Here is an 882,960-nt window from a genome sequence, read left to right as displayed (position 1 = left end):
GGTTGCTGGAAAAGGTGCCGACATCGTGCTGGGCTCACTTTCTTGCTTGTAATCCTGAGGGAAGTTTAACATGGGGTGCAACTTGCACGAGTTAACAGTTGTACATTTAACAGTTTTACTTTTATCATTGTTACATTTGTTACAATTATTCTTATCATCAATAATACAGTTGCTAAGTGCACAATTATCATATACCAGTGTGCCATTCTCTGTAACCACTTTCTCTCGTTGCCATATTTTTCTTACCAAAGTGAGAGTCAGCTGTGTAAGCTAATCCTCCTTGTATTTCACTTTCCCGTTGCCATAACTGTAAACAATCATAATGTCGGATCCACCTCTTCGCGGACTTAATTAGACATATCCTTTTCTTTAAATTTTGTAACACCTTGGGACTATAACTGCCTACTCTTTGGAACTTTTCCCCGTTATAGAAACATAGAAACATAGAATTTGACGGCAGATAAGAACCACTTGGCCCATCTAGTCTGCCCCTTTTTAATTTTATCCTTTAGGCAATCTCAACCCTTTTTTAACCTTGATTCTTTGTAAGGATATTCATATGCCTGTCCCAAGCATGTTTAAATTGCCCTACAGTCTTAGCCTCTACCACCTCTGATGGGAGGCTATTCCACTTATCCACTACCCTTTCTGTGAAGTAATTTCCCCTGAACCTCCCCCCCTCCAGTCTCAATGTATGCCCTCGAGTTCTAATACTTCTTTTCCTTTGAAGAATGTTTCCCTCCTGAACTTTAAGACCCTTTATATATTTGAAAGTTTCTATCATGTCTCCCCTTTCCCTTCTCTCCTCCAAACTATACATGTTAAGATCTTTTAGCCTTTCCGGGTAAGTTTTGTGATGTAGGCCATGCACCATTTTAGTTGCCCTTCTTTGTACACTCTCTAATGTATTTATATCCTTCTGGAGATAGGGTCTCCAGAACTGGACACAGTATTCCAGATGGGGCCGTACCAATGACCTATACAGTGGCATTATCACTTCTTTTTTCCTGCTACTGATTCCTCTCCCTATGCAACCAAGCATCTGACTTGCCTTTCTCATTGCTTTGTTGCATTGCTTTCCTGCCTTCAAGTCACTTGAAATAGTGACTCCTAAATCTCTTTCCTCCTCAGTAGTTTCCATTATAGTACCCTTGATACTATACTTAGCCTTTGGGTTTTTGAGACCCAAGTGCATGATTTTGCATTTTTTAGCATTAAACTGTAGTTGCCACGTTCTTGACCATTTCTCAAGCCTACCTAGGTCATTAATCATTTGTTTGACCCCTCCCGGTGTGTCTACCCTGTTGCATATCTTTGTATCATCTGCAAAAAGGCATATCTTCCCTTCAATACCATCTGCAATGTCACCAACAAAGATATTAAAGAGAACTGGACCAAGTACAGATCCCTGGGGTACTCCACTGGTAACATTTCCCTCCATAGATTGCACTCCATTAACTACGACTGTCTGTTTCCTATCCTGCAACCAGGTTCTTATCCATTTAACTAATTTTTAATCCACCCCCAGGCTTTCAAGTTTATTTAGCAGTCTGCGATGTGGGACAGTGTCAAATGCCTTACTAAAGTCTAGATATGCTACATCTACAGCTCCCCCTTGATCTATTATTTTCATCACAGAGTCAAAAAAGTCAATAAGATTTGTTTGGCATGATCTCCCACCAGTAAATCCATGCTGTTTTGGATCCTGTAAGTTGTTTGATTTAAGATATTCCACTACTCTTTATTTTAATAGTTTTTCCATTACTTTCCCTACTACTGATGTAAGGCTTACTGGTCTGTAGTTACTTGCTTCTTCCTTGCTTCCACTTTTGTGCAGTGGAACTACATTTGCTCTTTTCCAGTCCTCTGGAATAGCACCTGTATTTAGTGACTGGTTAAATAATTCTGTTAAAGGTGTAACCAGCACATCTTTTAGCTCTTTGAGTATCCTTGGGTGTATCCCTTCTGGTCCCATTGATTTATCCACTTTTAGCTTTGAAAGTTCTGTTAGGACCTTCTCCTCTGTAAATGTATTTTCATCTACCTTATTTTTATGAATGTCCTTGCAATTTAACTGTGGCCCCATCCCTTCTTCTGTAGTAAATACTGAGCAAAAATAATTATTTAGGTGATCTGCTATTGCCTTGTCTCCCTCCACCAAATGCCCACTCTCTGTCTTAAGTCTTATTATTCCTCCATTTGATTTTCTCCTTTCACTTATATACTTAAAAAAGTTTTGCCCCCTTTATCTACTGACTGGGCCATTTTCTCCTCAGCTTCTGCCTTTGCACGTCTGATCACTTTTTTAGCATCCTTCCGTCTGTCCAGATACACCTCTTTGTCGTTATTATTTTGAGTCTGTTTGTATTTCCTAAAAGCCATCTTTTTTGCTTTCACACTAGTGGATACTACTTTTGTGAACCACACTGGCTTCCTTTTCCTGGTGCTTTTCCTAACCATTTTGATACAAAGGTCTGTTACACTTAGTAATGCACTTTTCATTTTTTTCCACCTCTCCTGCACTCCTTCCAAGTTCCTCCAGTCTGCCAATGAATCACTTAAACATCTCCCCATTTTTGCAAAGTCTGCATTTCTAAAATCCAACACCTTTGTTTTTGTGTGAGAGGAGTTGGATCCTGTCTTTATACTAAACCATACTGCTTGATGATCACTGGATCCCAGGTGCTCACCCACATATATATCAGATATCCTATCACCATTTGTAAGAATTAGATCTAATATTGAGTCTTTGCGAGTGGGCTCCCTCACCAATTGCTTGAGAGATGCTCCCTGTAAGGAATGTAGAAATTTGCCACTTGTAGCTGAACTTGCAAAAGACCCCTCCCAATTTACATCAGGTAAATTAAAGTCTCCCATGATTATGACTTCTCCCTTTAAAGCCATTTTAGAGATGTCCAACAATAAGTTCCTGTCCAAATCCTGCCCCTGGCCTGTTGGTCTATAGATCACCCCAATGCGAATAATGTCCTTCTTCCCAGTTTCTATGGTGACCCAAAGGGCCTCAGTTTTGGCTTCAATATTTTGTATTAAAGTAGCATTAATGCTTTTTTTCACATACATTGCTACCCCTCCTCCTATTCTTCCTATTCTATCTTTCCTAAATAAATTGTATCCTGGTATAGCTAAGTCCCAGTCATGATTCTCATTGCACCAAGACTCTGTAATTGCTACAAAATCCAGGTTATCCCTTGTCATTATCGCAATTAGCTCTGGAATTTTGTCTCCTAAGCTCCTAGCATTTGCAGACATAGCTTTAAGATTTTTTTCTGTGCATTTGTTAGTAGTAGCCATGTCCAGAGCGTACAAAATAAATGACAAGTTTAAAGGTGAAATTACCTGTTTGGGGATGTTGCTCAGTATTTGTTTTCTTTTACTAATCAGTAATCATACTCTGTCCTTTACACCATGACTATACCTTACTAAATATAAAGACATAGTACACCTGACCACAATGGGTAAATGTTCAAAGGAGGTAATCACCAGTCAGTATGCAATAATAAACTGTTTCACTGAGCAACTTCCCCACACATGCAATGACATTTACAAGAAATCATTACATAATGAAACATACATAAGTTTGCATAAGAGAGAACTGTAGTGAGCAGATTGGGGATGCCTTTTCATAGGTTTTTAAAAACAGATAATATGCATAAGTTGAATTACATACTTTTGAGGCATTAAGGCAGTCCTTTTGTGGTAGTGTTGGTGTGTTGATGTTTTTCTTCTGGTTTCCTTCGGTTTAACGCAGGTATAACGCTATTTTTATAATAACACTTTTATGTCAGCACTTCAATGGAAGCACATCCAGCCGATGGCTATCCAGCCGTATACTAGACTTCAAATAGGAACAATATCCATGTGAATGCAATGATTGCAAACTCCACCCAAAACCATCCCCCTTTAAACTAAGGCCATAAATTAGCTTAGAAAAACAGACATTACATACCAACAAGGCAGCCAACTATATCTCTACAAAGAGAAAAACATACAAAAAAAGAAAACACCCTTTTTCAATATACCTAGACTATTTAATCATGAAATTCATTTGACATAATCAGCAAATGCAGTACAACTTGCTGGGATGTGTAGTTCCACGAATCATACCTAGACTATTCAATCATGAAATTCATTTGACATAATCAGCAAATGCAGTACAACTTGCTGGGATGTGTAGTTCCACGAATCATACCTAGACTATTCAATCATGAAATTCATTTGACATAATCAGCAAATGCAGTACAACTTGCTGGGATGTGTAGTTCCACGAATCATACCTAGACTATTCAATCATGAAATTCATTTGACATAATCAGCAAATGCAGTACAACTTGCTGGGATGTGTAGTTCCACGAATCATACCTAGACTATTCAATCATGTTATGCACAGTCATTCTTTCCCATTCATTGAAAACCTCTGTGTGTGATTAATTTCGGACCTCCTGGTCTGTATCACACGTTATATACCTTGCCGACCTTATGGGACGGTTTACTAAATCAACCTGAACCAGGGTTGATCGCCCCCTACCTGAACAACTGGCCCCCATCTTTGCAGGTGTTGCTTTCACTACCTCTGACCTTCAAATCAGGGTCTTCAGCGAACCCTTACAAAAACCAAGTTGCCCGGGGTAAGCCAACGGTGAAAGTTCAACCGAGTGCTTTCACCCACTCTCGCCCACGTTGGCCAGTACTTCAATCACTGATTCAGAGCTGCTGTACCCAACCTAGGGCCCCTATAAACCTTTATTTACTGGGGTGTGTGGGAGTAGGTTACCCGTCCCCAGCAAGTATCGGTTGTTAGAGAATTCCTGAGTGACCAGCGAACCTCCCTTAAAATAATTTTTTTTTACACAAATCACATTAGAATGTACAAATAGCGTTTATGACCCCTCTAGCGTACGCAAACGGTACTGGGTCAAGTTACAAACGAATGCACACAATTACATGCGGTACAGTCGCACTGTGTATAAATAACTATTATTTATAAGCCTTACGACCAGCGGAATCGATAATTGCGGCTGCGAATTCCTTTCAGCCAGAGCTTGATGGCCTATATGGGTACCGCACCAACCCTCCTGGGGTTGTGCTTCTTGACTCTATCTATAGCGGACTTCCCAGTCTGCTGTACCTAGACCTCCTGGTCTGTCTCTGGACCTCCTGGTCCGTGACCTCCTGGTCTGTGTCTACAGTAGACCTCCTAATCTGCTATACTCTAATGCTCTTATTTCAATACTAACAAGGGATGCCTCCCAAGCCACCACGCGCTGTCACTTTCACGGATGTACCTCACGAGAACTCGACTTCCGGGGGTTCCAACAAAAAAAATGAGAAACTTATATATATGCACACTCTTTCACCTCATATACTCTTTACTTTCTTTTCTGTACAGAAATTCCTTTCATTCAGTATCGCAGGCTAGTCCCAGAGGAGTTGCAACTAGAGAAGGTTCTTTTACGCTAAAATTTAGGACACTGAGATTAACTTGTGCTATTATCGCGTTGCCTCCGTATCGCCTACTAAAACAATACTATTGTGTGATTTGTATCAAGTGGGCGTACCCATACGCTCCGTTGCGTAATATACGCTACGTGTATCGACCTTTGCGTCGCGTACGGTTGTCCCGCCCTTTGTTAGGGACACGTGTACACAGGCCAGACACGTCCACAGTAATACAAGTAACACGTTTCTATCAATGCAAATGATATTTAACTGTAATCATTTACCGAGCACCACACAGATCTCCCTTGTATCTTAGGCAAAGCCGTGTGCGTGTTTTACAAATTACTTCCTTACGTATTAATTTTACTTTTAACTACCAATAGCAACAAATCTTTCTCAGCACGTTATCAATGATAAATGGCAAACAGGAAGGCGAGATGTGAAAGTATACCAATGAAAATACAGGTGTGTGCTTGTGTTGCGTATGCAATTTGTACCAAACAGAAATGAAACAGTTTTAAAAAACAATAGCGTACTGTTCTTACCTTCCGGTTCCGGGTTCCACCAGCACTCCTACAATGTAGCGATGCAGACGCTTATCTAGTCAGCACTATCGTATCCCCAACCACCAACACGGATACGAAGGGATACTACCTTCCCGCCCTTTGCTGACAGATAATGCTTATGTTCGCAAGTGCGGATATGAGGAGGACGGCCGAGCCCCCAATTGATAAAGCTAATTATTTATCTTATAACGTTCACTATACACTGGTAAGAGGCTCAGTACGCAATTGGCGTATGGAGCACCGTAATGGTACGCACTTAGCATAGCAGACGCTAGGCCGTGGTCGAGACGCACGAGCGGCACGTTCACTCACGGCTTACGCTTGGTATCGAGCACGCTATAGGCGGCCGACTACCGTAATGCTACGCTACTAGCATAGCGTACGCCGTGCCCACGAGAGGAACACGAGCAGCGCAGACGCTCACAGGATGACTCACAGTAAACCTTGTATTCAACACACTGAAGCTATGCTTATACTGTAAACCTTAGTCTTGTAATGTTAACACAATGTAACGCTGATTAACCTCTATTATGTGAAAGCTGTTTGAGCGACTGAGACACTCAGAAACCCTTTATACTAGCTAGAGAAACACTGACACCTTGCTGAGGTTCCAACACCTTTACTAACGATATTTAGCTATGTAAAAAGGGGAAAACAGTTAACAGCTTATACACTACAGCACTAACATAAAACACCTAAACAGAATAACTGGACATAAATATACAATAGCGTCTTAATCCTAAACAATAACAGTGAGAGAGAGAGAGTATGGCAAATACAGACAGAGAATAAGATGGTCACAGAGAAACTTACACACATGGGAATGATCGCGAGCGCAGTCCTGGATATCCAGCTCTCAGTTAATCAGTGATGAAAACCTTGTGGAGAGTAGTGAGAGAGCTGGCCCAGGCTGGCTGCCTTATATACACAAAGTACAGTACACTACAAAGGGCCCTACAATCTTATTGTTCATTGGACACAGAAACCTGTCTTCGCATTATAACAAAAGGTCATAGGTTAGTTTGAACAAGTGGGTTGTGACTATTCCAAACTGCTCAGATGGGAGGGATTCTCAGGATTCCCGCCGCATGGATAATGAACCGCAAATACAGTAAATGTCCATAAACTACTTATAGACATAACTATACGCAGGAGCGATTAATCTCTACCTAACCAGCACCGGATTGTTTCTAATAAAATGCTCTTTAGTTAGGTACTAAACACCACCGCTCAGAACCTGTCTGACCCTTCGTATCATGTAAAGAGGAATTCCTTTGTCCATGAACCAGTTACACTAAACATACTTACAGATATTATAAAAGGGAATATTGCCTACAAAACACATTATATTTGTTAAATATGTAGCGATCGAGTCGCTCGCTAGTCGCACACAAACACTGCCGTAAATGCACATCTCGGTGCGCAGGCGACGCCGGAGTGTCCCCTACGCAACCTGGGGGGATGCGTACGCACGAGGGAGTCCGTGCACGAGCAGCGGGCACGTGCATTGGGGTTAGTACAAGGCAATGGTGAATCATGATATTTTTCGACTTTGACAATATATATATATATATATATATACTGTGTATATATATATATATATATATATATATATATATACATACATACAGTATACATATATACGTACATACACACACGGAAATGGGTGGCACTTCATATGCCGGCTGTCGGGATCCCGGCGCTCTGCATACCGGCGCTGGAATCCCGACACCCGGCATACCGGCAACTATTTTCCCTCTGGAGGGAGAATAAATAGGGTGGTGCATGTAGCGCGCCACCGTGCCTGCAGCGTGGCGAGTGAAGCGAGCCCGTAAGGGGTTCTTTTGAGCTCGCCCCCCGCTGCCGGCATACCGGCGCCGGTATGCTGGGCGCCGGGATCCCGAGCGCCGGTATGCTGCAGTAGACCCCCATGGAAACCCCCCTGACTGAATCCTGCGTTTTCTCCTGGGGCCCTGTCTATTTAGTCAGTCCTGGGCCCCACAATTTCTGATGGCAGCGCTGAGTGGGTCCATTGGCCACCTTGGTTTGGGACTTAAAGATATACCTTTGATAAAGTCACGTGGAGCGTGACGAAACGCGTTAGGATATACCTTTGATAAAGTTATACCTTTGATAAAGTCACGTGGAGCGTGACGAAACGCGTTAGGATCCTACCCCCAACACACCTGTTTAGGTCTCTACTTGTGACCACCTGTACTGATCCAGCGTGATCTCCATCTGACCCGCTCACTGCTACTGACAAACTGCTGTGCTTCACGCCGATCCCCGGCTAGACGTTCTCACCGGCGGTTGACAACTGCTGTGCTTCACGCTGCTCCCGGCTAGACGCTCTCACCGGCGGCTCATTCATCTCATCTCTCTCCCGCTGCTTAGCGCCTGTGGGCACTGCAGGACTTTGGCCGAGGACGCTCGGTACATTACCAGCCCACGAAGAGAGGTAAACACCATTTCATCTACTGAGCGTAGTGAGGCTAATTATTTGAAATTCCGGGACTGCTTCGATCATTTATCATCACCAGCCGTTATCTTTATTATCAGCAGTTAGCGATTATGAATATCCACTAAAGGAACTTATCCCAGCCATTGTCTCTCTATGTTGAAAGAGAGATTTCTTTTATGAGACCAACAAGGTGTGCATATTAATTGTATTAATTATTTGTCTTTTAACGTTTTATGCATTGTTAATAAATTTATATTACATATGACGGCTCTCATCCCTTCATCTTCTCCTGGTATACAGCGCAGCCTTTTTTTGTTCTAATAAAGGAAGTGCCGTTCGTGAGCTCCGATTGGCTCACGAACCGGCACTTCCTTTAACAGACCCGTCAGAGACCCAGGAGGGACACAGGAGAGGCGCGCGCTGTGTCCTCCGTGTCCCTCCAACACAAAACAGAGGGGGAGCGCGGGCACGCACTGGGGGAGCATATGTGCACAGAGGGGGCATATATGGCACTGGGGGGTTGTATGTGTACCTGGCACATGGGGGGGGCTATATTTGGCACTGGGGGCACATGAGTACCTGGCACTGTGGGGGAATATCTGGCACTGGGGGCATATGTGGCACTGGGGGGGTATATGTGTACCTGGCACATGGGGGGGGGGATATATTTGTTACTGGGGGCATGTGAGTACCTGGCACTGTGGGGGAATATCTGGCAATGGGGGCATATGTGGCACTGGGGGGGTATATGTGTACCTGGCACATGGGGGGGGGGCTATATTTGGCACTGGGGGCATGTGAGTACCTGGCACCATGGGGGAATATCTGGCACTGTGGACATATGTGGCACTGGGAGCACAGCCCTAGCAACAAGCACTACGCCCTAGCAACGAGCATGACACCCAGTGCATGAAACACCTGGCAACGAGCATGAAACCCAGTGCATGAAACCCCTGGCAACGAGCATGACACCCTGAGCATGAAAACCCCTGGCACTGTGCATGGAACCAAGAGCATGAAATCCCTGGCAACGAGCAGGTAATTTAAAAGTAATTAGAAGCCTTACTGTAGGACTTAATGTGTAATGGGCATTACGGTGTGTGGCATAATGTATCACGGACATTGCGGTGTGTGTCATAATGTGTCACAGGCATTATGGTGTGTGGCATACTATATCACGGGCATTGTGGTATGTGGTATAATGTCTCAGGGGCATTGCAGTGTGGCATAATGTATAACGGGCATTGCGGTGTGTGGCATAGGGTATAACAGGCATTGCGGTATGTGTCACAGGCATTACGGTGTATGGTATACTATATCACAGGCATTGTGATATGTGGTATAATGTCTCAGGGTCATTGCAGTGTGTGGCATAATGTATCACGGACATTGCGGTGTGTGTCATAATGTGTCAGGCATTACGGTGTGTTGTATACTATATCATGGGCATTGTGGTATATTATAATGTCTCAGGGTCATTGCAGTGTGGCATAATGTATAACGGGCATTGCTGTGTGTGGCATAGGGTATAACGGGCATTGCGGTATGTGTCAGGCATTACGGTGTGTTGTATACTATATCACGGGCATTGTGGTATGTGGTATAATGTCTCAGGGTCATTGCAGTGTGTGTCATAATGTGTCACAGGCATTGTGTGTGCTATAATGTATCAGGGGCATTGCAGTGTGTAGCATAATGTATAACGGGCATTGCGATTCCGGTCATAATGTGTCACAGGCATTACGGTGTGTGGCATAATGTGTCGGGGGCATTACGGTGTGTGGCATAATCTGTCGGGGGCATTATGGTGTGTGCATATTGTCATGTACATTATTGTGTGTGGCATAATGTCTAAGGGCCATTGCAGTATGTGGCATAATGTTTGCTGGGCATTACTATAAGTAGGAAAAATGACAAATAATGTATATGGCATGAATCAGGATTATTTTTCTTTCCTGTGGTGGCCAACGTCTGGGCGTGCAGAAACTGGGGTATAAGGTAGTCTTTTCCTGAAATGCCACGCCCCTTTATGTAAAGCCACGCCCATTCCAACGTAGCCACACACCCTTTTTGCGGCGCGCGCATATTTGTCCCTTTAATAGTGCCAATTATGGGGGGGGGGGGGGCGACGAATAATTTTTTGGCTTGGGGGAGAAAAAATTCTAGTTACGCCACTGGGTAGCTGTATGACTAAGCTATTTGCCCAGATGTAATATACGCACAATATTGGTGGCACAGGAGAGCGTACCCCTAAACCACACACACAGGGCAAAGCCTGTGAAATTAATTTGGATAGTAATAACCCTTTTTCTCTTACGTCCTAGAGGATTCTGGGGTCCACATTAGTACCATGGGGTATAGACGGGTCTACCAGGAGCCATTGGCACTTTAAGAGTTTGAGAGTGTGGGCTAGCTCCTCCCTCTATGCCCCTCCTACCAGACTCAGTTTAGAAAATGTGCCCGGAGGAGCCGGTCACAGCTAGGGGAGCTCTCCTGAGCTCCCCTAGCGTGGGACTAAGGGGGGGGAGGGAGCAGTGTCCGCCCTGTGGGGTCTGAGCCACTGACTCCGTTGACTGGCCACTGAGCTCCAGAGGGGTCTGATCGGTCTCCGCCACAGGTGAACTGCTCGCCCCAGCAGCATGCTGCCGACGCCTTACAGAGCTGAAGAAAGTGGTGAGTTAGTCACCGACCCCCCTGGCAAGCGGGGGGTAGGGGGGGGCGGTGTGAAGATGGCGGCAATGGGGTTGGGAGCGCGGTATTAACCGCGCTCCCGGGATGGTATCAGATGCACATAGTGCGGCGCTGTGAGGGGCGCCCTGGGCCAGCGCCGACCCCCCCACACTGGTCAGCAAGCCCGTCGGGGTCCAGGGATCTCAGCCAGCAACTTTTCCTCAGGCCAGTATAATCACCTGAAGAGCGGGAAGACAGCACCATTATGGGGGCAGAGCTTCTCCTCAGAGCGGACCCAGCAGCGTTCCAGCGCCATTTTACTGCATGCAAGCAGAGGAAGATTCAGGTCCCTCCACAGCAACTTCAGGTTACTGTACACGGTACAAGGGGTTGTAGAAGGTAGGGGAGGCTGTAAAACGACTGTGTCTCCTATTAAGGGACACAGTCTGCGCTGACAGGTGGTTTTCTCCTAGTTACAAAGCGCTGTGTGTGGGCTGGCTCCAATCTATGTCTCTCTCTTGCCATTCTTGGGGTGAAACTCTGTCTACCCCCACCTGTGTGTTGTGGAGTGTTTGGTGGTCACCGTTAGCTATGTCCAGGGATACTGTGTCATATGCTGCAGAGGATTTATCCTCTGAGGATGATCCCATTCCATGTAATCAGGTTAGCACAGATACCAGCAAGGGAACCAGAGTGGTTTTCCTCTATCAAAACTTGGATTTCTCAGATTTCTGACAGGGTTGCTAGTAATGAATCTGCAACCCAGGTATTACAGAGCTCTATGGCAGTATGGCCTGTGTCTGGTACCTCAGGACACCCCGCTATATACCCCCCACAAACGTGCGCTTGTGCATGTCACACAAGACGACACGGATACTGATTCTGACACTACAGATGGTGAGGGGGATGCGTTGCAAGGGGGGTGCAATTGTTGATAGAGGCTATCAGGGATGTGTTAAATGTAAATGATATCACACCTGAGCAGGTTGAGGAGGCTTTTTTTCACTGAAAATAAAAAAGCCTTGCTAACCTTCCCTGCATCAAAGGAGCTGAATGCTATATTTGAAAAAGCATGGGTAAACCCTGAAAAGAAGTTTCAGATCCCTAAGAGGATTCTGGTGGCTTTTCCTTTCCCTGAGGAGGATAGGAAAAAACAGGAAAACCCGCCGATTGTTGACGCATCTGTATCCAGACTCTCAAAAAGGGTGGTTTTACCTGTTCCGGGATCTACCGCCTTAAAGGAGCCGGCAGATAGGAAAATTGATAACATGCTTAAATCAATGTACACTGCTTCAGGGGCCATATTACGTCCCACTATTGCTAGTGCATGGATTGCAAAGGCAATAGTAAAGTGGTCGGCTACCTTACTTGAGGATTTGGATACTATGGATAGGGATGACGTTGCATTGTATTCTGCAGGTTTTATGGTAGAATCCATGAAAGACCTGGGTTCCATGGCTGCCGGAATTTCTTCCATGTCTGTTTCAGCTCGTCGGGGACTGTGGCTCCGCCAGTGGTCGGCCGATGCGGGATCCAGAAGAAGTGTGGAGACGCTACCCTATACAGGTCAGGCTCTCTTTGGGGACTCTCTAGATGCGTGGATATCCACCGCTACAGCGGTTAAGTCTCCGTTTCTTCCCTCAGCAGCACCTGCTCCGAAGAAATCCTTCTCCTCAGCTGCGCAGCAGTCCTTTCGGCCTAACAAGCCCAGAAAGGCCAGATCATCCAATACCTTCTTCAGCGGAGGTAAGGTTAAGTCCAAGAAACCTGCCGCTGCAGGTTCCCAGGAACAAAAGCCTGCTTCAGGTACCCCACAGTCCTCCGCATGACGGTGGACAGGACAGCCCGGAGGTGGGGCATGTGGCAGCGAGTCTCAGACAGTTCTGTCATGTCTGGGTATCTTTCCGGCCTGGATCCCTGGGTAGTAGATAGTGTCTCAGGGATACAGGCTGTAATTTCAAAGTCTCCCTCCTCATCGGTTTTTCAAGTCAGGCTTACCAACTCTGTTGGAGGACAGCACAGTGCTTCAAGAAGCTGTCCAAAAGCTGGTGGTGGCACAAGTCAATGTGCTGGTACACACCTCACATGCTGACAAAGGGTTACTATTCGAACCTTTCGTGGTACCGAACCCGGATGGTTCGGTCAGGCACATTCTGAACCTAAAATCGTTGAACCCCTTTTTAAAGGAGTTCAAGTTCAAGATGGAGTCTCTCTGGGCGGTGATATCAGGTCTGGAAGAAGAGGAATTCCTGGTATCACTGGATATCAAGGATGCGTACCTTCACATTCCTATTTGGCTGCCGCATCAGGCTTATCTCCGCTTCGCTTTGCTGGACTGTCATTTTCAGTTCCAGACCCTGCCATTCGGCCTCTCCACAGCACCGAGGGTGTTTACCAAGGTGATGGCGGAAATGAGGATGATACTCCGCAAGCAGGGTGTGAACATCATTCCTTATCTGGACGATCTCCTGATAAAGGCATCGTCTAAGGAGAAGCTGCTGCAGTTCATTGTTCTCACAACGCGACTGCTCCAGAGTCACGGGTGGATTATGAATTTTCCAAAGTCACATTTGGAACCAACCCAGAGATTGTCATTTCTGGGAATGAACCTGGATATGGAAGGGCCTAGGGTGTTTCTTCTGCGGGACAAGGCATTGGTGTCTTGAAGCCACCCCGGGTGTCGATTTATCAATGCATTCGCCTATTGAGAAAGATGGTGGCCTCCTACGAGGCTCTCCAGTACGGGAAGTTCCATGCTCGGCCCTTCCAACTGGATCTCCTGGACAAGTGGTCGGGATCTCAACTCCACATGCATCAGAGAATTCGTCTGTCGCCAAGGGCAAGATTTCTCTCCTCTGGTGGCTCCAATTGCCTCACCTCCTAGAAGGCTGCAGGTTCGGGATTCAGGACTGGGTCCTGCTAACAACGGATGTGAGCCTCCGGGGCTGGGGAGCAGTCACTCAAGGAGTTATCCTTCCAAGGACGGTGGTCAAGCCTGGAAGCCGGCCTGCCCATCAACATCCTGGAACTAAGAGCCGTCTACAACGGTCTACTTCAGGCGGCACCTCTTCTGAGAAATCGGGCCATCCAAGTGTTTTCGGACAACGTAACAACAGTGGCTTACATAAACCGACAGGGCAGAACGAAGAGCAGAGCGGCAATGTCAGAGGTGACAAGAATACTCCTCTGGACAGAAAAACACGCATTGGCGCTGTCAGCCATCTTCATTCTGGCAGTAGACAACTGGGAAGCAGACTTCCTTAGCAGACACGATCTCCATCCGGGAGAGTGGGGACTCCATCCGGAGGTTTTCAAGGAAATAACAGATCTTTGGGGATTGCCCCAAATAGACATGATGACCTCTCGTCTCAACAAGAAGCTTTGCCGTTATTGTTCCAGGTTGAGGGACCCACAGGCAGTGGCAGTGGACGCCCTTGGGCGGCTGGCCGGGGTGTCTCGGCATTGCAACTTTGCCGAGCTGCAACTTGGTCTGGGTCGAACAAGTTCGATACTTTGGCCTCTGATGATCTGAAGTTCAGTCAGTTCTGCAGGAGCCTCCGCGCTCTCCCTCCCGTTCTGGGAGCTTTGGTACATCCCCATGGTACTAATATGTACCCCAGCATCCTCTAGGACATAAGAGAAAACAGGATTTTGGTTACCTACCGGTAAATCCTTTTCTCGTAGTCCGTAGAGGATGCTGGGCGCCCGCCCAGTGCTTCGTTTTCCTGCAAATGTTATTTGGTTCAGTACCTCTTTGTTTTAGTTAGGTACTGCATTGTTACTTGGTAAGTACTGTTTCAGCTGTTGCTGAGAGTTTCAAGCAAGATAGCTTGATGTGCCTTGTATGTGTGAGCTTGTATGAATCTCACCACTATCTGTGTTAAATCCTTCTCTCGAAGATGTCCGTCTCCTCGGGCACAGTTTCTAGACTGAGTCTGGTAGGAGGGGCATAGAGGGGGGACCCAGCCCACACTCTCAAACTCTTAAAGTGCCAATGGCTCCTCGTGGACCCGTCTATACCCCATGGTACTAATGTGGACCCCAGCATCCTACGGCATCCGCAGCATTCTACAGACTACGAGAAAAGGATTTACCGGTAGGTAACCAAAATCCTATTTATTTGGAGCTATAATAATAATATGCAGCACAGTGTCCACAGTAGACCCCTACACCACACAGGGCAAACCCTGTAAAAATGATTTGGATAATAATATAAGTAATGTATAAAAGCCTTTTATTTGGAGTAAATAATATACAGCACAGGACACCACCACTGGACTTATGGCAGCACAAGACACCACCACTGGACTGGTGCAGCACAAGACAGCACCACTAGACTGGACTTATACGGCAGTACCCCTGGACTTATACGGCAGTGTCAGACAGGATGTCACTTTAAAAATTAGTCCCCAAACAGCACATGATGCAAAGAAGATAAAGAGGCGCAAGATGGAATTGTCCTTGGGCCGTCCCACCCACCCTTTTGTTCTATAAACAGGACATGCACACTTTAACAAACCAATCATTTCAGCGACAGGGTCTGCCACACGACCAGGGCCGGACTGGCCATCTGGCACTTCTGGCAGATGCCAGAAGGGCCGATGGCCACGTGGGCCGGTCCAGCGGTCACTGAGACGCGCTGCCGCTCAGTCCGGCGGCAGCGCGTCTCAGCTGTCAGGCTTGGAGAGCTGTGAGGGACGGGGTGAGAACGCCGGGCGCCCGCCAGCACGGCTGTGTCTGGCGCGGCGCGTATAGCGGACTTCAAAGCAGCCGCCGGTTCGTGAGCCAATCAGAGCTCGCGGACCGGCAGCCAATCAGAAGCCGCCGGTCCGCGAGCTCTGATTGGCTCACGAACCGGCGGCTGCTTTGAACGCTATACGCTGCCGCGCCAGACACAGCCGTGCTGGCGGGCGCCCGGCGTTCTCACCCCCGTCCCTCACAGCCCGGAGGAGGAGGAGCAGCAGCAGCAGCAACAGCAGCAGTGCAGCAGCGGTAAGCAGCTGCAGCACTGGCTGCTGTGGGGGCAATTGTATACCTGGCACTGTGGGGGCAATTGGCTGGCACTGTGGGGCATTTGTATACCTGGCACTGTGGGGGGCATTTGTGGATCTGGCACTGTGGGGGCATTTGTGTACCTGGCACTGTGGGGGCAATTGTTTACCTGGCACTGTGGGGGGCAATTGGTTACCTGGCACTGTGGGGGCATTTGTATACCTGGCACTGTGGGGTCATCTGTATACCTGGCACTGTGGGGGCATCTGTATACCTGGCACTGTGGGGGCATTTGTATACCTGGCACTGTGGGGGCATTTGTGGATCTGGCACTGTGGGGGCATTTGTATACATGGCACTGTGGGGGCATTTGTATACCTGGCACTGTGGGGGCATTTGTGTACCTGGCACTGTGGGGGCAATTGTTTACCTGGCACTGTGGGGGCAATTGTTTACCTGGCACTGTGGGGGCAATTGTTTACCTGGCACTGTGGGGGCATCTGTATACCTGGCACTGTGGGGGCATTTGTATACCTGGCACTGTGGGGGCATTTGTATACCTGGCACTGCACTATCGGGGGCATATAATGTAAATTTCGACTCATACCGGGTGCTGTAATGTGAATTTTGTCTCATACTGTGTGGTATAATGTGAAAGGGGCAGCAGTACTAGATAGTATAAGGGGTCCTACTATTGTGGGGCATAATGCGTATAAGGGGTGTATGGTGTGGTAAATTACACTGAAGACCACACCCCCTTTTGAGTGGCCACGCCCCCTTTTCCGGAGCGCGCGCGCTTAATTACAAGCCTCACATTTCCATACCCCCACTTAAAAATTTCCACTTCAACCACTGGTTGTGTATATTTTAATAGAGAATGATGTACGCCTGTATGTTGTTAGAATATTAATTATATTTGTAAGAACATAGACTAATAAGTGGGAGGAGTCAGGAATAGTAAGGGGAGGAGTCACAGAGGTGGGCCTGTGTGCTTCAAAAATGCCAGGGCCTATTTTTAGTCCCAGTCCGGCCCTGCACACGACTGTGGCTGAAATGACTGGTTTGTTTGTGCCCCCACCAAAAAAGAAGCAATCAATCTCTCCTTGCACAAAGTGGCTCTACAGAGGCAAGATGTCGACCTCAGCCCCTGATTCCTCACCCCTTTCAGTGTTTACATCCTCCTCCTCACAGAGTATTAATTCGTCCCCACTGGAATCCACCATCACAGGTCCCTGTGTACTTTCTGTAGGCAATTGCTGGTAAAGGTCTCCCCGGAGGAATTTATAATTAATTTTGATGAACATCATCTTCACATTTTGTGGAAGTAACCTCCTACGCTGATCGCTGACAAGGTTACCGGCTGCACTAAACACTCTTTCGGAGTACAAACTGGAGGGGGGGCAACTTAGGTAAAATAAAGCAAGTTTGTGCAAGGGCATCCAAATTGCCTTTTTTTCCTGCCAGTATACATACGGACTGTCTGACGTGCCTACTTGGATGCTGTCACTCATATAATCCCCAAATGGTGACAGAATCATATGCAGTGACGGTAGACGACATGTCAGTAATCGTTGGCAGGTCCTTCAATCCAGACCAGATGTCAGCACTCGCTCCTGACTGCCCTGCATCACCGCCAGCTGGTGGGCTAGGAAATCTTAGCCTTTTCCTCGCAGCCCCAGTTACGGGAGAAAGTGAAGGAGGAGCTGTTGACGGGTCACGTTACGCTTGAGTTGACAATTTTCTCACCAGCAGGTCTTTGAACCTCTGCAGATGGGTGTAGTATGGTATGCCGGCTGTCGGGTTCCCTGCACCGGAATCTGGCCACCGGCATACCGACAGCTGGGTGAACGCAAATGAGCCCCTTAGCTCGCTGCGCTCGCCATGCTGGTGGCGCGGTATGAGCGCCACGCTATCTATTCTCCCTCCAGGGGGGGGCATTGACCCCCAAGAGGGAGAAACAGTGTCGGTATGCCGGCTGTCGGGATTCCGGCGCAGGTATACTGTGCGCCAGGACCCCGACAGCCGGCAAACTGAAGACCACCCCTGCAGACTTGTGTTTGCCTGGAAAGAGAGATACAACATAGGCTTTAAACCTGGGATCGAGCACGGGGGGCCAAAATGTAGTGCTCTGATTTCAACAGATTGACCACCCTTGAATCCTGGCAAAGTGAATGAAGGGCTCCATCCACAAATCCCACATACTTTGCCGAATCGCTCCGTCTTAGCTCCTCTCTTTTTCCTCCAGCTGCTTCTGCAAAAGCCTGATGAGGGGCATGACCTGACTCAAGCTGGCAGTGGCTGAACTGACTTCACGTGTGGCAAGTTCGAAGGGTTGGAGAACCTTACAGAAGACGGAAATCATTCTCCACTGCGCTTGAGTCAGGTGCATCCCCCTCCCTTGCCTATATCGTAGGTGGTTGTATAGGCTTGAATGGCCTTTTGCTGCGCCTCCATACTCTGAAGCATGTAGAGTTTTGAATTCCACCTCGTTACCACCTCTTGCTTCAGGTGATGGCAGGGCAGGTTCAGGAGTGTTTGATGGCGCTCCAGTCTTCGGCACGCGGTAGCTGAATGCCGAAAGTGGCCTGCAATTTTTTGGGCCACCAACAGCATCTCCTGCACGCCCCTGTCATTTTTCAAAAAATTTTGCACCATCAAAATAATTGTATGTGCAAAACATGGGACGTGCTGGAATTTGTCCAGATGTAATGCACACACAATATTGGTGGCGTTGTCCGATATCACAGATCCCCAGGGGAGTCTAATTGGGGTAAGCCATTGTGCGATGATGTCCCTCAGTTTCCGTAATAGGTTGTCAGCAGTGCCTCTTATGGAAAGCAGTGATACATAGCGTAGCCTGCCTAGGAACGAGTTGGCGTTTGCGAGATGCTGCTACTGGTGCCGCTGCTGTTGTTGTTGCTGCGGGAGGCAATACATCTATCCAGTGGGCTGTCACAGTCATATGAGCCCTCATTCTGAGTTGATCGCTCGCTAGCTACTTTTAGCAGCCGTGCAAATGCACAGTCGCCACCCACGGGGAGTGTATTTTCGCTTTGCAAGTCTGCGAATGCCTGTGCAGCCGAGCTCTGCAAAAACATTTTGTGCAGTTTCTGAATTGGTCTGGACTTACTCAGCCCTTGGAAACACTTCAGTCTCTTTTTGGTGCCGGAATTGACGTCAGACACCCGCCCTGCAAACGCATGGACACGCCTGCGTTTTTCCAAACACTCCCAGAAAACGGTCAGTTGACACCCACAAACGCCCTCTTTCTCTCAAGTCTCTTTGCGATCGCCCGTGCGATTGGATTCTTCGCTAAATCCATCGCTCAGCAACGATCCGCTGTATACCCATACGACGTGCATGTGCATTGCGGTGCATACGCATGCGCAGTAGAGACCTGATCGCTGAGCTGCAAAAAACAGCAATGAGCGATCAACTCGGAATGAGCCCCGTAGTCCTTAGTCTGCCGTGTTCCACTTGTCCACATGTCTGTGGTTAAGTGGACTTTTTCTGATGTCTCTGTACATTCTCGGTATCGTCTGCATAGTGAAGTGGAACCTAGATGAGATTTGGTACCGGGGGGACACTACCTCCGTCAATTCTCTAAGTCCCACTGAACTGATGGTGGATACCGGACGCACATCTAACACCAACATAGCTGTCAAGGCCTCAGTTATCCGCTTTGCAAAAGGATGACTGCTGTCATATTTCATCTTCCTTACAAAGGACTGTTGGACAGTCAATTGCTTAGTTGAAGTAGTACAAGTGGTCTTCCAACTTCCCTTCTGGGATGACGATCGACTCCCAGCAGCAACATCAGCAGCGGCAGCAACAGCAGCAGTAGGTGTACCACTCAAGGATCCTCCGGAGGGATCCCGGTTAAGAGAGGACTCCTCAGTCTTGCCAGTGACATGGCCTGCAGGACTACTGACGTTTCTGACTGAGGAGGAAGTTGACGTTGGGGGAGTTGGTGGTGGGGCTTGCAAGAGCTTGGGTACAAGAGGAAGAAGGGATTTAGGTGTCAGTGGACTTCTTACGCTCTTACCCAAAGTTTCACAACTTGACACTGACTTCTGATGAATGCGCTTACCTCTACTTATTACAGATTGACAGAGGCAACACACGGCTTGACACCTCAGTGCCAGCAACACCCATATCCTCATCCTGGTGTACTTCAACAGTGACATCTTCAATTTGAATATCAGAATTTGGACTGTGAGTGCTCCTTCCAGCACTTGCAGAGGGCATGCAAATGGTGGAAGGCGCCACCTCTTCCAGTCCAGTGTTGGGAAGGTCAGACATCGCAACCGCCGACACACTTGGACTCTCCTTGGGGATTTGTGATACCATTTTAGAACACACAGTTCTTTGCTGTGCTTTTTCCAGTTTAACTCTTATAATTTTTCTAGCTGGAGGATGAAGGCTTCCATCGTCATGTGAAGCTGAACCACTAGTCATGAACATAGGCCAGGGCCTTAGCGGTGTTGTAAATGGCATATTGGCAAGTTTACGTTTCTCCTCAGACCATTTCAATTTCTGTTTTTGGGTCTTCTTACTGAACTTTGGCTTTTTGGACTTGACATGCCCTCTACAATCACATTGCGCATCGGCCTTGGCAGACGACGTTGATGGCATTTCATCGTCTATGTCATGACTAGTGGCAGCAGCTTCAGCACTAGGAGGAAGTGGTTCTTGATCTTTCCCTATTTTATCCTCCAAATTTTTGTTCTTCATTACTTTTCGGGAGTTATATAACAATATGCGGTACAGGAGAGCGTACCTCTACACCACACCGAGCAAACCCTGTGAAAATTATTTGGATTAAATATTAATAACCCCTTTTTTGGGGGGGAGTAAATAATATACGGCAGGATCACTGGATTTATATGCGAGTACCACTGGACTGGATTTATACGCCAGTACCACTGGAATTATACCTCAGGATCACTGGACTTATACGCCAGTACCACTGGAATTATACGGCAGGATCACTGGATTTATATGTCAGTACCACTGGAAGTATACGGCAGGATCACTGGAATTATACGGCAGTACCACTGGACTTATACGCCAGTACCACTGGATATATACGGCAGTGTCACTGGACTGGAGTTATACGCCAGTACCACTGGATATATACGGCAGTGTCACTGGACTGGAGTTATACGCCAGTACCACTGGAATTATACGGCAGGATCACTGGATCTATACGCCAGTACAACTGGAATTATACGGCAGGGTCAGTGGAATTATATAGCAGGCTCACTGGACTTAAACGACAGGATCAGTGGAATTATATGGCAGGATCAGTGGAATTATACGGCAGGATCAGTGGAATTATACGGCAGGATCACTGGAATTATATGGCAGTACCACTGGAATTATACGGCAGGATCATTGGAATTATACGGCACGATCACTGGAATTATACGGCAGTACCACTGGACATATACGGCAGTATCACTGGACTGGAGTTATACGCCAGTACCACTGGAATTATATGGCAGGATCACTGGATTTATATGACAGTACAACTGGAATTATACGGCAGGATCAGTGGACTAATACGGAAGGATCACTGGATTTATACGCCAGGATCACTGGAATTATACGTCAGGATCACTGGAATTATATGTCAGGATCACTGGATTTATACAGCAGTACCGCTGGGCATATACGGCAGTATCACTGGACATATACGGCAGTACCACTGGACATATACAGCAGCACAGGGACACCACTACTGGTCTGATGCAGGACAACACAGCACCACTGCAATGGACTGGACTTATACAGCATCACTGGACATATGGCAACAGAGGACACCACCACTGTGACTGGACTGATGCAGCACAGAACACCGGCTCTGAATTGATGCAGCACAACACAGCACCACTAGACTGGACTTATACAGCAGCAGTGGACATATGGCAGCAGAGGACACAACCACTGTGACTGGACTGATGCATCACAAGACACTAACACTCATACATCCTAGAGGATGCTGGGGACGACATCAAGACCATGGGGTCTATACCAAAGCTCCAGTACGGGCGGGAGAGTGTGGATGACCCTGCAGCACCGATTGACCAAACTTGAGGTCCTCATCGGCCAAGGTGTCAAACTTGTAGAACTTAGCAAATGTGTTTGACCATGACCAAGTAGCTGCTCGGCAAAGTTGTAATGCCGAGACCCCCCGGGCAGCCGCCCAGGATGAGCCCACCTTCCTAGTGGAGTGGGCCTTTACAGACGTCGGTAACGGCAATCCAGCCGTAGTATGAGTTTGCTGAATCGTATTTCTAATCCAACGTGCAATAGTCTGCTTGGAAGCAGGACAGCCAATCTTGTTGTGATAATACAGGACAAAGAGTCTCTGTTTTCCGTATACGAGCCATTCTAGCAACATAGATTATCAAAGCTCTAACCACATCTAGAGATTTTGACTCAGTGAATGTGTCAGTAATTACTGGCACAACAATAGGTTGGTTTATGTGGAAAGATGAAATCACCTTCGGAAGAAAATGTTGACGAGTCCTGAACTCTGCCATATCTTCATGGAAGATCAGGTAAGGGCTCTTGTGAGACGAGGCCCCCAATTCAGACACCCGCCTTGCGGATGCCAAAGCATCACCATTTTCCAAGTGAGAAATTTCAACTCTATCTTTTCTAGAGGCTCAAACCAATCCGATTGAAGGAACTGCAATACCACGTTAAGGTCCCATGGTGCCACTGGAGGCACGAATGGAGGCTGGATGTGCAGAGCCCCTTTCACAAAGGTCTGAATCTCTGGAAGAGAGGCCAATTCTTTCTGGAAGAACACTGACAAGGCCGAAATCTGGACCTTGATTGATGCCAATCGGAGGCCCGCCTCCACACCATCCTGCATAAAATGGAGAAAACGTCCTAAATGAAACTCTTCCGTAGGAGCTTTCTTGGATTCACACCAAGATACATATTTTCTCCAAATACGGTGGTAATGTTTCGACTTTACTCCCTTTCTGGCCTGAATAAGGGTGGGGATGACCTCCTCGAGAATACCCTTCCTAGCTCGGATATGGCGCTCAACAGCCATGCCGTCAAACGTAGCCGCGGTACGTCTTGGTACACACACGGCCCCTGCTGTAGCAGGTCCTCTTGAGGAGGAAGAGGCCGAGGATCTCCTATGAGTAACTGTTGAAGATCTGGGTACCAAGCCCTCCTTGGCCAGTCTGGCGCAATGAAGATTGCTCGAACCCTTGTTTTTCTTATGATCCTGAGTACTTTTGGGATCAGCAGTGGAGGGAAGACATACACTGATGGAAACACCCACTGGGTCACCAGTGCATCCACTGCTATTGCTTGAGGGTCTCTCGACCTGGAACAGTATCTCTGAAGCTTCTTGTTGAGACGAAACGCCATCATGTATATTTGAGGAACTCCCCAAAGACTTTTCACCTCTGCGAAGACTTCTTGGTGGAGGTCCCACTCTCCGGGATGGAGATCGTGTCTGCTGAGGAAGTCTGCTTCCCAGTTGTCTACTCCTGGAATGAATATTGCCAACAGAGCTTGTAGATGTTTTTCTGCCCAGCTGAGGATTTTTGTCACCTCTGCCATTTCCGCTCTGCTTTTCGTTCCACCCTGCCTGTTTATGTATGCGACTGCTGTTACATTGTCCGCCTGGATCTGCACGGGACGTCTTGAAGAAGATGTACCGCTTGTTGAAGGCCGTTGTAAATGGCTCTTAGCTCCAGAACGTTTATGTGAAGGCAGGCTTCCTGTTGTGACCAACGTCCCTGGTAGTTTTCTCCCTGAGAGACTGCTCCCCAGCCTCGGAGACTTGCATCCGTGGTTACCAGGACTCAGTCCTGAATCCCGAACCTGCGTCCCTCTAGTAGGTGAGAGCTGTGTAACCACCACAGGAGCGAAATCCTGGTTTTTGACGACAGGATTATCTTTCTGTGCATGTGTATGTGTGACCCCGACCACTTGTCCAACAGGTCCCACTGGAATACTCTGGCATGGAACCTGCCAAACTGTATGGCCTCGTAGGCCGCCACCATCTTCCCCAACAACTGAATGCACTGATGGATCGACACACTTGATGGTTTCAATATCAGTTTTACCGTTTTCTGGATTTCCAGAGCCTTTTCCAGCGGAACAAATGCTCTCTGAACTTCTGTGTCCAGAATCATCCCGAGGAAAGACAACCTTGTCGTTGGTTCCAACTGTGACTTTGGGTAATTTATGATCCACCCGTTGTCACAACTGAGGGCCTGAGCTGACGGGAGGCAGCCTCAGTTGTAGGGGCTGAGGTATAGAGAAACCTAGGAGGTTGTATCAGACCCCTGGACATGTAAGATACACGTAGGAAGATTGCCCGAAGGCGTGACCACGACAACCAAGGTAAAAGTCAATGATGTTTATTTGACAAATTCCATGCAACACAGCAGTAATAAAAGAGAAACGTAAAATCAGCAATTATATAACACAGTTCCTGGGTACTACAGGATGGCACTGGCCACAGGGCTCTGGTAATATGGGAACAGTTCTTATTGTCCTCTAGATGGAAAGTCCTTCCCAGACCCGACTGTAGCAATGGAGATAGCCCAGGATCATACCAGCTGATGTTCCATGGGAAGCTGGGCTGCTGTAGATAAAATGGCTGCTTTGGGTACTAGTTGGAACCAGACAGATGTAGACATGGAGTGGATGATAAATGAAGCTTGAGAGCGATGAAATATAAATGATATATGGAGCTTGAGAGCGGTGAAATAATAGTACCGGTGGTTAAATGGAAATCTGCAGAAATGGTACCGGCACTTTAAGAGGAGCTGATCTCTGCTGGAAGCTAAGTGCTGGAAGCAGGTGAATCTGTAGCTGGAAACAGATGAGTCCCAGAGGACTGGAGAGTCAGGCTGCACCGCAGGTGGTTGACTGGAGCGGATCTCTTTAGTGGAAGCTTGGAGACAGGAACTGGAACCTGGAAAACAACCACAGGAGAGAGACAGACTGGAACTAGGTTTGACAACCAAAGCACTGACGCCTTCCTTGCTCAGGCACAGAATACTTATACCTGCAGCAAGGAAGGGATTGGCTAGGCAATTATGCAGATTTCAGTGGAGCAGCGGATTGGTGGAATTTGAACAGGTGACAGAATCCAACATGGCTGCGCCCATGCAGGTACTTGGAGGGAAAGTTGGTTTGGTAATCCATGTGGAAACTTAGCAGCAATGGCGGCGCCGGCCACAGAAGACAGGAGACGCCAGACTGATGACTGCACACTAGAACCACGCGGACGACAGCGGAGGCCGCGGCTGGCATAAGGCGCCACTCTGATATCCTGTATACTGGAACACAGGAACGGCGGCGGAGGCCGCGGAGGACGGGAGACGCCATTCAGAAAGCAAACATGGCTCCGCTGTGACAGCGTCTCAGGGTGACAGAAGAGGGATGCAGAATGTGGACATCAGTATTACAGATGAAATCCGGCCCTGGAACGCTGAGCCAGCCTCAGGAGACATCTAAAAGGCAAGTAATGGCGTCCAGATACCCGGATCGTGACAGCACCCCCCCCTTTAGGAGTGGCCCCAGGACACTTCTTCGGCTTCTGCGGAAACTTGGAGTGGAAATTCCGGACCAAGGAAGGAGCATGGACATCTGAAGCATTGGTCCAAGAGTGTTCCTCAGGACCATAGCCCTTCCAGTCAATAAGATACTGTAATTGACCGTAACGGAAATGTGAGTCCAGAATCTTGGCAACTTCATACTCAACTCCCCGTTGAGTCTGGATTTTCGGAGCCGGAGGAAGTGTAGAATGAAACCGATTCAGGATCAGCGGTTTCAACAGGGAAACATGGAATGTCCTGGGTATTTTCAAGAAGGGAGGTAACTGGAGTCTGTAAGCAACAGGATTGATGACTTGTTCAATTTTTAAAGGACCGATGTAACGAGGTGCAAACTTCATGCTGGGAACTTTTAACCTCAAATCCTTCGTGGACAACCACACACGATCACCCACCTTGAGAGCAGGAACCGCTCTACGCTTCTTATCAGCAAACTTCTTGTACCTGAACGATGCTTTGAGCAGAGCCGCTCGTACATTCTTCCAGTTGTTTGCAAACTGACGCAAGGTGATATCCACTGCTGGAACAGAAGTTGCTGGAAGTGGTTGGAATTCTGGAACTTTAGGGTGGAATCCATAGTTAGTGAAGAATGGTGTTGAAGAAGATGAGGAATGATATTGGTTGTTATGGCAGAACTCGGCCCAGGGAAGTAGTTGAACCCAGTCATCTTGAGAGGAAGACACATAGATGCGGAGGAAGGCCTCCAAGTCCTGATTCACCCTCTCAGTTTGACCATTGGTCTGAGGATGGTAAGCTGTGGAAAACTTTAGTTTGACTTGGAGGACTTGACACAAACTTCGCCAGAATTTGGCTACGAATTGTACTCCTCGATCTGAGATGATCTCTTCAGGAAGACCGTGGAGTCGGAAGATCTCTTGTATGAACACTTGAGCCAACTTGGAAGCTGAAGGAAGACCGGTGAGAGGAATGAAATGTGCCATCTTGGTGAACAGGTCAACTACCACCCAGATGGTATTGAACTTGTTGCACATAGGCAGGTCTGTAACAAAGGCCATCGACAAATGGGTCCACGGTCGATGGGGAACAGATAATGGAACCAGTTGCCCCGCAGGAGACTGGCGGGATACTTTGTGTTGGGCACACTTTGGGCAAGATGCAATAAACTCCATGACGTCCTTCTTCAGAGTTGGCCACCAATAGGACCTAGAGATAAACTTAAGGGTCTTTTGAATGCCTGTATGTCCGGCAAAACGGGAAGCATGGGCCCAATGCATGAGCTTCTTCCTTAACACCGGCTTCATAAAACTTTTCCCTGGTGGGGGCGTAGAGTCCATCCCTACCATGGAGAATGCCAACGGATTAATAATAGGATGTTTGTCTGAAGACTCTAACTCATTTTCTTGCTCCCATGAGCGGGAAAGGGCATCGGCCTTGCGATTCTGAGAGCCCGGACAGAACTGGAGTTTAAAGTCGAACCTGGAAAAGAAAAGTGCCCATCTGGCCTGACGAGGGTTAAGACATTGTGCGCTTTTCAGATATAAAAGATTCTTGTGGTCGGTAAGTATAGTGATTGAATGAGAAGCTCCCTCCAACAGATATCTCCACTCCTCTAGAGCGAGCTTGATGGCTAGCAACTCCTGGTCGCCAATGGCATAGTTGCTCTCAGCTGGGGAGAACTTCTGGGAGAAGAAACTGCAAGGATGTAGATGGCCATCTTTAGCCCTCTGGGATAACACTGCTCCTACTCCAACGGAGGAGGCACCCACCTCTAAGATGAAAGGAGAGTCGATGTCGGGCTGTTTCAGAACTGGTGCAGAGATGAACCGTTGTTTTAATAGATGAAAAGCTTGCGTAGCTTCTTCAGACCACTTGGACGGATTAGCACCCTTCTTAGTCAATGCAGTGATAGGCGCCACAATGGTGGAAAAGTCTCGTATAAACTTTCTGTAGTAATTTGCGAACCCTAAGAACCTCTGAACCCCTTTGAGGGTTAAGGGTATCGGCCAATTCTGGATTGCTTGTAGTTTCTCAGGATCCATCTCTAGTCCGGAACCGGACACAATGTAACCTAGAAACGGAATGGATTTGACTTCAAAGACACATTTCTCTAATTTGCAATAGAGATGATTGACACAGAGACGAGACAGAACCTCCTTTACCCAGAAACGATGTTCCTCTAGATTATTGGCAAAGATAAGGATATCATCTAGATAAACCACGACATGGCGGTATAAGATGTCTCTGAAGATCTCATTCACGAAATGCTGGAAGACAGCTGGAACATTGCTCAATCCGAAGGGCATGACGAGGTACTCATAATGCCCATCACGGGTGTTAAAGGCGGTCTTCCACTCGTCACCCTCACGGGTCCGTGAGATTGTAGGCACCCCTCAAATCCAACTTTGTAAAGATGGTTGCTCCGCTAACTCTATCGAACAGCTCAGTAATCAGGGGTAAAGGATATCGGTTCTTGATGGTAATGTCGTTCAAACCTCTGTAGTCGATGCACGGCTGCAGGCCACCGTCTTTCTTTTTTACGAAAAAGAAGCCTGCGCCAGCTGGAGAAGAGGAAGGTCGAATAAAACCCTTCACCAGATTCTCTTTGATGTACTCCTCCATGGAATGCGTCTCTGATAAGGACAACTGATAAGTTCGGCCTCGAGGTGGAACCTTCCCTGGGATGAGATCAATTGGACAGTCCCATTCCCTATGAGGAGGAAGGACATTGTCACGATCCAGGTATCTGGACGCCATTACCTGCCGTTTAGGTGTCTTCTGAGACTGGCCCAGCGTTCCAAGTCCGGATCTCATCTGTGTCAACACTCTGCCCATCTCTCCTGTCATTCTGAGACACTACCGCAGCGGCGCCATGTTTGAATCCAACATGGCGTCTCCCGTCCTCCGCCGCCGTTCCTGTGTTATTGCTGCAGGTTCTCAGTATAGTTTATCAAGCCTGCCGCGGCCTCTGCTGCCCTCCAAGTGTCTCAGCATATAACAGTCATCTGGCGTCTCCTGTCCTCCGCTGCCGGCGCCGCCATTATCACTATGTTTGCACATTTCAGTTCAGACCAGTTTTCCCTCCAGGTTCCAGCATGGGCGCAGCCATGTTGGATTTGATCACATGCTCCAATTCCTCCAATCCACCGTCTCTGGAATCTGCATAATCGCCCAGCCAATGCCTGCATAGCAGCAGGTATAAGTATCCTGTGTCTGGGCCAGATAGATGTCAGTGCTTTGAATGTCATACCTTGTTCCAGTCTCTCTCTCCTGTGGTTTGTTTCTCCAGGTTCCAGTTCCTGTCTCCAGCATCCACAAAGAGACCCGCACCTGCTTTCCATCTTGCGGTGCAGCCTGACTCTACAGTCTTCCGTGGCTGTCCAAGTTTCCAGCTATCTACAATCTGTTTCCAGCAGCCAGCTTTCAACAGATTTCAGCTTCTACTAAACACCGGTGCTGATCCAGCGGATCCTATCTTAACAGCAGTATCCACTACCACCGGTAATCATTTATTAGCTATTCAGTTTCTACGCTCCCTAGCATCTCACATCATTCACTCTGTGTTCATCACCTGGCTGGTTCCATCCAGCATCCACTCCGTGACTTTAGTACCTGGCTGATTCCATTGAGCATCCACTCTGTGTTTCATCACCCGGCTGATTCCACTCAGCATCCACTCCGTGTCTTACCACCTGGCTGGTTCCATCCAGCTGATACAGCAGCATACTCAAGTTACAGATTCACCTGTTACAACTACTGGCATGTTCCTCGGCTATCTCCACTACTACAACCAGGCCTGGTAAGGTGATTCCATCAAAGGACTTTTACATCTGTTCTATACCTGCCAGTTCTCTGAGATACCTCCTATGGTTATGTGATCCAGGAACTGTGTTATTTGCCACTGTCTTTGATTTACTTTGAATGCTGCTTGTCATTTCACGGAGTCTGTTAAATAAACTTTTATTTTGAATTTTAAACTGGTTGTCATGGTCACACCTTCGGGTAATCAATCTGCACTTACATGTCCAGGGGTCTGATTAAACCTCCCAGGTTTTAACTTCATCTCAGCCCCTACAACTGAGGCTTCCTCCCGTCAGCCTAAACCCTCAGTTGTGACAGTAAGCACTGACCATATGAATCCAGCCGGAGACCAGGATCAAGCGGCTAGACCTATGCAAGAACTGGCAGCCAGACTCGAACATCAGGATGCTGCACAAGGTCACACCATCCGCTGTCTCCAGGATCTCTCTACTCGGCTGGATGGAATTCAGACGACCCTCCGTGGACCTGGCACGTCTGGTGCGTCCACCACAGTGACTCCAGCTGTAACCCCACCCACCTTACCCATTTCCATACCACGTCTTCATCTTCCAACGCCAGCAAAATTTGACGGATCTCCAAAGTTCTGCAGGGGATTTCTCAACCAATGCGAAATCCATTTTGAGCTTCAACCTGGCAACTTCCCCAGTGACCGTACCAAAGTTGCTTATATTATTTCTCTTCTTAGTGGCTCAGCCCTTGATTGGGCATCACCGTTATGGGAGAAATCTGATCCCCTGCTGTCCTCCTATACTGACTTTGTAGCATCATTCAGGCGCATCTTCGACGAGCCAGGCCGGGTATCCTCTGCTTCATCTGAGATTCTCCGTCTACGCCAGGGAACACGTACTGTGGGACAGTATCTTATACAGTTCAAAATCCTGGCATCTGAACTGGCCTGGAACGACGAGGCCCTGTATGCTGCATTCTGGCATGGCTTGTCAGAACGCATTAAAGATGAGTTAGCTACCAGAGACTTGCCTTCTAAGTTGGATGAGCTAATTTCACTATGCATGAAGGTTGATCTACGGTACAGAGAGAGAGCAACCGAGCGAGGAAGATCATCCGTTCTGTCAAAGTCAGAAAAATATCACGCTACACACTGCCATATTTGCACCTCATGCGAGTGCCTGTTGCACGTTCATGAGCCCTGCCGTGCGTGCGCATACTCGCTGTTGCGTGCACCCGCGGGCGCACAGTGTGCGCATTTACGGTAAAGTTTATGTGCGTCTGGCGGGCGACTCGTTCGTAACATATTTTAACTATATAATGTATTTTGTAGATTATGGTCCCTTTGATAGAATCTGAAAGTTTAGTTAAGGTAGCATGTTCATAGACAGAGAGATCCCTCTTTGTTTGATACGAAGGGTCAGACAAGGGTTATACAGTGGTGTTTAGTATCCATCGGAAGAGTATTTAATTAGCAATATTCCGGTGTTGGTTTGAAGCAGATTAATCGCTCGTGCGAATAGTTATGGACATAAGAAGTTTATGTACTTTTACTATTATTTGCACTTACTTATCCATGCGGCGGGAAACCTAGTTTCCCACCCACCTGAGCAGTTGGAAATAGTCACAGCCCACCTGTATGAATCAACCTATGACCTTTTGTTATAATGCGAAGACGAATTCCTGTGTCCAATGAACAATGAGATTGTAGGGACCATTGAATTGTATTGTGTGTGGGGCATAAATAGACAAGCCGATCATATCCAGCTCTCACTCTTCAACGGTTCTCATTGCTGATAATCGGGAGCTGGATATCCAGAGGCGCATGCGATTGTTTCCCTTGAGCGTAAGTTTTCTCCGCAATCATATTGTCTTTATTGGTATTGTGGGCCATATCTCTCTCTCTATCTTCTCCTCTTTCTCTCATTTTCCCTTAAACGTACTTGTATTGTATTGTATTTCCTGTGTAGTTATCTGGTTAGTTAGCCTATGTTATATTGATAGTGTATGACTTGTATGGTATTATTCTTTTGCAAGTATAACATTCATATAAGGCGTTAGACCCTAAGCCCGGTATTTGTGTATTTCTTATAGTGTTAAGTATTCTCAGAGCGTCGGAGACGCTCGAACAGCTTTAAGTTAATAAGGTTACATTGTGTTGCATCTACACCCCACCATTACACTAAGGTTTTTCTGTATAATACATTGTTCATGGTTTACATGTAAAGGTTTAACGTTGTGAGCGTCTGCGCCGCTGGTGATCTCCTCGTGGTCCCGAGCGTCCGCTACGCTATAGCGAACCATAACGTTAGTCGGCAGCCAATAGCGGGCCTGCCTGTGATCTCTTGGCCGTGAGCGAACGTAACGCGTGAGCGTCTCGACTACGGCTAAGAGATTGTTACGCAACGTGCGTACCCTTACGGTACTCCAGACGTCAATAGCGTACAGTGTTCTTAGGCCTCTTAAAGGGTTTTAAGTAAGATAAATATTTAGCTTTATCAATTGGCGGCTCGTCCGTCCTTCACATATCTATACTAGGTAATTTCAGCAGACATTATCCATCAGCAAAGGGCGGGAGATCATATTCCTCGTAGTGCTGTCTGGATAAGCGTCTGCTTCGCTTAGTAAAGGGTGCTGAGGGAATCCGGAACAGGAGGTAAGAACAAAACGCTAGTGTCTTTTAAAACTTTATTTTCTGTCTTGCGTACGTACACACGCATATCTGCATTTCTTTTTATTCGTGTATTTTCATATATCACTCTCCTGTTTGCCATTTTATAATTGATAAACGTGCTAAGAGAGATTTGTCGCTATTTCATAGTTAAAGTATAAAAGTAATACATTAAGGGATAAATTGCAAAACACGCACGCAGCTCTACCTAAAGATACAAGGAGAGATTGGTGTGGTGTTCGGTAGATGATCGAGGATCATCTACATTGATAAACGTGTAAAATTGTGTTACGGTGGATATTTGCTTTGTGTACACGTGTCTCTAACAAAGGGTGAGACTCGCGTACGCAACTCAAAGGCCGACGCACGCAGCGTATATTACGCAACGGAGCGTCCGGGTACGCCCACGTAACTCAAATCACACGCTAGTGTTATTGTAACAGGCGAAAAGGTGGCAACGCGATAAATAGCGCAAATCTATTTTAGTGTCCGAAATTTAGACTAACAGATCCTTCTCCAAATTTACAACACATCTGGTCTAAAGGAAAGAAAATTTCTGCGCAGAAATAGAAATAGAAATAGAAACAAAAGTGTACATGTGGTGAGTGAGTGTTTGCATATATAAGTTTATACAATTTTTTGAGGTTGAACCACAAGAAGTCGAGTTCTCGCAGGGTACATACATGTAAGTGACGTGCATGGTGGCTAGGGAGGCATCCCTTGTTAAACATAAAATCTGAGCATTAGAGTATAGCAGACCAGGAGGTCATACTGTAGCACAGACCAGGAGGTCCAGAACAGACCAGGAGGTCCAGGTACAGCAGACAAGGAAGTCCGCTATAAATAGAGAAAAGAGCACAACCCAGGGGGTTGGTGCAGAACCCATATAGGCCAATAAAGCTCATGCTGAAGGAATTCGCAGCCGTAATTTTCGATTCCACTGGTCGCTCTGCACATAAGATTAGTTGCTTATGTGCAGACTGATTGTACCGCACGTAATTGTGTGCATTAGTTAATCTGACCAGTACCATTTGTGTACGAAACGGGTCATAAACAATATTTGTACATTCTGACGTGATTTGTGTAATTTTTTATTTTCTAAAGGGAAGTTCGCTGGTCACTCAGGAATTATCCAACAACCAACAGTTACTGGAAAGGGTTAATGCTCTGCGGATCACACTCACATGTTCCAGTAAACAAAGGTTCATAGGGGCCCTGGGTCGAGTACGCCAGCACTAGGGCAGTGTGTAGGTCGTATTGGTCGGCGTGGGCGAGTGAGTGGGGTACTCGGTAAACCGCCACCGTCAGCCTATCTTGAACATTTTGGTTTTTGTAAGGGTTCGCTGAAGACCCTGATTGAAGGTCAGAGGTGGTGAAAGCAACACCTACAGGTATGGGGGCCAATTGTTCAGGTAGGGGGCGATCAACCTCGGTTCGGGTTGATTCAGTAAACCGACCAATCGGGTCGGCAAGGTACGTAATGTGTGAAAAATACGGTTCACACACAGAGGTTTTATGTGATGAATGGGAGAGAATGACGGTACATGACGGGGAGAAGTTCCCAAGAGTAGGCAGCTTTAGCCCAGAAGTGTTACAAAATCTAAGGAGGAGGATATGTCTCATTAAATCAACAAAGAGACGAATCAAACATTATGATTATTTGCAGTTATGGCAACAGGAGGGTGAAATACAGAGAGGATTGGCTCAGGCGGCGGGATCTAATCCTATCAGGAAACTGATAGCCACGGCCCCGCCGCCACCATACATATCAGGAGAGAAATTGGTTGCGGAGAATGACGCATTAGGGTGTAACAAACAAACACTTAGCAACTGTGTAAATGTTAATAAGTTAACCAATGCAAGTATTAACCCGTTCAAGTTGTACCCTGTTTTGAACTTTCCCCAGGAGTGTGATCAAGAGGACGAATCGGCAACAATATCAGCGCTCTCTCTAGCAGCCACCATATCAGAAACAACAGTAGGCACGGCCCAACCCTTAAGATTAGTAACAAAGGCCCCTAGCGGAGGGACAGGTGAGGTCGTATCTATGGGTAAGTACGGCACCATACACTATGCTGAAACCATTTCACCACAGGCTGTAGAATCTACACAGAATGATGTTGCTATACTAAATCCTGTTAGGGTAATAGCAGTGCCAAATGGGAAAACTGACACGTCAGGAGTCACTCCTGTTAGGAACATTGCCATGTACAGCCCATTTTCCCGAATGGAATTAAGAACCATAGTGTCTGAATTCCCTGACCCTAGGAAAGACTTAGTTGCTAGCCAGAAATACATCAGAGACCTAGGGAACACTTTAGAGCCCAATAACAAAGACTGGCAGGTATTGCTGAGGGCTTGTTTACCCTCCAATGTCGACTCGGCTCAATTTTTAGCTGACTGTGGATTGGATCAGGATGTACCTCTTACAGATGTGTACAACAAAGACAATGTAAAAAGGATAAGTTTACAGTTAAAGGAGTATTTTCCAGCTGTAGTTAAATGGAACAAGATTTTCTCCATTAAACAAAAAGAGTCAGAAACTGCTGCAGAATATTTTCACAGGGCATTACTAGATATGGAAAAATACACAGGCATAGAGGACATTAAAACAAACATAAACCATCGAGAAGTAGCAGTATCTGTACTAATGGATGGTTTAAAAGAGGCATTAAAGACAAGGGTACAGACCACGCAACCATGTTGGCGAGGTCTGTCGGTGGCTACTTTGAGAGAGGCAGCTGTGGATCACGATCGGAATATCACCAGACACAGGGAATTACAAGGTGATAAGTTAATGGCCGTAAGTATACAGGCCCTGACCACAAGGCAGCCTTTGTATAAATCACCAAACCCTGTGGGTAAGTCGAATGTGGTAACCTGTTATTCCTGTCATAGAGAGGGACACTTTGCACGAGACTGTAAATCGAGAAACATACAAAAGTCTTATCAACCCCCTAGACAACGACACGACACACGACATTGGGAGCAGGGTCCGCAGAAACGGAGTTATGAGCCACATGCAGGGGAAACAAAAAGATACCCCCCGAACAGAGACTGGCAAGCCTCTGGTAGTTCCCATTTAACCCCTTCACAAGTAGTTGCTGCCAGCGGGATTCAGGGAGGTCACCATACCCAATAGGGGTGTGGCCATACCTGTAATCTGCAGCCAGTAAAATTGATTGCAAGTCTTGGAAGTGAACCCGAAATTGCAATTAATGTAGCTGGTAAATCATTAAACTTTCTTGTAGATACGGGGGCGGCCAAATCAGTGATAAATTCGACAGTGGGCATGAGAACCACTGGTAAGACAATTCCAGCCATGGGAGTAACGGGAGTAGTCCAGCACTACCCTGTTAGCAAACCAGCCGAGATTACAATAGGGCCTTTACATACCAAGCATTCCTTTTTGCTGGCTGCATCGGCACCGACAAATCTCCTGGGAAGAGACTTATTGTGTAAAATGGGGTGCGTCATTTATTGTACTCCTGAAGGTGTATTCTTGGACATACCTGAGAATCACGCTCAGGAAGTGCGAGACATGTTAGACTCCCCATCAAAATTAATGTCACATACCATTATGACAAATAGGACTCCATCCCAAGTAGAAGAAATGACATCCCAGATACCAGAGTCACTGTGGACTAAAGACGGACAAGACACTGGATTGATGGCAAACGTAGCTCCAGTAGTTGTGCAAGTAAAAGATGGTAGGATAGCTCCAAAAATCCCACAATACCCTCTGAAGCCAGAGGTGGAGTTAGGAGTATACCCAGTAATAGAGCGCTTGCTACAACAGGGCATTCTGGTAAGAACATCCAGCACAGCCAATAGTCCCATCTTCCCTGTTAAAAAGAGTGGGGGGAGGGGTTACAGGCTAGTGCAGGATCTAAGGGGGATTAACAAAATAGTTGAGAGTCAGTTCCCCGTAGTGCCAAATCCAGCTGTCATCCTTATGCAAATCCCTCCCACTGCGAAATTTTTCACTGTTATTGACCTCTGCTCCGCTTTCTTTTCGGTACCTCTGCACCCTGACAGCCAATATTTGTTTGCATTTACATACAGAGGAGTCCAATACACATGGACTCGATTACCACAAGGTTTCATAGACAGTCCAAGTATATTTTCCCAGGCTTTGCATGATTGTTTACAGTCTTTTCAACCAGAGAGTGGATCAGTATTGATACAGTATGTGGATGATTTACTACTGTGTTCAGATTCATTGGAAGCGTCCCTGAAAGATACGAAACAGCTCCTGTTTCATCTTTCAGACACAGGACACAAGGTTTCCAAAGACAAGTTGCAATTATGCCAAACTAAAGTAAAATATTTGGGACACTGTCTAACACAAGGACTGAGACACCTGACCGCTGATAGAATTCAAGCAATTAGAGACATGACTCTGCCACAAACCCAGCAACAGATCAGAACGTTTTTAGGAATGTGTGGGTATTGCCGTAACTGGATCCCAGGATTTTCCATTCTAGCATTACCTTTGCAGGAGATGGTTTCCTCAAACAAGCCTGATCGGATTTCGCACACAGACGAGTCCGAGATGGCATATGAGAGACTTAAACAGTGCCTAACGCAGGCACCAGCATTAGGTATGCCAGACTATGGGAAACCCTTTGAGCTGTACGGAACAGAAAGTGCTGGTTGCGCAGCAGGCGTCCTAACCCAAAAGCACGGTGATGCCAGCAGGCCGGTAGCATACTACAGCGCTCAGCTAGATACGGTAGCGCGATCCCTCCCCACATGCTTGCGAAGCGTTGCTGCGATAGCATTGCTAGTAACGAAAAGCGAAGATGTAGTGCTAGGTCACAACCTCACAATTCATACACCACATGCAGTGTCAGCCTTGCTAAATTCTGCCCAAACCAGACACGTCTCATCAGCGCGGTTTACAAGATGGGAATTGGCACTAATGGCCCCCGTAAACATCACCATAAGGAGATGCAGTGCATTAAATCCTGCAACATATCTCCCAGGTGTGCCTGGACAGGCACAAAGGGTGGAGGATGAGAGTGGTGGGGAAGGAGAATTTAATACAAAGGAAGACACACATGATTGTATGGAATATTTGACCCAAAATTTTACCGCAAGGCCTGACATCAGTGACAACCCACTGGAAGATGTAGATCTTACCTTCTACACGGATGGTAGTTGTCACAGACAGTCGGACTCGGGAGACTTGTGTACTGGATACGCAGTCGTAGATGACCAAGGCACCATAGAGGCAGAACCGCTAGGCCCACCTCACTCAGCCCAGGTTGCTGAACTGGTCGCCCTAACTAGAGCATGTGAATTGGCTAAGGGCAAATCAGCCAATATCTACACCGACTCTAGATACGCATTCGGGGTAGTCCATGATTTCGGAGCCCTATGGCGCCTCAGAAATTTCATGACGGCAGCTGGTACACCGGTAGCGCATGCAGCTCACATAAAAAGGCTTCTAACAGCGATACAGGAACCCGACAGAGTGGCTGTTATCAAGTGTAAAGCACACACATATAGCCAGGACCCAGTATCACTTGGTAACAGCCGAGCAGACGAAGCTGCTAAGTTAGCAGCTGGTACCCCCAGACAGACAGACACCACACAACTGATGGTATTTAATACCATCAACACACAGAAGCTGTGTGAAATGCAAAATTTGTGTTCCACACAGGAAAAGGCAGTCTGGAAGGCAAAGGGATATGGCCAGGAGTCCTCAGGACTCTGGACGGATGGACAAAGTAAACCAGTGGCCCCCAGAGCATATCTTCCATGTTTAGCTGAGGCAGCACACGGGCTGACTCATCTGGGCAAGGAGGGAATGTGCAAGTTGGTAAGAGCATATTGGTGCGCCCCAGGATTTTCATCTCATGCAGGTAAGAGAGCAATGTCATGCCTTACCTGCTTGAGAAAGAATATCGGAAAGGCAATACCAACAGAACCATCTCATATCCCACCTACAGGCGGCCCTGTCCAGGTAATACAGATTGACTTTATACAATTACCCCCTTGTCGAAATTTGAAATATGTACTTGTTTGTATAGATGTATTCTCAAATTGGGTCGAAGCATTTCCGGCGGCCACAAATACCGCTATGTTCACTGCTAAGAAAATTGTGCAGGAATTTGTATGTAGATATGGTATCCCTAGAATTATCGAAAGTGATAGGGGTACCCATTTTACAGGTGATGTCTTTCAAGGAAAGTGTAAGTTGATGGGAATTGATAGCAAGCTGCACACTCCATACCGTCCACAGGCGAGTGCGAAGGTGGAAAGAGTGAACAGCACTATTAAAAATAAACTGAGCAAAGTTATGGCAGAAACAGGATTGACATGGCCAGAAGCTTTACCCATTGTACTATACAGCATCAGAACCACTCCCAGGTCCCCTCTTAATCTGTCTCCCTTTGAAATCTTGTTTGGTCGACAACCGCATGTTATGATTAACCCTCAGGATGATTTGAAGTGTAACAATGAAGTGACTGTAAAGTACCTGATTAACATGAGTAAACAGCTAAGGAATCAAAATGATAATTTGAAGTTAGTGATTCCTGATTTACCAGATAGTAATTGTCATGACATTGAACCTGGGGATTATGTAATGATACGGAATTTTCTACGCTCAGGTTGCCTTATTGACAGATGGGAAGGACCATACCAAGTCTTATTGACTAGCACTACAGCATTGAAGGTTGCCGAGAGAGAGACTTGGGTTCATTCGTCCCATTGTAAGAAGGTTGCTGATCCAGAGAGGTCCCGTGATAAGGAACAGACAGTAGAGGAAGTTGTATCACTGGAGTGTCTGTTCCAGGAGGACTGAGGCGGCACCTGAGCATTGAAAATCACAAGATCAAAAGCAGTTGTCGATTCCCTGTTCCCTTTTATTGTTTTTCTCCACTTCCCATCCCCTCTCCCTCAAATTATTTTTTCCCCCTTCTCATTCTTCTTCGTTTCCTCCTATAAGATGGACTTGCCCCAAGAGACTGTGATCCGGATTTTCCTGTTGACCATGATGTTGACCAGAGCAGTCTGTTCCGGCGAGAGTACCATGGAGGTCGAGAAAGGTTCTGGAATGGGTTCTGATGACAAAGATGGAGGCGTAGTTTTCCAAGAACAACTTAACCAACAAGTAAAGGCGAGTATCAGAAAACGATCCGATAGCATTGACAATAGAAGGAATTGTGAAGGATTGTTAGCTGAAGAAAACTGTATCTGTAGGCTCTGTGACAATGTAGTTGAGGATGGGTGCATCAAGAAATGCCAATCCAGTTTTCATATCCACATGGACCGGCACCCCTTGAGTGACTATCACTCCTTAGTGGGTAGCGTGTTAAATCAAACAGATTGTTGGGTATGCTCTCAAGTACCTCAAGGTCATAGCAAATCAGGACTAGTACCATTTCCTTTAACGGTAGGGGAGGTACTTGAGCTAAAGGGTGGGAGACCGGTGGACAGGAGGTTTAATATCTCCAGTCCTCCTAGTTTGAAGCTCCACCAATATCATGTGGATAGATCCCTAATATGTTTTAACATTTCCAATCCCCGAAAGCCGGGAAATTGGGAAGTGTCATGGAGTAACCAAACCATGACCTTTTCATATAGAGCAGATAGAATGCCGACAGATACAGAGCTTATACGCCACATAGCCAGTAGAGAAAAATCTTTCCGATATAGGTATACCCTAGGAAGTAGGATTCCGAGAGTTGGAGAGGTATCACCAGGATACTGTGCACATATCGTACAAACTGATACGTGTACCAGACAGATGGGAGAATTAGGGTTAGGAGATTTCACATGGAAGATGTGTAATATGGTTATGTCCTACTCCGTCCCATATGTTCTCCCCGATGATGCATATTTCATATGCGGGAGGAAGGCGTATAAGTGGCTTGCCCCAAACTCTGAAGGATTGTGTTATATTGGAAAAGTACTGCCTGAAGTAATGACTGTATCACATGCCAAAATGAAAGATATACACCGTGGTGCCCAAGCTCCTTATACTCACACCCACTACGAGCACGTAGTTAAAAGGCAACTGACAGAAAGGACAGAGCATTTGGCCTCTGACATGATCCATGAATCCACCGGGATTCAGGTCCTACTTGCGTTAGATTTCACTCGCACCGCTAGAGGAGTGCTGAACTATAGATATATCTCTGCGCTTGCAAATTTGTTAGACAATATTACAGAAATGTATGATGACACGTTTAGGTATACTGGAAGAGAACTTCAAGCTTATAAAATAGAACTGGTTCAGCATAGAATGGTTCTTAATTATCTCACAGCAGTAACAGGTGGATATTGTGTCACACTGGCAACGCAGTACGGCGTGAAATGCTGCACATATATAACGAATAGTACCGAGGATCCGGTCGAGGTCATAGACCAAAAGATGGACGATATTCTCCAATTAAAGTGGGAATTTCGCAGGAGACACAATCTCACCCTTGCTGCTGTGGGTAATGAGCTGACTGGTTGGGTGTCATGGTTGAACCCGCGAAATTGGTTCTCTGGTTTAGGAGAATGGGCTCAAGGAGTCATAATGGATGTAGGGAAGTTTCTCCTATGTATCTTAGGTGTTGTCATAACGATTGGCTTGATATTTAGATGCGGTCAGGCTTTAATGAAGTGCAAACGTAGTACCAGGGTAATGAGTCTAAGGAGTGAGGAAATTGTAATTCCAATGGATTTGATTTATGACCCAACTGTAGAAACAATGATGTGATGAAAATGCGATTATACGGTACGTTTCTTTCACCTGTTTTTCCGGTTTTTCCAAGGTAAAAAGACCCACTTTTGACGAGGAATTTGATGACCCTGTATACAGACAACTGATGGATTAAAGAAGAAGTTTTGACAACCTTATACACAGATATTTGATGAACTATGCCATAGACCCCCAGTTTCCCTAGAAATTTTAAAATTACGCTAGCCCAACACTTTTGTAAGTCTATGGACATTGACAAAGCTTTTTGCCCACACCTTTTGGCAAAAGCCCAAAGAAGACTGCATTCAACAGACACCGAACAAGGCTTCAACCGACAAATGTTCATTAACCTGACATAGAATACCACTGCATTTACCATAATTGTGTCTTATCTTCATCTCTACAACCTTCAGGTAATTACACACATAGTCGATAGGGAATACCCGCACAGATATCAGCAATCACATATTCCCCCATTCATGTATCATCAACTAAAATGTGCTCCCCCATTTTGTTACAACCACAGCCGAAAAGAGCTCGGTAAAGTTTGACAGCCCATCCACAGACCCGTACCACGGGATAAGAAGGAATTCGAATGTATACTTCGCAATACCTTGAAGCTTGATTTAAAACACGTACGGCACGATGATACATGACCCCCCCCAAACATGGATTCATACACACATGCTTCTGCTATCTCAATGGGTCATACCCTTTTCCTACCTTCTCCTCTCCTCCCCTACCCAATCATAGAAATGTATTTACACTTGACATATATTTTTCTCTTTTTGAAATGTTTTAGGAAGTGGCAGTTATTGTTGACTGCCAAAGGGTGGACTGTCAAAGTCAGAAAAATATCACGCTACACACTGCCATATTTGCACCTCATGCGAGTGCCTGTTGCACGTTCATGAGCCCTGCCGTGCGTGCGCATACTCGCTGTTGCGTGCACCCGCGGGCGCACAGTGTGCGCATTTACGGTAAAGTTTATGTGCGTCTGGCGGGCGACTCGTTCGTAACATATTTTAACTATATAATGTATTTTGTAGATTATGGTCCCTTTGATAGAATCTGAAAGTTTAGTTAAGGTAGCATGTTCATAGACAGAGAGATCCCTCTTTGTTTGATACGAAGGGTCAGACAAGGGTTATACAGTGGTGTTTAGTATCCATCGGAAGAGTATTTAATTAGCAATATTCCGGTGTTGGTTTGAAGCAGATTAATCGCTCGTGCGAATAGTTATGGACATAAGAAGTTTATGTACTTTTACTATTATTTGCACTTATCCATGTGGCGGGAAACCTAGTTTCCCACCCACCTGAGCAGTTGGAAATAGTCACAGCCCACCTGTATGAATCAACCTATGACCTTTTGTTATAATGCGAAGACGAATTCCTGTGTCCAATGAACAATGAGATTGTAGGGACCATTGAATTGTATTGTGTGTGGGGCATAAATAGACAAGCCGATCATATCCAGCTCTCACTCTTCAACGGTTCTCATTGCTGATAATCGGGAGCTGGATATCCAGAGGCGCATGCGATTGTTTCCCTTGAGCGTAAGTTTTCTCCGCAATCATATTGTCTTTATTGGTATTGTGGGCCATATCTCTCTCTCTCTCTCTCTTCTCCTCTTTCTCTCATTTTCCCTTAAACGTACTTGTATTGTATTGTATTTCCTGTGTAGTTATCTGGTTAGTTAGTCTATGTTATATTGGTAGTGAATGACTTGTATGGTATTATTCTTTTGCAAGTATAACATTCATATAAGGCGTTAGACCCTAAGCCCGGTATTTGTGTATTTCTTATAGTGTTAAGTATTCTCAGAGCGTCGGAGAAGCTCGAACAGCTTTAAGTTAATAAGGTTACATTGTGTTGCATCTACACCCCACCATTACACTAAGGTTTTTCTGTATAATACATTGTTCATGGTTTACATGTAAAGGTTTAACGTTGTGAGCGTCTGCGCCGCTGGTGATCTCCTCGTGGTCCCGAGCGTCCGCTACGCTATAGCGAACCATAACGTTAGTCGGCAGCCAATAGCGGGCCTGCCTGTGATCTCTTGGCCGTGAGCGAACGTAACGTGTGAGTGTCTCGACTACGGCTAAGCGATTGTTACGCAACGTGCGTACCCTTACGGTACTCCAGACGTCAATAGCGTACAGTGTTCTTAGGCCTCTTAAAGGGTTTTAAGTAAGATAAATATTTAGCTTTATCAGTTCCTAAATCTTCTGCTCCTCCTCCTCGTCAACCATCTCCATCCAAGGATGAGCCTATGCAAATTGGTCGTTCCCGTCTATCTCCCGCTGAGCGCCAAAGACGCCTCTCCGAGTCTCTATGTCTCTACTGTGCAGCTCTGTCGCACACTATCAACGCCTGTCCCAAACGTTCGGGAAAACTCCAGACCCTGGCTCGCCAAGGAGAGGGCCGGCTAGGAGTAATGATCTCCTCTCCATCTCCTCATGATTGTAACCTCCCAGTGTCGCTCCAAATTGCTTAACGTTACAGGAACGTCATTGCCCTCCTTGATTCCGGAGCAGCTGGGAATTTCATAACCGAAGCTTATGTTAAACGGTGGTCCCTACCCACCGAGAGACTGTCCTCGTCCATCTCTTTGACTGCCGTGGATGGCAGCAAGATTTTTGACGCAGTCATTTCCTTAAGGACTCTTCCAGTTCGTCTGAGAGTGGGAGTTCTTCATTCTGAGTATATTTCTTTTCTAGTGATTCCAAGAGCCACACATCCAGTGGTTTTAGGCCTTCCATGGCTCCGTCTCCACAACCCATCGATTGACTGGTCGACTACGCAAATACTGGCATGGGGTCCCTCCTGTGCTGAGACTTGTTTAGCCAAAGTTTTCCTGTTTGTTCTTCCTTCCCCAGGTCATCTGATGTTCCACCTCCTCCATATCAAGACTTCACGGACGTGTTCAGTAAAGCCTCTGCTGATATCCTTCCTCCTCATAGACAATGGGACTGCCCAATCGACCTCATTCCAGGGAAGGTTCCACCGCGAGGCCGAACTTATCCGTTGTCTCTGCCTGAGACACACTCCATGGAAGAGTATATCAAAGAGAACCTGGCGAAGGGTTTCATCCGACCATCCTCTTCTCCAGCCGGCGCAGGCTTCTTCTTCGTTAAGAAGAAAGACGGTGGTCTGCGTCCGTGCATCGACTACAGAGGTCTGAACGACATTACCGTCAAGAACCGATACCCTTTACCCCTGATTACAGAGCTCTTTGATAGAGTTAGTGGTGCAACCATTTTCACAAAGCTGGACTTGAGGGGTGCCTACAATCTCATCCGAATCCGTGAGGGTGACGAGTGGAAGACCGCCTTTAACACCCGTGACGGACATTATGAGTACCTCGTCATGCCCTTCGGATTGAGCAACGCTCCAGCAGTCTTCCAGCACTTCGTGAATGAGATCTTCAGGGACATCTTATACCGCCATGTCGTGGTTTATCTAGATGACATCCTCATCTTTGCTAATAATCTAGAAGATCATCGTTTCTAGGTAAAGGAGGTTCTTTCCCGTCTCCGTGTCAATCACCGCTATTGTAAATTGGAGAAGTGTGTGTTTGAAGTTAAAACCATTCCGTTTCTAGGTTACATTGTGTCCGGTTCCGGACTAGAGATGGATCCTGAGAAACTCCAAGCAATCCAGAATTGGCCTATACCCTTAACCCTCAAAGGGGTCCAGAGGTTCTTAGGGTTTGCCAATTATTATAGAAAGTTTATACGAGACTTTTCCACCATTGTGGCGCCTATCACTGCATTAACCAAGAAAGATGCTAATCCGTCCAAGTGGTCCGAGGAAGCTACGCAGGCCTTTCACCTTCTGAAGCAACGGTTCATCTCTGCACCAGTTCTGAAACAGCCCGACACCGACTCTCCTTTTATCTTAGAGGTAGATGCCTCCTCCGTTGGAGTAGGAGCGGTGTTATCCCAGAGTGCCAAAGATGGACATCTACATCCTTGCAGTTTCTTCACCTGGAAGTTCTCCCCAGCTGAGCGCAACTATGCCATTGGCGATCAGGAGTTGCTAGCCATCAAGCTCGCTCTGGAGGAGTGGAGATACCTGTTGGAGGGAGCTTCCCACTCAATCACCATACTTACAGACCACAAAAATCTTTTATATCTCAAAGGCGCACAATGTCTGAATCCTCGTCAGGCCAGATGGGCACTTTTCTTCTCTAGGTTTGACTTTAAACTCCAGTTCTGTCCGGGTTCTCAGAATCGTAAGGCTGATGCCCTTTCCCGCTCATGGGAGCAAGAAAATGAGTCCGAGTCTGCAGACAAGCATCCTATTATTAATCCGTTGGCATTCTCCACGGTAGGGATGGACTCTACGCCCCCACCAGGGAAAAGTTTTGTTAAGCCAGTTCTAAGGAAGAAGCTCATGCATTGGGCTCATGCTTCCCGTTTTGCTGGACATACAGGCATTCAGAAAACCCTTGAATTTATCTCTAGGTCCTACTGGTGGCCAACTCTGAAGAAGGACGTTATGGAATTTATTGCCTCCTGCCCAAAGTGTGCCCAACACAAAGTCTCCCGCCAGTCGCCTGCGGGGCAACTGGTTCCATTATCTGTTCCCCGTCGACCATGGACCCATTTGTCGATGGACTTTGTTTCCGATCTACCTATCTGCAACAAGTTTAATACCATCTGGGTGGTAGTTGACCGGTTCACCAAGATGGCACATTTCATCCCTCTCACCAGTCTTCCGTCAGCTTCCAAGTTGGCTCAAGTGTTTATACAAGAGATCTTCCGACTTCACGGTCTTCCTGAAGAGATCATCTCGGATCGTGGAGTACAATTTGTAGCCAAATTTTGGCGAAGTTTGTGTCAAGCCCTCCAAGTCAAGTTAAAGTTTTCCACAGCTTACCATCCTCAGACCAATGGTCAAACCGAGAGGGTGAATCAGGACTTGGAGGCCTTCCTCCGTATATATGTCTCTTCCTCTCAAGATGACTGGGTTCAACTCCTTCCTTGGGCCGAGTTCAGCCACAACAATCAATACCATTCCTCATCTTCTTCGACACCATTCTTCATCAATTATGGATTCCACCCTAAAGTCCCAGAATTTCAACCGCTTCCCGCAACTTCTGTTCCAGCAGTGGATGTCACCTTGCGTCAGTTTTCAAATAACTGGAAGAACGTCCGCGCAGCCCTGCTTAAAGGCTCATCTAGGTATAAGAAGTTTGCCGATAGGAAGGGTAGAGCGGTTCGTGCTCTCAAGGTGGGTGATCGTGTGTGGTTGTCCACGAAGAATTTGAGGTTGAGAGTTCCCAGCATGAAATTTGCACCTCGCTACATCGGTCCCTTCAAGATTGAACAAGTCATCAACCCTGTTGCCTACAGATTACAGTTACCACCCTTCTTGAAAATACCCAGGACATTTCATGTTTCCTTGTTGAAACCGCTGATCCTGAATCGGTTTCATTCCGCACTTCCTCCAGCTCCCAAAGTTCAGACTCAACGGGGAGTCGAGTACGAGGTGGCCAAGATTTTGGACTCACGTTTCCGTTACGGTCAGTTACAGTATCTCATTGACTGGAAGGGCTATGGTCCTGAAGAACGCTCTTAAACCAATGCCTCAGACGTCCATGCTCCTGCCTTGGTCCGAAATCTCCACTCAAAGTTTCCTTTAAAGCCTAAGAAGTGTCCTGGGGCCACTCCTAAAGGGGGGGGGGGGGGGGTGCTGTCGCGATCCGGGTATCTGGACGCCATTACCTGCCGTTTAGGTGTCTTCTGAGACTGGCCCAGCGTTCCAAGTCCGGATCTCATCTGTGTCAACACTCTGCACATCTCTCCTGTCATTCTGAGACACTACCGCAGCGGCGCCATGTTTGAATCCGACATGGCGTCTCCCGTCCTCCGCGGCCTCCGCCGCCGTTCCTGTGTTATTGCTGCAGGTTCTCAGTATAGTGTATCAAGCCTGCCGCGGCCTCTGCTGCCCTCCAAGTGTCTCAGCATATAACAGTCATCTGGCGTCTCCTGTCCTCCGCGGCCGGCGCTGCCATTATCACTATGTTTGCACATTTCAGTTCAAACCAGTTTTCCCTCCAGGTTCCAGCATGGGCGCAGCCATGTTGGATTTGATCACATGCTCCAATTCCTCCAATCCACCGTCTCTGGAATCTGCATAATTGCCCAGCCAATGCCTGCATAGCAGCAGGTATAAGTATCCTGTGTCTGGGCCAGATAGATGTCAGTGCTTTGAATGTCATACCTTGTTCCAGTCTTTCTCTCCTGTGGTTTGTTTCTCCAGGTTCCAGTTCCTGTCTCCAGCATCCACAAAGAGACCCGCACCTGCTTTCCATCTTGCGGTGCAGCCTGACTCTACAGTCTTCCGTGGCTGTCCAAGTTTCCAGCTATCTACAATCTGTTTCCAGCAGCCAGCTTTCAACAGATTTCAGCTTCTACTAAACACCGGTGCTGATCCAGCGGATCCTATCTTAACAGCAGTATCCACTACCACCGGTAATCATTTATCAGCTATTCAGTTTCTACGCTCCCTAGCATCTCACATCATTCACTCTGTGTTCATCACCTGGCTGGTTCCATCCAGCATCCACTCCGTGACTTTAGTACCTGGCTGATTCCATTCAGCATCCACTCTGTGTTTCATCACCTGGCTGATTCCACTCAGCATCCACTCCGTGTCTTACCACCTGGCTGGTTCCATCCAGCTGATACATCAGCATACTCAAGTTACAGATTCACCTGTTACAACTACTGGCATGTTCCTCGGCTATCTCCACTACTACAACCAGGCCTGGTAAGGTGATTCCATCAAAGGACTTTTACATCTGTTCTATACCTGCCAGTGCTCTGATATACCTCCTATGGTTATGTGATCCAGGAACTGTGTTATTTGCCACTGTCTTTGATTTACTTTGAATGCTGCTTGTCATTTCACGGAGTCTGTTAAATAAACTTTTATTTTGAATTTTAAACTGGTTGTCATGGTCACACCTTCGGGTAATCAATCTGCACTTACATGTCCAGGGGTCTGATTAAACCTCCCAGGTTTTAACTTCATCTCAGCCCCTACAACTGAGGCTTACTCCCGTCAGCCTAAACCCTCAGTTGTGACAGACATCAGCAGAAGCTTTACTGAACACGTCCGTGTAGTCTTGATATGGAGGAGGTGGAACATCAGACGACCTGGAGGAGGAAGAACAAACAGGAAGTACTTTAAACAAACATGTCTCAGCACAGGAGGGACCCCATGCCAGTATTTGCGTAGTCGTCCAGTCAATCGATGGATTGTGGAGACGGAGCCATGGAAGGCCCAAAACCACTGGATGTGTGGCTCTTGGAATCACTAGAAAAGAAATAAATTCTGAATGAAGAACTCCCACTCTCAGACGAACTGGTAGAGTCCTTAGAGAAATAACTGCGTCAAAAATCTTACTGCCATCCACGGCAGTCAAGGAAATGGACGAGGGAAGTCTCTCGTGGGTAGGGACCACTGTTTAACATATGCTTCAGTCATGAAATTCCCAGCTGCTCCGGAATCTAGGAGGGCAATGACGTTCCTGTAACGTTGAGCAATTTGAAGCGAGACTGGGAGGTTACAATCATGAGGAAATGGAGAGGAGATCATTACTCCTAGCCGGCCCTCTCCCTGGCAAGCTAGGATTTGAAGTTTCCCGGACTTTTGGACAGGCATTGATGGTGTGAGACGGAGCTGCACAGTAGAGACAGAGAGACTCAGAAAGACGTCTTCGGCGCTCAGCAGGAGATAGACGGGAACGACCAATTTGCATGGGCTCATCTTTGGATGGAGACGGTTGACGAGGAGGAGGAGCAGAAGATTTTGGAGCAGATGATCTTCCTCGCTCAGTTGCTCTTTTTCTGAACCGTAGATCAACTTTCGTGCATAGTGAGATTAGTTCATCCAACTTAGAGGTCAAGTCTCTGGTAGCTAACTCATCCTTGATGCACTCTGATAAGCCATGCCAGAATGCAGCATACAGGGCCTCGTCGTTCCATGCCAGTTCGGATGCCAGGATCTTGAACTGTATAAGATACTGTCCTACAGTACGCGGTCCCTGGCGTAAACAGAGAATCTCAGATGAAGCTGAAGTTACCCGGCCTGGCTCGTCGAAGATGCGCCTGAATGTTGTTACAAAATCAGTATAGGAGGACAGCAGGGTATCAGACTTCTCCCATAACGGTAATGCCCAGTCAAGGGCTGAGCCACTGAGAAGAGAAATAATGTAGGCAATTTTAGTACGATCACTGGGGAAATTGCCAGGTTGTAGCTCAAAATGGATCTCACACTGGTTGAGAAATCCCCTGCAGAATCTTGGAGATCCGTCAAATTTTGCTGGCGTTGGAAGATGAAGACGTGGAGCAGAAATGGGTAAGGTGGGTGGGGTTACAGCTGGAGTCACTGTGGGTGACGCACCGGGCGCGCCTGATCCACGGAGGGTTGTCTGGATCCCATCCAGCCGAGTAGAGAGATCCTGGAGACAGCGGATGATGTGGCCCTGTGCAGCCTCCTGATGTTCGAGTCTGGCTGCCAGTTCTTGCATCGGCCTAGCCGCTTGATCCTGGTCTCCGGCTGGATTTATATGGTCAGTGCTTACTGTCACAACTGAGGGCCTGAGCTGACGGAAGGCAGCCTCAGTTGTAGGGGCTGAGGTATAGAGAATCCTGGGAGGTTGTATCAGACCCCTGGACATGTAAGATACACGTAGGAAGATTGCCCGAAGGCGTGACCACGACAACCAAGGTAAAAGTCAATGATGTTTATTTGACAAACTCCATGCAACACAGCAGTAATAAAAGAGAAACTTAAAATCAGCAGTTATATAACACAGTTCCTGGGTACTACAGGATGGCACTGGCCACAGGGCTCTGGTAATATGGGAACAGTTCTTATTGTCTTCTAGATGGAAAGTACTTACCAGGCCCAACTGTAGCAATGGAGATAGCCCAGGATCATACCAGCTGATGTTCCATGGGAAGCTGGGCTGCTGTAGATTAAATGGCTGCTGTGGGTACTGGTTGGAACCAGACAGATGTAGACACGGAGTGAATACTGGATGGAACCAGTCAAATGATAAATGAAGCTTGAGAGCGATGAAATATAAATGATATATGGAGCTTGAGAGCGGTGAAATAATAGTACCGGTGGTTAAATGGAAATCTGCAGAAATGGTACCGGCACTTTAAGAGGAGCTGATCTCTGCTGGAAGCTAAGTGCTGGAAGCAATTGAATCTGTAGCTGGAAACAGATGAGTCCCAGAGGACTGGAGAGTCAGGCTGCACCGCAGGTGGTAGACTGGAGCGGGTCTCTTTAGTGGAAGCTTGGAGACAGGAACTGGAACCTGGAAAACAACCACAGGAGAGAGACAGACTGGAACTAGGTTTGACAACCAAAGCACTGACACCTTCCTTGCTCAGGCACAGAATACTTATACCTGCAGCAAGGAAGGGATTGGCTAGACAATTATGCAGATTTCAGTGGAGCAGCGGATTGGTGGAATTTGAACAGGTGACAGAATCCAACATGGCTGCGCCCATGCAGGTACTTGGAGGGAAAGTTGGTTTGGTAATCCATGTGGAAACTTAGCAGCAATGGCGGCGCCGGCCAAAGAGGACAGGAGACGTCAGACTGATGACTGCACACTAGAACCACGCGGACAACAGCGGAGGCCGCGGCTGGCATAAGGCGCCACTCTGATATCCTGTATACTGGAACACAGGAACGGCGGCGGAGGCCGCGGAGGACGGGAGACGCCATTCAGAAAGCAAACATGGCGCCGCTGTGACAGCGTCTCAGGGTGACAGGAGAGGGATGCAGAATGTGGACATCAGTATTACAGATGAAATCCGGCCCTGGAACGCTGAGCCAGCCTCAGGAGACATCTAAAAGGCAAGTAATGGCGTCCAGATACCCAGATCGTGACACCCGTGTTGTTGGAGTATTGACAGAGAGAGTGATATGTTTTGTAACAACTACTCCCTGGATCTCGCCGTTATCAGGAGGTCGTCCAGATAAGGAATTATATTGACTCCTTTCTAACGAAGGAGAACCATCATCTCCGCCATCACCTTGGTGAATACCCTCGGCGCCGTGGAGAGACCGAAAGGTAACGTCTGGAATTGGTAATGGCAGTCCTGAACCACGAATCTCAGATAAGCCTGGTGAGGAGGATAAATGGGAACATGCAGGTAAGCATCCTTTATGTCCACTGACACCAAGTAGTCCCCCTCCTCCAGACTGGCAATCACTGCCCGAAGTGATACCATCTTGAACTTGAACCTTTTTAGGTAACCATTCAGATCCTTTAGATTTAGGATCGGTCTGACCGAGCGGTCCGGCTTCGGAACCACAAAGAGGCTTGAATAAAAACCCCTCCCTTGTTGTGACAGCGGTACCAGGACTATGACCTGGTCTTGACATTATTTATGGATTACCGCTGTTACTGCTTCTCTTTCTGACGGAGAAACTGGCAAGGTCGATTTGAAAAATCGGCATAGGGGAACGTCTTGAAACTCCAGCTTGTACTGGGATACTATTTGCAACACCCAGGGATCCAGGCCAGACAGAATCCAATCCTGGCTGAAGAGTCTGAGATGTACCCCCACCCGAGCGGCCCCCAGCAAGGGAGCTCCAGCGTCATGCTGGGGATTTGGCAGAAGTAGGAGTAGACTTCTGCTCTTGGGAACCTGGAGCCACTGTGAGCTTCTTTCCCCTTCCCCTACCTGCAAAGAAGGGGGTACCTCTCATCTTTTTGTATTTATTGGGCCGAAAGGACTGTATTTGCGGGTGATAGGTCTTTTTTGCAGGTGCAGGCGCAGAGGGCAAAAATGTCGACTTACCTGCGGTAGCCTTCGAGACTAACGCATCCAGGCCATCGCCAAATAAGGCCTCACCTTTATATGGGGGAGCCTCCATGTTTCTTTTGGAATCTGCATCCGCGTTCCACTAGCGAATCCACAACGCCCGCCTAGCCGATACTGCCATGGTAGCGGCCTGTGAACTCAGGAGTCCAATATCCTTCATTGCTTCCAGCATGTAGGCGGCAGCGTCCTTGATATTTCCTAACTTAAGGAGTATCTCATCTGTATCAATCGTGTCAATTTCTGATGACACGCTTTCTGACCATTTTTCAATAGTGCGACTCACTCATGCGCAGGCAATAGTGGGCCATTGGTAACATAAATGGATTTCAATGTCATTTCCATTTTGCGGTCTGCCGGCTCTTTAAGAGAAGCCGTGCCAGGAGCAGGGAGAATTACCTTCTTTGTCAACCTGGAAAGTGCACTGTCTAACACAGGGGGTGACTCCCACTTTTTCCTGTCCTCAGCCGGGAAAGGGTAAGCTATGTGAATCCTTTTGGGAATACGAAATCTTTTATCAGGATTCACCCACATCCCTTTAAACAGAGCATTTAGTTCATGTGAAGGGGGGAACGTGACTTTGGACTTCTTTTCCTTACATAAATTCGCCTTCTTCTGAGGTACAGGAGTGGTTTCTGTAAGCTCCAACACGTCCCTTATAGCCACAATCATATATTGTATATTTTTTGCCAATTTATGATCTATCTCTCTGGATTTACTATCGTCGACACAAGAGTCAGAATCCGTGTCGGTATCAGTGTTTACAACATTTGCAAATGGTCTCTTATGTGACCCAGAGGGGCCGCCCGCATAAGGAATAGCAGCATCCTGAAAAATCACATCTTTTACAGATTTTCTCCAGCATGCAGCCTTAGATTCAGATTTATCTAATCTACGGTTAATCAGATGCATTCTGTCACGTATCTCTTTCACCCATGCAGGCTCTTGGTGTGCCAGTAGCGACACCACATTACAACTCTGTGTCCCTAAAATGGTTTCCTCCTGGGAGGAACTCCCTGCATCAGACATGCCTCACACGTGTACACCACACTCACAGACACACTGGGATTTATTTTGGGGACAGACCCACAGTAAAATCTGTCAGAGGGACACAGGATAGGAGCAGCCAGTTCACAATCCCAGCGCCAGTATTTCCTGTGAACACAGTATGTCCACAGCCTAACAGCGCTTTTTAAATAGTAATATACACTATCAAATGCACCACAATCACTTTGTGCCCCCCCTTAATAGCACCCTGTACTTGTCAGAAGTGGAGGAGAGGACCAGCGTGTTCTCTGTAGCCTGAGGAGAGAGAGAAAATGGCGCTGAGCAGTGTGCTGGCTGCCTGAGGAAGAAGCTCCGCCACCGCAATGGCGCATCCTTACACTCATACAAACACTGTAATATTTATACTGGCAGGGGTAGGGCTGTGCCAGCCAACTTATGCCCACTTTTAGCCAGTTTGAGGTATTTTTCTCGCTGCCCAGGGCGCCCCCCCCCCCCGCGTCCTGCACCCTGTAGTGCCTGTGTGTGTGAGCAGCAATGGCGCGCTGCGCTCCCGCCAGCCGCGCCGCACCTCAGCCATCACTTACTTGATAGAAGATCATTCTTCTTATACTCACCTGTCTTCAGACTTCTGGCTCTGTGAGGGGGGTGACGGCGTGCTGTGGGAGTGAGCATCTAGACACGGCTAGCGTTCAGTTCCCTTCAGGAGCTAATGGTGTCCTGTCAGCCAGAAGCAGAGCCATGAAACTCTGAGGAAGTTGGTTCTGCTTCTGCCCCCTCAGTCCCACGAAGCAGGGAGTCTGATGCCAGCAGATCTCCCTGAATATAAAAAACCTAACAAGTCTTTTCAGAGAAACTCAGTAGAGCTCCTCAGAATGCATCCAGTCGACCTGGGCACATTTCTAAAACTGAGGTCTGGAGGAGGGGCATAGAGGGAGGAGCCAGTTCACACCCAATGAAAAGTCTTTAGAGTGCCCATGTCTCCTGCGGATCCCGTCTATATACCCCATGGTCTTGATGTCGTCCCCAGCATCCTCTAGGACGTATGAGAAAACGTCATGTGCACCAACCAAGTGACTCAAAGTTTATTGGCCAATGTATGGACATATTTTTGGTTGACTCCACTATACGAGGGATGTGCAATAAGTTTCCAGATGTGCGGTGCATAGGTAGGTAGCGTAGACACTGACTGGTTGTGAACTATAATCTCTGACCAGACCCGGTGCATCCCGGTCAGCAAAGGGATGCAAAGCAGGTAGGCGCCTGGCTGGAGAGGCATTTTCCCTGCTGCATCCCTGTGGTCCCTGCTGCTGCGCCTGTAACATGTCAGGCAACGGCGTCGGCAGCTGTGGAGATAGAGAGAGGACCAGATGTCAGCAACCACCTCTAGTGAAATGCAGCAAGCTCTGTCCCAGGCCGGCCCGTCTCGCTCTGCTGTGTTTAATATTGCTGCTGCTGCGGCTGCTTGCATTCCCGTCCCCTTCTCCCACACGGCCGCCAGAAAGACCCCAGACTCCTTACAGCAGGGAGTGTCACCGCACAGTCCGTGGGCAGAGACTGTGGGCAGTGCCAGAGCCACAAACCCTGAATCACCAGCAGGAGGTGGCGGGTCTGCGTACTTGTCACTGGGCCTGGGGAGGGAACGTTCGGTCAGCGGCCGGGTTAACAAAAACACAGAGACTCCGGGATCCTGCATTATTGCAGATATCTGGAAGTCTCTAGGTAGCCGGCAGTCACCATGGTCACACTATGAAACAGCATTGGAGAGTGGGACGCAGAAGGACCCATTGGATACTGGGAGGTGAGGTCACAAGGGGCTCATAGGTAATCGGGGGGGGGGGGGGGGGGGGCTCGGTTCACCGGCCCTCTGGGACACAGTGACTTTTTACTTTGTTAACTTCCCCATGTGTTCTGTTCAAGTCATGATGTCACCCCTCATCTGTATTCCCTGTCAGCCGTTGTCACCCCCCCTTCTATGTTCTGTTCTAATCCTTGCCACCACCCCTGTGTATTTCATCCCCCCTGTGTTCTATCCCTGTCACTATGTCACACCCCCTGTGTTCTGTCCCAGTCACTAGGTACCTCCCTCTGTGTTCTGTCCTAGTCACTAGGTCACCCCCCTCTCTGCGTTCTGTCCTAGTCACTAGGTCACCCCCCTTGTTTTCTGTCCCAGTCACCCCCCTTGTGTTCTGTCCTAGTCAATATGTTACCCCCCTTGTGTTCTGCTCCAGTCATTGTCACTGTCACCACCACCCCCTGTGTTCTGTCAGTGTCACAGCCCCCCCTGTATTCTGTCCCAGCTATTGTCACCCCCCCCCCCCTTGTGTTCTGTCCCAGTCACTATGTTACCCCCCTTGTGTTCTGCTCCAGTCATTGTCACTACACCTGTGTTCTGTCACTGTCACCACCACCCCCTGTGCTCTGTCAGTGTCACAGCCCCCCCTGTATTCTGTCCCAGCTATTGTCACCCCCCCCCCCCCACCCGCGGGCTCTGTCCCAGTCATTGTCACCCATTCTTTGTTCTATCACTGTCACCCCCCTGTATTCTGTCCCAGTCACTGTGTCACCCCACTTGTGTTCTGTACAAAACACTGTGTCCCCCCCACCCCCCGTGGTCTGTTCCAGTCATTGTGTCATCACCCCTGTGTTTTGTCTCAGTCACTGTATAACACCTCCCCTGGGTTCTGTCACTGTGTCAACCCCCCTCCCCCATATACTGTCCCAGTCACTGTGTCACCCCCATGTGTCTTCTGTCCCAGTCACTGTGTCACACTAACACACCCTTTTTGCTTTGGTCCAGTCACTGTGTCACCTCCCCCTGGCCATCTTGAAGCTTGTGCACTGGCAGCTAATCAGGAATGGCTGCAGTGGCTTACATCCAGCGCCAGGTGTGACATAATGTGTAAAGGGCATTCCATAATGTGTAAGGGGCATTATTGTGTGTGGCATAATGTGTAAATAGCATCCATAATGTGTAAGAGACATTACTGAGTGTGACATTAGGTATAAGGGGTATTACTGTGTGGTATATTGTGTTCAAAGGGGCATTACTGTGTGGCATATTGTGTATAAGGGATGCTACTGTGGCATACAGGGCCGGCTCCAGGCATGTTCGAATAGAGCGGCCGCGCGGGGCGCTACCCTTAATGGGCGCCGCCATATTCGTGCCTGGAGCTGTGCCAGCCTGAAGCACTACCCGCCCAGCCTGCCCGATCCTGTTGTGTGCCCGCTATGCGGCGCCGGTGTCTGACATCAGACGCCGGTGCCGCGCGCAAAGCACACACACAACAGAGTATGTACAGTCAATCTGCCCGCACCCTCAGCAGACTCCCCCCTCCCAGCAGCACCGCAGGTATTGGGCAGGGCACTGTGGGGGTCGTATCTGGCACTATGGGGGCATTTCTGCACTGTGGGGGGCTGGGCCATTTATGTATCAGCACTGTGGGGGCATATCTGCACTGTGGGGACATTTATGTATCTGGCACTGTGGGGGCATTTCTGCACTGTGGGGGGCTGGGGCATTTATGTATCTGCACTGTGGGGGCATATCTGCACTGTGGGGACATTTATGTATCTGGTCTGGGGGCATTTATGTATCTGGCACTGTGGGGGCATATCTGCACTGTGGGGGTATTTATGTATCTGGCACTGTGGGGGCATATCTGCACTGTGGGGGCATGTATGTATCTGGCACTGTGGGGGCATTTATGTATCTGGCACTGTGGGGGGCATTTATGTATCTGGCACTGTGGGGGCATATCTGCACTGTGGGGCATTTATGTATCAGACACTGTGGGGGCATATCTGCACTGTGGGGGCATTTATGTATCTGGCACTGTGGGGGCATATCTGCACTGTGGGGGCATTTATGTATCTGGCACTGTGGGGGCATTTATGTATCTGACACTGTGGGGCATTTATGTATCTGACACTGTGGGGGCATATCTGCACTGTGGGGGCATTTATATATTTGGCACTTGGGTCATTTATGTATCTGGCACTGTGGGGGCATTTATGTATCTGGCACTGGGGGCATTTATGTATCTGGCACTGTGGGGGCATATATGCACTGTGGGGGCATTTATGTATCTGACACTGTGGGGGCATTTATGTATCTGAAACTGTGGGGGCATATCTGCACTGTGGGGTCATTTATGTATTTGGCACTTGGGTCATTTATGTATCTGGCACTGTGGGGGCATTTATGTATCTGGCACTGTGGGGGCATATCTGCACTGTGGGGGCATTTATGTATCTGGAACTGTGGGGTCATTTATGTATTTGGCACTTGGGACATTTATGTATCTGGCACTGTGGGGGCATTTACTGTATGTATCTGGCACTGTGGGGCATTTATGTATCTGGCACTGTGGAGGCATATCTGCACTGTCGGGGCATTTATGTATCTGGCACTGTGGGGGCATTTATGTATCTGGCACTGTTGGGACATTTATGTATCTGGAACTGTGGGGACATATCTGGCACTGTGTGGCCATTTATGTAGCTGGCACTGCTGGGGGACATATCACGTGTAGCTGGCACTGCTGGGGGAAATGTCACGTGTAGCTGGCACTTCTGGGGGGCATATCATGTAGTGTTCCCGCTAGGCATCTGTGGCTAGGCAATGTATCTCAGTGCTCTGCCTGGCGCAATGTATCTCAGTGCTCTGCCTGGCACAATGTGTCTAACGTGCTCTGCCTGGCGCAATTTGTCTAACGCGCTGTGCCTGGCGCAAAGTGTCTAACGTGCTGTGCCTGGCGCAAAGTGTCTAACGTGCTGTGCCTGGCGCAAAGTGTCTAACGTGCTGTGCCTGGCGCAAAGTGTATAGGAGGTTCTACCTGGTGCAGTGTATTAGCTGCACTACTGTGTGGTGTAATGCGAATTGCCACTATTATGTGGCCACGCACCTTCCCCATGAAGTAACTCCCCTAAATTTTTGCTGTGCGACGAAGGCACGCATTGTCCATGCTTTAGTGTGTAGGTATGGGAAGAACAAGCATTACAGTATGTACATAATTTTGCCCTCCTAACTTAAAAATGTGCCCTCCCTGTGATCAGCACCCTGCCCTAAAAAGTGAACACTATCATGTGTAGCTGGCACTGCTGAGGGGCATATCACGTGTAGCTGGCACTGCTGGGGGGCATGTCACATGTAGCTGGCACTGCTGCGGGGCATGTCACGTGTAGCTGGCACTGCTGCGGGGCATGTCACGTGTAGCTGGCACTGCTGCGGGGCATGTCACGTGTAGCTGGCCCTGCTGCGGGGCATGTCATGTGTAGCTGGCACTGCTGCGGGGCATGTCATGTGTAGCTGGCACTGCTGCGGGGCATGTCATGTGTAGCTGGCACTGCTGGGGGGCATGTCATGTCTATCTGGCACTGCACATTATGTGTATCTGGCACTATACTGGAGACATTGGGGGTAATTCTGAGTTGATCGCAGCAGGATTTTTGTTAGTAGTTGGGCAAAACCATGTGCACTGCAGGGGGGGCAGATATAACATGTGCAGAGAGAGTTAGATTTGGGTGTGGTGTGTTCAATCTGCAATCTAAATTGCAGTGTAAAATAAAGCAGCCAGTATTTACCCTGCACAGAAACAAAATAACCCACCCAAACCTAACTCTCTCTGCACATGTTATATCTGCCTCCCCTGCAGTGCACATGGTTTTGGCCAACTGCTAACAAAATTCCTGCTGCGATCAACTCAGAATTACCCCCATTATGTGTATCTGACACTATACTGGAGACATTGTGTGTAAGGGACACTACTGTGTCTGTTATGTGTAAGGCTGCTAATTGTGTGCATAGAGGGGGTGTGAAAATATATTTATTTATAGTTTGATGATATGAAGTTACGAGGCCACGCCCACTTTTCCAGAGGTCACGCCCACTTTTCCAGGAGCGCGGGGGGTGGGGGAGCGCTTTTAAATTTTCTCGCTCAGGGTGCTAGTAGGCCTAGAGCATAATTTTAATTGGTGGTACCATTGTGTGGCCACACCCCTTCCTTGTGAGACCACACTCCAATTTGCGACATTGTCCCTTTGTGAAGTATGGGAGGGAGGGCGCAAATTTATAGTTTGCAGGAGGGCGCCGAACACCTTAGCACCAGCCCTGTCTCTGACTAAAGTTCTTGTGAAATGTCAAGGCACAGAACTATACAGTGTAATACCCCACACTTACCTAATTTTTTTATATTTAAAATATAGGGGTCCCCCTTTGTTTAACTGACCCATCACATAGGCAGAGGTACTACAGAGCCCATAGAAGAATATGGGCTGTACTTTGGGTGACCCAGGCAGCCCTGCCAGAGAGGTTTTGGTGCCACTGTACTTGTGTTTTTTCCCCCTCTGAACAGCAGCAGCCAAGCACAGGAAAACTGTCCCCTGCTGATTGGGCCCCCCCGGGTTCTAGGGCAGAAGGTACCTGGGGCGGTCTGTTGCTGGGGCCAGGGAACCAGTGAGGTCCCAGGATAGGGGAGGTCCAGGGAGAGAGAGACCCATATAAGCAGGTCCCCAGCGCAAGAAGGTTAGTCCGGTGAGGGAGGAGCAGCATGTCTGGACAGAGACTGGAGGACTTGCAGTAAACACCCAGGAGGAAGGAATCGATCCCTGACCCCGGGAGTGGACTTCGTTTTTGGAGATCAGTGCTGGGTCCTACCGGAGATTGGATTAGTAGCAGAGATCAACGCCGAAGCGAGAGGACCAGTGAGGACCCGAGGAGCTGCGAACGACTGTGCCTACGGCTTTCACTCTTTGAAGAGCAGCTGAGCGGAGCAGCGGGGATCGACGCAGAAGAAGGTGACGTGGCCAGACACCAGGGGAGATGCGGACAAGCCTACCCAGGCGACATCCAGTGAGGCAGGAGAAGACCAGCCGGCGATGACTGTGCAGGCACCGCTGAGGATGACTTCGCGGAGAGGATCCCTGGCGACAGCTGAGAAGAACCAGGACTGGTAGGACCGCACCAAGAAAGCCACCGGCAGAAAGGAGGAGAGAAATCATCCTGCAAAGGCAGCACCCACAGCAGCTTGAAGAGAAGACTCTTGGACAGCGGACCTCAGAGCAAGGGTGCATCCCAGGTGCAGTGCCTTGCATCCCGGTTGGCGCCGAAGACCCAGGACCTGGTGGGAGGTGGGGCAAGAGCCGCAACAACGGTGAGACCACCTCTATGCCTTTCCGCTGCAGGACTCTGCCCCTTAGTTAAAGCCCTCCGCTGCGAGACTCTGCTATTGGGAACATTTAGTAAAGGGGGCATGTTCCCCTTAAGTGCAGCACCCCTGCATATTTATTGACAGGGGGTATGCTCCCCTTAAGTGTTGTGCCGCACCAGACTAGTTAATGTAAAAGGGGGTATGCTCCCCGCACCAGTCTAAATCAGGGGATAGTCTTCCCAGCCCACTGCGCCCATAATTAAATAGCAAAAGGGCATACCCCCCATTATTGGTGGATGTAGAGGGTAGTTTTCCCTATACGTGGTACCCTCATCTTAATAATTTAGGAACAGTAGGCACCCCAGCTGACCACTAGTGGGGTTTAGGTCACACAGAGAAAGGCTCCAAGGTGTTCCCTTTATTTCTGTAAAAAAAATCCTACTGTATTCTGCTATGGTGGTGTGTTTCACTTATGCTCATGGTGTTGTCAAAGTGCACCTCATGCTTATAGAAATAGGCATATCTGGCCATAGGCATAGGCAAACTAGGCAATTGCCTAGGCCATTTGTTATGCCTAGGGGCATCAGCAGCTTCTGCTGATTAAAATGATATGCGGCATGCCTATATTCTGTGTGTAACATTTCATATGCAGATACAGTCACAGTCTCACACAGTATATAGGCATGCTGCATATCATTTTAATCAGCAGAAGCTGCTTGTGCATCCTAGCCACATAGCAATGCAAATAAGATGCATTTTCATTAAAAAAAAGGTGCCTAACGTTAGCATTGAGGCAACATTTATGAGGACACATCTGTATCCAAGCAGAGGCAGCGGTCTCAGTGTTAGTGGCATTGTGAGTGCTGTGTGCATGCGAATGGGTTGGTTGTGCACTAGTGTTCGGAATATGTGTAAAGAGCATTATGTGTGTCATGTAAAAGTGCATTAATAATGCACAACATATGTGTAAGGGGCACTATGTGTGTCATTATGTGTATCAGGGCATTAATAATGTGTGGCATATGTGTAACAGGGTACTACTGTGTGTGTCATTATGCGTATAGGGGCACTAATAATGTGCTGCATATGTGTAAGGGACATTATGTGTAAAAGGACATTAATAAAGGTTGTCATAATGCGTAAGGTGCATTATGTTTATAAGGACATTAATAATGTGTCTCATGTGTAAATGGCATTACTCTGTGGCATTATGTGTATAAGGAAAGGGCACTACTGTGTTGTCTAATGTGAATAAAGAGCAATAGGGTATGGTGTAATGTGAATAAAGAGCAATTCAGTGTGATGTAATGTGAATAAGGGGCTCTACTGTGAGGAGTAACGTTTATAAGTGTTAGGGTCTCCTGCGCTGTGCTGCCACGTCGTCATGGCAACCGGGAGACAAGTGCTAGCGGAGTAACCTGAGCGTAGCTGATACTCCGGTTCGGGTCTTTTGCTGTGCAGTGGTTACAGGCTCTGTGCACGGCAGGGGATCCGGTGCTGGTTTTTGTGCTCACAGTCTGTGAGGTCTGAGTGGGGCGTGGACAGCACCTGCTATATAAACCCTCTTCTCAGGTTAGGCAGATGCTGCTGAATCTTTGTTGGTTAGTCAGTTCCTGAAAGTTAGCTAGTACTGTGTAACTTTGTATTTGTTTGTTGCTTACTGCAAATAGGCCTTGGGATTTGGTACTACACTCTGCCAATCCAGATCTAGCAGTAAGACTGGAGTCAGTCGTTTAACCTGCTGGGGTTCTTTTGCTACTCTGTGAACCTAGCAAGTTTGCGGCTGTATTCTCAGACTTGCCTGCCAAAATCCTTTCTCACTGTGCAAGGTGTTCAGGTGTCAGTTTAGTGGCAGTAAGCTGAACCAGTGCACTGCAAGTGAGGACTAGGATTGTGGAGACTCTCCTTGTGTCTATTATTCCATCTCTGACCAAGGAGTTTACTGCCACACCCGTTGGTAACCCTTTAGGGTTTTGCTGTTGCCCTTAGCAACAGCATTTCGGGTTCTCTACGTATTAAATCACAACATCTCGCTTCTTTCCATCTGAGCATTCCTAATACTAGGGAGACACCCAGTTTCTTAGCCTTTGGGCTTCTCTGTTCACTTTGTGTTTATTTTGTTACCCTATCACCTTCTGTGTATGTAATGTCATATTCCCCAGTCTGTCTGTGAGTTCATTTGTTTTGCATCCCTCTCCGTTCAGACACCAGTACATTCCTGCTGGCACTGGTGTGCATAACAATAAGTTAAAGTGATACTACTGTGAGATGTAATATGAATTATGGACACTATCACATGATCAAATGTGAATAAAGTTGCAGTACTGTTTGGCGTAATTGGAATTGGGGTTACTATTGTGTGGCTATGCTCCTTGCCAGCAAAAACACACCCCTTTTTGGGCTGTGTGCCAAATGTGCGAACTGTTCCTATTTAAAATATAGGGGGTACAAACACCAAAATAAGGACTGCTATGGGTGAGGGGTGAGGTGCAAGGTCAGAGGCGAAACCAGCGGTAGTGCTAGAGGGCACCAGCCAAAATCTTGCCTAGGGCGTCATTTTGGTTAGGGCCGGCTCTGGAAATAGGAATTGGAATGTACAATGTAATGCTGCACATGCCTTGTCTATGATAATGTTGTTATTCTGTAGGGAATCTTAAGATATTGGGGTTTTAGCAGAATAGGGCCTTTATATGCTTATTATGCTAATGTAGTCTACCTGTGGTTACGGTACTTGTGCTTGGGTGACTCTGCTGATGCAGTTAGGTTTTTCGATAAGGATGTGTCATATGTAAATACTGGTATTCAAGACTGAGTTATTACAGAGATAGCCAGCCGTGTAACTGTCTATGCAAGCTCCGCCCAGCCGTGTACCTGCTTAAAGTTATTCCCCTGTCTGCTATTCTGCTACTGCTGGTGCATTATTGACTGTTTATGCAAGCTTCAGCCAGCCGTATATCTGCTTAAAGCTAAATCACCTGTCAGATACTCTACATTTGCTGATTCATATCAACTCAGTGTACAAGCCTTCCAGCCAGCCGTGAGCCTGTCCTGGACATCTCATCGTTCATTCACCGTTTTTACTGCTGGACAGTACCACCCCTGGGCTACAGTCGATAACTAGCTGACACAGCGAACTCTCGCGGGTCTCTACCGCTGGCTAAGAACAACTGCTACAGCATATGGAAATCGACCAGTGTATTGACACCCAAGGCCTCATTTACGGACTACCCTTCTTCTACTGCCTGTGTTTGTGGACTGCTCACCCTCTCTTTACACCTGCTTCAAATGAATCTTATTTTAGTAGTTATCTTTCAATAGATTGCTTGCAAGTGTTTTATCATAACCGACCCTTGTTCATATGCTTAGGTACTGGTACACTTTATCACATTTGTATTCAGGCAGGTTTCATGTACAATAAAATTGAGTTGTACCGTTAATTAGTGGTCCTGTGTCTGTGTAACAAGGGGAAACACAAGCACTTGCCTCTCTGTCACGGTGTGTGAAGGTAGGATGCAGTTCATAGAACACCGGCAGCTACAGGAGTTCCAGCACACCGTGTATCAGCACACCGTGTATCTGGGCATTTCAACAGTATATAAGCAGCACTGCAAACCGAAGAAGTCAGTATGGGGGTAATTCAGAGTTGATCACAGCAGAAAATTTGTTAGCAGTTGGGCAAAACCATGAGGGTCATTCCAAGTTGATCGCTAGCTGAATTTGTTCGCAACGCAGCGATCAGGCTAAAAATCGGCAGTTCTGCGCATGCGTATGCGGCGCAATGTGCACGCACGTTGTACGGGCAAAACGAACGATGTAGTTTTGCACAGGGTCTAGCGATGCATTTCAGTCGCACTGCTTGCCGCAGAGTGATTGACATGAAGTGGGTGTTTCTGGGTGGCAACCATTTTCAGGGAGTGTGCGGAAAAACGCAGGTGTGGCTGGGTGGGTTTGTGACGTCAAATCTGGAACTGAATAGTCTGAAGTGATCGCAAGCGCTGAGTAGGTTTTGAGCTACTCTGAAACTACACAAAATAAAATTGTAGCCGCTCTGCGATACAACCGTTAGCATTTCTGCCAAGCTAAAATACACTCCCAGTGGGCGGCGGCATAGCGTTTGCACGGCTGCTAAAACTAGCTAGCGAGCGATCAACTCGGAATGACCCGCCATGTGCACTGCAGGTGTGGCAGATACTGTATAACATTTGCAGAGAGAGTTAGATTTGGGTGGGTTATTTTGTTTCTGTGCAGGGTAAATACTGGCTGCTTTATTTTTACACTGCAATTTAGATTTCAGTTTGAACACACCCCACCCAAATTTAACTCTCTCTGCCATGTTATATCTGCCCCCCCCCCCTTGCAGTGCACATGACCCTCATTCAGACCTGGTCGCAAGCAGGCGATTTTTGCACTGCTGCGATCAGGCAATGGTTTCTGCATGCTGGGTGCCCCATCAGTAGGCTCGAGAACAGAAGGAGGCTCGGGTGACTTGGTGCCGCAACATGCTGACCAGTTTTAATGGTGGTCACTGAAATTCTATCTGGGAGATCATCAGTGACGATTTCCAGGTGTCATCCAAGAACTCGCGCTTGTGGTGCCCTTCTCCAACATGACAATGTACATCCCCACAAGTCCAGGAAAGTGGTGAATTTTCTGGCCCATGAATGCATCCAGAAGCTTGGTCATCTGATCCCCTTGTACCTTCTTTGTGTTCCCACAAATCAAGTGCAAGATGTGTGGGATTAATTTTGAGTCACCGGAAGCTGCAGTGGAGACCTTCATCCAGCATGTAGAAGACATACTTACTTCGGACTGGTCCAGCTGCTTCACCAAGGGGTTTGAGTGCATGCAACTTTGCATAGATTCCTCTGGCCAGTCTTTCCAAAAAATTTACTGTTCACTTTGATTGTAAATATAAAACTTTTTTTTGTGCATCTGGAAACTTATTGCACACCCCTCATATAGGTATGGAGTCATTTATGGTTAATGTGGTCTTATTATATTGCTATAGATTGATGTAAAATTGTTCATAAATATGTGGGGAGAGTCTCTCTAGAGAGAGGGACAGGGATACTAGTTCATAGAAATATGTAATGTAACTATCTCTCTGGAGGGTTAGTCAATGGCATAATATTATCACCTATCAAATGTCAGCAAACCTATAGCCACTTACCTGCGGCTGTGTCGTAACGTAGATATCAGAATCAAGCCTTCACTTGCTACTTATTAACTGCCACTTGATTGGATTGGAATACAGGTAAGTGGAGGGTACCTTGTGCTGAACACCTGCATGCTGGCTCCTAATTGCTTAAACTTGGCTAGCTAAAAGGGACACTTACAATGTCAAATATATAACACTTTATCCAGGGACTTCCACACACTGTACATATTTATAAAGGTAGCAGACTCTTTTGTATGTCAGTCCAGTGTGTATTATAGTTTTAATTTCATTTTATTAATATATTGTGACTTCTCCTCCCCAGTATTAACTCAATAAGAATTTACTGATTACATTCTTTAATGCAGATCGATGCAAAACAAACTAAATGAAAAGAGCAATTCATGTAATAAATACCATCCTTCTGCTGGGTTAAAAAAATGACTCTCAGGCAGCATTTTGTGAATGACTTCAATTAAAATGTCATTTTTTTTTCTCTGTATGCTCTATTCTGAGTCACTGCTGATCAGGGGTGTATCTAGGGGTCTGGGCGCCCCTGGCAAAGTAAGGGACTGGCGCCCTCCATATTTGAAATTGGGAAGGTGCATGTGCAAAAAAGGGACATGATCTTGTGGGAAAGGGGCATGACCATACAATAGTTCCCCCAATTCAAATTATGCTACACAGTAGTAACCCTTATACACGTCATGCCCACACAGTAGCAGTTCTCTTTACACATTATGCCCAGACAGTAATTCTTATAACACTGAGGAGACATCAGCAGTGCCTGGCCTGGCTGAGAAGACAACGCCACCCAAGGCCAGATAGTATAATGAAATAGTAGTGCAAAGAAGTGCAGTGCAGCACACTACCAAGTGGTGCAAGTAGAAAAAAATTCTTAGTGGTACTGTATGCGCATGCCTTCATCGCGCACATGCCCCCAAAAAATGGGTGTGGCCACATGGGGCATGGCCAATGAAAATGGGGGCGTGATACACGTGACCCAAATAGTGCAGTGCCAGATACACATATGCCCCCAATAGTGCCAGATACCTATATGCCCCCACAGTGCCAGATACACACATTTCCCCACAGTGCCAGATACACACATGCCCCCACAGTGCCAGATGTGCCCCCTTGGTGCTAGATATACCCCCACAGTGCCAGATACACATATGCCTCCACAGTGCCAAATATGACCCCATATTGCCAGATACGCATGCCCCCACAGTGCTAGATATGCCCCCACAGTGCCAGATACATATATTCCGCCATGTTGCCAGATATGCCCCCACGTTGCCAGATATGCCCCTACATTGCCAGATACACATGCCCCCACGGTGCCAGATATGCCCTCATAGTGCCAGATATGCCCCCAGCAGCGCAACTCACCGTTGTTGATGCTGCTGCCTGGGGCTGGCACTGTCTGCTGCTTGTCACGTCTAGGATTCTTGTGGATCCGGATTTGGGGAAGAGGATTCTGGTGCACTTGGATCTCTGAGTAACAAACGAGCGGGACGGATGAAGGTCTTGCGCATTTATTACTTGGAACAGTTTAACAGAGTTCGCCAAAGACAGGTCAATAGAGATACTACTGTAGGTTAGCGGGTGGCTGAGGATACCGGAACCGTGACCCAGTACTTTAAGGAGAAATTCCGAAGGCTGGTTACTGCGGTGTCCAGAACAGGTAGCTGGGAAGGACACGGGAACAGAGTCGGCAGTCTGCGTAAGGCTAAATCAGGAGGCTTGGGTTATTTGCTGTAACAAGAACCTGACACTGGAGATGCTGCAGGAGCACAGAGAACTAGCTTCACAGATACTGTGAAAGACGTTGCACTGGCAATTTCCCTCCTCCAGGCCTTCCTGTCTTATAGCAGCTGCTAGAGCTAATTGCCCACAGGGAAGTGATAAATTGGTGAAGTGTGGGCAAGACAGGCTTTTTGCCCACATCCAAGATGGCCACCGGGAACACAGCCCAGCCTGTTCACAGAAGCCCTGCTCCACAGCAGCACTGCTAACATGCTGCTGTGGAGATGTGTCCGGTCCCCCGAGACACATCCCATCAGCAGCACGCAGGGGATCTGTGTCCCCTGCGGAAGTGTGTGCGGGGCAGCGCTGGGGCAGTTGGTCTGCCCCCAGCGTTTGTCCGTGGGCAGGAGCGGCGGGTGTCCGGTGCAGGGGTTACCCTCTTCCCTGCACCGGACCGGAGGCTGCGGGGTAGCTTAAATGTTGGCGCCCTCCGGGAGCCAATCGCGGCTCCCGGAGCGGCAGCCAATCAGAGAGGGACGCGGCGAGCCAATCGGCGCTCGCCGCGTCATAGGCCCCGCCCCCGGCGTCTGACGTCAGATGCCGGGCGGGAGCCTGAAGATAGGACGGCGCGCAGGAGCGCGAGGAGAAGATACGCCGGGCGGGAGCCGAAGACAGCGCGCGCGCGGAAGAGCGCGAAGAAGAGGAAAGCGGTCGGGCTCCTGAAGGAAGATGTCCAGCGGCGGCTGGACGCGGAGCAGCGGAGGCAACGCTGCTGGCCAGGACGGGTCAGCGGCAGAAGAGGACGCTGGAGTTCCCTGGAGCAGGTGAGGCCTCGGTGAGGCAACATTCACCCCCTCCCCTTTTCCTCCCTCGACCACCAGGGACGGGCACTAGGCCCGGGGCACAATTCAGGCACTAGGCCTGTTGCGCAGATAGGAGTTTGGGGGTCACCATTGGAGTAGGTGGTTTGGGCAATAGGCCCAAGCCACCACAAAGCGGCACAGTTAGGCGGGCGTTAGGCCCGGGGGCATATCAGGCAATAGGCCTGCGGGGCATTAGAGGGCGTTAGGCCCTAGTGTATTTTGGCCAATTAGGGAATATTAAGGTGACCCTGGGCACAAGGCCCAGGTCACCCAACGGGCAACAAGTTAGGCGGACGCTAGGCCCGTGGGTGAAGTCAAGCCTCCGGCCTGTGTGCAGGTAGGGGGCGCTAGGCCCAGTGAATAAGACCCCCGAGGTGAATAAAGGTGGCACTGGGCACTAGGCCCAGGCCACCCTGAGGTGTTAGGTAGGCAGGCCCGCTCAGCCTGAGCCCCCAAGAAGAGAGTACGGTAGGTGGGTGAGCTGTGCGGCCCCCACTACTGGGTGTTCTGAGTCGGGTAACTAAAGGGACCGTACCGTCGCTTGCATTGTGTATTGTGATGTATGTTACCGTGCGGGGCAAAGTGTGAGCTCGTTAAGTGTGTTTAGTTTTGTTGCATCACACCCACAGAGCTAGTTCGAGGGCTCTGCCGTTGTAGTTAGTATAGGGTGTGACATTAGGTTAGAGTTAGGCCCTGCATGGCTGTTTGCTTGTTTGTTTACCTCCTTACAGGGACCTGTAAGAGAAGAAGACGTTCGCAGTGCGAAACTGACGGTGAGTAACATCTGTGTGCGTTTGTCCCTTGTCTGTCCCCGAGCGCCGGAATCGGGATTGCTCACGGACGTGAGAATCCTTTTCATCACACTACGTGCGAGAGCGCGAGTGTGTGAAATCTGGGTGGCTGAGGCTTTGTGCCGGTGATGACCTTTCACCCAACCGGTGAAGGTCGCGGTCACCCCTGGGGTATCCCCTGTTCCAGTGGAAGAAGGGTCGATACCCCCTTTAAGGTAAACTATTTTCTCCTCAGCTCGGTCGTCGGTCAGCTCCGAGAGGGAATCGCCGTGTCCGGATCCGATTGAAGATTGCCAGGTCCGTTGAAGGTTCCGGTACCTGAAGGTGAGAGAGAGCGGCGCCTGGTGAGTACCGACTTTACACCTGCACGGCAGCAGGCACCACCACACCGCAGCCGCACCTCTCACACTTGGCGTAGTCGGCAGGATCAGAGAGACCGGATCACGGACACGATGTGGAACGCCACCAAGAAGACCTCCCTGCGGATGGCTCCAGAACAGACTCACCCACGGACGCGTGCGGACCAGAGCGACTGGGTGACGGTGTCCGGGGCAGACCTCCTGAAGATGGTGCAGCGGTCGGTCCAGCGTGGAAAGGAAGAGCACCGGGAGAAGGGGCGCAAGAAGGCAGCTGTGACGCCCTGCAAGAGATGTCGGCAAACAGGGCACTTTGCCGACGAGTGTACGTGGCGAGAGACGTCCCCAAAGAAGGTGGTCCAGGAAGCGGACCGAAGACGTCAGCAGGGCCAAGTGAAAAAGGAGTCCTGGTGTTTGCTCTGCGGAAACTACGGGCATGAGCACAACAGTTGTCCCTGGGACGAAGAGTTGAGCGAAGACGAGGTTGATCCCCGGTGTGAAAGCTGTGGAGATCCCCGACATCGGCTCCCGGAATGTCCATGGACGGAAGACAGGACGGACTACGAGGCCACGGTGAAGCAGATGACGGAGTCTCGTCAGCAACTTTGGGACCGGGTGGCTGCAGAGCCTGTGTGTGCGCTCTGCGAGGCGAGAGGACATGCGCTTCCCGATTGTCCATGGAATGAAGACCGGATGATTGCGGATGGTCGCGCCCAGAGATGGGAGGAGGAAACCAGGGAAATGGAGCGGAAGGCCTTGCTTGAAGTTAGTTCGCAGGTGTCCATTTCCTCTGAGCCAGAACCAACGGGTGAAGATTCCCCAGTGAAGGAGGTGGACCAGGAACCCGTCTTGGAGAAGGTGGCAGTGGCCCTCTGAAGGGTTAAATCTCCTCTGTCATTGTGCATTGTGTAAATATTGTTTCTTTTTCTTTTGCCTTGGATTTAGCTTGCATTGCATAAAATAAATATAGCTCCACCCATAGTTTGTTGGGAACTGTGTGAAATCACCACCCCTAGATGAAGTACTAGGCTGTATCCTACATCCCCCCCATGTAGCCTGTTTTATCCCTCCTATGCAGTAAAGTTAAACCAATAAAGTATTTACTTTTGCCTACCCCTCCCTGGACATTCCAATCCCTCCCTAGACAATGATGCCTTATATACCATTGTTATGAACAATAAACGCAGAGTGATTCTTAACTACATGGTGTCGTGTATTATCTGTAACGTTAAGGATTGCTCTCACTGACGTCAGTGGCCATCACATCGAGGTAATCAAAGAGAGGTAGGGATCCTTTCAGCTGGGAGCTCTATGTCCGGGATTCAGTGATCGTCCCTGAATGGTAAAAATAGAGAATTTATTGTCTATCTTTGCCATACAGGATTGCGGTCATACACTGAAGCTGAATCCGTGTCAGTGTTCCGGGAACACGTGACAAGGTAATATTTAAGTCCGGGACTTAATATTACGAAGTTTTATGTAAAAACATAAAACAGGTATCAGGGATACCATAGAATCTTTAATGTCTGGGACTTAAAGATACGTCTGAGAAAGGACCAGGAGTCCAAGCGCAATTCTCCAAAGACGTTAGTATCTGGGATACTTAAAAAAAAATATATAGACCTGGGGTCTATACATAACGTAGACTATACCTCGATCTGATCGTCTATATATATATTCTTGTATGTTGTAGTGAGATAAGTTCTTATATTTGGTTCAGACGGCTGGTAAGTTTTCGTCTGCCAGATATCTTTACTCAAAACTCTTTTCTTGCTTCCTGTTTAAAACGCTGTATTTTTCTGACATCTTGTACGAAGGTAAGCGTACCCGTCAAAAGATTTCATGTTCTCATTATACAGATAATATTGTGATATTGTCAATGACTAATTAACTGGTGTTAGCTAATGCATGCATAGAAAGTTTTTGTAAATTGCATTTTTTTTTGTTGTGAAATTGCATAGAAAGTCTTTTTGTTGTGAAATTGTATAGAAGGTTTTTTTTTAAACTGCATTTTTGTTGTGATATTGCATAGACAGTTGTTGTAAGTTGTTGTGGAAATTGCGTAGAAAGCTGGTGTAGATTGTATTGTTTACTATGGGAGGGGGTCAGAGTAAAACAGTCATTTATCCTCCACCTTTACCAGGGGAGACATGTAAAGAGTATGTTGCCCGTAACTCCACCACAGATTATTATTTAGTTAACCCTTGGGTGGATAACTTAGCAGGATGGACAGAGAAAGTTGGCAGCCCCAGTCCATTCCCCCGTGACGGTATTAATTATCCCTTTTATATGGACATGGTCAAAGGTCTTTGTCTGGAAGACAAGGAAGCCTGGCCATGGTATGATCATGACCCACAATGGGACATGACATATATGCGTGCTGGAGGAGAGCAATGGCTCACGATAGCACCTCATTGGTATGACAAGAATATCAAGCAGAAACAGCGTAGAATAAAATCTGTAACTTCCAGACTGCATAAAGCTGAGGAATTTAGAAGCAACAAGTTTCTGAAAAATTCTTCTCCCCCGCCTTACACTCCCCTATATCCCTCCTTAAAGGACACAGATCTTTTAGCTGCAATTGCTTTGTCACGAATGCCAATGCAAGGAGGAGGGGGAGGAGGAGGAGGGGAAGGAGGCTCAGGAGGCTCTGAAGGAGAAACAGCCCCCCCTGACAGTACCCTCCACACAGGCGTAACCACCCCCGCCCCTAGTGCCCCTGACGCAGCTGTTGTGGGTAGCGACCCTGACATTCCTACTGAAGGTGGTGGCCGCTCAGGCCATGATCAAATATATGTAACCCAGCTTGAAACTACAGTCCAGACTCCTAGCAAACAAATCACCTCCCGCCGTAATGCTGACTCAACTGTTGTCATTAACCACCCTCTTACCCCCTCCATAACGCGATCCGGCACTGGTTTCCTTGAAAACAGTGCTGGTGCCAGCGGTGTCGCTACACACCTGCCCTTTATGACAGTAGGGGATCAGTTGTTAAAGAAACCCATTGAAATAGAGGATTTAGACAGAATTGTTAAGAACTGTCCCAAACCCACTGTTGCACCTGACGGCTGCATAGCTTACTTGAAAAAGGCTTGCACAGGACGCAGCTATACTCAAGAAGATATGAAGCTGATCATAGATGGGGTTATAGACCATTACAACGGGTGGGATTGGAAAAAGATTCCCACCATAAACACTCCTACCATCCTTAACGATGCCGTTCGCTACCCTCTCAATACTGGGGATGGTGTAAAGGCGATGTGGAAGGAAATTGAGACCCATATGAAAGAGATTTTTAAAACCCGAGCTTCTCTTCCTATTGCCGTAGCATGTAAACAAAAGCCCACTGAAACTGTCACTGAGTTTTGGAAGAGGTTTAAAAAGTGTTGGTCTGAAGATGCAGGTCTTACTCTTGTAGATACAGACCATTTACTAATTTCTACCTTTGTAAATAACTTGTTGCCATCTGTTATGGTCCCTGTTAAGCAAGCTGTTTCTTCCTGGACCTCTGATAATATTAAGGAATTTGAAAAGCACTTATATGAAAAGGAAGCTGCAGGATGCTTTGATGTTAAAAAACCCTTGCAGAATGCCCCAACTCATAATTACCAAAATCAGAGAAACCGGGGAGATAGACGCCAGCAGCACTTTACTGGCCCACCCCGCAATCCAGCCCGATATCAAAACCCACAAGCCAGGCCACCCCACCCCCCTGACTCTGCCAGCAGGAAACAAACCTCCTGCTTCAACTGTGGAAGGGACGATCACTGGGCAAGGGATTGCCCTTGTCCCCCACAAAACCACCGACAGCCCCAAGCTCCGGCTCCCTCCCGGGATCATCCCCGACAGTCACACAACAACCCCTTTCAGGATCATGTCCGATTCCGGGTTGACTGGCAGGATCCCTCCCACTGACGGGGCCCGGAGGAGGGTATCCCAGCCTTTGCCCAACTCACCAGACACTGGAAGGACCCACCGCTACTAACCTTGATTATAGGAAAGAGAGCAATCCCTTTCCTGGTGGATAGCGGGGCAACTACTAGTGTTTTGTGTGTCGACCTGTACGATGGTCATTTGGAAAAGACTGCTCCTTCAATGGGAATCAATGGGATACCCACAGATGCTTACCTGACAGATGCCCTTAGTGTCAGAACCACGGGAGGCACGTATATGGGTAAACACAATTTCACTGTAATACCTGAATGTCCAATTAATCTTCTGGGAAGGGATCTTCTTAGCAAACTCGAAATCTCCATTCTCCCTTCACCCACTAGCAGTGGCCTGGAGGTCGAGTCCCCACACCTACCGGTGTGGGAAGCAACAGACATTACACCTGATTTTGACAAAGTAAACCCTGCTCTATGGTCGGAGGGTCCCTATGACACTGGCCTCATTCCTTGCACACCATATAGAGCAACCCTGAAACCTGACACACAACCTGTCTATCAAAAGCAATACCCCTTGTCACAAGAGAAGGTTGAAGGTCTTAGACCAATGATACAACAGTTTCTCCAACAAGGCATTCTCAGACACATAATCTCACCTTACTGCACACCAGTCAACCCTGTTGCTAAGTCAGATGGTAGTGTAAGGTTTGTACAAGACCTCAGGGCAATTAACCAACTCATTGTGCCTATAGCACCCATTGTACCTGACATTAACTCACTCATTTCAGCTATCCCTGCAGATGCTGCAATTTTTTCTGTGATTGATTTAAAAAATGCATTTTTTAGCATTCCAGTGGATGCACAGACACAGTTACTTTTTGCATTTTCTTTTGAGGGCAAGCAACTCACCTGGTGTCGTTTACCCCAGGGCTACATTGACGCACCTGTTGTGTATAGCATTGTACTCCAGGCCACATTGGGGCCCTGGCAACCTCACCATGGTTCAGTCCTGCTACAGTATGCAGATGATCTGCTGCTCTGTAGTCAAACTGAGGAGGCCTGCCGGGAGGATGGTATATCACTGTTAAACTGGCTCTGTGAATGTGGACACAAGGTGTCCAAAACAAAAATGCAATGGTGTAAGAAGCATGTGGATTACTTAGGTTTTGTGCTCACTCAGGGGGAAAGGAAAGTCAGTCCACAGCGCATTCAGTCTGTATTGGGCCTGGTCACCCCAACTACCCAGAGAGAACTGCTGTCTTTTCTGGGTATGGTAAATTACTGCAGACAGTGGATATCTGATTGTTCCTATTATGATAACATCTTGAGACAAGCCACACTGAAAGACAAACCTAACACTGTACAATGGTCACAGGAAATGTTAACTGCATATGAGAGCTTAAAGTGTATGTTAATGAAAAGTCCGGCACTTGGCCTCCCCAACTATGTACTACCTTTTCATTTGTTTGCAAGGGACAATTGTAAAACCATGGCGGGGGTGCTCACACAGTTTCATGGAGGAAAGTTGCGCCCAGTGGCATTTTTTTCCAAAGTAATGCCTGTCACTGTGCAAGGTATGCCTGCTTGCCTCAGGGCACTTGCAGCCTGTGCAATGGTAACTGAAATGGCCACCACACTCACCCTAGGCCACACAACAATACTTCACACCACTCATGATGTTCTAACCATTTTAAAAGGGTTACACACACAACACATGTCAGCTCAGCGCCTTAGTGGATATGAGGTTCTCCTTTTGAACAACCCCTCACTCACCATTAAGTATGCCACCAACTCTTCAGGTCCTGCACCCATTCTCAACGCTCTACTGGGGCTCAAAGGTCCTGAAGACCACCCTCCTGAACCCCATGACTGCTCGGCCTCCATTGAGTCAGAAACATCCCCCAGACTGGACATGTCCCCTGTCCCTGTCCCCGACGCGGATGTCATTTTTGTAGATGGTTCCTGTAGCAGACCCAATGACACCACGTACCAAGCGGGTTATGCTATTGTCACTCTCCCTGACATTATTCTGGAAGCGCAGCCTATTCCTTACCAGTCAGCACAGGCTGCAGAGCTCATTGCTCTCACAAGGGCTTGTCACCTTTACCGGAATAAACCAGTCACCATCTACACTGACTCCAAATACGGGTACGGCGTCGTGCATGACCATGGGGTCATTTGGCAACGCCGTGGTTTCCTTGGAGCTGATGGAAAAGGCATATCACATGCCCAACTCATCTCTGACCTTCTGCATGCCATAACCTTACCCTCTGACATTGCAATCCTCCATTGCAGGGCACACACCGGGGGGAAGGATGCAGTCTCCCTTGGAAATGCCCTTGCTGACTCTGCTGCCAAACATGCAGCCTCACAGCCCATCACTCAGGCCCACATGACCATCATGACCCCCCCAGCTCTCGACAACCATTACCTGATCACCCAGTTACAGGCCTCAGCCTCCAATGCCGACCTAGCTGACTGGACTTACCCAGTTTTGCAGAAGAATCCTAAAACAGGATTAATCTGCAAAGAGGGGAAACCTTGTATACCCCAGTCCAGTGCACCCTTGTTTATTGCCCACTACCATGGCATAGGACACCACAGTAAGGCAACAACTACCTTACTCTTACGTAATGATTTCTATGTCACGGATGCCAAGTCATTAGTAGATCAGTATGTCAGTAGATGCATCACTTGCCTGCGAAACAACCCCAACAACCCTGACAAGGCAAAACATCAGCATCTTGAATACCCCACCACACCCTTTACACACCTGCAAATTGACTTCACCCATATCCCAGGTACTGGTAAACAGGAATATGCCCTGGTCATTGTAGACATGTTCTCTCGATGGCCAGAGGTATTCCCCACTAAATCTGAGGATGCAAAGACAGTTGCTAGGATCCTAACTCAGGAAATCATCCCCAGATGGGGGTGCCCATTGCAAATCAATAGTGATAAAGGCTCCGCCTTTACAGCAAAAATTACACAGGCCTTGGTAAAGGCCCTGCAGGTGGAATGGAAGTTCCACATCCCGTATCACCCGCAAAGTTCAGGGGTCGTAGAACGCATGAATAGGACCCTCAAAGACAAGCTTAGGAAGGCCACAGGAGGCACCTTCCACAAATGGAAGCAAGTCCTTCCCATTATCTTGGCAGAAATTAGAATGACACCACAAAAGACTTTGGGTTACTCCCCCTTTGAAATATTAATGGGTAGGCCCTTCCCTACACCTTGGGCTAAGAAACCATTAGTAATACAGGAGGGAGATCTAGAACTTATCAGAGAAGAGTATGTCAGGTCCCTGATAACAAAACTGAATGAAATTGAACATGAGGTTGTTTGTAAAAACCCTTTGAATCCACAGGAACCTACACACCCCTTTAAAGTCGGAGACAGAGTCGTGGTGAAGGTGCTCCCCAGGAACAAGAGCCCAGGAGACTTTACCTACGGTCCAGAGACAGAGGTCGTAGCAGTAACCAGAACAGCAGTCCTGACAGAGGAAAGCCCCACCTGGATCCATGCATCCCGAGTGAAAAAGATTCCTAGACCAGACCTAGAGAGGGAAGCAAGTGATTCCAGCGAGGTACAAACGGGGGCAGACAGCCCTGACCTCCCACCTAGCGAAGACAGAAGAACAGAGGAGGATGAGGAACCTGTCCCCTACCTCTATCCTGGGGACTATGTTGATAATCCTAATGGTCCTCACTTGCCAAGCTACAGCTGAAGTAGACATTACACAAAAATCCGGCACCTACACATTTTGGTATAACTCCTCCAATACTGAGGTTGCCGCCTATAAAATAGATTTCTGTACCATTGCTCCCTGTCTTAACAAACATTATGCCTGGCAGTGTGATCAGTATGGTACACGTAATACCCCCACTGAAGCCTATATTTGTGTTACTAGTAAATATTGGGGAAATAAATGTGCGTATTGGGGATCAGTGGGATGGAATTCTGGCCATAGTTATGGATACCAGCCCAAAGAGGCTCTCTCAAGAAAAGACAAATATGGTGAGTCCCTGCTTACCCGTCTTACCCTTCATAGACAAAACAGATGTGATAGTAAATTCATATTAAGCATAAAACATCCCCAGTCTACTGATGCAGGCACCTATGTCCTAGGTGAATCCTTTTTTTTAAACCCATCCCTTACACCATTCTTGTTACAGGATATGTTTAACAATGAAAAGTATGCCCAGCTCAAGCCCCCTAAACCACGCCCCAACCCCTTGAAACCTCATATAACCACCTTCAAGGATATGATGGCCGTTAACAATCCCACCTTTAAAGACACCCTAGCTATTGAAACTGGTTTCTCTGACATCAATTTCTGGTTAGAATGGATGAAGTATAGTGCTAGCAAACATAATAAAAGTAACTGTTATGTCTGTGGCAAATCTAGGCCCCACCTAGGTACAGTGCCCCTTAATATACCCCTAGAACAGGAAAATTGTTTTTTCAGCCTTTTTAATGACACCAAAACAAATGACAGTCAGTGCGAAATGTGGAAAAGGGAATATCCCATATTGTCAAAAAATCCCAACCCAGGAAGCACCATAACCATATATCCTGGAAACTATACCTGTTATACATCTAACACTACCACAGGTAGAAATTTAAAAACCTTCCCACCAGGGTATTGTGCAAATAAAAGAACAACTGTTTTAGTTAACCAAACTAGATCACTAGGTGACATTTATTATATATGTGGGGATATGAAGCTTAGAACTAAATTAGACACACCATGGTATGGTGAGTGTGCCCTGGCCAAAGTCATAATGCCACTCCTAATGATCACCGATGACCCCACTCCTCCCTCTAATACTCCTGCTAATCGAAAGAAAAGAGCACTCCCAGGAGGTAGCTTTGACCCCCACGTATACATTGATGCTATAGGGGTCCCAAGAGGTGTTCCAAATGAGTTCAAAGCTAGAGATGAGGTGGCTGCGGGTTTTGAATCATTGTTTCCTATAGTAACTGTAAATAAAAACGTAGCCTGGATTAATTATATATATTATAATCAACAAAGATTTGTTAATGATACCAAAGATGCTCTTAAAGGTATAGCTGAACAGCTAGAAGCCACTTCCCAAATGACCTTCCAAAATAGAATGGCTCTTGACATGATTCTAGCAGAAAAAGGCGGTACATGTGTTTACATTAGTAAGGTGGAAGGCTGTTGTACATATATTCCTGACAACACTGGTCCTAATGGTAAGGTTACTTTAGCCATAAACAAATTAGAAACCTTATCCATAGAACTTAAGAAAAATTCAGGTGTTGATAACCCATGGAGCCAATATTTTGGGTGGATTGAAAATTGGAAACAGGCTCTTGTGCAAATAAGTATATTCATAATAATAACTTTAATCTTTATAGGTCTCATAGTTTATTGTGTGATTCCCTGTGGAAAGAAACTCACATCTAAAGGTATTGACACAGTCTTGATGTATTATGATGTTACCACTAGCCCCATCACCTCCTCTGATAGCAAAGGCCCCGATGATTATGTTCAATATCTAAAAAATTGGAGAAACAAAAAGGGGGCTCTACAGAAGAATCATGTCGTATAACAATCATGATTCTAAGAGGGGATTGAAGGGTTAAATCTCCTCTGTCATTGTGCATTGTGTAAATATTGTTTCTTTTTCTTTTGCCTTGGATTTAGCTTGCATTGCATAAAATAAATATAGCTCCACCCATAGTTTGTTGGGAACTGTGTGAAATCACCACCCCTAGATGAAGTACTAGGCTGTATCCTACATCCCCCCCATGTAGCCTGTTTTATCCCTCCTATGCAGTAAAGTTAAACCAATAAAGTATTTACTTTTGCCTACCCCTCCCTGGACATTCCAATCCCTCCCTAGACAATGATGCCTTATATACCATTGTTATGAACAATAAACGCAGAGTGATTCTTAACTACATGGTGTCGTGTATTATCTGTAACGTTAAGGATTGCTCTCACTGACGTCAGTGGCCATCACATCGAGGTAATCAAAGAGAGGTAGGGATCCTTTCACCCTCCCTTGTTGGAAGTGTCGGCGACCAGGACATGCGGCCAGTGAGTGCCCCTGGGAAGATGCCGCGGACCTACTCTGTCCCAAGAAAGTGACCCCAGTAAGGCAGAATCCTTTCCCGCATAAGGCGGAGGTGGACGACTGGGAGGTGAAGAGACCACGCTGCGAAGAAAAGCGTGAAGACCCAGTGACTGAGACGTCCGGAATCTCCCCGCGATGGAACCGTCCACGACCAGGACGTGCGGAACAGGAGTGTCCTGGGTACCAAGAAATGCCAGCGGAAACGAAGGAGTACGCTGAGGAAGTAAAGAATCCAGCGGAAGCGAAGGAGTACGCTGAGGAAGCAGAGGTACCAGCGGAAGAGACTAAGTACGCTGAGGAGGAAAATAATACCCCAGTCCAGATATCGGAGGAGGACTCGGACTACGGTGAGCTGTCCGCCGACGAATCCCTCCCAGAACAGATGGAGGACGACTCTGGCATCGGAAGCGCTGACGAGAGTGACTGGCAGGATCGGGTGGAGTCATGCTCCCAGTTGAATGCCCTCCGTGAAGAGGAGGAGATAGTCCTGGAGCAAGAGTACCTGCCGGGAGTGCCGAAATGGATGGACGTACGGGGACAGGATCGTGATGCCGTGGGAGGACCCGTTCCAGAGGAAGACACAGGACCTTTGGAGATGCCCCACGAGGAAATTCGACATATGATGGCTGTTGCCCGGGGGGAAATGGATGCCCCGGGGGATTCCGCTGTTGGGTGGTGGTCGGTACCACGCCCTGAAGACAGGGACGATGTCCCAGACGATCTGGAAGGCCAAGAGTGGGGGACTGCTGTCCCCGTGGAGGAAGATTCCCCTTGGTGGCCCACGTTGAGCGACCGTGGGGAGATGCCACTTCCCCAGAGGATCCACCGATGGAGGTCAGGAGGAACGAAGAAGAGGAGCCCGGAGCTGGAGGTGGAAGGATGTGGGGTCACAGCCTGTCCGGGCTGGACCCTTGAACACAACCTCGCCGGAGGGACCTCGGAATTCCCTGACCCGCGGACAATGGACGGCGTGGAGATCTTTGTAGGGACTACAAAGGAAAAAGGGGGGGGAAATGTGGAGATGTGTCCGGTCCCCCGAGACACATCCCATCAGCAGCACGCAGGGGATCTGTGTCCCCTGCGGAAGTGTGTGCGGGGCAGCGCTGGGGCAGTTGGTCTGCCCCCAGCGTTTGTCCGTGGGTAGGAGCGGCGGGTGTCCGGTGCAGGGGTTACCCTCTTCCCTGCACCGGACCGGAGGCTGCGGGGTAGCTTAAATGTTGGCGCCCTCCGGGAGCCAATCGCGGCTCCCGGAGCGGCAGCCAATCAGAGAGGGACGCGGCGAGCCAATCGGCGCTCGCCGCGTCATAGGCCCCGCCCCCGGCGTCTGACGTCAGACGCCGGGCGGGAGCATGAAGATAGGACGGCGCGCAGGAGCGCGAGGAGAAGATACGCCGGGCGGGAGCCGAAGACAGCGCGCGCGCGCGGAAGAGCGCGAAGAAGAGGAAAGCGGTCGGGCTCCTGAAGGAAGATGTCCAGCGGCGGCTGGACGCGGAGCAGCAGAGGCGACGCCGCTGGCCAGGACGGGTCAGCGGCAGAAGAGGACGCTGGAGTTCCCTGGAGCAGGTGAGGCCTCGGTGAGGCAACATTCACCCCCTCCCCTTTTCCTCCCTCGACCACCAGGGACGGGCACTAGGCCCGGGGCACAATTCAGGCACTAGGCCTGTTGCGCAGATAGGAGTTTGGGGGTCACCATTGGAGTAGGTGGTTTGGGCAATAGGCCCAAGCCACCACAAAGCGGCACAGTTATGCGGGTGTTAGGCCCGGGGGCATATCAGGCAATAGGCCTGCGGGGCATTAGAGGGCGTTAGGCCCTAGTGTATTTTGGCCAATTAGGGAATATTAAGATGACCCTGGGCACAAGGCCCAGGTCACCCAACGGGCAACAAGTTAGGCGGGCGCTAGGCCCGTGGGTGAAGTCAGGCCTCCGGCCTGTGTGCAGCTAGGGGGCGCTAGGCCCAGTGAATAAGACCCCCGAGGTGAATAAAGGTGGCACTGGGCACTAGGCCCAGGCCACCCTGAGGTGTTAGGTAGGCAGGCCCGCTCAGCCTGAGCCCCCAAGAAGAGAGTACGGTAGGTGGGTGAGCTGTGCGGCCCCCACTACTGGGTGTTCTGAGTCGGGTAACTAAAGGGACCGTACCGTAGCTTGCATTGTGTATCGTGATGTATGTTACCGTGCAGGGCAAAGTGTGAGCTCGTTAAGTGTGTTTAGTTTTGTTGCACCACACCCACAGAGCTAGTTCGAGGGCTCTGCCGTTGTAGTTAGTATAGGGTGTGACATTAGGTTAGAGTTAGGCCCTGCACTGCTGTTTGCTTGTTTGTTTACCTCCTTACAGGGACCTGTAAGAGAAGAAGACGTTCGCAGTGCGAAACTGACGGTGAGTAACATCTGTGTGCGTTTGTCCCTTGTCTGTCCCCGAGCGCCGGAATCGGGATTGCTCACGGACGTGAGAATCCTTTTCATCACACTACGTGCGAGAGCGCGAGTGTGTGAAATCTGGGTGGCTGAGGCTTTGTGCCGGTGATGACCTTTCACCCAACCGGTGAAGGTCGCGGTCACCCCTGGGGTATCCCCTGTTCCAGTGGAAGAAGGGTCGATACCCCCTTTAAGGTAAACTATTCTCTCCTCAGCTCGGTCGTCGGTCAGCTCCGAGAGGGAATCGCCGTGTCCGGATCCGATTGAAGATTGCCAGGTCCGTTGAAGGTTCCGGTACCTGAAGGTGAGAGAGAGCGGCGCCTGGTGAGTACCGACTTTACACCTGCACGGCAGCAGGCACCACCACACCGCAGCCGCACCTCTCACACTGCCAGTCTGCTGAGCTGCCAAACAGTGTCCCTGCCTGTCCTCCCAGCACACCCTGCCCGACGCCAGCAGCCTGCACCTCCGCCAGCTGGTCCTCTCCAAAGGGACCGGACAGGTAAGAGCCGGCTCCTCTGCACAGTCTCCCGCCGGACCGTGACACTGCTGCTGTTGGGGAGAGGAGAGTGCAGCATGCGCCTCTCCTCCCTCAGTTCGGTATCCTCCTGCGGCGGCGGCATCCTGTAGCTCAGATTCTGACACCGGTCCGCGAGCCAATCAGAGCTCGTGGTCCGGCAGCGGCGGCTCCTGATTGGCTGCCAGTCTGCGAGCTCTGATTGGCTCATGAACCGGCATTTTAGTACATGCCGCCGCAGCCGCCGGACTCAAAGGGGGGAGAAACCGCTGGTCTACGTACTGAAGGGGGCAGGAGAGGCGCATGCTGCGCTCTCCTCTCCCCGACAGCAGCAGCAGACAGTGCCTGCAAGTGTCTGCAAGGTGGCGTACCGGCTGGGAATTTCTTACCGGTACGCAGTACCGCCATACTTGCAGCACTGGCACTACCTAACTCTCCTATGCAAATGTACATAGCTGTAGTCTCCCCTCAGCACATAGCCATAGCCCCCACCAGAACACAGCACATAGGGGGTCATTCCGAGCTGATCGCACGTAGCAACTTTTCGTGCTCGTGCGATCAACCTGATGCCGCCTATGGGGGAGTGTATTCTAGCATAGCAGGGCTGCGAACGCTTGTGCAGCCCTGCTATGCTAAAAAAAAGTTTCAAGTAAAACAAGACCAGGGCTGCAGTTACTCACCCAGTGCGACGGATCCAGCGATGAAGGTCCCGGTCCTGACGTAAGACATCCGCCCTCCAAACGCCTCGACACGCCTGCGCTGGACTCACCATGCCTGGAAAACGGTGAGTATCCACCCCGAAACACCTCCCGCCTGTCCGTCTTCTTGCGATCGCCGCTGCGATCACATTTCTCGCCAGGCAAACACAGCGCGTGCACAATACGTCCGCCGCGCATGCGCATTTCCGAAGAACCGCTGCATGCGAACGGGTCATAATGACCCCCATAGTTATTTCCCACCTCCCAGCACAGTCAAATGTCCCCATCCCACTCCCAGCACATACCCATAGTCCCTTCCCAGTAAATAGCGATAGCCTCCTCACCGCTCCAAGCAATAGCCATACTCCCCCCAGCGCATAGGCGTAGTCTTCACCTCTCCCAACATAGTCATACAGTAGTCCCCACCCCCTCCCATAACAATAGTTACCTGCCAGCATAGATAGCCATAGTCCCCCTCCCTGCACATAGCCCCTCACCTCCCCAAGAACATAGCCATAGTCCCCACCCCTCTCCCAGCACATAGCTGTAGTCCGCCCTTAGCACATACTGTAGCAGTAATCTCCCCACACAGCACATAGCCTCCCCACACAGCACATAGCCCTAGTCCCCACCCCACTACATCTGAGCAGATAGCCGTAGTGTCTGGAAATACCTGCTGTGCCGAGTTGCCTGGGATGTAGGGAGGAGGATCGCTCTTCAAGCAGGAACTGGCGCTGGTGTCCGGCACCGCATCAAACTACGTGAAGAAACTGAAAATAAACTACAGCTCCCAGCAGCCCTTGCTGCCGGGAGCTCCCGACAACAAGGGTTGCTGAGAGTTGTAGTTTATTTTCAGTTTCTTCCCTGTAGTGCATTGCGGTGCCAGACACCGGCGCCAGCTCCTGCCTGCTGAGCGTTTCTCCGCCCTCCATCCCAGGCAGCTCAGCACAGCAGGTATTGCCAGACACTACGGCTATCTGCTCAGATGTAGTGGGGTGGGGACTAGGGCTATGTGCTGTGTGTATGGCTCTTAGGGATTCCACCCGTTGGCCGAGTGTGGCACCGTCGGGCGGCGCCCCCTGCTCGGCTGGCGCCCCTGGCGAGTGCCTTCCTGGCCAATGGGTAGATACGCCCCTGCTGCTGATTGACATAATTTAAACTGGGAAAACCATAAAGAGCAATGTTAACAGTTACAGTTTATTTTAAGGTGATTTTCAAATAGAAAAAAAACTTCACATTGTTTGTTTTTGTCTAGAAAATCATAGGTTTATTGCATTTTCCATAGTCATAACTTTAATATGATGAAATAAAAACTAGTCAGATTCTCTCTATTTCCACCACTCTTCTTCTTTCCTTTCTCTCACTTTTTCTAGTGCTTCCTATCTCATGTGTTGTCCCCTCATGTAATCAAAAAATAATCAAGGAGAATTGTTTATCATTTTAATTGTGCCATCACTTTTGTATAATGTACTTTTCTTTCTCTCTTTATACAAATAGAGTTAAAAAAAAACAAAACAAAAAAAACTAGTCAGATCGCTAGGTAAATACAGGATCGGACTGTACTGCCGAGGTTTTGGGGAAATCCCTGGTAGTCCCCTACTGATTTGTAGAAACGCCCTCTATTATGGGAGGGTGGGGCCTATGGCGACAGCGCTGGTCAATTAATTAGAGTGCAGGGGGCAGTACAGCTGCTTCACAGGTCAGTCATCAAGACAATTTTGGCCGACCCAGCACCTGCAGGCAGTGTGCGGGTAATGGAATCCAGCAGTCACTGGGGCAATGCACAATAATTCCCATGAGACTCTGCTGAGGGGTCAGAGGAGCATGTGCTGAGCTCTGATTGGAGGAGCTCATTGCATGCTCCCCTGAACCATTTAGATCAGTAGTAGCCTCATGGGAGTGACTTGAGGATGTTCGTGCCAATACCTCCCAACAATTAAGGTCCTGGACCCTGGATGTCTTAAAAGGGGCATGGTCTCTGCAGAAGGGGGTGTGGCTTTATGGGAATGGCATGACCGTGATTCATACTCCCATTTTAGTCACTGTGGGGCAGGGCCGTTTCTAGACAATTTGGCTCCGAGTGCGAGATTTCAAAATGCAGCCCCCCCATTGCTATAAAAAAAAAATGCGTCTCCCCCCCCCCCCCCCCCCATATAGCTATAAAAAGAAAAAGCCTTTGGCGCGCGCGCTCCCGACGAGGGTGTGTGGCCTGATTAAAATGGGTGTGGTCTCATTAAAGTGTGCGTGGCCTCGTCTGATATCATCACGCCCACCACAGGGGAAAAAAAATAAAAATAAAAAGTCCCCATTTTACACATTACAGCAGGCAAGTGTCCCCATTTTACACAGCGCGGCAGGCAGGTGTCCCCATTTTATACAGCGCGGCAGGCAGGTGTCCCCATTTTACACAGCGCGGCAGGCAGGTGTCCCCATTTTACAAAGTGCGGCAGGCAGGTATCCCCATTTGATTTTACACAGTGTGGCAGGCAGGTATCCCCATTTTACACAGTACGGTAGGCAGATATCCCCATTTTACACAGTACGCAGGCAGGTGCCCCCATTTTACACAGTACGGCAGGCAGGCGCCCCCATTTTACACAGCGCGGCAGGCAGGTGTCACCATTTTATACAGTGCGGCAGGCAGGTATCCCCATTTTACACAGTACGGCAGGCAGGTGCCCCCATTTTACACAGCGCGGCAGGCAGGTGTCACCATTTTATACAGTGCGGCAGGCAGGTATCCCCATTTTACACTCTGCGGCAGGCAGGTATCCCCATTTTACACAGTGCGGCAGGCAGATATCCCCATTTTACACAGTACGCAGGCAGGTGCCCCCATTTTACACAGTGCGGCAGGCAGGTATCCCCATTTTACACAGTACGGCAGGCAGATATCCCCATTTTACACAGTACGCAGGCAGGTGCCCCCATTTTACAAAGTGCGGCAGGCAGGTATCCCCATTTTACACAGCGCGGCAGGCACGTGCCCCCATTTTACACAGTACGGCAGGCAGGTGTCCCCATTTTACACAGTGCGGCAGGCAGATATCTCCATTTTACACAGTGCGGCAGGCAGGTATCACCATTTTACACAGTGCGGCAGGCAGATATCCCCATTTTACACAGTACGCAGGCAGGTGCCCCCATTTTACACAGTGCGGCAGGCAGGTGTCCCCATTTTACACAGTGCGGCAGGCAGGTATCCCCATTTTACACAGTGCGGCAGGCAGGTATCCCCATTTTACACAGTGCAGCAGGCAAGTGTCAAGTGGGGGGGGGGGGAGGAAGGGGGAGAGAGAGAAAGATAGAGATAATACTTATATCTTCCCGCTCTTCGGGTCCCGCCGCCTCACGTCCCTCGCGCCGGCCGCCTCCTCCTTCCAGGCTAATCTCTCCTCCCTCTCCCCGAGCGCTCCTGCTCAGGGGGCGGGGCTTCACGGAACGACGAGTTTGCATCGTGACGTCACGACGCAAACGCGCCATTCCGCGAAACTCCGCCCCCCAAGCAGGAGCGCTCGGGAAGAGGGAGGAGACGAGATACGGACACACAAAGTGCTGCGGCGGGCGCCCCGTGCGGTTGCACGGCTCGCCCGCCGCTAGAAACAGCACTGCTGTGGGGACATGCCCAGCTCTTTGGGAGCTGCTGGCATGCCCACAGTCCCTCCTCCTGGTGTGAATAGACGCTTCACACATGCGCACAGCATCTATTCACCGCTGCTCTGCTAAGCAAAGCAGCAAGTGGCTGGGAGTCTCCCAACTTCCCTCCCACCATGGAATACAGCGGCCCGCATGTAGGATATTTCTAAAAAATGGGAGTCCCGCAAAAATCAGGACAGTTGGGAGGTATGGCTGTGCCTGCGCTTCCTGGCCGGGTGACTGAGGCTTCTTCTTGTAAGTACAGAGTTGCACCCATTCTGCTGTGTCTCTCCCTCCGAGCACCCCAGCTCCGAGTTGCTGTTCCTTCTTGCTCCCAGTCCCAGCACCCCTGCTCCAAGTCTGCTGTTCTTCCCCTTTGCAGTTACAGCACCCCATCCCCCAGTCTGCTATTCTTTTCCCTCCAAGTCCCAGCACTCCTGCTCTCAGTCTGCTGTTCCTTCCATCCCAGTCCAAGCACCCCATCTCCCAGCCTACTGTTCTCCCCCCCCTCCCCCCACACCTCCCCATCCTAGAACCCCTGCTACCAGTCTGTTGCTCTTCTCCTCCCAGTCCCAGCAGCCCATCTCCCAGTCTGCTGTTCTTCCCCCGCCTAGTCCCGGCACACATCCCAGTCTGTTGTCCCTTTGCCCTCTGATCCCAGTGCTCCTGCTTCCAGTCTGCTGTGCCTCCCTTTACTGTGATAAAGATGATGCTATGTCCTGCTAGAGGGATTTTATTTATATACTTTACTATGGTGCTCTGTTAATGGCTGGCCACTCCTCTCTGATTGAATTACCACACCCCTTTCCTGCAACTGACCACACCCCTTACTGGGCCTCTATGATTGCATTTTCCTGGCGGACCCTTCATGTCCTAGTCCAACACAGGGTAAAAAAAACTTAAAGAGTATGTAAACAACTAATGGATATTAATATGTGTATATCCAAGCCTGTGTATCATTTAACTGATAAATAATGCAAGGATTTCCCCTAGTAATTTGATTTCTCCTATTGTGTGGAATTGATTGCAGGCATTGCCTATTCTGCCCGGAGTGATCCTATGTAGTGTGCCTAAAATGGCTGCCTCATCTGGATCTTTTGTGGGTAGGATTAATAATCCCTGCAACTGGTGACTCAAAATGGCTTCTACACCCTTATCGCCAGGTCCCTGCGTATGTGCAATTTCCCCACCATCAGGAAAGTGCACGTAGGATAGGCAATCCATAGTGAATCACCCCCTTAGACTGGCTTTAAAACAACTGTGTTTTTTAGAAGTTTGATCTTGACCAATTTTTGGTTGATTTTTACCTTTAATAAATTTCTGATTTGCAAAAAGCAGTAAAAAATTTGTGGAAAACACAAAATTGGTCAATATCAACTTTTGGTAAATATACCTCTGAGTCTTCTGTTGATCAATATAAATGAAAGATGGCTACTATTGGTCTGTGACTGTGCACGTTATTATTCTGGCTACTGAAGAGATCCAGTCACTATGCCCTAGAACCAAACAGTTGAATCTTGAATATTTTTTTGGCTAGTGTTGCTTAATTTGGGCCATGCTGCACATTTGGTCCAAAAACCATAATCATCAAATGTGGCCAGCATTACAGAATATTACTGTGGAAGAGCGACCTCAGTTCTGTGCCCAGCCCTAGCCACATCTACATGGATGGTGGACACAGCAAGTAATTCTATCTCTAGCATCTGGGCCCAGAATATGTATCAATGGCCCTGTGCATATCACCATACTCTGCACACCAATGAATATTCTATATGTACAGATAGAATGGTAATGCAACATTTTTTCCCCTCATATTCTAAACTCAGTATGTAAAGAGGCGGTGCATTTTGGAAATCCCTCCTTAATGTTACATGGCTATTGTGTAGCATATAGGGAACATTTTAAATGGTATCATAAGTTGTCCTGATTTATGAAACTAACTGTGGGTTGCAGCATGGAAGTAAGCTATGACATTCATAATGCATGCCCCTCCAAAAAGTCCCTGCTCATCTCTCCATAATTGTCCCTCATTTGAGTCTGATCTTGTACTGACATAAAGGGGGACATGTACTAAGCAGTGATACAAGTGGAGAAGTGAGACAGTGGAGAAGTTGCCCATGGCAACCAATCAGCTGCTCTGTATGCATTTATAGTATGCAAATTATAAATGTTACGTCAATGCTGATTGGTTGCCATGGGCAACTTCTCCACTGGCTCACATCTCCACTTTTATCACTGCTTAGTACATGTCCCCCTAAGTCTCCTGCTGAGGTTCCTATAATAGGCATCACTCTCATTGAAATCATGGTGACTTGCAGCATTTGAAACAGCGCTGGTGTGGGTGCTGTGTGGGTCAGAGGTGAGGACTCTCCTGAGTAGAGATGCTTACCCCGCAACGTGTGGTTTTTCCAGCAGCTGCTGACTTTTGCTATTCAATTAAGGGACTGAAAATAGAAATCAATAAATATTTTTTCTTGCACCTCCAGGGCAAGTCAAATTTTTCCTAAAATCATCAATTTTAGGAAAAATCATTGGGACTTGCTTTGGCACCTCGGCGGCATCACCCCTAAGGACTGATTAAGCAATTGGAAGTTTCTAGTTCGCTTAATTAGTATGTAAGATGCTTTGCAAGTCAACATGCCTGCAGCCTGATAAAACACTATCCTAGTTCCAGGCAAGATACAACAAGTTTGCAAACCTCTGCAGATAAATGATCTGTCATCAAGGTTGAAAACTCCACAGTGCCATCAATGGAGTGCCAAACTACCAAGCCTGCCAATGTAAGCCACCTGTCTTCATGTACCAGCTTTGACCCAATGGATGTAAAAGACAATGCTGAAATTGTCTAAATGTGCATCCCACTATTTGTGATCCATGGACGTGCAGTCTGGGGAGGCAGAGCCTCACCTGGGTGTAGTATGTTACGCTGGCGGTCGGGCTCCCGGCGGCCAGCATACCGGCACCGGCATACCGACAGCTGGGGGAGCGCAAATGAGCCCCTTGCGGGCTCACTGAGCTCGCCACGCTGCGGGCATGGTGGCACGCTACACGCTATCTATTCTCCCTCCAGGGGGGTCGTGGACCCCCAAGAGGGAGAAAAGCTGTCGGTATGCAGGCGGTCGGGATTCCGGTGCCGGTATGCAAACTGAAGACCACCCCCTCACCTGTCATGCTCCCTGTCATACTCACAGTTCTCACTATAAAAATGATTGGGATAACACAAAGAAGATATTTATAACTTATATCTTCTTTGTATTAATTCAATCACCTTTATAGATAAAGCTTACCAGAGTTGCAAAGCTCCTGGAACTTGCAGGGAGAGATAGAGATGAGGCAGCAGCAGCTCAGCCTCATCTCTCACATTGTCGGACACTGCCTGTACAGATGGGCGGGACTACACAGCGACCAATCAGACCGCATGGAACAGAGAAATGTGAGGCATGCCTCACAGTGGGGGCGTGTGAGAGCTCTGATGGACAGCTCGGATTGATCATGTGACCAATCCAGGAAGTGAAGAAAGGCAGACACCGAATCTGAGCAGCATGGCAAGGGAGGAGGAAAATGGAGACCCGCAGTGCCAGCAGCAGCCACCCCTGCACAGTGACTGGGGTGAGTAGCTGCCAGAACCTGAACTGTGTGTGTGTGTGTGTGTGTGTGTCAGGAATCTGTGTGTCTAGCATCTGTAGTGAGTGCAGGGACAGGACTCTGTGTGTGAGTGGCATCTGTAGTGAGTGCGGGGACAGGACTCTGTGTGATTGTGTGTGTGGCATCTGTAGTGAGTGCTGGGACAGGTGTGTGCCCCATCTGTAATGAGTGCAGGGACAGGACTGTGTGTGTGCCATCTGTAGTGAGTGCTGGGACAGGTGTGTGTGCCATCTGTAGTGAGTGCGGGGACAGGTGTGTGTGTGTGTGGCATCTGTAGTGAGTGCGGGGACAGGTGTGTGTGTGTGTGTGTGTGTGTGTGTGTGTGTGTGGCATCTGTAGTGAGTGCTGGGATAGGTGTGTGTGTCATTTGTAGTGAGTGCGGGGACAGGACTCTGTGTGTGAATGTGTGTGGCATCTGTAGTAAGTGCAGGGACAGGTGTATGTGTGGCATCTGTAGTGAGTGCTGAGACAGGTGTGTGTGGCATCTATAGTGAGTGCTGAGACAGGTGTGTGTGGCATCTGTAGTGAGTACGGGAACAGGTGTGTGTGGCATCTATAGTGAGTGTGGGGACAGGTGTGTGGCATCTGTAGTGAGTGCTGAGATAGGTGTGTGTGGCATCTATAGTGAGTGCGGGGACAGGTGTGTGTGGCATCTATAGTGAGTGCAGGGACAAGACTGTGTGAGTGTGTGTGTGGCATCTGTAGTGAGTGCGGTGACAGGTGTGTGTGTGTGTGTGTGTGTAATCTGTAGTGAGTGTGGGGACAGGTGTGTGTGTGGCATCTGTAGTGAGTGCGGGGACAGGTGTGTGTGTGGCATCTGTAGTGAGTGCGGGGACAGGTGTGTGTGTGGCATCTGTAGTGAGTGCGGGGACAGGTGTGTGTGTGTGGCATCTGTAGTGAGTGCGGGGACAGGTGTGTGTGTGGCATCTGTAGTGAGTGCGGGGACAGGTGTGTGTGTGGCATCTGTAGTGAGTGCGGGGATAGGTGTGTGTGTGTGGCATCTGTAGTGAGTGCGTGGACAGGTGTGTGTGTGGCATGTGTAGTGAGTGCGGGGACAGGTGTGTGTGTGTGTGTGGCATCTGTAGTGAGTGCGAGGACAGGTGTGTGTGTGTGTGTGTGTGTGTGGCATCTGTAGTGAGTGCGTGGACAGGTGTATGTGTGGCATCTGTAGTGAGTGCTGAGACAGGTGTGTGTGGCATCTGTAGTGAGTGCGGGGACAGGTGTGTGTGGCATCTATAGTGAGTGCGGGGACAAGACTGTGTGAGTGTGTGTGTGGCATCTGTAGTGAGTGCGGTGACAGGTGTGTGTGTGTAATCTGTAGTGAGTGTGGGGACAGGTGTGTGTGTGGCATCTGTAGTGAGTGCGGGGACAGGTGTGTGTGTGGCATCTGTAGTGAGTGCGGGGACAGGTGTGTGTGTGGCATCTGTAGTGAGTGCGGGGACAGGTGTGTGTGTGGCATCTGTAGTGAGTGCGGGGACAGGTGTGTGTGTGGCATCTGTAGTGAGTGCGGGGACAGGTGTGTGTGTGGCATCTGTAGTGAGTGCGGGGATAGGTGTGTGTGTGTGGCATCTGTTGTGAGTGCGTGGACAGGTGTGTGTGTGGCATGTGTAGTGAGTGCGGGGACAGGTGTGTGTGTGTGTGTGTGTGTGTGTGTGGCATCTGTAGTGAGTGCGAGGACAGGTGTGTGTGTGTGGCATCTGTAGTGAGTGCGTGGACAGGTGTATGTGTGGCATCTGTAGTGAGTGCTGAGACAGGTGTGTGTGGCATCTGTAGTGAGTGCGGGGACAGGTGTGTGTGGCATCTATAGTGAGTGCGGGGACAAGACTGTGTGAGTGTGTGTGTGGCATCTGTAGTGAGTGCGGTGACAGGTGTGTGTGTGTAATCTGTAGTGAGTGGGGACAGGTGTGTGTGTGGCATCTGTAGTGAGTGCGGGGACAGGTGTGTGTGTGGCATCTGTAGTGAGTGCGGGGACAGGTGTGTGTGTGTGGCATCTGTAGTGAGTGCGTGGACAGGTGTGTGTGTGTGTGTGTGGCATCTGTAGTGAGTGCGGGGACAGGACTCTGTGTGAGTGGCTACAGTAGTGAGACGTAGTATACATATATGTTCCTGCTCTCCCTCCCCAGGTGCTGCTGACTATATAACTGATGACTGTATTGCCCTGTGTAACCTGCTGCACCAGGTCAGCGTTGTGCTGCAGGTGAGGGGGAAATGGGGGCACCTCATTTAGAAGTTAGTATCCACCAGTTTACTCACAACACTAGGGTGATGGCTGTGACCTGGCTATTACTGTATGTATGTTCTCCCTGTGTTTTTTATGGATGTAGTGCAGGGACATAAGCGTTAAATTATGTAGGGGGTGAGACACTGGCAGTGAGAGCTTCCACCATTTGTGCCTCCCCAGCCTCTGACCTCACCGCACGTCACTGCTATGATCTGGACCCTGGCTCAACCAAGCTTCTAATATGGTGTATGGACATAACTGGCCCTGTATTTGCAAAAATAGTTCAATGCGCTTTGCAGATAGGCATTTTCCTGAATCACCAAAGGAAGCAATTATTAGACCTCTTCTTAAAAAATCGTATTTAAATCCTGACTGCTTCAACAACTACAGACCGATATCAAACCTTTCTTTGCTAGGAAAGGTTATTGAGAAAGTGGTTGCAACTCAACTGTACATCCACCTGACAACCCATAATATCTATGATCCATTCCAATCAGGATTCAGGAGAAGAAATTAAACAGCTGTGGCATGTGTGTTGAATGATCTTCTCATGGCAAGAGACAGAGCTGCCTGGGGCTCTTTCTTGTCGACCTCCTTACCTGGTGTTTCATGCTGATAGGGCTGAGCTCCGTACTCGCATGTCTTTTCTACCTAAGGTGGTGTCCGATTTTCACATCAATCAGCCACTTGTGGTTCCGGCCCTCTCCGGATTCGAGATCATTGGACGTTGTCATAGCGGTCAAGATCTATGTGGATAGGACTTCGGCTACTCGGAAGTCCGATTCCTTATTTGTTCTATACGATGCTGCCCACCGTGGTTGGCCGGCTTCTAAGCAGACCTTGTCTCGATGGATTCGGCTGACCATCAGACAAGCTTATTTGGCAGCCTCTCGGGAACCTCTGTCTTCAATTTCAGCGCACTCTACGCGTTCTGTGGGGTCTTCATGGGCGGCTGCTCATGGGGTATCCATGACTACTTTATGTCGGGCGGCTACTTGGTCGGGCCGACATACGTTTGTCAAATTCTACAGATTTGACACTTTTGCGGCCTCTGCATCACAGTTTGGCCGAGCGGTTTTACAGGACTCTCAGCGGGAGCTCTGGGACGTCCCCATTGTAACTGTGCTCCAGTGTCCCCTAGTGGATGAAGGAGAAATCAGGATTTTGGTACTTACCGATAAATCCCTTTCTCCGATTCCACAGGGGACAATGGACGCCCCACCCAGCGCTGTTTCCTCCTGGGTTCGCAGATCACTATGTGACTGCTTGTTTGGTTCAGGTTAACCTTTTGTTAGGTTAGGTTCCAAGTTGGTTTTTTGTGTTATCTTGGTTTACATGGCGGCGTTAACCTCCTCTACCTTAACGTTAGTTTATTCCAGCTCTCCTCGGGCACAGTTTTACGTAGACTGGCTTGGAGGGGGGACATAGTAGGGGAGGAGCTAGCCACGGTGTTTGAGTTTTAAAGTGCCAGCTCCCAGTTACTGCCTACTATTTCCCCATTGTAACTGCGCTCCAGTGTCATCCCACCTACCACTAACTTTGTCGTTGGTGCCAACATGCACCAAGTCCGCCGGGTCATTCCCAGCCCCTTCCAACTATCTACCCGGTCCGCAGTGTGCCGCACCCGAGCACCCGGGAGACAACAGACTGTACGGCGATCACGGTCCCGGTAGCAGATTGCCCTATCTGTCTTCCTGATAATAAAATCCTCTGCCACCACAATCTGACTAGGTACATCACTATCTTTTATCCCAACTGCGCCAGAGGGACCGCTCTTCTGGTTGCTAGAGGGAACAGTCTCCTCCGGCACCGTCATTTCCTCACTACCATCCACCAAATCTACGTCCAATCGGGCGATCTTGTTGGGGTTTGGTAGTTCAAAGATGTCCTGCCTCCCCTCTTTTTCTTCTTCCTAACTGTGATCCAGCTGGCTACCTGGTCATCCTCATCTACCGGTGACCCCTCCTGTAACTCCTCCACCATTCTATCTACGCCTTGCTCGAGACTGTGAATCTCCCTCAGACGCGTGACGGTTTGCTCTAGACCTGGGCTTCCAGGGAAACCGTTCGTACATACCTCGCGCAGATGTATTCACACTGGGACGGATGCTCCAGGTGCGCATACATCTTACACGACATGCATTGAGTGAGATTCTCAATCACGGCCCCACCCATTTTGTTTGTAAAGCCTAACTCCCTATTACCTTTAGAAAAACAATACAAACTATGTAATACAATACGGTACTACGAACCTAGCTGTGGAGAGAAACAATGTACAACTAAAGTACAGTACAGTAATTGGAAATACAATCGAAAGATATAAATCAAAAGAATGTGCGACAGTGGAGACAGTATTCACAACAGAACAGTAATTGAAAATACAATCAGTACAATCAAAGGAATGTGAAACGGTGTGTAACAGTGGAATGTGTGGAAAGTGTGATAGTGACGATACTTGCGTATCGAGAGAGTGCCTTGTCCTCCTGCAGCAGCACCCGCTCACTGGTCACAGCTCCCAGATCTTATCTCCCGTTCTTGGCACCATACCTGCGCTTGGTCACTCAGCTCCTGGCTGCACCTACTCCCGGCAGCTGCTCCTAAAAGTGGCACTTGTTCGACTCCACTCCCGGCGCCTTGCACGGCACCTTGCGCCCGCTGACCGTCTCCCGCAGCCCGGCGCCTGCTGCCTGTCACCTTGCTCCTGTATGACCGCAATCGTCACTTCTGCTTCCGCTACCCGTGACCCGCATATGCTTCCCGTGACTGTGACCATAGGACAGCAAAAATCGCAGCCCAGCGATCAGATCTGAATGACCCCCAATGTTCATTCTATCTGTTAAGTGCCTTGAGTCATATTGCATAAAGAGCACTATATAAAATTATTATTATTCTCATGACCACCGGTATACGGAACTTAGGTGGTCATTCTGAGTTGATTGGAGCCAGCAACTTTTTGCTGCTGGTGCAATCAACTAGCCCACGCCTATGGGGGAGTGTATTTTAGCTTAGCAGGACTGCGATCGCTTGTGTAGCCCTGCTAAGCTAAAGAAATTTCACACAAAACAAGACCAGCCCTGGACATACTTACCCTGTGCGATAGATCCAGCGATGATGGGCCCGGCTCTCCTCCGCCCTCCGTTCTCCTGGCCACGCCTGCGTTTTACTCACCATTTTCCGAAAACGGCTCCAAACGGTCCGGATCCGCCCTGCATCGCCCTCTTCCTGTCAATCTTCTTTGCGGTCCGTCCTGTGACCACTTTCTTCTTAAGCCGCGACGTAACCCGGCGACCCCTGTCGCCAGGCAACGTCGCGCACTGCAGCCACCGCACATGCGCATTCCGCATCCATTCGCACCGCAGCGATAAACCACTGCGTGCGAAAGGGTCGGAATGACCCCCATAATCCAAATTACTTTCATGCACCCCTCACTCCAGCAGTTACAAATACTTAGCGCTGTAGATGATTGCACATACAACAACTAACTTCATCCCACAATTGGAGTTTATTGAAGTTAATGATTTCCTGATTAAGTTTATTGAAGAAAAAGCAAACAATGCAGTTAGCAGTGAGTTGTTTGCTTTTGTTCCCTTTGCCTCCTAAATGCAGCACAGTAGCAGGGAGGGAGGAACTGTTACATAAATTCTGAGTTGATAAAAAGAGTGCTTGAGACTATCGAGGCAATGGGTTTGGGACATACGAGGCAGTGGGGTTGGGACATACTTGTCAACTCTCCCTGAATGTCAGAGAAACTCCATGAAATAGCAACTATCTCCCTGACTTCCTGAAGAGTCCAGCAATCTCCCTGATTGTACCTTACTCGCAGTATGTAGCTGTTATGGAAAAACTAAGAAATCAGAAATATACATTCATATTGGATCATCAGTGCCATTACCCTGCATTGGTTATAAGGCACAGCAATCTCTATGGCTACACATCCATTTTCAAATAATTTAAGGTTTCAGATTTAGCTCAGATTTTTCCGTCACATTCGGATTCCAAAACATCATCTTTTGGCGCCAAAACATAATTTATGTTCATGTAAGATGACATGATTTGTTAAGAATTAATGAGGTCCCCAATGCTGAGAAATATAGGCAGGTACTTATCCACCATGCAATACCATCAAGGAGGCATCTGATTGGCTCTAACTGAATTCTGCATCAGGACAATGACCCCAAACATACAGCCAATATCATTAAGAACTATCTTCAGTATAAAGAAGAACAAGGAGTCCCAAAAGTGATGATATGGGCCCCACAGAGCCCTGATCTTAACATCATAGATTTGGTCTGGGATTACATGAAGAGACAGAAGGATTTGAGCAAGCCTACATACACAGAAGATCTGTGTTAGTTTTCCAAGATGTTTGGAACAACCTCCCTGCAGAGTTCCTTAAAAGACTGTGTGCAAGTGTACCTAAAAGAACTGATGCTGTTTTGAAGGCAAAGGGTGGTCACACCAAATATTGGTTTGATTTAGATTTCTGCAAACAAAAATAATTACTCTCCTACGCTAAATTAGAAGATATATATGATATGGCTGACAATAATATCAATACTTCTATTTATTTAGTATAATAAAGATTTTTTATTCATAAATGAAGAAATACCACAATAAAAAGCAAGACCGGTCTTAATATCATTAATAACCTTTGAATAAAAGAGTAAATACATATCTTTCGTTCTACACTAAAAGGAGGTGGATTTAAGCATAATCTGTGCACAGAATTAGATAGACTGTCTCTGTAAATATAAAACTCAGTCCATATAAAAAGTCAATGGTTAACTCGTAGCAACTGCCAGTAGAAACCGTATAATGATTCAGTATCCGCAATTTGTTACTTTATATCATAGTTCTTTCACAAATGTAACCATCCAATATAACACATTTGGCTGTGTGAGAGCCGTTCCCAGCAGAATCTTACGTGAGGCTATGCAGGCAGCAGAGCGAGGATTCCAGTAACTACCACGGTGGTTTCTGGCTGTAGGGAGAGCGGCACCTGAACTGGCGCCTGCCCTGATGTATTATGTGCGGCTTCTATGCTCCCCGGATCCACACCTCTACGTGCCATTTGCAGGCACCGCTGGGCGGCTTCTTTCCTCCCGGCAATAATACTTAGCAACAACGGAGTAATAAGAGATGATATAAAGTACGGGTCCAATTCAAGCAGGGGTCCAAATCCAAAACTTCTGACGCGTTTCGCTTCTCCCACAGGGGCTTTATTTTTCTTTGATAAAGCCCCTGTGGGAGGAGCGAAACGCGTCAGAATTTTTGGATTTGGACCCCTGCTTGAATTGTCGCTAAGTATTATTGCCGGGAGGAAAGAAGCCGCCAAGCGGTGCCTGCAAACGGCACGTAGAGGTGTGGATCCGGGGAGCATAGAAGCCGCACATAATACATCAGGGCAGGCGCCAGTTCAGGTGCCCCTCTCCCTACAGTCAGAAACCACCGTGGTAGTTATTGGGATCCTCGCTCTGCTGACTGCATAGCCTCACGTAAGATTCTGCTGGGAACGGCTCTCACACAGCCAAATGTGTTATATTGGATGGTTACATTTGTGAAAGAACTATGATATAAAGTAACAAATTGCGGATACTGAATCATTATACGGGTTCTACTGGCAGCTGCTACGAGTTAACCATTGACTTTTTATATGGACTGAGTTTTATATTTACAGAGACAGTCTATCTAATTCTGTGCACAGATTATGCTTAAGTCCACCTCCTTTTAGTGTAGAACGAAAAATATATATTTACTCTTTTATTCAAAGGTTATTAATGATATTAAGACCGGTCTTGCTTTTTATTGTGGTATTTCTTCATTTATGAATAAAAAAATCTTTATTATACTAAATAAATAGAAGTTTTGATATTATTGTCAGCCATATCATATATATCTTCTAATTTAGCGCAGGAGAGTAATTATTTTTGTTTGCAGTTTATTGCACCAGTTGTTTCTGGTGCATATAGATTGACCTGCTAACCCCAGGTCATAAACCCTCCTGCGGCTGATTTATATCAGTACTAATTATGAAGTAATTTTAAATTTTACTAGCGCCTGGTTTAAGTGTGTGTTCTTCATTTAGATTTCTGTTCATTCACTTTGCATTTGGTAATTGATTGAAAACTATTAACACTTCTATTTCCGAAAGCATTTTTTTTCCACACCGGCACAAAACTTTTGCACAGTACTGTGTATATACTGTATTTATATTTATATTTATCGAAGTCCAGAATCCGGCACTCCATTCAACCTGTATAGCTGCGCTGGTGCCTTCACAAATAAATAGCATAAATAGTACAAGGAGCTGCACTCAGCTTGTAAAAACGCAGACCTGGCAGTATTAATATCAACGTTTCAGTGATACCGGAAGATAGTGTATTAAATCACTGGAACATTGATATTAATACTACATGGTCTGTGTGTAATGTTCTCTAGTTCTTCTAATTTCACACCAGGCCAGAGCAGGTAGACCACTGCTTCCCCTCAAGGCCATTAGACTGTGTCTCATATCAGTCATACTGTGCCAACATCAGGTGTAAAATGGTAGGGCTGACAGAAACATGGTCAAACACTGAGTTGTGTGGTGGGTAAATGTATGAAGCAGTGATAATAGAGTGGAGAAGTTGCCCATGGCAACCAATCAGCTGCTCTGTATAATTTTATAGTATGCAAATTATAAATGTCACTTCAATGCTGATTGGTTGCCATGGGTAACTTCTCCACACTTATCACTGTTTCATACATTTACCCCATGGATGATTTCTGCATCTTAAGTGCCCATCAGCAGCTGAAATTTATCTTGAACTGATAATGTCATATCACGGAAACAGGTTTGGGTCACTGCCTGTGGTGGACGTGCTTGGCCTAATGGATCGCTGCTCATCTTGAACGTCTGTCCAGCCGTTATCAAAGACAGTGCAGCCAGAGCCGGCGCAACCCGCTCAGCAAGGTCCGCAAAGCAGGGAGGCGCCAGGATGGAGAGGCGCTCTCCCCACTCTGCTGCCTTGCTGATGCGCCGTGTTGCTTCTGGCTGCCGCAGCACCTGTCACTCTGTGACAGGCAGCGGCGCCGCAAGTGTGAATAGAAGCTCCTCTGTCACTGTGACAGCGTGATCTCCTAGTGTGAGCCAGCTCCCCCTCCCTCTCCTCCTTGCTCCTCCCCGCTGCCCATGTCAGTGGAAGACAGGCAGCAGCGTCGCCTGCCCCAACTCCTTTCTTCCCTCCCCTATGTCACTGAAGACGCCCCCCCTTTGGGGCGGGTCTTCGGCACCGCCCCCCTCTCTCCCCTTCCATCAGTTATTACGTAGTCAAATAAGAGACACCACAGGAAGTCACATGATATACATGATGTGACTGTGTGTGCACTGTCTGGAGGAGCAAGCTGGTGTGAAGAGAGGAGGAGCAGCCAGCCAGTGTGACAGCCTGCAGCACTAGCCACCAGCTACAGAGGAGCTGACACTCAGGTAAAGTCTTGGGGAGGGGGGAAATTGTATCCAGGTCATGTGTCAGGGGAGGAGGTTAGTTGTATCCTAGTCATATATCTGGGGAGGGGGGGGGGGGGTAGTTGTATCCTAGTCATGTGTCAGGGGAGGGGGGGGTAGTTGCATCCTATTCATGTATCTGGGGAGGGGGGGGTAGTTGCCACCTATTCATGTATCTGGGGAGGGGGGGTAGTTGCCTCATATTCATGTATCTGGGGAGGGGGGTAGTTGCATCGTATTCATGTGTCTGAAGGGGGGGATAGGTGCATCCTATTCATGTGTCTGGGGGGGGGGGTAGTTGCCTCCTATTCATGTATCTGGGGGGGGGGGGTAGTTGCCTCCTATTCATGTATCTGGGGAGGGGGGTAGTTGCCTCCTATTCATGTATCTGGGGAGGGGGGTAGTTGCATCCTATTCATGTGTCTGGGGAGGGGGTTAGTTGCATCCTATTCATGTGTCTGGGGAGGAGGGTAGTATATTCATGTGTGCATGTTGCGGGGGAGGGGGGTAGTATTATATTTGTGTGTGCCAGGGAAGAGGTTAGTATTATATTCATGTATGCATGTGCCAGGGAAGGGGGACAGTATCCTATTCGTGTGTGCCTGGGAGGGGTGGTAGTATCAAATTCATGTGTGCTGGGGAAGTGGGGTGTCATATTAATTTGTGCTGGGGTGTGGCAAATAAAGTGTGTGCTGCGGGTGGGGGCAGAAGTGGCATATTTACAGTATGTTGCAGGCTGGGTTTTCTGCTTTGAAAACCCAGCGGTGCGAGGTGAGAAAAAGGGAAATGTTCATCTGCATTGGCGCTTTGCTGTCATTTGTTCCCCGCCATGGCGCTCTCTGACCGTTGGGCCAGCTCCAGCATGTGTAGTGTGTGCGGACCAAGAGGGTGCAGGGTAGTGGCAGTGTCGTGTGTGGGGTTCAGGGTAGCGGCAGTAATGTGTGTGCAGGGAGGGGGGTGCAGGGTAGCGGCGATAGTGTTTGTGCGTGGAGAGGGGGTGTAGGGTAGCAGCAATAGTGTAATGTACTGTGTGCGGGGAGAGGGGGTGCTGGGTAGCAGTGGTAGTGTAATGTGTGTGTGTGTGTGTGTGTGGAGAGGTGTGCAGGGTAGCAGCGGTAGTGTAGTGTGTGTGTGTAGAGGTGTGCTGGGTAGCAGCGGTAGTGTAGTGTGTGTGTGTGGAGAGGTGTGCAGGGTAGCAGCGATAGTGTAGTGTGTGTGTGGAGAGGTGTGCAGGATAGCAGCGGTAGTGTAGTGTGTGTGTGGAGAGGTGTGCAGGGTAGTAGCGGTAGTGTAATGTAGTGTGTGTGTGTGGAGAGGTGTGCAGGGTAGCAGCGGTAGTGTAGTGTGTGTGGAGAGGGGTGCAGGGTAGCAGCGGTAGTGTAATGTGTGTGTGTGTGTGGAGAGGGGTGCAGGGTAGCAGCGGTAGTGTAATGTGTGTGTGTGGAGAGGGGTGCAGGGTAGCAGCGGTAGTGTAATGTGTGTGTGTGTGGAGAGGGGTGCAGGGTAGCAGCGGTAGTGTGTGCAGGGTAGCAGCGGTAATGTAATGTGTGTGTGGAGAGGGGTGCAGGGTAGCAGTGGTAGTGTAATGTAGTGTGTGTGTGTGTGTGCAGGGTAGCAGCGGTAGTGTAATGTAGTGTGTGTGTGGAGAGGGGTGCAGGGTAGCAGCGGTAGTGTAATGTGTGTGTGTGTGGAGGGGGGTGCAGGGTAGCAGCGGTAGTGTAATGTAATGTAATCTGTGTGTGTGGGGAGGGGTGCAGGGTAGCAGCGGTAGTGTAATGTAGTGTGTGTGTGGAGAGGGGTACAGGGTAGCAGCGGTAGTGTAATGTGTGTGTGTGTGGAGAGGGGTGCAGGGTAGCAGCGGTAATGTAATGTAATCTGTGTGTGTGGGGAGGGGTGCAGGGTAGCAGCGGTAGTGTAATGTAGTGTGTGTATGTGTGTGTGGAGAGGTGTGCAGGGTAGCAGCGGTAGTGTAGTGTGTGTGGAGAGGGGTGCAGGGTAGCAGCGGTAGTGTAATGTGTGTGTGTGTGTGGAGGGGGGTGCAGGGTAGCAGCGGTAGTGTAATGTAATGTAATCTGTGTGTGTGGGGAGGGGTGCAGGGTAGCAGCGGTAGTGTAATGTAGTGTGTGTGTGGAGAGGGGTGCAGGGTAGCAGCGGTAGTGTAATGTAGTGTGTGTGTGGAGAGGGGTGCAGGGTAGCAGCGGTAGTGTGTGCAGGGTAGCAGCGGTAATGTGTGTGTGGAGAGGGGTGCAGGGTAGCAGTGGTAGTGTAATGTAGTGTGTGTGTGTGTGTGTGTGTGTGTGTGTGTGCAGGGTAGCAGCGGTAGTGTAATGTAGTGTGTGTGTGTGGAGAGGGGTGCAGGGTAGCAGCGGTAGTGTAATGTGTGTGTGTGTGGAGGGGGGTGCAGGGTAGCAGCGGTAGTGTAATGTAATGTAATCTGTGTGTGTGGGGAGGGGTGCAGGGTAGCAGCGGTAGTGTAATGTAGTGTGTGTGTGGAGAGGGGTGCAGGGTAGCAGCGGTAGTGTAGTGTGTGCGGGGAGAGGGATGCAGGGTAGCAGCGGTAGTGTAATGTAATCTGTGTGTGTGGAGAGGGGTGCAGGGTAGCAGCGGTAGTGTAATGTAGTGTGTGTGTGGAGAGGGGTGCAGGGTAGCAGCGGTAGTGTAGTGTGTGCGGGGAGAGGGATGCAGGGTAGCAGCGGTAGTGTGTGCAGGGTAGCAGCGGTAGTGTAATGTAATGTAATCTGTGTGTGTGGAGAGGGGTGCAGGGTAGCAGCGGTAGTGTAATGTAATGTGTGTGTGTGTGGAGAGGGGTGCAGGGTAGCAGCGGTAGTGTAGTGTGTGGGGAGGGAGGTTCAGGGTATTGGCTGCAGTGTATTGTGCGTGGAGGAGGAGGTATAGTATGTACCTGTCCTGTGCCCGATAGGTCCCTGGAAAATTGCTCTGTGACGCTGAAGAAGAAGAGAACTGCAGGAGAGGCAGTGCTGCGGAAGGTGAGTATTTAAAAACTAAATAAGCTAATTAGAAAATTCCAGTTGCTTAATTAGTCATTAGGAGGGTTACCACAGCAGTTCATAACAATTCCGACCATTTTTCCTAAAGATATAGATTTTTAGGAAAACCTGTCTTGAAGGCATTCCTGATTGTATGGGATGTCCCATAGCAGTTAGACATGAAACATATAGCGTTTGGACATGGTAGAACTCTCCCAATAGTTACTGTGTATACTTTACACACCATACACACTTAAGGGCCCTACACATTTAATGATCCGCCGCCGAGCTGCCCGACGGCGGATACGGCCGACGGGCGACCCGGCGGCGGTTGGGGGGGGGGGGGGGGGGGTCAGTGACGGGGTGGAGTGAGGTTTCTTCCCTTCCTCCGTCACCCGGCTCCATAGCACAGCAGGCAAATATGGACGAGATCGTCCATATTGGCCTGCATGTACAAGCGACGGGGCACCAGCAATGAACGAGCGCGGGGCTGCGCATCATTCATCGCTGGTGCCTCCACACTCAAAGATATGAACGGTATCTCCTTCATTAATGAACAAGATCGTTCATATCTTTTACTTATGTCGCCCAGTGTGTAGGGCCTATTACACCATCATCTTCTCCCCACTGCTTTCAATGGTTCTGCCGTCCCACTGCTTATTTGGTTACGATGACTGCTTATGATTTGTACTGTAAGTCACTTTTTTCTTGTTCTGTTTATGCTGTTCCTGTTTATTAACGTTGTAAGGTAGTGCAAACCCTTTGTTGTGCCATACAAGTAAATGATGATAATAGTAAAGGATATGGAAGTATTTGTAGCAATTGACCAATGTTTTCAGGCGTTATATGGCCCCAGTAGCTGACACCATCTTTAGATAGCAATAGTTATTTCACAAAATTTACCTGGCGAGGGATTTGTAGGATCTGCTGCTCCCCTCCTCCTGCTCCAAATTTGGCTCTTTGTAGTGGATGGGGAATGAGAAGCTCTGACGTTTTGTCCCAGGTAAGTAGACGGATTTAACTAGGGGTTGCAGTACGGCCTGTAAAATCTGCCACCTGCAGGTGGACGTGCGGTGAGGTAAATTGCTCAGGTGGCACTATCTAGTACCAGAGCCAGATTTACACAATATATGAGCCCTAGGGTTTATGTGGGCATTATACACAGGTGCAGCAGTATATACTGCTGGAAATCTGGTGAGTTTTGACCCCCCCCCCCGTGGTAAGCCTTAAAAGTGATTAAGTGGAGATGGATAAATAGTGATAACGCACCAGCCAATCAGCTCCTACTGTAACTGTCATTTTTCAAACACATCCTGTAACATGTCAGTTAGGAAGCTGATTGGCTGGTACTTTATCCTCTTCACCATATCACCTTTTAAGGCCTACTAAATTTGGGCCAATGACTATGATGCGGCAGTAGTAGGGCGCAAAATTTATAGTTTGCAGGAGGGCACCGAATACCCTAGCACCGGCCCTGAGTGCAGCAAACCCAAACCTATTTCCATGACATGATGTTATCACTGTACACCTCTACAAGTTGTCGATGAATTTCATATCAGATGAATAAAATGCCCTTTAGATTCAGAAATCCGATCACAGTACGCACCTCAATGTTTGACTATGGCCCTCATTCCGAGTTGTTCGCTCGGTATTTTTCATCGCATCGCAGTGAAAATCCGCTTAGTACGCATGCGCAATGTTCGCACTGCGACTGCGCCAAGTAACTTTACTATGAAGAAAGTAATTTTACTCACGGCTTTTTCATCGCTCCGGCGATCGTAATGTGATTGACAGGAAATGGGTGTTACTGGGCGGAAACACGGCGTTTCAGGGGCGTGTGGCTGAAAACGCTACCGTTTCCGGAAAAAACGCAGGAGTGGCCGGGGAAACGGTGGGAGTGCCTGGGCGAACGCTGGGTGTGTTTGTGACGTCAACCAGGAACGACAAGCACTGAAATGATCGCACAGGCAGAGTAAGTCTGAAGCTACTCTGAAACTGCTAAGTAGTTAGTAATCGCAATATTGCGAATACATCGGTCGCAATTTTAAGAAGCTAAGATTCACTCCCAGTAGGCGGCGGCTTAGCGTGTGTAACTCTGCTAAATTCGCCTTGCGACCGATCAACTCGGAATGAGGGCCTATGTTTCCACCAGCCCCGCCATCTTATAACTGATGTTGGGACAGTAGGACTGATATGAGGCGTAGTTTAGTGGCCGTGAGGGAAAGCAGTGGTCTTCCTGCTCTGGCCTGCGGGAAATTAGAATGAAATAGCATTATACACGTGAGAGCTCTTGTTACCTTACTTACTGAACCACCCTCATGTATATATTCTTTAAATGCTGTAAGTGGTGGCTTCCTTCTAACTCTAAAATCTTTAGCATGAAATGTAAAACATTCTGAAACGTGAAACATTTGAACAAATTAGTGTCTTTACAAATACAAAATCATCTTTATTCTTCTGGTGTCTTTTAAAGTCTATTTGCTGTCCTCTGTTTCCAGCTGTGTGATTAGAATGCATTCCTCTACATCAGCAGCCTCAATGCTGAACTTTGTGCACTGGATGGTCTGAATACCAAGGTCTGTGAGACTTTTGTTCTTTTTAAACAGATAGCCGAAAAAAATGATGAGCGCAGATAGTATTAGTGTTGTTACCACAACAAGTGGGATAACTGCGTGACTTGTCCCTGCAAGCAGATGACAAAAACAACATTCACGTTAAGGAGACAATACTGTATGAAAGGTAGTTTTACTGAGGGCGCCTATAAACCTGCATATCTCCTTATTACAAACATTCATTCATGGTTGTGCAACTGACAGTAGACAAATAAATCACAATTGGTTCTGGCATGGTGAAAGGTACAGTGTAAAGGTAGAAGCTCATGAATTAAATACTGCCCAGGGCACACGAAGTCGTATTTCTGGTTCCTAGTGTAATAAAAATAATGCTGCCCAGTGTTTGTGTGCTTCATGTGAAATCAGGGTGTATCAGGCCCTGCGTGTACACCTCCAGTTAGCTTAAGGGGTGTTTTCAACTGCTTATTTTTATTTATTTATTTTAGACCCTAACAACAACAACAACAACTCTAAAGGGGGGTACTCACGGAGCGATCGCTGCTTAAAATCTATGCAATCTGACTAGATTGCTTAGATTTTAAGCCTGATCGCTCCTTGTGTACCCCCTACAGCGATAGCGATGCGCAGCCCCGCGCATCGCTATCGCTGGTGCTAGATTTGCGGGTCGCTCATTTCACCCGCTGGGTGAAATGAACGGCTCCCCCATCTCCCCCCGCACGCTCAGCACACATTGCGCTGTGCTGAGCGGCGGGAGAGATGTGTGCTGAGCGATTCGCTCAGCACACATCTCTCCCGCATCGGCCAGTGAGTACTGGCCTTAAAGTGGGGTACACACGGAGAGATCCGTGCTTAAATTCTAAGCAATCTGACTAGATTGTTTAGAACTTAAGCACGGATCTCTCTGTGTGTATGCCCCACAGTGATAGCGATGCGCAGCCCCGCGCGTCCCTATCGCTGGTGCGAGATTGGCCTGCATGCAGGCTCAGTCTAGCACTTCGCTCATTTCACCGCTGGGTGAAATGAGCCCCCCCCCCCCCCCCTCGCTCAGCGCACATTGCACTGTGTGCTGAATGGGGGGAGAGATGTGTGCTGAGCGGTCTGTGCTAGATCGCTCAGCACACATCTCCCCTGTGTGTACGGCCCTTAACCCTAACGGCAACCCTAATGCTGGGTACAAACCTAAAGATATATCTACAGATGGTGGGTGTTCATACATACTGAACAACCAACCACCACTGCCATCTGCAGATATACAGTATCTCTTGTTGTGAACAATGGCCAATTAATCTTTCCACTGTACACACTGGCAGATCACCGTCATGAAATGTGACAAATATTCCTGAAATCTACACAATGGGCTGGCCTACTACAGAGCACAAAAATGGAGGAAATAGGCCCTCTGGTCTCCGATGATGCTCTGCAACTATAACAGCAATTGTGTCACAGCACCTCATGTAATATTGAGAAATAAAATAAATACTATCTAAAGTACGTTTAGATATACATTAAAAGATGATTATATGGCTCTGGGTCCCTAAGATAGCAGCCACATTAGTGCAGCTCTACCTCCAGTTTTAAAAAATTCCTTCCCTGCTGCACACTTCAAGCTGCAAACAATGTTGTATATTGTATAGTATAAGTAGTATATACACCTAGGTTACACCAGGAGAGCATAGTATATGTGCCTGGGTTACACCAGGAGAGAGTAGTATATGTGCCTGGGTTACACCGGGAGAGAGCAGTAGTATATGTGCCTGGGTTACACCGGGAGAGAGCAGTAGTATATATGCCTGTGTTACACCACAAGAGAGCAGTAGTATATGTGCCTGGGTTACACCGGGAGAGAGCAGTAGTATATATGTCTGTGTTACACCACAGCAGAGCAGTAGTTACACCGGGAGAGAGCAGTAGTATATGTGCCCAGGTTACATCGGGAGAGAGCAGTAGTATATGTGCCTTGGTTACACCGGGAGAGAGCAGTAGTATATGTGCCTGGGTTACAACAGGAGAGAGCAGTAGTATATGTGACTGGGTTACACCGGGAGAGAACAGTAGTATATGTGTCTGGGTTACACCGGGAGAGAACAGTAGTATATGTGTCTGGGTTACACCGGGAGAGAGCAGTAGTATATGTGCCTGGGTTACATCGGGAGATAGCAGTAGTATATGTGCCTGGGTTACACCGGGAGAGAGCAGTAGTATATGTGCCTGGGTTATATCGGGAGAGAGCAGTAGTATATGTGCCTGGGTTACATTGTGAGAGAGCAGTAGTATATGTGCCTAGACGTCTGACTGGAAGAGGAGAACGCTCCCTGCTCACCAGCTGCTGATCCATCCCTATGTGGAAGTGGTGCAGCCGGCAGAGCTTGAAGCTGAAGGCCGAGGTGGGGTCTGGTGGCCCCCGGAAGAAAGCGATGCGGTGAGTCTACTAGGACAGGCAATGGGTGGAGAAGCTGGCGTCAGCAGCAGAGAGCCAGGCCACGGATATGAAGAGGGCAAAGCTACGGAGCTCCATGCAGGGCTTAGCTGCAGCAGCTTTCTTCTGGAGGCTGCAACATCTCCCCCTGGCTTCCCAGTGGTTACAAGAGCCATGGACATACCCTGGGGACAGAGGCGCTACAGGGAGCCAGTCCGCTGACCACCCCCACTCCGGGACACAGATTATTTAAATAGTTCCACCACCTAAAGACGGCTGGCCTATCGCACGGCGGTGGGTCAGCCGTACACGCAGAACGATGCACCAATATATGTATAGATATATTGGTCATCATCTGTGCTGCAGGGCCGACGCAATATGTCTGTGAACAACGTAGTTCACAGACATATCGATTATACACACCCTTTGATCAGTTTACAATATATTGACCGATCAGTTGTTAGTCCAATATATCTACTCTAATCATAACGGCACCCATAACCCTAACGAGGGACATACTAGTACATTATAAGCCCCATAACAACATTTTGAAGAGACCCTGTCCCAATGTTTCTACAGAGTCACCGCTCCACAGCTGTTGTTCATTTTATGCCCCATAATAGTGCCCTAGTTCAAATTCTGAAGCATAGTAGGATGTTAATGTTATGCCTCATAGTACTGCCATAGTTCACATTATGCCACATTGTAGTGCTGCAAGTATACTTTATGTAACACAGTACCCCCAATTCACAGTATGATATACAATGTACCCAGTTCATATGATGGCATAGTACAGTGACACCAGATCATATTATGTAACATTATAATGTCCTCCAGTTAATTTCATACCACATTACAATGAGCAGGTCCAGGGACATAACTAGATATATTGCAGGGCCCAAGGCAAACATTTATATGGCCCCTTTGCATCTAAGAATGGTGACCCCTCTCAGCTCTTGGCCCCATAGCAGCTGCACTCCCTGCACCTATAGTGGCTATGCCTTTGACCCCAACACTAACCCTAATAACAACTCTATCCCTAATGGCAACCCTAACAACAACTCTAACCCTAACAGCAACCCTAACAACAACACTAACGTGAACCCTAACAACAACGCTAACCCTAATGGCAACCCTAAGGGCTGTTTCACACATTACGGTTTTCCCAGGGGCGTTTTAAGAGAGGAAGAGGCCCGTGTTCAGCCTCCTTCATTCGGGCCCCCTCCTCTCTGCCCGGAGCGCTGTAGAGTCTGAGCACTAGAGGGCTCAGACTCTACTGCGCATGCGCAGATCTCCGGGAAAATGGTGCGGCGGCCATTTTCCCTGAGATTTCTCTACTGCGCATGCGCAGAACTCCATGAAAATGGCAGCTGGGCCATTTTCACTGTGTTCTAATAGCGCTGCGGATGCCGGCGCTGGACTTCGGAGGGGTATTTTAGAAATGGGTGCGGTGGGGGCCCCATCTGAACTCAGGCACACACTGCACCCATTATAGAAACGCCAATGGCGTTTCCCTGGATGGCAAAAAGCCAGACAAACTTGGTCTGGCTTTTTGCCATCCGGGAGGGTCTTTCACACACAATGGTTTTGTGCCGTGTTTAAGGCTGTGCGCATGCGACGCAGCAACAGCACGGCACAAAAAAAACATTGTGTGTGAAAGCTCCCATTCACACATTTAACTCACTGCCTGTAAGGACGGTACGGCCCCGGCACGGCAGCCAGACCTTTCAGTGGACATGTCCGGCCACAACACGGCAGCCGTGCCATGTGAATTGACACATTGCTCTGCATGTGTCTTAGCATCACAGCCGCGGCAAAAAGCCGTCCGGTATTTTGCCGTCCGGTGCTGCCCGGAACATGTTTAATTGCCCTAACAACAACACTAACCCTAATGGCAAGCCTAACCCTAACTGCATCAATAACACTACCCCTTACAACAATTCTAACCCTAATGACAACCCTAACGACCCCCATAACCCTAACACTAACAATGACAATAATGTTGGCATTTCCACATTAGCAGTTGTCGACATTTCCGATGTCAGCATTCTAAACATTCTAAATGTCGATATTTAGAAGGTGTCAACCCTTTAATCATGACATAGTCAATGTCGGCATTCTGCTGTTGACATTGTAAATTTTGACATGCTATATGCCGACATGACTGCATACCCATTCATTTCGTGAAAGAGATGCTTATCTGAAGTAACACATCAGAAGGAATTTTAAACAAGTATTACAAGTGATAACAAAGAAATATAACAGCAAAGCAGGAAAGAGCTGAGGGCTACAAGTGTCAGCATGCAGGGCCGCCTGTTGCCTGCCATTGCTGTAGACCAGGGGTGGGCAATTATTTCAGCTGGGGGGCCGCTTAACACTTCCAGTGAATGTTCGAGGGCCACACACATGGGCGGGGCCTAATATGAATGACAAATATTTGTAGGAGTAAGTCCTAGGCTGCGCAGAGACTGCACAAAGTAGATTTTTGCAGCTCTGCGTACACATACGATTGCACACTTTCACTGGCGAATTTACATTCCTCCTGGGGGCGGCAACTACCCGAACGCAGGACAGCAAAATTTGCAGCACAGTGATCAGGTCTGAATCAGCCCCTTAGTCAGCAGTTGCTGCAAGATGCAAATGCAGCCAACTCAAAATAAGACCCGTTATAGGTCCCAATTCCGACCCGGTCGCTGCTGTGTATTTTCGCACAGCGGGTGATCGGGTCTGAACTGCGCATGCATTGCAGTGCGCAGGCACGTCGGTCCGCCGCGCTGGGGAGCGTCGGGCAGTGATGGGATGGTGCGAACAAAGCGAGTGCACGGAAAAACGCAGGAGGGACCAGGCGTTTGGAGGGAGTGTTTCTGACGTCAGCTCCGGCCCCGATCATCGCACTGGAAGAGTAAGTCCTGGGCTGAGCAGAGACTGCACAAACTTCTGTTTGTGCAGCTCTCCGCACACGCGATCGCACCCCTGCACAGTGATTTCCCTCCCCCTGTAGGTGGCAACTACCTGATCGTAGCAGTGCAAAAATCACACCCTAGCGATCAGGTCTGAATTAGGCCCATAGTTATATATATATATATATATATATATATATATATATATATATATATATATATATATATATACAGGTTGAGTATCCCTTATCCAAAATGCTTGGGACCAGAGGTATTTTGGATATCGGATTTTTCCATATTTTGGAATAATTGTATACCATAAGGAGATATCATGGTGATGGGACCTAAATATAAGCACAGAATGCATTTATGTTACATATACACCTTATACACACAGCCTGAAGGTCATTTTAGACAATATTTTTTATAACTGTGCATTAAACAAAGCGTGTGTGCATTCACACAATTAATTTATGTTTCATATACACCTTACACACACAGCCTGGGGGTCATTTAATACAATATTTTTAATAACTTTGTGTATTAAACAAAGTTTGTGTACATTGAGCCATCAAAAAACAAAGGTTTCACTATCTCACTCTCACTCAAAAAAGTCCGTATTTCGGAATATTCCGTATTTCGGAATATTTGGATATGGGATACTCAACCTGTATATATAACTAACTATAAAAACATATATATATATATATATATATATATAGAGATCCGAAAGGAACAGCGGCACTCGAGGATTTTGATGAAACAATCAAATTTGTATTCAAAAAAGGTTTACAAAAAAGCCTTTTTTGTAAACCTTTTTTGAATACAAATTTGATTGTTTCATCAAAATCCTCGAGTGCCGCTGTTCCTTTCGGATCTCTACATTGCTTCTACAGAAGGCACCGGGGTACTTGAACGCCAGTCAGGAGAGTGCCAGTCCCATTTGGGATACATATATATATATATATATATATATATATATAGAACTATAAAAACATATATATATATATATATATATATATAATACTAACTATATATAACTATAAAAACACACACACAATATACATTACACCGCATACGTAGTTTTTTACAGGCAAAATACAAATGTCTAAAAAACACATCCACTAATAAAAATAAATGTAAAAAAAACTGCTGAAAACAAACAAACAGCATCCTGTGTAATGCTGTTATCAATCGTATTCACAGCTGGTTACTAGCTCCCCCCCCTGTCCTCCTCTTCCCTGAACCCACATAGCAGTCTCAAACCTCCCCTCTCCCTTAAAACCATATAGCAGTCTCTACCCCCCTTCCCCCTCCCCTGAACCTATACAGCAGTCTCTACCCCCCTTCCCCCCCCCTCCCCTGAACCTATACAGCAGTCTCTACCCCCCTTCTTCCCCTCCCCTGAACCTATACAGCAGTCTCTACCCCCCTCCTCTCCTTCTCCCCCCCCCCTCCCCGGACCCATATAGCAGCTTTACCTTTGATGTATTTCTTTCACAGTGGCAGATCTGCTGCCCAGATTATCCACTGCCTTCTGCCAGATCTGCGATCCGCTGCCCTCTGCACGCTCCTGCCGTGGCTCCGCTCCCTATGCCGCTCGGAACTTCGTAGCGCAATGACAAGCAGCTCAGCCGGGCCGCTTGTCATTGCACAGTGGTATGGGACAGCGGGCCAGGCAGAATCGGTTCGCGGGCCGCATCCGGCCCGCGGGCCGCATGTTGCCCACCCCTACTGTAGACACTCGTTTTGAACATTAACATTTTTTTACTTTTTCATATATTTATATTAAAATGTGTCAGTAAAATATTTTTGTCTACATAGCTGAAATGGAGGCCAATAACTACTGGACAAGCATGGGCGACAGCTAGGGTTCCCAGATCATCCCTTTAGTCCTGGAGACCTGTGATTTACACAGGTTTTGTGGCTGATGAGAACCAGGTGGAATGCAGGCTTAAATTTAATCAGCCGCAGAACCTGTATTATTCATAGGTCTCCAGGATTAAAGGGATGATCTGGCAACCCTAGCGCATACTTGCCTATCTGACCCTCTCCATGGGGGAGAAAATGCTCTGTTCCTGGACTTTCCTGGTAATGTATGATTGCCATCACCTGTGGTGAAACACCTTTCTTATCAATTAACTAGCTCACCACAGGTGATGGCAATCATACATTACCAGGAAAGTCCAGGAACAGAGCATTTTCTCCCTCATGGAGAGGGTCAGGTAGGCAAGTATGTCCAAGCGACAACAGCTGTTTGTATAGTAGATGTTAATGGTATAAGTACTTACACAGAAACAGAGAATTTGATGGCAGATAAGAACCACTTGGTCCATCTACTCTGCCCATGTAAATGCACACTTACACACTAGGGTTCATTTTAGTTGGGAGCCAATTAACCTGCCAGTATATTTTTGGAACACTGGAGGAAACCCACACAAGCACAGGGAGACTATAGAAAGGGCACACAGTTAGGACCATGGTGGGAATCGAACCCATGACCTCAGTGCTGTGATGCTAACCATTACACCATCCGTACTGCCCATTTGTTCTACAATTATAAGAAAAGTAAGTAAACTTACGTGCTACATTCAGGTTGTTTTCTGATAGTTGTTTATCTGTGGAACACAAACGTGATAAAAGTGAAATCGTTTAGAGAACATACAAATACAATTTATTTGCATTCTAAAGTAAACAACTCCATAATTTAGTTAAGTAACTGGAACAATTCTGAATAGACCATAAATTCATCATAATCAGAACAGCAAGAAGATAGCCGCGTTATCTCAAGAGCTGAAAAAAATCCATGTCAGTTCCAAAGTACATAATGGCCGAGCTGTCTGCAGAGAAATGCAAGGCACACAAGTTTGTGGAACGAGAGATGGCAGCGTCTGGAGCCTGGAAGAGCAGAAGTCTGCATCAGCTGATTATTATTATTTAGTAACAATTATTTATATAGTACATACATATTCTGCATCGCTTTACAGAGAAACTGGTGTACCCAAAGGAGACCTACACAAGCACGGAAAGAATCTACATTCTCCACAAAGTTAATTCTGGACCTGATCAAAGATATACGTTAATGCTGCAGCATCTGCCAATGTGTACGCAGCAACTATGCAAAAATATGCAAATGCTGCAGCTATCTGGATTTGTATTGAGATGCTCTTTGCGTGTCACAGCAGCTGCGCACAAAGACAGTTGATTATCAAAGTTGTGAATAACCCTCTGGTCACGCAGCAGGTATCTGGTTGAATGGTTGCAGGAGCGGATTGAGAACTAAGGGGGTCATTCCGAGTTGTTCGCTAGCAGATTTCGGTCGCAGCGCAGGGATCAGGCAAAAAAACGGCACTTCTGCCCATGGGTATGCGCCGCAATGCGCACGCGCGTCGTACTATTACAATGAACGATGTAGTTTCACACAAGGTCTAGCGAAGCATTTCAGTCGCACTGCTGGCCGCAGTGTGATTGACAGGAAGTGGGCGTTTCAGGGTGTCAACTGACTGTTTTCAGGGAGTGTGTTGAAAAACGCAGGCGTGCCAGATAAAAACACAGGCGTGGTCGGGGAAACGCAGGCGTGGCTGGCCGAACGCAGGGCATGTTCGTGACGTCAAAACAGGAACTGAAAAGTCTGAAGTGATCGCTAGCGCTGAGTAGGTCTGGAGCTACTCTGACACTGCACAAAATAATTTTGTAGCCGCTCTGCGATCCTTTCATTCGCACTTCTGCTAAGCTAAAATACACTCCCAGAGGCCAGCGGCATAGCGTTTGCACGGCTGCTAAAAGCAGCTAGCGAGCGAACAATTCGGAATGAGGGCCTAAAAGTGGCCCTGGAAAAATTTATAGAAAAGGCCCCATGTGGGCGACACCAAATCAATGGTAGGCGGAGCCAACACTCAAGTAGGCGGGATCAGTACACAGGGCCATAAATATGGGTTGCAAGCAGTGCCATCGCAAAAGGGCCTTGGGGGCAGCACCGTTACTGTGCCTTGGATGTACTTAGAATTTAAACTTTTTTTTTCATGTGCCTCCAGACCTGCACTGCACTGTAAATGTATGTCTTGTAAAATCTAAGATCCTATGCAGGAAATTCAAATTGTGTGTAAACTAGAAGAATCCCATTAAGTTTATACTAAAATACTCTTCTGCTGGTCATACATTAGTACGACTCGCATTAGATGCGTGTCGTCTCACGACCTCCCCCACCAGCTCTCTGGTGTACGATAGATCGTAAGGTGCTTTTGCACCTTACGATCTATTGTACAATCCGCAATTGACCCCTACCCGGATCGACTGATCATATGTGCAGCACATACTGTATGATCAGTTGATGTGATGTGTGACCCGTGGGCATGCAATAGGTCGATCCACATGTCAATATTGTGTATTCGCACACAATATCAACCTAGTATGGCCAGCATTCCTCTGCATCAATGACCTGTAATTCACTGTGCTGTAATGAATAGGATATCCTATCCTGTAACGCATGTGTTGCAGCCTTGGGTAACCACCGCGGCAAAAAATATGGGGTTTTGGCCACAGAAAAGTTCCAATTCACATTACAGCGCACAGCGGCGTCACATTATTCACATTACAGTGCACAGCAGTGTCACATTATTCACATTACAGCGCACAGCAGTGTCACATTATTCACATAACAGCGCACAGCAGTGTCACATTACATCAGTCAGCGGCATCCGTTACTTACATTACAATGCCCAGCTACACTGCCCAGCGACATCCGTTACTCACATTACATCGCCCAGCGGCATCTGATACTCATATTACACACCGCCCAGCGACGTCCGTTACTCACATTACACCGCCCAGCGATATCCGTTACTCACATTACAATGCCCAGCGGCGTCCATTACTTACATTACAGTATACAGCAGTGTCACATTATGCACATAACAGTGCACATCGTGTCACAGCGGCATCCATAACTCACATTACACCACCCAGCGACGTCCGTTACTCACATCACAACGCCCAGTGGTGTCACATTATTCACATTACAACGCCCAGTGGTGTCACATTATTCACATTACAGCGCATGGTGGCGTCACATTATTCACATTACAGCGCATGGTGGCGTCACATTCACATTACAGCGCATGGTGGCGTCACATTATTCACATTACAGCGCATGGTGGCGTCACATTATTCACGTTACAGCGCACATCGGCATCCATTACTCACTTTACACTGCCCAGTGTTGTCCGTTACTCACATTATACCACACAGCGGCGTCCACTGTTCACATTACAGCACACAGTGTGTCACATTATTCACATTACAGCGCACATCGCGCCACAGCGGCATCTGTTACTCACATTATACCGCACAGTGGCATCCGTACACAGTGGTGTAACATTACAGCGCACAGCGGTGTCACATTACAGCACACAGCAACGTCCATTACTCACATTACAGAACACAGTGGCGTCACATTACAGCGTACAGCAGCGTCAAATTACAGCACACAGCGACGTCCGTTGTTCACATTACAGAACACAGCGGTGTCACATTATTCACATTACAGCGCACAGTGGCGTCACATCACAGCACACAGTGCGTCACATTACAGCACACATCGGCGTCACATTATTCACATTACAGAACACAGCAGTGTCACATTATTCACATTACAGCGCACAGTGCGTCACATTAAAGAGCACAGTGACGTCCGTTACTCACATTACAGCACACAGCGGCGTCACATTACAGCGCACATCGGCATCACATTACAACACCCAGTGACGTCCGTTACTCAAATTACTGCGCACAGCAGAGTCACATTACAGCACACAACGGTGTCACATTATTCACATTACAAAACACAGCAGTATCACATTATTCACATTACAGAACACAGCAGTATCACATTATTCACATTACAGAACACAGCAGTGTCACATTATTCACATTACAGCGCACAGTGCATCACATTAAAGCGCACAGCGACGTCTGTTACTCACATTATAGCACACAGCGGTGTCACATTACAACACCCAGTACATCCGTTACTCAAATTACTGCGCACAGCGGAGTCACATTACAGTGCACAGCGGTGTCACATTACAGTGCACAGTGCAACACATTTCAGCGCACATCAGCATCCGTTACTCACATTACACCGCAGTTGGCGGAGGGGGGGTGCCGAGAGTGGGGAAGGGGGGGATGTCGTGGGTGGGGGAGGGGTGCAACGAGAGGGGGAAAGGGTGCTGCAAGTGAGGGTAGGGGGTGCCGTGGGAGGGGGACGGGGGGTGCTGCTGGTGGGAGTGTGTATGAGAGGGGGTCGGGAGTGTAGCAGAGAGAGCAGGAGAGGAGAGAAATCACTCAGCCTGTGTGCTGTGGGGCTGCCGGGTGAATGGAGGAGCTCTGTCACGTGAGATGACAGACTATCCAGTGTCAGAGTTCCTCCAAGCTGCGGCCTCTGATAGTTGCTGGTAGCTGCCAGATATAGCGCTGAGTGATGCGCTACAGGGGGCGGAGCCACATGTGGCAATCAGCCCCACAGTTCATCCGGCATCCCAGGAATCTTCCCAGGAGCCTCATACACCAATCCGTCCCTGAGTGGTTGACGGTAACCATGTCGACATTCATAAGGTCGACACCACAAATGTTTACATCAGAACTTCGTCATGGTTCAAACTGCCAACATGCACTAGGTCGACATCCTCAAACTCAGGTTCACAATGGGGGTAATTCCAAGTTGATCGCAGCAGAAATTTTTTTAGCAGTTGGGCAAAACCATGTGCACTGCAGGGGGGGGGGGGGGGGGGGCAGATATAACATGTGCAGAGAGAGTTAGATTTGGCTGGGTTATTTTGTTTCTGTGCAGGGTAAATACTGGCTGCTTTATTTTGACACTGCAATTTAGATTGCAGATTGAACTCACCACACCCAAATCTATCTCTCTCTGCACATGTTATATCTGCCTCCCCTGCAGTGCACATGGGCCCTCATTCCGAGTTGTTCGCTCGCAAGCTGCTTTTAGCAGCATTGCACACGCTAAGCCGCCGCCTACTGGGAGTGAATCTTAGCTTAGCAGAATTGCGAACGAAAGATTCTCTAAATTGCGATTAGAAATTTGTTAGCAGTTTCTGAGTAGCTCGACACTTACTCTGCCACTGCGATCAGTTCAGTCAGTTTCGTTCCTGGTTTGACGTCACAAACACACCCAGCGTTCGCCCAGACACTCCCCCGTTTCTCCAGCCACTCCTGCGTTTTTCCCAGAAGCGGCTGCGTTTTTTCACACACTCCCATAAAACGTCCAGTTTCCGCCCAGAAACACCCACTTCCTGTCAATCACATTACGATCACCAGAACGAAGAAAAAACCTCGTAATGCCGTGAGTAAAATACCTAACTGCATAGCAAATTTACTTGGCGCAGTCGCAGTGCGAACATTGCGCATGCGCAATTAGCGGAAAATTGCTGCGATGCGAAGAAAATTACCGAGCGATCAACTTGGAATTACCCCCAATGTCAACATCTGAAATATCGCTATGTGAGATTTCAACAGTTTCAGGATGCCAACGGCTTTGCTGAGCATGCAGTTGGCGAACCAGTGCTATTTTCGCAAAGCAGTGCAAAATCAAAACATAGTAGGGTGCTTGTGGGGTGTCTAATGGCAGATAAGGAGCATAGGGAGGTCACAGAATCAGTGCTCTCCAATAAAGGCTGGATGAGGAAAGCATGCTATCCCACCTCTCTATTCTATTGCTAAAGATAAAAGAGCTGGGGGAATCTGATATGATGCATATAAAGGGCATTTTTTGGAGGAGTCTGATGGCATATGAGAGGCAAGTAACTGGAACTCAGAGGATAACTAGATTGTATCTAGCATACTGATATGATCTGTGCTAGAAATGTACCTGCTATCCAATCCTCACTATCAAACACACTCATAGCCAGATTAAGGGGGAGTGGCCCCTGCGTGACGACACGATTTGCGACGATGGTACCAATGTTTCTGCATTTGTAAGCCGTCAGATGGAAATAATGACACAGCAATGGGCATCCCTACGCTCAGTTTAGCTTCTGTCCGTATTAACATTTTGGGGGTAATTCCAAGTTGATCGCAGCAGGAATTCTGTTAGCAATTGGACAAAACCATGTGCACTGCAGGGGAGGCAGATATAACATGTGCAGAGAGAGTTAGATTTGGGTGTGGTGTGTTCAGTCTAAATTGCAGTGTAAAAATAAAGCAGCCAGTATTTACCCTGCACAGAAATAAAATAACCCACCCAAATCTAACTCTCTCTGCACGTTATATCTGCTTCCCCTGCAGTGCACATGGTTTTGCCCAACTGCTAAAAAAAAATCCTGCTGCGATCAACTTGGAATTACCCCCATAGGCCGGGATGTAATGGGAGCCGATAATGCTGACCGGGAAATTATCGCACCACATCGGACATTACAAATGTGCTTCTATTTCCCGGAACTTGGCCAATGTAATGTCATGCGTCTTTTTCCCGACTTCTGCGTATTGGATCCAAGATGTTGCGGTATTTAGACTAGAAAACTTCCGATATTTTTGGACCAACCAGAATGCGTCTTTTAGTATAGGCGGTCCAAAGTGTCAGAGAAAGTCACCTATTGGCCCCCAAAAGTTCCATGATTAAAGCAACACACATACTAAAGAATCCATAGTCCTCCAGGACGCACAAGCAGCTTATGCTGATTTAAATGACATGCGACATGGCTACGAGGGGTCATTACGAGTTGATTGCTCGCTAGCAGTTTTTAGCAGCCGTGCAAACGCATTGCCGCCGCCCACTAGGGAGTGTATTTTAGCTTTGCAGAAGTGCGAACGCTTGTGCAGCAGAGCGCCTGCAAAATCTTTTTGTGCAAAACAAGACCAGCCCTGTAGTTACTCTTCGTGTGCGTTGATTCTAATGACGGTGAGACGGCTTTTGACGTCACACACCCGCCCAGCGTTCGCCCAGCCACGCCTGCGTTTTCTCCGACATGCCTGCGTTTTTCTAAGCACTCCCTAAAAACGGTCGGTTGACACCCAGAAACGCACACTTAATGTCAATCTTCTTGCGTTGTGCCGTCTGACTGAAAGCTTCACTAGAACCTGTGCAAAACCACAAAGGACTTTGTACCTGTACGTCGCGCGTGCGCATTGCGGTGCATACGCATGCGCAGATTAGCCGTTTTTTTCTGCGAACAACGGCAGCTAGCGATCAACTCAGAATAACCCCCTATATTATGTGTGTAATTGCGACTGTATCAACATACCTAATGATGTTACAGTGTTTGGCTGGAATACTCTATAGCAGGGGTGGCCATCCCGCGGCTCTCGAGCCGCATGCGGCTCTTTCATCCGCCGCATGTGGCTCGGCCGGCTCCTGGCCACCGCTGCCCCCAATCCCCAGACACATGCATGCCTCTCCGGCAGCGGTGTCTCGCTTCAATTCGGCGCCGGCCCGTGAGCCAATCGGTGCTCGCGGACCGGCAGCTAAGGCTCCTGATTGGCTGCCGGACCGCGAGCTTTGATTGGCTCACAGACCGGCGCCTAATTCAAGAGCGACACCGCCGCCGGAGAGAAGCAGCAGCGCGGTGAGCGGAGGGGAGCGGAACGGGGGGAGGGGGGTCTGGTGAGAACTGTGGGGACATGTGTGTCTGTACTGGGGGCATAGCAGGCACTGGGAGAATATCTGGCACGGAGAATATCTGGCACTGGGGGCATAGCAGGCACGGGGCATAGCAGGCACTGTGGGGACATGGGTATCTGCACTGGGGGCATAGCAGGCACTGGGGGCATATCTGGCACTGTGGGTGCATAGCAGGCACTGGGGGCATAGCAGGCACTGGGGGCATATCTGGCACTGTGGGTGCATATCTGGCACTGGGGGCATAGCAGGCACTGTGGGGACATGGGTATCTGCACTGGGGGCATATCTGGCACTGGGAGCATATCTGGCACTGGGGGCATAGCAGGCACTGGGGGCATAGCAGGCACTGAGGGCATAGCAGGCACTGTGGGGACATGGGTATCTGCACTGGGGACATATCTGGCACTGGGGGCATAGCAGGCACTGGGGGCATAGCAGGCACTGTGGGTACATGGGTATCTGCACTGGGGGCATAGCAGGCACTGGGTGCATATCTAGCACTGGGGGCATATCTGGCACTGGGGGCACAGCAGGCACTGTGGGCACATGTGTATCTGGCACTGGGGGCAATAGCAGGCACAGGGGGCATAGCAGGCACTGTGGGGACATGGGTATCTGCACTGGGGGCATAGCAGGCACTGGGGGCATAGCAGGCTCTGGGAGTATAGCAGGCACTGGGCATAGCAGGCACTGGGGGCATAGCAGGCACTGCGGAGATATGGGTATCTGGCACTGAGTGCATATCTGGCACTGGGTACATATCTGGCACTGGGGCATAGCCGGCACTGGGGGCATATCTGACACTGGGGGCATATCTGGCACTGTGGGGACATGGGTATCTGCACTGGGGGCATAGCAGGCACTGGGGGCATAGCAGGCACTGGGGGAATATCTAGCACTGGGGGCATAGCAGGCACTGTGGGCACATGTGTATCTGCACTGGGGGCATAGCAGGCACTGGGGGGCATATCTGGCACTGTGGGGACATGTGTATCTGGCACTGTGGGGCATAGCTGGCACTGTGGGGACATATGTATCTGGCACTGGGGACATGTGTATCTGGCACTGTGGAGGCACCCATTTTTTGGCGTTTTTATATGTATGTGGCACTGTACTGGGGCATTATATGTATCTGGCACTGTACAACATGACGAAAAAACGGGGTTATAATATGAGGTCATACTTCTACAAACGTCATACTGAAAGGTGTGCACACAAAAATGGGGTGTGGCTTTGTGACAACTAGGCCACAACCTCATATTTGCGCGCGCGCATGATAGTGGCTCTTGGTCTTGACTACAGATCTTTTCTGGCTCTTTGCCTCTGACTGGTTGGCCACCCCTGCTCTATAGCATAACATTTTGTATGCAGATACAGTTGCTATTACGCATATAACATAGGCATTCTGCATATCGCTTTGCTCTATTTTACTTGTTTGCTCTTTGATAGGTTGCAGAGTTTACTATAATCATTCTGACTAGCAGTTCTTGGTACTGTGGAGTGTGCATCGGCACTGTATTTTTTTTTCTTTGTGGTATACAAGTTAGACAGTTAAAAGATAGACCGTCATTAGTTTGACACCATATGGTCGACAGGCTGGAGCAGAAGTGTGGCCTAAAAGCTCCACTAAAGATTACTGGCAAGCATAGAGAACAAAAAAAAAAGTTTGGAACAAATAAGTTTTCAGCTTGAGATTTTCTTCTAGCATTGCACAACTTTTACAGCATATTAACCAACTTTTACAATAATTACAGTTGCTGTAAACTCTTCTTACCAGCTTGGTATGACATCCTAATTAATGGCTAATGCTGCTTCTCACCTTTATCAGGGGAATTTAAGTGTTTTGCGCACCGGTGGCCATTAGATGGCGTCCGATGGAGCAATCCAAGTGTTGCTCCATTCGGACATGCACAGCCACTGGTGCTGACATTACTGTTATGTTGTTACATCATTTTGAAGGGCTGGTAACTAGAGATGAGCGGGTTCGGTTTCTCTGAATCCGAACCCGCACGAACTTCATGTTTTTTTCACGGGTCCGAGCAGACTCGGATCCTCCCGCCTTGCTCGGTTAACCCGAGCGCGCCCGAACGTCATCATGACGCTGTCGGATTCTCGCGAGACTCGGATTCTATATAAGGAGCCGCGCGTCGCCGCCATTTTCACACGTGCATTGAGATTGATAGGGAGAGGACGTGGCTGGCGTCCTCTCCATTTAGATTAGGGTTGAGAGAGAGAGAGAGAGATTGACCTGAGGCTGTGATACTGTAGAAGAGAGTGCAGAGTTTAGTGACTGACGACCACAGTGACCACCAGACAGTGCAGTTGTTTGTTTTATTTAATATATCCGTTCTCTGCCTGAAAAAAACGATACACACAGTGACTCAGTCACATACTGTACCATATCTGTGTGCACTGCTCAGCCCAGTGTGCTGCATCAATGTATATATATATCTGACTGTGCTCAGCTCACACAGCTTATAATTGTGGGGGAGACTGGGGAGCACTGCAGTGCCAGTTATAGGTTATAGCAGGAGCCAGGAGTACATAATATTATATTAAAATTAAACAGTGCACACTTTTGCTGCAGGAGTGCCACTGCCAGTGTGACTAGTGACCAGTGACCTGACCACCAGTATATATAATATTAGTAGTATACTATCTCTTTATCAACCAGTCTATATTAGCAGCAGACACAGTACAGTGCGGTAGTTCACGGCTGTGGCTACCTCTGTGTCGGCACTCGGCAGCCCGTCCATAATTGTATATACCACCTAACCGTGGTTTTTTTTTCTTTCTTTATAGTCATACTAGTTACGAGTATACTATCTCTTTATCAACCAGTCTATATTAGCAGCAGACACAGTACAGTGCGGTAGTTCACGGCTGTGGCTACCTCTGTGTCGGCACTCGGCAGCCCGTCCATAATTGTATATACCACCTAACCGTGGTTTTTTTTTCTTTCTTTATACATACATACTAGTTACGAGTATACTATCTCTTTATCAACCAGTCTATATATTAGCAGCAGACACAGTACAGTGCGGTAGTTCACGGCTGTGGCTACCTCTGTGTCGGCACTCGGCAGCCCGTCCATAATTGTATATACCACCTAACCGTGGTTTTTTTCTCTTTCTTTATACATACATACTAGTTACGAGTATACTATCTCTTTATCAACCAGTCTATATATTAGCAGCAGACACAGTACAGTGCGGTAGTTCACGGCTGTGGCTACCTCTGTGTCGGCACTCGGCAGCCCGTCCATAATTGTATATACCACCTAACCGTGGTTTTTTTTTTTCTTTCTTTATACATACATACTAGTTACGAGTATACTATCTCTTTATCAACCAGTCTATATTAGCAGCAGACACAGTACAGTGCGGTAGTTCACGGCTGTGGCTACCTCTGTGTCGGCACTCGGCAGCCCGTCCATAATTGTATATACCACCTAACCGTGGTTTTTTTTTCTTTCTTTATACATACATACTAGTTACGAGTATACTATCTCTTTATCAACCAGTCTATATATTAGCAGCAGACACAGTACAGTGCGGTAGTTCACGGCTGTGGCTACCTCTGTGTCGGCACTCGGCAGCCCGTCCATAATTGTATATACCACCTAACCGTGGTTTTTTTTTCTTTCTTTATACATACATACTAGTTACGAGTATACTATCTCTTTATCAACCAGTCTATATATTAGCAGCAGACACAGTACAGTGCGGTAGTTCACGGCTGTGGCTACCTCTGTGTCGGCACTCGGCAGCCCGTCCATAATTGTATATACCACCTAACCGTGGTTTTTTTCTCTTTCTTTATACATACATACTAGTTACGAGTATACTATCTCTTTATCAACCAGTCTATATATTAGCAGCAGACACAGTACAGTGCGGTAGTTCACGGCTGTGGCTACCTCTGTGTCGGCACTCGGCAGCCCGTCCATAATTGTATATACCACCTAACCGTGGTTTTTTTTTCTTTCTTTATACATACATACTAGTTACGAGTATACTATCTCTTTATCAACCAGTCTATATTAGCAGCAGACACAGTACAGTGCGGTAGTTCATGGCTGTGGCTACCTCTGTGTCGGCACTCGGCAGCCCGTCCATAATTGTATATACCACCTAACCGTGGTTTTTTTTTCTTTCTTTATACATACATACTAGTTACGAGTATACTATCTCTTTATCAACCAGTCTATATATTAGCAGCAGACACAGTACAGTGCGGTAGTTCACGGCTGTGGCTACCTCTGTGTCGGCACTCGGCAGCCCGTCCATAATTGTATATACCACCTAACCGTGGTTTTTTTTTCTTTCTTTATACATACATACTAGTTACGAGTATACTATCTCTTTATCAACCAGTCTATATATTAGCAGCAGACACAGTACAGTGCGGTAGTTCACGGCTGTGGCTACCTCTGTGTCGGCACTCGGCAGCCCGTCCATAATTGTATATACCACCTAACCGTGGTTTTTTTCTCTTTCTTTATACATACATACTAGTTACGAGTATACTATCTCTTTATCAACCAGTCTATATATTAGCAGCAGACACAGTACAGTGCGGTAGTTCACGGCTGTGGCTACCTCTGTGTCGGCACTCGGCAGCCCGTCCATAATTGTATATACCACCTAACCGTGGTTTTTTTTTCTTTCTTTATACATACATACTAGTTACGAGTATACTATCTCTTTATCAACCAGTCTATATTAGCAGCAGACACAGTACAGTGCGGTAGTTCATGGCTGTGGCTACCTCTGTGTCGGCACTCGGCAGCCCGTCCATAATTGTATATACCACCTAACCGTGGTTTTTTTTTCTTTCTTTATACATACATACTAGTTACGAGTATACTATCTCTTTATCAACCAGTCTATATATTAGCAGCAGACACAGTACAGTGCGGTAGTTCACGGCTGTGGCTACCTCTGTGTCGGCACTCGGCAGCCCGTCCATAATTGTATATACCACCTAACCGTGTTTTTTTTTTCTTTCTTTATAGTCATACTAGTTACGAGTATACTATCTCTTTATCAACCAGTCTATATTAGCAGCAGACACAGTACAGTGCGGTAGTTCACGGCTGTGGCTACCTCTGTGTCGGCACTCGGCAGCCCGTCCATAATTGTATATACCACCTAACCGTGGTTTTTTTTTCTTTCTTTATACATACATACTAGTTACGAGTATACTATCTCTTTATCAACCAGTCTATATTAGCAGCAGACACAGTACAGTGCGGTAGTTCACGGCTGTGGCTACCTCTGTGTCGGCACTCGGCAGCCCGTCCATAATTGTATATACCACCTAACCGTGGTTTTTTTTTCTTTATACATACATACTAGTTACGAGTATACTATCTCTTTATCAACCAGTCTATATATTAGCAGCAGACACAGTACAGTGCGGTAGTTCACGGCTGTGGCTACCTCTGTGTCGGCACTCGGCAGCCCGTCCATAATTGTATATACCACCTAACCGTGGTTTTTTTTTCTTCTTTATACATACATACTACTACGACATCTCTTTATCAACCAGTCTATATTAGCAGCAGACACAGTACAGTACGGTAGTTCACGGCTGTGGCTACCTCTGTGTCTGCCTTCGGCAGGCAGTCCGTCCATAATTGTATACCACCTAACCGTGGTTTTTTTTTCTTTCTTCTTTATACATACATAGTTACATAGACATCTCTTTATCAACCAGTCTATATTAGCAGCAGACACAGTACAGTACGGTAGTTCACGGCTGTGGCTACCTCTGTGTCTGCACTCGGCAGGCAGTCCGTCCATAATTGTATACCACCTAACCGTGGTTTTTTTTTCTTTCTTCTTTATACATACATAGTTACATAGACATCTCTTTATCAACCAGTCTATATTAGCAGCAGACACAGTACAGTACGGTAGTTCACGGCTGTGGCTACCTCTGTGTCTGCACTCGGCAGGCAGTCCGTCCATAATTGTATACCACCTAACCGTGGTTTTTTTTTCTTTCTTCTTTATACATACATAGTTACATAGACATCTCTTTATCAACCAGTCTATATTAGCAGCAGACACAGTACAGTACGGTAGTTCACGGCTGTGGCTACCTCTGTGTCTGCACTCGGCAGGCAGTCCGTCCATAATTGTATACCACCTAACCGTGGTTTTTTTTTCTTTCTTCTTTATACATACATAGTTACATAGACATCTCTTTATCAACCAGTCTATATTAGCAGCAGACACAGTACAGTACGGTAGTTCACGGCTGTGGCTACCTCTGTGTCTGCACTCGGCAGGCAGTCCGTCCATAATTGTATACCACCTAACCGTGGTTTTTTTTTCTTTCTTCTTTATACATACATAGTTACATAGACATCTCTTTATCAACCAGTCTATATTAGCAGCAGACACAGTACAGTACGGTAGTTCACGGCTGTGGCTACCTCTGTGTCTGCACTCGGCAGGCAGTCCATAATTGTATACTAGTATCCATCTCCATTGTTTACCTGAGGTGCCTTTTAGTTGTGCCTATTAAAATATGGAGAACAAAAATGTTGAGGTTCCAAAATTAGGGAAAGATCAAGATCCACTTCCACCTCGTGCTGAAGCTGCTGCCACTAGTCATGGCTGAGACGATGAAATGCCAGCAACGTCGTCTGCCAAGGCCGATGCCCAATGTCATAGTACAGAGCATGTCAAATCCAAAACACCAAATATCAGAAAAAAAAGGACTCCAAAACCTAAAATAAAATTGTCGGAGGAGAAGCGTAAACTTGCCAATATGCCATTTACGACACGGAGTGGCAAGGAACGGCTGAGGCCCTGGCCTATGTTCATGGCTAGTGGTTCAGCTTCACATGAGGATGGAAGCACTCAGCCTCTCGCTAGAAAAATGAAAAGACTCAAGCTGGCAAAAGCAGCACAGCAAAGAACTGTGCATTCTTCGAAATCCCAAATCCACAAGGAGAGTCCAATTGTGTCGGTTGCGATGCCTGACCTTCCCAACACTGGACGTGAAGAGCATGCGCCTTCCACCATTTGCACGCCCCCTGCAAGTGCTGGAAGGAGCACCCGCAGTCCAGTTCCTGATAGTCAGATTGAAGATGTCAGTGTTGAAGTACACCAGGATGAGGAGGATATGGGTGTTGCTGGCGCTGGGGAGGAAATTGACCAGGAGGATTCTGATGGTGAGGTGGTTTGTTTAAGTCAGGCACCCGGGGAGACACCTGTTGTCCGTGGGAGGAATATGGCCGTTGACATGCCAGGTGAAAATACCAAAAAAATCAGCTCTTCGGTGTGGAGGTATTTCACCAGAAATGCGGACAACAGGTGTCAAGCCGTGTGTTCCCTTTGTCAAGCTGTAATAAGTAGGGGTAAGGACGTTAACCACCTCGGAACATCCTCCCTTATACGTCACCTGCAGCGCATTCATAATAAGTCAGTGACAAGTTCAAAAACTTTGGGTGACAGCGGAAGCAGTCCACTGACCAGTAAATCCCTTCCTCTTGTAACCAAGCTCACGCAAACCACCCCACCAACTCCCTCAGTGTCAATTTCCTCCTTCCCCAGGAATGCCAATAGTCCTGCAGGCCATGTCACTGGCAATTCTGACGATTCCTCTCCTGCCTGGGATTCCTCCGATGCATCCTTGCGTGTAACGCCTACTGCTGCTGGCGCTGCTGTTGTTGCCGCTGGGAGTCGATGGTCATCCCAGAGGGGAAGTCGTAAGCCCACTTGTACTACTTCCAGTAAGCAATTGACTGTTCAACAGTCCTTTGCGAGGAAGATGAAATATCACAGCAGTCATCCTGCTGCAAAGCGGATAACTGAGGCCTTGACAACTATGTTGGTGTTAGACGTGCGTCCGGTATCCGCCGTTAGTTCACAGGGAACTAGACAATTTATTGAGGCAGTGTGCCCCCGTTACCAAATACCATCTAGGTTCCACTTCTCTAGGCAGGCGATACCGAGAATGTACACGGACGTCAGAAAAAGACTCACCAGTGTCCTAAAAAATGCAGTTGTACCCAATGTCCACTTAACCACGGACATGTGGACAAGTGGAGCAGGGCAGGGTCAGGACTATATGACTGTGACAGCCCACTGGGTAGATGTATGGACTCCCGCCGCAAGAACAGCAGCGGCGGCACCAGTAGCAGCATCTCGCAAACGCCAACTCTTTCCTAGGCAGGCTACGCTTTGTATCACCGGTTTCCAGAATACGCACACAGCTGAAAACCTCTTACGGCAACTGAGGAAGATCATCGCGGAATGGCTTACCCCAATTGGTCTCTCCTGTGGATTTGTGGCATCGGACAACGCCAGCAATATTGTGTGTGCATTAAATATGGGCAAATTCCAGCACGTCCCATGTTTTGCACATACCTTGAATTTGGTGGTGCAGAATTTTTTAAAAAACGACAGGGGCGTGCAAGAGATGCTGTCGGTGGCCAGAAGAATTGCGGGACACTTTCGGCGTACAGGCACCACGTACAGAAGACTGGAGCACCACCAAAAACTACTGAACCTGCCCTGCCATCATCTGAAGCAAGAAGTGGTAACGAGGTGGAATTCAACCCTCTATATGCTTCAGAGGTTGGAGGAGCAGCAAAAGGCCATTCAAGCCTATACAATTGAGCACGATATAGTAGGTGGAATGCACCTGTCTCAGGCGCAGTGGAGAATGATTTCAACGTTGTGCAAGGTTCTGATGCCCTTTGAACTTGCCACACGTGAAGTCAGTTCAGACACTGCCAGCCTGAGTCAGGTCATTCCCCTCATCAGGCTTTTGCAGAAGAAGCTGGAGACATTGAAGGAGGAGCTAACACGGAGCGATTCCGCTAGGCATGTGGGACTTGTGGATGGAGCCCTTAATTCGCTTAACAAGGATTCACGGGTGGTCAATCTGTTGAAATCAGAGCACTACATTTTGGCCACCGTGCTCGATCCTAGATTTAAAGCCTACCTTGGATCTCTCTTTCCGGCAGACACAAGTCTGCTGGGGTTGAAAGACCTGCTGGTGACAAAATTGTCAAGTCAAGCGGAACGCGACCTGTCAACATCTCCTCCTTCACATTCTCCCGCAACTGGGGGTGCGAGGAAAAGGCTCAGAATTCCGAGCCCACCCGCTGGCGGTGATGCAGGGCAGTCTGGAGCGACTGCTGATGCTGACATCTGGTCCGGACTGAAGGACCTGACAACGATTACGGACATGTCGTCTACTGTCACTGCATATGATTCTCTCAACATTGATAGAATGGTGGAGGATTATATGAGTGACCGCATCCAAGTAGGCACGTCACACAGTCCGTACTTATACTGGCAGGAAAAAGAGGCAATTTGGGGGCCTTTGCACAAACTGGCTTTATTCTACCTAAGTTGCCCTCCCACAAGTGTGTACTCCGAAAGAGTGTTTAGTGCCGCCGCTCACCTTGTCAGCAATCGGCGTACGAGGTTACATCCAGAAAATGTGGAGAAGATGATGTTCATTAAAATGAATTATAATCAATTCCTCCGCGGAGACATTGACCAGCAGCAATTGCCTCCACAAAGTACACAGGGAGCTGAGATGGTGGATTCCAGTGGGGACGAATTGATAATCTGTGAGGAGGGGGATGTACACGGTGATATATCGGAGGGTGATGATGAGGTGGACATCTTGCCTCTGTAGAGCCAGTTTGTGCAAGGAGAGATTAATTGCTTCTTTTTTGGGGGGGGTCCAAACCAACCCGTCATATCAGTCACAGTTGTGTGGCAGACCCTGTCACTGAAATGATGGGTTGGTTAAAGTGTGCATGTCCTGTTTTGTTTATACAACATAAGGGTGGGTGGGAGGGCCCAAGGACAATTCCATCTTGCACCTCTTTTTTCTTTTCTTTTTCTTTGCATCATGTGCTGATTGGGGAGGGTTTTTTGGAAGGGACATCCTGCGTGACACTGCAGTGCCACTCCTAAATGGGCCCGGTGTTTGTGTCGGCCACTAGGGTCGCTAATCTTACTCACACAGTCAGCTACCTCATTGCGCCTCTTTTTTTCTTTGCGTCATGTGCTGTTTGGGGAGGGTTTTTTGGAAGGGACATCCTGCGTGACACTGCAGTGCCACTCCTAGATGGGCCCGGTGTTTGTGTCGGCCACTAGGGTCGCTAATCTTACTCACACAGCTACCTCATTGCGCCTCTTTTTTTCTTTGCGTCATGTGCTGTTTGGGGAGGGTTTTTTGGAAGGGACATCCTGCGTGACACTGCAGTGCCACTCCTAGATGGGCCCGGTGTTTGTGTCGGCCACTAGGGTCGCTAATCTTACTCACACAGCTACCTCATTGCGCCTCTTTTTTTCTTTGCGTCATGTGCTGTTTGGGGAGGGTTTTTTGGAAGGGCCATCCTGCGTGACACTGCAGTGCCACTCCTAGATGGGCCCGGTGTTTGTGTCGGCCACTAGGGTCGCTAATCTTACTCACACAGCTACCTCATTGCGCCTCTTTTTTTCTTTGCGTCATGTGCTGTTTGGGGAGGGTTTTTTGGAAGGGACATCCTGCGTGACACTGCAGTGCCACTCCTAGATGGGCCCGGTGTTTGTGTCGGCCACTAGGGTCGCTTATCTTACTCACACAGCGACCTCGGTGCAAATTTTAGGACTAAAAATAATATTGTGAGGTGTGAGGTATTCAGAATAGACTGAAAATGAGTGTAAATTATGGTTTTTGAGGTTAATAATACTTTGGGATCAAAATGACCCCCAAATTCTATGATTTAAGCTGTTTTTTAGTGTTTTTTGAAAAAAACACCCGAATCCAAAACACACCCGAATCCGACAAAAAAAATTCGGTGAGGTTTTGCCAAAACGCGTTCGAACCCAAAACACGGCCGCGGAACCGAACCCAAAACCAAAACACAAAACCCGAAAAATTTCAGGCGCTCATCTCTACTGGTAACTAGTGTTATATAAAAGACAATAGAGGAAATTTCACACCATAGGTCTGGGTAAAAAGAACAAACAAGACTTCCTGACACACAGGGGAAATTAATCTGAGTAAAACTGAAAAACTCACCTTTGGGTTTCTTACATACAAATCCTCTCCTGTCACTGCACAGTGCATTGCTCCATTTACCACGACTCAGCAGCATAGCCACACAGTAGTCACCAATTGCTGCAGCAGAATCCAAGTGATCCCAGTTAGAATAATTTGCCAGAGTGCCATCTGACCAAGTTACAGTACTACCTAAGAGAAGGAAGATATCTAGTTTTAGAGCATCAACAATTGCCACTAAATGTAACTAATCCATTACTCAGGAACTATGGCCTAGATTCACGTCTGAGAGCAAAGATAACCTCAGTGACGTCACTGGGGTCTGTGTCATCTGGCGTGCCGTATAACCCTCCTGCGCCCGCCGAAGACTCATGAGGTATGGCACTGGGTGGAAGGGGATGTGGCCTCAATGGGGGGGTGTGGCCTCATGGTATGCCTCTGATTTTATCACTCCGGGGGCGTGCCCAGCATTCCCAGAGATGCTGGGCTCTCCCCAGAGACTGTGCCTGCACTACCGGCTCTTTCTCAGGGACAGGAACCGGGTGCTGCTTGATAGCGTCACAGTGCAGCACCCAGCTTCCAGTCACTGAGGAGAAGACGACATTTTGGTGTCACGCCCTAGAAGGGTGACACCCGGGTGCAGTGCCTACCCCCCACACCCCCTAATGTCACCAGTGGATAATCTGTTTCTGAATGAATAAAGATGAGTCTGCGCAGGTTTCCACACTTGAGTTTTGAGTTGAGTTCATCTAAAGATGCCTTTAAATAGTCCTGCAATACCTTTTGGAGAACCTAAGGGGGAGCCTAGGGCAGCAAGGGTTAGGAGGCACATATAAGAGTGAATAAAGCGTTCTAACCTTCATCATATCGCCCGATAACACTCTGTTAAAGGCACCGAAATGGCAACTGTGGCAGTAATGGCTGCCAATCTTCAGCATGCCTCCCCTGGTATTCTTCTAAGCCTTGATGCTAATAAGACCTTTGATATGGTCTCCTGGACATATCTCTGAGAGATCCATCCTAGACAGGTAGGGATTTAGTCCTACCTTCAGGCCACTAATTATAGTTTTTTACACTCTCCCTTCTACTTCTTCTAATTATGGGAGACACCCAGAGATAGTGAAAATGCAATTACCTAATTTACCTAATATAACTACTTACAGTCATGCCACTCAGCTTCATTATCTGAGAGACTGGATACATAACAACGATATGTATACAAACACATCACTAGAAACTGCTTTCCTAGAAAGAGTTTGACTTCATTCCTCCACCTTCATGATAGCGAGGTGTACATAACTGCCCAATCTAATCCATTGCTGATACTCTACTAGCAAAGTATGGCATATACTTCCTGCCATAAATGCAGATTTCTTTTACTTCCCTTATTAAGCAATTCAGGCTTCCAACATGTGGAAGCAGGCCACCCTTTCACTTTGTGGCCTATTACAAGCCATGAGCCAAGCGGTATTCAATTCATTTCACCCCCTTTCACACCTGTTCTGTTTCTGCTGTCGGGCGTGGTATAATAATTTCAGCTTGCTACCCTTAATGTAGCGAGGGCGCCCAGGCCTTTACCCAGCTAAACCTGATTACTATGGGCGCGATATGCGCGATAACGGGGACCACTTTAGAAAGGAGATTGGGCATGATATATCATTTGAATACCGCCCTGTAAGTCAATTCTCAACCCTAACCACATATACATTGTTGCAGACAGTGGCTGCTTCTGTTAAAGTAATCCCAGGAACATTATGGGCCTAATTCAGATCTGATCGCAGCAGCAAATTTGTTAGCAGTTGGGCAAAACCATGGTGGTCATTCCGAGTTGTTCGCTCGTTGCCAATTTTCGCTATATTGCGATTAGTCGCTTACTGCGCATGCACAAGGTTCGTAGAGCGCATGCTCTTAGTTATTTTACACAAAAGTTAGGTATTTTACTCACGGCATAACGAGGATTTTTCATCGTTCTGGTGATTGTAGTGTGATTGACAGGAAACGCTGGCGTTTCTGGGAAAAACGTGGGAGTGTCTGAAGAAACGGGGGAGTGCCTGGGCGAACGCTGGGTGTGTTTGTGACGTCAAACCAGGAACGGAACTGACTGAACTGATCGCAATGGCTGAGTAAGTCTGGAGCTACTCAGAAACTGCTAAGAAATTTCTATTCGCAATTCTGCGAATCTTTTGTTCGCAATTCTGCTAAGCTAAGGTTCACTCCCAGAGGGCGGCTGCTTAGCGTGTGCAATGCTGCTAAAAGCAGCTAGCGAGCGAACAACTCGGAATGAGGGCCCATGTGCACTGCAGGAGGGGGCAGAAATAACACATGCAGAGAGAGTTAGATTGGGGTGGGGTGTGTTCAAACTGAATTGCAGTATAAAAATAAAGCAGCCAGTATTTACCCTGCACAGAAACAAATCTAACTCTAACAAATCTAACTCTCTCTGCAAATGTTATATCTGCCACACCTGCAGTGTACATTGGCCCTCATTCCGCTAACTGCGCATGCGCAATGTTCGCACTGCGGCTGCGCCAAGTAAATTTGCTATGGAATTTGGTATTTTACTCACGGCATTACGAGGTTTTTTCTTCATTCTGCTCATCGTTGTGTGATTGACAGGAAGTGGGTGTTTCTGGGCGGAAACTGGCCGTTTTATGGGAGTGTGTGAAAAAACGCTGCCGTTTCTGGGAAAAACGCGGGAGTGGCTGGAGAAACGGGGGAGTGTCTGGACGAACGCTGGGTGTGTTTGTGACGTCAAACCAGGAACGACAAGCACTGAACTGATCGCACTGGAAGAGTAAGTCTCGAGCTACTCAGAAACTGCGTAGTTAAATCTTTTCGCAATATTGCGAATACTTCATTCGCAATTCAGCTAAGATTCACTCCCAGAGGGCGGCGGTTTAGCGTGTGCATTGCTGCGAATAGCGGCTAGCAAGCGAACAACTCGGAATGAGGGCCATTGTTTTACCCAACTGCTAACAAATTTGCTGCTGTGAACAGATCTGAATTACCACCTATATGTAGAACTTTTTCTCAGCATATTTCATAAGACATATCTTTCCCCCATCACAGATATTTTTTTAGGATTGGTGGATGATGGTCTCCAAGGGATCACTTGGCGTACTATATCTGGGCATGTCCAGATATATATGTGGATTCTGGGCAAAGCCGAAACTAGGATTGAAGACAAGAAATTTGCGCCCCATCCCCCTAACACCCCCCCCCCCACCCCCCGGCCGGAAAAAAAAGAAGAAAAAGGGGAAAAAAAGAATTATAATTAAAATATGAATATATATATGTATATATTTAAAATCCCACACATTACACCACAGAAGAGCCACTTATACACGTTACACCGTTGAGGAGACACTTATACATGTTGCACCACTGTACAGCCGCTTACACACGTTACACAGATTGTGTAGGGGGCACACCGACACACATATGGTGCAGGTCCCAGGGGAACACTGACACCCACACACAGACCAGGAGCACACAGATTGTATATGAGCACACTGACACACATACACACACACACTGTATAGGGACCAGATACACACTGACACACACTGTATGGGGACCAGATTTACACTGACACACACTGTATAGGGACCAGATACACACTGACACACGCTGTATAGGGTCCAGATACACACTGACACACACTGTATAGGGTCCAGATACACACTGACACACACTGTATAGGGTCCAGATACACACTGACACACACACACTGTATAGGGACCAGATACACACTGACACACACTGTATAGGGACCAGATGCACACTGACACACACTGTATAGGGACCAGATACAAACTGAAACACACACACACACACACACACACACACACACACACACACACACACACTGTATAGGGACCAGATACACACTGACTCACACTGTATAGGGTCCAGATACACACTGACACACACTGTATAGGGTCCAGATACACACTGACACACACACACACACACACACACACACACACACACACACACACACACACACACACACTGTATAGGGACCAGATACACACTGACACACACTGTATAGGGACCAGATGCACACTGACACACACTGTATAGGGACCAGATACACACTGACACACACTGTATAGGGACCAGATACACACTGACACACACTGTATAGGGACCAGATGCACACTGACACACTGTATAGGGACCAGATACACACTGACACACACACACACACACACACACACACACACACACACACACACACACACACACACACACACACTGTATAGGGACCAGATACACACTGACACACGCTGTATAGGGTCCAGATGCACACTGACACACACTGTATAGGGTCCAGATACACACTGACACACACTGTATAGGGTCCAGATACACACTGACACACACACACACACACACACACACTGTATAGGGTCCAGATACACACTGACACACACTGTATAGGGACCAGATGCACACTGACACACACTGTATAGGGACCAGATGCACACTGACACACACTGTATAGGGACCAGATACACACTGACACACACTGTATAGGGACCAGATACACACTGACACACGCTGTATAGGGTCCAGATACACACTGACACACACTGTATAGGGACCAGATACACACTGACACACACACTGTATAGGGACCAGATGCACACTGACACACACACACACACACACACACACACACACACACACACACACACACACACACACACACACACTGTATAGGGACCAGATACACACTGACACACACTGTATAGGGTCCAGATACACACTGACACACACTGTATAGGGTCCAGATACACACTGACACACACACACACACACACACACACACACACTGTATAGGGACCAGATACACACTGTATAGGGACCAGATGCACACTGACACACACACACACACACACACTGTATAGGGTCCAGATACACACTGACACACACTGTATAGGGTCCAGATACACACTGACACAAACTGTATAGGGTCCAGATACACACTGACACACACACACTGTATAGGGACCAGACACACACTGACACACACTGTATAGGGACCAGATTTACACTGACACACACTGTATAGGGACCAGATACACACTGACACATGCTGTATAGGGTCCAGATACACACTGACACACAATGTATAGGGTCCAGATACACACTGACACACACACACTGTATAGGGACCAGATACACACTGACACACACTGTATAGGGACCAGATACACACTGACACACACTGTATAGGGACCAGATACACACTGACACACGCTGTATAGGGACCAGATACACACCGACACACACTGTATAGGGACCAGATGCACACTGACACACACACACTGTATAGGGACCAGATGCACACTGACACACACACACACACACACACACACACACACACGTTGTACAGGGCGAGCTTTCTGCCAGGCAGAGAAACATATCTCGTAAATCTCCTCTCTCTGTCGCAGGTCGGCACCAGCTCCCCCCGTCTTCAGAGTCCATGCTGCTGCACTGTGTCCCTCACCCAGTTCCCAGGAATGGGGGAGGGCTGTGTGCTCAGGGCTGATGGAGACATGCAGACTCCGTGAAAGCTCCCGTCAGAGGAGCCTTTTGAATACAGTGCGGAATGCTGCAGCGTGAGTGACAGTGACTCATACACTGTCACTGACTGCAGCCAGCGAGCCCTCATCGTTCTAGCGCTCTATGCGCAAGGGTTCAAATCCTGCCGGCCAAGCTCCTGTCTCTGTCCTCTCTCCCTCTCCTCCCTCGATGCGTGCTGCGTGTGACGTCACAACTCGGCAGCCAGAATCGCGCGCGGTCCCCACAGATAATTATGTCTGCAGAAACAGCCTCCCTAGCGCCCCCCTCATTCAAGCGCCCGGGGCGCGTGACCCCCTAGCCCCCCCCCCCCCCCCCCTAGTTACGGCCCTGTTCTGGGTACAAGTGTGGAGTTATGTTAATGTCACAATCTGAGGCTGTTGTGGATCCAGTTCAGGACCCGTAGACCTAACTGGTACGAATATGAGGTGGAGTGTCTTTGTGGTATTCTGACTCATATAGAGTGGACCGTCAGGTACACATAGGGGTATATGCAATTGCGGTCGAATTCCCGAAATTGTCGAATTTCGGGTCATTTTCGACCAAAAAAAAAAATCGCCTATGCAATTCAGTGCTTTCCGACCAAAAAACGGACTTTCAAAATTCGACTTTTTGAAATTCGAATTTTTGCAAATTCGACTTTTCTGCAATGATACAAGTGCTGCAATTCGACCAAAGCATATTCAATTCAAGTTTGGAAATTCGACAGCAGTGCTTTTAGACAGCAAATTCGTCATTTTCAATCCGCCACACTTTGGAGGGTGAAAACAAATAAAAAAAATTTAAACATGTTTTTTTTTGTGTTTTTTTGGGGGGGAATAGCAGATCTATTTATATTAGAAGGGATTAGGTACTTTTTTTTTTTTTTTGGAGGCACAAATATTATTTATATATTTTTTAAAATATTATTTTTTTTTTTTTATGCTGGAACGGTGAAATCATAAAAAAAAATGGCGTGGGGTCCCCCCTCCAAAGCATAACCAGCCTCGGGCTCTTCGAGCTGGTCCTGGTTCTAAAAATGCGGGGGAAAAATTGACAGGGGATCCCCCGTATTTTTAAAACCAGCACCGGGCTCTGCGCCTGGTGCTGGTGCCAAAAATACGGGGGACAAAAAGAGAAGGGGTCCCCCGTATTTTTAACACCAGCATCGGGCTCCACTAGCTGGACAGATAATGCCACAGCCGGTGGTCACTTTTATGCCGTGCCCTGCGGCCGTGGCATTAAATATCCAACTAGTCACCCCTGGCCGGGGTACCCTGGGGGAGTGGGGACCCCTTCAATCAAGGGGTCCCCCCCCCCAGCCACTCAAGGGCCAGGGGTGAAGCCCGAGGCTGTCCCCCCCCCATCCAATGGGCTGCGGATGGGGGGGCTGATAGCCTTTTGTGATAATAAAAAGATATTGTTTTTTCCAGTAGTACTACAACTCCCAGCAAGCCTCCCCCGCAAGCTGGTACTTGGAGAACCACAAGTACCAGCATGCGGGAGAAAAACGGGCCCGCTGGTACCTGTAGTACTACTGGGAAAAAAATACCCAAATAAAAACAGGACACACACACCGTCGACAGTAAAACTTTATTTCATACGTCGACACACACATACTTACCTATGTTCACACGCCGACATCGGTCCTCTTCTCCATGTAGAATCCACGGATACCTGAAAAGAAAAGATCAATATACTCACCTCAGCCATGGTCCAGAGATAAATCCACGTACTTGGCAAAAAAACAAACCGAACACCCGCTCCATGCCGGACTGAAAGGGGTCCCATGCTGACACATGGGACACCTTTCCACGAATGAGACCTGTCAGTGACAGCTGTCACAGAAAGGTCTCTAAGCCAATCAGGAAGCGCAACTTCGTTGCGCTCACCTGATTGGCTGTGCGCTGTCTGTACTGTGACAGCACATCGCAAAGCCGCTCCATTACTTTCAATGGTGGGAACTTAGCGGCTAGCGGTAAGGTCACCCGCCGGTCAGCGGCTGACCGGCGGGTGACCCCACCGCTACCCGCAAAGTTCCCACCATTGAAAGTAATGGAGCGGCTTTGCGATGTGCTGTCACAGTACAGACAGCGCACAGCCAATCAGGTGAGCGCCACGGAAGTAGCGCTTCCTGATTGGCTGAAGGGACTTCAGTGACAGGAGTCACGTGATGTCCCGGCATTCGGGAGAAAGGGGTCTGATGTGAAAGCATTGGACCCCTTTCTAGTCCGGTATGGAGCGGGTATTTGCGTTTTCTTTTTTTTTTTACAAGTACGTGGATTTATCTCTCTGGACGTGGATTTATCTCTGGACGCTGGAAGGTGAGTATCATTTTTTCACAGGTACCCTCGGATCGTCGGAGACCGTGGCAGTCGGCGTGTCAACATAGGTAAGTATGTGTGTGTCGGTAGTGTGTAATAAAGTTTTACTGTCACGGTGTGTGTGTCCTGTTTTTTTGGGGGTATTTTTTCCCCAGTAGTACTACAGGTACCAGCGGGCCCGTTTTTCTCCCGCATGCTGGTACTTGTGGTTCTCCAAGTACCAGCTTGCGGGGGAGGCTTGCTGGGACTTGTAGTACTACTGGAAAAAACAATATCTTTTTATTATCACAAAAGGCTATCAGCCCCCCCATCCGCAGCCCATTGGATGGGGGGGGACAGCCTCGGGCTTCACCCCTGGCCCTTGGGTGGCTGGGGGGGGGGACCCCTTGATTGAAGGGGTCCCCACTCCCCCAGGGTACCCCGGCCAGGGGTGACTAGTTGGATATTTAATGCCACGGCCGCAGGGCACGGCATAAAAGTGACCCCCGGCTGTGGCATTATCTGTCCAGCTAGTGGAGCCCGATGCTGGTGTTAAAAATACGGGGGACCCCTACTCTTTTTGTCCCCCGTATTTTTGGCACCAGCACCAGGCGCAGAGCCCGGTGCTGGTTTTAAAAATACGGGGGATCCCTGGCCAATTTTTCCCCGGATTTTTAGAACCAGGACCAGCTCGAAGAGCCCGAGGCTGGTTATGCTTTGGAGGGGGGACCCCACGCCATTTTTTTTCCGGGTTTTTCCCGTTTTTCCCCGTTTTTTAAAATCGCGGCAAAATCCGCTAAATCGGACGATTTTCGCCCGCGGTTCTGGCGAATCCGTTTTTCATTGAATATGGTGAATTCCGGCAGCCACCTGCCAGAATTCACCTGGCGAATTGAGTCGGAAAAAAAAACGGCGAAAAATTGCCGCGATTCGCCGTGAATTGCATATACCCCATAGTGATCATGATGGTATCCAGATGCCCAGGAGCTGGAACTCAGCACTCACAGTCACTCAGAGTTAACAAACTCAAGCTGATTGCTAACAGGACTGACAGCCTGGAACTTCTCTGACCGAACCCCAGGAATTGGATGCCAGGAACAGAACTCAGAAACTGTATATCACAATATAGAGAACTTAGGGCCTGTCAATAGACCTAGTTGAGCAGGCTTGGAACTCAAACCCTGATGCTATGGTTATGGGAAGAAGCATTTAGCACAGTGATGTTGCACCGCTGGACATGGTAAGTGGGGCTAAGACCTCTATCAACCTCTCTCACCTGAGTGAGCATTTTTAGTACCCTGTCTGAGTGTTGTGCACGGAGCACAGAAGCTGTTATTAGCTGTATCTGCTGTAGAATAGCTGTTTCTTGTCTTCAGGATGGATTGGATGGATGGATTGGTTGGAGACATAAGTAACCAGAAGTGCATCACATGACCAGTCAGGCTAGCTAGCTGCAATTGCTTTGGAGAAGGCATTTTGTATGCTCAAATTACGTCAAACAGGTTTCATTATAGATGTGCAACGACATTGTAGAGCGCAATTCGGGAAATCACCACCAACTAGACAATCCATCTACAATTTACACAAGAAATCTGAAACACTTCTATAGTGCTATAGGATATGTCAAGAACAAGATCGTCATCCCTCCACGTCCTGTTAATTTCAATGATCTGAAACAACGTATCAGCCATGTGTCTCAAGGTACACTCATACAACATCTGTAAGTTGCTGCAATGCACTTCCACAGTTTCTCTACAAAACTGTATATAGTGCGTGTCGTTATCATAGTCGTTATTTTATAGATTGTTAAAACTGTCTATTTCTTTTTTATTATCCCTGTATTTTACAGTAAATAATCATAGATATGGGCTGCTGGATAGAGTAGCATGGGTAAGAAATGAATGAAGTATAATATCCAGCAAAAGAAAAGGGCATTGTCAGTAATGTTGGAAATAGATGATGCAGTGTATTGCTGTTGTTTGTTGTTGTTTTGTGATCGTCCAATTAACCCCCAAATTTTAGAAACCGAGTATAACTTTTTTTATATGCTATCAATGATATCAGTATAGTCAAAATGAGGCTTCACTTACTATTAAGGGAAATTATTTTGTTTAACCAGATTGTCTGCACAGAGGTGAAAGTCTGCAGCTCATCCTGAATAAACAGGTCTTCCTCTTCATCTAAAACTGTAAGGATTCTAGAACCTAAGTAAGAAACACATAGCACAAATGATTAGTGACTTCCTGTATTCTAAGCAGCTAATCTCACCAGACTGAAGAGAACATTGGGTAAATGTAAGAGTCCATGTTGCCGGAGATGCCGGACTTTGGGCGAGAATACCTCTATTTTTAAAGGGCAATCATTTACAAGGCAAACCCAGGTTAGTTTTGCCTTGTAAATAATTGCTGCAACTTGGACCCTATTACATTTGTCCACCTATGTCTAAACTGACCCTACATAGTAACAATTTGACAAATGGCTCATCATATGTGATCAGCATCATGTACAGTAAGATCAACATGTAATGAAAAATAGCCCAGACATCATCAAGAAACAAGATGAGTCAAAGATTTAGATTTTGTGGTGCGCAACATAAACCAATAATATATTAAAACAGCAAATGTTATAAATTTTTAATTAAACTTTATTTTTTTCTGTATAAAACAGGAATACCGGATGCAAGCATTTGTAAACATGGGAATAAATAATGAGTTCAACACTCAACATGCTTAGATTGTGTAAATATATATTTAATAAAAAGCTATTTACGTTTCAACTAAAGGTTCTCTCAACATCTAAAAAGCTATTTACGTTTCAACTAAAGGTTCTCTCAACATCTAAAGTGTAAAGGCCCCCATCCACTAGTCAGATTTGGGCAGTTTTCTTCAGATTTCGATGCATCTGATTGTCATATCTGAAGAAAAGTGTCACATCGGATGGCTCTTCAGATCCAATGCTCACTCCCGTGTCAGATATGTCTGAACTACAGATCTCTGAGGCTGCCCCAACTATTTATCTGAATCTGAAGAAAACAGGTGCACATCGGATTGTTTTTTTTACTTCAGATGTATCTGATCAGATTCATCTGAAGCGTCACTTGACTGGCATCTCCCTGACTACTCCCACCCACCAAGAGGGGGAACAGCGGCAGCAGCAGCATCAGATCAATCACATGTAGCATGTGTGCATCAGATATATCTGAAGTGAATGTAATGAAAATTAAAGCCAGGGTCTGATCCAATTCCCGGGACGCTCCCGGGAGAGTTCAAGAGAAATCTGATGCTATCTGCAGTTCAGACAAGTCTGAGTAGTGGATGGCCACCTTAATACTGTATGTCAGATATACTGCCTCTAGCTCAATCTGTGTAAGGATAAAAGAGAATATGTACAAAATCCTTTATCGATGGTACCTGGGTGGTCATTCCGAGTTGTTCGCTCGTTGCCGTTTTTCGCAAAGGAGCGATTAGGTAGAAAATGCGCATGCGCATGGTACGCAGCGCGCATGCGCTTAGGAAGTGGGTGTTTCTGGGCGGCAACATGGCGTTTTCAGGGAGTGTGCTAAAAAACGCAGGCGTGCCAGGAAAAAACGCAGGAGTGGCTGGAGAAACGGGGGAGTGGGTGGCCGAACGCAGGGCGTGTTTGTGACGTCAAACCAGGAACTAAACGGACCGAGCTGATCGCAATCTAGGAGTAGGTCTGGAGCTACTCAGAAACTGCAAGGAATTATTTAGTAGCAATTCTGCTAATCTTTCGTTCGCTATTCTGCTAAGCTAAGATACACTCCCAGAGGGCGGCGGCCTAGCGTTTGCAATGTTGCTAAAAGCAGCTAGCGAGCGAACAACTCGGAATGAGGGCCCAGCACCCCTCCTGGCCCAGAAAGATGCTACCCGTCGTATCTGATAAATGTCGGCGTAGATCCACGATGGGGGCACGTTTATCCACATTTGGTGGAGGTGTCCAAAGCTTACGGGCTTTTGGGCGGATATTAGGAATTTAATTTCTTCAGTTCTCCAAATTTCAATCACTCTGGATCCTATATTTTGTCTTCTTCCTCTACCCATCCCTGAGGCACATTCTCTCAGTAGCTCCATGTCAACTGGCAGCTGACTGGAGACAGAACCCCTTCTCCCTTCCATCAATTATTAAGTATGGGTCCTTTGGGTGTCCTTTTTTAATGCTCGTTATCCATTCACTTAAATTGCCTTGTTCTTTTTCTCCTCCCCCCTCCCCTGTTTTCTTTTCCTAACGGTTGTAACCACGCCGTCTTTTTTCCTTTCTTTTCTCCCCTGTTCTATCTTCTATCTGTTTAGCGACAAAAAATGGATCTCACAGTAACATGTATCGCTGTCAGTGTTTTTGAATTCTGCTATCAGACCTTTCTCTGTTGCCGTGTTGTGTTGATCTTCAATAAACATATTATTTAAAAATAGCTAAAGGATCACATTATTAATGGGTGTAGTACGGGTGACCGGCGGTCTCCTGACCGCCGGTCACCTTACCGACGCCGGGATCCCGGCAGCATACCGACGCCGGGATCCCGGCGGGGAAGGGCGAGTGCAGCAAGCCCCTTGCGGGCTCGCTGCGCTCGCCATGCTGCGGGCTCGGTGGCGACCTGTGGTCGCCACGGGTTCTATTCCCACTCTATGGGTGTCGTGGACACCCACGAGTGGAAATAGTCCCTGTTGGTCGGCATGCCGACCATCGGGATAGCGAGCCGTCGGGCTCACGGAGGAGGTCATGTGACTGTTGGTCAGCCGACCGGCGGTCACATGACTACCACCCTTATTAATCACTTGAATAAAATAAATAAATAATAAGAATTTACTTACCGATAATTCTATGTCTCGTAGTCCGTAGTGGATGCTGGGGACTCCGTAAGGACCATGGGGAATAGCGGCTCCGCAGGAGACTGGGCACAAAAGTAAAGCTTTAGAACTACCTGGTGTGCACTGGCTCCTCCCCCCATGACCCTCCTCCAAGCCTCAGTTAGGATACTGTGCCCGGACGAGCGTACACAATAAGGAAGGATTTTGAATCCCGGGTAAGACTCATACCAGCCACACCAATCACACCATATAACTTGTGATCTAAACCCAGTTAACAGCATGATAACAGAGGAGCCTCTAGAAAAGATGGCTCACTACAGCAATAACCCGATTTTTTGGTAACAATAACTATGTACCAGTACTGCAGACAATCCGCACTTGGGACGGGCGCCCAGCATCCACTACGGACTACGAGAAATAGAATTATCGGTAAGTAAATTCTTATTTTCTCTGACGTCCTAGTGGATGCTGGGGACTCCGTAAGGACCATGGGGATTATACCAAAGCTCCCAAACGGGCGGGAGAGTGCGGATGACTCTGCAGCACCAAATGAGAGAACTCCAGGTCCTCCTCAGCCAGGGTATCAAATTTGTAGAATTTTACAAACGTATTTGCTCCTGACCAAGTAGCTGCTCGGCAAAGTTGTAAAGCCGAGACCCCTCGGGCAGCCGCCCAAGATGAGCCCACCTTCCTTGTGGAATGGGCTTTTACAGATTTTGGCTGTGGCAGGCCTGCCACAGAATGTGCAAGCTGAATTGTACTACAAATCCAACGAGCAATAGTCTGCTTAGAAGCAGGAGCACCCAGCTTGTTGGGTGCATACAGAATAAACAACGAGTCAGATTTTCTGACTCCAGCCGTCCTGGAAACCTATATTTCCAGGGCTCTGACAACGTCTAGAAACTTGGAGTCCTCCAAGTCCCTAGTAGCCGCAGGCACCACAATAGGTTGATTCAGGTGAAAACGCTGAAAACCACCTTAGGGAGAAACTGAGGACAAGTCCTCAATTCCGCCCTGTCCGAATGGAAAATCAGATGAGGGCTTTTACAGGATAAAGCCGCCAATTCTGACACGCACCTGGCCCAGGCCAGGGCCAACAGCATGACCACTTTCCATGTGAGATATTTTAACTCCACATATTTAAGTGGTTCAAACCAATGTGACTTTTGGAACCCAAAAACTACATTTAGATCCCAAGGTGCCACTGGAGGCACAAAAGGAGGCTGTATATACAGTACCCCTTTCACAAACGTCTGAACTTCAGGGACTGAAGCTAGTTCTTTTTGGAAGAAAATTGACAGGGCCGAAATTTGAACCTTAATGGACCCCCATTTCAGGCCCATAGACACTCCTGTTTGCAGGAAATGTAGGAATCGACCTAGTTGATAATTCCTCCGTCGGGGCCTTACTGGCCTCGCACCACGCAACATATTTTCGCCAAATGCGGTGATAATGTTTTGCGGTTATATCTTTCCTGGCTTTGATCAGGATAGGAATGACTTCATCCGGAATGCCTTTCTCCTTCAGGATCCGGCGTTCAACCGCCATGCCTTCAAACGCAGCCGCGGTAAGTCTTGGAACAGACAGGGTCCTTGCTGGAGCAGGTCCCTTCTTAGAGGTAGAGGCCACGGATCCTCCGTGAGCATCTCTTGAAGTTCCGGTTACCAAGTCCTTCTTGGCCAATCCGGAGCCACGAATATAGTGCTTACTCCTCTCCATTTTATAATTCTCAGTACCTTGGGTATGAGAGGCAGAGGAGGGAACACATAAACTGACTGGTACACCCACTGTGTTACCAGAGCGTCTACAGCTATTGCCTGAGGGTCCCTTGACCTGGCGCAATACTTGTCGAGTTTTATAAACATGTGGAAGACTTCTGGGTGAAGTCCCCACTCTCCCGGGTGGAGGTCGTGTCTGCTGAGGAAGTCTGCTTCCCAGTTGTCCACTCCCGGAATGAATACTGCTGACAGTGCTATCACATGATTTTCCGCCCAGCGAAGAATCCTTGCAGCTTCTGCCATTGCCTTCCTGCTTCTTGTGTCACCCTGTCTGTTTACGTGGGTGACTGCCGTGATGTTGTCCGAATGGATCAACTCCGGGTGACCTTGAAGCAGAGGTCTTGCTGAGCTTAGAGCATTGTAAATGGCCCTTAGCTTCAGGATTTTTATGTCCGTGGTCACCAGGACCCAGTCCTGAATGTGCGGCCCTCTAGAAGATGAGCACTCTGCAACCACCACAGGAGAGACATCCTTGTGCTTGGTGACAGGGTTATCCGCTGATGCATCTGAAGATGCGACCCGGACCATTTGTCCAGCAGATCCCACTGGAAAGTTCTTGCGTGGAATCTGCCGAATGAGATTGCTTCGTAGGAAGCCACCATTTTTCCCAGAACCATTTCATTGATGTACTGAGACTTGGCTCGGTTATAGGAGGTTCCCGACTAGCTCGGATAACTCCCTGACTTTCTCCTCCGGGAGAAACACCTTTTTCTGGACTGTGTCCAGGATCATCCCTAGGAACAGAAGACGAGTCGTCGGAATCAGCTGCGATTTTTGGAATATTGAGAATACAATCGTGCTGCCGCAACACTACCTGAGATAGTGCTACACCGACCTCCAACTGTTCCCTGGATCTTACCCTTATCAGGGAATCGTCCAAGTAAGGGATAACTAAAATTCCCTTCCTTCGAAGGAGTATCATCATTTCGGCCATTACCTTGGTAAAGACCCGGGGTGCCGTGGACCATCCATACGGCAGCGTCTGAAACTGATAGTGACAGTTCTGTACCATAAACCTGAGGTACCCTTGGTGAGAAGGGTAAATTGGGACATGAAGGTAAGCATCCTTGATGTCCCGAGACATCATGTAGTCCCCTTCTTCCAGGTTCGCAATCACTGCTCTGAGTGACTCAATCTTGAATTTGAACCTCCGTATGTAAGTGTTCAAGATTTTAGATTTAGAATCGGTCTCACCGAGCCGTCCGGCTTCGGTACCACAACAGTGTGGAATAATACCCCGTTCCCTGTTGCAGGAGGGGTACCTTGATTATCACCTGCTGGGAATACAGCTTGTGAATGGCTTCCAAAACTGCCTCCCTGTCAGAAGGAGACATCGGTAAAGCCGACTTTAGGAAACGGCGAGGGGGAGACGTCTCGAATTCCAATTTGTACCCCTGAGATATCACCTGAAGGATTCAGGGGTCTACTTGCGAGTGAGCCCACTGCGCGCTGAAATTCATTGAGACGGGCCCCCACCGTGCCTGATTCTGCTTGTAAAGCCCCAGCGTCATACTGAGGGCTTGGCAGAGGCGGGAGAGGGCTTCTGTTCCTGGAAACTGGCTGATTTCTGCAGCCTTTTTCCTCTCCCTCTGTCACGGGGCAGAAATGAGGAACCTTTTGCCCGCTTGCCCACGAAAAGACTGCGCCTGATAATACGGCGTCTTCTTATGTTGAGAGGCGACCTGGGGTACAAACGTGGATTTCCCAGCTGTTGCCGTGGCCACCAGGTCTGAAAGACCGACCCCAAATAACTCCTCCCCTTAATAAGGCAATACTTCCAAATGCCGTTTGGAATCCGCATCACCTGACCACTGTCGTGTCCATAACCCTCTACTGGCAGAAATGGACAACGCACTTAGACTTGATGCCAGTCGGCAAATATTCCGCTGTGCATCACGCATATATAGAAATGCATCTTTTAAATGCTCTATAGGCAATAATATACTGTCCCTATCTAGGGTATCAATATTTTCAGTCAGGGAATCCGACCACGCCAACCCAGCACTGCACATCCAGGCTGAGGCGATTGCTGGTCGCAGTATAACACCAGTATGTGTGTAAATACATTTTAGGATACCCTCCTGCTTTCTATCAGCAGGATCCTTAAGGGCGGCCATCTCAGGAGAGGGTAGAGCCCTTGTTCTTACAAGCGTGTGAGCGCTTTATCCACCCTAGGGGGTGTTTCCCAACGCACCCTAACCTCTGGCGGGAAAGGATATAATGCCAATAACATTTTAGCAATTATCAGTTGTTATCGGGGGAAACCCACGCATCATCACACACCTCATTTAATTTCTCAGATTCAGGAAAACTACAGGTAGTTTTTCCTCACCGAACATAATACCCCTTTTTGGTGGTACTCGTATTATCAGAAATGTGTAAAACATTTTTCATTGCCTCAATCATGTAACGTGTGGCCCTACTGGAAGTCACATTTGTCTCTTCACCGTCGACACTGGAGTCAGTATCCGTGTCGGCGTCTATATCTGCCATCTGAGGTAACGGGCGCTTTAGAGCCCCTGACGGCCTATGAGACGTCTGGACAGGCACAAGCTGAGTAGCCGGCTGTCTCATGTCAACCACTGTCTTTTATACAGAGCTGACACTGTCACGTAATTCCTTCCAACAGTTCATCCACTCAGGTGTCGACCCCCTAGGGGGTGACATCACTATTACAGGCAATCTGCTCCGTCTCCACATCATTTTTCTCCTCATACATGTCGACACAAACGTACCGACACACAGCACACACACAGGGAATGCTCTGATAGAGGACAGGACCCCACTAGCCCTTTGGGGAGACAGAAGGAGAGTTTGCCAGCACACACCAGAGCGCTATATATATACAGGGATAACCTTATATAAGTGTTTTTCCCTTTATAGCTGCTGTATTTTTAATACTGCGCGTAATTAGTGCCCCCCTCTCTTTTTTAACCCTTTCTGTAGTGTAGTGACTGCAGGGGAGAGCCAGGGAGCTTCCCTCCAACGGAGCTGTGAGGGAAAATGGCGCCAGTGTGCTGAGGAGATAAGGCCGCCGAGAAGGGGGCGGAGCCTATCTCCCGTTTTTCTGTGTATTCTGGCAGGGGTTAAATTCATCCATATAGCCCAGGAGCTATATGTGATGCATTTTTTTTGCCATCCAAGGTGTTTTTATTGCGTCTCAGGGCGCCCCCCCCCCCCAGCGCCCTGCACCCTCAGTGACCGGAGTGTGAAGTGTGCTGAGAGCAATGGCGCACAGCTGCAGTGCTGTGCGCTACCTTGTTGAAGACAGGACATCTTCTGACGCCGATTTTCCGGACCTCTTCTGTCTTCTGGCTCTGTAAGGGGGCCGGCGGCGCGGCTCTGGGACCTATCCATGGCTGGGCCTGTGATCGGTCCCTCTGGAGCTAATGTCCAGTAGCCTAAGAAGCCCAATCCACTCTGCACGCAGGTGAGTTCGCTTCTTCTCCCCTTAGTCCCTCGATGCAGTGAGCCTGTTGCCAGCAGGTCTCACTGAACATAAAAAACCTAAAACTAAACTTTTCACTAAGCAGCTCAGGAGAGCCACCTAGTGTGCACCCTTCTCGTTCGGGCACAAAAATCTAACTGAGGCTTGGAGGAGGGTCATGGGGGGAGGAGCCAGTGCACACCAGGTAGTTCTAAAGCTTTACTTTTGTGCCCAGTCTCCTGCGGAGCCGCTATTCCCCATGGTCCTTACGGAGTCCCCAGCATCCACTAGGACGTCAGAGAAAATAACAATAATAATAATAATAATAATAATAATAATAATACACAGCTCTACTAAATATTCTTTCGTTTTTTATATGATATTATTAGGAAATATACCCATATCTTATATATATACTTACACATATGGGGCCTGAGGATAAGCTGGCCACATATTGGGTGTAATTTACTCTCCAACAAAAAGGTGCGCACAAAAATATCTAGTTGCACATTTGTGTGTACGTGTAAAGCCTGAGGATACAAATATTGATTGTACAGTGCATCCAGAAAGTATTCACAGCGCTTCACTTTTTCCACATTTTGTTATCTTACAGCCTTATTCTAAAATTTAATTGTGTGTAGAATTTTGAGGGAAAAATTAATTTATTCCATTTTGGAATAAAGCTGTAACATAGCAAGATGTGGAAAAAGTGAAGCGCTGTGAATACTTTCCGAATGCACTGTAGCCAGGGCCGGCTCTACTATTTGGCAGCCTTAGGCAGCTGCCTTGGGGCGCCAGCCCTTGAGGGGGGGGGGGGGGGACACTGAATTAATCTAGCTGGCCGCTGCTGCGGGTCTAATCAAGTGCAGCCGCCGCTATCAGGCTGTACCACATAGGATTTTAAAGTGAAAGTATATTGGGAGCAAAGTCACAATTTTTTTTACATTTTCTTTACAATACACTTCATCACTTTTTAAATTCCTTGAGTTTTGTCACTTTTCTCTGTATATGTCTAATGATGCAATTCACCCCAGCCCACCTAGTGACCACCTAGAGCTTCCCAGGGGGTGGGGGGCTTGCAAGGTAAGGGGCGCTAGTCTGAAATTTTGCTTAGGGTGCAAAGAGATCTTGCACCGGCCCTGACTGTAGCTGTACTTAAAGCTTTTAGCTGTGACTTTTCAAAAAGCAAAGTAAAAGAAAAATCTTTAATTGAGTTCATACAGGTATCTGTGACTTAAGATGGGTACACATTTTCTGCCAGTTCGACCTAGTGACACAGCATTCGTTGTGCACCATATACTGTATTGTTCTGATCTGCGGAACGATATATTGGACGACACATCGCATAGTGGGGGTAATTCTGAGTTGATTGCAGCAGGAACTTTGTTAGCAGTTGGGCAAAACCACGTGCACTGCAGGGGAGGCAGATATAACATGTGCAGAGAGAGTTAGATTTGGGAGGGTTATTTTGTTTCTGTGCAGGGTAAATACTGGCTGCTTTATCTTTACACTGCAATTTAGATTGCAGATTGAACACACCCCACCCAAATCTAAAGGGGGGTACTCACGGAGCGATATTCTAAGCAATCTGACTAGATTGCTTAGAATATCGGCAGGATCGCTCCGTGTGTAGCCCCCTCGGCGATAGCGATGCGCGGCCCCGCACATCGCTATCGCCGCTGCTAGATTGGCCTGCATGCAGGCCAATCTAGCGGGTCGCTCACTTCACCCGCTGGGTGAAGTGAGCGGCCCCCCCGTCTCCCCCCGCACGCTCAGCACAGATCGCGCTGTGCTGAGCGGCAGGAGAGATGTGTGCTGAGCGGTTCGCTCAGCACGCATCTCTCCTTGATCGGCCCGTGAGTACTGGGCTTAACTCTTTCTGCAAATGTTATATCTGCCCCCCCTGCAGTGCACGTGGTTTTGCCCAACTGCTAACAAAGTTCCTGCTGCGATCAACTCAGAATTACCCCCAAAGTTCCTGCTGCGATCAACTCAGAATTACCCCCAGTGTGTACCCAGCTTTACCCAAAGCCACACAATATTTTGGTTTCCCAACAAACAGTGCTTTTTTGCACAATCTCACCAGCACACCCGTTATGAACTGATCATTTATAATCCAAGGATATTTAACCCAATCAAAACTCTATAACCATTTCTATCTGAAAGACTTTTGTAAATGCAATACATAAGGTACCATAGAACAGTTGTAGGACTACTAAACTTTAATCTCACAATTACAATATACAGTACACTCTTCAATAAATTTGAATTCTAAACAGATGAAACTTTCCCACCAATATGAATGAGATCATTGTTCAGTTTGGACTGTTTGGTTATCGACATATGCTAAAATTGGATCTATTGTTATCCAAACAGAAGTCTATTGTTAAAAACGCAATAAAATAATTCAATAGAATGTTCCGATTGTAGCAGGTGTAGCCAGTTTAATACCCGTTCATAAAATAAACAGATGATGGATCACCTTGTTGTTTACAAAAGTCTTCGGCTGCGTGGAAATAAGTGGTGTTTAGAACTGATGAAAAGCTGTAGCAATAGTTCTGGAAAGGTATCCACTCTTCTGGGCACACACCGCCATAATCTTCAGGTTTGTTACCTTTAAATACATAATTTGATATATAATACATACAAACGACATAAAGGTTTTCAATGTTATTTGTGCGCACACTAATTATTAAAGATATATGCTTCACTAATGCTGTGAATACGCCCTACAATTATCTGGCCAATCCACCAGATATCAGCTGATCGGCCAGATAATTACAGTGTGTATGCGGGTGACCAGTCCAAAAATATTGAATGGTTGGACATGCCGAATTCGATGTTTTCAAAGCGTCATGTCAGCCGCTACGGGCAGTGTATGTCCTGCCGCGGCTGACCGATGAACATTTACCCTGTTAAGATGAAGATGATACTGTAGTGAGTGAGGTGTAAGTAAAGCAGCTGGTAGAGGAGTGAGGCAGATACAGAGCAGCAGGAGAGGTAAATGAGATGAGTGGCAGTATTAAGGATAGACTGAAGTGGGGAAAGCTGCATGACAGAAAAGCTACAGAGTAGGTGGTTGCAGTAGTCTAGGTGGGAAATGACAAAGGCATGGATAAGAATTTTGGTGGCAACCAAAGGTTAGATCTGATTCTTGAGCTCTTACAAAGGTGGGTGCGACATGATTGTAAATACAGTACATATGAGGAGTTTAGAAGAGAGACAAGTCGATGATGAAACACACACTGGACAGAGGAGAGGGGATGATGCTGTCAACAGACAGTAAGAGGAGGTGAGGTGTCCTTTTACACCAGAAATCATACTAATTTCCATTAAATATCAGCCAGAAACAGAAGAGAGTGTGCACCTAATTTTACGGAATTGTGCATATTTAAATCAGAGTTTGCAAATGTTGCTCCAGGTGATGGGCAGATCTGGCTCTCAGTGAAATCTATGATTTCTAGTGAATGGTTCGGTTGTGTGGTTATGTGGACAGTATGGTGTTTATTTTTCTCCTTCCAAAGAAAGAGGAGGATAATAATAAAGAACAGTGTTGTGGTTAGGAATTATGGTAGACACCACTACTCTCAGAACCATCTGTTTAGTAGCAGCTGCTGGAATCACCCACACAGATGCTGTCGCTCTTCCAGACCTTAGTGCTCACTGACTAGTGACTGTCACACTAGAGGCAAGCTGCAGGAGATGTTGGAAATTAATGCATTGCTCAACTGACGCAGGCAGCAGGTGATGTTGGAACTGTGGACCTGATTCAGAGGGGAAACAGTTGAAAGAACAGACATTAGGGGGGAATTCAAATGTTTGAAAAGTCGGTTGGGTGTCTGTGTTTTCCTGTCTATTAGATAGTAAGAAACAGACACCCAACTCAGTTTTCAAACAATTGAATACCTCCCTAGGAGCGATAATTGTAAAACTACACAGGCCTAGTGTGTTGATCCTGTGCTCCTGTCAGTCTTGCCCTGTTGTGACCTGAAAAATCTATGGATTCTCCTTCTGTCTCCTGCCCTGATGTAAGGACTCTGTTCTGTTTGGCCTATGAAGTACTGGTGTTCATAAATGGGGTTGCTGTCTGTAATCATCTCCTTTTGTTCTGGACTAATGACCTGCAAGGAGTTAATCTGCCTCTGAAGTTACTGATATTCTGGAAGGTTCATGTGATGTCCCTGAATAGTGTCCTGTCTGATGCTGTAGCTCTGTGGCTGAGCTCTGGACTTATCAGTCTTATCAGTCTGCAGCCTGCCCATGATATATAATTTGAACTGGGACATTGGGCTTTATTCAGCATGGATCACTAAATAGCAAAATCGCAAATTGGGTGATTATCGGGAGACTGCGCATGCGCTGAGAACGCACTGCACATGTGCGAAGATCAAAATACGATCACGGATTCAGTGAAATGCGATCGCAATTTGATTGACAGAAAGTGACCGTTTGTGTGTGTCAGCATGACGTTTGTGAGGAGTAGTTAGAAAAACGCAGGTGTGTCATGGCTGTTTTCTGGCCGTGTTTTTGACATCAGCTGCAATCGCTTGTGATTAAAAACATGGCGCCGGTGCGATTGCATTCTTATTATTATAAGTAGCCATGGGTCAACCACAACTGTCGCTGGTACTTGGTTTCTGTGACTGAATTGCAATCTTGCAGATGCATATTACACAGATTTGTGATCGCAATGGTGGGCGTCTTTTACCATTCGGGCAGCTCTTCACATGTGATTATAAGCAGTTGCAGTTTTGAGACAATTGCAATTTTAGTCTCAAAAGCGATCCAACCTGAATAAAACTCTTTGTTCATCTGCCTGATCACTGCTGCGTCATGTCTGTGTGTGTGTGTATGTATATGTATTTGTATATGTATATGTATTTGTATATGTATATGTATATATATATATATATTAGAGATGAGCAAGTTTGGTTCCTCGGGAACCGAACCCCCCCGAACTTCACCTATTTTACACGGGTCCGAGGAAGCCTACGGATCTTCCCGCCTTGCTCGGTTAACCCGAGTGCGCCCGAACGTCATCATCCCGCTGTCGTATTCTCGCGAGATTCGTATTGCATATAATGAGCCGCGCGTCGCCGCCATTTTCACTCGTGCATTGGAGATGATAGCGAGAGGAAGTGGCTGCGTTCTCTCAGTTTCTGTGTTCAGTGTGCTGCAAATATCTGTGCTCAGTGTGCTGCAAATATCTGTGCTCAGTGTGCTGCAAATATCTACGTTCTCTACCTGAAAACGCTCCATATCTGTGCTGCATTGTAGTAGGAGGACAGTGCAGAATTTTGCTGACCACCAGTATATATATATAGCAGTACGGTACAGTAGTCCATTACTCTACCTCTGTGTCGTCAAGTATACTATCCATATCTGTGCTGCATTGTAGTTGTGCGCAGTGTATAGTAGGAGGACAGTGCAGAATTTTGCTGACCACCAGTATATATGTATATATATATATATATATAGCAGTACAGTACAGTAGTCCATTGCTCTACCTCTGTGTCGTCAAGTATACTATCCATATCTGTGCTGCATTGTAGTTGTGCGCAGTATATAGTAGGAAGACAGTGCAGAATTTTGCTGACCACCAGTATATATATAGCAGTACGGTACATGGGCAGATCTGGCTCTCAGTGAAATCTATGATTCATTTCAAGCTTCTCACACTCACTTACAAAGCCATCACCCACTCCTCTCCCATCTACATCTCTGACCTTATCTCCCTTTACTCTCCAGAGCCGGCCTTAGCTATAGGCAGGCTAGGCATTTGCCTAGGGCATCCAAGCATGTCTAGGGGCATCCAAGCATGTCCCTGCAGTATCTCATGCTGAGAGGGACAGTCCGCAAACTATCTGTTACTTTCCAAATGTATTCAATCAGTACTTGTATACACTGCTGTTTACATTTGTCAAAAAAAATGCACACTGTGCCTTAAACTTCCTCCGACATGCTTGAATGCCCCTGACTTGTGAGACCTCAGACAGACAGCAGAAGCCCAGTAAATGCAATTCCTGGACCTGTGACATTTTTACTGACTATATAAGGTTATTACTGGATGGCTCCTTATGATAACACATGTGTATTTTGGAAGACTGCTTCACAGAAACCTGACATCACCTATACTGCTTGTGCACATGGGGGAGGGGGACCCTGCCATCCTGTGTGTGTCCCTTATCCCTGTGCAAACCCCAGGTGTCTGCAGGGACATAACATGGGCAGTGTTCTCCCCACACTTTATTTCCTAGTCAGTCCATGCCGTAAAATTCCCCTGCCACCCAGCACTGTAACGTGGTCAGTAAGTTGCGTTGTGCTTTTCTATATGAAACATCAGTGCAGCATGACTTTCGGACACATCAGACTGGAGGGCAGAGCATATCACTCCCACAGTATAAAGTAAAGGGCATGCAGTAACAGACACCAGCAAACACACTGAATAGTGAAGAGAATGGACAGTTTCTACATGTTTGATACTGGTCTTTTTGTATAACCAGCAAGTGTGGCAGTATATGTGTATTATGGGCATTACTAATGTGGGGCATATGTGTAAGGTGCATTACTGTGGGGCATTATGTGTATTATGGGCATTACTAATGTGGGGCATATGTGTAAGGTTCCTTTACTGTGTGGAATTATATGTATTATGGTCATTACTGTGTGGCATTGTGCAGAGTTGAACTGGCCCACAGGGTAACCCCCCGGTGGGCCCCACTACCTGAGCGTTGCAGGTACAGATGCAGAACTAGCGGCGGAGCTAGGGGGCACCAGACAAAATTTTGCCTAGGGCATCAAATTGGCTAGGGCCGGCTCTGTTACTCTCCCACCCGTCCTCTTCACTCTGCTAATGCACGCCAACTCTCCTGCCTACTGATTACTTCCTCCCACTCCTACCTCAAAGATTTTTCACGTGCTGCTCCATTTCTCTGGAATTCCCTACCTCTCCCCCTCAGACTCTCCACCTTTCTACAAAACTTCAAACGGGCTCTCAAGACCCACTTCTTCACCAAACCCAGCCAAATCTCATCCTAACCCTCTGTTCCACACTCTCTATGTACCCTGACTGTGCCACCCCTGTCTGTCTACCCCTCTCCTTTAGAATGTAAGCTCTCACGAGTAGTGCCCTCTTCCCTCATGTTCTTATCCTTTTTCTTACTGTAATAATCTTCAACTGCACCAAATCCAGATACTTATTCCAGTGTCATCTGCTGATGTAGCTATGTTTATTTACCCTGCACTTATCCTATATTGTCGTCAACTGTAAGTTGCTGTTTTCCTGTTTTGAATATTTGTGTATGTACTCTGTAATCGGGCGCTGTGGAACCCTTGTGGCGCCATATAAATAAAGGATAACAATAAAAAATAATAATCATCATCATCTGGTAAGCAGGAACAAAGGTTTTGTACACTTAAGTTAGAAGCGTTTAATGGGCTTAATTCAGACCCGATCGCTGCAACGGCAGCGATCGCAGCCTGTAGCCCTTTGACCAGTGTGCTCGTGTAGCGAGCGCACTGCGCGTGCATACACAGTGAGATGCAAAAGCATCTCACTGGTGCGATCGCCTCTGCCTGATTGACAGACAGAGGTGGTCGCAGGGCGGCAGGGGGCGTGGTCCGGACACTGGACTGTTGCTGGGGTGGGCCGTGGCGGCTGCGTGACGTCACATGCAGCCGCTGTGACGTAGGATGTGACGGGTAGCTGCCTGCCAGCGCAGCTAGGCTGCACAGGCAGGGAGCTACCTGGCGGGTGTGAAAGCACTGCCGCTGTGCGATGCTTTCGCGCGTGTGTGTGTGTGTGTGTGGGGACGGGGTTTAGAGCCTGACATGCTGCATGTCAGAGAATCTGATCATAGATGTTTTCATTTAGCACATCTACGATCAGGTCTGAATCACCCCCAATATCTGTTCTGCAATTCTGCAAGCAATTGAAAGTGGTTGCAGACAACATGACTATTTACATACCTGCGGATGTAAGGCACAGTGCGCCCTGCAGTACAGTATCACAGTCTTCAGTTCTCCAATAACCATTTGTGTCAATGTATACACAGTTCCCATCTGACTGTGGCGAATCTGCATCTTGCCATGCTACAAACCGAGACCTGGAGCCATCTTCCCACTCAAAATCGCGTCCACGCTATTTATATTCATTAAACAGATTTCAGTTTTGTAATATGAAAGAAACAGGAACAGTGGCAATTGATTGTAACACTTCATAAACTGTTGTCAATGTTTTAGTTTTCATATATTACTGTATGTCATGCTTAATTCTGACGGACATTACTTATATTTCCTATTGGATGTGAACCAATAAAAACTATTTGCATAAAAAAACTGCATGATTAATAAAACTTGAAACTTATCAAACACTGAATTAAATTATTAACAATAAATAATTTTATAGCAGAGAACCTACTGGAGTAAAACACAGGTAATTCTGGTGGTAAATTGGCTGTACTGTGCTCCAAAGAAGTATATATTAAAATCTATGCATAGTTATACGATGCAACCTGCTTTACATGTGCACCTGGTTTGCTACCAGTAATCATTATCCATGCACTCTCACACCTACCCTATACTACTGTAGGTACAAAATACATTACTCCAAATTTTCATGCCTAACTCTGCACAGCCCAGAGCTGTGTCAACACACCCTGACTGAATTCTGCCTATGGGCCTAATTTTGTGTTGCATGCAAAATGGCCGCACTTGATGGCAGCCAAGGAAGCCTGTATTACTACTTAGGCCATATTCAGGTTGGATACCTTATGCGTTCTAACCCGCAGTTTCCCGATGGTCAGGAAACTGCGCACACGCTGGACCCGTTCTGCACATGTGCAGAACGGGACCTGTGAACGCATTGTAGAAATATGAATGCCTCTACCTGATTGACAGGCAGAGGTGTTTGGGGTGAGGGATGGAGGTGATGGCATATCGCCCCTGTTTTCCTTCATTGGCGAGGCCAAGGACTGTGTTGCGAGATGCAGTTTGCTATGCACCTCCTCCTGCATTTATATTGCTAAGGATTGCATTTGCAAAGCTGCTTTGAGCAGCTTTGCAAATGCAATCCTTACTGAATTAGGGGGTTGGTTATACAGTACGGATTGCAGAATCACAATCCTTTCTTTTGCATGCTGCGGGCAACCCATCGCAGGGCAAGGTCGCCCAGTCTGCAGAATGGCCTGCCCAGCCTCTGCGACCACAATTTAATTGCGGTTGCAGCGACTGTGGACGACCCACTGCAGCCGCAGCTAGGCTTCGTGTGATGCTGCAACCAACGCACTCCCATTTTCCCCCGCGCTACCACCGCAATGCTCCATCGCCGCCCATCCCGCAAGCAACTCTGCCTGTCAATCCTATTGCTGTTTTAAAATTATCAGTCAAAGGCGCCAATGATTGGCATCGTTGATAACCTGCTCCTTAGTAAAACTACACTATAGAACATTCAAGCAATGAGAACATATACTTACGTTATCTCTGTAGTATCCGATCCAATGAGAATAACCCATGCGGTGGACAATGATTGTTACAAAGCCATGGTAATAGAGGTCACCAATGCTAACCAAATTATCCCCATATTGCTGGCAGGTCTTGGAGGCATCATACCAACTCATATTGCCGGATATCACTCTGTATGTTTTGTCTCCATATTCCATGATGTCTGATACCGGGAACATATCGGACTCATCAATAACATTACTCGAAATGTCTAAAATTAAAGGAAAAATTGAAAATAGAAACATGTGACATGGCTAACATTATCAGATAAAAGCCTAACACAATGACAGACACCAGGGCCGGATTACAGGGGGTGTGTGTGGAGGTGGGGTATCACCACGTGTAAACTCACCACTCCCAGCACAGCTCCAGCCCAGTCTCGGGGTAGAAGACACCAGCAGTTGACCAGAGGGGTCTGGGCATGGCCTGTGCGGTATGTGAGAGGGTGATCACAGGACCCCGCCAGCACACAGTATATGTAAAGCAGCTGAGCTGATTATCTGCCTCCTCTTCATTCGCATCATCTGCAGCCCCAGCACCAACCCTTCCTCCACCCAGTTACCGCACTGCTCACCCCACACAGGGTCTCACCCCCAGTGCCGTAACTAGCGCTGTGTGCAAGAAACGACAGTGGCGACCCCCCCCCCCCATGTAAGACAGGGGCAGTGCGCGCCGCAGGCGCGTGAAAAATGTATAGGGGCGTGGCTTCACGGGGAAGGGGCGTGGCCACAAAATAACAGCAATTCATACTACGGTGCACAGTAGTCTACATTATTCAAATTACGCTGCACAGTAGCGCCACTACACCAGGTAGAGCCCCTTTTATACATTACAGCAGACAGCGTCCCCCTTTTTACACATTACGGCAGCCAGTCCCCCTCTTTACACATTACGGCAGACAGCGTCTCCTTTTTACACATTACAGCAGCCAGTCCCCCTCTTTACACATTGCGGCAGCCAGGCCCCCTCTTTACACATTGCGGCAGCCAGGCACCCTTTTTACACATTGCGGCAGCCAGACCCCCTTTTTACACATTGCGGCAGCCAGGACCCCATTTTACACATTGCGGCAGCCAGTCCCCCTTTTTACACATTGCGGCAGCCAGGACCCCATTTTACACATTGCGGCAGCCAGGCCCCCTTTTTACACATTGCGGCAGCCAGACCCCCTTTTTATACATTGCGGCAGCCAGGACCCCTTTTTACACATTGCGGCAGACGGTGTCCCCCTGAGAGAGAGAGAGAAAGAGAAAGAGAGAGAGAGAGAGAGAGAGAGAGAGAGAGAGGGATATACTTACCTTCTCCCCGCTGACAGGCTCCTCGTGCAGCTCCCTCTCGGTGCAGGCTGTGTGAGGTGAGAAGGAGGAGGAGGGAGGGGGAGCAGGGAGCCGCAGCAGCGCTATTTGATTGGTAGTAAGCGCCGCTGCAGCATCCCCCTCTCCTTCTGTATTGGTTGCCTGGCGCTGCTGTGGATGCTGGGATGAAGGAACCGCATCCCAGCATCCATAGCAGCGCCGGGCAGCCAATACAGAAGGAGAGGGGGATGCTGCAGCGGCGCTTACTACCAATCAAATAGCGCTGCTGCGGCTCCCTGCTCCCCCTCCCTCCTCCTCCTTGAACCCGGCGCTGGTCTCTCTCCTCCAGCGCGGCGCACGGCGCACACAGAGGCGGCATGTAATGAGTCAATTTGACTCATTACATGCCGCTGGCCGTTGCGCCCCCAGGGCAACTGCGCTGTGTGCCAAGCCCCCTTGGCACACACGTAGTTACGGCCCTGCTCACCCCTTCCTGCCAGACTGATTCACCTTCTCCCCCCGCCGGTATGTGGCCACACGTGTCCCCAGTGCCTCTACTCTGAGCGATGTGGGACCGTCTGGTGGTTCCTGCATCTATTTCCTGGTTACTGCTGCTTCTTGTTGCAGAGTCCCAGGATGGCAAGTAACCTGGGGTTGCAGCATAGTATACGGAGGAGGCGGTGCACAGTATGTGGTATATGGAAGAGGGGGGTGCATCAGGAGTCGATTGCCTTCCCTCCACACATAGGAGAGAGTCTGACTGGTGGTGAGTCCTTTCTCCCTAGCCCAACACACAGCAGCGTGTGCTGCACTGAGTGAGAGAGGCTGATGAAGCAGCAGCAGTCTTTCCTCTCTCCCTGCCTGCCGCTGTCTGCAATGGGGAAGGCGGGTGGTATCAGGACTGTAGGTCGACAGCACTTAGATCGACACCCATTAGGTCTACGCCTATTGGTCGACAGTGACTAGGTTGACATCATAAATAGGTTGACACGGCCATTTGGTCGACATGAACAAGGTCAACATGGAAAAAGGTCGATATGGAAAAATGTCGACATGAGTTTTTAAAAAAATGTTTTACCTTCGCTCGCCATGCGTGGGGACAAGGTGCACTAATTGGGGTTCCCAGTCACTTTACAAAGAAAACGACACTGAAAAAAAACATTTTAAAAAATTGATCTTTTTCCATGTTGACCTTGTTTATGTCAACCTAACGGCCATGTCGACCTATTTCTTACATCGACAGTCACTGTCGACCAATAGGCGTTGACCTAATGTCTGTCAACCTAGATATTGTCGACCCTAAGGGGGATATTCAATTCCCGATGATGAAGCTTCGGGTGATATTTCCTGATGCTTCATCAATGTTTTTTCACCAGGAAAAAAAAACATCTTTTTCACCCGAAAACACACAGGTTCAGCGAAACCCAGCAGACCAGGACTGCCATTAGCCATATATATTGGACGGTATGGATGGTGTAATGGTTAGCATTACTGCCTCTCAGCACTGAGGTCATGGGTTTGATTTTCGGCTGAAAATGGGGCTGTTATCGGCGATTTTGCTTCTTTTAATTGTTTTAAACTGCTATACATAGTGCAGGCATAAAACAGGGCCTTATGCAGAGTTGGATGCACTGTCGATGTTACATGCAGTGAAAACGTTTCTTTTCCACTGCACTTTCTCCAAAGCCGCACTGTGTACGTGCACACATTTTGCACCTGTGCACGCACAGAGGATTTCCTTGTAAAATTTGTGACAGGTATTACGCATTTGAGGGGGGTAATGGGGGATGGCTAGAGAAACGCAGGTATGTTGGGACCATTTTCTGGGCGTGCCATAGTCAGCCACTGTGGATTTGCTCACAGCAGGGGAGCCCTCTGCATCTTAGAAGAGCCGCTCTGTCTGAGATAACACAGACATACTCAGAAGTTCGATGGTTGACCAATCTGCGTTCGATGTTTCCATTTTTGTACATACAAAGTGGATGGGCAACTCTAAATTAGGCCCATAGTGTGTATCTGTCCCCTATTTGCGAAACCCCACTAGACACACCCACTTTCCGATATGCCAGACAATTTGTGTGGATTGCCAAAACATAGACTACGGGATAGCATGCATTGTGTCAAATTAAGCAACAATCCTGGTCGAAACTCTCTCAACCAACCCCTCATACAGTAAGTAACGCTCAGGTAACATTCTTATAACTCTTCACAACTATGCCTTTATCACTATGCTGTTGTGTAGTAAATCTACTGTACAAATCCCAGCAGACCAGGACTGCCATTAGCCATATATATTGGGCGGTATGGATGGTGTAATGGTTAGCATTACTGCCTCTCAGCACTGAGGTCATGGGTTTGATTCCCACCATGGCCCTAACTGTGTGGAGTTTTTATATTCACCCTGTACTTGCGTGGGTTTCCTCTGGGTACTCCAGTTTCCTCCCACAATTCAAAAATATACTGGAAGGTTAATTGGCTCCCAACAAAATTAACACTAGCATGAATGTGTGTGTGTGTACATGTGATAGGGAATATAGGCCCTCATTCTGAGTTGATCGCTCGCTGGCTACTTTTAGCAGCCGTGCAAACGCATAGTTGCCTCCCACGGGAGAGTGTATTTTCGCTTTGCAAGTGTGCGAATGCCTGTGCAGCCGAGCTGTGCAAAAACATTTTGTGCAGTTTCTGAGTAGGTCTGAACTTACTCAGCCCTTGCGATCACCTCAGTCTTTTTGGTGCTGGAATTGACGTCGGACACCCTCCCTTCAAACGCCTGGACACGCCTGCGTTTTCCAAACACTCCCAGAAAACGGTCAGTTGTCACCCACAAACACTCTCCTCCTGTCAATCTCCTTGCGATCGCCCGTGCGAATGGATTCTTCGTTAAATCCATAGCTCATCAATGATCCGTTGTGTACCCGTATGACGCGCATGCACATTGCAGTGCATATGCATGCGCAGTAGAGACCTGATCGCTGCGCTACGAAAAATGGCAGCGAGCGATCAACTTGGAATGACCCCCATAGATTGTAAGCTCCACTGCGGCAGGGACTGATGGGAATATGCAAATATTCTTTGTAAAGCGCTGTGGAATATGTGCGCTATATAAATAACTGGTAATAATGATAAATAACAGGCAGTACGTAGATACATAGTTGATCTGGACAGAAAAAGTGTGACACTTTTTCTCTATAGGAGTGGTCACAGAAGTGTAAGAATATGTGGTGTGAATATGCAATAGAAGAAGTTCTAAGCTTTGCCTAAGAAAAGGCGCATATGAGCCCCAAAATGCTACTTTCAGTAGTTACTCATGAAGTGTCACCTTGTTCTTTCTCACAGATAAATCCATAACCTTCGTCAGTACAGTTTGTAAGATATCGTACACCGGTGGGATGAATATCATGATCCGCGGCTATCAAAGGGCATAGTTGATCGTGTTTATCTGTATCTGATGAATTGACATTAGTCTAGAGAAAACAGAACATATCAATTATGTATGAGCTATATTGCAAAATAGCAAAGGATGTTTTTTTATTACATTTACTCAATGGAGAGCCTCTCATGCAGTAACCTGAGGCAGCAGTGTCAGGGTCAGCAAATTCATTTAGGAAATGCTCATTCTCTTATTATAGAACACTAAGGGCCTTATTCAGAGTAGCACGCAAAGCGGACACATCTGCCATTTTTTGCAAGGCACATGCGACCAAAGCGAACATATGCATCTCTGCGGATCTGCAAGCTATTAAGAGTCGCAAGCAGCTGAGCTGCATCTCCACTTGCAGTGAACTGGGTGAAACTGGGTGGCAGTGGGGCGTTTGTATGTAGGATAAGTGTGCTATAGGCGTCGAGATGTAATTCCGAGCTATTCGAAGGTGAGCTCACATAGAAATCTGCCTGATTTCAGATCTTGCAGCAAGGATAAGACTGGTGCAAGTGCGTGCCCTGACGAAGCTTTAACATTGGGGGTAATTCCAAGTTGATCGCAGCAGGAATTCTGTTAGCAATTAGGCAAAACCATGTGCACTGCAGGGGAGGCAGATATAACATGTGCAGAGAGAGTTAGATTTGGGTGTGGTGTGTTCAATCTGCAATCTAATTTGCAGTGTAAAAATAAAGCAGCCAGCATTTACCCAGCACAGAAATAAAATAACCCACTCAAATCTAACTCTCTCTGCAAATGTTATACAGTGCACATGGTTTTGCCCAACTGCTAAAAAATTTCCTGCTGCGATCAACTTGGAATTACCCCCATAGAGCGAAATGCACATAGGGGATTGCTGTGTGCCGTCTCTCTGAAATATAATTAATATGTATATATAATGTGATAATCCACCCCAATAACCTGTCACTAATGTCTTAATGTGTATGTGATTAACTAGAGCACGGGGAGGGGCAAGTTATATAAAGCCTTGCACCAGCAGGTCATTATCATAGCTGAAAGCACATATGCTACCCGACTCCATTGTATTGAGGAAAATCCTGTTATGTACCCAAGCATTATTAGACATATTTTACCTATATGATAACCATATGCATGCTCATTCTCAAGCCTGAATAGACCTGTGAATAACACGTGGAATCAGTGCATATATCATTAGTGTGCACACTGGTATACTACTGACTGGGGCACAAGCAATTAATGCTGCTATACTATCTACTAGGGCACTAGCAATATAGAACACTGCATTGGCAGATGTTTATCACATCAACAGCATAAAGGGTATTAGGCTGTAGATTATTGAAGGAGTTGCTGATACACACTATAATATATTGAGATCAATTGGGCTTACATGCGTCAATACTATGAGCCCTGACTATGTGTATAATTAATGTGCTTCCTCGGTGTGATAACAAGAGCAATTTTAGCACACTTGGCAGCAGGTGGCTTTAAAGCCATTGATGGTTTATATCCCTTTACTACACTGAGATATTGTGACACATAATAAAATTTCCTATTATATAAAAGGATTACTTTGCAAGGAGAAAATCAGCCGAGCAGCATAATGTTATAAATCAAGCATTATTTTGAAACATTGTATATCACTTATTGAAAGTAACACTTGTATCAATTATATCAGTTTCTGTGGTTTATAAATAGAAGCCTGTGTACTATCAGTCAGTACTGGGTAATTTAACAAAATAGCTGCACAGTTTGAGGGAGATTAAAACCATCCCCCAGATGTGAGTGATCTAATTATTACACACAAGGTTCATTATTTATTGGATAATACAATAATATTGAAATAATTTTGACAGGGTTTTATTAATAATATAGAAGCACATTTTACAAGTGTACTATTATATGTATCTTGATTACATTTTCTAAGTGATAAGGAGGTGGATCTTATCCTAAAATTCTAACAGAGATATAATTCTAAAAAAAATAGATGGCAAACGATGTTGATTTTAATACTTTTTATTATTTTTCACATGGACAGAAATTCTTTCTGTTATTTTTCTTCTCATCACATTTTTCTACTTTCTAACTGTTTTTATATAGTTCGCTTTTTATGACCTTATGTATAGGTCATAGTAATACTTCATGTGGGACAAGAAATAAAGGTTGTATATCCCACGTGGGTATTGGTATTCCATAAAATTAAATAAAGGAAATTGTACACATTTTCTATATGTATGGGATGGAGTGCACCCAGTTAAACTGATCCCTAGCACCTGTCTTGTTCAAGTCTATTCCTTGGATCAGAGAGTAGCACCGGTTTAATATAACAGATGTGGTCTTAACATATTTAATTAAAAACTTAGGGGCAGATGTATTAACCTGGAGAAGGCACAAGGAAGTGATAAACCAGTGATATGTGCAAGGTGATAAAGGCACCAGCCAATCAGATCCTAACTGTTAATTTACATATTGGAGCTAATTGGCTGGTGCCTTTATCACCTTGCACATATCACTGGTTTATCATTTCTTTATGCCTTCTCCAGGTTAATACATCTGCCCCTCAATCCTGTATAATACAATTAATTATTAATAGTTCTGGTGCGGGATACCCCTCTGCCCTAAACTTGTATACGTCTTCAGGCAGCACAGTCTGTAGGGGTTCAGTATGATTTATCAACGTGAACAATACCGACAGTCATAATCCCAACAGCCATTGGCCTGCAGTCAAAATACCAACATGGTCAAAATACCAACATTCACTGTGTTGCACTAACCATGCGTCGGGCATTGTGACACGTCGGCATTTCAAATGACGGTATTCTGACTATTGGTCAATGGCTGTCGGGATTATGACCGTCCGTAAATCAACTGCTACCCCGAGTAGGGACACTCCGGTATGTACATGGTAAAAATATAATGTATAAAAGTTTTTTGAATATACAATATATAGAAGTTACAAATCACATGGTGCTCTCTGGCGATATGAAAGGTATGAAATGATAATGAAACGTGTCTACTGATTGGTGACTGAAGTTATCCAATCGTGTCTACTGATTGGTGACTGAAGTTAGCCAATCGTGTCTACTGATTGGTGACTGAACTTATCCAATTAGCACCAAGTGTAGCACACAGAAAGCAAGCTTCAAGCAGGGGGGGATCCGGTCTCTAGGTCGACAGTAACATGGTCGACACTATCTAGGTCAACCACTATTGGTCGACAGTAACTAGATCGACAGTGTTTCTATTCACGATTTTTTTTCTTTTTTTGAACCTTTTTATACTTAACGATCCACGTGGACTACGATTGGAATGGTAATCTGTGCCGAACGAAGCGGTAGCGGAGCGAGGCACCTTGCCCGAAGTATGGCGAGCAAAGCGAGCCATGCGAGGGGACACGGTGCACTAATTGGGGTTCCTGGTCACTCTACGAAGAAAACGACACCCAAAAAACCTAAAAAAACTAATGTCGACCTTTTGACCTGTTGACCTAGACCCTGTCGACCTAAAGACCCTGTCGACCAATAGTGGTCAACCTAGACACTGTCGACCTACTTATTATCTACCTTCCATACCACACCCAAGCAGGAGACCTTAGGATAGTGCATATAATATAAAACATGTAATGGAAATAATGGAACCAGACAAACTTGTCCTGCAATCAGGACATGTCTGTGTCTGCAGTACATTTTATGACTGAGATAAACCTAATGATATACACATATTTTATTACTTACATGGGCAAACTGAATTATAGACCAATTATTGTATGTTTCTGAAGCTCCATTTTCCCACATATCATAATGGTAGCCTCTGAGCCCAATCCAAAAGCTGTTTTTCTGTCCAAAAAGCTGCATAATTATAAAAGCTAAAAGAAAGGATAATGTTATTTGTGCAGGGAATAGCCGGCGTTAAGAAGAAAGTGGCAACTGATGTCCCATTGGCACTGATTCTGAGTCATGTGCATGGGCTTTGCCATATGGCTATGGCATGTTACTTAATGTTCATAGGCTAATGTAAGCATTGTGCAGGAATACTGTGTTACTGAAAGTGGAAGCCTGTCTCGCCCACTGGGGTTCTGTCTGCAGATGTAATGGTCATCATTAGTACCTGGGATTGTACCAGCTTCATGCTAGGTGCAAAAGATCAATCATCTCCATCCAAACGCTACGATCACGCATGGAAGTTGAATTACCCGCCCACGACACTCCTAAAAAAAATAAGATTTTACTCACCGGTAAATCTATTTCTCGTAGTCCGTAGTGGATGCTGGGAACTCCGTAAGGACCATGGGGAATAGACAAGCTTCGCAGGAGACTGGGCACTCTAAAAGAAAGATTAGGTACTATCTGGTGTGCACTGGCTCCTCCCACTATGACCCTCCTCCAGACCTCAGTTAGGATACTGTGCCCGGAAGAGCTGACACAATAAGGAAGGATTTTGAATCCCGGGTAAGACTCATACCAGCCACACCAATCACACCGTATAACTCGTGATAACAGTTAACAGTATGAAATATAACTGAGCCTCTCAACGGATGGCTCAACAATAACCCTTAGTTAGGCAATAACTACATACAAGTATTGCAGACAATCCGCACTTGGGATGGGCGCCCAGCATCCACTACGGACTACGAGAAATAGATTTACCGGTGAGTAAAATCTTATTTTCTCTGACGTCCTAGTGGATGCTGGGAACTCCGTAAGGACCATGGGGATTATACCAAAGCTCCCAAACGGGCGGGAGAGTGCGGATGACTCTGCAGCACCGAATGAGAGAACTCAAGGTCCTCCTCAGCCAGGGTATCAATTTTGTAGAATTTAGCAAACGTGTTTGCCCCTGACCAAGTTGCAGCTCGGCAAAATTGTAAAGCCGAGACCCCTCGGGCAGCCGCCCAAGATGAGCCCACTTTCCTCGTGGAATGGGCTTTTACTGATTTAGGATGCGGCAATCCAGCCGCAGAATGCTCCAGCTGAATTGTGCTACAAATTCAGCGAGCAATAGTCTACTTAGAAGCAGGAGCACCTATTTTGTTGGGTGCCTACAGGATAAAAAGCGAGTCAATTTTCCTGACTCCAGCCGTCCTGGAAATATACATTTTTAAGGCCCTGACTACGTCCAGTAACTTGGAATCTTCCAAGTCCCTAGTAGCCGCAGGCACTACAATAGGTTGGTTCAAGTGAAAAGCTGATACCACCTTAGGGAGAAACTGGGGACGAGTCCTCAATTCTGCCCTATCCATATGGAAAATCAGATAAGGGCTTTTACATGACAAAGCCGCCAATTCTGACACACGCCTGGCCGAAGCCAAGGCCAATAACATGACCACTTTCCACGTGAGATATTTCAAATCCACAGTTTTAAGTGGCTCAAACCAATGTGATTTTAAGAAACTCAACACCACGTTGAGATCCTGAGGTGCCACAGGAGGCACAAAAGGGGGCTGAATATGTAGCACTCCCTTTACAAATGTCTGAACTCCAGGCAGTGAAGCCAGTTCTTTCTGGAAGAAAATCGACAGAGCCGAAATCTGGACCTTAATGGAACCCAATTTTAGGCCCATAGTCACCCCTGACTGTAGGAAGTGCAGAAAACGACCCAGCTGAAATTCCTCTGTTGGGGCCTTCCTGGCCTCACACCACGCAACATATTTTCGCCAAATACGGTGATAATGGTTTGCGGTTACTTCTTTCCTGGCTTTTATCAGCGTAGGAATGACTTCTTCCGGAATTCCCTTTTCCTTTAGGATCCGGAATTCAACCGCCATGCCGTCAAACGCAGCCATGGTAAGTCTTGGAACAGACAGGGCCCCTGCTGTAGCAGATCCTGTCTGAGCGGTAGAGGCCATGGGTCCTCTGATATCATTTCTTGAAGTTCTGGGTACCAAGCTCTTCTTGGCCCATCCGGAACCACGAGTATCGTTCTTACTCCTCGTTTTCTTATTATTCTCAGTACCTTTTGTATGAGAGGCAGAGGAGGGAATACATCAACCGACTGGTACACCCATGGTGTCACTAGAGCGTCCACAGCTATTGCCTGAGGGTCCCTTGACCTGGCGCAATATCTAGTTTTTTGTTTAGGCGGGACGCCATCATGTCCACCTGTGGCCTTTCCCAACGGTTTACCAACAGTTGGAAGACTTCTGGATGAAGTCCCCACTCTCCCGGGTGTAGGTCGTTTCTGCTGAGGAAGTCTGCTTCACAGTTGTCCACTCCCGGAATGAACACTGCTGACAGTGCTAAGACGTGATTTTCCGCCCATCGGAGAATCCTTGTGGCTTCTGCCATCGCCATCCTGCTTCTTGTGCCGCCCTGTCGGTTTACATGGGCGACTGCCGTGATGTTGTCTGATTGGATCAGTACCGGCTGGTTTTGAAGCAGAGGCCTTGCTAGACTTAGGGCATTGTAAATGGCCCTCAGTTCCAGAATATTTATGTGTAGGGACGACTCCTGACTTGACCAAAGTAATTGGAAATTTCTTCCCTGTGTGACTGCCCCCCAGCCTCGAAGGCTGGCATCCGTGGTTACCAGGACCCAGTCCTGTATGCCGAATCTGCGGCCCTCTTGAAGATGAGCACTCTGCAGCCACCACAGTAGAGATACCCTGGTCCTTGGAGACAGGGTTATCAGCCGATGCATCTGAAGATGCGATCCCGACCACTTGTCCAAGAGGTCCCACTGAAAGGTTCTTGCATGGAACCTGCCGAATGGAATTTTGCTTCGTAAGAAGCTACCATTTTTCCCAGGACTCGTGTGCAGTGATGCACCGATACCTGTTTTGGTTTCAGGAGGTCTCTGACTAGAGATGACAGCTCCTTGGCTTTCTCCTGCGGGAGAAACACTTTTTTCTGTTCTGTGTACAGAACCATCCCCAGGAACAGTAGGCGTGTGGTAGGAACCAGCTGTGACTTTGGAATGTATAGAATCCATCCGTGCTGTTGTAGCACTTCCCGAGATAGTGCTACTCCGACCAACAACTGCTCCTTGGACCTCGCCTTTATAAGGAGGTCGTCCAAGTACAGGATAATTAAAACTCCCTTTTTTCGAAGGAGTATCATCATTTTTGCCATTACCTTGGTAAAGACCCTCGGTGCCGTGGACAGTCCAAACGGCAGTGTTTGGAATTGGTAATGGCAATCCTGTACCACAAATCTGAGGTACTCCTGGTGAGGATGGTAAATGGGGACATGTAGGTAAGCATCCTTGATGTCCAGGGATACCATGTAATCCCCCTCCTCCAGGCTTGCAATAACCTCCCTGAGCGATTCCATCTTGAACTTGAATTTTTTTATGTATGTGTTCAAGGATTTCAAATTTAAAATGGGTCTCACCGAACCGTCCGGTTTCGGTACCACAAACAGTGTGGAATAGTAACCCCGTCCTTGTTGAAGTAGGGGCACCATGACTATCACCTGCTGGGAATACAGCTTGTGAATTGCCTCTAGCACAGCCTCCCTGCCTGAGGGAGTTGTCGGCAAGGCAGATTTGAGGAAACGGCGGGGGGGAGACGCCTCGAATTCCAGCTTGTACCCCTGAGATACTACTTGAAGGATCCAGGGATCCACCTGTGAGCGAGCCCACTGATCGCTGAAATTTTTGAGGCGGCCCCCCACCGTACCTGGCTACGCCTGTGGAGCCCCCGCGTCATGCGGTGGACTCAGAGGAAGCGGGGGAAGAATTTTGATTCTGGGAACTGGCTGACTGGTGCAGCTTTTTCCCTCTTCCCTTGTCTCTGTGCAGAAAGGAAGCGCCTTTGACCCGCTTGCTTTTCTGAAGCCGAAAGGACTGTACCTGATAATACAGTGCTTTCTTAGGCTGTGAGGAAACCTGAGGTAAAAAAAATTTCTTCCCAGCTGTTGCTGTGGATACGAGGTCCCAGAGACCATCCCCAAACAATTCCTCACCCTTATAAGGCTCTATGTGCCTTTTAAAGTCAGCATCACCTGTCCAGTGTCGGGTCTCTAATACCCTCCTGACAGAATGGACAGTGCATTAATTCTGGATGCCAGCTGGCAAAATATCCCTCTGTGCATCCCTCATATATAAGACGACGTCTTATGTTCGCAAAATAGTATCCCTGTTTGACAGGGTTACAGACCACGCTGCAGCAGCACTATCTGCAGGTCTCAGTCTAGTACCTGAGTGTGTAAATACAGACTTCAGGATAGCCTCCTGCTTTTTATCAGCAGGTACCTTCAAAGTGGCCGTATCCTAAGACGGCAGTGCCACCTTTTTTGACAAACGTGTGAGCGCCTTATCCACCCTAGGGGATATCTCCCAGCGTAACTTATCCTCTGGCGGGAAAGGGTACGCCATCAGTAACTTTTTAGAAATTACCAGTTTCTTATCGGGGGAACCCACGCTTTTTCACACTTCATTCACTCATTTGATGGGGGAACAAAACACTGCCTGCTTTTTCTCCCCAAACATAAAACCCTTTTTTAGTGGTACTTGGGTTAATGTCAGAAATGTGTAACACATTTTTTATTGCCGGGATCATGTAACGGATGTTCCTAGTGGATTGTGTATATGTCTCAACCTCGTCGACACTGGAGTCAGACTCCGTGTCGACATCTGTGTCTGCCATCTGAGGGAGCGGGCGTTTTTGAGCCCCTGATGGCCTTTGAGACGCCTGGGCAGGCGCGGGCTGAGAAGCCGGCTGTCCCATAGCTGTTACGTCATCCAGCCTTTTATGTAAGGAGTTGACACTGTCGGTTTATACCTTCCACCTATCCATCCACTCTGGTGTTGGCCCCACAGGGGGCGACATCACATTTATCGGCATCTGCTCTGCCATCACATAAGCCTCCTCATCAAACGTGTCGACACAGCCGTACCGACACACCGCACACACACACAGGGAATGCTCTGACTGAGGGCAGGACCCCACACAGCCCTTTGGGGAGACAGAGAGAGAGTATGCCAGCACACACCAGAGCGCTATATAATTTTGGGATTAACACTATATTGAGTGAATTTTTCCCAATAGCTGCTTGTATATACAATATTGCGCCTAAATTTTGTGCCCCCCCTCTCTTTTTAACCCTTTGAGCCTGAAAACTACAGGGGAGAGCCTGGGGAGCTGTCTTCCAGCTGCACTGTGAAGAGAAAATGGTGCCAGTGTGCTGAGGGAGAAGCCCCGCCCCTTTTTCAACTGACTTTCTCCCGCTTTTTCTGGAATACTGGCAGGGGTAATTTTACATCTATATAGCCTCTAGGACTATATATGATGTAGATTTGCCAGCCAAGGTGTCATATATTGCCCTCAGGGCCCCCCCCCAGCGCCCTGCACCCACAGTGACCGGAGTGTGAAGTGTGCATGAGGAGCAATGGCGCACAGCTGCAGTGCTGTGCGCTACCTTGGTGAAGACCGAAGTCTTCTGCCGCCGATTTTCCGGACCTCTTCTTGCTTCTGGCTCTGTAAGGGGGACGGCGGCGCGGCTCCGGGAACGAACACCAAGGCCAGTTCCATGCGGTCGATCCCTCTGGAGCTAATGGTGTCCAGTAGCCTAAGAAGCCCAAGCTAGCTGCAAGCAGGTAGGTTCGCTTCTTCTCCCCTTAGTCCCTCGATGCAGTGAGCCTGTTGCCAGCAGGTCTCACTGTAAAATAAAAAACCTAAAATAAACTTTCTTTCTAGGAGCTCAGGAGAGCCCCTAGTGTGCATCCAGCTCGGCCGGGCACAGAAATCTAACTGAGGTCTGGAGGAGGGTCATAGTGGGAGGAGCCAGTGCACACCAGATAGTACCTAATCTTTCTTTTAGAGTGCCCAGTCTCCTGCGGAGCCCGTCTATTCCCCATGGTCCTTACGGAGTTCCCAGCATCCACTAGGACGTCAGAGAAAAGGGGGCTGATCCTTATGAATGCATGACGCTGCCCAGTTTCCGCCTACAAATGTCCATTTCATAGAACGTCAACAGATGGATCAATGAATATCGATCTCCGTCACTTAATGTAAGCATTATCCGCTTGCACAGTCGCACATTTCTTTCTTTCAGGCAGGTGCATTATGCTGAAATCCGTGAGCTTCATCCGACTCAGAATCAGGCCCTAAGTACAGAAGCCTATAGTACAGAGTTCCCCCACCCCACTATTACACTCCAGGTTTTAGGGATATTCATGCTTGAACCCAGATGGTTAAATCAAATTGATTGAAGTTCTAATTAAATCACCTGTGCTTAAGCATGGATATCCTTAAAACCAGGACTGTAATGGCAGAGGATGGAAACCTTTGCTATAGTGGACAGACAAACCTCCTAAAACTATTAACTTATAAAATGAAGACAATGTGGACAGAGCTCAGTACATCTGTATATGCACCAAGAAGGTTGTGATATACAGTATTGGGTCAGATTTATCAAAACTTGAAGACAGTTAAAGCATACTTGCCTACCTGACCCTCTCCATGAGGGAGAAAATGCTCTGTTCCTGGACTTTCCAGGTAATGTATGATTGTCATCACCTGTGGTGAGCTAGTTAATTGATAAGAAAGGTGTTTCACCACAGGTGATGGCAATCATACATTACCAGGAAAGTCCAGGAACAGAGCATTTTCTCCCTCATGGAGAGGGTCAGGTAGGCAAGTATGAGTTAAAGTATCAGTCAATCAGCTCCTATCATTTGCAAAGTCGGGTTAGCACTAAATTATGGGGGTTATTCAGGTTTGTTAGCGAACCAAAAAACGAGTTTTATGGTAAGAACTTACCTTTGTTAAAACTCTTTCTGCGAGGTACACTGGGCTCCACAAGGATTGGACAATGGGGTGTAGAATAGGATCTTGATCCGAGGCACCAACAGGCTCAAAGCTTTGACTGTTCCCAGAATGCACAGCGCCGCCTCCTATATCACCCCGCCTCCCAGCACAGGAGCTCAGTTTTTAGTTAACCAGCCCAATACAGTAGCAGGAAAAGAGACGACAACGGTTAGTAGCCACTAGCCACATACACCACACTCTCACGACAGGAGAAGTGTCAGCAGCTAATGCCATACCAACCCAAAGAAGCTAAGTGCGCCAGGGTGGGTGCCTTGTGGAGCCCAGTGTACCTCGCAGAAAGAGTTTTAACAAAGGTAAGTTCTTACCATAAAACTCGTTTTCTGCTGCGGGGTACACTGGGCTCCACAAGGTTTGGACAATGGGGATGTCCTAAAGCAGTTCCTTGTGGGAGGGGACGCACTGTAGCGGGCACAAGAACCCGGCGTCCAAAGGAAGCATCCTGGGGAGCGGCAGTATCGAAGGCATAGAACCTAATGAACGTGTTTCCGGAGGACCAGGTAACCGCCTTGCACAATTGATCAAGGGTCGCACCACGTTGGGCCGCCCAAGAAGGTCCAACAGACGGTGTAGAATGGGCCTTAATGTGATCAGGAGCTGACAGACCAGCCCTCACATAAGCATGTGCAATCACCATTCTAATCCATCTGGCCAGGGTCTGCTTGTTAGCAGGCCAGCCACGTTTGTGAAATTCAAACAAAACAAAGAGAGAATCAGATTTTCGAATAGAAGCAGTTCTCTTCACATAGATATGGAGAGACTGTACCACATCCAAAGACCGCTCTTTGGAAGACAAATCAGGAGAGACAAAGGCCGGAACCACAATCTCCTGATTAAGGTCGAATGAAGAAACCACCTTAGGTAAATATCCGGGACGAGTCCCAAGAACCGCACGGTCACGGTGAAAAATCAAATATGGGGAACTACAAGACAAGGCACCCAGATTCGACACTCTTCTAGCAGAGGCAATAGCCAGCAAGAACACCACCTTAAGGGAAAGCCACTTAAGGTCAGCTGAACCAAGAGGTTCAAATGGAGGCTCCTGCAACGCCTCCAAAACCACCGACAAGTCCCAAGGAGCCACAGGGAGGTTGGATACGCAACACACCCTGAGTGAAAGTATGAACATCAGGTAAAGTCGCAATTTTTCTCTGAAACCACACCGACAAGGCAGAAATATGAACCTTGAGTGAGGCCAGACGCAGGCCTAAATCTAGGCCTTGCTGCAGAAAAGCCAAAAGTTTGGCTGTACTAAACTTGGAAGCGTCATAATTGTTAGATGCGCACCAAACAAAGTAAGAATGCCAGACCCTATGATAAATCCGAGCAGAAGCCGGTTTCCAGGCCCGCTACATAGTTTTAATGACCTCTTCAGAAAAACCCTTAGCCCTCAAGACGGAAGCTTCAAGAGCCACGCCGTCAAAGATAGCCGGGCTAGGTCATGGTAGACACAGGGGCCCTGAACGAGGAGATCTGGGCGTTGTGGAAGTAGAAGATAGGCCTTGCAGGTCTGAGAACCAGTGCCGTCTGGGCCACGCCGGAACTATGAGAAGCAGATTTCCTCTTTCTTGCTTGAACTTCCGATTTACCCTGGGCAGGAGTGACACCGGAATGAACACGTACGGCAGCCGAAACCTCCACGGCACCGCCAGCGCATCCACGAATGCTGCTTGAGGATCCCTTGTCCTTGCTCCGAAGACCGGAACCTTGTGATTGTGTAGAGACGCCATCAGATCTACATCTGGAAGACCCCACTTTTCCACTAGGAGTTGAAACACTTCTGGATGGAGGCCCCACTCGCTGGCATGTACGTCCTGATGACTGAGAAAGTCCGCTTCCCAATTCAGGACTCCCGGAATGAATATTGCCGATATTGCCGGTAGATGGTGTTCCGCCCAACGTAGAATCCGTGAGACTTCCTTCATTGCCAAACGGCTTTGAGTGCCGCCTTGATGATTTATGTAAGCCACTGTGGTGGCGTTGTCCGACTGTACTTGAACAGGACGGTTCTGAATTAAATGCTGGGCCAGGTTCAACGCATTGAAGACCGCCCGCAATTCCAAAATGTTGATCGGGAGGAGAGATTCCTCCTTGGTCCACCGACCATGAAGGGAGTGCTGCTCCAGCACCGCGCCCCAACCTCTTAGACTGGCATCTGTCATCAACAGGACCCAGTTGGATATCCAGAAGGGACGACCCCTGCACAATTGTTGGTCCCGGAGCCACCAAAGCAGCGACAGACGGACCCCCGGAGTCAATAAGATCATTTGAGATCTGATCCGGTGAGGCAGGCCATCCCACTTGGCTAGAATCAGCCTCGGGAGGGGGCGAGAGTGGAATTGAGCATACTCCACCATGTCGAATGCTGATACCATGAGGCCCAGCACCTGCATTGCCGAATGTATCGACACTTGCGGAAGAGAAAGCAAGCAACGAATCCTGTCCTGAAGCTTCAGGACTTTCTCCTGAGACAAGAACAACCTCTGGTTGTGAGTGTCCAACAGCACTCCCAGGTGCACCATGCTCTGAGCAGGGACCAGGGAGGATTTCTTCCAGTTGATGAGCCACCCGTGGGCTTGTAGAAACCGGACCGTCATATCCAGATGACGCAGGAGAAGATCTGGGGAATTTGCCAGGATTAACAAGTCGTCCAGATACGGCAGGATCCTGACCCCTTGACGGCGGAGTACCACCGTCATCACAGCCATAACTTTGGTGAAGACTCGCGGAGCCGTTGTTAAACCAAAAGGTAATGCTCGAAACTGGTAATGGATGTTGCCAATAGCAAACCTCAGGTATTGTTGATGTGACACTGCTGTAGGAATATGCAGGTAAGCATCCTGTATGTCCAGGGAGACCATGTAGTCCCCAGGTTCCAAGGCCAGAACTATAGAGCGAAGGGTTTCCATACGGAACTTGGAAATCTTCACAAACCTGTTCAATGCCTTGAGGTTGAGAATGGGCCGGGAGGACCCATTCGATTTCGGGACTAGAAACAGCGGAGAATAGTACCCCCGGCCCCTCTGAGCAAGAGGCACTTGTACTATGACTCCTGTATCCAGGAGGGTCTGTACCACCGAGTGAAGAGTTTTTGCCTTTGTCTGGTCCAAAGGGACGTCTGTCTGGCAAAATCGATGAGGGGGTCGGTTTTTGAAGGCTACGGCATAACCTCGAGTGACGACTTCCCGTACCCAGGCATCTTAAGTGGTCTTCAACCATTCCTGAGTATATCCTAGAAGCCGGCCCCCCACCGTGGGATCCCCCAGGGGGAGGCCCACCCCGTCATGCGGCAGGCTTATCGGTCTTGGCAGCCGGCTGACGGGCAGCCCAGGCTCTTTTGGGCTTCGGCTTACTAGGTTTGGAAGTGCGGGCCTGCTTATGGTACGCCTGACCTTTTGCTTTACCTGAAGGACAAAAGGGGCGAAAGGACGTACCTTTAGCCTTCGACACAGAAGGAGCGGTATTAGGCAGACAGGCAGTTTTGGCAGTAGCCAAGTCAGCCACTATCTTATTTAAGTCCTCCCCAAACAGAATATATCCCTTGAAAGGGAGTACCTCCAGGGTTTTTCTAGAGTCCAGATCCACAGACCAGGATCTCAGCCACAATATCCGGCGAGCCAGGACTGATGTATTAGAGGCCTTGGCTGCTAGGATACCGGCATCAGAAGCTGCCTCTTTAATATATTGAGAAGCTGTGACAATATATGACAAGCATTGTCTAGCATGGTCAGAGGAGATTTCAGCTTCTAACTCCAAGGCCCATGCTTCAATAGCCTCTGCCGCCCATGTAGCTGCAATAGTGGGCCTTTGTGCAGCACCCGTGAGGGTGTAAATCGCTTTCAGACAACCCTCCACACGTTTATCCGTAGGCTCTTTTAGAGACGTGACGGTAGTGACAGGTAAAGCTGAGGAAACCACCATCCTAGCCACATGTGAGTCCACTGGAGGAGGCGTTTCCCAATTCTTAGGCAGCTCTGGCGCGAGGGGATAGCGAGCCAGGATCTTCTTTTGAGGCACAAACTTCGTACCCGGGTTTTCCCAGGGTTCTTGACGTATATCCACTAGGTGATCAGAGTGAGGTAAAACTTGTTTAACCACCTTCTGACGCTTGAACCTATCTGGTTTCTTAGGAGGGACGGATGGCTCGGGATCATCCGTAATCTGCAGAATTAACTTAATAGCCTCCAAAAGATCAGGAACATCCACATGTGAACTACCCTCCCCATCAGCCGTATCTGAGTCAGAACCTGTGGGGTCAGTATATGTGCCGTCTTCATCAGACGAGGTGTCAGTGACGGCAGTGGATTGTGAGGAGGCAAGCGTTCGCTTAGAGGACCTCTTGGACTTAGGCGAGCGTTGGTCAGACTTTTTAGTAGTCAAGGACTGGTTCAACTTCTTTAATTGAGCAGATAAATCGTCCACCCACGGCGGGTTAGCTGCTGGGACCAAATACGGTTGTACCGGCATTGGGGGTCCCATAGGGGGTGTTGGTTTATGAACTAGCTTATGCAGAAGTGTGGAAAAAGTTGCCCACGGTGGGTCAGTATGTGCCTCCGCTGCCACAGTCCCACTGGGAGGCAAGGAGCCCCCAGAACCAGAGCCCACAGCTGCTATATTCTCCTCATATTTGTCTGTGGCTTCAGCAACACCAGCAGTGTGTTCCGCCCCAGAACCGTTACCCTCAGAAGCAGACATGATGTAACTTGCAGTATGAGGTAACACAGTACAATTATCAGCAGCACTATACCTCTAAACCCAAACCCCTGCGCACTGTAGTCAGCACCAGCAGAGATAAAGGAGAGATATGGTGACTAAATCACAGAGAAAAATACGTAATACAGTATATCTTTGTGAAAATCCTATATTAGATAACACCTGACGCACCAAGCCCCCTCAGGTTATGGAATATAGGGATAGCAAGATGAGTGAAAGACACGAAATGGACACCACTCAGCTATTAATGCACACACAGATAGTCACAGTTTGTACAATGCAGAGGTTATTACTGACAATAATACTGCATTGGACTAGCTTACACAGCTATATATCAATAGATATAACAGTACACAGTAAGAACTGGATGTATTTCACAGGGTAATTGTACTATAAAACCCTGACTAAATGCACTCTTTCTTAACTATCACTGTCTAAAAAGGCAGGTAGAATACTTAAGTGTCATGTAAAGGCACAGCGCTGACAACCAGGCGGCTTTACATAGGAGGATTTGCCCAAGCAGTACCAGGAACAGTGAGCTGAGGGATAATGGCGCCGCAGACACTGACAGGGAGTGAGGAAAAGACAGATATGCAGCTCCAGGGCGGGAACACTTGCTAGAAATGGCGGCCTGGGGCTGGGGGAGGGGCTTCAAGTCTAAGCCTTATCCCCTCTGCTGGCAAAACCACCGGGTACTGCGGGCGATATAAGAATTGGTTTAGAGAGAAAACCTGACCTGCGCCCATGCCCTGGTGATCTAGTGGGATCGCTTGTACTGCCACAGTGTCCACCGCCAGCGCACGCGGCCCGCTTCCCACTGACCACGCCGGATCGCGATAGAGACCGGGTCCCGCAAGCGGCACCCACTTACCACCTCCCGAAGCACGGCCACGCGATCCTGGAGAGCCCCAGCCGTGTGTGTCTAACGTGAAGAAAACCGGAGCCTCCGCTGTAGGTACCCGGCAACCAGGGCTCGGGAGTGTACAGCGCCGCTGGGGAGAGCTGGAGCTGCAGCAGTGAATGTCAGAAGACATTTACCACCGCTGCTGCCCTTGAAGTCTTCACTTTTTACCTCATAAAAAGCTTTTCTTAGGGCTGCTTGGAGCAGCCCCTCTGTTAAGTGCCTGCTTACTGCAGCACCAACTTACAAAACTGAGATCCTGTGCTGGGAGGCGGGGTGATATAAGAGGCGGCGCTGTGCATTCTGGGAACAGTCAAAGCCTGTTGGTGCCTCGGATCAAGATCCTATTCTACACCCCATTGTTCAATCCTTGTGGAGCCCAGTGTACCCCGCAGCAGAAAAGTAAAAAACTGGGCAAAACCATGTTGCACTGCAGGTGGGGCAGAAGTAACATGTGCAGAGACAGTTAGATTTGGGTGGGGTGATTCAAACTGAATTCTAAATTGCAGTGTATAAATTAAGCAGCCAGCATTTTCCTGCACAGAAACAAAATAACCCACCCAAATCTAAATCTCTCTGCACATGTTGCATCTGCCCCACCTGCAGTGCACATGGTTTTGCGCAATTTGCTAACTTTTTTGGGTTTGCTAACAATCCTGAATAACCCCCTGTAGTGCCATGTTTCTTACCTGAATATGTCAACAATTTGAAAAAACTACATGAAGTTAAACTAGAATATTGTCTGGACCTTATATCACCTCAGTTACAGTTTAGGTTTTTTTATGTTTTGCTGTTGAAAACCTGCAACATGTAAAATATCTCAGAAGTCTGCGTGGTTTTCATTACAGTAAATCTAACTGTTACACGATACCTTGATCTATTTCATTCGTAATGCCAGTCAGAACTCCGCTGTGTTCCTCGCAGTAGTGAGATGCTGCATACCAGTCATATTCTCTTCCATCCTCCCTTTTATGTACAAAGAAGCACTATCATAATAATAATGAGGAAAAATATATAACAATCTTATTATAGAACATATGTTTTCTTTTATCATACACAAATCAATTTTTTGTTTTAAATGCAAATATAATGAACTAGCTGCAAGGGCATAGCTACCATAGGTGCAGGCAGTGTAGCTGCTATGGGGCCCAGAGCTGAGAGGGGCCCACCTTCCCTGTCAAAGTTACATGTGTTATATAAATTTTTCACCATTGAGTGGCACGTAAGATTCCTTTCAGAATTTTTCCTTGGGGCCTGCAATATATCTAGGTATGTCCCTGGACCTGCTCATTGTAGTGTGTTATAAAATGAACTGGAGGGCATTTTAATGTTATGTAATATGAACTGGGGCACTGTAATGTGGCGCAATATGAACAGGGAGCACTATATATCATAATGTGAATTGGGGCTACTGTGCGGCATAGCATGTACTGGTAGCTCTGAAATGTGACATTGGGTGAACTTAAGCACTACTACGATTCATAAAAGAAACTAGGGCACTACTATGGGGCATAACATTAAATAAGGCTCTACCATGGTTCAGAAAATTAACTAGGGCACTATTATAGGGCATAAAATTAACAACTGCTGCAGAGAAGTGTCTCTCTAGAAGTATTGGGACGGGGGCCCCTTCAAAATGTTGCTATGGGGCCCACAAAGTTCTGGCTACGCCCCTGACTAGCTGTTCTACCCGTTCTTCACTCGGGAGTTTCTGATTTTCAAAGTTGTAAATATAAATTAGTGTAAAAATTTGGTCAATCTATAGCAGTGATTTTCAACCTTTTTCAACTCGCGGCACACTCATAAGATTTTTAAATTGCCAAAGCACACCATCAGTGCGCCACGGAAAAAAAAAACACATTGGTCCCCACAGTAATTAAACAGATGGGATGCCGCTGTAGGTATACCGACAGCCAACATCCCGTTTGTCAGTAAAACATATATATTCCTTAATAATGCCACACACTTGCCCCCCAGTAATTCCACTCACTGCCCTCAATAATAATTGCTGCTGTTCACATCTCCACCTCCTCCTCCCCCCCCCCCCCCCCCCCATTCCATACATTGCTTACATAAATAAATACATTTTTTATTTTAAATGTAAAACCTGCAGCTGAGCTGTGATGGCAGCATGGATGGAGGAGCTGCAGTGGCCAGTGGATGGACGGGCACTCCAGGCAGGAATGCGACGTGGAGTGGCCAGTTAGCGGGCGAGCAGGCACTGCAGGCAGGAATAAGACGTGGCCAACCAGAGAGCCGCCGCCCGCCGCAATCAATAGCCGGCTCGGGCAGCGCTGTGCAGTGTGCACTTCCGTGTGCATGACTCATAGGTCACGCACGTGGAAGTGCAAACAGCACAGCGCTGCCCGAGCCGACTATTGATTGCGGCGGGCGGCGGCTCTCTGGTTGGCAGGCGCCAATGGATCTGTCTGGCGGGCAGCAGCGGGGAGCATCTCTGGCGGCGGCACACCTAGATATCGCTCACGGCACACTAGTGTGCCGCGGCACAGCAGTTGAAAACCGCTGATCTATAGGGATGTAAATTTGATATGTCTTAATGTAAATAAAAAATAATCCATGGTTCTTGGCGTTACACGTGAGCACCCGTAGCAGATACGGTAGAAAGTGACATGACCATTTTTGTAGTTTATTAAATTCCACACACTGGAGATGCAAACCAAATTTTGATCTATTCTGTCCTGTCTGGGCATTATCGTTTCTGCAACGCAACCCAAAAAAATGATCAGACCTTTTATTTATTATGTATCATTCTACTGTACATTAAAACACCAGTAATTGGTTGATAGAAGCAACCCCTGCTTGTCTTTTGGACTCCAGGATAGGCTATGAATTGTGTGAGAGGAGGGGGCCTTTGTGCAAGCTCTGTGAGGGCCCCCTACTCTCTGGCAGTGGGTGCAGCACCCCTACTCTCTGGCAGCGAGTGCAGCACTGTAGCCTCTGGCTTAGTGTGAGAGTCTACCTCACATGTCTCCAGGAACAGGGCGCCCGTGCCTTGTTACCGGGGACATCTCTATTGCACATGTGCAAATCACTGAGAAAATGACTGTCATGCAATTTTCCCACTGATTTCTATTTGCAGCGCCACACATATATAATTATATGGATGCAGGTTGTATGGTGTGGGCCTACCTGGACCAAGGGGCCCGTGTGCACCACACACCCTGCACACATTATAGATATGCCACTGACCCAACAGACTTTTATCATGCGGATTGGTGGATAATGTTGGCCATTCACTAAACAGAATGTTAGGAGGTCTGCACATGCTGATTGGTGAATTGCTAAAACTATACCTTAATTGGAGCACTGGGAACTGTCTACTGGGTATGACAGCATCCCAGTGCAGTCAACCTTCTCCTCTAGAGATAGAGACAACGTGGGACACAGGAGAGGAATGTAATTACAATGGATTAACACTTTTTAGTTCTTTACTGTACAGTTAACAGAGATTAAGGATGGTGCATTATAAAGCCACCAGATATCTGGGCCTCCACTGTAACACTACTAGAGAGTTTGCAGTTCTGCTATGTAATGTCATTAGAGATATGGGGGCTCGCATTTTATAGTGGACTCCAGAAGTGAGCTGACACCGAGTAATAGTCCCTGTATTAAATATATCAACTAGTTATCAGCCTGTCAAAATGATGAAACTCTAAAAAGCAACAGAATTGCAGCGCACAGAAAAAGCCTCAACCAATGAATAAAAAGGTTTTTTATTTAATTAAAACAATTTATTATAACCTTGGGACAAGTGTATAAACTTTAAAACACATCACCATCTAATAAAATTATCTGCATTAAATAATCTAACAATTTTAACCTATAGTTTAAAGCCAAACATATATGCAGGAAAAGCTCTGTTTACAGAAGCTGAAGCCGCTGAGACCGTAGGGAAGGCGGAGAAACGCGTAAAGTTCTATCCGAGACGCTCACCACCTAAACGAGACTGCATCTGCATGTTTGCACTGGGAAACCATTCCACGTTTGGATCTCTGTACCTCAGTCTCCCAGAAAAGACTGCCACCTCAGTCTCCCAGAAAAGCACCTAGCAGTCGGGGAGGAAGGGGGGGTTTGAAACTTAACGTGTGGAAATTAGATATCTCAGTCCCCCTGAAAAGACTGCCACAAAAAAGGTACGGCACCAGCAGCCGGGGAGGACGTGAGCATTGTTTATAGCTCATTACGGCATCAGTGATATTTAAAGTAGCTGGCCAGCTGATTACATACAATTGTACAATTGTGGACACTGGACTTACGCATATAGGAATCGAATGTTCGGAACTCTCTGGTTGTCAAGAATTACATCAGGGGAGTCCATTAACTAATTTATGTCTATCTGAATGTAGTTTAATTGACTTGGGTGATACACTGGCAGCAGCTCCATAAAAGTTATACTGCTGATACATTGTTGAAGATTAGCTACAAGGTAGCGCTGGATATGTAAACAGAGCTTTTCCTGCATATATGTTTGGCTTTAAACTATAGGTTAAAATTGTTAGATTATTTAATGCAGATAATTTTATTAGATGGTGATGTGTTTTAAAGTTTTATACACTTGTCCCAAGGTTATAATAAATTGTTTTAATTAAATAAAAAAACTTTTTATTCATTGGTTGAGGCTTTTTCTGTGCGCTGCAATTCTGTTGCTTTTTAGATTTTCTATATACAGGGTTGAGTAACCTCTGTTTTTCTGCTAGCTGCACAGAAAACTGCAATTGATTAGCGCTGGTCAACCATTTTTTTGTCTATTCAAAATGATGAAACAACATAACAGTAATGTCAGCTCCGACGGCTGTGCATGTCTGAACAGCGCAACACTTGAATTACTCCATCAGGTGAAATCTAGTGGCCGCTGGAGCACAGAAGACTTGTGTGGCATTTTATTTCTCACCTTGAACGGACACTCACGGACGCGGTATTATCACCCAGGAGAGGCTCCTACAGAATCCGGAACTGTAACTGCTGAACCCCATCCTGACTACAACGACAGGACTTTGGTGATATCTTACTGTGTTCCTGTGCTGTTCTCCGTGAAAGGAGATTTTTACATGTGATTTTAAATTCTTGATGTTGTAAGTGCGATTTGTATTAAAATACGTCTGATTTTATACAAACTACTGCACTATGATCCTTTTTTTTGTTGTACTGACCTCTCCTACAATGGGTGAATGCCCTTAAGAGGAAAGTGCTTTTTTCTTGCCTACAGAAATCTGCAAATTCCATTGTCTTTTAAATTGTGGCTGCTGGGACTCACTCTGAGTACATCAATAGAAGTCTGGTGACAGTTCCAGGTTGTTCCAGTGTTGTCTCCGTGAGAGGAGACGTTATATGCGATCTTAACCCTTTGATGTTGTAAGTGCGATTTGTATTTAAATACGCCCATTATATAAAAAATACTGCACTATGTTTTACTCCTTGTGCTGACCTCCCCTGCAATGGGTATATGCCCTTGAGAGGAAAGCACCTTTCTCTGATTACAGGAATTTATGGACTGTATTACTCTCGAAATACATACAGGAATTGGAGAACTACTCAAATTATAAAAGATCAGTATTTTCTGTTTATTTTGGATGTGGTGCTTTGCATGCATTTACTTTCACTGCACTATTATTGATTTGTATCAGGCTCTTATCGCTTAATTATTTTGTACATGGTTAAGAACAGAGTGGCGCAGATTTGAACACGTGAAAAATATTTTTTAATATCCAGTTTCCTTGAGCATTGGATGAATGCTCTCTTCGCGTGTTTTCTGCTGCACAACTCTGTTTTTTTGCGCATACTAGTAACCTCTTTCACCTTTTACTTTGAATTACCCCGATAGTGGCGAGGAGCAGTGTTAGCCTTTCTTTATACAGAATAATATGTTTTCTAGGTCTCTAAAATGTTTTCAGGTTCATTTATTGTTTGCTAAAATCTCTCAGTATTGTATACTGGTCACTTGAATGCTCTTATTGTACATTGTTTCCTAGATAACTTCTGTAGGAGGAGTTGGACTTTTACTTTCCCAATCTTTTGCATACACTGTTCTACCACAGGTTCCATCACTCACATTTACATCATTTGAAGTACATTCCATTAGGGTTTACTCTCCTTTCTCTCTACCGCCCACCTGGGAATCCTAAACAATTTTTGGAAGATTTTTCTGCCTGGCTCCCTCACTTCCTATCCTCTGACATCTCCACCATTATCATGGGTGATTTCAATATTGCTATTGATTGTCCAAAATCTGCTTCTCACGCCTCCAAACTACTCTCTCTAACCTCCTCTCTTGGCCTCTCCCAATGGACCGACTTCTCTACTCATCAGGAGGGCCACTGCCTTGATCTAGTATTCACCAGACTATGCTCCATCTCTGAACTCACTAACACTCCTTTCCCCCTCTCAGATCACAACCTTATCACCTGCATGTTCTCCTCCGTTAATTCAAACTCTGTGTTGCTGAAGTCCTCCAATCTTCCTCAAACCCGCAGAAATATTAACACAATTAATCTTCAAGAACTTTCTACTTCACTCCAACAACTGTTTTCACCTATTTCTGCATTCACCTCTCCTGAGATGGCTGTATCACACCTTAATGAGACTCTAGAACTAGCCCTTGATGAAGTGGCTCCAGCTACCCATCACACTACACGTAGGCCTAGATGTCAACCATGGCACTCCAAATTAACAAGACAACTACAAAAACTCACACGAAAACTTGAACGTCAGTGGCGTAAATCTCGTATTTCAAGTGACTTCCTCACATATAAGACTGTCTACCATTCTTATAAAAATGCCCTGGACACTGCCAAACAAACATATTTCCCAACTCTTATCTCTGCTCAAGCCTCTAACCCCAAACGACTCTTTAATACATTTAAATCACTTCTGAATCCTCCCTCACCTACCCCACCAGCCACTATCAAGGCACAGGATCTTGCTTCCTACTTCAAGGAGAAGATTGATAAGATCCGAGATGAAATGGTATGCTCTTCGGCAGCCAGTGACCTGCTCCGTTCTTTACCTGAACCCTCTGGCACTCTTTCTTCATTTGATCCCACAAATGATGATGAAGTATCATCACTCTTCTCATCCTGCTTCTCTAGTACCTCTCCTCTTGATCCTTTACCCTCACAAATAAGTAAAGCTCTGTCTCTGGTGCTCATCCCTACCTTAACTAACATCTGTAATCTCTCTCTCTCTCTACTGGTATTTTTCCTTCACTCTTCAAGCATGCAGTGATTACTTCCATTTAAAAAAAAACAAAATTCTGACCATAACTCTCTCTCAAACTACCGCCCTATCTCTCAGCTCCCTTGTCTCTCTAAGCTACTTGAGAGACTTGTCTACACTCGACTCACACACTTTCTTAACTCATACACTTTATTGGATCCACTTCAGTCAGGCTTCCATTCCCAACATTCCACAGAGACAGCACTGACTAAAGTGGTTAATGATTTGGTCACTACGAAGTCTAAAGGCCACTACTCACTACTTATTCTTCTAGATCTATCTGCTGCATTTGACACTGTAGACCACTCTCTTCTCATACAGACACTACAATCCCTAGGTCTTAAAGACACAGCCCTTTCTTGGTTCCTATCGTACCTATCTAATCACTCCTTCAGTGTTCGCTTCTCTGAATCTACCTCCTCTTCGCTACCTTTTTCAGTTGGAGTACTGCAAGGCTCAGTCTTGGGTCCTCTGCTTTTCTCTATCTATACCTCATCTCTTGGTAAACTAATCATCTCTTTTGGTTTTCAGTATCATCTGTATGCAGGTGATACTCAAATCTACCTATCCTCACCTGACTTGTCCCTATCTGTACTGGACCGTGTCACTGAATGCCTTTCTGCCATTTCATCCTGGATGACATCTCGCCACCTCAAACTGAATATTTCAAAGACAGAGTTAATTATATTTCCACCAGCCAATAGTAGGTACCAACCTGATATCTCTATCACTGTTGAAAACTCGACTATCTACCCTACCCCACAAGCTCGCTGCCTAAGTGTCATTCTTGACTCTGATCTGTCCTTTGTTCCCCACATTCAATCTGTCTCAAGATCACGTTACATGCATCTAAAAAACATATCCAAAATACGACCATACCTTACAAAAGACACTGCTAAAACTCTAATCCACGCACTCATTATCTCCCGCATTGATTATTGCAATAGTCTCCTAACTGGTCTTCCCAAAACGAGACTCTCACCACTACAATCCACTCTGAATGCAGCGGAGAGGCTTATCTTCCTCGCTAGATGTTCATCGTCTGCAGATCCACTCTGTCAGTCCCTCCATTGGTTACCTGTACTCTTCCGCATTCAATATAAAATACTTTTACTCACACACAAGGCCATTAACCAAACTACACCAACGTACATCACTTCGCTTATCTCAAAATATCTCCCAACCCGACCTCTTCACAAGACCTGCGTCTCTCATCCACACTCATTACTCGCTCCCACTCACGACTGCAGGACTTTCATCGGGCTGCACCTGTTATGATTCCAGCACTCTGGTCTGAGGTGGTCCTATTGCAAGGACCGAAGCACTGGAACGGAATGCTGGGGAAGGGAGCGGGAATAGAAAGTAGCCCCTGGCGCCCTAACTCCGTTGTCTCGCCCGTGTGGTCAGAAATCCCCTGCGAGACTATGGTTGCTTGAGCCCATGGCAGCCGCGTTTGAAGGGCGGATTATGTCTGCCCAACTCCGATGCCCCCTCAGGTCTTAATGGGAGACAAAGGGAAATCCGAGACAGGGTGATAACAAGGGGCCCTCTGACTAAACAACCAGGCCAGGGGCTACAAGCTAACTGACTAAACCTGAGGTATGTGCGGTAACCCGCCAGGGAAAAGGACAACCAAAATCCACTAGTCCGTACTCCTACCCAGCACCGCTGGATACCAGAGTGGATCTGTGGGAGCGGAATCCTCCGCAAAAGCTCCGGAACACAAATAATAAATGATAAATAATTAAGCGGCCCAAGCCGCAACACACGGCTACGCCGTGACTCACGTACACCACTGGATGTTCAAAGGTGCTCAGTCAGGACTCCAGGAACAGATGACGACTTCCGAGTACAGGACAACTGAGAACAGGAACTACCGGATACAGCAGGACTGGAAACACTTTCAGCAAACAGATTCAGCATTCGGGAAGCTATTACCGGCGTCTGTGAGAAGCCCAGGAAGTGTATTTAACAGGGAGTCCTCCAATCAGCTGTTTGGAGGCTGATTGGATTAAATGCCATACAGCTGCCAAGCTGCATGGCCAGGAAAACAGACATCTCATTATTTAAATTGAACCCAGCAACGGGGAACGCAGTCCGTAAGTGGCGTCCCCGTTGCTAGGGTCCGTGCGGCTCCGTGCGCCCGGCGTCTAGCGTTGCCAGGGAGCCGGCGGCTGTACGCGCACGGCGTCCCTGGTTGCTAGGCGCCGGGCCGCAGCGACGAGCGGACCCCGGCGCCTAACAGCACCCACTCTGTGGAATGCCCTACCACGCACAATAAGACTCTCCTCTAGTCTCCAAACCTTCAAGCATTCCCTGAAAACTCACCTCTTTAGGCAAGCATATCAAATTCCAGAACCGCCCACATAACTTTCATAAATCTTTTTATCAAATTGCATCCACTTTTTACAGTCCACACATATCCTCACGTCTTCTCATTCTATGCAATAGATAGCACCTTTCCTTGTGTGCACATGCCTATTTCCCTATAGATTGTAAGCTTGCGAGCAGGGCCTTCCTACCTCTATGACTGTTTGTTATCACCCAGTTTGTTATTGTTATTTCAAATTGTAAAGCGCAACGGAATTTGCTGCGCTATATAAGAAACTGTTGATAAATAAATAAATAAATATTGTACAGAGGTCACTGGTCACTAGAATTCTCTGTATTATGGGGACAATTCAGAGTTGGTCACATATTTTGCTCTTGCAGGAAAATCTGCAACCATGGCCCTCATTCAGCTTCAGTTACAGTTTTACTAAAATAGAAAACTTGCAACTGAATGCGATCGCATGCTGGGGTCCGCCCAGTACAGTGCATGGCCACTCAGTATGCAAATATGCTGCAGTAATGCAATCGCAATGTAAGGGGGAGCGCTGCTTGACTTCATATTATTTAAAACTATATCTACTTAAAATACAGATGTGTCCTCGCACATCATGGCTAAAAAAAGGCAGCATAGAGTCGTGGGAATGCGCACCGTCACCAGCCCTTTGTTCTGCTACTACTCGTGGGTGTGTATGAACGCACCTGCTTATGCCGCTGTGCAGAATCGCATGTAATATATTGCATGCAATGTAATGATATGATCCCACTACCCATGCCCATATAATGCTGCCGATACCCCCTCCCTGTGCATGGCAGTGGGAGCATCCTCTTCTCGCTGCCTGCTTAATATAGCGGGTGCGTGCGTGCGTGCGAACGCCATGCTGTGCCGCAAACATGTATAGGGACACATCTATATATGGAAGAATAATACAAAATAATAAAAAAAGTTTATATGGGATTATTTTTCGGCCTGCCTTCATGGGATCAATTAGCTCACAGTAAATTACAGCGGGCAATTGAATTCCCACATATGTATTTGAGTATTTAATTATCTGTAAAAGGCTACAAAAATGATGACTTTTAATCAGCTCAGAGAAGCAGGGTCATAATTAGGGCTGTATGAGCAGTGTAAGGCTCTCTTATAACCAGGTTATTGTCATAAATCCAATGGAAAGCAGATGTGATACAAATCAGGAACTAAACCGGAACCTGGAAATTACAGACTTGTGAACCAAAGGATGTGCTGGCAAGACTTACTAAGCAACTATGCTTTCACACACAAACAGGCAATATGGATTGGTGTCGCAGTCCAGAGCCCCTATTACCTTGAGTACTTGTGGCGGGTTCACTACGGCTGGCCGGCGGTCGGGCTCCCGGCGACCAGCATCCCGGCGCCGGGAGCCCGACCGCCGGCTTACCGACAGTGTGGCGAGCGCAAATGAGCCCCTTGCGGGCTCGCTGCGCTCGCTACGCTATGGGCACGGTGGCGCGCTACGCGCGCCACACTATTTTATTCACCCTCTATGGGGGTCGTGGACCCCCACGAGGGAAAATAAGTGTCGGTATGCCGGCTGTCGGGCTCCCGGCGCCGGTATACTGAGCGCCGGGAGGCCGACCGCCGGCATACAGAAGACCACCCCTTGTGGCATAGTAGGTACTGTGACTGTTTTGCTCTGTGTTACCAGGCTTGGACTGGCCCACAGGGGTACAGGGGAAACCACAGGTGGGCCCCACTGCCTGGGGCTCCACCTCCTGCTCTAAGGATCAGGTTCCAGACTATGCACTTGAATTATACATTATACATATGATACCTTATACTGGACTATGGTGTATTTTCTACATTGTATTCCTCTTATGAATCTGTTATTAATCTGGTACATTATCATACATGCAGCAGCTGAATTTACTTAATTTAATGAAGGCGCCCAGATGTTGCACTCTCTAATGGTTACTCAAACCAATGTGGTGGCAGGCCACACCCCCTCTGCAGACTGGCCACACCCCTAAGCATGGGCCTCTACCACTGCATTCCCCCGGGGGCCCTACATGCCCCAGTCTGACACTGTGTGTTACTATAATACCATGATTCAAATGAAGGCCCCAGCAATATAACTCAGCAATGCTAACCACTATGTCACAATGATGCTCCTGCCTGTTCAATGAGATCTTCCTGCTGTGTCCCCATCTAAATACCACTGTAAGAATAATTAGTCCCAGGGCCTCCCCTATATATGAAGACAATCACCACAGATAATAACCTTGCTTTCATAGTACAGCCAGTTTGGGGGGCAGATTCCTTGCTTCTGCACTTCATGGTCTTTGTGGGGCTTGGGATGTTCCATTTTGAACATAACATTTGTTTTACAGATTGCCGAATTCAAAGCAAAACAATCTGAATAACTCCATAGCCCTGAAAAACATAACTATTTGGAATTACTTATATAATACAATACATTACATTATCTGTAATCCTTATATACTACCCATGTCATATTCACAGTGACTGCTGGAGTAGGTTACTACAATGACATCAGACTAAAACATTAAATATAAACCGGCAATATGGATTGTTTCAGCCTACTGCTAATGGGATGTACAAAAGATGGGTGTGGTTCATACGGTGGACCACACTTAAGGGCCCTACACATTAATAGATCCGCCACCAAGCTGCCAGACGGCATATATGGCCGACGGGCGACCCGGCGGTGGGGGGGGGGGGGGGGGGGGCAGTGACGGGGGGAGTGAAGTTTCTTCACTCCCCCGTCACCCGGCTCCATAGAAGTGCAGGCAAATATGGACGAGATTGTCCATATTGGCCTGCATGCACAAGTGACGGGGCACCAGCGATGAACGAGCGCGGGACCGCACATCGTTCATCGCTGGTACCTCCACACTGAAAGATATGAATGGTATCTCGTTCATTAATGAACGAGATCATTCATATCTTTGAATATTATCGCCCAGTGTGTAGGGCCTATTAGGTTCACAATGTCTAGGTTGACCACTATAAGTAGACAGTAACTAAGGCGACACCCAAAATAGGTCGACACAAGCATTAGGTCGACATGAGTAAGGTTGACATGACAAAAGGTTGACATGAGGTTTTTAAAAAAATTTAGTGTTGTTTTCTTCGTAGAGCGATCGGGAACCCCAATTAGTGCACAGTGTCCCCTCGTATGGCCGATTCACTCACAGTGCTTCAGGCAGGGTGCCTCGCTCAGCTACCGCGGTGCTCTGCACAGGTTACCATTCCCAATTGTAGTCCACGTGGATCGTAAAGTATGAAACAGTAAATAAAGAGAGAAAGAAAAAAATATAGGGAAAAACTCATGTCGGCCTATTGTCATGTTGACCTAGAACATGTCGACCTAGAAGCCCTGTCGACCTAATGCATGTCGACCAATAGTGGTCGATCTAGTGACTGTCGACCTAAGCGCGGTCAACCTAGTGACCGGATACCCAACAGTTATATGTTTAGCTTATTGTTATATACACGCACAGTATATCATTTTCTGTCATAATTTAGCCACTATGGGCAGTGCTTTATTGTTATCTATAGCTAATCTTTAATATTACCTAGGCCAGACAAGCCATATTGTAGCTATCAAATATCATAAATACAAATACAGATAAAAAAGGTTATAAGGCAGAATGACATGTTAATACATTTTAGTGATCACTATAGAAAAAAATATTTCATTCATAAATATTCTAAGTAAGAGCTAAAGTTTTATTTCACTATTGGATAATCTCTCTTTGTTAGCTAAACTGGAAGAGGTCATACACTGTCAGTGTACAGAAAGAGCAAGAGAGAATAATGAAACAGCGTGGTCTGTAGGGGGTATCGGATGATAGGTTGACATTCATTAAGTCAACAGTCAATAGGTCTACCCCAAATGGTCAACATGTTTTAAGTTGACAGGTACAAAAGTTCAACATGATCAATAGGTCAACATGTAAAAGGTCAACAGTGCTTAAGGTCAACAGACTCAAAAGATTAACGGGGTGAAATGGTTGACACACATGTGGGCGACACTTTTTTTTGTTTGTCTTTTTTATTTATTTTTACTTTTTCACCATTTATCATCCACGTAGACTACTATTGGGAATACTAACCTGTGCAGAGCACAGCGGTAGTGGAGTCTTGTCCAAAGAGTGGCGAGCGAAGCGAGCCAGTGGGGTTATACGTATCCACTAATTTGGCTTACATGTGGTTAAACGGATATGATTGGCACCATTTCACTCTAATGACTGCTGTTGAATACTTCTCTGTACTATGCTGTATTGGCTGTGCTGAGACTCCATACTCACAAGTGGCTGTGCTCTCTAAAATGACTGTGTATAGGGGCATGCCGCTGTATGCTGTGCTGTACTCTGCTGTATTGGCTGTGCTGTGTCCAGACTCACAAGTGGCTGTGCTCTTTACAGTGACTGTGTATAAGGACATGCTGCACGCTGCTGTATGCTGTGCTGTACTCTGCTGTATTGGCTGTGCTGTGTCCAGACTCACAAGTGGCTGTGCTCTGTACAGTGACTGTGTATAAGAACATGCTGCACGCTGCTGTATGCTGTGCTGTACTCTGCTGTATTGGCTGTGCTGTGTCCAGACTCACAAGTTTCTGTGCTCTGTATAGTGACTGTGTATAAGGGAAGGCTGCACGCTGCTGTATGGTGTGCTGTACTATGCTGTTAATTGTACTGTTTGGTGTGCTTTACCCTAGTGTGCTTTGTTCATGTGCATATATAAGCCATGTGACTTCATGTATTTTGCAGAAGGTGTAGTAAGGGCATGGGGACAGAACTGGAGGGGGCACACTGGGTATTGTAGTGCAGGTCAGCACTGGAGAATATATCCCAGGTCCCAAACCTTCTGTGGGTGTTGGTGAGTGGGGCCCCAGGAGCCCAATCGCCAGGTGGAGGGTTGGGGGAAGTAATGCAGCTTCAGCCTCCCTGCTCCTTACCACTGCAGCATGGAGAGTCCTCAGTGGAGCCTCACAATTAGCCGCCAGGTCATATAGTGGCGGTAGTGCCCCCCGCGATGTTGATCAATAATAATACAGAATCCAGGGGTCCAGAGGGGAGGGAGGCATCAGGAGGGGCCCCTGCTGAAGGTCGTGGGTGAGTTCTGGCCACTGGGTGCCGCCGGGGGTCACGCAGGCACTGCTCCGAGCATTTGCTGCAGGGGGGGCCAATGTGCCAGGCGACTCTGTCCCGGGTCAGGAGAGAAGGGTGGCAGCAGGCAGTGCTCCCAGCTGAAGATCGCGGGCGACTTCCGGCAGCTGGGACCTGCCGCGGGTCACGTCAGCTGCTACTCTGGTCCTCAGCCACACGGGAGGCCACGGCTCCAGGCGGCAGGGAAGGCCACAACCTGCAGGGACCTGTATACAGATCCCCCTGCTCCGCGACCAAGCCTGCCGGAATCGGGAGAGTGAGAGGGAGGTGTGGGGCACACTGTGGAGGTGCATAGGGGGGTTGTAGCTCAATACAGAGAATGGAAGGACCCACAGGAACAGGAGCTCTGAGAGAACACGTCTGGTCTCAGAGCTGTCTAGGCCATGCCGACTCCATGCATTTTGAATGTAGCCTCAAGTTCAAAAACAGAAAAATATATATAGTTCTATTTTTGTACTGTTTGGTGCGCTTTATCCTAGTGCCCTTTGTGCAAAGCCCTTGGACTCCATGCAGTTTGAATCGAGCTGCGAGTTCAAAAAAAAGATATAAAAATATATCGATCTAATGTTTGTACTGTTCTGTGCACTGTACTCCAGTACAGTGTGGCAATGTTTCATAGATGTGCAATAAACTGCCGTGAGTTTGTGTTGCTGCTCTGTTGCTTAGTAACAAGCCAACTTGCTGCAGCCTTTGGCCAATATTTGTGAAAACAGGTTGGAGGTGGTCAAAACTGACTGGAAATTAGTGTTATTAAGGTTAATACTTTAGGAACAAAAAAGGCACAAATTATGTGATTTTAGCTTTTGTCAATTTAAAAAAAAAATCAAAATCAAAATCCAAAACTGGACAAAGACACAGAGCTAAATCCGTACCCATTAAAAATGCCTGGCGCACATCTCTATTGAAAACATTTAGGGGGTAATTCAGAGTTGAAAATTTGTTAGCAATTGGGCACTGCAGGAGAGGCAGATATACCATGTGCAGAGAGAGTTAGATTTGGGTGGGGTGTGTTAAAACTGAAATCTAAATTGCAGTGTAAAACTAAAGCAGGCAGTATTTACTCTGCACAGAAACAAAATAACCCGCCCAAATCTAACTCTCCCTGCAAATGTTATATCTGCCACACCTGCAGTGCACATGGGGGGGTCATTCTGAGTTGATCGCATATAGCAACTTTTTGCTGCTCGTGCGATCAACTAGACGCCGCCTATGGCGATCGCTTGTGCAGCCCTGCTATGCTAAAAAAGTTTTATGCAGAACAAGACTAGCCCTGCAGTTACTTACCCTGAGCGATGGATCCAGCGATGAAGGTCCTGAAATTGATGTCAGACAACCGCCATCCAAACACCTGGACACGCCTGCGTTCAGATCTCCATGCCCGGAAAAAGGTGAGTATCCGCCCCAGAACGCCTCCCCGCTATCAATCTTCTTGCGATCGCGCTAGCGATCACTTTGTTCTTTCTTCTGGTGATTGCCCGGCAACGGGCATTTCTGACCCGTTCACACCGCAGTGTGCGAACTGCGCATGGCCATTTCTGACCCGTTCACACCGCAGTGTGCGAACGGGTCGGAATGACCCCCATGGTTTAGTCCAATTGCTAACAAATTTACAGCTGCGATCAACTCTGAATTACCCCCTTAGTTTGTAAGGTTTTAATACTAAAGGTGTTTTATATTGATCAAATTTTTCTTTAGTTGTATAAGTGAGATATGAATAGGGCAATTCTCACAATGAAGAAATTTTGTATATCATAAATTACTGACCTGTGTCTGATGCCATATACGCACAATGCTTGGTTTTCACTGAGAAACTGCTGCCCACTGGATCCTTTTCCCAATTAGTATAATTAACTGATGATCCATCTTCCCATCTGCATTTAAAACAAACGGTGTAAAAGAATAGTATTAGGAGCTATTTTTAATTTACAGGAAGGGGCGTAGCGAGGATGGAGCACAAGATGTGAGTGCCAATAGAGGTGGTGGTGGGGCACCGGCCATCCAAATCGGCACTTAAATGTAACTATAGTGAGCAGCGCTGCTCAAAGTGCTCTTGCCGAACTTCCAAGATCCCAACTGGCGGTCAGCAACTTTGTTAATAGATGCTGCAATGAATCCTACAGGACCACAAGAGATTCAGGAGTGGAGGCTGACACTTCACCTCCTTCCCAGCAGGGGCAAGCTAATGCTCAATATTGGCGGATTGCCCAGATAATTGTACAGCGAATTGCCACGAATAACTACTAATGATCGGTCATACATGCTGAGATCATCCAGCATGTCCTAAAGATTCGATAATTAGTCAGCTGCATCTGGCAGTGTCTATGCGATTCTGTGGCCAACTGCCCAACATTTCCACTGTTCCGTCACAGGGTAGTAACAGGGAAGTGTTTTGAGGGGAGGAACACAAATATTGTATCAATAAACTGAAATGTATTTGGCTTAAGTTACATACCTATCTAGAATTTAGAGTAATAGGCATTATGGGAAAGAATGTAGGGCTTTATCTGCTAAGTTACGGCCTCTGAGCAAGTTAGAAGTGAAAATGTAAAATAGCACTCACAGTGTAAAGCATGTGTAAAGTAAAAATAGCTAGCTCTGGTTCAGCAGCTGTGCCCTCCTGCTAATGTATAACCTTATTCTGATGTAAACTATGGGCCAGTGACATCCAGTAAATTGTCACACAACCAATAAAATGCCACAAGCATTTTAGACCTGTATCAGGGACCATTCATTGCTAAACTGCCCTTAAGGAAGTTCTAATCATCTCACAAGTGTCAGAGAAGTGTAGGCCAATGAGGCACTTGTCCTCTTGCTCCCTCTGCTGTCCCTCCCTTAAAGCAAACCTATATTGCATGTTGTATGGACTTCCAATAACATGCACACATTCAATAGATGAGTCCCTAATTAAGAAAATGTGTTGAATTTTTCAGCAAACATGCAATAGTTGGAGTGCATTATCTTGCTATGACCCTCCCCACATGTTCTCCATAGGACAGCCATTACATGTATTACACACAGACAGCTGCCATTTTTGTGTGCACATTGTAAATGACCCTCAATGTTTTGGGAGGTGAATTAAAGTCATAAAAACATCCTCTTTGCTATTTTAGGTTTTGCATTTCATTCAGATGAATCCTGGGGATTTCATTGGGTGGTATTTATTTATATATTCAGTATATCTATCTATCTATGTACCTTTGGAATCCATCATTAGGGTTGTCATACTCTAGTCCAATCCACCATTTCTTTGTCTCGCTTGACAACTGCAACACATGGTTTAAGAATAGCTGAATATGTACAATTTCATATCTGGTATACAGAAGTTACAGACTTTAATTTAATATAAATCAATAAGTAAATGCATCTAAATCTAACTGCCTAGTTCTGCACTTCTTAGTGTTTGTGAGGTTCATATATTTAACAAATAATAAGACCGACCCTTTTCATCAACGTACTGCTACAATGTTGTTTGTAAGGAAAACCTCTGTAAAGTTTTAAGGGCCGTATGTGAAATACTCATCTAGAAGTATAGAAACAAACCGGCACCAATACATACAACCAAGCGCATCAGGTAGAAATCAGGGACCCACTGTAATCAGTAGTCATCCCATATGAGATTCCAGGGAAGAGAGAAAGAAAGTGCATATAGTGAAGCACAATTTATAAAGTGCATAAACGTTTGTAGAATAAAAAAACATTTAATATGCACATCAGAAAAACACACAAAATGATCAATATCAACAGTAGGGTATAACACAAAGTGCAATGTGTCTAGCAGCAAATGAGATATCCACACAGGGAGTCCAATGATGGGCAATTACCGGATATAGGTGAGAACTGTATTGCGGGTTTGGGGTTAAAAATCCACGGCAACCGCAGCGCCTCCTTCACCTTCCGTCTGGTCTCAGGCCCAGGATCTCCCCCTGGTGGTCAGATGAATGTAGCCTAGAAGTGATGACTCCAACTGTGTGTTGATCATGCAGTTTGGTGGCATTTTGTCTCATGGTGGGTACACACTAGGCGATATCGCACAATGGGGGTCATTCCGAGTTGATCGTAGCCCAGCAAAATTTTGCAGGGCTACGATCTTGTCCATAGACATGCGGGGGGACGCCCAGCACAGGGCTATCCCGCCCCGCATGTCAGTGCCGCCCTCCCCCCCGCAGAAGTGTAAAAGCATCGCACAGCGGCGATGCTTTTGCCCTTTAGGAGTAGTTCCCTGTATATGCAGCTTTAGCGTGCTGGCCGGGAGCTACTCGTCGCTCCCCGGCCCACAGTGGCTGCGTGTGACGTCACGCAGCCGCTGCAGCCACGCCCACGAAATGGCTGCCAAACGCTGCCGTTTCAGCCCCCCCCGCCCAATGACCGCCTCTGCCTGTCAATCAAGCAGAGGCGATCGCAGGGAAACGATGGCCTTCGGCTGTCCGGCATGCGCCGGCGCATGTGCAATTCCAACCCGATCGCTGCGCTGCGATAAACTGCAGCGAGCGATCGGGCTAGAATGACCCTTAATGTGTATGCTGCCAGCGATGGGCATTGCGCGCTCCCAGGGTTCGTTAACGATTCCTGCTGTCGCCAGTACACGCAACTCAATCTGACTATGTGGGTAATTCAGACATGATCTATGATCAAATTCTTAGACATGCACAGGGACGCCCAGCACAGGGCAAGTCTGCCCCCCATGCCGGATCCAGCCCTCCCTCTGCAGACATGCAAAAGCATCACATGGTGGCGATGCTTTTACATGTTGCGAGTAGCCCTCTGCCTGCGCAGCCTAGCTGTGAAAGCAGGCAGCTACCCACCATGTTTTGGGTCGCAGCGGCTGCATGTGATGTCATGCAGCTGTCACGGCTCGCCCCGCAAGCAGTCCACACACGCCTGCGTTGTCAGGACCGCACTCCAATGCCAAATCGACACCATTTTAATGCCGCCGCGACGCCCCTTCCCGCCTCGCGAACACCTCTGCCTGTCAATCATGCAGAGGCCATCGCACAAGTGAGATGCTGTCGCATCTCACTGTGTGTGCACCCGCAGTGCGGCTGCTGCGCGTGCACACACTTCACTGGGCTTCAGCCTGCAAACGCTGCTGCAGTGTCCAGGTATGAATTAGGCCCTACATCATCAGGTGCTGCATGTTCGGGCTGGCTGCGGCATGATGTCACTATGCAATCTCGCTTGTGATATCCCATAGTGTGTATGCACTATGTCGGCGGCCCGGCATGGGAGGGGAAAACTATGTGATATCGCTCATAGGAACCTAATTCAGACTTGATCGATCCTCTGCAAATTTGCAGAGGTTTGGGACTGGATAGTCATTGCACAGACAGAATGAAAATCCATTGCGTGCAAGTCTGCGTACGCCGTGCAAAAAGCTTTACAAACGCCGGCCAGCTGCAAATCCGTTCGCAACTCACTCACCATCGAATGTTTTTTCCAGTCTGTGCGTAGCCCAGGACTTACTTCTGCAGTGCGATACAAACAGGCTGATCGGGGCTGGAACTGACATCACATACCCTCCCTGAAAATGCTTGAGAACGCCTGCGTTTTTCCTGACACTCCCAGAAAACGGCCAGTTGACACACCCCAATGTTTGCTTCCTATCAAGCAATCTGCATACGCCCAGCGATCAAAAAAGACGCAGGATTTTTTCACAGTTTGGCCTTGTGCCTGCGCATTATGATCCATACACATGCGCTATCAATTGATAATCGTCCGCTTTGCAATTTCGCACAACAGCGATCAGGTCTGAATTAGGCCCATAGAGCGTATCTCATAGTGTTTACCCACCATCAGTCTTTTTAGTGCTATTACTTTGACTAAAGCTGGGTGCACCCTTGTCCAATCTTCCGGGAGTCCAACTCCAGAACAGACCATTGGCACAATACTACTGAAGACCTACGTTGCAGATACTACACTCAGTCTATGTGAACACACCCGTTCAGCTTTGCTGCAGATCTCCAATCTGTATCTGCCGAAACCATCTTTTGAAAGGATTGTGTCACAGTACACACTCTTCCAATCTTTGGCAGACTGACAGCCACTCACACACATGAGTCAGGAGAGGAATTGGACAAACCTGTCACAGAAGCGTAAATACATACTTCTACATTGGTCTGGTGTTTGCCGATTTTTCAGCGGGTGTAAAAAAAACATGTAAGGAGGCTAGACGACTAGGATTGGATGAAACCAGAATAAATAATATAAGTGTACACCCTCTACCAATGTCTGATTAATCTACTAGTATCTGATTCATTTGTAGGTCGGAGGTTGAATTGGATGAGAATTGGACAAGTGTGTACCCACTGTAAATGCTGAAATGTACAGCTTGAGCTGGGCCACTATGATGTGATTAACGGCAAATTGTAGCATCAAAGCCCTGGACCACCCACTTTGCTAGTCTACTCTTGCGATAGCCAGGAAAGGGTCCTGGAATTCGGGCATATGTGATCTGGACTGCCCGTCACGCTTTAAAATGTATGCCTAAGCTCTCTTAAAAGTCCTCTGTAAAATAAAAAATAAAAACACATAGGTTTCAGAAAAAGTTCATTCATTTATGACTTATGAACAAATGAATTAATAAATTAATCAAGGTGATGAAGGGATATGGGGGGTCATTCCGACCCGATCGCACGCTGCACTTCTTCGCAGCCGTGCGATCGGGTCGGAACTGCGCATGCGCCGGCACATGGGAGTCATCGTTGCTTAGCGATCACCTCTGAGACAGAGGCGGTTGCTAGGCGGGGCTCAACGGCGGCGTTTAGCCGCCATTTAGGGGGAGCGGTCCGGTCAACGCAGGCGTGGCCGGACCGTTCGGGGGGCGGGCCGCGGTGGCTGCGTGATCCGCTGCGGCCAGCGGGAGCGACGAGTAACTCCCGGCCAGCCGCAGAAGCTGCGCTGGCCGGGAGTTACTCTCAAATACAAAGGCATCGCCGATGTGCGATGCTTTTGTATTTGTGCGGGGGGGCCGGCACTGACATGCGGGGCGGGCTAGCCCTGTGCTGGGCATCCCCCCGCATGTCTGAGTTAAGGATCGTAGCTGTGCTAAACTTAGCACAGCTACGATCAACTCGGAATGACCCCCATGGGGAAATCAGGATATGTGGTTTTTTTTGTTGTTATTGTGGCTCAAAGGGTCCCTATAAATCTGCTTCTCTACTGAAGTTCAATTAAAAGTTTAAAATGCATCCAATTTAAAGCATTTTATCCGATCCACATCAGTTTGGAGCTTGTGTAGAACACATATTGTTATTTATTTATATATTTATGTTTTGTGCACAACATTGAGAATCTTAATGTTTCCAGTATTACTTATATACAAATATAATTTTACCTTTTTTATTCTGCTGTGTATGAAAGCTTGTTCTGCCTCAGTATGTATAGATGTTATTTCGCTTTGCATCCAAGTACAAACAAATTTAAATGAATCATAATCAGCATTTTCATAATAGAAAAAATAATTATTTCCTTGATGGAAAAACCATGGAAAATCTGAAACACAGAAGAACAAAAGACTGTATCGCAGGATGAAAACAGCTATACCCCAGCTCTCCTGGCTGAGGATCTAAAGGGCAAAATGAGATTTTTGATCCCTGGCATAATATCAACCTTATCAGTGAGTTGGATTGATATTTTAATGACGCAAACAATGGTTGTTTAATGGATATTTATTTACTCACACAGTGAACAAGATACTGAACCTAGGAAAAACACTGTTTATACTGTAGCGTTATTTAGGTTTCTGATACAGGTATGTGAGGAGGAAACATTTTTATTTATTAGTGGACCTGAGAAGTGTTATTTTAAGTGAATGACATTAATACAATAATAAACCTTCACAAAACTATCTGTAACAATATCTTGGGTGGATTTAGAGCAGGGGTGGGGAACCTTTTTTCTACCAAGGGCCATTTGGATATTTATAAAATCCTTTAGGGTCCATATAAAAATTATCAACTTAAAAATTAGCCTGCCCCAAGTCAGTAGTTATGCCCCCATTAGATATGCCCCCTAGTAACGCCGCTTACACACACACATTAAAAGATAAAAAAATAAGAATTTACTCACCGGTAATTCTATTTCTCGTAGTCCGTAGTGGATGCTGGGAACTCCGTAAGGACCATAGGGAATAGACGGGCTCCGCAGGAGACTGGGCACTCTAAAAGAAAGATTAGGTACTATCTGGTGTGCACTGGCTCCTCCCTCTATGCCCCTCCTCCAGACCTCAGTTAGGGAAACTGTGCCCGGAAGAGCTGACACAACAAGGAAAGGATTTGGAATCCAGGGTAAGACTCATACCAGCCACACCAATCACACTGTACAACTTGTGATAACCATACCCAGTTAACAGTATGAACAACAACTGAGCCTCATTTTACGGATGGCTCAAAACAATAACCCTTTAGTTAAGCAATAACTATATACATGTATTGCAGAGAGTCCGCACTTGGGACGGGCGCCCAGCATCCACTACGGACTACGAGAAATAGAATTACCGGTGAGTAAATTCTTATTTTCTCTGACGTCCTAGTGGATGCTGGGAACTCCGTAAGGACCATGGGGATTATACCAAAGCTCCCAAACGGGCGGGAGAGTGCGGATGACTCTGCAGCACCGCATGAGCAAACTCAAGGTCCTCCTCAGCCAGGGTATCAAACTTGTAGAACTTAGCAAACTTGTTTGACCCCGACCAAGCAGCAGCTCGGCAAAGCTGTAAAGCCGAGACCCCTCGGGCAGCCGCCCAAGAAGAGCCCATCTTCCTTGTGGAATGGGCTTTCACCGATTTTGGATGCGGCAATCCAGTCGCAGAGTGAACCCGCTGAATCGTGCTATAGATCCAGCGAGCAATAGTCTGCTTCGAAGCAGGAGCGCCAACCTTGTTGGCAGCATACAGAATAAACAGCGAGTCAGACTTTCTGACTCCCGCCGTTCTGGAAACATAAATTTTCAAAGCCCGGACTACGTCCAGCAACTTGGAATCCTCCAAGTCCCTAGTAGCCGCAGGCACCACAATAGGCTGGTTCAAATGAAACGATGATACCACCCTAGGGAGAAATTGGGACGAGTCCTCAATTCTGCCCTGTCCATATGGAAGATCAGATAAGGGCTTTTACATGACAAAACCGCCAAATCTGACACACGCCTAGCCGAAGCAAAGGCCAATAGCATGACCACTTTCCACGTGAGATATTTTAGCTCCACGGTCTTAAGTGGCTCAAACCAGTGGGATTTTAGGAAATCCAACACAACGTTAAGATCCCAAGGTGCCACCGGTGGCACAAAAGGAGGCTGAATATGCAGCACCCCTGGAACAACGTCTGAACTTCAGGCAGTGAAGCCAGTTCTTTTTGAGAGAAAATGGATAGGGCCGAAATCTTGACCTTTATGGATCCTAATTTTAGGCCCATAGTCACTCCTGACTGTAGGAAATGCAGGAATCGACCCCGCTGGAATTCCTCTGTAGGGCCTTCCCGGCATCACACCAAGCAACCTATTTTCGCTATATACAGTGAAAAAGTCTTGCTGTCACGTCTTTCCTAGCCTTTATCAGCGTAGGAATAACTGCATCCGGAATGCCCTTTTCCGCTATGATCCGGCGTTCAACCGCCATGCCGTCAAATGCAGCCGCGGTAAGTCTTGGAACAGACAGGGCCCCTGTTGCAACATGTCCTGTCTGAGAGGCAGAAGCCCTGAGTCCTCTGAGAGCATTTCTTGCAGCTCCGGGTACCGAGTCCTTCTTGGCCCATTCGGAGCAAAGAATATTGTTCTCACTCCTCCTTTTATTACAATTCTCAGCCCTTGGGTATGAGAGGAAGAGGAGGGAATACATAGACCGACTGGAACACCCACGGTGTTACTAGTGCGACCACAGCTATCACCTGAGGGTCCCTTAACCCGGCTTAAAAACCTTTTTTAGCTTTTTTTTTTTAGGTGGGACGCCATCTAGTACACCTGAGGCAGTTCCCATCAATTTGCAAACTGCGTGAAGACTTCCTGATGAAGTCCCCACTTTCGCGGGTGGAGGTCGTGCCTGCTGAGGAAGTCTGCTTCCCAGTTGTCCACTCCCGGAATGAACACTGCTGACAGTGCGCTTACTTGATTCTCCGCCCAGCGAAGAATTCTGGTGGCTTCTACCCTCGCCACCCTGCTCCTTGTGCCGCCTTGGCAGTTTACATGAACCCCTGCGGTCTGACTGGATCAGAACCCGTTGGTCGCGAAGCAGGAACTCCGCTTGACTTAGGGCGTTGTATATGGCCCTTAGTTCCAGGATATTGATGTGAAGGCAAGTCTGTTGACTTGACCACAGACCTTGGAAATTTCTTCCCTGTGTAACTGCCCCCCACCCTCGGAGGCTTGCATCCGTGGTCACCAGGATCCAGTCCTGAATGCCGAATCTGCGGCCCTCGAGAAGGTGAGCACTCTGCAGCCACCACAGGAGAGACACCCTGGCCCTGGGGGATAGGGTGATTAACCGATGCATCTGAAGAGGTGATCCGGACCACTTGTCCAGTAAGTCCCATTGGAAGGTCCTCGCATGGAACCTGCCTAAGGGGATGGCCTCGTATGATGCCACCATCCTTCCCAGGACTCGAGTGCAGTGATGCACTGACACCTGTTTTGGTTTTAATAGATTCCTGACCAGTGTCATGAGCTCCTGAGCTCTCTCTATCGGGAGATAAACCCTTTTCTGGTCTGTGTCTAGGATCGTGCCTATGAGAGGCAGATGAGCTGTAGGAACCAACTGCGACTTTGGAATATATAGAATCCAGCCGTGTTGCCGTTACACTTCCAGAGAAAGTGATACGCTGTTCAGCAACTGCTCTCTTGATCTCGCTTGTATGAGGAGATCGTCCAAGTACGTGATAATAGTGACACCTTGCTTCCGCAGAAGCACAATCATATCCGCCATTACCTTGGTTATGACAATCCCGTACCGCAATTCTGAGGTACGCCTAATGAGGTGGATAAATGGGGACATGAAGGTATGCATCCCTTATGACCCAATTCACGATAAAGTCTCCCTCTTTTTAGGCTTGCCCTGACCGCTCTTAGCGATTCCATCTTGAACTTGAACCTTCTCAGGTATATGTTCAGGGATTTTTAATTCAATATGGGTCTGACCGAACCGTCTGGTTTCGGGATTACAACATGGTCGAATAATAACACCCTCTTGTTGAAGGAGGGGACCCTTGACCACCACCTGTTAAAGATACAATTTGTGAATTGCAGTTAACACTGGCTCCCCCTCTTGGGGGGAAGCCCGCAGGGCCGTCGGTGAGGGGGCATCTTCTCACAGTCCAGCTTGTATCCCTGAGACACAATATCTATTGCCCAGGGACCTAACAGGGAGTGAACCCACTTGTGGCTGAACTTACGAAGGCGTGTCCCCACTGGGCCTAGCTCCGCCTGTGGAGCCCCAGCGGCATAGGTGGATTTTTGTAGGGGCCGGGGAGGACTTCTGTTCCTGGGAACTAGCTGTGTTGATCCCGGCTCTGACAAGAAAGGACGCACCTCAGACTTTCTTGTTTCTTTATTCGAAAGGCTGCATTTAATAATGTCGTGCTTTCTTAGGCTGTGCAGGAATATAAGGCAAACTAGCAGAATTACCAGCTATAGCTGTGGAGACCAGGCCCGAGAACCCTTCTCCACACAATCCTCAGCCTTCCATATGCCTCTTAAGTCGGCATCATCTGTCCAATGCATATTCTACAGGACACGTCAAGCAGAGATCAACAAAGCTTTGATTCTAGGACCCAGTATACTCATGTCTCTTTGGGCATGCGTTATAACTATATATCTATCACTTAAGACAGCATCTTTAATATATGTACTAGGGTCTCAATCTCTGCTGAAAAGGTACCTGTCCACGCTGCCACAGCGCTATAAACCCATGCCGACACAATCGCCGGTCTGAGTAGTATACTAGAATGTGCACGCTATCTGCAGGATCCCTGAGAATAGCAAGTGCTACCGTCTGTGCAAACAGGACACCCTAGGGGAAGATTCTCAACACATCCTGGCCCTAGTGGGGAAAGGATACAGCCTGAGAATTCTCTTGTGGGAAGCTGTCGTCTCTTGTCTGGAGATTCCCGCTCTTTTGCCCCATGAGAGGAGGGAAATTTACCTCAGCATTCTTCCCCTTAAACATGTGTACTCTCGTGTCAGGGACAGATGAGTCATCAGTGATATGCAAATCATCTTTTATTTCAATATCATATATTGAATACCTTCTAGCCATCTTGGCTGTAACTTTGCATTATCGTAGTCGACAGTGGAGTTAAACTCCGTGTCGATACCAGTGTTTGTTATTTTGGATAGTGAGCATTGTGAGACTCTGAAGGTCTCTGTGACATAGGGACAGACATGGGTAGATTTCCTGTCTGTTCCCTAACCATTTGTGCAATAAATTCACCTTAGCACTTACACATATCCAAACAGGTGTCGGCGTTGTCGACGGAGACACCCTCTCACATACATATCCGCTCTATCACCTCCTTAGAGGAGCCTTTTACCTCAGACATGTCGACACACGCGTACCGACACACCACACACACACAGGGGATGCTCTATTTGAAGACAGTTCCCCCACAAGGCCCTTTGGAGAGACAGAGAGAGAGTATGCCAGCACACACCCCAGCGCTATATAACCCAGGGATTACACTACAACTCAGTGTTTACCCAGTAGCTGCTGTATATACAATTTTTGCGCCTAAATTTATGTGGCCCCCCCCCCCCCCTCTCTTTTCACCCTTTGTGTACCAGGATACTGCAGGGGAGAGCCTGGGGAGCTTCCTTCCAGCGGAGCTGTGAAGAGAAAATGGCGCTGGTGTGCTGAGGAAGAAGGCCCCGCCCCCTCAGCGGCGGGCTTCTGTCCTGTTTCTGACTAAAAATGGCGGGGGTTTTACACATTTACAGTCACAGACTGTATTATGTGTATTTTTATGCCAAAGGTATTTTTATTGCTGCCCAGGGCGCCCCCCCCCCTGCAGCGCCCTGCACCCTACAGTGACCGGAGTGTGTGGTGTGCTGTGGGAGCAATGGCGCACAGCTGCGGTGCTGTGCGCTACCTTAATGAAGACAGGAGTCTTCTGCCGCCGATTTCATCACTTCTCTTCTGTCTTCTGGCTCTGCAAGGGGGACGGCGGCGCGGCTCCGGGAACGGACGATCGAGGTCAGGCCCTGTGTTCGAACCCTCTGGAGCTAATGGTGTCCAGTAGCCTAAGAAGCACAAGCTAGCTGCAAGCAGGTAGGTTTGCTTCTCTACCCTCAGTCCCACGTAGCAGTGAGTCTGTTGCCAGCAGATCTCACTGAAAATAAAAAACCTAACTAATACTTTCTTTCTAGCAAGCTCAGGAGAGCCCACTAGGAGCACCCAGCTCTGGCCGGGCACAGATTCTAACTGAGGTCTGGAGGAGGGGCATAGAGGGAGGAGCCAGTGCACACCAGATAATACCTAATCTTTCTTTTAGAGTGCCCAGTCTCCTGCGGAGCCCGTCTATTCCCCATGGTCCTTACGGAGTTCCCAGCATCCACTAGGACGTCAGAGAAATAAGATTTTACTCACCGGTAAATCTATTTCTCGTAGTCCGTAGTGGATGCTGAGGACTCCGTGAGGACCATGGGGAATAGACGGGCTCCGCAGGAGACTGGGCACTCTGAAGAAAGATTTAGTACTACCTGGTGTGTACTGGCTCCTCCCTCTATGCCCCTCCTCCAGACCTCAGTTAAGGAAACTGTGCCCGGAAGAGCTGACATTACAAGGAAAGGATTTTGAAATCCAGGGTAAGACTCATACCAGCCACACCAATCACACCGTATAACTCGTGATAAACTTACCCAGTCAACAGTATGAACAACAAACAAGCATCACTCAACTGATGCCACATAACATAACCCTTTAGTAAGCAATAACTATATACTTGTATTGCAGAAAGTCCGCACTTGGGACGGGCGCCCAGCATCCACTACGGACTACGAGAAATAGATTTACCGGTGAGTAAAATCTTATTTTCTCTAACGTCCTAGTGGATGCTGGGGACTCCGTAAGGACCATGGGGATTATACCAAAGCTCCCAAACGGGCGGGAGAGTGCGGATGACTCTGCAGCACCGAATGGGCAAACTCAAGGTCCTCCTCTGCCAGGGTATCAAACTTGTAGAACTTTGCAATTGTGTTTGAACCCGACCAAGTAGCAGCTCGGCAAAGCTGTAATGCCGAGACCCCTCGGGCAGCCGCCCAAGAAGAGCCCACCTTTCTTGTGGAATGGGCTTTCACTGATTTTGGATGCGGCAATCCAGCCGCAGAATGAGCCTGCTGAATCATGCCACAGATCCAGCGAGCAATAGTTTGCTTTGAAGCAGGAGCACCCAGCTTGTTGGATGCATACAGGACAAACAGCGAGTCAGTCTTCCTGACTCCAGCCGTTCTGGTCACATAAATCTTCAAAGCCCGGACTACGTCAAGCAACTTGGAATCCTCCAAGTCACAAGTAGCCGCAGGCACCACAATAGGTTGGTTCAAATGAAAGGATGACACCACCTTTGGCAGAAATTGCGGACGAGTACGCAATTCTGCCCTATCCATATGGAAAACCAGATAGGGGCTTTTACATGACAAAGCCGCCAATTCTGACGCACGCCTAGCCGAAGCTAAGGCCAACAGCATGACCACTTTCCACGTGAGATACTTTAGCTCCACGGTCTTAAGTGGCTCACACCAGTGGGATTTCAGGAAACTCAACACCACGTTAAGATCCCAAGGTGCCACTGGTGGTACAAAAGGGGGCTGAATATGCAGCATTCCCTTAACAAACGTCTGAACCTCAGGCAGTGAAGCCAGTTCTTTTTGGAAGAAAATGGATAGGGCCGAAATCTGGACCTTTATGGACCCTAATTTTAGGCCCATAGTCACTCCTGACTGTAGGAAGTGCAGGAATCGACCCAGCTGGAATTCCTCTGTAGGGGCCTTCCTGGCCTCACACCAAACAACATATTTTCGCCATATACGGTGATAATGCTTTGCTGTCACGTCCTTTCTAGCCTTTATCAGCGAAGGAATAACTTCATCCGGAATGCCTTTTTCCGCTAGGATCCGGCGTTCAACCGCCATGCCGTTAAACGCAGCCGCGGTAAGTCTTGGAACAGACAGGGCCCTTGTTGTAACAGGTCCTGTCTGAGAGGCAGAGGCCATGGGTCCTCTGTGAGCATTTCTTGCAATTCCGGGTACCAAGTCCTTCTTGGCCAATCCGGAACAATGAGTATTGTTCTCACTCCTCTTTTTCTTACAATTCTCAGCACCTTTGGTATGAGAGGAAGAGGAGGAAACACATAGAATGACTGGAACACCCACAGTGTTACTAGTGCGTCCACAGCTATCGCCTGAGGGTCCCTTGACCTGGCGCAATACCTTTTTAGCTTTTTGTTGAGACGGGACGCCATCATGTCCACCTGTGGCAGTTCCCATCGATTTGCAATCTGCGTGAAGACTTCTTGATGAAGTCCCCACTCTCCCGGGTGGAGGTCGTGCCTGCTGAGGAAGTCTGCTTCCCAGTTGTCCACTCCCGGAATGAACACTGCTGACAGTGCTAGTACGTGATACTCCGCCCAACGAAGAATCCTGGTGGCTTCTGCCATTGCCACCCTGCTTCTTGTGCCACCCTGGCGGTTTACATGGGCCACTGCAGTGATGTTGTCTGACTGAATCAGCACTGGTTGGTTTCGAAGCAGAGGCTCCGCTTGACTCAGGGCGTTGTATATGGCCCTTAGTTCCAGGATATTGATGTGCAGACAAGTCTCCTGACTTGACCACAGTCCCTGGAAGTTTCTTCCTTGAGTGACTGCCCCCCATCCTCGGAGGCTTGCATCCGTGGTCACCAGGACCCAGTCCTGTATGCCGAACCTGCGGCCCTCGAGGAGGTGAGCACGTTGCAGCCACCACAGAAGAGACACCCTGGCCCTGGGGGACAGGGTGATCAGCCGATGCATCTGAAGATGCGATCCGGACCACTTGTCCAACAGATCCCACTGAAAGATCCTCGCATGGAACCTGCCAAAGGGAATGGCTTCGTATGACGCCACCATCTTTCCCAGGACTCGCGTGCAGTGATGCACCGATACCTGTTTTGGTTTTAGGAGACCTCTGACCAGAGTCACGAGCTCCTGAGCCTTCTCCTCCGGGAGAAACACCTTTTTCTGGTTTGTGTCCAGAATTATACCCAGGAAGGGCAGACGCGTCGTAGGAATCAGCTGCGACTTTTGAATATTCAGAATCCAGCCGTGCTGTAGCAACACTTCCTGAGAGAGTGCTACGCTGATCAGCAACCGCTCCCTGGACCTCGCCTTTATGAGGAGATCGTCCAAGTATGGGATAATTGTAACCCCTTGCTTCCGAAGGAGCACCATCATTTCCGCCATCACCTTGGTAAATATTCTTGGTGCCGTGGACAGGCCAAACGGCAACGTCTGGAATTGGTAATGACAGTCCTGTACCACAAACCTGAGGTACTCCTGATGAGGTGGATAAATGGGGACATGTAAGTACGCATCCTTGATGTCCAGAGACACCATAAAATCCCCTTCCTCCAGGCTTGCAATGACCGCCCTGAGCGACTCCATCTTGAACTTGAATTTCTTCAGATAAATATTCAGGGATTTTAAATTCAAAATGGGTCTGACCGAACCGTCCGGTTTCGGTACCACAAACATGGTGGAATAGTAACCCCCTCCCTGTTGAAGGTGGGGAACCTTCACTACCACCTGCTGGAGATATAGCTTGTGAATTGCTGCCAACACTACCTCCCTTTCCCTGGGGGAAGCTGGCAAGGCCGATTTTAGGTAACGGTGAGGGGGCGTCACCTCGAATTCCAGCTTGTATCCTTGAGACACAATTTGTATAGCCCAAGGATCCACCCGTGAGGGAACCCACTGGTGGCTGAAATTTCGGAGACGCACCCCCACCGCTCCTGCTGGCTCCGCCTTTGGAGCCCCAGCGTCATGCGGTGGATTTAGTGGAAGCTGGGGAGGACTTTTGTTCCTGGGAACTAGCTGCATGGTGCAGCTTTTTTCCTCTACCCCTGCCTCTGGCAAGAAAGGATGCACCTCTGACTTTCTTGCTTTTCTGTGAACGAAAGGACTGCATTTGGTAATACGGTGCTTTCTTTGGCTGTGAGAGAATATATGGCAAGAAATTTGACTTCCCAGCCTTAGCCGTGGAAACTAGGTCCGAGAGACCGTCCCCAAACAATTCCTCACCCTTATAAGGCAACACCTCCATGTGTTTTTTAGAGTCAGCATCACCTGTCCATTGCCGAGTCCATAAGACCCTTCTGGCAGAAATCGACATTGCGTTTATTCTAGAGCCCAGCAGGCAAATGTCCCTCTGGGCATCCCGCATATATAGGACAGCGTCTTTGATATGTCCTAGGGTCAGTAAAATAGTCTCCCTGTCCAGGGTATCTAACTCCTCAGACAGAGTATCCGCCCATGCCGCTACAGCACTACACATCCAGGCCGCAGCAATTGCTGGCCTCAGAAGAGTACCAGAATATGTATAAACAGACTTCAGGATACCTTCCTGCTTCCTATCCACATGATCCTTTAGGGCGTATCCTGTGACGGCAGGGCCACCTTCTTAGATAAGCACGTCAACGCTTTGTCTACCCTAGGGGAGGATTCCCAGCGTAACCTATCCGTTGGCGGGAAAGGATACGCCATAAGTAATCTTTTGGAAATCAGTACTTTCCTATCAGGGGAATCCCACGCTTTTTCACATAACTCATTTAATTCATGTGAAGGGGGAAAAGTCACTTCTTGCTTTTTCTCCCCAAACATATAAACCCTCTTGTCAGGGACAGGGTTTTCCTCCGATATGTGCAATACATCCTTCATTGCTATAATCATGTATCGGATGGCTTTAGTCATTTTAGGCTGCAACTTTGCCTCATCGTCATCGACACTGGAGTCAGAATCCGTGTCGACATCTGTGTCAACCAACTGGGATAGTGGGCGATTTTGAGACCCTGACGGCCTCTGAGCTGTAGAATCAGACACGGGTTGAGACCCTGACTGATTATCCAACCTTTTATGTAAGGAGCTTACGTTATCATTTAACACCTTCCACATATCCATCCAATCAGGTGTCGGCGACACCACAGTCACTTGCACTTGTTCTGCCTCCACGTAACCGTCCTCGTCAAACATGTTGACACAAATGTACCGACATACCGCACGCACACAGGGAATGCTCTAATTGAGGACAGGACCCCACAAGGCCTTTTGGGGAGACAGAGAGAGAGTATGCCAGCACACACCCCAGCGCTATATAACCCAGGGATTACACAGTAACTTAGTGTTTACCCAGTAACTGCTGTTTATGATAATTTGCGCCTAAATTTATGTGCCCCCCCTCTCTTTTTACCCTTTTCTACCTTGATACTGCAGGGGAGAGCCTGGGGAGCTTCCTCTCAGCGGAGCTGTGGAGAGAAAATGGCGCTGGTTAGTGCTGAGGAGGAAGGCCCCGCCCCCTCAGCGGCGGGCTTCTGTCCCGGGTCTGTGTAATAAAATGGCGGGGGCTCGTACATATATACAGTGCCCAGCTGTATATATGTGTCTTTTTGCCAAGAGGTATCCTAATTGCTGCCCAGGGCGCCCCCCCCTGCGCCCTGCACCCTACAGTGACCGGAGTGTGTGGGTAGTGTGGGTGCAATGGCGCACAGCTGCAGTGCTGTGCGCTACCTCATGTGAAGCCAGGAGTCTTCTGCCGCCGTTTTCGATGTCTTCTTGCTTCTGCCGGCTTCTGACTTCTGGCTCTGCGAGGGGGACGGCGGCGCGGCTCCGGGAACGAACGACCAAGGTTAAGATCCTGTGTTCGAACCCTCTGGAGCTAATGGTGTCCAGTAGCCTAAGAAGCGCAACCTAGCCGCAGTTAGTAGGTTTGCTTCTCTCCCCTCAGTCCCACGTAGCAGAGAGTCTGTTGCCAGCAGAAGCTCTCTGAAAATAAAAAAACCTAACTAAAATACTTTCTTATTAGCAAGCTCAGGAGAGCTCACTAAAAGCACCCAGCTCTGGCCGGGCACAGATTCTAACTGAGGTCTGGAGGAGGGGCATAGAGGGAGGAGCCAGTGCACACCAGGTAGTACTAAATCTTTCTTTAGAGTGCCCAGTCTCCTGCGGAGCCCGTCTATTCCCCATGGTCCTTACGGAGTCCCCAGCATCCACTAGGACGTTAGAGAAAATATTCACCAGCCCTGCTCCTGCTTCTTGACCGATACTCTCCGCCTGGCCGCCCGCTCCTCAGAACTATGGGAGAGCAGTCATGACGTCTCTCCCATAGTGCTGCACAGCCGCACATGTACACTGCCTGAGCCGGAAGCCGGAGCTCAGGAGTGAGCTCCTGCCTCCGGCTGCTGCTGAGGGGAAGGAGCCGGGAGCCTGCTGGTAACAAAATCTCAGCGGACGCCCGGCATCTCCTTCGGTTAGGTGAGCCTGGCTGGGCCAGATCAAGGGGCTTTGAGGGCCTTATACGGCCCGCGGGCCTGAGGTTCCCCACCCTATTTAGAGGATGCAACCTGTACTTAAGGAATTGGCAGATGGCTGTGGTTCAGCAATCAGATCCCAGTTATGGATATACCTTTATATGCTGATATAATTGTGACCAAACAAGTATCTGTTGAATCCTTAATTAGTCTAATGATATCCCATGTATTCCAAAAAAGAAACATATATCTCATAAATTTGAATCAGCAATCAGATCCCAGTTATGGATATACCTTTGTATGCTGATATAATTATGACTAAACAAGTATCAGTTGGAATCCTTAATTGGACATGAACAAGGTATCATGGAATATCTGATATATTATCAATTAATAAATGGATCAGTTGATTTTATTATATAAACATCCTAATGAAATCATAATAATCAGAACCAATCAGAACCAAAAGGAAAAAGTCACAATAGGTCAATTGCTTCTTAGGGGTATAAGCATACCACATACAAATGTGTCAATCAAAGCCCAGAAGAACAGACAAACAATGGGGCAGATGTATAAACCTGGAGAAGGCATAAGGAAGTGATAAATCAGTGATAAGTACAAGGTGATAAACGCACCAGCCAGTCAGCTCCTAACTGACAATTTGCATATTGGAGCTGATTGGATGGTGTGCTTATCACCTTGTACATATCACTGGTTTATCACTTCCTTATGCCTACTCCAGGTTAATACATCTGCCCCACTGTTTCTAAATCGCAGCATTGTTATGCATATTTGTTATATAGATAGCGTAGAGTATAGTAGTCCAATGCCATCTAATTGTTCCTGGCTGAGACACATAACGGCGCGGGAGGGAGAGGTACAGTATAAGTGTGAGGGGCTGGGGAGAACGTGGATATGGGGATAAGAGTTACCAATCCTGGGTACTCAATGTTAATTACGTCTGAGTACAGGCAGTCAATGTGCAGGCTGTCAGTGTCTCCCCGGCTTCCCCAGCGTTTCCACATGCAGTCAGCTGATATTTACATCACTTATATCAACATAACATCTAATACTGGGATTTAATGGTTGTCCCTTCTCTTGAGAATTGACCATGAGATAATGAGATATATATATATATATAACGTCACAATAGTGGATATTATATGTATGTGTGGGATGTCTGTTTCCCCATTCATTTGGATATCCTTCAGTGTCAAAACTGGTTACAAAAACAATAAACAATTGCTTGAGCGCTAGTCTGCAACATTCTTACAGCAGTAATACAATAAGTACTAGTTTAGCACTGTTTTTTGAAATCAGCACATTCTATCACTCTCTCATCTGGATGACAGCAGCCCTGACCTGAGCATTGCTCTCTTCAGTGAACAATTTGCGGTCACAACAGACAGCAGAAGTGTCTTTTTTTCTTCAGGCCTGGGGACAGTGGGCCTAATTCTGAGTTGATCGCAGCATCAAATTTGTTAGCAGTTGGGCAAAACCATGTGCACTACAGGGGGGCAGATATAACATTTGCAGAGAGAGATAGATTTGGGTGGGGTGTGTTCAAACTGAAATCTAAATTGCAGTGTAAAAATAAAGCAGCCAGTATTTACCCTGCACAGAAACAAAATAACCCACCCAAATCTAACTCTCTCTGCAAATGTTATATCTGCCCCCCCTGCAGTGCACATGGTTTTGCCCAGTTGCTAACAAAGTTGCTGCTGCGATCAACTCAGAATTACCCCCAGAATCTCTAACCAGAGCCCTTATTTTACTTCCAACCTGCATGTGCTTTATACTTTTTCTTTTTTCACATCTTTTTCTCTTTTCTACACTCTCTCATCTGGAACAGTCCTGGAAACAGCATTTTATGCTCGGGATCCAGGCTCAGTACAGACAGCAGAAGTGGGTCTTTTTCCTTGCTTCTTCATCCTGTCTTAATTGCCCACAGTCATACTATCCTGAATACGCCCGATCTCAATCAATCTCGGAAGCTTAGCAGGATAGGCCTGGTTAGTACTTGGATGGGAGACCAATCAGGGAACACTGGGTACTGTGGACTTTTAATGGAAATTGGATGAATACTTGATTTATCATCTATCAGTCACTATTGATAATTAAAATTGAGCTCAATTTGAGTACAGCACCATATGATATATTTTCACCACTTTGTTAGCTTGAAACCTTATTAATTACCATTAAGAAATTTTCAAAAACTATATATTTTTTGGACATTATGTCGTTATTTTAGATAATAAGAACACAATAAAAGTGAAGTTTTAAGTCATTCACCAGCACATATTTATTTTTGACCTCAATTGTTGTAATTTATTATGAAGAGTGCTCCCAAAAAGAGTTTTTTTTTTTTGTCTTTTTCTTCTTTATAATATAGGAGTGGGAGGAGGTAATCAGTTGGCAGGAGAGACGGCGTGCATTAGCAGAGCGAAGAGGACGGGTGGGAATGTAAAGAGAGATAAGGTCAGAGATGTAAGAGGGAGAAGAGTGGGTGAGGGCTTTGTAGGTGAGTGTGAGAAGGTTGAATTGGATTCTGAATGGGAAGGGTAGCCAGTGAAGGTCCTGCAAGAGAGGGGATGTGGATGTAGTACGTTTGGTAAGGAAGATGAGACGGGCAGCAGCATTGAGGATAGACTGGAGTGGCAAGAGGCATTTTTGAGGGAGGCCAGATAGGAGGGGATTGTAGTCCAATCTGGAGATGACCAGCGAGTGGATGAGGGTCTTAGTAGCGTCCTGGGTAAGAAAGGGTCTGATCGTGGAGATGTTTTTGAGATGGAAACGGCAGGTTTGTGAGAGGTACTGAATGTTTGGTTTAAAGGAGAGAGAGGAGTCAAGGATTACTCCAAAACATCGCACTTGGGGGCTAGAGGATATAGTTGTTCCATCAATTGATAATGAAATTGTGGGAGGTGAGGTTATGCGGGAGGGAGGGATGATGATCAGTTCAGTCTTAGACATGTTAAGTTTAAGAAAGCGCTGGGACATCCAGGAGGAGATAGCAGAGAGACAATTGGAGATACGAGTGAGGAGAGAAGGGGAGAGGTCAGGGGAGGAAAGGTAGATTTGAGTATCGTCAGCATAGAGATGATATTGTAAGTCAGAAGAGCTAATGAGCTCACCTAATGAGGATTATAGCTACTGCATACTTAGCTAGGTTTGCCATCAACCCTGCGGTTCTCAATGATCTTAAGATGGTCTTTATCTTGGGCTGATGTGACTAATAATGAAGGAAGTATATTACAATGTTGTCCAAATATGCAGCAGCATAAGTCCTAAAGGTTCCACACCTTATGCATGGCCCTCTGGAGAATGGTAACCCAAACAGAAGTACATTCTACTTGAACAATCCACAAGGAGTGCTGAAGGCAGTCTTCAGTTTGGGATGCGGTCATGATCTTGCTGGACGGAATCCCGGCGGTCGTTTACCGACACCGGAATCCCGACCGGCACAATCCCGACATATTCTCCCTCTGTGGGTGTCCACGACACCCATAGAGGGAGAATAAATTAGTGTGCCTGCAGCGTGGCGAGGGCAGCAAGCCCGCAAGTGGCTGCGTTGCGCTCGCCCCCCTGTCGGGATTGTGCCGCTCGGGATTCCGACCGCTGGGATCCCGTCCAGCGGGATTTCGTACTGATCCCTTCAGTTTATCTGCCTATTTTAAGGGAATGTGCAAATATCCTTATGTCGGGAGTAAGGTAGTTGAAGACATACAGATGTGTCTCATACATCTTGCCTCAATATGCCACATAGCTGGAGATGCCTGGCGTGAGAGAGCTGACAGGTCCTGTGCAACTTAAAATCATATGTGGCCTATAGTCTCTTTGCGTCTGCGACAGTAACTGCATACAAAATGGTACATTACAGTGTTTTCTAGGCTTACCTGGTTTCAGTGGAAACAGGGGCGACCTGGGAAAAACCCGGGACAAGTGAAAAAAGGGTCTAAGCCGGGTACGACCTGGGATATTGGTGGAAATTATGTAATAGTGTACCCTTCTGCATAACCTAGTCTGGAGGCCGCTCTACCAACCCCCTGCCTCATGCCTTTCCCATCTACACCTCAATTATTTCCTACCATCAGGCAACTTTCCACTTGCTCGCACCTCATGTCACCTGTCTGTTTCCCCCCTTCCCCTAGATTGTGAGCTCCTTAACACATGGCCCTCTTCCCTCCTGTTCTCACAACCCTCTTCTCTTACACCTTAATTACAGCTCTCACTTACTCAGTGACTGTCTATACTCATATCTCCTCTCGCTCTTTAATGTTTATGTCTTCCAGCAGCTGCCTGTCCCCAGTAGTACTCCGATTACTCCTTTGCTTCCTTACATCTCACCTGTATTGTGTACTGAGAATTGTGGTGCTAATTGTTACCTGTGCTCTGTTCTAGTTTTTCAGTGACTGTAATGTTAAGTTCTGTGTGCCCTGTATTGTTCTAATGTGTGCCGTACGTACGGGTCTGCGAAACACTTGTGGTACCTTAGAAATAATATGTAATAATAGTGTTATACCCATAGGTGGCACTATGGAACCGAGGTGTGTTTATTAAGAAAGTCAGAAACATTTCAGGCACTTGTAATAATAATTTAATAATAATAATAATTTTATTTATATAGCGCTCTTTCTCCAATATGACTCAAGGCGCTTAACAGATACATAGCATAATATAGTACAGAAAATAATAAAGTACAGAAAAGCTTTTCATAAAATACAGAAGCATGGAGATACTAAAGGGACAATTATGGGAATGCTTGAGTAAACAGGAAAGTCTTGAGTCTACTTTTGAATGATTCTATAGTTGAGGCCTCTCGCACTGTGCGGGGAAGTGAGTTCCATAGAGTCGGAGTCGCAGGACTAAAAGCTCGACCCCCTGATGAATTACGGGAGATTCTAGGTACTGCTAAAAGTCCTTCATCTACAGATCACAGTAATCGAGTGGGGCAGTATGGGGTCAGTAGCTGCTTCAGGTACCTTGGGCCCTGGTCATGTAGTGCTTTGAAACTCAGTAAGCTAATCTTGAAGATGATTCGCCATCTTACAGGCAGCCAGTGAAGGGAGTAGAGTATAGGTGTTATGTGGCTAGAACGGGGTTGGTTGGTTGGTTAACAGCCTGGCAGCTGTGTTTTGCACCAGCTGTAAGCGGTGCAATTATTTTGCTGGGAGACCAAGGTAGAGGGCATTACAGTAGTCTAATCGAGATGATACAAATGCGTGGATGACTTTTGGCAGATCATCTGAGGGAATTAAGTGCTTGATTCTGGCTATGTTCCTCAGGTGAAAGAATGAGGATTTGATTGTGGCTGATATCTGATGTTTAAGTGTCAAGCCACCATCCAGGACAACGGTAAGATTCCGCACACGAACAGTGGTTTGTAATTCCGAATCCCCGAGTGTAAGTCCAGTTGGTTGGCTATGTTGCAGTCTTGTCCTTTGATGTTGCGGTCCTATCATAAGGACCTCTGTTTTATCCGGGTTCAGTCGCAGCCAACTAGCACTCATCCACTCCTGGAGTTCAGCTAGACAGCCATTTAGGGTTGCTATTGGTTTATCAGTGCCCGGAGCAAAGGACAAGTACAGCTGTGTATCATCTGCATAGCAGTGGTAGACTAGCCCATGGCGCCTGATTTTTTCACCCAGCGGGAGCATGTATACTGCAAAATGCATGGGGGATAGTATGGAACCTTGTGGGACACCACATGGCAATGGCACTGGTGGTGATGAGTATAATCCAGACATTACTCTCTGTGACCTGCCTGTGAGAAATGTTTTGAATCAATTTAGGACTGTGCCATCCAGTCCACAAAAATGTATCAGACGCTCAATCAGAAGCCCATGGTCCACGGTATCAAATGCTGCCGAGAGATCCAGAAGGATTAATATTAAACAGTCACCTGAGTCTCTTTCCATCAGAAGATCATTTAACACACACACACCAGGGCTGTTTCAGTGCTATGTCTTCTCCTGAATCCTGATTGGAATGGACCATAGATATCATGGGTTGTCAGGCGGGTTTCCAGTTGATTTGTAACCACTTTCTCAATAACCTTTCCTAGAAAAGGAAGGTTTGATACCGGTCTATAGTTGGTCATGCAGTTGGGATCTAAATTAGGTTTTTTAAGAAGAGGTCTAACAATTGCTTCCTTTAGGGGTCCAGGAAAAATGCCTGTCTGCAAAGAGCATTGAACAATTTTTGCAAAGACAGGACCAATTATATCCATACAACCTATTAGAAGCTTGGTTGAGGCAGGGTCCAGATCACAGGTGGTGGGACGCAAAATCCGAGCAATTTCAGCAATGTCCTTTACATCCACTGGGTGAAAGCTGGCCCATGAAGGCAGGTGGCTTATATTGGCAGGTTTTGTAGTTTGACACTCCTTTGATGGCACTGTGGAGATTCCAGCCCGAATGGTGGATATTTTATCTGCAAAGAAGTTTGCAAACTCGTTGCATCTTGCCTGGGAGAGGGTTTCATCAGTCTGCAGGCATGCTGGCTTGCAAAGCATCTCCACTGTGCGGAAAAGTTGAGCTGGCCTATTGTTTGCTGCCGTGATCTCATTTGACAGAAACTGTGATTTCTTACTGGTGATTGTCGATTGATATTCTTCATTATGCTTTATTAGTTTTATTTTGTCATCCACTAGGTTAGTCTTCCTCCATCGTCTTTCCAGTCTTTTCTTGAGCTCACTAACACTGTTGTCTAACCAGGGAGCTCGACGTTGTGGTTTACGAGGTCTTATACGCACAGGGGCGATAATATCAGCCTCAGAAAGGGAAATTTGTGTCTAAAATATTTCTGACTTGCACAATAAACACACCTTGTTCACTCTAACTGTTCTAGACTGCCATCTAGTCTTTGCTCTCTCTACATTACACTGAATGTGACAAAACATTTCTCTCTTTCTCCCTCCCACTCCCTTTCTCACTAATGTATGTTCAGCAGGAACACTTATGTACATTAATGAAGTTTATAAACCCTTATATAAACTAGTGATGTGCACCGGACATTTTTCGGGTTTTGTGTTTTGGTTTTGGATTCGGTTCCGCGGCCGTGTTTTGGATTCGGACGCGTTTTGGCAAAACCTCACCGAAAATGTTTTGTCGGATTCGGGTGTGTTTTGGATTTGGGTGTTTTCTTCAAAAAAACCTAAAAAACAGCTTAAATCATAGAATTTGGGGGTCATTTTGATCCCATAGTATTATTAACCTCAATAACCATAATTTCCACTCATTTCCAGTCTATTCTGAACACCTCACACCTCACAATATTATTTTTAGTCCTAAAATTTGCACCGAGGTCGCTGGATAGCTAAGCTAAGCGACACAAGTGGCCGACACAAACAACTGGCCCATCTAGGAGTGGCACTGCAGTGTCAGGCAGGATGGCACTTCAAAAAAATAGTCCCCAAACAGCACATGATGCAAAGAAAAAAAGAGGCGCACCAAGGTCGCTGGATGACTAAGCTAAGCGACACAAGTGGCCGACACAAACACCTGGCCCATCTAGGAATGGCACTGCAGTGTCAGGCAGGATGGCACTTCAAAAAAATTGTCCCCAAACAGCACATGATGCAAAGAAAAATGAAAGAAAAAAGAGGTGCAAGATTTAATTGTCCTTGGGCTCTCCCACCCACCCTTATGTTGTATAAACAGGACATGCACACTTTAACGAACCCATCATTTCAGCGACAGGGTCTGCCACACGACTGTGACTGAAATGACTGGTTGGTTTGGGCCCCCACCAAAAAAAGAAGCAATCAATCTCTCCTTGCACAAACTGGCTCTACAGAGGCAAGATGTCCACCTCATCATCATCCTCCGATTCCTCACCCCTTTCACTGTGTACATCCCCCTCCTCACAGATTATTAATTCGTCCCCACTGGAATCCACCATCTCAGGTCCCTGTGTACTTTGTGGAGGCAATTGCTGCTGGTGAATGTCTCCACGGAGGAATTGATTATAATTCATTTTGATGAACATCATCTTCTCCACATTTTCTGGAAGTAACCTCGTACGCCGATTGCTGACAAGGTGAGCGGCTGCACTAAACACTCTTTCGGAGTACACACTGGAGGGAGGGCAACTTAGGTAGAATAAAGCCAGTTTGTGCAAGGGCCTCCAAATTGCCTCTTTTTCCTGCCAGTATACGTACGGACTGTCTGACGTGCCTACTTGGATGCGGTCACTCATATAATCCTCCACCATTCTTTCAATGGTGAGAGAATCATATGAAGTGACAGTAGACGACATGTCAGTAATCGTTGGCAGGTCCTTCAGTTCAGACCAGATGTCAGCACTCGCTCCAGACTGCCCTGCATCACCGCCAGCGGGTGGGCTCGGAATTCTTAGCCTTTTCCTCGCACCCCCAGTTGCGGGAGAATGTGAAGGAGGAGATGTTGACGGGTCACGTTCCGCTTGACTTGACAATTTTCTCACCAGCAGGTCTTTGAACCTCTGCAGACTTGTGTCTGCCGGAAAGAGAGATACAACGTAGGTTTTAAATCTAGGATCGAGCACGGTGGCCAAAATGTAGTGCTCTGATTTCAACAGATTGACCACCCGTGAATCCTGGTTAAGCGAATTAAGGGCTCCATCCACAAGTCCCACATGCCTAGCGGAATCGCTCTGTTTTAGCTCCTCCTTCAATGTCTCCAGCTTCTTCTGCAAAAGCCTGATGAGGGGAATGACCTGACTCAGGCTGGCAGTGTCTGAACTGACTTCACGTGTGGCAAGTTCAAAGGGTTGCAGAACCTTGCACAACGTTGAAATCATTCTCCACTGCGCTTGAGTCAGGTGCATTCCCCCTCCTTTGCCTATATCGTGGCCAGATGTATAGGCTTGAATGGCCTTTTGCTGCTCCTCCATCCTCTGAAGCATATAGAGGGTTGAATTCCACCTCGTTACCACCTCTTGCTTCAGATGATGGCAGGGCAGGTTCAGGATTGTTTAGTGGTACTCCAGTCTTCTGTACGCGGTGGCTGAATGCCGAAAGTGGCCCGCAATTCTTCGGGGCCACCGACAGCATCTCTTGCACGCCCCTGTCGTTTTTTAAATAATTCTGCACCACCAAATTCAATGTATGTGCAAAACATGGGACGTGCTGGAATTTGCCCAGATGTAATGCACGCACAATATTGCTGGCGTTGTCCGATGTCACAAATCCCCAGGAGAGTCCAATTGGGGTAAGCCATTCTGCGATGATCTTCCTCAGTTTCCGTAAGAGGTTGTCAGCTGTCTGCCTCTTCTGGAAAGCGGTGATACAAAGCGTAGCCTGCCTAGGAACGAGTTGGCGTTTGCGAGATGCTGCTACTGGTGCCGCCGCTGCTGTTCTTGCTGCGGGAGGCAATACATCTACCCAGTGGGCTGTCACAGTCATATAGTCCTGAGTCTGCCCTGCTCCACTTGTCCACATGTCCGTGGTTAAGTGGACATTGGGTACAACTGCATTTTTTAGGACACTGGTGAGTCTTTTTCTGAGGTCTGTGTACATTTTTGGTATCGCCTGCCTAGAGAAATGGAACCTAGATGGTATTTGGTACCGGGGACACAGTACCTCAATCAAGTCTCTAGTTGCCTCTGAATTAACGGTGGATACCGGAACCACGTTTCTCACCGCCCAGGCTGCCAAGGCCTGAGTTATCTGCTTTGCAGCAGGATGACTGCTGTGATATTTCATCTTCCTCGCAAAGGACTGTTGGACAGTCAATTGCTTACTGGAAGTAGTACAAGTGGTCTTCCAACTTCCCCTCTGGGATGACGATCGACTCCCAGCAGCTCGGTGGATTCCCAGGCAGGAGAGGACTCGTCAGACTTGCCAGTGACATGGCCTGCAGGACTATTGGCTTTCCTGGGTAAGGAGGAAATTGACACTGAGGGAGTTGGTGGTGTGGTTTGCAGGAGCTTGGTTACAAGAGGAAGGGATTTAGTGGTCAGTGGACTGCTTCCACTGTCACCCAAAGTTTTTGAACTTGTCACTGACTTATGATGAATGCGCTGCAGGTGACGTATAAGGGAGGATGTTCCGAGGTGGTTAACGTCCTTACCCCTACTTATTACAGCTTGACAAAGGCAACACACGGCTTAACACCTGTTGTCCGCATTTGTGTTGAAATAATTCCACACCGAAGAGCTGATTTTTTTTGTATTTTGACCAGGCATGTCAATGGCCATATTCGTCCCACGGACAATAGGTGTCTCCCCGGATGCCTGACTTAAACAAACCACCTCACCATCAGAATCCTCCTTGTCAATTTCCTTCCCAGCGCCAGCAACACCCATATCCTCATCCTGGTGTACTTCAACAGTGACATCTTCAATTTGACTATCAGGAACTGGACTGCGGGTGCTCCTTCCAGCACTTGCAGGGGGCGTGCAAATGGTGGAAGGCGCAAGCTCTTCCCGTCCAGTGTTGGGAAGGTCAGGCATCGCAACCGACACAATTGGACTCTCCTTGGGGATTTGTGATTTAAAAGAACGCACAGTTCTTTGCTGTGCTTTTGCCAGCTTAAGTCTTTTCATTTTTCTAGCGAGAGGATGAGTGCTTCCATCCTCATGTGAAGCTGAACCACTAGCCATGAACATAGGCCAGGGCCTCAGCCGTTCCTTGCCACTCCGTGTCGTAAATGGCATATTGGCAAGTTTACGCTTCTCCTCAGACGCTTTTAATTTTGATTTTTGGGTCATTTTACTGAACTTTTGTTTTTTGGATTTTACATGCTCTCTACTATGACATTAGGCATCGGCCTTGGCAGACGACGTTGATGGCATTTCATCGTCTCGGCCATGACTAGTGGCAGCAGCTTCAGCACGAGGTGGAAGTGGATCTTGATCTTTCCCTATTTTAACCTCCACATTTTTGTTCTCCATATTTTAATGTGTGGAATTATATGCCAGTATCAATAGCAATGGCCTACTACTATATATACTGCGCACAACTAAAATGCACCACAGGTATAGAATGTAGATGGATAGTATACTTAATGACGACACAGAGGTAGGTACAGCAGTGGCCTTCCGTACCGTACTGCTATATATAGTATACTGGTGGTCACTGTGTCAGCAAACTGCAAAACTAAAATGCACCACAGGTATAGAATGTAGATGGATAGTATACTTAATGACGACACAGAGGTAGGTACAGCAGTGGCCTTCCGTACCGTACTGCTATATATAGTATACTGGTGGTCACTGTGTCAGCAAAACTCTGCACTGTACTCCTCCTATATAATATTATACTGGTGGTCCCGACTCCCCTGTCCCCACAATAAAGCAGCACACTGAGCACAGATATGGAGTGTTTTTCAGGCAGACAACGTATAATGGTGGTCACTGTCAGCAAAACTCTGCACTGTACTCCTCCTATATAATATTAATTATACTGGTAATCCCCAGTCCCCACATTAAAATAAAGCAGCACACTGAGCACAGATATGGAGTGTTTTTCAGGCAGACGTATACTGGCAGAGCCGGCCTTAGCTATAGGCAGGCTAGGCATTTGCCTAGGGCATTCAAACATGTCTAGGGGCATCCAAGCATGTCCCTGCAGCATCTCATGCTGAGAGGAACAGTCCGCAAACTAACTGTTACTTTCCAAATGTATTCAATCAGTACTTGTATACAGTACACTGCTGTTTACATTTGTCAAAAAAAATGCACACTGTGCCTTAAACTTCCTCTGACATGCTTGAATGCCCCTGACTTGTGAGACCTCAGACAGACAGCAGAAGCCCAGTAAATGCAATTCCTGGACCTGTGACATTTTTACTGACTATATAAGGTTATTACTGGATGGCTCCTTATGATAACACATGTGTATTTTGGAAGACTGCTTCACAGAAACCTGACATCACCTATATTGCTTGGGCACATGGGGGAGGGGAACCCTGCCATCCTGTGTGTGTCCCTTATCCCTGTGCAAACCCCAGGTGTCTACAGGGACATAACATGGGCAGTGTTCTCCCCACACTTTATTTCCTAGTCAGTCCATACCGTAAAATTCCCCTGCCATCTAGCACTATAACGTGGTCAGTAAGTTGCGTTGTGCTATTTCTATATGAAACATCAGTGCAGCGTGACTTTTGGACACATCAGACTGGAGGGCAGAGCATTTAGCTCCCACAGTACAAAGTAAAGTGCATGCAGTTAACGGGAGTAACAGACACCAGCAAACACACTGAATAGTGAAGAGAATGGACAGTTTCTACATGTTTGATACTGATCTTTTTGTATAACCAGCAAGTGTGGCAGTATCTGTGGCAGTATATGTGTATTATGGGCATTACTAATGTGGGGCATATGTGTAAGGTGCATTACTGTGTGGCATTATGTGTATTATGGGCATTACTAATGTGGGGCATATGTGTAAGGTTCCTTTACTGTGTGGAATTATATGTATTATGGTCATTACTGTGTGGCATTGTGCAGAGTTGAACTGGCCCACAGGGTAACCCCCCGGTGGGCCCCACTACCTGAGCGTTGCAGGTACAGATGCAGAACTAGCGGCGGAGCTAGGGGGCACCAGACAAAATTTTGCCTAGGGCATTAAATTGGCTAGGGCCGGCTCTGTATACTGGTGGTCACTGTCAGCAAAACTCTGCACTGTACTCCTGCTATATAATACAGCTGCTCCCCAGTCCCCACAATTAAGCAGTGTGAGCACAGATATATGCAGCACACTGAGCACAGATATAGAGCGTTTTTTTCAGGCAGAGAACGTATACTGGTGGTCACTGATCAGCAAAACTCTGCACTGTACTCCTCCTATATTATACAGCTGCTCCCCAGTCCTCCCCACAATGAATTAAGCAATAATGCACAATCAAATTCAACAATAATGGAGAGGACGCCAGCCACGTCCTCTCCCTAACATTTGCAATGCACGAGTGAAAATGGCGGCGACGCGCGGCTGCTTATATAGAATCCGAATCTCGCAAGAATCCGACAGCGGGATGATGACGTTCGGGCGCGCTCGGGTTACCCGAGCCATACGGGAGAATCAGAGTATGGCTCGGACCCGTGTAAAAAGGGTAAAGTTCGGGGGGGTTCGGTTTCTGGAATCCCAGCACACCAGGGATATTCCCACTCGTGGGTTTCCATGGCACCCATAGAGGGGATGCGGTCAATTTACCTACAATCAATATCCCGACAGTCAAAATCCCAACAACCATTGACTGCCAGTCAAAATCCCGACAAGGTCAAAATCCCAATATGGTCAAAATACCACTATTTAAAATTTCGACAGATCAAAAAGTTCACATGAGTTTTTCATGATTTTTTCATTGAAACCGACTTGTTCATACTTTACCATCCCAGTGGACCTGGAGGGGGGAAATAATAGTGTGCCGAGCGCAGCATGGTGAGCGCAGCGAGCCATGCGAGGGGACACAGTACTCTTATACGGTGTCCATGTCGACCTATATCGACATACACACCCAGAAAACAAAGAAAACTCGTGTCGACTTTTCGACATTTTAAATGTCCGTGTCAGTATTTTAAATGTCGGCATTTGGACCTTGTCAGTATTTTGACCTTCTCGGGAGTTTGACTGTCGGTCAATTGTTGTTGGGATTTTGTTTGTAGGTATTTAATATTAAACCCCCATAGAGTGGGAATAGATCCTGTGACGCGAGCAGCGAGCCACCGAGCCCACAGCATGGTGAGCGCAGTGAGCCCGCAAGGGGACTCTTGGTGCCACCCTGCTGCCAGCATTCTGGCGGATGGGATGCTGCGGTCGGTATATGGACAGCCGGCATCCCGTCCGCCGGTACTACCAGGGACGTGCGGTGAGGTAAATGGCTCAGGAAGCACTGGATAGTACCAGAGTCAGATTTACATGCAATATATGAAGCGTATGTGGGCATTATACATTGTAAGAATTGATCAGAGATGTGTGGAAAAGATAAGCGCCCATAGACTTTCTACTAATGAGTCTTGACTATAAAAATTATTAGAATAATACAGAAAATATATTTTTTATATTTTCTTTATATTTTTCATATACTTTATATAGTCAAAACTCTGATGTATACATTAGTATGACAGGAAAGGCTCTACCTCACCTCACTGCACGTCACTGGGTAATACATATTACATACCGAAACCCTCTCACCAAAGGGACCTGCTTTTCATTAAGAGACAATCTACTTTGAGTAGGGTTACACATTAAGAATCCAGATTAATATGTCAATATAAATGCAATCAGGGCTTAAAGTGGTCCTGGTGAGGTGGTGGAACTCTTGGAGGAGGACCATGGAGGCACCAGGACCTGAGGAAGGAGTAGGTGGCTGCAGCTCATCAGTAACACTAGTGCCGCCTGTATCATTGATTGACGTAGATGATGGGGTGGGCTTTTCTGTTGGAATTACTGTGCAGGGCAATTGAGATGGTGGAACTAGTTCCCCCTACCATTACAGGTGGTGGAACTCAGTTCCACCTCGCCCCCCCACTATAACCCCTGAATGCAATTGAAAGGTTATTCACTGATTTACATATATAAAGCTTACCTTTATGCCAATCTGGTATCTTGGGTGTGATGCCTACAAAAAGGTAAATTCATTGTCAAAACTTTTAATATAATATGATGTAGTTTCTTTAAGTTAAATAGTGGTACCACCAAAACATATCAATTAATTTTTGAGTAGAGTTAATTTGGTTAAACAGTAATACTGAATATTATACAATGGGGGTCTGTGGGTTCCCTGTGATGTCTGCAATAGACCTCTGACTGGTGACATGCCCACGTGACACAGGCAGCTATCTTGTCAACAGTAGAGAGAGAAAAATTCAAGACAATGGGATCTCCATTGTGGAGGGCAATGACAACACATTGCCTGCATGGCTACATCAGCAGAAGTGAGGAGAGTATCACTGGGCTCTTACAGACGTAGGGTGTCCCACCAGATCAACAAGAAAGCTGGACACCATTTAACTAATTATTAACATCCCTCTTTTTCTTCATGATGTCTTCCATGTAACAGTAATCATCCCATCTAAGGTCTAGTGGGGTGCCATAGTACGGACAAGGGATTGTAGGCAGCCACAATTCAGGTTACAGCACTTATTTACAGATTCTTTTCAGAATTTCTCATAACAGTTAATATACTTATTATTTTACCTTTTGGAATTTTGCAGATCCATTCCAGTTTAGCATCACAATATTTCATATCAACAGTTTTCATATCTGTCCTGTACGCTGCACAGTTCATTGTGTCATAATGAATCTGTGCATCTTGCCAAAATGATGACACAACCTGCAGCCAATAAACACTAGAATTACAACCCATTCGTAGCAAGATAAAATTACAATGGAACCAACAAACAGTGAGGAGCATTATTATTTCTGCCTAAGAAAGATAAAAGTATCTATATATGAAATTGGATAAGCAATTTTTTGTGGGAGCAGCTACTGCAAAATTACAACACTGATTTTAATGGTTCAGGTGTCATTCGAAAGGGTGTGTGATGTAGATGTGCAATAAGGTCGCAGAATTGTGATAAGTAGTTTGGTTGTTGAAAGTCATGATTTTTTTTCTCCTTCAGGCAAAGCATTGAGTGGGGTGCGTATCCTTTTTGTTTGCTCAATTTCGAGCAACTGTTGACTAATAATATTTGAGACTGAATGGACGAAACTCTATTCCGAGAGACTTCTCTGCTGGCCTAACTACCTGAATTTCTAATTTGGCACATGGAAAAGCTGGGAATACCTCATGGAAAACTGGAGGACCATGTCACATGGAGCGGCGGTGAGTTTTCCATTGGTCATTTAAGGTAATGTAATTTTTGTCATCATAAAGGGGATGTTATTGGAATACCAGTGATTGGGATGCCGGTGGTCAGAATAACACTAGTATCCCGATACACAGAATTCCAACACCTGTTAGGTAAGTAGTCTAACCCTAACCTCCCACTCACCTAATGCTCCCTTTCCGCAGCCTGACCCTAACCTGTCCTGGCATACTCACGATCGGGATGCCGGAAGTTGGGATTCTGGTGCCAAACTTGTGATCCCTGTTGGCGTCGGTCCTCTGACCAGTTTCGACTGCTAGCATCCCGAATGCCGGTATACTGACTGGACCCCTCATAAGGATCATGAGTGCACACAATTCCGATGTTCACAGCGTTGAGCGATTTCCTGCTACTGTGTGTGGGCGAAAACTCATACAGTGCATGCGTTACACTTTTTGTATGCAAAGAGGTGCAGATGTGATTGAGATGTAGATGTGATGGAGACACTCACACTGGAGGCTATACTCAGATGGAAAATCTGTACCTGCCATAGGGCTGATGTAAGTTTTGATGATGCAACCGATGGTGACTTCTAAAGACGAACCAAGTGGTATTACAGTGTCAACAGATGCTCAAAGTGGGTGTCTCAGTCCTTGCACATTTGGACACATGCTTGTATACCAGAAGAGCTGATACTAGTACACGCATACAGTCTCAGACACCACTATGGCAAAACACGCTAAAGCAGTCCTAGAGGTATGAGACTCAGCATTAGGCACATAAAATCATTGTATTTCCAAAAGTACAAAAAACCCATACAACAGGGCTGTCACAGGGCGGCAGTGCTCCCTGTGCTAGTCTCACCCCCTATACCCATGATATCATGATGTCTCGCTTAGGGGGCGAGGCTGCAGACTATGGGAAGTACAGCTGCAGAATGCCATGTTCCGAGTGTGTTTCTACAGTAGCGCTACTCATGTACCCTGCAATCCACATGCAGGCGCCGTGGAGAAGCATCAGTGCTGCCCCCAGCACCCTGTGCGATGGCATCACCCGCACACCCGCAGTAATAGTCCTGTCTTACAATATAACATTTTTACATTTTGTGGTCAAACTTACTGGAGTCCCATCGGTCCATTCCCAAGATCCTTCACTGGATGGATTCCTTTTATTGAAACCAGTCCAGAACTGTCTCTTCTGACCTCTGCCAAAACACAAAAATAAAAAGGTTATTATGAATTATCCCACATAAATTAAAAATCCTTTAAGATTACAGAGCTAATGAACTACTTGTCAGCAGCAGCAGAGGTGGGAAAGTAGGAGATCCCTTCCTTCTGGCTAGTGGCCTTCCAACCCATATATTAATCAGATGGGGATCTTTTATTTACTATCATACTATCCGTTATCTTGATATCACTGTTGGTCCCCGCCACATAAACCAGTATGAAGAATGCAAATAACCATTGAAGTATGCCAGCTCCATTCACAATACTAGTACTTTGGGAAGTCCTCCTTTCACTCTCGTTAGCAGGCTTCATGCACCCATATGTAGCTTGCACTTCTATCTTTGACCTTTGTTGCTGCTCTGGTCACATCTGACACAGTGACTCTTGTTGAGAGGGGAGTGTGCTCTGTGCTGCCTCTCCCCCTGTCAGCAATCACATGTCCATCAGGCACAGACACGACCTCCCACCCTGACCGAATTGCACTACTGCACATGAAGTTTCTCTGTGCATTTTCTCTCCTCTGTCCTCCATTACTGAAGATGTGGCCTTGATCATCTTCTTAGAGGAGAACTGTATTACTGAGTGAGACTCGTGTATGCTATATCCCCATATGCTCCTGGCTGGATCTAATGGACAGACTGCATACTGTACATGCTGCATACCAATGAACCCTGTATTATCCTGCACCTGTTTTCTACTGGTTAATAAGCCACTCAATCTGGTTAAGTTGGCTACCATGTAGACTGACCTCCAACTCACACCACTGACACCTACTGTATTAACATCATGCTCTAGAGCTAGAGCTTCAGTGTCAGATACCCACTGTTATGGAGACACCATATCAGCGATAATTAAAAAAGGACTCTACTGTATGGATCCTTCTAAGTGTAAATGATGGGGCCGAGTGGGGATATCGTTATCATCACAATTATTGCGGAGGACAGAGGTTTCATACAGGAGCTATTTACTGTGAAAAAAGTAGGAGGACTCCAGTGGCAGGATCCTGTGGCTGTGGTAGTAGTTGTGGTCATCCAGTCAGGTGCTGCATCATCTACAAACCACCCTCAATGCTTATTTGAACGTCTCTTTGTGGAGGAAGTTACTAATAGCGAAGATGGGGACATCAAAAGTATGAAACCTCTTTAAATTTTAAAGGCTTGGAAAGCAGACGATTTCATTTTATGATCCAGGAATATTCAATATTTGCTATACTAGCCTATGTAAAGGTGTAACTAGTAGCAGTGTGAGTAGTTGCTATGGGGCCCAAAGCTGCGTGATCCAGATCCACTGTCCTATACCCTCCCCACCTCCTTAGGTGGTACTGGCCTCATGGGAGCGCTTGCAATTGTCTAGCTACACCCATATATTAATAAAAGTAGAAGCAATACAAGCTAGGAAACTTTACATACGGAGTAAACATGGTGTTTAAAAGCTCAATAATAAATGTTTGTTCTTCCAAATTTGAGAAGCTAATGAGATGGGCTCCAAAATCCTGGCACATATCTTCAGCTTCCTGCCATGTTCTTTTTCTTAGCAGGTTCTCATGATGGAACACCTGGAAAAGATGAGAAGTATTCAGACTTATGCGAATACTACAGAGATATGTAGCTCAGTCATTGGACTCTGCATACTTACTATAAAATATGCAAAAACACACCACAAAGGCTCTTATACAAACACTATTAGATACAACCATCCAGGGAGCATTTGTGCAGCTCCTACCTAGAGGTCCCAGTAGATTATTGGTGTTGTGACTGGGCAGATCTCTGTCAGCTCTATGATCTAGTGAGACACCATTAGCACAGATAAAGCTCGGACATGTATACAGGCAGATGAGGTCATTAGCTGACCATCTGTTTTCAACAGTAAGAATAATGGAGAAAGTGGTGTGGGATACATGTATATGAGCCTGTGGGATGTGTAATCACTGTTTATGTCATGTCTATCCACAATGCAGTGAGAAACAACTTTATATATGGCTCTGACCATGATCTATATTGATTTATGTTTTCATTCTTTTTATTCTGTCCAGTACAGTTTTGCTGATAATGATTAGATTACATATATATGCTTAGTGTTACATACCTTATAACAGTGCTGAAGGCTTGGCTCTGTATCCCAAGTAAAAGGACACACTTGGTCCTTATTTTCTCCATGTGGGGTTGTTTCTTCCTCTTCTTCAACTGTTAGCACCTGCTTACATAGTGACATTGCATAGAAATCTTTGCAGTCCTTCACTTCCCAGCGACCAAGATGTTGTCTGTTGCCCACAGCAACACATCCTCCATTGTGACCTAGATAAATCCCATAAGACTGTTTAGGACCAAATCCAGGTCAGGAAAATACCAATATATGTATATTATAATTTAACAATTCACATCATTTTACATTTATGTTTAAACATACATGAGTATTACCTATTGTTACATGTGCTGTCTGCAACTCTGTTCATTCAGTTGAATTGCAGCTCTATTCTGTCTGCTTAATTGCTGTAGCAGCACACCTGTTGGGAGTTGCCTTGTTACCATAAACTTGGCACACACTATAAAATTATCTGGCAGACTATCTGCAAGATCTAGCTGGTTGGAATGGAAATCTGGTAAGGGATGAGAGCAAATGACAATCGACCATTTGTTCCCAAACACTGCAAAACGCTTCACCCACTCTGTGGAATGCCCTCCCACGCACAATAAGACTCACCTCTAGTCTCCAAACCTGTAAACGTTCCCTGAAAACTCACCTCTTCAGACAAGCCTATCAAATTCCAGACCCACCCACATAACCTTCAGTGCTTCTCTATCTAATTACATCCTCTCTGTACAGTATACATAAGATCACATATCTTGTCTTTCTCTAACGTCCTAGTGGATGCTGGGGACTCCATAAGGACCATGGGGATAGACGGGCTCCGCAGGAGACATGGGCACTTTAAGAAAGAATTTAGGTTCTGGTGTGCTCTGGCTCCTCCCTCTATGCCCCTCCTCCAGACCTCAGTTTGATACTGTGCCCAGACGAGCTGGGTGCTTTTCAGTGAGCTCTCCTGAGTTTGCTGAGAGAAAGTATTTTGTTAGGTTTTTTATTTTTAGGGAGCTCTGCTGGCAACAGACTCCCTGCATCGTGGGACAGAGGGGAGAGAAGCAGACCTACTTAAATGATAGGCTCTGCTTCTTAGGCTACTGGACACCATTAGCTCCAGAGGGATCGTACGCAGGATCTCACCCTCGCCGTCCGATCCCAGAACCGCGCCGCCGCCCCCCTCGCAGAGCCGGAAGACAGAAGCCGGGTGAGTATGAGAAGCAAAGAAGACTTCAAATCGGCGGCAGAAGACTCCGTTCTTCACTGAGGTAACGCACAGCACTGCACCTGTGCGCCATTGCTCCCACACACCTCACATACTCCGGTCACTGTAAGGGTGCAGGGCGCAGGGGGGCGCCCTGGGAAGCAATGGGGACCTCTTTGGCAAAAGTTTAGCATATATACAGTTGGGCACTGTATATATGTATGAGCCCCCGCCAAAAATTGTACATTTAAGCGGGACAGAAGCCCGCCGCTGAGGGGGCGGGGCTTCTTCCTCAGCACTCACCAGCGTAATTTTTTCTCCACAGCTCCGCTGAGAGGAAGCTCCCCAGGCTCTCCCCTGCAGATACACGGTAGAAGAGGGTAAAAAGAGAGGGGGGGGGGGGCACATAATTAGGCGCAAAAATCAATATAAACAGCAGCTACTGGGTTAACATTAAGTTACTGTGTTATTCCTGGGTTTATAGCGCTGGGGTGTGTGCTGGCATACTCTCTCTCTGTCTCTCCAAAGGGCCTTGTGGGGGAACTGTCTTCAAAAAGGGCATTCCCTGTGTGTGTGGTGTGTCGGTACGCTTGTGTCGACATGTTTGACGAGGGAGGCTATGTGGAAGCAGAGCGGGAGCAAATGAATGTGGTGTCTCCGCCGATGGCGCCGACACCTGATTGGATGGATATGTGGAAGGTTTTAAATGATAATGTTAATTCCTTGCATAAAAGGTTAGAAAAAGCTGAAGCCTCGGGACAGTCAGGGTCTCAACCCGTGCCTGATCCTATGTCGCAGAGGCCGTTAGGGTCTCAGAAGCGCCCACTATCCCAAATTGTTGACACAGATACCGACATGGATTCTGACTCCAGTGTCGATTACGATGATGCAAAGTTACAGCCTAAACTGGCTAAATCCATCCGTTATGATTATAGCAATTAAGGATGTGTTGCACATCACAGAGGAAACCCCAGTCCCTGACAAGAGGGTGCATATGTATGGGGAAAAGAAACCGGAGGTAACCTTTCCCCCCTCACACGAGCTAAATGAGTTATGTGAAAAGGCTTGGGAATCTCCAGATAAAAAACTGCAGATTTCCAAAAGGATTATTATGGCGTATCCTTTCCCGCCAACGGACAGGTTACGCTGGGAATCCTCCCCTAAGGTGGACAAAGCTTTAACACGCTTATCCAGGAAGGTAGCCCTGCCGTCGCAGGATACGGCTACCCTCAAAGATGCTGCGGATCGCAAACAGGAGGTTACCCTGAAGTCCATTTATACACATTCGGGTACCTTGCTGAGGCCGGCGATCGCGTCGGCCTGGGTGTGCAGTGCTGTAGCAGCATGGACGGATACCTTATCTGAGGAAATTGAGACCTTAGACAAGGATACTGTATTGTTGACCTTGGGGCATATTAAAGACGCTGTCCTTTATATGAGAGATGCTCAAAGAGACATTAGTCTGCTGGGTTCTAGAATAAATGCTATGTAAATTTCTGCCAGAAGGGTCCTGTGGACTCGGCAATGGACAGGTGATGCCGACTCAAAAAGGCATATGGAGGTTTTACCTTACAAGGGTGAGGAATTGTTTGGGGAGGGTCTCTCGGACCTGGTCTCCACAGCTACTGCTGGAAAGTAAAATTTTTTGCCATATGTTTCCTCCCAGCCTAAGAGAGCACCGTATTATCAAATGCAGTCCTTTCGATCACAGAAAAACAAGAAAGTCCGAGGTGCGTCCTTTCTTGCCAGAGGCAGGGGCAGAGGAAAGAAGCTGCACAACACAGCTAGTTCCCAGGAACAGAAGTCCTCCCCGGCCTCTACAAAATCCACCGCATGACGCTGGGGCTCCACAGGCGGAGCTAGGCCCGGTGGGGGCACGTCTTCGAAATTTCAGCCACAAGTGGGTTCACTCCCAGTTGGATCCCTGGGCAATAGATATTGTGTCTTAGGGATACAAGCTGGAATTCGAGGAGATGCCCCCTCACCGATACCTCAAATCAGCCCTGCCAGCTTCCCCCCACGAGAGGAAAATAGTGTTAACTGCAATTCACAAATTGTATCTTCAACAGGTGGTGGTCAAGGTTCCCCTCCTTCAGCAGGGAAGGGGTTATTATTCGACCATGTTTGTAGTCCCGAAACCGGACGGTTCGGTCAGACCCATACTGAATTTAAAATCCCTAAACATATACCTGAAAAGGTTCAAGTTCAAGATGGAATCGCTGAGAGCGGTCATCGCAAGCCTGGAAGGGGGGGATTTTATGGTGTCTCTGGACATAAAGGATGCATACCTTCATGTCCCCATTTATCCACCTCATCAGGCGTACCTCAGATTTGTAATACCGGATTGTCATTACCAATTTCAGACGTTGCCGTTTGGTCTCTCCACGGCACAGAGAATATTTACCAAGGTAATGGCGGAAATGATGGTACTCCTGCGGAAGCAAGGAGTCATAATTATCCCATACTTTGACGATCTCCTCATAAAAGCGAGATCAAGAGAGCAGTTGCTGATCAGTGTAGCACTTTCTCTGGAAGTGTTACGGCAACACGGCTGGATTCTAAATATTCCAAAGTCGCAGTTGGTTCCTACGACTCGTCTGCCTTTCCTGGGCATGATTCTAGATACAGACCAGAAAAGGGTTTATCTCCCGATGGAGAAACTCAGGAACTCATGACACTGGTCAGGAACCTATTAAAACCAAAACAGGTGTCAGTGCATCACTGCACTCGTGTCCTGGGAAAGATGGTGGCATCATACGAGGCCATTCCCTTCGGCAGGTTCCATGCGAGGACCTTTCAATGGGACTTACTGGACAAGTGGTCCGGATCACATCTTCAGATGCATCGGTTAATCACCCTATCCCCCAGGGCCAGGGTGTCACTCCTGTGGTGGCTGCAGAGCGCTCACCTTCTTGAGGGCCGCAGATTCTGCATTCAGGACTGGGTCCTGGTGACCACGGACGCAAGCCTCCGAGGTTGGGGTGCAGTCACACAGGGAAGAAATTTCCAAGGTCTGTGGTCAAGTCAAGAGACTTGCATTCACATCAACATCCTGGAACTAAGGGCCATATACAACGCCCTACGTCAAGCGGAGACCCTGCTTCGTGACCAACCGGTTCTGATTCAGTCAGACAACATCACCGCAGTGGCTCATGTAAACCGCCAAGGCGGCACAAGGAGCAGAGTGGCGATGGCAGAAGCCGCCAGAATTCTTCGCTGGGCGGAGAATCACGTAAGCGCACTGTCAGCAGTGTTCATCCCGGGAGTGGACAACTGGGAAGCAGACTTCCTCAGCAGACACGACCTCCACCCGGGAGAGTGGGGACTTCATCAGGAAGTCTTCGCGCAGATTACAAGTCGGTGGGAACTGCCACAGGTGGACATGATGGCATCCCGACTCAACAAAAAGCTACAAAGGTATTGCGCCAGGTCAAGAGACCCTCAGGCGATAGCTGTAGACGCCCTGGTGACACCGTGGGTGTTCCAGTCGGTCTATGTATTTCCTCCTCTTCCTCTCATACCCAAGGTGCTGAGGATAATAAGAAAAAGAGGAGTGAGAACAATACTCATTGTTCCAGATTGGCCACGAAGGACTTGGTATCCAGATCTGCAAGAACTGCTCACAGAGGACCCGTGGCCTCTTCCTCTAAGACAGGATTTGTTGCAACAAGGGCCCTGTCTGTTCCAAGACTTACCGTGGCTGCGTTTGACGGCATGGCGGTTGAACGCCGGATTCTAGCAGAGAAAGGCATTCCGGATGAGGTCATTCCTACGCTGATACAGGCTAGGAAGGACGTGACAGCTCAACATTATCACCGTATATGGCGAAAATATGTTGCTTGGTGTGAGGCCAGGAATGCTCCTACGGAGGAGTTCCAGCTGGGCCGTTTCCTTCACGTCCTACAGTCCGGAGTGAATTTGGGCCTAAAATTGGGTTCCATTAAGGTCCAGATTTCGGCCCTATCCATTTTCTTTCAAAAGGAGTTGGCTTCTCTACCTGAAGTTCAGACGTTTGTAAAGGGAGTGCTGCATATTCAGCCCCCTTTTGTGCCTCCAGTGGCACCTTGGGATCTTAACGTGGTGTTGAGTTTCCTGAAATCCCACTGGTTTGAACCACTCAAAACGGTGGAGTTGAAATATCTCACGTGGAAGGTGGTCATGCTATTAGCCTTGGCTTCGGCTAGGCGTGTGTCAGAGTTGGCGGCTTTGTCACATAAAAGCCCCTATCTGGTTTTCCATGCGGATAGAGCAGAATTGCGGACCCGTTCACAATTTCTGCCGAAAGTGGTTTCATCCTTTCATATAAACCAACCTATTGTGGTGCCTGTGGCTACTACTGACTTGGAGGATTCCGAGTTGCTTGATGTGGTCAGGGCTTTGAAGGTTTATGTAGCCAGAACGGCTAGGGTCAGGAAAACAGAGTCTTTGTTTATCCTGTATGCTTCCAACAAGCTTGGTGCTCCTGCTTCAAAGCAAACTATTGCTCGCTGGATCTGTAACACGATTCAGCAGGCTTATTCTGCGGCTGGATTGCCGCTGCCAAAATCAGTTAAGGCCCATTCCACTAGGAAGGTGGGCTCTTCTTGGGCGGCTGCCCGAGGGGTCTCGGCATTACAGCTTTGCCGAGCGGCTACTTGGTCAGGTTCAAACACTTTTGCAAAGTTCTACAAGTTCGATACCCTGGCTGAGGAGGACCTTGTGTTTGCTCAATCGGTGCTGCAGAGTCATCCGCACTCTCCCGCCCGTTTGGGAGCTTTGGTATAATCCCAATGGTCCTTATGGAGTCCCCAGCATCCACTAGGACGTTAGAGAAAATAAGATTTTACTTACCGGTAAATCTATTTCTCGTAGTCCGTAGTGGATGCTGGGCGCCCGTCCCAAGTGCGGAATTCTTCTGCAATACTTGTATATAGCAATTGCTTCAATAAGGGTTATGTTATGGTTGCATCAGGGTTGACCTGATGCTCTGTTGTTGTTCATACTGTTAACTGGGTAAGTTTATCACAAGTTATACAATGTGATTGGTGTGGCTGGTATGAATCTTGCCCTGGATTACCAAAATCCTTTCCTTGTACTGTCAGCTCTTCTGGGCACAGTTTCTCTAACTGAGGTCTGGAGGAGGGGCATAGAGGGAGGAGCCAGAGCACACCAGAACCTAAATTCTTTCTTAAAGTGCCCATGTCTCCTGCGGAGCCCGTCTATCCCCATGGTCCTTACGGAGTCCCCAGCATCCACTACGGACTACGAGAAATAGATTTACCGGTAAGTAAAATCTTATTTTCCTTACTCGTCTCACACCCTCCTGACACTTGGTCAACATTGCTTGGTGATCATATCATACAACCCATTAAGAACCTAGCAATCTGGTGGACCATTATGCAGTAGGTAGCATCTATCCTTGTGTATCAATGCCTATTTCCCTATAGATTGTAAGCTTGCGAGCAGGGCCTTCCTACCTCTATTTCTGTCTGTTTTTACACAGTTTTGATCTATTACTGTTGTTCTAATTGTAAAGCGCAATGGAATATGCTGCACTATATAAGAAACTGTTAATAAATAAATAAAAATAAATAAAACGGACAAAAACAGTTGTTCATACAAGTTGGTTAAATTTACGTTTAACCAATTTGTCTGAAAGACAGGTTTTGTTTGTTTTCCAGTGTTTGGGAGCAAATGGTCGATTGTCATGTGCTCTAATTCATTACCAGATTTTCATTACAACCATCCAGATCTGGCAGATTATCTGCCAGATAATTGTATAGTGTGTACGTAGCTCCACTCCAGCATGTGGTTTCTTGTTAAAGTCAGCCTGGTGGATGTGCAGCAGTTAGTAATTAAAGGGGGCTTGTCTGTAATGAACATTGTCATTGGTTAGTACTCCCTTTATATTCCCATTCTGTGCATTACTCCCTGCTGGTCATAGATCCTGACTGCTTTGGAAGCCTTTGGTGCTCAGGTTCATATTTGTGTCCTGTGAGATCCTGTGCTAAAGTGTCCTTGCCAGGCCCAGTCCTGTCTGGTTCTTGGCTTTATCTGCAGTGGGGATTCCTCCACACTATACTTGTTCTTTGTCTTGTCTGTATCTTTGTCTTTCTGTTGTTATCCAGTATCATTTCATTGCATACCGCTGCTTTACACATACCTCACCTGTGTCTCTATTACCACAGTCCCATCCCACTACAGTCTCTCTCTGGCCTGTTTATTAGTGTACACTGTCACAGTCCTATGAGTGTTCTCTGAACAATTCCTTGTCTCAGTCTTCTTTGTGTTGTTACTGCGGTTGCCAGGATTAACATCCACTGGCTTGGAGCATTCTGTGTTGTTTGTATGTCTGTATTATATTGTCATGCATTAATGGGGTTGGACTCCAGGTCGACGCCAATAGGTAGACACACCTTAGGTCGACATAATTTTTTTTTTATGTTTGTTTTTTTTGGTGTCATTTTCTTCGTAGAGCGACCGGGAACCCCAATTAGTGCACCGCTTCGCTCGCCATGCTTCGGGCACGGTGCCTCGCTTTGCTCGGCACAGATTACCGTTCCAATCGTAGTCCACGTGGATCGTTAAGTATGAAAAAGTTCCACAAAATAAAAGAATTGTAAAACTCATGTCGACCTTTTGTCCATGTTGACATAAGGTGTGTTGACCTATTGCCATCGACCTGAGGTGTGTCGACCTCTATGTTGTCGACCTGCAGTCCGGTTACCCATTTCTGTTGCCAGTAGCAAGCACTGTGAGCTCAGAGCATTCCCTGCTATTTATGTACCATCTGATTTTATGTTTCTTGCCTGTCTCTTTAATTAGATCACTCAGTCTGTTATTGCCTTCTCTCCTCACCACTTCCCCGTTGCTATTACCATTATTGCATCACTCATTCTGTGTCTCTCAATACTCTGATGTCTCATTAGTACCTTGTTTTTAATTCATTCTCTTTTTCTTGTCTTTTGGTATTCTTGGTCTTGTCCTTGTCTAGTGTGTGCCAGTCTGTCCAGCCTTAACCCACTCTGTGTCAGGTGGGTTCTACTCCAACACATTTCCTTGCACTTGCCCAGCCTCCAATTGTTTCTTTGTCCACATTAAGACCTTGGGGCATCTGAGTATTGGGTGGACTTAATCCACCTAGGAAAGGCGGCTGCTAAAGGTGAAGCTTTAGAATGCAGGAGACTTGAGGATTGCTGGGCCTGTGTAACACTCCATCCAGATACATTCCCCACATCATTCCAATCAACACTCTGTCCAGATATACTCCCCAGATTGTAACACCTATAAACCATGTTGCTGATTGTATCTCTGAACACTGACACCTGACTTGCAGGCTACCTTGGCCCCCCAATCCAGTGCCTTTGTCCTGGCTGCATAAGGTTGCATTTGAATATTTTTGATTCCCCCTACAAAACTTATGATAGCTTCATCAATGTGAAAGATAATTTCTATCTGCCTGAAATCCAAATAATAAAACATTTCGCGGGATAGCGGGAGGGTGTGTATGCTCACACCCGCTATCCATTACCATGAAACATTTTTTTTCACATTTGTAAAATATATAAAAAAAACATTGGACCATCATGACCATCACCATTGGACCAATGCGACTGAGGGGCTATGGGCGCTGCTGATCTCGCAGACACTGGGGGAGAGCGGCCAGGTGGTCCCTCTGTGAACAGCAGCAGCTAGAAGATTATATTCTGGCAGCTGGCCACTCTGCGTTTCTGACTGGTCGCACTGTTTGCAACCAGGACAGATAACGCAGAGTCTGGTGTGGTCGCAAATGATATGACCACACCAGGCAAGTGGTTAAGATATAGATATGAAAGTCCAGAATCACTACCTGTGCTAAAGTATCTAAATTGTACCATGCGTCTCGTGCCATAGGGCACAAAAAGCAAGGCTGTATGAGGACACATCTGTAAATGACCATGTGAGACTGTGAGTCTTCATTCTGAGTATTATATCACTACAGTATAATATCCGTCTTTTATTGCTATGCCCTGGTAGGGAAGAGCAATGCACTTACTGGGCTGCTGTATATTCCAGTTTGTGAAGCTCACATCCCGAAGCTGTGTATTGTTCACCAGCCAGGTGTATTCACCAGTGTTGTTCATATCCTCCAGTGCAATCCAAAAGTAAAGGTTTTCAACTGCAATCTTATTAGATATCAAGCTGTTAATAAAAGCTTGTTCAAACCTAAAAAATCAAACAAAAATAAAAAAAATGGACGTTTTATTGAACGCAGCCATAAAGAACATTATAAACAGTACAGAAGAAATGATGATACTTTTATTCTGCTACTATTATAATGGTAAGAATAAATCCACAAACATGTAAAATTGCAGGTCTAAATGTAAATAGAAATTCCATTTAACAATCATTCTGCCAATTGGCGGGTTTGGGATATTTTGTCAACTTTTACAATGATGACATTCATAGTTTTGACAGCATAATGTTGACAATGTCAATGGAGACCAAGGGCTATATTCAATTAGGGTCGGATCCATCAAATATGCATTTGTCGGAATGGATCCGACAATCCCAATTCAATCTCATCTCAATTCGACTTTAAAAAAAGTCGAATTGAGATGAGACCTGTAAGCGGAGGAGAGGGGGGCGACCAGCGGGGACAGCCGCGGGCAGACGGAGGAGAGCAGGGCTACAGCAGCGCTGCAGAAGGATGTCTCACAGCCGCCTGACCTCACGGCAGTGTCCACCCAGCTCCAGCAAGCGTGACCTCACTTGCTGGAGCCGGGTGTACGCTGCCGTGAGCGGCGCGGCTGTGACACATCCTCCTGCAGCGCTGTAGCGCTGCTCTCCCCTGTATGCCCGCGGCTGTCCCCCGTCTCCCCGCGGCTCTCCACCCCTCTCCTCCTGTAAAGTCCCTCATCTTAGTCCGACATTTTTTTATGTCGGACTGAGATGGTCGGAAACAGGGCCAAATCCTGTCGAATGTGGCCCCGATTCCCTCAAACGTACGTGAATCGGCAGCTATACCGCAAATTCACGTACTATTCGACAAGTCGAATTTCCCGACTTGTCGAATAAAAATAGCGGGGACTGAATAGGTCGAATCATGATTTGACCTTAAAAAGTCGAAAGCTGCCGTCTTTTTGACAGACGCCAGCTTTCGACCCTAATTGAATATATCCCTTAGTCAACAACCAATTTTAACCCTAATGCTAAAACTAACATTTCTATTGGCGACATTTTGACTATGTCATATGTCAACATTTTTACCATGTAGATATCAAACCATTCCAGTGCAGTGATGCACGTGAAACCCAATGGTCGGGATGTAATGGGAGCCAATGACAGCAAAATGTCCGAAGTTTGCGACATCGGACATTTTGCAAACTCTGCTAATGTAATAGACAAGATTTTTTGAACGCTTTCAGCTCTAAAGTAGAGAGCCCGCTAAAAAGTTGGATCCAGATGTGAAGTTTACAGCTCGTATGATGTAATGGAGTCCGATACTGCAAGTCGGACACAAAACAGCTCTAAAACTCTCAACAAATTTAAAGGGGATTTTTTTTTTTGACCGAGTTCGTTATGAACATGTTGGAAATCAAATATAAGTACACTTTTTTAAGCACATGTACAATAAATAAACACTTTTCAATACATTTTGACACAAAAAAAACACAAAAAACTTTGATCTGTAAGAATAGTCCATGTAGTGTACATGTAAATTTTGCACAGGTAAATGCATCTCATACACAAATGGATGTATTAGGACGCACAAACAGCTTATGCTGATTTAAATGATATGTGGCATGGCAATATTCAGTGTGTAATTACGGCTAAGGGGAGTATTCAATTACAAAGACGCTTCAGGTGGTTTTTCCTGATGTTTCTTCAATGTTTATTCACCCGAAAACACACAGGTTCAGTGAAACCTGTGTGTTTTTGGTAAAAACAGCCCTGTTTCCGGCTGCAAATATGACTGTTTTCGGGGATTTTGCTTCGCCTGCCTGAGGACAGGGTAACTAAGCATAAATACACCAGTTAACGACATAGAGATAAGTTCCTAGGTGGCCAAAAAACTGCGGGATTTGGTCAGTTGAGGATTATTAAAGTAAGAAAAGGATAAGTACATGAGGGAATAGGGCCCTACTCGTGAGAGCTTACATTCTAAAAGGAGGGGTAGACAGCAGGTGTGACACAGATGGGGTACATAGAGAGCGTGGAACAGAGGGTTACTTAGGATGAGATTTGGCTGGTTTTCGTAAAGAAGTGGGTCTTAAGAGCCCATTTGAAGTTTTGTGGAGAGTCTGAGGGGGAGAGGTAAAAAATTCCAGAGGAAGGGAGCAGCGCATGAAAAATCTTGGAGATAGGAGTGGGAGGAAGTAATCAGAAGACAGGAGAGTCGGCGTGCATTAGCAGAGCAAAGAGGACGGGTGGGAGAGTAAAGGGGGATAAGGTCAGAGATGTAAATGGGAGAGGAGTGGGTGATGGCTTTGTAAGTGAGTGTGAGAAGTTTGAATTGGATTCTGAAAGGGAAGGGAAGCCAGTGAAGGGCTTGTAGGAGAGGTGAGGTGGATGTAGTGCGTTTGGTGAGGAAGATGAGCCAGGCAACAGCATTGAGGATAGATTGGACTGGAGAGAGGTAATTGTCAGAGAGGCCAGTTAGGAGGAGATTACAGTAGTCCAGTCTGGAAATAATCAGTGCGTGAATAATGATCTTAGTGGCATCCTGGGTGAGAAAAGGTCTGATCCTGGAAATGTTTTTGAGATGAAAATGACAGGTTTGTGAAAGGTGCTGAATGTGTGGTTTGAAGGAGAGGGAGGAGTCAAGGATTACGCATAAATTGCTTGTGCGTCCGGAGGATGTGTGGTACTTTAATCATGGTACTATTGGGGGACATTGGGTGACTTCTCTGACATATTTCGGGTGGTCTGAAAATATCGGGCATTTTCTAGTCTAGCTGGGAAACAGACGCACGCCATTAAATTGCCGGAGTACCGGGAAATAGATGCACATTTGTAATGTCCGATGTGGTGCGATAATCTTCCGGGTGGCATTATCAGCTCTCATTCAATCCCGGCCCATGTGTTTCAACAGAGAGTAGTTTCCGCAACAACAGAATTTTTAACTAGGGTTATTCCAATTTTGATTATTCCAATAAGTTAGCAGCAGGTATACATTTATTCTGAGGATGGAAAACGTGAGCAGAAGTAGAATACATACCTGTTAGTTATTGTAGCTAGAGGGCAGAAAGAATCACTTAAAGCTTCCTGAAATGTTAATTTTCGGGCATTAAATCCATAACAATAAGCACCATGTCTTTCCCAGGCCTGCAATATAAATCCCCTAATGTCAACACAGGTATCATATACTGTACATATAAATATAAGTATATATATATATATATATATATATATATATATATATATATATATATATACAGTTGTGCTCATAAGTTTACATACCCTAGCAGAATTTGTGATTTTCTGGCCATTTGTCAGAGAATATGAATGATAACTCACAAACTTTTCTTTCACTCATGGTTAGTGGTTTGGTGAAGCCATTTATTGTCAAACAACTGTGTTTACTCTTTTTAAATCATAATGACAACAGAAACAACCCAAATGACCCTGATCAAAAGTTTACATACCCTGGAGATTTTGGCCTGATAACATGCACACAAGTTGACACAAACGGGTTTGAATGGATACTAAAGGTAACCATTCTCACCTGTGATCTGTTTGCTTGTAATCAGTGTGTGTGTGTGTATAAAAGGTCAGTGAGTTTCTGGACTCCTGAAAGACCCTTGCATCTTTCATCCAGTGCTGCACTGACGTGTCTGGATTCTGAGTCATGGGGAAAGCAAAAGAATTGTCAAAGGATCCTGTCAAAACAGGAAAGGGATATAAAAAGATATCCAAGCAATTGAGAATGCCAATCAGCAGTGTTCAAACTCTAATTAAGAAGTGGAAAATGAGGGATTCTGTGGAAACCAAATCACGGTCAGGTAGACCGAAAAAAATTTCAGCCACAACTGCCAGGAAAATTGTTTGGGATGCAGTGGCACACGCAAGGGGGGGTTCTGAGTACCCAGAAACCCCCCCTGACAAGCTGAGATATTTATTTTAGTGCAGTGACAACTGAGTAGCTTTTCACAGTGAATGCCGCAAGATTGGAGCCGCCGCGTACCGCTCCTCAGAGGGCAATGTGATGACAGTGGGGAGCTGCTGGCACTTGGCGGTGGCAATGGGGTGCCGCAGTCACTACTCAGTAAGGAGCGGCTGTTACTCGACTGCGGTGGCCACGGCAGTCACTCAGGACGGGAGTGGCAGACACACTTGGTGGCGCTGACATCCAGAGCTGCAGACACGATTGGAGCTGCCGCGTACTGCTCCTCAGAGGGCAATGTGATGACAGTAGAGAGCTGCGGGCACTTGGCGGCGGTAATGGGGACGGCAGTCACTACTCGGTAGGGAGCGGCTGTTACTCGGCTGCGGTGGCCGCGGCAGTCACTCAGGACGGGAGCGGCAGGCACACTTGGTGGCGCTGACATCCAGAGCTGCAGACACGGGCTGCACTGTTATGCAGTCAGCCAGAAGTACTGTACACTGTATGTATACATGCAAAAATGTGTGTGAGGATATATATCTATATATATATATATATATATATATATATAACAAATAGAATTGAGCGGCACTCCCAGGACTTTACCAAAGAACGGGTCCTCAGCCCATCATAAGTAAGCAAACTTATGATGGGCTGAGGACCCGTTCTTTGGTAAAGTCCTGAGAGTGCCGCTCAATTCTATTTGTTTATACAGTGGATAACTCTGCAAGAGAAGGCACCAGGCATTTTATTCATTTAATCAGGAGTGCCGACCACTTGGACATCTATATATATATATATATATATACAGTTGTGCTCATAAGTTTACATACCCTAGCAGAATTTGTGATTTTCTGGCCATTTGTCAGAGAATATGAATGATAACTCACAAACTTTTCTTTCACTCATGGGTAGTGGTTGGGTTAAGCCATTTATTGTCAAACAACTGTGTTTACTCTTTTTAAATCATACTGACAACAGAAACTACCCAAATGACCCTGATCAAAAGTTTACATACCCCAGTTCTTAATACCGTGTATTGCCCCCTTTAACATCAATGACAGCTTGAAGTCTTTTGTGGTAGTTGTGGATGAGGCTCTTTATTTTCTCAGATGGTAAAGCTGCCCATTCTTCTTGGCAAAAAGCCTCCAGTTCCTGTAAATTTTTTGGCTGTCTTGCATGAACTGCACGTTTGAGATCTCCCCAGAGTGGCTCAATGATATTGAGGTCAGGAGACTGAAATGGCCACTCCAGAACCTTCACTTTATTCTGCTGTAGCCAATGACAGGTAGACTTGGCCTTGTGTTTTGGATCATTGTCATGTTGGAACGTCCAAGTACGTCCCATGCGCAGCTTCCGGGCTGATGAGTGCAAATTTTCCTCCAGTATTTTCTGATAACATGCTACATTAATCTTGCCATCAATTTTGACCAAGTTGTCAGTGCCTTTGTAGCTCACACATCCCCAAAACATCAGCGATCTACCTCCGTGTTTCACAGTAGGAATGGTGTACCTTTCATCATAGGCCATGATTTAAAAAGAGTAAACACAGTTGTTTGACAATAAATGGCTTCACCCAACCACTAACCATGAGTGAAAGAAAAGTTTGTGAGTTATCATTCATATTCTCAGACAAATGGCCAGAAAATCACAAATTCTGCTAGGGTATGTAAACTTATGAGCACAACTGTAGGTATTGAGCACTGGCCAGAAGGATAGATCTAATATGGCAATACCCACAGTTATTATGTATTTTTCTATCAAAGTCCTTGTTTTACACATTTTCAGGTGGTTAGATATTCTTTAGCAGAGTACCTGGATCTAAAAACTTTTCTCTGTGGTTAGGAATGGTATGTGCTTTATGTAGTCCTCTCTATACTCCAGGCCCCTCCCCCGTATCATACTGTATGTCCAACAAAAGACATTTTTTTTAATTCAATAACTTTCTATTTTAAAATTTGTAGAAATACAATTACAAAACAAACTGAAAATGCTGTAGCAAGTGCAGGTATACGTGGCAGAATATAGAATATACAACAAAAATTGCAAATCAAGAGGACACTTAACATACGATTCAGTATAACTAGATTGTCTCCCCATACCAAAGTACGCAGAGGCCCACAGGCACCATGTGAGCCCATACATTCTATCCACAGAATAAAATGGGGAGTACGTAGTCCCAAACACATGTCACCATAAAGACACATCATTGTTAAGTATAATCCAATAGGATATAAAACGTCTGTCAAACAGCCACAAAAAATAAAACAAAACCCACAAAAACAAACCACCCCTGTAACCCCCCACCCTGTATAGCCTACCCCCAACTCAGGTATACTTGGATCCCTAAACCCCCATCCCCTTCTCTAACTACCCTAACTAGCAGCCCCCCCCCCCCTCTTTATTCCAAAAGGATAATATGACTCGAAACTAATAGGAGCAATAAACGAATGACCTTAAGCTAGGCTAAGTCCGGCTCTCCCACAGAAGGATACAGCGTTCCTCCCATATAGCATACTAAGCAGTATATAAACGTATAGCATAGATAGGAGAAGATTCATAAAAAAAAAATATATATATATATACAGGTAATAAAGATATACAAATAATAAAACAAAAATACTGGTAGCAAAGATGAGAATAAATCAGGCCTCCATCGCGTGCAATATCACAGTATCAGTCTTGTCTCTGGTTATCCAAGGATGGACACAGCGGGGCACAAAGTACTTAAAGGATAAGTCCAGGAACCTCCCGCCAACGCGGGGATGTCCCGAAAGGTATTTGAGGCATGGGAGTAACGGATCTGGAAATATCACCACCGGCAGCGAAGGTGTAGAACGGATCTTCAAAAAGCCCATAATGGAGTCTCGACACCCACGGACTAAGGCAATATCCATAACAGTTGGAATCACATCCCTCAGGAAGGAGAAATCCAGAAGCTGCGACGGGACGCCATGAGCGCAGACCACAGTGACAGAATGCAAAGGTACAGCTACCACATCTCCGAGCTTCGTAAGATTGCTTGAAGGATTTGCTGCACAGAATTAGCCAACGGTAAGTTGTGAATTCAAGCCAAACAGGAGGCCCGTGGCAAGATGACGGTGGCTAGCACACCACCAGAGCCTACCAATAGACCTACAGCGGGAGCCACCAGCCAGATGACCAAAGAAGCAGGGAATAACAAGGAGACACAGACGCATCCATCACCCAAAAGGCGTTGGAGTAGACAGGGGATCCGTCATGCAGCCGAAGAGGACAGCAACAAGATGGCGGCAGCCCGCGCCCAGCATGCCCCAAACACAGCAGCAGACAGGCGTATGTCGAGGAGAAGCCACTTGCAGGGGTTACACACGATCCTGGAGAACACAGCCGTGAGACAACCAAGAGGCAGCACTCAGGTATGTATAATGTCCCCGAACAGCCGCAGGAGCTGGAGACGAGACACCAAACCACAGTGTGAGAAGGCCCGGCTGCAGAGATCTCTGTAAAACTGACAAAAGGCACCACACAGGATCCTTCCCCGGAGCTCCTGGTGATCAGCAGACAATACACCACTGCAGAACCGAATCCAGGGGAGAATACAGCTACAAAAACAGGATATAATCAAGGATATGAGCTGGAGAGCCGGCAAAAGCTCCCTTCACCTAGCTACTCCAGGCCACGCCCCCCCAACAAAAGCCATTTTTAAAATGCAGTGCTGCCCACACGGCTACAACGTTTAAAATTGATAGGAAGATAAAAAAAATTTTTTTGCACTTTCTCCCTGGCACTCCATCCACTATGAGTAACCTGCTCCAGTGCCTGTAAATATGTATTCCAAAATACCGGTGGCACTCGCAGACTTGGACACCATGAAAAAAAACCTTTTACAGGGTATATTTATTAATGTTACATTTCAAGGACCATATCCCCTTCCTCAAGACGCGTGTTTGTATATGTATAAAAATATTTAATATGTTGTAGGAATAAACACTCCCAAATTGATAAAATATTTTGTACAGCAGCACTCAGGTAGTAAATGACCAAACAAGCCAGGATATGCCCTGATACTTATGTCAGTGTAGTCTGCTGCTGTAGCTATATGTATTTACCCTGTACTTGTCCTATATTGTCTTCAACTATAAGGGGCCCTACAGGCGGATACGGCCGACGGGCGACCCGGCGGCGGGGGGGCAGTGACGGGGGGAGTGAAGTTTCTTCACTCCCCCCGTCACTTGGCTCCATTGAAGTGCAGGCAAATAAGGACAAGAGCGTCCATACTGGCCTGCATGCACAGCCGACGGGGGCACCAGCGATGAACGAGCGCAGGGCCGCGCATCGTTCATCGATGGTGACTCCACACTCAAAGATATGAACGTTATCTCGTTTAATAATGAACAAGATCGTTCATATCTTTGAGGATTATCGGCCAGTGTGTAGGGCCTATAAGTCACTATTTTCCTGGTTTGATTATTTTGTTTATGTACTCTGTACTTGGGCACTGTGGATCCCTTGTGGCGCCATATGAATAAATGATGATGATAATAATAATAATAATAATAATAATAATAACTCATTGGTCAAAACTACAAGAGAAATAGTACCTCAGCACATATAGGGGGTTATTCAGAAATTGAAGCAGATCTTGCTTCCACAGCAAAATCTGTGTCCATATACTCACATGCTGGGTGCCGCCTAGCACAGGGCAAGGCCGACCAGCATGTGTGGCACTGCCCCGCAATGCGTTTGCACTTTAATTTCACTTTAATTTATTTAATTCATATATATAAAACAGAAAAAAACAGCAACATCCAATTTAATAAAAAAGAGATTATATATTTATATATAATTAATATATATATATATATATATATATATATAGCAGCAAGAAGTTCGGCGGCACTCGCGGCAAAAAACGACAAGACTCAGCTCTGTGGCCAACGTTTCAATGTTATATAGTCAAGCTGAGTCTTGTCGTTTTTTACCGCGAGTGCCGCCGAACTTCTTGCTGTGATTGGGGAGCTGTTTTGTTTCCTACGGAGGGCACCGGCGCTTACACGTCTGCTATACACGCCAGGGAGGAGTTCCGCTGGACTGTATGTGTATATATATATATATATATATATATATATATATATATATATATATATTTATAATGACACAAATTTCAGATTCCACCAGGGAATCAGCACGTATGGGTAACCAACACTCCAAAAATGAAACAACAGGCCTAATTCAGACTTGATCATAGATGTGTGAGAAAACACACATCTATGATCAATATCTTTGACATTGGGGGGGACGCCCAGCTGTTAGGCGCCGCGGTCCGAGACTTCCGCCCGGCCCGGCGCCTAGCAACTAGGGACGCCTAGTGTGCTGAGCCGCCGGGTCCCTAGCAACGCTAGGACGCCGGGCGCGCCGAGCCGCCGGGACCCTAGCAACGGGGACGCCACGGGCGGACCGCGTTCCCCGTTGCAGGGATGATTACTGAACTAGACACACATGTCTTCTGGTCATGCAGCAAGGCAGCTGCACGACATTCATGGTAATTAGGTTCTGTACTCTGATTGGGGGATTCACTGCTTAAAGCCTTCTCAGTGCCTCACACAGACGCCGGTTATAGCTTCCTGCATGCTGTTCATGTTTGCTGATCTGTTCCTGGTCTGCTGTGTCCGGTCGTTCCTGTCCTCAGAGTTCCCGAGTTTTGGTGTCTGTCATCTCATCCCAAGGAGTTCTTCTGGTCCTCATTTACCTGCAACAGTCGTTTGAGGATCTCATTTGGTTTCGTGAGTGGCGGCTCTGCCGTGTGCTGCGGCCTAGGCCGCTTAATTTTGTTTTCTGGTTTTGGAGCATTTGCGGAGGTTTCCGCTCCCACAGTCCTCTCCGGAACTCGGCGGTGCGGTGTAGGAGAGTGGACAAGTGGGTATTTTGGTTGTCCTTTTCCCTGGCGGTAATCCGCGCATACTTGGTTTTAGGTTAGTTATTAGCCCCTGGCCTTGTTGTTCAGTTAGAGGGCCCCTTGTTATCACCCTGTCTCGGTTCTCTCTTTGTCTCCCATTAAGACCTGAGGGGGCATCGGAGTTGGGCAAACGTAATCCGCCCTTCAAACGCGGCTGCCATGGGCTCAAGCAACCATAGTCTCGCAAGAGAGTTCTGACAGCACGGGCGAGACAACGGAGATAGGGTGCCAGGGGCTATTCCTGTTCCTACCCCTTTTCCCAGCATTACGTTCTGGTACTCAGGTCCTTTGCTATAAGATCTCCCCAGAACTGAGTACTGGAATTATAACATTATAACCGGCCCAAAAAAAAAAAAAAAACTTAAAATAAAGGGGGTTTAATTTTTTCCCATTTTGTCTTGGTGAGAGTTTATCGGCTTCATGAATCCGACAGGGTTAGGACCAAATCCTGGTCAGCTCTTAGTTAACCAAATTCAAGAACTTACTCAGATGGTTCAGGATCTTTCTCTTCGGGTGAGATCGCAGGAAGATCTTTTGCGAGCCTCCCCGAGGGTGGTCCCAGAACCGAAGATGCATTTACCCGACCGTTTTTCCGGTGACAGAAAAGATTTTTTAATTTTAAAGAAGCTTGTAAGCTATATTTTCGTTTAAGGCCCACATCCTCTGGTACTGAATCTCAGCGGGTTGGGATTATTATTTCGTTACTCCAGGGGGATCCTCAGACCTGGGCGTTTGGTTTAAAAGCTGAGGATCCTGCGTTGTTATCTGTAGACGCCTTTTTTAAGTCATTAGGGCTCTTGTATGATGACCCAGATAGAGAAGCGTCAGCTGAGAGTCATCTGCGCGCTTTCAAACAAGGTAGAAATCCAGCTGAGGTTTATTGTACCGAATTTCGCCGTTGGTCGAACGACTGTGGCTGGAATGACCCGGCCCTGCGCAGTCAGTTTTGCCTCGGTTTATCTGAACTTATTAAAGACAGTCTCCTCCAGTACCCCGCTCCTGAGACTCTCGATAAACTCATGGAGCTTTCTATAAAAATAGATCATCGTCTCCAAGAGCGGAGGGCTGAAAGAGGAACAACTGTTAGGCCTAGTCCTTGTGTTTATACCTTCCCAGAGGACGTCGAGGAGCCCATGCAGGTGGGTCTCTCCCGGCTGTCTCCTGAGGAAAAAACCAGAAGACTAAGTTCCGGTCTTTGTTTGTACTGTGGTGGTAAGGGACATTTTGCTCGTAACTGCCCGAACAAGTCGGGAAACGCTCTGACCAGGTGAATTGTGAGGGGGTTCACTTAGGTCTGCAGCTTATCTCCTCAAAGGACTCTCTATTAGTCCCTGTTAAGGTTTCCTTTGGCAGCCTCAGTTCATTGGTGTCGGCCTTTGACGACAGTGGAGCTGCAGGAAACTTTATGGATTTAACTTGGGCTAAGGCCTTAGGCATTCCACATATACCGTTGGATAAACGTATCACCATGCGTGGGTTAGATGGGGGTCCGCTTTCCAATGGGATAATTACTCACCGTACACCTCCAGTATTGCTTACAGTAGGAGCCTTACATTCTGAAGATATAGAATTCTACCTTACACATTGTCCGGCAGTTCCTGTAGTTTTGGGTCACCCTTAGCTTGCCTTTCATAATCCCACCATTGATTGGCGGTCCGGGGAGATTTCTCAATGGGGTTCTTTTTGTACTAAAGAATGTATTTCTTATCCGGTCAGGGTTGCAGCAGTCGTCCCAGAGCTTATTCCTGTGGAATACCAGGATTTTGCCGATGTGTTCTCCAAGGGCAATGCGGACATTCTGCCTCCCCATCGGTCCTACGATTGTGCAATTGAGCTAGTACCAGGTGCCACTTTGCCTAAGGGGAGATTATATGCCCTGTCCGGGCCAGAAACCACGGCCATGAATAATTATATTCAGGAAAGCCTAAAAAAGGGTTTTATTAGACCTTCAAAATCTCCATTAAGTGCTGGATTTTTATTTTTGGGGAGAAAAAAGATGGCTCGCTTAGACCATGCATTGATTTTAGGGCTCTGAATAAGATCTCTGTGAAAAACACCTATCCTTTGCCTTTAATTTCAGTACTTTTTGATCAGTTACGTTCCGCCGTGATCTTCTCGAAAATTGATCTTAGAGGAGCTTACAACCTCATCCGAATTAAATCTGGGGATGAGTGGAAGACGGCTTTCAGCACTCAGTCGGGTCACTATGAATACCTGGTGATGCCGTTCGGCCTGTCAAATGCTCCGGCGGTTTTTCAAGACCTCATTAACGATGTTCTCCGTGACTTCCTAGGGAAATTCGTGGTCGTTTATTTAGACGACATTTTGATATATTCTGAGTCGATTGAACAACATGTTACCCAGGTGCGTCTGGTTCTTCAAAAGTTACGAGAGAATCATTTATATGCCAAGCTTGAGAAGTGTGATTTTCACATCACAGAGGTGTCTTTCTTGGGGTACATAATTTCTCCCCAGGGATTTTCCATGGAACCGAAGAAACTCCAGGCCATCCTTAATTGGGCGCAACCCACTAATTTAAAAGCAATTCAGCGCTTTTTAGGGTTTGCTAATTATTATAGGCGGTTCATTCATACTTTTTCTGACCTGGTCGCTCCCATAGTAGCTCTGACTAAAAAAAGAGCGGATCCCTCCAATTGGTCGCATGAAGCTGAGTTAGCCTTCCGGGCCTTGAAATAAGCCTTTGTCTCGGCTCCTGTCCTCAGACATCCTAATCCGGAACTTCCCTTTATTGTGGAGGTTGATGCCTCAGAGGTTGGAGTGGGGGCTATCCTTTCTCAAGAAGATCCAGAGTCTCAGGAGTTGCATCCTTGTGCCTTCATGTCCAGGAAATTCTCCTCTGCTGAATCCAACTATGACGTTGGTAATCGGGAATTACTGGCAGTAAAATGGGCTTTCGAGGAATGGAGGCATTGGCTGGAGGGAGCTAGACATACTATTTCAGTTTTTACTGACCATAAGAACCTGCAATATATTGAATCAGCTAAACGGCTTAATGCTCGGCAGGCACGTTGGGCATTATTTTTTACTCGTTTCAGGTTTATAATCACCTTCAGGCCTGGTTCCAAGAATACGAAGGCTGATGCCCTGTCACGTAGCTTTCTTCCGGTTCACAATAGCAATCCTGTTGTTACTCCCATTGTTCCATCTTCGGTCATCCGGGCAGGCCTCACACAGGATTTATATACTCAGTTGAACCAGCTTCAACACCAAGCTCCTAGACTTACTCCTGCTGGTCGTCTTTTTGTTCCCGAATTTTTGAGAGGCACTGTTTTAACTGAGTTTCATGACAACAAGGTCTCAGGGCATCCGGGTATCACTAAGACTTTGGAGTTAGTCTCTCGCTCAGTGTGGTGGCCTAGTCTTTCTAAAGACGTTAAGGAATTCGTCCATTCCTGTCAGGTTTGTGCACAGCATAAGGTTCCTCGTTCGTTGCCTATCGGGCAACTCATGCCTTTAACCGTTCCTCTCAGGCCATGGTCTCATATTTCCATGGATTTCGTGGTTGACATTCCCCTTTCAGCCGGATTACGAGTCATTTGGGTGGTAGTGGACCGTTTTAGTAAAATGGCTCATTTCGTTGCTCTTCCCCAATTACCCTCTGCTCAAGGGTTGACAGTTTTTGTTCCTCCGCCATGTGTTCAGGCTTCATGGTTTGCCCACTGATGTTGTTTCTGATCGGGGTCCACAATTCATCGCACGATTCTGGAAACGTTTTTGTGCCTCTTTGAAGATGAAACTGTCTTTAACATCTGGTTACCACCCACAGTCTAACGGGCAAACCGAACGAGTCAACCAGTCATTAAAACAGTACTTACGTTTGTATTCGGCCAAACTCCAGAATGATTGGTCCGAGTTTCTTCCTTTGGCCGAATTTGCTTATAATAACTCTTGTCATTCCTCCACCAAAGAGTCTCCATTCTTTTCAGTCTTTGGTTTACATCCTAGAGCCAACTCTTTTTTCCATCATTCTCCAGTCTCCTCGCTGACCTTAACCTCCCATCTCAGAGCTATTTGGAGAAAAGTGCACCTTGCTCTCAGGAAAGCGGCCTTCCGAGAAAATAAATTTTCTGATAGGCTCCGACGTCCTTGCACTTTTAAGGTGGGAGATAAGGTATGGTTGTCAACTCGCAACATCAAGCTTCGACAATCCTCAGCTAGACTGGGATCCAAATTTATTGGACCGTTTCTTATCATTAAGAAGGTCAACCCAGTAGCCTTTCGGCTACGCTTGCCAAGATCTCTTAGAATTGGAAATACTTTCCACTGTTCCCTGTTGAAACAATATGTTTCTTCCAGTAGATTTCCTCGGAGGACCTCTCAGGGTAGATCTCCAGTGGATGTGCAGGGACAACAGGAGTTCTTGGTAGAGAAGGTTTTAGATTCTAAAGTGTCCCGGGACCGGCTTTATTTTTTGGTTCACTGGAAAGGCTATGGTCCAGAGGAAAGGTCTTGGGTCCTGGATAAGGATCTACATGCCCCTAAACTCAAGAGATTATTTTTTCTGGAATTTCCTCAGAAACCTGGCTTTAGGGGTTCGTTGACCCCTCCTCAAGGGGGGGTACTGTTAGGCGCCGCGGTCCGAGACTTCCGCCCGGCCCGGCGCCTAGCAACTAGGGACGCCTAGCGTGCTGAGCCGCCGGGTCCCTAGCAACGCTAGGACGCCGGGCGCGCCGAGCCGACGGGACCCTTGCAACGGGGACGCCACGGGCGGACCGCGTTCCCCGTTGCAGGGATGATTACTGAACTAGACACACATGTCTTCTGGTCGTGCAGCAAGGCAGCTGCACGACATTCATGGTAATTAGGTTCTGTACTCTGATTGGGGGATTCACTGCTTAAAGCCTTCTCAGTGCCTCACACAGACGCCGGTTATAGCTTCCTGCATGCTGTTCATATTTGGTGATCTGTTCCTGGTCTGCTGTGTCCGGTCGTTCCTGTCCTCAGAGTTCCCGAGTTTTGGTGTCTGTCATCTCATTCCAAGGAGTTCTTCTGGTCCTCATTTACCTGCAACAGTCGTTTGAGGATCTCATTTGGTTTCGTGAGTGGCCGCTCTGCCGTGTGCTGCGGCCTAGGCCGCTTAATTTTGTATTCTGGTTTTGGAGCATTTGCGGAGGTTTCCGCTCCCACAGTCCTCTCCGGAACTCGGCGGTGCCATGTAGGAGAGTGGACAAGTGGGTATTTTGGTTGTCCTTTTCCCTGGCGGTAATCCGCGCATACTTGGTTTTAGGTTAGTTATTAGCCCCTGGCCTTGTTGTTCAGTTAGAGGGCCCCTTGTTATCACCCTGTCTCGGTTCTCTCTTTGTCTCCCATTGAGACCTGAGGGGGCATCGGAGTTGGGCAGACGTAATCCGCCCTTCAAACGCGGCTGCCATGGGCTCAAGCAACCATAGTCTCGCAAGAGAGTTCTGACAGCACGGGTGAGACAACGGAGATAGGGTGCCAGGGGCTATTCCTGTTCCTACCCCTTTTCCCAGCATTACGTTCTGGTACTCAGGTCCTTTGCTATAAGATCTCCCCAGACCTGAGTACTGGAATCATAACACCAGCACAAGGTAAGTCGGCCCCGCATGCCGGATCCAGCACCTCCTTCCCGCAGATATGCAAGAGTGTCGCAAGGCGGCAATGCTTTCGCATGTTTCGAGTTGCCATCTGCCTGCGCAGCCTAGCTTCGACGGGAGACAGCTAAACGCCATGTTAAGGGTTGCAGCGGCTGCGTGTGACGTCACACAGCTGCTTTGGCCTGCCCCACAAACGGTCTGGACACACGTGCATTGTCCAGACAGCGCCCCTAAATAGGAGAATCAACGCCCAAAAAACGCGGCGTCGACGCCTCATTCCCGCCCCCTCCAGGCCTTAAACTGCGTTTTAAAGATAACGCAGTTTAGTACCTTGCACATGCGCGTACTGGTACACGCATGCGTAGATGTGCAGAAATCTCTTCATAGCAATTTTTGCACATCAGTGTCAGGGTCTGAATCGGCCCCAAAGTTAACTTTAATCTATTAGTCATGCATCATCACATACATTATAAAAAGCCAAATGCAAAAAAAGGCATATAATCAATGAGGTACATAAGCAGTCAGCAATCTAACATATTCACCCATCCATCAACATAGGGGTAGAGGAGTCCAATGATTCCGTTTCTGTGTTACTTGCCACCTTCCTCAAGAACCCAGCAGTCCTTGAAGAAGATGGTAACACCAAAATGGTATTAATTCCCCCCAACCTCACCCACCAGATCTGCCACTGACACCCCCTTCCCTGTGTCATTTCTAATCTTTCCTTAGGAAGGGGGTCTGGCCACACCCCTTCCCAGTACCGGGGCCCGGTGGAGCTGTCGCCGCCTCTGTCTGGGGTGCATGTGGTATGTGATAAAATAAAAATCATAGCTCTGCATTCACCATATGTATTAAAAAATACTCCAAGCTGTTTCTCTTTCTATACTTTATAAAAGAGGATTTTTTTTTTTTTAAATAAAGTATTTTTATTTCGAAGGAGATTAGTTTGCACATGGACATTGCATATCAGTAACATACCATACACATAAAGACATGTCAACTTCGAGAAACATCATTCATTTTCGGCTCAATATGATATTATGTCATACGTTCATAGGCGCCTAGGTATGTACATTTATTTATACCAATATCTTGCATAATCCGTGCATTCTAGTATTCAAGAACTCTCATTATACTTAGTTTTGGATTTTCTCCCCAATTACAAAGAAAACCAAAAAAACACCTCTTACGGACAACTTGTCCGGGTAAATCTCTTCAAAGAGAAAATATCAAACAAGAACCAAACACAAAAAAAAACCTCAAAGAGAAGGAAACAAAGAAACCCATAAAATAAAAAATAAATGAGTAAAAAAAAAATTAATAGGGGGAAGAGGACACACTGGAGGATATTAGCACTTTATGTCCTACCCTGTCAGCTGGGCATAGAGCCACCCTCTCATACACAACCCATTGGGTGAGAGGGAAGCCCATAGCCCTAAAGAAATCATATATTAACAATTCCAGGTCCCATTAGCAACCCTAGTGCCACTAAGTTATAGGGTCTGGCAAGGAGTATACGGAGTCCAGCCATGGAGACCAAATTCTATCAAATTTATCGGAGGCATTATGCTTCATATAAATGTATCGTTCCTTGAAAACAGTGTCGTTTATTAGGGCCTTAAAAGCGGGGAGTGTAGGGCCCTTGGGGGCCATCCATAGCCTCGCGATGCACACCTTCGCCATTGCACACATATTGCGAGCATAGAGGCCCTCTGTACTAGACATGAAGTCAGGTCCTCCCATTCCTAGGATACAAAATTGCGGAGTGAGCAAGGCCTCGTCCACCCCCGTGTTCACCAGAATCGACCCGACCCCCGACCAGAAAGCCCGCAGCTCCGGGCAGTCCCAAAGAAGATGCCAAAAAGTACCTGCAGTCATCCCACACTTAGGGCAGTCGCCCGCACGGCCCGTCCCGAGTCTAGCCAGTCCGACCGGGGTCATATATATCCTGTGCAGAAGGAAGTATTGTATTTGTTGAAATCTGATGGATTTGGTAACCCTGCTCGAAGTTTCCAAAGCAAGGGCCCAGTTCTCCTCATCTATGGGGCCCAGATCTTCTTCCCATTTGACAGGGAGACGTGTCAATGGGTCTGTATGCAGTTTGGTGAGTAGGTAACCATAAGTATGGGAAATCATCTTAACCCGACCCAGCATACTTACAAAGGTCTTAAAGGGGAATGGTATGATCTGAGGAGGGGAAGTGGCGAATTGGGACTGCAAAGCATGCCTAAGTTGGAGGTATCTAAAAAAATAGGAGTTAGGTAAATCAAACTCATCTTTCAATTGTTGGAAGGATTTAAGTGTATTATCCGTATAGAGTTGATTTATAGAAACTACCAATTTAGGGGCCCAAACCTCCCTTCCCTCGAGCGCATATAGTTCAGGGAGCCATTTAGAGTACCAGAGGGGGGTGCCCGGGTCCAATCCATCAAATTTCAAAAGAATTCGTAGTGCCTGCCACACCTTCATGGCTTGATATATAAGAGGAGGAAGGAACCGGGCCAAGCTCCCACTCAGCAACACCTGCAGGGGAGACAAGTCGGGGAAGTAGCATTGGATAAATACCCAGTGTAGAGAAGTGACGCCAGTATCCTGCACCCATGTACTAATATGTGTCAGCTGAGCGGCATAGTAGTACATCTGAAAGTTTGGCAAAGCCAGACCTCCGTCGCAGCGTAACCTGGTGAGCGTGTTCAGCTGTATTCTAGGACGTTTATTAGCCCATATTAAAGAGGACAGGACACTATTCAGTTTTCTAAAGAAGGATGGGTGAATAAATACAGGGGATTGAAGGACCACATATAGAATCTTAGGTAGCAATATCATTTTCACGAGGCTGACCCTGCCAGATACAGTCAATGGAAGCTTACACCAAGTCTTAGTTTTACGAGCAGCCTGTTGCATGATCGGATCTAGGTTCAAAGGTGTAAAACCAGAGGGGTCATTGGTTACCTGAATCCCAAGATATTTAAATTTCGCCGTCCAACATAGCGGCAAGGAGATTTTAGGAACAGCAGGGGGGGGGGGGGGGGGGCAATCACAGGCATAATGAAGGATTTAGACCAGTTAATATGACTTTGAGAGAGGTGGCAGCATTGAAGCACTCAAACTGCATGATTTGAGGCCAACAAATTTTTTTTTTATCAATCCAGTGTTGCGTAAAAACACACAGTACATGGGTCTGATATAAATTTATAGACCTACTTCACCATTTTTGACTATTTTTATAAATAATAGTCAAAGGAATTGTCACTTTGGTTTCAGTCTATGAGTCCGTTAGGTCCAATATTGGTGTAGGCTTATCTTGATCTTATAAATATGGATATCGTCTGGAGTTATTAGCCTCAGACTTATTTTGATCTAATACCCCTGAGGAAGTCCTAAGGGACGAAACGCGTCGGGTTCTACATCTGATTAAACCTAATTGGTTTATATTTGAATTGGGTTCTGTATCTGATCAAAAACCTAATTGGTGTATATTGAAATCTATTGATGTTATATCCATCCTGTATGGTAATAATGTTATTTGATAATATGAAATAGAGATAACATTGTGTTTTATGAATACATTTTTTAAATTATTTTGACTGTCTGTAATAGATTAATAAGTCATTAGCGCCCTCAGATTTTGTGTGTATATAATATTTCTGAATCCTTGCTGACGAGGGATTCTTCTAGAGGTGCTGCTTATATATCCCGAGCGCAACTTGGTACCATTCTTGTGTCAGTTAATATGAAGGCCTGAATATACACCGAACTCCTCAATCAATTGCAACAACGTGGGCATAGACCTGGTGTAATCCTGCAAAAACAGCAGCATGTCGTCAGCGTAGAGGGCAATCCTGTCCTCTCGAGGGCCGGTATGAATGCCCACTATACCTAGATGAGACCTTATTAGACAGGCTAACGGCTCGATGGCCAGGGCAAACAGGGTTGGGGACAGAGGGCATCCCTGTCTGGTCCCGCGATACAGGCGGAACGAGGGAGATACATAGCCATTCACTGAGATCCTGGCGGTCGGGTTCAGATAAAGTAGTTTAACCCATCTTATAAAATTTGGTCCGAATCCCATACTTGTCATGACTTCCCATAGATAGGACCACTCAATACTGTCAAATGCCTTAGCGGCATCCAGTGAGACCACTACCGAATCGGAGGGAGAGTCATGCGGGACTTGTAAAATGGTATATAATCTACGTAGGTTTACAGAAGTGGACATCCCTGGCATAAAGCCAGTCTGGTCGGAGTGGATAATAGAGGTAATTACTGTGTTAAGTCGAACAGCTAAAATTTTTGCCAGGATCTTAGCGTCAGTAGTAATCAATGATATCGGTCTATAGGATTCTGGGGATTTAGGGTCCTTTCCGGGCTTCGGGATCACTATAATAACCGCCTCCGCCATAGAGGGGGGAAGTTGATCATTTACAAAAATATCAGAATATAGGGCGTGAAGTCGAGGACCAAAGAAATCAATGTGGGTCTTGTATACCTCTGAGGGGATGCCGTCAGAACCCGGTGACTTGCCGCTGGGAGACAAGCCAACAGCCGCCGTTACCTTTTCCAGAGTCAAGGGTGCCTCCAACACCTCAGAGGCCTTCGAGGAGAGTGTGGGTAGGGGAATATTTCTTAAGTAAGCGGAGATGTCTGATGCCGAGTCTACCAGTTGTGAACTGTAGACCTCGGCATAGTAAGAGCGGAATAGCTGCGCAATTTCCGGTGTGGTGTTCACGAGGGAGCCATCGCTACCGGTCATCTGTGCAATAGTAGATCCTGGGCGGTCACTGTGCACCAGGCGAGCCAGCAGGCCACCTGGCCTATCGCCCTGCATATAAATATTAGTAGCCTGAAATAAAAGCGAGCGCGAGTTTTTATCAGACAGATGAGCCACCCATGCCGACTGAGCCGCCAGCCAGCGTACCTTCAGTGCAGGGGTGCCATCCACCAAGTATCTAGATTCCAAATCTCTGGCGTCACTCTCAAGGGCTCTCTCTCTTTCCCTGCAGGACGTTTTAAGGGCAGAAATGCGTCTAATGTACGTACCCCTTAGGAAGGCCTTAAACGAGTCCCAGACCACTGTTCCCGGGGCCGAGCCCACATTGTCATTAAAATAGCCCTCCCACTGAGTCACCTGGTCAGAGCAGTCACCCATTTGTAATAGCCATGAAGGATGAAGTTTCCAATATGATTGACCCCTCTGACTCACAATAGCGAGAGTCAACACCATAGGGGAGTGATCAGAAATACCCCGGGCCTCGTACCGGACGTTAACCACCCTGGGGAGAAGGACGGGGGACAGCAGGGTCAGGTCGATTCTGGAGAACGAACCATGCGTGCCAGAAAAGCATGAATACTGGCTAGTAATAGGGTGCCTAGTCCTCCACACATCCACCCACTGCAAATTATTTAGAAAATCAGCAAATTTAGTAGGACTGGAGCGCACTCCAGCAGCCCGCGGAGGGCGCCATCTATCTAAAGCTAAGTCAGTAACATTGTTAAAGTCACCCAAGCAAACTACCGGGGTGTCTGGAGAAGAGGCTATGAACGAAGCGGCCTGCTGTAGCACATCGTATGAGAAGGGGGGGGGGGATATAAACCGCCAGTATGTAGTAGGGTTGGGAACTTAGTCTGCAGTCAAGGAACACAAAGCGACCGTATTGGTCAGTCTTGACCGACACTAACTCAAATTGGACCGATTTCCTTATCAGGATTGACACACCTCTGGAAGAAGAGGAGTGAGAAGCCCACCCAGGGTCTTCTAAGTGACAGTAACCTATTCCCTTCCAAGTGAGTCTCGCAGAGACACGCAATATCCGGGCCATATTTCCGAAGTGTAGTTAAAACTAAGGAACGTTTTATCTTATTGTTTAAACCTCGAACATTACATGTCAGAATTTTCAAATTAGCCATAGACCTGGTAATATGCTATGTAATAACCTAGAGGAACAACCCAGGGAATATTCCTGGAAATTTCTAGTACGGGCAAGAACAGTGCTATATCACTCAATCCCTGAAACTTAAACAACAGTATCCAATACATCAAACTAGAGATGAGCGGGTTCGGTTTCTCTGAATCCGAACCCGCCAGAACTTCATGTTTTTTTTCACGGGTCCGAGCGACTCGGATCTTCCCGCCTTGCTCGGTTAACCCGAGCGCGCCCGAACGTCATCATGACGCTGTCGGATTCTCGCGAGGCTCGGATTCTATCGCGAGACTCGGATTCTATATAAGGAGCCGCGCGTCGCCGCCATTTTCACACGTGCATTGAGATTGATAGGGAGAGGACGTGGCTGGCGTCCTCTCCATTTAGATTATAAGAGACTGAGAGAGATTTACTGGAGCTGACTAGGAGGAGTACTGTTACTGTAGAAGTGTAGAGACTGAGTGGAGAGAGTTTACTAGTGAGGACAGTGCAGTTTACTTTATAATCCGTTCTCTGCCTGAAAAAAGCGATACACAGCACACAGTGACTCAGTCACATACCATATCTGTGTGCACTGCTCAGGCTCAGGCCAGTGTGCTGCATCATCTATTATCTATATATAATATTATATATATCTGTCTGACTGCTCAGCTCACACAGCTTATAATTGTGGGGGAGACTGGGGAGCACTACTGCAGTGCCAGTTATAGGTTATAGCAGGAGCCAGGAGTACATAATATATTATATAGTGAGTGACCACCAGACACACAGTGCAGTTTATTTAATATATCCGTTCTCTGCCTGAAAAAAGCGATACACACAGTGACTCAGTCAGTCACATACCATATCTGTGTGCACTGCTCAGGCTCAGGCCAGTGTGCTGCATCATCTATTATCTATATATAATATTATATATATCTGTCTGACTGCTCAGCTCACACAGCTTATAATTGTGGGGGAGACTGGGGAGCACTACTGCAGTGCCAGTTATAGGTTATAGCAGGAGCCAGGAGTACATAATATATTATATAGTGAGTGACCACCAGACACACAGTGCAGTTTATTTAATATATCCGTTCTCTGCCTGAAAAAAGCGATACACACAGTGACTCAGTCAGTCACATACCATATCTGTGTGCACTGCTCAGGCTCAGGCCAGTGTGCTGCATCATCTATTATCTATATATAATATTATATATATCTGTCTGACTGCTCAGCTCACACAGCTTATAATTGTGGGGGAGACTGGGGAGCACTACTGCAGTGCCAGTTATAGGTTATAGCAGGAGCCAGGAGTACATATTATATTAAAATTAAACAGTGCACACTTTTGCTGCAGGAGTGCCACTGCCAGTGTGACTGACCAGTGACCTGACCACACTGACCACCAGTATAGTTAGTAGTATACTTATATTGTGATTGCCTGAAAAAGTTAAACACTCGTCGTGTGACTTCACTTGTGTGTTTTGTTTTTTTTTATTCTATAAAAATAAAACTCATTCTGCTGACAGACAGTGTCCAGCAGGTCCGTCATTATATAATATATAATATATACCTGTCCGGCTGCAGTAGTGATATATATATATTTTTTATATCATTTATCATCCAGTCGCAGCAGACACAGTACGGTAGTTCACGGCTGTGGCTACCTCTGTGTCTCTGCACTCGGCAGGCAGTCCGTCCATAATTGTAATACCACCTAACCGTGGATTTTTTTCATTCTTCTTTATACATACATAGTTACATAGACATCTTCTCTTTATCAACCAGTCTATATTAGCTGCAGACACAGTACAGTACGGTAGTTCACGGCTGTGGCTACCTCTGTGTCTGCACTCGGCAGGCAGTCCGTCCATAATTGTATACCACCTAACCGTGGTTTTTTTTCATTCTTCTTTATACATACATAGTTACATAGACATCTTCTCTTTATCAACCAGTCTATATTAGCTGCAGACACAGTACAGTACGGTAGTTCACGGCTGTGGCTACCTCTGTGTCTGCACTCGGCAGGCAGTCCGTCCATAATTGTATACCACCTAACCGTGGTTTTTTTTCATTCTTCTTTATACATACATAGTTACATAGACATCTTCTCTTTATCAACCAGTCTATATTAGCTGCAGACACAGTACAGTACGGTAGTTCACGGCTGTGGCTACCTCTGTGTCTGCACTCGGCAGGCAGTCCGTCCATAATTGTATACCACCTAACCGTGGATTTTTTTCAGTCTTCTTTATACATACATAGTTACATAGACATCTTCTCTTTATCAACCAGTCTATATTAGCTGCAGACACAGTACAGTACGGTAGTTTACGGCTGTGGCTACCTCTGTGTCTGCAGTCGGCAGGCAGTCCATAATTGTATACTAGTATCCATCTCCATTGTTTACCTGAGGTGCCTTTTAGTTGTGCCTATTAAAATATGGAGAACAAAAATGTTGAGGTTCCAAAATTAGGGAAAGATCAAGATCCACTTCCACCTCGTGCTGAAGCTGCTGCCACTAGTCATGGCCGAGACGATGAAATGCCAGCAACGTCGTCTGCCAAGGCCGATGCCCAATGTCATAGTACAGAGCATGTCAAATCCAAAACACCAAATATCAGAAAAAAAAGGACTCCAAAACCTAAAATAAAATTGTCGGAGGAGAAGCGTAAACTTGCCAATATGCCATTTACCACACGGAGTGGCAAGGAACGGCTGAGGCCCTGGCCTATGTTCATGGCTAGTGGTTCAGCTTCACATGAGGATGGAAGCACTCAGCCTCTCGCTAGAAAAATGAAAAGACTCAAGCTTGCAAAAGCAGCACAGCAAAGAACTGTGCATTCTTCGAAATCCCAAATCCACAAGGAGAGTCCAATTGTGTCGGTTGCGATGCCTGACCTTCCCAACACTGGACGTGAAGAGCATGCGCCTTCCACCATTTGCACGCCCCCTGCAAGTGCTGGAAGGAGCACCCGCAGTCCAGTTCCTGATAGTCAGATTGAAGATGTCAGTGTTGAAGTACACCAGGATGAGGAGGATATGGGTGTTGCTGGCGCTGGGGAGGAAATTGACCAGGAGGATTCTGATGGTGAGGTGGTTTGTTTAAGTCAGGCACCCGGGGAGACACCTGTTGTCCGTGGGAGGAATATGGCCGTTGACATGCCAGGTGAAAATACCAAAAAAATCAGCTCTTCGGTGTGGAGGTATTTCACCAGAAATGCGGACAACAGGTGTCAAGCCGTGTGTTCCCTTTGTCAAGCTGTAATAAGTAGGGGTAAGGACGTTAACCACCTCGGAACATCCTCCCTTATACGTCACCTGCAGCGCATTCATAATAAGTCAGTGACAAGTTCAAAAACTTTGGGTGACAGCGGAAGCAGTCCACTGACCAGTAAATCCCTTCCTCTTGTAACCAAGCTCACGCAAACCACCCCACCAACTCCCTCAGTGTCAATTTCCTCCTTCCCCAGGAATGCCAATAGTCCTGCAGGCCATGTCACTGGCAATTCTGACGAGTCCTCTCCTGCCTGGGATTCCTCCGATGCATCCTTGCGTGTAACGCCTACTGCTGCTGGCGCTGCTGTTGTTGCCGCTGGGAGTCGATGGTCATCCCAGAGGGGAAGTCGTAAGCCCACTTGTACTACTTCCAGTAAGCAATTGACTGTTCAACAGTCCTTTGCGAGGAAGATGAAATATCACAGCAGTCATCCTACTGCAAAGCGGATAACTGAGGCCTTGACAACTATGTTGGTGTTAGACGTGCGTCCGGTATCCGCCGTTAGTTCACAGGGAACTAGACAATTTATTGAGGCAGTGTGCCCCCGTTACCAAATACCATCTAGGTTCCACTTCTCTAGGCAGGCGATACCGAGAATGTACACGGACGTCAGAAAAAGACTCACCAGTGTCCTAAAAAATGCAGTTGTACCCAATGTCCACTTAACCACGGACATGTGGACAAGTGGAGCAGGGCAGGGTCAGGACTATATGACTGTGACAGCCCACTGGGTAGATGTATGGACTCCCGCCGCAAGAACAGCGGCGGCACCAGTAGCAGCATCTCGCAAACGCCAACTCTTTCCTAGGCAGGCTACGCTTTGTATCACCGCTTTCCAGAATACGCACACAGCTGAAAACCTCTTACGGCAACTGAGGAAGATCATCGCGGAATGGCTTACCCCAATTGGACTCTCCTGTGGATTTGTGGCATCGGACAACGCCAGCAATATTGTGTGTGCATTAAATATGGGCAAATTCCAGCACGTCCCATGTTTTGCACATACCTTGAATTTGGTGGTGCAGAATTTTTTAAAAAACGACAGGGGCGTGCAAGAGATGCTGTCGGTGGCCAGAAAAATTGCGGGACACTTTCGGCGTACAGGCACCACGTACAGAAGACTGGAGCACCACCAAAAACTACTGAACCTGCCCTGCCATCATCTGAAGCAAGAAGTGGTAACGAGGTGGAATTCAACCCTCTATATGCTTCAGAGGTTGGAGGAGCAGCAAAAGGCCATTCAAGCCTATACAATTGAGCACGATATAGGAGGTGGAATGCACCTGTCTCAAGTGCAGTGGAGAATGATTTCAACGTTGTGCAAGGTTCTGATGCCCTTTGAACTTGCCACACGTGAAGTCAGTTCAGACACTGCCAGCCTGAGTCAGGTCATTCCCCTCATCAGGCTTTTGCAGAAGAAGCTGGAGGCATTGAAGAAGGAGCTAAAAGGGAGCGATTCCGCTAGGCATGTGGGACTTGTGGATGCAGCCCTTAATTCGCTTAACAAGGATTCACGGGTGGTCAATCTGTTGAAATCAGAGCACTACATTTTGGCCACCGTGCTCGATCCTAGATTTAAAGCCTACCTTGGATCTCTCTTTCCGGCAGACACAAGTCTGCTGGGGTGCAAAGACCTGCTGGTGACAAAATTGTCAAGTCAAGCGGAACGCGACCTGTCAACATCTCCTCCTTCACATTCTCCCGCAACTGGGGGTGCGAGGAAAAGGCTCAGAATTCCGAGCCCACCCGCTGGCGGTGATGCAGGGCAGTCTGGAGCGACTGCTGATGCTGACATCTGGTCCGGACTGAAGGACCTGACAACGATTACGGACATGTCGTCTACTGTCACTGCATATGATTCTCTCAACATTGATAGAATGGTGGAGGATTATATGAGTGACCGCATCCAAGTAGGCACGTCACACAGTCCGTACTTATACTGGCAGGAAAAAGAGGCAATTTGGAGGCCCTTGCACAAACTGGCTTTATTCTACCTAAGTTGCCCTCCCACAAGTGTGTACTCCGAAAGAGTGTTTAGTGCCGCCGCTCACCTTGTCAGCAATCGGCGTACGAGGTTACATCCAGAAAATGTGGAGAAGATGATGTTCATTAAAATGAATTATAATCAATTCCTCCGCGGAGACATTGACCAGCAGCAATTGCCTCCACAAAGTACACAGGGAGCTGAGATGGTGGATTCCAGTGGGGACGAATTGATAATCTGTGAGGAGGGGGATGTACACGGTGATATATCGGAGGGTGAAGATGAGGTGGACATCTTGCCTCTGTAGAGCCAGTTTGTGCAAGGAGAGATTAATTGCTTCTTTTTTGGGGGGGGTCCAAACCAACCCGTCATATCAGTCACAGTCGTGTGGCAGACCCTGTCACTGAAATGATGGGTTGGTTAAAGTGTGCATGTCCTGTTTTGTTTATACAACATAAGGGTGGGTGGGAGGGCCCAAGGACAATTCCATCTTGCACCTCTTTTTTCTTTTCTTTTTCTTTGCATCATGTGCTGATTGGGGAGGGTTTTTTGGAAGGGACATCCTGCGTGACACTGCAGTGCCACTCCTAGATGGGCCCGGTGTTTGTGTCGGCCACTAGGGTCGCTAATCTTACTCACACAGTCAGCTACCTCATTGCGCCTCTTTTTTTCTTTGCGTCATGTGCTGTTTGGGGAGGGTTTTTTGGAAGGGACATCCTGCGTGACACTGCAGTGCCACTCCTAGATGGGCCCGGTGTTTGTGTCGGCCACTAGGGTCGCTAATCTTACTCACACAGCTACCTCATTGCGCCTCTTTTTTTCTTTGCGTCATGTGCTGTTTGGGGAGGGTTTTTTGGAAGGGCCATCCTGCGTGACACTGCAGTGCCACTCCTAGATGGGCCCGGTGTTTGTGTCGGCCACTAGGGTCGCTAATCTTACTCACACAGCTACCTCATTGCGCCTCTTTTTTTCTTTGCGTCATGTGCTGTTTGGGGAGGGTTTTTTGGAAGGGACATCCTGCGTGACACTGCAGTGCCACTCCTAGATGGGCCCGGTGTTTGTGTCGGCCACTAGGGTCGCTTATCTTACTCACACAGCGACCTCGGTGCAAATTTTAGGACTAAAAATAATATTGTGAGGTGTGAGGTATTCAGAATAGACTGAAAATGAGTGTAAATTATGGTTTTTGAGGTTAATAATACTTTGGGATCAAAATGACCCCCAAATTCTATGATTTAAGCTGTTTTTTAGTGTTTTTTGAAAAAAACACCCGAATCCAAAACACACCCGAATCCGACAAAAAAAATTCGGTGAGGTTTTGCCAAAACGCGTTCGAACCCAAAACACGGCCGCGGAACCGAACCCAAAACCAAAACACAAAACCCGAAAAATTTCAGGCGCTCATCTCTACATCAAACATACTTCCCACAAGAAAAAAAACATACTCAATAACAAATTGAGGCATGAGAAAAATAACAAACTATAGAAAAAAAAAACTTGCAGAGGGAACAGCAACCAGCTGTTCGTTGACCTCCCCCTCCCTCCCAGTATACCACCCCTAACTTCGGCATACTTAAATCCCAAACAATCGAACCCAACTCTCAAAGGCTAATTTCAGGCAAAGCCCTCAACCAGAACAAGCGAGCAAGCGTAATAACAATCCTGAGCCACCAACGCCAAGGGGGGGCTCCCTGGACAATGGGTAAAGGCCTCCGGTGATCCCACCCAAAGGTTAGATTGTGCAGGGCCTCAGTCCGGGGCTAGCTGGCGCGCTCCTGGTGCATGTCTGTCCAGCCATTGGGCCGCCTCTCTGGGGGAATTGAAGAATTTGGTTTCCCCGTCCGCTACTACCCGGAGCCGGGAGGGAAATAGCATAGAGTAGGAGAGGTTCAGGTCTCTGAGGCGTCTCTTAATTGGCATAAACTGGGCTCGATCCTTCTGGACATCCGCAGCAAAATCAGGAAAAGCAGACACGGTAACTCCATTCCTGACAAGGGGGCCTTTTGTGCGTCCCAACCGGAGGACCGAGTCCCAATCCCTATAATGCAGAAATTTGGCGATGAAGGTGCGCGGAGGAGCGCCAGGAGGTAGAGGACGAGATGGTATCCGATGTGCACGCTCCACCGTAAACTGTGCCGTGAAGGATTCAGCGCCGTACAGTTCCTTAAGCCACGACTCTAGGAAGACCTCAGGTTGGGATCCTTCCTCCTTCTCCGGCAGACCCACAAAACGCACGTTATTTCTACGCAGCCTACCCTCCATGTCTAGTAACTTGGATTGAAGGGATGTTACTTGTTGAGTTACCGTGGAAATGGATTGTTTCATAGGACCGCACATATCCTCCAGATTCGAGACACGGGTTTCTGCCTCTCCCACTCTCTCTCGTATGCGCTGGACGTCCTGCCGAAGCAGCGAGAGATCACACTGCACTTTCTCCATCTTATCTGAAAGACGCTGCTCCGACCCCGCTATTGCCTCCAGCACTTGTTGAAGGGATGGAGCTGTGGGTGTGTTAGGGGATTCAGCAGCTGTAGCAGATGGGGAGTAGGAGTGGGACGGAGAGGCCCCCTGTGCTGCGGCCTGCGAGGCCCGCATGTTAGGTGGATTAGGTTGTCTGGCAAATTTCTCCAGCTTCGCCGCCGCCGTGCGCTGGCCGTCGCGAACCATGGCGGGCAATAGGTAGTAATAAACACTCCGGTATATTCTTAAGTCAGAAATATAGATGGAGACAGCAGTAATAAATTTTTAGGGTGGTAGCAAGCAGAGATATATCCACAGCTGGTCGTCTGAGTGGTAGGCAGATATAAAAGAAGGTGTTGGCTGCGTCTCAGAGTATAGGGGACATCAGGAGCGATGCAGTCTTTCAGTATGTAAAATGAGATAGCAGATGCAGGCAGTGTATACATTAATCCCAGGAGGTAAAAGTCACTCACCAGTTGCAGACCAGGCAGCCTTTAAATGAGAATAATAATGTCCCCTCCATGTCCTGGAGCAGCAGTCCAAAGCAATGGGGCCGTCTATGCAGCTGTTCACAAAATGGCCGTCACATACAATGCCCTCCTACCCCTTCCAGGAGCTGCTGGGTGTGCTCCGGTGCTCGGGGGCCACAGATTGCAGCCCACAATCAAGAGGGGGATCAGCCGCCGTCTTCACAGCTCTCCGCGGCGTCCAGCGGTGTCAGGGGGCCGCCTACAAGGCTCCGGGCACGGCGCGGCCGGGAGACACCAAAATTTAGGCCGGGGATCTGGAGAGGATATAGGCCGCGGGTCCGGGAGTGTGCAGCCGGTGCTCGGGGCCACAGATTGCAGCCCACACTCGAGAGGGGAACCAGCCGCCGTCCTCACACCCCTCCGCGGTGTCCAGCGGTGACAGCGGGCCGCCTCCAAGGCCCCGGGCACCGCGCGGCCGAGAGTCGCCAAAATTTAGGCCGGGGATCCGGAGAAGATATAGGCCGCGTGTCCGGAAGTGTGCCACCGCAGCCGTACAGACCTCAGGGGGAGCGGGGAAGTCGCCTGCTGGTGCCCTGCAGCGCAGGGAAGGGAAACAGGGTGGTTTAGCACACCAGAGGGTATCAGGATAGTAAATAAGGATATTATATCCAGGGAGCTCCCGGGATCTGCTTCCTACTCCTGTGCTGCCGTGGCCACGCCATAAAAGAGGATTTTTGATTACTGACTGTTACATAGTTTTTTCTGAAGCAGGCTGGGGAACACTGGACCATGGTATTGCAGGTTGGAGCTGGAGCTGGCACCAAATTTAAACTGTAGCTTTAAACGTAAGCTCCTCCCCCTGCAACCCCAGAAGTCCTGTACTTATTTAAAAGAATCCGGAAATGAGTAGCAGTAACCCAGTGATACATACAACTGAGCATGAGGGAGGGAACACAGTGTTCCCCAGACTGCTTCAGAGAAAAGGATTCAACGGTAAGTGACCAAAAATCTTTTCTCTTTCAGCAATACTGGAGAACACTGTACTATGTGACGTTCAACAGCCGCCCCCAGGGGAGGGAATGCTCTGGCTGCCTGACCGGAGAACTGTACACCCAAAGTGGATGCCGCCAGAGGCAAAAGCCTGAAACGTGCAGACAGGGGCCAGGTAGTTTCACGACAGTCTTGTTTTGCTGAAGCCCCTTGTTGCACTGCTGAGGAAGTAGCCGCTGCCCTAACACAATATGCTGACCCCCTGTGTAGTGTTGGTTGCCCAATGCTAGACAGGCTACACTGATGATCGAGTGCAGAAACACACAATGATCTGCGTAGCAGCTGTCCAACCGCTATGTACGTTATAAAGGAACAGCAGAGAAACTGTGTGACGGACAGAAGAAGTTTTGTCTAAGTAAATCCACAGAGCTTGGCTATATAAGTAGCAGAGCCAGAATACTTCGGTATAAGTGGACAGCTGAAACCAGTCTTGGTTGGAACATAGGAGCCATACGGAGAGCCACTTTGTCGTCATGGAAGACAAGAAAAGTGTTGTGAAGACCGAACCCCAACGTGGAAATAAGCAGAGTTGAAGCAACAGTCAGAAGTAAAACCAGCTTACAATAACGAATTGGAGATCCGCTGAATATAAGAGCGGAAATAGTCTGTGCGAGAGCCAACAGAACCAGATTAAACTGACACAGTCCCACCGGTTGATGAAAAAGTGATTGAATAACCACCCTGTTGTGTAATGAAGTAAGACATTTTAGAAGAAAAGCCAAACAACGCTGAAAATAAATCGACAGGGCCAAAATCTGTGCCAGATAAAAACAGAAATAAAGTAATCTATAACAAAAGCCCTCTCGAAACATGCTCGTCTCTACAGGCAAGACTGGACTTCTGGGTTTGCAGGGACGAGCTTACCTTTAAAGCTACAGTTTAAATTAGGTGCCAGCTCCAGCCCCGGCCAGAAATCCCATGGTCCAGTGTTCCCCAGCCTTGCCGAAAGAGAAAAAGGTTGTGGCAACAATTGTAACTAACATTCCCTGTTGATAACTAAAGGTGTGTAACTGTGTACACACTTGTCCATATATCAGCAATAATCCGTCAGCCAGTGTGTAACAGCGATATGTCTGTGAACAACGCCGTTCACAGACATATTGCGTCGGCCCTGCAGCACAACTGATGGACAATATATCCTGTGCATCATGCTGTGTGTACGGGCATCATGCTGGGCCTTCCGGCCCCCCAAGCAGCGGGGCCCCATAGCAGCTGCATCCCCTGCACCCTCTATAGTTAAGCCACTGCATAGACTGCAATCCATAGTCAGTCTCACAAACAGCTACAGCTCATGTTAATGTTCATTATCCTACTATTAACCCCTGATAACCTTAATCCATGATCTCCGGTAAACCTGAACTATGCATAGTATATTATCATAATCCAATCTCTACAGTGAATCCCCATTAAAGTAATTTGAGACTTCCATAGATGAGGTGTGTGCTTTGCAGCAGAGATGAGGTGTCTGATGAGTACCAGGCATAGGGTATATATTTAAGAAGTTTTAAAATAAGTAAAATGCACGTACTTTACATCCAAGGAAAGACTAAAGCAGTAACCTCCAGGTCCAGAAGGACCCTCTACTTCTGGCAGCTGCATTCAGTAAGCAACTGGGAGCCCCCCCTCTGCAGGCTCCTGAGTCAGAGTTGAGATCAGGAGATGTAGGGGGAACTGGGGTCACATACAGCTATATGCTACAATAGTCCTCCAAAGACCTCCAACTCGGTAGCCAAGGGACTGTTTTCCCAGGAACTTGGAACTTCCCCTCTCCAGTCTTCCAGGCACCGGAGGGGTGGTCAAGTCTGGGTGCTCTCATACACAGAAGAGCAACCACTGCCAATTGTCCATTAGGGACAATGTAAAATATTTAAGCTATATGCACATTCACAGCTTATGCACATAGCTTGATGACTAGAGAAACCAAAATGAGCATTGCTAAAACATGGAGAGCGCTAATGAGCAGTCTTCATGATGGTCCTATGAGACGGCATCAAATTCCTTTACCAAAATGAACGCCATTTGGTCTTCTGTGGCTGCGAGACAACATCTTGTCACTGTGTTAGAGCTCCACAGTAGGACGTGTTCTACTTAGCTCAATGAGACCCTGCAATTACTGCATTCCAAATCTACTAGCTCTGCTTGCATCCTGAACTGCTACCTCCATAAGGTCACCAGCTGGTGGTTGTATGTTCCACTCAAGCTCGGCTCCATGCTGAAAGCCTGTTACATGCATAACTGTGAGTACATCCTGATTACTGCTAAATAAACCATTACACTGGTTAAGTATTGGGCTGCCTTGTGCTTTGGAAGATCTACTGGTATGTACTATTACTCTGCCACACCACCACCAACATTACACACACATTTAAGTAGGCTTACCCCCTGCAGTGTTGTGTGTTTGAACTAAATAAAAAATAGCTATGTGAGCCCAGACATGTATTTATAACATCTAGAGAGTGTATTCTGAAGGATATCTGTATGCTGTGTATACTGTCCTTTTCGGAATACTGTACTTATTTGGAATAAATAAATGTGTACATGCTTCAAGAACCCTTATTATTATTATTACCACCAGTTATTTATATAGTGCACACAAATTCCGTAGCGCTTTACAGAGAATACTTGGCCATTCACATCAGTCCCTGCCCCAGTGGAGCTTACAATCTATATTCCCTACCACATGTACACACACATACATTCACGCTAGGGTTAATTTTTTGTTGGGATCCAATTAACCTATCAGTATATTTTTGGATTATGGGAGGAAACTGGAGTACCCAGAGGAAACCCACGCAAGTACGGGAAGAATATACAAACTCCACACAGTTAGCGCCATGGTGGGATTCGAACCCATGACCTTCAGTGCTGTGAGGTAGTAATGCACCATCCGCACTGCCATGCATTTACTTGCCCCCTGTGACCCCCAGAATATCGCAAATGCTATTCTGTTCTCCGGGTGATTTGGGTTAAGCCCAGTGTCTACAAGCTGAAGCTCTCTGCCAGCTACCCAGTGCATGCCGGTCCATAGTGAGGGACTAGAGGGAATTAGCTGACACCAACAAGGAGGTATGGCTGCAGTAAATAATTACATGTGTTTGGAAAAATTTGTCTGCATTTGGACAGTTTGTTTCAGTTTGTATCGAATTACATTGTATTATACTCTAAGGCAGTGTACACACGGTGAGATTCGGACTTATCCGATTCTCACTGTGCGACGGGGGGCCGGGTCGGCACTTAGCCAGTATCGCAAGCACATGAGTGTGCTTGCGATCCTGGTTCTGTGCGATTTTGGCTAAGTGTCAATCCTGACTATCTCTTCTATAGAGATAGTCAGGATTGACTTGCCTGCACAGCCTATTTTTTCGGCCAATGCCGACCGCGCGGGGCCGCGCATCGGATCGGGATCGCAAGGTGACTGTCACCTTGCGATCTGCACTATCATTTCTTCCGATTCTGACTATATAGTCAGAATCGGAAGAAAAGATCTTACCGTGTGTACACACCTTTAGACAGAGGTTTTCAAACGCTGTCCTCAAGGCACCCCAACAGTTAAGGTTTTAAGTATATACATGCTTGGTCACAGGTGACTTAATTAGCACCTTAGTCACTTTGACCAACTGTGCTGAGCCATGGATATACCTAAAACCTGGACCGTTGGGATGCCCTGAGGACTGCATTTGAGAACCTCTGCTCTAAGACAAAATGAACCAAGCAGAGCAGCGAGTGACAGGAGCCTTACAACTGCCCCTCTCCCCCTCCTCCCATCACGGGACACTGCTGCCCACGGTTGGGACAACAGGACAGTCCTAAAAAAGGGGACTGTACAACGACAATCAGGACAGTTGGGAGGTATGAATTAATGAAGGGTATGGTCCTAAGCTGGTAATAGGGTGAACTTCATAGTGATATTTTACCCTTTTGAATGTACAATTGTGCAAAAGCTTGCTGAGAAGAGTGTTACAAGTACAGTCACCAAATTCAGAACTTTTCGTGATTACCCTCAATTATGTATAAAATGGGCAATTAGAAGCATGGGTGCACAGGACCGCTGAGACATACAGCAGGCCTTGGTGATACAGGGGTTTTGGGCAAATCCGGGAGGGATGGCTATGCCTAATCTGAAGAATAAGATAGATAAAAAATACTATGCACCATACTTGCCTACTTTTGAAAAAGCATTTCAGCGAGATTGTGAAAGGAACACCTATGAGTACGATGTGGACTGCTACATGACTTACATTCAAATAAAACGAGCCCCAAAGCAGTTAGTAAGATCCACCTGTTGATAAAAACACACTGATACATTTCAGGGCTTGCTCATGTATTGTGTTCTGCTCGAGGGCGTAGGTGCAGGTAGTGCAGCTGCTATGGGGCCCACAGCTGAAAGGGGCCCACCTTCTATGTGTTATATACATTTTCCACCATTGGGTGGTACATAGGGGCCCATACAAACGTTTGCCTTTCAGCCTACAATATATCTAGTTACACCCCTGGACCTACTTATTGTACTGCGGTATAAAATTAACTGGATCGCACTATAGTGCGGCATAATATGAATTGGGTAACTGTAATGTGGCATAATGTGAAGTGGAGGCACTACAGAGTGGCATACTATGAACTGGGGACAGTGTATATAGTAATGTGATTTAGGGGTACTGTATTGCATAATGTGTACTGACAGCAGATACAATGTGACATACTATGGTATATAAAATAAACAAGGGCATTACTATGGGGGATAACATTAACTAAGTCATAACTACAGTTCAGTAATTAAACTAGGGCACTATTATGGGGCATACAATGAACAGCTGCTGCAGAGAGGTGTCTATCTAGAAGCATTTGGACAGGGGCCCCTTCAAAATGTTGCTATGGGGCCCACAAAGTTCTGGCTACGCCCCTGGTTCTACTCATATGTTCCATATAAGTGGCACAAGAAACCTTAAATGAAAATGCATGTGCCAGTTATAACCAATGCAGGAAAATGGCACAGGTGATCCCATTTGAATGTATATATCTCTGATCTCTTTTTTCCCCCAAGAATGTAACAGCTACATAATGTGAGTAGAGTAAGGTACAAATCATGGAGATTGTTAGGGGTATATGCAATTCCGGACGAATTGCGCCTTTTTTTCGACCGTTTTAGGATTCGACTGTACTCGACAGCCGAAACCCTCCACCCGGGACCATGAATTTGACATATTCAATACAAAACTCATTCGATACTCCCCTTGTCGAATAACGGACCAATCGTCGAGTAGTGGGCGTCCTGGATTCGACTTCCCGCCGTTTTGAGCCCTTTATAGGGCTTGTTTGCTGCATGCTCAGCAGCCATTTTGTGAACCTGCAGAGAGGTGTGTGGAGGTGCAGAGCTAGCAAATTGGTTGTTGTTTGCTGTGGTATCGTTTGGACACCCAGCAGGCTTTAATCCAGGACGGACAGAAGGATACCTGTTACCCCGGAGGAGAGTCGTTTTTGGAGCGATTTCTACATTTGTAGGTAAGTACCACATGTGGTCTGGAGTTGCATGTATGTGTTTGTGTAGTGGGGGGGTGCCATGAGGTGTACATGTGGCGTTGCTTTGGGGTCTTTGGGGTATGTATATGTGTGCAGGTATGTGTATATAGCTCCTGCTTGTATTGCTGCATGTTTTTTTGGAGTTTTGTGTTTGGGGGTAGTTTTTCACGTTTTTTTTTGTTTTCATAAAATGTTTTTTGGGTCATGGTTTTGCATTGGTGTACCTCCAGCATGTGCAGGAATGCTTTTTGGCTTGTTTGGGGTGATTTTAGAGCGTGTCAGTATCCGCCATGTGGTCGACATGTGATGTCATTTGTTTCCAAAACATGTTTTTTTGCTCCTATTTTAGCACTGGTGCATCCCTGCACATGCTGGAGGTACTTTTTGGCTTGTTTGGGCTGACTTTGAGCGTGTCGGTATCTGCCATGTGGCCGACATGTGGTGTTGTTTGTTTCCAAAACATGTTTTTTTGCTCCTACTTTAGCACTGGTTGACCTCCAGCATGTGCAGGGATGCTTTTTGGCTTGTTTGGGGTGACTTTTCAGTGTGTCGGTATCTGCCATGTGGCCGACATGTGTTGTCGTTTGTTCCCAAAACATGTTTTTTTGCTCCTATTTTGGCACTGGTGCATCCCTGCACATGCTGGAGGTACTTTTTGGCTTGTTTGGGCTGACTTTGAGCGTGTCGGTATGAGCCATGTGGCCGACATGTGTTGTCGTTTGTTTCCAAAACATGTTTTTTTTGCTCCTACTTTAGCACTGGTTGACCTCCAGCATGTGCAGGGATGCTTGTACGGGGGTTTTGGCTTGTTTGGCTGAGGTTTTTTCAATTTTTAAATTTTTTTTTTTTGTTGTGTTTGGTCCTGACGCTTGAGCACTGGGGTCCCAACAGCATGACGTGTGGTTGCATGTAATTATGTAATGTGTGTTAAATTTGTAAAAATAATTTTTATTTTTACAACAGAGATGTCCAGGGACAAGCGGCCCCGATCCCCCCCTTCCCCCCACCCCTCAGAAGAATTTTCCCTGCACAGTAATGAGGAGTGGGAGCCGACCCAGGAGGAGGATACGACCGACCAGGCATGCAGTGACCAGCCGCGGTCGTCAAGGGACCAAAGGGAGAAGCAAAAGAAAAAGAAAAGGCCTAGACAGGTAAATACTGTCAACACCTGCAGACACAATAGCATCCAACTTGACACACCCTAGTTTGCGCACTGCCATGCACACCTACAGGTATCTTTGCGCACTGCCAGGGATACTGACACACTCAAGAAGCCAGCCAGAGGATCAGTCGGAGGAGGAAGCCTCTGGTGAAGACGCAGGACAGAAGAAGCCGCGTGGACCCAGATACACTGAGGCGGAAAACTGTGCCCTAGTGGATGGCGTCGACAGGTCCTACAATGTTCTGTATGGACCAAGGGCACAGAGCACAGCAGCTAAGACCAAGCGAAACATCTGGGATGCCATCGCGAGACAAGTCACTGCAGTATCTGGAAACCGCCGGAGCACCAGAAACTGCATGAAGCGGTATTCAGCGCCGTCATGAGACAGCTACGGGAGGTGGTCCGGCTCTCAATATGAAGTGGCTACCCTGGGAGAACGTTATTAAAAGGCGCATGAACCCTGTTATAGTCCAAGGAGTTCGCGGAGGTGTGGACTCCAGCCGTCCTGCTGGCTTTTCCGAGGAGGAAGGACCGCCCAGAAGACGGAAGACGGCGGGAGACAAGCAGTCCAAAAGGAAGCCTAATGGTAAGAATACATTCAGATGAGCTGTACTAAATCTTTTTTTTATTTTTTTTATTTGCTAATGTGTTTGTTCTTTTTCCCCAGACACGCCTGCCCAGAGGACATCGCCAGCGCGCGGACCATCACCTGCGCAGCCGACATCGGTGGCAGCGCGCGGACCATCACCTGCGCAGCAAGCATCAGCAGCGCGCAGATCATCATCTGCGCGCCACACATTGTCAGCACGCATAAAGTCACCTGCACGCCAGACGTCATCAGCGCGCAGAAAATCACCTGCGCGCTAGACACCGTCGGCGACCACACCACCAGCTGGGCGCCAAACTACATCTCCTGCGCGCAGGCCATCACCAGCTCGTCATCTCTCAAAGAGCTCTGGGACTGTGACCGAAGAGCCCAACAAGACACTACCCTTGTGGACCCATCACCCGAAATGTTTGAGTCAACAGGGTTAACGGACGAGACTTTTCTTGGGTTTGAAGACAGCCGTGCAGACGTATCCAGCCATACCCTTGAAAAGTCTCCAGAATTGAGGACAAGTGAAGCTAGGATGGAGGTTTTTATTTTTTTTGGGGGGGGGGTTTGGGGGGGGAGGGGGGGTCTCCCCATTTTTGTATAGTTTATTAACTTTATTTTATTTTTTTCTTCTTTTGCAAACAGAGGTGCCACGGACCAGCAGCAGACTTGCGTCGGGGATTGGTCCCTTCTTCAGGCCGGATCTCCTACAGGATTCGTCAGACGACGAGGTGGAAGTGCAGCAGCCCGCTGTTTCTACATCCCTGTGTGAGTAATTATCAAATTGTGAGCCTTCAAACAAATGTATGAATGTGTATACTAATTTCTAATTTTCTTTTCAGCTGCACAAATGCAATTGGTGGCAGACGTACAGGAAGGGCAGGTTCCCTCAAATGTTCAGTGGGTACACACCCTGGCAGCAGAGATGACTGCCCGCCAGGATACCTACACTAATGTCGTTGAAACCAGACTGGACGCCATTGAGAAGACAATGGAGAAGATGGCAAACGGTCTGGTTGAAATGCAAAAGGCTCTTGCCGACAGCACGGCAGAAACGCAAAAGACCAGACGAGAAGATCACAGGGAGACTATGGACATCCTTCAAGTTCTGGCCACATCCATCAACCGGCTGGTGGATAACACATCATGCCTGGCACACAGCGTTGACAACATGTCGGATCAGATCAACGCAATCACACTGCAGATGATATACGATAAGCTCCCAGAGCCAGCTCATCAACACGCTGGTGAACCACCACATCCGCCATCACAAGCCACACGGACGCCTCCTGCCCTTCCTCCACCACCATCCTGGTATGGACGGTCACAGCTGTACCAAGGATATACAGGGATGTACCCCACCTACCAGATGCCTCCACCACCAACACCGTCCGCATCATCTACACCAGCACGGCCACCGAGGCCAAGTCAACGCACTCCACAGCCGCCCAGGGCATCGACGCCCCATCAGGAGGAAGAAGAGGATCCGGACGGACAACCACCATAAGCCCGGTCGTATTGTTTTATTATTTACTCTTATGTTTTTCATGTTTCCCTTTCTTCCCCTCCCATTAGTTTTTTTTTCTTACTATTGTTTTATATTTGTGTTGGGCTCCCCCACCCCCGACCGGATACTACCAAGGAGCTTTATGTCTAGGCATACATGCGCGGGCATGTATGCGGGCGCGTGTGGTAACTGATGAAAGCTCCTTGTGGTTACATGTATGATGGGCCAAAGAGCTATTCTGATACCACTTTTTTTTTTTTTAAACAAACTCCTTTTTGTATTGGTGTAAAATAGGCTTTCACTGTTGTGTGAATTTACTATTCACTAGTGTTTATTTCTCTAACGTCCTAAGTGGATGTTGGGGACTCCGTCAGGACCATGGGGTTTAGCGGCTCCGCAGGAGACAGGGCACAATAATAAAAGCTTTAGGATCAGGTGGTGTGCACTGGCTCCTCCCCCTATGACCCTCCTCCAAGCCTCAGTTAGATCTTTGTGCCCGGCCGAGAAGGGTGCAATCTAGGTGGCTCTCCTGAGCTGCTTAGAATAAAAGTTTAAGTTAGGTTTTTTATTTTCAGTGAGTCCTGCTGGCAACAGGCTCACTGCTACGAGGGACTTAGGGGAGAGAAGTAAACTCACCTGCGTGCAGGATGGATTTGCTTCTTAGGCTACTGGACACCATTAGCTCCAGAGGGAGTCGGAACACAGGTCTCACCCTGGGGTTCGTCCCGGAGCCGTGCCGCCGACCCCCCTTGCAGATGCCGAAGTTGAAGAGGTCCAGAGGTCCAGAAACAGGCGGCAGAAGACTTCCAGTCTTCATAAGGTAGCGCACAGCACTGCAGCTGTGCGCCATTGTTGTCAGCACACTTCATACCAGCGGTCACTGAGGGTGCAGGGCGATGGGGGGGGCGCCCTGGGCAGCAATGTATTATACCTTTTTTATGGCTAAAATACATCACATATAGCCCTTGAGGCTATATGGATGTATTTAACCCCTGCCAGATCTCACAAACTCCGGGAGAAGAGCCCGCCGTTTTAGGGGGCGGGGCCTATTCTCCTCAGCACACAGCGCCATTTTCCTGCTCAGCTCTGCTGTGAGGAAGGCTCCCAGGCTCTCCCCTGCACTGCACTACAGAAACAGGGTTAAAACAGAGAGGGGGGGCACTTATTTGGCGATATGATTACATATGTGAAAATGCTATAATGGAAAACACTTGTATAAGGGGTTGTCCCTGTATAATTATAGCGTTTTTGGTGTGTGCTGGCAAACTCTCCCTCTGTCTCCCCAAAGGGCTAGTGGGGTCCTGTCCTCTATCAGAGCATTCCCTGTGTGTGTGCTGTGTGTCGGTACGTGTGTGTCGACATGTAGGAGGACGATGTTGGTGAGGAGGCGGAGCAAATTGCCTGTATTGGTGATGTCACTCTCTAGGGAGTCGACACCGGAATGGATGGCTTATTTAGGAATTACGTGATAATGTCAACACGATGCAAGGTCGGTTGACGACATGAGACGGCCGGCAAACAAATTAGTACCTGTCCAGGCGTCTCAGACACCGTCAGGGGCTTGTAAAAACGCCCATTTACCTCAGTTGGTCGACACAGACACGGACACGGACACTGACTTCAGTGTCGACGGTGAAGAAACAAACGTATTTTCCTTTAGGGCCACACGTTACATGTTAAGGGCAATGAAGGAGGTGTTACATATTTCTGATACTACAAGTACCACAAATAAGGGTATTATGTAGGGTGGGAATAATCTACTTGTAGTTTTTCCTGAATCAGATAAATTAAAGTGTGTGATGATACGTGGGTTTCCTCCGATAGAAAATTATTGGAGGTATACCCTTTCCCGCCAGAAGTGAGGGCGAGTTGGGAAACACACCTTAGGGTGGATAAGGCGCTCACACGCTTATAAAAACAAGTGGCGTTACCGTCTCCAGATACGGCCGCCCTCAAAGAGCCAGCTGATAGGAAGCTGAAAAATATCCTAAAAAGTATATACAGGTTGAGTATCCCATATCCAAATATTCCGAAATACGGAATATTCCGAAATACGGACTTTTTTGAGTGAGAGTGAGATAGTGATACCTTTGTTTTTTGATGGCTCAATGTACACAAACTTTGTTTAATACACAAAGTTATTAAAAATATTGTATTAAATGACCTTCAGGCTGTGTGTATAAGGTGTATATGAAACATAAATAAATTGTGTGAATGTACACACACTTTGTTTAATGCACAAAGTTATAAAAAATATTGGCTAAAATTACCTTCAGGCTGTGTGTATAAGGTGTATATGTAACATAAATGCATTCTGTGCTTAGATTTAGGTCCCATCACCATGATATCTCATTATGGCATGCAATTATTCCAAAATACGGAAAAATCCCATATCCAAAATACCTCTGGTCCCAAGCATTTTGGATAAGGGAGACTCAACCTGTACACACATACTGGTGTTATACTACGACCAGCAATCGCCTCAGCCTGGATGTGCAGCGCTGGGGGGGCTTGGTCGGATTTCCTGACTGAAAATATTGATACCCTTGACAGGCACAATATTTTATTGACTATAGAGCATTTTAAGGATGCATTTCTATATATGCGAGATGCGCAGAGGGATATTTGCATTCTGGCATCAAGAGTAGATGTGATGTCCATATCTGCCAGACGATGTTTATAGACACGACAGTGGTCAGGTGATGCAGATTCCAGACGGCACATGGAAGTATTGCCGTATAAAGGGGCGGTCCATCGGACCTGGTGGCCATGGCAACAGCTGGAAAATCCACTTTTGTTACCCCAAGTCACATCTCAGCAGAAAAGGACACAGTCTTTTCAGTCTCAGTCCTTTCGTACCCATAAAGGCAGGCGGGCAAAAGGCCAGTCATATCTGCCCAGGGTTAGAGGAAAGGGAAGAAGACTGCAGCAGGCAGCCCATTCCCAGGAACAGAAGTCCTCCACAGCTTCTGCCAAGTCCGCAGCATGACGCTGGGGCCATACAAGCGGACTCAGGTGCGGTGGGGGGTCATCTCAAGAGTTTCAGCACGCAGTGGGCTCACTCGCAAGTGGACTCCTGGATCCTACACGTAGTATCCCAGGTGTACATTGGAAATTCGAGACGTCTTCCCCTCACAAGTTCCTGAAGTCTGCTTTACCAACGTCTCCCTCCGACAGGGAGGCAGTATTGGAAAAAAATTCACAGGCTGTATTCCCAGCAGGTGATAATCAAAGTACCCCTCCTACAACAAGGGAAGGGGTATTATTCCACACTATATTGTGGTACTGAAGCCAAACGGCTCGGTGAGATCTAAAAGATTTGAACAATTACATACAAGGGTTCAAATCAAGATGGAGTCACTCAGAGCAGTGATAGCGAACCAGGACGATATGGTGTCACTGGATATCAGGGACGCTTACCTACATGTCCAAATTTTGCCCTTCTCACCAAGGGTATCTCAGGTTCGTGGTACAGAACTGTCACTATCAGTTCAGACGCTGCCGTTTGGATTGTCCACGGCACCCCGGGTCTTTACCATGGTAATGGCCGAAATGATGATTCTTCCTAAAAGAAATATGGACGCTTTCCTGATAAGGGCATGGTCCAGAGAACAGTTGGCGGTCGGAGTAGCACTATCTCAAGTAGTTCTACGACAGCACGAGTGGATTCTAAATATTCCAAAATCGCAGCTTTTTCCGACGACACGTCTAATGTTCCTAGGAATGATTCTGGACACAGTCCAGAAAAGGATGTTTTCTCCCGGAGAAGAAGACCAGGGAGTTATCCGAGCTAGTCAGGAACCTCCTAAAACCAGGAAAAGTATCAGTGCATCATTGCACAAGGGTCCTGTGAAAAATGGTGGTTTCTTACAAAGCGATCCCATTCGGTAGATTTCACGCAAGAACCTTTCAGTGGAATCTGCTGGGAAAATGGTCCGGATCGCATCTTCAGATGCATCAGCGGACAACCCTGTCTCCAAGGACAAGGGTGTTTTCTTCTGCGGTGGCTGCAGAGTGCTCATCTATGAAAGGGCCGCAGATTCGACATTCAGGACTGGGTCCTGGTGACCACGGATGCCAGCCTGAGTGGCTGGGGAGCAGTCACACAAGGAAAAAATTTCCAGGGAGTGTGATCAAGTCTGGAGACTTCTCTCCACATAAATATACTGGAGCTAAGGGCAATTTACAAGGCTCTAAGCTTAGCAAGACCTCTGCTTCAAGGTCAGCCGGTATTGATCCAGTGGGACAACATCACGGCAGTCGCCCACGTAAACAGACAGGGCGGCACATGAAGCAGGAGGGAAATGGCAGAAACTGCAAGGATTCTTCGCTGGGCGAAAAATCATGTGATAACACTCTCAGCAGTGTTAATTCCGGGAATGGAAAACTGGGAAGCAAACTTCCTCAGCAGGCATAACCTCCACCCGGGAGAGTGGGGACTTCAGCGGGAAGTCTTCCACATGATTGTAAACCGTTGGGAAAAACCAAAGGTGGACATGATGGCGTCCCGCCTGAACAAAAAACTAGACAAATATTGCGCCAGGTCAAGGGACCCTCAGGCAATAGCGGTGGACGCTCTGGTAACACTGTGGGTGTACCAGTCAGGGTATGTGTTCCCTCCTATGCATCTCATACCAAAAGAATCATAAGAAGGAGATGAGTAAGAACGATACTCGTGGTTCCGGATGGGTCAAGAAGGACTTGGTACCCGGAACTTCAAGAGATGCTCACAGAAGAACCGTGGCCTCTACCTTTAAGAAAGGACCTGCTCCAGCAGGGGCCTTGTCTGTTCCAAGACTTACCGCGGCTGCGTTTGACGGCATGGCAGTTGAACGCCAGATCCTGAAAGGGCATTCCAGATGAAGTCATCCCTACCCTGGTCGAAGCCAGGAAGGATGTAACCGCAAAACATTTTCACCGCATTTGGCGAAAATATGTTGCGTGGTGTGAGGCCAAGAAGGTCCCTACAGAGGAATTCCAACTGGGTCGTTTCCTACATTTCCTGAAAACAGGACTGTCTATGGGCCTAAAATTAGGGTCCATTAAGGTTCAAATTTCGACCCTGTCAAATTTCTTCCAGAAAGAACTGGCTTCAGTGCCTGAAGTTCAGACGTTTGTAAAAGGGGTACTGCATATACAGCCTCCTTTTGTGCCCCCAGTGGCACCTTGGGATCTCAATGTTGTTTTGAGTTTCCTAAAGTCACATTGGTGATCCACTCACCACTGTGGAATTAAAATATTTCACATGAAAGGTGAAGATTCTATTAGCCCTGGCTTCAGCCAGGCGTGTGTCAGAATGGGCGGCTTTATCATATAAAGCCCTTACTTAATTTTTCATTCTGACAGGGCAGAATTGAGGACTCGTCCTCAATTTCTCCTTAAGGTGTTTTCTGTTTTTCACATGAACCAACCTATTGTGGTACCTGCGGCTACTAGGGACTTGGAGGACTCCAAGTTACTTGACGTTGTCAGGGCCCTGAAAATATATGTTTCCAGGACGACTGGAGTCAGAAAATCTGACTCGCTGTTTAGCCTGTATGCACCCAACAAGATGGGTGTTCCTGCTTCTAAGCAGACGATTGCTTGCTGGATTTGTAGTACAATTCAGCTTGCACATTCTGTGGCAGGCTTGCCACAGCCAAAATCAGTAAAAGCCCATTCCACAAGGAAGTGGGCTCATCTTGGGCGGCTGCCCGAGGGGTCTCGGCTTTACAACTTTGCCGAGCTGCTACTTGGTCAGGGGCACACCCTGACTGAGGAGGACCTGGAGTTCTCTCATTCGGTGCTGCAGAGTCATCCGCACTCTCCCGCCCGTTTGGGAGCTTTGGTATAATCCCCATGGTCCTGACGGAGTCCCCAGCATCCACTTAGGACGTTAGAGAAAATAAGAATTTACTTACCGATAATTCTATTTCTCGTAGTCCGTAGTGGATGCTGGGCGCCCATCCCAAGTGCGGATTGTCTGCAATACTTGTACATAGTTATTGTTACAAAAATCGTGTTATTCTTGTTGTGAGCCATCTTTTCAGAGGCTCCTTCGTTGTTATCATACTGTTAACTGGGTTCAGATCACAGGTTGTACGGTGTGATTGGTGTGGCTGGTATGAGTCTTACCCGGGATTCAATATCCTTCCTTATTATGCACGCTCGTCCGGGCACAGTATCCTAACTGAGGCTTGGAGGAGGGTCATAGGGGGAGGAGCCAGTGCACACCACCTGATCCTAAAGCTTTTATTATTGTGCCCTGTCTCCTGCGGAGCCGCTAAACCCCATGGTCCTGACGGAGTCCCCAGCATCCACTACGGACTACGAGAAATAGAATTATCGGTAAGTAAATTCTTATTTTTTGGCTTCTTCATAGGATTGGGTGGAAAATTTAAGTGGACAGCGTAGTTCGTGTTGTGCGTACCAAGGTGAGTAAAGCCATGTTTCAATGTATATATTCAAGAAACTTTGGACCGTTTGCCCTTGGGGAACAACACAGTCCAGCAATGGGTCATGCTGGGCTGCGTGGTTCCACAAGTGCAGCCGTGTCAAAGTGCTGACCACTGACACCACTCTGCCACTTTGGACCGCCTGACCTTGGGGAACAACACAGTCCAGCAATGGGTCATGCTGGGCTGTGTAGTTCCACAAGTGCAGGCATGTCAAAGTGCTGACCACTGACACCACTCTGCCACTTTGGACTGCCTGCCCTTGGGGAACAACATAGTCCAGCAATGGGTCATGCTGGATTGTGTGGTTCCACAAATGTTCTTGGGAAAGGAATGAACATGACATCATTAGTGTCTTTACTTAATATGGAATTTCTTTTTTTCCCCACAGATCTCTACACAAGAAAATAATGTAAAGAAGAACAAACACTTCTTTTTTTTGTTTCATTATATTTTATTTTTTAATCCAAAAAAAAATACAATTTCAATTCTTGAATACATTTTTAAAATGAGACATTTTGTGTGGTTTTTCTTTAAATTATTAGTTGATAAAATGTAAAATATGGCATTTCAGAGATGCAGTGGTATTGTGGTAGGTCGCCCATGGTACAGCAGGGGAACTGTCTTGTCCCTTGACATCCACGCTGGTTCCTGTACCTTGGGAAGGATACTCCGCAAGACCTGTGGAAAAGAATAGTATGAGGTTCCAGGTATTTGTGTCATCCAAAGACAAGGTACAAGCAGGTTACATCGGCCTTTGTCCCAAATGCAACCCTCCGGCACTTGAGAAACTAGACATCCAAACATTCCCTGACACAGCGTAAGCATTGCAGTGTCAGGGCATGATTGGATGTGCAGTTTTACAAATGCCGGAGGGCTGCACTTTGGACATGCCGGGGTTACTTGGTCAAGAGGGAGTTTTGGGCAATACATCTCACCTGAGGGGGTTGTCTGCTACATGGCGGAGGTTCAGGTCCACATCACAAGTAGGTCGCCCATGGTACATCAGGAGAACAGTCGTGTCCCTCCACATCCACGCAACTTGGGAAGGATACTCCGCAAGACCTGTGGAAGAGAATAGTATGAGGTTCCAGGTATTTGTGTCATCCAAAGACAAGGTACAAGCAGGTTACATCGGCCTTTGTCCCAAATGCAACCCTCCGGCACTTGAGAAACTAGACATCCAAACATTCCCTGACACAGCGTAAGCATTGCAGTGTCAGAGCATGATTGGATGTACAGTTTTACAAATGCCGGAGGGCTGCACTTTGGACATGCCGGGGTTACTTGGTCAAGAGGGAGTTTTGGGCAATACATCCCTCCTGAGGGGGTTGTCTGCTACATGGCGGAGGTTCAGGTCCACATCACAAGTAGGTCGCCCATGGTACATCAGGAGAACAGTCGTGTCCCTTCACATCCACGCAACTTGGGAAGGATACTCCGCAAGACCTGTGGAAAAGAATAGTATGAGGTTCCAGGTATTTGTGTCATCCAAAGACAAGGTACAAGCAGGTTACATCGGCCTTTGTCCCAAATGCAACCCTCCGGCACTTGAGAAACTAGACATCCAAACATTCCCTGAAACAGCGTAAGCATTGCTGTGTAAGGGCATGATTGGATGTGCAGTTTTACAAATGCCGGAGAGCTGCACTTTGGACATGCCGGGGTTACTTGGTCAAGAGGGAGTTTTGGGCAATACATCTCACCTGAGGGGGGGGGGGTGTCTGCAACATGGCGGAGGTTCAGGTCCACATCACAAGTAGGTCGCCCTTGGTACATCAGGGGAACAGTCGTGTCCCTTCACATCCACGCAACTTGGGAAGGATACGCCGCAAGACCTGTGGAAGAGAATAGTATGAGGTTCCAGGTATTTGTGTCATCCAAAGACAAGGTACAAGTAGGTTACATCAGCCTTTGTCCCAAATGCAACCCTCCTACACTTGAGAAACTAGACATCCAAACATTCCCTGAAACAGCGTAAGCATTGCTGTGTCAGGGCATGATTGGATGTGCAGTTTTGCAAATGCCAGAGGGCTGCACTTTGGACATGCCGGGGGTTACTTGGTCAAGAGGGAGTTTTGGGCAATACATCTTACCTGAGGGGGGTAGGGGTTTCTGCAACATGGCGGAGGTTCAGGTCCACATCACAAGTAGGTCGCCCATGGTACATCAGGGGAACAGTCGTGTCCCTTCACATCCACGCAACTTGGGAAGGATACTCCGGAAGACCTGTGGAAGAGAATAGTATGAGGTTCCAGGTATTTGTGTCATCCAAAGACAAGGTACAAGCAGGTTACATCGGCCTTTGTCCCAAATGCAACCCTCCAGGACTTGAGAAACTAGACATCCAAGCATGCCCTGACACAGCGTAAGCATTGCTGTGTCAGGGCATGATTGGATATGCAGTTTTGCAAATGCCGGAGGGCCGCAGTTGGGACATGCCTGGCTTACTTAGACAAGAGGGAGTTTTGGGCAATACATCTCACCTGAGGGGGGGAGTGGTGTCTACAACATGACGGAGGTTCAGGTCCACATCACAAGTAGGTCGCCCATGGTACAGCAGGGGAACTGTCCGGTCCCTTCAAATCCAGGCTGGTTCCTGCAAATCGGGAAGGATACTCCACAAGACCTGCGGAAGAGAATAAGGAGGTAATTTGAGAGTGTTTCCTCCACCCTGGGAAAGAACAAAAGGTCCCAGCAACACTGCGCATATACACAGGTTACTCAGACAAGATGGAGTTTTGACCAATACATCTCACCTGAAAGAGTGACTCTAACATGGCAGTGGTTCAGGTCCACATCACAAGTAGGACGTCCATGGTAGAGTGGGGTAAACTGGTCCAATACTGGAGTGGCTTTGCAGAAGTGTATCCTGGGTAAAACTGTTGAATCATGGTTACATTCCCCTCAGCAGGGTGAAGAAAAAAATATTCTTTTTAAAAATCTATTAAAAAATACTTGTGGGTCAAAAATTGACAAACCAAGTAGATAATCCCTTCAAATATAAATAGATATGCTATTATCAATCCAAAAAGCTAAAAAATATATATGTTTTAAAAATTTTTAATCAGCTCTCGCCAGCAAAGTGAGGCGGAATGAAATTGACGAAATTACTGTCGAAAAGCACTGGTGTCGAATCGACATTCTTCAATTGAATATACTTTTGTCGAAAAGCCGCATTTTGACCATTGCAGACATGTCGAATTTTGAAAATGTCGATTTGCAAAAAGTCGAATCTGAAACGGCAGGTATTTTGACGAAAAGTACTGTATTGCATTGTCGAATCCAATTCGACATTTTTTTTGTCGAAAATGCCCCGTTTTTCGACTTTTGCGGCAATTCGACCGCAATTGCAGTTCTGGCTACGCCCCTGGTTCTGCTCATATGTTGTTCCATATAAGTGGCACAAGAAACCTTAAATGAAAATGCATGTGCCAGTTATAACCAATGCAGGAAAATGGCACAGGTGATCCCATTTGAATGTATATATCTCTGATCTCTTTTTTCCCCCAAGAATGTAACAGCTACATAATGTGAGTAGAGTAAGGTACAAATCATGGAGGTTGTTAGACTCTTCAGGGAGTCAGGGAGATTGCTTCTATTTCAGGAGTCTCCCCGCGATCAGGGAGAGTTGGCAATGGCAAGTAAGCTATACACATATTTATCCTCCTCCACAACTTTCCTGGGCCCCAGCTGAGCCCCACAGGCAAGTATTAGTACATACTCCCCCTCCTCCTCAGTGCCCCTGTGGGTGCAAACAGAACTACACCCATGCATATACTGCACTTAGTAATTACATAGTTTTATGCAATGGCAATGAGCAGAGTCATTGTGAAATACAGTTTATACTAGAGATGAGCACCTGAAATTTTTCGGGTTTTGTGTTTTGGTTTTGGGTTCGGTTCCGCGGCCGTGTTTTGGGTTCGAACGCGTTTTGGCAAAACCTCACCGAATTTTTTTTGTCGGATTCGGGTGTGTTTTGGATTCGGGTGTTTTTTTCAAAAAACCCTAAAAAACAGCTTAAATCATAGAATTTGGGGGTCATTTTGATCCCATAGTATTATTAACCTCAATAACCATAATTTCCACTCATTTTCAGTCTATTCTGAATACCTCACACCTCACAATATTATTTTTAGTCCTAGAATTTGCACCGAGGTCGCTGTGTGAGTAAGATAAGCGACCCTAGTGGCCGACACAAACACCGGGCCCATCTAGGAGTGGCACTGCAGTGTCACGCAGGATGTCCCTTCCAAAAAACCCTCCCCAAACAGCACATGACGCAAAGAAAAAAAGAGGCGCAATGAGGTAGCTGTGTGAGTAAGATTAGCGACCCTAGTGGCCGACACAAACACCGGGCCCATCTAGGAGTGGCACTGCAGTGTCACGCAGGATGGCCCTTCCAAAAAACCCTCCCCAAACAGCACATGACGCAAAGAAAAAAAGAGGCGCAATGAGGTAGCTGTGTGAGTAAGATTAGCGACCCTAGTGGCCGACACAAACACCGGGCCCATCTAGGAGTGGCACTGCAGTGTCACGCAGGATGTCCCTTCCAAAAAACCCTCCCCAAATAGCACATGACGCAAAGAAAAAAAGAGGCGCAATGAGGTAGCTGACTGTGTGAGTAAGATTAGCGACCCTAGTGGCCGACACAAACACCGGGCCCATTTAGGAGTGGCACTGCAGTGTCACGCAGGATGTCCCTTCCAAAAAACCCTCCCTAATCAGCACATGATGCAAAGAAAAAGAAAAGAAAAAAGAGGTGCAAGATGGAATTGTCCTTGGGCCCTCCCACCCACCCTTATGTTGTATAAACAAAACAGGACATGCACACTTTAACCAACCCATCATTTCAGTGACAGGGTCTGCCACACGACTGTGACTGATATGACGGGTTGGTTTGGACCCCCCCCAAAAAAGAAGCAATTAATCTCTCCTTGCACAAACTGGCTCTACAGAGGCAAGATGTCCACCTCATCATCACCCTCCGATATATCACCGTGTACATCCCCCTCCTCACAGATTATCAATTCGTCCCCACTGGAATCCACCATCTCAGCTCCCTGTGTACTTTGTGGAGGCAATTGCTGCTGGTCAATGTCTCCGCGGAGGAATTGATTATAATTCATTTTAATGAACATCATCTTCTCCACATTTTCTGGATGTAACCTCGTACGCCGATTGCTGACAAGGTGAGCGGCGGCACTAAACACTCTTTCGGAGTACACACTTGTGGGAGGGCAACTTAGGTAGAATAAAGCCAGTTTGTGCAAGGGCCTCCAAATTGCCTCTTTTTCCTGCCAGTATAAGTACGGACTGTGTGACGTGCCTACTTGGATGCGGTCACTCATATAATCCTCCACCATTCTATCAATGTTGAGAGAATCATATGCAGTGACAGTAGACGACATGTCCGTAATCGTTGTCAGGTCCTTCAGTCCGGACCAGATGTCAGCATCAGCAGTCGCTCCAGACTGCCCTGCATCACCGCCAGCGGGTGGGCTCGGAATTCTGAGCCTTTTCCTCGCACCCCCAGTTGCGGGAGAATGTGAAGGAGGAGATGTTGACAGGTCGCGTTCCGCTTGACTTGACAATTTTGTCACCAGCAGGTCTTTCAACCCCAGCAGACTTGTGTCTGCCGGAAAGAGAGATCCAAGGTAGGCTTTAAATCTAGGATCGAGCACGGTGGCCAAAATGTAGTGCTCTGATTTCAACAGATTGACCACCCGTGAATCCTTGTTAAGCGAATTAAGGGCTCCATCCACAAGTCCCACATGCCTAGCGGAATCGCTCCGTGTTAGCTCCTCCTTCAATGTCTCCAGCTTCTTCTGCAAAAGCCTGATGAGGGGAATGACCTGACTCAGGCTGGCAGTGTCTGAACTGACTTCACGTGTGGCAAGTTCAAAGGGCATCAGAACCTTGCACAACGTTGAAATCATTCTCCACTGCGCTTGAGACAGGTGCATTCCACCTACTATATCGTGCTCAATTGTATAGGCTTGAATGGCCTTTTGCTGCTCCTCCAACCTCTGAAGCATATAGAGGGTTGAATTCCACCTCGTTACCACTTCTTGCTTCAGATGATGGCAGGGCAGGTTCAGTAGTTTTTGGTGGTGCTCCAGTCTTCTGTACGTGGTGCCTGTACGCCGAAAGTGTCCCGCAATTCTTCTGGCCACCGACAGCATCTCTTGCACGCCCCTGTCGTTTTTTAAAAAATTCTGCACCACCAAATTCAAGGTATGTGCAAAACATGGGACGTGCTGGAATTTGCCCATATTTAATGCACACACAATATTGCTGGCGTTGTCCGATGCCACAAATCCACAGGAGAGTCCAATTGGGGTAAGCCATTCCGCGATGATCTTCCTCAGTTGCCGTAAGAGGTTTTCAGCTGTGTGCGTATTCTGGAAAGCGGTGATACAAAGCGTAGCCTGCCTAGGAAAGAGTTGGCGTTTGCGAGATGCTGCTACTGGTGCCGCCGCTGCTGTTCTTGCGGCGGGAGTCCATACATCTACCCAGTGGGCTGTCACAGTCATATAGTCCTGACCCTGCCCTGCTCCACTTGTCCACATGTCCGTGGTTAAGTGGACATTGGGTACAACTGCATTTTTTAGGACACTGGTGAGTCTTTTTCTGACGTCCGTGTACATTCTCGGTATCGCCTGCCTACAGAAGTGGAACCTAGATGGTATTTGGTAACGGGGGCACACTGCCTCAATAAATTGTCTAGTTCCCTGTGAACTAACGGCGGATACCGGACGCACGTCTAACACCAACATAGTTGTCAAGGCCTCAGTTATCCGCTTTGCAGCAGGATGACTGCTGTGATATTTCATCTTCCTCGCAAAGGACTGTTGGACAGTCAATTGCTTACTGGAAGTAGTACAAGTGGGCTTACGACTTCCCCTCTGGGATGACCATCGACTCCCAGCAGCAACAACAGCAGCGCCAGCAGCAGTAGGCGTTACACGCAAGGATGCATTGGAGGAATCCCAGGCAGGAGAGGACTCGTCAGAATTGCCAGTGACATGGCCTGCAGGACTATTGGCATTCCTGGGGAAGGAGGAAATTGACACTGAGGGAGTTGGTGGGGTGGTTTGCGTGAGCTTGGTTACAAGAGGAAGGGATTTACTGGTCAGTGGACTGCTTCCGCTGTCGCCCAAAGTTTTTGAACTTGTCACTGACTTATTATGAATGCGCTGCAGGTGACGTATAAGGGAGGATGTTCCGAGGTGGTTAACGTCCTTACCCCTACTTATTACAGCTTGACAAAGGCAACACACGGCTTGACACCTGTTGTCCGCTTTTCTGTTGAAATACCTCCACACTGAAGAGCTGATTTTTTTGGTATTTTCACCAGGCATGTCAACGGCCATATTCCTCCCACGGACAACAGGTGTCTCCCCGGGTGCCTGACTTAAACAAACCACCTCACCATCAGAATCCTCCTGGTCAATTTCCTCCCCAGCGCCAGCAACACCCATATCCTCCTCATCCTGGTGTACTTCAACATCTTCATCTTCAATCTGACTATCAGGAACTGGACTGCGGGTGCTCCTTCCAGCACTTGCAGGGGGCGTGCAAATGGTGGAAGGCGCATGCTCTTCACGTCCAGTGTTGGGAAGGTCAGGCATCGCAACCGACACAATTGGACTCTCCTTGTGGATTTGGGATTTCGAAGAACGTACAGTTCTTTGCGGTGCTTTTGCCAGCTTGAGTCTTTTCAGTTTTCTAGCGAGAGGCTGAGTGCTTCCATCCTCATGTGAAGCTGAACCACTAGCCATGAACATAGGCCAGGGCCTCAGCCGTTCCTTGCCACTCCGTGTGGTAAATGGCATATTGGCAAGTTTACGCTTCTCCTCCGACAATTTTATTTTAGGTTTTGGAGTCCTTTTTTTACTGATATTTGGTGTTTTGGATTTGACATGCTCTGTACTATGACATTGGGCATCGGCCTTGGCAGACGACGTTGCTGGCATTTCATCGTCTCGGCCATGACTAGTGGCAGCAGCTTCAGCACGAGGTGGAAGTGGATCTTGATCTTTCCCTAATTTTGGAACCTCAACATTTTTGTTCTCCATATTTTAATAGGCACAACTAAAAGGCACCTCAGGTAAACAATGGAGATGGATACTAGTATACAATTATGGACTGCCTGCCGAGTGCAGACACAGAGGTAGCCACAGCCGTGAACTACCGTACTGTACTGTGTCTGCTGCTAATATAGACTGGTTGATAAAGAGATGTCTATGTAACTATGTATGTATAAAGAAGAAAGAAAAAAAAACCACGGTTAGGTGGTATACAATTATGGACGGACTGCCTGCCGAGTGCAGACACAGAGGTAGCCACAGCCGTGAACTACCGTACTGTGTCTGCTGCGACTGGATGATAAATGATATAAAAAATATATATATATCACTACTGCAGCCGGACAGGTATATATTATATAATGACGGACCTGCTGGACACTGTCTGTCAGCAGAATGAGTTTTATTTTTATAGAATAAAAAAAACAACAACACACAAGTGAAGTCACACGACGAGTGTTTAACTTTTTCAGGCAATCACAATATAAGTATACTACTAACTATACTGGTGGTCAGTGTGGTCAGGTCACTGGTCAGTCACACTGGCAGTGGCACTCCTGCAGCAAAAGTGTGCACTGTTTAATTTTAATATAATATTATGTACTCCTGGCTCCTGCTATAACCTATAACTGGCACTGCAGTGCTCCCCAGTCTCCCCCACAATTATAAGCTGTGTGAGCTGAGCAGTCAGACAGATATATAATATATATAGATGATGCAGCACACTGGGCTGAGCCTGAGCAGTGCACACAGATATGGTATGTGACTGAGTCACTGTGTGTATCGCTTTTTTCAGGCAGAGAACGGATATATTAAATAAACTGCACTGTCTGGTGGTCACTCACTATATAATATTATGTACTCCTGGCTCCTGCTATAACCTATAACTGGCACTGCAGTGCTCCCCAGTCTCCCCCACAATTATAAGCTGTGTGAGCTGAGCAGTCAGACAGATATATAATATATATAGATGATGCAGCACACTGGGCTGAGCCTGAGCAGTGCACACAGATATGGTATGTGACTGAGTCACTGTGTGTATCGCTTTTTTCAGGCAGAGAACGGATATATTAAATAAACTGCACTGTCTGGTGGTCACTCACTATATAATATTATGTACTCCTGGCTCCTGCTATAACCTATAACTGGCACTGCAGTGCTCCCCAGTCTCCCCCACAATTATAAGCTGTGTGAGCTGAGCAGTCAGACAGATATATAATATATATAGATGATGCAGCACACTGGGCTGAGCCTGAGCAGTGCACACAGATATGGTATGTGACTGAGTCACTGTGTGTATCGCTTTTTTCAGGCAGAGAACGGATATATTAAATAAACTGCACTGTCTGGTGGTCACTCACTAGTAAACTCTCTGCACTCTCTACACTTCTACAGTACTCCTCCTAGTCCTAAGCTCCAGTAAATCTCTCTCTCTTATAATCTAAATGGAGAGGACGCCAGCCACGTCCTCTCCCTATCAATCTCAATGCACGTGTGAAAATGGCGGCGACGCGCGGCTCCTTATATAGAATCCGAGTCTCGCGATAGAATCCGAGCCTCGCGAGAATCCGACAGCGTCATGATGACGTTCGGGCGCGCTCGGGTTAACCGAGCAAGGCGGGAAGATCCGAGTCGCTCGGACCCGTGAAAAAAAACATGAAGTTCGGGCGGGTTCGGATTCAGAGAAACCGAACCCGCTCATCTCTAGTTTATACACTTATGGAAAGCACATTACTATCTGATCACAGATTTAATTCCTTTTACAAAGAAAACACTACTGGAACTCGAGAAGCAGAAATGCCCACACACACATTCTGTTGTTTTTGGGATAATCAAAATATAAACCCCATCACATTCCGTGTCACAGTGTTTGATTAAAATGATTTTGAACTACAGAACTTAGATAAAATTGAGGTTATTTAAAAAGCCCCCAAAAAACAAAAAGAAAATAACAAGCTCCATAGCACTTCTTGTTTACACAGATGTTGCGTGTTTGCTGTCCTAACCTTTGATCTAAGCAGTCAGCACAGCTGAAGTCACATATATCAGGCACAGGATTGTCAGATAGTGGGGGAGTTTAAAACTTTTCTTTTACTGACATTCTTGTGCATCTAAAATACTCTATACACCCTCAACACACACACAACCACTCACATTAACAAGGACAAACCTTACAAGTTACAGCATCATAGCCTCCAACTGTACCGATTTAGGCGGTACAGTACTGTTTTTTAAAGGTCTGTACCTAAAAACCCCTGTACTGTTTGTACCAGTTTCTGGCGTTTGTATCGGGACTCAGAGCTGTCCGTCTGGAATTCCTAGCAGCGCTGCAGGGACACGGACTCCCGTAGCGCTGCTGCACAGCGACTGACAGGTGGCTGCCCTTCCCTCCCCGCCCTACCCTCTTTCCCCGTCCTTCCATGGCTGTGTCTGTGTGCATTGAGCAGAGCTGATGTAATGATGTCATCATGCACGCCAGCGCCAGTGCAGAGGGGAGGAAGTCAAGTGCATAGTAGCTGGCGCTGGATAGTCTGTTATACTGTGTGAGTTTATACACTTTTAAATTGTTAATCTCTACTCTATACATCACTGGGGCCAGCTGGCACTGGCTGATTTCTGTTGCTCTGCAACACTACAGTAACCATCCAGCGCCGGCTGCCCCCATCCCCCAGTGATATATAGAGATTAGAGAAGAGCGGGTTCGGTTCCCTGAGAACTGAAACCAACCCCATTCCACCTTCGAACTTCACTACACGAGACCGGACCCAAGTCAGGCTCGGCAAACCAGAACGAGGCAAAACGTCATCATCCCGCTGTCAGATTCTCGCGGGGTTTGTATACCATATAATATCGCCGCCAATTTCACTCCGGCATTGGAGAGTGTAGAGAGAGGGCGTGTCTCTGTCCTCAGTGTCTTGCATCAGTCCAGTGGTAGTGTCTTGTGCTGCATCAGTCCAGTCACAGTGGTGGTGTCCTCTGCTGCCATATGTCCAGTGCTGCTGTATAAGTCCAGTCCATTGCAGTGGTGCTGTGTTATCCTGCATCAATCCAGTGGTGGTGTCCCTGTGCTGCTGTATATGTCCAGTGGGACTGCCGTATATGTCCAGTGGGACTGCTGTATATGTCCAGTGATACTGCCGTATATGTCCAGTGATACTGCCGTATATGTCCAGTGATACTGCCGTATATGTCCAGCGGTACTGCCGTATAAATCCAGTGATACTGCCATATAATTTCAGTGGTACTGGCGTATAAATCCAGTCCAGTGATACTGCTGTATATGTACAGTGATACTGCCGTATATATGAGTGATAGCATCCAAGCAGGCATGTTAGACAGTCCGTATGTATACTGGCAAGAAAAAGAGGCAATTTGGATGCCCTCGCACAAACTGGCTTTATTTTACCTGTCAGTGGGGACGAATTAATACTCTGTGAGGAGGAGGATGTACACACTGAAAGGGGTGAGGAATCAGAGGATGAGGTCGACATCTTGCCTCTGTAGAGCCAGTTTGTGCAAGGAGAGATTGATTGCTTCTTTTTTGGTGGGGGCCCAAACAAATCAGTAATTTCAGCCACAGTCGTGTGGCAGACCCTGTCGCTGAAGTGATTGGTTTGTTAAAGTGTGCATGTCCTGTTTATACAATATAAGGGTGGGTGGGAGGGCCCAAGGACAATTCCATCTTGCACCTTTTTTTCTTCTTTGCATCATGTGCTGTTTGGGGACTAGTTTTTTAAAGTGCCATCCTGTCTGACACTGCCGTCCAAATCCAGGGGTACTGCCGTATAAGTCCAGTCCAGTGGTGCTGTCTTGTGCTGCATCAGACCAGTGGTGGTGCCTTGTGCTGCCATAAGTCCAGTGGTGGTGTCCCGTTCTGTATATTATTTACTCCAAATAAAAGGGTTATATACATTACTTATATTATTATCCAAATAATTTTTACAGGGTTTGCCCTGTGTGGTGTAGGGGTACGCTCGCCTGTGCTGCATATTATTATAATAGCTCCAAATAAAAGGGTTATTATTATCCAAATTAATTTGACAGGCTTTGCCATCTATGTGTTGTTTAGGGGTACGCTCTCCTGTGCCACCAGTATTGTGCGTTTATTACATCTGGGCAAATTCCAGCACATCCCATGTTTGTGCCACAGACTTGTGTCACTAAGCTTAGTCATAGAGCTACCTCATTGCACCTCCTTTTCTTCTTTGCATGATGTGCTGTTTGGGGCCTAGTTTTTTTAAGTGCCATCCTGTCTGCCATTGCAGTGCCACTCCTAGATGGGCCAGGTGTTTATGCCGCACACTTGTGTCACTTAGCTTAGCCACCCAGCTACCTAATTGCACCTCTTTTTCTTCTTTGCATCATGTGCTGTTTGGGGCCTATTTTTTAAATCTGCCATCCTGTCTGCCACTGCAGTGCCACTCCTAGATGGGCCAGGTGTTTGTGCCGCACACTTGTGTCGCTTACCTTAGTCTTCCAGCCACCTCGGTGCAACCTTTTGGCCTAAAAACAATATTGTGAGGTGTGAGGTGTTAAGAATAGACTGAAAATGAGTGGAAATAAATGTTATTGAGGTTAATAATACCGTATGAGCAAAATTACCCCCAAATTATGTGATATTAGCTGTTTTTATGTTTTTTTCAAAAATCATCCAGATCCAAAACCAAAACAAGAAAGGGTAGTTTTGACAAACCCAATCCAGATCCAAAACAAGAACATGGAGCTAGAACCAAAACAACACAAAACACGGAAAGTGCCCGCCGCACATCTCTAATATTAAGAGATGAACTTCAAAGTGTACAAACTCTTTACTTGTGGTCACGCTCCCTTTACCCTTGGTGACCACGGCCCCTTACCTCATGTGTACCGATTTTTTTACCGATGGAGGGTATGCAGTATACTTGCAAGGGTCAAGTGCCGAGATGGGGTGGGGGTGGTGATGACATTCTTTGGGGCCCATTTATCATGGATCACATATTGAATGTGATCTGGGCGGGATCTTACTGCCCAGGATCACATTGCAATATGCGATCCTATCCAGAGGCGTAACTAGCATGGGGCGAGCAGGGCACGTGCCCTGGGCGCCACGACAGCCCCAGCAGAAGGGGGTGCCACTGGCACCTGCACGACCCGCTCGCCCCATGCTGCCTGACGCTGCTAGTCCGCCAGCGCCGCTATGAGACCTCCAGACGTGTAGTGTCGTCCTGGGCCCTCCCTCTATTCACTGCACTCGCAGACGCGGCCAGGAGAGTGCAATGAATAGAGGGAGGGCCCAGGACCTATCGTTTGACTCCGCTGTGAGCGGCTGAGCGCCATTGTGCGCCGCGAAGGAAGGCCCCCGCCACGGACCTGCGGTCTGCCTCCCGGCCGCCGCTGTGACTGAGCGCCATCCAGTGTGTGCACACAAGGAGGGCCCCGGTCCGGACCTGCCACCCGCCCGCTGACAATGATGGAGGGCCCGGGGTAAGCTGCAAGCGTGTCCACTGTCCAGCAATGGAGGGGTGTGTGTGTGTTATTGGAGGGGTAAGAGGGGGGAGGGTGTGTGTGTGCATGCATGCATGTGTCCAGCAATGGAGGTGTGTGTGTGTGTGTGTGTGTGTGTGTGTGTGTGTGTTATTGGAGGGGTAAGGGGGGGGGGGCTATTTGTGTGTGCATGCATGCATGTGTCCAGCAATGGAGGAGTTTGTGTGTTTTGTTGGAGGGGTAAGCAGGGGGGGGGGGGGGGTGCATGTGTCTAGCAATGGAGGGGTTTGTGTGTGTGTTGTTGGAGGGGTAAGCAGGGTGTGTGTGTGTGTGTGTGTGTGTGTGTGTTTGCATGTGTCCAGCAATGGATGGGTGGGTGGGTGTTATTGGAGAGGTAAGAGGGGTGGGGGGATGCATGTGTCCAGCAATGGAGGGGTGTGTGTCTGTGTTGTTGGAGGGGTAAGCTGGGGTGTGTCTGTGCATGTGTCCAGCAATGGAGGGGTTTGTGTGTGTTGTTTGAGGGGTAAGCAGGGGTGTGTGTGTGTTCATGTGTCCAGAAATTAAGGGGTAAGCAGGCATGTATGTATGTTGCTGGAGAGGTAAGCAGGGGTGTGTGTGTGCGTGTGCCTGTTTGTGTGTGTGTACTGCCTGGAGGGGTAAGCAGGAGTGTGCCTGTCACCGCATGTCCCTGGTGTGTGTGTGTGTGTGTGTGTGTCTGGCTTGGAGGGGTAAGCAGAAGCGTGTGTATACTTGGAGGGCTAAGCAGGAGTATGCGTGTGTTTCTATGTGTGTGTGTCCGGCTTGGAGGGGTAAGCAGGAGTATGCGTGTGTTTCTGTGTGTGTATGTCTTCTATGTGTGTGGATATTTGTGTGTATGTGTTTTATGTGTAGGTGTATATATATATATATATATATATATATATATATATATATATATATATATATATATATATATATATTGTATGTAGGTCGAAGTAGCGGCACTTCTCCACAGACCCGGAAGAATATATTTTTTTTAATTAGCAGACAGCAGCAGCACGTAGGAAGGAGCTCTGGAGGACTCACGAAGACCGGAGGAGGAGCTGAGACATGCGCACCAGCTGAAGAGACGCGAGGGAGCAAGCCGCAGGACCAGGAGAGGACCAACACCAGGGAGGAGCTGCCTGTGCCTGTCACGAGCGACCAGAGCCATCCGCGCTGAGTGGAGAAGACGCCGCAGAAGAGGAGTCGTCCAGCCAGCCGCAGGACCGGGGAAGGACATCCAACCTTCAGTGGAGCGGGACCCTGCAGCAAGGGAGGAGACTGACCAGCAACGGGAGCACTGGCATCGCGGAGGACACCCGCTTACCGGAGCAAGGACCCGCAGAAGACCCTGGCTGGCTTAAAGAAGATGGTGCGAAACAGCGGGGAGGACGGCGCACTTCAGGATCCTGCAGCAGGAGAGAAGATCCCCCTTCAGAGCACAGCAGACCACACTGAAAAGGGTGCATCCCCGGTGCGGTGCTCTGCATCCCGGGTGGCGCCAAAGACGTGGCGTGTTGGAGGTGGCAGAAGCGCCGCAGCTTGGGATGAGAAACCGCTGCAACCCTTCCGCTGCTAAACTCTGCAAATAGTCAATTTAGGGGGTAGGCTCCCCTCACCACAGTGCCCCACAGGATTAGTTAATTAAGGGCCCCACAGGATTAGTTAATTGAGGGGGTAGGATCCCCTCACTCTATAATGTGAATTTTGGCTCATACCGTGTGCTATAATGTGAATTTCGGCTCATACCGTGTGCTTTAGGGGTATATTCAATTGAAGTCGAAAACTGCCGTCTGTCGAAAAAAGACGGCAGTTTTGATTCGACCTTTTCAATATTTTCGACAATTCGTTGAATTTGACTTGTCAAAAAGCACGTGGATCGGCAGAATAGCTGCCGATCCACGTGCTGGTGTCGAAAACGGGGCCAAAACCAACAGGTTTTGGCCGCCTTTTCGACCATCTCAGTCCGACATCAAAAGATGTCGGACTGAGATGCGGACCCAGAGGGCAGCCAGAGGAGATCAGCGCTACAGCACAGCGCTGCAGCAGGATGTCACACAGCCGTGCCGCTCACAGCAGCGTCCACCCGGCTCCAGCAAGCTTGCTGGAGCCGGGTGGACACTGCTGTGAGGTCGGGCGGCTGTGTGACATCCTTCTGCAGCGCTACTGTAGCGCTGATCTCCTCTGGCTGCCGGTGGCAGTCCCCCGTGGGCCCCCCCCCCCCTCCTCTCCTCCTCCTGGGTCACTCATCTCAATTCGACTTGAAAAAGTCGAATTGAGATGAGATTTGAATAGGGGTTGTCGGATCCATTCCGACAAATGCATGTCGGAATGGATCTGACTTCATTTGAATATACCCCATAATGTGAATTTTGGCTCATACCGTGTGCTGTAATGTGAAAGGGGCACCAGTACTAGATATTATAATGAGACCTACTACATTGAAGGACACGCCCCCTTTTGAGTGACCATGCCCCCTTTTCCGGAGCACGTGCGCCTTCGGCGCGCGCATAATTACAACCTTCACTGTTTCATTCCCTCTTCAAAAATTCCTCTTCGACCACTGCACCTACATCTGTACATACACACCCTGATATCTTTATATACAGTGACACCGGTGGTGTGGGCACTTACTTTCCTTTTTAGTTTTGTTTTTGGGGAGGGGGGGGGGGACCATTATTGATCTTGCCCTGGGCTCCAAAAACCATAGCTACGCCTCTCACAATGCGCCGATTTATCTGCAACTATGTTAGCCATTTACAGTGCTGCAGGGCCGATGTGATATGTCTGTGAACGGCGTCATTTGCAGACATAACGGGGGTACACACTAACCGACACACACATGATATATTAGTCGTTCAGTTGAACGACTGATATATCACTCATTGTGTACCCAGGTTTAGGATGGATACACATCAGGACGGTATGGCTGATCTGCCCATATATATCGCTTGGCCGTACAGACTGCATGATCCGGTGTCCGGCTGCGCGATATAGCAGTACATATCGCATTCACCTGCATGCTGTCGTCAGCGGATTTGGCCCTGTATACAGTTGTATGCATCTCCGTACACTAGGTTTCATACCGATCATCATTATCAGAAGGCACTTGCACCAGCTGTAACCCTAGTACTAAAGATCCTTCTGAAAAAGGCATATTAAGCGTATGCACAACTCTAAATAGCCCATCAACATGCCCTCCCTGTACTTTTCTGATATGTGTACCCCTCAGTACCACCCACAGTGGCGGAACTAGTGGTGGTGCAGCCGGTGCATTGCACTGGGGCCCGTGATATTAAGGGGCCCTCAGCTGGAAGCTTTATTATGAGTATCACTGACTCATTATGCTACCGCGCCACTCCGTGATCCACCCGTGAGCCGCCCGTGATCTAAGAGGAGTGGACCCCTGGGAGTGGGGACATGCTCCGAAAGATAGAAAAAGCTCTAGTGCATACTATCAGTAGTCAATCCACTGAATGTCTTGGAACAAGCATATTACGTTTATTCTGTTACTCTGTTAACCAACGGGAGCAAAGTTAGGGGTGGTGCATGATGACGAGCTGTGTGTCCTCATGTCCCACCCACAACTTAATGCATAAGAAAAAGGGCTTCTGCACTGTTTTAGTACTCAAGTACTGGCAGAAAAATGTTAGATGAAAGACAAAAACTGTACTGTAAAGTACTGTAAATGCTGCACTTAATCACTCTTTTACTACCACAATAATGAAAGCAAATTGCATTTGTGGTGTATAAACACTAATTCCAAAATTACTGTCATTTTATGCGATTATGATCCATGGAAAAACTCAGTATTTTAATAGTTTTCCCCATCTCAAATGTACATAACAATGATTATTAAATCTAACTCACATTTCTGGAATTAAAGATTCAACTGGAAAATCAGAAGCAGACTAAGACATGGCTCAGGTTGACAGGCAGGAATATAGATCATCAAGTACAGGGCTCGTTTGCCCTTCAGAAAAAATGGGATCATTGTGGTTTTTATCATTTCAGTGCAGTCTCTGCAGTATGTTCTTGCTTAAGTATTGTTTATTTTAAACTAATGTACCTCGTCACACTGCTCTACCGTAACATCCATTATTGTCTCAGCTAGTTCAGGTTTCTTACAGATGGAGACCAGACGTGTGCTGCAAAGTCCGGCTTTCCAGTTTCCCCCCTAGATAAAAATAAGAGCGAATCACATTTTCTGGAACTCAGTTTAATGACAGATGTAAAACAATATAATAATAACATAACATTAATGTAAGCCAGTAAAGTTTAAAGACATTTACATACAAACTAACAATATCTGTAAAACATTTAAAAATATTGTTAAGGACTTAAAAAAAAAAAAAATCATTTATTTTGTTAGACAGTCGAGCACCACTATTCAAGATTGACATTCAGAACATACCACTTATATTATTTATATTATTACAGGTTGAGCCACGCTCATTAAGCGTGGCTGCATCACAGGTGGGGGCACGTGGCATGCCTAGGCGGGGGCATGCGGCGTGCCTAGGCGCGCCTGCGCCTCGGCTCTCCACCAGGCACACAGAGACGCTCCATTTCCTTTTGAACGCAGCCTGTTCGTTCCCGGCAGTGCGCTTAGCCGGGCGCACCTAGTCGCAGACGAGCCACGATTAGCATGGCTCCATCTGTATCCGCTTGATTCAATACTTTATACACTGGAGTTTAGACATAATACGACTGATTCTGAGTTGAATGCAACTGGGCCGCAGACCAAGGGCATAGCTACCATAGGTGCAGGTAGTGCAATTGCTATGGGGCCCAGCGCTACGAGGGGCCCACCTTCCCTGTCACAATTACATGTGTTATATACATTTTTCACCATTGGGTTGCACATAGGGGCCCTTAAAAATTCTGCCTTGGGGTCTACAATATATCTAGTTGTACCCCAGGATCTAAAGGGCATAATAATGTTATATAATAATGTACTGGGGCACTGTAATGTGGCACAATATGAAGTGGAGGCACTACAGTGTGTCATAATATGAACAGGGTTTACTGTAATGTGGCACAATATGAAGTGGAGGCACTACAGTGTTGCATAATGTGTACTATCAGTGTGACATAACACGAACCGGGACACTACTATGTGGCATAATATTAACTAGGGCACTACTATGTTTCAGAAAATGAACTAGGACACTATTATGGAGCATGAAATTAACAACTGCTGTGGACTGGTTTATCTCTAGAAGCATTGGTTCAGGGGCCCCTCCAAAATGTTGCTATGGGGCCCACAAAGTTCTGGCTACGTCCCTGCTGCAAACACTGCATATATTCACCCAATTTGTTTTTAAGCACAAAATCATATCATATAGTATTTCTCTGTTGTATATGTCTCCAAATTGTTTAAACAATAACACAAAGAATCCAATAAAACACTAAAGGGGGAAATGTACTAAGCAGTGAAAAGAGTGGAGAAGTGAGCCAGTGAAGAAGTTGCCCATGACAACCAATCAGCATTGAATTAACATTTATAATTTACATACTATAAAATTATACAGAGCAGCTGATTGGTTGCCATGGGCAACTTCTCCACTCTTTTAATTGCTTAGTACATCTCCCCTACTTCTCAAATGAACAGTGTTATTGATAAAACCTAAATATAAAATGTATTTTCTGTAACTTGAACAGGAATAAGAAATGATCTTACAGCTCTCTGAGCAGACACACAGAGTTTAATGTCCTCTCGGCTGACGGGTTCATGTCTCTGCCAGCTGGTGAAGGTCACTGCCGAGCCATCCGACCACTGAAATGTGACCAGGTCCCTATCTATTGTGCTTAGTCCAATCCAGGCCTCACTCACATTCTCTGGAATAGAGTAGTGTACAATTACAGCACAGCTTCTGATGATCGCCTTATTTTAATTCAATCATTTCTAACTTATTTCACAATAAATGATTAAAAGAAAATAAATAAGAAAAATGCAGTATTTCTTCCTGTTTTGGGAGACGCTGCTTTAATAAAAAATGTAAAAAAAAAAAAGCGCTCAAATTGACCTGAAATAATAAGAAAGCTTAAATGCCCAGGTTTACAGTATGTCAGGTGACATCAGAGACTTACACCCAGTTAGGTCATAAGCACAAGACATTTTAATAATTGTTCTGAAAGTGAAAAATGTATTCACTATTAGGTTTGATTTAAATGAAAAAAACTCTGAAAACTTTTTTTGTGATTGAATGAAAGTAGCAAATAATGTATTGTAAAATCTGGTAAAAAAATAAGAATTTACTTACCGATAATTCTATTTCTCGTAGTCCGTAGTGGATGCTGGGAACTCCGTAAGGACCATGGGGAATAGCGGCTCCGCAGGAGACTGGGCACAAAAGTAAAGCTTTAGGACTACCTGGTGTGCACTGGCTCCTCCCCCTATGACCCTCCTCCAAGCCTCAGTTAGGATACTGTGCCCGGACGAGCGTACACAATAAGGAAGGATTTTGAATCCCGGGTAAGACTCATACCAGCCACACCAATCACACCGTACAACCTGTGATCTGAACCCAGTTAACAGCATGATAACAGAGGAGCCTCTGAAAAGATGGCTCACAACAATAATAACCCGATTTTCGTAACAATAACTATGTACAAGTATTGCAGACAATCCGCACTTGGGATGGGCGCCCAGCATCCACTACGGACTACGAGAAATAGAATTATCGGTAAGTAAATTCTTATTTTCTCTGACGTCCTAGTGGATGCTGGGAACTCCGTAAGGACCATGGGGATTATACCAAAGCTCCCAAACGGGCGGGAGAGTGCGGATGACTCTGCAGCACCGAATGAGAGAACTCCAGGTCCTCCTCAGCCAGGGTATCAAATTTGTAGAATTTAGCAAACGTGTTTGCCCCTGACGAAGTAGCTGCTCGGCAAAGTTGTAAAGCCGAGACCCCTCGGGCAGCCGCCCAAGATGAGCCCACCTTCCTTGTGGAATGGGCTTTTACAGATTTTGGCTGTGGCAGGCCTGCCACAGAATGTGCAAGCTGAATTGTACTACAAATCCAACGAGTAATAGTCTGCTTAGAAGCAGGAGCACCCAGCTTGTTGGGTGCATACAGGATAAACAGCGAGTCAGATTTTCTGACTCCAGCCGTCCTGGAAACATATATTTTCAGGGCCCTGACTACGTCCAGCAACTTGGAGTCCTCCAAGTCCCTAGTAGCCGCAGGTACCACAATAGGCTGGTTCAAGTGAAACGCTGAAAACCACCTTAGGGAGAAACTGAGGACGAGTCCTCAATTCTGCCCTGTCCGTATGAAAAATTAGGTAAGGGCTTTTATAGGATAAAGCCGCCAATTCTGAGACACGCCTGGCTGAAGCCAGGGCCAACAGCATTACCACTTTCCATGTGAGATATTTTAAGTCCACAGTGGTGAGTGGTTCAAACCAATGTGATTTTAGGAACCCCAAAACTACATTGAGATCCCAAGGTGCCACTGGAGGCACAAAAGGAGGCTGTATATGCAGTACCCCCTTGACAAACGTCTGAACTTCAGGAACTGAAGCCAGTTCTTTCTGGAAGAAAATCGACAGGGCCGAAATTTTAACCTTAATGGACCCTAATTTTAGGCCCATAGACAGTCCTGTTTGCAGGAAATGCTTTGATCAGGGTAGGGATGACTTCATCCGGAATGCCTTTTTCCTTCAGGATCCGGCGTTCAACCGCCATGCCGTCAAACGCAGCCGCGGTAAGTCTTGGAACAGACAGGGTCCCTGCTGGAGCAGGTCCCTTCTTAGAGGTAGAGGCCACGGGTCCTCTGTGAGCATCTCTTGAAGTTCCGGGTACCAAGTCCTTCTTGGCCAATCCGGAGCCACGAGTATAGTCCTTACTCCTCTCCTTCTTATGATTCTCAGTACCTTGGGTATGAGAGGCAGAGGAGGGAACACATACACTGACTGGTACACCCACGGTGTTACCAGAGCGTCCACAGCTATTGCCTGAGGGTCCCTTGACCTGGCGCAATACCTGTCTAGTTTTTTGTTGAGGCGGGACGCCATCATGTCCACCTTTTGGTTTTTCCCAACGGTTCACAATCATGTGGAAGACTTCTGGGTGAAGTCCCCACTCTCCCAGGTGGAGGTCGTGTCTGCTGAGGAAGTCTGCTTCCCAGTTGTCCACTCCCGGAATGAACACTGCTGACAGTGCTATCACATGATTTTCCGCCCAGCGAAGAATCCTTGCAACTTCTGCCATTGCCCTCCTGCTTCTTGTGCCGCCCTGTCTGTTTACGTGGGCGACTGCAGTGATGTTGTCTGACTGGATCAGCACCGGCTGACCTTGAAGCAGAGGTCTTGCTAGGCTTAGAGCATTGTAGATGGCCCTTAGCTCCAGGATATTTATGTGAAGTGATGTCTCCAGGCTTGACCACAAGCCCTGGAAATTTCTTCCCTGTGTGACTGCTCCCCAGCCTCTCAGGCTGGCATCCGTGGTCACCAGGACCCAGTCCTGAATGCCGAATCTGCGGCCCTCTAGAAGATGAGCACTCTGCAACCACCACAGGAGAGACACCCTTGTCCTTGGTGACAAGATTATCCGCTGATGCATCTGAAGATGCGACCCGGACCATTTGTCTAGCAAATCCCACTGGAAGGTTCTTGCGTGGAATCTGCCGAATGGGATTGCTTCGTAAGAAGCCACCATCTTTCCCAGGACCCTTGTGCATTGATGCACTGAGACTTGGCCTGGTTTTAGGAGATTTCTGACTAGTTCGGATAACTCCCTGGCTTTCTCCTCCGGGAGAAACACCTTTTTCTGGACTGTGTCCAGGATCATCCCTAGGAATAGAAGTCGTGTCGTCGGGATCAGCTGCGATTTTGGAATATTGAGAATCCAACCGTGCTGGCGCAGCACTATCTGAGATAGTGCTACTCCGACTTCCAACTGTTCCCTGGATCTTGCCCTTATCAGGAGATCGTCCAAGTAAGGGATAACTAAAACTCCCTTCCTTCGAAGGAGTATCATCATTTCGGCCATTACCTTGGTAAAGACCCGGGGTGCCGTGGACAATCCAAACGGCAGCGTCTGAAACTGATAGTGACAGTTCTGTACCACAAACCTGAGGTACCCTTGGTGAGAAGGGTAAATTGGGACATGTAGGTAAGCATCTTTGATGTCCAAAGACACCATATAGTCCCCTTCTTCCAGGTTTGCAATCACTGCTCTGAGTGACTCCATCTTGAATTTGAACCTTTGTATGTAAGTGTTCAAGGATTTTAGGTTTAAAATTGGTCTCACCGAGCCGTCCGGCTTCGGTACCACAAATAGTGTGGAATAGTACCCTTTTCCCTGTTGTAGGAGGGGTACCTTGATTATCACCTGCTGGGAATACAACTTGTGAATGGCTTCCAATATTGCCTCCCTGTCTGAGGGAGACGTCGGTAAAGCAGACTTTAGAAAACGGCGAGGGGGAGACGTCTCGAATTCCAATTTGTACCCCTGAGATACCACCTGAAGGATCCAGGGGTCCACTTGCGAGTGGGCCCACTGCGCACTGAACTTCTTGAGACGGGCCCCCACCGTGCCGGAGTCCGCTTGTAAAGCCCCAGCGTCATGCTGAGGACTTTGCGGAGGCGGGAGAGGGCTTTTGTTCCTGGGAACTGGCTGTTTGTTGCAGCCTTTTTCCTCTCCCTCTGCCACGGGGCAGAAATGAGGCGCCTTTTGCCCGCTTGCCCTTATGGGGCCAAAAGGACTGCGCCTGATAATACGGCGTCTTCTTAGGTTGAGAAGCTACCTGGGGTAAAAATGTGGATTTTCCAGCAGTTGCCGTGGCTACCAGGTCTGATAATAACTCCCTTATAAGGCAATACTTCCATGTGCCTTTTAGAATCCGCATCACCTGACCACTGCCGCGTCCATAAACCTCTTCTTGCAGAAATGGACAGCGCGCTAACTCTTGATGCCAGTCGGCAAATATCCCTCTGTGCATCACGCATATATAGAAATGCATCCTTCAAATGCTCTATAGTCAGTAATATACTGTCCCTGTCTAGGGTATCAATATTTTCAGTCAGGGAATCCGACCACGCCAGGCCCGCACTGCACATCCAGGCTGAGGCGATTGCTGGTCGCAGTATAACACCCGTGTGAGTGTATATACATTTTAGGATATTCTCCAGCTTTCTATCGGCAGGTTCCTTTAGGGCGGCCGTATCAGGAGAGGGTAGTGCTACCTGTTTAGACAAGCGTGTGAGCGCTTTATCCACCCTAGGGGGTGTTTCCCAACGTGCCCTATCCTCTGGCGGGAAAGGGTACGATGCCAATAACCTTTTAGGAATTATCAGTTTTTTATCGGGGTAAACCCACGCCTCATCACACACTTCATTTAATTCCTCGGATACAGGAAAAACTACAGGCAGTTTTTTCTCACCAAACATAATACCCTTTTTAGTGGTACTTGTATTATCAGAGATATGCAATACATTTTTCATTGCTTCAATCATGTAACGTGTGGCCCTAGTGGAAGTCACGTTTGTCTCCTCATCATCGACACTGGAGTCAGTATCCGTGTCTGTGTCTGCCATTTGAGGTAACGGGCGTTTTAAAGCCCCTGATGGCGTTTGAGACCCCTGGACAGGCACAAGCTGAGTAGCCGGCTGTCTCATGTCGTCAACTGTCTGTCGTAAAGAGCTGACACTGTCACGCAATTCCTTCCATAAGCTCATCCACTCAGGTGTCGACTCCCTAGGGGGTGACAACTCTATAATAGGCAATTGCTCCGCCTCCATCTCATTTTCCTCCTCAAACATGTCGACACAATCGTACCGACACACCGCACACACACAGGGAATCCTCTGATAGAGGACAGGACCCCACTAGCCCTTTGGGGAGACAGAGGGAGAGTATGCCAGCACACACCAGAGCGCTATATATAGACAGGAATACCACTATAAAATGTGCTTTTCCCTTTATAGCTGCTGTTAGTATTAAAACTGCGCCAAATTAGTGCCCCCCTCTCTTTTTTACCCTTTTCTGTAGTGCAGGACTGCAGGGGAGAGTCAGGGAGACGTCCTTCCAGCGGAGCTGTGATGGAAAATGGCGCCCGTGTGCTGAGGAGATAGGCTCCGCCCCCTTCTCGGCGGCCTTTTCTCCCGCTTTTTGGTGAGTTCTGGCAGGGGTTAAAATACATCCATATAGCCCTGGGGGTTATATGTGGTGTATTTATGCCAGCCAAGGTGTTTACATTGCTGCTCAGGGCGCCCCCCCCTAGCGCCCTGCACCCTCAGTGACCGGAGTGTGAAGTGTGCCTGAGTAACAATGGCGCACAGCTGCAGTGCTGTGCGCTACCTTGTTGAAGACTGATGTCTTCTGCCGCCGATTTTTCCGGACCTCTTCTTGCTTCTGGCTCTGTAAGGGGGCCGGCGGCGCGGCTCTGGGACCGAGCTCCGAGGCTGGGCCTGTGTTCGGTCCCTCTGGAGCTAATGGTGTCCAGTAGCCTAAGAAGCCCAAGCTACCACCACTTAGGTAGGTTCGCTTCTTCTCCCCTTAGTCCCTCGATGCAGTGAGCCTGTTGCCAGCAGGTCTCACTGAAAATAAAAAACCTAAAACTAAACGTTCACTAAGAAGCTCAGGAGAGCCCCTAGTGTGCACCCTTCTCGGCCGGGCACAAAAATCTAACTGAGGCTTGGAGGAGGGTCATAGGGGGAGGAGCCAGTGCACACCAGGTAGTCCTAAAGCTTTACTTTTGTGCCCAGTCTCCTGCGGAGCCGCTATTCCCCATGGTCCTTACGGAGTTCCCAGCATCCACTAGGACGTCAGAGAAATATAATGATATAATATATTCATCAGTAGCTGCTAGCTAGTGTTGGCAATTGTCATCGTCACCAGATCTCAGGAACGCAATGGATGCTGACAGCAGTATTTGCATTTCCATCTGCTTCATCGCAATCATGTGAACATGCCCTTACTGTGCTCTGTCTGCGTTTGGGTATAAGAATGCTCTATCCCACTGGCGTATTTTTAATGGGTGCACACGCTACACTCATTTCTTGAATACTTACTACTCAGGAGTCCCGTGAAAATGGCGTGGCTGACATTTTCATGGCATTTTGCACATACGCAGTAAAAAAAAATCGCTGGAAAAATGGCTGCCACGCCATTTTTCCACAGATATGTGCATTAGAGTCTGAGCCATCTAGTGCTCAGACTCTACAGTACTATCAGCAGAGAGTAGGGGGCCTGGACGAAGGAGGCTGCACGCGAGCCTCTTCCTCTCTTAAAGCGCCCCTGCTCTATCCAGTATCAGGGGGAGATGTATCAAGACTCCTAAAGAGTGGACAAGTGTAGCAGTTGCTCATAGTAATCAATCAGGTTCCAGGTAGCATTTATCAAGTATGTTCAATGAAATGATAGGTAAAAGAGGATTGGTTGCAATGGGCAACTTCTCGACGTGCCCACTAATGCACTCTTTAGAAGGCTTGTTATAGCTCACCCTAGTGTTTTTTTCTTGCAAGAAAAGACACTTCATAGGGATTCAAAAGTGCTTCTTACTAGTTTCAACCCATTGTTAATATGGCTCTGGCACACTGGGGGCCTGATCGCATCCTAGTCCCACACCTCCGTGCGAGTACTTAGCACTTTTCAATGACTGGGAAGCACTCGCTTACTAAAAATACACCCTTTTATTGCTGCGCAAACTTTTTGTGGCACTTGGCTGCACCACGTGTGACAGGGAATATACCACCCAAGCTAGTGCACATCAGGAAAAACTAGCCAATTATGTGAGAGTGGGACAGTTCATGCAGACATCAGCCAAACTGGGAGATATGGCTTAGACTAAAAACCACTTTAGAAGTTCCTGAGTAACCATATGGAAGCTGAACATTAGTTATCAACTATCTGTTTGCTGAGTGCATTGAGCCCTATAGACTACAGTATGATGTGAAGGGATGTAGTTATGTGACCGGCGGAATACCTCCCCCTACATCCCGCCCCCTTAGAAGCATCAACCCAGTAATAACATGACTATCATTGACAGTAGTTCCTGATTCGCTGTCTTTAGCTGTTGATGGCTTCCTCACACTTTTGCATGTGTATGCCTGGAATATATGATGATCAGGTAATATACAAATATATACTCACCATGTGCAAGAAAATGCAGTAGAAACTCAATTTCTGCCAGTGAGGTCACGCTCATTAATTCTCCTCCATTGGTGATACAAGCGGCTGATGCTTCAAACCAGCTAAACTCTTCTGTCTGGAGGTTATAGCAATGCCGGTTGTAAGGGGACCAATCAAGCTCACATTTTGTTGGGTAGTATTTCCAGTTTTCTTATAAAATAGCCATAATATGTAGATTACACATTTATTTTATTCATGTTTATACCTACACTCTAATAGAACTTAATAAAAATGTAGCAAAAAAGATACAAAGAATAACGAAGGACAGTTGATTATTTTCTTGCTAAAACAGTATACAGGTTGAGTATCCCGTATCCAAAATGCTTGGGACCAGAAGTATTTTGGATATGGGATTTTTCCGTATTTTGGAATAATTGCATACCATAATGAGATATCATGGCGAAGGGATCTAAGTCTAAGCACAGAATGCATTTATGTTTCATATACACCTTATACACACAGCCTGAAGGTCATTTTAGCCAATATTTTTTATAACTTTGTGCATTAAACAAAGTGTGTGTACATTCACACAATTCATTTATGTTTCATATACACCTTATACACACAGCCTGAAGGTCATTTAATCCAATATTTTTAATAATTTGTGTATTAAACAAAGTTTGTATATATTGAGACATCAGAAAACAAAGGTTTCACTATCTCAGTCTCACTCAAAAAAGTCCGTATTTCGGAATATTCCGTATTTCGGAATATTTGGATATGGGATACTCAACCTGTATTGTGTAAGGAGCTAAATGTGAAATCAAGTACGTTTGGACCTGGACAAACCATGTTGCTATGTAAGAGCGTCTTTTGCATGTAACCCACAAATGCTAGGCAGCATTATTTTTACGCTGTAATCTAGCTTTGAGTTTGCGTCTTAAATCTAAGGGGTGTATCCAATGAATGACCAACTCAGTCAACTGCCGAAACCTCACGTGTTAATTACCAGAGGGTAAGTAGCCAGGGGTGCTTCAAAATGCGACCTTGGGATTTGACGTGCAGGGGAATCTATAGATTCTGACATTTTACACGGAGTCTATGGGTCACACCGTGGTACCTGAGGTTTTACCGCATGGGGTTTGCTAAATTGAATAGCTCCAGTTAAACTCCACACCTAATTGTATATGACTGTAAACCTCTGCACATTTTAAATCTACCCCACCTACAGTGCAGCATGGTATATCAGTTGGAGGGGACGTGCAGCATTGTATATCTGACACAGCGGGGGCATTGTAAATCTGGCACTGTGGGGGCATTGTATATCTAGCACTGTGGTGGCAATGTATATCTGGCACTGTGGGGGCAATGTATATCTGGCACTGTGGGGGCAATGTATATCTGGCACTGTGGGGGCAATGTATATCTGGCACTGTGGGGGCAATGTATATCTGGCACTGTGGGGGGCATTGTATGTCTGGCACTGTGGAGGCATTGTATATCTGGCACTGTGGGGGCAATGTATATCTGACACAGCGGGGGCATTGTATATCTGGCACAGTGGGGCATTGTATATCTGGCACTGTGGGGGCAATGTATATCTGGCACAGTGGGGTATTGTAAATCTGGAACTGTGGGGGCATTGTATATCTACCACAGTGGGGGCAATCTATATCTGGCACTGTGGGGGCAATGTATATCTGACAGCGGGGGCAATGTATATCTGGCACTGTGGGGGCAATGTATATCTGACACAGCGGGGGTATTGTATATCTGGCACAGTGAGGCATTGTATATCTGGCACTGTGGGGGCAATGTATATCTGGCACTGTGGGGGCAATGTATATCTAACACTGTGGGGGCAATGTATATCTGGCACAGTGGGGCATTGTAAATCTGGCACTGTGGGGGCATTGTATATCTAGCACTGTGGGGGCAATGTATATCTGGCACTGTGGGGGCAATGTATATCTGGCACTGTGGGGGCAATGTATATCTGGCACTGTGGGGGGCATTGTATGTCTGGCACTGTGGGGGCATTGTATGTCTGGCACTGTGGGGGCAACGTATATATAGCACTGTGGGGGCAATGTATATATCTGGCACAGTGGGGCATTGTAAATCTGGCACTGTGGGGGCAATGTATAGCTGGCACTGTGGGGGCATTGTAAATCTGGCACTGTGGGGCATTGTAAATCTGGCACTGTGGGGCATTGTAAATCTGGCACTGTGGGGGCATTGTATATCTACCACAGTGGGGGCAATGTATATCTGGCACTGTGGGGGCAATGTATATCTGACAGCGGGGGCAATGTATATCTGGCACTGTGGGGGAAATGTATATCTGACACAGCGGGGGCATTGTATATCTGGCACAGTGGGGCATTGTATATCTGGCACTGTGGGGGCAATGTATATCTGGCACTGTGGGGCATTGTATACTTGGCACTGTGGGGGCCATGTATATCTGGCACTGTGGGGGCATTGTATATCTGGCACTGTGGGGGCAATGTATATCTAGCACTGTGGGGGCAATGTATATCTGGCACAGTGGGGCATTGTAAATCTGGCACTGTGGGGGCATTGTATATCTGGCACTGTGGGGGCAATGTATATCTGGCACTGTGGGGGCAATGTATATCTGGCACTGTGGGGGCAATGTATATCTGGCACTGTGGGGGCAATGTATATCTGACACAGCGGGGGCATTGTATATCTGGCACAGCGGGGGCATTGTATATCTGGCAAAGTGGGGCATTGTATATCTGGCACTGTGGGGGCAATGTATATCTGGCACTGTGGGGGCAATGTATATCTGGCACTGTGGGGGGCATTGTATGTCTGGCACTGTGGGGGCATTGTATGTCTGGCACTGTGGGGGCAATGTATATATAGCACTGTGGGGGCAATGTATATATCTGGCACAGTGGGGCATTGTAAATCTGGCACTGTGGGGGCAATGTATAGCTGGCACTGTGGGGGCATTGTAAATCTGGCACTGTGGGGCATTGTAAATCTGGCACTGTGGGGCATTGTAAATCTGGCACTGTGGGGGCATTGTATATCTACCACAGTGGGGGCAATGTATATCTGGCACTGTGGGGGCAATGTATATCTGACAGCGGGGGCAATGTATATCTGGCACTGTGGGGGAAATGTATATCTGACACAGCGGGGGCATTGTATATCTGGCACAGTGGGGCATTGTATATCTGGCACTGTGGGGGCAATGTATATCTGGCACTGTGGGGCATTGTATACTTGGCACTGTGGGGGCCATGTATATCTGGCACTGTGGGGGCAATGTATATCTAGCACTGTGGGGGCAATGTATATCTGGCACAGTGGGGCATTGTAAATCTGGCACTGTGGGGGCATTGTATATCTGGCACTGTGGGGGCATTGTATATCTGGCACTGTGGGGGCAATGTATATCTGGCACTGTGGGGGCAATGTATATCTGGCACTGTGGGGGCAATGTATATCTGGCACTGTGGGGGCAATGTATATCTGACACAGCGGGGGCATTGTATATCTGGCACAGCGGGGGCATTGTATATCTGGCAAAGTGGGGCATTGTATATCTGGCACTGTGGGGGCAATGTATATCTGGCACTGTGGGGGCAATGTATATCTGGCACTGTGGGGGGCATTGTATGTCTGGCACTGTGGGGGCATTGTATGTCTGGCACTGTGGGGGCAATGTATATATAGCACTGTGGGGGCAATGTATATATCTGGCACAGTGGGGCATTGTAAATCTGGCACTGTGGGGGCATTGTATATCTAGCACTGTGGGGGCAATATATAGCTGGCACTGTGGGGGCAATGTATATCTGACAGCGGGGGCAATGTATATCTGGCACTGTGGGGCATTGTATATCTGGCACAGTGGGGCATTGTATATCTGGCACTGTGGGGGCAATGTATATATGGCACTGTGGGGGCAATGTATATATGGCACTGTGGGGCATTGATATCTGGCACTGTGGGGCCATTGTAGATCTAGCACTGTGGGGGAATTGTAGATCTGGCACTGTGGGGGCATTGTATATCTGGCACAGTGGGGCATTGTATATCTGGCACAGTGGGGCATTGGATATCTGGCACTGTGGGGGCATTGTATATCTGGCACTGTGGGGGCAATGTATATATGGCACTGTGAGGGCAATGTATATCTAGCACTGTGGGGCATTGGATATCTGGCACTGTGCGGGCATTGTATATCTGACACAGTGGGGGCATTGTATATCTGGCACAGTGGGGCATTGTATATCTGGCACTGTGGGGGCAATGTATATCTGACACAGCGGGGGCAATGTATATCTGGCACTGTGGGGGCAATGTATATCTGACACAGCGGGGGCATTGTACATCTGGCACAGTGGGGCATTGTATATCTGGCACTGTGGGGGCAATGTATATCTGTGGGGGCAATGTATATCTGGCACTATTGGGGTCATATGTGTATCTGGCTCCCCCATATGTGTACCACGCCCCCATTTTTCATTGGTCACGCCCCTTGTGGCATTTGGCCACGCCCATTTTCGATGCGCACACCTTCGGCGCGCCCACACACAGTACCTGTAAGACATTTTTTCTACTTGCACCACTGCTCTTCGCAACCCCGGTCCTCCCTCTCATAGGAAGACTGAAAGTTTTTCCGAATACAGGTGTGTCCATTGTTATTGTTGCCGCAATGCGTTCACATGGGCGCACGCATTGCAGCACCACTATGATATGCTGTATACGCTCGCACCCGTGGTTTTACCCTATACTGTGTATCTGTCTTGGGTGCACCTGCGCGCCAACAACAATAAAGGACACAGCTGTACGCTGAATACTAGTGTCAAAGTCAGAAAAATATCACGCTGCACGTTGCCATATATTCACCTCATGCGCGTGCCTGCTGCACGTGCACATTCTCTCCCGTGCGTGCGGATACTCGCAGCCGCCCATGGCGCCTCGGCCATGCGCTCGAGCGCATGGTATGTGCATTTACGGTAGACTTTGTGTGCGTCTAGCGGGCGACTCAATCGTTTAATGATAGAACCAAATAGCATGTTTTATAGGTAATGTTCCCTTTAGTAATAACTGTAAGTTTGTTTAATGTGACTTGTTCACGGACTTGGGAATCCCTCTTTGCGTGGTACAAAGGGTCTGTTTAAGGTTGAACAGTGGTGTCTGGTACCTAACCGAAGAGTATTTTAATAGCAATAATCCGGTGTTGGTTAGGTAAAGATTAATCGCTCCTGCGTGTAGTTATGACCATTAGTAGTTTCTGGACATATTCTATATTTGCAGTTCATTATCCATGCAGCGGGAATCCGGAGATTCCCACCCACCTGAGCTGTTTGAAATAGTCACAGCCCACCTGTTCAAACTAACCTATGACCTTTTGATATAGTGCAGAGAGACATTCCTGTGTCCAATGAACAATAAGGTTGTAGGGCCCTTTGAAGTACACTGTATGTTGTGTATATATGGGTCACTGTCCCCAGACCGGCCAGTACTCTCTCTTCAACAGTTATCGCTGATAATTGGAGGACTGGATTCCGGTTGCGCCTGCGAGTGTTCCCCGTATGGTATGTTTCTCTGTTGCCACTTTGTTACCCGTGTAATGTTAGCCATTCATTCTTAGTCTATGTATTTGTATTTGCGATTGTTTACTATTTGCGTATATTTCTGTCTAGATATCCTGTTAGAATGATATGTTAGCCTGTAGTGTATGACTTGTTAACTGTTTCTCTTTTCGATATAACTAAAAGCTCGTTAGTAAAGGTGTTGGATTCTTAGCACGGTATCGTGTGTTCATTACATTGCAGTGGGTAATAGGAGCGATCACGATCGCTCAATCAGCTTTAGTGTTAACTAGGTTAAACAGCGTTATATCGCTACAGTGTTTCAGTACAAGATTTACAGTATAAGGGTATCCTTTCTGTGTGTTACATTCAAGGTTTACTGATTGTCATCTTGTGAGCGTCAGCGCCGCTCGTGATCTCCTCGTGGTCTCGAGCGTCCGCTATGCTGATAGCGTAGCATTACGGTTGTCGCTCGCCTATAGCGTGCTCGACACCACGCATTAAGCTGTGAGCGAGCGTGCCGCATGTGCGTCTCGATCACGGCCGAGCGTATGCTACGCTAAGTGCGTACCCTTACGGTACCCCATACGCCAATTGCGTACTGTGTCTCTTAACCTTTTATAGTGTTTAATATAGGATAAGAATTAGGCTTTATCAATTGGGGGCTCCTCCGCTCTTCACATATCTGCACTAGGTAACTTTAGCAGACATTATCGGTCAGCAAAGGGCGGGAAGGTGGTATCCCTCGTAGTGCTGACCAGATAAGCGTCCGCTTCGCTTAGTAAGGAGTGGTGAAGGAATCCGGAACCGGAGGTAAGAACAATACGCTATTATCTTTTAAAACTGTATTATTTCTGTTTTTGCATACGCACACACACATGCACGCACACATCTACATTGTTGCAGCTCACTTTCTTGTTGCCATTAGAATTGATTATTAGACACGTGCTGAAGAAATCTGGTGCTATTTAGTTGAGATTAAATAGGATAATTTTTAAGGGAATAATTGTAAAGGACACGCACACAGCATAGCAAATACTGTGTGGTGTACGGTAAGCGATCATAGTTGAATATCGTTTACATTGATAGAAGCGTGTTGATTGTGTCGCTGTGGGCATATCTGCACTTTGTGCATACGTGTCTCGGACAACGTGCGAGATCACGTACGTGACGCAAAGGCATACGCACGTGGCGTGTTTTACGCAACGGAGCGTACGGATACGCCCACTGAGACTCAAATCACACAATAACCTTGTTTAGGGTGGGCGGTATAGTACAGCCACCTGATAATAGCACACGGTTGTTCAGTTTTTCCAAAAAGTATTAGTTAAAAGAAAACCTTTTTCTACTGCAAAACCCAGGGATTAGACCCCTACCTGTATGAAAGGAATTTCTGTACAGAAAAAGATCAGTGTGTATATGAGTGAGTAGGAGTGAGTGTGGAACTTAAGGTATTATTTTTGTGAACCCACAAATCGGGATCCCGTCGGAGACCACATCAGGTGAGTGGACACTTGGTGGCGTGGGACTAGCTCACCCGCGTTAACATTGTATAAGGTAAAGGAGCAAGTAGTTTCCGCAGACAAAAGGACTGCGAGGTATTTAAGCGCAGCCCCGGGGGTTTGGCGTAGCACCCATATAGTCAAGTTAAAGCTCCGGCTGAAGGTTTCGCAGCCTAAACAATCGATTCCGCTGGTCGTAAGGCGGATAAGTAATAGTTACTTATACGCAGTGCGACTGTACCGCACGTAATTGTGTGCATTAGTTTGTTACCTTGATACCCATTAAAAATTTACTGTGGGATCATAAACGCTATTTGTACATTCTAACGTGATTTGTGTAGGTGTTTGTTATTTTAAGGGAGTTTCGCTGTTCACTCAGGAAATCTCTAACAACCAATACTTACTGGGGAGGGTAGCATACTCCCACGCGCCCCAGTAAATAGAGGTTACAGGACGGAAGTGAGTGAAGGCACTAGTTGAACTTTCACCGTCGCCTTACCGCGGGCAAGTTGGTCTGTTTGTAAGAATTAGCTAAGACAGCAATATCTGCAAACGATGGGGGCCAGTTGTTCAAAGAAGGGACGTCCAACAAGGGTTCACGTTGGCAGTTGCTGGCCCAAAGGGTCCGCACGGTATATAATGTGTGAAAAATACGGATCACACACACAGGTATTATGCAAAGAATGGGAACGTATGACAGAGGATGATGGGGAACAGTTTCCCCGGGTAGGCAGTCTGAACCCTGATGTATTGCAGAATCTAAGAAAAAGGATAGGTCTAATAAAATCTGCAAAGCAGAGGATTAGACATTATGATTGTTTACACATATGGCAACAGGAAAGTGAAATACAACAGGAATTAGCTCAGAAAGCAATTCCAAATCCAGGTAGAAATCTAGTAGCAACGGCACCACCACCATATATAGTAGGGGACAAAGTGGCTATAGAGAATGACATGCGGGTGTACGATAAGAGTGCACTTAATCAATGTAGTAGTGGTAAGGTTAAGATAAAAGTTAATGCAAATGTTGATACTAACGCTAACCCATGCAAGTTGTATCCTATGTTAAACTTCCCCCAGGAATACGACCAAGAAGATGAGCCCACTACGATTTCAGCTCTCTCTCTAGCGGCCACCATAAGCGATACTTCATTGGGCATCGCCCAACCAGTAAGATTGGCATCTAAAGCCCATAGCTCAGGGACAGGTGAGGTTGTGTCTACAGGTAAGTACGACACTGTACAATATGCTGAAACTATTGCACCATACACTGAAGAATCAAACCAGAGTGAAGTAATTAATATTAACCCTGTTAGAGTAATAGCGGTCCCCAATGGTAAGACTGACACAAATGGAGCCACACCCATTAGGAATATTGCAATGCACTGTCCCTGGTCTCGAGCAGAATTAAGAACAATTTTGTCTGAATTTCCTGATCCCAGAAAAGATTTAGCCGCATGTCAGAGGTTCATTAAGGACCTAGGTAACTCCACTGAACCTAACAACAAAGATTGGCGGACACTACTGCGGGCATGTCTGCCCTCTAGTATTGACCCCATAAAGTTTATAGCCGACTGTAAATTAGATGAGGAGGTACCCCTTACGGATGAATATAATCAAGACAATGTAACCAGAATCAATCTGCAGTTGGGAATATACTTCCCAGCTGTAGTAAAATGGAACAAAATATTCTCCATTAAACAAATGGAAGGGGAAACTGCCCCTGACTATTTCCACAGAGCATTGGAGGAAATGGCTAAATATACTGGGATCGTGGACATTGAGGCAAATATACACCATAGAGAGGTAGCGGTGTCCGTCTTGATGGACGGTTTAAAGGAGGTATTAAGGAGTAGAGTACAAACTACTCAACCTAACTGGAGAGGTATGTCGGTGGCCGCCTTAAGAGAGACTGCTGTTGGGCACGACAGGAACATCACAAGACGCAGGGAGTCACAAAGTGATAGACTGATGGCAATAAGTATCCAGGCCCTTACAACAAGGCCGCCTCAGTCCCGATCACAGACCCCTGGTGGTAAGCCGCATGTGGTAAAATGTTACAATTGTAACAGGGAAGGACATTTTGCACGTAACTGTACAAATAACTCACATAATGCACATAAAAACCCTAGACAACGACATGACATACGAAATTGGGATCAAGGACCGCAGAGAAGGAGTTATGAGCCACACGCAGGGGAAACAAGAAGGTATCCCCCAAAAAGAGACTGGCAAGTCTCTGATAATACCCATTTACCCCCTTCACAGGTAATAGCTGCCACTGCAATGCAGGGAGGTCACCACGCACCATAGGGGTGTGGTCACACCTGTAATCTGCAGCCAGTGAAATTGATTGCGAGCCTTGGAAGTGAACCCGAGGTTACAATTGATGTAGCTGGTAAATCTCTAAATTTCCTTGTAGATACGGGGGCGGCCAAGTCAGTGATAAATTCGACCGTGGGCATGAGAACCACTGGTAAAACAATTCCAGCCATGGGAGTAACAGGAGTAGTACGACAATACCCTTTAAGCAAACCAACAGAGGTTACGATAGGGCCTTTGCATACCAAGCATTCTTTTCTGCTGGCTGCATCGGCTCCGACTAATCTCTTAGGGAGAGATTTACTGTGCAAAATGGGATGCGTCATATATTGTACTCCTGAAGGTGTGTTCTTGGACATACCCGAAAACCACGCTCAGGAAGCACAAGATATGTTAGACTCCCCAACAAGATTAATGTCACACACTGTTGTTGTAAATAGGTGTCCGTCCAAGGTAGAAGAAATGATTTCCCAGATACCGGAGTCACTTTGGACCAAAGATGGACAAGACACTGGATTGATGGCAAATGTAGCCCCAGTAGTTGTGCAAGTAAAAGATGGTAGGATAGCTCCAAAAATCCCACAGTACCCTCTGAAGCCAGAGGTGGAGTTAGGAGTTTACCCTGTAATAGAGCGCTTGCTACAACAGGGCATTCTGGTAAGGACGTCCAGCACTGCCAATAGTCCCATCTTCCCTGTTAAAAAGAGTGGGGGCAGGGGTTATAGATTAGTGCGGGATCTAAGAGGGATCAACAAAATAGTGGAGAGTCAATTCCCCGTAGTGCCTAATCCAGCTGTCATCCTAATGCAAATCCCTCCCACTGCCAAATTTTTCACTGTAATTGACCTCTGCTCCGCTTTCTTCTCGGTACCTCTGCACACTGACAGTCAATACTTATTTGCATTCACATACAGAGGAGTCCAATATACATGGACTCGCTTACCACAAGGTTTCATAGACAGTCCAAGTATTTTCTCACAAGCTCTGCATGATTGTTTACAGTCTTTCCAACCAGAGAGTGGATCAGTATTGATCCAGTACGTGGACGATTTACTACTGTGTTCAGATTCACTGGAAGCGTCCCTGAGAGATACGAAACAGCTCCTGTTTCATCTTTCAGACACAGGACACAAGGTTTCCAAAGACAAGTTGCAATTATGCCAGACCCGTGTGAAGTATTTGGGACACTGTCTAACACAAGGACTGAGACACCTTACCGCTGATAGAATTCAAGCAATTCGTGACATGACCCTGCCACTAACCCAGCAACAGATTAGAACGTTTTTAGGAATGTGTGGGTATTGCCGTAACTGGATCCCAGGTTTTTCCATACTGGCCTTACCTTTGCAGGAGATGGTCTCATCAAGCAAACCTGATCGGATTTCGCACACAGACGAATCCGAGATGGCATTTGAGAGACTTAAACAGTGCCTAACACAGGCACCGGCATTAGGTATGCCTGACTATGGGAAACCCTTTGAGCTGTACGGAACAGAAAGTGCTGGTTGCGCAGCAGGCGTCCTAACCCAAAAGCACGGTGATGCCAGCAGGCCGGTAGCATACTACAGCGCTCAGCTAGATACGGTAGCGCGATCCCTCCCCACATGCTTGCGAAGTGTTGCTGCGATAGCATTGCTAGTAACAAAAAGCGAAGATGTAGTGCTAGGACACAACCTCACAATCCATACACCGCATGCAGTGTCAGCCTTGCTAAATTCGGCTCAAACCAGACACGTCTCATCAGCGCGGTTCACAAGATGGAAATTGGCATTGATGGCCCCCGTAAACATCACCATAAAGAGATGCAGCGCATTAAATCCTGCAACGTATCTCCCAGGTGTGCCTGGACAGGCACAAAGGGTGGAGGATGAGAGTAATGGTGAAGGAGGATTTAGTATAGGAAAAGACATGCATGATTGTATGGAATATTTGACCCAAAATTTCACGGCAAGGCCTGACATCAGTGACAACCCACTGGAAGATGTAGATTTTACTTTCTACACTGACGGTAGTTGTCACAGACAGACGGACTCGGGAGACTTGTGTACTGGATACGCAGTCGTAGATGACCAAGGCACCATAGAAGCAGAACCGCTAGGCCCACCTCACTCAGCCCAGGTTGCTGAACTGGTTGCCCTAACCAGAGCATGTGAATTGGCTAAGGGCAAATCAGCCAATATCTATACCGATTCTAGATACGCCTTCGGGGTAGTCCATGATTTCGGAGCCCTATGGCGCCTCAGAAATTTCATGACGGCAGCTGGTACACCGGTAGCGCATGCAGCTCACATCAAAAGGCTTCTAACAGCGATACAGGAACCCGACAGAGTGGCTGTTATCAAGTGTAAAGCACACACATATAGCCAAGACCCGGTATCACTTGGTAACAGCCGAGCAGACGAAGCTGCTAAGTTAGCAGCTGGTACCCCCAGACAGACAGACACCACACAACTGATGGTATTTAATACCGTCAACACACAGAAATTGTGTGAAATGCAAAATTTGTGTTCCACACAGGAAAAGGCAGTTTGGAGGGCAAAAGGATATGGCCAGGAGTCCTTAGGACTCTGGACAGATGGGCAGGGTAAACCAGTGGCACCCAGAGCATACCTTCCAAGTTTAGCGGAAGCAGCACATGGGCTGACTCATCTAGGCAAGGAAGGGATGTGCAAGTTGGTAAGAGCATATTGGTGCGCCCCAGGATTCTCTTCCCATGCGGGAAAAAGGGCAATGACATGCCTCACCTGCTTGAGGAAGAATATCGGAAAGGCAATACCAACAGAACCATCTCATATCCCACCTACAGACGGCCCTTTTCAGGTAATACAAATTGATTTCATACAATTACCCCCTTGTCGAAATTTGAAGTATGTGCTAGTTTGTATAGATGTGTTTTCAAACTGGGTCGAAGCATTTCCTGCGGCCACAAATACCGCTATGTTTACTGCTAAGAAAATTGTGCAGGAATTTGTGTGTAGATACGGTATCCCTAGAATAATTGAAAGTGATAGGGGTACCCATTTTACAGGTGATGTCTTTCAAGGAATGTGTAAGTTGATGGGAATTGATAGTAAGCTGCACACTCCGTACCGCCCCCAGGCGAGTGCGAAGGTAGAAAGAGTGAACAGCACTATTAAAAATAAATTGAGCAAAGTTATGGCAGAAACAGGATTGACATGGCCAGAAGCTTTGCCCATTGTATTATACAGCATCAGAACCACTCCCAGGTCCCCTCTTAATCTGTCCCCCTTTGAAATTCTGTTCGGTCGACAACCGCATGTTATGATTAACCCTCAGGATGATTTGAAGTGTAACAATGAAGTGACTGTAAAATACCTGGTTAAGATGAGTAAACAGCTAAGGAATCAGAATGACAATTTGAAGTTGGTGATTCCTGATCTGCCAGATAGTAATTGTCATGACATTGAACCTGGGGATTATGTAATGATACGGAATTTTCTACGCTCAGGTTGCCTTATTGACAGATGGGAAGGACCATACCAAGTCTTATTGATTAGCACGACAGCATTGAAGGTTGCCGAGAGAGAGACTTGGGTTCATTCGTCCCATTGTAAGAAGGTTGCTGATCCAGAGAGGTCTCGTGATAAAGAACAGACGGTAGAGGAAGTTGTATCACTGGAGTGTTTGTTTCAGGAAGAGTGAAACGGCACCTGAGCATTGAGAATAATAAGATCGGAGGCAGTTGTCGATCCCCTGTTCCCTTTTATTGTTTTTCTCCACTTCCCATCCCATCTCCCTCAATTATTTCTTTCCCCCTTCTCATTTTTCTCCATTTCCTCCTATAAGATGGACTTGCCCCAAGAGACTGTGATCCGGATTTTCCTGTTGACCATGATGTTGACCAGAGCAGTCTGTTCCGGCGAGAGTACCATGGAGGTCGAGAGAGGTTCTGGAATGGGTTCCGATGACAGAGATGGAGGCGTAGATTTCCAAGAACAACGTAATCACTGAGTAAAGGCGAGTATCAGAAAACGATCTGGTAGCATTGACAATAGAAGGAATTGTGAAGGATTGTTAGCTGAAGAAAACTGCATCTGTAGGCATTGTGATAACTTAGTTGAGGATGGGTGCATCAAGAAATGTCAGTCCAGTTTTAACATTAACATGGACCGGCATCCATTGGGTGACTATCACTCATTAGTGGGTAAGGTGTTAAACCAAACAGACTGTTGGGTATGCTCTCAAGTACCTCAAGGTCACAGCAAGTCAGGACTAGTACCATTTCCTTTAACGATAGGGGAGGTACTTGAGTTAAGTGGTGGGAGGCCGGTGGACAAGAGGTTTAACATCTCTAGTCCTCCTAGTTTGAAGCTCCACCAATATCATGTGGATAGGTCCTTAGTGTGTTTTAACATTTCCAATCCCCGAAAGCCGGGAAATTGGGAAGTGTCATGGAATAACAAAACCATGACCTTTTCATATAGAGCCGATAGAATGCCTACAGATACAGAGCTTATACGCCACATAGCCGATAGTGGAAAATATTTCCGATATAGGTATACCCTAGGAAGTAGGACCATAAGAGTTGGAGAAGTATCACCAGGATACTGTGCACATATCATACAACCGGATACGTGTACTAAACAGATGGAAGAATTAGGGCTAGGAGAGTTCACATGGAAAATTTGTAATATGGTAATGTCCTACTCCGTCCCATATGTTCTCCCCGATGATGCATACTTCATATGCGGGAGGAAGGCGTATAAGTGGCTTGCCCCAAACTCAGAAGGGTTATGTTATATTGGAAAAGTACTGCCTGAGGTAATGACTTTATCCCACACTAAAATGAAGGATATTCACCGCAGTGCCCAAGCTCCTTATACTCACACTCATTACGAACACATCGTTAAACGGCACCTGATAGGAAGAACAGAGCATCCGGCTTCTGACCTGATCCATGAATCCACCGGGATTCAATTCCTAATCGCGTTAGATATCACTCGTACCGCCAGAGGAGTGATAAATTATAAATATATATCTGCGCTTGCAAATTTATTAGACAATATCACCGAAATGTATGACGACACCTTCAGGTACACTGGGAGAGAGTTACAAGCCTACAAAACAGAACTGGTTCAGCATAGGATGATTCTCAATTATCTCACGGCTGTGACAGGCGGGTATTGTGTTACCCTAGCGACTCAGTATGGAATAAAGTGCTGCACGTACATTACAAAAGGCACTGAGGACCCAGCCGAGGTCATAGACCAAAAGATGGATGACATTTTGCAATTAAAATGGGAGTTCCGAAGGAAACAGAATCTCACCCTTGCTGCTGTGGGTAATGAGCTGACCAGTTGGGTGTCATGGTTGAACCCACGAAATTGGTTCTCTGGTTTAGGAGAATGGGCCCAAGGTATTATCATGGATGTAGGGAAATTTCTTCTGTGTATTCTGGGTGTCATCATATTGGTCGGTCTGATATTTAGATGCGTCAGGGTTTTAACAAAGTGTAAACGTAGCGCCCGAGTGATGAGTTTAAGAAGTGAAGATACTGTAATAACAACGACTGATTTGATTTATGACCCAACAATAGAGACAATGTTGTGATGAAAATGTGATTCCACGGTCCGTTTCTTTCACCCGTTTCTCCTTTGTTTTCCTCCAAGGTACAAAGACATCCGCTTGGAAGAAGAATTTGATAACCTTTTACACAGACCATTGATGGACAATGCCATAGACCCCCAATATCCCTAGCGATTTTAAAATTCTACGATAGCCCAACACTTTTGTAAGTCTATGGACATTGAGAAAGCTTTTGCTCGCATTTTGGCAAAAGCCCAAGGAGACTACAGTCAACATGTACATCAAGACAAGACATCAGACAAGACCTCAATCGGCAAATGTACATTAAACTCACATAGTTTACGACTGCATTTACCATAATTGCTTCTTATCTTCATCTCTACAACCTTCAGGTAATGACACACATAGTCGATAGGGAATATAGGCACAGATATCAGCACTCGCATATCCCCCCTATTCATGTATCATCAACTAAAATGTGCTCCCCCATTTTGTTGCAACCAAAAGCCGAAAAGAGCTCGGTAAAGTTTGACAGCCCATCCACAGACCCGTACCACGGGATAAGAAGGAATTCAAATGTATACTTCGCAATACCTCGAAGCTTGATTTAAAACACGTACGGCACGATGATACATGACCCCTCAAACATGGACTCATACATACATGCTTCTACTATCTCACTAGGTCATACCTTTTTCCCACCTTCTTCTCTTCTCCCTTACCCAATCATAGAAATGTATTATACATGACATATATTTTTCTCTTTTTGAACTGTTTTAGGAAGTGGCAGTTATTGGTGACTGCCAAAGGGTGGACTGTCAAAGTCAGAAAAATATCACGCTGCACGTTGCCATATATTCACCTCATGCGCGTGCCTGCTGCACGTGCACATTCTCTCCCGTGCGTGCGGATTCTCGCAGCTGCCCATGGCGCCTCGGCCATGCGCTCGAGCGCGTGGTATGTGCATTTACGGTAGACTTTGTGTGCGTCTAGCGGGCGACTCAATCGTTTAATGATAGAACCAAATAGCATGTTTTATAGGTAATGTTCCCTTTAGTAATAACTATAAGTTTGTTCAATGTGACTTGTTCACGGACTTGGGAATCCCTCTTTGCGTGGTACAAAGGGTCTGTTTAAGGTTGAACAGTGGTGTCTGGTACCTAACCGAAGAGTATTTTAATAGCAATAATCCGGTGTTGGTTAGGTAAAGATTAATCGCTCCTGCGTGTAGTTATGACCATTAGTAGTTTCTGGACATATTCTATATTTGCAGTTCATTATCCATGCGGCGGGAATCCGGAGATTCCCACCCACCTGAGCTGTTTGAAATAGTCACAGCCCACCTGTTCAAACTAACCTATGACCTTTTGATATAGTGCAGAGAGACATTCCTGTGTCCAATGAACAATAAGGTTGTAGGGCCCTTTGAAGTACACTGTATGTTGTGTATATAAGGGTCACTGTCCCCAGACCGGCCAGTACTCTCTCTTCAACAGTTATCGCTGATAATTGGAGGACTGGATTCCGGTTGCGCCTGCGAGTGTTCCCCGTATGGTATGTTTCTCTGTTGCCACTTTGTTACCCGTGTAATGTTAGCCATTCATTCTTAGTCTATGTATTTGTATTTGCGATTGTTTACTATTTGCGTATATTTCTGTCTAGATATCCTGTTAGAATTATATGTTAGCCTGTAGTGTATGACTTGTTAACTGTTTCTCTTTTCGATATAACTAAAAGCTCGTTAGTAAAGGTGTTGGATCCTTAGCACGGTATCGTGTGTTCATTACATTGCAGTGGGTAATAGGAGCGATCACGATCGCTCAATCAGCTTTAGTGTTAACTAGGTTAAACAGCGTTATATCGCTACAGTGTTTCAGTACAAGATTTACAGTATAAGGGTATCCTTTCTGTGTGTTACATTCAAGGTTTACTGATTGTCATCTTGTGAGCGTCAGCGCCGCTCGTGATCTCCTCGTGGTCTCGAGCGTCCGCTACGCTGATAGCGTAGCATTACGGTTGTCGCTCGCCAATAGCGTGCTCGACACCACGCATTAAGCTGTGAGCGAGCGTGCCGCATGTGCGTCTCGATCACGGCCGAGCGTATGCTACGCTAAGTGCGTACCCTTACGGTACCCCATACGCCAATTGCGTACTGTGTCTCTTAACCTTTTATAGTGTTTAATATAGGATAAGAATTAGGCTTTATCACTAGACAATGGTTCCGGTACTAAAAACATGCAAAAACTAGCATTTCCACATGTTTAATGCACATAACTACATCCCGTTTAATGGGTCCATGACGATTGATGAATAGGCCCCTGAAGAACTTGGGCCTAATTCATGTTTGTACGCTATGACTGATACTCACGCAAGTGAGCGATTGTCGGCAGACTGCGCATTTGCTGCGATTGCACTGTGCATGCATTAAGGTGCCGCTGCGATCCCGTTCGCAATGAGGATTGCATGGGAAAGTGATTGACAGGAAGTGACCATTTGGAGGCATTTCGGGTCATGTATCTGCCATCAGCTGTGGTCTCGTACATACAAACACGTCACCTGCCTCGCTACTGTGTAGCCATAGGACAACACTTACACCCGGTGTTCCTCATTTTTGCGTATAGGCTGAGAATCTGTGCAAAATTGCGAATGAGTGCTGGCGATGGCTCAGGTAGGTGTCTTTTTTAATTCCTGGCTGGCAGATTCACTTGCTAATATTAGCAGTGCCATAGCCTAGAAAATCTCACATGCTAAAACATGTGCATATAAAAAATTAATAAGGCCTTAAGTTATCAGTAATAACTTTCTTTGTATCTAAAATAATTATTATCATTTTAAAAAGGCAGAGAAATAATTCACTTATTTCATCATGTGACGATAGTATATTCTTGTACACTTGCTTAAACATGTTATGTAATTTAATAAATCTGATTAAAAAATATAGCAAATTAAAGGAGTGATTCAATTGTTTTGGATGCCCATCTAAAGTGCCCAAGAGCAATTTAATTGTTTTTGGCCCTGAGGCTGCACTTATCGTAACTTTCTGCTTACACCCTTCTCAGGTGTGAGCAGAAATCCACTTACCAAGGAAGAAGCCGCTTTATACGGCTAATCCCCTGCATTTGAGGTTAGAGAATGCGCCCATAGTGTCCAGCCAGTTGCACAAACAATTGAATAACTCCCATCATTATGGACGGTGGCTAGGGGCACCCAAAACAATGAAATCGTTCCCTAATTCTCATTCATCTACCTATAATGGGATAAATGTTTCTTGTAGTTTAAACCCAATGGTTAAAAAAACATTTATTTGTTAACTCACCAAAGGTTTCATGTTGTCTCGGTGTGAGGTACTTTTTACAAGCATATGGCAATCTAGAGTCACATTCAAAGCTATTCCAGGTGTGCTGTCCTACTGCGTCATATACTCCACAATGCTTCTCTTCAAAGGAATGAGAGGTGAAATCTACAAACAAATAGAATAATGTTCAATCAACTCAACTTGAAGTTTTTGTACGTTTTTAGCATATACACGCTCTAAACCCTAGTGTAACAGGAAGCACTGGGGATCCATATTTGTACACAATTGTTTATGACCCTAGGAATTGTGCACAGCTTTGAATCTCTTGAATTCAGGTTTAATAATAACTCTGAGTATTAGATGCACAGGAGAGGGGTGGCTGATTCCCTATATCCTCTGCCCTTTTCTGGGTACATTATCTTAATACAAGACAATAGCCATGTATGCTTCAGAACTAGCCACTACCACTAAATGCTCTGAAGTCTGCAACGGTTCCAGCATTGGACGGCTGAGTGTATACCTGTTACTGCTATTGAGGCCCCTCACTGATCAAACAAACAGCACATCCATGATCAGAATCCATCCAATGTTTCACTGTCCCGATTTATTGGAGCACTCCATGTTCTGAATATGTTACCCTGGATGTTTGTATTCCTAACACTAATCAGAACCTCATTTATAACTTTATTAAGTCAAGAAATGAAGGGGGTCATTTCGAGTTGATCGCACGTAGCAACTTTTTGCTGCCCGTGCGATCAACTAGACGCCGCCTATGGGGGAGTGTATTTCTGCATAGCAGGCCTGCGATCGCTTGTGCAGCCCTGCTATGCAAAAAAAGTTTCCTGTAAAAGAAGACCAGGGTAACAGTTACTTACCCTGTGCGATCGATTCAGCAATGCAGGTCCCGGAATTGACGTAAGACATCCGCCCTCCAAACGCCTGCGTTGGACTCGCCACTCCCCGAAAACGGTGAGTAGCTGTCCGGTTCCGCCTTCCTCCTGTCAATCTTCTTGCGGCCGCCGCTGCCACCACTTTCCTCACTAGCGGCGATGGCCGTCGACGGGCAACGACGCACCTGCACAATGCGGCTGCCGTGCATGCGCAGTTCCAACCCGATCGCACGGCTGCGAGGAAGCGGAATGACCCCCTAAGTGGACAGCATGACTAGAATGAATGTTTTAATGTTATTGGAATTAGTGTTCATAAAAATCCCATAAAGCCTGCTTGGTGTCACGCTGGAAGATCAGGCCAGCACTCGGTCACCGTCACCTCCACCATGTGCTAATAGGAAGTTGTGATAATCTACAGTATTAAAGATTATTTTGCTCATTATTTTGATCAGTATTTGCTCTATAGACTTGTATTTACATTTACATGTGCATATGCCTCTATCATAATGAGAAGTATAACTTGATTTCTCCACCTACACTATTGTATGAAAGGTAATAAAAAGGGAGACTATGGGCGGGAAGCTTCATAGCTAAAAATGTGGCCAAAACTCCAAAAAAGCTCCATAAGTGATATAGGGGATAATTCAGCATGGATCGCTGATCTGCTGAAATCTCTATGGAGCGACTTCAGCACATTCAGAGCGCAGTTTAAAACCCGGAGGGGCGGGAACGGGACATTTTAAGGGCGTGGTCCAGACAAAGGAGGCGTGTTTTGACCATTGGAGGGGCAGGTCGCTGTGGCTGCATGACGCCATACGCAGACGCAGTCATCAAAAAGATGGCGGGTAGCCATCTGACTACGCAGCTAAGCTGCGCAGGCAGAGTGCTACCCATAACATGCGACAACTTTGCTGCTTGGCAAAGCGGTTGCATGTTACCGGGGGGCAGGACCCAGCATGCGGGGCTGCCTTGCCATGTGCTGGGTGGCCCCCTACATGCTAGCAAAAAGAGTTGTAGTTTTGCTACTTTTAGCAAAACTACAACTCATGCTGAATTAGGCTCTTAGTCCAGAGCTTGGACCCTACAAGCATAATAGAAACATATGAGATTCTTATTGCAGACTCCCTTCAAATCAGATCCCCCCAACACCACACCCGCGCCCCCCTGTGGCGCACACATCAGCCAACACATGCGCAAAAGGACTTCTGGGTCATAAACCCAGAAGTCCTTCTATCGCATAGGACATGTAACGAATTGCACTATTCTGTGCAGTTGCTCGCCTACTCACTTGCTTCATTTTCCAGCTCCATAAAAAACCTCCTGGGACTTAGTGCGGCTTTCATCCAGTCGTGGCGGCTGTCTTTCCCTGCAGCTTCCAACATACTCGTTGGTTTCCATGTACAGTATTCCCTCCAGTGCTGGCTGCTGGACGCAGCCATGGCCGTCTGAATCAGGTGACTGCTCAACAACCAACAGGAGACCAACTTGCTGACACCTGCAGCCAATCCCTGCTCTCTCAGTATAAGGAAGATCCCTGCACACAGGACCTGCCTGTGCAATATTGTCCACAGCCTAGCTTCATGATTCCAAGTCTCCAGTGCAGATTCCCATCTCGCTGCACTCCTGGTTCCATAATCGGTTCCAGCCCAATATCCTGTATCATCGGTTACAACCCAATATTCTGTACCATTGGTTCCAGTCTGATACTCAACACCATCGGTTCTAATCCGATATCCAGTACCACCTGGGTTCCTGCCATTCCACTCATCAATAATATTCCAGAACCGGTACTGGACCCCGACCTGCACAAAACTCCCTTGAGGGTTTCCCTCACTGTGTGTGCACGCGCAGTGCGGCTCCTGCGTGTAAGCCCACTGCACAAGAGCTTCAGTATGCCAACGCATCGCTGATGCGTTCCTTACAGAAGTAGGCCCATAATGAGAAGTATAGTTCTTAGCACCTGAGGTGAAGCACATAATAACTGCATTTACCACTTTGATACCAATGTTGTATTACCTTTGGTTACTGATGTTAACCTTTGCATTTTCACCACTGTGTTCCTCCTGTTACTGCTATTTACCAATAAACCCATCAAGCTGGTTACCCGTGTTGCCTAACAGTCACTTTCACATCCACTGTGCACCTACTGTATTGTGACCACCATCCCAATAGGCTATATCAATAGTTTGCGAAAGACCTTACTGAGAAATGACGCACTATGCTGGCTGGCCGGACTGAGTCACACAATAACTGGAACTCATATGTGTAGGACTGTTTGGTCTAAAAAACACAGCACCAAGTTTATATCCCCAGTTCAGTCTGAGTCCCACCCTGGCTTTCTTTACCACCTATAGTCCCTCTGTTCGCTGCCCATTCCGTTTGACCTTAGTCTTTTAGTATTTTCTCTGCTGTACGCTGGCAGGATCCATTGGCAAAGAAGAAGCCAGAGAACATACAAGCTGGACACAGGGGTCACTGTCCTCGAACTCTGACCTGCAGTACTGGTCACACCAACCTCGGAACGGCCATGCACAGCACGTTTTCTATTCATATTGTGTGTGCATATGTGTGTGTATTTCTGCTAGCATGAGGCACCAGTGTACTTCTGCTTTTATGTATTTATTCTAGGATTTGTCACTCTGACCGTCCAACATTATGGTGGGGATGATGTGCTGACATAAAGGGGGGAATTCAAATGTTTGAAAAGTCAGTTGGGTGTCAATTGTGCTTTGGCCACTGATTTATAAAGCACAGTAGGGGAAGAACACTATCAAATGAAGATGACATGTACAGTACATTAACTTTTCTGCACGTTAAACATATCAAACCACGTACTGTACAATATTTACACATATATCATACTTGTTCTCCAGTTGATGAATGCAAGTGCTGTGCCATCTGACCACTGCCAGCCAACACTGCCATCTAGTTGGTTGAGGCCAATCCATAACATGACTCCAGTATGGTATAGCCTGTCTGTAATTAACCAATGAAAACATACAGTTACATATCAGCTTATTGCAGCACACTGGACAACCTGTTATTTTTCTTCAGAAAATGGAATATATATATATATATATATATATATATATATATATATATATATAAAGGTAGAACTGAGAGCTCTAAAACCTTGGATATGGAGTAACTATTGCAGATCTACAACTGATAGATGAGATTCTGAGTTGCACGTACAAATCTGACATTCGCGCAAATAGTCAATGTGGGTTATGCAGACCCGTGTTTTTTTGCAGCCGTGTGATCGGGTCTGAACTGCGCATGCGTGCGGGCTGCAATGCGCAGGTGCGTCACTGGGCGTCGGCGGCCGGCGCCGGGCATCGACGAAAACATTGAAGAAAGCTTTTGCAGCAGCGAACACATGAAGATTGACAGGAAGAGGCCATCGGGGGTGTCAACTCACCGTTTTCCGGGAGTGTCGAGGAAAACGCAGGCGTGCCCGGCCGTTTCCAGGGAGGGATCCTGCCGTCAGCTCCTGGACGGATCATCGCAGCGGGTGAGTAAGCCTTCAGCTGTGCAGAGACTGCACAAACTTTTTGTTTGCGCAGCTCTTTGCACAAGCGTTTGCAGCCCTGCACAGCAAATCCCCCCTCCCCTGTGGGCGGCGATTACCTGGTCGCAGCAGTGCAAAAAGTAGCCTGCGTGCGACCAGGTCTGAATTACCCCCACTGTCTTTAAACCGTGCATGCCTCTAAGTTGCTAAAAACTCCCACAGCGCATGTATCCAATGGCGTGTATGTAGAGAGGCACAGTTGTGACTGAGATGTATGGGCTCTGAAATGTATTGGGCATGTTGGACCAATACATGAATCTCATGATTGGACAGTCAATCTAGAGGGCTATACGCTGTTTAGGAGAGACAGACTAAATAAATAAAAAGGGTGGATGGGTGTGTCTTTATGTAAAGCCGTTTTAAAAACCTGATATACGGGAATATATTCAGGAGGGGACTGTAGACACTATCGAGACGTTATGGGTAGAAATTGCATGCAGGGATAAAGGAATTAAAAAGTTGGTATTGGGTGTATGCTATAGGCCGCCTGGTATTAATGTATCTGATGAGGAATTGTTACTGAAGCAAATTGAAAGAGCAGCAGGAGTAGGAGACATAGTAGTGATGGGAGATTTTAACTATCCAGAGATAAACTGGAAAAACGATTCATGTGATACTGCTAGGGGTAATATGTTTTTAAACACACTAAATGATAACTACTTAGTTCAACTAATTGAGGAACCAACTAGGTACAATGCAATCTTAGACCTGGTATTAACAAACAATGGGGATTTGGTATCAGGTATTATAGTAGGGGAACCCATAGGAAACAGCGACCACAATATGGTCACATTCAATATCAGTTTTCATAAACAGTCCTATACTGGCTCAACTAGGACTCTAAACTTTAGCAAAGCGAATTTTGAAAAGATGAGGGTATTTTTCAGGGATATTGAATGGGAAGGTTTGTTTCTAGGAAAAAATACTACGGAGAAATGGGATGTACTAAAATTCCTGCTAGCTAAAAATACTCTCAAATTTATTCCTACGAGCAGCAAAAAAAGGAATAAAAATCATAAACCGATGTGGCTTAACAAAAAGATAAAGGAACTTATGGGCAAGAAAAGGCGAGCATTTAAAAAATACAAATCTGACGGGGAAGCAGAGTCATTTCAGCACTATAAGGACTGTAACAAAATATGCAAAAAGGAAATAAGAGCGGCTAAAGTAGAAACTGAAAAACTAGTAGCAAAGGAAAGCAAAGCGAATCCCAAAATATTCTTTAAATACATTAATAGCAAGAGATTAAAGAAGGAGAGTATAGGCCCTTTAAAAGACAAGTTGGGAGTCTTAAGCAAAAATGATAATGACATTGCGGACACACTAAATTAGTTTTTTTCAACAGTATTTGTTAGAGAGGACCCAATTCAGGGACTAACACATAATCTCAATAATGAGAATATCCCACTGATAGGTACTTATTTAAGCGAGGAAGTAGTCTGTGACCGATTAAAACATTTAAAGATTAATAAGTCACCGGGTCCCGATGGTATACACCCAAGGGTTCTAATGGAGCTTCAATCTGAACTTGCAAAACCGCTATTTTTGATCTTTAAGGATTCAGTAATATCAGGTATGGTTCCCAAAGACTGGTGTATAGCGGAAGTAGTGCCTTTATTCAAAAAGGGAAGTAAAGCTGAACCAGGTAATTATAGACCAGTTAGTCTTACATCTATAGTGGGGAAAGTTTTGGAAGGTATTTTAAGAGATAGTATTCAGAAGTTCCTTGAAGTCATTAAGGTCATTAAAAGGAATCAACATGGATTTGTGAAGGACAGATCCTGTCAAACCAACTTACTTGGCTTTTATGAAACAGTAAGTTCAAACCTAGATCAGGGTAAAGAGGTGGATGTAATCTTTTTAGACTTTGCCAAAGCTTTCGATACTGTACCACACATGAGACTTATCTACAAGCTACAAGAATCAGGGCTAGGAAGCACAATATGCACTTGGAACAAAAATTGGTTAGATAATAGGGAGCAGCGCGTTGTGGTTAATGGATCTTTTTCAAATTGGACTGAAGTGTTAAGTGGTGTGCCACAAGGCTCAGTATTAGGACCGCTACTGTTCAATAGTTTCATTAACGACCTAACAGAAGGTCTAGAAAGCATGGTGTCAATTTTTGCAGATGATACCAATTTGAATAAAGTTATAAATGCGGAGGGGGATGCTGAGTCGCTTCAGAACGACTTAGTTAAATTAGAAGCATGGGCAGCGAAATGGAGAATGCGCTTCAATACAGACAAGTGTAAGGTAATGCACTGTGGTAACAAGAACAAAAATAACACCTACATACTAAATGGGGTAAAATTAGGGGATTCTGTACTGGAAAAGGACTTAGGTGTCCTCATAGATAGCAAACTAAGCAGTAGTACCCAAAGTAGGATTGCAGCAAAGAAGTCTAATAAGATATTAGCATGCATAAAACGGGGAATTGATGCTAGGGACGAGAGTGTTATACTTCCGTTATATAAATCACTAGTGAGGCCACACCTTGAATACTGTGTACAATTCTGGGCACCATACTACAAAAAGGATATCCTGGAGCTAGAAAAGGTTCAGAGGCGGGCGACCAAACTGATTAAGGATATGGAGATGCTGGAATACGAGGAAAGGCTTGCAAGACTAGGCATGTTTACACTGGAAAAGAGGAGACTAAGATGGGACATGATCAACATCTACAAATATTTAAGGGGACAATACACAGATCTTGCGCAGGACCTGTTTTTGGTTAGATCAACACAGAGAACTCGTGGACACTTGCTCAGGTTAGAGGAGAGGAGATTCCGCACAATACGGCGTAAAGGCTTTTTCACGGTAAGGACGATACGTGTTTGGAATTCCCTGCCTGAGGGAGTTGTAATGGCGGACTCAGTCAACACCTTTAAGAATGGGTTAGATAAATTCCTAATCGATAAGGATATCCAGGGTTATGGTGCATAGTCACGCACTATGGTTATTATAAAAAAGAGGGATTAAACATAACGGCAGACATCAGCATCAGCCAAAATTTTATACCAAATAATCCTGCATAGGAGACCACAAATAGGTTGAACTCGATGGACAATTGTCTTTTTTCAACCTTAGATACTATGTTACTATGTCTGGGCTGTAACTGGGAGGTGGCTATCCAGACGCATGGAAATGTACAGTCTTATGGCTGTGTCATGGGTATGACACACAACTGGATGCAAACTCAGATGCCTAATTGCTTACAATGGAGGCCATACTCTGACAGAGAATATGCACCTAGCATAGGGCAGATGCAAGTTTCCGATTGTGTGTCCGATGTTAGTGTCTAAAGACATACAAGGTGGGCGTCTCAGTTTTTGCACATTGAGACGCGCCCTTGTACACCGTGAAAGGTCTCTTTTACTAGCATTATAAAAAAGTCGCAAACGCATATAAAAAGCTGCCACATCAGAGTCAGCCCCTATATATCAAACTGTGTAGTTATACAGTACTAACGGCCTATGGAGGTCCACTTTATTTCCTCTCAGTCTTATTATATTTTATTTAGTTACCCAGCATAACAAGGATATAGCGTAGCCCCACGCTATATCCCTATTATGCTGTGTAACTATGGTGCAAGTGCCAATCAGGGGCGTATTATCAATTAGGGTGACTAGGCTGAAGCGTAGGGGCCCCACAGGGTCTAGGGGCCCATCATTTTTTTTGTTGAGGCACTGTTATCTGGGCCCAAGGCTCCAATGGTTAATGGCACTTTGCACTCTGCGCTGTAGCAAGGCACACTCGGGTATGTTTATATAGATCTACATTAAAAAGGTACACAGTCAATTGGTCGACATGTTCAAAAGGTCAAAAGAATAAAGGTAGACAGTAGGAAAGGTCGACAGGGTCAAAAGGTCAACATGCTCAAAAGGTCGGCATGGTCGACACAAAAAGGTAGACACTGTTTTTTTCACTTTTTACCCACCAAAACCCCCCATTAGTGTACCGCATCCCCTCGCTCTGCAACACTGCACTCGGCACAGGTTATTGTTCCCACTTGTAGTTCATGTGGATGGTAAAGGAAAAAAAAAACCTTGTGTTGACCATTGTCAAGTCGACCTTTTGTACTGTCTATCTTTTACATGTTGACCTTTTGACCATGTCAACATTTTGTTCCTGTCGATCTAATGCATGTCTACCATTTGAGGTCGACCTATTGACCGTAGACCTGTCTAATGTAGATCTGTCAACCAGATCCCGGTGTGTGTGTGTGTGTGTGTGTGTGTGTGTGTGTGTGTGTGTGTGTGTGTGTGTGTGTGGAGGGGGGTGGGAGTGGACCAATAGTGCACTAGCGCTATTCCAAAAGAGAAAAGAAAAGGAAGAGCGATTGCGCTGTGAGAAAAGAGGTGAACAGAGGTCAGTGGAGGTCAACTGGGTATCAATCTCCATGTGAATACTGAAAGTGTACATGACAGCATAAGCCCTGCTTCCACAACGTCAGCTGTAGTGGGGTGAAAGACTGAAGTGCTGGAAGGGGCCCGTAAAACCTGAAAGCCTAGGGGCCCGGCCGTGGGTTAATACGACCCTGGTGCCAATGCTAATGCAGATGCGATGGCGGGTGTAAAATCAATGGGCAACACAGGTTTCCACTTGCAGATGTATGGACACCTATGGTAACTTCCATTAGCATAATATAGTAACACAGGCGTCTGCGACTGCTCGCAGATACAGCCCTTTCGCATGCAAATCCACAATCCAACATACAACCCTATGTGTGAGAAAGGGCTGCTACACTGATTACTGGCCCTCATTCCGAGTTGATCGGTCGCAAGGCGAATTTAGCAGAGTTACACACGCTAAGCCGCCGCCTACTGGGAGTGTATCTTAGCATCTTAAAATTGTGACCGATGTATTCGCAATATTGCGATCACAAACTACTTAGCAGTTTTAGAGTAGCTCCAGACTTACTCTGCCTGTGCGATCAGTTCAGTGCTTGTCGTTCCTGGTTTGACGTCACAAACACACCCAGCGTTCGCCCAACCACTCCCCCGTTTCTCCGGCCACTCCTGCGGTTTTTCCGGAAACGGTAGCGTTTTCAGCCACACGCCCATAAAACGGCCTGTTTCCGCCCAGTAACACCCATTTCCTGTCAATCACATTACGATCGCCGGAGCGATGAAAAAGCCGTGAGTAAAAATACTATCTTCATAGCAAAGATACTTGGCGCAGTCGCAATGCGAATATTGCGCATGCGCACTAAGCGGAATTTCACTGCGATGCGATGAAAAATACAGAGCGAACGACTCGGAATGAGGGCCACTATACAGTAGTTTGCTACAGATTTTGCTTTACAGTTTTAAGTGAATATTTACTTTTTACTTGTTTAGTAAATTTACTTTGCAAGTTTCTGTTCATTGTTTGACGAGCACCAAATCCACTCTCTTAAGGATTAAGGCAATTTTGAGACAGTCAGAAGCTTTGCCTACTTACTGGAAATGTATTTCTGTTCAGCCACATTCATGATGCTGAGCAGATCTCCGCCTTGCGCTAGACAAGATGCCCGGGCATCACTCCAAGGGAGCGCAGACCTGAGGTTGAACTGGTAGCACACATGTGTAAGATTGTTTTTCTCCCATAAAACATCACAGGCACCGTCTAGCAGCAATATAAACAATAACGACATAAATGGCTCTTGTTAAACAGCAAGGACAAGAATAAATACAAAGCATATATGCATGGCAGAGTTTTTATTGCAAAAGCAATGCATAGGACTGGTTCAAGCTACTGTAGGATTATAATACAGTATTTTGCTGCTTGCAGTGGTAAAAGCAAAGTACTATGAAATTATATTACATACCAGTGATTTTGGGGTTTGCTAACAAACATGAATAAGGTCCAATGGGGCAGATGTATTAAGCCTGGAGACGGCATATGGAAGTGATAAACCAGTGATAAGTGCAAGGTGATAACGCATCGGCCAATCAGCTCCTAACTACTAATTTACATATTGGAGCTGATTGGTTGGTGCATTTATCACCTTGCACTTATCACTGGTTTATCACTTCCTTATGCCATCTCGAGGTTAATACATCTGCCCCATTGTTTGTAATAACCTATGAGTAAATGCCAAACCAACCACATCTGTTACGTAGTAGGGGGTAGCAAATCTGAGCTGCATCCCCGCAAATCAGAGTGCTCCCAAAGCAAATTTTGAACAATAAGAATGGATCTTTTCTATCAGCCCTGTAATTTAGTTAACACAGCAACACAGTGTAACGTACAATAACCCCTACAATGACTATACTTGCAAAATGTTTTTAGGATGTGACCATGGCCGGACTGTCCATCTGGCACTTTTGGCAAATACCAGCAGGGCCGGTGGGCCGGTCCGGTCAACAGAGAGTAGGGAAGGGCGCACACAGCTTCCGGCTCTCTGGTTTGTCCCGTGCCGCCGCCCGTAGTGACCATGTGCCCATTGCTAAGCAATATGGGGGCATGCCGTGAGTCCACGCCCCCTGAATTGCGGCACACCCTCATTAGCGAGCGCGCGCAGATGCCAGGGCTGAAAAGTGGTCGTAGTCCCTTAATGTGACCTTAATTAAAAACATCTCTGATCAAAGTTAACTGCTGAATAATTGATCTGACTTATGTTTGCACTTTGTTAGCATATATAATACCGCCCCAGGCTATGGTCAGATTAGGCAAATCACTCCCCACTCCTTTGGGGCTTCAAATAACTAATTACTATATATATCTTCACATCTAATGATGTAACATAAATGACAGTAGAATGCACTAACAAGCCATGGTAAGTAACTTACTATTTTGGGTTCCTTAATTGGCTCCTCCCACTATGTGATGTCAGCAGAGAATAAAAATCAGAATTCTAATGCCTTTCTGGGACACAAACATGTCTCTGTGTGGCCCCGAGTAAATAACAATCTATGTATCACAATGTAAACACTGCACATGCTGTATTTATGAGCGTATATGAGTAGGGTTGTTTTTTTTTACCATTGCTAGGACAGTAGCCCCATTTTTTGTCGCTGTCATAAACCATGGTGGTGGCACACCAGTACATGCCATTACTTCTTCCTGCTGTAGTACACTCATGATACCAGGTGTTATTGTGTTTAAAAGGAAATACACATGGCTTGCCCATACCATTCCCTTGATGTGTATGTATTTCTGCAAAAGAGAGTACATTACTGTATGCAGATTTTAAAGATATATGATAAAACAATGAACAAGGTAAGATCACTGAATGCTGCACTTTGAACAATTCAATACTAATCAAGTATACATTCCAATCTGAGCCCACTGTCACAATCTCCAGACAAGGTGTCCCGTGGATTGTAATGTCACGTTCATTGTTGTAAATGGGTCTTTTGATGGAGGGGGTTATAAGCTGCCCAGGTGACCCTGAAGGTGTGATCCTCATCATGTGGCCACACCGCCATCATGCCATGAACACACCCCTTTCTATACTGTATGTGTCCCAACTTGATCCGCCACAGGGGAGAAAGGTGTACCAGTTTACATAGTGTAAACTACTATTTCTCTGACGTCCTAAGTGGATGCTGGGGACTCCGTCAGGACCATGGGGAATAGCGGCTCCGCAGGAGACAGGGCACAAAAGTAAAAGCTTTAGGATCAGGTGGTGTGCACTGGCTCCTCCCCCTATGACCCTCCTCCAAGCCTCAGTTAGGTTTTTGTGCCCGGCCGAGAAGGGTGCAATCTAGGTGGCTCTCCTAAAGAGCTGCTTAGAGTAAAAGTTTTGTTAGGTTTTTTTATTTTCAGTGAGTCCTGCTGGCAACAGGCTCACTGCAACGAGGGACTTAGGGGAGAAGAAGTGAACTCACCTGCGTGCAGGATGGATTGGCTTCTTAGGCTACTGGACACTAGCTCCAGAGGGACGATCACAGGTACAGCCTGGATGGGTCACCGGAGCCGCGCCGCCGACCCCCTTGCAGATGCTGAAGAGAGAAGAGGTCCAGAAATCGGCGGCTGAAGACTTCTCAGTCTTCATGAGGTAGCGCACAGCACTGCAGCTGTGCGCCATTGCTCTCAGCACACTTCACACCAACGGTCACTGAGGGTGCAGGGCGCTTGGGGGGGCGCCCTGGGCAGCAATGAAAGTACCTATGCTGGCTAAAAATACATCACATATAGCCCCTGGGGCTATATGGATGTATTTAACCCCTGCCAGGTTGTCAGAAAAACGGGAGAAGAAGCCCGCCGAAAAGGGGGCGGGGCCTATTCTCCTCAGCACACAGCGCCATTTTCCTACACAGCTCCGCTGCTAGGAAGGCTCCCAGGCTCTCCCCTGCACTGCACTACAGAAACAGGGTTAAAACAGAGAGGGGGGGCACTTATTTGGCGATATTATTATATATTAAGATGCTATAAGGGAAAACACTTATATAAGGTTGTCCCTGTATAATATAGCGTTTTGGTGTGTGCTGGCAAACTCTCCCTCCGTCTCCCCAAAGGGCTAGTGGGGTCCTGTCCTCTATCAGAGCATTCCCTGTGTGTGTGCTGTGTGTCGGTACGTGTGTGTCGACATGTATGAGGACGATGTTGGTGAGGAGGCGGAGCAATTGCCTGTAATGGTGATGTCACTCTCTAGGGAGTCGACACCGGAATGGATGGCTTATTTAGGGAATTACGTGATAATGTCAACACGCTGCAAGGTCGGTTGTCGACATGAGACGGCCGGCAAACCAATTAGTACCTGTCCAGGCGTCTCAAACATCGTCAGGGGCTTTAAAACGCCCATTTACCTCAGGGTGGATAAGGCGCTCACACGCTTATCAAAACAAGTGGCGTTACCGTCTCCAGATACGGCCGCCCTCAAGGAGCCAGCTGATAGGAGGCTGGAAAATATCCTAAAAAGTATATACACACATACTGGTGTTATACTGCGACCAGCGATCGCCTCAGCCTGGATGTGCAGCGCTGGGGTGGCTTGGTCGGATTCCCTGACTGAAAATATTGATACCCTTGACAGGGACAGTATTTTATTGACTATAGAGCATTTAAAGGATGCATTTCTATATATGCGAGATGCACAGAGGGATATTTGCACTCTGGCATCAAGAGTAAGTGCGATGTCCATATCTGCCAGAAGATGTTTATGGACACGACAGTGGTCAGGTGATGCAGATTCCAAACGGCACATGGAAGTATTGCCGTATAAAGGGGAGGAGTTATTTGGGGTCGGTCCATCGGACCTGGTGGCCACGGCAACAGCTGGAAAATCCACCTTTTTTACCCCAAGTCACATCTCAGCAGAAAAAGACACAGTCTTTTCAGCCTCAGTCCTTTCGTCCCCATAAGGGCAAGCAGGCAAAAGGCCAGTCATATCTGCCCAGGGATAGAGGAAAGGGAAGAAGACTGCAGCAGGCAGCCCATTCCCAGGAACAGAAGCCCTCCACCGCTTTTGCCAAGTCCTCAGCATGACGCTGGGGCCGTACAAGCGGACTCAGGTGCGGTGGGGGGTCGTCTCAAGAGTTTCAGCGCGCAGTGGGCTCACTCGCAAGTGGACCCCTGGATCCTACAAGTAGTATCCCAGGGGTACAGATTGGAAATTCGAGACGTCTCCCCCTCGCAGGTTCCTGAAGTCTGCTTTACCAACGTCTCCCTCCGACAGGGAGGCAGTATTGGAAACAATTCACAAGCTGTATTCCCAGCAGGTGATAATCAAAGTACCCCTCCTACAACAAGGAAAGGGGTATTATTCCACACTATATTGTGGTACTGAAGCCAGACGGCTCGGTGAGACCTATTCTAAATCTGAAATATTTGAACATTTACATACAAAGGTTCAAATCAAGATGGAGTCACTCGGAGCAGTGATAGCGAACCAGGAAGAAGGGGACTATATGGTGTCCCTGGACATCAAGGATGCTTACCTCCATGTCCCAATTTGCCCTTCTCACCAAGGGTACCTCAGGTTCGTGGTACAAAACTGTCACTATCAGTTTCAGACGCTGCCGTTTGGATTGTCCACGGCACCCCGGGTCTTTACCAAGGTAATGGCCGAAATGATGATTCTTCTTCAAAGAAAAGGCGTCTTAATTATCCCTTACTTGGACGATCTCCTGATAAGGGCAAGGTCCAGAGAACAGTTGGAGGTCGGAGTAGCACTATCTCAAGTAGTTCTACGACAGCACGGGTGGATTCTAAATATTCCAAAATCGCAGCTGTCTCCGACGACACGTCTGCTGTTCCTAGGGATGATTCTGGACACAGTCCAGAAAAAGGTGTTTCTCCCGGAGGAGAATGCCAGGGAGTTATCCGAGCTAGTCAGGAACCTCCTAAAACCAGGAAAAGTGTCAGTGCATCATTGCACAAGGGTCCTGGGAAAAATGGTGGCTTCTTACGAAGCGATTCCATTCGGCAGATTTCACGCAAGAACTTTTCAGTGGGATCTGCTGGAAAAATGGTCCGGATCGCATCTTCAGATGCATCAGCGGATAACCCTGTCTCCAACCACGGATGCCAGCCTGAAAGGCTGGGGAGCAGTCACACAAGGAAAAAATTTCCAGGGAGTGTGATCAAGTCTGGAGACTTCTCTCCACATAAATATACTGGAGCTAAGAGTAATTTACAATGCTCTAAGCTTAGCAAGACCTCTGCTTCAAGGTCAGCCGGTATTGATCCAGTGGGACAACATCACGGCAGTCGCCCACGTAAACAGACAGGGCGGCACAAGAAGCAGGAGGGCAATGGCAGAAACTGCAAGGATTCTTCGCTGGGCGTAAAATCATGTGATAGCACTGTCAGCAGTGTTCATTCCGGGAGTGGACAACTGGGAAGCAGACTTCCTCAGCACGACCTCCACCCGGGAGAGTGGGGACTTCATCGGGAAGTCTTCCACATGATTGTGAACCGTTGGGAAAGACCAAAGGTGGACATGATGGCGTCCCGCCTGAACAAAAAACTGGACAGGTATTGCGCCAGGTCAAGAGACCCTCAGGCAATAGCTGTGGACGTTCTGGTAACACCGTGGGTGTACCAGTCGGTGTATGTGTTCCCTCCTCTGCTTCTCATACCTAAGGTACTGAGAATTATAAGACGTAGAGGAGTAAGAACTATACTCGTGGCTCCGGATTGGCCAAGAAGGACTTGGTACCCGGAACTTCAAGAGATGCTCACAGAGGACTCATGGCCTCTGCCGCTAAGAAGAGACTTGCTTCAGCAAGTACCATGTCTGTTCCAAGACTTACCGCGGCTGCGTTTGACGGCATGGCGGTTGAACGCCGGATCCTAAGGGAAAAAGGCATTCCGGAAGAGGTCATTCCTACCCTGGTCAAAGCCAGGAAGGAGGTGATCGCACAACATTATCACCACATGTGGCGAAAATATGTTGCGTGGTGTGAGGCCAGGAAGGCCCCACGAAGAAATTTCAACTCGGTCGATTCCTGCATTTCCTGCAAACAGGAGTGTCTATGGGCCTCAAATTGGGGTCCATTAAGGTTCAAATTTCGACCTGTCGATTTTCTTCCAGAAAGAATTGGCTTCAGTTCCTGAAGTCCAGAAGTTTGTCAAGGGAGTACTGCATATACAACCCCCTTTTGTGCCTCCAGTGGCACTGTGGGATCTCAACGTAGTTCTGGGATTCCTCAAATCACATTGGTTTAAACCGCTCAAATCTGTGGATTTGAAATATCTCACATGGAAAGTGACCATGATGTTGGCCCTGGCCTCGGCCAGGCGAGTGTCAGAATTGGCGGCTTTGTCTCACAAAAGCCCATATCTGATTGTCCATTCGGACAGGGCAGAGCTGCGGACTCGTCCCCAGTTTCTCCCTAAGGTGGTGTCAGCGTTTCACCTGAACCAGCTTATTGTGGTACCTGCGGCTACTAGGGACTTGGAGGACTCCAAGTTGCTAGATGTTGTCAGGGCCCTGAAAATATAGGTTTCCAGGACGGCTGGAGTCAGGAAAACTGACTTGCTGTTATCCTGTATGCACCCAACAAACTGGGTGCTCTTGCTTCTAAGCAGACGATTGCTAGTTGGATGTGTAGTACAATTCAGCTTGCACATTCTGTGGCAGGCCTGCCACAGCCAAAATATGTAAATGCCCATTCCACAAGGAAGGTGGGCTCATCTTGGGCGGCTGCCCGAGGGGTCTCGGCTTTACAACTTTGCCGAGCTGCTACTTGGTCAGGGGCACACCCTGGCTGAGGAGGACCTGGAGTTCTCTCACTCGGTGCTGCAGAGTCATCCGCACTCTCCCGCCCGTTTGGGAGCTTTGGTATAATCCCCATGGTCCTGACGGAGTCCCCAGCATCCACTTAGGACGTCAGAGAAAATAAGAATTTACTTACCGATAATTCTATTTCTCGTAGTCCGTAGTGGATGCTGGGCGCCCATCCCAAGTGCGGATTGTCTGCAATACTTGTACATAGTTATTGTTACAAAAATCGGGTTATTACTGTTGTGAGCCATCTTTTCAGAGGCTCCGCTGTTATCATGCTGTTAACTGGGTTCAGATCACAGGTTGTACAGTGTGATTGGTGTGGCTGGTATGAGTCTTACCCGGGATTCAAAATCCTTCCTTATTGTGTACGCTCGTCCGGGCACAGTATCCTAACTGAGGCTTGGAGGAGGGTCATAGGGGGAGGAGCCAGTGCACACCACCTGATCCTAAAGCTTTTACTTTTGTGCCCTGTCTCCTGCGGAGCCGCTATTCCCCATGGTCCTGACGGAGTCCCCAGCATCCACTACGGACTACGAGAAATAGAAGTATCGGTAAGTAAATTCTTATTTTTTTTTTTACGAACATATTGAAATATTTATTTTTTGTACTAGTATATTTCTCTTGTACATACACTCCCGACCGCCGGGATCCTGAACGACTGTTGCCGGCCCGCCGAAGAGGTAAGCCACGGGAGGTGGAGAGTTAGGTTTAGCTGTGGGGGAAAGGTTAGAGTTAGGCTACGGGGAGGGTGGGTTAGGTTTAGGCTTCGGGAAGGGTAGGTTAGGTTTAGGCTGCGGGAAGGGGGGTTTAGGTTTAGGCACCACTGGGGAGGGTTAGGCTGCAAGGGAGGGTGGGGGGGGGGGGGGGGTTAGGTTTAGGCTGTGGGAAGGGGAGTTTAGGTCTAGGCACCAATGGGGAGGGTTAGGCTGCAGGAGGGTGGGTTAAGTATAGGCTACAGGGAGGGTTGGTTAGGTTTAGGCTATGGGGAGGGTGGGTTAGGTTTAGGCTATGGGGAGGGTGGGTTAGGTTTAGGCTATGGGGAGGGTGGGTTAGGTTTAAGCTATGGGGAGGGTGGGTTAGGTTTAGGCTACAGAGAGGGTGGATTAGGTTTAGGCTGCCGGGAGAGGGGGTTATGTTTAGGCTGGGAGGGTTAGGGTGTGTGGGGGTGGGGGGGGTTAACATACTCATTCAACCCCTGTCGGGATTATAACCGGGAGGCCGCTGTCGGTATTCTGATCGCTGGCATAATAGCCCTAACCCCTTTAGATAGACATCTTTGAGTGCCCCCCGCGCATTTACCCGTGTTTTAAGGAGCTAGTGGAAAAGGGGTATTACTTGTAATTACTAAAACTTGAAGTAAAGCCACTCTGAGATTTATCTTTATTAAAGGGGTTTATTATTGGGCTGAGTAATATACAGTACATGAAATAATAAGATTTTACTTACCGGTAAATCTATTTCTCGTAGTCCGTAGTGGATGCTGGGGACTCCGTAAGGACCATGGGGAATAGCGGGCTCCGCAGGAGACTGGGCACTCTAAAGAAAGATTTAGTACTATCTGGTGTGCACTGGCTCCTCCCTCTATGCCCCTCCTCCAGACCTCAGTTAAGGAAACTGTGCCCGGAAGAGCAGACATTATAAGGAAAGGATTTTGGAATCTCGGGTAAGACTCATACCAGCCACACCAATCACACCGTAAAACTTGTGATACACTTATCCAGTCAACAGTATGAACAACAACAGGGCATCAACCATGGATGCCAACATAACATAACCCATTATTAAGCAATAACTATGTACACGTATTGCAGAAAGTCCGCACTTGGGACGGGCGCCCAGCATCCACTACGGACTACGAGAAACAGATTTACCGGTAAGTAAAATCTTATTGTCTCTGACGTCCTAGTGGATGCTGGGGACTCCGTAAGGACCATGGGGATTATACCAAAGCTCCCAAACGGGTGGGAGAGTGCGGATGACTCTGCAGCACCGAATGGGCAAACTCAAGGTCCTCCTCAGCCAGGGTATCAAACTTGTAGAATTTTGCAAATGTGTTTGAACCCGACCAAGTAGCAGCTCGGCAAAGCTGTAATGCCGAGACCCCTCGGGCAGCCGCCCAAGAAGAGCCCATCTTCCTTGTGGAATGGGCTTTCACTGATTTTGGATGCGGCAATCCAGCCGCAGAATGAGCCTGCTGAATCGTGTTACAGATCCAGCGGGCAACGGTTTACTTTGAAGCAGGAGCACCCAACTTGTTGGGGGCATATAGGATAAACAGCGAGTCAGTTTTCCGGACTCCAGCCGTTCGGGCTACATAAATCTTCAAAGCCCTGACTACATCTAGTAACCTGGAATCCTCCAAGTCACGAGTAGCCGCAGGCACTACAATAGGTTGGTTCAAATGAAAAGATTACACCACCTTTGGCAGAAATTGGGGACGAGTCCGCAATTCCGCCCTGTCCATATGAAAAACCAGATAGGGGCTTTTACATGACAAAGCCGCCAATTCTGAAACACGCCAAGCCGAAGCTAATGCCAATAGCATGACCACCTTCCACGTGAGATACTTTAGCTCCACGGTCTTAAGTGGTTCAAACCAGTGGGATTTTAGAAAACCCAACACCACGTTGAGATCCCAAGGTGCCACAGGTGGCACAAAAGGGGGCTGAATATGCAGCACTCCCTCCCTTAACAAACGTCTGAACTTCAGGAAGAGACGCCAGTTCCTTCTGAAAGAAAATGGATAGGGCCGAGATCTGGACCTTTATGGATCCCAACTTCAGGCCCATAGTCACTCCAGACTGTAGAAAGTGCAGAAATCTGCCCAGTTGGAATTCCTCTGTAGGGGCCTTCCTGGCCTCACACCAAGCAACATATTTCGCCATATGCAGTGATAATGCTTTGCTGTCACGTCCTTCCTAGCCTTTATCAGCATAGGAATAACTTCCTCCGGAATGCCTTTTTCCGCTAGGATCCGGCGTTCAACCGCCATGCCGTCAAACGCAGCTGCGGTAAGTCTTGGAACAGGCAGGGCCCCTGTTGCAACAGGTCCTGTCTGAGAGGCAGAGGCCATGGGTCCTCTGTGAGCATTTCTTGCAATTCCGGGTACCAAGGTCTTCTTGGCCAATCCGGAACACTGAGTATTGTTCTCACTCCTCTTCTTCTTACGATTCTCAGTACCTTGGGTATGAGAGGAAGAGGAGGGAACACATAGACCGACTGGAACACCCACGGTGTTACCAGGGCGTCCACAGCTATCGCCTGAGGGTTGCAGCTTTTTGTTGAGACGGGACGCCATCATGTCTACCTGTGGCAGTACCCATCGATCTGTAATCTGAATGAAGACTTCTTGATGAAGTCCCCACTCTCCCGGGTGGAGGTCGTGCCTGCTGAGGAAGTCTGCTTCCCAGTTGTCCACCCCCGGAATGAACACTGCTTGTACGTGATTCTCCGCCCACCGAAGAATCCTGGTGGCTTCCGCCATCACGACTCTGCTTCTTGTGCCGCCCTGGCGGTTTACATGAGCCACCGCGGTGATGTTGTCTGACTGAATCAGCACCGGTTGGTTGCGAGGCACGGGCTCCGCTTGACTCAGGGCGTTGAATATGGCCCTTAGTTCCAGGATATTGATGTGCAGACAAGTTTCCTGACTTGACCACAACCCTTGGAAGTTTCTTCCCTGAGTGACTGCCCCCCACCCTCGGAGGCTCGCATCCGTGGTCACCAGGACCCAGTCCTGTATGCCGAATCTGCGGCCCTCGAGAAGGTGAGCACTTTGTAGCCACCACAGAAGAGACACCCTGGCCCTGGGGGACAGGGTGATCAGCCGATGCATCTGAAGATGCGACCCGGACCATTTGTCCAACAGATCCCATTGAAAGATCCTCGCATGGAACCTGCCGAAGGGAATGGCTTCGTACGATGCCACCATTTTTCCCAGGACTCGCATGCAGTGATGCACCAACACCTGTTTTGGTTTTAAGAGGTCTCTGACTAGAGTCACAAGCTCTTGAGCCTTCTCCGTCGGGAGAAACACCTTCTTCTGGTCTGTGTCCAGAATCATGCCCAGAAAGGGCAGACGCGTCGTAGGAATCAGCTGCGACTTTGGGATATTCAGAATCCAGCCATGCTGTTGCAACACTTCCTGTGAGTGCGCTACGCTGATCTGCAACTGCTTCCTCGACCTCCCCTTTATGAGGAGATCGTCCAAGTATGGGATAACTGTGACTCCTTGCTTTCTCAGGATCACCATCATTTCTGCCATTACCTTGGTAAATATTCTCGGTGCCGTGGACAGACCAAACGGCAACGTCTGGAATTGGTAATGACCGTTCTGTACCACAAATCTGAGGTACTCCTGATGAGGCGGATAAATGGGGACATGCAAGTAAGCATCCTTGATGTCCAGAGACACCATAAAATCCCCCTCTTCCAGACTTGAAATGACCGCTCTGAGCGATTCCATTTTGAACTTGAATCTTTTCAGATAAATGTTCAGGGACTTTAAATTTAATATAGGTCTGACCGAACCGTCCGGTTTCGGTACCACAAACATTGTGGAATAGTATCCCTTCCCCTGTTGAGGAAGGGGAACCTTTACCACCACCTGCTGGAGAAATAGCTTGTGAATCGCCGCTACCACTACTTCCCTTTCTATGGGGGAAGCTGGCAGGGCCGATTTCAGGTAACGGTGAGGGGGCATCACCTCTAATTCCAGCTTGTATCCCTGAGACACAATCTGTATAGCCCAGGGATCCACCTGTGAGCGAACCCACTGGTGGCTGAAATGTCTGAGACGCGCCCCCACCGCTCCTGGCTCCACCCGTGGAGCCCCAGCGTCATGCGGTGGATTTAGTGGAAGCCGGGGAGGACTTCTGTTCCTGGGAACTAGCTGTAAGGTGCAGCTTTTTTCCTCTGCCCCTGCCTCTAGCAAGAAAGGAAGCACCTCTGACCTTCTTGCTTCTTTGTGCGCGAAAGGACTGCATTTGGTAATACGGTGCTTTCTTCGGTTGTGGGGGAATATATGGCAAAAAGTTTGACTTCCCAGCAGTAGCTGTGGAAACCAGGTCCGAGGGACCGTCCCCAAACAATTCCTCACCCTTGTAAGGTAACACCTCCATGTGTTTTTTGGAGTCGGCATCACCTGTCCACTGCCGAGTCCACAGGACCCTCCTGGCAGAAATTGACATTGCATTAATTCTAGAGCCCAGTAGGCAAATGTCCCTCTGGGCATCCCTCATATATAGGACAGTGTCTTTTATATGCCCCAGGGTCAGCATAATAGTATCCCTGTCTAAGGTATCCATTTCCTCAGACAGATTATCTGTCCACGCTGATACAGCACTACACATCCACGCTGACGCAATTGCCGGCCTCAGTAGAGTCCCTGAATGTGTATAAACAGATTTCAGGATACTTTCCTGCTTTCTATCTGCAGGATCCTTTAGGGTGGCCGTATCCTGCGACGGCAGGGCCACCTTCTTAGATAAGCGTGTCAGAGCTTTATCTACCCTAGGGGAGGATTCCCAGCGCACCCTGTCCTCAGGCGGGAAAGGGTACGCCATAAGTAACCTTTTGGAAATCAGGACTTTCTTATCTGGGGAATCCCACGCTGTTTCACATAACTCATTTAACTCATGTGAAGGGGGGAAAGTCACCTCTTGCTTTTTCTCCCCATACATATAAACCCTCTTGTCAGGGACAGGGTTCACCTCTGATATGTGTAAAACATTCTTCATTGCTATAATCATGTAACGTATAGCTTTTGTCATTTTTGGTTGCAATTTTGCATCATCGTCGTCGACACTGGAGTCAGAATCCGTGTCGACATCTGTGTCAACCATTTTGGATAGTGGGCGCTTTTGAGACCCTGAGGGCCTCTGCGCTGTAGGATCAGGCATGGGTTGAGACCCTGACTGACCCGAGGTATCAGCTTTATCCAACTTTTATGTAGGAGTTTACATTATCATTTAACACCTTCCACATATCCATCCAATCAGGTGTCGGCACAGTCGGCGGCGACACGTCAGTCAACTGCACTTGCTCTGCCTCCACATAGCCTTCTTCGTCAAACATGTCGACACACGCGTACCGACACACCACACACACAGGGGAAGCTCTAAATGAGGACAGGACCCCCCCCCCAAAAGGCCTTTTGGAGAGACAGAGAGAGAGTTTTCCAGCACACACCCCAGCGCTATATAACCCAGGGATTACACAGTAACTTAGTGTTTACCCAGTAGCTGCTGTATTATGATTAATGCGCCTAAATTTATGTGCCCCCCCTCTCTTTTTTACCCCTCTACCGTGATTCTGCAGGGGAGAGCCTGGGGAGCTTCCTCTCAACGGAGCTGTGGCAGGAAAATGGCGCTGGTGAGTGCTGAGGAAGGCCCCGCCCCCTCAGCGGCAGGCTTCTGTCCCGCGATTTCTTGTAAAATAAATGGCGGGGGCTCATACATATAACAGTGTGCCACTGTTTATATGCAGCATTCGCCAGGAGGTAACAATTGCTGCCCAGGGCGCCCCCCCAGCGCCCTGCACCCAACAGTGACCGGAGTGTGTGGGTTAGTGTGGGCGCAATGGCGCACAGCTGCAGTGCTGTGCGCTAACTCATGTGAAGACAGGAGTCTTCTGCCGCCGATTTCGATGTCTTCTCCGCTTCTGCCGGCTTCTGTCTTCTGGCTCTGCGAGGGGGACGGCGGCGCGGCTCCGGGAACGGACGACAAGGTCAGGTCCTGTGTTCGATCCCTCTGGAGCTAATGGTGTCCAGTAGCCTAAGAAGCGCAACCTATCCGCAGTTAGTAGGTTTGCTTCTCTCCCCTCAGTCCCTCGTAGCAGAGAGTCTGTTGCCAGCAGAAGCTCTCTGAAAATAAAAAACCTAACTAAAATACTTTCTTATTAGCAAGCTCAGGAGAGCTCACTAAAAGCACCCAGCTCTGTCCGGGCACAGATTCTAACTGGAGGAGGGGCATAGAGGGAGGAGCCAGTGCACACCAGATAGTACTAAATCTTTCTTTAGAGTGCCCAGTCTCCTGCGGAGCCCGCTATTCCCCATGGTCCTTACGGAGTCCCCAGCATCCACTAGGACGTCAGAGAAAACTGGAGTGTTACACTTCACTGTCTGTTATGCTCTTTCTTACTTTTCTGCAGGAAGCTGTTCTGTTAGAACAGGGACGCTTCTCTATCTAAACTAAACAGGTAGACAGTGACTGACAGCTAGGCAGACTTGCTCTGCAGAAATGCACAGTGCGGATTGGTTGGATCGTACATAAGGACATAGTTGTGATGTCTCAGATTTCTTTGCCTGTACCATTTCATGTTAGGCCATTGCCCTAAATGAGAGGTGTTGTCGCTCACTGTAATGGAGAGGGAAGATAATCATTTTAATGTAAATGTTTTTAAAGTGCTGCATTAGAATGTCAGGGTAACACTGAAATGTGTATTTGCCCACCAATTCTCTGCAACACCCCCTGCACACCTCAGTGCTTCCCCCGCTGTGTTGACCTGTCTGAAAGTCAGCAAGTACTGTTCGAAATTAAAGTGGAAATAATAACAAAAAGGAATAATTTTAGTAGCAAATCTAGCAACTACATTTCTAAAATCTCATAGCTGCCTGCAATTCACAGACTATTACATTTACTCCATAGGGTAATGTATATTATGTATACACAACCATTCTGGCGACAATTAGCATAGTATAGTGGGACAATAAAAATAATTTTTGTGGATGTTTAAAACACATTATTTATATTATAGCATTTGTATGTTATTACTGTAGTTACATTACCTTGGAAGTAATGGTCACAAACGTTTTCAGTGGATGATAAATAATCTCTCCATTTATGAAGTAACTGTTTCCTGGCCACCACTTTCCCATCTACAGCGGCAAGTTTATAATAATCCACGCCACTGAGAAGCCCGTCGCTGCATCTCCAGCTTAATGTGTGCTGTGGGGAGTCACATTCAACCATTGCTAAAGGCTCTTCTGGAATTGAGAGGTACAGGCCCATGCACTTGCTGCTTCCAATGTTGAAAAGACGCCGTCCTGCTCCCCATTTCCACAGCATGGTTCCATTATGGGGATTGCAGTTTTGCAAGAAAAGGCCTGATGAATTCATTGTAATGCACATATTGATCTCAACACTTTCCATGATGAACATGTCTTTGCCTAAAAGAACACAATTGTCTCAACATCTACAGTGCATATCATACAGATTTAAGACAGGGATGGTCAACACCATATTATTCACAGATGGCTACTGGCCATGCCATCTGCACAGGAGCATCGGAACATTATAATATGTAAAACTTCATGGAACAGAATTAAGAGTTCTCACAACCCAAGTGGTACCTCAACTTACAATGGCCAGGTTGCTGACCATCACCAGGTATAACCTGCAACACAGAATGCGCTACGATTATATCAACATTGCTAAGGGGAAAATTTACTAAGCAGCTGTTTTGCTGTCATTTGAGTGTCTACAAAATACAGTATTTACTAAGGAGATGATTTGAGTGTCTTTTGAAAACTGTCAATGTCATTTGGTTTCTAATCAACTATCCTGCCATAGACCCCACAAAAATGTCCTGAGGTTTGTAAGCACTGCACAAATCCCTCGTGTCTGTGCACACGTCCGTCTCTCTTTCTCTCACTTTAAAATAAATATATATATATATATATATATATATATATATATATATATATATATATATATATATACTGTATGTACAACAATAGTGAAATTGGCGCCAAGGGATCGTGTCAAACCCCTATAATTTTTACGAACCCTTGCAAGGTCTCATACATTAACATACATTAAGAATAAAAATGGATTCCAGTTTTTTACCATTTGCCTAAGGTACACAAAGGGGCGACACCGCCCCCAGGAAGACCCATAGTGGCAGGGGTAGATTTTTTAACATCTAATTTGTCACACTTTGTGGATCTCAAACTTCAACCATGTGTAAAGAAACAGCAGTCATATCTGAAGGATTCGACCAGTCTCCTAAAAATTCTCAAGGGTTTCCACTGGTAACCCACGTACAGATGGGTAACAGTTGATGTACAAGCTTTGTACACTTCTATCCCTCATACTACAAGACAAGAAGCAGTTGATAAAATTCTAGAAAAAGATGGGAATGTCAGCAAGGAGGAAAGGGATTTTCTGTTAGAAACTATTGCATTTATTCTTAATCATAACTACTTTGAATTTGAAGGGAAGTATTATGTACAAAAACAGAGTGCAGCGATGGGGACGAAGTTTGCCCCATCGTATGCAAATATATATATGGAAAAGTGGGAGAACGAGTTCATCTATAGTGAGGTTGGCTATAGGAGTGCCAATATAAAAAATTTCAGAGGTATATTGATGACTTGATTTTTGTTTGGGATGAAAGTATTGAGAGCTTAGAGAGCTTCATCCATAGCATTAAAAACAACCCCTATAATCTTAAATTTACTTACAAACAACACCCCTCCATAATGGACTACCTTGATATCCTTTTGAGTATTGAACCTGGTGGTACTCTTAGCACCAGTACAGTTTTTTAAAAAACTGATGCCAATAGTTTTATACCCTCCAATAGCTGTCACTTGTCCAGATGGAAGACAACAATCCCCTATTCGCAATTCATTCACATTAGAAAGAACTGTAGTGACTTAGATGTGTATTGGGAGCAATCTTCCGTGCTGGTCAAACAATTTGTGGACAGAGGATACAATATGATGGACTTAAGGAGAGATCAAGTCCGAGCATCAAAAGTAGATAGAAGCAGCCTACTGGACAATAAAGGAGCCACTAACGAGAAATGCTACCAAGAAAGACCTTTTATTACTCAATACAACCAAGAGAATATGAAGAGTAAATCTATTATAAATCGACATTGGCACCTCCTTCTTAAGGACCCCATATTGGGACACCACCTTCACGATAGACCTAATATTGTCTTCAGAAAGTCTAATAATCTTAAAAAGTATGATTGCTCCAAGTAAACGTCGAGTTCAGCAGAATAATAATAATAATACTACTAATGAACATCCTTTAATGAAAAGGATGGCCTTTTTCCTTGCAATAAGTGCATTTGCTGTTGGTTTGTAGACAAGAAAGGTTTTTGCTGGAGAGATGAGAATAGGAAAACTTTTCGACTTAGGATCATTGTCACGTGTAATACCAACTATGTTATATATAACTGTTGACAATAACTGTTGACAATGCAACTATCCACCCCACCCCACAAGCTCGTTGCCTAGGTGTCACCCTTGACTCTGAACTGTCCTTTGTTCCACACATTCAATCTGTCTCTAAATCATGTTACATGCACCTTAAAAACATATCCAAAATACGCCCTTATCTTACACAAGACACTGCAAAAACTCTAATCCATGCACTCATCATCTCCCGCATTGATTATTGTAATAGTCTCTTTACTGGTCTTCCCAAACATAGGCTATCACCACTTCAATCCATTTTAAATGCAGCTGCGAGGCTAATCTTCCTCGCCAGACGTTCTTCATCTGCTGATCCGCTCTGTCAGTCCCTCCATTGGTTACCGGTATTCTACTGTGTCAAATATAAAATACTTTTACTTACATACAAGGCTATTAACCAAACTGCACCATCATACATCTCCTCACTCATCTCAAAATATCTCCCTACCAGACCTCTCCGCTCTGCACAAGATCTGCGTCTCTCATCCACATGTATTACCTGTTCCCACTCAAAATTACAGGACTTTACCCGGGCTTCACCCACTCTGTGGAATGCACTCCCACGCACAATAAGACTCTCCTCTAGTCTCCAAACCTTTAAACGTTCTCTGAAAACTCATCTCTTCAGACAAGCCTACCAAATTTCAGACCCACACACATAACCTTCACAGCTTCCCTATCAAGTTACATCCCCTCTGTACAGTCCACATAAACTCACATTTTGTCTTCCAACATTGCTGGGTGATCATATCATATACAACCCATTAAGAACCTAGCAACCTGGGGAACCATTATGTGACAGGTAGCATCTATCCTTGTGTATCAATGCCTATTTCCCTATAGATTGTAAGCTTGCGAGCAGGGCCTTCCTACCTCTGTCTGTCTGTCTTTGCCCAGTTTTGTTCTATAATTGTTGTTCTAATTGTAAAGCGCAACGGAATATGCTGCGCTATATAAGAAACTGCTAATAAATAAATAAATAAATAAATAATATAAAATCGATTGTAGCTGCAAATTATCCTATATTGGCAAGACTAAAAGATGTTTCAAATTAAGAATACAAGAACATTTGCGTAATATCAAGAACAAGTTTCAGAGTCATAGCCTTTCCCAACATTTTCAAGAGAAACATAATTCTGATGTCAAGGATCTTCCATTTACTGTAGTAGAGTATATATTAGAAGATGAGAGGGGTGGTGATAGGGATGCCACTTTAGCCAAAAGGGAATCCTTTTGGATTTTCACCCTAAATACTCTTATCCCTAATGGCTTAAATGAGAGTATAGATATGGTAGCCTTTCTGTAGATTCTTTGTTAGTCGTATTTTTTCCATTCTCATTTGTTTTCCTTAGGTGGGCATTTTCTCTTTTTGTAGATGGTGGGGCATAGTGTATCATAGTTCAGTTTAGGCATGTTGTTATCACATTGTAAATTGCATCATTTTATAGTACTTGTTGTAAAAATGGGGTCAATATCAGGGTATTGCGCAGTCTAGTCAACTATAGGTAGATCACACTTTAAGATATTAGCTCTGTATATCCTGTATAAAGGGATACACTAACTTTAGTGTAGCTTGGTACAAGTGTGTAGGGGAACACAATGTATAATGACGAATATTGACAGTAAAGTTTAAAAGGGATATCATACTCACTAAGGGGGGAATTGCTTAGCCACCTTATATCGCATACACTATTGAAAAATATGGATGTGGTTTTATTATAACACTGATCATTAATCCTAACATAAATAAGTTATAAAGGGTTTTATGTATGAGTTGTAGCCTCTACTAAATCCCTTCTTCTCTTTTTTAGATAATTAACATTAGAATCCCCAGATGACTTGTTTACATTTTCAGTATGTACAGTGGATACAAATACTAATGGCGCTGGAACGCATATAGTTCAGGCCTCAGCGTCAGTGATAAGGTTCCCAGCAGGTTATTGGACACGGCCGGCCACGTTATCCGTGGCCATGTGACCTTATTGAGAGGATACAGAGGCGTTGGCGGTTGATCAGGCATTATTATCCTTATGTACAGCGCCCGTATGACCATCAGGTAGTGGTATTAGTACCATTAGGAGAATTAAAAGTTAGTTCTACAGCGCTGCTGGTATTGAATGTACTTCCGGGAACGGGAGGTATATCCCATATTCAGTCCCTCTTATTGGATAGATTTGTCTGTCAATCTGATACAGCCTGGTTGCACAGCATTATGGGGTAATCAAGTGCATTGTGGGGCGTTCTTAAATAAGATTATTTTTACACATACACACTTTATATAAAGATATGCACAAAATTGTGACACTCTAGTACACTAATAGTTTACGTTTTAGGATTGGGATAATCAGGATAGCCCTTCAAATTTAATTTTTATAATCTTCTTTGTTGCACCAATCACGTTTCTAAGGGAAGTGATGTAACCACACTGTTCCCTCAAAAGGAGGATCAGTGCACTCATGATCTCATTACAGACACAGGGTTGCCACTGGTGGTTCACAAGAGGGTTAGAACTCTGAATAGTTATATTTCTTTTACTGAATTATTTTTGAGTATCGGTATATGGTATTACCTTGATCATGGCTCCATTTGTTTATTAATGAATGTGTTTATCTATATGTAAATTTTTATTATGTATTTCATTGTTTAATTTAAATATCTTTGATACAAAAAGTCATCTATATATATTTTTTGTATTGAGCCCTCTGTATAATATGAATATGGTCATAAATTCCTATTGGAGTTTATTTATTATTTTTTACTCCATTTATTTGGCATAGAGTTTTATTTAAATATGAGGTTTATATTTACAGGCCCTTGTAAGAATTCAGTGTTGTCTGTTAGGGGGGTTCTTGTTAGGGTCTCCTGCCCTGTGCTGCCACGTCGTCATGGCAACCGGGAGACAAGTGCTAGCGGAGTAACCTGAGCGCAGCTGATACTCCGGTTCGGGTCTTTTGCTGTGCAGTGGTTACAGGCAGGGGATCCGGTGCTGGTTTTTGTGCTCACAGTCTGTGAGGTCTGAGGGGGGCGTGGACAGCACCTGCTTTATAAGGCCTCTTCTCAGGTTAAGCAGATGCTGCTGAATCTTTGTTGGTTAGTCAGTTTCTGAAAGTTAGCCAGTACTGTGTAGCTTTGTATTTGTTGTTGCTTACTGCAAATAGGCCTGGGGATTTGGTACTACACTCTGCCAATCCAGACCTAGCAGTAAGACTGGAGTCAGTCGTTTAGCCTGCTGAGGTTCTTTTGCTATTCTGTGAACCCAGCAGGTTTGTGGCTGTACTTTCAGACCTGCCTGCTTAATCCTCTCTCACTGTGCAGGGCGTCCATGTGTCAGTTTAGTGGCAGTAAGCTGAACCTGGGCCCTGCAAGTGAGAATTAGGATTGTGGAGACTCTCCTTGTGTCTATTATTCCATCTCTGACCAAGGAGTTTACTGCCACACCCGTTGGTAACCCTTTAGGGTTTTGCTGTTGCCCTTAGCAACAGCATTTCGGGTTCTCTACGTATTAAAACACAACATCTTGCTTTTTCGATCTGAGCATTTCTAATACTAGGGAGACACCCAGTTTCTTAGCCTCTGGGCTTCTCTGTTCACTCTGTGTTGGTTTTGTTACCCTATCACCTTCTGTGTACGTTATGTCATATTTCCCAGTCTGTCTGTGAGTTCATTTGTTTTGCATCCCTCTCTGTTCAGACACCAGTACATTCCTGCAGGCACTGGTGTGCATAACAGTTTAAACACCAGTACATTCCTGCAGGCACTGGTGTGCATAACATATTCAGCAGCCCAATACTCCTGTTGAAATTTTGTGGGAATATGGAGCATACCCCTCAAAATACGTTGCAACAGGTGGTCGATCAGGTGCAGGTCCTGACTCGTCAATTTAATGATTTGTCCATTAAAATGCACACCTCCCAGGCCACTGGCAGAGCTCCCGCAGCAGCAGCACCTTCAGGGGTTAAGGAGCCGAAAGTAAATCTTCCGGATCGTTTTTCTGGAGATCGCTCGCAGTTCTTTTGTTTCAAGGAGAGCTGCAAGTTATATTTCCAGCTTAGACCTCAGTCTTCTGGGTCAGAGATTCAGCGGGTGGGCATAGTGATTTCCTTGCTACAAGGAGACCCACAGGTCTGGGCATATGGGTTGCAGCCTGACTGTCCGTCGCTTAAAAGTGTTGATGCTTTTTTTACGGCACTGGGCATGTTGTATGATGACCCTGACAAGACGGCCTCAGCCGAGGCTCAGATTTCGATCCTTAAGCAAGGGCGAAGGCCAGTTGAGGTTTACTGTACGGAGTTTCAGAGGTTGGCCCATGATACCCAGTGGAATGACCCAGCCCTGAGACACCAGTACCGAAGAGGTCTTTCTAACCAGATAAAAGACCAACTGGTACAATATCCCTTGCCTGATAGCTTGGATCAGCTCATGCAGTTATCCATCCGGGTGGATAGACGGCTGAGAGAGCGTAGGCTTGAAAGGGAGACCGAGGTTTCCTTCTTTCCCAAGGGAACCTCAGACTCTGAGGAATTTTCCGAGGAGCCTATGCAGATTGGGGCTACCCGCCTCTCCTCGCGTGAGAAGACAGCAGGGGTTGTGTTTGTACTGTGGGAATAAGGGTCATGTGGTAGTATCATGCCCAGAAAAGCCGGAAAACTTCAGGGACTGAGGGTGATGGGAAATATCCTGTCAGGCCAGAAGTCAGAACTTCCCAAGAAGACTTTTATCATTCCGGTGACCTTGAAGATCCTCGGTCAAACTGTCAAGACTGAGGCCTTTGTGGACAGTGGGGCCGACGGGGTTTTTATGGACCGCCAATTCGCCCTGAAACACTCTGTTTCCTTAGTACCCTTGGCGTCGGAAATTGAGATTTGTGGGTTAAACGGGGAACCATTATCCCAGGGTAAAATTACCTCTTGCACTAGCCAGATTTCTTTGTTTATTGGAGCCACACACTCTGAAAAATTGTCCTTTTATGTGACTGTCTGTACTTTTGCTCCATTGGTGTTGGGGTTACCCTGGTTAAGGGCCCACAATCCTCAATTTGACTGGGTCTCTGGGGAGATTCTTAGTTGGGGTACTGATTGTTTCAGGAGTTGCTTGAGCCTTCCAGTCAGGCTCTCGCAGCTAAGTTTGCCAGGATTGCCAGGGTGTTATGCAGATTTTGCGGACGTGTTCTCCAAAAAAGTTGCAGAGGTACTACCTCCCCATTGCCCCTATGACTGTGCCATTGATTTGTTGCCGAATGCTAAGCTTCCCAAGAGCAGGTTGTACTCCCTGTCACGTCCTGAGACTCAGGCTATGGCAGAGTACATTCAGGAGAACTTGGCTAAAGGATTTATCAGACCTTCACAGTCTCCAGTTGGGTCGGGGTTCTTCTTCGTGGGAAAAAAGGACGGTTCATTGCGACCCTGCATCGACTTCAGGGAATTGAACCGTATCACGATTAAAAACTCATACCCACTGCCTCTCATTTCGGTCTTGTTTAACCAGCTTCGTACTGCCACCATTTTTTCTAAGATTGACCTACGCGGTGCGTACAATCTAATCCGAATAAGAGAGGGGGATGAATGGAAGACTGCCTTTAATACCCACTCAGGGCATTATGAATATTTGGTGATGCCTTTTGGGCTCTGTAATGCCCCGGCAGTCTTCCAGGATTTCATGAACGATGTGCTCAGGGAATATTTGGATAGATTCTTAGTTGTATACTTAGATGACATCCTAATCTTCTCCCATTCCCTGGAGGAACATCGGAAGCATGTACGCTTAGTCCTCCAGAAACTCAGAGACCACCGGCTTGGGGCGAAGCTGGAGAAGTGCGAATTTGAAGTTCAGCAAATCGCATTTCTAGGATATATTATCTCCCCAGAAGGTTTCCAAATGGAGGGTTCCAAGGTACAGGCAGTCCTGGATTGGGTGCAGCCCACTAGTTTGAAGGCGCTTCAGCGTTTCCTGGGCTTTGCAAATTTTTATAGACGATTTATCGCTGGATTTTCGTCTATAGTGGCGCCCTTGGTGGCACTCACTAAGAAAGGGGCGGATGTTGCTCACTAGTCTCGTGAGGCCAAAGCGGCTTTTGCCCGTCTAAAAAGGGCATTTGTCTCGGCCAAGGTGCTGCGACACCCAGATCCAGAGCGTCCTTTTGTGGTGGAAGTGGATGCCTCTGAGATAGGTATTGGGGCAGTGCTCTCTCAGATGGGGGTGTCTGATAATCGCCTTCATCCCTGTGCTTACTTTTCCCGTAAATTTTCGCCTGCCGAGATGAATTATGACGTGGGTAACCGGGAATTGTTGGCTATTAAGGATGCACTCGAGGAGTGGAGACACTGGCTTGAGGGGGCTAAGTTTGTGGTCTCAATTCTCACCGACCATAAGAATTTGGCATATTTAGAGTCAGCGAAGCGTCTCAATGCCAGGCAGGCACGATGGGCTTTGTTTTTTGCTCGCTTTAATTTTTTGATAACATATCGCCCTGGGTCAAAAAACATCAAGGCTGATGCGCTCTCGCGGAGTTTTGCTCCAATCCAGGAGACCACAGAGGAGCCGTTGCCCATTGTGTCCCCATCATGTATTAAAGTGGGCATTACCCAGGACCTCTTGTCCAGGGCCGGGGCTAGGGTGTTCGGCGCCCTCCTGCAAACTATAAAATTGCGCCCTTCCTCCCTTAACTCATAAAGGGTCAGTGTGCGTCACAGAAGAGGGGTGCGGACACACAATAGCACCTCACAATAGTACCTCCAATTCAAATTATGCCACACTGTAGCACAATCTTATTTAATATATACTGCACATAGTCCCCATGATTCATATTACAGAATATAGTAGTGTCCCATATACTTATGTCCAGCATTGCCTGGGTTTTTTTTATTTTTAAGCTATTATTTTTTTCTTCTCTCGTTTTCCTCCACTCTCTCAGCAACCCCTTTCCCCATCTATTTTCCATCCCTTCTTTCCCCTTCTTAATCCCACTAAATTGGGAGTTACAGGGAGGGTGAGGGCAGGGACACTGACAGGGAGTTGGAAGGAGTGTGAACTGTGAGGAGCACTGACGGGGGAGTTACAGGGAGAGTAAGGGCAAGGACGCTGACAGGGAGCTACAAGAAGGGTGAGGGTAGGGACACTGACGGGGGAGTTAGAGGTAGGGTAAGGGCTGGGACGCTGATGGGGTAGTTACAGGGAGGGTGAGGGTAGGGATGCTGAGGGGGGAGTTAGCGGAAGGGTGAGGGCACACTGAGGGGGGAGCTACATGGAGGGTGAAGGCAGGGGCAGTGAAGGGGGAGTTACAGGAAGGGTGAGCATAAGGACACTGAGGGGGGAGCTACGGGGAGGGTGAGGGCACACTGAGGGAGGAGCTACAGGGAGGGTGAGGGCAGGGGCACTGAGGGGGGAGTTACAGGGACAGTGAGGGTAAGGACACTGAGGGGGGAGCTACGGGAAGGTGGGGGCACACTGAGGGGGAATTACAGGGAGGGTGAGGGCAGGGGCACTGTGGGGGGAGTAACAGGGAGGGTGAGGACAGGGGCACTGACAGGGGAGTTGACGCTGAGGGGGTAGTTACAGGAAGGATGAGGGTAGGGATCCCAAGGGGGGAGCTACAGGGAGGGTGAGGGTAAGGACACTGAGGGGGGAGTTAGAGGGAGGGTGAAGGTACACTGAGGGGGGAGCTATAGGGAGGGTGAGGGCAGCGGTCTAAAAAAGTAGCTTTATTACAATAAATAAAATACTGTAAACATTTATGTACAGACTATAAGTTATGGAGCGACCCCCCCCCCCCCCCCCCTTTCGTCACTTACCAGATATGTGCAGAGTAAGCAGGGCCGGCAACAGAAATCTTGGGTCCTGGTACTCCGATATCTCCGGGGCCCTCCTTAACACACACACACACACACATAATTCTATATATAATTTTCAAATGATTAATTTAAAAAAAAAGGGAGACAGACCAGGGGCAGAGAGTGAGAGACAGTCCAGGGGCAGAAAGAGAGGGGAAGACCGTTGGCTTAGAGAGGTAGAGAGAGAGACCAGAGGCAGTGAGTGAGGGAGACTGGGGGGGGGGACCAGCAGCAGCAGGGAAAGACCTGGGGCACAGAGAGACACAGATCAGGGACAGAGAGGGAGACACTGGGGAGTAATAGAAAGACAGACCAGAGAGACACAGAGACCAGGGGTAGTGAGTGAGGGAGGGATACACCAGTGTTTAGACACTTTCTGTTCACTAGTGAGGCTGCCCACCTCACACAGCTGCAGGGAAAATGCTATTCCTCTAAGCACCTGACCCAGATCCCTTTTAATACTAGCTGGAGTCATACCTCTGGCTGCCACTGTTAGGGATGGAGGTCCTCCTCCTGCTGAAGCCATGCTTTTCAGTTTTCCACTCTATGAAATGAACTTCGGAGAGCAGTCTCCGATTGGTCCAATCTCCTGTGCTGCAGTCGCTGGGTCCTAGCTCCTGTCGTGTTTAGAGGCTGGCTGTGGCTGCTGGACTCACTCTGCCAGCACATCTCAGCTGCACTGTGTGATGGGAGAAGAGGGTGATCTCTGCCTCAGCGTCCAGGAAACGAGCCCTGTTCACTCTTTTGCCCTGCCCTCTTTATTCCATCTGCTCCTCGGCGGCAGAAAGGTAGGGGGAAGGACAGGCGCAGTGCACATAAATTAATGACAGAGACGTCGGAAAAGGAGGCGGGGCCAACAGACTGGACCATGTGACAAGGGGGGGGGGGTCGCGACCTGTTAATTTTTTCTTTTATTACAGGAATTGTGGCCCTGATTGGTCTTTCTGGGCGGCCAGGCGCATGCTAACTAAGTTCTCTTTTCTTCATGCTGCTGGTGCCGCTGCTGCCTGTGGTAAGTGTGATAGACGCTGGCAGCAGTGGCAGCCGGCAGTAACAGGCAGGATAGAGACGCTCTGTCAGTGAGGAGGAAGGGAGGGGGAGCCGCTCTTCCTCCGTCACTTTGACAGGCAGTAGCGGCGCTGGCAGCCGACAGCAATAACTCACATCAGTAAGGTCACAGAGCGGGGAGAGCGCCTCTCCGACCCAGCGCCTCCCTGCTTTGCAGGACCTTGCTGAGCGGTCAGCGCCGGGCCTGCTCTTGTCATTAGTCCTTAGAGCACAGGAGCAGGCTCCTCCAGACCTTCCGGCAGGTCTTTTGTTTGTGCCTCCTAGGTTAAGACAGCGAGTGTTCCTGGAATTCCATGCCAAGAAGTCGGCAGGTCACCCGGGTATTGCCAGAACTCGGGAGTTGCTATCTAGGGCGGTGTGGTGGCCCTCGGTGGCTAAGGATGTGGATCAGTGGGTTCGGGCATGTGACATCTGTGCCCGAAATAAGACTCCTAGAGGGGTTCCTGTTGGCCCATTACATCCACTCTCTATTCCATCTAAGCCATGGACCCACATTTCAATGGATTTTGTTGTGGACTTGCCCAAATCCTCGGGGATGACAGCCATCTGGGTTGTCGTTGACAGGTTTTCGAAGATGGCGCACTTCGTTCCACTGGTTGGGCTGCCATCGGCCAGACGCCTGTCTGAATTATTTATGCTGCATGTTGTGCGTCTCCACGGGTTGCCACTTGATGTGGTCTCTGACCGCGGATCCCAGTTTGTGGCCAAATTCTGGAGGGCATTTTGTTCCGATCTCCAGATTTCTGTCAGCTTGTCGTCAGGCTACCATCCGCAGTCTAATGGGCAGACTGAAAGGGTGAACCAGTCCTTGGAGCAGTTCCTCAGGTGTTATGTCTCCAAGTGTCAGACTGACTGGGTTGCTCATCTGTCAATGGCGGAGTTTGCCTATAACAACGCGGCTCACTCTGCTACAGGGATCTCTCCCTTCCTTTGTGTGTATGGGCATCATCCTAAGGCCAATTCTTTTGACCCCCTGGACTCCACGCCTGGTGCTTCCTCTGTCGTTTCGGTCCTTAGAGGTATTTGGAGGAAAGTGAAGAAAGCCCTTGTGTCTGTGTCATTAGTGACCAAAAGGGTTTTTGATAAGCGGAAAAGACCCTGCAGCTTCAAATTAGGAGACTTCGTCTGGTTGTCTACCAAGAATTTGAAGTTGAGACAGCCATCTCATAAGTTAGGCCCCCGGTTCATCGGCCCTTATAAGATCACCAGGGTTATCAATCCGGTGGCATTTCAGTTAGATCTGCCCCGTTCTTTGGGTATCAATAAAACATTTCATTGTTCCCTTTTAAAACGGGCGATTAGTAATCCTTCTTCCAGAGGAAGACCTTCCCCTCTTCTGATACGTGGTCAGAGGGAGTTTGTTGTTGAAAGGATTCTTGACTCCAAGATGGTTCGGGGTCGGCTGTCATTTTTGGTGCACTGGAAGGGGTATGGCCCGGAGGAGCGGTCGTGGGTGCGCAGTTGTGATCTTCATGCCCCCAGACTGATACGCTCTTTCTTCTCGCAGTTCCCCGATAAACCCGGTGGTAGGGGTTCTTTGACCCCTCGTCAGAGGGGGGGTACTGTTAGGGTCTCCTGCCCTGTGCTGCCACGTCGTCATGGCAACCGGGAGACAAGTGCTAGCGGAGTAACCTGAGCGCAGCTGATACTCCGGTTCGGGTCTTTTGCTGTGCAGTGGTTACAGGCAGGGGATCCGGTGCTGGTTTTTGTGCTCACAGTCTGTGAGGTCTGAGGGGGGCGTGGACAGCACCTGCTTTATAAGGCCTCTTCTCAGGTTAAGCAGATGCTGCTTAATCTTTGTTGGTTAGTCAGTTCCTGAAAGTTAGCCAGTACTGTGTAGCTTTGTATTTGTTGTTGCTTACTGCAAATAGGCCTGGGGATTTGGTACTACACTCTGCCAATCCAGACCCAGCAGTAAGACTGGAGTCAGTCGTTTAGCCTGCTGAGGTTCTTTTGCTATTCTGTGAACCCAGCAGGTTTGTGGCTGTACTTTCAGACCTGCCTGCTTAATCCTCTCTCACTGTGCAGGGCGTCCATGTGTCAGTTTAGTGGCAGTAAGCTGAACCTGGGCCCTGCAAGTGAGAATTAGAATTGTGGAGACTCTCCTTGTGTCTATTATTCCATCTCTGACCAAGGAGTTTACTGCCACACCCGTTGGTAACCCTTTAGGGTTTTGCTGTTGCCCTTAGCAACAGCATTTCGGGTTCTCTACGTATTAAAACACAACATCTTGCTTTTTCCATCTGAGCATTTCTAATACTAGGGAGACACCCAGTTTCTTAGCCTCTGGGCTTCTCTGTTCACTCTGTGTTGGTTTTGTTACCCTATCACCTTCTGTGTACGTTATGTCATATTTCCCAGTCTGTCTGTGAGTTCATTTGTTTTGCATCCCTCTCTGTTCAGACACCAGTACATTCCTGCAGGCACTGGTGTGCATAACAGTTTAAACACCAGTACATTCCTGCAGGCACTGGTGTGCATAACAGTTCTACTAATGAACATTAATCTCATGTAATAAAATTCACCAGGTTGCCTACCTGTTGTATCCTGTGCATCTGATTGTCTGGATGTTATACACAAGTTTTTGATCTGTGAGGTATGTGTATTTTACACACTTAGTATAAAATATATGATTACTATGGAAAACATGTATAATTGAAATAAATATTTTCCAATTATGCTTTTGGATCACACATTCAAAAGTCCCAGTGGTCCATATGGTTTTTCTGATTCCAAGAGTAGCACTCCTTGGTACTCTACTAATGTATTGATGGTACTTACAAATTTTATGAGGTATGTGTTTTAAAGACCAATATATCCATTAATTGATCACTGTTTTCTTTCTCTCTGTTCTGTCCTGATCTGTATTTTTCATAAGCCTGTACTTTTTGAATGTGTTTCCTTCCTTTTTTAATGTTTTATGAATAATGCTATATGAGCTAAAGGTCCTTAAAATTATTCTACAATTGTAGATATATCGCTGATGAAGTCTTGGTATAAGACTAAACGCGTTGGGTTATCTGTATAAGTGAAGTGACCTCCAATCTACAATAAGAGAAGGAGGAGTCCGTAGAGAATCATTTACATACTTGTTCTCAATGTGACCATCGGAATTGTGTTAACTGTGAGCGGATGTCATCTAATAACATTTGTATTGTTATGGACATTGAAGCTGTATTTTATATATTATAATAAATCTTATGAAGGAATGCATTGAAATTCTTAATGTATGTCAATGTATGAGACCTTGTAAGGGTTTGTAAAAATTATAGGGGTTTGACACGATCCCTTGGCGCCAATTTCACTATTGTTGTACATTTCTATTTTGCTTGGTTCTTTCTAACAGGGAACCTAGTGGAATAAGGCAGCCTATTGAATTCCACTCATTGTTACTGTAATTAGCGCAGGAGGAGGTTTTTTTGTTTGATATATATATATATATATATATATAAAAATTTAAAAAATAGTGTTGGGGGTCTCTCCTAAATTGATAGACAGCCCTAGGCCCCTCTCTCTCTCTCTCTATACAGTATATATATATATATATATATATATATATATATAAAAAAATAGTCATGGTCTCTCCTGAATTGATAGACAGCCATAGGCCTCTCTCTCTCTCTATATATATATATATATATATATATATATATATATATATATATATATATATATATATATATATATATATATATATATATATATATATTCACTGCTCAAAAAAATAAAGGAAACACTTAAACAACACAATGTAATTCCAAGTCAATCACACTTCTGTGAAATCGAACTGTCCACTTAGGAAGCAACACTGATTGACAATCAATTTCACATGCTGTTGTGCAAATGGAATAGACAACAGGTGGAAATTATAGGCAATTAGCAAGACACCCCCAATAAAGGAGTTGTTCTGCAGGTGGTGACCACAGACCACTTCTCAGCTCCTATGCTTTCTGGCTGATGTTTTGGTCACTTTTGAAAGCTGGCGGTGCTTTCACTCTAGTGGTAGCATGAGATGGAGTCTACAACCCACACAAGTGGCTCAGGTAGTGCAGCTCATCCAGGATGGCACATCTATGCGAGCTGTGGCAAGAAGGTTTGCTGTGTCTGTGCGTAGTGTCCAGAGCATGGAGGCGCTACCAGGAAACAGGCCAGTACATCAGGAGACGTGGAAGAGGCCGTAGGAGGGCAATAACCCAGCAGCAGGACCGCTACCTCTGCCTTTGTGCAAGGAGGAACAGGAGGAGCAATGCCAGAGCCCTGCAAAATGACCTCCAGCCAGCCACAAATGTGCATGTGTCTACTCAAATGATCAGACACAGACTCCATGAGGGTGGTATGAGGGCCCGACGTCGACAGGTGGGGGTTGTGCTTACAGCCCAACACCGCGCAGGACGTTTGGCATTTGCCAGAGAACACCAAGATTGGCAAATTTGCCACTGGCGCCCTGTGCTCTTCACAGATGAAAGCAGGTTCTCACTGAGCACATGTGACAGACGTGACAGAGTCTGGAGACGCCAAGGAGAATGTTCTGCTGCCTGCAACATCCTCCAGCATGACCGGTTTGGCAGTGGGTCAGTAATGGTGTGGGGTGGCATTTCTTTGGGGGGCCGCACAGCCCTCCATGTGCTCGCCAGAGGTAGCCTGACTGCCATTAGGTACCGAGATGAGATCCTCAGACCCCTTGTGAGACCATATGCTGGTACGGTTGGCCCTGGGTTCCTCTTAATGCAAAACAATGCTAGACCTCATGTGGCTGGAGTGTGTCAGCAGTTCCTGCAAGACAAAGGCATTGATGCTATGGACTGGCCCGCCCATTCCCCAGACCTGAATCCAATTGAGCACATCTAGGATATCATGTCTCACTCCATCCACCAATGCACCACAGACTGTCCAGGAGTTGGCGGATGCTTTAGTCCAGGTCTGGGAGGAGATCCCTCAGGAGACCATCCACCACCTCATCAGGAGCATGCCCAGGCATTGTAGGGAGGTCATACAGGCACGTGGAGGCCACACACACTACTGAGCCTCATTTGACTTGTTTTAAGGACATTACATCAAAGTTGGATTAGCCTGTAGTGTGTTTTTCCACTTTCATTTTGAGTGTCACTCCAAATCCAGACCTCCATGGGTTAATAAATTTGATTTCCATTGATAATTTTTGTGTGATTTTGTTGTCAGCACATTCAACTATGTAAAGAACAAAGTATTTAATAAGAATATTTCATTCATTCAGATCTATGATGTGTTGTTCCATATATATATATATATATATATATATATATATATATATATATATATATATATATATAGAGGAGGGGTGGGGGTACTAGCGACCAACAATGTCTACTAAATAAAGATATAAATATGAAGAAAAAAGGATACGTATATATAGAAAAGGTAATATATTTATTTATACAATAAGAAGTATATAAAAAAATGGTGTAAAAAATGGGGGTATATAAATAAGGGCAGGCTAAACAATTACGGTATATGAGATTGCTAAAAAATCACATATAATTAATAGCTGGAAACATTCACTATATTATAAAAGCGTAAAAATTCTTAAGGTAAGAGAATAATGCTTATCTTAAAATGGAGGGTCAATTGATATATATATATAAATAAAAAGAATAGCGTTAGGGTCTTTCCTGAATTGATAGATAGCCCTAGGCCTTTAAGCCTATAATGAAAAGTTACTTGTTCTGTTGCCTTCCATGAAGTGAAAAAAATTTGAAATACAAACTTGGTTAATGGCGGCACTCACAGCAGGTGAATAAATAATCCAACTTTATTCCAACGTTTCAGTGGCATATACCCACTTTAGTTGATACTTCAAACTTTTGTTGCATGGTCAAGTTTTTATGAAATAACGTGAATTCAAGGGTCCTGCTGATGGCGGACAAGTATAATTTAAATATGAACAATCATCAAGTCCTTCTAAAGTCCTAAAATTTGGCAAATGTAAACAGAATGCGGTTAGAATCCCGACAGTCGGGATGCAGCAGTCATGTGACCGACGCCGGAATCCTGAGACCACTCGGAATCCCGGCATCGGAACACCGACCTCTGACATCCCAAAGGGAAGTGTCGGGTTGACTGTTAGGGTTAGGGCCCGGGGTGTGTGTGTGTTAGGGTTAGGCACTAGAGGAGGGGGGTTAGCCCTAGCAGTCCCCCCCCCCCCCCCCCGAGCCCTACCCACCACACCCAGTTTCTTAGCCTTAACTGCCACCACCAGAATCTTAGCACTAGCCGCCACCACGGGTGGGCTAGGGTAGGGGGCAGGGGAGGGGTAAAATACTTACCCTGTCCCCTGTCTACATTCTCATTGTCGGTCTTCCAGTGTTGGTCATGTGACCTCTGGCATCCCGGCCACCAAGATATTGTATCATAGCCATCTAAACTCATTTGGTAAATAACACTTAAAAGGTTTTTCATTCAACAAAAAAGATTGTTAGCATTGATCTGAGAAGAGCGATTGTTGCGGCTCATGAGTTTGGAAATGGTATACAATTTGAAGGCCATAAATCTACGGCGAGAAAAGATATTTTTGAATAAGAAACACTGAAGACCCCTGCCAATCTTACCTGGGATCCAGTTTAATTACTCTACCATAAGAAATAGAAACAGAACATTAACCAACAGCTTTCACAGATAGGACAAAAAAAACAAAAAACACCTTTTCTCCAAACAATACAATCGGCTTAGATTTGCAATGTTGCAACAAAACATTGTCCTCTAGATAGATGAGATCAATGTGGAATTATCTGGTCTCAATGCACAACACTCTATTTCTTGAAAAATAGAGACAAGAACCACATATACTGTAGATGATTTGGGGTTGTTTTGCAGTCACAGAATCTGCACACACCACAAACTTTGAGTCCACCATAAAATTCACTTCTTACCAGAGTATTATAGAAGGAAACGAGCCATCTGTCCGATAATTTAAGGTTGACTGAAGTTGGATCATGCAATAGGACTGCACAAACTTCTTACATCCTCAGTACACCAACTAATCTCCGAAACAGAAATTCATCAATGTTCTATGATAGCCAACTCAAGGTCCAGACATCAACACAATTAAGATGCTTTAGAGGGACTTCAAAAGAGCCATGCATAAATGCATATGTATCAATTATCCGATTTCAGTACTAATAACTACAATTTCTGATCACTGATATTTGTGGCAATAAGTGATTCAATACCATCCGGACATATCAATATTCACATGCATATCCACTACCAACCACGCATGTGCAGTGGCCAATATTCACATGCATATCCACTACCAACCACGCATGTGCAGTGGCCATTGCCACTAACGGAACCCTCTCCCGGTAGTTTTTGCATGGGGGCTGCTGCTTCTGCTGTTGGAAATGGAGTGACAACAGCAAATACTGGAGAAATCTGTTGCAGACTCTCCATGGTACACTGCGATAATACTTAATATTTGCAGGTATCCCCCGAAAATGGGTGTTTTTAGGGAGTTTATAAATAGGCCCCCAACTAACTGAAGCATAATGATGAGTGGGCTAAAGTTCCTCATATACAATGTAAGATACTGATCACTACAAGCTACTGAATAATGGCTATACTTACCTTTTCACATTAGGGCTTATTATTTTGTTCAATAAGTAATGGCAAATTAATATTTGTTGCATGTTATGTGGCACATAAGATTCGATAAAACTGCAGGAGTTTGGGAGAAGTTAAATAAATATACCCTTGTATATCAGAACACATTTGAAAGAGGATGTACTTTCATCTTGACATGGCTGTATGTTATTCCATATACAAAAAACGGGTTGGGTATGATAAGCCGGCTGCCAGGATCCTGGCGGTCAGCATACCGACACCGGGATCCCGACCGCAGAATGCCGGCGGGGGAAGGCAAGCGCATCAAAGCCCCCTGCGGGCTCCTATTCCCACTATGGGTCAGCATTCCGACTGGCAGCATTTTTAGTGTTCAGGAACCTGGCTTCGGCATTCTGACCGTCGGGATCTCAAGTGCCAGTAACATAATCGCATCCCCAAAAATCATATGGCTTATATGACTATGCAAGTACGCAGACATAATATTCTGCTCGAGTCATACAAATGAACAGGGCACAGATTCAATTAGGGTGTTAAAAATATATGTAACTACATGTCTCAGTTATTACAGCAAATGCAGGATATAAGCTGCAGTTTCTGGAAATAAGTGTGTGTGTGTGTGTGTGTGTGTGTGTGTGTGTGTGTGTGTGTGTGTGTGTGTGTGTGTGTGTGTCACATGGTAAAGGTTATATACTAATGGACAAGTAAACCTAATAGCCTATAGTAATTATTATGGAAAAGACAATGTCGTGTGTGTGTTATGTAGAATTCCATATAAGGATATGCTGATAGCTACAACAGACAAAAGCTGACAGCTTTTGTCTGTTAGTCTCATTTTATTATTGTGTTCTTAATTGTATATCACAACTGAATATGCTGGCGGTATACAAGGAAATGTTAATAATAATAATAATAATAATAATAATAATAATCATCAAGCTAACCGATTGTGGCTGAACAAAAGTCTGTCAGTAATAAATCTTCTAAATGAAAAAAGAATGAGAGGTCAGACAATATGACACCTTTCCTTACGCTGCAATGATGTACTCCTACAGTAAGTGACACACTTTGTGGAAATCTGTTGTTACACTCACAGACCCACTGAGCACCAAAGGTGCATACGTACTAGGCAATATTTTAAACCATATCGCTAATTTTCACCCTTCTGAGCCATATCATTTGTAAAATTGCCCATTGTGTATGCACTATGCGATGAACGATGCACACTCTTGCGGGTCGTTAACGAGGGTTTCTGTTGTCTGTATCTGCAGGTCAATTTTGAGTATGACATTGACGATGCATGTGCAACACGGAGGCAGGATGACGTCACTGAATGATACCATGATGATATCGTTCAGTGCTTATGTACTACCTTGTTTGCCCCGGCATGTCAAGGGTTAATGCTGACGATACAACTCATGGGGGTAATTCTGAGTTGATCGCAGCAGGATTTTTGTTAGCAGTTGGGCAAAACCATGTGCACTGCAGGGGAGGCAGATATAACATGTGCAGAGAGTTTTAGATTTGGGTGGGTTATTTTGTTTCTGTGCAGGGTAAATACTAGCTGCTTTATTTTTACACTGCAATTTAGATTGCAGATTGAACACACCACACCCAAATCTAACTCTCTCTGCACATGTTATATCTGCCTCCCCTGCAGTGCACATGGTTTTGCCCAACTGCTAACAAAAATCCTGCTGCGATCAACTGAGAATTACCCCCATGGAGCGTATCGTCCAGTGTATACCCCGCTTAAGTGCTTCTACTTTCACTTCAGGGCACATTTTGACAGTACACTTTTTAGATGTCAGTAAAAAGATTTTGCCAGGAGTATACTTTTATCTTAATATTAAAATGTCAATTTTAAAAGCATGTTTAAGGGTTACTAAAGACAAGGCAATCCTGCATAAGAATAATTATGGTACATACAATATATCAAGAACCTTAGGATGGTCAATATATTATCAAAAATTGTATTCAACCTGCTTCTCATAATTGCCGCTGTTAGCGCAACAATAATAGTCATTCAAAAAAATAATGATAAGAATTAATTATTATTAATAATAATAATAATAATAATAACAACAACAACATTCATTTACATGGCTCCCACAAGGGTTCCACAGAAACTAGCAAAGTACAAATGAGCAAAACATGACAACAGTAACTTATGGCACAAGACAATGCAGGACAAGTACTGTACTGTATATAAACATTGCAATATACTATCCTGTTCATTGATATGTACAGCATTTATGTGTGCTGGATAAGTTACTATATCTGACTGGCAGCATACTATCTGGAAAGCCCTCTCCTGCACCACTGATATAAGTACATGACTGGAGTTACTTTAGCAGAGACATACATACTACTCTCTGCAGCACTCACTGATGGGGACCATGGGATCTGCAGAGCTGTAATGAAGAAGGAGTCCATACAGGAATGCTATGAGAGGGAGCAGCAGAGATCCAGGCACCCTGCTGCTGCTGCTAGTCTTTACGGCCGGAGTCATGACTGACGCTAAATTGGAGGCAGCAGCGCAATGCTGTCATGCTGGATAGCACATAGAGCTAGTCCTCTCTCGGGATGAGGAGGGTGGGATCAGTCTCATGGGCTGGCTTATTGTGTAAAGCTTTTGCCAAGGGGGTTAAGGAAACTGTTATTCTAGTGCTGAGAAAACAAACAAAAAACATTTGTTCAATTCACAAAGTCCACAGTCAGGAGTCACCCACATTCTGATCATCAGATGGGACACAAGGGGAGATAGTGAGAGGATGACAGGTCTGCAGAAGTGGAATGCCTGCCAATTGGCTATAATGGGAGCAGACTGGACTTTTGTGTATGTTTAATAAAATCTTAAACCTATGCACTACACTTCTTGCTAAGATGATTTCACAGATTTTACATGCAGGGTGACTTGGAATGAGGACTGTTTACTATGGACAGACAGATGTTTTATTTGCTATCCCTAAGCATAACTGTAATTAAAACAGTGCATATAGGCTTACCATACTATCCCTTTTAAACCGAGACACTCATGAATTACACAGGTTCTGTGACTGGCTTAATTCAAGCCAGCTTTTCAACTGGTTTTAATCAGCCAAAGAACCTGTGTAAATCATAAGTGTCCCGATTTAAAGGGATACTATGGTAAGCCTACCCATATAAAGACCCCTGATTGTACTCTGATCCCTAAACACACACTCTTCATACCTTTCCATATGTGCTCGCCTATACCTGTGCCCCAATATATCACATAATGCGGAATGACAGCTGTTTACTATGGAATTACTGTTTTATTTTCCAATCCTGCGCAAAAATTAAATCTCCTTAAAAAAGTGCATACAGGGGAGGTTGGTGGGAACTGACAGTATCTTACTGCCTGCAGGGTCGGACTGGCCCACAGGGAACAGGGGAAACCACCGGTAGGCCCCACTGCCTGTGGGCTCTCCTCCTCTTCTAGGGATCAGGTTCCAGACTCTATTCTAGTGCACTTCAATTATGCATTATACATATACTTCACAAGAATATGGTTTATTATATATTTACCAAGGGGCACACATGTACTCTGTGGTGGCTGGCCATGCCCCCACTGTAGCCTGGCCACACCCATAAGCATGGGCCCCTGTAACAGTGTCCCTCCCCGGTGGGCCCTTCATGCCCCAGTCCGACACTGACTGCCTGGATAATTAATTTTGTGTCAAATTTGAGATCATATCTAAAAAGCTCAGCAGTTGCAGAGCCAAATGTAGAGCCTATCGCACTGCAAACTACTGTATAAGCTGGGTACACACTAGCCGATTTTATGAAGGATTGATCGGTTTTCGCTGGATTGGAACAACAAATTGTTCACATCGTACAGTGTGTATGCAATATCGCGGACTCCCATGAGTCGTTCGTTGCATCTTAAGATCGGTCATACATGTAGGTCAATCTGTCAATATCATAAACAATTTTCAGCAAATTGTGCAGTGTGTACGCATTACTTACATATATACCTGATATATCATTAACGACCAAATTACAGAATGACGTACAATGGGGGTAATTCAGAGTTGATCGCAGCAGCAAATTTGTTACCAGTTGGGCAAAACCATGGGCCTAATTCCGAGTTGATCGCAGCAGAAAACTTGCTAGCAGTTGGGCAAAACCATGTGCACTGCAGGGGGGGCCGATATAACATGTGCAGAGAGAATTAGATTTGGGCGAGGCATGTTCAAACTGAAATCTAAATAGCAGTGTAAAAATAAAGCAGCCAGTATTTACCCTGCATAGAAACAAAATAACCCATCCACATTTAACTCTCTCTGCAAATGTTATATCTGCACCCCTGCAGTGCAAATGGTTTTGCCCAAATGCTAACAAACTTCCTGCTGCGATCAACTCAGAATTACCCCCCATGTGCACTGCAGAAGGAGCAGATATAACATGCAGACTCTCCAACATGACCCGCCCCACTAGGTACAAAATGCTCTGTTCCTGGACTTCCCTCTTAATTTATGATTTCCATCACCTGTGTTGAACTAGTTAAATGATAAGTAGTGATGAGCGGGTTCGGTTCCTCGGAAACCGAACCCCCCCGAACTTCACCCATTTTACATGGGTCCGAGGCATACTCGGATTCTCCCATATGGCTCGGTTAACCCGAGCGCGCCCGAACGTCATCATCCCGCTGTCGGATTCTCGCGAGATTCGTATTCTATATAAGCAGCCGCGCGTCGCCGCCATTTTCACTTGTGCATTGGAAATGTCAGGGAGAGGACGTGGCTGGCGTCCTCTCCGTTTATTAATAATATTTATGCTACTGCTTATTGCTTAATTGTGGGGACTGGGGAGCAGCTGTATTATATAGGAGGAGTACAGTGCAGAGTTTTGCTGACCAGTGACCACCAATATACGTTGTCTGCCTGAAAAACACTCCATATCTGTGCTCAGTGTGCTGCATATATCTGTGCTCACACTGCTTAATTGTGGGGTCTGGGGAGCAGCTGTATTATTATATAGGAGGAGTACAGTGCAGAGTTTTGCTGACCAGTGACCACCAGTATACGTTGTCTGCCTGAAAAACACTCCATATCTGTGCTCAGTGTGCTGCATATATCTGTGCTCACACTGCTTAATTGTGGGGACTGGGGAGCAGCTGTATTATATAGGAGCAGTACAGTGCAGAGTTTTGCTGACCAGTGACCACCAGTATACGTTGACTGCCTGAAAAACACTCCATATCTGTGCTCAGTGTGCTGCATATATCTGTGCTCACACTGCTTGCTTAATTGTGGGGACTGGGGAGCAGCTGTATTGTTATATAGGAGGAGTACAGTGCAGAGTTTTGCTGACCAGTGACCACCAGTATACGTTGTCTGCCTGAAAAACACTCCATATCTGTGCTCAGTGTGCTGCATATATCTGTGCTCACACTGCTTAATTGTGGGGACTGGGGAGCAGCTGTATTGTTATATAGGAGGAGTACAGTGCAGAGTTTTGCTGACCAGTGACCACCAGTATACGTTGTCTGCCTGAAAAACACTCCATATCTGTGCTCAGTGTGCTGCATATATCTGTGCTCACACTGCTTAATTGTGGGGACTGGGGAGCAGCTGTATTATATAGGAGGAGTACAGTGCAGAGTTTTGCTGACCAGTGACCACCAGTATACGTTGTCTGCTTGAAAAAAAACTCCATATCTGTGCTCAGTGTGCTGCATATATCTGTGCTCACACTGCTTAATTGTGGGGACTGGGGAGCAGCTGTATTATATAGGAGGAGTACAGTGCAGAGTTTTGCTGACCAGTGACCACCAGTATACGTTGTCTACCTGAAAAACACTCCATATCTGTGCTCAGTGTGCTGCATATATCTGTGCTCACACTGCTTAATTGTGGGGACTGGGGAGCAGCTGTATTATTATATAGGAGGAGTACTGTGCAGAGTTTTGCTGACCAGTGACCACCAGTATACGTTGTCTGCCTGAAAAACACTCCATATCTGTGCTCAGTGTGCTGCATATATCTGTGCTCACACTGCTTAATTGTGGGGACTGGGGAGCAGCTGTATTATGTAGGAGGAGTACAGTGCAGAGTTTTGCTGACCAGTGACCACCAGTATACGTTGTCTGCCTGAAAAACACTCCATATCTGTGCTCAGTGTACTGCATAATATATATCTGTGCTCACACTGCTTAATTGTGGGGACTGGGGAGCAGCTGTATTATATAGGAGGAGTACAGTGCAGAGTTTTGCTGACAGTGACCACCAGTATACGTTGTCTGCCTGAAAAACACTCCATATCTGTGCTCAGTGTGCTGCATATATCTGTGCTTACACTGCTTTATTGTGGGCACTGGGGACCACCAGTATATTATATAGGAGGAGTACAGTGCAGAGTTTTCCTGACAGTGACCACCAGTATATATAGCAGTACGGTACGGAAGGCCACTGCTCTACCTACCTCTGTGTCGTCAAGTATACTATCCATCCATACCTATGGTGCATTTCAGTTGTGCGCAGTATATATAGTAGTAGGCCATTGCTGTTGATACTGGCATATAATTCCACACATTAAAAAATGGAGAACAAAAATGTGGAGGTTAAAATAGGGAAAGATCAAGATCCACTTCCACCTCGTGCTGAAGCTGCTGCCACTAGTCATGGCCGAGACGATGAAATACCATCAACGTCGTCTGCCAAGGCCGATGCCCAATGTCATAGTAGAGAGCATGTAAAATCCAAAAAACAAAAGTTCAGTAAAATGACCCAAAAATCAAAATTGAAAGCATCTGATGAGAAGCGTAAACTTGCCAATATGCCATTTACGTCACGGAGTGGCAAGGAACGGCTGAGGCCCTGGCCTATGTTCATGGCTAGTGGTTCAGAGTCACATGAGGATGGAAGCACTCATCCTCTCGCTAGAAAAATGAAAAGACTTAAGCTGGCAAAAGCACAGCAAAGAACTGTGCGTTCTTCTAAATCACAAATCCCCAAGGAGAGTCCAATTGTGTCGGTTGCGATGCCTGACCTTCCCAACACTGGATGGGAAGAGCTTGCGCCTTCCACCATTTGCACGCCCCCTGCAAGTGCTGGAAGGAGCACCCGCAGTCCTGTTCCTGATAGTCAAATTGAAGATGTCACTGTTGAAGTACACCAGGATGAGGATATGGGTGTTGCTGGCGCTGGGGAGGAAATTGACAAGGAGGATTCTGATAGTGAGGTGGTTTGTTTAAGTCAGGCACCCGGGGAGAAACCTGTTGTCCGTGGGACGAATATGGCCATTGACATGCCTGGTCAAAATACAAAAAAAAAAATCACCTCTTCGGTGTGGAATTATTACAACACAAATGCGGACAACAGGTGTCAAGCCATGTGTTGCCTTTGTCAAACTGTAATAAGTAGGGGTAAGGACGTTAACCACCTAGGAACATCCTCCCTTATACGTCACCTGGACCGCATTCATCAGAAGTCAGTGACAAGTTCAAAAACTTTGGATGACAGTGGAAGCAGTCCACTGACCACTAAATCCCTTCCTCTTGTAACCAAGCTCCTGCAAACCACACCACCAACTCCCTCAGTGTCAATTTCCACCTTACACAGGAAAGCCAATAGTCCTGCAGGCCATGTCACTGGCAAGTCTGACGAGTCCTCTCCTGCCTGGGATTCCTCCGATGCACCCTTGAGTGTAACGCCTACTGCTGCTGGCGCTGCTGTTGTTGCTGCTGGGAGTCGATCGTCATCCCAGAGGGGAAATCGGAAGACCACTTGTACTACTTCCAGTAAGCAATTGACTGTCCAACAGTCCTTTGCGAGGAAGATGAAATATCACAGCAGTCATCCTGCTGCAAAGCGGATAACTCAGGTCTTGTCAGCCTGGGTGGTGAGAAACGTGGTTCCGGTATCCACCGTTAATTCAGAGGCAACTAGAGACTTGATTGAGGTACTGTGTCCCCGGTACCAAATACCATCTAGGTTCCATTTCTCTAGGCAGGCGATTCCGAAAATGTACACAGACCTCAGAAAAAGAGTCACCAGTGTCCTAAAAAATGCAGTTGTACCCAATGTTCACTTAACCACGGACATGTGGACAAGTGGAGCAGGGCAGACTCAGGACTATATGACTGTGACAGCCCACTGGGTAGATGTATTGCCTCCTGCAGCAAGAACAGCAGCGGCGGCACCAGTAGCAGCATCTCGCAAACGCCAACTCGTTCCTAGGCAGGCTATGCTTTGTATCACCGCTTTCCATAAGAGGCACACAGCTGACAACCTCTTACGGAAACTGAGGAACATCATCGCAGAATGGCTTACCCCAATTGAACTCTCCTGGGGATTTGTGACATCGGACAACGCCAGCAATATTGTGCATGCATTACATCTGGGCAAATTCCAGCACGTCCCATGTTTTGCACATACATTGAATTTGGTGGTGCAGAATTATTTAAAAAATGACAGGGGCGTGCAAGAGATGCTGTCGGTGGCCCGAAGAATTGCGGGCCACTTTCGGCATTCAGCCACCGCGTGCCGAAGACTGGAGCACCACCAAACGGTCCTGAACCTGCCCTGCCATCATCTGAAACAAGAGGTGGTAACGAGGTGGAATTCAACCCTCTATATGCTTCAGAGGATGGAGGAGCAGCAAAAGGCCATTCTAGCCTATACATCTGCCCACGATATAGGCAAAGGAGGGGGAATGCACCTGACTCAAGCGCAGTGGAGAATGATTTCAATGTTGTGCAAGGTTCTGCAACCCTTTGAACTTGCCACACGTGAAGTCAGTTCAGACACTGCCAGCCTGAGTCAGGTCATTCTCCTCATCAGGCTTTTGCAGAAGAAGCTGGAGACATTGAAGGAGGAGCTAAAACAGAGCGATTCCGCTAGGCATGTGGGACTTGTGGATGGAGTCCTTAATTCGCTTAACCAGGATTCACGGGTGTTCAATCTGTTGAAATCAGAGCACTACATTTTGGCCACCGTGCTCGATCCTAGATTTAAAACCTACGTTGTATCTCTCTTTCCGGCAGACACAAGTCTGCAGAGGTTCAAAGACCTGCTGGTGAGAAAATTGTCAAGTCAAGCGGAACGTGACCCGTCAACAGCTCCTCCTTCACATTCTCCCGCAACTGGGGGTGCGAGGAAAAGGCTAAGAATTCCGAGCCCACCCGCTGGCGGTGATGCAGGGCAGTCTGGAGTGAGTGCTGTCATCTGGTCCGGACTGAAGGACCTGCCAACGATTACTGACATGTCGTCTACTGTCACTGCATATGATTCTGTCACCATTGAAAGAATGGTGGAGGATTATATGAGTGACCGCATCCAAGTAGGCACGTCAGACAGTCCGTACGTATACTGGCAGGAAAAAGAGGCAATTTGGAGGCCCTTGCACAAACTGGCTTTATTTTACCTAAGTAGCCCCCCCTCCAGTGTGTACTCCGAAAAAGTGTTTAGTGCATGAATTAGTGCATGAATTATAATCAATTCCTCCGTGGAGACATTCACCAGTATTTGCCTCCAGAAAGTACACAGGGACCTGAGATGGTGGATTCCAGTGGGGACGAATTCATAATCTGTGAGGAGGGGGATGTACACAGTGAAAGGGGTGAGGAATCGGAGGATGATGATGAGGTGGACATCTTGCCTCTGTAGAGCCACTTTGTGCAAGGAGAGATTGATTGCTTCTTTTTTGGTGGGGGCCCAAACCAACCAGTCATTTCAGTCACAGTCGTGTGGCAGACCCTGTCGCTGAAATGATGGGTTCGTTAAAGTGTGCATGTCCTGTTTATATAACATAAGGGTGGGTGGGAGGGCCCAAGGACAATTCCATCTTGCACCTCTTTTTTCTTTCACTTTTCTTTGCATCATGTGCTGTTTGGGGACAATTTTTTTGAAGTGCCATCCTGCCTGACACTGCAGTGCCACTCCTAGATGGGCCAGGTGTTTGTGTCGGCCACTTGTGTCGCTTAGCTTAGTCACACAGCGACCTTAGTGCGCCTCTTTTTTTCTTTGCATCATGTGCTGTTTGGGGACAATTTTTTTGAAGTGCCATCCTGTCTGACACTGCAGTGCCACTCCTAGATGGGCCAGGTGTTTGTGTCGGCCACTTGTGTCGCTTAGCTTAGTCACACAGCGACCTTGGTGCGCCTCTTTTTTTCTTTGCATCATGTGCTGTTTGGGGACAATTTTTTTGAAGTGCCATCCTGTCTGACACTGCAGTGCCACTCCTAGATGGGCCAGGTGTTTGTGTCGGCCACTTGTGTCGCTTAGCTTAGTCACACAGCGACCTTGGTGCGCCTCTTTTTTTCTTTGCATCATGTGCTGTTTGGGGACAATTTTTTTGAAGTGCCATCCTGTCTGACACTGCAGTGCCACTCCTAGATGGGCCAGGTGTTTGTGTCGGCCACTTGTGTCGCTTAGCTTAGTCACACAGCGACCTTGGTGCGCCTCTTTTTTTCTTTGCATCATTTGCTGTTTGGGGACAATTTTTTTGAAGTGCCATCCTGCCTGACACTGCAGTGCCACTCCTAGATGGGCCAGGTGTTTGTGTCGGCCACTTGTGTCGCTTAGCTTAGCCATCCAGCGACCTCGGTGCAAATTTTAGGACTAAAAATAATATTGTGAGGTGTTCAGAATAGACTGAAAATGAGTGTAAATTATGGTTATTGAGGTTAATAATACTATGGGATCAAAATGACCCCCAAATTCTATGATTTAAGCTGTTTTTGAGGGTTTTTTGTAAAAAAACACCCGAATCCGACAAAAAATTTTCAGGGAGGTTTTGCCAAAACGCGTCCGAATCCAAAACACGGCCGCGGACCCGAATCCAAAACCAAAACACAATACCCGAAAAATTTCCGGTGCACATCACTAAATAAGAAAGCAGTTTCTTCACAGGTGATGGCAATACTAAATCAAGAGGGAAGTCCAGAAACAGAGCATTTTGTACCTAGTGGGGCGGGTCATGTTGGAGGGTATGAACATATGCAGAGAGAGTTAGATTTGGGTGGGTTATATTGTTTCTGTGCAGGGTAAATACTGGCTGCTTTATTTTTACACTGCAATTTAGACTGAACACACCCCACCCAAATCTAACTCTCTTTGCACATGCTATATCTGCCCCCCCTGCAATGCACATGGTTTTGCCCAACTGCTAACATATTTGCTGCTGCGATCATCTCTGAATTACCCCCAATATATTGGTCAGTCGTTTGTAAGATTGCACAGTGTATATACATTATATCGTTTGTCCAGGAGTTCAAGGGAAACCGGCGGGCATCACGTCGTTTGCACATCGTCTAATGTGTACCCAGCTAAACTGTAGATTCTAACCTAGATATAACAAGACAAGGGTATCTGTATGAAAGGTGTATAGTTAATATAGATTGCAGAGGTTAGTAACATGAGACTGATGTAGGACTGCAAGTCCCAACATATAATAATAGTGTATTTTAAGAAAAAAAAAAAATTCTGGTGAGTTATCCCCAGGGCCGGATTAACAATGGGGCGGATGGAGCTGCAGCTCCAGGCCCACCATTGAAAATAGGCCCACAGGAGACTCACTGACAGCGTTGACTGGAAAAAAACCTTTTTCCTGTCACACACTGCCAGCGGCTGCCCTCTCTCCCCTACCTTGCCTCCTTCAGCTGCGGCACTCTCTGAGATCAGCCACAGAGAGCCGTGCAGGCAGTGTGGGGGCCACCTCTCCCCTCCAGTCTCTCCTTCTCCGGGGTCCTGACTGAGCCTGTCACAAGCTCCGCCCCCCGACCACACGAGGTGAGGAGCTGCACTGCTGCAGGAAGCCTGGTACTTAAGGTATAAGTAGTGTGTACTGTGTGTGTTGTACTGAGTGCATATTCTGCAGTGGTGTGTGTACTGTGTACTCTACGGTGTGTGTATATATGTGGTGGTGTGTGTGTGTGTATATAAGCAGCAGCAGTAGTGTGTGTGTACTGTATGTGTGTATATGTGGTGGTGTGTGTTGGTGTAGTGTGTGTGTATATGCAGTAGTGTGTGTGTAGTGAGTATTGTGTGTGTATATGCAGTACTGTGTGTGTAGTGATTACTGTGTGTGTATATGTAGTAGTGTGTGTGCTGTATGTGTGTATATGTGGTGGTGTGTGTTGGTGTACTGTGTGTGTATATGCAGTAGTGTGTGTGTAGTGAGTAGTGTGTGTGTGTGTGTGTGTGTGTGTGTGTGTGTGTGTAGTGAGTACTGTGTGTGTATATGCAGTACTGTGTGTGTAGTGAGTACTGTGTGTGTATATGCAGTACTGTGTGTGTAGTGAGTACTGTGTGTGTATATGCAGTACTGTGTGTGTAGTGAGTACTGTGTGTGTATATGCAGTAGTATGTGTGTATATGTGGTAATGTGTGGTGTACTGTGTGTGTGTATATGCAGTACTGTGTGTGTATATGCAGTAGTATGTGTGTGTATATGTGGTGGTTTGTGTATATGCAGTACTGTGTGTGTATATGCAGTACTGTGTGTGTAGTGAGTACTGTGTGTGTATATGCAGTAGTATGTGTGTGTATATGTGGTGGTGTGTGTTGGTGTACTGTGTGTGTATATGCAGTACTGTGTGTGTGTGTATATGCAGTACTGTGTGTGTGTGTGTGTGTATATGCAGTACTGTGTGTGTACTATAGTGAGTACTGTGTGTGTGTATATGCAGTAGTATGTGTGTGTATATGTGTTGGTGTACTGTGTGTGTATATGCAGTAGTGTGTGTGTAGTGAGTACTGTGTGTGTATATGCAGTACTGTGTGTGTAGTGTGTACTGTGTGTGTGCATGTTGAGGTGGTGTACGTGTGTGTACTGTATGCATGTGTATTTTACGTGCTATAGACAGTGAGGGACACAATTTTGAAATATGCGTGGGTCCTGCAGGATGCGCTTTGACTCCCCAACCAATCAGCCGCAATTCCTATCCCAGCCAATCACCGCCGGCAGCGTCCCCCGTTTTCACATCCAGGCACTGTCAGCAGCACCTCCCATCTCCACATTTAATCGCCGCCTGAGACCCGGTCAGTCCCCCTGCAGCCGCGGCTCCACCTCCAGCGTGTCCCGATCACTGGTCAGTGATCGGACAGCCCACAATCCCCCCCCCCCCCCTCTCCGTCCCCCCCCCCCCTTCCTGGCGACTGAGTGTCTCTCTCAGAAGTGGTGTCTTCTCCCACACTGTGTCCCAATCACTGATCAGGACACGCAGTGCAGCACAGTCTGCACTGGAAACAGACGCTCAGTAGGTGATCCTCCCGCGGCAGAAGTGAAAGCCGCCCCTTAAGACTCTGCGCCTGGAGGAGATCTCAGTGTAGGGGAGCCGATCTGTTTGGGTGGACTAAAGAGTTTGTGCGTCTGTGGGGAGGATAGCTTGCTGTGTGTGTGTGTGTGTGTGTGTGTGTGTGTGTGTGTATGCTCTGTGTGTGTGTGGTGGGAGTAAAGAGCTGATTGGGGACTGGGGAGAGCTGTGCCTGTGTGTGGGAAACTGTATGAGGAAAGGTGACCTACGGTATAGGTGAGGGGAGGGGGCGGGATCTATGTGAGGGTGGTGCGCTGTTTGAGGGGAGCTGAGTAAGGGGGGGGTTGGGTCTGTGTGAGGACAGGACAGCATTCTGATGGGGTATTGTGTGAGGGTGGAGCACTGTATGTGTGTTTCAGGGGAGCTGACTGTAATGGGTGACAGCACTGTGTGTGTGTGTGTGTGTGTGTGTGTGTGTGTGTGTGTGTGTTTTTTTGGGGGGGAGTGAGGAAGGTATAGCTATAATAGTGTAGATAGCTGTGTCTGGGGAAGGGCGAGGGGCGCTGTGTGTCTGTATTAGGGGCAAAGGATGCCAAGATGGTGCTGGAGCCATCTAAGGGGGAGAGGAGCTAGGTGACACAAAAATTAGGGGGATCGGTGAGTGAGCCCCATCCCATTTTGTCACCAAAGGAGGTCCGCTGACCAGCCAGGAGGGAGCGGGCAGACGGTAGATTTGGAGCAGCAGGAAGGGGGAGAAGCTTTGTGATGGGGGATTGTGTGACGGTGGTGCAATGTATGTGTGTTTCTAGGGAGCTAAGGGGGATACCTGTGTGTGTGGAGGGGGGGGGGGGGTCTGTGTGAGGAAGGGATAGCTATAAAAGGGTAGATAGCTGTGTGGGAGGGGGGTTGTGGGGGGCACCAAACTCTAACTTGCCTCCGGGCAATGGGAATAAACTTACGACACTGCAGCCGGGGCTTTGCCCCCTTCTGGCTGTGGCTGAGGAGCTGTGTGCACTGTGCAGTAGCGCGCTCCGGGTCACTGTGTGTGTGGCTGAGGAGCTGTGTGCACTGTGCAGTAGCGCGCTCCGGGTCACTGTGTGTGTGGCTGAGGAGCTGTGTGCACTGTGCAGTAGCGCGCTCCGGGTCACTGTGTGTGTGGCTGAGGAGCTGTGTGCACTGTGCAGTAGCGCGCTCCGGGTCACTGTGTGTGTGGCTGAGGAGCTGTGTGCACTGTGCAGTAGCGCGCTCCGGGTCACTGTGTGTGTGGCTGAGGAGCTGTGTGCACTGTGCAGTAGCGCGCTCCGGGTCACTGTGTGTGTGGCTGAGGAGCTGTGTGCACTGTGCAGTAGCGCGCTCCGGGTCACTGTGTGTGTGGCTGAGGAGCTGTGTGCACTGTGCAGTAGCGCGCTCCGGGTCACTGTGTGTGTGGCTGAGGAGCTGTGTGCACTGTGCAGTAGCGCGCTCCGGGTCACTGTGTGTGTGGCTGAGAAGCTGTGTGCACTGTGCAGTAGCGTGATCCGGGTCACTGTGTGGTGGCTGAGGATCTGTGTGCACTGTGCAGTAGCGCGCTCCGGGTCACTGTGTGGTGGCTGAGGATCTGTGTGCACTGTGCAGTAGCGTGCTTCGGGTCACTGTGTATGTGGCTGAGGATCTGTGTGCACTGTGCAGTAGCGTGCTTCGGGTCACTGTGTATGTGGCTGAGGATCTGTGTGCACTGTGCAGTAGCGCGCTCCGGGTCACTGTGTATGTGGCTGAGGAGCTGTGTGCACTGTGCAGTAGCGCGCTCCGGGTCACTGTGTGTGTGGCTGAGGAGCTGTGTGCACTGTGCAGTAGCGCGCTCCGGGTCACTGTGTGTGTGGCTGAGGAGCTGTGTGCACTGTGCAGTAGCGCGCTCCGGGTCACTGTGTGTGTGGCTGAGGAGCTGTGTGCACTGTGCAGTAGCGCGCTCCGGGTCACTGTGTGTGTGGCTGAGGAGCTGTGTGCACTGTGCAGTAGCGCGCTCCGGGTCACTGTGTGTGTGGCTGAGAAGCTGTGTGCACTGTGCAGTAGCGCGCTCCGGGTCACTGTGTGTGTGGCTGAGAAGCTGTGTGCACTGTGCAGTAGCGTGATCCGGGTCACTGTGTGGTGGCTGAGGAGCTGTGTGCACTGTGCAGTAGCGCGCTCCGGGTCACTGTGTGTGTGGCTGAGAAGCTGTGTGCACTGTGCAGTAGCGCGCTCCGGGTCACTGTGTGTGTGGCTGAGAAGCTGTGTGCACTGTGCAGTAGCGCGCTCCGGGTCACTGTGTGTGTGGCTGAGAAGCTGTGTGCACTGTGCAGTAGCGCGCTCCGGGTCACTGTGTGTGTGGCTGAGAAGCTGTGTGCACTGTGCAGTAGCGCGCTCCGGGTCACTGTGTGTGTGGCTGAGAAGCTGTGTGCACTGTGCAGTAGCGCGCTCCGGGTCACTGTGTGTGTGGCTGAGAAGCTGTGTGCACTGTGCAGTAGCGCGCTCCGGGTCACTGTGTGTGTGGATGGGAGTGCTGCTGCTCTATCTGATTCTGCAGGACGCGGAGTGAGAGGACTCGGGGCAGGCAGCATGAATACCAGGCTCAGCGAGAATTGGAAGAAGTCTCTACTGCTGCATTCGCACCATCTGGGGTCAGTGAAATAGCTGAGGGTGCTGGGGCCCTGGGGGTGCACTCACCAGGTAAGACATTGTAGCAGGCAGTGATTCCATAATTATCCTGCAGTGTTCTAATTAATATTTAGAAACATTTTGCACATTAGGCCCATCACCCAGCGTCTGCCCCAACTCGCTCTGTCCCGCCTTCCCCCCTACCCCTGCTCTATCATGGTACCATCCCCACCGATCTGTCTCGTCCCCCTATCTCTGGTCCCTTACCCCATTCTACCTTACCCCATTACCTCCCCTTTTAGGTCTGTTTCATATCTATCACAATTGGAGCAGCTGGAGCGTATACCCAAGCTTCACCTGTGCACGCATAAAGGAGACGTGACACTGTCACCCACTGCCTCTCTGTCTCCCACTATCTCTCCCCGTCACCCTCACTATCCCCATCACCCTTTCCTGTCACCCACTGCCTCTCTGTCTCCCACTATCTCTCCCCGTCACCCTCACTATCCCCATCACCCTTTCCTGTCACCCACTGCCTCTCCGTCTCCTCCTATATCTACTTGTCACCTCACTTCCCTGTCACCAATGGGCTCTCCCATTATCCTCTATGTCACCCACACCCTGCCATCACCCAATGCCTCTCACTATCACAATCTCCTGTCACCCTCTGCCTCTCCCTGTCACCCACTGCCTCACCCTCTGCTTCTCCCCTGCATCACTATCTCCCCATCACCCACTCCCCTGTCACTCTCTGTCTCCACAAGGCATCACCCTCTACCTCTGGTTTTCTATTGCAGTTACTGCTGCAATAAAAAACTACCTTTCACTGTGATTTACTGGTATAATTTTCAACCCCCCAAATTTACCCCCTCGCTACCCAGCATTACCTCTGACACTGTCTGCCCCTAACCCACTCCTTGCCCCCAATACTGCCCCAGCTGAAATCTACCACTATCCCCAGTACTGCCCCCAGTACCTACCTACACTTACACCCTACCTATCCCCAGCATTGCCCCAGTACTTCCCCAGCTGCTGTCTTTCCTTACCCTCTACTGCATGCCCTTATCTCCCTCTACCCCAAATTCTACCCACTCACAGCACTTCTCAAAGTGTTGCCTGCTGTTACCTCCTCACTACCCCCAGCACTGCCCGCCCTTAACCCCCTCCCGCCCTAAGTGTTCCCTGCCTCAACCCCCAGCTCTACCCCAACTGCTGCCTTCCCCCAGCACTGCCTATGATGCATAAATTGTGATGGGACCCAGAAACCGTGAAGTAGGACCCCAATTTCTTAAAGTGAAGAGTCCCTGAGACCCACAACTTTTTTTGCTCAGCGCGATCACTGCACTCCATGCCCCTCATATCACTAGCCATATCCCTTGTTGCCGCACACAATTAGGCCTTTTGTAAATTTCAGCTCCAGGCCCATGTTGCCCTTAATCTGGCACTGGTTATCCCTGAACAATTTACCTTCCTGTTTTATTCCATTTTACTAAAATTATGAAAATAAGACTGAGTTATGGCACCATCTAGTGGCACAAATTGTAATTTCACCTATCTCACCATCTGCACAGTTTTATAATTTATGCAATCTCCTCCATACTGTATATTTGTAATTCAGACATTTTACTTTTATTAAAAGCACCATTCAATAGAGTTCATGAGTTTAGATTTAAACATTTCTGTTGTCTACTGCATGCATAGTTGCCTACCCTCCCTCATTCTGCAGGAGACTCCCTGAAATAGCAGCAATCTCCCTCACTCCCTGAAAAGTCCAGCAATCTCCCTGATTGCACCTTACCCCCATTATGCAGCTATTACATTCTTGGGGGGGGAATAAATCAGAGATGCATACATTCAAATCAAATGATGTATGTATCATGATTCATTAGTGCCATTTCCCTGCATTGGTTATAAGGCACAATGATCCCTATGGCCACTTACAGTATATGGAACCTCTTGTAAAGCACAATACACAAACAAATCCTGCAAAATATCAGTGTCTTTTCTTCAACAAATAGATGTTACTAACTTTGGGGCTCATTTACATTTGGATGTAAGTCATTTTCATGACACGCCTCTCCTATGTAGTAGTGCGCGTCCGCGCTGATAAGTGATACTTTCACAATCTCCCTGAAATGCTTTTTCAAAAGTAGGCAAGTATGACTGCATGTCACACACATCCAAAACTCGTATTGAATGGTTACTTAATTATATGCAAAATATAAACATACCTCCCAACATGACCCTCTCCAGGAGGGACAGAATGCTCTGCTTCTGGACTTCCAACCTAATGTATGATTGCCCTCACCTGTGGGAAATCACCATTCTTATCTATTAACCTGTTCAGCACAGGTGATGGCAATCATAAATTAAGAGAAAAGTCCAGGAACAGAGCATTCTGTCCCTCCTGGAGAGGGTCATGTTGGGAGGTATGTATATATCCTATATAATAAAAGGCTAATGCTTCTCTTTCGCCTCTATTGGGAAAATTCAAGTGTTTTGCACAGCGGTGGCCACTACATGGCGCCTGTCTGTTGCTGCATTTGGACACTGTTAATAAAAACTAAATGCAGACCCTCCAACATGACCCGCCCCACTAGGTACAAAATGCTCTGTTTCTGGACTTCCCTCTTAATTTATGATTGCCATCAGCTGTGTTGAACTAGTTAAATGATAAGAAAGCTGTTTCTTCACAGGTGATGGCAATAATAAATTAAGAGGGAAGTCCAAAAACAGAGCATTTTGTACCTAGTGGGGCGGGTCATGTTGGAGGGTATGTAAATGTAAAATAGATGTACTGTAATGTAATAAAGCTACAGGCATGTGCACAGGGTGCGGGCACACACACCTCTTAGCTGCCATCTAGGACACATGAAGATTTACTAAAGGTACTAAAAAGTGGAGGTGTTGCTCATAGCAATCAATAACATTCTAGAAAATGATAGACAGAATCTTATTGGTTGCTATAGGCAACACCTCTGCTTGTCCATTTTAGAAGTTTTTGGACCCTATTCAAGTTGGATTGCAGATTCTGCTGAAAAGCAGAATCTGCAATTGTTTCTATCGCATGCCCTAGGCCACCCAGCGCAGGCCGCCCAGCATGCTGACTGTCCCGCCCAGTAGCTGCATCCGCAATCTAATTGCGGTTTCAGCAACTATGGATGACCGCTGCCTTGCCAGCCTGGATGTGAAGACAGGCGCACCACAGCCCATTTTTCCCTTCTGAACCGATGTGTGATGTGACCACAATTTGCCCTATCAGGCACCGGTGTGCACACGCAGGTCCTGATCAGATCGCATCATCTGTGAATGCCTCTGCCTGTTTGACAGGCAGAGGCATTCGCTGGGCAGCAACGCGGTGTTGTGGGGGCGGTACACTTCAAACGGAGGAGTGTCTGTGCCATTTTTGGGGCGGCTGCTTGACATCACAAGCGGCTCCCCCGAAAATGGTGCAGAAACGCCTCTATTTGAAGTGTCCCACCCCCCCAACACCGCATTGCTGCCCCGCAAATGCCTCTTCCTGTCAATCAGGCAGAGGCATTCGCAGCTGATGCGATCTGATCAGGACCTGCGTGTGCGCACTTGTACCTGATAGGACAAATTGCGGTCACATTGCGATGCAACCTGAATAAGGCCCTTTGTTTATATTGGTAGATTGGGTTAATTTTCTCTCTTCCAGACAAGCAAGTAGTCTGCATAGTGCATGAAGTCGCTGGTAGTCTGCATAGTGCATAAAGTCGCTTTTAGTCTGCATAGCGCATGAAGTCGCTGTTAGTCTGCATAGTGCATGAAGTCGCTGTTAGTCTGCATAGTGCATGAAGTCGCTGGTAGTCTGCATAGTGCATGAAGTCGCTGGTAGTCTGTATAGTGCATGAAGTCGTTTTTAGTCTGCATAGCGTATGAAGTCGCTGGTAGTCTGCATAGTGATGAAGTCGCTTTTAGTCTGCATAGTGCATGAAGTCGCTGGTAGTCTGCATAGTGCATGGAGTCGCTGGTAGTCTGCATAGTGCATGAAGTCGCTGGTAGTCTGCATAGTGCATGAAGTCGCTGGTAGTCTGCATAGTGCATGAAGTCGCTGGTAGTCTGCATAGTGCATGAAGTCGCTGGTAGTCTGCATAGTGCATGAAGTCGCTGGTAGTCTGCATAGTGCATGAAGTCGCTGGTAGTCTGCATAGTGCATGAAGTCGTTGGTAGTCTGCATATTGCATGAAGTCGCTGTTGATCTGCAAAGGGCATGAAGTCGCTGTTAGTCTGCATAGTGCATGAAGTCGCTGTTAGTCTGCATAGTGCATGAAGTTGCTGGTAGTCTGCATGGTGTATGAAGTCGCTGTTAGTCTGCATAGTGCATGAAGTCGCTGTTAGTCTGCATAGTGCATGAAGTCGCTGGTAGTCTGCATAGTGCATGAAGTTGCTGGTAGTCTGCATGGTGTATGAAGTCGCTGTTAGTCTGCATAGTGCATGAAGTCGCTGTTAGTCTGCATAGTGCATGTAGTCGCTGTTAGTCTGCATAGTGCATGTAGTCGCTGTTAGTCTGCATAGTGGGGCTACAAATTATCACTATTTCTTTTTCTTATAAAACTGAAATTTCTACCTCTCCTTATCAGACTCACCACCTCTCTACAAAACTTTAAACATGCTCTCAAGACCCACTTTTTCATTAAACCCAGTCATCTCTCAGCAATCTCTAATCCTAAACTTCGGTTACATGCTCACTTCTTCCCCTTCTGCATTGGCATTTCTATAATGGGTGCAATGTGTGTCAGGGTACTGGAGGGAAACCTACATAACGCTATCTCATGATAGTGTTATTATCACAAGGCTCCCTCCAGTGTTTTTTTGTACAATCTTTTTTAGTAAATTCGGGAAGATTGCATTTTCTATCACAAGTACGGGAAATGCGATCTGGAATGCGAATTTAAGGTCTTGGAGGAGACTTTTGCTGAATCTCTTCCAATTGTCCTTTAGTCCATTCTGTTGATACTAAAATAATATGATAATATCACATTATTTTAGCAAAATTAATTTTGATAAATATACCTGATAGACCATAAATAATTTGTTCTGGTCCTGGACCACAAAGCAATGGTGCAAGTGCCCAGTTTTTGGAATCACTGGCATATGGTAATGAATGTGGCTATCGTGGCTGCCACAACTAAAGCCACTGTGCATTCAGCTCAGAAACTGCCCCAGACAGTGTGCATCTAATCTAGAACATGGAAAAATAGGGTTGCTGCTATGACTGATAGTGCTGAGTTCCTTTATGTAAGACACAGGCACTATTCCAGGTTAATAATAAGAAAATAATTCCTCTCTGGGCGCCGCAAATGAGCTGCACAGGAAAGTACTAAATAGAACACCAATCTATACAACCTTGTAAAAAAAGAAAAAAGTACGATCTCACTTTTGCGCTCAATGTCCAGAAAATTCAGTTTTGCCACAGTGGACCGATGTAGTTCATTCAATATGAAAAAGAAAAAAAATGCACCATAGTATAATACTGCATTGAGACCAGATCTTTCACCACTGTGTAATACAGGGAATGGAAATGTGGATAGTTCAAGCTTCCACCTCTTTTTCAAGGCACCCAACGTGATATGCAGGATTTATGGTGATGGACGCTTACATGTAAGCTTACTTCTGTAAGACGTGATGAAAACTCATAAAGGTTTCTTTTGTTGGCCTTACGATCTCTTCATATAGGTAGATGGACCCCAATATCCCTCGTAACAAATCAAAGCCAGAGATACAATCCAATTAGGACAAGGACACTCTTTATTAGAGTACAAACAAAAGAGTGAACAGAAAAAAACCATACCATGTGGGAAAAGGCAGGATGTTGTTAATAGCCAATAGCAATGGGTCCGGATACCAATAGCTATTTATCCCCCACTATGGATAGTCAAATCTGTCACCCACAACAACACACTGTGTCGACGCGTTTCGACGCTATGCAGCGTCTTTTTCAAGATTCACAGTGTGTAATCACTAGAAATACAAGTTGAAATTAGGTCCCACTTGACCAATAATAAACATGCAGTGATTCCATATATTTTCTAAAACATACTGACATTGTTATTTAACTCTTTCTAAACAACATTTTCCTATTTTAAAAACTGATGATATTTACCAACAGTCATAGAGAGTTTGGACTTCATTATAAAACTATTCAAACAAACTTAAGCATCAAACCGGTTACATACCCCTGGAGTACAGCATGTCCTGTCTGTTCAGGTAGAGAACAAACATGATTGTAATCATGTGTTTTATATAGGCAATGGTCTGATTGGTGTAAATTCAATCAACCAATCAGAGTTAAAATAGGCAGATGACTGGCACTTTTATAAGCCAATGTGTATTCACATTCACAGCTGATTGTTAGTGTGTAATCACTAGAAATACAAGTTGAAATTAGGTCCCACTTGACCAATAATGAACATACAGTGATTCCATATATTTTCTAAAACATACTAACATTGTTATTTAACTCTTTCTAAACAACATTTTCCTATTTTAAAAACTGATGATATTTACCAACAGTCATAGAGAGTATTGACTTCATTATAAAACTATTTAAACAAACTTAAGCATCAAACCGGTTACATACCCCTGGAGTGCAGCGTGTCCTGTCTGTTCAGGTAGAGAACAAACATGATTGTAATCATGTGTTTTATATAGGCAATGGTCTGATTGGTGTAAATTCAATCAACCAATCAGAGTTAAAATAGGCAGATGACTGGCACTTTTATAAGCCAATGTGTATTCACATTCACAGCTGATCGTTAGTGTGTAATCACTAGAAATACAAGTTTAAATTAGGTCCCACTTGACCAATAATGAACATGCAGTGATTCCATATATTTTCTAAAATATTTTCTAAAACATACTAACATTGTTATTTAACTCTTTCTAAACAACATTTTTCCTATTTTAAAAACTGATGATATTTACCAACAGACAGGGTATGTTTTTGTTTGGTTTGGGTAATGCTGTTTCCTAATTTCATAATTCAAAACATAACATTTTAAGGAACATATTATAAACAGATACAAAAAATAAAACATATTTATAAAAACCACCTTATTTCGAAATCGTGGTTTAAACCAAGCGGCGCAAGGCTATTAAAATCAAATATATTTTTCATTTCAGATCTGGCTAATCTGTTGTCTCTATCTCTGGTCCTCCAATTGTTCTTGATCCATTTTATAGCACAAAAGCTTTTTAAACCTTTCAGAGAGTTCTCATGTTTGTCTTTAAAATGTAGGGAAAAAGGGTGATTTTCATTCCCCTTCAAAATGTTCCTGACATGTTCTGCCCATCTGATTTTAACTTGTCGTTTTGTTTTGCCAATGTATAATAAATTACACTTACAGACAATGGCATAGACAACATAATCCGTGTGACATGTAATAAAATCATCTATCCTGACTTTTTTCTGTCTCCATATAAACTGCGTCACCTTAGATTCAGTACTAGGGCAGGCTTTGCACATCCTACATTCCCCACAACGGTAGAAGCCCTTATTTCTAGGTAAAAACCTTTTTCCGTCCATGGGTAGAGCACTGCTAACCAAAGTATTTTTAATATTGGGAGCTCTTTTATATGTGAAACGTGGTTTCTGTGGCAAAATCTTAACTAGAATCTCATCTTTGAGAAGAATATTCCAATTTTTCTTCACTATTCCCTCAATTCTCTTATATTGCTTGTTGAATTGAGTGTGGAATGACAAGGGGAAGTTTCGAGTGCGTGTTTTTTCTTTCCTCTCTAATAATACTGATCTTTCAACTTCTTCTACCTCCTTTGAGATCTTATCTAATGTGGATACGTCGTATCCTTTGGTTGCAAAATTGGACACCATTAGACTCGCTTGTTCTCTGTATTTCTCTTTACTAGAACAATTCCTCCGTACCCTAAGTAATTGGCTTTTGGGTACGTTAGTGAGCCAAATAGGTAGATGATTACTGTCTAGAGGTATGTATGTATTACAGTCGGTTGGCTTGGTGTAATTACTTGTCACCAGACTCCCGTCCTCTACTGTTATATTAAGATCCAGGAAATTGACGTTGGATTTACTGATGGAAAAGGACAAATGAATATTTAATTCATTATCATTAAGGTATCTACAAAAATCCTGGAGGTCACCTTCTTCTCCTTTCCACACAAAGAGAATATCATCGATGTACCGCTGAATCTCTTCCAATTGTCCTTTAGTCCATTCTGTTGATACTAAAATAATATGATAATATCACATTATTTTAGCAAAATTAATTTTGATAAATATACCTGATAGACCATAAATAATTTGTTCTGGTCCTGGACCACAAAGCAATGGTGCAAGTGCCCAGTTTTTGGAATCACTGGCATATGGTAATGAATGTGGCTATCGTGGCTGCCACAACTAAAGCCACTGTGCATTCAGCTCAGAAACTGCCCCAGACAGTGTGCATCTAATCTAGAACATGGAAAAATAGGGTTGCTGCTATGACTGATAGTGCTGAGTTCCTTTATGTAAGACACAGGCACTATTCCAGGTTAGCTCAACCGTCTCAATTAAAGTCAAAGTTCACAAAACAAGAATCACTGCCAGGCTTTTAAATATTAAAGGAGAAGTGACAGGTGCACATTACCAGCCCTGAGCAAGTGCTATGAAGCTGGACCTTTATGTTGGCAGTTTGCAGGCTGTCTTATAATACATACACTGGGTAGTTTTGTGAGGTTGTTCATAGATACATGAAGGCTATAATGGGTCGGTATTTGATAAAACGCAGAGCTGTAACCCTAGGTAACCACCTGTGTTTGGATTTGCTAGTTATTTACAAGCCTACTCTGCGGGTCATCATGTTATGAAGAAGAGGAAATACAAAAAAAACAACAACACAATTACACTTCAAGTTGTGTTTAATTGAAATCAATTCATCCACAAACAAAATACAGAAACAGTACTAAAAATCAACATCTTGACCTCAAACAAGGACCAGCCTTTGGTCAAAACATTAAGAAAATACATAACATAATTAAATTGCAATAAATCTGAATAACAGTTCTCCATTGAGAAAAGAATGGATGATAACACAGTAAGTTTAGTAGTCAGTGGGAGGTAATTCCAAGTTGATCGCAGCAGGAAATTTTTTAGCAATTGGGCAAAACCATGTGCACTGCAGGGGAGGGACAGATATAACATTTGCAGAGAGAGTTAGATTTGGGTGGGTTATTTTATTTCTGTGCAGGGTAAATACTGGCTGCTTTATTTTTACACTGCAATTTAGATTGCAGATTGAACACACCACACCCAAATCTAACTCTCTCTGCACGTTATATCTGCCTCCCCTGCAGTGCACATGGTTTTGCCCAATTGCTAAAAAATTTCCTGCTGCGATCAACTTGGAATTACCCCCTTTGTTAGCAGTTGGGCAAAACCATGGCCCTCATTCCGAGTTGATCGCTCGCAAGGCGATTTTAGCAGAGTTACACACGCTAAGCCGCCGCCTACTGGGAGTGAATCTTAGCTTCTTAAAATTGCGAACGATGTATTCGCAATATTGCGATTACAAACTACTTAGCAGTTTCAGAGTAGCTTCAGACTTACTCGGCATCTGCGATCAGTTCAGTGCTTGTCGTTCCTGGTTTGACGTCACAAACACACCCAGCGTTCGCCCAGACACTCCTCCGTTTCTCCGGCCACTCCTGCGTTTTTTCCGGAAACGGTAGCGTTTTTTCCAACACGCCCATAAAACGGCCTGTTTCCGCCCAGTAACACCCATTTCCTGTCAATCACATTACGATCGCCAGAACGATGAAAAAGCCGTGAGTAAAATTACTAAGTGCATAGCAAATTTACTTGGCGCAGTCGCAGTGCGAACATTGCGCATGCGCATTAAGCGGAAAATCGCTGCGATGCGAAGATTTTTACCGAGCGAACAACTCGGAATGAGGGCCCATGTCCACTGCAGGGGAGGCAGATATAACATGTGCAGAGAGAGTTAGATTTGGGTGTGGTGTGTTCAATCTGCAATCTAAATTGCAGTGTAGAGATAAAGCAGCCAGTATTTACCCTGCACAGAAACAAAATAACCCACCCAAATCTAACTCTTTCTGCACATGTTACATCTGCCTCCCCTGCAGTGCACATGGTTTTGCCCAACTGCTAACAAAGTTCCTGCTGCGATCAACTCAGAATTACCCCCATTGTTCTTTTTTGTACAACAGTGTCGAGTGAAAAATCTACAGTCATAAAAAAAAGTTCCCATTCATAAAATCATTTCACTACATTTAACAGGGATTTGTTGTTTCATGATAAAACTTACGCAGCTCTAAGTAGGAAAAAAAAACAATTATTCAACAATAATAATTATTAACAATCACTAATCACAGATTGATGCAATTGCCTAAATGTAAAGATTTCGCGAAAACAAAAAATATGTATTTTAAATTGTTAGAATAAGGTACATTTGGAGCACATGCATTTTTAAACACATGTTAAAAACCAGAAATAGAAACTGCATATACTGTACCCTGCACTGCAATTATGTAGGGGATTGATATGCACTTATTATGCATCTAGGACCCAATTCAGATGTGGTCACAAAGTAGCTATTGTACACAAATTGGTCTATGTTATCTTACCGCACATGCATCTGAGAAGCAGCTGTTATACGCTCACGGACAGAAATGATGCAACAGCAGTGGGCGTCTCTATGCTCAGGTTAGCTTCTGCCCATATTAGCATATAGTCGCGATTGCGAACGGCAAAAGTTAGCAGCAATCACAAGAACAACCACATATGAATTAATTAGGCCCCTAGTGCATTCAATCTGGTTTTTTTTTTTTAAACAAATCTATGGCAAAACAGGACATTTGTTATCTTGTTAAAGCCAAAGACGTGGAAACGCATATGTATATGGTTATTAAGTGCAACTGCTTGTATTTATAATACGCTTCCATTGAGATGACTGTAAGCTTTCAACTGCATCAGATACACTGAAATAGAATAAGAAACATTCAAAATAAAGCATCACAGCGCAACACAAGTAAGACACACAAATATTTACTCTTATATGTTACAGTGATTTTTACGTCAACATCCATTCACACGCACTTAACTTGTGTACATTTGCATATTGAGCGAATAAGTTAATGCATTTGGTACATAGCCTAAAATAAAATGAAGAGATGCTGACACACAGGGGGTGTGTATTGCGTGTCCAGCGGTCAGGAGAACTCCGGTCAGCATACCGACGCCGGCATCCCGGCAGCGGAATGGCGAGGAGGGGGGGGCTAGCGCAACAAGTCCCTGATTTTATGATGTGATTTGCTGGGAATTACATAATTGTGGCCCAACTGTACACTGCAAAATGCAGTGGATCGTGTTATTTTGCAGCATGGGCAGTGCCATGATTATGTGATTCATGGCACCACACCAACCCACAGTTGCCCCTTAAACCTCCCACTTCAGGATATCCAGGAGGGGAGTCCCCTGTAAAATTAGCAAATGTGTGTTCTTATATGCCTATGATGACATAGTGTCAGCACGTGTTCCAGGGGACAGGACATAGATTGCAAAATGTCATAGGACAGTTATAAACATGGTGTAAAAGAAAAAACATTCTCCCCCCCAAAAATTTGCACTAACTGCAGCCTTTGGCTACTTTTTAGTCTATATTAGTCCTGCTTTCATTGTGATAATTAAGTTTACTCAATATATTACAGTCAGGGGCCCCATGGCAACATTTTAATCTTATACCCCAAAGTAGTGCCCTAGTTTATTTTATGAACCATAGTAGTGCCCTAGTTCACATTATGTCACATTATAGGGCTGCCAGTACACATTATGCAACAAAGTACCCACAATTCATATTATGACATACCAGTATCTCAAGTTCATATTATGCCACATTACAGTGCCCCTAGTACGTATTAAGCCACATTACAGTGTCCCCAGTTTATATTATGCTAAATTATAGCCCCCCCAGTTCATACTGTGCCCATTACAGTGCCCCCAGTTCCTAATTATGTAACAGTATAGTGCCCTCCTGTTAATTTTATACCATATTATTACAATGAGTAGCTAGATGTATTGTAGGCTACAAGGCAAAAGTTTGTAAGTGCCTCTATGCATCACCCGATGGGAAAAATGTAATTAACACATGTAACTCTGACAGGGAAGATGGGCTCCTCTCAGCTCTGGGCCCCATAGCAGTTGCACTCCCTGCACCTATGGTAGCTACGCCCTTGATTACAGTGGTTCTCAAACTCAGTCTTCAGGACCCCACACAGTCCACATTTTCCAGATCACCTATAAGGTGCATAGGCATATTCATTACTCACCGATACAGTTTAAAGTAACCACAGGTGGAGCTGATTATTTCACTATTAATTCTGTGAGGAGACCTGGAAAACATGAACTGTTTGGGGTCCTGAGGAACAAGTTTGAGAACCTATGTTGTATTATTTTAGTTTTCTCTACCATGCATTAGGAACCTCCGGAGCTGCTCACAACTCAAATGGGTCCAGGCTGTTGCTAGGTGACCGGGACGCCATGTCACGTTGGCTGCAGGAAATTCTGGTCCTGATGGGTGGCAGGCAATGGCCTCTCAGCAGCTTAGCTGCTGTATAATTATGCCTGGCCTGGGGGAGGGGGGGGATCTGATTGGTTACGGATTGGGCTTAGCCTCCCTGCTGGTTCTTGGATTTTTCAGTCTGCAGTGACCTGTGTTTAAGTTTCTAATTGTTTCTATCTGCCTAACTCCTGACCTTGGTCTCATCTACTACTCTTCACTTACTGTATGTCTGTAGTAGCTATTTCCCACTTCAGCCCATTCCTTGTTCTCACCTAGTTTCTACATTGACTCCTATGATCCAGTGTATATGTCCTGGTGGCATCCACGTACCGTAAGAACTTACTTTTTTCCAGAAGAGTGGCTGTTATAGGTGAAGCCTCTTTATAGTCAGTTACTCTCTGCACCTGAGATCTGTACTAAATGTATGAGATGTTCCACATAGTGATCCACCTTGCTCAAGCATAAGGAACGCTAAATATCAATTTTACTACTGTTGTGTATTGTAATAGCCTGTATCGTAGGTTGATATTTGGTAGTAGATTCAATAAGATTTCAAAAACTAGAGAGATACAGTATCTGTCAAGGGGAGATAAAAAGTTGGTTGAATGGCAAATAATGTCTCTGACTGCCTTTGTGTACATATAAACTTCCTTGGGTCATCAAAAGGAATACCCATGTTCAAGACCATCAACAGTATGTTATAATGATTTTTAGTCTTAGTCTTGCATTCAGCTACAGCCAAAGACAAAGCAGCAGAGGTATGGAGGGGGTATCTTATAATATCCCCCTGTTAGGTCCCTGTCAGAGAGGGAGAACTAACACTGTTCTTAGATTCTGGATTTTGTACAGAAAATAGCTGCCAATATGTTGTCTCTGGAACGTTACGTACTCTGCCCTAGTGAAACATTACTAAGATGACCCATATCTGGAAACTTGTCAGTAATACTAGTGCAACTTTGTGTCTTGTTTTCGGTAAGTGTTTGGCTTTCCATAATCCCTGTAACGTGAGCAAAGCCCCAACCTAGACTTGAGACTGAGAAACTATTATTTCATAAAGGTTTTAGCACTAGAACTATTGATTTCACAGCTGCCAAATAGGCCCAGGGAGGATCCTCCTACACATTAACCTTCTTAAGTAACATGGAGCCTTCACACTGCGCCATCTCTTCTCTTTTCTTGTCGTTTGTAGGTAACATTTTTAAATGTAGTGGTGGAACCTTTGTATAGTGGGTTTGTTCCCCCCTGAAAGAAAGAAAGATTTATTTTGCAGCACAAACCTCAGGAGAAAATACTTTATTTCTATTCTTTTTAACATAAATTTCTATGACTGTCTTTAAGAAGAATGTTGGTATTTATCCTTCTTTTGTTTCTTTTACTGTATCTGCTGCCATTGATTTACTGTATAATTATGCAGGGATCCCCCCTTCCTCACTGCAGGGACTTATATACCGGTTAGTACTGTTTGCAGTCTTTATACGGAAGAGAGGGAACTAGAATCTCTCATTGTGGGGTACATTTACTAAGATGGGAGTTCTATTTAAGCTGGGATGTTGCCTATAGCAACCAATCAGATTCTACATCTCATTTATCTAGCACCTTTTGGAATATAATACCTGGAATCTGATTGGTTGCTATGGGCAACATCTCCTCTTACATAGAACTCCCATATTAGTAAATTTACCCGTATGAATCTGGAGTTTAGAACGGTCCTTTTGGCATAAGTTAGCTGAAGTGGAATCAAATCTATTAAAAGTTTATTTCAAATGAATCCATTTCAACGAAGTGATATTATTGAATTTTCAACTGTATTGAATTTTCAATTGGTAGAACCTGCGCCAAAAGGAATTTTTCTAAACTCAGCGTTTGCAAAGTGTCGTATGACTACCATGGCAACCACAGTCATATGGCATATGAAGTAGTAAGCGGAGAAACTCTTGGAACACCTGATATAGTCACTGCCTGTACATTTCATTTTAGAATATAAAATGTTTGGAGGTGTGAGTATACAGGTATTGGATGCATTATCAGGAATGCTTGGAATTTAAGGTTTCTCAGATGAGCTCATGTAACTTTGGAGCATCATGTATAAAATATACTGCTTTGAAAAATGACCTAGCTATTTCTAACACTGAGTGTTCTTTATTGTTATTTTAGTATATTATCATTAGTAATAACTCACTTTTTTACTTTATAATATTTAAACAAGGTTTTTAGGGATCACATACATATATATATATATCTATATTTATCTATATATCTCTATCTTTCTACAGTGCATCTGGAAAGTATTCACAGCGCTTCTCTTTTTCCACATTTTGTTATGTTACAGCCTTATTCCAAATTGGAATAAATTCATTTTCCCCTCAAAATTCTACACACACAATACCCCATAATGACAACGTGAAAAAAAAGTTTTTTTGTGGTTTTTGCAAATTTATTAAAAATAAAAAACTAAGGCTGTAACATAACAAAATGTGGAAAAAGTGAAGCACTGTGAATACTTTCCGGATGCACTCTATCTATCTATCTATCTATCTATCTATCTATCTATCTATCTATCTATCTATCTATCTATCTATCTATCTATCTATCTATCTATCTATCTATCTACATTCTTTGCCTTGCAAATTATACAAGACATACAAAAGTAAAAAAATCACGAGTTATCTATATACATACCGAATCCCATTTGGCCTTCAACCGTTCTGCTTCAAATTTAGCAACTTCTTTGCGATCGTGAAATGACACGAAAAGTTTCCATATGCACAACAACACAATACCAATCAACGCAATAGTGATAGAGACGCCCAGGAGGATCATTGGAATGTTCGGTGGCTTAGGGCAATCTGGAGACAAAAGTAATATTATAATTAGCAAAAATGAGTCACCATACAGCAATACAGTGTAAATAAATTAATACTGGTTTTGATGACCACATTAGATGAACAAGTAGGTAGCACTTTATCATAGAGTTAGGGCTGTAACACATGCTCCGGTTTTTCCCGGATGGCAAAAAAGCCGGACAAACTTTGTCCTGCTTTTTGCCATCCGGGAGGGTCTTTCACACACAACGGCTTTGAGCCATGTGTAATACTGTGCGCATGCGCAGCAGTGTCGGCGGCTAAAAAAACCGTTGTGTGTGAAAGCTCCCCTTCACACACACAGTTCACTGCCTCCAAAGACGGCACAGCCCGGCCCGGCAGCCGGACCTTCCAATGGATAGTTCCGGCTGCAACCCGGCAGCCGTGCCGTGTGAAAGGACACATTGCTCTGAATGTGTCTCTACAGCACGGCAGCATTAAAAAGCCGGGTGGGATTTTGACGGGCGGCGGGAGCCGGCGCGTGTGAAACAGCACTAAGTATCAGCACATTTCCGCCTCATTAATGCCTATACAGTGGGTAGCTACTTTGAGCGGTTGTAGTGAGGGTGTGGAATGTTGCTCTTTCCCATCCTCCTGCTCTGAAATCCTCCGTTACCCTACTTCTGAAGTGGTGGAGGTCAGCTCAGCTCTGTTTTCAGCTGTACATCAAAACCATTTCAGACAATCTAAATGGGAATTCCGCCTTCAGACTATTGTATCTTACAGATAAAATTATTTGTTTTTGTTGCTAATATTATTTTGCTCTTTGATATTGGGTGGGTAGGATCATTTTTATATGAGCTCATACATGTGTTGGGGGATCTGGTCAGGATCCCGGCAGACGGAATATACTGTTTGGAATACCGACGCCGGGATGCTGACATGGATCGCAATGCTGGCACCGGAATCCCAAACACCAGGATCCCCAACATAAGTATGCCGGGTTAGGCACCACCAGGGAGGGATAGGCTGTGGTGGGTGGGGGAAAGTTCGGGTCAGGCTACAGGTAGGGAGGGTCAGGTGGGTTGGGGATTAGGATTATGGTACTTACCCAAAAGGTGTTGGGAACCTGCGCATCGGGATGCTGCTGTCGGTATTCTGACTGTCGGGATCCTGATACCATCCCGTGCTGGGGCCATATTCCCTCAGCGCTTTCTTTATTTCTTACTGTTTTGTGACTTAATTTATATTTGTGTGTTTTTTTTTCTTGGATGGAAGGGGTTAGTATGGCCATATGGGCACTGTATCCTTGATATATAGGGTGAAGGGGGGTAGTCCTGAGGTTCGCACCTCCTTGAACCTCTGACATCACCCTCCAGGGGAAACCAGAAAATTCTGGCCACTTGGTGAAGCTTTAGTGGATCCCAGGGAAAAGTGCCCCTCCTTAGCCTGTGGTGAAGGAGGGACTAGACCCTTGACCCCCAAGGAATTTTTATGCTCCATGGAACAAGGATAGAGAGGCCTTTACTCGTCTGCAATTTTTGTGTTGGATCACATTTTTTTTTTTTTGCACAAAGGTACAAGCACAGATCCCAACTATCAAAAAACAAACAAATAAATAAACAACAGAAGAATTGATGGTGTATTGAAGGCAAAGGGTGGCTACACCAAATATTGATTTCATTTAGATTTCTTTTCTGTTCATTCACTTCAGTGGTCGAAGTGGAAATTTTGAAGTGGGGGTATGCAAAAGTCAAGGATGTAATTATGTGCGTGCCAAAGGCGCGCGCGCGCTCCAGAAAAGGGGGCATGGCCACCCAAAAGGGGGGCGTGGTCACCCAATAGGGGGCGTGTCCCATGTAGTAGAACCCTTTATACCAGAGGTTCTCAAACTCGGTCCTCGGGGGCACACACAGTGCATGTTTTGCAGGTAACCCAGCAGGTGCACAGGTGTATTAATTACTCACTGACACATTTTAAAAGATCCACAGGTGGAACTAATTATTTCACTTGCGATTCTGTGAGGAGACCTGCAAAACATGCACTGTGTGTGCCCCCGAGGACCGAGTTTGAGAACCTCTGCTTTATACTATCTAGTACTGGTGCCCCTTTCACATTATAGCACACTGAATGAGCCGAAATTCACCTTGTAGCACACTGAATGAGCCGAAATTCACCTTGTAGCACACTGAATGAGCCGAAATTCACCTTGTAACACACTGAATGAGTCGAAATTCACCTTGTAGCACACTGAATGAGCCGGAATTCACCTTGTAACAAACTGAATGAGCCGAAATTCACCTTGTAGTACACTGAATGAGCCAAAATTCATCTTGTAGCACACTGAATGAGCCGAAATTCACCTTGTAACACACTGAATGAGTCGAAATTCACCTTGTAGCACACTGAATGAGCCGAAATTCACCTTGTAGCACACTGAATGAGCCAAAATTCACATTATAGCACACTGAATGAGCCAAAATTCACCTTGTAACACACTGAATGAGCCGAAATTCACCTTGTAGCACACTGAATGAGTTGAAATTCACCTTGTAGCACACTGAATGAGCCGAAATTCACCTTGTAGCACACTGAATGAGCCGAAATTCACCTTGTAGCACACTGAATGAGCCGAAATTCACCTTGCAGCACACTGAATGAGCTGAAATTGTGACAGCAGGGACAGCCAGAGTGACGACAGGGAGAGAGAGACAGTGATGACAGGGAGAGAGAGACAGTGACGACAGGGAGAGAGACAGTGACGACAGGGAGAGAGAGACAGCGACGACAGGGAGAGAGAGACAGTGACGACAGGGAGAGAGCGACAGTGACGACAGGGAGAGAGAGACAGTGACGACAGGGAGAGAGACAGGGAGAGTGACGACAGGGAGAGTGACGACAGAGGGAGAGAGTGACGACAGGGGGAGATACAGGGGGAGAGAGTGATGACAGCGAGAGAGTGACGACAGGGAAAGAGTGACGACAGGGAGAGAGTGACGATAGGGACAACAGGGAGAGTGACGAGAGTGACGACAGGGAGAGTGACGACAGGGGGGGAGAGAGTGACGACAGCGAGTGACGAGAGTGACGACAGGGAGAGTGACGACAGGGAGAGAGTGTGACGGGGAGAGAGAGTGTGACGGGGAGAGAGAGAGAGAGACGGGGAGAGAGAGAGAGACGGGGAGAGAGAGACGACAGTGACGACAGGGAGAGAGTGACGACAGGGAGAGAGTGACCCATGTAGTAGAACCCTTTATACCAGAGGTTCTCAAACTCGGTCCTCGGGGGCACACACAATGCATGTTTTGCAGGTAACCCAGCAGGTGCACAGGTGTATTAATTACTCACTGACACATTTTAAAAGATCCACAGGTGGAACTAATTATTTCACTTGCGATTCTGTGAGGAGACCTGCAAAACATGCACTGTGTGTGCCCCCGAGGACCGAGTTTGAGAACCTCTGCTTTATACTATCTAGTACTGGTGCCCCTTTCACATTATAGCACACTGAATGAGCCGAAATTCACCTTGTAGCACACTGAATGAGCCGAAATTCACCTTGTAGCACACTGAATGAGCCGAAATTCACCTTGTAACACACTGAATGAGTCGAAATTCACCTTGTAGCACACTGAATGAGCCGGAATTCACCTTGTAACACACTGAATGAGCCGAAATTCACCTTGTAGTACACTGAATGAGCCAAAATTCACCTTGTAGCACACTGAATGAGCCGAAATTCACCTTGTAACACACTGAATGAGTCGAAATTCACCTTGTAGCACACTGAATGAGCCGAAATTCACCTTGTAGCACACTGAATGAGCCGAAATTCACCTTGTAGCACACTGAATGAGCCGAAATTCACCTTGTAACACACTGAATGAGCCGAAATTCACCTTGTAGCACACTGAATGAGCCGAAATTTACCTTGTAGCACACTGAATGAGCCGAAATTCACATTATAGCACACTGAATGAGCCGAAATTCACCTTGTAACACACTGAATGAGCCGAAATTCACCTTGTAGCACACTGAATGAGTTGAAATTCACCTTGTAGCACACTGAATGAGCCGAAATTCACCTTGTAGCACACTGAATGAGCTGAAATTCACCTTGCAGCACACTGAATGAGCTGAAATTGTGACAGCAGGGACAGCCAGAGTGACGACAGGGAGAGAGAGACAGTGATGACAGGGAGAGAGAGACAGTGACGACAGGGAGAGAGACAGTGACGACAGGGAGAGAGAGACAGTGACGACAGGGAGAGAGAGACAGTGACGACAGGGAGAGAGCGACAGTGACGACAGGGAGAGAGAGACAGTGACGACAGGGAGAGAGACAGGGAGAGTGACGACAGGGGGAGAGAGTGACGACAGGGGGAGATACAGGGGGAGAGAGTGATGACAGCGAGAGAGTGACGACAGGGAAAGAGTGACGACAGGGAGAGAGTGACGATAGGGACAACAGGGAGAGTGACGAGAGTGACGACAGGGAGAGTGACGACAGGGGGGGAGAGAGTGACGACAGCGAGTGACGAGAGTGACGACAGGGAGAGTGACGACAGGGAGAGAGTGTGACGGGGAGAGAGAGTGTGACGGGGAGAGAGAGAGAGAGACGGGGAGAGAGAGAGAGACGGGGAGAGAGAGACGACAGTGACGACAGGGAGAGAGTGACGACAGGGAGAGAGTGACGACAGTGAGAGAGAGACGACAGTGAGAGAGAGACGACAGGGAGAGAGAGACGACAGTATCGACAGGGAGAGAGAGACGACAGGGAGAGAGACGACAGGGAGAGAGAGTGACGACAGTGACGACAGGGAGAGAGAGACGACAGTGATGACAGGGAGAGAGAGACGACAGTGACGACAGGGAGAGAGAGACGACAGTGACGACAGGGAGAGAGAGACGACAGTGACGATAGGGAGAGAGAGACGACAGTGACGACAGGGAGAGAGAGACGACAGTGACGACAGGGAGAGAGAGACGACAGGGATAGAGTGACGACAGCGATAGAGTAACGACAGCGATAGAGTGACGACAGAGAGAGTGACGACAGAGAGAGTGACGACAGGGAGAGACAGTGACGACAGGTAGAGACAGTGATGACAGGGAGAGAGGCAGGGGGAGAGAGAGTGACGACAGAGGGAGAGTGACGACAGGCAGAGTGACGAAAGTGACGACAGGGAGAGTGACGAGAGTGACGACAGGGAGAGTGACGACAGGGAGAGAGTGACGACGGAGAGAGTGACGACATTGACGACAGGGAGAGAGTGACGACAGTGACGACAGGGAGAGTGACGACAGAGACAGTGACGACAGAGAGAGACAGTGACGACAGAGAGAGAGACGGGGGAGAGAGTGACGACAGGGAGAGAGTGATGACAGTGTCGACAGGGAGAGAGTGACGACAGAGGGAGAGTAACGACAGGGCGAGTGACGACAGGGCGAGTGACGACAGGGAGAGTGACGACAGTGACGACAGGGAGAGTGACGACAGTGAGAGTGACGACTGTGACGACAGGGAGGGTGACGACAGTGACAGTGACGACAGGAACAGCAGGAGAGAGGTGACAGCAGGGGAACATTACCTTATTTGATGCTGGCAGCAGTGACTTGGCGCCGGGCGGCTGGTGAGCGGGGCCGGCGGCCGGCTGGTGAGCGGGGCCGGCGGCCGGCTGGTGAGCGGGAGCAGCGGGCGGATGGTGAGCGGCGCGCGCGGGCGGCTGGCAGCGGTGAGCGGCTGTGAGCTAATACAGCGCTCTACATAGCCGCCGGCCGCCGCGCAGGGACGGGGAGCACCATGTGCAGCAGGATGGCCACTTCCCTCACACAGTATATATATATATATATATATATACTAGACCAGAGGTTCAGGGCCGCATCAAGGCTCCAGGGGCCCCGGGGTACTTTAGACAAGGGGGGCCCCTGAGGGCTAAATATAGTGTATATACTGTAGGAAGGGGAGGTTCCTTACAAATATATATATATATATCTAAGATTGATAAAAGTGTGCTGTTGGAGGCAGAAACAAAGGATAGCACATTTTATTAAATAGAAAATTAGCATACATTCACACAACACACACATAGCATACATAAACACTCACAAACAGCATACATACATACATACCACACAGCATACACACACACACACACACACACACACACACACACACACACACTACACACCAACAACATAGACACACACACACACTACACACCACCAACATATATACACACACACACACACACACACACACACACACACACACACACACACACACACACACACCACTAACCAACTGAACAGAGGAGTAGAGGAGGAGATTCTGCCGCAGTCCATGTGAGTTAAACACAGCAGCTGCTGCTGCACATGCTCAGCAGCTCCCTCCACTGTGTGAGAGAGGCTAGAGAGCTCAGCTGATCAGAGACAGAGCTCAGTGAGGAGCAGCGTACACTTCATTCACGGCAGTTCGTTAGTGCCTTTGGGTGGCCTCACCGGGTGCAGAGACGGAGACAAGGCTGTCTCCGTCTCTGAAACACAAAATTTGTCTGCAGAGGGGAAAGTTTACACCACTGCCACCAATGAATGAACTTCCTAAAATAAAATAAAAAACTACCAGTGCTTGATGGCAGGCACGGGGGGGCCCTTAAATATGGGGGGCCCAGGGTAATGTGTCCCCTAGGCTCCCCCCTTAATCCGGCTCTGCAGAGGTTCTCAAACTCGGTCCTCGGGGGCACACACAGTGCATGTTTTGCAGGTAACCCAGCAGGTGCACAGGTGTATTAATTACTCACTGACACATTTTAAAAGGTCCACAGGTGGAGCTAATTATTTCACTTGTGATTCTGTGAGGAGACCTGCAAAACATGCACTGCGTGTGCCCCCGAGGACCGAGTTTGAGAACCTCTGTACTAGACTTACACTTGCTGACTATTTATTAAACAACCACTAGATGTCACTTTGAGCTCAGGGTCTTTTCCCAAAGACATATTTAACAAATACAGTGTTTAACAAATGTCTTTAGTTTAGTGTGTACAGGCGAAACTCAGAAAATTAGAATATCGTGCAAAACTTCATTTATTTCAGTAATACAACTTAAAAGGTGAAAGTAATATATTAGAGTGCAGGCTACAATATATCACATGGCCTGTACAGTATGCTGAGACAGCAAGACACTGCAGGAAGGGTAATTATTGAAATAGGTCACGCCCACAGACCTATAGTCTGATTAGGAAGAAAGATGGAGGTGGCTCTGCATCATAATGCCACCATGATCTGCTGTCTGATTTTAACTTATTACCTTCCCCTAAAGGAAAAGTCTAGCTCCTCCCATGGTTGGGATACCCAGTGTCAGACACCCCATGGTTGGGATACCCAGTGTCAGACACCCCATGGTTGGGATACCCAGTGTCAGACACCCATGGTTGGGATACCCAGTGTCAGACACCCCATGGTTGGGATACCCAGTGTCAGACACCCCATGGTTGGGATACCACCCCTGCACTAGTAATCCCTGCCAATAGTAAGTTGCTGTTTTGGAATGATATGGTCTCTCCCCTGCCTACACATTCCATTAACTACTTTTTTAAGATGATTTTGTTTAGTTTTTCATTACCACGCACTGGGGTCCTCTTCTTATTGGTGGTTGCAGTTCCTTCTTGTCAGCCACTACCCCTCTCACCTGTCACTCAGACATGTGGGATGGATCTGATTTGTGATGTAATGATGTGCAGGCATGGGTACCCAGAGTTAGTGACACTATTCGCTTTATTTTAGCCCATAATCGCGCCCCCCCCCCATTGGTTGAAGTACCCCTGCCCAGCTTTGGAGAAGGCATGTACTGCATGGTGACAGCAGCTCAGGCACCAGTAAGAGCTGAGCAAATACCCATTACTACATCTATCCATGGCTCAGGGCTGCTTGAAAAAAAAAGTAAATATGGCTAATCGCCATCCTCTTATAGACTAATATACATTATAGGCCACAATAAAAGCAGACTGTGTTGGATGGTCTGCATGACACCTACAGTTTAATGTCCCTTTGAATATCAGAGACAGTTGTCATTTGATCCTAAGGCCGTACAGTTGCATCAGGAACCTATATATGAACATCTCTGTAGTAGAATAACCAACTATATAAAGCAAAATAAAAAAAAGCAACAAAAAGACGTATTAGAGCTTACGTTCTACAGGGACCGAGATGGTTGCAAAACATTCCACAAATTCAAAGGATCTCATTTCTGTGCTGTAGAAATTGATCAGTGTGCTATATGACACCTTAGCTTCAACGACAGCTGGGAAATGCTGACAAATGAGCAGCCTGATGATTACTCAGGGGACACCATGTCAAACAATACCAGTGAAGGGCTGAGATTTACAAAAATACATTTCACAATCCTTCCCCAGACAAATACTGCGGCAGCCAGGTATTCAATGAGCAAAATGGTATTAAGTGACCGAGCAATGGTGTTTAGTAAGAAATATGTTTTAGCATCTGGTGGGAATATCCCATTGCCTATACAGTATGGTATGGACACGTGTCAATCGTGCTTTACTACACATCCATGTGATATTAACACCGTGGGTGGTCTTGGTGCGGATTATCACTAGACACACTGTCCAAAGACTATGGGGTCTACTTAACAAGAATCTTCAGCAGCAAAATCTTCTATATACTCTTATAACTTTGATGTGGCAGCTGAACGGTGCTCAGATCCCCAGCAGTGATGCCAAGAGAAGGGGGGGGGGGGGGGGTACAAATGACCCAGGCCCAGGTCTCATGGAGAAGCCCAGTGGGGGCCCCCGGCTCTCCTCCCCTTAAACTGGTAGCAGCAGCTCTTCTCCTCATCCCAACACACGCTACTGTGTGCTGGGCTGCAGTGTGGCGTTTAAAATACAATTTTTTCAGTATTTTTTTCTAAGGGTGCATGACCACACCTCCTGTGATTAGGCCACCCCCCAAAAAAAGTACCTGGGTCCAGCCAGGCTCTCTACTGCCCAAATCCCCCGTGGTACTGACTGGCATGGCTAAGGCTGAACTTAATGCTTCTCCAGGCCAGTTTGCAGGAAAATGGGCATGCGTGACCTGGCATAGATAGAATGCAGTTCTCATATCAACCACTGTCCTCTCCTCACTCTGCCAGCAGTCCCCTGTTGAAGGCTATTTACTATTATTTGCTAATCACACTGCTCAAAGGAACAAATTTGCACACAATCTCTAACAACCAATCATTAATTAGCTTTTATCTATCGATAGTAAATTAGATAATAAAAGTGATTGTTTGTTTGGTTGTTATGGTCTGATTGAAATTTGCACCTTTGAGCAACAATGGCAAGTAACCCTCGCTGATTAATGAAGACTGGCGACTGTACGTTATTTTTATCGCGCATATATATCTTTGTTCGCCTGGCACTCACGCCTCTTAGGACCTCTTCTCAACTAACCCAGGGTTTTTTGTTTTTTTTAAATGGTTTTATTAATATATTCCACAGAAAAGATACTTTACAGATATTTAATAGTTCAAGGGGAAATTAACAAAATAATTGTATATAATTAATAACTTTGAATTATTAATAAAGATTAATATAAGCTCCCTCTTAGTTGAGAGGATGGGGATGTAAAGGAGGGTGGAAGGACAAACAAAGAAGTCAACAAGGAAAATGGGAAGTGGAGGGTGGAATAAAAAAAAAAGGGGGGGGATTCGGGGAACCAATTTCAGGGGTGTCATAAGTGTTGTTACTGCAGTCACTAAGGGACCTATTTTTGAAACTTTTTTTTATATAAAATAACAAAAACACAGCAGTTTCTGCATAATTTAATAAGTTGTTGCTATGTACTAATAGGCTCATGCAGGAGATTTTTACAGAAATCTCCCACAATAGGCTAATTAGCGACTCAGACCGCAGCCTCAATTATTATGGGTACTACGATCTAACCCCTATGTACCAAACTCCAAAAAGCTTTGTTTTTTTCGAGTTTGGCCCCTTAAGTTTACACCATCTGCACCTGGCGTAAACCACTATATACTTATGAAGGTATTCTTGCAGTAGAGAGATTTTCCGATCCCTCTCAAGCAGCCTCCAACCGGCTACCGTATCCGACACTGTGCACGTGCGCAGTGTCAGATTCCCCGGAGGAGAGACTCCTCTGTTACACCCAGATGTAACTCGCAGGGTTATCGCTACCACGTCCACTATCCCTGTGAGTTAAGTTTAGTACATAGCTGGGATATTTTCATTCAAAGTATAAATATCCGTTGTGATACAGATTGTTAATTATTGCACTGGTGCCATGATTATTAATACATGAATCCCTAACTCATCAATCGTAGCAAGAGATTATACATATTGGTGGTCATTCCGAGTTGTTCGCTCGCTGCTATTTTTAGCAGAATTGCTAATAGGCTAAAATCCGGCAGTTCTGCGCATGCACCGCAGGACGCACGCGCTAAGCAATTTCACACAAAACTATGCTATTTTACTCACGGGCGAACAAAGCTTTTCAGTCGCTCTGTTGATCGGAGAATGATTGACAGGAAGTGGGTGTTTCTGGTTGGTAACTGAGCGTTTTCCGGGAGGGTGGTAAAAAACGCAGGCGTGCCAGCAGAAAACGCAGGAGTGGCTGGAGAAACGTCGGAGTGGCTGGCCGGACGCTGGGCGTGTTTGTGACGTCAAACAAGGAACTAAACGGACTGAGGTGATCACAATCTAGGAGTAGGTCTGGAGCTACTCAGAAACTGCAAGGAAATACTTAATAGCTAAACTGCTAATCTTTCGTTAGCAATTCTGCTATGCTAAGATACACTCCCAGAGGGCAGCGGCTTTGCGTTTGCATTGCTGCTAAAAGTAGCTAGCGAGCGAACAACTCGGAATGACCACCATTATCTGATTACAAATACTACAAATCTATTTTAGAAATCCACATGTGTGAAAATGTTTATGAACCAAGTTACAACATAACAATTCTCTAGGTATATCCCATTTCATTTTAATGTGTATAACAATATGTAAAGTGAATTACTTTTCCCATACTCTGCATATATCCACTTTTGCATCTATTTGATAGTGTATATTGTTTCTAAAAACATATTTCTGTGCCCTGTGTCAGCAGTAAATGAGATAAGATACAAATGACTGTATTGTATTTGCCAACAATTTTGTTAGGCTGCGACTATTTGTCACATTTTCACTCCTCACATTATAATCTCTGACAGACAATATTAAATGCCTACCATTTTGGCGTATGTTATAAATTACTTTCTTTCCTTGCTCATCCGTCGCCATCCTAAATGTAATAGCACATTCATTTTCACCTTGTATGGTACAGAAAATAGATTTATCCTCTGAGAAATCTGAAGGGAAGAGAAGGAAAAGAGACAGGACAAATAAAATGCATGACATCAAAATAGCAGCCCTGATGGATTGTCATGTCAGCAGGAGCTCACCAATGCCTGAGATAGGAGTACTCGGACAAAATTGCCAGAGAAAGTTCAATATTTCTTTGTATTTTACTTTGGTTAGAGGGAGATACCTATGTCTGTCTTAGATTATACTTGTCTAAGTACATCCTGGAGATGTCAGTCACCATTGACCATCTAATACACTCGTCTACAGGAAAATGGCTGCACATTTCTGCAGGTCTTTACAATGCGACTTGTAAAGAGCTAGAGGCACATAATGGTCTCATTTTTGTTAAAAGGACACAGTGTGTTCTCCATTACTTCCAGTTATCTGAAGACACTGCAGTAGGAACGAACATTTTGATATGAAAGGATAGCGATACCCCGAGGTGGCCTCTCACTATGTGAAGCTTGGAATACATCGCCACAACAGTTGGAATCAGTTAAGTAAAGAAAAAAAGGAATGTTGGCTCCGTGTAATTTGACTCGCTTCTAGAAAAAAGTTATTTATGTTTAAGATCTCTCTGAGTAATGTACTTCTCCCTGTTTGGTGGCAGATTGAGGGAATCTTTAATGTGACCGGAGGTAGAGCCTCACCTATGAGCTTCAGTAACACCTGAATCATAGATTAACAAATATATTGTTTAAAGCAAATTAATAAAAGTATGCAATGATACAAATATTTATTATCAAGATTTCAAATATAGATTTAAAATTTTGGATTTCAATATAATCCTCTAGAATATTTTTTACAATGCACCTCATCATATGTTACCAACTTTTTTAGTTATGTATACTGTATGTTGGTGCCTCATACTTTAATTAGGCATTTTCAGAGCATGCGCAGCTGCAGTAGCTCCCCCTGGATATTCTGTGCACTGCAGAGAGGTCTGTTGGTCCGAACTCAGTTCCATCTTCCAAAAAAAGAAAATGTGGGCCATCAGGGGGATTTCTAGGTAATCAGAACCCCCCCCTGTATGCGCTACTGCTGCACTAACATACAATTTCACACTAGTTGTGTTGAGATGATTACACTGTGAAAAGTATATACAATTTTAATGAGCTGCTGCAAAGCTTTGCTGAACATCAGGTCCAGATTAAGGCCCACTTGGGCATGGGGCTAAAAATGTTCAAGGGCCTATACTGAGCAGAGGAGGAGCTGTGACCAGCAATGTGTGGGTGTGGCCAGTGCTGTATGAGTGTGGCCAATGCCATGTAGGTGTGGCCAGTGCTGTATGGGTGTGGCCAATACCATAATTGCAAGTACACCACCTACACTATTAGCCCTAATGTTTCCTTAAATACCTAAAAAATGCATCATTTTGTAAAAAAAAAACTAGAAATACTATTATAATACTTATGATTTATGGCTGACTGTGTAGCCGGTTAGGCACCTGGCCATCACCAGCCTACCTATCTTTATGTGGCATCCTGGAGCTGTAGCACCATCTGTCCCATTGTTAATATGGCCCTGCTGAATTTGCTATAAAATGTATTAATAATATAGAAAGATTATTTATGATCATGTTCACTCGTGAGGCTCATGATATAATTCCATTTTTATACCAAGAGAGAATAACCAATTTGATGTGCAGATGAGCCTACAGGTAGTTCTACTCAGTGTAGCTTTCCTAAAACTGAAAACTGGAGATGTTTGCCATAACAACCTATCAGATTCTACCTATTATTTATTTAGTACATTCTTGAAAATGACAGCTAGAATCTAATTGGTTGGTTTGGATAACATCTCCACTGTTTTTTTGTAGAAGTTTTCCTAAAACTACCAACTTCCCGGAAGTTGTATCACATGCTGACAACTGCACATTACGTGAATCATGTGCTTCTAATAGGTGGCAGTTAAAAAGCTACAAACCTTCATCTTTGCTGAGTGTGGAATCCAGAAGGTAACATGTCTCTACACATGCCCCATAGTCCTGCTTTTCTGAAAACAGATGACATTCAACACAGGGTCTGCAAAGAGGAACCAACAGTTAATCTATCTCTGACTGTCAACGAGAGAAATAAAGAAATAGACCAATTGTGATTTCAAAGTGTTAAGACTTCTGCTGTGCACATTCCAGATACATATAATATTCACTGTCCTGAAAACAACTTTATAAAATCCCCCTTGTCTAACATTTCTTTTCTTTTTTGCCCTTCTATTCAGACAGTCCTGTAGGCTACATTAGTCAGATGCTTCGGCATGATAAATTGCGCTTTAGTCATCCCACCTGAATCTCATGCATAATCATTTTTTAGAACTCAGATGTCATGTCCTGACTCCTGACCTTGCTGGTGTCACTGCCTGAAGGCTCAGTATTCATCAAAACTATATTCAAAGCAACACATTAATAAAAAAAGATCTGATATATTAGCCTATAGTGGAAAAAATCGTGTTTTCATTAATCACACCTTTTTTACTGGTTTTCTTCTGACTAGCCTATTATGTCTATACTAGTTACCAGCTCGTCAAAATGACAGAACAACATAACATTAATGTCAATGTCAACAGCTGTGCTTGCACAAATGGTGCAACACTTGAATTGTTCCATCATGCACCATCTAGTGGTCACTGACGTACAAAACACTTGAATCCCCCACAGGGTTAGCCTTTTATTATATATTGGTTATACATGAGGACTTATAATCACATCATACAGTACAATAGATCTTGCGTCTACCTTATTGCGGTGCCTAGATGTCCTACTGTTCTTTTTGCATAAAAAACAGTTCTTAAAATAGTATCAATATTTAAATACCTGACATTGTTTATCATTTATAATTAAAACATGTTGTACCTGTTATAGTTTGTTAAAATGTCACAGGACTTGGTGCAGAATTGATGCAGAATAGCAGGGCTGTTTCTAGAGTCAGGCAAGCCATGCAATTGCACGAGGCTCCTGCGGGCACGACCACAGTCTTTTTCAGACAGTATTCCATGCAGTCTGACTGTCCGCATGGCATACTGTTGAAAATGTCTCGCTCAAAATGGCCACCGCCTCAGAGGAGACACTTTTGAATGATGCTAGAGGAGAAGGTGGGCATTTTGGGAGGGACATTTACTAGACGGAGAAGGCGGGTGGAAACAGTGATATCATTTATTACGTCAGGGGCATATTTGTATGGGGCATAATTTGGTGCAAGGGGCACTACACTGTGGGGCATAATATGGTGCAAGGGGCACTACTGTGTGAGGCATAATATGGTGCAAGAAGCATTTCTATGTGGGGCATAATATGGTACAAGAGTCATTACTATGTGAGGTGTAAAATGGAGCAAGGAGCATAACTGTATGGGGCATAATATGCTGCAAGGGGCATTACTTTGTGTGGCATAACATGGTATAAGGGGCACTATAATGTCAGCGTAAGGTAGTCTTTTCCTGCACAGCCACACCCCTGCAGTGAGGTCATGCCTTTTTTTATTTTTACAATGTCCGGGGGGGATTTTCTAGAATCGGCCCCACAGGGTAGGATCAACTTATTATTTGTCAGAAGTCTATTAACCCGCCAGTTTGTTTGTGGACTGTACAAGGAAACCCTGGGAGAACATACAAACTCTGCAAACCTAGGGCATTTTGTAGAATCAACCCCAAGTTGTGCGACAGCATTGCTAACCATTGTGGCTCTGTGCTGGTTGAGCACTATAGCTATTTCTAGCATAGGATTTTTAAGAGATGGGGAGCCTGTGTGCAGGGCACCCACCCACTGTGCAGTAAATCCTATCAAACATGTTGCTAATGTTGCCATCTTTCTGTTGATGACTTTTAAAAGTTGGAGCATGTGCAGAAGATAGCAAAGACTTTGGCATGGGTGTAGTACGGTCTGCCGGCGGTCGGGCTCCCGGCGACCAGCATACCGGCGCCGGGAGCCCGACCGCCAGCTTACCGACAGTGTGGCGAGCGCAAATGAGCCCCTTGTGGGCTCGCTGTGCTCGCCACGCTGCGGGCACGGTGGCGCGGTACGCACGCCACACTATTTTATTCTCCCTCCAGGGGGGTCGTGGACACCCACGAGGGAGAATAAGTGTCGGTATGCCGGCTGTCGGGATTCCGGCGCCGGTATACTGTGCGCCGAAATCCCGACAGCCGGCATACTGAAGACCACCCTTTGGCATTGTGCTAATATTTGCAATCTCTTGTGCTTAATCTAATCTAATCTATCTATCTTTTCCCTTTAAATGGTAGTTCTTGAAAAAGCATGTTGGTTCCCAGATGAAACCGCATATTATATACCTTTTCCTCTAAAATCCTGGATCTGACTCGAGTGTTCAAACATGGTTCCAACCCATATAGCAGCTGGGCCAGACCACGTTCACAGGCTGGCATATTGGCATATCAGACTGTACCCGTGTGCAAGAAAAATAGAAATGCTTGGGAATCTGAAGACTTCTAGCAGTCAGGCGTTAGGACTAGGGATGGCCATAGACCATCAATGATTACAAATCATCAACGGTTGACGCACAATGCCAAATAGTTTTGCCATCGATGGAAAAGAACCAATGGTTTTCCACTATTGATGGTAGAGACACCACTATGGTTTCCCCCCAACCCCCGATTAATCCTCCGCTCCCCGATGGACCTGAAAACACCCTGCCCCCGGGCCCTGATTGGCCGGCGGCTTGCTAATCCATTACACAGGGATGACCATCCGTGGTTGAAACTATCAATGGTATACCTGTGAATGGTTTTATACCATTGAGGTTAACCACCTATGGTGCCATCGATGGCAACCGTTGATGATTAACCCATTGATGGTCATCGGTAGTTAGGAGGCCCCTGAGCAGACGGCCAGATTCATCAGCTGAGCCTCAGGCACAAATGTCAATCACCAGGGCGAGGTCTCCTCCATCAAAGTGGCCCTCCCACTGGTTTCCAGAGGAGAGTCTTCATGAGGAGAGATCCTGTCCTATCCTGGCTTGTTTGTCTGAAGCAAGTCAGACAGTAAATAAAAAGCTGTAAAGGCAGCAAACTGAAAAATATAAAGCCTGGGTTTTTTATGTTTTGGTTTTTAATTTTCCCCTCTGCTAGTCCCACTGTACCCCTGTACTCCATTAGATGGGAATTTGAATTTGATGGTGTCACATCATTGGGGGTTTGTTAATTTGGATCAGGGTCCCTAGGGCTAGCTACAAGCTCAGGAGAGTGTACAAAGCTAGATGGCCTGGTTCTGCTTCTCATCATGCAGATCAGACCAGTGTTATTGGTAAAGACTAAAGTCAAATGGAAATAGGACAGATGTAGGTATCAGGATAGCAACTGTGTGTAGGGAAAATGTGGAACAGGCTACAGAAACACTCGGGTCAGGTGCTGGGAGCACGACTGAGTCAGACTGTAAGTATGCTGATCTTAGATGCTGTAGCACAAATGGTAGCAGGCTGCAGGTGTTTTGGGAATTCTGGAGACTGGTAACTGTAACTACCGTACTGCACAATACTGTTTAGTAATGCTAGAGACTGCTAACTAGAACAGATCCAGAATACTATTTGCAATTCTGGAGATTGGTAACTGGAACAAGTGCAGAATGATGTTAGCAATACTGGAGACTGGTACCTGGAACAGGCGCAGAAAACTGTTAGCAACACTACAGACTGATGGCTGGAACTGATACAGAAAGCAAACAGAACCAGCAGCCAGGTTACTGATCTCTAGGGATCTGTTATGGCAAAAGACATGTGGCAGGTCTACTTTTAAATAGGGCTCTCTTGGCACTGATAGGCTGGGCAGAGCATGTGACAAATATTACAGGAACCAGTCATGTGATTGCAGCCTAGATAGTGGCACAATAGAGTGAATCGCCGGGGGCGAAACACCAACCACACATGCAAATGGAAAACCACAGCCTTTAGGGATGCCACATGTTGCCAGGAGGGACATGGATGGCTGTGAGGTGGCACCACCGGACTCAGTAAGTGGGACTTGGACCCTAGTGTGTGACAGATAGTGAGTAAATTGACTAGAGGGAAAGGGAAGCCTGTGTAAAAATTGGCAAAGTGGGGCAGCACATGAGATGAGGCAACATAGGAAAGATCAGTCTTGCTGCAGCATTTAGGACATTTTGTAATGAGTGTATAGATGGGTGAGGGTAGACTGGATAGGAGCGTACTGCAGTAGTCAGGGTAGGGCATATTAAGAGAATGAATAAAGGTTTTGGAAATATTCTAAGCAAAAAGGGATGTATTCTAGAAAAGTTTTGAAGAAGGTGGTAACTTGTCAGAGAGAGGGACTGGATATGTGGTGTAAAGCTCAGGGTGCAATTGAGGACAACACCAAGGTACTAGGTATGTGGGACTGGGAAGAGTGTGATGTTGTCGACACTGCAGAGGATTTGAAAAAAAGTAATGACTGAAAGAATGGTAGATGCAGAGTTAAGCTTTAAGTAGTAATCCTAAGTGGCGATACAGAGAGGTTTATGTATAAGGGAGTATAATGTGAGATATTAGAGGAGAGGTAGATTTGGTTGTTGTCTGCATTAAAATGGCAATAGAGGAGGCCAAAGGAAGCTCACCCAGAGAAAAACTTTAATAGTGTGAAAAGTAGATGTCCTAAAACATAGCCTTGAATGCTCTCAACAGAAGAGAGTGACTGGAGGGGAAGATGTGCCAGAAGTAGAAATACAAAGATGCATTTAGAAAGGTAGGTGATAAATGAAAATAAAACAGTGCAATACAATCCAAGAGCATTGAAGGTGTGCAGAAAAAGCATGGGCTCCATGAGATTTGCAGGCCTCGGTGTTAAGCCTTCTAACGGCTGCAGGGCAGTGAAAGAGTATAGACATACCATGTTGGTGACGTGGTTGCACCTCTTTGACAGGCCCAGCCGACAAGCAGGCAAGGGTTCCCCCAGTACTTTGTACCCTCCCTCTATGATACACTTTTTTTTTTTTTTTTTAGAGCAATAGGGGGGGGGGGGGGCGCATTTTGAAATCTCGCACTGGGAGCCAAATTGTCTAGAAACGGCCCTGCCTCTATCCCACTCTTAGCTCCCTCTCTCCAGTATCAGATTGAGCAAAGAGGTCAAGGAGGATTGGTAGACAGAAGTGACCCTTTGGTTTAGCAGAGAATATATTATTGTGCACTTTAGTTACTGTATACATTGTACACAATCTGCTCAATTAGTTTGAAAGTAAAGGGTAGGGGAGAGGGGACAAGAGACTCTCGAAATTAGGAAATATCAATGCATCTTTGAAGAAGTAAGAGAATGTAACAGAGGAGAGACAGGTGGGTCAGATAGGTACACTCGAAAATAACCATGCATGTGACATCTAACAGTATATATGTTTTCCAAGCAGAGCACACAGTGGGGGTAATTCTGAGTTGATCGCAGCAGGATTTTTGTTAGCAGTTGGGCAAAACCATGTGCACTGCAGGGGAGGCAGATATAACATGTGCAGAGAGAGTTAGATTTGGGTGTGGTGTGTTCAATCTGCAATCTAAATTGCAGTGTAACAATAAAGCAGCCAGTATTTACCCTGCACAGAAACAAAATAACCCACCCAAATCTAACTCTCTCTGCACATGTTATATCTGCCTCCCCTGCAGTGCACATGGGCCCTCATTCCGAGTTGTTCGCTCGTTGACGATTTTCTCTATATTGCGATTAGTCGCTTACTGCGCATGCGCAATGTTCGCAGAGCGCATGCGCTTAGTTATTTTACTCAACAGTTAGGTATTTTACTCACGGCATTACGAGGATTTTTCTTCGTTCTGGTGATCGGAGTGTGATTGACAGGAAGTGGGTGTTTCTGGGCGGAAACTGGCCGTTTTATGGGTGTGTGTGAAAAAACGCAGCCGCTTCTGGGAAAAACGCAGGAGTGGCTGGAGAAACGGGGGAGTGTCTGGGCGAACGCTGGGAGTGTTTGTGACGTCAAACCAGGAACGAAACTGACTGAACTGATCGCAGTGGCAGAGTAAGTGTCGAGCTACTCAGAAACTGCTAAGAAATTTCTATTCGCAATTTTGCGAATCTTTCGTTCGCAATTCTGCTAAGCTAAGATACACTCCCAGTAGGTGGCGGCTTAGCGTGTGCAATGCTGCTAAAAGCAGCTAGCGAGCGAACAACTCGGAATGAGGGCCATGGTTTTTACCAACTGCTATCAAAGTTCCTGCTGCGATCAACTCAGAATTACCCCCAGTGTGCAGAGGCACCGGAGACACTACAATAACTCCCAGTCTGTTTACAGAAGACCCAGTGCTAAAGCACTATTGTGTCAGATGACTGACTTCAGTATTTCAGGATTACTATGCTGTTTACGAATATTAATGCAAGAATCGAAAAGTATGAGGTATAGAAATATAGGTTGTCATTCCAATACTAAGGTTAAATATTTACAGGTTGAGTCTCCCTTATCCAAAATGCTTGGGACCAGAGGTACTTTGGATATGGGATTTTTCCGTATTTTGGAATAATTGCATACCATAATGAGATATCATGGTGATGGGACCTAAATCTAAGTACAGAATACATTTATGTTACATATACACCTTATACACACAGCCTGAAGGTAATTTTAGCCAATATTTTTTATAACTTTGTGTATTACACAAAGTGTGTGTACATTCACACAATTCATTTATGTTTAATATACACCTTATACACACAGCCTGAAGGTAATTTAATACAATATTTGTAATAACTTTGTGTATTAAACAAAGTTTGTGTACATTGAGCCATCAAAAAACAAAGGTTTCACTATCTCACTTTCACTTAAAAAAGTCCGTATTTCGGAATATTCCGTATTTCGGAATATTTGGATATGGGATACTCAACCTGTATTGTCTTTTATTGGTATTATATCAATATGCTACAATGCTATTTAATCAGGGAAATTGAGGATAGCTTTATGATGAGAATTATAGTAAGAGGGCTAAGACAACCACGTACCTTGCTGAGTTGCACGGATCACCACAAGTTGGGCATTTTTCACAGGTACTGCCGGATACCCCAACGCTGTTGCAGATGCACTTGCCACATTCACATTTACCTCTCCCGCTACAAAGGGTCCCAGTGTCAGATATGCAGGAGTCTGTACTTGTTGTACAGTTGCAGTATTGGCCAATCCACCCACCATGGCAGGCACACTCTCCACACTCACAGTTTCCATGACCTACAGAAATAGAACAGTACCACACATTTACCTTGGTAGCTTTAGCAGGGGCACTTGATATTATTGTTCTCCCAGTGATTGAAGGCGAAATGTAGAAGGGGCAGTATGGTAAATCTAAGTGTACACAAAGTCTCATAGTATTACAGACGAATCAGTAGAAGATGGGGCGGTAGTGGTGTCACTAGGGGGGTGCGGGAGTTGCAGAGCGCACAGTGCATTTCAACAATATTGGGTGGGGGTTTTTTTTTGGAATCTGCACTGGTCCTGATTGTACACTAATTGTCATTCAATTGTTATATAACATATATGACATATAAGGCAAATATACTGAGACCAACATAAAGCTACTGACTTCGCCTTAATGTTAGACGTCTAACATTAATACTCGCTTACAAATCAGTGGGTTTACAGTTATCTTCCTGTCACCCTCTTTATTTAAGTGAGTCACACTTTACTTCATCGTCACTACAATTTTGTTTAATACTTGTTTTAATTTATACTGCTGATACACAGCTATAATTTTACAATTTTTTCGTCTGTGAATACCATTAAAAGTTAAGTTTTATCTAATTCTACATACAAACTACAATCTCCTATCTATTCTTCCAATTTTCTATCAATCTATAGAAATTAAGTGTGCCCCTGAGAGACATAATAGTCCTCTTCTTTTTTGCTTCTTTGCAAAACAATCCCTTACCAGTTTGCATTTCAACAATGCCAACATCATAAATATCGACATAGTGGTGTTGATATTATGACAGTCAACATTGTGATTGTTGACATAATGACTACATCCCGGCAGATTTTCTTAGAAATATGGCAGTTCTCAGCAAGCAACTAATGACCTAATCTGAGCTGTTGTGACAACTCCAGTGGACAATATTTATAAGATCAGACCTGGCCAACCTGTGGCTCTCCAGCTGCTGTGAAACCACACATCCCAGCATGCTCTGCCACAGTTTTAGCATTCCCTAATGGTAAATCGGTGGCAGAGCATTCTGGAACGTGTGGTTTAACAACAGCTGGAGAACCACAAGTTAGCCAGGCCTGTATTAGACTATGGGAAAATATTTTTGTCAAAGCATTTCAATAACAAAGTGTACCTCCACAAATAAGTCCCCTGTGCCTCACACATGAAAAGTCGTCACATTCACAACGCTGCCCGTAGACTTTTCCATACACAGAGGGGTTGCAGAGGCACTGTCCACAGAAGCACTCCCCTCGCCCAGAGCACGTGTCCAGTTCCTGACAAGAGCTGCTGTTCAGAGATGCCTCGTTGCATTCACAACGGGTTCCCAAGAATCCAGGTTTACATACACAAACTCCACACGCCAAGGCGCCACTTCCCTGGCTGCACTCGGCGCTCTCCTCATCAGCGTCTGCTGTACAAGAACAAGTACACTCCGAATGAATTTCAATCTCCAGACTTTCTTGAAGACCCACAGGCTTTATTATCATATGCCGTATTTGTTCTTCACAAGATGTTGCATTTATAATCACACTGAAAGAAACCTAAAAAATAAAGATGGATAAAATGAAATTCTAGCCTGCCTTGTACAATCTCTCTTATCCACATACTTTGTATGTTACATTGATGCTGGTTCTGAGATGGAAGCAAAACAAAAAATCAAGTAACTTTGCACCTGGACAAGCATTAGGTGTACAAATATGTATACCTCGACCATATGATAGTGTAGAGATGCAGCTTGCAGTTTAATAGTGAATGCAAAAATTTTACTCTATTTGTCAGACGCAAATGAATACATGGCGCATGTGCAGACGACTTGGAGCAAGCGTAGTAGATAAAGAAGAGGTGACCGGAAACATTGGGGGTAATTCCAAGTTGATCGCAGCAGGAAATTTTTTAGCAGTTGGGCAAAACCAAGTGCACTGCAGGGGGGGCAGATATAACATGTGCAGAGAGAGTTAGATTTGGGTGGGTTATTTTTAGTGATGAGCGGGTTCGGTTTCTCGGAAACCGAACCCCCCCGAACTTCAGCCTTTTTACACGGGTCCGAGCCGTGCTCGGATTCTCCCGTGTGGCTCGGGTAAACCGAGCGCGCCCGAACGTCATCATTCCGCTGTCGGATTCTTGCGAGATTCGGATTCTACATAAGCAGCCACGCGTTGCCGCCATTTTCACACGTGCATTGAGATTGATAGGGAGAGGACGTGGCTGGCGTCCTCTCCGTTATAGTCATAATAGAAAAGACTAAGAGTGACATTGTTATAATTGTGGGGAGGATTGGGGACGGGGAGCAGCTGTTAGGAGTACAGTGCAGGGTTTTGCTGATAGTAGTGAGTGTGACCACCAGTTTAATCCGTTCTCTGCCTGAAAAAAAGCTCCATACCGTATCTGTGCTCAGTGTGCTGCATGATATATCTGTGCTGAGTGCACTGCTCACACTGCCTAATTGTGGGGACTGGGGAGCAGTTATAGCAGGAGTACAGTACACAGTTTTGCTGACAGTGACCACCAGTCCAGTATACGGATGTCTGCCTGAAAAACACTCCTGTGGTGGCCTTTTTTCTTTATACTAGTAGTTTAGCAGTCTGCTGACAGTGTCCACCAGGTCCATTTATTATACAGTATATTATATATATAGCAGTACGGTAGGCCACGGCTGTACCTACCTCTGTGTCGTCACTCGTCGTCCATAAGTAATAATAGTATACTATCCATCCATCTACATTGTATACCTGTGGTGGCTTTTTTTTCTTCATACTAGTTTAGCAGTCTGCTGACAGTGTCCACCAGGTCCGTTATTATTATTCTGTATATATTATATATATATAGCAGTACGGTAGGCCACGGCTGTACCTACCTCTGTGTCGTCACTCGTCGTCCATAAGTAATAATACTATACTATCCATCCATCTACATTGTATACCTGTGGTGGCTTTTTTTTCTTCATACTAGTTTAGCAGTCTGCTGACAGTGTCCACCAGGTCCGTTATTATTATTCTGTATATATTATATATATAGCAGTACGGTAGGCCACGGCTGTACCTACCTCTGTTTCATCACTCGTCGTCCATAAGTAATAATAGTATACTATCCATCCATCTACATTGTATACCTGTGGTGGCTTTTTTTCTTCATACTAGTTTAGCAGTCTGCTGACAGTGTCCACCAGGTCCGTTATTATTATTCTGTATATATTATATATATAGCAGTACGGTAGGCCACGGCTGTACCTACCTCTGTGTCGTCACTCGTCGTCCATAAGTAATAATAGTATACTATCCATCCATCTACATTGTATACCTGTGGTGGCTTTTTTTTCTTCATACTAGTTTAGCAGTCTGCTGACAGTGTCCACCAGGTCCGTTATTATTATTCTGTATATATTATATATATAGCAGTACGGTAGGCCACGGCTGTACCTACCTCTGTGTCGTCACTCGTCGTCCATAAGTAATAATACTATACTATCCATCCATCTACATTGTATACCTGTGGTGGCTTTTTTTCTTCATACTAGTTTAGCAGTCTGCTGACAGTGTCCACCAGGTCCGTTATTATTATTCTGTATATATTATATATATAGCAGTACGGTAGGCCACGGCTGTACCTACCTCTGTGTCGTCACTCGTCGTCCATAAGTAATAATAGTATACTATCCATCCATCTACATTGTATACCTGTGGTGGCTTTTTTTTCTTCATACTAGTTTAGCAGTCTGCTGACAGTGTCCACCAGGTCCGTTATTATTATTCTGTATATATTATATATATAGCAGTACGGTAGGCCACGGCTGTACCTACCTCTGTGTCGTCACTCGTCGTCCATAAGTAATAATACTATACTATCCATCCATCTACATTGTATACCTGTGGTGGCTTTTTTTTCTTCATACTAGTTTAGCAGTCTGCTGACAGTGTCCACCAGGTCCGTTATTATTATTCTGTATATATTATATATATAGCAGTACGGTAGGCCACGGCTGTACCTACCTCTGTGTCGTCACTCGTCGTCCATAAGTAATAATAGTATACTATCCATCCATCTACATTGTATACCTGTGGTGGCTTTTTTTTCTTCATACTAGTTTAGCAGTCTGCTGACAGTGTCCACCAGGTCCGTTATTATTATTCTGTATATATTATATATATAGCAGTACGGTAGGCCACGGCTGTACCTACCTCTGTGTCGTCACTCGTCGTCCATAAGTAATAATAGTATACTATCCATCCATCTACATTGTATACCTGTGGTGGCTTTTTTTTCTTCATACTAGTTTAGCAGTCTGCTGACAGTGTCCACCAGGTCCGTTATTATTATTCTGTATATATTATATATATAGCAGTACGGTAGGCCACGGCTGTACCTACCTCTGTGTCGTCACTCGTCGTCCATAAGTAATAATAGTATACTATCCATCCATCTACATTGTATACCTGTGGTGGCTTTTTTTTCTTCATACTAGTTTAGCAGTCTGCTGACAGTGTCCACCAGGTCCGTTATTATTATTCTGTATATATTATATATATAGCAGTACGGTAGGCCACGGCTGTACCTACCTCTATGTCGTCACTCGTCGTCCATAAGTAATAATACTATACTATCCATCCATCTACATTGTATACCTGTGGTGGTTTTTTTTTCTTCATACTAGTTTAGCAGTCTGCTGACAGTGTCCACCAGGTCCGTTATTATTATTCTGTATATATTATATATATAGCAGTACGGTAGGCCACGGCTGACTGTACCTACCTCTGTGTCGTCACTCGTCGTCCATAAGTAATAATACTATACTATCCATCCATCTACATTGTATACCTGTGGTGGCTTTTTTTTCTTCATACTAGTTTAGCAGTCTGCTGACAGTGTCCACCAGGTCCGTTATTAATATTCTGTATATATTATATATATATAGCAGTACGGTAGGCCACGGCTGTACCTACCTCTGTGTCGTCACTCGTCGTCCATAAGTAATAATACTATACTAACCATCCATCTACATTGTATACCTGTGGTGGCTTTTTTTTCTTCATACTAGTTTAGCAGTCTGCTGACAGTGTCCACCAGGTCCGTTATTATTATTCTGTATATATTATTTATATAGCAGTACGGTAGGCCACGGCAGTACCTACCTCTGTGTCGTCACTCGTCGTCCATAAGTAATAATACTGTACTATCCATCCATCTACATTGTATACCTGTGGTGGCTTTTTTTCTTCATACTAGTTTAGCAGTCTGCTGACAGTGTCCACCAGGTCCGTTATTATTATTCTGTATATATTATATATATAGTAGTACGGTAGGCCACGGCTGTACCTACCTCTGTGTCGTCACTCGTTGTCCATAAGTAATAATAGTATACTATCCATCCATCTACATTGTATACCTGTGGTGGCTTTTTTTTCTTCATACTAGTTTAGCAGTCTGCTGACAGTGTCCACCAGGTCCGTTATTATTATTCTGTATATATTATATATATAGCAGTATGGTAGGCCACGGCTGTACCTACCTCTGTGTCGTCACTCGTCGTCCATAAGTAATAATACTATACTATCCATCCATCTACATTGTATACCTGTAGTGGCTTTTAGTTGTGCGCAAAATATGGAGAACAAAAATGTGGAGGTTAAAAAAATAGGGAAATATCAAGATCCACTTCCACCTCGTGCTGAAGCTGCTGCCACTAGTCATGGCCGAGACGATAAAATGCCATCAACGTCGTCTGCCAAGGCCGATGCCCAATGTCATAGTACAGAGCATGTAAAATCCAAAACACAAAAGATCAGTAAAATGACCCAAAAATCAAAATTAAAAGCGTCTGAGGAGAAGCGTAAACTTGCCAATATGCCATTTACGACACGGAGTGGCAAGGAACGGCTGAGGCCCTGACCTATGTTCATGGCTAGTGGTTCAGCTTCACATGAGGATGGAAGCACTCAGCCTCTCGATAGAAAAATGAAAAGACTTAAGCTGGCAAAAGCACAGCAAAGAACTGTGCGTTCTTCGAAATCACAAATCCCCAAGGAGAGTCCAATTGTGTCGGTTGCGATGCCTGACCTTCCCAACACTGGACGGGAAGAGCTTGCGCCTTCCACCATTTGCACGCCCCCTGCAAGTGCTGGAAGGAGCACCCGCAGTCCAGTTCCTGATAGTCAAATTGAAGATGTCAGTGTTGAAGTACACCAGGATGAGGATATGGGTGTTGCTGGCGCTGGGGAGGAAATTGACAAGGAGGATTCTGATGGTGAGGTGGTTTGTTTAAGTCAGGCACCCGGGGAGACACCTGTTGTCCGTGGGAGGAATATGGCCATTCACATGCCTGGTCAAAATACAAAAAAAATCAGCTCTTCGGTGTGGAATTATTTCATAACAAATGCGGACAACAGGTGTCAAGCCGTGTGTTGCCTTTGTCAAGCTGTAATAAGTAGGGGTAAGGACGTTAACCACCTCGGAACATCCTCCCTTATACGTCACCTGCAGCGCATTCATCATAAGTCAGTGACAAGTTCAAAAACTTTGGGTGACAGCGGAAGCAGTCCACTGACCACTAAATCTGTAACCAAGCTCCTGCAAACCACACCACCAACTCCCTTAGTGTCAATTTCCTCCTTAGACAGGAAAGCCAATAGTCCTGCAGGCCATGTCACATGCAAGTCTGACGAGTCCTCTCCTGCCTGGGATTCCTCCGATGCATCCTTGAGTGTAACGCCTACTGCTGCTGGCGCTGCTGTTGTTGCTGCTGGGAGTCGATCGTCATCCCAGAGGGGAAGTCGGAAGACCACTTGTACTACTTCCAGTAAGCAATTGACTGTCCAACAGTCCTTTGCGAGGAAGATGAAATATCACAGCAGTCATCCTGCTGCAAAGCGGATAACTGAGGCCTTGGCAGCCTGGGCGGTGAGAAACGTGGTTCCGGTATCCATCGTTACTTCAGAGGCAACTATAGACTTGATTGAGGTACTGTGTCCCCGGTACCAAATACCATCTAGGTTCCATTTCTCTAGGCAGGCGATACCGAGAATGTACACAGACCTCAGAAAAAGAGTCACCAGTGTCCTAAAAAATGCAGTTGTACCCAATGTCCACTTAACCACGGACATGTGGACAAGTGGAGCAGGGCAGACTCAGGACTACATGACTGTGACAGCCTACTGGGTAGATGTATTGCCTCCCGCTGCAAGAACAGCAGCGGCGGCACCAGTAGCAGCATCTCGCAAACGCCAACTCGTTCCTAGGCAGGCTACGCTTTGTATCACCGCTTTCCAGAATACGCACACAGCTGAAAACCTCTTACGGCAACTGAGGAAGATCATCGCAGAATGGCTTACCCCAATTGGACTCTCCTGGGGATTTGTGGCATCGGACAACGCCAGCAATATTGTGCGGGCATTACATCTGGGCAAATTCCAGCACGTCCCATGTTTTGCACATACCTTGAATTTGGTGGTGCAGAATTATTTAAAAAACGACAGGGGCGTGCAAGAGATGCTGTCGGTGGCCAGAAGAATTGCGGGCCACTTTCGGCGTACAGGCACCGCGTACAGAAGACTGGAGCACCACCAAAAACACCTGAACCTGCCCTGCCATCATCTGACGCAAGAGGTGGTAACGAGGTGGAATTCAACCCTCTATATGCTTCAGAGGATGGAGGAGCAGCAAAAGGCCATTCAAGCCTATACATCTGCCCACGATATAGGCAAAGGAGGTGGAATGCACCTGTCTCAAGCGCAGTGGAGAATGATTTCAACGTTGTGCAAGGTTCTGCAACCTTTTGAACTTGCCACACGTGAAGTCAGTTCAGACACTGCCAGCCTGAGTCAGGTCATTCCCCTCATCAGGCTTTTGCAGAAGAAGCTGGAGGCATTGAAGGAGGAGCTAAAACAGAGCGATTCCGCTAGGCATGTGGGACTTGTGGATGGAGCCCTTCATTCGCTTAACCAGGATTCACGGGTGGTCAATCTGTTGAAATCAGAGCACTACATTTTGGCCACCGTGCTCGATCCTAGATTTAAAACCTACGTTGTATCTCTCTTTCCGGCAGACACAAGTCTGCAGAGGTGCAAAGACCTGCTGGTGAGAAAATTGTCAAGTCAAGCGGAACGCGACCCGTCAACAGCTCCTCCTTCACATTCTCCCGCAACTGGGGGTGCGAGGAAAAGGCTACGAATTCCGAGCCCACCCGCTGGCGGTGATGCAGGGCAGTCTGGAGCGAGTGCTGACATCTGGTCCGGACTGAAGGACCTGGCAACGATTACTGACATGTCGTCTACTGTCACTGCATATGATTCTGTCACCATTGAAAGAATGGTGGAGGATTATATGAGTGACCGCATCCAAGTAGGCACGTCAGACAGTCCTTACGTATACTGGCAGGAAAAAGAGGCAATTTGGAGGCCCTTGCAGAAACTGGCTTTATTCTACCTAAGTTGCCCTCCCTCCAGTGTGTACTCCGAAAGAGTGTTTAGTGCCGCCGCTCACCTTGTCAGCAATCGGCGTACGAGGTTACTTCCAGAAAATGTGGAGAAGATGATGTTCATTAAAATGAATTATAATCAATTCCTCCGTGGAGACATTCACCAGCAGCAATTGCCTCCAGAAAGTACATGGGACCTGAGATGGTGGATTCCAGTGGGGACGAATTAATAATCTGTGAGGAGGGGGATGTACACAGTGAAAGGGGTGATGAATCGGACGATGATGATGAGGTGGACATCTTGCCTCCGTAGAGCCAGTTTGTGCAAGGAGAGATTGATTGCTTCTTTTTTGGTGGGGGCCCAAACCAACCAGTCATTTCAGTCACAGTCGTGTGGCAGACCCTGTCGCTGAAATGATGGGTTCGTTAAAGTGTGCATGTCCTGTTTTTACAACATAAGGGTGGGTGGGAGGGCCCAAGGACAATTCCATCTTGCACCTCTTTTTTCTTTCATTTTTCTTTGCGTCATGTGCTGTTTGGGGAGTATTTTTTTGAAGGGCCATCCTGCGTGACACTGCAGTGCCACTCCTAGATGGGCCAGGTGTTTGTGTCGGCCACTTGGGTCGCTTATCTTAGTCACACAGCGACCTTGGTGCACCTCTTTTTTTCTTTGCGTCATGTGCTGTTTGGGGAGTATTTTTTTGAAGGGCCATCCTGCGTGACACTGCAGTGCCACTCCTAGATGGGCCAGGTGTTTGTGTCGGCCACTTGGGTCGCTTATCTTAGTCACACAGCGACCTTGGTGCGCCTCTTTTTTTCTTTGCGTCATGTGCTGTTTGGGGAGTATTTTTTTGAAGGGCCATCCTGCGTGACACTGCAGTGCCACTCCTAGATGGGCCAGGTGTTTGTGTCGGCCACTTGGGTCGCTTATCTTAGTCACACAGCGACCTTGGTGCGCCTCTTTTTTTCTTTGCGTCATGTGCTGTTTGGGGAGTATTTTTTTGAAGGGCCATCCTGCGTGACACTGCAGTGCCACTCCTAGATGGGCCAGGTGTTTGTGTCGGCCACTTGGGTCGCTTATCTTAGTCACACAGCTACCTCATTGCGCCTCTTTTTTTCTTTGCGTCATGTGCTGTTTGGGGAGTATTTTTTTGAAGGGCCATCCTGCGTGACACTGCAGTGCCACTCCTAGATGGGCCAGGTGTTTGTGTCGGCCACTTGGGTCGCTTATCTTAGTCACACAGCTACCTCATTGCGCCTCTTTTTTTCTTTGCGTCATGTGCTGTTTGGGGAGTATTTTTTTGAAGGGCCATCCTGTCTGACACTGCAGTGCCACTCCTAGATGGGCCAGGTGTTTGTGTCGGCCACTTGGGTCGCTTAGCTTAGTCACACAGCTACCTCGGTGCAAATTTTAGGACTAAAAATAATATTGTGAGGTGTGAGGTGTTCAGAATAGACTGAAAATGAGTGGAAATTATGGTTATTGAGGTTAATAATACTATGGGATCAAAATGACCCCCAAATTCTATGATTTAAGCTGTTTTTTAGGGTTTTTTGAAAAAAACACCCGAATCCAAAACACACCCGAATCCGACAAAAAAAATTCGGTGAGGTTTTGCCAAAACGCGTTCGAACCCAAAACACGGCCGCGGAACCGAACCCAAAACCAAAACACAAAACCCGAAAAATTTCCGGTGCACACTTGTTTCTGTGCAGGGTAAATACTGGCTGCTTTATTTTTACACTGCAATTTAGATTGCAGATTGAACACACCACACCCAAATCTAAAGGTGCATACACACGGAGAGATTTTGACTATGAGAGATTTTGACTGAGCGATTTCCCTTGAACTGGCAGTAGGAGATTTTGACTAACTTTACCAGAGATTTTGACTAACTTTTCCAGCGATTTTGGCTATGGGCGATTTTGGCTAACTCATTCAAGCAAGGGGACGCTTTTTCTTTCCCAGCGACATAGCCAAAATTTACTTGCCTGCACAGTCTATTTTTAGCAGCGATAGCGACCTGGTGGGGACGCGCATCGCTATCGCTGGCTGTGTACACATGGAGAGATATGCACTAACTTTATGAGCGATTTTGACTATATAGTCAAAATCTCTCAGTTATATCTCTCCGTGTGTATGCACCTTAACTCTCTCTGCACATGTTATATCTGTCCCCCTGTAGTGCACATGGTTTTGCCCAACTGCTAAAAAATTTCCTGCTGCGATCAACTTAAAATTACCCCCATTGTGCGAACAGCTACTGGGAAGGATATAACAATGAGTGCAGTGTGGGCAACTCAGGTGTCTGTGTGTACTGCACAACCTGCACTCTTTATAGATACGCCCAGTGGTGATTTTACCTAGGGGCTGCAGGACTGCAGCTCTCCCAGTAAAATCTGCCACCTGCATGGACTGCCCAGGAGTGGTAGTGACTTCCCATAGGAAGCACTCCCTGCTAATAACAGGCAGACCCAGGAGGAGTTTTTTCTTCGCCTGAGACTGCCAGTCAAGAGAGAGAGAGACCTATCCAGCTTCTAGGGGCTGCAGCAGATGCAGACCCTAGAAGCCAGTCTGTTTGCTAGCATTGGCAAACTTAAGAACCACCCATGGATTTAGTCTCTGCCTCCCATCACAGCCAGACTTAAGCCCTACCTCATAATGAAGTCACTGTCAATAACCAGGAGGACAGGGCTTCAGACCCCCGTCCAGACAGGTAAGGAGCCACCACAGGATATGCAATATAATGTAATAAAGCATCATATACACAAGTGAGAGTAGTGTCTTGATAATGTTATTAATAAATGTGAATATAATTATAACAATCTTTCTACCTTTGACTATTCACCCATTTGGATTCAGTATGAAAACCCGGCGGTCAGTATCCTGGCGCCGGCATCCCGATCCCTGCAATCCCGACACAAGTCAGGTACGTGTCCTAACCCTCCCTAATCTCCCCTGTTGTTGCCTAACCCTAACCCCCCCCCCCCCTCGGCGGGTGGTGGCTAAACCTAACCCCCCCTTCCCGCGGCCTAAACCTAACCTTCCCTCCTTAGTGCCTAACCCTAACACCCATCCCCCCCAGAGGTGCCAATCCCAAACCTCCCCCATCCCGCAGCCTGACTCTAACACCCTGGAGTGTGACTAAACCTAACCCTCCCTCCCTCAGCCTAAACCTCTAACCCAGCCGTTAATACTTACCTACGGGATATTGGCTGTCAGGATTCCATAGACGAGATCCTGATCCTTTTGGGATGCCGTCGTCGGTGTTCTGACGGCTGTCGGTATTCCAGTGTCAGTATTACAACTGACATGATGACTGAATGTATACCTACCCACCCATTTGCCTCTGACAGCAACTTGCCAGCAGTCCTTCATTACGGAATGCACATCCTTTTCCTTTGAAGGCATTCCCCACATATCATATGTGTTAGCTTTTATTCTAGACTCCATCCTCAGTTGCTCTTTGTATAGCTTTACATTTAACCTTTGTCAGAGGTATAGTACAGCCATGCACTTTCCCCTTCCCGTCTATTCTGGGTCAGAGTGCCCTCTATAATACCTCTGCTACTGGAATGTGTTTGCCAGGTTTTTATTGTACTGTTACATCACAATTCTGCAATCTATACATCCCTTCCAGGCGAGGCGGAGCCGCTGTCAGGGTTTTTTAAGTATGTGATCCAGTGATTTGTGGTTTCTTTAAACCACTAATCCACATCTAAAATGCAATAATAGAAATTTTTCACATCGCACTATTGCCAACATTTGTTTCTCAATTTGTACATAATCATCTGTGTTGGTGTCATATCGCATGACACATAGATTACTGGCCTGGCTTCTTGAGTGAGCATCAAAGTTAACCTTGTTTGTGAATCACAGCATATATTTGAAATTTGCTTGGTTATGAGTTTGGGTGAGAGGTGTGTTCCAGCGTAATTGGATCCTAACTTAGAATTTTCAAGTAGTTAGTCATAATCCTAAATCCAAGGGTTTTCGTCCGGAACCGAGCAAGTGAAAAGAAAAATACAGTAACTGTGCAATGAAGTGTTTTATATAATTTGGTAAAACTTCTTGGACAAAGTCATACCAATGTCCACCAGTGGTTGTTGTAGTGAGATGATGTTAGCTGTGATGCGCTTTTTATCTGATACGGCGACTGTCAAGTCTATTTTTATTTTTATATATTGATTTTTATCTTTCCCCGTTGCACTATTTCTGAATTTTCCTAGCTTATTTTATCAAGAATGTAATCCAACTTTACACACTAGTTTTTCGTATGTACTTTAGATTTATGGGATTACTCTCCATAAATGGAACTCAAATAAGGCACCGCTCCAGAGTATGATTAAGGGCAACACGGGCCTGGAGCTTAAATAGAAATACAATTGTAGTACTTATGCAGTAAATATATATATATATTGTATATATATATTGTATATATATTATGTAGTAAATATTGACTTATGTGACTATAATGGTGAAAGTTAGCTCTATTTACATCTATTCTTTGTTTATTTCACCCCATTAGCTGTGTACACTTATTGGTGCACACGACAGATGTTAGAAGCCATATAAGATAATTTGATTATATGATTGATATTACATTTTTATATATTGTATTAAGAAAAGTACGTATATGCTCCTGCAACAGTAATGTAGTGTGGTGCTTATTGTTCACACTTTGTTTTTAATGGAGATCTTGTTTAGGTGGATGCCTGGCACTGCCTGCGGATGGGATGCTGCTGATGCGATTTAATGTATTTATCTGGTTTACCTGCATGGTTCTGTTTAAACATTACAGTTGTCACGGGTATCCGTGGCAACGCCGGCGGCGTCCCTGAACGCGTGTGGTGCCGCGTCTCCATGGTAACTTTCCCGACGACCAGCACGGTGTACCGCGTCACTTCCGCTTCCGGCAACAGCCACGAATGCAGGGGGGAGTGGCGTTGGATCCCTGGGACGCTGGCGGGAATGCTGGAATGTTTTCATTGGTGGAGGTAAGGTATAAAGTTTGTTTTGTGATCACTTGTTGTTATCCTGATGAAGGGGTATAACCCCGAAACGTTGATGTGATGATACATTAAAGCTTTGCTGCTTTATTTTGCACGATATACTACGTCTCTGAGTGCCGCTTCCTGTTTATTGCTGCATGTGCAGGGGCGCTGACCCCTTAAAGAAAGCACCAGAGCAACTACGATCATCTATGTTTGGAGTGCCGGATCCTCTGTATGGATATACAGGTTGAGTATCCCATATCCAAATATTCCGAAATACGGAATATTCCGAAATACGGAATTTTTTGAGTGAGAGTGAGATAGTGAAACCTTTGTTTTCCGATGGCTTAATGTACACAAACTTTGTTTAATACACAAAGTTATTAAAAATATTGTATTAAATGACCTTTAGGCTGTGTGTATAAGGTGTATATGAAACATATATGATGTGTGTGAATGTACACACACTTTGTTAATACACAAAGTTATTAAAAATATTGACTAAAATGACCTTCAGGCTGTGTGTATAAGGTGTATATGAAACATAAATGCGTTCTGTGCTTAGATTTAGGTCTCATCACCATGATATCTCATTATGGTATGCAATTATTCCAAACTACGGAATAATCCGATATCCAAAATACCTCTGTTCCCAAGCATTTTGGATAAGCGATACTCAACCTGTATATATATATATATATATATACAGTATGTAATAGACGCCTTATGTGCTTGAAGATGAACTTACCCTGTTGCCGACTTTGATTCCCTGGCACCTTTTGCTATTTGGGGTATCTGTTTCGTTATTACAGTGTGCAGTAAAGAAGAGGTTAAGTCCGTCTGTGTCTCCTGACAGTTCAAGCTCAATTTCCGACCTCAGCTCCTGAATACAGAAATGTGATTCAGCAATATCACAGACACTCCAACATTAACATTTAGCCTATTTTCTGCCAAAAGGTCAGCGATTTTATACAATCCCTTGTGAATGTGCTTTCGGAGTCATTTCTGCCTTACACATTAGTCTTCTGCAGCTAAGAAAAACCTAGTTCTTTCTGTATTGTTTGTATAATCTTACATTTATATAAGTAATAACAGTGTAAAAATAATATGTAATACTACAATACTACTGCATTTTGTACATATAGGAGACCTTTTGGAGTTAAAGTAGGAAAATATAGATAGGTGCAATTTGTGACATTGACAACCATCTTGTAACTTGTGTGTGTGTGTGGGGGGGGGGGGGGGGGACAATTTTAAAATATGTACACAGATTTTGAGTTGGCAGAGGACACATCCTAGCACAACTCTAAATGGCAGTGTAAAATTGTGCTTCCCAGTATTTGGGTACTACTGTACATGCAAACTAAGGGAGGTATTGAGATGTGGATGCAAATTTGCTGAATTCACAAACGGGCGTGTTTCAGCCGTCTGCGCAGGTTCAGCGCTCGCATAGCGCATGCGAGGACTTTCACTATGTGATCGCATCCCGGAAAGAAGCAATCGCATAGTGATTGACATGCGGCTGGCGGTCGGGGCATTGTGGGGTAGTGGTACCAGAAATGTAATCATGTTATGACCATTTTCGGGGGGCCCGATGACGTTGCCTGCGTTTCCTGCAATGGGAAACATGGCAGCAGTGTGCCTGTATACGCAGCCTGGCTGCGTATACAGAGGTCGACCTCTATTTGCCGTTTTCTGTGAAGCAATTGAATTGTGATCGCATTGCTGGGCAGTGCTACATATGCTGGACTGCCTTGTCCTGTGCTGGGCGGCCCTTATCATGCGATTTTATCAGTAGCATTTTATGCTATTTTACAAATTTGCAAATATGACTGATGCAAAAATACAATAATCAGTGTTTTAGTTTGAGTGACAGACCTACAGTGGAACGTCAAGTATTTCCAATCCATCACAGAGAACTACAGTGGAACGTCAAGTATTACCAATCCATCATAGAGAAATACAGTGGAACGTCAAGTATTACCAATTCATCATAGAGAAATACAGTGGAACGTCAAGTAATACCAATCCATCATAGAGAATTACAGTGGAACGTCAAGTATTACCAATCCATCATAGAGAAATACAGTGGAACGTCAAGTAATACCAATCCATCATAGAGAATTACAGTGGAACGTCAAGTATTACCAATCCATCATAGAGAATTACAGTGGAACGTCAAGTATTATCAATCCATCATAGAGAATTACAATTTTTTCCACGTATAAGGAAAGTGTTTAGATGTGATCTGACAAAGGTCAGAAGCAGAAATCGAACGGTTATAACATTGCTGACCCTTTCCCTTGTGTATGAATCAGCCATGTGAATTTCTCTACATCAAGGCTCTCAGCTGTCAGTCACTGCTAGAAGTAGTTGGATAAGTACATCCATAATAATGTGACAACCTGCTGGAGAGGGGTGATGGAGGGCAAGACATAGCGGGTTATTCAGAGCTGGTAACAGTTTTTGCGAAAAATAGCAAAAACTGCTACTGATAAAATCGCATGCCACCTCCCCCCCACTTCCACTAGCTGTAGGTGTCCCCCAAGGTTCTGTTCTTGGTCCTCTCCTTTTCTCTGTCTATACGTCCCCTTTAGGTGAACTCATTAGCCCACAATGGGGGCTGAACGAGGGTCCCCTGGTCTTGCAAATAACTTTTACGGTACTGTTTTATTTAACATACTGTTGCCTAAACAACATCATGTGTATCAATATTTTATTGCCAATACTATAATTCCAAAACATTTATTTGTTATATTTAAAAAAAAATTAAGACATCACAAACAATATAGGGGGATTGTAATCAGTAATTGGGAAAAATTGTCTGGTAATAGTGCCAGTGGCGGAACTTGTGAGTGGTGGGCCCAGGTGCAATAATATAATTTGGGCCACTCTCCTCACTTCCAAACCCAAGTCCAAAATATGCCTCACGGAAGTGGGTGACAGAGTATGGCAGGGTTGACATAGAGAGGCAGTGGGTGAGAGGGGTACAAGCACAATGTCCTGTGTGGTGTGGAGAACAGGAGGCATGTTTCTTGGTGGGGGAAGGAACACAGTGGTCTCTGCTCTGTCCCTGACATGTGCCCCCACCCCTTGTGCTTTCCTCATTTTGGCACTCGCCCAGGCAGACACTGACACTGCCAGTTACAACAGTTGTGAGCTGCCCTTAATTCACAGACAGTAGAAAAAATGTACAGCTGCCTGTTAATTAGAGGCAGTGTGTGACTGTGATCATCAGCGCTGATATGTAGCAGGACTGCTTTATCAGTCTGGCACATACAAGGTCACAGGGCCGGACTGGGACTAAAAATAGGCCCTGGCATTTTTGAAGCACACAGGCCCACCTCTGTGACTCCTCCCCTTACTATTCCTGACTCCTTCCACTTATTAGTCTATGTTCTTACAAATATCATTAATATTCTAACAACATACAGGCGTACATCATTCTCATAGCTGTGAATGGGAATCCTGAGAGAGCACTAGGGATTTTTGACCTAGTCTGAGTCTACCATATTGTTCTTATTCAGAATTGGAGTTGTCATTTTATACCCAAAAGGTCATTATCACAGCAATTTTACTTTTTATGTATATTGGTGAACCTTATATGATAAACACGAATATTGTAATATCTGCTATCTTTGAGAATACTGTTCACACCCACGGCAAAAGCTGGATGGGATTTTGAAACTTACAAACTTTGACCATATTGGTATATCACGACCCCTGATGAAGCCCTGTATGGACGAAACGCGTTGGATATTCACGCATTTGTGAATTTGAACATACTTCTGAACGCTTTGGTGGAAGAATTGATATTCGATTCAATTGTAGATATCACTAATACAGAATTCGTCAGATGTTTTTCAATCTGTATTGTTCACTTATGGTATAAAGTTATTTACTTGTTTTACTGATGTTTTTATGTAATGTTGCAGTATTTACTGTCAAATTTTAAGAATAAATACATCTTTATGTGACATCTGAGGTGGTTCAGCTCCCATGAGAATCCCCTTTTTTCTATTCCTAATTTAGTGCCTTGTCTGACAGGAGGCATTTCTCAGTGGTACGAGCTATATTGTATATTAGCGCAAAAAAAGGGTTTTTTATTTTTTGGTACATCATTCTCTATTAAAATATACACAACCAGTGGTTGAAGTGGAAATTTTTAAGTGGGGGTATGTAAATGTGAGGTTTGTAATTAAGCGCGCGCCGAAGGCGCGCTCGCTCTGGAAAAGGGGGCGTGGCCACTCAAAGGGGGCGTGGCCTTCAGTGTAGTTTACCACACCATACACCCCTTATACGCATTATGCACCACAATAGTAGGACCCCTTATACTATCTAGTACTGCTGCCCCTTTCACATTATACCACACAGTATGAGCCAAAATTCACATTACAGCACCCGGTATGAGCCGAAATTTACATTATATGCCCCCGATAGTGCAGTGCCAGGTATACAAATGCCCCCACAGTGCCAGGTATACAAATGCCCCCACAGTGCCAGGTATACAAATGCCCCTACAGTGCCAGGTATACAGATGCCCCCACAGTGCCAGGTATACAGATGCCCCCACAGTGCCAGGTATACAGATGCCCCCACAGTGCCAGGTATACAAATGCTCCCACAGTGCCAGGTAAACAATTTCCCCCACAGTGACAGGTAAACAATTGCCCCCACAGTGCCAGGTATACAAATGCCCCCACAGTGCCAGATCCACAAATGCCCCCCACAGTGCCAGGTATACAAATGCCCCCACAGTGCCAGGTATACAAATGCCCCCACAGTGCCAGATCCACAAATGCCCCCACAGTGCCAGGTATACAGATGCCCCCACAGTGCAAGGTATACAGATGCCTCCACAGTGCCATGTATACAGATGCCCCCACAGTGCCAGGTAAACAATTTCCCCCACAGTGCCATGTATACAAATGCCCCACAGTGCCAGCCAATTGCCCCCACAGTGCCAGGTATACAATTGCCCCCACAGCAGCCAGTGCTGCAGCTGCTTACCGCTGCTGCACTGCTGCTGCTGCTCCTCCTCCTCCTCCGGGCTGTGAAGGACGGGGGTGAGAGTGCCGGGCGCCCGCCAGCACGGCTGTGTCTGGCGCGGCAGCGTATAGCGTTCAAAGCAGCCGCCGGTTCGTGAGCCAATCAAAGCTCGCGGACCGGCGGCTTCTGATTGGCTGCCGGTCCGCGAGCTCTGATTGGCTCACGAACCGGCGGCTGCTTTGAAGTCCGCTATACGCGCCGCGCCAGACACAGCCGTGCTGGCGGGCGCCCGGCGCTCTCACCCCCGTCCCTCACAGCTCTCCAATCCTGACAACTGAGACGCGCTGCCGCCGGACAGAGCGGCAGCGCGTCTCAGTGACCGCTGGACCGGCCCACGTGGCCATCGGCCCTTCTGGCATTTGCCAGAAGTGCCAGATGGCCAGTCCGGCCCTGCAAGGTCAGCACTGCCTACCTAAGGTAAGGGGCAGGTCCAGGAGTGTAGCCTGAATCTTTGGGGGCCCCATAGCAACATTTTGAAGGGGCCCCCGTCCCATTGATTCTAGAGACACTTCTATGCAGCAGTTGTTAATTATATGCCCAATAATAGTGCCCTAGGTCATTTTCTGAACCATAGTAGAGCCTTATTTAATGTTATGCCCCATAGTAGTGCCCTAGTTTCTTTTATTAATCATAGTAGTGCTTAATGTCACATTTGTCACCCTATGTCACAGTTAAGAGCTGCCAGTACACATTATGCAGCACAGTACCCCCAATTCACATTATGATATATAGTGCTCCCTGTTCATATTGTGCCTCATTACAGAGCCCCGGTTCATATTATATAACATTAAAATGCCCTCCAGTTAATTTTATACCACACTACAATGAGCAGGTCCAGGGGCATACCTAGATATATTGCAGGCCCCAAGAAAAAAGTTTGAAAGGACCCCTACTGTACGTACCACCCAATGGTGAAAAATGTATATCACACATGTAACTTTGACAGGGAAGATAGGCCCCTCACAGCTCTGGGACCCATAGCAGCTGCACTGCCTGCACCTATGGTAGCTACGCCCTTGGGCAGGTCCCTCAGGCAATGTAACACACCCTGCTCTCGGCCATTCATCCAACATTGCTCTAAATGGTCTGTGGGGGGGGGGGGGGGGGGTGTGCATGGGTGGCAGGGGATAACTCATTGCTAACCTGGGCAGCAGTGGGCCCCTTAGTTCTCAGGGGATCCGGTGAATGCACCTGCTGCACCAATGGTAGTTAACACCTATTTTAAGCCTCTTAAGAGCACCACCGAAACCAGCCCTGTGGTAGGTGCCAATATTGGGCCTGGGTGTGGCCTCCAAAGCGCCTGTGTACACAACCACTTCAGCGACACCCTTGAGACGGTCCATCTCCATGCATCCACACAGGAACCAGCCTATCTAGTCACCAGCCAGGAACACCTAATATATTTTCAATACAGTTATAGTGAATCTGAAATAGCTACTGTATCTCTGTACAAACACAACAGAGATGAATACGCGGTGCAGTAAAACAATACGCTCAAGTATTCCTGACTTTGACATAGCGTGCGTCTCAGGCACTATGTGCTAAATTTACTAAAGCTTCTAAAAGCGAAACATGTAAGTGTTGCTCATAGCAACCAGCCATCATTTTTTAGAATGTACTAGATTAAAGATGGCACCAGAGTCTGGGTGAGGGCTGATCTGATGCTACTGTTGTGCACTCCGCTGGTCCCCGGTGGGCTTACTGATCCCTCTGACTCCGCTAACTCCCGACAATGTTGGGCAGCATTTAGCAGTTGGTGTTGTGTTGTCTCGCTGCTCTCTTAGTTTTGGACTGTACTGCCGCCCCGCCATAGCAACCTCCACTGGATATAATTATTATTAAATGTAGAATGCTTTGTAAATAAATAAATATATATATATATATATATATATATATTAAATCACAAAGGTTGCACTGATCAAGTTACAAAAATAGAGATCTGAACCATGGCCCTCATTCCGAGTTGATCGGTCGCAAGGCGAATTTAGCAGAGTTACACACGCTAAGCCGCCGCCTACTGGGAGTGTATCTTAGCTTCTTAAAATTGCGACCGATGTATTCGCAATATTGCGATTACTAACTACTTAGCAGTTTCAGAGTAGCTCCAGACTTACTCTGCCTGTGCGATCAGTTCAGTGCTTGTCGTTCCTGGTTGACGTCACAAACACACCCAGCGTTCGCCCAGGCACTCCCACCGTTTCCCCGGCCACTCCTGCGTTTTTTCCGGAAACGGTAGCGTTTTCAGCAACACGCCCCTGAAACGCCGTGTTTCCGCCCAGTAACACCCATTTCCTGTCAATCACATTACGATCGCCGGAGCGAAGAAAAAGCCGTGAGTAAAAATACTATCTTCATAGTAAAGTTACTTGGCGCAGTCGCAGTGCGAACATTGCGCATGCGTACTAAGCGGATTTTCACTGCGATGCGATGAAAAATACCGAGCGAACAACTCGGAATGAGGGCCCATATACAACTTCTTGCATAAGAATGAATTCTCTCACACATGAAAACAGAGGTACTGTAGGGGAGCTTCAGATTATTTCTTTTTACAAAGGGTGCCATGATAGGGAATGTTTGGTGGACTACAGAGAAACATTGTTTGGTTTCAGGATGGAACATCTGTAATGAAAGAATCCCAAACAAGCTCCAGCATGCAACCTGAGAGATTACACGCAATCCAATGCTGGGAGGAACTAAGACCTGCTACGGAAGAGGTTTAGGATTTTATAGTATCTCTGTATAGAAGTAGATGTTTTTAGAATATCTCTGGCAAATGCACAATATAGGCAAATCATGTGTTTTCCTCATACCCAACCATCCCGGGGTAGAAATATTACAGCAAGGGTCTCCAAAGAAAGGCTCAAACTTGCAATTATACAGTATATCAGATTTGTATATTATGAAAAAGTTGGATTAAAAGAACATATATTTGATAGTACATATAACATCTTTAACATGTCTGCTGGAAATTATATATATATATATATATATATATATATACACACATATATATTTATATATAATTTCCAGCAGACATATATATATATATATATATATATACACACACACACACACACACACACACACACACACACACACACACACACACACACACATATATATATTTTTTACAAAATGTAACCTTTATGCTGCTCTAATAATTGTAGTTCAATGTACAATTTACAATTTTCAGCATTTGCGCACTTTACTGTACTGTAGCATACAACACATCCAGCTCTCACACTACCAGCATAACGTCACCTGGTGCCTTCTCAATTTTTGCAGACATTTATCAATTGGGTATCTAGCACTAACAGCTATGAGAATCCCATGCATGTATCCAGATTTAGTCAAATCTCAGGGGACAACTGAATGTTGAACTCTACCATTTAACGTTTTGTTATTTCTATAAATAGCATACTTTCTATTGCTTATTTGCTTTAACCCTTCAAAGATAAGAAATTAAAAAAATAGATGTAGTCTATATGTAACCATAATTTCTAGAAAGGCGAAGGTGTCAATTATATTTGTTTGACTGGCTTTTTAATTGTGACTGTCTACCCATTTCATTGTCAGTTTATAGATAGCAGTTCATTCTGGGTTGTTCTGTTCCACAATAGTTTGTGGACCCCGGATTACCCACCTCTGCTTTTGTCATTCTGCTTGATGTTGTATCAGCATTGTAATCTTACACATTTACTCCCAGGAATCTCAGTTGTCAATTTAATCCATTAGTTTATTTTAATAAATTTGAAATGTAGGCATGAGCCAGAGCCGGCCCTAACCAATATGATGCCCTAGGCAAGATTTTGGCTGGTGCCCCCTAGCACTGCCACTAGTTCTGCAGGAGATGCCTGGCATGAGTCAGCTGGCAGCTCTGCTAACGTCGGGCGCTTTTGTTTATGAAAATGCATCTTATTTGCATTACTATGTGGCTAAGATGCACAAGCAGCTTCTGCTGATTAAAATGATATGCTGCATGCATTTATTCTGTGTTCAACTGCAGCTGTATCTGCATACGAAATGCTACATTACAGTAATTTCCAGGAATACACTGCAACGTAGCATTTCGTATGCAGATACAGCCAGAGTCATACACAGACTATAGGCATGCCGCATATCATTTTAATCAGCAGAAGCTGCTGGTGCCCCTAAGCATACCAAATGCCCTAGGCATTTGCCTAGTTTGCCTATGCCTAAGGCCGGCTCTGGCATGAGCTATAGAGGTGATCTAAGCTACTGCACATTACTAGGTAAAGGGATCAATATTTTGAATATACAGTAGCTGCAGAAGAGAAGCGTGAGGACCAATCAGAAGCCATAATATCTGTGACTGCGGCTCCTGATTGGTCCTCTTTCTCACAACTCTCCTCAGCACTCTCACACCGCCTCAGGTTTTTGCCCACCCGTATAGACAAATAAAGGAGCCCCAGAAAAGTATTGGACAAATAGAGCAGCCCACATGGATCTGCTTAAGGGTAAAGTGATAATCAAGCTTTAGTATTTCCCTTCTTCTATATTACTCAAGGACGGTCGCCCACACAACACAGAAATATGTAGTACCATGTATTTGGCGTAGGCTGTAGCATTGCACCTCTCCAAATGAACTGTTTATCAAAGTGTATCAAAGCAATAAAGCAATTCGTTATTGCTGCTTATAGAGGCGATAAAAAATGACCTGTCTTTATTCAATATTATTTTATTGTTCAGCTGCCACAGGTGTGGTATGGAGGGTCGACCACATTTAGGTCAACAGTGTCTAGGTTGACCACTATTGGTCGACAGTAACTTGGTCGACAGGGATTTTAGGTCGACAGGGTTTCTAGGTCGACATGTTCTAGGTCGACAGGTCAAAAGGTCGAAATTAAATGTTTTTTTATGTCGTATTCTCCCTACAGTGACCGGGAACCCCAATTAGTGCACCGTGTCCCCTCGCAATGGCTCGCTTCGCTCGCCATGCTTCGGGCAAGGTGCCTCACTCCGCTACCGCTGCGCTCAGCACAGGTTACTATTCCCAATCGTAGTCCACGTGGATCGTTGAGTATGAAAAAGTAAAAAAAAAAAAAACAATTGTGAAAAACTCATGTTGACCTTTTGGCCTATCGACCTAGAACATGTCGGCCTAGAGACCCTGTCGACCTAGAAACCCTGTCGACCTAGTTACTTTTATTTTATTTTTCAGTTTTTTGTTTTTTTTAAGTAAATGTTTTTTTCAGATAATTTCATGTAACTTGGTAACTAGGCTTCACCATGTCCTTGGTGTAAGCAGGTGATACCTAACGTAAGCAGGGTTCTTACCAGTGATAGAACTGGGCAACCTGCTCCAAGTTCTTTCTAAAGGAGTCCAACAGGAGCATCTACCATAGTGTAGCAGAAGAGTAATTTATAACTCTAATCTTCTGATTGTCTGTATTGTGGTTTATACCTTGTTAATTGATCTTATAATGAGCTAATATTTTTCACAGCGTACTCCACACTAATACACATTATAGAAACATAGAATTTGTTGGCACTTGGTCCATCTAGTCTGCAACTTTTTTTTAACTATATTGTTACCTCAAACCCTATTTGAACCTTATTTCTTTGTAAGGATATCGTTATGTCTATCCCATGCATGTTTAAATTGCTCCATTGTCTTAGCCTCTACCACCTCTGCTAGGAGGCTATTCCACTTGTCCACTACACTTTCTGTGAAGTAATTTTTCATGAAGTTTCTCCTGAACATACTGTACTTCCCTCCAATTACAGTACGAGTCCTCGTGTTCTATTACTTATCTTTCTTTAAAAAATATCGTCATCCCCCTGTACCTTGTTAAAACCCTTGATATATTTGAAAGTTTCTATGATGTCCCCTCTTTCCCTTCTCTGCTTCAAACTATACATGTTAAGATCTTTTAGTCTTTCCTGGTAAGTTTTATGATGTAAGCCATGCACCATCTTAGTTGCCCTTCTTTGTACAGTCTCTAATGTATTAATATCCTTTTGAAGATATGACCTCCAGAATTGAACACAGTATTCCAGATGAGGCCATACCCCTGACTTATACAGTGACTTCCTTCCTTCCTTCCTTCCTTCCTTCCTTCCTTCCTTCCTTCTTTCTTTCTTTCCTTCCTTCCTTCCTTCCTTCCTTCCTTCCTTCCTTCCTTCCTTCCTTCCTTCCTTCCTTTTTCTCTCTCTCTCTTTCTTTCTTTTCTCTGATTCCTCTCCCTATGCAACCAACGGGATGTAGTTCTGTGACCGGTGTCAAAGTCGAAAAATATTGCAGTACACACATCAAGAACAAACTACACACAGATGGCCTCCGTGTGCGTACTTATTCTGCCGTGCTTGCACATATCCACAATTTGCGTATGGTCGCTCCCGCGGTCCTGCGCATTAGTGCGTGGTATGGGTATTTACGGTAGAGTTTGTGAACGCATGGAAAGCCATCAAAACACACTACATATTTAATCCAAATAGTGCACATTTTACACATAGCCTCCCTGCACCACAGCAGCAAGTTACAGCAGTTTAAATGGTTTCAGAACAAAGGGATTCACCTTTACAGGATAGGAGGGGACAGACTAAGGTTATAAGGTGGTGTTTGGTATCCAGCTGTAGAGTATTTTAAGGGTAACATTCTGGTGTTGGTCTGCAGCAGATCGCATGTTCCTGCGGATAGTTATGTGCAGGAGCAGAATATAGATATAAACTGTATTTACTGTACATTATGTATGCAGCGGGAATCCAGAGGAGACCACCCACAAGAGCAGCTGGAACAGACATCGCCCACCTATTCAAACCGACCTATGACCTCTCCTGTACTGTAAATGACCATCCCTGTGTCCAATGGACAAAGAGATTACAGTATCCATTGTGTTAGGTTTTGGAAGAATTGTATAAAGAGAGCCTGCTGCAGGCCTGGACATACACAAGACTCACAAAGTTATCTATCAGATGACTGAGGACCAGACTGGGTAGCGCGGCGAATCCAATCACGTATGTACCATTGACTGTAGCCATTATTCTGTTGTATTGTATTGTATTGTATATATTGTAACCCCCTTTCAGTAATAATATGCTGTGGTGTCGGAACCCAGCAGTTTAATAACAATCTGGTGTCATGTCTTCCTTTCCCTGCTAAGGTTTAAACTGTATTATTATCGCATTGCATAGCTGTTAAGGGTTTGCGGTGTATCTCTGGGTGTGTACGCGCTGTGTGTACTTTGTACCATCAGTGCGGCGTTTGTGCGCAAAGTCCGTACACAGTACGGGACTCTTTACGCTAATAGCGTAAAGAGTACGTAGAGGGTGTATTAAGTATAGCGGCCGCAGCGGCTCCATGGTAAAGTGTATTTAAAGTGTGTTTAAGGTATAGCTTTCATCCCTGTATATAAATCAGCATTATCAATTGGGGACTCCGTCAGGGATTCCACATACTCACAGCCTAACAGGTCACAGCAGACTTAATCTATCAGCAAAAGGGTGGACAGAAAGTATCCTACGTAACCTTTTCTTGGTCGGTGGATACACTAAAAACCCTACTTGTGTGCTGATTAGATGACGTCTGCTCTGTATGGTTTGTAGAGATGCTGGTAGAACCCGTAAAGTAAACAGGAAAAAAGCTATTTAAAAATCTGTTAAATTTTTTTGGCGCCAAAAGCGTACACAACAAAAGGCACTCATACCCTTTGTATACCCTCTCACATTGTTGCCATAAGACTCAAATTGTTAGATTCATTAAGATCTGTGTGAAACCGGTTACATTTTGTTGCTATATAGTTAAAACTAAAATAAATGTTTAAGGAAGTAAGTGTAAAGCACAAACGCAGTCTGGCCTGGTTGTAAAGGTTTATACAGAAAGAAACTGTGTGTTGTGTTAAGTGAGCTATTATAGTTAGTATTGCTCACATTTATAGAAGTTGTGTGATTTGTTTTATTGCATACGCACATTGGTACACGTGGTACGGAATGTGAGGACAGCGTACAAAAACGTGCACGTGGCGCAAGGCCGCACACATGGCATAGAGGTACGCACGGTTGCGTAATTACGCAAGCTTGCGTAGGGTTGTGTGCGCATAACAAAACCACACAATAGTTCATTTAGTTTAAAGGTGGGACAGTAGCCACGCTACAATAGCACAAAACTGCCCGGTTTCTAAAGCAGATTAGTATAAAAACATTTTTTTTTAAATTGCCTCTGGGGTAAAGCTGCCAACCTGAATGAATCCAAATTTTCTGTACAGAAAAACAATGTGCATTTGAGTGAGCGAACGTAGGAGTGAGTGGATATTTGAACCCCGGGAAATCGGGATCCCGTCGTGTGGTACATCAAGTGAGTGGAGGCTTGGTGGCGTGAGGCGGCTGACTCACGTTAGTATAAGGTTTAATACGCAAATCGTGAGGTGATTCGCAAAGGAGCGTGATAGTGAAAATTATTGCGAAGTATTGAAGTAAAAAGGTTTTTGTATTACGCTCCGGGCTGAGGGTCACAGTTTGTACATTGACCCGTGGTCATACGGCAGATAGGTAACAAGTACCTATACGCTGTGCGATTGGACCACGCGTTTGTGGGTGCGATATATACAGCGCAACTTGATACCCCTTTTACGAGCTTTTGCGTAGAATCGCGGTATCAGTGGTGCTGTGTAGAGCATACGCAAGCGTGATTTGTGTATAAGTGTATAGGGAGTTTTCGCTGGTCTCTCTCAGGAAAATCTCCAGCGGTGTATATTCACTGGACTAGGTAAGTCACTCCTAAACACTTCCAGTGAATAGAAACCAGATAGGGGCCTCACTGGGTTCGCTGTGGTCACTATTGGAGTGAGTCGTGGTACTCAGTGGAGAAGGAGTGGGTGAAAGCGCTCTAAGAACTTTCACCGTCTATTCGTATTGTGCATTGGGGATTGCGTAAAAAGGAAAAAGTCCGCGATGGGATCCAATTGCACAAGCGGTGGACGTTTTGTAGCCAGGGTTCAGGTTGAAGAGCCGCGGCCCAAGGTGTCAGCGAGGTTTGTTATGTGTGGTAAATATGGATCACACACGGAAGACTTTTTGTCTGAATGGGTACTTATGACTGACAAAGATAGGGAACCATTCCCTAGGGTCGGCAGCTTTGAACCAGAGGTATTACAGAACTTAAGGATAAGGATATGTCTGATAAAATCCAAGAAACAAAGGATTAGACATACAGATTGTTTCAATTTATGGCAACAGGAGGGGGATGTGCAAAGGGAATTAGCTTGCGCAGCAGGTTCCAAACCTAGCGGGAAAACAATGGCGACGCACCACCACTACCATATATTGTGGGGGAGAAAGTGGCTACAGACAATGGTACATTGGTACAGGATAGGAGAGTAATTGATAAATGTACTAACGCTAACCCTTGACAGTTGTATCCCATTTAAAATTTTCCCCAGGACTGCGAGCAGGAAGATGAGCCCAGCACGATATCGGCACTCTCTCTAGCAGCCACCATACAGGACACTCAGGTGGGCACGGCTCAACCAACAAGAGCAGTAGTCAGGCCCCCTAGCGGAGGGATAAGTGAGGTCGTGTCCACAGGTAAGTACGGTACCATACATTATGCAGAGACAATAGCTCCCCACATTGTAGAATCAAACCAGAATGATGTAATTGAATTAAATCCTGTCAGGGTGATTGCAGTCCCCAATGGGAAGTCACTCCCATCAGGAACATTGCCATGCACTGTCCCTGGTCCCAAGCAGAGTTAAGGTCAATTATGTCAGAATTTCCCGATCCCAGAAAAGATCTAGTCGCACGCCAGAGGTTCATTAAAGAGTTAGGTAACGCCAACAAACCCACGAACAAAGATTGGCGAACAGTGCTACGGGTATGTTTACCCTCAAATATTGACCCCGCAAAATTCATAACTGATTGTAAGTTAGACGCAGAAGTACCTCTCACTGATGAATACAATCAGGAGAATGTACGGCAAATCAATCTGCAATTAGGAGTATATTTCCCTACTGTTGTCAAATGGAATAAAATCTTTTCCATAAGACAAAAGGAAGGTGAAATGGCATCCGAATATTTCCATCGAGCACTGCAGGAAATGTCTAGATACACTGGGATCAAGGACATAAAAGATAATGTGCATCACAGGGAGGTAGCTGTTACTGTATTAATGGACGGGTTAAAAGAGGCATTAAGAGCAAGGGTACAGACCTCTCTACCAAACTGGAGAGGTATCTCGGTGGCTGCATTGAGAGAGTCCGCTATCGAGCACGACAGGAACATCAGTAAGCACAGGGAGTCTCAGGGGGAAAAGCTGATGACAGTGAGTATAGACGCACTTACCAAAAAGCCATATCAGCTGAAACCCCAGACCCCTGATGCGTAAGTCACGTATAGTAACATGCTATGCTTGTCACCAGGTAGGACATTACTCGAGGGAATGTAAGAATAAAGGTACACATAATGTATACCGACCCCCTAGACCAGGATATGAACCACACTACAATGCACATAATTGGGATCAGGGACCACTTAGGAGAAATTACGAGCCACATGCAGGGGAAACAAGGAGGTACCCACCAAGGAGAGACTGGCAGGCCTCCGAAAATTCTCAGCTACCCCCTCACATATTGTAGCTGCCAATGCACTGCGGGAGGGTCTCAACACACAATAGGGGTTGGGCCACACCTGTAGTCTGCAGCCAGTGAAGTTGATTGCTAGCCTTTGTAGTAAACCTGAGGTAACGGTTGATGTAGCTGGTGTACCATTACCTTTTCTCGTAGATACAGGGGCGGCCAGGTCAGTGTTAAATTCAACGATAGGTATAAAAACCATGGGTAAAAACAATTTCGGCAATGGGAGTAACAGGAACTGTGCCACAATACCCTTTGAGTAGACCGGCAGAGATTACGATAGGGCCTTTGCAAACCAAACATTCTTTTCTGCTGGCTGCATCGGCTCCGACTAATGTACTCGGCAGAGATTTATTGTGTAAAATGCGGTGTGTCATATACTGTACTCCTGAGGGTGTCTTCTTGGATATACCTGGGAACCATGCTCAAGAAGTACAAGATATATTAGACACCCCTCAAAGGCTAATGTCGCATTCTACTGTTATAGACAAGTGTCCATCAAAGGTAGAGGAAATGATCTCACAAATACCGGGTTCCCTTTGGACCAAAGATGGACAAGACACTGGATTGATGGCGAATGTAGCTCTAGTAGTAGTACAAGTAAAAGATGGTAGGATAGCTCCTAAAATCCCGCAGTATCCTCTGAAGCCAGAGGTAGAATTAGGAGTGTACCCTGTCATAGAGCGGCTGCTACAGCAGGGCATCCTAGTCAGGACGTCTAGCACCGCCAATAGTCCCATCTTCCCTGTGAAAAAGAGTGGGGGGAGGGGTTAAAGGCTAGTGCAGGATCTAAGGGGGATAAACAAGATAGTTGAGAGCCAATTCCCCGTAGTGCCCAATCCAGCAGTCATCCTCATGCAAATTCCCTCTACGGCAAAATTTTTCACTGTCATTGACCTCTGTTCTGCTTTCTTTTCTGTCCCTCTTCACCCTGACAGCCAATACCTTTTTGCTTTTACATACACGGGAGTACAGTACACCTGGACTCGTCTTCCCCAAGGTTTCATTGACAGCCCGAGTATTTTCTCTCAGGCCTTGCATGACTGTTTACAATCCTTTCAACCTGAGAGTGGATCAGTGCTAATACAGTATGTTGATGACTTATTGTTATGTTCTGACTCACTCGAATCGTCCTTGAAAGACACGAAACAGCTTCCGTTTCATCTTTCCCAAACGGGACACAAGGTTTCAAAGGATAAGTTGCAGTTGTGCCAGACCAGGGTAAAATATTTGGGACATTGCTTGACCCAAGGACTTAGACACCTCACCGCTGATAGAATACAGGCGATTCGCGACATGACTCTGCCACAAACGCAACAACAGATCCGCACTTTCCTTGGAATGTGTGGGTACTGTCGAAACTGGATTCCAGGGTTCTCTATACTGGCTTTACCTTTGCAAGAAATGGTCTCTTCAAACAAACCAGAACGGGTCTTGCACACAGATGAGTCCGAACTGGCATTTGAGAGACTCAAACAGTGCCTATCACAGGCACCTGCATTAGGTATGCCAGATTATGAGAAGCCCTTTGAATTGTACGGTACAGAAAGTGCAGGGTGCGCGGCAGGCGTTTTAACTCAGAGACATGGTGATGCCATCAGACCGGTAGCATACTACAGTGCACAGTTGGACACTGTTGCGCGGTCTCTCCCCACTTGCTTGCGAAGTGTTGCAGCGATAGCTTTGCTGGTAAGTAAAAGCGAGGACGTAGTGTTAGGACATGACCTGACCATTCATACACCTCATGCAGTATCAGCCTTACTAAACTTAGCCCAAACCAGACATGTCTCATCTGCTCGGTTTACAAAGTGGGAATTATCACTGATGGCCCCGGTAAACATCACCATTAAGAGATGCAGCTCACTAAATCCTGCAACTTACTTGCCAAGTGTGCCTGGACAGGCACAAAGGGTGGAGGATGAGAATAATGGTGAAGGAGGATTTAGTGCAGATACTGATACGCATGATTGTATGGAATACCTGAATCAGACTTTCACAGTGAGACCTGACATCAGTGACAACCCATTGGAAGGAGTAGACTTTACCTTCTACACTCACGGTAGTTGCCACAGACAGACAGAATCGGGAGACTTGTGTACTGGATATGCCGTTGTAGATGACAGAGGTATCATAGAAGCTGAACCCCTGGGCCCACCGCACTCAGCACAAGTTGCAGAGTTGGTCGCCCTAACCAGAGCGTGTGAATTGGCCAAGGGTAAGTCAGCTAATATATACACAGATTCCAGGTACGCCTTTGGAGTAGTCCATGATTTCGGGGCCCTATGGTGCCTCAGAAATTTCATGACGGCAGCTGGCACACCTGTAGTGCATGCGTCCCACATAAAAAGACTTCTAACAGCGATACAGGAACCAGACAGAGTGGCTGTTATCAAGTGCAAAGCACATACTTACAACCAAGACCCAATTTCACTTGGCAACAGCCGGGCAGACGAAGATGCTAAATCAGCAGCCAGCACCCCCATACAAACGAACATCACATCACTGATGACATTTAACACAATCAATTAATTGAAATGCAAGATTTGTGTTCTTTACAGGAAAAGGCAGTCTGGAGGTCAAAGGGGTATGGCCAGGAATCCTCAGGACTGTGGACAGGTGGACAAGGTAAGCCGGTGGCCCCCAGAGCATATCTTTCAAGCTTAGCTGAGGCGGCACACGGTCTGACCCATCTGGGCAAAGAGGGTATGTGCAAATTGGTAAGAGCCTACTGGTGTGCGCCAGGATTCTCTTCTCATGCAGGTAAGAGAGCAATGACATGTTTTACTTGCTTGAGGAAGAATATTGGAAAGTCAATACCAACAGAGCCATCCCATATACCTCCGACAGATGAACCTTTTCAGGTAATACAAATCTATTTCATACAGTTACCACACTGTAGGAATTTAAAATATGTGTTAGTTTGTATTGATGTATTTTCCAACTGGGTAGAAGCGTTCCCTGCTGCCACAAATACTGCTACGTTCACTGCAAAGAAAATTGTGCAGGAATTTGTGTGTAGATATGGTATCCCTAGAATAATTGAAAGTGACAGGGGTACCCATTTTACAGGTGAAGTCTTTCAGGTCATGTGCATACTGATGGGAATTATCAGCAAACTGCATACTCCGTACCGTCCACAGGCGAGTGCAAAGGTGGAGAGAGTGAACAGCACTATTAAGAACAAGCTGAGCAAATTAATGGCTGAAACTGGATTGTCGTGGCCAGAAGCTTTGCCACTAGTGTTGTACAGCATCAGAACCACTCACAGGTCTCCCCTTAACCTATCACCCTTTGAAATTCTTTTTGGTCGACAACCTCATGTAATGATAGACCCCCAGGATGATTTGAAATGTAATAACGAAGTGACTGTGAAATATTTGGTTGGGATGAGCCAGCAGCTGAGAAATCAACAAAGAAATTTAAAGCTGGTGATTCCCGACCTACCGAACAGTAATTGTCATGACATTGAACCTGGGGATTATGTGATGATTCGAAATTTATTACGCTCAGGTTGCCTCATAGACAGGTGGGAAGGACCATATCAAGTCTTGTTAACCAGCACGACAGCATTGAAGGTCGCCGAAAGAGAGACTTGGGTCCACTCGTCCCACTGCAAGAAGGTCGCTGACCCGGAGAGAACTCGTGACAAAGAGCAGAGTGTAGAGAATCTCGTATCACTGGAGTGTCTGTTCCGGGAAAGTTGAGAGGCAGGACTGTTGAAGGGCATCTGAGCACAGAGAGTAACAAGACCTAGAACGGTTGTCGTACCACTTTCTTTTTTCACCTCCCCCTGCATTTTTCCTTTCTTTTCTCCTTCTTATTTTTCTCCTTTCCCCTAACGAAATGGATCGATCACAAGAGACTGCGTTTCGGGTTCTGTTAATAATTCTGGTTTTGATCAGGACAGTTTGTTTTGGTGAGGGTCCCAGAGAGGCCGAGCAGGATCTGGAATGGGTACTGATGGCAAGTATGAATTTGTAGGATCTCAGGATCAGCGCATCACTTTAGTAAAGGCTGGCATCAGTAAGCGCTCTGGTAGTCAGGGAGCTCGGAGGCACTGTGAGGGGTTATTGTCTGATGAATATTGTATTTGTAGGAATTGTGAGAATATAGTTGAGGATGGGTGCAGTCAGTCCAACCTTAATATCGACATGGACCGTCATCCGTTGAGTGATTACCACTCACTAGTGGGTAAGGTCTTAAACTAGACAGAATGCTGGGTGTGCTCACAGGTACCTCAAGGTCAGAGCAAGTCAGGATTAGTACCGTACCCTTTAGCAATAGATGAGGTACTCGAATTACGGGGTGGGAGACCGGTGGACAAGAAATTCAATATCTCTAGGCCCCTTAGCTTGAAGCTCCACCAGTATCATGTAGACAGGTCCTTATTGTGTTTTATTATTTCCACCGAAAACCGGGAAATTGGGAAGTGACGTGGAATAACCAGACAATGACCTTTTCACACAGAGCTGATAGGATACCCATAGACTCTGAACTTGTACGCCAAATAGCCAAAAGTGGGAGGTATTTCCGGTATAGGTATACTCGTGGAAGCAAGACCATGTGGGTTGAAAAAGTATCACCAGGGTATTGTGCTCATATCATCCAGCCCGATACTTGTACTGAGCAGATGGGAGAACTAGACACTGGTTTCTTTACTTGGAAAATTTGTAATATGGTGATGTTATATTTTGTCCCCTATGTTCTCCCAGATGATGCCTATTTCATATGTGGGAGGAAGGCGTACAAGTGGCTTGCCCCGAGCTCAGAGGGATTGTGTTACATTGGGAGAGTACTGCCAGAGGTCATGACCATAACCCATGATAAGATGAAAGACGTTCACTGCAGTGCCCAGGCTCCTTATACTCATACTCACTATGAACACATCATCAAGAGACACCTCATAGATAGGGCAGAGCACGCAGCCTCTGATTTGATCCACGAATCCACCGGGATTCAATTCCTTCTCGCATTAGACATCACCCGTACTGCCAGAGGAATTATAAATTATAGGTATATCCATGCGCTAGCGAACTTGATAGATAATATCACTGAGATGTATGACGACACCTTCAGGTATACGGGAAGGGAGTTACAAGCTTACAAGAAGGAACTGATTCAGCACAGAATGGTCCTTAATTATGTCACAGCCGTGACAGGTGGGTACTGTGTTACTCTGGCAACTCAATATGGTGTGAAGTGCTGTACGTATATTACGAACAGCACTGACGACCCCACGGAGATTATCGATCGAAAGATGGACGATATCTTGCAGTTGAAGTGGGAGTTCAGGAGGAAGCACAACCTTACCTTAGCGACTGTGAGTAATGAACTGACCGGCTGGGTCTCATGGTTGAACCCAAGCAGATGGTTCTCAGGTTTAGGAGAATGGGCTCAAAATGTCATCATGAGTGTGGAGAAGTTTCTCCTTTGTATCCTGGGAGTCGTCATAATTATTGGTTCGATATTTAGGTGTGTTTGAATTCTAATGCAGCGCAAGCACGGCACAACTCTGAGGAGTCTAAGGAGCGAGGGCACTGTTATAGCAGCAGATTTAATTTATGACCCATCTATAGAGACAGTGTTATGATAAGGATTGCAAATGAATTCCATGGCCTGTTTCTTTCACCCGTTTTTCTTTTGTCTACCCCTCTGCCCAGATACATCCATCCAGAAAAAGACGTCAGCCCTACCCAAAATGTTTATGTGAATGTATTTTCATATATGTGTCTTATCTTCATCTTTGCAACCTACAGTTAATGGCACACATAGTCGACAGGTGATATCCACATATACTAGCACTCACATATGTTTCCCCCTCCATGTATCATCAACTAAATGTGCACCCCATTTGTTGGAACAAGAAGCCGAAAAGAGCTCGGTAGTGTTTGTTGGCCCATTTACAGACCCTTAATACGGGATGAGAAGGATTTAATGTATACTTCGCAATACCTCGAAGCTAATTACATATACAGCACGATGATACATGCCTCTCAGACATGGATTCATACATACATGCTTTTTACTATTCCACTAGGTCATATATTTCCCACCTACAACTCTCCCCCGACCATCCAAACTTCTGTAGATATTGTGTAGATATTTTTCTGTTTATTGATTAGCAGTTATTGGTGACTGCCAAAGGGTGGACTGTCAAAGTCGAAAAATACTGCAGTACACACATCAAGTACAAACTACACACAGATGGCCTCCGTGCGCATACTTATTCTGCCGTGCGTGCACATATCCGCAATTTGCGTATGGTCGCTCCCGCGGTCCTGCACATTAGCGCGTGGTATGGGTATTTACGGTAGAGTTTGTGAATGCATGGAAAGCCATCAAAACACATTACATATTTAATCCAAATAGTGCACATTTTACACATAGCCTCCCTGCACCACAGCAGCAAGTTACAGCAGTTTAAATGGTTTCAGAACAAAGGGATTCACCTTTACAGGATAGGAGGGGACAGACTAAGGTTATAAGGTGGTGTTTGGTATCCAGCTGTAGAGTATTTTAAGGGTAACATTCCGGTGTTGGTCTGCAGCAGATCGCATGTTCCTGCGGATAGTTATGTGCAGGAGCAGAATATAGATATAAACTGTATTTACTGTACATTATGTATGCGGCGGGAATCCAGAGGAGACCACCCACAAGAGCAGTTGGAACAGACATCGCCCACCTATTCAAACCGACCTATGACCTCTCCTGTACTGTAAATGACCATCCCTGTGTCCAATGGACAAAGAGATACAGTATCCATTGTGTTAGGTTTTGGAAGAATTGTATAAAGAGAGCCTGCTGCAGGCCTGGACAGACACAAGACTCACAAAGTTATCTATCAGATGACTGAGGACCAGACTGGGTAGCGCGGCGAATCCAATCACGTATGTACCATTGACTGTAGCCATTATTCTGTTGTATTGTATTGTATTGTATATATTGTAACCCCCTTTCAGTAATAACATGCTGTGGTGTCGGAACCCAGCAGTTTAATTACAATCTGGTGTCGTGTCTTCCTTTCCCTGCTAAGGTTTGAAGTGTATTATTATCGCATTGCATAGCTGTTAAGGGTTTACGGTGTATCTCTGGGTGTGTATGCGCTGTGTGTACTTTGTACCGTCAGCGCGGCGTTTGTGCGCAAACTCCGTACACAGTATGGGACTCTTTACGCTAATAGCGTAAAGAGTACGTAGAGGGTGTATTAAGTATAGCGGCCGCAGCGGCTCCATGGTAAAGTGTATTTAAAGTGTGTTTAAGGTATAGCTTTCATCCCTGTATATAAATCAGCATTATCACCGGCCACACCCCAACCAGCCATCTAACTTGCATTCTTCATTGCTTTGTTACATTGCTTACCTGCCTTTCATTCACCAGAAATATTGTGCTCAACAGTTCTAGCCAGGGACAGAACAATGCAAAATGTACTGTATGTACAGTATGGCCAGGGCTGGTGCTAGTGTGTTTGACACTCCTCTGAAAACTATAAATGTGAGCCCTCCTCTCATACTTAATAAGGGATAATGCACACCAAAAAGGAGTGTGATATCACAAGGAAGGGGTGTGGCCACATAATAGTACCCCCCAAGTTAAATTATACCGCACAGTAGCACAATCATATTCACATTACACCGCACATAGTGATCCTGATTCATATTACACCACACAGTAGTGTCTCCTATTTATGTTACATCACACAGTAGTACCCCTTATTCACGTTACACTTCACAGTAATGCCCCTTATTCATGCCACGTCACACAGTAGTGCCCATTATTCATGTTACACTACACAGTAATGCCTCTTATACATAATGCCCACAATATTTCCCCTTATACAAATAATGTCCACAGTAGTAGTGCCCCTTACACATAATGCCCACAGTATTAGTGCCCCTTACACATAATGCCCACAGTAGTAGTGCTTCTTACACATAATATCCACAGGAGGGGAGGGGAGGGGGGGGTGCAGTGCTGAAGACTGAAGTGCCTGCTACTACTGCCTGTAGGTTATACAGGTAGAGCAGGGAGGAGAGGGGAGGGAAACACCTGACTGTGTGGAGATCAGTGCCTCTCCACTGATCTCCACAGACTCTTCAGCCTGGCACCTCCCTGCTTTGCATACTCTGAATGTGTTGCGCCAGCTCTGAGTAGGGCCTTGACATTGGTGACCTAGCTTCCCAGGCCCCCCATTCTTTTAAACATGAATGGTTAGTCACAAATGCCCACTGAATGTGCCCTCGGTAGAAGAATGAAAACACCCTGTGTTTTGCTATTTAAAGTTTTGTCCTGTTAAACTGTGAGTTAAACATGCCAGGAAGCGGCGCACAACAAAATTCAGAAAGAGGTGCACAAACAAAATCCATTACAAAAGTAACAGTTACCTACACACATTGGGGGTCATTCCGAGTTGTTCGCTTGTTGCCAATTTTCGCAACGGAGCGATTAAGGCAAAAATGCGCATGTACCGCAGCGCGCATGTGCTAAGTATTTTAGCACAAAATTTAGTAGATTTACTCACGGCCGAACAAAGAATTTTCATCATTGAAGTGATCGGAGTGTGATTGACAGGAAGTGGGTGTTTCTGGGCGGAAACTGACCGTTTTCTGGGAGTGTGCGGAAAAACGCAGGCGTGCCAGGATAAAACGCGGGAGTGTCTGGAGAAATGGGGGAGTGGCTGGCCGAACGCAGGGCGTGTTTGTGACGTCAAACCAGGAACGAAACGGGCTGAGCTGATCACAGTGTAGGAGTAAGTCTCGAGCTACTCAGAAGCTGCTAAGAATTATTTATTCGCAATTCTGCTACTCTTTCGTTCGCTATTCTGCTAAGCTAAAATACACTCCCAGAGGGTGGCGGCCTAGCGTTTGCAATGCTGCTAAAAGCAGCTAGCGAGCGAACAACTCGGAATGAGGGCCATTGTGCAATATGCAGGCAGTTTGCTAGGAATCTGATTAGTTATAGTGGGCAACAATTCACTTTTATAATCTAATCCGCACCTAAGTATTCTCCTTTGCTATTTTTTCTTGTGAAAAAAGTGAGCTCTTCCTGTAGTAAATATTTTTGGTTGTTATGGTGTTTTTGCAGCTAATCCTATACTGAACTTTAATATGCCTGCTCTTACTATTTCATTATACCCAGTGTGAAAACCTTCAGTGTTTAAACAATAATGCACTGCTTGTTCCATACTGCAATCAGCGAGCAGGAGCATGCAGAGGCCAAGCTGTGACTCACACCTTCTGCGAATGTGTAATCATTCCTCACTCCGCAAATATTTTCTATAAAGAGATGCTTGCATTTTCTTTCCTTGAGTTTTTAAATCTCAGAACAAGTGACTGCATTGTAAAATTGATACAGAAAATCCCATGACTAATATATTTCATAAAAAAGAATTAAAATAAATCTCTAACTATAATTTTAATTTTCATTTTGTTGTACTAAATGTAAAACTAAAATGTAATTACTTACTTAAAAAACCCCATGAAGAATAAAACACGTTGGGGTGTTCTTAAAGGCCATATACACGAGAGAGATGTGCGCTGAGCGAACCGCTCAGTACACATCTCTCCCGCCGCTCAGCACAGCGCGATGTGTGCTGAGCAATGCGGGGGAGCACGAGGTGCTGCTCATTTCACCCACTGGGTGAAATGAGCAATGTGCTAGATCAGGCATGTCCAAACTGCGGCCCTCCAGTTGTTGTGAAACTACATATCCCAGCATGACCTGACACAGTTTTGCTGTCAGAGAATGCTAAAGCTGTGTCAGGGCATGCTGGGATGTGTAGTTTCTCAACAGCTGGAGGGCTGCACTTTGGACATGCCTGTGCTAGATTGAGCCTGCATGCAGACCAGTCTAGCACCGGCGATAGCGTCGCGCGGAGCCGCACATCGCTATCGCTGTGGGGGGTACACACAAGTGATCTGTTCTTAAAATCTAAGCAATCTAGTCAGATTGCTTAGATTTTAAGTATGGATCTCTCCGTGAGTACCCCCCTTTACACACTGCTGCTCTCTGATCCTGACCTGAGATGAGCATCAGATTATCAGATAAGCCTACTTTTTTTTTATAGTTTCTTGTACACGCATTATATATATTTCTTATTCAACTGTCTTAAAAAAACATACTACAATATGATTATGTAACTTTCATTATATGAATATATCACGTGTGCCATATTAATGGAGTGAGAACTTTACCCAAGACTCAGATGATGTGAATAAAGACATTTATATACCCCTTTCACCAGGGGCGCTTTAAGAAAGGAGGAGGCATGAGTGCTGCCTGCTTGGTTTGGGCCTCCTCCTCTCTGCAGGGAGCACTGTAGAGTCTGAGCAGTAGAGCGCTCAGATTCTACTGCGCATGCGCAGATCTCTGGGAAAATGGCACGGCGGCCGTTTTCCCAGTGATTTCTTTACTGTACATGCGCATAACTCTGTAAAAAAAATGGCCACTGCGCCGTTTTCACATGGTTATAACTAGAGATGAGCGGGTTCGGTTCGTCGAGAAAGAACTTCACGTGTTTTTCATGGGTCCGTGGCAGCCTCGGATCTTCCCGCCTTGCTCGGTTAACCCGAACGAGGCCGAACATCATTATCCCGCTGTTGGATTCTCGCAAGATTCGTATTCCATATAAAGAGCCGCGCGTTGCCGCCATTTTCACTCGACCATTGGAGATTGAACGGAGAGGACGTGGCTACGTTCTCTGCCTGAAAAGCTCCATATCTGTGCTCAGTGTGCTGCAAATATCTGTGCTCAGTGTGCTGCATTGTGGGGACCACCAGTATATTATATTAGTACAGTACAGTACAGTAGGCCATTGCTGTATCTTGCAGCTCCGTGTCAGACTCAGTTCTAGACAGTATCCTGATCAGTGCTCAATATCTGCTGCATTGTTGTGTGACCAGTAAATACTATATATATATAGTAGTACAGTGCAGCATTTTGGTGACCAACAGTATATAGTTGTACAGTAGGCCATTGCTGTATCTTGCAGCTCCGCTGTGTCACTTCAAGTATCCATATCTGTGCTGCATTGTTGTGAGCAGTATATATATATATATATATATATATATATATATATAGTAGTACAGTGCAGCATTTTGGTGACCACCAGTATATAGTTGTACAGTACAGTAGGCCATTGCTGTATCTTGCAGCTCCGTGTCACTTCAAGTATCCATATCTGTGCTGCATTGTTGTGAGCAGTATATAGTAGTACAGTGCAGCATTTTGGTGACCAACAGTATATAGTTGTACAGTACAGTAGGCCATTGCTGTATCTTGCAGCTCCGTGTCACTTCAAGTATCCATATCTGTGCTGCATTGTTGTGAGCAGTATATATAGTAGTACAGTGCAGCATTTTGGTGACCAACAGTATATAGTTGTACAGTACAGTAGGCCATTGCTGTATCTTACAGCTCCGTATCACTTCAAGTATCCATATCTGTGCTGCATTGTTGTGAGCAAAATATAGTAGTACAGTGCAGCATTTTGGTGACCAACAGTATAAAGTTGTACAGTACAGTAGGCCATTGCTGTATCTTGCAGCTCCGTGTCACTTCAAGTATCCATATCTGTGCTGCATTGTTGTGAGCAGTATATATAGTAGTACAGTGCAGCATTTTGGTGACCAACAGTATATAGTTGTACAGCACAGTAGGCCATTGCTGTATCTTGCAGCTCCGTGTTACTTCAAGTATTTATATCTGTGCTGCATTGTTGTGAGCAGTATATATAGTAGTACAGTGCAGCATTTTGGTGACCAACAGTATATAGTTGTACAGTACAGTAGGACATTGCTGTATCTTGAAGCTCCGCGGTGTCACTTCAAGTATCCATATCTGTGCTGCATTGTTGTGTGCAGTATATATAGTAGTACAGTGTAGCATTTTGGTGACCAACAGTATATAGTAGTACAGTACAGTAGGCCATTGCTATTGCTATAATAATATTACTGGCATATAATTCCACACATTAAAAAATGGAGAACAAAAATGTGGAGGGTAAAATAGGGAAAGATCAAGATCCACTTCCACCTAGTGCTGAAGCTGCTGCCACTAGTCATGGCAGAGACAATGAAATGCCATCAACGTCGTCTGCCAAGGCCGATGACCAATGTCATAGTAGAGAGCGTGTAAAATCCAAAAAGCAAAAGTTCAGTAAAATGATGACCCAAAAATCTAAATTAAAAGCGTCTGAGGAGAAGCGTAAACTTGCCAATGTGCCATTTACGACACGGAGTGGAAAGGAACGGCTGAGGCCCTGGCCTGCGTTCATGGCTAGTGGTTCAGCTTCACATGAGGATGGAAGCACTCATCCTCCCGCTAGAAAAATTAAAAGAGTTAAGCTGGCAAAAGCACAGCAAAGAACTGTGCGTTCTTCTAAATCACAAATACTCGAGAGTCCAATTGTGTCGGTTGCGATGCCTGACCTTCCCAACACTGGACGGGAAGAGGTGGCTCCTTCCACCATTTGCATGCCCCCTGCAAGTGCTGGAAGGAGCACCCACAGTCCAGTTCCTGACAGTCAAATTGAAGATGTCACTGTTGAAGTACACCAGGATGAGGATATGGGTGTTGCTGGCGCTGAGGAGGAAATTGACAAGGAGGGTTCTGATGGTGAGGTGGTTTGTTTAAGTCAGGCACCCATGGAGACACATGTTGTCTGTGGGATGAATAAGGCCATTGACATGCCTGGTCAAAATACCAAAAAAATCACCTCTTCGGTGTGGAATTATTTCAACAGAAATGCGGACAACTGGTGTCAAGCCGTGTGTTGCCTTTGTCAAGCTGTAATAAGTAGGGGTAAGGATGTTGACCACCTAGGAACATCCTCCCTTATACGTCACCTGGAGCGCATTCATCAGAAGTCATTGACAAGTTCAAAAACTTTGGGTGGCAGCAGAAGCAGTCCACTGACAACTAAATCCCTTCCTCTTGTACCCAAGCTTCTGCAAACCACACCACCAACTCCCTCAGTGACAATTTCCTCCTTAGACAGGAAAGCCAATAGTCCTGCAGGCCATGTCACTGGCAAGTCTGACGAGTCCTCTCCTGACTGGGATTCCTCCGATGGATCCTTGAGTGTAACGTCTACTGCTGCTGGCGCTGCTGTTGTTGCTGCTGGGAGTCGATCATCATCCCAGAGGGGAAGTCGGAAGACCACTTGTACTACTTCCAGTAAGCAATTGACTGTCCAACAGTCCTTTGCGAGGAAGATGAAATATCACAGCAGTCATCCTGTTGCAAAGCGGATAACTCAGGCCTTGGAAGCTGTGTTGGTGTTAGACGTGCATCCGGTATCCGCCGTTAGTTCACAGGGACTTAGAGAATTTCTTGAGGTAGTGTGTCCCCGGTACCAAATACCATCTAGGGTCCACTTCTCTAGGCTGGCGATACAGAGAATCTACACAGACGTCAGAAAAAGACTCAACAGTGTCCTAAAAAAATGCAGTTGTACCCAATGTCCACTTAACCATGGACATGTGGACAAGTGGAGCTGGGCAGACTCAGGACTATATGACTGTGACAGCCCACTGGGTAGATGTATTGCCTCCCGCAGCAACAACAGAAGCGGCGGCACCAGTAGCAGCATCTCGCAAACGCCAACTCGTTCCTAGGCAGGCTATGCTTTGTATCATCGCTTTCCATAAGAGGCACACAGCTGACAACCTCTTACGGAAACTGAGGAACATCATCGCAGATTGGCTTACCCCAATTGGACTCTCCTGGGGATTTGTGACATCGGACAACGCCACCAATATTGTGCGTGCATTACATGTGGGCAAATTCCAGCACGTCCCATGTTTTGCACATACATTGAATTTGGTGGTGTAGAATTTAAAAAAAAACGACAGGGGCGTGCAAGAGATGCTGTCGGTGGCCCGAAGAATTGCGGGCCACTTTCGGCATTCAGCCACTACATGCCGAAGACTGGAGTACCAGCAAACACTCCTGAACCTGCCCCGCCATCAGCTGAAGCAAGAGGTGGTAACGAGGCGGAATTCAACCCTCTATATGCTTCAGAGGATGGAGGAGCAGCAAAAGGCCATTCCAGCCTATACATCTGCCTACAATATAGGCAAAGGAGGGGTAATGCACCTGACTCAAGCGCAGTGGAGAATGATTTCAACGTTGTGCAAGGTTCTGCAACCCTTTCAACTTGCCACACGTGAAGTCAGTTCAGACACTGCCAGCCTGAGTCAGGTCATTCCCCTCATCAGGCTTTTGCAGAAGCAGCTGGGGAGATTGAAGGAGGAGCTAAAACGGAGCGATTCCGCTAGGCATGTGGGACTTGTGGATGGAGCCCTTAATTCGCTTAACCAGGATTCACGGGTGGTCAATCTGTTGAAATCAGAGCACTACATTTTGGCCACCGTGCTCGATCCTAGGATTAAAGCCTACGTTGTATCTCACTTTCCGGCAGACATGCACATGTTCAAAGACCTGCTGGTGAGACACTTGTCAAGTCAAGCGGAACTTGACCCGCCAACAGCTCCTCCTTAATTTTCTCCCGCCACTGGAGCTGCCAGGAAAAGGATCAGATTTCCAAAACCACCCACTGACGGTGATGCAGAGCAGTCAGGAGCAAAAACTGACATCTGGTCCGGACTGAAGGACCTGTCAATGATTACTGACATGTCGTCTGCTGTCACTGCATATGATTCTGTCACCATTGAAAGAATGGTGGAGGTTTATATGAGTGACAGCATTCAAGTAGGCACGTCAGACAGTCCGTACGTATACTGGCAGGAAAATGAGGCAATTTGGAGGCCCTTGCACAAACTGGCTTTATTTTACCTAAGTTGCCCCCCCTCCAGTGTGTACTCCGAAAGAGTGTTTAGTGCAGCCGGTCACCTTGTCAACGATCGGCGTACAAGGTTACTTCCACAAAATGTGGAGAAGATGATATTCATCAAAATCAATTATAATCAATTCCTCCGTGGAGACATTCATCAGCAATTGCCTCCAGAAAGTACACAGGGACCTGAGATGGTGGATTCCAGTGGGGATGAATTAATACTCTGTGAGGAGGGGGATGTACACAGTGAAAGGGGTGAGGAATCGGAGGATGATGATGAGGTGGACATCTTGCCTCTGTAGAGCCAGTTTGAGCAAGGAGAGATTGATTGCTTCTTTTTTTGGTGGGGGCCCAAACCAACCAGTCATTTCAGCCACAGTCGTGTGGCAGACCCTGTCGCTGAAATGATGGGTTTGTTAAAGTGTGCATGTCCTGTTTATACAACATAAGGGTGGGTGGGAGGGCCCAAGGACAATTTTATCTTGCACCTCTTTTTTTTTATTATTTATCTTTGCATCATGTGCTGTTTGGGGACTATTTTTTTAAGTGCCATCCTGTCTGACACTGCAGTGCCACTCCTAGATGGGCCAGGTGTTTGTGCCGCCCACTTGGGTCGCTTAGCTTAGTCATCCAGCGACTTCGGTGCAAATTTTAGGACTAAAAATAATATTGTGAGGTGTTCAGAATAGACTGGAAATTAGTGGAAATTATGGTTATTGAGGTTAATAATGCTATAGGATCAAAATTACCCCAAAATTATATGATTTAAGCTGTTTTTGAGGAGTTTTTGAAAAAAAAACACCAATGCTGTTTGGGGACTATTTTTTTGAAGTGCCATCCTGTCTGACACTGCAGTGCCACTCCTAGATGGGCCAGGTGTTTGTGTTGGCCACTTGGGTCGCTTAGCTTAGTCACACAGCTACCACATTGCGCCTCTTTTTTTCTTTGCATCATGTGCTGTTTGGGGACTATTTTTTTGAAGTGCCATCCTGTCTGACACTGCAGTGACACTCCTAGATGGGCCAGGTGTTTGTGTCGGCCACTTGGGTCGCTTAGCTTAGTCATCCAGCGACCTTGGTGCACCTCTTTTTTATATTACTGGCATATAATTCCACACATTAAAAGACGGAGAACAAAAATGTGGAGGGTAAAATAGGGAAAGATCAAGATCCACTTCCAACTCGTGCTGAAGCTGCTGCCACTAGTCATGGCCGAGACGATGCTCAGTAATACTACATTACTAATCCTAGTACAGTGTCTTGTGCTGCATCATGCTGCTCAGTGTCAGTTCTCAGTAGTATCATCAGTACTCAGTATCACTGCTCATTGTCTTGTGCTGCATCGTGGTGCTCAGTGTCAGTTCTCAGTAGTATCATCAGTGCTCAGTATCACTGCTCGTTGTCTTGTGCTGCATTGTGGTGCTCAGTAATACTACATTACTAATCCTAGTACAGTGTCTTGTGCTGCATCGTGCTGCTCAGTGTCAGTTCTCAGTAACTAACAGTACCGGGGATGATGGCGCGGGACTACGGAGAGATGAGTATTAAAAAAATGGGTGCAGCATGTGCTGTGGGGACTTTTGTATAAATTAATTGTCAGGGCTATTCATTATAAAGGATATATCCTGCTTACCTTACACTCCTGATTAGTGATGAGCGGGTTCGGATCCTCAGGATCCGAAGCCCCCCGAACTTCACCCATTTTACATGGGTCCGAGGCAGACTCGGATCCTCCCGCCTTGCTCGGTTAACCCGAGCGCGCCCGAACGTCATCATCCCGCGGTCGGATTCTCGCGAGATTCGTATTCTATATAAGGAGCCGCGCGTCACCGCCATTTTTCACTCGTGCATTGGAGATGATCGTGAGAGGACGTGGCTGGCGTCCTTTCAGTTTCTATGTTCAGTGGGCTGCAAATTGTGCTGCAAATATCTGTGCTCAGTGTGCTGCAAGTGCAAATATCTATGTTCTCTGCCTGAAAAACACTCCATATCTGACTGTGCTCAGTGTGCTGCAAATATCTGTGCTCAGTGTGCTAATTGCTTTAATGTGGGGACTGGGGACCAGCAGTATTATATAGTAGGAGGACAGTGCAGAGTTTTGCTGACCAGTGACGAGTGACCACCAGTATTATACGTTCTCTGCCTGAAAAACGCTCCATATCTGTGCTGCATTGTAGTATATAGTAGGAGGACAGTGCAGAATTTTGCTGACCACCAGTATAACTATATATATAGCAGTACGGTACAGTAGTTCACTGCTCTACCTACCTTTGTGTCGTCAAGTATACTATCCATCCATACCTGTGGTGCATTTCAGTTTTGCACAGTTTGCTGACCACCAGTATATAATATATAGCAGTACGGTACAGTAGGCCACTGCTCTACCTACCTCTGTGTCGTCAAGTATACTATCCATCCATACCTGTGGTGCATTTAAGTTGTGCGCAGTATATATAGTAGTAGGCCATTGCTATTGATATATTACTGGCATATAATTCCACACATTAAAAGACAGAGAACAAAAATGTGGAGGGTAAAATAGGGAAAGATCAAGATCCACTTCCAACTCGTGCTGAAGCTGCTGCCACTAGTCATGGCCGAGACGATGAAATGCCATCAACGTCGTCTGCCAAGGCCGATGCCCAATGTCATAGTAGAGAGCATGTAAAATCCAAAAAAATAAAGCTCAGTAAAATGACCCAAAAATCTAAATCAAAATCGTCTGAGGAGAAGCGTAAACTTGCCAATGTGCCATTTACAACATGGAGTGGCAAGGAACGGCTGAGGGCCTGGCCTATGTTCAAGGCTAGTGATTCAGCTTCACATGAGGATGGAAGCACTCATCCTCCTGCTAGAAAACTTAAAAGAGTTAAGATGGCAAAAGCACAGCAAAGAACTGTGCGTTCTTCTAAATCACAAATCCCCAAGGAGAGTCAAATTGTGTCGGTTGCGATGCCTGCACCTCTTTTTTCTTTCATTTTTCTTTGCATCATGTGCTTTGGGGACTATTTTTGGAAGTGCCATCCTGTCTGACACTGCAGTGCCACTCCTAGATGGGCCAGGTGTTTGTGTCGGCCACTTGGGTCGCTTAGCTTAGCCATCCAGCGACCTTGGTGCACCTCTTTTTTTCTTTGCATCATGTGCTGTTTGGGGACTATTTTTTAAATCTGCCATCCTGTCTGATACTGCAGGGCCACTCCTAGATGGGCCAGGTGTTTGTGTCGGCCACTTGGGTCGCTTAGCTTAGCCATCCAGCGACCTTGGTGCACCTCTTTTTTTCTTTGCATCATGTGCTGTTTGGGGACTATTTTTTAAATCTGCCATCCTGTCTGACACTGCAGTGCCACTCCTAGATGGGCCAGGTGTTTGTGTCGGCCACTTGGGTCGCTTAGCTTAGCCATCCAGCGACCTTGGTGCACCTCTTTTTTTCTTTGCATCATGTGCTGTTTGGGGACTATTTTTTAAATCTGCCATCCTGTCTGACACTGCAGTGCCACTCCTAGATGGGCCAGGTGTTTGTGTCGGCCACTTGGGTCGCTTAGCTTAGTCACACAGCTACCTCATTGCGCCTCTTTTTTTCTTTGCATCATGTGCTGTTTGGGGACTATTTTTTAAATCTGCCATCCTGTCTGACACTGCAGTGCCACTCCTAGATGGGCCAGGTGTTTGTGTCGGCCACTTGGGTCGCTTAGCTTAGCCATCCAGCGACCTTGGTGCACCTCTTTTTTTCTTTGCATCATGTGCTGTTTGGGGACTATTTTTTAAATCTGCCGTCCTGTCTGACACTGCATTGCCAATCCTAGATGGGCCAGGTGTTTGTGTCGGCCACTTGGGTCGCTTAGCTTAGTCACACAGCTACCTCATTGCGCCTCTTTTTTTCTTTGCATCATGTGCTGTTTGGGGACTATTTTTTAAATCTGCCATCCTGTCTGACACTGCAGTGCCACTCCTAGATGGGCCAGGTGTTTGTGTCGGCCACTTGGGTCGCTTAGCTTAGCCATCCAGCGACCTTGGTGCACCTCTTTTTTTCTTTGCATCATGTGCTGTTTGGGGACTATTTTTTAAATCTGCCATCCTGTCTGACACTGCAGTGCCACTCCTAGATGGGCCAGGTGTTTGTGTTGGCCACTTGGGTCGCTTAGCTTAGTCACACAGTGACCACATTGCGCCTCTTTTTTTCTTTGCATCATGTGCTGTTTGGGGACTATTTTTTTGAAGTGCCATCCTGTCTGACACTGCAGTGCCACTCCTAGATGGGCCAGGTGTTTGTGTCGGCCACTTGGGTCGCTTAGCTTAGTCATCCATCGACCTCGGTGCAAATTTTAGGACTAAAAATAATATTGTGAGGTGTGAGGTGTTCAGAATAGACTGAAAATGAGTGGAAATTATGGTTATTGAGGTTAATAATACTATGGGATCAAAATGACCCCCAAATTCTATGATTGAAACTGTTTTTGAGGGTTTTTTGTAAAAAAAACACCCGAATCCAAAACACACCCGAATCCGACAAAAAATATTCAGGGAGGTTTTGCCAAAATGCGTCTGAATCCAAAACACGGCTGCGGAACCGAATCCAAAACCAAAACACAAAACTCGAAAAATTTTCGGTGCGATCTAGCCTGCTGCCTCATTATATTAGTATGAGGACCAGAGGCGGATTGGCCATAGGGTTTACAGGGAAGATTCCCGGTGGGTCAACGCACCTGTGGGACCTGTTTTGTTTGAGGACATGTGGTCCTTTTTATAGCCATAATGAATAAGATGCTAAATAATTTGCATATATGAAAATTATTTTGCCACTTTGCCTGTGATTGCAGATGATCTAGTGTATGCTCTGTCTGCCTGCTTGGCTGACATATAAGATTGAGTGAATAGTGATTGGGATACGGTTGGTGTAATAAGCAAGAAAATATATCTTTCTAAAGAATTATATAGTTTCCTAAATTCTGAAGTTGTATCATATAATGTGCTCATAATATTTAATTTTATTTCTTTTTAACTTCCCCCTTGATGCTGGACATGCCCACTATCTGGAAAGTCTTGGGGGGGAGGGTGCTGCTGCCATGGCCCATGGCTAGACCTTACACCTCTGGTGCTGCCCATGTGGGGCCACTAGTACAAATTTTTCCAGGGCCGCTTTTTGGTCCCAATCCGCCCCTGATGAGGACCTACAGGTAAATTCAGCAAGCTCCAAAAATACAAACTTTTCAGAGCTTGACTGCAGGATCCTGCGCCATTTTCAGATGGCATTTGTTCTTATACCTCTATGGGAAGAAGTCCCGGTTGCGAAGGTGGATCCGTTTGGGAATACTGTATTTATTTGGTATATAAAGAAAATGGGCTACCTACAGAAAGAGCTATGAGCATTTTGTGACAATAAAAATACTAATGGTTGTGATTTAATGGCAATGTGAGGGACCTTCCAAATCACGTTACCTATCACATGGACTGTCCAGTGTAGGACTGGAGAGTACAATTACATGAAGCAGAAAAAAATTAAAAGTGCCTCATTTCTTATTAGACAGTGGCAACCAGCACATCACTGAAAACCATGGGTCCCCTTTAGGCCTATATGGACTATGGCAAGTTTTGTAAGAAGTAACTGTCTCATCCACAGTTTTAGTATAATTAACAACACCTTTTTCTCCCTTTTTTAAAGTATTATCTGAAATCCTTCATCTTACACAGAATAAAACCTGAGAGAAATACACTTCCCATTTTGAACATCTGTGGTTTTATATTAAATGAACATACCCACACTTTACTTATCCCATTGTATATAATACATATTCCATTTGTTATACAAGTCTCTCAGCTCAGGTGCATTAATAGTTAGACTAACCTGTGTAGTGTTAAAACATTTACTGCACTTGACCAACCTATAGACCATAGGTGTCAAACTCGCGGCCTGCGGGCCACATGTGGCCCCGGCCGCCTACTTTTGCGGCACGCGGGTTGCGCGCTGACCTGAGAAGGTCTAAAGCAGACTTTTGATATTTTAATTAAGGCGCCGGTTCCTGAGCCAATCAGAGCTTGCGGACCGGCAGCTGCGGCTCTTGATTGGCTGCCGGACCGCGAGCTTTCATTGGCTTACGAAACGGCACCTGATTCTGCTCACAGGCCCGTGCCGGAGGAGACAGGGAGACACTTGGCGTCTGACTAACACCAGCGGCCAGGCGCAGCATTGTTCGGAGGAGGCGGCACTGCTCTACCAGAGCGGCAGCGCTGAATAAACAGCATGAGCACACTGCTAGGGGCTCAATATATATGGCCAATAAAAAGTAATATAAATAGTATAGTATTTTCTGCGTGTGCCAGGAGCTGTTATTCACCCTCATATATAAAATGCAGTCCTCTTTCCCCTATATAGTACAGGTTGAGTATCCCATATCCAAATATTCCGAAATACGGAATATTCCGAAATACGGACTCAATGTACACACACTTTGTTTAATGTACAAATTTATAAAAAATATTGGCTAAAATGACCTTCAGGCTGTGTGTACAAGGTGTATATGAAACATAAACGCATTCTGTGCTTAGACTTGGGTCCCATCACCATGATATCTCATTATGGTATGCAATTATTCCAAAATACGGAAAAATCCGATATCCAAAATACCTCTGATCCCAAGCATTTTGGATAACGGATACTCAACCTGTAATAATACTACTTATATAATATTATTATTATTATTATTATTATTATTATTATTATATAGGGGAGAGAGGCCAGCATTTTTTATATATGAGGGGAATAACAGCTCCTGGCACACTCAGAAAGATAGTAGTTTCTGTGTGTGCCAGGAGCTGTTGTTCACCCTCATATATAAAATGCACTGAGGGGGCATATGTGTTATCTGGCACCGTGGGGGCATATGTGTTATCTGGCACCGTGGGGGCATATGTGTTATCTGGCACCGTGGGGGCATATGTGTTATCTGGCACCGAGGGGGCATATGTGTTATCTGGCACTGTGGGGGGATGTGTGTTATTTGGCACCGTGGGGGCAATTATGTGTATCAGGCACTGCCGGTGGTGATATAATGTATAAGGGGGAATAACAGCCCCTGGCACACACTGATATATGGTATTATTATTATTATTATTATATAGGGGAGAGGGGACCACACAGTTATATATGAAGGGGTGTAGCACAGCTGTCAGCTCACACTGATATGTGGTATTGTTATTATTATATAGAGGAGAGATACCCTCACTGTGTGCCCGTCTGACCTTGAAGAACAGGAGGCGTCATCTGCGATGCAGATTCTGCATTGAAAAGTAATTGTTAGCTGTCAAGGAGGAAGGAAATAAGTCTCCTGCTAGGTCTAGATTGACAGGCTTTCATCTTGGTTCAATTTTAAAAGTTATAACATCCAATAAGATTTCTCCTGAAATTGGAAAGAGATGTCAAGTATCAGGAAGAAAACATTAAAGTAAATGTTTTTCTAATAACCCTTTGAAAATTGCATATAAGACTCTTTCTTTTTCTTGCGGCCCACACAAGACTTAGACCTTGATTATTCGGCCCAGTTGGGATTTTGAGTTTGACATGCCTGCTATAGACAATCAGAGCTTTAGAATGTTCAGCAGCTAGACTAATCTGTAGTATCTTCACTGTGCTTGTTCACTTAATAACCAATCAGAATCTTCATTGGAATATCCATATGGCTACACCAACCCAGATCAAGAGTAAGGCCACACAGGCTGAAATCTATCAAGGGCCTGTTGTGAGAAGGAAGAGGAAGTTCTGTGACCTGTGCGTTGCTGGTGTGGCCTATGCCACTGTCTCCCTAAATTATTAAAAATAGACAAATTGCATAATTTGTAAGAAAAATAGAAATACAGTTTTAATAATTAGGATTTATGGGCAACTGTGTGGCTAGCTGGGCAGCTGGACTTCATCATTCTGTCATGATGATGGGCCTATCTGTATGTGGCCTGAAGTTGCAGTCCCATCTTCCCCAATGTTAATCTTGTCCTGCACCAACCTTTAGTAAACAGGGTAAAGAACTTTCATAGAGCTACAACAATATTTAGAGAAGCAGAAGCAACAGGTACAGATGTAGCCAGCCTGATCACCTGTGACTACTCGTAAATAGAATTAACACAGTATAATCGTGGGTGCAACTATTATCACTGTGGAAGAAAAAAACTACATGTTATACAGACATAACCTGAGTTTTGAGCACTGTGATTTGCTGACTTTTTTTTAGGAAGGTGTGGTTTCAAATAGTGGCTTGTGGCCAGAGTTTTGTGATTGGCTCACTGACCAGCTGCTTGTTTGAGTTACCTTGGTGACTGTGATGTCAGCTGATGAGAGGTTAGTGTAAGAGCTAGGTGTTTCACAGGAGGTGTTTATTGGGGGGTATATACAGTATGTGAGCAGGGTTAGACTTGCCCACAGGGGTACAGGGGAAACCACCGGTGGGCCCCACTGCCTGGGGCCCTCTAGGGATCAGGTTCCAGACTGTGTACTTGAATTGTACATTATACATATTATCTACAGTGCATTGCAGTTATTAATCTCGTACATTATCATGTATGCACTAGCAATATTTACTATATATATATATATATATATATATATATATATATCATGGGGCCCAGACCATAGTTAGCAAAGCCTCTGTGGCAGCCGGCCACACCCCTGAGCATGGGCCTCTACCACTGCATTCCCCCAGTGGGCCCTCCATGCCCCGGTCCGACACTGCATGTGAGTTCTTTGTATTTTGTGTTTGTACTCTGGGTGAAAATACATTAAAGTAGTGAAATGTGTTATTACAAGCTGCTGTTTTCATTTATCCATGAGTGCTGCCTCTATCCTATGCCTGCATTCTTTTCTGAGCTGCATTCTCAGTCTACTCAGGAGGGCAATGGGGGGCACTTTACCTTTATGTGACAAGGTGAGTGCCAGGCATTTGGTCTATAACGGTCAGGGCTATTAGAAGTGAAGTATGCTACTGCGCAGTCTCCAACATGGCTCCTCAAGGGATGCTTCATTTCCGTTACCAAGATGGTATCTGGTACTATTACTGCTCATGTGCGGCACAATATTGTTACTGCGTATGAGCGATACAGTGAAAGACAGACGTCCTCCCCCCCACAGACCTGAGACTATAACCTACTTTGACCTCTGTTCCAGTACATGCACCACTACCAAAATGCCTGAGACAGTCAATGGCTGGTGAGCTGCCTGACCCCGATCTGCTTCATTCTCCACCTTACTCAGGGTTACAGTGAGTACGGCTTTACAATCTCCTACTCAACAAACTACAATACCTGGTTAAGTTCACTGGGCTTGTGCTCTGAATTAATTACATCTCTGCTGGTGTGTACATAACTCTGCTAAACCACCAAACGGTAAAGACATTTCCAACAAGGGCTTCTGTCGCATGTGCTGTACTCCGCTCTCAAATTCTATAGTATATTGGAACTTGATTTAATCACTGTCTAGCATGACTATTCTCACTGACACCTAAAGATGGGTGTATATTGAAAATGCTTTGATACTATTATAGCCTTAGTCTCTACACATCGGGATACGGTCATTAGGTCGACAGCACTTAGGTTGACAGTCGTTAGGGCAACCAATATTGGTCGACATGCATTAGGTCGACATGGTCACTAGGTCGACTTGGTCAATATGTCGACATGTACTAGGTCGACATGGAAAAGTTCGACATGAGTTTTCAAATTTTTTTTACTTTTTCATACTTTCCAATACACGTGGACTACAATTGGAACGGTAACCTGTGCCGAGCGCAGCGGAGGTGAAGCGAGGCATCTTGCCCAAAGCATGGTGAGCGAAGCGAGCCTTGTGAGGGGACACGGTGCACTAAAAGGGGTTCCCTGTCACTTTACGAAGAAAACAACACTAAAACAGTCAAAAAACTCATGTCGACCCTTTTCCATGTCGACCTAGTACATGTCGACCTATTGACCTTGTCCACCTAGTGACCATGTCGACCTACTGCATGTTGACCAATAGTGGTCGACCTAATGACTGTCTACCTAAGTGTGGTCGACCTAATCACCCATACCCCTACACATCAGGACATCATCACTGCCAACTACCTTGTTCCACACCTCATTTCACCAGGTAAGAGCAAGGAGATCTCTATAGCCTGAAAACTGTCTGGGATAACACGTGCTTTTAGCAAACACTGACAAAATCACATGTTTTAATAAATAAAGAGTGAAGTTCAATACCCAATAATAGATTTTACCTGCGCTTGCAAATATGCTGCTTCATGCTTAAGTCCATAAAGAACCGAAGTTAGATATAAGGTGTCTGCCTATGTACTATTATACGACACAACTTTATACTCTAAACCAACCAACCCTGTGGCTCATAAAACTACCTAAGAAGGCCTAGCGATCTCAGTAACTGAGGATAACTGGGTCCAGATTTGTACCATAGCACTTAAGTATCATTTCAGTGCAGCAAAAATATAAAATTCACAGCAGGCGCTATTCTGCATTGCAGGCAAGGTGGCTGTATTTATGAATAGCTGAGCAAGACTGATTTATGATCTCATGCCAATACAAGAATCAGTAGGGCTAATAAGGAAGTTTGTGCAAGTGGAACGGTGTGACGCTCATTGATTTTACGCCAGCTGCCGCAAACATCATCAACAGGCCTACCATGTAAGTCTTATAAAAATTGGAAGGACAAAGTGGCTCTGTCAGCAACCCCAGTCCTTCCAGTAACCTGAGTACCTTTGGTTCCTGAAGTGATAATAGCCAAAACCCTCTCAACTAGTCAACAGCAGGAGTATAAATAATTACTCATAATAAATAGAATTTGTTTTCTGAGTTACTAGGTAAAATGACAGTCATTAAACATGACATAATCACTGAACCAGGCGTTAAGGTAGTGAGTGACAAGTCCCATTGTGCTCATTCCAAAACCTGACGGGAGCTTGCACTTCTGCAATGATTTCCAGAAGGTGAATAGTGTGTCTAAGTCTAATGCTGCCTACCCAATGCCTCTGGTGGATGAGCTTATTGAAAGGCTAGGAACAGCACGATACTATAAACTTAACCAAAGGTTACTAGCAAGTGCCATTGACAGACTGTCTGCTTGGACAGGAAGTCTCCTATTGCCTGGGGAGCAAGCTTCTGGCTTGCTGAAAGAGACACCATTACTGCCTAAAGTGAGTGATGTATTGAATTGAAGTTTTTGATGAGTTGGACAGTAGGTCCTTCTCACACCTGGGATGGGATGTAATGCCAGCTGAGCCGAGTGTGGGATGCCGAACTCGGATGTTTTTTTAAAGGGGTAATCACTTACAATGCATGGTTTTGCCTTGTAAGTGATTACCCGTTTAAAAAAAATTCCGAGATTAGACGTCATCTTGCACCTCTGGGGATCTTGGGCGAAATTACATCCGGCCCCAAGTGAGGGAAACTTTATGTATAATTATAGCTGGAGAGGCTAGGATTTATGTTTATGATTTATTTTTACTTTTGCTGAAAATAAAAATAGCTGAGGCTGTTTGTACCAAACACCCTGGACTGGCGTGTTACTGTTTGGGGTGCTGAAGAAAGTGCACCCGTCTACTCCAGGAGACGACATTCTTACCCAATCTACTCAGAGTTAGGGTGTGTACACACTGTGAGATCCCTGCTATGTTCGATATTGACTATGCGATTTCCCTTGAACTCCCCCAGAGCCCAGATAGCACAGATTGTACAGATTTTGACTATCTGTGCTTGAGATTTTGTCTATGTACGATTTTGACTAAGTGCCAATTTTGACTATACTTTGTACTAGATTGTACACTAGATAGTCAAGATTGACTTGCCTGCACAGTCTATCTAGCCTTACGATACCGACCCCACGGGAGCGCGTCGGGATCGAATCTGTATCGCAAGCTGCCTAGCACCATGAGATATGCACTAACTTTTCATAAGATTTTGACTATATAGTCAAAATCTCACAGATTTATCTCACCGTGTGTACACACCCTTATACTATGTTTTAACGTGATAATTCTATTGTTATTGTTTCACTCATTTGGGTTCTGCATGCTTACTTTTGCTCAAGCCAATGTATCTTTGTAATACATTAACAGATTAGATATAAGAGTAAATTTTGTGGACTTTTTAAAACTTAAATTTTCTTAGTTCCTCTAGGCCCCAAAATGTGTTTGATAAAATTAGCAAATGGCAGATGTGTGAGGTTTCCATCTTACCGTGCTAAATGCATTATTAGAAACTGCAGCCCTTTAGTAAATTGCTAAGAAATTAAGACTATATTTCTTTATATTGTTGGTTTTAATACTATAGTAGTTTTTTCTCAAGATCCTGGGGCTCCAAACCAAAGTAATTTAATGAACTCTTTAAAACAAACTCCCGTAGCTTTGATGCTTGCTACAGGAGTGAGCAATCCACGTGCTAATATCCCTATTTTCTCTTTTCAGACGCATCTTTCCTTGCATTACTAAATTGAATTTTCTTCTCCCTGGCTTCATACTGACTTAACAGCATTATAATAGTCTTAGTCATGACCAGCTTTATTTTGTAAGTCTGATCCATTAACCAGCTGCTGCAGATAAAATAGTGTGTCATATTATATAGCCATTAATGTCAAATGTGATTACACAGCCGAGATAGGAAGGGGAGAGGGCTGTTGGCTAATGCAGGTCTCTAAAGCAGAAGGTCTGAGTTCATTACTAACGCTGTATGATTCAACATATCTGTATTGGTTTTGCCACAGTAGCACTTAAACAGAAAAGCGATTTGTATCATCAGGATCCCCATGAAACCAAATAGTTCAGTAATGGAGTTTTTAACCCACTTACAACCAAAGAGTTTCAACATAGAAAAGCAAAGGACAAGCCGACGGTCATGGCAGCTTCAGCAAAAAATACATTTGCCTTTGAACGTTGTATTATTTTACTGAGGAATAAGCTGAGATAACATTGATCAAATTGATTTTGCATGCTGCAAACTAAAAATGTGATGATTTAAATACGTTCCTGGGTAAGTATAACTCCTATTATCATTGAGAGAAGTCCGGTAATAACTCAGGGGGTGGCAGTATAGTGAGGAGCCCCTTGGTAGGGGTGACCCACCGTCGTTGTGCACCCCTTACAACAATGAATGTAGTGGTTAGATAATTCATGGCTGAGTGGTGTTGGAGAACCATGGTATATATATGTTGCCATCTATAACTATGCTTTGTGACATTTGCCACATGAATGTGGAGGATGTACTGAGTTGGTTTCCAACGTATAGACAGACAATGTCCAGGAGGACATTCAATAGGTTGACCCCATATGGTCACAATGCAATAGATATACACTAACAAAAGGTTGACCTATGAAAAGTCGACATGGACAAAAGGTCATCATGTTCAAATGGTCAACATGGCAAAGGTCGACACACATATTGCTTGGCACGTTTTTTTTTTCATGTTTTTTTTACTTTTCCATCCTTTGCTATCTATTTCACAAATCACAACCTTTAGTAAGTAAAGCGAGCTGGTGTGTTTCTACAAATGGTGGTCCCAGATGGAAAAACTGTCCACATTAATAAAAAAAAATACAAAAAAAGCGTGTTGACCATTTTTTATCACCCTTTTGAGCCTGTCGACCTTTTGTTCATGTCAACCTATTCTTGTGTCGAATTTTCATAGGTCAACCTTTTGTTGACCTAATGCATGCCAACAATAAGGAGTCGACCTAATGACGGTCATCTTAGACACTGTAGATCTTCTATACCCCACCCTACTGAGCTGACTGACTCTATAGCTATATATCTATATATTACATTCTGCTCTTACAGCTGAAGCAGTGTTTTTATGGTAGACAAAAAAGCATAAGTGCATACTATTTATTATATAAGAGCACTTATTACCATATGCAAATATGCACATTTACATAGAAGATAGTACAGCTTTCACTTTACTCCATCCATTTCCTGAATACTTTTGAGGGTCTGTGAAGGGCAAGGGTAAATTACTTCTCCCAAAGGGCTGGGAATCATACATAGAGAATATAAAATACTATTCTGCATACCTGACTATTACAACAAGCTCTTTCATTAGCAAACATAGACTTTCAGGTCCCAATTTTTACTTAATCAAAATATTCATAAACAAAACAAGTGGCTGTTTGATCTGATGACAGAAAGTCTGCTTCTAATAATGGCCCTCATTCCGAGTTGTTCGCTCACGAGCTGCTTTTAGCAGCATTGCACACGCTAAGCCGCCGCCTACTGGGAGTGAATCTTAGCTTAGCAGAATTATTTATTATTTATTATTATTTATTTATTACCAGTTATTTATATAGCGCACACATATTCCGCAGCGCTTTCAGAGAATATTTGGCCATTCACATCAGTCCCTGCCCCAGTGGAGCTTACAATCTATATTCCCTACCACATGTACACGCACACACATTCATGCTAGGGTTAATTTTGTTGGGATCCAATTAACCTACCAGTATATTTTTGGATTGTGGGAGGAAACCGGAGTACCCGGAGGAAACCCACGCAAGTACGGGGAGAATATACAAACTCCACACAGTTGGGCCATGGTGGGAATCGAACCCATGACCTCAGTGCTGTGAGGCAGTAATGCTAACCATTACACCATCCGTACTGCCCTTAGAATTGCGAACTAAAGATTCTCAAAATTGCGAATAGAAATTTCTAAGCAGTTTCTGAGTAGCGCGACACTTACTCTGCCACTGCGATCAGTTCAGTCAGTTTCATTCCTGGTTTGACGTCACAAACACACCCAGCGTTCACACAGACACTCCCCCGTTTCTCCAGCCACTCCCGCGTTTTTCCTAGAAACGGCAGCGTTTTTTCACACACACCCATAAAACGGCCAGTTTCCGCCCAGAAACACCCACTTCCTGTCAATCACACTCCGATCAACCAGAACGAAGAAAAAAACCTTGTAATGCCGTGAGTAAAATACCAAACTTCTTAGCAAATTTACTTGTTGCAGCCGCAGTGCGAACATTGCGCATGCGCAGTTTGCAGAAAATCGCTGCAATGCGATGAAAAATAACGAGTGAACAACTCGGAATGAGGGCCCATGGGCCTTATTCAGGTTTGTTAGCAAAGCAAAAAAGTTAGCAACTGGACAAAACCATGTTGCACTGCAGGTGGGAAAGATGTAACACATGCAGTGATTTAGATTTGGATTATTTAAATTGTGATGCTATAGTGACATTTTACAATTTACTTGAAAAGGAAAGTGATATACAGATGTGTCCACGGTTATCTTGACTAGTTTTCTGCGCCTAGGCACAACATGATTTATTAGCATAAACCCTTCATCTATTGTATTCAACTGCAATACAATACAGAGAACAATACAGCAGGGGATTAAGTCCAAGTGGCCAGTCTCAGTTAATCCTATTAAAGGTCAAGATAAATGTGGATCGATCTGTAGCTTGGAGAATCTTGTTAGATTCTCCAAGGTGATAAAGATGATTACAGACAAATAGGTAAGTCAGACAAACGAAGATCTACTATTTAGCATACAGCACTTGCCAGTACCACTTTGACATGTCTCCCCAACTTTCTGACCCATCAATCGAAACCAACAAATTGCTGTCCATCGATGATACATTGGGGAATCAGAGAAATTCTTCATGTTAAAAATCCTCAGTTTATTGGTCAGGATCTGGGAATCGAGATCTTTAAACCTGTTGAACATTCCTGATTATCCAATCCGGCAGTTACGGTTGTGACCTGGTTTGCTGCAAATGCATCAGAACCCACCTATGCAGGTGTTCATTACCTTCAAATCCTTCCCTGTCTCTAAAAAAAATGCTATGTTATAGCCCATAGGATATAATGACTAACAACATCTAAAGATAGGTGAAAGATATGTTAAGCATTGACCATACCACTAGCCCAAGGTAGCCACCTAGTCAGGTGCTGCACATCTGCAGTGACAAAGTGATGTCACTGTTTTCAGGGAATATTTGTTTGTTGTGGTTTACCAACCCCTCATTAACTTTTCAGCTTCAATTTACTGTGTGTGTGCGGCTTTCAGTGTTTGCAGTAAGCCAAAGGTATTGCTGCTAATTTGCTCCAAAAGTCAAACAGCTAGTGTTTAATCTATGTGCTCAGACTAGTAGTTGAATGGTGATTTCATAGAATGCCCCTCAACCCACCATTCATTTGTAAGTAATGTCATAACTGTGTGAGTGCTGCACATCACTGTCAAAATTGATGCTAGCCACTTACAGAATAATATACACAGTACAAGGCGCTATAAGGTCACACCCGGAAGTGTTTAAAAAAATGAGGTGCTGTAATGCTGAGATTTGTAGTGGACTGCTGCTCTGCTGGGCCACAAAATACAGTCAGTACCCATTGGTGGTGGTACGTACAGTATAGGGTGGTCTTCAGTTTGCCGGCTTTTGGGATCCCGGAGCACAGTATACCGGCGCCGTAATCCCGACACCCGGCGGACTGATACCTTTCCTCCCTCTTGGGGGTCCACGACCCCCCTGGAGGGAGAATAGATAGCGTGGCACGCATAGCGCGCCACTGTGCCCATAGTGTAGCGAGTGCAACGAGCCCGTAAGGGGCTCATTTGCACTTGCCCAGCTGTTGGTATGCCGGCGGTCGGGATTCCGGCACCAGTATGCTTGCCACTGGGAGCCTGGCCGCTGGCATACCATACTACACCCACAGTACAGGTCCTGATGTCAACTTTCTGTAGTGGTTCAATGTAAAACAAGAAAACACAGCGACTGGAAAATAATGGACATGCTGTACGGTATACAGTACTGTTTTGTACATTGGCGACAGGAATAAGAAAGCATCCAATAAAAGTAGTTCTTGTCATCGCGACCAGAGATACACCGTCCATCACATTTAGGGACACGCAAGTCCAATTATTCCAAGATCTAGCACCTTCCACCATACAGAAAAGGAGGGCTCTTTAACCTATTACCAGAATTCTGTGCCATCATAACATTAAATATAGATGGAACTTTCCCTTCCAACTCCAAGTTCTAGCAGACAACACTGTTCGCACAGCCAAGACGGTGGAACAAGGTCAAAAATTACTGGAGGACTTAGATATTCTACCTGAACCTAACTCCGGTGCTGTTCCACCGGGCTCTCCAAAGCCACAGCGTTCCCGGCCTCCTCAAGCGACATGGCAGCAGGTGCGTCATGGTCCGAAAAATGACTCTGCCCCTCCTTGACTTGGAACTCTCAATCGCTTGGTCTGATATTCTGCCTGGAGACGGAAGTGTGATAGTTTAATTACTACCATGTGTTCGTTCTTAATGGTTTACCTCCTTACGCTTAGCCTCCTTAGCGCTGAGTAGTAATGAGGATTGTTAAACATTACGATCTTATAGTTGACTGTTGTCATAGATGCCCACCATCATGGCCTTGATTTTAGCCACCTTTCACCTCTCGTTAACTATTCACACCGTTAGTTGCAATATTTGTGTTTTATCTCTATTCTTGGATAATCCATTATATCTGTTCTAGATATTGTTGACTACTGTATGTTTCGTTCTGTATACCACGGATCCACCACTCTGACTCCTCCCCCTCGGGGAGGTCTTCTAGATGGTTTGGGGGCCCATGGTGTTTCACTGGCCCTAGACTTTCTCTCCTCCTCCAATGGAGGTCATTTTTGTAGTTCATGTTCACCCTGTTTTTTCCCCCTTTTTATTCAAGTGTAATCCTAACTATCTTTATGCTTAGCCCCATCATTGGGGTCCACTCTGCAAGGGGTTCTGGCCTGTTAAGGCCCTCTACTTTTCTTCTTGTTCCTCTTTTCCTCCACTCTTCCTTCCTTTTCTTTCCTTCCTCTTTCCCCCCCTCCTCTTCTCTTTCCCTGGCTCGACCGGTCGTGTTGAATTTTTCTAAGCTTTTTCAGCGGAACTCGAGAGCTTCTTATGACTGGCCTCCCCTATGTGTCTGAAGGTCTTCACCTTGAACGTTAATGGTCTCAACTCCCCCAGGCGACGCACGTTGGTCCTAGATGCTTGTAGACGGGAAAAAGCTGACATCGTGATGGTACAGGAGACTCACATGACTGGTTCCCATTCTCAATTGCAAGGTAAACGCTTTCCCCAATCCTATTTCGCTTCTGCCCCCTGCAAAAAAAGAGGTGTTGCAATCCTGATATCTAATAGGGTTCCCTTTACTCTGACTAAATCCCTTGTGGATTTCTCATGTTACTGGACGCCATTGGAGCGGAGACGATTACCCTGGTTAACCTATATGCCCCAAACACTGGCCAGGGACGTTTCTTTCGCAGTATATTCAGACAAATTGAAAGGTTCTCTCGAGGTCATGTATTGATTGGTGGAGATTTCAATGCAGTATTAGATCCGACTCTTGATAAAAAAAGCTGCCACACGGATCAAACATTCCCCTGAGATACTGCGAACGGCGCAGGTCCTGGGTGATGGGATGAATAGGCTGATGTTGTTGGATTCCTGGCGCCTTAAAAATTCTTTGGCTCAAGACTATACCCACTATTCTGTTCCTTACCAAGTATATGCTAGAATTGATATGATACTTTTCTCTCGCTCCCTGGCGCCGACCGTCACCTATGCGGGTATAAAACCTGTTTCGTGGACGGATCACTCGGGAACTATCCTTTTGTTTGATCTTGTTGGTTCCAGTGGTAGGTCTGGATCTTGGAGATTGGACGATAGCCTACTTTTGGATCCTTCCACTCTCCGGGACGTTCGATCGGCCATTTCGGAATACTTTGAGATCAACGTGTCTAATGAGATTGCTAATAGTATCATCTGGGAGGCTCATAAAGCCACGATCAGAGGTAAGCTCATCAGTGCGGCGTCTCACCGTCGGAAGCAGACTCAATGTGAAATCTCGTCCCTAGAAACTGAAATAGCGTTGCTATTAACTAGTGATGAGCGGGTTCGGTTCCTCGGGATCCGAACCCCCCCGAACTTCACCCATTTTTTGCACGGTTCCGAGCAGACTTGGATCCTCCCGCCTTGCTCGGTTAACCCGAGCGCTCCCGAACGTCATCATCACGCTGTTGGATTTTCGCGCGATTCGTATTCTATATAAGGAGCAGCGTGTCGCCGCCATTTTTCACTTGTGCATTGGAGATGATAGTGAGAGGACGTGGCTGGCGTTCTCTCAGTTTCTGTGTTCAGTGTGCTGCAAATATCTGTGCTCAGTGTGCTGCAAATATCTGTGCTCAGTGTGCTGCAAATATCTGTGCTCAGTGTGCTGCAAATATCTACGTTCTCTGCCTGAAAAACGCTCCATATCTGTGCTCAGTGTGCTGCAAATATCTGTGCTCAGTGTGCTTTATTGTGGGGACTGGGGACCACCAGTATTATATAGTAGGAGGACAGTGCAGAGTTTTGCTGACCAGTGACCACCAGTATTATACGTTCTCTGCCTGAAAAACGCTCCATATCTGTGCTGCATTGTAGTATATAGTAGGAGGACAGTGCATAATTTTGCTGACCAGTGACCACCAGTATATAATATATAGCAGTACGTTACAGTAGGCCACTGCTCTACCTACCTCTGTGTCATCAAGTATACTATCCATCCATACCTGTAGTGCATTTAAGTTGCGCGCAGTATATATATAGTAGTAGGACAGTGCATAATTTTGCTGACCACAGGTATATAATATATAGCAGTACGGTACAGTAGGCCACTGCTCTACCTACCTCTGTGTCGTCAAGTATACTATCCATCCATACCTGTGGTGCATTTAAGTTTTTGTGCGCAGTATATATATAGTAGTAGGACAGTGCATAATTTTGCTGACCACCAGTATATAATATATAGCAGTACGGTACAGTAGGCCACTGCTCTACCTACCTCTGTGTCGTCAAGTATACTATCCATCCATACCTGTGGTGCATTTAAGTTTTTGTGCGCAGTATATATATATAGTAGTAGGACAGTGCATAATTTTGCTGACCACCAGTATATAATATATAGCAGTATGGTACAGTAGTCCACTGCTCTACCTAACTCTGTGTCGTCAAGTATAGTATCCATCCATACCTGTGGTACATTTAAGTTTTTGTGCGCAGTATATATATAGTAGTAGGACAGTGCAAATTTTGGTGACCACCAGTATATAATATATAGCAGTACGGTACAGTAGGCGACTGCTCTACCTACCTCTGTGTCGTCAAGTATACTATCCATCCATACCTGTGGTGCATTTAAGTTTTTGTGCGCAGTATATATAGTAGTAGGCCATTGCTTTTGATATATTACTGGCATATAATTCCACACATTAAAAAATGGAGAACAAAAATGTGGAGGGTAAAATAGGGAAAGATCAAGATCTAGTTCCACCTCGTGCTGAAGCTGCTGCCACTAGTCATGGCCGAGACGATGAAATGCCATCAACGTCGTCTGCCAAGGCCGATGCCCAATGTCATAGTAGAGAGCATGTAAAATCCAAAAAATAAAAGTTCAGTAAAATGACCCAAAAATCTAAATTAAAAGCGTCTGAGGAGAAGCGTAAACTTGCCAATATGCCATTTACGACACGGAGTGGCAAGGAACGGCTGAGGCCCTGGCCTATGTTCATGGCTAGTGATTCAGCTTCACATGAGGAAGGAAGCACTCATCCTCCTGCTAGAGAAATTAAACGAGTTAAGATGGCAAAAGCACAGCAAAGAACTGTGCGTTCTTCTAAATCACAAATCCCCGAGGAGAGTCGAATTGTGACGGTTGCGATGCCTGACCTTCCCAACACTGGACGGGAAGAGGTGACGCCTTCCACTATTTGCACGCCCCCTGGAAGGAGCACCCGCAGTCTAGTTCCTGATAGTCAAATTGAAGATGTCACTGTTGAAGTACACCAGGATGAGGATATGGGTGTTGCTGGCGCTGGGGAGGAAATTGACAAGGAGGATTCTGATGGTGAGGTGGTTTGTTTAAGTCAGGCACCCGGGGAGACACCTGTTGTCCGTGGGACGAATATGGCCATTGACATGCCTGGTCAAATTACAAAAAAAATCACCTCTTCGGTGTGGAATTATTTCAACAGAAATGCGAACAACTGGTGTCAAGCCGTGTGTTGCCTTTGTCAAGCTGTAATAAGTAGGGGTAAGGACGTTAACCACCTAGGAACATCCTCCCTTATACGTCACCTGGAGCGCATTCAACAGAAGTCATTGACAAGTTAAAAAACTTTGGGTGACAGCAGAAGCAGTCCACTGCCAACTAAATCCCTTCCTCTTGTAACCAAGCTCCTCCAAACCACACCACCAACCCCCTCAGTGTCAATTTCCTCCTTAGACAGGAAATCCAATAGTCCTGCAGGCCATGTCACTGTCAAGTCTGATGAGTCCTCTCCTGCCTGGGATTCCTCCGATGCATCCTTGAGTGTAACGCCTACTGCTGCTGGAGCTGCTGTTGTTGCTGCTGGGAGTCGATCGTCATCCCAGAGGGGAAGTCGGAAGACCACTTGTACTACTTCCAGTAAGCAATTGACTGTCCAACAGTCCTTTGCGAAGAAGATGAAATACCACAGCTGTCATCCTGCTGCAAAGCAGATAACTCAGGCCTTGGCAGCCTGGGTGGTGAAAAATGTGTTTCCGGTATCCACCGTTAATTCACAGGGAACTAGAGAATTGATTGAGGTACTGTGTCCCCGGTACCAAATACCATCTAGGTTCCATTTCTCTAGGCAGGTGATACCGAAAATGTACACAGACGTCAGAAAAAGAGTCACCAGTGTACTAAAAAATGCAGTTGTACCCAATGTCCACTTAACCATGGACATGTGGACAAGTGGAGCAGGGCAGACTCAGGACTATATGACTGTGACAGCCCACTGGGTAGATGTATTGCCTCCCGCAGCAAGAACAGCAGCGGTGGCACCAGTAGCAGCATCTCGCAAACGCCAACTTGTTCCTAGGCAGGCTATGCTTTGTATCACCACTTTCCATAAGAGGCACACAGCTGACAACCTCTTACGGAAACTGAGGAACATCATCGCAGAATGGCTTACCCCAATTGGACTCTCCTGGGGATTTGTGACATCGGACAACGCCACCAATATTGTGCGTGCATTACATGTGGGCAAATTCCAGCACGTCCCATGTTTTGCACATACATTGTGGGGCGTGCAAGAGATGCTGTCGGTGGCCCGAAGAATTGCGGGCCACTTTCGGCATTCAGCCACCGCGTGCCGAAAACTGGAGCACCAGCAAAAACTCCTGAACCTGCCCTGCCATCATCTGAAGCAAGAGGTGGTAATGAGGTGGAATTCAACCCTCTATATGCTTCAGAGGATGGAGGAGCAGCAAAAGGCCATTCAAGCCTATACAGCTGCCTACGATATAGGCAAAGGAGGGGGAATGCACCTGACTCAAGCGCAGTGGAGAATGATTTCAACATTGTGCAAGGTTCTGCAACCCTTTGAACTTGCCACACGTGAAGTCAGTTCAGACACTGCCAGCCTGAGTCAGGTCATTCCCCTCATCAGGCTTTTGCAGAAGAAGCTGGGGAGATTGAAGGAGGAGCTAAAACAGAGCGATTCCACTAGGCATGTGGGACTTGTGGATGGAGCCCTTAATTCGCTTAACCAGGATTCACAGGTGGTCAATCTGTTGAAATCAGAGCACTACATTTTGGCCACCGTGCTTGATCCTAGATTTAAAACCTACGTTGTATCTCTCTTTCCGGCAGACACAAGTCTGCAGAGGTTCAAAGACCTGCTGGTGAGAAAATTGTCAAGTCAAGGGGGAACGTGATCCGTCAACAGCTCCTCCTTCACATTCTCCAGCAACTGGGGCTGCGAGGAAAAGGCTAAGAATTTCGAGCCCACCCGCTGGCGGTGATGCAGGGCAGTCTGGAGCGAGTGCTGACATCTGGTCCGGACTGAAGGACCTGCCAACGATTACTGACATGTCGTCTACTGTCACTGCATATGATTCTGTCACAATTGAAAGAATGGTGGAGGATTATATGAGTGACCGCATCCAAGTAGGCACGTCAGACAGTCCGTACGTATACTGGCAGGAAAAAGAGGCAATTTGGAGGCCCTTGCACAAACTGGCTTTATTTTACCTAAGTTGCCCCCCCTCCAGTGTGTACTCCGAAAGAGTGTTTAGTGCAGCCGCTCACCTTGTCAGCAATCGGCGTACGAGGTTACTTCCAGAAAATGTGGAGAAGATGATCTTCATCAAAATGAATTATAATCAATTCCTCCGTGGAGACATTCACCAGCAATTGCCTCCAGACAGTACACAGGGACCTGAGATGGTGGATTCCAGTGGGGACGAATTAATAATCTGTGAGGAGGGGGATGTACACAGTGAAAGGGGTGAGGAATCGGACGATGAGGAGGAGGTGGACATCTTGCCTCTGTAGAGCCAGTTTGTGCAAGGAGAGATTGATTGCTTCTTTTTTGGTGGGGCCCCAAACCAACCAGTCATTTCAGTCACAGTCATGTGGCAGACCCTGTCGCTGAAATGATGGGTTTGTTAAAGTGTGCATGTCCTGTTTATACAACATAAGGGTGGGTGGGAGGGCCCAAGGACAATTCCATCTTTCACCTCTTTTTTCTTTCATTTTTCTTTGCATCATGTGCTGTTTGGGGACTATTTTTTTAATCTGCCATCCTGTCTGACACTGCAGTGCCACTCCTAGATAACCCAGGTGTTTGTGTCGGCCACTTGGGTCGCTTAGCTTAGTCACACAGCTACCTCATTGCGCCTATTTTTTTCTTTGCATCATGTGCTGTTTGGGGACTATTTTTTTAATCTGCCATCCTGTCTGACACTGCAGTGCCACTCCTAGATGGGCCAGGTGTTTGTGTCGGCCACTTGGGTCGCTTAGCTTAGCCATCCAGCGACCTTGGTGCACCTCTTTTTTTCTTTGCATCATGTGTTGATGGGGGACTATTTTTTGAAGTGCCATCCTGTCTGACACTGCAGTGCCACTCCTAGATGGGCCAGGTGTTTGTGTCGGCCACTTGGGTCGCTTAGCTTAGTCACACAGCTACCACATTGCACCTCTTTTTTTCTTTGCATCATGTGCTGTTTGGGGACTATTTTTTTGAAGTGCCATCCTGTCTGACACTGCAGTGCCACTCCTAGATGGGCCAGGTGTTTGTGTCGGCCACTTGGGTCGCTTAGCTTAGCCATCCAGCGACCTTGGTGCACCTCTTTTTTTCTTTGCATCATGTGCTGTTTGGGGACTATTTTTTGAAGTGCCATCCTGTCTGACACTGCAGTGCCACTCCTAGATGGGCCAGGTGTTTGTGTCGGCCACTTGGGTCGCTTAGCTTAGTCATCCAGCGACCTCGGTGCAAATTTTAGGACTAAAAATAATATTGTGAGGTGTTCAGAATAGACTGGAAATGAGTGGAAATTATGATTATTGAGGTTAATAATACTATGGGATCAAAATGACCCCCAAATTCTATGATTTAAGCTGTTTTTGTGGGGGTTTTGTAAAAAAACACGCGAATCCAAAACACTCCCGAATCCGACAAAAAATTTTCAGGGAGGTTTTGCCAAAACGCGTCCGAATCCAAAACGCGTTCGCGGAACCGAATCCAAAACCAAAACACAAAACCCGAAAAATGTCCGGTGCACATCACTACTATTAACCGAACATCAATTGCGCCCCACCCCTACCTTGCTCTCTCAAATTAATACGCTAAGAGGCAGACTTAACACTATATTGTCACGTAGGTCGGCCTTTATTTTACGACGACTTCAACAGAAATATTACGATAAGGCTGACAAAGCCGACTCTGTCCTAGCTAATAAGCTTCTGGGGGAAAAAAGGCCTCGAACTTGATTAACAAAGTGAGGTCTTCAACCACGGGGACCGTCACGTATGACCTAGAGGCAATTGTTCGGGAATTTCAAACCTACTATGAAAAACTTTATAATCTCCCTACTACCCCTCCCCAGCCTGAACCACGGGACGCTCCCTCTCTACCCTCTTTTTTCACTAACATTTTACTTCCTCGTATTTCGGGCCAACAGCTGTTAGATTTAAATGCCGATTTCACGGATGTAGAAATTCTTAGTGCCATTAAAAATCTCAAAGCGTCGGCTGCTCCGGGCCCAGACAGTTTCTCCCCCCAATATTATAAAAAGTGTGCAGCGGTGCTCACTCCTTTTCTTACATGTTTTTTTAACAATATATTGCACAGTGCATCTTTTGATGCTTTGGCCTCCTTGGCAAGTATAGTTGTTATCCCAAAACCCGGTCGGGACCCAGAGCTGGTTACTAACTATAGACCCATATCGCTTTTAAATGTCGATATCAAGATATATGCAAAATTACTGGCCAACAGACTGGGGCCTCTTCTCCCCCAATTGGTCCATCCGGACCAGGTCGGTTTCATACCTGGTCGTCAAGCTCTAGATAACACGCGCAGAACGGTTGATCTGATACACGAAATACATAGACGAAAGATGCCGGCTCTGGTCCTGGGGCTTATAGGACAATTCTTTCAAGAAGTATCTGCTCTATATAGTAATCCTAAAGCGACTGTACTTGCCAATGGGGTTATGTCTCCGTCTTTCCAAATTGCTAATGGCACGTGTCAGGGCTGTCCGCTCTCCCCATTAATATTTGCCCTCTCTATAGAACCCCCATTAATTAAAGGAGTAAAAGTGGGTGCTGTTGAGCACAAAATTGAGTTATATGCAGATGACGTGTTGCTTACAATTACCGATCCTGTACACTCATTGCCACATCTTTTCCGGGAAATAGAGGAGTTTGGAACACATTCTGGCTATAAAATTAACACAGATAAGACTGTGGTCTTAGACTTTTATATCCCGCAAACCACGAAAAGTATGCTGACTAATAGATTAAATTTTCGTTGGAACACAAAGCAACTTATGTACTTGGGAGTTGCTATAACCAAAAATGATTCTCAACTTTTTCAGGCAAATTTCCCCAAGCTTCTCTCCCAACTTCAAAGAGATCTTGAAAACTGGGGAGCCCATTATATCTCTTGGATCGGCCGCATCAACGCTGTAAAAATGAACCTATTGCCCAGACTCCTCTATTTGTTCCAAACCCTTCCGGTTCGGGTGCCGCCTTACGTCTTCAAAAACCTTCAATATGCCACGTCCCATTTTATTTGGTCCAAAAAGAAACCTAGAGTGAAACGTGTAACATTACAGAAACACACCTTGAAGGGCGGTCTGGGGGTCCCGAATTTCAAGGCCTACTATATTGCGGCCAAACTGGCACAATGTATCCAATGGAATACTCCAAAACCTGAGAGGGTTTCGGTCTCAATAGAAACCGACTCACTTAATTTGAACTATATCTCTTCTTTACTATGGCTCCCTTGTCTGACATGCCCCCGTTCCGTTAAGTAACATCCAGTAATCTCCCACTCCTTAGACATTTGGGACTTTGCTAACCGTAAATTCCACTTGGCGCCGCTCTCTAGCCCCTTAGTTCCGTTATTTGATAACCCTCTGTTCCAACCAGGCTGACATCCTAATGCCCTACCGCATTGGCGGGAAGAGGGGGTTAAATTATTAAATAACATAGCTACAAATTCCCCATTCCCATCCTTTACAGATCTCCAAACTAAATTTGCTTCGCCACGCACACTCTTCTTCCAATACTTACAGATCCGACACTTCCATGCCACGCTCCTAACACAACTCAATCATAGACCACTGACTTCTCTGGAAGTTCTTGCAATGCACACAGAATCGGCTAAAGGACTTATCTCCACCATTTATAAATTATGGGGACTCCCATCACAAGTGGATAAGGAGCCTCATGAGAGGGCATGGGAATCTGACCTGGGGGAAACGTTTGACTCTGAAAACTGGTCTGATATCTACGCTAGCCTAGCATCTAGTTTCATATGTGTCCTAGCAAAGGAAAACACGTATAAGCTCTTCTATAGATGGCACTATGTTCCCACCCGTCTTGCTAAGATGTTTCCAGAATTATCCCCTCTTTGTTGGAGATGTAAAACAATGGATGGAACGTTCTTGCATATGTGGTGGGAATGCCCTAGATTACTCCCCCTCTGGAGGGAACTGGGTTCCCTATTTTCCTCGATCCTGGGGATTTCTATTCCCTTGTACCCCAAGCATTTCCTTCTCTCTGTGTCATTACCCCGGGCATCGCGATGTATATACACTCACATGGTTCTTGCAGCTAGTTGTGCCATTGCATCGTCCTAGAAATCCACAGAGGTTCCCGCCATGGGAGAAATTATAGGGAAGAAATGGCACATATGGGAGCCGTGGACGTCCTTTTTTAAGGCATCTCCACCCTTCCGTTAATCGGGCCCAGTTATACCGCAAGTTTTAAACGGTCTCCGTCGCCCCGTATTCCTGGGACAGGACCGGTCGGGTCTTCCTCATCCCCCTCCCCAGATCCATTATATTTTGTTGCTTTCCTATCCCTCCCCCTATCTCTGAAACTATGTTCCCTCTTTCCCTATCTTCTCTTGTGCCCCCTCTTTTTCTTCTGTCTCTCTATACTTCCCCAAAATATTTTGAAAATTGATGAGTCTAAGTTTTATTTTTGAGGGAATATAAGCTCTCTGGAACTTGCTCGTGTCGGTTCTTGATCTCCCCCATTGGGATGTTTATTGTATCTAAATGACCATGTAAGTCTACTGTTACACATTGCTTACATCTATTCCTGTATTGTATCTCATCTATCTAATAAAAAAAAAAAAAAAGTAGTTCTTGTACTGCCAGCATCATTTGACTACACTAGACATTTCATGCATGCGCAATGCCATTTTTCAACAGCAACATCTGGTGGACGAGCACCAGCATTGCAGTCTGTGGCATCTCAACACACTAAGCTGCGACTCAATACACCACACTACAACCAGCTGCAAACATTTGAAACATCACTAGTTTTTCATACTACATGGTATATGGACGATAGACGAGCATGATTACATCTGTAATCTTGAAGTAATGCAGAATTTTCAAAATCCCTTAAATCCTTGTTTATAAAAAAAAAACACACACTAGTAGAGTTATCTTTTAAGCCAGTATAGCAACCTCAGTTGGTATTTATAAGGGCAGCTTGTTGCTGCCAGACTGCCCAATGGTGCAATAATACCTGAACACAAAGAAGAGCCGCAGAGCCATCATTGTAACCCACACAGAGATATTTCATGCTTACTAGGTCATATCAATATGGTTATGGATTATGGCTGATGCAGGGTCACTTAGAAAAGTGATAACGTTTTAGGGAGAGTTTACAGCGTCTCCTCAGTGACCATATGTAAATAAGCCATTCCCATTCAGGAGAAGCCAGTTCTGATAAATATCATTTACATGGCAGTTCTCTGAGTTCATTTACCTCCTGGCAATTAAGAGCATGTCACGGCCAGTGCTGAGGAAGGATCATACCTATGGCTTGGCATATTAATGGCATCTCCATCAACTGACATCTCCTTTATAGGAGTTGCTCAATAGCATAGTTGCTGCAGGGTAAGGGTTTGACATCTCTTGAACATTAGGATCTGTGTCTGAGATACAATTAAAGCATCTATTTCCTCTGGTTGTTGACTGTACACGTTCTCACTATCAGGGTTTTTTATTTCATAAAGGTGTATGAAGAAAGGAAGCAGATTAGTGGTTAGTGCATTTTTACTGAATTGGAAACAGATTGCAACTTGTTTGTATTTTAGCAAAGGAAATGAACTACAATATGCACAGAAAGCTGCGTACTAAATGAGACCTATGCAGAAGTGGATGTAAGTCCTGCATTGCTTGCACCAAACTAAGGGGGTCATTCTGAGTTGATCGCAGCAGCAAATTTGTTAGCAGTTGGGCAAAACCATGTGCACTGCAGGGGGGAGGGGGGGGGGCAGATATAACGTGCAGAGAGAGTTAGATTTGGGTAGGTTATTTTGTTTCTGTGCAGGGTAAATACTGGCTGCTTTATTTTTACACTGCAATTTAGATTTCAGTTTGAACACATCCCACCTAAATCTAACTCTCTCTGCACATGTTATATCTGCCTAGAGATGAGCGGGTTCGGTTTCTCTGAATCCGAACCCGCCAGAACTTCATGTTTTTTTTCACGGGTCCGAGCGACTCGGATCTTCCCGCCTTGCTCGGTTAACCCGAGCGCGCCCGAACGTCATCATGACGCTGTCGGATTCTCGCGAGGCTCGGATTCTATCGCGAGACTCGGATTCTATATAAGGAGCCGCGCGTCGCCGCCATTTTCACACGTGCATTGAGATTGATAGGGAGAGGACGTGGCTGGCGTCCTCTCCATTTAGATTATAAGAGACTGAGAGAGATTTACTGGAGCTGACTAGGAGGAGTACTGTTACTGTAGAAGTGTAGAGACTGAGTGGAGAGAGTTTACTAGTGAGGACAGTGCAGTTTACTTTATAATCCGTTCTCTGCCTGAAAAAAGCGATACACAGCACACAGTGACTCAGTCACATACCATATCTGTGTGCACTGCTCAGGCTCAGGCCAGTGTGCTGCATCATCTATTATCTATATATAATATTATATATATATCTGTCTGACTGCTCAGCTCACACAGCTTATAATTGTGGGGGAGACTGGGGAGCACTACTGCAGTGCCAGTTATAGGTTATAGCAGGAGCCAGGAGTACATAATATATTATATAGTGAGTGACCACCAGACACACAGTGCAGTTTATTTAATATATCCGTTCTCTGCCTGAAAAAAGCGATACACACAGTGACTCAGTCAGTCACATACCATATCTGTGTGCACTGCTCAGGCTCAGGCCAGTGTGCTGCATCATCTATATATATTATATATCTGTCTGACTGCTCAGCTCACACAGCTTATAATTGTGGGGGAGACTGGGGAGCACTACTGCAGTGCCAGTTATAGGTTATAGCAGGAGCCAGGAGTACATAATATTATATTAAAATTAAACAGTGCACACTTTTGCTGCAGGAGTGCCACTGCCAGTGTGACTAGTGACCAGTGACCTGACCACCAGTATATATAATATTAGTAGTATACTATCTCTTTATCAACCAGTCTATATTAGCAGCAGACACAGTACAGTGCGGTATTTCACGGCTGTGGCTACCTCTGTGTCGGCACTCGGCAGCCCGTCCATAATTGTATATACCACCTAACCGTGGTTTTTTTTTCTTTCTTTATACATACATACTAGTTACGAGTATACTATCTCTTTATCAACCAGTCTATATATTAGCAGCAGACACAGTACAGTGCGGTAGTTCACGGCTGTGGCTACCTCTGTGTCGGCACTCGGCAGCCCGTCCATAATTGTATATACCACCTAACCGTGGTTTTTTTTTCTTTCTTTATAGTCATACTAGTTACGAGTATACTATCTCTTTATCAACCAGTCTATATTAGCAGCAGACACAGTACAGTGCGGTAGTTCACGGCTGTGGCTACCTCTGTGTCGGCACTCGGCAGCCCGTCCATAATTGTATATACCACCTAACCGTGGTTTTTTTTTCTTTCTTTATACATACATACTAGTTACGAGTATACTATCTCTTTATCAACCAGTCTATATTAGCAGCAGACACAGTACAGTGCGGTAGTTCACGGCTGTGGCTACCTCTGTGTCGGCACTCGGCAGCCCGTCCATAATTGTATATACCACCTAACCGTGGTTTTTTTTTCTTTCTTTATACATACATACTAGTTACGAGTATACTATCTCTTTATCAACCAGTCTATATATTAGCAGCAGACACAGTACAGTGCGGTAGTTCACGGCTGTGGCTACCTCTGTGTCGGCACTCGGCAGCCCGTCCATAATTGTATATACCACCTAACCGTGGTTTTTTTTTCTTTCTTTATACATACATACTAGTTACGAGTATACTATCTCTTTATCAACCAGTCTATATTAGCAGCAGACACAGTACAGTGCGGTAGTTCACGGCTGTGGCTACCTCTGTGTCGGCACTCGGCAGCCCGTCCATAATTGTATATACCACCTAACCGTGGTTTTTTTTTCTTTCTTTATACATACATACTAGTTACGAGTATACTATCTCTTTATCAACCAGTCTATATATTAGCAGCAGACACAGTACAGTGCGGTAGTTCACGGCTGTGGCTACCTCTGTGTCGGCACTCGGCAGCCCGTCCATAATTGTATATACCACCTAACCGTGGTTTTTTTTTCTTTCTTTATACATACATACTAGTTACGAGTATACTATCTCTTTATCAACCAGTCTATATATTAGCAGCAGACACAGTACAGTGCGGTAGTTCACGGCTGTGGCTACCTCTGTGTCGGCACTCGGCAGCCCGTCCATAATTGTATATACCACCTAACCGTGGTTTTTTTTTCTTTCTTTATACATACATACTAGTTACGAGTATACTATCTCTTTATCAACCAGTCTATATATTAGCAGCAGACACAGTACAGTGCGGTAGTTCACGGCTGTGGCTACCTCTGTGTCGGCACTCGGCAGCCCGTCCATAATTGTATATACCACCTAACCGTGGGTTTTTTTTCTTTCTTTATACATACATACTAGTTACGAGTATACTATCTCTTTATCAACCAGTCTATATATTAGCAGCAGACACAGTACAGTGCGGTAGTTCACGGCTGTGGCTACCTCTGTGTCGGCACTCGGCAGCCCGTCCATAATTGTATACTAGTATCCAATCCATCCATCTCCATTGTTTACCTGAGGTGCCTTTTAGTTGTGCCTATTAAAATATGGAGAACAAAAATGTTGAGGTTCCAAAATTAGGGAAAGATCAAGATCCACTTCCACCTCGTGCTGAAGCTGCTGCCACTAGTCATGGCCGAGACGATGAAATGCCAGCAACGTCGTCTGCCAAGGCCGATGCCCAATGTCATAGTACAGAGCATGTCAAATCCAAAACACCAAATATCAGTAAAAAAAGGACACCAAAACCTAAAATAAAATTGTCGGAGGAGAAGCGTAAACTTGCCAATATGCCATTTACCACACGGAGTGGCAAGGAACGGCTGAGGCCCTGGCCTATGTTCATGGCTAGTGGTTCAGCTTCACATGAGGATGGAAGCACTCAGCCTCTCGCTAGAAAAATGAAAAGACTCAAGCTGGCAAAAGCAGCACAGCAAAGAACTGTGCATTCTTCGAAATCCCAAATCCACAAGGAGAGTCCAATTGTGTCGGTTGCGATGCCTGACCTTCCCAACACTGGACGTGAAGAGCATGCGCCTTCCACCATTTGCACGCCCCCTGCAAGTGCTGGAAGGAGCACCCGCAGTCCAGTTCCTGATAGTCAGATTGAAGATGTCAGTGTTGAAGTACACCAGGATGAGGAGGATATGGGTGTTGCTGGCGCTGGGGAGGAAATTGACCAGGAGGATTCTGATGGTGAGGTGGTTTGTTTAAGTCAGGCACCCGGGGAGACACCTGTTGTCCGTGGGAGGAATATGGCCGTTGACATGCCAGGTGAAAATACCAAAAAAATCAGCTCTTCGGTGTGGAGGTATTTCACCAGAAATGCGGACAACAGGTGTCAAGCCGTGTGTTCCCTTTGTCAAGCTGTAATAAGTAGGGGTAAGGACGTTAACCACCTCGGAACATCCTTCCTTATACGTCACCTGCAGCGCATTCATAATAAGTCAGTGACAAGTTCAAAAACTTTGGGTGACAGCGGAAGCAGTCCACTGACCAGTAAATCCCTTCCTCTTGTAACCAAGCTCACGCAAACCACCCCACCAACTCCCTCAGTGTCAATTTCCTCCTTCCCCAGGAATGCCAATAGTCCTGCAGGCCATGTCACTGGCAATTCTGACGAGTCCTCTCCTGCCTGGGATTCCTCCGATGCATCCTTGCGTGTAACGCCTACTGCTGCTGGCGCTGCTGTTGTTGCCGCTGGGAGTCGATGGTCATCCCAGAGGGGAAGTCGTAAGCCCACTTGTACTACTTCCAGTAAGCAATTGACTGTTCAACAGTCCTTTGCGAGGAAGATGAAATATCACAGCAGTCATCCTACTGCAAAGCGGATAACTGAGGCCTTGACAACTATGTTGGTGTTAGACGTGCGTCCGGTATCCGCCGTTAGTTCACAGGGAACTAGACAATTTATTGAGGCAGTGTGCCCCCGTTACCAAATACCATCTAGGTTCCACTTCTCTAGGCAGGCGATACCGAGAATGTACACGGACGTCAGAAAAAGACTCACCAGTGTCCTAAAAAATGCAGTTGTACCCAAAGTCCACTTAACAACGGACATGTGGACAAGTGGAGCAGGGCAGGGTCAGGACTATATGACTGTGACAGCCCACTGGGTAGATGTATGGACTCCCGCCGCAAGAACAGCAGCGGCGGCACCAGTAGCAGCATCTCGCAAACGCCAACTCTTTCCTAGGCAGGCTACGCTTTGTATCACCGCTTTCCAGAATACGCACACAGCTGAAAACCTCTTACGGCAACTGAGGAAGATCATCGCGGAATGGCTTACCCCAATTGGACTCTCCTGTGGATTTGTGGCATCGGACAACGCCAGCAATATTGTGTGTGCATTAAATATGGGCAAATTCCAGCACGTCCCATGTTTTGCACATACCTTGAATTTGGTGGTGCAGAATTTTTTAAAAAACGACAGGGGCGTGCAAGAGATGCTGTCGGTGGCCAGAAGAATTGCGGGACACTTTCGGCGTACAGGCACCACGTACAGAAGACTGGAGCACCACCAAAAACTACTGAACCTGCCCTGCCATCATCTGAAGCAAGAAGTGGTAACGAGGTGGAATTCAACCCTCTATATGCTTCAGAGGTTGGAGGAGCAGCAAAAGGCCATTCAAGCCTATACAATTGAGCACGATATAGGAGGTGGAATGCACCTGTCTCAAGTGCAGTGGAGAATGATTTCAACGTTGTGCAAGGTTCTGATGCCCTTTGAACTTGCCACACGTGAAGTCAGTTCAGACACTGCCAGCCTGAGTCAGGTCATTCCCCTCATCAGGCTTTTGCAGAAGAAGCTGGAGGCATTGAAGAAGGAGCTAAAAGGGAGCGATTCCGCTAGGCATGTGGGACTTGTGGATGCAGCCCTTAATTCGCTTAACAAGGATTCACGGGTGGTCAATCTGTTGAAATCAGAGCACTACATTTTGGCCACCGTGCTCGATCCTAGATTTAAAGCCTACCTTGGATCTCTCTTTCCGGCAGACACAAGTCTGCTGGGGTTGAAAGACCTGCTGGTGACAAAATTGTCAAGTCAAGCGGAACGCGACCTGTCAACATCTCCTCCTTCACATTCTCCCGCAACTGGGGGTGCGAGGAAAAGGCTCAGAATTCCGAGCCCACCCGCTGGCGGTGATGCAGGGCAGTCTGGAGCGACTGCTGATGCTGACATCTGGTCCGGACTGAAGGACCTGACAACGATTACGGACATGTCGTCTACTGTCACTGCATATGATTCTCTCAACATTGATAGAATGGTGGAGGATTATATGAGTGACCGCATCCAAGTAGGCACGTCACACAGTCCGTACTTATACTGGCAGGAAAAAGAGGCAATTTGGAGGCCCTTGCACAAACTGGCTTTATTCTACCTAAGTTGCCCTCCCACAAGTGTGTACTCCGAAAGAGTGTTTAGTGCCGCCGCTCACCTTGTCAGCAATCGGCGTACGAGGTTACATCCAGAAAATGTGGAGAAGATGATGTTCATTAAAATGAATTATAATCAATTCCTCCGCGGAGACATTGACCAGCAGCAATTGCCTCCACAAAGTACACAGGGAGCTGAGATGGTGGATTCCAGTGGGGACGAATTGATAATCTGTGAGGAGGGGGATGTACACGGTGATATATCGGAGGGTGAAGATGAGGTGGACATCTTGCCTCTGTAGAGCCAGTTTGTGCAAGGAGAGATTAATTGCTTCTTTTTTGGGGGGGGTCCAAACCAACCCGTCATATCAGTCACAGTCGTGTGGCAGACCCTGTCACTGAAATGATGGGTTGGTTAAAGTGTGCATGTCCTGTTTTGTTTATACAACATAAGGGTGGGTGGGAGGGCCCAAGGACAATTCCATCTTGCACCTCTTTTTTCTTTTCTTTTTCTTTGCATCATGTGCTGATTGGGGAGGGTTTTTTGGAAGGGACATCCTGCGTGACACTGCAGTGCCACTCCTAGATGGGCCCGGTGTTTGTGTCGGCCACTAGGGTCGCTAATCTTACTCACACAGTCAGCTACCTCATTGCGCCTCTTTTTTTCTTTGCGTCATGTGCTGTTTGGGGAGGGTTTTTTGGAAGGGACATCCTGCGTGACACTGCAGTGCCACTCCTAGATGGGCCCGGTGTTTGTGTCGGCCACTAGGGTCGCTAATCTTACTCACACAGCTACCTCATTGCGCCTCTTTTTTTCTTTGCGTCATGTGCTGTTTGGGGAGGGTTTTTTGGAAGGGACATCCTGCGTGACACTGCAGTGCCACTCCTAGATGGGCCCGGTGTTTGTGTCGGCCACTAGGGTCGCTAATCTTACTCACACAGCTACCTCATTGCGCCTCTTTTTTTCTTTGCGTCATGTGCTGTTTGGGGAGGGTTTTTTGGAAGGGCCATCCTGCGTGACACTGCAGTGCCACTCCTAGATGGGCCCGGTGTTTGTGTCGGCCACTAGGGTCGCTAATCTTACTCACACAGCTACCTCATTGCGCCTCTTTTTTTCTTTGCGTCATGTGCTGTTTGGGGAGGGTTTTTTGGAAGGGACATCCTGCGTGACACTGCAGTGCCACTCCTAGATGGGCCCGGTGTTTGTGTCGGCCACTAGGGTCGCTTATCTTACTCACACAGCGACCTCGGTGCAAATTTTAGGACTAAAAATAATATTGTGAGGTGTGAGGTATTCAGAATAGACTGAAAATGAGTGTAAATTATGGTTTTTGAGGTTAATAATACTTTGGGATCAAAATGACCCCCAAATTCTATGATTTAAGCTGTTTTTTAGTGTTTTTTGAAAAAAACACCCGAATCCAAAACACACCCGAATCCGACAAAAAAAATTCGGTGAGGTTTTGCCAAAACGCGTTCGAACCCAAAACACGGCCGCGGAACCGAACCCAAAACCAAAACACAAAACCCGAAAAATTTCAGGCGTTCATCTCTATATCTGCCCCCCCCCCCCCCCCCCCCGCAGGGCACATGGTTTTGCCGAACTGCTAACCAATTTGCTGCTGCGATCAACTCTAAATTAGGCTCTAAGTGCAGATATTCATCCATATGCTGAGTTTCACACATCTAAGAAATTGATCTATCTCTGCAGAACAAAAAAGAAATAATAGAGGTGGATGGTTGCGCTGTAAGGATTTGTGCAAGCCTGGGGGTAGTCTGGGAGTTCCCTGCAAACTCCAAACAGTAAAAATGCACTAAAAATGGTAAAGTGACTACTCCCACTTTGGCGCTAATCCAATGCTACACTTTTTGCAGGAACTTCTATTTTCTAAATAAAAAAAAATGTACCGGCTTGATGTGAATAAAATATAAATTTAATACTACACAATGATTAAAAGTGAGACAAAAACAGAACCCAACATGGGAAACAGAGTCCTACCAAGATGATAATCGGAGCCGCAGGTGTTATGAATGCAAGGTTTTTCCCGGGAACAATACCCTGCATGTGGCTCCGTCAGGCGTGTTCCCCAGTGGTCCCTTTCACAGTCAAGGATGTCCAGAAGCACAGGAAAGTACTGGAAAGCAGGTGCCGACGCGTTTCGGGACATCAAAGTCCCTTTTTCAAGGCTGACATGCTCTTACAGTCCCTGCCTTATCCTTGGATAAAAAAGATTTTTCTGAACACAGGTGCAAGTATGTGTACACCTAACTCTGCAGAGCCCACATTACCATTGCAACGCCCTCAGTGAGCTTAGCCTATGTGTGGATGCCCCTTTACTGCCCAGTTACTGCTCTTCAGACAAAAATGGAGATGCTGCTGAGTTGCTAATGACTCAGTATCCTCCATAGCTGAATATGCTGGGCTCTGGAGCATGCACAGTGAGAATACACTCAGGTTACCCACACAACGACTTGCCCCAATGTCTACAGACTATTTAAAAAAAAAAAAAAATCAACAGTAACAAATGATGGGGGCAATGTAATAGGGTGAGAGAACCAGGAAGTGAGAGATTTTGTGAGAGTTCTCCTGGATTTTTTTAAAGTGGCAATATTCACATGGAAACATCGACCTACCTGGTTTTGACATGTAAATGACTGCCACTTTAAGAAAAAAACACACAAAATCTCTGACTTCTTGATTCTCACACCCTATTACATCCCACCCTATATATTAATCAGTCATAAAGGAAATATAAAGATCTTACCTTGTATGCCGTTAAAATCAACTGCAATACATTTCCGGAATCTCTATGCAAAAGTCCAACAGTGGCTCCGGGTATTAGCTTGGCATAATTCTGCAAAAAGCATTGACAATACATTAATACCGACCTGCATGGCACACTGAAAATGTTCCATAAATAATCATACAGTTGATTATAAAATGTGCATTGTGTTTTGTAAAAAGTAAGCTCTTGTTCAGCCTAAAGGTTAATCTTCTGCACGATTGCAATTTGGTCTTGCTACATAGTTTAATTAATGAGATATTCCTTAGTAAACTGAGTACATACTGGGGTCGGTGAATGGGACACACATTGCATGTCCAACTCAGAACAAGGCGGAGGGTATGAGTGAGTATGCTCCCACTTCATAGCTGTATGCAGTTTGAGTTACACTATCTGTATCTGTCTTGCCAGAACCTGGTAAAGAATCAGATTCAACATATGTATAAAGCTATAAATAATTAATACTTAAGTAAAGAGCCAAAATAATTAATTATTGTAGCTATCGGTACACAATTAATTTATCACTATGGGCAATTAAATAAAATAACATATTTTTTTATTTTATTAAGCGGATAGTTAATAAATATTAAGGAGGCAATATTATTTGTAAATTAATTAATATTTGTATATTAATTGAAGCATTAATAATTAATTAATGGTGGCATCCAGCACATGGCCCAATTGTATTATAAGTGTCATCATCATTAATTAATATAGCCAAAAAACTCAGTGTTTGCTGCCGAGGAAACCACCCCTTTATTCTCTATTCCTTTATTCAGCAACTTTATAAGGTGTCCTGGTAGTACAGGGCATGGAACATAGAAACTGAAGGTAAGGGGTAGTATAATAGGACTGTAAATTAATTTGTACTAAGTTTCTGTTAACTATATATCATATACTTGTGAGGTGTAAATTACAGACTATATAGGTAATTTATAAACTGCAAAAATACAAAATTGTAGCAAAAAAAAGCCTCTTTTTTTTTGTGATGCACGGTTTTTTTTTTTTTGCAGTTGTTACCTGATCATGACAAAGAAAATGTATTTGTGTGTTTACATGGCCGACACGGGTTGGTATCAAAATACCAGCAGTCGGGGTGTAGTTAGGATACTGGCAGTGGGGATCCCAATGCTCTAAATATCTACAGATCCCATTATTTTAACCCTAACCCTACCCCTAATCCTAACCCTAGTCCACCCCTCCCACAGCCTAACCCTAACTGTCCTCACCTATAGCCTAACCCTAACCGCTATCCCCCCACACTTCCTGCATCCTAACCCTAACACTAACCTTGGGCATTGTGAGCATCGGGATTCTGGCTACATCCTGAATAAATAATTTTTTATTGATATATATATTATTCTAGGAAGCACTCCACAGAAAAGAGAAAGATTTCAGAATAGAGAACCCTTAGAATTTATTGTATCCTGGGTGTAAATATAACCCACTGGGAGTGGGACTGAGCCTGCACTGGCCCCAAGATCTGCATTGCTGCTTTCTGTTTATGTCCATACCATTTACTTTATTTTTTAGGATTGGTTGACCACTATCATCTCCCCCTTCCTCCCTCCCCTTAGCGTCTCCCTCCATTCCTCTTTCCTTTGTTTTTGCTTCTTTTGTCCTGTAATAACTGTAGTTGCCCTTTTTCACTAGTTGACTTTCATACCTGTCTATGTTTAGGACTGTTTACACCCTATCATGGCTTTACTCCATTTACTCTGGCCCTGGGCCTACAATCTCCCTTTTAGCCCTCCTGCATATTTCTATTTCTTATTCCAGATACCATTGTTTGCCATTTATTGATGTGTCATGCAGATGTAACTAACTTTCCTGTTTTGTTCTCATTTGGTTTGTGAAAATCAATAAACACAATTTGCACTATAATACTAAATTTCTTCTATGTTTACTATAAGTTACTTTCTGAAATTACATGTTCCAGCAGACCCCGGCTGCTAGGAGAATGGATTTACCCGAAGGTACTTGGGCGCTTAATTGTTTAATTGTTTAAGCTGGACTATAACACAGGGGAAATACATCAGGAACGGTCATTGCATACATCTCCAGAAAGTCCAAAATTCCTACCTGGCAAACTGGGTGGTCCCATAGGATGTTAGTCCATATTTCAGCACTTGCAATTTTTATCAGTTTATTTATGTGCATATTTTATTGATATTATTTACCTATTGTACAATTTTAGGAATAAATTTGTTATTTTATTACTAGTGTTGTATTCATCAAATCCAGCGCAGTCACACCATCTCTCTCTCCCGGCTGCTAGGACACTTGTAGTTGTATAAGTGAGCATTAGTTAATGATTTTATATGATACTCTCTTACCCTGACACCCACTGTCTCTGGGTTTCCTGGAAGAGCCTCAGTGCTAATTGGCATGGGGCTAGTATATTGTGATTTGCTGGCCCAATTCTTAAAGGGAATTCTGTTCCCATCATCACCGTGCTGGGGTTGGGTTGAAATCATGATAGGGTTTCAAATCATGACAGTGGAACCGACATTGTTGCTGTCCGTAGCCAGAACATCAATGCTTCTAGAGAGACCCCTCTCTCCGCAGCAGTGATGCTACCATGGTTACACGGTATGTTATACCTCTTGTGCTGCCCATGTCGGGCCACGTCTACAACTTTTTACAGGGCCACTTTTAGTTCCCAATCCATCCCTGGTCTCGGACACAACTGCAGCAAAAGACACAAGGAAGGCCCAATTGCATACATCCAGGCCTTATGAGGAGGGATCTCGTCCCATTAGGGCTGCTTCTATACATTTTTCAGGCTGGTTTTCCATCCCAATCCTCCTCTGGAGACAGCCACCAATATTCAAGTCTGACAATGGACAAGATCCATTTGCTTAGTAGGTAATTCCGGGAACTTGGTAGACAACTATATGACCTGTGAGCCGTGTCCCACATGCAGGTCCCATAAGTCTCTGGGCTCTACAGCAATGGCATCCCCTACACATTCTATAGCTGGAGCCACATGTTCTCTGTGCTTTAGTGTGACCGGCTTTGTTGCTTTTGCAGTGGTTCACTGAGCTCATTTGTCCCAGTGCTTTCGTAGTAACCAGCAAGCACTATAGCATGGCTGCTAGTTACTTACTGTAGGGATGGGCTGAGTTGCAGAGACATCTGGTGGATATCTGGTGGGTCCTGATGATGCTGTAGAGAAGAAGTCAATCTCATCCTACTCTGCATATTCACTATCTATGTTCAAATGCAATCTGCAGCATCGCCTATTGAGGGTGAGTGTATTTCCCTGGCTGATCGCGGCTCCCGCTGCGTCCCTCAGATAGACTCAGGCCTAGGAAATCTGTTCCCACCCCACCCTTTTTTGGAGCCCTTGAGGATGAGACACACAGTTTTAAAACATTTATTTACCTAATGTGTTTACTTAAAATAAGAATTTACTTACCGATAATTCTATTTCTCGTAGTCCGTAGTGGATGCTGGGGACTCCGTCAGGACCATGGGGATTAGCGGCTCCGCAGGAGACAGGGCACAAAAGTAAAAGCTTTAGGATCAGGTGGTGTGCACTGGCTCCTCCCCCTATGACCCTCCTCCAAGCCTCAGTTAGGATACTGTGCCCGGACGAGCGTACACAATAAGGAAGGATTTTGAATCCCGGGTAAGACTCATACCAGCCACACCAATCACACTGTACAACCTGTGATCTGAACCCAGTTAACAGCATGATAACAGCGGAGCCTCTGAAAAGATGGCTCACAACAATAATAACCCGATTTTTGTAACAATAACTATGTACAAGTATTGCAGACAATCCGCACTTGGGATGGGCGCCCAGCATCCACTACGGACTACGAGAAATAGAATTATCGGTAAGTAAATTCTTATTTTCTCTGACGTCCTAAGTGGATGCTGGGGACTCCGTCAGGACCATGGGGATTATACCAAAGCTCCCAAACGGGCGGGAGAGTGCGGATGACTCTGCAGCACCGAATGAGAGAACTCCAGGTCCTCCTCAGTCAGGGTGTGCCCCTGACCAAGTATCAGCTCGGCAAAGTTGTAAAGCCGAGACCCCTCGGGCAGCCGCCCAAGATGAGCCCACCTTCCTTGTGGAATGGGCATTTACATATTTTGGCTGTGGCAGGCCTGCCACAGAATGTGCAAGCTGAATTGTACTACACATCCAACTAGCAATCGTCTGCTTAGAAGCAAGAGCACCCAGTTTGTTGGGTGCATACAGGATAACAGCAAGTCAGTTTTCCTGACTCCAGCCGTCCTGGAAACTATATTTTCAGGGCCCTGACAACATCTAGCAACTTGGAGTCCTCCAAGTCCCTAGTAGCCGCAGGTACCACAATAAGCTGGTTCGGGTGAAACACTGACACCACCTTAGGGAGAAACTGGGGATGAGTCCGCAGCTCTGCCCTGTCCGAATGGACAATCAGATATGGGCTTTTTTGAGACAAATGCCGCCAATTCTGACACTCGCCTGGCCGAGGCCAGGGCCAACAGCATGGTCACTTTCCCTGTGAGATATTTCAAATCCACAGATTTGAGCGGTTTAAACCAATGTGATTTTAGGAATCCCAGAACTACGTTGAGATCCCACAGTGCCACTGGAGGCACAAAAGGGGGTTGTATATGCAGTACTCCCTTGACAAACTTCTGGACTTCAGGAACTGAAGCCAATTCTTTCTGGAAGAAAATCGACAGGGCCGAAATTTGAACCTTAATGGACCCCAATTTGAGGCCCATAGACACTCCTGTTTGCAGGAAATGACCGAGTTGAAATTTCTTCATGGGGCCTTCCTGGCCTCACACCACGCAACATATTTTCGCCACATGTGGTGATAATCTTGTGCGGTCACCTCCTTCCTGGCTTTGACCAGGGTAGGAATGACCTCTTCCGGAATGCCTTTTTCCCTTAGGATCCGGCGTTCAACCGCCATGCCGTCAAACGCAGCCGCGTTAAGTCTTGGAACAGACATGGTACTTGCTGAAGCAAGTCCCTTCTTAGCGGCAGAGGTCATGAGTCCTCTGTGAGCATCTCTTGAAGTTCCGGGTACCAAGTCCTTATTGGCCAATCCGGAGCCACGAGTATAGTTCTTACTCCTCTACGTCTTATAATTCTCAATACCTTGGGTATGAGAAGCAGAGGAGGGAAGACATACACCGACTGGTACACCCACGGTGTTACCAGAACGTCCACAGCTATTGCCTGAGGGTCTTTTGACCTGGCGCAATACTTGTCCAGTTTTTTGTTCAGGCGGGACGCCATCATGTCCACCTTTGGTCTTTTCCAACGGTTCACAATCATGTGGAAGACTTCCCGATGAAGTCCCCACTCTCCCGGGTGGAGGTTGTGCTGAGGAAGTCTGCTTCCCAGTTGTCCACTCCCGGAATGAACACTGCTGACAGTGCTATCACATGATTTTCCGCCCAGCGAAAAATCCTTGCAGTTTCTGCCATTGCCCTCCTGCTTCTTGTGCCGCCCTGTCTGTTTACGTGGGCGACTGCCGTGATGTTGTCCCACTGGATCAATACCGGCTGACCTTGAAGCAGAGGTCTTGCTAAGCTTAGAGCATTGTAAATTGCCCTTAGCTCCAGTATATTTATGTGGAGAAAAATCTCCAGACTTGATCACACTCCCTGGAAATTTTTTCCCTGTGTGACTGCTCCCCAGCCTCTCAGGCTGGCCTCCGTGGTCACCAGCATCCAATCCTGAATGCCGAATCTGCGGCCCTCTAGAAGATGAGCACTCTGTAACCACCACAGGAGAGACACCCTTGTCCTTGGAGATAGGGTTATCCGCTGATGCATCTGAAAATGCGATCCGGACCATTTGTCCAGCAGATCCCACTGAAAAGTTCTTGCGTGGAATCTGCCGAATGGAATCGCTTCGTAATAAGCCACCATTTTTCCCAGGACTCTTGTGCAATGATGCACTGACACTTTTCCTGGTTTTAGGAGGTTCCTGACTAGCTCGGATAACTCCCTGGCTTTCTCCTCCGGGAGAAACACCTTTTTCTGGACTGTGTCCAGAACCATCCCTAGGAACAGCAGACGTGTCGTCGGAAATGGCTGCGATTTTGGATATTTAGAATCCACCCGTGCTGTCGTAGAACTATTTGAGATAGTGCTACTCCGACTTCCAACTGTTCTCTGGACCTTGCCCTTATCAGGAGATCGTCCAAGTAAGGGATAATTAAGACGCCTTTTCTTTGAAGAAGAATCATCATTTCGCCCATTACTTTGGTAAAGACCCGGGGTGCCGTGGACAATCCAAACGGCAGCGTCTGAAACTGATAGTGACAGTTCCGTACCACGAACCTGAGGTACCCTTGGAGAGAAGGGCAATTTGGGACATGGAGGTAAGCATCCTTGATGTCCAGGGACACCATATAGTCCCCTTCTTTCTGGTTCGCTATCACTGCTCTGAGTGACTCCATCTTGATTTGAACCTTTGTATGTAAGTGTTCAAAGATTTCCCATTTAGAATAGGTCTCACCGAGCCGTCTGGCTTCAGTACCACAATATAGTGTGGAATAATACCCCTTTCCTTGTTATAGGAGGGGTACTTTGATTATCACCTGCTGGGAATACAGCTTGTGAATTGTTTCCAATACTGCCTCCCTGTCGGAGGAAGACGTTGGTAAAGCAGACATCAGGAGCCTGCGAGGGGGAGACGTCTTGAATTTCCAGTCTGTACCCCTGGGATACTACTTGTAGGATCCAGGGGTCCACTTGCGAGTGAGCCCACTACGCGCTGAAACTCTTGAGACGACCCCCCACCGCACTTGAGTCCGCTTGTACGGCCCCAGTGTCATGCTGAGGACTTGGCAGAAGCTGTGGAGGGCTTCTGTTCCTGGGAATGGGCTGCCTGCTGCAGTCTTCTTCCCTTTCCTCTATCCCTGGGCAGATATGACTGGCCTTTTGCCCGCTTGCCCTTATGGGGACGAAAGGACTGAGGCTGAAAAGACGGTGTCTTTTTCTGCTGAGATGTGATTTGGGGTAAAAAAGGTGGATTTTCCAGCTGTTGCCGAGGCCACCAGGTCCGATGGACCGACCCCAAATAACTCCTCCCCTTTATACGGCAATACTTCCATGTGCCGTTTGGAATCTGCATCACCTGACCACTGTCGTGTCCATAAACATCTTCTGGCAGATATGGACATCGCACTTACTCTTGATGCCAGAGTGCAAATATCCCTCTGTGCATCTCGCATATATAGAAATGCATCCTTTAAATGCTCTATAGTCAATAAAATACTGTCCCTGTCAAGGGTATCAATATTTTCAGTCAGGGAATCCGACCAAGCCACCCCAGCGCTGCACATCCAGGCTGAGGCGATCGCTGGTCGCAGTATAACACCAGTATGTGTGTATATACCTTTTTAGGATATTTTTCAGACTCTCAGCTGGCTCCTTGAGGGCGGCCCTATCTGGAGACGGTACCGCCACTTGTTTTGATAAGCGTGTGAGCGCCTTATCCACCCTAAAGGGTGTTTCCCAACGCGCCCTAACTTCTGGCGGGAAAGGGTATACCGCCAATAATTTTCTATCGGGGGAAACCCACGCATCATCACACACTTCATTTAATTTATCTGATTCAGGAAAAACTACAGGTAGTTTTTTCACACCCCACATAATACCCTTCTTGTGGTACTTGTAGTATCAGAAATATGTAACACCTCCTTCATTGCCCTTAACATGTAACGTGTGGCCCTAAAGGAAAATACGTTTGTTTCTTCACCGTCGACACTGGAGTCAGTGTCCGTGTCTGTGTCGACCGACTGAGGTAAATGAGCGTTTTACAGCCCCTGACGGTGTTTGAGACGCCTGGACAGGTACTAATTTGTTTGCCGGCCGTCTCATGTCGTCAACCGACCTTGCAGCGTGTTGACATTATCACGTAATTCCTTAAATAAGCCATCCATTCCGGTGTCGACTCCCTAGAGAGTGACATCACCATTTCAGGCAATTGCTCCGCCTCCTCACCAACATCGTCCTCATACATGTCGACACACACGTACCGACACACAGCACACACACACAGGGAATGCTCTGATAGAGGACAGGACCCCACTAGCCCTTTGGGGAGACAGAGGGAGAGTTTGCCAGCACACACCAAAAACGCTATAATTATACAGGGACAACCTTTATATAAGTGTTTTTCCCTTATAGTATTTTAATATATATATACATATCGCCAAATAAGTGCCCCCCCCTCTCTGTTTTAACCCTGTTTCTGTAGTGCAGTGCAGGGGAGAGCCTGGGAGCCTTCCCACCAGCATTTCTGTGAGGGAAAATGGCGCTGTGTGCTGAGGAGAATAGGCCCCGCCCCCTTTTCGGCGGGCTTCTTCTCCCGTTTTTTTGAGACCTGGCAGGGGTTAAATACATCCATATAGCCCCCAGGGGCTATATGTGATGTATTTTTAGCCAGAATAAGGTACTATCATTGCTGCCCAGGGCGCCCCCCCCCAACGCCCTGCACCCTCAGTGACCGCTGCTATGAAGTGTGCTGACAACAATGGCGCACAGCTGCAGTGCTGTGCGCTACCTTATGAAGACTGAAGAGTCTTCTGCCGCCGTTTCTGGACCTTCACTTTTCGGCATCTGCAAGGGGGGTCGGCGGCGCGGCTCCGGGACGAACCCCAGGGTGAGACCTGTGTTCCGACTCCCTCTGGAGCTAATGGTGTCCAGTAGCCTAAGAAGCCAATCCATCCTGCACGCAGGTGATTTCACTTCTCTCCCCTAAGTCCCTCGTAGCAGTGAGCCTGTTGCCAGCAGGACTCACTGAAAATAAAAAACCTAACAAACTTTTACTCTAAGCAGCTCTTTAGGAGAGCCACCTAGATTGCACCCTTCTCGGCCGGGCACAAAAATCTAACTGAGGCTTGGAGGAGGGTCATAGGGGGAGGAGCCAGTGCACACCACCTGATCCTAAAGCTTTTACTTTTGTGCCCTGTCTCCTGCGGAGCCGCTAATCCCCATGGTCCTGACGGAGTCCCCAGCATCCACTTAGGACGTCAGAGAAAGTAGTTTAAATATACGTTGATGTCATCTCATCCACATGTTTCTTTATATGAAGCCTCCTAGAGCTGCAACAAATATGAAGGGGGTGATGGCGGTGGTGGGGTACTAATTATTAAGGTCCAGGTTTGTTGGAGGGGCCCAGGCCAGCTGCTAAGGGTAACATTGTCCCCCTTTGCAGCTGAGGCAGAATAATGTTCCCCTATGCAGCTGCCGGTACCCGCCTGCACTTACTAATTCTTTATTTTTTTGTTGCCCAATAGTACCCGGGCCTGTGATCGCTCTTGGTGGCCCAGTGTACACATACCTTTGGCACATAATACAATCTGACTCTCCAGCCATGCACATTTAAAACACAGCAGATTTTAAGGCCTTTAGTTGGACTTTAAATCAGGACTTTAGTTAAACTTTAAATCAGGATCACAAAGTGTCACCTTTGCAGCCAAATGATTAAATCCTCCTGGAATGTACAGGGATTGTCTTCATTCTTAACGTTACATTTGTGAGAAAGGATAGCTGCCATCTTATCGTTTTTCCCCCCAACATTTACCTGACTGTTTTTCTGCCAACATTCCTTACATACTATCCCGGCTACAAAGTTACTGGTTTACTTGGAACCCTGCCTCAAGTCAGATCCAAGTTACTCTGAAAAACAAATATTTCTTAATATTGAAACACATGTCATCTGCCTGGCCTGACAGTGTTGTGATAACTATGCGAGAAATGTTTTTATACTGAAGTGTCAAATTTCTCTGCTTAAACCCACGATTCAGCAAATTCATTCATGTGGTTGTTTCAGAAGACTTACAGAGAGATTTACTGACAGATTTTAATTCCGTAGTTGTGTGATCTTGCTTCAGGTAAGGGCAGGGCCGGTGCAAGGCCTCTCTGCTCCCTAGGCAAAGCTTCAGCCTAGCATCCTCTAACCTGCAAACACCACAACCACAACCTCTCATAGGGAAGATGCAGGTGGCCGTGGTGGGATGGGGTGAGTTGAATCATTATACATATACAGAGAAAAGGGACAACACTCAAGGACTTTTAAAGTGAAACTGCATATTGTAAACAAAGTTTGGTGACTACAGGGGGTCATTCCGACCTGATCGTAGCTGTGCTAAATGTAGCACAACTACGATCACTTACACTGACATGTGGCGGGACGCCCAGCACAATGCTAGTCCGCCCCTCATGTCATGCCACCCCCCCGCCCCTGCGCACAAGTACAAAAGCATCGCACAGCGGCAATGCTTTTGTGCTTGAAGAGTAACTCCCGGGCAGCGCAGTTCCTGCGGCTGGCCGGGAGTTACTCGACGCTGCCCGGGTCGCAGCGGCTGCATGTGACGTTACGCAGCCGATGCGGCCTTCCCCCCGCACGGTCCGGCCACACCTGCGTAGGCCGGACCGCACCCACAAAACGGCGGCCAAACGCCGCCGTGCCGCCCCCTCCCGCCCAGCGACTGCCTCTGCCTGTCAATCAGGCATAGGCGATCGCTAGGCAACGACGGCCATCGGCTGTCAGCCATGCACCGCCACACTGTGGTGCTGGCGCATGCGCCATTCTGACCTGATTGCTGCGCTGCGACGAACTGCAGCGAGCGATCAGGTTAGAATGACCCCCTTTGTTCTCAATATACCTTCACTTTCAAATCGTTGCGTGATGACCATTCTTTCTGCCTATGTATACATGTTAGCCAACATGTTTGGAATTGTATAGGACCCTGAGGCTGTGGGTGCGGCCATGGGGTCTCTCCTTGGGAGCCATAGTTACATCCATCTCCTATGTGCCTTCACATGACTTGATATTACATGTGTCAGCACGGAGGAAGCGCTGAGACACCATGTGGCACACCCTGATAGCGGCAGCTGTACCAGATTAGAACCGCAGCAGCAGCCAGCGCAGTGTAAAAGGTAAGGTGCATACAGAGACATACTTCAGGTTTTTGTTCAATTAATTCAGTGGCGCCCTCCAGGGACCGGCGCCCCTAGGCAGTCGCCTAAAGCTGCCTAATGGTAGAGCCGGCCCTGGGTAAGGGGCCTTACCTAATGTGTACATGTAAAGGAATGGTGCTTGTCCACAAATATTAAGAATTTACTTAGAGAAAATACATCCAATACTTTTTTCTCATATGTCCTAGAGGATGCTGGGGACTCCAAAAGGACCATGGGGTATAGACATGGGCACACTATAAGACTTTGAATGGGTGTGAACTGGCTCCTCCCTCTATGCCCCTCCTCCAGACCTCAGTTAGACTTTGTGCCCAGGAGTGACTGGACACACACTAGGGGAGCTCTACTGAGTTTCTCTAGAAAGACTTTATTGTTAGGTTTTTTATTTTCAGAGAGACCTGCTGGCTACAGGCTCCCTGCATCGTGGGACTGAGGGGAGAGAAGCAGGCCTACTTCTTCTTAGTTCAAGGGCTCTGCTTCTTAGGCTACTGGACACCATTAGCTCCAGAGGGTTCGATCACTTGGTTCGCCTAGCTCAGGGGTGGGGAACCTTTTTTCTACCAAGGGCCATTTGGATATTTATAAAATCCTTCGGGGGCCATACAAAAATTATCAACCTGCCCCCAGTCAGTAGTTATGCCCCCAGTCACTTGTTATGCCCCCAGTCACTTATTATGCCTGATTAGATTTGCCCCCAGTCAGTTGTTATGTCCCATTAGATATGCCCTCTGTCAGTTGTTTTGGCCCATTAGATATGCCCCGTCAGTTGTTATGCCCCATTAAATATGCCCCATGTAGTTATGCCCCATTAGATATGCCCCCTGTAGTTATGCCCCATTAAATATGCCCCCTAGTAGTGCCGCTTACACACACATTAAAAGAAAGAAAAAAAAACACAATGCTCACCAGCCCTGCTCCTGCTTCCGGACTGCTGCCCTACCTCTCCTCGAAACTATGGGAGATGTCATGACGTCTCTCCCATAGTGCCACACAGCCACACATGGACACTGCCTGAGGCAGAAGCTGGAGCTCAGGAGTGAGCTCCTGCCTCCGGCTGCTGCTGAGGAGTCGGGCGCCCGCTGGTGGTAAAATCTTAGCGGGCGCTCGGCATCTCCTCTCGTTTAGGTGAAGCTGGCCGGGCCGGATCAAGTGGCTTTGAGGGCCTTATACGGCCCTCGGGCCTGAGGTTCCCCACTCCTGGCCTAGCTGCTTGTTCCCGGAGCCGCACCATCACCCCCCTCACAGAAGCCAGAAGAAAGAAGCCGGGTGAGTATTAGAAGATCTGAAGACTTCAGTGACGGCAGAAGACTTCAGTAACGGAGGTAACACGCAGTGGTCGCGCTGCGCTCCATGCTCCCACACACCAACGGCACTCACATGGGTGCAGGGCGCTGGGGGGGCAGCGCCCTGGGCAGAAAGTTACTGGGGTCAGAAAAACGCTGGTATGAGATGCTTTTTCGGTGTCCGGGCACCGTGGCCGAACCCCCGCCAGTATACAGGGGCCGTGCTGCGCGCCTTTGCTCCCACACGCCGCCACTTTGCAAGGGTGCAGGGCGCAGGGAGGGGGCGCCCTGGGCAGCAATATAAACCTCTTGTGTGAAAAGAGGAGACATGTATACAGTTGCGTGGGCACTGTATACGGCCCCCGCCAGCATAACAAGTAAAAAACGCATAAAAAGGTTATTTTAATGGAGGGGCTGAAGCGCGCCGAGAAGGGGTGGGGCTTAGCCCTCACAACATTCAGCGCCATTTTCTCCATGTCCCCGCCAAAAGCAGGTTTTACTGTAAACAGTGGTTTAGTGCTATATAGAAGGAAATATAGCACTAATTTTGATAATGGGCATGTAATCATTATTGTGGTGCATATCTCTCTGTGTGTTCCCTGTCAGTTATACCCACTATAGCTTTTCAGTATGTCGACATGCGTGAGTGCTCTGTCACGAACAGCTGTGGGGTTTGCTGTCGGCATCGCCGACGCCTGTTGGTACGTGATTAGGTAAATGTAGTATCAGCAGGTCGGTAGTTGTATGCTTGGTAAAAGTAAACACTGTATGGGAGTCACAGTAGTATGTGGGTGGTCCTGTCGGCACCATCTGTTCTTACTGGGTGTAAATTAACATGCTGTAACTGCCTTATACCTGTATATATATGTATGTGTATAGGTATGGTACGGTTCCTTGGGCTTGTAGTTCGAGCACAGACATGGTGGTATAGGTGGGGGAGTTTTATTAAAATTATTTATGTATACTTCCCTCGGATCCCTCGGGGTCGCAAATATGTTTTTTGCCTGGTTACTACTCCCTGCCGTCGACGAATGCTAGGTGTTCTGTCGACCATAAGGTTTCCTGTTTGATCCACAACTGGGGCTTTCAGTACATGGTCATACACATTCAGAACACATTAATGTCACTACGGATCCTAGGGTTCCGGACAATCCACTTATATGTATGTTATATGTGTATATATATATATATATATATATATATTGGGGATATGTGTGTAGTTGTGTATTGCATTATGTATATGCATTTTATGATTAAAAAAATGAATGCTGAAGTAATAGTATTCTTTCTCATGTGCTGGTCGCTCTGTTGATAAAGCTCTAGGTCGGCCGTGAAGAGCAGATCCTCACAAGGAGTCCGAATGTTTATTCTTTTCCCGCCGCGGATGGAATACTGTGAAAGTCAACTCCTGGTTGACATGGGGCCCTGTCTCAAAGGATCGTATACAGGGAGCTAAGTGATATTTTATTTCTATGCTTTGGGTTTACATGCACATGAGGGAGTATTTATATTCGGAGAGTCATCCGATAGAATTTCCCTAAAGAGAAGGGAGGTTACTTATGTCGGTTCTTCTTTATAACTTTGCGGCAGGCCGCTCTACGTATACAGGACGTGTGGCCGGGGGAATGTTGAGGCTGACTCCGAGAGATACTGGAATTTTTCCCTGGGACGGTGAACCGCTGTTTGGGGATGCCTCAGTTTCAGTCATTCTTGGCAGATACTGCTGGTAGATCTAACTTTGTGAGTTAGTTTCCCTCACAACGGTTGGTGACGCATTCTTTTGTGGGATGCGGTCGTTTAAACCGGTTCGATACCGTTCTTTTTTCCTTTTCTGTGCAGACAGTGGAAGGTGAAAAGGTAAGAGTTCTGCAGCCTTGTTAGGTTCGCAGAAGTGGATGTCGTTTCTGTTTTTTACCACATCCACCACATGTCACTGAGTCTATCTGGCTGGACCCCACTCCGGTGGGGACTCGTCTACTACTTTTCAGTTAGTCCGGGAATAGACTGGGACCTGTGAGTTAATTGTAGAATCCGAAGGGGGACATTCTGGAGTTACAGAGGTTTCCCCTCACTGATTTTCTCATAGACCTTGCCATTCCCCTCTGGAAGGGGAAGTAGTATGCAACGCCATACCAGAGGTGCGTCAGGTTCAGGGCATTGTCCTGTTGTCCATGTAAAAAAAAAAAAAAAGAGAACTAAAAAGTTTAAATGCGTGTTCTCCGCACTCAGATTATCTGGGTGGATTTCCAGGATTGTCTTTGCCATTTCACCGGAGTGATGACAGTACGATGGTTTTATTTCAATAGTAAGAGACATTGTTATTCGGTAGTGAGAAAACGATATATTAGCAGTTTTCGTTCCGGAGGTAAACGACGGAGAAATAGATTTCCTCTGAAGACGCGATCGCCATCAGGGAGAAATACAGTCGTCATCGTGAAGTTTTCACAGAAGTGACAACTCTTTGAGGAGTGACTCGATTGGACATGCTGGTGTCTCGCCTCAACGAGCAGTCTCAGGGATATTGTTCCAGGTCCAGGGACACTCAAGCTATAGCAGTGGACGTCCTCGTGACACCTTGGGTGTTTTCAGTCAGTCTATGTGTCCCCTCCGCTCTCACTTTTTCTGAAGGTGATAAACGTAAGAAGAACAAAGCTTCGGGCGATTCTCATGGTTCCGTCTTGCCAAGGAGGGCTTGGTATCCAGTTTTTCATGATTTACTCATGGAAGATCCCGGGCCTCTTCCTCTTCATGAGGAACGGTTACAGCAAGACCCGGGAGGGTATCAAGTCTTATCGCGGCTGCGTTTGACGGCGTGGCGGTTGAATGCCATATCCTGGCCAAAAGGGTATTTCCAGTTAAATCATTTCCACACTTATTCAGGCTAGGGAAGGAGTAACGGCAAAGCCTTACCACCGTAGCTGGCGTATATATGTGTCTTGGTGTGAATCCAAGAAGGCTCCTACGGAAGACTTTCAGCGGGGTCGTTCTTCTCCATTCTTTGCTAGCACGTGTGGATGCAGGCCTACAGTTAGGCTCCATTTCAGGGCAGTTTTGGCCTTATAAATTTTCTTAAAAAAAAAAAAAAAAGATTTGGCCACCTTTCAGGAAGTTCAGATTTTCGTGAAAGGAGTACTGCACATCCGACCTCCATTGGTGCCCCCTTTGGCACTGTAGGACCTTGACGTGGTGTTGCATTTCTTGTATCACACTGATTGGAACCTTTATGAAAGGTCGTGTTAAAAAAAAAAAATCTCTCTTGAAGTGTGGTCATGCTATTCAATTTGGCGTCCGCAAGGCGGGTGTCGGAAGTAGTGGCTTTGTCTCACGAGAGCCCCTGTTGGTTCTTCCATGTGGATAGAGCGGATTTGAGAACTCGGATAATAGTTCTGCCAGAAAGTGGTTTCGGTGTTTCGCAGAAACCAGCCTATCTGATGCCTGTGGTTGCTTAAGCTTTGGCTGATTCAAGGTCTCTCGCTGTAGTCGGGGCTTTGAATATTTATGTCACCAGTTTGGCTCAGACTAGGGAAACAGAGGCTCTGTTTGTCCGGTATGCCCCAGCGTGATTTGGGCGCCTGCGTCTCGGCAGTCTGTTACACGCTAGTTCTGTGATATGATTCGGCGTGCTCGTTCTACGGCTGGATTGACGTTACCGAAGTCGGTGGTGACCCATTCTACTAGGTAGATGGGCTCTTCTTGGGCGGATGCCCGAGGAATCTCGCCGGCTCAACTTTGCCGAGCGGATACTTGCTCAGGTTCAAACACTTTGGCTAAGCTATACAAGTTTGATACCCTGGCTGAAGGGAACCTCCTGTTTGCTCAATCAGTGTTGCAGAGTCGTCCGCACTTTCCCGCCCGGTCTGTAGCTTTGGTATAAACCCCACGGTTCTCTTGGAGTCCCCAGCATCCTCTAGGACGTATGAGAAAATAGGATTTTAATACCTACCGGTAAATCCTTTTCTCTTAGTCCGTAAAGGATGCTGGGCGCCCGTCCCAGTGCGTACTGTGTCTGCAGTTATTGGTTATGGTTACACTCTTGTGGTGTTTCTTTTCTGTCAGGCTGTTGCTGACGTTGTTCATGCCATGGCATGCGGTGTCTTATTATTGGTTGTGTTGACACACAGGTTGTGTTACAGATTCTTTCAGCATGTGGCTGTGTATTTTTCATGCCGTTGGCTGGTATTCTATTGAATGCCACGTTCTGCGGTATGTTCGTGGTGTGAGCTGGTACGACACTCACCGTGTTTAAACAATAAAATTCTTTCCTCGTAATGTCCGTCCCTCCTGGGCACAGTTTTCTAACTGAGGTCTGGAGGAGGGGCATAGAGGGAGGAGCCAGTTCACACCCATTCAAAGTCTTATAGTCTGCCCATGTCTCCTGCGGATCCCGTCTATACCCCATGGTCCTTTTGGAGTCCCCAGCATCCTCTACGGACTAAGAGAAAAGGATTTACCGGTAGGTATTAAAATCCTATTATTTATCAGATCACTTGATTCATACTGACCTACATGGGGATTTATTCTAATGTTATCCAGTTTATAAATTAAAAAAATTGATTTACAAAACACTAACCTATTAGAAGCAATATAACTATCCAGATGAATCCAGAGCAGCACAATGAGCAGAGGACCAACCACAAGCCACAGTCTAAAGATTACACTTGAAGACACCATAGTAATTTCCATACAGGGCAACCCCCAGGGCATTGGCTACAGGGGAGAGGGACACCTTAGTAAAAGGTTTTATGTAAGTAGCACTGCACCTTTAAATTCACCACTCTAATACCAATTCCCACCATAGCCATAACTGTGTGGAGTTTGTATATTCTCCCCGTACTTGCGTGGGTTTCCTCTGGGTACTCCAGTTTCCTCCCACATTCCAAAAATATACTGGTAGGTTAATTGGATCCCAACAAAAATTAACCCTAGTGTGAATGTGTGTGTGTGTACATGTGATAGGGAATATAGATTGTAAGCTCCACTGGGGCAGAGACTGATGTGAATGGCAAAATATTCTCTGTAAAGCGCTGCAGAATATGTGTGTGCTATATAAATAACTGGTAATAACAACAATAATAAGAATAAGTCCAGCCCAGTACTCACTGTCAGATCCTTCCTGCAGTAATTACAAGTTGCAGCACAAGCCAGTACTCCTGCAGGAACTGCTGTACATGTTGCAGCCAGAGCCGGATTAACAATGGGGCGGGTGGAGCTGCAGCTCCAGGCCCCCCCATGAAAATAGGCCCACACCACCAAGGAGGAGCCGCTGGAGTCAGGAAAAAAATATTTTCCTGTCACCACCAGCGGCCGTCCGAGGCTCCGCTCTGCCCATTCAAACCCCACCACCACCAACAACTTCCACACCCCGTACATACTTTCAAAGGGCGGCGCAATGGAAGGCTTCACCAAGCCTTCTATGCGCCGCATAGTGTGCCTCGGCGTCCCCCTTCTTTGCGCGACATGATGTCACATAGATGCGGCCACGCAGGGCTCTGCGCGGGTACGTCAGATGACCATGGAGACTGAAGACGGGAGCCGCCACTGTGGATCCTCCTGACTGCCGTGGCTGCATGTTGCTCTACACTGAGAGCACCTGGCCTTCCTGTCAGCGCCGAGACCTGGATGGTGTAAGCCTGGAGGAGGACGGAGGAGCGCCGAGTCATAGGAACAGAGAAGAGAGCAGGTAAGGGTGGAGACCAAAACACTAAAACTACGAAGGGGGAGAGGAGGAACAGCATAATGGTCACAGTGGTGTGGGGGGCATAATAAAGGATACAGGGGGGTGCATAATGGACAGGAATAATAATGGCCACAGAAGGGGAACAAATAGCAATGGACACAGGAGGGGTTCACATAATAATGGCATGGGGGGGGGAGAAGGGGGCATAATAATGGACAGAGGGGGTACCAATATTAATGGACACAGAGGGGGGGGGGGGGTGGGCCATAATAATGGACATGGGGGGCATAATAATGGACACAGAAGAGGAACAAATAGCAATGGACACAGGAGGGGTTCACATAATAATGGCATGGGGGGGAGAAGGGGGCATAATAATGGACAGAGAGGGGGTACCAATATTAATGGACACAGAGGGGGGTGGTGTGGGACATAATAATGGACAGAGGGGGACAACAACATAATAAAGGACATGGGGGGCATAATAATAGACACAGAAGGGGAACAAAAACCAATGGACACAGGAGCTGATGACATAATAATGGACACAGGGGGACACACTGTAAAATATTACTGGTATATATTTGCAATTTATGAAAAATTTATGGGAGGCTTCTCTTTATACAAATAAAACACTTTATTATCCTAAACACATAAAACCTATACAAAAACACAAATAGCAAAGCCCTTTTTAACTAAATTAGCTTATTCATATAGGGTGTAAATGATTTCATCCGTTGTAGGAAAAATATATTATAATAAGTTCATACAAAAAAATCCACTTCCATATATTGCAGATTAATAATATAGGATAAGTTACCAGACCATACTCACGGAGAAAAGGATTCTTCACAGTAAGAGCAGTAAGAATTTGGAATTCTCTCCCAGAGAAGGTAGTTATGGTGGATTCAACCAATAAGTTTAAAAATGGATTAGATAAATTCGTAGCGGAAAAAAATATCCAGGGATACAGCATTTGATATATATATATATATATATATATATATATATATATATAAAAAAATGTAATATAGGTTGAATTCGATGGACATTTGTTTTTTTTCAACCTCAACAACTGTAACTATGTAACTAAGTTTAGTTCATTAGTAGGAGACTCTTAGATGGAAATCGTCTCATAAAGTTTGCATGTTCAAGTACCGGCCGGATACACCAGCTCCCGACACGCTTTTGGATTGTTGCGCCACCGAGCAAATATGGTACTGTAGGTTAATGAGCCGGAGAGGATGAAAATATCACCACAGATACGTATCTGGAGATCACTATATCTGCTTAAGCTTTCTGAGCACTACCATACCTGCTTGAAATGGTGCGCTACAACGGGCGGGGGTTTGTTCAAGACAACAATACATTGGGGATATCCTCATTCTGCACTATCCAGCACACTAACTGATTTCAACAATCCACAAGCGTGTCGGGTGCCGATGTGGCCGGCCAGAACCTGAACTTACTAATTTAAGAGACAAAGGGGGTAATTCCGAGTTGATCGCTCGCTACGGATTTTCGCAGGGCAGCGATTATGGCAGAATGGGGCTCATCTGCGCATATGTATGCACCGCAATGCACAGGCGCGGTGTACAAGTACAAAGAGCTTTGTGGTTTTGCACAGGTTCTAGCGACGCTTCCAGTCGCACTGGCGGTCGCAAGGAGATTGACAGGAAGTGGGAGTTTCTGGGTGTCAACTGACCGTTTTTTGGTGGGAGTGTTTGGAAAAACGCAGGCGTGGCCGGGCATTTGCTGGGCGGGTACTGATGTCATTACCGTGTCACTCGTCGCAACAATCATCGCACAGGATAAGTAACTACAGGGCTGGTCTTGTTTTGTACAAAATGTGTTTGCAGGCGCTCTGCTGCACAGGCGTTCGCACTCCTGCAAAGCGAAAATACACTCCCCCGTGGGCGGCGACTATGCGTTTGCACGGCTGCTAAAAGCAGCTAGCGAGCGATCAACTCAGAATCAGGGCCAATTTCCAGCTAAGAGTCTCCTACTAATGAACTAAGGGTGTAATTCAGAGTTGATCGCAGCAAATTTGTTAGCAGTTGGGCAAAACCATGGGGGTCATTCCGAGTTGATCGCACGTAGCAACTTTTTGCTGCTCATGCGAACAACTAGACGCTGCCTATGGGGGAGTGTATTTTAGCATAGCAAGGCTGCAATCGCTTGTGCAGCCCTGCTATGCTAAAAAAGTTTTGTGCAAAACACGACTAGCCCTGCAGTTACTTACCCTGTGCCATGGATCCAGCGATGAAGGTCCCGGAATTGACGTCAGACATCCGCCGTCCAAATGCCTGGACACGCCTGCGTTCGCTGCTCCACTCCCAGAAAACGGTCAGTTGACGCCCCGGAACGCCTTCCGCCTGTCACTCTACTTGCGATCGCGTCAGCGATCACCTTTTTCGTTATTCTTGACGTTGCCCAGCGAGCAACGACGCGCATATGCATTGTTTCCAGCGCACCTGCATAGAACCAACCCGTTCGCACCGTTGCGACAAACAGCAGTGTGCGAACGGGTCGGAATGACCCCTCATGTGCACTGCAGGTGTGGCAGATACAGTATAACATTTGCAGAGAGAGTTAGATTTGGGTGGGTTACATTGTTTCTGTGCAGGGTAAATACTGGCTGCTTTATTTTTACACTGCAATTTTAGATTTCAGTTTGAACACACCCCACCCAAATCTAACTCTCTCTGCACATGTTACATCTGCCCCCCCTCCCCCTCCCCCGCAGTGCACATGGTTTAACCCAACTGCTAACAAATTTGCTGCTGCGATCAACTGAATTACTCCCTAAACGTGGTCTGGTAACTTATCCTATATTATTCATCTGCAATGTATATAAGTGGATTTTTTGTATGAACTGTTATTGTAATATATTTTTCCTACAGCGGGTGAAACCATTTAAACCCTATATGATTAAGCTAATTTAGCTAAAAAGGGCTTTGATATTTGTGTTTTTATATACAGTATGTCTCTGTGACTTTTGTGTAGGTTTTATATGTGTTCAGGATAATAAATATTGTTTTATTTGTATAAAAAGAAGATTCCTATCAATTTTATCGATAGGCAAATATATACCAACAATATTTTGCTTTTGGGGTTTTATTTTTTTGTCAGATCTTTGAAAGGGTATTTGTGTGTCTGTTGTGTGGTCAGGGCATGATGGCGAATGAGGGGTATTTGTGTGTCGTGTGGTCAGGGCATGATGGTGAATGAGGGGTATTTGTGTGTCTGTTGTGTGGTCAGGGCATGATGGCAAGGGAGTGGTGGTGAGAGGAATTACAGATGCTTATGGGTTAGGGAGTGTTGGTGAATTTCAGCATTTGAGTGATGGTATCTATGAGTAGTAGGTAAGAGGTTCTGTATACAGCATTGATTGTTGGGCGACAAGTATTCAAATGGGTGGTGGGTAAGGTAGTGTAGCACAAGCAGCAATACTTACAACTGTGCCTGCCTTTGTGCAATATGTGCCTATTACCAAAGGTGACTACTATCAAGCTACCAAAATGTGTTTGTGGAGGCGGGGGCATATATATGTGAAGAGGGGAGGGACATTGAGGTGGCCGAAAGTAGCCAGTACTATGCCCATCATGGTGATAGACATACCTCCTGTACAGATCATTCCCCAAAGCACTGGTTATCCCCTCCACATCATTAGTCACACCCCCGTGGTGTTGGTCACACCCCTTTTGGTGTCACACAATAGGCCCTTCATAAATTTCAGCTCCAGGCCCATGTGGACCTTAATCTGGCACTGGTTGCAGCACACTCTAGTGAGTGGACAGTGAGTCCCGGCTGTACTGCAACTTGTACTGTAGTTACTGCAGAATGATTTGACAATCATCACCACTAATTCCTTAAGGATATAAATCGAATCCTCTACTAAGTAAGTAAAGTAAGTATATACACTATGTTTTCTGATGAAACAGATGTTTTGTGAAACATGTTAACATGTTGCTGGTATTGAATTGTTATTACGGGTTCACTTTATCTATTGAAGATAATCCAACATACACTGAAATAACAGGGAAGTGGCTAAGGGGGTAATTCCAAGTTGATCGCAGCAGGAAATTTTTTAGCAGTTGGGCAAAACCATGGGGGTCATTCCGAGTTGTTCGCTCGTTACCGATTTTCGCTATATTGCGATTAGTCGCTTACTGTGCATTCACAAGGTTCGCAGAGCGCATGCGCTTAGTTATTTTACACAAAAGTTAGGTATTTTACTCACGGCATAACGAGGATTTTTCATCGTTCTGGTGATCGTACTGTGATTGACAGGAAGTGGGTGTTTCTGGGCGGAAACTGGCCGTTTTCTGGGCATGTGCGAAAAAACGCTGGCGTTTCTGGGAGAAACGCGGGAGTGTCTGAAGAAACGGGGGAGTGTCTGGGCGAACGCTGGAACGAAACTGACTGAACTGATCGCAATGGCTGAGTAAGTCTGGAGCTACTCAGAAAATGCTAAGAAATTTCTATTCGCAATTCTGCTAATCTTTCGTTCGCAATTCTGCTAAGCGAAGATACACTCCCAGAGGGCGGCGGCTTAGCGTGTGCAATGCTGCTAAAAGCAGCTAGCGAGCGAACAACTCGGAATGAGGGCCCATGTGCACTGCAGGTGTGGCAGATATAACATTTGCAGAGAGAGTTAGATTTGGGTGGGTTATTTTATTTCTGTGCAGGGTAAATACTGGCTGCTTTATTTTTACACTGCAAATTAGATTGCAGATTGAACACACCACACCCAAATCTAACTCTCTCTGCACATGTTATATCTGCCTCCCCTGCAGTGCACATGGTTTTGCCCAATTGCTAACAGAATTCCTGCTGCGATCAACTTGGAATTACCCCCTAAATTCATATGAAAAATAAGATACATACGATATGATGGTGGCACATTCCAGCAGCCAATAGTTTACAAAATTATGCCTTTCATATGCAAGTTATTATTGATTATATAGTGCAACCAAGTTTACACAGTTTATTTTGTTGGACTCTAGTTAACTTACCAGTATGGTTTTGGAGTGTGGGAAGATACACATGCAAACATGAGAACATACAAAATCCACACAGATATACCATAACTAGGAATTTAACTCATCACCTCAGTGCCGAGGCAGCAATGCTAACCACTCACCACCGTGTTGCTCACAGTGCTTATACTAGCAAGTAAGCGAATGCTGGTGAATATTTTGTTATTCCTTGTTTTTTCTATACTTCATGAGTATACTTCCTACTTTTTCCAAAAAAATATGGAAATTGTGATAGTGTCACAACTAGAACCAGTCCAATCAAATACTAGATAGATAGATAGATAGATAGATAGATAGATAGATAGATAGATAGATAGATAGATAGATAGATAGATAGATAGATATGTGCCATTTGGTTGTTGACTCTCCCACTTCTGGAACAATAAGGAGAACCATATCATGAACTCTGTTAAAATGATAAACTTGGAAATTGCCCATCCAATGACCCAGCAAACCTTTATAGAAGAACCTTTCTTTCTTTTCTAAGAATGCATCCAGATGTAAATGGGACAATGACATAAAAATAAGATAACATTTCCTTTGTCAGTTACCAAGTACGTGCTGTATCAAACATTAACCATATTTTTCTGATTATTGTTTCACATTCTTTAAAATAAATTGAACATGACAGTTCATGTTCAAATCACATCTGCTCCGTGGCTCCCCTGTAATATGTCGTTCAGGGCGTGTTAAGGAACGGGTTACAGAATCATATTTTCTGCAACATAAATAGGAAGTCTGCTTTTTATTATAAAGTGTCTATAGTGAATATTGAAGTGTTTGTTTTTCTCATACTGAAAGATCAAACACTAATATTTAAGAGAATGTTAAGACCTATAGTGTGTATTTTTATTATACATATTTATATTATACATATTGTGACTTATGTTCTTCACTGGGCTGCTAGACAAAGCATGGCTCCGCATGGATAAATGAAACACTTGTAATCTGATTTGCAGAACTATTTTCCATATTTAGGTCTTTAGTTCTATTTTGTGCTGAATATATAATTTCTGATTCAAACTGAAAAGGTTGTGTAGATTACAATCTGAGACCTTACTGTAGGGGTTGATGTAAAGTTAGTAGAATGATGTAGAGTTAGTAGAATGCCACATGCTAACAAAGGGGGTAATTCTGAAGTGGACGCAGACACGTCCGAATGTATATCCGCAGCAGCAGCCTATTGACCGTCCGCGGTCTATGTGTGTAGTAGAGTGGTTTCATGGCTCCTGATCCCTCTGCGTACTTCCCGGCCAGAAATGCCTACTTGATACCAGTTTACGTAGATGAGATCCGACACTGTTGCTACTGTTTGAAACTTACTTTAGGGCTCATGGTGCAGCACATGTGCACATCATATTTTCTGATTCAGACGCGTGGGCAGCCGTCTCAAAATTTAAAACAGGGACATGCGTCCGTTTCTTCAGACGTGTCTGACTCAAGTTCACTCCCATAGTTAGCACATGCATATGGGCCAATGCAGATCTGCACGGATTTGGTATAAAACCTTACAACAAGAAAACTGGAACAGGTGAGTGAAGAGGTTCTCCCTTATAGTCAGAGTTCGGTAAAAGTGTGTTCACGATACTCAGGTGAAAACCAGCAAGTAGGTGCATATATGTCTTTTAAGAGGCGTAGCTTGTGCACCTGGCATTTCCATACACTTTTCTCTTGAGTAATTTATGCCCATTTTGCTACTAATACTGCATCAGCTCACATAGGTGTCAATTCAATAAGCCACTTGTGGCTGATCACAATTAAAATGAAGTAGTGCCCACACCTACTGTATTTACTGTAGTGGGTATCTGTCCTCCATAGAGATGTGCAGTTTGGTTTTCCTGAAATACCAACACACCCGAACTTAGGGGTTCCGAGTTGATTCGAGTCCCAGTTTAGAATCACATTGGGGTTCCGAGTAGAACAGAGTCCTGGCTCGGGGCTGTTGTCAGTTCAGAACTGAGCTTTAAAAACCAAACTTGGGTCTTGGTTTACTTTTAGCTATTGATTTTAGCTTCTTTTTATATTATAGCTGTTTTTATAGATTTTTATAGGTTATTGTTTATCAGTGTTTATCGATTTTAAAGGAATCCAAAACCAACAACTAAATCCAAACCAAAACACTTGAGGCTGGTTTTACCAAAACACGATGATGAATTAGAACCAAAACCAAAACACGGGGGCCCGCGCATATCTCTAGTCCCCCCTGATTAATCTAATTCAGAGTGCCATCCCCGGTGCGTGTTAAGTAATCTGTGACAGGATTTTGTGACAGGGGTTTAAATACCTGCTATCATGCCCAGGATTGTTTTTTTTCCATTTTTATTTTTACTGTATTTCATTTTATTTCAATGAGCCTGTTCCAGGTTTCTTCTACTGTCAGCATTGATATATTCATTGTAAACTGTTAGATTTATATTACACTGGATCTTTCATTGCTAGTAGTTAGGAGAGCAGATCTCCATTGCGGCTCCTCCAGAATGCAAGATGGCTGTAGTAAAATCCTGAATGGCCATGCTTATCCTAGTGAACTGTACATGAATGCTGAATTAAGACCATATAGAGCTCTAGACAAGATCTTTTAGGCCCAGCTCATATAATAATCCCTGCCAAAATGCCTTTCACAAAGCATTCCCTTTTCTCCATACCACTGTTTATTTACCCTATACATGATAACTTACATGTACTGTACATGCCACCAAGGTTATTTCTCATTTTCCCTACTCATATTTAGAATTAAAATACATACTGTACGAGTATCTATTGTTAGTGCTGTTATATCAACATTGCACAAAAATGCTCCTTTCCCTTTAACAATTGTTTAACTGATCCCTCTCCCTAAATATGCCCCTCACGCCCATCCCTCCCAAAGTACTCCTCTGCTACACCCTCTCTAGGTGCGAGTCTGACCCCTCGTCCCCAAATGTGCTTTTGTGCCCCTCTTCACGTGTGCAGGTGAACTCCTCTTCTCATATATGCCTTTGAACCCATTGCTCCACATGTGTGCATTTGAACATCCCTACCCATGTTTCTCTGACCCAGCCCCAAATGTGACTTGGCTCCATGGCTGGGGGCTGCCGATCAGAAGTAGCAATGGTAAGTGGAGACAAGACCATGTTCAGTGTAGCATAACACTTCCATTCTATGTTTGGGCCTCAAGCAAGCATTTGTGTTTTTTTTCCATTACAGGGAAAATACAAAGATTTCCAATGGATAATAATTTAAGAAGATTCCCCGTGGATCACAAATTCCAATGGAATACAAATAATGATTTCCGTGGATTACATTTACAGATGAAGATCCCATGTATTGTGTGTGGGAGTTATTCCTCATTATCCAGGCACCCAGCCCATTGGGGTCCCGGAAGCTTTCCGGCACTCTTTAGAACATTCAGCCCTGTAGTAGTGACCACCTTTGAACTGGTCTCCACTAGTGCAGGAGAGCCCTCGATCATTGTCTCCCAGTTTAGTAACACAGCCCCCCTGTTGATGAGCATGAAGGCTCCACTGGTTTTTATATTCCCTTGTACTTTGTTTTTCAGAACACAGAATAGTTTTGCTGATCACAGAGACACAGGAAATATTGCTCATTATAAACTCATTTCATTTTAAACCCAGCATTCTTGTTCGAGAAAAAACATCATTAATCAAGGGATACAGTAATTTAATTCTACATATTAAATCATTGCGCAGGCTAGATTTACCAGAGCAGTATACAAAGCACAGCAATGATACCTATCAGAAAAAAATATACTGTAACATTTTAAAATGCTGGGCTCGTTGCATGGGACCCTATCTATTAAACCCCTTTATTATTATTGACCATACATGCATTTCACTAGATGCACCCATATTGTAATGTCAACCTACTTAGAGCCCATTCTGTGTACACTAAAGCTCAGTATAATTGCGTTCTTCAGTTCTGATTCGGTCACAATTGACCGATTTGTTTTTTTTCTGAGCGTGCACTGAAGCCGCAGTGCACATGTGCTGCTGCAGCTCTAGTTGCAGTTTGGAGTTAGCCGCAGCCTGATTGACAGACTGCAGGCACTTGGGGGCAGAGACAGGGGGAGGCTTTAAAGCAGGAGGTGCATTGTTTCCATTTTTGTGGCATCCCAAGCCAGCAACTGTGTCCACGGATGCAGATTCTCTGGCCCCAGCAGTCTAGTTGTTGCAGGCATTCTGAGTAGCCTTAGAGATGCTCAGATGCTCACTGGTTGGCCCGATGATAGAGATGTAGATCCAACGCTGAATCTTCAAACGTCTTTTTTAAAAAGTCAGCTCCTGTGGTATTAGCATAAATTCTCAGATCCGCTGCTACCAAAGAAGCAGCAGCGACCTGGCCACGTCCAGCTCTGAATCAGTCCCTTCATCCTGAGTAGACCCTCTACCCCAGGGGTGGGGAACCTCAGGCCCACGGGCCGTATAAGGCCCGCAAAGCCACTTGATCCGGCCCTCCCAGGCTCACCTAACCAAGGGAGATGCCGGGCGCCCGCTGAGATTTTGTTACTAGCGGGCGCCTGGCTTCTTCCCCTCAGCAGCAGCCGGAGGCAGGAGCTCACTCCTGAGCTCCGGCTTTCGGCTCTGGCAGTGAGCGTGTGTGCCTGTGCGGTGCTATGGAAGAGATGTCATGATGTCCCTCCCATAGTTCTAAGGAGCGGGCAGCCAGGCAGAGGGCAAGGGTCCGGAAGCAGGAGCGGAGCTGGTGAGTATTGTGCTTTTACTTTCTTTAAATGTGTGTGTGTGTAAGCGGCGCTACTAGGGATCATATCTAATAGGGGCATATCTACTGGGGGCAGGCTAATTTTTAAGTTGATCATTTTTGTATGGCCCCCGAAGGATTTGATAAATATCCAACTGGCCCTTGGTAGAAAAAAGGTTCCCCACCCCTGCTCTACCCTGAGAACTGGATATGCTCACTGGTACCCTATTGTCTCAGGAATTATGCACAGAGTTTTTGGATGCTTATCATTCAAGGAAAACACATGGAGGAGAAGGGATGCGGTCAGCATCCCAGTGGGTGGGATGCCGGTGGTCATGTGACTGACGCCATCTTGACACCACTCTGAATCCCGGCACCGGAACACACCCCGCCAACATCCTGCAGGGGGGGAGGGCCATAGCCACCCCCCCCCCCCCACCTTCCCAGAGTCTTAGCCCTGGCCGCCACCCTTGGAGATTTAGCCCTACTCACCCCCTCTATCTTAGCCCTAGCCGTCATCCCAGGTGGGTTAGTGTTATGGTAGGGGACAGGGGAGGGCTAAAATATTTACCCAATTCCTTGTCAGCATTCTTATTGTCGGGATGCCGGTGTTGGTCATGTGACCGCCGAAATCCTGACAGCCGGGATCCTGTATCACACCCGAGGGGAAGTGAGAGACTTGGACATATACGACACTGTGTTATGGAGCAGATCGTATTGGTAATATAGCAGACAAAGGGGTCTATTTATTGACATTATTTTTACTAAAATAATGTGAAGAAGGGTGTTTTCACACCCTTTTCACATTATTTTAGTATCACCTGAATGTATTAAAGGGCATTTGGAGCAGTTTTCATGAAAAACTGCTCCAAACCCTTTAATTCACTTTTTTTTTCTAGTAACCCACATCACATTCCCCATACTTATAATGGGAAATGTGATGTGACCAAATTTACAAAAAAAAATGTGAAAAAATACTGCAGTATGCCCTGTGATAATCTCGCCAGCTCAGGCTGGCGAGTTCACAGGGCAGCACTGTGATAATGTGGCATTTGTCCAGCTTTCTCTGTCCCTGGCAGAGAGAGCTGAGCGGGGACCCGGCAGAGTGATCAGCTATGTGTGTCCGATGGACAGACAAGCTGATCACAGTGTAAAAAGAAAAGTAAAAAAGTAAAAAAAAACAAAAATAAAAACTATACTCACCTGTCCAGGGAGCCGGTGTCCGCAGCTCCGGTGAGCGCTGCCATATGCTGCGCTGTGAACCCAGTGCAGTAAAGTGAGGCTTCAAAACGGCAGCGCACTTTACAGCACCAGGTGTCACAGCGTAAGAGAAGGACCCGGCACCCAGCAGCCTCCTGGAGCAGCGCGGACTGGCTCCCTGGACAGGTGAGTATATTGATCTTCGGGGGGGGGGGGGTCCGCAGCGTGCGGGGGTAGTCGCGATGGGGGGGGGGGTCGACCGGGCGGCGATAGCGGCTATGTTGGCGGGGGCGGCGCATGCGCAGCAGCACATCGGGGTATTTTTTATGAAAAATACCCTGATGATGCTGCGAAGAGGCATCACAGGGACAGAGCTTGACCGCAAGCTCTGTTCCTGCATGCGATAATTGGTACATCCCTGCGATGTAATCAATTAACGCAGTGTGAGTTGGGGCGATTTTATCACATGTCATCCGCATCCTGGATGCGGATAGTGATAAATAGGCCCCAAAGTCTCAAACAGTAAAGAATCTGTATGACTATATGCCTATTTTGTGAATTCATATGTGCACTATGATATATGATGATGCTTGAGTGAGTAAAGTGGAAATACATACCTCCCAACATGACCCTGTCCAGGAGGGACAGAATGCTCTGCTCCTGGACTTCCTTCTTAATGTATGATTGGCATCACCTGTGGTGAAACACCTTTCTTATCCATTAACCTGTTCACAGGTGCCGTCAATCACAAATTAGAGAAATCTCCAGAAGCAGAGCATTGTGTCCCTCCATGTTGGGAGGTATGAAAAAACCATAGGGATTCTTGATGCTCCAATGTTTGTGGTGCTAGTGAAATGTGAAACTACTTCTAGAATAAAATATAAATTCTATTCTTTCACATGCTGCTTGAATGATAACGTTCTATTATTCTTATGTGGAGGCCTGGAACGTTAGCTTCTTCTGCCCCATTGTTAATCTGGCCCTGTGTGCATGTGTCTTGACTCTTGTTTAACAGGTGCACTGGGATCTTAAATGAATAGCAGACAAAGGCGTCAATCCAATTACCTGCTAATACACTATAAGGCAGTCTGAACTCGCACAAAACTGCAAATTTGGGCTGAGATTGGGTCTTGAGGGGGGGCGAGGTAAGGTGCCATTGCAAGTGTTTTAAGGCCACCGCAACAGCAACTCTTCATGGGTAATTGGACTGACCCCAAAATATTCCTTCCACTGTATTGGAACTGGAATTTTCTTTATGTGAGTGACATTTCTTTATGTGAGTGGCATTCCCTTACTTCTATATTATGTACATAAATTACATTTGCATGCTGAACTGTTATAGCCATCATAAATAATTTTCAATATAGGCATCTCACTTTTTCCCCATTTGTTTCCCAATGCACTTTTATTCCTGATATACTGTACTGTAATAGAATGACTTGGGGGATTCGCAATACATTAATTAACCTAAGACAAACAGTAATAAACAGCTATTTGTGGTTGAGTTCTGAAAACTTGGTTTCTAGAACTAAAAGGAGGAACATGTTTCCTGACGAAATGGTATGGCCTGGGCCATCTTAATGTATAGTCATATTTGGCAGCTGCTCATGGCCACACAATTCTAGGGGCCTCCAAGCAGGGGCGAGTGGTGGTCATACAATCAGAGCAGCGAGGCAGCATTCTCTACCTGCCTACCAGCCTGCAGCCAGAAAGTGAACGGCTGTCGGCACGCTGATTGGTGGATGGCTGGAGCTATCCACCAATCAGAGTGCTGACAGACATTCACTGTATGAAAGCATGTAGCGAGACAGCACGGGACCGTAGGAGCAAGTTATGATGTTTTTTAATTGATTCCCTTGAATGGGTGTGTAGGGGTCCCAGTGCACTGCTTTGCCCAGGGCCTACAATGCTGTTAAGATGGCCCAGGGTATGGTACCAACAATGAAGGTTCTATGGGACTGCAATGTGGCTGCACGCATCAAAGCTTGTCCCTGATTGTTAACTCATTTATATGGCATTGGCTGTTGCAGCCTATGGGCTACATTAGGAACCAACAATTAAATTAAATTAGCTCTTAAATTAAGTATGCAATATATATTGATATAGTATGTCGTGTAAAAGCAAATGCCTTGTTTACAAAATGCCTAAAATCACATCAAATAATACTGATGAAAAGTATTTCCTTACCTATATAGCTTTTTACAAATAACCATGGGGTTTATTCCGACCCGTTCGCTCGCTGCGTTTTAACGCAGCAGAGCGAACGGGTTCCTGCTGCGCATGCGCTGGCGCCATAATGCGCCTGCGCATGCCAGACGGCCGAAGGCCGTAGCAGGACAGTGATCGCATCTGCCTGATTGACAGGCAGAGGCGATCGATGGGCGGGAGGGGACGAAACGGCGGTGTTTGGTCGCCGTTTCGTAGGCGTGGTCCGGCCAACGCAGGCGTGGCCGGACCGAACGGGGGGCGGGCCGCAGTGGCTGCATGATGTCATTCGCAGCCGCTGCGCGCCGGGGAGCAAGGAGCTAAAGCTGCACTGGCCGGGAGTTACTCCTGAAGTGCAAAGGCACATGATCATGCTGTGCTAAATTTAGCACAGCTATGATCAACTCGGAATAACCCCATGTTCATTTTTACTTTAAAATACATAGATTTTCTAGCAGTAGAGGAGTATTGTAATGAATGCAATGAAATTCCAGCACATGTTTCATTCTTACCTCGTATAATGGAACCTGATTTTGAGTAACAGCAAAAATGAGCAGAATGTTATTCTCCACCAGCTTTTCTATCAGTTGCCCAAGTGTTGGATATTCCTGAAAGACATAAACAGCACATTCTACATACTGGTATAAATCAACAGAAACTGACTTACTGGCTAGATATAAAAGTTTTAAACAGTGACTGGGCCTCATTTAGACTTTGATTACTTTTGAGTTGTGAATATATGTTCATATATCTCCATATACTGTATGTCCAACTTAACACACAGTGATTTTTCTATGTCAGGGATAAAACCAGTATACAGCGGGGGTCCTCTTTGAAAGCATCCTGATGTGTTTAATATCAGCACAAGTCAGTAATGATCACCTGTGAAGAACACTTATTGCACTTTACAAAAAATAACATTTCAAGATGCATTGTGCAAGAGCGTACATCAGGGACGTGCGGTGAGCTAAATAGCTCAGGAGGCACTGGCTAGCACCAGAGGCAAATTTACATGCAATATATGAGCCAAAGCGTACATCTGGGCATTATACCAGGTGCAGCACTGCAGTATAAACTCCTGGAAATTTGGTGAGTTTTCTGATCAGAGATGTGCGGAGAAGTTAGCCAGGTGAGGCACTGCCTCCCCTGCCATAGAATTTTTACTCCAGAGTTTTGGCTATAAAAATTATTAGAATAATGCAAAGAAGATATTTCAAACATATTCTTTGTATTTTTTATATACTTTATACAGTCAAAACTCTGCCACGAACGTTAGTATGACAGGAAAGGCTCTGCCTCACCTGCCTCACCCCACCGCATGTCACTGGCATCAACTCCGACCCCATACCCCTTTAGTGACACCACCAAAATAAACATAACTTTGACACTTATTCCTAATGTAATCCTTATTTATTGCTTGCATTAATAATGGCAGTGTGGGATCACCAGGCTGTTCTTAGGGGTTGGGGTTACGTGGCCGGCGCATTGGGATCCCGGTGGTCAATATACCGACGCCGGGATCCTGGCAGCAGAATGCCAGCGGGGGAGGGGGGGGGGGTTGTGGGTCGGGCGAGCGCAACAAAGATCCTTGCAGGCTAATTTCGCTCGCCAGCAGCGGGCCTGCTGTGCTCGTCACAGGTTCTTTTCCCACTCTATGGGTATCGTGGACACCCACAAGTGGGAATAGCCCCTGTTAGCTGGTATTGTGGCTGGGGGCATTGTCAGTCTTCGGTATCCCAGCGTTGGTATGCTGACCACTGGATCCTGTTCACCGGCCACGTAACCGCATCCCGTTCTTAGCACAAGTGCCTATTTTCTCCAAGCTGGGCCAAAGTCAAGGTTTTTGTGTGTGGTAGAAATAACCGCCTTTGGGACATTGAAGGGAAGCTCTAGAACCCCCCTACCTTTATCTTATGACAATAATCTAGTGATGCAAAATGAAATCTTTTGGCACTGCTCTTACAGAAGAGGTACAATAGTATAACTACTTTGTACTGTAGTAGGAATGGCTGCACTGACTCCACCCAGCATCTGCTCTCGGCCTGCGTAAACTCCTACTCTTTGGTAAATGTGCTTATCTTGCTCTTTATAAATTTGCACTTTGGTGAAATTCAGGATGGGCCCGCCACCTCCACTACCCTGCACTCGGCTCTGCAGTTCCTAGTCTGAAAAAACAGGATCCACGAGTTTTCCATTCCCCTCTGCGTGGAATTCTTGGCTTTCTACTGCTTGCAATGCCCTGCTGAAAGAGGCAGAGAGGAGCAGGGCCCAGAGCAAGACAGACAGCGCGTATAGATGTGTCCCTGCTCATCTTAAATAATATTCACAATCGCGGCAAATTCGCACCCGTGACCAGTTTGCGGGTATGATGAGCAGAGACACATCTGTACATGGATCTGCTCAACTGTTGGATCCCATAATAATGGCTATCACATCTACTGGGACAAATAGGAGGTTGTAGACTTCTCATTTGTAAAAGACCTACACAATGACATGGCTATATCAATCATTATCATGGAATCTACATTTCAAAGCATTTCTGTAGCTGTTAAACATTAATTGCGTAGTTCAGAAATTAATAAAGTCCTTTGTATAGTATAATACTGCTATAAAATATTTGAACTTATCAGTACAGTAGATAAAAACACCTTAAAAGAAAGATTGCGTGAGAGATATTTTACATGACAACCTATAGAGAATCTTTGGGGTCTATTTACTAAAGGCCCATACAGACGGGCCGATGCGGGAGAGATGTGTGCTGAGCGAACCGCTCAGCACACATCTCTCCCGCCGCTCAGCACAGCACGATCTGTGCTGAGCGTGCGGGGGGAGACGGGGGGGGGGAGCGCTCACTTCACCCAGCGGGTGAAGTGAGCGACACGCTAGATTGGCCTGCACGGCAGGCCAATCTAGCACCAGCGATAGCGATGCACGGGGCTGCGCTTCGCTATCACTGTGGGGGGTACACACGGAGCGATCTTGCTGAAAATCTAAGCAATCTGGTCAGATTGCTTAGATTATCGCTCCGTGTGTACCCCCCTTAAGGCTTGGGGCTAAAAGTAATAGCCTGCAAACGGGAAGTGCGGGATGTCATGCGAGTCATTTAAGGTTAAGAGAAGTTGGGCACTACAGACTCCACTACCTTATACCTGGTACAAGCCTAGAAGTCCACATACAAGCTAAAACGGGGATTCGGCAGACATCCACTAACAATACAGGAGACCAAGCTTCAAATAGGACTGGGTTGCTGCTCGGAACAAAGCAAAGGTCTGTCCTTAAGAATTCTGTGGACTTTTATCTGCCAGCATTGCAAATTGCCCCCAGGACTGTGGCATAAGTTTCTTGGAGTATATACACCAACTGACTGCTCAACTTCTTGTATGGTAATATACCAGACTAATTGCTGTGCTTGCCCAAACTTTTAATATATTTATATATATATTTCTTTTATATATATATATATATATTTTTTTTTAATATATATATATATTTGATGTACATCTATGAATTTTTAGATTAATTGTTACAACAAATTCTATATAATAAAACCTAATTGTTTTTTTTTTCATATCCAGTTTTCCAAGCGCTGTATATATTGCTTTTTCTTGGTTGTGCCATAGAAATGATTGCTACTTTCAAAAATTCTGTCCAGACTTGCACAAAATCCTGCACTTCCTGCTTCTCACAGACTATTACATTTAGCTCCAGGAGTGATAAAGTGTAGAGAGATAAATTCCCAGCCAATCAGCTACTGTCATTTTTCAAACACAGCCTGTTACATCATGGCAGTTTGCTCGTATTTTATCTCTCTCTACTTTATCACTGTACAAGGTTTAATCTATAGACCCCACGTGAGAGTTCTTCTGTTTTTGTTTTTTTTTAGGTAGCAAACCAGGTTGGTTTTACCACTTTAAAAAAATCAGGAGGACATACGCTCACGCAGGGGGGGTTTCCGAGTACCTGGAAACCCCCCTGCCGACCAATCCATCGGAGATATATATATATATATATATATATGCAAAGCTAGCAGGCTCGGCACTCACTGTTGGGCTCTGTTACTTGCTGTGGTGCCTTCCGCGAATGTTTCCATCCCAATGCAATCTCTGTAAAGCAGCGGCACTCAGCAGTCTTGTTAGTGAAAAAAAGCCGTTTATTTCGGTCCTACGCCGTTTCGGGGGTGTACCCCGTCTTCAGGGACAATACAGTACAAGTGCAGTGCTAACATATTCAACCTTATATAGCCACAAAACAAGTGCTCATGAATGATTACTGTTTGATGTGACTCACCTGTCCAGCGCTGTCGATTCCCGCCGCGTCTGGCCGCTGTGTGTACAAGACTCACATGGATGACGTCAGCGGTCAGCGCCAGACCGGGAGCTCCAATCAAAGAGTTAGTGTGGATGTTGCTACGCAACCGCTGTGAATATCAAAAACATAAAAACAAGTTGTTACTACAATTCCGTGCCTGTTAAAATAGTGCACATCAGAGCTCATATTGAGCGTGCCACTAACTCCTATCTTATACATACTATATGCTATCTACATTAAAAACAAAGGGTAGACGTTCCTAACGGAGAATAGAATCAATTTTGGATATAATTGTATAATTAACGTCAGCTAGTTAATTAGCTATAATGATTAAATATATCTAAATATTCCAATAACTGTACTGACTGTTTAATCTAAAACTGTACATAGCTCTCTTCATAATAATGTGATTCTATTGATGTAAACAATCACTATATGTTGCATCATGGGTAACCATACCATAGATAATTCCTCCGTAATCATATCAAAGCCCTAGAGTTAAGACCACTATCTGAACTAGTTTCATAGAAAGCACTGTAGACCTAGTGTCTCATTAAGACCTCCTGGGGATATGGTGTTTAAAGCATGTATCCATCTGCACTCTTTCTGCATCAATATTTTATTACGATCCCCACCTCTGTGCATTGGGGGTACATGGTCTATAATTATGGCTCGTATGCTTGCTATACTGTGCTTGGCTGTCAAGCAGTGACGAGCCACCGGCTGTTCACTCATCCCTTTCTCAATGGCCTGTTTTATGGCGCTTCTATGTAAGGCCATTCTTTCACGGAACTGGCGTTGTGTCTTTCCGACATAGGTCAAACCACAAGGGCATTTCAACATGTATATGACATGGGTCGTGGTACATGTCACCCTATGTTGAATTTTAAAAGATTTACCCGTATGTGGATGAAAAAAATGTGAGCCAGTAAGTAGGGTGTTGCATGTTGAGCACCCTAAACAGCGAAAGCATCCACATTTAGGTCGTAAAAAATGGGTTTGCAGTTGTTTAGTGAGCGGGAATACATCAAGTTTTACTACTCTATCTCCTATACTGGAGCCCCTCTTGTAGCTGGGTAATACCCTAGAATCTAGCAATGCCGGTAGGGTTTTATCTGTGTTTATAATGGGCCACAATTTTTTGACCCTTTGTGTAATCCCCGGAGTCGCTGCTGTGTATTTGTTGACCCATGGTATTTTCTGTGTTTGCTTTTTCTCTATCTGATTACTTTTATATAACAACGAATCTCGAGAGGGATTCATGACTTTGTTCCTACTCTGCAGTAAATCCTGTCTAGGGTATCCTCTTTGCTCAAATTTTTGGACCATCTGGTCTAATGCTGGTTCTACCGCATTTGGATCTGAGATAATCCTTTTTGCCCGTAGGAATTGTGATTGCGGTAGTCCCTTGCGTAAGGGTAGAGGATGTGAACTAGTGTAGTGTAACAAGGAATTACGGTCTGTGGATTTGAGGTATAAGGATGTATGCAATTGTCCTTCCTGTAAAGTAATAATTACATCTAAAAAATGTATGTCACATGAGGACATCTGATATGTAAGTTTTACTGGACTACTGGTGTTATTGTGCTCTTGTAGTAAGCCCTCCAGGTGTTCCTGTGGCCCCTGCCAAAAAATAAGTAAATCATCTATGTACCTCTTATAGAAGTACATAGATGATATGCGGGGTGTACCAAAAAGTGTACTCTCAATGGCATACATATATGCATTAGCGTACGATGGGGCCACTGGGGACCCCATCGCACAGCCAGAGACTTGTAAATAAATCCGGCCATCGAACGTAAAATAATTACGTGTCAAAACCAAGGTAAGTAACTGCAGAAAAAAATCCACATTTGGACCCTGATATATGGGATTGTCAGTAATCAGATTCCGAACAGCCTCCACACCTGCATCATGCGGGATGCAGGTGTAGAGGCTGGTCACATCTGCACTGCACAGCGTTAGATCAATAGGTATTGTGTCCATGGCTTGTAAATGTTTCAACAGTGTCGTCGTGTCCTTGAGGTACGACGGAATCTGCTGGATACATGGGTTCCAGCAGAAAAATTATTGAAGGTACAACAAGATTACCAACAGCGCAGGGTTTACTCCTGGTTGAACAACACTGGCAATACACAGGAACGTCCTCAATATCACAGGAGATACCGTCGCCGACAGAATTATTCGGACCAATCGGGAACGAGTACTACAGCCAGTGAAGGAGAAGCCAGTAATAGTGCAGCAGTAGGCAATGCTTCCTACCCTTTAGGCATGGCCACCCGATCCGGGATTCCACCAAAGCCCCCACGAGGACGAGGAGGGCGGGGCAGAACAAAAGGCTACAATGCAAGACGGCCACCACGCCAATAACAGAATTAGTTATAAACCTGTCAACCACCCCTCTAACAGAAGAGGAAAATAGGGTCCTCTCTAAGGGCCTTACTTTTGTTCCGACGGTCAAACCAGACCCCTTCACTGCCAAAGTTGAGAACTATAAATTCAATAGGACTTTACGCTTAAAAGAGCACTTTGGAACTAGTGCCAATTCTACAGCATATACATCTGTTCCGGACAAACTTAAAAGGATAACACCGAGGTCCAAGTTTGACCCTAAAACTAATAGTCCGTCGATCAGGACTTTCTCTCGCCTGACAGAGTTGGCGTATCAGGACGAAGGGGCCAAACCATATTATACCAATCTGAACAAACAAGAATTATCAGCACTGAAAGATCTTTCAAAAAGAACTTACATCATTATTCGCAGTGCAGACAAGGGGGGCGCCATAGTGATACAGGACTTGTCAGACTATATCTTGGAGAGTAGACGCCAACTGTCTGATCAAAGTGTTTATAGTCTTTTATCGTATGATCCAACAGCAAAATTTAAACAGGAGTTGGATGGCATTTTGACACAGGCTAGTGAGACAGGGGTGCTGACTTTAGAACAGAAAAAAGCATTGACAGTGGAGTTTCCGCAGACACCGCTGTTCTATACAGTACCAAAGGTACACAAATCAGTAACAAATCCTGGCCGACCTATAGTTTCGGCCAGGAATTCTCTATATTACCCCATAGCTATTTTTCTGGATGCTTTTTTGAACCCATGTATCCAGCAGATTCCGTCGTACCTCAAGGACACGACGACACTGTTGAAACATTTACAAGCCATGGACACAATACCTATTGATCTAACGCTGTGCAGTGCAGATGTGACCAGCCTCTACACCTGCATCCCGCATGATGCAGGTGTGGAGGCTGTTCGGAATCTGATTACTGACAATCCCATATATCAGGGTCCAAATGTGGATTTTTTTCTGCAGTTACTTACCTTGGTTTTGACACGTAATTATTTTACGTTCGATGGCCGGATTTATTTACAAGTCTCTGGCTGTGCGATGGGGTCCCCAGTGGCCCCATCGTACGCTAATGCATATATGTATGCCATTGAGAGTACACTTTTTGGTACACCCCGCATATCATCTATGTACTTCTATAAGAGGTACATAGATGATTTACTTATTTTTTGGCAGGGGCCACAGGAACACCTGGAGGGCTTACTACAAGAGCACAATAACACCAGTAGTCCAGTAAAACTTACATATCAGATGTCCTCATGTGACATACATTTTTTAGATGTAATTATTACTTTACAGGAAGGACAATTGCATACATCCTTATACCTCAAATCCACAGACCGTAATTCCTTGTTACACTACACTAGTTCACATCCTCTACCCTTACGCAAGGGACTACCGCAATCACAATTCCTACGGGCAAAAAGGATTATCTCAGATCCAAATGCGGTAGAACCAGCATTAGACCAGATGGTCCAAAAATTTGAGCAAAGAGGATACCCTAGACAGGATTTACTGCAGAGTAGGAACAAAGTCATGAATCTCTCTCGAGATTAGTTGTTATATAAAAGTAATCAGATAGAGAAAAAGCAAACACAGAAAATACCATGGGTCAACAAATACACAGCAGCGACTCCGGGGATTACACAAAGGGTCAAAAAATTGTGGCCCATTATAAACACAGATAAAACCCTACCGGCATTGCTAGATTCTAGGGTATTACCCAGCTACAAGAGGGGCTCCAGTATAGGAGATAGAGTAGTAAAACTTGATGTATTCCCGCTCACTAAACAACTGCAAACCCATTTTTTACGACCTAAATGTGGATGCTTTCGCTGTTTAGGGTGCTCAACATGCAACACCCTACTTACTGGCTCACATTTTTTTCATCCACATACGGGTAAATCTTTTAAAATTCAACATAGGGTGACATGTACCACGACCCATGTCATATACATGTTGAAATGCCCTTGTGGTTTGACCTATGTCGGAAAGACACAACGCCAGTTCCGTGAAAGAATGGCCTTACATAGAAGCGCCATAAAACAGGCCATTGAGAAAGGGATGAGTGAACAGCCGGTGGCTCGTCACTGCTTGACAGCCAAGCACAGTATAGCAAGCATACGAGCCATAATTATAGACCATGTACCCCCAATGCACAGAGGTGGGGATCGTAATAAAATATTGATGCAGAAAGAGTGCAGATGGATACATGCTTTAAACACCATATCCCCAGGAGGTCTTAATGAGACACTAGGTCTACAGTGCTTTCTATGAAACTAGTTCAGATAGTGGTCTTAACTCTAGGGCTTTGATATGATTACGGAGGAATTATCTATGGTATGGTTACCCATGATGCAACATATAGTGATTGTTTACATCAATAGAATCACATTATTATGAAGAGAGCTATGTACAGTTTTAGATTAAACAGTCAGTACAGTTATTGGAATATTTAGATATATTTAATCATTATAGCTAATTAACTAGCTGACGTTAATTATACAATTATATCCAAAATTGATTCTATTCTCCGTTAGGAACGTCTACCCTTTGTTTTTAATGTAGATAGCATATAGTATGTATAAGATAGGAGTTAGTGGCACGCTCAATATGAGCTCTGATGTGCACTATTTTAACAGGCACGGAATTGTAGTAACAACTTGTTTTTATGTTTTTGATATTCACAGCGGTTGCGTAGCAACATCCACACTAACTCTTTGATTGGAGCTCCCGGTCTGGCGCTGACCGCTGACGTCATCCATGTGAGTCTTGTACACACAGCGGCCAGACGCGGCGGGAATCGACAGCGCTGGACAGGTGAGTCACATCAAACAGTAATCATTCATGAGCACTTGTTTTGTGGCTATATAAGGTTGAATATGTTAGCACTGCACTTGTACTGTATTGTCCCTGAAGACGGGGTACACCCCCGAAACGGCGTAGGACCGAAATAAACGGCTTTTTTTCACTAACAAGACTGCTGAGTGCCGCTGCTTTACAGAGATTATATATATATATATATATATATATATTTTTTATGGAGCGGAGCGCAGGAGGAAGCTCTGTCCGTAACGTGGCAGAGCTGCCTCCTTGTACATGAGATGAGAATCCGCTCGGTGAATGCAGAGGGAGCTGCAGCGAGCAGCTCCTCACAATCACTTCCACTTCCACTGGGGCTGGCCGCTGGACTGGCCGGGTGAGAGACAGCGGCTGTCTCCCTTGACTCTGGTGAGTGTCTCGCCGTGTGTGTGAGGAGGGGGAGGAAGGGGGAGAAGTACCTTCGAGGGGGGTGCCGGCGGCAGTGGGAGGGGGGGAAGCAGGCATCTTTAATATATGATGCTGGCTGGCTGAGGGCCGCACTCTCTAATGTCTTGCCAGCTTGCGGGTGAAGGTGTGTGTGTGTGTGGGGGGGGGGGGGGGGGGGGGGGACAACGTATATATAAATTGATAGTGGCAGTGTTTTATTTTTGTATGAAAGAGGTGAAGGTGTAAGCTATGTGTGTATGTATGTTTTTATGCTGTGTGAATATCTATGCTGTGTGTGTATGGGATCCCGTCAGCAGAATGCCAGCAGGGGGGTCGAGCGCAATGAAGCCCCTTGCAGGCTCGCTGCGCTCGCAGTGTCGGTGGTGACCAGCTGCCGCCACAGGTTCTATTCCCACTCTATGGGTGTTGTGGACACCCACGAGTGGGAAAAGTCCCTGCTAGTCGGCATGCCGACTGTCGGGATTTACAGGGGTGCTCCAGATCACCTATCACATAACTACATCCCATATATATATATATATATATATATATATATATATATACACATACACACACACACACACACACACACAACCCCCCCTGAAAAACCTGCATTTGCCCTTGGAGGATGTTCACAAAAGGGTCTATTCATGAAGCTGTGAAAACACACCCTGTTACATACCTCCCAACTGTCCCGATTTCAGCAGAACGGTCCCGCTGTTCAGACACTGTCCCACTGTCCCTCCCGCGGGTCGCAGTGTCCCGCAGGCGGGAGGGGCGCAGTTGGGAGAACCTGTGATCACCGCTGCTCTGCTTTGCAAAGCAGCCGGAGATCACTGAATAGATGCCGCATGCGCGCGGCATCTAAACAGTGCGGGGGTAGAGGAAGGGGCTTCCCAGCTGCTCGAGGAGCGCTGGGCATGCCCCCAAAATGTCGTAGTGTGATCCCCCGCCCCCTTATCCAGAGGCCCTGCCCATTTCCGCTAGGCTCCGCCCAGCTGTGGGAGTAATTTACTGTGGCTAATTGACCCCTCCAACCCAGGATATTCAATTGCCCCAATATCGGCACTCATCTGGGATTTTCTTTCCACCTGCCCGAGGCATACGATAACCAGTCCTATCAGTCCTGCGAAAAATGTCCAGGAACCTATACCAGTTACTGTGTGTTTTTGTGAGAAAACTGGAACATTTTTGCGCAAAAATTGGGGTAGAATTGGCTAGTGCAATTCGAAATATCAATGAAAAATTGTTATAATACCCCTTTTTCATGCAAAAATTTAGTGGGCCAGTTGAATATCTCTATGTGTGCCTTTTGGTACTCCATTTGCACTGAAGTGCATGCATACTCTGACGCTCAATCGCTCACTTTGGAGGCCACACTAAGACCGTAATTCTGCACCTGCTGTAGGGCTCATGCAAGTGTTGATAGTGTGATCAATGGTGGTTTGAAGATGCACCAGGCAATATAACAGTGTGTGGATGCTGAAAGTGGGTGTTTCAGTCCTTGCACATACATACACATGGATGTCCACCAGGATAGGACACTGTAGCGGTATTTGCATAAAGTCACAAATGTGCGACCGCCAGTAAACTCAGCCGCCGTCTCCTCTTTGTCCACCGATGAATCAGGCCCTATGAGTCCTAAGCTGGGTACACATCTATGCAATTTTCAGAAAGATCACATACCTCCATCTCAACTGTCCCGATATTTGTGGGACAGTCGCGTTCTTTTGGGAGTGTCCCTCCCGTGAGTCGCAGTGTCCCGCGGTGGAGGGGGGGGGGCAGTTGGGAGGCTCCTGTCACTCGCTGCTCTGCCACAGGAGACAGGATCTGGGGGCATGCCAGCAGCTCGCAGAGAGTGATGGAAAATGGGTGTGCGGCTAGTGATCGCGGCACTCCCATGAAGCCATGCCCTTCTCTATAGGCCATGCCCTTCCGGTGGCGCACATTTTTGCTGTGCCATTGAGTTCCGCGTTGCTATCTCCCGGTCTTGGGAGAGATGAGATCACCTTATGTCGGCTGATAGGTTCGATAATTGCTGAGATTTGTACAGTATGCAGGAGCATTGGCCAATAAACAGCTTCAAACGCTCCTGAGGCAGTGAAATCAGGACACTGGATCTTATGCCCTGCTTAAATATAGCTCAGCGTGTACAGCAGAGGTTCTCAAACTCGGTCCTCGGGGGCACACACAGTGCATGTTTTGCAGGTCTCCTCACAGAATCGCAAGTGAAATAATTAGCTCCACCTGTGGACCTTTTAAAATGTGTCAGTGAGTAATTAATACACCTGTGCACCTGCTGGGTTACCTGCAAAACATGCACTGTGTGGGCTCCCGAGGACCGAGTTTGAGAACCTCTGGTGTACAGGGTGCACAGTGATCAGGTAATTGCTCTGAGGATCGGAGCATTTATCTGATCTGCAGAAAGATCTGCAATGTGTGTGCCCAGCTTTATAATGTTGTGATTAGCTGCAGTTCTGTTTACTCCAAGCTGGCTCTGACCTCTCCCATTTCCATTTCACTTACACCCAGGAGCCAGGGAGGAAAAATACAGAATGTGCTTTTACAGCAGTAAACCTTGACTATTAATCCATACAATGAACACATTTCCTCATCCCTTATATCCTCCCTTTTATGCCTTTTTTGTGCTGCACCTATTCCTTGGAATTCAAGCAGAAACCAGCTGTCCCTCTCATGATCTGGAAGCATTAGACAGTGTTATACAGCTAAGCATAAGCTATGGTTGGCCAATGTATGCCTCTTCTATTAAATCCCTTGTGTCTTGTTCAATTGTAAGCTCTTCAGAGCTAAATTGTTTGTTTTCATCTGCCCAATGTAACCTGCGGCAAAATATGTTGATATATTGTTAGTAAAATTGTTAGGGTCTCCTGCCCTGTGCTGCCACGTCGTCATGGCAACCGGGAGACAAGTGCTAGTGGAGTAACCTGAGCGCAGCTGATACTCCGGTTCGGGTCTTTTGCTGTGCAGTGGTTATAGGCTCTGTGCACGGCAGGGGATCCGGTGCTGGTTTTTGTGCTCACAGTCTGTGAGGTCTGAGTGGGGCGTGGACAGCACCTGCTTTATAAGGCCTCTTTTCAGGGTAAGCAGATGCTGCTGAATCTTTGTTGGTTAGTCAGTTCATGAAAGTTAGCCAGTACTGTGTAGCTTTGTATTTGTTTGTTGCTTACTGCAAATAGGCCTGGGGATTTGGTATTACACTCTGCCAATCCAGACCTAGCAGTAAGACTGGAGTCAGTCGTTTAGCTTGCTGGGGTTCTGTTACTACTCTGTGAACTTAGCAAGTTTGCGGCTGTATTCTAAGACTTGCCTGTCTAATCCTGTCTCACTGTGCTAGGTGTCAGGGGTCAGTTTAGTGGCAGTAAGCTAAAACCTGTGCACTGCAAGTGAGAATCAGGATTGTGGAGTCTCTCCTTGTGTCTATCATTCCATCTCTGACCAAGGAGTTTACTGCCACACCTGTTGGTAACCCTTTAGGGTTTTGCTGTTGCCCTTAGCAACAGCATTTCGGGTTCTCTACGTATTAAAACACAACATCTTGCTATTTCCATCTGAGCAGTTCTAATACAAGGGAGATACCCAGTTCCTTAGCCTCTGGGCTTCTCTGTTCACTTTGTGTGTATTTTGTTACCCTATCACCTTCTGTGTACGTTATGTCATATTCCCCAGTTTGTCTGTGAGTCCATTTGTTTTGCATAACAGTTCTGACACCAGTACTTTCCTGCAGGCACTGGTGTGCATAACATATTCAGCAGCCTAATACTCCTGTTGAAATTTTGTGGGAATATGGAGCATACCCCTCAAAATACGTTGCAACAGGTGGTCGATCAGGTGCAGGTCCTGACTCGACAATTTAATGATTTGTCCATTAAAATGCACACCTCCCAGGCTGCTGGCGGAGCTCCCGCAGCAGCAGCACCTGCAGGGGTTAAGGAGCCGAAAGTAAATCTCCCGGATCGTTTTTCTGGAGATCGCTCGCAGTTCTTTTGTTTCAAGGAGAGCTGCAAGCTATACTTCCGGCTTAGGCCTCAGTCTTCTGGGTCGGAGATTCAGCGGGTGGGCATAGTGATCTTCATGCCCCCAGACTGATACGCTCTTTCTTCTCGCAGTTCCCCGATAAACCCGGTGGTAGGGGTTCTTTGACCCCTCGTCAGAGGGGGGGTACTGTTAGGGTCTCCTGCCCTGTGCTGCCACGTCGTCATGGCAACCGGGAGACAAGTGCTAGTGGAGTAACCTGAAAGGGTGAACCAGTCCTTGGAGCAGTTCCTCAGGTGTTATGTCTCCAAGTGTCAGACTGACTGGGTTGCTCATCTGTCCATGGCGGAGTTTGCCTATAACAACGCGGCTCACTCTGCTACAGGGATCTCTCCCTTCCTTTGTGTGTATGGGCATCATCCTAAGGCCAATTCTTTTGACCCCCTGGACTCCACGCCTGGTGGTTCCTCTGTGGTTTCGGTCCTTAGAGGTATTTGGCGGAAAGTGAAGAAAGCCCTTGTGTCTGTGTCATTAGTGACCAAAAGGGTTTTTGATAAGCGGAAAAGACCCTGCAGCTTCAAATTAGGAGACTTCGTCTGGTTGTCAACCAAGAATTTGAAGTTGAGACAGCCATCTCATAAGTTAGGCCCCCGGTTCATCGGCCCTTATAAGATCACCAGGGTTATCAATCCGGTGGCATTTCAGTTAGATCTGCCCCGTTCTTTGGGTATCAATAAAACATTTCATTGTTCCCTTTTAAAACGGGCGATTAGTAATCCTTCTTCCAGTGGAAGACCTTCCCCTCTTCTGATACGTGGCCAGAGGGAGTTTGTTGTTGAAAGGATTCTTGACTCCAAGGTGGTTCGGGGTCGGCTGTCATTTTTGGTGCACTGGAAGGGATATGGCCCGGAGGAGCGGTCGTGGGTGCGCAGTTGTGATCTTCATGCCCCCAGACTGATACGCTCTTTCTTCTCGCAGTTCCCCGATAAACCCGGTGGTAGGGGTTCTTTGACCCCTCGTCAGAGGGGGGGTACTGTTAGGGTCTCCTGCCCTGTGCTGCCACGTCGTCATGGCAACCGGGAGACAAGTGCTAGTGGAGTAACCTGAGCGCAGCTGATACTCCGGTTCGGGTCTTTTGCTGTGCAGTGGTTATAGGCTCTGTGCACGGCAGGGGATCCGGTGCTGGTTTTTGTGCTCACAGTCTGTGAGGTCTGAGTGGGGCGTGGACAGCACCTGCTTTATAAGGCCTCTTTTCAGGGTAAGCAGATGCTGCTGAATCTTTGTTGGTTAGTCAGTTCATGAAAGTTAGCCAGTACTGTGTAGCTTTGTATTTGTTTGTTGCTTACTGCAAATAGGCCTGGGGATTTGGTATTACACTCTGCCAATCCAGACCTAGCAGTAAGACTGGAGTCAGTCGTTTAGCTTGCTGGGGTTCTGTTACTACTCTGTGAACTTAGCAAGTTTGCGGCTGTATTCTAAGACTTGCCTGTCTAATCCTGTCTCACTGTGCTAGGTGTCAGGGGTCAGTTTAGTGGCAGTAAGCTAAAACCTGTGCACTGCAAGTGAGAATCAGGATTGTGGAGTCTCTCCTTGTGTCTATCATTCCATCTCTGACCAAGGAGTTTACTGCCACACCCGTTGGTAACCCTTTAGGGTTTTGCTGTTGCCCTTAGCAACAGCATTTCGGGTTCTCTACGTATTAAAACACAACATCTTGCTATTTCCATCTGAGCAGTTCTAATACAAGGGAGATACCCAGTTCCTTAGCCTCTGGGCTTCTCTGTTCACTTTGTGTGTATTTTGTTACCCTATCACCTTCTGTGTACGTTATGTCATATTCCCCAGTTTGTCTGTGAGTCCATTTGTTTTGCATAACAGTTCTGACACCAGTACTTTCCTGCAGGCACTGGTGTGCATAACAAAAATATGATAATAAAAACAAAAAAAATTGAGGGAAAAATGAAAAAAATGCCTCACACTGTGAAAAAATGCTTTTGGTATGCCAAACTTATTTTTTAGGCTTGAAAATGCTGATGTCTCTGAGGGTACAACATTTTGCACAGGGGCATAACCAGAACTTTGTGGGCCCCATAGCAACATTTTGAAGGGGCCCTTGTCCTAATGCTTCTAGAATCTAGAGAGACACCTCTCTGCAGCAGCTGTTAATTTTATGCACCATAATAGTGGCCTAGTTCATTTTCTGAACCATAGTAGTGCTCAATGCCCTTTCCACACTATTTAACTCCCAGTTCGAACATTAAAAAATATGCATGCAAAAAAAAAAAAACAGAGAATAGCCTTGCAGGAAAATACTACCTTATACCCAGGGGCGGATTGGGAACAAAAAGCGACCCTGCAAAAATTTGTACTAGTGGCCCCACATGGGTAAGGTCTAGCCATGGGCCATGGCAGCAGCACCCTCCCCCCAAGACTTTCCAGATAGTGGGCATGTCCAGCATCAAGGGGGAAGTTAAAAAGAAATAAAATTAAATATTATGAGCACATTATACGATACACCTTCAGAATTTAGGACACTATATAATTCTTTAGAAAGATAGATTTTCTTGCTTATTACACCAACCGTATCCCAATCACTATTCACTCAATCTTATATGTCAGCCAAGCAGGCAGACAGAGCATACACTAGATCAGTGATTTTCAACCTTTTTCAATTCGCGGCACACCGATAAGAGTTTAAAATTGCCAAGGCACACCATCAGTGCGCCACGGGAAAAAAAAACACATTGGCCCCCACAGTAATTAAACTGACGGGATGCCGCGATCGGTATACTGACAGCCAACATCACGTTTGTCGGTAAAACATATCTAATCCTTAATAATGCCATACACTTTCCCCCCAGTAATTCCACACACTGCCCCCCCAGTAATTCCACCCCATTGCCCCCCCAGTAATTCCACCCCATTGCCCCCCATAATAATTCCACCCACTGCCCCCAATAATAATTGCTGCCACCCACATCCCCCCCCCCCCCCCCACACAGTGATTCCAAACATTGCTTACATAAATACATTTTTTATTTTAAATATAAAACCTGCATCTGTAACGCTGAGATGACAGCATGGATGGAGGAGCAGCAGTGGCCAGTGGACGGACGGACACTCCAGGCAGGAATGCGACGTGGAATGGCCAGTGGACGGACGGACGTACACTCCAGGCAGGAATGGGACGTAGAGTGGCCAGTGGGCGGGCGGGAGGGCACTCCAGGCAGGAATGAGACGTAGCGTGCGTGACCTATGAGTCACACACGCGGAAGTGCACACTGCACAGCGCTGTCCGAGCCGGCTATTGATTCCGGCTGGCGGCGGGTCTCTGGCTGGCGGGCGGCAACGGATCTCTCTGGCGGGCAGCGGTGGGGAGCATATCTGGCTGCCGGCGGCACACCTAGAGACCGCTCGCGGCACACTAGTGTGCCGCGGCACAGCGGTTGAAAATCGCTGCACTAGATCATCTGCAATCACAGGCTAAGTGGCAAAGTAATTTTCATATATGCAAATTATTTTGCATCTTATTCATTATGTCTATAAAAAGGACCACATGTCCACAAACAAAACAGGACCCACGGGTGCGTCGGCCCACCGGGGATCTTCCCTGTAAACCCTATGGCCAATCCGCCTCTGCTTATACCCCACACAGTAATGCCCCAGACACCATATTATGCCCCACACAGTAATGCCCCTTGCACTATATTACGCCGTACACAGTAATGCCCCTAGCACCATATTAAGCTATGCCCCACACAGCAATGCCCCTGACACCTTATTATTATTATTATGCTTCACATAGTAATGCTCATGCTCCTTTATAAATTATACCAATGCCACACTACTCGCTCATTGTCAGGGGTTGACACCATTTCATCCCACTGCCGCTGCTAGTTGCAGCATTTTGATTCCAACATCTGACCGACCCCCCCCTCCCCCCTGGCACTTCTGGGGGCAGCTGCTCATGCTTGCCTCCTTTCCCTGAGCTTCCTCTAGTAAATGTCTCTCCCAAAATGGCCACCGCCTCCTCTAGCATCCTTCAGAACTATCTCCTCTGAGGCCATTTTGGGAGGGACCTTTTCAATAGTATTCCATGTTGTTGGCCATATCCTACAAACTGTGCTGGTAGTGATTTAGTTGATGTTACTTGTGCACCACAGTAGTGCCCTAGTTTATTTTATGAACCCTAGTAGTGTCATTGTTCACATTATGTAACATTGTAGGGCTGCCAGTACACATTATACAACACAGTACCCCCAGTTCACATTATGCCAGTGTCCTCAGTGTCCTCATTTCATATTATACCACATACCAGTGCCCTCAGTTCATATTATATAACAATGCACTCCAGTTCATTATATACCACATTATAATGAGAATGTCCAAGGGCATAACTAAATATATTGTAGGCACCAAGGAAAAAGTTTGTAAGGGCCCCTAAGTATATACCAATGGTCAAAAAATGTATATAACACATGTAACTTTGACAGGGGAGGTGGGAAGGTGAGCTAGATGGATCCGGTGTAGGGGTGTTTTAACCACTTAACCGACAATTTTTTCCCCCAAAAAAACACTCAGAAGTTGTCTTTTTTTAATGAGTGGATTAGGTGAAGAACATTAATTTAATCTTTTCTAAATAATTTTAGTTAAAAAAACTAAACAAATTAAATTCAAAATATTAGTCATTTTCAAACATCAGAAAATCGGTAGACACTGTTGGAACATTGGAAACATTGCGACCATCGCGACTTTCCTTTTAACAGCGGGGACAGCCACCAGGTACACAGGGGGGCTTGGGGGGATTGAATTACACTTCCCCAGTGGCTGCTGTTGTCTGCAGGCACTGGGTGGGAGGGTCCTGCTGTGCTGATCGATCAGCAATGATCGGCAGCATGGCAAACACTGGGGGAGAGTGCAGGAAGGCAATTGGCAGGGCTGTCTTTTCATATGGGCTTAATGGGCTCTTGCCCAAGGGCCCCATGAGTATAAGGGCCTTAGGCTTATAGCCGAGGTTCCCCTCTTTCCAGGGGTACTAGATTTTTGAAAATCGGCCCTGGGGAAATGGAGATATCCGACTTGAAAGCAGTGGTCCCCATCCAAGCCTGTTAATTGCTCTTCCCAGCCAGATATCTCGGGTTCTGTCTGACTTAGAGTTTTTCAGAGGGTATACTCCAAAAGCTGGGACTCTCCCCTTTTGGAAGACATTGGCAGCTTGTCTCTACTATGCCCAGAAACAGAGATATCAGCCTTCCAGCAGCTGATCCCTGCTCCAGCTTCACACGCCTGGTATGCAGTTTTATATTTGCATTGGTGAATTGCTCTGGCTCCTGAACTCTGATCCCCAAGTCCCCAATATCTCCTGAAAGGTTGGACTCTCTAGTTTTTTTTAAATCTCATTCAAAGCTAAGAAATCTAATTTCAGGAACTTGAGACATTTGCAGTCAAGCCAGCTGCCCTCCCACCAGAAAATGATGACTATTAAGCCCACTCCACTATCCACCCCTCCCCTATGTATTAAACACCCCTTACCACCCTGGAAGCCATATACCGGGGCCTCTTCATTCAGCCCAATGCCTCCTTCGACAGTTTAGCCCCATCTGTGCAGTAAAGGAGTAATTAGCAGAAATTACTGCTCCAAGTCCTACATGCTGAGCAGAAGATAGAACACCCCCTACCTCCAGCGGGACATCAAAGCTGCCGCTGATAGCACCCCCCACCCCTACCGCTGGAGGATGGGTAGGGGGCCCAGTGCATTGCTGTGCCCAGGGGCCTACACTGCTGTTAAGACGACCCTGACAATCGGACCTCTGAGAGCAGCAGCGGAGGGAAGTTTCTCTTCCCTGCTGCTGCAAACACTATTTATCTAATTGGTCGCATCCTGTGCGACCGGGTCAGATAAAGCACTTGTTGGTGTGGTCATATCTGATGCGACCATGCGAGGCAAGTGGTTAAAAGAGGAGAGGGTCTTGTTTAGTCTCCATGCAGCCACCACTCCTGTCACGAGTCTACTACACATGTGCGTATTTCTGGAAGAATGGTGCCAGTGCTATTCTCCCAGTGAATTCTGCATCAGAGAGGTAAGTATAGTCTATTTGAGCAGGGAGCGTGTTGTGGTGCTCAGAGCCCATTATATATACACTCCTGGGCTCTGGGTATTCCATGTCAGTGGTGGGCAGGAATCCATGCAAAATAATGTATTCGTATTTTATCAATTTAGGTAATGGAGGCAACTCAGCATACAGACAAAGATCTGCATTTATTTATCCGTGGATGCAAAGCCACCGGACTTGTGGCTGACTTGCACACCACTCAGTGCATAAGCTCCAACGTGTGCACGCACTCTCATTCTGTCATTTAAGAAAATTAGACTGCAATGAGCGGTAAGTTTGGACTATAACAAGCAGTATTCTAGGAGAGAAATGGAAAGCTTTTTACTGTTCCCTCATGTGCGGTTACAAGACTGTACACAGGCATAAGCAAACGCGGGGGGTGGGGGTGGGGGGGGGGGTGTTCCGGTTGCCCAGAAACCCCCCTCCTCTTGGAATGTGGCTCAAGTTATGACAACAATAGCAATGGTATATAATACTATTACTAGAGCGGCCACCACATCGTGCACTTTAAGGGACCTAGCAGAGCTGCTGCACATGCCCAGTTGTAGCAGCTTCTTCTACCAAGTTTGCTGTGTGTGTGGATCTGAGTTTTCATGCAGTACACTGGACCAGAGAGTAGCTACCAGGAAGAAGAGACAAGAGCCTTACCATGAGGTGGGTGAATGTGTGCTTAGAAAATGCAGTACTGGTTCTATTATATTTGTGTAGATATTTCTAGAGTTTAAGAACCTATGCCCTAGACCATCTATAGTGTTAAATGTTAATAATGTGTTTTCCATAAATTGCCTAGTGTATAAAAAGACCAATGTTATAGGGCCAGGGTCATTACTAGGTTCCTATACTGCTTCCCCAGACTCATGCACTTGCTCCAATGTTCCACAGAGTGGAATATTGTGGACTGTATTTAGAAACCCCCCTCTAGAAATCCTGCGTTTGTCACTGACAGGCGCCATGTTTTTGCACGTACAGCTGTCAGCAGATACATGCCCCGAAAACGTCCATGACTCGTCTGCATTTTCCCAACCACTCCCCATATACACTCTGTTAACACCTCCAAACAGTCACTGCCTGTCAATCACTTTACCATGAATCCTCATTGTGAGCAAGACTGCAGCAGCCCCTTCGCGCATTGCGATTGCGCACATACGCAGTCTGCCAATAATCGCTTAGTTGTGTGACAATCAGCCATTGCGAATAAACATGGAGTAGGCCCACAGTGAGATCTACAAAAAGTCATGTAGAGAGCCTTTAAGTTGGCAATTGCAAAAAGGAAAAAACAAATGTAAATGATATTGTGTTGTGGGCACAAGCTGCTTTAGGCGGACAGGTTGGCACGTTGTTGCATAATAAATGACACGTTTTACTGTTTGTAAATGTCATTTAATCTATAGAGTGTAGGTTTACGAGCTGGGCCCTCTTGTCTTCGTTTTTGTTACCGCCTAGTCTTGATTTATTATACTTTTATCCACAACTGTAAAGTGCAATGAGACTTGCCAGCTCTGTATAAGTAAATGTTAATAAATAATAAATGTACTGCCAGACATATCTATCGCTCCTTAAAAGTCTTGAAAATAACAGTAATCTCACAGTATCTCTCCTGATAGAATGTTTAAGCACATGAATAAAAAGCACTATACCTGGACAGTTGACATGTCGTATTCATTATTGCTGTCTAGATGGCATTGACTATCATTCGGAATCACAATACCGGACAATTTGCTGTCCATACCATAATGAGAATCAGCGTCCGTCACAAACACCAGCAAATGCATTGATCCATTCCTCCATCCAATTCGATCCTGTAACATCAGGAATATTTTAGTATTTAGTTTTAACAATAAATTTGTTTGAAGTTTGACACATAACATTGACTTATGAGATAATTGCCCTGAATAGCGGTAAGAAATAAGGGGAAGATTTAGCAATGAGTGATATTCTTGTTATCTCTCGTTACGAATGATAAATTGTGCTCCAGCCAATCAGCTCCTAACATGGCTTTGAAAAAATGAGAGATAGGAGCTGATCGGCTGGAGCACCATTTATCATTCGTAACCAGTGATAACAAGAATATCACTTGTTACAAATCTGCCCTTTTTGTTGGAACATCTCCTGCTATTGAGAACCATCAGAAAACAAGCATTACGTCGATATAAAAATCAGAAGGAGCACTGTTGATGGCACTAAAAAATAATGAAGTAAGGACATGGATGTGATCAGAATCACTGCATGATAAGGAGTCTATTCATGAAGCAGTGAAAAGTGTGGAGAAGTGAGCCAGTGGAGAAGTTGCCCATGGCAACCAATCAGCATTGAAGTAATATTTATAATTTACATACTATACAGTTGTACGGAGCAGCTGATTGGTTGCCAAGGGTAACTTCTTCACAGGCTCACTTCTCCACTCTTTTCACTGCATCATGAATAGACCCCTAAAACTGAAAATGTGAAGCAGCTGAGTGCTCTGATCCACATGGAGTTAGGTGCCAAGGAAAAGATCAACTTGCTTAATCTAGCATGGCATTCAATGGGTATGCTATGTAAGAGATTCCAGTATGCCTATGAGCAGTGTCGGACTGGGGCATGTAGGGCCCACCGGGGATATGCAGTGGTAGGGGCCCATGTTAGAGGTGTGGCCAGTCTGCAGAGAGGGTGTGGCCTGCCACCTCATTGGTTTGACTAACCATTAGAGAGTGTAACGTCTGGGCCCCTTCATAAATACATACAGTAAATTCAGCTGCTGCATGCATGATAATGTACCAGATTAATAACAGATTAATAACTGCAATGCACTGTACACCATAGTCCAGTATAAGGTAACATAGATATAATGTATAATTCAAGTGCACAGTCTGGAACCTGATCCTTAGAGCAGAAGGTGGGCCCCCTAGACAGTAGGGCCCACCGGTGGTTTCCCCTGTACCCCTGTGGGCCAGTCCAACCCTGCCTATGAGCTGTATTAAACAGTTAAAGGGCATAGAACAGGACTAGAGGTCAACACTGACACCGATAGCCTGGTTCCTGCATTAAAAGAAAAGGGCCAATAATCTACAACATCTTCTTGTAATAATGCCTGAGCTACATTTATATATGCTGGCTGGTCAGGAAGTAGTTCAACTATAACAAAATGTAAAGGTAATTTAAAGATGAGGCAGCCATTTTGTGAATGCAGGCTATCAATTCTCTAGGGATCAGCAACATTCATGATATCATTGGTTCCTAGTAAATACATGTTGATAGATTACATTCATATGTATGGTCAACCCACAAAAGGACTAAGGGCCTAATTCAGACCGGATCGCTGTTGGGTGAAATCGCACAGCGTCCAATTATCGAATGACTGCGCATGCGTACGGATCATAATGTGCAGGCGCGAGGCCAAACTGCAAAAAAATCCTGCGTTTGTTTATCGCTAGGCGAACGCAGGCTGATTGACAGGAAGTGGGCATTTGTGGGTGGTTTTCTGGGAGCGTCAGGAAAAAAACGCAGGCATTCCCAAGCGTTTTCAGGGCAGGTGTGTGACGTCAGCTCCGGCCCCAATCAGCCTGTTTGTATCGCACTGTAGGAGTAAGTCCCGGGCTACGCACAGACTGCACAGTATGGAAAAACCAATAGATGGTGAGTGAGGTGTGAATGGATTTGCAGATGTCCACTGTCTGGCGAAGTTTTTGCATGGCATATGCATGCATTCGCACACTTGCACAGGGTGGGTTTTCACTCTCTATGGGTGGTGGCTATCTGATCTCAGCCCTCTGCAAAATTGCAGAGGAGCAATCAGGTCTAAACTAGGTCCTAAATTAGCATCAGTTTATATAGAAAAAAGAATAGTAAGTAAACCACTTACTTTGCAGACTGCTGCCTGCATAATCGCATCAAATCCTCCTTCCGGTGTGTCAATATTCGCTGATATTTTCTGTTTCTTTACTATCTCATTAAAGTGTGTTGTATTGTGGGTTAATGATAAAACATGCTTATATCCAAAGGTTGGTAAGCAGTATATGGACACTGTGCTAGAAAATGAAGAAACATTCATTTTATACATAATACAACAATATGCAGAATTCTATTTTTCAAAGTAATACATTGATGGCTTGAACATTTACAGGAGAGAGCCAGGAGAGCCAGTAGGTTGATCACGTGTCAGGTTCTCCTACTAATATGTATCAAACCTTGGATAGAGAGAAAGTGGAGAGGGATAAAGTACCAGCCAATCAGCTCTTACCTGCGATTTAAGGGCTGTGTTTGAAAAAATAACGGTTTGAGCTGATTTGTTGGTACTTTATCTCTCTCCAATGTTTGCTACATCTCCCCCTGTACTTTGAAAAATGTCAGTTAGGAGACGACTGATTGGAAATGTATCTCTCGCCAAGGTTTGATACATCTTGCCCATAATCACCAATAGATGACCAGTCATATACTAATTGAAAGCTACTCTATTGTGGAAAAAATAAAATAAAAATTTAAAAAATTCTAGACATGAAAACAAAAATAAACGTTACTTCGAAAAGATAAAAAGTAATTTAGGTACTATATAAAAAATTGGTCTAGTTATGCTGCAGTAAAATGTATTTAGTCACTTGTGAAGCAAATGATATTGCTATATTAAAAACCTCCAAAACTGCAGAACAATATACTACAGTATAAGATAAATAACATTGCAAATTGTATTTAGTTATATGGTATATTTTATAAAACATTAAATATGTATTTTGATCCTAGTTTCTCTTTATAAGGAAAATGTTATGTCATATTGGCATCAGCTAAAGTTTTCAGTGTTCTGAAGCTGTCATCCTTCAATAAGTCACAGCTGAGTAACACATTATACACTGAACTTATAACAGTTACTCCTAGTCAGCAGTTAGGTGGACAGTTGTGACTAAAGATGAATAAGTTGCTTACTGGCAAGGGTTCTCAATTTCCTCTTTAACGGTTTTAATATACGGAGAAACTGGCTTTTCTACAAAAGTCCCGAACCCAAGGCGGAAGTTGCTTGTCAGTTTGCCCATTTCTTTTGAAAGAGTGGATCCAAGCTCCTGTATGGTCTTCAGATCATCATTCATAGAGCCAGACAAGTCCATAAGGTAATATAAATCTACAGGATAATCTTCACTTTGACGGATGTTGACTTGAAATGTTACTTCATCTCCTGGAGTAAACAAAGGCTGGGATTTTAGAATAATATTACTACTTTCGCTCTGTGGCATATGATTGTAAATGATAATACATACAGTAATATTTACAGAGCAGATTATTAGTTGGTAATAAAACATTTTTTCTATACATAAATGTCAAATATTTGAACATATTTTATGCAGATATAAATATATTACCAATAATAAATTTGTCCATTAGCCCTAAATAACCAATGATCAGAGAAGTAGAAACAACCGTATATTCAATAAAGGATATTAAACATTATTATCACGCTTAGCTTATAAAATGCCCAAAGATATGAATGATGGACATACAGGAGATCCTGTCAATGGTTCAAGTTTGCAATGGCTAAATATTTCATGTATAAAACAACAGTACAATATATGTTTAATCTGTTTTTGGTTTGTCTGTTTGTTCCGGCATCACATAAAAACTACTGGATGAATTTGGATTGCGTTTTCACTATTGGATAGCGTAATGACCTAGAAAGAAACTGAGGTATGTATAATCTCGATGTGACATCGAGTAGAGGAGCAATAAAAGAAAAAACAGACACTTGACACTGATTGCGTGCAGTGTGCAGGCACCTCAAGTCCAAAATGACTATATGTATCTAAATAAAAAATTTTGGGGAGAAATATACTTTTAGGGATGGTTTATGAACTACGGAGATTACATTTTTTTTTTTGGATGACATTCACGCGAGCAAAGCCACGGCAAACGCTAGTATAAAATAAACCCATGGCAAGATACTAATAATATTATTATTTGTATCCTGTTAAGAGATCTTAGATAGCTGTTTTTTAATCAATTTCTTTATGCTTAGGTCCTTGTTTCTGAAAGAGTGTGTGCTTGCCTTAGTTCAAATACAGTCCTTGGGGCACACTAACAGTGCATGTTTTCCAGGGCTCCTCACAAAATCTTTAGTGAAATGATTAGAACCATAAAATGTGTCAAACAGTAATGAATACACCTGTCCTCCAGCAAGGAGATATAGACAACATGCACTGCTAGCGTGACTTGAGGACTGGCTTTGAAAAGCATTGCTTTAGATCGACAAAGAACTGTCATGTCCTGTAAAGAATCATTGGTCAAGATCATTGTAGACTTGGATGCATACTTTGATCAATTCTCTCTGGGAGAAGAGAAGTGATGCCAATGGCTGGTGATAGGGGTGGGGCTGGACTATTAGTGTCATTTGGCCCTGCCCTGTCATGGTAAAATGTGTCTATAAGTGGTGGAGGAGCCAAATGAAGCTGTTATCATAGAATCACGTCATATTGGTCCAGCTGTTTCCTCACAAGCCATAATTCGTAGGGTGGGAATGATGCAAGTGATCTTCTGGGATCCAGGATGATCTTTTGAGATCCTGGGTGACTCCCCAAAACTTTGGTGGTCTTCCATAGGTTCTCGGAGAGTAGCTAAGTATGCTTAGATATTTGATAAAAATTCTGACCAGTATTAATGGAGAGTACATATCTTGAGGAAATCAATATCTTTTGAAAGGTATCCAGTCTGAAGGTGGAAAGGGAGGGAAACCAAACTGATATCAGCAGTATGAGGGAGGGTCCACTCTTTAACAACCTCATGGAAGAAAGGCTGTAGGAGCATTGAAAATGTCTAAAAACAGCTGGTTCCCATTTCTTTCTTGAGGCTGACACTTTAACACCTGCATGTGCAATGGGGACTTCCCAAACTTTTTAGTCCTTAAATTCCATCTAAAGACGGTGAATGACACATGTGGTGTTTTTAAAGGATCAGCCATTGACTGTACATTAAGAGCAAAGCAGTCATTTCATCTGACTTCACTCAGCACACAGGTAAGTAATATTTGACTTCCAGGTGGGAATATTGTAGACTTCTGTCTGATCTCTGTCCTTGCAAGGGAGGATATGGACATTATCAAAATCACTGATATTTATCACGAGACCACCCACGACAGACAAGATTGTGCTGGGAATTGTTCACAAACATTGACTTCTTCTTATATAAGGAAATCAAATCTTACCTGGCCTCAGTTTAAGGACAAGCTTCTGTGGCGAAATCTGTGTCACATCTTTGCTGTTTATCTGGACTCCTTCTGTCAATGGATTATTCTTGTGTGTTTCAATTTTGGATTTTGGAAATTCAATGTGGTTCAGTGGGCAGCCTTTCTGTAGGAGAATCTCCTGAGTGTCACAGCGGGCTGCGATATCTAACACATCTGTGAAATTCTATACAAGTATAAATAACAAAAATATTGGTTATAAAATCAGAGACAGGAAATGGTTATAACAAGCTCACATTCTCATAATGGCAGAGATGTGCGAAGCCTTGGAGGGTGATAAAGTGGAGAGAGATAAATAGGTCTATGAACTAAGCATTGGAGAGAGATAAAGTGGACAGAATAAAAGTACCACCCGACCAAACAACTCCTGTCTCTTTTCAAACATAGCCTGAAACATGACAGGAGCTTTATCACTCCTTAAGGATTAGTACACCCGCCCCAATGTCTGTAGGAGGCAGCCATTTTGATTATTAAGAATGCAGTACCTCATACCTCAGTGACATCAGTACTTCTCTGTAGCAGAATTTGCAATCCTTTGGATTGCATGTTGGGGGGCGCCCATCGCAGGGCAAGGCCGCTCAGCATGCTAACCGCCGCCCCTCTCAACCACACTGAAATTGCGATCTTTAAAAATAGGTTAGCCTCCTGCCGGAGCAGTCTGGCTGCACCCGCAGAAGGCCCGCCGCCATTTTAATGATCGCAGCAGCTGCTTGTGTCATCACGCAGCTGCCCTGAACGCGCCCCTGTCACGCCCACGGTTTGACTGGCACTGCCATAATTTCTCCGTTGCCGCCCCCACTATGCTCCATCTCTGCCTTGGAAACGGAGCATTGCGCCCCCCCTCATGCCTCGCGAACGCCTCTGCCTGATTGACAGGCAGAGGCGTTCGCATTTTCTGCGGGGCACCCACAGTAAATTCAGGCACATGCACAGAACGGGAGCTGCGCATGCAACCATGGGGCACTCATCAAAATTCTGGTTGGATCGCTCCGATCCAACCTGAATTAGCCCCATAGTTTTAATTTTCTAGTGATGATGGGGTAAGAAACATCGTTCTTGACATGTTCAGGATGTTGAACCACTTTAATTTCTTAAGAATGCTTTTACGTTTTTAACTGCATGCTGTCTTATTTCTACTGATATCGCTTACACACAGTATGAATGTTACTGACGTGGATCAATAAATACATTTCCCTGTTAGCAGCAATGTGTGCCACAGTAGACATTTTTAAACATGAAATCAGATGAACTAATGGGATTTTAAAAAGAAAATAGACAGTCAACACAAATTTACGTTATCTAGAATATGGCAGGAGTAGGCAACCCTTGGCGCTAGTATCACAAGATGGCACTCCAGGATGCTTTTAGTGGCACCTACTGGGTCAGTCACTCTCCTACTTGGCATACTGTGCCTCACCTCCTGCTCCACCTCCCCATTTGGCTAGACCCTGTCCAAACTGAAGAACCAAAATGTGGCCTGCATACCCAGCAAAGCCTGGGCCTCTGGTGAGTGAACCCTGTCAAAGTTATTCCTGCTCAGAAATAAAACATCAGTACAAAATGATGATGCATGTTTCTATCTGACTTAACCTGAGCAAACTACAGTAGCTTAAAAAAATGAAAAGAAACGGCACTAACATTCATTGTACCCATCTATTATGTTTGCATATACTGTAATGATAGTGGCACTCTGGACATTTTTGTGCCTTGCAATACTGAACGTCTGGAACCTACCTGGAAAAACGTTCCTAGCCATGGAATATGTTTTGCTCCCTGTACAGACAGCACAAAAAACCTATTTATCCAGCTTATGGGTCCTTAAAATTATGCGAAAACAGGATTTGCATGATGGTATCAAATTTAAGTAGCCTTACTATTATACAGTATATTTTTATTAATTTTCAGTTTGTGGCTTCAGTTTATAAAAGTTATATGCAGTATTATCTGAAGAGTGCGCCAAAAAGGAGTTTTCTTTTCTGATTCACATCTGTGCAGGGGCGTAAGTTCAACCCGGTCGCCTGGATGCAAGTTGGAGTTCGGTATGTATATATATATATGTAGAAACAGGGATTATTACTGCGCCACATGCGATAAAAACAGATATGTTGTATGATGACTGGCTAATAAGACACTCCCCTACACCACTAGTGGGCATACTTGCCTACTTGACCCTCTCCATGAGGGAGAAAATGCTCTGTTCCTGGACTTTCCTGGTAATGTATGATTGCCATCACCTGTGGTGAGCTAGTTAATTGATAAGAAAGGTGTTTCACCACAGGTGATGGCAATCATACATTACCAGGAAAGTCCAGGAACAGAGCATTTTCTCCCTCATGGAGAGGGTCAGGTAGGCAAGTATGCTAGTGGGGCGTCAGCTGTTTCCCTCAAATGGATACAGGGGTGGTAATTCCCTGAAACTAATGTAGGAACAAGGGGGGGTGAGGGATAAATAGCGACCAAGGTGTCAATAAAAAGTGGGTTTGCCAAATAAAATGTATTTATTAAATTAGCATAAAAGAGACACATAAAAAAAGAGACACATAAAAAAATGGGAACAACAATATATACACAACAGAACTAAAAGCACTTAAATGAATACATGCACTTAATAAATACAATTTTTCCTTATCTTAGAATGAGGTAGGTACAGGTCACCCAACGCGTTTCGTCTCAAGGACTTCTTCAAAGGGTCTTTGAAGAAGTCCTTGAGACGAAACGCGTTGGATGATCTGTACCTACCTCATTCTAAGATAAGGAAAAAATTTATTTATTAAGTGCATGTATTCATTTAAGTGCTTTTAGTTCGGTTGTGTATATATTGTTGTTCCCATTTTTTTATGTGTCTCTTTTTTTATGTGTCTCTTTTATGCTAATTTAATAAATACATTCTATTTGGCAAACCCACTTTTTATTGACACCTTGGTCGCTATTTATCCCTCATCCCCCCTTGTTCCATTTATATATATATATATATATATATATATATATATAGTAACATAGTATCTAAGGTTGAAAAAAAGACAATTGTCCATCGGGTTCAACCTATTTGTGGTCTCCTATGCACGATTATTTTGTATAAAATTTTGACTGAAGTTGCTGACTGCCGTTCCGATTAACCCCTCTTTTTTATAATAACCATAGTGCGTGACTATGCCCCGTAACCCTGGATATCCTTATCCATTAGGAATTTATCTAACCCATTCTTAAAGGTGTTGACTGAGTTGGCCATTACAACTCCCTCAGGCAGGGAATTCCAAACACGTATCGTCCTTACCGTAATAAAGCCTTTACGCCGTATTGTGTGGAATCTCCTCTCCTCTAACCTGAGCGAGTGTCCACGAGTTCTCTGTGTTGATCTAACCAAAAACAGGTCCTGCGCAAGATCTGTATATTGTCCCCTTATATATTTGTAAATGTTGATCATGTCCCCTCTTAATCTCCTCTTTTCCAGTGTAAACATGCCTAGTCTTGCAAGCCTTTCCTCGTATTCCAGCGTCTCCATACCCTTAATTAGTTTGGTCGCCCGCCTTTGAACCTTTTCTAGCTCCAGGATATCCTTTTTGTAGTAAGGTGCCCAGAATTGTACACAGTATTCAAGGTGTGGCCTCACAAGTGATTTATATAACGGGAGTATAATACTCTCGTCCCTAGCATCAATTCCCCGTTTTATGCATGCTAATATCTTATTAGCCTTCTTTGCTGCAGTCCTACTTTGGGTACTACTGCTTAGTTTGCTATCTATGAGGACACCTAAATCCTTTTCCAGTACAGAATCCCCTAATTTTACCCATTTAGTAGGTAGGTGTTATTTTTGTTCTTGTTACCACAGTGCATTACCTTACACTTGTCTGTATTGAAACGCATTCTCCATTTCGCTGCCCAAGCTTCTAATTTAACTAAGTCATTCTGAAGCGACTCAGCATCCTCCTCCGCATTTATAACTTTACACAATTTGGTATCATCTGCAAAAATGGACACCATGCTCTCTAGACCTTCTGTTAGGTCGTTAATGAAAATATTGAACAATAGCGGTCCTAATACTGAGCCTTGCGGCACACCACTTAGCACTTCAGTCCAAGTTGAAAAAGATCCATTAACCACAACGCGCTGCTCCCTATTATCTAACCAGTTTTTGACCCAAGTGCATATTGTGCTTCCTAGCCCTGATTCTTGTAGCTTGTAGATAAGTCTCATGTGTGGTACAGTATCGAACGCTTTGGCAAAATCTAAAAAGATTACATCCACCTCTTTACCCTGATCTAGGTTTGCGCTTACTGTTTCATAAAAGCCAAGTAAGTTGGTTTGACAGGATCTGTCCTTCATAAAACCATGTTGATTCCTTTTAATGATTTATTGACTTCAAGGAACTTCTGAATACTATCTCTTAGAATACCTTCCAATACTTTCCCCACTATAGATGTAAGACTAACTGGTCTATAATTACCTGGTTCAGCTTTACTTCCCTTTTTGAATATAGGCACTACTTCCGCTATACGCCAGTCTTTGGGAACCATACCTGATATTACTGAATCCTTAAAGATCAAAAATAGCGGTTTTGCAAGTTCAGAATGAAGCTCCATTAGAACCCTTGGGTGAATACCATCGGGACCTGGTGACTTATTAATCTTTAAATGTTTTAATCGGTCACAGACTACTTCCTCGCTTAAATAAGTACCTATCAGTGGGATATTCTCATTATTGAGATTATATGTTAGTCCCTGAATTGGGTCCTCTCTAGTAAATACTGTTGAAAAAAACTCAGTGTTTCCGCTATGTCATTATTTTGCTTAAAACTCCCAACTTGTCTTTTAAAGGGCCTATACTCTCCTTCTTTAATCTCTTGCTATTAATGTATTTAAATAATTTTTTGGGATTCGCTTTGCTTTCCTTTGCTACTAGTTTTTCAGTTTCTACTTTAGCCGCTCTTATTTCCTTTTTGCATATTTTGTTACATTCCTTATAGTGCTGAAGTGACTCTGCTTCCCCGTCAGATTTGTATTTTTTAAATGCTCGCCTTTTCTTGCCCATAAGTTCCTTAATCTTTTTGTTAAGCCACATCGATTTATGATTTTTATATATATATATATATATATATATATATATATATATATACACACACACACCTTACTGAATTATATAGATAGCACTCTCAGGCAGTCTGCAGAATCAGCGTTCCCCGGTGGGTCCCATTACATAAACCTGCAGCAGCCGTGGGTGCACCGTCACTTGCTTCAGCGTAGGCTGAGCGGTACCAGGCAGGAGCTGTCCTGTGTTGTCAGGGCTCCTGGGACAAAGCCGATTTACACTGCAGCAGCACTGTGCACTGCAGAACTCCATTGGAAGTGCAGCATTTACACTTGGATCCCGCTGCTGTACATGCAGGTGTCCCTTCAGGGCTTGGAGCCTGGAGGCAGTATAGTCCATTGCCCCTGGAAGTGCATCTGTGAATCGCTCCATTCAGTATTTATTATCAAATGTCTAATGCAGGAGATACCTGCAAGGGCGTAGCTACCGTGGGTGCAGGAGGTGCGGTTGCTGTGGGGCCCGCACCGTCTCTGGGTCTTGTGAATCACACTAGCCACCCTACACATTCCTCCATCCACCACTCTGTGCTGCAGCATGAAGACAGTGAGGTGACGGCCCCAGAAGTGCATTTGGGTCGGTGCTGTGAAGCCCGGTAACTTCTAGTTCCGCTCTTGGATACCTGCAATTTTTCCTGCATTAATGGCAGCGTCTGATCACCCTATACTGTACAGGAATGTTGCAACAAGTGGCGTCAGCAGACTATTTTCAATAGAAAGAGCTGTTGGAGTCTGAAAAGAGTAAAGACATTCCTTAATTCCCCCAGAAACACTGAGAGTACAGGACCGGGCACTGTAAACATTCACTGTTGCAATCAGTGGCAAATGTCTAGCTTTTAAAATTCACCATGGCATCTGTTTATTGAAGTAGCCATCCCAGCATGGAAAAATAATATGTTATTGCCACCATATGCTGCAATAAGCAATGATAGTTTTTGTGGCGTTTGGAGATAAATGATAAATAGGCCCCATAAAGAGATGTAATCATAGCAATTACCGCTTAGCAAAAGCTGAGACTGTATACCTGTCTTAAGCCGTGTGAGAAAAAATAGAACATTTTACAATCACCTCCTATTTGTATTCTGCTACAAAAAAAAAAAAATATTTCTTGGTTTAGTTCCACTTTAACATCTGTACTTATTGATCCTTGTTTATATTTTACATAGCCACAGGGAATCCTAACACTAGTCAGCTAATTTTCAGCGGTATAACAAACAGGATCCTGTGATTATGGTCTGGACATCTAGGGGGCACTCCTTGACTTCCACCCAGACACAAATATTGATTCATTTTCCATTTATCTCTAAACCAATCTCCCAGTCTAATTATGTTGTATTATATGAATTATATCACAGACAGGAAGTGACTCTTGTAGTCAGTGCCCTTAAACGGCTCAATGAATTCACCCACTGTTTGTCTCAGTCACTGTAACACCAGCCAGAATGATGTTGTAATAAGAGTTTACTAGTGATAAATCTCAGTCAGTACGAGCTGTATGAACATACAAAGTGTTTGTACTGTATATACAGTATCTATCTATCTATCTATCTATCTATCTATCTATCTATCTATCTATCTATCTATCTATCTATCGTTGCAGAATTTTAATAAAACTCACAGCTGATGGATCAGCTTAAAGGGCTAGGCTGCACATATAAAGAGTTCTTCTGAGAGAAAGTGCAGCATAAAACAGGTGATTCTTGTATTATCAGTGCTGCGCCTGTTTTGTTCCATTGTAGCGTTTCATGAATGAAGCTGACCAGTGTGCATTTATTTATAAAAACATTGAAGAAAAATACAGAAAGCTGCTAAAGGGATTTTGAGATGCTGGAAATCTAAACCCTGGGGTACAGGGGAAACCCCCTCCTCCAGGGATCAGGTTCCAGACTGTGGGAGTTATTCAGTACAGATTGCAGTTTGCAGAGAACTGCAAACGAGCGATTTTCTGCAAACTGTGCATGCGCTGCGGACGCACAGGATGCGATCACACTTTTAGTGACAACAGCTGGTGGCAGGAGTGTGGTGGTGCGGCATTGCGGGGTAGTGGTCCGGCTGTTTTCGGGGTGGCTGAGTGACATCACACGCAGCCGCTCCGATTAAGAAAATGGTGGGAGATGGCATGCATACGCAGCCTAGCTGCATATGCAGGGGGTCGTCATTCATTTTGGACTCAGAGATGCGATCGCAATTGTTTTGCGATCACATCACTGGCCACCAATTAGCATGCTGGGTGGCCTTGCCCTGAAGTGGGTGGCCCCCAGCATGCTTTAGAAGCAGTATAGGGTCCTGTGCGCTTGAATTATACATGATACATATGTTACATTATATTGCCCAGGACTATGGTGTATTATCTACACTGCATTGCTGTTATTATTCTGGTACATTATTATGCATGCACTAGCAGTATTTACTATATATATTTATCTAGGGGCCCTTACAGCGACGGACTGGGCCTCAATTTCGGCCCGGGAATTTGTGAAGGTGCACGCGCATGTCGTGGGGGGTGCGCCGTCATGATGTACGGGGGTAAGCTGCGAGTCCAGGGGCGTGGACTCACGGCACCCCCCCATTCCCATGGAGACCGGGGGGCAGCTAAACCAGAGAGCCGGAGGCTGTGCTGCGCGCGGCCTTCCCGACTCTCTGTGGGACCTGCCCATCGGCCCTTATGGCATTTGCCAGTTCCAATCGTAGTCCACGTGGATCGTTACATATGAAAAAAATGCAAAAAATTATTTAAAAAAAACCTCATGGCGACATTTTGACCTGTCGACCTAGCACATGTCGACCTAACGACCATGTCGACCTAATGCATGTTGACCTAATGGCATTGTCGACCTTCAGTGGTCGACCTAATGAGTGTCAACCTAAGTTGTGTCAACCTAACGACTGTAACTCGAATTGTTTTACCCTCTGTGTTAATTTTGTAGCTGTATTTTTGCACCTGTTTGACATTGCAGGATGTGGGTACAGTACAGTACAGTACCCAGGGTACTAAACTGTGGCACAAGTTGTGATCTGATGATGGTGAGGGCAGAGCCGGTCCTAGGTATAGGCAAACTAAGCAAATGCCTCTGGGCACAAGCAGCTTCTGCTAATTAAAATGATATGCGACATGCCTATATTCTGTGTGTGACTGCAGCTGTATCTGCATACGAAATGCTACATTACAGTGTATTCCTGAAAATCAGTGTAACATAGCATTTCATATGCAGATACAGCCGCAGTCGCACACAGAATATAGGCATGCCGCATATCATTTTAAGCAACAGAATATGCTTGTGCATCCAAGCCGCATAGTAAGGCAAATAAGATACATTTTCATCAAAACAAGGTGCCCGACGTTAGCAGAGCTGGCCTTGAGTTGCCAGCTGACTCACGTCAGGCATCTCCTGCTGCATGGCGTATTGAGGCAAGATATATGAGGACACACCTGTATCCAAACAGAGGCAGGGGTCACAGTGTTGGCGACCATGTGAGTGCTGTGTGCGAGTGGGTCAGTTGTGCAATAGTGTTCAGCATATGTGTAAGGGGCATTATGTGTGTCATGTGTATAAATGCATTAATAATGTACGGCATATGTGTAAGGACATTATGTGTGTCATTATGTGTATAAGGGCACTGATAATGCGCGGCATATGTGTAAGGGACATTATGTGTATACTTATGTGTATAAGGGCATTAGTAATGTGCGGAATATGTGTAAGGGACATTATGTGTATAAGGGCACTAATAAAGGTTGGCATAATGTGTAAGGGACATTATGTGTGTACTTATGTGTACAAGGGCATTAATAATGTGCGGCAAATGTGTAAGGGACAGTATGTGTATAAGGGCATTAATAAAGGTTGGCATAATATGTTAGACGCATTATGTTTATAAGGACATTAATAATGTATGTCATATGTGTAAGGGGCATTACTGTGTGATATTATGTGTATAAAGGCATTACTAATGTGTGGCATTATGTGTATAAGATGCTCTATTGTGTGGCATAATGTATAGAAAGGGCGCTACTGTGTGGTCTAATGTGAATAAAGAGCAATATGGTGTGGTGTAATGTGAATAAGGAGCAATTCAGTGGGGTGTAATGTGAATAAGGGGCACTACTGTAAGGAGTAACGTATATAAAGTAAAGTGGCACTACTGTGTTGTCTAATGTGAATAAAGAGCAATATGATGTGGTGTAATGTAAATAAGGAGCAATTCAGTGTTATGTAATGTGAATAAGGGGCACTACTTTGAGGAGTAATGTATATAAGGTAAAGTGGTACTACTGTGTGATGTATCGTGAATTAGAGACACCATCGCATGATAAAATGTGAATAAAGTTGCACAACTGTGTGGCGTAATTTGAATTGGGGGTACTATTGTGTGGCAATGCCCCTTCCCAGCAAGAACACACCCCTTTTTGGGCTGTGCGCAGAATGTGCACAGTGTTCTTATTTAAAATATAGTGGGTAGGAGCACCAAAATAAGGACTGCTATGGGTAAGGGGTGATGGTACTGGGAAAGGGGTGCAGGATCAGAGGCGGAACTAGCAGTGGTGCTAGGGGGCACCAGCCAAAATCTTGCCTAGGGCATCATATTGGTTAGGGCCGGTTCTGGGTGAGGGTGACCATCATTTGATTCATAGGGCAGGATGTAATGAAGTTTGGGTTCGGCAGCTGTGCAGGATGCTGTCCGAACTCAGACGTTTTAGTAAAGGGGCAATAATTTACAAGGCTAAACCATGACTTATAAATGATCGCTCCTTTCAGAGGCAGAACTCTGGGAGGCAACGGAGTCAGCTGCCGCCGGGCTCCTGCTTTGAAGGGGGGCACCTCTCCTCCTGTTCCGTGTGTTCAGTGACATTCAGCAGTTAAGTTCATTGACAGCAGCCGGTATCTCTTCCGTAGCCGACTTCCCCACTAGTCACTGCACCTTACAAATCACACCCTCTTTATTACAGATACACTGGAAGCAGACACCTTACTGATGAAGCTATTTGCTCCTATAAAGGAAACGTAAGAATTCTAACTATATGAAGTTATTTCTCTGACAATTACAAGTAACTTCATATAGTTAGAATTCTCCTACTTCCTATGCAGGAGCAGATATCTCCACCAGTAAGGTGCATGCTTCCAGTGTAATAGGTTGTGGGTTCTAATCATGGGTATGACACTGGCAAATTAATTGTCAGAGAAATTATCAGCATTGTGAGTTACTGAGCAGATCTATGTAGTGTGTGGCTGGACCCCTACATAGATCTGCCTAGTTGCAATGGGTTTTGTAGTAGCTTCATATAGTTAGAATTAGAGATGGGCTGGTTCGGTTTTACTCGGATCTCAAAACGGCATCTTATTGGCTTACGGATGAAATATTAAGAGGGGGGGGGGCACCAATATTTTTCTTGCCTCCGGGCAACTGGGACAAACTTACGCCACTGGCTCCTTTCTTGTAAATGATTATACCTTTAAAAAAACATCGGAGTTTGAGCGGCAACCCGGCACGGCCGGCAACGCTGCACGGGCGCAAGACTCGGACTTCATTACATCCTGACCCCAGAATTCATCTAAGATACACCCAGTAAAGGAAATTTAAGTGCAGTTGCTCCACTGCATCGGAAAACAAAGGTAAAGTTATCGCTTACATCAGAGTTTCACAAACTCTACAATTCCAGTCTAGGTTGTAAGTATATCCATGCTTGATTTAAATCAAATTGACTGAGGTACTAATTAAATCGGGATCCGGTCTGAAGATCGACAGTGTCTAGGTCGACCACTATAGGTCGACAGTCACTAGATCTACATGGATGGAAGGTCGACAGGGTTTCTAGGTCGACATGTGCTAGGTCGACAGGTCTAAAGGTCGACATGAGTTGGGATTTTTTTCATACTTAACGATCCACGTGGACTACGATTGGAACGGTAAAGTGTGCCGAGCGAAGCGAAGGCACCATGCCCGAAGCATGGCGAGCGAAGCGAGCCATGCGAGGGGACGCGGTGCACTAATTTGGGATCCCGGTCACTCTACGAAGAAAACGACACAATTTCCCCCCCCCCTCATGTCGACCTTTAGACCTGTCGACCTAGCACATGTTGACCTAGAAACCCTGTCGACCTTCCATCCATGTCGACCTAGTGACTGTCGACCTATAGTGGTCGACCTAAACATTGTCGACCTAGATACTGTGGATAAAACGAACCACACCCAATTAAATCACTTGTGCTCAAGCATGGATATCCTTACAACCTGGACAGTAATGGGGGAGTTTGGAAAACTCTGGCTTAAGTAAACACTTTACTGGGCATGGACCTTTTCCAGAGCCTGTGTCCCAGCAAGACAGCCATGGTAAAGTGCCCAGATATAAAATGACTTATGCTGTTATATGAAACTTATCAGGACAAAACTCTGGATATTGGTAATTCGGCCTCTATGTAATGACGCATTTGGCTGTAGTGACATCCATAACAATCTTGTGTTTACGCTGTAATGTTTTGTGTTTACGCTTAATGCTTTTTCATTAGTTGTAGTAATTGCTTATAAAAGCATGCAGCACTTTAATGTTGTGATTTATTAGTGTTTAACATAACACTGGCAATATGATGTGATGTGGGTAATTCTTCTGTACATAGGGGGAATACCCAGTATACTAGTAATGTCATTAGTAATAAAAGCTGACAATGGCACAGGTCCTGTTAGTCACACATTTGGTGACATTTTACCTTTTGGGAACACCAAGCACAGTGTGGTCCTAACTTCAGGCAGTCTCCACATGTCATTGTACTTCCCAGGGAACAACTTCCTACAGGCAAGAGGAGAGAGAGCAAGTGGGGAGATGCACAAAGAGCTATATTATTATCTGAAGTACATATATATTGTACATGCAAACATGAACCATAGAGATGGCACTTATACAAACAGACAGAGGTTTTGGGAATATTTAGCAATATGTGTGAAATGCCATCAACAATAAGTACCATTCAAACTGAGAATTAGGGTACGATAATTACCATAGTACTTAATGAGCCTGGGCCAGAACAGCGATTCTGAAAACCTGAAGTCCCTTGGTGTTCTGATGTGCATTGCATCAGTATGCTACAAAATTAAAGGTTTCCCAGGTCCCCCACAATATGCAAATGCACTGAATCAAGGGCGTAGCTACCCTAGGTGCAGGGAGTGCAGCTGCTATGGGGCCCTGAGCTGATAGGGGCCCACATTCCTAACAAAAGTTACATGTGTTATTTACATTTTTCACCAATAAGTGGTACATAGGGCTCTTACAAACGTTTGCCTTGGAGCCTGCAAAATATCTAGGTATGCCCCTGGACCTGCTCATTGTAATGTGGTATAAAATAAACTGGAGGGGATTATAATGTTACATAATATGAACGTTGACAATGTAATGTGGTACAATATGAAGTGGAGGCTCTATAGTGGGGCATATTATGAACTGGAGACACTATGTCATAATGTGAATTGGGGGTACTGTGTTGCATAATGTGTACAATGTGACATAACGTGATCTAGGGCACTACTATGGTTCATAAAATAAACTAGGGCGCTACTATGGGGTATAACATTAACTTAGCCACTATTATGGTTTAGAAAATGAACTAGGGCACTATTATGGGGGATACAATCATAGGCGTCGGAATGGGAGGGGGCAAGGGGGCAGCATGCCACCCCCAAACATGAGAGAGGCGCAGGGGTGGGGAGTGGGAGCTCTTACCCCCCAGATCACCGCGGAGACTGTGACTTCAAAACTCCGGCGCCGCTGCGTGCTGCCCCGTGTCCTGTCCAGCCGGCTCTTCACAGTGGCATTACTGGGAGGAGACAGGGATGTCCCAGCAGGCTCAGCATGGCCACGTCTCCTCCCAGTAGTGCATCTGAGAGACGGCTAGGACAGGAGGACACGGAGCAGCATGCTGCGGCGCTTTTGAATCAGATTCTCCGTGGTGATCTGGGGGGTAAGTGCTCCCTGCGTGGGGTGGGGGTGGATAATCGTAGGGGGGAGAGCCTAAATTTATTTTTATATATGCCCCCCCAACAACAACACGTTCTGGTGCCGCTGGATACAATTAACAATTGCTGTGGAGAGGAGAAGCATTGGGATGGGGGACCCTTCAAAAAGTTGCTATGGGTCCCACAAAGTTCTGGCTACACCCCTGCACTGAACCACTCAGCAGTACTCAGTTTATATACTGGTTGAGTATCCCATATCCAAAATGCTTGGGACCAGAAGTATTTTGGATATCGGATTATTCTGTATTTTGGAATAACTACCATAATAAGATATCATGGCGATAGGACCCAAGTCTAAGCACAGGATGCATTTATGTTTCATATACATCATATACACACAGCCTGAAGGTCATTTAATACAATATTTTTAATAACTTTGTGTATTAAATAAAGTTTGTGTACAATGAGCCATCATAAAACAAAGGTTTCACTATCTCAGTCCTGCTCCAAAAATGTCGTATTTCGGAATATTTGGATATGGGATACTCAACCTGTATCATATATGTTGCTCTGCTGCAGTGTTCTTTTCAGACATGCTCATTATTGTAAAAAGCATATTTTTGATCATTTCAAGAAAACGTTCTTGAATATGTTTTTTTTTTTAGTTAAAATTTCATAAGCACCAAGAAATGTTATTAGGCAGCACTAAGCACTTCTGAAATACAAATTGCCTTTGTGGCTTTTTGCCACAAAATATATGTGTGTACATTTAGGAACTGCAGAGGACTGGTGCTACTAGTGGTGCTTTACTGCTAGTAGTGCGCAGTAAATGATGAGCTGCAGGCACAAAGGGGAGGGATCTGAAAAAGATCCCTCCATGCAATCTATGAAAAGTGCCTGCAAACATTGGAGGTTATTCAGAGATATACGCAGCCAGATCTGCGTTCATCTCTGCATATACTGGGGGCCGCCCAGCACAGGGCAAGGCCGTCCAGCATGTGTGAGGCCGCCCTCCGATGTGTCCGCAATTAGATTCCGGACGCATCAGATCTGAGGTTGACCCCTGGCAGCTCAGCCTGGCTGCGCTGTCAGACGGTCACCAGCCCCTTGTTTTCGGAACAGCTGCGTGTGATGTCACGCAGCCGCCCCGATAATGCTCCCAACATGCCCCCTTTAGGTACGCCCGTCCCCCCTAATGCTGCGATGATGCCACGACGCCGCCCCTGTCAATCACACTGCGGCCGCATCGTTCCTGGATGCGGCTGCAATGTGTAAGGTCGCGCACGCACACTGTAGTCAGTGCATGTGCGTAGACCAGATGGACTGGGTGGATTCGTCCATCTCTGAATTAGGCCCATTATCTAAAGTCTGTATTACTGTAGCTAGAGCAGTGATCTCCAACCCGTAGCTCGCGAGCTACCGGTAGCTCGCCGTTGTATTTTTGGTAGCTCACAGAGCGCACGGGCTTGGGCAGTCACTGGCACTCCACCCTTCATTTTTAATATGGTGCCGGCCGTCAGCCAATCAGAACTCGTGGACTGGCAGTGACGGCACCTGATTGACTGCCGGACCACAAGTTTTGATTGGCTCACTTACCGGCACCATATTTTAAATGCCCGCCGCCACCGGAAACTGTGTCACCCTCACCGCAGCCGCTCTCCGGACTTCACAGGAGAGGCGCGCGCAACGCTCTCCTCCCCTTCCGACCCTCATACAGTAGGAGCAGCACCGGTGGCAGTAGAAGAAGCCAGCAAGGGTTAGCACTGTATCGGACACTGTGTGTGTGGGGGGGGGGGGGGGGCATTTTATCTGGCGCTATGGGGGGCATTTTAAATGGCATTGCGGGGGGAATTGTATCTGGCACTGGTGGGAGCATTATATGTGGCACTGCTGGGGGGCATTATTTGTGTATCTGGCACTGCTGGGGGCATTATTTGTGCATTTGGCACTGCTGGGAGGCATTATTTGAATATCTGGCACTGCTGAGGGGCATTATTTGTGTATCTGGCACTACGCGGGGGGCATTACTTGTAGTTGTGAGGCCACACCCACTTTTGTGAGGCCACAACCACTTTCGCACGAACACACACGCATTGGGGGGAGGGGGGAGCACCTTCAGAGGTTTTATTTTCCGAAAGTAGCTCACACCCCAATTAAGGTTGGAGACCACTGAGCTAGAGCCTTCAAGCTCTAAAAAAAATTACTTTTTATTGCTTGATAAATTTCTCAAGATTGCCATTCCCATATAGGACCTGTGAACAGCAGCGTACGTGAAAAAAACAAACCAGTTGATACATAGGCCTCAAAGAGATGAAGAAGGTAGGAGGAAAAAGAGAGAGAGAAAAAGAGAGGAGTTAATGGGGGAGGGAATGGGGAGGGTGTGAGGTACTTAAACAGCCAGTTATTCATCTTCCTGAATGTGTATTTTCCAAGTTTCCAATCACTGCGCTGCTCCTGTTACTAACGTAATACAGTTTTTAAAGGAGACCCTAATCACAACAAGATGTCATATGCTAATCCAATACTCATTTCCAAAATGTGCAAGTGTTATTCAATTAAAAGAATTGGAAATTGAAAATAAAAATATATATATAAAAAAAATAGCTACTATAAACGACAGCACATATAACTGTGTAGGAGCACAGCGCCTACATTCATTTGCATGCCGGGGTGCATCTAAAGAGGAGGAGGCCCGTATAGAGGCTCCATCTGTTCCCCCTCCTCTCTAGCTGCTGGCAGTGCTGTAGCTCTGGGCACAAGAGTCACTAGGGGACCCTAGCGCTGTTTCAGAGTCTAGTGCGCATGCACAGGTCTCTAAGAAAATGGCGCAACATACGTTTTCCCAGTTATTTCCGTACTGCACCTAGTGATTTGTCAGCCCTGCTGCTGCCTACGCAGGACTCCTGAGGGTAAGTATTGAAAGCAATTGGTGCATGGTGTGCAGTGCGGGCCCCCCTGCACTTATTATAAATGCACCAGTGTTTGCATGTACAGTAAATGTTATTTCAGTAAGGCCAGCAGATGTGTGCCCTGTCCTAATATATTTGGCCGATTGAGTTTAAGAAGCGGTGGACTGTAAAAATCAGCGCGCCATACGCGCATAGCAATGAATGCTTTGCACATTTTACTATGTTCTCATTTGTATTTGTTGTTGCTAAAATTGGATTTCTGGATTTATTTCTTCAACAAAAATAAAGAAGATAAGAAAATTGTGCCAGATTTTGTTGACACGTTGTGCACATTCAAAACAATATTTAAAGAAATAATAGAAGATAATCAGTCAATCAATCAATTACACAAATCATAGAGGCAAAGAAATATCCAAAGTAGTCTAAGTCATACCTGGATAACCTGTGACCCTTCAGCTGTTATGGAACTACAAGATCTCTCTGACTACTGAACCTTCTGGAACTTGTAGTTCGGCAAGTCCCTCTGGTGTACTGTATGTGATCAGTAAGTCTAAATTTAAATATTTAATGTAAATATAAAAGGTTTCAGTTTTAGCTCATTTTGGTCTCTAGGCCAATAGGGATGACATATTTTTTACCGGCAGACAGGAGATGCTGGCTGTCAATACCCCGACAGAGGCATCCTGCCCGCCAGAATGCCGACAGTGGGGCGAGTGCTAAGAGTCCCTTTGCGGGCTCACTGCGTTTGCCACGCAACGGGTTCGGTGGCTCGCTACGCTGGCCACAGGACCTATTCCCACTGTATGAGTGTTGTGGACAGTGACGAGTGGGAATAGCCCTGGGCTGTTGGCATTGTCAGCTGTCAGGATTTTGGCGTTGGTATCCCTACCAGGGACGTGCGGTGAGCTAAATGGCTCAGGAGGCACTGGCTAACCCCAGAGCCAGATTTACATGCAATATATGAGCCAAAGGGTACATCTGGACATTATACACAGGTGCAGCATTATAAACTCCTGGAAATCTGGTGAGTTTTGATTAGAGATGTGTGGAAAGAATACACAGGGGAGGCACTGCCTCACCTGCCATAGACTTTTTACTCCAGAGTTTGGGCTATAAAAATTATTAGAATAATGCAAAGAAGATATTTCAAACAAATTATCTGTATTTTTCATATATTTTTTTTATTCAGTCAAAACTCTGGTTTAAACGCAAGAATGACAGGAAAGGCTCTGCCTCACCTCACCGCACGTCACTGATCCCTACCGCCGGGATCCTGTTAGCCAGCATTTTAACTGCAACCCACCGATAGTATTATAGAGTGAGCCATGTGATAATAATTAAAGTTTTGCGCATCTAAACTTACACTGCGAGTACATATACACAAATAACATTATCTCTTATTGTTTTCTAATAAGCTATGCCAGCCAAGAAATACAGACTGCAAAGAACACTAGCCATATTGTAAACAGAATTTCCTTACTTCCTCTGTGTGAGAGAAGGAAATAAAATAAAAAAAACCCTCGACCCAGATGCAAATCAATGGAAAATAAATGAAAGACAAAAGTGGTGAATTTCCCTAATAAGCCTACCTGAGTGTTGTTTTACATGTGTCATGGGCCATAATATACCATGTTTTCTGTATTTGTGGGCCAATTCCCTCACCACAAGAATTCAGGTTGGTTATGATCTAGCATCAATAAAATTTTGACTGTAAACATTAAACCTTTCAACGCAAATATATACGTTTAAGCCACCACAGTTCTGTGTGCCAATTCTGTGACCACATGTAATCCTTTAAAACAACATGCTATCATGGTTCACTTATTTTATGCACCAGCTAGGGTGTCTGGGGAACTGGACTACTGTATGTAAACAGACCCTGGAGTTACCCAATGTTTCCCAGCAGCATTTAAATGGTTTTTAAACATCACATGATCATTTTAGTTTGTACATTTGTCTGCGAGTGTCAGAACCATTGAGCATTAGATAAGAGAGACAGGAAGTACCCTCTTTATTACAAGGAAAACACTAATTATGATGGGCAGATTACAGATTATTACTACATGTTACTATATAACCATAAATACGATACCTCAATAATTAAACCCAGTCTTACCTTGAACATGATATTTTCCATGCAGAAAAAAAGCTAAGAGCCAAATCAATTCAATCCCCATTCGTTTTTACTTCTGGCTGGATAAATATATGGAAAAAACAAACAAAAAAACACTTTATCTTCTGAACTCTAGTGGTTAGGTGGGCTGTAGAACTGTGATCCAGTTATAGGTCACTACATTCCCTGTAAATCAGAATCAGCAAGTGCTAGTAATGTACTACAGTCCACACATGAGCTGGGAATGCAATCTTACAGAGACTGAAACTGCCATGCAGGTAGAAACACCTTTCAACTTGGATCTAGCCACTTCCTTATTTTCCCTATAAGGAATCCAGGTACACTACATGAAAGAAGGTGGGGACACTTAGCCAGGTACAGGACACTTCTCTCGGTCCTAAAGAGCACATGTGTTTTCTCAACCTGTGTCTTGGCATTTCACTGTACAGCTCAAGTTTCAATCAGTACAAGCGGAATTTTTACATTGTTTCATCTTCAGAAATCCCTGTAGGAAAGGAATGTAAGAAACAAAACAAACAAAAAAACAAAACTATTTCCTAAACACCTCTTTTTTACTTCAGGTCATTCCTGGAATAAAGCCTACAAGGGTGTATCACATCTCAAGACGCATGTAAAGGGTTAAAATAGGAGATTGTGTTCTGTTCCTGCATGCTGAATTGTAAGACTTGGGTAAGACATTGTCAGAGTATATTTGTTATACCAAGCAGCGATACCTATGAAACTGTTATGATGGCTTCTGTGCATGCAGGAGCTATTAAAGCAAACATGAGATGTCAATCTACAGTAATTAATTGTGAGCAAGATGTCAGACACGTTTTGGGAGAATATTGCATACTTTGTATGTACCAAGCATAGGTCAAGAAATACCTTTAAAATGCTCATAGTTAGACCACATTTCTGCACACAGCACATATTGGGGGCGTAGTATGTGATGCCGGCGGTCGGGCTCCCGGCGGCCAGCATACCGGCGCTGGAATCCCGACCGCCGGCATACCAACAGCTGGGCGATCGCAAATGAGCCCCTTGCGGGCTCGCTGCACTCGCCACTCTGCAGGCACGGTGGCGCGCCACGCTATCTATTCTCCCTCCTGGGGGGTCGTGGACCCCCAAGAGGGAGAAAAGCTGTCGGTATGCCGGCGCCGGTATGGTGGTTGTCGGGAGGAACCCGTCCACCAGCAACCTGAAGACCACCCCATTGGGGACAACATTGAAGCTAAGGGGGTGATTTACTAATAATGCAATGTACCTTCAGCTTAAGGAATTCCACTTGACCAATCAGGTGTGACAATCTGACTGAACAGAACTGAAACGATCTTAGATCTGCTGAACTAACAACATTTGGTATTTGAGAAACAAAATACCCAATTAGATATTAGGAGTAGTGATATATCCCCTTTGAAGGTGACGTAGAATTAAGACTTGATGTACTAAGTAAGCAGTGATAACAGTGGAGAATTGAGCCAGTGGAGAAGTTGCCCATGACAACCAATTAGCATTGACGTAACATTTATAATTTGCATACTATAAAATTATACAGAGCAGTTGATTGGTTGCCATGGGCAACTTCTTCACTTGCTTACTTCTCCACTTTTATCACTGCTTAGTACATGTCCCCCTTAGACCTAAAAGCTACCCATTTATGTTTTACCCGATTTACTTGGTATGGATTGTATATGAAAGATACCGTATGTGACTTAGGGGGATATTTACTAAGCATGGATAAGAGCGGAGAAGTTAGCCAGTGGAGAAGTGGCCCCATCAACCAATCAGTAGCTCTGTATTATTTTATAGTATGCAAATTATAGATGGTACTTCAGTGCTGATTGGTTGCCATGGGAAACTTCTCCACTGGCTCCACTGTGTCCAGGTCAAAATACCGCCATAAATTGGTTGCAGACACAAGGGGCGCTTCAATTAGCCACAGGTTCCAGTCGTGGAAGCCACGGGTTGAAATACTGAGCACTTCATGGGTTGTTTTTACCAAGCAAGTTCTCACATGTGGCGCAATTCAATGTTAAAAGCCTATTCACACCATGTGCTGCAATTCTATAGTGCGAGACCTGGGGAAAGTGGGAAATCACTCAGAAACATAACAGTATAGAAGGTTATTAACGGCTATAAACAAAGTATTTTAAGTTCTTAAAATGTATCAGATACATGATTTTTCCTTTTATTTATTTTTCTATTAACATTGAAAAAATAAGAATTTACTTACCGATAATTCTATTTCTCGTAGTCCGTAGTGGATGCTGGGGACTCCGTAAGGACCATGGAGAATAGCGGCTCCGCAGGAGACTGGGCACAAAAGTAAAGCTTTAGAACTACCTGGTGTGCACTGGCTCCTCCCCCTATGACCCTCCTCCAAGCCTCAGTTAGGATACTGTGCCCGGACGAGCGTACACAATAAGGAAGGATTTTGAATCCCGGGTAAGACTCATACCAGCCACACCAATCACACCATATAACTTGTGATCTAAACCCAGTTAACAGCATGATAACAGAGGAGCCTCTAGAAAAGATGGCTCACTACAGCAATAACCCGATTTTTTGGTAACAATAACTATGTACCAGTATTGCAGACAATCCGCACTTGAGATGGGCGCCCAGCATCCACTACGGACTACGAGAAATAGAATTATCGGTAAGTAAATTCTTATTTTCTCTGACGTCCTAGTGGATGCTGGGGACTCCGTAAGGACCATGGGGATTATACCAAAGCTCCCAAACGGGCGGGAGAGTGCGGATGACTCAGCAGCACCAATTGAGAGAACTCCAGGTCCTCCTCAGCCAGGGTATCAAATTTGTAGAATTTTACAAACGTATTTGCTCCTGACCAAGTAGCTGCTCGGCAAAGTTGTAAAGCCGAGACCCCTCGGGCAGCCGCCCAAGATGAGCCCACCTTCCTTGTGGAATGGGCTTTTACAGATTTTGGCTGTGGCAGGCCTGCCACAGAATGTGCAAGCTGAATTGTACTACAAATCCAACGAGCAATAGTCTGCTTAGAAGCAGGAGCACCCAGCTTGTTGGGTGCATACAGAATAAACAACGAGTCAGATTTTCTGACTCCAGCCGTCCTGGAAACCTATATTTCCAGGGCCCTGACAACGTCTAGCAACTTGGAGTCCTCCAAGTCCCTAGTAGCCGCAGGCACCACAATAGGTTGATTCAGGTGAAACGCTGAAAACCACCTTAGGGAGAAACTGAGGACAAGTCCTCAATTCCGCCCTGTCCGAATGGAAAATCAGATGAGGCTTTTACAGGATAAAGCCGCCAATTCTGACACGCACCTGGCCCAGGCCAGGGCCAACAGCATGACCACTTTCCATGTGAGATATTTTAACTCCACATATTTAAGTGGTTCAAACCAATGTGACTTTTGGAACCCAAAAACTACATTTAGATCCCAAGGTGCCACTGGAGGCACAAAAGGAGGATGTATATACAGTACCCCTTTCACAAACGTCTGAACTTCAGGGACTGAAGCTAGTTCTTTTTGGAAGAAAATTGACAGGGCCGAAATTTGAACCTTAATGGACCCCCATTTCAGGCCCATAGACACTCCTGTTTGCAGGAAATGTAGGAATCGACCTAGTTGAAAATTCCTCCGTCGGGGCCTTACTGGCCTCGCACCACGCAACATATTTTCGCCAAATGCGGTGATAATGTTTTGCGGTTATATCTTTCCTGGCTTTGATCAGGATAGGAATGACTTCATCCGGAATGCCTTTCTCCTTCAGGATCCGGCGTTCAACCGCCATGCCGTCAAACACAGCCGCGGTAAGTCTTGGAACAGACAGGGTCCTTGCTGGAGCAGGTCCCTTCTTAGAGGTAGAGGCCACGGATCCTCCGTGAGCATCTCTTGAAGTTCCGGTTACCAAGTCCTTCTTGGCCAATCCGGAGCCCCGAATATAGTGCTTACTCCTCTCCATCTTATAATTCTCAGTACCTTGGGTATGAGAGGCAGAGGAGGGAACACATACACTGACTGGTACACCCACTGTGTTACCAGAGCGTCTACAGCTATTGCCTGAGGGTCCCTTGACCTGGCGCAATACTTGTCGAGTTTTATAAACATGTGGAAGACTTCTGGGTGAAGTCCCCACTCTCCCGGGTGGGGGTCGTGTCTGCTGAGGAAGTCTGCTTCCCAGTTGTCCACTCCCGGAATGAATACTGCTGACAGTGCTATCCCATGATTTTCCGCCCAGCGAAGAATCCTTGCAGCTTCTGCCTTGCCCTCCTGCTTCTTGTGTCACCCTGTCTGTTTACGTGGGTGACTGCCGTGATGTTGTCCGAATGGATCAACTCCGGGTGACCTTGAAGCAGAGGTCTTGCTGAGCTTAGAGCATTGTAAATGGCCCTTAGCTTCAGGATATTTATGTGAAGTGATGTCTCCAGGCTTGACCATAAGCTCTGGAAATTCCTTCCCTGTGTGACTGCTCCCCAGCCTCGCAGGCTGGCATCCGTGGTCACCAGGACCCAGTCCTGAATGTCGAATCTGCGGCCCTCTAGAAGATGAGCACTCTGCAACCACCACAGGAGAGACACCCTTGTGCTTGGTGACAGGGTTATCCGCTGATGCATCTGAAGATGCGACCCGGACCATTTGTCCAGCAGGTCCCACTGGAAAGTTCTTGCGTGGAATCTGCCGAATGGGATTGCTTCGTAGGAAGCCACCATTTTTCCCAGAACCCTTTCATTGATGTACTGAGACTTGGCTCGGTTATAGGAGGTTCCCGACAAGCTCGGATAACTCCCTGACTTTCTCCTCCGGGAGAAACACCTTTTTCTGGACTGTGTCCAGGATCATCCCTAGGAACAGAAGACGAGTCGTCGGAATCAGCTGCGATTTTGGAATATTGAGAATCCAATCGTGCTGCCGCAACACTACCTGAGATAGTGCTACACCGACCTCCAACTGTTCCCTGGATCTTACCCTTATCAGGGAATCGTCCAAGTAAGGGATAACTAAAATTCCCTTCCTTCGAAAGAGTATCATCATTTCGGCCATTACCTTGGTAAAGACCCGGGGTGCCGTGGACCATCCATACGGCAGCGTCTGAAACTGATAGTGACAGTTCTGTACCACAAACCTGAGGTACCCTTGGTGAGAAGGGTAAATTTGGACATGAAGGTAAGCATCCTTGATGTCCCGAGACATCATGTAGTCCCCTTCTTCCAGGTTCGCAATCACTGCTCTGAGTGACTCAATCTTGAATTTGAACCTCCGTATGTAAGTGTTCAAGATTTTAGATTTAGAATCGGTCTCACCGAGCCGTCCGGCTTCGGTACCACAACAGTGTGGAATAATACCCCGTTCCCTGTTGCAGGAGGGGTACCTTGATTATCACCTGCTGGGAATACAGCTTGTGAATGGCTTCCAAAACTACCTCCCTGTCAGAGGGAGACATCGGTAAAGCCGACTTTAGGAAACGGCGAGGGGGAGACGTCTCGAATTCCAATTTGTACCCCTGAGATATGACCTGAAGGATCCAGGGGTCTAATTGCGAGTGAGCCCACTGCGCGCTGAAATTCATTGAGACGGGCCCCCACCGTGCCTGATTTTGCTTGTAAAGCCCCAGCGTCATACTGAGGGCTTGGCAGAGGCGGGATAGGGCTTCTGTTCCTGGGAACTGGCTGATTTCTGCAGCCTTTTTCCTCTCCCTCTGTCACGGGGCAGAAATGAGGAACCTTTTGCCCGCTTGCCCACGAAAGGACTGCGCCTGATAATACGGCGTCTTCTTATGTTGAGAGGCGACCTGGGGTACAAACGTGGATTTCCCAGCTGTTGCCGTGGCCACCAGGTCTGAAAGACCGACCCCAAATAACTCCTCCCCTTAATAAGGCAATACTTCCAAATGCCGTTTGGAATCCGCATCACCTGACCACTGTCGTGTCCATAACCCTCTACTGGCAGAAATGGACAACGCACTTAGACTTGATGCCAGTCGGCAAATATTCCGCTGTGCATCACGCATATATAGAAATGCATCTTTTAAATGCTCTATAGTCAATAATATACTGTCCCTATCTAGGGTATCAATATTTTCAGTCAGGGAATCCGACCACGCCAACCCAGCACTGCACATCCAGGCTGAGGCGATTGCTGGTCGCAGTATAACACCAGTATGTGTGTAAATACATTTTAGGATACCCTCCTGCTTTCTATCAGCAGGATCCTTAAGGGCGGCCATCTCAGGAGAGGGTAGAGCCCTTGTTCTTACAAGCGTGTGAGCGCTTTATCCACCCTAGGGGGTGTTTCCCAACGCACCCTAACCTCTGGCGGGAAAGGATATAATGCCAATAACATTTTAGAAATTATCAGTTGTTATCGGGGGAAACCCACGCATCATCACACACCTCATTTAATTTCTCAGATTCAGGAAAACTACAGGTAGTTTTTCCTCACCGAACATAATACCCCTTTTTGGTGGTACTCGTATTATCAGAAATGTGTAAAACATTTTTCATTGCCTCAATCATGTAACGTGTGGCCCTACTGGAAGTCACATTTGTCTCTTCACCGTCGACACTGGAGTCAGTATCCGTGTCTGCGTCTATATCTGCCATCTGAGGTAACGGGCGCTTTAGAGCCCCTGACGGCCTATGAGACGTCTGGACAGGCACAAGCTGAGTAGCCGGCTGTCTCATGTCAACCACTGTCTTTTATACAGAGCTGACACTGTCACGTAATTCCTTCCAACAGTTCATCCACTCAGGTGTCGACCCCCTAGGGGGTGACATCACTATTACAGGCAATCTGCTCCGTCTCCACATCATTTTTCTCCTCATACATGTCGACGCAAACGTACCGACACACAGCACACACACAGGGAATGCTCTGATAGAGGACAGGACCCCACTAGCCCTTTGGGGAGACAGAGGGAGAGTTTGCCAGCACACACCAAAGCGCTATATATATACAGGGATAACCTTATATAAGTGTTTTTCCCCTTATAGCTGCTGTATTGTTTATACTGCGCCTAATTAGTGCCCCCCTCTCTTTTTTAACCCTTTCTGTAGTGTAGTGACTGCAGGGGAGAGCCAGGGAGCTTCCCTCCAACGGAGCTGTGAGGGAAAATGGCGCCAGTGTGCTGAGGAGATAGGCTCCGCCCCCTTCTCGGCGGCCTTATCTCCCGTTTTTCTGTGTATTCTGGCAGGGGTTAAATTCATCCATATAGCCCAGGAGCTATATGTGATGCATTTTTTGCCATCCAAGGTGTTTTTATTGCGTCTCAGGGCGCCCCCCCCCCCCCCCCCCCAGCGCCCTGCACCCTCAGTGACCGGAGTGTGAAGTGTGCTGAGAGCAATGGCGCACAGCTGCAGTGCTGTGCGCTACCTTGTTGAAGACAGGACGTCTTCTGCCGCCGATTTTCCGGACCTCTTCTGTCTTCTGGCTCTGTAAGGGGGCCGGCGGCGCGGCTCTGGGACCTATCCATGGCTGGGCCTGTGATCGGTCCCTCTGGAGCTAATGTCCAGTAGCCTAAGAAGCCCAATCCACTCTGCACGCAGGTGAGTTCGCTTCTTCTCCCCTTAGTCCCTCGATGCAGTGAGCCTGTTGCCAGCAGGTCTCACTGAACATAAAAAACCTAAAACTAAACTTTTCACTAAGCAGCTCAGGAGAGCCACCTAGTGTGCACCCTTCTCGTTCGGGCACAAAAATCTAACTAAGGCTTGGAGGAGGGTCATAGGGGGAGGAGCCAGTGCACACCAGGTAGTTCTAAAGCTTTACTTTTGTGCCCAGTCTCCTGCGGAGCCGCTATTCCCCATGGTCCTTACGGAGTCCCCAGCATCCACTAGGACGTCAGAGAAACAATTGTAAAAAAGTGTGGTTTTTTTAACCAAATTAAAAACTTTTTATTGCTTTAGGGCCTAATTCAGCATTGACCACTATTCAGAAAAATCGCAAATTGAGCGATTATCGAACGACTGAGTATGCGTAGCATTCGCATTGCGCACGCGTGAGTGGTAATAGTGACAGAAAATGCATATAGATCGTAATCGCAATGTAGCCGCTGTTTGACTGACAGGAAGCCGGCGTTTCTGGTTGGAATCCTTACATTTTCTGGGTGTGTCAGAAAAAATGCAGGCGTGCCCAGGCGTTTTTGGGGAGGGTCTCTGACGTAAGTGCAGACAACTTCCAGGCTGTCTCAGTAGCATGATTACTGGCAGCGTCATACCTACTCACATTTGCTCAGACGTCAAAGATTCTTTGACGTTTCAAGAATTGCATAAGCATCTGCGAGTGGATAGCGATCTGCGATGCAGTCACAATTTTGCACCGGGCATTTTTTCTTCCTGTCGCAGACAACTGCAATTTCTCTGATTAATGAAAACACTTGTAACTCCCATCTGCAAGCTCAAAAACCCATTTCCAACTCCTCAAAATACATGTCCCTCATAATTCAGGTACAGTGTTTAATTATTGGCTAAATTATGCTATTAAAATGCTCTTAAACGCATGATTTTTCATGGGGTGATCTTGTCCTGCAATGTCGCTGCATACACCAAAAGTCGCAGCATGATTGACATGATGATGACTTTGGGGGGCAGCGACATGGAGCGTTCCAGAAACTGGCGGCGAGTCAGCCCTATTTTCTGGGAGTGTAAAGCCAGTGACAGCGTCTTTGGCTCCGGTAGTGTGATTTTGCCGGACATCCTGCAGTAACCTAAGGCTTACTAGGTGTCCAGTGTTCACGCAGTTGATCTGATGTTGTGTCTTCGGATACAGCAGTGGATCACAGAAGTCGGCAGTGGGTGGCAGTTTCTTTTGGGGCCTGGCACCCCCCGACAGGCAGAAGAGGGTTAGTGCACTCCGTAGCCGAGCTTATAAAAAAGGGGCGTGGCTTCATGGGGAAGGGGTGTGGTCATAGTTATACCCCCTGTAGCTGTGCCCTCAGTAGTTGAGCCCCCAGTACTGTGCCCCCTGTAGTTGTGCCCTCAGTAGTTGTGCCCCCAGTATTGTGCCCCCTGTAGCTGTGCCCCCAGTATTGTGCCCCCTGTAGCTATGCCCTCAGTAGTTGTGCTCCCAGTACTGTGCCCTCAGTAGTTGTGCCCCCAATACTGTGCCCCCTGTAGCTGTGCCACTTACCAAAAAAAAAAATACTCACCATCCTGCTTCCTGATCGCTGCTGCCCTCCGTCTCCGGCCGCTGGCGCCGCTCCTCGAATCTATGGGAGAGACGTCATGACGTTTCTCCCATAGCACCGCATAGACACTAGAGGTCAATTATGACCTCTAGCGTCTATGGCTGCTCCCACAATGCCGTGCGGTGCGCGATGACGTAATCGCACACTGCACGGCACCGGTACCAGTAGCTGATCTTGCCATGGCTGGCAGCGTTCTTGGGACAGCGACGCCCCGGGCAAAAGTCCTGCTTGCCCGTGGCAAGATCCGCTACTGATGGGGGGTCATTCAGATGTGATTGGAGTTGCTATGACTGCTCCTTGGTGCAGTAGTGATAGCGCTGTATGGTAATACAGCAGGAGTCGTCTATTCAGTGGCGTTTTATGACAGGAAGGAACCCGGGTGCAGACTCCGTTGCGGGCCCTCTCCTATCTGGCAGCAAGTTGACTCTGGCATACTGACAGAGTCTACTGCGCATGTGCAGGTCTCTGGGAACATGGCGCCCGTGCCTTGTTCCCGGGAACATCTCCAGTGCGCATGCGCAATTCACTTGAAAATGGCCTCAGTGATTTATGCCTGCACTAGAGGGCAGTCGCCACGGGACTCCGGAATGGAAAGTATATTAAATGGATGCAGTGTGTTCGGTGTGCGCATCGCACACACTGCACCCATTATAGAAACGCTGATGTGTCTATTACATGCAGACACCTCTTGCTGCAGTAGTGATCCGAGCTGTGCCCTAGGACGCAGCATTGGATCACTGAGTCACTATCGGACAGCTTGCAGCACCCATGCTGCCGTGCGAGCTGCCCACTGCAGAGGCCAGGAAATCTCTGTCCTACAATGGAGATCCCTGGCCTCTTCCCACCCACTAAACAGCGGCAACATGCCTCCGTTTGTCCCCCAGCAGAGTGTCAATCACTGACGGTCTCCTGCCACTCTGCTACCTATGTCGCAGGACCCATTCGCACATGCGCAGAATGAGTCCTGCACAAAGTACTGAAAATCGGTACTGCAACGATGGGCGCAGGTACAACCACATCTGAATGAGGCCCACTGTACATGTACCAAAGAAAGACATTGGTTTCTGCATATGCACTGCATCAGGTACGGACAGAGATTGCTAGTGTGTATGGATTGATCCACCTGTTGGATATGATTGCACAGAACTCTTCCATCTCATGAGCATGTCATGGGAGTGTAGCCTGACTTCCTCACTCGATCGTACAGTAGCGTCTGGACAGAGATTGAGCATCTATTTCAGCTGGATCTTTTGCACCCAGCATGGTGCTGGTGTAAAGGTGCATACATACTTGCCGAGAAAATGAATGTCTCTCATTTTCACCCTCCCTGAGCAACGTTGTTTACTTTCTTGGCAAGTGTGTATGCCAACGACGACAAGCGAAGCGCGATGCCGCGGGTTGTTAACGACCCTTGCCGTCGGCTGTGCATGTCCTCCAAGAGGTGACTACACGGCCCGGCCGCGGCGTGACGTCACTGAGTGATACGGTTGTCATATTGCTCAGTGTGTATGCACTGCCGCCAACCACCCGGCCCGGGAGGGGGAAACACTAGGCGACATCGCTCATAGAGCCCCAATACAGTCCCAATACTAATGAGGAAGTAAGAACAGCTGGCAAAATACATGCAGTCGTTAGTATACAAAGGCATATTCTCGCATTAGCACACATTAGCATTCTGCCATGTCCAGCCAAAACTTACCTGTGTTGCCATCTGGATAATCGAGGCCTGTGTCGATGTTTTCGGTTGCAATGTGTTGTGCAATGTCAGGTTGTCCATTGTTACTGATCCTATGCTTGATTTTTGCATGTAAAGTTCTTGTGTTACATGAAAAAAATAATTCACCAATGTAAGCGTGACTGCTCCAGAGAAAACTGTGACTGCAGCTGTCATACATTGTGTTTTTGATGACAGAGACAGCCCCCTCATTGCTATCTATAGCCTGGCTATGTGTTTCCTAGAGCACAAGGGACTATTAGAAAGCGAGGTCAGCCAATCAAATGGCCATTCTGCTGTTAGAGGCTAAAAAGGATATGTACTAAGCAGTGAAAGTGTGGAGAAATGAGCCAGTGGAGAAGTTGCCAACAGGGACTATTCCCACTCGTGGGTGTACACTGTGGCGAGCCGAGATCCCGCCGTCGGTCACACAATCCCAACTCTTATGAATACTGATAGACCCACAGAGTAACACATTTTTGAGAACAAAGTTATAGGCACTGGATTATCAAGCCAAACCCAATTTACAAGGCTTGGAAGAGGTAATTCAGGACGCAGGAGGAAGACATTGGGATCCATCTACCAAAATATGAATTAGTGAAAAATTTATACATTTTGAAGTTAGACTTTCAGCACTTTGATGCAGCTGCGCTGGCTATAATAATGTGGTTATCACTGTCCGTGGAACTTATTATATACCTACATTAAAAATATTTATCACAAGAAAAAAAACATTACTGGTGCACCTTTCCAAGTCTCCTAATTGTAGATAATGTTACAGAAGGGGCCATTTAATATAGGTAATGTTACAGGAGTCACTTATTGTACATAATGGTACAGAAGGAGTAAAGCACTATCAGCACACAGTAGGTAAGAGACAGGTATGTACACGGCCATACTTAATAACCCTCTCAATTTTAGTCGGGACAGTGCCCAATATTTTTGGGCACTGTCTCCCCATGCCAAATATGGGGGAAGGTTGGGAGAGAATCCAAATCACTAAAAGTGGCAGCCTAAAAGCTTGGGAAGTGCTTGGCATGCTCTAAGCCTGTGAGTGTCTAGATAAACCCCTCCACTGACAAGCACCAGTGTAAGCCTATAAATTGATTGAGCAAGTCGCATTTTCTAATCACTGTTTTAACAGGCATACAGTATATAATATGAGGGAATGCTGGTTCTTGTAGTGTCATATTGAAGGATTTTGGGATGCCTCCTGGCAGGGGCATCACTGAGGTGTATGACACCTGATGCAGTGAAAATCAGGCTGTGTGGCCTCGTGACCCAACCCCCATTCTCATCACTCCAGGGGTGTGCTCAGCATCCCCGGAGATGCTGAGCTGCTCCTGGAGACTTGTCGAGCTGCAGTGCCGACTCCTACACTATGGGAGGAGTGCTGCACGTATTGTCACAGTGCAGTACCCAACTCCTGGCATTGAGGAAGAGCTAGCACTTTGGTGTCATTCGTTGGACGGTGACACCCAGGTAGGTAGGTGGGTAACGCACCTCCCTCAACCCCCAAGTGACACCACTGTCTCCTGTTAAGTTACACATGAATGTATGACCCATTACAGGAGCTCAAATTGCATAGAGCTAGTTATTGGTGTGCACAGGCTAAGGGCAAGGGTTGTCCTCCCCCCGGGACACAGACTGAGACCCTCCCCCTCACAGGACATTGACTAACTAGCCCCCCCATAATGTAGATTACTCACCTATGCATATGCTGCCCATAGGGATGAGACAGCCTTGTTTTAAAACCAAGATGAAACTGCTCTATTCAGATATAACAGTTTCACATTGGCCATCTTGTATTCAAAAAGAGGTTTTCCTCTTCCCTGGGAGCCAGCTGAGATGCAAAGAGGAGAAGCTGTGGGCTACTTAAGGGTGTGTGCGGCACATACCCTGCACACCACATGCACTCATCTATGCAGTCAGGACCACCTTAGCAGAGTCACCTTGATGTAGCGGGTGACATATATTTGCAAATGTGTATAACTGAGTATACTGCCTTCTATCTACCTGTAGAATGCTGGCTTTTTTATTGGCTTGTAGCAGTGTGTTGGGGGCAACATTTTTTGTGTGTCTTATCTCATTTATAAACCCCTCCATTTACAAGCCCCTGGCTGCGAAGGCCAATAAATTGCTTGAGCAAGTTGCATTTTGTACATCACTGTTTTGTTGGGATGTAGTAGGCATGCCAACGTTCAGAATGCTAATGCCAGAATCCCCACAGCCGACATCCCAAACGTAGTGTGCTGGGGATGGTTTGGGCTAGGCTGAGGGGGTGGGGTTTAGGGTTAGGCTGTGTGTGTGTAGGGGGAGTCAGAGTTAGGTTTATGCACTAGGGGAAGGGTTAGAGTTAGGCTGAGGGAGGGGAGGTTAGGGTAAGGCTGTGGGAAAGGAGGGTTAGAGTTAGAGTAGGGAGAGGGTTAGTATGCTTACCCACCAGGTGTCTGGTTTCTAGGCATCGGGATGCCGCAGTTGGTCATGTGACCGCCGGCATTCTAAACGCCATTTTCCTGTACCCAACCCATTTTGAGAGGCATATATATGATCAGTAGCTGGAGGGAATGCTGGTGCTTAGAGTGACATATTGGAGGATTTGGGGGTGCCTCCATTGTAAGTAATCTCTCAATTTATAAACACATAAATGTATGACCTAATATGTGTAGAGCTAGGACCACCCTTAGAAGAGATGCCTTGATATGGCAGGTGGTTTATTAGATTTTATTAAAAGTGTGTACAGTAACTAAGTTTTCTGTATTTTATTTACATGTACTGTAGAATGTAGAATGCCTTTTTTTCTGGCTTATACAGTGTGCTGATGGAAAATTCTTTTTTGTTTTTTTTTCTGATGTTGACTACTTAATATAAACACTTGGATGGGATACACATTAGGCGACATATCTAACAATATATCATTCCGATGCAGATCGAAGCAATATATTGTCCATATCGTCTAGTGTGTACCCTCACGTGCGTTATCAGTCGGTCATCCCACCTGTTGTGCTGCACGTCAGATGAGACGACCCTGCTGACGATAACATGCAGCTGAATGTGAGATGGAAGGCTATATCGCACAGCCGTGCACGCAGTGTTTACGGCCACCCAATATTTCCTTCTCTCGAGCGTCGAGTCGGCTGGAATTCACAATGTTCTGATGTGTACCTGGCCTTATACTTGAGAACACAATTTAAAAAGTTGTAAGACTTGTAACTGTCATCTTATAGTTTCTTCATCCCCACTTTGTTTCCTTAGCTATTATTCTTGCAGAATAAAGACTTAATGGATAGAACAAGTTGGGTATTTTATTCTACAGTATTTCCTGCTCTCATCTGAGGGCTCCCTTTCTTGAGCTAAGTCTGATCTGCCTGAGATTAGCTGAATATCACATAGCAATTCATTATAGGTTGGTCCTAATTATACTGGATGGAAGGCTAATGCTTTTCCTGCAAGCACTGGAGGAGGTAGTGTTACCAAGCTACTACTATTTCATTAAAGAAAACATTACTGGAAACTAACTACACCAATAACATTTATTGCAAACTGACTGGAATTGCAAATTTGGCATTAGAAAATTGTAAATAATGTAAGGGTTTATTAAATGAAATATCATTAAGGCATCATTAAACTAATTGCTTTTATGATATAGTGCAGTGCGTATCACTTTGTCACTTAGATGGACTTCGAAACACTTCCCTAAATGCAAGAACTAGTTTGCTTTAGGTTTGCATTGAGACATTAAACACGTACAAGTTCTAGTAAATCTAGATTTTCTTTATTTCTTAAAATCAAGATTCACAGATGTTCAAAGTGGGCAACTATATTATTCTTATTGTTATTCAGTTAGTTCGAGTTCTGAAAGGAAATAAAGAATGTTAATTGTATTGTAACTATTAATCTTGTTTTTCTTTATTTTGTTGGTGGGAGGGGTAGTGAGAACCAAGCTTTGAATTGTACAGAGAGGCAATGCATTTGTAGGAGAGGGCTACGAGAATAAGCTGTGCTTGGAGGAAGGCTCAGTAAAGAAAGGGGTGGGGTGGGGGGACATCGGGATCAGATCTGCACTGATCTACGTAATCTACTGTACATTGGGGGAAGTCAACTTAATACGGTCACCTGAACATAGTCTGCATAAAAATGTGATGGCGTTAGAGGTGGGGCAGTGGGGAAAGAGGTGTAGCAACTTGGCAGGTAATATACAAATGGACACTAATGGCCTGTATGCGAATGATACAAGGAATTTTCAGCCCCAGTTACGATAGGTTCCCCCTAGGGGGTCGCAGCTTGTCTGGCCCAGAGCCGGCCCTAACAAATATGATGCCCTAGGCAAGATTTTGGCTGGTGCCCCCTATCACTGTCTGACTCTGAACCTGCACCACTTTCCCAGCACCATCACCCCTCACCCATAGCAGTCTTCATTTTGGTGCTCCTACCCCCTATATTTTAAATAGGAACATTCGTTGCACAGCCCAAAAAGGTGCGCATTCTTGCAGAGAAGGGGCATGGCCATATAAAAGTATCCCCAATTCAATTACACAACACAGTAGTGCAACTTTATTCACATTATATCATGCGATAGTGTTCCTTATTCATGTTACATCACACATCACACTTTACCTTATACACGTTACTTCTCACAGTAGTGCCCCTTATTCACATTACATCACACTGAATTGCACCTTTTTCAAATTACACCACACCATATTGCTCTTTATTCACATTACACCACACAGCAGTGGCCTTTCTATACGTTACACCACATTGTAGAGCACCTTATACACATATGCCACACATTAGTAATGCCTTTCATACCACATAGTAATGCCCCTTACACATATAACACACATTATTAATGTACTTATAAATATAATGCGCCTAACATATTATGCCAACCTTTAATAATGCCCTTGTACACATAATGTCCCTTACACATTTGCGCACATTATTAATACCCTTATAAACATAATGACACACATAATGTCCCTTACACATATGCCGCACATCATTAATGCCCTTATACACATAATGACACACATAGTTCCCCTTACACATATGCTGCACATAATTAATGCATTTATACACATGACACACATAATACACCTTACATATATGCCGAACACTATTGCACAACCAACCCACGTGTACACAGCACTCACATGGATGCTAACACTATGACCTCTGCCTCTTGGATACAGATGTGTCTGCATACATCTTGCCTCAATACGCCATGCAGTAGGAGATGCCTGGCGTGAGTGAGCTGGCAGCTCCCAACGTCAGGCACCTTTTTTGCTGGAAATGCATCTTATTTGCATTGCTTTGTGACTAGGATGCACAAGCTGATGGAAATGATATGAGGCATGCCTATATTCTGTGTGTGACTGTGGCTGTATCTGCATACGAAATGCTACGTTACAGTGATTTCAAGGAATACACTGTAACAAAGCATTTCATATGCAGATACAGCCACAGTAACACACAGAATATATGCATGCTGCATATCATTTTAATCAGCATAAGTTGCTTGTGCCCCTAGGCATTCCAAATGCCCTAAGCATTTGCCAAGTTTGCCTATGCCTAGGGCCGGCTCTGGTCTGGCCAGTATTAGTGTATTTTTCTCCATTTTCCTCATGTAAGTGATATAATTTCACGGAAGACAAGCTAGTTGTTTTATTTGTTGCATTATTATTTTCTTGTCATAAATAGCTGATCTCATTAGAAGGAAACTCTGTGAATGCCTGGACTAGCTGAAGTTGCTCCTCTGATATAAAGGTTTGCCTAAAGCTTATAGTCAGTAGCCTTCAGATCAATTAGTCCCTAATTTACTTTCTTTGATCATATCTTCTGATCATAATCTTGCCTGACAGCTGAGAACTAATTTGCTTTCTTCATTGGCCTTTATTCACTAGTAGCCTCATTACTAGCTGTTATTTACTGTACGTTGCATCCTGTATTGTCTATTCATCGAGGTCCAAAGCATTATTGTCAGTGCTAGGAATATATATGGGTGGGGAAAAGTGGAACGGGCTGGACTGCACACCCTAATTTTAAACATAATAAGAAATACTCCCATGATGAGACTTGTAATGCCAAACAGAAAACAAGAGAAAATGCAGATGCTCACACTCTAGGTACTAAGAACACTGCTAATCAGAACAATAATAATAAACTACAATTTAACATGGAGTAAAGTTGAGTATTTTAGCATAATTTTGCCCCCCAAAATTATCCCACACAGTGTCAGACTGGGACATGAAGGGCCCACCGGGGGAATGCAGTGGTAGGGGCCCAAGTCTAGGGGTGTGGCCACCAGTCTCCAGAGGAGTGTGGCCAGCCACCACATTGGTTTATCTAACCTTTAAAGAGTGCATGGTCTAGGCCCCTTAATAAATATATATATTATATATAGTAAACACTGCTAGTGCATGCATAATAATGTACCATGTGTGGGGAAGTTGCACAGTGAAACATAGTTTATTATTGCATGCTCTCTGGTGTTTACCTCCATTGATCATTTGCTCATTGTGGTCAGGTGTACTATATCTTTACATTTAGGGAGGTGTATTCATGGTGTAAAGGACACAGTGTGATTCCTGATTAGTAATATATATATATATATATATATATATATATATATATATATATATATATATATATCTCTATCAAACACTGAGCAACATCCCCAAACAGGTAATTTCTACTTTAAACATGCCATTTATTTTGTACAGTCTGGACATGGCTACTAATAACAAATGCACAGACAAAAATCTTAAAGCTATGTGTGCAAATGCTAGGAGCTTAGGAGACAAAATTCCAGAGCTAATTGCGATAATGATAAGGGATAACCTGGATTTTGTGGCAATTACAGAGTCATGGTGCAATGAAAATCATGACTGGGACATAGCTATACCAGGATACAATTTATTTAGGAAGGATAGAATAGGAAGAATAGGAGGAGGGGTAGCAATGTATGTGAAAAAAAGCATAAATGCTACTTTAATACAAAATATTGAAGACAAAACTGAGGCCCTTTGGGTCACCATAGAAACCGGGGAGAAGCATGTTATTCGCATTGGGGTGATCTATAGACCACCAGGTCAGGGGCAGGATTTGGACAGGAACCTATTGTTAGACATCACTAAAATGGCTTTAAAGGGAGAAGTCATAATCATGGGAGACTTTAATTTACCTGATGTAAATTGGGAGGGGTCTTTTGCAAGTTCAGCTACAAGTGGCAAATTTCTACATTCCTTACAGGGAGCATCTCTCAAGCAATTGGTGATGGAGCCCACTCGCAAAGATTCAATATTAGATTTAATTCTTACAAATGGTGATAGGATATCCGACATATATGTGGGTGAGCATCTGGGATCCAGTGATCATCAAGCAGTATGGTTTAGTATAAAGACAGGATCCAACTCCTGTCACACAAAAACAAAGGTGTTGGATTTTAGAAATGCTGATTTTGCAAAAATGGGGAGATGTTTAAGTGATTCATTGGCAGACTGGTGGAACTTGGACGGAGTGCAGGAGAGGTGGGAAAAACTGAAAAGTGCAATACTAAGTGCAACTGATCTTTGTATCAAAAGGGTTAGGAAAAGCACCAGGAAAAGGAAGCCAGTGTGGTTCACAAAAGAAGTATCAACTAGTGTGAAAGCAAAAAAGATGGCTTTTAGGAAATACAAACAGACTCAAAATAATAACGACAAAGAGGTGTATCTTGACAGACGGAAGGATGCTAAGAAAGTGATCAGATGTGCAAAGGCAGAAGCTGAGGAAAAAATGGCCCAGTCAGTAGATAAAGGGGGCAAAACTTTTTTTAAGTATATAAGTGAAAGGAGAAAATCAAATGGAGGAATAATAAAACTTAAGACAGAGAGTGAGCATTTGGTGGAGGGTGACAAGGCAATAGCAGATCACCTAAATAATTATTTTTGCTCAGTATTTACTACAGAAGAAGGGATGGGGCCACAGTTAAGTTGCAAGGACATTCATAAAAATAAGGTAGATGAAAGTACATTTACAGAGGAGAAGGTCCTAACAGAACTTTCACAACTAAAAGTGGATAAATCAATGGGACCAGATGGGATACACCCAAGGATACTCAAAGAGCTAAAAGATGTGCTGGTTACACCATTAACAGAATTATTTAACCAGTCACTAAATACAGGTGCTATTCCAGAGGACTGGAAAAGAGCAAATGTAGTTCCACTGCACAAAAGTGGAAGCAAGGAAGAAGCAAGTAACTACAGACCAGTAAGCCTTACATCAGTAGTGGGGAAAGTAATGGAAAAACTATTAAAAGAAAGAGTTGTGGAATATCTTAAATCAAACCACTTACAGGATCCAAAACAGCATGGATTTACTGGTGGTAGATCATGCCAAACAAATCTTATTGACTTTTTTGACTCTGTGACGAAAATAATAGATCAAGGGGGAGCTGTAGATGTAGCATATCTAGACTTTAGTAAGGCATTTGACACTGTCCCACATCGCAGACTGCTAAATAAACTTGAAAGTGTGGGGGTGGATTATAAAACAGTTAAATGGATAAGAGCCTGGTTGCAGGATAGGAAACAGACAGTTGTAGTTAATGCAGTGCAATCTATGGAGGGAAATGTTACCAGTGGAGTGCCCCAGGGATCTGTACTTGGTCCAGTTCTCTTTAATATCTTTGTTGGTTACATTGCAGATGGTATTGAAGGGAAGGTATGCCTTTTTGCAGATGATACAAAGATATGCAACAGGGTAGACACACCGGGAGGGGTAAAACAAATGATTGATGACCTAGGTAGGCTTGAGAAATGGTCAAGAACATGGCAACTACAGTTTAATGCTAAAAAATACAAAATCATGCACTTAGGTCTAAAAAAAAACCAAAGGCTAAATATAGTATCAAGGGTACTATAATGGAAACTACTGAGGAGGAAAGGGATTTAGGAGTCACTATTTCAAGTGACTTGAAGGCAGGAAAGCAATGCAACAAAGCAATGAGAAAGGCAAGTCAGATGCTTGGTTGCATAGGGAGAGGAATCAGTAGTAGGAAAAAAGAAGTGATAATGCTACTGTATAGGTCATTAGTGCGGCCCCATCTGGAATACTGTGTCCAGTTCTCGAGACCATATCTCCAGAAGGATATAAATACATTAGAGAGTGTACAAAGAAGGGCAACTAAAATGGTGCATGGCCTACATCACAAAACGTACCCGGAAAGGCTAAAAGATCTTAACATGTATAGTATGGAGGAGAGAAGGGAAAGGGGGGACATGATAGAAACTTTCAAATATATCAAGGGTCTTAACAAAGTTCAGGAGGGAAACATTCTTCAAAGGAAGATAAATATTAGAACTCGAGGACATACACTGAGACTGGAGGGGGGGGGAGGTTCAGGGGAAATTTAAGGAAAAATTACTTCACAGAAAGGGTAGTGGATAAGTGGAATAGTCTCCCATCAGAGGTGGTAGAGGCAAAGACTGTAGAGCAATTTAAACATGCTTGGGATAGGCATATGAATATCCTTACAAAGAATTAGGGTTCAAAAAGGGTTGAGATTACATAAAGGATAAAAAAAAAGGGGGCAGACTAGATGGGCCAAGTGGTTCTTATCTGCCGTCAAATTCTATGTTTCTATGTTACCAAATTAATAACAGCAATGTACTGCAGAAAATAAACCATAGTCCTGTGCAGTGTAAGGTAATATATGTATAATGTATAATTAATGCAGTCTAGAGCCTGATCCCTGGAGGAGTGGTGGACCCTCATGCAGTGGGGCCTACCGGGGGTTTCCCCTGTACCCCTGTGGGCCAGTCCAACCCTGATCCCACCTACAGTATCTCAGCCAGGTGACCCCATTAGATGGGTCCCAAACATTACTAAGGTTAAAGTCCAGAGTACAGGATCCTCTGGGCCAGCACAATCCAACAGCTCCAAGGCATCACATTAGTAAGCTGCAGTGTATATGTTAGAAAGTGCAACATTAATAAGTAGCAGCTCAATACTAAAAATGTTACATACTGTAGGTGAGAAGTAGTAAATAAGGTTTTAAAAAGTGTTACATAAATAATAAGCAATGTAAGTGCTAAAAAAATGTTACATTAAGTATTACAATAATGATGCCCTGAAGAAGCCCGGCCACACCAACCCACGGGACCCCACGTCCCGAACCCATTCCCAATACTGACATATTATATACATTTATCCAGGACTTACCATTCATTGTGCCTGTTACAGACTGCAAATGCAAGGACCCTATTCTAATTAAAAACACCCAAGGACCATTTGTTATAAATGGGGAAAATACCATCTAGTATACAAGCTAGGAATAACTCAGTGCCCGTTAATCTTTGCTGCTGACAATATTACCGTGATTTGGCTACAGTTTGTTCTTTCCCTGCCCACTTCAAAACTGCGGCAAGCAAAACATGTAAATTGGTAACAAAATGTGCTAAATTGGAAACCTGTTCCATGATGGGTTATGTGGTGCTTCAGCTGTAGTAAGGTTACAGTGTTGTAGCATTTACGGTGACTTTAATATACTGGGCCATAACTAGGGGGCGAGTGGTACTGCTACCTGGGGTGCAGGGCCTAGAGGGCATCACCATTGCTCCCTTTGGCACCAGCAATTGGCTTGCAGGGTGTCTAGAGTGGCACTCTGCAGCCTAGAATGCGCCCAGATCACCTTTAGTACATATTGGTTGCTGCTGTAGAATTGCTGGAGCGTCCTTAGGAGGCTCTGGCACTCAACTTTTTCCTGATGAGGACTCCCCCACCCCCTTGTCATGATGTCACAAGTTCAGGGGTTGGCACAGGACAGAGAGATTAGACATTATAGAAAGGATATGGCTGCAACTGACAGAGCTCACACCCACCTCATTACTGAATTCTCCTTCAGTTTATGTTACAGAGAGTTGCCCTACCCATTCTCCTGTTATTTGTCCTACCCAGTCTGTGGCGTTATAGTATTGTTCTGATTTATGCTATGTACTTGCACTCAGCGGTGCAAGTAGAAAAAAATGTGTTACAGGTAGTTCGTGTGCACGCCGAAGGCGCGCACGTCAAAAAATGGGTGTGGCCAAATGCCACATGGGGCGTGGTCAATGAAAATGGGGCGTGATACACATATGGGGGGAGGAGCAGATACACATATGACCCCAAAAGTGCCAGATACATGTTGCCGCACAGTGCCAGATATATGTTGCCCCACAGTACCAGATACACATTGCCCCACAGTGCCAGATATACATTGCCTCACTGTGCCAGATACACAAATGCCCCCAGAGTGCCAGATACACATTGCCTCACAGGGCCAGATACACATTGCCGCACAGTGCCAGATACACAAATGCCCCCACTGTGTCAGATATACATTGCCCCCCCCCCCAGTGCCAGATACAGAAATGCACCCACAGTGCCAGATATGCCCCCAGTGCCATATACAGAAATGCCCCCAGTGCCAGATACACATGTCCCCCCAGTGCCAGATATGCCCCCAGTGCCAGATACAGAAATGTCCCCAGTGCCAGATACACATGTACCCCAGTGCCAGATACACATGTCCTCCCAGTGCCAGATATGCCCCCAGTGCCAGATACACATGTCCCCCAGTGCCAGATATGCCCTCAGTGTCAGATATGCCCCCAGTGCCAGATACACATGTCCCCCCATTGCCAGATATGCCCCAGTGTCAGATATCCCCCCAGTGCCAGGTATACATGCCCCACCAAGTGCCACATATACATATTCCCGCAGTGCCATATGTGCCCCCAGTGCCAGATACACATGTCCCCGCAGTGCCACATATGCCCCCAGTGCCAGATACACATATCCCCCCTTTGCCAGATATGCCCCAGTGCCATATATGCCCCCAGTGCCAGGTATACATGCCCCCAGTGCCAGGTATACATGAAGCTCCCCCCCTGCTGATCACCGCTGCTGCTGCCGCTGCTGTCTTGTGTGTGTGAGGGGAGGAGAGCGCAGCCTGCGCTTCTCCTTCCCCTCAGTGTCCGGCGGGTGCGGGTGGCTCAGTTCAATTCAGCGCTGATCCGTGAGCCAATCAAAGCTTGCGGTCCGGCAGCCTTGGCTGCCGGTCCGCGAGCTCTGATTGGCTCACGGGCGGTGCTGAATTAAACAAAGACACTGAGGGGCAGGAGAGGTGCAGGCTGCGCTCTCCTCCCCTCACATCAGCGGTGGTGCGGCGGTGAGCATCGGGAAGCGGCGGTGAACAGCAGGGGGAGGGAGGGACGGGGAGCGGCGAGGTTCTACAGCCCGTCGGTGTGGGTATGGCGTACCCACGGCTAAATTCTTAAGGGTACGCCGTACCCACCCGTACAACACTGCAAGTTGCACTATGGATAACTGTTGTGAATCATACTTATCCGCTGTTCACACTGGAATACATAGTAGAGTCACTTTGCCATATTTTTGCAGTAAAGCTGAAAAGTTTTGCACCTTCAAACAAAGGTGGTCATTCCGAGTTGTTCGCTCGCTAGCTGCTTTTAGCAGCATTGCAAACGCTAGGCCGCCGCCCTCTAGGTGTGTATCTTAGCATAGCAGAATAGCGAACGAAAGATTAGCAGAACTGCTACTAAATATTTTCTTGAAGTTTCTGAGTAGCTCCAGACCTACTCCTAGATTGCGATCACTGCAGACTGTTTAGTTCCTGGTTTGACGTCACAAACACGCCCTGCGTTCGGCTAGCCACTCCCCCGTTTCTCCAGACACTCCCGCATTTTTCCCTGACACGCCTGCGTTTTTTAGCACACTCCCGGAAAACGCTCAGTTACCACCCAGAAACGCCCACTTCCTGTCAATCATTCACCGATCAGTAGTGCGACAGAAAAGCACCGCACGAACAACAGCAAATCTACTAAGTTTTGTGTTAAATAACTTAGCGCATGCGCGCTGCGTACCATACGCATTTAGTAACAAATCGCAGCATAGCGAAAATCGGCAACAAGCGAACAACTCGGAATGACCACCAATGTGTACAATCCAGTTCGCCACGGGTTCACTCATGGTGCGAATAAGTGCACATGTATGCTGCACTTATGGTACCGCCATACTCACAGATTTTTGTTTGCAGTCCCATAGGGTCATGTTCACAAATATGGGAGTCTAGAGTGAGATTGGGCTGTGAGGGGGGCAAGTTGCAATGCCGTTGCCGGCGTTTCTACACCATTGCAATGGCAACTCTCACCCTTTAAAGCTAATTGGATTGACCTCTATGTAACAAAACCATGAAAAACTCTTATGTGACAAACATTTATGATTAAAATAGGTCATAAATGAGACAAAAGTGAGCAGCAGTTTATGAGGAAATAAATGAAACCAATGAAAGGAGATGGTACCACAGTGGTAGGCGGTTGTACTTTTGGATGTGGCATAAACATTTTTGCACCTAGCTGCTCTTCACATCTTTCTGCCTCTCAGCACAGCAAGGACACTTGTAGCTTGTAGTGGTGCATCTCTGGGGGTGTAGTACTGGTGACCGGCGGTCTCCTGACCGCCGGTCACCTTACCGACGCCGGGATCCCGGCAGCATACCGACACCGGGATCCCGGCGGGGAGGGGCGAGTGCAGCAAGCCCCTTGCGGGCTTGCTGCGCTCGCCACGCTGCGGGCTCGGTGGCGACCTGCGGTCGCCACGGTTTCTATTCCCACTCTATGGGTGTCGTGGACACCCACGAGTGGAAATAGTCCCTTTTGGTCGGCATGCCGACCATCGGGATAGTGAGCCGTCGGGCTCATGGAGGAGGTCATGTGACTGTCGGTCAGCTGACCGGCGGTCAAATGAATACCACCCCATCTCTGGGTGTGGTATGGAGGGTTGACAGCAACTAGGTTGACAGTGTCTAGGTCGACCACTATTGGTCGATCATAACTAGGTCGACAGGGTTTTTTATGGGGGGGGATTTTGTGTAGTTTTCTCAGTACAGTGACCGGGAACCCCAGTTAGTGCACCGTGTCTCCTCGCATGGCTCGCTTCACTCGCCATACTTTGGGCAAGGTTACTATTCTCAGTCGTAGTCCGTGTGGATCGTTAAGTATGAAAACGTTCAAAATAAGATTTTTTTTTTTAAAAACTCATGTTGACCTTTTGACCTGTTGACCTAGAACATGTCGAGCTAGAAACCCTGTCGACCTAGTTACTGTCAACCAATAGATGTTGACCTAGACACTGTCGACCTAGTTACTGTTGACCTAGAGACCGGATACTGCATCTCCAAGTGGAAAATAAATCATGGTGCGAGCCGGGTGCATCAAAGTCCAGGACATTGAGTGTGCTTTATAAAAGACATTTAGGGGGACATTTACTAAGCAGTGATAAGAGCGGAGAAGTGAGCCAGTGGAGAAGTTGCCCCATCAACCAATCAGCAGCTCTGTATAATTTCATAGTATGCAAATTATAGATGTTACTTCAGGGCTGATTGGTTGCCATGGGCAACTTCTCCACTGGCTCACTTCTCCGCTCTTATCACTGCTTAGTAAATGTCCCCCTTAGTCACCTCATATTCCTCTTTGCGTATTATGTCCACAGCACAAGAGAACAGTATTAATATTAATCCTCTTGTTGCATTGATGAGCTACATATGCAGTTGTAATTTCTTATCATTACTGCCAAATTCAGCCAATTATGGTTCCTGATATTGAATAAATGTTGGCTAAAATCCACAGTAGAATTAAATGTACATACTGTACATTGACAATAAAATAAAATAAAAATCAGCTGATCCTTTGCGAATAATAAATACGATAGTGCATAGTTCCAGTGTAGTATCATATATGTGACACATTTACTGTGTTGATTTAATTCATACTGTCACAATCATTTAATAACATTTTATTAAATATTTTTTCCATTCTTGCTTTAGATACATTAGTAAAAGTACACTAGTAATATCAGATGTGGCTAAAAGAGAACCAGGTTGTTCCAGATTATCAGATAGATCCCATATGCTTTAGAGAGATCCTTAAAGGGCATATTGATTCATAATCAGATTTTCAACGTGATAATTATAATTTCTTAGCACTGTTTATTGGGGCAATAAGATATTAAGTATCACTTATCACATGAAATGTATTAAAAACACACGTAGTGATAGGGTCTCTAATCGTAGCTTATCCCTGGGATGTATAAACGTAAAGTGATTGCTAATGCCTGCTGCTTCAGAGGCCAACCATGCTACTGAACATGCATGGTCATCAGGCCATGCAAGTAAGAGTGGCTTTTGCTGGGGAGGGATACTACGGCTCCCTCTCTCTGTAAATTGTTTGGAAAGTAGCACATGGCTAAGGCCATATTAAACCTACAGATTTGCACTTAGGTCAAGTGGAAACATTAGCCTGTGTGTAGCCAGAATAAATAAAAAGACACATTATTACAATACACTTCCCTATGGCTCTCTTTGCTTTTGTCTGATTGAAAGCTATTTCTGATCAGTAGTGTCGAGAGGGGAGTTGTGGTAGGTACTCTTTACCCAAGCCAGGGCCCAGTGGAGGGGCACAGTGAGGTCTCACTGTCTCCCCTTCGTCTTTGCTGATAGCAGCACTTCGAACAGGTGGGGGGGGTCATTCCGAGTTCATCGCTCGCTGCCGATTTTCGCAGCGCAGCGATCAGGTAAAAAAATGGCGAAACTGTGCATGCGTATGCACCGCAATGCGCAGGCGCGTCGTACGGGTACAAAGAGGATCGGTGCTGGGCGATGGATTTAACAAAGGTGATTGACAGAAAAAGGGCATTTACGGGTGTCAACTGACTTTTTTTTGAGAGTGTTTGGGAAAACGCAGGCGTGTCCAGGCGTTTGCAGGGTGGGTGTCTGACGTCAATTCCGGCATCAAAAAGACTGAATTGATCGCAAGGGCTGAGTAAGTCCAGAGCTACTCTGAAACTGCACAAAATGTTTTTGCTGCGCTCGGCTGCAAAGGCGTTCGCACACTTACAAAGCGAAAATACACTCCCCCATGGGCGGCAGCTATGCGTTTTCACGGCTGATAAAAGTAGCTAGCGAGCGATCAACTTGGAATGACCCCCAGGGAGAGAGAGGATTGCAGCAACCTGACGCTGCTTTGTACTGGGCTGGGGAAAGAGGCAGTCCTCTTTCTCTGTGTGATGTCCGGGTGCGATCGTAACCTAATTAGCAGAATTTGCAATCTTTTGGATCGCATGCTGGGGGCCGCCCATCGCTGGACAGGGCCGCTCAGCATGCTGACTGGCGCCTCCCCCCGTTCAACAAGCAGAAATTGCGAACACATCGCAATTTCTACTTGTTAGAAAAAACTGAGGAAGCCTTCCTGCAGGAGGCCTGCCGTCATGTTCTCAATAGCGGTAGCTGCATGTGATGTCACACAGCCGCCATGATCATGCCCCCGACACGCCCCCATTTGGTCGCATCCAGAATGCTCCATCTCCGCCCTGGAAACGGAGCGTTGCCGCCCCACGACCGCCTCTGCCTGATTGACAGACCGTGGCAATTACAGTATTCTAATAATAAGTAATATTTGTAAATGCTGATTTACTTACAGGACTAAAAGCAATACTTAAAACCACACTTAATACACTTTAAAATCGAGCCGCTGCGGCCGTTGTATGCAATCCTTAACCTACGTACTTATTACTCAGTTAGCGTACAAAGTCCCATACCGTGTACGCACTTTGCGTACTAATGCCGCGACGGACGTACAGAGTACACACGGTGCATACACACACAACGACACGCCGTAAGCACTATGCAGCTTCACGTGTGTCTTAAATACACTTACAAATCTAGCAGAGAAAGAGACACGACACCAATTGTATTTAGGAAGTTGGGATCCGACCCGCCAACATATAATTGATAAAAGGGGGTTACAACAAAGATACAATTACAATAACAGAAAAGAGGCTACAGTCAATGGTACATACGTTTGGTTTCGCCTGCGCTTTCCGGTCCTCAGTCATCAAGGTAGATGACCTTCAGAGATTGAGAGTGACCTGGCCTGCAGCTGGCTTTTTATACATTTGTCCAAAACCTAACACAATGGAAACTGCAATCTCTTTGTCCATTGGACACTGGGATGGTCATTTACAGTACAGGAGAGGTCATAGGTCAATTTGAATAGGTGGGCAATGTCTGGTCCAGGTGCACTTGCAGATGTTCTCCTCTGGGTTCCCGCCGCATATCAAGAGTACAGTAAATACAGTTAATATTAATATTCTGCTCCTGCGCATAACTATTCGCAGGAGCGTGCGATCTTCTGCAAACCAACACCGGAATATTGCTCTTAAAATACCCTACAGCTGGATACCAAACACCACCTTATAACCTAGTTCTGTCCCCTCCTATCCTGTAAAGGTGAATCCCTTTGTTGCTGTACCATTTAAACAAGTATAAATCGCAGGTGCTGTGCATGTGGGCTATGTGTACATTGTGCACTATTTGGATTAAATATGTAATGTGTTTTTATGGCTTTTCCATGCGATCACAAATACTACCGTAATTACTCATACCACGCGCTAATACGCAGGACCACGGGAGCGATCATACGCAAATTGCGAATATGTGCAAGCACGGCAGAACAAGTATGCGCATGGAGGCCATCTGTGTGTAGTTTGTACGTAATGTGTGTACTGAAATATTTTCGACTTCGACATATTCTTGTTTAATCCTATGTCACTAATTTATATAAATCAGGTTTTGTCACCTACAGTATATGCACGGAAATATAATCGACCTGTAAGTTTCCTACCTCACACAGACTTGGCATTCTCTGTCATGGTTACCTTTTATACCGTCTTTGTAGGAAGATGCGCTAAAATGATAAGAGAGGGATGAAATGAGAGAGGGATAAAATAAAAAAGAGGGATGAAATGAGAGAGGGATGAGGTTAAATAAGAGAGGGATGAAAATGCATTTAATACAAGTGTTTGAAATAATGATCAACAAAAATAAGGTTTCGGAAATTGACATACAGTATATTGTATACAGTACATTGTATACTATATTGTTGCTGGGCTATTTAGTGAGATATATTAGCTTCACATACTCTGTAGGAATAATCTTGTGTACTACTTGTTCAGGCTTGTGAAGCCAGTTAATAGTGTCTGTGCTATCTACGCTAACATCTGGGAATCCAATCCAAACTGCCGTAATGCTTTTAGAAGAGAACAACCTGCTACTATCATGCACTACCGCAAATCTGATCAGTATACGCTGACAGTTACACTTCATAGGGTAACTATTTTGTTGCACTGCAGCTATTCCTTAAACTACAAATATATTGTTATTGCATTTTGCACTATTAGAGTAAAAGCCAGCATTTAGTCCAGTGGTTTCCAAACTTGGTGCCATACAGCGGCTGCTGCAGCACCGACCACATAGTGCAGGGGGGGAACCACTTACCACAAGCAAACATACATGTTATGAATAACTTATGATGTATGTAATATATGTGCTGGCTTGTTCCCCCGAGGATTAGCAACGCTGTGTGTTTCAGGTGCCGTATGACACATGTGACTCGGCATAAGGCTTCAATCTCCTTTTAAGCCCGTCCTCAGTGTCTTGTGAAACTAGCCAATGGGAGTCTGGGGCAGGCTTAGAAGAAGTGAAGCCTTCTATTGAATTCCTGTGTGCTGCACGCTGCCTGATACACACACACACACACACACACACACACACACACACACACACACACACACACACACACACACACACACACACACACACACACACACACTGCAGATTCCAAGGATAACCAGGCAGCACATATATTACATGCATCATTCTAAACATGTATGGTCCAGGATCAATTCAAATGATTTATGGTCAATGTGATAGGCAGAACCAGTGCTAGTGGCTGAAAATCATAAAATAAATTTATGTGGACAAACAGAAAAGAATCTTGTCCCTCACCACATAACTGACCCCAAGGATGACATGTAAACACAATTTACTAGACTTAGTATTCTTTTCTGAATTTCTGAATAAGAAACTTTGGCCTAGGGGAAATAATTCCGTTGTGATTCACAAAAGTCTGGGCACCACTGTTTTAGTCTATAATAGTAGCACATTGTATAAATAAATATGCATGGTTCTTGGTCGCTGCTATGTGCCAACTATTTCAGCAACAAGTGTGTGCCTGCAAAGTGCAAACCTGTGTGAGGTAGACAGGATTTACATGGAATCTAGCCATGCTGTTCACACTATTCTACTCAACCCTATAGACAAACATCTACGGATGCTCAACAGCCCGAACCCCCCCCCCCCCCCCCCCCCCTCCACCACCTCCTTCCCTTTCCATGGAGATGATCCAGTAAAGTTAAGTGCAATGCAGCGGTGGCTCCTACTTACTTTAAGTATGGGGACTACCCCGAGCCCAGAGAGGAGACTTAGAGCCCTGGGTCCGAGCACCTGCCCAATGGATCCGGCAGGTGCAAGGACCGGTGCATGTGAAGATGCCACGGTGTGACTGTGCACATGCAAACCTCCGGTTTCTATGGACTGCATTGGCTGAGGCCCATAGAAACTGGATTGGGCTGCGTGTAGGGATGTGCATCGGGCCATTTTTGGGGTTTTGGTTTTGGATCTGGAACTCCTTCGTGTTTTGAATCTGGATTGGTTTTAGTTTTGGATCTGGACGTTTTTCAAAAAAATCATTAAAACAGCTAAAATAACGGAATGTGGTGGTGTTTTTGTGCCTACATTATGATTAAGCTCAATAACATTCATTTCCAGTCATTTCCAGACTATTCTGAACACCTCACAGTTCACAATATTGTTTTTATCCTGTTTAGGCCAAATGGTTGCACCGAGATACAGATGGAGCCTCCGTTATCTTTGCTCCACCTGTGACTAGGCGCGCCCGCCTGGGAGCATCTAGTCACTCTGAGCGTCTTTGTCTGGACGGCCGCGTGTGCCCAGATAGAGACGCTTACAATGGGAGAGCGTCTCTGTGCACTCCCGGCGTGACTAGGCGGACGGATCGCCTAGTCACACTGGGAGTGCACGCCTGCACCTCTGCCAGCAAAGATAACGAAGGCTCCATCTGTAGCTGGACGAAGCAGCAGCAACCCTTGGATGTATATACTGGGAGGACAAAATATTTTAAAAACGAATGTATTTAAAAAAAGACGCATTAGGCAAGGCTCAAGATTTCAGTACACAAAAAGATGATTAAGGCAAAGAAGAATAAAAAAAGACAATATTTTAGATTTAATTTATTTTATTTCATATTTTTTTTATATTTATTTTATTTCATTTATTTGGAATCAAATTCTTAATTTCCTCAAAGATATCTTCGATATGCAGAAAGTTCACCATATGAGTGTGGAGAGTTTATTTATATTCATTTACTTTAAATGTATCTAATTTATAGTTATCATTCTTAATATTAATTTGAATTAATTACAATGTGGTAATAAGAGTTATGAAAATAGAACAATAAGTTATAATAAGAATATGAGCTACAGACACCACACCCTGACATGGACGGAGCATGCCTGGATGTATTTTGGAGGATACAGCACAAAATATATAAAAAAAGATGTCTTTTATTTTGGGTGGACTGACAGAACACTCATAGATAGACGGATCATCTGCAGTCCCAGGATGTATACTGTGATGACACAGCGCAAAATTTAAATTTAAATCAAAATATATGTATTATTTTTTATATCACACACTGCGGTTACAGTGACGCAAAAATGAGTCAAAAATATTTAGAAGTATTTTTTATATCACACACCAGTGATTACAGTGTCGCACAAATGAATCAGAAATATACATATAATAATTACACACTGCGGTTGACTACACCGACAGCATCGCACAGTGCGTTTATGAGTAGGAAATAACATACTGCGGTCTGACCGGCCATGTCACAGTACTTATGAAAATAAAATAAAAATTGTATAGTACACTGGGGTACAGCACAAACAAAAAAAATATATATATTTTTTTATAATTATAATTTTTTGGCTTTTTGTTGTCACTGAGTGATGCACCAATAGAAATATATTTTTGGCTTTGGATCAGACACAGATATATAGCAGTAGTGTAGGCAGTACTAGTAGTCGTTACTGAGTGATGCACCAATAGAAAAATATTTTTTGCTCTGGAACACACAAAGAGGATATATAGCAGTAGTATACAGCAGCCACTGTATTAGTAGTCAAAGTGACACGCCAATAGATTTTTTTTTTTTTTGCTTTGGATCACATACAGATATACATAGGAGTAATGTATGGCATCACTGGTAGTCGTTAATGAGTGACGCACCAATGGAAATATATTTTTTGCTCTGGATCACACACAGAGGATATATAGCAGTAGTGCACGGCAGCAGCTGTACTAGTAATCTGAGTGATGCACCAATAGAAATATATTTTTTGCTCTGGATCACACACAGAGGATATATAGCAGTAGTATACAGCAGCCGCTGTACTTATAGTCAGAGTGACACACCAATATAATTTTTTTTTGCTTAGGATTACATACAGATACATAGGAGCAGTGTATGGCAGCACTGGTAGTCATCACTGAGTGACACACCAATAGAAATATATTTTTTGCTCTGGATCACACACAGAGGATATATAGCAGTAGTATATGGCAGCCGCTGTACTAGGAGTCAGATTGACGCACCAATAGAAAAATATTTTTTGCTTTGGATCACACACAGATATATAACAGTAGTGTACGGCAGCCACAGAACTAATAGTCAGAGTGACGCACCAATAGAAATATATTTTTTGCTCTGGATCACACACAGAGGATATATAGCAGTAGTGTACAGCAGTACACAGTCCCTAATAGACAGAGAACACCTGGTCCTAAACATATACAGCCACAGTATGCTACTATGCAGAGTCCTAACACACTGACAGAACACCCAACTCAACTTTCCTGCAAAACAACCCCTCTGCTCTCTCCTGCACCCTCTGCTCTCTCTTGCCCCCCTTTGCTCTCTCCTGCCCTCCTTTGCTCTCTCCTGCCCCACTTTGCTCTCCCTGCTTGCTCCTTCCCTAACAGCACACAGCACAGAAGGAACACATCCTTAATGTGCACTCTCCAGGTCTGCAGTGACGATGGCGCCGATCACCGGGACTATATATACAATCCAAAACCTGCAAGATCTGACAGCAGGATGATGATGTTTTGCCTCATTTTCGGATCTAACATATACATAGTAACATAGTATCTAAGGTTGAAAAAAGACAACTGTCCATCGGGTTCAACCTATTTGTGGTCTCCTATGCACGATTATTTTTTATAAAATTTTGACTGAAGTTGCTGACTGCCGTTCCGATTAACCCCTCTTTTTATAATAACCATAGTGCGTGACTATGCCCCGTAACCCTGGATATCCTTATCCATTAGGAATTTATCTAACCCATTCTTAAAGGTGTTGACTGAGTTGGCCATTACAACTCCCTCAGGCAGGGAATTCCAAACACGTATCGTCCTTACCGTGTAAAAGCCTTTACGCCGTATTGTGTGGAATCTCCTCTCCTCTAACCTGAGTGAGTGTCCACGAGTTCTCTGTGTTGATCTAACCAAAAACAGGTCCTGCGCAAGATCTGTATATTGTCCCCTTATATATTTGTAAATGTTGATCATGTCCCCTCTTAATCTCCTCTTTTCCAGTGTAAACATGCCTAGTCTTGCAAGCCTTTCCTCGTATTCCAGCGTCTCCATACCCTTAATTAGTTTGGTCGCCCGCCTTTGAACCTTTTCTAGCTCCAGGATATCTTTTTTGTAGTAAGGTGCCCAGAATTGTACACAGTATTCAAGGTGTGGCCTCACAAGTGATTTATATAATGGGAGTATAATACTCTCGTCCCTAGCATCAATTCCCCGTTTTATGCATGCTAATATCTTATTAGCCTTCTTTGCTGCAGTCCTACTTTGGGTACTACTGCTTAGTTTGCTATCTATGAGGACACCTAAGTCCTTTTCCAGTACAGAATCCCCTAATTTTACCCCATTTAGTAGGTAGGTGTTATTTTTGTTCTTGTTATCACAGTGCATTACCTTACACTTGTCTGTATTGAAGCGCATTCTCCATTTCGCTGCCCAAGCTTCTAATTTAACTAAGTCATTCTGAAGCGACTCAGCATCCCCCTCTGCATTTATAACTTTACACAATTTGGTATCATCTGCAAAAATTGACACCATGCTCTCTAGACCTTCTGTTAGGTCGTTAATGAAAATATTGAACAATAGCGGTCCTAATACTGAGCCTTGCGGCACACCACTTAGCACTTCAGTCCAAGTTGAAAAAGATCCATTAACCACAACGCGCTGCTCCCAATTATCTAATTAGTTTTTGACCCAAGTGCATATTGTGCTTCCTAGCCCTGATTCTTGTAGCTTGTAGATAAGTCTCATGTGTGGTACAGTATCGAACGCTTTGGCAAAATCTAAAAAGATTACATCCACCTCTTTACCCTGATCTAGGTTTGCGCTTACTGTTTCATAAAAGCCAAGTAATCTGTCCTTCATAAATCCATGTTGATTCCTTTTAATGACCTTATTGACTTCAAGGAACTTCTGAATACTATCTCTTAGAATACCTTCCAATACTTTCCCCACTATAGATGTAAGACTAACTGGTCTATAATTACCTGGTTCAGCTTTACTTCCCTTTTTGAATATAGGCACTACTTCCGCTATACGCCAGTGTTTGGGAACCATACCTGATATTACTGAATCCTTAAAGATCAAAAATAGCGGTTTTGCAAGTTCAGAGTGAAGCTCCATTAGAACCCTTGGGTGAATTCCATCAGGACCTGGTGACTTATTAATCTTTAAATGTTTTAATCGGTCACAGACTACTTCCTCACTTAAATAAGTGCCTATCAGTGGGATATTCTCATTATTGAGATTATATGTTAGCCCCTGAATTGGGTCCTCTCTAGTAAATACTGTTGAAAAAAACTAATTTAGTGTGTCCACTATGTCATTATCATTTTTGCTTAAGAATCCCAACTTGTCTTTTAAAGGGCCTATACTCTCCTTCTTTAATCTCTTGCTATTAATGTATTTAAAGAATTTTTTGGGATTCGCTTTGCTTTCCTTTGCTACTAGTTTTTCAGTTTCTACTTTAGCCGCTCTTATTTCCTTTTTGCATATTTTGTTACATTCCTTATAGTGCTGAAATGACTCTGCTTCCCACATCGGTTTATGATTTTTATTCCTTTTTTTGCTGCTCGTAGGAATAAATTTGAGTGTATTTTTAGCTAGCAGGAATTTTAGTACCTCCCATTTCTCCGTAGTATTTTTTCCTAAAAACAAACCTTCCCATTCAATATCCCTGAAAAATACCCTCATCTTTTCAATATTTGCTTTGCTAAAGTTTAGAGTCCTAGTTGAGCCAGTATAGGGCTGTTTATGGAAACTGATATTGAATGTGACCATATTGTGGTCGCTGTTTCCTATGGGTTCCCCTACTATAATACCTGATACCAAATCCCCATTGTTTGTTAATACCAGGTCTAAGATTGCATTGTACCTAGTTGGTTCCTCAATTAGTTGAACTAAGTAGTTATCATTAAGTGTGTTTAAAAACATATTGCCCCTAGCAGTATCACATGAATCGTTTTTCCAGTTTATCTCTGGATAGTTAAAATCTCCCATCACTACTATGTCTCCTACTCCTGCTGCTCTTTCAATTTGCTTTAGTAACAATTCCTCATCAGATACGTTGATACCAGGCGGCCTATAGCATACACCCAATACTAACTTTTTTATTCCTTTTTCCCCGCATGCAATTTCTACCCATAATGTCTCGACAGTGTCTACAGTGCCCTCCTGAATATCTTCCCGTATATCAGGTTTTAAGAACGGCTTTACGTAAAGACACACCCCTCCACCCTTTTTATTTAGTCTGTCTCTCCTAAACAGTGTATAGCCCTCTAGATTTACTGTCCAATCATGAGATTCGTCCCACCAAGTTTCAGTAATGCCTATAATAAAATACTGTTTGCTTGCTGCAAGTATTTCTAGTTCACCCTTTTTACCAGTAATGCTTCTGGCGTTTACATACATACAACTAAGATAAGTATTTTCCCTTGCGTTAGGGACATCTTTCACCTTATGTAGCAATGATGACCTGTAATCGTCATTGGTTAGTGCTTTGGTAAAAATAAGAATTTACTTACCGATAATTCTATTTCTCGTAGTCCGTAGTGGATGCTGGGAACTCCGTAAGGACCATGGGGAATAGCGGCTCCGCAGGAGTCTGGGCACATCTAAAGAAAGCTTTAGGATCACCTGGTGTGCACTGGCTCCTCCCCCTATGACCCTCCTCCAAGCCTCAGTTAGGATACTGTGCCCGGACGAGCGTACACAATAAGGAAGGATTTTGAATCCCGGGTAAGACTCATACCAGCCACACCAATCACACTGTACAACTTGTGATCTGAACCCAGTTAACAGCATGATAATAGAGGAGCCTCTAGAAAAGATGGCTCACTACAGCAATAACCCGAATTTTTTGGTAACAATAATTATGTACCAGTATTGCAGACAATCCGCACTTGGGATGGGCGCCCAGCATCCACTACGGACTACGAGAAATAGAATTATCGGTAAGTAAATTCTTATTTTCTCTGACGTCCTAGTGGATGCTGGGAACTCCGTAAGGACCATGGGGATTATACCAAAGCTCCCAAAACGGGCGGGAGAGTGCGGATGACTCTGCAGCACCCAATGAGAGAACTCCCGGTCCTCCTCAGCCAGGGTATCAAATTTGTAGAATTTTACAAACGTATTTGCTCCTGACCAAGTAACTGCTCGGCAAAGTTGTAAAGCCGAGACCCCTTGGCAGCTGCCCAAGATGAGCCCACCTTCCTTGTGGAGTGGGCATTTACAGATTTTTGGCTGTGGCAGGCCTGCCACAGAATGTGCAGGCTGAATTGTACTACAAATCCAACGAGCAATAGTCTGCTTAGAAGCAGGAGCACCCAGCTAGTTGGGTGCATACAGGATAAACAGCAAGTCAGATTTCCTGACTCCAGCCGTCCTGGAAACATATATTTTCCGGGTCCTGACAACGTCTAGCAACTTGGAGTCCCCCAAGTCCCTAGTAGCCGCAGGCACCACAATAGGTTTGGTTCAGGTGAACGCTGAAACCACCTTAGGGAGAAACTGAGGACGAGTCCTCAATTCCGCCCTGTCCGAATGGAAACTCAGATAAGGGCTTTTACAGGATAAAGCCACCAATTCTGACACGCGCCTGGCCCAGGCCATAGCCAACAGCATGACCACTTTTTCTGTGAGATATTTTTAACTCCACAGATTTAAGTGGGTCAAACCAATGTGACTTTTGGAACCCAAAAACCACCTTGAGATCCCAAAGTGCCACTGAAGGCACAAAAGGAGTCTGTATATGCAGTACCCCTTTAACAAACGTCTGAACTTCAGGGACTGAAGCTAGTTCTTTTTTGGAAGAAAATCGACAGAGCCGAAATTTGAACCTTAATGGACCCCAATTTCAGGCCCATAGATACTCCTGTTTGCAGGAAATGTAGGAATCGACCCAGTTGAATTTCCTCCGTCGAGCCTTACTGGCCTCGCACCACGCAACATATTTTCGCCAAATGCGGTGATAATGTTTTTCGGTTACATCCTTCCCGGCCTTGATCAGGATAGGGATGACTTCATCCGGAATGCCTTTTTTCTTCAGGATCCGGCGTTCAACCGCCATGCCGTCAACGCAGCCGCGGCAAGTCTTGGAACAGACAAGGTCCCCGCTGAAGCAGGTCCCTTCTTAGAGGTAGAGGCCACGGATCCTCCGTGAGCATCTCTTGAAGTTCCGGTTACCAAGTCCTTCTTGGCCAATCCGGAGCCACTAATATAGTGCTTACTCCTCTCCATCTTATCAATCTCAGTACCTTGGGTATGAGAGGCAGAGGAGGGAACCCATACACTGATTGGTACACCCACGGTGTTACCAGAGCATCTACAGCTATTGCCTGAGGGTCCCTTGACCTGGCGCAATACCTGTCGAGTTTTTCCCAACGGTTTATAATCATGTGGAAGACTTCTGGGTGAAGTCCCCACTCTCCCGGGTGGAGGTCGTGCTGAGGAAATCTGCTTCCCAGTTGTCCACTCCCGGAATGAAAACTGCTGACAGTGCTATCACATGGTTTTTCGCCCAGCGAAGAATCCTTGCAGCTTCTGCCATTGCCCTCCTGCTTCTTGTGGCACCCTGTCTGTTTACGTGGGTGACTGCCGTAATGTTTTCCGACTGGAACAACACCGGCTGACCTTGAAGCAGAGGTCTTGCTAAGCTTAGAGCATTGTAAATGGCCCTTAGCTTCAGGATATTTATGTGAAGTGATGTCTCCAGGCTTGACCATAAGCCCTGGATATTCCTTCCCTGTGTGACTGCTCCCCAGCCTCGCAGGCTGGCATCCGTGGTCACCAGGATCCAGTCCTGAATGCCGAATCTGCGGCCCTCTAGAAGATGAGCACTCTGCAACCACCACAGGAGGGATACCCTTGTCCCTGGTGACAGGGTTATCCGCTGATGCATCTGAAGATGCGACCCGGACCATTTGTCCAGTAGGTTCCACTGGAAAGTCTTGCGTGGAATCTGCCGAATGGGATTGCTTCGTAGGAAGCCACCATTTTTACCCAGAACCCTTGTGCATTGATGCACTGAGACTTGGTTTGGTTTTAGGAGGTTCCTGACTAGCTCGGATAACTCCCTGGCTTTTTCCTCCGGGAGAAACACCTTCTTTCTGGACTGTGTCCAGGATCATCCCTAGGAACAGAAGACAAGTCGTCGGAACCAGCTGCGAATCTGGAATATTGAGAATCCAATCGTGCTGCCGCAACACTACCTGAGATAGTGCTACACCGATCTCCAACTGTTCCCTGGATCTTACCCTTATCAGGGAATCGTCCAAGTAAAGGATAACTAAAAATTCCCTTCCTTTGAAGGAATATCATCATTTCGGTCATTACTTCAGTAAAGACCCGGGGTGCCGTGGACCCTCCCTACGGCAGCGTCTGAACTGATAGTGACAGTTCTGTACCATAACCTGAGATACCCTTGGTGAGAAGGGTAAATTTTGACATGAAAGTAAGCATCCCTGATGTCCCGAGACATCATGTAGTCCCCTTCTTCCAGGTTTGCAATCACTGCTCTGAGTGACTCAATTTTGAATTTGAACCTCTGTATGTAAGTGTTCAAAGATTTTAGATTTTAAAATCGGTCTCACCGAGCCGTCTGGCTTCGGTACCACAATAGTGTGGAATAATACCCCGTTCCCTGTTGCAGGAGGGGTACCCTAATTATCACCTGCTGGGAATACAGCTTGTGAATGGCTTCCAAAACTGCCTCCCTGTCAGCGGGAGACGTCGGTAAAACAGACTTTTTGGAAACGGCGAGGGGAATACGTCTCGAATTCCAATTTTGTACCCCTGAGATAACACCTGAAGGATCCCGGGGTCTACTTGCGAGTGAGCCCACTGCGCACTGAAATTCACTGAGAACGGGCCCCCACCGTGCCTGAACTTGTAAAGCCCTAGCGTCATACTGAGGGCTTGGCAGAGGCGGAAAAGGGTTTCTGTTCCTGGGAACTGGCTGATCTCTGCAGCCATTTTCCTCTCCCTCTGTCACGAGCAGAAAAGAGGAACCCTTTTGTCCGCTTGCCAACCAGGACTGCGCCTGATAATACGGCGTCTTATTTTGAGAGGCGACCTAGGGTACATCCCCTTTTTTTAAGGCAATACTTCCAAATGCCGTTTGGAATCCCTGACCACTTTACTGGTAGAATACAACGCACTTATACTTGATGCCAGTCGGCAAATATTCCGCTGTGCATCATGCATATATAGAAATGCATCTTTTAATTGCTCTATAGGCAATAATATACTGTCCTTATCTAGGATATCAATATTTCCAGTCAGGGAATCCGACCACGCCAACCCAGCACTGCACATCCAGGCTGAGGCGATTGCTGGTCGCAGTATAACACTAGTATGTGTGTAAATACATTTTAGGATACCCTCCTGCTTTTTATCAGCAGGATCCTTAAGGGCGGCCATCTCAAGAGAGGGTAGAGCCCTTGTTCTTACAAGCGTGTGAGCGCCTTATCCCCTGTAGGGGGTGTTTCCCAACGCACCCTAACCTCTGGCGGGAAAAGGTATACTGCCAATAACTTTTTAGAATTATCAATTGTTATCGGGGGGAAACCCACGCATCATCACACACCTCATTTTATTTTTTTAGATTTAGGAAAACTACAGGAAGTTTTTCCTCACCAAACATAATACCCCTTTTTTTTTTGGTGGTATTCATACTATCAGAAAAGTGTAAACATTTTCCATTGCATCAATCATGCAATGAGTGGCCCTATTGGAAATCACGGTTGTCTCTTCACCGTCGACACAGGAGTCAGTATCCGTGTCGGCGTCTGTATCTGAGGTAACGGGCGCTTTAGAGCCCCTGTATGAGACGTCTGGACATGCACAAGCTGAGTAGCCGGCTGTCTCATGTCAACCACTGTCTTTTATACAAAGCTGACACTGTCACGCAATTTCAACAGTACATCCACTCAGGTGTCGACCCCCTAGGGGGTGACAACACTATTACAGACACTCTACTCCGTCTCCACATCATTTTTCTCCTCATACATGTCGACACAAACGTACCGACACACAGCACACACACAGGGAATGCTCTGATAGAGGACAGGACCCACTAGCCCTTTGGGGAGACAGAGGGAGAGTTTGCCAGCACACACCAGAGCGCTATATATATATAGGGATAACCTTATATAAGTGTTTTTCCCTTTATAGCTGCTGTATTGTTTATACTGCGCCTAATTTGTGCCCCCCTCTCTTTTTTAACCCCTTTCTGTAGTGTAGTGACTGCAGGGGAGAGCCAGGGAGCTTCCCTCCAACTGAGCTGTGAGGGAAAATGGCGCCAGTGTGCTGAGGAGATAGGCTCCGCCCCTTTCTTGGCGTCCTTATCATCCGTTTTTCTGTATGTTTTGGCAGGGGTTAAATGCATCCATATAGCCCAGGAGTTATATGTGATGCATTTATTTTAGCCATATAAGGTTTTTATCGATTTATTGCGTCTCAGGGCGCTGCCCCCCCAGCGCCCTGCACCCTCAGTGACCGGAGTGTGAAGTGTGCTGAGAGCAATGGCGCACAGCTGCGGTGCTGTGCGCTACCTTATCTGAAGACAGGATCGTCTTCTGCCGCCGATTTCACCGGACCTCTTCGCTCTTCTGGCTCTGTAAGGGGGCCGGCGGCGCGGCTCCGGGACCCATCCAGGCTGAACCTGTGATCGTCCCTCTGGAGCTAATGTCCAGTAGCCTAAGAAACCCGATCCACTCTGCACGCAGGTGAGTCCGTTTCTTCTCCCCTTAGTCCCACGATGCAGTGAGCCTGTTGCCAGCAGGTCTCACTGAAAATAATAAACCTAAACTAAAACTTTCACAAAGAGCTCAGGAGAGCCCCTAGTGTGCACCCTTCTCGTCGGGCACAGAAATCTAACTGAGGCTTGGAGGAGGGTCATAGGGGGAGGAGCCAGTGCACACCAGGTGATCCTAAAGCTTTCTTTAGATGTGCCCAGACTCCTGCGGAGCCGCTATTCCCCATGGTCCTTACGGAGTTCCCAGCATCCACTAGGACGTCAGAGAAATGTCTTTTAGTACCCATGTTAGTAACCTTACCGCCTGCTCTTACCCTCCCCCCAACTTCTCCCCCATTTCGTTTACTACCGCCATCCCCACTATTCTCACTGCATGACCCGTAGTTTCTAGCTAAACCGTCCCCCAGGGTCCTAGTTTAAAATCTCCTCCAACCTTCTAACCATCCTTCCCCCCAGCACCGCTGCCCCCTCCTCAGTCAGGTGCAATCCGTCACGACAAAAGAGATGGCGCCTGACTGAGAAGTCCGCCCAGTGTTCCAGGAACACAAACCCTTCCTTCCTGCACCAATCCCTAAGCCACACATTTACCTCCCTAATCTCCCTCTGCCTCCCTGGAATAGCACGTGGCACAGGTAAAAATTCCGAGAATATTACCTTAGATGTCCTTGCCTTCAGTTTCTTTCCTAAGTCCCTATAGTCTTTCTTAAGGACATCCCACCTTCCGCTAACATTGTCATTGGTGCCAACGTGCACCAAGACCGCCGGGTCTTTCCCAGCCCCTCCCAACAATCTATCTACCCGGTCCGCGATGTGCCGTACCCGAGCACCCGGGAGACAACAGACTGTACGGCGATCAATGTCCCGGTAGCAGATTGCCCTATCTGCCTTCCTGATGATAGAATCCCCTACCACCACAATCTGACTAGGTACCTCACTATCTTTTATCCCAACCGCGCCAGAGGGACCGCTCCTCTGGATGCTAGAGGGAGCAGTCTCCTCCGGCACCATAATTTCTTCACTATCATCCTCCGATTCCTCGTCCAGTCGGGCAAATTTGTTCGGGTTTGATAGTTCGGCCCTCTTTTTCTTCCTTCTAACTGTGACCCAGCTGGCTACCTGATCATCATCCTCTTCTACCAGTGACCCCTCCCGCAACTCCTCCACCGTTCTGTCTAAACTTCGCTCGAGATTGTGAATCTCCCTCAGTCGCGTAACGGTTTGCTCTAGATCAGTTACCTGGGCTTCCAGGGCAACCGTTCGCACACACCTCGTGCAGATGTAATCACACTGGGCCGGTAGCTCCAGGTGTGCATACATCTTGCACGACATGCACTGAGTGAGGTCCCCAATCACAGCCCCTCCCATATTGTTTGTAAGGTTTAACTCCCTGTTACTCTCAAAGAAAAAGCAGCAAAAATAAAAGACAAACAATCTCACTTATACAATAATTAAGCTGGCTTATACTTATCTAACTTTGTGCGGTTCTTGGTCCTTCACTTTTATGCAGCCGTAGTACTCTCTCCTGCGGCACCTATACTCCACTTAGCAGTTCTGAGTTAGGCACGCAAAATCGAGCCTGACTCGGATCCAGGCTCGGATCCTAAAGTTCGGGGGGGGGGGGGGGGTTCGGTTCTCAACCGAATCCGCTCATCCCTAGCTGCATGAAAGGCAGGAAATGGCTTCCTACAGGACGCCAGCTCTCTGCCTATTGTAACCTGGTCTGGCAGTCCCAGAGAGAGGAAACACCTCCCAATGGGACTGCCTTGTGTGTCTTTGACTGACAGTCATGGTCAGTCATAGTGAAGCCAGTGCACTCATGGACTGCATCTGGCTTCATTGACTCTGAGAGGGGTGGCAGATTTTATCTGGGGGGAAGGGGGGGGGGGGGGCTGCAGCCCATAGGTAAACTCTGCATCTGGTACTATGTACACTTTACTGAGGGTATATCTTGCAAACAATTGCATTTGCAAAATAAACCATTGGGGTCTATTTTACAAATGTAACCAATGAGAAAAGTCCACCAAACTGTTCAAATACACAGTTATATAAAATACACTAGATGAAGAATAGAACAGAAGAAGGACACCACGTGGCACAGGCATGAGGCAAACACGGTGCTTAGATTCCTGGCATACTTGTCTCATATGTGTCTAGCATACATGCCATTTGCATTCAGGTTTAAAATACATAATGCTAATAATGATTTCCAGGGTTAGGCAACATGCAGCACTCCAGCTGCTGTGGAACTACACATCCCAGCATTTTCCACAGTTTTATCAGGATCTAAAAGCAAAACTGTTGCAGTGCATGTTGGTATGTGTAGTTCCACAGCAGCTGAAGTACCACGTTGCCTATCCCCAGTATAGTCCACAAACAGTGTACAATATACTTAAGTATTTTCTTACAGTAGGTGCCAGTAACCTCTTCTCAATGTTATAATCATTCATTTTATTTTCAGGTCATGACACATGCAGATTCTCCTACTGTCCCTCTTTAATCCCCATACACATTAGACGGGAAAGTAAAAGCTATTGCTCAGAAGGGCCATTCTGAGTGATATCTTTTACTATCATGTCTAGTGTGTACAATTAACATCGTTGAACAGTTCAGATGAGGGAGGACATCGTTAACAAGGGCCATTCTGCAGCCTCTGCTCCCCCTGTCGTTGTTCCCTCCCCGCCAGCATCGGCAAGTGTGTATGCACATGCCAATGCCGACACCCTGCCGGGTCACCGCCGCAGCCAATATCGCCGAGTACACACATTGGCTAGTGTGTACCCGGCTTTACACAAAGTATGGTGCAGTGCGGAATGTTTAGCTCACAGTAGTATTGTGTGTGACTTTCTGGGTTTAATCCAAACCTCTATGTTCTATTTATGGGCCTGACTTCACAGATGGACGCAATGATGCTGCTGCTTTTTTTTGCCACTGCGCATGCGTATAAGTCATACTGCTCATAGTCTTGCAACAACAGTTGCAGTGAGGATTTATTAAATTGTTTAGGGAAGGGGCTACTAAAACACAGGCTCTCTGCAACCATTTTGGGGGGCATGTTACTGCATTACACAGCATTGCTCCAGCGTCTTACTTCCAATGGCCATAGGATTATTCAGAACATTACTTATCAACCAATATACGCCTGATGTCTGCGACTTCATACACAAGCAGCGGATCTCAGATGCTTCCAGTGGGCGTCTCAATGCAAATCCCAGCAGCTGCGACATTTGCATATTATTGCGCAGCGTACAAATACACAGCTGCATAGGCATTTGTGTACATATCTGAATCAGGCCCTTTGTATAGTCCAGTGTTAGAGGGTATATTACATACAAAATAAGGTCTCGCAATGTAATTTTCAGTAAAATACATTATTTTTTACACTAATATTGCTTTCTAGCATTTCCTTCATTATATAATCCAATGGATTTTACCCATCAGTTGCAGGACTACAGTAAAATTTGCCAACTCATCTTAGTGTCAGTAAGCCAGATGCAGTCCGTGACTGCACTAGCTACACTGTGACTGGCAGTGACCTCCTATTGGAAGTTCTACCTGTCAGTCACACACACGACAGCCAGGCAGCACCTGGGTGAGGTGTTTTCTCCCTTTAGTACTGCCAGACCGGGCTGCAGGCTGCAATTGTCAGAGCGCGTGCTTCCAGTAAGAAGCCACTCCCTGCCTTATTGTCAGCCTTACTTGACTTCTATGGGCTGCAGCCGATGCAGTCCATAGAAGCTGCTGTTTTGTGCCAACATAGTCCTGCCGCCATTTGTCCCAGCACCTGATAGATATATTTTGCAGGTGCCGGGACCCAGCTGTCTCCTCACTGCCTCCTCCTTTCCGGGCATGGGTAACAGCAGTACCCCTACCCAAAACAGGTAGGAGCCGCCTCTGAAATTATCTATAAATAATTAAGTATTTTTAACAACTGAAAATAATCAAGAAAACATTTTAGGCTTAATTTAACATAATGCATCTAGTCCTGATGGGTAGAATCAGCCTAGCACACTGGCGCACAACACACGAAGCGTGAGCTACATCCAGCGCGCAGGACCATGTTTTACAGGTCTAAGGAAGCAGGAAAAGTATTAGCGACATGGGATGGAAATATAACACTAAAATATCTGTCCCAAAAAATATGAAGATCAGCTTCATGTTACATAGGCAAGTGGATCTCTTTATCTTTTTATATTTATATATTTATAGTTTCTTTTTTTTTAATGAAGACACACATTACATGATAAAAAGTATGCAGTACACATAAAGATAAGTTTATTCTATTATTAATATCCCATTCAACTACAACATTTATGGAGTTGCATTGGGGGACTGCAATGAATCTTCAAGGTCTGACTGCAAACTGATGCCCAACGACCTAGCAGATGTACAATGGTGGATATAACAAGGACGTGAAAAAAAGGGTATAGACTTGCAGAGTTTCCCTAACTACGCCATTACAGTCCAGGGGCTATGTTTACTAAAGTTCGATTTTGAGATTATTTTTATGACTACAAAATCAACTGAAATTGATTCTATTTGATTTTCTAAATCCCTTAAAAAATCCCACAGTTACTAATAATTGATTTTGCATTTGATTTTCAATTTGAATTTGATGCTGATTCATGTTTGGAAGGGATTTTGAGTTGAATTATGAAATCCTTTCCAAAATCTAACCTCAAATCCCCATTAAAATCCCCAGCAAAATCAAATGCAAAATCAAACAGAACTTCCTGATTGCTTCCTATTGGTCCAAATGTAAAACATGAACACTAATTAAAGGTGAAATTCTGTCTTTACACTGTTTTATACATAATCTGATGATTTTTTTTTTTAATACTTGCAGCTGAAATAGTTGGCAATAAGCTTAGCCCTAATCTGCCTTCCTGCTTGGCATCCACTTTCTGTGCTCACATAGGGGGTCATTCCGAGTTGATTGCACATAGCAACTTTTTGCTGCTCGTGCAATCAACTTGACGCCGCCTATGGGGTAGTGTATTTTAGTATAGCAGGGCTGCGATCGCTTGTGCAGCCCTGCTATGCTAAAAAAGTTTCCTGCAAAAGAAGACCAGGGTCAGACTTACTTACCCTGTGCGACAGATCCAGCGACGAAGGTCCCGGGATTGACGTCAGACATTCACCCTCCAAACGCCTGGACACGCCTGCGTTCGGATCTCCACGCTCGGAAAACAGTCAGTATTCGCCCCGGAACGCCTCTCCGCTGTCAGTCTTCTTGCGATTGCGCTAGCAATCACTTTCTTCTGGCTTCTGGTCGTTGCCCGGCAAAGGCCGTTGCTGGGTAATGACGCTTGTGCGCATTGCAGGCGCCGTGCATGCGCAGTTCCGACCCGTTTGCACCGCACCGAAGACCCACTGCGTGCGAATGGGTCGGAATGACCCCCATAGTCAGTTGTTGGTAACAAAACCTCTGCTTCTCTCTGTTTATTGCATAATCCTGGGGGAGTGGTTTATTTAATGCGCGATTATGCAATAGACGGCAGCAGAGCATAATATCGGACACTTTTGCCAAAAGATATAATAATATGCCTTCCGAATTATTTATTTTTAATAGACCAAAGGCGCATTCTGTCATGGATTGTGTGGGTATGTGTGCCTCTTTATACTTATGCTCAGCAGGAGTTTGATGATTTGTCAATGGAGTCAGAGGCCAGGAGCAACAGCCATAGCCTAAATCGCCTGTTGTGGGTGTGGGAGGGAATTAGAACAATTTAGTAACAAGTACTATTAGCAACTTCATTAACAATTATAGGAAATTTACACAACAACCTTCCCTCTGGCATATGACTCACAAATTTTGCAGGCAGGGATGCTTTGCTGAGGATGTAGGCATCATGGCATGAACCAGGATAGCCAGTTACAACACTCATGAATTTAAGTTTCATTATAACATCCGACAAAAGTGTCAGCTATTGCGCTATGCTGCTATCTATTGCACATTCATGGATTAGGTATGATGCCCATTTGTATAAAAATGTGCAGTATTCAACTCATGAAGCTGCTGATGTTGCTCTGATTAATGCACCTAGGTTCTCCCAGTCAGGTAATTTTCATACTGCAGGTAGCTGCACAACATACCATAACTTTGGACAGCCATTATTCCTGCAGCCACACTGCTCCACATGCTTTTGGGTACTTTAAAAGTAATGACAATTTCCTACCAATAGAATGGTGATTAGACGCACAAATCGAATGTCTAACATGATTCAATTCATTGGGGATTTGAAGTTCGATTTAGAGTTCGATTTCAAATTTAATTTTAGCAAATGAGAGGATCTTATAGTCGACTATAGGAAAACATCGATGTTTTTCAGAAATTCGATTTTGAGTGGGATTTTAGTTGAATTCGGTTTTAGAATCGATTTAACATTCGATTTTGCCTTCAGCAAATATCTTCAATCAAAATTTAATGGAAATTGAATGCCAAATCCCTAGAAAATCAAAACTGAACTTTAGTAAATTTCCTCCCAGGTTTTAAGGATATCCATGCTTGAGCCCAGATCGTTAAATCAAATTGAATGAGGTACAAATTAAGTCACCTGTGCTCAAGCATGGATATTCTTAAAACCTGGACTGTGATGGCGGCATTTGGGAAAATCTGGTATAGAGGCTTCCACTTCTTGGGCACGTGAGTTTTTTTCAACTGCACCATGTTATTGCGTTAGTTGCATCCCTGGTAGTAAAATGGTTAAGGGACAGAGTCAGTGGGGTAAATTTACTAAAGCTTCTAAAACAGAGAATTGGTGATGTTGCCCAGAGCAACCAATCAGATGCTGTCTTTCATTTCTCTGTTGCCTTTTAGAAAATGATAGGCAGCACCTGATTGGTTGCTGTGGGCAACATCACCAATTCTCTGTTTTAGAAGCTTTAGACAATATACCCCACTGAGTCTGCCATGTACATCTTGGTCACGTAAGACAGCTGGCGGATTAATACAAGCATTTAGATAACTGTGCCAAGCAGACAAACACAACCATTGTGCCTAAAGGCAACAATGACTAAATCATACAAGTTTTACTCTACATATTGAAGAGCAAGGGAATAAAAGCAAGCGGAATGTACATGTGTCAGACAAAACTCCCAGACATTGTCAGAAATTAGATTTTGGAGCAGACGGGTTTGTTTGTCTAATCTTAAAATTGCAGACGGTAGCGTTTCCGATGGCATTGGAAAATATGGCAGACTAAAAATAAAATACTTGTTCTTGTATAGACATTTCTAAGCTATTAAAGGTACAGTAACCCATTTTATCCTCCTTTTCCTTTGTACTCATCTAATATGAATATTTAGGGATAATATAACTAAACAAAAATGAAGATCTAATCAGCGATTAACAATCTATTGGGGAGATTTATTAGAGCTTGAAGAGAGATAAAGAAGAGAGAGATAAAGTACCAACCAATTAGCTTCTACAGTAACTGTCTTTTTCAAGGCTGTGTTTGAGCAATGATAGTAGCTGATTGGTTTGGACTTTACATACCTCCAATTTATTTCCAAGCTTTTATAAATCTCTCTCTAAGTTCTTAAAGAAATATCAATCCATACATGATGCTCTGGCAAGAGATATGAGTAGTTCTCCTGTTTATTAGAGGTCCTACACTATATATCCTTAAAACCTGCGCCAGTGTTCCTACTCTATATACTTAAAAAAAAAACCTGTATCAATGTTCCTACACTGCATATCATGAAAAGCAGCACCTGTGTTTGTGTGAAAAGTTACAGCCAATCCCATAAACCTATATTCTGCTCAAATGCCTACAAATTCCCTGCGTTTCAGCTTTTTGTTACCTCTACTGCAGCAGCCCCTCTCCTCATCCTCTACTGGACTGCATGACGAACAGCACTATCAGGCCCCCAAGCATCTGTAACATACCAGTAAGCCTGAAAGCCCAAGGGGCCCTGACGTGAATCTTAACCCTCCTAACATCATGACAGATTGTACTGGCCCAATGGATTTGGCAGATAATCCAAAACCACAAAAACAAGGAGCTAATATCTGGCTAGTAGACTGGAAAAGCAAGAAGCAACTTTAACCAGAGAACTACCTTAGAGATAGGATCAAGACGGCCTACATTATTTCTTTGCTTTGTGGGTCTACCCTGACATGGGCATCACTGCTATGAGAACATTCTGACCCTCTCATGTCAGGCTGTGACAGTTTCCTAGACACCTATTGGAGGATCTTTGATTAATCCAAGAGGACAACCTCTTCTGCATCTGGCATCCTGTGACTTCATCAAGACTCAAAGACCATTGGGCAGTATGTGGTGCAGTTTCGGACTCTTTCTTCTGAACTCCAACAGAATAATGAGGCTCCTGTCACAGTCTTTTGGCAAGGCCTATTAGAATTAGAGATGTATTAGCCGCTTGTGAACGTCCTTCTTATCTGTATGATCTAATCTCTCTCTCTGCAACTGAGTAGATCTTCACTTCCAGCAAAGAGCTCAGGTGAGAGCCAAGGCGGATCGCTCCAAAATTCATGTAGCTTCATGCTTCCAACCTCCACCAACCAGAACTTATGCAATTAGGTCATTCTTGCATTTTACCTGAAGAACAACAATGGTGGTTTTGGAAGAATTTGTTTTTCAAAAGTGCCACCCCTGATCATGTCCTAGTTTCTTGTCCCAAGAGGTCAGGAAATGACTGGTTGATGGTGGAAAGGCCAGCTTAGGAGGTGTCACACATCGGAGTTACAATCCCCTAATCATGTCCAGTGGGATCACATCATGGCTATCCATGTCCCTCCTAGTTGCAAGTGGCATCCCTGAAGAGTATACTTGACAACAAGCATGATGGTTGGCATTCTGTTCAGATTTACCTGCACTGCTGAGCAGAGGATCCATCATTTCAGTTGCGGTTACCTGACTGCACTGAACAACAGCAACATTGGTCATCTGCCGATTGACCAGGGCCGTAACTAGGTGTGTGCGGGAGGGGCACCGCACATAGCGCTGTTGGGTAGGGGGCGCTGTTGGCAGCACTTGTCAATTATCTGTTTTAATTACTTTCACTTGCAACTTCCCCCATTTTTGAAGCCCAGAATCTGAATAATAACGAGCTCTCAAACAAAATGCTTGAATGTGGTATGAAGAGGATTCGTGTCCAAATCCATTTTCTTGCAGTGGTCTATCTATCTATCTAAAATGTGGGAAGGGGCATCATTGCAATCCTTCCCCACGAGGTATGCACCTCATGTCCCTGTTGAAAAAATGGGGTGGGGGTGGGGGGGAGATGCGGCGCCAATTCTATTTCTGGCACGGGGCACCAAAAAGTCTAGTTACGGCTCTGCTATTGACCCTCAGAACGCACTATTAAAACCTGAACTTGCAATGCAAACATTGCCAGAACAACTTCTCTTCCATGAGGATCAGTCTCCTGGATTCTAGTTCTGTTTATATTCTGCTCCTGATCCAGTAACCTGTCTCTACAGCCATAAGTCTCCTGCATTGCTGTACAGCATGCAGGCACAGTCATCAATCTCCTGCATTCCTCTCAGCAGATTCAAGTATCATCTTCAGCCTGCCTTCAGTGTGCATAGCACTGACCTTTAAACTTCACCTTCAGCCTGCCTTCAATGTGCATAGCACTCAGCTTCTAACATCATCTGCAGCCTGCCTTCATCATACACAGCACTCAGCTTCTAACATCATCTGCAGCCTGCCTTCATCATACACAGCACTCAGCTTCTAACATCATCTGCAGCCTGCCTTCATCATACACAGCACTCAGCTTCTAACATCATCTGCAGCCTGCCTTCATCATACACAGCACTCAGCTTCTAACATCATCTGCAGCCTGCTTTAATTGTGCAAAGCCAATACAATTTGCGGTCTGCCTCCAGTATACATAGCACAACTCCTATACCAGTAGCAGCCTGCCTTAGCTGTAGTAGCACTAGTCCAGCCCTCTTTGACTTTGTTGTGCTTCTGGCACTAACTCCAGTGTTACTCAGTCTGCAATCACTTCTTGTCTATTCAGATACCTGTCTTTGCTCAGTATTCAGCACATTATATTTAATTATCGCTACTGTAACCTGCAATAGGAGAAGCATCTAGTAATTCCTAAGGCTTCCATTCAGCTTATTTTTGGACACCCATGACTATGCCTGCGTAATGCTTATGTTGACTGGCTGTCTTCTTAAATTCTGGCATGGGGTCCTTCTTGCATCTCCCCAGCAAATGCATCCTCATCATACTGCTGTACCTCTTCTTCTGAGAATTGTACTAACTGCTTAAACTTTACCTCCACACTTAGACTAGAACTGTCATATAGATATTACGCACCTCTAAAGGCCAGTACTGACGGGAGAGATGTGTGCTGAGCGATCTTAACACAGACCGCTCAGCACATATCTCTCCCCCCGCTCAGCACAGCGCGATGTGTGCTGAGCACGGGGGGGCAGCTCACTTCACACAGCGCTGAAGTGAGCGACCCGCTAGATTGAGCCTGCATGCAGGCTCAAACTAGCACCGGTATAGCGATGTGTGGGGCCGCGCATCGCTCTCGCTCGGGGGCATACACACGACTGATCCGTGCTTAAAATCTAAGCAATCTAGTCAGATTGCTTAGATTTTAAACAAGGATCTCTCCATTTGTACCCCCTTTAAGAGGATGAGTTAATCCTCTCTCTGTTTTCTTGAAACCAAGTTCATGTCAAAATACATCAAAGAAAGCTTGGAAAGGGGTTTCTTCCACCCTTCCACCTTTCTACAGCAGCTGGTTCTTAATTCTTCTTTGTCAAGAAAAAGGTATATTTAGACATTTTACACTACTGTCCAGGCTCCACTACTGGCCATGGGCAAACACAGATTTTCTGATATTTGCCAATTTGCATATAATACAACTAGCATACAGTGAAATGTTATACCGTATGCGGTGTAGGATCTGCGCTAAACTGCTTTTTTATGGTATACTATAGACCCTTAGCTTAAATGTGTAATATTCGTGACAATAATGTCTTATTTTAAACTCTCTGCATTAAAATTGAGTCGTTTTTGTCTCATAAAACATTTTTGGCATAAATCACTTATTCACAGTGGTACTTTGCAGTTCTTTATCATCCCACCCACCATTAGGCTTATAATGTGACAAAGTTCACTTGGTTCTACAGCTAACACTCATTCATTGTGGGAGTGTTACTTTCTACTTCTCTTTCTCCTCCATCACTTTAGGGTTACTGACCACTGTGTTTTCATAATGTATTTCCCCTTGCTGTAACATGGCATCCTCTCTGTATCCGCTCCAGGTTGGTTTTGCCTTTAAACTAATTACCGTTTTAAATCTAATGACTATTTCACCAAAATAGTGCAGGTTCCCGCAAATTGTGGGCTATTACATTTTTGCCTCTATATCTATTTAAAGCTCAAAACTTATTCTGTACTTCAACATACAACATCAAAACAACAACAAATTAGCAGCTAATGTATGACATAATGACAATAAGGCTCAAGCTGCGGAAAACACTTGTTATCAGTGCATCCTGTGTTTGTTGGAAAATAAACCATTTAAGCAACTCTTTGTGGATGAAATTGACTTGTGGTTGTCTCTGAGAGCACAGTATGATTTTTGGGGATATAGTAAAATCCCTGTCATTGCTCTGTACTTATACAGAACATAAAGATAGCTCTCACACTTTCTAGTGCTAAGAATGTTAAAAGCATTGCTCACTATAATATTTCATTTAAAGGAGGCATTTTCCTGGGACACTTCACTCAGCGAAAGCACTTTCTTATATCACAGTGGTCTCCTTTGTGTATACGCGCAGCCTTCATTGCCTTGACCTTTTTTTTCTTCTCCTTGCTGAACTGCAGAAGAGACGATCAATGTATCTGACCACAACATTAGAAGCGGGGAATGTGAGAAATGGCTGCTACAATCCATCAGTCTCCTGAAACACTTTGGGGAAATGGCGACCCAGCTCATGAATAATGATGTAGCTAAAGACCAGACTACCTGTCTGAGTCTCATTTATAACTGCTTCCTCCTCGCATTCATTACAGTCCCATATTTCTCTGTCAGAGTCAATGAGTGTGGAGGTCTCGCTGCTTTTTGTGTTTTGTCTGAAGTTTTGGCTTAATAACAAGTGAGGATGGATAGAGATGCAGTATGAGTAGGGTGCGATGTGGAACTCATTAAGGGGTTTAAGTACTAAGTGGTCTATTTACTAAGCCTTGGATGGAGATAAACTGGACGGAAATAAAGTCCCAACCAACCAACCAACCAACCAGCTCCTAACTGTCCTTTTTCAAACACTGCTGTGACATGGCAGTTAGGAGCTGATTGGCTGGCACTTTACCTCCATCTACTGTATCTCCATCCAAGGCTTAGTAAATAGACCCCTAAGAGAGAGATAAAGTGGATGGAGATAAAGTACCAGCCAACCAGCTCCTAACGGTCATTTTTCAAAACAGCCTGCAAAAAATAAGAATTTACTTACCGATAATTCTATTTCTCGTAGTCCGTAGTGGATGCTGGGGACTCCGTAAGGACCATGGGGGGGGGGGGGGGGTAGCGGCTCCGCAGGAGACTGGGCACATCTAAAGAAAGCTTTAGGACTATCTGGTGTGCACTGGCTCCTCCCCCTATGACCCTCCTCCAAGCCTCAGTTAGGATACTGTGCCCGGACGAGCGTACACAATAAGGAAGGATTTTGAATCCCGGGTAAGACTCATACCAGCCACACCAATCACACTGTACAACTTGTGATCTGAACCCAGTTAACAGCATGATAACAGCGGAGCCTCTAGAAAAGATGGCTCACTACAGCAATAACCCGATTTTTTGGTAACAATTACTATGTACAAGTATTGCAGACAATCCGCACTTGGGATGGGCGCCCAGCATCCACTACGGACTACGAGAAATAGATTTATCGGTAAGTAAATTCTTATTTTCTCTAACGTCCTAAGTGGATGCTGGGGACTCCGTAAGGACCATGGGGATTATACCAAAGCTCCCAAACGGGCGGGAGAGTGCGGATGACTCTGCATCACCAATTGAGAGAACTCCAGGTCCTCCTCAGCCAGGGTATCAATTTTGTAGAATTTTACAAACGTATTTGCTCCTGACCAAGTAGCTGCTCGGCAAAGTTGTAAAGCCGAGACCCCTCGGGCAGCCGCCCAAGATGAGCCCACCTTCCTTGTGGAGTGGGCATTTACAGATTTTTGGCTGTGGCATGCCTGCCACAGAATGTGCAAGCTGAATTGTACTACAAATCCAACGAGCAATAGTCTGCTTAGAAGCAGGAGCACCCAGCTTGTTGGGTGCATACAGGATAAACAGCGAGTCAGATTTTCTGACTCCAGCCGTCCTGGAAACATATATTTTCAGGGCCCTGACAACGTCTAACAACTTGGAGTCCTCCAAGTCCCTAGTAGCCGCAGGCACCACAATAGGTTGGTTCAGGTGAAACGCTGAAACCACCTTAGGGAGAAACTGAGGACGAGTCCTCAATTCCGCCCTGTCCGAATGGAAAATCAGATAAGGGCTTTTACAGGATAAAGCCGCCAATTCTGACACGCGCCTGGCCCAGGCCAGGGCCAACAGCATGACCACTTTCCATGTGAGATATTTTAACTCCACAGATTTAAGTGGTTCAAACCAATGTGACTTTTGGAACCCAAAAAACTACATTGAGATCCCAAAGTGCCACTGCAGGCACAAAAGGAGGCTGTATATGCAGTACCCCTTTTACAAACGTCTGAACTTCAGGGACTGAAGCTAGTTCTTTTTGGAAGAAAATTGACAGGGCCGAAATTTGAACCTTAATGGACCCCAATTTCAGGCCCATAGACACTCCTGTTTGCAGGAAATGTAGGAATCGACCCAGTTGAATTTCCTCCGTCGGGCCTTACTGGCCTCGCACCACGCAACATATTTTCGCCAAATGCGGTGATAATGTTTTGCGGTTACATCCTTCCTGGCTTTGATCAGGATAGGGATGACTTCATCCGGAATGCCTTTTTTCCTTCAGGATCCGGCGTTCAACCGCCATGCCGTCAAACGCAGCCGCGGTAAGTCTTGGAACAGACAGGATCCTTGTTGGAGCAGGTCCCTTCTTAGAGGTAGAGGCCACGGATCCTCCGTGAGCATCTCTTGAAGTTCCGGTTACCAAGTCCTTCTTGGCCAATCCGGAGCCACGAATATAGTGCTTACTCCTCTCCATCTTATCAATCTCAGTACCTTGGGTATGAGAGGCAGAGGAGGGAACACATACACTGACTGGTACACCCACGGTGTTACCAGAGCGTCTACAGCTATTGCCTGAGGGTCCCTTGACCTGGCGCAATACCTGTCGAGTTTTTCCCAACGGTTTATAATCATGTGGAAGACTTCTGGGTGAAGTCCCCACTCTCCCGGGTGGAGGTCGTGCTGAGGAAGTCTGCTTCCCAGTTGTCCACTCCCGGAATGAATACTGCTGACAGTGCTATCACATGATTTTCCGCCCAGCGAAGAATCCTTGCAGCTTCTGCCATTGCCCTCCTGCTTCTTGTGCCACCCTGTCTGTTTACGTGGGTGACTGCCGTGATGTTGTCCGACTGGATCAACACCGGCTGACCTTGAAGCAGAGGTCTTGCTAAGCTTAGAGCATTGTAAATGGCCCTTAGCTTCAGGATATTTATGTGAAGTGATGTCTCCAGGCTTGACCATAAGCCCTGGATATTCCTTCCCTGTGTGACTGCTCCCCAGCCTCGCAGGCTGGCATCCGTGGTCACCAGGACCCAGTCCTGAATGCCGAATCTGCGGCCCTCTAGAAGATGAGCACTCTGCAACCACCACAGGAGGGACACCCTTGTCCTTGGTGACAGGGTTATCCGCTGATGCATCTGAAGATGCGACCCGGACCATTTGTCCAGCAGGTCCCACTGGAAAGTTCTTGCGTGGAATCTGCCGAATGGGATTGCTTCGTAGGAAGCCACCATTTTACCCAGAACCCTTGTGCATTGATGCACTGAGACTTGGCTCGGTTTTAGGAGGTTCCTGACTAGCTCGGATAACTCCCTGTCTTTCCCCTCCGGGAGAAACACCTTTTTCTGGACTGTGTCCAGGATCATCCCTAGGAACCGAAGACAAGTCGTCGGAACCAGCTGCGATTTTGGAATATTGAGAATCCAATCGTGCTGCCGCAACACTACCTGAGATAGTGCTACACCGACCTCCAACTGTTCCCTGGATCTTACCCTTATCAGGGAATCGTCCAAGTAAGGGATAACTAAAATTCCCTTCCTTCGAAGGAATATCATCATTTCGGCCATTACCTTGGTAAAGACCCGGGGTGCCGTGGACCATCCATACGGCAGCGTCTGAACTGATAGTGACAGTTCTGTACCATAAACCTGAGGTACCCTTGAGAAGGGTAAATTTTGACATGAAGGTAAGCATCCTTGATGTCCCGAGACATCATGTAGTCCCCTTCTTCCAGGTTCGCAATCCCTGCTCTGAGTGACTCAATCTTGAATTTGAACCTCTGTATGTAAGTGTTCAAAGATTTTAGATTTAGAATCGGTCTCACCGAGCCGTCCGGCTTCGGTACCACAACAGTGTGGAATAATACCCCGTTCCCTGTTGCAGGAGGGGTACCTTGATTATCACCTGCTGGGAATACAGCTTGTGAATGGCTTCCAAAACTGTCTCCCTGTCAGAAGGAGACATCGGTAAAGCCGACTTTAGGAAAACGGCGAGGGGGAGACGTCTCGAATTCTAATTTGTACCCCTGAGATATCACCTGAAGGATCCAGGGGTCTACTTGCGAGTGAGCCCACTGCGCTGAAATTCATTGAGACGGGCCCCCCACCGTGCCTGATTCTGCTTGTAAAGCCCCAGCGTCATACTGAGGGCTTGGCAGAGGCGGGAGAGGGTTTCTGTTCCTGGGAACTGGCTGATTTCTGCAGCCTTTTTCCTCTCCCTCTGTCACGGGGCAGAAATGAGGAACATTTTGCCCGCTTGTCCACGAAAAGACTGCGCCTGATAATACGGCGTCTTCTCATGTTGAGAGGCGACCTGGGGTACAAACGTGGATTTCTCAGCTGTTGCCGTGGCCACCAGGTCTGAAAGACCGACCCCAAATAACTCCTCCCCTTATTAAGGCAATACTTCCAAATGCCGTTTGGAATACGCATCACCTGACCACTGACGTGTCCATAACCCTCTACTGGTAGAAATGGACAACGCACTTAGACTTGATGCCAGTCGGCAAATATTCCGCTGTGCATCACGCATATATAGAAATGCATCTTTTAAATGCTCTATAGGCAAAAATATACTGTCCCTATCTAGGGTATCAATATTTTCAGTCAGGGAATCCGACCACGCCAACCCAGCACTGCACATCCAGGCTGAGGCGATTGCTGGTCGCAGTATAACACCAGTATGTGTGTAAATACATTTTAGGATACCCTCCTGCTTTCTATCAGCAGGATCCTTAAGGGCGGCCATCTCAGGAGAGGGTAGAGCCCTTACAAGCGTGTGAGCGCTTTATCCACCCTAGGGGGTGTTTCCCAACGCACCCTAACCTCTGGCGGGAAAGGATATAATGCCAATAACATTTTAGAAATTATCAGTTGTTATCGGGGGAAACCCACGCATCATCACACACCTCATTTAATTTCTCAGATTCAGGAAAACTACAGGTAGTTTTTCCTCACCGAACATAATACCCCTTTTTGGTGGTACTCGTATTATCAGAAATGTGTAAAACATTTTTCATTGCCTCAATCATGTAACGTGTGGCCCTACTGGAAGTCACATTTGTCTCTTCACCGTCGACACTGGAGTCAGTATCCGTGTCGGCGTCTATATCTGCCATCTGAGGTAACGGGCGCTTTAGAGCCCCTGACGGCCTATGAGACGTCTGGACAGGCACAAGCTGAGTAGCCGGCTGTCTCATGTCAACCACTGTCTTTTATACAGAGCTGACACTGTCACGTAATTCCTTCCAACAGTTCATCCACTCAGGTGTCGACCCCCTAGGGGGTGACATCACTATGACAGGCAATCTGCTCCGTCTCCACATCATTTTTCTCCTCATACATGTCGACACAAACGTACCGACATACAGCACACACACAGGGAATGCTCTGATAGAGGACAGGACCCCACTAGCCCTTTGGGGAGACAGAGGGAGAGTTTGCCAGCACACACCAAAGCGCTATATATATACAGGGATAACCTTATATAAGTGTTTTTCCCCTTATAGCTGCTGTATTGTTAATACTGCGCCTAATTAGTGCCCCCCTCTCTTTTTTAACCCTTTCTGTAGTGTAGTGACTGCAGGGGAGTGCCAGGGGAGCTTCCCTCCAACTGAGCTGTGAGGGAAAATGGCGCCAGTGTGCTGAGGAGGTAGGCTCCGCCCCTTTTTCGCGGACTTTTCTCCTGCTTTTTTATGGATTCTGGCAGGGGTTAAAATTCATCCATATAGCCCTGGGGGCTATATGTGATGTATTTTCGCCAGCCAAGGTGTTTTTATTGCTGCTCAGGGCGCCCCCCCCCAGCACCCTGCACCCTCAGTGACCGAAGTGTGAAGTGTGCTGAGGAGCAATGGCGCACAGCTGCAGTGCTGTGCGCTACCTTGGTGAAGACAGGATGTCTTCTGCCGCCGATTTTCCGGACCTCTTCTGTCTTCTGGCTCTGTAAGGGGGCCGGCGGCGCGGCTCTGGGACCCATCCATGGCTGGGCCTGTGATCGTCCCTCTGGAGCTAATGTCCAGTAGCCTAAGAAGCCCAATCCACTCTGCACGCAGGTGAGTTCGCTTCTTCTCCCCTTAGTCCCTCGATGCAGTGAGCCTGTTGCCAGCAGGTCTCACTGAAAATAAAAAACCTAAACTAAAACTTTCACTAAGAAGCTCAGGAGAGCCCCTAGTGTGCACCCTTCTCGTTCGGGCACAGAGATCTAACTGAGGCTTGGAGGAGGGTCATAGGGGGAGGAGCCAGTGCACACCAGATAGTCCTAAAGCTTTCTTTAGATGTGCCCAGTCTCCTGCGGAGCCGCTACCCCCCCCCCATGGTCCTTACGGAGTCCCCAGCATCCACTTAGGACGTTAGAGAAAGGCAGTTAGGAGCTGAGTGGCTGGTACTTTATCTCTGTCCACTTTATCTCTCTCCATGGCTTAGTACATAGACCCCTAAGTGCTATGTAGAGATACCTGGGTACTGGGTTTGGTATGATATCCCGCATTCTGGGATGCCGGCAGGCCGATGAACGATGCCAGCATCCTGACATTGAAGATCCTGACGTTGGAGGGGGTAAGTATTTTTAGTACCCCCATCTACTACCCTAACCCTAACCCTTGCGGGGTGGCAGCTAGGGCTAACTGCCTCCTAGTGCCTAACCCCCACTAGTGCATAGAGACGGATTAAAGGGTGGGCCCAGGGGGTCAGTACCCCAGGCCCCCGTGTCATAAGGGGCCCCTGGCCGAAGCTGCTCTGCCCCTCTCTGGTGCTGTTGTCCGGTCTCCTCTCCCCTGGAGATTGCTGCCTGAATCAGTCCTGACCCATGGTGCCCGAGAGGAGGGGGGAGAGAGCTGCACGCACAGCTGCATGCGGGGCTGTGCTGCCTGGTCCGGAAGAGGAGGAGTGAAGAGAGGTTCCGGCCCCTGCACAATACAGCTCACAGGCACCGGAACCACCACATGCGCACGAGCAGCAGCTTGACGTAACTGAAGTATTTTTTATTAGGAAAATGTATTTGTTTACCCCTCCTCCTCTGCTGTTTGTTATAGAGATGTGCACAGTAACAGGTCAGACAATGACTGGGTCACTGCCAGAGCCGGCCATAGGCATAGGCAAACTAGGCAATTGTCTATGGCATTTGATATGCATAGGGGCATCAGCAGCTTCTGCTGATTAAAATGATATGCGGCATGCCTATATTCTGTATGTAGCATTTCATATGCAGATACAGCCACAATCTCACACAGAATATAGGCATGCTGCATATCAGTTTAATCAGCAGAAGCTGCTTGTGCATCCTAGCCACATAGCAATGCAAATAAGATGCATTTTCATTAAAAAAGGTGCCTGACGTTAGCATTGAGGCAAGATTTATGAGGACACATCTGTATCCAAGCAGAGGCACAGGTCACAGCGTTAGTGGCAGTGTGAGTGCTGTGTGCATGTGAGTGGGTTGGTTGTGCAGTAGTGTTCAGAATATGTGTAAGGAGCATTATGTGTGTCATGTACAAATAAGATTTTACTTACCGGTAAATCTATTTCTCGTAGTCCGTAGTGGATGCTGGGGACTCCGTAAGGACCATGGGGAATAGACGGGCTCCGCAGGAGACATGGGCACTTTAAGAAAGAATTTAGATTCTGGTGTGCTCTGGCTCCTCCCTCTATGTCCCTCCTCCAGACCTCAGTTAGAGAAACTGTGCCCGGAAAAGCTGACAGTACAAGGAAAGGATTTTGGAAATCCAGGGCAAGACTCATACCAGCCACACCAATCACACCGTATAACTTGTGATAAACTTACCCAGTCAACAGTATGAACAACAACAGAGCATCAGTTCAACCCTGATGCAACAATAACATAGCCCTTATTGCAGCAATAACTATATACAAGTATTGCAGAAGAAGTCCGCACTTGGGACGGGCGCCCAGCATCCACTACGGACTATGAGAAATAGATTTACCGGTAAGTAAAATCTTATTTTCTCTAACGACCTAGTGGATGCTGGGGACTCCGTAAGGACCATGGGGATTATACCAAAGCTCCCAAACGGGCGGGAGAGTGCGGATGACTCTGCAGCACCGATTGAGCAAACAATAGGTCCTCATCAGCCAGGGTATCAAACTTGTAGAACTTTGCAAAAGTGTTTGAACCTGACCAAGTAGCAGCTCGGCATAGTTGTAATGCCGAGACCCTCGGGCAGCCGCCCAAGAAGAGCCCACCTTCCTAGTGGAATGGGCTTTAACTGATTTTGGCAGCGGCAATCCAGCCGCAGAATGAGCCTGCTGAATCGTGTTACAGATCCAGCGAGCAATAGTTTGCTTTGAAGCAGGAGCACCCAGCTTGTTGGATGCATACAGGATAAACACCGACTCCGTTTTCCTGACTCTAGCCGTTCAGGCTACATAAACCTTCAATGCCCTGACCACATCCAGTAACTCGGAATCCTCCAAGTCACGAGTAGCCACAGGCACCACAATATGTTGGTTCATATGAAAAGATGACACCACTTTTGGCAGAAATTGTGGACGGGTCCGCAATTCTGCTCTATTCATATGGAAAACCAGATAGGGGCTTTTATGTGACAAAGCCGCTAAATCTGACACACGCCTAGCCGAAGCCAAGGCTAATAGCATGACCACCTTCCACGTGAGATATTTTAACTCCACCGTTTTAAGTGGTTCAAACTAGTGATGTGTACCGGACATTTTTCGGGTTTTGTGTTTTGGTTTTGGATTCGGTTCCGCGGCCGTGTTTTGGATTCGGACGCGTTTTAGCAAAACCTCACCGAAATTTTTTGTCGGATTCGGGTGTTTTTTTTTTTCAAAAAACCCTAAAAAACAGCTTTAATCATAGAATTTGGGGGTCATTTTGATCCCATAGTTTTATTAACCTCAAAAACCATAATTTCCACTCATTTCCAGTCTATTCTGAACACCTCACAATATTATTTTTAGTCCTAAAATTTGCACCAAGGTCGCTGGATGGCTAAGCTAAGCAACACAAGTGGCCGACACAAACACCTGGCCCATCTAGGAGTGGCACTGCAGTGTCAGGCAGGATGGCACTTCAAAAAAATAGTCCCCAAACAGCACATGATGCAAAGAAAAAAAGAGGCGCACCAAGGTCGCTGTGTGACTAAGCTAAGCGACACAAGTGGCCGACAAAAACACCTGGCCCATCTAGGAGTGGCACTGCAGTGTCAGGCAGGATGGCGCTTCAAAAAAATAGTCCCCAAACAGCACATGATGCAAAGAAAAAAAGAGGCGCACCAAGGTCGCTGTGTGACTAAGCTAAGCGACACAAGTGGCCGACACAAACACCTGGCCCATCTAGGAGTGGCACTGCAGTGTCAGGCAGGATGGCACTTCAAAAAAATTGTCCCCAAACAGCACATGATGCAAAGAAAAATGAAAGAAAAAAGAGGTGCAAGATGGAATTGTCCTTGGGCCCTCCCACCCACCCTTATGTTGTATAAACAGGACATGCACACTTTAACGAACCCATCATTTCAGCGACAGGGTCTGCCACACGACTGTGACTGAAATGACTGGTTGGTTTGGGCCCCCACCAAAAAAAGAAGCAATCAATCTCTCCTTGCACAAACTGGCTCTACAGAGGCAAGATGTCCACCTCATCATCATCCTCCGATTCCTCACCCCTTTCACTGTGTACATCCCCCTCCTCACAGATTATTAATTCGTCCCCACTGGAATCCACCATCTCAGGTCCCTGTGTACTTTGTGGAGGCAATTGCTGCTGGTGAATGTCTCCACGGAGGAATTGATTATAATTCATTTTGATGAACATCATCTTCTCCACATTTTCTGGAAGTAACCTCGTACGCCGATTGCTGACAAGGTGAGCGGCTGCACTAAACACTCTTTCGGAGTACACACTGGAGGGAGGGCAACTTAGGTAGAATAAAGCCAGTTTGTGCAAGGGCCTCCAAATTGCCTCTTTTTCCTGCCAGTATACGTACGGACTGTCTGACGTGCCTACTTGGATGCGGCCACTCATATAATCCTCCACCATTCTTTCAATGGTGAGAGAATCATATGAAGTGACAGTAGACGACATGTCAGTAATCGTTGGCAGTTCCTTCAGTCCGGACCAGATGTCAGCACTCGCTCCAGACTGCCCTGCATCACCGCCAGCGGGTGGGCTCGGAATTCTTAGCCTTTTCCTCGCACCCCCAGTTGCGGGAGAATGTGATGGAGGAGATGTTGACGGGTCACGTTCCGCTTGACTTGACAATTTTCTCACCAGCAGGTCTTTGAACCTCTGCAGACTTGTGTCTGCCGGAAAGAGAGATACAACGTAGGTTTTAAATCTAGGATCGAGCACGGTGGCCAAAATGTAGTGCTCTGATTTCAACAGATTGACCACCCGTGAATCCTGGTTAAGCGAATTAAGGGCTCCATCCACAAGTCCCACATGCCTAGCGGAATCGCTCTGTTTTAGCTCCTCCTTCAATGTCTCCAGCTTCTTCTGCAAAAGCCTGATGAGGGGAATGACCTGACTCAGGCTGGCAGTGTCTGAACTGACTTCACGTGTGGCAAGTTCAAAGGGTTGCAGAACCTTGCACAACGTTGAAATCATTCTCCACTGCGCTTGAGTCAGGTGCATTCCCCCTCCTTTGCCTATATCGTGGGCAGATGTATAGGCTTGAATGGCCTTTTGCTGCTCCTCCATCCTCTGAAGCATATAGAGGGTTGAATTCCACCTCGTTAGCACCTCTTGCTTCAGATGATGGCAGGGCAGGTTCAGGAATGTTTGGTGGTGCTCCAGTCTTCTGGACGCGGTGCCTGAATGCCGAAAGTGGCCCGCAATTCTTCGGGCCACCGACAGCATCTCTTGCATGCCCCTGTCGTTTTTTAAATAATTCTGCACCACCAAATTCAATGTATGTGCAAAACATGGGACGTGCTGGAATTTGCCCAGATGTAATGCACGCACAATATTGCTGGCGTTGTCCGATGTCACAAATCCCCAGGAGAGTCCAATTGGGGTAAGCCATTCTGCGATGATCTTCCTCAGTTCCCGTAAGAGGTTGTCAGCTGTGTGCCTCTTATGGAAAGCGGTGATACAAAGCGTAGCCTGCCTTGGAACGAGTTGGCATTTGCGAGATGCTGCTACTGGTGCCGCCGCTGCTGTTCTTGCTGCGGGAGGCAATACATCTACCCAGTGGGCTGTCACAGTCATATAGTCCTGAGTCTGCCCTGCTCCACTTGTCCACATGTCCGTGGTTAAGTGGACATTGGGTACAACTGCATTTTTTAGGACACTGGTGAGTCTTTTTCTGAGGTCTGTGTACATTTTCGGTATCGCCTGCCTAGAGAAATGGAACCTAGATGGTATTTGGTACCGGGGACACAGTACCTCAATCAAGTCTATAGTTGCCTCTGAATTAACGATGGATACCGGAACCACGTTTCTCACCGCCCAGGCTGCCAAGGCCTGAGTTATCTGCTTTGCAGCAGGATGACTGCTGTGATATTTCATCTTCCTCGCAAAGGACTGTTGGACAGTCAATTGCTTACTGGAAGTAGTACAAGTGGTCTTCCGACTTCCCCTCTGGGATGACGATCGACTCCCAGCAGCAACAACAGCAGCGCCAGCAGCAGTAGGCGTTACAATCAAGGATGCATCGGAGGAATCCCAGGCAGGAGAGGACTCGTCAGACTTGACAGTGACATGGCCTGCAGGACTATTGGCTTTCCTGGGTAAGGAGGAAATTGACACTGAGGGAGTTGGTGGTGTGGTTTGCAGGAGCTTGGTTACAAGAGGAAGGGATTTAGTGGTCAGTGGACTGCTTCCGCTGTCATCCAAAGTTTTTGAACTTGTCACTGACTTATGATGAATGCGCTGCAGGTGACGTATAAGGGAGGATGTTCCGAGGTGGTTAACGTCCTTACCCCTACTTATTACAGCTTGACAAAGGCAACACACGGCTTGACACCTGTTGTCCGCATTTGTGTTGAAATAATTCCACACCGAAGAGGTGATTTTTTTTGTATTTTGACCAGGCATGTCAATGGCCATATTCGTCCCATGGACAACAGGTGTCTCCCCAGGTGCCTGACTTAAACAAACCACCTCACCATCAGAATCCTCCTTGTCAATTTCCTCCCCAGCGCCAGCAACACCCATATCCTCATCCTGGTGTACTTCAACACTGACATCTTCAATTTGACTATCAGGAACTGGACTGCGGGTGCTCCTTCCAGCACTTGCAGAGGGCGTGCAAATGGTGGAAGGCGCAAGCTCTTCCCGTCCAGTGTTGGGAAGGTCAGGCATCGCAACCGACACAATTGGACTCTCCTTGGGTATTTGTGATTTAGAAGAACGCACAGTTCTTTGCTGTGCTTTTGCCAGCTTAAGTCTTTCCATTTTTCTAGCGAGAGGATGAGTGCTTCCATCCTCATGTGAAGCTGAACCACTAGCCATGAACATAGGCCAGGGCCTCAGCCGTTCCTTGCCACTCCGTGTCGTAAATGGCATATTGGCAAGTTTACGCTTCTCCTCAGACGCTTTCAATTTAGATTTTTGGGTCATTTTACTGAACTTTTGTTTTTTGGATTTTACATGCTCTCTACTATGACATTGGGCATCGGCCTAGGCAGACAACGTTGATGGCATTTCATCGTCTCGGCCATGACTAGTGGTAGCAGCTTCAGCACGAGGTGGAAGTGGATCTTGATCTTTCCCTATTTTACCCTCCACATTTTTGTTCTCCATTTTTTAATGTGTGGAATTATATGCCAGTATCAATAGCAATGGCCTACTACTATATATACTGCGCACAACTAAAATGCACCACAGGTATAGAATGTAGATGGATAGTATACTTAATGACGACACAGAGGTAGGCACAGCACTGGCCTTCCGTATCGTACTGCTATAGATAGTATACTGGTGGTCACTGTGTCAGCAAACTGCAAAACTAAAATGCACCACAGGTATAGAATGTAGATGGATAGTATACTTAATGACGACACAGAGGTAGGCACAGCAGTGGCCTTCCGTATCGTACTGCTATATATAGTATACTGGTGGTCACTGTGTCAGCAAACTGCAAAACTAAAATGCACCACAGGTATAGAATGTAGATGGATAGTATACTTAATGACGACACAGAGGTAGGCACAGCAGTGGCCTTCCGTATCGTACTGCTATATATAGTATACTGGTGGTCACTGGTCAGCAAAACTCTGCACTGTACTCCTCCTATATAATATTAATTATACTGGTGGTCCCCAGTCCCCACAATAAAGCAGCACACTGAGCACAGATATGGAGTGTTTTTCAGGCAGACAACGTATACTGGTGGTCACTGTCAGCAAAACTCTGCACTGTACTCCTGCTATATAATACAGCTGCTCCCCAGTCCCCACAATTAAGCAGTGTGAGCACAGATATATGCAGCACACTGTGAGCACAGATATAGAGCGTTTTTTTCAGGCAGAGAACGGATAACTGGTGGTCACTGATCAGCAAAACTCTGCACTGTACTCCCCACAATTAAGCAATAGTGCACAGCACAATCAAGTTCAACAATAACGGAGAGGACGCCAGCCACGTCCTCTCCCTAACATTTCCAATGGACGAGTGAAAATGGCGGCGACGCGCGGCTGCTTATTTAGAATCCGAATCTCGTGAGAATCCGAAAGCGGGATGATGACGTTCGGGCGCGCTCGGGTTACCCGAGCCATACGGGAGAATCCGAGTATGGCTCGGACCCGTGTAAAAAGGGTGAAGTTTGGGGGGGTTCGGTTTCCGAGAAACCGAACCCGCTCATCACTAGTTCAAACCAGTGTGATTTCAGGAAACTTAACACCACGTTAAGATCCCAAGGTGCCACTGGAGGCACAAAAGGAGGCTGAATATGCAGCACTCCCTTTACAAACGTCTGAACTTCTGGTAGAGAAGCCAACTCTTTTTGAAAGAAAATGGATAGGGCCGAAATCTGGACCTTAATGGACCCCAATTTTAGGCCCAAATTCACTCCTGACTGTAGTAAGTGAAGGAAACGGCCCAGCTGGAATTCCTCTGTAGGAGCATTCCTGGCCTCACACCAAGAAACATATTTTCGCCATATACGGTGATAATGTTTAGCTGTCACGTCCTTCCTAGCCTTTATCAGCGTAAGAATGACCTCATCCGGAATGCCCTTTTCTGCTAGGATCCGGCGTTCAACCGCCATGCCGTCAAACGCAGCCGCGGTAAGACTTGGAACAGACAGGGCCCCTGTTGCAACAGGTCCTGTCTTAGAGGAAGAGGCCACGGGTCCTCTGTGAGCATTTCTTGCAGCTCTGGATACCAGGTCCTTCGTGGCCAATCTGGAACAATGAGGATTGTTCTCACTCCTCTTTTTCTGATTATCCTCAGCACCTTGGGAATGAGAGGAAGAGGAGGAAATACATAGACCGACTGGAACACCCACGGTGTCACCAGGGCGTCTACCGCTATTACCTGAGGGTCTCTTGACCTGGCGCAATACCTCTGTAGTTTATTGTTGAGGTGGGATGCTATCATGTCCACCTGTGGCAGTTCCCACCGATATGTGATCTGTGTGAAGACTTCCTGATGAAGTCCCCACTCTCCCGGGTGGAGGTCGTGTCTGCTGAGGAAGTCTGCTTCCCAGTTGTCCACTCCCGGGATGAACGCTGCTGACAGAGCGCTTACGTGATTCTCCGCCCAGCGAAGAATTCTGGTGGCTTCTGCCATCGCCACTCTGCTCCTTGTGCCGCCTTGGCGGTTCACCTGAGCCACTGCGGTGATGTTGTCTGACTGAATCAGAACCGGTTGGTCGCGAAGCAAGTGCTCTGCTTGACGTAGGGCGTTGTATACGGCCCTTAGTTCCAGGATGTTGATGTGAAGACAAGTCTCTTGACTTGACCACAGACCTTGGAAATTTCTTCCCTGTGTGACTGCTCCCCACCCTCGGAGGCTAGCGTCCGTGGTCACCAGGACCCAGTCCTGAATTCCGAATCTGCGTCCCTCTAGAAGGTGAGAACTCTGCAGCCACCACAGGAGTGACACCCTGGCCCTGGGGGACAGGGTGATTAACCGATGCATCTGAAGATGTGATCCGGACCACTTGTCCAGTAAGTCCCATTGGAAGGTCCTCGCATGGAACCTGCCGAAGGGAATGGCCTCGTATGATGCCACCATCCTTCCCAGGACTCGAGTGTAGTGATGCACTGACACCTGTTTTGGTTTTAATAGATCCCTGACCAGTGTCATGAGCTCCTGAGCTCTCTCTATCGGGAGATAAACCCTTTTCTGGTCTGTGTCTAGAATCATGCCTAGGAAAGGCAGATGAGCCGTAGGAACCAACTGCAACTTTGGAATATATAGAATCCAGACGTGTTGCCGTTACACTTCCAGAGAAAGTGATACGCTGTCCAGCAACTGCTCTCTTGATCTCGCTTTTATGAGATCGTCCAAGTGCAGGATAATTGTGACACCTTGCTTCCGCAGGAGCACCATCATTTCCGCCATTACCTTGGTGAAGATTCTCGGGGCCGTGGAGAGACCAAACGGCAATGTCTGAAATTGGTAATGACAATCCTGTACCGCAAATCTGAGGTACGCCTGATGAGGTGGATAAATGGGGACATGAAGGTATGCATCCTTTATGTCCAGAGACACCATAAAATCTCCCCCTTTCAGGCTTGCGATGACCGCTCTTAGCGATTCCATCTTGAACTTGAACCTTTTCAGGTATATGTTCAGGGATTTTAAATTCAATATGGGTCTTTCCGAACCGTCCGGTTTCGGTACTACAACATGGTCGAATAATAACCCACTCCTTGTTGAAGGAGGGGAACCTTGACCACCACCTGTTGAAGATACAATTTGCGAATTGCAGTTAACAATATTTCCCTCTCGTGGGGGGAAGCCGGCAGGGCCGTCGGTGAGGGGGCATCTCCTCAAAGTCCAGCTTGTATCCCTGAGACACAATATCTATTGTCCAGGGATCCAACAGGGAGTGAACCCACTTGTGGCTGAAATTACAAAGACGTGCCCCCACCGGGCCTAGCTTCGCCTGTGGAGCCCCAGCGACATGCGGTGGATTTTGTAGAGGCCGGGGAGGACTTCTGTTCCTGGGAACTAGCTGTGTTGTGCAGCTTCTTTCCTCTGCCCCTGCCTCTGGCAAGAAAGGACGCACCTCGGACTTTCTTGTTTCTTTGTGTTCGAAAGGCTGCATTTGAGAATGTCGTGCTTTCCTAGGCTGTGCAGGAATATAAGGCAAAAGATCAGAATTACCAGCTATAGCTGTGGAGACCAGGTCCGAGATCCCTTCTCCACACAATCCTCAGCCTTCCATATGCCTCTTAAGTCGGCATCACCTGTCCATTGCATATTCTACAGGACACGTCAAGCAGAAATCGACATAGCGTTGACTCTAGAACCCAGTAGACTAATGTCTCTTTGGGCATGTTTAATATATATATATATATATATATATATATATATATATATATATATCTATCTTAAGACAGCAACTTTAATATATATATCTATATATATATATATACATATATATATATATATACACATACTAGGGTCTCAATCTCTGCTGATAAGGTACCTGTCCACGCGGCTACAGCGTTATAAACCCATGCCGACACAATCGCCGGTCTGAGTAGTGTACCAGAATGTGCACGCTATCTGCAGGATCCCTGAGGATAGCTGTTAAGTCAGGGCTACCTTTTGGGCAAACGTGACACCCTAGGGGAAGATTCCCATCGTATCCTGGCCCCATTAGGGAAAGGATACTCCCTGAGAATTCTTTGTGGGAAACTGCAGTCTCTTGTCTGGAGATTCCCGCTCTTTTTCATCATGAGAGGAGGGAAATTTACCTCTGCTTTCTTCCCCTTAAACATGTGTCCCTTGTGTCAGGGACAGATGAGTCATCAGTGATATGCAAATTATCTTTTATTACAATAATCATATATTGAATACTTTCCTGCCATTTTGGCTGTAACTTTGCATTATCGTAATCGACACCGGAGTCAGACCCTGTGTCGATATCAGTGTCTATTATTTTGGATAGTGAGCATTGAGAGACTCTGAAGGTCTCTGCGACATAGGGACAGACATGGGTAGATTCCCTGTCTGTTCTCTAATCTTTTGTGCAATAAATTCACCTTAGCACTTAATTACACATATCCAAACAGGTGTCGGCGTTGTCGACGGAGACACCCCTCACACACACATTTGCTCCATCTCCTCCTTAGGGGAGCCTTTTACCTCAGACATGTTGACACACACGCACCGACACACCACACACTCAGGGAATGCTCATCTGAAGACAATTCCCCCACAAGGCCCTTTGAGACAGAGAGAGAGTATGCCAGCACACACCCCAGCGCTATTAACCCAGGAATAACACAGTAACTTAATGTTAACCCAGTAGCTGCTGTTTATATTGATTTTTGTGCCTAATTATGTGCCCCCCCTCTCTTTTTACCCTCATCTACCGTGTATCTGCAGGGGAGAGGCTGGGGAGCTTCCTCTCAGCGGTGCTGTGGAGAAAAAACATGGCGCTGGTGAGTGCTGAGGAAGAAGCCCCGCCCCCTCGACGGCGGGCTTCTGTCCCGCTTAAATATACATTTACTTGGCGGGGGCTCATACATATATACAGTGCCCAACTGTATATATGCTAAACTTTTGCCAAAGAGGTCCCAATTGCTGCCCAGGGCGCCCCCCCCCCCCCCCTGTGCCCTGCACCCTTACAGTGACCGGAGTATGTGAGGTGTATGTGGGAGCAATGGCGCACAGCTGCAGTGCTGTGCGCTACCTCAGTGAAGACTGGAGTCTTCTGCCGCCGATTTCGAAGTATTCTTGCTTCTTATGCTCACCCGGCTTCTGTCTTCCGGCTCTGCGAGGGGGACGGCAGCGCGGCTCTGGGATCGGACGACGAGGGTGAGATCCTGTGTACGATCCCTCTGGAGCTAATGGTTTCCAGTAGCCTAAGAAGCAGGACCTATCTTCAGAGAGTAGGGCTGCTTCTCTCCCCTCAGTCCCACGATGCAGGGAGTCTGTTGCCAGCAGAGCTCCCTGAAAATAAAAAAACCTAACAAAATACTTTCTTACAGCAAGCTCAAGAGAGCTCACTGAACAGCACCCAGCTCGTCCGGGCACAGATTCAAACTGAGGTCTGGAGGAGGGACATAGAGGGAGGAGCCAGAGCACACCAGAATCTAAATTCTTTCTTAAAGTGCCCATGTCTCTTGCGGAGCCCGTCTATTCCCCATGGTCCTTACGGAGTCCCCAGCATCCACTAGGACGTTAGAGAAAATGCATTAATAATGTGCAACATATGTGTAAAGGGGCACTATGTGTGTCATTATGTGTATAAGGGCATTAATAATGTGCGGCATATGTGTAACAGGGTACTACTGTATGTGTGTCATTATGTGTATAGGGGCACTAATAATGTGCAGCAAATGTGTAGGCTGCACTATGTGTGTCATTATGAGTATGAGGGCATTAATAATGTGCGGCATATGTGTAAGGGACATTATGTGTAAAAGGGCATTAATAAAGGTTGTCATAATGTGTAAGGCGCATTATGTTTATAAGGACATTAATGTGTCTCATATGTGTAAGGGGCATTACTGTGTGGAATTGTGTATAAATGCATTACTAATGTGTGGCATTATGTGTATAAGGTGCTCTACTATGTGGCGTTGCGTATAGAAAGAGAAATACTGTGTTGTCTAATGTGAATAAAGAGCAATAGGGTGTGGTGTAATGTGAATAAGGAGCAATTCAGTGTGATGTAATGTGAATAAGGGGCTCTACTGTGAGGAGTAACGTTTATAAGGTAAAGTGATACTACTGTGGGATGTAATATGAATTATGGACACTATCGCAAGATAAAATGTGAATAAAGTTGCAGCACTGTGTGACGTAATTGGAACTGGGGTTACTATTGTGTGGCCATGCCCCTTGCCAGCAAAAACACACCCCTTTTTGGGCTGTGCGCCAAGTGTGCGAACTGTTCCTATTTAAAATATAGGGGGTACAAACACCAAAATAAGGACTGCTGTGGGTGAGGGGTGATGGTGCTGGGAAAGAGGTGGAAGGTCAGAGGCGGAACCAGCGGTGGTGCTAGGGGGCACCAGCCAAAATCTTGCCTAGGGCATCATATTGGTTAGGGCCGGCTCTGGTCACTGCATGACCATAGTGACTACACTCTTCTGTGTAAACCTATAGAATGAGCCTATAATTCACTTATAGCCAGGGATGGACTGTGGTCACTTTTCAGCCCTTGCAACTGCGTGCACACTTCGACACGCATGTGACAGAAGTGTCAGATGGCCAGCCTGGCCCTGCCTATAGCAGACCCCTTTCCCATAGAGTGCAAAGTGCTCATTGGTATTCACTTGCCCCAGGACTTATTGCAGGTAGTAAGCTGGTATATTCAACAAAGATATATACGCCGCCTTCTAGGACTGTTTATGAACTATGGAGACAAAAAAAAATCAGATTTTTTGTCTGTCTGTTTGTTCCTTCCGGCATCACGCTAAAACAACTGGATGAATTTGGATCACGTTTTCAGTATTGTATAGCTTATACCCCTTTCACATCGCACAAATAACCCGGTATCGACACGGCATATTGCCGTGTCGACACGGGTCAGTGTGCGATGTGAAAGCACTTTCCAAGAATTAGCGGGTCGTCTGACCCGGTAATTCAACCCGGTATAAAAGAAGGATAATACCCGGGTTGAATACCGGGTCAGGTGCAGTGTGAATGGGAGCCGCGTCGATGCGACACGGTTCCCATTCACAGCATAGGGAGAGGCGGCGCAGGAGATGAGCTAATCTCCCAGCGCCGCCTCCACCCCCGCCCCTGCTGCTGCTGCGCCCCCCCGCTGCTATGGCAACCGACCCGGTATATTGCCGGGTCGGAAAGCCAGCAGAGGGGAGCAAATGCCCACCCGGTAAGGACACGTTTCTTTTACCGGGTGGGATCCGGCATTTGCGATCTGAATGCGGTATTAGTGACCTAGAAAGAAACTGAGGTATGTATGATCTTGATGTGACATCAAGGAGAGGAGCAATAAAGGATAAACCAGATGATTGACACTCAGTGCACTGAAAGTTGGTTTTCCGGTCATGCTTCTGCGGAACTTGACTCCACCAAAGTTATGCAACCAACAAAGTGACTGCTCTGCAGAGGAACCTAATTGAGGCAGAGATTCTAACAGGATGTGGCGCAGGTGAAACTGTGTTTATACCAGCATACCCCTTATCCCCAACAATTTTCCTTTTCAATTCAAGCGCCTACAGTTTCCTGTAAGCGTCTGCTTCACTATGATGATCAACAAGTCAAAGGGGCAAATGTTCTGGGCTGCAGGCATAGAACTTAGGAGCAGCTGCTTTCCCATGGGCAGCTTTACATGACTTGTCTATGGGAGATGCCAGTAGCCCCAAGCATCTTTGTGTGTTAATCCCTGAAGTAAAAACTGCAAATGTTGTTTACAAAGAAATTTTGTGATCAATGTACAGTATACAATATAAATATACATCACAATATTAGATGGCACAACTATCTTTGTAAAATGGCTTCCGTTGACCAATAACAGACATCCATAGGTCCGAAGCCATGGGCAAACACTAGTTAGTATATAAATATAGTCAAAAACTATCTGGGCCAATCAAGAGCTTGATAAAAGCAGAAACACTATAGAAAGGCTGGTATTTCCTGTGTACTCCATCAGACCTAGAGCAAGAGTGAGCAGGTTAAAGTTTCACCTTTCTCCTGGAAAGTATAATATATGAGAATTTTTTTAATTTGTCCACCCAGGAGTTCAATGTTGGATATGGCTATACGTGTGTTGCCAAATTAAGCTTTTACCATGCCATGCATTCTGTAGGCCGCACTGATGCCTGTTGCCTGGTAATCCATGATTAAGACCTGAAACCCTAACACCAAGACCAGAAACACCAGCAATAAACCCAATGTGATGAGTAATCGCATAATGGGCCGGGTGTAATGGGGTGTGCGGATTTTTTTTGCGGGACAAACCCGCATCTTCCTGCACATTGTAAGGTGTGAGTTTGTCCCCAAACTCGCCCAATGTAATAGCCTGCAAGTTTTTAAGTTTTTTTATTTTATTTACTTTTTAATTCTTTCTTTACTTTTACACACATAAGCACGGATCTCACAGATCTGTTCATGCTTCTGTCATTCTCGCCGGCCAGAAGCTGGTCTATTTATTGTCGATTTTTTGTTAATGTTGTAGGTATGAGTTGCCCAAGTTGTATGTTTGCAATGGCAAAACATCTGGATGTGAGATGTGCCATTGCGATTTTTTGGACTGCAGGAAACAATTTGCATGTTTCTGCACCCCATTACTTTGGTCGACTTTGCAAAATGTGCGAGTTTAGCGCTAAACTTGCACATTTGTGCAAAATTGCACTCCATTACATTTGGCCCAAAGTTTTGTGTTAGGGTTTCGGTTCTTAATCACATAGGGGTATATGCAATTGCGGTCGAATTCCCGAAATTGTCAAAAAAACGGGAGTTTTTCGCCCAAAAAAAAAATTCGACAATGCAATTCAGTACTTTCCGTCAAAAAAACGGACTTTCAAAATTCGACTTTTTGAAATTCGACATTTGTCAAATTCGACATTTCTGCAATGGTACAAATGCGGCAATTCGACAAAAGTATATTCAATTGAAGTTTGGAAATTCGACAACAGTGCTTTTAGACAGTAAATTCGTCATTTTCAATCCGCCACACTTTGGTGGGTGAATCTAATAAAAAAAAAGTAAAACATGTTTTTTTTGGTGGTTTTTTTTATTGCTAATAGCATATCTATTGATATTAGAAGGGATTAGGTACTTGGTTTGTCTTTTTGGGAGGCACAAGTATTATTTATATATTTAAATTTTTTTTTTTTTTTTTAGATGGAATGGTAAAATCCCGGAACAAAATGGCGTGGGGTCCCCCCTCCAAAGCATAACCAGCCTTGGGCTCTTCGAGCCGGTCCTGGTGCTAAAAATCCGGGGGGGGAAATGACAGGGGATCCCCCGTATTTTTAAAACCAGCACCGGGCTCTGCGCCTGGTGCTGGTGCAAAAAATACTGGGGACAAAAAGAGTAGGGGTCCCCCGTATTTTTCACACCAGCATCGGGCTCCACTAGCTGGACAGATAATGCCACAGCTGGGGGTCACTTTTATACAGCGCCCTGCGGCCGTGGCATTAAATATCCAACTAGTCACCCCTGGCCGGGGTACCCTGGGGGAGTGGGGACCCCTTCAATCAAGGGGGCCCCCCCAGCCACCCAAGGGCCAGGGGTGAAGCCCGAGGCTGTCCCCCCCCCCATCCAAGGGCTGCGGATGGGGGGCTGATAGCCTTGAGAAAATTACAAGAATATTGTTTTTTTCCTGTAGTACTACAAGTCCCAGCAAGCCTCCCCCGCAAGCTGGTTCTTGGAGAACCACAAGTACCAGCATGCGGGAGAAAAATGGGCCCGCTGGTACCTGTAGTACTACTGAAAAAAAAATACCCAAATAAAAACAGGAGACACACACCTTGAGAGTAAAACTTTATTTCACACCTGCCGACACACACATACTTACCTATGTTGACCCGCCGACTGCCACGTCTCCTGATCCGACGATCCGGGGTACCTGTGAATAAAATTATACTCACCTCAATCCAGTGTCCAGATATAAATCCTCGTACTTGGCAAAAAAAATAAACGAACACCCGACCAAGCCGGACTGAAAGGGGTCCCATGTTTACACATGGGACCCCTTTCCCCGAATGCAGAGACCCCCCCCCCCCCCCCCCCCGTGACTGCTGTCACAGAAAGGTCTCTTAAGCCAATCAGCGAGCGCAACGTCCTGGCACTCTGCTGATTGGCTGCACGTCTGAGCTGTCAGACAGCGCATCGCAAAGCCTCTCCATTATACTCAATGGTGGGAACTTTGCGGTTAGCGGTGAGGTCACCCGCGGTCAGCGGCTGACCGCGGGTAACCCCACCGCTGACGGCAAAGTTCCCACCATTGAAAGTAATGGAGGGAGCTGTGCGATGGGTAGATGCTAGAATCAAGTGGGCTAAGGGACCTTTTCCGTCTGGGGAAGGAGGTACGACACAAGGGGGAGGAGCTACGCCAGCGGGATAGTTCCTCTACTATACACGCCACCAAGTATTACCTTTAGTAATCAGGTGGCGAGCGAAGCGAGCCACCGAGCCCGAAGCGTGGCGAGCGAAGCGAGCCCGCGAGGGTACTTTTCGGGTACCCTGTTCGCCCGTAGCTCCTCCCCCTGGTGACGTGTCTCCTCCCCTAGATACGTCAGAAGGTCCCTTCTCCCACTCAGACGCGCATCCAACCAATCAGGTGAGTGCAACGAAGTAGCGCTCGCTGATTGGCTGAAGGGATCTCTGTGACAGCAGTCACGTGGGGTCCCGGCATTCGGGGAAAGGGGTCCCATGTGTAAACATGGGACCCCTTTCAGTCCGCTGGTCCGGGTGTTCGTTTATTTTTTTTGCCAAGTACGAGGATTTATATCTGGACACTGGATTGATAGGTAAGTATGTGTGTGTCGGCAGATGTGAAACAAATCTTTACTCTCAAGGTGTGTGTCTCCTGTTTTTATTTGGATATTTTTTTTCCAGTAGTACTACAGGTACCAGCGGGCCCATTTTTCTCCCGTGTGCTGGTACTTGTGGTTCTCCAAGTACCAGCTTGCGGGGGAGGCTTGCTGGGACTTGTAGTACTACAGGGAAAAAACAATATTCTTGTAATTTTCTCAAGGCTATCAGCCCCCCATCCGCAGCCCTTGGATGGGGGGGGACAGCCTCGGGCTTCACCCCTGGCCCTTGGGTGGCTGGGGGGGACCCCTTGATTGAAGGGGTCCCCACTCCCCCAGGGTACCCCGGCCAGGGGTGACTAGTTGGATATTTAATGCCACGGCCGCAGGGCGCTGTATAAAAGTGACCCCCGGCTGTGGCATTATCTGTCCAGCTAGTGGAGCCCGATGCTGGTGTAAAAAATACGGGGGACCCCTACTCTTTTTGTCCCCCGTATTTTTTGCACCAGCACCAGGCGCAGAGCCCGGTGCTGGTTTTAAAAATACGGGGGATCCCCTGTCCATTTTTCCCCCAGATTTTTAGAACCAGGACCAGCTCGAAGAGCCCGAGGCTGGATATGCTTTGGAGGGGGGACCCCACGCAATTTTTTTTCGTGTATTTTCCCGTTTTTCCCCGTTTTTTTAAAAATCGGAACAAAATCCGTCAAATCGGCCGTTTTTCGTCAGCGGGACTGTCGAATCCGTTTTTTATTGAATATGGTCAATTTCGGCACCCACTTGCCGAAATTAGACGGTCGAATTAAAAAAAGGCCGAAAAATTGCCGCGATTCGCCGCTAATTGCATATACCCCATAGAGTTTAGTGTTAGGTTCTCAAGTCTTGATCACATACAGTAGGATATGGTGTTATGGTTTCTGGTTTGGTGCTAGGGTTTTTAAGTTTTGATCACATAGGGTTGGGCATGATCTTGATTACATAAAGTTTGGGTCTAGGATTTCAGGTTATGATCACATGTAGTTTGATGTTAGGGCTTTCCTATAGGTGATGTGTTAGAGTTGCAGTTTGAATAGAGCAAAGATAGTGTACACTATCATAAATGAAACTCTGTCCTTGCAAACTTGGCTATAATAAAACCGTATTCATGGGCAGATGTGGGGAGAGATGTGTGCTGAGCGATCATGCTTAAAATCTTAGCAATCTGGTCAGATTGCTTAGATTATCGCTCCGTGAGTACCCCCCTTAAGAACATTCACAGAGCTTTCAGGAGATTATTACAATGGAAGATATGAAAGATAAAGTGGTGATTGTAACGGGTACACCTACCTTATATATAGCATACATCATATAAGTGATCACATTCAATAAAAATGATGTTATCTTTTTTTAGCCAGCCTTAGTCGCAAATAGCCGATAACATAAAATATCAGTTGACTCTTAGTAGCAAATTGGAAAATTAAATATCTAAAATTTTATCAAGATATGAGTAATTTCAAATGTAGGCAAATATCTATTATCTCTCACCCATTAGTGTTAGGACCATCCCATAGGCAAAAGCATCAGTAATTAGTTAATGACTGAATATTATTTCTGCTGCGGGGTACACTGGGCACCTCAAGGATAGACATTGGGGGTGTAAAGTAGGATCTTGATCCGAAGCACCAACAGGCTCAAAAGCTTTGACCTTCTTCCCAAGATGCATAGCGCCGCCTCCTATATCACCCCGCCTCCGTGCACAGGAGCTCAGTTTGTAGTTGGTGCTTGCAGTGCAAGCATGTAACAGGAAGAGCTGCTCACAGCAGCTCTAGAAAAAGCTTTTTCTGAGGATAAAAGAAGACTACAAGGGCTGCAGCAGAGGCACAGATTGTGTTAGATGTCAGTAGACATTACCTGCTGCAGCTCCATCTCTCTCCCAGCGGCGCTGTACACTACCGCGCCCTGGTTGCCGGGTACCTACAGCAGGAGGCTCCGGTTTTCTTCCAAGTTAGTCACACACGGCTGGGGCTCTCCGGGATGGCGTGGCCGCACTTCGGGAGGAGGTAAGTGGGTCCCGCTCGAGGGACACGGCGCGGCCGGTAGGAGGCGGGCCGCGCGCGCTGGCGGTGGACACTGTGGCAGTACAGGCGATCCCATTAGATCACCAGGGCATGGGTGCAGGTCAGATTTCTCTCTAAACCTTTTTACAAGTAGCCCGCAGTACCCGGTGGTTTTGCCAGCAGGGGGATAAGGCTTAGACCTGGAGCCCCTCCCCCAGCCCCAGGGCGCCATTTCCCGCAAATGTTCCCGCCCTGGAGCTGCATATCTGTCTCTCCCTCACTCCCTGTCAGTGTTTGGGCGCCATTTCTCTCAGCTACACTGTTCCTGGGACTGCTTGGGCAAATCCTCCTGTGTAAAGCCGCCTGGTTGTCAGCGCTGTGACTTTACATGACACTTTAGTATTCTACATGTCAATTAGACAGTGTTAGTTAAGAAAGAGTGCATTTAGTCAGGGTTCTCTGGTACAAGTACCCTGTGATATACATCCAGTTCTTACTGTGCAGTTTTATATCTATTGACTATATAGCTATATATATAAGCTAGTCCAGTGCAGTATTATTGTTAGTAATAACCTCTGCATTGTATAACTGTGACTATATGTGTGTGCATTAGCTTGCTGAGTAGTTTCCATTTCGTGTCTCTCACTGAACTTGCTATCCCTATATTCTATAATCTGAGGGGGCTTGGTGCGTCAGGTTTTATAATTATATAGGATTTTCACAAGATATACTTTAATACGTATTTTTCTTTATGATTTTAGTCACCATATCTCTCCTGTAGTTCTGCTTGTGCTGACTTCACTGCGCAGGGGTTTGGGCAAGAGGTATTGTGCTGCTGACAATTGTACTGTGTTACCTGATACTGCCAGTTATATCATGTCTGCTTCTGAAGGTAACGGTTCTGGGGCTGAACACACTGCCGGTGTTGCTGAAGCCACAGATCCCTATGAGGAGACTATAGCAGCTGTGGACTCTGGTTCTGGGGGCTCCTTGCCCCCCAGTGGGACTGTAGCAACGGGGGTACATAATGACCCACTGTGGGCTACTTTCTCCACGCTTCTACATGCGCTAGTTACTAAACTAACACCCCTATGGGACCTCCTATGCAGGTGCAACTGTATGTGGTCCCTGCAGCTAACCCGCCGTGGGCGGATAATTTGTCTGCTCAATTGAAGAAGTTGAACCAGTCCTTGACTACTAAAAAGTCTGACCCTCGCTCGCCTAAGACCAAGAGGTCCTCTAAGCGAGCTCTTATCTCCTCACAATCCACTGCTGTCACTGACACCTCGTCTGATGAAGATGGCGCTTACACTGACCCCACAGATTCTGACACAGATACTGCTGATGGGGAGGGTAGTTCACATGTGGATGTTCCTGATCTTTTGGAGGCTATTAAGTTGATTTTACAGATTACGGATGATCCTGAGCCATCCGTCCCTCCTGAGAAACCAGATAGGTTCAAGCGTCAGAAGGTGGTTAAACAAGTTTTACCTCACTCTGACCACCTAGTGGATATACGTCAGGAACCCTGGGGAAACCCGGGAAAGAAGTTTGTGCCTCAAAAGAAGATGCTGGCTCGCTATCCCCTCGTGCCAGAGCTGTCTAAAAATTGTGAAACGCCTCCTCCAATAGACTCACATGTGGCTAGGATGGTGGTTTCCTCAGCTCTACCTGTCACTACCGTCATGTCTCTAAAAGAGCCTACGGATAAACGTGTGGAGGGTTGTCTGAAAGCGATTTACACCCTCACGGGTGCTGCACAAAGGCCCACTATTGCAGCAACATGGGCTGCAGGGGCTATTGTAGCATGGGCCCTAGAGTTGGAAGCTGAAATCTCTTCTGACCATGCTAGACAATGCTTGTCATATATTGTCACAGCTTCTCACTATATTAAAGAGGTGGCTTCTGATGCCGGTATTCTGGCAGCCAAGGCCTCTACTACATCAGTCCTGGCTCGCCGGATATTGTGGCTGAGATCCTGGTCTGTGGATCTGGACTCTAGAAAAACCCTGGAGGTACTCCCTTTCAAGGGAGATATTCTGTTTGGGGAAGACTTAAATAAGATAGTGGCTGACTTGGCTACTGCCAAAACTGCCTGTCTGCCAAGTACCACTCCTTCTGTGTTGAAGGCTAAAGGTACTTCCTTTCGCCCCTTTTGTCCTTCAGGTAAAGCAAAAGGTCAGGCGTACAACAAGCAGGCCCGCACTTCCAAACCTGGTAAGCCGAAGCCCAAAAGAGCCTGGGATGCCCGTCAGCCAGCGTCCAAGACGGATAAGCCTGCCGCATGACGCATGCCATCTACCGGCCATATCGGCAATTTTCATTCCGGGAGTCCTGAATTGGGAAGCGGACTTTCTCAGTCGTCAGGACCTACACGCCGGAGAGTAGGGCCTCCATCCAGAAGTGTTTCAACTCCTCGTGGACAGGTGGAGCCTTCCAGATGTGGACCTGATGGCGTCTCAACACAATCACAAGGTTCCGGTCTTTGGAGCAAGGACGGGGGATCCTCAAGCAGCATTTGTGGATGCGCTGGCGGTGCCGTGGAGGTTTCAACTGCCGTACGTGTTCCCTCCGGTGTCACGCCTGCCCAGGGTAATTCGGAAGTTCAAGCAAGAAAGAGGAATTCTGCTTCTCATAGCTCCAGCGGGGCCCAGACGGCACTGGTTCTCAGACCTGCAGGGCCTATCGTCAGAGCGTCCAATTCTACTTCCACAATGCCCAGACCTCCTCGTTCAGGGCTCCTGTGTCTACCAGGACCTAGCCCGGCTGTCTTTGACGGCGTGGCTCTTGAAGCTTCCGTCTTAAGGGCTAAAGGGTTTTCTGAGGCGGTCATTCAAACTATGTTGCGGGCCCGGAAACCGGCTTCTGCTCGGATTTACTATAGGGTCTGGCATTCTTACTTTGTTTGATGCGCATCTAACGATTATGACGCTTCCAAGTTTAGTACAGCCAAGTTGTTTGCCTTTCTTCAGCAGGGCCTGGACTTAGGCCTGCGTCTGGCCTCCTTCAGGGTTCAAATATCTGCCTTGTCGGTGTGGTTTCAGAGAAAGATTGCGACCTTACCTGATGTGCATACCTTCACTCAGGGTGTGTTGGGTATCCAACCTCCCTATGTCCCGCCTGTGGCTCCTTGGGACTTGTCGGTGGTTTTGGAGGCGCTACAAGAGTCTCCGTTTGAACCTCTTGGTTCAGCCGAACTTATGTGGCTTTCCCTTAAGGTAGTATTTCTGCTGGCTATTGCTTCAGCTAGAAGAGTGTCAGATTTGGGTGCCTTGTCTTGTAGTTCCCCGTATCTGATATTTCACTGTGACCAGACGGTTCTTAGGACTCGTCATGGTTATTTGCCTAAGGTGGCTTCTTCGTTCCACCTTAATCAGGAGATTGTGGTGCTGGCCTTTGTCTCTCCTGATCTGTCTCCCAAAGAGCGGTCTTTGGATGTGGTACGGGCTCTCCGTATCTCTGTGAAGAGAACTGTTTCTGTTAGGAAATCTGATTCTCTCTTTATTCTGTTTGGGTTTCACAAACGGGGCTGGCCTGCTCAAGCAGACTTTGGCCAGATGGATTAGAATGGTGATTGCACATGCTTATGTGAAGGCTGGTCTATCAGCTCCTGCTCACATTATGGCCCATTCTACTCGGTCCGTGTGACCTTCTTGGGCGGCCCGCCGTGGTGCGGCCCTTGAACAATTGTGCAAGGCGGCTACGTGGTCCTCAGTGAACACGTTCATAAGGTTCTATGCCTTCGATACTGCCACTTCCCAGGATGCTTCCTTTGGACGCCGGGTTCTTGTGCCCGCTACAGTGCGTCCCCTCCCATAAGGAACTGCTTTAGGACATCCCCAATGTCTATCCTTGTGGAGTCCAGTGTACCCCGCAGCAGAAAACGAGTTTTATGGTAAGAACTTATCTTTGTTAAAACTCTTTCTGCGAGGTACACTGGGCTCCACAAGGCGCCCACCCTGACGCACTTAGCTTCTTTGGGTTGGTATGGCATTAGCCGCTGACACATCTCCTGTCGGGAGAGTGTGGTGTTTGTGGCAACTTGCAGTTGTCGTCTCTTTTACTTGCTACTGCATTGGGCTGGTTAACAAAACTGAGCTCCTGTGCACGGAGGCGGGGTGATATAGGATGCAGCGCTATGCATCTTGGGAAGAAGGTCAAAGCTTTTGAGCCTGTTGGTGCTTCGGATCAAGAATCAAGATCCTACTCTACACCCCCAATGTCTATCCTTGTGGAGCCCAGTGTACCTCGCAGAAAGAGTTTTAACAAACGTAAGTTCTTACCATAAAACTCGTTTTATAAATGTATTCACCTGCTGTCTATATTATTTTTTTTTAAAACAGGTTTTAAATCATTATTTTTTTGCTGTACAGAAAATGAGCGCAGTGGAACCTGGTGCGTACACACCTGTAGTATACACGGGATGCGGTCAGGGTGCCAGAAATCCGAATACACACCTGCAGTTTATTGCACCTCCTTTTATTTCCACCTAGTGATTGTGCAACTTGCCCTCTTCATTGCCATAAGCCCAGTTTTCAGTTACAGACTGAGCAGAGAACCAGGAATACAGTGGGCCGGAATAAATAACATTGTAAAAAAGATGTTTCTACTGTTTTACTTATGTTCTTTTAAAGACCAATTAAAAGGATGAATTTAATAATGTTTCATGCTATTTATGCTGGAGATGACTTCTGTTCAGGTAAACATGTAATACAGTAATCATTGCTCTTTCCAAACTGTTAGATTAATCTGAGTTTTTGACAAATGAGTCACTGTCTACCTTGGTAAGAATCAGAGTGGGCGTGTGCCAATAGTTTCATGGCTTTGTTTAATCCAAGATTCAGTCTAGTAGACAGCTTTTATTTGCACAGGTTATCTTAGCACCAATATTGTCTCTTTACTATTTCCTCTAAGAACTAGACAAGACGTCAGAGCTCATGATTGTGCTACAGGTTTCCACATCGATACAGCAAATACTTCTGTGACGTCTTGTGTTTATAATAAAATATATCATGGGCATTGCTTGGTTGGTGCTGAAAAAAAATAAGAATTTACTTACCGATAATTCTATTTCTCGTAGTCCGTAGTGGATGCTGGGGACTCCGTAAGGACCATGGGGAATAGCGGCTCCGCAGGAGACTGGGCACAAAAGTAAAGCTTTAGAACTACCTGGTGTGCACTGGCTCCTCCCCCTATGACCCTCCTCCAAGCCTCAGTTAGGATACTGTGCCCGGACGAGCGTACACAATAAGGAAGGATTTTGAATCCCGGGTAAGACTCATACCAGCCACACCAATCACACCGTACAACTCGTGATCTAAACCCAGTTAACAGCATGATAACAGAGGAGCCTCTAGAAAAGATGGCTCACTACAGCAATAACCCGATTTTTTGGTAACAATAACTATGTACCAGTATTGCAGACAATCCGCACTTGGGATGGGCGCCCAGCATCCACTACGGACTACGAGAAATAGAATTATCGGTAAGTAAATTCTTATTTTCTCTAACGTCCTAAGTGGATGCTGGGGACTCCGTAAGGACCATGGGGATAATACCAAAGCTCCCAAACGGGCGGGAGAGTGCGGATGACTCTGCAGCACCAAATGAGAGAACTCCAGGTCCTCATCAGCCAGGGTATCAATTTTGTAGAATTTTACAAACGTATTTGCTCCTGACCAAGTAGCTGCTCGGCAAAGTTGTAAAGCCGAGACCCCTCGGGCAGCCGCCCAAGATGAGCCCATCTTCCTTGTGGAGTGGGCATTTACAGATTTTTGGCTGTGGCAGGCCTGCCACAGAATGTGCAAGCTGAATTGTACTACAAATCCAACGAGCAATAGTCTGCTTAGAAGCAGGAGCACCCAGCTTGTTGGGTGCATACAGGATAAACAGCGAGTCAGATTTTCTGACTCCAGCCATCCTGGAAACATATATTTTCAGGGCCCTGACAACGTCTAGCAACTTGGAGTCCTCCAAGTCCCTAGTAGCCGCAGGCACCACAATAGGTTGGTTCAGGTGAAACGCTGAAACCACCTTAGGGAGAAACTGAGGACGAGTCCTCAATTCCGCCCTGTCCGAATGGAAAATCAGATAAGGGCTTTTACAGGATAAAGCCGCCAATTCTGACACGCGCCTGGCCCAGGCTAGGGCCAACAGCATGACCACTTTCCATGTGAGATATTTTAACTCCACAGATTTAAGTGGTTCAAACCAATGTGACTTTTGGAACCCAAAAACTACATTGAGATCCCAAGGTGCCACTGGAGGCACAAAAGGAGGCTGTATATGCAGTACCCCTTTTACAACGTCTGAACTTCAGGGACTGAAGCTAGTTCTTTTTGGAAGAAAATTGACAGGGCCGAAATTTGAACCTTAATGGACCCCAATTTCAGGCCCATAGACACTCCTGTTTGCAGGAAATGTAGGAATCGACCCAGTTGAATTTCCTCCGTCGGGCCTTACTGGCCTCGCACCACGCAACATATTTTCGCCAAATGCGGTGATAATGTTTTGCGGTTACATCCTTCCTGGCTTTGATCAGGATAGGGATGACTTCATCCGGAATGCCTTTTTTCCTTCAGGATCCGGCGTTCAACCGCCATGCCGTCAAACGCAGCCGCGGTAAGTCTTGGAACAGACAGGGTCCTTGCTGGAGCAGGTCCCTTCTTAGAGGTAGAGGCCACGGATCCTCCGTGAGCATCTCTTGAAGTTCCGGTTACCAAGTCCTTCTTGGCCAATCCGGAGCCACGAATATAGTGCTTACTCCTCTCCATCTTATCAATCTCAGTACCTTGGGTATGAGAGGCAGATGAGGGAACACATACACTGACTGGTACACCCACGGTGTTACCAGAGCGTCTACAGCTATTGCCTGAGGGTCCCTTGACCTGGCGCAATACCTGTCGAGTTTTTCCCAACGGTTTATAATCATGTGGAAGACTTCTGGGTGAAGTCCCCACTCTCCCGGGTGGAGGTCGTGTCTGCTGAGGAAGTCTGCTTCCCAGTTGTCCACTCCCGGAATTGCTGACAGTGCTATCACATGATTTTCCGCCCAGCGAAGAATCCTTGCAGCTTCTGCCATTGCCCTCCTGCTTCTTGTGCCACCCTGTCTGTTTACGTGGGTGACTGCCGTGATGTTGTCCGACTGGATCAACACCGGCTGACCTTGAAGCAGAGGTCTTGCTAAGCTTAGAGCATTGTAAATGGCCCTTAGCTTCAGGATATTTATGTGAAGTGATGTCTCCAGGCTTGACCATAAGCCCTGGAAATTCCTTCCCTGTGTGACTGCTCCCCAGCCTCGCAGGCTGGCATCCGTGGTCACCAGGACCCAGTCCTGAATGCCGAATCTGCGGCCCTCTAGAAGATGAGCACTCTGCAACCAACACAGGAGGGACACCCTTGTTCTTGGTGACAGGGTTATCCGCTGATGCATCTGAAGATGCGACCCGGACCATTTGTCCAGCAGGTCCCACTGGAAAGTTCTTGCGTGGAATCTGCCGAATGGGATTGCTTCGTAGGAAGCCACCATTTTACCCAGAACCCTTGTGCATTGATGCACTGAGACTTGGCTCGGTTTTAGGAGGTTCCTGACTAGCTCGGATAACTCCCTGGCTTTCTCCTCCGGGAGAAACACCTTTTTCTGGACTGTGTCCAGGATCATCCCTAGGAACAGAAGACGAGTCGTCGGAACCAGCTGCGATTTTGGAATATTGAGAATCCAATCGTGCTGCCGCAACACTACCTGAGATAGTGCTACACCGACCTCCAACTGTTCCCTGGATCTTACCCTTATCAGGGAATCGTCCAAGTAAGGGATAACTAAAATTCCCTTCCTTCGAAGGAATATCATCATTTCGGCCATTACCTTGGTAAAGACCCGGGGTGCCGTGGACCATCCATACGGCAGCGTCTGAACTGATAGTGACAGTTCTGTACCATAAACCTGAGGTACCCTTGGTGAGAAGGGTAAATTTGGACATGAAGGTAAGCATCCTTGATGTCCCGAGACATCATGTAGTCCCCTTCTTCCAGGTTCGCAATCACTGCTCTGAGTGACTCAATCTTGAATTTGAACCTCTGTATGTAAGTGTTCAAAGATTTTAGATTTAGAATCGGTCTCACCGAGCCGTCCGGCTTCGGTACCACAACAGTGTGGAATAATACCCCGTTCCCTGTTGCAGGAGGGGTACCTTGATTATCACCTGCTGGGAATACAGCTTGTGAATGGCTTCCAAAACTGTCTCCCTGTCAGAAGGAGACATCAGTAAAGCCGACTTTAGGAAACGGCGAGGGGGAGACGTCTCGAATTCCAATTTGTACCCCTGAGATATCACCTGAAGGATCCAGGGGTCTACTTGCGAGTGAGCCCACTGCGCGCTGAAATTCATTGAGATGGTCCCCCCACCGTGCCTGATTCTGCTTGTAAAGCCCCAGCGTCATACTGAGGGCTTGGCAGAGGCGGGAGAGGGTTTCTGTTCCTGGGAACTGGCTGAATTCTGCAGCCTTTTTCCTCTCCCTCTGTCACGGGGCAGAAATGAGGAACCTTTTGCCCGCTTGTCCACGAAAAGACTGCGCCTGATAATACGGCGTCTTCTCATGTTGAGAGGCGACCTGGGGTACAAACGTGGATTTCCCAGCTGTTGCCGTGGCCACCAGGTCTGAAAGACCGACCCCAAATAACTCCTCCCCTTAATAAGGCAATACTTCCAAATGCCGTTTGAAATCCGCATCACCTGACCACTGTCGTGTCCATAACCCTCTACTGGTAGAAATGGACAACGCACTTAGACTTGATGCCAGTCGGCAAATATTCCGCTGTGCATCACGCATATATAGAAATGCATCTTTTAAATGCTCTATAGGCAAAAATATACTGTCCCTATCTAGGGTATCAATATTTTGAGTCAGGGAATCGACCACGCCAACCCAGCACTGCACATCCAGGCTGAGGCGATTGCTGGTCGCAGTATAACACCAGTATGTGTGTAAATACATTTTAGGATACCCTCCTGCTTTCTATCAGCAGGATCCTTAAGGGCGGCCATCTCAGGAGAGGGTAGAGCCCTTACAAGCGTGTGAGCGCTTTATCCACCCTAGGGGGTGTTTCCCAACGCACCCTAACCTCTGGCGGGAAAGGATATAATGCCAATAACATTTTAGAAATTATCAGTTGTTATCGGGGGAAACCCACGCATCATCACACACCTCATTTAATTTCTCAGATTCAGGAAAACTACAGGTAGTTTTTCCTAACCGAACATAATACCCCTTTTTGGTGGTACTCGTATTATCAGAAATGTGTAAAACATTTTTCATTGCCTCCATCATGTAACGTGTGGCCCTACTGGAAGTCACATTTGTCTCTTCACCGTCGACACTGGAGTCAGTATCCGTGTCGGCGTCTATATCTGCCATCTGAGGTAACGGGCGCTTTAGAGCCCCTGACGGCCTATGAGACGTCTGGACAGGCACAAGCTGAGTAGCCGGCTGTCTCATGTCAACCACTGTCTTTTATACAGAGCTGACACTGTCACGTAATTCCTTCCAACAGTTCATCCACTCAGGTGTCGACCCCCTAGGGGGTGACATCACTATTACAGGCAATCTGCTCCGTCTCCACATCATTTTTCTCCTCATACATGTCGACACAAACGTACCGACATACAGCACACACACAGGGAATGCTCTGATAGAGGACAGGACCCCACTAGCCCTTTGGGGAGACAGAGGGAGAGTTTGCCAGCACACACCAGAGCGCTATATATATACAGGGATAACCTTATATAAGTGTTTTTCCCCTTATAGCTGCTGTATCTTTAATACTGCGCGTAATTAGTGCCCCCCCTCTCTTTTTTAACCTTTTCTGTAGTGTAGTGACTGCAGGGGAGAGCCAGGGAGCTTCCCTCCAACGGAGCTGTGAGGGAAAATGGCGCCAGTGTGCTGAGGAGATAGGCTCCGCCCCCTTATCGGCGGCCTTATCTCCCGTTTTTCTATGTATTCTGGCAGGGGTTAAATGCATCCATATAGCCCAGGAGCTATATGTGATGCATTTTTTGCCATCCAAGGTGTTTTTATTGCGTCGCAGGGCGCCCCCCCCAGCGCCCTGCACCCTCAGTGACCGGAGTGTGAAGTGTGCTGAGAGCAATGGCGCACAGCTGCAGTGCTGTGCGCTACCTTGTTGAAGACAGGACGTCTTCTGCCGCCGATTTTCCGGACCTCTTCTGTCTTCTGGCTCTGTAAGGGGGCCGGCGGCGCGGCTCTGGGACCCATCCATGGCTGGCCCTGTGCTCGTCCCTCTGGAGCTAATGTCCAGTAGCCTAAGAAGCCCAATCCACTCTGCACGCAGGTGAGTTCGCTTCTTCTCCCCTTAGTCCCTCGATGCAGTGAGCCTGTTGCCAGCAGGTCTCACTGAAAATAAAAAACCTAAAACTAAACTTTTCACTAAGCAGCTCAGGAGAGCCACCTAGTGTGCACCCTTCTCGTTCGGGCACAAAAATCTAACTGAGGCTTGGAGGAGGGTCATAGGGGGAGGAGCCAGTGCACACCAGGTAGTTCTAAAGCTTTACTTTTGTGCCCAGTCTCCTGCGGAGCCGCTATTCCCCATGGTCCTTACGGAGTCCCCAGCATCCATTTAGGACGTTAGAGAAATCTATATATATAAATGTCACTTACTCACTGACTGGTTGACTCATCACTAATACTCTTACTTCCCGATATGTTAGGAAGCTGAAATGTAACATAGGTATTCTTCAAGTAGGAAATAGGAAAACTACGTAATTAGAATTTTCATAAACCTCCCTTAAGGGGATGAAAAGGGGGTTGACATAATGACGTCATTACCGATGCATGGCTTGCGTTGCGTGTATGATAACGCCCAAACGGACAATCGGATTAAAATTTGGATTGCACCTCCAGTGTGTAGAATTTAATAAACTACAAAAATACAAAAGCCCTCACTCACTTCTCTTACTTCCCGGTATGTTAGGACGCTGACATTTTACATAGGTATTCTTCAGGTGGGAAAAAGGAAAACTACGTAATTAGAATTTTAATAAATGTCCCTGAAGGGGATTAAAAGGAGGTTGACATAATGACGTCATTACCGATGTGTGGCTTGCGTTGCGTGAACAATAACACCCAAATGGACAATCGGTCCTGTCACTTTTTATCGTATCTGCTATGAGTGCTCCTCGGATAACACTAAGGGGGTCATTCCGAGTTCTTCGCTCGTTGCCGATTTTCGCAACGGAGCGATTAAGGCAAAAATGCGCATGCGCATGGTACGCAGCGCGCATGAGCTAAGTATTTTAGCACAAAACTTAGTAGATTTACTCACGTCCGAACGAAGAATTGTCATCGTTGAAGTGATCGGAGTGTGATTGACAGGAAGTGGGTGTTTCTGGGCGGAAAACTGACCGTTTTCTGGGAGTGTGCGGAAAAACGCAGGCGTCCCAGGATTAAACGCGGGAGTGTCTGGAGAAACAGGGGAGTGGCTGGCCGAACGCAGGGCGTGTTTGTGACGTCAAACCAGGAACGAAAGGGGCTGAGCTGATCGCAGTGTAGGAGTAAGTCTCGAGCTACTCAGAAACTGCTAAGAATTATTTATTCGCAATTCTGCTACTCTTTCGTTCGCAATTCTGTTATGCTAAGATACACTCCCAGAGGGCGGCAGCCTAGCGTGTGCAATGCTGCTAAAAGCAGCTAGCGAGCGAACAACTCGGAATGACCCCCTAAGAACCATGGATTAATATTTATTTACATTGAGATGTCTCAAATTTACATCTCTATAGATTTACCAAATTTTTAAAACTCATTTATATTTGCAACCATGAAAATCAGAAACGTTCGTGCGAAGAACAAGTAGAACACCTAGTGATCAATAAAGATCAGTAACATCGCTAGTAAATTCTTTGAAATAAACAGTATTGAGTACTACATCATGGAATGCCTACTTTATCTCCTGTTTAGATATGTAACAGCACTGCCGTTTTAATGAATGGTAAAAAAAAAATAGGATTTTAATTACCTACAGGTAAATCCTTTTCTCGTAGTCCGTAGAGGATACTGGGAATCCATTTAGTACCATCGGGTATAGACGAGTCCACTAGGAGCCTTGGGCACTTTAAGAATTTGATAGTGTGCGCTGGCTCCTCCCTCTATGCCCCTCCTACCAGACTCAGTCTAGGAAACTGTGCCCGAGGAGACGGACATACTTTGAGAGAAGGATATAGAAAAGGAAAGTGGTGAGAATTCGAACCAGCACAACCAGAACAAGAGGAAAGCGATGCTAACCAAACTTGCAAACAGAGACAGCAACAGCTGAACCAACAATGTTACTGAACCAAGTAACAGAGCAGGAAGAACAAAGCACCGGGCGGGCGCCCAGTATCCCCTACGGACTACGAGAAAAGGATTTAAATGTAGGTAATTAAAATCCTATATTCTTTTATGTCCTAGGGGATTACGGGAATCCATTTAGTACCATGGGGATGTACCAAAGCTCCCAAACTGGGTGGGAGAGTGCTGAGGTTCCTGCAGAACTGATTGACCAAACTGAAGGTCCTCAGAGGCCAAAGTATCAAACTTGTAAAACTTAGCAAACGTGTTCGAACCTGACCAAGTAGCTGCTCGGCAGAGCTGTAAAGCCAAGACACCCCAGGCAGCCGCCCAAGAAGAACCCACCGACCTAGTAGAGTGGGCCTGTACAGACTTTGGAACCGGCAATCCTGCCATGGAATAGTTAGCCTGATCCAGCGTGCAATAGACTGCTTTAAAGCAGGACACCCAATTTTATTGGGATCATAGAAAACGAACAGCGAGTCAGATTTTCTTTGACAAGCTATTCTCTTTACATATACCTTTAAAGCCCTCACAACATCCAAAGACTTTGAAGTAGCAGAGGTGTCCGTCACAGCCAGAACCACAATATGATGGTTGATGTGAAAAGCGGACACCACCTTAGGAAGAAATTGCTGACGAGTTGTGAGTTTATCTCTATCCTCATGGAAAATTAAGTAGGGACTCTTGTGAGACAACGCCCCTAGTTCCGACACACGTCTTGCTGAGGCCAAGGCCAATAGTGTGATGGTCTTCCTTGTAAGATACTTTACGTCATGTAACGGTTCAAACCAGTCCAATTGGAGGAACTGCAGCACCAAATTAAGATCCCAAGGTGCCGTGGGAGGCACAAAGGGAGGCTGGCTGTACAGAACACCTTTCAAGAATGTCTGGACCTCAGGGAGAGAAGCCAATTGTTTCTGAAAGAAAATAGACAACACCGACATCTGGAATTTAAGGGAACCTAGGCGTAGGCCCACATCCACTCCCGACTGCAGAAAAAGCAGGAGACGTCCCAGATGAAATTCCACTGCGGAAAATTGTCTGCTCTCACACCAAGAGACATACTTCTTCCATATGGTAATGTTTAGACGTTACCCCTTTCCTGGCTTGGATCATTTTCGGGATGACTTTGTCAGGAATCCCTCTCCTTGCTAAAATCAGCCGTTCAACCTCCATGCCGTTAAATATAGCCACTGTAAGTCTTGATAGACGAACGGGCCCTGTTGCAGAAGATCCTCGCGAAGAGGTAGAGGCCACGGATCTTCGAGGAGCATCTCCAGAAGGTCCGCGTACCAGTCCCTTCTTGGCCAGTCTGGAGCAATGACAAGTGCTTGAACCTTTAACCCTTCTTATTCTTTTTAGAATTCTTGGTATTAGAGGAAGTGGAGGAAACACGTACACCATCTGGTGGAACCATGGAGTCATCAAAGCGTCTACTGCCACTGCCTGTGGGTCTCTCGACCTGGAACAATACCGATTCATCTTCTTGTTGGGACGAGAGGCCATCATGTCAATTTGTGGATATCCCCACCAACGTGACAAGCACCTGAACACTTCCGGATGAAGGCTCCACTCCCCGGGTGCAGGTCGTGTCTGCAGTGGAAGTCTGCTTCCCAGTTGCCTACTCCCGGAATGAAGACCAGTGACAACGCCACGGCATGTTTTTCCATCCAGAAGAGAATTCTTGACACCTCTAATATTGGTGCTCTGCTTTACATTCCGCCATGTCGGTGAATGTACGTTACCGCCGTTACATTGTCCGACTGGACTTGAATGGCCTGATTCCGAAGTAGAGATGAGGCCTGCAGAAGGGCGTTGTAGATTGCCCTGAGTTCCAAAATGTTTATTGGAAGGACAACTTCCTGACTTTACCATCTTCCTTGAAACTGCACCCCCTTGGTGCACCAACCTCTGAGGTTTGCGTCTGTGGTTAACAGAATCCAATCCTGAATCCCGAACCTCTGACCCTCGATGAGGTGAGAAGTCTGTAGCCACCACAGAAGGAAGATTCTGGCTTTTGGCGACAGACAGATCCTCTAGTGCATGTGAAGATGCGATCCAGACCATTTGTCTAACAGATCCAGTTAGAAGGGCTTCGCATGAAACCTTCCGTACTGAAGTGCCTCGTAAGAGGCCACCATTTCCCCCAGAAAGCGAATGCACAGATGCACCGAGATCCGGGCTGGCTTCAGGACAGCCCGAACCATCGACTGGATTTCCATAGCCTTTTCCAAGGGAAGGAACACTCTCTGAGATTCCGTGTCCAGTATCATACCCAGAATGGAAAGCCTCTACGTCGGTTCCAGGTGAGATTTTGGTAAGTTCCGAATCCACCCATGATCCAGGAGTAGTCTGGGTGTTAGGCGAATGCTGTCCTACAACCACTCCCTAGATGGTGCCTTTATCAGAAGATCATCCAGGTATGGAATAATATTCACTCCCTGTTTGCGGAGTAGAAGCATCATCTCTGCCATCACCTTGGTGAACACTCTCGGTGTCGTGGAGAGACCAAATTGCAGGGCCTGAAACTGGTAGGGGCAGTCCTGCAGTACAAACCATAGATAAGCCTGATGAGGTGGCCAGATCGGAATGTGAAGGTACACATCCTTGATATCTAGAGACACTAGGAAATCCCCCTCCTCCAGACCTGAGATCACCACTCTCAGAGACTCCATCTTGAATTTGGACACTCGTAAGGTTCAACGACTTGAGGTTCAAAATCGGTCTTACCGAACCGTCCGGTTTTGGTACCACAAACAGGTTGGAATAATGGGGGTCATTCCGAGTTGTTCGCTCGCAAGCTGCTTTTAGCAGCTTTGCACACGCTAAGCCGCCGCCTACTGGGAGTGATTCTTAGCTTATCAAAATTGCGAACGAAAGATTAGTAGAATTGCGAATAGACACTTCTTAGCAGTTTCTGAGTAGCTCCAGACTTACTCGGCATCTGCGATCAGTTCAGTCAGTTTCGTTCCTGGTTTGACGTCACAAACACACCCAGCGATCGCCCAGGCACTCCCCCGTTTCTCCAGCCACTCCCGCGTTTTTCCCAGAAACCGTAGCGTTTTTTCACACACACCCATAAAACGGCCAGTTTCCGCCCAGAAACACCCACTTCCTGTCAATCACATTACGATCACCAGAACGAAGAAAAAAACCTCGTAATGCCGTGAGTAAAATTCCTAACTGCATAGCAAATTTACTTGGCGCAGTCGCACTGCGGACATTGCGCATGCGCATTAGCGACTAATCGCTCCGTTGCGATAAAAAAATAACGAGCGAACAACTCGGAATGACCCCCAATATCCCTTGTTTTGCAGATGAGGTGGAACTGGAACAATGACCTAAGTCTGTACCAGTTTTTGAATGTCGTTCTGTAAGGTTATACTTGCTTCCTGTGAAACTGGTAAGCCTGATTTGAAGAATCTGTGAGGTGGGAGTTCCTGAAACTCCAGTCGGTAGCCCTGGGAAATAAGATCTATGACCCAGGGATCCTGGCATGCTGTTGTCCAGATGTAACTGAAAAATTTTAGTTGGGCTCCCACCTGGCAGTCTTCAAGGCATCGCGGTCCACCGTCATGCTGAGGGCTTTGAGGAAGCAGAGCTTGAACTCTGTTCCTGTGTACCGGCAGCTGCTGGTTTTCGTGGTTTACCCCTCTGGTGTCTGTAGAAGAACCTCTGGTTTTGCCCTTAAACTTGGCAGTCTAAAAAGACTGTAGATTAGATCCTGAGTAGGCTTCCTGGCTGGGGGAGCTGCAGAAGGAAGATACGTGGACTTACCCGCAGTAGCGTTGGAGATCCATTTGTCTAGTTCATCTCCAAAAAGGCCTCTTATGTGAAGGGTAGGCCTTCCATGCCTTTCCTGGAATCCACGTCGGCAGTCCACTGGCGTAGCCATAAGCCTCTGCGTGCTGACACTGCCATAGCAGTGGTGCGTGCATTAAGCAAGTCTATTTCTTTTATGGCTTCCACCATAAAATTTTCAGAGTCCAGTATATGTTGCAGGAGTAAAACAATCTCCCCCTTAGGCAAGGTACCTAACCCTTCAATTAGGTTACCCGACCATTTTGCGATGGCCTTAGTAATCCACCCATATGCTGTAGGGGGTCTCTTTGCCACCCTAGCAGCTGTATACAAAGATTTGAGTGTATTCTCAATTCTACGATCAGCCGTGTCTTTAAGAGAGGCTGCCCCTGGGACAGGCAATACAATTTTCCGTGACAGACTGGATACTGATGCATCCACTATCGGTGGATTTTCCCATTTTTTTTCTATCCTCAGGAGGAAAGGGAAAAAATGATATCAATCTATTAGTGATTTGAAATGTCCTATCAGGATTAACCCACGGTTCTTCAAACAGGGTATTTAGTTCCTTTGACACAGGAAAAGTGGCTGAGGATCTCTTTTTTACAGTTGTGCTCATAAGTTTACATACCCTAGCAGAATTTGTGATTTTCTGGCCATTTGTCAGAGAATATGAATGATAACTCACAAACTTTTCTTTCACTCATGGTTAGTGGTTGTGTGAAGCCATTTATTGTCAAACAACTGTGTTTACTCTTTTTAAATCAGAGTTTCCTATCAGTGTCCTAGTGTCCTGTCAGCTGGGAATGGGACCATTAACCCTTCAAAAGGTTGGGCCCCCCTAAGTCCCACGAAGCAGGCAGGCTGGTGCCATCCAGTCCTGCCTGAAAATAACAGATAAAATAAATGCAGAAAACTCTTCAGGAGCTTCCAGCGACATGACCGCCTCCTCTGGGAACATTTTCTAAACTGAGTCTGGTAGGAGGAGCATAAAGGGAGGAGCCAGTGCACACTATCAAATTCTTAAAGTGCCCAAGGCTCCTAGTGGACTCGTCTATACCCGATGGTACTAAATGGATTCCCAGTATCCTCTAGGATATAAGAGAAAATATCAGTTCAATGAATGGAAAAAAAGAAATAGAAAATTATTTGTAGCTATTCAGCAAACTACAAATATATGGCAAGCAGGTTAATGTTCTGGCTTTAAAGAAGCAATGTGGCAAAACGCGCTTGTTCAGGGAGAATAAAATCACTTGTTCATAACTTTTACTATTTAAGTGGATAGTTAATTGGTACCTAATTTTAACCTTAGAGTAATGTGTAGGACAGGAATGTGAACAATAAGTAGCCAACAGATTGTCAATCATTCAGCCAGAAACTTCAGGAGCAGAGTGGGTTAAATTGAAAATGTGCTCATAGGGGGTCATTCCGAGTTGTTCGCTCGCAAGCTGCTTTTAGCAGCTTTGCACACGCTAAGCCGCCGCCTACTGGGAGTGAATCTTAGCATAGTAAAATTGCGAACGAAAGATTCGCAATATTGCGAAAAGACTTCTCTGTGCAGTTTCTGAGTAGCTCGAGACTTACTCTGCCAGTGCGATCAGTTCAGTGCTTGTCGTTCCTGGTTTGACGTCACAAACACACCCAGCGTTCGCCCAGACACTCCTCCGTTTCTCCAGCCACTCCCGCGTTTTTCCCAGAAACGGTAGCGTTTTTTCACACACTCCCATAAAACGGCCAATTTCCGCCCAGAAACACCAACTTCCTGTCAATCACATTACGATCACCAAAACGAAGAAAAAACCTCGTAATGCCGTGAGTAAAATACCTAACTGCATAGCAAATTTACTTGGCGCAGTCGCACTGCGGACATTGAGCATGCGCATTAGCGACTAATCGCTCCGTTGCGAGAAAAAAATAAAGAGCGAACAACTCGGAATGACCCCCATTAACTCAGACTATGCAACACTGTGTGTTGATCGCTGCTTTAGGTTGGAAAGGAGGTCATGTCCACTTGTTACCACTTTATTCAATAAAACCTAGAGATGAGCGCCTGAAATTTTTCGGGTTTTGTGTTTTGGTTTTGGGTTCGGTTCCGCGGCCGTGTTTTGGGTTCGAACGCGTTTTGGCAAAACCTCACCAAATTTTTTTTGTCGGATTCGGGTGTGTTTTGGATTCGGGTGTTTTTTTCAAAAAACACTAAAAAACAGCTTAAATCATAGAATTTGGGGGTCATTTTGATCCCAAAGTATTATTAACCTCAAAAACCATAATTTACACTCATTTTCAGTCTATTCTGAATACCTCACACCTCACAATATTATTTTTAGTCCTAAAATTTGCACCGAGGTCGCTGTGTGAGTAAGATAAGCGACCCTAGTGGCCGACACAAACACCGGGCCCATCTAGGAGTGGCACTGCAGTGTCACGCAGGATGTCCCTTCCAAAAAACCCTCCCCAAACAGCACATGACGCAAAGAAAAAAAGAGGCGCAATGAGGTAGCTGTGTGAGTAAGATTAGCGACCCTAGTGGCCGACACAAACACCGGGCCCATCTAGGAGTGGCACTGCAGTGTCACGCAGGATGGCCCTTCCAAAAAACCCTCCCCAAACAGCACATGACGCAAAGAAAAAAAGAGGCGCAATGAGGTAGCTGTGTGAGTAAGATTAGCGACCCTAGTGGCCGACACAAACACCGGGCCCATCTAGGAGTGTCACTGCAGTGTCACGCAGGATGGCCCTTCCAAAAAACCCTCCCCAAACAGCACATGACGCAAAGAAAAAAAGAGGCGCAATGAGGTAGCTGTGTGAGTAAGATTAGCGACCCTAGTGGCCGACACAAACACCGGGCCCATCTAGGAGTGGCACTGCAGTGTCACGCAGGATGTCCCTTCCAAAAAACCCTCCCCAAACAGCACATGACGCAAAGAAAAAAAGAGGCGCAATGAGGTAGCTGACTGTGTGAGTAAGATTAGCGACCCTAGTGGCCGACACAAACACCGGGCCCATCTAGGAGTGGCACTGTAGTGTCACGCAGGATGTCCCTTCCAAAAAACCCTCCCCAATCAGCACATGATGCAAAGAAAAAGAAAAGAAAAAAGAGGTGCAAGATGGAATTGTCCTTGGGCCCTCCCACCCACCCTTATGTTGTATAAACAAAACAGGACATGCACACTTTAACCAACCCATCATTTCAGTGACAGGGTCTGCCACACGACTGTGACTGATATGACGGGTTGGTTTGGACCCCCCCCAAAAAAGAAGCAATTAATCTCTCCTTGCACAAACTGGCTCTACAGAGGCAAGATGTCCACCTCATCTTCACCCTCCGATATATCACCGTGTACATCCCCCTCCTCACAGATTATCAATTCGTCCCCACTGGAATCCACCATCTCAGCTCCCTGTGTACTTTGTGGAGGCAATTGCTGCTGGTCAATGTCTCCGCGGAGGAATTGATTATAATTCATTTTAATGAACATCATCTTCTCCACATTTTCTGGATGTAACCTCGTACGCCGATTGCTGACAAGGTGAGCGGCGGCACTAAACACTCTTTCGGAGTACACACTTGTGGGAGGGCAACTTAGGTAGAATAAAGCCAGTTTGTGCAAGGGCCTCCAAATTGCCTCTTTTTCCTGCCAGTATAAGTACGGACTGTGTGACGTGCCTACTTGGATGCGGTCACTCATATAATCCTCCACCATTCTATCAATGTTGAGAGAATCATATGCAGTGACAGTAGACGACATGTCCGTAATCGTTGTCAGGTCCTTCAGTCCGGACCAGATGTCAGCATCAGCAGTCGCTCCAGACTGCCCTGCATCACCGCCAGCGGGTGGGCTCGGAATTCTGAGCCTTTTCCTCGCACCCCCAGTTGCGGGAGAATGTGAAGGAGGAGATGTTGACAGGTCGCGTTCCGCTTGACTTGACAATTTTGTCACCAGCAGGTCTTTCAACCCCAGCAGACCTGTGTCTGCCGGAAAGAGAGATCCAAGGTAGGCTTTAAATCTAGGATCGAGCACGGTGGCCAAAATGTAGTGCTCTGATTTCAACAGATTGACCACCCGTGAATCCTTGTTAAGCGAATTAAGGGCTGCATCCACAAGTCCCACATGCCTAGCGGAATCGCTCCCTTTTAGCTCCTTCTTCAATGCCTCCAGCTTCTTCTGCAAAAGCCTGATGAGGGGAATGACCTGACTCAGGCTGGCAGTGTCTGAACTGACTTCACGTGTGGCAAGTTCAAAGGGCATCAGAACCTTGCACAACGTTGAAATCATTCTCCACTGCACTTGAGACAGGTGCATTCCACCTACTATATCGTGCTCAATTGTATAGGCTTGAATGGCCTTTTGCTGCTCCTCCAACCTCTGAAGCATATAGAGGGTTGAATTCCACCTCGTTACCACTTCTTGCTTCAGATGATGGCAGGGCAGGTTCAGTAGTTTTTGGTGGTGCTCCAGTCTTCTGTACGTGGTGCCTGTACGCCGAAAGTGTCCCGCAATTTTTCTGGCCACCGACAGCATCTCTTGCACGCCCCTGTCGTTTTTTAAAAAATTCTGCACCACCAAATTCAAGGTATGTGCAAAACATGGGACGTGCTGGAATTTGCCCATATTTAATGCACACACAATATTGCTGGCGTTGTCCGATGCCACAAATCCACAGGAGAGTCCAATTGGGGTAAGCCATTCCGCGATGATCTTCCTCAGTTGCCGTAAGAGGTTTTCAGCTGTGTGCGTATTCTGGAAAGCGGTGATACAAAGCGTAGCCTGCCTAGGAAAGAGTTGGCGTTTGCGAGATGCTGCTACTGGTGCCGCCGCTGCTGTTCTTGCGGCGGGAGTCCATACATCTACCCAGTGGGCTGTCACAGTCATATAGTCCTGACCCTGCCCTGCTCCACTTGTCCACATGTCCGTGGTTAAGTGGACATTGGGTACAGCTGCATTTTTTAGGACACTGGTGACTCTTTTTCTGAGGTCTGTGTACATTTTCGGTATCGCCTGCCTAGAGAAATGGAACCTAGATGGTATTTGGTACCGGGGACACAGTACCTCCAACAAGTCTCTAGTTGGCTCTGCAGTAATGATGGATACCGGAACCACGTTTCTCACCACCCAGGATGCCAAGGCCTCAGTTATCCGCTTTGCAGTAGGATGACTGCTGTGATATTTCATCTTCCTCGCAAAGGACTGTTGAACAGTCAATTGCTTACTGGAAGTAGTACAAGTGGGCTTACGACTTCCCCTCTGGGATGACCATCGACTCCCAGCGGCAACAACAGCAGCGCCAGCAGCAGTAGGCGTTACACGCAAGGATGCATCGGAGGAATCCCAGGCAGGAGAGGACTCGTCAGAATTGCCAGTGACATGGCCTGCAGGACTATTGGCATTCCTGGGGAAGGAGGAAATTGACACTGAGGGAGTTGGTGGGGTGGTTTGCGTGAGCTTGGTTACAAGAGGAAGGGATTTACTGGTCAGTGGACTGCTTCCGCTGTCACCCAAAGTTTTTGAACTTGTCACTGACTTATTATGAATGCGCTGCAGGTGACGTATAAGGGAGGATGTTCCGAGGTGGTTAACGTCCTTACCCCTACTTATTACAGCTTGACAAAGGGAACACACGGCTTGACACCTGTTGTCCGCATTTCTGGTGAAATACCTCCACACCGAAGAGCTGATGTTTTTGGTATTTTCACCTGGCATGTCAACGGCCATATTCCTCCCACGGACAACAGGTGTCTCCCCGGGTGCCTGACTTAAACAAACCACCTCACCATCAGAATCCTCCTGGTCAATTTCCTCCCCAGCGCCAGCAACACCCATATCCTCCTCATCCTGGTGTACTTCAACACTGACATCTTCAATCTGACTATCAGGAACTGGACTGCGGGTGCTCCTTCCAGCACTTGCAGGGGGCGTGCAAATGGTGGAAGGCGCATGCTCTTCACGTCCAGTGTTGGGAAGGTCAGGCATCGCAACCGACACAATTGGACTCTCCTTGTGGATTTGGGATTTCGAAGAATGCACAGTTCTTTGCTGTGCTGCTTTTGCCAGCTTGAGTCTTTTCATTTTTCTAGCGAGAGGCTGAGTGCTTCCATCCTCATGTGAAGCTGAACCACTAGCCATGAACATAGGCCAGGGCCTCAGCCGTTCCTTGCCACTCCGTGTGGTAAATGGCATATTGGCAAGTTTACGCTTCTCCTCCGACAATTTTATTTTAGGTTTTGGAGTCCTTTTTTTACTGATATTTGGTGTTTTGGATTTGACATGCTCTGTACTATGACATTGGGCATCGGCCTTGGCAGACGACGTTGCTGGCATTTCATCGTCTCGGCCATGACTAGTGGCAGCAGCTTCAGCACGAGGTGGAAGTGGATCTTGATCTTTCCCTAATTTTGGAACCTCAACATTTTTGTTCTCCATATTTTAATAGGCACAACTAAAAGGCACCTCAGGTAAACAATGGAGATGGATGGATTGGATACTAGTATACAATTATGGACGGGCTGCCGAGTGCCGACACAGAGGTAGCCACAGCCGTGAACTACCGCACTGTACTGTGTCTGCTGCTAATATATAGACTGGTTGATAAAGAGATAGTATACTCGTAACTAGTATGTATGTATAAAGAAAGAAAAAAAAACCACGGTTAGGTGGTATATACAATTATGGACGGGCTGCCGAGTGCCGACACAGAGGTAGCCACAGCCGTGAACTACCGCACTGTACTGTGTCTGCTGCTAATATATAGACTGGTTGATAAAGAGATAGTATACTCGTAACTAGTATGTATGTATAAAGAAAGAAAAAAAAACCACGGTAAGGTGGTATATACAATTATGGACGGGCTGCCGAGTGCCGACACAGAGGTAGCCACAGCCGTGAACTACCGCACTGTACTGTGTCTGCTGCTAATATAGACTGGTTGATAAAGAGATAGTATACTCGTAACTAGTATGTATGTATAAAGAAAGAAAAAAAAACCACGGTTAGGTGGTATATACAATTATGGACGGGCTGCCGAGTGCCGACACAGAGGTAGCCACAGCCGTGAACTACCGCACTGTACTGTGTCTGCTGCTAATATATAGACTGGTTGATAAAGAGATAGTATACTCGTAACTAGTATGTATGTATAAAGAAAGAAAAAAAAACCACGGTTAGGTGGTATATACAATTATGGACGGGCTGCCGAGTGCCGACACAGAGGTAGCCACAGCCGTGAACTACCGCACTGTACTGTGTCTGCTGCTAATATATAGACTGGTTGATAAAGAGATAGTATACTCGTAACTAGTATGTATGTATAAAGAAAGAAAAAAAAACCACGGTTAGGTGGTATATACAATTATGGACGGGCTGCCGAGTGCCGACACAGAGGTAGCCACAGCCGTGAACTACCGCACTGTACTGTGTCTGCTGCTAATATATAGACTGGTTGATAAAGAGATAGTATACTCGTAACTAGTATGTATGTATAAAGAAAGAAAAAAAAACCACGGTTAGGTGGTATATACAATTATGGACGGGCTGCCGAGTGCCGACAGAGAGGTAGCCACAGCCGTGAACTACCGCACTGTACTGTGTCTGCTGCTAATATATAGACTGGTTGATAAAGAGATAGTATACTCGTAACTAGTATGTATGTATAAAGAAAGAAAAAAAAACCACGGTTAGGTGGTATATACAATTATGGACGGGCTGCCGAGTGCCGACACAGAGGTAGCCACAGCCGTGAACTACCGCACTGTACTGTGTCTGCTGCTAATATATAGACTGGTTGATAAAGAGATAGTATACTCGTAACTAGTATGTATGTATAAAGAAAGAAAAAAAAAACCACGGTTAGGTGGTATATACAATTATGGACGGGCTGCCGAGTGCCGACACAGAGGTAGCCACAGCCGTGAACTACCGCACTGTACTGTGTCTGCTGCTAATATATAGACTGGTTGATAAAGAGATAGTATACTCGTAACTAGTATGTATGTATAAAGAAAGAAAAAAAAACCACGGTTAGGTGGTATATACAATTATGGACGGGCTGCCGAGTGCCGACACAGAGGTAGCCACAGCCGTGAACTACCGCACTGTACTGTGTCTGCTGCTAATATATAGACTGGTTGATAAAGAGATAGTATACTCGTAACTAGTATGTATGTATAAAGAAAGAAAAAAAAACCACGGTTAGGTGGTATATACAATTATGGACGGGCTGCCGAGTGCCGACACAGAGGTAGCCACAGCCGTGAACTACCGCACTGTACTGTGTCTGCTGCTAATATAGACTGGTTGATAAAGAGATAGTATACTACTAATATTATATATACTGGTGGTCAGGTCACTGGTCACTAGTCACACTGGCAGTGGCACTCCTGCAGCAAAAGTGTGCACTGTTTAATTTTAATATAATATTATGTACTCCTGGCTCCTGCTATAACCTATAACTGGCACTGCAGTAGTGCTCCCCAGTCTCCCCCACAATTATAAGCTGTGTGAGCTGAGCAGTCAGACAGATATATAATATATATAGATGATGCAGCACACTGGCCTGAGCCTGAGCAGTGCACACAGATATGGTATGTGACTGACTGAGTCACTGTGTGTATCGCTTTTTTCAGGCAGAGAACGGATATATTAAATAAACTGCACTGTGTGTCTGGTGGTCACTCACTATATAATATATTATGTACTCCTGGCTCCTGCTATAACCTATAACTGGCACTGCAGTAGTGCTCCCCAGTCTCCCCCACAATTATAAGCTGTGTGAGCTGAGCAGTCAGACAGATATATATAATATTATATATAGATAATAGATGATGCAGCACACTGGCCTGAGCCTGAGCAGTGCACACAGATATGGTATGTGACTGAGTCACTGTGTGCTGTGTATCGCTTTTTTCAGGCAGAGAACGGATTATAAATAAAACTGGTGGTCACTGGTCACTATCAGCAAAACTCTGCACTGTACTGAGTACTCCTAATGCTCCCCAAAATTAGTAAATCAAGTGTCTCTCTAATCTATTCTAAACGGAGAGGACGCCAGCCACGTCCTCTCCCTATCAATCTCAATGCACGTGTGAAAATGGCGGCGACGCGCGGCTCCTTATATAGAATCCGAGTCTCGCGATAGAATCCGAGCCTCGCGAGAATCCGACAGCGTCATGACGACGTTCGGGCGCGCTCGGGTTAGCCGAGCAAGGCGGGAAGATCCGAGTCGCTCGGACCCGTGAAAAAAAACATGAAGTTCTGGCGGGTTCGGATTCAGAGAAACCGAACCCGCTCATCTCTAATAAAACCATCCACAACTTGTGGTTACTATTATATTACAGCAGGTTTACTGTGAGGGAACTCAACATTTTATGGGTGGGGCTTATGGTTTAGGGCTTTTTTTTCCATATATTACTAGTGGAAGGTCTGACTTCATGTAAAGGTCTGGTCCATGTTAGTGATGTGCACCGGAAATTTTTCGGGTTTTGTGTTTTGGTTTTGGGTTCGGTTCCGCGGCCGTGTTTTGGATTCGGACGCGTTTTGGCAAAACCTCACCGAAATTTTTTTGTCGGATTCGGGTGTGTTTTGGATTCGGGTGTTTTTTTTTAAAAAAACCCTAAAAAACAGCTTAAATCATAGAATTTGGGGGTCATTTTGATCCCATAGTATTATTAACCTCAATAACCATAATTTCCACTCATTTCCAGTCTATTCTGAACACCTCACACCTCACAATATTATTTTTAGTCCTAAAATTTGCACCGAGGTCGCTGGATGGCTAAGCTAAGCGACACAAGTGGCCGACACAAACACCTGGCCCATCTAGGAGTGGCACTGCAGTGTCAGGCAGGATGGCCCTTCAAAAAAATTGTCCCCAAACAGCACATTATGCAAAGAAAAAAAGAGGCGCACCAAGGTCGCTGTGTGACTAAGCTAAGCGACACAAGTGGCCGACACAAACACCTGGCCCATCTAGGAGTGGCACTGCAGTGTCAGGCAGGATGGCCCTTCAAAAATATTGTCCCCAAACAGCACATGATGCAAAGAAAAAAAGAGGCGCACCAAGGTCGCTGTGTGACTAAGCTAAGCGACACAAGTGGCCGACACAAACACCTGGCCCATCTAGGAGTGGCACTGCAGTGTCAGGCAGGATGGCCCTTCAAAAAAATTGTCCCCAAACAGCACATGATGCAAAGAAAAAAAGAGGCGCACCAAGGTCGCTGTGTGACTAAGCTAAGCGACACAAGTGGCCGACACAAACACCTGGCCAATCTAGGAGTGGCACTGCAGTGTCAGGCAGGATGGCCCTTCAAAAAAATTGTCCCCAAACAGCACATGATGCAAAGAAAAAAAGAGGCGCACCAAGGTCGCTGTGTGACTAAGCTAAGCGACACAAGTGGCCGACACAAACACCTGGCCCATCTAGGAGTGGCACTGCAGTGTCAGGCAGGATGGCCCTTCAAAAAAATTGTCCCCAAACAGCACATGATGCAAAGAAAAAAAAGGCGCACCAAGGTCGCTGTGTGACTAAGCTAAGCAACACAAGTGGCCGACACAAACACCTGGCCCATCTAGGAGTGGCACTGCAGTGTCAGGCAGGATGGCCCTTCAAAAAAATTGTCCCCAAACAGCACATGATGCAAAGAAAAAAAGAGGCGCACCAAGGTCGCTGTGTGACTAAGCTAAGCGACACAAGTGGCTGACACAAACACCTGGCCCATCTAGGAGTGGCACTGCAGTGTCAGGCAGGATGGCACTTCAAAAAAATTGTCCCCAAACAGCACATGATGCAAAGAAAAATGAAAGAAAAAAGAGGTGCAAGATGGAATTGTCCTTGGGCCCTCCCACCCACCCTTATGTTGTATAAACAGGACATGCACACTTTAACGAACCCATCATTTCAGTGACAGGGTCTGCCACACGACTGTGACTGAAATGACTGGTTGGTTTGGGCCCCCACCAAAAAAGAAGCAATCAATCTCTCCTTGCACAAACTGGCTCTACAGAGGCAAGATGTCCACCTCATCATCATCTTCCGATTCCTCACCCCTTTCACTGTGTACATCCCCCTCCTCACAGATTATTAATTCGTCCCCACTGGAATCCACCATCTCAGGTCCCCGTGTACTTTCTGGAGGCAATTGCTGCTGGTGAATGTCTCCACGGAGGAATTGATTATAATTCATTTTAATGAACATCATCTTCTCCACATTTTCTGGAAGTAACCTCGTACGCCGATTGCTGACAAGGTGAGCGGCTGCACTAAACACTCTTTCGGAGTACACACTGGAGGGAGGGCAACTTAGGTAGAATAAAGCCAGTTGTGTGCAAGGGCCTCCAAATTGTCTCTTTTTCCTGCCAGTATACGTACGGACTGTCTGACGTGCCTACTTGGATGCGGTCACTCATATAATCCTCCACCATTCTTTCAATGGTGACAGAATCATATGCAGTGACAGTAGACGACATGTCAGTAATCGTTGGCAGGTCCTTCAGTCCGGACCAGATGTCAGCACTCGCTCCAGACTGCCCTGCATCACCGCCAGCGGGTGGACTCGGAATTCTTAGCCTTTTCCTCGCACCCCCAGTTGCGGGAGAATGTGAAGGAGGAGATGGTGACGGGTCACGTTCTGCTTGACTTGACAATTTTCTCACCAGCAGGTCTTTGAACCTCTGCAGACTTGTGTCTGCCGGAAAGAGAGATACAACGTAGGTTTTAAATCTAGGATCGAGCACGGTGGCCAAAATGTAGTGCTCTGATTTCAACAGATTGACCACCCGTGAATCCTGGTTAAGCGAATTAAGGGCTCCATCCACAAGTCCCACATGCCTAGCGGAATCGCTCTGTTTTAGCTCCTCCTTCAATGTCTCCAGCTTCTTCTGCAAAAGCCTGATGAGGGTAATGACCTGACCCAGGCTGGCAGTGTCTGAACTGACTTCACGTGTGGCAAGTTCAAAGGGTTGCAGAACCTTGCACAACGTTGAAATCATTCTCCACTGCGCTTGAGTCAGGTGCATTCCACCTCCTTTGCCTATATCGTGGCCAGATGTATAGGCTTGAATGGCCTTTTGCTGCTCCTCCATCCTCTGAAGCATATAGAGGGTTGAATTCCACCTCGTTACCACCTCTTGCTTCAGATGATGGCAGGGCAGGTTCAGGAATGTTTGGTGGTGCTCCAGTCTTCTGTACGCGGTGCCTGAATGCTGAAAGTGGCCCGCAATTCTTCGGGCCACCGACAGCATCTCTTGCACGCCCCTGTCGTTTTTTAAATAATTCTGCACCACCAAATTCAAGGTATGTGCAAAACATGGGACGTGATGGAATTTGCCCAGATGTAATGCACGCACAATATTGCTGGCGTTGTCCGATGTCACAAATCCCCAGGAGAGTCCAATTGGGGTAAGCCATTCTGCGATGATCTTCCTCAGTTGCCGTAAGAGGTTGTCAGCTGTGTGCCTATTCTGGAAAGCGGTGATACAAAGCGTAGCCTGCCTAGGAACGAGTTGGCGTTTGCGAGATGCTGCTACTGGTGCCGCCACTGCTGTTCTTGCTGCGGGAGGCAATACATCTACCCAGTGGGCTGTCACAGTCATATAGTCCTGAGTCTGCCCTGCTCCACTTGTCCACATGTCCGTGGTTAAGTGGACATTGGGTACAACTGCATTTTTTAGGACACTGGTGAGTCTTTTTCTGAGGTCTGTGTACATTTTCGGTATCGCCTGCCTAGAGAAATGGAACCTAGATGGTATTTGGTACCGGGGACACAGTACCTCAATCAAGTCTATAATTGCCTCTGAATTAACGATGGATACCGGAACCACGTTTCTCACCGCCCAGGCTGCCAAGGCCTGAGTTATCTGCTTTGCAGCAGGATGACTGCTGTGATATTTCATCTTCCTCGCAAAGGACTGTTGGACAGTCAATTGCTTACTGGAAGTAGTACAAGTGGTCTTCCGACTTCCCCTCTGGGATGACGATCGACTCCCAGCAGCAACAACAGCAGCGCCAGCAGCAGTAGGCGTTACACTCAAGGATGCATCGGAGGAATCCCAGGCAGGAGAGGACTCGTCAGACTTGACAGTGACATGGCCTGCAGGACTATTGGCTTTCCTGGGTAAGGAGGAAAATAAGATTTTACTCACCGGTAAATCTATTTCTCGTAGTCCGTAGTGGATGCTGGGACTCCGTAAGGACCATGTGGAATAGCGGCTCCGCATGAGACTGGGCACAACTAAAGAAAGCTTTAGGACTACCTGGTGTGCACTGGCTCCTCCCTCTATGACCCTCCTCCAGACCTCAGTTAGGATACTGTGCCCGGAAGAGCTGACACAATACGGAAGGATTTTGAATCCCGGGTAAGACTCATACCAGCCACACCAATCACACTGTATAACTCGTGATATTATACCCAGTTAACAGTATGAACAATAACTGAGCCTCTCAACTGATGGCTCAACAATAACCCTTTAGTTAAACAATAACTATATACAAGTATTGCAGACAATCCGCACTTGGGATGGGCGCCCAGCATCCACTACGGACTACGAGAAATAGATTTACCGGTGAGTAAAATCTTATTTTCTCTGACGTCCTAAGTGGATGCTGGGACTCCGTAAGGACCATGGGGATTATACCAAAGCTCCCAAACGGGCGGGAGAGTGCGGATGACTCTGCAGCACCGAATGGGCAAACTCTAGGTCCTCCTCAGCCAGGGTGTCAAACTTGTAGAATTTAGCAAATGTGTTTGACCCCGACCAAGTAGCTGCTCGGCAAAGTTGTAGAGCCGAGACCCCTCGGGCAGCCGCCCAAGAAGAGCCCACCTTCCTCGTGGAATGGGCTTTCACTGATTTAGGATGCGGCAGTCCAGCCGCAGAATGTGCAAGCTGAATCGTACTACAGATCCAGCGAGCAATAGTCTGCTTTGAAGCAGGAGCACCCAGCTTGTTGGGTGCATACAGGATAAACAACGAGTCAGTTTTCCTGACACTAGCTGTCCTGGAAACAGAAATTCTCAGGGCCCTGACTACGTCCAACAACTTGGAAGCCTCCAAGTCTTCAGTAGCCGCAGGCACCACGATAGGTTGGTTCAAATGAAAAGCTGATACCACCTTAGGGAGAAACTGGGGACGAGTCCTCAATTCTGCCCTATCCATTTGAAAAATCAGATAAGGGCTTTTACATGACAAAGCCGCCAATTCTGACACACGCCTGGCCGAAGCCAAGGCCATTAGCATGACCACTTTCCACGTGAGATATTTTAATTCCACGGTTTTAAGTGGCTCAAACCAATGTGACTTTAGGAAATCCAACACCACGTTGAGATCCCAAGGTGCCACTGGAGGCACAAAAGGGGGCTAAATATGCAGCACTCCCTTAACAAAAGTCTGAACTTCAGGTAGTGAAGCCAGTTCTCTCTGGAAGAAAATCGATAGAGCCGAAATCTGGACCTTAATGGAACCCAATTTTAGGCCCATAGTCACCCCTGACTGTAGGAAGTGCAGAAAACGGCCCAGCTGAAATTCCTCCGTTGGGGCCTTCCTGGCCTCACACCACGCAACATATTTTCGCCAAATGCGGTGATAATGGTTTGCGGTCACTTCTTTCCTAGCTTTAATCAGCGTAGGAATGACTTCGTCCGGAATGCCCTTTTCCTTCAGGATCCGGTGTTCAACCGCCATGCCGTCAAACGCAGCCGTGGTAAGTCTTGGAACAGACAGGGCCCCTGCTGCAGCAGGTCCTGTCTGAGCGGCAGAGGCCATGGGTCCTCTGAGATCATTTCTTGAAGTTCCGGGTACCAAGCTCTTCTTGGCCAATCCGGAAAAATGAGTATAGTTCTTACTCCTCTTCTCCTTATTATCCTCAGTACCTTGGGTATGAGAGGAAGAGGAGGGAACACATAAACCGACCGGTACACCCACGATGTCACTAGAGCGTCCACAGCTATCGCCTGAGGGTCTCTTGACCTGGCGCAATATCTTTCTAGCTTTTTGTTTAGGCGGGACGCCATCATGTCCACCTGTGGCCTTTCCCAACGGTTTACAATCAGTTGGAAGACTTCTGGATGAAGTCCTCACTCTCCCGGGTGGAGGTCGTGCCTGCTGAGGAAGTCTGCTTCCCAGTTGTCCACTCCCGGAATGAACACTGCTGACAGTGCTAACACGTGATTTTCCGCCCATCGGAGAATCCTTGTGGCTTCTGCCATCGCCGTCCTGCTTCTTGTGCCGCCCTGTCGGTTAACATGGGCGACTGCCGTGATGTTGTCTGACTGGATCAGTACCGGCTGGTTTTGAAGCAGGGGTTTTGCCTGACTTAGGGCATTGTAAATGGCCCTCAGTTCCAGAATATTTATGTGTAGGGAAGTCTCCTGACTTGACCATAGTCCTTGGAAGTTTCTTCCCTGTGTGACTGCCCCCCAGCCTCGAAGGCTGGCATCCGTGGTCACCGGGACACAGTCCTGTATGCCGAATCTGCGGCCCTCTTGAAGATGAGCACTTTGCAGCCACCACAGCAGAGACACCCTGGTCCTTGGAGACAGGGTTATCAGCCGATGCATCTGAAGATGCGATCCGGACCACTTGTCCAACAGATCCCACTGAAAGATCCTTGCATGGAACCTGCCGAATGGAATTGCTTCGTAGGAAGCTACCATTTTTCCCAGGACTCGCGTGCAGTGATGCACCGACACCTGTTTTGGTTTCAGGAGGCCTCTGACTAGAGATGACAGCTCCATGGCTTTCTCCTCCGGGAGAAACACTTTTTTCTGTTCTGTGTCCAGAACCATCCCCAGGAACAGTAGACGTGTCGTAGGGACCAGCTGTGACTTTGGAATATTTAGAATCCAACCGTGCTGTTGTAGCACCTCCCGAGATAGTGCTACCCCGACCAACAACTGCTCCCTGGACCTCGCCTTTATCAGGAGATCGTCCAAGTACGGGATAATTAAAACTCCCTTTTTTTGAAGGAGTATCATCATTTCGGCCATTACCTTGGTAAATACCCTCGGTGCCGTGGACAGACCAAACGGCAACGTCTGGAATTGGTAATGACAATCCTGTACCACAAATCTGAGGTACTCCTGGTGATGATGGTAAATGGGGACATGCAGGTAAGCATCCTTGATGTCCAGTGATACCATGTAATCCCCCTCGTCCAGGCTTGAAATAACCGCCCTGAGCGATTCCATCTTGAACTTGAATCTTTTTATATATGTGTTCAAGGATTTCAAATTTACAATGGGTCTCACCAAACCGTCCGGTTTCGGTACCACAAACATTGTGGAATAGTAACCCCGTCCTTGTTGAAGGAGGGGCACCTTGACTATCACCTGCTGAGAATACAGCTTGTGAATTGCCTCTAGCACTGCCTCCCTGCCTGAGGGAGTTGTTGGCAAGGCAGATTTGAGGAAACGGCGGGGGGGAGACGTCTCGAATTCCAGCTTGTACCCCTGAGATACTACTTGAAGGATCCAGGGATCCACCCGTGAGCGAGCCCACTGATTGCTGAAGTTTTTGATACGGGCCCCCACCGTACCTGGCTCCGCCTGTGGAGCCCCAGCGTCATGCGGTGGACTTGGAGGAAGCGGGGGAGGACTTTTGCTCCTGGGAACTGGCTGCATGCTGCAGCTTTTTCCCTCTACCTCTGCCTCTGGGCAGAAAGGACGTGCCTTTAACCCGCTTGCCTTTCTGGGGCCGAAAGGACTGTACCTGATAATACGGTGCTTTCTTTGGCTGTGAGGGAACATGGGGTAAAAATGCTGACTTCCCAGCTGTTGCTGTGGAAACGAGGTCCGAGAGACCATCCCCGAACAACTCCTCACCCTTATAAGGCAAAACTTCCATGTGCCTTTTAGAATCTGCATCACCCGTCCACTGCCGAGTCCATAATCCTCTCCTGGCAGAAATAGACATTGCACTTATTTTAGATGCCAGCCGGCAAATATCCCTCTGTGCATCTCTCATGTATAAGACTGCGTCTTTAATATGCTCTATGGTTAGCAATATAGTGTCCCTGTCTAGGGTATCAATATTTTCCGACAGGGAATCTGACCACGCAGCTGCAGCACTGCACATCCATGCTGGAGCAATAGCTGGTCTCAGTATAATACCTGTGTGAGTATATACAGACTTCAGGATAGCCTCCTGCTTTCTATCAGCAGGCTCCTTTAGGGCGGCCGTATCCGGAGACGGTAGTGCCACCTTCTTTGACAGGCGTGTGAGCGCTTTATCCACCCTAGGGGATGTTTCCCAACGTGACCTATCCTCTGGCGGGAAAGGGTACGTCATTAGTAACCTTTTAGAAATTACCAGTTTCTTATCGGGGGAAGCCCACGCTTCTTCACACACTTCATTTAATTCCTCAGATGGGGGAAAAACCACTGGTAGTTTTTTCTCCCCAAACATATTACCCTTTTTTGTGGTACCTGGGGTAACATCAGAAATGTGCAACACATTTTTCATTGCCTCAATCATGTAACGTGTGGCCCTATTGGAAGTTACATTAGTCTCATCGTCGTCGACACTGGATTCAGTATCCGTATCGACATCTGTGTCTGCCATCTGAGGTAGCGAGCGTTTTAGAGCCCCTGATGGCTTCTGAGACAGCTGGGCAGGCACGAGCTGAGAAGCCGGCTGTCCCACATCTGCTTTGTCGTCAAACCTTTTATGTAAGGAGTTGACACTTTCACGTAATTCCTTCCACAAGTCCATCCACTCAGGTGTCGGCCCCGCAGGGGGTGACATCACATTTATCGGCATCTGCTCCGCCTCCACATAAGCCTCATCAAACATGTCGACACAGCCGTACCGACACACCGCACACACACAGGGAATGCTCTGACTGAGGACAGGACCCCACAAAGTCCTTTGGGGAGACAGAGAGAGAGTATGCCAGCACACACCAGAGCGCTATATATACACAGGGATTAACACTATAACTGAGTGATTTTCCCTTATAGCTGCTTATATGTATACTACTGCGCCTAAATTTAGTGCCCTCCCTCTCTTTTTTACCCTTTGTAGTCTTGAAACTGCAGGGGAGAGCCTGGGAGCGATCCTTCCAGCGGAGCTGTGAGGGAAAAATGGCGCCAGTGTGCTGAGGGAGATAGCTCCGCCCCTTTTCCGGCGGACTTCTCCCGCTTTTTTATAGATATCTGGCAGGGGTATTTTTCACATATATAGCCTCTAGGACTATATTATGTGATTTTTATGCCAGCAAGGTGTTTAATATTGCTGCTCAGGGCGCCCCCCCCCAGCGCCCTGCACCCATCAGTGACTGGAGTGTGAGGTGTGCATGAGGAGCAATGGCGCACAGCTGCAGTGCTGTGCGCTACCTTGTTGAAGACCGAAGTCTTCTGCCGCCGATTTCCAGGACCATCTTCTTGTTTCTGGCTCTGTAAGGGGGACGGCGGCGCGGCTCCGGGACCGGACGATCGAGGTCGGGCCCTGTGTTCGATCCCTCTGGAGCTAATGGTGTCCAGTAGCCTAAGAAGCCCAAGCTAGCTGCAAGCAGGTAGGTTCGCTTCTTCTCCCCTTAGTCCCTCGTAGCAGTGAGTCTGTTGCCAGCAGATCTCACTGAAAATAAAAAAAAACTAAAATTATACTTTCTTTTCTAGGAGCTCAGGAGAGCCCCTAGTGTGCATCCAGCTCAGCCGGGCACAAGATTCTAACTGAGGTCTGGAGGAGGGTCATAGAGGGAGGAGCCAGTGCACACCAGGTAGTCCTAAAGCTTTCTTTAGTTGTGCCCAGTCTCCTGCGGAGCCGCTATTCCCCATGGTCCTTACGGAGTCCCAGCATCCACTTAGGATGTCAGAGAAATTGACACTGAGGGAGTTGGTGGTGTGGTTTGCAGGAGCTTGGTTACAAGAGGAAGGGATTTAGTGGTCAGTGGACTGCTTCCGCTGTCACCCAAAGTTTTTGAACTTGTCACTGACTTATGATGAATGCGCTGCAGGTGACGTATAAGGGAGGATGTTCCGAGGTGGTTAACGTCCTTACCCCTACTTATTACAGCTTGACAAAGGCAACACACGGCTTGACACCTGTTGTCCGCATTTGTGTTGAAATAATTCCACACCGAAGAGCTGATTTTTTTGTATTTTGACCAGGCATGTCAATAGCCATATTCCTCCCACGGACAACAGGTGTCTCCCCGGGTGCCTGACTTAAACAAACCACCTCACCATCAGAATCCTCCTTGTCAATTTCCTCCCCAGCGCCAGCAACACCCATATCCTCATCCTGGTGTACTTCAACAGTGACATCTTCAATTTGACTATCAGGAACTGGACTGCGGGTGCTCCTTCCAGCACTTGCAGGGGGCGTGCAAATGGTGGAAGGCGCAAGCTCTTCCCGTCCAGTGTTGGGAAGGTCAGGCATCGCAACCGACACAATTGGTCTCTCCTTGGGGATTTGTGATTTAGAAGAACGCACAGTTCTTTGCTGTGCTTTTGCCAGCTTAAGTCTTTTCTTTTTTCTAGCGAGAGGATGAGTGCTTCCATCCTCATGTGTAGCTGAACCACTAGCCATGAACATAGGCCAGGGCCTCAGCCGTTCCTTGCCACTCCGTGTCATAAATGGCATATTGGCAAGTTTACGCTTCTCCTCAGACGCTTTTAATTTTGATTTTTGGGTCATTTTACTGGACTTTTGTGTTTTGGATTTTACATGCTCTCTACTATGACATTGGGCATCGGCCTTGGCAGACGACGTTGATGGCATTTCATCGTCTCGGCCATGACTAGTGGCAGCAGCTTCAGCACGAGGTGGAAGTGGATCTTAATCTTTCCCTATTTTAACCTCCACATTTTTGTTCTCCATTTTTTAATGTGTGGAATTATATGCCAGTATCAATAGCAAATAGCAATGGCCTACTACTATATTTACTGCGCAAAACTAAAATGCACCACAGGTATAGAATGTAGATGGATAGTATACTTAATGGATGACGAGTGACGACACAGAGGTAGGTACACAGCAGTGGCCTACCGTACTGCTATATATAGTATACTGGTGGACACTGTCAGCAAACTGCAAAACTAAAATGCACCACAGGTATAGAATGTAGATGGATAGTATAATTAATGGATGACGAGTGACGACACAGAGGTAGGTACACAGCAGTGGCCTACCGTACTGCTATATATAGTATACTGGTGGACACTGTCATCAAACTGCAAAACTAAAATGCACCACAGGTATAGAATGTAGATGGATAGTATACTTAATGGATGACGAGTGACGACACAGAGGTAGGTACACAGCAGTGGCCTACCGTACTGCTATATATAGTATACTGGTGGACACTGTCATCAAACTGCAAAACTAAAATGCACCACAGGTATAGAATGTAGATGGATAGTATACTTAATGGATGACGAGTGACGACACAGAGGTAGGTACACAGCAGTGGCCTACCGTACTGCTATATATAGTATACTGGTGGACACTGTCAGCAAACTGCAAAACTAAAATGCACCACAGGTATAGAATGTAGATGGATAGTATACTTAATGGATGACGAGTGACGACACAGAGGTAGGTACACAGCAGTGGCCTACCGTACTGCTATATTTAGTATACTGGTGGACCCTGTCAGCAAACTGCAAAACTAAAATGCACCACAGGTATAGAATGTAGATGGATAGTATACTTAATGGATGACGAGTGACGACACAGAGGTAGGTACACAGCAGTGGCCTACCGTACTGCTATATATAGTATACTGGTGGACACTGTCAGCAAACTGCAAAACTAAAATGCACCACAGGTATAGAATGTAGATGGATAGTATACTTAATGGATGACGAGTGACGACACAGAGGTAGGTACCGTACTGCTATATATAGTATACTGGTGGACACTGTCCGCAAACTGCAAAACTAAAATGCACCACAGGTATAGAATGTAGATGGATAGTATACTTAATGGATGATGAGTGACGACACAGAGGTAGGTACAGCAGTGGCCTACCGTACTGCTATATATAGTATACTGGTGGACACTGTCAGCAAACTGCAAAACTAAAATGCACCACAGGTATAGAATGTAGATGCACCACAGGTATAGAATGTAGATGGATAGTATACTTAATGGATGACGAGTGACGACACAGAGGTAGGTACACAGCAGTGGCCTACCGTACTGCTATATATAGTATACTGGTGGACACTGTCAGCAAACTGCAAAACTAAAATGCACCACAGGTATAGAATGTAGATGGATAGTATACTTAATGGATGACGAGTGACGACACAGAGGTAGGTACACAGCAGTGGCCTACCGTACTGCTATATATAGTATACTGGTGGACACTGTCAGCAAACTGCAAAACTAAAATGCACCACAGGTATAGAATGTAGATGGATAGTATACTTAATGGATGACGAGTGACGACACAGAGGTAGGTACACAGCAGTGGCCTACCGTACTGCTATATATAGTATACTGGTGGACACTGTCAGCAAACTGCAAAACTAAAATGCACCACAGGTATAGAATGTAGATGGATAGTATACTTAATGGATGACGAGTGACGACACAGAGGTAGGTACAGCAGTGGCCTACCGTACTGCTATATATAGTATACTGGTGGACACTGTCAGCAAACTGCAAAACTAAAATGCACCACAGGTATAGAATGTAGATGGATAGTATACTTAATGGATGACGAGTGACGACACAGAGGTAGGTACAGCAGTGGCCTACCGTACTGCTATATATAGTATACTGGTGGACACTGTCAGCAAACTGCAAAACTAAAATGCACCACAGGTATAGAATGTAGATGGATAGTATACTTAATGGATGACGAGTGACGACACAGAGGTAGGTACAGCAGTGGCCTACCGTACTGCTATATATAGTATACTGGTGGACACTGTCAGCAAACTGCAAAACTAAAATGCACCACAGGTATAGAATGTAGATGGATAGTATACTTAATGGATGACGAGTGACGACACAGAGGTAGGTACACAGCAGTGGCCTACCGTACTGCTATATATAGTATACTGGTGGACACTGTCAGCAAACAACAAAGCTAAAATGCACCACAGGTATAGAATGTAGATGGATAGTATACTTAATGGATGACGAGTGACGACACAGAGGTAGGTACACAGCAGTGGCCTACCGTACTGCTATATATAGTATACTGGTGGACACTGTCAGCAAACTGCAAAACTAAAATGCACCACAGGTATAGAATGTAGATGGATAGTATACTTAATGGATGACGAGTGACGACACAGAGGTAGGTACAGCAGTGGCCTACCGTACTGCTATATATAGTATACTGGTGGACACTGTCAGCAAACTGCAAAACTAAAATGCACCACACGTATAGAATGTAGATGGATAGTATACTTAATGGATGACGAGTGACGACACAGAGGTAGGTACAGCAGTGGCCTACCGTACTGCTATATATAGTATACTGGTGGACACTGTCAGCAAACTGCAAAACTAAAATGCACCACAGGTATAGAATGTAGATGGATAGTATACTTAATGGATGACGAGTGACGACACAGAGGTAGGTACACAGCAGTGGCCTACCGTACTGCTATATATAGTATACTGGTGGACACTGTCAGCAAACTGCAAAACTAAAATGCACCACAGGTATAGAATGTAGATGGATAGTATACCTAATGGATGACGAGTGACGACACAGAGGTAGGTACAGCAGTGGCCTACCGTACTGCTATATATAGTATACTGGTGGACACTGTCAGAAAACTGCAAAACTAAAATGCACCACAGGTATAGAATGTAGATGGATAGTATACTTAATGGATGACGAGTGACGACACAGAGGTAGGTACAGCAGTGGCCTACCGTACTGCTATATATAGTATACTGGTGGACACTGTCAGCAAACTGCAAAACTAAAATGCACCACACGTATAGAATGTAGATGGATAGTATACTTAATGGATGACGAGTGACGACACAGAGGTAGGTACAGCAGTGGCCTACCGTACTGCTATATATAGTATACTGGTGGACACTGTCAGCAAACTGCAAAACTAAAATGCACCACAGGTATAGAATGTAGATGGATAGTATACTTAATGGATGACGAGTGACGACACAGAGGTAGGTACACAGCAGTGGCCTACCGTACTGCTATATATAGTATACTGGTGGACACTGTCAGCAAACTGCAAAACTAAAATGCACCACAGGTATAGAATGTAGATGGATAGTATACTTAATGGATGACGAGTGACGACACAGAGGTAGGTACAGCAGTGGCCTACCGTACTGCTATATATAGTATACTGGTGGACACTGTCAGCAAACTGCAAAACTAAAATGCACCACAGGTATAGAATGTAGATGGATAGTATACTTAATGAATGACGAGTGACGACACAGAGGTAGGTACAGCAGTGGCCTACCGTACTGCTATATATAGTATACTGGTGGACACTGTCAGCAAACTGCAAAACTAAAATGCACCACAGGTATAGAATGTAGATGGATAGTATACTTAATGGATGACGAGTGACGACACAGAGGTAGGTACAGCAGTGGCCTACCGTACTGCTATATATAGTATACTGGTGGACACTGTCAGCAAACTGCAAAACTAAAATGCACCACAGGTATAGAATGTAGATGGATAGTATACTTAATGGATGACGAGTGACGACACAGAGGTAGGTACAGCAGTGGCCTACCGTACTGCTATATATAGTATACTGGTGGACACTGTCAGCAAACTGCAAAACTAAAATGCACCACAGGTATAGAATGTAGATGGATAGTATACTTAATGGATGACGAGTGACGACACAGAGGTAGGTACACAGCAGTGGCCTACCGTACTGCTATATATAGTATACTGGTGGACACTGTCAGCAAACAACAAAGCTAAAATGCACCACAGGTATAGAATGTAGATGGATAGTATACTTAATGGATGACGAGTGACGACACAGAGGTAGGTACACAGCAGTGGCCTACCGTACTGCTATATATAGTATACTGGTGGACACTGTCAGCAAACTGCAAAACTAAAATGCACCACAGGTATAGAATGTAGATGGATAGTATACTTAATGGATGACGAGTGACGACACAGAGGTAGGTACAGCAGTGGCCTACCGTACTGCTATATATAGTATACTGGTGGACACTGTCAGCAAACTGCAAAACTAAAATGCACCACACGTATAGAATGTAGATGGATAGTATACTTAATGGATGACGAGTGACGACACAGAGGTAGGTACACAGCAGTGGCCTACCGTACTGCTATATATAGTATACTGGTGGACACTGTCAGCAAACTGCAAAACTAAAATGCACCACGGGTATAGAATGTAGATGGATAGTATACTTAATGGATGACGAGTGACGACACAGAGGTAGGTACACAGCAGTGGCCTACCGTACTGCTATATATAGTATACTGGTGGACACTGTCAGCAAACTGCAAAACTAAAATGCACCACAGGTATAGAATGTAGATGGATAGTATACTTAATGGATGACGACACAGAGGTAGGTACAGCAGTGCACTCTGCACTGTACTCCTCCTATATAATATTAATTATACTGGTGGTCCCCAGTCCCCACAATAAAGCAGCACACTGAGCACAGATATGGAGTGTTTTTCAGGCAGACAACGTATACTGGTGGTCACTGTCAGCAAAACTCTGCACTGTACTCCTGCTATAGCTGCTCCCCAGTCCCCACAATTAAGCAGTGTGAGCACTCAGCACAGATATATTGGCCCTCATTCCGAGTTGATCGGTCGCAAGGCGAATTTAGCAGAGTTACACACGCTAAGCCGCCGCCTACTGGGAGTGAATCTTAGCTTCTTAAAATTGCGACCGATGTATTCGCAATATATTGCGATTACTAACTACTTAGCAGTTTCAGAGTAGCTTCAGACTTACTCTGCCTGTGCGATCAGTTCAGTGCTTGTCGTTCCTGGTTGACGTCACAAACACACCCAGCGTTCGCCCAGGCACTCCCACCGTTTCTCCGGCCACTCCTGCGTTTTTTCCGGAAACGGTAGCGTTTTCAGCCACACGCCCCTGAAACGCCGTGTTTCCGCCCAGTAACACCCATTTCCTGTCAATCACATTACGATCGCCGGAGCGAAGAAAAAGCCGTGAGTAAAATTACTTTCTACATAGCAAAGTTACTTGGCGCAGTCGCAGTGCGAACATTGCGCATGCGTACTAAGCGGATTTTCATTGCGATGCGATGAAAAATACCGAGCGAACAACTCGGAATGAGGGCCATTATGCAGCACACTGAGCACAGATATGGTATGGAGCGTTTTTTTCAGGCAGAGAACGGATAAAAACTGGTGGTCACTTATCAGCAAAACTCTGCACTGTACTCCTAACAGCTGCTCCCCAATCCTCCCCCCAATTAAGCAATAAACAACCAATCAACTGTCTTCTACAATAAACGGAGAGGACGCCAGCCACGTCCTCTCCCTATCATCTCCAATGCACGAGTGAAAATGGCGGCGACGCGCGGCTGCTTATATAGAATCCGAATCTCGCGAGAATCCGACAGCGGGATGATGACGTTCGGGCGCGCTCGGGTTAGCCGAGCAAGGCGGGAAGGTTCGAACCTGCCTCGGACCCGTGTAAACAAGGTGAAGTTCGGGGGGGTTCGGTTTCCGAGAAACCGAACCCGCTCAACACTAGTCCATGTGTGACCTGTGTCATGTCTTGTGCTAACAGAGTGATATTTAGAGGAAGGTCTGACTTCATGTACAGGTCTGGTCCATGGCCCTCATTCCGAGTTGTTCGATCGCTAGCTACTTTTAGCAGAAATGCAAACGCAAAGCCGCCGCCCTCTGGGAGTGTATCTTAGCATAGCAGAATTGCTAACGAAAGATTATCAATTCTGCTATTAAGTATTTCCTTGCAGTTTCTGAGTAGCTCCAGACCTACTCCTAGATTGCGATCACCTCAGTCCATTTAGTTCCTGGTTTGACGTCACAAACACGCTCTGCGTTCGACCAGCCACTACCCCGTTTCTCCAGCCACTCCTGCGTTTTTACCTGGCACGCCTGCGTTTTTTAGCACACTCCCTGAAAACGTCCAGTTTCCGCCCAGAAACACCCACTTCCTGTCAATCACACTACGATCAGCAGAGCGATTGAAAAGCTTTGTTCGCCCGTGAGTAGAATCCAGGGCCGGATTAACAATGGGGCGGATGGAGCTGCAGCTTCGGGGCCCCCATTGAAAATAGGCCCACAGGATCTCCTGCAATGCAACCAGTGTTAACAGTAAAAAAAACACTGGCTGCATGGCGTTGTCCCCACAGAGGCCTGCACTTACCCCTCCACTGGTCCGGCTGCCGTGATCGGAGCTCAACCCCGATCAGCCAGCGTATGGTAACAGCACCCCGTGCAGCCAGTATTCCTGATTCTGCAGCCTGTGCTGGTGCTCGGTGGCTGGGCTCAGTGAGCTGTGCAGCACTTCCTGATACTGCAAGCTCTGCCCACTACATGACATTGTGTAGGGGGCGGGGCCAGGACTCGACACTGCTGCCAGCCATCCATGTCACACACTACTATACTGAGCAGAGGCAGGAAAAGGTAAGAGAGAGAGAAGTAACATGGGAGGGAAAGTGAAAGGTGGAATGTAAGGAAGGAGTGCAGTTGAGGAACAGTAATGCACCTGAGATAGACAGGTAGGTGATTAAGTTATGTTAGAAAAGTAAAGAAAGATACTGTGAGAGATTAGAAAAGAAGACAAGCATGTGATATCAGAGATTCAGAGATGGGCAGTTTTTGACCCTGTTTTTAAAAATGAGTGGGCCCTGCAGGACGTGCTGTGCAGTCAGTCTCTCACCGCTGGCAGCGATCTTATCCAATCGCTGCCTGAGACCAACGTCCTCCCCTCTGTGCCCACCAATGCACAGCATAATGCTCTACAATTTAAATCAGGTGTGAATATGTGTGCGTCGGGGGAGAGCTTGCTTCCCTTTGTCCCACACAGCATCTGTGTCTGACCCGCACTGTATCCATACCGCACTGTATCCCACCCACACTGTATCCCACCCACACTGTATCCCACCCGCACTGTATCCCATCCACAGTGTCCTACCCGCACTGTATCCCACCTGCACTGTATCCATCCCACATTGTATCCCACCCGCACTGTATCCCTCCCGCACTGTATCCGTCCCACACTGTATCCCACCCGTACTGTATCCCCTTCGCACTGTATCCGTCCCACACTGTATCCCACCCGCACTGTATCCCTCCGGCACTGTATCCGTCCCACACTGTATCCAGGGCCGGATTAACAATGGGGCGGATGGCCTATGTTATTCTGAAATCTATAGTATGCTCTTGGTGCTGACTCTGACATCTGCGGCAGACAGGAGCTAGTGTGGAAAGTAGACTTGGGCCCCCACTCAAGAAACAAACCAGGCATTTTAATGTTCACACTGTTGGCAGAGTGTTGCAGTGTTGCAGGATCTTAGTCCACACAGCGGCACTTAACCAGGATGATTAGTTTATTCATATAATAGAGATAACAGCTGGTAGTATATAGAAGATGTTCTGCAGCAGCAGGAACTCACAGTATACATGTGAAGCAGTATACACACAGGGTGCGGCTGTGAGGTAGACAAGGTCACACACTGAGGAGATCAGAAGCTGCACGTCAGTGCAGTTGTTTCTTCCAGGAAGAATCTAACTCAAACTGTGCACTAAGCACCTCCTCCTGCACTGAGCTAACACTAGGAGGGAAAATACTAGAGCAGGGAAGCTTCCTCTTGTGCTGGGAACGGAGACAGACAGCAGAGTGATCCACTGTCTAACAACCCCCCCCCCCCCCCTCGCTCAAGGCTGTCTCCGTTTGCATACATTTGCATAACACTTTATCAAAACATTTCTCATTAAAGTTTTCCTGTAACCGAAAACACATTAATAAAGCATGGTAAGCAAACAGTAAAACAAATCAACATTTCTCAAAAGTATTCTAGTCCACATTTTGTCATGAACATATTCAGGAAGTGTGATGACAGTCCCTTTGTCAACATATCAGCAGCATTGCTCTTGCTTGCTATGTAATCCACATTGACAGACTTGTTTTCCACTAACTCACAGATAAAGTTATGTCTAATGGCAATGTGTTTGGACTGTCCATAATGCTTGGTGCTGGAGGACAAATCAATTTCTCCCTTGTTATTACACACAATGTTGATAGTCTCACTGTGGTAAAGAAGGCTAAGCTTGCATAAAGTCTCCTTTATCCATAAAGCTTCTTTTGCAGTTTTACTCTTTGCTCATTGTAAGGGCTTGTATTTTAAAGTGTTGCTTGGATTTGTAAGTGTATGTGAGTTGGAATCAGTAGAAGGAGCTGGAAGCCGAGTGAAAAGGAGGTGCAGTGAGCTGGAACAACTGCAACTGCTAAGTGGAGTATCGGGGCCGCAGGAGAGGTCCCACTCAGAGGGGGCACTATGGCTGCATAAAAGCGAAAGACCAAGAACCGCACAAAGATAGATTTGTATAAGCCAGCTTAATTATTGTATAAGTGAGTGTTTGCACAGATTGTTTGTCTTCTACTTTTTCTTTTTGCTTCTTTTTCTTTGAGAGTAACAGGGAGTTAGACCTTACAAACAATATGGGAGGCGCTGTGATTGGGGACCTCAGTGCATGTCGTGCAAGATGTATGCACACTTGGAGCTACCGGCCCAGTGTGATTACATCTGCACGAGGTGTGTGCAAACGGTTGCCCTGGAAGCCCAGGTAACTGATCTAGAGCAAACCGTTACGCGACTGAGGGAGATTCACAATCTCGAGCGAAGTTTAGACAGAATGGTGGAGGAGTTGCGGGAGGGGTCACAGGTAGAAGAGGATGATGATCAGGTAGCCAGCTGGGTCACAGTTAGAAGGAAGAAAAAGAGGGGGAGGCTCGACATCTCCGAACTATCAAACCTGAACAAATTTGCCCGACTGGACGAGGAATCGGAGGATGATAGTGAAGAAATTATGGTGCCGGAGGAGACTGCTCCCTCTAGCATCCAGAGGAGCGGTCCCTCTGGCGCAGTTGGGATAAAAGATAGTGAGGTACCTAGTCAGATGGTGGTGGTAGGGGATTCTATCATCAGGAAGGCAGATAGGGCAATCTGCTAACGGGACCGTGATCGCCGTACAGTCTGTTGTCTCCCGGGTGCTCGGGTACGGCACATCGTGGACCGGGTAGATAGATTGTTGGGAGGGGCTGGGGAAGACCCAGTAGTCTTGGTGCACGTTGGCACCAATGACAAAGTTAGCGGAAGGTGGGATGTCCTTAAGAAAGACTATAGGGACTTAGGAAAGAAACTTAAGGCAAGGACATCTAAGGTAATATTCTCTGAAATATTACCCGTGCCATGCGCTAGTCCAGGGAGGCAGAGGGAGATTAGGGAGGTAAATGTGTGGCTTAGGGATTGGTGCAGGAAAGAGTGGTTTGTGTTCCTGGAACACTGGGCGGACTTCTCATTCAGGCGCCATCTCTTTTGTCGTGACCGATTGCACCTGACTGAGGAGGGGGCATCGGTGCTGGGGGGAAGGATGGTTAGAAGGTTGGAGGAGATTTTAAACTAGGAGCCTGGGGGGAGGGTTTAGCTAGAAACTACGGGTCATGCAGTGAGAATAGTGGGGATGGCGGTAGTAAACGAAATGGGGGAGAAGTTGGGGGGAGGGTAAGAGCAGGCGGTAAGGTTACTAAGATGGGTACTAAAAGAGATTTTACCAAAGCACTAACCAATGACGATTACAGGTCATCATTGCTACATAAGGTGAAAGATGTCCCTAACGCAAGGGAAAATACTTATCTTAGTTGTATGTATGTAAAGGCTAGAAGCATTACTGGTAAAAAGGGCGAACTAGAAATACTTGCAGCAAGCGAACAGTATGATATTATAGGCATTACTGAAACTTGGTGGGACGAATCTCATGATTGGACAGTCAATTTAGAGGGCTATACACTGTTTAGGAGAGACAGACTAAATAAAAAGGGTGGAGGGGTGTGTCTTTACGTAAAGCCGTTTTTAAAACCTGGTATACGGGAAGATATTCAGGAGGGGACTGTAGACACTGTCGAGACATTATGGGTAGAAATTGCATGCGGGGAAAAAGGAATAAAAAAGTTAGTATTGGGTGTATGCTATAGGCCGCCTGGTATCAACGTATCTGATGAGGAATTGTTACTAAAGCAAACTGAAAGAGCAGCAGGAGTAGGAGACATAGTAGTGATGGGAGATTTTAACTATCCAGAGATAAACTGGAAAAACGATTCATGTGATACTGCTAGGGGCAATATGTTTTTAAACACACTTAATGATAACTACATAGTTCAACTAATGCAATCTTAGACCTGGTATTAACAAACAATAGGGATTTGGTATCAGGTATAATAGTAGGGGAACTCATAGGAAACAGCGACCACAATATGGTCACATTCAATATCAGTTTTCATAAACAGCCCTATACTGGCTCAACTAGGACTCTAAACTGTAGAAAAGCGAATTTTGAAAAGATGAGGGTATTTTTCAGGGATATTGAATGGGAAGGTTTGTTTTTAGGAAAAAATACTATGGAGAAATGGGAGGTACTAAAATTCCTGCTAGCTAAAAACACTCTCAAATTTATTCCTACGAGGAGCAAAAACGGAATAAAAATCATAAACCGATGTGGCTTAACAAAAAGATAAAGGAACTTATGGGCAAGAAAAGGTGAGCATTAAAAAAATACAAATCTGACAGGGAAGCAGAGTCATTTCAGCACTATAAGGAATGTAACAAAATATGCAAAAAGGAAATAAGAGCGGCTAAAGTAAAAACTGAAAAACTAGTAGCAAAGGAAAGCAATTAAAGATTAATAAGTCACCAGGTCCCAATGGTATTCACCCAAGGGTTCTAATGGAGCTTCACTCTGAACTTGCAAAACCGCTATTTTTGATCTTTAAGGATTCAGTAATATCAGGTATGGTTCCCAAAGACTGGCGCATAGCGGAAGTAGTGCCTATATCCAAAAAGGGAAGTAAAGCTGAACCAGGTAATTATAGACCAGTTAGTCTTACATCTATAGTGGGGAAAGTATTGGAAGGTATTCTAAAGAGATAGTATTCAGAAGTTCCTTGAAGTCAATAAGGTCATTAAAAGGAATCAACATGGGTTTATGAAGGACAGATCCTGTCAAACCAACTTACCTGGCTTTTATGAAACAGTAAGCGCAAACCTAGATCAGGGTAAAGAGGTGGATGTAATCTTTTTAGATTTTGCCAAAGCATTCAACATTGTACCACACATGAGACTTATCTACAAGCTACAAGAAACAGGGCTAGGAAGCATAATCTGCACTTTGGTCAAAAACTGGTTAGATAATAGGGAGCAGCGCGTTGTGGTTAATGGATCTTTTTCAAATTGGACTGAAGTGCTAAGTGGTGTGCCGCAAGGCTCAGTATTAGGACCGCTATTGTTCAATATTTTCATTAACGACCTAACAGAAGGTCTAGAGAGCATGGTGTCAATTTTTGCAGATGATACCAAATTGTGTAAAGTTATAAATGCGGAGGGGGATGCTGAGTCGCTTCAGAACGACTTAGTTAAATTAGAAGCTTGGGCAGCGAAATGGAGAATGCACTTCAATACAGACAAGTGTAAGGTAATGCTCTGTGGTAACAAGAACAAAAATAACACCTACCTACTAAATGGGGTAAAATTAGGGGATTCTGTACCGGAAAAGGACTTAGGTGTCCTCATAGATAGCAAACTAAGCAGTAGTACCCAAAGTAGGACTGCAGCAAAGAGGGCTAATAAGATATTAGCATGCATAAAACGGGGAATTCATGCTAGGGACGAGAGTATTATACTCCAGTTATATAAATCACTTGTGAGGCCACACCTTGAATACTGTGTACAATTCTGGGCACCTTACTACAAAAAGGATATCCTGGAGGTAGAAAAGGTTCAGAGGCGGGCGACCAAACTAATTAAGGGTATGGAGACGCTGGAATACGAGGAAAGGCTTGCAAGACGGCATGTTTACACTGGAAAAGAGGAGATTAAGAGGGGACATGATCAACATTTACAAATATATAAGGGGACAATATACAGATCTTGCGCAGGACCTGTTTTTGGTTAGATCAACACAGAGAACTCGTGGACACTCGCTCAGGTTAGAGGAGAGGAGATTCCGCACAATACGGCGTAAAGGCTTTTTTACGGTAAGGACGATACGTGTTTGGAATTCCCTGCCTGAGGAAGTTGTAATGACCGACTCAGTCAACACCTTTAAGAATGGGTTAGATAAATTCCTAATGGATAAGGATATCCAGGGTTTCGGGGCATAGTCACGCACTATGGTTATTATAAAAAAGAGGGGTAAAACGTAACGGCAGTCATCAACTTCAGTCAAAATTTTATACAAAATAATCGTGCATAGGAAACCACAAATAGGTTGAACTCGATGGACAATTGTCTTTTTTCAACCTTAGACACTATGTTACTATGTTACTCTGCCTCAATAGTGGATAGGGCAACAGTGGGTTGCTTTCTGCTCGCCCAGGTGACAGCTGTGCCTGCCAAAACGAACAAGTATCTCATATAAGAATGATGGTCATTCCCATATAAGATGATCGGCATCACAGAAAACTTCCAAAGTCATACCTTTTGACTTTGTAAACATCAACTTTAATGAACCTGTACCTTTTAAGTGCCTTAAAATTCTTTTGACTGCAATCCAGTGTTGCATCCCAGGGTTAATTGCAAACTGGCTTGCCCGGCTCACTCACTGGGGTATATTTACTAAGGTCCCGATTTTGACTGAGATGCCGTTTTTTCTTCAAAGTGTCATTTCGGTAATTTACTAAGCAAAAATCACGGCAGTGATGAGGGCATTCGTAATATTTTGGAAGTCCTAGGAAAAAATCACGAATCAATACACCATCGGTCAAATACGCCTGCAATTTGGTAGAAATCGGGAATTTACTAAAAAGTGCAAATCACAAACACTGCCGACAATAGCCAAACACTGCCGTGCAGAAATACAAATCGTAAAAAAGTGCTAAAAAAAAACAGACCTGCTTTTTTATCCCGTGTTTGGATAGGCATGCAGGGATCCATGAGATCCGTGCATGTTTATCAGTGGGAAGGGGATGGGAAAGTGTTAATTTTTTGAAAAAAAATTGCGTGGGGTCCCCCCTCCTAAGCCAAACCAGCCTCGGGCTCTTTGAGCCGGTCCTGGTTGCAAAAATATGGGGAAAAAATTGACAGGGGTTCCCCCATATTTAAACAACCAGCACCGGGCTCTGCGCCTGGTCCTGGTTCCAAAAATATGGGGGACAAAAAGCGTAGGGGTCCCCCGTATTTTTGAAACCAGCACCGGGCTCCACTAGCTGGACAGATAATGCCACAGCCGGGGGTCACTTTTATACAGCGCCCTGCGGCTGTGGCATTAAATACCCAACTAGTCACCCCTGGCCGGGATACCCTGGAGGAGTGGGAACCCCTTCAATCAAGGGGTCCCCCCCCTCCAGCCACCCAAGGGCCAGGGGTGAAGCCCGAGGCTGTCCCCCCCATCCAATGGGCTGCGGATGGGGGCTGATAGCCTTTGTTGTAAGTTATGAATATTGTTTTTAGTAGCAGTACTACAAGTCCCAGCAAGCCTCCCCCGCAAGCTGGTACTTGGAGAGCCACAAGTACCAGCATGCGGCGGAAAACCGGGCCCGCTGGTACCTGTAGTACTACTACAAAAAAAATACCCCAATAAAGACATAACACACACACCTTGAAAGTATAACTTTAATGCATACATACACACCACCATATACACATACTTACCTTATGTTCACACGAGGGTCGGTCCTCTTCTCCATGTAGAATCCATGGTGTAACTGTTGAAAAAATTTTACTCACCAAATCCAGTGTAGAGGGCTCCTCGGGTAATCCATTTGTAATCCACGTACTTGTAAAAATGAAAAAACGGACACCCGACCACGAACTGAAAGGAGCCCCATGTTTTCACATGGGACCCCTTTCCCCGAATGCCAGAAACCCCCTCTGACTTATGTCTAAGAGGGTTTCTTCAGCCAATCAGGGAGCGCCACGTTGTGGCACCCTCCTGATCGGCTGTGTGCTCCTGTACTGTCTGACAGGCGGCACACGGCAGTGTTACAATGTAGCGCCTATGCGCTCCATTGTAACCAATGGTGGGAACTTTGTGGTCAGCGGTGAGGTTACTTTCGGTCACCCGCTGACCACAAAGTTCCCACCATTGGATGGGGGGGACAGCCTCGGGCTTCACCCCTGGCCCTTGGGTGGCTGGAGGGGGGGGGACCCCTTGATTGAAGGGGTTCCCACTCCTCCAGGGTACCCCGGCCAGGGGTGACTAGTTGGGTATTTAATGCCACGGCCGCAGGGCGCTGTATAAAAGTGACCCCCGGCTGTGGCATTATCTGTCCAGCTAGTGGAGCCCGGTGCTGGTTTCAAAAATACGGGGGACCCCTACGCTTTTTGGCCCCGTATTTTTGGAACCAGGACCAGGCGCAGAGCCCGGTGCTGGTTGCTTAAATATGGGGGAACCCCTGTCAATTTTTTCCCCATATTTTTGCAACCAGGGCCAGCTCAAAGAGCCCGAGGCTGGTTTGGCTTAGGAGGGGGGACCCCACGCAATTTTTTTAAGTTTAAACATTTTTTTGTTTTTTTACAAGGTGCACAATGAAGCCCAGCACGGATCTCTCAGATCCTGCCGAGATTCATTGTATTAAAGTCGGCAGTGTTTTACAAGTCACACACGTAAAACACTGCCTAAAAAAACGAATGACATCGACATCGGAAAAACCGAAAATGCAGAATACGGCAGCTTAGTAAATTAGTCGTAATCAATTCAAAAAGTTGCATATTTACACTTTCGATGTCATTCGTGATTGAACTTTGACCTCAAACGGAAAAAAATAGGATTCTTAGTAAATTTACCCCACTGTGTGATGTCGGAGCGGGTCCCAATACTTGCATACATTAAGCTACCAACAGCATTTTGATAAGGACCGAGCGGGCTTCAGACGGCTCACAGCGCTTCTGTCCTGGCGATACATTGTATCTGTAAGTGCAAACTTCATTATCATGTCACCGGTTGGCAACTAATATTTTGAGCGCACTTTTTCACAGCTCACTCACATACAGGAGGAACTTTGTCTTACTGACTTTGATATATATTCCAGCAATCTGGTATCTATTTACTCCAGTAACAGAAAGGCATTGCGGTCTTGGAGATATTTTGTAACTAACAAATGTTTTAATTGAATGTTATTATTAAATTTGTTTCTTTTTAAATGATTAATTGTTCATGTGCTCCCTTTGTTCTTGTATTGAGAATTGTTTTGTAGCATTAGTGGTATTGCAGGATACCTATGGGAGCTGCATATATTTTTAGATGTGATTGACCTCAATTTATAGAACACTTAAGAGCGCCTGATATAATTATATCTAGTATATAATAGTTTTCATTTTGATAAGGAACCTCTCTTATTTCCTCTATCTTATCCTGGCTGGTTGGTGACATGGCCTTTACCATCTTTATGCTTTTGTCAATAGGAGTGCTCACTGGTTTTGCATCAGACATTCAATACTTGCAAAGTATTGCTTCAATATACAGTATGTCTGTTGATCAATTGTAACAGTCCCATCTTTTAGGTTTTGTACAATTCTCATGTCTAACAAATGATTTGCAGGGCCTAAATCTTTTAGCTTGAATCTTTGTTTCAGCTGCTGTTTTACATTAGTAATGTACTCTTCTTAACCTGCTAGTAATAGATCATCCACATACACAACTAAGATGAACCGCTTTTCTTCTATAATTTTGTGATATAAGCAGTGATCAGTCTCTGACCTAACAATGTTCATCTCTAGCGGCATAGCATCCAGCTTTACATACCAACAAAGACCACTTTGCTTTAGGCTGTACAAAGATTTCTTTAAGAAGCAAACTTTTCCCTCCTGGAACATATTCTCATCATAATGTTCAGGTGGTTCCATATAAATCTCCTCAATTAACTCTCAATTAACTCTCCATTTAGGAATGCAGAATCAAAGTCTAACAGGTATAACAATAAATCATGAAGTGTAGCAATGGCAATGACTAACCTCAAGGTGCTGTACCTTGCGACAGGTGAAAAGATCTCTCCATAGTCGATCCTGGATGTTTGTGTGTATCCTTTAGCAATAGTGCCATCCGCATTAAGCTTTCTGCAAAAAACCCACTTGTTCTTGATTGTCTTATGGTTATTTGGCCTGTCAACTACAGTCCATGTACTGTTATCATCCAGAGCTGACAGCTCTGTATCTATTGCTAACTTCCATTCTTTCCAGGTGCTACTTGATTTTGCTTCCTGTATATTTTGGGGTTCACATTAAGCTATATTTGCTATTCCTCACTGTATCTTTTGGATGAAACACCTTTATTTCTTCTCACGGAACTTCTGTTTCCTGATTGGGTATCCGCATTAACTGTTTCAGGTTCAGACATGTTTTCCGCTGCCTGTACATCCAGCGATACATATTGTTGCTGTGATTCTTGTTCCACAGTTCCAGTGATTGGTGCTGTCTCGTGGAACACCACATATCTAGACTTTAGAAGACGTTTGTTTGTAATGTCCCAAAGCAAGTATCCTTTGCTTTCTTCACAGTATCCTAGCATAATACATTCCACTGACTTTGGATCTAATTTCCATCTTTTCTCCTTAAGTATATGTGCATAAGCTATACAGCCGAAGACACGGAGATGATTGACAGCTGGCTATTTCTTGGCCCATGCCTCCAGGGGCGGTTTACCTTTTACGGCTACTGTGGGCGCACGGTTTTTAAGATATACTGCAGTAGACACTACCTCCGCCCAATAGCTTTTCTCCAGGCCTGCATCACTCAACATAGTCCGTGCTCTCTCAACAACTGTACAATTTGCACGCTCAATCACACCATTTTGTTCTGGCGTGTAAGCAATTGTTAGTTGATGCTGTATGTCATGTTTTTTCAGGAACTGTGCTTAAACTCTGTTGTCATAATTTCTGCCATTGTTGGATCTCAAGACTTTTAATTTCAGACCCGTCTGAGTCTCCACCAGGTTCTTGTATTCAACAATTTTATTGACAACTTCACTTTTATCTTTCATAAAATACGTGTCATCCTTGTGGCATCATCAATAAATGTTATAAAATACCTGTAGCCACTCATTGATTCCATCTCCATTGGACCACATATGTCAGTATGCACTAGGGCTAGTGGTATTTCAGCTCTACTAGTAGACTTAGGAAATGGGGTGCGAGTCTGCTTTCCTTTTATTCAACTCTCACACACAGGTCTCTCAGTATTACTCACAGTGATTTTAGTTGCCATTCCATCGAGTAGTTTCTGCACGTTGTCATATCCCAGATGACCTAGGTGCCTGTGCCACAGCTCCATCGACTGGTATGAATCAGAGGCCACCATTGCAGAACACTGCTCGGTGTATAGGACATACAGTTGGTTGGACTGGGTTGCTGAAGCAATTACAGTCCCTTTCTCATTTTGCACCATACATTTGCCCTTTTCACACTGGACTCTGTTACCCTTTTTCTCCAGGACGTTTATAGCAATGAGATTACTTCCCAAATCTGGCACAAACAATACGTCTTGGATGTCCGTAATAACTGTTTCACCTTTAATTCTTAGACGCACTGTGATTGTCCCAAATTTTGAAGCAGTAAGGACTTTGTCTCCAATCCCTTTTACTGTAATGGGTTCACATGCTGTCAATGAATTGAACCATTCCTGATTACAGCTGAAATGCCTGGTGGCCCCCGAGTCCATGTACTTCTTATGACTATCTGCTACTGTACATTCATGCATGCCAAATCTAGTAGATCGCTCACCTCACTGCTGTGTGAAGTGAGCGCCCCCCTGCAGCCCCCCCCCCCCCCCCTTCGCTCAATACACATAGCCCTGAGTGCTGAGCGGGGGGAGAGATGTGTGCTGAGCGGTCTGTGCTAGATCGCTCAGCACACATCTCCCCGTGTGTACGGTGCTTAAACCTTACCAATCTTTAGATCAGTTGGCCAGGAGTGTACCCAGCCTAAAGATCAACATAGTGTGTATGCAATTCTAAGCAGATGCTTTACAGCAAAGCAGGTGCAGCGCTGCACCCTACAAAATAAATCTTTCAAAACAGTTATATGGCATTGCAGCAGATTACTGAGACATAAGCGCTGGATTTTATCTTTATACACAAAATACTCAGTCATTAAACATAACATTGCAGGCTGGAAAGCATAAGCAGATTGTTTGACCTGCATACTAACATGCAATGGTATTGTGTATAACGGTCCCTGCAAGTGATAGGGGATATTTCTGCAAAATACATAATTCCGCATTTGGCTGAGATAAGTGTTCCCAGTACTACAACAAACAGAAAAATCAATTGATTGTGATTGTTACTGCTGTAGTCACTGTAAATACGGTGAGGAATGTAATAACAGAACTCTGCACAATGGTAAAACAAAAAGCAGAACTTACGCTTCAACCTGTCCTGCAGAACATGACTCACACTAAATTACACAGTGACACACGGTGAGGTCAGTGGCTATGGAGGCAATGATTAGTATTAAGCCAGATTTCCACACATAGAAATGATTACAATAATACAACTATGACTATAACAATGATTCAGTAATACAAAGATGAATGTATTATATAGAATAATACAAAGATTATATCAATTATAAATATCGTTTTGTAGTATTCTAATAATTTTTATGTTCTAAACTCGGGGGTATATTGGAGTATGACAGGTGAGGCTCTGCCTCCCCTGCCGACCCCGACCGCACATCACGGCAGCGCTCACTCATTTTAGTCCATACATACAGAAAGGAAAATATCATAAGAATTGCAGAAAAAGATTTGGGGGGTCAGTCAGAACCGGCAGCATTAGCGGCCTGCAGCGCAGTTTTCAGATGCGATTGACAGTGGCGGGCAGCGATGTGGCTTTTGGGGGGGGCAACAAGGGCGAGCTGGGACTATTTTCGGGGCGGCTGCATGACGTCACACGGAGCTGCTGCCAGGGGTCAACCTTAGTTCCGATGCATCCGCAATTAGATTGCAGACGGATCAGAAGGCTGCCAGCATGTGCAGAGATGAACGCAGACCTGGCAGCAATCTGCATTCATCTCTGAATAACCCCCTTTGTACTGTACAGTATATATGCAAAATAAGAATAAATAAGGATTACTCTTAAATAGCTGAGAGGATACTTCTGTGATTCCACTTTAAGCATTTGCTGAGTTTGGTTAATTCAACTAAAATAAGTTTGGAAAGACCAAATAACTGCAGCTGTTCTCTCTGTGTTATTTTACATAATCCCATGTCTAATTTCTCTCTAGGTTCAAAAGGTTATGTATTGCTGAAGGGACAGCGATTACTTGCACATTAATAAATACACATATCATGGCTTTTACAATGAGATTTATAAACCATAATCTCATTACAATTTCTATCAGTATAGAATGTATTAAATGTATTAAAATACATCGCCGCCCATCGCAGCGATGCTATTCGCATATGTACTAACATATGCGATTAGCACCACAATGCAATGACAGAGGCCCCCTGTGATACCTGTGAGAAGGATTGCAGGGGGTCTCTGTGGGGTCCGTCACCTCCCAGTCCCGAGAGGTGACATGTGCTGGGAGTCCCTGGGCTCCTCCTCCTCCTCCCTGCAGCCGGAAGGACACATGGCTGTGTTGCAGGGGGAGGTGGAGGTGGGGGATCATGGAGCCGAACAAGCAGGCTGCCAGGACACAGGTGAGGGGTGGATCGGCGTCAGCGGTGGATGCGGTGCTGGGCAGTAAGTGTGATGGGTTGCGGAAAGAAGCCCATAGGTTCTGTAGGGTATCGTCATAAAAAGCTGGCGATACCCTCCACAACGATACGTGGTGGCCGGGTCTTTGTACATTTTTAGTATGTTTTCGGGGGTTTTACCGCATTTTTCTCTTAGTACATCCCGCCTACTTAGTCAATGATTTTTGCAGTTGCAACAATAATAATATTTCATAACTGGCTTACAGCTGTTAGTGCTAGGGGCCTGTGCCAAAATGTACTTACAGACCTTTATCTTCACAATGCCTCAGCTTGATTGGGAATAATGGGGTTATTGCAGTTTATCGCAGCGCAGCGATTGTGTTGGAACTGCACATGCGCCAGCGCCGCAGTGCGCCGGCGCATGCCAGACGGCTGAAGGCCGTTGTTCCCTAGCGATCGCCTCTGCCTGATTGACAGGCAGAGGTGGTCGCTTGGCGCGAGGGGGTGGCACGGCGGCCTTTGGCTGTCTTTATGAGGGTGCGGACCGGCCAACGCAGGCGTGGCCAGACCGTGCGGGGGGCGGGCTGCAGTGGCTGCGTGACGTCACACGCAGCCGCTGCGACCAGGGGCAGCGACGATCATCTCCCGGCCAGCTGCAGGAGCTGCGCTGGCCGGGAGCTACTCCACAAGTACAAAAGTATCGCTGCTGTGCGATGCTTTTGTACTTGTGTGGGGGGGCGGACTGACATGGGGGGGGGGGTGGACTAGCCCTGTGCTGGGCGTCCCCTCGCATGTCAGGGAAGATGATCGTAGCTGTGCTAAATTTAGCACAGCTACGATCAACTCAGAATGACCTCCAATGTTTTTTTTCTGCTATACAGATGGTATTTTTATGGCTGGCCTTTGGTAAGATAGCCGAGTAAATATCTTTTTACATTTTTTCAAAAACAGCTATTTTGCAAGATATTATCACTAACATTTGTTCAGCCTGTGATATATGACCTATTTAATTCTGACATTTACAGCTATAACAAATTTTATTTGATTTTTTTTTATTTTAAGGTAGTGTTTATGCTTTTAATGTGAATTGTTTACTTTTTGTTAGTACTTGTCGCTAGCAAAGTGTTAAGATAGGTACACACAGGCGATGTGCTCTATGAGCGACGTCGCCTAGTGTGTTTCCTTCCCTGCCAGGGCGCTCGCCGGTAGTGCGTACACACTGTGTGATACGTAAACGATATCGTTCTGTGACATCACGCTGTGGCCGGGCCGTGGATTCAGTTTTTGGACGACAGTCCATATTGAGCTGCATGCATGGCTGACATTGAGTGTCATTAATGACCCAGGGTCCGCGCATCGCTCATCGTTTGGCAGTGTACACACTAGTCCAGTGATCTCCAACCCGTAGCTCGCAAGCTACCGGTAGCTCGCCGTAGTATTTTTGGTAGCTCACAGAGTACACGGGCTTTGGCAGTCACTGGCACTCCTCTCTTCATTTTTAATATGGTGCCGGCCGTCAGCCAATCAGAGCTCGTGGACCAGCAGTGGCGGCACCTGATTGGCTGCCGGACCGCGAGTTTTGATTGGCTCACTTAACATATTTTAAATACCCGCCGCTGCCGGAGACTCTGTCACCCTCACCACAGCTGTTCTCCGGACACATAGTAACATAGTAACATAGTATCTGAGGTTGAAAAAAGACAATTGTCCATCGAGTTCAACCTATTTGTGGTCTCCTATGCATGATGATTTGACTAAAATTTCTGACTGATGCTGCTGTCAGCCGTTACATTTTATCCCTATTTATAGTAACTATAATGCATGACTATGCACCATACCCCTGGATATCCTTATCCATTAGGAATTTATCGAACCCATTCTTAAAGGTGTTGACAGATTCCGCCATTACAACTCCCTCGGGCAGGGAATTCCAAACATGTATTGTCCTTACCGTGAAAAAGCCTTTACGCCGTATTGTGCGGAATCTCCTCTCCTCTAACCTGAGCGAGTGTCCACGAGTCCTCTGTGTTGATCTAACCAAAAACAGGTCCCGCGCAAGCTCTGTGTATTGTCCCCTTATAAATTTGTATATGTTGATCATATCCCCTCTTAGTCTCCGCTTTTCCAATGTAAACATGCCTAGTCTTTCAAGCCTTTCCTTGTGCTCTCCTCCCCTTCCGTCCCTCATACAGGAGGAGCAGCACCGGCGGCAGTAGCAGAAGCCAGCAAGGGTTAGTACTGTGTGGGGCAGTGTATCGGACACTGCGGGGGGGGGGCATTTTATCTGGCGCTGCGGTGGGCATTTTGCATGGCACTGCGTGGGGAATTGTATCTGGCACTGTTGGGGGCATTGTATCTGGCACTGCTGGGGGGCATTGTTGTGTATCTGGCACTGCTGGGGGCATTATTTGTGAATCTGGCACTGCTGGGAGGCATTTTTTTAATATCTGGCACTGCTGAGGGGCATTATTTGTGTATCTTGCACTATGCGGGGGGGCATTACTTGTAGTTGTGATGCCACACCCACTTTTGTGAGGCCACACCCACTTTCGCAGGAAACTATGTGCATTGGGAGGAGGGGGTAGCTCCTTCAGAGGTTTTAATTTCCAAAAGTAGCTCACACCCCAATTAAGTTTGGAGACCACTGCACTAATCGATATGTTAAACGACGTCGCTCAGGAAAGGCAAAATGAGCGACGTTGTTTACTTTATCGGCAAGTGTGTATGCACCTTTAATCAACAAACTGTACAGATGTGGTTTGACAGTATTAGTAGTAGTTGCTAAAATTGTATTACCCAGCTAAGATAATTTTGCAGGCGCACTAATGACTGAAGTACTATCAACTTGAGAGTGAATCCACAATCCACCATACAAAAGCCACTAGCAGCAGCACTTCAGTAGCCATTACAGATGGTGGAGAAGGAAGGCAGATGTTGTACGTTTGGAGAAGAAGGTGAGCCTAGCAGCAGCAATGAGGTCAGATTGAAGTGGAGAGAGGACCAAGTCATGGAGGCCAGGTAAGAAGGGCCAGGTAAGAAGAGGTTATTATAATCTCCTCTAATTTGCCCTCCCTGAATTCCACCTCTCTCCACTCCAATTTATCCTTTATGCTGCTGCTCGGTTAATTTTCCTTTCTAAATGTACTGTTTCTGTCTCCTCTCTCCCTTAGGCTCTACATTGGCTCCCCTTTCCCTTCAGAATTCAATTAAAACTCCTTTGACTCACTTATACCCCTTTCACATCGCACTAAAAACCAGGTATCGACACGGCATATTGCCGTGTCGAAACGGGTCAGTGTGCGATGTGAAAAGTCCTTTGCAGAATTAGCGGGTCGACTGACCCGGTAATTCAACCCGGTAAAAAAGAAGGGTTATTACCGGGTTGAATACCGGGTCAGGTGCAGTGTGAATGGGAGCCGTTCTGATGCGACACGGCTCCCATTCACAGCATAGGGAGAGGCGGCGCAGGAGATGAGCTCATCTCCCAGCGCCGCCTCCACCCCTTTTTTTTGGTTCGTAGACATGCCCCCAATATTTGTCCACGTACTCTCCAGTATCCAGGCCCTGTGGATCTCTCAAGGGCCCTGATTCTCTATACTGGATGTACAGTAGGTGGTGCTGAATTTATCAAGTAGACACTCTGGGGCAAATGTAATTAGGTCCAAGTGTGTCAGAGGTGTGGGCATATGTAATTAGGTCCAAGTGTGTCAGAGGTGTGGGATGCCTTGTAAATGATCGCTGCCTAAAAAAATGTCCAAGATCGGCCGGCATCCCGCACGTCTGGCAAACTAGGACCCTATTACATATGCCCCTCTGTACTTTCATCTTTTTAATAGTTTATTCACTTCCAGAATTGTTTTGTTAATCTTCCATTTTATCAAGTTTATACAGTATGCACTAGTCACAATATTTTTATTCTATAATCTACCTTGCGTGTTTGATGCCTAAACAAAGAATCATATTCTGCATAAGAATATGGACCCATATAATAAATAAGCAATCCTGCAGTGAAACATGGGTACAGGGTGTGAGGTATGGGCCCCCCTGGATCCCAGGAGCCTATGTGCACCGATTATAGATCTGCAACTGGAAGACAGGATAATGTAATGACCTGTACAAAGGAGAAATCAATACCACATTGACTTCCAAGCACATCTTATGAACAAATAATTGAGTTCAGTGTGGGTTCGGGTGCCATGGATGACAGCACACAGCAGTCAAGAACAGAGGACAAAGTACGGTGTTCAATCAGGGTAATAAAAGATAAGCCATCTTCTCATATAAAACATATAAAACAAGTGCAATTAATATATGTGTACCAAATGGACAATATGGACAAAAGTGGACAAAAAGAAAATAAAGTTTGACATGCCAACTAAGCAGCAAAAGCAATGCAAAATACTATGAGCGGCATGCTGCAAAGGGAGACATTTGTCTCTCTCAGCAACTAACCTGGAACCCCTCCAGACTCTTTAAAGAGTTCCAGTCCTGGATAACTAGTACCAGCATCACCTCTCTTAGCGTCCCTGTCTACCCCACCTGCAGTGCAACATGTTTTTACCAAGATGCAAAGTTACTTGTTGTTTTTTGTTTACGCCCAACCACTGGTGGTTCAAGAGGTTGGGCTGCAGCGCAGTTCAAAATTCGAATAGGTTGGCCACGCCAACTGCCCCCGCAAATGCTGCCAAACATCTGGGTGGGACTCATTGGTAGTTGGTGTCGCTCCCCTATTTGAATTTTGGACTGCGTTGTAGCCCCACCTCTGGCGCCGCCAATGCTCCCAGCTCAGAATCAGTCTCTAAGTTTCAGCTGTTGAGAAGGAGTAATATTATACAACAATTACTGTGGCTTGTATTCTCTATACTAGATGGACAGAAAGTGGTGCTGTATGCTCATCTACTGTATAATCTTCTTCTTAATCCGCCGTGTTATGCAGTTTATATGTACTGGTCACAGTAAAGTGTATCCTACCATCTTCCATGAGTTTTTGATTCTTGAATAAAGGGGCTGTAATCACGTTACCGTCGGTCGGGATCCCGGCAGTCAGGATACCGATGCCGGAATCCCGACCGCTAGAAATGCAGACAGTCAGCATGCCGACCTATAGGGACGATTCCCACTCGTGGGTGTCCATTACACCCATAGAGTGGCAATAGAATCTGTGGCGAGCGCAGCAAGCCCGGAAGGGGCTTTGTTCCACTCGCTTGCCCACCCCCAGCCGGCATTCTGGTGGCCGGGATCCCATCATCGGTATGCTGAACGCCAGTATCCCAGCCGCCGGCATTGCATAACCAACCCGAATAAAGGACATATTCCACAGCAATTATTAGTGGCATAATCACTGCAGAAACATTGCCATTGTGAGAGTACCCTAAACAAAAAGCATACAGGCCGGATGTACTAAACTGAAAACTGCCATTTTCGAACTTTGGCCGCATTTCCCGTATGTACCAAGCACTGGAATGCACAACTGTGTCCATCCACAAGCCAGTGCTCTGCTGTGTGTGTCCACAAGTGCATTGTACATCCACAAGTGTTGTGTCCATGCACACGTTAAAAAAAAAGTAAAAAAAAAAGTATTCTATAGTGTTCTATTGTTTGTACTGTTTTGGCACACAGTACACTTGTATGTTTATTCACATATACTATATGTAAAAGCCCTTTAAATCCCTGCATAATGGACCCAATTCAGCGTGAGTTGCAGTTTTGCGAAAATTAGCAAAACAACATCTTCATGCGGGGGCCAACCAGCACAGGGCAAGGCCACCTCACATGCCGGGTCCTCCCCCCCACACTGAAATGTGAGAGCTTGCATCTTTAGGGTAGTCGGGCCGACATGTTTTGATGTCACACGCAGCCACCATGGCCCACCCCTCAAATGGTCCGAAAACACCTCCATTATCAGAACTGTGCCCTCCCAGCACCGCGTCGTAGCCCTAAAAACAGCAAGCGGTGTGCAAGCATACACAGAAGTGCGGAAATTGCCAAATAGTGAATTCCGCAATTTTACAAATGAAGCCGAGTCACACTTTGACTACTGGAAGTAAAAAAAAAGGCAATTTGGTGGTCCTTGCACAAACTGGGTTTGAATTACTGCCCACACTCCAGTGCGTACTCAGAGTTTTCAGCACAGTCTGGAACCTTGTCAGCGATCAATGTATCAGGCTACTTCCTCAAAATATGGAAAAAATGTTCACCAAAATGAACTACAAATTCCATGAGGGAAACCTTTATCAGCAATTACATAAAAGTACAGAGACTTCTGTAATGGTGGATTCCAGTGGGGATGAATTGATATTGTGTGAGGATGATAAGGGCGAGGATGAGGATGGTAGTGATGCTGACATCTTGGTACTGCAGAGCTGTTAGCTTAACTGCCTTAGCCTATTGGTAGCTTGTTTTGTGGGGGCCCAAACAAACCAATCACTTCAGCCACAAAAGTGACAGGCTCTATCTCTGAAGTGCTTGGTTTGTTAAACTGTGCATGTCCTTTTTAATACCCAACATAAGGGTAGGTGGGAGGGCCCTAGAACAATTCCATCTTGAACCACTTATCATTTCTGCCACTGCTGTGTGGCAATGTCTCATAGATGTGCTATAAATTGGCAAGTGTTTGTGCCGCTGCTCTGTTGCTTGGTAATCAGCCAGCTTGCTGCAGCCTTTGGCCTAAACAGATGAAAATAATGTTGTGAGCTGTGAGGTGTTCAAAATTGACTGGAAATGAATGCTATTGAGGTTAATAATACTATAGGAACAAAAAAAGGCCCACATTATTTGATTTTAGCTTTTTTGTACTTTTTTTGCAAAAACATACAGTACAAAACCAAACCAGATGACAAATTAGAACTAAAAGCAAAACCAGCAAAAATGGTCTGGTGCACATTATTTAGTTAGTACATATGCGATTAGTACTGTATGTAGGCAGTAAGTGGCGGGATGTACCTCAATGCTGAAGTGATTCTTAGTACATGCCACCCACATTCCTATACATGGATACTCCTAACTTGATAGACAGACATATATATAATTTGGTTGGTGAGTTTTGATTAATAAAAGGTTTAGAATAATACAAAGATGATGTTTATACATTATAAATATCTTCTTTGTATTATTCAAATTATTTTTATAGTTAAAATTGTGGAGTATACGGGAGTATGACAGGTGAGGTTCTGCCTCCCCGGCCTACCCTGACTTCATGTCACTGGTATATACTGCTGGAAATTTGGTGAGTTTTGGTCAGAGATGTGAAGAAAAGACTTTTACTATAAAATGATTAGAATAACACAAAGAAGATATTTATAATATATTCTTAGTATTTTTCAAATACTTTACATAGTCAAAACTCAGGCGTCTACTGGAGTATGACAGAAAAGGCTCTGCCTTACTTCACCGCACATCACTAAAGTTTACCAATCACTGCAAGAATCTTACTACTGGGCTGATTTATTTGTGAATCAATAACTTCTATACTACGTTATCTAATCAAGTGTGGATTAAGGCACAACAGTAACGGCCGCCCGCTCTCTGCTTAATTTTATAATTTTTATTGATTGGTTATAAGCCCTCATTTGATGTTAGTCAATTTAATAGAAAAAAAACACTAATTATGACATTTCAATTATGTATACATATTTACTAAGTAGGACAGCTTATAGGGGCAGTATGTGCATGTCCTACCCATTTATACTCCATTTAAGATGGCATATAGCCTGAGAGACATAGAATGAAGGGGGTATGCAGGCTGAGAGACACAGTGAAGGAGGGGGGAAACGCAGGCTGAAAGACAGAGTGAAGGGGGGCGCAGGCTGAAAGACACAGCGTGAAGGAGGGGGGCATAAACTGAGGGACACTGAGAGATGCAGGGGGGAGACGATGGTCTGGCTGAGAGACGCTGGGCGGAGATGATAGTGTAACTGAGAGATGCAGGGGGTAGAAGCCTAGAAGGTGACACAGCTGGCATGAATCTGGTTGAACCTCTGTTGCATGAAGATGACTTACACAAATAGGTATCTTCTGGAACATGTGATTTCCTACATGAATAGCGAATACCAACTAAAGACGCTTTCCTGACCAGAGAGGATAAATTTCTTCAGAGGTTCCCCATTGTGAGAAACCACCATAAAAGGTAAGGTGCATATAGAATGTCAATGAATTTTCTCAGAGTGACGAGACATGGGGACGTGTCATGTTGACACCCTCCCCCCCCCCATTTTCATTGACCACACCCCTTGTGGCATGTGGCCACGCCCATTTTTCCAACACGACTAAGACGTTTTTTCTACTTGCACCACTGTGTGTATGAATCCATCATCTATGAACTCCTAGGAAATTAATTTCTACAGCTATGCTGAGTGTTAAGGAGGAACTAGTAAAAGATCCTGGAAGAGTTTCTTTATACCCAGTAAATTGGATAAGCTGATTTTTTGTTTATATAACAATGTCATACTTGTGAATAAATGTCTGCTAGCGTTAACACACTATCTTTGTTTTATGAGTTTTTGGTTAGTTTTGTAGCTGGGAGATTTTATAGGAAAGCTAATATGAGGAGGTGAACTATATCTCTGAGATAAGCATGTAAGTCACATTCGGTATGTGTTTACTTTATTGCGGGTTTGAGCGCCACTGGCAATTTGCTATTGGACGCAATACTTCAGCTTCTGCTTTCCCATATCTATCACGCTTGGCATAGCAGCAAATGTTTTAGGAAAGGCTGCCTGCAGCAATGAATATAATTAAAGACTGATTGGCTCAAAGAATTATAGGGGGTAATTCAGAGTTGATCGTAGCAGCAAATTTGTTAGCAGCTGGGCAGAACCATGTGCACTGCACAGGGGGGGGGGGGGGGGGCACGACACAGATATAACATGTACAGAGAGAGTTAGATTTGGGTGGGTTACCTTGTTGCTGTGCAGGGTAAGTACTGGCTGCTTTATTTTTACACTGTAATTTAGATTTCAGTTTGAACGCACCCCACCCAAATCTAACTCTGTCTGCACATGTTATATCTGCCCCCCCCCCCCCCCCTGCAGTGCACATGGGGGCTAATTCAGACATGATCGTAGATGTGCTAAATATAGCACATCTACGATCAGCTTCCCTGACATGCAGGGGGACGCCCCACATGTCAGGCTGTGCTCGGCCGCACAAGTACAAAAGCATCGCACAGCGGCGATGCTTTTGTACTTTAAGAGTAGTACCCTGCTAGCGCAGCTTCTCAACGCTGCCCAGGTCGCAGCGGCTGCGTGTGGCGTCACGCAGCACCGCAGCTCGTCCCCCCCCAATGGTCCGGGCACGCCTGCGTTGCCCAGACCGCACCCCCTAAACAGCAGCAAAAAGCTGCCGGCCCGCCCCCTCCAACCCAGTCAATCAAACAGAGGCGATCGCAGGATTGAGACAGCCGTCGGCTGTCTGGCATGCGCCGGCGCATCAGGTCTGAATTAGGCCCATGGTTTTGCCCATCTGCTAACAAATTTGCTGCTATGATCAGGTCTGAATTAGGCCCATAATTTGTTATTTAACTAAATAGTGTGATTAATAGAAATTGCACTAAGTTGGTGCAGAATTCACTAATAAATGTAATAGCAGGTAAAATAATTGCATATCACGTCTCTCATTTATAGTTACTAATAGTGATTCTGATAACTATTCTATAAAATAATAATAGAAGTATACACTTAAGCATTGGCCATTTATATGCTGCAATTACCTCTCCGGATCAGAGTACTCCTCTGATATCACAATCATGCCGCATCCTGCCTCTCTTCTCATTTAAGCCTTTTGTTCATTCATTATCCTCTTGTATCTGTAGCAGACAAGCCGTGTGCTTATGTGACAGTATACAGTAATCTACCAATCTGCCAGCTCAGTAAAAGCCAATTCACAAGTAGCAGTGGATCAGCTTCGATGTACAGTTTCTGGTTTCTTTTCACAATGTTGACAAACAATATGCTGAAGTATAATTTGCAACGTAGGTGCTAGGGAAGATGTTTAACAACAGGTGTGAGTTTCAATGAATACCGATCTTTATTCATGGATGACTTAACCATGGCTGTGTTGTAGCAGCTGCCTTTCTTGTTACTGCTTTAATCCTTGGATTACATTTTCACACATCTTACATGACTTATATTTCCAGTTAATAGTATGCTTAGTGGTTTTACTAGTATATATATATATATATATATATATATATATATATATAAGAGATATGCATGGACCACTGTGTTCTGGTCTTGGTTCTAATTCATCATTGTGTTTTAAAATCGGGTCTCGGTCTGGAACGTTTCTCCTCTGGAGATCCGGACCGGCTTTTGGTTCGATTTGGATGTTGACTGCCCCTACATTCATTGTGATGTCATAGCCAGGTAATAACGTTCTTCTGCCTCCTTGTCTCTAAAGCTAATCCAGAGGATGCATCCAGCCTGTGAATTGATGTGGCGCCGTGGTGATGTACAGTATCTCTAGACTTGCAGTTAAATGACTTATTCAGTTTTGGGTGGAGTTCATGAAGCTAGACATAATACTGAATAATACATACCTGAGCTCCGGGTCTCCAGCAGTCCTCCCTATCTGCTGGGAACCCAATGTTTAATGTCTTTATGGTCCAGAGATTCTCTGTCCACTCCTGGGGTGGTCTTTTCTTCAATAGGTACTGAGGCATTGTCAGTGCCCCTTCTCCATCTCATTCATGCAGAATAAATAATATTAAGTAATGCTCTTGATTTATACATAGATAACAATAAGGCTTCTTTTCATTTTGCCCTTTACAACAAAGTGTAACTCCTGGTGATAACATTGCCTATGCATGCATAACCTATTTAATAAGAACTGCGGCAATATTGACTCCACTACAACACCTGTTTTTTTCTCGCCATGTCAGGATGTTGATAACAGATGAAAAACATTCTAAGAAATGCTTTTTTTTAAATAAAACATATTTTTCATGTATTTGTTATCTTTTTTCTTTCTATTTTTAACAAGTGGAAATGAAGCCCAAACCTAACCAGCTCAGTCATGTCTCATCTGCACAGACTGGTCAGGGTCAGTGTCACTGGCCAGATGAGTATTATCATTGCGGCAAAACAAGGATTTTTTTAATTGGTTCAATAAAGAAAATCCACCTTCTCACGGCAATCGGGGACCTACTGTAAGACAAACCTCAAACAACATTGTAAATGTAGCACCGTGGAAGCAGTTACAATATCATCATATAAATGCATAAAGCCTGACCTGGTTGCCCTGGCTAGTGCTTTGGATTGGATAGCTGTATTTCAGCTGGAAATACACATTACAAATACAACATTTAACAAATATTTTTGGGAGGGATGAATCCAAGGTAAAAATGTGGGCAAACCTTGGAAAAAATGTATTCTCTGAGATATGGCTGCATTTCTCAAATGCACCAAGCCCTGGAATACAATATATTCCGGAGCTTGGACCTGGTAGGCAACCCCATATGTAGATGGGGTTGCCTAATGGAAGCCTATGGGCTTCTTTTCACAATGTGCACTGAGAGGGATCCAGTCAGATCCCTCCAAGTGTCCCTTGTGGCGTGCGCCATCCGGAACGTGCACTGAAGGATAAACCCAGTCCTTGTATCACAAAGGACAGTTCTTTTCGGGAAGAATGTCCTTTGTGCTTTTTTTAATCATTCGGCATTCATAAATGCCACTATTCTTGCGATTAGTGGCAGGATGCATGCAATGTTTGACGTTTTTCACGTTTTTACCTTTAATGCATCCCGCCCTAAATGGCATGTCTCTCTGAAGACACATATGTGGCCTGGATCCTGTTCTCTCCTATTTATACAGTATATTAGCAGAGTATTGGTCAAACATTGGATACAGGGACTCAAACTGAGATAGTTCACTAATAAGCAGCGACAAGGGCTGCAGCGCCAAATACCTTGTGCAGGTGTGTGTGGGGGGGGGGGGTTAGCACTAGAGATGAGCGGGTTCGGTTCCTCGGAATCCGAACCCGCCCGAACTTCAGGTTTTTTTACACGGGTCCGAGCGACTCGGATCTTCCCGCCTTGCTCGGTTAACCTGAGCGCGCCCGAACGTCATCATCCCGCTGTCGGATTCTCGCGAGGCTCGGATTCTATCGCGAGACTCGGATTCTATATAAGGAGCCGCGCGTCGCCGCCATTTTCACACGTGCATTGAGATTGATAGGGAGAGGACGTGGCTGGCGTCCTCTCCGTTTATAGAGAAGAGAGTGAGACTAGAGTAGAGAGAGACACAGTATATTTACTTTAGTAATTTTGGGGAGCATTAGGAGGAGTACTACTACTTGCTGAAGTGATAGTGTGACTGTATATCTGACTTGTGGGGGAGACAGTGGGGAGCAGTTAGAGTCTGAGAGCAGGAGTACATATTTTAACGTACAGTGCACACTTTTGCTGCCAGAGTGCCACACTGCCATTGTGACCACACTGACCACCAGTATATATTGTGATTGTCTGCTTAGGAGTACTACTTGCAAGTTGCTGATAGTGTGACCAGTGACCTGACCACCAGTTTAATTAATCACCACCAGTTTAATATATATATATATAATTGTATATAATATATATATAATTGTATACCACCTACCCGTGTTTTTTTTTTTTTTCTTTCTTCTTGATACATACTACTATAGTAGCTTACTGTAGCAGTCTGCGGTGCTGCTGAGCTGACAGTGTCCAGCAGGTCCGTCATCAGTCATTACATAATAAATATATATACCTGTCCGGCTGCAGTACTAGTGATATTATATATATATATATTAATTTCATCTCATTATCATCCAGTCTATATTAGCAGCAGACACAGTACGGTAGTCCACGGCTGTAGCTACCTCTGTGTCGGCAGTCGCTCGTCCATCCATAATTGTATACCACCTACCCGTGTTTTTTTTTTCTTTCTTCTTGATACATACTACTATAGTAGCTTACTGTAGCAGTCTGCGGTGCTGCTGAGCTGACAGTGTCCAGCAGGTCCGTCATCAGTCATTACATAATAAATATATATACCTGTCCGGCTGCAGTACTAGTGATATTATATATATATATATATTAATTTCATCTCATTATCATCCAGTCTATATTAGCAGCAGACACAGTACGGTAGTCCACGGCTGTAGCTACCTCTGTGTCGGCAGTCGCTCGTCCATCCATAATTGTATACCACCTACCCGTGTTTTTTTTTTTCTTCTTCTTGATACATACTACTATAGTAGCTTACTGTAGCAGTCTGCGGTGCTGCTGAGCTGACAGTGTCCAGCAGGTCCGTCATCAGTCATTACATAATAAATATATATACCTGTCCGGCTGCAGTACTAGTGATATTATATATATATATATTAATTTCATCTCATTATCATCCAGTCTATATTAGCAGCAGACACAGTACGGTAGTCCACGGCTGTAGCTACCTCTGTGTCGGCAGTCGCTCGTCCATCCATAATTGTATACCACCTACCCGTGGTTTTTTTTTTCTTTCTTCTTGATACATACTACTATAGTAGCTTACTGTAGCAGTCTGCGGTGCTGCTGAGCTGACAGTGTCCAGCAGGTCCGTCATCAGTCATTACATAATAAATATATATACCTGTCCGGCTGCAGTACTAGTGATATTATATATATATTCATTTCATCTCATTATCATCCAGTCTATATTAGCAGCAGACACAGTACGGTAGTCCATGGCTGTAGCTACCTCTGTGTCGGCAGTCGCTCGTCCATCCATAATTGTATACCACCTACCCGTGTTTTTTCTTTTTTTCTTTCTTCTTGATACATACTACTATAGTAGCTTACTGTAGCAGTCTGCGGTGCTGCTGAGCTGACAGTGTCCAGCAGGTCCGTCATCAGTCATTACATAATAAATATATATACCTGTCCGGCTGCAGTACTAGTGATATTATATATATATATTAATTTCATCTCATTATCATGCAGTCTATATTAGCAGCAGACACAGTACGGTAGTCCACGGCTGTAGCTACCTCTGTGTCGGCAGTCGCTCGTCCATCCATAATTGTATACCACCTACCCGTGGTTTTTTTTTTTCTTTCTTCTTGATACATACTACTATAGTAGCTTACTGTAGCAGTCTGCGGTGCTGCTGAGCTGACAGTGTCCAGCAGGTCCGTCATCAGTCATTACATAATAAATATATATACCTGTCCGGCTGCAGTACTAGTGATATTATATATATATTAATTTCATCTCATTATCATCCAGTCTATATTAGCAGCAGACACAGTACGGTAGTCCACGGCTGTAGCTACCTCTGTGTCGGCAGTCGCTCGTCCATCCATAATTGTATACCACCTACCCGTGTTTTTTTTTTTTCTTTCTTCTTGATACATACTACTATAGTAGCTTACTGTAGCAGTCTGCGGTGCTGCTGAGCTGACAGTGTCCAGCAGGTCCGTCATCAGTCATTACATAATAAATATATATACCTGTCCGGCTGCAGTACTAGTGATATTATATATATATATATTAATTTCATCTCATTATCATCCAGTCTATATTAGCAGCAGACACAGTACGGTAGTCCACGGCTGTAGCTACCTCTGTGTCGGCAGTCGCTCGTCCATCCATAATTGTATACCACCTACCCGTGGTTTTTTTTTTCTTTCTTCTTGATACATACTACTATAGTAGCTTACTGTAGCAGTCTGCGGTGCTGCTGAGCTGACAGTGTCCAGCAGGTCCGTCATCAGTCATTACATAATAAATATATATACCTGTCCGGCTGCAGTACTAGTGATATTATATATATATATATTAATTTCATCTCATTATCATCCAGTCTGTATTAGCAGCAGAAACAGTACGGTAGTCCACGGCTGTAGCTACCTCTGTGTCGGCAGTCGCTCGTCCATCCATAAGTATACTAGTATCCATCCATCTCCATTGTTTACCTGAGGTGCCTTTTAGTTGTGCCTATTAAAATATGGAGAACAAAAATGTTGAGGTTCCAAAATTAGGGAAAGATCAAGATCCACTTCCACCTCGTGCTGAAGCTGCTGCCACTAGTCATGGCCGAGACGATGAAATGCCAGCAACGTCGTCTGCCAAGGCCGATGCCCAATGTCATAGTACAGAGCATGTAAAATCCAAAACACCAAATATCAGTAAAAAAAGGACTCCAAAATCTAAAATAAAATTGTCGGAGGAGAAGCGTAAACTTGCCAATATGCCATTTACCACACGGAGTGGCAAGGAACGGCTGAGGCCCTGGCCTATGTTCATGGCTAGTGGTTCAGCTTCACATGAGGATGGAAGCACTCAGCCTCTCGCTATAAAAATGAAAAGACTCAAGCTGGCAAAAGCACCGCAAAGAACTGTGCGTTCTTCGAAATCCCAAATCCACAAGGAGAGTCCAATTGTGTCGGTTGCGATGCCTGACCTTCCCAACACTGGACGTGAAGAGCATGCGCCTTCCACCATTTGCACGCCCCCTGCAAGTGCTGGAAGGAGCACCCGCAGTCCAGTTCCAGATAGTCAGATTGAAGATGTCAGTGTTGAAGTACACCAGGATAAGGAGGATATGGGTGTTGCTGGCGCTGGGGAGGAAATTGACAAGGAGGATTCTGATGGTGAGGTGGTTTGTTTAAGTCAGGCACACGGGGAGACACCTGTTGTCCGTGGGAGGAATATGGCCGTTGACATGCCTGGTGAAAATACCAAAAAAATCAGCTCTTCGGTGTGGAAGTATTTCAACAGAAATGCGGACAACATTTGTCAAGCCGTGTGTTGCCTTTGTCAAGCTGTAATAAGTAGGGGTAAGGACGTTAACCACCTCGGAACATCCTCCCTTATACGTCACCTGCAGCGCATTCATAATAAGTCAGTGACAAGTTCAAAAACTTTGGGCGACAGCGGAAGCAGTCCACTGACCAGTAAATCCCTTCCTCTCGTAACCAAGCTCACGCAAACCACCCCACCAACTCCCTCAGTGTCAATTTCCTCCTTCCCCAGGAATGCCAATAGTCCTGCAGGCCATGTCACTGGCAATTCTGACGAGTCCTCTCCTGCCTGGGATTCCTCCGATGCATCCTTGCGTGTAACGCCTACTGCTGCTGGCGCTGCTGTTGTTGCTGCTGGGAGTCGATGGTCATCCCAGAGGGGAAGTCGTAAGCCCACTTTTACTACTTCCACCAAGCAATTGACTGTCCAACAGTCCTTTGCGAGGAAGATGAAATATCACAGCAGTCATCCTGTTGCAAAGCGGATAACTGAGGCCTTGACAACTATGTTGGTGTTAGACGTGCGTCCGGTATCCGCCGTTAGTTCACAGGGAACTAGACAATTTCTTGAGGTAGTGTGCCCCCGTTACCAAATACCATCTAGGTTCCACTTCTCTAGGGAGGCGATACCGAGAATGTACACGGACGTCAGAAAAAGACTCACCAGTGTCCTAAAAAATGCAGTTGTACCCAATGTCCACTTAACCACGGACATGTGGACAAGTGGAGCAGGGCAGGGTCAGGACTATATGACTGTGACAGCCCACTGGGTAGATGTATGGACTCCCGCCGCAAGAACAGCAGCAGCGGCACCAGTAGCAGCATCTCGCAAACGCCAACTCTTTCCTAGGCAGGCTACGCTTTGTATCACCGGTTTCCAGAATACGCACACAGCTGAAAACCTCTTACGGCAACTGAGGAAGATCATCGCGGAATGGCTTACCCAAATTGGACTCTCCTGTGGATTTGTGGCATCGGACAACGCCAGCAATATTGTGTGTGCATTAAATATGGGCAAATTCCAGCACGTCCCATGTTTTGCACATACCTTGAATTTGGTGGTGCAGAATTTTTTTTAAAACGACAGGGGCGTGCAAGAGATGCTGTCGGTGGCCAGAAGAATTGTGGGACACTTTCGGCGTACAGGCACCACGTACAGAAGACTGGAGCACCACCAAAAACGCCTGAACCTGCCCTGCCATCATCTGAAGCAAGAAGTGGTAACGAGGTGGAATTCAACCCTATATATGCTTCAGAGGTTGGAGGAGCAGCAAAAGGCCATTCAAGCCTATACAATTGAGCACGATATAGGAGGTGGAATGTACCTGTCTCAAGCGCAGTGGAGAATGATTTCAACGTTGTGCAAGGTTCTGCAACCTTTTGAACTTGCCACACGTGAAGTCAGTTCAGACACTGCCAGCCTGAGTCAGGTCATTCCCCTCATCAGGCTTTTGCAGAAGAAGCTGGAGGCATTGAAGGAGGAGCTAAAAGGGAGCGATTCCGCTAGGCATGTGGGACTTGTGGATGGAGCCCTTAATTCGCTTAACAAGGATTCACGGGTGGTCAATATGTTGAAATCAGAGCACTACATTTTGGCCACCGTGCTCGATCCTAGATTTAAAACCTACCTTGGATCTCTCTTTCCGGCAGACACAAGTCTGCTGGGGTTCAAAGACCTGCTGGTGACAAAATTGTCAAGTCAAGCGGAACGCGACCTGTCAACATCTCCTCCTTCACATTCTCCCGCAACTGGGGGTGCGAGGAAAAGGCTCAGAATTCCGAGCCCACCCGCTGGCGGTGATGCAGGGCAGTCTGGAGCGACTGCTGATGCTGACATCTGGTCCGGACTGAAGGACCTGACAACGATTACGGACATGTCGTCTACTGTCACTGCATATGATTCTCTCACCATTGAAAGAATGGTGGAGGATTATATGAGTGACCGCATCCAAGTAGGCACGTCAGATAGTCCGTACTTATACTGGCAGGAAAAAGAGGCAATTTGGAGGCCCTTGCACAAACTGGCTTTATTCTACCTAAGTTGCCCTCCCACAAGTGTGTACTCCGAAAGAGTGTTTAGTGCCGCCGCTCACCTTGTCAGCAATCGGCGTACGAGGTTACTTCCAGAAAATGTGGAGAAGATGATGTTCATTAAAATGAATTATAATCAATTCCTCCGTGGAGACATTGACCAGCAGCAATTGCCTCCACAAAGTACACAGGGAGCTGAGATGGTGGATTCCAGTGGGGACGAATTGATAATCTGTGAGGAGCGGGATGTACACGGTGATATATCGGAGGATGATGATGAGGTGGACATCTTGCCTCTGTAGAGCCAGTTTGTGCAAGGAGAGATTAATTGCTTCTTTTTCAGTGGGGGTCCAAACCAACCCGTCATTTCAGTCACAGTCGTGTGGCAGACCCTGTCACTGAAATGATGGGTTGGTTAAAGTGTGCATGTCCTGTTTATACAACATAAGGGTGGGTGGGAGGGCCCAAGGACAATTCCATCTTGCACCTCTTTTTTCTTTCATTTTTATTTGCGTCATGTGCTGTTTGGGGAGTGTTTTTTGGAAGGGCCATCCTGCGTGACACTGCAGTGCCACTCCTAGATGGGCCAGGTGTTTGTGTCGGCCACTAGGGTCGCTTAGCTTACTCACACAGCTACCTCATTGCGCCTCTTTTTTTCTTCTTTGCGTCATGTGCTGTTTGGGGAGTGTTTTTTGGAAGGGCCATCCTGCGTGACACTGCAGTGCCACTCCTAGATGGGCCAGGTGTTTGTGTCGGCCACTAGGGTCGCTTAGCTTACTCACACAGCTACCTCATTGCGCCTCTTTTTTTCTTCTTTGCGTCATGTGCTGTTTGGGGAGTGTTTTTTGGAAGGGCCATCCTGCGTGACACTGCAGTGCCACTCCTAGATGGGCCAGGTGTTTGTGTCGGCCACTAGGGTCGCTTAGCTTACTCACACAGCTACCTCATTGCGCCTCTTTTTTTCTTCTTTGCGTCATGTGCTGTTTGGGGAGTGTTTTTTGGAAGGGCCATCCTGCGTGACACTGCAGTGCCACTCCTAGATGGGCCAGGTGTTTGTGTCGGCCACTAGGGTCGCTTAGCTTACTCACACAGCTACCTCATTGCGCCTCTTTTTTTCTTCTTTGCGTCATGTGCTGTTTGGGGAGTGTTTTTTGGAAGGGCCATCCTGCGTGACACTGCAGTGCCACTCCTAGATGGGCCAGGTGTTTGTGTCGGCCACTAGGGTCGCTTATCTTACTCACACAGCTACCTCATTGCGCCTCTTTTTTTCTTTGCGTCGTGCTGTTTGGGGAGTGTTTTTTGGAAGGGCCATCCTGCGTGACACTGCAGTGCCACTCCTAGATGGGCCAGGTGTTTGTGTCGGCCACTAGGGTCGCTTAGCTTAGTCATCCAGCGACCTCGGTGCAAATTTTAGGACTAAAAATAATATTGTGAGGTGTGAGGTATTCAGAATAGACTGAAAATGAGTGGAAATTATGGTTTTTGAGGTTAATAATACTTTGGGGTCAAAATGACCCCCAAATTCTATGATTTAAGCTGTTTTTTAGTGTTTTTTGAAAAAAACACCCGAATCCAAAACACACCCGAATCCGACAAAAAAAATTCGGTGAGGTTTTGCCAAAACGCGGTCAAACCCAAAACACGGCCGCGGAACCGAACACAAAACCAAAACACAAAACCCGAAAAATTTCAAGTGCACATCTCTAGTTAGCACATATAAACAAGGGTAGATGTAAGTGATATATGTGCTGGCATGTGTCCAAGATTGGCATTGGCGCTGTACACCAAAGACATTTGGCTTCCGTCTCCTAAGCCCGCCTCCAGACTCTCATTGGCTGGTTCACAGGAGCTGCAGCCGTCACTGCTGCTAATAAGTATAGTCTTTGGATAAGTATTGATTAGTATAGTCTTTCAATAAACATTTCACCAAAGATTTATCCAGAAGTTCTTCAACATAGATTACAAGAACATGATGATACTATTATCCAAGAGAACTAACTTCATAGAACACCATTATATTTTAAAACATATAAAGGATTGGATTTTACTACCCCCTGGGTTCTCATCTTTTTATTTATGCACAGTATAGGTTTTCTCCTGATCTGAGACCAAACAAGAGGAATAGCAAACACACTTATTATACATATTTATATTACCGTCAATTCTGAATTCAACTGCAAAGCAATTGGAATTTTCTTTTTTGCACTTTAACTAAAAATAAAACAAATAATATTCAGGTACAAAAAGGATAATGTATTTTTACTGATTTTTTAAAATCACATTGCAGGGGATGACTGGATATGATATTACAAGTATAAACCAGCCCTGCAGAACGTTTTGGCGAGAGAACACTGGCTGCCAAATTTAATCCAGAAAATACCTGGCAGGATGATAGGAGAATGTTTTCCAAGATTAAACTAGGTTCTACATGAATTTTGTAGAAAGCACCTGACCACATCAAATAGTGATTTACATGGCCAGGAACTTTCCCACATGGATTGAGATGAGTCACGATGTAACGCTACATGGGGTAAGGAAGAAACTCCCACTCCCAAATCACCCTTTCATCAGACACTCTCACAGACATGTTCTGTGTAACACACTGCGCTTACCACAAAAGGAGTATTTCTTTCATCAGTCTATTATATGTCAAATGAATGATAATTCAGGCACATTTATTACAATCAGCATGTATTTGAAAAAAAAAAAACCCTGAAATAAATATACTAAAAATGGTAAATTCACATTATTTAATAGGGCAATATTATTTTATATTACTTATGGTAGCAGTAATGATTTAATAGTGACTAGGCAACACTTATTATTTCATGGTTTGAGCACTATTTATAGTGCCACAAAATAAATAATAAGTGTTGCCCTGCCATAAATATGTTATTTGTACCAACATAATGTATTAACATTACCCACTTATAATAATGTGAAATCATATAGCCTGCTTAATACAACCACATATTAATTTATTGCACCAAATATATTCTTAAAATAATTTTGCACCATAGGAGAAATAGTAATTACTGTTGCCCCTTTAGTCAATTGTACCTGCTTTTTTGTTCTGATTGGACAGATACTGTAGCTTATCCAGCATGCATCTCTGCTGCCCACAGTTGTTCACTCTACCAAATATACTGTACTATGAGGTTAAGATATATAGGAATTTTGTGAATGTATGACTGATGGTGTTATGTTTGCTTTGCAGCAGAATAATACCTAAGTAGCAGAAAAACTTAGTTCACCTTTTAAAACTGTGTGTGTGTGTGTGTGTGTGTGTGTGTGTGTGTGTGTGTGTGTGTGTGTGTGTGTGTGTGTGTGTAATGTCCATGACTGCAATTTCTGATTGGTCCTCTTGCACACATACTCCCAATTTAAAGCTTTGTAACATTGTTTTTCATCAGTGGTAAAATAAAATTAATTAAATTGGTCTTCCAAAGCCCTCACACATTCCTCTCCCATTTACATCTCTGACCTAATTTGCTCTTTACACTCCCGACCGCACTCTTCGATCCGGAAATGAATGCTTCCTCTCCTGTCAACTGATTACTTCTTCCCACTCTCACCTTCAAGATTATGCTCATGCTGCTCTCTATCTCTGGAATTTTCTCACTTTCCAACTCTCTACAAAACTTCAAACGGGCTCTCAAGACCCCCTTCTTCATTCAACCCCGCCATCTCTCATCCTAACCCTCTGTTCCATGGGGGTCATTCCGAGTTGTTCGCTCGTTATTTTTTTCTCGCAACGGAACGATTAGTCGCGAATGCGCATGCGCAATGTCCGCAGTGCGACTGCGCCAAGTAAATTTGCTATGCAGTTAGGAATTTTACTCACGGCATTACGAGGTTTTTTCTTCGTTCTGGTGATCGTAATGTGATTGACAGGAAGTGGGTGTTTCTGGGCGGAAACTGGACGTTTTATGGGAGTGTGTGAAAAAACGCTACCGTTTCTGTGAAAAACGCGGGAGTGGCTGGAGAAACGGAGGAGTATCTGGGCGAACGCTGGGTGTGTTTGTGACGTCAAACCAGGAACGACAAGCACTGAACTGATCGCACTGGCAGAGTAAGTCTCGAGCTACTCAGAAACTGCACAGAGAAGTATTTTCGCAATATTGCGAATCTTTCGTCCGCAATTTTGATAAGCTAAGATTCACTCCCAGTAGGCGGCGGCTTAGCCTGTGCAAAGCTGCTAAAAGCAGCTTGCGAGCGAACAACTCGGAATGACCCCCCATGCTCACTGTCATTCCCATCTTTGACACCCTTGTCTGTCCCTCCCCTTTAGAATGTAAGCTCTCCTGAGCAGAGCCCTCATCCCTCAGGTGCTTTTCCTTCTCTTACTTATACGATCACCTACTTCATACTCCCCACAATGGCACCCAACCCTTGGTTGCTGCCACCCTTCTGCTTACTTGAGTGTTATGACCACTAATGCAGCAATGTGTGTATACCTTGTACTTGTCCTACATTGTCTTGTACTGTAAGTCGGTTTTCTTTCTCTGCTCATTTGTTTATGTACTTTGTTAGGCGCTGCAGAACCCTTGTGACGCCATATAAATAAACAATAATAAAAATGCCTTTTCCCTTGTAGAAAATAATGACATTTAAATATGTATTGGGAATTTATCCTAAGTAATATAGACAAATTATATACACTGGCAATAATGGAAATAAGAAATAATGGTGGGAGAGTAACATGTGAAACGCGTGTAGTATAATGTGATTCAGTTTATTGGTATGTGGAGAGAGGGTAAAATATGCGTAACAATACGAGGAAAGTAAAGGTGTTAAAAACAATTTAAAATCCACAGTCTAAATAACCAACGGTATGAGCACTAGTGATCTATGCCTAATTAGGAACTGTATTCTATATTTAGAAAAAGAGAGCAATTAGGCAAGTGAGACTTCTACTGTCCGATGTGTGCAAGATGCAGTGAACATGTGATAATAGAGCACATATTGTATGCAGACAGAGAGCACTGAATTGGAGTATGGGCATCTGCTGCCAGACAGACCATGCTGCACTGATCTCTGGTGTGCGAACTGAGATCCCTCAGATAGGTGGCTCAGCAGCTGGTACCATGTACAATATGGGTAAAACTGATCATGCACATATTGCTTTTCTGTTTTTTTGCTAAATATTTTATCAGCGCTAGATGGGACCACTCAAGCAGGTTAGACACGCGTTTCACCAGAGGCTGTTCCACTAAGATGCTCTATGAAGAAGCCTTTGGTGAAATGTGTGTCTCTTGCTTCTACCTGCAATAAAGGTATCAGAGATCAGTTCAGCGTGGTCTGTCTGGCAGCAGTTGCCCCTACACTGATTTAGTTCTCCCTGTCTGCATATGTGCTCTCCCATCTGATTACTGCATCTTGCACACATCTGACAGTATAAGTATGCTTGCAGCTCCTAAGTACACATCTGATTTACAGATGTGTCCACGATTACCTTTATGAAAAAAGTGTCATGGCCTGCCATTCATGGCACTAGATAATCTTTCTTCCCAAGACATACATGGCAGGCCATGTGTAAATCATCTGAAATATAGTGTAGTACCACTTTTCAGACAGCAGGTGGCATTTTCAGAAACTGAGTAAACAGAAAGTCTGAGAGAAAGATTCTAGAGGGGGTAATTCAGACCTGATCGTAGCAGCAATTTTGTTAGCAGATGGGCAAAACCTTGGGAGTCATTCTAACCTGATCGCACGCTAGGTTTTTTCACTGCGGTGCGATCAGGTCAAAACTGCACATGCGTATGCACCGCAATGCGCATGCGTGTCGTACGGGTACAAAGTGGATCGTTGGTGAGCGATGGACTTATCTACGTGATCTCAGAAGTATTTTCTTAAATGTGGAATATAATTCTTAATTTGGCATAGATTACGAACCCTCATAGGTTATTCAGACCATTACTTTGTTAATTGTTTTGTGCTTCTTCACTTTACATATTTTGTTACACATATTTTATATCTCTAAACACATGTACAGTATATATCTAAGCACATTATACTACAAGTTTCACATAATTAGTTTCTATCACCATTTTTTATCCCTTTAATTGCCAGCATACAGCATATAACTGGCCTATATAACTTCCCAATACATATTTGAATTTAATTATTTCCTTTCAAAGTTGTGGTATGACCAATTTAATTATAATAGGATTTTGATAACCTACCGGTAAATCCTTCTCTCCTAGTCTGTAGAGGATGCTGGGGACGACATCAAGAACATGGGGTATAGACAGGATCTGCAGGAGACATGGGCACTCTAAAGACTTTTCATTGGGTGTGAACTGGCTCCTCCCTCTATGTCCCTCCTCCAGACCTCAGTTGTAGGAACTGTGCCCAGGGAGACTGACATTTCGAGGAAAGGAATTACTTAACTAGTGGTGAGATATCTACCAACTCACACCCTCAACCATGCCGCACACATGGCATTCAACATAACACATGCCAACAGGCATGAACTAATTGCAGCAACATGCTGAAACCAAGATAACACAACTTGTGTAACTGTAATAACTAAACTGCAGGTAAAGTACGCACTGGGACGGGCGCCCAGCATCCTCTACGGACTAGGAGAAAAGGATTTACCGGTAGGTTATCAAAATCCTATTTTCTCATACGTCCTAGAGGATGCTGGGGATGACATCAAGACCATGGGGTCTATACCAAAGCTCCAGTATGGGCGGGAGAGTGCGGATGACCCTGCAGCACCGATTGACCAAACTTTAGGTCCTCATCGGCCAAGGTGTCAAACTTGTAGAACTTAGCAAATGTGTTTGACCCTGACCAAGTAGCTGCTCAGCAAAGTTGTAATGCCGAGACCCCCGGGCAGCCGCCCAGGATGAGCCCACCTTCCTAGTGGAGTGGGCCTTTACCGACGTCGGTAACGGCAATCCAGCCGTAGTATGAGCTTGCTGAATTGTATTTCTAATCCAACGTGCAATAGTCTGCTTGGAAGCAGGACAGCCAATCTTGTTGTGATCATACAGGACAAACAGAGCCTCTGTTTTCCGTATACGAGCTGTTCTAGCAACATAGATTTTCAAAGCTCTAACCACATCTAGAGACTTTGAATCAGTGAATGTGTCAGTAACTACTGGCACCACAATAGGTTGGTTTATGTGAAAAGCAGAAACCACCTTCGGAAGAAAATGTTGGCGAGTTCGCAACTCCGCCCTATCTTCATGGAAAATCAGGTAAGGGCTCTTGTGAGACAAGGCCCCAAATTCAGACACCCACCTTGCGGATGCCAATGCCAAAAGCATCATCACTTTCCAAGTGAGAAACTTCAACTCTATCTTTTGTAGAGGCTCAAACCAATCCGATTGAAGGAACTGCAATACCACGTTAAGGTCCCATGGTGCCACTGGAGGCACGAATGGAGGCTGGATGTGAAGAACCCCTTTCACGAAGGTCTGAACCTCTGGAAGAGAGGCCAATTGTTTTTGGAAAAACACTGACAAGGCCGAAATCTGGACCTTGATTGATCCCAATCGTAGGCCCACCTCCACACCATCCTGCAAAAAATGGAGAAAACGTCCTAAGTGAAACTCTTCCGTAGGAGCTTTCTTGGATTCACACCAAGACACATATTTTCTTCAAATACGGTGGTAATGTTTTGACGTTACTCCCTTTCTGGCCTGAATAAGGGTGGGGATGACCTCCTTAGGAATTCCCTTCCTGGCTAGGATATGGCGCTCAATAGCCATGCCATCAAACGTAGCGGCGGTAAATCTTGGTACACACACGGCCCCTGCTGCAGCAGGTCCTCCCAAGAAGGAAGAGGCCGAGTGATCTCCTATGAGTAACTGCTGAAGATCTGAGTACCAAGCCCTTCTTGGCCAGTCTGGGGCAATGAAGATTGCTCGAACCCTTGTCTTTCTTATGATCCTGAGTACTTTTGGGATCAGCGGAAGTGGAGGGAAAACATATACTGACGGAAACACCCACTGGGACACCAGTGCATCCACTGCTACTGCTTGAGGGTCTCTCGACCTGGAACAGTATCTCTGAAGCTTCTTGTTGAGACGAGACGCCATCATGTCTATTTGAGGAACTCCCCAAAGACTTGTCACCTCTGCGAAGACTTCTTGGTGGAGGCCCCACTCTCCTGGATGGAGATCGTGTCTGCTGAGGAACTCTGCTTCCAGGTTGTCTTCTCCCAGAATGAATATTGCCGACAGAGCTTGTAGATGTTTTTCTGCCCAGCGGAGGATTTTTTTCGCCTCTGCCATTGCTGCTCTGCTTTTCGTTCCACCCTGCCTGTTTATGTATGCGACTGCTGTTACAATGTCCGCCTGGATCTGCACGGGACGGTCTTGAAGAAGATGTACCGCTTGTTGAAGGCCGCTGTAAATGGCTCTTAGCTCCAGAACGTTTATGTGAAGGCAGGCTTCCTGTTGTGACCAACGTCCCTGGAAGTTTTCTGCCTGAGAGACTGCTCCCCAGCCTCGGAGACTTGCATCCGTGGTTACTAGGACCCAGTCCTGAATATCGAACCTGCGTCCCTCTAGCAGGTGAGAGCTGTGCAACCACCACAGGAGCGAAATCCTGGTTTTTGATGACAGGATTATCTTTCTGTGCATGTGTAAATGTGACCCCGACCACTTGTCCAACAGGTCCCAATGGAATACTCTGGCATAGAACCTGCCAAACTGTATGGCCTCGTAGGCCGCCACCATCTTCCCCAACAACCGAATGCACTGATGGATCGACACACTTGATGGTTTCAATATTTGTTTTACCATTTTCTGGATTTCTGTGACTTTGGGTAATTTATGATCCACCCATGTTGTTGGAGTATTGACAAGGAGAGGGATATGTTTTGTAATAACTGCTCCCTGGATCTTGCCTTTATCAGGAGGTCGTCCAGATAAGGGATTATATTGACTCCTTTCTGACGAAGGAGGACCATCATCTCCGCCATCACCTTGGTGAATACCCTCGGCGCCATGGAGAGACCAAAAGGTAACGTCTGGAATTGGTAATGGCAATCCTGAATCGCGAATCTCAGATAAGCCTGGTGAGGAGGATAAATGGGAACATGAAGGTAAGCATCCTTTATGTCCACCGACACCAAGTAGTCCCCCTCCTCCAGACTGGCAATCACCACCCGAAGTGATTCCATCTTGAACTTGAACCTTTTCAGGAAGAAATTCAGATCTTTTAGATTTAGGATCGGTCTGACCGAGCCGTCCGGCTTTGGAACAACAAAGAGGCTTGAATAAAAACCCCGACCTTGTTGTGACAACGGTACCAGGACGATGGTCTTGACATAATTTATGGATTGCCGCTGTTACTGCTTCTCTCTCTGGCGGAGAAGCTGGCAAAGTCGATTTGAAAAATCGGCATTGGGGAACATCTTGAAACTCTAGTTTGTATCCCTGGGATACTATTTGCAACACCCAGGGGTCCAGGCCAGACAGAATCCAATCCTGGCTGAAGAGTTTGAGACGTGCCACCACCCGAGCGGCCTCCCGCAAGGGAGTTCCAACATCATGCTGGGGATTTGGCAGAATTAGGCGTAGACTTTTGCTCTTGGAAACCTGGAGACGGTGTGGGCTTCTTTCTCCTTCCCCTTCCCCTACCTGCAAAGAAGGGGGAACCTCTCGTCTTTTTGTATTTATTGGGCCGAAAGGACTGCATTTGCGGGTGATAGGTCTTTTTTGCCAGTGCAGGCGCAGAGGGCAAAAATGTTGACTTACCTGCGGTAGCCGCCGAGACTAACGCATCCAGGCCATCGCCAAATAAGGCCTCACCTTTATATGGGAGAGCCTCCATGTTTCTTTTGGAATCTGCATTCGCGTTCCACTGGTGAATCCATAAGGCCCGCCTAGCCGATACTACCATGGTAGCGGCTTATGAACTCAAGAGTCCAATATCCTTCATTGCTTCCAGCATGTAGGCGGCAGCGTCCTTGATATTCCCTAACTTAAGGGGTATCTCATCTTTATCAATCATGTCAATTTCTGATGACACGCTTTCTGACCATTTTTCAATAGCGCGACTCACTCATGCACAGGCAATAGTGGGCCTGAGCAGTGTACCATTGGTAACATAAATGGATTTCAATGTCGCTTCCATTTTGCAGTCTGCCGGCTCTTTAAGAGAAGCCGTGCCAGGAGCAGGTAGAATTACCTTCTTTGTCAACCTGGAAAGTGCACTGTCTAACACAGGGGGTGACTCCCATTTTTTCCTGTCTTCAACCGGGAAAGGATAAGCTATGTGAATCCTTTTGGGAATACAATTTTTTTTATCAGGATTCACCCACATTCCTTCAAACAGAGCATTTAGTTCGTGTGAAGGAGGGAACGTGACTTTGGATTTCTTTTCCTTACATAAATAAGCTTTCTCCTGAGGTACAGGAGTGCTTTCTGTAACCTCCAACACGTCCCTTATAGCCACAATCATATATTGTATACTTTTTGCCAATTTATGATGTATCTCTCTGGATTCACTATCGTCGACACAAGAATCAGAATACGTGTCGGTATCAGTGTATACAACATTTGCAAATAGTCTCTTAAGTGACCCAGAGGGGCCGCCCGCACAAGGAATAACAGCATCCTGAAAAATCACATCTTCCACAGATTTTCTCCAGCATGCAGCCTTAGATTCAGACTTATCCAATCTACGGTTAATCAGATGCATACTGTCACGTAACTCTTTCACCCATGCAGGCTCTTGGTGTGCCGGTAGCGCCACCACATTACAACTCTGTGTCCCTAAAATGGCTTCCTCTAGGGGAGGAACTCCCTGCCTCAGACATGCCTCACACGTGTACACCACACTCACAGACACACTGGGACTTACTTTGGGGACAGACCCATAGTAAAATCTGTCAGAGGGACACAGGATAGGAGCAGCCAGTTCACAAACCCAGCGCCAGTATTGCCTGTGAACACAGTATGTCCACAGCCCAAAAGCGCTTTTAAATAGTAATATACACTATCAAATGCACCACAATCGCTTTGGGCCTCCCCTTTATAGCACCCTGTACTTGTCAGAAGTGGAGGAGAGGACCAGTGTGTTCTCTGCAGCCTGAGGAGAGAGAGAAAATGGTGCTGAGTAGTGTGCTGGCTGCCTGAGGAAGAAGCTCCGCCCCCACAATGGCGCATCCTTACACTCAGTATATTGACTTATTATTTATACTAGCGGGGGTAGGGCTGTGCCAGCAGCATCTTATGCCCCCTTTCAGCCAGTTTGAGGTATTTTTCTTGATGCCCAGGGCGCCCCCCCCCCCCCGCCCTGCACCCTGCAGTGCCTGTGTGTGTGGGCAGCAATGGCGCGCTGCGCTCCCGCCAGCCACGCCGCACCTCAGCCGTCACTTACTTTACTGAAGATCATTCTTCTCATACTCACCTGTCTTCTGACTTCTGGCTCTGTGAGGGGGGTGACGGCGTGCTGTAGGAGTGAGCATCTAGACACGGCTAGCGTTCAGTTCCCTTCAGGAGCTAATTGTGTCCTGTCAGCCAGAAGCAGAGCCATGAAACTCTGAGGAAGTTGGTTCTGCTTCTGCCCCCTAAGTCCCACGAAGTAGGGAGTCTGATGCCCGCAGATGTCCCTGAAAATAAAAAATCTAACATAAGTCTTTTCAGAGAAACTCAGTAGAGCTCCTCAGAATGCATCCAGTCTGCCTGGGCACATTTCTACAACTGATGTCTGGAGGAGGGGCATAGAGGGAGGAGCCAGTTCACACCCAATGAAAAGTCTTTAGAGTGCCCATGTCTCCTGCGGATCCCGTCTATACCCCATGGTCTTGATGTCGTCCCCAGCATCCTCTAGGATGTGTGAGAAATTTATTTTACTAATTATTTTATCATTAACAAATGTATCCAATACATATAAAGTTTTGAACACATGTCTGGTTACAATCTGAGTATATTTTGATTCTGCAGTTGCGTGCCATAAAAAAACTGGAGTATCTGTTTATAGCATCTGCAGTTGTTTATTCTGGATTTTGGTTTTGGTTCTAATTCATCATCGTGTTTTGGTTTTGGATTTGGCAAAAACACCTTGAGGTGTTTTACTTCGGATTCGGTTTTTGGTTCAGTTTTGGATTCCTGTAAAAATCAGCAAAGATCTATAAACATTGCTAAAAAATAAAAATCAATAAAAACAGCTAAAATTATGTAATTTGGGCCTGTTTACATGCAATCCAAAACCAGTGATCAGTTTTTACATCCGAGTTCTGAAATGACAAGAGACTCAAGTCGGTACTGATTCAGCACTGGACTCAAATTGACTTGGAAGCCCTAAGTTCGGATGTGTTCCTATTTCAGAAAAACCGAACTGCACATCATTACTTACCAGGATGCACCTTATTCTTGTAATAATGTTTTAAATGACAGTATACCCATTGAATTAATTATTACATAACATTAGTGGTTATTACTGTAATTTTGTCTTGTCCTAAAATTATGGTTTCCTTCATGTCACTTCCTATCTTAGCAATCAGGTGGTAGGATTGCTGACCTCAGCTATTGCTCTTGGCTGTGACATCACAGCAAAATACCCAACTTCCAGAACCAGATAAACAACAGAGTCTCCCGAGGCCCCCACACACTGGGGGTCTTTGCTCCACATAGCTACATCACCGGCATACTGTATGTGAGCTATGGTTTCTGTGTGGCATCTGCCCCATAATGTCAATTGCTGTCATTACAGTATGTTTAATACATTTGTGGTGCTGGGAGTATCACACATTCTACTTTTCTTTTTAACAACATGGCCTGCATATCTTATAGACAATTTTATTGGTAGGGCCCCCACATCTTAGTTACAAACCTTAATCAGGCTTGCCCACTTCCAGACTATCTCAGACATGGAAGAGCAACAGATGGCAGTTTGATAGGTAAGAGAACGAGTGACATTATTATGTCATTCAATGTTTTAAGAGCCCCTTAACTATTTGCACCTCAGACATTCACCTAGGTTTGCCTAAGGGTAGCATTGCTCCCATTTACTGATGAATTAAAGCAGCAGCAGAAGATGTAATCTCCCAATATGAATGAACTTTTGATGTCATATCTTATTACGAGGAGTAGGAGCTACCATGAGTCAATAATAAGATACTGGAACACTGTATGACTAGGCAGGGGTACTTTGTCAAGAAAGCTGCTTTTAGAACATGTGAAGAGCAGACATTAACACTTGTTTTATGAGTAAATGAACACCTGCTGTAGCTGGAGAGAGGTGATGAGAGGAGAAACCATTATGAATCCTCTGTAACTGACTTAAAACAAGAATCTTGGCATGTTCTGCAGAATATGTAGTCATTCTGACAGTGGAGATAAGTATAGTGTTTTGTATGCCTACTTTTCAAGGGTCCTTTGATGTGATAGCCAACGCCAAAGCTTAAAGAAACCCAGCAAAAAAAAATCTTAGAGAAGTGAATCAATTTTTTTTATAATCCTGCAAAGAAAAAAAGGTTTTCCTAAAAAAGGTTTTCCTATGAATAAGAATAATAAACATTTATTTAATTCCATTTTACGATTGATTGACTTAAGTAGCATACAATAGAATGAGTCAAATTGAATAAGAGCCTTAATAGGTATAATAAATACATATTATATGGATAGTAAAAGTCAGCATAGAATTCCTGGACCATATAAAATACGGTGCAAGTTACTGTGCCTTGAGGGTTGGATACAGGATAGATATGCTGGATAATACAGATTAATTTGGCTAGGGCTACACAACGGACAAATTTTAGTCTCTGTAATTAAATCTCATGAGATTAACTAGTTAAGAAAAAACAATGTGACTATTTTGTTGTATATAAGTAATTTAAGTAAAGACAACGTTTCTTATTATCTTTATTACAATCAGCACTTCCTACTTAGAATCCTGCCTAAAATTTTCTGAATGGATGATTAATTCTTTTTCCCATTAAAGGACATGAATCACTGCAGTACATGACAGAAGGAGATAATCACACTATAAAGTGATTAAAAATCTGATTCACCCCCTTCCCCCCCACGCCTTTCCCACTTGTTCTCTAACTCTCTATTTTTTACTCAGTCCAGGAACACCTGACCCTCAACATATTGCATATTGTATGTGCTCGTCTTCTCATACCTCCTACCACGATGGAGACAATGAGAGGGTAGCAGAAGCTGAGGTATAGGAGAAGATGACAGAGTAGAACCAAGGGGCATGAAAGGAGGACAGAGCAGCAGCCAAGGGACAATAGAAGCTGACAGAACTGGAGAAGCAAAGAGACAAGAGCAGTAGCCAAGGAACAGGATGAGAACAGGAAAACATGACAGGGTAGCAACAGCCAAGGGACAGGAGAAGTTGATGGATCAGTAGAAGCTAGGGACAGGAGAAGATGACAGAGCAGCAACAGTAACAGGACAGGAGAGGATGACAGACTGGGAACTGAGGAACAAGAGAAGATACCAGACTAGGAGCTGAGAGACAGAAGAAGATGACAGAGCTGCCACAAGGGGACAGGAGACAATGTCAGACTAGGAGCTGAGGGATAGGAAAAGATGAAGAAGCAGTAGAAGCTCAGGGTCAGAAGAAGATGACAGAGCAGCAGCAGAAGTTCAGGGACAGGAGAGAGAGATAGACAGGCTAGGAGCAGAGGGACAGGATAAAATGGCAAAGAAGCAGAAGCTGAGGGACAGGTGAAAAGATATAAGCATCCGCTGAGAGACAGAAGTCAATTATAGATCAACACAGTTGAGGAGCAGGAGGCGATGACAGCGCAGCAGTAACTGAGGGTCAAGAAAGAGAAAACAGCAACAGATGAGAAGCAGGAGAAAAACAGACAGCAGCAGCAGTCAAGGTACAGGAGAAGATAACACAGCAGCAGCCGAGGAACAAGAGAGAAAGAGAAAGAAGCTGCAGCTGAGGGAGAGGGGGGAAAAAATCAGCAATCATGGAACAGAAGAGATTAAGAAGCAGATTAGTGACCAGAGAAGAAGACAGAGCAGTGTGCCGTATTTTGGATATTAGGATGGGTTAATTAAGACACCGCTGATCAGATTTTCTATTGTTGATCAAATCAGCCATACAAAATTTTGTTTGCTGTAATTAATAAAAAAAAGATGCAGGTTGCTTGTTGGCTTAAATGACCAATTGCAAAATCTATCAATATAATAGCCATCCTGAAGAGGGGGCTTTATTATGTTCACATAAGACCTAAATCCTGCAAAAACATCTAATTTCTACAATGTTAAGAGCTTATTTTCTATGATAGACCACCGTGACTTACTAAAACTATAAGATGCTACTGTTGCAGGTCATTTGGAGCTTCAAAATCTACAGATTTGCAATGCTTCTAAATGTGTACAAGTCTGTCACTCGTCAAGAGCATTTCCAGAACTGCGTAAATTCAGTCTACACCAATGTTTGCAGGTACAGTTTGAAGCCGTATCAAGGTATATGGCAGTAGTTCATGAATTCTTTGTGGGGCTGGGGGGATCCACCCACACAGAGGAAAAAAAGAAGGTGTGACCACACCTAGATGTTGCAGAGTGGAGACATTACAAGATGACTGGGGTATACAAGTGCGAATATAGCCCAGATTGGGTTGGGGAACTCAGCAAGCTGCCTGTGGAGATAGTCCGAATAGAACTTTGGCAGCCAAAGAGCTCAGTGAGCCAGGAGGCCAGTGGGAGCTAGGAAGCCAGTGTCTAAATCTGCAGGAAGCAGAGAAGACCACAAAATCTATGCTTGTGATCTTGAATCTGAGAAGTCCAGGAAGTCATGTCTACACACTTACAAAAGGCAGGAAGAACTGTGAGACTAATGCATGCAGACTAGCTGTCTATTATAGAGATAGTCCAAGCAGTGAGGTAGTGCCCTCAATGGGGGCTATGTTGTTATTTGTTTTTCATTTATGCTGAATGCTGACAGTAAAGCTACATTTGTTTCATTTGCTCCTGAAAAGTTTTGTGTTTTTCCTGATTAAGCACTTAACTGACAATTTCCCCCCCTAAACACCGCTGCAAAATTGTCGTTTTTTTTTATGAGTGAATTAGGTAAAGAACATAAATTAAAACCCTATCTAAAATGATTTTAGTTAAAAATAAGATTTTACTTACCGATAAATCTATTTCTCGTAGTCCGTAGTGGATGCTGGGGACTCCGTCAGGACCATGGGGATTAGCGGCTCCGCAGGAGACAGGGTACAAAACTAAAGCTTTAGGATCAGGTGGTGTGTACTGGCTCCTCCCCCTATGACCCTCCTCCAAGCCTCAGTTAGGATACTGTGCCCGGACGAGCGTACACAATAAGGAAGGATATTGAATCCCGGGTAAGACTCATACCAGCCACACCAATCACACCGTATAACTTGTGATCTAAACCCAGTTAACAGTATGACAAACGTAGGAGCCTCTGAACAGACGGCTCACAACAAATAACAACCCGATTTTTTTGTAACAATAACTATGTACAAGTATTGCAGACAATCCGCACTTGGGATGGGCGCCCAGCATCCACTACGGACTACGAGAAATAGATTTATCGGTAAGTAAAATCTTATTTTCTCTGACGTCCTAAGTGGATGCTGGGGACTCCGTCAGGACCATGGGGATTATACCAAAGCTCCCAAACGGGCGGGAGAGTGCGGATGACTCTGCAGCACCGAATGAGAGAACTCCAGGTCCTCTTTAGCCAGGGTATCAAATTTGTAGAATTTTACAAACGTGTTCTCCCCCGACCACGTAGCTGCTCGGCAGAGTTGTAATGCCGAGACCCCTCGGGCAGCCGCCCAGGATGAGCCCACCTTCCTTGTGGAATGGGCCTTGACAGATTTAGGCTGTGGCAGGCCTGCCACAGAATGTGCAAGTTGAATTGTGCTACAAATCCAACGAGCAATCGTCTGCTTAGAAGCAGGAGCACCCAGCTTGTTGGGTGCATACAGTATAAACAGCGAGTCAGATTTTCTGACTTCAGCCGTCCTTGAAATGTATATTTTCAATGCCCTGACAACGTCCAGCAACTTGGAATCTTCCAAATCGCTAGTAGCCGCAGGCACCACAATAGGCTGGTTCAGGTGAAACGCTGACACCACCTTAGGCAGAAACTGAGGACGCGTCCGCAGTTCTGCCCTGTCCGAATGGAAAATCAGATATGGGCTCTTATACGATAAAGCCGCCAATTCTGATACTCTCCTGGCTGAAGCCAGGGCCAGTAGCATGGTTACTTTCCATATAAGATATTTCAAATCCACCGATTTGAGTGGCTCAAACCAATGGGATTTGAGAAAATCCAAAACTACATTCAGGTCCCACGGAGCCACTGGGGGCACAACCGGGGGCTGTATATGTAGTACTCCTTTTACAAAAGTCTGGACTTCAGGAACTGAAGCCAATTCTTTCTGGAAGAAAATCGACAGGGCCGAAATTTGAACCTTAATGGACCCCAATTTGAGGCCCATAGACAATCCTGTTTGCAGGAAATGTAGGAATCGACCCAGTTGAAATTCCTCCGTGGGGGCCTTCCTGGCCTCACACCACGCAACATATTTTCTCCAAATGCGGTGATAATGTTGTGCAGTCACCTCCTTCCTGGCTTTAACCAGTGTAGGAATGACCTCTTCTGGAATGCCTTTTTCCTTTAGAATTCGGCGTTCAACCGCCATGCCGTCAAACGCAGCCGCGGTAAGTCTTGGAATAGACACGGTCCCTGCTGAATCAGGTCCCGTCTTAGAGGTAGAGGCCACGGATTTTCCGTGAGCATCTCCTGAAGTTCCGGGTACCAAGTTCTTCTTGGCCAATCCGGAGCCACGAGTATCGTTCTTATTCCCCTTTGCCGTATAATTCTCAGTACTTTGGGTATGAGAGGCAGAGGAGGAAACACATACACTGACTGGTACACCCACGGTGTTACCAGAGCGTCCACAGCTATTGCCTGAGGGTCTCTTGACCTGGCGCAATACCTGTCCAGTTTTTTGTTGAGGCGAGACGCCATCATATCCACCTTTGGTTTTTCCCAACGGTTCACAATCATGTGGAAGACTTCTGGATGAAGTCCCCACTCTCCCGGGTGTAGATCGTGTCTGCTGAGGAAGTCTGCTTCCCAGTTGTCTACTCCCGGAATGAACACTGCTGACAGTGCTATCACATGATCTTCCGCCCAGCGAAGAATCCTTGCAGCTTCTGCCATTGCTCTCCTGCTTCTTGTGCCGCCCTGTCTGTTTACGTGGGCGACTGCCGTGATGTTGTCCGACTGGATCAACACCGGCTGACCCTGAAGCAGGGGTTTTGCCAGGCTTAGAGCATTGTAAATTGCTCTTAGCTCCAGTATATTTATATGAAGAGACATCTCCAGGCTTGACCATACTCCCTGGAAGTTTCTTCCCTGTGTGACCGCTCCCCAGCCTCTCAGACTGGCATCCGTGGTCACCAGGACCCAGTCCTGTATGCCGAATCTGCGGCCCTCTAACAGATGAGCACTCTGCAACCACCACAGAAGAGACACCCTTGTCCGTGGCGATAAGGTTATCCGCTGATGCATCTGCAGATGCGATCCGGACCATTTGTCCAGCAGATCCCACTGAAAAGTTCGTGCGTGGAATCTGCCGAATGGAATTGCTTCGTAAGAAGCCACCATCTTTTCCAGGACTCTTGTGCATTGATGCACAGACACTTTTCCTGGTTTTAGGAGGTTCCTGACAAGTTCGGATAACTCCTTGGCTTTCTCCTCCGGAAGAAACACCTTTTTCTGAACCATGTCCAGAATCATTCCCAGGAACAGCAGACGTGTTGTCGGGGTCAACTGAGATTTTGGAAAATTCAGAATCCACCCGTGTTGTTGCAGCACTACTTGGGTTAGTGCTACTCCGTCCTCCAGCTGTTCTCTGGACCTTGCCCTTATCAGGAGATCGTCCAAGTAAGGGATAATTAATACGCCTCTTCTTCGCAGAAGAATCATCATTTCGGCCATTACCTTGGTAAAGACCCGAGGTGCCGTGGACAATCCAAACGGCAGCGTCTGAAACTGATAATGACAGTTTTGCACCACGAACCTGAGGTACCCTTGATGTGAAGGGCAAATTGGGACATGCAGGTAAGCATCCTTTATGTCCAGGGACACCATAAAGTCCCCTTCTTCCAGATTCGCTATCACTGCTCTGAGTGATTCCATCTTGAACTTGAATTTTTGTATGTACAGGTTCAAAGATTTCAGATTTAGAATAGGTCTTACCGAGCCGTCCGGCTTTGGTACCACAAATAGCGTGGAGTAATACCCCTTTCCCTGTTGTAGGAGGGGTACCATGACTATCACCTGCTGAGAAAACAGCTTGTGAATGGCTTCCAATACCGTCGCCCTGTCTGAGGGAGACGTTGGCAAAGCAGACTTTAGGAACCGGCGAGGGGGAGACTTCTCGAATTCCAACCTGTAACCCTGAGATACTACCTGCAGGATCCAAGGGTCCACCTGTGAGCAAGCCCACTGTGCGCTGAAATTCCTGAGTCGACCCCCCACCGCTCCTGAGTCCGCTTGTACAGCCCCAGCGTCATGCTGAGGGCTTTGCAGAACCCTGGGAGGGCTTCTGTTCCTGGGCAGGGGCTGCTTGCTGCCCTCTCTTACCCCTTCCTCTGCCCCGGGGCAGATATGACTGTCCTTTTGCCCTCTTGTTCTTATAGGACCGAAAGGACTGCGGCTGAAAAGACGGTGTCTTTTTCTGTTGGGAGGGGGTCTGAGGTAAAAAGGTGGATTTTCCGGCAGTTGCCGTGGCCACCAGATCCGATAGACCTACGCCAAATAATTCCTCCCCTTTATACGGCAATACTTCCATATGTCGTTTGGAATCCGCATCACCTGACCACTGTCGCGTCCATAAACTTCTTCTGGCAGATATGGACATCGCACTTACTCTCGATGCCAGAGTGCAAATATCCCTCTGAGCATCTTGCATATAAAGAAAAGCATCCTTTAATTGTCAATAAAATACTGTCCCTATCCAGGGTATCAATATTTTTAGTCAGGGAATCCGACCAGACCACCCCAGCACTGCACATCCAGGCTGAGGCGATGGCTGGTCGCAGTATAACACCAGTATGTGTGTATATACTCTTTAGGGTAGTTTCCAGCCTCCTATCAGCTGGATCCTTGAGGGCGGCCGTATCAGGAGACGGTAACGCCACTTGTTTTGATAAGCGTGTGAGCGCCTTATCCACCCTAGGGGGTGTTTCCCAGCGCGCCCTAACCTCTGGCGGGAAAGGGTATAATGCCAATAACTTTTTTGAAATTAGCACTTTTCTATCTGGGTTAACCCACGCTTCATCACATACATCATTCAATTCCTCTGATTCAGGAAAAACTACAGGTAGTTTTTTCACCCCCCACATAATACCCCTTTTTGTGGTACTTGCAGTATCAGAGATATGCAAAGCCTCCTTCATTGCCGTGATCATATAACGTGTGGCTCTACTTGAAAATACGTTTGTTTCTTCACCGTCGACACTAGATTCAGTGTCCGTGTCTGGGTCTGTGTCGACCGACTGAGGTAAAGGGCGTTTTACAGCCCCTGACGGTGTCTGAGACGCCTGGGCAGGTACCAACTGGTTTTCCGGCCGTCTCATGTCGTCAACTGATTTTTGTAATGTGCTGACATTATCACGTAATTCCATAAACAAAGCCATCCATTCCGGTGTCGACTCCCTGGGGGGTGACATCACCATTACCGGCAATTGCTCTGCCTCCACACCAACATCGTCCTCATACATGTCGACACACATGTACCGACACACAGCAGACACACAGGGAATGCTCTTATCGAAGACAGGACCCCACTAGCCCTTTGGGGAGACAGAGGGAGAGTTTGCCAGCACACACCCAAGCGCTATAATATATATGGGAACAACCTTATATAAGTGTTGTATCCTTATAGCAGCTTAAATATATAAAATATCGCCATAAAAAGTGCCCCCCCTCTCTGTTTTACCCTGTTTCTGTAGTGCAGTGCAGGGGAGAGTCCTGGGAGCCTTCCTCACAGCGGAGCTGAGCAGGAAAATGGCGCTGTGTGCTGAGGAGAATAAGCCCCGCCCCCTATTCCGGCGGGCTTTTCTCCCGTAGTTTGTAATATCTGGCAGGGGTTAAATACATCCATATAGCCTCAAGGGCTATATGTGATGTATTTTTTAGCCATAAAAGGTATTTACATTGCTGCCCAGGGCGCCCCCAGCAGCGCCCTGCACCCTCCGTGACCGTTGGTGAGAAGTGTGTGACAAACAATGGCGCACAGCTGCAGTGCTGTGCGCTACCTTCAAGAAGACTGAAGAGCCTTCTGCCGCCGGTTTCTGGACCTTCAATCTTCAGCATCTGCAAGGGGGGTCGGCGGCGCGGCTCCGGGACGAACCCCAGGGTGAGACCTGTGTTCCGACTCCCTCTGGAGCTAATGGTGTCCAGTAGCCTAAGAAGCCAATCCATCCTGCACGCAGGTGAGTTGAACTTCTCTCCCCTAAGTCCCTCGATGCAGTGAGCCTGTTGCCAGCAGGACTCACTGAAAATAATAAACCTAAAAACTTTTTCTAAGCAGCTCCTTAAGAGAGCCATCTAGATTGCACCCTGCTCGGACGGGCACAAAAACCTAACTGGGGCTTGGAGGAGGGTCATAGGGGGAGGAGCCAGTACACACCACCTGATCCTAAAGCTTTAGTTTTGTGCCCTGTCTCCTGCGGAGCCGCTAATCCCCATGGTCCTGACGGAGTCCCCAGCATCCACTTAGGACGTCAGAGAAATATATATACCGTATATACTCGAGTATAAGCCAACTTTTTCAGCACTTTTTTTTGTGCTGAAAAAGCCACCTCGGCTTATACTCGAGTCAGTGGCAGTGCAGTGTGACAGGCTTAGCAGTGTGAAGGAGGGACACGGAGCGCACAGCGCGCGCCTCTCCTGTGTCCCTCCTGCATCTCCGGCGGCAGCAGTGGCGGGTCTATTAAAGGAAGTACCCGTTCGTGACCTCTGATTACGAACCGGCACTTCCTTTAATAGACCCGCCGCGGCCGCCAAAGATGCAGGAGGGACACAGGAGAGGCGCGCGCTGTGCGCTCCGTGTCCCTCCTTCAGAAGACAGCGCGGGATCGACGGAGGTGTAAGTAACAGGCACTGGGGGAGTATATTTGGCACTTGGGGATGGGGCATATGTGGCAGCATGAGGGGCATATGTGGCAGCATGAGGGGCATATGTGGCAGCATGAGGGGCATATCTGGCAGCATGAGGGCGTATCTGGCACTGTGGGGCATATCTGGCAGCATGAGGGGCATATCTGGCAGCATGAGGGCATATCTGGCACATCTGGCACTGTGGGGCATATGTGGCAGCATGAGGGGCATATCTGGCAGCATGAGGGCATATCTGGCACATCTGGCACTGTGGGGCATATTTGGCAGCATGAGGGCATATCTGGCACTGTGGGGCATATTTGGCAGCATGAGGGCATATCTGGCACATCAGGCACTGTGGGGCATATCTGGCAGTATGAGGGCATATCTGGCACTGTGGTAGCATATCTGGCAGTATGAGGGCATATCTGGCACTGAGGGCTGTGTACGGCTAGAGCTGCATTTCCCACCCTAGGCTTATACTCGAGTCAATACGTTTTCCCAGGTTTTTGGGGTAGAATTAGGTGCCTCGGCTTATATTCGGGTCGACTTATACTCGAGTATATACGGTATATATCTATATATATATATATATATATATATATATATATAGTGATTATTTTTTTCTCCCAAACATCAAAACATCGATTGGGAACATAACAACCATCGGAACATCAGAAACTTTCATTTTGACAGCCAGGACAGCCTCCAGTTACATAGGGGGGGTCTTGGGGTGGCTTGGGGGGTTAGTTTACACTCCCCAGCAGCTGCTATTGTCTACAGCCGCTGGAGGGGGGTCCTGCCGTGCTGACTGATCAGCAGTGATCGGCAGCACGGCAATCAGTAAGGGAGAGTGCAGGGAGGCAGAGTGCAGTGGAGGGAAGTTTCCCTTCCCTGCTGCTGCTAACACTGTTTATCTGACTGGTCGCATCCTGTGCAACCAGGTCAGATAAAGCTCTTGCAGGCATGATTGCATCTGATGCAACCATGCCAGGCAAGTGGTTAAAGCACCTAAAACACTGCACTACTCAGTCTACTCGAGACTGTCACAAGTGGAAACAATAATATTGTCAAAGTGCAACCTCCAACTGATCTAGGATGACCCGTTTCACCCACGTCAAGTTTTCTGTATCTCTCTTAAAACACCACTTACTTTAACCTCATTTGTGGCCTCAATTAATTATGTGAGTGAAGACACATACTGTAGGTACTGTCTTTATGATATATGGAAATATTTGTGTGTTTTCATTGTTTTTATTACTACATTGCTTGAAGTTTGCCTAGATATGCGCTTTCACGCAGAAAGTGGAAATGGATCTCATAGAAGGCGGATGTACTGTGCACTGCATCCGTGGTGAAATACATCCCGCCACTTATCGGGGACATACCTGTTAGGATATGGTGCGCTCTGTACCTGTCTCCTTCTGTGTACCAGTCTATGGGTGAATCCCCTAGTGTCAGACCTCTAGTGCCAGGAGTAACTCGGAGGTGGAGTTATTTGATGTAGTTCCTGTTCCTCAATCTCAGAGAGTGTGCGGAGAGTTTGACACACAGAGAGACTGAGAGACAGATTCCTGGTGTACAAGTGTGCAGAGCTGAGACTGGGAGCAGATCTCAGCTACAGAGACTCACAGTGTTCCAGTGCATGCATCATCTTCTCTACAGCAGGAGTCAGACTGCACGGCTGTGCAGTCCTCCATGCTTCACCACCACAGACATCTCCTGATAAGTATCACTACCTAATGCTGTTTCCTTGTGTGATATATGGGCTCCTGATTACCGCTGTCAGTGTTACAGCTGAGTCACCTGTGTACACTAAATAAACCTGCATTACTGTTTAAGTCTACAAGTGTGTGGACTGACGTCACAGCACCAGATAGCCCAGTACACTCTGCCAACAATACCTGCGTTAATAATGCCAGTGTGTTCCTAGAAATTAGATTATAATCGCAAAAGACAGCTCTCCCAAGCAGAGCTGTTCTCTATAGAAGAACTTCCGAGATTTGGACCCAGGAGTCATTCTAAACAGAGCAGAATGACGCACACAACGCAGGATGCTGAGAGGGATTCAATTGGATCCCACTCAGAAGGAATGTGAAATGAAGCCTGTTGGCTTCTATTGGGTAATGCCATCTAAATGTGACGTTAACCACTCGGTGCAAGCTCCAGAGCTTGGTACATATGGAAATGTGACCAACACTCAGAAAACGGCATTTTCTGAATGTTGGCTGTATTTTCATGCTTTGTACATTCCACCTACAATATGAGGATGAGAGCTGCCGTCCAGCACCTGAGATGGGGTTAAGAATTCAAATTCTTTTGCAGGGAGGGAGAAGCTGTGAGAAAGAAGGGAACAGCTCTGTAAATGTTCACTCTCTACCCCATTATATATTTATTACAAGACTATGGGGAAGGTGCATCAGTCAGTGTAGAGTGGAGAAGTGGTCCAGTGGAGAAGTTGCCCATAGCAATAAATCATCTTCAAAGTAGCATTTATCAAGTAGGATCTATAAAGTGATAGGTAGAAGCTGATTAGTTGCTATGTGCATAATCCTCTTTTTGCAGAAAACATAGGGCCTGATTCAGAGTTGGGACTAAGCAGTAATAAAAGTGGAGAAGTGAGCCAGTGGAGAAGTTGCCCATGGCAACCAATCAGCTTCTCTGTATACTTTTATACTATGCAAATTATGTTACATCAATCCTGATTGGTTGCCATGGGCAACTTCTTCACTGGCTCACTTCCCCACTTTTATCACTGCTTAGTACATCTTCCCCTATAGCAAAAAAAGAGCCACTGCGCACCTGGACTAGCCATGTTGCAATGCAAAGGGTGTAAATACATTTATTTGTTTGCATGCAGGGTAAATACTGACTGCTTTTGCGCGCAGCCCATAAATGCTGGACAGCTTTATTACACCGCCATTTAGATCTGAGTTTGGACACACCCCTCCCAAATTTAAATCTATCTGCACCTTTTAAATCCACCTCACCTGCAATGCAACATTGTTTTGCCAAGGTACTTGCTCTTTTTTGTTTTATTCCCATCTCAGAAGCAGGCCAATAATATTCCCACAGCCCTCCCCATGGCGATTACATCCTTTCACCCCAACCGCCACAGCAAATAATAGCAGTTGCGCTGCAGTTTTTACACTTTTGTTATTTAGAAATGATCCTTACTGATAACGAAACACAAAAAGTGTTGTCAGGTTTCATGTTCCATTATTTATAACAAAATTGAGCAGATTAATGGAAAAGGTTGTAATTGATACATAAAAAGCATTTATATGCCACTTACATATCCTAATACTTTTTGTGTCTGTCTCAACAGTAGCTATTGAAAATGTGACTTGACGACAGTTGTTTAAACTCCAGGTGTTCTGAAGCATAAAAGCTCAGCGAACAGCTGAGAATGAGACAGAGAGCTATATAATTAGAAATGCCTAAGAAATGATATTTTAAAAAATCAGTTAACCAGGCAGCTAAATAAATGAACATTTCTGCATCATAATTTCAAAATATTACCATATAAAGGTTTGACATGAAATGTGGCAGCCTGCACTCTCTTCAGCTATCGAGCAGTGAGAACTCTATATCCTGATAGCATACGTCAGCAAAGAAAGGGCTGAAGTTACAGCACTGTCTCAAACCTCAGTGTCAATATCTTGAGTTCATGGACAAGTCGCTGATCTCATTGAGTCTAATTCAGCTCCTGGTGGATCTGAGTTGCATAGCTCAAAGTATCAATGTTCAGTACTTTGTATCAATTTTCAATCAATGTTCGGTACTTTGCGCATGCATCAGACTCCCATCGGTTGCGCAGGCGGCCAATGGGTGATCCAATGTCCTGGGACGCAGTACAGATCACTAATGCAAGCAAGAGGCATCTACATAAATCAGAAGCCTCCTGCTGCATAATCATACTAGTGTATTGCTTTAGCAGCAGCGGTGCAAGATCTGTCCACTTCTGAAATAGGACCATTGTGTGACAGGCACCAAAAACTAGACTGTTAGCTTAACTGTGCCAGGAAACATTGGGTTAACTCCCAGAGACATTGGAAGCACTGGCCGTCGGCCTCCAGCTGTCAGAGGGCACCAAGAAATAAAGACAGAGGGGGCTGCTGAACTAGGACAGATCTCTCTTCACTCATTTCATAAAGATTTGCTACAGTCACTGCTGGCTCACAAATCCCCATTTCAGCCACCTTCAACTGAATAGTCTTGGAATGTGTGATAACAGATCAAAGAGTGTACTGTATACAGTCAGCTACAGCTCTGCTGTTGTGTCTTATATGACGAAAGAAAGGAGAGCAGAAGTTGTTTTGAGGAAATGCACTAATTATTATAATAAAACTTTTAGGGGGTTTTATCCAAGTTTTGGAGAGAGATAAACTTATGAGAGATAATGTACCAACCAATCCGCTTTTAACTGTCATTTTTCAAACACAGTCTGTAAAATGTAAGGCAGCAGCTGACTATCTGGTACTTGACCTCTCACAATTTTACCTCTCTCCGAACTTTGATTAAAAAAAACAAAAAAAAAACATTGGAACTCTATTTATCATCATTTGCAGCCAGCACCCGAAAATAAAGATTTCTTATCGCCACAATTAGCTGCAATAAGGAATCTTTATTCTTCCAGATGTACCATTGGCAAGTCGCTGGGATGTCACCACATGTGCAAGCCGGAACCACTGGGGGTGGGACCACCTTCTTTTTCACCTCTAGGCACATGGTGTGAACTTGCGCCTGGTATGAACTTGTGTCCCTGCCAAGAAAATACATCTGAAGAATGCTATGAGCTAAATATAAAACAGTAAGTAAATAGATTCACGCCATTCTCTCCTTTGTTTCTCCCAATTAGCGATAATGACTAAGCTACATGGAAGATTTCTAGCTGTGCAATTTTGTAAGATTTATCTCATAGAAGCATCACTTGTTTTGCTTAAATTGCTTTTAATGAGTGACATGTGCCAATTTCAAAAACTATGTAGCCCAATTTAACAGTAGGTTGCCTTTTTATTACATTGCATGAGCTTCAATGAAAGAATTGCTCCAACACTCCGATTGACTTTGACAGAAAACACAGTTAATCACATATCCAATAAGATATCAGTGGACCATGCTTTAGGTCTATACACCCAAGACAACTAGCTTGGACTCCAAATTTTGAAGGGCACAACATTTTATAATTACATTTTATAATTACATTTTGTTCTTTCTGCTAAGGCTCGAAGGTTTGAGAATAAAGAAATTGTAAATTCACTTTAAGAATATGTTATATGAAAATATGAGGTTGTAGCTGCTCAGAGGGGAACCGACTCCACCAAAGTGTGCCACATGGGATATGCAACACACCTCTTATAGTATTGTGAGATAGCGGGACTGTGCGGCTGGGGGGAAGTAGTGCAGTCAGACCACAGTGGGCTCCAGGCCTATCGCTCTGTAATGAGGGGCCTGGTTCCCTGCTCCACGGCGCCAACTGTTTCCAGCATTTATTAACGTTTACCATTACTGTGCTATATGATTAAGTGTTTACTTTCTTATGTATATTATATATTGAAGTTGAAAATATTAAACCAAAAAGATTTATTTAGCTTTGCTAGGTAATGTGTGCTAGCCGTGATTGCTTGGTGTTCTGAATAATTGTAAATACCTTAATGAGATTGAATCAGATGACTAAAAATCACCCCTATTATTTTATATCTTTCACCGACTACATCTATGCTCACAAATGCCTTTGGCACATGAATGGTTAATATACAATATGCATCCAGTGGAAACCAGCTATTGTGCTCATTCATATGATGGATCTACAGTGTGCATGGTCATTCATATGGCCAGCCCACAATTTGCATAGTCATTCATATGGTCAGCTACAGTGTGCATGGTCATTTCTTATGGTCAGCTACAGTGTGCATGGTCATCAGTGGCGCACACAGGGGGGGTTTCCGAGTACCCAGAAACCCCTCCTGATGGACCAATTTTTGTGACTGCTGTAGAGATGCGAAGCAGGCATTGGGAGAGACTGCATAGGGTGCAGGGACGCTAGCGAGATGTTGCTGTAACAGGGACGCTCGGTGAGAGCGAGCACTGACAGCGGCTGCGGAGGAAGCAGGTACGCCAGGGAGATGCTGCGGAAGGAAGTGGCACTGAGAACGGCTGCAGGGGGAAGAGGGCACGTGAGATGCTGCGGAAGGTGCAGGGATGCCAGGGAGATGCTGCTGGAGCGGAAACTCTCGGGAGATGCTGGGGAGAGGAGCGGGCACTGAGAGCGAGGGGAGCGGTGATAATATAGAGATGATGCTGACGAAACGGAGACACTGGTATGAGATGCTGCGGGGGGGAGTGGGGACTCTGGCATGAAGAGGTTGCAGGGGTAAAGGGTGATTTAAATTATACAGGATTATATATATATATATATATATATATATAGATATAGATATATAGATAGATATACATATATATATATATATATATATATAAAATTCGTAGGGTCCAGCTCTCCCATTCAGAAAATGTTTCTGCGCCGGGTGCTTCCACATAGAAGGCAACATATACACTGAGAGGTCCAGCACTCCTGGCGGCTTGAGGAAAGGAACGTTACAATCAGCCCGGCACTCCGCTTCAGATGTTGATTGGCCCCAGTGCCCTCGGTGCGGAGGACAGTATATAGGATAGATACTGCGGCACTCGGAGTCATTTGGAAAAAAACACAGTGTATTCTGAAAAGGTTTACATCACAAGGATTTGTGTAAACTTTTTTCGAATACACTTTGTTTTTTTCCAAACGACGCAGAGTGCGGAAGTATCTATCCTATATATATATATATATATATATATATATATATATATAGTTATAGTGTCTATGGAAACCCCCCTCCAAAAATCCTGCGTTTGCCCCTGGTCATTCATATGGTCAGCCCGCGGTGTGCATGGTCATTTATATGGTCAGCTTACAGTGTGCATAGTCTTTCATATGGTCAGCTACAGTGTGCATGGTCATTCATATGGTCAGCTACAGTGTGCATAGTCTTTCATATGGTCAGCTACAGTGTGCATGGTCATTCATATGGTCAGCTACAGTGTGCATAGTCTTTCATATGGTCAGCTACAGTGTGCATGGTCATTCATATGGTCAGCTACAGTGTGCATGGTCATTCATATGGTCAGCTTACAGTATGCATGGCCATTCATATAGTCAGCTTACAGTATGCATGGCCATTCATATAGTCAGCTTACAGTGTGCATAGTCTTTCATATGATCAGCTACAGTGTGCATGGTCATTCATATGGTCAGCTTACAGTATGCATGGCCATTCATATAGTCAGCTTACAGTATGCATGGCCATTCATATAGTCAGCTTACAGTGTGCATAGTCTTTCATATGGTCAGCTACAGTGTGCATGGTTATTCATATGGTCAGCTTACAGTATGCATGGTCATTCATATGGTCAGCTTACAGTGTGCATGGGTGTTAGTAGAGGCTCAAGTGTACTTCATAGGGGCACTAAATGCTTTGATGTGAGAGGACATATGACAGGCTTATCATCAGCTTGGCTTTGCACATTGAAGGACCGTAGCTAACAGTACATAACCCTTCAGGCACTTTGCTAGTCATTTGAAGTGTCTATAACAGACAGAAAACATCCTAAGCGGTGACTGACAGTTATTTTAAATAAGTGTCTGCTGTAGCTACAGATTAAATGGAATCTGCAGCTGTGATTTTCATCTTTAACAACTACAATCATTTATATTAGCAGCATGTAAAGTGGAACGAAGTTCTCACAAGTTGGATGTATTAACTTTTCTTCATATAATGTAATGTCTGACACCACAGGCTTCTCCCATCAGTGTGACAGAACCTTTACAACTGATCTGTGCGCTGCTGAGGGATCCTGCTCCTTCCACTGTCTTATTCTCAGTTAATGACTTACCTCCATTACCCTCCACACCACAATTTACTGTCTGTATCGCTCTGTCCTTAGTAACAAAATCACACCATAATTGCCTAAAGCTATGGGGGCAACCATCTCTGAGGTAAGGGGAAGCTTGGTGCCGCTATTGCATCATCATTGTTCTGCTGCCCAATGTTTAATACAGTGGGGGTGGGGCCAAGATGATGCAATTAAATGCAAATCGACACATCAATCTTCCATGCGGGAGACTGGCCCATTCTTTCGGAAGTCTGAGATAACAGCCTCTCCCGTAACAATTTTTTGTCGGGAGCCAATTAACCTACCATTATATTTTGGGATTGTGGGCGGAAACCAGAGTACCTGGAGCAAACCCACTCAAGCATGGGGAGAATATACAAACTCCACACAGTTAGGGTCATGGTGGGAACTGGAACCAGGGAACCTCATTGCTGTGAGGCAGTAATGCTAACCATTACACCATATGTACTGCCGTATATTGGAGCTGAACATTTATTTGCTACGTCTATGTATGAGTCTAAGTTTCTAAGAAAGTCACAAAGGGCATGTACAGTTGTGATTCAGACACACAGGGAGAGAAGTACTAAGCCTTAAAAAGTGATACATTTCACGGTGATAAAGTACCTACCAATCAGCTCCTAACTGACATTTTTCAAACCCAGCCTGTAACATGGCCGCGAGGAGCTGATTGGCTGGTACTATCACTGTGCAATGTATCACTTTTCAAATCTTAGTACATCTCCCCCATGGTATCAGAAATGTTTTGTAAATGTCCTGGGCATTCCTGAGTGGTGACTAGGCAGCAGCATAACAGGGCATTACTGCGTCCTACGCCGGCCACTCCCCCTGAGCGCATGACATCACGCCGAGGGGGCAGGGCTGCCAGCCACTGGGAAAGACAGCATGCCTGGAGCATCCTCCGGATAAATGCTTAGTGTGTAGCTTCCCTTATCAACTCTTTCCTTGGGCATACGTGCTGTCACCACCTTTTTCAAAGTCTGCAGTAACTAGAGTCCTCATCCCTATTTAGTCTATAGTCGGGTTTGTGAGCAGGGCTCTCTGGACAGTAAATTATTGGTTGATACTAGCGATGAGCGGGTTCGGTTCCTCGGGATCCGTACCCCCCCGAACTTCACCCATTTTACACGGGTCCGAGGCAGCCTCGGATCTTCCCGCCTTGCTCGGTTAACCCGAGCGCGTCCGAACGTCATCATCCCACTGTCGGATTCTCGCGAGATTCGTATTCTATATAAGGAGCCACGCGTCGCCGCCATTTTCACTCGTGCATTGGAGATGATAGCGAGAGGACGTGCAGTGTTCTCTCAGTTTCTGTGTTCAGTGTGCTGCAAATATCTGCTCAGTGTGCTGCAAATATCTGTGCTCAGTGTGCTTGCAAATATCTGTGCTCAGTGTGCTGAAAATATCTACATTCTCTGCCTGAAAAACGCTCCATATCTGTGCTGCATTGTAGTATATAGTAGGAGGACAGTGCAGAATGTTGCTGTGACCACCAGTATATATATAGCAGTACGGTACAGTAGTCCACTGCTCTACCTACCTCTGTGTCATCAAGTATATTATGCATCCGTACCTGTGCTGCATTTTAGTTGTGCGCAGTATATAGTAGGAGGGGACAGTGCAGAATGTTGCTGTGACCACCAGTATATATATAGCGGTACGGTACAGTAGTCCACTGCTCTACCTACCTCTGTGTCGTCAAGTATACTATGCATCCATACCTGTGCTGCATTTTAGTTGTGTGCAGTATATAGTAGGAGGGGACAGTGCAGAATGTTGCTGTGACCACCAGTATATATATAGCAGTACGATACAGTAGTCCACTGCTCTACCTACCTCTGTGTCGTCAAGTATACTATGCATCCATACCTGTGCTGCATTTTAGTTGTGCGCAGTATATAGTAGGAGGGGACAGTGCAGAATGTTGCTGTGACCACCAGTATATATATATAGCAGTACGGTACAGTAGTCCACTGCTCTACCTACCTCTGTGTCGTCAAGTATACTATGCATCCATACCTGTGCTGCATTTTAGTTGTGCGCAGTATATAGTAGGAGGGGACAGTGCAGAATGTTGCTGTGACCCCCAGTATATATATAGCAGTACGGTACAGTAGTCCACTGCTCTACCTACCTCTGTGTCGTCAAGTATACTACAAAAGTTCAGTAAAATGACCCAAAAATCAAAATTAAAAGCGTCTGATGAGAAGCGTAAAACTTGCCAATATGCCATTTACGACACGGAGTGGCAAGGAACGGCTGAGGCCCTGGCCTATGTTCATGGCTAATGGTTCAGATTCACATGAGGATGGAAGCACTCATCCTCTCGCTAGAAAACTGCAGTGCCACTCCTAGATGGGCCAGGTGTTTGTGTCGGCCACTTGGGTCGCTTAGCTTAATCACACAGCTACCTCATTGCACCTCTTTTTTTCTTTGCATCATGTGCTGTTTGGGGACAATTTTTTTAAGTGCCATCCTGTCTGACACTGCAGTGCCACTCCTAGATGGGCCAGGTGTTTGTGTCGGCCACTTGGGTCGCTTAGCTTAGTCACACAGTTACCTCATTGCACCTCTTTTTTTCTTTGCATCATGTGCTGTTTGGGGACTATTTTTTTAAGTGCCATCCTGTCTGACACTGCAGTGCCACTCCTAGATGGGCCAGGTGTTTGTGTTGGCCACTTGGGTCGCTTAGCTTAGTCACACAGCTACCTCACTGCACCTCTTATTTTCTTTGCATCATTTGCTGTTTGGGGACTATTTTTTAAATCTGCCATCCTGTCTGACACTGCAGTGCCACTCCTAGATGGGCCAGGTGTTTGTGTCGGCCACTTGGGTCGCTTAGCTTAGCCACACAGCTACCTCATTGCACCTCTTTTTTTCTTTGCATCATGTGCTGTTTGGGGACTATTTTTTTAAATCTGCCATCCTGTCTGACACTGCAGTGCCACTCCTAGATGGGCCAGGTGTTTGTGTCGGCCACTTAGGTTGCTTAGCTTAGCCATCCAGCGACCTTGGTGCAATTTTAGGACTAAAAATAATATTGTGAGGTGTGAGGTGTTCAGAATAGACTGGAAATGAGTGGAAATTATGGTTATTGAGGTTAATAATACTATGGGATCAAAATGATCCCCAAATTCTATGATTTAAGCTGTTTTTGAGGGGTTTTTGTAAAAAAACACCTGAATCCAAAACACACCCAAATCCGACAAAAAAATTTGAGGGAGGATTTGCCAAAACGCGTCCGAATCCAAAACACGGCCGCGGAACCGAATCCAAAACCAAAACACAAAACCCGAAAAATTTCCGGTGCACATCACTAGTTGATTCGTCCAAAAAGATCCACATGATGCTGTTGTACCATTTAAGGATGAGGATTGCATGTATAAGATCATAAATACAAATGTTGTACTCTGAGCATCTCTGGGAGCCTCCATGCAGTCACATGGGGGGAGATTTATCAAATTTCAGAGAAATATAAAGTGAAGAAGTTGCTCATATTGTACCAACCAACGAGCTTCTGTCATTTTTCTTGCTCAGCCTGTAGGAAGAAGTTGATTGGTTGGTACAGTATGGGCAACATTTCCACTGTATCTCTCTCCAAGATTTAATAAATCTCCCCATAGGGATTACATGTGACAGAGGAAACTGGAGAATGGCTGAGTTACTGTGTAAGTGGAGGGATTCTCCATACAAAGGGATGGAAATTATGGGGATGTTCTGTGGGCAATGCATTGAGTATGCTTATTTAATTTCTACTTTTAATAGGTTTTATTAACTTTGCGAGCAGTTAACATAAAATAAAAAAGTAATGGCACAGATATAGTTCACAAATTAGTGGATTCTACGTCATTACTTCATGCAATTAAAGCTAGTTTCTGGTGTTTGATTGAGGACAGACCTTTTATCCAAACGATAACTCATATCCTCATTGGCTGTGAGGTACATTGACCCATTTGCATACACACAACTTGTCAACAAAGTCTACTGCGGGTGGTGATGATACAGTAAATAGTCTTAGAAACATAGAATATGGTGGCAGAACTACTTGGCACATCTAGTCTGCCCATGTACACACGGTAGCGTCTAGATTCTCTTTGTGCAGAGGACCTTTCCCATAACCCCCTGGGTACATGTCACAATCTATTTGGAATAGAAAAGTGTGGCGAGCGAAGCGAGACACCAAGCCCGATGCGTGGCGAGCGAAGCGAGCCCGCGAGGGTCCAATGCTGCATAGAATAAAAAAATACCCCAAACGATCGGAGAACGAAGAAAACATTTAGGAGCTGTAAGGGCGGAAGTTGTCTCCTGCCCTCTCGTTTTGTCACGTCCAGGTCCTTTGCACGAAGGCAACATAGACACAACCATGTACACACACACACTTACACACTAGGTTTCATTTGTGCTGGGAGCCAATTAACCTACCAGCATATTTTTGGATGGGTGGTCTTCAGTTTGCCAGCTGTCAGGTTCCCGGCGCACAGTATACCGGCGCCGGAATCCCGACAGCCGGCATACCGACACTTTTTCTCCCTCTTGGGGGTCCACGACCCCCCTGGAGGGAGAATAAATAGCGCGCCACCGTGCCCGCAGCGAGCCCGCAAGGGGCTCATTTGCATTCACCACGCTATCGGTATGCCGGCGGTCGGGATTCCGGCTCCGGTATGCTGGTCGCCGGGAGCCCGGCCACCGGCATACCATACTACATCCTTTTGGATTGTGGGAGGAAACCGAAGTACCCGGAGGAAACCCACACAAGCACAGGGAGACTATACAAACTCCACACAGTTAGGGTCATGGTGGGAATCGAACCCATGAACTCAGTGCTATGAGGCAATAATGCTAACCATCAAGCCATCCATACCGCCATCATACACTATATTAAAATACTACATTTTGGGCTGATAACACAGATTGATAATTCTTTTACATATCACCCATTAATAGAAACACCAAAATGTAGTCAATTCCTAAACAAACAATTTTTACTTAGCAACTTGTACTGGTACAGAAAGATAATGAGTGCTTCGTTTACATACTAAATAATACACTTACTGATTTAATATAAAACAATGCCGATGGCTGATGGAGACATAGGCAGAGATTTATCTGGCTTGACGAGAGATAAGGTGGAGAGAGATAAAGTACCAACCAACCAACCAGCTTCTAACAGTCACTTTACGGGCTGTTTTTGAAAAATGACAGTAACTAATTGGTTGGTACTTTATCTCTCTCCAAGTTTTGATAAATATCCCTCATAGTCACAAAGTGGTTACAGAATATTACAAGTAAAATGAGCCAACTTACCTTTACGGCCTCTATTATCAGAAAAGACTCAAGTTCTGCATAGAATCCATTCTTAGCATTTCCTTGAGGTGCATAATCTATTATCCGACCTTGATGCAAACAGATTAATCGCGCTCAGCTACTAAGAGTCGAGATATAACCAGATTAATTTTAATTCACTTCTGAGTGATTTAGTGATAACGCACATCATTTACAAGCCTGCAGGGATAAGTTACAAGTGAATCAGAGAATGCATGTTCAATAGGCCAAGTGTACAGTTATAATTAGACTAGAAAATGTGAGTAGAAACCACCGACTGACAAATGGCAAAGTTATGTCAAAGTATTTCTTATTCTGAACTTGTGTGTAATAGGCTCTTGTGAGCCCCTATATCTCCCTCCCCCATTATTGGGGAGGAGAATAGTCTGGCTTCAGAATGACAGATGGATAGAGGGAAACTGTGTTTAAAATATGAGGTGTTACAAGGTGTAGAGACAAAAAGATAGAGAATATTCTGAAATATTATGGAATTATTTCACCTGCCAGTGTTTATAGATGTGTACCATTCATTTTAAAATTGATATTTAAAGACAGCAGATATTTCTATAGTCTTTAGTTTATTTCTTGAAGGTTAGTCATCAAAAGGCTCATATATGTGAATATATATTTCTATACATAGAATAAAACTGTAAGGGTTGTGTCTGTATTGTTTTGATAAATATACTTCTGGACACTGTTTATGTACTATGGAGACAAATAAAGAAATCTGTTTTTTTGTCTGTTTGTCTGTCTGTCTGTCTGTCTGTCTGTCTGTTCTGGCATCACGCAAACACTGTTGGATGAATCTGGGCCACATTTTTACTATTGTATAGCGTAATGACCTAGAAAGAAACTGAGGTATGTATGATCTCGATGTGACATCGAGTAGAGGAGCAATAAAGGAAAAACCAGAAGCTTGATGCTCAGTGCATACAGTATGCAGGCTCCTCAAGTCTAAAATGACTAAATGTACATAAATTTATATATATATATATATATATATATATATATACAATCCTATATAATAAAAAAGCAAATCACAAGAAATGTGAAAAGCGCTGGTATACAGCAAAGATTTTTATTGCATAAAAATTAATTATTTAAAACAATTTAAAACAATATACACCTATGAAAATATGCTATATAATAAAAGGCTAACACTGTTCCTCACCTCTGTGTGGGGAATTCAAGTGTTTTGTGTGCCGGTGACCACTAGATGGTGTCCGACAGAGCAATTCAAGTGTTGCTCCATACTGGTGCTAACAGACGCTGGCGCTGACATTACTGTTATGTTGTTTCATCATTTTGACAGGCTGGTAACTAGTATATACATTTATTACACACCTCGAATGTAAGGACTTTTATATATATATATATATATATATATATATATATATACACACACACACACACACACACACAGTCCAATATCCAATACTTCTCATACTTCTCAGAAACACAAAAGCATAAACCGCTCCCCAAACATGCAGATAGTAGTACCAAAGATGCGGCACTCAATAACACTTAGGACAATCATGTATAGTTCCTCAATGTTTCAGGGCTTGAATGACAATAGTGCATTAAAGCACTGAAACATTGATGAACTAGACCCGATTGTCCTGACTATTATTGCCACATCTTTGGTTTTACTCTATCTATCTATCTATCTATCTATCTATCTATCTATCTATCTATCTATCTATCTATCTATCTATCTATCCCCCCCCCCCCCCCCGAGTATATATTTTTATTATTGCAACCTCAGTTACATACTTACCAGACTACATCCATTTGCAGAGTACAAACACAACCCGTCAGAGCATTAGTTGTTGATACGTGTTGGTGATGTCGCCCTGTGCCTGCCTAGCAGGGAATCAGTATGTAATACTGATGGCCGGGATCCCAGACGCCAGTATAACGACAGCATCATCCCGGTTCCCAGGATGCCGGAAGCATGGCGAGCGCTAGTAATCCCCTTGCGGGCTCGCTGCAGGCATGGTTATATTCTCCCTCCATGGGAGTTGTGGACACCCATAGAGGGAGAAAAGCCTGTAATGCCAGTATTCCGGCGACGGCATTGTACCGCCGTGCGGGATCCCAGCGTCAGCATTGTCATCGCTGGGAAAACGTGTGGTGATATCTTCACTGCTTCCCCCTAGCAGGGTGTACATACAGAGGGTACAGTACATACAGTAACAGGATGGGGGCGGGGAGAGCTGCTTTATGTGCTGACAATAGAGAGGTCACTTTCTTGATTGTGTACTTTCATCTCTCTCTGGCTCTTCTGAGCCTCCAGACTCTCCCTTCCTCTACAAAAAAGAGAGAAGCGCCCCTGTATCCGTGGTAATGGATATAGGGGCAGATGTATTAAGCCTGGAGAATTGATAAAGCAGTGATAAGTGCAAGGTAATAACCCATACCTCCCAACTTTGGTTGCCTTGAAAGAGGGACACACGCGCGGCGAAGCCGCGTGTGCTCCCGAAAAAGGGGGCGTGGCCTACGGAAATGGGGCGTGGCTTCGCGGGAAGACCCACGATCGCGAGCCACGCCCCCGATTTCATCACTGAGGGGGCATGCCCCCTCTCCCTCTGTCTACAATGAATAGACGCTGTGCGCATGCGCACAGCGTCTATTCACCGCTGCTCTGCTAAGCAGGGCAGCGAGAGACTGAGCCTCCCAACTGTCCCCCCCCCACCGCGGGACACTGCGGCCCGCGGGTGGGACAGCGGGACAGACCCCAAAAAACGGGACTGTCCCGCGAAAATCGGGACAGTTGGGAGGTATGGATAACCCACCAGCCAATCAGCTCCAATATGTAAATTGGCATTTAGGAGCTGATTGGCTGGTGCATTATTGCCTTGTACTTTTCACTGCTTTTTCACCGCTTTGTCACTTCTCCAGGCTTAATACATTTGCCCCATAATGAGCAAATCCAGAGTGATATGCAAGTCAGATATTGTATTGACACTGAATTAGTTTGCACGTAACAGTATTTTGTTAATAGCCAGTATTTGCATATATCTAAGATTCGCTGATTAGCTGGCCAGCATATGTAAGTGTATCAATCCAATTAGCTTGTAGTGGATATATTTTATCAGCGATTCTGTCACAATGTAACTTACAGTAGTGTCACACTGTGGAGTCCGGGTGCTTCCCGGACTGACAGTTTAGATTACCAGTTAGCACTGGCACTTTGGTCCGTGTGAGACACTGAATGGTGCGGCACAGGCATGGATTATGTTACGGCTTCACTGAAGTAATCAGTATGGGCTACCGTTGGACTGTAGTGTACCTCTGTTGATATCATCCCAATGGTGAAGTCCACAGAAATTCAGCAGATGTAGCATAAATGTGTAGTAGATAATAGATCGCCGCCTTGGGAAGTCACTGACAGTCTGTAAGGAGTGAAAATTATTCAGGAGTCTCGTGGTCAAACTGCACCCCTCCCTTCCTCTCCCCATCCTTCCACCGGCTAAGCTGCCTTTTCGGGACTGAGGTGCAGGCAGAATGGCGGGTATTGGCAGCATGTACCAGGGCTCACTGACTGGCCAACGATGGAGCGCAGACTGCTGTGAGGGAGCATAGGTATAGAGGAGGGCTCCGGGACACACGGCTCCACTGACACCTAATGCTGCCTCTCTCAGGAGTGGAGGTGCAGGCCCGGTGAGCATGGAGGGAGAAGAGATGCTGGTAGGATGGGAGGAGAGTGCGGAGTCACCACCAGGATGGCATGCGCCAAGAAGAGCCAAGTGTGAAAAAATTAGGCAGACACTGCCAGGCAATGTCTGCCCACAGTACTTATTGTTCAGTCGGCGGCACACTAGGATCAGTGTGAAGTGATATTTATTTATGCCAGGAGTGCTACATTGGTGATATATATATATATATATATATATATATATATATACACCCTGCTATGTCTTAATATATTCACTATATGTATATTGCTTCCAGTTCTGGCTATACACTAATTCACAGCATCACCTAGTTTCTCCAGATGCCCCCCGGGCTCTGTTCTTGAATGATGACACTGCATGTCAATGGCACAGAGATGCCACGGGAATCAGTGTCAATAGAAGTGCTATCCACATACAGCCTTGTGCACTTTCCTATGACAGTTGGTATATTTTTTGTGGATATTTTGTTAAAAATACTAATGCAGTATATACTGTGTGTGTGTATATCTATCTATCTATCTACATATATATATATCTGTATATATATATATATATACATATATTATATAGATATATCTATCTGTATATATATATATATATATATATATATATATATACTGTATATATATATATATACATACACAGTCCAATGTCCAATACTTCTCTGAAACACACAGGCATAAACCGCTGGTGCCCTCCCCAAACTTGCAGATAGTAGAACCAAAGATGCGGCACTCAGTTTCAATAATAGTCAGGACAATCATGTCTAGTTCCTCAATGTTTTAGGACTGTAATGACAATAGTGCATTAACCTCTTCAGTGGTATGCACAGAAATCTTCCGGGCTAGCCAGCGCTGACAGCATGCTTCTGGCCGCCTAGCATAGGGCAAGGTCGCCCCACATGCCTGGTTCTCCCTCACGCTGAAATGCGAGCAGGGTATCTCACATGTTTAGGGTAGCTCCCTGCCTGCGCAGCCTAGCAGTGAAGGCAGTCGACGGGCTGCCATGGTTTGGGTCGCAGTGACTGTGTATGTCACACAGCTGCTGCGACCTGCCCCACAAATGGTCTAGACACACCTGCGTTGTCTGGACTGTGCCCCCCCCAACTACGCAACTTCGCCACCAAAACACTGCATTGCCACCCTCCGTGAGACTTACATTGTGTTCTCAAAATACAAGTCCTCGCGCATGTGCGCAGTGTGCGCGTGCATGCGCAGAAGTCCCGTAATTGCCAAAAATCGATTTCCTCACTTCAGCATAGCATGCTGTATTAGGCCCAGTATCATATAGTAAGTGCACTCAACATAGCCGTATTATCTAAAATGCAGTGGTAGTGTATCTGTTGCCCTCTGTCTGCAGCTCTTAGCTTGTTGCAAACAAATACATGCAACAACACAGGACTCACCACGTGGAGGTGGCTGCAGCTCGAGTCCCACCCGCTGCCCACCCTTTCACGTTATAACGTGCTCAGCCGATCACTGCTCACTGTTCTAGCAGCCTGTAATCTTTTTTAGAATTAAACTTTGGTATTACGGCATGTGACCGGAGAGTAGACCTTATAAAACCATCCCGGCTCACCTCATCACAGCACTTTTCTTTTTTTCAGCCCATCCTAGCTGAGGTGCCAGCTCTGTGAGGTTTTGTGTTCCCAGCTGTGACCTCAAAGGGCCAGAGGTGGATACTGAGACGTGGAAACTCGGAGGTCTCTAGGGAATTGACAAATACCCAGTACAGAGGCGCAGAGTCTAACCTGCCGGTGATCTTCTCCAGGAACCCCCGCAAGGGGATTTGGGTTTCGCTGCACCGAACGAGCAGGTCGTGGCCCTCTGCCTGGGCTTCCCAGTACTGCTTTTGGATCTCTGATGACTAAGATTCCTAGGGTACTAGATGAGAGCTAGAAATGATATGATACGAGACTGTAGGATTATTGGAATGGAGTCGATGGTACAGGTTTTTTAAATTGAATTGGTGGTACAGGATTATCTGACTTTGAATTAACGAATATGCAGGACAGAGGCGCGGAGTCTAACCCGCCGGTGGTCTTCTCCCGGGACCCCCACAAGGGGATTTGGGTTTCGCTGCACGATCTCTGCCTGGGAGATTAAGTCAGGATTGTGATATGAAGGGAGAGGTACAGGAGGAAATACAATGTATGGTGATGTAGAGCTTCATCTTCCTGCTGTACTCAGGAGATCCAAAATATGACATGCCTCAGGAGACACTCTCTGCGGCACACAGGACAGCTGGGATTTTTGTCAGTCCACTGGTATAAGCAGCTTGTATGATATTTGTGGCTGCAGGACAGGGCAGTCACCCGCTCTCCATTTTCAAAGTCCATTAAACAGATCATACAAGATTGTGTCACTTCATTGTCTGCAGCGAGGTAAAATGGGAATCCGTTGATCTTTATCTGCCTGACAGGGATATTCTGCTCATTGATATCTGTCATCGTGGCTGGAAGATCATGCACTCTGATCAATACATCCATGGCCGGGGAATCCTGCCCGTTAATCTCTATCCTCATGGCTGGGCTATTCCGCCCTCTAATCACGACCACCATAGCCGGAGATTGTGCCTGTTGAGCTCTAGCACCGTGGCCGGGTTATTCTGTCCATCCTCTGCTGGTTCATGATATAAGGTTAGATTAAGATGACTACTACCAGGTGGATGAGGTGGTCTTGGTCTGTGTGCCATTTTTGTACCAGGGGCAGAGTGAGGAGAATGGCTTCTATATCTGTTCTCCCTTTGAGGTCTCTGTAGAGGAGCAGATGTTTCTCCTCTCGATGGATTCTCATGAGTTTCTTGTCGAGTTCTTTGGCGCTCGGACCGCAGCCTCTCCTCAAATAGAGTCCCAGAAGAGTAATCTGAAAAGATATACCTTATACATTAGCCATAATAATGACCTATAGATAACATGAACAAATCAATTGTTGATATAAGTAATTTGAGTTACAGCAATAGCATTTTGGCATAGCATTGATAATAGAGTTACATGTAAGAGGTTCTGTCGGAATAACAGGGTTGTTTCATTTATTGCAGTTATTTTTTTTAAAGTGATTGTTTAATTGATTTTGAAGAAAAAAACAGAGCAATAGTCATACCTTCCAACTTTGTGGATATAGAAAGCGGGACTGCGGCTGCCCACCCAGAGAAAGGGGGCATGTCCTCAGTAAAGGGGGCATGGCTTTACAGTAATGCCATGATTGCAAGCCACGCCCCCATTTCCCATCACTATGGGGGCATGGCCTACGGTCTGTGAGCTTCTGGCCAAGCCCCCAGACCCTCTGTCTCCCGTGAATAGATGCTGTGCGCACGCAGCGCAGTGAGTGACGCGAGCCTCCCTTCTGCCCCCCCTTCCCCACTGATGGGACATAGCAGAACAGTCCCCCCAAAAATGGAACCGTCCCGCGAAAATCGGGACAGTTTGGAGGTATGCAATAGTACACAGGCTCTACCAGAGGGTGGGGGTGGGGGGTATACGGACCCTACGGGCCTCCAACTTATTTTGAAGTTTCCAATAATCCAGTACAATAGTTTTTTTTTAAGAAAGGGAGATGGGGGATCTAAATTTAGGTTTCCCCAGGCCTCTATGAACCCCTGAAAGGGCCAGACAGTACAGCATTAAGCAAGAAAAGTAAGCCAATAAGGAGCCACTCTCATTGGAAGCCCTGGGCTCCATGCAATGCTCACTATCTGATCACACTCCTTTTCTACCCCAACACTTTCCATCCAGCTCATGCTTCTAATCCCTCCAACCTGACCCACATATCTCCCCTACCCTTCCTCCCCTTTCCCGGTGCCCTTTGGAACACAACATCTGGTAGTAACTAACTCGCACCCATCCATGCAGGGCTGCCATCAGAAATTGTGGGTCCCAGGACTGACAATATTAGACAGGGCCCCCCTGCTACCTTATCTCTGCACAAAATGATCAAGCCTTTATCTGCACCTATATGGATGGAAATAAGCACACAAACACTAAAGGGCCATACAGATGGGGAGATGTGGAGGGAGATGTGTGCTGAGCGAACCGATCAGCAGACATCTCTCCCCCCGCTCAGCACAGCGCGATGTGCTGAGCGAGGGGGGGATACATTGGGGGCCGCTCATTTCACCCATTTGACTAGATTGGCATGCAGGCCAATGTAGCACCGGCAATATCGACGCGTGGGATCGCGCATCGCTGTCGCCGGCACCCCTACACGCTGAGCGATGTGTTCCTAATTTCTAAACAAACTAGTCAGATTGCTTAGAAATTAATTGAACATCGCTCCTTAAGACAAGCAACTCTGCCAATGACCATACCACTTGTAATCCGTGCTAAGTAATATGTGTAATATACAGGTATTAATCAAGAAACGCTTAGTTTCCACTGTATTATGTTATTAGCAATAATGAAAAGAACAGTCTCTATATTCCACTATAATACATATTGTTTGCAGGGGTGGATTGGCATAATCAGACCCAGTAGTATGGGCGAGTTATTGGGGTGACATGGGCGTGTTACTGAAAGTGGTTGCATACAGAGATGCTAAATAGCTCATATTGGTGGCCATACTCGGATGGCTGATTTGCATATAGCATAGGGCTTGTGCATGTTTCAATGGTGCAACCGATGGTGGTGTATAAAGATGCACAAAGCATGATTGCAGCGTCTGTAGACACTGACAGCCGGCATCTCAGTCCTTGCATTTTGGGAGGCACGGATGTACACCATGGAAGGGCACTCTAGCATCATTCACAAAAAATTACAGGGGCAACTGCAGCAAATGATGCAAGGAAGGTCGCAACTGCATCCAACTCAGAATCAATCCCCTATTGAGGAGTGATCCCATCCCAACTGACCCCACCCCATTGAAAGACCCCGACCTTATTAGGGCTGCATCCATACATTTCTCAGGCTGCTTTTCCATCCCAAACCGCCCCTGATTATATGTCGGAAACCTCTAGTTCTTTATGGGAATAGAGAAAGATACCTTTATGGGCACCAGCTTTAAAGTATAAATATAAGTGCAATAATATATGGGTAGGAAAGACGGCTTGACATAAGAAAAATTCTTATCTATACTCATAAAGAGCTAGAGGTTCCTGATGAACAATATGTACCATATATTTATTACACATATATATTGCCCAGCACAAAGGACAACTATATATTTGCTTCATGGGCCTTATTCAGTATGAATTGCAACATGTTTAAAAACCTGATTTACCTATCCCAATCACATTTTGGTCAGAATCTGTGATCTGTGAACCCCATACATTGTAGATTTTGTTTACACACATCTGCAAAATGCCAAATTGTTCCAGTTTATTGCTAATATATGGGGGCCGCATCGCCAAGTGACACCCACATAACACACAGGGTAAGGTAACATGGGGGGAGATTTATCAGTGCTGGGAGAGAGATAAAGTACCAGCCAATCAGCTCCTAACTGCCATTTTACTGGCTTTGTTTAAAAAAATGACCGTTAGGAGCTGATTATCTCCGTCTACATTATCTCTCTCAAAGTCTTAGTACATAGACCTATTTAGGGCCCATTTATCAAGAGTTTTAGCTATTTAAAACCAATTGCATATGATACATGGTGAACCAGCCAATCAGCTCCAAACTGTCATTTTTCAAATACTGTATATGACAGGAGCGGATTGGCTGGAGCACCATTTATCATAGGCGAGAAAAAATAGGTAAAATAAACCTTCACCAAGAAAGCACACTAATATAAATTTATTACTATAAACAATCTAAAATACAATTAATTGAGCAACATATAAAATAACATACAAATTTTAAATGCAATTTATATAGCTCCATCCCTGCTTATACCATGTGGCCATGTGCAGGGGTGTAGCAAGGGTGGCTCCGGTGCAGTACTGCGAGCTCCAGGCGCTGGCAAGGTTAGTGGGCATGCTGCCGCCCCCATTGTGCCGCGGACCATTGTACAGGCAGTCGCAGAGCGGGAGGAGGAGGAGCAGAGGGGAAGCACACTGACTCAGACTCTGAGACTAGGTAGGAACAGGGCAGGCCAGAAACGACAGCAAGAGATACTGAAAGTCGGCACATGCTGGAGCTCTACCAGTTTTCTTTATATAGCTCATTGTGAGCTTCTAGCTGTGCAGCAGGGTTACTTCTGTCCTGCAGCACTACTCACTGCCTCCACTGCTGCAGCACCTCTCTCTGTGGCAAAAACATACACTTGCTCTGGGCACCATGGCACCTAGCTACACCTCTGGCCATGTGTTGTATCATACGCAATGAGTTTTAAATAGTTGAAACTCATTGATAATAGGGCCCCTTTACTCTCTCCACTTTATCACTACAATAAGGTAGGACATATAGCTAATGTGCAGCGAACTCCAACTGCCGCCCGCCTGCCACACAGGGTGAGAGGACATAGGGGGAGATTAATCACATCTTGTGGAAAGTAGAGATGAGCGGGTTCGGTTCTCCGAGATACGAACCCCCCCGAACTTCACCTATTTTACACGGTTCCGAGGCAGCCTCGGATCTTCCCGCCTTGCTCGGTTAACCCGAACGCGCCCGAACGTCATCATCCCGCTGTCGGATTCTCGCGAGATTCATATTCTATATAAAGAGCTGCGTGTCGCCGCCATTTTCACTCGTGCATTGGAGATTGAACGGAGAGGACGTGGCTGCGTTCTCTCCCTGAAAATCTCCGTAATCTGTGCTCAGTGTGCTGCAAATATCTGTGCTCAGTGTGCTGAAAATATCTATGTTCTCTGCCTGAAAACGCTCCATATCTGTGCTCAGTGTGCTTTATTGTGGGGACTGGGGACAGTGGCGGATTTGCCGCTAGGCAACCTAAGCAGTTGCCTAGGGCCCGCCGGGTCAGGGGGGCCCGAAGCGGGCCCCCCCTTGTGTCACTGAGACACGCTGCCGCTCAGTCCGGCGGCAGCGTGTCTCAGCTGTCAGCCTGTCAGGAGAGGAGAGCGCGCCAGCGCGGCTGTGTCTGGCGCGGCGGCATATAGCGGACTTCAAACCAGCCAATCGGAGCTCGCGGACCGGCAGCCAATCAGGAGCCGCCGGTCCGCAAGCTCTGATTGGCTCACGAACCGGCGGCTGGTTTGAAGTCCGCTACATGCCGCCAGCGCCAGACATAGCCGCGCTGGCGGGCGCTCTCCTCTCCTGACTGACACTGTCACACCGTCACCCTGCCTCACTCACAGCCGCCCGGAGGAGCAGCAGCAGCAGTGCAGCAGCGGTAAGCAGCTGCAGCACTGGCTGCTGTGGGGGCAATTGTATACCTGGCACTATGGGTGCAATTGGCTGGCACTGTGGGGCATTTGTATGTATACCTGGCACTGTGGGGGCAATTGGCTGGCACTGTGGGGCATTTGTATGTATACCTGGCACTGTGGGGGCAATTGGCTGGCACTGTGGGGCATTTGTATGTATACCTGGCACTGTGGGGCAATTGGCTGGCACTGTGGGGCATTTGTATGTATACCTGGCACTGTGGGGGCAATTGGCTGGCACTGTGGGGAATTTGTATGTATACCTGGCACTGTGGGGGCAATTGTTTACCTGGCACTGTGGGGGCTTTTGTATACCTGGCACTGTGTGGGCATTTGTATACCTGTCAGGTATACAATTGCCCCCACAGTGCCAGATCCACAATTGCGCCCACAGTGTCAGGTATTACCTGACACTGTGGGGGCAATTGTGGATCTGGCACTGTGGGGTCATTTGTGGATCTGGCACTGTGGGGGCATTTGTGGATCTGGCACTGTGGGGGCATTTGTATACCTGGCACTGTGGGGGCATTTGTATATCTGGCCACTGTGGGGGCAATTGTGGATCTGGCACTGCACTATTGGGGGCATATGTCTGTGTATCACGTCCCATTTTAATTGTCCACACCCATTTTTTTGGCGCGCGCACACAGTACCTCTCTGGGGCACTCTCTGTCTGATTGGTCGCCGCTTAGCCCCGCCGGGAGTGCACACAGACGCTCTCATTCTAGTGAATGGGGCGCGTGCGTGTCACGGACACGTGCACGCCCCAGACGCGGTGATAGGCCCAGGCACAGACGGAACTCCATCTGTAATGTAAGTAAGTAAGTCAGAACAAAAATATAGTGCTATGGATTGTTTGAGGTAGGGGGGCCCCAAATCGGTATTTCGCTTAGGGCCCCATGAGGTCTAAATCCGCCTCTGACTGGGGACCACCAGTATAATAGTAGTACAGTATAGTAGGCCATTGCTGTATCTTGCAGCTCTGTGTCACTGCAAGTATCCATTCCATATCTGTGCTGCATTTTTGTGAGCAGTATATATAGTATTACAGTGCAGCATTTTGATGACCAACAGTATATAGTTGTACAGTACAGTAAGCCATTGCTGAATCTTGCAGCTCTGTGTCACTGCAAGTATCCATTCCATATCTGTGCTACATTTTTGTGAGCAGTATATATATTATTACAGTGCAGCATTTTGGTGACCAACAGTATATAGTTGTACAGTAGGCCTTTGCTGTATCTTGCAGCTCTGTGTCACTGCAAGTACCCATTCCATATCTGTGCTGCATTATTGTGAGCAGTATATATAGTATTTCAGTGCAGCATTTTGGGGACCAACAGTATATAGTTGTACAGTAGGCCATAGCTGTATCTTGCAGCTCTGTGACACTGCAAGTATACATTCCATATCTGTGCTGCATTATTGTGAGCAGTATATAGTATTACAGTGCAGCATTTTGGTGACCAACAGTATATAGTTGTACAGTAGGCCATTGCTGTATCTTGCAGCTCTGTGTCACTGCAAGTATCCATTCCATATCTGTGCTGCTTTTTTGTGAGCAGTATATATAGTATTACAGTGCAGCATTTGGGGACCAACAGTATATAGTTGTACAGTAGGCCATTGCTGTATCTTGCAGCTCTGTGACACTGCAAGTATCCATTCCATATCTGTGCTGCATTATTGTGAGCAGTATATAGTATTACATGCAGCATTTTGGTGACCAACAGTATATAGTTGTACAGTAGGCCATTGCTGTATCTTGCAGCTCTGTGTCACTGCAAGTATCCATTCCATATCTGTGCTGCATTTTTGTGAGCAGTATATATAGTATTACAGTGCAGCATTTTGGTGACCAACAGTATACATATATAGTACAGTAGGCCATTGTTATTGATATATTACTGGCATATAATTCCACACATTAAAAAATGGAGAACAAAAATGTGGAGGGTAAAATAGGGAAAGATCAAGATCCACTTCCACCTCGTGCTGAAGCTGCTGCCACTAGTCATGGCCGAGACGATGAAATGCCATCAACGTTGTCTGCCAAGGCCGATGCCCAATGTCATAGTAGAGAACATGTAAAATCCAAAAAACTAAAGTTCAGTAATATGACCCAAAAATCTAAATTAAAAGCGTCCGAGGAGAAGCGTAAACTTGCCAATATGCCATTTACGACACGGAGTGGCAAGGAACGGCTGAGGCCCTGGCCTATGTTCATGGCTAGTGGTTCAGCTTCACATGAGGATGGAAGCACTCATCCTCCCGCTAGAAAACTGAAAAGAGTTAAGATGGCAAAAGCCCTTAAAGAACTGTGCGTTCTTCTAAATCACAAATCCCCAAGGAGAGTCCAATTGTGTCGGTTGCGATGCCTGACCTCCCCAACACTTGACGGGAAGAGGTGGCGCCTTCCACAATTTGCACGCCCACTGCAAGTGCTGAAAGGAGCACCCACAGTCCAGTTCCCGATAGTCAAATTGAAGATGTCACTGTTGAAGGAAATTGACAAGGAGGATTCTGATGGTGAGGTGGTTTGTTTAAGTCAGGCACCCGGGGAGACACCTGTTGTCCATGGGATGAATATGGCCATTGACATGCCTGGTCAAATTACAAAAAAAATCACCTCCTCGGTGTGTAATTATTTTAACAGAAATGCGGACAACAGGTGTCAAGCCGTGTGTTGTCTTTGTCAAGCTGTAATAAGTAGGGGTAAGGACGTTAACCACCTAGGAACATCCTCCCTTATACGTGACCTGGAGCGCATTCATCAGTCATTGACAAGTTCAAAAACTTTGGGTGGCAGCAAAAGCAGTCCACTGACAACTAAATCCCTTCCTCTTGTACCCAAGCTCCCGCAAACCACACCACCAACTCCCTCAGTGTCAATTTCCTCCTTAGACAGGAACGCCAATAGTCCTGCAGGCCATGTCACTGGCAAGTCTGATGAGTCCTCTCCTAACTGGGATTCCTCCGATGGATCCTTGAGTGTAACGCCTACTGCTGCTGGTGCTGCTGTTGTTGCTGCTGGGAGTCGATTGTCATCCCAGAGGGGAAGTCGGAAGACCACTTGTGCTACTACCAGTAAGCAATTGACTGTCCAACAGTCCTTTGCGAGGAAGATGAAATATCACAGCAGTCATCCTCCTGCAAAGCAGATAACTCAGGCCTTGGCAGCTGTAGTGGTGTTAAACGTGTTTCCGGTATCCACCGTTAATTCACAGGGAATTAGACAATTTATTGAGTTAGTGTGTCCCCGGTACCAAATACCATCTAGGTTCCACTTCTCTAGGCAGGTGATACCGAGAATGTACACAGACGTCAGAAAAAGAGTCACCAGTGTCCTAAAAAATGCAGTTGTACCCAATGTCCACTTAACCACGGACATGTGGACAAGTGGAGCAGAGCAGACTCAGGACTATATGACTGTGACAGCCTACTGGGTAGATGTATTGCCTCCCGCAGCAAGAACAGCAGCGGCGGCACCAGTAGCAGCATCTCGCAAACGCCAACTCGTTCCTAGGCAGGCTATTAGAGATGAGCGCCTGAAATTTTTCGGGTTTTGTGTTTTGGTTTTGGGTTCGGTTCCGCGGCCGTGTTTTGGGTTCGAACGCGTTTTGGCAAAACCTCACCGAATTTTTTTTGTCGGATTCGGGTGTGTTTTGGATTCGGGTGTTTTTTTCAAAAAACACTAAAAAACAGCTTAAATCATAGAATTTGGGGGTCATTTTGATCCCAAAGTATTATTAACCTCAAAAACCATAATTTACACTCATTTTCAGTCTATTCTGAATACCTCACACCTCACACCTCACAATATTATTTTTAGTCCTAAAATTTGCACCGAGGTCGCTGTGTGAGTAAGATAAGCGACCCTAGTGGCCGACACAAACACCGGGCCCATCTAGGAGTGGCACTGCAGTGTCACGCAGGATGTCCCTTCCAAAAAACCCTCCCCAAACAGCACATGACGCAAAGAAAAAAAGAGGCGCAATGAGGTAGCTGTGTGAGTAAGATTAGCAACCCTAGTGGCCGACACAAACACCGGGCCCATCTAGGAGTGGCACTGCAGTGTCACGCAGGATGGCCCTTCCAAAAAACCCTCCCCAAACAGCACATGACGCAAAGAAAAAAAGAGGCGCAATGAGGTAGCTGTTTGAGTAAGATTAGCGACCCTAGTGGCCGACACAAACACCGGGCCCATCTAGGAGTGGCACTGCAGTGTCTCGCAGGATGGCCCTTCCAAAAAACCATCCCCAAACAGCACATGACGCAAAGAAAAAAAGAGGCGCAATGAGGTAGCTGTGTGAGTAAGATTAGCGACCCTAGTGGCCGACACAAACACCGGGCCCATCTAGGAGTGGCACTGCAGTGTCACGCAGGATGGCCCTTCCAAAAAACCCTCCCCAAACAGCACATGACGCAAAGAAAAAAAGAGGCGCAATGAGGTAGCTGTGTGAGTAAGATTAGCGACCCTAGTGGCCGACACAAACACCGGGCCCATCTAGGAGTGGCACTGCAGTGTCACGCAGGATGTCCCTTCCAAAAAACCCTCCCCAAACAGCACATGACGCAAAGAAAAAAAGAGGCGCAATGAGGTAGCTGTGTGAGTAAGATTAGCGACCCTAGTGGCCGACACAAACACCGGGCCCATCTAGGAGTGGCACTGCAGTGTCACGCAGGATGTCCCTTCCAAAAAACCCTCCCCAAACAGCACATGACGCAAAGAAAAAAAGAGGCGCAATGAGGTAGCTGTGTGAGTAAGATTAGCGACCCTAGTGGCCGACACAAACACCGGGCCCATCTAGGAGTGGCACTGCAGTGTCACGCAGGATGTCCCTTCCAAAAAACCCTCCCCAAACAGCACATGACGCAAAGAAAAAAAGAGGCGCAATGAGGTAGCTGACTGTGTGAGTAAGATTAGCGACCCTAGTGGCCGACACAAACACCGGGCCCATCTAGGAGTGGCACTGCAGTGTCACGCAGGATGTCCCTTCCAAAAAAACCCTCCCCAATCAGCACATGATGCAAAGAAAAAGAAAAGAAAAAAGAGGTGCAAGATGGAATTGTCCTTGGGCCCTCCCACCCACCCTTATGTTGTATAAACAAAACAGGACATGCACACTTTAACCAACCCATCATTTCAGTGACAGGGTCTGCCACACGACTGTGACTGATATGACGGGTTGGTTTGGACCCCCCCAAAAAAGAAGCAATTAATCTCTCCTTGCACAAACTGGCTCTACAGAGGCAAGATGTCCACCTCATCTTCACCCTCCGATATATCACCGTGTACATCCCCCTCCTCACAGATTATCAATTCGTCCCCACTGGAATCCACCATCTCAGCTCCCTGTGTACTTTGTGGAGGCAATTGCTGCTGGTCAATGTCTCCGCGGAGGAATTGATTATAATTCATTTTAATGAACATCATCTTCTCCACATTTTCTGGATGTAACCTCGTACGCCGATTGCTGACAAGGTGAGCGGCGGCACTAAACACTCTTTCGGAGTACACACTTGTGGGAGGGCAACTTAGGTAGAATAAAGCCAGTTTGTGCAAGGGCCTCCAAATTGCCTCTTTTTCCTGCCAGTATAAGTACGGACTGTGTGACGTGCCTACTTGGATGCGGTCACTCATATAATCCTCCACCATTCTATCAATGTTGAGAGAATCATATGCAGTGACAGTAGACGACATGTCCGTAATCGTTGTCAGGTCCTTCAGTCCGGACCAGATGTCAGCATCAGCAGTCGCTCCAGACTGCCCTGCATCACCGCCAGCGGGTGGGCTCGGAATTCTGAGCCTTTTCCTCGCACCCCCAGTTGCGGGAGAATGTGAAGGAGGAGATGTTGACAGGTCGCGTTCCGCTTGACTTGACAATTTTGTCACCAGCAGGTCTTTCAACCCCAGCAGACCTGTGTCTGCCGGAAAGAGAGATCCAAGGTAGGCTTTAAATCTAGGATCGAGCACGGTGGCCAAAATGTAGTGCTCTGATTTCAACAGATTGACCACCCGTGAATCCTTGTTAAGCGAATTAAGGGCTGCATCCACAAGTCCCACATGCCTAGCGGAATCGCTCCCTTTTAGCTCCTTCTTCAATGCCTCCAGCTTCTTCTGCAAAAGCCTGATGAGGGGAATGACCTGACTCAGGCTGGCAGTGTCTGAACTGACTTCACGTGTGGCAAGTTCAAAGGGCATCAGAACCTTGCACAACGTTGAAATCATTCTCCACTGCACTTGAGACAGGTGCATTCCACCTACTATATCGTGCTCAATTGTATAGGCTTGAATGGCCTTTTGCTGCTCCTCCAACCTCTGAAGCATATAGAGGGTTGAATTCCACCTCGTTACCACTTCTTGCTTCAGATGATGGCAGGGCAGGTTCAGTAGTTTTTGGTGGTGCTCCAGTTTTCTGTACGTGGTGCCTGTACGCCGAAAGTGTCCCGCAATTCTTCTGGCCACCGACAGCATCTCTTGCACGCCCCTGTCGTTTTTTAAAAAATTCTGCACCACCAAATTCAAGGTATGTGCAAAACATGGGACGTGCTGGAATTGGCCCAGATTTAATGCACACACAATATTGCTGGCGTTGTCCGATGCCACAAATCCACAGGAGAGTCCAATTGGGGTAAGCCATTCCGCGATGATCTTCCTCAGTTGCCGTAAGAGGTTTTCAGCTGTGTGCGTATTCTGGAAAGCGGTGATACAAAGCGTAGCCTGCCTAGGAAAGAGTTGGCGTTTGCGAGATGCTGCTACTGGTGCCGCCGCTGCTGTTCTTGCGGCGGGAGTCCATACATCTACCCAGTGGGCTATCACAGTCATATAGTCCTGACCCTGCCCTGCTCCACTTGTCCACATGTCCGTGGTTAAGTGGACATTGGGTACAGCTGCATTTTTTAGGACACTGGTGACTCTTTTTCTGAGGTCTGTGTACATTTTCAGTATCGCCTGCCTAGAGAAATGGAACCTAGATGGTATTTGGTACCGGGGACACAGTACCTCCAACAAGTCTCTAGTTGGCTCTGCAGTAATGATGGATACCGGAACCACGTTTCTCACCACCCAGGATGCTAAGGCCTCAGTTATCCGCTTTGCAGTAGGATGACTGCTGTGATATTTCATCTTCCTCGCAAAGGACTGTTGAACAGTCAATTGCTTACTGGAAGTAGTACAAGTGGGCTTACGACTTCCCCTCTGGGATGACCATCGACTCCCAGCGGCAACAACAGCAGCGCCAGCAGCAGTAGGCGTTACACGCAAGGATGCATCGGAGGAATCCCAGGCAGGAGAGGACTCGTCAGAATTGCCAGTGACATGGCCTGCAGGACTATTGGCATTCCTGGGGAAGGAGGAAATTGACACTGAGGGAGTTGGTGGGGTGGTTTGCGTGAGCTTGGTTACAAGAGGAAGGGATTTACTGGTCAGTGGACTGCTTCCGCTGTCACCCAAAGTTTTTGAACTTGTCACTGACTTATTATGAATGCGCTGCAGGTGACGTATAAGGGAGGATGTTCCGAGGTGGTTAACGTCCTTACCCCTACTTATTACAGCTTGACAAAGGGAACACACGGCTTGACACCTGTTGTCCGCATTTCTGGTGAAATACCTCCACACCGAAGAGCTGATTTTTTTGGTATTTTCACCTGGCATGTCAACGGCCATATTCCTCCCACGGACAACAGGTGTCTCCCCGGGTGCCTGACTTAAACAAACCACCTCACCATCAGAATCCTCCTGGTCAATTTCCTCCCCAGCGCCAGCAACACCCATATCCTCCTCATCCTGGTGTACTTCAACACTGACATCTTCAATCTGACTATCAGGAACTGGACTGCGGGTGCTCCTTCCAGCACTTGCAGGGGGCGTGCAAATGGTGGAAGGCGCATGCTCTTCACGTCCAGTGTTGGGAAGGTCAGGCATCGCAACCGACACAATTGGACTCTCCTTGTGGATTTGGGATTTCAAAGAACGCACAGTTCTTTGCGGTGCTTTGCCTTTTGCCAGCTTGAGTCTTTTCAGTTTTCTAGCGAGAGGCTGAGTGCTTCCATCCTCATGTGAAGCTGAACCACTAGCCATGAACATAGGCCAGGGCCTCAGCCGTTCCTTGCCACTCCGTGTGGTAAATGGCATATTGGCAAGTTTACGCTTCTCCTCCGACAATTTTATTTTAGGTTTTGGAGTCCTTTTTTTACTGATATTTGGTGTTTTGGTTTTGACATGCTCTGTACTATGCCATTGGGCATCGGCCTTGGCAGACGACGTTGCTGGCATTTCATCGTCTCGGCCATGACTAGTGGCAGCAGCTTCAGCACGAGGTGGAAGTGGATCTTGATCTTTCCCTAATTTTGGAACCTCAACATTTTTGTTCTCCATATTTTAATAGGCACAACTAAAAGGCACCTCAGGTAAACAATGGAGATGGATGGATTGGATACTAGTATACAATTATGGACGGGCTGCCGAGTGCCGACACAGAGGTAGCCACAGCCGTGAACTACCGCACTGTACTGTGTCTGCTGCTAATATATAGACTGGTTGATAAAGAGATAGTATACTCGTAACTAGTATGTATGTATAAAGAAAGAAAAAAAAACCACGGTTAGGTGGTATATACAATTATGGACGGGCTGCCGAGTGCCGACACAGAGGTAGCCACAGCCGTGAACTACCGCACTGTACTGTGTCTGCTGCTAATATATAGACTGGTTGATAAAGAGATAGTATACTCGTAACTAGTATGTATGTATAAAGAAAGAAAAAAAAACCACGGTTAGGTGGTATATACAATTATGGACGGGCTGCCGAGTGCCGACACAGAGGTAGCCACAGCCGTGAACTACCGCACTGTACTGTGTCTGCTGCTAATATATAGACTGGTTGATAAAGAGATAGTATACTCGTAACTAGTATGTATGTATAAAGAAAGAAAAAAAACCACGGTTAGGTGGTATATACAATTATGGACGGGCTGCCGAGTGCCGACACAGAGGTAGCCACAGCCGTGAACTACCGCACTGTACTGTGTCTGCTGCTAATATATAGACTGGTTGATAAAGAGATAGTATACTCGTAACTAGTATGTATGTATAAAGAAAGAAAAAAAAACCACGGTTAGGTGGTATATACAATTATGGACGGGCTGCCGAGTGCCGACACAGAGGTAGCCACAGCCGTGAACTACCGCACTGTACTGTGTCTGCTGCTAATATATAGACTGGTTGATAAAGAGATAGTATACTCGTAACTAGTATGTATGTATAAAGAAAGAAAAAAAAACCACGGTTAGGTGGTATATACAATTATGGACGGGCTGCCGTGTGCCGACACAGAGGTAGCCACAGCCGTGAACTACCGCACTGTACTGTGTCTGCTGCTAATATATAGACTGGTTGATAAAGAGATAGTATACTCGTAACTAGTATGTATGTATAAAGAAAGAAAAAAAAACCACGGTTAGGTGGTATATACAATTATGGACGGGCTGCCGAGTGCCGACACAGAGGTAGCCACAGCCGTGAACTACCGCACTGTACTGTGTCTGCTGCTAATATATAGACTGGTTGATAAAGAGATAGTATACTCGTAACTAGTATGTATGTATAAAGAAAGAAAAAAAAACCACGGTTAGGTGGTATATACAATTATGGACGGGCTGCCGAGTGCCGACACAGAGGTAGCCACAGCCGTGAACTACCGCACTGTACTGTGTCTGCTGCTAATATAGACTGGTTGATAAAGAGATAGTATACTCGTAACTAGTATGTATGTATAAAGAAAGAAAAAAAAACCACGGTTAGGTGGTATATACAATTATGGACGGGCTGCCGAGTGCCGACACAGAGGTAGCCACAGCCGTGAACTACCGCACTGTACTGTGTCTGCTGCTAATATATAGACTGGTTGATAAAGAGATAGTATACTCGTAACTAGTATGTATGTATAAAGAAAGAAAAAAAAACCACGGTTAGATGGTATATACAATTATGGAAGGGCTGCCGAGTGCCGACACAGAGGTAGCCACAGCCGTGAACTACCGCACTGTACTGTGTCTGCTGCTAATATATAGACTGGTTGATAAAGAGATAGTATACTCGTAACTAGTATGTATGTATAAAGAAAGAAAAAAAAACCACGGTTAGGTGGTATATACAATTATGGACGGGCTGCCGAGTGCCGACACAGAGGTAGCCACAGCCGTGAACTACCGCACTGTACTGTGTCTGCTGCTAATATAGACTGGTTGATAAAGAGATAGTATACTACTAATATTATATACTGGTGGTCAGGTCACTGGTCACTAGTCACACTGGCAGTGGCACTCCTGCAGCAAAAGTGTGCACTGTTTAATTTTAATATAATATTATGTACTCCTGGCTCCTGCTATAACCTATAACTGGCACTGCAGTAGTGCTCCCCAGTCTCCCCCACAATTATAAGCTGTGTGAGCTGAGCAGTCAGACAGATATATAATATATATAGATGATGCAGCACACTGGCCTGAGCCTGAGCAGTGCACACAGATATGGTATGTGACTGACTGAGTCACTGTGTGTATCGCTTTTTTCAGGCAGAGAACGGATATATTAAATAAACTGCACTGTGTGTCTGGTGGTCACTCACTATATAATATATTATGTACTCCTGGCTCCTGCTATAACCTATAACTGGCACTGCAGTAGTGCTCCCCAGTCTCCCCCACAATTATAAGCTGTGTGAGCTGAGCAGTCAGACAGATATATAATATTATATATAGATAATAGATGATGCAGCACACTGGCCTGAGCCTGAGCAGTGCACACAGATATGGTATGTGACTGAGTCACTGTGTGCTGTGTATCGCTTTTTTCAGGCAGAGAACGGATTATAAATAAAAGTGGTGGTCACTGGTCACTATCAGCAAAACTCTGCACTGTACACTACTGAGTACTCCTAATGCTCCCCAAAATTAGTAAATCAAGTGTCTAAACGGAGAGGACGCCAGCCACGTCCTCTCCCTATCAATCTCAATGCACGTGTGAAAATGGCGGCGACGCGCGGCTCCTTATATAGAATCCGAGTCTCGCGATAGAATCCGAGCCTCGCGAGAATCCGACACCGTCATGATGACGTTCGGGCGCGCTCGGGTTAACCGAGCAAGGCGGGAAGATCCGAGTCGCTCGGACCCGTGAAAAAAAACATGAAGTTCTGGCGGGTTCGGATTCAGAGAAACCGAACCCGCTCATCTCTACAGGCTATGCTTTGTATCACCGCTTTCCATAAGAGGCACACAGCTGACAACCTCTTACAGAAACTGAGGAACATCATTGCAAAATGGCTTACCCCAATTGGACTCTCCTGGGGATTTGTGACATCTGACAACGCCACCAATATTGTGCGTGCATTACATCTGGGCAAATTCCAGCACGTCCCATGTTTTGTACATACATTGAATTTGGTGGTGCAGAATTTTAAAAAAAACGACAGGGGCGTGCAAGAGATGCTGTTGGTGGCCCGAAGAATTGCGGGCCACTTTCGGCATTCAGCCACCGTGTGCCGAAGACTGGAGCACCAGCAAACACTCCTGAACCTGCCCCGCCATCATCTGAAGCAAGAGGTGGTAACGAGCTGGAATTCAACCCTCTATATGATTCAGAGGATGGAGGAGCAGCAAAAGGCCATTCAAGCCTATATATCTGCCTATGATATAGGCAAAGGAGGGGGAATGCACCTGACTCAAGCGCAGTGGAGAATGATTTCTACGTTGTGCAAGGTTCTGCAAACCTTTGAACTTGCCACACGTGAAGTCAGGTCATTCCCCTCATCAGGTTTTTGCAGAAGCAGCTGAAGAGATTGGAGGAGCTAAAATGGAGCGATTCCGCTAGGCATGTGGGACTTGTGGATGGAGCCCTTAATTCGCTTAACCAGGATTCACGGGTGGTCAATCTGTTGAAATCAGAGCACTACATTTTGGCCACCGTGCTCGATCCTAGGTTTAAAGCCTATATTGTATCTCTCTTTCCGGCAGACACAAGTGTGCAGAGGTGCAAAGACCTGCTGGTGAGACACTTGTCAAGCCAAGCGGAACGTGACCCGTCAATAGCTCCTCCTTCACATTCTCCCGCAACTGGGGCTGCGAGGAAAAGGCTAAGAATTCCGAGCCCACCCGCTGGCGGTAATGCAGGGCAGTCTGACTCTGGAGCGAGTGCTGACATCTGGTCCGGACTGAAGGACCTGCCAGCGATTACTGACATGTCGTCTACGGTCACTGCATATGATTCTGTCACATTGAAAGAATGGTGGAGGATTATATGAGTGACCGCATCCAAGTAGGCACGTCAGACAGTCCTTACGTATACTGGCAGGAAAAAGAGGCAATTTGGAGGCCCTTGCATAAACTGGCTTTATTTTACCTAAGTTCCACCCCTCCAGTGTGTACTCCGAAAGAGTGTTAAGTGCAGCCGGTCACCTTGTCAGCAATCGGCGTACGAGGTTACTTCCAAAAAATGTGGAGAAGATGATGTTCATCAAAATTAATTATAATCAATTCCTCCGTGGAGACATTCACCAGCAATTGCCTCCAGAAAGTACACAGGGACCTGAGATGGTGGATTCCAGTGGGGACGAATTAATACTCTGTGAGGAGGATGTACACAGTGAAAGGGGTGAGGAATTGGACGATGAGGAGGAGGTGGACATCTTGCCTCTGTAGAGCCAGTTTGTGCAAGGAGAGATTGATTGCTTCTTTTTTAGTGGGGGCCCAAACCAACCAGTCATTCCAGCCACAGTCGTGTGGCAGACCCTGTGGCTGAAATGATGGGTTTGTTAAAGTGTGCATGTCCTGTTTATACAACATAAGGGTGGGTGGGAGGGCCCAAGGACAATTCCATCTTGCACCTCTTCTTTTTTTTTTTTATCTCTGCATCATGTGCTGTTTGGGGCTAATTTTTTTTAAGTGCCATCCTGTCTGACACTGCAGTGCCACTCCTAGATGGGCCAGGTGTTTGTGCCGGCTACTTGGGTCACTTAGCTTAGTCATCCAGCGACCTCGGTGCAAATTTTAGGACTAAAAATAATATTGTGAGGTGTGAGGTGTTCAGAATAGACTAGAAATGAGTGGAAATTGTGGTTATTGAAGTTAATAATACTATAGGATCAAAATTACCCCCAAATTCTATTATTTAAGTTGTTTTTGAAAAAAAACACCTGAATCCAAAACACACCCGTATCCGACAAAAAAATTTCAGGGAGGTTTTGCCAAAACGCGTCCGAATCCAAAACACAGCTGCGGAACCGAATCCAAAACCAAAACACAAAACCCGAAAAATTTCCGGTCCACATCTCTAGTTGAAAGGTAAAGTGGGGAGAGATAAAGTACCAGACAGTCAGCTCCTGTCATTTGTAGTGACAGTTAGAAGCTGACTGTTTGATACTTCATCTATCTCTAAGCACTGATATTATCTCCCTGTTACATTGGAATCACTGCCCCAAACATCTCACTTACCAGGATCTCCATGACGGCTCCTCCATGTTCGGTGGTCCTGGAGGAGCCGCCTTAATTCCCTTCTGCTCATGGGGTTCATTCTGACCCGTTCGCTCACTGCTTTTTATCGCAGCCGAGCAAACGGGTACCCACTGCGCATGTGCCGGCGCCATAGTGCGCCGGCGCATGCCAGACAGCTGAAGGCCGTAGCAGGGCTGCGATCGCCTCTGCCTGATTGACAGACAGAGGAGGTTGCTGGGTGGGAGGGGGCAGAATGGCGGCATGGCCGGTCCGTGCAGGGAGTTGTCCGCAGCGGCTGCGTGACGTCATACGAGTAGCTCCCGGCCAGCACGCCAGGGAGCAACGAGTAGCTCCCGCGAGCAACGAGTAGCTCCCGGCCAGCACGCTAAAGCTGCGCTGGTCAAGGAGCCAGGGAGCAACGAGTAGCTCCCGGCCAGCACGCTAAAGCTGCGCCAGGGAGCAACGAGTAGCTCCCGGCCAGCACGCTAAAGCTGCGCTGGTCAAGAGCTACTCTGGAAGTGCAAAGGCATCGCCACTGTGTGATGCCTTTGCACTTCTGCGGGGGGGGGGGGGCGGCACTGACATGCGGGGCGGACTAGCCCTGTGCTGGGCATCCACCCCGCATGTCAGTGTGAATGATCATAGCTGTGCTAAATTTATCACAGCTACGATCATCTCGGAATGAGGGCACATATCCGATGTCAAATACAAAAACACAAATTAGGAAAAAAAAGTCCAGGAAATCCACAGATTTTATGCTGCAATTAATAGGATAAATGCCGGAAGTATTACACTAGTTGTCGAAACAGACTAGCTCGCTCTTCCGAGGCCAGACTTTAGCATCAGACACAAGTGCTTCAACTGAAGAAATGCCACTGATGCTACTGTGTCCTGGGGATTTATACCATGGCAAAATGGCCAACCTGCAATTAGGCGGCTATTTTTCTTGCTGTCGTGGAGAAAAACAGCTACTGAGTATCTGTATGCCTATGAATTGTGCCGACAATTGCTGCTGACTAGTTTACACAATATTTCTACACACTTTACAATAAACCCAACCAACTATTCCATAGGCACCTCCCTCGTGAGGCCGCAAATTGGGACTGTTTCTATGCAATAGTGACAGTTGGCTGGTACAGTATTTCTCATGGTAAATACTCATCTCTGTCCCACTGCTATCACAGCTTCCCCTGAAATCTGCTCAATCCCAAATCATTACCCAATTGTCTGCAACATACTAATTCATACAGTAGGCTCCAACTGATACTGTAGTAATTTGCATTTATTTTATCTGAAATTCTCATCTTAAAGTAATTGATGTTAAAATGTGCACTAATGAGACCAAGAAGGAAATCATTTGCATGGATGTCTAAAATTGAAATTGTGGCAACAATGATATTGTGTAAACAAAGTGGTACAGGTATTAACATTTTCAAGTATTTCTAATTAAAAAAGAAACTATCAAAATATGTTCGGATTTTTTATTTTTTATTTTGTTTGCTGGGAAAACACTTTACAAAATAAAATTAGTTTTGCAATGGGTCCAATAGCTGAAAATCCAGGCCTGTGGATAGTCTGACTGGCGATAACCCAAATTGTCAAAATCTGATCATACTGTGTAGGGAAATGCACCAAAGACTTGTGGTTTAGGGCCTAATTCAGACCTGAATGTGTGATACCCCGGTATAACAAGTGTGTAAACTATGTGGAACAGGTCAGGGATACCTTGATGGGCTATTCCTCCTTCAGCAGCAGCTCTTCCCTATTCCTGGCAGAGAGGCAAGGTTTCCCCAGACACAAAGAAAGGCAGTCAGGGCTTTGTATGAAAGAATAAATGGTTTTCCACGTAACTCAGAAAAGGAACTGATTACAGTAGAGAAGGGAAAGATTTGATTCAAGCAACTTAAACACAGACACCATATACACTTTAGGTCATTACACAAATGGCAATATAACTAAATTTGAGATTAATATTATGTTGCTTAGTAATAGAAATCAACCTATGCAGACAATATTTAAGTCCCAGATAACATTGGTGTCACTGCAGGGGGTCTCTATGTGCATGTTGGGGCCCGGTTATGTTGTTACATAGTGATATGCAGCTATTGTCTTCTTTAGCTGTGAACAAAATATTGTAGCTCTGTGTAGTAAAGATGATTGTTTAAAACAAACCAGAGCTGCTTCCCATGTAAATCGTTGTATAGGTATAGTAAATTTAGGATAATGGGGGTCATTCTGAGTTGATTGTAGCTGTGCTAAATTTAGCACAGCTATGATCTTCTTCCCTGACATGCGGGGGGACGCCCAGCACAGGGATAGTCCGCCCCGCATGTCAGTCCGGCCCCCCCTCGCAGAAGTGCAAAGGCATCGCACAGTGGCGATGCCTTTGCACTTCAAGAGCAGCTTCCGGCCAGCGCAGCTTTAGCGTGCTGGCTGGGAGCTACTCATCGCTCCCCGGCCCGCAGCGGCTGCGTGTGATGTCACGCAGCCGCTACAGCCCGCCACCCATTCGGTTCTGGCCACGCCTGCGTTGGCCGAACCAAACCCATAAAACGGCGGCCAAACGCCGCTGTTCCGCCCCCTCCCGCCCAGCGATCGCCTCTGCCTGTCAATCAGGCAGAGGCGTTCCTATCCCTGCTACGGCCTTCGGCCGTCTGGCATGCACCGGCGCCGTAGTGCGCTGGTGCAGTAGGGACCCGTTCGCTCTGCTGCGTTAAAACGCAGCAAGCGAACGGGTCAAAATGACCCCCAATGTCCTTTGCAGTGGAGCAGGTTTCAGTATAAATATGGATTTATCTCACCCAGTCAATAGGTGTTGCTGAGGCAGTTTCCCCTCAGATGTAGGCCAGTCAGCATTGGTATGAAGGCTTTATACTCTCCTGTCTCTGACACTTGCAGTGCACTCTCTTGGCTGAGGGTGTCATGGCATTCTTACTTGTTGCTGCACTTTCACTGCTGTATTTTGCACTTCTGCTTACTCTCTCATGCAACTTTCAGCTTATTTGTCTCCCCTCTCTCAGCTGCTCATCTCTGCGTAATGGCGTCGCCAGCTCTTTCCTCACCATGGCTCCAACTGACTCTTCTCAAACTGCTGTTCATTTTTCTTTTAAATAAACTTTATTTAAAATGGCACAGGCAACTACACTGTTGTCAAAAATGTCCTTGTTGTTATGGGATATCACACGTGTTCCCCCCAAACATGCATGTCCTCACGCATTTCGGTTTTATCCCGATATAAATTTCTCACTATATCCAAACAGTCACATTCATTAGTGAACACAGTTTACATCTGAAACATTAACATTCATCAACATTTTTACCATCAGTATCTGATAGGTATAATTCCTTTTGTGCTATAGTAAATTAAAACATGCTCCTGGAGCAATAGGTTGAAGTCTGGACAGTATATGGTCTTGAAAAGTTTGTCTCGGAAACCTCAACTTCCCTGCCATGGATGAGTATTGAACTCTTTCTAAACTGTTTTTGGGACATGCTGTACAAAACTGCAGCTGATTATGGTGATTTTCTGTTTTGCAAGCCCTAGTCTTCTTGCCTCCTTGTCGGTGACAAACCACCTTAGTCTGCTGTAAATAAATTTTATGAGCCTCTTCCATTCCTCCTTGGGATTCAGTCTCACAGCTGGTTTGGGACAATGGATTCTGGATAGAATGAGGCAGCAAGGTTCTTCTTACAGAACAGGATGGACAGTTTCGGCACCATCTCTTGATGTCTTCCCTCATTTCTATGTAGGTCCCATTGGGAACTGTTCAGTGGTCTCCTCTCTTGGCACCATTCCATTTCTTCCAGGAGCAGTGCCTGCTGTCTATTCAGACTCTGCAGCTCTCTGCACATTTCTGTCATACAGCGTGTCAGTTCAGCCAGCTGACCTCGTAACTCACTAGAAGAGTCAGATATGCATGTCTTTGAACACGGCACTGTCACTCCTTTTGCTGCACTGTCACTCCTTTAAAACTTGACTTCTGGGAATCAGAATTCTCTTGATACCTTGGCATCTCTGGAATAGACTCTTGTGGAACAACCCCTGAAGTAAGGCTGGAGCCTAGAACTTTAATCGCAGCCTCTTTAAAATCCAGGAATGTGCTTCCAGGCTTCTGCAATCTCAGTAGTCGCAGCTGAGTTTTTACACATTCGCCCCTAGCACCTTCAGTGAACTGGTCCAATAACATTTTCTCTTTGTCATGCACTTCCTCAGGGTCTGTTTGCTGAACATCTCTGAGTGCTTTCTGCAAGCTGAGGGCACAGCCCCGTAGTGACTCTCCTGGTTTTTGCTTTCGAGCAAAGAAGTGCATTTTCAGTTCTGACACTGTCCTTGTGTCAAATGTGGTAGCAAGCCTGTTGAGGATCTGGTCCACAGTCTTCTTCTCTTCAGTAGGCCAGGAAGTAACCTCTCTTAGTGCAAGGCCTTTCAACTGTCCCATCAAGATCTCAACCTTTTGCTGCTCCTTCAGCGGGTACATAGACTGCATTTTTATCTTGAAATCTCCTAAGATGCTGGTTTCAGTGCTGTGGGCAATACCTGTGTAGATTGGGAGCCAAAGGGCCCCAAAGTAGTATGGCATGGTGATTGGGGTAGCAGGAGTCATAACTGGAGCTGCTCTTACTGGATCTGCAACAATCGGTGCTGGTCCCTCTCCTGCAGGTTGCCTGTTTTGTGACATCTTCTCTGTGCTGGGGGTACAGCTTGCTTTGGACTCTGCATATCCTGTTCGTGACGCCAAATGTGATACCCCGTATAACAAGTGTGTAAACTATGTGGAACAGGTCAGGGATATCTTGATGGGCTATTCCTCCTTCAGCAGCAGCTCTTCCCTATTCCTGGCAGAGAGGCAAGGTTTCCCCAGACACAAAGAAAGGCAGTCAGGGCTTTGTATGAAAGAATAAATGGTTTTCCACGTAACTCAGAAAAGGAACTGATTACAGTAGGGAAGGGAAAGATTTGATTCAAGCAACTTAAACACAGACACCATATACACTTTAGGTCATTACACAAATGGCAATATAAATAAATCTGAGATTAATATTATGTTGCTTAGTAATAGAAATCAACCTATGCAGACAATATTTAAGTCCCAGTTAACATTGGTGTCACTGCAGGGGATCTCTATGTGCACGTTGGGGCCTGGTTATGTTTTTACATAGTGATATGCAGCTGTTGTCTCCTTTAGCTGTGAACAAAATATTGTAGCTCTGTGTATTAAAGATTATTGTTAAAACAAACTGGAGCTGCTTCCCATGTAAATCGCTGCATAGGTATAGTAAATATAGGATAATGTCCTTTGCAGTGGAGTAGGTTTCAGTATAAATATGGATTTATCTCACCCAGTCAATAGGTGTTGCTGAGGCAGTTTCCCCTCAGATGTAGGCCAGTCAGCATTGGTATAAAGGCTTTATACTCTCCTGTCTCTGACACTTGCAGTGCGCTCTCTTGGCTGAGGGTGTCATGGCATTCTTACTTGTTAATTGCTGCACTTCCACAGCTGTATTTTGCACTTCTACTTACTCTCTCATGCAACTTTCATCTTATTTGTCTCCCCTCTCTCAGCTGCTCATCTCTGCGTACTGGCTTCGCCATCTCTTTCCTCACCATGGCTCCAACTGACTCTTCTCAAACTGCTGTTCATTTTTCTTTTAAATAAACTTTATTTAAAATGGCACAGGCAACTACACTGTTATCAAAAATGTCCTTGTTGTTATGGGATATCACAAATGCAGCAGCAAACTTGTTCTCTAATGGGCAAAACCATGGGAGGTCATTTAGACTTCATCGCTGCAGCGGCAGCGATCACAGTCTGAATTACTTTGTGGAGTGCGCACACACAGCGGCCGCACTGCGCGTGCGCACTCAGGGAGTCCAATAAGATGCTATCAGCATCTCAGGGTTGCGAAAGCCTCTGCCTGATTGACAGGCAGAGGCGGGCGTGGGGCGGGGCATGCCAATGGCGTTAGAACACCGTTGGCGAGGCGTGTCTGGACAGTTGGGGGGGCCGTGGTGACTGCGTGACGTCACACGCAGCCGCTGTGACCCGGGATGCGGCAAGTAGTGGCCTGCCAGAGCGCAGGAGCTGGTCTGGTCTGGAGTTACTCGCCAGGTACAAAAGCATCGCCACCGTGCGATGCTTTTGTACCTGTACGGGGGGTAGGGCCTGACATGCGGGGCGGACTAGCCCTGTGCTGGGCATCCCCCCGCATGTCTGTGAAACTGATCGTAGATGTGCTAAATTTAGCACATCTATGATCAGATCTGAATTAGGCCCCATGTGCACTGCAGGGGGGTAGATATAACATGTGCAGAGAGAGTTAGATTTGGGTGGAGTAAGTTCAAACTGAAATCTAAATTGCAGTGTAAAAATAAAGCAGCCAGTATTTACCCTGCACAGAAACAATATAACCCGCCAAAATCTAACTCTCTGCACATGTTACATCTGCCCCCCTGCAGTGCAAATTATTTTGCCCATTAGAGAACAAATTTGCTGCTGTGATCAGGTCTGAATTAGGCCATTAGTGCCCAGAGTGTAGGTAATGTAGAAGGAAAATAAAATCACGGAAACGATTATACAAAATCATTACAATATTCTAGTTATGGATGAGAGCCTCAAAAGGATTTTACTAGAGAAACCCAAAGTTGTCTATATAAGAGCAAATAACTTGAAGACCCATCTGGTGTCACGTGCTTTCACTTTTGGTCAGGACATTAAACCAAAGAAAAAGCACATTTGCTTTTGTTGCACCTGTTTTGCTTGTTTAAAATACACTTTATTGACTTGTGACTGAAGCCTCATTGAGAGGTGGACTGCCTGGCCCATGAACACATCCAGGAGCTTGGTCATCCACCGTACAGTCCAGACCTGGCCCCCTGCGACTTCTTTATGTTCCCACAACTCAAGGGCAAGATGCGTGGGTTGGTTTTGTGCCACCGGATGCTGCACTGAAGACCTTTATACAGCATGTAGAAGACATGGAGACTTTCATCCAGCATGTAGAAGACATGGAGACCTTCATCCAGCATGTAGAAGACATGGGGACCTTCATCCAGCATGTAGAAGACATGGACACCTTCATCAGTCATGTAGAAGACATGGAGACCTTCATCCAGCATGTAGAAGACATGAAGACCTTCATCAGGCATGTAGAAGACATGGAGACCTTCATCTAGCATGTAGAAGACATACCTGCTTCGGACTGGTCCCTCTGCTTCACCAAGGGGTTTGAGCGCATGCAACTTTGCACAGACTCCTCTGGCGAATTATTTGGACAGATGTAATGCTAACTTTGTTTGTTCATTCACATACATTAAAATAAAGCCCTTTTTGGGGGTGGTCTTCAGTATGCCGGCGGTCTGGCTCCCGGCGACCAGCATACCAGCATCGGGAGCCCGACAGCCGGCATACCGACACTTATTCTCCCTCGTGGGGGTCAACGACCCCCCTGGAGGGAGAATAAAATAGTGTGGCGCGCGTAGCGTGGCGAGCGCAGCGAGCCCGCAAGGGGCTCATATGCGCTCGCCACACTGTCGGTAAGCCGGCGGTCGGGCTCCTGGCGCCGGTATGCTGGTCGCCGGGAGCCCGGCCGCCGGCATATCGTAGTGAACCCCTTTTTGGAACACTCATTAAAGTTATTTCAGTGATAAAAATAAGGGAATGTCAATAAAACCACCACTCATTACCAAAGAGTGACAGCTGAAATAAAAAAAACTCCCATTCCTGGTATTATTTCAACGTCAGTAGGTTATTGTTAACCTATTTCCATCGGGATGTCAGGAGACCGCCGGTCACAATACCCATCCCGACATCCCGCCGGCTCTCAATCCCGAAAGTCAGCATGCTGTCTAACAGGGTCTATTCCCACTCGTGGATGTCCACGACACCCATAGACACACACCCGCAGTGCGGCGAGTGCAGCAAGCCCGCAAGGGTCTTAGTTGTGCTCGCCCCCTCCCCCCACCTGTCATTCTGCGGTCCGTCTTAGAGCGAATGGCTATTCTATCTCCCCCGCCTACCACAGCAGTGTCTGCCATTGCCCAGGTGAGTATCAGCGGTGCCTGGTCCTGCCCGCCAGACCTGCTGCTGTTGTGGGGACAGCATGGCCTGCACTGGCAATGCAAAAGCTAAAGACGGCTCCATGCTAATGAGGCCATCCTGCACATTGGCCATGCTGAGGGAGTGCATGAGCCACATAGCTCGGCCTGGGGTGGGCTCAGTGGGCGTTGCATTCTCCTTGGTTTGAAATTGCAGACATCCGTCTGCTTTATACTGTACTGCTATGGTAGTGGTGGAGTTGCTGGCATGGTGAGAAGGTAGGTATCAGTATAAGCATAGGACTATATATATATATATGTATATATATATAAAGTCCCCAATAGATAGACGGCACTCAGAGGCTTAGAATTGCAAATATGACAAGCTGTATTTGAGATCGACGTTTCGGGGTGCAACCCCCTTTCTCAAGATTCCATCACAGCATAAACAGACACAACAAGAATGCACAAAAACTTACCCTTTAAATAACCCACCATGAAGTGCACCACGAGCTCCCGCCGGCGTCCGCGTCCCCAGGCGCTTCCGCAGCTCCCACCACAACTTCCTGACTGTGCGTTCCACCCGACGGCGGAAGTCCAGCCTGCGTTCCACCTGTTCTCATGACAACGCCATTTAGTCTAAGCAGCGCAGCGATTCCCTTGCCATCCTGGTGACAGCGCAGCCGTAGTAGAGAGTCTGATAGCGCATACATGGGTTGCAGTTACTCCAGCGAGGCTCCATCAACCCTCCACCTATGTGACATTAAAATACATTAAAATGCAAAGTGTATACCAGAATGACACGTTACTTCATAACTTGAAACAAGCTTCAGGAGGGAAATATGCAAAACTGTATGGTACACCAGTTTCAGAGTAAAATAATCATAGTTCTAGCAAGGAAAAATCGATAATAAACAATGTGTCATATGCTAAATCACAATACCAATACAAGATAAGACATTAAGTCAAGGAATTCCAATTAATTCTTTCATTCAGGCCATGAGGTTGTACAGAATTAAGCCTAAAGATCCAACTGGTTTCTAGATTTAACAATTTTCTAGATCTATCCCCACCTCTAATCGATTCCTTCACGTGATCTATCATAAAATATTTCAGAGAAGATAGACAATGGCCCTGAGCTCTAAAATGTCTAGCCACCGGTTGTTCAATTTCTTTGCCCGATAGGGCCGCTTTGATGGCAGATCTATGCAGAGCCATTCGCTCATGAAACTTTCTGATAGTTTGGCCCACATAATAAAGCCTGCATGGGCATACAATAATGTATACCACATGCGTCGTAGTACACATCAACACATGTCGGATATTGTACATCCTCTCATTGTGTGGGTGTTTAAACGTCTTAGTGCTGACCATAAACTTACAAGTTTCACATTGTGCACATTTATAACATCCTGGGGCCTTAAAGTACACATTAGGGATTTGAGGAATATTTCTCCCTGTAATGTCTGTGTGGACCAGAAAGTCTCTCAAATTGCGTCCACGTCTAAAGGCTGCCACAGGACGAATATTTTTCATGCACGGTAGATCACCATCCGACTTCACGATGAGCCACAGAGCTTGGGAGGCACGTCTGATAATGGGACTTGCTGTTGTAAAGTCACTGGACCATGGGAGGATCGTCTTGCTATCCTTAATATTCGGACCCAATAACTCTTCACGTTTACATGACAATACTCTATGTTTAGATTGGAGCAATTCCTTCCTATCGTAGCCCCGTGCTACGAATTTATTAATTAAATCATCAAGGAGCTCAGGTACCCTAGTGGAGTCACTGGTAATTCTAGCCACCCTCACCATTTGGGAGAATGGCAATCCCTTTTTCAAGGCTTTTGGATGGTGACTGGAAGCTGCTAGGAACGTGTTCCTGTCAGTCGGTTTATAGTAGATTTCTGTGGACAGGATATTATCTTTAACCCGAACCATCACATCTAGGAATTGAGCAGATTCCGTGCTGTATGTATATGTGACTTTGATGGAGTTATGACGTGCATTAATAGATGTCATCATTTCCTCAAATCGACAAGCACCACCTGACCACAGCAGAAACATGTCATCTATATAACGAGTATATAATAATAATATATGTTGCGAGATGTTCTCATCTGAAAAGAACAATTTTTCTTCTTGCGCAAACATATATATATTCGCATATGATGGTGCGACTGAAGATCCCATGGCACAGCCCTGTTTTTGGCGATAGAATTTTCCATCGTAGAGGAAAAAATTCCGATGTAGAGTCAAGGATAGTAGTTGGAGAAACAGCTTTTGATCAAACACATCAGTTGCTAAATGTTCCCTTAAGAACAACTTCATCGCATCCAGACCCTCATCATGCGGAATGGATGTGTAAAGGCTGCAGACATCCAAGCAGCATAATAATGTATTAGGAGGCACATCCTTAAAGCTAATCAATAGATTTAAAAAGCTGGTAGTGTCCTTCAGAAATGCTTTTTTCCGTGGAAGCAACGGCTGCAGGATGTGGTCTAATAAACGTGAGACTGGTTGGTACATCGAGTCCCTAGCCGAAATTATAGGTCTACCCGGAGGTTGTACAGGGTTCTTATGAAGCTTAGGTAGTGTATAGAGAATCGGTACCACCGGAAATTGTTGATACAGAATGGTAAATAATTTCGAGGAGATTTTTCCTTCTTGTTTTGCCAAGGTCAGAATGTCGGATCACCACGAAGTTTAACATACACACCGGGTTCCGACAATTGCCTTTCAATCTCCACACTTCGTGGTGATCCGACTGTACAGTATCAAAGAGAACTGCATGACATTCTGACCTTGGCAAAACAAGAAGGAAAAATCTCCTCGAAATTATTTACCATTCTGTATCAACAATTTCCGGTGGTACCGATTCTCTATACACTACCTAAGCTTCATAAGAACCCTGTACAACCGCCGGGTAGACCTATAATTTCGGCTAGGGACTCGATGTACCAACCAGTCTCACGTTTATTAGACCACATCCTGCAGCCGTTGCTTCCACGGAAAAAAGCATTTCTGAAGGACACTACCAGCTTTTTAAATCTTTTGATTAGCTTTAAGGATGTGCCTCCTAATACATTATTATGCTGCTTGGATGTCTGCAGCCTTTACACATCCATTCCGCATGATGAGGGTCTGGATGCGATGAAGTTGTTCTTAAGTGAACATTTAGCAACTGATGTGTTTGATCAAAAGCTGTTTCTCCAACTACTATCCTTGACTCTACATCGGAATTTTTTCCTCTACGATGGAAAATTCTATCGCCAAGAACAGGGCTGTGCCATGGGATCTTCAGTCGCACCATCATATGCGAATATATATGTTTGCGCAAGAAGAAAAATTGTTCTTTTCAGATGAGAACATCTCGCAACATATATTATTATATACTCGTTATATAGATGACATGTTTCTGCTGTGGTCAGATGGTGCTTGTCGATTTGAGGAAATGATGACATCTATTAATGCACGTCATAACTCCATCAAAGTCACATATACATACAGCACGGAATCTGCTCAATTCCTAGATGTGATGGTTCGGGTCAAAGATAATATCCTGTCCACAGAAATCTACTATAAACCGACTGACAGGAACACGTTCCTATCAGCTTCCAGTCACCATCCAAAAGCCTTGAAAAAGGGATTGCCATTCTCCCAAATGGTGAGGGTGGCTAGAATTACTAGTGACCCCACTAGGGTACCTGAGCTCCTTGATGATTTAATTAATAAATTTGTAGCACGGGGCTACGATAGGAAGGAATTGCTCCAATCTAAACATAGAGTATTGTTATGTAAACGTGAAGAGTTATTGGGTCCGAATATTAAGGATAGCAAGACGATCCTCTCATGGTCCAGTGACTTTACAACAGCAAGTCCCATTATCAGACGTGCCTCCCAAGCTCTGTGGCTCATCGTGAAGTCGGATGGTGATCTACCGTGCATGAAAAATATTCGTCCTGTGGCAGCCTTTAGACGTGGACGCAATTTGAGAGACTTTCTGGTCCACACAGACATTACAGGGAGAAATATTCCTCAAATCCCTAATGTGTACTTTAAGGCACCAGGATGTTATAAATGTGCACAATGTGAAACTTGTAAGTTTATGGTCAGCACTAAGACGTTTAAACACCCACACAATGAGAGGATGTACAATATCCGACATGTGTTGACGTGTACTACGACGCATGTGGTATACATTATTGTATGCCCATGCGGGCTTTATTATGTGGGCCAAACTATCAGAAAGTTTTGTGAGCGAATGGCTCTGCATAGATCTGTTATCAAAGCGGCCCTATCGGGCAAAGAAATTGAACAACCGGTGGCTAGACATTTTAGAGCTCAGGGCCATTGTCTATCTTCTCTGAAATATTTTATGATAGATCACGTGAAGGAATCGATTAGAGGTGGGGATAGATCTAGAAAATGGTTAAATCTAGAAACCAGTTGGATCTTTAGGCTTAATTCTGTACAACCTCATGGCCTGAATGAAAGAATTAATTGGAATTCCTTGACTTAATGTCTTATCTTGTATTGGTATTGTGATTTAGCATATGACACATTGTTTATTATCGATTTTTCCTTGCTAGAACTATGATTATTTTACTCTGAAACTGGTGTACCATACAGTTTTGCATATTTCCCTCCTGAAGCTTGTTTCAAGTTATGAAGTAACGTGTCATTCTGGTATACACTTTGCATTTTAATGTATTTTAATGTCACATAGGTGGAGGGTTGATGGAGCCTCGCTGGAGTAACTGCAACCCATGTATGCGCTATCAGACTCTCTACTACGGCTGCGCTGTCACCAGGATGGCAAGGGAATCGCTGCGCTGCTTAGACTCAATGGCGTTGTCATGAGAACAGGTGGAACGCAGGCTGGACTTCCGCCGTCGGGTGGAACGCACAGTCTGGAAGTTGTGGTGGGAGCTGCGGAAGCGCCTGGGGACGCGGACGCCAGCGGGAGCTCGTGGTGCACTTCATGGTGGGGTATTTAAAGGGTAAGTTTTTGTGCATTCTTGTTGTGTCTGTTTATGCTGTGATGGAATCTTGAGAAAGGGGGTTGCACCCCGAAACGTCGATCTCAAATACAGCTTGTCATATTTGCAATTCTAAGCCTCTGAGTGCCGTCTATCTATTGGGGACTTTGTATTATTATTTGGATGTAGCACCTGAGCCTGTTTGAACTGAGTATCCGAGTGCCGGCTGCCTGTGGAATGTATATATATATATATATATATATATACATATATATATATACATATATATAATATATACACAGCGGTGGCCAAAATTTTGGAAACCTTTTGTAAAATGTGTATTTTTGAAGTTTATCAGCTTATAGAACTAATATATTTTAGTATTATACTAAAAAGCATTCATCATTACATTGGCATTTTAATTTAGAACATAATACAGCATAGTACAATAAACTTTATAATAACATTTTACATTTTGAAAACGGTTATACATACTGAACTGTAGGAAAGTATATTTCTTAGTTTCACACAATATTCTTTGTTGGGAAGCCTTATGCTGCAATTACATACCTCCCAACATTGGTGGCCAGTGGGTCAGGACCTTTGGCGTTCCATCAGAAAAGGTGTGGCACCTAGGGAAAAGGGGTGGAGCCACATATCAATCCTGTTTCCGTCAGTGTGGGGACGTGCCCAGCACTCTCTGTTATGCTAGGCTGACCCAGGCTCTCTCTGTACTGTGAATAGATGCTGTGCGCATATGCACACCGCGCATATTCACCTACTGCTTACCCACTACTCTGTATAGTTTGTGCTCCCCCCAATTGCTACCCCCTCTCCACTGCGGGACACTGATGTATTTGCTGCTATTTAAAGTGCCATTGATCACATAAATTCATCCCACACCTTTTGCTGTCATACACCCCTATAGTATAACACTAACTGGATGCTTCACAGTAGGTGTTGTGCACTCAGGTACCAAATTTTCTCCAATTCTTCTGCAGACATATTTCATGCCATCACTACCAAATATGGATATTCTGGTTTTGTCACTCCAGATGACACTGTTCCATTGTTCTTCTGACCAATTCATATGCTTTTTAGCCCATTCTAATCTTTTCTGTCTTTGTTTGAGAGATAAAAGAGACTTTTTCCTGGGAATTCTGGCATTTTACACCAAAATATTGAAGTCTGCATTAAACAGTCCTGGCACTGGTGTTTTCACGTAAATCATTTGGAATTGCCTCAGACGATTGTTTCTATCACTCAAGCACAGTTTTTTCATTTTTCTATCACAGTATGGTGTTGTTTATCTTTTCCTACCTTTACCAGTTTGGTTTTGAATGGACAGAGTCTGTTGATACTTATTCCAGTTTCAGAGGTCCATTTGGTACAGCACTCCTGGCGACTTCCACAATAATTCACAAGTAGCAGTGTATAGAACAACGTTTCAATGCTTTTATTATAGCATTTTCATCAGGTCAAAGAAACACCAAAATGGTCATACCTTTTATTAACAGCAACACCCAGTAACTAGCCGTGGTCAAGAGGCGGGTCGCATGCTCGTTCCCGGCGGCGCATAGACGGTGACGTCATATGGCGCTCCATCATAGCTGTGCTCCCATCACCATAGAGACATGATGCACATACTGAAACTAATACGACACACAGATTAAAAACTAATTGGAAATGCCACTTGCATTTGTGTTTTGCACTAACAGGCATTTCATATATTAAGCGGCTCTAAGACCTACCATCACTAAAGTATATTAATTGATATCCAGATTATGCAAGGATAATGCAGATTGTTATACATAATCAAATGTTACTTTTCCAAATACTTAGAGGTATTAGGTTATACTCAGGCCATGCCATAATCATTAATATTAATAGCCCAAGTGCATAGCAAAAAGACACAATCACAAACACAGAATGACCAAATAATAAACTGTTATCAATTAATTAAATAAAGAGATGCTAAATCATATCTATATTAAAGAAAACAGTTGAGATCTAAGTGGTCATTAAGACCCTTAGGATGGATGGTACCCAGCCGGTGGATCCATCTTGTCTCAAGCTGTAACAGTCTGATGGCACGATTGCCACGCCTAGGAAGTTCCTGGACTTGATCAATCATACGGTATCTTAGTGAGACCAACAGATGTCGTGCCTGACAAAAATGTCTGGCTATCAGTTGGTCACTTTCGCCCTTGGAAAGAGCCGCCTTGATTGCTGATCTACGGGCTGCCATACATTCTTTGAACATTTGTTCAGTTTTACCAACGTATGACAGCCCACATGGACATAACAGCTGATAGATTATAAACTTAGAAGAGCAAGTCAACCATTGTCTAATATGGTACATAAAGGCTGAATGATGGTGCTGGAACGTATCCCCTGCGATCATGAATTGGCATGTGGTGCAGGTACAATGGATACATTGTTTACGCATGATAGTGAAATTGCTAACAGTGCTGGAGATATTTGATCAGTTGGTGATGTCTGTCCTAACTAAGATCTCCTAAGGTTCTTACCTCTAGTATAGCAAGGCAATAATCTGGTATTGGCCAATTTTAATTCAGGGTCACTTTGTATAATGGGCTAGAGTTTTTTTTAGAAATCACATTAATGCCTTTAGTAGCTTGATTGTATTGTGCAACCCGAGGGATAGTTGGCTGTACTTGAGATGGAATTTCTGTATCTTGCAACAGAATCACACGATCCTTGTTCAAGCTTTATTTTTTGCTTCAGACAACAATTTGGGGTGGTAACCCCTCTTTAAGAATTTTTGGATCATCTCATCCATTTGTTTTTCAGCCACAATTGGGTCAGATGTAATTCGTCTAATTCTGAGGAGTTGTGAATATGGTAACTCTTGTTTTTAGGTGCCAGGATGGAAACTGCTGTAGTGAAGTAAATTGTTGCGGTCTGTAGGCTTCGCAAACAATGAGGTGGCATCCTTCAAGGATATTTACACATCCAAATAGTTAATGCTAGTATCATTAATACAATAAGTGAGCTTGATCGGATGATCTAACTTATTGTGTTGTTCAATAACTTGTTCAAGAGCCTGATGTGTCCCCTTCCAAAACAAGAGCAAGTCGACGATGTAGTGACAATAAAATATAATATTGTTCGCCACATCGTGATTGTCAAAGAAAATTGTTTGCTCCACCTGAAACATATGTTAGAATATGCAGGGGCTACAGAGGACCCCATAGCACATCCAGTGCATTGCAAATAGATGTGCCCATCATAGAGAGAGAATTTTTTTGTCAAAATTAAATTTAACAGTTGAAGACAAAACTATAAATTAGGCCCCTTGTATTCAACATGCCAATAAAGATAGCGTTCTACTTCCTCCATTCCCAACTGGTGGGGTATGACAGTATATAGACCTTGGACACCTATGCTACAGAGTAAAACTTCAGATTTAAATACTGGTAGCTAATGAAGTTTCTTTAATAAAGTGCTAGTGTCAAACAAAAAACATTGATGGGCCAGTATACAAGGCTGAAAGATGGAATCCATAAATAATGCAGCAGGTTGAAAGAGTTATTGTCTAGCTGATATGATGGGTCACCCCGGTGGGTGGACCAATGTCTTATGAATTTTCAGTGTTGTATATAGGACAGGCATAATCAGATGTGACGGAAGTAAAGCCTCGCGGATTTTGTCAGTTATTACTCCTTCACATACTCCAGATTCCAGAATGTCAGATAATTCTTTCTTATGCAGCTGACAATAGGTTGCTTTATCAGATAGCTGTCTTTCAATCTCGACTTTGTAATCCTGTAAATTCTGCATAACCAATGCCCCGCCCTTATCGGCTGGTCTAAACATGATCTCTTTCTGTGCTGCTAGGTGTTTGAGAACTTGCATCTCCAGTTTAGATAGATTATTGCGAATTGGTGGCAACCGTGAAAAATGTTGATCAGTCTGATCATCCAGTAGGCACATAAAAGTACGTACTGATGCATTTCATGGCTGTGGTTCAAAACTTGATTTTGGCAGAATCTTTTGTAATTTTGGAGGTATTTCAGAAGTATATGGCTGATTCATAGATTTCTTCTCAAAGTATTCTTTCAGTTTTACATTTCTATGCAATCAAAATTTCTCAATTTTTCATTGTAATGGGTCACCCTGGTGCGTAGAAACAAAGGAAAGGCCCCTAGAGAGGACTCTAAGTTCTGTCTCACTTAGTTTATAATTGGGGAGGTTGACTGCTAGCGTGTCTTGTTCTTGGGTGGCCTGCCACCCTAAAGGGTGATTCATCAATTGGGTTTGTCCTGTGGATTCCGACTCACTATCCGTAGAGGTAAATTAATTAGAGGATTCCAGATCACACACTCTGCGGGTACTTCTACGGAAGAAAGGCTTACAATTTTCACGTCTAGAGGAAGTATCTGTCCACCTATAGGCATTATGATTTTCATAGTCCAAATCTACTTTTTCACATTACTGAGCCTTGAATTTAATAAGGTCTCTTTTGTAGATTTACAACTGACCATTTAGCTTTTCATACCAATTCACCGTAGTATCTGATTCTAATATTGCTTTATGTGTCGTTTCCAATTAATCAATTTGTTCCTTAATAGTATTTATTTCTTTAGTTGATTGCTCTATGATAAGCAGCATTAGATCCATCAAACACTTATTAAGTATCCCCACCCATTTTTTGCAGAATATAGGGTCATTACGCCCAATTGTGGGTGAATTTATGACCCATAGACCTCTGGGGATCTTTTTTGCTCGATAATAATTAGATAACGAAATACAGTGATAGTAAAAATCAATCTCTTTGCGTTTATAATTTCAATAAATCACGGTAAGTGTTCTCTGTCGACGTGGATTCAACTTGCTGTTGTAATACCTCTGTGTACAATATGTCCTCGGCCTCTGAATAACTATGAATATCCCCCAATGGGTACTGGGCAAATGAATATCCACTGGTATCCTGAGAAACGCTTGATTCAGCCATTTCACAGTTTCGAAATTCCTTCTTTGGTTGTGTTGCCACCTACTTTTCTTAGAATTTTGTTCTGTTACCTTCTTCACGTAAAGTAATTCTTTTGTATCTCTTTCTAGGTGACCAGTTAACTCTTTTTACATTGCTTGTAATACTAAATAAGTTACATTCCTTACGTCAGACAATTAAAGAAAAATAAACGCATAAAAAACAGCAACCAACTTAGTGATAATCAAACAACTAAGGGGGGTCATTCCGACCCGTTCGCACGCAGCGGTTTAATGCTGCGGTGCGAACGGGTGCGGAATGCGCATGCGCGGCGGGTGCAGTGCACGTGTGCGATGTTGCCTGGCGACAGGGGTTGCCGGGTTACGTCGCGTCTTGAGAAGGAAGCAGTCGCAGAGCGGACCGCACAGAAGATTGACAGGAAGGAGGCGTGACAGGGCGGATCCGGACCATTTGGAGCCATTTTCGGGGAGTGGTGAGTGTAATGCAGGCGTGTCCAGCAGAACGGAGGGCGGAGGAGTGACGTCAAAGCCGGACTCATCATTGCTGGATCCATTGCACAGGGTAAGTATGTCCAGGGCTAGTCTACTTCTCCTTGAAATTTTTTTAGCTTAGCAGGGCTGCACAAGTGATCACAGCCCTGCTAAGCTAAAATACACTCCCCCATAGGCGTGTGCTAGTTGATCGCAGCAGCAGCAAAAAGTTGCTACGTGCGATCAACTCGGAATGACCACCTAAGTAAGATGTTTTACTATCAATTATGGTAGCAACAAATGTACAGTTACTCATGCTAACAAATTATTGGATCCATTTTGTGGCATCGTAATTACTCCTATTGGTCAGTTTTGAGTTGAAGAAATCCCCTCTTTTTACAGATAAAAAGTCTCCCTATCTTTATTTAGCTATAACTTTTTATGTAATAAAGATAATTAATTGCGGTGAACTGCATTATTATAATGTGTATACAATTATCTTTCCAGTGATATATACCTTCATAGGAATTGCTTAAAAAATATTGCAGTTATATACAATTAAACCCTAAAAACAGACATTTTACTTTAGGTTTCCACAATTTTGGGCACTACTGTGTTTATCTATCTGTCTATCTATCTGTCTATCTATCTATCTATCTATCTATCTATCTATCTATCTATCTATCTATCTATCTATCTATCATACAAAAAGAATAATAGCAGTTAGAGGTGGTGCACATAACCTAATTTATGTTGTTCCTTATGTTATAGTGTACCAGGGTAACTTATCTATAGTATAGGTGACAGTTTCAGGCGGTTGAATTACGTAAAGGTGTTTGGTATAAAGCACAGGTTCTCAAACTCGGTCCTCAGGACCCCACACAGTGCATGTTTTCCAGGTCACCTAGCAGCTGCACAGGTGTATTCATAACTCACTGACACATTTTATAAGATCCACAGGTGGAGCCGAGTGTGAGAACCAGTGGTATAAAGCATACTCACCCTCTCTCCCGGAATTGGGTGGTGCTCCCAGCTGTAATGTGGATTTTGTTATAACAATATACATTTTGTACAACCAGGATGAGGGAAATATATAATGGGTATATGCAATTGCGGTCGAATTCCGGATGGAATTCGACCGTTTTTTAATTCGACACAATTCGACAGTCAAACACCCTGCTGCCGGGACCCGAATTCGACATATTCAATAAAAAATGGATTCGACAGTCCCGCGTCCTGGATTCGACTTTTTGGACGGCACAAAAGTGTTTAAAATACCCCGAAAAAAAATGCGTGGGGTCCCCCCTCCTAAGCATAACCAGCCACGGGCTCTTTGAGCCGGTCCTGGTTGTAAAAATACGGGGAAAGAATTGACAGGGGATCCCCCGTATTTTTACAACCAGCACCGGGCTCTGCGTCTGGTCCTGGTGCAAAAAATATGGGGGACAAAAAGCGTAGGGGTCCCCCGTATTTTTAACACCAGCACCGGGCTCCACTAGTCAGAGAGATAATGCCACAGCCGGGGGACACTTTTATATCGGTCCCTGCGGCCGTGGCATTAAATAACTAACTAGTCACCCCTGGCCGGGGTACCCTGGAGGAGTGGGGACCCCTTAAATCAAGGGGTCCCCCCCCTTAAGCCACCCAAGGGCCAGGGGTGAAGCCCGAGGCTGTCCCCCCATCCAAGGGCTGCGGATGGGGGGCTGATAGACTTGTGTCAAATAAAAGAGTATTGTTTTTTGTAGCAGATCTACAAGTCCCAGCAAGCCTCCCCCGCAAGCTGGTACTTGGAGAACCACAAGTACCAGCATGCAGGGGGAAACGGGCCCGCTGGTACCTGTAGTTCTACTGAAAAAAAAATACCCAAAGAAAAACAGTACACGCACACCGTGAAAGTAAAACTTTATTACATACATGCCGACACACACATACTTACCTATGTTGACACGAGGGCTCCTCCTAGTGCATTATCTCACATAAATCGTGACCTCCACCTATAGTAACACCCCAGTGAATTCAAGGTGTACCTTGAATGGTGGAATTCCAACCACCTAATTGAATCGCATAATACCACGTATCTCAATGTGTACTGGGGATACTTCTCATCACAATAATCCTGGTGGTGCTTCTCCCCGGTATTAAACCAGACTTTTTCAAATAGGCAAAAAGTGATCTTTAGTCCAGGCTCACATAATCACAGGGTCAGGTCCTGTCACTACAATGCCCCTTAGGGGAGCAGGAGAGAGTGTGAGGGGAGAGAGAGAGAAACAAAGAGGATATCAGGGAGGGAGGGAGAGAGAGGGGGAGTGAGGGAGAAAGTGAGGAGGGAGGGAGAGAGAGGGTATCAGGAAGAAAGAGAGGAGCAAGAGAGAAAGAGTGTCAGGGTTAGAGAAAGGGTGTCAGAGGGGATCTGGTCGGGAACCTGGCAGTCAGAATACCGACACCGGAATCCCAACACTATTCGGAATGCCGACACTGGCATCCCAAATAGGGTCTCCAGCCCAGCCCTGGAATCCTGACAGCAGGATCCTGAATGCTCATCCACCGCTATGCTGGAAGGGTAAGCCATGGGGAAAGGGGTTAGGCTGCGGGGGGAAGGTAAGGGTTAGGTTGCACCCTGGGGTGGATAGGTTTAGGCTGTGGGGAGGGGGGTTAGGCTGTGGGAAGGGGAGGTCAGGTTTAGCCACCTCCGGGGAGGGTTACAATTAGGCTGTGTGGAAGTGGGGTGGGGCGGGGGGGGGGGGGGGGTTGTAGGTTTAGACTATGGATAGGGTGGGTAAGGGGGCCAAGGGGAAGGAAAGTAAGTTTACCTTCCACTGTTGGGATTCTAACTATCGGGATGCAGTGGTCAGTATTCTAACCGCCGATATATAGGCTGCCGGCAAATGATTTCCAACCCTGTCAGAGGGAGGGAGGGTAAAAGACAGAGAGGGGAGCAAGAGAGAGTGTCAGGGAAAGAAAGATGGAGATACATAGAGAGATAGAGAGAAAAAGAGAGAAAGAAGGAAAGACACAGTGTCAGGAAAGAGAGACATTACCTGAACATGTCTCCCATGGGGGCGGGGGTTCCAGTAACAACTAATGAGTTAGTAACCCCAACCATCTTTTAATCCCTGAAGGAAAAACCGCAAAGATTTTTTACAAATACATTTTATGATCAATTTGTACAATATAAAATATACATCACAACATTAGATGGAACTACTGTCTTTGAAAAATTAGCACTGAGCAATAATCGACATCCACGCGAAGGAAGCCACAGACATATGCTTATATATGTATATATATATATATATATATATATATACACACACACACACACACACACACACACACACACATATATAACAGCAAACTAATGCATTTCAGAATTAGTTTGCTGTCAGAATTTAATCATTGTATATCACATTTGCTGCTTACTACAAAGTATTGTGAAGACGGTTACAGCTCATTCCAGCCACTGACTACTGTATTCTGCTTTTTACAATTTTTTTTCACTTGTGATGTTTTATGATGAGCACACTGTTGTGTTGCTGTTAGTTTTCCAAATTCACAGTAGTTCCCGTTTGAGAAGTGTCACAAGCAGCCTTTCATGTTGCTCTCCGAATGTGTATGTTGTGTAACTGAGTGTGAAGCAGTGACATGCTTTCAGTTTGCGGAGTATCAGAGCATGAGCTGCCAGGCACCTGGGAAGACTGAATATGATGTAATGGAATGATATGTGTGCAATGTCTTTTATTTACAACTTACCTGTGTTGGCTGTGGGAATTCTCTACAACTTCCTGCTCTGATGCGTAATAGCAGCATGTGAGCTGGCTCAGATAATGACACTTGTATCTCCCTAGAGAAGAATATATTTTAAATCTTTTACTATGCATTATGCAAGTACAGGAAGAAAAAGCAATAAATATACTGTAACACTTGAGATCCATACATCATTAAAAGGAAATCACCTTCTTACACAGACTAATTATAATTTTTTTATTTTACATTAGAAATGTTTTAAGTCTGCACATGTACAGTATTCTGATGGTTACCGCTCATTGAAGCAGAACAGATTTGCACGCAAGGTATTTGTAATTAAGTGGGTGGTCCTGGGAGGTAACAGCTGCATTCTAAGATGCAGAACTGCTCACACCGGAGGTCATATACAGATGGAGAGGGGTATGGATCACAGTCATTAGGTTGACCACTATTGGTTGACATGACAAAGGTCAACATATGCAAATGTCAACATATGTAAGGTCGACATGCTCAAAAGGTCGACAGGGACAAAAGGTCAACATGACAAATGGTCAACACAAAAAAGGTTGACACATAATCACCATCACAGTACACGGAATCCCAATTAGTGTACTGCTTCACTTCACTCGGCACGGGTTACTTACTATTCGCAATCATAGTCCACGTGGATGGTAAACTATGAAAAAGGTGGGGGGGGGAATCCCCCCCCCAAAAAAAAACCTGTGTTGACCATATGTGTGTCGAACATTTGCACCCGTCGACCTTTTACATGTCAATGTAATGATCATGTCGTCATTTTGTCCATGTGGACCTAATACATCGACCATAAGTGGTCAACTATTGACTGCGGACCTTATTAAGTTTTTATGGTGCAATTAATTGTGAATTTAATGCTGGGTACACACGAGGATGACGGATCGGCCGTCTGGCTGATCCACCGACCTATCTGATGATTAGTAAGTGCATACAGTAATTACCCAGGGCTCTTGTGTCTGAGTTTGGTATTTGGATGTATCCGGACCATAGTCTTATACCAGGTAGTTGACTAGACCCAGAGCAGGGGCGCAGAATCTTACCTCATCGGTGGTCTTTTAGAGGGAACCCCACAAGGGGATTTAGGTTTCGCTGATCGTGGCCCCCTGTCTTGGTCATCCGGGCTAGTATGTTGTCAGTGGTCAGTGACTGTGCTCCTCAGAAGGCCCTACATTCAGAATTCTGGAAAAGCCATTCTGAAGGCTAGCCACCAGTAAAGTGTGAGTGGTTCAGAGCCACTGGAGGAGAACTGAACCAGGGTCGGACTGGTCCATTGAAATACAAGGGATAACCCCGGTGGGCAAGAACTGTGGGCCCCAACCTCTCCTCTAATGTCGGGTTCCAGACTGTGTACTTGTATTATATATTGTTACTCTATTAAAGTTTCAGTTACTGTACCTGGTAGAGCAGGAACATGAATCAACATGGGTGTTTGGTTTATTTCTATAGAAACTACACCAAGATCCTCGCTCCTGCCAGTCCTCTCTAATAGTTGGCCAAGCCTCTGTGGTGGCTGGACACATTACTTAAGTATGGGCACCCACTGCTCCATTCCCTGATGGGCCCTTAATGCCTCAGACCGACACTTTTCTTCTCTACCATGGATCTCTGCCTCCACACAAAGAGGTGTGCTCATACTGTTCTGAGGGTACTGATGAGTTTCTTCTGAACTGCATGATGCATGGTCTGCTGTACTGTGTGTGTGTGTGTGTGTGTGTGTGTGTGTGTGTGTGTGTGTGTGTGTGTGTGTATATACGGACTTTGGGGTAGGGTGTACAAGTTTATATCAGGATCTATGACTACTGGGGTGGGGGTTGGTGGGATACTGTCTAAGGCAGGGGCGGGAATGTCCAGCCCGCGGGCCGTTTAAGGTCCGCACTGCCACTTCATCCGGCTTGGGGGCTCACCTAACCCAGGCAGATACCGGGCGCCCACTGAAATTTTGTTACCAGCAGGCACTCAGCTCCTTCCCCTCACTGGCAGCCGAAGGCAGGAGCTTACTCCTGAGCTCTGGCTTCTGGCTCAGGCAGTGTGCGGCTGTGCTGCGCTATGGGAGGGACATCATGACGTCTCTCCCATAGTTCTGAGGAGCGGGCGGTCAGGCGGAGGGCAGCGGTCTGGAGTATTGTGGGGGGGATTTGTGTGTGTGTGAAGCGGCACTACTAGGGGGCATAACTACAGGAAGCATATCTACTGGGAGCATATCTACAGAGGGGAAAACCTACTGGGGGCATAACTACAGGGGGCATATCTACTGGGGCATAACTACTGACTGGGTGTATATCTACAGAGGGGAAAATCTACTGGGGGCATAACTACAGAGGGGAAAACTTACTGCAGGCATAACTACTGGGGGCAGACTAATTTTTAAGTTGATAATTTTTGTATGGCCCCTGAAGGATTTTATAAATATCCAAATGGCCCTTGGTAGAAAAAAGGTTCCCCACCCCTGATCTAAGGTAACATAGGCATCTATGATTTACAATACATGCACCATGGGTTTGTATTGAGTATTGATGACGATAAGGTATAAGCAGGGTTGCCACCCCTTCCTGATTTCCTGGATTCTCCAGGATTTGGTGGCAACCCTCCAGGAGGCATTTTCCCTCACCCGGATTCTGGGATTCTCCTGGAATAAGGGGACCCTGGGAGCGAAACGCAGCGCGCCGCCGTCAACACACAGACCTGTCAGTCTTAGTGCGGAGAGAGCTCCGCCTCCACCTCCAGCCCACAAACCAGTGCTTGCGGAGGGACTGCTGGGGGCGGCGCCGGTAGCAGTGCGCACATGTCATCCCCCAGCATGTGCAGTGCAGGCGCGCTCTGAGACTGAGCGGCGCCTTCACTCACTGGCACAACTTGACTGCACGTTACAGCCTCTCTGCAGCTGCTGAGCACAGCCTGGCATAGGCGGCATCCGCAGTTAATTACATTGTCCTGCTCCACCCACTTCCCTAATTTACTTAATGTGTCTTATATACCGCTCCTCATGAGCTTCTCAATTTAGCATCCACTGGATGCGCTGCTTATAATGGGATTGGGGGGTGGATATCGATGATGCATGAGGTGGCAACCCTAGGTATAAGGTAGCATGGGTGTCTATGATTTACAGTACATGCCACAGGGTGGTGCTAGAAACCATCCTTTTAGGAGTTGGTTACAAAACTGGATTTAAATATGTTTTCAAATACATGGTTTGGACCGAATTAAGGACCTTATTCAGAGATGAACGCAGATCGCTGCATATGCAACAAGATCGGCGCCCATCTCCTCACATGCTACATAGGGCAAGGCCGCCGAGCATGCCACAGTCATCCTGAAAACTTTCCTGGCATGCCCCAGTCCGGCCCATCACGCTCCCCCCAACACCGCGTTGCCACCCCGTGAATGCCTGTCGCTGTCAATCACATTGCGGCCGCATTCTTCATTGATGCAGCTGCAATGTTTGAGGCGGCACAGATGCAATGCAGCTGCTGCGTGTGCAGTTTATTGATATAGCCAAACTGCACTGCAGGATGCAGCAGCGGTCAGGTCTGAATAAGGCCCTATGTACAGGTCCTGCGCACACACACTGAACATCGGTATATTGCGTGATACATGCTACTACTTCTGAATCAAGCCCGTAATTACTAAAATAGTCTCTAAGTGCATCTACTACAACTGGTTACTATTTCTTTCCCCTTCTAAATCTATGTCTGCTATTAACCATCACTAATCTCAGGGATATGAGCAATGATGGGATTTTAGGTCTATGGATTCTAAGCTAAATCTGGGTTACTGAGAAAGCAGAAGAATTAGAAGAACTATTTTCCTGGAGCAGTCTACACCTCCTTCTCTTTGAATATCCCGAAAGCATTCAGCAAAAGCATTCGGCAAAAAGATACTGAATGCCCTAGAGTAGTCCAGTGCCCCAGCCACGTTGAAAATCTTTGCAATGCTCTGAAAACCGCTGCTGACCAACTGTCCCGATCCGACCTGCTTGTCATATTACAGAGAACGATGCTCATATAAGTGAATGCCGAGCTGGTAAAGACTGCCAGTTTCTAGTACCAAATATTAAATCAAGTGGGCTGAATCCCTACTGGGTCAATTACAGCTTGTTTGTTATTATTATTTGGCATTAGGCATTTGGTGTGGTCAGTGGTAAAAACGCGCAAATAAACGTATATTTATTCCATGATGTAAGAACCTAAGCTATGAAAAATGTCCTGACGACGGTTCAGGTCAGTCTCCATAGCCATTGTGATGCACTGTTTTGTTGACACTCGAAATGTCGACAGTCATACTGTTGACACTAGACCAGGCATGTCCAAACTGCGGCCCTCCAGCTGTTGAGAAACTACACATCCCATCATGCCCTGACATAGCTTTAGCATTCTTTGACAGCAAAACTGTGTCAGGGCATGCTGGGATATGTAGTTTCACAACAGCTGGAGGGCCGCAGTTTGGACATGCCTGCACTAGACTGTTCAGTTATGATGTTGACATGGAACAAGTCTACATCTGCAGAATGTCGATATGTTTAGAGTGTTGACATCTGAAATGTCAGCATGTAAAATGCAGACATTCTGCATAATTCTGACATTTGGCTTAAGCTGCAGATCTTGGGTTAGGCTGTGGGGGAGGGTCAGGAATAGGGTTAGGGGTAAGTGTACTGGAACTTTGCATCACCTGACACTGCCAGAGCTGAACAGAGGTAAGTGACCGCCACACTGCCAATAATCACTGTTTTCTTGACATTCTGAGCATGTTGAAATTTCACTGATGTTGACACGTTGAATATTGGAAAGCTGCATGTCAACATTAGGACTTTATCAACATGGTGAATTTTGACATATTGGGCGGAATTCAAATCTTATTGATGCCGGCAGCCACTAGATGGAACTGAACGGAGATATTAAAATGTAGCTCCATTCAGACGTGATTGGCTGCTGGCGTCTACATTTCAGCTCGCACCCGTGGGGCTGGCGAGATTGAAATGTGTGAAAAGTGATCCATTTGGGCACCCAAACTGCACTTTTCTCGATAGCGCCCATTAGTTTAGTTGGGTTTGGCCGCTTTATGCAGCTAAACCTGACACTAGTAGGTGCAATCAGCGCGATAGTTGACCTCACTTATATATCTCCCCCTGCAAACTCCCGTCACTTTAGACAGGAGATCGCGGGCGATAACATTTGAATTCCCCCCTGTGACTATTGACAGAACAACCGAACCCAAGGGCATCATAAATGAGATAGGTCTGGCTAGGAAATAGATAGATAAAAACGTAGAACATAAAATTATTCTTTACTATAGTAACCATGTTATGCGAGTCTCTGTGGCACTGCCAGTGTCACCGTAACTTGCACAGACACGTGAGAATATTTTTGTTGTAATAAAAGGGTTTTCTCACAAGTGTCACACTGGCGGCTGGCAGTTGATCCTATTGTGCGTCTGTGGAAGGCTACAATGTCATATTGTACTTTGATGTTTGACCTATATCAGACCTATACATAAATTCACACAAGACGATTTCCACAGGCATGATAGGTATTCCTGTTACTTTTGTTCAGCTGTTCTCATTTTCATTTGAAGTATTCCGATAGCTGCCATGCTTCTGAAATGATTAGAAACTTTACATCAATCTTTACTTTGCATACAGCTGCTGAATAAGTTTGAATTATATTTAAGTTTCTATTAATAGTAATACACCCACATTCTATGACCACAGTAATGTTCTGTAGCCAGGCATGTGGTCAGGAGCTTAAAAAGACAAAGGGCCTCATTCAGCACTGAATGCAGAAATCGATATTTGGCGATTTCAGCACTTCTACATATGCGTGCACGCGCTGACTTAAACTGCAATCGCATGTGATCGCAGTCCAAGTCCCAGCAAGGGAGGGGGGCAAGGAACTAGGTGTCGCCGCAGTGTTTTGTAGGCATCAACGCACCGCTTGGGGGGCACGGTCCGGACAATGGAGGTATGTCCGGATCGTTTGACATCACACGCAATCGCTGAGACCCGAAACAAGGCTGCACGCTTCCATTTTAGCAAGGGGGGGGGGGACCTGGCATGCAGGGCGGCCTTGCCCTGTGCTGGGCGGCCCCCCACAAGCTAGAGACATGAATTTTGCAATTTCTCGCAATACTACAACTCATGCTGAATTAGGCCCAAAGTACAGTATTTCTTTTACATAAAGATCTGCTGCTGGGCATTTCAGTTTAGCAAAACATGGATGACCGCTTTATTTCAGGAGGTCAAATTATTGAGCAATCAAGTTGTATGATCCAGAACCTGTTTCAGGAAATGAAACAAAATTGTCTGATGTACTATCTCCTTTACGTTATTCCTCTAGTGTTGTCAATTACAGTATGTTACTTTCTTGTGCTCCCATCAATTTTTGCCCTGTTGTACTATACCCCCTCCATTTGTATATGCCTACATTTAAAAAAAAAGATTAAATTGAAAAGTATTGATAATTAAGACTACACCTGGAAAAGGGTTCTGTTGGAGGGCACTGCAGCTGATGAAGAATCACGCTGATAATGTATATATGTACTGTAAGCATAGGCATGCGCAGGGGGGGTTCCTGGTGCGCACAGGCACCCCCTAATGTCTGTAACCCCCTCAACACACACCTGCTGCTGCTGCAGTATCGGTGATCACCGGGTGTGCTTATTTCTGTCCTCCGCCCATTGTGCCCCCTCCGCTCAGTCTGGCTGTCATTCATTTTAATGGTGCAGCATCACTGACGTAATCCTACTCCCAGTTCCTCTAACCTGTGGGATGTGTCGTGATGATGTCATGCCGCGCGCATGCCTGCTCATGCTCCTACCCACGCTCTCTCTCTCCTCATCATGTGCCAACGCCACAGAATACAGCGTTCCTCTTGGAGGAGGACAAGTTCAAATTCAATATCAATATATATTTCGAGAGATTGGGATATAATCTATGGTAATAAAATATACAAATTGAACATATATTAAACAGATTTTATCTATCTATCTATATCTGTGCATCAATTCTCTATATTATTTAGCTTGCATTGAGTGCCAATATGTGGTTGTAGACATGCCTGATAGGTGGTGCTAGACACGCCCATTAGGTGGTGTTAGACATGCCCAATAGGGGGTGCTAAACACGCCCTTCTAATCGTGCACCCCCTAATAAAATGTCCTGCGCACGCCTATGACTGTAAGTATATTTTGTTTTTGAAGCACGATGCTGTGAAGGCTTTGTAGTAACAGTTTCATCCCACATACAGTAGATCTGCTTTTAATAACAAACAGATGTTTTACAGATTTCTTTTCATTAATTTGATCCAAAAGTGATATCAACAAGGACTATGTAATACCACTTTTACACAAAAACCCAGGTTTGACCCAGGTTTCAGGACATGGATACACTGTTCACACTGCACAATGGACTCAGGTTATTCCTAGGTCAGCCCCATTTACACTAAACCGGGTCTGCCCTTCCTGTCACTCACAGACCCTCCCTTTAGGCGGACATCTGCATAGACAGCCAATCAGCAGCTTTTAAGCATAACCCGGTCAGATAACCTGGGTCGAGCTGTTTACACTGCATTGTTACCTGGGTCCAACCCTGGTAACTACTAGGATCAGATTCCTTGGTCATTCGACCTGGTTTTTTTTTTCAAGGACCCTTTTACACCACACTGTGAGCTGGGTAGATAGACCTAGCAGTAACCCAGGTCAAACTGGGTGTAAAAGGGGTATAAGGTGATCAGCATTAGCCAGCAGCAAGGAAATCTTAACAAAAGTGACTCCCACTTGATGAGTTTTTCTAAAGCACATTTAGATTTGCACAGTGTAATAACATCAACTTTTTCAGTTACAGTTTCTCTGCCCCAGATTTTCCTTTGGAACTTTAGTGTTGACTAAAAATTAGTCACAGTGTAACAAGCTTGTGAACAAATTACATGGCGGAGAATGGAAATAATAGCTCTGTCTGCTTTTGTAGCATCTCATAAGCACCAATGTTATTGAGGGTATCACACATAAATTAGGAGAATATAATCCATACCTTGGCTAGGTTTAATAAAGCTGTAAGGTATTAATCACATACAGATGATTTTCGACAGGTGGCAGCATTGCATACATCTGAAACAGCTGTTGGCAAAAGCATTAGAAGGGAAATACCTGACTTCAACCACATCTCAGCAACTGAGGGTAAGGAGCACCACCTCAAGGCAACCCATATATGCCATTTACATCCAGCCTAGCTTTGTAGGAACACAGAATGGATTTCAGCATTACCTTTTAGTGATCATTAATATAGTTATTCATTTTTCCTCTCAACTCCAAAAACCGTAGCTTATATCTCCCAACTAAAACTATGGAAAAAATAAATATTTATTTTTATTTATTACTAGTTTTTTCCCATTTCATTTTTCTTTATTTTTATTTTCATTATTTGTAGTTTAGTTTATTTTTATTATTTTTCTTTGGTTTTTAAATGTTGCCACTAAGTTTATATTACGTAATATATTACTGATCCATTCACAATCATTATTACACCAGGGAATTCTTATAGTTTTATCCTTATATCCCCAATGTTTTACAGCCTACATTTTTAATGACCACAGCTTTCATCTGTTACCACCTTACTGTCTACAACCCTTTAAACATGTAATTGTCCATTACTATTTGTTCTCCAAGAGCAAGTGTCTGCCTTCTACCCCTGCCAGGGACTTCCGCTGCTTCTCCAGCCAGACCTCAAGTGAGACGATCCAGTGTGCTTTTTTTTTTTTTTTTTTATGAAATAGCGCCTCCTAAAATATAAATGAGTCATTTTTCCAACATGAAGAATGACTGAGAAAAGTTTGTCTCACAAAAGTTTGGACACTGAATGAAGATGCAATAGTGCTCAATAAGGAATCGATTTAAAACCCAGTTAGAGCTATTGCAACTGAATAGAGAATGTATCATATACCTAGGAACTGGTACCTCACAAATATATGGCATGAAGTGTCTCTGTCTTATCACATGTTTTAACTGACACTTGCTTTCGTTGTATAATTTGCACTGAAAGCCTGGTTGCTGTGGTTTGTTGTACATTTTGCACCATAATATAATGTTAGTATAAGTACCCTACTGAGTTTACATGTAGATTAAGCACTTCTTATGCTGGCACCTGCTTGGCTGTATTGATATGAATAATGTTAACCACTTACTTACAGGAATTCTTGATAGGACCTGATAAAAGACGCCTATACCTCATTAGGCAATAAGATATAGGGGTCTTTATCAGGTTCTATCAGGAACTCTTGTAAATAAGTGGTTAGGCAACCTTTCGGAGTTGTTCAATTTTAACATGACGCTGCACGTTGATAACGTCATCCTTCAGTGACAGCAAGGTGTTGCTATTTATGTTGCTCAGTGAGGACACAGTAATTAATATTGTGATATATTGTTATTGTTTAGGAATTATTGTGTTCTGAACCACAGTTGTATACTAACCCTTTTCTAGTGCTACAGGCAAGGGAAGCTGCTGTTAAATTAACATGGCATTTTATCCTGCATATTGTGTGATTTACTCTGGGGAGTAGTCCAGCATATAACATAAGCATATAACTAAATCAATATCATCAAACCATATAAGGAGCATAACACTGAGTTGCACGCAGAAGCACACACAGCTGGTACTCTTTACCCAGCAGCAGTCAGCCTCAATCCTTTGTGCGGTGGGGTGGTAATTGCACCTTACCCCCATCGCCCACCAAATCATAGGTGCCGCCCCCCACCCCCTGCACCAGCGCACACGTCTGTACGGAAAGAATCTTTTTTCTTATTTTTTAAGGAGGGAGCCTGGCCACATCTCCCCTGTTGGCCATGCCCACTCCCATTACTGGGACCCGAAAGAGCTGTCAGCGCCCCTGTGCACTGCTGCAAAAAATCACTCAACTGTGTGAATATTGGGATTGCGTGCGGCTCTGAGTCAGTACCAAGAAACCTGCAAACAAACATAGAATGACGCCAGTAGACTGAGCAGGAACTGGATATAAAAACATTTGCCAATAAGTGTGATAATATTGTCATATGAAGGACCAATATAGGTCACTGTTTCTATAATATAGGTACACTCACATCTCACGGGCCCTGTTGCTAGAGAGGGAGCATGACCAAGCACAGGGGCATGTCACTCCAACTATTTCTTGAGAAAATTGTAAGCACTTCAGGAGGTGTTGCATCGCCTCTATGGCTGGTTTGGGCCCCTGCCAGCCACCCCAGACAAGCCTAGGTAATCAGTCCCTCCCCTCTCTGCCAGGGCCAACCTAACAGCATTGTAGGCCCTGGGGAAAAATCATAGCTTACCAATCCTTCTTCCATACAGTGAATGTCTGTCAGCACTATTGATTGGTGGATAGCTCGTGACATCCACCAATCAGCATGCTGACAGTCATTCACTGTCTACCTGCAAGCTGGGAGGCAGGTAGAGAATGCTGTCTGGCTGTTCTAAGTGTGTGTGTAATTTACAATCACAGTGGCCGGGCAGCATTCTCTAGTGGTAGGTCACACAAGCGCACGGAATGGATCTGCCAAGTGCTTAAGAGAGCATCACACAAGAAATGCCCACTGGGCTTGGTGGATACCAGGAGAACACTTCCAGCCTGAATGCGTACATCCAACTCTAAAGTCCTTTACAGGAGGAATAATATTCTGAGGTTGTTTTTCATGGATTGGCCTAGGGCCTCTTAGTTCCCAGTGATGGGATATCTGAATGCAACAGCTTACAGTGAAATTCTAGACAATTGTGTGCTTCAGCTTTGTGGTATTAGTATTTAGATGGCACTTTTAATGTTTTAAATCAACATTGTACTTATGCATAAACGAGGTCCATCAAAAAAAGGATTTGCAGTGTTTGGTGTGGAAGAATTGCAATGCCCACTTCAAGCACGGCCTAATCAACGCAACATCACTGCCAAACCTCACTAAGGGGTTGATGTATGTAGCAGTGAAGAGAGAAGAAGTGGACCAGTGGAGACCTGGATTCCAAACATCTTGGATTTTCCCAAATCACCAACTCAGTCACCTGTGGAATGGAAATGTATGGACCCATTAACCCTGTTTTGTTTGATTGCTGTAAAGTAGTACTCTATTGATAGGTTCTCTTTAATGGTGTCTAGTTAGAATGTCAGCAATTACTCAGTCAACATAAAACCATGTGGACATCCTCCGAATATTATGTAAAGCTAACTGCAATAGTAATATGAATGGGAAGCACAGGAGCATCTTATACTGGATTTTTTACTGGATTTACAAGTGCTGGAATCTGGCAGCTTGTAGCAGATAACTAGGAACCCTGCTGGGAAAACAAAAAAAAGTTGAGGTAATCTGTGAGTAATGTGCTTTGTAAAACGTGAGTTCTCCACAAAACTTTTCAGTTCATTTAGTCAGTCAAACTAGGAGTGAGAGAATTAATCAGAAGATTTCCATCTGGTGGCAATATGTGATTTAACCGTAAAAAAAAATGCTGTATCAGCTCATTGGCAAGTTTCAGTCTTCTGCCCCATTCTAAATATATACATATATTGTTTAGCATGCTGCCAAAACTGGATTTATTTTATCCTATCACTGTTCATATATAATATTTCTGCCAGGATCTACAGCCTACTACTACTTGCCCCATCAGGGGCAAACGCAGGATTTATAAAGGGGGGTTTCCATCAGACAAATTTCCCCACTTTCTATGGGATACGTTTCATTTGCCGGCTGTTGAGATCCCGGCGGTCAGGATACCGACTCCGGAATCCTAACAACCAACAATGCCGCCAGCCGGAATCCCAGCGCAACTGGGCTATTCCACTCGTGGATGCCCACAGAGTGGCGAGCGCAGCAATCCCGCAAGGGGACTCTTAGTGCTCGCCCCGATACCGGCATTCTGGAGGATGGAGGATGCCGCTGTCAGTAATAAATACTGAACTCCTATCTACACCTCACTTCACTATGATTTTAGACTTCAGGTGCTATTAATATATTTATATCTCAGGGAGTAATTCAGACCTGATCGCTAGGCTGCGTTTTCTCACAGCCTGCGATCAGGTCTGAACTGCACATGCATATGCACCGCAATGCGCAGGCTCGTCGGATGACTGCACCGGGCATTGGTGCATAGCGACGGGATGGTGCAAAAAAAGCGATTGCACAGGCGATCCAAGGAGATTGACAGGAAGTGGGCGTTTGTGGGTGGCAATTGACCATTTTCTGGGAGTGTCAGGGAAAACGCAGGCGTGTCTGAGCATTTGCAGGGTGGGTGTCTGACGTCAATTCCGGTCCCGGACAGGCTGAAGTGATCGCAGCGGCTGAGTAAATCCTGGGCTACTCAGAGATTGCACAAAATCAGTTTGTGCAGCTCAGCTACACATGCGAACACACACTTGCACAGCGAAAATACACTCCCCTGTAGGAGGCAAAGTATCTGAACACAGGACAGCAAAAAAACACTTGTGCATGATCAGGTCTGAATTACCCCCTCAATCAAGTAGCCTACAGTAGTTTTACATATAGATAATTTTTATATTATTATTTACTCTTTATATTTAAACATACCTCCCAACATGACCCTCTCCAGGAGGGACAGAATGCTCTGCTCCTGGACTTCCCTCTTAATTTATGATTGCCATCACCTGTGGTGTAACACCTTTCTTATCCATTTACCTGTTCAACACAGGTGCCGGCAATCATAGATTAAGAAAAAAGTCCAGAAGCAGAGCATTCTGTCCCTCCTGGAGAGGGTCATGTTGGGAGGTATGTTATTTAAATAATGTATGCAATTAGTTATGTTCCCATTAGCTTTTCCTGGTGCTATTAAACTTGTCAATTTGGCTTGAAAAATGTGTGTGTATATATATATATATATATATATATATATAATGCATTAAGCTAAACAGATCAGTGCACATGTACAAAAATGTTGGTACTGTATACTGTTTTCAAAGCCCTTATGAATATGAAGCAATGGTTTATTGAAGGGAGAGGTTCCTTACCGAGGTCAGCTAGGAAGGGATCAGTCTGTGTGGTAGTAACATTCAGCGTAGGCAGCCTCAAGACTTGTTGTGACCATTAGCTCTGGTTCACCTGCAGCTGGCTGAGAGAGGTCAGTGTGTGTAGCTCTACCCGGTGGGTCCGCGAATCGCGGCAAAATGTCGCAAGTGGGCGGAGCCTAATGCAGCGAGTGGGCGGAGCTATACTTGTAAGCCACAATTAGCAATAAAATTGATTTGGTCCATCAGGGGGGTTTCTGGGTACTCAGAACCCCCCCCTGGGTGCGCCACTGCCATGGTTCATTTATTCCTTTGTACCCCCACCCCCTTTCTACATATGCCATGGGATAGACTAGGATTTTCTCCCTGATGTCATATCAGGTCCCCACAGAGGATGGCCAGAGCTCCAGTTGGCTAGGTTCCTAGTCAAGTAGCAAATTGTAACAATTGTGGTAAAAGTTTGTGTACAGTAACAATCTTCTAGTAAAACATATTTTTACCCTCTCATTGTATCTGCCAAACAGGCCAGTTGTCACATTATAAGATGAAAAACTATAAGGCTTCCTTCCTTTCATTAAAAAGACTCAGTTTCCAAATGAGACCATTTGCTCTCAACTAAATAGTATTTTTCTGATTTGGATACATTTGGATTTAATTAGAAAAAGTGTAAAAAAAACACTTTCTTCAAATGGCACAAAGGTAAAATGTGGAAAAGTTTCAAGAAGTGATCACAATACTCACAAAAGTTTTATACACAATACTCATTAAGCCTTGGATGGAGATAAAGACGCTGGAGATAAAGTACCAGCCAGTGGGCTCCTAATTGTCATGTTACAGGCTGTGTTTGAAAAATGACAGTTAGGAGCTGATTGGCTGGTACTTAGGGGGTCATTCCGAGTTGATCGCTCGCTGACGATTTTCGCAGCGCATCGATCAGGTGAAAAAAAATGGCATTTATGCGCATGCGTATGCCCCGCAGTGACGTACAGGTACAAAGCTCTTTGTGGTTGTGCACAGGTTCTAGCGAAGTTTTCCTTCGCACTGACGGCTGCAAGAAGATTGACAGGAATGGGGAGTTTCTGGGTGTCAACTGACCGTTTTCAGGGAGTGTTTGCAAAAACACAGGTGTGTCTGAAAAAATGCAGGCGTGGCTAGGCGTTCGCTGGGCAGGTGTATGACGTCAAATCCGGACACGAGTAGGCTGAAGTGATCGCAAGTGCTGAGTAGGTTCAGAGCTACTCTGAAACTGCACAAACTGTTTTTGCAGAGCTCCGCTGCACATGCGTTCGCACTTCTGCTAAGCTAAAATACACTCCCCAGTGGGCGGCGGCATAGCGTTTGCATGGCTGCTAAAACTAGTCAACGAGCGATCAACTCGGAATGACCCCCTTTATCTCCAGCGACTTTATCGCCATCCAAGGCTTAGTAAATAGACCCCTCAATCACATCTTTTTTTGTTTTGCTTCACTACAATTTTTATTTTAATAAATCACACAAAAATGTTAAACGTACTTGAATAAATGGATTATTTATAATGATTTGGGTGAGATGTACACTATCAAATCTTCAAGAGATATTGGGGTATATTCAATTAGCAGTGATAACGGACTTTTCACGTGAAAAGTCCGGTTTTCAGGTGAAAAAACTGACTTTTCACGTGAAACGCAATTACAGCCTATTCAATTATCCTGGAAAATTTATCGGTGATCATTTTTTCACTAATTTCACTTCACCTTCTCTGAAGCAGGTGAAAAGTTGGGAAGTGTCACTATTTTCAGGTAAAAATGTTTGGATATGGTACAGAACTCCTGGGACACCCCCCTTAATGACTAATTAGGCACGTTGAAGTTTTTAATTATTTTTAATTGGCCAATAATGACATGTCATTTTTGTGGTGAAAAAGTAAAAAGTGATGGAAATTGGGGTTCAAGGTATGGGACAGGTATATTGGGGTGCTTTATGAGTGGGACATGTGTTTTTAGGCTTGCAGATGGGAGTAATCGGTCTGTTGCCACTTTTTTTTTTAAAGTACCCTAAAATGACCCAAATATATACTTACACCCATTTTCATGTACCCAAAATTTAATGAGAGCATTTATTTTGCTCAAAAAAACTTGCTTTCTATAATTTTTTTGCATTTTAAAAAAAATGCATATAACAGCCATTTCACACAATTTAAGTCCCCAAAAACTCTCTAATGTGATCTCTAACACACTTCTCTTCTGTTTTCCTATGTTAGTTTAGCATTTTTTGGGGTACAGGCTGATTTCCCCATTTTCACCTGCACTTTTCACTGCAAGAATTTTCACGTGAAACCCGGTCGGAATTGAATAGGTCGAAAAACGGAGCGTTTTCGCTGCAATTTTCGACCGATTGCCGCGAAAAATTTTCGGCCGGAAATTTGCCACGAATTTGCGGATAATTGAATATCCTAGATTGTATGAAGTTGCTCTTAGCAAACTGTCAGATTCAAACTATCCTTTTATGGACTGTGCTAGATTAGTGACAGAAGCTGATTTGTTACTATGGCAAACTTCTCTTTATTGGGCATATTTATTATAATTTTTACAAAAATAATGTGAAAAAGTATGTCTTCACTCCCTTTTCACATTATTTTACTATCACCTGAATGTATTAAAGGGCTTTTGAGCAGTTTTTGTGAATTACGTAAACCCTTTAATTAACTTTTTTTTAGTAACCAAGATTGCATTTCCTGTACTTACAATTTATTAAAAAAATGTACTAATTTTTTTTTCTAATTCAGCAGTGAGCCCTGTGATAATTACGCCAACGTTAGGGCTCACCGATGGACACACAGACTGATCACTGTGAAAAAAAAGTCACTTTTTTTTTATCATAGTCACATACCCTGGGATCGGTGACTAGGGCTCCCTGTTGCTCCTTTCACTACTGGTGCAGTGAAGTGATGCTGCAAAGTGGCAGCTCACTTTACAGAACCAGAGGTCACAGCAGCAGGGAGCCATCCCAGATCTCCGATCACTGATCTTTGCCTGGTGAATATGAGCTGCAGAGGAGGATGGGGGGGGGGGGGGGGGGGGAGAAGAGTCTCATGATGGGGAGGGGTACCGACAGTGGAGGTGGCATTGGTGATGTCGGGTGGCGGCGCAGCACATAATTTGGGTATTTTTTATGAAAAATACCCAGATAATGCTGCAAAGAGGCATCACAGGGAGAGAGATTTCTCGCAAGCTGTCCCTGCATGCAATTATTAATACATCCATGCAATGTGAATTTGGTTGATTTTATCACATCACATCCACATCCTCAGATGCAGATGGTGATAAATTGGCCCCTACATATCTCTCCCAATTTGATACATCTCCCCCTTGGTACGAAAACTCTCTCTTCCTACTGTCATGTGATTATTGGCTTAACACTTGTATTCTAGAAATGTGTAGTTCGGTTCTCCACACATTTGAATACACCTGAATTTTGAAGAACCCAACCAAAACCCAGTACGGATCCCACAAAGAGATCCAATCCCAACCGATTCCAGGTTTGAATCTTCTCAAGGCTTGGAATTCAGATTTTAAATGCGAATTTCAGGTTTTGGATTGCAAAAATGAATTGATTTTAGCTATTTTAAGTCAATTTTTATTGATTTTTTAAAATCAATTTTAAGCCAAACCAAAACACTTGAGGGTAGTTTTATGAAAACAAAAACATGATAATGAAATAGAACCAAAACATGGGGTCTGCACACATTTCTATTGTATTCATAGCCAGTCTGGTAGTTAATTGAAATACCTATTCACACAATGGCTTTGGCTTTCACGTCTTTGTAGGAGTATTATAGAGATGCTGGTGCTTCTTGTAATATATTATGCTGCAATACTTTTTGTAACATTTGTACTAGAACATGTTGCCCATACCCTTCCCTAATCTGTAGCGATGGCGACCTTATGATTTTTATGTTGTTGTTGCAAAATGACAACTGTTTGAACTGTTTCAATGACAAGGTTTTTGTGTAGAAAAAAAAAAGCACTTTAATAAAATTTTTATTTTACTATAAAATGCATAGTAATTATACAATCCTCTCTATCTGGGTGCAGTTATACATCCAACATGCTACCGAATGTAAGGCCAGTCTTTCATAACAAACTAAAAAATCATGTAGTAGACAAAATGGAAAGAAATGACACTGGAATAATGCAGTTTTATGCTGTTGGCTTCAGTCATTATGGTCCAAGTTACATCCAGTGTAGAAGGAGTTAACTGAGCTTATGATTATCACAGACACGGCAGTCAGAATAGTGTGGTCTTATGTCACAGCATTTTACCTTTTATCAATGGAATTCTTATTTTGGAATATGGAAAAGAAGCTGCATGTAATCCCCTCTCTCTCATACACACTGGTGCTTTCAGTAATACCAGTATAAGCACCTGTCATCTCATGTGTCTGCTCCAAGTGTTTACACAATGTGTCTCTTGCAGCCCCCAGTGTCAGAAGACGGTTACTGCATCAGGATTTGTATCCCTTGCTGTGCTAAGACATGTTGTTTCTGATAGGTATCATCGGGATGCATTTAAAATGCCGACAGCCGGAATCCCGGCGCACCAGGACTATTCCCACTCATAGGTGTACACGACATCCATAGAGTGGGAATACATCTTGTGGCGAGCCTGCAAGGGGATTCTTAGCACTCGCATCGCTGCTGGCATTCTGGCGGACAGGATACCGCTGTCGAGATATTGACAGCCGGCATCCCGTCCACCGGTAAACCACATGTCATTTGTATTATCCCCAGTGAAATACATCAGGCTGTCGGTTGCAGTTCAGGTAATCAGTTTGCCCATCACCCCTTTCTACTACCCATGTTTAGTTTACCCCTTACTGCTAAAACTGTATTGTCGTCTTCTTTAAGGTCTTTCAAGCAATGGCAAAGTACAACAAGGACCGGTGTTATTCTCAGACTCACGGATCTCCACTTTACATATCTTCACAGAGTAGAATTTGACAGCAGATAATCTCATCTAGTCTGCATGTTCAGGATGTGGTTATGAGACCGCCGGTCACAATACCGGCGCCGGCATCCCAAACACTGGCTAGCCCACCGGTCGGCATGCCAACCAACACAGACTATTCCTACTCGTGGGTGTCCACAACACCCATAGACTGGGAATAGAACCTGTGGAGATTACAGCGAGCCACCGAGCCTGCAAGGGGCTTCGTTGTACTCGCCTCCCCAGCGTCGGTATGGTAACTGGCGGGATACCAACCCACATGTTCCTATGAGTCTTTAGTGCATGCTGAAATTCAGGTGTTTTCAGGGGCGGGGCATTTGGGGGCGTCCTGGTGTGTGTGAAGCTCTAGACTTGTCCCGATTCCCAGGAGACTGGTGCTGGTAAATATGTAACACATAGTAGAGATGGGAATTAATGGGTTTACCATCGATGGTTTTAACCATAGGGAGGAAACTATTGATTTTTCAAGTCTAGGCATGCCATGTATGCACAATACTTACAAGTGGTGGGATTTTGCCATCGGAACTCCACCATCAGTGATAAAACTATTTACCTTTGGGAGGAAACAATAGATGGTAATGAACCGCTGACGGCTATCACTGATATACGGCATCATACCCCGGGGATAAGATTTACTAAAAATGGAATTTCAAAGCCGCTAATGATCAGCAGCTTTGACCAATGTTTTTCAAACCACAATAGTGGGGACATGTACTAAGCAGTAATAAAAGTGGAGAAGTGAGCCAGTGGAGAAGTTGACCATGGCAACCAATCAGCATTGATGTAATATTTATAATTTGCATACTATAAAAATAAACAGGGCAGCTGATTGGTTGCCATGGGCAATTTCTCCACTGTCTCACTTCTCACTTTAATCACTGCTTAGTAAATATGTCCCCCTAAATGCTAAATGAGGATTACTTATTAATACAGATGTACTCTCATACTTTATTGCTGCAGTTGCACCAAATAGTCCCTATTGGCATTTGGCACGCCAGGTCCCGTGTGGCTCTACTAGAGCTGGGCGTCTATTTTCTGTTTTGTTTACCTGAAAATGCATCTTAGTTGCAATATGATTAGTACGCACCAGGAGACTGTGGTGATTAATTTGATATGCAACGCTTGTATATCTGGATCTGTATACGAAGTGCTACAATGCAGCCGTTGTGGCTTTTTCCACGCCAAGTTCCGTTGTGCTATGTATGCAGACTCAGTCACACACAAATCTCAGTCACATACTTCTGCCATTCACAGATATGTGATATTAGATCATTTTCCTCAATAAAAGATGGGCATGTCTAAATTTTTTGTCTCATTTGTTTGATTTGATTCTCTTTATCTACATTTAGGACTTGGTGAAAACCGGAGGTAGTTTTAGGCCAAATTTCAGCAGAAATATAGACAATTCTGAAGGGTACACAAACTTTCAAGCACCACTGTATATCTTAAAGGGGTCTGGTATAATATATCAGCTGTCGGGATGCTGGCTGTCAGAATCCCGACTGCGGCGTCCCATCTGGCAACGAGTCCCCTTGCGGTCTCGCTGTCCTCACCATGCCGCAGTCGCGGTGGCGAGCCAAGGTTCTATTCCCACTTAATTGGTAACACGGACACACCAACCGAATGGGAATTAGGAGTGGATGTTGGGATGCCGGCCATCAGCAAAATGCCGGCGTGTCGGGATTCCGGCATCGGTCTCCTGAATTCCGGGATCCTGACCACCAGCATTTTGACTGCTTCCCTCTTAAAGCGCTCTATGCATTTGTATTATCATGACATACATTAATTTTGCACAAAGATATATACACATTAAAAAAAAAAACGCAACCGAAAAGCCATTCCTATTAATAATGCATGTGACAAACAAATTGTACAATTGGAGTAACAATAAAATGAAATACAACAATTCAGACCATACTGTAAGTTTAATAAATTCTAAGGTGTTTTTTTTCATCCTGATTTTTCTTGTCTACATGCCCTTTACATTAAAGTATCCTTTTATATTTATGCCAGTACTACGACTAGAAATTCTATATAGGACATAGGGGGTAATTCAGATGTGATCGCTGCTGTCACAGCGGGCGATCAGATCCGAACTACGCATGCGTATGAGCTGCAATGATCCGGCGCGTCGGAAGGATACAACGGGCATTGGCGGTCAGCGACGGGATGATGCGAAGGATCCATTCAAGTGATTGACAGGAAGAGGCCGTCTGTGGGTGGCAACTGACCGTTTTCAGGGAGTGTCCGGAAAAATGCAGATGGGCTCAAGTAAGTTCTGGGCTGCGCAGAGACTGCACAAACTGATTTTTGTGCAGCTCTGCAACACATAGGAACGCACACTTGCATAGCGATTTTACCCTCCCCCTGTAGGCCGCAATCAGATCTAAATTAGGCCCCATAGTGTTGGAAAAGAGGGTTCTTTGCCATATTCTGATGGTCAAAAATACCTTACTCCCTAGGACAAGGGGCAGAGAGGGTAAAAAATTCTGCTGCTTACTGTTGCAAAGGTCTTACACCCAGCTGCACTATCTTGGTGTGACTGATTTGAGGTGTGTGAAGGTATAAAGGATTATGAAATCCAGTGGGTGGGACTTCCGACGCTAGTTAGCAGCAGGATGATAGCTAGGACTGGTAAGGCATAGCTAGTTTGAGGGAGCCATTCCATCTAATCAAAAGTGGTTATAATATTTGTGAGGAATAAAGAAGCCACCTGAACGAGCAGACCAGAGTGAAGAGTCCTTTCTTTGTAAGCAGATTCTTGTAATTCATGGGATACTTCTGGCAGCCATGTTCCGCGTGGCAGAGACCAGATGCTACCTTGCTGGGTCGGTGACTGGGTTTACCGGCCCATAAAATCTGTTTATTTGCTCATGCAGAAAGTTATGCAGAGTGCAAATGTGGAAACTTTATGCTGTATCCTTGAAAAGAAATAAGTGTTCCCTGTTTGTCTGACCATGTCCTCGTCCACAGGTAGCCCACTGCTGCTCCGGGTGCCTGTCCTTATACAGCCACAAGTGGTGTTGGCGGTAGTGGATTCAGGTAGTAAAGACACCTTGGTATCCAGCATTCAAGTTCCAGAAGGCGTGATGGTTTGGCTACCGCCAGTAGCTGTCCTGTGTGTCCACGGAGCCACCGAGGAATATGACAATGTGTCTTCCTGTTACTGTAAGGGGACAAACGGTGCAAGTAGTGGCAGCAATAGCCCCAAATCTGCCATACATCCTTATTCTGGGGTGAGACAATCCCCTGTTCTGAGAAATTCTACTCAACGGGATCAGTCCAGACATACTGGCAAATTAATCACTGGCACGATGTCTGACCCTACATGATAGTGTTACTCACATCCTGGAAATGAAGGGAGATATCAGGTAGCAACATTGTCAGGCTTTTGCTGCAATCAGACCAGTGTCACTTTCCAGAAGACATGAGGAAGAAGGCCTGGTCATAGAAGGTTGGAAGGAAGCAAAACTATTAACAGCTGGTAGAGAAGATTGGTCTCCTGTGTTCAGAACTGTAACACTCCAAGAATTTGCTCGAGACCAGTTAAATGATTGTGCATTGGATAGTGCTTACAGGTATGTTGTGAGAGTAAATTAAATATGGAACAGTGAGAGACCAGCTAAGAGAGAACCATATTTTATCATAGAAAGGGACCCGCTATAAAGGGTAGCAGCGGTACAGGAGAGGATAGTTAAACAGCTCTTTGTGCCACAGGTACACATTCAGTTGGTATTGGGAGCGGCCCATATACACCTTAAGGGTGGGTATTTGGGAGAGGAGAAAATGCTCAAATGGGTGCTCCAAAGATTTTACTGGCCAGGCATCTGCATGCGGTCAAGAGTTACTGCCAAGCCTGTCTACCAACAGGCTGTTCCTAATCCTGACTACGGAGGCTCCCATATACCTTTTCCTATAACCCCAGGTCCATTATTGAAACAGCACTTAAAGGAAGCACAGGGGTGGCAAAAGAGGGGTGACAACACCCATGCCACCATACACACCCTTAATCCAGGTAACAAGATGCTTGTCTGGGCACCCACTCAAGAGGGTGACTTGTGTGTGCATGGCACCTTATAAGGTAATAGAGGCCATAGGACTGGTAAATGATCGAATACAGCTGTTAACTAGACGGCAAAGAGAGAATGTCCCGGGTTGTACAGACCCTTTCGTCCTCAACCCCCACCTCAACAGACAAGAGAGGGAGGTGATGCGAAAATCAAAACTATGTCTGATATACGAGTTTCCCCAAAGTTAACAAAGTTAAGAGAAGGGGGAGTTAGGAAAACGGAAATATTTTCCAGGTAAAGAGTCTGCTTCACCAAGTATGGCAAGGGTATGTGGCAAAGAGGGTACATGGGTACGTTGTGGTAGTGAAAACAGGACTCGCTCCCTAGGACAAAGGGCAGACAGGGTTAAGAATTCTGCTGCTTACTACAGCAAATGTCTTACAAACAGCTGCACTACCTGGGTGTGACCGATTTGATGTGTGCGAAGGTATAAAGGATTGTGGGATCCAGTGGGCGGGGATGCCGCCGCTGCGTAGCAGCTGGATGACAGCTAGGGATGGTGGGGCATAACAATACGTTAAACTGCAGCTGTATTAATTTTCCTTCTCCATAGTGATGAACATGTAATTATGGATAGTAAATCCAAACATGCTGCAGCTTAGTTCAGTTTTAAATTGGGTACACACCTAAAGATTTATCTGTCCAATGTGTCTGGTGGGAACAAAAATCTGGCAATCAAGTAAAAGAAATAGATTTTCAGGTGCATTATCAACAGCAGCCGGTAGGGGAAGGTTAATTCCCTGAGTAAAGCAAAGTATAGTGATAGATATACCCGCGCTGGCTGCTTTGTGAAATTACAACATCAGAACGGCTTGTTCAATAAAGAATTCTAACAATTTATTCAATAACACAATAAAAACGATATATAGATATCTCAATAGGACATAAATATGTTGTAAAACCCACACTGTCTCTGTGTATAAGAATAAAGTGGTCACAGTTGGAGGGAGATAGGCTGACTAGGACTTAAGGCCCATACACACTTGACGATGCACACATCGTTAACGACCGTCGTTAACGACTTCCCTTGAACTTCCCTTGAACAGCTGAGCAGACGACATGAGCATACAAACTACCAAAGACCAACGACCATTCATCGTTGAAGCATCCAAGCTGAACAGTTTATTAAAATAATGAGCTGGGAACAGGGCTGGTGAACAGTGGCTTGGTCGTTGGTCGTTCACACCATACACATTCAACGACGTCTCTGGTCGGTAACGACCATAGTGAAAATTGAGCATACATGCTCCACAGATAAGCGAGGGTCGTTAACGTCCCACGGGGCCGCGCATCGGTGGTCGTCGGATGCATACACACTTGACGATATAATGAGCAATGTCGTTGATGAGGGCTGAAATGAACGACGTCGCTCATTTTATCGTCAAGTGTATATGGGCCTTTAGAGTCAGTATTCCTGTATTCGGGATATTGCTGTACCGCATAAGCAGGGCTGGCAACAGAAATCTTGGGGCCCCATACACTGATAGCTCTGGGGCCTCCCCACCCCTCTCAGTCTGTAAATATCCCTGTTACAGGTCTGTGCCCAGCGCTGGGAGGAGGCTGGGCGGGATCAGGCATGCTTCTCAGTGGCAAAAGACATGGAAGGGCCAGCGCAGCATCATAGTCATGATGTTGTGACAGCTGCATGCACCACTGGGAAGGGACCAAGTGAGGGGGCAGCGAGGATTGTGCGGCCAGACTCTTAATTAGCTAAATGGCAGCGGACAGGCAGTTAGTTTAAAAACTACTAATAGGAGCTGCAGTCTCTTTAATAGTGTCCCTGATCCCCGGCCGGGCCCCTCTGACCCTCGGGCACGGTACGGGTGTCCCCTTTGACCTCCCCCCTTCACCAGCCACCACATACATTCCTTGATCTGACTGTACTGTAATGCATGCATGCATGCATGCATGCATCCATGACATGCCCAAACACAAAGCCCCAAACTCCAGGAAAGTGCACACTTACACATCTGCCGTTATCCAGACCAGTCTCCCCACAAGCTGCCAGCCTGCTCATTCTGTCTGCAGGTCTTGACGTCTCTTTAGTCACAGTCCTGCTACTGCTCGGCCGCTCCTCTATGTTAGATACCACAGCAGAGTCAGGGCGGGCCGGGAGGAGAGGAGGGGAGGACATAGCGTTGTGCATAGCGCGACATCATTGCACACGGGGACAGCTGTACGAGCGGACAGCTGACCTGGGGGCAGTGGGGGAGAGTTACCACAAGGGGACCGCTGTAATAGTAATGCTGGCATGCTGGATAATTACAGTATATACATCGCGGCTTTGTGCCGCCACGCCGATGCCCATTGTGTAGGTAATAGCTGCATCATGCAATTACCTACACCGCGGGCAGCCGGCATTGTGGTGTGATGCCATGATGTATATAATTACATCCATCCATGCAGCTTCCGCACTGTTGCATCCGGACCTTGGGGCCCCTCACAACGCTGGGGCCCGGGACCGGTGTCCCCTTTGACCCCCCCTGTCGCCGGGCCTGCGCATAAGTCTTGTTAGTGTCCCATATGCAGTGGGTGCGTGATTACCGGTAGACCAGTGACAGATGGTGCAGTCCCCTTATTCCTAGGCTTAGGAAAGATGGATCTTGTTCAGCGGGGATCAGATTGGCCAGATGAAGTAAATTCCCAAACAGGTGAAAGACGGTCCAATTTTTGTCAGCATGTGGCATGGATTCAAACAGTAGACACAGCAGGCAGTGGTGTGAGCTCAAAGCCAATAGGAATCACAGTGAACAGTGTGGTGGGCTCAATGCGTTTCTCTGGTATGACCAGCTTCCTCAGAAGAATAAAGCAAATGGCTATCTCAACCTCTTTATATACCCTATTGATTGGTTAAATCAGTAACACCTGTCTACATAAATTAGACAATGAACTAATCTCACAAGCCGTTCTGAAAATTCAGTTAAAAACATATAGTGGAGAGTCTGATGTATCCCAATTTATTTAAAACATATTACATAATAAAAACAAGATATGTATGACTATGAGACCAATATGGTTCACACATATAGACAGAAAAACAAACCACAGGATCACACTACTAAACCAGGGACTATAATAGATCTAATGTCAGATTTAATCAAAATACACAGAGAAAAAAAATCAATATTCATCTTCTTATAGAGATTACACTCATTCCAATAGATATGAAGCCTTAAATAATTATGATGAGACTCAAATTCGATCACCGAGGGTTTCTACCAAAAGAGATGATCACCAATATGATCGAACAAAATATGCTCAGGATAGGATACCTCATTTCCTTAATACTAGAGGGCAGCAAGAGACTAATAATGATTTTTTTAGGGGCTTGTCCCAAAACATATTGGAGACAGAATCACAGAGATTTGAAATACACTCCAAAAAGGAGAAGAAATTCAAGTTACGAGGAAGTAGAGGAGGTAGAAACAGACAGAAAAAATCCAAGAAGGGTATAGTTCAACTAAAAAATACATATACACCTAGACAAAGTGTATACAATCTATCCAATAGAACTCGTTCTAGTTCAGAAATTTCACTTCTTGAGAAGGGTTTAAAATTTTCTCCCACAAATAATCCCAATATTTTTTAACTGTATGTCGATCGTACTCTGCTGTAAAAGGTATTTTGCAAAGAAAAATCTTTCCTCCAAAAAAGATGAGTCTATCCGTATACTATTGGATAGTACAGACAATGTCATGCTTTACATGCTTGAAGATCTGTGGGAGGATAATTACCCACTCCACGTCAGAACAAATGAAAATCTATGATACTAATACAGAATCTAATAGATTCGTTCTTTCCTAAGCCAAGGAATAAGGGGACTGCACCATCTGTCACTGGCCTACTGGTAATCACGCACCCATTGCATATGGGATACTGTCTAACAAGACTTATGCGGTACAGCAATATCCCGAATACAGGAATACTGACTAAGTCCTAGTCAGCCTATCTATCTCCAACTGTGACCACTTCATTCTTATACACAGAGACAGTGTGGGTTTTACAACACATTTATGTCCTATTGAGATATCTATATTTTGTTTTTATTGTGTTATTGAATAAATTGTTAGAATTGTTTATTGAACAAGCCGTTCTGATGTTGTAATATCACAAAGCAGCCAGCGCGGGTATATCTATCACAAAAATCTGGCAATGTATGGGAGCAAATGACAATCAACCATTTGCTGCGAAATGCTAGAAAACAGTAAAAAAGTATTGTTTGGATAAATTTGTGAAATCAAACAGATTTAATCAATCTGTTTTACAGTGTTTGGGAGCAAATGGTCGATTGTCATTTGCGCCGATACTAGAGATGAGCGGATTCGGTTTTACTCGGTTCTCAAAACGGCATCTGATTGGCTATCCAAAACACGTGACATCCGTGAGCCAATAAGATGCCGTTTTGAGAACCGAGTAAATCCGAGTAAAACCGAATCCGCTCATCTCTAGCCGATACAATACCAGACTTTTGTTCCCACTCGACAGATTGGACAGATAAATCTGGGAATAGCAAAAAAAAAAAAAAAAAAAGAGGCATAATATAGTTATTTATTTATTAACAGTTTCTTATATAGTGCAGCTTATTCCATTGCGCTTTATAATTAGAACAACAGTAATAGAACAAAACTGGGTAAAAACAGACAGACAGAGGTAGGAAGTCCCTACTCACAAGCTTACAATCTACAGGCAAATAGGCATTGATACACAAGGATAGATGCTACCTATTGCATAATGGTCCACCAGATTGCTAGGTTCTTAATGGGTTGTATGATATGATCACCCCGCAATGTTGGCCAAGTGTCAGGAGGGTGGGAGAGTAAAGAAAGACAAGATATGTGATGTTATGTGTACTGTACAGAGAGGATGTAGGGAAGCACTGAAGGTTATGTGGGTGAGTCTGGAACTTGATAGGCTTGTCTGTAGAGGTGAGTTTTCAGGGAACTTTTAAAGGTTTGGAGTCTAGAGGTAAGTCTAATTGGGGGTAATTCCGAGTTGATCACAGCAGCAAATTTGTTAGCAGTTGGGCAAAACCATTTGCACTGCAGGTGTGGCAGATATAACATTTGCAGAGAGAGTTAGATTTGGGTGGTGTGTGTTCAAACTGAAATCTAAATTGCAGTGTAAAAATAAAGCAGCCAGTATTTACCCTGCACAGAAACAAAATAACCCACCCAAATCTAACTCTCTCTGCACATGTTATATCTGCCCCCCCCCCCCCCCCCCTCCTGCAGTGCACATGGTTTTGCTCAACTGCTAACAAATTTGCTGCTGCGATCAACTCTGAATTACCCCCTTTGTGCGTGGGAGGGAATTCCACAGAGTGGGTGAAGCCCGGATCAAGCCCTGTAATTTCGAGTGTGAACAAGTAATGCGTGTGGATGAGAGACGCACATCTTGTGCAGAACGGAGAGGTCGGGTAGGGAGATATTTTGAAATGAGTGAAGAGATGTATGTTGGTGCAGTTTGGTTAATAGCCTTGTATTTAAGTAACAGTATTTTATATTTAATAAGGTAGAATACCGGTAACCAATGGAGGTACTGACAGAGCGGATCTGCAGAAGATGAACGTCTAGCGAGGAAGATTAGCTTCGCAGCGCATTCAAAATGGATTGCAGTGGTGAGAGCCTATGTTTGGGAAGACCAGTCTGGAGACTATTACAATAATCAAGCGGGAGATAATGAGCGCATGGATTAGAGTTTTCTCTTACGTCCTAGAGGATACTGGGGTCCACATTAGTACCATGGGGTATAGACGGGGCCACTAGGAGACATGGGCACTTAAAAAAATTAATAGTGTGGGCTGGCTCCTCCCTCTATGCCCCTCCTACCAGACTCAGTTTAGAAAATGTGCCCGGAGGAGCCAGTCATGCTTTGGAGAGCTTGTGAAGAGTTTTCTACATTTTATTTTTCTATTTGTTATTTTCAGTCAGGGCTGTTTGGCACCAGCCTGACTGCTTCGTGGGACTTAGGGGGGAGAACGGCTCAACTTCCTCAGAGTTAATGGTCCTGTTTCTCTGTTGACAGGACACTGAGCTAATGAGGGAGCCATTCGCGAGCCACACCACGGCGCAGCGTACCCTCCCGCAGCATGCTGCCACCCCCTAACAGAGCCAGAAGACTGGAGAGTGGCGAGTACAGTGCCAGCGTCTCAGTTAGCGGGTCGCCAGCAGGAATGGTGGCACAAGGGTAGGAGCGCAGCTCTGAGTACAGGCTGCGCTCCGGGGGCTCAGAAGGACATTTTCATATAGGTGTCCCGCTGCTGAGGGGCGTGCTGAACCACCACTGTTACCCACACTGACTACAGACATAACAGGGGTTTTAACCCACTGTTATTCACAAAAATTACCTCAGGTCAATTTCAATAAAGTGCGGGAAGCTGTGCGCCATTAAGGGGGCAGGGCTTCTCTCTGAGCGGATCCAGTAGCTCACCAGCGCCATTTTCCCTCTGCAGATTGTAGAAGCAGCATATACAGGAAAGCGCAGCTCCTCCACAAGGAATGCTCGTTTCCTCAGCGGTACCGGGGGTCTTAGTGAGGGGGGGGGAGCAGTGATAGTATACTAAGCCCTATTAAGGTGCTAGTATCACAACCCAGCTAAAACTTTTTACTCTGGCTAAAGGGGCGCTGTGTGGCTGGCTCTGACTTCTGTGTCTCCCTAAGACTCTGTATAGCTAATCTTTGTTCCCATTGTGTATGTGTGTGTGTGTGTGTGTGTGTGTGTGTCCCTTCACAACCATGTACAGGGACTGCGTGTCATGCACAGTGGAGTGTCTTTCCTCCCCTGGTGACTCACTACCCTGTACTCAGGATAGTGCTCATTCTCAGGCCAGTGGGGCAGAACCCCCATGGTTGGATTCCATTGAAGAGATTATATCAAATATTTCTACAAATATATCTAATAATGAAAAAGAGACATAATTCTTAAGGTAGCTATGAATGACCTGATAAGTAGAGATTCAGCTCCCATACCTGTGTCTCAAAGCCTCGCCATTTGCCCCCAAAAGCATACTCTGGCCCAAATCATGCAGGATGATACTGATCCGGATACAGCCGACCTGGGGGAGGGTGAAGTGGATGCGAGTGGGGGGGATGCTGCCCTCTCACAGGGAATACAGGTCCTCATAGAGGCCATCAGAAATGTCCTGCACATTGCTGACTTGGCTGAGGAGGTGGAAGAGGAATCTTACTTTTCCTGCATCAAAAGAATTGAATGCCCTGTTTGAAGAGACTTGGATATACCCTGACAATTTTTTTAAAATCCCTAAGAGGTTAATTTCTTCCTTTCCTTTTCTGCTGGAAGAAATGGAAGAAATTCAAGATGGAGTCTCCGAGAGCGGTGATCTCAGATCTGGAGGAAGGGGAATTCCTGGTGTCCCTGGACATCAAGGATACGTACCTTCATATTCTGATTTGGCCGCCTCATCAGGCTTATCTCAGGTTTGCATTACAGAACTGTCACTACCAGGTCCAGGCCCTGTGATTTGACATCTCCACGGCACCGAGGGTGTTCACCAAGGTAATGGCAGAGATGATGTTTCTCCTCCGCAAGCAAGGAATGAACATAATACCGTATCTGGACGACCTTCTGATCAAGGCACCATCCAGGGAGAAGTTGTAACACAACATTGCCCTCTCAACGAGATTACTCCAGGATCACGGGTGGATACTGAACCTGCCAAAATCTCACCTGGAACCAACACGGAGGCTTCCGTTCCTGGGAATGATACTGGATACGGAGGCACAGAGGGTATTCCTTCCAATGAAAAAGGCATTGGTGATCCAGTCAATGGTTCGGGATGTTCTAAACCTGGATATCAGTGCGCCTATGCATTCGTATCCTGGGAAAGATCATAGCCTCTTATGAGGCACTGCAGTATGGAAGGTTTCACGCAAGACCCTTCCAGCTGGATCTGTTGGACAAGTGGTCCGGATCGCATCTTCACATGCACCAGAGGATACGTCTGTCGCCAAAAGTCAGGATTTCTCTTCAGTGGTGGCTTCAGACTTCTCACCTGACTGAGGGCCGAAGGTTCGGGATTGAAAACTGGATTCTGATAACCACAGACGCAAGCCTCAGGGGTTAGGGAGCAGTCACCCAAGTGGAACAGTTCCAAGGACAATGGTCAAGTCAGGAAACCATTCTTCCAATCAACATTCTGGAACTCAGGGCCATATACAATGCCCTTCTACAGACATCTCATCTTCTTCAAGATCAAGCCATTCAGGTCCAGTTGGACAATGTGACGGCAGTGACATACATAAACCAACAGGGCGGAACGAAGAGCAGAGCAGCAATGTTTGAGGTAAAAAGGTTTCTCCTCAGGGCAGAAAGACACGCTGTGGCGTTGTCGGCAATCTTCATTCCCGGAGTAGAGAGCTGGGAAGCAGACTTCCTCAGCAGACACAACCTCCATCCAGGAGAGTGGGGCCTTCACCCGCAGGTGTTCGAGTCCTTGACACATCGGTGGGGGGTTCCACAAATCAACACGATGGCCAACAGCTTAAGTGATATTGTTCCAGGTCGAGAGACCCACAAGCAGTGGCGGTGGACGCTCTGGTGACACCGTGGGTCTACCAGATGGTGTATGTGTTTCCTCCACTTCCATTGATTCCAAGAATTCTCAAGAGAATAAAAAGGGAGAAGGGTCAAGCAATTCTCATTGCTCCGGATTGGCCGAGAAAGGCAAAGTATGCGGATCTCCTGGAGATGCTCCTGGAAGACCCATGGCCTCTTCCTCTTCGCGAGGATCTTCTACAACAGGGGCCGTTCGTCTATCAAGACTTACCGTGGCTACGTTTGACGGCATGGTTGAGCGTCAAATTCTAGCCCGGAAAGGGATTCCGAACAAGGTTATTCCAACCTTGATCCAAGCCAGGAAGGGGGTACCATCTAAACAATACCAACATATTTGGAAGAAATATGTCTCTTGGTGTGAGAACAGGAAAATTCCTGTGGTGGAATTTAAACTGGGATGGTTTCTCCTTTTTCCTGCAGGCAGGAGTGGCTGTTGGACTACGTTTGGGCTCCTTAAAAGGTTCCGGAGGTTCAGACTTTTTTGAAGTGTATTCTGCAAATCCAACCGCCCTTTGTGCCTCCTACGGCACCGTGGGATCTCAACGTGGTGCTGCAGTTCCTCCAATCGGATTGATTTGAGCACTTACAGGACGTGGACATAAAGTTTCTTACGTGTAAGAACGTTACACTCTTGGCTCTGGCTTCGGCCAGGCGAGTGTCGGAACTGGGGGTATTGTCTCACAAGAGCCCCTACTTGGTTTTTCATGAGGATCGTGCTGAACTCAGAACGCATCAGCAGTTTCTCCCAAAGGTGGTGTCTGCGTTTCATATCAACCAACCTATTGTGGTTCCAGTGGTTACTGACACCTCTCCTTCTTCAAAGTCCTTAGACCAGTGGTTCCCAAACTTTTTTTAATCACGGCATCCTAGAATATCAGAATTGTTTTCATGGCACCCCCGGGCTTATTGAGTAATTTAGAAATAAATATTAAATTACGTAAATTGTGTTTATATGTTATCCTTAGGTTCAATTGTGTGGTGAGGGACAAGATTTGCTTCTGTTTGTCCACATATTTTATGGTTGTCAGCCACCAGCACTGATTTTACCTATTACACTGACAATAAATAATTGGAATTGGTCCTGGACCACCAGTCCAAGGCAAGTGCTCTGAGGCACCGCAGCCTTAGACGTTGCTCTGAGGCAACCACTGCCTTAGATGTTGTGAGGGCTTTGAAAATCTATGTGAAGCGGACAGCTCATCACAGAAAATCTGACTCACTGTTTGTTCTCTATTATCCCAATAGAATTGGGTGTCCTGCTTCGAAGCAGTCTATTGCTCGCTGGATCAGGCTTACAATCCAGCATGCCTATTCTATGGCAGGTTTGCGGAGTCCAAAATCGGTACAGGCCGGTGGGTTCTTCCTGGGTGGCTGCCCGGGGTGTCTCGACCTTACAGCTCTGCCGGGCAGCTACTTGGTCAGGTTCGAACATGTTTGCTAAATTCTACAAGTTCGATACTTTGGCACTGAGGACCTTCAGTTTGGTCAATACGTTCTGCAGGAACCTCAGCACTCTCCTACCCAGTTTGGAAGCTTTGGTACATCCCCATGGTACTAATGTGGACCCCAGTATCCTCTAGGATGTAAGAGAAAATAGGATTTTAATTACCTGCCGGTAAATCCTTTTCTCATAGTCCGTAGAGGATACTGGGCACCCGCCCGGTGCTTCGTTTTTCTGCACTGTTACTTGGTTAAGTAATTTTGTTGGTTCAGCCATTGCTGTTCCTGTTCAAGTTTGGTTAGCATGGCTTTCCTCTTGTTTGTGTGTGCTGGTTCCAATCTCACCACTGTTCAGTTTAATCCTTCTCTCGAAGTATGCCCGTTTCCTCGGGCACAGTTTTTAGACTGAGTCTGGTAGGAGGGGCATAGAGGGAGGAGCCAGCCCACACTATTAATTTCTTAAAGTGCCCATGGCTCCTAGTGGACCCATCTATACCCCCATGGTACTAATGTGCACCCCAGTATTCTCTACGGACTATGAGAAAAGGATTTACTGGTAGTTAATTAAATCCTATTTTTGCTGTGTCTTGTGTAAGATATGGTCGTATTTTGGATATGTTTCTTAGATGTATGTAACATGATCTTGAGACAGATTGAATGTGGGGAACAAAGGACAGTTCAAGAATGATACCTAGACAGCGAGCTTGTGGGGTAGGGATGATTGCTGAGTTATCAACAGTGATAGAGATATCAGGTAGGTAGGTACTATTGGCCGGTGGAAATATAATTAATTCTGTTTTGGAAATATTAAGTTTGAGGTGGCGAGATGTCATCCAAGATGAAATGGCAGAAAGGCATTCAGTGACACGGCCCAATACAGATGGTGACAAATCTGGGGAGGATAGGTAGGTTTGAGTATCATCCGCATACAGAATGTACTGAAATACGAAAGAGTTGATTCATTTGCCAAGAGATGTGGTATAGATCAGTGGTTCTCAAACTCGGTCCTCAGGACCCCACACAGTGCATGTTTTGCAGGTAACCCAGCAAGTGCACAGGTGTATTCATTACTCACTGACACATTTTAAAAGGTCCACAGGTGGAGCAAATGATTTCACTTGTGATTCCTTGAGGAGACCTGCAAAACATGCACCGTGTGGGGTCCTGAGGACCCAGTTTGAGAACCTGTGGTATAGATAGAGAAAAGCACAGGACCTAAGACTGAGCCTTGCCGTACTCCAACTGAGAGAGGTAGCGAAGAGGAGGTGGAATCAGAGAAACGAACACTGAAGGAGCAATTAGATAGGTAGGATGAGAACCAAGAATAGGCTGTGTCCTGAATACCTAGGGATTGTAGTGTTTGTATGAGAAGAGAGTGGTCAACAGTGTCAAAAGCAGCAGAGAGATCAAGGAGAATAAGTAGTGAGTAATGGTCTTTAGATTTAGCAGTGACCAAATCAATAATATAATAATCAATAGTAATATATAACATGCAATCAATATACCGGCTGTCGGGATCCCGGTGTTCAGCAGACCAATGCCGGAATAAGACAACCAGTGAAATATAGGCACACAGGATCCCTATATACGCACGATATTCCCACTCAGTTGGTGGGTCAATGCCGCCAACAGAGTGGGAATAAAGCATGTGGCGAGCGAACCGAGCCACCGGGCATGATGCGTGGTGACTAGTTGCCGGGATTCCGCTGTCGGTATAGTGACAGTCGGCATCCTGTCTGCTGGGATATCATATGTATCCCATAATATCGGTTAGAGTAATAGTGGTGACAATGTTGTATCAGATAACCAGCATGTATAGTCTAATACTTTGTTTAAAGCTTTCGTTTAAAGTTTAAAGATACAGGATGATTCTATTAGAATTTTTAAAAATCTACTGCCACCTCTCTTCCCCCTTAGTCCACTCAAAAACATCTCCTGCAACAACAGCTAGACCTTCAGGGTTGCCTCCATAGTAGTGTGATATGTGTCTAGACACAGTAGGATTCTGTACTTTATTCAGAATATTCCGTCTATGTTCCATTGATTTATGGGACCTAGTGGTCCTACCTATATTATTGTAGGGTGCAGACACACTTGAGAACATAGACACAGTTAATGAACCATTTGATATACAGTAGTTACACTCTTATTGTTTTGTTTTCTATAAATTAACACAGGAAGCAAGTTGGTATATTACATCAGTAGCAGAACTCTGTTTTAGAAGGTATCTATGTTAATTATTGCAATTAAATTTCAGTTCACTCAGGGTTAGAATTATGCAACAGATGTGCATGACACCTATGCAATATGTTTTAAGATATCAAAATTTGTCTCAATCTTTATAGACTTATTGTTATATGTAGAAATAATGGAATAAAGTCCTCTTCCTGTTCAGTTTTATTTATACTTTCTAGAATTTTTACACATTGTGGATTTATTGCAGGGTGCCTCTTATTGCCTTGCATTTTTTTGTGGTTAACTTTATTTGTTGTATAGCTTTTATATTAGTTTCTGTCTCTGTTAAGGGGCCATCTACTAATAATAGACCCGGTCTAGAGATTTAGGTTACATATTGGAGGGCCACTGACAAAACATGCTCAGGGAAGCCTCTCAGTCCATTCTCAAGCATGGACTGCATTTGATCTTATAAATGTGTTTCCTCTGCACAATATTCTCTTTACTCTTAATATTGGGTTTTGGGGAATATTATCAATCCAGGGGTGATAGTGTCCATTCTGATAGTGGAGATAGTTGTCAACTTCAACCAGTTTTGCACAATGGGAGATAATTTTATTAATTGCAGTGGAGAAGGCCACATCCAAATAGTTAATCTGATTTAAATAAAAAAAAAGTGTGTTCTTATAAAGGTAAATAACAAATTGTTGGCTAAATTAGGACCCCCTATCCAAATAACAAACATGGTCTATAATCCAGACATAGAGAACCACGTTCTCTCTATATGGGCCACTCCATATATAAAAGTTTCCTCGAAGCAGCCCATACAGAGATTCACAAAGCTGGGTGCAAACCTGGTGCCCATGGCCATCCTAAGCGCTTGTAAATAAGACGTGGACTCCCAAAAAATAGACGTTATGGTAAGAACTTACCTTTGATAACGTGATTTCTCCTATGTCCACAGGTATCCACAGGATAACATTTGGATATGCCGGAGCGACAGCAGAAATGGCACCAAATGGTCACGAGCTTTCTGGCCTCCCAGGATGCATCGGGGCTCCTCCATATAATCCCGCCTACTGACTCAGTCAAATCAGTTATTTCCACAGCAATTTAGGCAGGAGCATCAGGTAGAAACCTATTCAGGCGATAAGAACACACATGCACACCCTTCCATGCAAGAGGGAAGAGGTTTAGTGATTGTAAAGATTCTCAAATCTTGTGGATACCTGTGGACATAGGAGAAATCACGTTATCAATGGTAAGTTCTTACCATATCATCTATTTCTCTGGCTCGTTCCACAGGTTAGCCACAGGATAACATTGGGATTCCCAAAGCCAATTTTAGCGGTGGGGACGCTCCTGATTAGACAGGAGAACCTTTCGGCCGAATTCAGCGTCATGAGAGGCAAAAGTATCCATGGCATAATGTCTAATGAATGTGTTAATGGAAGACCATGTGTCTGCCTTACAAATCTGTTCTGCTGAAGCACCATGTTGTGCTGCCCATGAAGGACCTACCTTATGTGTAGAGTGAGCAGAGACATTAGCCGGAGTAGGGACATCAGCACGAGAATAAGCTTCTGAAATTACCATTCGGAGCCATCTTGCCAGCGTCTGTTTACTAGCAGGCCATCCTCTTCTGTGAAATCCATAGACAATGAAGAGAGAATCTGTCATTCTGATGGCACTAGTATGATCTATGTAGATTCTTAATGCCCGGACCACGTCCAGCGACGCTTCTCCCGCAGAAAGTCCCGATACCTAAAAAGCTGGGACTACAATCTCTTCATTAAGTTGAAATTTTTAAACCACCTTCGGAAGATAACCAGGCCTAGTTCTGAGAACTGCCTTATCTGAAAAAAATATTAGAAAAGGAGACTTACACGACAGTGCTCCTAAATCTGACACTCTTCTAGCTGACGCCATTGCCAGTAGAAAGAGCACTATAGCCGTCAACCATTTAAGATCTGCTCTCTTAAGTGGTTCAAACGGAGGTCCCTGAAGGATTTTAAGAACCAGATTCAAATCCCAGGGAGCTGCAGGAGGAACAAACGGAGGTTGAATGTGTAAAACTCCCTGAAAGAAAGTACGCACATCCTGTAAGTCAGCAATCTGTCTTTGAAACCATACAGTTAATGCTGATACTTGAACTCTCAAGGAAGCTACTTTCAACCCCTTATCCAATCCTGCTTGAAGAAAATCCAAAATCCTGGATACTTGAAAAGATCTTGGTTTCAAACTTTTTTTCACTACACCAATGAATATAGGCTTGCCATATTCGATGATAAATACGAGCTGAAGAAGGTTTTCTTGCTCCAAGCATAGTTTGAATTACTTGTTTTGAAAATCCTCTAGCTTCTAGGATAGAGGTCTCAACAGCCATGCCATCAAAGCTGGACAATCCAGATTGCTGTGATAACAAGGACCCTGCATTAGCAGATCTGGACATTGAGGGAGCAGTATTGGTGCTTCCATGGACATCCTTAGTAGATCTGTGTACCAATGCCTTCTGGGCCAAGCTGGAGCTATAAGAATTATGGCTCCCTTTGATTGCTTTATTTTCCTCACTACTCTGGGTAACAGAGAGATTGGAGGAAACAGATATGCCAGATGAAATTTCCAATTTACTGACAGTGTGTCTACAAGGATCGCTTCGGGATCCTTTGTTCTTGATCCGTACATTGGAACTTTGTTGTTCAGACGAGATGCCATGAGATCTATCTCTGGCAGACCCCATCTGTTCACTATAGTCTGAAACACTTCTGGGTGTAATGCCCATTCAGTTTCCTGAATGGTGTGTCGACTGAGAAAATCCACTTCCCAGTTCAGTACTCCTGGAACAAACACTGCTGACAATGCTGGAAGATGGAGCTCTGCCCACCTTAGTATGAGAGTTACTTCTTCCATCAATCTTTTGCTGTGAGTTCCTCCCTGATGATTGAGGTACACTACCGCTGTTGTATTGTCTGAGCGGATCTGGACTGGTCTTCCTTGCAGACTGTCCCTTGCCTGAACTAGAGCCATATATATGAATAAGGTGCTGTAGAGGTCTGGAGTGGAATTGTGCATATTCCACCATGTCGAAGGTTGACACCATCAGACCCAACAGTCGCATTGCTGCATGGACTGACATTGTCTGAGTGTGCAACGACTCCTGAGTCATTACCTGCACCTTGGATATCTTTTTCTCTGGTAAGAAAATTCTCTGTAGACCTGAATCCAATATGGCTCCCAAATGAACCATCCATTGTGACGGATTCTGAGATGACTTTTCCCAGTTTATGAGCCACCCGTGCCTCTGTAGACAAACTACTGTCTGTTGAAGATGGCTCAAAAGTAATTCCTGTGAATGTGCTGGGATTAAAAGGTCATCGAAGTATGGAAATATTCTTATCCCCTGCTTGCGGAGATAAGCTGCCATAACCACCATAATTTGGGTAAACACCCTGGGTGCTGTTGCTAGCCCGAAGGGCAAGACTTGGAACTGAAAATGTTGCTGGAGGATGGCAAACCTGAGGTAAAATTGATGAGACCGTGCTATGGGCACATGTAGGTCAGCATCCTGTATATCCAGAGATACCATGTAAGCTCCCGGTTCCATAGCCAAAACTATGGAGCGTAACGTCTCCATGTGGAACCTTGGAATCCAAATGTATTTGATTAACATTCTGAGATTGAGGATTGGTCGGAATGACCCATTTGGCTTCTGAATCAAAAATAGATAGATGGGGGTACTGGGATAATTACACCAGACTGAAGCAATTTCTGAACGCCCTGTTGGCCTTCGACTCTATAGGAGATGGGCTGGTGCAAAAAAAACTTTGAGGAGGCTGCCTCCTGAAGGGTAAACCATAACTGAGAGATACCACCTTCTGCACCCAAGCATCTGTCGTCGACTGCTGCCATATGTGTGCAAATTGAAGGAGTTCGCCCCCAACCCTGGAATCCTCCAGGCGGAGGCCCGTATCCTCAGACTGATGGCTTCTGTTCTGGCTTGGAGGCTGGCCTTCTACTAGCCCATTGCTTCCTACCCCTGGATGATCTATTGAACTGGGGTTGCTTAGCCTCCTCTTTTGCTTTTGCTTTGCCTTGCCATCGAAATGGCCGAAATTTTGAACCCCTAGTCTTAGGGTTATAACTAGCCGGAAATCTGACCTTTTTGGATTCTGCTTCCGATTCTAGAATAGCTTACAATTGTTTTCCAAACAATATATTACCAGTGAAAGGCAATGCTTCCAAAGCTTTCTTGGATTCTGCATCTGCTTTCCAAGTGCATATCCAAACTGCTCTACGAGCGGCTACCATCAAGGCTGATGCTTTAGAAGCAATCGTACCCATATCAATTGCTGCTTCTTAAAAATATTGCGCAGCTTGTCTTATACGGCCTAGATGAGTCTCCTGCTCCCTATTAGGAGGGGAGAGGCCATTCTCTAGTTCCTCCACCCATTCTACCATTGCCCTTGCCATCCAGGCTGAAGCCATAGCAGGCCTTGCCACCGCTCCTGAGAGAGAAAAAATATTTTTCAAGAAGCTATCTACTCTTCTATCTGTGACATCATTTAGTGAGGTAGAAGACAATGGCAAAGCAGATTTATGCACAAGTCTCAGTACATGTGCATCTACTTTAGGAGGAACTTCTCTTTTTGAACAATCCGCAGCTGGAAATGGATAATAAGAATCCCACTTTTTCGGAATCTTATATTTTTTACTGGGCGTAGCCCAGGGTTCTTTCATCATTTCCGTCAGATCCTCTGACCCTGGGAATTCAGTCTTAACTGTTTTTGTTTGTTTAAACACAGGTGCTTTAGATTTTGACACTGTTTTGGCTGATTCCTCCACAGAGAGAATAGCCTTCATTGCATCAATAAGCTCAGCTACATCCTCTGAGCTGAAACCCTGCGAGTGATCATCATACGGAGTATTTGAATATACTGTATCATCATCTGTTGTATCATCTTGTGTAGTCTACAACATGGATGTATCTATATTAGTCTTACCTGCACCTTGGTTAATAGCCTGGTTACTTGTAGAAGCTACTGGAACCAAACCATAAGGAGGGAGCTGCATGTACGGGTTAATAGTGTAACCTATTCCCTGGGGTGGAACTGCAGGAGTTAATCTGTCCGCTATTGAAAACAAAGTCTGCGCGAACATACTCCATGGTGGCTCCATTGGTTGCTGAACCAAATCCAGCTTTTTACTTTGCCAATAAGCAAAACAGTTTGCACATAGCCCCTCATAAGTGACCAACTGGGCTATTTCAATTAACCCCGTTTTACAAGACAAACATGTTAAGGATGTAGGAGTGCCTGATAAATTATCATCGTCACTTTTGCCGCTCACAGACATAGTAAATATTCTGTTTTTACAACTACACAATTTGTGACTGAAAATCACCTATATATAGATATATAGAAGTGAGATCAATCTGACCACAACCGTGCACCTGAATTGAGGTTCAGAACAAAACTGACAACATATAAAAGTCAGCACACATACTAGCAGTCAGTCACATATGAAATATTAGACATTGTCATATGAGAATACAATAAACCATCATAATTACTTACAAGTAAATGGAACAATTGTATTACTGTTTTTAACCAGTTTTTCAGACATATCATGCAGAAAACAACAGTAATGTACAGGCCTCATATGCAATATGTACCAAAATTAACAATTCATACTAACAAAGTAGAAATTATTTTAGTACTGTATAACCCTTTCTCCGTAGAGTGGGATACAGGGAGACTCACCACACTTCCATATCAATCAAGACGCTGAGTGGATTCAGACGCTACTAGTGTACACTGCCGCTCTGATAACTTGTGAGAGACACAGACGCTCATTAACGGACACAGACGCTCAGTGAACGATAAGTTTATGCAGACGCTCCTGTCTGCGACCCGGTCTAGGCGGAAAGTCTAGTGTGCACCATCGCAGCATCTAAGCTGCGACCGAGTACCCTCGTGGTAGCATCTGAGACGGACGTGAGGTCAATAGTTCATGGACGGGAGATGCGCGGAAACTGGTCATGAACTTGGGGGAGGGGCGACCAAGAGAGCGTCTAACTCCCCCCATTGACATAAACTCTAAGGATCATGGCCTCAACCTAGTCCTGGCGCCTATGATCCCTAAAGCATAGCGCTGTTGCACTTAAGAGTGGCGGCGCATCAACCACTGTTTGTAGTCTCCTCCAATGCAGTGTAGCTGTGTCCGGAACCCCCTAGTAAGAGGAAACCGATGACTTACCTTCCCCCCATGCTCCGGCCACAGCCTGGTAACGTCTGCTGGACCTGCTAGAATCATCCGATACAGACGCCCGCTGAGACACCACTATACCGCGAAGGTAAGCGTTGTTGCGACCCGGTGGAGAGTTGTTGGAGCGACTCTTTCTAGCATGCGTTTAAGATGCTGTTAAGAAAGATCATTCAAAAACATAGTAAGACTATAAAAAATACAATAATAAAAGCTTCAGGCTGCTATTAACAGCAGCCCTGTGACCATGGTCCGGCTCCTGCCGCACCAAACAAAAAACTGATTTGACTGAGTTAGTAGGCGGGATTATATGGAGGAGCCCTGATGCATCCTGGGAGGTCAGAAAGCTTGTGACCGTTTGGTGCCATTTTCGCTGTCGCTCTGGCATATCCCAATGTTATCCTGTGGATTACCTGTGGACCCAGCCGGAGAAGCAAAAGGTAGATTAGTTGCTCAAGGATCTTTGAAGCAAAGAGGAGGAGTGAGATAGGGTTTTAATTAGTTAGTGTGATGGATTTTTTGAGAATGGGTGCAATGAGGAAAGTATGACATTGAAAGAGTGGAGAAAGTTGAAGAAGTGGGTGAGATGAGAGAAGGCATAGAGAAGGAACAGAGGCGAGTATTAATGGGGTCAAGGTGGAGGGAGGAATAGTTGAGAGAAAGGCACAGACTTCGGGGGTCATTCCGACCTGATCGCACGCTAGCTATTTTTTGCAACGCTGCGATCAGGTCAAAACTCTGCAAAACTGCACATGCATATGCACCGCAATGCGCAAGCACATCGTACGGGTACAAAGTGGATTGGTGCTGGGCGATGGATTTTATGAAGAATCCATTCGCACAGCCAATTGCAAGAAGATTGACAGGAAGAAGGCGTTTATGGGTGTCAACTGACCGTTTTCAGGGAGTGGTTGGAAAAATGCAGGCATGTCCAAGCATTTGCAGGGCAGGTGTCTGACATCAATTTCCGGGACCGGACAGGCTGAAGTGATCAACCTACTCAGAAACTGCACAAACTGTTTTGTACCGCTCGGCTGCACAAGCGTTCACACACTTGCAAAGCGAAAACACATTCCCCCATAGGTGGCGGCTATCTGATCGCAGTGCTGCAAAAAATACCTAACGAGCGATCAACTCGGAATGACCCCCTTCATCCCTAGTAGTGGGGAAGAAGGGAGACAAGCATTTGGAGACAGGGATGAGATGGAGGAGTCTGAAGGGAGTAGAATATACCTCTGACAAAGCTGTGGGTGGAACCACAGGGAAACATGTCTATACTCTGTTATCTTGACCGTGCTACTCAGAATGGCATAATCGCATCTCTTCATGGGAAAATGGCTTCACTATCTACCACCACTGCAGATTTCAGACAGGTTATAACCAGAGTCTTCTGTCAGTGAGTACTGCTGTGGATCATTTAACAGAGCGGGCAAGTTTCCCAGCCCTTGCTACATATAGCTAGCAACTATTCCATCTAATACTACTACTCAAATGATCTATCCCACCACCTATGAATATTTGGTACCATCAAAACTTTTCATCTTCAGCAATGCTGAGAATATGGCTGTCCAATACAAGCTAACTGGAGACCTCTACAAATGCGAAAGACCCTTTGCTAATTGGACTCATGCGTTACAATTTTGGTACATTTGAGCTTCATGCTTCTGTAAAGGCTGGGTTGTAAATTTATTGACTTAGATGCATGTGATTATTTATTCATTTCCAATCAGAGTAAGAATAGGATGTCTCTGTCAGAACACCAGGACAGGCAGACTCTGGTGCCATGACAAAAACATTCTGATCGTGCATAGCAGAAGCCACCACCAACTCAGAGATCAGACTGCGACATCTCCCACAGGACAGTCTTCAATAAAATATACACACATATACAGTCTAGAATGTCCGCACCAATATAATATTAACAAACATCTGTGTGGTGCTCCATTAGGATCCAAGTAGATCAGAAATATAGAACAATTGTAAATAGGCACTCACAATCCAAAAAAGACATTAAATTGTAGCAGAAAAAGTAGTCTTTTAATTACTTACAGACCATATTTAAAGTGCAAATGTGCATAGCTTGTCGACGTGACGTTTCGGTCCACAAGGGATCTTCATCAGGACCAGCAACAGTGCATCCTTTCACCAAAGCAGCCAGAGAGCAGACTGAAGCACCATCACCAAACGCGCGCACACACACACACACACACACACACACACACACACACAAAAAAAACAAAGATCATGAGCTTATCTGCATCTCTATGGAGGAGTGAGTAGTCACTGGGAACAGGGTACACCTAATATCCCCATGAAGAAGTCCTACAGAACGTAGAAAAGGACGAAACGCGTTGGATAACTACTCACTCCTCCATAGAGATTCAGATAAGCTCATGATCTTTGTTTTTATTGTACAAGTCCAATTTTATGTGTGTTGTTTGTTTAAAGTAAAATAAAAAAAACTTTTATAAAAAAACATGCTACACTATTGGCTTTTTCCCGTGTTTGGAGTATCTTTTTTGAATTTAAGGTATGGAATTACCGTGTATAACCTGAGATGCAGATATAAAGGTCCCGCTATATGAGAAGAACAAGCCTGCTGAGGGTATTATTATATATTATTTACATACCTATCTGGATGCGGGCAACAGAGTTTCTATTATCATTCACAATCAATGTGGTGAATTTTGAGTTCACAGGGTTATAAGTAATACTACCATTTCACCTTGGTGCACGTGGTGAAAAACTCATTTCTTTTTTGACAGTATTGCACTATTATTGGTATTTTGTTTTTTGATATATTGCGTATCTGGATGAGCCTGAGAAGCTGGAAAAGAGGTTACCATAGGAACGAAAGACCACCGTTAAGGCTTCTATTAATCATATATCTGGTACGCATATAAATATTGTTTGGGAAATTGGCATTGTAAGCACGGAAGGCTCTTGGTCCTATCACTGTATCCATTGACTCTCTGGCTCATTTGGAAATTGAGCAACCTTGAGGACTTTCAAGCAGCCCCCTTGTATTTATATGGGTGTGCTATGTTTTTTCTGCTAATTAATATAAGCATATCAGGGTTTTTAGATATTCACTTATAATAATTGTCATGTAGGTAGCAGTGCTTTGTACACTATTTATATATATATATATATATATATATATACACCCACATATATACACACACATACACACACACACACAAAAATGTATCAAACTGGTCACTTCTGGTAATATTGAACAGAGTGTTCAAATACATAACAAAACTGAGAAAAAAAATCAGCAAAAGGAAAAAAGATCATTATATGCAGGGAAAAGTGATTTCAAAAAAATATTGTATGTATTACTTTCATTCAATCCACGTGGTGAAAGCGTATCCAGTACAAAAATACATTTTGCTTCTCTCTTACTTAATTCATGAAGCTGGTCACCCCCTCTGATGTTAATCGGGATATGAGCAATCAACATACATTTGAGGCTGGCAATAGAATTACCAACCCTTGCAAAATATTTTGCCACCAGTTTATCTGATTCACCGGATTCAAGACCTATGATTAGCCATACGGTCTCTAAAATTTATTTTAGTCATGCTGACATAGAACAGGCCACATGGGCATATCAAAATATAAATGACAATCGATTTGGCAGTGTAACCAGAATCCGATGGTTATATTCCTGCCACTATTTGGATGACAAAAAGGAAGAACCAGTCTGCATGGATCTACAAGTAGTGCAGTCGGCACATTTGAAGCAACCCAACCTTTTGCTCTGTAGCCATGTACTTTGTTCTTTCCGAGGCTGCAGAAAATAGGATTTTGGTTACCTAACGGTAAATCCTTTTCTCGTAGTCCGTAGAGGATGCTGGGGTCCACATTAGTACCATGGGGTATAGAAGGGGCCACCAGGAGCCATTGGCACTTTAAGAGTTTGAGTGTGTGGGCTGGCACCTCCCTCTATGCCCCTCCTACCAGACTCAGTCTAGAAATTGTGCCCGAGGAGACGAACATCTTCGAGAGAAGGATTTAACACAGATAGTGGCGAGATTCATACCAGCTCACACATACAAGGCACATCAAGCTAACATGCTTGAAACTCTCAGCAACTGCTGAAACATTACTTACCAAGTAACAATGCAGTACATAACTAAAGAAAGATGTACTGAACCAGATAACAATTGCAGGAAAACGAAGTGATGGGCGGGCGCCCAGCATCCTCTACGGACTACGAGAAAAGGAATTAACGGTAGGTAACCAAAATCCTATTTTCTCTTACGTCCTAGAGGATGCTGGGGTCCACATTAGTACCATGGGGATGTACCAAAGCTCCCAGAACGGGAGGGAGAACGCGGAGGCTCCTGCAGAACTGATTGACTGAACTTCAGATCATCAGGGGCCAAAGTATGGAACTTGTAAAACTTTGCAAACGTGTTCGACCCAGACCAAGTTGCAGCTCGGCAAAGTTGCAATGCAGAGAAACCCCGGGGAGCCGCCCAGGAAGACCCCACCTTACGAATAGAGTGGGCCTTAACAGATTTTGGACACGGCAATCCGTAGAATAAGCGTGCTGGATAGTGACCCTAATCCAGCAAGAGATCGTCTGCTTAGAAGAAGGACACCCAATTTTCTTGGGATCATATAGGAAAAACAGAGAGTCCAACTTTCTGTGACGAGAAGTTCTCTTCACATATATCTTCAAAGCCCTCACAACATCCAAGGACTTTGATGTAATTGAGGAGTCAGTAGCCACTGGCACCACAATAGGTTGGTTTATATGGAATGCCGACACAACTTTCGGAAGAAACTGCTGACATGTCCGGAGCTCAGCTCCATCTTCGTGGAAGATCAAGTAAGAGCTTTTACAGGATAAAGCCCCCAATTCGGACACACGCCTAGCCGAAGCTAAGGCCAACAACGCGACAGCCTTCCATGTAAGAAATTTGACCTCAACCTCCTGTAGAGGCTCAAACCAATCCAACTGTAGGAATTGCAACACCACGTTAAGGTCCCAAGGCGCCATAGGTGGTACAAAGGGAGGTTGGATGTGCAGAACTCCCTTCAAAAAAGTCTAAACCTCAGGGAGGGCAGCCAATTGTTTTTGGAAGAAAATGGATAAGGCCGAAATCTGGACCATCACAGATCCTAACCTCAGGCACATATCCACACCTGCCTGCAGGAAGAGGAGAAAACGTCCGAGTTGAAACTCCACCATAGGAAACTTCTTGGATTCACACCAAGAGACATATTTCTTCCAAATACGATGGTAATGTTTAGACGTTACCCCTTTCCTAGCCTGTATCAGGGTAGGATTGACCTTTTTCGGAATGCCCTTTCTGAGCAAGTATCAGGCGCACAACTTCCATGCCGTCACACGTAGCCACGGTAAGTCTTGATAGGCGAATGGCCCCTGCTGCAGCAGGTCCTCTCAAAGAGGAAGAGGCCTCGGCTCTTCCTGCAAGAGAGTCAGAAGGTCCGCGTACCAAGCCCGCCTTGGCCAGTCTAGGGCAATGAGGATCGCTTGAACTCTTGTTCTCCTTACGAGCTTTAGAACTCTTGGAATGAGTGGAAGTGGTGGAAACACGTACACCGACTGGAACACCCACGGAGACATCAGGGTGTCCACTGCCACTGATTGTGGGTCCCTCCACCTGGAACAATAGCGTTGAAGCTTTTTGTTGAGATGAGAGGCCATCATGTCTATTTGGGGTAACCCCCAAATGTCTGTTATTTCCTCGAACACCTCCGGGTGGAGACCACACTCCCCTGGATGGAGATCGTGTCTGCTGGGGAATTCTGCTTCCCAGTTGTCCACTCCCAGAATGAAGATTGCTGAGTGCGCCAACGCGTGTCTTTCTGCCCAGAGGATGATTCTTTTCGCCTCCGACATTGCAGCTCTGCTCTTCGTTCCACCTTGTCAGTTTATGCAGGCTACTGTCGTTACATTGTCCGACTGCACTTGAATGGCCCGATTTCTTAGAAGATGGGCCGCCTGAAGAAGACCATTGTAGACGGCTCTTAGTTCCGGGATGTTGATGGGCAGGCCGGCTTCCAGACTTGATCACCTTCCTTGGAAAGTTACTCCTTGAGTGACTGCTCCCCAGCCCCGAACGCTCGCATCCGTGGTTAGAAGGACCCATTCCTGAATCCTGAACCTGTGGCCCTCCAGTAGGTGAGGTAATTGTAACCACCAGAGGAGCGAAATCCTGGCCTTCGGCGACAGACGTATTCTCTGGTGCATGTGGAGATGAGATCCTGACCACTTGTCCAGGAGATCCAGTTGGAAGGCCCGAGCGTGGAACCTCCCGTACTGGAGAGCCTCGTAAGAGGCCATCATGATTCCCAACAGGCGAATGCATTGATGAACCAACACCCGGGCTGTCTTCAGGACATCCCGGACCATTGCTTGTATCACCAACGCCTTCTCCTGTGGAAGAAACACCCTCTGCACTCCTGTGTCTAAGATCATTCCCAGAAAGGACAACCTCTGGGTTGGTTCCAAATGTGACTTTGGAAGGTTCAGAATCCCTCTGTGGATCTTGAGGGGGCGGGTTCTGAGAACAATGGACTGCAGCAGCTTCTCCTTGGACGATGCCTTTATCAGTAGATCATCCAGCTATGGAATGATGTTCACCCCTTGTTTGCGGAGGAGAACCATCATCTCTGCCATCACCTTGGTAAACACCCTCGGTGCTGTGGAGAGTCCGAACGGCAGGGCCTGGAACTGGAAATGACAGTCCAGTAATGCGAAACGGAGATAAGCCTGATGCGGCAGCCAGATCGGAATGTGTAGGTACGCATCCTTGATATCCAGGGATACCAGGAATTCCCCCTCTTCTAGACCTGATATCACCGCCCTGAGAGACTCCATTTTGAACTTGAAATCCTTTAGAAAGGGTTCAATGATTTTAGGTTCAGAATGGGCCTGACCGAACCATCCGATTTCAGTACCACAAAAAGGTTTGAATAGTAACCTGTGGTTTGCAAATGAGGAGGAACTGGCATAATGACCTGTGCCTCCACCAACTTTTGGACAGCTACCTGTAGGACAGTGCTGTCTGCCAGCAGAGCTGGTAAGCCCGATTTGAAAAAACGATAAGGAGGGAGATTCTGAAATTCCAGCCTGTATCCCTGGGATACAATATCTATCACCCAGGGATCCAGGCCGGACGTTACCCAGACGGGACTGAATTTTCTCAGTCTCGCTCCCACTGGCCCCACCTCCAGGCTGCGCGGTCCACCGTCATGCAGAGGACTTCGGCGTACCTGAAGCAGACTTTTGTTCTTAGGAACCTGCAGCGGCAGGTTTTTGGACTTAAATCGACCTCCCCTAAAGAAGGTATTGGACGGTCTGGCCTTTCTAGGCTTGTTAGGCCAAAAGGACTGTGTTGCTGATGAAGAGAAGGATTTCTTCGGGGCAGGTGCAGCTGAGGGAAGAAACGGAGACTTACCCGCTGTAGCCGTTGGATATCCATGCGTCTAAAGCTTCCCCAAAAAGAGCCTGACCTGTATAGGGTAGGGACTCCACACTCTTTCTGGATTCCGCGTCGGCCGACCACTGGCGCGGCCACAGTCCCCGACGAGCTGAAACAGACATGGAAGAGATTCCCGCAGCCATGGAACCCAGATCTTTCATGGATTCTACCATAAAACCTGCTGAATCGTGAATGTTACGTAAATATAAATCAACATCACCCTTATCCATCGTATCCAAATCCTCTAGTAAGATAGCCAACCACTTTACTATAGCCTTTGCAATCCATGCACTAGCAATAGTGGGACGTAATATGGCCCCTGAAGGAGTGTACATTGATTTAAGTGTGTTATCAATCTTTCGATCAGCCAGCTCCTTTAAGGCGGTAGATCCTGGAACAGGTAAAACCACCTTCTTTGAGAGTCTGGACACAGATGCATCAACAATCGGCGAGTTTTCCCATTTTTTTTTTCTATCGTCCTCAGAGAAAGGAAACGCCACCTGTACCCGTTTAGGGATTTGGAATTTTTTCTCAGGTTTTTCCCATGCTTTCTCAAACATAGCATTCAATTCCTTTGACGCAGGGAAGGTTAGCAAGGCTTTTTTATTTTCAGTGAAAAAAACCTCCTCAACCTGTTCAGGTGTGGTATCATTAATATGTAACACATCCCTGATAGCCTCTATCATCAATTGCACCCCCTTTGCAAAAGATGCAGACCCCCGCAACACATCCCCATCACCGTCTGTGGTGTCAGAATCGGTATCCGTGTCATCCTGCATGACATGCACAAGCGCATGTTTGTGGGGGTATATAGCGGAGCATCCCGCGGTACCAGAATCGGGCCATACTGCCATAGAGTTCTGTAATACCTGGGTTGCAGATTCATTACTTGCAACCAAGTCAGAAATCTGAGAAATCCAAGATTTGATAGAGGAAAACCACTCAGGTTCTCTTGCTGGTATCTGTGCTAAACCAGTGCTATCTTGATTACATGGAATGAGATCATCCTGGGAGGACAAATCCTCTGCAGCATATAACACAGTGTCCCTGGACATAGCTAAAGGAGACTACCAAACATTACACACACACACACACACACACACACACACACACACACACACACACACGGGAGAGCAGACAGAGTCCCCCCCCCAAGAATAGCAAGAGAGACACAGAGATTGGAGCCAACCCACACACAGCGCTTTTTTTTTGTAACCAAAGGGAGACCCCTTTTCAGCACTGACTGTGTACCTTAACAGGATACACAGTCGTATTGCAGCCTCCCCAACACTTCTACAACCCCCTGGTATCGTTTGCAGATAGCTGGAGTTGCTGTGGAGGGACCTGATTCTCCTTGTTAGCGCTGTGCAGGCGGGAAAATGGTGCTGAACGCTGCTGGGTCCGCTCTGAGAAGCTCCGCCCCCAAAATGGTGCTGTCTTCCCGCTCTTCATCAGATTATACTGGCCTGAGGATTTAGTGCTGGCTGAGATCCAGGGACCCCGACAGGCTTCTGGACCAGTGTAGGGTGTAGCGCTGGCTCAGGGCGCCCCTTACAGTGCCGCACCATGTACCGCTGAGCCATCCCCGGAGCGCAGTTAATACGGTTGCCAGCAGCCTCCCTGTAAAACAATAAACTCTAAAAAAATAACTTTTACTAGGAAAACTCAGGAGAGCTCCCCTAGCTGTGGCCGGCTCCTCCGGGCACATTTTCTAAACTAAGTCTGGTAGGAGTGACATAGAGGGAGGAGCCAGCCCACACTCTCAAACTCTTAAAGTGCCAATGGCTCCTGGTGGACCCGTCTACACCCCATGGTACTAATGTGGACCCCAGCATCCTCTAGGACGTAAGAGAAAAGGGCACATTAAGAGATCCCTTAAATTCGGGACCCTCCGGTAAGTACACAAAGGCAGTGCGTGCCATAAACCTGGCAAGGAGGAATCGCTGGAGATAATAGGTCAGTGTTGGGTAATAGCTCTCTTTATCTGGTTGGATGCACTGTCAAAGGTACTTGTAAAAATCACACATTGTGGATCAGTAGAGCTGTTCTGCACATTATTGGTCTGGAGAAACCTTGTTTGAGCCTTACAAAGACAACGTTCAATAGTGTTAAAAGAGTAACCATGCTCCAAGACGCGAGAAGACATTTCTGCAATCTGCTTGTTAGCCAATTCCTATATAGAATTGATTCTTAGAATTTGGAGAAATTGTGAAATGGGCAGACCCTCTTTGAGCGGGCTTGGATGCTGACTAGTTGAGTAAAACAGTGTATTACGGTTGGTTTCCTTCCGGAAAAGGGTAGAACACCAGTCCGATATAATTAAATCCCAGTACTATGATGCAACTAGAAAATTGAATCGGGGAGTCAAGAGAATTGAGAGTCTCCACCATCTCATTGAACTGTGTCAGTGACGCACCACAATAAAAACAAATTGTCAATATATTGCCTATAATATAGAATCTGTGAACCAAATCTAGGAAGGATATATGCCTGTTCATAACGTGCCATATATAAATTGGCATATGTCGGCACTAAATTTCACCCCATGGCTGTGCTGTTTATTTGCATGAAATAGCTACCGCCATAGAGAAAGTGGTTCTTAGTCAGAACCAGATGCACCAACTCCAGTAAAAACTAAGGAGGGCCCTGTTGAGGGGCATCTGCAATAGCGGAAATACCCTCCTCATGGCTGATGACAGTGTATAGGGAATTAACATCAAGTGTTGCAAGCATCACATTATGTGGAACATTCCCCAATGCATTCAAACCATCCAAAAAGTCTACAGTGTCCCTCAGGTAGCTTGGCAACCCAACAACAATAGGTTGTAGAAAGAGGTCTACAAATTGTGCTACTGGCTGAAGTATCGAGTTACGTGCGGAAATAATCGGTCTACTGGATGGGTCCACTAGAGACTTATGGATCTTGGGCAGCATATATAGAATTGGGTAAACTGGATGCTCAACTTTAAGAAAGCCAATGAGGTCACTATTTAGTCCATCCTTGTGCAAGAGCCAAATTCAACCATCTGTCTACAGATCTCTTAATCATGGGCATAGGATTGGTTTGGACCTTGCTATAGGTATTGGTATCAGACAGTTGTCTACGTATTTCAGCATCATACGTCTGCCAATTCTGGACGACAATAGCTCCGCCCTTATCGGCCTGTCTAATCACTATCTGATCATTTTTAATCAAAGATCTCAATGCAGATTGTTGTACCCTATTAAGATTATAATATCTGGGTTTCACTTCAACCTTAACAAAATTGACCTCAACCAATCTTAAATAGGTCTTAATGCTAGTGCTGGAACTCTGAGGGTCAAATGTACTTGGAGCTTTAAGGATCTGATCACGAATAAGTGCAGTGTTCTGATCCGCAAACAACTCCCGTAATCTCAGTTTCCTACCTAATTTAGAACAGTCGACAGATGCATCAAATTTATCTGTACAAAGGGTGGGAATAAAAGAAAACCCCAAAGATAAAACATCCATTTCCAGTTTGGTTAGCACATGGTTGGACAAGTTAAAGACGGTGTCTAAGACCTGCTCCCCCGTCCGCCTCCTTTTTTTCTTTTTGCCCCTTCCTCTCATGGGGTACCTGTGCCACGACCTCTGCCGCGGCAGATCTGGTGGCTGTCCCTAAAAAAGAGGACCCACTTGGAGGTCTAGAATCACCATGTGCAGTTGAACCTGCACCAGAGGTTTCACCCTCAGAGTGTGATAATGAGGATGTAGTGGAATCTGTTAAGTGAAAATTACGCTGTCTAAAGTTTGCCCGTCGTTGTCTTTTGGGTCCGGTATTACCCTTAAGCCAGTGGTACACTTGGTGATTAGTGTAATCAAAATTAACAGTACTCAATTTCTTCCATTTGAAAGCGGTCAGCTCCTGTTGGAATTAATCTGTTCTGAAGTTCTGTTCACACCAATTATTGGTCTTATCTACAGATAATGCGGGAAGAAATGTGTCATTAAAAGTTAATATCTGATGTGATTTTTTTTTTTAAGTTCAGTGCCGACCTCTTCAATTACCATTAGGTCTAGTGAGCACTTATTTAATACCCAGCACCATTTAGTGCAGAATGCTAAATTGTTTCGACCAAAAGTCGGTATGTTCCTTACCCTAAAGCCCCTAGGGATTTTTTTGTTTCTATATTATTCGGACAAAAATTGTCCATGAAGCATCAGTCCCGTCTCTCTTTACGTAGCCGTATAATCCTCAAACAAATCCATAGGGGTCTCATCAGAAAATCGAGAAAATTCCAACTGGTCGAACAATACTTTATCAGCATCATAGTCAGTTAAAGAATTCTGGGTAATGCATTGTGGCATATATATGTGTGCTATTGGTGATAGTGCTTCAGAATGCTCTCTGGCTGCTTTGGCAAAAGGATGCACTATTACTGGTCCTGATGAAGGTCCCTTGTGGACCTAAATGTCACATCGACAAGATATGCACATTTGCAGTTTAAATATAGTCCGTAAGTAATTAAAAGACTACTTTTTTCTGCTAAAAATTAATTTCTTGGAGGACTTCCGGTGGGCAGGCCTCGTATGTGGCCGCATTTTAGCTGGGCTCCTGACTCCCGTCTTTCTACATCACCGTTTTGAGACAGTTAACGGCTAGACGGGAACCCCTTTACCGGTGCTGGACGCCGTGGAGACCCTTTGGGGAGAGATTGACCGTCCATCTCTTCCCCCCCAAGCACTTTTCCCCGGAGTCTGGCTCACACTGCCGAGCGTCCTCTCCCGCCCGCCATCTTGGCCTCGTGGAACGCCACAGCGGACGACTGCCCGAACTCTCTCCTGGTCGAGCGGACCGCCTGAACTGTTGCCGCCCGGGATCTCCCTCTCCTGGATGTGGCGGCGGGCTGCGTACTCCTGCGGGGACCCGACCAAGCTGTGACGCGATACTAGCGTTTTGTGGACTGCCGCCCCGGAGCCTTGCCATCGGCATCTCAACACCTTCCTCCCGTAAACAGGTACTGCCCTGGCTTTTTAATTGCCCTAATCCACTTGCTTACTTGTTTAGCTCCGTGCCCCATCATCTGCATAATAGACGGCTGCGCAGGGGTTGTGGGGCACCCTGACGGTGATCGGCCCCGCTGCGGCTGCAGGGATCCTGGGAGAAGGCCGTGGAGGGCACTGCTGGCTGCATTGAAGAGAGGCACTGCTGGCTGCATTGAAGGGGGGTCCTCGTGGAATGTTACAGCGGATGACTGCCCGAACCCTCTCCAGACACTTTTCCCCGGAGTCTGGTTCACACTGCCGAGCGCCCTCTCTCGCCCGCCATCTTGGCCTCGTGGAACGCTACAGCAGACGACTGCCCGAACTCTTTCCAGGTTGAGCGGACCGCTGGACTACCATCGCCCGGGACCTCTCCCTTCTAGATGCGGCGGCGGGCTGCGTACTCTGGCGGGGACCCGACCAAGCTGTGACACGATATTGGCGTTTTGTGGACTGCCGCCTCGGAGTTCTGCCATTGGCATCCCAGCACCTTCCTTCCATAAACAGGTACTGCCCTGGCTCTTTAATTACCCTACTCCACTTGCTTATCTGTTTAGCTCCGTGCCCCGTCACCTGCATAATAGACGGCTGTGTAGGGGTTGTGGTGTACCCTGACGGTGATCGGCCACGCTGTGGCTACAGGGATCCTGGGGAAGGGCCGTGGAGGACACTGCTGGCTGCATTAACGGGGGGTGGCCCCCGATGACATTGAGGTGCCTCTCCTAATACTAGGGCTTTTCATCTCCCCTCATACCAGATCTGCTGTGTGATAATTTCATTCCTATTGGAGAAAGCCACGGTTTTAGAGACTATTTGCTACCATAGCATACCCTTTTTCCTGAATACGACCTGCTCCCATACCCTCCCCACCCCCTCCTGTTTGGCGGGGACCCGCGGCTGTAAAGCGGGTCTCTCACTTTTACTGGATTGATTTGCTACCTTTTCTCACGTTCGCTGTCTGCTATGCATGGTCACACCTTCTAGGCAAACATAAACTGAAAACTGGTCCTTGGGATATCTCAGTGGCAAGACCGTTTGAATGGTGTGACTTTTGCCCACTGTGGTGGTAATTCTACTATGCCCGCTTCAAGGCCTGCCTTGTGACGGACCATTGCCCTCTCCGCACCCCGGAACGGAAAGACCACCCGCTGTTATTATATTGTTTGGAGACTCTCTCTACACCGGCTGACTGTACCCCCTTCTGAGACTTGATTGCACAGTGTGGGTCCCCACCCCCAATCGGCTGGTTGGAGGCCTCCTGAGACTTTCCACAAGGACATAAGACTCTTACCTGATTTATATATATATATATATATATATATATATATATACTCTTTTTTTATATACTCAAATACTACAACTTGAGGTTATGTTACTGTAACTCGATCTCTAGCCTATTAATGATTTGTCCTTTTGATACTGGTAAACGTCACTTAGAGACAGGTGTCGACGCTGATATACATTCTCCTATACTGTCTGATTCAAAATGGTGTAATACTTTAATGCTTAGGTTCTTGTAATTGATTTATATCTCTCTACAATCAGTTTATTTCTTGTGGTTACACTGGTATGCACAAATACTTTACCATGACAAGGCGGTCTAGTAAAACAAAGACCTCGCAGCCGTATCTGCCACCCACTCAACCGTCTCCCTCCTCCTCCTCCCCGTGCCACTCGATATCCCCCCCCCCGGCCACTCCACCTCTAGCTTCTATAAATGACACACAAAATTCGATCCCTCTGGCTGCCCCATCGGCCACTGCGGCGGCACAAGAAATGTTGTTAGTTATTAAACCTATAATGGAGCAGCAATTTAAAGAATTCCATAAAACTCTCACTTCAGTGGCCTCCCAAATTGAGTCCCATACCAAGCGGCTTGATGCCATTGAACAACGTACTAGTGACGTGGAAGATACCGTCACTTCCCTTCAGTCCTCTTCTGCGTCTCAAGGTAACTCTATTCAATTCCTACTTGATAAGATAGATGACCTTGAGAATAGGAACCGTAGAAGTAATCTCCGATTTATCGGAATCCCGGAATCCGTTAAAGGTACGGGTCTTTTGGAATACTTACAATCCACCCTGCCAGCAGCCTTGGGGATTGCTCCATCGACTCCCCCGATGGTTATTGAGAGGGCCCATAGGTTGGGACCGGAGCGCTATGGTAATGCCTCCCGTCCACGTCCTGTCATCGCTAAATTTCTCAACTTTAGGGATAAGGAGCTGGTTCTCCGCTCTTATAGACGTGCAAACTCTCTTGTGGTTGATGGCCAATCCCTCTTAATATTCCAGGATTTCTCGGCTGCTGTGTCTCAACGGAGGAAAGAGTTTTCCCCAGTGTGTAAAATTTTATTCGACAACCACATACAATTTGCACTATTATTTCCCGCAAAACTAAAAATTACGGTAAATGATACGATTCAAATGTTTGATGACCCTTTCAAAGCTAAAACTTATGTGCAATCTATTCTTGCTCCAGAAACACTCAGCTCTGGGTTATAGAGTTACGGTCCCCTTTTATTGTACCATGTCTACTTTATAATGGAGGGATCAGTCCTGTTATTTTTGTATTGTTATTCTATGTGTCAGGACAGACGTTAGCCAAGTTTTTGGGCCTCACTCTTTCCTGATTTTCTTTCTTTTGTTTGTATTCTTAGTTTATTTGTTCTAGGTACATGTCTCACACCACATGTGTACCTTTTCTTTATTTTGGTGGAAAATGTTAGAAATAGGTGTTACTCAGAGCATAGGGTAAAGGTTTGCTTGTTGCATACTTATTGGTTTGTATTTCACTTTTTCCATTACATCTGTTACGGGCTTGCAGTGGATCCTGGGCATGGTCGGTGGACACATGGGTCGTTCTTTGCTATCTCTCCTACTCGCTGGGATGGGAGGGGGGCGGGGTGGTTTAGATTGTCTCCTGATGGTTTTATTTCTTCCAATAAAAATCTTAAATGGCTACACTAGTCGATCCTACCCCTCCCTCTATTGCTCGTAATAATATACGATTTGTTTCATGGAACGTTTGTGGCCTAAACTCGCCTATCAAGAGACGTAGGGTGACCTCTCATCTCAGATCTCTAAAAACTGATATAGCATTTGTCCAGGAAACCCACTGGAAATTGTCTGACAATATGTCACTCCGTGGTTCCTGGATAGGGGAATGTGTGGCCTCCTCATTCAATACTAAAAAACGAGGGGTTGCTATGGTATTTAATAAACACCTGGATTATTCCATAGTGGGCTCGGAACATGACCCTGATGGTCGGTTTCTGCTGATGGATGTTCTAATAAGAGGCAAGCCATTTACCTTACTAAATCTCTATGCCCCTAGTTCACCGAACATGGAATTTTTTCGGTCTGTCTCTAACTTACTACTTAGTCGGCCCACTCCGAACCTGCTGGTGGGGGGCGATTTTAACAGTGTAGCCGATGTAGCATTAGACCGCAGTGGACTCTCTCCCTCTGCATCTCCTGTGGGTACAGGGGGAATAAGGTTACTGACTACACTACATGGCCTATGCGACGTGTGGAGATTATTTAACCCGACGGACTGGTCTTATACCCATAACTCTAGAGTTCACAATTCTTTTTCCAGAATAGATTATATCCTGACTGCGGATGGTCTGGTCCCATCGGTGATGGCCCCTGACAGCTATCAAATATTGATATCTGATCATGCCCCTATTTCTTTAGATATTAAATCCAAATCCATTGGGCTCTCACACAAAACTTGGAGGTTCCCGTCTTTTCTTAGCCAATCGGACCATTTTAACCAATTTCTTACGTCCAGATGGATGGAATTTGTGGACGATAATTTGGAACATTGGGAGGACTCGGTCCTCTTTTGGGAAACGTCCAAGGCTGTCATGAGAGGCCATATCATGGCCTATTTGGCTGGGAAGAGACGGGACTATCGTAAGAAATATGACATTTTATACAAAGCAATGGGTGAGGCATTCGCCTCTTATGAATCCAGTCCTTCTGAGGAGACCCTGGAGGTGTACAAACACCACCGCCAACTCTTGGAGAGTTTCTTGTTGGCCAATGCACGAACACAGGCAGATTTTATGAAAAACCGTTATTATAGATGGGGCAACAAATCAGGCCGTTTGTTGGCTAACATGGCCAAATTACATCGCCCGCGTCATTTTGTTAGGGCGTTAAGACATCCTGACACAATGGAACGGGTCTTGTCCACCCCAATCGTGGTTTCCATTTTTCAAAAATATTATCAGACCTTGTACACAGCTTCTCCCGAACATCCTTATCTCCATCACGCTTTATTAGAAGAGGCGCGACTCCCAAAACTTTCCTCGAAGCAACGTGAATCCTTAAATGCAGACATAACGGAGGAAGAGGTCTCGCAGGTGATCTCGAAACTTCATAATAACAAATCTCCGGGACCGGATGGTTTTTCTGGGGAATACTACAAGATGTTGCAACCACAATTGGTGCCAGTCCTCACTCAACTATTTCAGGGTATCTTGAAAGAACATGTTCACTACCCAAATTTTAATAGCGGATATACTATCGTCTTACCAAAACCGACCCGTGACCCTGAATTGGTGACATCATATAGGCCTATTACATTATTGAACCAAGACTTTAAAATATTAACAAAGCTAATGGCCAACCGCCTTCAAAGCATTTTACCTAATATCTTAACACACCACCAATATGGGTTTACTCAGGGTAGATTTTCCATAAAGGGGGTTAGAACTGCTTTGGCTGCGATTGTATCCCAATGCAATCTTCCAGATGCTTCTCCGTCTATGCTTTTGAGCTTGGATGCGGAAAAAGCTTTCGACACCATGTCATGGGGTCATTTATTGAGGATTTTTGAGATCCGCGAGTTTGGCAGGCCTTTTGCACAATTTTTCAAGTTCCTGTATGATTCCCCGGCCACCACTTTGGTCATTAATGGCGCTTGTAGTTCCCCAATATACATGTCACGCGGTACGAGACAAGGATGCCCCTTATCGCCCTTACTCTTTAATATCGCGCTAGATCCATTATTACGGATCCTACAGTCTTGGTCCGAATTTAGAGGGATTGAGGTGGGATCCCAGGAACTTAAACTCCAAGCTTTTGCCGATGATTTGCTCCTCTTTGTCTCGAATCCTGAGACCTCAATACCTAAGATCTTGGAAAAATTGACGGATTATGCTTGGGTCTCGGGATTTAGGATAAATCCAGATAAATCAGAAGCACTATACTTGGGACCCACGGTAAAGCCCTCATGGGGTGATCAATACCCCATAGTTTGGGTTGTTAAATCCCTTAAATATTTGGGGGTGCATCTACCACGGCAAATTGAAAACCTATATGACCTTAACATGCGCAGGTTGATTGGGGAGGTGGTCGGGGAATTGTCTAGATGGCGACACTTACTATTATCATATCTAGGCAGAATCCATCTGTTGAAGATGATCTCATTCCCAAAGCTGCTTTATCCGTTACAAATGTTACCTATTCTGTTATCTACTGCTGATGAAAAATTTCTTTACAAATCCTTCAGGGATTTCATTTGGAGATCTAGATGACCCAGGATAGGTTAACTAAAACTTCAACAATCTCGAAATAATGGGGGAGTTAACTTGCCCAACCTAAAACTGTACAGCCATGCAGGAGTCTTGCGATACATTAGAGACTGGCTGCATAGGACGGATCTTTACACTAATTCCTTAATCGACCAATCTTTCTTACCCGAACAACACCTTCTGACTTTCTTACACTCGCAGAAAGAAGACTTGGCAGATGAAGTTGTTAGAAATCCTCTGCTTATGGTGACATGGCGAATATGGCACTATACACGGAAACAAAATAATTTAAATGGTCACCATTCTCTTTTTCTGCCGTTTGTTTTAAACCCGGAATTCCAAAATGGCACTGCCTCTATACCCTTCACAAGATGGGCGGATATTGGGGTTCCGTGGGTTTGTGCATTGGTCAACATGAAAGATCATAGGCCCCTTCTAGTCGAGGAAATGCTAACTACATATAAGTTACCCCGATCCCATATTTTGGCGATTCACCAAGCACAGCACTATGTGAGTTCAGTGATTCGAACTTTGTCTCCCAATGACTGGTCGAATTCCCTGGATTTATTACTGGCTAGACCAATGGGAGGGGGAAAGACTATATCCTTACATTATAAGCTTCTTAATTCCCCATTAGACCATGACCTTATTACTACGGGACTCTCTTCTTGGAAAACAACTTTTCCTCATGTTACCATTGATAAGCTGTTACAGTCCTTATGCTATTCCCAGTCGGTACTTTCTTCAAGAATGTATAGGGAAATGTTCTATAATATATACCATAATGGGTATCTCTCCCCCCACCGCAGGTTCGTGATGGGTTTGTCTGACACCGATAGTTGCCCTAAATGTGGCAGGTCCAATGCCACCTTTATCCACTGCATGTGGGATTGCCCTTTGATAAGGCAATTCTGGACTTCAGTTAATCGTTTTGCTTCTACATGTCTAGTAAGTTACCTCCCGCTTTCGGCAGAATGGGCTATATTGGGGATACTACCTACGGCAATCCCGGTCCCAGGTGTAAGTAGAAAACTATTGTTAGTCATCTCAGCAGTGGCACGAAAGTGCATATTACAGATGTAGGCTAGTACACAACCTCCGTCCCTTTCTTTATTTAGAAATAAGCTATACTATGTTTTCCATATGGATTGGCTGGAAACTACTCTACATAAGGAGTCTCATACGTCTTCCTTTTTTCAATTATGGGAGGGCTTTATAGATTCGCTGAACCCAGAGCTCAAGCACCAGATACACACTTGTTTTAGACATACCTCTTGGTATGAAACACGCATGCTCTTGGAAGATCCTCCAATAGTTTTGGCTCAACCATATTGACTCTTATTCTTTTAGGAGGTGACCCCGGAGAGAGGTGTGGGGGGGGGGGGGGGGGGACTGCCGACCATGCCTGAATGGGGGATCTATGGCTTTGTATTGACTCTCAGTGCTTACATGGATGTGTTTTCTTGTAACTGTTACATACTGGTTTTGGTAATCTGCTCTGCCCACTGTACCAATGTATCTATTATTTTCGATGTATGGAAAAATTAATGTTATGTACGATTATGCTCTGATGAATAAAGAGAATTTAAAAAAAAATGAATTTCTTTTTTGGATTGTGAGTGCCTATTTACAATTGATCTAGATTTCTGATCTACTTGGATCGTAAGGGAGCACCCACACAGATGTTTATTAATATTATATGGGTGCAGATATTCTAGACTGTTTATTATGAACTTTATCTTCTATATGAAGTGATTTTCCATTGCCCAGCACCGTGAGGTTTTTCGTATAAGAGTTGTACACTGTTTTTTCTTACCTATTGGATGAGTACTATGCTGGATTACACCATTGCCTTGTTTTTAATTTTTTCTGGTCACTTCTGAGGTGAGCTGCTTGTTGGTGCCGCGCCACTATATCTATGCTGATTTTTTTTAAACAAATTTCAGATTAATTATTGTATTGTGTAGAATTTTACATCTTGTTTAAGTGGACACCGATATTGGTGTTCTCTTAGGTTAATATGTCACAATTACAGGTTGGTGAGCTTAATGAGGAGTTGTTACATGCAATTGAATCAAATATAAATCTCTTTAACAGAGGATGATGCTGATGAAGTATTGTTCGACCACTTGGAATTTTCTCGATTACCTGATGAGACCCCTAGGGATTTGTTTCATAGCATTATACGGCTACGTAAAAGAGAGATGGAACTTATGCTTCATAAGTTTTTGTCCGAATACTATAGAAACAAAACAAATCCCTAGGGGCTTTAGGGTAAGGAACATACAGACTTTTGGAGCGAAACAATTTAGCATTCTGCACTAAATAGTAAGGGATATTAAGTGCTCGCTGGACCTAATGGATCTCAGGTTGACACTGAACTGGAAAAAAATCAGATCTGAGATATTAACTTTTAATGACATTTCTTCCCGCATTATCTGTAGATAAGGCCAATAATTGGTGTGAACAGATTACAGAACAGATTAATTAATTCCAACAGGAGCTGACAGCTTTCAAACGGAAGAAATTAAGTACTGTTAATTTTTATTACACTAATCACCAAGTGTACCCCTGTCTTAAGGGTAATACTGGACCCTATAGACAACGATGGGCAAACTTTAGACAGTGTAATTTTCACATTACAGATTACTCTACATCCTCATTATCACACTCTCAGGGTGAGACCTCTGGTGCAGGTTTGATTGCACATGGTGATTCTAGACCTCCAAGTGGGTCCTCTTTTTTAGGGACAGCCACCATATCTGCAACGGGCCGCTGCCGAGGCCGTGGCACAGGTACCCCTGGAGACGAGGGGGCAAAAAGAAAAAAAAGGAGGCGGACGGGGGAGCAGGTATTAGACACCATCTTTAACTTGTCCAACCATGTGCTAACCAAACCGGGAATGGATGTTTTATCTTTGGGGTTTTCTTTTGTACATGATAAATTTGCTGCATCTGTCGATTGTTATAAATTAGGTAGGAAATGGAGGTTAAGAGAGCTGTTTGGGGATCAGAACACTGCACTTCCTCATGATCAGATCCATAAAGCTCCAAGTACATTTGACCCTCAGAGTTCCAGTACTAGCATTAAGACCTATTTAGGATTGGTTGAGGCCAATTAGACTAACGTTTAAGTGAAATCCAGGTATTATAATCTTAATAGGGTACAACAATCTGCCTTGAGATTTTGATTAAAAATGATCAGATAGTGATTAGACAGGCCGATAAGGGCAGAGCTAATGTCGTCCAGAATTGGCAGACGTATGATGCTGAAATACGTAGACAACTGTCTGATACCAATACCTATAGCAAGGTCCAAACCAATCCTATGCCCATGATTAAGAGATCTGTAGACAGATGGTTGGATTTGGCTCTTGGACAAAGATGGATTAATAGTGACCTCATTTGCTTTCTTAAAGTTGAGCATGCAGTTTGCCCAATTCTATATACACTGCCCAAGATCCATAAGTCTCTAGTGGACCCTTTGAGTAGACCGCTTATTTCCACACGTAATTCAATACTTCAGCCAGTAGCACAATTTGTAGACCTCTTTCTACAACCTATTGTTGTTGGGATGGCAAGCTACCTGAGGGACACTGTAGACTTTTTGGATGGTTTGAATGCAGTGGGGAATGTTCCACATAATGTGATGCTTGCAACACTTGATGTTAATTCCCTATACACTGTCATCCCCCATGAGGAGGTTATTGCCGCTATTGCAGATGCCCTGATGGAATTCCCTCAACAGGGCCTTCCTTCTTAGTTTTTACTGGAGTTGGTGCATCTGGTTCTGACTAAGAACCACTTTATGGCAGTAGCTATTTTATGCAAATAAACGGCACCGCCATGGGGTCAAATTTAGTGCCGGCATATGCCAATTTATATATGACACATTATGAACAGACATATATCCTTCCTAGATTTGGTTCACAGATTCTATATAATAAGCAATATATTGACGATTTGTTTTTATTGTGGTGCGGCACTGACACACAGTTCAATAAGATGGTGGAGTCTCTCAATTCTCTCGACTCCTGATTAGATTTTCTAGTTGCATTTATTATTATTATTATTATTATTATCCTTTATTTATATGGCGCCACAAGGGTTCCGCAGCGCCCAATTACATAGTACAAATGCACATAAAAAAATAGGAAAACAGTGACTTACAGTTGAATACAATATAGGACAAGTACAGGGCAACTAAGCATAACTACACCAGTAAACATAGAGATAAGTTCCAGGTGGTCAAAAAACAAACAAACTGTGGGATCTGGGCAGTTGAGGATTATTAAAGTAAGAAAAGTATAAGCACATGAGGGAAGAGGGCCCTACTCGTGAGAGCTTACATTCTAAGGGGAGGGGTAGACAGACAGGGATGACACAGATGGGGTACATAGAGAGCGTGGAACAAAGGGTTATGTTGAGATTTGGCTAGGTTTGGTAAAGAAATGGGTCTTAAGAGCCCTTTGAAGTTTTGTAGAGAGGTGGAGAGTCTGAGGGGGAGAGGTAAAGAATTCCAGAGAAAGGGAGCAGCACGTGAAAAATCTTGGAGATAGGAGTGGGAGGAAGTAATCAGAAGACAGGAGAGTCGGCGTGCATTAGCAGAGCGAAGAGGACGGGTGGGAGAGTAAAGGGAGATAAGGTCAGAGATGTAGATGGGAGAGGAGTGGGTGAGGGCTTTGTAAGTGAGTGTGAGAAGTTTGAATTGGATTCTGAAAGGGAAGGGAAGCCAGTGGAGGGCCTGTAGTACTGAGATTAATTTTTTTAGATGTGACAATATATCGGACTGGTGATATGTTATCTACTACCCTTTTCTGGAAGGAAACCGACCGTAATACACGGTTATACTCAACTAGTCAGCATCCGAGCCCGCTCAAGGAGGGCCTGCCCATTTCACAATTTCTCTGAATTCTAAGAATCAATTCTACGCAGGAATTGCCTAACAAGCAGATTGCAGAAATGTCTTCTCGCTTCTTAGAGCGTGGTTACACTCCTAGGAATTGTCTAACAAGCAGATTGCAGAAATGTCTTCTCGCTTCTTAGAGCGTGGTTACACTCCTAGTAATTGCCTAACAAGCAGATTGCAGAAATGTCTTCTCGCTTCT

The 882,960-nt window shown here is 45.9% G+C and overlaps 2 protein-coding genes, 1 long non-coding RNA gene and 1 pseudogene across 12 annotated transcripts; 2 read left to right on the top strand and 2 right to left on the bottom strand.

The window, feature by feature from the left end:
- Positions 1-104,779: 104,779 nt before the first annotated feature.
- On the bottom strand, positions 104,780-398,500 carry PLA2R1 (phospholipase A2 receptor 1). 7 transcript variants are annotated; one of them, XM_063933659.1, is made up of 30 exons: positions 398,440-398,500; positions 357,096-357,476; positions 344,116-344,289; positions 342,592-342,756; positions 336,441-336,554; positions 332,710-332,853; positions 314,462-314,650; positions 307,040-307,197; positions 305,426-305,533; positions 245,016-245,122; positions 241,851-242,020; positions 232,642-232,850; positions 231,966-232,111; positions 230,450-230,534; positions 228,720-228,855; positions 228,109-228,141; positions 201,461-201,618; positions 197,326-197,393; positions 195,895-196,001; positions 191,217-191,368; positions 180,269-180,383; positions 166,754-166,884; positions 162,942-163,086; positions 158,300-158,538; positions 156,795-156,966; positions 151,309-151,440; positions 140,886-140,999; positions 130,943-131,113; positions 112,845-112,880; positions 104,780-105,056 (listed from the first exon to the last, which is right to left on the bottom strand). In XM_063933659.1, exons 1-30 carry the CDS (start codon positions 398,495-398,497, stop codon positions 104,848-104,850), a joined length of 4,326 nt encoding a protein of 1,441 aa, XP_063789729.1. In that variant the 5' UTR covers positions 398,498-398,500; the 3' UTR covers positions 104,780-104,847. The 7 variants fall into 7 exon arrangements, with proteins under 7 accessions (XP_063789729.1, XP_063789731.1, XP_063789726.1 ...); XM_063933661.1 differs by lacking the exon at positions 398,440-398,500 and adding an exon at positions 387,616-387,686; XM_063933656.1 differs by lacking the exon at positions 398,440-398,500 and adding an exon at positions 378,392-378,613.
- LOC134946180 (5S ribosomal RNA) lies at positions 215,542-215,660 on the top strand (annotated as a pseudogene).
- A 2,235-nt stretch (positions 398,501-400,735) lies between the features above and the next one.
- Positions 400,736-596,141, bottom strand: ITGB6 (integrin subunit beta 6). Of its 4 annotated transcripts, XM_063933654.1 has the most exons (17): positions 595,968-596,141; positions 585,105-585,181; positions 578,840-578,919; positions 567,016-567,220; positions 564,753-564,999; positions 563,698-563,863; positions 561,494-561,655; positions 540,352-540,447; positions 508,764-508,853; positions 441,820-441,954; positions 428,802-429,210; positions 427,476-427,698; positions 420,468-420,565; positions 418,427-418,546; positions 407,069-407,235; positions 405,517-405,631; positions 400,736-402,809 (listed from the first exon to the last, which is right to left on the bottom strand). In XM_063933654.1, the coding sequence occupies exons 2-16, from the start codon at positions 585,163-585,165 to the stop codon at positions 405,539-405,541; spliced, it is 2,352 nt and encodes a 783-aa protein (XP_063789724.1). In that variant the 5' UTR covers positions 585,166-585,181; positions 595,968-596,141; the 3' UTR covers positions 400,736-402,809; positions 405,517-405,538. The 4 variants fall into 4 exon arrangements, with proteins under 4 accessions (XP_063789724.1, XP_063789722.1, XP_063789725.1 ...); XM_063933652.1 differs by having other exon boundaries at positions 400,736-405,631; XM_063933655.1 differs by lacking the exon at positions 441,820-441,954 and having other exon boundaries at positions 400,736-405,631.
- LOC134944790 (uncharacterized) lies at positions 538,699-668,197 on the top strand. Its single transcript, XR_010181953.1, has 3 exons — positions 538,699-538,910; positions 585,683-585,791; positions 668,000-668,197. It is a non-coding gene; the product is annotated as an uncharacterized LOC134944790 (long non-coding RNA).
- The last annotated feature ends 214,763 nt before the right edge of the window (positions 668,198-882,960 follow it).

This window comes from Pseudophryne corroboree, chromosome 7 (genome assembly GCF_028390025.1).
Source record: "Pseudophryne corroboree isolate aPseCor3 chromosome 7, aPseCor3.hap2, whole genome shotgun sequence".
Classification (NCBI taxonomy): Eukaryota; Metazoa; Chordata; class Amphibia; order Anura; family Myobatrachidae; genus Pseudophryne; species Pseudophryne corroboree.
Note: the sequence above shows the minus strand (reverse complement) of the source record. Positions and strands in the feature narration are given on the sequence as shown.

Coding starts and splice junctions, on each gene's coding strand:
- ITGB6 (XM_063933652.1), bottom strand. CDS start 585,165: ATGGGGATTGAATTGATTTGGCTCTTAGCTTTTTTTCTGCATGGAAAA. Junction 567,221..578,839: donor GTGCTTGGTGTTCCCAAAAG/GTAAAATGTCAC, acceptor ATACTTGTATAG/AATTTCACAGATGTGTTAGA. Junction 540,448..561,493: donor ACGACATGTCAACTGTCCAG/GTATAGTGCTTT, acceptor TATGTCTTTCAG/GAATATCCAACACTTGGGCA.
- PLA2R1 (XM_063933656.1), bottom strand. CDS start 378,515: ATGACTCCGGCCGTAAAGACTAGCAGCAGCAGCAGGGTGCCTGGATCT. Junction 228,142..228,719: donor GATCTGCAAAATTCCAAAAG/GTAAAATAATAA, acceptor ACCTTTTTGTAG/GCATCACACCCAAGATACCA. Junction 196,002..197,325: donor CCTAATGATGGATTCCAAAG/GTACATAGATAG, acceptor TTTTAAATGCAG/ATGGGAAGATGGATCATCAG.